This window comes from Oenanthe melanoleuca, chromosome 5 (genome assembly GCF_029582105.1).
Source record: "Oenanthe melanoleuca isolate GR-GAL-2019-014 chromosome 5, OMel1.0, whole genome shotgun sequence".
NCBI classification, from domain to species: domain Eukaryota; kingdom Metazoa; phylum Chordata; class Aves; order Passeriformes; family Muscicapidae; genus Oenanthe; species Oenanthe melanoleuca.
The window spans coordinates 40083616-41208216 of record NC_079339.1 but is presented as its reverse complement, the minus strand read 5'-3'; the positions used below and the strand labels follow the sequence as shown (position 1 = coordinate 41208216).

Here is a 1124601-nt window from a genome sequence, read left to right as displayed (position 1 = left end):
CCAAAGTAGCAAAATTTGCTAGCATAATGTAGGCTAGGAGAATATATTTTCAGATTTTGTAGACAAGTTTTTAGTAATTTTTTAGTAATTTTATCAGAGTTCCTGAGAGTTTTCTCTTGACATCCCTTCTGTTGATCTTACCCTCAGGGCATATGCAATCTCCCATTTCCCAGATCCTTTTGTCTCACAATCCCCATGCAGTGAGTCACATTTGCTTTATTTGTTTGAGATTGATGGAGTCAGGAACCTTTGGAAAAAGGCAGGAAGATTACTTCTCCCTGAGGAGTAACTGAATGTGCTTAGGCAGAAAAGTTTTCCATATGTGAGATGGGGCACTTGGACAGGAAGAACTCAGGATTAGGTGAAAATAGGACATTGCAAAGAGAAGAGAAGAGAACAGATACACAGCCATACATGAGCAGTGATGGAAATAATAATTCTTGGGGACCTAGGAGGCACTGTGTATCATTGGCTGCATCTCAGAAAACCATCATGTTATTTATCTAAGACCAAGCCTGAAAGAAAGGACTCATTTGTCAGCAGGAGAAATTTTTTTTACAGATACAGATATTTTTTTACAGATCTTTCTCTGTTTTGCTTAAACATTTGTTAGGACCCACCCCTGAGGCAGGGTAACTGAAGTTCTTGAATATAGATCCATTGTGATGCATTAGAGTGAAAGGACACCAGTGTGTATATACATGTGCATATATCTATGTGTCTATATATCTGTATATTTTGGGACAGTTTAGTTGCAGTGGAAAGGAGGTATGTAGCCATTTTGGTTACTCTCTATAGTAATATAACAATATAAAAGTATAAACCTAAGGATAAGGAACTTATCCTTTTAAGTCCACATAAGGATATTCCTTATATATCCACATAAGGAAAAGAGAAATGTAGAAATAAAAGAGTAGACAGTTAGAGGAACCTCTGGGTCCACAATACTTGGTTGATGCAATTTAGATGTCTGTAGGTTGAAGTGATGATCATTGTCTTCACCCATTGGGATTGGAGGGTACCTGTAAAACAAGAAGCTCAATGGGTTCAAAAGTTCAGTACATTTTGGTTCAGGTAGGAACACTCAGGTACCTGCCTTGGTGGGGGAGTTTTACACTGTCTGGTGCAACCCTGTGGATCATGCTTAATTCTCTGATGGAAGGCTCTAGAAATGAGTTGGGGGCACTTCAGGGGTCTTTGCTGGTTGATGATCCCTTCTAAGATGTGATGGCTGTTTCTCACAGGTGCATATTTGAGCCAGTTGTGCCTTATCAGAAGGGATGAATACCTTCAGACTTACGTGTAGATGCCTCCCCCGAGGCGGAGGGAGGGAAGTTTTACACCTGAGCCCCATGGGGAAGGAGGACATTCATTGGCATGATAAAAAGCATTTTCTCACCTCGAAGGATCTGCTGCTTATCAACCTTTTTACTTACCTGGCTCAAGTCCCAGCTTGTTGCTAAACAAAGGTTCTTCTGTTGTGATCATCCTCTGGTGCTGGCAACGCACCCCTTCTGCACCTGGGCTGTTCTTATGCAGATCAGAGGTTTTGCCACAACATTCAAAAACTCTCCTCCTCCGGTTTGGTTGGGGGCTGCAAGCTTGTCCCTAGCAAAGCACCTGCCGCTTTTCCCAATCTCCAATTGTTTAAGTCTTTTAACCTTTAACATTTCTCTCACCATTACAGAAGCCTTCTGCTCAGCAGGACTATTTACATGCACCTGTCCACTTATTTTTTGGTTCCTGTTCGTTCCCTGGCAGCTATTCTAGTCTGTCCCCTAATTCTCCTTCCTGTTTCCTGTTTTTAGCTCCAGCCTCTGTCCTTGGAGGAAATAGCTACTCTGGTCTTCTACCAGAAGGCTGTTAATTAGTCACAAGTTGACTAGAGATTTTTCTTCTTGTTATCACGTCCTTACTTAACATAACTTAACATATAAATGTCCAGTAAGGATGCTTCTTCCTAGTCCTTCCTAGGGCAAATTATATATTCCAGCTCCTTTGGGATCTTTCCAGTTAGACTCATGAAGGAAACCTTTCTTGCTTATTTCCAGCCATTCCACATATTCCGTTACTGCCAAGTTGAAGTATCTTGAGGCTATGGCTGCAGATGTCACTGGCTGGATGTAACCCCTGATGTAGCCAACTTTCCCCATACTTTATTGGCAAGAACAGAGCTCAGAGGAAACTGCCTCACATGCAAATGCTCTATTAAAAAGAAAAAGTACCTGAATGCAAATTAAGGCAATATTTTTTTGGGGTATGTAAACCCAGAAACATTGGTACTATTTCAAGCAAAATTTAATGTAATCTAGAATTTTGTCTCCAGCTATCAAGAAAGTATTGAGAATTTTGAAAATATGTTATGTGGGTTTTAAGGATATGTTTCCAACATGTAACAATTTTTGTTTCATGGAATTCCTGAACCTGTGGTGATAGTCTCCTAGTTAATGATAGCCTTGAGGTTTCTTTTTGCTTCCATGAATTTGTGCTGATACTTTTAGAACTGGTATGAATTTTATCATCTGTAAGATTCTTTTGCAGAGTTCTGTGACATAATCATGCAATGTGGATGCGGTCAGCTTTCTGAATATGCCTCCTGCAAGTTTCCAATTCAAGTGACCTAATTCTCTAGTGCAATAAGAGAATTCTGCCTTTTGAAGACCCTTCTTTTGTAATGAAAAGTACTCTTCTAAAAATTATGTGGAAAATCAGAAATTTAAGTTGTTTGTTTCCTCATCAGTTTCTGCTGTGGCTTCCTGGTATGTTGCAAGTGCTTTAGCAGCAAGGATCCCATCTGGATGGGATTTTTTAAAAAGGAAGAAAAGTATGTTGGAGTTGTTAGCTACTCAACAGAGGTTGGAATCTTCTGGTTTTATTCTACAGCATTTTGAAGGCAACATATGAAACAGATTCTGTGACCTTTGATGGAGGGCATGTCCCTGAGGCACAGCCTAGTTTCAAGAGAACACCTTTTTTTTCCTGAGAAACCAAGGCTGTTCTGCTGAACAGATAAGACTGGCTAATTAAATAAATGAGAATAGCTCATTTTACTGGTCAAAGGGAATGGATAGACAGAAGATACCTGGGGCCTAGCAAAACTGCTTTCTTCAAAATGGGGTTTCTGAATGAAGTTGGGAAGCATCAATGTTCCCTGTTCCCTCAAGTAGCCTAGACTAATCAGGTATAGACTAATAACTGTAACTGTGTCTTTTTATCTCACGCTAGAAGATTATTGCTTCATGTTGGATTGGTTTTTTATGCTGAAATTCAAAGCCCATGTAATCTTTTGTTGGATCTCAACAGACTGCTTTAACACAGGATCATTAAGAATCATAGAATCATTAAGGCTGGAAAAGATCTCCAAGATCAAGTCTGACCTTGATAAAACCTGTTCAGAATGTACCATGTTACAAGGTGTTTCTGCAGTCTCCTAGACAGTAAATATATTTACTGTGATTTGAGATAGAAAGTTTAATTCACAGCTTTTGTCTCCATATTTTCAAAGCTGGGAACAAGTGTTTGTTACTCCATATTGCTCTATAGCAAAGGACCATCTAGCTCAGTGTCCTGTCTCCAACATGGGTAAGGAATAAATTGCTAGGCAAGAGTTTAGGCAAGTATCTGGCACTGCTTCCTCAAATTATTCTCCCAGCTTCTGGCAAACTGTATCTCAGAAACCTCCTAAACCGAAACTTGCAATTTTGTTCTGTTTTTCTGGTTAGACATCTGTGGGGAGGCTGCTGCTTTTCTGCAGCTAGGAAGGAAACTTCTTCCCTATTAGATGCATGGAAGGAATTCCCCTTTGTGAGATAGTACAGAGTGCACACAAACCTAAAATTGTTTCAGGCACACACAACATTTAATCTGCAGAGTAGCAGCCACTGCTGCACACAACCAAGTTCTTAAATAAGTTCTCATCTATGCCTATCTGGAAGTGTTTTCTGGAAGGATCCATGTTTTTTTCAAACTTAATGGTTCTGGGGAAGTCCATTGTTTTGTGGAATATAGGAGTGTTTCTCCTTAACAATTCCTGTGACCACTGGAATCTTGACCTACTTGTAGCCATGTGTGTGCTACAGGCAGTGGAGAGGTTATTGCAGGGAGGGGCTGTTCTTCAGTGGAGTCGGTGGTGACAGCGGTGTCTGCCACGGTGCCAGAAGGACTGATGTGGGTGACTCGACAGGGGTTGTTCTTCCATTTGTTTCAGTACTGAAACAATGTCACAGCAGGATGCTGGAAGCTACACAGGGGATGAGATGTAAAAGCCTACTTTTCAATGCTCCATTACTCTATTTAGTGTTTGCTTGCCTTCTCTATTGTGTATTTGATGAAGTTTTAATTATTATTTATTATATTGTTAATGCTACATGCCAGACACTGTGAATGCAATGGAGATGGTTGGTAAATAAAATAATTAGCATTATGCTTGAGAATAATGGCCCCTTGCACAGCAAATGGCATGAATGAGCTGGTACTTCTGCAAAATGTTTTACTATTCATAGTCTTTCTATACCTTTTCTTCCTACATGCCAGGTCCTTCTTGTTTCTCATAGTAAATAAGGACTTATATCTACTTTGAATTTTCATTTTAATTTCCAGGTATGTAGAGTGTCTTGGCCGAAGCCACAAACTTGTGGCTAAACCAGAAAGAATACTGGTCCTGAGTCTCCTTGCTTTACCTGAAAGACTCTGCAGTAATCTGTTTAGGTATTCATGGGTAAAGGTCTTTATCTGCACTAAAAATGACATTAAATAATCTAACAAGTTATCTTTTTAGTAAGCTAAACAGAAAAAGTGGCAGTTTTTGCATCATAAAATGTAAGGTATCATTCTACTCTCCAGTTTTATTTTTTGTTAAACTGGCAGGAGCCTTGAATTATGTCTGTAGACTTTGCTTTGCTAAGTTTTTGTAAGTGAGCAATTGAGGGTAACAGCCATGCCGAGCACAGAGGAGAATTAGATATCAGTTGGGGGAATTGGGAATAAATCAACACAGGAAGACCTTGAGAGCAAATGCACGAGTCACGGAAGGCAAAAAAAAAACAACTTCAAAAGGCAGGAGCCTGTGATTGTTTACAGCTGTCAGGAAACATTGATCCTGCTCCCAACCTTCTTTGCTATTCAAGGAAAGAAAAAAAATATGAAGAATTTAATTTTAATTATATAAAATAAAACAAAACTCTTGGGAAGTAGGCCATGCCAGGGCCTACTCTCTATCTAACATTTCACATAATTTGCTTGCTACCCTGGCTGAGAGCTGCTATACATGCCTGTCATGTGAACTGCAGTTCCCCAAGGCTTTGGGATTATTCAGGTTTGTGCCATAGCACCCTGTTGCTATTGCTTTAAACCTGATTAATGGATTGGAAGTTGAGTTGATTTAGTACTTTAGGTACCAGCATAAAATTAATGGTTGCAGAAACTTGTTCAGTTTGTTTTTTTTTTCAATACATATTGCCTTATTCTCCCTGTTGTCTTTGAAGGACAGAGAAGTACAGTAGGTTAAAGTTCAATATAACTGTTTCATTAAGCTCTGGAAACTCAGATGCAAATGAGGGGGACAGAAACCTACTCCTCCAAAAAAATTCTCCAGGCAGTGTTGGAACAGGTACTTTAGCTGCAAAGACATGCAAAATGGCTTCTCTTTTGTTCACCTTCCGGCTAGGAAAACGTTATCTCCCCACTTAACAACAGCAGCAGCAAAAAAAATACAAACAAACAAATCAAGGGAATGATCAAGGTCTGTCTGTCCAAGTTAGAGCAAAACCTTTTCTGCCCTCCTTGAGGCTGTCTGGCGAGACAGTAGTCAGTGTCCCGCTACCCTGGAGGGAGTTCAGAGCATAATCCATAGTAAAGCTTGAGAACAGGAAGGATGCCTGGGGAGGCAGCACACCCCTGCTGCTATGCCAAAGTGCCACAGAGCACTACTGTGTTTGCTGTGTGCCCAGCTCAGAGAGGAAGTTTTGTTTCATCTCTTCTGGCAACTTCACAGTTTCCCTTGTAAGCCCCTGAAACTGAGCTGTGGTCGTGTCACATGAGATGCAAGGAGAAATTGGGTTGGGATCAACAGCACAAAAATCTGAAAACACAAGTGAATCTAAAGCACTACCAAGCATTTAAATCATGGAATCACGAAGACTGGAAAAAATCCTTCCCTTTGCATAGTTGCAGCTGATAAAAATCAGCAGTCAGAAAAAAAAAGCTGCTCTAAGAGCACCAAAAGTGTGCCATTGGGATAAACTGCCAAGAAGCCAATTGGCCTCCTCCTGGGAAAGCTGTCCATGCCTAAACCTACCCTACAATAATGGAGGCAAAGACAAGACAGTACAAAGCTACTCCCTCTGGAAAACAAATACCCGTTTCTAACCCTTGCCTCTCCCTGCTGGTGAATGGAGAAGGCAACAGCGTGTGTGTAAAGTTCTTCGTGGTGCAAATTGATAAAAAGCTACATTACTGGGTCAGACTCTATTTTGGTTTTCAAGGATAGTGGTATGGATTTTCTAGCCTCAGGTTACTGATAGCACAGTATTAATATGTTCTAAATCTTGGGCTTGTCATACAAATCTAGCACATCTAGTGAACGGAACTAAACAAACCCAAATAATCCCATGGGTTTATGTGGGATGATGTCTCAGCTTCAGATGTTTCAAACTCTGGGTGTTTATTTCCTTTAATATGGTCTCCAAAGGTCTGCAGTTCAAGGGCAAAAAAAGGCTGAGCATTTGAAATTAAGTAACACTTTGTACTGTTTATTCTGTTAGTGATGGTGATCCAGGTGCTTGTATCATTCTTTCTATCAGATTTTGACACTTGTATGTCTGTTGTTGGATTGGCTGATAGTTACAAAAGGCTATTTCTTCACTCATTGCTTGAAGCACTGGAATGAAGCCTGGCCCCCTTGGACATTTTAAGTAGCTGGTTTATTTGTCTTTCCAAAGCAATTTATCTAAATAGGCCAACACAATCAAATTACATGGGATTCTAAATACATTCCACTGCCTACTCTGACATCTTAATCAGAACTTTTGAAAAATAATGATTACCTTTTGGCTTCCAAAATTTTACTAACCTTTCTTAAAAATTGGCCAGTGAATATCACTAGCAGCCACATAAAACTCTTTGTTTTTTAAAGTTGATCAGACTTTCCATTGGCATATATTCTTGAAAAAAAAAAAAAAAAAAAAAAAAAAAAAAAAAAGAAAAAAAAAAAAGCTACGAGAAGAAATATAATTTCTGCTGGTTCAAAAACACAAAAGCAGAGAATAACTGATAGTTTCAGTTGTAATCTTGATCTTGCATAAAACCTTTTTTATCCACCTTTGTTCTGCCTTATAAAACCATTTATTTTCCAATATAGCGTAACATGCTTGTGTTGCACAATATTGTGAGTAATTTAAAATACCACAATGATTGCATTGGCTTTCCCATGCTGCTTCCAAAATTTTTGCCTCAGGGACTGTGTAAGTGGAGCTATTGCTGTTAAGTGTCATTTTGAGTTTTTCTGTATTCATTTACAAATTACCTCATGTGCCTTAAAGTGGACTATCATCTGTGAATGAAGGAGGATAATATCTACTCAGAGAGAGACTTTGGAGTGCATGAAAGACAAACAGCATCAGAGCTCAGAGATGAGGATTTAACAAGATGCTAACTAGCATTACTAGTTCCTTTAATTTTCAGTGGATTATTAAAGTGAAATAAATTTTAGACACTTTACAAACTTCTTGAATGCAGAGTCATTAATTTACACCAATCTTTCAAATAAAATAAACACCACAAATCCCCACCCCCCCCACCCCCTCATTTTCAATTGTCAGAATTGAAAATGGTTCTCAGTATTTTGTTCCCGGTGCTTGTCTAGATACTGAACTTGAGACATTGATGGTTTCTTTTAAGATATTTATACCTGACCACAGCTTACATCAAAACTGGTGATCTGTCACTAGTGGGGCTCCATCTTTGTCCCTTTACTCTTCAACATCTTCATAAATGACTTGAATGCAGGAGTGGAGGAGATACTAAACAAGTTTGTAGGTGATACAAAACTGGGAGGGAGTTGTTGATTCCCTAGAAGGCAAGGAGGCTCTGCAGAGACATCTCAACAAATTGGAGGAATGTGCAGTCACCAAAACTAAATGGAGTTCAGCAAGGGAAAGGACTGACTCTGTATCTGGGATGGAGCAACCCAGGGTGTACAGACACACTGGGGACTGAGAGACTGAAGAGCAGCACCATGGATCCTGGTCACTGGCAAGTTGAATCTCAGCCAGCAGTGCCCTGGCAGCCAGGGAGACCAACCCTGTCCTGGGGGGCATCAGGGGAGGGATTGTCCTGCTCTGCTCTGCACTGGGGCAGCCTCACCTTGATTATTGTGTGCATTTTTGGGCACCACAATGTAAAAAAGACATTGAACTATTAGGGAGCATCCAGAAGAGAGTGTGATGGTGTTGAATGGTCTGGAGGGGAAGCCATGTGAGGAGTGGCTGAGGTCACTTGGTCTGTTCTGCCTGGAGAATAGGAAGCTGAGGGGAGACCCCATTGCAGTTACAACTTCCTCATGAGGAGAGAGAAGAGGCAGACACTGATCTCTCTGGTGACCAGTGACAGGACAGGAGGAAATGGAATGAAGCTGTGCTGAGGGAGGTTTAGGCTGGATATTAGGAAAAGGTTTTTTACTCAGAGGGTGGTTGAGCACTGGGACAGGCTCCCTGGGTAAGTGGTCACAGCACCAAGCCTGTCAGAGCTCAGGAGACATTTAGACAGTACTCCTGGGCATGTGATGTGATTCCTGGGGATGGTGCTGTACTAGACCAGGAGTTTTACTCAATAATTCTTGTGCATCCCTTCCAACTCAGAATATTCAGTGATTCTGTGAAAATAATGAGCTTCAGAAGTTTGACACTGTGATGTAGAGACTGTAATACTAGTCAGTTACTGTATTCCTTATCTGCTTGTTGCAATTCTGTGGACATACTACTTTTATTGCGCTGAAGATTCGTGCTACATTTCTGTTATCACAGCTAGCATTGTGTCTAGTATTTTCCATTACAATTTCAGATTATTCTACAGTGTAAGACAGTACAATTTGAATCTTATGATAGATTATACAACATACAGAAGAAAAAAAGGTCAGTACCATGTATTTTTTGTGATTTCTTCCTTGTAATTTAGTTGAGCCAAATAAGAAACTGGTTAAGAGCCAGCTTCTTAAATTGATTTGGGCTGGAATGGGTTCTCATCCTCCCTTATTCAGTATGGTCAGTCTTATCTGCTTTGCTCTCTCTGTAAGAGAATAGAGGGATGCAGTCAAAACTGTGGGAATCTTCCAACCTGAAGCCATTGCTAGTAAAGCATGGGCAAAAATTGAAAATTGACAAAGGGAAGGATGGATGGATGGATGGATGGATGGATGGATGGATGGATGGATGGATGGATGGATATCCAGCAAACAGAATAAAGCTATCAAACACTGAGGAATGCATATAGGAACCTGCATGAAACAGAACAAAAAGAATTAGGAGTGTCAGAGGCTTGTGAACAGCAGAGCTGTTGGCAAGATGGCTGCAAAAGGCTAGTTGAGGAGACAGTGAAATAAGAATTCATCAAATGCAAAGGGAGAAAATTATGCTAAATGAGAGAAGATGGAGGATGTGTGAGGACAGTTCTGCTTGATCACCTAAGAATGTCTGCTCTGCATACATCCACCGTCTTGTGTTTGTGCAGTAGTTCTAGAAGCTGTACTTCTTGACGAGGAAATTGTAGCCAGTTGAGAGTCCTAGAAGAGAAATTTAGAGATAGAAACGATGATACCAAAGTGAAAAGTCCTTATTAATGCCAAGAAAATATATGTGAGACAACAGGTAGAAAAAACTTCATGTTATTAGTGATAGAAAAGGGAGTAACAGTAATGGAGCTACAAAAAAATATGAGTGAAAATGGAAATTGAGTGAGATACAGAGAAAAGAGAAGGAAGAGGTTTAAGATCTAATATAATACATGACCCAATACAGTGTCTCAGTCAAAAACCAAACAGAGCATGCTGAAATCAATGAGATGACTTAAGGAAGAAATATTGATTTTATTAGGAAGAGGAAAAAGAGCAATTAGATTCTTATTTATTTTCCTATAGGTGTGAAAAGGCAAGTATGCTGAGATATAAAAGAACCACTGCAACCATGATTTTGTTTATTGGCAAACAGGTAAGTGATAATGCAAGGTTATGACTAATAGATCAAAACAGTTTGCAGGCTGTTTGTGGAAAGCTTTGTGAGAAACAACAACCACAGTTGTTCTGAAAATGAAAACTTGTCTGTTTTGCACACTAAAATACCTTCTCTCATGCTCCTGAACAAGCCAACCTTCTTCAGAAACACTCTAAATAAAGGACAATGCTTTGCTAGCCTCCATGACAGGATCTTCTACTTATCAAGGATATATATAATCTGTACTTCTGCAGCAGGACGTCTTCCCAAGAAAGTTAACTAAAAGCTTGTCTTAGTTTCCTTTCTGAGTAGAATACCTTGCATACAGCTGTTGAGTGGCTGGTAAAAGAAGAGCAGCAGATTTATTAACTGAATTGTTCACCTTCGATGGCGTATTTTAAAGAAAAAATAGGACTGGGTCAAAACTTTACTGTCAGTAGAAGCATACCAATTTTCACAGAGAATGTGGAAGAGAAGAAAACAATATCCTTCCAAGCATTAAAGATTTTTTTTAACATTTTCTTTGGGAATTCCAAATACCTTTGGAATTTTGTCAGCTTAATCTAACCAAGCAGTGGATGCATGCACAGGTACTGAATAAACACTGTGCTGGAGATAATGACACATTTTTAGCACCAGTAAGCACAAAGAATTAGAGTTTCCAAGCTGAGCAAATGTTAGTTTTCCAGTTGAGTGAATAAAACCTGATGTGCTTAATCCAAACTGATTAGGCAGTGCTTGAGCTTGTACTTTATGTAACTTCTTTATTAAGCTGTTTCTGTTGGCAAATGTTTCAAATACTCACTAGTTTGTTTCTGAGATGCTGGATAATAATTGACATTTGAAAAGAAGGGAGAGAAGTCTAAACAATCTAGGTAGCAAGCAGAACTTCCACTCTTTAACAAATTAGTTAGAAATTAAATTAGAAATTTAAACCCTCTGCAATCAAAAGGAAAGCAAGATAGGCATCAAAGTTCAGTTTCTGGATGTCACATTAGAGTGAAATCTCATCCCAGTAAAGTACATTCCAAAACGAGCATCAGTTTCAGGAAGGACAAGCAGCTAGGATTCTCTATCTTGACTATACCCACTTGAGCTATTGAGAAGCCTTTCAATTTAATTCTTTTAATTTGTGGAAGTCAATAAGAATGGAACCCTGACAGTTCTCAAGTGCAGGATCTAGTGCAGCAGGTTCCATCTTTGACCACACAGGCAGGATTTTGGATGTCTCACAATAGCATTAAATTCAGTTTTTCATGCTGCAATCTAAAAGCTGTTGTCAAATTACAAGATTTTCTTCTCTTCAGATTTTGGCTATCTTAAAAACTTCACTATTATTGACCCTGAAACCTAAAATTCAGACATATCACAATTCCATTCTTGCAGATCACTCTATAATATTAATATACATCTTAGTTTTATGTGTTTTTTTTAAAGCCCTGTGAAAAAATTAACAGCTCTAAGTAACTAATATCTATAGTGGAATGGTCAGTCTTTTAGCATGAGTGACTCAATTTGCAGAATTGGTATAGTTGATTTTAGATGCCTTCACATAATATTAGCAAAACTTTAATTAATTATTCTTAGCTTGAGGTATTCTGAATGTTGTTATCAGTTCTGCTTTACATTTGTACTGCAGTATAAATGGCAGGGGTTTTTTGCATTATGGAGTAGATAGTTTTGAGAAGGACCCTGAAGGTGGTTGAAAAAATGGCTGCATATGGTTTGAATCAGAAACAGCCATCTGAAGGGAGAAGTAATAAGCAAATCAGCCAGCCAGCTAAACAACAGAATATAATTCCTGCTAGATCTTTGGCACAGAAGTGCCCTCCCAGTGCCCCAAAGCATCTGGGAAATGAGTATGACATTCAATGCCTGACAGATGGTGAGAACATCCTGCATGTAACTCAGACCATGCCAATTGAGGATACCTGGTCAGAATTGCACTTGAATGGAAAAAAAATAAATAAAATAAAAAAAATTCAATCTTCTTAAAATTGAGACCGTCTAGATGAAAACAATGTCTGGTAAATCTAGTTTTGCTGGTTTTGATGAGAAACAGAACAGGTTAGATATTGGAACAGAACACTAGAGGCTTCAGAGTGAAAATTGAAAGCTTCTCTCTGTGAAACTGGAATGTTTTCTGATCTGTACTCTTCCTTAAATGATCTCAGGTTAACAATTGTACGTTAGTGAGATATTAACTCTTTCTGAGACAGATTTTTAATGGAGGATTCTGCCAGTCCTCTTTCTTCTGGAAAGCAAACCAAGGTCCCTTAGGGCAGGAAACAAATTTAAGTGGTGTTCCAAGAAGTTTGGCTCCCTGGAACATAGTTGAGTAGGATAAACAATGCATGTCTGCACTGAGCACCCAAGCAGCCTTTCAGATGGCTGGCACTTCCACAAGGTGGGCAGTCTCCACTGCAGTATTAGTTTAAAATTGGCATGAAACATGTCACCTTCCCATTCTTAGGAGGGAAGCTCATATTAAACAAGAGGCTACACTACATATGTAGCTATTTTGCTCCAAGTTTTTTGAAAATTGTTTCCAACATTGATGTCTTCAGCATGGCGGTTTTCATGGTATTTTTGAACTCATATGAGTTAATGATTTTGCTTGGTTGGTTGGGGTTTTTGGATAACATTTTCTTTTTCTGAATTTCATAATTATGTGTATCAGCTTTCTACTTGGCCATGTTGGTATAATTTTGCTCTGTCATAAGGCTTCCTAGTCAGTGTGCATTCACCATGAGCCTCTTTAGGCACCTTTGGATAGACACATACTGCTTGAAAGGTTTTATCTCTCTTAGATGTTCCTTCCAGCTGTTTTTGAAAGAAACATTCTTGGTCTGATGTGTTTTTTACTTTTGAAAGAGAATATAATTGTGTGGATTTGAACATGAAAAAGTTTTAAGTTAAGAAGCAAACATTCCTTTTCCATTGTTATAATTTCGTATTGGTTATAATCTGAAAATATGGTACATTTCCCTTCTAGTGTGTGTAGCTTTTTTTCTAAATTGCATTTACTTTCTTTACCAGAGGGTTTATGGAGCTGTTACTGCTTCTAACTAGCTCTGATTAAAGGCATGTTTCCTCTGTGCATGTGAACTTTCCAGCACAAATTTGGGAACTAGAGGTGTCGTCATGGCCAATAACTTGCCTGAGCAGGTTATACTCAATTCTCAGGTCTGTATCAATAAAGCTACTACAAAATTTGAGATTTGGCTGATTCTGCCACAGTCAAGATTGTAGGCTGAATAAGACAATTAAATAGAATGAAAAGTCATAGCAGATGACTCTCAACTAAGATGAAAAGTTATTGGTAGGGTGCACAGATATTTGATAGTTTATATTCCATGCAGAGCATGTTCTAAGTACTTTCTTCTAGTACAATCTACTTTTAAGATTGGAAAAAAATTATTTCAGTAATTTTGTAACAGAAAAAGAGAAAACTCAGAGTCAAGGAGACTAATATTAGTATGGCAGAATCTGGATAGTTTTACTTGCATTCTGCAGAAGAACTTGGTATGTTATTGCTTTTGTTATCCAGATGTATTTCTAATGAACAAGAGTCTGGAGACCAGCCTCTCTTCTTAATTTTCTTTCTGTGGTGAAGCTTTAAATGAAATTATAGCCTGCTTTCTGTAACTTGTAGGCCAACCTCCATTACCTTGTATACTACCTAAGCTCAAGGCTGAAACAATAGTTGAAACTCTGAAGCTGAAAATAGCTTTTACTGTGTAGCTGGTAGAACACATCCTGCTTATGAGCACTGTGTTTAATTTGCATTGTTTCATACCCTGTAATGGAAAGGAGTCCATAAGATCCTGGAATCTGGACCACAGTGTCTGCTTCTATTGTTGTAGAATTCAGTCCTGTGGAGACAAATGCAGTTGTCATCTTTGCTTTAGTATTAAACAGTACTCCATGATGACATTCTAGAGCTGCAGGCAAGGTTTTGAGCTCTGACTGCAAATTGTTACTTGGCTGGTAAAAATCAGTAGGGAGGTGTTAGAGCCATTGTCTGAAGCTTATTTTTGAATGCCTTCCATCTAAAAGGCAGGATGCCAATTTCCTTTGGGTTCTTTTTTTCAGGGTTTCCCTTGGCTTCCCTGATGTATAACTGCTTTCTCATGCTAACAAAAATCTTCAGCATGTCTCTGTTTTGAAGTTTTCACTCTCGTTTAAGACATGGTGTAGGGCCTCCAGTGACATACAAGTTTCACATAAACAATTATATATTCTGTAGGAAGGGATCTGATTGTGCTCACTGATGAATTTGTGTTGAGTGAAGAAGAACTTGTGCTAAATATCTCAGATTTTAGCACATGCCTTTAATGTAACATACCTGCAGCTGCTATTGATATTTATCCAGACCTTGACATGACTGATCACAGTTCATTTTTGAATATCTCCATTAATTTCTTCCTGAATATTCACAGGGAGCAATAGTGCACAGCTGCCCCAGTGGGAGTAATTGACTTTAAATATGAAGTTCACAAAAATATTTTGTCTGGCTGCTTCTCTGTCTTCTCATCTTCTGTGCAGTACGTGCCTTCTTAGGCTAAAACTTCTGTAGTACAATACTGCCCTTGCAAAGATCTGTGTCATATTGTGAATACAGTCAGTCCTGGTACTGGCAGAGACCTCAGAAGGATGTTACAATCCATATGCTGCATACTAATATAACAATATTTGATAGCTAGGAATTATTTCCCCTACTATTTAGCCTAAATTTGTTCACAAAGGAACAAAAAGTCTAGTGTGTTTTTTCAGCTTTAGGTGAAGAGATACAGATATATCCATATTTGGAACCTTTAACTCTTTTAAGTAGGAGACACCTTTTCTTACTAATGCAGTCAGATAGTTTGATAAAGTAATCTTTGATTCCTTGCTTTCACTTTCACCCTGCAGATATTATTAGGTTCAGTATCAATCTGTCAGCTTAACTTCTGTGTGCTAGTAGTGCCCAGTCTGATAAAACATTAATGACTGACATTCATAATGGCATCCAAGGATTTCAAACCGTCTTCTGCCAAAGGTTACTTTACTAGTCAATCCATCCTTCATCTCCTTTAACACCTGACAAGGAGTTAAAGATATCAATCAATTACAGAAATTATAGTGTGAGAACATGTGAGCAGCCATTTCTAGTCTGACCAGTGATCTATGTAATTTATCAGCCTGTCTATGACACTGCCCAGCAGAAAAACCTGGAGAGGAATGTATTGAGCAAACTCAGTATTCAGTTTCCCTTAAGTGGTGGTTTAGAAACTGCATCCAGACCACTTTCAGCAATGATAATACTTTCCATTATTCTGATTACTGAATCCTATTTATTTATTTATTTATTTATTTAATGCTCAATTCATATCACAATGGAGTCCCCATTGTAATAATTTGTCGAGTGAAAAGTGGTTCCTTGTTTTTGTGCCAGATCACCCATTTTACTTTCCCAGCCTGGAAAGCTATGAAGGGCAGCAGAACAGGATCTGAAGGATCCTATCCAGATCCCATTAGCAGAGGGACAGAAGGACAAGATACCAAGAATGGCCATGACTACCAGACTTCATGTATTGCAACATCACTTGCAAGTGTCAAGGCCCCTTTGTGCTAGCAGTGGTACAGACTTCTGAGAGAGAGGATGATGCAAAGAATTCATACTCTGAACAGAAGAAGCTGTCAAAGTGGAATAATGAAAAAAAACAGGATTCTCATTATTTCTGTCTGTTTGGAAAGAGCTAGAAAGTCACAATTACTGCTGCTGCTGCCCAGACAGTAGGCTGGGAAATACCCTTGTTCACCATCCTCCCACTTTTACTCAGCTTTCTTCAGCTACTTCAGACCTTTTCTGCTTGGACTCACACCAGGAAAACAAGCAGAACTTATGCAAAAGAGTCAAAATGTGAATGATCAGCAGAGAAGTGGTTCCCTCATATGTCCTGAACCTTATTGCACCAGGATCTCTGAGACTGGGATTTCAGAAACCCCCTGCTACTCCTTGCACAGGAACACAATTAATGCTGAACATAGACTCCAAGAGGGCAAGTTCTGATTGCTACTCAGGGAAGCAAGCAGCTGCAATGGGCAGGAGAAGGTAGAGCAAGTCCCAGATGAAGTATTCTATTAAGATTTATAACTACAACCACCTTACGCCCACATTTATTATGTTGATGCTCCCTTGTATAACACTGCTGTCAATAAAGGTGCATTCAGACATTGAATACTAATTTGTGACACCAAATATGAAGCTGAGGTAAAATTTGAGGGAAATGTAAGAAAAAGCAGTTATCCCAGAATCTGCAGTTCTAAATTTGTAGCATGACTGCACCAATGAATGTCTTAAAACCAAACCAGAAATAGAACATGTAGACAGTGACAAGGTAAGCACAGGCAATTCCATACTAATATTTTCCTAGAATATTCTCCCAGCAACAAGTCTATACATCCCTCTAAGGCTTTGATGAACTTTCAGTGGGGTGTCCATTCTCTTTTTGAACCTGCATGATCTTTGTCTTCTATGGCCATAGGTTAAACAGCACAGTGGTCAAGAAGTATTTCCTTCTGATACTTTTGTATCTAGCCTTTATCATCTTGCTGTTCTCTAGTTTTTATATTGAAAAGTATACTAAAAATTCTTCCACATTTTACTATTTTATTTTTAAACCACTACTGTATTTCAGATTAAATGATTGCAGTTTCAGATTGTGGAGTCTTACTTAATTAGTGTTTTCCTGGTTTGGGCTCCCTACAATACTATTACATTTCATTTTTGATATCTCTTCCAATGCTCCTTCTTTTGGGGAAGAGACGTCAGACCTACTCACAGTTTTCACAATACCAGTGAGTCAGGGAGTTATACAGTGAAATAATCCTGTTCTTATGACTGCTGGTGTTCTACAGTCTTTCCTTGACTGTTACAAATTATTCAGATTATGTTTTCATCAAACTATTTAGTAAATCCTCAAGATTTTCATTCTGCCTTGAATTAGTCAGCCTGGAGCAACAGTTTATATGCGAAGTTCAGGTTGTTTTTCCCCATATGCATTTATCTAAGCTGAATTTCAACTGTTATTTCTTTGCCAAGTAACTCATTATCATGAGGCTTTTCTGAAACTGTCTCTCTTCTTTATTGCCTTGAATAGTTTAGTGTCAGCACCATTCTTTGTCACCTCAGTATTCTTCCCTCTTTAATTCATTTATGAATACACTGAGGGCCTCAGGTCCCAGCACAAAGCCCTGTGGGACTCCACTGGCTTTTTTTTCTTTGGCTCTGTTTCTGATCTCCTAAACAGTTCTTTATCCATCCAAGGACATTCCCATGTTGTTTAGATTATTTAAGAGTCTTTGGGTGAGGAGCATTACTGACCGCCTTTTGAAAATACAAGTAGACCATTTCAAAGGGATACTCCTTGTGCACATTCTTAATTGCTTCTTCACAGAAATTAAATAAATTTGCGAGGCACAAATTTTCTGTAAAAAAACCCACAAGATGCAAATAGTGTTGACTGTTCTCTATTCATATTCATCCTCATGTCCATTAATTTTAATATGCAGGATAAGTTCCACTAACATTTTATAGGGCTTGGAGGCTCGTTGGTGAGGTCTTCCTTGGATGTCTCTGAAACTTCTAGAAAAGAATCAGCCTTATGTTGGCCATCATTGTAACAAAGCAGTTTTAGGCACAAGATGCAATATGCCACAATTAGTGCCTCACTACTTCATCTTGAGTTACCTTAGAGCTTTAGGGTGAACAGCAGTTGATGATAACTTATAATTAATTTCTTATGTCTTTTGCATGTTTCTTCACATTATTTTTTTTCTTCTTTTTGACTCACCTTACTGTGCTTTTTTTTCACTTAGTATGCCAGCACTGAAATTTTCTGAAGAGGTGCTTTCAGACTTTAAAAGCTGTTTTTATTCTGCTTTCTTCTGGTGCTTTCAGAGACTTTCTTTATGTGCAGTACCACTTTGTCCTGAGAATCCAATACATGGTGGATATTCCAAGCTGTGATTGGAAGCTGCTGATAGGAGAAGTGGCTGTAGAACAAAACAAAGTAAAAGGAAAGAAGCAGTGAAGAGGAAGGGAATGCATTTCTAGTGACCAAGCATCTTGATGTGGCTCTAAAGGAGAGCAGGAAAACGTTACCTATGCTCCACTAATAGAGCTTGAGTAGACTCATGATATTTTGCTAAAAGGCATACAGGATGTTTACTGTAGACTAGAAAATTGAACTTAGATCTTTAGGGTCCAGGACTGTCACACAGCCAAAGCACCAGATGGATCTCACTTGTTCATTATAAAAGTGCCATTGCTGGGATGATCTTAGTCCTATTAGCAAGTCAGCATTTTCACTAGAACAGTGGCTTGAATAATATTACAAATGAACCATAAAGAAAGGAAAATAAAAACAGATCAAGGCCAGTGGCTTTCAAGGAGCATGTTTCTTTTCTTAAAAATTTGGCTGGTTGCTTCAAGAGGCAGTTGTGGGAAAAGAGGATTAAATAGGGGAAATACAAGAGATGCAACTAGGATGTGTGCAGCTTCTGTTGAGAAAGAAAACTGAAAAAGTCTGTGGAAGTATGTGGGAAAGAAAAAGTGCTTTATTCTGCTAGCTTACAATGTCAAAGAAAAAAGGCCCATATCAATATCTTTGTTTATTCTGTGGATTTTATTTTACCAGATGCAAATAATAGAAAAGCAGATAGAATTAAGGGAACAATATGTCAACGTGCTCACCTAAAGAATTAATTTTATTTTGATGGAATTTAAGAAAACTACTTCTATATGTGAAATTATGGAACATTATGAAAAGTCAGCTAATGAAAAATTTTTACTGGGAGATATATTTGTTCCCACCTATGGTTATGCTATCTTCTGAATCAAAAGTGGAGTGCAGAATTAGATACTTTTCCTCTGCTCCTAGTTCAGGCACTGATCAGTTTGTAACCTCTGGCATGTTATTACTTCACATGCCCCAGCTGTAGAAATAGTTGGAAATTATAATACAACATGAAATATTTTTACTGAATGTGCTTATAACCATCTTACCTTTAGATGATTGGTGTCATAAGTCCTCAGCATGTTCAGTATATGTTGTATTTTTTTTTTCTGCTTTTTCAGTAGTAAGCCTTTATATGAGGATAAATAAACTATCTGGACCCACTTTGACTTTCATGGTCTATTTCCCCAGGAACTGGAAACTACCAATTACTATTTTGTATTCAAAGCAGTTTCTTATATACATTTCTGTTCATTCTGGCTTAAATACTATGGGTTGTATGCTTACTTTTCAAAGCATTTAATTAAAAGTAAATAAAGGACTTTAGAATTAATTGTATGCTATTATAAGTGTTCTGAAGTTATACACATTAAACATTTAGTTTTAATAAAAAACATTTTAAAATGCCTTATACCCATTGTTCAATTTTGGATTTACCATGCCTTAAGCCTCACTGAAGTACAATGTAGGAATAGATAGGAAGTTTAGATACAACTCTCTGATATACAGAATTGTCTTTAAGCCCTTGCTGCTTGTGCCAGCTGTGCCTCTGCACATGTATCTTTACAGGAGAAAGGAAAATGGAAGAGAAAATCAGAAGGTATTTCAGGTAATTAACTATATACACTTTTGCACTTCAAATATTAATACCATTTTTAGTTGTTGCAGTAACTTGAAAATGATTAGTCAATTGTGAAATAACATTTATTTTGTATTGAAGGTATCTGAACTAGATCTTTTTCTTTTCAACTCAGATCTCAGGAGCACCTCTTTTTAATGGGTTTTTTCCTTTTTTTGTAGATTTATTGGGACATTTCATGTTCTACTAACTTCAGTGTTGAGAATTTGTAGTTACAATCCTCTTTAAAAGTTGCCCATCCTCAAGCCATCAGAAGCAAAGAAAATAATTTTACAATACCTAGCAACATAACGTATTCAGTTTAGCTTCCATAATTTTCTTACCCTTAAACTTTTAAGCATGAAACATTTGTTAAATATGCCCCTGGCCTGATCAAAGTGATAAGGTAATACTGTGAAATGTTGTGGGACCTTCCAGGTTTTCCCAGATAAAATATAGGACCTTCACCTCTTTCAGTGTTCAGAATAGGACTCTCTTGAATCTATTCCAGAAATGTAAAAATAAATAAAAAGTCAATACTTCCTGGAACATAGTACAAAGTTTGGAAGAGCAGCAGAGATAAGATAAGCTTCCCACGTGTGAAATCCTTTCACTTTTGTAACAACTTTCCTGTGTCATGAATTTCCAGTGAAAATAGTATCAGGAACTGACATAATGTCCTGAATGAAATGGAGTGGATCCCTTTTCCTCTCCTCATTTCACAAGCCCCTCTAATGGACTGTGCTATTCTGCACACTGAAATCACAGACAATGTGGGAGTTGGAAGCAGGAGAAGCACAGCTATGCAGCCTTGAAACTCTCTGAGGGTGCCTACTGCTTCTGATGGACAGAGCTCACAAAGATGTTATTTTTTCTTCAAAGCTCTGCACATCAGTCTCTTGGATTAGAGAGACAATGGACCTACTATGACACAGAAACTTTCAAATGGAATAAAAGTGGTGCTGTTGAGACAAATTAAGACACAGAATAAAACATCTAACATAAAGGCCATGAGTTTAAAGGTATTTTGCTGCTTGCTTTTTGGATGAGCACCCAACAGAAAAAAAAAAAAAAAAAAACAAGCCAAAACAACCCCAACCTAATATTTAGTCTTGTCTTTAGCTAGGTAACAGGAGAATGTGTTGCATCATTTGTCTGCTGCTTCCAGGTGCTTAAAAAAGCTCAGTGGTTGCTCTCACTGAAACTTGAGTGCTGTCCAAATGTTAAAATCAGTTTCTAAAAGGCTTAGTTCGTTCTAGAAGGCCATGCCCTATGGGACAAAAACCAAAGGACCCACTGCCCTACTTTGTCACTATCACTGGCACTTCCCTCTCGGTTCTGCTGGCACAAATCTTTCAGAGACCATATAATAAACTGGATTAAGGACTGAAAGAAACGTTCTTCTTTTCTGATGGGTTATTTTGAATCATTTCCCTTTTTGAGTTTAAAATGAGATACTACAAACAGTTGTGCCCTCAGTGCTGAAGGGATACTCTACGTCTTTCTAGCAGTCAGTGGTGGAGATGGAATACATCAAACTTCATTAAACTTCATTTTTTGGATGGAAAATTTGTTCTGATCTAGGCCACCTGATCACTGGTTAGAAAAAGGTGTTGTACTACCAAAAGACCCCAGAGGGCATATATAGGCACCAATGTCCTTCATGCATTGAGTTCAAAGCCTAGGAAATCTCCACAGAAAGAGGACATGTTATGATGTCTTCAGAAAAGCTGTGCATGTTTGTTAATAATTTTAAAAAAAACCTGGAAAGACATGTAAGTAGTGGTCTCTCCTCTAGAGACTTCACAGTACAATTAAGAAGGCAAAATGAATGCAATAATTAGAGATATATAGAAAAAAATCAGTTTTGAGATCAGACCCTGGTAAACTGTATCAGGTTGTTGTATTCATACTCCATCAAAGAAGTCTGTTGTGGTTTAGGAATGGGACTTCCCCATTTAGTGCTTCCACAGAGACTCTCCAAACCAGGCTGCTGCTCACTTGCTCACTCCCCCCTTTCCCCTCTTCCTCTCCCCTTCAGGAGGCTGGAGAGGAGGACTGGAGGCACAAAAGGCAGAAATCACAGGTTGGGATAAGGACAATTTACTGGAAACAGCAATGAGATAAGAAAATTAACAGTAACAGCAAAAATACTAATATCAAAGTGTTCAAGACAGACAAAGGACTCCCACGTGGTTGCTTGGAATGGGTGTTTCCCCTCCGCCCGCTGCCCTTCCCCTGGCAGTGAAGTGTGAGAGTGAACCCCACCAGTGCTCCAAAGGAAGGTGGAAACACCAGCCCAGGCTGTGTGTTGATGACTCTTGCTCAGTTTTGAGAGGTGGTGGTGAGTCTATACGCTGAAAATCCATTTATGCTTCATGTTTCTAATTGTTTTTGTTCTTATTTCTGAGAACACCCAGCATTCTCCCAGGGCAGGGAGCAGACCCATTGGCAAGAAGCCGTGGAGTAAGCTTTCAGCTCAGCTTCCTGCACTGTACATGTTCTATGAATCAATAAGGCTTCACTGCTTTAGGCTGACAACTTTCATTGAATTAATTTGAGACTGGTCCTAGTGTTTGGATTTTGGTTTTTTTAAGATCTGTAGAACAGATGATGTTGAAGGGAAGTGTTATAAAACAGAACCTGGACTTATGTTTTGAGGCTTGGTCTTTCCCTCCTGATCTTCACTTCAATTAGCACAGCTGGGGTGTGGCACTAAGCAGATAATCCCCCCCCTTCAGCAGCACAGCTGAATGCTGTTAATCTTTCAAATTGTCTTTAATTTAACACTCTTGTTGGTTAGCTTTGCATATGCTTCATTATAACCAAGTACATCACTAGTGGAAGAAAAGAATCGTTTTCTTTCCTTAGCTGAGAGAATTAATCCTTGAGAAAAATGTGAAGTTGTGATGATGCTGATTCATGTACCACCTAAGGTATGAAATGCAAGTAACTTGCTGGATTATTTTTTTTTAATCTTTACTAGGCCTTTAAAAAACACTAGTATCTAACTCAAATGACTGGTGGCTTAAGAATACTGAATGGGTAAATTTTTAATCTGTCCAGGACTCATTTATGGTTTGGCTGTGGCTGCACGTGTAGCAGCAGAAGGAGCTGGTCTGGTGTACTCATGTGTACCAGAAAAGTTCCTCTTGCTTGCAGGCACATGTGCATCTGGAAAATGGCTTTGAACAATAAGTGTAGAGTAATTGTAGTTAATTACAAACTGCTTTGTAGTATTTGTTCCTTCTCATTCACCTTTGTCCTTTTCTTCTCTTCCCTTTTCATGTGCAGTACAGTATTTGAGCCAAATTTCAAGTACATTAAGTACTCTGATGTATATCAGTGCCGATAATATGCTAAAGATTATGAATTATGTCTGTAAAGGCATCCTGCTTGAATGTGTAAGCCAGTGTTTGGTGTTCAGTTCTGACAGGTTTCTGGATGTACTCTGAGGACTAGTTATTCTTGAAGAATAGTTCATTACAGTCTGCTTTTCCTCTGGGTTTTTATTTCTTTTCTTTATTGTATGAAGCTCATCTCTGCTGAGGCAGGCTCTAAGAGGCAGACTTATCCAATGTTATAAACGGACTTTTAAGATGAAAGGTTCCTAGTCAGAAATTTCCCAGATCTGAGGTCTTTACCACAGCTGTTCTGCAAAACTTGGGTCTGATTTTCTTGTACTACAAAGCATTTTTTTATTCCTTCAGCTTTTAAAAAATATTCTCAGTATGAGCAAACAAAATTCCTCTCCATAGTCTCTTAGTTGCTTGAGTGGCATCATTAGCTTTAGACTCCATGACAGTTTAAACCTGTTATTTATTTTATAGTTTAGACTAAGGGGCTAAGATTATATGAAAATTTTCACCAAAAATGGAAGCAAGAACAGAAAATAATACAGTTGCAAATGTAGCTAACCTTTCCGTTGGAATTTCCTGATTTTGAAAGTGGTTTACCAGACTTGGATCAGATTTTGAAACATTTATGCCTCTGTATAACTTTGTATATACACGGATAACATTAGTCATTAGATAAATGTCTGCAAGAACATAACACTGTGTTCACTTTACTTTTTTTTCTTTTTTATTTAATTTTCTACATTTTCTTTAAGAAAAAAAGAAATGCTTGAAAGTTCTCATAAAAGTACTCCAAGTAGGATTACCAAGGCTGCAGGAGGTCAGTAGATGGGAACTTCCCTGAGACTCATTAATCACTAGGAGATGAAATAATACCATGGACAGATGGCACACAACTGTCCTGCTGTTCCCTTGCCCCTCACTTATTGCTTGGCAAGCACTGAGTAGTGGAATATGGGAGAACTAAAAGTCCACAGGATGAGTGCTATGGGGGGAGAGGAGAACTTGGGGCATTGAGAGTGTTAAGGGGAAATATGTTGCTCCACAGGTCGGTGGTTGTATAGCATGGGAAGATGGAAAGTTCATTTCAGTGAACTTTCAGAGTCTTGGATTGCTACAGGAAAGGTTACTTTTTGCTCTTGTGAGAACAACAAAATTCAACTGTCTTCTCTCAAATGGACTGATCAATTTTCATCTTTTTTGCTTAGAAATTTTGAAAAAAATTGGCTCTTCTCCTGTCTCCAAAAAGCAATCTCTCTTGCAAAGACTGGATTGCTTGAAGAAACTGACTAAACCTGAAAGGTTTTACAGTTATTTTCATTATGTGCAGCAAAACGTATATCACAGACCTGACTTTTCCAGTACTGCAAAATGTATTTTGTGACTTTCCCTTGTCTCAAGACTTCCTTTAACCCAATTCTTCCAAACACTGGAAGATCTCTCCCCTCTCACAGCAAGAATTATGTTGTAAGGTCCAGTCCCTTTTTCTTTACAGCTGCTGAAGCTGTTCTTTGCTCTGAGATCCTCAGATCTCAGAATGACCCTTTGGGACCAATAGTAGCAGGTGTTAATTGGAACAATCTTTTGGCTGCTGTGATGCACTCTAGGGACAAGCTGGGGTTTAAAAGCCATATGTGTGCATGCCAGATCTGGATAGTTAAAGCAGAAAGTTAGATGTTTCACATTTCAGGCTTTGTCGTGTTTCCCACTTGTACTGATTTTTAAATGTACAAATGAAATTTGTTTTAACAGGAATACTGGGCAGGAGCCACAGTGTTCATTCACTTCAGGGTATTGCAGATAACAATAGGAAGAATTAGTTTATTTTTCTCCTTTATTAAAGCTACTAAAAAATACTCATCCTTAATATATTTAGAATTAACCTGCATTTGTGTCCTTTCAGCATAGTTTATCAGTAGATAAAATGGGATTCACTTGCACAGTTTTTTAAAGATATGACTTATTCATTAGTTATTATGCTTGCATTGGTAGTTAGCACACAACCATTTAGAAAAAAAAAATCATTCAAATTTCAGTATATTTTGTCATACTCTCACTGCCTCCCTATTTGATTGTACTTTCTGATCTTGAATAATGAGAACTTGGTACTTGAGTCTGGCCATCCAACATTTTTTGCTTTCTCATAGAGATGCAAAGGGTTGTGTCTTGTATTCCACCTAATAAAGATTGGGTTTTGATGTATTTTTGGACATTAGCAGGAGATTTTCTGATGGAATGAACAGTGTTTAAGTATAAAGGTCTGGGCTTGCCTGTTCTATCTCTAAGCAAAACCTTTTAGACTGAATGTCACTGTGCAGCCTGACCTTTGAGGCAGGCCATGAGATGACCAGTGCTGGAGACTCTTACACCCTGAGGATTTCTATCAGCCTGGGAATTTGATGGGAATCTGTTTTTACTCTAAGGAACAACTACATACACTGAGTAGTAATGAATGTGTTAATTTTCTATGGAAAAAGGTTTTTTAACAACTAAGCTAAATAAATCAGAAAAGTAAAGCTTGAATTTTAAAAGGATTTTGTCAAACTTTTAAATGTTTGGTAATCAACAATTTTCACCAGAGAGCTTTATGAAAATTTTTGTGTTTGTGTATTTTGAGAGTCTTTGGGGCTTTTTTGAGCAAAAACATGGAAAATTTTGATACAAAGGAGTATTTTTTGTGGAAATTTAATTTCAGTGGCATTTTTAATGTTGCCATTTCTCTTTTAATCTGCATTTACTGTAAGCATAAATTCACCACTTGGGATGTCTTGTTTTGTTTTGTTCCTCCATAGGTATAAATGACCAAGGAAGAGCAAGAACTGTTTCCTACTATATAGTGTTTGTGATTTTCCTGCTTTTTAAAAAACAGCATTTCCCTGTTGCATAATTCAGGATAGAAATATCAGGCTTTACTGGAGACCAACAGCACACTCAATACAGGAGCAGAAAGCAAAAAAATAAAAAGGAAGCAAATCTGCACAGTTTTAAACTTACTTCAGTCTTAGCCCTCCCCACCTTTTAAAATTTTTTTCTGTCTCTTTACCATGTGTGCTAACTTTTCTGATGGAGTTTATATGGTTGAGTACACTAAAGAAGACCTCACAATGAACCATAAGCTTTTTTCTAAGCCTTTGTAATATCCACAACTTTTGATCACGTCTTAGAAGAAGCAGTTGTGACCATCTGATGATAAATCATTTACTGGCATGTAAGGGTCCACTGGGCTTTGCTCCCATTCTTTCATCTTCAAAAACTTTCTGCACAGAATTTTTTTTTTCTCACTAGAAGTTCAGTGCCTTTGGTGGCATTTTATTTTTGTTCTTGTTCCATGGCCACCTCCCTCCCCGCCCTTGTAACAAATATGTTGCAGAGTTGATGTTGTAGATTGCAAGGACAGAGAGTTAAAAATGCTTAATGCTGTGTGGATTTGCAGGCTCTGATCTGTTAAGCAGGCAGCAATGACTTTCCTGTCACTGGGGTTCAAAATCACAAAATCTTGGCATCAGGCTACCAGAGAGACTTTGCCCATCCCACCCTGTCCCCTATTTCCAAGGTGAAATGTGGTTTGCAGAATTGGATTACCTCATAATTGCAGAACAAAACCCACCTTTCAATCATTGCACCATTTGCATTTGCTAAATTGTGCTAAGTTAGCACAATTATTTTTTAATTTTTTTTTTTCTTTTAATGCATACTATGAACTCGTGATTCTTGCAAATGCTGAGATATTTAGAAAGCAAAATCCCCAGGAGACAATGATGGCATATGATCTATGATAAATTTTCGTGGGTCATGTTCTTGTTAGATGTGTGGAGGTAATTTTTGCAGACTTGTGTTGAAGACCAATGTGAGCTGGGGCTGTGGGTAAGAATAAACAGATCTGATATGCACAGAGACTAGAGACTGGTCTTCCTTTCATTCCCTTTTCAGTGCTGCTGTGTGAAGAGGAGCTGGGAAAGCAGTCAGGTTTCTCTGGCATAGTGATGCTTTCTGTGCACACCTCCCATGTTGGGTGTTCTCCTGCCTCATGCTTTATACCAACCTTAAATGTGGAGATTGCAGCAGGGGAGAGGGAGAAGGGAACCTGACCTTGGTGTGTTGCACAAGTCCTGACCAACATGGGGCTTTGGTGAAGCAGCTGCTGTAGATTAGAAGAGCCCTTGGTAGGAAGGGCTGGGCTGGTGAAAAATTGCCCCCAGGATAGGAGAAATGCATTGCTTTTTCATGGATCTCATCCTCAGCCTCCTCCTTAGTTACATCTAATGAACAATGGTACAGCTGGGAATGTGGCCACACACAGTTTGAAGAGTTTCTTTTTGTAACTAGATCTTGGGAAAGATTTCTCTTCAATACAGAATTTCATGGATTTCCTTTGTGCGAGTTGAGAAAATAAACAAACAAACCACGTCCTGCAGTTGGAATGTTTCGGGCACCATGAAATGAATTTGATTGCCCTGTCTGATGGTATACCAGGGGCACTGCTTGTAACAGATACCCTAATGGAATCTGAGCACATTTAGGTGTGGTTCTTCCACTCAAGTATCTGGAATGAAAGTATATACTAAATATGTGATGTTATTTCTATGTATTTTTAATTTTTATGCTTGCATATATATGTATATTTACAATATTTCTTAAATTAATAGCAATTTTACAACCAGAGCTAATTTAGTGGTTAATGACACCTGTTTTTAGGCAATTACCAGCTGTTTGTCATTTATTGTCCACAGTAATTGCAACTACTCATACCTCAGTGTGTTTCCCACAGCTTTCCTGAACTGGCTGGGCCAGTTCTGCAGTACTGAAGTGGCACTGACAAATGTTGTTATTTGATTATTACACCTTGCTTAGGCATAGCAGGTTGCATATTTGTATTTCTTTTACTTGATTAGCAAGAATTTATTTTTATAATTTAATCTGGTGTCCATCCCTTAAGTTTCTTTCTTTAGAATTACTTTGCCAGCTGGTCTGGTAATACAAAAGTAGTATTTTCTTCAACATGTATAGTATAGAATTGCATGCTCCCACTCCTAGGTGTGACAAAATACTTATGTCCCACAGAAGATGCACAAAAGAACAAATACAGTATTTTGAATATCTTCTAAATATGAATAGTGCCAAATATTACTTCATCTTTTGTAGTCATGAAGTTTATTCTAGTCTAATAAAATGTCCTTAGTAATAAGAGAGGAAAAAGAGGAAGAGAGAGATATGGGTTTGTGTAAGTGTAACAATCCATGGGGTTATCTCAGCTTTGCCCCAAGGCCCATCAGCTATTTATGTTACATTTTTCTCTCTGTCAAACTGGCACATGGGTTTTATGTAACCTGTCAATAACCAGCAGTACAGGGCTATGGAGAAAAAAGCCTTAAAGAAAGTCACATGATGGATGTATTTGAAAAGAGGAAGGACACAAAGGGGGTGAGATTTCATGAGAAGGACCACAAGCCAAAAGAGGGTACAGTGAGCACACGTTCTTATTTTTGAAGTCCACAGAACAGAATATCTCTGCAAAGCATCAGAAATGCTCCAGAGATAAGAGACTGGGTGACACCATGCAGGTGAAAGTAAAATGGTAGAGTAAAATGTAATATTACTTCTTTCAGCATCCATATCCCATTGGATCAGCTTAAATATCTACTGTAATTTCAAGTAAGGACATATGAGTGTCACAGCTGAATGCCAGTGCAGAGCTATATTACCTTTTCCTGTTCATGTATACCCAGGTCTGGTCACATCTCTTTCCAGAGTGAAGAAACCAGCCAGAAACAGCAACATTGTCAAGTATGGCCTTTGCAGTATATCTGAAAGAATGTCCAGATATGATTTGACCTTCATCTGTTTTCCATGGCTTGGTATAAATCTTGATTTTTCCAATGCTTTCTTATTTTAATTTGTGATCAGCCAGTGAAAAGATTACATCTTCAACTTCCTGCTTTAAATTTATTTTTTAATGTTTGCAAGGCGAGGTAATGTGGAGAACTGAAGTTGACAACTTTCCTCAGAAACTTGGAAATCATACTGGATGCCAAGATCACAATGTGTAAATGAAATGCTGGCTTCAGGGGTGACTAGGGAGTATCAGACAACATAGAAGGATTAGGCTATTAATTTGCAAACACATGCATGTACACTAGCACCAAGCATGAACTTCAGTGACTCAAGAAATTTTAGTCCCTAATTTACCTCTACTGCAGTTTGCTGTTATCTAGTCTTAAAGGTGTTGCTGGGAAAATTCAATCAGTACTGTTGCTTAAAATTCTGATGCACATAGTAAAACTGATTCTGTATCTATAGATAGCCACAAATAAATCATATGCTGTAATGCATTCTTTTGCTGACATACTAGTTTTCTGACTGGTTTTGAATGGCTGAGGAGTCCCTTTCTAATGTTTTTAGATTATAAGAGGGTAGCCTCTCCCTGGCAATTCCACTGTTGTCTATGACTGTGTTAGAGCTGTTATAAAATAGGTCTCCAAAAAGATGTACTGATGCCCAAACTGAGGCCTCTAATAAAGACTAAGTGTGAGTGCACTGATGTTTTAAAAGTTAATGTCACACCTGAAAGAAAAGCTGAAAGGGAAAGACCCTCAGGAAGGGAGTCTGCTCTTGCTGTTCTAAATATTCTGAGCAGCACAAGTGCACTGAAGTACCCAGTATGTCTCCTCCATGGTTCTTATGGAGACTGAAACACTAAGCACTGCTTCCTAAACCATGTCCAAATTGCAGCCACTCTCCTGTTTTCTCTGCCTGTGATTTCACCTTGTGGACTGCATCTCCTTCTCCAGTGTGAGAGTTGTTGAAGGTTTGAGGCAAAGCCTTTTAAAATCAGTGTGAGTCGTTCTTGTTCTTATCAGGCTTTCTGTTCTTTGGTGTTATGGTAACGTATGACCCTCAGTTGACTTGTAATTATACACTTGAGGAACAAAGAGAGTAATAGAATGAAGCTGGTGTTTCATTCCAGTAATAAGCTGACTGAACTGGGGAGGATTTACTGCAGCTGGCCAGAGCTGATGGCTGAGTATTGTGGTGGCTGAGAGTTCCCTCTCATGTGCGTGGAAATTCTGAGGAAAAAATTACTCCACCAAGACCAAAACATATTTACTAGTGGGAATTAATGAGATCATGTGATCCAAAGATGTCTGTCTCTGGGCTGGGAATACTTACAGAGAAGAGATGAGGAGCCAACTTATTGGAAGTTTGGGTCAGGACACACAAGCTGCTGCTGAAAGGACCTTTCTACAGTTGTCTTTGCACATTTGAACAGGAAATCTCTAAGAGAGAGAGTTGGTTGGTTTTTTTTTTCCCCCATTGCATTTTCCCATTGCTGGTCTTCCAATTCTCTGATTATGTGAGCAAAATGGGGACCTACTTACATCAATGATTGGTTTAATCCTTTACAAAATGGATTTGTGCTGGGAATTCCCACTGGAAAGTCCCTACAGTGTGAGGGCTGTGTCCTTCCTCTTCCAGCATGCTGCAATCCCTTTATTTGTGTAGAAGGCTGGAGTAACTTAAAAGCTGCTTTCAAGCTTATAAATAAATAAACAACATTAAACACTTAAGACTCTGGTCTTCATTTTCATCCACTCTATGATCTCTGTAATCAACAGTGATTATACAGCAGTGCCTGTTTTTTTCCCCACAGGTGAGAGTTAACTATGCTGAGGCTGTAGACTTTCCTTGTAGATTTTGAGGTAAATTAATGTTTTTATCATGTATGTCCATGTATATTTATGTTGTAATATCACCTTTTACTGGCAGATCTTGCCTGAGATACACGAAAGAGAAAACCTGAATACTTAGACATTTACAAGTCCTATAATTATTTTTTATTGTTTATTTCAGCTTTGCTGTTGTGCGGTCTCAGATCAATAAGTAGTACATTAAAATTGAAGCATCACCCTCTTTCTTTTATGAGGGTTGGAGGAGTAGGAGACAGAAAGGCACATGAGTGCACATAGATATGAATATAGGGATGCATATCCATGTACTTGGACAGACAAATATGTTGGATGTGAGAGAATTTAAGAACAGCAAATATTCTATAAAGCATGTCTGTTCTCCATGCAGTACTATATCCAGGAGGCCCATGAATACTTGAAGTATAGAAATCTCCTTTTGGTGACTTGTTGCTGCCTTGGTGCTTTTACAAAACCAAGTAGCCCCAGTAGTTGAGGATGTGCATCACTAATGAATAGACAGTTCTTTTCACTGCCTGAATCTGAAACATATGAACACTTGGAGGAGGACAGCTTGCATGATTCAGATAATATTCTGAAGTTCCACTTCGATTTTTGAATGTTAGCTTTCACTGAAAATGGTGCTATGTTACAGTTCTTTCCCATCATCAGAATTTCCCATAAACAAGATTCTTGCTTAAAGCCAAATTCAACTCTCATAAACTCCAGAGATTATGCTATGGGCAATTACTGTTACATAGATTGTTAATCTGGTTTCTTCCTCTACAATTTTTTTTGGGTTGGACTTTGTTCTTGGACACACTCTCTTTATTATTCTATTGTTATAATTCAGCTGTAATTACCCTCTGCTACTTTTATTTCTGATTCTCATGGATTTAATTCAGAAAGAAAGAATAGCTGGTGTACTAGACCTATTAGATACTAACTCATATATGCCAATAATGCTGTGAAGTAATTTTTTAAAATTGCTACATGCAATATAAAAATGAACTTCAGAGCTAAGTAAAAAACCAATCTCTATAGTTACATTACCCTAGACACACTTTCTTTTCGAAAACTCAGTAAGAAATCTGACTTTTGCTTTTATTTAGAGCTCATTAACAGTTCATATTTAGTTCTACCTATGTGGTTCTTCCTTGTTTTTACATTTAGCATTAATACTTTAACTGCTAATAGCTGAAAAACAAAGAGCCTACTACAGTCTGTGTATTCCCATTAGAATTTTTCTTCTGTGCAGTAATCTATTAATTTTAAACCTGAAAGAAGAAAACAAATTAGTGTAGGAAAGTAGCACACTTCCTTGATTCCAGCAAGGTAATTCCTTCCTTTTCACAGAAAAACTGCTGATAGACCTACTAAAGAAACAAATGCCTCTATCAAAGTCATCCTTGGGATTCTCTACTTTCCTCAGTTGTTACCATCAGTTGTGAAGAAAAGTCATTTAGACACACAGAGTTGTCACTTGTTCTATCAGGGCAGAATTTGGATTCTAATTTTGGACAAGAACCCTCTGTTGGAGAGATAATTAGAATAAACATTTTGTCATCCCAGTGGACTGTCTTTCACATTGTCTTGTGGAATGGTGTTACTTCAGTTTTTTATAGAATATACTTGGAAATTCCAAATATAATTTGTTTCCCACTTTGCTGCTAATGGCTGCAGAATTGATGTGTGCTCCACTTTTTCACAGAACTATTTACTTTTCTTTTGTCATTCACCTACCTCTAATAAAAAAATTATTTTTACACTAAGAGTGAATGGATGGTTTGACAGCTTAGAAAAAAACAGCATTTCATTTTCTGTTTGATACTTCTTGCTTGGTCCATTCTGTGTAATTTTCTTACCCCACGTCCTCAGCAAATATGCAGCATATCTTCTTCATGAGAGCTTTTCCTTGAGACCTGTCTTGCACATATTTTTTCTTTCCTTTTTCTGGTATTGTTTACTCCCCAGTGAGCAGAGATATTTATGGCACAGAGGTAACTAGTACAGGAGGGCAAAGTCTGCCTCCTGAGATATCAATGACCTGGGAATTGCATGATCTAAGTATATTTTTATGGTTTCAACCTTCCTCTAAAGATAGAACACTATCAGTTGGAGAGGCTGAATAGCTGCATCTGCTCCCAATCATGCAGATGGTAATGGCTCTGCCATTGCATGGCATTTGCTCTTTTCCTTTGCTTTCATTTTCCAATTCTGCTTGCCATTGCTTGAAACAAAAGGCATTTAATGATGTGATGGAGTTGAGATAGGCAAGGCTCACCCGTTTCTAGTTTGATTTCCCTGCAGTACTTCATAATGGAAGACAGAGTCTGTTCTTTACAAAATCTAAATTAATGCTTTATCAGTAAATATGTTGGGAGGATATATGAAGCTGAACAAATGAGAATCTTTAGGAAATACCATCTAAAGACTTCTGGGCTCTTCTTTGGATTCTGTTAGTGCTATATAAGCACCATCAGTTGCAGACCAGCAAGTGGATTTTACTCAGTGTATGGATGCAAGCTCACAGGAGTAGGGGGGTCAGTCTGTTGGTTCCTGAGCATGCAGGGGCTGTGTCACTCTGTCACTGAGCTCCAGCTTCTCTCAGGGCTTTGGCTGGTTTGGAAGTGCTAGGTCAGCAATGTGCTTCTATTTAGGGGATGCACATTGTGCTGGATATACTGAGGGGAATAAAGAGAAAAGCATACCTCAATTTTCATCTGCCTAGAATCGACTGGAAATGCTTCTGGAACTGAACTGTGGCACTAAATATGAAAAGACAAATTCAGACTCTATGTAACCGTACTGAAAGCAATTGCACTAGATTTGCAAGAAAGGACTCAAGTAAAAAGCTGGGCTGTTATCACTTAAAAATGTTCAGAGAATGGGTCTATAACATCACTTACCTACTTTGCTCAAAGCAGCACTAAAGAGAAAATTATTTAAATGGTGAAATGTGGTTGTTCTTTCAAAATTTATTCTCTGAACCTGGCTCATTGTGTTTGTGCCTAGTATGTTTTTCAGTGTAATAGAGAAAGTTAAATTTGGCCTAAAGTGCTAACAGAAGACCAAAAAGTGAAAATAAACAACAGAGATGGTAGTTTTATATTTCCTCATACTTAGTTTTTTTCAAACGAACATAAATGTTGAAGTTCAAACTCAGTGGCTGTTTAATGCAGTCTGATACTTTTAAATTCAGTATTTGTCAAAGTCACACTGCAGAATTGTTGGATAATTTCACTTTTTCATAATTAAAATACATTTATTCTAAAATTTCTTAACATCAAATTTAGTTCTGCTGTTTATCCTCCTCTTCAAAAGATAATATGGTACTCCCCTCCTCCCACACATAAGTGCTAGAGAAGATGTGAACATCAGTGCTAGAAGACATCCTATAGCAAACAGAGTTACTGTTATCTCCTCAGGATCCACCTATAGAGGTGGGTAAGTGTGCAGCAGTGAGTTATATGTCAGGAAGGTTTGCCTAAAACAATCAGTGAAAATCTCCAAAGTAAGTTAAAGCTGGGGAAATTCTCACTTGTTAAGACACTTAGTCTACCCTGGTTTTCTGTGTACCTTCAGGGAGCAAACATGAGAAAGGTTTAGCATGACAACAAAGCATCCCAAAGAGCTATTTGCTTTTCTTTAGTCTCCACAAGAAAAAAAGAATAAGAGTTTGAGGAGGTCCCACCCTTAAACAAGATTGAGGGCCAGACCTCATTTTAAAGATTGTTTGGCAAAAGAAACACAGACAAGAAAGTTTCCCCCAGCTAGCTCGTTTGAATGGTGACCTTTATCTTTCTCCAAATGAAAATGAAAACTCTTCCTACGCTGCATGACCTCCAGTGGGGTTAGTCAGTTGCATCATGATGAGATGATGTTATATATCAACATCTGTTTCTACTGTGTCCTTTTCCCAAATGTGTGTTCCATGTGAAGAAATTTTTTTCTTTATCTCTCTCCCATTTTTGCTCATTCTTAACACCTTTTAGTTGGTTGGTTTGTTGCTTTGTTTTGTTTTGGTTTTTTTTTTAAACTACACCTCATTTGTCCTCTTACTGCCCAGAAGTGTGACAATGAGACAAAAGCTATAGGTACAAGAAAGAAATTAAGACACTTTTGGTTTTGGACCAGTTTCAAATCTTTTGCAGTTTACTGAGTTATCTCTGCTGCAAAGGACCTCTCCAATAACTTTGCCAAAACTGCAACTGTTAAACTGTTATAACGGAATCCAAATTAAATGAATTTCAAAATTGGCACAGAAAGCATAGCTTTACATGTGTTCCTCTTAGGAATGGGTCAGAGAAGGATTTTATAGTTGCAGTTGGTTAGAATGTTGGCTAGAAAAACATTAACTGTCCATTAAGAATGAATAAACTTTTAGTATGAAGTAGCATGCCAAATTCAGGTCTGAATTGTGATCTTTTTCCTACATTCTCTCTCTTAATCTAGATTTTTAGTTAAGTCTTATTTCCAGTAGTTTTTTTCCCTTGGAAAACATTGTGTTGCAAAAGTTCTATTTGTGCAAAGAGCTCTGATTTCAGCTATTTCTTCTGATAGTTGACTAGGATATAAAATTCTCAAAGTTAAACATACCATGTAGAACACAAACACAGTATATATAATTTGAAAAGCCTTAAAAGATACAACTTATGAGAAATATTGAAACTAATGCTTAATATCACTGTAATTAACCCTCTGTGATGTCCTTTGTGAAACTTCTTAAAGAAATCTTAGAGTGTAAAGACCTTTACTGCACACTGGCTCTTCTTTACCAAAAAAACTGCTCTCTGTGCAAATGATTTTTGTCTTAGTTGTCGTTTGGATACTTTTTCTTGCAGATCATGTGCTTTTTTTTTGCTCGTCATGTGAAGGTCTGTACATCCTCTGCCCTATAGCCATGACAAATTTCTGAATCTAGCTCTGGGAAGGTGGGGGAGACAGATTTCTTACTGGAATCAACAATGCTTTCCACTAGTACTGGCATGAGAAGGACCAGGACAGTGGTTGAGCACACTTCCTTTGCTGTGTTCCTGGACAAGGGCTGTCCATCTTGCATAGTGCACAGTCCAGTAAAGCCCTGATTCCAAGAGAGGCTTTTTGGCACTAAGATGAGTGGTTAATATTAAATCTGCCATAGAGCATGACACCACCTTGGTAGTGAGACAAACAAATGGAAAAGGTGTCTTCAGTCTCAAGTTTATATATACTGCAGATTTAAGCTGAATTCAACCCTGAACCATGATGTCCAAGCAGGAATATTTCACCAGCTCAAAAGATTGGTGGGTCACAAACAAGCCATGTGGAACTGAAGTTAGTGTATAGAAAAAAATATTTTCTCAGGGTTGGAAAGAATCCTGTAATACTTTAAGGTATATGGAGAGATTTAAATTATAGATAAGGTAACAACAAAATCTGCTTTCATGATTTCTTGGGTTAAGAAGTTTGTCTGCTAGGGTCCTTCAAAATGTTTGATGACAGCCAAGAACACAGGGAGCACTATGCATCATGATGAGATTTACAGGAAAATGGGATCTCAGTGCAGGTGCTGGCTGGAAAAACCTAAAGAGCTCTAAAGAACTGCCACCACAAGGACCCTTAAAATGCAAGGTGAACTCATCAGCTACAGGCTTCTATTGGCCTTTAGACTGGCTCTTCCTGGTGCTGTAAGAATTTGTTACAGTGATTTTAGAAAGGAAGGTGTGTAAAAGCTGTTTCTCCTGTGAGAATATTTGGTCACTTCCAAGGCTATGCAGTAGACAGCACAAATGGGTGGAAGGGCTGGGGCCCCTCTTTCTCCAATGCTTTGTGAACAGAAGAGGAGAAATATCTCACAGACTGGTTTAATGCTCTTTATATCTTTCCTGTCCCTCAGGACTATGTTCATGTGCATAGGGAAGGAAACTGAGCACAGAGCTCTAATAGGACACACGTTGGTTTCAAGACATACAGTCAGCAAAAACCTGTATAAGGGAATACATTTTGACCTTTTCCATACTCATTTCCAAGATTGCACCTCTCCTGATGAGCAATGGAGTTAATGTTTCTTATGCTATTTTGTTGTTTTTTCAGGAGATGCTCTTACCCCTACTGTGAGTACTTCTAGTTGAGCAGCAAAGAGGTAGCAGCCTCAGTGTGACACATCTTTACCCTCACAAAGGCAGAAATGCTGAGTCTGGCTATTCAAAAGGCTGTAAAATGAAAATTGCTTAATGTAGAAGTAGCAGTGCTAGCAGCCTTAGTTGTGCTTTTATTAATATATGTGCACCTCCTTTTGGCAGAGATTACACTGCATTTAAAAACTGCTGCAGATGCTTTTTGGGGGATCTAAGCCTGTCCATGTGGGTGGTGGTTTTTTTAAATAGCAGCAGGAGATTTCAATCATGCTGCAGATTTCACACTTGAAAGAATTCACAAAATGTCCCATCCTTAGTCTGCTAAAAAGCTATAAAAAGTTAGGCTTTACTGGTCTAGTGTTGGGGAATATATAAAAGGATTTCCATCTAGCAAGCAAACAAAGGTACATCAGAATGAAAAGAAAATTCACATCTAAGAAAGAACTGGAAAAAAAAATGTAGTTTTCATCTCTTTAAATTAGGCGTTGGATGACAGCCTAAAAATTGAGGCTCTAGAAGGATTAGGAAGTAAACATCTTTACTTTTCAGTCTATTACAAGATTATATCAGAGCTTATGATGAGTTGTTAAGGTGATGAAATATCTAAAGTTCAAGGCACCAAACTTCTGCTGATGACTGTATTTGGTAGCTGTTAATCTAGCTTCTTATTGCAGATTTAGAAAAATGAAGTGCTCTGACTTAATCCTGTCTCCTCAGCATCACAGAGGTTCAGAGATTTATATGGTTTACCTCTCTCAATAGCTCATATCGTCTTTCCATCTTCATGTGTCCACTTGTCTGTGACAAATATACATGAATAACAAATTAATGCTCTCTCTCTTCACCCACCCCCCTCAGCACAGTTTTGCATCTTACTCAATAACAACAATTGTGAAATTTCAAACAATGACCCATCAAGTTCATTCTGAATGCCTGGGGCTTCACAGAATGGCAGCAGCCGTGCCACATCTCTGTGCCTTTAGTCCACAGTTCAGTATTGTGGCTTTGGAATGCAGAACTGGATTTCATCCCTGGTCTTTGGTGATCTGCTGAAATAATAATGCATAAATGTTAACCCTCTAGTAATGGGTAGAATTATAGGAGTTGAATGCATGAGTTTTTTCTTCCCAGACTTCCCAATCCATCTCAGATGTTTTCCAATATGTGCTTGAAAAAGCATATTGAAAAATTGGATGTATTATCTGTTGGGAAAGGTTTTTCCTCTGCACTCCCTCAGTATTTCATACACACTTTCCAGTAAGGACATTTATAATTAAGAGTTTCACAGAGAGGAAGAAGAGATGCAGCAAGTTGAGAGTAATTTTCATTTAGATTTAATAGACACCTCAGGAAACTCACATTCATCATACAATACTACTGCTTCTGTCCAGTTCATGTCCATGGGCCTCAGATTTTGGGTAGGAAGAGGCAAAGATGGGCCATAACAAAGTCTTGTACACACTGATAGTTGCAGTGACTGGGCAGAATAGGGGGTAGGAGACAGGACATGAGAAAATGACCCTCAGTTCTCTGTCTGAGAACTTGCTTTGAGAACTTCTTCCATCAGGTGCCCTATCTGAGCACCAACCCTGTGACCTGTTCAGACAGCCTGTGGAGGTTTAGCAGACCCTCTTGACCCTCTTTCACATGAAGGCTGTTCCAGTTTTATACCCTTTTTTAATATTTTTGTTTCTAGTTTATGTAAATCAGAAAGCCTTCATTATTCTTAGGTGCACTTCAGCTGGTTCTAAATCCTAAAAATCTCATGATATGTTATAGCCTTAAGCCCCATAGATACTATTTAAGTTGAGAAAATTCATCACTAAATTCTTTCCAGCCCTTGGTGAGATATGGAATTGCTGGCTTCTGAACAAGCTGACAAATCAGAACCACAGAATATCCTGATGTGGAAAGGACCCACAAGGATCATTGAGTCCAACTCCTGGCCCTGCACAGAACAGCCCCCAGAACCACACCACATGCCCAAATTGTCCAAATGCTTCTTGAGCTTTGTCAGGCTTGGTGCTGTGACCACTTCTCTGGGGAGCCTGTTTCAGTGCCCAACCACCCTCTGGGTAAAAAACCTTTTCCTAATATCCAACCTAAACCTCCCCAGTTCAGTTTGATGCCATTCTCTTGAGTCCTGTCACTGGTCACCACAGAGAAGAGATCAGTGCCTGCCCCTCCTCCTCCCCCATGAGGAAGCTGGAGACTGCAATAAGACTCCTCAGTCTTGTCTTCTCCATGCTGAACAAGAGGATAGATGGGAAGTATCTTTTCCCTGTGTTAAATTTCTTGAATTCTGTTCCCTTAATGCAAATTTTTTTAAATTCAAAATAGTGCAGGACTGAGAATCAATACACTTTAGCTTTATCCTTACTGATCTTAATGATGCTAGAGTTACATGTGGGAAAGATTTACTGAAAATTTCTGTCCCTCAGATATTTTTCACTCTTTTGTTTGCCAGTCCCACCACAACATAAAAAGAGTGACTGGAGATAATACTGTTTTCATTTTGGCTTCTTATGTGGCCATATGTCTCAGCAAGAGTTGAACTACAGATAAATGGTGCTAATGCACATTTAGAAATGAGCATGGATGGCTCAAACTGAATCAGCATTTTTAGCACTTTGTGTGACACTCCTGATTTTCTATTGCTTACAGAAAAGCACTGTGGGAGAAAAGAAAGCTGATAAGAGGGTTGTAATAGAAGAGCTGTGTCACCTGTTTCATGTAGAAGCAGTAGCAATAACATGTTTTATGCAACTGCTTAATCTTTTCATTTGATACCTTTGTTCTTCTCTTCACATTACCCTATCCTACAAAACATACCTTTTCTTTTATGGGCAAGTTTGTTTTGCTTCTCCCTTTCAATTCTTTTATTAGTTGTATTTAGGGAAATTGTTCATATCACACATTCTCTGTAGGCTTCTCCTTTATGTGTCCAGCCAGATGTGAGATGAAATTAGCCTTCATGGGTTGTAAAGCACTTTTAGAGCTAAATTTGGGGCTGGGAAGGAGTGTGGTATTTATCAATATAAACAACTAATAGAAGGCAACAAGGATGATTGGGAAGTTGGACAAATGTCTAAACTGGCAGCCTAGGAGATCTTTAGGGTAAAAGTGAAGTATCTAACAGCTGCTGGTTGTGGCAAACTACACCTGGATGCAGATAGCTTATAGTCTCTGTGAGGGGTGCACTTAGAAATCACCTTAGACCTAGTCAGAGATGAAAACCTAGTGTAAAAGAAGTGTAGTTACATTGTCCTTACAATTTTATCATCGGGTCTGTTCTCAGATGTGAGGCTGAGATTTTTGTTTATTTTTGGTTTTTTTTTTTTTTTTTTTTTTCGATCGAGCTACTGAATACTTGAAACTAACAGTAGTGAAGCAACAAAAAAAAGTGATAATTTCAGTAGAGATTTGTTGAACTATGGTGAAGGAGGAAATATTTTCAAAGTATCAGAAGAAATGGACCACCCTGTTCTCACATGGTGTGAACAGGAAAGGCTCCTGATGGTGTCAGTGGACCTGTCCTAATCTGTGCATCTGGCAGGCTGGCTCACACTTTATGAAGAGCATTTCATAAGTGGGTGGAAGAGTGACACACAAGACCTCTGCCTCACCATAAGTTCTCCCTGCCAGAGGGCACACAGTGCTCCAGGCAACAAATGGGATGCTGAAATCAGAAAAAAGGCACAATCAGAACTCTGGCATCTGAGAAGCTCTACTTTTGCAGAATTTTCAGCTGGATTGTAATAGTATTTCAGGACTGGCACACTAACAGGTTTAAATGTGTTTTAATCCGCTTATGTAATTTAAGCACCTCTGGGAGTGGTGCGCAGTCATTAAATTATTTGTTATGGTGGGAGTTCTATCATATTGAGCCAGATGCTGCTTTCCATGAGATATGCTATTGTGTCTGGCCCAAACTAAGCTGAATAACTCCATCAAATTCGATTAGGCTATAAAATAGGTCTCTGCTATGTATTAAAATGCATCAGAGCACATCCTTGGCTTTTCTGAGCACCTGAAAAGTATCTTTATCAGCTGTGCCACAGATGACAGTTTTTCCCCTTCCTTTGATACTATTTTTGACTCTTTCTACATCATTACCATCTTACAGACAAATGTTCCTAACAGCTGATTTACTTTAGAAGGAGAAATACAGCGGTGTGAAATGGCTCAGAGGTCTCCTCTACTGCTGTATACTGAAGAACGTTACCCAAATTAGAACAAACTTGATCTTGTAGGGAACAAAGAAAAATTGTTCAAGTCCATGTCCTGTGTTATTTATTCTCCTTCTATTTTGTGAATTAATACGATTGTGATCAACACAGTCCTGTATAGTTTGCAAGCAAAGATCCAGTCCTGTGTTTCTCCCGTGCCCATCATATAAGGCATATATTTTTGGCATGGGTTATGACTGACCAGACCAGAAATCTCATATGTGTAAATAATGTACACAAGTGCAGTAAAATTTGTTTCACTTGCTTTCTGAAACATTTTCTCTAACAGCTCTACTTTGTTTATTTATAGTTGAAAGTAGCAATAACTACTGGATAGGCCTGAACTATATTTTCTGTCTTAAGTTCTGTTAGCTCCCAAGGAAGGAAAGTTGTGTCTCTTTGCAGAGCAACAAGCACTGTTCCTCTGTGACTTTGTGTTCTGTAATTTGTGCTTGAACCACTTCAACTTGATTTGCTTGAACTGACTGTTTAGATTGTGGCCAGTATCCAAAGGCTCGATTATAACCCATTCTCTAGTGCAGCCTTTTCTTTGGCTTTTACTTGTCCATCTTCCAAAACCAGCTTGGCATTCTGCTTCCTGCCATTCTACCCAGGTTCTGCATCACCTCTTACAGTCTCTGGGCAGATGGAACCTCATCTGTCACACTCTGCCCACCCAGTCTGAGACACTGATGTCTTTGTTTCTTAGTTCTTGAAGGTTCTGGATCCTATTCACATCCCTACTGCTGCTTCCCATAGTCCCTACACTTTCATTTATTTAGACAGTAAAATATACAAAAGACAGCGTGCCAGGTCAGAAATCATAATACACAATAACTGCCAAATAATGTACCCTACAAGAACTATGTGTAGGTTTCTGTAGGTGTCAGTAGCTGCAAAATGTGTTGGGTTTGAGTATTATAAATCCTTCCTTGAGAGAAACATTTATGACTTGAGCAAAAGCCAGGGATTTTTTTTTTTAATGGGTTAAATAAATAGAAGCATAAGTTCTTATGTCACATTATGAAGATTACTCTTCTCAACTTGCAAACATTCAGGCATTGCAAGCATTTTGGAATAAATATAAAATCTTTTTATGGAGTGTGGAGGAAAACAAAAACCCGCAAGAAACATGATAACCATGTACAGCATCTCTGTGATAAACTGAAAACTAACAAATAGTTTCACTGGAAGTTTGGCCAGCTTCAGGGTTCTCAGCTGCAACTATCTAAATGAAGCTGAAAACTGTCACAGAGCAGCCCTGAGCCTCTTAATATCCACTTGTAAACCCAAATAGGTTTAAAAGTGAAGTCCACTGGGATGTGTTTGCACCACTCTTCCTCAGCCTCGTTTGATGAGGAGCTCCATGGTCCAGCCCTGGCACCAGCACTGGGGGCTCCCACTGACCAAGAAATTTGGCTCTGTGCTGTCCTCCTCTGTGTGGCCATGGTGAAATCAGCTCTGGCCACTGTGGTTCTGCTAGATTCAATTTTTAATTTGTTTGGTACTGTCTGCTCAGCAGTGCTCAGCTCATCTAAGCTGGACCACTTCTAAGCAACCTTCAAGTGGAGAACGTGGTGAGGAGCCCACCCCTGGAAGGAACCCCAGCTCCTGGCACAGTGTCAGACCCACAGAGAGAGAAAAAGAGGATGCATGACTCTCCCTTCCCTCTTGGACCTGTTTTCCAGTCTCAGACTGCTGAATGTAAAAACAGGAGCACGTGCTTAGTTCAGTGCCTGTTTTAGGCAGCTCATTGTCTTTTCATTGACTTTACCAACCCCAACACTCTCCTGGCATTTATACTTGTGGAATACAGACAAATGTAAAAAGAGCAGCAACTATGTTTCATAGAACATACGGCTGACCTAAGACTTCACTGGGTCTTGAGATGTAGTGACTACATCCATTAGACTGTTCTTCTGAAACATTTAAAAATTAAAAAATCCCTCCTGCTGGTGCAATGATAGGGTCTGATGTCACCCACAGCCTGCAGATGACAGTTTAAGCAGTGCCCATCTAAGGTTGCTACTTGATTGAATACATTCTCCTGCAGCCAACCTTTTAAAAGTCAAAGCATTTAAATAAAAATGTTTATATGTACATGGATTTTTATCACATGCATCTGGAGCCAGTCGAACATTTCCCTAATGAAATGCATCAGGGCAAGGACAAGCTTTAATAATACACAGAAATTTTAAGAAATGTCTTTGATGGAAAGCCAATTTTTAAACTAGGGCAAGCATAAGCATTAGCTTTGAAGAAAGGTAGCACATGTTTCAGTAAGCCATTTTAAATGGGTTTCATCAGCTCTGAAATAAATATCAACAGTGCTACTAGGTTTAACAAAGGTGAAAGGAAAGGATGTTTCTGAAATGCTCAACTCATTTAGGACTAAGAACAGTTAATGAGCTCCTGAAATGGGAGGACTTGTACCAATTAATTTCTCAGAATAGCTGGAGTATATCCCTGTTCTTTTCCACTGGAGTAGAACAAAATGCCATCATTACCCTGTTTGGGAGCAAGACCTACCCATTATTTACTATGTTATGGTAGCCAAGGTGACATAGTATCTTGAGTTTATTTTGAGATTGCAGATGGGAAGTTGTAGGGTTCATTTCTGTTTTGCTGTTGTTTCTTATGTTTGTACTGAAATAAAAACTTTGTCAAAATGTAACAGTCAAGATTTTTTTCTAAATTTAAAGGCAGATAATTCGTCATAGGTGCTTTTTGCTCACCTAAAAGAAGAAGCAATGTTGTTTTGGCTCTCCTTTACTGCTTTGATGCTGAAAAACATCCTGATTTATAAACAATGTTTTACTATTAATAGTTTAATCAAATGTGCAATATACCATTGCAGTGTCAGAGTAATTACATGTTACCAGATGAAGTATTTTTTGCCCCATGTATTGGGTATCTTAGGTAACTTTGAGGAAATGTGGTTTTACTGCTATAAGGGGAAGCAACAACAGGACAATGAAGAGAATTTAAGAGGCCTCAGGGTAAATCTTGTTTTCTTGAAAAGTGTTTTCTTCTATTAGTCCTTCTCATGGTGAATTTCATGGTAGTCACCATCCCAGTTTGATTTCTCCTGAAGAGAAATTTTCTGCAGCTAAATAGTTATGGCATGGTAGAAGTAGATGTAGACTCATCTTTCTTTGCCAGAACTTCCTTGTTCTCTTCCATGTGTTCAGATGTTGAATGAAGCACCAGCTTCCACAATGACATCGTTATTTATTCCATCTATATCTTGAAAAAGCACATTATTTGGGAAAAGCTGAATTGCCATCTCCTTATAATTTAAGCAAATGTAAATATGCCTTTTGAAAAACACCCAAATGATACTCACATCTGCAGAGGTTAGGTAACTCACACTGATAGAACAGGTAATAGAAAAAAATCAGAAAAAAAACAATTTTAAATACTCCTCTGCAATTCAGTAGGAAACAATTTTGTGAGTTTCATTTATATTGTTACAAAAACTCTATGTAAAAAAATAATTAAAAAATTACACTATTACATAAAATGATACAGAATAGAATTACAGTGTGAGAGCCCTAATGCAAGTTCTGGTGTGTGGCTGAGTAGTAGAACAGGCAAGAAGTTGCTGTGCAAATGGTATATGCCATTAGAGAGCCTGAAGGGAAAAACAGAAATTCCTTGCTAGAGCATGTACATAAGAAAATATTTTTATGAAGACAATATTAAAACTATTTGCAGAGTTTGTAATTCAAGAAGGGCACAGTTTTGATGCCTGAACAGTAGAGTACAAATTGCCTGAGACCAACACAGTTCTAGTGTAGAACACAAATGGGGTTATTTAGGAGTGCTCCTAACGTCAAAATTCCCAGCATAGGAGCAGCTGAAATGGACCAAGACAGTCATGGATGATGAGGTCTGAATGGCAGACACACCTGCTGACATTTTCTACATGCCAATTTTTTATAACCTTATAAACAATCAGCAGGTGATGCAAACACCACAATTTCTACTTTTACCGCCCACAGCAAAGAAATTGCTCTGTAGGAAGCTCTGAGATTTCTGGTGAGCTTGGACTGAAAAATAAAACTAGAGTCTCAATTCCTTTTGGTTACCAATATTTCCACAGCACTTGTGTGAGCAAGAGTGATGGCACAGTGGGGTTCAGCACATTCTGCTGACTGAAAAGGCTCAGGGCTCTTTCAGTTCTGTGCAATAAGCTCATGGATCAGAAGTCCTTAGCTTATGCTTGGTGCACTTAAACAGTTTAAGCATCATTGTTAGTAAAGCGAGGGCTGATGTAATTTGAATTTGTTAGCTGCAGGGAGATACATTTCATTGAGATACATAGAGAAAAAAATCTATGTGGATGTGAACAGCCTCAGAAGTATATCATGCCTTCAACTCACACAGTCTGCATAGCTCCCTAGATCAGTATGAAAAGGTCCAGTAGACCTCTAGGAGGATATTCTGATGTGGATGCTTGCTTTAAGAGGATGGAAGAGGAAAAATGTGATGGAAAGTTGGATTGGCATCACAGCCCCAATCATGCTAATGGCAAAGAGCCCTGTGATTTAAATAATTTTGGATATTGCCTTTAATTGGTTCTGGTTACATAATCTGTTAATCTCTTTCCTCCCACTGTTTCTCTGAAGGAATGTGCTCTAATGAGTAAATGTTCTGTCCGTTTTATTAAGGATGGAGTGCTAGCCATAAAGAGAGTTCCCATAAAAATCACCACACACAAGTGGATTAAATGACAAACACCAAGGCCCCAGTGGCTGGAGTCATGTCATTATCAGAGTGTTTAAGCTTCTGTCTTCTGTTTAGGAGAAAAAAAAAAAAAAGAGTTTAAAACCGCAACTACTGTATAGTTGAGGAAAGCAGTTTTTGAAAACACAAACATGCCTGAGAGTTGTGTACTGTATCTTAATAGAAAACCAATTCTAGATTCATTGTTGAAGTCAATGCAATAATGCTCTTCATTTCAAAAAGCTCCTTATAGTGCTTTGCAAGCACACATGACGCCCTCCTCCTACCCCCACCCCCAGCACACCTCCACACACATCCAGAAAGAAAATAAATCTCATAACTTAACTGAGGTACTTCAGCTCAGGCCACCTATGGGTATTGACCCAGAGGTCAGGACCAAAGTCCTCAAATTCTGTTCTCTTCTGTGGACACAAGAAGTAGCCAAAATTTTATTCCTGACCAACTGTTCTTCCCAATCATGTTTTGTACACTGAAGTCAGGCAGGCACGTGCAGTTGTCCCTGCTTAGCCCAGGCAATTAGGTTGCCTGCAGAAATCACTTGCAGTGAACTGTCCTACTGCACTCCAGTTTTAGAGCATTGGCTTTGCATGGGCTTTGAGTGAAAAAAATTTCAGCCAGCAGTTTTGCAGCAACTGAATCCAAGGTGCTTTTTGGATTTTTTTTTGTTAGGGACTTGCTGCTTTTAGGATATTTTGTCTGTATTTAGTCTCCTTTTGCAGAAGCAAGTCTTTTCAGCAATTCACTGTAAAGAGAGAGGGGAGAGACAACTGAATGACTACAGTGGATTGTCACTGATGGCCTGTATGAGCTTAAGACAACAAAAGAGAAGGATTTACCAAAAGTGTCTGTAGCTTCATGTCATAATCTTTTTATGTCACTTAAGGGTTCATCTGTGGGAAGAGACTGATTAGTAAGAAAGGGGAAATTATAGTAAATAATTTTGGGATGAGGGGAATTCTAGGGAGGGTTGAGGACTGGGAAACTGACCTTTGGTCATTATGCCTCACTAGGAACAGAAGACCATGGGGTACAGTGACCCTTTGCCAGTAGGGCTCAGTTAGAAGAGAACAGAACCTTCTTCTGTGGCTGTCTAGGACACAAGCTGCCCCTTCCAGCTGTGCTGGGCACTCATGATGAGCAGTTCTCTTTTCTTCCTGTCATGGTTTAGGAATGGCATTCTCCAACGTAGTATTTTCCCTGAAATCACTCCAAGCCACACACTCCCCTCCTTCCACCCTTCCCCTTACCCCCTCTATGGAAGAATGAAGAGGAGAATTGGAGGCACAAAAGGTAAAGGTCATGGGTTGAGATAAGAACAATTTACTGGAAACAGCAGTGAGAGAAGAAAATGAACAGTAACAGAAACAAAATAGGGGGCACATGAAAAGAAACATTATTGCTCATCCTGGCAACTCCCAACAATAGACAAAACCTGCCTGCTCCCTGTGCCACACCACCCCACTGTTCCCTGCAGCTCAGAACCAGCTTTACCCCCTCCTTCCCTCTGGAGCCAGGTTACCCCAGCACTCCCTCTGCCACTCCTCTGAAGAGGCCCCTTTTTCCACCCCAGCAATGGTGTGAGGTGGTACAGGATAACCTCCATGCCCTGGCCATAGCCCCTTCTGACTACTGCAAAAAATTAACTCCGTCCTGGCTGGAACCAGCACACCACCCCACAGGAGAAGATTGAAGCACAAGTATGCTTGTTTCCCCAGTAGGAGGGTGAATCAGCTCACCCAGTTCTTGGAATTGGAAATTTGTGTTCTTACACCTATGTACAAATGCATTTTTGTGATTATATAGCATAGATGACATTTTGCTGAGGAGATGAAAGAGTTTCACACCTGTAGAGAATTTTAGGGTACCTGTTTTTATCCAGGCACCTCTGCCTTCCCTGCAAACACTGCACATAGTAGATTATTGTTAGGTGAACTTCCAGCATGAATAATAATTTCAGCAGCTTTCATCAGTAAGTTATAGACACTGAATCTGCTTAATGTCTTATTTATTTCAAGGGTCCTTAGGATTTTTCTGCAGTCTCTCCCTGGTGCATTTTGGGATATGTCCTTATGGATCCTTAATGTCAGCCTTCTGGTAAATATACTGTTTGTATGTTACATATGGAAGCAAATATGCTTTTAAGTCACTCATCTGCATTTCCTCATGTACATTTAGCCCTGACAAGGGCTATGAAGGCACAGGTGCCTTTGTGTGGTTTCCCTGTCAGAAAAGCATATTTATTATTTTGAACATTTCATCATGTGAACATTGTTCTCTAATACAGTTTTTTGAAAATTGGATCAAATACCTGACTCTGAAACTTGGAAATATAAGCTAGCATCCAGTTTCCTGTAAACATGTCTTGCAATTTTGCTTTGCATGACTTAAAAATTTGAATCCACTTATTTGCCAGTGATGTGTGATTCTGATTTCAGTTTTCTATCTTTCTGATGTATAGGTCAAGAGGGCTCTTACTTTGGAGCATGCCCTTGTGAGAAAACAAAATTAATTCTGTTCCCCAGCATCTCCTGTGTGTCAGGTCCTGCAGAACTGAAGTGATTTTCATTTGGGGAGGATTTGTTTGAGGTGACCATGTAAAATGAGTTGTGGTGCTGCTCCAGAGCAGTGCCTTGTAGGACCCTTTGCCTGGGATAAGCAAATGCTTTCCTCTTGCTCAGACTTTCTGTGGTAGAATTTTGTGCAAATACAGTGAAAGAATGAATGTTCAGTGTCACAGAACACAGCTTTGATATTGATTTGTGTCACTGTTGCATAACATTCAGGGACTCTGTAAGAAGCAGGGTCAAATCAATCTACATGTGTTTAAATACTCAGAAATAAAGCAATGGAAATTTTGGGAAAAACCAATCAGATCTTACCAGAAAATGATGTTTATTAAGCACTGAGCCAGACCAAACTCTCCTGGTCTTTAACAAAGCCATGATTTTAAGAGCTGTTTTAGCTCTGGAGCAGTAACAACAGACAATGAGTATTGAAATTAGTGGAAAGTTAAGGCACTGTAGATATGAAAATGCATTTTGCAGAATTTTATTTTCGCTTAGCAAAATTAATAGTGGCAATCAGTAAAAGCCTATATGCTCGTGGTTTTTCAATGTAAAAATACATGTAGTCCTAGCATATATATAAACGTGGAGGTTTTCAGAATTTTTGAAATAAATACATTTATATCACATTGAATTTACACATGGTAATATGAGGCACAGAGAACATAAACACCTATATCACCTGGAAGATTAATGAGCAAAGTGAGCTACCATCAACCTGTCTTTGTTCCCTGTCCAAAGGAATGAGGGACAGGCACTGTGGTCAGTAGACAGCAGATAGCATGACATGAGGCCCTCCTACTTTGCCACTCTAAAAAACTTTTATTGCTGCATGACTGTCTCTCTCACTATGAAAGCTGTGGCCCCTTTATTCCAGCTAAAATTGCACTCTGTCACCCAAAGACACAACCTTCTTATACACACTTGGTTTTTAAAGCTGGGTTTCCATGTGAAAGTAGATTCTGGTGTGACAGCAACTGAAGTTTATATATGTGCCAACAATATATATGATATACATGGCTAGACTAATACATTAACTGGGGGGATAGGGACAATTGTAAAGATTGTTTGGTTGTTGGAAGTAAAACCCCTACATAAGTTCTATTTCTGTGTCTGAATGTCCTCCATATTGAGCTAGACTCAGATATAACATTGTTACCTCAGAGCTGTCTCCATGAATTTTTTAACTTGATTTTTGTGTATTTTTTCATGGCTTTTTAATTAGATGGTTTTTAATCATGCCTACTGGCACATGAAAAAGTAAGTTTTCTAACAGAAAGAATGTATTTCTTAAATAGCTGAAGTTAAGCTCTTTTAAAATCAGCTTTGAGTCTGGAAAAAGCTGTTTTGTGAGGTTTCCAGAGGTTCCTGCCAAAATGCCATGAGACCATTACTTCACATTTACTTCCAGATTTATCTGGAACCCAGAAGTGCAGACACAACACTGAAGAGCTGGAAGAAGCAAGAGTTCATCAACTATTCCTGAACTTTCAAAATGAATTATTTCTGGTTCAGTTTGAGAAAAACAGAAAAGTTTGGGTGGGGAGGAAGTTGGCTTTGTTTCCCAATACTTTTCTGTTCTAAAGTAAATCCTCTTCAGATTCAAGATCACTTTGATTAATTAGAAGACAATTATCCATTTGCTGACTAAACAATAGTTTCTTCTGTTGAAACTAAGCAATAATATCTTAGTGCTCGTCATCTTTCATGTATTGGCAGCAGATCTTACGTACATACTGAGAAAAAGGTTTGGTCCCTCTGGGAATGCATGCATGCGAGGGAAAAAATGCACTCGTTTGAGAAGGGTGATTATAATGCTGCACACATTACTTCAGGTATGTGCAAGTCAAACAGGCAGTGACCTGAAGCAGTCATGGTTCAGGCAGCCCAGCGTGGTTTCCTGCCTGCTGTGCCCTGGCTCAGCCCGGGACAGCGCGAGGTTTCTCGGCCGCCGCTGCCGCCTGCCAGTGCAAACCCCAAGGCTGCTGATAGAAGCAAAGAAACTTTGCCACTCAGAGTTAGCCTTCTGAAATCGTGCAACAAGGTATGTCCATGGTTTCAAATTAGTGCTTGCAGGTAGAGGTCATCCTTCCTTCCCTTCCACAGCTGAGTGGGGAGCACTTTCCTAAGCTGAGGTCCAGGTCTCAATGCTGAGTGCTGGGCAAAGAACACCCTGCTGTGGTGACAGTGCAAAGGAGATACCAGGATGCCACACAAGTGATGTCTGGTTTTCCCTGTCTCTTTTGAACCTTCTCTCAACTTTATTCAGGGAGATCTATTATAGGAAAATGGATTATGTAAGATAAAATACTTACTAATATCTGGAAGTGGAGCCAGTTTAGACAGACCTTCATTTTTTCCCTCATGCAAATTAACTTTTTGTCAGTAGCACAGAAGTAGACAAATCTCAAGGAAACTCCAGCTCTTTTTTGGTGAAGGAGAATACAATAGCTTGCCTGCTTTATAAATAGCCTAATGCTCCTAAAATTAAGTTTTTGGTGTATGCCCAAATATACTACAAAGAAAACATTTCCTGTAGTATTTTGGTGCTCCTGTTTGGCTCTGACTGAAACTGAGAAATGCAGAAACCATTTCAGGCATGAATAACTGTAATAGTTTGCATTTGTAAAGTGATCCAGATACTAACAATAATGGACTGCAGTTGGAGTGTGAGCATGGTAAAATGTCTCTGTTACAAGCACAGTTCTTTAAACTAAGTGGTGAAAGGGAAACATTAATTATACTAGGTCTGGTATACTTAGACTAGAGGTGTAGCAGCCTATGAAACTGAAAAGGCTGTTAATTCAATCACTGAAATGATTTAGCACAAAAAAAAATTTAATTGTGGTAATTTTAAAATAAAGCTAAGAGATTTTAATTGCCTAGAAGTTAGACTTGCTTGGAACTACAAAAAAAAGGGATGTCTTATCCTTTTTCATTGCATTTTACACACAAAAATAGAGATAAATAATTTAAACAGGTTCATTTACACATAGTGAGTCCCTCTTGACACTTTTAGTAATCCTACTGTTCTTAGACATATTTCACCTTCAACTACAGAATGGTCCAAGTTTTCCTCAGTAAGGAAACATGAGCACTTTTGTCACATACAAAGAGAAAAGGAGCAGGGGACACTTAGAGATGTTGGCATGATTTACCGTGTTTGGAAAATAAATATAGGCCTAAGTGTTCATGAAGAGGAATAGATGCTTTCCCTTTCACTTAGGATCCTTAGCAGCATTTCTAGTATCCTGGTCCATATATATTTTTGGGCTGTACACTCAGATACAATACATGTCTGTTTGCTGTGTGAAACTCAGTCTCAGAGGTTGCTGCCTATTCAAAACACATGGTAATCAGATGGGTTACCCCATCAATAGTATTAAAAAAACCCCACATATTTGTATAAAAGCAAGTGGGAATTCTATTTCCAGTAAATTCAAATTCACAAACACCTATTTAAGGCAACTAGGGTTGAATACTACTCTGCTCCATGTTAAAGAATACACACAGATATACAGTTTGTGCTTTAACAATTCTTACAGGGTCATAAAGGAAAGTGTAAGTTAGTGTTGACTTTTTAAACAGTAGTATTAGCCTTGCATACCAGAAAACCAAGCAACAAATCACATTTATGCAGTACTCATAAATCAGTAAAACACAAAGCTGAGCTGGACAACTTTTACATTACTTCAATCACAAACTGTGAAATACCCAATAAAATTTCACAACATACCTGTGGAACAAGTTTTGCAATGTGCAAATAACACAGATTCCCCACTACCAGGAAGGAAAAAAAAAAGTCTTTCAACACATACAATACAAATTCTGCAGTGTACATGAAAAACAAATTCCAATGTACGTATGGGGGTTTGAAGAATAAATATGGTATCTTAATAGTCACTAAACCTGAAGTGACCCATTGTCTCATGTTGAATTAATATTTGACTTTGTGGTCTTTCATTGCCTCAAGGCTTTATAATAAAAGGTGAGTTAATGTGAGAACTGGTCTTTTAAATGAATTGTTATATTTCTGACCTGAAATGCCATGATCAGTCTAGAACCTGCCTGGTATTGGCCCCTAACAGATTCAAAAGCTTCTGAAAAGCAGAAATGCAAACAGAATGGAATATAACCTTCTGAAACATAGAAATGCTTGTGCTTGGTTTTAACTGTGTAAAGTAAATAGATTCAAGAAGCTACAGGGAGAGGGAAAAGGAGGGCAGACAGGGAAGCAGTAGTGTGGTATTAGGAGGTGTTCCTTATAGGTGAGCAGTAAAACAGCACTAGAGCAATGGATGAGAGAAAAAGTTAGGAGTAAACATCCCTAAAATATAGTGACCTTGGGAAAAAAAAAAGCCATAGTTTTTAGTAATATCCACAATTTTATAATACTGTCTAAAGAACAGAAGGTACATAAAGGAGTTGACACTGCTAGTATCAGTCTATGAGCTAATTACCACTGTCCTTGAGTTGGAAAGATGCATCTCCTCCTCATCTGTGTCCTGGTTCCAGCCAGTACAAGGTTAATTTTTGCAGTAGCCAGGAGCTGCTGGGACCCTGATGCTATTACATATTATACAACCTCACCCCATGTGCAGGGGTGGCTGGGAAGGGGTCCCTTCCACTCAGGAGGGATGGTGGAGCAGCTGGGTATTGCCAGTTTCCATCTAGTGAGCACTCGTGTGTTAATTGTTCACCTCTCTTGTGCACTCTGTTATTAATATTTTTGCTGTGACTGTTCATTTTTGTATCTCATTGATGTTTCCAGTCAATTATTCTGAACTCAACCTGTGATATTTACCTTTTGTGCCTCCCATTCTCCTCTCCAGCCCAACACAGTGGGAGGAGGATGCAGAGGTGGAGAGTGAACTAGCAGTGCGTGGTTTGGAGTGTTTCACTGAGGACTCTAAATTGGAGAATACCATTCCTAAACCACAACAGTTAGTCTTTCCTTTTCAAATTCTTTCAAAGTATTTGGCCTTGCAGCTATGGAGGCACATGAATGTTGCTTTAGCCATAGAGCCTCTGGTCACAAAATGTGAAAAAGCTCAGCTTGAATAGAGGAAATATGTATATTTCTCTGCTTTTAACTGAAGCAAAAAGGAGTGTTGAAAAAGAAGACCAGAAAGACAAGATAAGGCAGGCCACAAACAGAGAAAAAAAAATTATAGAAATGCAGATGTGGAGAAAGCAGATAAGATTTATCACTTCCAGATAGTCACTTGGGGGAATGTTACAGCATGAAGAGTTTGATTTTTGCTTGGGAACAGCTGTAGAGAGGAGTAATATCCAGTTCTCTGCAGCTGTGAAAAGGGGCATTTGTCTTTCCATCTCAAGAAGTTCCATGTGACAAAATACTTGGCCACATAGTGTGTAATGGTGGGATGCACAGGCCCATCCAGGTGAGCAGTACTCTACTTTAGGCTTTAGCAGCTCACTACCTCAGTAATATTATCAGTGAACTATGGGCTGCTCTCACTGTTAATTACAATGATGACAATATTCCAGTGCCTGCTAGAAATCCTCAAAATCAGGCCAGAGAAAATAAATCCCTATTATTTATACAAATTGTGGCTTCTCTTTAGAAAAAGGTGAGAATTCATCAAAGAATGACTGGCTTTGTTCTTTTCACATTTCTATGAGATCTAGTCCAACTAAATCCAAGAGCCAATAGAAAGTTATTGTGTATTTCTATATTTTCTTTTCAGTGCTGCTTATTAACAAAGTAATTTGAGAAACTTGTAGTGAATGAATACTTTTCATTTGCAAGTAGGAATCCGTGTCTTGTACCTTATTCCTGCCTCATCTTTCAGGTTTATTTTCTGCATTTCAAGTATACTCTCCTATGTATTTCTTTGTTCCACTCAACAAAGGAGACTCATGTTGAAAGTAGGGCACCTACTTAAGTGTTTAGTTGGATTAGGGTTCTTCAGAGGATTTCCTAATCTCTGGAAAAAAATGATTAATTGTTAAAGCATTAGGCCTTGAAGGCCAAGACTTCCAAGAAATTCAGCTCTGAATCCTGGGCTTGGCTGACTGAATCGTTTTATGATGGCCAGACCTAGGACTGTGCAGGGTATTGGTTTCTGTGTGCAGATAAAAATAGGAGGAGGTGAGTGCTGAGTGAGTAAAATGAGCTTTAACTAATGAGAAACTAAGAAAACAAAACAACACCCCAAAAAACCCCTACCCCTCCCCCTAAAAAACAAAAAAAAAGACAAAACAACCCAGTGGAAGAGAGTGCATACTCCATAGTCCAGTTACAGTTTAAAGTTTCCTGGGACACAGTCATGGAAGAGAAGATATTGTCTGCTTCTGTCTTCATGTTTAACTTTATCAGGCCAGCGTTCAAGATAAGAAAAATCAAAATAGTTTGATGACATTGGAATTTGAGATGCTCCAGTTGACTGTGAAGTCTTCACCATGTTTGTGACAGTAATAGTTTCTGAAAAGTGCTGTGCCTTGTCAGGTAAATCACAAAGTTAACTTCAGCTCAGTAAAATTTGGAGGAAAAAGTCCCTGATATGGTTAATTGGCAAATGCCCATTTTTTCACCCTTCTGAAAAGCGTCCATGTTCAATGTGATGACATTTTCTTTAATCTGATTAGAAGACTTGAATATTATAAAATATTCCCATACTTGCCCTATGTGCTTTATGCCTTTCTTATACATTGCATAAAAACTAAAATTACTTTCCTGCTGGCTTGCACATACTTGGGTTAATTTTAGCCAGTAGTTGCATTTCTCATAACCTAGTCCCTCAAACTGTCTTCTTTTCAGAGTTTGCCAAAGGGCTCGCTTAGAAATGCTAGTTCTTTCAGCTCTCACCTCACTTTGTTGTGAATAAGCCCTCCTGAAATGCTATCTGTTCCACAGGGCATTCCTTCTGCAGCTGTCACATGCTGCTGTGCTTGCTCTGTACTTTCTGAGCTGCCTTATACTCACATAGGACTCTCAATGCTTTTTTTTTTTTTTTCCAAGGGAGAGTTTCTATTCAGTCCCATGTGTTTTTCCTTGGTTGTTAATATCTTATGGTACTCTACAATGACAGTAAAGCTGATAACAATCTTGAGTAGAAGAGATCAGGCTGTCTGAATGTTGATATAAACTGAAATGATGGTATGAAATATGTCAGTAAATCATCTTGCAGTGCATTTCAAACATGTTTTTTTGCTGGTGTGAGTAAGCACATTTGCTGAGATGGGTCAGACACGAGTTTTTCTAAGAACTGATGGTTTCCCTGGTATGTACAAGTGCTTTGTAGGTTTAACCTGTTGTATCCTACTTCACCTCTAACACCCTTTTCCCCCAACTCACCACCTTTTAATTGCCTCCTAGCACTGTGTTAATGAAAATACAGAGCTCTGAAATTTCAGCCAAGGGGAAACTCTGCCAATATTTTTTACCTGGAAAAAAATACTTTTCAAAAAGAAAAGATAAGGAATAGTCTAAGTTGTAATCTAGAATTGCACAAATTAATTGGCTGCTCTGAGGCACAGTTATTTGGCATAACATGTTGCTTTGGAAGCTGTTTCCAGGTACAGCATGGAGCAAATCAATCCCTTTCTTGTTTCTGGGAGTTCCCTGTCCTTGCCATGGAATTGCAATAAGCAGTCAGAATGCTGTGGTCAGTGGCATAATTGGGTTTGGTCCCGGAAATAATGGGAATTCAGCCAAAGTCTCTGAGGGAAAGAGAAAGGACTCTGTAAACAGTTGTAATTGGGTCTGACTGAAAAAAGATCATTAACGGTGCTGTGTCTTTTAAACTGCTAAAGCTGCTCTTATACTCTAATTCTCCCACTAAATGTCTGCATTTTGTGCCAGTTGTTACCCCTATGGCTAAATGGAAGACATAGTTCCTTTCAATTCTATATTCAAGAGACAGGTTGGATCCTTACTTTCTTCCTGTACTGTTTTATCTCCTGCCTCCAGTATGAGAGGCACAAATGCTGCCAGAAGTTTCTATTGCCCAGTGGGGCAGCTCCCCCTGCATCAGAGGAGTACCATTGCAACTCCCCACTTCTGCCACTGCCCATGGCCATTGTGGTTGGATGTAACTCTGCTGATAAGCAGGGTCCCCATATGCTGCCTTAACATTCTGAAAACACCTGATTTGTTCTCTGCAGAAAAGAAATAACAGGGACAATTGCAGAGGAAGGCAAGATACCCCCCAAAAATCAATCAACATATCTCCATTGTGAAAGAAATAATTGGGAGACAGGAAGAACTGCTGGATGGGTGGGAAAACAGCTAACTGCTGGGAATAAAACTACAGCTTTGGGTCTTTTTTGGCTAGAGAGGAAAAAATGTTTTGTATACATCCATATTCTTTAAAGAAATTCTCAATGTACGAGGGAACAGGATAAACAAGGCTTGTAGATTTTCATGTGAGAAATTTCTTGAGCAAGAGAATGAAAAACAGTGCTTAGGGCAAGGATGGTGCTACCCCATTGTAGAGCTGAGCCTGTGTGCACCATTGGACAGGCTGGCCCACTTGCATCTCAGCATTCCTATGGATCTTTCATAGGGAAGTGATGTTTGCCATGTTTTCATCATTTTGTCCCAGTGAATGGCAGATGCAGCAAAGGGAATGACTTTCCTGAGGAGTCTTCTGCCTGTAAAAGATGACTAAGTCAGGTGAGGCCTACAATGGCAGAGAATGAAAAATGACCTGTGTGGCTGAAAACTTGGCTGCTAGTTAATCTGATAAAATATATTGACTTTGTCTACAGACTTTGCTCTGGATGGAAATAAACAAGAGTCATGGTCTAAAATCTAATATCGAGACAGAGTCTGACAAAACTGAAGTGCAGAACCAGATTGCAGCCCTACCCTGTCTGTGTTGGCTCACACTCAGTTATAAAGGCACTCCAGGAAGGGGCTTTACTGATATAATTTAACTAAAGAAACTTGTGTTACACTTGGTGTAATATGCCTAATGATCTGGAAAATATATGTTGGATATTCTCCCTGTGGTTACGGACCTAGATGCAGAAAGACAGCCATACTTTTCAAAAGTCAAGATTATTGCTCAGCTTTCACACAATCTGTACACATTAAAACTGGCACTGTTTTCTAACTATTCAAGAAATTCAAAATTCAGTGGAGCTGGGGAATTTATGAAAGGGTGTAATACTTTTGAAGCCAGACCCACCCATATTTAGGTAGAAAAATGCAGTAGAAGCAATGCAACCAAAAAATTATTTTCTGTATAACTTTCCTATATAACTTCAACTTGAGTCCCAAATTCAGTGATGGTTTTGTCTAAATTTCTACATATCTCCCTGGCTTCATCACACAGCATCTGAATGTTTGAGAGTGCTTGGAAATCTTTACCATGCCTGTGAGGCAGCAGAAGTATTCTTGTTTTCCTTTTGTTTTAAGGAGGAAAAGAAAGATGAGAATTGCCAAAGGGCATGCAGATATCTGTGCCACAGCCAGGAGACAGGTACATGTTTTCAGTATACCAGCCCAATGCCTGAAAGGGCAGGTTTTTTTTTCCCAGTTGTGTCTTTTATGCACTACATAAATAGGTAGATGTGTAGTGTAATTATTTCCTACTGTGTGTTTGCTCCATGGGTGTTTTGCATAACTGCTGTGACAGTGGAGCAGGCCTTGGTCAAACACACACCAAACTCACATCCTGGAAGACTCTCTCAGTGATGTAATATGTACAGAAAAGTGGCTCTAATATCTTCTGTCTTCTTGGCCCTGATTCAGGGCCCTGATTCAGGGTCAAGAGGATATTTCCAACAGTTGCTTTTTTCAACAAAGAGTGCTCTGAAAACCCAGGCTCTGTGAACTGAGCAAGTGCTCAGGGCACACACTTCTATAAGAAGCTTGCTTGCCTACTAAGCAATTCTCAGCAATGTCTTTGGCTGCAAGCTATTGTTATTTGTTTGTACTGTGGCAATGCCCAGAGGCTGCAGTCGTGGATCAGGGCCCCATTGTGCTAGGTATTCTAAAGACACAACAAAAAGGTCTTTGTCATACTCTTAAGGGAAATCTGAGGTGAGTCTGGGAAAAGAACTTTCCCAAATCCAAAGTTCTAGGGTCAACTTGTAAGCAGTTTACTGCTCTCCACACTTTGGGTTTATCCTTGGTTTTCTCTTCTGCTTTGTTTATTCAACATAGACAATAAATAAACTCTGAAAACACAATGGGAAATGCAGAAATTTGATGTAGTTACTTATATTTCTGACTGAAATATAGTATTTTAAATAAATAACCATCCAGTGACCGATAGAGCTGCCTTGAGGTCTTAGCTGCCATCTCTGGCTCTCTCAAAATATTTTGTTGTGGTGACTAAAGGCTGAAGTCTGAGGCAGAAATAACACTTGCCAAAACCCAACCTTTTTCAGTGCATATTTCAGATGTGTATATTTCATTTGCTTCATGCATATGGCATTGCTGGGGGTATCCACATGACAACATGATTTTTGCACCTCAGGCATTCACCAGCTGCTGGCACTTGGAGTCACATTCCTTTCTGTATCACATCACATTTAGTTGCTGTGGATACTCTTGTGATGCCAAAAACAAAGGATTAGGATTTACTGTAGCCCTCCCTCTCCTAGAACAAAAGGTTCTGCTTCTAAATGTCCTATCTGCATCACAGGCAAGTGGAGTGATGAGGGTCACTGAGGAGGGATGGGATGAGAGGGAGCTCCATAAACACTCCCACCCTACATGTGCCAACGATGTCCTTGTCTCCCCAAAAGGCTTTGGGTGAATAGAATCGGGAATTAAACTTTTACTGAAGTTACTAAAGTGCAAATACCCACAAAGGAATGTCAGATCCACCTCAATACTTTGGCTTTTTATCTTTTCTGGATGTTCCCTATATATCGCTTATCTCAAACTAAGAATGAGAATAAACTTTTCTAGGTTTTGGAGGTACTGCTAGTGGTGTATGGGATAATTGAAACCATAATCACAGGAAAAGGGTCTGGAAAGTCCCTCCAGGTGGCTCTTCACTTCTTGGGGAATCACTGTGTGATGCAAGAAGATGGTTTGAGGCCATAGTTTATATTTTTCTGACCCTTAAATGCAGCTCTGTAGGAATGGAGTCTATTTCAAAATCCACATTCAGCTAGTAAGGAAAAAAATGTAATATTTTGGCAAAAAAGAAGAAAAATAAATATAGAGAATTCTGAGAATAATTCAGCATTTAACACACATAATTCTTGCCTATTTTCATCTATGTGCTGATTAATTAAACACCTTTAAAAACAGGTTTTGAATTATTTTTTAAAATAATCTTTTGTTCAATAAAAAAGTTAAATCAATGTATTTAGCCATTGCTGGTGGGCTTGTTTCATAAGCCTTCTCTGCCATGGACTTAAGAATTGAGAGAGCAAACATTTATCAGCTGGAATAAAGCCTTTTTTTGTTTCCGTTTCTGTCTTCTGAGATGCATTCCAGGCTTTCAAAGAAACCACAAGAAAGCTCTAATTTTCTATTTATATGCTCAAACATTATTTTCATTCATATATCTATAACCAGATAAGCATTCTGAAAATTCACATTGCAGTATAATCACTTTGTTCTTCTTTAGGGACACTGACTCATAATTAAATAGATGCAGCTGAAAGACATTGAGACTGTACTGTTGCAGTAAGGGGAAAAAAAAAGAAAGCAGAAGTTCTAAGGTCAGGAAAGCAGATTGGAGTAGGAACTCAAAAATCACATTAATGCTCTGGTGCATCCACAAATACCCTTTACCAAGCATGTACATTGCAGCCAGTGTTTTATACATTGGCTTCAAAATGAGGATAATTATTTTTCTGTGTTACAGGCTTTTGTGAGAATATCTTTTATTGACTGTAAAAAAATAATCTGACAATTTGGTAACACTCACATAGGTATCAAGAGAAACAAGATGCTTAATTGGCATCTCACTGGAGACTGATATTCTCCTTAGAAAGAGCAATAGACTGAGTTACTGAAGGTAGCCAAAATTCAATCCCTTGCTGTTTATGTAATGAGCTAACTCACAGTTGGTATTTGTTGTGAATTGCACAGTAAAAGAATTTACTTTAAAAATGCCTTTTTGTTGAGTCTTGAATGTGCTGTCCAAAATGTCTCATTTTTAACAAACTTTCAGAGAATTTGAGCCTGACCTGGATTCTTAACCTGGCCAGATTTAACACTGCCAGGCAGCATCTGCAGCTCTGGGTTAGGAAGCTGCAGGAGCATTTCCAGGGCAGGGCTGCACTCTCAAGGTCTGCAGCCTGGCTGGGCTTTGCCACCCTGCTGGAAGGGGTCTCAGGCTCCTACTGTGGAGCCAAGACTTACAGCACTGGCAGTCTGGAGAAGGTTTTTTGGATCTATTGGGCAGGCCTATGCCACCACTACAGCACAAGCTGCATGTAGGGTCTCCCCTGTTCCAGGGCACAGTCCTTTCATGGCTTGCTGTGAAGCTAGGGGAGCAGACAGGAAAAAAAGTGTTAGATTTCTTGTTTTATAAGTCCCTGCCTTAAAGCAAACAGTTGCCTCCTGGGGGACAAATTGTTCCATAAAGAAAAGCATTGTATTTCTTATAAAATCTATTAATGCTGCTGAAATGGTAAAGATTGCAATCATTGCTTTTAAGGTGACAGAAATGTACATGGACATATCAAAACAAAGTATAGTCTACTTAAAGCTGATGACATGGAGCAAGTAACAATAGTGTCTAAAATATTGTAACTATCTAAAGTTTTTAAAAATGTCTTTAGTATTTACCCATGGATTTTTAAATAATTTAAAACAATTACAAATTGGGTCATAAGAAAATACAACTGTATTATTTTATTTTAGTCACTTTTCTTCAAGAATAGGATAGCCAAATTCCCTGAGTTCTTTTAAATGCTTCTATTAAGCTTCAAGCTCTCATTTGTTCATGGGATAACTTTCCATGTCTAACCTCAATTTTATTAGAAAGGAAAATTTCTATAACTTGACTCAGTCCCTGTTTCATGCTGCACTGCAAAGGAAAAACAGCTGTTTTTTCAGACATCTCTCAAGCAAGGTGATGTGTGTTTCCATGTAACTCTTGCAAATACAGTGCTTCCACTTTTACAAAAAAAGGTATTGTGAAATAATTACGTCTTTGAGATATATTGTAGGGTGTTAGGAAATTAGTCTTAGCCAAACTGAAGGTGGATTCTTAAAATAACTTGTAGCATTTTTGGCTTCTGTAGCATTTTTGATGTGGAAGATCTGCTCAGAGTATAGAATCATAGAACAGCTGGGATTGGAAGGGATATTTAAAGGTTGCCTGGTCCAACTGCCTCTGCAATGAGCCCCATCCAACCTGACCTTGATTGCAGGAATGGGGCATCCACTATTTCTCTGGGCAGTCTGCTTCAGGGTTTCACCACTCTCAGAAAAAATTCTTATATCTAGTCTGAATTTACCATCTTTTAGTTTAAAACCCCACTGCAACAGGCCTTACCAGAAAGCTGTCCTCCTCTTTCTTATAAACCCCTTTAACTACTGACAGACTGCAGTAAGGTCTTCCCAAACCCAGCTCTTCCAGCCCATCCTCACAAGAGAGATGCTTCATCTTTGTGGCCCTCCCCTGGACTTGCTCCACATCTTTCCTGTGCTGAGGATGCAGAGCTGGATGCAGCACTGCAGGTGGGGTCTCATTAGAGTGGAATAGAGAGAGAGAATCACCTCTTCTCCCTGCTGGTCAGGATTCCTTTGTTACAGCCCAGGATGTGGTTGGATTTCTGGGCTGCAAGTGCACACTGTTTGCTCGTTCCCCAGGACGGCCAAGGCCTTCTCTGCAGCATAATACATGACCTATCAAGGACAAAATAGATTTGTTCTGAGATTTAAATTCACTAATTTTTCCAGGCATTTCCTATTTCTTAATCTTAAATTTGCCAGTGCAACAGGGAATTTTCCTAAAAAATTACTATAATGTGTCTGAAAGTCCTTGAGTTCAGGTAGCCAGAGGACCTTAAGACTACTGTCTCTAGCAGGTTTCTCTTGACTTCCAAATTCCTTCTCATGGGGCATCCCTGCAGGTTTTCTGGACTAAGAGATTTCAGAGCATCCATCTGGGTCTGTCTAGGCTAGCTGATGGCATTGTAACTATCACTTTCATTCAGAATCTGCAAGCTCAGGGAAGATGCTTTTAGAGGCAGCACAGAAAATGTGTATTCCAAAAACATTTGTTTGTAATCTTGAGGTTGTGAGAAACCAGAGATATCAATTTCAGTATGACTTGGGTAAATATTAATATATGAAAAATATGAGATTTTAACTAATTCAAAGTCCTTCAATCTTTTTAGGTTTGCACACATGATTAGACAAATCACTGTTAGAGTGTAGTGTGTTATCTTTAGATAGAACATGCTAAAAGATGTATAATGTAATGTAAAGAAGCTATAAAGTAGGTTGCTACTTGGTTGCATAGGATAGAGATCCTAATCTAGTACATACACCAATGATTGATCTCCAGCCATTGTTGGTGTACTTTCAGCTGGTAAAATGTCCTTTTTTGTGTGTCATTTTGGCTGCTTCTCTGTGTGTCTTCAGTGAGGGAGGAAAAGACCCACACCTTCTGCTCTTGGCTCACTTTGCAGGTGGAGGAAAGCTGGTGCATGAGGTGCTGCAGGCAGCTGCTGAGCTCCCAGGCACTGGGGGGACCATGTACTCCCACTGCCCACAGTAAGAATAACACGGTCTGCACTGGAGAAGACCAGGCTCGCAACAAACAAATATAAATAAATTTTTTATCTTCTTATTCCGTGTGCTTCTACAAAATTAAGAGTTCAGCTTTGAGAAAATCACACTGGCAAACTCTTCTCTGTTGAGAGCAGGATCTTACTGTCTTCATTCAAGGAGGAGTTTTGTATTCTGGCCCTAGCTTGCATTGTTAAAGGAATCTGGACATTTCCTAGAAGCCTGAAGGTTTTTGGCTACTAGAAATGCTAGAGATTTCCTCATGCTAAGAAAAACCACAGACTTCTCCAATTACAAATATAATTGTAATTCACAATTAGAAGTTACAATAAAATATCATTTTCTGCAGAAGCAAAGACCAGTTTAAACTTGCAGTCATTATTTGCAGGGCAGGAAGGATGGAACTGGATTCTAACTAGGACTATTTACGTGGCTTATGGATTGCCCTTAGTAAAAGAAACATTATGCCCAATTTGGACACACTCTTGAAAGGCAAAGTGAAGAATTTGAAATAAGAAAGGCATTTCTCAAATGTCTTTTTCATCTTCTCCATCATTCAGTCCCAAAATGTTCAAGACACATTGTTGTCTGTCAGACTAAACAGAGAAAGGAAGGCATTATTCAATTCTTGAAATATTTCAGTGCCCACACATCTTCAGTTCTCATGACTTTTTTTTTTTTGTCCAGCCATTTGTGTCAACGATATTATCTATTCAGAGAAGTATGAGGCAATAGGATAGAATGTTAACTTCTGTAATGCCTTTCATTCCACGTACTTCCCCAAACAAATGCTTTACCAAGTTAAATAACATAGCTATGGAATTAAAATATTCCAGAGGGAGAGGCAAGGAAAAAGCCAATGTTTTCAGTTGAAAGTGGAAGAGTGATGGCAGCTGCTAATGCCTGTTCTGGGATGCAAATGAGGATGTTCTTATAACCTCCGTTCTGTATTTCCGGGACTTTGTTAAGGGCAGGGTGCTCAAACAGAATTTGGAAGAGGGCATTTCCAAGGCAGAAAAACAGGGCAGAATGGCATTTCAATTCTATTTAACCACTTCAGGTCTATCCTGCTTTCATGTTTTTTTCTTATTGAGTAAAAAAACTTTAAAAGATACAGTTTTCAAGAATAGCATACATGGATGTGATTCTAAATTCTGTAGTGTGATGTTGGTTTATATGAACTAGAGGTGTGTTAGGTCAGGAAAGTGGAAATATTAGGATTTTGTGAGGTTTTGCAATTATGAGCTGAAACTTTCCTAAGACAACCTGTGAGATTTTTGATTTACTTAGGTAAGATATTCTCTTTCTGTTCAGAGCTTAATTCCAGCACACATTTGACCTTCAGGTCCAGTCTGAAGTTTAATATTAATCAGGTCAGAATTCTGCACCCTTAATGCATTTTTCTCTCTTTTATTCTGTCCCTACTGTATGATAAAATTTACAAATATTATCTCACTACTTAATCTGTTAGTAATGAATCACTGCCTTGATAGAAATGTATACAGAAGTAAATGCTAAACTAGAATTGAACATAATTACATCACAGCAAACTATTTGGCAGCTGACTCATTAAAATAGTCATGGAGATAATTTTTAAGTCTGTATAAATATAAGTAATAAATGCCATATCTTTGTGTGTTCCAAGGAAAATCATATATAATCAAAGTGATAGAGTCCTTACAAATATTGGATTAGTCACATTTAGTAATTTATGGAAGTAGACAGTAATTTAGTAATTTATGGAAGGTCATCCTCATGAGAGCCAACAGGTACATCTTTTCTCTTTGACATTTGTTAGTCATTATAAAGGTACCACAAAATATGTATGCTTGACTCTGAGACTAGCATAAAATTACACTGGGAAATGCCCTGAAGTCTAAATGCCTACAGAAAGAAATATGTATTTTTATGGTCACCTGGACATTGTGATGAGATGAAGTGTGTAAATTCTCTCCTCCTTGTGGAAAAGAGGAGGAAAGAGTTTTCAGTTTTATAATACCTTTTAAAATAAACTTGGTATGGGAATGTCAGCTGGTCAGCAGATTGCATCTGCACCTCTCTTGAGCTTCAGCTAGAGGAATATGTAGCAGGAGGGAGAAATGAGTATTTCCTGCAGCTTTATCCCTATACTATTTGCCACAAGTTCCATTATCAGAAGCCTTTTTTGTGTTATTTGTTCATCCCTGCAAATATTCTTCAAAGAAAGCTTATAGAGCTAAGCTTAATACTGCTTTTGAAATACCCTATAACGTGCTGCACACCAGAATCCAACATGTGAGATGGTCTTATCATTCTCACTTATACAAACAGAAATGACCACAGTAATTACTGTCTCAAATTAGGTCCAGATTCCTTAGGAAAATTAATAATTTTCAAATGTACTAAGCAAAAAAGCTCTTTCTCTGCCCTCTGAAATAAATTGTGAATGCCCTAAGGAACTGGAAATAACTGATAGTCCTCTTCATGTAAAACCTCATTTATTTTCCTCTTACTGTTCTCATAAAATCAAAATCTAACACACTGTAATCATTCTCAAAATCTGGGGTAAATACTCTGTTCCATATTGCCCAGCTGGAGAAGAAAAGAGGAAATAATACACTCTCTTGCATATTACAGTGTATAGCTACTCAATGACAGCATTATTCAATTAAAAGAATAATTTGAATTAAGTAGATCCAAGTTCTTCTGGTATTTTTCTGTTCTGGTGTATCCATGTACAAGCAGTGATACTGTTGCTCTGATCATCCCAAGAGCATCTCCTGTAAAGGCTGGATGTGTCTCAGTGCTCACCATATGACAATTTTTGCAGTGAACTAATGAAAATATTTGAAAATCAAAGGTCCAGCCAGCTTAGTGTCATGCCTCTAACAGTGGCCAAATATGGTTGCAAAAACAATCAGTATGGGGCCAATGTACAGATATTTCTACATCATATTTTCCTGACATTCTGGGATTTCCTAATGCAACAATAATATTTCTCCACTAAAAAGATAAATTATGTACCCATTATCTAGTTGTGAGCACCTGTCTTGTGGAAAATAAGAATGCCCAGATAAGCATGTAGGCACACACACGTGGTTGGTTGTTGTAAATGTCTTAATAGTTATGTAGATAATTTCCATTCTAATGCCAAAGTGCATTCTTGGTTTACATGGGCCATGGCACTAGGGAGGCCTCCTGTACATCAGAGTGTGTTTCAAATTCTCACTGATTGTCTAGGAAGTATATCCCTGCTGCCTCAGAACACCCAGCCTTGGTGCATAAAACAGAATCACAGAGAATCACAGAAACTTTAAGGTTGGATGAGACCCCTGTGATCATCTAGTCCAACCATCAATTTAGAATCATAATCACCCCTAAACCACATCCCCAAGTGTCACATCCAGACACCTCTTGAACACTTCCATCATTTCCCTGGGCAATTTATTTTATTTAATATTTAATCTGAATCTCTCCTGGCATGACTTAAGGACATGTTATTTACATGTTATATACAAAATAGTAATAAAAAATAGCAAGGGAAATTTTCACAAACTTAGGTTTGGGGAATGTTTTCTGACCCTTTTTTCTCCCCAAAGATTTAAAATAAGAATTTGTTTCCAGTTCTTGAGGTGTCATGTAGCCACATCTTCAAATACTCTGAGCTGTAAGAAAAGCAGCAAATGTAGCTAGCATTGACACAGCAAGTAATTTTTAGGTAAAAAGCTTCAGTCAAGCTTTCACAGCCACTGCTACATTCCTTCTTTATGATGTTTTAGAAGTTCCAGACAGAAGAGGAAGTGCTGAAATACTCAGAGAAAGGCACTTCTCTGCTCCAGAATGGAGTCCTGTCTGGAACTCAGTGTGAACCACTGGACCTCATAAGAGAGGCTGTCCTTGGGTGAGGCTGATTCTGGCTTCTACAAACCTATGGCAGCTGAAGGCTTGAGCTAAGATGCAGGGCAATAGACTGTGACCTTTTGTGTGCATTCTTCCCATAATTATACAATAAAAATGCAGACTGTTATTTCTATCTTGCTAAATATCAGCTGTGAGTTTGAAACTGTCCAAGATCCAAAACAACACACTTTAACTGAAAAGTAGGCAAAAAAACCACAAGCTGGAGATCAGGGATAGCAGCATGTCCTACAAAAAGAGACATAATATGACATTACTGATAGGAGCTTGTGTTTGCCTGTTGGGTAGAACATGGAAATTTGCCAAGACTTTCTAGGAAAAGGCAGTGTGGAGTTGTTTTGAGATGCCAGAAAATGTTGGCAAGCCTTAGGTGGGATAGCCTTTAGGAAGGTTAGAGAATGGCTTGAGGGAAGGACTTGAAGAAAAATAAGTAATCATTGTGGGCTTTCCATAAACAGTGAGGTAAAAGGTTAAGAAATAATAGCAGAGGGACAAGAATTTTTTTATTTACTGAAATTCTATTTGCCAAATGAAGCATTGTTATTCAATGAGAACAGGTGATAACAATCCCTGAGAAGATATCATGGGTCTGATGACCATGTCATCCTTGCTCAGCTGTGTACCTACAAAACCAGAGTGGGAGGAGAGCTCTGGGGTCAGTTCAGCCCTTGTCTTTTTGGCATGAACCTGTACTTGTCTTCCAGATGATTAGAGGTTATTGATGATTATTGATGATTATTGAGCAGTGTCTTGTATCATCTGGCAATGCAGGAGGTATCATAGATCTTTCTGATATTTAGTTGTTTTTGTGCCTGCACTGTACCACAGCAGCTGAGGTGGGTGTGTAAAGCTCCACATCATTCTGGCTGAGCTTTTCCTGTGTGATAGGGAACACCTGCATACAGTTAACCCAGAGTAGATTATCTACCTTGCAGCTATGTGGAGCTTCAGAAGGGCCTGGAGCACTTCAGTAGTTGGTCTGTGCTCTTATCTTACAAACCAGAAGGGAATTCTCTTCTTCTGAGAGCTTTCTGAAATACTTGTGTACCATGTACCTTTCCTGCCACCTCACTAATTTCCTCTGGTTCCCAAAGTATCTTGTACTTTTATAAAAAAAGGCTGAATGGTGAACTTTGTCTCATGATGAAATAAGAATTAACGGGCCCAGAGATTTAAATGAGTTGGATTAAAGTCAAGTCTGTCAGCACAGCCCATTGGCATGGCAAAATGATGAAGATGTGGGTTATGATGTATCTCCTTTGTGTTGTAATTTTTTGTATGTGGAATAGTTAAGGAGAAATATTAATGTTTCAATGTATTTCACTCTGATGTATTATCTAGAATTCACATCTATTTTTGAACAGGTAACAAATGGAGATGTTTTGCTCCCTGATGAAGAAATTACTTCACAAATTAGTTTGTTGTAATCAAAACCTTTTCCAGACTTATGCTACATTCTGCAATAATTTTGTTAGGAAAATGTTGTAGATCCAGAATAGAATTTCTAGTGAAGATGAAATGCAGTTGCAGAGAAGGTATAGCCCATTGTGCAGGACAATCTGCCTAATTCCAATGAAAGAGTTAAATCTCCAGCATCCTATAAACTGTTAGTGCTCTCTTTTCACCCCAATTCCCTCATGACTGAGCATCAGAGGTATCTTTGAGGATTTATTTTTGAGGATTTATTTATGTTTTTTATAGAACCTGGTGGTACTTTAGTGTATTATGGCTTAAAATAAATGTGAAGGGGAAAAAAAGAAAATATGAATTTTCAAGTATTTTAAAAGAAAATATAACTTAAACCATGAATCTGGGGACAGTAGTGGGTTTTGCCAAGAACAGCAAAATTAATCAAAAAAGTTTTCTTATTTTTTTCCTTGGTCATCCATTTTAAATGCAACTGCTCCTATTTCTGCATATGTCAACACTGAAAATAGAATAATCAGGTTTTTAATAAGATTTTACTGTGGTGAGAATAAAATCCAGTATTATCCAATGACTTTGTGAAGGAAATTATTAACTCTGGAGAAGTGACTACACACTTGGAGAGAGCCAACAGAACTATAAGCAAAATTTATGTCTATCCATAACATTGGTTTTGGCATAAGGGAAAATGAATGAGCAAGTGCAAAAATAGGAAATAGTTGAACTTTGTCAGATATTTTTTGGTGCTGTAAAGAGGGCTGTGAATAAATCAGCAAGAGAGAGGCAACTCTCAGGTATGTCCACAAAATTACCTCCCCTTAGAAGAAGGATGGTGAGCTGTGGCTCTTCAGGTGGGTGAAGGTTCCAGGCAGAGCAGCAGAGCTGGAGTGCACCTTGGAAGTCAATCTGAGTGTGAAAAATGGAGATGACAGGAAGTGGGCTTAGAAACAGTGAAATAGGGAACAGCAATATTGGCACTGTGAATACATTACCCCTGTGTGATAAATGAACATGCAAGGCACAGGAGCACATACTCTGAGATTGGGACCTGCTTTGCAGGCTAGAAATAGAGCTGAGTTTATTCTGAGCTGTCCTTGGATCTGGCACTGCTGTATCTTGCCAAGAAAGGGGTTTTTTTCATTGCTCCTACCACCTTTCTGCATCCACCTGCAATGACAAGATGAAAGGGCTGATACAGTGAAGCAGAAATATTTCCTTATGCATTTGTTTCAGTTTTGAGCTTTAAGGTTGCTCCTCCTTTGCACTCGAAAGAGAGCAGAGCAATGCAGAAGTTCGTAAATAGTTTCTGGGTTGCCAGATTATGTAATTCCCTCACAAGTTAATGAGAGGATGGGCACTTTGGTGAGATTAGCTGTGGCTGTGTAATTAGGTTTTTTTCCCCATGTATATACAAGTCTGGGGTTTTTTAATACCTGAAAATGCAGGGATTTTTGTTTTGTTTCTTGCTCTAACATTCTTCCTTTTTTAATAAGCAAGAATCAATTATCCTTTGGTAATTTTGATTCTAAAGCAAATATTTAAATATTTATTTATTTTCTGCTAAACATGGGCCTGAAAAAGCATGCATTTAAATGTTTTTAAGAAGTAATTTTGAGGTGATGTTGTGTCATTGAGAGAAAATCTAGATTGACCTTTTTTTTGAGAAGAGTCAGTAGTACCTTCTGTGAAAATCACATCTTTGAGGAAAAAACGTCAAAGGTTTTCAGCTTCCTGCAGGTATAAATGAAAGAGTAGTTTCCTTCCACAATAGAGTGGATAGAAGAATTTTTATTTTGGCCAAATGAAGAAGGGGACCCTGGTGCTTGTAATGAAGTGTGTATCCTATCCTCCTACTGCAGAAGTAGGAGAGCTGCAAACAGAGCCCTTTTCTCTGCACTGTGATACTCAGCTGGGCTCGGTACTTGGGAACACGATTCTGCTGCGAGTGTTTAACTTTCGATGCACGAATAATTCAGCTGAAGTCAGGCTCACATGAGATTCCACACACCCTTCTTGGGAAAGTAGTCATTACTGCTGGGAATATTCCATGGAGCTACGTGTATAAGGGCCACCTATATGGAGAACAAACATAGACAGTGTTGCCAGGGAGCCCCAGGAGATTTGAGAGTGCACGACAGCAAGAACAGACTGAAAGGGTCTGTCCTGTACTGCTTACACTGCAGAACTGCACACTCTGGATTATAATCAGCCCCTTGAGGGCTGCCAGTGTATCCTGCCTGTATTTCACTGCAAATCATTCTTCTCTGCTGGGTGTACAGCTGCTGTCACACTGCTGAGGTCATTTTACTTGAGCCAAGGTGGCAATCATTACAATGAGCAACTTCTTTGGCAAAACATTGACAGCTTTATGGTAAAAGTAATTTCTGAGTACCTGCAGTCCAGCATGTCCTTATTTATTTTTGTGCTGGAGGCTTTTAAGGTTTTGGCGACACCATTAAAACTAGTCATTCAGGTGGATCATATTAACTGGCCATCTTTCTTCTCTTTGTCACTGTACTCACAAGCCCATCCTTGCACAAGGGTCAGAATGTTGCTATTTATATAATTCTGGTTGTTTTTGGACCATGTCACCACTTGTGTTCTTTTTTTCACAGCTTCCTAGAAATCAAGATTCTTGTCTTCACCCTCAGGGCACTTCTTGGTTTAACTCATCTACAGAGAGAAGGACAGCTATAGTTGTTATTCAGGAAGAGAGCCACTGAGCTGAAAGACCAGCTACGCAAATTATCTCTTTGCACCTTATTTTATTCTCATGGTGTTACCTTTACCTGTCTTGTCTGGGCATTTCTTTCACCATTTTGTCACCTGCTTCTCTGCTAAAATTCTGAATGTCCTTTCTGAATGAGCCCAAGTACAATACTGACTCTTAAAATCAAAAATTCATAGAATATGCTGAGTTGGAAGGGACCCACAAGGATCATCAAGTCAAACTCCTGGCCCTGCACAGAACAGCCCCAAGTACCACCCCATGTGCCTGAGAGCATTGTCCAAATGCTTCTTGAGCTCTGACAGGCTTGGTGCTGTGACCACCTCCTTGGGGAGCCTGTTCCAGTGCCCAACCACCCTCTGAGTATAGAACCTTTTCCTAATATCCAACTCAAACCTCCCCAATTCAGTCTCATGCCATTCTCTTGAGTTCTGTCACTGGTCAGAGAGAAGAGATGAGTGCCTGCCCCTCCTCCTCCCCTCTTGAGGAAATTGTAACTGCAGTGAGGTCTCTCCTCAGTGTCCTTTCCTCACACAGCTTCCTCTCAAGGCTCTTCACCATCTTCATTGCCCTCCTTTGGATGCTCTCAAATCTCTTGACATCATCGTGTTGCCCAATATTGCCCCCAGCACTCGAGGTGAGGCTGCCCCAGCCCAGAGCAGAGAGGACAATCCCTCCCTTGCCTGGCTGTGATGCTGTGCCCAATGTACCCCAGGACAGAGCTGCCCCTCCTGGCTGCCAGGGCACTGCTGGCTCATACTCAGCTTTCCATCAACCAGGACCCCCAGGTCCCTTTCCCTGGCACTGCTTTCCAGCCTCTCATGCCCCAGTCTGTCTGTACATCCAGGGTTGCCCTGTCCCAGGTGCAGAATCTGCCATTTTTCCTTGTCAAAATTCATACAGTTGATGATTGCCCAGCCCTCTAATTTATCCAGGTCTCTCTGCAGAGCCTCTCTGCCTTCTAGTGAGTCAACAACTCCTCCAAATTTAGCATTGGCAAATTTAGTGGTTCTGTTTGGTTTGGGTTGGGTTTTTTGTTGTTGTTTAAAGGACTTTTGTGTGATTTTGCTTCTGCTGTGTACAAGGCTTTATTCAATGTATACAGTAAAAGGTATCTGTATACATGAGGACTTATGAACATAGTATAATAGTACACAGGGAGCTGCATTGCTTAGCTTTTGACTGTTGTGTGGTTAGCTCTCTGGGCTTTGCATGTGGATTCTTTAGACACTAAATGCAAATTAAAAAAAAAAAGAAAAAGAGGCGGGATCATGAATTCACATAGCTTTGCCTCTTACTTCTGAGAATTATGGATACAGTCCACTTAACAGCAAAAATAAACCCAAAATGATGTGGATGATGAAATCAGATCATCTCTTGTTTCAGACACTACTTTAAGGTCAGGAGGTAAAAGTGAGGGGTAACTAGGAATGTCTTAACAGATTTCTGCCCTGACATCAAGGCTTTGAATTTCAGTTCCTCTGTTTCAATCTTCACTGCTTCACAGCAGTATTATAGAAAGCAATTAATTGGCCATTGTTTGTGGAATTAGTTTCTAACTGCAAATGAAGAGCAATACAATTTTCTCAACTTTGGGTGAGACATGACATTTTGATTTCATTTCAACTGGTGTAATAATTTTCTATTTTGGTCTGGCTATTTGCTAAAAGAGAAATAGGGCTGCAAAGGAATTTTTGGAAAATGCTGTATAGAGAATTAATAGAAGAGACTGGTGTGAAAACTAGACTGATGTTACAAATTCTAGAATAAAACCACATTCTGGTCAGTGGCAGTAGAGACCACAACCACCTTTAACAGACATGATCTGCATTTAAGCAGCAGATAAACTTTGTTCTGTTTGACCTATGAAGTTTAGAAGGAAGTAAAGATAATGACATATGTTTTCATTAGCTTCTTCCATCATGTTTGCTATTTAAGCCTTTTATCAGAAAGTAGCAGCAGTTTCATTTCTAAAAAATTGATATCTTAATTAAATGAAAAGCAGCACTGCCTTTCAAACTTTTTAATTTTTTTCCTTCCTCTGAGATAAGAGACCAGAGTATATTTCTAGATATACAAAGAGCCTGTATGTTTAGGAAATGTGTTGTATCTCATCTTTATTTCAGAAACTTCAGCAATGGACCCCCTCAATAGGCAGTAATCTGCAATACCAGATATTCCTAATAATCTGACAAATTCAGGTAAGTGTAATAATATATTTAAATTATTTTGGATATACAAGATCACATCTTACTGACTTTTAAAGAGGTTCATTCTTTCACATACCAGTAGAGAAATGAGTTTTGAACGAGTTCTTATGAGATTTGAAATTTTACTCAATCACATAGTATTCTTTTAACTTTAAATACTACAACAGGCTTTCTCTGTGTGAACAGCTGACAGTCAAAGAGTGTGTTTGCATAGTATGTTACAGAGACCTTGGGAAGTGTGAGGAGGACAAGGAAGGTGCATGCATGTGTTGGCTGTTTTTCATTATATTCCCAAGTTTGTTGATTTTTTGTGCTCTGGTGTCTGAACTACTCTTTTATACAATGTGTATAGAACTTAAAATTTGTAAGTTGTCACTGGAGAGTGTGTCCCAGTTATATTAGCAATTTTGTGTCTCGGAAATGTATACATTTTCAGTACCTTAGTGACACAGAGAAATACTATCATTTCCATTTTAAGTGCAGGAAGTGTGCAACTTTCCAGTATGACATAGTCTCTCTTTTCCAAGATGAAAATTAAACACACAGGTGCTGGGTTCAGGTACTGAATTAGAACTAGAATTCTTCTTAGCCTAGAAGTGCTGGTTAGCATTTAATGTATGAGCAACAAATACCTGACTAACCAGGTCCCAGAAAAAGGGTAAGTCTAAAGACTGAATCCTTGGACTCTCAATTCTTGGACTCTTCAATTTTTTCAAATATTGAGCTCTGTGACCTTCACTTAAGTTCTTTGAGTTCACACAGCATCACAATTAGCCCTTCTTTCCTATTTGACTTTATTCTTTCTCTTCAATAGTGTTACCTTCAAAGCATCTGAATGAGCCTCCAGCAATCTAGACTTTGTTCCTGGTCTTGGCACAAGCTTCCTTCAGCCAACACTTTCTACTCTCTCCTTTCAGTGGGTTATGGATTTAGGACTTTTGGCCTAGTGAATATGGGTGAAGGGACTTTGATTTTTCTGTAACTCCACTACTATTCTGATGTAACTACAAGAAATCATATTAATACTGTTTTTGTGTATATAGACATACACTAAGTTGCTCTTCCTCACACCTGTGTCATGATTTGGGCACATGGAAAGAAAAATAAATAATGCAAAACTGTAATAATTTAGGACTTGTCAGGCTGAGGGATGCTATCTCTCTGCACAATCTCAAGAAATCATGATGAAGTGCCTAGGCAGGGAAGAGACAATGCCCTGGAGCTTGTTTCCCATGTGTGCTGTTCTTCTCCACCCCCTCTCCTCTTTTACTGTTCTTCTTTCTATCATTGCAAAAATTCTCTAAAAAATTATGCCATTAACCAATGCATATGCCAGTGACTGAATTAAAATAACTTCAATTATGCTGAGCACAAGAAATTAAGGAAATCCTTTTAAACAATCATTGTCCACATCAAAGATTTTAGCGTTGGGACAGCATACACAGATGAGAACCACATAGGCAGCAGAAAAAAAAATTCCCTTTAATTTCAGTTTAATTATCCTGTCAATCAAAAAATTGCTTAAGCATTTTATTTCTATTGTCTCTGAAGGAAGAAATTCAGTGAAAATTATGAAAATATTTTACAAGGGATTGGTAAATTACACGGTGATTTACATTGCTCTTGCTGTTGTGGTGGTTGCAGCTGTGATGGTAGTGATGGCTGTCTGAAGCTGAAATGAAGCTCCTTTTGTATTAGGTGTTGCACAGACACCTTGTGAGGAGAAATCACAGCAGTGAGGAGAAATAGGGCTATAAGGTCTCTGAAGCAAAGGCAGAAAAATCTGCATATAAGTGGTGAAATGACTTCTGTACCTCAGAGGCAACTGAAGAATAAGAGGGAAGGGTTAAAGCAAAAGACTTAACAGTGATTTAAAACCATTTTAAAAAATCCAGTAGTTAATGAAAACTACTCTTCCATTTTCACACTAGAAAGACTTAGATGAATGGATAGAGAGGCCACAAAAAGCAACTAGTAAGACACAAACTAAAGCCTGTCAAGGCTCAGATTAGACCTTGTAACTTGACTCACAGTTCCTTGCAGTAAGTAAATCATACTGCAGGAAATTAGTCATTGTGTGTTTTAATCATCTGTTCTCTGATTGATTAATTTTGGGGAAATAAAACATCATAAATAATTTTAAGTCAGTACAATTTACTTAGTCTACAGGATTTTTTCCCCTAAAAGTCTGCTTTTCCTGATTCCCAGATAAAATGAAACACCTCCAGTAAATGTGATCACTATGCTTTTCCACATTTCAGAGATAGAAGGAAATCCCTTCAGCTGTCTGAACAGTGTCTGGCTTGCCTACCTTTTTCAGAAGCCTGAGTACTCACAGAAAAGCCAGTGTTTCTGCACAATACAGTAAAACAGAGATTGCCTTTGGATGACAATTGCCTCAAATATTTTTTTATGGAGTTCAATGACCCTGCTCTTTTAGAGCAGATGGTGTCAGCTGCAGGTAGTTTCATCATGGCTTGCCTCTTTTCTTTTCTTTTTTTTTGGTTTTTTTTTTTTTTTTCACTACAAACTATTTATTTTATCCTTAATGACTCAACCACTATTTGCCAAAAAGGCTCTTTAGTTTTTTATTCCTCACAATGGGACAGACAATGGTGTTGAAAGGTATTGTAGCTGGCATAGCCTGAAGGCACTGTGAAGCTGGGTAAAATACTTTGTCTCCTCCTCACTGTTTAATCTTGGCTTGCACTCATACTGACTTATTAAAACAAAATGGAAAAAAATCCTACCCACCCAAACATTCCAGCTTGATTTTTATCATGAAAGGGCTTCTGTGCCAAGAAGACACCTGGTTGGTTCAAGAGTGTTGTTTTCCAACACAACCAGATTATTAATTATTTTTCATTTAGGGGCCAGGACAGAGTTTTGAGCTCTGAACATCCTTTACCTCTCCACAAACAAAGCAAATATGTGGGATGACTTTTATTAATTAACCCATCCTGAGATGGCAAGGTGCTGACAAGAGGGCACAGTTGTATTAGAAATTTGGATTTCCAGATGAAATTTGAAATCTTCCTGAGTTGTTATGGCTTTCTCTTTTCATCAACATACCCCAGGATCTTTACTTTCTTCATTTTTACAGTATAATTTCAGTCTTCTGTGAAGTCTTTATCTCTTTGATAAAGATATCTCTTTGTTTCTGACTCTGAATATTTGGAGACGAACTCCTGAGCTTCCCAGTTCCAAATCCTATGATCATAGCAATGATGCAAGAAGTCAGGAGCCAACTAGAAATTCAGTTGCAAAAGTGAAATTCAGAACTACAGGCATATAATAAGCCCAAAGAGATATTTCCTGAAAAAAATCCAAAACAACAAAGCAACAAAACCACCAAACTTGGAAGCTGCTGTTCTGGAAAGGAAGTGGTGGCTGTCAGTTGCTGTTGTTGTTGGCTAAATTATGACAGCAGGCTGAACACTGGAGAGGGACACACACGAGGACCTTATGTGATCTTGCAACAGGATACCCTAACTGCAACCCACTGGAGTAAAACGGGTACCAAAACTGTACTGAGAGGTATTTACAGCAGAATGAGATTGAAGTAACTTCCCTTCAGTTTTATGTTCCCACAAGAAAGACACTGAGGCTGACAGTAGGCTGCCCACCTGGTATTCCCAGTGAACTCTGGATGTACATCATATTTAGATCAGCCCTAGGGGCAGATCTACTTGCCCAGGCAGTCTCTAGCTTTCCAGTTGCCTCTCTTGATAGCTTTGGTTCAAATGCAAAGCCTGATAGTTTCTCCTATCATGATTCTGATGTTGCTTACCATAGATGTACATGGGATTTATAATGTAATTTGAAACTGAGGCTTCTGTGTATCTGTCTGGGTCATATGATTATGCTGGAACACAGAAGGTTCCACAAAAGCTCTGTCTGCTCTAAGAGCAAAGAGTATGTTTGCATAATACTAATTGTAAATGAGGACCTCAGAGTATAAGATTCTTTGTTCCTTTCTTTCTATATCACTGAAGCCATTTCTTTTATTCATGAAATTAATTTATTTTTACCATGAAATTAATCCTGACCAGGATCTGGTATATATTGTCTGCACCATTCCATTCCATCATTACAATATATTTTTTCATTATGACATCCTAGTTAGTATGTTGTTCGGTCTTAAAAAATTAAGCAAAGTTGAGTATGGGTGGTGAGTGAATGAGTGACTTCCAAGAAAACATCAGTGCTGCACAGGAAATAGCATTAGTGATTCATAACAAAATTACGATTCTTCAATTTTAAGTACTTTAGAAATAATAAATCTTCTGTATTTTGAAGAGGTAAAAAAGCTGAGTCACTCTCTTCAATATGAATCCTGAGGGATTTGATTTTATAGTTGGTTTGAATTTTTTTTTCTTTGCGTGGGAAGCCTCTCTGTCTTACATGAATTGTATGGTGTTGCTTTATTGTTGCCCTTTAGTATCCCCACCATAAGTCTGTAGTGACCCCACCCAAGAGAGTCTCTTGGATATTTGTCATGTAGGATGTATTTGGTAAGAAATCCTTTGCCCCACCACTATTGCACTTGCTGCCAATGTGCAAACACATTATACTTCCTTCAGGGCACAGTGGGTGCAGAAGGCTATTGTGTGCATAATTAACTTGCTGCTTAAGTGAGCTCAGTAGTAAATGCAGGTGGCTTCTTTAATATGACTCAAATATCTTGAAGAAAAGTGTTGCTGCTAAAGAAAAATAAAAGGCGTTCGCTACTGGGAAAATTACTTGACCACTTGTAGAAGTGGAGGATATGGGTAGAATGCTGAGGGAATGAGATTTTAAATGTACATTTTCCAGTAAGATTACTGTTTCTTATCAGCTTTCATATTTGTATCAAATGGGAGAGGTGGAGGTGAAAGGCTTACTCACAGACACACAGTAAGCCAATGATTAGCATACATTATTCTCCTAGTTTCCTGAACTTTCAAAAAACAATTTGCTTTTTCCCCTTTCTGTGCAATTTTAGGTGAGGTATTTTATTCTGAATTAAAAATTAACAAAAGGGTACTTATGCTATTATGTGTGCAGGATGCATTGACATCAGCAGGGCGTTTCTCCTCATCACAGGCTTTTGCAAGGTCTAGTATAATTCAGCAAAACCTTGCAATGATCTTTCTCTGCCAGTAGAACAATAAAAATTGGGCCAAGGTGAGTGTGATCTCAGATAAAATTCAGCTGAATTCGTACTATAGACTTGCATGGTCCAGTGCATATTCCTTGCCCAAAGAAAAATTCAGTGGGGATATTACATCAGTTGGTTATGCTCTTCAGAGGGACATCATCAGTCTTGAGAAATGGGACTGGTGAAGTTTGATAATAGGATGCCCAATGTCCTGGAGGAGAACCTAGCCCCATGCACCAGTAATTCTGAGTGTCTTGGAAGCAACTTGACAGAAACAGACCTGAGTGTCCTGGGAGACTCCAGGGTGAGCACAAGCCAACAGTGTGCTCTTGCAGCACAGAGGACTGACAGCCTTCTGGTCTGCATGAGAGACAGTGCTGCTAGCAGCCAGAGGAGGGGATTCTCCTCCACTCAGCATTGCTGAGGCCCTTTGTGGAGTGCTGTGGCCAGCACTGGGCTCCCCAGCACAGGAGGGCGTGGAAAGGCTGAAGCAAGTCCAGCACGGACCATGAAGATCAGTAAGGGAATAGAGGATTTCTTATTCTGGAGCTGTTCAGCCCAGAGAAGACAGCTTGGGGGTGCATATGTGGGACATATTGTCCTCTATGTTCATGTGTTCAGCTCCTGGCATGGGTGAGGGGGGAGGTAAACAGTATGAGGGTAGACTCTTCCCAGAGTTGCTCAGTAGAAAGAGAAGAGGGAATAGTCACAAGCTGAAACACAGAAAAGTCCATTTAACAGAGAAAAAAGCCTTTTTGTTGTAAAGGTGGTCAAATAGTGGAACAGGTTGCCAAAAGAGGTTATGGAGTCATGGTCATGGAGGTTCAACACCTGACTGGAGAAGGCTCAGAGCAACCTACTTTACCTGACCCTGCTTTGAACAAGGACATTGGACTTTATGATCTTTGAGGATTCCTTTTAATCTCCACCATTCTGTGATTCTGTGTAGCTATCTATAGGTAACTGAACTGTATAAACAGTGGGGAAAACTTGCTGTCATACTTTGCATTCCTCAGTAAAACTAAGTTGTCCTGGGGTGATCTTTTGAGAAGAAAATATAGAGATCAAAAGCCTTTTGAACTCTAGAAATTTTAGGTTTATCAAATCTTCTGCGAGATAAGGGGCAGAAGCCACATGCCTTGAAATTTCTACCAATTGAGACAATCCTTTCAGAATAATTGTAGAGAACAAGCCTATTTTGGCATGGGGTGAACTGCACAGGTCTCTGCCTGTGCATGTAAATTTCTGTGATTCAGGTATTTCAACACAAAGGCACACATATTACTAAAGCAGTATTTTATTTGTGTTATGTAGATGTACTTGTACATGACAATGGCTCAAAGCAAGTTTTAATGTGCTAGCAAAAAAAAAAAAAAAAAAATAGAGAAGGTAATCATCAAGGGGAGGTGACTTGCTTTGTATTGTTGTTACCCAAAACAATTTGAGCTAACTCCCTTATATTCTAGATTGTGCGAAGGATTTATCTGGGTAAGCAAGTGGGATGTAAAAAGCAAAATGTGTGAAGCCAGGTTTGCTAGTCTAGCTGTGTCTTTTCTAGTTCCTGGAATGCTTATTAATTCCTTACATCTTTTGCCTATCTGCAAGACCTGAAATTGGAGGTTTTGTTGATTTTGATCTTATTCATACCTTTAAAAACTGATTAACAATGCCTTCCCAGTTTAGTGTGGGAGTTCATTCAGGTATTGTTTACCTGCTTACCTCTTTCACTGCCTACCTGATACAGCATAAAGGATTACCTTTTACTGCATGGTCCCTCATTAATTTTTATTAGTTGCTGAACAACTCCTTAACTCAATCCACTCTAATAAATTAACGTGATAAGACACAATAGCCTAATATACTTATTAATACAAATGAACGGAATCAACTTTGCTGCACACCTGTTCTCAGTAATCTGTGCAAATACTAGTGAATTATCATTGCCTCTCAGAAATAACAACTACAGTGACATCTTGTTATTCTTTTTTGCTGGCTGATGAAGCTCATGTTATTGCATTGTACAGGATGCTTTGGAAAATACAGTCACTGTGACTGTGAACTGTGGCTGAACTTTATGCATCTTGAAGAGACAGCTCTCATTTGCTTGTGACTCCATCAGAACTCTGTCTTTATGCTGGAAATGCTATAATACAGAAGTGTCTCAGAAATATCAATGTATTAAGTATTACTAGAGCCCAAGGGGCAAAATCAGAAGAGACAAAGAAGTTGAGTCTGATGGGTTTAAGTTGATCCTCTGTACAAGGAGATCTGCTCTGGCTCACTCAAGGTCACACAAGCCATCCATGACAGAGGGGATCTATAGCCCTCTGTAGTGGTTTTAACTATAAGGTGCCTGGAGGAGAGGTGCTAACCTTTCAACATCACTGGCCTTCATTAGAGACTGTGAAAAAGGAAGAATATGCAGACAATGTAAATTTTATCTAGTGAAAAACATTTAACATATTTTGTCTCATCTCAAAACTGTTATACAAATTTGATTCCCTTTTCTACCCTTCATGATTAAAAAAAAGTAATTGCAATACTTGTATCTTTTTTTAGCTCTGATGGAATCAGTCATTGTGCATATTGTAAGGTGGGGACAGTGACACATACAGACATCTGAGAATCTGTCAGGAAGTTAACTTCTGGACAAAAGGGGTTCAGGTTTCCAATTTGGGAGCATAAAGTACTACACTATCTCCCATTTTCCCCCCTTCTCACTCCCAATATCCATTTTAAATCTTTGTCTTCTTCAAAGGCTGTGTTCCAATGCTTAAGCTTTGGTCCTCTAAAATGACTGAGTTAAGCTTAAGCCCAGAGCCTTGGCATTTTGCATATGCTAGAAGAAAAAGAACTGAAAACTTGTGTAGTTATATTTTCACTCAGTTTTGCCCAACCTCACAAGCAGCATATCTTGGTTTACAAAAATAATCCAGAATTACTGTTTTTTAGTATGTATTCTTCTAGTTTACATATGCTGCCACCTGTAATTTATACTCTGCTCTCTTCTTGGTATGATACTTTAAAAGTCATGTCAGTGAGGTGAAGCCCCAGGTGATTGGGAAATCATCGTACCAATCTTTAAAAATGGTAGAAAGGAGGACCCTGGGAACCTGACCTGTCCATGTCACCTCTGTGCTAGGGAAGGTCATGGAACAAATCCTCTTAGAAGCTGTGCTAAGGCACAAGGAGGACAGGGAGGTGATTTGGGACAGCCAGCACAGCTTCACCAAGGGTATGTCCTGTCTGACCAACCCAGTGGACTTCTCAGATGGCTGACTGCATCAGTGAACAAGGGAAGGGCTGCAGATGTCATTTATCTGACCTTCTGCAAAGCCTTGGATATGGTGCCCCACTACATGCTTCTCTCTAAATTGGAGAATGGATGGATTTGCTTGGGTGGACTGTTTGGCAGATAGGAATTGGTTGGATGGTCACATTCAGAGGATTGTGGTCAACAACTCAGAGTACAAATGGTGTCCCTCAGGGATCTCTGTTGGGACCAGTGTTATTTAATATGGGCAAAGGGATCTAGTGTACCCTCAGCAAACATGCAGATGACAACAAGGTGAGGTTTGTGGTTGACACACCTGAAATAACGGGATGTCATCAAGAGAGACCTGTAAAAAATCAGAATGTGGGCCTGGGAGCCTCATGAGGTTTAACACTTGAGTTCAGGTAACCCCCAGTACCAATGGCTGGGGATGAACAGACTGGAGCAGCCCTGCTTAGAAGGATTTGGGAGTGCTGGTTGGTGAGAGAGAGGCTGGACATGACTTGACAATGTGTGCTCAGAGCCCAGAAATCCAACTGTATGCTGGGATCAAAAGCAGCTTGGCCAGCAGGGCAAGGGATAGGATTCTGCCTCTCTACTTCCCTCTGGTGAGATCCCACCTGGAGTGCTGACTCCAGCTCTGGGGTCCCCAGCACAGGAAGGACATGGACCTGTTGAAGTGAGTCCAGAGGAGAGCTGCCAGCATGGTTAGAGGGATGAAGAACCCCTCCTACAAGGACAGGCTGAGGGAATTTGGATGGTTCAGCCTGAAAAAGAGAAGGCTTTGGGGGGACCTAATTGTGGCCTTCATTACCTGTAGGGAGCCCACAAGAAAGATGAACAGGGAAATCTTACAAGGCCATGTAGTGACAGGACAAGGGAGAATGGTTTCAAAGTGATAGATGGTAGGTTTAGATTAGATATTAGGAAGTTTTAACTGTGAGGGTGGTGAGATACTGGAACCATCACGAGGCTGCCCAAGAGGTTGTGTGTCCCACTTCTGGAAGTGTTCCAGGCCAGCTGGGATGGGGCTCTGAGCAACCTGGTCTGCTGGAAGGTGTCCCTGCCCATGGCAGGAGGGTTGGAACTAGATGATCTTTCAGGACCCTTCCAACCTAAACTGTTCTATGATTCTGTACCAACTTTTCCAAAGAGAACATAACATGTCTAAGTGATATACTTTCCTACCTTTTCCATAGACATGTTTATAAGGTCTTAAATGCAAACAGTAATCCTGTGTTCATTTTCATAAAATCTGCTGACCAGAAATCAAGATTTTGCTGCATTTGAATGCTTACAGAATGTCTGCTAAAAACATTCAGATGCTCATGTATTACCAGTGACCTCTGAGAGCACAATAAAAAGAAACTATTATATCTATGAGAAGCTGAAAGTATGTTTTAAACAAATTTACTTAAAATATGTTTGGAAGAGATTACTGGAAATAGTTAGGAAAGTTGATGGAGTTCACTAGACAGAGGGATATTTTCATGCTTCTCAGTAGAGGCAGCAATGACTGGCTGAGGTTATTGTAGCACTGCATGGATCAGTTAGAAACAAAAATTATTTTGCACTAGAAAAATTACCTTTGTGAGTTTAATAGATTTAACTTTAGTATTTATGGATTAAAATTTAGTATGCTTGAAAATGAAAATCAAGGTTGAGAGATGCATCTCAAGTCCACATATATTTGTTATTAATGCAGAAAGTGTGTTGGAAAATGGAAGGGTGAATAGCTGTGTGGGAAAAGGGATGGAAAACTTTTACACAAGATGGTATGGCCTTCAGCTGTGAGAAACTGAAGTTTTCTCTTGCATGCTTGCTGGATGCAGCCCAGACAATTTATCTGGCGTGCTGGGGAGAATGGCAACAGGTATGAAACTGTCACCCTGGAGGAGCAGCTCCTAGCTAAGTGTAAAAACACAAGTGAAATGAGGCTGTGAAATTCAGCTGGTGAAGCATACCACCCTTTTACTGGCCACCTCCTTCTTACAAGGAACAAAATGAAGGTCTCTGATGAGAAGTGCAGCATTTTTCTTGAGGGCAGGAGTGCTGAGTACAGCCCGGTTCTTAGAAATGTAAGGTGTGGTTTTGCACAAAAAAAAAAAAAGTTTTTCGTTTTATAGCTATGACATGCAATAAAACCACTGCTGACATGAAACTGAACAATTCAGGAAAGGTAAACAACTTAGCACATAAAAATTGCTAAGGGACTCCTCCTGGTAAAGTCAGTGGGACTTTTTGCCCAGTATGTTGAAAGGCTGAAAAAGAAAAGGAGGAAAAAAGGAAAAAAGCTGTGACGTATAATTTAGGGCTCGACCTTACAGCTCTGTGTAAGTAGTTTCACTCTGTTCTGAAGGCTTATTCCATGTGGTGAAGCATGATTTTTTTTCCTAAGTTATGTTGTGTTAGTTTCTTAAGAGTTTTTAGACATAAAGGTATTTGGGGACATATCTTTCCCTTGTTGAAGTAATGACCAACACTTCTCACTCATTTCAAGGGTACCTTAATCTTTGCAAGGCTTTTTTAATTAAAATGAATTATTCAGTGTGTGTAGAGAACTTTGAAAGTACACACAGCTACGTAAGTGCTAAGTGTTATTACTATTCAACTCATTATCTTTTATCATAAAACTAGCCATGACTTAGCTCCTGTTAAGCTTCTTAGTTCTCAAGGAAAATTAACATTAGGAAATACTTTGACTTCACTCTCTCTTTTTTTTTTTAACCATGGCAAATTACTATTACCACTGATTACAGCAGTGATGACACTGTATGAGCATGAACTGAACCAATGCAGAGATCAGTTGTAGTTACACTTGTTTAAGAAACTGTACAATTATGAGTTGCTATGCTGCACTTATCATAATTGTGGACACAAGAACATGATTTGTCATTGCTCCACTCTTTTTACAGACACAACACATGCAAACAATACATCCTTAGAAAATGGTAACTACACACCTAACTTGTGTCAGTGGTCACAGGAGGTGCAGAGCAGTGGAAAGTCAGAAGTGGAAGACACCTACAAGGCACTTATATCATGCCTGTGCAAATGTGTTTCAAGAATGGGACACTTCAGCTAGTGCTGTCATAAGACTTTTTTTTTTTTGTACAAGTGCATTTGAAAATCCAGGTTTTTGAGGTTTCTATGCTGGACTAAATATGTCTTTCTTAAAATTAAGTGTGTGTGTTAGTTGTGGGTTGTAGGAAAATTATCTGATTTTTGTTGGGAATTGGTAGAACTTTAATTTTTTAAATGTGAAATTAGAATCTTACTAGCCCACTAAATAGGCATTCTGTCAAGTTTGCATTGAATAATTATAGTAATAAATACAAAAGTTTACTACTAAATATATCAACAAATCTGTTTTTCTCAGTGTATATATATCTTATCCACATATATGTAGAATGTTTTGATGTAAAACCCTTAATTTTGCTGTTGGGAAACATTGTGAATTAATAGGAGTGGGGTAGAATAATACTGTGGATAGCTCTAGGGTAAATGCTAGACATGACATTATTTAGGGTGCAAAAACACTTCTCATACTTAGTTGTCTTTTGTCTTGGTTCTTTAGTTATTTGAGTTTTTAAAAGAAATAGACTCTATCCTATCTGTTGCCATATAGCTTTTTTATTTATTAAATTAATAGTGTTAATCCTACCAGTACACAGTGAAGATGAGGGCAATTTTTTCACTTGCAGTGGGACTTCATAAACAAAATACACAAAACTTGGTAAGATTCTTGATACTTAGAGTGTGAAGGAATAATAAATTACTGCCTAGGTAACTAAAGGTATAATGAAACCTTACAGGTGAATGCCATTATTTTGTGTCTCTGCTACTTTAGTCTGATTACTGCTGTTAGTAATATCTGACACACATTTTTCTCTGAAGACATAAAAAGCTTTAAAGCTCTGGAAAGCTTACTTAAGTTTCATAAAAATGTGTGTTTGATATAATTCTTTTAGTAAAAATAGGTATATAGGGAAAGCATGGCAGAGGATTTCAGTGGCTTATTTAAATGCACATAGTGAGTTGTTTGCTGACTGAGGACAGGTTTTTTGACTCTTAATCTACAGTTCCATCTAAAATTCTTATTTCCACCAGCACAATACTTCTGATGTAAGGGGAATTACATTTAACTTTCTGAATCACTAAATTTTCCTTTCAAATCCCTGTTCAAATATTGTTAGGAGGAAATGAAAACTAATGTTCCTGGGTACATGCTCACAGCATTTATTGAAATGGCCTGTCATGCTGAACCTCAGAACAAGCATCTTTCATCATCTATAAAAACTTCACCTTTCCCAAGAGAAGGTTAGCTGCTGGCAAAGTTTTTCTTTCTTCAGGTTAGGAAGGCAGCATAACAGACCTCACAACAGATATTTAGGCAACTATAAAGAGCAAAATGTACTCAGAGCAAAGGACATGGTGAGGGGAGAAAAAGCAAAAATCCTAGGTCCTGTACTTGTGTTAAGTTTATTACCAAGACAAAGTTTTGATTTTTTTTTAAATCAAATTCCCCTATTTTATAAATTTGCTGTTTGAGGGTATTCTAAATCATCAAAATCTTCTTTACTTGACCCTCTGTTGAACATTAGTTGTGGCAGCATCAAGTAAATAAGAACCTGAGAATCAAACCTGCTATTTTCTTTCTATTTCTGGTTGGAATGATTCTTTGTCTTGATAAAAGGGGTAGAGAGATATGCTGAAATAAAAGAATTATAGAACCCTGAAATTCAAGTTCTGGCTTGTGACTGCAAATTGTTGAAATTCTCTGAGGCTCTGCCCCTTTCTCCACTTCATTCTTTCAAAAATTTCTACTTAAATGGAAGTTCTTCAAGGCTGGGATTTTCTACATTATATACTAATTCAAGGCTTAGCATAGTTGATGATTTAACTTAAACATCATATTTTGTACATAATGAAATGTACAAAACATAAAGAAATGAGCATGAATCATGACACTATGTGGGGAACTGTGGTAGGAGATGGATGGAGGCAGCCATGGGATTATACAAGTGTCACAGATGTCTAACCACAGAAACTGAAGACTGAAAGAACATGGTTTTACAAGGCATCCTAGGCCAAAATGATTTCTAAAGAAAAAATGGTAATGGAATTAAAAAGGATTAAAAACAAATGACAAAAGAATCCATAGTGTGAATGAAAAAGTTAAATTTCACTAGAATCAATGCAGAAGTTTCAGTAAACCTGCCCTCTCAGTAAGTTTGAAGTCAGTCTCAGCTGAAGAATGAAAATATTCTTATTTCTTACAATGCAACATTTCTGTACTTTCTACATTGTTGAGTATATATCCTATCTAGCATCCTTGTTATCTGTGGAAATACAGCTCAGAAATTTGCTGGTTTTCATGTAAAAAAATTAAACATTAATGAAATACTGGGTTTATTTTTTTTGAGAAGTGACTGACTTGAAATATTTTCCTCTGTTCTGAAAAATATGGTCATGGGGAAAAAAGCACATAAATTTATACATATTTAACATCCCTCCATAAGAAGCACAATGGGCACATTTTGCATTCTCACTTAGATTGTTTTAGGATAACAGAATAAACTTTTTCTAATGCAGCAAAGAAAATGTTCAGTATGGACAATTTTTCAAACTGAAGAAAATATAGCAGAAAATATAGCATGAGCAGATGATGTGAGTAGTTTAGGTAAAGCTAGAGCCCTGGGCTAAGGCAGGCTTTGAGCAATATTGTTCATGTGTCCCATATACATTTGACAGTTTTTAATAAACCCATGAAACTGCAGGAGTTAATTAAAGTAATGCTGGTCTTCAAGTGGCCTGAAAGCCATTATTTGTACACTTGAATTTATGAAACCAAGTTGCTGTAAAGCAATTTGGACACTTACAATATGATTTCATTCAAAAATTTGTGGTTTCTGACATGACTATTGAAAACATTGAAATTAAAGATGAAGCCTTGACTTTCTGTATTTTATATAAGAAGTTCCATGTCCTCACTTAGAGAAATAAATTGCCCATGAACTCCTTACTGCCTTATCTAGGTATTTTCCTGATTCCCAAGTGCTACAAACTCATGGATTTCCCAGAAGATAAAAACTTCTAGGATATTTTGGCTGCAAATTCTTTCTTTCTAAAAGGCATACAAATGATGGTAATAGAATATTGACAGAACTGAGAGAAATTAGGATCCAACTGCAAAAATTGCCAAGTTGTCTGATCTGAGACTAAGCATTGATAGTATTTGGATATATATATTTACTAATCTCATGCATCTAAGAGACTATTCTTGTGAAGAAGGTCAGTGGTTTGCTGGGAAAAAGGAAATGGACCCTTCTCAACTGGAAAAGGTGGGGCTGGGGGGCTTTTCTAGAGCTTTGAGCCAAATTACTTAGAAAGGGCTACAGAGATGATAACAAAATTTTATACATACTTTCTCTCCCCTCCCCTCTAAATAATGGTATTTAGATGAGTAGGAATCCTTAACATCATAGCTCATTGACAGCTATACATGTAGCTGCCAGTGTACTCCTGCACACGTGTACTTCATGTGGATAGCCATGAGAGAGTTAGGCTTTAAGTTCTAGTCCCAGCTTTTCTGGGGAATATAGGAGGTAATTTACAGAACCTACAAATAGATGAAGCTGTTCTCATATTCAAGACATAAAAGTCTCTTTTGCTCTTCTTGTGCATTATTCAGAACACTTGGACTGACTAATTTTTCTTCTGACAAAGTCTTCTGATTATCCTTGTCAATAAATCAGTTTTTCTGTTTTTCTCTAAAGACACTACCTTATCTTTTAGGGTGGATAGGGTGTTTTGTTTTGTTCCAAAATTAAGTCTGACTCAGCCAGGTGTGTTTTAGCATCAGCTTTGTTGAAACAGGGAGGAGATTTTTGTTTTGCATAGAAATTTTGGGATCGTTAGTGAAGAGATGTGAGGAATTCTTCTAGTCTCAAATTTGTCACTATTATACAACCACACCCATGAGTCAATTTTTTCATTTTGCCATCATACAATGAATGCAGGCTCTTAGAAGGTGCCAGACTGACAGCTTTGAAGTTTTCAGAACAGGTTTTGCAGAGGCAGTAGCAGTCCCACTTTTCCTTGTTCACTTCGATCTTTCTGAACAGCTGCAGCTTGATTATAAGACGACCTCAGTTACTTCCTGGTGTATCTAGGTATAACTTGCTATCTCTTAGGATATTCTGTTCTTTCCTTATCCAGAAGTGACCCAATTATATGGCATTTTCTTCTTTAGCTCATTTGAATACTGTTCCAGTTTGGCCTCTATTGGATGAAATGACCTCTAATTGCAGCGCTGCTTTGTGCGGGCAGTGAGCGTGACTTCCTTTATCTGCCTTGGGAGGCTTCACTCCAAATTGCCATGGAGAGCTGCTCCTGTGGGCAATTTGCATTCTTCTTACCTGCACTGGGCCACACTGCAGATAAACTTAAGTAAACAGGTCTCTGGAGTATTAAATCAACACCTCTCACAGCTGCCAGTTTCACAAAATAATCAACTCTCAATTATGCAGCATCATGGCAATGGTAGAATAACCCAAATAAAACAAAACCAAGGCTTATACAAAATGTAAATTAATTAAGCAGTAAGGATAGATTTAGTGTGCTCACCTTGGAAATGCTGGTAAGCAAATTCCTGTAGAGAGCAGAGGCAGCTTTAAGCAGGCAGAATGGGGCTGGGCATGAACAGTGCTCCATTCAGATGAGGTGATGTGGCCAGGAGTGATGGAGGAAGGTAAGGCCTGGAGATCCACACCATGGATAATCCATTCAGACAACACTGCAACTGGTGCGGAAAAAAAAAATTAACCCCTACAACTCATTTCATTAAAAATATTGTTTCTTTTTAAGAAAATATGCTACTGATCCTAATCAAAAAATGTAATAGACAGTGAATGCTCGATAGCATTTTAAGTGAGGGAATTGTTGCTGAGAGATGGGGGTGTTTTTTCTCTTTTGGCAAAGACAAAAAATGTGGGTTTATGAGAGGTACAGATTTTTGTTTGGCTTTAATAAACAAATTTTGCCCAGGGCAGCAAGGCTAAGCTAAACTTTTCTCTTCCCCATCTCTAGCCGTATCACTCTGCAGCTGCACAATTCTCCAGGGATAAGCTCATGGACACACTAACTAGCTCTGAAACAAAAAGCTTCATTCTTTGGTTTTGGCAGTGAAAGCGGTGAGAAGCAGCAAGGCAGGCACACAGGTTGTGCTGAATCCTTTGGGATGATCTCTCCCAGGAACCTCCTGGGGGTAGGACCAGAGCAGAGCCTGGCTTGCCTGTCACTCTGAGGTACTCTTCCACAGCTGTGCTGCAAAGAGTAAGTGCATTCAAAATAGTCTTGTTTAGTTGGAGAAATGAAGGCTGAGTAACCAAAATATCAGTCAGTCTACTTGGTTTGTACTGTAGTGTCCTGAAACAGTGTGATTGACTGCTACAGTGGCTTACACAGGCAATTAGGCAACAAGTAAGTAAGAAGCTGCACAAAAAAGTGAAGATTGTAAAATACACCCTCTGACATGCAGAAAGCTACTATGGATGCACTACAAAATGAGATTAGAGGAAGTGGTCTGAGCTGTGGTAACTCCACCTCAAGTTTTCTGTGTCCAGATACAGTTATCAAGAGAGTTGCAGTAAACAAACTTATTAGGGACTCATGTCCTAATCTTTATGCTACTGTGGTTGAAGCTGGAAAGAAACATGATGCTATGCATGGTTTGGTTTTGATGGCACTGATTTTCATAAACATTACAGAATATGAACATCTATACCGATACTGTTGACTTTAGCCACATATAAGGTTTAGTAACAGTAAATGCTTTAATGTTGTTGGCTTTGCTCATTCCACCTTGACAAGTTATGGATGATATGTTTAATTTCCCATTACTGAACCTGACTGCTCCTTAGATTACGAGAGGACTTTTATTTTCTTTTGCTGATGAAGAACTGAGGTACATTGTAGGGCTATGCCCAAATTATATAGGAAGGTATGGCAGAGCAGGTAACTGAAATGAGCTTTAGCTGAACCCTATCTCAGTTCTTTAATCTGTAAATTCAACCCTGCTTAAGTCTTCCTCATATATCAAATTCATCCAGTTTTCCTTCAAGTAGGAAGGCTTCAGGACTTCAAGGCTCTCTTAATGTCTCAAGTTCTGAAAAATCCAGCCTTTATTCCCTGTTTCATGACCGTCTGCAGGGAAATAACAACAGACTGTTGGCTTCAAAAATGAGATTATGTTCAACACACCTGACTTTCACAAAAGATGCAAATAGTGATTTCCCTTGTATTTTTGACATCTGAGAGAAATAAACAGAGGGATCAATTGTTCCAGTCAAGAATAAGAAAAAATTAACTATTAACTAGTGTGAAGAAGTAGGATTAAGCTTCCATCTCTGTTGAGGGTGCTGGACTCTACTGTCAAGTGATGAGAAGTGCCTTGTCCCTGCAGAGACAGGCTACTTTTGAAGACACCAATGAGAAAAACTATCTTTACCTTTATTTACTCAAAAGATTCATGTCTTTATGGTTATATTAGGGAGTTATCATTATTTTTTTGACTGAAGCTCCCAAACACACCACCCGTTGCAGATCTGTTTAACTCTATGCACACAGTCAGCTTTATAGGCAAGAAAGGTGACACAGTAAATGTGAATCTCCATCTCACACCAGTGCTCCATGGGCTTCCTGCTCAGCTCCCAATGCACTTCAAAGCCCTGTAGCTGTCTGGTCTCCAGCTGTCTTACAAACAACCTCTTCACCCATGAAGCATGCTGTGGGTAGGGGCAGTTGTTTCACAGGAACCCAGAATACATTGTGTTCCCAGGGTAAGTTCTTGCCTGACTTTACCTCCAGGGAACAGGAAGAGCCTGAGCTGGACTGTCCACAGAGCTGTTTGCAAACTGTTCTCAGAAACAATGGCTGATGATTCATCTGGCACTGTCATCAACAATCTCCAGGCCTGCCGCTTAACAGACCTTCCCTAAATAAAGAAAGGGGACCTTCCCAGGCAGAATCATGTATTTTTTAAGTGGTGAATCTAGAGAAGAGTAACTTAGGCTTAAGAGTGCTTGTAATCAAGTGATTACATATGCTTGCCCGAGGTCAGACAGTAAGCGAGTTTAGCAGCTCTGGGGACCCTTGTTCCTGCCTTGTGCTCACATGACAGGAGCACACTGACTCATCATGAGTGGGGATATATAAATGCCTTCTTATAACGTGTTTTTGCAAGTTTTAGTAATAAAGCCAGATCTGTGAGGCTTCAATCCTTCTATGGCAACAGAACGCTGTCATCACCAGCATTTGACTTTGAAAAAGAAACTCGGTCTTTTGTTTGTTTGTTTGTTTTGTTTATGCTAGTAATGTGGATGGTCACTGGTTTAATGTGTGCAACCTTTTCAAGGTATTTCTATGAGTAAACATCTGCTGGAAGATAGCCTGTCTGGGTGATATCTTTTGCAAATGCCTGAAATTAAACTATCTAAACAAACTTTTCTTTCGTGAGAACAAGACACTTTTCTAGAGGTGTACATCCTAGTACAATGACAGGCCAAGTGATATTACAATGTCTGAAAATTAAAGACCCCAGAGTAGGGAAGATTGATGGTGTTTACCTTCTGCATTTGCTAGCAGTGAAAGGATAGTCATGACTGGTGAAGACTAAGATATATTAATGAAGTAAATTTGTACTCCTCATCAAGGATGTGAGTTGACAGAGGCTAGATATCATGCTGGCATCTCTGGGAATGAAATGTATCCAGTGAGGATAGCCTATGTAAGCACATAGTGAAGACATCCACTAAACCCCAAAATTATGGATGTCTGCAACAGGAAATGCATGAAATATTTACCTAAGGGATTTAGAATGGTGCTAAAAAATTCCCAAGCAAACACATTTACTGTAGCTCCCCAAAAAATCATGTGAGGACTAAGTATTGGACTAAAAAGGTGAAACAAAGAGAAATGCAAGTGAACAAAAAAACCTTCAGCATGGGCTGAAGGGGATACTTGCAGCTGTAAAACTACTAATGGCTCTGCCAGAGGAAACTTCTTTCTGTTTTTTCTTTACAAGCTTTTAACCAAAAGTTAGTCAACCTCAGTAGACTAGGGGATGTAAATAGCTATCATAGGGGGATATTAAAGTCCTTGAAGCTCAGTTGGTTTAAGAGCATTTAAGGCTGAAGCATATATTTTTTGGGGCAGAGAACTTTATCTTCAAAATCCATAAAAAACTTATTTTCTCTCTTTCTTATCTCCTTGTCTTACACATCAGTAGATGAAGTTAATTACAGGTGTTCACTTATCAAGAAAACAACAAAAGATATTTAAACACTATATATGTACTTCAGGCAGGTGGGAGAAAAATGTTACAGAAATGTGCCCTTTCTTGGGATGCATCAACTCACCTTCCCACAAAAGAAAAAAGGACAAAAAAAATCCAAAACTAACCATGAGAAAAATCCTATCAATAACAGAAGTCTGTGTTGCTGTGTCATTTTCCATGTCACATGAAAATATTTCTTCCAAAATTTGGAAGTATGTTGTAAGAACATTCAGAAACATACTGGGTTTTTTCTTTCTCCCTTTCAAAGCAAAGCAAAGTTCCACCCTTGCTCTCTGTCTCTCTTTTTTTCTCCTCTCTCTTAAGGGGAAAAAAAAAAAAGTTTTGAGAATTTCATTTTTTCTATTCACTGCAGTCCTGGCCAAAGTAAAGCCCTCTTTTACATTGACGTCAAGATCTTTACTAAGATTAGGGTTTCATTTCTCTATTGCAGCAATTAGCTAGGGAATGTATAAAAGGCTTCAGGGAAGCAAGCTGGGACTCCAGAGGGGAGAGCACTTTGCACCATAGGCAGATAGCAAAGAGAGAGTTCGAGAGGAGGAAGGCAGGAATACAGAGACGCGGAGTAGGAGGGGGGACGGGGGAGGCAGAGAGGGAAAGAGAGGGAGGGAGGCAGGGAGGAAGGAACAGAAAGTTTATGTACATAAACCTTTTTTTTTTTTTTTTTTTTTTTTTTAAGTATTGTTGCACCTAGTAGCTAGCTTTACTGACACAGAAATGAGAGGTCTGTTCAGTGCTTAAATATCCGAGAAACAATGGGATAGTGCAGGAAAGTTAACAATTAACAGTCTCAGCTTAAATTTTGTAACTGCAGGGAACTGGAAACAGAGCTGCCTCTCTCTTCAGCAAAATCAGGTCTCCTGGTTAAGAGAATAATTTTTGTTAACATCTAAATTTCTGAAAAAGAAGCAGCTTGCAGTTGAATGAGTATCGTGCAGTTATGGTTTTAACCAGCCTGCTCATACTTAACTATCTCTGCTTATTTTAAATAGAGCAGCTGTGAAAGGGGTAATGAGGCTTTTGAAATGCCTTTTGCTTTACTCTTTTAAATGAGGGTACAGAGCAATAAAGAGAGCTGAAGGTATCCGGCTGAAGAGAAGCAGCGAGGAAGATGGGTCTGCTAAGTGTGGATTTGCTGATCACGCTTCAGATCTTGCCGGTGTTTTTCTCCAATTGCCTGTTTCTCGCGCTCTATGACTCTGTGATTCTCCTGAAGCACATGGTTCTGTTTCTGAGCCGCTCCAAGTCCGGGCGCGGCGAGTGGCGGAGGATGCTGACCTCGGAGGGGCTGCGCTGCGTCTGGAACAGCTTCCTCCTGGACGCCTACAAGCAGGTGAGCGCCGGGATGGGCACCGGAGCCGGGCTGAGCGCGGGTGAGCATCCCGCCGGCCGGCCAGAGGGTCAGGGATCACCTATCTCATGTAGAGTTTGGGAGAAGTAAAAGCCGAAAGGAGCGGTGCTCTAGGTCCGGGTTAAGGATTCACGAAATTCTGCAGCTGCTGACTCCCTGTGCTGAATCCCCGCGCAGCCTTGGCCGTGTCACTCAGTTTAGGTGTGCCTCAGTTTCCCCAACAGCCTGAATAATGATCTTCATGTTTTTAAAGTACTTCAGGATCTTCGTTTAAGAGTAATGTAAAATACCGTAGATGTTTTCACAGCTGTAGTTTATTATTGCCATGTGAGATGCTCAGATATTATAAAAAGACTACATCTCCAGATAGAGCTGTACATAGATAGATGTTAGCTGTGTTTTACTTGTTTTACCTTAAGTATAGAAATGAACTGTTCTCATTACACTGGCATTTTCTATTACTCATATGTTAACTTTTATATTGGAGGAAGCATCCAAGTAATAGTAAAACTGTGCACAAATTGAAAAGTTGCCTTTTTCCTTCATGAAAGGGACATGTCAGAGATTAAAACTGAACTTGACTAGCTGTCGGACAGCTGCCTGGTGATTTAGGTTAATAAAGATAGTAACAGTTGTGCAACATGTACTTTTCCTTTCAAAATTTCTTACAAACATTACCCAGTGGTACTGCCCAGGTCTCATGAGGTAGCTAGAATTCCCTTTTTTAGGTTGAAAAGGTGGACCCAAAACCCATGAAGTTTCTTGCACAGACCACCCAGTTAGTAAGAAGAACTGGATTCAGAGCTCTGTGGCTTTCAAAACAGTGCTTAGTCTGTTAATTTGTTGTCTTATTCAGTCCATCTAATTTAACATATTCCATGGGATGTCATAGGGGTCCTGTCCAAATGATACTCTTCTGAAATATTTCTTTTTGTATTGCCTTCCCCTCAATTCGCTTTCACACCTCTATAATAGCCTTTGTATTTGCTCTTATCTAAAAATGAGAAGAGCTGGTGATGTTGGTGTTTGCTGGCTTTGTGATATGGAATACCATCTGCTTAATCCAAAAATCAAGCCATGGGGACATTAATTTTCAGTGTAAGACAAATATAAATAACTTTAGCTTTTGCCAAATGGGTCAACCTCTTACTGTCACCACAGGAATCATCCAGCTGGCTACCCAAACAAAATAATGCTGAATGAAGCCCACTATTCTCCTAGCCCTTCTAGTCTTTGTTTTTATTCTCTTCATAGACATTAAGTAAGTACATTTTACAGTGGCCTTGTTAAATGGGTCACTGAACACCATTGTTCCCATTTTACAGACAAGGCAAGGCAGGACAGTTAACACATGACTTGGTCAAGGCTCCACTGGAAGTTGGTAGCATGACTCTGCCACAGTCAAGTTTTCAGTTCCAATATTTGCAACCTGTATGTGGCCTGGGGTCTGGGGAAGTTGTGAAGCTGTAAGAAACCTTATATCTATATTCCAAATATTTTCAATCTCTTTTTTGCTTAAATTGCACACAATTATTAAAAATTAACATATTGAATGCCTCTCTGTAGTCTCCAAAGTCATGCTTTGCCTTTCTTTCAGTATCATTGATGTTAACCATGGAAGCAACAGGTAGGGTGACTGTGCTATTTTTGGTGTTGGCAATGAAACTCATACCTTGAACTTTGGTAATATTATTCTCTCCCTTATCATCATTCAATCACCTGGGTTCAGGTCATAAGGTTCCCAGAATGAACTCTGTGCCTGAATGAACTCAGCAGAAAAATGCATATAAACACAACCAAATTTTTTCAGCTTGTTCCAAAAAGAGGAAAAAATCCATTCATGGCAGCTACTCTTAAGACAAAATGAATTGACCAAAAATTCATGGAAAGACTGTTTTACTTGATAGAACTATGGGCCATAAGGACAGAAGATCATTGGAAACTCTTGTTTGTCACAGAAAGATAGCTTGAGTGTAGAAATCAAATTATAAATGGGACAAAATAAACTGAGGAGCAATATTGGAAGAAGACTCATCACCTTCACAATAAATGAGAATCTTTTACTTATCATTTAAATGAGAATCTGTTCCTGTAAAGAAAGAAAAGGAAAAAAGTTTCATTTGAAAAGTTGTACTAGTAGATTTGAAAAAGATTGAAACATACTCTGCTTTGTAACATATTAAAAAAGCATGAGAAATAGTGAAATATATCAAAGAATAACCTACAAAGCACATTTTTCCTTAAGTCACCCTTTTCTAAATCCTGAAGAGTAACTCTGTTGTGATACCTTACTCTGAGGCAATAAGTGAGAAATTAACACCTTATGGAATCAGGGCACTATACAGAATGGCAAAATGTAGCTGATAACATAACCATTGGAGCTTGGTGCTCCAATTTGCCAGCTGAAGCCAGGTATTAGCAAATTACTTTAAAAAGTATTTAAACTCATTCCACTGAGCAGTATTTATGAGAAAATCACCATTTTTCCTGTAGATTAACATAATTGCAGATGTCTGAGATAACCAGAGCCAGATTGCCAGTTAGCAGAAGACTGGATCAAAGAAGTAACTATGCTTGGTTTTACTGTGTTTTGTGTCACTTACACAGAATTCTTCCTGAGCAAATTTCATTATATTTTCACAGAATTACTTTTACTTAATGTAAAATTTTTATTCAAAGAAAAATTTTTGGGAAGCTATTCCATTAAAAAACCACTTTGGGTAGACACTACATTCTGAATTAATGTAAATTTATTACAAGAAAGGACCTTTGCCTCAAAAGCATGCATTGTAGCAGAATTGATTTTTTTTTCAAGGCTAGTGTGTACAAGATATGATCTTTTAATAGTTAATTTCAAACAAGTTATTCTGATTTGCTTTCTCATTGTCCAGAAACCTTATTAATATGTCATCCAAATTTCAACTTTTTTTCTGCTTTTTGTTGTTATTTAGTATTATTGCACATGATTTTTGGTGAAGGCAATTATTTCATAGGCAAGATTACCTAGCAAGAGTTGAATATTTTAACATCATCAGTGGGGAAACAATGCAAAGTTTGTTGTATTGTATGTAGAGTATATTCAGTGTTCTTTTTTATTGCAACATTTTATACGACTGGTTTTCTCCACATTTTAAAATCTTACTGGAATCAAAATAATTGCTTTTTTGTTATATTGACTTTTAATGTAAATTTTGCTAATGAATAATATATTTCTTTTTACTTCCTTAGCTCTGAGTTCAATATCTTTCAGACTCAGTGTTGATATTGTCTACACTGCACCAGCTTTGTGATTTATACACCATCCTCCTATTATTTTCCAAGAGGCAAGTGTGTTTTACATTGCAAGGGAGGCTTTAGGACCAAACTAAACATCATAACAGAGAGAAATAGAGCTAGTAGTCAAGGTAGATTAACTTTCTGCAATTGAAAGAGTGCAAATGTTTTAAATATCATTTTTATATATGTATGCGTGTGTAGGTATTTGCAATTTTAAACGTTTGCCTGTATAAAGATCTATATATACCTCTTTGTTTCTATATATCTGTACATACATATATGTATAAAAAGGCAAAAGTACACACATGTAAGCATACCTTTCCAGGATTCAGTCCCTCTCATTTCTCCACGTATGTATAGACACATATATGTGTGTGTGCACACATACATACAGGTATGAATGCACTCACAGCTATGATGAGAGAGAAAAAACAAGACTTTTTGGCAGGGTGTTAGCATAACCATGATTTACACAGGCCATTTCTACAAATGCCAGTGTGGTATTTGTTTTAGCTTAAAGCATGTATACTGGAGAAATTTTGGAAAAAAAATTTGGAAAGTTTTTTTTTGCCTGATAGTGCTTTATGCTCTATGCTTTATTTAGTAAAGGGATGAATCTGTTTTCTAACATACCAAAGGTGAGAAATTATTATCTTAAAATGCTTTTAAAACAGGTTAAAAATGGTTGTACCCATTAGAGATGCCCAGTGGCGAGGCCTTGTGCTGGGAGCTTTTCCAGTGCCAGATATGAGCTCTGTGTTTCAGCAAGGCAGAGCTATCATTCATGGTCTCAAGTAGAAAGCTTTAATGCTATCCTTGAGGAAATTGTCCCTCTCTGTGCTGTGCCTCTGGGTCAGCATGCACATGTGCACACACAGAGCCGCGTGTAACCGTGCTCCACGAGCCTCAGAGGGGAGCTGGTGTCTCAGGTGGTGGATGGTGGTGGGTGTGTTGTACTTGTACAGCTTTTTACAGCCCTTAGAATGGGCCAGCAGCAAGCTCTGGCATGACAGTCCCAGCACAGGGAACGGCTGGCACAGGACCCGGGCTCATGGCGCCGACCCAGCGCTGGATGCAGCAGCAAGTAGAGTGGCTCAGTAAACACCCAGAGAGATTTTCCTGGGTTTTCAGGCAGGCAGTTAAATTACCTTTGGCTGCTTTTTCCTGCCTGGTAGGTAGATCATCTAAAATAAATCAGCATGCAAAGCTAAACAGTCCCATTCCTTGCATGTTAAATGCATGCTGCACAACATTATAACAAAGATATATGTGAAAGTAATATAAAAGCATGATCCTCAACCTTCTCTTTGGCTGTCCAGTAACCTTTGCTTTTTGGGGAAATGTTTTAAAGGTTGAAACAAAGACATAACCTTCATGCTTACTATTTGTATTTATTTTGTCTGTCAAGGTAAGGAAGTCTCTCTCTCTGCTTTTGACAGTGATAAAGGGAATTTGTGAAAGAAAATCTGTTGTATAATTTCAAGGTTTAAAACTAGGCATTGTGTGGTATTAAAAATATTTTATTGGTTTTACAAAGTTCAACCTTAGCAGAATTGTTTTCATTGACATTTGCAAATGAAAACAATCTTGAAAGAAGTGAGAAAAACAAAACTGAACCAAACCACAATTAAAACTTCTCCTGCAAAGTTGGGAGCATAAATTCAACAGGATTTAGTCATGACATTGTAATCATTATTAACGCTTTCTCATCATTATTATGCTATAATCATGTTGTAGTTGTGTAGAAGGATCAGCCTAGGCCAGGGACCCATTGTACTAGGCAGTGTCCCAACAAGAGGGGCAGACAGTTGGTCCCGGGGAACTTAAGAGTTCAAACATTCAAAGAGTAGGAAGAGGAGTATGAGGCCTTTTATCCCACATGGGCTCTCACCCCATTTCATTTTACAGACCTAAATTCACTTCTTCCACACCTCTTTGCAATGTTCCCTTGTGCATGAAAAACTGACTGTAAGGAGTGCTTGTCTTGTTGTCAAAGCCTTGTAAAAACCCTGTTTTGCTGTGATAGACACAAAAATTTAGCTAATGGGCACTATTCAGGGAGAGGATCACACACAGTTCTTGGGTGCTGGCTCTATCTCTCTGTCAAAACCACCACTGTGTATTCATACTCATAAACCTGAGTAAAAAAAGAAGTAAAAAACCCATCATCCAGATTAATATCAAATTCCCTTTGTGTGCTGAGTAACAGAATCTGGTGAAGGTCTCTGTCACATGTAGGTAGAGTCTACTGGCCATGGTGTAGCAGGCTGTGCTCCCAACTTGAGGGAAACATAAAGCCCTTAAGAAGCTTGGTCTTGGCTCCTCAATCACAGGAACTAAAATTAACTGTAAGAGTGCAAGGCAAAAGGCTCCTTTATGCTTTCCTTGTGCCATGCATACTCATTTGTGGGATTGGTGGCTTTTAAATGGAGAGAGCAGCATTTGACTAGTTATTTTTATCTGGACTGTGCCCGGTTTGTTTGTCCCCCCTTCCCTTCGTCAGCTCCACGTATCTGATCCTAAATAAATGGCTCTGGGAAAGCCTGAGCCATTTCTAGTCTCTGCTTTCCAATTTGAGTAATTCAAGTTGCCACCTTCCCAAGACAAATGAAGAACTTCTGCACCTTTACTCCAGACAAGGATTTTTGTCAGCTGCACCACTCTGGGTCATGAAGTAAAGAAAACAAAAGTAATAGTTTGTAGAATTTACCAACCAGAGTCAAATTATGATTTGGATGAAGCTATACCTAGCTGAATGGGATCAAATCAAAGCAGAGAATTCTAAAAAATGCTAAAGTCTGCAGGGATTCAGTTCATTACCAATCACTGTGCTCCTGTCCCAAACTCAACATGTCCATATTCAGATGACTTATATCATAAACTGTTAATTGTCTGGAAGCACCTATTTTTTCAGGGGGTTGACACAACCTGATGAGTCTGCCAAACTGTATAAAAATCCTAGATTCAGGGAAATAAAGCTGTATCCCATGCACAGGATCCCAGGAAGGCTATGCTGAAGTTGATAAAAGCAAAACAGGAAAAAAAGAGAAGGTAAATGAGGAGACAATGTTTTGTCTGTGGGGCTTTACCTACTCCTTGTGGAAAATGCACTACAAACTTAGCAGTATGTGCTATTTCTAGCCTGCAGTTTATGAATAGGGCTTTCTCTCCTGCTTCTAAGTCTCCTTCATTTTGCAGGCTGTGTGCTAAAGCATCAGCAATCTTGTTCCCTTTTCACTCTGCATGCAGACTGAGAACAGGCTGTCAGGCAAACACAAAATTCCCACAAACGATGCGAGTCAGCGCTCTGGTGCTGCTGCTTGCCCCTGCTGCAGGCTGGGCTGCTCCCAGCTTTGCTTGGCCTGCCTTGCGTGTCCCACCAGGCTGGGTGGGAGGGGATGCTGCGTGCTGCCCCGTTCCTGCCTCGTTCGGAGGGCTGGCACCCCATGGCCAAACACTCACGCGCAGAAGTACGTGATTATGGGAATGCTGGATTGCGTGTGAGGGGAGTTCTGCTGGTTTGTTCCTCTGAATTTACATTTTGCCTGCCTTTGTGTAAGATTTCAAAAGCAGTTTGGCTGAATACATGAGTGTTTTTGTTTGTTTTCTCATTGCGTTGATTTTCTTTTCCAAGAGCTATTTTTTCTTTCAATAAATAACAACAAAGATGGCCAAGGCCTACAATGCAGATGGTCAGCAAGGATGATATTGTCATCCTGTGTCAATCGGTTCAGAGTCTGGTGAAATAAACAGTCCCTTGGGAATGTCAGTGCTTCATCAAGACCAATTAGTGGATCTGCCGCTGCTGCTTATGTTGAAGCATTAACGACTGGGCAGGGCTGCTTTTTGGAGTGCCTGACACTGGCATGGAACAAGGCACCGACCTAATTACTTCTCTACAAGAGCAGAAAATGCCTCGTGAATGCCTGCTTGGCAAGGATGTCTCATTAAGGGGAAAAACCCAACACAAGCACTCCTAGAAACAAAAATTGAAATGATAGGTAACCTGCGGCCATGAGACTTCCTTCATGGCTGTGGAAAATGAGGAGAAGCTGCTGTAAGGTGATGTACAGCTGTACAGATGGATAAAGGCTTCTTTGTACTTTGTTTCCCAGCTCCATCTATTTTTATAGTCTGTAAGGAGTATGAGAGACAGAATGCAAACTTGCATTGTTGAAGAACAGAAAATATGCTGTCTTTGCTATCAATGTTAAATAGGACTTGAAGGCCATTCCTATGTTGGTGTCTCTTGGAAGTTGTTTTATTAGTCTGTTTCTTGAGGGTTTGCAACTGGCCTAGGAAATTAAAGGGTTTGGTAGGCCTGAGTGAGGAACTGATAGTGAGAAGCTTATGATATATAGCCTCACTTTCTGCTTAAAATGACCAAGAAGCAAACTGTGGTTTCCCAGTTCAAGAGCGGTGGCTAGATATTTTCAGTCATGATAGTTTTGTTTAAATAAAACCTGAGGAATAAGTAGAAACATCAGCTACTCAAATATTTCTTTGGTCCTAAGCTGCTGTGTTCGTTCTTGACTTACAGGTGCTTCTTCTTACCTTTATTTTTCTTCTCCACAGAAGAGTGAGAGAAAATATAAGAAATTCAGAATGAATTGTTTAATTGTGATTTGTGAGATAAATTACATGTCATTACTTCTTTTCTTTGACTGGATGAGCACACACTCTTAAATACTGAGGTCCATTATTCATCCAGGGGGTTGGGTGAAGCACAAATACTTACATGTCAGGCTTTGCCCAAAAGGCATCTTTAGAGCACGCTAGCTCTGAAAAGTCATGTATGATAGTTCAGGAACAGCTAAGATTTCTAGGAGAAGAGGGATCTAGTGTTTGTGTAGATATGCATGTGTTGTGTTTCTTGAGATCTTCCTTTTTTTGGTAGTCACCAATATATCTCAAATTGCTGAATTGTTTAGGTGGCTTCTGGATTGAATGCAGCTCTCAGGGTGATTATAAGGATGCCACATGATCTTTACCTGTGTATTTCTTTGTTCAAGTGCAGCCCTTTACCTTGCTCCTGCTTTACCTATCTTACATCACAGAATGGCAGAGAGATGATCAAGAGTTGAACAGAAGACTACCTGCTAAGGTGTAGGTGGCCTTAAATGCTGTAAGATGCTTAATGCATTTCTCAAATGCAAGAGCCTGTGTCTCAGCCTTCCTCTCCAGACACATCATTTCTCTTCAAAAACTGGGATATAGTTATTTTTCTTCTTTGAGTTCAGTGACAGCACACTCACACATCAGGTCCTAGACTCAGCGTTTCAAGCCTCTTCCTTTCAAAGGCAAAACACGAGGCTTTTTTTAAACTGTTACCAGTGCTCTAGCAGATAGCAACGCTGCAGATGCAGGTTTACAGGGATGGGGACAAAAGAGGCTTTGCTTTCCCAGAGCATCGTTTCTCTGTGGTGCAGCTGCATATCCTCTGCTTCCAGTGGCATGATCACTACACTTTGCTTGGTTGTGTTTCAATTTGCCCTGTTGAAAAGAGTCAAAACAATGCTTATAATCATGTGCCAACATGCTGTGAGACATTCTCATATATCTGTGAAGTCTGGAAGCATTAGTGTCTGTGTCTTACAAACTTCTTTGATTAGTCTCTTGCTTCTATTCTGATGAAATAGTGCACAGTCATGAATAACTGCAGTTTTGTTCAAGATAGTCAGGTTTCTGAGGGAGAAATTGAAGATCCAGTATCAGCCATCTACTTGCCTTTGGATCTATGTTCAGCAGCAACTGCATGAGTTCAGTATTTAGCTGTTCACTCAGTTTCTTACTGCATCTGCCTCCTATATTGCATCTGTACCCTATGATGCAATATGAAATAGAAGTGCATCAAAAATCAGTTGTTTATTCAGTTTTTACACAGTTATCATGTAGTGTTAACTTCTATAGACTTTAACTGCAATGTAGCTTCAGAAAGAAATACATAAAATATTAAAGACTTCAGAATTCGGCCCTGTGTGTTTCCTTTAAAGCAACAATTCTGAACGTAATCAGATAGTCAGGGGACAGAGATAGAAAGAGTCAGGAAAATACAAAAGGATAATTGAAATGCTGTACTTGAGGTTGATGTTAAAGGCAGAGACAGGAATTGCTGTGGCAGAGCTCATTAAAAATTAATTGCATATGCAATATCATTTTGTGGTTCTATGGTAGTTATCAGCTAAGGATCTTGGAGCCCTCTGCAGGCTCCACCTTATTCTGGCATTCCCTCCTGTGAGTTGCTTTTATTCTGTCTTTTTTTTCCTATGGACATGAAGTGGTCTTGAAAAATGACCTGTCCACCACTGCCTGTTGGGTCTGAGTTAGATCTGAAGTTGGAGCTGAGAACAGTTAATTTTCGCCTCATCAGACTTCAGCCATGATATAAACTTTCCCCTTTCCCTGCTGGTTTTTTTCCCCAATCATCTTGTAAAGAAACATTGCAGTAGAAGGAAATGTGTTGCTCAGTCACTGATGAAATTACTGCAAGGGGTTAGAAGAAATTTTAGAGAGCACAATCTTGCATGATTCACTGTCATAGCAGTGTATATATTAAGTGGGCATCTGCAGAGATCTCTTGTGTTTGGTACTTTTGAGTATTTTCATTCTTAGATTGCAGGATGGAAGAGAATATACAAATCTGAAAATGTCTCAAAATTGAGAGGCACTGTGTGTTGTGAAGATCAGGAATATAACACAGAATGATTTTTGAAAATTGGAAAAATTGCTTGAAAATTGAAATTTTGAGAATTGGCAAAATGGTTGTAGGCTGAAAAGGAACCTAGGCTTTCTCATGCCTTACTAGCTAATTCCTAATCAACAAGCTGCTGTTTTTCCAAAACAGTCATGGTGTCTCATAAAAAGCAAACAACTAGAATATATAAACAGGTGTAGTCTGTGAACTACTTCATGACACTAAGTAATTGTCTGATTATACTGAAAATTGGTGAAAAACTCTTGAAATTTTGAATAGTGAGCTCCAAGGATGATGTGAACCAAGAGGAGTGACCTCATGGAAAATGCCGGTGGAAAAAGTCCTGTGTCACAGAGGAAACTTAGAAGAAATTTAAGGTAGTCTATCTGAGCAAGTCTCCAAGTACATAAGGATGGACAGGACAGACCTCTTGTCAAATTTTCTGACATTAATGAAGTAGCATGTTTGTCAGAAACTCCACATTTTCCAGAACTGAGAGTGCAGGTGGACAAGATGACTGTTTTGAAGCTGCTGCTTTGGATGATTTGCTCTGTCCCCATGTGACTCGTTGGGTGTACTCTGACCAGGTGACTCTTTGAAGGCAGTAGTCATAAGGATACTGCACAAACAAGTCACACTAACTTGCTGTATTTTAATTTGTTCTGCTACCAGGTCAAACTGGGAGGAGAAGCCCCAAACTCCAGTGTAATCCACATAGCCAAGGGCAGCGATGGCAGCAGCGGCAGCTGGAAGAATGTTGGTGGCAAGTGTGGAACCAAATGCCACCTTCTGGATTTTGCCAACTCGGAGCGGCCGCTGGTGGTGAACTTTGGCTCAGCTACCTGACCACCGTTCACGAGCCAGCTGTCAGCCTTCAGCAAGCTGGTGGAGGAGTTCTCTGGTGTGGCTGACTTTCTGTTGGTCTACATCGATGAAGCTCACCCATCGGATGGCTGGGCTGCGCCTGGCATCTCTCCCTCCTCATTCGAAGTTAAGAAGCACAGGAGCCAGGAAGAGAGGTGTGCAGCTGCTCACCAGCTGCTAGAGCACTTTTCCTTGCCACCTCAGTGCCAAGTGGTGGCTGACTGCATGGACAACAACGCCAATGTGGCCTATGGGGTTTCATTTGAGCGAGTGTGCATTGTGCAGAGACAAAAAATTGCCTACCTGGGGGGCAAAGGCCCCTTTTTCTACAACCTTCGAGAGGTCCGGCTTTGGCTGGAACGAAACTTCAGCAAAAGATGAAATCCATTCTCCACAGGAGTTATGTCAACAGATGTGTCCCTTTAAGGTGATGCAAAAGGGAAAAAAGAAACCGAAAACACATGCTAGTTTGAATAAAACCTTTCAGATGATTGCAGGAGAACACATTTGATAACAGTGTCAAGTGAATGTTAACTAGGAAAAGAAAACAAAAATCTAGCTCCACAGAAACATTGTCAAGTGAAAACAAAATCCCACTCCTGCTCTTGCTATGGGACAGAAGAGGTGAACAGGCTCCTCCAAAAAGGTGCTGCTAGCAAGCAGGTAGGGGGTTAGATAAGATCTGTGTCCCAGAAGGCCCAGTCCTGGGGTGAGGCAGAGAAAGTGTTTCTGCTTGGAAGGCATTCCATGGAAAGGCAATGCTGTACATTGCATCAGAAACACTTCTTGATGCCCCTGTGGCCAATGCAAGGAACCTGGGAGGAGCAGGGAGTTTGCAATTACTTTGCATACAAATGGCAGTGCAGTGTGGCCATTTTCCTCTCGGTAGAAAATTTATCGTTCAGAGACTTCAGGAACCACATGCAATGCATGGCACAGGCAGACTGGCTGCTCAGAGCAAGATGAACCTTTGTCTGCTGGTATTTGTCCTCTCTGTGGACACCTCTGCACAATATATTAACTATGTAATTCTACCTTACATGTTTGTGTCCAGTGTGCAGGCCTGTGCCTGCTGAGAAAGGTGTTAAATTCTATGGAGTTGGACCAAAAAGACAAAGGTGATCAAATAAGCCCATTACCATCTGAAAACTGAAATACCTGGACTAATTATAACAACATTGAGAACCAGCTAGAGCATCAGACAAAACTCAGCTGATGCCAACCAAACCCTTGGTTCTGAGAGCTGGCAGGTCACATTTATCAATGTTCTCTGGTTCTCATCTCTGTTTCTTTACCCGCCTCCATCTCCTGTCTAGCAATAGGCTTAAAGGTAATTTCACTTTTAGTTTTTAAAAAACCCCAACTTATTTCTCTTATTTTTTTTTTAATGTGAGATAATTACCTTGCATTACCTTGTATTTTGGGGTTGGGGGGAACTTATGCACAATTTTACCTCGTTAAAATGGAAACCTATTCTGTCATTTACCCTGTTAAATGTTGTCATGCTGACTTTCACTGTCTTAGATATCTGAACCTAGTTTATAGCTATGTTAATCTGAAAGTTGTTTGCAGCCTTAGAATTGATTAGCTGCAGTTCTGAGACTGGATGAGCCAATGGTCTGTTTTGCTCATGTTCTTGAAAACCTTCCCAGAAGAGAAACAAGGAGGACAAATAGTTTGAATTAATGTGAGTGTAAAAGATGGCAGAATTTTCATATTAATGAATATGAGGAATGGATTGTTATATTAAAGAGATACTGTGAATTAAGAGTACACATTAAGTTAAGGTATTTATAAAATTGAAATTGTTTAATCAAGCCTGATGAAGAGGCAGATTTACAATGAGCTAACCTATTAGAGCTGACAAACGAAAATCCATATGGAGATGGACTGTCCAGGTTTTCTCTCATCTTTGGCAGAAACATGAAACAGATAAAAAGAATAAGTGGCAAAAATCAAATTAGTTATTTTATTTTATCATCCTGCCCATCATCAGGAATACGATGTGTTGATACTGACATAGGAAAGAATAGAAAATACATAAGTGTTTTAATTTTCACAGTGCCCATTAATATTGTATATTTCCTCTAGCTTGGCTCTTGGTCAACTTAGCCAATGTAGGAGGAATTTGGAAATGTGTTTTCAAGCACAGATCTGAAATAATGACAGTAACATGGGTAATTTCTCCTGTACTCAGGTTTATGCTTCCCATTCTTCTCACATTTTCCTCCACACACTGTTCAATGTAGACAAGGGTGCACTTACACAGCTGGTAATGTGCACTGGAGAAGGGTGTAAAGAGTGGTCCTCAGATCTCCTAGTGAACCCCACTTCTCAGAAGGTCTGTGTCTCTCTATGTGTGCATTTATATATGCATCCATATGTATATAATACATTTTTATGTATGTGTATACATATGCATGCACACATAAATGGTGTCTAACACCACTAATAATAATTATCCTGTCCTACCATTCATTAATGTTACTGTAAATCATTGCTCAGTGTGGAAGATGGTTACAGATCTTCATGACTAACTGGGATATATAACTGAATTTTTAAAACCTATTATCATAGAAACAGTAACATAGCCAGACTTCATGTTTTATTTAATCCAGTGTCCTACCTCTGATTGTATCAGATGCTTCAGGGGAAGGTGCAATAATTTTTGACTTACAGAACTTTTATTAGCTTCATCCCATATTATTTTTGCTTCATCTAAAGTAATTGTTAATGTCTTATCCCTCATGAGAGGCTGATTCTGGGTTTTGAGATTTAAATATTTTGTGAGGTGGAGATTATGAAAATTTTAAAAAATCCCATTTAAATTCAGAGAAAACCAAATAAAAAGAGATTTTTCCTTTCATATTTAAATTGGCTGCTCTTCAATGCCATTCTCATCTCTTACTGTTATAAGCTAAACCACTAAACATAAGCAATCCCAATTTTTCTTCTGTATGCTGGTCATTATATAATCTATATAGAAATTTGCATACCTTTTGTTTAAGACAAACAATAACTTATATTCTTATAGAGGTTCATACTCTTTCCTTGCCTCTCAATCTCTTCTGTTTTTGCTACACTTGTCCTTTTACTCAGGTGAGTAAAGATGTAGACATTAATCAAAGTGAAAAATCTGTATTGATATACCCAGCACAGCATCTTTTCCTTATTATATTCTATTCTTCAGTCATCTGAAACTTTTTGAATCCAATAGTAACTCCATAGCCTTTGTAAAACTTATACTAGTAAGTATTTTCTTCTTTTCCTCATTATACCATTGAAGTCTGAACTGTTTATATGGGAAATGCTAGCCAAATGTTTAACACAGCTGTTGAAACATACCTTTAGTTCAGAGGAAAGAACTGGAATTAGTAAATTCAGTTTGTTAATATCCATTTGCATATCTAAAGTTACAGTTATTTTTCAAGTCCATTTTCTTCTTTTGAATTTTTAAATTTTGTTCTGTAATTCATAGATGCCTCTTCATCACATAGTATACAGGAATTATGAAATTGGCTCCTGTCAATGGGAAAAACACATTGATTTTCCACAAATATAAATACACAATAACTTCATTTCTTTCTTGGCAACATGTATAACTGTCCTGCCTAAAATTTAAAGCTATTCCAGCTTCACTGATTATGAAGACAGAAATACATTTTGTGCATCTTGCAAAACCTTGGGTTTCCCCAGAAACACTTCTGGTCAGAAAGCAGAGCTTTCTTCAAAGTAAAATGGGCATAAAGGAAAAAAAAAGGAAAAGTATTTTCTAGGAGGCTGACAAAACATAATTTATTTTTTTTTTAACAAAATTAAAACATTTTATTGAAAAGGTTTTAAATGAGATGTCCCCAGTGGATAACAAAAGTGGCCACATGTCAGATACCCAAAATTCTAGTAAAAGTTGTTTTGGGTCCAGGTAGAGATTTTACTACCTTGCTAGCCTTGTCTAGTCTGCTGTGAGACTGTATTTGCTTCTGTCTCATTCTCACTGTGCCAGGGCACTATACCCTATTACTTGAGGTGCTCCAGTGTGACATACATATTGAGCAACAGCTCACAAAATAGGTGCCTGAGCATTCTGGAAGGCTACTGTATATAATAGAGACTCCAATACTGTGTCTCAACATTAGTATGGGAAACTTCCAGTATTTTTCATTTTGAGCAACATTAAAAGCTATTCTGGGCTATCATTCTACATTGTTCTGTGCTTAGCATCTGTATTTAGCACTGTATAAATGGAATGCAAAACATTTTGTGCAGACAAGAAACTATAGCATTTTGCTCTTTCCTTGTGTAGACAATGACATAAATTTAAGGCAGCAGGAAAACATGCCCCATCTATTAAAAATAAGAAAATATATTAGGAAATATGTTGTTGAATGATTGTCTGAACACTTTGAAAAACAAAATGCAGTGATTTTTAGGAGGGTAGTCTTGGTGGGGAGATCTACAGCACTTCTAAAAAAAGGTATTTGTGCTATGCATCCAGGTGTGTGCAGAGGGAAGCTATGTTTCTGCATGTGTGAAAGTGGCTTTTCTGTGATGTGGAGTATAGATTTAAGAGTTTTTAAGGCTTTCATTCAGTACTATAACCAAAGCAATAAGAGGTGTCAGGTAGGGAATATTGGCCAGTTTTGTCCAACTCGTCACCACGTCTGTGACAAATCCATCATCAGCTGGGCCCAGCTTGGAGTGTTCAGTGAGGAGAGACTGGGGTGAGGCAGGGGAGGCTGGTGTGCTTATGAAGATCGCTAACAAAAGAGTGGTCAGCTCAGTTAGCGTTCAGATGCCCTCACACTGGATTCCTCTGTGCACCTCAGAGTGTCTGTGCTTGAAAGAGGTGTCTCCTTGGGTCTGTCCATGAGATCACCGTGGTGTAGGTGCCTGTGTGTACTACGTGTGTGTCATTGTTTAAATGTCAAAAATACACTGCAGGAGAGCCAGCAAAATTTTGTTACAATATGGTGCTCCATGAAATGTGCTTTCTAGATTTGTTTTTCTTGTATTATAATAAATGATAAAGGAAAATATACCTCTTCTGTGTTTTATTCTGATTGCTAATACACAGTGGAATCTTGACATTTGACCGAGGAAACTTAGAACTATATTTAATACAAAAGCTTATGCTACCCTGACTAGATCTTAAGCAATACAAGCAAAGTCCTTTATAAGTGGTGGAACTTTTAAGAAAGGTAAAGAGGAGGGAAACAAAGAGCTACAAGGACAGTAGCTGAGTCTGCACAGAATTACACTGTTCCAAAAAAAAGTGCTTGAAGAAAGCATGCCAAGCTGTATATGGCACATGAAACATGGGCAAATTGGTTATGAATGCATCAGCTATAAATGCCACTCCCATTTCAATGTCCAGCCAAATTATCAAAAATAAAATTAGAACTACAGCTGAATAGCTGCTACAGGAAAAAAAAATCAAATGAAAAATGTGCAGCAATGTTCTAAACAAACTCACTTTGTGATTTAATTGTATTTTAGAAATTCCCTCTTCGTCATCTTTTGTTACAGTAAGTTTTATAGGACCCTGCATCTAAAAACTGCTTGTGAATATAGGTGAGACAGAACAAAAGAAATCCCCAAAAGGAAGACCATGAAAAAGGTTATATCCTAATTCCCCAGAGATGTTCATTGCAGTATACTCTTTAGCCCTTCAAACAAACAAAAAACTCTCTCTAGATTATCTAGTTGACATCACAAAAGCAACCCCTGTAGTACTGAAAAGTACTGAAAGGATAATTTTGAATTGTGAGAATTTTCCTGTAGTCTGGTTGTTAGTGATTATTACCATTATATCAGTTGTTGCTATAAGGAGCTAATCTGTAGTCTGAGAGAAATAAAAATACCCTTCAGGTATTTTTATTCAGGTCTTGCTTCTTATTTCCCAGCAATGTAAATCAGGTGAAGGCAGGTGTGATAACAGTTTTATTAGAAATAACAGGTTTTTTTAGAAAATAGAAACATTAATAAATAACTTGTTTACAAAAATTAGACACTGGATACTGCTAAATATTTGTGAGAGTGTTTTGATTTTTTTCCTGGAATAGATGATATCCATGGTACAAACAAACAAACAAAAAAGCAAGTAGATTGTCTATGGAGCTGTATCTCAAGATGACTGACCAAGGTACCAGAGGTTATTTCCCTATGCTGTTGTATTTCCCTATGTCTGCCAACCTTTTGCAAAAACTCATACAGAGTGAAGGTCTAAGCATTGTGACTCCCATACATTAAACCTGGCAGATGTCTTGAGACAAATCTTTCTGAGATTCACAGGAAATTAGATCAATCCTTCCAAATCAGAAATTGGTAGACTATACTTGGAAATAAAAATCACTCATTTCATGAGGAAGGAAATCTTGTAGCTGATGCTGCAATGGAAGGAGCAGCAGGTTTTTGCTAGCTGCAGGAATTGTCTCTTAAGTAGTCCTTGCAGATCTTCACAGGTAGGTTCAACAGCAGGGCTAAAACTGTCCACAGTAGCTCACATAAAGACTGAACACACCTAAAGGAAAATAATACAACTTTGTCAGCTGTGCTTCTCAAAGCACCTGAAAAACAGAAGTACATCTCTACTACAGATCAATTTGATAACACCTAGGCTGGATGTAAACATTAGAGCTATTTTCTCAGGATATTTCTCTTGCCTGTCACTGACATCTGTATACCTCAGTATAATGCTGCTTCTCTGTTGTCCAATACCATGGCAAACAGTCCAGTATCACACCCAGCTCCTCCTTAGTAGATTGTAGTGACCTCTTAATTTACTCTGTGTGGCACTGGTGCTGAGCTGAAGTGCAGGTCATCCTGTTTTTGGGATGGGCATTTCCAAGCCAACAGATCTGCAAATTTCCCAGCACTATTTTCAGCAGTGGAAGGAAACAGTAGGTGAGGTTGTAGAGAAGAAAAGTTCAACAGATCTTTTTTATTCCAATGGGACTTATTATTTCATGCTGGTTGCAAGAATTTTCTTATGATGTGTTTAGTTATGTATGAAAATCTTCATGAGGCTTCCATTTGTATATACTTAGAACATCAAATTCTAACTTCAATGGAACTTTCAGTATCTGAAAAGAAATTTCACAAAACACAAATATTTTTTTCAGGTTTCAGAAACTGTAACTGGGACAGTCAGAGGATACTCCTTAAAGTTCATGGTAGCTGCTTAGAGATTTTTCTGGGAGGCAGAAAGATAATAATTGTCCTGTATCATGGCCCATGTCAATGTGAGGCAAAAGGAAGATTTTCAGGCCACATGGCAGTTCTTTGTGGTTTCTAAACATTCCTTAATGTTACTGCCTCTGTTTTGGAGTGGATCACCACTCCTTGAGAAACAGCCTGCTGGGGTGGCCCAGTGGTGCAATGAGATGTTTTCCTTTAAAGGACAGAATTTCCCCTCAAGTGACCACTTCAGAGCAACAACAGGAAGAAAAAAAGTCCATGAGAACTAGGTAAGTTTCCATTCCCAAACTGACTGCGGAGGAGGAAGATCTTCCTGTTGCATTTATACTGTTTTAATCAATTTCATGTTTTCTCCCACTACATAAGTGAATGTGCTGCTTCAGTGATTTGAACATTTACAATGCCAAAGCAGCCCAGGCCACTTGAATCTTTTTGTGTCCCCTCCCTCCTCCTCCTTTCTTTGTTTGGGGCCAGGTAAATAGTTAAGTCATTACTGAGATTACTGCAGTCTGGATCATTACCCAGAATACCATTTGCCAGTATTTTGTCAAACTTCCTTCTATTAAAAAGCCATTAGATTACATCTGACATTAGTTTATGATCAGCAGATAAACCAGTTCACTTGACAGATAAATAGGAACCCAAGTAACTATTTTTTGCTACTACTACCATATGTTGTAACTCATTATATATTTAATCACTGATCATGCTCTAATTAAATGTATCTTAAACCTCTTTTTCTTGTCAATAAAAGAAAAAAACAGATGGCGATACTTGGATGTGGCTTCGAGTTTACTGTAGACATATTTTCATTGACATGCAATTAAGAATTCAATTTGAAAAATTATATATGTTATCCAGATGTAGCATGCATGCAGGTTTACTTCTGATATTTGGAGAACAAGAACCGTTGTGTAAAGTTGGTGATACTTGAATTTTGAAGAAAAATTCAGAAGTAATAGTAGTATTTTTATTAAGGAAAAGGGCTTTCACATACTGTCTTAAAGGTTTTTGTGTACATTTGTTGGAATACTTATTTTGAATATAATGGGCCACAAAAATAAAGGATATTCCTGTTAAGTGGGTAAGTGCACTTAGACTATGTAATTTTTACTTTTAACAGAATGAAAAAAAAACAATGCTAAGTTTCAAACTTAGAGACTGTTTTATATCACCCTCTTTTTATTTTTCTATCTTAGTGTGTTAAAAGAAATGCAGTGGAGTGTCCTGAGGATAACTCTATCAGAAATTTAGTCACTACATACTATTTAGTTTGTTTTCTGACTCTTGGCAGCCTAAACCAGAGACGCACATGAGTCACAACAGAATGCAACAATCAGTGTCTCCTTCAGGGCAGTATGTAAATTTACAAATAAGTCCATCATGTGTTTAAAATTTCTTAAGCATTTATGGACTTAAAAAAATTAAATGTGGTTAACCTAAATACAACTGATATAATAGGACTTCACAGTTCATACTTTCCATTATTCATCACTCCCTTTTGAAACATAATCTTCTGTGAATTTTTTTTCCCCAGAAACATTCCAACCATGAACTTTTTCCAAAGTTGATGGTTTTTTTTGTTATTGCTTTTTTTTTTTTTTTTTCTTTTGTGGAAAATGTCAAGACATTTTACATTGCTATTTCAGAATGTGGTAAAGAACAGAGATACATCCACACAGAGACACAAAGACGCGTATTTTTCCCATGGTAAAAAAAGGAGACATGATGACACTTAAACAAAAGGAAATGGCCATTCCAAGCATGAGTGACATTTTTCACCTGATATATTGTATATAAAAAACTCTGAAGCAGAAGTCTTCAGGAAAAATAACACCCATGTAAGCTGTAGAATTCCTGCAGATGAGCATTTTTTCTGAGAAAGCAGCAACATAATGCAAACTGTAATGGTTTTTTAAAGCCTTTCCATAGGCTAGGACTTTATCAGCTTTCTAATTGTAAGGATGAAGGCATTGATGAACATGAAGGACTTCTTTAATGGATGTATTCCATAAGAAGCCAGGGCCTGTTAAAGGAAAACATGTGCCACATAGTGTCTCTCTATTATCAGAAGACTTTTCTTGCCATGGCTAAAATCAACCCTGCAGCCAGCCAAACTTTCATTTTACTATCTATCTAGTTATGTCCGTAGAATCTTGCTAAAACAACCTTTTTTTTTTTTTTCCTCTATGTTTTCTCCCTGCATCCCTAAATGGACAAATTTTCCAGAATATGAAGGAAAGAGTGAAAGAAAAGAAAATCCTACAGGAGATTCTCTTTCATGAGAGTCCATGAACTCTGGCTCCAGTGGTGTACTGTAACCCTACAGCCTCACATGATTATTACCCTAACTGAATATAGTAAAGACATGAGAATATCTCATACACTTAGAAGTGTGGTTTTATACTCTACACACTCAAAGTGTAATATTTAAGGATGACATTGTACTCTGAAGTTTAGACAAGAAAAAATTTAGACAATTGTGGCAAAGTTAAGACAAGTAAGCTGTAAACCACAAAATTTTCAGAAAACTCATCTGACATTATCATAAGTGTAACTATATATAAATAGATAGTCTGGAGTTTAAGCAACAATATTTTAGTGATAATCAACAATACTAACATGACGAGTAAGTTAGCATTAAATAATTTGACTTCAGTGAGATGTAAACAATTTGATTATTTTTATTATTTTTGCAAAAAGTTTTTCTGAACCTGTAAACAAGTTTTAAAATTAAAGTGTGAGCACAAAGATAATATTAAAAAAAAAAAAAGTAAGAAAAAAGCAGAAAATAGATGATCTTTATTGGCAGCAGTCATCAAAATTGTCACAGCTTTACTTGCCTTGTTCTTGCCTTCAACCAGGTGGAGTTTGTGTCAGTCTGCAGTTTAGGAGGTGGGTAAACATGAGAGGGGACCAAAGAAGAGAGACAGCCTTGGGATGAGCAGTGTAATAGTAGAATGTTTAAAAAAATTAGCCCTTTCTTTATCTTAAAAAATTAAATGGCATATTCCTGCAGACTTATTCCTGAATCTTTGGAGTGTCTCCTTTAAAAAAAAAAAATAAAAAAAATCATTGCCTTTATAATGGGCAGCTCTCCAATCTTTGTCAAAAGATCAGACCTTTGTGCGCACACACACACACACACACACACACACACACACACACATGCACACAGACACATACACAAAACAATATCTGAGTGTGCACTAAGTGGCTTAGCCATTACAAAACACATCAGACCTATCTCACATAGAAGAGAAAGTTTGGGAAAACAGTAAAAGAACAGTTTTTGCTGTTTCCATAATAGATTAAAAGGATTTTGTACAGTTCTTTTTTGGTGTCATTGGTTGGTATCAGTGAGAGGAGAAGAATACCCAGCTGTTTGATTTTTGTTTGTATTGTTCCAACGCTGCTGCTGTCACAGGTCCAGCCCTTCTAGGTTCCTGTTGCAAACTGACACAGGACTACTTGGTGCATGAAGAACTGGCTGGATAGCATCACACACGGGCTTGGGGTCAATGGCTCCTTGTATATGTAGAGCCCAGTGACAAGTGGTGTCCCTCAGGGGCTGGTACTGGGGCCAATACTGTTCAATATCTCTGGTGGGACTGAGTGCACCCTCAGTAAGGTGGCTGACCAAGGTGAGTGGTGCAGTGGGCACATTGGAGGGAAGGGCTGCCATCCAGAGGGACCTTGACATGCTTGAGAAGTGGGCAGATGCAAACCTCATAAAGTTCAACAATGCAAAGTACAAGGTCCTGCAACTTGGGTCACAGCAATCCCAGACAAACCTACAGGCTGGCCAGAGAAGTGGTTGAGAGCAGGCTCCTGGAAAAAGCTTTGGGGTGATGGCTGATGAAAAACTCGCCGTAGCGTGTGCTCACAGCCCAGAAAGCCAGCCCAGCCTGGGCTGCATCAAAAGAGGTGAGACCTGCAGGACCACAGGGGTGATTCGGCTCTTCTGCTCTGCCCCTGGGAGACCTCCCCCTGGAATAGAGTTCTGGAGCCTCCAACAGGAAGGACAGGGATCTGTTGGTGCAGGTCCAGAGGAGTGTCATGAAGGTGGTAAGAGGACAGGAGAACTTCCCCTATGAAGAAAGGCTGAGAAATTTGGGGCTGCTCACCCTGGAAAGGAGAAGGTTGCAGAGACACCTCATTCCAGTTTCTGAAGGGGGCCTGCAGGGAAGCTGGAGAGGGACTCTTTGTCAGGAGCTGTGGTGATAGGACAGAGAGTAATGGGTGCAAACTGAAAGAGGGGGATATTTAGGCTAGTGCTAGGAAGAAAATCTTTACTGTGGGGCACTGAAACAGGTTGCCCAGGGAGGCTGTGGATGCCCCAACCCAGGCCATGTTCAAGGCCATGTTAGATGTTGGGGGAGGTGTCCCTGCCCATGGCAGGGGCATCTGGGTCTAGATGATCTCTGCAGTCCCTTACAACACTTAACATTCTACAGTTCCCTGATTCTAGAGAGAATTCCCTGGAGAACAACTTCTAGGGCTCCATTCCAGTTTTAAGTGATAAGACAAATACTTTCCATTGGTATTTACAAGTTCAGTTACCTTCATATGAAGGTTCTTGGCTTTTTTTTTTTTTTGTTCTGTTGGATAAAGATTTCTTTCCCTTTTTTGAATTTTCTGAGACACCCAATCTCCCTTATTATTAACTAAAAATCATGCAAACAAACCACAGGCTTTTATCCAGGCTTTCATCCAAACCAATTCTCCCACATTTCCTGTTTCTCAGCCCTCTCCTTTAAACCTTAGACCACACTGACTAGTCCAAAATCTATTTTAAAAATCACTTACATATAAATAAGGTTTGGAGTAGTTGTAGGATTTTGAAGATCCCAGGTGGGAAAATCAATAGCCAACATTCTGCCTTGATCTTTTGTAAACAGATATTCACAAATATATTTGATGTTTTTTGCTTGGGATGCATACAAGATGCCATTTTGTGGTAGTCTATTCTCTGTTTAAAGAAGAAAAAATATGTGTTAAAATTGCCTCTGTAGATCTTTGAAGAAAACTGGAAATTCAGACAATGTGTACTAAACACTCACTGAATGTATTTTAAATGATGTATACTAAATACTCACTGAATATCTTGTTATGCTGTGGAAGTTACTTGTAGAGTATTAGTTGGTACTGGTAACATTTACAATAAGAATTCAGATTTTTAGACTTATTTCCATAAAATATGAGAATCTTTTATCTCCAAGGGAAATGTAGCTGCTACTTTGGATGACTTTTTTATTTAAAAAGAAATTTTTGTTTCTTACAACACCACATAGTTTCTATTTAATTCTAGCTCTTCCAGGTCTGACATTATTCCTGGACAGATCTTTATGCATTTATGTAATTATGGATCTCCACCTTTCATGCAAAAGGCACAGGTAGGCCTTGCTGCTTAGGCAGCATTCTGATCCAGGGCATTTTTCTAAGAGTTTGGGTTTGTTTTTTTTCTGACTAACTGGGCAGCTGCAGGATGCCAGATGATCAGTGGCCCAGCAGTTGGAACCGTGCTCTCTGAATTGGTATTGCACTAGAGATCCTCTAACACATGTCTGGAGACTGCTGCCAGGTGGGCCTCGGTGACCCTGGGCCCTGCTGAATTTCTGCTAAGCTTGCACAAGAGCGGTGGTATTTCCCCACTCTTTTTCACAGTATTAGTTTGCGCAAATCTCTTTTTCTTCCTCTGCCCGGCTCTTGCCAGGCGGGGGCTCGGTCCTGTGCTCATTTCAGCTGCGGTGCTGGCACTCTGGGCTCTCATGTGAAGCTGGGGCACGGACTGGCTCTGCTGCCCTTCTGCAGCAGGGTGACCAGAGGACAGCTGCAGGCAGCAGCGCTGAGCCCTGCCTGGGCAGCACGTGCTGAGCTCTGTGTGGAGAAGGGTCAGGTGGAACTGGCACAGCCCTAACCCAGACTTAGACAAATAGTGCATCAATCTGCCGGTGAAGACTCACCAAGTATATAACCTGTGGCTTAAAAACAAATGGTGTGATCACAACCTGTCTTCGCATATAGGGAACAAAGTACTGCTCTTTGTTTTGTTGGCCCTCGGTTTTTAAGGCCTACAGATTTCATTGGTTTTTAACTGACTCTTGTGAAACTGCCTTACAATGATTCTTTTTTTACTCTTATTTTTTAAATTCTGGACACAATATGTTCAAACATTACTATCCTTTACCCTAAAACACGTGCATATCCATACATGAAAAGGCAGCTCATACTCTCTGTATGTTAAGGGGCTGAATTTCTAATGAGTTCTGCTCCCATACACTTAATTTCATAATGATCAGATTCCCAGAAGAGGCTGACCTGCCAGTTTTGTGAACTGGTATAAATGGGACTGATATTCTACCATTAGTATTTTGGGAGCTCTCTGAGTATGCAAAATATGTGAGCTTTGCTTTATTGCTACATCAAACAGACACTAAGCCAAAATCAAAAATATTTGGATATTATGTTAGAAGAACGTTGGTTTCAGATGTCAGGCATTAAGGAAAAGCCCCTAGACTTATTCTTGTCTTCCTTAATACAGGTTAATTCTTCATGCTTGTCTTTGAATGGCAGCAGGCTCTGGACTGGTCCCTTTTCTTATTTACGCACTGGCTGGGATGGAGATTAGAAGAAATTCAAAGCAAATCTCATCAGACCTGTTAAACCCTTTGCCTTCCCCTGGGATTTGTCATTCTCTCCCCAAAAGTCTGAATTCCATGTTCAGTACAGGAAAGTTATGGGCTGTTGTTTTTTTTACTGAGGATATAAGGTGGAGCTTATACCTAGCCAACAAAAAGTACCTGCTTGTATTAACCTAGACCTGATCTGTCTTCTGCTGGTGAGTAAAAAGGTGCATGTATGCATTAGTTGGAACAAACAGGACATCCTCAGATATTAATGTTATGGGGTTGTTTTTGTTAGACCAAGTAGAGTTGTGCAGTTCAACACAGAGGAACACATGTTTCTTGATGCTGGTCAGCTGTGGAAAAAGACTTGATCTTTGACTATTGCTTGGGGCCAGTAATGATTTTCAAGACAGAAGAAAAGTTATGAAAGAAAGTGGATTTTCACAGCAAAATGTCAACCAGCATCAGCAAAGTTAAGAATGGAAGACTCTAAGACATCTTTGCAAATGTTACCCCTAGAATTCTATAAACCTAGCCTAGTCTGTTTGGTTCCCTTTGAGGGCAGAAATAACATGCTCAGTTCATTAGCACTCAGTTTTTTATCTTATTTAATAATAGCGTTATTTGAGAGGAAACTCTCCCACCTTTCTTAATTTACCAAGTAATTACTAACTGCTAAATTAAACCTGAGGCAGGTGTAAATTTACACTGCCCTGACACAGCAGGCACAAAAAGACTCTGATTCCTATACTGTAGCTTCCAGCTTGGCTGTGGAGCTGCCTCTGCAGAGACGTACAAGAAGAGGTTTTATTTTTAAGTATTAAATATTTTTTCTACTTAAAGGTCTGGACATAGTGCAAGGTATGTGCTCTTGGAAAAGACTTGGACTATTCTTTAGGGAGTGGGGGTGGTAATGAATATCTTTTGGGTTTATGGTTTCTTTCAAATCTGAAAGGCCATATTGCTCATACCAAGTCAATTCCAGACAATATGGTGGCTGGGACCAGGAAATTTAAAGACAATAGGAGCTTTTACTTCTTTTCATATGAGTTGTCCCATAGCTTATTTCTACTGCATTCTTTTGGAGAACATTGTTTTTTAGCTCAAATATGTTGGTACTTTCAGTGTTGTTGATCTATTCTGCCCTGTCTAGGGAGCTAAAATAACAGCCTTTAAAACAACATTTGGCATTCAAGCAAATATCCCACAACAAAGATGATAGTCACTTATCATCCCTTGTTTCAGGCTGACTGTCCTCAAAAGCTTTCAGCTTAAATCTGTGATGGTCATGGCCTGGGGTGTATCACAGACTTTCTGGCTTTGTCCTCAGGGTTATTGCACAGTTGTGCTGTGAAGGAACACTGATGTAGTGGGAAAGGGTTCTCAGGGTATGACTTCTTTGCAGCTGGTACTTAAGCTTGGAAGCTGTGTGTGAGAAGACTTGGTAATGTGGCTGCAGTTAAATAAGTGCTTTACTTCCTAAAGAGTGGACTACTCTGAGATAGTTGTTAGCTCTGAGAGTTCCTAAATGCCTTTAAAATCTGGGTGACTTGATTTGCATTAACTAATATTCTGAATATGTGTACTGGAGAACTTGAGCACAGAATCAATCGCTAGGGATTTTGTCAAGGTTAAACAATGAATTAGTTGTAGTGACTAATTATATCTCACCTCTTAATGCCTGTGCAATTAGATAATCATACTATCTTACAAAATAATTCCCATGCCTTTCCTTCATTCCTCCACACTATTTTCTCATAGATCTCCTTGAAAGCTCAAGGGTGGACATGCTGTTTTCCAGTCTTTAGTCAAGATTTGCAAAGAGTCAGCTGTGCATTTAAATTCTGTCCCTGTTCTGAGACAGTTAGTAGTTGTTTAGCCTGGAGTGCCAAATAGCTCTGGGGCAAAGTAATCGGTCTCCATGCATGGTTTGTAACTAATACTATTGTAATACAGAAGAAACATGAAGCACTGAATGTTTCTTTCCAATATGTGGCACTCAAGCAAGTAGGATATGTTTGAGGCCTGCCAGCTTCTTAATCCCAAGAGTCTACATGATAAATGTGGAATAGTAGGCTAGAACCTGCAAAGACATCTCCTGCCTTCCCCTTATGATATAATGCTTTCACACTTGCAGAGAAGCAGATTTCTATATCATGCATCTGTCAGAGAGAGGGGATTCTTTTTCCCTCTGTTGCCAACACAAAAAAAGGATCACAATTCAAAGGATAAAAACACTTTCATATTTGTGTGTTAAAATTGAGGTTGAGCTGGCAATACTCTGTGATTTGCTCTTTGGAGTTTCTCAGTATCAGTTTATTAATGTATGTTTTCATGCAGGGAAAAAAGGCAGGAAATGCACAGCTGAAATTACAGTTGTTTGACCTAGTTTGTGAAGTCCTAGACTGTGAGTTTGTCAGCCTCTCAAGTCCAGCTCTGTGAGAGGAGTTACCTTTAAGACATGTGTTAGTTGTTCATGTTGTGTCTGATTTATGAGAGAAGATTCTAAATCTGGTTTTTTAATTTTGGGATGCTGAAATAGAAAGATGCTAACAGTCTGAAAAAAACTGTGTGACATGAATACCAAGAAGAGAGGAGTCAGGGGAAAGGAAATATTTAGGAGGGTAGGCAGGATAAATATAAGCAAAGGAATACTGTGATGGAACATCATAAGAAAAATCCTGAAATTAAAATATGTTCAGCTGAGTTGCAAGTACATTTGCATAACCCTAGCCCTCTAGGACAATATTAGAATAGAGATACACCAGAAACCTACCCATATATTTATAAGGTCTATCTGTAGACTCTCTAAAGAATCCACATGCATTTTAAAGCACTTCTCACAGCACTACTAGAAAGGGGATTGGGGGGGCAACCTGCTGAGCCAGGGAAGTGGTCTACATGGCCTATGGGATTCCCTATAAAACTTTTCTTTCACTCCTTCTACCCAATGCTGCCACATAATTTTACATCTATCTGAACTTAAAATAGATTTTCAGATCCCCATAGGTAGCTGAACTTGAAGGAAAGTGGCACCACCACTTCTTCCTCTGTCATGTAGAAAGCACTCAGAGGTCATCATATTGCAGAGCTGAACATACCACTTGGTTTTCCTGTGCAAATATGAGGTATGTGTTAAACCTGATTTAAAAATTTTTAATAGAGTTTAACTTTTCTGCATTGTATCTAGTGAGGGCAATAGAATTAAGGTCAGTTCCAGTACTAGCAGGCTTATTTTCTTTTAATTATTATTTCAGTTGCCTACGAAATACTGGCTTTAAGCATTGAGGAGAAAGTAAATATGCATCCTTTCAAGCTTTGGAGAGTCAACAGATTTGCTAGGCTTGAGTAATTTTATTTTCTTAAAGTTATTAAAGCTAACAGGCAGAATTCAGCCATTACCAAGGTTTTGTATAATACTTCTATTCCTTCACACACTGACAGTTGCTAACAGCACACACACTTAATCTAAGGTGGCCCAGCTTCTGGAGTCTGTAGGCTGAATTAGTTGAAAAAGACTTAAGACACATTGTCCAAATGTGAGGCTTTTTTTAGATAGTAAGTCATCCTTGCAGTTTAAGGCTAGAAATGGATCCAGACAAACATCCCTGAATTGGAGAAGAAATATGGATACAAATTTTGAAACTAATATTTTTCTCTATTGGAAAAGAACCCCCTAATTTTCTATTTATCCTGTTCCTCCTTTTCCTAACAAAGCAGTATTTTTCTGATCATGTGAATTTTATTTACTGACTACCAAGTAATTGCATGGTGAGTAATTGGATGGCTCTGCAGGGCTGGAAATGGAATGCTGACTGCTTAACCTGTAGGTGAGTATTCCAGCCCTGTGCTGTCCCAGCAGTGAGGGCAGATTGCTCCCAAATGCTGGCTGAGTGACGTGGTGGGATTCAGCCCAGTGGAGCCAAGCGTGTGCTCTGCAAGGAGCCACTTAGCTCTGCTGGCAGCCTTGGGAAAGGAGCAGGACAAAATGGTTCTCAGGAAGAATGTCTCCTACTAACTACCCTTTGTCTGGACAGACTGGATCTATGGCTATCTGAGAACATAGAAGTACTTGTTGTAATCGAAATCTCAATTTGTTCATGCTGAGTACCTGCTGAGCTCTGTTATCTTTCACTGACACTAGATGAAAATTAAATATTTGATTTAGCTGCAGGACCTTAAGTAACTGCCTGAATCACTGCTGGAAAAGTAAATAAGATTTTAAAAGAAAATTTGTAGCACAGAAAGTGCCAGAAGGAAGCAGTACTCGGCACCACTTTAGTTGAGAGAGGGGAACAATTCCTGCCATTTTTCAGCAGTGGATCTTTTCTTTGTGACCCAGCAGCAGTTGATTAGTTACCCTGAACTGTTGTAATCTGCACCAGGTCCCACTAAAATCCCTGAGTTTTCTGCTCAAGAAGGAATGGTGAAAAATGAAGCCCAGCTGTTACAATATAGAAACCTACAAGAACAAATCTTGTAAAAAGAAGTCCGGCACAGACAGAGCTTTCATTTATATGGAGAGAGTTTTTTCTCCTTTTCTTTTTTTCTTTTTTTTTTTTTAAACCCCATAGAGCTTTTCCCTCCTATAGTTTTTTTACAAATCTTCTTCCCATTGTTGCTGGGAGATTTAAAACAAACAGCCAAACAACCAAGAGCATTTAATGAACTCTGAATTGCCTTGTTATTAACTGAGAGAATTTCTAGGTTTCCTACTTCCCCAACTGGCCTAAAATCACAAAAATAACCTCATCTTGTTATAATCCTGTTTCACAACTGCTTAATTCCACTCTAGACTGGATTTTTCTTACTTAGCTCTCATTTTTCCCCTATTACACATGTATCCACTCTTCCTCTGTCACAAACAAGCTTGTTCACACACCCCCACACATCCATGCTCACATGCACCAGGAGTGGTTTACAGCTCAATTTGAAAGATGTTTCTTAACAACAAAAAAAGCTTTCATTGTTTCTGATGTGGAACACAACTAACAAAACAAAGGAAACCAGAGTGGGCAGCAAAACTCTTGGGGTGTGCAAGCTCAGTTGTGGGAAATGCGGTGTTAATTTTTCTTATTTTAAAACCCACTAATGCCTCTCACAGAACTCAAAAGAACATTTTGTTTACTTAAAAAGTAAAAAAAAATAATCTGATGACTTCGTTATATGGGATTTATTTGGATTCTTTCTTTTTCTTAACTAGGAAGGTTTGTAGGAAAACAGGATATTTGTCTCTGAAGACGTTGTCTGCTACTTATTTCCTGCATAAACTTCCTGCTGTTGCTACTTCAGAAACTACTGTCTAATCCACTTGTGTCTCAGGCCTTTAACTCTGTCACTGTGCACCTGGTCCCCAGACCATGGACTTCCAAATTAATCCATTCTCCCATATCACCCCTGCCCTTGATTTCTTTAGCATCCACTGGCTGGATCATGTGACAAGTTTTTCCTCATTTTAGCATTCTTTCCTTGAATAACCATTTTATTCACCTCTCCCTCAAATTTCCCTGTTTCCTCACATGCTGTTCTTCACAGTGCTTAAATTTCAATCATTTGTTGAAGCCTGTGGAAAGAAGGTCCTTGCCTTTGTGGGCATTTCAGCACTGTTTCACTGCACATAGAAACCACCCACAGCCTTGCAAATATCCCGGGAAATTTGATTTCCTGGGATTTTTGACTCTGTATCCATTCCTTTCATCCTGTAATTAGTACACTTGTTATGAATTTACTTTACTCTGTGGAGTGTGGTAATACTATGCCAAAACTTTTTTTTATTTATTTTTTAATGTGATAAAATGCCTTTTTCTTCCATCAGGGCAGATTACACAGTCAGCTGTGTATTAAAAGGTCAATGTACAAAAGCCTTATAAAAGTATCGACCAGTCTGGAAGGTAGTTGTTATTTTTGTAATGCCCTGGTGACACAATGATTAAACTGATTAAGCCATAAATGATGAGGACATCAACTTCTGTCAGTTCAGCTCCTGGAATAGCCCTCCAGCCCCCAGTCTCCCAGTGTTCTGGATAAATGTGCTTTGAGTTCGTTGTAAATCGCCAGGTCAATGGACTGCCGAGTACTCAAACAAAGCAGAACGTCCTGACCACGTGCAAAGCCAGCTCTCCTGCCTGTGCTGCCACAGGTGAAGCAAGGCAGGGAAATGCCAGCAGCTGGCAGACCTACAGCAGATGTCATCTCAGTTTGTCTGTGATGAAGGTGAGCTGTTCCTCTGCACTGGTGACATGCTTTCCACTTCTGCCTGGCAATTTGCCTGGCTGCTCTTCACTACTTATTATCCAGATAGCCTCAGGTCTGATATAATTTGCTCTGGAAAAAGTTTCTGTCTAATTCTTTGTAGAACATAATCACAGGGCAACAGCTTCAAATGAAGCGCTGAATCTATCCAGCACTAGCTGCTGTGGCTACCCTAATGGCCCCAACAAATGAGGTTAAACATTGAGAGCATTTCAAGTGTGGATGGTAGTGGTCATAGTGACTTGCTTATTACTTTGTCACACCAGGAACACTGCACACCAGCTTTCTGCCATCTGAGTGGCATGCCAGGACTTGGAGCCAAAACTTAGTCCTAGCTGTTTAGGGGCCTGATTACCTGGGAAATGCTCCTTTTTCTGCAGTGTCACATACCCAGGGCTGGTGACGAGGGAGCTGAAGTGGGAGTGCGTCAAGACGACGTTTGTGGCAGCGCTCTCTGCAGCACAGCCTGCGCTGGCTCACTTGCTAGGCAACCTCTGAATGCTGCCTTTCTCAAGTGTTTGGGAGGAGGTGAGCTGATCTCCTTTTGAGTATGGCTAGAACAGAGCAGCTCTGATTCTGAATCATTATTCTGCCACTGATTAATTAACAATGGGAACAGTTTATTCATTATCTGAACTTGTCTCTCTGCTCTGCTTTAATTTGGAAAAAGCAATTAAATACTAGGGTTGATGAACCAGAGTGTAAATACACAAATAGCTAGTCCCAAAGCCCTGTGCCTTTATTTGTATAAGGAGGATGTTAACAGCTGTTTACCTGTAAGGTAATCTTTCTGCAATTCTCCTGCTAGAGCTTGTAGGGATGAGGCTATGGAGAGTGAGCAGTGTGGGTGCAGTGCTGGCACCCATACACAGCAGGAGCTGGGCTTGGGCCAAGAGCAGTGTGCAGATGCAGCTGGTGCATCAGGTCCTGCATGGATTTAGCAGTTGCTATGCATCTGTGGAACTAGTAATGGTGCACAACAACATTGCATGGAAGGAATTCCATTCTCATTTTTTTAATCTTTATGAAAGTCCTCTTTGTAAATGCAGCTACTTGTACTTGCTGCAGTAGCAGAGACTATTTTTTGCTATGTATGTAAGGATCACTAGATTCATCACTGACATATGTCTGCCTTCTGGATGGAAGGCAACAGTCTTTGTTACCATTTCCTGTAAACTTTGTGGCCTTGTGATCTCTTGCCCCTCTCCAACTCCTAGCACTCAGAAAGGATGAGAAAAACACTACCAGATGAATGAGCAACTGGTGTAATCCTGCTGAGACAGGATACCACTTTCAAGTGGCACGTGATTGAAATTTGTGATGATTTCCACCCTTCTGGGGATCTGCTGGCCAGCTATAGGCAAAAAACTGTTCTGGGTTTGAGATATCTTGGCAGCTGGAGGGATAAGCTCTTGAGTGGTCATTAACTGATGCAGACAGACAGAAGCAAACGGAAAGCAACTCAAGGGGAGTGAGATACGTGCTTTTCTTTGAATTTATTCTTTAGCTGTTTCTTATCATGGTCCACTGATTCTGTAGTTAATTTTGTAGTAGTGATTTTATAGTTTCTTTTTAAGCTTGGGTGTCATTTATTTCAGGAGTGAGTTCAAACATTTAGTCTTGGTCTTGGTCTTGAACTCTAATGTGACAGATTAGGCACCTGCAATATTATTATGACCAGACATTTTCTATTCCCAAGGACTTTTCTTGTCTCTTTCTCATTGATCTCTGGAAGAGTTTAGTAAAAGCCAAGGGAGTTAAAAACAGAGCTACTTCAGTCCTTGCTGAGATGAGCTTGTGAAACCGCAGACTTGTTTTACTGTTAACAAATTAATGGTTAGGAGTGTGGTAGCACCTAGAAGAGAAGACAAGAATACAAACTAGGCCTCTACTTGAAAAATGCCCTCCTTTTTGCTGGGCAAATGTGTGACAAAGGAAAAGAAGTAAGGCAGAAAGAGAGGGAGGTACAGAGGGAGACAGCAGCAAAAATAGGGGTGAATGCTGAATAACCATGTCTTCCAGTCTCCTCCACAAGCCTTTTTCTCTTCAGCTCTTTTAGAGAGGATCTTGTTGAAAATCTAATTAGAAATGGGGGCTAAAGACTGAGCATGCAGTGGGAGAAAATCGCACCTTGAAACCTCAAGACTCTTCTGTCCTATGAAGAGGGATTGTCACAGGACTGATGTCAGAAGAATGGATATGGATTGGTCTCGGAGAACCTGTGCAAAAGGGTGGCAGATGAAGGATCTGAATCTCAGTGACACTTCTGTGTCTGACATAGCTCAGAGAAAAATTTATTATTTAATTACAGGAGGGTTTTGATTACACAAATTGCTGGTGCAATATGTGGTCAAAAGCCTGTATGGAATAGGTTCTTCAGACTGCTGAGCATGCTTTCAAGACAAGATATTAAGGACAGATGAAACTGTCTTGTAAAGATGCACTATGGTCATCTCGCCATGAGGCAGATGAAGTTTGTAAATGGGCAAGCAGTGCATTGACTCTGGTCTTTCTAAGACTCTCACTACAAATTATTTTGACTTGTGGCAGCCACAAGCTGAAGTAATAAAATGAACTTAAACCTGACCCTGCATGCAGCCTATGAACATGTCTCTTCTGCCAGAAAAAATGCTTTTAGATGTCTCTCCTAGGGCAGCAGATTATTGAAAAGCTGGTGATGTACCATTTGCATAGGTAAGATGTTTCTCTTGGATCTCCTCTTCCCAGCCTCTGTGTTTATGTAGCAGACAGCAGCAGTGCTGCATGTTCCCTCCTACCCTGGAAATTCACTGTGTGGAATAAGCAGAGGGAATGAGCAAAGGGAAACTTGAGGTCTAACTGGGCAATTGGACTTAAGGAAAATACAGAATAAATGTTTGTCATAGAGCTTGCATGTTAATGATCAGCCAGAGTTGAGAAAATATCAAGCTCAACAGTCATCAGGTGTGACAAACTCCTCTTTAAGAAAGGAGTTCAAGGCCTTACTTTGTTAGGATCAGTTCCAGACCAGGATTTAGGCATCATGACTTTCAGTAGAGGAATTCCTTCCCTCTTCCTCCGTTCAAAAATCTGGTTACAGTACGTGAACGTAAGGGCTGACTTCAGATCAATGAATTCAGGTGTCTAAGAATAGCAGTCACACCGAGTGGAGGGGATGAGAGAGAGCCTGATCCAGCCAACTGGCAGTGTGATGAGACCTCTCTATATTGCCTGGATTTAGAGAGTGATCTCAGAGGTGGCATTTGGAAATAGAGATTCAGCTTTGGAAACTGCTTCTGGCAATAAATGCCTGGCCTGTATGTTTTAGGTCAAAGCTGCTATTTTTTCATAAAGCTTGTTTGAAGGAGGAGCCTTCAACAATCCTTGTTTCATACCTAGATTACTCATTCAGGAAGTGTTAAAGATGAGTATAGACCTTTTGCCTGCAATGATGCCATAAATAACTCTCATATGGGAAAACTTTCTGCATTCCTTGAGCCTCAGTCGCTGTGCACAGATTCATTGGAAAGCAAGCAGAAATGCAGTATTTTTGAATAGTAGAGTGCTTGCACCTTGAAATTGTTTATAATTTTCATTTTTTTACTTGTTCCTTTCATTTTGAAGGCAAGAACTGTAAATTCATACATGAAAAAATATGAATGAGAAGCTATGAGATGTTAGTTAACAAGTTCAGAATACTTCTTGAATGACAGGGTTGCAGTTTGAGTGTTAGAGTGAAGGATAAGAGTGCTGATTTTACAACTAGTATAGCAGTAATGGGACCCCATTAATGTCACTGGTGGTATAAAATGAGACAGATTAAGGAACAGGTAACATTAGACATAAAATGGAATAAATATGTCAGTTCTGAGCAGGCAATATGACAAAAGAGAATTCAAAAGGAGAGCAATAGACTGGCATTCAGCTTGGTTGCCACAATCAAACAGACTGAAAACCATCACACCCTAAAGAGGTGTGATTTTGATCTCTCTTTTTCTGTGCCCATAAGCAGGGTCTGCAAAGGCATATTAGATTTTTTTTTCCATGTACTTTCCTCTCTTTGCTTTCACCTTAGGGATGACACAGACACTTGATCATTATGATTTCCAATGACTCATGCTCAGTAACACAAAGCTAAATTGATCACCAATCCATCCTCCAGGAAATACTGGTGGGTATCCTCAGGAATCTAGGTTAGGTTCAGGTAAACATCTCTCACACTGGTTCTTCTGATGACTAGAGAAATTTGGTTCTTCCTGCTTTCTGTTTCTAACAACAGAAGTCTTGTTCTCAATTAAATAAAAAAAAAGTGTGTACTTGGTAGGTAAAAAAATCCAAACAACAACAGCAACAAAATAACCACCCAACAAAACCTTCCAACAGAAAATATAATGATATACCAGAAGAACCACTTATGCATTAAAATCTCTTCTCAATTTTCCAGAAGGCATCCAAAGCTCATTAAAAGAGGCTTTATTTTAGTGTGGTTGTGGTTTTCATTTTCTCTCTTCTTAAAAAAGCTTCTGTCACAGACAAATCACTTTCTCTGGCGTTTTCAAGCACATATTTCCTAGCAGTCATGCTAATACCATCACAGGAGGGAAGCATTTAACTATTGCTGTTTCACCTCTATCTCAGCAGTGCACAATTCTGACTTGCAATTGCCATTGAATAAAATTTTTCTGCAGGGAAATGTAGAGCCCTTGCCTCAAATAATAAAACCAATGAACTTGCACAGTGACTGATTTCTGCCCTATGCAAATCTGTCTTTTGCATGGTTGAATTGGTGGAATACAAAAAGATCTCTAAGTCAAGTAATTGTGATGTACCCAGGATGCAGCACAAAAGCTTGAGATTTTGTTGCAGGCTCTGATAAGGATCAAATCAGGGACAAAATTATTCAGTAATGGTATGGTTACAACAAAGTGCTTGATTTTTACCTGAAATCTGCCTCTGTTGTCTGAGTGCCAATGTGTGGTGGCCTTATCTGTGATATTTGTTATGTAACAGCTTTATTCAAAAAGTTTTTAAGACATTGCAGGGCTTCTCATTGCTTTTAACAGTTTTGTGAAAGGCTCTGAGTTGAGCACACATGGGAAGCCTCAATTATAGCCTTCATCTCCCTGCTTTGAAAATGTGGTCTTAGCCACCCAGGATGAAGAAGACTTCCTTGGTGCCAACAGCTGGATTTTTTACTGTTGTTATATCCCTTACAGGCAATGTCACTCAGTAGAGACTGATTTAGCAAGGTGCTTCAGACACATTCTTAATTTTAAGTCACCTTATGAGCCTGTGTAAATCAGGGAGCATTGGGATGCTCAGGGATGCTTAGTTAGGTAGGTTCTCAGCAAAGTCCTTAAAATGCAGAACCACAATAGCCATACCCACATCTAGCAATTCTCAGTGGTTCTACATTATTGCTACTGTAGTGTTGTGGAATGAAGATGGGACCCTGAGGCATTCTGGTGTAGGATCTGAAACAAAGCACTTATTTGGCAGAGAAATACAAGAAAGAGATGGTCTTGAAGGGAATACCTGACAGGAATGGTGTAAGGTTATTCACTGGAACAAATAAACCCACTGATGGAGAAGTGGTAAAAGAGGACCAGCAGTCCCAGAACTAAATACTGGACCAGAAGCCTGAGTGATTACTGTAGATATAGGAAGTTAATAGGTGGCTGGAGCTAAATTCCCTCCTGTTATGGCATATCTGACCAGCTGTCTGTGATGGCTTCAACCTTAATGCTTTCTTCATGGGTCTCCTGATCTGCAAAGGTGCAGCAGCATTCCCAAAAGAGTCTACCTGGTGACTTGACCTTGATGTGCATTTGAGGCACACTGGGGTGAAGTTTTCTAGGACACTGAAGCTAATTTCTAATTTCTTTTTACAAGAGGTACTTTTTGAGCTTTATTATTACCTAGTTAAGGAAGTTGAGTTAGCTCATGAGCACTGGAATGGGTGCACAGGAAAGTGCAGAAGTAGTCCACAGCTCTGGCAGGAGGGTGGACTCTCTCTCCAGAGAGGGAATTAGACAAATGCAACCACTTCATGCAAGGTCAACATTTTTCACGGTTCTTGCCGCAGTAGTACCATGACCTGTATTTTCAGAGGTTCGTGTCCTACCCTGGTTCATGCTATGCTTCCCTATGTAGGATAGTGCTGCAGGACTGAGACACTGAGGATTATTGTGCAGAAGAGGGAAGGTGACAACTGCAGCACTTGTGATGGAACCTGAACAGATGCTGAGTAACAAGAAACTCCCTGTTTCCTGTCTTCTTACAGACCCCATGTCAAGTCACCACCTTCTTGAGACCCTTTTTGTCTCTTTACAGGAAAAGAATAGTCCTCTGGCTTCTAAAGTATTGCTAGGCTAAATTATTTATTTTCCAGAAAAAATAGTTGGTTTCAGCTTCAGACCTATCAGACATTCTCATGGTTCTTGTTTGTACACTTACTTTTTCAAAAATGTATGGGAGATGAGAAGACTGAAGGTTAGTGGTCCAAAACAAATTTTAGTGGTTATTACTGTAGCAAATAGTTGGATTAGGTAAACATATGAACAAGAGCTTTTTCTTCTCAGCACTTTTTTTTTTCCCCACAGAAGAATGTGAGCCACTCTTTATTAGGTGTAAATTGTGTATTACTGCATCAAGAGATTGATGTTGATTTACATGGGATCATGGCTTGGCTCACTGAAGCTCTGCTCCACTTTGCTGGACTACATTGTGACTGCAATGAGGCATCCTACTAATTTCTCCTGCAACCCTATTCCTCACATCTCCCAGGCCATGGTGTTTGTGTTTCCTGATTTTAAAGCACAGTGTCTTAATTATGGTCAGAAAAAAAAATAAGGGAAAGGAATGTTCTGATCCATCTTTTAACTGCAGTTCTTACTGGTATTTATTTCAAAGTAATTATAGGAATGGAAATTGCTATGAAAAAATGGCCTTTTCCTACTAACAATCTCAGACACTTATGTGTATTTGAGACAAATCTGCAGACCTTTGTTGACACAAGTTTTATTGCAAGCCATATTTATTTTCCAGCCACTACTGTGAAATAGCCTTGCAGCAAGGGCTGTCTTCAAGGAGAGGAGAAGGGTAAAGAGACAGGACTTGCAGTGCTAGTCCCTTTTTTTTCTTATTCTCTTATCACAGGCAGCTTTTGCTGCCGAAACTGTGAGCCTCTCCTGCCCCCTCGTGCAGAGATGTGAGCACTGCCAGCAAGTCCCCTTCAATAGTCTGCTGAGAGAAACAACAACACAGAATAACATGCAAAAGAGCTTCGAGATAAAGCAGCTGTGCTGAGCAGTGTTTTAGAAAGGATAGCCACATGAGACAGCTATGTAGTCCTGCACTGGAGTATCTCCCAAGCCGTTGACAAAGGGAAGTTTCTTCTTGAAAACTTGCTTTTCCAGGCTGTAGAACACATAACCTTATGATGGTAGATCTAGTGAGTCTGTTTGTATGTCCCGTTCAGGTTTTTGACTGTGTCCAAAATTTTAATCTTCAGGAATTAAGCATGGAAACATTAGTTAAGGCTTTCTACTCCACTGCTCCTCTCTGCAGGACACATCTCCCAGGGTGTTGAGCCTTTGCTGGGTCCTGCTGCCTCCTGGTGCCTCTTGCACCCTCATCTGGTACCCAGATGTCTCAGGCTAGACATCTGCTCTTCTGGCCTCTGCCTCTCACTACACTGAGTTCTAAAATATTTTTGGGTGACCTTAACTGAAAAAAATATCAAACATTTTGTCAGAAATGGCATGGTGATCAAAGGGTGAGAGGCACAGCAATGCCTAAGCTTTGAATTCATATTTCAATGCACAGTTTTATGTACTTGCACCAATACTGGACCATATTTAGAAGACTATTTGTTTTGTTTTTCTCAGTGCTAACTTAGACAAAATTTCACTGAGGTTAATGGGAGTTCAGCTGAGCAGAATACAATTGGAATCAGGACTGTGGTATTTGGTTGTTTTGTTTTTTTATTTCCTAATTCAGTCAGGGTCAGAGTGGATTGGTCTGTGTTCCAAAAACATCTTAGCAGAAGATATTGAATTACAGCAGCAGCTTCCTCACCTTATTTTTGAGGACCAAACTACATTATACAATGAATGTTGTTGAGCAAGCACATACTGACATTGTGGTATTAGACACTGAATTTTGGGGGCAGCTCAACTGTTTTAGGAAAAAGAACAATCAATAATACAAGACTGATCAAGAGCAGAGAAGGTAAGTGGAATGTTCAGGATTACAAGTTCTCTAATTTTTTTTTTGCTAGGTTCCCATCCTGTAGGGTTTGTATCTTTTTCATCATCTTTCTTTGCATAAATGAAATCCTATCATCTCCCCCTCTGAATTCACAACAAAAACCTCAAACCAAAACCGAAAGCCAAAACCAAAAAAGAAAAAAAAAAAAAAAAAAAAGAGAGAGAAAACCCACAACAAAAAAACCCCACCAAACAACAAAGTGAGGAAATTTCTTCTGTGATTACTGTGAACAGACTCTTAAGAGCAGATTTATAAGTTTTTCTAGTCTCTAAACTTGCTTTGCTTACTGGAAAACATTCTTGCAAGCAGCAGGGCACCACCATGTTGTACAAGAGAAGGGCGATGGTGGGGCACTGGAATAAACAAAATCACAGAAGAAAAATCCACTAACAATTATTGAATATGACCTCTGTGTCAGGAATTCCCTGAACTATGGATTGCTGAAACCCATGTCTCTCCCAAGGGAAGTATAACAATAATCTTGCTATGCTACTTCCCCTCCTAACAACTGATAGCCACTGCCAAAAACCAGATAATCAGGTTGCTGATCTTCAGTCTGGTCCTACCATTCTATTCTTAAGGTGTCTCTTAATCTGAAATCAAATGAGTGCAAATAAGCTGCAAGTTACAAGGAAAGAAATAAAGTAGAGAGTAATTCACACAATCTTCCCAGCACCCAGCAGATTTGGCTGTAAATGTACAAGTAACTATGAAAACAGAGAATTGAAAGCCACAAAGAGCCATAAATGGACTCATCAGATTCAAATTTTAAATAATTCAGCCTAGAAAGATTAAGTGGTGGTGGTGTTGTTATTGCAACTTTTTAAAGGCCTCAATTAATTCTAGAGAAAGGGAGCCAATGCACCTTTAAAACTTTCTGCTTAATCAAGTATAGCGAATGCTCATTTAATGATTGTCTTTTTGTACCAACAAGAAGTAACAACGCTTTTAGCAAAAGAAATGGAATGAGAGAGAAATTGCCTAATCAGCCCTACTCATGCAGTGCTTTGTGAGAGAGATTATTGAATTTTCAGTCTCTGCAGAATTTTAATGAAGCTCTGTCTTGCTGGAAAATCCAGCCCTTTGTCAATAAAGTTCAATAACTCGACCACCCATGTAATAAGATGTACTGCCTGCAATCTTTCACTTGCCAAAGCCAGAGCCCTGCTGGAGTCTCCCTGAAAGTTGGAAGTGCTCATTTGTGTTGTGTATTTTCCTACAGTCTGCATGCAGTGGAATTTGTATTTACTGTAGTGAAGGTGTTTATAGTGAGGTAGAGAAAAAATTCAAATTTGTCTCAACCTGCTGTTTGCTATCCTAATAGGAATATTGCCCTGATGAAAGGGAATACAATTAACCTGTCTTTAGGACCACATCTGTCATAGCCAAACTCTTCATTAAATTACAAAATAAGTAACAGGGTACTGAGGAAGACAGAACTATAAGAAAGTCACTGAAAGGTGTTTCAGTAATGTCTGAGGTGAGGTGAAAAGTTTTCTGTATTAGCCCAGGGGGCAGAAAAATTCAGAAGGTCACTAAACAGGAGAATATCCTTGCACCAATGCTGTTGCTTGGTATCAGAAGTGAGGCCACTGATCTGCCAGACCAGACAGAGCAAATTTCAAGGGATATTCACAAAACCCTCCAATAACCAAAAACCAAACCCCAGCAAAACAAACCCCAAACAAATAAAAACAAAAACACTGAAAAAAACTAAAGAAAAAAAAAAATTGGCTGGATAGGTATGGAGTGACTATATACAGCAAATTTTAAGTTTAAAAATAACCAGAAATTGCAGGGATGTGAGCAGGCTTTTTTCTATGGAATAACTGGCCACACAGAGGTCCTCTGTGCTGCTGGTTTCAAACAGAAGTTCTATATTTCTGGATTTACAGAAACTTTTGTTGATGAAAATTTCATTGTGGCACTAACTCATTGCAGTGAGAAATTGTTTTTATATGAACTATGTCTTCAGTGGAAAAACTTTTGCTGAGGCAACTTCTATACCAATTGCTCTCTAACTCTGGACTGTATTCCAAGATGAGCAAGAAAGGAATTAAAACTTCTGAAGAGGAATTTGTGTAATGAAAATCCATAGCCAGCAGTGGGGACCTGGTATTTGATAAAACCAGGAGAAGACTCAGTCTCCTCTGATGAGAGGACACACAGGTATTGAAGAAAATGTTATCAGAAGCTAAGGGGGTATCACAGAGAATAGCACAGAAGCAGATTAGCTACAGCAGGAGAAAACCTGTAATCAACCCTGACATCAAGGCTGTGATGGAAGTGAAGAAACCTGTAGAGTATATGTCATGCAGAGCAGCAGGAAGTGTGAAGATTTTCTTGTCCTAGCTGCCCATAAATGTCGTTCAGACAACAGTTTACATTAAATGAAGCTAATACCATGAAGTTAGATGAACAGAATAGACAGGGAAGTACTTAGAGACACCCAAAGAATGAAGAATAGGCAGCCAAAGAATAGTAATGCCATGGGTGGTGTTTGCTTTATAGAGACAGCAGTAGATCAGAAAGGTTTAATGAAGATTCTTGTAAGCTATGGAAATCTGTCAATTAAAATAGTGTGAGGAGCTGAAAATGTTGCAGACTGCTTTGGAGAAGAATGTTTGTCTGCTGCCTGATAAATAAACCTTGTGGAAGGATGCCAAAAGTGCATTAAAAGTTTCACAGTGATTGCTCTGGAGGAAAAAGGACTAAAGACTGGTGAGCCTAATTTTGGGTAGCTTTTAAGCTGGGTAGGTGTCTGGAGTTCTTGTTACTGTTAAAATAGTTATCCAGATTAAAGGAGATGTGAGTAATAAAGGATTCCTTTTCAAAAACTGGTCACAGGTAGCATTATGGTCCTCTGGGAATTTTATGACACTCACTGGTAGAAATTGGAAGAAATGAGATAGGAAACAGGTAAATATCTTAATAAGAAATATTAAAAAACACTGCTAAAGCTGCAGAGATTTTAGTCAATGAAAGAATTAACATGAAATAGAAGAAAGCAGACAGAGGGAAGTAAAGAGAATGGATAAGAATATGGGAAAGAGGAAATAATTCTGGGAGGAAATTGCGATGATGGCACTGCTAAAGAGCAATTTAATAGAATGGAGCTGTCCATCATATTGAAAACTAATATAAGTAGAAAGACAGATTATTAAATACTTGCAGAATAATTGTTTTCATGTCCAGCCAGCGCTAATCCCAGAGCAGGATAAGAATATGAACTGAATTTTTAAAAGAAAGAGACTTCTATCCTGAGTACTTGCTGGTAAATAGGTTGGAACTGGAGTAGCAGATCATGTATTGGAGAAAGGAAATGTATAAATAAGGTGTTGAAGAGAGTAGGCTTTTGAGCCCTCAGGAACTGACTGTTAAAGTGTGAACAAAGCATCTATTTTAAAGGATGTGTGTACCAGGAAAGATCTAGCTGCCTGAAAAGAGAAAAGGAGAGAAAACAGCAGAGGAAGAAACACGTGAAGGTTAATGTTTGAGGCATATGATGTGTCCTAATAGCAATGAAGACAGAAGAAAGGCTTGCCAGCAGGACTAGAAATCAGAGAGGATGTGGCAAACAATGAACTTGCATGTACCAGTGTTTGTTTGCTGGAGTCAGATAATTGCCAGAGTATTTGTGGTTTATGTCTTAGAGCAAATGTCTGGGAAGAGTCCAGGCTTTGTTTTACTGAGTGCACAAACCAGCTGGGATTAACTGATTACTGATGAACACAAGGTAAGGACCTCTTCCTCTGTACTTGCCAAGTGAGGCTCCAAAGGTGGGTGTAGATTAGCCAAACGTTTTAAGAGTCATTTATTTTCCACCTCATAAGTTACTTAGACAAGGTAAAATGTGCCATTGAATGATACATCCCAGGTCAATCACGAGACATGTTGCTCCATGCAGGGGTTACTGGGTACAATTCTGGCCTTTATGTCTGAAAAGTCTATCTTAATGTCCCTTTTACACTTCATTAACACAAAGTATTACATTTCATCTTCTTCTCATGGAGGCAGCATTCTTTATAGAATAGTGGGTTCCCTGTGTTCAGAGTGAGTCTATTTTATTACAGAAGAAGATTCTTACTGTATCCTTTTTTAGTACTGTGAATCCATAATTAAAAGGTATTACATTAAGCAGGTGCATGATTAAACTCTAGGTGGGACAAAGCAATGGCACCTCAGCAAAATGATTTAGAGGAGGATGAGTGTTGGAGCCCAGACTTCCCTGAAGACCCACCTTATTCATTCCTGAGTGCTTATCCATATGCAATTCCATACCACAGGAGTAGCAATAAAAAGGCAGCAAGTGGAAGCCAGTAATATGTGAAATGCATGGGTTTCTATGAAGCAGCAATTCCTGCCAAGACAAAAGTTCAGTTGCAGCCTTGCAGATGACATCTATGTAGGTCATGGTGGCTAATTATATATCTGAGAGCTATTTTCTTTCCCCAAAAGGTGAGAATAACTGTGAATAGCTGGATACCTCTCTGAGTTGAAATGGCATGAGATAACAAGATTTAATTACACTAAATACAGGTAATTTTAACCTTGTTAAGAGCCTACCTGAAAGGTAAGAAATATGGGTTTTATTCCTATTTTTGCTACAGCATTTCCTTCATTATGAGCAATTTTTAAATTTGCTCTTGCTGACTAGTATTGTGTTTAAGTATTTTGCATGAAATGAGGGTTAAATACTTGTTCTTTCTTCTCCTATATGTGTCATTTTATGTCTGTAAAAAGTGGCTTAAGTCCTTTATACAAGATACTAAACAAGCACAAAGTTTAGTAATACAGTAAAAAATTCTGTAATGAATATTCAAAAGTGAATCCTGCTCTGAAAATAAGCATATGTGGTAAAATACAGCTAACTAAAACTATAAAAATATATGAAACACAAATGGATACAAAGCTCATCTGTACCAAATACAATATACACTGGGACAGTGTAGCAAGGGTATTTTCATCAAAGAAGCATCATGACTAGAAAAATTAGCACTGCAAACAAGAGCCCAGGAATATCCTTGACTTTTATGAACAGGTATTTTTTTTGCCTTGGGTACATTTTGTTTCATTTCAAAAATAAAACTTTTTCATCTTAGGGCAGCTTAAATTTTATAATTAGAAAATACTGCTAATTGTGTTACTCTTCTTAGCTGCTGCCATTTTAAATTTCATTAGGTACCACGATTCATTATGTACCATGTATTTTATGTTTTTGTGGAAATAATACTGAGAGATACTTGTCTTATGATATCTGCAAGGTCTCCCTAAAAGGAGACATTTTAACATGGTGCCTGCTCTCCCTCTCTGCATGCAGGACAAAAGCTGAATGGGTCAGGGAGGCTGAAAGCTCCTTGTTCTTGAAGTTGGTAGGAGTGGTTTCAAGCACTAGCTTGTGCTTGGTTTATATAATAACTGCTGGTACACATCATCACAGGTATTTTATGCCTTTCATTTCCTTTGGTTCTGTGAGTATCAGTGATTTCAGAGTATACAATGTGATATATGTGAGCTCTAATATGCTGATAAAAGTCCAAATTGCAAACCTTGTCATTTTTTCTGAATGCCTGTCCCCACCTTCACCACATTGTGTAAGGATCTTGGCTTTCAAGACACAAAATAAAAGCATGCTTAAAAAGTTAGATGCTACAACAATGACAAAAATCCTACTTGTGAATCCACTGCTTTAAACTTTACTGCCACTTCTCTTTTGTATTAAGCATATCCATATCTCCAGTGTTGTTTAATGCCTGCCTCTCTGTTTACCTCTCTTGAAGAAAGTGTGGGAGCGTGGGCTGAAAGCGGATGGCAGGGAACTTGGGGTAGAATTCTGTTATCTTTTTTTTTTCTGTATTATATCCCAACTTTTCTTGATTAATCCTGTGCTAAAGCTAGAGGAGGATCTTTTATTTGCTTGGCCTGACTTCCTCATCCTAAAAGGCACTTTGATTTGCATGGAAGGAATGGCATTGGAAAGATTACACAGAGAGGGGCTTATATGAAGGAAAGCTGATTGAGAAAGCTTATTTTTAAAAGTCTGGTCCTTTTAGTTTTGTATTATACATTAAATTAGTTTTTTACCCTTTATACTTCTGTGCTCTTGGTATGAAATAAAAAGTTAAAAAGAAGCATTTTTAATAGACCATAAATTCTCAGACACATTTTCCCTGAGAATGTGGAGCCTTAAAACTGAGGATAGATCCAAGGAAGACTTAGATGTCCTGTTGAGAGCTGGGGAAAGGTTAGCAGACCTGACCTCATTCCTGCTTCTCTCCTGGGTGTTAGAGCAAAGAACAGCAAGGGGTGGAGTGCATAGAGCAGTTGCTCTCAGCTGGATTGTTGTGGTTTTAGAAGGGAGGTCTTGATGGGTGGGTCCTGAACCATACCCAGGGGAGCAACATATATTGGTAGAAGGAGATAGACCCAATTTTTATAAAAAGCAGTGATAGACACTTGTGGTAAAATGAGATAAATCACCCTCAGCAGGAAGCACTAAAGGTCATTTGTGATTTAGTACTCAGAGCAGCTTTAGAAAGGCAATCTTGTTCTCTTCATTAATCATTAAAAGTCCTGTATTGAATAGCTTCTTTGTCTGCAAAAATTGTAAGATGCAGAATTTTTTATGTTTTCCCTCCTTGATGTTATTTAATTTTGTATTTTTCATGTGTAATGCCCAAAGGCATAGCTTGTCCTTTTGCTTTTTCTTTCTCCAAAGTCTCTTATTTCTGATGCTCTTGTAGAATGACACTTACCCACCCCAATCTCTCATTGTGTAAATGGCAAAGAGAAAAGAAGAGAAAGAGTGAGAAAATGAATAGGAAGCATGTTGTGTCCTAGCTTTGCACAGCACTGAAGCTCAGATCTTGTCTTGTGTCTCAGTGGGCCAGTGGCTTTCTTCTAAATTCATTGTTAAAGGACCCTCTTCCAGACTGGGTCTAGCCGGGTAAAGTATACTTGCCATCTGGAAAAATGTGAAATTCATAATTATCCCACAATTGTGAATTTCTGCTTAACACCGGAAACAATAATAATAATAATAAAAAAATCAGTTTATTCTAGTGAAGTGTATAGAAAGCAAATTAGCTACCAGATGTGAAAAATGAAGAGGGGAAATGAATTCCACAATTACCTGAGACTTAAGCAGAGCTTTAGGTCTTCTCTGTTAAGTTCATTTTGTAGAGGAAAATAGCTAATTTTTACAACTTGTGAGAATAGGGGTCAATTTCTTTCTAAAACTTAACTTTTGTCTAGAGCTCCATGTTTCCTTGGATAACCCTTTTGTCAGTGATGATAAATATACTACCAAAGACTTCTGAAGACTTTTAACTTTGATGAGCAGTTCAATCAACATAGTCGGTTATGACACGACTTCTAATGGATTAGAGGTTTTTTTCACATACGATTGGGATGTGTCTCTTCCTATAAACAGGTTAGAGAGAATAAGCATTTCTGAATTGTCACGACAATTTCATCTAAGACTGTAAGCTGTTATAGCCTACAATTTGAGAACAATTTAATTATGTGAGCATTGCAATGGTAATAAGGAAGACTGCTTATTGCTAGCTCACAGCAGAGATTATACATGATAGGTAATGAGACAAAGCTGGCAGACAGCAGTAGACTTGGTCCTGGCAATTCCCTAGGCTGAACCTGCTGGTTTTGGAGAAGTGGGGGCATGTAACTGTTTTCATGGCCCTGTGGGTGCTTGTAGATGGAAACCACTTTGGGAGGTGCCAAATGATGCCATGAAGTCCATGGGTATAGAGTATGCTTTGTGCCTCCTTGGGGCAAGACCCAATAGACATACACCCTCAAACCAGTATTTTTGTAGAGGAATGTTTCACCTGACCTTTATATCTGTATATACAGTCTCAAAGAAGTGACTCACTTTTAAAAAATGAATCAGAAGAAGCACAAACAGAGGGCAATGGAATTACAGGGGATTTCAGCAGAGCCACATTTGGCTCATCATGTGCTTTTTTGGCTTATTTATCTTGTTGCTTATGTAAGGCCTTTCACTATTGTGAGAAATAAATGGCTCAGTAATCCTATCCTCCTCCAAGTGGGCAGAATTTTTTTTCCCCCATACCCCCCATCCTTCCTCCACCAACAATATGTGAATAAGGGTATTGCTGGAAAGATGAAGGAATGCTGATCCCAGAAAACATGTTTTCCTCAGATTTGACCAATTATGCACATCTCTGCCACACAAGATTATAAAGAGACCAACTTTTATCTCATGCAAAAAGTGATTGATGCAGAACATGTGTTGCAAGGCTCAATGGTGAGCCTTCCATTTGCACTCTTCTGCCCAGCTGCTGGCTCTGTAACCCAGGGTAGACTGTCAGGACACAGTCATTTAAATGTGTATTTCATAGCTGTATTTTCAGTGGTGGTGTCTCAAAGTTGCCCTTTTGACTCTGGTGTTATCAAGTACCTTTTGAGCTTTGCACTCCTGGAGTGTGACATTGCCAACCCCTTCATAAAGCAACAGCTGTGCTCCCATGCCTGCTGGCCTCTTGTTCAATTTCTGTATCAGTAGATGTCTCTGCTTCAGCAGTGCTTGTGAGAATTGGGTCTGACTGCCTTTATTTCACTCTGTCACTGCCTGTTGCACTCTGGAAGGTATACAGGGCATGAGACTATGTGGCTAGCATGCCACTGCACCACTGGTTTCCATCTTTGTTCTGCTTGATGCTAGTTAGTTAGTTCTTCATCAGCTGTTTTGGAAAAAAACTGTGTGCAATGAAAGAAGACTTTCTATTTGCAATGTCATATTCTTGTTAGGAATCCATCTGAGGGCTGTCGCAGCTTTCTTGCTAATTGAGAGAGAATTCACCTTTTTCATATTTTTTATTCTATTTTTTTTCCTTATGTTTTGATGATTTGCAGATTAGGCATGTTTTAAGTCAGCAGTGAAATTCACTGTGCCCTGGGGACCACCATCTAAGGGTAATTTTAGGCTGTGGCACCCTGACTTAGCAGACACAGGTGGATACAGCTGCTGTGCACACAAATGTTAAGCCTCTTGAGAGAGAGCACACAAAGCCAAGTGAGAAGACAACACAAAATATTATTCCTGCAAATGCCTGAACTCAACAGAACAGTGGTTGTGAAAGGGTGCATTGTGCTGATTTAATCTGCCTGAATGTGTGTAACTGCACCCATTGGTTATTCAGTCAAAATGATGAAAACTGACCCAGTTTTTCCCTTTTTCCCTCTCTTTCTCTCCTTTTGTAATATGTGACTTTTTCTGTACCTTCCTTTTTGTGTCCTCTTTGCAAATAGTCTTTGCCAAATGAAAATGCCACCTGGCATTAATGGTTATACTCTGAAATAACATTGCAGGCTGTAATAACATTCCATGAGAAGTAAGCCATTATTTTTAATAATGTGTATTCTGTACAAGACTAGGTAATATGTCAAAGTTCTTTGTCTCCTTGAATGTGGAACTCTACTTCTGTGTTATCACCATAATGCTGAAGCAACAACATGTTGGCACTGTTTATCAAATTTACAATGTATTTTGAATATTTTGATTTTTTCTTACATTTGAAAATGCTTCTTCCTCCTGTTCATGTCAAACAAAAATGTCCAGAGCTGTAAAATGTCTGAACATGTATTACTGTTGTTAGGGAGGAGTTTGTTTCTGTCTTCTACACTGCTTCTAGATTTTAGGTCTCTTACTGAGTTACATTATCTCTCAGTTTTACAGATTAATCATTAAGGCTTCTTTAGATAGCTTTCTGGACAGACAGAACCTTCAACAGAAACCACCAGCTGTATTATTTGAATATTCTTGTCTCAGAAATCTCATCTTCTCAACAACTGTATCACAGAATTTAGTAGCCTGAATGATGCCACATTTTACAAAACATGCCCGACAATGGAAATACTATCCCAATGGAGCTTTTGTAAGTACAGTTGGTATGAGCTACATCTCTGGGAACCTTTTCTCACTAAGCCAGTTTGTCAGCCATTCTTCCTAATGTTTGTGCTGCTCACAGTTATTTGCTGGGATGGGAGTTTGCAAACACTTCCCAAGCTTCCAGATGGAACCACAGTCCTTTTCTTTTCTATTTCATATCTATCAGGGCTATACAAGACCCAAGTGGAACAGGTAACAGGGCTGGGGTAACAGTGTAGACCCTTTGCCTCCCTTTTCTTCAGGGCTCTGTAGAGCAGGATTTATTGCTGCTGATGCCCCTATGGAGTGGCTGCCATCTGTGGCAGAGCAGGTATGAATGCTTGTGAGGAGTTCAGTCTCTCCAGAGAGCCCAAATTACCCTTCCCAATAATGTCATTACTTGGCAGGAACAGGAGGTCTCTCTTTCAGCAGTGAAGCTGAGCCTCAGGGCCTTGTTCTCTTGCCTGCCAAGCAGAGACTGCCCAGGACAGTCCCTTCACCAGAGAGCACAGAGCTCATGACACCATGGCATGATCACCACCATTCTGCATTTCCTAAACGACTATTTTTTACTGCAGGCAAGTCACATTCTCAGTGCCTCAGTTTCTCTTTTTGAGGTGGTAGTGAAGACTGGGTAATATTTGGTTAATGCTTCCAGAAACAGGGCTAATTATAATCTCATTCACCCCTTCTTTCCTGTGACAGTGCTGTGAAATGTAATCAGTAGCAATCAATCACCTAGAACTAAATAAAAAAGCCTTCAAAGTCAAAATGGAACTATTTTGGAGGCTAGAGGCTAAAAGCTTTAAGAGGTGGAAGCGAGCTAGTTTGGATAACTATTTTTTGATGATGCTAGTAGCAAAATTATTCAGCACATGCAAATGGTAAATATAAACTTAAAAATGTAAACTCTAAATCTAAATTTTACCTAGGATTATCCCTAGGAAAAACAAGTCAGGGGAAAAGTCTGTAAATGTCTATCTTCAGCAATCCTAAGAAGGTGACAGTATGAGAAGGATGATGTAAGGAGGACACTCTTACTCTCAGAATCAGAGCTGCTTCTGTGGGTGCACATGTGTGCACGCTGTTAGTCAGGGTTGGATGCCCTGTATTTTTAACTTCAAGATGAGTCTTTCCTCTGAATGATGATTTATTTTTCATTTTGATAAAAAACATCTAAACACATGCAATTAAGCCCAATTTAAGATCCCAGAAAAAGAATCTCAGTTGTTTTGAATGTCTCTTACTCACATGACTATATGTGAATGCAAACACTGTCCCTTGAAAGGAATTTTTTGTCAGTATCACATCTATTGGAACTCAGCAGATATTTGCTTATACAATGAGGTGGGTGACAAGAAAATACTTATGATTTGATAGAAAGAATGTAAAAACCATTTGTCAACTAGTCAGTAAGGTGAGTGCTGGATATACTTAACAATTTGCTTTGATGGTGATGTGCATTTTCTAATTTATTGGATGCCTGCTTCTTTCAAGAAGTAAATTATGTATCATTAATCTTGCTTGGAAGCTGATACCTTCAAGATAATTTAGTGATTATTTTCTTAGATAATCTACCAGTTAGGAAAGTATGATGTGATCAATATAGAGAACTAATCTAGCTATCAATGATTTATGTGTGTACATGTGCAATATATGCCACACCACACTTGACCTCTCCTCTCAAAGGCATTCACATTTGTTTTAGGGAGTGAAATATTTTATTTCACATCTTTTGGCACTCAATGTTGATAGCAGCTAAGATTTATAATGGCAAAGGGAGTACATTGATTGATTCCTACACTCATCTACCTAAACATTTCTAAAATGTGGGAAATTAGCACTGATTCTTCAATAACCTCCATGAAGCCAAAGCCATGAATCAGTGTGTACTGCAAGATCTGGGCCATAATCAGTGTTGGGAGTACAGACTGATTCTTGATTCAAGAAAGCAATTAAGCATATGCTTAACTTTGAGCATATTTTATAGCTATGGGAATCAGCTACCACAAAACCCATGTGCTTTTATAGCACAGCACTGTAGCTCTGAGAGGACAGCGCAGAGCTCATCCTCCTCACCTGGAAATCACAGGAGGCTGCTGAGCAGGGACAGCTGGTGCTGCCCTCTGGATAACTGTGTCCATGTGCACTCCCACAGCCCATGGATGGCTTTGCCTGAGCCTGCTAGGGATGGAGGGATGCTCCAGTGTCACTGCCCAGTGACCTTGTTCTCAAACAGAGCCTAGAGACCACTGCTGAAAACAATACAGGGCCAGATATAATGGTCTAAGGATGCAGCAAAGATGAAACTCAGTGTTTTCTGGGAGTAGAGTCTATTAAATCAGACCCTGTTCAGTAGACCCCAACCATCTTCAGGGGCAAGAAATATTCTTTCCTTCCATCTTGGTTGCGTTTCTAACCTGGTATTCTTGTTACAGTAAGAAAAAATGGAGACAGGAACTATTTGCTTTTGGTGGAAAATGTAGCTTAATTAGAAAGTCAAGTGGTTTGAAGAAGGTATGGTTCTGCCTGTGTCCTCTTCCCAGCTGAAAGATTTTGAAAAAAGCTGGGTAAATATATATATCTTTGATGAAGTCCATTTCCACTGCCTTCTTTGAATTTGCTGGTTCAAATTTAAGCTGGAAATATAATAACTACTGCTTTTCATTGGCAGATATTTCTGTCATGGTTCTGAACCAAAGGGATGTTTTGGTCGGAAGCCTGTTCTCAGGAGATGTTCTGGCTGATGATAAATCAGTGATGTAATGCTACTGAAATTAAAAGGCAAATCCCTTTTCTCTGTTACTTTCATTTATACCATGTAAATGGCAGTGGAACATGCTCTGCTTTCTTATTCCATGGAAGAGTATAGTCCAAGAGGTAAGAGAAACATCTGAACTTTGGATTGTCCAACCAAAGTTGATTTTTGAACTTTTAAGGTCTACTTACCACTGAAGCTAATGTGTTCCAGAAAAGGCTGTCTCACTTTGTGGCCTTCTAATGACTAACTATTCTGCTCTATTTCATTTTTTATTTCACACCTCTCACCTTTGTATTTGGATGCCAGTGAGATGAGCACCTTGAAAAGTGATTGAATTCAAAGGACTCCAAGTTTTCCCCTAACTTTAGTTTTATAGAAACCTATTTTTTGCTCCAGTTAGCTGGCCTCTTGGAGATTGCTTTCTGACAGTAACCTGGGAACACTGCAGCCAATTATCCCACGGGATCAAAGGACAAGTTTCTTTTGCAATGGAGCCTTTTCCAATCTCATATCAACCATAGTAGCAGAGAATCTGCACACAGACAGTTGAACCCCTTTGGGCTTTAGGATGTAAAGGGTTATTTCATAATTTTTTCACCTTAGAAAATGTAGCTTAAAGATGGTTTGAGTAATTTCATGAGACATAATGGGATAAAAATGTATACATCACTTTGGTATATATATAAACCATAGAGTTGTAGAATGATTCAAGTTGGAAAGGACCTTTATGATCATTCAGTCCAACAATTTACCCAGCACAGCCAAGTCCACCACTAAATAATGTCCCTGAACACCATATCTACACATCTTTTAAAGACCTCTGGGGATAGTGACTCAACCACGTCCCTGGGCAGCCTGTTTCAATGCTTGAAAACCCTTTCTGTGAGGAAATTATTCCCAATAGCCCATCTAAACCTCTCCTGGCACAACCTGAAGACATTTTTTCTTGTCCTATTGCTTGTTACTTGGGAAAAGAGACCAACACCTACCTTGCTACAACCTCCTTTCAGATAGTTGTGGGGAGACAGAAGATCTCCCCAGAGCCTCCTTTTCCCAGGCTAAACACCCCCAGCTCCTTCAGCCACTCCTTGGAGGGCGTGTGCTCCAGACCCTTCCTCATCTTTGCTGCCAGCAGGCAGATTTCCAGCCTCTCTGTCCCAGCCTGGAGCACTGCATGGAGCTCTGTGACCAAGTGCAGGACCCAGCACTTGTTCTTGTTGAACCTCATGGAGCTGGTGTTCAGTATATAATAGATGTTATTTGTTAAAAGAGAGACATTGTATGGCCACCTGCTGCCCATTGTAAAGAGCATGGGGCAAGGCCTTTCATCCAAAAAATGGCAGATTTGCCTGGATGCTTACAGGATCAGCTGGTCTTTGCTTTTATCCAAAACCTCCCAGACCATTCCAATTTCTGTTTAGTTGCTTTACATGCTAAAATATTCCTTAATGAAGTTTTCTAGAAAACAATATCTCCTGTTACTCATGCCTAGCAATGCTTTGAGTGCAGGGTCAATGGTGCTGAGATCTGAAGTACAGCTGTTAATTCACCTATCTGCTCCTTAATGGCTAATGGAAGACATTTTTGGAATGCAGCAAGCACATGGATCCCTGCACCAAGATGAATGTTTTACCCTACATCCTTTTATTCAGTGACCTAGTCATAAGAGCTGTCACTTCAGAGATGGGAGATTGAGATTAATTTTCTCTCTGCCTGGGAAGATTTGAAGCTGCATCTCCCCCACTAATGATCTGAATATCAGTCAATTAAATATCATGGGGTGAATAATATCTTTTTCCCTTGGAACTGCACCAGTTCATATAGAAAAAATAAGCGACTGAAAATATAGATGGGGAAAAGACAAGGACATTAGTGCTTCACAATTACAAAGCTACAGGGGAAATGGAAAAAATATTTGGCTTCAGTAAACCTTATGTGTATATTCACTGAAATTATACAGACACTGGAACTCAGGTCTCCCCTTTGCCAGATGGGTGGCACAACCATCTGTGTTTCTGTGGATTTCATAGGACAAAAGAGGTCCTAAAATGTTGATGTTGTACAATGCTTGATTCTGGTTGCAAGGGCCAACTACCTTTGAAAACCTAGCACTGACTTTTTGCAATAGCTGGGGTGTTTTATAGTTAGTAATTATGGAAATTATCTATTTTAATTTGCATTTTTATATACTTCATTCACTTAGCTGAATAATTATAGCTTAGGATTTAATTATCCCAAACACATATCCTTCTTGCCTCTAATTTTAGTCTGTTCTACTACACCTGTCTCTCATCTGCTATGTTCATCTCAGTCACAATATGACTGGAATGTATTTCATGGAATCATGGAATGTATTGGGTGGGAAGGGACCTTAAAGATCACTAGTTCCAACCCCCTTCCACTAGACCAGATTGTTCAGAGCTCCATCCAGCCTGGCCTTGAGCACCTCCAGGATCCACAGCTTCTCTAGGCAACCTGTGCCAGGGCCACACCACGGTCACAGAAAAGATGTTTTAACAAACATGGGACCTTAACCCACTCTCTTTTGGTTTGAAGCCATTCCCCTTGTCCTGTTACCACATGCCCTTGTGACAAAGCCCTCTCCATCCCTCTTGTAGGCTCCTGTGGCCAGCACAGCAATACAGAAGGAATTTATGTCCTATACCTTCCTCTTACTAAGATTTCTGATCTCCATGTCAATGACTCTTTTGTTCTCTGAGCTGTTTCAGTTTGTACACCCTTCTCTAAATCTTCTTAGAGGCTTTCCCCCCTGCCCCTTTTTGATGTTGTTTCCTCATTTAAGATGCTCTTATAATATAAAAAATCCCCATATTGTAGATCTGCTAATTTTAAGCATTATCCCTTCCCTTTTGAGATCATTATTTTTATAAACCTTTTTAAAATATAAAGTGAACTATAAATATTGTTTTTTTAGTATAGAAAGTGAAAAATCACTTTAAAGGAGAAACTGCTAGCAATGTAGAACAGAAATTTTGAACTTCTTCACTTGCAACTCAGCCAAATCTGTGGTTGAAAAAAGAGTGCTGAAAAATCTTCTGACAACAAGCTATGCCATTAAACTTCCTGATGACTTCGTTTCTTATCAACATGGCAGTCCTACAAAGACAGTGTTTTGATTCTCTCCTGTTTGATTTCCTTGTGCTCAGCTTAACAGTGCTGACTGATGCATAACTTAGGAATTTTTTACTTTAAGAAGAGGCATTCCCCCCTCAAAATAGCTGAATATTTTGAGCTTTCCAAAATATATTGAATTTTGCTATGTTGTCAGTTCTTGCTGACAGCCAGTGGAATAATCTGCCTCTGGCACTATTACAGTGGTGAAAGTACTGTTGAGATCTGAAGGTAAACAAAAACTGGTTGAAACTGTTGAGCAATATCTGCAGCTCTTGGAGAGTAGAACAAAGAAGACAGCAACAAGAGTCATGTTATAAGAGTCATTTATTTCCCCTTATATTGCTTTGTGAAACAAGAATATACATAGAAAGCTTATTTTTTATTTTTTTTTAGATGGTGTCCATTGCAGCTGCCAAAGTATAAAATTATGGAGCTAAACCTCTTTGCTGAAATTATGTCCAAGGCTAATTCATCTGTCACATGGCATCCTACATCTGGATGCAAAAACTGTTTGTGGGAGAATCCCCCACGGGTAGGATCACTGGAAGTGACTGGCATATGAAGAAAATCCTGACATACTGAAGTTGGGAAATACAATCTCTGTGTAGAAGGACATATGCTGGGAGGCATATGTCTCATTCTAATCTGCTGGGCTATATACTGTTAAATCCAGAAAAGAACAGGAGTGTGATTATGAAAATGAAGTTAGATACCTGCAAACAAGCAAGCAAGCAAGCAGCAATTTTCCTGGGATATGACACTGTGAGTGCAGAGCACTCAATGCCAGCTGAGTGGAAGGTTGTAGTAGCTGTTTAAAATCAACTGGGTTTAATCAGTCAAGCGACACATTTTTGGGAAATGTGATTTTGTTTTCAAACTAGGTTGGACAGCAGGTTCCTCCCTAATGTATTCCACAGCATTGCCAGCCTCCAGCCATTAGCTGTGGATGGATTTACCCTGAATTACCTTGGTAAGCTTGAGGTTCAGATTTCAGTCTTATGTGTTTATTGTGAATAATATTGTGAACAAGATTTCAGAGTTGGGGAAAATTTGGAGCTGGGTGTGGTGACACTGGTAATTTGAGTCACTGTAAGAGCCAAAGCTATAGTGTGTCTGCATAGAGAACGAGGAGTGGAAGGAGTAAAAATTATTCTTGGGGTGATGCTGTGTCTGTGGGATCTTCCTCCATGTCTTTGCCTGTGTGAATTGTTGATGAACAGTAATGATATGGGCATCACACTGATGGTGCAGTACCACAACCTGTCTCCTCAACAGCACTACAGGGAGCAGTATGCTGCTACTAGCACAGGGGAATTCCTGCTCTACATTAGATTCCCATAAAATACCAGCACCTTCACTATCCAGATTTTTGATTTCAAGATGCTCAGTGATCTGAGCCTGATAACTATAGAGTCACCTAAAACTTCAGGACCAGAGTGCTCAAAACCTTCTCCATAAGAGATAAATTATACACAGCAAGAGTGAAACTTGCATGTGTTGGAAGTAGAACGGTTGCTGCATCAGACTGTGATCATGACGGACCTCAAAACTATCTCAAACATCAGTAAAATTTATTATGGTCTGCTGTTTAACCACCTTTGGTAAATGGCAGCTGAGAAACAGAAAATGTTCAGTAAGTAACTGAGCAATAAACCAACACGAAAATCTCATCTTCTCTGAGTAGTAAAGCCAGAAGCAGAGAATCTGCTTTGAGAAGTATCAGCAATGTGCCAGTGCCAGTAAGGTGCTTCTAAAACATGTAATAATGCTATGGTAGAAGAGGGAAATGAACAATCTGAGCAATATAATGTCTCACATTTCCCATCTATTTCCCTTTTCAGTTTTTAGAATTTAATTCAAGGTATGTTCTGATTGAAAAGTTTTTGAGCAAGACCACTTACTTCCTTTCCTAAAATAATGTATTTTTTTTCTAGGATAAGTCACTCTACTATTATTCCATCTCCAGTAGCATCTGGACTGTTGGCTATACTGGTAGCTGGTAGGAAGTCTTTGTAGGAAGTAACAGAATAAGAAGTTCATGACTCCCAGATCAGAAAATCCTGTTTTCTAAAATAGAAATGGTGCAGGATAAAAATCCTTCCAGAAAACGTAATTCCAGATTCTGAGATTTCAAGATATTTGCATTTGAAGAATGCAGAAGGCATCTCTTCACACAGCCTCAGAGTTGGAAACTGAGTTGATGTGGTCCTACACATGACTATGACACAGCAAGAGCCCAAGCTGCTGTGCAACAAAGATAATTGCATATGCAGAGACTAAGAAATCCTGAAGAAAGTGCTGATCTCACAATTGCATCCCAGGATATAAGAATGAGCCCATGCTAGATTCTTTCCAGCTTGTAATAGAGATATATTGTCAATTATTTTCAGAAGGTCTCAAATATCATAAGATCAGGGCTGGGTTTGGCAGGATCCAAGCACAAAGGATACAGAATTAAAAGGCAATTGAAAAAAGAGCTGAAGAATACGAAGCTGAAGCCAAAGCCCCAGCAGAAACCTCTTTTGTTCTCATAGCTGGGGGCAGAGTCAGTGATCTTTCCTGATAATAAAAAGTAAACAAAATAAAATGTGACAAGTTATTCCTCTTGACAGATGGTTTAAATTTTAATACATCCTGCTGATGTTAAAGGCTAGGACAGTTTTTACTGTTTCATCCACCAAATCAGTGTGAACTCTTAAGCATATATCTTTTCAATTTCAGTTTTCCTAACTGTAAGATGGAGACAATCAAATGATGCATTTTTACACTATTTTTTTTAGCAGCTGAATATAAGTGAAGGCTTCTATGGATCTTGTGAAATGGAGAAAATGGAATGTAAATGCTTTCCATGTTCTTAGATATTTACATTGCTGGTCAATGGAGACAAACAACTATTGTGTCACTTTGCTCTGGTGCAAGAACTGAGAAACACCACTTCTCAGTCAAGCTTCAAACTGTCTCCAAGTGCTTGTGACATGGCAGAGAATTAGATCCAGGTTCTGGATCTATCTAATTCTAATGTAATGAACAATTTTTGTCCAAACAGAAGTTTGTCTAAGAGCTAAGAACATTGAGCTGATTTTCAAGGTGAACAAACAGATGGGAAGGTACAAAACCAAGCCTCAATATATCCTATGTCTGGTAACTCATACAGCTGTAGGAAAGAAACCTATGTCTCTGCATTCTCCTCAGTCTGCCCCTCAGGCTGCATAAGATTCCTCTAATTTTTCTGTCTCCCTCAGCAGACCTAGTATTGTTCATCTTAGACTGAGCTCACAGACAAGTTTACAAGCTTTCAAAATAATAAATAAAACTTGCAGCAACTGCAAAAATACATTAATAGCAGGTGTTTCTGTAGTTATGTTAAATTTTTGGTGTCCTGTATTAACTTCAGAATAACAACATTCAGTCATTCTAGGATATTTTCTTTGTAAATCATATCCAGCTATAAACTAGTATGTCCTGATAATTGCACCACTTCCCTGAAAATCTTAGAGAGCTTTATCTCCATGAAAAATGGAACATTACATTCCAGTCATTAGACACATTGCTTTGCTTTTCTAACATAGCTGAAGTGTGACTCAGAAAACAGATACATGATTTGGTTTTGCTGTCATCAATTTCTCTAGCACATGAACAATAGGATTTCAGCCCACTCCTATGCTGATAAAAAAATTTCTGCCAGTTAGGGCAAGTAGTATGATATGAATCTACTTTCCCCTATTTTTTCAGAGCTGCAGGTACTTGTTTTACTTTGCCGTTGGCAAGTTTCACTTCAGAAACTGTAGGTATTGATTCAGTTTCTGTTAGCAATATATGAGCCTGGCTGGCACAAGAGGTGCTTAGATCCATTGTGTAGCAAGAGTTAAGATTCTTGGGCTGATGTGACCTCAAAGAAGCAAGATAGATAGATCTGAACCTTTTGCACCACAGCAGCTCATTCCTCACACCACGAGCTGCACAGTCAGCATGATACCACAGGGAATATTACCTTTCCATCAGAATCCCAGGATTTGTCTCGTGGTGTATCCTCTCAGACACAGCTGCTGCATTTCACTTTACTTGTCTCCCTGGAACTTTGTTCTTCCAAAACAAAATTCAGATTCCTTCTGGTCTTACTGACAGATGGGGTGTTCTATTTACTAGTATTATCAAGCATATGACTTCAGTGGCAAAATTTCTGGTTGATTTAAATGTACTTCAATATAACTAATACTTCTGTTGGAATGTGTTCCTAATTTTCAGAATTCCAGGTGTCCAGTTACAGATGGGAAATTTTCGTGAAAAAAACCTGCTCATGAAAATGATAAGCTAAAGTTTGAGATTGTGGAGTAAAGCCTATCAAAGTGGAAAAAAATCCCCAAAGTACCATCAACATTTAGAAGGCTCTAGATCTGACCTATTCAAACAGACAAGCCAGATACATCTTTTCATTGCAGTGATAAAATGAAATGAAGTATTTCTATTTGAGCTCAGAAATCTCAGCTAGGGTAACAAAGGTCTTCCATCAGATCTTCATTGTTCATATTTTTGTTTTTGAAGGACCCGTATGGATTTGTAACAGAACGACTAAGATTCATGAAGACTGATTGAAAATATATATGTAAAAAAATATCAGAAGAAACAATACAATCAATACAATATCAGCAGAATGGCATGAATTGTTAACCAAGAAAACAGTTGTTTTTAAATAAAATCTGAGAAGTGTGTGTTTGCATCAGGACAAGAAAGCTGTTGCTCTGATAAGGCCACAGCAAAGATGACTCCTCAGCAGAAACTTGTGCTCTAATAGCAGGAGAAAGGCAACAAGCCACAACACTGTGTGCCATTTCTTCCCCCATCTTTTATCCCAAGAGGAACTTGGTCTGAGATTTGTGGAGAATGAAGCAAAAACATATCTGGAGGCAAAAGGTTGTGACACCTGGTGTTGCTCCAGCTGTATCTGAAATAACCCTAGGTGATGATGCTGCTAGACCCATGCCTGTCTTTTTGAGGAATTTTTTCCTTCTTACTAGTTTATAGTCCCCTGAAATCAAATATGGTGTTCACACCATCATATTTAAAAATCAGTAAGACTTTCATTGAGGGAAGAAGCCCCATAGTAACCCTTTGCATTCAGAATAGTAAAATCATGCCCAGATCAAAGTTAATTCTCATAGGTAAACAACTCCTGATTTTATATGGATCTGAAATTTGAACCAGAATTTTGTTTATCAAATAACTATTTTACTGAAGGTTCTTTAGACTTGTTTGCTCTCTTTATGTCTGTGAACATAGCTGCCATGTTCACATAATATATAGTATAGTCACCATGGGTCAGTGGATGATCTGCAGGGAAGATGTTTGTGGGCATTTTACACAGAAAAAAGTGTTCAATTTTCTCTTCCAAAAATGAGGTGATGACTCTATCTGCAAGACTGGATGCTCATTTTCACCAATCATTTCTGTAAGGGATAAGTAGCCATTCAATTGAGTGTCTTTTAATGTTGTTAATCCAGTTAAGTGCTTGTGCAAAGGAGTCTGACAATAATGGCTAACCCATCTGAAAGCCACCCATAGTTGTCAGGATCTGGCAAAAGGCTGCCTCAAACATACTGGCTCATGCCCTGCAGCTGACATGTTTTCTTGCCTTAAAGCTCCCTTGCTGCACATCTTTCTGACTTGGTTTATTTTGTCATGTCAAGTAATGTCATAGCTGTGACAATCTTGTTTCCAAAGCCCTTAGCACTCATTCCTGACCAGTTTATCTCAGAAAAACTCTTTTCTTCCCTTTCAGTCATTTATTAACTATAGCTGGTGTCTTCAAAAGCTGGTTTTTCACAGTGTTTAAGCTTTGAATGATGTTATTATGGCTGTAAGCTACAAGACAAAGGATCATGTGCTGGGAATGATTTTTCTGACATATAGATCAGTTTTTGCATAATTCAAATGTTCTGAAGAAAAAGATGAAAAATTTTGTTCTGGCTTTGCTCATTACCAAACATTTTAATTACTGTAATGTAAAAGTAAATGAAATAATTATTCTAACGTGTAAATATATGTTACATTGTGAAATATTTTAACTTTATTCAGTGGGCCTAAATTGAATAATTTCAACAGAACTTTGAACTGCATTTTTTATTGCCTTTTGACTGTTTTGTATTTCATTGGACCCACTACTGCTGGAAATTATACATGCTGTATAAATGTATAAACTTGTTTATTTAACACACCTGGTTGCATCTGTGTAATTGGCAATAAACTCTGCAATTCCCACCCTGCTCCTCTGGTTTGGTAACTGTTGAAGAGATGGTGCTGGTCAAGGTAGGACTGTGTAACAAGCCTCTGGAGAAAGGTTTTCTGAATCATGTTTTTGGATGTAAGTGTATAACATCTACCCAACCTCCGTGCTGCAGTACTGGTGACTTGGCAACCATTTCTGTGCTGCACATTTGCTTATAGCCTAGCTACTTAAAATGTTGTGTTATGTAAATGCTGTTTCTTGCTATTGATATATTTGGATGAGTATGTAAAATGTAGACAGCTGCATATTAAAAAGGCCCTGTTATGAGTAGTTGGAATGGATTCTTCTTTTGCAAAAGTGCATGCTTGCTGTGCAAGACTGAAAGAGAAACTGGACATTGAAAAAAGGAGACTTGCTAGAATTCTCAGCTTCTGTGATGGCTGGACAATGTACCCAAACCAAAATATCCCATGTCAGGAACAAGGGATTATACTCATAAATTCAAGTATCTACAGTATGGGCTTAATACCTGAGCTAGTTATATAAACTTTTGTAAATATGTGATCTGACCTGAATGTGAGCTTAGAGTTTAGCATTAAACTGAAGACTGTTGGCAAAACTATTTGATCAGATCAGTCACAGTGTAAGCTCTAATGAGTGTATATGACAAGACTTCCAGTGGCCATGAAGTGGTTCCAGACAACACACAGAGATGTCAGCAGGTATTCAACACCTAACTAAGTTCCTTGGCTTCTTGCAAATATATGTTGCATATGCCAGATCACAAAATTTAATGCTGAATAGATCCTTCAAAATTTTCTGGAAGGTTGGTGCTTATATTCATCAGAGGATTTCAAAGAAATTTGCAGGCACATATTATGGCTGAAAATATTACCAATGCCATAAGACTCGGAGTAGTGGTGGTAAAATCCTCAGGAGGTTAACACTGGAACTATTTACACTGATGCAGCTACTGGAAATGCACACATAAGCAGAAAGCAAGAGCCTTAAACCAGCCCAGATAACTGTGTGTCAGTCAGAGTCTGTGGCTGTCACACAGCCTGGCCTTGGCAGCTGTACTGAGACATTGTAGGGGCACCACAGGGCTGAAAATTGCCAGTCAAATCCAGCACAGCCTCCTTCAGGCAATCCTTCCCATTGCTCCTTTTCAGTTCCATGGTTTTTAGTGCAGATGTGCAGCTTGTTGGAGCCTTGCAGGTGCTCGAGGCAGTAGATACATCTTGCAGTTGGTCTCTCTTGCACACCAGTTTATTTGTCCTTTGCATGCTGCACTGAATCAACTTTTTTCTTCTTGGTATGCAGTGTGCAAAAAATCCTCAGCTCTAACAGATCAGAGAAGGTAAACAGTTTACTCAGAGGCACAAAGCTGAAAAAAGGACTGAATATCCAGGCCCTCTGATCCCATTGCAATAACTTTTTGACAGCATTCTTTTCAGAAAGTGCTCCAGTGCCACAGTTTTTAGGAGAGAAGCTGTATGCCAGACTGAAAGTTCAATTAAAAAATAAAGACAATCAGCTCTTTATGATTTCTTGCAGGAAAGCTTAATGACATATCTCAAATTTTCACATTTGTGAAGCTGAAACTGGTTAATTTTTCGCCATATAAAACAAGATATCAAGAGCTTGACAGTAATGAAACATTCATTTTATCTTTTTACAAGGCAGACAATTAGTAATTTTATGGTTGAAAAAGCTCATTTTTAAACCTCGCATGAGGATGTTATTGCTAGACCTATTCTGATGTCAACTTTGTTGAAAAATAATGAGTGTGACTTATTCTGAATCTGCTCTTTTCTGGTGGGGGAAAAAAATCTTTCAAAGCAAACAAACTGGCAAACTGTTTTCAAAAGGTTTGCAGGTCTTGTACACTTTCTCTTTTTATTTGTCAAGACAGCTAAAAAGTATATTTTCACACTAAATTTATGCTTCTCATAACTGGCCTTTCTCTGGCCACCTTGAATGTCTTTTCCTCATTGGGTGGAAAAGCTTCTTTCTTAACCTTTCTCTCTTGTGCTGGCTCTTCCAGTGCTCTGCTGCCCTGGAAATTCATCTCTTCTGGTTTGAGCAGACTTGTTTGCAACTGATAGTCAGGTATTACACAAAAATATAGAAATGACTGTTCAGTTGAAAACCTTTTTTCTCTTAAGTGCTGTTCATGAGTTTTGAGGTCTTGTTTGACATCCAAAAAAAGTGCTAGATTCCGTCTCTGAGAGCCTCTACTTCAAAGGTTTAAGCAATTTTTGAGACCCTCTCTCCTGAAGTTCTCTTCCAAAAAACTGAGAAACTACATTCTCCAGGATTTCATAATAAGCCTTAATTTTTTTTTTCTGTCTGTTTCTATGCCAAAGAAAAAAGCCCAAAGGGATGCAACATAAAATTTTATCAGAGGCAAACAAAAAGAATGAGAGTAAATAATCATGATAGGAAAATATGAATGATAGGATTAAATTCCTGCCAGGGCATCCTAAACTACAGAGTCAATGAGGAATCTGGCTATTACTTTTCTGGCCTTGTAACTGAGGTTTCAGAGTTGATTGCTTCAGTTTGGAGAACATCAACCTCTGAGGAAATCTTAAATTGTAATCGATATCCAGAACCCAGTGCCTTTTGATATTTGAACAGTGAGCTGCTCAGGGGGAGTTCAGGCTGCTTCAAAGCTGCTTGTTTTGTCTCCCAGCAGATGGTTATGTTCTCTTTCCTAAGCTAAACAAGCTCTCTAGGATCTCTGAAAAGACAAATATTTATTGAAATTATATTTGCAAGCTGAATGTAATTTAGTAGCTTTGCAGATTTTGTTGACCTGTGCTGTGCAGTCCCTCTTGCCATGGAAAGAGAGATTTACTAGTGTGTGTATATTCTCTGAATGGCTGTCAGTGCTTGCTGTGTTTGAAGTGGGGGCTCAGTCACATTCAGAGCTTTCCTATATAAGTTAAGGCAAATCTTGCTTCTGAAGTTAAAACAGAAAACTTTAATTTCAAAGTAGTTGTTGGATGTTTAAGCTGAACGCGATTGTCCCTTAACCCCTTGCGGACAGTAATTTGAAAGTTAAATTTTTATCTTAGTTATACCTGTACACCTACAGAATTTTAGCAGAATTACTGTATGAAAATAACCTTTTCCTTGTTCTTCATTTTGACGTGATGCCTGGCCCTGAGCCCCCTGACATCAGAAGATGCTGGAGGACTGTGCTGATGTTTTTGTTCTCTTGGTCTCACAGCTCACAGCCCCAGCCTGCCAGATGCTGTTGCAGCAGGCTGGAAAGCACAAACAGCACTAAGATGTGTAAATGCTTTATTGTCATTAAGGTTGTGAACTACTCACTGTTGATAATTTAGCTTTGAGGGTATATACTTGAAACTTTGTGGGTTTCATGGGGTTCACAGTAAACCCCAAAAGGAGGACAAAGGAGGTAGAGCCTTTTTTTGGCCAACAACCCCTCATGCAGTTGTGCAGCTCTACCATAAGCCACAGCACACTGTGCTTAGTCAGACAGTTTCAAGTTCACAAAGATCATTTCTATGATGTCCTCCATTAAACTGATTTGTGGAATGTTTCATTTTTTCACAGCTTGGACATATCTTATAAATTTCTGGAGTCAGGACCTGTTATATCATCATAATGGCTTTCTTGTTGAGGGAGGTTTGAAACAAATCTCTTCAAGGCAATGTGGATTCTTTTATGATCACGAGCATCAGCATGTAGTAGGGTCCTTAAAATAACATTATGACTTTCATGATTTTTCCTTTGTTGTTGCCTTTTAGTGTTTCCCTGGACTTGCTTGCCCAGTTCCAAACTGCTGTGTTTTACAAGGGTCTCATGCTGCCCCTCCAAGAGGTGAAGTACAGTGCTCCTGCTTTATATGCTGCTGGCCTCTATTGAGCTCTGGTTTTGAGTTTAGAAGAATGCCTGCTGTATCTACTAAAAATCTGAAATAAAAATCGGTCTCCTCCTTGCATCACACCTCAGAGGGAAAAAAAAGAGCTTCAAGCTTCAGTTTTCCATGCAATACTCCATATAATTATTGGAGTTGGTCCAAAATGGTTGAGAACTGTTTTACTATTTTGGAATTTTTGTTTGTTTGTTTGTTTTTGTTGGTTCTTTTTTGTTTGGTTTTTTGTATGTGTTTTGTTTTGTTTTTAATTTAGAAGCTATATCATGAGGAAAAAATATAACCATGGTAAGAACTATCAAGATCTGACAGCACTGGCAATTGCAAGCCATTGTTTCTATAGTGTCTGGATGAGGATTTTAGTTATAAATCTGATGTAATGTATAAGCCCAAATAGAGTGGATAGAACATATAATTGTCTGAAATAAGATATCCACTTTAAACAAAACTTGCCATTATATCTGTTATATGTAATAGATATCCATTTTAAACAGAGTTTTCAGGACACAAAATGTCATCAAGAGTTTAAGAACTAGCAGCATAACTACTCATATGGGAAAATTGGACACTAAAACTGGCTAAAAATTTGGGGTGTTGTCTGAGGAATGTTCATTGTAACAATAAAGAATTATAATGGTAAAGGGATAAAAAATGGAAATTAGATAAGAAAATCTTCTTATTGCCTTTCATGTTCCCTGCCATCCACCATGACTTTCAGGTGCTATATCAATAGTGTGACAGATATGAAGGACTGTCATTTCAGCTAAGAATAGTATTTTTAGATGTCTGAAGCCATTTTTAATTTGTCACTGGAATAGCCATACTGATTTTTCTGGATTTAGTTCAAATTCACACCTGCATTTCCCTATGAGCAGGAGTGAATGCCTCATTTGAAGAGGGCAGCTGTGAAGTCCAGTCTGTGTGCACCTTGTGCAAGGCAGCTCTCGTGAGAGCTCCTGTAAATGGAAGTGCAGAGTGTTTGCTGCAGGGCTGGTGTGCAGAGCTGCCTGCTCTCAGACAAACAGGCTGTCACACTGCTGTTAAGTGGTGCCAGTGCCAAGGATGGTGACAGGTCTGTGGAGTGCAGACTAATTACCAGCACCAATTGTGCCTGCTTATTTCTCGCATGAGCGGGTAACACCTTCAGCGGAGCTGCTCACATATCATCACTCCTTTAAGGGCTGCTGGTTGGACACAGGATGGTTTGTGGCTATCCATAAAGAGGAAGAGTGAAAATATGGCCAGTTTCACATTTTATAACTGCATTTGCAGTTCCAGGGTAATTACCTACTAAATACACTCCAGAGTCTCTTCTTCTAGATGCAGCAGGTGAAAAGTGCAAAATGTGGAGGATGCAGAATAAAGAAATGCCTTGGTGCTTACAGGTTTTGGGCACATCTTCCAATAATTAAAGCAGTTTTATTCCACCTACTATAAAGGGCTACTCATACCAAATGGTGAGTAACTCCTGCAGTTAATTTTTCACCCTCCATTTCCAGATTGTTCATAGGGTCCAGTTCTGCAAGGTACTCTGCTTTCTTGGACAAGCTGATTCCACATAGACTCAAAGGCATGTTCTGGAACTGAGCAATGAACATGGTGCAGATCATGGTGTAGATTAGGCATAGACTGAGTGTAGGAACAAGGGTAGGACCCAAAAGGGTGCTCTTTTCCCTTTCAAAAGGGAAGATTTGATCTAGGACTAGGTAAGAATCTGTTACTCTGTGACTAAAAGCAAAGGCAGCTGGTATCTGTGGCATACAGGGGGTTCCTAAAGACAAAAAAAGAGGGATATTTAAGTGTTTTTTTGTGTAGCAAGAAAGGATAACTTTGCAGTCCAGGAAACCTGGGAGCTAAGGGAGCTTGCAATTGTATATTCACATACATTTGTCTATTTACTGAGTCTCTGCCTTTGGAGTGATGGCTAAAGCTAAGATACACTGACTGCAGTGAAGGAGGTATTTGTCTTAATGAGCTATCACAGATAAAAAGCCAAAACAAAGCAGAAAGATGGCAGGTTTTCCTACCTGATATAAACTCCTGCTGAGAAAATATGGACAAATTATTTGACTTCTGATTTTTCTTTTAAAAATTATACACTTGAGAGCTATTTCATAGCTTCTCTAGGATGTATTACCAAAGTCACTGTCCTTGAGATCAAGATTGTGCCCAGAAGGCTGGTGAGTACCAGGTTACTTTGGAAAAAGGGAGGAAGGAAAAGAATTAATGGAAAAAGGAGGAAAGGAAAAGAAGAGCTTCTGCCACTGCTGACTGCATTTTATAAGAGTAAAACACTTCAGCAAGCATTTCAGCACTGTAAGAAAACTCCCTGTTTCAAACATTCCTCTCATCTCTCCCTCCCAACTGTGTTTTTGCAGGATAGCTCCCAAGAGTATTGTCACCGGACTAAATCATGTGAAGGACATTTCTCAAGGTGTCCTGCTTTCATTATAGTCATTCTTCCCTGGAGCTGCTGCTCTTCTGGAAGAAGAAGTCAAGTTTTTTGAGCTAAGAACTCATGATTGTGCTGGAGCCCAGGCTCCCCTGTGAAGATGCTCCTGAACTAGAGAAATATCTGGATGCTGGATTTGGCTGGTCCTGACTGCCAGTTGATTCAGGGACCACTGTTCTTTTTATTCATTTTGCTCTCTCCCTCTCTGCTTGCCTGTCTGGAATAGAATTTAGATGCTTTCTGGGTAGCTGGTTTCTCCTTGCATAGGTCCCTGTGGTTGATTCTGAGAGTGGCATTGATGGACAGTGCTGCCTCCTCTCCTAGCTGGAAGACTCTCAGTGATGACATATCATGGGGGAAGGAAAGCCCTGAAGATTGAGATGAGTGAGGAAAACCCTCAAAACCACAGAGCAAAACCAAGAAGTCAAGAATTTTCTCTCCTGCAGAACGAGCTGCTTGTCAGAGAACCACTATTTTGCTGGACCTTGCTGCCACCTCTGAAAATTCTCTGGTTCATGTTCATAATGAACCACATTGACCTGTATCTGAACCTGCTCTTTAGGTCAGACTTTGGGACATAGAATAAAGGCAATGCAAAGTGCCATTTCCCTGGAGGAACTCTTGAGAATTTCTGGTTCTCTGATGCATTTTGGTATGTGGTCTTGTGCAGGGTCTGGCCCTCCTTCTTCCTGTCTCTTCACTTGTGTCTTTAATGCTGCCTCTTCTTGGAGCTGGTGGCTGATGGCAATGCAGTCAATGGGCTCTGTGCAGGGCCTGATCCCACCCACATATGGAGAAGGGATTTGGCTACAAAAAGGTTGTTATTCAAATATTACAGTAACCTTGCCTCATGGGATAGGCACTCAAAACCAAGGAAGCCTGAAAAACAGGCTACTAGAAGGAATTAATCTGAAAATAGCATGATTTCTTTGAAATTCCCTCTGTGTGAGAACCTTGTAAAGCAAAGCAGCAGAATGCCTAAAATAATGCCAAATTATGAGTTGAACTGAAAGAAATAAATGGTTAGTACAATTTATACATACATAAATATATTGTAAATATGCAATAACTACACAATATAAATGTATAAAGGGGACCAAGGTTCCTCTTTCAGAACATTACAAATTACAGTAGTGGCAGCCAGTGTTGTTAGTGCTGAGAAGCTGTAGGAATTCTCTATGCTAACATTTACACCCCTGTCAAAGACTGTATTGTTTTAATGATCAAATGCTCCTTATTCATGAAGAAGTGGTACTTTCAGGCTTAGTGATGCCAAAAAGTTATAGTCATTTTAGACTTCTAATAGTATGTCTATAGACATTTAAGACTTCTAATTTTTCATCAGGAAAGGAATTAATTGTTGGACAGTGTCAAAGAAATAATCTGGGCTGAGGTTGGCAGCTCAGATTCTTGGCATTTTGCTTAGTGATTGCCTGGAAAATATATATTTTCCTAGAGAATATAATCTAATGAATGTGAAAATTTCCAAATTGCAATTTTATTTCCCTCTTTCTCAATGTCCTCCTAGGTGACTTGGGGGAAAACATTCACTGTACTTCAATTACCCCATTTATATGGTAAGCAAAATATTACAGAACTTGAATTTCAATACAAGAAATAATCTTGTCTCTGATCTCTTGTTTAGATACTTTTAATTTCCTCCTGCAATCAATCTTCAGTATCTCCATAAGTCTCATATTCAGAACAAGCTGTCCTCCTGTCTTCTAACTTCTCAGAGTTTCTTTTAAAGTTATATCAAGCTGGTTATTTAATTGCATTAATTCTGAAACTTGTGATCTCTCTTTTCATTGTGCAAAATGACAAACTGATGCAGTGGCTTGCTGGCTTATCTAAGGTCACCCACAAGCAAGCATCAGTCAGAAGTCTGACTTTGAGTCCCTATTTCAAAACACAAGATAAAAATACTTATCTTGGGCAGGATTTAAGAATAGCTTGGAAAAAGAGCTTTCCTAGGGTTTACTAGGAAACCAGAAAAGTCCAGGTGTGGTCCATGCACTTGAGATCCCAGGTCCTCTAAATACCTTTCTGAAGGAGGAGACAAGGGTGAAATGTGAAGGATATTTATGTAGCTTGCTAAAGGTCCAGCAAAGGGGAACAGGAGGAGGGTCAAAAAGATTGATCAGGTCAGTCAGTGAGCTTGACAGAAAGGTTAAGACTTGTGACATGGATTAAAGATTATCTTGGAGACTTAGAAGGACACGGGGTGTGTCAGTGAAAGATAAGAGTCAGAAAAAGTCAGCAAGATGAGAACCACACTTATCTTTACCTTGGGTGTAAGTGATCCAAAGAAACATACCATTTCAAGCTGCTGAAGTTGCCAAGAATGAGGACAAACTTGAGAGAGAATGCAGGCCCAGATTTCTAAATCTTTTGACTATTTGGATTTACTATCACACAGACACAAATTTAGAACCACTTGAGTTATGTGACTGTGTTCAAAGGTGTTTTGAAATAAAGAACACAGATATAATAATCAAGTGCTGGTAGAAGTTCTGTAATGTTGAAATCACTTCTGTATTTTTATAACAGCTTTCATATAAATAGATAAAAAGTGTTTCCTAAATTTTTACTAATCTGTATTACTTCCCTCCAGGGTGAGGTATTATATCTGTCTGCAACAGGGAGCAGGAAGCATTTAGAATGATTGTCTGTGTCTGAGCAGAAATGAGAATCTAGGTTTATAACTGCACCCACTGGAAGTGTGACACTAGAAATTACATATTTTATGGAAAGCTGCTCAAGGCAACTCGTGATTAAGCCATCAACCAATCTGAAATCAAGGGATGCTCCTTCTCAGTAACACAGTTAAAATCAGGTAATTGTTAAGGGCTGTATCCAGACCTCACAGTCTGGGAAAGGGGATTTGTGGTCTTTAGAATTAAACAAAGAAACTGGGCTAGGCTGAGATGAAAGGGGAGAACACTGCTACCAAATTTTCTGTGGCTCTCTTCAACAGTGTACCCAGCCCAACAGGGCTGCACTTCTGCCTTTTGCTGAAAGCACACAGACAGTGCAGCTCTGTCCAAGTTTATGATGTAATTTTGTAAGTGCTCTCTTATGTGTGTGTTTGTTCTCAGTAGTGTAGCTCTTTCATCCAGTGCCACCACTGTCTTGGTATTCTGAGCACATTCAGAAGCCAGTCCAATTTAAATGCACCCCTGTTGTGATACCTTTATTTCTCAAACTCATCTTGAGTGTGTGGGAAGGAATCATTGTGGCTTTTTGTTTTCAATGGAACCTGATCTCTCTCAAGATCTCTGCTCAGGGCTTTCCATTAACAACTTTTAGTTTACTAATCACTTCTTTTGAGCTACAGGCATTAACCATTTTTGCAATCAACCATAATACCTGGATAGGATCTTTTACATGTTAGATTACTGTTGTTTGCTAAGAGTGAAAAAATTGCTTGTTAAGTGGATGTCTGATGAGAGGATAAATTGCTGGCAAAGGAAGTAAAAACAGCCATGCTGTAACATATCCACAGCCCATTTAGACTTTGACAGCAGCTGGATCTGAATGCTTCATCAGAAGGTGTAACATTTCCCCAGCATAAACAATTGTATCTCTGTGTTCCAGAAACTTTCTTCCTTATTCAAACTGATGCTTATTTTGTGCCAGAAAGCTTGAATACTAATAACCTTAATGTTCCTTGCAGAAATATTAATTAGGCTAACATTTTCCATCTATAAAATAAAACCAACAACATTACAGAACTTTAAAATTTTAGTAAGAAAATCAAATAGCCAGTGGGACACCAAGTCTCACCTCAGTGCAAAACACACCTGGCAGGGTTTTTATAATTCCTATACACACTGCTCCCAACGAGCTATTTTGATTTATTTAGGTGGTAGAGTAACAACTTCTGCAGAAGTGTTGGAGGTGCTCCTTTGCCCAGCCTGCTTGTGGCTACCATGGGTGTTTGAGCTTTGCTGAACACATATTTTCCTGTTGAACCAACAAGTGTGTCCCTGTATTAACTGCTGTCCTGTGAATCTCAGCTTTCATGGAAGCAGCTTGCTTCTTTTCCAGCTGGTTTTGCTGGGTCCAGTTGCCTCAGTGTGATGTTCCAGAGACAATTCTGTGGATTTCTCTTCCTTCATAGAGAGTCTGGGTATACTTAACCATCTCTGGAATGGTTCATAGATATGTGGCAGATGTTATGTCTGAGGATAGGCACCCACCTTCATTTCAGACACCACTGTGTGTAGGGCCAGTGCTGACTCAGTGTTAACATGTCTGCCTGCACTTGTGCTTTGTTGAAGTGAAATTTTTCATTTCTATATTGTGCCCTGGAATAAATCCACTAGAGCTGGAATTTTCCCATTTCCCAGAAAATGGAGAGCCACACAACCACAAGGAGTACTTCACAGGTAGGGAAAAAGAACAGAAGTTACCTGTAGGTCTTCAGATCTTCTTCTCTTTAGACATGCTCCCTGCCTCTAGAGGTCCTGGAGGTCCCTCTGTGAAGTATTTCAGTCTCCTGCATTGTGTTCTAAGAGACAGTGAACTGTTCAGTACTCCTCAGCCATTGGTTTCCTAAAATCTTGCAGTGCCTCCATTTTGAGCACAATTTACCCTGAGTACTTTAAAAAATATCAGAATAGCAGACTTATATCAGTAATCAGGTTTACAAGAGACTGGTGAAAGTTTTTGGCAAGGACAAATAGACTCTTGTCTCCTGTGTAAGCTTCACTGGAGCTTGGAGAGTGAGAAACGTCTAAACACAGATTTAATGCTTTCAGATATTTTCTGAGGTCTGAAACATCATATAGAGGAAGAGTATTTACTGTTTAGCACAGACTACTGGGAGCAAAATCTTTTGTAAATCAGAAGCAGGATGACAAAATTACAATACACCACAACTTCTAGATGTCTAGGATGAACCAGGGTAAAATGTCCCAAGACTAGAATTTTAGCATGTAGCGAACTTTTAACATGTAATTAATTATAATTATTATTATTCCATAAGGAATGGAATGCAGCCATGTTACACATGTTACACATAGAGGGTGATTTTTTTTGGCCTAGGGCCTGATACTTAGAGATTCCAGATATCTAACAGCTGAGTGCAAGATCAGTAAAAGCTGCAGAAACCTGGTATCTCGAAGTACGTAAATAAAATGAGATTAATTTAATCTAACACACCCCCTTTGAAATTAGTAATAAAAATTCTATTATCATCAAGAACTGATAATCAAGAGATAATCCTGTTTTATTACTTGGTAACTGAGACACTCAGAGATTAAAAGAAAGATTTTCTAAGTAATGAGAACTCTCCCAACTCTTGTCCTTATGAGATGTCTGAGAATTTTACTGCTGCATTTGTCAGTGCCAAAATATTTTTGAACCCTCCCTGCATTGCCTTAAACTCAGTAGGTGCAGAGCACCACAAAGTATTGTGTTTGTGTCCTCTGTTTGACCTGTGCATGATTTCTGTCTCTCAGAGCACACACTTCCTTGGGTTGTGCAATGTTGAATACATTCCAAAGGATACAGATAAAACAGTCTCTTCCACGTGGATTAAAACCTTTTGCTTCCTGATTTCACCCCCTTCAAAATTTCAAACTGGGAAAGAACAATCAGAAAGAAACAAGACATACTTTAAGGGAGATTCTTTTAGTGTGTACAAAATAGGATAAAATAGATACTGGTGTGATTTTGGATAAAGGTCATTGAAATTCGGTGGCAGCAAACTGAGAAATTAGATAAATAATTAAACAAAAATATGAGAGGAAAGGATTGTTTAATAAAGCACATATGTGCTGATGCTGTGCTTTATCTAGTAGAAATTAGTGGATCATGTGGAAAAATAGCTACCCATTTCAGATTAATATATACTTCAACAATTAAAAAAATCATTATTATTTACCTACGGCACTAAAGAATAAAGGCTATGGAGCCCAGTCTGTGTGGGGATGTCTGTGAGTGCATCAAAAGCAAACTCATGGACATGTATTCTATGCAAAATGAAGGACATTGTTTTCCTGTGAAATACAGTTGTTGCTGGCACTGCTTCAAATCTTCTGCATTTCTTCACATATTCCCAGCCAAAACTTCATAAATACTTAAATGAACTGTGATGCACCAGAAAGGAGGGAGCAAACAGAGTGCATTACATCTCTACCCATCTGAGGACTGATGGAGCAGAGGAGGACCAGGGAGCAGAGGTATAGCAAGGCAGATCTCAAATCTTTAGTAGTTTTGGGTTCCTGCCCAGTTTTTGACTGAGATATAAAGGATTTGGACATAAGAGAACCCAAGCAGAAATAATGAGCCCATCCCCTCCCTGGGACCACCTGAATCTCAAGCTATGTAAGAAGTGCTGCAGAGAGCAATCTAGTGGCCCAGTCAGGTCAGAAATAGTCCTTTCCTTGGCCACTTGGCCAAGTATCTTGAAATTCTTGCATTTAGCAGCATGACAGTCTCAAGTTGCATCAAGGGAAAATTAAGTTGGATATTAGGAAGAAGATTTTCATGGAAAGAATGATCAAGTACTGGTGGTGGAGTCAGCATCCCTGGATGTGTTTAAAAAAAGGCTGGATGTGGCACTAGGTGCCATGGTCTAGTTGAGGTGTTAGGGCATGGGCTGGACTCGATGCTCTTGAAGGTCTCTTCCAACCCAGTGATTCTGTGAATCTGTGGCCAAACCCTGACAACATGGAACTCAGGCAGGAAGAAGACTGGGAGTCACTGCAGAGCAGGAAGGTGAGAGATTACTCCTGCTAGACAACTGGGAGGGTGACTGAAGGGTTTCATCTCACAGCACTTTATGAAAGCAAAACATATTAATGCCTTCTGACTATTAAATCTGTCAGTGGAACATTGAACACCTCTTTGTCCTGGCAATAACAGAAGGGGAAACAAAGGAATGTGATTCTATAGTTGTATGGTCCTTACACCAGATTATTGAATTTGCAGCTAGAATATCTTGCCCCAAGAAAACTTTAAACCAGACAAGGGATTTTCATTTTAGTTTGTCACATTTTTTGCAGATTTTATTCAATTATTTTCCCCATCAATTAAGAAGATTTATGAATATGTTTTCCATTATGTGATGTTTGTCAAGTAAATTATTCATTAGTTTTTCCTCAGACAACAAATTATTTTCGAGCTATCATTTCCCCCTTTCTTTTTTTCAACCTGCTTAAATTTCTAAAATGGTGACAGAATTTATGTATTTGATGGATGTGTTTTGTTTTCTTTGTAATTTTTACATAACAAAATACACTTTTATAGGCATTCAGACTCACAGTTATCTAGTTGAACAGTTGCACTAAGTAATGAGCATGTGAAAGATCCTGGCTTTAGTCTAAGTTATTAGCCCATACCATGTTCTGCAAAGGTGAAGTATGTTAGTGGCATGTTATTGCTCAGTTGCCTAACCTTGAAGATTTGAAATACCACTGAAGAAGCAGTGGACCTTAACTCTCAACTTGCATAATGATCACCAGGCTACAGACCCAATTTTCATTTCATGACTCCTAGAGCTTTGAATAACAAAAGCTGAAAGGCACATTCACCTGCAATACTGTGGTAGTTGAAGTGCTCTTGAATTTTCAGTGTCCTTATTTGTTCCTGCCTCAGACAGGGAGGATCTTGTACAAGTTACAGCTACAAGACTGGTATCATTGGATTGTTGGTAGCAATGAACCAAAATGTCCATCCCTAGGATGCCTTTAGTACAATTGCTGATCTACTTTCTAGACCTCAGCAATGCAAGTTAAGAGGGGCAAAAACTTTGTCAATAATACAAACAAGGTTTGAGTTTGGCATACAGGAACTGAGATTAATGGGTGTTGTTATTCATCCATGTGACATTAGGTATTGGCCTCCTGTCAGGCCTAGGGGACAAGCACTTGACTAGAACAAGATATGGTCATGATCAACACTGAATTGCTGGCAGACTAAATGGAGGAGCCATGCAGGGTGAGGGTGGTAAGGCTAATTTGCCCTTTGCATTGATGTAAAACCATTCTGAGTCCCCAGGCAGAGGTAAGATGCTACCCTGGTTACAACAGGGGGAAAAAGTGACCCAGTACAAGTGAGTAAGAAGTGAAGAAAAGTAAAATTCATGCCTATCTACAGTTGATTAATTCTCAAAATGTGTCCTATCCCAAACATTTTTCCAATAATTTAGCTGTTTCTATTGTTCTTGCTACAGCTATTGTTTTTCTGTTCTTGCTGCAGTGGAGCAAGTCTGTTTTTAACTTTTACTGCTGTGGAGTTTATCTCCAGTGCTCATATGAGAATGTTAAAAGAGCATGACACGGGTGTGCATGTGGAAATGATCAGTAATCTTTAGCCTGAAATAGCAGAACTCTCTTATCTCACAATGAGGGAGGAGGGAATGAAATTGGATTTCCTGCTCCTCATGGCAGTTTCTACAGCTGTGCTGTGGTAGCCCCATCAGCTACAGTGCTGCACAGCTAACCTCAGCTGCTTTTCTCATGGCAGCAGCTGCCAGTTTCTCTTCAAAACTGTGGGGTGTGAAAACTATGCATAGAATTGGCACTTTCCTTCTTGGCTTATAATTTTCTGATTCACCTTATGTAAAGTTTTCTCAACATTTGTGCCTCACAAGAGCATACCCAAAGTAATTAAGAGAAAAGCCCAGTTCTTTACAAGAAAAATAAAAAAGGCATTTTTGCAATTGTGACCTTAGATTTTGTCTGGAGAGATAAACCAATAGCAGGTGTTATGTTTGAAAATAACTGGCAGTGAATTAGCCATGTACAGTGTGCCTTGAAAGTGCTGTAATGCAAAACAGACACTGTGTCCACCCCAGCTCTCAGCAACACGCTCAGTGCATTGGCACAACAGGAGCAAACAGATATTTGCAATGTTGGAACATGAGACAGGGAAAATGCAGCTTGCAAATCTACTTGGAGGCACTCTCAGTCAGGTGCAATCCATGGGATTATTCTCCTTTCTGTTTCTTGAGGCAGTGTTTTATGGGGCTTGTAAATGTGAGGAATGAAGAAAGTTCAGCTCAGTCTTGATTATATCCTAAACTAATCTATTCCCTCATTTCTTGCCTGCTACTCAAATCATCCTTACCTTCACTTGTGTGAGGTGAGAGTGAATCCATTGGTTTATCCCTTCTGTGTCCTGTTATTTTCTGAGAGTGAGAGCCTTCCACCCTTTTTACTGCTTTTTGTGTTGCTATGGCAATGGTGGGGTGGTCTTCTTGTCTCATTAAATGTAATTTTAATTGCTTCAATAAATATACTTTAAAATATACAGTGAGGACTAATGTTAATGTTATACTTAAGTTACATCAAATGTAATAGAGATAAAAATAAATATTAATGTAAACTTATCTTTAACTGGTTTTGAAACTGGTGATTTAGCTTTCAGCACTCTATTTTGGGCTGTGGCAGGACTGATTGCTTTGGGTAAACACTTGTCTTCAGCTGAAGCCATGGGTAAATAGGATTGGAAAGATGTGCCTGTGCCATTGAATTCAGTTCCTCAGGATTGCAGGTGACTGTAAAATAGGCATTTAGTGTAAAGGGATGCACAGAGTGTCTGGATCACGTGATGTTCCAGAAAAACCCTTGGAGCATACTTCAAAATCCTGTAACAGAGTTAAAAACTTGGTCTGCATAGTGCTGTAGGAAGAGGGCAAGAGATAGGGCTATTGCTGATCTGTATTTCCATGGTTGTCCTACCCTACAGAGCACAGGGAAATCAAATGTCATGGCAATGGAATGCATTTTTAAAGGCCTTTGGGAGAACTTTTTAGTGGCCACTGCTTTTGTTCTTTTCACATGTGAAGAGTGAAATATTAGTTGAAATAGGTGTGGAAGTGTAATCTTCTGACAAGATGCTGCAGACTGGCAGTGGACCTGTGCACTCAGTCTCTATATCCAATATTTTTTCCTAACACTGAATTGTGGAAATTGATAGAAAAGAACTGCAAAATTGGTTTGAAATTAGGAGAAAACATCCTGCAGGGAAAATGCTACAAAATCAGCATGTTTGAATTATTAAAAAGCTTTAGAGGAAGCTTGGGCAGAGTGAATAAATATCTTCCTAAGGAGAAAATACCATATACCAAAAGGGCCTTTTATTTAGCAGAGAGAAGACTTAAGAACAGGCTCATCCAAACTGCATATAAACCAGATTTAGCTTGAAGACAACTAATCAGACACAGAATGTCCTGCAAGTCTTCATATGGGGACTGGCCCCTTTCTAGAGAAATTGTTCCAGTTTTACACAAGCTGGTGGGCAGAAAGGGCAGCAGAGGGGGAAATTCTGTGACATTTTTATACACATATACCAACACTATTTATATGCTCACATAAGCACACACATATAAGGCAGAGGTGATGACTTATTAGGCTTTTCTGGCTCTAGACTCCAAGGCAATGATCTGGGTGGCAGTACTGAACTTGCTGTTTATAAACTTCTTACAGAAGACTTCTTAAAATAAGAAGGGTAGAAAGCAATTATAAGTTTTGTTGAAACCAATTATAATTTTTGTTGCTAAAGCTCTGCTAGATTCTGAAGCAATTATAAGAGAATTTGAATTATAATGTAAGTGTACAGTGCTTAGCTTTGATATGTGAAGGAAACATGGTTTCTAGTAATGGAACAATGCTGGCAATTAAACCTTGCAGTGCACAAAATGTTTGTAAACGAGATAAAGGATGTGTGTTGGTTGCAAGGGTCTTTATGTGCCATTAGTGAAGTCTTCTTGAGTTTTGAAAAGTTATACATAACCACTTTTTTGTGGAGAATGTATAAAATACAATTTTTAAGTTCTAGATTAAAGCATATTATGTAGATGAAATAACTAACCAGTGGACACATTGTACAAGTGTGTGCACAAGTCATATTCTAGGGAAAAAACCACTTAGGAAAATGGTTTGTAGTCAGAAAAAAATTTACTAATACTTTTGCTAATATCAATATTTAGAAGTATAAGAATGATGCAAAGTTTGGCTTTGTGAGAAGTTTAATTTGACTTATTATTTATGACAAATAAATAATATATTATTATATAATATATCAATATTATGTTGATATAAATAATATATTTATATAGATAAATATTAAAAAGACTATAAAGTTAATTTCTGCAAAGTGTTATTTCTTTCTCTTGGTCATGTCCAGGTTTATTAACTGAAAATGTTAAACTTATGTTATTCTGCAGATTTGCACTCTTTCCTACAATAATTTGATCGTTTTTGTGCTTTCCAAGGCTTTAGAAGTGCTAATCTTCTACAGTTCTTAGGGTCTGGTGATAGTATAATGGATAAACAAAGTTAGCCAATTTAAAAAGCTTTAATGTAAAAGCACACATCATGTGTTATAATTTAGTGTTTATTTAAATCGGCAGTTGGAAGAAGAGACCTAATTAATGAGCCATTTTAGGTGGCTTGCCAACTCTCCTGATTGAGCTTTGCCCTGGTGCTGGCTGAGCCTTACCTGCAGGACAGGAGGTGATGTGTGCCATCCTCTGCTCCTGTGGGAAGCACAATACCCTGGTAGAGCAGGGCTCCCAGGTAAGGGCTGGCACTGCAGAAAGAGCCATTTGTGACCCCCCTGCCCTTCCTGAACCCCCAGCATAAAGGGGGTGTGTGGAGATGCAGAGTGCACCTGTCTCTTAGAAAGAGCTAATGTGATCGTTTCAAACAGTTAATGCTGCATTGAACAGCACTAATTTGATGAGTATGACATGAGCTATTTAATTTGCATTGAAAAATTGCCTTGCAGCTGCATCCCAGCCCCTAAAAAACTATGGGTGTCTAATAAATCACAGGAGCCAAAGTGGGAGGTTTAGAATTTGCAGTACCTCCTAATCCTAGTAAAACAGTTTTGAAGTAGGCTGAATAACTAATGGTGAATGCTTTTGGGATCTATTTTATCTGTCTTTTAAGTCATGAATAGCCTACCAAAACCTTGGGAGCCTTTTTAACTTGTCTTTTATTACCAATTATTTCCTGATTCTTTCCTCCGAGTAATTTTTCATCTGCCTTATAGATGAGATTGCAGATCCTTTGATGATGAACTCAGAAGAAATAAAAACATATAGATATTAAAGTATACTTTTAATTATGAACAGCTCTTCCTGGTTAAAGTTCTGCCTTCTTCTGAATTATGTCAATAGACTTCTTATTAATTTTGGAATAACTGCATCTGCTATTAAAAAATAAATAAAAAATAAGTATGACATATTTATCTTATATATTTATATGCTTTATTTATCTAAAGCATACAGACATAATCTGTGGATCACAGATTTGGGTCTAGACTGGCTTCTGATATTATCTAAGTGCAAGAATGCACAAACCTCCATTTTAAAAAATGTCACTGCTTCCTCATATGAGATGAAACACTCATGATTCTGTCATTTTTTCTCAAATACTTTGAGATTTTAAAGTGGATTGCATCCATTGGGATTTCTCCCTGAAGATAATGATCTACATCATAACCCTGTGTGTTTTCGTTTTTTGTTGTTTATTTGTTTTTGTTTTTTGAGTGTTTTTTATGTCAGACTTTCATTGCTACTCTTATAATTTCTTATTATAATTTCTTATTATAATTTCTTGGTACAATCCATAAGCTGAAATTTGAAGCCTGATACCAAGCTTGTCTGTTCAAAAAGATTTCTATTTCGTGAGGTTTGAAATTACTACCTCAAAAGCAGAAAACAAAATTTGATCACCTGTGTCCAGTTTCTGCTAAAGATAATATAAAAGACTGTTCTCTCTGTGGGGTTGGCAAGTGTAATCAGATCAGACAATTTGTAGTTGCTTGGATACTTACAGAATACTTTTACAGAGTTGTTATATTACTGAAAAATATTAATTCATCAAAATATTCTGTAAGAGAAGACTTGGAAAAAGTCAGAGCTAAGCCAAGAGCACTGAGATAAGCTTTTAACTACTTGGGAGGTGTTAGTGAATCTCAGCTCAGTTGCAGTGGATGGTGCCCCGTGTCACAAATAAAATACCTACAAGATAGCACTCTGTGCAGGTCCCAGTTCACTCTCTGTGATGTTCAAGAGAAACATGTGATTTAAATTAGGTGAATACTAATAACCTGGTTATTATTATTCTAAAGCTAAGAAACCCTGAAACAGCACTTGATCACAAAAAATTTGTCCCAGGTGACTTGATGCCCCTCATCCTTTCACCAGTCTAGAGAAATCTAGTGTTAGACAGTGTCATGTACTGATTCTAGCTGCAGTATACATAAAAGAAAACAACATAAATGAACACATCCCACTCCCCCCGAACATTTCTCTATTATTATGTTAAAGTTCACTGTCTTTGGCTGAGCTGTGAGACATGAGACCCAGATGAAAACAGCTATTAACATTCTGAAGGCACATTTGTTAACTGCAGAACTATTTCACTCAGTGCCTTGACTAAATTATCTTTGTACAAATTACATTTTTTCCCTAATCACCTCGGGTACTTCACTTGGAAGGCTTCCTACTTTTCTGCAGTTAACTGCCAGGTATTAGGAAAGCATCACACCAAACTTGTTTTGGATGATGTCTGGAGTAAAAGGCCACTAATTCAAGCTGCTGCTGTGAGCCCACACCTGGGCCTTTAGCTGTCAGGAATGTTGCTTGTTTCTTAGCTCATATTTGATATGATGGAAAACTTCTGAGACTAACTTGTGCTTTTCTAGCACCTAAAGCACATTCAGACTGCATTTAGTCATTATCCTGAACCCTTGCCTGTATCTTATATGGAGATGCAAATAAGCAGCTCATGCCAACACTCACAGGGCTGTTATGTTAAACAGGTGCTGAGCTCCTGGGTAAGGTGTATCAAAGCAGATCAGGTTACATGGCTTACAGTATGCATCATTACCCTCTTGGAGACCATGGCTTCAGGCAGGCACGAGGTTTTTCTTGGCTTCAGGCAGGAATGAGGAGTTCTCTTTCGGCCTTGTTTATTGACTTATGCAAACTTCAGATTCTTGAGTTAATTCCAACATGAGTGTCCTGATTTCTGGATAAAATACTCCAGCACCAAGGCAAACCCTGCAGAGATCAACTTATGATTTAGCAGAATGCTGAAGTCTCCCTTGCTTGAGGGATACATGGAAACCCAGACTTGCATCACTGCACTGCAAGTGCAGATGTTTTCTATTCTTCATTTTGTAAAAAAATCTACTATGGAGCAAAGAATGCAAAGAAAAAATAAATCTGAGGCTACTAAAACAACTGTGAGAGGACCTAATCTCCAATTCCTGACCTACAGAAGTCTCTTCCATCATATAATTTGTGGATAAAATGCAGAACAATCCAGAGAATAAAGCCCAGATAACAGAGTAACAGGTCATCAATAAAACCATGTCAACAGCTTCCTAAACATAGGAACCATTGGGCACCTGTGCAAGAGTCAAGCACCATGAGTGGCATTCTGACATTTAAGGTACCCAAACCACTAGCTTTGAAGCTATGGGTTTGATAAGCAGACAGTGAGGTGGATTGAATACTGGCTTAACAGCTGTACCTGGAGGATGGTGGCCAGTGCTATGAAGTCTTGTTGGAGGCCAGTGGCCAGCAGTAGGGGAATCCTAGGGGTCAGTGCTGGGTCTAGTCCTGTTTTCATCAATGTACATAAATACTGAAAGGGAGGGTGTAAAGCAGATGGAGCCAGGCTCTTTTCAGTGACAGGACAGGACAGAACTGTATCAGTTTATCTGAATTCAGATCACACTTATCAGACTGGGCTCTTTAAGGTATCTTGTTGTGGGGCATGCTTGGCTCTGCACATCAGGCTTAGGAGGAACATAGAGATGGCTGAAGCCAGGTGAGATTGCAGAACCTCAGCTCTATTTTAAGGGGAAATTTAACTCTTGACAGCAAGAGGTTGCCTTGCAATTTTTCCCCATCCTTTTGTTAAAGGACACCTATTTTGTATACCAGACAAATTAAATGGGCTCAAAGTCTCCTACCTCTAAAAGCACAGTTGACATTCCTGCAGAAAAGTATGTTCCAGACTCCAGATTTCCTTCCCTCCCAACCCTCAGCTACTTTAAGCATTAGATGATTCAGCCTCTAACCCATTCATTGCCTAAAAAAACCCCATAGCAAAAGTTTTGTGTTAATCGCTGTCAGCAAGTGCTGAGATCGCTGAGATTGCTGGCAATGTTTTTTAAGGCATAGCCTACCTACACAGGCCCATGAAGATGTCTTTGGAGATTTATCTTGGATATGGAAAATAGGATAGTCTGGGAATCTGGGCTGACCCTTTTAGGGAATGAAAATAATTTGTGATTGAGAGATGCACATACAGGGATATAAGTATAGATCTGTATTTTAATGTAAACGAGTAAACAGTCAGCACTATGATAATCTGTAAAGCATTTGATCCAAATAAACCATCTTAATCCTTAGGGCTGTTCTGGCAGTAAGAGATAACTGCACAGAAACAGAAATATTCTTAGCATAAAGCTCACATCTCTATGTTTACTGTGTGTGTTAGTTTCTGATCCTTTCCCATCCTTCCCAAAACTGATGAGCACTTCATCTGTACAGTCTCATAGTTCCCTTCTTCACTAGCCCTTCAATTTGGATTTTATTATTTCCAGAAAGGGCTAAGACAAAAGGAAAATCAAGTAATAAGGAAATGCTTGGGACTAATACTACCCCACTGGCATGCCCTCTGCTTCAATAAAGTTTCACTGCAGATTTTGGTTTTAATAGCCATACATGTGGTCCTGTGCTTTGTGGGAGGATGCATTTCAACATCTCTGCTCTCAACAAGCCTCTGAGCTCAATATTTTTGTGGCTGTCTCCTGGCTGCTGCATTGTCCTCATTGTTGTCTGCATTGCAGACAGAGGGCTACAGCTTAGAAATGCAGAGACACTGAAGTGCTAAAACATTTATTTTGTTGTCATTATCAAAGACTGAATGATGCTTATGAAAGGTAGGAGTAAGAGCACATTGTACCTCCAAAAATGGGTAGTGCCACTGCAGGTTATGTGACCATAATTATTTTTATTAACTTCAAGCCAGCACTTGCTCCTCTACTTTTGGTGTCCTGACATCTACAGACACTTGAGGTCTGTCTGGTATTTCATGAACATACAGACCTTGTCAGCAGTGCAGATGTGTAATGCCTGGTGCTGCTGGTCTAGTACTAGTGCTCTGCTGGCCTAAACTGTGTGGCAGACATGTAAAGGTGGCTATTATAGCTCAGAAATCCCCTGAATAAAGGTGGAAATTGTTCTGTAAGTTTTTTCATTGATCAATTTATTTGCAAGATCTTTCTAGGTTAGATGGGTGAATGGCCATTAGGTGCCAGGCTTTGACTCAGCACAAGGGTGTTTGCTAGGTAAGCTGAAGCCAATTTTTCCTCCCCCCACAAATAACAAGCTCAGGCTAAGACTCTTCAGCACAAATGTTGCCATGTAATGGCATTAAAATAATACACATGTATTTGTGTTGTGGAGTCTTCAAGGTCTGGAAATGGAATTTGAGTTCCCTCAATTATGCAAATACCAGCAAAAACACTAACCTAGCTGGACACTGCTCTAACTGGGGCAAAACAAGCATTTTGCATCCATATTTCACATTTGGTGTTGGCTTTAAATTGCTTTTATAAACAAGAAGTTCTAGTTGTTGGGCAAGGATGTGTAATAATTTTAGCTTCAGTATAGCTGCACAGGTGCCAATTCAAGAAGTGATCCTTGGTATATGGGGTACACTAGGTTCCATATGCATAAAGTATTTGAGAAGGGAAGTACATATCCTTTAATTTATGCAAGGAAATCAGGAACTGGCTTCAAATTTGCACACACTTTCCCTTTACATGTTTTGTTGATGAGTGACAAAGCATTTCTCAACTTCAGTAGTCAGTGCTCAAGCTGCAATATGTCTAGTGCTAAATAGTATTGTCTGATGTGTTCACCCTGGATGTGTATCTTCAGTGCAAAAGCCCATGCTTATGTTAAATGCAACAGTCTTGTTGATGGATTTTGCTTACATTTACCCATATGCACTGTATATGCAGCTCATTTTCTTCCATTTTGCTAAGCAAATTAGTCAATGAGAAAGCAATACTATGAAGTACAGTCAGCTATGAAAAAAAGAGCTGTAAATGTATTTGTAGGTAAAATAAGAATTGTAAATTTATTTGTAGGTCCCTTTTAGTAGAAGAAATCTTGATATTATGGCTACTGAAAATGAATTTTGTTTTTGAGGGCCCAGAAACATCAGGAGGTGCTTGAGAGTTTCTGTACTCTCAATCTTTGTGTAAAAAGACTTTGAGAGAGCAGAAACAGTCTTTCAGAAACTTTTCCCATTGCAAAGGAAGCCTTTATAGTGCATACCATAATTGTTATTCTTTATGATCATAATGTGGCTAATATTTAAAAAAAAATAAAGCAGTAAACACCATGAGCTAAGGAAAAAAAGGAAAAATCCAAACAGTTTTTACAGCAAAACTTGCAGAGATTCAGGGATTTATGGAAAGAGAGCACTCTCTGTTCACTGTCAGGAAGCTTTGCCATTAGCTACAAAGCAAGTTTCAGTAGGTTCTGAATGTTTGTAAGAGTTATGACTCAATTTATCCAGATAACAATATCTTTGTTAACCAAAATCTTGGCAACACTATGTATTTCAGTGCAGACTGAGAGAGATAACAATCAGCTTCAACTCTCACTGACCCAGGCAGGCTGTGGTATGGCATTTAGTCTTACTTCCTATAATTACATGTAATAAAATTGTGTTGTCATTGGTGTTACTGTAATTGGTATAAAAAGTTGTTTATAGCAAAACATTACAGACGCAGGCAGTGATTTTCTGCAGGAGTTCACAGATGGCAAAGCTAGACTCTGGCAGATTAGAACTGCCAGGGTATAGCACTTGCACAGTGCAAGTAAGCTCTAGTTCATAACACACATGGGAGAAGAGGGCTTGATTAACAGATTAGAAGGCTGCTTTGGATGTTCAAATGCATGCATGCATTGTGTATTTACCAGTATGTATAAATCTGGGACATTTAAAATAGACAGTTGGAAACATAAAAGTTTCCATTTTTAAATGGTTCGTTCTCAGTTAAGTGTTTTATTCTCCTTTTAGAGGCTCCTGCACTTACAATATTTGTTCTGTTTTCTTAGCCAAATCAAATCAAGCCAGCTCTTGATTTGGAGAAGCTAGTGTTAATGGGAAGACTGCATGTTTTATACCTCTGGCAGTGCCACAGTGTACTTTGGAGGCATGAGTAAAATGGAGACTCTGGAAGCTTTGAGGGCTAATCTTTTTACAAACATGGATTTTCTATACAACCACAGGCAAGTCTCTTTGTCTTAATTTCCATCCTTGCACAGGGGAGATACTAGTATCAGCTCACAAGGGAACCATGGATGTAAATTAATGTTTGTGACTCAGGGAACAGGCAGAAATGAATAATCATATAATGTAGAAGAAGTGGTAGAGATCAAATACTTACAGAATTCAAATAGTCCTACTGGAAGGGTCCTGCATAGTACAAGTAAACAAGTGGACATGCATGTGGACAAAAGGGCTTGATTTAAGTTACACAAAGAGTTTTAGTCCTGGCACAGCCCAGCTCAATATTCTTGGTTTTGGAAATCAAACCCCTGTGCTTCACCTGCTGCTTTACTGGGTGCATGGCTGTGCACTGCAGGCAGGCTCTGTTTCTCTGTCTTCATCTGCTCATACAAATAACTTTTGGAAACTGTTCCTCGGAAGGGGGACCTCATCATCTCGGGAGGGATCCTTCCATTTATCTTTTTCTCCACATAAGTAAAGGCTTGCTGTTACCATCACTTGATAGTAGTAACAACTTTAAATTACTTGGCCAGCCTATAAGGCTGAAAGCTGTGAGAACATGTGCACCAAGATCATGCAGATGCAATTACAAATGGTTTACAGAGCATTCACTTTTGTCATTTCCACTTTTGTTTCTGTGGTGTGATTCAGTCCTGTTTTGTTGTTCTGTGTTTTAACACTTTATATAATAAGTATTCTTGAAATCCAAATACTGAGTGAATTTGTCACAGTGTTACAAAGGCTTTGGCAGCATTATTAAATGTATATATATAATTCTTTTGCAGTGAGTTCAATATTCCATATGCACCAGCCAAAGCTGCTAGGCATAGTGCCCAGCTTATGAGCCATTGAAGAAAAGCATGCCTTAAGTTTTCCCAGCTGCTTGTTCAGGACTTTTCTGACCCATGAGGATATTGTCATTTTGTTATATTCTGTAAACAGGCTGACAAAAGAGGTGCATGGAGTGGTAGATGGAAATTAGAGCAGAGTGGTTTTAGGTTGTGCTTGGTGGCAGAAGTACAGGTTTGGGCTTCTGTTGGGTTTTTACAAGGTATGTAAATAAGCCAAAGTTGTTTTTTCTTTTTTTTTTTTTTTTTTTATCTGCTTCAATTGAATTTAAGTAAACAGCATGTTCATGCAGCTTCATCCTAGCATGCTGAAATGGATTTGTCTCCAGGCAATTTACAACATATCTAAACCATCTCTCATTTCAACTCCTACTCTGAAGGCAGGTGAGTTATGTAAGCCTCATGAGAAAAAGCAGAACTTTGTCCACCACTTGCCTGCATCATTGGATACTGCAAAGGCCCAAGCAATTAACACTAGCTAATTAACTTTATCTGACTACTACAGTGAAATGGCCTCAATTTTTAAAGGTGTTTATGTAGTTGATTTCCCCTGTTTTCAATAAGAATTACCCAGCTTAATAACTTTAAAAATTAAGCCTTCCTTTAGCTATATGCAGTCCAACATAATCTCTTGAGTGTGCCATTTTGCTTCTCTCATGCAATCCATGTGCCCAAATTATAGAACATCAAGTCCCTGCAGACCAACATTTACTGAAAATTTTCCTTGAATGGCATCACATTTGCTGATGTGTGAAAGACAACATGAACAGGCACTGCAGAAAAATGGGGTTATTTGGAACTGTTTGGGGACAGACAGGAGAAGGAGATCCAGCACTGTGCAATGTGCATTGTCTGAAGAGAAAACAGAATGTGGCAGGTTACTATACAGTGGAATAAGAGATTCGGATTCTTTTTTTTCTTTTTCTTAAATAACCCAACAGATGTTGCTACTGTGAGAAAACATTAACCAATAAAGAGTAAGTATCAGCCAAAACCTTCTTCATTTATCACACCTTTTGTTGCAATACGTCTATACCACCTAGGCAAATGTGCTCTCAGAGCTCAGCCAGGGTCCCATCCAGAGAGCCAAACAGCAGGCAATAGTCTTTCTGCTTGTGCTAGTATCTCTACAACCCAAGCAGATCTGATGAGGTTGACAGCTGGAAGGCAGGGCTTGCTGCTGCTCCATTTCTTTATCACTTGCACACGGGAAGGGAAAGGCAGTGATTTGTTCTACCATATGAGAGACAACTTCCAGGGAGCCAGTGCCAGCCTTGGCAGCTAGGGAGGGTGCATAATAAAATGGCAACAGCTGCATGTGACTTTATGTTCTCACAGGGCCCTTGACAGAACTTTGTGATCTTGAAAATACCTTACAGACTGATAGCATTAAAACCTGCATCTCCATAGAAGTACGTGTTTAACTTGGGCTCTAAGTGTTAAGTCACATTCATTAGTTATAACTCATGTGTCTTTGCCTTCCTTGGGAGTCATCACCATCTTATGATGGAAGATACTTTCACTATGGAATTGACAGGAAGGATATTTGTCTTTTAATCATTATTACCAAACTGTCTGATCAGTAAGTTCTTCTTGTGGAAGAAAAATAGTCTGGCATGACAACTGCAGAAGATGTCTGCCCTCCCTCCCAGACAAGAAGCACAGACACGTCTGGAAAAGGAACCAGCATTGACATTACTCCTCACTTGTCCTTTTCTGTAACACCAGGGCTGGGAAAGCTAAAGCCCATTCGTGCTCAGATCTTCATGACTTGTCTCAGTGAAGAACCTCAGCAACTGTGCAATAAACAGAGATGTGCTGAACAGTTTTGGAAATACAGAAGTATGCATCTAAGAGAGGGATCTTCAAAAAGTGACACAGTAAGTACAGCAGTAGAAAATGGCAGGAAGAGGAACAGCTGCCCAGCCCTGGCCCTTGAAAAGAGCTACATACCTAGCTCAGTGAGCAATTGTGTCTGCTCCAGATACTGGAGTGAGTCTGATAAAGAAACATGAAGATGAATAAGTGATTAGAGAATATGTTATACAAGGAGAGGCTGAGGGACTTGGGATGGCTCAACCTCAAGAAGCAAAGGCTTTTGGGGAATCTTACTAATTTATATGAACACCTGAAGGGAGTTTATAAAGAGAGAGAGAGCCAGGATCTTTTCAGTGGTACCCAGCAAAAGGGTGAAAGGAAATGGGGACAAATTAATTAAATTTAATTGAACCACAACAAAAAATATTTACAATGAGTGTGCTCATACAGAGCAGGTTGCCTAGAGAGCTTGTGGCATTTACATGTGAAGACATAAAAAAAATCGATATAGCCCTTGTTGAGTTGCTGCTGTTGACTCTGCTTTGGACTACATGATCTCCAGGGGTCTCTTTCTATCTCAACAATTGTCTGGTTCTGTGATGAGCCAAAGACATACTATAATTCCAAGCCTTTTAGGCAGCAATGAAATCTCCTTTCAGACATTTTCATTTAGCCTAAGTAATAAAATGGTCATTAGGTGACAGAAAAAATGAGAAAAAGCATGACTATAGCCAGAGGGTTAGGGTAAGTCAGGTTGAAATTTCTTGCTTCACATAATATTTCATAATGATATGAAGTATAACAGGTTTTGAGAGAAGTATTGAAGGAAAAAAAAATTTTCAGAACACCAACTGCTTGGTGATAAGGAAACCTTCTGCAATATTAGAAGAGATATTTAGGTTCAGATCTGTATCTCCCACATGCCAGCTGATTGCTCCAGTACTGGAAATATTAGGTATCAGGAATTTAATGATTTTGGGAGGGAAGTGAGTGAAGTTTAGACCAGAACCTGTGGGTTTGATATACATGTGGGAATCTGTAAGTTGCCAAAACATGATTCACTAAAGAACTGAAAACAGTAAAAGAACCTCATGTGTATATACACATACATATTCTTGCGTCTGCAAATGTGAGCAAGAACAATGTAGAAAATCACAGGCAATACCTAAACAATCATTTTATCCTAAGTTGAATTTGGTTGTAACTGAAACCTATGGAAAACACTGTTCAAAAGACCTATGGATTCCACCTAGGAGGAAAAAAGGTGAAGTCATTCCTGGTTGAAAATGAAAGTGCTGTGAATCACTCATTTGCCTGACTTCCAGATGTCTGCAAAAAGTAAAAAAACTTACAGATAGCTTGGGAAGTTTGAATCTGTCAAAACCCCACACTACTACTGTGAACTGAAGTTCTGCACAACTTGAAAATAAAGACAGAATACTGGCAATGTTGCATGATGGCCAGAATCAGAATAATGCTCATTAGGACAAGGAACATTCAGTACTGTAGTTGGGGTTAACTGGAAAGAAGTGGACACAAACCATCTACCAAGCATGACCCCCAGCACCTATGTTCCTTAGGTAGTACATGGAAGGTGATAGATAAATTCAGGGGACCTAAGCTGGATCCACATCTAAAATGATGTGAACATTTTTCTGCATCAAATTAGCCATCTAAATCCCCAAAAGAATTCAGCTGCTGCAGTGCATCACAAAGACTCCTGGCCAAAGATGAATCCAGAATCCCATAAACATAATTGAAAGAGCTACACACTTCAAAGGGAGCACATAAGAAAGGGCATACTAAGTCAATGTCCTAGGCATGCTTTTGTTTGAGATAAATGAAACCCATATTACAGAGAATTATGGAACTGAGGTGGTGAGAGTGGTATGAGATAGACTCCAGACTCAAATTTAATTTAAATCCCTGCAAAGGAAAGAAAAAGGATTCACTGGTCTAAGAGAAGAATGAAAACATGAACTTGATTCTGTAATTTGGTGGCTAGACACTCCGGGGGGATGGGGAATAGTTACATAACAGAATAGTTTCACCTTTAAAGGTCTGGAATTTCCCTGAAGTCTTTTGGAAATAAAAACGCAGCAACATCCAGGGCTTTGGGAAGAACATTTTATTGCTAAGCATATCTTTAAACAAAATGCAACTAAGAAAAGAAAAAGAATCAAAAAGAAGAAGAAAAAGAAAGGAAAAAAAAGCAATAACATCACAATAACTCAAATTAAAATTCTCCAGGTTGTCCATAAAGCAACAGGGATATGGTAGTAGCCCACATACAGAAATGCACATGTTCCCAAAAACTGTCCAATAGAAACTTACACAGAAAAGGAAAGTGTAAATATATTTCCTTTAACTTAAAAAAGGAAAGCAAAAAGGAAAGGAAGAAAGAAAGCAGGAAATAATTTCACAAGACTCCAAGACTCCAAGAACAGCAATCTTTTACAGACATCAAGATATAATCAACTTTTATATAGTTTCGGCCAGTTAAGTCATCTAAAATCGTGCTTTCATACCTTTTTAAAACCTGTCTTTTTTTTTTTCTTTTTAGTATAAAAAATAAAAAAGAAAAAAGCTCAACCTCACGCACGCGCACACGCACCACACACACGCACACATACACGCACTGAAAATATTTGTTAACATGAAAGCGCCTTCTCTAAGTGTTTGAGAAGACTGGTTTTTTTGTTAAGTTCCCATGTGCGTGTGTGTATCTGATGAAACTTCTTCAAAGTCAAATATTCATGCGACTTATAAACACCAGCAAGAGTAGATTTCTAAACCTAAACAGCTGATTAATTTTCATCCGCATACAGCAAAGGTTTTCATTTCTGATATCCCAGGGTTCTCAACCCGTCTTGGTTTTTGTTGTTTCCCTCTCTGTCTCTCTCTCCATCTGCTTTTTTGCACATGATAGGCATGGCCGTCAAACCACCTCACTATTGTTCTGTACAGTAAGATAATCCTTTTCACAAGAACTGGGAAAATGTAGAAACCAAACAACCAAATTAAATAAGTTAAATAAAACATAAGACATTCCCAATTTAACCATAAAACAGTATGTACACCATCAGGGTATCCATATAGAAATTATACTAGCAAAAAAATAGTAGTAAAATATGTAAACAAAATTTCGGATTTTTTTTTTTTTTTGACACAGGTAACTGTGACATAGCTAAAACACACGCTCCCTTCACATTTTAAGGTTTGCTTTTGTTGTCTGTTTCTTTTTACTCTGTTCTTCAAGAACATTCTCATTCTGCATTAAGACCATAACAGAACTTCTGTTCCAGCCGTCCCATCAAACATACCATGATAAATATATCTGTGTGTATATATATATATTATATTATTAAATTAATTCTTCTTTATTATTTTTTGTGTGTCACAGCAGCTTTATTTATTTTCTTTTATATAAAAGAGAAGGAAAAGGGAGAATAGGACAAATGGAAAGACAGAGATGATCTGAAATGTCAAGCTACAAAATTAAAATATTACATATGTAAACCAGTTATATGCCAAAAAAAAATGACTTAATTTGCATCCTTTTACAAGTGTTTAGCTTTTCTGACATTTATTGGTCTTGTCACAAGTTGAACTCTAGTGGTGTCTTTCTGATCTCTATATTAAACTGATTTATTATTATTTTTTGCATGCATTGCAATGTCACAGAACCAGAACCCAGAGGAAGGCTCCTTTATTTTTGCACAGTATATTCAGCTCAGAATGGTTAATAACTTTTAAGCATTCTTTTTTGAACCTCTGAATCTCGTTAACCATACTTTGGTTGTCTAATGCACGCTGAGTGCTATACTCAAATAAAGCCAATGACTGATCAGAACAGACCCAAACCCATCTGCTCTTCAGTTCTTCAGTGCAAACACTGGAGCCAGATCCAAGAGAACCAGCTTTCCATGACAATTTTCCTCAGCACCACTCATCAGACACTTTCACTGCATTGTTAGCAAACAACTTAACTACAAGATGACGGATCCTAGAGACAATACAACCAGATATGCAGAGTAAACACCATGGGTAGCTTTTGAGTTCATATATGGTAATAGTCTCTCTTTATTTACTATGAAGTTTTTTTCCGAGATTTCTTCTCGAGTCATGTCCTGGGTCACCCCCCACACCATTCCATTCCACTCTTCCCTCCCTCACCCAAAAGTAACCAAAGAAACCAAACGAAAAACAAGTCAAGAAACAAAACAAAACCAAACCAAAAAACCAACAATCTCCAAAATCTTTTATTCCCCTCCTCCAATCTCGAAAAATTATTTGTATGCTGGACACGGCCAGATCAGTTTGCTCAGTATGTCTTTGTTGTTTAATAATGTTTGTATTTTTTTTTTCCTTCTTTTTTTTTTTTTGTTTTTTTTTGGTTTTTTTTTGGTGTTTTTTTTTTTTTAAATAAGTAAACTGAAAAATTATTGATACAGTCAAGGATCACGAACATTGTTAAAGACTCACTTGGAGATATGAAACAAGTAAGCCATGAAGTCTTCTACCTTTGCAGAAAGTTCAGCGGAGGAGGAGATTTGGAGATGTCCAAGTTCACTAACAGAGCAGAGCTGTGCGCGCCATCTCCAGAACGCTTAGTGTGCTTTATAATACATTAGGGCAAAGTTTGCTGACTCCAAGTGATGACTTAGACATTAACAGTCACTGCTGAAATTTTTTCCCAATACTTTTTCCCACAAACGATATCTCCCGATCATCTCGTTCGCTGCAATGGTTCTGATATCTCAGTTAAATCTCATTAAGTATTTATATATTTATATATAAATAATTATTCTTTTTTACACATAATACTCTTTGTCCTTGTTTTTCTGCTTCTTGTGGCCGCTCTTTGAGCTCTGCTGCTTCTCCTTCACGAGCGTGCCGTTGCTCTGGGCTGAGTTGCTGATGTAGTTCCGCGTCTCGTCCACCTGATAGGACCCCTCGTCCCTGTTCCTGTACTTGTACATGGCGTACAGGGGATGAGGATGCAGAGGGCGGCAGCAGCCACAATGCCGACGACCATCCCCGTTGTGCTGCTCGACTCACGGACCACCTCTGAGGCCCCCGGAACCCGTCTGATTCCCGGCTCCGTGGGGTTTGCTGTGGGCACATTACGGAACATGGGGGAAGTGATTAGCGGGCTCTTCAGCTTTGTGCTGTCTAGCTCATAGGCAGTGGGCAACGGAAGCAAGACTATGTCAGGCTGGGGTTTGAGCTCACGGTTATTCATTTTGCCGGCTGGCAATTTGGGAACCATCACAGTCGAGGACGAAGCTGTGGAGCGGATCAGCTCAGGGGACAAAGACGTGGTAGTAGTCCTACCAGTTTCGGAGACTTTGTTAGGTCTAAAGTCCTTGGATTCCCACTTGGGTGCGTGTGCTTTGTAGCCACCTTCGAAGATGGAAGTGGAAAGACTCTTATCTGTTACCAAGGAGAAGGTGGTGTAAAAATCTTCATCATCAGTAGGGGGTAGGTTAGAGTCAAAGGTTTCCCCTGAGCCATACCCAGATATCACCAAGCCATCATCATCACAACCATCGCTGCCTTGGTCCGACAAGCAAGGTAACCCCGCCTCAGAGGTCATGGACAGGGAATCTTTGGTGGTCTCAATAATGGTGAGGAGGGGGCGAAAGGTAGGGGGAAGTGTAATGAAAGGTGCACGAGTAGCAATAGGAGGGATATCTAAAGGGTCTTCTACAAGTAGAGGGATAACTAATTCACCTCCTGGGATGGAAAAGAGAAAAAAAAGAAGATTAGTACATTTTAATGACACAATGCACCATTCTCAGTTCACTTAAGGGCGAGAGAGGATCTGGGCATTATGAAAAGTTGTCAGGGATCAGCTTTCTCTCTCTAGCTACACTACCAAGATAGTTTCCTGGGGCTGCCTTTCTCTGTTCCCTCCCACCCTGCTCGGACATTGGTAAAGTGCACATTCTGTTTCCTACCTATGCTGGGTAAGTACAGTGAAATGCCCTGAATTTTTGCAGATTCAAATTTTTTGATTTTTGGAGATACTCTCAAGTGACTCTGTGGTCTTCAATTATTTGGTAGCGATCTTTTTCAAGCATTTGGTTAGAAGACTATTTAAATTAATTACTTTAGACTGCCATAGACCAGCGTTCTCCTAGATATATTTTCCACCATTCATCTTGCCAGTTTTTCCTCTTCTGATTATTTTCATTTAAAATAACAGTGGTATTTCTTCTCTGCCATTCTAATATGCTCACCTCTGTAGCAGTATATAAATCTTTTCCTGACGTACTTTCCATTAATCCATTTCTTCTTGATCATTGTCTGGCTTTTAAATTGTGGGAAGGTTCATGAAAGAGAGGGATGAATAAAGAACCAAGTACTTACTGGGTCCATGAAGGTACAGAGCTCTAGTCATAGTTCATCTCCTTTTAATCTTTCTTTACAATTCTGTTTGACACTAGGAATGTCCCTTTCCTTGCATCTTTTGGGGCTACTAGTGCCATGCTATCTTCATCTTCTTCATCTTGATATTCATTTACTATAATTTGATTAAAAATTAAAATAGATTTTATGATTGACAAAAAAAATGAATAAGGACTTTGATTACCAAGTTAGCACTTGAGCCCAGGATTGTACTGCAGAAGTTGTTTTCACACCTAATGTTACTTCTTGACAGGCAGACAGTTGACATCAGTTCTACTGATTTCTAACATGATGGTTACTTGCCTACTGAGGGCTGAAAACAAGGTGGGCTTATGGTCTCCTCTTCAAGAAGAACAATGAAGCTATAGACGTAACATCTGTACCTTACAACCATATAAGCTGCAAGTGAAACAAGAAAATCTGTGCATCATTTCTATGATTTGGATTCTGAGCAGCAATATTGCTACTTTTAGGGTAATAGCCCTCTGTTGTCTCTATATTATGATGTGACTGCACCTCTATTTTGAGTTTATGGTAGTTAACACTCCACTGTTTTATACTGTGGACTAAAAAAAAAAAGTGTGGAATCTTATTAATTTATCTAATTCCTTTAGTTCTGATTATACAGTTTTATGCTGATATACAGATCATCAATTTTTTTTTTAAAGTGAACTATATTGTTTTTGAAAGTTTGTGTATAAATTTTCCCTTGGGAAATTTTTCTTTGCCTAGTCATTAAGTAAGCAGCTTAAAATATAAATTGAAGTGTTCAGCTGACATCATGGGAATAACCTAGATCTGTTCAAAGGAGTGCAATACTTCAGTAAGAAGTATTCCTCATGCATAGGAATTTTTGATTTACACTCACCATTGCTTAAGGAGGATGTAAAAAAGGAATTATAGTTTCTAAATAAATAATTATTTGTTTTAGTTTTAGTTTAATAACTGCTAATGAACAGTTTGGCATTGTTACAATGCTCAATACATCAGGGTCAAAAATTCTACTCTCTCAAATCTACCATATATATTACATGCACTTTTTCCCATTAAATTCTGCCAGTAATGTCCATAGAATGTCTATAAGGAATATGGTCTACAATCAAAATACCTTCTAAATGTATTTGGAGAATAATATATTTGAACAAATTACACATTGAAGATAGAAATATACTGGAAAAGGTACTTAACAGTTTGATTAAATCTGGATAGCTGAAATAGCATTATGGCTTATTCTTTTTCTTAATGGGAAACTAAGTGGTGACACAGTTTAATCAATTGAAACAGTGGGAATTCTCTCAGTAGAAATTATGCCAAAATGAGAAATGTGGTTTTTTGCACACTTTCATGCAAAGCCAGTTTTAAGTTAAGATAGAAAGGGCCAATTTGAACATGTTGTTTAGTTTTCTGAGCTTCCTCAGCATGTTCATATATCTATTTTGTTACTGCAGAGAGAATGAAGAAATAAGTATCAATGTCTCCAAACTACATGCTTTCAAAAAAATTATGTAAAAAAGCCTAAAGTGTAGTCTGCCAAATGGCTACACTGCATTTTGTGCTCATGCATCTGAGATGTTTTCTGAGCAATGTAGAAACTAGAGCATGTAATATGATTTATGTATGTCCAGAAGGCCTATCCATGGCTTGAGTAGAGAATCTATAATCTATGCAAACAGGTGGTCTCAGGATGAACTTGGGAGTATGCCTTAGGGGGAAAAGATCATCTGTGAGCCTGGTAAAAAAATGAATAAAAATAACAGAATTTAAGTGAGGATTTCATAAAATTGCATGAGTCTGGAATTTAAGTTCCAGAAAGCCAGGGATAGGTAATGTTCCTTTAAACAGTTTCCTAAGATCAGTGTTTTGCTGTTCAATTGCAATACTCGTCTGTGATTTTCATTCATCATCTGTGACACTCAACTGGAAAAAAGAGTCTGTGAGCTTTTAATTGCTCATCTGGAGCCTTGAAGTGCCTTTGTTCTTAAAAGCTATTACACTGGCCTACAGCATCAGTATATAGTTGGCCTGCCACCCATTGGAGCAATATTTTGGGTAGTTTTCATCCAAAGAGAAGTTATCTTGGTCCTGTTAATGATTAATTTTCTGGAAGGAATCAGACATATCTTACATTTAATATGAAGGCTTTCCTTTTGCCCCAGTAACCTTTGCATCTAAACCTAGGTGATAGTTATATAGTTTTTGTTGCTATTGAGGACTTGTGTTAATGATCAAGACTACTGGAAGTGTAAAAATGGTCACAGCAGTCTTGAAATATTAAGCAAAGCTGATAGACTTTCTATGATAAGTGGGGCTTTACATAAGTGATGGAGAAAACAATGGAACTTTTAGATGCCAGCAAGTCTGTTGGATGGAAGGCAGTAAGACAGAGTCAGGACTAAGTTTTACAAAGCTTTCATCTCTCAGTGTATGTGAGGAGAGAAATAGCTTTCATACCAGGATTAATTTTGCTACAATTATTTAACCTCATCACTAGTTTTTATTCCAAATTGTCCAATGATCCAGTCTATGGTTACTTGCATACTCAAGAAATTGAGAGACAGTATAAGGTACTTCATTAGGAATCACACTTACTTTTGTGGGGTATCAGGTAGATGCAAGGATGGTAATAATGTTTTGATTTTTAATTTTTTTATTGTCTGTAACAGAAGAAACTGAGACCAAATAAAACTGTGTGACAGTAACTCAGAAAAAGCAATCTATGCTTCTCTTTTATTGCATTGTTAGGCATCTATGCAAAACTCACAGCAAACTTGAAGCTGTAGGTCTAACAGGATGCAAGCACAATGAATACTTCTTGGAGTATGTGATTTATAGAGGAATAAAAAAATCCTTAAAAATGGCATGATAAAAATGCCATTCAGTCTAAGAGAAATGTGTTATTTAAGGATAACAGGGAATGTAAATCCTTTTTGGGAAAAGCTCCCAGGAACATGTGAGAAATATGATCACCAATTTCTATGGAGCAAGTGCAAACTTTCATCTCATACCTGCAAACAACTCTGTAAGTGGCTCTACATTTCTGCACATAAGAGACATGAGAGGGAGTCTGATGACCAGAAGATTATGAGTGTGTGTGTGTAGGGAAGCATCTTTCACAGAAAAATGGCAGAGGGTGCAGGAAGCTGCCTGGAGCCAGTGGTCCTTCCATGGTGGAGTAGTGGTGCCTCTTGCCCAGGCCCCACATCAGTTTAAAGGTAAACACTGAAAGATTTAAAAAACTAAAAAACCACTTGGTTGTCAAGAATATCTTATGCAAGATTTAGATCCTGAATGGTTTGCTGTGGAAGGAAAATATTTTACAGATTTAGGCCTCTAGAAAAAGCTAAAGAGAAGCCCCTGAAAGACCTACGTGAAGGAAATTATGTTTGAAAAAGGTTTTATATTTGTCAAGTTTTCTTTTCTCCTCACAATGTCTACCCATTTTTCTATTGGGAAATTAATGCTTTGCAGCCTTGAATAAAACTAACAGGTTCAATTTCCAAATTGCTCTGTGCTGTGAAAAAAACAAACAAACAAACAAACAAAAAACCAATAAAAAAACCAAGGCTGCAACCCACTTTGGGCCATGGCTTTCAAACAAATATTCATGTAAGAGAGATTCTGCTTGTGAATGATATAGGTTGTTTCTTAGTAGTTATAGGTTTATTTCCTCCTTTTCTTTTTTCTTTTTTTTTTTTTTTTTTTCCTGTTGGCTGTTAAGCACCTTTTAAAAGTGCTCACTGGTATGCTGTGAGTTCAGGATTACTTTAGCAATCCAAAGATTTCACAACAATTTACCAGATTTATTTTTCACCTACTTTGTGCTTTCTCCCTTAAGCAGGGAATAGATGTTTCTCAATATGTTTTTTAAAAAGTTCCTCTTGACAGCACAGTGCCAAACGACTAAAAAAAAAAAAAAGAGAAACAGATAAAATTGTTTTCTCTGCAGTAACACAGATGCAAAACTTATTTGCTCATCAACAGTGTAGATGAAAAAAAAAAACAAAAACAAACCCCCAAAAAATTTAACACCAAACTGGAAGGAGAGAACTGAAGTCTGTGAGGTTGGAAATCTTATACCAAACAGCCCAGCTTGGCCTCATTGCAGAAAGTGTGCATATATTAATTAAAAATTAGCCTTTTAATCTAACACATATACTACTTTCATGGAGTTGTGCTTTTCTTTAAACTATCAAGACCACTGGGGATATAAAAGGTCTACTTAAGCCTTGGAGCTGCCCTGCTTTTTGCTTTATGAGCATATTTATAGATATATAATTCATACCTCTGGAGCTGAGCTCCAGTCAGAGTCCTCTGCCACTGGAAAAGATAGAGTGTTTAAAATTTAATAGAAGCCTTATGAACTGTGAGGATGGTGTGGGCAAGCCAGGAATGCAGAGGGCACCAAAAAATACGATAAATAAAACAATATGGAAAACTGTAGCAGCTGCTGGTTTTCATCTTTAGAGCCACAACTACTTCAGTGGAGTTTCAGGCATCAAACTGATACAGGACAAAAGGCACACAAAAAGAAAGCCTGAAAGATTCATCTTCTGATGATGATAAGGAACACACCTTATAGTCTTTCTCTTTTGCAGCTGCAACTGAGGAGCTTTAAAATGTCATCCATAAAGGCTGCACAATTCATCCATTCCTGCAGGTACTTGAAATTCTGCATCCAAAGTTTGCTATTTTCATTCTATTCTTTTGATGTTCCTCTGAAGTCTGACTCCATTTTTAATGCGAAATACTTGCCAGAGAAATAATTCCTTACCTTTTCCCCCTCTTTAATAATTCCTTATTAAAAGATAGAGTTCATAAATTTCAGCCTAACAGTATTTAGTTAATTCTGCTTTGAGTCCTCTGAGGATAAAAAGAGGAAATTATTCAGAATATAGTTTCTGGTGCAAAGGAAAGATGATGCTAACACAAAATCTAGTATTTGAACATTCTCAGTATTTTCTACTCCTGCACTCTGAATTAATTGCAATTGACAGAGAGTAGTAGAGAAAAAAACATGATTTCCACAATAGAATACTTCAGCTCTTTATCTCAGATATCTCCTTTTCATTTCAGAGACTACACAGTCCTCAAAGTGATTCGATAAAACTGGATTTCAGCTGGAGTTGGTTGAAAAGCACTTCCTAAGCCACTCCTTCCAAGTATATTAAAAGACATCAGTAAATGCAGTGTTTCCCAACAGATGGCTCATGAGCAAAAGGAAGGTACCGAGTTTGAGAGGTCATGAATCCAAGTTAACGCTGGGCTGTCTGTTACTGATGTAAATTACTGGTCACCTTTGTGGAGTTTCAGTGAAACAGAACATTCCAATCAGGTCCTGACATCATGTCTAGCAGCAAAATTCTAGAGCAAAATCAAGTATTTTGGTGTCCAGACACTGAGCTTCTCTGAACCAATTGAGGCATGCCCTCTTCTATCTCCCAGTATTATTTTTATGATTGCCTGGTGACAGCTTCCTATTCAATATAATTATTTGTTGTGTTTTCAGTATCAGTTGTCCTAGGGACTTGATGATTTAACCTAACATACCTACTGAGCACAGCATTACTATGCAGAAATGGTGAAAACATATGTACTTATAAAGAACTACAGCTTTCTCTTACTTTTTGTCACTGGTTTTTGAAGAAAATAATGCAAACCTCTTTTGTAGTAAGGAAATTTTAGAGGTTCAGGATCTGTCTGCATCATTTCTGTATGATGCTATCAAGTCTGATACTAATAGTAATATGGTGGGTGCACTAACCTGGTAAAGAGTTCACTTGAGAGTATCATTTAGATTGGACATCAGGCACATAATCAGCAATGAAAAAATTCGACAGAAATAAAATAGTTTCATGGGAATAAAGTAAGAATCGTGTAGAGCTGCAGTAGGAAAACCTGGAGAACTACCAAAATTCTAAGTCCCATAAATTTTGACTTGACTGAAGGCCACACCACCAGGTTAAATACAATTTAAGTAGCAAGAAGGGAAGTAACATTACTGGTGATTTGTGTGGGAAAAGGGAAAGAGGGGGACTAAGAAAGAACAGAACCAAACTGCCTCAGACTCCTTCACCCCATCCTATGCACAATACAATATGGCAATCGACAATATACAAAGAGCACATAACAAAAAGTCAAATAAAAATGCATTAAAAATAAACAAACTCATATATATATATTCCTGAAACAAAACCATACACTAGAAAATAAAAATGCCACAGCAACAAGGTCAGAGAAAGGAAAAAACAGAACAAGTAATTCACTTTATCAGCAAAAGAAAGATCAAAACCTATGAGAACTGAAAAAAATTATGATAATCAAAAACATTATTTCCTTTAAAAAAGGTAACCAAAAATAAATAAAAATATTTAGAAAGCATACCACATTGATTTCATAACAGTCAACTTACATCAACAAATTGCCCGCATGTTTTTTGGCATGAAAGGAAAAATTTACAAAAGAAAGTTGTGTAAGAATGCTCTTGGACAAGTAGCATTGCCACATTCTTGTAACTTGCTTTTTTTGCTGTTGTTTCTTAAAAACTTTTTTAGCAAAATGTTTATTATTTCTTTTTAAATATATTTGTTTTACAACAAAGGGCGATACAGGGAGGCAACAACACATACATCCACACCACATAACATGAAAAGAAAAAAATCTTGCACCTTAACAAATTTGAACTTGGTTTTTTTTTTTTTTTTTTTTTTCTGCTGTTTTTGGTTGTATTTTTTATCTTATGTAAAGTTGTTAGCATATTGCAGTTGAAAAATCCTGTACAATTTATTGAATTTACTTTTCCTTGTTTGCATATCTACACATATAACATTTTTTGAAAAGCAAAGTTTGTTGCTTTTTTTGCCTTTTTGGTCAATTTGATATATATTTTTTTAAACATTTTCTTTTTTTCTATAATTTTTGTGTGTGTGTGTTTTAAGGAATGGATGACTGCACATAAAATTTTAACAATGCTAAAGAAAGGGGTGGTGGAGGGGAACTTATGGGAAGAAAAAATGCTTAGGGTGGATGGAGTGGGAGTGTAAAGATCTATGAGTGTACTACACAGGAGATGAAGATGATGGGAGTGAATGTGTAAGTCAGTTGCCATGTCCATGTAAGGGCGGTACGGAGTGATCTAGCAGCATTAGAGCTTCTGGCTGTAAGGAAGGGATGGGCAATATACAAAAACAAATGAGCATATTCATGCCCATCAACAAAAAGAAAGAACAGAACTCTAACATTGACAATCTCACAAACCCTAAGCTGCAACTTCTTCAACATGCAAGTTACAAAAAATTTAATAATTATAGTATTAATATTTACATTTTCATTAAAGGTTCTCAAATTATAAAAACAGTTAAGACTTTTCCCTACTAAAAATAGCAGTAAAAATACATAAACTAATAATAATAGTAATAATAGTAATAATAATAACCAGAGAGTAAAACAAAAAAACCAAGGAAACTAGTTTTATGCATTGGAATTAGAACAACTTCATCTGTAGCTGCCTACAGCCTTCTTGTTCTAAGAATCATCTTTTCTGAAGTCCATTAGATTGGCAACTGTATTCTCAGTAATTTGAGGCAATCATTTCTTGAGTACATCAAATGTACTGTTTCAAATGTAAAGATTGTGTTTGCACACCCCGTCCCCACTGTCAAATTAGACTGCTTTTATATTCAGATTCCCTGAAGAATCTCAAAAATACAGCTGTAGGATTCTGCCAGTGAAGTAGTTCCTTATTTAAAGACAGAAATAGCGGGAAAAAATTGCAGAAAACAATTCATAACTCTTTTGTTTTGTTTGTTTTTTTTCATTATTAGATTGGAACAAACCAAATCTAAGATAGAAATTCAACCATTGAAAAGAAATACATCAAAATATAACTATGTAGAGATATACTAAAAAAAAAAGCAAAAAATGAAAAAGAGAACTTTGTTCCCAGGAAGAAGGGAGATAAGAACAATTGCTGGATTTTGAAATTTTATTTTTAAAGAAAAAATTATTCCACACACTTTCAAAGATGGACAAACCAGATGCACACATTGAAAGGAACAGACAAAGCAGTCTAGGGACACTTTCGTAATTTGAATTATTTTTTAAAATAATTGGATTCTCTTTCCTTCCATCCCCCTCCCATTCAAATATGTTTTCAGTTGGCCAAAAAACCCACCACCCTTGAGTGTTGCTTTTTTTTTTAATACATCTTTTTTTTGAATCACTTATTTTTAAAATAAACATGGAGAGGAAAAAAAAAGGACGTGCAGTCTGGATGTACGTCATAAATAGACATAGAAAAAGATAGAAGAAATTGGCTGAGATCGACAAATGGGTTATATAATAGCTTAATTTTACTGTAGGATGTTAATAATAATGCATGCTTAAAGTAAGTTGCATTTAGGGAAAGTAGAAAAACAGAAGAGCAAGCAAGGATTCGGGGGGCGGGCAGGCAGAAGGGAAGGGGTGGACAAGGTGTACCATCCATGCCTCTCCAGAAAGGGCAAAGCACATTCCAGCAGGATCTCTGCATTTCTGGGGGAGGTCAGAGGGGGAAAAGGGTGAGGAGAAGTTATAAGCTATGCTAGGTTATACTTTTCACCCTGCTAAGACCTATTTGAGTCCACTCAAAACACCAGACTCCATCCCTTGTTCTGACTCTAACTCTCCAAGGCACACCTGAAATCAGTGGCATTTGTTTTTCTGTCTAGTAGCAGAAAATACTGCCACTGCTAGCATTAAGACAGGGAGTACTTTCTCCTATGCTACACAAGTATTAGAAGTTCAGGGAGATATCACTAATTGGTTCTTTCCTAAAACTGTATCCCAGATACTGTATGTCCTAGAGGGGTCCTCAGCTTCCTCTGAATTCCTTAATGAAACATATGATGTCTGCATTTTTCAGAGTCCTTGCAGGAAGGAACTCAGGACCCCTGACAAACAAACTGTTTTGTTTGGTGTTTTAAAAGACAAAAAAAATTACATATAAAGCTCTGGACCCTGCCTAAGATGAATCTCCTCAGGAGGTGGGAAAATCAGGCTATAAGCACTGCATACACCTTAGCTTTCCATCAGGAATGTCAGTAAGATCACTCCATAAGCCATCATAAGGTCATGCTACCACCAATCAGTGGGAGCTATCTTTACATTGAATTTCTGAGAATAATGGGGATATCCTCCCCGTGGATGTGGCCAGGGGTACTTTAGAGTAGATAGGATAACAAACAGGATGTTTTGGTACTTGTTAACATGAGCAATAGCACCTCTAAAGCCACTGATAGATCAGTGTTAGTTCTAGGGAATAATAAATAAGTATAAACCCCACAAAAATTAAATAGCCTGGGTTGGTTTTGGATGTATTACTGAAAAGCGTCCAGCTCTGAGAGGAGTTATATAAGAGCTCTATTTCAGAAGTGATGAGGCTGCACTGACTAACAGCACAGTGCAGCTGCAGCTGGAATGTACCATGCCTATGCTGGGAGGCTACACTGGACCTGTCTCCTACATCCCTTTGGTAAACATGTTAGGAAGGGAAGAGGTCAAACACAGAAGTGGAAACCTGGTTAGGGTTATCTCAGGGACAAAACATGCAGGTTACAGGAAGCAAAATGTTGGTCAACACAGGAAAATGTGGGGATTAATTTTTGGATCAGAAAAAATTGGTTAGGAACATGAAAAAAAATTACAGAAGTGAGGCCTTTTCAGACCTCAGTGGAGATTTTTATTTGGCAGGTTACAAGGATAGTGTCCCTGGACATCACTCCCCACCAGGATTCTGAGCCTCTGGTTTAATTGTACTTAGGGAGTTTCACAAAGAGGCATTTAAGCTTTGAATTTTAATCAGTATTTGTCATGACTTGCAGCTGGATTTTCAGAGCAGTGAAATATCCCCCTTCAGCACATTAGAATTGAGTGCCTTCTCTTTGATGCAAAACAGACTGTAAGGCATGAGTCTGCCTGCAGTCTATGTCAGGCCTCTCCAGAAAATACTATGCCCTATTTGATGATAAATGCCTAAATCATTGCATGAGGGTCTGGAAAAGCCTTTTGCTGCCTGAAAGATCAAAAGAGAAAGAGAACCACAACTGGAGCCAGAGACACTTACAGAGATGACAAGATTTTGTAAAGGAAATCTTGATATTAGCCTTACAAGAGAATTTGAAGGGTGCTAAGCAATTTTTTATTTGGTCAATACAGAGGCTTGAATAGAAGTAGAGTCCTATGGAAAATCTGGGTTCAACAATTTCTGTTGAGGCTGGGAAAGCCTTCTGCAATCTTTTAAAAAAAATCCTGGCTGTTAACAGCCAAAACTAGATGTCCTAATTTGAAAATTGGATCCTAAATGCTTCCACATGAAGCTGCAAGATGCTATTTTATTACTGAACACTTAGCAAATTATTCCTCAGAAAAAAAAAAAAAAGACTAAAAAGCATAACCAGTGCAGCTTTTTTTTTTTTTTTTGTATTTTCAAAAACTCAAAGTAGATCAAAAGACTGGGAGTATAAACATCTGTATTATCAAAGCTTACAAGTTTCTTGCTTGAAGGATTAAGCTGATAGCCAGTGTTTTCAAATAAAATAATCCATATATCAACAAGGAAACAATTATACAAAAAAACCCCTTGTCAGTAACTTCAATGATAAAGTTTTATTATACTATTTTTTGTTTTCAAGTTGGATTTTAAAGAGAAATGAAAAAATTGAAGGTAATGCACATTTCTCTGTGTGTATGCATATATATGTGTGTGTGTGTGTGTGTGTGTTAAAGAGCAATATGAAAGATGAATGGTCAATTAGGATCTAGAGCTACACTACTGTACCTAGGTTTATGCTAACCTCTGGAACTTCATGTCTTTTACCACTCTAGTCACAGAATCACAGAATATGCTGAGCTGAAAGGGACCCACTAAGATTATCAAAGCCCAGCTCGTGGCCCTGACAGCACCATTCCCAAGACGAGTCCCACCATGCACCCCAGAGTATTTGTACAAACACTTGAACTCAGGCAGGCTGGGTGCTGTGACCATTTCTCTGGAGAGCCTGTTCCAGTGCCCAGCCACCCTCTGGGTGAAGAACCTTCTTCTCACATCCAACCTAAACCTGCCCTGACACAGCTTTGTGTCCTTGCACCCCATTAAAGCTGACAGTTTCTCTCTTCCCTAACACTCTGAATCCCACACTGAGTTCTGTCCACTGCAACACAATGCTGGTTCCTCCTGCTTGTTCTAGCTCCCAAAACAACCTGTTCATTCTTGCATGCTTTTAACCTTTCATAGTGTTTTTCAGACATCCAGCCAAACTAATGCTTGGCATACACAAGTAACAAATAGCTCATAGATTAATAGGACTAAATACTAAGTTTCAAAGCAAACCTTCTTCCCAACACCCAACTCAGAAAAAAGATCTGTTCCTGTGATTCCCATCAGCTATCTGCACTAATTTAAACTGCAAGAGAAATGTATTGAATTATCTGGTCCACTACAAAACAGAGATAGGAAGAGCCTAAGAATATAAATTAGTTATTTGCACCAGCTGTTTGTACTGGTAAAAAGCTCTCTCATTCTAAGCCCACGGGCATGTCTGAAGCTTAGAAATAAAAAAGCAATCTATAGTAAGAATATATACATGAAAATGACTGGCAAAGTCCCACATGCTGTTCTGTTTGGGTTTGTGTGTAAGAGTTAATTAGTGGGGCTTCTTTATAGCAATGAGCTAAAAAACTATCATTGGAAATGAAAGCACATTTATAGCTCTGAGAGCTAAAGAAATCATAGGGCTAAACTGCCACAGCAGTAAAGAATTTTTCAGGTGCTTGCCATAAGCTTATTATCTTTTCACAGCCCTCCAAATCAAAGAGTATTTGATGCTTCCAGTGCTAAGCAGCCCAACCAATATCACTGGCCTGAAAGCATTCTTCCCATGCATCTCTAAAATGTCTCTTTCTCCAGGGAGAAAGATCTGATGTGGTTTTTTTGTAAGACTGAAGATTGATATTTGTAGTCAGCCCAGCTAAGGGTTTTTTCTTCTTTTTTTAATGTAAAACTAAACTTATTTAATCCCAGAAGTCACTTAAATAGAAAGAAGTTTTCTGAAAGAATTTTGCAACCAAAACCCAGATTCTCATACTGACAAACTCAGCAGAGTTCAGCAGAGTGCCATCCAATAATTTGAGTGGGAGCAGGAGGGTCTGTCTTTGCTACGTCTGAACACATGTAGCAAAAGTTTTCTGGGTATTTATGGAATACTAAAATGTGCATAACTTTTTCTGCTAATCCACAAATATAGAGCAGCAAGGCTATATTAGTGTCTCCTCTTTTCTTCACTATACAGCTATGAAGCAGGTAAAAATACATGTCATCAGGTTGTCCAATTGCCTGTAATACTTCATGCCTTCTGCATATCTTCTCAGTAGTACATCCTAAGAAGTCAGATGCTGTGGGACAGGCTGGATCAATGGGCTGAGATGAACTTCATGAGGTTCAACAAGGCCAAGTGCTGGGTTCTGCACTTGGGTCACAACAACCCCAGGCAGTGCTACAGGATGGAAAGTGACTGGAAAGCTGCCCAGCAGAAAAGGACCTGAGGGGTGCTGGTGAACAGCTGCTGAGCATGAGCCAGTGTGTGCCCAGGTGGGCAAGAAGGCAAAGGGCATCCTGGGCTGTGTCAGAACCAGTGTGGCCAGCAGGGCCAGGGCAGGGATTGTCTCCCTGTGTCAGTGAGCCCACACCTCAAGTGCTGTGCTCAGTTCTGGGCCCCTCACTGCAAGAAAGACACTGAGGTGCTGGGGCATGCCCTGAGAACAGAAACAAACGTGGTGAAGGGTCTAGAGTGGCTGAGGCAGCTGAGATTGTTAAACCCGGAGAAAAGGAGACTAAGGTGAGAGCTTGTTGCTCTCTACAACTACCTGAAAGGAAGTTGAGTACTTCAGAAGTAGGCAGAACCCTTTTTCAGTGCAATATTTTTAATCACTTGCATACTAGGCTACACTTGCATTTCTGTTCCTACAAAGTAATTGAATTAATCCCTAAAACAGCATAAGCATTTTCAAAGTCTGCAGCTAACCCAACCACAAGTAACCCAGTGGATGGAACTTCCTCTCCTGTTTTGAGAGGGAAGAGCCCAAAGCACAATTTCTGAAGGAAAAGGAGTTCTGCCCTCAATAATCCCTCTTCTTTTAGTATTTCCTATTCCTCTTACAGGAATAGGAAAGTATCCAGAGATAGATATTGTGCTTTTTATCTTGGAGTTGTAAACAAAATAAAGCAAAGAAAAACCACAACAAGAGAAGTGCTAAATAATCCAGGAATATCCCAGGCATTACTTATGTTTCTGGAGGACATTCAAGATCTAAACCACTCCACTTTTGAAGTCTCCATTGATGCAGCTACACCTTATTCTCAAGGATACATGGGAATCAGTACAACCACAGACCTTTAACAGTGTACACACAGTACCAAGGAAAGTTCAGTTGGACAAGCTCTAGAAAAGGAGTGTTAACGTGTAAATTGGACTATAAACCCAGCAACTAACAGCAATACACAATTTCCTTGGTAATTATATCAAGATAAATAGTGCAATTACAGAGAAGAAATAATGAACTATGTCTTTTCAGCATTGTGAACACCAATTCTTTATAAAATGTAGAATCAAGAGAATTTACATTGTGATGGCTGGGAAGAGGCTCATTCCAGTAGGCTTTGAAAAAGACTAATTTGCCTGTGCCTTCATATCTAAATTTATTTATTTTATTAGTCACAGGGCATTATAGGGATACTTATAGGGCATGATTTATTCTACTAAGTTTGAGAAATTTTAAGTTCACTCCTAGAGTAATTGGGGTGTAAGAGTTACCTATTCAAGCACATTTTAAAAAAACTGCACTAAATGAGGGATTAATAAGTTCATTTTTCAAATTATGGAAGCAGTACAGACCTGCTCATAATGTTATTTTCCTTGTGTTACAGGAAGCCTTTGGAAGTCCAGAACTGAGTCCTAGGACTATGGGACTTCAGTCTCCTCTTCAGACAAAATCAAGGCAAATTAGTCTTCAGAATTAATACAAGAACTGCCCCAGAGCCATCCTAAAAGGCTAGGGCAAATTCTCCATCAGTAAAATGAGCAGAATACAGTATGAGATGTTGAATGCACTAAGGCTTTAATCCCCAGTTATCTATAAAGGAAAAATGATACATAAGAGACTGTTACTAATGAGAAGTTCACTAACAAGTAGACTGCTGACAAATTCTACAAAATTATCACTGAGAAGTGGTAGAAAACTGTAGATAGAAACCCTGCTAATCTGTAAATACAAATAAATAGAACCCCAATTCTTCCTCTGGAAAGGAAAAATGGAGTGCCAAGCTTTTGAGCAGTATGTTAGGTGTTGTTCTCTCACACCACTTCAGACAATGTGAGATGCTCTTTCCTTTTGATTTAATAATGTGTAAAAGCACTGGAATCCCCTTGAGATCTCAAGCAGAGGTGTTTGGAGACGGAATGGCAAATGCCTATTAATCCATGCTTTGACGTCAATTCTCCTCCTAGGCAGCACTTGTAACTGCACCAGACACACAATAGAGCTAACTAACATGTGAGCTATCTAGCTCTGAAGCACTGCAGGGGGAATCCTTTGTATAGGAGCTTTCAATATGTGAGCTAGTTCTGTCTATCATTTAGAAAAGACAAGAGGGGATGGTGCTGTGACTCAGGCATTTGGGAATGGATTTTTGGCAGGAATTCTTGTTTGTTTGTTTTTACAGGCAAGTTTAATACTAGCTATGAAGTGCAGAAGCATAAAGAGAGGGTGATGTTTTTGCAAATTTTCTTTTGAAAGTTCAGGATTACAGCAATGGAAGGCTGCTGCAGGCAAGTTTGAATCCTCTTTTACAACATTGTGAATGACTGGAATAAATTCTGTGATTCAGAAGCCAACGCTTTAAGCTTTTTATCAGAGATTGCATTACAGCAACAGGCTGGGAGGGGTATTTGCTCTGTTTTCATAAAAGATTGGATTAGAAGAGAAACAGATCACATTCCAAAAGTTAATTTACTTTAGTATTGGTCATATTAGTATCTGGAGACCCCAGCATAAGAAGGAGCTGTTGAAGCAAGTCCAGAGGATGGTCGTGGAGCTGAGGGCTGGAGCTTGTCTCCTATGAAGACAGGCTGAAAGAGTTGTGGCTGTTCAGCCTGGAGAAGGAAGGCTCCAGGGACACCTTACAGCACCTTTTCCCAGTACCTAAAGAGGGCCTACAAGAAAGCTGGAGAGGGACTTTTTATAAGGGTATGCAGTGATAGGACAACAGCTTCAAAATGAAATGAGGTACATTTAAATTATATACTAGGAAGAAGTTCTTTACTGTGACACTGGTGAGGCACTGGAACAGATTTCTCAGAGAAGCCCCATCCCTGGATATGTTCAATGCCAAGTTGGATGGAGCCCTGAACAACCTGGTTTAGTGGAAGGCGTGCCTGCCCATGGTGAAGAGGTTGGAACTAGATATTTGAGGTCCCTCCCAATCCAAGCAATTCTATGATTTTGTACTATGATAATTGTATCTATTTCAGAACCCCAAGTAAAGCCAATATGTCCGTGAATAAAGCTGAGGAAATGGACACCAGAATTTTTCAGGTCCATACAGACTTTTTAAACAAAAATTCAGAATGACTGCTTTTTTGCTATTGATTAATTCTGTTTACCTCATTTGTAAGCTGGGAAGCCTTGGCATTCTTTCTCCCTTATCTTCACATCATGATAAGACAATGTCTATCCCACTATCCCTGAAGTTTTTCTTTGTTAGAGAGATTGAAGCACTACCTTTCAAAATTGATGGAGAAGGGGGATGGGGGGATGTGGAGATACGGTTTGTTTTTTTTTTTTTTTTTTTTCCTAACCAACAGTTAATATTCATAGACCAGGGCAGGTCAGTTCACTGTGCAATCACTATTAAAATGGATATGTAGTCATACATTTGAATATGTTTTCCATATTATTGCTTACTGTATTACCTGAAGTATTTATATTTAAATTTCAGGGTCATTGTTAGAAAATCAACTGAGAAATGACTGCACAGCTATTAACCATCATGTCTGAGCTTCATGGTTTAGTAATTCTCAGGAGCATAAAAATCATGAATACCTGTGAAATGAAAGTTAACTGCAGATCAAGTCTAATAGGATGGAAAGTTAATTAAAAGAAGCTAAAAAAAAATCTTATCATATTAGGCTTTCCTCTGCTATGAAGTAAGACATTGTATGGTTAGATTTTATTAGGAAAGTCTATTACTTTCTCATAGACTCTAATTTCCTTTATCTGTATGAGCCACAAAATTTTCTCATGCAGAATTATTTTTTCTGATGAATTTATTATTTCTATTCATATTCTTAGTTTAATTGATGGTCTTAACCACACTCAAAAAAGAGATTGAGCTGGAAACATTATGTTAATAGAACAAACACTTTATTTGAGCAATTCTGCTATTGGCAAACTTGCAGCTTTGAACTTTGTGAATGAAACAAAAAGGTGTTCAAATTCTAAGCTTATTGCCCTGTGATTTACTGCCTTATTAGGGTATTAATGAACAGCACTATTTTGAAGTTAGAAGAAATGTTTCACCTTCAAAAGGCTCATTATGGACACTTGAGCCTGTTGCTTGCCTTCTGTGAAGGACATTAAATGAGAACAGACACATATACTAAACAGACACTATACTAAAGAAGAACTGGCAGATTTGCCTGTTGTTTCCAGTGCCTAAACAATTCTTGCTAGTATTTCATGGTAAATTTAAGTGTTTAATGCAAAGTGGCTTATTTTCACAACCTTCCAAGGCACTGAATTATTCATCAAAATGGAAGCATGCCAGAAGCTAAATTATAAGTTGCTGTTGCTGTCTTACAGCTCCATCACAATTCCTTATTAGTGTCTTATTTCATTGTCTGGTAACCTCAGCTGAAAAATACTGAGAAAGGGAAGCAAGTGGCAATTCAAACACACAGCTACAAAGAGCAGAATTCAGCACAGGAGCACTAAGCTTTGAGATAAGATGACAGCTGTATGTGCTCTGTCTTTATAGGTGGGAAGGCATAACATGGAATTAACTGGAAAAAAAACACTTAATTTCTGCTCTTTCCTTAGCTTCACCTTTATCTTAAAAAATACATTCTACTTCAAAAGTCTACTGTGGTGTTTCCTGCTTATTATGTCTCAGTGGATGGTTTTCCAGCCTGAAAAATATCTCCTTCCAACTCTAAAGATATTCTTCATACCAACTTGCTGGCAACCCAAGTTAGGCATCTGAGAGATAAGTTCAGGTCTCTTATCATTACCACTCAAAGGGAAAGACTGTAGGTTAATGTATGTACTTGACAACCTTGTAGCTACCCTATTGCCTTCAGTGATCTTACAGAAATATGACTGGCTGAATTTTTAAATGGAACATAGGTAAATGACTCCACAGTAAAAGTGAGGGACAGTTTGGAATCCATTCCCTAACCCCAGCACAACATGGACCCATCAGGAAACAAAACCTTAAAAGTCAGAGGACTGGTCTCTAAAACCAAACACACAGATTAGTGAAGAGAAGGAAACACTTTGCTCATCTATGGCATTCAGGTATAGCTAAGGTAAAATTATTCCCTTTGCTTAAACAAATATGGCTTTTCATGATGAAAATAATAATTTTATTTAGAAACATTTCCTCTCCTTTATTAATGCAATTCTTCTTTTAAAATCAGCAGTGGTTTATTCCTTCCATCTCTGCAACTGGCACAAGCCCTACAAATAATTTTCTTCCTGCATTGCTCCATGTTTCTCTCAGCTCAAGCTTGTTAGTGAGACACCTAAGGAAACATTCTTTTAACATCTCTGATTATGATATTTATGAAAAGCAAATAGCATGTATCACTCTTACTAAAGGTCTGAAAAGCTTCTTTTTAATACCTGCAAAACACATTCCAAATCTGAGATAACCAATGCCACTGGAGTAGTAACAGTGCATTTCTGGTCGAACACCTGACCTGACATATAGGGCTGGGTGCTCTGTTAGATAAGGTCAAGAAGATCCTTAACATTATCAAGTGCAGAAATAAAAATGGAAGTAGCAATGGCTTACTCTAAAGACAGAAAAGGAAAAGGAGGGTTTATTGCTGCTCTCTTCAAGAATATTAATGTGCAGAATACAGATACACCAGCTGGGCTCAAAAAAGTAAGTGAAAGTCAGAAGCTGCCTGATCTCAGAAAACCAACAGACATTCCTTATGTATTCAAACAGTGTAGAATAAAGAAGAGCATTGTAATGAAATACAGTAAGAATGTAGATGATACATACTCTATGGAAACAAGCTGTTGTATTTGGCAGCTGAGCTTTGAAATGCTCCACCTAAAGTCTCTCCTCCCACTTTAATCATCTGGACTTTTTTCTTTCCGGTCTGTGATTTAAGGTCTAGCTAACTCTATATAGAGATTTTTTTTTTTTTTTTCACACATAACTATACAAATTTAGCCCTAATACTATAAACTGCTAAATACTTTCTACTTTCATTAATCCCAAGTCACTCAACATCTCATCAGTTGCCAGTTTTTCCAGCCATGTGGTTAATGTAAATAGCAAATATGCATGCACATGCATATATGCAGGAATCTACACTTTTTTTTTTTTCATTTTTTTTTACTATGAAAACATTTAATTTGCATCCAAATTCCAAACTGCTATGGAGATCCAAGTGCTGACTTCTTCCTTTCCCAAAAGAAAAATCAATATCCAATTCATAAATGCTGTGGACAAAAGCTTTGGAAGAGAGATATAAAACAAGTGAGGAATGCAGCAGGAAAGTTCTGCTTTTGGTAATTTAAACCTATTACCAAATGTAGTCTCCCAGGAATTCCTTGTACACACAATTGGCTTTTTTTTCTATAGATGCTATGAATTACCTAATTCACTCTTTCTGATCTAATGTTCAGTTCTGGCAAACAATCCTACTTTTGAAACTTAGGAGCATGATTTGCTCCTCACCTGCAGCAGTTTTACACTGATAATGCTACATGCATTATTGCTAACTTACATTAGCAGTAAATGAGAGAGGTACAGCATGTGCATCATTTCTTACAGTGGAATCAGAGAAACCTAAAATATGACATGCAGTCTATCTCCTGGGGACAGGATATTACCAGCACTCTGCTTTCATATCTAAGATATTTGCCAAAACTATCTGAAATCTGTAATAATATTACATAACTGAACAATACTCATGGATTTCTCATAAATATCTACTATATATTATATGTGTATAAATATATTTATATATGTACATATATATTATTTTTCTTTTTCTTTGCTTTCTATTTCCAACACCACTCCCAGGGCTCGAATCAGAGACGTAAAGCTCAAATTTATTGGATTTTATAAAAGGAGACTGCATTTGCCATCCCTTAATCCTTTCTTGCAAAGAATCTCCTTCCTCTGCACCAGCTCCCTGTGCTTATTAAGCTTCCCAGCTACATTCAGAGTAGGAGCTGTATAAGCAGAGGCATCACTGTAATGGAGCAGAGAGATAACAGTGCCTCTCTACTCAGCTTTGTCACTACTACTCCTGAAACTATGTGTACAGTTCTGTGCATTTCATTTCCTGAACAGAGCAGCATAAGAAAATACAAAAGAGAAAACTGATAAAGAACTGCTGTTCAACAAGGAAAAACAATCATTACTCTAAGTTGATGTCTAAAATCTTTGCCTTCACTGTAAATAGCTTCATCATCTTGGTTTGCACTTGCTGAAATCTCCCTTGAATTGGAATATTGATGTAGTATGACACACAGAGTAAAAGCTGATCTAGCTAACATGGCTAGATCCCAGAAAAATGACTTCCTGGTGTGTATATCTGTCTGACTATTTAAGAAATCTGGAGAATCAAAATACAACTTTTGTTTAGAAGTGGAGGAGAGATTGACTAAGGCTGGAAACTGAAAAAAGAAATAAGACTCCGAGGTCTTATTTCAAGTTCTGACATTCAGATAAACCATAAGGGCCTGGTCTATAAAAGGATTAACTATCTCTTGTCAGTGTATAAATCTAGAATTTAGGTCTTAGAAGCAAATGCTCAACTGCTCTAATATCCACAAAGCTCCCCTTAGCTGTTAGAAAAATTATGGCAATATAGCTGTAGTGTTGTTGGAGCTATTGGACACTCCCATATGCAGCCATCCCCAGGATATAACTACTAAAATTCATTTAAAATAAGCATCTTGAATGTGTAGTTGTCATCAGAGATTAAATGCCAAAAAAATACAACAAACAATACTGCTTGTACAAGGATTTTAAGGCAAAAGGTATAGGTATCCGTAGCAATTGATATTCTGAAGATCATAAAAAAATCACAAAATGTCTGCTACTACAGTAGTTCAAATGGCTTTGACCTGACTTGCTGCTTAGACTCCTAATTAATTAGCTTTAATGACATGTAAGCAAATCTGGTTTGGAAAAAGAAACAAAACTGTTCAAGTTCCTCAGGATACTTTAATAAACATCCCATGTGATAATAGTGTTCTTACATGAGCCGTGCCAAGCCTGGCAGGTCTTAAGAGTTTCTTAAACTATCCAAATTGGCAGCTTGTGTTTGGACCCTTGCCACCTATGAGACAGGCCCACAGAGAACTTGCAGCTTGTCATCAGGGAGGAAAGGTCATCAGAGAGGCAAAGAAAAAAAAAGCCACCAGGAGATTAAAAAAATCTACTGGTTCAATAGTACATGAGGTATGGATGACTGGGATTCATTTTTCCTCCACTATCACATCTTTGTGTTTGCTGTAGACAGCACTACCAGAACACTCATTCTTCAGCAGAGAACTCTGTAAATCCTCTACAGAGGAGGCAGGATAGGGAAAAACCTGCTGTACCAGGATTCCCTGCTCTTCTTGCATGGAGGAAGAATTACTAACAGAGTGAGTGAGATACACAAATGGCTTTCATCTTTCACCAATCCTGTTATTAGAATAGAGGTGCTGCAGGCACAACATCTGCAGTTTGTTTTGCCATCTGTTTCTAAAAATATCATCTCAGTGAAGGAGACTCTTTTCCTGTCTCTCAAAATAATTTTTGTTTGCTTTTTCTTTCCAAGGGAAAAGTGATGGATTTGGAAAACAGCATATGTGGGAAAGATCACTCAGCTTCAGGGGTGGACTTTACCACTGCTATTCAAAATACAGTGAAAAGCTGTGAACAAAACAACTGAAAATTTTGAGATATACTGGCTCAACTCCTTTGATAAATGTAATCAAAGGGTTTAGTCTTCTAACATAATTCATACAGAGCTAGTGACAGATGTTTCCTATGGAGGAAAGTATGGTTTAATGTTCTGGAGAACCTAATGGGGGAGAAAAGAAATTGAAAAACTGAAAAGAACTATAAGAAGCTCTGAAATTATTAACAGGTGAAGTTTAGTAGTCATATTTTCAGAAATCAAAAAAGGAGGCAAATGAAGTGGGGGGACAAAAGAAGTCCCCATAAGATACTTCAAAACTCAAGTTTACTTTGTTTCATAATCAGGGATTTTGTTAGAATGGAATTTTCACTTTTTTTTTTTAAAGCATCTATTTCAAAATGCAAAAAAAGTCATCAAACCCAGCATTTTAGGGGTCAAGGAACATTTCCTCATTTTGGATATGACACTGACAGCTCAGAACAGACTAGATGGAGGCCCTACAGTATTTTGACAGCACCAAATATTCCTTTTTTACTAAAAAATAACTAAGGCATGAATATCTTAAACTACTTTTAGTCCCTGAACTCCTTTGGGGCTTATTTGGAATATTTAATCATGTGAAGTAAAAGGTGTGAGAGACTGAAAGGTTAAAGACCCAAACAATTTGCCATTTGCAAAAGCAGCAGATGCTTTGCTGAGCCCAGGTTTGCATCCCCACTCCGAAGGGGCAGAGGAGGTTTTTGGGTGCGTGGTGGCAAAACCTCTGATCTGTATAAGAACAGCCCCAGTGCCAAGGAGGAGCCTTCCACAGTGGACTGAATATAATCCACAATGTTCCAGGGAGCACCACCCATCAAAAATGAGGATAAGGGCAGACTGGGGACTATGGCCAGTTTATGAACAAAGGAGCACTTTATTTTATTTCAGATACATACATACTCCCACTGCACTTTCTCTCCAGCTGTCAAACCTTTTTAATCCTCTCCACAGGTTTCTGAGAGTCCCCAGAACCCTGGCAGAGGTAAATGATTCAGAACCTCACCACAGACACCTCCCTGCTGTGAGTTCAGTGACAGGGATCCTCTGTTTCAGACTGTGCCCAGACCTCAAACCTGAGTCACACTTGCCCTCACCCACAAAACACCTCCCCCAAAATGATGGGATGTACTAGCAGTTTTCTGAGTTATACAAAAGCCAAAGACTTAACTAACAGAACATAATAGGAGCATGGGAAAGAGGATAAGGCAAGATGCAAACTATTTGTTCCACATTTGCTTATAAAGCTCCTAAATAAGTATATTCTACTATTTCAGTTCCCCAAAATGCTTCTTTTAGCCAGAACATAAACATGGCATTAACAGATGCATAAATATACATACATGTACAGAGAGAGAGTGAGCATGTGCACGTTTTGCAATATACTTATCATCCCTGTCTCAGTACTAAAAAAAATAGCATACAGGAGAATCATGGATTCCAAGGAAATACTGGTCTCCAGGCTCTCCACAGCAGACTTGTTACTGAATTGAGAGAGGTCAGAAGAAGAGAATAAACTTAAATTTTGATACATTAGAAAATAACTTGAACTATTTACAGGGCTATTTTTGCTCTTTTCATTGGTAAAATACAAAATTTATGAACTCCCCAAGATTTCAGCACTGAAATCAGTAGTTGCTAAAACTAGTATCTAAAATCAGTCATGCTGGTTTCAGTACTGGGGAAAAATCCTGAATTATGGATATATATTTAAAAAAAAAAAATCTCAAAATTGCTACAATTGCTTTGCCTTTCTGCTGTCCCTTAAAGACAGAGCATCCTTTCCCCCTTTTTTAATGCCTCTGACACTGAGATGGAGTGAAACCAGTGGAGATAAAATTTGAGGCATTTCCTTGTTGCTCCAAAAGATGCTAATTTTGAGCTTTTATAACTTTGTTCGTAAAGTAGTTCCTCTTGAATGTCAAAAGAGGAGCTGATGATTCTTATAACACCACCCCAATGGGAACAAGGAATTTAGTTTTTATGAGACTCAGCAGAAGTAGAGAAAGAAGGTCCTTGGCTGTGGCTCTTTTGCAAGGTTTTCATAATGTATTTGTTAGTGCAAAGATCAAATGTGTTTTCAAATTAGTAGATATCTGAGATTTCAAATCAAGCCAGTCTATTTTCTTTTTTGGTGGTTTTTTGTTTTGTTTTTTTCTCTTTTTTTCTTTTTTAAATATTTCATTCCCAAACTCGTATGGTCTTTGCCTTCTGCTCCTTACAGAGCATTTAAGATAAGTAGTATTAAAAAAAACCCTACACTTCATTTCCCCTAGGAGCTGGAATCCCCTGCTTCTTACACTGGGGAAAAAGCACTGATCACTACAACTTGTAAATAAAAACTTGGAACTGAAACAGAGAGGCAGACTGAAGACAAATTAATGTAATTATAAACTTTGATCAACTTGGGTTGAAAACTGAACAGGTTTTCCTTCTCTACTAAGGTATCATTCTAGGTGTCACAGTTCATGTGAACATCAGTACCTTTGAGCTTCTGGTACATATGGAACCCTTAGGTCTAGGCATGATTACCAAAATACATTTATAAGAAAAACCTTTAGAAGCAAAAGCCTGTATCTGTCCCCAGTACCTGTAAATGCTCAACATAATTTCTCTCTAATAGACATTACTTATCTTTCAGAAATCAGATACTTTTTTCTTGTTTAAAGGTAAGTAATCAGTGGCTACAGACATTTAAGGTTCTAATAAACAAACATTTGCTTTTGATGCAAAATCTGTTTCTGAATCATGTGCTGGCTCTTCTCTTCCTCTGAATGTGTCATTGGCTATTTTTATTTTCTTTCCCATATATTTTATGAAGCTGAAAATCAAAGCTAACAGGGACAAAAAGCAAGTCGCAGCAGGTTGAAAATATCATATCTTAGTATTTTAGACATGTGTCAGCTTGATAACATAGGCACAGCACTAGAGGGATTGCCAGAATGTGACAGTGCACATGGCTTTGAGTTTAGAGAACACGCTTTAAAATAAGACTGGAAGGCAGCAAGGACAAGGTAGCCAGACTGTGGGGCTGATTCTGATCTTTCCTGATCTCAAATGCAAAACTGCATTTACACCAGCTAAGTCAGGCTGGAGAAACTGTTAAATTTTTTAAAGGGAAATTCTACAAGGATACAAGTCCAAGTGATGGAAGTGCTATCTGATATTTAAGATCTATATATTGCTGTCCACTCATGACATTAATTTATTAATTCTAGAGGGAAAAATGATATTTAATGAAAACAATTTCCCACTAATGATCCCTGACATTAAAATACTTGACTTTTATATCCCTCACTTTATTCTCTCTGCATAAGCAGATTAGGAATTGTACCTACTTTATAAAAATATGTGATAATATTACTTGTCACAGCAAGTGAAGCTAGCATATAGTACTAAAACCTTAACAGTAACACAGTTTATTTGCACATTTCTGATAAGTAGCAGTACAGAACGATTTTGGGGTGTTGAGCAGCAATTTGCACCTGAATATCAAAGTCTACTAAAATAATAATTAAATCTCATTTCTGTTCATCTTCACCTCATTTACCTAGATGTATTTCATTTATCCTGCCTTAGAGGTAGGAAAATTAGCAATATACATACACAGTCACAGAAGGAATCTACTCCCAGTAGAACTGGGAGTGCCACACCAGAGTTCAGGGTTTTTATTCTTGGCTTAAACAACTGAACTCTCAGCTCTTCCCCTTGGTCAGTGACAAACGCCACAAAAGCTGAAGCCAGCATCCTGCCCTGAGACAGAAAACAAAAATATAAACTATTTCTAGTGCCAGATATCCATACATAACCTTGCTAGGATTAAACAGAGCACAATGGGACCTCCCACAGCACCTCCTGCACTTGAGAGAGCCCCATGTCCCTGCAGCAGGCTGGTCACAGGCACAGGAGAGGCTACATAAGGCCAACAGAAGTCGCCACTCAGCAGCACACAGCAGCTTTAGCACAGCCTGCTGGTCACTGTCCGGATGCCTGGACACTTGACCAGCACATTACTCCATTCTGAAGTTACCCTGAACCTCATGATGCAGGGGGCTAAAACTCCAATTGTTCTGCTTCAATAACCTGCCACTTGTTCTAAAAAATCAGTTTCTTTTGCTGTTTGCCTTGTAACAGGACTGTTCTGGTCTCTCTGCCAGAGGGCAGTATTACACAAAACTACAAGCTTGTTGATTACAGTATAATTTTATAAGCTGTTGCTTTACTTAAGCAATTGCCAAGAAAAAGCTTTAGATTCAGTAGGATTTACTAGTTATGAGAACCACATGAGATCTAAAATCTAAACCAAGCCAGCTTTAAATATTGATTAATTTTCTGTTGTAATAATTATACTCAGTAATTTTTGTCAGATTACATAAGAATTAAGAAAACTAAACTCAGCATAAATCATTGGTTCCCACTGGTGAAAGAAAAGTGATCTTTTTATCTCTCTGCAAATACAGGAAATATATCCTGAGTAAGTTAAATGAAATTATTAAATAATTCCATGTTGGAAACCTGAACATATCCCATCGCTTCCCTCTTCTGGTAACTCTTAGCCTAAAAATGTATTATATCATGGTCCTGTAAGAAAAGTTCACAGATTTCAATGTCTTCTCTTCAGAACAAAATAATTCCTACAAAACAACTGGAATTTCAGCTAGACTATAGGCATGTCTAAGTATGCTTTTTGTGATGTTGTGAACATTATCTGCATGAAAACTGTCTGCTTTTTCCTTCACTAACTTGAGCTGATCCACTGATGCTAGCTGATGTATCCTAATGCACTGAAGTTTCCTGTGCTATTAATATGGATGGTACATTCACAAAGAAGTGAATTAAGGTACCAGGAAATGAACCAGTGGACAAACAAAACTATATTTTTTTCTAAATAATGTTTCTAGTCTAAGCAGACACTTGAAAACCCAGCTTGTTTTCCTCTGCTTTACGCATTATTGCACATTTATGCTGCATATGGCAGAAGACACCCAGATGCGATTCCAGAATTGTGTTCAAGTTATACAAGTGAACATTAGCAAGCCAGTTTTCACCAGTCTCAGTAAGAGGCAGACATCACACACTGACAGACAGAAGACTGACCCCACAGACTACAGACACACTACTCTTAGATATCCTAGGCACATCCTAGACTTTTATTTGCTAGCTACAAACAAAATGATGAACTGTGGATTTCAAAAAAATATTCAGATATCTTTTCATCTGCACGTGCACAGTGATATTCTGTGTCCAAGACTGCCTTTTATAAAAAGTCCTAGGTACATCCCATTTAACACACAGCCTGCACCCTGCATGGCATTGTCTGGCACCTAAAGCACAGATAGCAGGAATTCTTACTCTAAAACATCAGCATGTACACACAAATCCCTTAAGAAGCTGTATAAGAACTCACTTTAGCATTATGTCAGTAAACCACTTCTAGGAGTGAAATGATAACAGAGTTTGAAAACTATTGAAAACAGAACAGCTGCAAACTTGGTCTTATGAAGCTCTGCGGACATCTTGCAACATCCATCCTGGAGCCTCGGGGAGACACTCAGAACATCACTCAAAGCTTGGTGCCTCTTTGTGGACCTCCCTCGAGTAGGTGAGGAAGGGAAGAGGGGAGGGGAAGGGGATGAGGGATGACAGAGCGCCGAGGAGCTAAACACCAGCTTACAAACAGAGAACAGAATCACATAACAACACTGGACCAATGGACTCCAAGACACAGTGACAAGACAGATGGATACAAACAAGACACAAAATCACTACTGAGAAATAAAAAAAAAAGCAAAGAAACCCCATTGAAAAAACTAGATCTATAACTCTGAGGCTGCAAGAAGCAGCCAAGGGTACTGGCATAACTCTTCCAAAAAGAATAAATTATAATATAAATAAAAATTAAAATCAAAACAATATCCCCCCAAATCATACACTACAGACTTGCTCGGTTAGCCTGAATGCGCAGCTCTGATGGAACATACGATGGTGTCATCACAGCCCATGCACCGGTTAATGAAGGCCATGGTTAGTTACATCAGCTAGACTACAGCATGCCAGAAAAATGATCTTGCACTGACCCAGAAATAAAAGATACGACAGACACTCTGCATTGCAATAAAATTCTTTTTATGCCATCTGCAGTTTCTAGGGCTCTTTACTTTGGAAGAGTTTTTCTTGGGAATGTGCAGGGTAAAGGGGAGGGTTTTTTCCTTCTGGGTGTTTTTTTTCTCTGAACTCAATTTAAAAAAAATAAAAAAGGGAAAAGGGAAAAAACAGGATAGAGACTTAGCAGAAGTTTAAAAAAGTAGGAAAATAAAAATAAAGGATGGGTAATACTCTTCATTCTTTTGCACACAACTTTCTTGGGATGTCTTAAAAATGTGGATTTCTTGAGGATGGCAAGAAAAGATTTTGTTGCCTTTATTGGATTGCAGATCTATATCTCATTCTTGAGATGATTAAATCATTATTTTGTTGGAAGAACTTCAAAAATATAAATTGAGAAATACAGCGATGATTTAAAAAATTAAAAAATAGCAGTATGGCACGATTACGAGCCAAACAAAAAAAAAAAAAAAAAAAGGAAAGAAATATAAAAGAAACTAAAATATCAATCACCAAAAATTCATGCGGCACAAGATGAGGTGAAACGACAGAAAATGTTCTTCAAATATATACAATGTATATATCTATCTATATATACACAGACTATCTGTGTATATATCGATCGATATACCTGTATAATTTTTTGTTCTCCCTGCCCCACCCTGCCCCAAGGCTAATTGGTAGATGAAATTATCAATCAAAAGTAAAGAAATAAATAAAAAGAAGAAAGAAAAAAGTCTAACAGAAAAGAAATTAACGTGCTTTGTTCACCAAGAAATAACAGTATCATGCATCTGTTCACACCAGCGGATGCCAGGGTTAGATGAAGGCATGAATTTCTGTGTAAACATGTGATTGGATGATAGGGGCTACTGCTGATATTGGTAATTTATTACTTTAGCTTATAAATATATATGCACACTGTACATATAGTGCATATATAGATAAAATATCCTCATGGGTGGGGCCTTTGGAGCTTACATAAATAGAAAGACCAATATGCTGAAAACCAATCTCAGTATTCGTAATATTAAAAAAAAACCCAACAAAACCAAAAAATAAACCAAAACTTCCTGTAGGTCATCTGCATGATTGTAAAACTTGCCCATTTGATTTTGTTTTGGCTGTAAGATTAAGACTGTAGCTAGGAAATTCCATCAAACAAGTGATACTATTACACCCTAGAAGCCTTGTGGATGAAGCCCTGTCCTTTGGGTCCATATGGTATTCAGCTTATGAGATGGGAGGTCTATTTCTCCGAGTACTCAGAGGCATGCACACAACTTTAAAGGCCATTTCTTATTCACAATATGAGAAATGGGCAAGCATTCCTGCTTGTCAGAGGGAAAGACTGGGGGTAGCTGAGCACTGGATTATGGAGGGATGTTCCTGTTAGGAGAACAATGATGCAGTTATGGAGGATAACAACCAAATCAACACTTCTTTTAGTTTCTTAAGGAAGTCTTCACTTTCAAAATATTGCTTCTTGTACTGTGCTGGCTGCTTTAGAAGACAGATTATGCTTTTTTTCTGCAAATAAATCTCTGACCCAGGCAGCCTGCAGGTGGATGGCTACAGGCCAGTAAATTATAGATACAGAGAGCAGATCTGTTGGATACTTGCCTCCTGTGTGTAAGTGTACAAAACATTATGTAGCTTCCAATGCAAAGAACTGAGGATCTTGGTATATCTACTGCTGTGTCCAGTCCCCCATCAGAAAGGCTTACCAGTCTGATTAGATAATAACAGCCTTATATGAAGCCTTTTGGGAAACACAGTAGATTTCCCTGGGGGAAAAAAATCACATAGGAAATTGATGGGCTGACAGGAAAGGAAAACTGGCAACTGAAAAAGGGAAGAAACACAGGATGTGTCAAGCCAGGGAACAAAGATTAAGCCCTACAGACCATTTCAAGAGGCTGTACTCTGGGCTTCAGGCTAATTGGTGAGTGTCTGGGTCTCACTGTTTTCAGTAGTCCAAGGAGCACCTTGGGCTATGATGCCAGTCACCTGCCTGGCCACCAGCATCCAGCCTGCCTGCTGCCAGAGCTCCACTAATGGACATCCTCAACAGGAATGAGGGCAATGGTATGAGGAGACAGCAACAGCTGTCAGGAAAGCATAACCATAATCCTCAAGGCTTTGAAGTCTCAGTACGATCAGATAGTAAGGGTGCTCCTCATTTCACTGAAAAGAGATAAATGCTTTCTTTCTTCACAGTGCTTCCCAGTCATTCCTTGCCAGAAAATATATTTTCCTTACAAGTCTTACATTCTCTGGGAGCAGCTGAGTGACCAAAAAACCACCACAGAGCTGCTCTCAGAAGTACAGACTCAGGACCTTGGCTTGAGTTTTGAGGAACTTGAATATTTGAGCCTTGGATCCCCCTGGAGCACGCCAGAACACAGCCCTGTACTCATAACAGAGAAAAGCATCACGTTTCAGCCAAAGGAAGTTTTTTGGCCACATACTGGGACAAGTGACATTTTCATAGAGACAAAAAGAGGATCTCCTCTTGACTGTTAAGTAAATGCTTCTTCAGGGCAGATGAACAGGTTTTTTTGCCCCCTTTATCATTTAATTAAGCCTTCTGGTTGATCTAGAGATCTAAGGGTGTCTAGGCTTGTCTGCAAGAAGATGAATAGGAGACAATTTCCATCCCTGAACCTCGAGTGGTTTCTTTTGAATTACATAAAGTACAAGGGGGTTTTGTATCCACAGCTGTCATTGCTGCCACTTAGAATAAGTCCTTATGTATATGTATGTGTCTACAGGTGGTGTCTGTAAGCTACCTCAGTCCAGTGATGGCTCCTGATTTTTAAATGAAGTTTTTTCTACCAAAATTCCAAATGAAATCACTTTTGGAAGGGGGGCACAAAGTGTTAGCCAGACTGCTACAGTGAGTTTCCAGCCAGCCTGGAAAATCCCGAAGGGAGCAGAGTTAGGGAATCACCTTCACACTGTCTTTTTTAGAGATGCAAGTGTTCAGATGCAGATCCTATGTGCATGAGATTCAGGTCTTAGATTCAACTGTCAGTCAGAGTCAAGTGGCAGTAAGACCTTGGCAAATGGCTCTCACATGATATTTAGCCTCAGAGGACTCAGAGGATTTTCAACCTCTGAGTACACCAAAAACAAAGGCTTCAAAAGGACTCTACTATGTAAAGTATTGCCTCTGATTGAGGACCAAGACCAAAGTAATACCTCTAGATATTGGGATTTGATTCTGACCCATTTGAAATCTGAAAACTTCTGATTTGCAGGGAAATATTCTCTGCTGCCCTTGTCTTGGCTGTTGCACAGAAGGTTCATGTGATGTGTATCATATCTCACAGCTGCAGCAGTGAGTTCAGTAACCTTTACATTACTAGACCATGGCACTGAGGGTGATGGAAGGCCAAATTTGGCAGAAACTCAAGAGCTTTAAAAGCTACACATTATCAGAGCAACAAAAAGAAGACTGTGCTGGGTTAGGTCATTTAATTTTCAGTCTGCTGTAAAAGGGATCAGGCAAAGCAGAAGGCAGTGACCTGTCAACAGAGCAGGATGAAGCAATTTCAGATGAGGCCAATTAAAAAAAAAATCCAACAATAAGTTTTAAAAAAATCTGAAGTCACACACTAGAAAACACAAGGAAGAGAATCTGGATCTTTTCACTCCACAATGTACATATTTAAATACCAGATCTTGGCGTGTGGCCAGAATTCTGAGGTGGCTGGTGAAGTGTAAAGGCAAACATATCTGCTCAGCCAAGCCAGCACTACTGGGTTTTGATAAGCCAGCTCAGATTGCTTTAGTGCTCCAGAGCAGAATGGGCTGAGTGAGTGCTTTGGTACTGGCTGTATTGCAGACACTGGATGCACTGAGAATGCAGACAATAAGATAGACAAAGAAAATGAGAAGCCCCATAAACCTGCTACTTTTCCTTCTTATTCTGATGGAATGAGTTATGTTTATGCAAAAAGGACCTGCATATTCTTCCTCCTTCTGGCAATTTTTTACACCAGCACCTCTGAGCAGGAAAACTCAAAATCTGGAGGTGCAGATTTCATCAGCAAGGACCATCTGGGAGACTTATTTTTACATATAATCAAGCTAACTTTTATTCTCAATGTCATAGGAATTCCCTAGAAAATAATCAGATTTCAGTGGCTTACGTGGTCCACTTTCCTATGCAAGAGAAGTAGGGTGGAATGAAAGATACTGGGTGAAATTTGCAAGAATGTCTAGTTGTTTAGGAGACAACCTTCAGCAGATTTTCAGTGAATCACATTATTTTTCACAGCAGATATTCAAACGTCTGTAGGCACTCATATCTGCCAACTGTAATGCTTAGCAGGATTTTCAAAAGCAAGTCATTTTTACAAATCCAGTTTGTACCTGTTTGCAGCATTAGATTCCTAACTGTGTCAGGAAGGAGGTATTTTTAGTCTGGAAATGTTGCTGTACAGCACGATGAAATATAATGCTAAAGATGCTGGTTTACCAAATTTCTACTCAAACTTTGATTTTTCCACTGACAGCACAAGCTGACAATATTGCTGCTACAATTTCCAGCAGCTGAAATTACTGTGATTTTTGAAACAAAAAATTTACAAGAGGAGGAGTCTGATAAAGACATCATTTTGTCCTTTAATTGAAATACATGGCAATCAGAATAGAAATAAAAAAAATAAGTCCTCACATGTTAGTGAAACTTTAATGAAGTGACTTCAATTATTTGCATATCAGTTGTAGTACCTTTGTCTTTGTAACATGGTCCTATTAACCTCATGCCTCACCTTCACTACAATCACTGTGCTGGCTTTTTATTACTACCTTTATTTAAACTCCCATTGTTTATACTTCACAATCTAGTAATATTTGGACTGCTTTTCTTCCAGATGGGGAATGGAAAAACTCATAGAAATCTATGAAAAAAGAGATGGGAAGTAGGCTGAGCTACCTGTTCCCAACAGTCTGTGTCACTGTCTTCACTGCCATCACATGGAAGTCAAGAGTATGGGTGGAAGTTCCCAGCTACAATGCAATGCCAATATCAGCTTACAGCAGGACCAAGTTCTACTGAAAATGCAGGTACACCATGACAAATTGAAAAGAAATGTGAAAGCACTAGCCTTGGGTGAATTTTTATGTTATTACTGTATTACTCAAATGGCTTCAGGAAATTAGAAACAGAACATTTATAATACTTTCTTGGTATTTTTTGTAAGGAAAAAAAAAATCATGCCAAATAAAACAAAGCAAAAACAAACAAAACAAAGCAAAACAAAAGAACCCCCTCAAACTATTTATATGTTTCATTTTTAAAGACAAAAATTCTAACCAAACTTCCTCTTTTTCTTTTAAATGTACACAGAAATTCGATGATGTCTGTTCTCTATTATAGAAATGCTTAACTCATGGCAAGCCTCAAAAAAGAAGACTTGAAAAAGCCTGTAAGAAATAAAGTAGACTGCAGTTGCCTGCTGGATACCACATAATATATCTCACCAGAAAGAAAAGCCACCAATTTATCAAAATGTATCTGAAAGGGAGAAGTTGAGTCAGTTCCACATGGCCAGTTCTTCTGACTCTTTAACAAATACATTTTGAAGCATCACTGCAGATAACAAGGCAAGAATTACTACTAATTTTGTTATATTAAAACAATGTTTTAGTGCTCCCCAATTTCTTTGGGGTCACAGGAAACAAAATTAGTATAAACACATTACCATGTTAACTGTATGCAAAATCCCATGGACAAATGTATCCCTTACCATCCATCTTCAGAGTAATTAAGAAAGATTAAACATTGATAATATCTGATTTTTATTTCACTTTTGTTTTCTCTTCTGTTTTCAAATGTGCATCCTCTCCACTTCATAAATCTTCATTATTTGTCACAATCCATATTGACTTTTTTCTTACTGTGTTAGTAAAGTAACATCTAGAAATACGTGAGCTATTAATTAGCTGGAATCACTTTCAGGAAGTTTGCCTTTCCATGCGAACAACTTTATATAAACCAAATAGTGACCACATATCAGTGTTTTGCTGCTGCCAAGTCCATGGGATCTGATGCTTGCCTGTATAGTTTCTTCTTTTATATACAGTGTATATATACATGAGTGTATATATATACACATATACACACACATATATACATATATAATTATATATGTATACATTCACACACATATAAAATATATGTATGCATTGTTTTTTGCAAATGAAATCAGAAAGCAAGCAAAACACGACTGACCTGACTTACCTGTACTGGGTTCACAGTCAATGAAATCTTCATCATCACTGGAACATTCAGCTGAAGAAACAATGTCATCTGTTGTCTGGCATGTGAAGCAAAGGAAAAAAAAACGAAAAGTAAGATATTTGCAAATCAAAAAGCTATTACACAGGCAGCTACATATCCAAGGAAAAAAACACGATTTCACAATTGTATCTTTTAAAATATTTAAGTTGTACCAAGCACTCCATATATGCCTGTGTAAATGTGACTCCATTGAGTTGGAGTCTCCTGTCAGAGGACCAGTGCTTTATCCCGTGCTGTTGAATATTTCAGGTGTGCACAGGTGCTGTGCACCTGCTGGGCTGTTGAGGGCAGCAAGTGGATCACACTGATGCTGCTGAACGAAGTACAGTGGGCTACAGAGCTGCTTGGCTGGCAAGCTGCCCTGCAGCAGCCACTGTAGATGTGCTGCTGGGAGGAGGCTGGGCTCCTCTGAAAGTGCCAGTATCATGCAGGGCCAGCCAGAAGGCACTTCCTGAGAGACCTACCATGTGAGCCATGTTCAGACTGAACATGCTTTCTGCAAAGACTAATGCACAAGGTAGACCCAGAGAACACACAGCATTCAGACAGCTAGCAGTACTTTTTGCTGTGCCTGAAGCACCACTCTGAGGCAGACATAATTCCTGCTCTGTAAATGCACCTTTTGGGCTGGGAATCTGGTGTTTACCCAGATAATAAATATCTCTGCAACTCACTTGTGGCATGATGAAGAACAGCTGCATGAGTCAGGTATGCCCAATATGCAACCTCACCTCCTTGCTTAGCAAGTTAACAGGGAGGTGGATGCACCTAGATTGACCAGCTGTAAAGTCTGATTCTGAAAGAGTTAAACCAAACTGAGACCATTCACAACCATTGCAGGTTTCATCACATTCCTTTGCATTTCCAGCTGGTGATATTTTCTTCTTCTTTTTTTTTTTAATTTTCTTTTTTTAATATTTTTTTTCTTTCTGTGTGTGTACTGCTGTAATTAGTGAGCAGCATGTACTGCAGCATGTCAGAGAGAAGTGTACTGGTGTCTCTTCCCAGCAGCATCTCCTGCCTGTAATTGCTGCAATTAGTTGAATTAGTAATGCAGTCCATTAGGGAGAGCCTGTGGCAGCCTCTGGACACAGGTTGTAATGTTCCTGTGCACAATACAAAATTACCCCAGCTCAGCAGCACTGGCTCAACCACAGCTTCTGATGAAACTGTCTCCCTTAACAGCTCTTGCAGAGAGCTGCCTATTCTGCTGAGCAGTAGGATCAGTGGGATGACTCCTGAAGCAAAACAACTGAAATGCTTCTCACCAGGCAGGAAGCATCATAGAACTCAGGAGCAGGACAGCTGCACTTCAGTACTCGAGGTGAATGTTTCTGGGAATCTCACATATCAACAAAACTTTCAAATGCTTATTCCTGAAAAAGACTGTCCAGCTTTAAATAAGGTCTCTTTCACATTCTAATATCTGCTATGGCTGTCTCCAACATGTTCCATCTTCCCTTTACAAAATAGTTCAGAGGACTCTGCCTTTTCTTCAGTCTCCTGTGCTCCCAGCACTATGAAATATCCCTGACCCCTGCCAGAAGTTCCTTGCTCTCCCCCTCTCTGTATTTGAGCTAAGGGGCAAAAAAGAGAACCAAGAAGTCAGTCAGAAAAATCAGAGTGAACCTAATGTTCCTTCAGTCTTGATTTCCATGGCTTAGATTGAGCCAAGAAAGAAAAACAGGATAGGTCAGTTGCAAGTAAAAATTATAAACATAGAGTATCTGTAAAAAAAACAGTCATGAAGTATTTTATATGTAACTCATTCATACACAGCATGTTCATTTGGCAATGTTTTGTGGAGTGCTATCTTGCAGCAGTTTTATGCTTACTTTCATTAAACACTTTTACAATCTTGCTTCCATGAGGAGTCCAGGTTAAAAGGAACTGAAGGTAATATGTTTCTGCCTTACATGTCAAGGTAATTTTTAAAAAAACTTTCTTTCAGTCATAGAAAGTGAAAGAATTCTGTTGAAATCCTGGTGACTTCTATGACAAGCTGGCTTTAAAATTTTGTCTGCTCAGTGAGTGAACAATAAAGGAGCAATGCACAAAATAAAAATTTACTTTTTTCAATTCTTCTGGTTCTTTCACATATACTTTAGTAAGTATTACTTGTCCTCAGAAACTTTATAACTTATACAGAGATCACATCCTCCAACAGTGAAATGCAGCTGTCCTTGGGCAAAAAAATATTAGTTTTTAATTGCACCAATGTAATTTAGTACAAGTTAGTAAACAAGGCTACACTGCTAGAAATTTTTAAGCAGGAGAAATGTAATTAGTGAAACTGGAGATTTATACTGTAGTTGTCTAAGGGCAAGGATGACACTGTGAATAAAGAATAAACTATCCATCACTACTAAAAGACCTTGCTCAGACAGTGCTAAAACCCTTCCAGGTTAAATTTAAATCAGGTAGATTTTGCTCTTAGTTGAAGATCTGACAATTCACACTTCTCATAGAAAAACAGTGATGGTTTGCTCCAATAGGAAATAAACATAAAAATTATAAAATTAATAAAATTAATAAAATTATTAGCTGCTATACCTATTTGATTACCCACTTGCTCAGATCTAAAGGCTTCATGCAATATTAATGTGGTATCAATCCAATTGAATTGACAATGTGATTTAGTATTTGTAAAGCACAAGGAGTTCCTTTATAACTACTTTTTCCTCTTGCATATTAGGGGCATCATATGAAACCAGGAAGGTAACAAGGCTTTTTTTTTTTTTTTTTTTTTTTTTTTAAATGGACAACTCCTTGCACCAGGATACTGGTAGATAATAAAAGTTTAGAGCATTTAGGAAGTGATCAGCCAAACTGAAGGTCAAAACATCCTTCCAGAGCTATTAATTACCCAGTATCTAATCTGGGAAGTCCCTGTACCACAACCTGAAAAGTCATGAAGCCTGGCCCTTGTTCTTCTTCTTGTTCAATTTCCCATCTCTTAAGCAGCTTAAGGCAGTACATGCAACATATTTATGCTGCACTCTGGTATGTGTACTAGATTTCCTGCTATAAAATCCTCTTGCAGCTTGTGTTGATTCTGAGCAGAGAAGGGCACAGCAAGCCAGACTCAGACAAAATGCAAATGTGTGATGTGCAATACTCACCAATACCCACCCTGTCAATTCCAACCCCTACTTGCACTTTAAAACAACTGGTTCTGCACGTGATTTTATCAATTAATCCCCATCTTTTCTCCCCATCTCTACTACATGCTGTTTTATCTCAATTTCATTTTTTTTTTTTAATTTTTTTTCCTTTGTGGTTGCTCTTTATCCCATCCTGCTGATTTTGTGTGTATAAAAACGAGGGTTAGAAAAAGAAATAAAGCCTCCAGAAGTGGTGTTAAATTTAAGTCAAGGTCATTAATGAGATCTCTAGAAACCACAGAAAAGATAAGTACACTAATCTGTCTTGCCATTTCCTATCTTGTATTTTTAATCTCAGTACTTTCCGTCACAATTCATCACTAACTGATTTTCTAGTCCCACCACATATTGGTTTTCCATACACCTTCTGCTAAGATACCAACATCTGAATCATCCCAGAGGAAGAAAGCCATTTCAGTGAGAAAGAACAGCAAGTTCCTGACCAGAGGAACAGGGTCCAGGAAACATCCAGAAGACCATTACTTCTTGTAAGACCTTTCAAGACCCTCCTGCAACTGAGAATTTTCACTGGATGTTTATTAAACTTTCTGCTTCCACAAGACAGGAGAGGCTAGTGAGCAGAGACTCTGGAAATGTCTCCACTAACACAATTTCTTCACATCAGAAACAGCTCACTGTGAGGCAGTAAGCAAAAACACTACCCAATTTCTAGTCCCTTTTCCCCATTTTTGAAATGTTCTCATTTTACTCACCCACTGGCCCCAGGGGATGTAAGTGGATTAATGCTTTAGTGTCTGCCCAGTGATCTAGGGATAGTAAATGCTAAACATTCTTATGTACAGGCAAAATGATAGTAATGAAACTTCTCCATATGCTGTGATGGAAATGATGTTTGTGTTTTCATTGGAAAGAACATGAGAGAGAAAATATTTTTCCTTTCTCTATATTAGCTAAATTCTATATTAAAAATAATAAGTCATACTATACTATTTTAAAATATGTATTTCATTTTTAAAGAATCCCAGCTTTGAAATTACTTGGCCTGTATTAAAGGCCATAAAACTAAAGATAGGTATTATAATAACTTTCAATAAAATTTCTCTCTGGCAGGAACCCTTTTTATTCCTTCCCCTGAAAGATTTTTTATGGCATTTATATTATTATTTTTTCTCTCCCTCTCTCTAGTGTTTAATGAAATTGCTTTGGAATAAAACCAGGGTAGGAGAAAGTGCTAAACTCTGAGTCCACCCCAGAGGATTTATGGGCATATTTACCTTCAAATTCTTTCAATTTCACTGAATTGGCTCCCCATTCCTTTCCATGAATTATTAGCTCTGTAATCACCTCCTCCTAATTATTCACTCTAAGGGCCTCTTCAATCTTGACACAGTGATGGTTCTACAATCTTTGTTCATTACACTGTATGTGCTGGAGTGGGATATATAGTGCAAGGAAATTTGGCATGGTGTGGCAAGACCTGCTCAAGATGACTCCATTCCTGCCCAATCTTTAAATTGCCCAAAGCCCTAATTTATGTATCAGATCCATAACCCTTGCTCCTTTGTTCCATACAAAATGGCAGGTGCTGAATCTTCTGTTTCCCAGCTGCAAAGGTTTTTTGGCACCTTGCTGTTTGGGTGCACCACTATTTGAGAAAGATTAAGCATGCTGGGTAAAAATAAGCTCTGTCACTGAACAGCTTTATGAAATTACAAAAAGAAAACACACCCAGGAATGATGGAGTTCTCCCTTCTAGAGGGAGAGAAAAGACAAGGACCCATAAATTCAACTCCCAGACAAGTTCCTGCAGAATTACACACGTGGCAGTTGCATCACTTGGTAAAGTAGGATTCAATTTTCCTACTTGCCTTTTTCTTGAAATTCTTCTGCACACTATACATGTTACTTCCAATTCAACACCATTATTTGAAAAACAACACTTAATGCTTTGTTGTGAGAGAAGTGTAAATCTATTTGCCACCAAGGAACCACAATTTACAGTGCTTCTTGAAATACGACCATCACAAAATGCTAGGCACAAATATCTTCCCAAGAGTGGAGAAATACAGTTGTATTAAACTGGGCACTGCATCTGCCTTTCACTCCTAAAATGTACAGAGCTGAAAGTCAACAAACTTTTCCTAAATACAACTACTTTACTCCCTCCATTGCTTCCATACTGCTATATTTTCTATAGATCTCAAATTTATTATGGAATATGGACTATGTATTTTCTTCTATCCATTACAGTATAGAGTATAAATGCTCCCTTTAGAATAGCAAAAAGTTAGTGATGCTGTTCTAGGAATCAAGATGTTTCTTGGCAAAGAATAGGCTCAAGGCATTTGCTGTCTTGCCAAAAGAAGATAGCAGATAAAGTATCTGTCTCATTAGGTGCCATTTCTACCTTGAATATCTCCACCTTTCATATGTTGGTAACCGGGCTTTTCAAAGAAATTTTCATATTCTCTTCACACTATTCAATTAAATGAGAATCCTTCATCTGTCCTTTCTGCACGTTACATTTGTTTCTCACTTTTTAATTAATCTTTATTTGCAGAATACCCTGGAGGTCACTACAGTATAGCAGACCTGAGAGACTCAGTCTGGACAAACTCAAACTACTACATACAGATAGAAATAATCTGCATACAAATGGGAAAATATTAGAAATGTTGCAAAAAATCATAATGAAGTGTTGCAAAAGAAGCTGCAATTTGGGACTTTTAAGGGGAGTTGTGGGTCTCCTGTCTTTTGCTAAAGTGTACTAATCTTCTCCTTCTCATTATTGGATAGAACAATGGGTATTTTCTCATCATGGGACAGACATGGCCACAAATATGTGCAAACCCTTTGCAACCCCATGCTGAGGTTGTGTCTGCCTCTGCAGAGGCAATGCGTCAAAGAACATGAAACTAATAATTTTTCTTCATATAGCTCATTTGAGGTAAATACAGAAACAAGAGGACCAAATCCTCTGTTTGTTTAAATTGGCATTGATTTCAACCAGACTGCAGACTTGCAGCAAGACAGAATGGCTCAAAAATTACGTTTTGGACAATTCAATGCCAAAAGATTAGGAACAATTTTAGTCAATTCAGAGAAGAGCCACCAAAAAGAGGAAAGAACTTGAGAGATGTATGAATGAGACAGGCTTAGTAAAACTAAACATCATAACCTGACTTCATGAAGACTTAAGGGATGATAAATTTTTACAGGTGTTACAAAGAGCATCAGGAAGAATGATGAACTACTTAAAGTGCTTCAAAAATGATAAAATTAAGGGGGAAAAAAGTATTATTTTCACCAAGAAAAATCTCAGTAGTGATCTTTACCAACTTTGGAGAAGTCTCAAGCCATCCAGGTATGAACACCATTAGTGTATATGCCCTAAAAGGGAAAAGCTTGCTCCATCTATCTTCAGTCCAGTCTAATTCACTCTAAATAAAGTCCATATTTGCATTCTCTCCATCACTATGTAATATAAACACATTACACATTTCTCTCTGTCATTGCAAAGCAGACACCAAAACTGTCCAGCACAGCCTTTCAGTTAGCTGTGCTCAGAGCCAGAGTCACAGAATCTTCTGAGCTGGAAGGGACCCACAAGGATCATCAAAGTCCAGCTCCTGGCCCCCCACAGGACATCCCCAAGGATCCCCCTATGTGCCTGAGAGCATTGTCCTGATGCTTCTTGAACTCTGTCAGGCTTGGTGCTGTGACCACTTCCCTGGGGAGCTTGTTCCAGTGTCCAACCATCCTCTGGGGAAGAACCTCTTCCTGACAGCCAACCTAAACCTCCCCTGACACAACTTCAGGCCATTCCCTTGGGTCCTGTCACTGGGGCTGGTGTGTTACCTACCAAGAGGCTGGTAGGTAACAGCAGGCATGTATCCTTCAACAGTAGCCCAGCAAAAGTGCATCTCCTGGCTGCATGGTCCTGGCTGGATATAAAAGCTGATTTGCTGTCAAATTATAACCTTAAGTAGGGATCATGAGAGCTCTACCCCTCAACAAAATCAGCCATTTTTCCACTACTATGGCAGACAACAGATTAAGAAACTAGGCAGTTAAGTAAGAGAAAGCAAAAAATAATCTTCCCAACTGTATGTCAATCTAGATTCATGGGCAGTCATGATTAAAAAGAGCTTTGAAAGCTTGAATTATTCCTTTGGAAGCCAAAAGCCTGTCTCGCTAAAATCAATAGTTCATTAAGACTGTAAAGTCTGACTCTTCTGGACCAGGTTTGATGCCAAATTTCAGAGACTTTGTTCTGTGCCTGAGCTGTGGAAAGTCAACAGGGAAAAATTATGTTACTGCCTTTTGTCTCTGTCTGCTGGCAGTGGGAAGGGTGATGATGTTGTGAGGCAGTGTGAGCAGAGACAGAAAAAGAAGGGAGGGCAAAGAGGGGAGAAAGGAAAGTGGGGAGGATTAATTCATCTGCTGTTCAAGGCACCCTGACAAGGGAAAGAGAAGTATTGAACCGCAGCAGCTTAACCCAACTTCAATGTTCCTTCCCAAAAGCATAAAGAATGTAATTCTTCATGGTGTTCTGCTGATAAGAAAATCCTCCTAAATCCCTTCAATTTATTTCTTGGCCTGAAGAAATTACATACTATTTAGGAGCTAAATAAATAAATAAAATTTAATTTCCATGAATCTAGATTGGTTGTTTATTGATCACATATACCCACAGAGCCACTTGCTTTTCTATTTCTTTCCTTTCCTAACAGAACAGGCTCTTTTTGTCTTGAACTAGGAAAGCATCAACTGGCAAGTCTTTTCCAGACTATTCGATGTAACCTTCAAGATTTGCAAGAGCTTTGAACTGGGCTGTAAAATACCATTTATTGGTTTTAATACAAAAGATACAGCTTTGGTCTGAGAGGAGATTCATTCTCTCCTCTTATCAACCAATTTCTTCTCTCCATGTGAATTTTCCTTCTTCCAAAGAAGTACCTTGAAGATGAAAGTTGTGTGTCTATACACTGAAGGCAGAGCTTCTTGGAATAACCACACAGGAAGAATATTCACATTGAATTTACTTCTTATCTGATGAAGGAGCTTGTGCTCCTTGCCTATAATATTTTTATTTCTTATTGAAAGAAACTGTTACTTAAAACAAAAACCATCAGTCCTGTTATATAAACACAGTTATGCAGATGGTGGTGAAGCAGGTAAAAACTCCCTAAGAAAGGTGCAGAAGGTGTGCCCATCATGAACTAAAGTAACTAAAGAGCTTAATGCTAAAAATCAAGCCACTACAGCTGACCCCACAATAACTCCCACTCTAAAATCAGTGAGAGCTGCTGGAAGGACAATTTGCTGAAATTCCAACACTGCTCAGGAATGTGACTTTCTGAATATCACATCAATCTACTCAATGATGTTTTGCAATCCTTGCCCAAAAGTCTTCAAAAGGAAGACATTTCATTTAGGAAATGGTCTGAAAACAGATTCAGAGTGTTCTCCCCTATGCCATTATCCCACTCAAAAGAATCAAAAACCAGCTAAACACATGGGGCAGCATAAACTCCAACTTCCTGCTATTCTCAACATCTGCTTAAAGCAGGACACAGGAAGCAAAAGCTGAATAATGATTCTTATAGATATATAGGAAAGAGCCAGATTATTGACAGTATTTAGCATTCTGCTGGGGTGGGCTCTAGTCCCTTAGGTACACATTCTAATGTATTATCTTAAACTGCCACAGAAATAATTTTATTAATGTGCTGTGCTATGAACTACTCTTGCTGAAAAATAAAATGTTACATACTTCACCAGCAGAAGGGCAGGGCAGGGCAGATCACTGGGATGCAATAACTTTTTCAATTGTCCCAGTTCAAATTGCCAAGGACATTGAATGAGAGCCCACATGTTACTTGATTTTATTTTTCTGATATTGTAATAAATTCGCTATCTGTTATCAGTAAAATTGCCCCCTTTCCTCATGCTTCTGTTTATATTGCCATAAAATGGGGAGAAAACAACTTCTCTGCTTGCTTGGTATACAATCAGAATTTTAGCAAATATTTTGCATTCTCAAAGCAAAGCCTAAATACAGAAGATTCCTTTACATTTAGTAAAGGGAAGCCTATGTTTCAGAAAGTTAGAGACTCAAATGATCTGAGATGAATCAGCTGCCCTTTGAAGACCCAGCCTCTAGTAAGAGTAAATGGGTTTTTCTTTGCGTGCTAGCTGGCACTTAATAACTGTGTCAGAAGAATATTTTTCATTTACACTTTGCTCCTTTGCTGGAAATCAATATGTCGTTTGCTGGCATTTTCTCCTGGACATCTTTATTTAGCTTGTCTTTTTTCCTCAGAGGGGAGGGAGTTGTATTTGATTTTGTTCTGTTATTGATTGGATCACTCTGGGCAAGAAATAAATAACTAAGCACAGCACAGTAGCTTTAATGACAATCTCTTAAGCCTCAAAATCTGCACACCTTGTTGCACTCCCCCCTAACACACGATTCCAAAGAAGCAAATTTGTAAAGTACAGTTACTATGTAGAAAAGAGTTAGTCACACATGCAATTTAACTGTCATTTCTACTTCTGTGATCACTTAATAAAGCCATACAAGTCCTGTTTCTATTAAATCAGTAGTCCTATTGCTGTAGCACCTACTGCTGGGATCTCATAATCTCTTGCAAATGAGGCTTAATGAGAAATTAAAGATACAGGAGATCTTCTCCCAGCAGACATGGTTCCCTGGAGAAAACAGGAGCATGTTCACATACTAAGCAGTGATGGCAGTGCAGCCTGATACCCAATCTACAGCAGGTCAGTGAGCACTGGCAGGGACAGTCACTGTGCCCTGGCATCACTGAGTGCACCAGCCACAGCAATCCTGCCAGCATCCCACGGGAAGGGATGGGCAAGCCAGCCCTAGGGCTGCACAGCAGTTGCCCATCATCATTTTTCTTTTTAAACTGGGGAGTTTTTTCCTCCTCCCCCGCTTCTCTCTTAATTTCTCTTACTCGTTGTTACATCGGCCACAAACAGGCGGCACACAACTGTAAAATTCATAAAGGAGAAAATACCCTGGTAGGGTCCAAACTGTGGCACTTAAAATCCAATGTGACAGGGTATGTTATTCATAAAGTAACAATAAATGCAATCACTCTGAATAAATGTGCCTTAAAACAACTTCTGCAATTATTATAAGTACCTCTGAGTGCAATAAGATAAACAACTATCTTTGAATATTCACATTAATGCGCTAGACTATTCTTGCCAGACAAATATTCCTCTTGCTCTCCAAACATTAACCCACACTTAGAAAATGGCATTTAAATACTGTTACTCACAGGATTCACACATTAGCTCACAAGGGGAAGGCAGTTCCCACACATTTAAATGCAGAATAAACATAATGTAGAATAAATAAATGCAGACTAAATCCTGGCCAACTAGGTACCAATCAGCTCCCTGAATAACAGAGTACAACATTTAACAAAGGAAAATAGCCACTAAAACCTATATGTAGGCACATATACAATATAATTGCTTAAAAAAGGCTATGGATGGTTTTAATATATAAACAACAAGAAGTTTATAAACTCAAATGTCACAAAAGTGGTCCATCCTTCCTCTCTTAATATAGGATGTAAATGATTATCAGCACTAGTATAGAGACATGTGTTTACTCAACAAAAGGTATATATTACCATTAACCTGTTAACATACTCACATTATCATGGTAAAATCCAATAAAAATTAAGTTAAACAGTTCTAGACAATATTCCACCTAGAAATACCACTGCCAAATAGCTACTGCTTAGAAATCATGTTTTTATATCATTATCATTTTGTTTTCCTTTTGAAATATGCTGGAGGGACAGGGAACTGACTTCACACCACATGTTGCAAAAAAAAATGTAACAAAAGAGTAAATAGGGAAACGAAATCATTACCACCACCACCACCACCACCACCAGGGATCATGGGGGAAAACTTAAGAAAGTTAGAGCCAGAAATTTGTCTAATCATAACTTTAGCAAGGAAATAGATCTATTCCCATCAAACATATACCCATCAGCTTAAAAAACATACTTGGTCAATCAAGTACTGATGAAACCAGGTAAATTTCAACCTCAGGAGTTGTGGAACATGACAAATGGCTCCTGAGCATTAAATCTGAAGTGACCTTCACTTAAATGGCACATTAACTGGCCCAAGCTGCAAATGGCTGTTATGCAAGAAAATTTTGCTGTTGGGTAAGGCAGACTCCCATGCACAACAAACCTGATAAACACTTATCACTGCTGGGTTCCTCAGCAGCCCCTGCCTAATCAGAACATTTGCCCTGTGAAGGATAAGAAGGCCATTTTCCTTGCTTACTTATTTAGTTTTGTTGTGAGTTTGATTAACTGTAGTAAAGACAAATCAATCTTTTGTGTTTGTGTAAAATGGAAAAAAAGGAACAATGTTAGCTTTAATGACCCTGCAGATGCTCAGCTGGAATGCACTTACTGAGCAGAGAGCTAGACAAAGGAATTCAGGCTTTTAACACTGTCAAGAACCAGCTGACATCACTTAGACTTCTACCTGCTTAAAGGGAAAACAGCTCCACACACAGTGAAGAGGCTTTCTTTTTCTCTGCAATTCTGTCTATAAAGGCATTAAGTACTACAAGGTTCTTCCTTGTATCCTTCAGATTTCCGCGGTGTAATTTGGGAGATATTAGGAAACAAGTGTCCAAAGGAACACTGTCAGAAAGAGAGAGGATTTGAAGCTCTAAATCCATCAGAATACTTCTTTCACTGTCAGTAAACTTGCTTCTCAAGTCAGTTTTGTGGCAATGTTGCATTTTTGACATCAATAACCTCTTGTAAGGACTAAAAGATAGCATGAAATTCATGCCCACTGTGAAATGAAGAAGCTTCTGCATAAAAAATTTGAATGAGACACTTACCAGTTGAAAGCAGAATTTTGAGAAATTTTTCTCTCACATATTCTAATAATAGTGTTGACAACAGTGGAAATCACATGCACACAAAAAAGAAAAATTATGCCATTTTAATGCAATGAAAAAAAAAAAGCCTTTAAAAATACAAAGAAATATCTGGGTCTTCCAGACTATGGGCAGCCAAATTTTAGCCCATAGAGGATTTAACCTTAGTCTTAACAAGGCATAGAAAAGGACAGCTTGACCAGGATGGAGCCAAAATGTAGCAAGAGTCCCCATATTCAATATACTCCAGTCCCTGAACAGATAGAAAAAAGCGTATGCCTAGGTTTCTTGCTACATCAGTTTCTGCTTCTTCATAAGAATTAAAAAGGCAGAAAGAATCAGAACTTTTGTTCTAAGAAAAAATTCCATCTTCCATTGCTGTGACACAGCCTGGTCTCTCCTGGCAGGAAACAAGTTCAGTTTCCCTTAAAATTCCATTTTCAATGGTGTCATTATTGTAGCTTCACTTGTACCAACCAGAAACAAGACATAATAACTACTGAATTAAAAAGGTGGTGCCTCTGAGTTTTGAGATGTAGGGCCTACTCATACTAAAGAGGTTTCTGGCATTACAGACATGAGGGCATATCCAAGTTGGTATGGCTGTTCCTTTTAGGTCCAGCAATGCTGACTGAAGAAGGCTTTCTGCCAGCAGTTACACTACCAATAAATGTTTCAAACTAACCTGACAATAATTGGTATAGTTACATCCATATCAGGGTTTTGACTGGCAACAGCAGGTAAAATCAAAGCATGTGCTTTTCTGCACTGTGGGACGTGCAGTGAAGTTGTCAGAACTCCAGAGTATTCCTCTGAAATGCTTCAGGCTGGCAAAAGTGTTTCTAAAGAATCCTGTAATTGGCTCTAATTATTAGCAGCTGCTATTAACTGTATCACAGTTATTAGCAGGCATACAACTCAAGTCAGGAATTTGCAAGTAAAAGACTGCAGTCAGTGAGATTTCTTTTGCTTCAGAAATCTCAGGTCAGAGGGGCCCACTATATGCACCAAGTCTGAGTGCCCATTTTACACAACTGTGGAATTGCACAGAAGAGCTGAGTGCCAGGATGCCTCTGCCACTAATTTGCAATGATCCTTTTCAGGGCTGTTAACATGTTAGCACACCATGGCTAAATTTTTAAGATAATGAGGATACACATGTATCTCTTGGAAGCAAGTGTTTTTAAGTTGCTATGACAGTACCTTGAGGACAGTGCTGTATATAAAAGCATCTGAATAAAGATTATAGAATTGTTTGGGTTGGAAAAAATCTTAAAGATCACTGAGTCCAACCATTAACCTAACACTGCCAATTCCATCACTAAACCATGTCTCTAAGTGCCACATCTACACATCTTTTAAATACCTTCAGGTATGGTGAGTCAACCACTTCCCTGGCAGCCTACCCTGATTGTATCCAGTTCTTTATTTTGTGAGCAGAAAAGTTCACACTGTAAAAATGGAACTCCCATATGGACTGTAACAAACTGTTATGCAGGGCTGAGGTAGGAGGGACAAAGAAACCTTCTGCTCTCTTTAATGTTTCTGAAATAAAATAAAATATTGTAGGTGACTGCACAGTTCCTACAAACTGAGGTTCCTGCAGGCAGGAATTTCTTGCAAATTCTTCTCATCAGTGGGAAAAGCCTGCAGTGCTCATCTGTAGAAGTAAATGGCAGCAGAGCTTAACACCAAAGGCAAATGACCCTCAGAAAAAGAACCCTGCCATGGTGGACCACCAGTACCCATCTCATTAGAACACAAAACTTGCTTTCAGCACAGCTTTTCCAACAGGTGCAGAGCAAAGTTCTGTAACCTCTCTACCAGGCAGCTTTGAATCTCAGCACCTCACAGGTAGTGGAACAAATTACCTGGCTGGTCCCAGGATATCCCTTTCACCTAAGTCTCCCACTTACCCAGAATGTGCAATTGATTGAAACAAATGCTACAATCTGACACCATGGAGCGCTTGACAGCTGTCAACTCATTAAATTCTATTCACTGGCTTCCCACCTTCTTGCCAACGTATTACAAAAATTGCATTTTAGCTGGCAGCCTTTTCCTTTGCCTGAAACCACTTTGTACAGAGCATATTTAAGTTCATTAAAAAAAAAAAAAAAAAAAAAAAAAAAGAATTTATTCCCTTCCCTTTGGTAATTTGCCTCGCCTTGCAACAGTTTGAATGGGCTGCAGGATACTGTTTCATTATCAGCTGCAACTGGAAATGAATATTTTATAGCAGCTGAGCAGAGGTTTGGCTGTAAATGACTATATCCTAATTACACAAAACAGAAAGAATACAGAAAGAAAAATGAATTTAATTAATGAAATATTGATGCAATTTACAGACAAAGGCCTTCCCATTTAGAGGGGAATTCCTGCATTGTGAATCTTATGAAGAACTGGAGGTTCACTGCCTCCTTGCTTTATCTAGTTATGTGTCTCATATTGAATTTTTGCTTTTTTCAGGCTCTTTAAAATTCCTGAAGGTATGTCTGGTATCTGTCCATACTAAGTCACAGATATAAGTGCCTCAAATGCAAATATATGCTTATAATGACCGTGTTATAAGAACATGCAAAACCAGAGCAGAAGTGCAGTCATGCTAGCTCAAACTCCACTGAAGCCTGGACTCCTGCCTCTGGCACTAGACATTTATCATTGCTGACAGATAAAGCATAAGCACAAGAGAAACCTGCAGAAGTACCTTTCTCTCACATATGCTAGCTGGAGTGGCAAGCATCAGTTAGGAAGTGGTTATACCTGCAACTCCGTGCTGCATAGATTTTGTATTTCATGGTTCTTAATGGGCTTTTCCACCACATGCTGACATACTAACTTTTGAAATCTATTTATGTTTTTTCTATAATATCATATGGCAGTGAGTTCCACATTTCATATAAAAGCACTTCCTCCTGTTTGATCTCAGCCTGCTTCTACCTTATTTCACTCCTCAATCTTTGTTTCAGGAGAAACTGTGAGCAGTCATTGCCTAGTCACAATTTCTCTGATCCATTTTGATTTTAAAAATCTCTGTTATCACTATTTGGTTACCAATTTTTCATCATGAAAAATTTCAGCCTATTTAACCTCTTCTCATGTGGAAACCATTGCATATCCTGCAGCTTTTTTATTTATCATAGATCAGTTTTTGAAAGCTGATGGCCAAAAGTCAGTGCAATGCAGAAGGCAAAGCACAACACAGATTCACATAGTTGCACAATAATAGCTTAGATTTTTTTCCTCAAACAATTTCTAAATTTTGGGTTGCCTTCTTGAATGCAAATACATGCCCAAAAGTAAGCAAATTTGGTAATCTGTTGGCATGCAAACTAATTTTCAATGTTCTATGTGGTTAAGAATATACATAAATCAGTGCCAAATAATGTATTTTTTTCTGTTCTGACCTCGGTTTCTGACATTTTTGAACTCAAGGCCCTATATCAGAAATGATTTTTTGATTCCTGAGGTGCTTCAGAATGCCACCTGTTGAATTGTATATGGAGTGTGATCAACAAAGAAGAAATAAAGTTTTTAACAGGATGCTGCATTTCTCAGTCATTCTAAGTCCAACAAGCTGACACTTTCTGAGGTCACAGAAGGCACCTGAGTAAGCTCCAGGGGTGCCTGTCAGGTTCACAGAGTCAGGAGGCAGAAGGAGAGCACTGTTATATATAATAATTTAAAATGTACTGGAGCAATCCACACAAGAGCAGCAACAGACAGAAGACTAGGTATCATAAATAGAAATGAGGAATGTACTGTATATTCCAGAAGTCAGGACACACTGTAGAATCTGCTCCAGCTTGTTTCCTTATCTCTTTTTGATGGTAAATGGTCTTTAATCATGCACGTTGTAAAGTGAATTAGGCGTAAATATAATGTTAAAATGCTGCCTGAATAAAATTAGAATATGAGGAAGACCTGAGCTTTAAAGAAAATCACATGCAGCTGTATTTTGTAGCCCAAAAGACAGTTAAAAATGGAAAAAGTATGGTGTATGTTTGCCCAAAATAACCTTTCTCTTCAAACCATTTGTATCATTTTGGATGAGCACGACATTTCACCCTGGTGTGGACTCTACTGTCCACTGGGGATCAGTAATGAAATACTTTTAAGGAAACTGCTCTGGTTTAAAGTTAGTAAGGTCAAAGAGAATGCAGACTAATAAATCCTATAACTACAGAACCCAGCAACCACAGAATCTGGTTCTATGTGAAATGCAGTCTTTAGAAATGTGGGGGAGAAGCTATTGACTCTTGCCAGGCCAATCAACCAGATACCATAAGGCAAATCTTTGCAAAAGAAAGAGAAATCAGTGACCTGAAAGAATGTAATCTAGAATTTTCTACAGGCATAGTTGCTTTAAATCCTGTATAGGACGTGAACATAAAAGACATAAATGAAAACAAGACTCCTATACAAGTCCATGCCTTGCCATTGATTTAAAGTAAATATAATTTCTCATCCACTTCAGCAAAAAGAGAAAAATATACCAGGAGTGAATGAATGAAAGAAAAGGATAATTGACAAGTTTGGAAGGGAGACAGATACCTTTCACAGACTTCAATTACATCTCTCCCTGTGCTATGATTTGCTTTCTAGACTTTAGTCTCCATTTCCCACTCACTGTTTCCACCTTCAGCCCAAAGCTGTCAAAGCCTTTCTGCTCCTACTGTGCCTCTCCCTCCCCTGCAGTATTCCTGAAGCTCACAAGCTTTGGTCTTCTACTTTCAACATTACTCCTCTTTTTCTCTGCCACCCCTTCTTTCAGACACTGAGGAAACTCAGTGGCTCTTTACTACCAACAGAGATACTGATGGTAACTCAAACATAGGCTTTTAAATTTGCAGGGAAAAGATTTCTTTAAATTACGCATTATCAGATACCTGAAACTTATATGTGAAGATACAACAGCTATTACCTGAATTTCAACAATAATGATTTTACCCACAGCCTCAAATCAGATCAAGATTCTGTTATTTAGATACTACAGTATAAACATGATACAAGAGACCTTGTTGCAAGTACTGCTGTTTAGGCAAAGAAGCAACTTATTTAGGACAGCTGATAAGGAAAGAACAGCTCAGTTTCACGGTGAGTTATGATGTTAAAAGATCAGCTTTCATTCTATGCTTGAACAACACCAAATGCCCTTTAAAAACTACCTCAAAACCAGAATGATATCAAAGTATCGGTTTTTGGATAATATATATTTTTTTTTTTACTTGTACCTAAATTTAAGGCATACCATTCAGTGTGTGCATGGCAGCAAAGCACCCACTGGACACTTTGGAGGGTGCAGCCCCCACAAAAGGATCCAGGATTGACATCCTTGTTTCTGAGTAGCTAAAAGCAGGGAAATTTGTCACTGCATCAGGAGCGTAGGAACAAGAACCTGCAACACCTCCTTCCCCAGCAGTGCCCTGACTGCAGCCTGCTGTGGTGAGAGAGCCTCTCCCCTCCTTGCATGACAGAACAGAGAGCAGGACAGAGGACAGCCTTAGGAAATACCACTTATGGCCAAGATTAATGAAAGTGCAGAGGAAGCATGGGCAGAAAAAGATTGTTTGGCTAAACATGGATTCCTTAATCTGGTTAGCCTGGGAGCTTTCTAAAGAGGCTAACAAAGACTTTATTTAGGAATGCAGCTAGTGCATGAGTAACATTAACTGAGATTATACCTTAATAGTCTACAAAATAACATTACCAAAGATTATACTTATGCTTCTAGGGCCTTCTGACAAGAACAACTTCAGTAAAAAAAAAAGAAAGAAAAGAGAGAACAAAAATGTAATTGCCTGCCTATCAGCTCCACTATCATAATTACTTTCAAACTCTTGACATGGGTTGAATCAGATGAACACCAAATCAATTTTTGCAGCCAGCAATCATTGCATTCTTAGCTCATAAATTAAAATGTCACTGGTAGACTGAGTACAAAATAATGCCTGTTTCAGTATTTTACCCTGCAGAGAGAGCAACATCTTTCTCCTTCTGTTTGTGAGTGTAGCTTGTATATCCTTAATCACTGCACAGCACATTACACTCATCTAATTCAAACCAAAGTTTCCACAGCTGGATCCCACACAGGAAAACACAAGAAATGATACACTACCTACAGAGTGGGGTAGTCTTATCCCCCAGGCTATTCAGACCCCTGTTCTAGATCTGGGGAGAAGGTGACAGGAGTTTTTGTCAGATTCTAAGGCCAGAAACTATGCACTGTTGTGATTTCTTTAAGGAAGAAAGTGATCAAATTAAATTTATGAGTCAGTAGCATATGTTGAAACTTGACCCATAATAATAAAGTGCTTAATTTCATATTACTTTTTGTGTTCCATTTCTGAGTCTGAGTAGACATAATTTAACGAGCTGTTCTGTGTCCAGTACCTTGCCTCTCACCTCCCCCTCTCTATTTTTAACCACAAACTCTGCAGCTCAGGGTCACAGAACCAGGCCACTGAGCTCACTTTTTGTGTAGCTAGAGTTACCAAGATACCTCGTTGTTGTCTCCTTTTTAGGGGCTTTTGCACTTTACATAACATTTAAGTGCATTTTTAACTTAAAGCACATTGCTTAATCTTTACTTAATGATTTTTACTTTTTTTCTTATGTAATGTGACTAGCCACGTCCCAGATAACTTGTTTTTACTCTGAACTATCTCTAACATCATACTTACTTTCCAAAAGATAAAACTTCAAGCACTTTACTCTCACCCACCCCAGCAGGAAAGGAGCCATGAAGACCAACACTGGTTGAATTCCCAATTGCTCCAAAGTTCTCCTCCAAAGCTTCACCTCCAAATACCCATGAATAAGACATCCAGCTGCACTAGCGAATTCAACTGATAATTTTTAATGCATTTCTGTAACAGCCAATGTCAGTATTCAGTTTTGCCTCAAGGGATATCTTTGAAGAGTTGAGGATTTTTCTTCTGCTCTTTCTAGCATTCAGAAGCTGAGCTATAAACTCATTGAAACCTGAATATAAAGTGCTTCCTTATTTAGCAAAAATAGGATTGCCTACCACTTCAACCCAACCAGCAGCCACATAGTGGAGTACTGCATTTAGGGAAAGTTTCCTCTCTTCCTTACAGTTGATTACTTCTCTGGTTCAGAAAGAGAAGTTTCACTTTAAGTGGAATGGTTGACTCTTTACCTGGACAGTGGGGTAATTTGACCTCATAGGATGTGATTAGCCAAATGATCAAGAGGTCTTGTATGTTTATCAGTAAGTTGCATCCTTGTGCAAAAGCTTTCTGCTCAGCTGTGCCACCAAAGAGCTGACAACTGATCACACTGGAGCTCAGCAGAACTGAGGAAGCAGTGGTCTCATATCTCTATGATATTGCCATTAGTACAGTACCAAAATGGCAGTAGGTGCAGACTCAGCAGGTCCACAAATCACAGAAAAACAAAAAGGAGCCTCTAAATGTGCAGAAGCCAGTACTTAGCTACTTCAGTTCTACATCAAATAAAGCCACGAATTTGATGAATTAACTCTTCTGGACCTCTTCCTCCAGATGATTCCCGTTTTGGATAGAAACCCATTTCTAACTTCCAGCTGTAGCTTATGCACAGTTGGGTAGCTGCCACTTTGGGCCAGGCAACCCTTTTGTTTAAATAAATAGTTATCTCAGACTCCTCTTTGTAAACACAACACACTTTCAGAGAGCAAGCATTTCTCTTTTATTCTTTCAGTATGCAAGCTAAATTTTTAAATATTTCTTCTACTGAGACTGACTCCCAATTCACAATTTGCCCCTCAAAACCTTCTCTGTACCAGCGCCAGGTCCTTCCAGTCATTCTGGAACATGAGCAGATTTGCTCTGAAGCAACATTGAACAAACTTGATTTTTTAAAATAAAATACTTTAAATACTTTAAAGAACAATTCTGCAGTAGTAAAACACTGGCATGTTTGTGTGAAGATGTTTACAAGTTCTTTGCTTTCACAAGTAGAGGAATACAGATAATTGTGTTCTGTCAGATAGAAAACCAGGTTTGCTACCAGTTTTAACTCAGTTGCCATTCAGAGACTACCAACAATCTGACACCAGTTCTTAAGGAAGGGTTTTCCAGTGGCTTAAATGCAATGATGTTTAAGGATCAGCCCAACATACCACTGAACAAATTCAATTCATCAGACCATCTACAAAATGGATGGAAAAAAAAAGTGTGCCTCGCTTGAACACAGGAGGAAGCAAAGAGATCAAGCTGAGAAAAAAAGGCAGTTACTGTTCAAATTGCCATCTTTTATCTCTGAACAAACACAAAGACAGAAACTGATAACTGTCTTGATGCGTTATCAGTTATAATAACTACATTATGGAGATGCAATACAGAATAAGGCCTTAGAAAATCCAAACTTAGAAATCAAATATAATGAATAAGTGAGAAATCCCCACGTTCCATTTCAATTCTGCACTCCTTATCTGCCATGCTAATATTTAGAAAGTAATTATTGCTCTTGATGATTAAACTTTTTTTTCTCCTCTTGAAGTGACTGATTTTTCTTTTGAAGTCTGCATCACCCTGAAGGGAAAATACATTTCTCAGCAGATTTTTTTCCTTTTTGCCTAACAAGAAAAGGGGATTAGAAAAATTAGAATAAAATGACAATAAAAATAAAAAAAGAGAGGAGGGGAAGAATGAGCAAGGAAAGACAGGTTTTTTGATTTTTTTTTAAAGAGGATTGTCTTTAGGAATTCATTAACAGAAAGAAGTGAAAAATTATGAGCTCATCACATAGGGTAGGACACCTCATGCTGCAACCTGGAGTTCCTGCAATGAGGTGAATGTGCACTGCTGGGAGCTCATGGCTGGGGAGAGGTTAAAATGAGTTCTGCATCACCAGGCCAGGCATTTTCACTGTACCACATTACACACATATTTTTTGCAGTGTTATTGCAGCTGGGTTAGTTCTCTAAAGCAAGCACAAAGGCATCTTATCCTAGAGTCTGAGTGTCATCATGATCAAGTTAACCTGGGCTGGAGGGAAAGGAGTTCACACTGTAATGATGGAGGGAGGTGCATGAACGTAGGTGGTTGTATACTTTACCAATATAAAGAGATTAAACTATGGAAGTTTAACTACAGACTCATGTATCCCCTATAATAAAAGGCAAAGTAAATAAAAAAAATAATATACTATAGGATATATCAAAATACTGACATATGTGGTTTCTCATTCTTTAAACTTTTCCCATTAAAGTGATATAATGAGATATTGGGGGTTTGGATGTACAGTATACTGAAACCATGAGTGAAACTCCTGAAGAATCAAAGCCCACACATAGGAATGCACTCACCACCAACTCATCCCCTCATGAGTTTGAACCTCTGAAATCAGTGTATGCCATGCAAATTAACTTGGCCAACCTTAAATAGAATCTTACCACATAGTTTGTGAGCATGGCTCCACACTGCTCCAATGTGAACACACTGGTGCAAAGTTAATGGCTGGACTTGATCTCAGAGGTCTTTTTCAGCCTTAACAACTCTCTGATTCCTGATTGCTGCACTCTGCTCTTGCACAATGGCAAGCATAAGATGTGCACTGTTGTAGATGAAAGACATTTTCTCCATAGCCTCTACATGAGGCTGACAATGTTGAAACTAATACTTCAAAGCACTCTTTGGTAAGAGTACTCAAAATACCACATTACAAAGAAACCGACTTTTTTTTTTTTTTTTTTTTTTTTAACAAACCCTCAACCCCCAAATTCCTATGAGGTTGTTTCCAAGAAAAAAAAAAAAAAAAAAAAAAAAAAATAGAATAGAAAAAGAAAAGGTATTAGGTCTTAGAAGATGACATACTGACCACGATTCTCAGCTAAACTCAGATAGCTGCTGAAGCAGCTACTCAAGCCAAACTATAATTCACAGGAACAAGCTGGAGGAGAGCCAGCTCTGGATGAAGTTATTGGCTTGTTTTGGAATATGAAGTGTTTCCTCTTGACAGTGAGCCATGCTGACTGTCCTTGGGGAGATGCTAAGAAGAAACCTTGATCAGATGTGAGACAAAGCATCAGTACAGGGTTGTGTAATGAATGCCCGTTCAATGCCTTTGTATCTGCAAAGCATCTAGGTAATATCTGCAATAAAATAGATGTCTTCAGTTGCTAAAAAGGCTAAACATACATTTCCTGGCATTGTTAGTGCTTGGTAAATCATCAGCAAGTTTTGTCATCTTCTTTATTTTAAATACACTGCTTTTGAAGTTAATAAAATGACTTGTTTCTCCCTTGTGCTGGACCATTTGCATAATTATAAAGAGGGTTCATAAAAGAGAGTCAATGAGATAATTCCCACATGCAAATTAAAGATCTTTCAATTAACATGGCAGGATGTGTGTGAAAACCATGCTAATGTGAAGAAGATATCCCTAGTTGCAGTTCAGTAATCTGCCTGTATGCTAAGGCATCTCTTTGTCTCACTTTGCTTTGTCACTGGTGGCCTTTGCTTGGGCAGGAGGGTGGTGGAACAGAGCAAAAAACAAAGGTTTGTTTATTAAAGACTTCTATTACAATGTTACTGGTGGTGTGGGAGAGTAGTGCCTTAATTTTTTTCAGGCAAAAGTCAAGTTGATTGATTAAATAACTCTGTCTCTTCATATCACGGAAAAATTTTAAGAAGAGTCTGATTTCCAGAAAGCTTTTTCATTCACAGATCCATTTGCTTCCAGTTCCCCTCATGAAAGGTGACTTCCCTGTCTTGTCTTCAGTCATAATATACACATGACTTTCATAAGGCTTCCCTTCTTTCTCTGCTTACAATTTATGGCCCCTCAGAACAGCTACTGAAAAGCAGATATGAGCAGAAAAGGACACTGGATACTTGGTAACACCTTAGCTTATAACTGATAAAAAGCAATGAAATCACACCTTTAGAGTTCATATGAATAAGCTGGTGATCAACTTTAAAATCAGAATTTAATATTTCCATGAGTATAAAGATGCTAGATGATCCTTTACAGAAGTATTATATTTTTTCCCTCAAGCTTGGGAATTATTAAAGACCAGATACCAGAAGACAGATGCTTTCCTGCTACTGTGGAACCCTGCTGGCTTTCTAATCACTGAATAAATTTTCAAAAGCAGCTCTTATCCAGAAGAAATGATATCTCTGTGTCTTCCAGCAAAACAAATATAACTGCATTATTTTAGGTGCTAGCTGCTCTTCACTTCTGAACTGGGATCTGAATTAGGAGTCTACAAGTCTGGAAATGAAGAGTCCCTGTGTAAGAATGTCAGAAATGTCCCATGAAGGTATCTGCTTTACTGACATCATGCTGATACTGTCCCCAGGAACCTGCAGCAGCCCTAAAAACTGCTTCTCAGGGAAAAACTTATTGGTTGCATTAAAAAAAAACAACTCACCGAGCAAAACCCCAAAACCTGTGGTTTGCTTTAGGTAGGAATAATGTGGAAGATGAAGGTGACTAACAGCAGTCACTGTCACAAACTCAAAACTATGTTAAAGAAAGCAAGAAAGTTATCTTTGCTGAATGCACTCAAATTGTGGTTTGTTTGATTTTTTTTTAACCACAGACATTCTCTAAATAGAGGAATATGACTTCCACAAACAGGAATAATCTCCTCCCATCTAATCATGAGGATGAGCTGGTAGTGGCCTTGGTATTACTACCTCTCTCTCAGTTTTATTAATTTCATCACCAGCCCACAGGCCATCCTGGTAAATATTCTGCTTCCTGCTACTGAAGGATCATGGAGCACAACCTAATTTCATGTGTAAGGCCAACTGCTTCTTGCCTGGCTTCTGCACCATACTGGTGGAGCAGACCTAATTCCTCTCATCTCCACTTTAGAGGCAAATCACTTTCCCATTCAGGTCTTAGTGTTCAAAACTCACAAGGGGAATAGTGTTGTGAATGAATCCAGCTGAGACACAAGCCTTGGTGAGCAGCAAGGTTGGCAAGGAAGCAAATGTAGCTCCCACATTGTGCATATAACCTTCAAATCATTGGAGTTTTCATCCACCTATCAACATTGAAGAATACAAAATGATAATTGCAAAAAGCTGCTGTATTTGCATTCCTGTGCCTCTGGATTTGACCGGTTTATAGTGTGGTTCAAACAGATCAACAGTTTTAAATGCTATTTTTGTGGTAGCAAATAAAAATCAGGAGTTCATTCTCAGCAGGCTGTTAGTTTTATAATAATTATTAATACTAGTTGTTTTATTATGTAGAATTAACAAAGCAAATTCAAGCTTTTCCAGCACATTTTAGCTTTAACAAAGCAATTACTTGAGTCAAAATCATGTATCAAATTGAGCAACTTCTAGCAAGAATTGTATTTCTGTCTTCAAGTCTTTGTTTTTCAAATAATAAGGCATAATAACTTCTTGAAGAATTAGTAATCAATGTGTCACTCCTCTAAGTAATTATTTTACTTGAAACAAGTAATAAGCCTGTGTTCCCATTTGAGGGCACATGTAATTGCAATGTATTGTTAATTCTGCAGTCTTTTGTACAGAGTGAATACTCAACTTTAATAATCATAGGAAACGATCAAACTATCTCTACTGTATATTCTCTAGAAAAAAGGAAAGAAAAAAAGGAATGAAAAAAGTTAGGACACTGAGTACCTTTTTAAGTTTCAAACTTCAGAGAAAAACACAATTTACTGAAATGCACTCGGTGTGTGGTATTTCTGTGCATACTCAGCATGTCCTAAGGTTTTGTTTGTTTGTTTGTTTGCCTTTTTGAAAGAAAACTATAAGCCTGGTAGAACTTAGAATCAAATGGGCTTGTTTCTTTATGCTTGTCTTTTCAATTGCATTTTCTGTCATACAAGGAGCAGAGCACAAGGCTCTTCTCTGCCTCAGCTTCACTGCCTTTAAAGTGAAGAAAATAAAACCATCTGCAGTGAGCATTATTGTCACAGGTGATTGTTTTCTAAGCACTTTAAGATCAGTAATACATGTTCTTAGCATTACTTGCTTTTTAAAGATAGCAAATTAAAATTAAATACGATAGATTTTTTTCAGCTTAATATATGTCTTAGGACACATTAGAACTTGAAGTTGCATTTTTGAAATGAATTTTCAGGTGAAATGAAACATAAACACTATACCTGAGTATGAGGCATGACTTCCTTCCACAGAGGGTGTTCAAGTGCTGATAGATATGGCCATTGTCCTGTGTTGAAGCACACAGGTGGCTTTTCTACGGCAGTGAGCTCAGGGAACACGCACATCTGGCCACACCTGGCTGTGCAGTGCTGCCTGTCACGTCTCTGCCACCACAGAAAAGCACCATTTATCCCAGACTCCAAGAGCACAGGTGTCACTGCTGTGTCTCTGCCATCGCCTGTCACAGCCCTGTGCCTTCAGCACCGTGCTGGGGCTTGAATTAATTGCTGACAAAGACAGAACTGCAGCTCGCCAGCCATCAGGAAAGCCGTGATCGCTCACTGTACACCGCTGACACAAGACCAAGACAAAACCGGGTCTCCACTCCGGACTTTTACATTGCTGCTCTTATTTTGCCTATTTGTTTGTGGTTTAATGCCTATGCAGTTAATTTGAGGGCGATAAATAGCTTTTTGAGAAAAGTAATTTGTACACAGCTGCAATTAATCAGAGTGCAGAGAAGAGTGCACCAGAGCTGAACGCCCTGCTGAAACAGATGGTTGTGCTGCCGCCACACACTCCTGCATTCCTGTGAAGGTTAAGCCAAATTGCAGAGCCCTGGGAATTTGAGCCTGCACACATGCTGGCTCTCCCCACATCGAGTCTGTTAGGGAAAAGCTTGAATGATTTTCACCTGGAAGCCTCCTAGGGCTTGCAGCCATTAGTGGAGTAGTTTAATAACTACTGGCAGGGGAAAAAAACCCCACCAGAAAGAAGCAATTCACTGAACTTTTCCAACTGCACAGCTGAAATTTAGTATCTAGACCTGCTCCTGACTGTTTTCCTTATATTGCCTGATCCTCAAAACTTTCATGGTATGAGAGTAAAAAGATAGCAGCCAGATGGCAGCTCCTGTTTACAACAGAGCAACCTGGTAAGAATCCAGTAGTTTTAGTTGTTTCTACTGGATTCCACCTGAATGCAATAAGAAGTTAATATTCCCAAGGATGAAGAAGCTGAGGTACACAGAGTAAGGTGTAATGCTTTAAAGCTTCTGGAGTGCAGAATGGGTTCCTGCAAACATTGGGGACTGATCTGCAATTGCACTGAATGATGTGCTGACTCCAGGGAAAATTGTGAGTGCTGGTGACCAACAGAACTGTGAAATGAGTGAAAAATTCTACTTGGTGGCACCCATCGTGCTTGGGGCATGCAATGGTTATTAAGGCTGTTAATTAGGTTATTCAGCTCTTGCCTAAGGTGTATCCAAGAGTTATCAGGAAGAAGTTTAGCATTCACTATAAAAGTCTTGTCATTTAAGACAAGATGAAATCCAGAAAGATTATGTTTGAAACCTGAACCTCTTTCTAATATATAGATGCTCTACATAATTACTAGAAGATGACTAACATTCTTTAAGTATTACTGCTCAATGAGTCTTAAAAGCAGAACAGTGATTGTGCAAATGCCACTGCTATTACCAGTGATTCTTCAAAGGTCAGAGCAAAAGGTCCTCCCACATGTGCCATTTTATGATGAAAGATGGTCCCAAAAGAGACTAGGGTGAGATATACCAAAAACAAGACCATGTAACCTCTGCTTTAACGTGGTTGATTTCAAAAGTGCTAGAATCAATTTTTGTTACTTGATTGAGAAACAAAAGGCAACATGGAAGCCAAATGCATGGGATTGCTTCAGCTAAGGGAAGAGAATTTCACTTTCCTACCCATTTTCCTTTCCTGGGCAAACACATACAGCCTAGCAGCAATTCCTTGAATAAGGGAAGCACTCCAGCTAGGGAGTAAAAGCAGGTGGCTTAGGAGTTAAAGCCTATAAATGTCCCTCCAGTAAATTCACATTAGATAATTAGTGCCAGGTTTCTAGTTCTTTCTTCTTTGCAAACCCTTCAATGGCTTCAATAATTTGCCATTATCTTGATAAGGAGGGATGAGAAAAAGGGCAATCAAAAATGGTTGCTTAAAGACATAAGCACTGCAGCATGCACTTGGGGAATTCTACTTGCAGGGCAGAAAAATATCTGCATAGCTCTTTAAGGAGACTGAACTTATGAACTCTGAAGTTTAAAGGCTTTTTATGATTCTGCAGAAGTTGTGTGCTCTTTTTCTTCTGGCCAGAAATTTGCTTTCCTAAGAAGCAAGAGTAATTACAGTGTTGATTCCAATAAACTCATAGATAGTATTATTATTTCTCTCCTTTACATAAAGTACATGCAAATGTATTCAACAGGCTATTGTCTGTTGCAGGAAAAAAAAGGAGTCACCATTTCAAGATTAATCATAACAGTGGGGATTAAAAAAAAAAAAAAAAGAAAATAGCCAGGCCCAGAGTTTGATGATTGATAGTTCTGAAGGCAGTGAGATGTAGTTTTTTGGGCTGAGAAGCTGAGAGGATTTCTATGTGGGCAATAACAACTGCACATGCAACATCAGCTGAGAAACCAGAAACCCAAGCAGGACTTCCCATGACACTTTTGCAAGGATAAAAAGCTGTGTTATTGCAGACCTTATAGAACAGAGGCATAGTGTCTTCTGTTATTAAAGTCTGCAAAATATAAAGCTATAGATCAAGTAAAATTTGTTATTTCAGTCAGAGGCAGAAGTCCAGACTTCTAGTTTCTGTTCTCGGTTCTCATATTAGACTTTATTTTATAGGGCCACCACTATTATAGCATCTGACCAAATTTTATGTTTCATCCTTATAACTGATATAAAAACTATTAACCTCACTTTCAGAAGGCACTAAAGGCACCAGAAGGCTATCTTCCCTAGGATCATATGGGAAATACATAAAAGGAATGAACTGACCCAATTCTCCCAAGACTCATGTTTTGAATTTTCTTCTTTGCTCAAATCCACTCAAATGTCCATAACCTCAGTTAGCTCTGGATATAATTGTATTTTCACCAAGATGGGTAAGAAAACTGAGTTTTAAAGCCTTCTGAGTTGCTAGGATGGAAGGCACTACAAGAAATTCAGTGTACTATAATAATCATTGGCCTCATGCCTTGCAGTAGTAAAACAAAATAACATCACTACAGCTTATTATTCTTTAGATAAAATGCTTTTCTTATTTCCAGTATACTTGTAGTTCTGCAGTGCTCAACTCCATAACACTCAAGCTCTCCTGTTTACTCCTCAAGCTCCAAGCCATAGTTAAGATTTGCTCTGCAGTGCCTCACACTGAAAGCTCTGGGTGGATATCTATGGGCAGTCAGCAAACAGTGGCAATAAAACTGATTTCAAAATTTATAGCTACAATATACAGATTGTCTTCACTCCTATTGGTCTGAATGGGCTGAAGACAAAAAAGTTAGGGATATCCTATTGGGAGTTATGTATCAGCATTACAAAGCAACCTGATCAATGCCTGCACAAGCACATCAGCCAAAACCTGCACAAAAGCATAGCAGGTAAAAACCAAAAGCCTAACTGTGACCACCCTGTGCTCCTACTGCCTGTAATGGGACAGCTGATGCAGAGTTCAACACTGAGCCTGGAATACTCTGCTTTTATGTGACAGTGGTTCACTCAAGGGAACTAGAGGAAAAGAAATCCCTCAGGCTAAGCTAGCAGGAGCAGCACTAACACCTATCTGAGATGCACTTCTAAAGTAAGAGAACAGGACTGCTGCTACCAGCTTTTGAAACAGTTATGGGGCTCTAGCACATGGCAGCTCAGCAGAACAAATACTCTCATTAAGAGCTATTTCCATTGACGCTATCACGACCCTCTGCCTGCAATTTACATAAGCTTTTCCTACCTACATCAGAACTGAAAGGAAATGATGTGAAAGGGAAATGCATGATTCAAAAATTGCACAAAAATCCTAAATCATATTCAAGTGCTTTCTGCTAGATCTATTAGTGAATTCCTATTGTCTCTTGTAGAAAGGCTCCTTTACAAGGTTTATGATTTCTCTGCACTCTCCTACAACAGACAAAGAAGTTGAGATTTTTTGGAGGTGATCCTTTTGCCTTCCTGTGCAAACCACAGAAAGCTTTTAAGGGCTATGCTGATGTGACCTGGCTACACTTGTGTGAGTGCATGGGAAGCTGTGTCTGCTGCACATGCCAAGTGTGAGCGTGGGCACACGTGTTTCTTGGTGCCCAGAGTTTGCTGAACACGATTGCTACTTGTGGGAAGGAGTTTGCTGTACCTGAGAGCACTGACGTGTGTAGGTGAGGAACATGATGTGGGAGGGTGTAGTACACAGACACATCAGTAAGTGTGTGGGCCTGAGAAATAGTTACAGCCCTCATAATGACATGACTGGGAGCTTTTCTATAACTTTTTGGAGTACATGAGTGCATACTCTCTGAGCAAATGGTATCTATCTGGTCTTTTAAAGTGTGCTGTAAGGCATCACATGGAGCTATGTACACTTTAATGAATTTATTGACGATCTCTTAGCCTGGTTTAAACTTTGCCCTCTCACCTTACATGTTGGACAGTATGGGAGGGACAATGCACTCTAGGAGAAGGTTTTTTTATGCAACTAAATAGAACATCATTTCCCTTCTCTTCTTGGTCTAGTCAACTTATCCAACAGCAGATAGTTAAATTATTGCCTTTGCAATAGTCTTGTCCATGAAGCAGATTTTTTGGGTTAAATTCCCATCATCTACCTGGAACATGCACGAAGCATTTAGATATTTGGGATATAAATCATAGGAAATCTTCCCAACACCAACAAAGTTGTACTCTCTGCAAGAAGTAGGCAGAAAGCTGAATTAAGCTAGACAAGATGCCTCTACATATTTCAAATCAGATCAAAATTAAAGTCTCCAAAGGCACAGGCATGAACCAATTTATGTTTTAAGTGGTTTTTCCTTCCTGGTGTTGAAAGAAAAGATGACTGTCACTCGTATTATGCTTTCTCTTCCCTCTAGTCCAAAACTTCTGCTTGATCCTTGAAAACAGCAGCCTGTGTAATTTCTTTTTGGTAACTGGCAGTCTGTGGGGCATGAAAGCAATCCTCGCAAATGAAATTCACCCAGCATTTACAAACCAGACAAGAGAAAAGAAGGCTGAAGTGAAAAGGAACCTTTTGTTTTCAGCAGGGAGCAGAGCACAACAAGGAAATAAAAAGATGAATAAACCTGTCATAGACTTTTTCTTTATGGAGCAGAGGCACAGTTATTAGGTACCTGCAAAGAAGGCATTCTGGATATATGACTCCTAATACATCGTCCATAATACAGCACCATGCAGAAGGCATACAACTTTTCAAACAGTTGTCAGGGACAGAAATAAACACAGTGTCTTAGTGGGAAAAAATGGCCAGAAGGATTAGAAGTGAGCATTGGGATGGTGCAGGCAGAAGTCAGAGAGCTCTCTCTGACAACGTGTTTTCATACACAACACTTGCCAGAAAGAAAAGAAATTATTAACCTATCATTATTATTCTTCTCTTACTAATCAGGGTGAGGTGTTTACTGCTCACAAAACGTGACAAATTGATAGTGCTCACTAGAAAGGAAAGGTTGCAAACACGGAGCTCTGCCAAGCATATCTCCATCCACAATCATGTTTATTAAACACAGGTCACACCACCCATCTGAAATCCATGATCTGACTCAGCTGAAGGCCCAAAATACCCACTCCCAATTCTCCTCACTGCTAGCTGGTAACTTCCTACTGTTTCATCTCTTCCTACAGTTCTGACAAAGTACAGTGATCTTTGTATCATATTTCTCTTCAGTTTTCTGTGCCTGGCGTCAACTGCACATGCCACCATGCCCTGCAGCATTCCTTCTAATTCCAATACCGATCTCCTAAAAATGAGCAGAATGTCCTCATACTTGAGTTATGCAATTACTGTCATATCTCCTAATGCAATAAAGCTAATTTTTTGTCATACACTGACTCCATTACACAATCTTATCCATCTGCTTGTCTGTCTATTCAGCATCACAGATTTGGGGGGCAGAGAAGCATCAGGGTGTATAGGTCTGGATGCAGATGGGCATATTAGGAAAGGTCAGGTGAGAAATCAAAGGAGGTTTGTATGCAGTCACAAATGCCAAGTGGAGGATGTTTATTCTGTAAATTGGTGCATTAATACTTCAAACTAAGTAACAGCCAATTTTTTAAAGATATTTATACTGCTAAAATGCATTTGCTGTTGTTTTCTTTTTTCTTTTTTTTTTTTTTTTTTTAAGCATTCAAATATTATCAGTAAAAGCTTCAGGTAACAGCAATAAGAAGCATTTACCAAGTATTGTTTATGCCTTCATGATGACATTAGATCATGGTGTTTCCATGCTAACTCATAAGAATAGATTCTGAAATTAGAAACTTGGAAGATCTTTTCTATCCTTTGTTCAGCAGTCTGTCATTTGATATACTACAATTCACACAGAAACCACTACAAGACTATTGCATAGTCCAAATTTCTTTATAGACAGCCTCATTCATGACCTGGGCCTGAAAAAGAAAATAAAATTATTTTCAATGATGGATGATTTCAATAGTAAAATTTTGTCTTACCTGCCGCTAGAAGCAAGGAGCACATTACTGACTTGAGATAAGTTGGTTAGGCTCAAATACCAGAAACTGCAAAGCTTTCAAACAAAACTCAATTTGCACTTGAATAGAACTTTTTCTCTGAGATCTAGATAAAGGAGTTTTGTTTTCCTTCTGCACGAAGCAGTGTTTATAAGAGCTCTGGCTGAAATGACAACTGCCCTACCACCATCAAAGTGAAACAGCTGGCAATCCACCAAGGTTGGCAACTCTTTTTCAGTTTCAGTGACCTATCTGTCTCTCACTCTCCCTAATCTTGTTCTCTGATCTTTCTCCTCCTTGCCTCCCACATAACTCTCTGTACACAAATTATTTCCTGTTTCAAGGAAATGATACAGCAAAAAATGAAACAGCATAGCACAAAACCCCACCCCTTTCTTATACTGTACTAAAATGTTATGAAAGGCACAAGTAACTTTATTCTTTCTATCTCTAAAAGTAAGCAAGAAACTCACCTCTGATATACCAAATCTGGCAACTGGTGATGCCTAGATATGATTTACAAAAACCAAAAATGGAGTTGCAGTAGTAACAGCTCAAATTACATCAAAACAAAAACTTGCATTGCTTTCTGGCTGGCTTGTAACCAAAATACAGTATGATGCAAAGTAAGGCCAGTTATTACCCCAGCCCTTCTCTTTGTCATGGTACAAACATTATCAGCCTCTGGCTTTGAGCTTCTTTCTTCAGTATCCTACCGTGAACAGAAATGTATAAACATGCAACTTAGCTTTATGGCCAGGGCAATGAAGCAGTGATTTGTCCTCTCAATAAGGGTGGAAGACTACTTCATAAAATTAAGTCATTCATTCACTCTGCAGCTAAGCTTTATTCACATAATTTTTTAATGTAACATAAACAAGTTTTATGGGTCATTACTCAGACAGGTGTGCTACATACTGTATCTTCTAGATTTCAGGCCAGGAAAATGAAAACAGGAATGGCAAAATTACTTGGCTGCAAGCATTCAGGGAATGCAGTGGAATGTTTAATGACAAACACTAAGTTTCACTTTCTATCTTCCAACAACTCTTATGAAGTTTGATATTACATTTCTTCACTTGTCCCCTCTTTTCTATCTTATATACTTTACTGAGAATGGCATCTTTCTGATACAAAATTAATTTAAAATCAATTAATTGCTCTCCTAACTCCATAAACTAAATGCTGCAAAAGTGAAACATTCACTTCCCAAATAAATAAAAAATCTGACTTGTTAATTTGCACCCTTTCTAATACAACACAATCTGCTGTTTGCACCTAGTGGGTAGGGCTCAGGGATGCTCTTCTCAGCACAGTGGTGGCTAGACCACTTCCCTGCTAATGTGTAATTCCATTTGGAAACAACATTTGTTGGGCTAATTCTAACTTCTGACAGGGGAAATGAATGTGCTTCTGCAATTCCATATAAATGGTCTATGGCATTATTTTCCTTTAGCTTCAACATACTGCCAATAGACTTCTCCTGATGCAGCACCCACAACTTCCACAGAGCTTTTATTCAAAATAAAAGAGGTTTCACTTAATTACCTGCACTGATGGCTTTGATTAGTGCATTTTGTACTGATGTAATCAATTCCTATATCTTAACCAGGGCTGCTAATTTCTTTTATCGTGCAAACTAATTTGAACAATCATATTTACGTCTTCAGCATCCCATACTACCTGTCCTGTTTCTGCAGTGAAAGTGGACAAAGCTCTGACAACCTATATAGAGAGTTGCCTATTCAAAATAAGTAGATATAATTCATCCCAATAGGTAAGTGAAGAAGTATCACACCATAGGAGATATTCAACCATTGCAGTGAATGTTTCACTTTCTTGGAAAACAGAGAGTCTTTTAAAATTTCCAGATAAGAAGGACTAACTTCTTTATTGGATTAGTACCTACAGAAATCTGAAGTGGATATGCCATTCCTTCTTTTGTTGCTTTCCAATCCCCCCCCCCCAGTCTTTGTGAAAATAGGGATTAAAAAAATGCAGCTTTAGGAATTAAGTGGATTTGCACTTAAATCTGAATCACCAGCCTCCCCTGTTCTAAACCATTTCTGCACATTACTACACAGCTTTTGCACTCTGCAAAAGATAGATGCAAATGAGAAATGAGGGAAATGAAGCATGAACAGACTAGAAAGACAAATATGTAGCCTGTTAGGGATCTAAGACATTTAGTGCTCTGCTTATTCTGAAGGATTGCAAAAAGTTACAAAAAAGCAACCTAGAAATGCAAAAATATTTTGGGGAACATTAGCTTCAAACTGTATCACAATGGATGGGTAGATTAACATTCACATACACATCTCTTTTTGATAAATATTTCTCAGTGACTTTTGCAGATTAAGAGATATAGTTACAAACACACATTACAGGGTTTTTTTCTCTAGCTCACAGAATCTTGGAGCAGATGAGATGCCATGTTTTGACTTACCTGAAGAACATTTTAATCACAGAACTGTAAAGAACAGAGACAATTTTGACTCAAAATTATTTCTGCAGAGTCCTGTCACTGATTTAAAGCCCATAAAGGGTGAGAGAATCCCATCCACTTTTGAAAATTCTTCTCAATCTGAAATTTGAATGTGTTGCTTCCCCACCAGAAAGAAAAGCCAAACTATTCTGAATAGAAAAGTTTTCACATTGTTCTTCACTACCCATGACAAAAGGTTCTAATATTCTATCCTAAAATCACACTATTCTGAGTGCAATTATTTCATATTACAGCTTGAACAGAGGGGGAAATACAAGATCATTTCACAGACACATTGGCCAATTAAGTATATAGTTAATCATAATTACATCAAAATATGCCAAGTATGACTAGAGGTAATCAAAAAGCAAACACTTCTTTGTTCAATTGACAACAGAAGCAAAATTTCTTGTAAAATTGAGAACAATTTTTATTAATGCTATCTAGGAGCACAAATAATCTAGATAATTTGAATGCTTGTATTTTAACTGTGTCAAAACTAGCATAATTTCATACCAGCATATATAAAGAGAATTCAATTACTGTGAAAAGTTGAAATAATAAGTGTACATTCAAAATAAACTGTGCATTAGAACAGTATGAGTATTTAAATGACAAAGGCACCCATTTATAGGCTAACATATTTGGTAAAAGCAAATATAGAGAGAAATATTTCCTTTAATAAAGCTAAATTGAAGGTTCTAAACCCATGTGGATTTGAAAGACAAAGCTGCTTTTTCATTTCCCTGATTAGTGAGAAACAGATCATAGATTTACTAGTTATTAGTAGGAGCTATTGTACCATTTGGGTGGGCAATGCTCTATGTACAGAGCTACCTACTATGTACTGAAATTGCACAATGCAGTCCTGTGGAAAAAAAAATTGCAATCTAAATTAGTAAATTTGAATACTAGAAGCAGTAAAGCCATGTGGTGCTGCATACCACATTGGCTGATTTTCCCTGTTTCTCAACCAGGTAAAATTATCTGCATGGAGCTCTAGGCTGCTTTAACTGCTCCAAATATCTGTGCACATTTGTTCAAAGCTAACTTGCCCCATCTCTGTACAGGATTACAGCATTCTGTGCAGGTATTTAAAATGATTTTACTGAGGAAAGGAATCAGAGCCCAAAACGTAGAGTTAACTGGTGTACTGTTCATTAGATTAGATTTTAACAGCAGTCAATAATAGCTCAGAGCTAGTGTTTTGTAATGTGACAGGCTGGGTTTGGAGGAGGATGTGAAGGAAGACCTTCTGCTTTGTGCTCTGTGCATGCAGCACCTGGTTATGCTGCAGCTCTGAATCACATGAGCCATTAACAGAAAACAAAGCCACAGAACCAAAAGACAGGAAAGCCATAATACATCTTGGAGTCAGTCCCAGCTAGGACAGGCTCCTTGACAAAAGTTCAGGTACAGTGCAGATACCAGCAAAAATGACAAGAAGAAATTACATGCAGAGAAGGAGAATGAAAGATAATCTCTGCATCACATCTGCAACATGAAGCTTTAATTAACATTTCACAAGCCCTGGCACACTTGAAATGTCAGTTTCTGTTCAGTATGGAAAATCTGTGGGGGGTTTAGAACCACAGCTATGGATGAGGCACAAAGGCAGGACTATGATTAGGACACAGCTGAAATAAAATCAAGCTGCCTTTCCTGTGGCCACGTGAATCATGGCAAAAATAGAAGCAGCTGTTACTGTTGGTTTGGTCACACTGGGGACAGCTATTGCCACTGGCATGAGTAACTGGCTAGCTGCTGGCATTGCTGTAGTGGTTCGACTGGCACAGATCACCACTTTCCTGTCTGCAACAGCTTTATGAAAATATCACTGTTCAAAAATTTCCATTTGGTTCAATTTCTTAACTGTCTGCTTTCTTTAGAAATAAATATTCTAAGTGTTTTGGGGACTAAGCCCCCTGAAGACACTGTTATATATAAACTAGAGCACAAGCAACAGGACTGAAAAGTATGTATTTCAACATGAGTTAAATTTGCTAAGCAAGGATATTTTAGCTTCTTTCTTGGGGAGGCTATTCTAGAGTTTATAAAATCCTGCTTTTATGAAATTGCTTCTTCTTTCAGTCTAAATTTATTTAATCTTAGCACCATCCCAATACACCTAGTTATATGCCCTCAATGCATCCCTCTAAAGCATTTATAGTCTTTAAATATGTAATGTCTATCACAATTCTCTTGCTTCAGTATCATTTAGCAAACAATGCACCTTCATAATTTGTGTAATTTCTTATCAGCTCAGCTTGTGTTTTAATTTTTATCTCTCTTTTCTTTTGCCAGTTAGGCATCTGAAGTGGCATGCAACAATACCACAGGAGAGGCAATTCTGTTTAAAGTTATTTTGAAACTCTTTCTTTGGGCTTGACGAGCCCTGTAGACAGGCAGCTTACAGGGTCATTTGCTATTTACATAGCAATATGGACCTTGGCACAAATGCAAGAACAGCCTAGTTTCCTGCCATCATCTACAGCATCATCAGCTGACTTGCTGAAGCATCTCCATTTCCTGTGCACACAGCACTAACTAGAGGCTCTAATTAAACCATTGCTGTACTAAATTCAGGAGGAGATGTAACTATTACTATGGCTACCTAATTGTTTCATTGTTTTTGTGGATGTCACTCATGTGGCTCATACTGCACCCTCTCTGGAACATCCCTAGTTCCCTTTAGCTTGTGGCTTAGCAAAGTACTTCATGCAGCAAGATTCGATGAGTTCTGTATGGCCTCTCTAACAGGCACTTCAGAAAGTTAAAAGCCCCATTCCTCTGATAGTGTTATAGAGGCACTGTTTCAATTTTTTCATATAAAATTGTTTCAGAGTTTCCAATACAGAAGATGTCCCAAATGACGTTTATCTAGTTTCCCCAGAACTGCCAAGACCATTGCCCTTAGAGGTACAGCTGAACAACACTTCAAATCAGGATAACAAAACTTCTGACCTCAACAGTTACTCTATGCCTATCCTCTGTCCCAGGAGAAGAAAGCTTTTTATTCAAAAGGTGTAACAGGAGGCAACACAGATACAAATTTAATTTCATAACATCAGAAGCAGCTGCCTCTTTGCACCAGTGTGTGTATGCACCACAAATCAAAATATAAGCTCAGGAATGTACAGAGGGATTTTTAGAAAATGGAAATGGATTTTGAAGCATTTTAGGTTGTAGATGTTTGATATGAAGCTCTGCAATTGTAACTGACTGTGTCAATGAAGAGAGGTCCTGCAAAGAAACCTTGACAAATTAAGAGGGCTGGACAAGCACCTATCATATGAAGTCTAACAAGTGAAAATGATGGATTCTGCATTTGCCCTGGGACAGGCAACCCTGGACAGACTAGGGAATGAGAGGCTGGAGAGCAGCCCTGCAGAAAGGGATGTGGGAATCCTGGTTGATGGCAAGTTGAGCATGAGTCAGCAGTGCCCTGGCAGCCACGAGGGCCAGCCCTGTCCTGGGGTGCATCAGGCACAGCATCACAGCCAGGCAAGGGAAGGGATTGTCCTGCTCTGCACTGGGCTGGAACGGCCTCACAAGATTAAAGAGACATCAAACTATTACAGAACATCCAAAGAAGGGCTACAAAGGTGGTGAAGGGTCTGGAGGTGAAGCTGTATGAGAAGCAGCTGTGGTACTTTGATTTGCTCAGCCTGAGGGGAGACCTCATTGCAGTTACAGCTTCTTGTGACACAAAGGGGAGGGGCAGACACTCAGCTCTTTTCTTTAGCGACCAGCGACAGAACTTGAGGAAACAGCAACTGAAGCTGAGCCAGGGGAAGTTTAGGTTAGATACAAGGAAAAGGTTTTTCACCCAGAGGGTGGCTGGGCACTGGGACAGGCTCCCCAGGGAAGCGGTCACAGCTCCAAGCCTGTCAGTCTCCCGAGGTCTCCCCTGACAAAGTTCAAGAAGCACTTGGGCAACACTCTCAGACACATGGTGTGCCTCTTGGGGAAGTCCTGTGCAGGGACAGGAGTTGGACTCATGGGACCCTTTCAACTTAGGATATTCCATGACTCTATGAATGTTAAATAAATACTTCAGAGAAGAACCTAATGAAGTTTTACCCTTGTTTTTGACCTTTAAACTAACTACATTACCTTTTTCTGATACTTACATCTATTCATTCTTTTTGTGAGGAGGTTAGAATTTGTATTTATATACTATGTATCTAATATAATTTTGTATATCTGCACAAATGTATGTGAATAAGGAAGAAGGCAGGGCACTGAGGTGCTGGAGTGGGTCCAGGGAAGAGCAGGAAAGCTGAAGAGTCTGGAGTACAAGTCTTAGAGGAATGGCTGAAGGATCTCAAGTTGTTTAGCCAGAAGAAAAGGAGGCTCAGGAGGAGACCACAGGGGAGAGGTCAAGGGAGACCTTATCACTCTCTACAACTACCTGAAAGGAGGCTGTAGCCAGGTGAGAATTGGCCTCTCCTCCCAGGCAGCCAGTGACAGGACAAGAGGATATAGTCTCAAACTGTGCCAGGAGAGGTTAAGGTTGGACATTAGGAAGAAATTCTTCACAGAAAGGGTGATTATATACTGGAATATAAGGGAGATGGTGGAGTCACCATCCCTGGAGGTGTTTAAGGAAAAACTGGACGTGGTACTTAGTGCCATGTTCTACCTGACAATGCTTGGTCTCAGGTTGGACTTGATGACCTCAGAGGTCTTTTGCCACCTAACTGATTGTGTGATTCTGTGAAAAACTTTGTATTTTGAATGTGTGTAGGAATAAGTTCTTCTGGTGCTAGTGAATGAAGAATTTAGCCATTTATGTGGTTAATGTGAGCAGGAATGTGCAATGTGTGCATGTAAGGTGCAAAGTTGAATGAAAAACAGTCACGTGAGTTCAAGTATAAATATAAATAGTCAGCTCCCTGTTTGAATTAAAATCTTAGGTAGGCAGAAGCTCAGAAAGGTAGTGCAATTCTCTTTTCTTATGTGAAAATTCTTTTGTAAGCCTGTCTCTTCAGTTTTGAAGGTTTTTAGAGTACTTTTTATATTTTGCTCTTCCACATGCAGCAAAATATGTTCTGAAAATGATAGTTATCTGTGAACTCAGCAACTCTGCCAACCAGAGAAACAGCTTTCAGCCCCACAACCCGTTTGGAGCGATAAAGAATTGCTGTGGTCTTGCACTGCAATGGACTGACTTCATTATCACACTCAATGATGGTTTTAACTTCGTATTTCCTCAGCTCTGCCTGAAGGAAAAATGATAGCTCTGATAACCAAAGAATATTATTAAAGCTAGTTTCCCAGGGAGCTTAATGATAACTACATTATTTCTCCTTAAGAAAATGAAATTGTGAAGCTAGTTATGTTCAGTGTGCTTAACACTGGGAGACTTTGTTCTACTGGATTTTAAAGGACAAGCTAGTGTGATTTTTTAATATCTATGTGTGCTGGGTTATTCAATGGAAGTGTTTTTGGGGCACACTTTGAAAGTAAAAATGAAGTCTTCCTAGTAAGTGATCTTTTAATCAGTTTGTGGTCTTTTCTTTGGTGCTTGTAAACAATGAAAATGAAATCTGGATTTAGTTATTCATCCACCGTGTATTTCAGTGTTTGATCACCTGTGGGATTTCATGACAGAGAAAACTTCATTTTTACCAGCCCCTCCTTATTTTGGCATACATTGTACACTTGATCTTGCTGCTATGTATAAAATTAGTAGACTTTTTTTTTTAAACTATGTGCACATGATGAGTGTTCCCAGGTTTAAAACCTTCTTAAAATGGTTTCTTCAAACATAAAGTGATGAATTACACACAGGAATTTGTTATTCTATTACACAATAAATTCTTGTATTTGAAGGGATAAAGGGATGGATTCTGTCCTTGGTTGTATTTCATTAAATTGGTAATTATAATCTGGTATACTACCACTACCGATATAATATATATCATATATAATATTATATAATACATTAACATCCTTCCAGTGAGAAGAAATGTGCCCTGACTTGATGAGTTCACACTCTAAGCAGCAGATACTTCCATCTGAAAAGGGAAGCCAAAAGGAACCCTTTAATCTGAAATTGCAGTACGCTTTATAAATTTTCTTTCACCAAATTTAATGTCATCCTGAGGGGGATAGTAATTACCAAGCAGATCAGATGAGTGATCTATCTAGACCAGTATCACACATTCCCCAGAGCAAATGCTAGCAGCTGTCTCCATAAGACTACACCCACCATTTCATGAGGTACCATGAACCACAGTTAGTGTTTCTCTACAGTTTCACAGTGTGTTTCTGTTAGTGCCTTAAAACAAGTTGAAATCTCCTTTTGGAGTCCTACAAAATACTACAGAGGACTTTCTCATTAGTATACATTTGTTTAATCCTCTTTTGAGCGCTGATAAATTCTTTGGTTTAGGCTCTTTTTTGTAATTAATTTTACAGGTTAATTATCTTTTAAATAAAGCACATTTTCTTCTATTATCTTCAAAAATATCACCTTTCAAATCCTCTGAAATCTTCCTGTTCTTGCTTTTTTGGAAAGGACAAATCAGAACGTTCAGTATTTCCTCCCCAAATCACTCAGGAATTTTCCCCGTGTCTGCTTGCCTTTTTTTTTTGTCACAACCACAGCCTCCTAAGTATTTCCTGCTGTAATTTACTCTTGTGTCTCTTGTCAACACTAGCAGCTGTTTTTTGAACTTCCTTTAGTTATACTATTTCATGATTCTATGAGCAAAAATAAATGCTACATCCTTGGTAAGGATGTACCACTGTTTTATATAATGCCGTGATCAGTGGAATTTTCTACCCCATTATTCCTGTATCACAGTGTAATTCTTGCTTTTTGACTTCTGCTGTGCAATGAGCAGATGTTTTTACTGAGCTTCTGGCAATGTCCCCTAGGTTTTTGTTTTTTCTCCCTGAATGGTTACAGTTAATTTAGAACCTAGTAATGTGTATGAACAATTCAAATTATTCCTTGCAATGGGCATTACTTTGTAGTTGTCAACAAACAATTGCGTATGATGTTCTGCTGCCAACACAACCTTCTTTATCAGGAGTCTCAAATTCCTCAGTGTCTTCTTAAAGACAGACTCCCATAAATAATTTCTTATTGTCTGCAGATCCTGCAACTTCACTGCTAAGTCCCTTTTCCACATCACTGATTAAATACAGTGGTCCTCAAACGTAAGTGTGAGCCACTCTTCCATTAACCTTTTGTCATTTTTCTATTAACCTGAAAATCAAGCATCTATTTCTCTTTTTGGTCTCCTGTCTTTTGTCATGATTTTGCTCAAATCATGACAGACATTTACCTTTCCTATCTGACAGCTTTGCTTCCTTATCAGCTCTTACAAGGAATTTCTGAAAGACTAAATAAGACCCATTTATTTGTTTCACTATCCCTATTGTACGGATGGCACAGAATTAATACTGGCAGATTGGAGAATTACAGTCAATCCCCGATTCTCACTTTCATTTTATATTAACTTAGGTGCTGGTTCATAGTGTAAATTCATTTAATTACCAATCCAACCAACTTTCCTAAAGTCACAATCACTGAGGTATATAAATATGTATTGAAATATTGTGCACTCTGCTCCTGTTCTACAGCAGTTATTTTCATGAATATTTTTCATTTTGAGTTGTTAAAGATTTGCTCCTCCATTCTATCTCAAGTCCCTTTTTGTTAATCTAACAGCCCCTCCCTTTATAATATTCTGAGCTGTCTTTCTGAAAATAACAGGTTTGAGGCATGTTCCCTCTATCATAGAACAGCTTCCAAGAAATTATTTAGCAACTCCCTAATGCTTTCTAGGAAGTTTAATTTCTCCTTTTACTCCTTCATTGTCAAACCAACACAGGTATACTTTATTGAACATTCTGATTCTCATATTCCACCTGTAAAAATCATTAGCCTGCTACTGCAGACAGTTAACTAAGGACTTCCAAAAACAATCTGTGTCCTGAAGCCAGTGACTTGAGTGGTCCTAGAGAGAGAAGTCCAGGATCATGAACCATCGTGCAACTTTTCTATGACATTATCTGCTTCAGTATTTAAGTGGTAGAAAATAGGGGGAGAATATTCAAACTGAAAATGCCTGGAGAACAAGAGGGAGGTGAATAACAGAGGAACTGGATTTTTCAAAACCAAACTCTGTCAAAGCAGACAATTTTCTCCATGGATTGTTGATGAAGTTAGAACCAGAACTTTGTTTCTTGAAAACCCTTCAGCAGAGTTTCACATGCCACAGGGAAACATATTTCTACACATTGGCACAAAACTAACTGAAAAAACATATTCTGAGAATAATTAGCAGTAGTTCAGAATGAAAATAGGAGGTTATATTAAGTCTGTTTGTCCCGCTTTTGGTATTAATATTTAATTTATTTAGGACCTGGAGGATAGAATAAAAAAGCTAGTTTGATAAAGTCTTCATCTTAATCGAATTTGGAATTTGCCACAAAACTGACTTTACTTCAAATTAAATTAAAATTTAAAATACAGGAGGTGCAATGCAATAAACACAGTTTATAAACACAGTTTCTACAGTAGTTTAGAATAAACCTGCCTGACTGCCTAATGAGGAGTGATCAGCCTGGCAGCAGTTGTGAAGAGGAGGACCTACACAGCTATAGTTTATTGCAGAAATACAAATCAGAGATCTACTATTACCTCCTGTACAATGTATTCACTGTTGATAAATCTTTCCCTTAAACACTGTATTTGGGTGCTATAGAGTCTGTGAAGTTACAGGGCAAGCAGCTGGAGACTATCCAGGACACAGCAACAAGAACAATCAGAGCTCTAGAAAACAGAGACCAGAAGAAAGATGAATTAGCTTTTCTTTAGCTTAGGAGTCTGGGCCTGAACACAGCAGCAGTACTAAAACATGGTAAAGTGTGCTGCAAAAATGGTGATTTGAAAGATGGACATGACAGGAACCATGAGCTTAATTTGAAGACATTGAGGTTTCAGATAAAACATCTGTCTAGATTGAGCAGGTGGTTTTGTGACCCTCTTTTTGACCTCATTATCTACAATACTTGCTTACAAGAAAAAAAAAACAGCTGCAAGAAAAATGCTGAAGGTATCAGAAATGGCCTTGGGCAGCTGGGACTAGGCCATGACACTGAGGAATCAAGTTAGTACTATGCTAGTTAAAATACCTCTTGGCTCCCTATTTCAAGCCATGAGCAGCAACTGAAATGACTGCATCCATCAGAGACAGCACCATCTAGTCACAGTAAGTGAATTGAGTCATATACTCTGGATTCATCCTGTGGCATGGCACTGATTCACTGTGCAGCCTTAGGCAAAACACTTGAGCTTTCTGCACTTGCTTTCCTTCTCTGAGGGAAGAGTACATAACCTTCCTCAAAAGCACATCACAAGTGAATCACGGTAGAAGCCCTGGTTAAAATGGCTCATTATCAAGGAAACTGAGAAAAAGCTTGCTTCCTAGAACACAGCTTCAGATAACTTAAGGGCACAGAATCATTGTTCTCTGCTACTGCTGCCATGCCTGCCTAACACAGGTTGTTTTGATCCTTTCAGGCAGGCTGTCAGAACAGCTGAAATAGTTCCCAACAAATGCACAAAAAGATCCCAGCAGATGGTCACCACATATCCTTTCAGCCTATTTCCCTGCTTTTTGCCTGCCTTTTTGAGCAGAACAATCATTGCTCCTAGTGCACTCCTACTGAAGGCATTTTACAATGTACCACAGTAAAACAAACCATTTCAGTCCAAGGTTGTTCTACAAGACATTTCCCTTTGAAGTTCCTGGGCAGTCCCAGCTCCTGTGTCTCCTAGTTGACATCACACTACCCTGCTTCCTCTGTGCACTTAATTTTCATTCAATCTCCAGGTATTTTATGATCATTAACTTCATGGACTGTTATCCTAGGACAGACACATCTTCATACTTTACAACTGGAAAGTTAAGAGTTCAAGTGTCAAATCCAACATCACAAAGCAGGGAAACAGCTGAACTGAAAACTAAAAACAGGTTCAGTTTGATCTGATTTACAGTTGTGTGCTACGATAACCTGCACATATGTATATATGAGTATGCATGGATATATATGGATCCATATTATGTCTTTTATATTTCCATATGTGCATGTGTAAAACAGTTTGCCTAGCTGTGAAGACAAATAGAAGCATATGATTCCAGTTTCCCTTTCCTCTGTAAAAGTATATTCCAAACAGGTTTGATTTCAAAATATGCATGAGACTGCTAAGTGTTTTAAACTATATCTTTCAGGGAATAATGAACACTTCTTAAGGAGTCTTTAGGGGAAGAAGACTAGAAATTGTACATGTTGACTACAAATCTTTTGATTACTGTGTGCCTTATTTAGAAAGCAAAGTCTGATCTGCTATTTTCTGGAAAGCTTGCATTCCTAATTTTGGTTGCTTCTTTCTTTGTTGACTACAGAACTGATACACTTTGATTTTTATACATGACTTGTCTAGTTTCCATGTGCTTCAAAGCTGTCCAGCCTGAAGGCATCTATTCTGGCCTCAGTCCAAGGCAGACTTCAATACTTAGTGGCAACTGGGGACATGCACGATAGGGGAACACCCATCCTCTGCTCTTAGATTTCTGTATTTAAAGGAAAAGGATAAGCTGTCAAATACAAAAAAAAATGGAAGTTGTGACAGGGCACAATGCAGAAATCACTATATAAAAAGAGCAAGAGAATTGTTTGCCATTTTGAAAGACTCCAATTGATAACTGACACTCCTGTCACCTTCTTAAGTCACCTGATCCAATTTCCTACTAAGCAGTTCAGAAAAATCTATAGGTAGCACAGCCTTTGCCAAAGCAGATCAGAGCATCAGTCAGTCCTCCTAGTTATAATACCCTGCCTCTTCAAGTGCCTGGAGACTTTCTCTCATCTCCTATTCAGTCCTGCACCAGAGCAGATCAGATAACCTCATTCAGAATGAGTACCCTGTATTCATATCTAGCAGCAACCACATAAAGCTCTATCACCACTCTGTCCATTGTCACTGTTTTACACACAGGAAGGAGGCAGTGAATTTGTTCTATGTGAGAAAGCTCTTGTACCACACTATTGCAATATCCAAGCATCTTACAGCAGTATTTTAAAGGCAATGACTATAGCTGGAACAATGGCTTTCTCCCACTCTATCAGCCTAACCTATTCACCTGGAAAACAGATTTTCCTTTGGCAGAGAGGAAGATCATAAACTTTTTTCCTATGTTCTTCTCTCACAGAAACAGTGATCTAGGGTAAGAGGTAGGCTAGAGAGAAGCAGGAAGGGAAGAGAAATTTCAAGGTGACAAAGCGACCACAAGCTGTTAGAAGAGGTGAGAGACAGGAAGTATTTTTCCTTTTGCAGTTCTGCATCATTCACAAGAATGAGGGAGCAAAGAGGTTGGGAAGCTGGGATGAGCAGGGGCCCTATGTAGTCATGATTCACTGCAGATACACAAGCACACTGCAACTTGTCTTTAAAGAAATCTGGTATAAATGGTGTTGATTTCATAGCTGGTTGTTTCTTACAGAAGAACAGAGCACAAACCAGAAATGCTTTAGCAATACATTGTGGCAAAAATATGTGAATGCATATGCAAATTAAGCTCGGCTTTCCACTTCTGCAACATTACTGAGTATCCCTCTGTGTCAGAGAGTTTGGGAGTTGTGCAGGCATCAACCTACACATCAAAACTCTGCTATTTTACAAGGAATAGGTGGTAATAGTGGCTCTTCCTTCCTAGCCAGTGATTAATCATTCTGCACTGCAGCAGAAGCCATACTCCATAGAGTTCTGGCAATGTTACAAAAAACAGGATGGCCATTTGATGGAAAATCATTATCTTCCCTCTCCTGTGTATGACCACACTGATAGCTGCACAGGAGAAGTACATGAACAACTTGTATAAGTTGCAGAGTTGACAGCACACTTTCTTCAACTCAGCTTTCAAAAGCATTGCCCTGGAACTGCAAATATTCTTTAAAAAAACCCAACCCTTTTGAGACTTTAGAGAATCTTTCTTTGAAAAAAGCCTGGCAACAGTGAATTTCAACAGTGCTGAAGGCCAAGGATTTCCCATTGCAAATAACTTTCAATCAGAAGGTCATAATCCCATTCTGTAGAAATAATATCCTTCACTAGGAGCACTTATTTCCCCTAAAGTCATATCTCTCTGGCCTCAGCACAAAGGTGCCATTTAAGGGGAATAGTCTGATGCCCCCTCTGATCACATTCTCAATGTGTACACATACAAGAAGGAGCAGTGAGAGTATTTCAGTGATCAAGCTCTTGATTTTATCCCTGAGTACAAGATTTCAGCTAGTGATTTCAGATTTAAAGGCTTTAATTTTTATCCTCATGTTAGGAAGCTTCTCAGGTTATAGCTCTATCTATTAGATATTGGGATCTATCAGAAAATGACAAAATAATAGAATATATTAATGTCCAGCAATGGGATTGCTAGTGGAATATACTTGGATGATACAGAAAGCATTTGTATAAAAAACTCAGTGTATTACAAACAATAAATTAATAGATCTGTGCTACTGTGACAGAACTCTTAAGGACTGGATCAGTCAAGATATTCTTCAGTAAACTAAAACAAACTAGATCAGCCTACTCCTGTTCATACTATTTGTCTAAAAATACAGGATCAGTATCTAAAATGTAGTGCATTTCAGTAATACTCAATTCATTAGTCATTAAATCAAAGACCATATAAATAAATGACCATAAAATTCTCTCTTTAATAATATATGCATCTGTTTAAAAAGAAAATTACAATTTTTATGGAAAGCTTTTTTATCCTCAGTTATAAATGAAGAGAATTTGCATTGAAGTGCATAAACTAAAGGGAGAGAGAAAGAGGAAGATGAGAGAACGTGTGAAAGAAAAGGAATGTAACCCATTGCAACACAATTTATTAGCTTCAAAGGTCAAGGCAGCCAGTGTTTTTACTGGATCTGTTTCCCTAAGGGCATTTGCAGTGCCTTGACCTGAAACAAACAAGTTGCTGTGGCAGTGCTTCCATATATTTATGTCATTTCTAGGCTAATGCAAGCATTTCTTGAAGTCCTAGTGCAGCAGAGCAAGATCTGTGCAGTCATCATCTGTTGCCTGAAAATGCCAGGCAACAAGCAGTGGCACAGAACCATCAAATAAGTTATTTCAACCCTCACTTCACTGTTACAGGATCATCTTTGCCCTTGGGTTGGTCTGGTGGCAAACATTCTCCATAGGCAGGAGATGGCAGCAAGGGGTTGTGCAGAGCTGCTTCACTGAGGAACATGCCTATCCATGCAGAAGGAATGTTCTCTGGAGAGTTACTCCTTGCCAGGGTATTTCAGATGTGCTTTGGGATACTCACAGCAGAAAAGTATAAAAAAAAGGCCAATAAGTAGGTAACCAGCAGCTTCCTAAATGATCCGCTTTCAGCTGCATTTCCACTTGAATTTCCAGGCTTGTAACTTTTCTTGAAAAGAATGGTTCATCTAGTTAATAAGGAAAGTTCAGGATACTGGAGTTTTCCAATTCACTCTGGATAAGACTATTAAATCTTCTGTAGCAGTGGCTCAGATGTCAAGTCTAGTGGAAAATGGCATCCTGACTGACACAGCAGATGTTACGAAAGACCAGCTATTATGTTCACCCCATCTTTTATTAGCTGCACTGGCATGTGGGCTGAATTTTTCTGTCTTGAGAATATAACCCTGAAATTCTTAGTAATACTTGTGCCAGCCAGCCTTCAGCCTCTGCAGCTGGGTTACTGAGTTTCTTCCTGAGGGAAGCATCCAATGAAGAGAAGATGGTACCTGAAGATGCTTCAAGTATCCTGACTTCAGAAATGCTTGCTACAGAAAGGGTTAAAAGTTCAACCTATGAAAAAGTGACTCTAAAAGAGAGATGTGAACTGCAGCCCCTTACAGGAACAGAAGAAGGAAATGGCAGATATCAATCTTCTCTTCAGCTGGGGGTTCTACAGTGCCACACTGGACAAATGAAGGATCAATTCTACCAAACTATAGGTCAGTACTACTACTCGTTCCTGAAAATGTGCTCCACCATTGCTAAATTTTGAACTATTGGTAGGTTTACCAAAGGCTTCAGCAGCTGAAGTACAAAGCCAAGTTCACTAAAGCAGCTATAAATTATGGCATAATATAATACACTACCTGTCCACTCATTTCACATAAGCCACAGAAATCTTCCAATTTATATTGACTCTGAACCACTGGTGATTTACACTGGATATGTTCTGGAAATCTAGAGGCAGTAAATATGCTCTCTTTCTTATTCACCTGACTTATTCACCAATTTTTTTTTGCAAAAACAGTTGAAACCATCAGGAGGTTAAATAGAAAAACCTATATACTAGCAAAGTTAACCATCTTTTTCTTTTAAAATATTCCTTCCACCTCAGTGAGCACAGTATCACTGGTGATTACACATGCCAGCAATGCAGAAATTTGTCATCCAATAATAGCCAAGGAAGTATTAGAAGTTGCTGTGATGCTCAAAGTCTGAATCACCTTTAAGGTCTTTTGAGCTGGGATAGTTTCTTTCTGAGACACACATCTCGACAGAGGGGAAAGGCAACGTTCCAGCCTCAGGGTTTCTTACACTACAGCAAAAATTAGAAAACCAAGAGGTAAAACTATCTTGAGAGCAGTGCTTTCATGGGATCACAAAACTCATTGGAAGTTTTAGGTCTGCAATGTTAAAGGAGAATTTTATTTCAGCCTCTAACTAAATTGAAGGCCCCATAGAGAGAAGTTTTTACAGAAGCTAAGATACAAACAATTATCCATGCATTAAAAAGTACTGCAAGAATTAATTTAAGAAGAGCAATAATCCTTTTCCTGTATGGCACAGATACCAGACATAAGAGCAGGCAAAGGCTGATAAGAGGTAACTAGAACTCACTATAAAGTGTCAGAAAGTCATTGTCATACAAGAATGAAATGCTGGAGAAATGACTGACTGAAAATTCTCCCCATTCCCATTAAAAGTTTGAATGAGATATTTTAATTCAAGCTGACATTATTTAGTTATACACCTCACTTCATCTTTCAACACCCACTCGAACACTGGTCCAATGTTTATATTCAGTTTTGACAATTCAAAGAGTTACTAACAGCATTTAGGAGCTGTTGGTAACCATCAGATACCACATAATGTCATGCTGGCATACTACTGGTATCTGCAATTATAGTTTTACATAGCTCAAAGAAACAACTTAATTGTAGAAGTGTGTACGAGGAACAAAAAGACAAAAGATCAGCTGGACACAGGCTTACTGTAGTACCATGGTTATAATTATGTGATACATTTGTTTGCAACACAGCTGAAGCAATGTATTAAAAAGTGTAAGGTTTGCAACATAGCCTTCCTGAGTATAAAAATGGGCCTAAGGAGACTGATATCACATTTTGTTTGATAGCATTAAGAGCTGAGAATCTTGGCCTATCATTCTTATCTCTGACCTAAAGCTCTGGCTTGCCTTTCTTCTTTTTGAAACACTCATTTTAATTAAATGTACACAAATGGGATGATCCCAAGAAGTGACTGTGACACTGCAGGAGGCAGAAACACAAATGGTTTTCCAGTGAGAACAAAAAATCTCAAGTCTGAGGGGGGTCACTGATATTTCTGATCAATCCTCTTCAGGCATCTCCAGCCACATGGAGAGAAGAGCTTGCACCAGGATAATTGTGTCAGGCAATACCCATTTGTTGGAGATGCTCTCAAAGGACTATGGTGTCCCCTGCTTCTCCGCAGCCAGAAGAGGAGGCTTGTCCCAGAAATGCTAAAAAGTTTGTGCTGGCTTGTGTAAGGATCTGCAAGAACAGTATTGGGCAGGACAAGAAAAGAAAATGAGAGTTATTTTTGCACAACCAAGAATAGGAACACGGTGCATGCAGCTCATCGTCTGCTGTGGTTACCTTCAATCCCAGCAGTGACAAGTGCTGGGCTGTATGTGCATTTTCATTTATCTCTGCAGCTCCAGGCTGAGGGCAGACAGCACCCATTTTACCACAAGACCATGCTTGTGAGACAGGACAAGTGTATTTTCAATTCTCAAGTAAGCAGAGTCCTGTCAAGGGCAATATTAATTTCTACAGGGTCTGAAAAGCAGCCCATTATTCCTGACTTTGCTTGTGGGTTATTGGTACACTAAATTTAAAAGAAAAAAAAAAAAACATCTCAAATAAAGGAATTTGTTGTTATTGCCAGCATTCAGCATTGTTCTCCAGGAAGATGTGTCAGCTGACTGCAGGATATATCTATCCTTTAGATATAATATGACAGTACTAATACAAGCAATTAATTAGTATTTTTCAGCTATACATCTGAAAACATTTTACAAAAGGAAAAGTAGGAAATACTAATGCCACATCACATAAACAAAGAATCTGGTCACACAGGGGCTTAAGTGCCCGGGGCAATATTTTGTTGAAATGTCAGGCAAAGTCTGGAAACAAAATGTTATTGAAGAGAACAGGGAAAATGGTGTCTGGAACAGCTGGGGTACTTGACCCATTGACTCACATAAGGTTTTTCTACAATGGAATCCTATAACTATAGTTTGGGCCTAAACAGTTGGCTCTGGTGTCCTATCTACCAGAGAAGGAGACTGTACAAGTTATGCATTTACTGGTAACAATTAAATCTGCACAATGTAAAATAAAAACTTTTTCACTGAAAAAATTGCTCAGTGAACTACAGAAATACCACGTGGTTCAGAAGACTGGTGATAACAAAGGGAAGTTTTGAGAGGTCAAGGCAATTTCTGCACCTTTGTGTCAGTTCAGAAATAACTATCCTCCAGAAGAGTCTATGTCCTCTTGAAAAGAAAAAACAAAACAAGAAGTCAAACTCAAAAAAACCCAAATACACTGAGTATCATCAATCCAGAACAAATTTGGGGTTTCCCACCCAAGCTGCAAATGTCAGAGCACAGCCTGCCTGCATAAAGAGCCATTCCCCTCAACTGAATGGAAGTTCTCACTAGCAAGTGTCAGGCAGCAAAGGGATAACAATTGTCATTATCCCAGATTATTATAGTTAAACATTTCTAAACATAATCAAAGTAATTATGGTCTAACTTTATTTCAAGAGTGAAATGAAGTCCTGCTTTACCAACAGAAAAGAAACAGCTTAGGGCTGCACTGAGCAACCCATACCATGTAGTTCTTGCATCATCATGAGGTGGCAGAGGACATTTACAAGCTGAATATTGAGCTTGTCATTGCTCCTCAAAGGAGTGCATAAAAAGAAGTAGCAGGCTAGTATAAAGTAACAACTAGTTTAGAAGCTTGCTTCAGCATTCATTCTCATTACTTCTCTTGTGTAGTTATTGGACAATTTATGTTTTGTTTAATTCTGATTTGAAAGAAGAGAGCAAGATTATTTCAATTTATAGCTAGCTATACCTAGCTATAGGTTGTCACCACTCCATTGTCACAGATGTGACTACACTGATAGGAAGTTACATGTGACTCAACCTTGAAGTTGTCTCTTAGAGGGGGGTGAAAGCATTCTAGACAGAAGTACAGACATTAATGAAGACTCTCTTAACCTGCTTCTCCCACATACAATGGATTTTAGGCTGCCAGTTCTCCTGGTCTGGATTACAGAAAACAGCAAACAACAGCTATGATTGACCAGAGAGTTCCATTTATGTAGTTTTGTACAACAACACCAAGGCTAGGCAAATAAAAAAGCAACTGATTCTAAACAAATAAATGCCAGTATTTTATATTTTGTGAAATGTACTGCTGTATTACCATGGCTAATTGAGTAATAAACATCCTGGGAGGATTAAGTATTTTCATAAACAGTGCTTGCAGGAGTCTTAGCCACAAATGTAGTTTAAGGCAGTTACTCCTCATGCTCTGGGAATCAACATCTAGGGACAGAATCCAAAAGAAATATAGCACACACACACAAAATTCATGAGCAGGTGCACTGGGAAGGTAAAAACGTCCTCAGAAACCTCCTGGCTGTTTCATGGGCTCAGCTACTGTCTGTTAAGCCCATTGATCAAATTCAGACTAAGCCCTGCAAGGCAGGTGCCTCCCATTGTCCCAGGAAAGAGCTTCGTCCTCTGTGTACTTTGCAAATTTGCTGGAAATGTAAGTGTGCACCCAGTTCAGAGGGGGCAGAGATGCTACAGAGCCTCTAGCATTTGTGAGAGTTATAAAAGCAACTGCATCTGAGGGAGCTTGTATCAGTATATTAGGTTTGCATTTAGTTGGCATTAAAATAAACAAAAGATGGAAGCACTGAAGAAGAAGTAAGGAGCGATGAAATGCTAACTGTATGAGGAAGGAGAAAGAGGGTGTGGTGTGGTGTAATGGCAAGATAGTGGAGAGAAAAAACAAATACCAAAACCAGAACATGCAAGCTGAGACAGAAGAGGTTAAGTCTGAGCCCTGGCAGTCTAACAAATTGACTGTGAATTCTTTGTGGGGGAGACAGCTGCCACTGAGTGCACATAAACACTCCACAGAAGAGCAGCTTCAGAAAGCACAGCAGAGGTCATTCAGAAACGCTCCGCATCTCAGAAAGCCTTTTTTATTTTAGAAGGAAAAAATCTAGAGTTTGACATGAATGTTTTGATTTGTTTTCCAGGTCTGCAGAAACAGATGACACAGTAAAACCTGGAGAGTACATGTGAGCTCATCATTTTTACAGAAGCCTTAAACAGCACAGCAAGCATCTCAGACTTAGTGAAAGGACCATGCAGGTGTACCTGCCACTCAAGGTGTATTTTAATAAAAAACTTGCATTCCTGGACAAGTAACTAGTTTCACTTGGCTCTTCTATTTTTAAGAGCAAGAAATTCCTCAGAAACCATATGATGTTAGCTTGGTACTGAAGGAGTAATGAATAAGCCCTTCTCATGGGTTGTCAACATAGGGTGTAAGATATCACTATAAGAGGTGAAAACCAAAGGTAAGTTTAATAAAAACCCTTGACAACTACTGAAAATCTTTCACTGGTTCAAGAAGGACTTCAAAGTGGTAGAACTGTCACAAAAGGACGAGCAGTCCAAGAAATAAGTTATTAGGTGAACACACCTAGGGGAAAAAGAATATTTGTCTGAAGTAAGCACTGTATTTCTTTAAAAGGCTTGGATCTGTGTCTTCATTACACACTACAGAATGTAATGCCATGCAGAGAAACTTCAATAACACTTTGCAAGGGCATTGAAAAGCTTTGCCATATTAAGAAATAGCCTCTTTTAGAACAAAAGCTTCTGACTGACGTCCTGCTTTACTGCTGCAGCAGTGGCTGAAGACATTAACATCCCCACCAGAGGTTACTGTCCCTGCAGCAAGGGCAGTGAAGAAGCCCCTTGTGTCCATTCCTCCATTTCAGGAACCAGCAAGCACTCTAACCTGCACTCCTAAAGGGGCTGGCACTGCAGCACAGGCTGTGACCTGCAGCAGCTCAGGCACAAGCATATGTCCTGATCTGCCAGCTCTGCCAGGAGGCAGCTCCAAGGAATGATCAGATCACATCTGAACGATGACCTACTAAATGGCAAAATTCAGCAAGCAAAGTCTTTAAGTCTGAAACTTGGAATCTTTTCCATCTCTTTGATTCTGCCACTGAAGTTGGCCACTTACATTGTCAGTTCATTTGCAACCCATGAACCCCAGCTACCTCTGAAGACAGTTGCAGTATAATAACATCCTATCAATCAAGTCAGGTCATGTGTGGACCAATTAATCTGAGACAATAGATAACATTCCCTGCTATTCAATAAGCAATGTGACAAGTTAATATGGTGAACATTTAACACTGCCTAAACTGAGATAATTTAGACTTAATTTGGACAGTGCTTCTGTGTTGTCCAGACATCTGTTGTTCCTTGTCAGAAAAAGAACCAGAAAAAAATCAAAACCACCTACTGTCTCTGTGGATGAGAAGAGCTTGTACATGTTAACATGATATACAAAGTACAGCCATGAAATGCAGATGGGGAAGATTCTCATTAATCAGTGGATATAATTTTTCATGTCAGAAGGGGCCATTGTTGAGATTAGTGGTCATACTGAGATCATTTGGCTATATAAAAACCTATCAGTTTTAGGGGTGTCCTGATGTAATGGCAGCTTGGTTATTTGTATCCTGCTTTGGTTTGGTTTTTCTTCTTTCTTCATGGCCATGTTGAAAGCATCCTTCATTGCCATTCCAGACTACTCCTGGCTTAGATATGCATTATTAAACAATAATTAGCTGCTAACCTACAATTAACTATGTATCCGTGATGAAAGCAAACAATCCTTAGATACAATTTGTAAGGTGCTTCCTAAAGAAATCTTGTTAACAGCTGTTTTCATTACTGTTAGCATGCATACACAATGGTCCAGCAGGTGCCACAAGGTCGATTCCAGAGACTGAAGCCTTTGGGCAGGCAGGTTTGAAATCCACCTGTTTCCCTTGCTACAAAAAGAGAATCACAGTGCTGCACAATAAGATTTAAGCTGAAGGGCATGGTTAAGTCAACTCCCTCTTCCTGTTACTGTGTCAAAGATACCAACTGAATTATGAGTTTTCCCAAATTACACACAAGCAGGAATGCAAATTCTGTATCCAGAACCAGGAATGGCTGAACTCCTGCATACAGTCTGATGCCAAACAAGGTCAATCAAGTTACAATTGGCTTTCTGATGCTGCCATGTCGGCTGCAGCCCAAATTTCACTGCTCTGTGCAAAGGAAAATCATGCCAGATACATTTAAATAGAGCAGAAATGGCACCTGGAACAACATGATCTGGTTAAATGAACAATGACTGCAAGCAGTGATCAGGAAAAAATGCAGTCCCACTACAGACACCCTACCAGACTTAAAGGACACTCCACACTCCTCTGTATCTCCTTCAGGATGTATGAACAATTTCCAGTAACAAGTGCTTCTGATCACCCTCTTCAGTGATGTGAATTTTCTGTTAAAATATCGCTTTGCATTTTCAGAAAGCAAATCAATGTTAACAAGCACATCCTCCCTTCTATTATTATATACTCTTTTAGAACTGGCCACCAGATTTTCTTACATGAAGATTTCCAATAAAGATAATTTGTTTCTAGTAACAGAGAGTATGGCCACTCCTGTCCACTGACATCTTTGACAACTTTGAGGCCATAATTCATATTATGGTTTTTATCATAGTTTTTATCTGCACGACTCAAATCAGAAAATGTTATTTGCCAGACCCACACTTTCACACAAGTAAAAGTGAAACATTAATCAATTGAATGATAAGGAAAAAAAAAAAACAAAACAAGTTATTAATTCAGTTTTATTTCAAAATAAAAACCAGCCTTCCTCTGTTTCAGCAAGTAGTTTTTATTCTTATTTTAAAGGGTCTGCCTGGACATCAAAAGGGAAGAGAAATGACAGGAGTCTGGAGTGACTTTTTTCTCAAGTCTTTCCCATCTCTGAATGAATTTGCACAAGACTGCTAAATAATGCCCTGACTTGAAACATGATGAAGTTATGATTTAATCTTAGTCAACTCCATACAGTTCTACAGTATAATGTATTAATGATATTAATAAAATACACTAATAAAAGATGAGAATTTCTGTCTCAAAGAAATCAAATAAACAAGTGGATTTCTGAATTCTAGGTAAAGTACATAGGTGTTTTGAATTAATAATCATTATTTCTACCCACATCCTTAGTATGAATTTATGGACCATTGCAGGTGGATGGCAGATGAGCTGCAAAACTCTCAGATGCCAAGGCAATATACATGACAGGTACTGCAAATGTAACTTGCCAGATGGAGCTTAGCTCTACCCATGGAAAACAATTACTCCTCTTGTTTTCTCTGTAATCTCCTATTGGGAGAAGGGGAGGTACCACACTGCCTAACCACTGTCACCTTTCATTGCCACCAAGTTGCCTCTCAGCTTTAGAAAGACAAAAGAGCAAGGGAAGAACAGCTAACAACAGGAAAACAGTTTCAAAAAACGAAATCTCCAAATCCTCCTAACCTTCAGCTACAGCTGCCATTAAATCAGGTTTGAACAGAAGAGAAATAGTAAGTTCCAAGTGACCAAACCTGACAGAAGCAGAGGACAGCCAGCCTATGCTATTCTCTCTCTCTGCTTCTAGAACAATCATCAGCATTCTGAATTGTTATTTACACCCTCTGCCTTGCTCAATCTGCAAATCTCTTGGGGAAAGGTGATGACACTGCATCCTTTCACCTTATTTCTCCCCTCACAGTAGAAGCCCTGTGGCTGCCTTTGATGCCTCACATCCACCACTACAATATACAGTAAGCAGAAGAGCACAAGTGCCTGCTAAGAGTTGCAGCAGCATCTCTTCCCAAGCCACCCCAAAGGAAACCTGGCCCTGTGGAGAGAGCAATTCAGACCCAGAATCTGAAACAGAGACCTATCTCGAATGGTGCAACAAACCATCATATAGGAGCAAGCCATAGACTGCAGGGGTAACAACTCACTCCTCTTGATACACCATTTCCTAAGAGTCAACATAGCAGATCCTGGTCCTTAACAATCCATTGCCAGGCTCCTACCTTCCTGTCCAGCTCATGCCAACTTTCCTCCTTCTTTTCCTCCAGGAATTACATGGAGCAGATGCAAACACCATTCCCATGGCTCCAGTTAAGAAGGGACAAAATAAATAACTTGCAAGCATTGGACATTAGCTGAGAGGCATCCAGAGAGACACTAAGCCTTTTCACAGCAGATTGTAAGTGGTCCCTGCTTCTTGCCAGGACAACAAATGTTACAGCCAAGCAAGCAGAAATTTCTCTGCTGTGCTTGAGTCCATAAACAGGACAACGTGTAATCAGCCATCTGAGCACCAAAGAATTATTCACCTTCAGGCAAGCAACAATACCTCAGAATGAGTCAGATGTGGGGGTGGAAGAAGTCCTCTACGTGAGAGGCTCCCACTGCAGTGGCTCTTTCTGAGGCATATACACAACATACAGCCCTCCTTGCTCCCATCCATCTTTCCTTTCCACCTTGGCATTCTTATTTGTGTCTAGCAGCTGGAAATCCTGCTGATTCCCAGCAACCACACACAGCTCAGTTACAGAGTGGGACCAGCTGCCCTCCTGGCTCTGAAGGAAGCCCATGAGCTCTGCTGCACTGATCCTCCCCTAGTGCTTTTAAAGCTGGATGCCTTCAGGGACTCTAGAGAAACAGGCTGTGTATTCTGACCTGCCTACCTTATCTACATTTCTAAATTTCATTCTAATTGCTAAATCTCAAGACAAGACAAGCAGGTCACAGCAGTAGTCACCTGAACAGCCATTGCTCACAACCTTAAGAACAACAATTAATTATGCAAGTCTGACAGGTGACAGAGTGAATGGCAATGCATTAGGCAGTGGAGACAACTATATACAACTTAAGTAGTATATGTAAACATACATGGGGCAAATGTGGGTGAAAGGGTGGCATGTATGAGGAGTGCAGAATCACTTTTAGCTTGCTTTTCTATGAATATCTCTAATGAGGCAATGTTTATAACAATGAAACATATCTGCACATCTGGGCACTAGAGACTTGAGTGCTCATATGAGTTTAATACAAATGGCATTGCTTTAGCAGAGAACAGGAGGATTAACTGCTGCCTAAATGCAATCAATTGGGAGCTAAGACAGTGATGCATAAGATTTGGGCCCTAAACATATTTGCAGGTCCTGAGCCTACTCGGAGGGCATTATGCTAATACATCCACAGCAAAAAGTAATCAAACAGAGTCTCCAGGAATACTGACTCTACCAAAAAAATGCTTCTAAATAACAGATATCACAGATCACAAAATGACTGGGGTTGGAAGGGACTTCTGAAGGCCATCTCCCCCAACCCCCCTTAACCCCCAAAGTTAAAGCAGGTTAACTTTGAGGAGTTGCACAGGATCATGTTCATGCATTTTTTGAGTATCTCTAGAAAAAGAGACCTCACAGCCTCTCTGGGAAGCCTCTGCCACCTGCACAGTAACAAGTTCCTCCTATTCAGACAGAACTTCCTGTGCTTCTGTTTGTGCCTATTGCCCCTTCCCCTATCACTGGCACCAAGGAAGAGAGTCTGGGCCCCTCCTCTTGACAGCCATCCTTAAGATGTTTTGCATGCATTGATAAGATCCCAAACAAGTATGTTCCTTTATTACAGGTATTCCTTTCTTTATTCTTCTGCTCAAAGTGAAAACAAAAGAAGCTCTGACCTCTTAATTACCATATCTTTAAGTCTTTTTTCTTAAGATCCTGAGGAAACAAGACAATTGGAATCCAATCCTGCCCATAAGACAGGCCTCTTACTCAAATCTAAGTCATATGCATTCAAAACATCCATTTCTGTTTTTACCACAGCACACAGTAAATTTTCTGCTCTCTGCTGAACACATCTTTAGAATCAAGGTGTAACTTCAGGGTCTTAATACCACTATGAAAGACTTGGACCAAGAACCAAGGAGAAGGGAAAGGGAATACACAGCCTCATGGAATTTACAAGGTATTACCAATACTACCAGAACAGAGCCTGTGAACTTGGTTGTGAGATGGACTAAGGACTTGGCTTATTTTACTACATGGGAAAGAAAAGAACCATTTAGAGAGTAAGTTTCTTGACAGATGCTGAATGAATAGAGTAAGGATTAGAAAACAGTAGCCAGGGCTCAGGACCTTGTCCAGCCTGCCACAGCCTTTTAGCTTTCTAGCTAAAGTACTGCAACCCCAAAGCAGCTTGGCAGCTCATCTCCCTCTGCAAGATACTTGTGTTCCACTTGCTGTGGTCTGCCCCATTAATCTTCTCACCATCAAATCTGCTCTTACCTCTTGCTTCCTGCATTAAGTTCTTCTAACAGAAGGATAATATATTAAGGAATAATAATAACACTGATAACAATAGTCTAAGAAATACATACCTCTTTCTCCATATTTCCCCTCGTTTGATTAGTCTCCCAGCAAGAGCAGCATTAATCACTGGGACAAGAGATAAAAGATAAAGTCCAATTTGAATTTTGCTGTGTGCTACTGAGAATGTATGTGTGTGTTCAGGCAGCAGGGAGGGAGGCCGCAGGATAATCTGTCATTTTATATATTTATGCTGTTGGAGGCAGTGGGGACTGGTTCTCCATTGTTACCACAGATTAAAATCATTCCTGTCCTTATACTTTCATTGGAGGTCATCGTTCAGGAAAAAAGAGATATTACGACCAAGTTAAATTCAAGCTATTTCTGCAAATCTCTGTGTATGGCTTGGACATCAAGGCTATTGCTTGGATATTAGAACACAACATACAGTATTTTCTTGTCCTTACCTGACCTGACTCTTTTTACTGAGTTTTCTTGCTTTGAAACATTAATGAAAAAAAGGACTGTTGCAAGTGAGAGGAAGAGGTGCATTTTAAATGATCTTAGCACAAGTGAGTTATCCCAGCTCTGCCTGACTTCCAACTGCCATGGAAGGATCCATGGATCCTCAGATCTCACTTCCAGCATTTCTAATGAACTGAGTCCCAGCCAGCCTGGCAAAAATTAAAGACCTGGAGTGTGGTACCAAGCAAAGATTAAAAGTAGAAGAGTGATTACTAGCCCATATAGTACAAACTTGTCTTTTCCTAAAACCTTTGCTTCTCCACAACAGAGTTCCTAGAACCACCAGTCTACCAGTTCTAGCTAGGTCACTCTCCATCTCTAAATCACACTGGTTCTTTCCCATATCTCTGTGAGAGAGATGTAACTCATCCTTTGGATCTTAGTTTCCATCTGCCCCTCAGCACTCATCTTTTCTCTACCCACTTTGATACATTTAGCCATTAGAGCATTTTCAACATTTCCTACTCTCTCATTCATGCCTACTATAAAACTACTGGTATTCCCTGGGAATTGTCCTTACCCACAAATCAATTTCCTTAGAACACTTAATCTGAGACAGAGTAAAATGGGCAATACAGCACCAGTTGAAAGCTCTAAAAGTAATTATTAGGGAAGAGGATCCCTTTATTAGTCATTTTAAGAGTGAAAAGCCAACATATTTTGTATGCAAATACAAATACCAAATACAAATATCAAACACCAAATAACAACTTTTCCTCTGAAAATCCACTGTAAGAAAAGGGAAACATTTATATCCTGTGCATTACCAGGAGAACTTAAATCCAGTTTCTTATTCCTTTGGCTTTATTTTTCCTCAGAAATTTTGTGGAAACACATTCTTATCTTTCAGAATATAATAGAAGTAATTTTGCAATCAAAATGAACAACATCCCACCTACTCATATGCCATCTAAGGGAGGAGATAAAGAATTGGCAGTTGTATAGCCTGTCTTGTTAATCACTACTTTTACGAGCTGTACTGTGACAGACATATCTTGCAAATCAGTGACAACTCATCCAAGAGATGAAAAAGAAACTAGCAGAGATCCTTCTGTTTCTGTTAGCTAACAACACCATCATTCTGCAGAAAATCCAAGGCATTAATTAGAGGGTTTCAGAAAGCAGGTCTGTCACAACAGCACAGATGTGTTTCCCATTTCTGTGCATTCACTGAAATAAATGACCTACAGAAGGTAAGAGGTATATTCCCACCTCTCTGCCAGTCCTGTAAAAAAAACCCAAAAACACAAACCAAACAAATAAAATTGAACTGTATGTTCAGGAAGCATTCTGGCAATGTCTGCAGCTTCTAGGCATTTCCCTGAAGTATATAAATAGCAAGAGGAACAGATATGCTATAACAAAACATGAGCCAATCCTCCAACTATATTTGACCCATAACCATTGATTCTACTCCATTTATTTCCAAGTAGTTGCTTTTGCAATATTGGATCTCTTCATCATATCCTGTTGCTGCACAATGATTCTAGAACAGCACACTTGTCCTATTCTTTCATTTGGCTTGGGATCAAATGTATGGTCAACTAGAATAGCTTTAGTTCCTGAGCACTGTATTAATCAGATTTTGAAAATAATCTTTCACGTGACTTTCAAGAATCCTTTTTGACAGGGTAAATGACATGTCTAAATGTACGGATACTGTGCTCTGAAAAAAAAATTGCATACTGATGATATTGATGTTACTTTCTGAGAAATGTATGCCTCCCTACCTAAAGAAGGCAGGTATAAGCTTACTATAGCTGTTATTTCAGCTTCCTATTCTTTTATTCAAGAAAAGGGTGTGCTGCTTGTTCACCCGAAGGAAAGTAAAAATTTTAATAGTTCTTGATCAAGACGAAACAAAGTAGCAGAGAAAAATCTAAAAAGATTCAGAAATTCTAGAAAAATGCTAGACCTGCCCCCTTTTACCCTGCTCTTGCTCTTTGATGCTGGGCCAAATCTTCATTTCCAAATTTGACAGGAGAACAGAACTGGGCACATATGTTAAAAACACCAGCTGAGATATTGCTGCAATATGCAAATGATTGCTCAGACCTGTAAGTTAAGGGAAAGTAATCTCGACGCTTTCAGAAATGAATGAGCCAACTCGGACCTTCTGTAAACTATTAGACTGAAAAAATAAAAAGGCAGTGTGGATCCTAACAAAACACACATAAGAGTGGCTGAAGTGACTGCTTGTTAATGCTCCTATATAAAAACAGCTAATCCAAAGAACGAGTGGAAGCTCTGTTTTGAGAAATCATGCTATATGCCAACTTTTGGTCCTCAAGTTTGCCACACACATTCAGTCAAACCCCTCCCCTGGAGTCAAGAGACAGACATCTCTATTTGGAACCAATAATGGCTACTAAGTTAAATGTTCCAATATCACTGCTGGTAATGTCAGCAAATGACAGCATATACTCAGCATATGCATGAACTGTTTTACAAGCACAATGTTCTTTATTACTGTAATTGTGCTTAGCAGAAATACAAGGCTGAGTTTACTTTCATCATCAGGACTTGTCAGCACTGGGGAACATAGGCTGGAAAAATAATATTACAGCAAAATCACATTCTTATTTTGAATGGGCACTGTACTTGTAGCTCACTTATGGCAATCTGGAAAACAGGTTCCCTATGGCACTTTCAGAAATGCAGCACAACTATCTTCTGAGAGTGGATGAAACCACGAAAATGTAAAATTCTCCTTTAGATTTTATGAATTTCGTAGGTAATCTGAGCATCCTGAATATAATATCAATAAATATAATTTAAACACACCATACCACTTGCACACCTAATATTCACTTGGAGAATATTTTTGTGCCTTTCCCATACAGAACATTATCATATCATTTACATGTTTCTGGTTAGGTAGCTACTACATTACACACCAACAATTCTGTATTTCAGTGTGCTCTATATATATTTCTATATTTCATATTTGTAAAGTATTAAGAGATCACTTGGTATTACTGAATTAGTAACTGTAACCTACATGAACATCTGCATGACAATTTTGAACATTTGGATTCTTGCTTCCAAAATCTACTTTCTTTCTCTGCTCAAAGCACGTTACCATTTAATCATTACAGAAGAGATGTGACTGTGAATAAGTAAATGCCATTTTGTGAATATCACTGCAGCAGTGCAGGAGTGTGGTGTAGGAGAGGGGATTCCCCTCTGAAGCATGGTAAATTTTGGAGCTTTGGCCTCTTTAAGAAAAAATAATGGAGAAGTAGCAGATACGAAGGGATAAAAGCCAGGCTTTGTAATTCTCAGCTGTGCCAATGAGCCAACGAAGTCAGTCTTTAAAGCAGAGACTCATCAAAAGCTCTTTTTTCATTAGATCTTTGCAGTCTTGGGATGAAAATGTCACTAGTGACTTATAAAAAGCAAAAACCAAATTAAAGGCCAATTTCTTTCCCTACCAAATTATTATCTATGAGTGTAAAAGAAAGTACCTAGGCAAGACCAAGGGTGAGACAATTTTATTTGTCTTGCTGACAGTGAAAGTCTAATTAGACTGACAAATCTTCTGTGCCATTTTCCTTTGTGATATACACTGTAAGGAAGGATTTAGCCTGGAGCTGCACGTTATGGAAAGACATTAATCAAGATTATTGGACCCTCAACAGAAAAGAGAGTTAGAAGGCTGAAAAGCCTAATGGTTAAAAATAAAGGTTGAGAACCTTATTCTAAGCCATGCCAATGGGCTGGACTCTCCATACAGATAATGGGCAGATCACCTCTTCTACTCTCTAGAGAGAGCAGTCTGCATATAATAAATCATAAACAGTCATTCTATGTCTCTAAGACCATAGCTGAAAACATCCACAAGTAATTTATTCTTGTCACCTACAAGATATAGTTTGAACGGTTAGGCAAGCGTCATTTTCCACATCTCAAGAAGTTGAGGCATGCCCTGGATATGTAACAGAGCTCACAGTTTCTGGTTTCTCATGGAAAGCATAAGTCCATCTGTCCTCCCAGAAGGGTTCTGATCTCTTTTTCAAAGAAAACTGTTTTGATCTTGGGTCCTCAGCCATCCATGCCATAGGCCAGACATATTAGGGACCTTCCCTAGGGCCTCCAGAAGATTCCCTGGTTCTCCACTTGGATTTGATGAACTGAGTGTGTTTTGAATGGAAGATGTATATCACGATGAATGACCTCTAGACTGGCTTTAGCATTTAACTTTGCACAAATTGTTTGAAAACTGAATGACCCAACTGTGACCGATGATAGAATGTGACACATAAAAGCACATGGAGAGTCTCCTACAAAGCTTTGAACAGCGACTCATAAAAGAGAATTCTAGCCACACAAGCAGCTGCCATAAAAGCAGAAGACAAGAGAATGAGTGTCAGTTTAACCTGTTTGCACAGAGGTCTCCCATCCAAAAATCCCTGAAGTACTTCATTAATAACAGAAGTTGCTCTTTAAATCAGCAAATAGGGACACGTGGGATTCCAGGACCTCTAAGCAATGAAGTAACCCTGAAGAAGCATGACAGCCTTGCAAGAATGCAGTGAGGCTCAGCACAGTGACTCTCATCCAGAAGCAGTCTGCATGGCACCTTATTGTACCACACACAAAAGCCAGCAGCTTGTCTTTAGGGCCTTTGCAGCTAGCAGGGAAAAGCAGAAGTTTTAGAGAGGATGTTATTATCACAGGAGAGTCTGATGCATCAGGGCCCTGAGAGGCAGCAAGAAATGAGCACAGCACATGCTACTTCTGAACAGACTGTACATATGTAAGAAAGTCAAATCAGTGCTTCTTCTTGGGGCAGTGGAGCACAAGCACCATTTGCAACTCACTGAAACAAACAAAAATCAAAATTTCTTTTTCTCCCTTATTTTCAGTTAGGGAAAAGGGTCAGCTCTCATTACTTCCTTCTCTGAATCACAGGAACATTCCCAGCAGTATAGCATACAGCCATATATCTCAACTGTTTCTCACTCAGATCCTAGCTGTCCTCCACTGACTTGAGTTTTACTGCCTTGTAGAAATTTAGTATAAATTTATAGACATTTTAAATGCTAATTTCAGTGCCACTGGGTATTTCCAGCAATATTTTTCTCTCAATTCCCTTTATCTTAGTTGTTGTCCAAAACTATAAACCATGTCTGGGATCTTCAAAAGCTGAAGCATATCACAGGTCTGAACATGTACTGTGTATTTCTAAACCTCTTCATTTTCCCATCTGATTTATTCTAACTGTGCTCTAAAATACTTCTGTCAGTACTCAGACTACCTAACTGCAGGAGGTTGTCTTGGTGTGTGTTACAAACAGAAGATATCTTTGCACTTATCAAGCTCCTCTGTAGTTTCTTAACAAGTGATGTGTAAATCTAAGTAATTCTGAAATTCCTCTGGATTTTGTAACACTATGTAATTACAGACTTGATATTCTGCACAAGACTTATATGCATTTTAAAAAGGAGTAGTTTAAGTTACTCACATAGGAAAATGAGTAGCACAGATATTCCTAACAGAGTAAGAACAGTAATTCTTTATCGTGATTTGTGCTATTTTGCTTTAGATGCTTCACTTCTATTGTATCATGCTTGGTATTTCTACAATTGGCCAGAACCCTTCTGTGCCAAGTAATGTACATGTGCAGAAAAAAAAGTATATTTTGAACCCAAAGAGTCTGTAATCTTAGCATAAAACAAGATATCACACCTGGATACAGAAACATTGATAATAAAACAAAAAAAGTGACAACATTGATTGACTTGATGAAGAGTTGTCTTAGACCATCATCAGCCTGACTTTTTGACAACTTTTTGGCAAGCATCATGATGACAAGAGTTTCAATGGGATTGGAAAAATGACCTGCTGTTGCCTTTTGTATGATATCAGGAAGCAGAAAGATTCCTAGGATCAAATCTAAGAAGTGAGCAAGTGCTTGAATCATGCTGATCAGAATCAGGAGACTCAAAACTTTAAACAGCCTTGAAAGTGAAGAAAAATATAATTCTCCTTATTCCTGAGCAGAAAAGAGAAGTGAAAGCTGAAACAAGGTAATAACTAACTGTATTTGTACCTTCCATAGCCTTAGGTATCTATATTTTATGTTTCCCAAAGAGTAAACTTGTTCTATTACATTGTTCCACCACTTAGATCTAAAATTGTAAGCAGGCTTGACGATGGTGTTGTTGAACACAAGCAAGATAAAATAACCATTAGGCACCTGAAAAACCATGGCTGGAGATACTGCCCAAACAAGAAAAGACAATTTCTTCTCACTTTCACCACACAGATACTGCAACTTAAGCAGACAGAATCAAATTCCACCTAAAATAAGGAAGAAAGCCAAGCTATCTGTGCTGCGACAGCAATAAAATGGCCCAATATTGAAATGCAGAAAGTTGTAATGGAGGTACATATTGACCTTTATTTTTCTTTCAGTGGGTAGCATGAAGTGTCAAAGAGTTATTGCTTTAATATCAGCTGAGATGAGGCCATTTGTTGTGGTGCATGTGTATCCAGGAAATCGCTGCTCTAACCATGTTTTTAGAAGCACTTTGACACTTTATTAAATCTTCTTGATGCTCTTTCAGCACACAGTGGTCTCTGTAGGCTGAGTGAACTGCCACGTAGGCTAGGCAGGAAGCTTTCAGAAAGAGTTCCTTTTCAGGCAAGCCAGCATCATTTCCAGCCTGACCCAGCTCATAAAGGTCCAGTGCTACTTTCTGTCCACTGGTGTAGCTAAACACAGTTTTGCTGCCTTTAAAATTTATATAGGGCAGGATAAGAACCACAGACTTTACAGTTCTGGAGATGTAACTGTACAAATATTTTTTCTAAAATTAGAACTAGTCACTGAGGAGAAGGAACTGTAATTCTCACAAAGTTTATGACAAACAGTGGCCAAACCTGGGGTAATTTCCCCTCATTTTGCTGAGACTTTATAAAATCACCTGCTGGGTGTTTGAGGCTAATAATTCAATTAATCCCAGTCCTGTTGCCATCTAGATTTACAGAGTACCAAAGCAGACACTGTTAAACCTCAGCTTGGAATTAATTACTCTAATAGCTGTAAATTCTACTACAGCCAAAGGTACCTCACAGAATCACAGAATATTTGTGGTTGGAAGGGACCTCTGGAGGTCATCTAGTCCAAACCTCTGGTCAAGTCAGATCATGAAGATTCAGCTTTCCAGGACTATGTGCAGATGGCTTTTGAATATTTAACAGCATGGACACTCCACAGCCTTTTTGGGCAACCTACACCCATGCTCGGTCACCCTCATGCTACAAATGTTTCCTGATGATTAGAGGGAAGGTCCTGTGCCTCAGTTTGTGCCCATTGTCTTTGGTCCTGTCACTGGGCACCACTGTCATCTTTACACTCTTCCTTCAGGTATTTGTACACACAGTTAAGATGCCCCCTGAGCCTTCTCTTTTCCAGGATCAGTCGCAGCTCTCAGCCTTTTCTCATACAAGAAATGCTCCAGTCCCTTACTCATTTTAGAGGTCCTTTGCTAGTCTCTCCAGTAGCTCCATCTCTCTAATGATTTCAAAACAAATCTTTCATTCCAGTTGGTAACACAATAACATGATAGTATACTGCTGAAATAAATAATCCACAGCTCAGATTGGTTATTCACACGATTCTTTTCTTTGCACAGACAAGGAGAGCCAGTTGAAGGTGTTTATTTCTAATCAGTACCATATTCTGGCTGCCACAAAACTGATTCCAAAACTGCATTTTAAGGGTTTAAATAACTACTTTGGCGCGATTAAATCAGATAACCTGAAATCCATTTTTTATTCAGGAATGAGGTTTACCAAATAGATTTGAACTGCTCTATGTTGGAACCTCTACATTTTGCAAGAAACTGATCTTGATAGCATTCCTTCAAAATTCTCTGCAGGAAGGCTATAAAAGGGAAATAAAAAATGACTCCAACTGGAAGTAATGCTTCATTGCTTTTCTCCTCATTATGAACTTCACTATTGCAGCAGTTCATCCTGTCATAATAATAAATAACCATACACCCACCCACCATTAAGCTGTGTAACTCTCTTTGGAATACATTTTCCCACATATGGAACTTTTAAAACATAGTTTAAAACCTTGCTCTTATTCACATTTTGACAATCTCACACACATCAGGTTGCACTAGATCAACAGCAAAACCCATTCCTATTCTTACATGTATGTGCCACAACAATTCAGCCAGCTGTTTGTCCTGTGTCCAACACAGGAGGACAACATTTTTAAAATAAAGAGTTACATGGAGCATTAGTCAGAGAACATAGCTCCTACGAACTTACAAATGAGCTGCAAGACGAGTTCAGACCTGAAGGAAATGGAGAAGACCAATGGACTCACCTGGATGCTGGGCGGTGAACGGTTTTTTCGGGTGGTAGTGGTCGCCATCGTGGTGGTGGTTTCCATGACCGTAGTCGACATTTCCGGGGGCACCGAGGTTGTGGGTGTCGTTCCCAAGATGGAAGGGACTTCCCCAACGAGTCGGACACTTCCATTGATTTTAATGTTGGGGTTGTTCTCTGCCGCCATGTTCAGCACTTTCAGGCCATTGTAATAGAGACCGGAGAGCTGGCCTTGGAAGAGACGCCCTCTGTCCTTCCCTCCTATGGCTATTTGCGCCTGGGTGTTGAAGATCGTTAACTGTCGTCCTAGTGAAGGGGGTGAATAACATTATTGACAGACATTTCCTCCAATTGGCACACTACACTGAGCCCCGGCCCGAAGTGATGGACAAAGAAGTAGATTCATTCTTGGGAGTGTTTGTGATGACTGTAGAGAAATAGTATGGAAATGTGGTGCCTAAAAGTCATTAAGAAGGATGATTAGCCTGAAAGTATGAATACCTAAAACTGAACCTTATATCCACTCACACATCAAAGCTCTAGAGGAACTTCAGAAATTTGAACCCATTCTTTTAGGACTGGATGAATTTTAAACTACAAATAGGACTTCAACATGTGGCTATTTTTCTACTATCAATTCACACTGCAGTACTTATCAAGATTTAGCCCATAAATAAACCTCCTTTTGGACTGGTTAAAACATTGGATTGACTCATAAAGCCACTTTTAATAATGCAAAGGTTTCAAGGGTTGGCTCAAAAACAGTAAAACACCAAGTAAAAATGAAGTGACATAAGAATTGAGTAGGAGTGTTATGACAGGATCAGTCATTATCTTTCACCTGTAAACTTTGTGTTGTGAAGGCTTGCAAATCTAAACCCAAGAAAGAACAAACACAAACATTTCTGATGTCTCTAAAAGAGCAAAACTCTTGAAATAGTGAGGATAACAGTGCTTCAGATGGTTCAGCCCCAGAATGCCTTACTCCACTCTTACAGAAAGTGAAATTCAAATATAGGCAGGTTATGTGGTTTAGTCAAGGTCACATCTTGAGTGTTAGAAGAGGTTCAATATAATATATAATAAAAAATATAATTATTAAAAATAAATTTAGTAACAATTGTTACGTAGTTTTGCAGGACACTTACATCACTTTCAGCCTGGACTTCTCTATAAATACTGTTTATGTCCCAGGCTGCACTAGGTTGACCATGTTAAGAAATAAATTGCTTCATGAAGTGCAAAGGCAGTGCCTGTAATTTTACTACTCCTTAAAGGATTAGGGGCATGCCACCTGAAATCTGCTGAATTAGCAGACAACCAGACAGGACATTGCTCAGAAGGGTTATCAATGCAGCATCAAGATAATAATCATTTAAATATCTTGTGCTTTCCCATTTTTATGAAGTTTGAAATATGTTTTCCAATCCCATTCCCACTCCCCAGTTCTCACTCGCCACTCCCTGTCTAGTCCAGCCTGATGAGAGGTGCAGAGTGCCACCATGTAGGAAAGCACAGCCTGTGATCCACTGCTCATTCCTTCACAGCCAGTGGTTAGAGTAGATCAAAATACATGGCGGAGCTCACCAATTTTGGTCGTCGTGGCGGGTCTCGAAGTCAAGTGGTGATGCGGTGTAGCATCATCTTATGGTGACAGGATGGACCATGGGGAAGAGAATGGGGACAAGAGAAGAAATGTATCTGAAAGAAGTTCCTGTCCCCAAAGAGGGCCCTAGCTAACTAAGCAACAGTAAATGGAGAGGTGTAACACACAGACATGTGGAAGTGGGCTGCACATCCCTTGTGCTCCTCACTCTCAGATTTGTAAATGGAAAATTAGGATTTGATCAGGGTGGAGTAACTGCAGTGATGAAGAGATGAGAAATAAAAATGGGGGGTATCCTTCCCCTGGAAAGTGTTGAAACACCTGATGCCATATTCTGCATCTCGGGAGGTTTTAAACTTGCCAGAGGCAACATATGTATATTAAAACATCAATAAACATGCACTGAAGCCACACATCCTCAGAATGTAAACAGAGCTTTTACTCTCATCTATGACAAAAATAGGGCCCAGTAACAGTATTTGTTAAGATATTAATCCCTCTCAGCCCAGCTCCTGTCTGAATTAGAGGAAATGGCACTGTATACTGTAGAAGGTCAAACTCCTGTCCCATACCATGTCCTCAGAGCTTGCTTTTCTTTTCTCTCCTGTTGTGCTTTGTATTTTTTAAGGGATATGCTGTAAGAAGTTTACTACACCATTTTCCCTTCTATGAATATGTTCCCTTCCTCTAGCACTATAACTCTGTCTGTATTGTCCCTGCCCCTAAAACTCAGACATGTCACTTCCTACTGCTTCCTTCTTCCCACCTCACTCATGGTAAGAGTGCCAAAGAGTAGAGGTAAGATGAGTAAAGAAGGGACTTATGTGTAAAGGGACTTATTTCATTTCACTAATCTTGAGATGTGATCCCTGAAAACAGATGGAAGATAACTGTCAGCTCAGTGTTCCATTTTAATTTCCATGCCTTTCTTCCCTTGAATTAATTTTGCATCTTTTTTCATCTTTTGCCAAAGGGAAGAAGGTGGAAGGTGGTGAGAAAGAAAAAAATTTGCTGCTCCAGGTAGGAGAACTACTCAAAGGATCAAAGGATAGGAGAGGGGTTCTCTCACTTGTACTGGAGGATTATGACTCAGTTCAGGAGGTCAACTATTCTAACCCAAGCTCATAGTATAGCTTTACAGGTCTGTCATATCTCTTGCATTATTTGCAAGAATGAAGAGTTAGTATATTAAACCTGGAAAAATGAGACCATGTCTCCAACTCTGGGCCTTCATCTGCATTTTCTAATGTTGAAAGAAAGTGTATATCAAGGAGGTGACCCTATTTTAAAAAAAAAAAAAAAAAAAAAAAAAAAAAGGAACTTTTATTTTTACTTTGGAGTCTTCACTGTCAAATGGTTTTCCAGACCAGGATTCATGCACTGCACCATGTGGTTAATGCTGGAAACCACACTAAAAATGTGTTTGCTAAAAGAACAATCACTTGTTGCAGTCACCTACCACCTGAAATTCCTCATTTTTGCTCTCAGATGGTGTACACGCGCATGGTAAAGACACCAGGGAAATGAATATGGAATGAGAAGAATCTTTGGAGAGAATATACACTTCATTCTCCCACCATATGTGTCTTCTGATCATTCTTTCATTGGAATTTAGCTGAAGCCTTTACTTCCCCTAAGTAAAATATATTTGGCCACTGAATTTTATTGAGGAACTATTTACATTAGTAAATAAATAAATTAGTGTGTAGTTCAATTCTTTTGTTTCCAAAGATAACACTTCCTACTGCTATATTAGTGTCATACTAAAGAAAAATTATGAGGTGTTTTGTAAGTATTCTGAATAGTTGAGTTTGTTTTTGAATAGTTGTTTTGTTTGCTCTCTCGCTGACTTCTTCATTTGAAAAACTGAATTCTAATTAAAAATACCACAGAGAAATCTGAAGTGTAACTTTTCTGTAGCGCTAGAAGAGGTTTTGGGCCTGATTTTGCAAATCCTAATTCTCAATAATAGTTCTTGCTTCAAAAGTACAGTCACTTACATCAAGGAGACTTTACAGGTAAGAGAGATTTGAATAATTAAGTACTTCTGGGATCAATCCTTTTGATGAGATGCTTCTGGGTCTTTATTAGCTCATTCAATTGCAGAACAGGTAACATCTGTGCCTTAGCAGACACCAAGTATTCTGCTAAGGAAATCTGCTGGATTTATGACTACTGAAGTTGAACAATTTAAGACTAACACTTCTTTTTATATTCACATATATAATCTCAGTGAAGTTAATAGCATTTTGTATTTTGCTTATTACTCATGCAGTTCAAGACTGTAAACCTGTGCTCTTAATATTATTTTAAACTAATTTATAGGATTTAAAAGCCCTTCAAAGCCAATAGTGATGCCACTTCAGAAAGATAATGTGTTACATTTGTTTTCCAAGAATGAACCATTCCACTATTATGAATAACAGAGCAGTTCCAAAGGAAGACCAAATCTATAGCATTCAAAAATGTCAATCAAAAAGTGTTTCATCTTACCTCAGCCAAGCCAAGAACTCACATGGGCAAGACAGCTATTCTGTGTGCCAGCTCTTTCATGAATCTATTCATTTATCCATCAGTTTGTCTTGCTCCATTTTGATAGGAACCTACCCTTTCACTCACCATCTTTACATAGTCTTCTGACAGAAGGCTTCCACGTTACATTAGTTGTGAGATGGATGACCAGATGGGTGAGCAGGCTGGTGAGCAGCTATATAAATTACTCATTCTTACATTTTTGTAAATTTGAGTGGTACCTAAGTTGCTGAAAATGCCTGTCTACCTCGGAATGAAGGCAACAAGTTATATTGCCTCAGTTGTTACACTGCACAGTGTCATTCCCTGACACATAGTGGTAAGACTGAATTTCCTTTCACTTTAGTAAATACATAGCTCTGTTCTTCTAGCCTGACCTCATCCAGTGCTTTGTGAGTGTCTGAATACTCAAATATTGTCTCTTTTAGACTCTAGTGCATGTGTGATTGTCTTTTAACAAAGCATCAATATCCACAAAAGGTAGACTTCAGTTCAAAACTTCTGGATGGATTACAAATGAAAGTGTTTTGGCATGCTTTTAAGCTCAAACTTGTAGAAGCTCAGACATAAAGTAAAAGATTTTGTGGAAAAGCAAAAAGGAAAAAAAAAAACCAAAAAAACCAACAAACCCACAACCAAACCAAAAGTAAAAAAGATGGGTTTCTCAAGCACATGAATTGCATCAAGGAGTTAGACATGCATCTGTTTTAACAAAGTTGAGGCAATCATTGTCTTTAGTGTTAAAGGGACTTTAGCAATTCAGACTTACCAAAAATTATTCTCTTTTTAGTGTTAAACTTTATTTATCTATTTTAGTTTGATCTTGTAAATTAATAGGGCAACCCACTGAGACTCAGTAGCATTTTCTGTTTACTATCATAAAATTTATTTACAATTTAGCTGAATTAACTGTTGATGATATACTGGTTGTAAAAAAAAAATTCTATTTTGCTTACACAAATATTTTTTCCTTAATTTCATTAATACTTTAGCTTTAATTTTAAACATTACACCTTTGTAGACCAAATCTGAAAAGTGAGCAACACTGCCAGCTCTCATTGAAGTTAATAGGAACTGAGTGCACACAGCAGTTTGCAGGATCAGGAGTCTCACATGAAAATATTTTGACTGGATTTAGCCACATCCTTCCTGACCTTAATTCATAAATCAATTTGTTAATTCAGCTGAGGTTAGAAATTTGAAACAGGACATAAATTATATTTTTCCAGTCCTACAAGAGATTGGTTTTCCTTCCTGGAAAATGCGTTAATAACCATAGTCTAAATCAGCACAGAAAATGCAAGATCTGAGTTCAAAGGTCACCCCCTTTTATTAGCAGTACTTTCATAAATGGAAACAAGAGAAGATTGTGCTCTGCTTTGTCTAGATTTCACAGCAAGGAATTAGTTACAGTGTTTTTTGGTTTTTTTTTTAATACCACATTTAGTAATAGAGGGAGATCTTCCTGACTCAAACTCCACTATATTACCAAAAACCTAGTTCAAGCCCTACTGAAATCAGCAAATTATTCTGTTACATTCAAGAGGCCTTAAAATGGGTTCTACATCCAAGACTTTTTTTTCTTCTCCAAATTTCTGACAAAAAAAAAAATTACTGCTCTGACACAAGTCCCATTTCAAAAGGTCATGGACTGTATGCAGAACTTTCACTCAAGCCATCTGGACTTCTTCATGTTAACAAGTTTTTTTTGTTGAACTGAAGCCAATTACTCCAGGCAAACCCACAAAATTAAGTAGCACTGCCTTAGACTAAGAATTTGATCCATATTTTAGATAAATATAATTTGAGTGTTCAAACAGTACTCCAGACATAGCATAAAAGCAACAGAACAATCATTTTCTCTGTCTCCCTCATATTAATTTAAATGAAAATGTTAAAAAATGTTTTCTTTACAACATTTTTTAAAATCATTTAATTATCTTAATACAATTAGGAAATACATAGCCATGGTGGCTAATCAGACTCATGATAAAAAAACAAAACAACTTAGAGGAAGTGTTTTAACAAGTAGATTTGAAAATCTATTAAGAAAACTTCAATAAAAAGATATAAATGTAGCTCAAGCCCAAATTAAAATAGGAAAATCATGCAGTGGTTAAATTGCCATAATACATGTTGTTTCTCTTCAATCTTCTTCATTTGGCCTTTTTTTTTTTTTTAGAAATCATCGCCTGGATTCTTCCTTGTTTGTCATTACTATTATAGCAAGCTTAGAATTTTGTCCCTTTAACTGCATTTTAATAGCAATGTATTATAGCATGATTTATCAACATATGGCAGGTGGAAGCTGACACAAATTATAATGAAAATTAAAACAGTCATTTATGCAGCACAGGCGATTATCATTTAAGAAACATTTATTTGCAGGCTTTAAAAATGAGAGTTTAGAATCAAATGGGTTTAAAATGAAAGTTTTAATGACTGTTACCTTTTTCCTGCAGCCACTCCTCTACAGGCCGGTTATATTTGAAGGGGATTTTCTGTTTTACCATTTGGAACCGTTCACTATCAGTGTTGCCTTTAAAGTTTAAAAAACAGCTTAAAAACAATCTGTAAAGTCAATGAAATAGTTAAAACATCCTAGATTTTTTTTGGTTTTTTATGACCTTATTTAGCTATAGATAAATAACTGCGCATGTGTGTACATATATATATATTTGAAAAGAGATTTATCTTTAGTAGAGTGGAGAATAGTTATACATCCAAGTGCCTGGGGTTCTGGAAGGTCAAAGAAATTAAATCCTACAAAAAAGATAACTCAGATTCTCCTCAGAGTATTTGTTTATCCAGATTGGTTAGAAGGCATGTGCAATTTGTCTGTGACGTGAGACCTTGTGTGAACTCAGTGCCACGAGTTAAAACATTTGATCAGATTCTGGATCTGATTGCAGATGGACATGGCACAATAAGTCAGTCATGTAAACACATAATTAGTAATAATTTGATAAACCTTCTTGTACTGGTAAAAGACACGTGTTAGGACTGGAAACCCAGTAAACAAAAAAAAAAAAAAAAAAAAAAAAAAAAAAGAAGAAAATATAAGAAATCGATGCCAAAAAGATGTAATAGAATTAGTTAAAAAAAACTCCAATCACCTAAGAATGGAAAGAGAAACAGGAAAAAAGAGAAGCAAAATTTGAAACGAGGAAGAACTGTTAATCAAGGATACATGAAGATTTCTGTTCAGTTACCAAAGACTTGGGCCTGTTGCCAGAATAAAACAAAAGCTTAGAAACTAATTTAAGTAAAAGCAGAAATAATTAGCCAAAATGTAAATTCTGGCAATTACAGTTCCATCGTTCCACGTTGATGGATAATAGAATCATCAATTAAAGTGTGCTTTGGTGGAAAGCTCCTATTACTTGCACAGAACAGAGAGGAACAGGATTCACACAAAGCCTCTGTCCAAATTCCCTAGTTACTGGAAAATTGTACAGGTGAGATGGAACCTTTAGTAGAAAGGAGCAGCTCAGTTTGATGGTGCTAGGATTGACAGTGAACAAGTGCCGTCATTCTGCTTTTTCATTTACTTCAGCTAAGTCACTTTCCAATTAATTCTAGTTTTTGCTTCAAGTTCTATTTTTACAAAAACTTTTCAGACAGACAGGCATAGGAGAAGTGCATTTTTTACATGCAACATTACAATACTGTAGATAAAGGATTAAGCCCACACCTTACTGAAGTAATGCTACCAAAAGCAGAAAATCAGTAGATTGTTGTGCTCAGTATGTTTTGAATAAAAAGTGGTCCAAGTCAGCAACTGCTCTGCACAATTTGCAGTATTACCTTTTAAATCCCACATATAAATATCCTAAGGGAGCTTCACATTTATCTAACTTTCTGAAAAAGATTCTGTAATCTTTTTCAATGTAAAGAGACACCAATGAAAAAAAAGCATAGTTAAAAAATAAGTCATATAAGTCCAGCCAGTCAGGAGCAGACACTGCCATACTGCAGGGAATATGACAGGTGAATCTCATGTGCTCAATCATCTTTACTGCATAGCTGCTGCTCAGAAATGCTGCCAGTCCAGGTGAGGTACCTGCTGACCACAGCTGTGCCCTCCAGCAGCACACCAGACACAGTCCCACAAGGATTCATATCACCTTATCCTAAGGGGTATTTGTAAAGAGCATCATCTATGTCACTGTAAGGAAAACAGCAATTTGCATTTGGTTTAGTATCTCCAACTATAACTATGAACATTAAGGAGCCTTGCTGCTTATCTGGAGTACCAGGTAAAAAAGAAGCATTTAAGAACAACTGGCCCAATTACTTATTACCTTCCTGAAAATTTTACCGTCCATAGAACACATTAATTGTGGGAAACAGGTATTCCCCATTGTAGCAATATCTAATTAAGCACCAGCTGACATACATTATTGCTCCAGTTTCTCTGTTGCACCTCAGATGCCTGCCATATACAACTGGTTACTCAGAGAAACTAGAATGAAAAGATAAAATTCAGAACACTCCCTCAGTCATTTGTCAAGTCATATTTAACAATGTACTGTGGTGACTTGGAGTCATTTACAGACATGAATTTACCTTTAAGTACATTCCCAGCTCTCATAATTCATATCAGCACCACCAAAAACTCAATTCTGTACTTCTATGAATACATAAGCCTAAACAGAAAATTTGAATCATGTTCAATGCAGCAGCCAAGAAAAAGTTGATAAAGAGGAGCTAAGTTAATATAAACAACAAAAACAAAGAAAAAACTTTACCTAAAGAGACAGTAATATTTTAAAAAAATTATATTTGATCTGTTTATTAATAATAAACTGAAGACTAATGTAAGCTGAGGTCATGCAGATCAGTTGTTTTTCCAATTTCTTAACCCAAGTGACAGCTTCCTTTCCTGCAAATTCTGCCATTCATTTAAGCCTAAGGCAAGCTTACACTCACAGGACAGGGAAGTAGACCCATTGGTTTGGGGAGAACAAAAACAAAATTAAGTCAAGCTTGATACAAAATCAATGCCTATTTTAAGATCAGTTAGCAAGACATTCAGCTTAGACCTCTTCTCAATACACTAATCCATGCCTATCAAAATAGTTAAATCTCATAAATGCAATCATAAAAATTCTGCATCTCCTTAAAGACTTTTTTTTGTTTAGTTGCAGTGTGCCTAATTTTTTTATTTTTTTTTTATGTAAAGAAAGAGCACTAGGTCCTGAAAAACCCTCAGAAGGCATTTCAAATGCACTTAAAGACTTAAATTTCTCTCTCAACTCAGACTTAAACACTTAGAAAGAGGCTGCTACTACTATCTACATAGTATGTGATAAAGATAGACACAGTTTTGGTAAAAATGGGGGTTATTCCCCACTTTATAGAGTATGTTCTGAACTAGGACTATGAATGCATTGATATTATAACTTTGATGGGCAGGCACATTTTCTATAGCTACAAAGAAATTCTGTAACACTATTTACAACACTATTTACTGTCTTCATCCAGTATTGGTATGCACATAAGTAACCTTTAACTGGTGGCAGTGAGGTATTTTTCAGAATGAAGAAAGTTCAGAGGAGCACACTGAAAAGAAAAAAATGTGGTGAATTGAAATTCTTCTGAAATAGGGCATCTGACAAGAGCAGGCCAACAAGACTAAGGTAAAAAAAGTAAGTGAGACAATCAAAAAAGACCTGACAATGAAAAACGTGTTTCTTACAGTTCTAGACCTTCAAGAAAGCCAGAAATGACAACTATTCCCCACCACATCTTTAAAAAAATTTTTTTAAAAAATCAGGTTTAATTTAATTATGTTGTTTTTATGTAGATATATTCAGCAAGATTAAAATACATATAAAAGTCACACCTTTAAAAGTGATGAAAAATTGAAGGGCATTAGAAATTCAATTAGGGTTATATTGCAACATTAGTATCTGATCTATTCTTTTTTTTGGTTTGATTTTAAATTTTATTTCAGACATAACTAAGAATGATTTTAAAAAACATGTGCATGAGAATGTGTTCACTCATATACCCCATTACAACAGTGAGCTACAGAACAACTTTTCATTGTTAAGTGCTTAGAATAGTCATTAAATATAACGAATAGAACCACAGAATTATTAAATTAATACTGATTTGGAGTTGTGCTTTAAAAAATAAACACAACATTTGATATGAGAGCTCAAAAAGGAAATATCATGGTTTGCAACATGTAAGTAAGTAATGTAAGTTCAGCATGAAGGAAGCTTATTGAACCTCTCACAGCTGAGGTAAGATGTGATTAAAGGTGTTTCTCGTCCATCTTCATACACAGAAATTTTCAGTAACAATCCTTTTGTGACCTCAATGCAATTTCTTTCTATAGTTGAATGATACACACATTCAAACAACCCTTTCATGTAAGTAATGTAGATCCTCTCTTTTTTTCCTTTTGAGTCTAGATTTTCCAAGCTGTTCTTCAGATGGAGTGATTTAAATTTATTTCAGAAAGTACCACTAATAGCATAATTCTTCTGCATTCAGAAGCAATGTGGGTCTCCAAGGTTGCAGGATATAATTTTTTATAGTAAAATCGTGCTGATTGGTTTTGCTACTTGTGATTTACTAAATATTTTCCTCCCATAGTTTCTAGCTGCTTAAATGATTCAAGTACCAATAAAAAAGGCTCATTTTAAATAAGTTTCCTCTTTTTTCCTTCACCCATATAACAAATTCTTGCATATCAATACAACTTAGATCTGCTCAACAACTTCTAAAGAACTGTGCCTCATAAACACATTATTTTTCCTATTTTTTATTCCTTTTTCATGTAAAAATTCTAAAGCCAACTGTGAAGACTAAGATTAAAAGGATTCTTTTGTGCCATTTAGGACTTATATGCACAATCAGTAAAAATTCCACTGCATGTCCTAAGTTTTTCAACAAACTGATAAGCAATCAGATTTTATGACCTCAAGGATTTTAATGGCAACATTTTGAAATCTTCTAGATTCTTGAATCTTGGTTAACCTGAATATTCAAAATATTTCAAATACCATGGTCATTCCAGAGGACCAAATACTTTGATGAGAAATATGGCAGAAGTGCTCTAAGTTTTTGGGTTTTTTTTTGGATTGTCCCTCTTTTTCCAAAGGAAATGTGGAATCCAGTCATAAAAATAAGAGCCTACAGGTTAAATATGATCAGTTGCCAGTATTCTTTTTTCTGAAGCCCTCAGTATCCCTGCTTCACAGACCACACTGATAAATAGATCAGATTCACTTTGAACTTCAACTTTTGATAATCTTCAATTCAGACCAAACTAAAATAGAAAAAAAATCAAAAGAATTTGCTTGTGCTGATCACTACTGGCAGTTCCCACAGGAAATACTTTTTATGCAGGGCAATAGTCCAGGGAACACAGTTTAAATTTGCCCATGGGCAAAGCAGAATTTTCTTCCAAAACCCTTGAGTGCTAGAAGATGTTTTTCTTTTCTGCTGATGGTTTCTTTAAGAAAACAAACAACTTTTATTGCATTAAGCTTATTTCTAAACCAAAATAGAATATTAAGCCAAAGAAAGGACAAGAACAATTGAAACTCTGAAAAATCTTGCTTCTTGGCCTAGACCAATCAGAATGATTTACTACCTCTTAGGTGTGAAAGAGAAAAACTGAAAGGTTCCAGCAAATTGCACTGGGCAGAAAGAAAGTACTTGCTTTTAGGTGGAATATTAATCCATCCTGATATGTTGTCAAATCTGTGAAGATGCTGAAAAGAATACCATAAAAAACAACTCATCTGATCTAAATTATTGTCTAAGGCTGTTCTATGAAGCAGAATTTTCTTCCTTGCTTCAAAGTCTCTAAAAAGAATGAGACATTTTATCTAATGAGCAGTTAGTTAGTGAAAGATGCTACAGTGATACTAATGATTTAAAGAAACATCTTGAGATCATTGTTCAAGCTTTAAAATGTTTCTATCATTTCTCCCTTATTGTAGATGGAATTTCAGTAGGAAGAAGGCTTGTAAACAGCTAGTGTTTGATAGCTCAGTTCACCCAGCAGCCCTTAATGCCAGCTCCCTTTGGGTTTTTATGGATGCCCATAATCTCACTAAGATTTACACTCACTTAATTGACATCATCATGGGAGAGAAGTAGCCTGCTGCAGCATGAAAAGTGTATATTTTATGGCTAAATGCTCTACTAACATAAACTGACTCAGTTCAATCCAAGACCAAAACTCTCCTAGGGCTGATGCTGTGTGCCCTGGGAAAGGAGACTTGCATGCATCATGGAGAAGCTACATCCCCCTCTCTGATAAAGGGAACAAAAGTTTCCAAAGTGTGTTTGTGATTGGCAGACTGAGCCTCCTTAACCACTTCTGTTTTCAGGCAGCTGCACTTAAAAATTTACAGTATACTGAATTGCCCCATTTTCACATTTCCTTAAGGACATATTTTGTTTTAAATACTACAAAGTACAACCAATATTTGTTTATAGCTTGTATTCAAGCTATTGTAGTCTATTAGTAAAGGAATAGAATCTATTTTTAAGACTAGACCTTCCTCCATACATCATAAAGGAATAACAACACTTACAATCAAGTCTTAGCATCAGGTCTGTTTATGTATTGATGTTTCTTTTGTTGTGTTACTGTAAGACCATATTGTGGTTTATGTTATATAACATAGGGAATGGTTGTACTACAATCCAAACATGTAAAAAATCTCTACTTACTGTGGCTTTAGAAAACACTTGAAAAATGTCCAAACCTGAAACCACAGATGTGACTTATACAAAAATGAAACAGGATGGCCATGCTAAACAAAATAATTATGAGGCAGATGATCTGGAATCTTTGTAACTATCACAAGCTGTCCCTCTAAAAACTCTTGTAAAGCTTCAGTTTTGCCTTGTATTACAGAAGTGCTATAGAAAATTAATTCAAATTTGGGATTTTATTTCCTTTGAGTGAATTGAAAAATAGACAAGTCATAGCATTGTTCAGCTTTGCTTCAGTTGTTGGATATTATATTTTTTCCTCTGCCTTCACTGTTCAATAAAGTTGCATCTTTTGCTATTGAGTTCTCATTTTATTTCTTGTCCTCATTTTCCCCTTAGTCCTGGATGCCCTTGACTTTATCTTCAATTCCCCCTGATCACATTGTTTGCTGGGAGCAACACCTTTTATTCTGTCCATCTCACTGTGGACTGTAGTTAAAAGCTGACCTTCACACTGCAACCCTCCTTAGCTCACTGCCCTCATGACAAGAAACAACAAGATCTCAGTAATATAAGTACTAAAAATATGAGAGAGAATTAGCAAGCAAGACTCCAACAGTAAAAGTTATTCAAGCAACTGGAACTGCTAAGTCTCTAGTGCTTCAACCAAAAGCTTTACAATGCCACCCCTCTCTATTTTATCAGATCTTATTTAGCCTAAAAAACTTGGGGTTCTAATTCAAACTAAAGCTCCATTCAGACCAAAATAATTGGAAAATTCAGAAGAAAATTAGGAGATAGGAGTTTAAATGTTTGTGCAGGAGGTACAGCTAACATGGACCACAATGATACTAATAAGACTAAGAAAGACTTGAAGAAGTCATCTAATTCAATGCTCTGCCCCAGGACTAGATCAGTAACATTTCAACCTCCCTTAGATTAGTATTTCAATCCTGTTTTGGATGACTGAGAAAATAAGTGCCTTACCCTCGACAATCTAACACAGAAGCACAATAGGAGCAAAACAAAACTCAGACTAACAAAGGTGGAAGAAGGTTAATCAAACATTTCCAAGCATTCAGAAGAAAAAAAATATTGTGAAAAATGCCACTCACATCCTATTTTATATGTGCATATTATGCTGAATCACTTCAGCCCTGTAGAAGCTGAGGCCATGGGCATGAAATAAAAGGAATTGGCTTTAGTGCTCATTTGAGCTATGTTGGAAAACTGAACTAGTGTACAGCACAGAGAAAGCAGTTACCAGTTCAACCTCTGGAAAAATATGAAACAATTTGGGTGTCTACATTACTAGATGTTTGAAATGTTTTTTATGGAATGTGTAAATTACTGTGTTTTTTTCACTGACCAGATCCAAATTGAGCCCCATGTCAGACAGCCAAGGCTGAAGTGTCTATTAAAGAAAAACTGAAACTACATATTGATCTTTCCATTTTAAGCAAGAAAAAAAAAAATCATTTTGCAGGAAGAAATCAGAGGTTGGAATAAAATCCAGTGCTATTGTCCCCACATCCCACTTCTTTATTCCCCTGTGAAAAGTAAGGATGTGATTTATATTGCCCAGTGGGAACAAGCAGCAATAATCAAATACCAAACCCACTTTATTTTTATTGATACTTTAAATTCTATTAACTCTCATTTATCTAGAGGTTGTTTATCTGTTTTGTGCATTAGGCAAAGACAGGACAGAGAAACATTAATCTGATTTACATATTTGGGGTTAGACACTGGAATTGCATGAGTGTACCTATTTGCTTCCAGGAGCAATGTGATACTGAAAACGGCCTGTGCAGGGTGCATGATCTAAAGTAAGAAAACTTGTGGCTTTAAACCTGCTTCTTGAAGGGTCAGTGGCTTGCCACCACAGCCCTGCAAACAAGGGCAGCTCAGTTCCAGCAGACCAGCAGTCTCTTCCTTCGTGCTGGTAGCTATGGAACTGGATTGACTCCACTAGAAACCTTCAGATGTTTCTGAATCTCATTTCCATATGTGGGAGATATGAGGAGTTAAATGCACAAATAGAGAGAGCATGTGAAGCCCTTTCCCATTAATACAGTGCTACTGTAGGGAAGCTGATCAGTCAGTAACAATAATGAGAGTAATGCCTATAAGGTCCTTAGTCAAATGTCACTGATGAGGGCTGGAAAGCTAACCAATTACAAATAAGTGAATGACAAAAACTCTATGGAAGGGGCAAGTTCTCTAGGGTGACTGCCAGGAAATAATTAAAAGCATGTAAGAAACTGATGAAAGAAGAAATTTATTAAGAAGCACTTCCTATCAAGATTGCATATTAGACAGTGCTACCATATCCTCAGGGAAATTCTTGAATTATTTAAAATTTTACTTGAAAAAGCAGTGGGGGATATCAGTTTATTACAGAATGAAGTAAATGAGAGCAAACAGACCTTTCCCATTTATAATTGCTACAAATCATGAAATCAATTCTTCTGTTTGCATCAGTTTGAAAAAGGGAAAAGAGAATTCTAGGATTCTGTGGTAACCCAATAAGTCTTCTTAAAGACAGATGCTATTCACAAAATTGTGCCATGACCAAGAGCACCAGGTACTCAAGAAATAGCAAAGATGCAAACCCATTGACCCAGAAAGGCTCCCATGTTCAGTGAATTGTAGAATATTTTCTAAGTCACCAAAGATAAGGATAATTGGAGCTCTATCCTCAGTTTACTGATGGGAAAAACTGAGCTGCAGAGTGGTAAAAGCATTACCCAAGATCACAGAGAAAGCACAAAGCTGGGATGCATAAACTTCTGACTCCCAGTTCCACTACTGGCACCTTTCATTTCTGACCATCCTTTCACACAGTTGCTCTACTTCAGATTGTAGCATTGGATTTTAATGACTTCATGCTTTCCAGTGCCTTTAGCAAGCAGGGAGAAGGCTGATGTGGATGCATAAACCCCTTCTGTCACTGCATGTCAGCATGTCAACCTGGGATTACAGCTGGCACTGTTCTTTCTGCAGGCAATGTGATCAGAAAAGCACAAAGTTGTTCAAGCCTGTGATCCCTCAGGACAGATGTTTGTTTGCTCATTCTTACTGTGCACACATGTGTGTTTATGAGAGAGAGATAGGGACAGAAGGAGAGTTGGGGAGAGAGAGACAAGAAATAAAACATAAAAACTCTATTTGACCACGAGAACTGAACTAGAACTAACCCAGGAGAGAAATGTAAATACATTAATGTCTGGGAACTCACTGCATTGTGCTGTGCAGCAGGATTTTTTTTACCCTGAGTCTCCATCTGAGAAATATTTCTCCATCCTTCTCTGCACTACATTAGACAGCTGCATTTGATGTACCATCAAATGGTTTGCTATGGCTGAAGCAATTGTTTGGATGGGCTTTGAGCAATGTGGTCTAGTGGAAGGTGTCCCTGCCCATGGCAGGGGGTTTGGGACAAGATGATCTTAAAGGTCTCTTCCTTTAAGCAAAGGAGAAATTTACCAGACATCATTGTTGATAAGGTTTATGCTTGGTACCTGGACCTCACAGAACCATGGACACAAACAGATGAGAACAGCTCAAAATATCTGAGGATTCAGTCAGGATACACATGCTGTGTGAACAGCTCAATACTTTGGCATAGAATCGTTGGGAAGATCAAGCTATCAGGATATACCTATATGTCTTAGTATGTAATCACTATTCATGGAAAATGGCTGGGGGTCAAAGAAATACATGGGAAAACACATGGATTGTATCTGTTTTGCACCATAGTATCTCAGGCACTGGGACTCAAAGGCCTGTGGTAAATATATGAATGCAACACCAATACTTAGGGATATTCTTCAGCCCAGGGTTCTTAAATCAGATACCAGGTGAGAAGGTGAGAACAACTAGGCAGATACATCTATGCCCTATGGATACTGTATCTTGGAATATTTTAAATACTGACATAGAGCAAATCTAGGACTGGGAAATCATTAAGCTCATCTCTTTAAGAGTTTCAGTTTATGGTGTACTACCACTGACAAAGGTTAATGCAACTTTTCCTAGGCATTCATTCTGTGTTGCAAGAATTTATTTTGCAAAGAACCCTAGTCAATAAAACTAAGCTAAGAGGAAAGAACTGAGATTTGAAAATCAATACCATTGATGGAAAAAGAATCAGAGAAATAGAGAAAAATTACAGATGCCACTAAATTACCTAGGTTTTGGTTTGTTATGGTTTAAATTTGGGTGAGCAGTAGGGTTACAATGCAGCAAAGTAACTTCACCAGCTGCAGAGAAGTGGGAGTATTTCCACACAATCATGTCTTCCTGAATAAATTAATGAGGGGAAATAAAGGAACCATTTGCTTTCCAACTGAGAAATATAAACGTAATTACTGTAGATATGATACAAACATAGACAGCTTATTTGACTTCATATTTCAGATCACAAACAAAATGCAAAAGTAGGGCAATTGTTTTAGAAGGACTTCTTTCAGGGCATATTTTTGTTGTTGCCATGGTGGGTTACTGTAATTCTCTGGAGCATCAGACACTTGAAAGGTCTCAGACTCAACTTGATTAGATGAACAATCAGGCTCTGAGAAGACAGAATAGAATCCCAATCCAGGATCATTGGAAAGAAGTGTCATTTTGACCATTAAAGCAAATTTTCTTCTAAAGTATTTGGTATTCATCTGCAGATTTGACATCCTGGACATCTAGTCTGATTCAGGAAGATGTAAGTGTGCTGCTACACTAATTCAGCTAACAGCTGAACATATAATACATATAATACATGTCTCTGGCTTTTTGGACAGCACCAAAAAACCTTTTCTTCAAACTATCAGTACATTCTGGTAACATTTTCTCTATCCAGGCTATAAACAAGTATTTTGGCTAAATTAAACTATTGGCATATTAGAACAACCTTTTATGTGATTGTTATGTAGCAGTAATAAAGACTGCTACAGAAGAATATTCCTCTCCCCTCTCACAGATCTCAAGGACAAGCAGAGGAATCCTGGGTGGGAATTAGATTAGGCATGAAGATACTTTTCTGTGTTTACTTCCTTCCTTGGGCAAACTCCTTTTTCCAACACCATTGCTGTTAAATCATTGTGCTGTATGTTCTGCTTTGTTACCTTACACATCTTCATAAACACCCATGCATTTCCCTCTTTCTTGATGCCAAGCTGAAAAATTCCAGTGCTTAATAGACTGCCACTCACATGGGCTTGAGGTACTTGGTGAAGTAAAAATTACAGATCACTCAGACTGAATACAGTGTGTTACAAGAGCTGAGATCAGTTTTAAGAAACAAAACAGAAACAATGGATACTGGAAGCCGCAATATAACAACTTTTTGTTTGTTTTCTGTCTTTTCTCTCTTCTGTTCTCAAAAACAGGATTTTGAAAAGAGAAAAACCCTACAACTCTTTGAGGATGGGGCAAACCAGAAATAAGCCACAGCTTCATTTTTTCTGTGGGAAAGCAAAACACAAAGTACACAAAGTTTAACTCTAAGCATAGTGACAACATTTATAAAACTTTTATGTCATGTCAGATTCTATCCCATCATCCAGTATGGAAACATATACATTAACATGAGTGTTTCTGCACAAATTCCAAAGTATGTTTGTTTGTTGATGACTTCGTGTATGGAGGTTTATATTTCAGTGGATACAGGGGAACAAAACTTGAGTGTTCATATCAGGTAGCCATATTTATCAGTTTTCCAATTGTATAAATATATTATAGATGCTATGGCCCTGCAGTGACAAGCTACAATCAACTCCTGATTTCATCAACTTGTCATGCTTTAATCATCCCTCTTGGCAGATCTTTCAACATATGTCACAGTACTGCCTTCAAAATGTGCTTCTCCAATTCTGTTTTATTAACCCTGTCTTTTTATATGTTTTAGGCTCATTATGAAATGCAGTAAATCTGTCAGAGGCACTTTATATGCTGTCTCCAATTCATGCTGATAGGAAGCATCTGAGAGCTCATTTAAGTCCCACTAAATGAGTACAATATGAAAAGTCAAAATCCACAAAAAATATGTGACAAGAACTATCTGAGTGGTGATTGCATTCAGCCTACAGGGCTAATCAAAAACCAGTTCTCTTGTTCCTTACTCACTGCCCACTCAAAAGGACATTTGGATAGGAAAATATTAAGACCACAGTGGGATCTGGTAGCACCAAGAAAAAAACAAGTCCTGTCAGCACACAGATCAAGTAACACATTAATGACTCCAGGTCATCCAGCACAAGATCCATGTGCATTTTCAGGCAGACAACTGGATTCAGCCAAACTTCTTACTATTGCCTTGGCTTCAGAAGCAAGGTTTCAGAAGTGAAAAGGAGATCATAATAGCCTCAACTCTGAGGGAAGAAAGAGATTGCTATAGGGGGACAAGAAGGCAGAAGCCAAAGTTTTTGCTGGGAGTTGAAGGGTGGAAAGAAGAGGAAATGACATGTCAAAATCATTCTGCAAGACACAGAGTGAATTTGGGGGAGGAGGACCCAGACTCTGAGTCTCTCAAAGCACAGAGAACTAGCAATTTTCTCTAAGAAGACTCCATTACATTTGTACATTTGAACATTTGTAAATCACTGAAGTGGTACAACGAGCCATGTAGAGGTACTGTGCAGTACAAACTTAGAAAGAACCTTTTGCAATGACTCAGACATCTCAGTTAGTAATACTTTTGAATATTTCACTAGACTTTGCATCACTGAGCTCACAAGAACTAATAATTGCAACGTTGCATATTATTTGTATCAGTTCACATGTCAGTTCAAGAAAGGATATAAAGTCTTTTCCTAATTTCCCCAGTGATGTTATTATTAGACCATCTAAACTTACCTTTTTTTTTCCCCTGTCTAATGCATTATAAATTAAATAAAGCAAAGTTGGAAGAGGTAATATCCCATTGATAATATTTAAAAAAGACAAGCTTTCAGAAACAGAAGATGCAAAAAAATTACAGAAGGGGAAAACTATAATGCACTGATTTAAAAAAAAAAACTATCAAGAAGAACTTATACATCCAGAAATAAGGCTGCTTTGTTCAACAGTATTGGGCTGACTCAAAAACTATTAACCTTCAGTAATTCTGCCTTTTAAAGTGAAGACTAATACAGATATCACACACTATTTCTCCACAGTTAAAGGCACTCTTATTCCCTAGGTTGGACAGCAAGTTGCAAAACAGAGAAATCAGCTCAGTCCCTTGCTTCAGTCTTGGGAAATCTACTGTCTCCCCATGCTCAGCAATAAAGCCAGTGAGATGAACTCTAGCATGCACAAAGAATCTGGATACAATCTTGTAAGACCTTCTGTTTCAAGGACAAGATGGGGAGAATATATAAAAATCAGCAGTCATGGGTGGGAGTCCCTGTATGGTTTACATCAAACAAATCCTTGCTAAATTTTTTCTTTAACAACTGCAACAACCACTGCATTATCTGAGGAAATTCCTCATCATAACAAGCTCTTGTGTGTTTTGTGTAATTCCTTTACAAATAACCTTGAGCTTTCTGTATGTCCTCTTAATATCTCAGGAGAGGATCTCACTTTCTCCTCTTCTCTTCCTCTCCTGCCTGCTTCCCCCAGCCCCCCTTCCTCAATTATCTCTTGCTGTCTTCTGGGTGGTTATGTTTAATCTCAGGATTAGGCAGAAGCCTGCAGTTTGCTTTGAACAGCTTATCAGCTTCCAAGAGACATTTACAGGGAGAGAAAGACTCCAGTTTTGATAGCAGTAATTGTATTTAGCTTGTAAGATACAAGGCTATTTATCTCATGGCTGGGAAATCACATAGGGAGAGAAAGAAAATGTTTTTGATAAAAACTAAATAAAGCCAGAAATAATGGAGAAGAAGAGGAGAAAGAGAAGAGAAGAGAAGAGAAGAGAAGAGAAGAGAAGAGAAGAGAAGAGAAGAGAAGAGAAGAGAAGAGAAGAGAAGAGAAGAGAAGAGAAGAGAAGAGAAGAGAAGAGAAGAGAAGAGAAGAGAAGAGAAGAGAAGAGAAGAGAAGAGAAGAGAAGAGAAGAGAAGAGGAGTCCCTTCAGTAGAGGGTTGATGTGGGAAATGGACTTAATTGAACAAAAAGATTATGCCAGTTTGGAAGGAGACTGAAAATAACAAGGGAAAGGTAATAAATGGCTTGAGTGGGACAAGAAATTACGTTTCAAAGCAGACTATGAATTCTCATTCAATAGTCATAATTGTGTAAAACTCATAGAATTTTATTTGTAGAGATAGGTAGAACCATTTTTAGGGATACTGAGAGCCCTAAGTAAGATAGCTGGATCTGTGGACATCCACATCTCTGGAAATGAAATCTGATTTTCTGCTTTTCACGGAAACTTACAATAGTGCCCATCATGGACTGTGGGGTGCCATGATACACTTACTACTAAAACCAAGTTCAGGTTCCTCACTTATAAAATACCCTTTCCATTTCACATTTATTCAGTCAGTATTCAGTCTATTCTCACCAAAACAGCTTCACGCTTCATTTTCCCACTTCCAAATTTCTTTAAAATCTCTGATGCTGGCTAAGTTCTCCTATTGGATGACTTCCTTTTTAAAGTGTCTACAATAGGTTTGGGTAGGTATTAATGGAAAAAAAAATTATGAACTAGATATTTTGAATTTCATTAGGCTGCAACCAGTATTCTAATCTGCTACAATCAAAAAAGAATGCAAGCAGTGAAGAGTCAGCATCATCTCACTGAGAAACATTCAGCACTTTGCAAAAGTATCAAATAGGTAACAGCAATACAAAAAATGCTAGATCCCAATTATTCCAATACTTTTAATCATAGAATACTTTTCCTAAAGGAAGAATAAGATGGAACCAAGCTTTCAAGCTTATCAAGACAAACACAATTACTTCCAGTTCTTTCCAGCACCATAATTAATTCTCTGCAGTTAAGAAGATGAAAAACACATCTACTTTTTCTATGTTATAGACATGTACTATATCATTTCAATGTTCCAAAACATGTCTCAAAATCCTGAAATTTTCTCAAGGACAAGAGATTATAAAGTGAAAAAAAAATTTAGAAATACTGACAGCCATGAGATTCTTTCTATAGCCTTTGGTGCATCACCTTTCATTTAAACACAAAGCTATTACCTCTGCTGATGTTCTCTATTTCTTTGTGAGCAAGTAGATTAGACTAGACTAGAATATTTGGAAAGTAGCTACAATGATTATCTAGTTCAGTCAAAAGTCAAAGCAGGTTCTTAAGGGCATTGTCCAAATGCCTTTTAAACATTCATGGGCATGAACCCTGCTGACAATCTTTCTAGAAAAATGGTTCTGTTTGACCAGTCTGCTAGTAAAGTAACACTTCCTAAGATCTCCTCTAGCACAGCTTTAAAACATTCCTACATGTCCCATCACTATGTACCAGGGAAAAATAGCTCAGCACCTATTTCTGCTTCCACTCCTCAGAAAGCTGTAAAAAGCAATATCACCCCTAGCCTGCTTTTCTCCAAACTCAACACCCCAGAGTCCTTAGCCACTCTCCATGGGACATGCCTTCCAGCCCTGTCACCAGCTTTGGACATTTTCATGGATGTTCACATCCTTTTCAAATTGTGGGGAACTACCATGAGGCCTCAGTGAGGTGAGACCACACCAGTGCTGAATAGAGCAGGACAACCATTTCTTTTGCCTGGCTGTTTGTGTTGGTTTTTATGCACCCCAGGACATGGTTTGCTGTTTTCACTGTCAGGGTCCACAGATGATTCACATTCAGCTGCTGCCCACCAGCACCCAGATCCCTTTCTGCAGGGCTGCTCTCCAGCCACTCCTCTCCTACTTCCTAATAATGCCTTACAGGTGTTATTCTGCCCCAGCTAGGGTTCTGCAGAATCCAGATTTATTTCTTCCTTAGCTTTATCCCATTAATCATAGTCCTATGCTCCCATCCAGCTAGAATCCCCTGCAAGGCCTCTTGTCCCTTGAGGGGGGTCAACATTCCAATTTAGTCTCATAAGCAAACTTGCTACATCCACTACCTTCCCTTCATCTATGAGATAGGTGACCTTAGCACAGAAAAATGTCTGTATTGAACAGAGCTGTCCCTAGAGCTGAGCCCTGAGGAACAGCTCTGTGACCACAGTTGCCAGGCAGATGTAGTCCCATCCAGCACAGCCCTTTGAGCTCTGCTGTTCAGCCAGCTCCTAGCCCAGCTCACTGTGCATAGCTCATCCCACAGATGGACAGCTTGTTTGGATGGTGCTGTGAGGGATGGTACCAAAAGCATTACTAAAATCCAGGAAAAACTACATCCACCGCCTTCCCTTCATCCATGAAGCAGGTAACCTTACCATAGAAAAACATTAAATTAGTTAAATGAACATTCCCCTTGTGAACCCATGTTTATGACTGCATTATTCTTTAAATGCCTTTCAATAGCATAAAGTATAATATTCATAATTTTCCCAGGATCTGAGTTTAGACTAACAGGTCTGTAGCTACCTGTATTTTTTCTCACACCCTTCTGATAGACTGGAATAGCAGTGGCTAGGTTCCAGCCAGCAGGGACCTCCCCAGACACCAAGTCCCTTGTTGGATAATTGAGAGGGGTCCCGCTGCTAGCAGCCTTCATTACTCCTTCAGTTAGCTAGAAAAATTATTGAAAGAAGCAAGTAAGAACTTAGCCAGTTTCCTCCCCTATCTCATATAAAATGAATGGCACAATTAAGCCACTTCAGATCTTTCCACCAAGCAAATGAAGAAATACATTTTAGTAAGGCAAGGTTGACGTCTTTCACATTTTAGATGGGTAGGAGAATCTAAACCACTATCATTTTGACCTGTTTCTAGAAAACTTGTTATTTTAGACAAAGACTTTGTCTCACATAGACTAACAAAGAAGTAGTTCAAATTGGTTTGCTTTTAAATGAAATTGAAAAGAAAAAGATATGCCCAACAGTTCAGGAACATTCAATCCTTGGAACTGGAACTACTCTGAAAGACAATCCCAGCACAGATATCAGGGTCTCAGAATCAACTTTTTGTTTTACAAGTATGCACTTATCTGGCCACACTACCTGCCAGAGCAGTCATTTCTGCTGTCAAGAGCTAACTCCAGCTTTTCCAGAAATACAACTTCCTCTCAGAAATGTACTTCTGAGACAGAATGAAGTAGGGGCATAGAGGATGAAACACATTTTTCTTTTATCCATAGCAAAAAACCTGCAGAATAGTGTAATTTGAAAGGACAAAAAACTACTACAAGAACATTGAGAGATAACTTGAGAATGATAAAGGGGAAAAATATAAAATATATACTGTAAGGATGAAATAATGAATCCTGATAATAATCCAGTTGTTTAATACTGTCTTATTTCTTGTTTCTGAATGCATTAAAGAATCCAGGCTACAGTTGTCTTGCTAGATCACACATTTCTTTAAATGAAGCTCCTTCCTACCTGTTGCTTTCTTCCCTTTAATCTTCTCCTTTAAAACATAACTTCAAAAAGATTTTATTCTTTTGTCATGGATAGTCTTACTTTACAGCTTCTCTTCACCTAGTGTTGTTTTGTTTGGTTTTTTTTTTTTTTTAATTTAGTTGGATGAATGAACAGGACTATCAGGCCTGTTTTGACATACATTATACATCTGGCGTCCCACAAAGTACTTCTTTGCAAGGAAAGACAGCAAACAGAGTAAAAAACCTAAGAACTAATGAAAACTTAGGGACTGAGGTATCCTAGTTCTGTGTAAAGACAGAAGATTTATTTCTAACTATTCTGGAAATTTCTGCAAACTGTCTCAAATTTGATGGGTTTCATTTTAATCAAAACAAAAAGACGTCAGATACTTCCTCTTCCTGAAATCTGGATTCAAAATTACTCCAATTTTATCATTAAAATATTTATTTAGATACAGAATAGGCTATCCCCAGGAAATAATGATGGCCAAGCACAACCTGTTTTCTGTGATGTACACAAAAGGATGAAAGCATGTGAGCCAGCAGAAGGGAGGCAGCCATAGAGAACTGTACTTTAGATGACAGCAAAAGTTTTATAATCTGAGAAAAATTCTATCACATTGTGATAACCAACTTAATGAATCAAGCATGAAGAAATTTGCTATCAGCACAGCCTATGGAAAAAGCCCATCTCCTTACTGTGTTCTTGAAAGAGAGGAGAAATGGCAAAACTAATGCTAATAAATCACAAACAGCTCAATGGTTTTGGCTGAACCACAACAGCTGAACTGCAGATAGCAGCCTCTGTACTCATGATACTTTTTTGACATCTCCCAATTCTCAGAAGCTTTGTCTCAGATACCTATACTGGGCCACTGTTCTGTCTTACTGCCCAGTAAGAGAAACTCTGGCACCTTGAAATGATACTAAAGATGAGAGATCATCCCTAGTAATTTGGGTAATTTCAACCACAAAGCAAACTTTAGCTCCAAGTTAATTCCTCCTTCACCATTTTTCTCTAACCCTTTTCCTTCAAGAATGTGTAAAGCTCATCTTGCAGGTGAGTGGAATGCAACTGGATGCTATAAAACCCAAAATGCCAGTGCCTGAGCTGTAAGTTTGTTGTCATTCTATTTTCCTTGTCTTTTATCTGAAGCTGTAAAAATACAGCTTTGGAGCCTTTTGGTCCCATTGGGCTAGTTTCAGTTAATTTCAATTTAACTAAAGACTGTATTTTAAGGAAAGCCAATATTCTCTCACTTTGCTCATTTAATGAATATCCAACTTTTATTTGTACTTTTCATTGAGCAAGTAATTATGAGTCTAATGTATAATCCTCCCACAAGTAATAAAACTCAGAGAGGAGCATGGAAATGCCATTGAGAATGCAGCCCTGACTGAAGATTGCACCATGTGTGATGACAAAGAAGATACTGCAATTTATAAACTTTGTAAACATTAGGCTGTAGCACTGTGTGGAAACCCAAATACACACAAAATTGCTCATTTTACAGTAAATGCAGTGTGCCCAAGCAAGCAGAGTCTACAAATACAATGTTTTATAAACACTACAAATAACTGTCTTTCCAGAATTGACAAGATCCTATGCAAAACATAGGGGATTATTTAGCTACTATCACTCAAGTTTTATATGAATTTAAATCTTCAGCAGGTTCCAGCTGAAACACACTGAATTAGCTTGGGTCCATTCAACTACAAAACCTTTACAGAGCTGAATCTCTGCTGAACACAGATTTGGTCTTGCAGTCAGTCAAAAAACAATAGTGCAAGTTTGGTTTGTGAAAGACAAGTAATTAACTTCAAAAGCTCCTATTCAGCCTTTTTTAAAAAACCACTGAATGCCCAGAAAATGGGACTAATAAGTATTGGTTTCCTGTAATTATTGGTTCATGGAATCTTCTCTGAATCTTAGGTATTCATAATGCCACTCTATGATATAGATATTCTGGTATTTAACATGAATTGACATTAAGCTACAGTCCTTTCCTCTGGAAAGGCTGGAACATTGCCCTCCTCCCTTGGGTTTGTTTTTGTTTGTTGGTTTGCTTGGTTTTTTTCCCACAGCAATGCAATATCTTAAGGTTTTTTGATTTTTGACTTTTCTTTTTCAATTTGGCTAAAATATTGGTTTGAAAGAAGTAGCAAACAAATAAGGGAGAAATCTGCACACGTGAAGTATGGTCCCATAAGCCTTATTTTCACAGGGACAAGCTGAAAAATCCATCCTCTACAAACAGACAAGAAATTGAAATACATGCACAGAAAGGAAAAGGTGTCTGGAAGATAAAGGTGTCCTTTTTTCTTAGGGTACAACTTCATACACTCAATACTAGCCCAGAACATAAGATTAATGCTGATTCTATAAAACCATACATCTTCCAATGAAAACACAGAAATATCTTTAGCCAAGGCAGAAGCCCAGGGTACTGAGGTAGTCTCTGAGTGTGATTTATTTTTCCTTTTAAAAATAAATATCTCTAAAGAATTGAGCTGAATGTTTTGTTTCTTTACACCAGAGACTTACTATAGCAAGCAATATAAGAAAAAAAATTATTCATAGGGTTTGTAGTGACTGTAATTGGCTGCCAACTGGATTGGAGATACTTTACAAAATAATTGATGAAAGGAGCAGAAGAAAGATACTCAGCTGGACCTTTCCTAGCACACTTTCCTCTCAAACCAATGGATAGCAGAGCTAGAATCTAACACAGCTTATCTGTCATGGCATTCTTCAAAAAGAATTTTTTCACAGAAATAAGGTTAATAATTGAAATGTATCCTTTTGCATATACCTCACAAAACACTGACAAAGGGACATATGTGGCAGAGAACAATACAGCATAGATGACTCACATTTGAAAACTTTCTTGTGTGCTTGAGGGAGTAGAAGAGATTAAGCCATCCCCTTGGAGTAATTTATTAGTATAATATCACATAAATTAGTATATAACCTCAAGTTATGATATTTCCTATAATTTAAGTTTCTTTTGAACAATTCCTACATAACTAGCAAGAAATATTCCTTCTGTCCTGAGTTACTACTGTAAAACCTAGAAATAAAGAACTGAATGTTTCTTAGATGCAATATTGAAAACCAAGATGATCATGGCTTGATCTTAGGCAGCATATTAATAAGAGGAACATGGTTAACACTAGAGTTCTTTCCTTTTATAGCCATATGTATTATCACACCTCAGGTATCTAATGCACTGTCAACACCACACAGCAATCTGTTTTTCACTTGGAGTAAGTTTGATCTTTTAGCATGGTGACATAAAGTATCATGAAGTTGTGATTTACCAGTGGTGGGATAAAACATGTGACAGTGTATCAAGAGCCAGTTATTCACTGTTTCTGGTGGATTTAGGGTGATAATTTCAAAAGATACTGATTTTTTCCACTGCATTTTGACAGAAATTTAGCTTGGAGTTGTCAGTCTCAGTTAGATGGTATGTTAACCTTTGTATCTGCAAACCTAAGAGAAAAAGTGAAATTCAGGTGATAAAAAATTATGAGGAAAGCATAAGGTCTACTCAAATACTTGCTTAATCTTCCACGTTCCTTACATTTCTACTCAGTATTTATATTGACAGTATCTGGGGTGTGGCTACTTTTCATAAAATCTGCTCAAAACTTTTCTACCCTAAATATTTAGAAAATATCACAAGTAGCAAAACCAAGTTTGTCATTGAATGGCTTTGTAACTCTGTGTAGAATCAGGATTTACTTAGAGACCTCTGAAACAGCATGATCTATGTGCATCACACCACACAGCTGGCGTGCTTATTCTTCCAGTTTAAAGGACCATTAGTTTGTTTTCCAAGGGACAGAATTCACATCATCAGGCTCATGAATTTATTGTCAAGATGAAGCAACAAAGATTTATAGAGCAACCAGCTGTTATCAAACATTAGTTTATAGATACAGATACACTGAGAGAAAAAAAAAACAAAAAGAAAAATATATGTACCTGTGGGGTAGTGTTCATTCACTGGCCAGCTGTCCACCTGAAGTGTTGCATTGCCACCATTCCTGGTAAAGCGTACTACATGGTATTTGCCATCATTTACAGGTGTGCTTTCCTCTTTAATAGAGATGTCCACTGTGCCAATATTGAAGACTACACCAATCTTGCCTTGCTCCTAAAAGAAGAAAAGAAAACAAATGTTTTTAAATTGCTGCCACTTAGTCCTGGCCTCTAAGTCTCTCGTGGGTAATTCTGCCGGTAGATGGCACTGAAGAATACACAGAAGTGTCATTTTGAGCTTTGTTAGGACACATTTCATTGGTTCTGCTTCAGTGCAAACACTTTCTTTCACACTGTTTTTAACAGCATTCACCTGAAGACAGTGACTCATTTGTTCCCGTAAAACATCACAGAAGACAGGTGAGAAACCAGGCAACAAAAATCAGGAGAGGTGGATAAAGAATTATTTGAGCAACACCTCTACTGATTATTACTAGTCACTTGTTACATAAAATGCAGCCACAGACAGGCTGTTATCTCAACACCTTTTTTGTTCTGTTATTCTTCTTGGGAAACAAACAGTCCTCACCTCCCCAAAAATAATTGAGGGATCCAGCAGGAAAAATGCAGTTAGATGATGAATGGAACTCAAAGGGAGCAGAAATGCCATTAGCTGACTTTGAAAACCAGAGGGAAGTTACCTAAAAGACAGGAGCAGCCCATCTTATTTTCTCCATCACACACCAAGCAGTGTTTTACCAATAAAGCAGTGTTCTCCCAAAACTTTCCACCAGTCACTGACTGAAAGGGAAGACAAGGCAAAGACTGTTGTAGATGCCACAACACTTCCTTCTGCAGCTCCCCCCAGGTGGTTCCAAGTAATGACCATATTTAATGACTTTAGGTTGTAAAATACACACCCAGAGTATACTCAGATTAGATATGTACATTTAATACTACTGATTTAAACAGCAGCATAAATTCTCATCACTGTACAGTTAACAGGAATGCATCTTTAAACACTGAGTTGGGAGAGGCACAGTATGCTGGTGTCAATTATTATGAGGGCATATTATGTGCACTGCATAGATCCAAAACTGGTACAGACAGGCAGAAATGAAATGTATCATATAGGAAGCTAATACATTTGCTAGTTATCTATGTTATAAAATTGAAACAACAACAGAGTAGATGGCCATCTTCTATGCAAATATATTTTCCTTGAAAAAAACCTGAGGCATTATAAAGGATCACAGGACAATTCTGTTTCATTTATTACCTTACAGATCTGCTCAGAGCACATCCTCCAGGGCTGTTACCCTAACTTTATTACATTCACATTAGCAAATCTCAGCAATAAGAAAGAAACCTCTCCTCTTGTACTTGATGGCCACCTTGGATTTCTCTCCTGAATTTAATCCTGTCTCCTGGTAACAAAAAATCTTTTTTCTGCAATTCCCGTCATGTTTCAATTTCTCAGAGAGGTATTTCTGATTCCTGCTCTATCTTACATTTCAAAGCTTACTCATACCAAAGTACTCATCACAATTTCCTTGTATCTTCAGTACTCTTTTTTCTTTTTTGACATTTTCTTCCTAACCCCAAATTTCCTGGTGTCAGGACTACAGCACTGTTTTAGGAAAGGAAAACTAACAGTCCTGTAGCTGAAGAGGTCATGAACAGTGGTTCCACTACTTGAAGTTTAGAACTGAAACAGTAAGCATCTTGTTTTTTTCTCTCATTACAACACGAAATTTTAGACTGTGCTAAATGTATGCTGGATACAAAGTTTCATGTACATTCATACTGTTATTTGAAGGGACTTTTCTTCCATATATTGATATCATCTTTCCCTTCTCACTGGAACATAAGGTAAATGGATTGCTGCTCCCAGCAGATGCATGAAATCAGATGCCATTTGAAAACAATGTTTCTTCTCTTATGCTAGCCCAAAAATAAGTGAAGTTTCTGTTAACAAAGATTTATTTCAGATAAAAGCATTGCTGGCACAGCTTCACCACTTCTTTAATACATAAAGTAAGTGATCTCCCAAAACTGTTTTAGTGAATTTTTTGCTGGCAACCATATAATTATCTTTACCTGCACAGCAATTACCAAAGAACACATGATTAATTTTTCCTCAAAGACTCAAATAATACACAGTGTCCAGGTAACCAGGCTACTGATACTGTGGTTTTGGAAGATATTGCCTTACAATCAACCTCCTGATCCACTTCCCCTATTACTTTTTAATTGCCATCAATACAACAAGCTTCTTTGGCAAACCCTGGCTGCTTCACCTTGGTGAAGGTACAGCATGAGCAGGTAAAATGAAGAGCTGCACCTTTTCTAATGGAACAGATCACCACCACAACAGGAGAGGAAGGGATTAAAAGGTATTCAGCAGAGTGAAAGCTGCATACCTTCCAGCCAACAGGCTTAATGAGGCAAAGGTAAAAACTTGCACGTTGGGAAAAGGATGGTGGCAAGTTCAATTAATCTCTGCAGAATGAGAAAATGTTTCTGACTTCTCCTCAGAGGAAAAGGAGATAGCACCTTTCACCATTTCCTTTCCCAGGGCTTGAAGGAAAAGACCTATTTAAAGGGTAGTGATAAGAGGGCAAACTGGGAAAGAGATAAGATTCTGGAAATAGAGGACTGCAGAATGCAAGTGGCCTTTAGCCTGATGGAGGGAAGATGGAAATGAGCAAACTGGTGCCTTTCCCATCCCAAGAGGCATCCCTTCCCAGAGCCAGAGAAGACAGCCCTTCTAAATGCAGTGTAACACTTTGTTGCCACTAAGAAGTGCAAACATTTGTGTAAAAAAACCCCAAAACCGTGGTTCTTATGGACAACCTATTCCAGCTCTCTTCAGACCACTCTTGGGCAGAGCTCCCTGTGACTCTTAATAACTTGAGTTTTTCAGAATCACAACTTCTGAGACTCTTATTTGAACTGAGTAGGAGCTTTTCATGAAAATGGTTTTGTTCCAATTACCAGAATAAAACACAACAGAATATGTCAAAGGTAGGGCTACTGAAGCCAAACTGCACACACAGATCCCAAGATATTGTTTATTTATGATATTTTATATCTCCAGGGCACCAGACACTATGAAAAGATTAACAATTAGTTTATGCATTCCTGGCAGAAGAAAAAAATACAGTAAAGCAAAGCACAGAGAAAATCCTAGAGCAAAGAAGAGTGACCATAGACACAAGGGGAAAATCCACAATTTATTTTCAACATCTCTTCAATTCCAGTTTCTTACACTTCAGCACTTCATTAAAAACAGCTTTTACCAAGACTTCCTTCCTTCCAAATCTGAAAGACAAGCTTTACCATGACACTTCATGATGGTCATAACCTTTCATTCCTTTCCCAACATATTTAGGTGGTGGATTTTCTTTCCACATAACCAAACAAGGTATTACCTAGACCAGTAAATATGTGACCAAGAAAGATTTACCTTTGAGCCATTACCTGTAACATTTATTTTGTAGCTATAAGGAAAAAAATCCTAACTATAGAGAAAAGAAAAAGGTGAATACACACAGAGCAAACAACTTACGTGGTCCAAAAGGGTTCAAGAGAATTTTAATAGATAGTGCAATTTAAAAAAAAAAAAAAACAAAAAACTGCTATTCACTGGGTGCCCCAAAATCTTTCCATGAAAAGGCAACCATTAACTAATGTGTTTGAAACCTCCAAGTGACATCAAGTGCTGGCACTTTGCCTTTGAAAACTGAGAACCATTTTATTTATAAATAATGAAGTGAACTCAGCATTTAATCTATCTTTCTTTTTCTCTTCTTTCTTTAAGGCTACTGTGCCAAAAAGGATTTTTAAAGTTTTTCAAGAATTTGTCTTGTGCTGATTTGTCCCATAAAATTCCCTCAAAAACCACATTACTGTTTCTGTCCTTATAGTACCTCTGGAGATAAACTTCTGCCATTACTTCTCTAAGACTTTAGAAATATAATTATGATCACATAATGGAATGGTTATAGATAAATGATAAGAACAAAAAAAGCACAATATACTGGAAAAGGAATTGTACAAGGCTTCTCCTTGACCTGTCTACTCTACATAGACTCCTGGCAACAGTTTTTTATGTGCACAATTACCAAACATTTTAAACATTATTAATTGACACAAGGGCTAATCTGCAGCCTGGATCAGGAGATCAGCAATTTATTGCTTGCCCTGAAGCATTGGTTCACTTTAGGCAACCTTTTTTTTTGCCTTTCTGTAAACCAGATTCTTTATCTGTGAGAGAGGAGTTATAGACACCTATCTTTCCAAGCTCTGCAAGCCCTGAAAATCCAGATATATTTTACTTAAATATTGATTATATACTGCTAATCCAAAGATTTGGATTGCCCTGGGAGCAACTACAATCTGAGAGGAGCAGGTCCTAAGCTTTCCTCAGCTTCTATATACAACTCTTTCAAAACCTGTTCCTTTCCTCTGAAGGGATCTCAGAACAGGGTCTGATGCGTTACATTTAGCAGGTATATTTTAACTTTTGTTTCCCTTCATTCTAGGAAAAGTAGAGCCTGTCCTGTGTGCAAATTGTCAGGCCTTTGCTTTCTCCATGCCATGCCTTTATATTTTGAAGGCATCTTTATGTAGCAGACCAGAAAGAAAGAAAGTAAAATGGGGGTGGCAGTGATTTTGTTAGATGAGCAGTTAGAGTGTGTTAGAGGGTACACATACATGTACTTTGTGCTCTGAAAAGGGCTTTACTCTAAGGTTTTCTTTTTCTTAATCTGACATTTAAATTGTGCACACTAAAAGTATATGTTTGCTCCCTGTGTTCAGAAAGCATTTCATTTCAAAAACCAAGGAAGAGAACTCCAGGCATTAGGACAGATCCTACTCTCAGTTGCATCAATGTGAATCAATAGCAATTCTGTTGAAGAAACTCAATTCCTACTGATGGAAGTGGAAGCAGAGTTTATGCCAGTATCTTTTTGTGTTGTTTTCCTGATTTTTCTGAAGCAAAATGCAAAATTAAAGGAAGTATTTATAAAATATACCTGAAATCTGACTACAATCCCATGTGCTTTCTCACATTCATTTTATTGCATAATTTTTTCAATAGCAACTACTGCAGGTACTGCCTCCTCCTCCCACCCTGGCTGGTTCCAGCAAGGCTAGACATCAGCCCAAACCTGGCAGACAATACCCTGAGTTACTCTGTCCTGCAGATCACTGCTGATTTTGCTGCTCTCATTTGAAATTGATACAAGCTCTTTTAGTAATACAAGCCATTTCATGCTGTAGGAAGGTTTAGTAAACTTTCCCTCCCTCCAAAAACACGACACACACAAACACAAATGCACTACCCTCTAAATTCAGGAATATTTGTTTTTCTATAACCCTGAGAACTGCTCTTCCTGGAATGGTTTGCTTCAGCTTAGGCTCCTCACACTTGCAATCTATGTTTTTAAAAAGAGATTGAACTTTTATTTCTCCATCTTTGTTTTCATTTTATTCTTTAAGACTTTCTTTGCTTGATTTCCTTTGGGGTTTTGTTTGCCTAGCTGTTTTTTATTTTTGCTTTTCCTCAAACTGGATTCTGAATGTTAGTCCCTCTGAAGGATTGCTCACTCTCTGTGGTTTAGGGGAGCTTTGCACAACAGTGCTAAATGTTGTGAGTCATCCAGGAGGACTCAAGGTATAGATGCATATTCCACAGAGGACACATTTATTACTACAACTGCAAATCACTCTATGTGAATTCTCACTGTACACAGAAACTCAGAAAGTTCTTTGCTGATTAGAAAGGTGGTAAAAACCAGCACTGTCCTTAGGGGACCCTTCTGGGCTGCAGCTAGAACTGAATACATGGCTGGACAGATCTTTCTGGCATACATGTATCAATGGATTTGGGAAGGGGAAGGATTTGAACCTGTATTCAGCACAGACTATAAGGCAGCTAGTTCTGCTCTTCTCTGGCTGGCTATATTTAGTACTGTTTTTAATATCACTGAGAGGTAAGTCAGGATTCAATATGTAAAAATCTCTAGGGCTTGGTAAAGGGACAGTTTACTGAAGTCTGCCTTTATCCAAACAGTGATGGCAGGGGAAGCACACTCAAGAATCAGTATCCCCACCCTGGCAAATAATCAACAAAAATAGCAAATGCTCTGAGTGAAATGACAGGCACTGAAGTTTACCTGACTTGGAAATTTTTGATCAGGGTGCCAATACTTTACAGTTATCTTGAAACTAGGAAAAAATGTTTTTAAGGGGAAAGGAAGTACACAGGTCAGCTAATTTTGTTTGATTTTTAAGAGCTGTTATAAGGACCAGTAGATCATTTTTTGTTATATGCTGTTACTGCTTCTTTAAGGTGCTCAACCACATCTACTCAATGCCAGTTAAAACATATTTATCAGAAAGAACATATACACACAGAGAGGATAAAATAAATAGAAATTATTACCCTTTGGGGGCATGGCTTTTAAAAGCAGCAGTTCTCAGAATACATAATTTATAAGGCTAAAAAGGACAATTTTTATAATCTACTCTCCTCTAAAATTTTATAGGAGATCATATATCTTGTCTGAATTGATTATTTTTTTAAACTACAGAATATATTTCAGAGCAGCATTTATGATTTGCAGCTGAGGAAAGAAGGCTTGGATTCATTACAGTTGCTATTTTGATGAGATTGCCCTAATGTTGAACACGGTCAAAAAGGCAAGTGGAATTCGAGAATTATAATGAAAAGGAACAGTGTACAAAAGGAAAACCTCTATTATAAATTAAGGGTGGACCTTTAACTCAAATTCTTGAACACAGTACACAGATCTTTTTGAGGCCATCTCAAAAAGAAAAAGAGGAGATATAAAAGCTTCCAAAAAGTAGTACACTTGAAACAGTGTGTATAGTCATGAAGCAATGATTCAGCACTAGTTCTTTATAACTCAAAGAACTACAAATTTATAAGAAAAGCATTTGACTGACAATTATGTTTAAGCAAAAAAAGTATCAAATTAATGGGAAGAATAAAGATCTGTTGAACACAGTAATATGAATATAACCTTGTGCTCAGCTCCTCCTAAAAGCAGATCATTATTGTTTAACTGTTACAGCCTATACTGAAACACCATCTAGCATCATACTGCCAAAAATGACTTGTAGGTATGTGATCAAGCCAAAATTTTCTTGAAGGTTGCTACTGATTCTTGTTCATTTTAAGAAGTGGTGAAAAAATGAAATTAGGAAAATTAATGAAAATCTAATCTTTTCCATTGAAGGCTTAGGAAAGCTCAGATAAACATCTGTCACAGCCATGCTGCTGCTTTTAGTCCATCCTCAGAGCAAAAAAGTGCTAAAGCAAAGCCTTAGAGTTCCAGCTTCATCTTTTCTTGACTGCAAACTCTCTCCTCCAGTTTTACAGAGCATAAGAGAAAACCACTCAGGTCTCTGAATTTCTTGCTTAAAAGCAGGTTTTCCAATCTTTCATTTAAACTCCTCCATGGCTCTAAAACTCCTTCAGTTTACTTATACTTTTTTTTTTTTTCAAGTGGAAACACCAGAAATTTTAAACTTAAGTTTACAGAAATTACACCATCTTACCATGGGGGCTCATATTTGAGGCTTATTTATCATGATCAACAGTGTAATTCAGGAGTGCTCTCTGGGAGAGTTCCTTGTTTTGAAAGATGATCTCTACTCTTTGGTTGGAGACACACTACATTATTTGGCTAAAGTAAATTTATAACAGTTTCCTTGTTAAGAGTTTAACAAATATTCCAAACTGCTCTTCATTCTTGCCAGTTGAATGTTTATGTGGGACACAGACAGTAACATAATACTCCTTTAATGGCCCATACTACAGAAAATTGTAGCACAGCAATATACTGCTACTAAAATACCTCTTACTCCTGGTCTTGAACTTTTTTGTCCATATACCTTTGCAAAATTACAGAAATAGTTACCAGTGGAATGTGAAATTGCCATTCTCTTTCTCTAATTTTACCTAATCTCCTTCTCTCCCTGCATCTTTCCTTCTTTCAGTCTTTGCCTTTTATCTAATAAAAGATTCTTTTATAAATAAAACTACCCTGAAGACAAGTGAAAAAAAAAAAAAATAGACAAGAAGCTCGGGTCTGTGACAGTTCTACAGGGTCAGGAGTGACTCATTATATACAACAACAAACACAAGATATCCTCACCAAGAAAAGGCATAAAATGTAGAAGCTGCTTGTTTATTTCAGCCTAGATATGCTGCATTACATAAAAGGTTTACATATCATTGAAGCAGTTTAGGTAACATTAATACATAATATCAGCAGAATTACACTTAGGAATTAATTTTGCACCAGAAGCTTACATATTTCATGTAAGGTGATACCATTAGTACAGATTGAGACTTTTAGATTTTAACTCAGTCACAGAGGTAATCAAAATTAGTTAGATAGAGTACAGGGTTGAAAGAAAAGATTTTTATTTTATTGCTGCTATGCTGTACCTTGAAAGAGCCACTTTAATTTCTCTCTCTCCAGTTTGCCTTTTCATAATGTGAAGTCACATTATCAAAAGGCTTATCAAACAGTATATCTGCTATCTGCCCCGTGGAGCCCTGGTACCCAGTGAGGCCTCCAGATGTTACTGCAGTACAGTTAATTAATATCAAGCAGGGTATCCTGATTTACAGTATCATCATCACCATGATGAGGCTTGTACTAAGCTCACCCTAAACCCATTTCCTCAAAATCTGGGGAATGCTGTGGCACATCTAGTTGCTCTTATATCTGACACCTGCCAAGCCCAGTAATCAGTGATATTCAGCAGTCCTAAAAGGGAGGCTTCCTTCTGTGCCATTCAGTGCCTAGGATGGTGTGCCCAATTAAGTCTGTTTTCCTCTTACCTAGGATAGCACCAATACACTGCCAGTCAATTACCAGGCAGTAAAATGTTTCAAGAAACACATGCAGGTGTGTTTAAGCCACACAATTTACAAAAAACAATTGGTATTACACAGCTGGTGAAACTCTAACCACGAGGCTGCTAAACCCCACTTATTTAGGAATAACATACTGCAAGTAAAGAAACAGAAATTAGCAGCATGCTGAAAAGGGGCATCTCCTAGGGAAACAGAATGCAAAACAAATTAAAAAGGTGATACCTGTCTATTGGTTCATTAGCAAATACACCATTCAAATGGCTAATTTGTTCTCATGGATTAAAATACACATCATAAAAATATGCCCTATATGATGGTGTGAACTCCAACTATAATTAGGATTAAATATTCTGACAATGCTTTCTGAAAACATAAACAGTATATCCTAGAAAGTATTGTGAAATTATACCTTGTAGATATGATTCTGCACCAGGTCAGAAACAGGAATCCTTCTGAATGTTGACACCAGCTTCAATTTTCCCAGAGAAGGGAGCCAATGCATATTGTGTGCTGCATTTTAAACTTGAAGTATGCATAAACTGCTGCAAACTCCCAGTATTACAGAAGTTGGCTGATTAAAAGTAGGCCTTTACCTTTCTAAGAGCTGCTCTGCAACTCACTCTTCAGACAAAAACATGACCAGCTGCTAAAATGTCACATCCACTCAATAAAGAAATGACTGCAGTAACAAGTCAGATTTTAGTAGGGCACAAGAACAAGGAACTTGCTCCAAACCGGAGCTCTTCCAGGAGAAAATATTTCCATCCATCTCACAGCATCTCCCCTGGGGTTTCAACCCTCTGGGTAACATTGCCAACAACTTGTGCTGGCAGAAGCTGAAGTGGCAGTCATGCTCTGGTGGCTTGAACCTCACTGAACGCCAGAGACTCACCAAAGCCTTTCTATCACATCTCCAATTCAACAGGACAGGAGAATAAATATAACGAAAGGCTCATGAGTTGAGATAAGGGCAGGGAGAGAACACTCATGAGTTGCTGTCACCAGCAAAACAGTCTCAATTTAGGGAAATTAGTTTAATTTATTACCAATCAAATTAGAGTAATGAGAAATTACTCACCTAAAACCACCTTCTCCTTGACTCTCCCTTCTTCCAGGACTTAACTTTACTCTCAAACTCTCTACCCTTTCCCTGCTACCTGCCTCACCATGGGTTTCACCATAGGCTCTATCTCACTGCCATTGCTCCTGCTCAGCAATTTCCCCTCCTTTTGAACAATGTTTTGAAAGAGGTTTTACCACTGACATGGATGGCCTTGGCCAGCAGCAGCTCCTAGTCTTGGAGTTGGCTGGCACTGGCCCTGTCAGACATGGGGGAGCTTCTGACAGCTTCACAGAGAAGACACCTATATATCCCCCCATACCAAAACTCTGCCATACAAACCCAATACATACACAAAATATGGAATTAAAGATCTGATACTTACAGGCTGTGTGGAATAAACTAAATAAACTAAAAGAACGTAATGCATCCAGGGTCTATGTTCTATGTTCCTTTTGAAATCTATGAAACAGATTCCATGAACTGTATAATATCAATAGCCTAGTGCAACCAAGACAAGTTGCACCAGGCAAGCAAGAAGTTTGAGCTAAGGTTCAATAGGTCTTTCCAATCCAACAATAAAAAGAGGGAAATGTGAGGATTTGCATACATAAACAGTATCTGGATTCAATAACAGCTTATTTCTAGTTTTTCAAAGCTAGTTTTCTTAAAATGGTAGATTTTTTTTAAAGTTAGTATAATGTGGCTTTTGAGATGTGGCTGGACTCCAGCTTTCTAATCCTGAATCAAAGAGGTTTCCTAAGATTTTTCATGGAAGCAGAACATTAAAAATACATGAACACTGCAATATAGGAAACTTATATTTCTAATAATATTCAAAATAATTGAATACTCTACAGATTGTATGACAGAACACTGATAGATAAGAAATAGTGGAATATAAGACAGAAATGAAAAAATAGGAGGAGAACATAATGGTTTGAAGACAAAGCTCACAAAAGAAGCCACCAGTACCATTTGCATGCTGGAAAGCAGAGACAAAGATAAATGGCTTGAAAAAAATTTGCAAGAACAAGAAGTTACAGAACAGAGCAAATAACTGAAATGTCTTTTCATTCTTAAGCCACTACCTAGAAATTTACATTACCTTAACTTGCTACCAAGGAACACTTCAAACACCCATGTTTTACATACACATAGGATGCACCAACTACTAAATAGATCAAAAGGCTACATCTAAAACTTGTTGGATAAAGCACCTCAGATCAAGACTGACTTTTCCCAAAGAAATGAGAATTTTATTAAATCAAGACAGGCCACTGGAAAAAAAATCAACTTGGCTACTTGCATATTTATTTTGTGTTGCAGAATTTGCTTACTGTTTGGCAAAGTGGTATCAGCTGAGCCCGTTGCCAAGTTTATATTATGTTAGTTAAAACAGAACTGTTGATGTCAAATGGAACTTGATTATTTGGAATGGATGTCACAAAAAAAAAGCTGAAGTACTTCCAGTACTGATTTTTTTTCATAGCAGATGTGGGAAGGAGTAGTGAGTAAGGAGAAGGTTAATGTCACAATTGCAGCTTCCATACTTCTTCCTGATACCTTCCTCTCTGCACTTTCGAGGAAAAGTGTTATGAGATGTGAAAGAACAGCCAATACAACAAAGGAAACTCCAGTCTTAGGACTGTGCTGAGATCCTAATCCTACTGTAAGACTAGCAGTGCTTAGAAGATGAGTTCTAGGTTCTAGAACACTTTGAAATCAGCAGGAGAGAAACACAAAATAACAGTGTAAGGATGCATTCCATTGCTCAGCCTCCCTTATCCCTGTGGCCACTCACTTATTCACATTAGCTTCCATGGGAATCAGCTATGTTTCATCAGGCCTCCATGAAGGAAGAAAGACCATCTTTAGAGACAACCTGTTATTCAAAAATCAGTGTAGTTACCATTAGGAACACTGAGGTAAAGGAAGCTCAGGGTATGGGAGGTAAGACCAGTACAAAACCAGCCCTAACCTGTCCATTCCTTGCTAAAGAAGAATTTTCTGAATAAACTGGAGCAGCCAAAGGAATTTAGGACTGTTATGACTTTGACTATACAGTTTATGCTCACATATTGGAAGGAAAAATTTTCTTGCTTTTGTCCAGCACTTTGTGATTTAGCAACACTCAGTAAATATTACCCAAGTGCAAGAACAGAGTTTCTCTGTTCATTCATTATTTTGTCAGCAGGCTGCTAAAATTAGTAGGTCAAACTGACATTTCTACTCAGGAGAAAGCTCTGTAGAGGACCCAGATCTGGAAAAGAATTTAGTTTGATACTGTATGTTCAGCACAAAATAACATAGCCTTTAAAAATCAAATTTTAAAGAACTGCCATTTTGTTCAGGGGAATAAGATATGCCTTATCTTTTTGCAATGATACAACCATAGTCCCAACTCTCCATATTTTCTCCTTCCTACACAATTTCGCCATCTATTTAGCCATCTGATGAGTTGATTGGGAGAGACAATAAACTTGCAACAGGCTGATATTGTAAAATACAAACTGAAGGAGCAATAGGGGTGATGGATGTCTGTGGCCAGCTATTATGGCTGTTGTCTGTGTCTTCAGGCAGATGGAGGACAGTACTGGCAGCATATGGCATGGGAGTTTGGGCTTGGAAGGCAGATACAGCAGACTTCTGATAAAAGGAATTAGAACCAAAGCAGCAGGGTGGCTAGCAAGCCAGTCTGACAGACCAAACTGGTGATCACCTTCCTCATGTCTGCACCTCTACACCTTACCGAGCTCTGTAGGCTCCCACCTCCATCCCTAGAGCTGGTCTTTTAGCTCTGCCTGCAGAGAGAGAGCCAAGGAGCCTTAGCTTGAAAGGGGCTTGTGGCATCAGTCATTTTGGCAGATGCAGCCAGGCAGCAGTGGTCAGTTGGTGAAGTTTTCTGAATATTCACATTAAAAGAGGAGAAGCTGGTTTTAGTTAACTTTCTTGATAAGCAACTATTGACTAGATCATTGAAAATTACCTAACTTCTCAATCCTATTGATGTTTCTGCTTATATCTATGCATGATAGTCAATGACTCACCTCCTTTCAATGTCTCTGCTATACCTATGCTATGGATAGACTATGGCCCTCAAGAACTTCTTACAGGGCTACTACCAGCCAGTTCAGTAGCAACTTAGTGTTGTCAGTTTAAAAATAGTATATGGAATCACAGAATGATTTGGATTGGAAGAAATCTTAGAGATCCCTTATTTCCATCCTCCCCTGCCATGGGCAGGGGCACCTTCCAGTAGACCAAGTTGCTCCAAGCCCTGTCCAACCTGGCCTTGAGCACTTGCAGGGATGGGGCAGCCACCATTTCATTAGGCAACCTGTTCCAGTCCCTCACTACCCTCATAGTATCTAATTATATACCAATCAGAAATTATACAGATTTAAAACAGAGCCATTTATTATAGGAACATGGGCTTTCACAAGAAAAAAAAAAAAAAAAAAAAAAAAAAAAAAAGCTCCAGAGGATGGTACACATCATCAAGATTCAAAAAATTATTTTGCAAATTGGTGAGCTATGCCAGTGACACAGCCTTGCCAGGCTATAAAGAAAGTACTGAAAAAACAAAGCAGATAGTATGTGTATCCATGTTGGAGCACTTCAAGAACACAAAAAAGGAATGCTTGCACTGGCATTGATTCCCTGTGTTTGTAGCTACCACGTGTTCTATATTTAGTCATATTACAATAAGAAGATGAGAAGATAAAACAAAATAGCATAAGAAGTATTGGATCTGCTTTTTGCAATGGTCCTGTTCATCTCTGTGGAATCCTACTGCTCTTCTGAATAAAAGCCACTATCCTCAAATTGCTTTGTATTCATTACAATATTAATAATCAAAGACTCTCCTTCAGAAAATGGATACAGTTGTTTTGGAATTAGTAATATGAAATTTATGCTGATCCACCAAACACCATTTATGCTCCTGTATCCCAAAGAAGAATTAAGTACATGACATAAATGAAAGAAGCTCCAGGGAATTCATGTAACACCAATCTCCAGTCTGCATGCAAAGATAACCTAAACTAACACTTAAAGGATGGATAAAGCTAACAGATTGCAGTTCTGTATCATAAAATCACGATGGTCTTTTTTCACACCAGAACACAAGTTAACCTAATTACAGTCTCCCTAAATAGATAGGTACAAATGCCAGCCTGAATGCACAGCAGATTTCTGCATCAGGGTTCTGAAAGTTTCAGAAGGGTTTGCACAGCTTCTCACTAATGAACCTCAAACACCAGCAGAATTGTCCCAGTGTGGGAAAAGAGACCATCAATGAATGGCCAGAATACATCAGGGAGAATACAACTGGTTCAAAATTTTAGGTTTACTAAAAAAAAAAAAAAAGGTATCAAAGATTTTAAAAATTCCGCCTTGTGATGGCTTTTAAATGTCTCAAATTTTCCATAATAAAATGAAAATGTAATAAAATAACTGCAATGGTTTCATTTAATTATTCAAATTATGTTAGAATTTTAATTTCTAGATATATTACTTATTCTTACATTTAGTCTGTATTTCCATATTCCCTTTTCCTTTGAAGAAAAAAAAGAAGCAGAAAAGATGAGAAAATGAGATAAAGCAGAAATCTTCTTACCATTTACAAGCCTAAACTTCAGATATTTATTTTATCTGAAGATGCAATTTTCTAATACAGACAGCAGCATTATCTGCAGTGGAAGGTGTAGAAACTCTAAAAATGTGTCCAGTTAAAATCTTGCTTTATGGAGTTTGTAATTTCTTTTTATCTTTCCTAGACAAAGAAATATGTGGGTTTCTCAAACTGAAATTACATGCAGAGCATAGCCACTTCAAACTGGTAGCTCATGCAGCCCACTATTACCTTCAAAAAGACTCATCAGAATCTCCTGATTTTGTATACTCTATTCAGTGTGGTTGCTGCTCTTGCTAAAGAAGTTTGCCTTCCTTTAGCTCCCTGCCAAACTTTGGGAAGCATTATCTCAAGGGAACAATAAGAAGAATTACTATCAGGGGAGATAACACTGTGGTCTTTTTAATAAGGACTCTTCTTGACATTGAAGCATGTGCTATGTGGAGGCAAAGGAAAGTTTGTTTAACATAATTTCCTCATGCAAAGTTCTTTGAAACTTCTACTGGTTTGGTGCTTTTAAAAATGCAATTATCAATTCCCTTTTATCATGATTCACTTTTTCTTTCAGGTGACTACAGCTTGGATTTTGTTTTTTATATTGCATATTTAACAAAGATGCAACCCTAAAGCAGGGGGTCATGATCACAGTCAGTGGTTAACGACTCTACAACCTTCAGGTGGCATTGGAGACATGCACTTCACCCAGCCTTCAGGGCTGTGTTTCCTTCTTTCTTTGTGAACCTTTGTAGGTGATTTCAAGAAGAAAAAGAATATGAAAGCCTTGCCATCTTTTCTAGCAAACACTTCCCCAACAGAATGATCTGAAATGGGAAAGAAGAATGAAAAAGCTCTATTGTTTTTGTTAGAAAGATTAATAGCAAGAGCTATTTTTTTCTATTTAAGAAAGAAAACAAAAACAAAACCAAACCAAACCAAAAAAAAAAAAAAAAAAAAAAAAAAAAAAGGAGGGAAATGAAAAAAACCCAGCAGCTGTATCTCAATATTGAACAAAGCAACAGAGAAGTAGCTGTGCCAAGTGTCTCCCCATTTTTCTGGATAACTTTATAGACATGCAAGATACAATACTTAATTAGTCTCTTCTTGTTTTTTAAACATCCAAGAAACATGAAACAAACAGGAATGAAAACTCCCTATGTGCCATCCTCACTAACCAATGAACCTTCTAAGAGGACTCCAAGAAAAGGAGTGAGATTCAAACCCTACAGCACTTTCTCTTTTCAGGTTTTCAGGACAGATGAACAGTAAGGAGTTCTAAATTATTCTGGGAGCATACTAAAACCTGACTTTTTGTGGGGATCTGCAATTTTTCCAAGCACTATCAGCTGGGCTGAGACTCTTACCTCATTTGCTGGAGAATACCAAACAGCTACAGAAGATTTGGCATATTCTTTTATTACCTGTGTGGACTGAGATCAACTGCTAACTAGAAATTAAGGGCATTGTTTAATCCTGGCAGCATTCCTTAGACTTCAGTGCTGTTTATCTAGAAATACATTTGGCTTGGAAACTGTTTCTTTAAATTGATCCTCTGAGTCTTCTTAACCCTGTTAGCAGTGGAGGATTGGGTATATTGCATTATTTTCTGAGATTTGCCTGTGGTTTATTTGCAAAAGCCACTTTTCTATCATTGCATTGACACACAAATGGAACCTGCACTTAACCCCGCCACATTTGCTAGCTGAACACAAATCAAAGATTTCCACTCTTCATTGTCAAAAAGATGAAGTATTTTCTGTCCAACTCAAACAGCCCTACTACATCCAGATCAGTCGCTTTCCAGAAACGATGGAAGCCACAATACCAGGTCTTGACCACTAACGTCTCAGAACATTTCCCTCTTTTCACTATGGGTTTATGTGTACTTTTCTTGCTGTGACAAGCAATTTTGAAAACAGTCTGGAGTTCCACTTGTGTATGTCACTTGAAAGTTACAGTGCTTTTTTTCTTGTATACCAGGGTTGGAACAATGATCTGAATTGCTCCTTCCTGAAGAGCCTCTCATAAAACTATGAAAAGGAAAAAATGGGGGAAATTAGGGAGGAAGCAGACCCACAAAAGCATCAACACTGTGTACTAAAATACTACTGCTAGCACAGATCACTGTCTCAACTGTATGTCTGAGATAGCTGAAAAAGAGAACAGATGCAATGACTCATGTTACTAAAGGTACAGTGCTTGTGATCAGAGCTGAGTTTCCTGGATTGTTAAATCAGCAACCTTCTTAAATGCAGAATTAAAGACATTTTAAATAGTATTTCAAAGTTACAGTTGGTTACATCTGAGCATGCTAACCTTAACAATGTCACATTAAATATTTGCTTTTTAATTAAGGTAATAGCTGAGCTCTGAAGATGGGTATTAGTTTTCACTTCGTTAATTTTACTGTTAAATGGAAAGAAAGACACAGAAACAGATAAGCAGAGCAGCATGACAAAGGGCCCTTTCAACTAGCCTGAGCTGCCACAATGCTCATAGGTCAGAGCAGCAGTTTCAGGGCTGGGCAGGCTGTGTTGAGGAGCCCCAGTCTCAGCATGGCTCAGCACCCACACTCCACACACAGCTCATGGCCAGCACACACCATTCTGACAGCCACGCTGGGCTGGACACACAACACACTCCAGCTTCTGCACACACACACCTGAACCTTCTCAGCAGTTCTGCAAGCCCCTTTTCTGCTGGCTGCTGGAGCATTAACAGGGTATATTTCCAGCATGGTAAAGGGAAAACTTGTGTACGCCAGCAATAACTCAGGCAGCAAATGACCTACTTTAGTTACAGAAGTTTAACCAGATTGCAACATGATACAACATTGTTATCATGGAACATAATCCTATAGTTTCAAGAGGATTACTTAGATTTGAATTAGAAATTAAAATTAGTTGTGCTATAGAGACCTTTATAATAGGAAAGTCTCAAAAAACTCAAAGTACTTCAAACTAGGAAAGGTAAAAATGTGAAAGTACGAGATATACAAAATAATGTATGAAAGTGTGAAGTTAAGCACTTCAATTTATCTTTTGTGATTAACAGATAACTAATGAAACTATTTAATCAATTTCTTTTAGCTTATAAGACAACACTAGTTTGTAATCTAGGCACATATTTGCTATAAAATATTTTTGAGACCATTGCATTAGGAGTTAACATTTCTTGGAGGTAACAAAATTTCTAAGGATGCAATTTTCTTTTTAAGAAATTAAGCATAAGGACTCTTGTACTCCAGAATATAAAATGAACAGATAGTGTTTAGAGAAAAACTTTTGCAAGAGCCCAAACCAGGAGCTACTTCCTCTCCTTGTGTTGGTTTTGCTGGGTAAAAGTTACTGGCCAAGAAATTCCCATCTGGAGCACATCGATAATTCTTCTGTGTTCGAAATTATCATTCTGAGCACAGGAGCTCTTAAATAATTTTTGTGATGGATTTGGGTCCTGTTTCCACGAGCAGTAAATTTTTAATCTAATTTTTCAAAATTAGGCCCACTCATCTTATCTAATATATGATGAAAAGAAGCTTCTTTACCCTTCATAATTACAAGAGAAAAGTGTTAACTGTTAAGACAAGTAGAGAGTTTTCCTCATGCTCTCTTTTTGAAATTATCACATTACTCTTGCTCAGAGGATTTATTACAGAGTAAGGGAAGATCCTCATTGGATCCATTCTGAAAACACCAGTAGCATATCACTGCTTGCCAGGTAAAGGACAGCTGGCAGAGCATTTAGTCCAGTGACTGGAAAACAGCAAGTCATTTGTTTGAGTAAGGAAAATAATGGTTTAATAAATCAATTTGAGAGCTTCATGTCAGAAGATCTTAATCCTACCCCTTATGTTGGAAGAAACTTGCTGTGTAACTTGCAGGAGGCATAATAGCAATTTCCCCCCTCTTTCAAATGAGAACAATATTTTTATTAAGTGGGTACAGACTTTTCAGAGATCCCAGAATGGGAGAAGTCTAGACAAATGCAAACCTCACCCATGTATTGTCTGACCTCTTACTGAGATATTTACAGATTTGTTTGCAGGTTGAACAGTTCCTGATAGCAGGATAGCTCGTTTCACTGCTCAGCCCACCCCTCCTGTCTGCAGCTGCTCTCAGGGGACACGTGTAACCATCACATTTGTCACAATGGCAATAATGGTGATAATGACACCGTGTGCACTAATGAAAGGCAAGTGCATATTTCACTTTCTGTGAGGGTTGGTGCTTGGGCAACACTGCCTGCCAACTGTCTCTGTCCACAGCACAACCTGCAATTTGCTTAACAAAATGAGCCATTTCAGAGATCAGTCATTATCCTGCCTGTCTTTTTCCATTTACTGTTGCTACCAGTGATAAACATAGCAGGTCTTACAAACAAGGCCTTTATGGCTGGAAAGGATGGAAGAATAATAATTGAAAAAAATAGGACTCTTGCCCAATCTGATCTGCCTAGTCAGATCTTTTTACCAGAGTTCTGGAACTTCTGCTTCTTCTCATCTCTAAAGTTAAGCAAAAGTATCTTGGACATACCATTTATTCTCAATTTTGCATCCTCACTTCCAGCTTCCTTGATACTTTACATGTTTTTGTGTGGTAGATATGGTCTGACAAGAAATTGTCTTTAAAATCTCTTCCTGTTTTATGTCCACCATGTGTTTTAAAATCCAGATGGATGCTGTGGTTCAGTTAATCTCCTAGCCAAACGAACTCCTAGGGGTCAGCTCCAGTGCCCATAAAGAAATAATGTTTGTCACTGCTGATGCTTCACCTCCCCTTTACATGAAATTTGATGAAAGCATCCAGAATATTTTGTTGATTTACTTCTCCCTTCTGCTGATAGAACAGGTATATCCAGACCCTAATCAGTAGTGGGACCACTGCTTACAATTCAGTATTAGTCAAGTGTTGAGTGAAATTCTGAGCATAAATCATTCCACATCATGGTCTATAACTTCAATGTCTCACTCATTTTCCCCTCCGTATGTAGTTAACATTTGGTGCTGCATGTCCCTTAATTCAGATGCCATTTACTCCACTCCCGTACCTCCATCCAAAAAAGAGACTTTGTATCTTTGAAAATTGCAAGGATTTGCACATCACAAGAAGTGGAAAAAGGATTTGGTTTAGCCTTGAGGGCTTCAGAGCACTGTCAGAAGAGCCCTAATTCATTTTTTGAGAAGCCACTCAAGTCTCCCACTGTCACTGCTGATGAGGGACATGCACACTCCCTGCTCTCTGAATGCAATCAACTTGGGTCTTAATGACTCTCCAGATGATTTTAAACGTCTAGAGCCATAACCTAATCACAAGGATTTCCACTAAGATTTGATTCTGAAAACGGTAACTTGAAGAGAAAGTTTATCTTCAGTCTGAACTTCCCAGAAAGATAATGCATTGGAGCAAAAAAAGGTGGAAAGGGGATGATATCAGGTCTGGATTTTCCCTATTCATACCACAACACAAACGCTATGTTACCATTTAATGATAGTGTTCTGCAGTTCACTCTGTAAATAGTTGTGAAGAGCTGCAGTACCTACTGAAAGACACAAAGAGTTAGCATACATTATTCCCAGAATACAACACAAACTGTGGTGATCTTTCCAACATTTACTTAATAGTTACAAGCAAAGCTGATTTGCTAGCAAAATTATGCAGCTATTCATACACTACCCTACAGAGTACAGCCACTACATACTAGAAGGTAGCACAGACATCTTTGGGTTTTGGTAGTTTTCTTTGGTTTTGTTTATTTTTTTGTTGCTTTTTGGTTTGGTTGTTTTGGTTGTTGTTTTGTTTGTTTTTTAATATTTATGATCCTTATGACAATGAGGCACCTGCAAACCCTACTTCATTGGCACTGTAACAGAAAGAAATGTCACAAATTATTAAAATATGACAATATAAATCCAGTATTCTTTCTATAAGCAATCAAACATACTGGGACTCTTTGGATCTACAAAGATGTAATGAAACACCAGATAGAAGAAAACAGATGCCAGACAGAATTTCAAAAGGCCTTTAAAGAGCACTTTACCAAAAACCACTGTAACAGGAAAAAAATATCATAACAGGAGAAAAAGTGCTGTAAAGGATTAAAAATGACAAAAACATAGCAAAAAGAAATTAGGATCAAAATTGTGGAGTTTTTTCCAGTATGATAAAGAAAACAATGCAGGCACTCTGCTTAAGCAGCTCCACCTCACCTAGTTGTCAGTGATGTGGAAAAGGATGTAAATAACAAAGAAACAAATCTGCAGCTGACACAAAATTATTTAAGTTGTTTCTTAGTAGAAGATCTATGAAATTGGTGCATGCAATGGCAAATTAAATTTACTGTTGACAGATGCGAAAAAATGCATGCTAAAAATAACAAATAACTGCATGTGTACTGCCAAGCTCCAAATTAACTGGAAGCACCAAGAAAAAAGCCCTTGTGTGTGTATCTCAACCTGTCAAAGTCTAAACATGAGATACAACATGGGATGAAGATCCTAAATGAGGGACACAGCAAAACCACTCAGGCAGAAAACTTCAAATACTTGGGAATTTATTGTGAATAGATTTTTTAAAAACCTCTATTCAGTTATTCCATATTTCTGATACAGGCAAGTTTTGACATTAAAATTTGTCAGAAACCAAACAGCAAGAGAGCCTAAATTAATCTGGGACAAAAAAAAAAAAAAAAAAAAAAAAAAAAAAAAAAAAAAAAAGTGATATCCCTTAAAGAGACATATTTTGAAAAATATTTCCACATATCTGTCAGAACATGAGGAGGCCACTGCAGCATCATCAACCCTGGTTCCTACAACATGCAACCTGCCCACATGGATGCTGACTAGATGAGCCACTGGCCTAAAGAATAATATTCATACCTAGAGCATTGCAATGCCCTCCAGTTTTGCCCTTGATTGCACTTTGTCTAGGTGTACAGGCAAGGCACATATTCAACCTCTTTTTATTTTTTCCTTTGATTACAAAGGAGTCATTGCTCAGACTGAAGGTTTGAATTTTCCAGATTGTGACACATCACTGATGGGTGGATGATTCATGTCAAATGAACCAATGCCATGAACAGCCTTTCATCAACGATGGAAAGATGCTTAAAGCACAAGCCAAGTGTGTTTATTTCTTAGGGGACCTTATTCTAGGCAAGGCAAAAGAACAGCCTGCTTGGCTTTGTGGGTGATGCAAACAACGGAGGCAGAATTCACATTGGATTAAGTGTTTTTTAACAACTTGCAAAGCAGAGAATATGATCTGACAAAGGGGGAAGGAGGGAAAAAAACTTACAAAGATTTGGCAGCATATCCATGGGTTAAATATGTAAAATGTGAGAAACATAAAAAGTATTTAAGGAGTGTAAGTTACAAAAAAATTACTCCTCTCCAAACCCTGAGAGTTCCCTCCTGACATAATTAGACTAAAAACCAAACCACATAGACAGGGCAGCAAACTCACCTCGGGATGTGATCTAGTTTAAGTAGACACGGAGCTGCTAAGAACTAAGGTAGAAGAGAGAAATGCAAAGGGGTTCCTATTTTTCCCTTACCTTGCCCTTGTTCCAAACAGTTCTACTTGTGCAAGTCTCATGAGTTTAAAAATTTATTCCTTACCAGAGCAGGATCATTACATTTCTATCTGTCCCTGCTGGGATAAAAATAAGGTCAATGTGTCACAAGCAAGATGATCTCAGTGTGCAAAAAGGAAGAATATTACTAACAGGAAATCACTGAGCTACACATATGCCTCTCAGTCCTGCACACTAAGAGAAGATTTAAAATTCTGAGATCAGAAAGAACAAATAAAAAGGAAAGAAGGAAAGAATAAATCAAATAATAAAGACCCTTTCTTCACAGCAGTAGACATCTTCAGGTTCTTATTAATGCATTCAAGAGTAGAGGATAAGCCACATAAGTATCCCTAATCTAAATCTCTATATCTATGTTCTCCATACATAACCCAGACCTGTTGGAAATGATTGTGTGTTTGGTTGTCCTCTTCTGATCCACATTCTTGTCTGCAGAATGCACCAATCAACCATTTACACAGTTTAAACTAAAAACATCCTGATCAACCTGGACAAATTACTACATGAGAAACTAGGATTGGAAAACAGTATGGCTGTGAATGGGTTTAATGGACTGGGTAAGAAGGAAATGGATGGTTTTACATATATCTGCATTGAAAAGAGAAAAAAAAAGCCTAATAGCAGGTGCAACCATCTTGTCTTCTCTTCCCCTGCCTCCATACCTTCATCCAAATAATTCAGTATTAAAGTACCAGGAGAAGACATTTCAAATTTCTGTAAGATCAGCCTGACAGCTTACCAGCTGTTTCTTTACTCTTCATCCCACAATGGCATGAGTAATCCAAAGAGTGTTCTCACTTTCTCTGCTAGCAGCATGGTTACCTGCTGTTCACTTCTCCTAGTCTATTCCCTGAGCAGTGAAGTACTGTCTCTTTTATATCCCACACACTTTGCAAACCACAGGATTTGATATTGTATAAGAGCAATCATTACCTCTATCTCATCCTAGAAGTTCTCATGCTGGGAAAACAGCTTCCCATCTCTTTTCTCTAACATTTCTGCCCCAAAGATACATTGGTCAATTTTTGGTGCTATTACAGTACCTTGGCCTGAAAAAGAAATTTATGGGCCAATATGTATTTCAGCTGTCTCCTTAAATGCTAAAAGAGGAAAAGTACAAGTATTGAATAAGAGATAAACATGGTCAGTTTGGGGGAAGTCCTTGTCTCTTACAGGCACCTGGTGGTGTCTAAGAATGAAAGACACTAGTGCAACAGGCTTTGAGGGGCTGTGAGTCTAGCACTCTCAAAACACAAAGATCTTAGAAAAAAAATGCTATTAAAAAATCACTACCTAGGACTTGAGCCAATCCTTGCAGATATATGTAACTTGTCCTGGGTTGCACTGTATCACCTGAAGTCTAGAAGTCTGAAGAAAGTACATTTAGTGTCACAATCAATAGCTGGAAGGACACCAGGAAAGCAAGTGTGCCCCAAATTCTCTGGTGAATCTTGTGTGTTAGCACCTGCCATGTCCCATTATATCAGCCTAATAACATGTAAGGGTCCAGGATGTGTCAAGCCTTACCCAACAGAAACCACCCCCCATCTTTTTTTGTTGTTGTTGTCGCTTTTTTTTTTTTTTTTTTTTTTTGGTTCGGTTTTTTGGTTTTTTTTCCTGTTTGTTTTGTTTTTTAAGGGATATTTTTTCCTGTTGCGTGCCATTCACTGTTTTCTGAATAATTGTGTCTGTGTAGGTAAGAGACCAGTGGGATTTGTTTGCCCTTCTGGAAAAGCATGCAGGCATGTCCTAAAATGCAGAGCCAGACTTCTCTTGTGTTTGCCAGTGCTGTACAACTGGCAGTTTTGAAATGCTACAAAACAGAAAGGGACTAAAGGAGGATGGCAGTACTTGCCAAATGGCATCTCCTGTCAAATGCACACGCTGGTCTGGAAAGCCACTTGGGTGAAGAAGTAAAGAGATATTAGCACTGGGATAGAAGCAGACATCCAATATCCCCACTCACACAGATGGAGGAAAATATAACACCTTACTGGTAATGGTTTTCAGAAGGGACACAAAGCAGGAAACAAAACAGGACAGACACCAACAGCACTTTTTTTTTTTTTTTTTTTTTTTAAAACAGGTTCTTTTTCCTCCCTCTGTCTCTCATCTAGTGTCTAATCCATAATGCAGCCTAAATCTCATCTTAGAAAACCCCTCTGTTCCTGGATGCATTTTACAGACAATGAAGTATGGACACAGAAAAGCACCATGGTTATTAAAAAAGGACTTTCCTGTCTCATTCTCTGTAGTCATATAATAATATCTCACACACCAAATAAATGAAGACAAAACATAGAAAAGAAAGAAGGCTTGGGATTCAAACTTTGAGGCATAGGTAATATCAAGCTTCTTCAGAGCTTTTGACTGTCTTTCTGCAGCTCTCTCAAGATAAAAAAAATCAACAGTAATAATACTGATACTGCCAACAGTAATAATTTATCCTGTGACAGAGCAAGAAGAAACCATCAAGGAAGTGGCCTTGCAACACTCAGTGACAGGACAGTATTCATAGTATAAAGAATACATGATACAAATGAGCAACATAATGGGATGCAGGACAGATAATGCTTGGTTTGTCTTCAAACAGGACTTGTTTAGCAGTAGATCAGAGAAAAGACACTGATAGAGGAGACAAAGAAGCAAGAGAGAGAGATCAAGTCTCAGAAGGAGGGAAGAAACGGGAATGGATTAAATCACCAATCAACAGAGATGGTAGGAAAAATTTTTGTTCTCTACATAAATTCTTAGAAGAAAAGTTATAGAACAACACATTGAAGTTCCAGAAAAAGATATATTACAGTACAGTCACTTTTATTATCACTATTTAATAAAAATTCCTTTTCTATACAGTCACACCACTAAGACCATCACAAAGCATTCTGATACACTTTGAAACCAGGACATGGCACAATGGTTAGTAACTAAATGAAGACACAAATGAAATTTGCAATAAAATACATTTAAGCAATTTGGGCCCAGGAACTAATCTGCCAATGGGAAGTCAGTCCACTCAAAAAACTATTAACTTGGGAGAAATGCCATAGTGGGAAAGTACAGGTTTAAATTTTAGATGCCAAGTGATTATAGCCCCATTTGAACTGGGCCAAGGAAGCAAGGCTAGCACACTTTCTGCTGTGAAAAGCACACAGATATATTTAAAGACCATAAGCACAGTTGGAATGTCAGTTCTACCATCTGTCTTAAAGGGATCCTCTTCAATAATGGCTCCACTCAACACAATTTTGAAGCCCTATTTTTGTGTCAGCTCTGCCAGCAAGACAGTATTTTAGCCTACAGTCTTTAAAGTGGTCTTTAGCTCCCTTCTAACACTTACCAAAGCTTGTTGAATTAAAAAGATTACAGTCAAAACCAAATTCAGCATCCAGGATTTATAATGGAAATTAACAAGAAACTCTCAAGTACTTGTTGAGTTTGTTTTGGTTCTGTGTGTGCAGGTTTGTTTTTATTATTCAAGACTTGCCACAGAAAAGTCAAAGACAGCATTTCACAATCAGGTTCATGCAAAAAACCCCAGTAGTGATGGGAAAAATATAGGTGAAAACAGTGCTAATATGGTTGACATTAATGTTTGCTCCACCAGCCTCCAGAAAGTTTGTTTCACTTGTGTAGACAGCTCATTATATCATCTATTCACAGAACCAGAATCACTACATATCAGAGGATAAAGTCAAATTTAATGGTCATACTTCCTGAGAATGTGACTGTTCCTTTGTAAAACTCTGCTTTGTTTCAAGCAACAAGCCCCATTATTTGACTTTGGCAAAGCAGAGCTGATGGTCCCAACAAAATCTGTGGTCACTCTGCACTTTTACTATAGCATTTGATTTCGCATAGATTAAATTCTCCACAGCTTTACCAAGTGTAAATTTTGTAATAAATAAAACTTCTCCCTTCATCTTCCCAAGAAGAGCAACTGTGAGAAATGAGAACACACTGAAAGTATGGAGATGACATCTAACTAATACCGAATTATCAAATTTTGAAGGCTGCTGTCAAATAAAAATTTAACCCACTTTTTTAGAAATTGTTAACATTGATATTAAAGCATCCATCTCCTTGAACAGTTCCAGAAAATGTAAAAGTTACCACTGTGAGTGGGAGTTAATTCTGTATGTGAGACAGTGAGTACCAGAACCTCACACCATGAATTGTAAATACCAGGCTCACTGTATGTGAGCATGACTCATTGATCTATCTGTACAGATGAATTGCATCACTCCTGAAATGAGAGGGAATGTTGCATATCCTTAGCAGCACACATCAATGCCAAACATCACTTTAAACCAGGAAATGTGTACTCAAGCAATGTAGAACTCAATTGTAACATAATCTGACCCATATGGAAGGCAAATACATTTTTCCCTATGTTCTTGACTTCCAAGCAATGTTCTTGCTTTTGCTTCAGGAATTGCATATATAAGCACAAAGCAATCAATATAAACTCCCTTCAGTTTTTGAAAGCTAGTGGGATCACAGGCAGGCATGCCCTGTCTACAGCTGCACTATGGAACAGACATATACAAGAACAGAGCACATCAGGAGGACATCACTTTGAACAACCAGCTCTGCAGCAGGACAGGTTCTTCAATACCTTCTCCATACAGAAAGATGGGGTTTCTCTCCCAGCCTTAGCCACTGCAATTCAGACATGAATTCATAGTTGACTAGAATACTCCCATCCTCAGCAGTGAGTAGGAGCATTTTCAGAATGCGAGTCTACCCATTTATCCCAAAGGCATGATCTGCTCACTGGGGGCACCTATCCCTCTCCTGACTTTAAACAAAACCCAGAAAACACCACTGGACTTAAAATGTAAGATCACAGACAGCTGATGATATGCAAGCTATAAAGATCACATTACAATTGAATTACTTTTCTTTCCATAGCTCTTTTTCAGTGTTATCATCCTCTGACTATACCAAAAGACCTGTAAAAGCAGGTCTTTTGGTCCACTGTTTTTAAGGAAGATGCATTATCTCAAAATACATTTACATCTGCTATCCTTTGCTATCACATAGCAATGACGTCAAGTGGCACAAGTATATTTTCAAGTAATTATTTTCAATACATATATTTGCCTCCACTATTTTGTTTTGTAACCATGTAGAAGTATTTCAGTTTTTTAAAAGAATTATGCCAATGGCACCTGAAAGGACATATATACACTAAATATGCTGGAGTTATAAAGACCCCAATGAAATGACAGCACTGAGTATGAGAAAGGAGGTCAAGACATGGGTGTTTTCATCAAATATGTCATAGCCTTGCTTTCTTCTAGCCAGCAAGCCTTCAAAGGTATAGTGTGACACCTCCACCCTCCATAAACAGGCAGTGTGGAAGCTGCCCATCTTGCCTTAATCAAAACACTGGGACAGAAAGATAATAACATTGTATAGAATCATTACTGAAATACTTTCCTGTATTTCCTGTGTTTATTTTTTTAAATCCTAGTTTTTCATGTACTGCATTCTCATTAGATTTTGATGCAGTCAGCATCAATCTCTAAACAGCAATAGCAAACCTCATGAATCATTTTGGCAAAACCTTCCTTGAAGTGACTTTGAAAAGGCAAGAACTTTTGTTAGCTTTATTTTTTATCTTTGAAAACTGGCACCACCACACACTTAAACACATACTCCCCCAGTCATAAACAGCAACATACTTATGGCTAACTTTCTACCTCTTGCAGTCTGAAACTTCAAAAAATCACCTTCCTAATATGTGCTTCTAATTAAATTTCAGTCCCTAACCGCAGCTGCTGTGATTCATGCATACCCTGCAAGGTTCAGTGTTAATTAATGAGGGCTCTTTAAATTCTCTGAGCCGGGGTGTGGGAGAGAAATAGGGTGTATGCAAGACATGAGGATTTCTCACAGTTGGTTGTAGGGTGTTGTGATGCCCCTCTGGGAAGCAGCTCAATTACAGTATGCATCCAAACAAGAATGAAAAAGGAGGTGGGGAACTGGGAACAGAAACCCACACAGTGTATTATTCATAAGCAAATATATAATTATGCAGTCTCATGAATTAGGGATCTACACATTTAAAGAAAGACAGAAAAACTGTGTCAGAATATTGCTTTGCAGTGCATGAGTTTATTATTCCTTTCTTCCTACAAAAATTTAGAGGTAAAGTGGGACACAGTCAACAGATCCCAGGGGCCTCTAGGCAATCCAGGGACAATTTCTGACAGGTACAGTCTGAAGTATTAATAAATTTCATGGAGTGTGGATTTCTACAATCCCTTTCTGGGATTGCAATTTGAGGCTGAAAATGAGAGCACCCAGCAGCTCAGCATCTCTACAGATAAGAAATTTCAAGGTGAGATTCTAGAACTTTGCTAAATAAGCAAAGCAGTTGGACTGGCTCATATGCATGTAAGTTCATAAATAATCACAGTTATTATCACATACTTGTCTTATGCACAGGGCAGGCTGCTCAAGACACAACAATTCTCTCTTCAGCTAAATGTCTGCCAGTTAAAAACACATCTACTCCTCACAGGTAGCACAAAATATTGATCTGAGAAGGCTATAATTGGTTGCATGCAAGGATGAGCATTTGAACTTTTTGCTATTTGTTCTTCAGTATTTATTTTTTACGTAATTGCAATATCCTGCCTCTCTAAAGCCTCTTTCATCCTTTATGTCTGTTCTCAGCAATGCAGCACAGAAACTACAAGACCCCAGTATCATGATCTGAAATTAAGTAGCCAATAGCTAAATGGAGCCTCAGAGGGGAGATTCAGAGGAAAAGAATAAATTAATGAGGAAGGATCTGGCCTCAGCTTTCACAGTGCTTCCTCTTACAAAATATTCTTTGGTACATTTAACAGTCCTGAGTAGTCATATCCTGAGTCTTCATCTTACCAATCGACTGATGTTACAGGTGCTCTAAAAACTCCAATCCCACAGGTGATTAGCATCATGCTTGCACGTGGGGTGGAATCACATCTTTCCCTCTCCTTCAGAGGGAAGCTTGCAGTAAAGACATCAGCAAGCCTTCCCAGAATCAATTTCACGTTTGGTCCTCTGAGGACTTTAATTAATGGTGGATAGGCAATATTTTCCTGTTAGCAGAAATTCTGCATAGGATTAAAGAAAAAAACTCCGATTTTTTTAAGTAACAGGGAAAAAACCCCTCTAATTCAATATCTATCCCAACCTAGTGCTTACTATTCCTTGCTGGTTCAGAAACACTAACCCAGAGATACTCAGTTATTGTTTTTAATGAGTGTGTAAGTACCTGATAATTTAATCATTACTTTTTCAAGCCAAGGACTGGCTCTGACTCTGCTGTGCTAGTCTGAACTAGGTACTCCTTTTGCAGGAGGCACACTGCAGCTGCTCACAACATTTAAAAAAAGACACACAAGAACTCTGAAAGCAAAGCTAACAAGTTGTCATGGTCTAAGCAGAATTTATTTACTGCCTAGATCTAGATCTGAGTCAAGCTCAGGAGGAGCTGTAGACAAAGCTCTTCAGCAGGCAGAGGAGGCTGCTCTGTTAGTAGCTCCAAACAACTGGTTTACCAACAGAAACTCTCAGGATACAGGTTCTCAGCTCTGGTTAACATCTTCTGGATTTTAACACTTGGATCTTGCCTAAAAAAGTACAGAAACTGCAGATACACTGACACTGAAGTCCTTTTTATTATTTCAGATAGAAGGTTGAAGCCAGCATGGTCAGGGAACAGCCACATTGTCTTCTGCCTATTTCTGTCTCCAACAGGTGACAGCTATCACCAATTCCTTCTCATATAATTTTGCCATTGGGAAGCCCTCTATTTGTCCAGAAGCAATTATAGACTGCTTAGTGTTGTTTCCTTAAGATACAAATAATTTTTGATAGTTAGATCTTAAAAGACAGGAGAAAAAGCTTTCACTTCTTTGCTCCAGTATACTCAGAAAAAGGTGCCCTCAGCATGACCCCCTGGGAGAGCAGGATTTTTCTTTCATTTAGACTAAAGGAAGAATCCAAAAACCACATCAAGACTAATCTTGCATGGAATTGCAGCCCTATTTTGGCAATTCTTAAATATTATAGCAAAATATACCTTTTTAGCTGAAGTAGAGTTAAACCAGATGGGCTCCAGTCCAATTCAGCTCTATAATCTCACTTACTGGATTTGTCATAAATTTTGTCATGTTCTGATTTCTCCCAGACCATAGGCTCATGGGGCTCATTATCCTCCAGAATTGTTCCCTACATCCTTAGCTGCTATTCATATTGGACTGTAATTTGAATGCTTCTTTCTACCAGTCTTTTTCCACTGCAGATCCACTGCCTTTCTAGCACTCATTCGATTCTGAAAGGGTAATCTTTTAACCCAGTCATTTATTTCAGAGCTACAAGAAGCTACACACATGGAAAAAAAACTGCACAGGTTGGAGGCTTTGCTTCATCTTCATGGCTCTGATTCTCTAAGATACTCTTGGGTATAGGCAGTTCAGATAACACAATGAAGAAAATTATTTGTGCCTTCATCTGTGTCAGTTTTGGTTTTCTATACCCTTTTTTGATCTTACATCTTATAGGAGGTTGTTTTCTCACAAGCATTTCTGACCACATATGAGGCAATGATGGAAGCAACATAACCTCTTGTAGCATTCACACAGAATACTGCCACTACCAGCTACAGAAAATTTTGCAACAGATTTGAGATTTGCCTTTAATTCTAAAATCTTTGGCCAGGAGTGGAGTTCCTCTGCCATAAATCACAAATTATCTATTCAGTCACATCCTTTAGGGACATTAATATAGGAATTTCACAGGGCTAGCATTTATTTCAAATTAATTGAAAGTCCATTTAAAATAAACCATGGCACCCACAGAGCTGAGTATAAAATTGCATTTGTATGTGCTCGTTCACAGCACTCAGCAGCAAGACACCAGAGAATTTTTCTCTGTCCTTCCACATCCCCTTGCTGTCTCACAAGTTCTATCAACATGGAGGGAAAGTAACATCAGCTTCGGTAGTGCTTCTGAGACAATCAAGCTGCTCAACATAAAACCCCCTATGCAAATGCTCTTTTATCCCTCAAGATAAATACAACAAAGAACTGACAATTCTCTGTATAATGCAATTATTTCCACCTTTAAAGACATGTTAGAGCATCCTATGACACATTTCATCTGTCATGAAATTTTCAGGATGCAGATCCCTGGGGATCTGTCCCTCACTTCTTACGTGATCAAATGGCTGAGATCTCCAGAAAATCTTAGAGACTGAACCCACACTTGTTGGAGAACTACTGCTGAAAAGAATATTTGCTATTCTCCCAATCTTCTCCACAATGCAATGAAATAAAAAAGAATGTATGTGTGACTGAAAACCCAAAAAACAAAGTCAATGTGTAACAAGGGAATTGAAACCTTGACAAAACTGCCAAGAGATAATGAGTTTGTGTTTGCTTCTGGAATGTTGTCCTCCTAATTTTTCTATTTAGAGAGAGGATTGCAGAAACATTTTGAAACTATTTAAGAAATAGAACAGTTGTCTTCCCAGTCCAAATCACTAACAACACTTATTTATTTAGACTTCAGACCACAAGGCTTAGAAGATGCTTACATTGAAGTGGGATTAGGATTTAACAAATCAAACCCTTCTTCCTAGATCTCAAAATGAGCCTGGCCGTACTGCCATGTGCAAAGACATTAAAGGCAGAAGTGTAAGCTCTTCTAACCTTTAGTTTTAATGATATTTTAATGTTGCAGAATTCAGTGGAAATTTGCCTTCACCCCATTTTTTTTGCCATCAAAATGTCATTGTCTGTAGTTTTATGAATTAGCCACTTTTAGAACAGAAAAAAATGTACACACAAGAAACATAATAGCATGATACCTAATTTATCAGTAAGTTTGAGCTCTGCAATCAATATTTCATAAAGATAAGGGCACACCATCTTCATTACAACACCCTTTCAGAACTGAACATTGTCCATTTATAACCTTTAGCTGTAAGGCCATGCAAAGCTTTGCAATACATACTTTGTAACTGTTGATGATGATAATGATAATCATGATTGTTCCCCCTACAAGTTTCAAAGGCAGCAAATACCAAAGTTATCTGTATTTCTCATTAGAACACTGGCCCATAAACTTCCAAAGTAATTTGCTTCTCACTTAGAAATGACTTAGAAATATTTGACTTAGAAATATGTACATAGGTACTCACACAGGCATATATATATATATATACACACATATATACACACACTGTGGGGGTGTGTAACAGATTATACATTTATTTACAGTGCCATTCCCCCATCTTTAGACCATGCATATGATCCTCTATAGGCTGAAAAATGCTGGTGTTACATTCCAATCTCAGCTCTTTCTCCTCAGTTTCCCTAACTTTAGGTCAAATTGTGCTGATAAATGAGCCCCTAATATCTATGTACAGATTGCTAAAGAATAAATGCTTTTCAGAGCTTTTGCTAAGAACAAAATTAGTCAAAGAAATAACTAGATTTTGGCTGAAATTAATGTTGATTTACTGTACTGAAAACTGCAAAAATCTTACAAACTGGTACCCCTCACCCTTTATAAATAAGACCATTCATCCAGCAAAACACAATCTTTTACAAAACTGCTTATTTAACAAGACAGAAAAAATTTGAGAAAAGTAATTTGAGCTTTCTTCCCCCTCAGCCATTCAGAGTTCCTTCCATGTAGTCCAAGGAGTTATGCTATGAAATAGTGTTGTAACACTGACTTTCATAATCAGTCAGTGACCTCTTGCCCAGTGATACCAGAAAGGATACAAAAGTCAAATTTGCCTCTCACTTTGTGGAAAACTATGAACTCTTCTATGTTTAAATACCTGAAACTATGGAATGTGTCCCTCTCAGCTTTTTAGAGATTTCTTATAAAGCTAGTTTATCTTTTGAAGTGTCCTGGAGACCCATGCACAGGAGTACCTCATATAAATTTTGTTCTGTTTAACTGGATCAAATTTAAAAATGTCATGCAGGAGTCAATTTGAGAACATAACAGAGAACCACTTTTGATTATGTCAAATCTTCATGATCTTCAGTCCTGCAGTTAGTTTGCCACCCTCTAGACTTTCCAACCAGCTAAAGTGCTGCCTGGTCTTTTTTTAATCTTGAGCTATGAAAAACCTGTTATTGCTCCCATCACCTGTGATAGTGTTTTCCATTTTTGCCAGACTTCAAGGGGGAAATACTGACACCCCAGATATGAGCCATGTTCTCTGCTTAGAGATGTGTGTTTTTCCTACCTAGAGTACTGAGCCTTCAGAAGATGTACTTGGGGAGGCAGTGATCTCGACCTGACCACTGATTCTGCTGGACCCTGGGGCTTGGGAAGCCCCTTGCAGAGCAGCAGCAGCCACTGCATGGGAGCTGTGGGAGAGCCCTGTGCCAGCCTGTGCTCTGGGCTGGTGGGTGATGTGACAGAGATAACCTCACAACCTGTCAGGAGCTGCTACATGACTCTGCTGCTCAAAATAAAAGTGCTACAGAACAGGAGGGAGGCAGGAAACTCTCTGCAGGCAGGGTCTGGGCAAAGGGCTGTGGGAAAATACATCTGGGCTGCACCCAATGCTGCACAAAAACAAGGTTCCCAGACTCTGGAAGAGTGTAAAAATTGCTCACTATTCCTCTCTTACTGAATGGATATCTTACAAAGCCATCTTGTCACCTGGCCTTTTTACTGAAGTCCAGAAAGAATCCTGCTTTTCCAATCTCATGCCCCCTTCCCTACTGCAGAATATCAAGAGGCCCAAAACCTTGCTGGAATAAAAGAGAAACTTTATGAGTAGTTTTACCTTCACACACAAGGACAGCAAACCTTCTCTAAAAGATCAATTTGTTCCTCATACTAAGAGAATAGTTCATTAATTGACATGACAAATATGGGCTGGGAAAACACACCATTAATCAATAAGCATTGGAATGATAGATGTAAGTTGAAAGCTTTGCAGCATCAATTGGAATTTATCTCACAGTTATGTTATTTGTCATCTGTTGTTCAGGGAATGGTTCTTAGGCAGCCTCTGGGACATACATAAATATGACTGCCAGCATGTCAGAGGGTCCCATGTCACATGTGGCCTGCCAGATGTCCTGGGAGAAGAGTGGCTGCTCCACAGTGCAAAGGGCTCCAAGTAATACTGTTACTTGTTCATTCATTTTCAGCATATATTGTAATATTGATGTTTACAGACTGCTGGTCAAGTTGATTTATGGATCATAAACATATTAGTTTTAACTAAACTAAACCTTGCAAAAATGGACAAATGTTTAAAAAATATTCCTACAAAGAAACCACAGCCTGAGAAGACTGATAACATGAGCATGAGTGAACAATAAAAAATGCAGAGTTGACACCACTCCTAGTTCAAGCTACTCATTACCACTTTATGAAGTAAAAACAGTGACAATTTGATCTGACAAAAAACAAGCCAAACATCTTTTGTAGTTATCAAGAAGATTAATTGAAATATGCATTTTCATCCATGTTCTTATGATAAACCTTGCCCTAAATTTACACTATGCCTTGAGATAGTATGAAGGCTCCACAATTAGTAAGACATTTAAAAACAAAGCATCCAGAACATGAATAAAAACATCTTATTCATGCAATATCCAGCACTTTACAGGCCTTAAAGACTGTTTAGCAGTAAGATGTTGATTACTTAAAAATGAATGAAAAAGCCACATAGCACTGGTGAAATGCTTGTTCCTCCTGCCATGGTGAAAACAACTGGAATAAGACATGGAAAACAACATGGCAACAAACTTAAATGCATTCCTTAGTTAGCAAGACTTTAAATCTGCAGATTCTTTACAAAACTTTGTAGTGAGATGGGGTGGGGATTGTGAAAATCTTACAATAGAGAAGTTGTCTGGTTATCCTGTGGTAAAATGCTTTCATTTAGCTATCCAACTTAAGGATGAGTTGCATACTTTTCTTTTACAAAGAACCAAATGTTCCAAATTTGTTGACCTTTTTTGAGATGACAAATGGCTGTCAGCAGTATGCTACCTAGCAAATATATTGAAAAAAATAAACACAATCTGTCCTTTCAAAGACAGGTGACATTTTAAGGATGACTACAAAAAGGTTTACTGTTCTAAGAATAAATAAAATAAAATAATTATTTCAAAATATTGTCATCCTAATCTTACCCTTTTTTAATTTATATTTTTGTGTACATTTAATAATATACACAATGTATTAGTACAATAGTACACATATCTAGTAGTACAAGAATAGTTATGACTAAATAAATACACATATGTAGGGGGTGCAAGCTCAAAGACTTTTTAATGATAAGGAGGTGAAATCAAAAAGTATGGAGATCACCACTGTAGTGTAGGCCAGTCAGCAGTTACAGTGGCACATTATCCATAGCATGCTGTGGGATAAAGAGTGGTTTATAGAGTGAATGGAAATTGCATATAAGAGTACCAAAGCCCAGAATAATGGGGGAATAGTACTTTGCAGACAGCCTGCAAAAAATTGTTGATTGAGCTGGTAAAGCAGCTGGCAAAGATCAACCTGTGATAGAGCTGAGGAGGAAACAGGTTTAAAAGACAGTGCAGAGTAGCAGAGCAGAGGGAATAGCCTATCATAGATGCTTTATGCACTTGGAATCACACATTCATACATCAGCTGTGAAATGCAGCTAAAGCTGAGCTGCTGGTGATGAGATGCTGCTGAAGAGCATTTCTATGAGTGTCCTATGCTTATATGACACAATGGCTTTATCTCTACATATAAACATTGCAGCTGCTGAAGGGGAAATAAAAGAAGCTTCTTTCTGAGCAGCTGAAATCTTTTAAAGTGTACCACTGCCTCTGTAATAGGTCCTTGTGAGACAGCTGAGAAATGATGACAGAGCTGAAGATACTTCCTTGTAAACTGCAGAATTTCATCACTAAGTCTATCAATCAAAGTTCCATTTGTCATCCATCCTACACATGTAGTAATACTTATTACTAGAGTTGGGAAGCTGCCACACTCCTACCTCACAGCTAATCCCTGTTGTAAAGAGCCACAACAGCTATTTACACACAACTGATCCCTTACCACCCTTATTCACCATGCCCTCAAAGACCTTCATCTTATTTGACTAAAAGGAAAAAAAGAAATGAAGGACTGAGTATCCCAAAAGAATGGAAGGTAGTACAATTAAAGACTGTTTGCAGGAATGATTTTCACAAGTTTTAGCTGAATGCACCACTATCAAATTTAGGAAGATGAGTGGGGTTTCTTTTCCTATTTTTAATATTCTTTAAATACTCTTGATTAGACACCTCAGTTAAACCAGAGCAAATTCTGCATGCAGCACATACCTCATATAGCAGGAGGTATGAAACAAGATCCAAAACTGGCCATGTTTTTAAGTTAAATTTTCCTGTGTGGCAAAAACTTAATTAAACCCAAAGTTCACAACATGAAGTAGGAATACAGTGAATTCAGAGGAAATATTGGGAATCTACCATAGCATTATTCTGTTAGAGGTTGCTAAGAGCAACAAAGAGAAAAATCTAAGAACTATTGTATTCATGCTAATGTAAATTGAAAATAATAACCAAACACAGTAATTGAATGGATGGCTCTCCCTTCCCACTGAAGTTCAAAGATCACTTCATCAGCAGTAGAGGGCCTGTGACTTACTAAAGTGTCATAATTCCCTTCAGAAATGTGTGGAAGCATCTCTAGAAACATACCATGCTCTTTACTATTGTCTAATTCTTGTAGAGATGCAGTCCTGTGACATACCCCTAGTTTGTTTCTTATCTCTCAAAGTCTGGTTTGATTGAGAGCATCAGTTCTAGATGCAGAGAGGACAAATGTAGTTACACATGGTCCAATTTTCTCCCTTTACAAGTGTCCTCCCATTGGTATTGTTAGGTATGGGGTATTCAAACACCAAATACTAGCTTGCTGAATTCCACCTTTCAGCTCTATTCCACCTTTTAAGAGATCCAACAACCAATGAAATTAAATTAAAATGAAAGCATGATACTGTGCTTGCACCCTTAATTCCTTATGGTTAAATCCTTATGGTTAAATCATCTACTCCAAGCAATCTTCCTTCAGCATTTGCATTCTTCAGAGAAACCAAGCACAAATTAACAGTATTTTCAGGTTTTTACTAGAAAAAGCTTTCTGAGGGCTAACATCCTCACTCTTGGAAGAGGAAACAACACAACTCAAATACCATGACAGCTGTAGGAAAATCTGACATCAGTAGCTAGGACTGACATGAGATTGACCAGCATCTAATGGACACATGGTTAGCTCACCACTAAACCCCCCTAACTTGTTTTTTATCATACACCTTTGTGAACATCACAAAAGCTTACCAGCTGAATTATGTAAATTCTTTTCTTGTAAATGCCTAACAGTTATTTGAAGTGACTTTAATAGTTAAATTTCCCTGTTCAGTATTCAGCACATTAAAATTTCTGTTTCATGATTTGTTCATTAATGGCACTATAATAACTCAGCACCTCATCAGCTGCTCTAAACAAGCATTTTTAAAAACTAAATAATAAATAATTCATAAATATTTATAATTAATAAATTAGAGAGCAGAAAGATCAATTGTTGTGTATGCTGTATGAAAAGGACATTCCATTAAAGCATCAATGGTGCTGCTGGCTGGAATATTAAAGAGAGAAGAACTGTGTATTGGTGGAAATGTAATGCCTTCAATCCAGTCTTTCCTTGTATCAGATTCTGCCTCAGGTTTTTACATTATTTATACTGATTCAAACCTATGTTTCTACTTGATCTTGCCAACTTACATTTCAACTCAACCTCAGCCTAGCCTTCTGGCCAGCTTGGACACAATGTTTAGCCTACTTGCAGAACTGGACAAAAGGCTTCTGGACTGTCTAATTAAATGTTAGTCTGTCTGAAACTGAGCTCCTCAACTTCTCTCTCCAAATCTTTCCTTTTACTTACTGAACGCTTTTTTACCACTGAACCCTTTTTCCTATATTCTTTCCTATCACTTATACGATTGTAACAATCAGAAGAAAGTGTTGCTTCTATTTTTGCTGGCTATGCCTAAATTGGGCTGGTTCTTTTCTATATCTCCTTTGGAAATACTCTCCCAGATTCCCTATGGACTACTATTAAAACTGCCTTTCCTTCTCAGTTAATACTGTCCTACAATCTACAATACCTCCCTTCCAGGTTTTTTTTTTTGTGGCTTTTTTTTTTTTTTTTGGTCATGGGTAATATATAACAGGTTTTCAATAGACTGCAACAACACAACATGCAGTAATTCAGGCAAGAAGTGAAGAAAATTCCTTTAACTGAATTCAGAGAGATGATGACATTACTTCCAGGCATAGATGTACTGGGATACCAAAAGTAATATCTTTTATCTTGACAATCAAGTTTTGATGACAACATGTGGGCAAGCAGGTCAGATGAAGCAGCAGTACAATGCCTGTAGCTTACATTACCTTTCCCTTAGGTCTCTCTCCCTTTCCACCCTTCTGTCCTCTCTGCAGCTTATGTGGAAGGGAAAAAAAAACCAAAAAACCTATGGATTTCTTGATACATTTCTGAAAGAATTAACTAATTAAACTTGAGCAGAATAGAATAGAATAGAATAGAATAGAATAGAATAGAATAGAATAGAATAGAATAGAATAGAATAGTATTTTTCCAATTATCTTTTTCAGATTTTTTTCTGTTTTTCAAAAATTTGAAAACAACTAAAGAAGTTTAGATAATACTCCAATGCATGAGGAATCATGTGCCATCAGTCACTGCCATGGATTTTCTTTTGTCCTTGATTCTTCTGACTGATTGCACAAGACTTAAACTATTAAATATTTAATTTCTGTCTTGGCCTCAGTACATTTGTAACTCACCTTGAAGCCACCTAATTTTGTATTATGGTAAGATTAAGTCCCTATGACTATTCATTTTCTCATTTATCACTTTTCAAAATGATGTGGTCTAAAAGCACTTTTTAAAGGAAGATCCAGTGGGTCCATTGCACCTCCTATTTTTCCTTTATAAGAACACAGGATGATGGCTGCTGTACTCCTCCCATCTGACATCAGCACAAACAAAAACATAGTGTATTTTATTACAATTAACAAAACATGAAAAAGGATAAACTCATGCAACAATCCATATTCTCTGATAACAGCATAAAATGCTTTAGATTATATATTTTTGCAAGGCCTTTTGTAAGAGCAGAGCAAAAGAGGAAAAATGAGAATCTCTAAGGATACTTCCCTAAGAACAATTGATGGAAAGACGCCAGCAACTGCTACACAAAAAAACCCCACAAATAGTCACATAATAATTTTATGGCTGACAGTCTCTTTAAAGTACCTTGATTAGCATCTGTTCTGGTCCCAGTACTGAAATATCCACAGCATGAAGACACTACCAGCTGTCATCAGCACAGTTCTGAGAACAAGTCTCAGAGACAGTCAACCTGCTTCTTAATCTCCTGAAAGGTAACATCACCTGTTTCATGGATGAAGGGGAGGCAGTAGACACAGTTTTTTCCTGGGATTTAGTGTAAGATTTTTGATACAATCCCTCACAGCACCATCCAAACAAGCTGTCCATCTGTGGGATGAGCTATGCACAGTGAGCTGGGCTAGGAGCTGGCTGAACAGCAGAGCTCAAAGGGCTGTGCTGGATGGGACTACATCTGCCTGGCAACTGTGGTCACAGAGCTGCTCCTCAGGGCTCAGCTCCAGGGACAGCTCTGTTCAATATGTTTATCAGCAGTCTGGATGCAGGAGCTGAATGCAGTATTAAGAAGTCTGCTGTCAGTAACAAACTGGAATGTGCTGTCGACTCTCTTGAAGGACAAGAAGCCTTGCAGAGGGCTCTAGATAGATTTAAGAACTGGAGAATCATTAACAGCATGAAACTGAACAAGTCCAAATACTGGATCCCACACCTGGGATGCAGAAAGGCCAGGCAAAAGTATACAGTGGGAGAGGAGTGGCTGGAGAGCAGCCCTGCAGAAAGGGATCTGGTGCTGGTGGGCAGCAGCTCAGTGCCAGTCAGCTGTGTGCCCTCACAGTCAAGACAGCAAACCATGTCCTGGGGTGCATAACAGCCAGCACTAACAGCCAGGCAAAAGAAGTGCTCTATTCAATGTTTGTGTGGTCCCACCTCAGCACTGTGCCCCACAGTTTGAGAAAGGATGTTAAGGCCTTTGAAAGTACCCAGAGGAGGGAGGAAACAAAGCTGGTGGAAGGGCTGGAAGGCATTCCAGGAAGTAGTCAGACAGTTGGATTAAATCATTATTGTAGGTCCCTTCCAACTGAAAATATTCTAGTCCATTCCAACTAGCACAGAAACTTGGAGAAAAATAGCTTAATTTCAATATTTGCTTTGCCCATTCTACAGTTTCTCTAATTCTGCAGTTCTGACAGGCTACTCAGTTTGTCACCACCTCACATAAAGAACCAGACTTCCTCAGTTAATGTGACTCTAGTAAAAATACTTTCTTAACAGCTTGGAGACTAGCTGCAACTGAAGCTCCAAGACTGAAGCAAGATTGAGCTACCTTCCTGCTGAGATTACTGGAAGACAGATAAATGACTACAATAATGGAAATAATTTTATTGTTTTGGTATTGTCCCCAATACCACCAGAAGTAAGAGGATTACAAAACTAAATGATTCAGACTTCGTATTTTGTCTTATAAAATGGGTAAATATTCTTTTTATTTCTAATTTCATTCACCGTTAAATCTCCAATCCTGATTCAAAAGATGCTAATCCTAGAGACAAATGACAAAATGGGAGCCAAATAATTGGTAAATGATCAGCTGTAAAACTACTTCTCTTTAAACTTTTAACATCATAGAGAAGTGTCTACAACTCTTATGTCAGTACTAAATGGTCCTTTTTTTGCTCAATTATCCTTTACAACCTGAGGAAATGAGCTCATGTGGTTGTTTCATAGACATCTCTCTCCTTCTTTTCAACTCTTCTTTTATTTTGTCACAGTTGCAGTGGGCATCTACATTTTTCCTATTTTTGCCATATCTACATTACATTTTAAAAGGCTTCAGGCTGCAAAGACAGCTGATTCATTGGCAAAAACTTGTCACTTGCTCACTTCCTCATCAGGAATACGTGCCTTTCAATAGTATTTTGAACAAGTGATAAACTGTATAAATTACTTAATCCACAAGAAAAAATGGATCAAGGCAGCTAGATAGTAGTCATAGGTGATAGTTTTTTCTTTAAAGTAGATTTTTGAATTCTCTTTCGGACAGCATGAAAACAGATGGGAACTATATTTCCTAGTCAAGTGCTGACAACTCCTGAGTGTTCTAAGAGATGCTTTTTGAAAATGCAGGGACCAGAACATTTCATGCAATCTAACTCCTGCCCCTGAGACACAGGATCTCTTCCCAAAGAGGAAGACATCAAGCTGTCCTTTACTGTGTGATACTTGGTTTTTGTTTGGTTTACCCACTCTCTTCTTCCTTTTGCATTTTTGAATAAAATTTTATCCACTCCCAGTTTACAAAAACAGGGCTGAAATAATAAGAATATCCCAATTATTTATGTACATGGCTCAATCCCTTCCACTGGCTGTAGTGAGAACAGTCCTATGTCATGCAGTGCACAGCTTAAAATCTAAGCACAGTCTCCTTTAGATCAGAGGCATCTTTGGTGTGAAAACATCAGAGAAATTGTGAGGGACACTACATAACTATGGTAACATGGTGGTGACTGCACATTTCTAAGATGATCTTTATTGTGGGCAGATTGGGTCTTTCCACACATTAAAGTAACACACAAATTTAGTTTGATAGCAGCAAGTTTGCACATTTATGAAATAAAGAGTTGGTACTAACATCCAAAGTTAAAAACATTCAGAAGTGTACTGCACCTCTCAGCATACACTGCTCAGTATATAATCAGCATAAACTTCTTGAAACAGGAAACATGGCTTCTAATCCCATCCTAATTTATCCAGCTTGCAGTGTGATGGATGGCAACCATTGAGGAGCAGCTGTTTCACAGCACAGTGATGGGCCCCATGTTCACATAAGCAAATGTCACCTGGAGGTTTCTATGAGTTGGCTAGATAAATCAGAGTGGACCTCTTTCATGGTGACAATCCTGATCTGACTTGGTTTGACTCAAGTCTTCCACAGTCCTTTCCATCCAGTTTCATCTACTCTATTTCATTATTTCTTTTGAGTTCAAAGTATTCCATAATCCCTTATAACACATTGTAACTAGGAACAATTTTATCATATCAAATAGGCTTATTTTTTTTAACTAATTGCTGCATCCCACCAAAACATCACAACACTACAGCAGATTTATGGCAGGAATCCAGCTTAGACCATATTTTTAGGAATGGATAAATTTTTCCTCTTGCAAATATATTTTTCTGTGCCTATGGATAAGAACAGCTTTTCTTAGGCTTAAGTAGTAAGGATCTCTGTTAATTTTTACTGTTTGAAACAATAATTCTCTCATAGCACAATAAAATGGCATGTTATGTACAATATTTTATCGGGAGGAAAGAAAATTATACACTGGAGTCAAAGTAATCAGGGCAGTGCCACAGTGGCTGCCAATGGAAAAATACAAAAATACTGACCAGTTTCAGTGTTGGTTAGCTCTGTAGAGAAGCTGTTAGCATTATTTGTGAGAGTAATGTCAAAAAGACCAAGCAGAAGATCTAAGGTTCCTCCTTTTGTTTGGCCATCACCAGTACCTGCCAATTTATCTCACACCCCGTTCCCAAACAATTATCGCCTCTCCTTGCCCTTACATAATGGCAGGGATGGGACACTTCACACTTCATTTACAGTTCTAGGGCCTTACTGACAAACACACCCATCCTGCAGGACATCATCCTTTTTAGGACTTTGCCCTGGAAAAAATGATTCAGACACAACACACAGATGCAGGTAGAGCCAGAGGGTGCAACGCTAGAAACTTCGGTAATGAAATCCCACTCACGTATCATAGAAATTCCATGCAACCTGGTCACTGTTGCTATTTAATGTAACATCTCACTGGAGATAAGAGAAGCGATTAGACTGCTGAAAATTGCGTTAACATCCCTCATAATTCAATATTGACCATCAGCACTACAATATGTGGTAAGACTGATAACTAATTTTGTGTGCAATTCCTGTAATAAGGCAGGAAAGAAACAAAAAATGGTTGCAGGTGAAAGTGTTGTGGGATTATTTGATGAAATAAAACAGTGTTTCACCAGTTTGACCAGCTATATCCGTCCTTTATTCCTTAACAAAAAACAGTTCCAGTTTTAATGAAATACCATAGGCTTATTCATAGACAGTATAATCAATTGCTCTAATATCAGCATATTTCAAGACTGAAAAAAATATTCTAGTAGTTATTCCAGCAAAGTTCTCAGGAAAGGGATTTTGGACATTACAAAATGCATGAGAATGTCTTATGAAATTGAGTTGAGAGAGCTAAAAAAAAAAAAAAAAGCAAACATAGTTAAGATATTTGCAACCTCTAGTTTCAAATTATACACCCTTTATGCAACACCCTAAATTAAGTCACACCAAACAAAAAGCCTTGACCTGGACACTGCATCAATAAATAAATAATATCTGAATAGCAAAAGTGCCAACAGGAACAGCAGAACAACAAGCTGATAATAATATTCACAAGGAACATAAACTCAAAGCCTTTCAAGTAGCAATGCCTAGATGCAATAGTAGATTCAAAGTGTTCACCCTGTAAATCATGAAGATTCTCAATAATAAAAGGTTTTGAAATAGTATGTGTAGTACAAGAAATGGAGCTTCACTCAAGTATTTTAAAAGGCAAGCAAGAGATGAGTAGCATTATAGCATTAAACCCCCTCTAAATTATGAATTTATTTTGCAAGAGAAAGGCAAAAAAATCTAAGAGTAATTTCTAGAGAAACTAGAAAATGACAAAATAAACAATTTGCTTAACATTTGCCCAAGATGTCTGTGGCAGTTTTGGACATAACGATGACAAAAGGAAGGACTGAGATCCCTTGTGGAGGCAAGACACTCAGGCAGAGAAACACATCTGTGAAAGACTACCTATAGTCACCCTGTCCTTTAAAACTTTCTGAACATCTCTGCATTACTTGGTTTTTCTGTTTACACTCATAAATAAGTGAGTAGCAGTCCTTCTACAACTGGATGTTGTATACACACTTACTGTAGCTTGTGTTGGAGCAAAATATTTACTCCAAACAGCTTCAATGCATTTCCTCCACCTGAAATAAATATGAGCAACTTTGAAAGCTGAAAGTTTGAAATGTTCAAAAAGGATTCATTTAGAGGCACAAACCAAAGAGTTCTATCAGATTATGTGCCTCAATTTACAAGGCTTATAAGAATGGCATTAGAATTGGCTGTATGTCAGCTAACTTGTGATTTTGTAAATACCATACATATAGCCAAGAGATAACAAAGCATGGGAGGACATACACAGAGATGACATGTTTTTAAAGATCTGTTCATACTTGTTGCCTCAAAAAAAAAAAAAAAAAAAAAAAAAAAACCAAAAAAAACCCCACCAAAAGAAAAAATAAAAGTAACTTCTTGTAGTATTTCTATTGACAGACATTGTTGAATGCATGTTACTATAAAAATATTTATCTTGCTCCCAGGAAAGGTGCACACAAGCAGTTAGAAAATTTAGCCCTGGTGGGACAGCTATATTGATTCACTGCAATAATTACAGTCACAGTTCCTATTTCATCACTTGAAGGCCACTCTGTTCTGAAGAAAGTGCAAGAAAAGAACAGTTATCCCTCCCTTGGGAATGCCACTTTCTAACTGATCTCTAGATTTTAAGTGAAGTTACCTTTCCTCATGGTCATCTCAGACCTAACTAGGAAAACTGTCCAAAACATGGTAACATTTGTGGTGACAATTTTCTGGACATACTGCATACATTCAGTTCCTGGCCTCAGCCCATTTAGGTCCCCTGCATGCACTACACACAGCCAGACCCTGAAGAAGTTCAGTGTGACTTACAATATAAAGCTAGAAAAGGGAACTGGGAACCAGGAACACATTAAACACCACAGACTCTTCATCCTTAGCTAGGGCTTTGTATCATTCCCACAGTAGATAAGTTGATACTGACTTCAAAAGTCTAGGAGTTGGGACTGTTATTGTGCTATGGAATTGCTACTACCTGGACTTGAATGGATGATAGTAATAATAATAATGGGGGTCACTGAAACCTCAGAGGTGACTTTCCCAAATGTCATTTACTCTAGTAATTTTCTTTTTCTGTTTAATACTTCTTTAGGGCTTTGTAATACTCACAAAAGTTTAAAATTATTGGCCTTCATCCAGCTGATGACTCAAATTCTCAGAGCTTTCCTGTTCTTAGGTACTAGGAACAAAAGAAACAACTGTTGATTTCAATATTTTTGTTTCAGGAATAAGCTCTTTCAGGGATGTCTGTGTAGATTTTTGTGGTTTAGAGACTAAATAACGTTTACTGACAAAAGTTTAATAGAAGTGTAGCAATGCCTTGTATTTACAGATCATCTTTTGTTAAACATCTTAAAACACTCTATGAATACTCATGACATGAGCCTCTTAATTGGATTTTGAAGGAGGTAGCAGGTCTATTTTGCAGAAAGAAAACTTCAGTACAGTAAAAGAAGATGAAAAAAAAAAAACCTTTCCAGGCAATATATTCAAAACTATAAACAGATCTTATAATTCTAAATCCTGTGTTTAATTACCAGGCCACTTTTCACTTATAGATCAAAGAGTTGCAATTCTCTGTCACCTCTTCTTAGAAAGGTTGCATTGCAGTAATTCAACCAAGTAGCACCGAAGCATTGTAACATCTCCTGCTTAACCTTTCCCTTCCCCCTGACTGCCACAGACTCATACATAATCTGCTGATGTCTCTTTCTGCCTTTTGGCCTCCTGCTTGACAAGCACAGTATAACCTGTGATTTTTCTGTAGACAGACTGACAAGAAAAAATGGGAGGGATCAAATATACATACCCACATTTAATTAGTCTTCAGCATGACTGCCTCATGGAAAGCAAGGAAGTTAATAAACATCAAAAAGAACTAAAGCCTCAATATAGATCCATATTTTTAATTTACTGCTGCCATTGACAAGAAGGCTGCTGTAGTGAGGGACTAGCCCTGCACTTATGGGTCAGAACAGAATGTCAGAAGTTAGAAATGAGCAGATATAGGCACACCATTATTCTAAAAGATCAAGTCACACAATTTCCCCAGCTCATTGCTTTTTCACAGCTTTACATCTTAAAGCTTCCAATAACTTAACATCTCATATCACATCTCTCAAGAGCTGTTCACATTTACAAATGGGAAACTAAAGCCAGAGAGCAGATAGCTGCAACAGATATCCAGAAGAACATATTGCAAAACAGTGGCAGAGATGTGTCAGTTCAGGAACGCTTGTCCACTCTCCTTGAACCTCAGCCCATTTAATCTCAGTGGATTCCTCAAGATAAAAAGGAGCAGAACTAATGTACTACACTAGGTTGCTGAAATAAACATTAAAAATGAGACTTTTAAGTGAAAACTCCAGCTCTTGAAGAATACATGTCTTATTTCTAAGCTGATCTAGAGGACAGCTGAATGTCAAAAACTTTTCTGTGTTAAGGTGCCTGTTCGGTTCCCATTGCATTCTGGTAGAATATAAACCTACCACTAATTGCTCTTTGCTTTAAAGGTAAATTTGCAGAATGACTAGGACAGAGATCTGACTAACGTTTGCAGATGTAGGATTCACTGCTTAGAAATACCTTGGGTAATTTTCAAACCACTTCTCCTCCTCCCCCTTCATTTAGTCTTCATTCATTACTCTCTTTGCTCCCCATACTCCTGTTTTCATTCCCTAAAGACAATCACCTTGGTTCAAGTAGGTGGTGATGAGGGAGAGAATATGTCTCTGCATTTCAGCAAGATTATTTCTCTACAGGTAACAAAAATATATTTGCTAATTTCTCTCTTGAGTGAGTCTTGGAGATTTTCCAAGGCTCTCTCAAACATTTCTTAACTACTTCTAGAGCATCCTACTATTAAAAAGTTTCAGCTATAGTTCAGAACATTTTTATTACCCAAATTAGGCAATTCTTCCATCAGTTGGCATGATCTGCCAGCAAGAGCATGTTTCTCTTGCATACCTCTTGTTCCAAGGTTTGATGTAATAGCTGGCATCCTTTCCTTCTCTTTGGTGCCTGGTAGCAATGGAAATGGTGCACACATGGTGCCCTTCCCCCATCACAGCCCACCTGCACACAACAAGGCTGCTGCAGTGCACGGCTGAGGACACAAACACACCCAGACCAGCCCCAACAGGACAGGGCACTGCTGCTCAGAGGGGATTGCTGCTCTCAGAGCAATGGGAAAGCAGGCAGTCAAGCCAGCTGCTCCCTGGAGCACCCTCCAGGCCACAGCTGCTTCCATGCATGTACCCAGGATGCTGAATTTCAAACGCTGCTTGAGCACAAACACGTCACTGATGGCTGTTCTATATTTTCCTGTCCTCAGCTTGCTGAGGTAACGCATGGCATTCAGGAAGCCAGCTGGATATTTCCTACTGACTTCAGTTGGATCTGAATTGTGCCCCTGCTGGGTGGTATTGAGGTGACAGCCTTTGGGAGAGCAATGACAACAGCTTTTAGCTGAGATGCTGAAACATCATGTGTGACAGGGAGGAACAAGCTGGGAGTGTGTTGGGAGCTTAAGCTCTGTGTCTGTCTGAGGGGACTGACACACAGTCTGAGTGATGTGCTACAGCAAAACACCTCACATATTTCAACAATCAAGAAAGATTTACCTATTAAATAATCACTGCCACCCAAGGATATCTCTTAGTGAGGGTGAATACATCCTTACTGGCAGGTTCTAGACATGCACCATGAAGACAGGAGATGCTTGCACAAGGCAAGGTTATTGTGTTGTTAGCCCAGACAGAAACAACTTCTATAGTCTTAACTAATGCAATAAAGACCAGCTTAGATGAGAGTGATCTTATTCAGTTTTTGTAAGGGATAATACAGTAGTCAGAAGGACTATTGTATTGTAAAGGAAATTATTTTACCTGCATATATAATCCTTGTCCATAGCAACATTAGGTGCATCTGTCTTTACTGAATAATTTGGCTTTATTTTTTTTTTTCTAACCATCTAACCCTACTCTAGGCCTTCACAGGGCAATGGTGTATTAAAATTTTTACTTTAGCTGTTACTACTCCCTTACAGCTGGACACCTCCCTCTCTCCCCTTCCTCCTCTGTGTTTCTTACTGTGCATCAGAAATATTAAATCCACCTACCACTTCTCCTGTATACTTTACAAAAAAAAAGAGATAGTGGTGAAATTATTGAAGGCTGAAACCAAGTCTTTAAAGTGGTGGTGCTGTCATTTCACCTAGAACTACTCCCACCCTTGATATGCCTCAGAGCCTGAAAAACCAAATAGTATTTATTTACTTATGAACCTGTAATATTTACATCTCTGTCAGCTTTGGCAAAACATGAAAATGGAGTTTTTAATCTTGCTGCTCAATTTCTCAGGTATCTTCTTTCCTCAGACCAAACCTGCATCTCTCAAGATTAGCTGTAAATATATATATATATTTAATGAGACTGCCTTTAAGATCATCACAGTTGTACAATAATTGTTACTTGAGTGCAGTTAGTTGCTGTTCCCAAGATTTCACCACAACTCTAAGTCAGGAATCAGTAGTACAAAAGGTTGCAGCTAACTGATATATTGAGAGAACACTGACTATACTAGAAGTGAAAGAATGTACAAAATATTCAAGTTATCTTTGTCAGGATGAGAAAAGTTTTCAAAAAATAACAGAGGCAGGACAGGATCAGGCAGCATTTTCTGATATGAGAGACAATGGATACACAACTATGGCATCTACATCAGTATTTCCCACCAGCAGCTCAGCATTCTGCAGTAGCAGTAAAATAACTTACGCTTCAGTGGAATTTTAACCACAAAAAAACTGACCACTTTCTTTGTTCCTCTGAATAGGAAGGAATGAAGACTGAATCTCCAACAGGAATAGCTTGTAGGCACAGAAAAAGTAATGTAAGTAATTTATCACTGCTCTGATGGTCTTTTCTAATGAACATTCTCCAGCTACTGAAAAATAACACAATAATGTAATGTTCATTTGGCTACATGAGTGAAAATGCCACTGACATCCTTGCTTTACTTAACTAGAGAATAAAGAACAATGAAGGCTAAACCATGTAGTACCTTCTCTTGAGTGAAGCACATTTATTTATACAAGATCCTCTCCCCAAAAAAACAAAACCAAAAAACCAACACTGGAGCTAAGTTGCTGAACTAAACAAAGTATTAGATGAATAGAAGGAAAAGTACTGAAATTTCTAGTCACTGTCTTACCTGTTCCAATCTGATCTACATAAAAAGAGGCCGAAAACCACCATTATCAGATGTTAAGGGGTCTGCATGAAATCAGCACATGGAATTTAGTTCAGGTGACAGACAGGTCCATCTTACAACAGCAGTGAAGGAAACACCAATTGCTTTCCCTTGCTTTTGGCAATTTCTCTGTAAAAATGCCCAACTCACTGACACTGACTGCCTCACAGACCCCCAAGAAGCCACTGAGTCAGGTACAGTGAGTACAGAGATACAGGGACTTTTCCATACATCATATTTGAGACATAATTGCTAATCAAGTTAACAGAAATCATCATTATCCTTTTCACGGTTGTCGTTAGCACAAAATTCAGTTAAAATATTAAGCAAGAATATAACATCAAAACAAAAGAACTAATCCACAGGAAAAAAAAACCAACCAAACCCACAAATGAAAAAGAAAAAAAAAACAATAACTCAAACCAAAATCCCAACATCTCTTCAAACTTTTCCATTAATATCATCTCTAAAAACCCACTGGCATTTGATAATGATCTATGAACATGGAAAAAATACCCGTTAGTAATTATTTCTGAGAAAGGTTCATATGGTTTGGTTTCTGCTATTACTTTGACTATTACTTCATTAATTATTTGTGTGCAAGTTTAGTTCAGAACTGCATATTCACATGCCTTGCAGCTTGAAGCTTTTGATTGCTGCAGCAATCCCCCACTTCCTGGCCGTATTGAGCAACGAAGCCGTCCAGCTGTTCTGTGGTGCCGAAATAGTGATTCAGTAAGGAGGTGATGGCATCAGATTTGATTTGTTAGTTTGTATTGTGGTTTCTAGAACCCATGAATCCTTCTCATTAAATAACCATCCATCGTGTTGGAGATGATTAACTTCTGAAGTCAGAATTAAATCAGCATTGAATCTGCACTGCTATTAGGACAGTTAATTTTCTGTTTGATGGCTGATATGCCAGGTGTCCATTGTTCAATGTAACTTCAAAAGTGAAAAAAATAATTGCTTGCACATGCTCTTCTTATTTCAATAATACACTGAATTCAATTTTAAAGAGTGGGTGAGAGCAGTGGGAGTTATAATGGTATTGACCTTCCCCTCTGTGGAGGATGCTAATGCTGCAAAACAATCAATATACTAAGAAGACAACCAAAAAAATGAGGCCACATTTTGCTTTTCCTCCTTTAAGATTTTTATACTGATGATGTGCCAGGAAACTCATTTTACATTAGACCAGTAATTCTTTCTATACAAAGAAGCGTTATATTAGCAGCTGACAATCCATCAGAGCCAAGAGAGCCTTCTTAAGAAGGAAGTGAAATGAGAGGGGTTGCAGAATGAAAAATTTGGGTTTTTTCACACATAAAATAAAATTCCCAAAACAATAGTTCCTTGTCACAAAAAAAAAAAAAAAAAACTAGCTCAAACAGCAATTCTCTCCATCTTCCATTGAACCCACAGTTAGAAACCTATAGGCTGCTTCTAAAGGAGGAAAAAATTCTACCAGCTTGCCAGCTGAGCAGCCTCTTTTCTGCTGTTGCCAGTGTTTTCTGGGCAGAGTACAAGGTTTATCCTTTTGTTCATTAGGCAACAAGGTCTCTGCTGGACATAGAGTAGGAGCCAAAGTATTACAGTTAGGATTTAGAAAATCAGCTTTTGCACGAGAATGGGAGATGGCAACTATATCACAGACTGCTCTTCTAAGAAAAACACTAAAGAAGCTGGACTTTTGTTAATGCTCCAGCGCTGGGCACAGCTCTCTTTCAGCTCTCTTGTCGTGCCTAACCTCGGGTCACTTGTCTTTCATCCCTCTGCCTGCAGAGTGCAAGCAGGTTGACAGACAGCCGTGGCAGAGGTGTGAGGAGGAGAGAGCTGAGGAAGGGTCACACCATGGTGTGCACCTCCAGCAGCAGGTGTGAGCACAGCCAGCCCACACGTCTGACCCCGGGCCAGTGTCACCACCCAGAGACAGCCCTGGCCCTCTGCCAGCGAGCATCACAAAGCCAAGCCAATCCAAACCATCTGCCACGTGGAATTGCCATCATGAGGGGAATGGACAGCATACAGAGGCCCACCAGCCTTCCTGGAATTCATAGATACTGTTGGTCTACAAAAGAATAATTAAAAAGATAAAAATACTTGTGCAATACACCCACAGGAGCAAGTTGATAGGGCAGCAAGCACTAATGCAAGCCATTAAATTCTGTTTTTTATTTAATCATTTAGAACTTACCAGCTATACGTCTTTGTGTACTTAACCACGCAATTGTTTTAGCTACTCCTACCTCCTAATTGTTGAATTTATCAGACTGGGCACTGGTCAGGAGAAAGTCTTAATTAACAAGGCAATTAGCCCAACAGTATATATACAGGATCTGTCCCCTCAACTTCTTCTAAAAGCCAGAATCAGATCAAATAATTTTCCTGAAAGCAAAACCAGTCATAGAGAGCCATACAGTAAAAGAACCTACTGAACTAAATAAATGGAAGTACTTCTCAAAACCAGTTTGGCATCCACACATCAAATATTCAATAGCATTTACTTGATTTTTATTATAGCCTTCTGCCATGCCATTGTTGTTATTTTACTGTACAGTTGTAGGCAGCTCATTTTCACCATCAGGGACTCATTAAGAGTCAGCAATTTGATGCTTAATGACTTGTTAACCCTGAGTAAATATATTAAAATAAATTCAAATTGAATTGCATTTGGCTTATTTTTTCTTTTTTTCCCCCCCCTTTTTTTCCTTTTTTTTGGTTTGTTTTTTTGTTCAATAACATCTTCTGTAGCAGAAGAAAGTACCATTGAAGAAAGAATTTTTGCTAAAATATGTTCCAGATTTTTCATGTTTACTTTTCAACACACCATCCACCTTTCTAAGGTTCACACTCTAACATTTTGTGTTATTTGCTTTCAGTTTATATAGTTTCTTCAACTATGGTGTTAGCTCTGATATGGAAGTCATTTGGCCTATTCTCAAAAATGGCTTTTAAATACTTGAGTAACACCCTCTCCTTTCTTCCATTTTCACCCCATTACAAACACAGGTTTAGAAAAATCCACTCTTGTTCTTTTTCAGGGTTTGGTTTTATAAGCAAGGCATATGAAATAAAAACCTCAACACCCAACACTTGGATTTTCTCTGCCTAAGGACTGATGAATCTCAAGTGGTTTTGTATCCCTCTCTTTCCATTCTTGTCCTAACAAGAGGCAGTTACTGAGCTCTAGATGGTTCAAATCAACAGGAAAACAGAGAAACAAAAATAAACATCTGCTGGACATCTTCAAGACTTAGTCTTTAGCCACTGGGTGAATCAAGTGTCTGAAGCTTTAAAAGGAGCTGTTGGATGTATTTTGGCCTGCTGCAAAGCTTTTATGGCCAACTCAAAGATACTTGTGGACAATCAGATATGAGGTGCAGCTGTTCCACACCATCAGTTTTCAGGCACTGTTTGCAGGCACAGAAGGGAAGGAAAGCAGACCTCCAAATCAGATTATTCTAATGACCACCTTACTTCTTGCTCTGCACTGCACTGTTCTCCTGAGTTATGCTGCTCTTCTCTCAGGAATTATCATTAAATAACAGAAGTATCAATTATTTTATGCACTAGAACTATCCATGCTTGACAGAGTACAGTTGGTGTGCTACACATTTGTGGGAAGCAACTCCCAGAGTTGATAAGGAAAAGATGTCTGCTAAACATTACAGTGCTGGGGCTTTTTACAATACCTCTACTGACAAAACTGGTGTTGAAATCATTAATTCAGAAACAACATGACTGCAGCAGAATGGGCCAGATTTTATTTTTCTTGTACATTGTACAAGTTCTCAATATGACATCAGCTAAGGAGAATGCTGATATTCTGACCCCAGATCAATCCTCTGCATTGTTAATAGCATCATCAACAGATAAAGGAAATAAATGCTGTAAAAGTGAGTTACAAGAAAAGGTTAGGGGTGACAGGCTGAAATGTGAAATCAAATTTTATAGGCAAATTGAAGAATGTATATATATTTAACTATTTTTATTCCTTAGTATGGCTTATTAGATTTTCTAACTTACAGAAGCCATTACTGGTTGTGGGATTTTTTTTTTAATGTTGCTTATTTTTACATAATTCTGGCACCTGCACCTAGGAAGTTAATATACTACCCTCAATAAGAAAAAACACAGGGAACACAGATGCAGATGGTCTTGACTGGAATAGCTTGAATAAGATTTGTGATGGCTTTTCTCCCCCATGGTTTTACTTGGCAGATTTCACAGATGAGAAAGACAAAAAATGTCACTAAACACAAGCAGTAAGATTATTTCTCGAACTGTAGTGTTTAATTCAGTGACTGTATGTTGCTCAAAAATAATTTCCACAAAATAAACAGGTAAGTGAAGAGGGTCTCTTGGATCTCTAATCAACCACGGGTAGAATCAGTCAAGTTTTATACTTTGATACTGGTGTATTTTAATTTGAAAATATGGCTTTGATTTAATATTGAGAGAGAACTCAAAGCTTCATTGAGTCTTACAGAAGTGCTGTTCCTTGGATAGAACAAAGCAACTGTTGAGTGCAGAAAAAGAATACCAATTTAAATTATCCCATAGAATTAAGAGAAACAGATACTGCATACCCAAGCTGGAATTTGGTGTAATATGGCGAGACTAATACCACAGATTTTAGAAAGAAATTATCGTGATCTGATCAAATGATCAAATGCAAAGGACTTGAGGTTGCTGCTTTACTGCTGTACAGAACTGAGCTGTGAAATACTGCTTCAACTGATTTTAAAAACTGCTGCTAGGGAATTCAGGTATCTACATCCAGGGTTTTGACCATTTGCTTTTAAAGATTCCTTATGGACAGTTTCACAAATAAAATCCTAAGAAGACTTGCTATTTTAATTGTGGACTGTCTTAGCAAAAGTAAAACTGAGAGGATGCTTACAAATGACAGGAAATTGATATGCACACTTCTCCAGAGTAAAGAATAGATAAAAATAATTCCTTCACTATTGTGGTAAATAATCAAATAGAAATATGGTCATAAGAAGGGAATACACCATCACACCCTTACCCAACATTTCTGACCCATGGTACCATTCACTCAGAATCAGACTGGTTTTTGAGGACCAGTGCCTAAATGAACAAACAAGAGGTTGGCCCACTGTGGCAGATCCTTGCAGTGGAGACAACAAAAATACACTCTCTTTTCCCTAAATAGTGTTCCAAATAGACAAATCAATGAAGTGCAATCTCATCAAACTTGGCTGGGATGACATAGACTGTATGACAGAATATTGGCTGACCCATATTCATGCAATACAATGTGACAAGAAGTTCGTGCTGACACAGAGATGAAGCAGAGAAAAGAGCACAAAAATTTGCAGTTTCTAATAGAAAACACACAGCTTTCCACTGTTATTTTCATCTAGGGAAGCCTGCTAATCATACCAGAGGTTAAGGCATGTTCCACATTTCTCTTATGACCAGGAGGGCCCTTGTTTCATTCTTATATATTAGAAATAATGAAGAAGTCTAAAATCAATTTTTTATCATTAAAAAGCCAGCTTAACTCTGAAGACTTTGTTTACCTACTTCTTCTGAGGTCATTCTTTTTGTTGAAAAAGGATTAGCCTATTTCTATACTCTGTCATAATAAGTAGGGTCTGTACTTTTTTCTTTCATTCCCTACAATGAGATTTAATACATAACACTAAGTAAGGTATAGCTTGACAAAATATCATTTTTAATGGCCTAAAAACCCTGCTACTCCTATTGATTCCTTTATTAAATAGATTTAGGCCAGTACTATCTCATTGGTGTTTAACAATGTGACTTACAGAAAAAGACCCTGGGATTGCAGAGAGAACAATGTTTACATCTTATGTAGGAAGCTAAATCCAGTAACAAAAAACCCAACCAACCAACCAAAAAAACCCCCAACCCCCCCACTCCCCGCAAGTTCCACCCAAACCAAAACTAAAACCACAAAAGAACTCACAAAACCAGAACAAAAACCAAATCTCCACCAAAGGGGGAAGAGGCAACTAGTGACAGCAGCAAGTTTTTCTTGAATTTTCACTTGTATATTCTTGTGAAAAAGGTACACAAAAAATATCATAAGCATTTACTTCACCATCATTCATTTATTATAACTCTCTCCCAGTGAAAAGTTGTCTCACTTCTGCTAGTATCTTAGCTGATCTATTACTAAGACAGAATACAATTCCATCAGCAAAGACATGTTTATGAGGTAATTTTCTGAGGAAGCACTTGAAAGCCCTCAAGTGAAATGGATGACAGAAATTCAGAACATTTTAATTATTTAGTGCATTTCCTAATGCTTTGTCCTGCTTTATTTCATATTATTAAAATAATTAGCAGCACAAATGGAAGTGGCAAAAATCCCAAATCTATAGCACCAAAATGAGACAACATTTAGGCTTTTGACTCCCCAGTTTGCTGAATCTCAGCAGCAGGAAGTTTCTCCTCTTAAGCACTACCTTAATTTTCCTTTTATTCCCCCATCCTTTCCTCCTTTTTATAACCTTTTGTTCACCCTACAAATTCTTTTCCTTTCTTGGCCATTATACTCAGAATGGTTTCTAGAGAGGAGAGTGGATGAATTTGCATGTCCAGTGGAATTTCATTCACAAGACTGAAATTAAGGGTATTGCTGATATTATTTTCATTAGTTCAAAGATGCATTGAGTTTTGGTTTTGCCTAAATTTTTTTCAAAATTCACTTTTAGATATTAAGAAATTAGAATGATAAGGAATTGATTTCTGAGCAGCCAACCATCTCCACCTAGCTTTCTTCTTCTGTAATACTGTTGGCTTCGTGCTACAGCAGGCAAATAAAAATTAAATGCCTAAAAGATTAGAGTGTAAGTAAAAGAGAAAACTCTCTATTGACAACAATAGTATTTGGGAATCCATCTATTTTTCCAGGAAATTGACTGCCTCTTTATGGTACCTTGAGACTTGTGACTGACTTCTTACAGAACTACTATCACTACAAAGATGTAACTAGCTCAATCTTTTAATTTTACACCCATCATCACTGAGAGAGCAGCTGTCTCTCTGCAAAGACAAACAGCCAATAAGTTCCAGGAGGGTCATGCAACAAACAGAGCTACTGCCAGAACAGTTTATAGGCAAAGTCAAGTTCAAAGAAAAGCAAGTGCTGGGAAATCAACATTTGGAGACTGATGCTGAGGTGGGGAAGGCAGGCTGTGATTTTCACCAAGTACTGCATTTCCTCCCAAAATAGTTTTCACCTACCTTTTCATTTTTAAACGGATGGAGAGGAACTGGGGGGTTTTGCAGGTGAAAAGCTTTTCTCAAATTATAGCTGGATAGGGCTAGCTTTAGAAAGTCACAGGGCATATTGCAATATGGCAATACTACAGATGGATGCTGCAACTCATTTACAGCATCTTTTGCTTTTCATCTCAGTCTTCCCCTCCAATGTTGCCATACAGCTTCTATCCATTTAATAGTCATTGTTATTTCTTGCATTGCACGGTTACCTCACCCTTAGAACATTGCTGCATTGTAATGCTCCTACCTGAGCCTGCTATAAGGCTCTGATAATGCACGTGAGTGCTGACCTGCCTGCCAGTACTTGATAATTCCTGCCTTAATTCTATCAAACCATTCTACTGTTTCAAAGCTTCCTGGTACCTTAGCCTTATGCCATCCTTGCTCAGTCTCTAGCCCTGGACACAAAACTCATCTTAGTTTTAAGTTCCAGCGTTATTTTTGTTTGAACACCAAAATAACTTTTTCCTAGTATGGTGCACTCCTCCTTGACTTCTAGACCAAGGCTTTCCAACTCAATTCCCTGAAGTTTAAATACTCTATGAAAGTTTACATTCAATATCCATCTACCTTCAGGCATTAACTCTTGCTGCCAAGGTGGGAAGTCCATTGCATGCTCTGAGGTTACTGGTCCCCCCCAAACTCCCTACACCTTCCAAGCACAAGAAATAAATGTCTTACTGTAATTCGTAAGCCTAAAACCCACATTAAAGGAAAAAAAGTTGGACCTCTTACATTCCTGTGATCCCATCTGCCCTCCCACAGATGCACAGAATAGGAACCTCTACAGGTTCTGCTTCCTGAGTAGGTGATGCCAGTGAAGCTGTGGATTGTTGTTGAATATATATGGATGCATCTATTTCTCACAATCCTAAGCACATGTAAGGGTGGATTAGATAAAATACAGGTTATTTTCAGATGAGATTATCTTTTTTATAAATTGCACTTAAGGGGTCTTCAAAGAGAACAGAGTCAAAGATTTTTTTCTAGAAGCAGAAAGTTAATTTGTGAGATAAATAAATATAAAAATTTTTGATGAATGAGAAAATAGATAAATGATCAGTACCTTTGAAAGTCAGCTCTCTTCTGGATAAAACAGACAAACTGCTGATGTATCAAGCACATAGCTATATGGTTTAGTTCATGAATGATTACAAAACTTTTTAGTTCAAAAAATGCTCAAGACTAAGAAATTCTCAGAGCTGACCCATTACCTAAATGACACAGCACACTAGCCAACCCAGCAGCTCAGTCAAAACAAGCTCTTGCTTTGCAAATTAGATAAAATATGAAAAGCTTCTACAGAAAATATTTCAACTTTTTGACTGACCATATATTCTTCTTCCCAATTGTTGTCTGGCTGGGAACATACCAGAAAAAATTTCTTATGACCTATATCCTGATCAAAAAAAGACAAGCATATAGTAAGGTTACACATACAAAAATATTTTCATTTAGTTCTGTTGGTGGCCTGGAGCCTCTGCCTCACTATAATTTAGGAAAATACTCACTGTGGGAAGAAACAAACTCCAAATAAATGAAGAATTCACTTCTCATGCCATCAGGGGAATCTCAGAAGATTCTGAGATGTGTTTGTTCTAGTCAGACTGGACATGGTCACAATAATGCCACAGAGTAAGCTATAAATGGGCTGCCTAAATGGGAAAAGACTATTCATCTTCCAAGTATCTTCACAGCCTTTGCCAGGTAGCTGCTTTCATATCTACACATTGTCTGTCTTTGTCAGTAAGTCCACACACATTACTCTGCAGCATATGCTCATCTCTTTATGGCTGCCTATTTTTCTTTGTATATTTTCCCATTTGTGAAAAATCTGATCATCTGTCTAGAGCAGCTATACAAGTAATATCTTTCCAATGTAACTACTCCTTATAAGCTTTTAAATACAATTGTTTGAATAACTCTACAGACACCTTGAGCAAAGTGAGTTTTTAAATTAACTACACCTTTCTCTTTCCTTTCCCCCTTTGGTCTAGATCAATGGGTATAAGGTAATGTCAGAGAGGGACAAATCTTTTTCCAACATTCCCAAAGTAAAGCAATCCTTCATGCTTTTGCTCTTTTCCCTTAAAACTGGTCAGAAAAGAAAAAAACTGTTTTTGCACTGCTTCATGCTGTGTAGGTTTCTTCCTTCTCTTTCTTTCTGTGAAGAAAGGTAAGTCTGTTGAAAAAAGAAAAGAAGAATGACAAAAGGCAGCTTTGGTCCATGTCCCACCACACAGTCTATTGTGTCTGAATGGCATCTTCCCACTTGGACTGTGAGCACCTGATTGATTGAAAACATTTGTTAGTGACTGCAAATAGGAAGTCAGTCTTGGTTTGAATAGCCAAGAAGTTGGAATTTTTTCCAAAGGAATTTATTCAAATTTTTGCAGCTGGATATGTCTGCTAGGGATGAGACTTAGAGCTGCTTTGAGGGAGAAAAGATCAAGGTGGCAACAGCTTTCTAGATGATGGATACAGACATGCAAAGTTCTGAAAAGACTGGCACCCATCATCTCCCCTCTTCCAGCCTGGTGCTGACATTTTCTTTTCATCAGTGCAGGAGCACCCTTTCCCACTACCCTAGATTCATTGCCCTACACAAGTGCAGTGCCTCTGTGCATTGCTAATCTGTTACCACATCTGGTTTCAGCAATGACCACCTGTGGGTGAGGCGACTCATGGTGATACAAAATTTAAATGTTCTTTCTGAGTCCATCAGGATGACAGGACTGTATGAATAATGCTGTTAGAAGAGTATCCGTAATGTGTTTGTCAGCATAAGACCCCTTGAAACTCTGGGCTTGGCTGCAGCACTCAGAGCAGTGGAAAAACAAAGATTTCTCTGGGAAGTCTGTAGGAGCTGGGAGCTGCTACCTGTCACAGTGTTCAGGTTCCTCTGGGATAAGTAGATGATTACCTGACAGTGACCAGGTGACAGTCCCTGACCTGTGTTATGGACTTCAAACTCCCAAGGCAGCAAGCCTTGGACTTTTGCTTTTCTGAGTGGAAGAAATCCTTGATACAATCTGACCTACTTTACCTGTAAATAAACAACAGGGACAGATACCACTGATCAGCTACAGATTGCTTTTTGCTGCAATGAAATCCCACTGAGGTCTTGGGGACCTGAGTGCCAGACAGTGATGGCACAGTGGTGTTCAACAGAAATATCACAGTGGATTGCCTAAATGGAAGGGAGCATCCAGCCTAGTTAGGAAGTGACAAAGGATTACAAGTCAGGACATGCCTAGAGCAGACTTCCAGAGCAACATGATTAGCCTGACTTTAACCCCCATGCCTGGCTTGGAAGCAACAACAGCAGAAGAATAGACTGCAAACTCTTTATGATGTACTTCAAAAAGTGACTGGCAAAAAGCAGCAGGAAGGATGCCAGTGTGTCATTTTGAGCCCATGGGGCAACAGACAGGATTCCATCACAAAAAAGCATTTCTACTTCCCCTACATACTCTGTGACACAGGGGACATAAGATACCTTACTGAGCAGCTTCAATATGGGAAGGAGCAAGTTATAAAAACCTGGTACAGATGAGAGGAACTGTGCAGAAACTCTTCAAAGGAGTAATTTCAAAGAATTTTAGACAGTACAAGTGGAGAAAAACAGAAAGCAGGGAGAAATTCTGTAATATTTGTTATACAGGATCAATGGCTAAAAGCAGGGAGGAAAGTGCCTGTCACCCAAATGCTTTGAATTTGTCAACAAGAATTTAAGCTGATCCTAGATTTAAGCTTTCTGCTTATGTTTAAGATGGCTGTACTTGACTTCAATTCCTAGTCTCTGCTTTGAGCAGAAAAAAAGGCAGTGTTAGAGACAGTAATTAGAAAGTAATAGAGGGAAGAATTAACTATTCTGTTTCAGTTTTTACTCTGTCACTTGCCTATAACCTAGTCCTCACTCTTCCCTCCCAAAGCCAGATCCCATTTTTAAGAAGAAGCTGAAGGAATATATCTATGATTTTCTGTAACTCTATATTTATGTCAGCCTCTTAACTTTTCATTGCAAGATGAGCTTATCATGAGTGAGAAATTTTTACAGCTCTGTGAGACATTTTACTGTGATGAGGTAGTATTTTCTGTAGCCATTTACAGCGTGGAACAGTGAGGAATGCAAGACATCTTGGATGGCCTACTGTACAACTTTGAGCCCTGGTTCTGTTCTCAACTGAAGTAGAGAACTCAAATCTGGACTTAGGTAACTTCACTGAATGGTGTGATGATAAGCCAGAACATTTGGCAGCACTAACATTTTATTATCAACATCAAGATATACATCAAGATAAAAAATGAAGTATGGTTGCTTATGACACATTTTGGATTTTGTAGTTCTATTTGTTGTTGTCTTGTTTTTTTCCTTGGATAGGAGTGCTAGTTACAATTGTTATTAGCTATAACTTTTGAAACTTCTTTTCATTTTGAAATTCAAATTGAACTGTGACACTTTTGCCTCAGACCTGAACACAGTACAGTGGAAATTGTGTTTTTTCTTCACTGTGCTTGCAGTTACGTAAAATCTTTATTTATATTGGTTTAGGAAGCAGGAGAATTAGCTCTAAGACACCAATGATCTCTGTGTAAATCTGAATTAATTCTATTTTAATGAAAATCTTCCAGTTGTTCTATTTAAAACAGGGTAACAGCAAAAAACTAAGTCTAACTCTTGGGCTGAGGATACAGTCACTGCAAAGGATAAGCACCTGTTCAGCTTGAGACATACGTAAATGTAAATCCAAAGTGAAATATGTTACATGGTTTATTTCATTATGCAATTCTTTCTTCCCTCCCAGTGCTTTGTAAACACTAAGGCTGGCTGAAAAATTCATAGGCACAGCCAGTGACACAGCTCCTGCTATGGTTCTAATGTCTCCCTGAAATGTTTTTCAAAAATTGTGGTGCAAATGTTAAACTTTCATTAAAAAAGAAAAAAAAAATTTACCTCTTTGCTTTGGAAGGGAACAGCTGTCAAAAACACTAGCAGGTCATGTGATGGTGTCCTGTTAACCCAATTTTACTGAACCCTCTCTAGCTAGACAATAGCAACCTTTAAGATGTAATTCAGCCTCCATCTGTGCCATTACTGTCAATTATGGATACTTTAAATGTTAAAACTGTGAAAGAGAGATTAAACTAAACAAAACCAAACCAACCAACAAATAAAAATAAAGGGCAAAAAAGCTGTGCCATTAAATGCAACCCTCCCAACATTTACATAGCACTGCTACAGTTTGAAAGAGAGAGATTGTGGCTGGAGAGTTGTGAACATTTTTCTAAACTGTTATTTAATACTAGTCTGCACCTCAAGTATGGCAATCTAAATTCCTCTACAGAACAAGTCTTTTGGTTTTCAAGGCATAGCAATTTCTACCCATGCTTAGAGAAAGAGTGGGTGTTGTGAAAATCAGAAACTACTGCACAACAGAAGGTCTTATGTTCCACCTAAATATTTAGCTAGCAAAAGGAAGCCTAAATAGCTGTGCTTTTCCTATCCATAAATTCCCCCAGAATGAAGAGAGGTGGGAGAGAGGAAGAAAAGTTAAACTAGAGGATAACACTGGCCCCAAAAGAAATGGCAGTACACAGGCTAAAAGCACACCATAGGATGCCAATTAGAAACTGTGCCTCCTTATTAAAGGATTTGGGCTCCATAACAACTTTTCAAAACACAGTAGAAGAAAAAATTCAATGAGTTAAGAGACAAAATAGCATTATTTTTGAAAGGAATTAAATGACACAGTGACTTGCAGGAGCAATAGCTTGGGATTAGTGACCCACAGGTCTTTTGCAGCCCTAAGGCCTATATTGTAAAAGAAGGAAATGAAATTATGTCAGTAAGAGAAATCATTTAGACCACCACCTAGATCACAGAGACAATACTGTACTCCTGTTTCCTGCAGCAGCAACGTGCCTTCCTGCAGCCTTGCTGAGCACTCAGGCAAGGAGCTCCCACCTGAAACAGGACAGGACCAGCCTCAGTGACAATATCAGGGTTTGTTCTTGTGAGCTAATAGAGATCTCATACACAGTCAGGGAATAACTGGGAAAATTTACTGGAAAAGGAGAAATAGATACTGTGCTGTACCATTTATTTGCTATGAGAACTTGTCAGCTGTCCTGGAAAGGTATAATCTTCCTAGACAACCAAAGTAACAGCTGTCTGACAATACAGTTTGTCAGAATAATCATTATCATACTATTACATAGCAAGCCCTGTGAACCCAGCTGTCTTTTTAATGGTGGCAGCTCAAAATCTTGCTGTGGGAAACAAACTCATTCTCTCACTCCCACCCATGCTAAATGCCATTACAAGCCAACATATTAATATCACTCCACTTGAACATTACATATGATGCTTATGTTTAAATAACACCCTCAGATACAGTATGAGCAATCTGAACTTTCTGATGAGACTGAAAACTGGCTGCAGATTTTAGGTTTTTCATGTTATGACTTGTTTTCCTCAGTCTTTGCTGTATACAACAAATCTAGGAGATAAGCTTCCAAGTTTCTGGTTTAGTTTAGCAAAAATTACCATTTCAAGCCTTAATACATTACCTTCCTGGAACAAGCACACAAATGTCTGCTTTGTGTAGCTAACCCTACTAAATTCATTGAGACTGTAAGGAAAGAGGAAAGAACATGGGTCATACAAGTGTTGCACAGCAGGACCAGCAAGATTGGGGGGACAGCTCAAACATTCTAAGAAAAGGATTCTGAAACTTTTTTTCTGGTTGCAAAGGCACTGGAGAAAGCACAAGTATATACAAACTGTATGTCTCCCATGATACTTCAATTACTTGTCACCTGTTCATGCACATTATGCTGTTTCAAGTTAATTTAAAAAAAAGAACCAAACAACAAAAAAATCAGTAGTTGCAAAGGTATCCAGCTTACATCCCTCCCCCCTATAAGCTATGGAATTTTTCCCACCTAAAAGGTTTCAGTACAGTTTTGGTTCAGGCTGGTTACTATGTTCAAAGCACAGTAGAAGTATCTGTTAAACAGCTGGCTTTTTAGACTTCCTAATGCTTACATTCCTGCAAATTATCTATGGCATGTATGCAAATGAAATAGTGCCATGAAACATGGACTCACTCGGGTCTCAATCAGTGCTTCACACAGCAAAGAACTTCTAGTCCTTCCACTCCCATCAGAGTGGGCATTACCTCACAGGGAACACAGAGCCAGTTTCACTTCTAGCATCTGTCTACAGTAGAGGAAGGGAATACTGCAGGAAGCAGAATTAGATCTCAAAGTCTATTCAAATCAATACATGAACACCACAATATGACACTTCCCATGCTGTACGTGGCTTTAACACCAAACTTTAATTTGTAAAACCTTTGCTGCCATCATAGATAAATCTTGCCAATAGTGGGTAGTTCCAAATCCCATGACTTTTGTGGAGTCCAAGAATATCCTAGGAGACGACTGTGTCAAAAGAACACCCGTTACAGCGTTTGCTACTAAATTACATCCCAAACCTGAGAATAATAGTCCCTATTATGTAAGGCTTATAATTCATCTTTTCATTTGACATCTCCTTTGTGCACCGTGGAACCAAACAGGCTGCCTTTTCTGAATGGAACAACAGCTCTCGTTTCACATGTCTCATTGAAGCAACACCTCTACAGAGCAGATGGATCTCCTTTGCACTGCACTCTATGAAAAGAAGTGTCATTTAAACATGAGGCCTTTATATCAACTGCAAATGGAAAAATAACCAGCATGGATTTCTGATCCTGGCAGAATCTGACTGCCTGCTTCTATTTGTACGCTTTCGCAGATGTAAGTCTGAGGAAGAATAAATGAGGGTAATTTTTAAATAGCTAAAAGCCAATACTTATTCCCCCAATTTCTCTTCTTCCCCCTGACATTAGCTGGAAGGTAGTGATGGGCTGTGTGCATGCATACAACACGCATACAGACCCCTTGTACAACTGTAGAAGAATGCCTAATTTCAGGAGTACAGGTAGATACACAAGAAGCAAATGATATCTGCCCATAATCCCACATTGCTCTCAACAGCTCCAGCAGTGTTTATTGGACATTTGCCCTGGTAGCACAACAGTGCAACATTCACAGTCCCACACTCTTTCTACTGCACAATTCAAGAAGAAAGTAACACACTACTTGAGCAATTGGGCTTTGTCTGGCTGCTGCACAATGGCATCTGGGTTACAGTGCTTTTATTCCCCAAGTTATGAAGTCAGCATGACACAGAGCTATTTTGGAGGATGGCTGCTATACACCAGTCACAATTTGAAGCCATTTTCTTCCACTGATAGGAAAGAGAAAAGCATTAAAGTAATCCAGTTTCTTTGTGGAATTGACTTTAGCTACCTACATTTAAATGACTGTAGTATGCCTTCCAGTTCAAGATAAGAAAGGAGAGGAGAAAGGGATCATTAAATGATTATTTTACCATGCACATGGCAGCTGAACAAAAGTCCTGTTTGATAAGAATGAGGCACTTTTTAGGTTCTTGAAGGTAGAAGAGCATACTGACAAATGATGTAAGAACAGTCTTCTGCCTCTCTGCTCTGAGGAAAATAAAGAATACACATATTTTAGTTCAAAACATAACCTCATTCTCACAAAAAAAAAAAAAAAAAAAGTGCAACATACATTGAACAAGCTATCCCTATTCCAACAGAAGGAAGCATCCACCAAAATAGACTGCTTCTTCCACACCAAACCCCTAGACAACTATCAAGAAATAGACCTGAACTGATAAGCATACTGAGATCTTTAAGTTTCTGTCAGCTGTCTTTCAAGAAAATATCCTGAGAAAATATCCTGGGATGTCCACAGGTCAGTGTCCCTTACTCTCTCGAATAATAAGTGTGCAGGTGCCCAACCTGTGCAGGTTCTGCAGCTGCATCAACCATAGATGCTTGGGCCATTGGACTGCCCCTGTAGACATGCATGGTTTGAGAAAAAGTGATTGCCAAATTGGATGAACTAAGGAATAGACTAAATTTTAAGCAAAGCTTGAGAAATATCCTGCTTTTTCTTAACAGAAATCAGTATTTCCCATATTAGGACAGAGCTGGAGATAGCAGTCTGCAGAAAGGTTTGTGAGAGCCAGATACCCTAAGTTTATGTACTAGTATGTCCACAGAGAGGAGAAAATGGAGCATGTAAAGGATTAGACAGATCAAATTCAAATTAGATTATGCTGACAACTTCCTGAGGAAATACACTCTGGTGAGATTTCTAGGCTATCAATCTCTTACAGATTCTTATATGAGAACTCTTTTAAGAGGTTCATATCAGGCTCAGTACTCCAGAGCCCTCTCAGCTGTCACTGCTACAGGAAGATGGGCTGCAGTAATAGATCAGCCAGGGAGGACAGGCTGCTTTTGGCTACCACACTATGCTGGGACTGTGATCTTTCCTCTCTGGCAGCTGTGTCAGCTTTCCACACTATGCAATGCCCATCTCCACATAAGAAAACCTGTCTTAGCTCTCACTGTGCTAAACATTACCAAGATCAGTGACACAAGTGACCTTTATATTTCAAAAATATAGGCAGCACTGCTCAACAGACATCTGCAAATGACTGTTTTTTGTAGGTGTACATGAGCCCCTATATTCACCAACATTTCAGAGAGGCACACATATCAATTTAAGAAGAGCTGGTTTAGGTGTAAAGATCAGAGATGGCAATACTCAGCCTCTCAGGCCATTTTATTATGTCTCAGAAGCAGGGAGCTTGTAACAAGTGCACCACATCCTGCAGAGGATGTAACCAAGACAATTGTTTATTCCATTACTGTTTTCTTTCCCTTATGGTGGGGACTCTACTCAAGAAGAGGTTTTTGTCAGTAGGAGAGCAATTTATAGTGTTACTTTGTCATACCCCACAGCCAGGTATTCTTTATTTTTCTCACTGCTACAGGTAGCTCAGATTCCACATCCTACCTTCATTTTCCCTTAACATACCAGATTTCATCTCTTTTCCTCCTAATACTCCTCTCCACATTGCACATTCCTTTTCTTGTTTTATTTAAAACTAGTAAAGCTGTTATTCAGAAGCTGAGAGAAAAGAGATTTGATGAGACTCATCTATTGCTGAGACCATGCTGACCTGGATCTTTCACTTTTCTCTTTCTCTCCCCAGTGAGCTGCAGTAATAAGAGCTCAGCAGCTCTAAAAGCAATCGATACAGAGATGACGTGGGCAATTACCAGCCTGGACAACTCAAAGGACTTCCAGTAAATAAATAAAGAAAAAACAAGTAAGTTTTCTGAAGCCAAACAATTCCACCAGGAGCCTTTGTTGAGGTGGAAAGTCACAAGGGGTGGTGGCAGTGAAATAAATCAATGTCCAAGGCAGATGAGGAAGACTGCAAGGAGAGCATGAGAGGCAGTATGCAAGCTGGCACAACAGAAACACAAGGATCCAAAGACACAAGGACCAAACCTGAATTTGTTCCAGCAGCCTGCCTGCACCATTATAACTTCACTGACTTGAGCAATACAGTGGAATGCCATCATTGACTTGCTATGTTTACAAACTCACAGTCATACAAAGGTGGACCTTGAGGACATATTAAGACAGCCATTCCATTTCTCCTCTCCATTTCAACCCCCACCCAGAAAGCCTGCAGCATCACAGCATGCAGCTTGTACCTCAATACTTCCCTCTTCCTGGGGCCAAGACTAAATCCATTTCCCTGAGAAATGCTGAGAGGGAAAAGCTCCACAGCTATGGCAAGATTCCACACTCTTCCATCACTCTTCAAGATGTTAATATAATCCTGGAGTGCCAAAAAGCTCAACCCCCCCATATTAATCATCTCACTAATGTTGTACTTCCACCAGTCCCATTAATGTAAAATAGTGCTTACTGAAAGAAATTTTTAATGGCTGTCCTCTTGCATATTGGTTGAAAGAAAAATTCTCCCAGATCAAACGATTTGCATTAGTTTCACCAGAGTGATTCCTTTTGCCTTCCCATCACTCCATTTTTACTTATATAGATATTCCTTAATCCTTCAACTATCTAATGTCTTTGCCCCTTTTTACCCCTTCATCTCTGACACAGAATGTTTGAGAAATCTGATGCCTCTCCCCCACTCCTATCACAGCCATGCCAGAGGCAGCAAATGAGATGTCCTGAGACTGCAGTGTAGCCCAATGGAACTGTTTTTCACGGCTTGCAAAGCTGTTTCACCACATGGTGCTCTGCATCAAACAGCTCTGTACAAGCCTCCTGCACCCTCAGGGGGTTCGACTCAGGCTTCAGCAGCAGCAGGCAGGTGGCCTGCAGGATGACTGACACTTCAATACTTACTATAGGGCTGGGGGTGGCAGGAAAGCACACACATATTTCTTGTCTGTCAGTGACAATAGAAATGGGAAAACAAGTGACACCTGCTGCTAATGACAAATGATGAGCTCAGGTTCAGAAAGGCTCATTCACACTGCAGGCAGTATTCATGTGATCCATGTGGGCTCTGAGATCCAGAGCAGCTTAAGTCACTGGCGAAATCTGGATGAGGAAAAGAGGAAGATGACCAGGAAAAAGCAGAGTGAGCTGCAGATGGTGCTGTCTGTGTTGACATGTTTGCACCCCTCACCTCACAACTTCTTTGAACTAAAATTTTGCCTATTTACAAAAAGTGAATGCTCAGATATTGATAAGACATTCCATTGTTGTTTGAGATCTGTAAAGTTCAGGAAGCAGCCATTAGAAGTACAGAAGACTGTTATGCAGTTAGTGCAAATACCAAGGCTAGGTCAGGATTAATCTAGGATGACAGAGATAAGCAGGGGTCTTAGCCATGGGAATTCTATTATCAACTGCCAAATATGAGATTTCTGCCTATTCATTAACATCCACATATGATCCCAGCATTTCTGTTATGAGAAGTCTCCAGCAGCCATCACTGCTTCTGTGAAAACACTGTCCCCATGTGCCTGTGCTCTGCTGGGGCATTATGCACCTGCTCTGAGGCTAAAAACATGATTTCTGTAGCAAAAAGATTCTCAAAGGAGGCAACTATTTCATTCTTTTTTTTCAACAAAACCTTCTCTAGTAGCAACTGGACTTACTTGCTCATTTGTCATTGGCTTTTGAAACAGATGGCCATTAAACAGTTTCCAGAGAGAGGGAAATACTAGGGCTCAGTACCTACTAGGCTAAGCAATGCCTTGGAAGACTGGGCATATATCAGCTCCTATGCTTCTTGGAGACCACTCAATGGACCACAATTCCTCCTCCCTATGTTCCTTCACTTTTGCTAAATCTGAGGCAATAGCAGTGTGAATATTCCTGTGGGATTTTTTAGGAGAGAATCATAAAAGTGTAGCATGATGACTTAGGTTTGGATTATCGACAGGGAGGTTGACAAATAGTTCTGGCTTGAGTGATAAACCTGGATATCAGAGAGCAAATCTAATGGAAAAGAAAAATCTATCTGTAATTCTTGGCCACATCGGCAGAGCCTGAATTGGCAATTGGGATTTATTTTCTTAATTTTGAGCAACTTGGAGCTCTCCCGTGATCCCTGGTATCACCTCTCAGGCCCCACAGATAATACAATAGCATGTTTCATTCTAAAGCAGAAAAATTCACCTTGGATCACCCCCCCTTCCTGGTTCTTGGCTTTTTCTCCCTTCACCCTGTCCTGCCTGTCTACACTTACCTCATATATATATATGTGTGTATTTATACACACACCCCATATGTGCAAAGTCTTTGTCTTTTGACCAAAGTCTGACAGAAAGGCAGATGAATTTGAACTCAGAGAACCACCAAGCCTACTGACCCTTTGCACCTGAAACCCCAAACCAGGCTCCACTTCAAGTCAGTACAAACACAGCTGGGTCACTGCAAGATTTATCACAATGTGGACTGCAGGATCAGCCTTGGAGTATTTACTGACATCCTACACCCTTAGCCCTTTTGCTGTGGGGGCATCTTGAGATACATTTGTTGATTAATCTTGCAGTAATGCATCCTTGCAGTAATAACTAAGCAGCCTAACTCTAGGCATCTTAAAAAACAACAGCCTAGCAGAATTGGAAAACATCCAAGGATTTATGGACACTTAAGGCTTTGTAACTCACCAACAGTCTCCAAATACCTTGTATTTTCTCTCACAGCTCACTAGCTCTCCTTTGACTATCATCTTCAGGACTTTTGCTATAAACACTATAAAGTTGCATTGATTCTCCAGAGCATTAAAGACAAGTATGAGTAAGTACCTCCAAAATGCATGCCATATAATGGCCAAGAATAAAAGTGAATCTGCTATAGCTGTACTTTCATTTACCATTTAATTTAAAACTAGTGATCAGAAACTCTCTATTGCATAAAGAAGTTTCTGTGGTGTTAATTTTACAATGGCAAACAATTTTAGAGTGTCATACAGAAGCATGCTTTCATTCATACAAGGCAGGGTATGGTGACCAAGCCATGAAATACAATCAGAATAAAAGCACAGGTTAAAGAACAAAAGCCTCAAGTCCCTCCTGCAAAGTAGAATTTTCATCCATAATACTTCTAAAGTATAATCTAAGTGTGAGTACTGATTTCAGGAATACGTGTTGGCTAGTGGTTAGGGCATTAAAAAGAGAAGAAAAATATATCAAGAAGTTATTGTATACCTTGACACCAAACTTTTAGTTGAGCCAAGCAAATAAAGTGGTGCAAGGAGTGCATCTTGAACCAAATCATCCAGTGGTCCCTAAGCTGAAAGACAAGCTACACCATCCTTACCAAACTACTGTGATGCACAGCCATTTGCTCCTCATCCCCACATGGGAATGAGCCCAGAAAGAGAAAATGTGGACATTGCATCCTCAGAAATAACTCTTTCATTTTACAGATATTCTCCCATTCTGCCATCCAACTTGCTAATGTAACAATGCTGCTGCTTATTTTTTTAAGAATTATCCTGGCAGGTACAATTTACCAGTTGTGAACTCATTTTAAAAAATAGTAGTGAAGTGGTTTTGTTGCAGAAAATCAGAAATAAAACCCTGTAACATCCTTTGTAGTATTAGAAAGCAGGAATTCCTTTCTTTTGCAAAGAGTACAGGGGATATCTCCTCCTATCACACACTGCAGTTACCTAACAGACTAGTTTATATCTATGTAACTAGTCCATATTCATTGCATTTCCCCAAACTCATACATATATGCTCAGAATTCCTGCAAATGATTTTACATATTTAAATCACTTCTCAGAACTCATTCACATTAGAGTAGGGTTCTCTTGAGGGTCTCTTAGTGGTTGTTTTTAGGAACATCCCATTCCTCAAATTATCCTTGTATGGTCACAAGCCTCCAAAAGAGCAGTCTCTTCTTCTTGAATGTATCACAGCTATGTGGTATGACCAAGATATACCTTCTTATCAGCTTTGCTCAGGCCAACAGTGTTTAGTCTCAAGGCTAAGATATCCACTTGCACACATTAATCAATGATATGTGTGAATACAGGACTAAGCACTCTCTGTTAAAGTAAAAGTAATTTACAAGACTAAAACACTATTTACTGCAATTAAGGATTTTCCCAACAGCTTTCCAACCTTTTCCAAGAAAAGCCTGTTTTTTGTCATGATGTCACTGATATGTTTGTCCCTCCACCCTCCCTAAGAGTTTTATCTCTCTATAAAAGACCCAAGGTCTGTCTCTAACGCAAAATAGTTATTGGGATTAAACAACTGAGAAAACTAGGAGAAAATCAGAAAACCAGAAAAGGTGAAAATTAAAGAGAGAACTAAGTTTAGTGAGAATAAATCATTCCTATCTCCAGAATGCAAGAGTGAAAACACCAACACATAAAGCTAAGAAATCCTATGAAAAAATCAAGGAACTAGTCAGACCTCTTGCTCTAATAGGAGACCAGTCTAGAATGTACTTGGATCAAACCTGGATAAACACCACCTTCCTCAGGGTGCTCCCTACAGATCCTGGATTTTGCTTGCTCTGCTCCTAAAGTACATTCAAATGTTTTGAGGAGACTGGGAAGCTCTCATGGCACTGATACCCAAACAGATATCCCACAGAGGAGGACATACAGTTCCCAAAAGAGTCACTTAGGAGTAGAAGCAGCAAAGAACTATTATCTTTGAAAGCTTCTGCCTATTGTCTCTCATAGTGGCTGTTACCACCTGGCTGTCCCTGTGCATCCTGATGGGATTGGGGCACTTCCTTCTCTTCCCATTTCTTACCTTATGGCTACATCATGAGGCTGCCAAGGCAGGGAATATCTCGTGGTCTCTTTTCAAGGCAGACAATGAGCTCTTTGTTTTATTATTAGAGTTCCATCACATTAAAGTGCTATTGATAAAAATGAATAAAATTATCCATGTGGCTCAGATGAGTCAGTGCTGCCTCATCACAAATTTTCCAATAAAAATAAAGTTAGGGCACCTTCACTGAAACATAAAAACTGGCATGGAAGAAATTCTTCCAAGTGTCTAAGAACTGTCCTGAATATCTTACTAAGTGTAGAAACTCAAAGCTGCACACACCACTAGACTGCTCCCAACCTACACAAGCCAAGGTTTATTCAGCTTTTATCCATCTTAAATGATGTTTAAGTTTCATCTCATGCTTTCATCAACTTGCAAACTCATTTGTGCTTTCTCCAACTATCTTCTATTGCTTCTATTGACCCCATATCTTCCAAAATTCTTCATTCTTAGCAAAAAAAGCTCCTTGCTTCATGTCTCATACAACAATCCCTTCAACACTAATTTCCTTGAGCTGCTTTTAATGTTTCCTGTATTTCACAGACCTTCCCTATTTCAGTCATTTTGTTGTGATCAAATTCCCATAACTCAATCTTGTTTTACTTTTGCCACTAATTTATTTAGCAATTTCAAAAGCAGAGGCACGTGGGTGTCTGTTATGACCCAAAGTCCCAGTATCTGGATTGAAGTGGGACAAGGCAGTGGGAGAATGAAACACATTGGATCATATTCTCTGAGGAGGAAGCACACTTCAAGGTGTTTTCCTACAGAACATTACCATAGGGTAGGAGGTACTGGAACAAAAAACCTTGGAGAAATCACAAATATTAGAACTAGCACTGATCAGCTAATAATGAAATTTCTGTAACACACAGACAGGGTAATTGGTGGGGGGGAGAGATGAGTATGATAACATTAAGAATCTGAAAATGCTGGTGACAGCAGGAAATAAGCAAATCTGTTCTGACAGAGCAAGAATGAATGTGAATGTCTGCCACATTAAGGATAACTAGAAGAAACTAGGAACTGGCTTTTCTTTCTCCCCCTCCCCCCACTTTTTTTTCTTTTTTCTGGTGGATGCAGTTAAGGGGGCAATTAAGAAGGCAGGTTATATAATTTGGACAAGATGAATGATGTTTGTTGTTTGCAGTCCTCTTGGAAAGACAGGTCTGCTGAAATAATAATTTATATTTCCCAAAAATCAAGGAAAAAGTATGCTCTCTGTTGTTATTGTCATTAAATATGTATACTGCTGTACACAGAAAAGAACACAGGTCAGGGCACAAATGTTCTGTGCAAATATTGCAAAGGATAGTCCAGACCCAAGAAAAATATCAGTAAAAAAATCCCCAAAACTCGAAAGATGCTGGAGGAAAACACAAATATAAGGATCAGGTAAAAAGCTGCACTGAAAAAAAAAAAAAAAATCTGTCTATCCTCTCTCTTTTAATCAATCCCATCTTCCTATCACCACCTAAGAACCTGGTTAGTGTCCTGTCACCATAAATCCAGAGTAAACTCCCTAGATGGGGGAAAAAAAAGACTTCAAAATCCCATTCATGTCACCTCCTTCACAAACATGTATTTTTAGCATAGATTCACTTATGCACTCTCTCTGTAGAGAGACCTGAAATTCCATTCTTCATCCCAGCCCTCTGTGCCTTCTGCCATAGGAATGACCAAGAGTCAGAAGTGGCTGGGGGAGAAAACAGGTGTGTGAAAGGAAGGTGTTCGGAGCAGAGTTCTGCTGTGGCACCCTGGATACTGCACTCTTCCTCTCTGGAACTCCTCTGATGCACAGGAGGGACTAACTGCTCCAGATGATGTAAACACCTTATGAGTCTGCATTCCAACAGCAGGTGTTCACAAATGCACCACTGTACTAGGTTTAGCCCTGAAATCATAAGAAAAGGTAATTTGATCTTTGTGGGGGAAAAAAATCAAGGTTAAGGGAAAAGGAAGACTGAAAACCCCCACAACCTCACTACCACTTACAGAAGAATTTTTACAGAAATTAAAAAATATTTCACTTTAGAAACACAAACACTTTCCTGGTGCAAGAAGTACTTTTGTTCCCTAAATGAAATATGCTTCCTATTTTCCCTAGATGGTAATAAAACATACAAATGCTTTCTAAGCACTTTTGTATGCATCTTTTGTGCAGAAATCTAAGCCACAAAGAAAACAGGAACTTTGGAGTTTGTAGCCCACCATGTCCCAGGTTCTGAGGAAGGCAAGCCATCAAGAACATATCATTATTCAATACCTCTGGAACATCTCCAGGCAGTTTCTTTAAAATACCAGAAAAGAAGGGAAAAAAGAGGTATTCAGGCTACTAAAATGGCACCCTTCAGGAGGCTACAGAGGTTTCCATCCAAAATCTACTCACTTCTTTTTCAACTAAATTCTCACCTGGATAATTTTTTTTTTTTTTTTTCAGGAAATTAACATTTCCAATTAGAAAATCCTTGACCCAGATTCAGTGCTCATTAATCAGTGTATATTACTGAGCACAGAGGACTAATACATCTGTGTATACACAGACATGCTCTTCCTTCCCTGGAGCACTTTGATGTCCAAAACAGTGGGCTACAATATTTCAGGGATGTACATGTTGCACAGCCTCAGGCATACTGCACCTGCTGAAAGGGTTGGCTAACTGCCAAACATCTTTCTTTTGGAAGAAGCATTTGCTTTAATATCTGCTAATTCCAGGAAGGGGTCTCTGCTCTTCTTGTCTTTGCATTTGCAATGAACAGAAGAAAGGGACAAGGCAACCATCTGTGGGTGCTTCACAGAAAAATAAAACCCCAGTGGGCTTCTTATTACAAGGAGGAAAACAGAAAGAATAAGAGATAAAACAAGCTGAATGAAACAACCTGACACCCTGAGCTCACTTCTCTGCAGCAGACTTGTTAAGCATTCCAGCCCAGACAACCTGGAAAGCCTTTGAAACAAAATTTAAAATCAAAAGGTTTCCCCAAAGCATTTACTTTTCCTTACAACAGTTTTGTTCTATCTAGTTAAGAGAAAGGGAATCCTACTCCTCCCTACACATTTTTACTGTCTTAAATGGAACATAGCCAGGACATTGGTCTGACATCAATGATCAGATATATTAGAGGCATTTGCATTTGGCAACTAGAGATGATGATGAATACACTGTAATATTTTGAAATATGTATTTCCAATTAGGTGAATATGTAATTGCTATTCTGTGATCAGATTCACTCAACACTAGAATTCATAACATAAGATAAACAGAATTTTATAAGTCCCTTCCCTCCATGTGTTATGCTATTTCTGTACACATAAATAGCACAGTTAACATCAGCAAAAACCAACACAACCTGCCTCCAAATCCACATCTCTTAATTTTATCAGCATCTCAAGATTATTACTAGCCACAAGCTAAAATACAATGCTTTTATTATAAAATTAAGGCTTCACACAAAAACAAAAGAGTGAATCAGCAAAAGAAAACACAGTCTCCTCCCCACACTGAAGAGTGAAGTAATAGACTTCTCTCTGGAGATTTCCAGTAATGAATTCCTGTTTTAATTGAAGCTGCAGCCAATGCATGAGATCCAAATGGGCCTCCCTCTCTTTCTCTCTCTAGGTGATGCTGTGCAGGAAAGAGCTTTTAAATCAGGCAGCAAGCATAATGAACTTCAATTTCCCTTTGACAAGGGCAAAATTACAAACATACACCTCATTTCCAGACAATTAATTAATTTGTTTACATGATTTCTTTGCTTTGTTTTACTTTCATGATTGTTTTTCCCCTCCACTCTTTTAGACTTTTTAACTCTCTAAGGTGTAAGATTAGCTTTTGACAACTTATCCTTTTCTCAGGCATGCAGTCATGAAAATAAAGAAGATTTTTGCAGCAGGGAAGGGAGGCACTTCCCTTCAGGCTTACTGCTAGCACCTAGGGGCAATCTTAAAGCACACATACCCATTCTGTAGAGGACAGCATCAGTTTTTGCCCCTTATAAGCCAGGCAGACACAGTTGTTGCCACTTAGAAAATGTTTGCCCAGTTATTAGAATGAAAAGATGGACTCTCAAACTGCTGGTGTCTGCAAAGACCACAGTCTGGCAGTCAGAGATAAATGTGACTGACTTCCAGGGGCAAAAAGGCTTCTCCACCAATGGGATCAAAGGAGAAGGCATTGAAGTAGCCAGCAACCACAGGTATGCACATATGCAGCCTCCCAACACTGTGCTCCTACTCCTGTGGGATAAGGAAGCCTACCTCAAACATATTTGGGAGGAGTAGTAAAGGAGAAAAGAGAAAAAGCACAGTGGTCTCAGTGAGGATAGGACTGATAGATTTGAGACAGTGAATATAAATAATTTTTTCTTGTAGAAAGAATGCTTCTTCTACATAACACCACAGACTAAATCCCTCTAGCAATATCAATACTGTCTACATTACCACAGTGGTGCATGTTTAATTTCATTTCTGCTGCTACAAATATAGGGCAATAAATTTGACAACACATCTGTTATTTGCTTGCACTCAACACAAGCATATTCATGACATTTACTTTGCCAGTTTTAAATTTAACAGTTTTCCTTTTATTTATATCTACTTAGTGTTAGTGAAAAGTGCTCTGGTGACTTTCCATATACATGCAGTAAGTGCAGCACATTTAGCAACAGTAAAATATTCCTTGGCTATGTACCATTACTGCACATATTTCTGATTACATAGAACTAAAATATTTTAAAGTGGTACAAGACTGTTACATCCACTCACTTTGAGTATAACTAATAACTCTGTGCAGCTAAATCATGCCTGCAGTTGTACCATCAGCAGAGATCCAGGAACTCATTTCAGTGCCCATTGAGTTTCTGACACGCAGTGAGGTCCTTCATAGCCTGTGACTTGCATCACAAAGAGGATTTCACATGAAATATTGGCTCATTCCAATCCTCTCCATCCTTTCATTACTCTTTCAGAGTAAAATATGAGTAGGGGCTTAAGAAGTTGTGACTACAGATATGAAGGAAACACCACAAATATTACACAGCAGATTGTCATGAGCAGTGGGAGAGCTTTCCAAAGTAGAGAGTAACTGAGTTCATCCAGGTCAAGGACATGAGCATAGGAGCACCAACAGAGAATAGTGCCTTGCACACAATCGTGCTGCTCACAGGTACCAGGGCCTGGGGCTGTGACAACAGAGCACAGACACACTGCCTTGCTCTTGCTCTGCCCCTGAGTTAGGCTGTCAGTCTTCTGTCCCCTGCACCACAAATCCAGAATTACAGTGGTTAAACCATATCAGTTTGCAAATAGCGTTAGACAAATTACAGAAAACCAAGGAGGGAGATGAAAATTCACAAATCAATACAAGAGTGCAGATGAGAAATTAAAGCAGCAAGATGACTTTTCCTGTCTGACCTCTGGCTTGGAATTCTCTGCATTTTCATGGCACTATAACTGGAACAAACAAGCTCATTGACGTTTGACAAAGCTGTACAATGCCTATGCATTTCTGCAGAGTGGCCTTTTCCTTCTGGTATTAGATATAGTTGTTAACTGCACAAAACTGACTCCTTAAATAAAAGATCACAAGTGTGTTAGAAAAACTCAATAACTGTGCTGCTTAACAACAAGGTCCCCTGCCTATGGTCAGATTTTACAGATCCCTCAGACTCAAGTATGGTCTGTTGCAATGAAAACGTGCTAGCAAATTGAAGACCATAATCTGCTTTTCTAAAATACAGTGTATAGAGAACTATGTATATCAATACACTTCATAGCAGTAGGACTGGGGCACACACAGCACGGGGTCTTTTAGAATCTATTTTGAAGTTTTGCAGATGTAACAGCTTTGCAGAGAGAAAGAATAAGCAGTGCAGAGGAACCAAGTATTTATCTATTGAGTGGATGTGGATACAGCAGGCAAACTGTGAGTGTGTGTGCATGTGTCTGTTGTGGAGGATGGTAAGTGGAAATGGGACAAAGTAGGACAAGACAGCTTGCCCCACCCAAACTTTCTAACCTGAACTGATCTGGTACCTAATTCCAGCCTGGAAAAACTCTGCCAGCTCTGCTGAGGACATGCAGTCAGCTCCCAGCTCGTGTTTCTATCATTAGCAGTGGAATGGCTGCTGCTCCAGACTCCAAATCCTCAGACCTGTCCTCCAGCTTGGTGATGATGTTGGTAATTCTGTCATGTTCATCAATGACCTCTACAGTCTAAATCAGTACTTTATTAGTCTCATTTTTGTTGCACCCTAGTAAGTTGTCCAGAACAGAAATGACATGGCCTCCATTGACCACCAAAAAACACCATTTTTGGTTAACTAGCCTTTGGCTTCATTACTAACAAACAAGAAATAAAGTTGACGTTTTCAGTATCTAAAGGGGCCCTCCAAGAAGTCTGGATAATGATTTTTACAAGGGTGTGTAATGACAGGATAGGGGAAAGGGCTTTAAACTGAAAAAGGGTAGGTTTGGATCAATTATAAGGAAGAAATTCTTTACTGCGAGGGTGGTGAAGCACTAACAGGTCTCCAAGCAAAGCTGTGGATGTCTCATCCCAGGGACTGTTCAAGGACAGTTTGGATGGGCTTAAAGCAACTTGGTTTAGTGGAAGGTGTCCCTGGCAGGGGGATTGTAACTAGATAATCTTTGAGGTGCCTTCCAACCCAAACCACTCTGATTCTTTGGAAACAAACACACCCTTTAATCATTGCTATTTCAACAAACCCCTTCCTTCTTGCCAGAAGGATATCTGACAAGGAGTTACTTACATTACACTGGAAACTGCTGAATTTGAAAACTAATGGAAATAACTCCTGCTCCTCATTCTGCCTAGATTTTCACAAGCAATTTGTTTTTTTTCTTCCTTTGTTTTGGCTTAGTTTGTTGTTTTGCCATCTCCTTCTCTTGCCCATTGATTAGATGAAATTCCAACAGCCCATTTCTCACTGCTTTGTACAATGGCAACCACTGCAGAAATGTCTGTAAAACTTGGCACCAGTAACATGGGACAGAGGAGGGGAAGTGCCATTGCCTCTGGAGACATGCTAGAAAAAGAGAAATTGCTCCTTATTTACCTGCCCAAAAGAAATTTTCAAGAGGTGTGAAGGAAGCTTGGAACAAGAAATGCACAAATACAAAGAACAGTTTAAGGCTCTGTCATTTGCTGGGCATCTTTCATACTCAGAGGACCATTTTACTTAAATAATCTATCATTTTTAATCTGCCTTTCAAACTCTAAGCTATTTTTCAGTTAAAATTTGAATCTGTAATGATTGTAGTAGTCAGGGAGCATACCATAAGGGGCAAATGTAAGCTGGTATCAGGCATTACTACCAAGTGAACCTGTTCTCTGTGCCTTCCCACTAGTTCTTCTCTGGCCCCTAACCACCATCTGCAGTAAGCCAAAACAGTTTTACAAGTTTCTTTCAAGTTCAGTTTGCTGTTTAAATAGGCAGCCTAGTAAAAAAGCTTTCCTGAACAAATATATTTGTTTTATCTCACCACTGAGTGTTTATGTCACAGAACATTTATCTAATCTTCTTGCAATTATTCTATCTTTGAGCCAAATTTTGCAACTGAAAATCTCCTGAAGGCATTCATTGTGTCACTCGACCGTTTTATAGAAAGGTTTTCTGGGGTAAGTATTATCAAAACCTTGTTCCTGGAGATAGCTGTAAACCACACTTTGTTTCCCATAGCACCCTGGTAAAAGCTTCACTAAGTGTCAGCAAGAAAAGGTATAAGGCAGCTAAGCTACAAAGCAGTGACTTAAAGGCTTTAAAGGCACAGGTAACTCTCCCCCATAGCATTGGTGGTATAACATAGGAACTGCCTTCAGCACAATGCTGTTATGATCATTATCTCCTAAACACACACTGGACACAGCTTCCCTCAGTTGCCTGCAGCTTGCATTTCTCCTAAAGCTCTGTAATAATGGAGAGCAAACTAGAAAGATTTAAGCTACTGGTAGCAGGAGCAACCAACACAGTTCCCTTGAGCCTCACCTCACGCTGGTGGTAGGAGCATAGACAGTGCTTTAGTGGTGTAAATCCAGGCTAAACCCTCCAATTTCACTGGAATCACTAGGGGTTCACACTAGGCAAAACTCCAGGACTATGCCTCTAAATAACTATGTTCAACAGGTAAGACTTTAGATATCCAAAGTTCACAAAATTGAGTAAGCAACAATAAGCAAAACTGTCAGATTTACATGATAGATGTATTTTTCTTGCAGAGCATCTCTGAAAGGTGTTTGAGATCATCCAAAAATTCCCTCAGAGAAATGGAAAAAAGCTGGTTCCTTGGAATTTTTTTCAGCAATATTAATATTTGATCAGTGTTATTTCTGAACAGGTAGCAGACCAATGCCAGGCATGCTTATCCATAGAATTGAAGACCACATTCAGCTCATTTCATTAAGAGCTTTTTGCACTGCACAAAACAGCAGCCAAGTCAGGTCACTCAAAAGCAGGATGACTGCAATGGTTAATTTTTCCAGAAAACTGATATCTATGCTACCAATATAGTATTTTTAAAACAGTAGGTTACAGGCCTCTTAGAACATCTATTAGGAGTATCAATTCACCTGTGGATAAAAGATGCAGTCAAGTCAGCTGGCTTCCAATTCCCAACAGATACCTGTGAACACCACAAGAAAAGACAGTCTAGTCAAGAGATAGTCAGACTGCCTTCACCTTGCTACGCACACAAAACTATTACACATATTTGAGATAACCTATATCTACTCAAAATTCTCTGTCAGGCGCTCGCCATTCAATACAAAAATGGACAGCCAGCAGAAATTAATACTGTTAATGCCATGGAAAAGCTCTGCAGACATCAAAAATAAGCTTAGGGACATTTAAGAGATGCTTGTACGAAGCATTTAGATGATACAACTGAAACAACAGGATTCAACTAGGAAGATGCTTCAGCTTTGAGAAACCATGGGACCTGGGGTGCCTTTAGAGCCAGGGTAGGTTCCTGTAGCTTTGAAACTGGGTTCCCAGAGGGCTTACAACTGGGGTTCCAACCTCACCACAGATTCTGCAGATGAGGCTACAGAATTTCCTCCCACATGAAGAAATAACAGTAATAGGAAGAAAGGAACAATAAGGACATTTATTCTCTGTCCTAATAACTCTGGCAGAAACATTCAGTTATTCTTAACAGGTTTTGGGTGATGCAGAACACAAATAATTAAGTTCCTATGCCCAGATCTGTAAGCACACAGAAGCAATATACATGTACTAATTATCAAGATGCACATCAATGGCATGACTCATCACAAATAAATGAAGCTACTCTCAGCAATATATTTTCCTCAAGGAAAGATACTTAATCAGGAAAGCAGAAAGAGCTAATGCAGGCAGGCGGAAAACAAAACATGAGATTTCCCCGATCTTGCAATTCCTACAATAAGCATGAGATTCAACCTGTCTCAAAACCCCTGCTCAGAGCCATTAAACCAATTTATTCTTCTTTCCCTATCACATGCAGAAAGCCAGAGAAAAGCTGAGTTGAGTTAACCCCTTGTTCACTGAAAACAAAGCATCACCATTTCAGATTCTCCCAATGAGCTTTGGACACATGGGAGACACAGGAATAGACACCAGATAACACCCCACTCAATCTGATTTACCTCCCTAAACAAACAACAGAAGCCTCACTTTCTCATATGAGGCTCAACTTTCCCAAGAGCATTGCAGGGTTCTGCATTTAAGTCTAGAATTGACAGCCTCTCTACCTCTACATCCCTCAACGACCTCTACTTCTGCTTTTGATCTGCCTTATGTAGATGGGGAAGACCTGAACCAAGAGTTAGTTCATGAAACCTGGCCCTAGAGATCCAGCCTTGCCCTCAAGGATTTTTTTATCTCACCCCTAATTAAAGTTGAACTTACAAATAGACCATTCTCATTCTCTTTCTCTCTATTCACATGCAGAAATTCATACTATACACATATTTGTAAATAAATACACATATAAATATGTGCACTGTTTTAATGCAAATTTCAAAGGTTATTTGTGTGTCAGGTATGGAAATGAGTCATGAACCTTGCTTTAAAGGTTTTTTCATTGCTTTACAGAAGAAAGAAGCTCCAAACAGCCCCAGAGAAAATAGGCTGTTAAGGACTGCTGAAGCACTAGGTTTCACTAGTTAGATATCAGTGATATCTAGATATTCATGGGTCCACAAAGGTGTTTCCTCTTCTCTACCAGACTACTTACCCACAGACAGAGAACAAGGTGATTTCAGTAGCTTTTGGCACATTATTCTTTTTAAACTATAAATTACCTGGGCTTTTACTTTTGACCAATGCATTGTGTGCTAGCAGAGTATAACTCTGTGACTCCTACTAATGATTTGATGTTGATTTTACTGGCAATGAAAAGGAAGAAGTAGTACCTCAAGGGACTGTATTTGGTACTGTGCTGATTAAAGCAGAAAAATTTGGGGTTATACCACACCTTTTAATGCCTAGGTATTACAAAGTATTTAACAAAACAGTATAATTGGTGTTTGAAGTGAAAGAGCACCTGGGCAAGGGAAAAAAAGCAGCAGCTACCACATACTTGAGAAAAGCTTCCTCAGTCTCAGGGGTAAAGGCAAAGGCTTTCACAAAACTTACACCAACAAATGTTTTGATACTGGTTAAAGTAACCAGGTTTATCTGGGTGAGTTAAGTGGGCCTTTATGCTGTCTTTGGTTTCCAAGTAATTGACATTGCAGTGGAGCATCAGCAAAGGGAACTAGGAAACCTCTTGTTATTAACTTTTTGGTTTGATCAATTATTTTGTGATCTTTTGAAGATCCCAAGCCTTTACTTGAGTGCCTAAAGGAAAATAGAGCAAACATCCAGCCTTAAAACCCCACCAAAAAATCCAGGTGGTTGCTATAGTATTTGATTTTGCTTCTGATGCTGATGTCATATATCTGGACTCCATTACCTTGACCTGTGGGGCAATCTATTGCTAAGCACAGTTTGCATCATTATGGGTAATGCATACATTCTGTATTATGCTAAATGTACAATGTTTAATGCATATATAATGATACAAATGCCACAAATCATTACAGTTATTTATACCTGCATGATTCATACACAATGCCACTAGGATCTGGCTGAGATTCCTTTTCCCCAGTAAAGGCCAGCACTTTCAGAGGCCAGCCTTAACTCTAACCTTACACTATTATGTCATTGCAGGCACCCATGACATATAACTAAGTTACGAAACACAGACAGTCATGAAACTGCTGGCATTTAGAACTGTAGGATTTTCACAAACATCTGCTTGACTTGGGATATGTAGGTGAATAAATTCACACAACCCAAATTGCGCTTTCCTGAGCTTTTTTGAGAAAGTCAGAAGATGACCTTGATCTTGCTTGACCATAATCTATGTTTTCTTTCAAGATTTTTGATACCTCTGTAAACAAAAATGCAGAATTAGAATAAGTTATCAGTTGGTGAAATTCATCTGAATTTAAGAGTTCTGTTACAAAACTTTAAAAAGCCACTGGCTTTTACAGTCTTCAGATAGCTGAGGATACAACACTCCTTTCTGCTTGCATTTCATAGCCATCTATAATTCTGCCACAAAGATTATTTTTATAATTTGTCACTGTGACATGGTCACACATCACAGTGATCCTAGCTCTGCATTGCTCAACAGATTTCCACTCTCTGCCCAACATATATGGCCTGTCTTTATTTTCACAGCCTAGCCTGGCTAGTTTTTCTCTTATTAAGAGATCATCTCTGATCTTCTTCCAAAGATCTGTTGCTTCAGTCTCCATCAAATTTACACATAGGCAACTTTTTGCCAGTCCTGTTCTTCATACTTGGCAGGAGCTCTCAATTAAATATACATTAAGTGCCCCAGTACTCCCCTGCAATTTTCGGTTAAAATTCTTAAAAACTTTTGAAGTGTGGAGATCACCACCCATAGCTGCCTCATTTTTATTCCAGTCTTATTCATTATTCCCTTCATCTGCCTATGAAGGTATATCTATTGTCTTTCCCCAGGTTACTAGTGTAACACTCTTGATAGAATAAAACATGGTGGTTTGTTTTTTGTTACATGAATTCAGTTACTTAGAAAATACTTGACACTCAGTTCCGAGTTCTGCAGCTCAGTATCTTTTTTATCATTTTCTTTCAAACCATATCTCCAATGTTTTCTTCTGAGTAAAGCAGGATGTGATAAGCACAGGATGGTAAGCAAGAAACTACTAAAAAACATTAAATAGAATGGAACCACACAGCTGTTTCTGAGCTAAATAGAATTTCGCACCAACTGTGATAAGGGATAACTTCAAACTACTAAATCCTCTTCCTCAAAGCCTATACCTAGCTAGGCTGAGCAGCTTCAATGTCCTCACAAGTGAATAGACACATTCAGCACAGATGCCCCTGTTCAACATAAAACCTGAGAACCCTGACTTTTCTGCAAGTTAAGATCTCCTTCACCCTCCTCCTCTTTTGCAAGTGTGTGTGAACATGTAGTCAACCATCCTACCAGGGAGCAGAGCTGCATCCTCCGCAAGCAATGAGCTGTTCCTGCAGCTGTTAGCACAATCTCTCTCCTGAGACTGCTCCATAACTTCCACACCACTTCTTCTCACAGGGCTTTTTCCCAATTTCATTTAAGAGGTGAACTCTGAGACAAGCAAAAAGAACAAGAATCCTCTACACTTGGATTTTCTGAATCCTCTTGAATAAGTTTCCCCTTTACAGTTCTTTCATAGAAATCAAACACATTGAGAAGTATGCATTCAAATTTTTATTTATCTATATTTAATACATACATACAAGTACATATATAAATATATAGATACATATATATTTATATATATAAAACCAACCACCTTCAGATTGGCTGGATTAATTAAAACTGAATGTCTCTGCCCTAAAAGCCTGGGGACTCAGTCAAGAACCTAAAACAGAAATGTGCAGGGAAACAGTCTCTTGCTGTTACCTATATTTATTTACTCCTCACCACTCATCTATCATACTACATAATCTCAGTATATAGGAAAAGACAATACTTTCCTAAGCATGCAACAAAACAAATCCCAAGGGTTTTAGCACAGACTTTCAAACCCTCTCCAAGCTAGCAGGGAAAAGGACAGTAGCTTTGCTTTCTGGCCAGTGATTCTCTTGGGAACCTTTTTTGAGCATGCAGCAGGGTGGGTTCAGATAAAGCACTGGTCCAGTGCTTAGGGTGCTACTGTTAGATACCACAAGGCTCCTGGATCCCATATCTGGCTCTAGCAACAACTACCTGTGTGGCCTTGCTTTAGACTTCTATGAGATTCATTTACTACATCTGTAAAATAGGTACAATAATAACAGTCTAACTATTTTCCTATTGTCCCAGTCAAATTTACTGAGCATTACCAATTGATCCAGTAGGAGCATCTCTTCCAGTGATAAGCACTGTGAAACTGTAGCTTCTAGGTGGGCATTCTTGCCCATATTGTATTCACTCCTCCTTTCACAGGATTAGACATCGGCTCCAAAGCTGAACACCATTCCTTTTAATTTTGTATTGAGGGATATTTCTCTTGAGAATGCACCCGTACAAGCCAGAACTACTGCACTCTGCCTTGCCAGTGATGTACTGTAAAATCTAAGGTAAGTCACTCACCTCTTTACCTTTTCTTGCCTGTTTTATTTAATAGAAGCATTGCTGTGTTACTGGAAATATCTGCCAGGCTGTCCTTAGGGTCAGCTAGATACTCGTTACCTCAAAGAACCCAAACAATGCACACCTAACAGCCTATTCCACTGCTACAGTGCCTTTTGAACAACAACAAAAGAAATATATATGATTGCTTGCAAAGAAAGAAGAACTGCTAGAGACTAGCTCTAGATTAAAGCACCATCTTATAACAAACAACAAAAATGTGTTGCCAACTGCATGTTTGAGGGAAAACTGCTCATTTTTGAGGTCAGAGGGAACAGCGCCTTTCTGGTATGAAAAAGAAAAAGAAATACCTTTATCAAGTAATAAATAAAAGGGGATCATTTTAGCCCATATAACCATCGAGGCATACCACTAAAAGAAGAGAGTCTGAAGAAAGTCTATCCAAAGAGATGAGACATTCATTGTAGACGAATAATACCTGGGATATAATTCAAACTGCCATCAAGGCAGAAATCAGCAAAAACACCAAGAGTTACTACAGAATAGTGCAATGAATACCTAGAATTTCCTTTTATTATGGGTATCCCATGATCTTTAGCAGGAAATGCATCATTACAGAATTGTCAGCCAAGGGATATGACTAAAGGCATCACTGCAGCATAACAGACTTAAAGCTCTGCTCATCTGTTGGAAGCAGCTCATACACAGCATGCAGACTTTAATGATGGCTGGAAACCCCTTCTAGGCTTAAATCTATTTGCACACTTTGAGATCATAGCATGACTGCCAGCAGTAGCTGCCTTTAAAATAACTCCTAAATGTTCATTCTGTAACTGGCAGTCACACTGTTTATTGGAGAATAAGGTGATCACTAAGGCATGGAGATGCCACAAAGGGCATAAAATGATGGGACACGTTTTTTTTGAAAATATGTCACAAAGCTCCTGTCTCTATGTCCTGGGTAAAAACAACACAGTCTGAAAGCACCAGAGAAACACATATCTTTAAGACTGAATGCAGAAAGGAAGAAAGTGTGATTCTATCATATATCATCACCAGGGCTGGTTCTGGAAATAACATGGATATACTCTTGTGGGGGTATAAAGGGAATTTTTTGGGTTTCATATTTTTGGGGGAGTGAGTTAATTCCCAGACAGCTTTGCTGTAAACTTCAGCTGAAAGATGGCAAATCCATTTCATTGTATTGTTAAAACCAACTGCAGGCTCAAATCTGACTGCAAATTATGTGAATTCAGATGCTACCTCCCATCTAATTTTTTTGTTATCAGATTTTAATAGCAAAAAAAAAAAAAAAAAACAAAAAAAAAAAACAACCAACCAGGAAACAAAGGTGGTAAAGTGTTAATAACAGTAAAAAAAAATAAAAATAAAAATCCATTAGTTTAAATGTATGGTGTTCAGCATATGCCTCTTCTTTGGTGATAATTCTCCATGCATTGGAGGAATTGCTCATTAAAAGCTATACCAATTACTGTAACTTTCTCTTTTCAGATCTGCATAGAAATGCATAATGGCACCATGGAGGATTTGTTCATGCCTGCTTTCTGCAAAATACAGACGATCTTTTCTCACTTTAGTTTCAGTTACTCTTACATGGGAAAACTTTTCCTCACTGCTTCATTCTCCTTGCACCTCTAATGCCCAAGGGGCTATCTTGAATAAACTCCTACCAAAAAAAAAAAATCACAATCAGAAAGCCCACGTGTAGGATTTTGAAGCTACAAGTTATGATTGAAGGCAGAGATCTGGAGAAGTTTACATAAAAGGATTTTTATTTTCTATTGAAAATATAACTTTTGCCTTATCTGCAGGCCCAGATGTCACCCCTCCCAAACATCCTACATATGCACACACTCACTTCTCAAAAGCCTTTGCATAACAGCCTCAGCTGGGGTTTAAATGTTCTTCCTTATTAAAGTAACTAAGTCCATTGATCTCAGATGAATTATGTACTAGGGGATGCATATGCTTAAGCCTTTTGAAACATGTTTTGGTGGAAAAATTATTTCCTTTCAGTTCCTTGCAGATAGTATCTGCACCACCAAAAATCCATCAGAGTTACCAATAGAAATTGCTTCTTGAATTTTGAATGTCCAGTTCAGTTGTCCTCACAGCAAAATACAAAATGGAAACACACTGGAGCTGACAAAAGATCACAGTAAGAAACTTCACCTTCCTATCCATAAAACAACTCAACTAAATCAATATCTCTGAGTGTCTTTACCATTAATCACTTTAAAGAGACTCGAAAATATTTTTTCCCCACAAATGGTTTGCCATTATGCTCAAACAGATGATCCTTTGAATGAAAGATCGAAGTACTGAATGGAAGTAATGTGTACAACACAAAAAGGTCTGGCTACAGCTACACTTAGACTTTACACTTGAATGCATTATCACAATGTCCATAGTGCTACAGGGGGGAAAAGGTCAGGAAATAAACCTTCACACTATCCAGTTTGCCTACTGACATTCTAGGATGGCTTTCTCAAACAGGGTTGAGTTATTCTTTACCTAAACCATTTTGTGTCCTCCTATATAAGCCATGAGTCTTGGAAACTTCTATGGTCTATGTATACCTGCAACCAAGCTAACACAGACAAGTAAAACACTATGTTTTGAGGGCAAACTCAACTGAATTAATAAAACATTGACATAGTCTGGATTGTAGCATTCAGTGCAAAGTGGTCCAAATTCTGCTAAGGGCATCTATAATAGGAGTATTAAATATATGTGGTAATATGATACATATGGTTTTACAGACAATTACACCACCCCAGTGAACTCCAGTCAAAGTTAGTCATTGTTTCTTGGCTGAGGTGCTTGCTTGTGGCATATTTACTAATTCTATTTATGTATTTCTAACAGGGATTTCTGGTACATTTCCAAATAGCTTTATTCATTTATTAACAATGTGAACTGGGATATGCAGATATTTTTCTCTGTAGTCCCCTGGAGATCAAGGGCCACAAACTTGCATAAAGCAAGAGCCAACAAATGAAGTGAGTAAATTAAAATTGTAAGAGGAGGAAAAAAAAATTCAACCAATTGCCAGATATTGAAATTATTGTTATTGAGAAGAATAATTACACAACCTCAAGGAATAACTGAGCAGTATTTGTTTCAAAAGTATTCAACCAGGTTCAGGCAATGTGTAAGTACACAGTTATGAGAGGCTATTTCAACTACTCATTACCACTTCTCTGCTCCTTTTGTATCAGTACTAATTAGCAACATAAAGAAATATCCCCTGCCTTTTTGTCATCATGCTGTTCAACTTGCCTGATTTTTTTGATAGCATAATTCAGTGTTTGACATATACTTCTGCAAGATCATATTATCTAAAACAGTATCACCAAGCAACCTCTGAATGAGGACTACATTAATGAGGACTACTCAAAGCCTGAGTGAGGGGTAAGTTGAATAACAGATACTTCTAGTACATTAAAACCATTACAGAGTAGGCTAATATAGGTGCTTGACATTTCCCATTAAAATAACTTATTTCAAGCTATTACCATTGCAAAAATGAAAATGTTTATGCTGAAGTCACCAGTACTGCCTGCCTTAAGTTGTTTGCTTCATGAAGTTTTAGCCTCAAAAGAATAGCTGCTTCTTAATACTTTTCCCTATTTGGAATCAGGAAGGGCCTCCAAGACTTTCCAAACCACAACATTTCCATACTTTAAACAAACATTTGTGAGCAACTGATCCAATCAGTTCTCTCAACTCACTTAAGTGACTGCTTGCAACATTAACAACCCTGGGAGGTTTTATTGAGTGAGGTAACATCTTTTAGTAGATTAATACACATTAGAGCTAGGAAAATGAAGTATTAGGGAAACATAAGCCCTTCCTTCATGTCCCAAAGGGAGGAAAATGTTACTTTACTACAGCTTTCACAAGAAAACTTCATTTCCCCAAAATGAAAGTTACTGTCAACATACAAATCCTTCTTTGATCTTTAGGACATTACAGCTACAAAACCCCCAAAATTATTCCCATCAGTTACTGTGTTGTGCTCAAGTAGCAAAAGAAAGTGCAATTACAATTCATATTCTAGTCCTTTTGACCCAGAGATGTTCCATGGTAGAATCTCAGCTTTTTGGGTCATTTGTTTTAGTCAAAGCCAAGGAAGTACTACACAGACAAGAGAAGAGTATTTGTATGGTCAGATACTTAAAATAGGTAAACAGAATTGTTTTACTATTCATTTTCACTTGCCAGCTATAGGCCCCAGGATATGATTTGCATAAATACTGAGCATTCACAACTTGAACTTGAAACAACAGGAACTCTATGTGAAAATATGAAATATCACCTGGTGCTAACAAAATTCTCAAAACAGTTTATCAACGTACAATTTACTAAAAGAATAAAGTTGCCCCAAACCCATGGAAACTCTTGACTTTAAGATTTCTGTTCCTTCATAATTATCTTTTAAAATATCTATGTACCTTGGTGGTGACAGTAGAGATTGAGATACACTGTCAACAGATGAGGGCTTGATTCACTAGGGTAAGTGATGAGCTTATAACCTTTTACACCAGCACATAATAATACTAAAGCATTACTGTTGTGGTTTAACCCCAGCAAGCAACCAAGTACTGTGCACATGTTCACTCACTTTTAGCCCCTCCACCTCAGTGGGAAGGGGATGAAAACTAGAAAAGAGAAAAATCTGTGGGTTCAAATAAGAACAGTTTAAGAACTGAAATAAGGCAAAAAAAAAGAAAAAATTGTAATTGTAATGAAAAAGGAGATAACAAAAAGAGAGAGGAATAAACCCCCCAAGATGACTAGAGATGCCCAATACCATTGCTCACCACCACTGACTGATCCCCAGCCTGACCTCAGTAGGGATTGTTCTCTCCCTCCCAGCCAAGTCCCCCCAGTCTATACACTGAGCATGATGTTCTCGGGTATGGAGTATCCCTTCAAGCATTTCTGATCAGCTGTCCTGGCCATGCTCCCTCCTGGCTTTTTGTGCACTTCCCCTCTGGCAGAGCATGAGACACTGAAAAGTCCTTGACTTCAGGTAAGCACTGCACAGCAACAACTAAAACATCAGTGAATTATCAATGTTATTGCTACACTAAACCCTAAACACAGCACTGTACCAGGTACAAGCAAGTAAATTAACTCTATCCAAGCTAAATACAGGACAACAATCTACAACATCTTATTAATAATTTACAAGCAAGAGGAAACTTTGCTCCAAACATTTGATAATCTTAACAAAGAGATAAACTAGCCTATAACAACTGATAGTAGCATTGCATCAATATGCAAAGAGGCTGGATCTCAACAGTGTTCCAAAATCTCAAAGAATGACCTTCCCTCATGCTCCTGAGTCAACAGTGATGGCAACACTGCAGCAGTATGAACCCAAACCCTAATGCTGAATCAATATCACTGTGCTGGGTCATGGCCCTGCATCAATCTCAGATAGTTTTACATTATGATGTTGCAGCAAGTTGTATGATATGGCAAGGACATCTTGCATTGGTTTGGTACCATACCATGATGTTGCATGAATATATACAGATACTTGCCTGTGACAGAAAATTAGTATAGAGAGATGCTAAATTTTGAAATTACCATCAGGGAGTCATAATGCATGATATTATTGATAATGATTGGTGACTTATGTTACAAGGTCACTTAATTTTTTGTTTATAGGCCAAATTCAGGTGAGTGGGAGTCCTAAGTAGGTAAAGTTTTGCCAAAGCTAGCAAAGGCACCCCTTTACCCAAGACTGTCCTTCCACATTTTCTCTCCAACCTGAATGGACAGCAGGTACTTTTTTGTTGTACACTTTTTATCTGCTCAGCCATTTGACTGAATATGATTGACCTCACTACAACCCGTGCAGAGTAACAAGATTCAAAAGGAAGCTACTGTGACAGGGAAATGGCCCAATTATGCTGAGACCAGCTTTTTCCCTGACAAAAAAAAGATTCATAGCATAACACATCAAGACACAGAGGGAAGCAGACACCCAGTGATTGCTGCTGAAGGAGGAGAACAAAGGGATGGCAATTATTTTAATCATTTTCCAAGAGGTGGCAATAACGTTTCTTATAATTGCAGAGAGGAGCAGAAATGTCAATAGTTCCAACCAGCCTCTCCTTCTGAATGGTGCCTGAATCAGCTCTTCATTTAGGCTATTGAAGCATCAACTGTTTCCCATTAAACTATACTTGGGCCAGTCTGCTTTGGTCACACTCAGCTTAGATTGAATTTGAGAGTGATAATTACTGTGAATTCACATCATTTTCCCAGGGTGAATTTGTTTCAGTTTCTAGATACTATTTCCCTATGCATGTTTCCTTATATCTCCCCTTTATTGATATCTTGTTTTCTTCTATTTCCTTATTTTTGCTACAGTGCTGCTTGTAGTTGAAGTATGTTTTCCTGAGTATCTTTCAAAAAACCCAGAAATTTATTTATACACATGTTATAAAATATAACAAGGACTGCTTTTAAACAAATGCAAAACAGCCCAGTGAGATTAAACAAAAGATGGTACAGCATTTACTAATTATTTTGTCTTTGTTTTCAATGGCACCTAGCAAGCAACAACCCAAACTGGCAGTAGACCTTGTACCCCTGTACATCTGCTGTCTGCCTGTGTACTGGGCAGGAACAAGTAGCATTCTCTAAAAGAATGCAGTTCCAAAATTAGACAGAAACTACTCATATATGTTTTGAGAATGCTGGGCAGAAGAACAAAAATGTAACAGCGAGGAAGAATGTAACTCTGTGCATACTCTGCATGGGGCAGGATGGAGCTTCACGGAAAGGTTTGTGCACTATGTAAGATCCCAACCCCTCCCATGGCACAGACAAGGCTCCTCCACAAAGGATTCCAAGATGAGCAAGTACTCTCCTTTCTACCATTTACCCACCTGCTGTAACATTACAGGTGAACTGATCCAAAAAGCAGTTATACTAGAGGTGTATGCAATGAAGTTGGAGTACAACAGTGAATTTTAAACAGAACTAGTCTCAGTCTCCCAGTACTGTGTGTAATCTGTTCTGGAGTTCCCAGCCCATCACTTCATAATTCATTTTGACAGTTCAGTGTATCCCACCCTGAGTGCTTGACCTGAAAATGTAGACATGTTTCAGATGAAACAGAAGGTTAATTAGAAAAACTGAAGCTATTAATGAAGGCTATCAATTATTAATCAGTTGGTCCACTATTCTCTTCCCCATATCCAGAGGTATTTATAAGTCAGTGACAGGTTTTTTGGGCTTATAACATCTCTTAGCAACAGTATCACTCTGGTTAGAGTGATTAGACCCCACAAGCAAAGGAGGAAAACATCAAACATACTTTCAGACAGAAGACTTCTAAGGAAAAATTCAAAGTGATGAAAAAGAAGATGAAACTACTTCACACCTCCAGAACCTTCCTGAGTACTGCATTGCAGTGGACTCTGGCCTTGCATCTGAGTCACTGAGTGTGGCTGGTAATGAAGCACTGAACCATGAGACACAGAAGATTTTAACGTAGGTTTGCATTTTCATAAAGAAAAATTACAGCAACAGCTGTTTTAAAGTAAATATATCAGTCAAAAAATATATGTATCCTATGACATAAAGAACCTTCCAGGAGTTTCCCACAGACAGATAGTTTTGAATACTCACAGAGAATGTTGAAAGATGTCAGAATATTAACAGGGAAAATTAACTTCAGAAAATGAGAGCACAGTTTCTATTAATTGTTCTCACACATGTGAAATTTATTTCCCTTGCAAAATAAATCTATCATTGAAGAAAAATGTTTAATTAAGAAATGTTAATAGAAACATGCCTTTTCAACAATTTATATTAAGATTTTATTGCCATGTTAAAGATGAAAGCCTACTCAGGGGTGAAATCATCACTTACACAAAGTGCTAAAATCATCATCATTTGTTAACTGTAGAGTAAGGGAAAAAGACTTAGGAAATGCAACACAGAATCTGTCTTCAGAGGAAAAGATGATTACCTTGGTCTTTTCCTTCCCTGGGATTCCCCATTACTGCTAGATGCAGGGTATTTTTCCATTCCCATTCTTCAAAACTTGCAGAACAAACTTGCTCTTTAGTAATACTTAATGTCTTAAAGTTCAGCTTTTATCCTCAGGAGAAAACTTACCCTCAGGTAATTCCACTTCTTGATTGTTCAGTATGGTTAGAACATTTTCCAAGCCAAAAGTTTACAGAAATTTTACAGAAGATACCCCACCATTATTAATTGTATATCTCTTTTTATCTTACCTTCCACTTTGAACACATTATTGCTTGCAAATACTTTTCTGCTGACCTTTGTCACTCTTCAGATAAAGTTTCAGGAAGTCCTGGACTGTTTTAGACATTAACTTGCAAGTTTTTAGTGGATCTTTGAGAAATGTCAATTTCATCCTTCTAAATGGACCATCACTATCACCTCACCCCCATATTTTGAAGATTATACTCCCTTCATCTATACTGAATCATACTTTTCTTCAGTTTGGCAACCCTTCAATGAGCTTCCAAAGCCTGAAGGAATCCCCCAGCACTCCAGTTGTGGGGGCAGAAAATGACAATAAGTTGGCACACACACAGGCTAAAAGGATGTGCTTCTTCATGCTGCTTTAGATACTTCTATCATTCAGACAAACACAAGTAATAGAGAAAATCAACAACAAAAATTACCAGGATTTTCAGTAAGACACTATCATTAGAAACCTTCAGATCTAATATTGATCTCAGTGAAAATTCTCAATAGAATAGTCTGTTTCTATCAAAAATAATCAGAGCACTTTCAAAAACTAAAACAACTGAGTTGTTTATATTAGTACAATAAAGCACCCTCTTACCTTCAAACAGGAGTCCTTTCATACTTTGAAAATTAATTCCAGATCTTGTGAGGGTTCTATTTTGTTTTAAACTTCTAAATGACTATAGTTATATTCCATGGCTTCTTCCAAATTTTCTACAAGCTATGAGTCAGTACTTATAACACATTTCCAAGCACACCATCCATACTCTGCTAACAGCTCAGACATGGGAAGGAAGGCAGGAGGGAGAAATCATAAGAAGCAGCACAAACCTGGACAGCATGAGATGCAGTGATGACAGCTTGAAGCCTAAATTTACTGTCTTTGAGACAGACACCTTCAACTATCTTGACTTTCTAGATTCAAAGCACTCATCAGGGTCAAATGTAGCCTTTCCATATGGAGCAGATTCAGGTTTGCCAACAAACAAACTGAAGGAATTTCAGTCTCCCATTTGCTCAAAACTGTCCCCCTAATGCTTTGTAGTGGCTGTGGCTTAGACCAGGCTGGCAGCCAAACTCTCACCCAGCTCCTTACTCACTTCCCTTTCTAGTTTGTCTTCCCTTCTGCTGAAAATTAGTTACAAGAAGGCTCATGGTTCAAGATAAAGACAGGGAAATCACTTTCCAATTACTGTTGGGTACAAAACAGATGCAGCTGAGGGAAATTAATTTACTAGTAGTTAATGTATACTTATTTATTTAATAGCTGGCTTAGCAGGAAACAAAAATACCAGCATTAAAACAGAAGGGAAACATCTCTCCACCCCCTTTCCCAGGCTCAACTTGACTCCTTCACTGCAGATTCCAGTCCCCTGCCTTTGTTATTACCACAAGCTACACACAGGCCCCTCAATGAGGCAACAAACATGGATGGGGTGGTTATGGTTAGCACATGGCAGTTCCTCTCTGCTGCTACTTCTTTCTTACACTTCTGCTCTACTTCAGAGTGGACTCTCCACAGATAATTAAAAAAAAATATCCAGCTGTTCCAGCATGGGGTCTTTCACAGGCTACAGTGGATAACCTGCTGTGTCATGGAGCTCATCCTCTTACCTTGGTGTTATCTCTGATGTTTATCACCCTTTCCTCAACCCCCACCCCCTTTTTGGCTTTTTCTGCCCTTGCCTGAATGTGTTTCCACAGGTGGCACTGGCTTGGCTGAGGGGCTCAGCTGTGTCCTGCAATGGGTCCATTTTGAAGCCAGATGAATCTGGCACAGGGCATACCTTGGTCTTGTCCCACAGAAGCCACCCTGCAGCTTCCACCTTGCCCACCCCAATCCATGGTTTTACAGATGTGATGCAATAATTCAGATGGGTGCATAACACCCTCTCCTGTTCCTCCCAGTGGTATCTAAACAAGGCTCAGTCACATCTGTGGATACATCAAATTTGAAGCAGATTAATTTATTTTTGCAGATATTTGCCCACTTATGCTATAATTTTTAGGGGTCCCTCTCATCTCTGTACCTAATTTATACACCTGAGATAGTGCAGTTTGGTAGAGATGTGGACCACAGGCTCTTTAGTCCAGGAAAGACAAACCAAAATTATGGAGGAAGTAATTTTTTTTGTTCTCATTTTAAGCAAGTGACAAGAGAAACTTTCTCCCTTCTGGTCTTCCATTTGTTGAAAATACACTTCAAGTGAACAGAGTCACTACTCCAATAGGCAAGAAGCAAAAAAAAAAAAAAATTGTTCGTTGTACTTGAGTAAAAAAAACACATAAAGATTAATTTTTAATGACTTCTTAAGCAGTATGGAACAATGCTCAGCAGTTAAAACTTTGAGCTCTTTAACTAGCTTAAATGTATTCTCTGGACCTTGCCTTGCCCAGGTGATATGAGTGACCCCCAAACCCCAAAACCACTTATTGTATCAGCAGTTCTGGGAAAGAAGCAGAGAAACTCATTCTCCCAGGAAAAGGGTGGCTTTTGACACAGAAGTGCAAATGTGAATGCCAGAAAGCTTCTGTAACAAACCAATTTTTTTCTTTCACATTCAAAGAACAAAGAAACTACTCAGTGACTGTCAAGCACCACCTTCATGGGTAGCTCCAAATCAGGAATTTCTTTCAGGAAGCACTGGGGAAGATGCATCATGAACCAAGTACTACACTGCATAATGCTCTCAGGCACATGGCATTATTCTTAGGGTTGTCTTGCACAGGGCCAGGAGTGGAAAATGATGATCCTTGTGTGTCCCTTTCAGCTCAGGATAATCTATGATTCTGTGAATCCTATGAATGTTAGTGAAGAGATTTTGTACTCACAATTCCTCTATAGGGGAAAAAAAAAAATCCCCAAGCTTGATATATTTAAAGTTGCTTAAAGTGACAATTTGCCACTTTCATTGAAGACAATGAAATTCAAAGAAGAAAGAAATAAGAATCAGTCACCGTGTACATCTCATAGTGGCAATATTGAGAAATCTACTGAATTATCATCACTTTGGTCATTATGATGTGTGTCAGAGTAAAGACAGATGTTTTGCAGAGAACACTACTGAACAATACTCCTTCCCTATGCCTCTAGAAATCCCTTATTTTCCTAGCTTAGTTTCACATCCAGTTTTGTAATCTAAGTTTTTCATTAAGGAAATAAATAAGCCTGCTAACAAATAGCTCTTCTGAGAGGAGTGGGATAGGAATAGGGCAAGCAGGAAATACATTCTGCAACTGATCAAGGGATGTTAAGACATGGCCAAAGTAAATCAATATTGGGTGCCTCACTTCAAAATTGGATGCAACAACGTATTACCTCTGTCCCTAAAGAGCAGCAATCATCCTTCAGTGCCACTGCTCACATTACAAGTGATGTCTTTTCAATTATCTCAAAGGCCAGATTTACCACTCTCTATTCACAAGTTCACAAGCCCATTAATAGCCATCTTGGGAATCACTGCAAGTCTGCAGACTACATATCACATGATGATGTCTCTGATAAAGGTTTTATAAACTGAGTCAACATGCCATCTAATGTGTCAAAATACTTTTTTTCTTAGACTGACAACAAGAAACCAGAGAAATATCCCTCTGCCTTCTAATCCAGCATTATCATTTCATACCAGCTGGAAAAATCGGTTATAGGAAAATAATTACCTGTAATAAGTAATGATGTTATGAAGAATACCACCACACTGGGAGGGAATGGAAAGGTTTTGGCTGAGAACATGTCCTTTAAACTGCTCCCACCACTGATGTAAAAGGATTTTGGAACAGATGTGATTGGATGGCATCTGTGTGCAAATCCACCCAGCTGTGTCTACACAGCCAACCAAGCTCAGAACCAAAGATACCCTGGATAGTTTGCAAAGACCCAGCTTGGGTCTATAAGAAATAGCAATGGGCATTTGGTGCTGCAGCTGCATGAATAAACCCTCCCAAACACAGCTGAACATTCAGGTGCAAAAGCAGTGAAATCTGCCTGGAGCTGCAGCTTGTGGACTTGTATGTTTGAATTTGCACTAGTCCTGGGATATCTTCATGATGACCCATTATATTACAGAGATAGCCCAGGAGAGCTGGGGGGATTGGTGGGGAGTTGCTGGCACAGAGCACAGGCAATGCAATTCCCTGTAAATGCCACTGACAGGTAAGCATCAAAAAACAGAGAGGAGCTGAAGGCCAACACTGGCACAAAACAAATGAAGGTTAGACTGACATGTATGAATACTTACAGGCATTGAAATAAATTAAATTTTAAAATCATAGGGAAAAAAGTGATTTTAGAACAGCTTTTAAGAGAAATAGCAAAACCAGAAAACCAGAAGGGATGAGGTAGATCTGATACAGCCAGAAAATAAGATGCAATGGTACAGCTATGAGGGTAGAGGATTGGACTTGATAATCTAGATAGTCCTTCCCCTGCTGTGTGTTCTTCAATCAAGATGCTCATCCAGTAACCCCCATAAACCTCATCTGTATGTGAAGCTCCTAAACCAAACAGGCTTTTCCCATCAGAAAGAGAACACAGGAAAAATTCATGTAAAATAGTTGGAACTCTATGCCTTTATACGTACAGATGCCAGTTAAAATTGAGTTAATCTCCTTTGAAAAAAATTAAGGTAGTTAACAGCAACAATTGTAGGAGCTCCCCAAAAATTAAGTTTTGAAGAAATATAAATGAGAAATCACAACCCCTTCCCTTCACAGAAACACAGATGAGAGAAAACGAGAATATGGTGCAGGAGCACAACATTAAGAAGTAAAGAAACATTAAATGAATTAGAAGAAACAGTGAAGATCATTTCAAAGATTTACAAGTTCTTCAAATAATTAATACAAGAAGAAAATTTTCTAATCTCTGGACATTCTCTAGTCAACTGGACAGAATCAGTACAGTTAGATTTTAACACATTGCAGGAAAGTCCTTTCAGTGTAACAGAACAGTGGACTAAATTCCTCTTGTCAAGCCCTCCCAAAACTGTTAGGGTGAAAAAGCAAGTGTCAGCAGTGATCCCTGGCATGATGGATGCTGCAGAGTATAAACTTATACACAGGCTTCAGCACATTAGTACACCACACAGAAAATCACACCCAAAGGGAACCCCTACTTCTCCTTGAATGTCTCCTAGTCCAACAGCTTAAATATCTTTCAGCACATCCCAATTTTTTCCACATGCTGCCCAGCTCATTATATAACACAAATCCAGTGGCTACTCCTGAAAATCTGTATTAACCTCTCTGTTCTGTAGGGAACATACTGTCACTTAATCTGCAATGCTGCAGTATGTGCTGCCCACTTGAACTACAGCAAAAGTATTATCATTGAGGGCCTAGTCTCTCTGAATATATTTATCATACAACATACCTTCTATGAAAGGATAACTAGCTAATAACAGGACTGTTCCTAAGAATTGTTTAGCAATGCACTTAAAGACACAGACCAGATCCTTTCCCCTTAAAAAGAGAGAAATGCCTGCAGAGTTGTGGATCTATTCCTATTGCTAGCTTAGATACCCTATTAGAAGCATGAACATAGTTGTCTACAAAACTGATAAATCCCACCACCTCTTTAAGGCTGATCAGTATCATACTAAAACCGTTTAATGATGCAAAACCTGAAATCCTGTACATGGCACTGGATTTCAGATGATATTTTCTAAAAATAATACAATAAAAGAAACAAGAAAGCAAAGGAAGCCTGAGTCAGTATAAGATACTTTCCTTTTTCATACTTAATGACTGCTATTACCCACCTTCCAGAAACTGCACTCTTAACATCAGTAATTGACAAGAATAAAGAATAAGCTAAAACAAGGGCTGTGTATTTTGAAAGTAAATTTGGACAGTCAGAACTGGTAATATACTTGGTTATCACATATAGGTAAAAATATGCCCAGCTGATGCTTTGCACTGTCCCAAATTATAGCAGTTATAAGAGGCAGTCTTTTTCTGTAGGCTAGAAATTGTTTAAACAAAGCACTGAGAACTTAAATGTAGCAGAAAAAAAGGTATGCCAGGATACTTAAGAGACCATTCACACTACATGAGCTTTACTTCAACTTGCTTTCAGACTGTTGAAGTTTTTACAGTGTCTTCATCCCACAATCCCACTTTTACATCAGCAGGTGGAAGAAGAAAACACCTGTATCATGTATTTAACATAAAAGCCTTTCAAACCAGCAGGAATCCTTCAGTTCAATCATGCTTTATGTACTGAAAGGTTAACTAATGGGAGAGGCTTATTAGCACAAATAACACCACTTCTGCTTTGACCCCAGCAACACACAAGCTAAGCAAGCTCAGGCTCCATGCACTTAGGGAGGGAAAACAGGCAACAACAAACACATCACACAGCAGCTGGTGCTGTAAAACCAGTTCTCAGATATGTGGACAGCAGCAGCTTTCCCAGGGCACTACCTTCCCCCACTGTTGATACTAAACCTCTCAGGGCTGGGAGAAGGGAGCACTTTGAAGACTTCTGATTTAAGAAAAGAGAAGATGAACATTCAGAGCCAGCCAGCTACAGTTCTAAGGCAACAGCACTCGTTACATCATTTAACCTAGTTACACCATTTAACAAATTTTCTCATTTTATAAGCATGCTTAAACTACCTTTTGAAGAGATACAGTGGTGTATTGTGTTTATATAACTACTCTAAAGTTGCAAAAAGTATGTTTTAGGCATTGTAGTAACTGTTAGAACAATATTTCTGAATAGGCACTGTAGCCCTTTCTTGAAAACTTACGGTGAGAGAAACTCACAAGAATTTGAATGTTAGAGTTTTAGCCAAATTCCAGTGCATTTTCTCCTCAGAATTTTCTCTGCAGTGTCCTGGTAGAATAGGAAAAGGCAAAATTGCCCTTAATTTCCCATATCAAACTGCAGGGCTAGTCTTTCATATTCCTTAGAACAGATGATTTTCATCTCAGTCAGTTTCACATCAATGATTGAGTTACTTTTCCCCTGCATTGAGTTTTGAAACCCTATAAAATTCTAGTCATACTGCAAACAATGTGCAATATTGCTTGGATTAGATCAAGTTCATATTTTTTTTTCTCATAAGATTCAATAGTATGTTCTTGTTTAGGATGTTCTTCCCAGAGGCTTAATAGAGAAACAATTCATTTTGCTGTAGCTGATGTAGTATGAAACAGTTGTTAACCTTTGATGAGAAGGTTACATCAGATACCAAGCTGGGGTAAATTATACTGACAATTGCCTTTGTTTAATTGCTTTTGAGTAGTACTCAGTATGTCTAAATGTGTGGTGAATTATTATTGTACCCTGCTGCTATCCATTAACATGAAGATCAAGAATTTTGTTTTACTTTTTTGATGCAACCATAGAGAAGGTGATAAAGGCTTTAATTGCAAACAGATTTAATTTAGAACGTATTAGTGCAATTTAACCAAGCATACAGAAGATGGGTTAGTCTGAACAAGCTCATAAGTGTAAAGCTTCTTATAAAAGGCAAAAAAGCTATATTGCCAATTGTTAGAAACTATAAATATGAAAGATTTTAGTCTCTTTTGGAATGACTACTGAAAATCTCACACTTGTCTTCTTTGAGTCTTGATTTTTTCAAGCAAAGAACTTCACTGGAGGTGGTCTTATTTCCTTGACTCAGGAAAAGCTTCACATTACATTTCAATTCCTTAGTGTTTAGTATTTAAAAGAAAAATATTAAGAAGCAGAGGAGAAATTTTTTGTCACCATAAAAAAAAAGTATCCCTAATATTTCTTTGTTTATTCACTCACTGACCAAACTGTGTGACTCTGACATAACTTGAAAATCCCAATTATTAGTTCTGAAACACTAAGAGAAAGTACTGCAAAACAGGAAAGGCTATTAATCCCAGGTTTTATTGAAATTATGATATATTATATAGCCTTAGATGGCATATTCTACCTAAACACTACAGTCAAAAGAGAGTAAAAGAAATATCAAGCAAACCATAGTATTTGATTGTACAGTGTACAAGAACAAGCAATAGCATAATATTTACTGCCATACAGGGTGTTTGGATAGATAATGTGAGGTACTCTGAGATTTGATTGTTTAATATCTAATAGCAATTCACAGAACCCCAATGAATCCTAAGACAAACCTGGACAAAATAAGCAAGTTTCAAGCTCCAGAATGCATTTTAAACAGAAGCTGCATATTTAAGGATGAATCCTTCTGTGAGTGATCCCATTTGCTTCTAATTAAGAGCAATTACTTTATTTCTGCACTTAGACTGAAATACTAATGTCTGACTTTGCCAGACGTACAACACTAGAAGTGGAAAATATCTATTCTGTAAAAAAGCTGTCCACTATACGAAAACATTATGATCTTAGTAGATGCTTCTGTGACTCAGCAAAGCTCTCTTTAAAGTTACAGTATTTAGTTGCCTTTATCTTTAAGACAGGTTTCAGAAAGTTACCAAAGTGTAACTTCCCACTGAGTGTCCTTCATCTCCTCCCATTCAAAATTTTCACTCTCTTTTGTCCAGCCGAATTCAAAAGATTTGAGAGCCAAACTCCCCAAATTATTTTCAGATTGGTGGCTCTAATCAGGCCAGTTTATGGTCTAATTAGCAATTTTACTATTCATGCCAGCATTGCCCTACCAACTTTCTTCCATGACTCTAATCAGCTCCACAACGTGCAAAAACACTAGGATCTGCGCACAAACTGCCACTGAGTGAAGAGCTGATGAATCCCTGTATCCAAGCACTGAGCTGAATGGAGCTGGGGATCCAAAATCCATCATCTTTAGCCGCGGGTCGCCAGCGCGCCGTTCCCGCACCTGGCGGCAGAGCGGGAGTGGAGCGCCAAAAGTCACTGGGATAACGGGATAAGCCACGCTGCCAAACGCTGCCAGCCATGAACCGCTGCTGTAACCCAAACCAGAGGTACAAGGAATGCTTTAACCCTTCCCCCCTGTCCCTATCCTATTGGCATAAAGCCAAATTCCCCTCCCTGACCCTTTCCTAGAAAAGAGTTATCTGAGTTTCTGTCTCTCTTTTGCCCTGGGACCACCATGCAATAAACTACAAACTCTGAGAAAGGCAAGGAGCCTCTTTTGATCCTTTTTCTTATCCTATGCAGTGCCTAGCTCCTTCTTAGAGACTAACACAGTAAATAGCAAGGAAGGAGTTACAATTTACTGCAAACTGCGGTGAAAAACTCCCTCCTGTTCACAGGGTTAGTCTCAACTAGCAGCCTCCTTCCAGAGCCTCCTGCTCTAGAGCTAGGAGATAACAATAAATAGGACAATTCCTATGCACCAGGTGAAATACATTAAAAATGGATTATTAATCACCTTCTAAAAATAAGAAAAGAAGAACCGATAACTTGTTTTAAGCTGGCGTGAAAACTGAAAGTCCGTTTCCTGTCTTCAAATTAGTTTTCCCTTACTAATTCTTGTGTGCTCCAGGGAATGATAAATGCAGCATGCACAAACACATGGGACTTCAGAGACCAAAAGAGTTTAGGAAAGGACAGAAAAATACAGAGCGTTTTGGGACAAGATCATTGTGCATTTAAATAGAATGCTTCCATTAAAAAAAAAAAAAAGTCAGGCTCTTAGGCAGTTTTACACCAGCTGGCAAAAGAGCCAGTGACGAGCATATCTCACATTTGAGACTCATTTAGATATAGCCTCTCCCAGGCAAAATAACAATGCTGAAATTATATATATTTGCTATGGGGATTTTTTATTTTATAAATCTGACATAAAGGGCAAGCAGCTATATTATAGTCCAATTTTTTTGTGCAGATGATCTGCATAGGGTAGTCTATAATAAATTCACCATTTTCAAAGTACATGGTCAGGAACAGAGGCTGTTCCAAGTTGAAGGCTATGCATGACAGCTTGACCCTGCCTAGTAAATAAGCACCCCCCAAGCTGCACATTCACTTACTCCTCTCCAGTGAGGATGCAGAGAAAATCAGAGAAGCAAAAGTAAGGGGTCTTGTGGATGGAGATAAAGACAGCTTAATAAGTGAAATAAAACCATACTGCCTCCCATCTACAGGCAGATGTTGAGCCACTTCCTGGTAGGAAGCAGGGCCACAACACACAAAACTTACTTGGAAAAACATAGGCCATAAACCATCAGCATCCCCTCTTTCCCTTCTTCTCCCTGCATTTTTTTGCCATTGTTTTTGCATTATCTTATGGTATGGAATGTCACTATGGTCAATTTGGGTTAGTTGTTCCAGCTGTGCTTCCTTCCAAATTCCAGGGCATATTCACTTACTTCTGAATTCATTGAGGTTTGTCTTTATCTTACAAATTAGCTTTTAGGGTGATGTTACTGTCTCCAGTCCCTGTGACCAACATAAAGAAATGGAGTGCCATTAAGATGACAGCCATTGCAGAAGATGACTATCATCCTAAGGAAAAAGGAAGATGTGACTTAAAACTTGCATTTAATAACATAATTATAGAAAGGATGTCAACACTTGTGGTGTGCTCTGTAAGACACTCAGAACCTATTTGTCACACAATAGCTCAGTGCTTGTTCTAGACTCCCAATTTGCTCATTACTTCTAGGGATCAGTACTGCCACCCCAATTGTTGTGGTGACAGCACTCTATCTGGCCTACACAGCCAAGCAGAAAACTGCTCCACTGTAGAAAGGAGAGGTAGGACACTTTTAAAGTACTGCAGTATATGTACATATAGGCCACATCTTAAATGAGGATTTTCTTGCCAATCCAAATTACCTTAAATAGAGTGCAACCTAAGTTAAGTTAAAGGTATCCATTAACTAATTAATCTGAACTTCAAGAATTGACAAATCACAGTAACAAATGTTTATAAAACATTTTAACATTTTATAACACATGTTTATAAATGTTATATATGTGATGATGTGAAGGAGACACTCCAGTGAATATTCATACACTAATTTTAAATCAGAACAGTTCTACCAGCCCCTCACTTGGCTCATTTTCCATCTTGCCTAGGAGGTTAGCACATGTTAATTCCCAGGTGGTACCTATTAAAGACAGTATATTCAGAAGTCTCTGCCAAAGAACATACTTCTAGCAGAAAGCTACATTCAGACAGTTTTTATGTTAATAACCCCAGGAGACCTGCAGAGCACTCCCTCAGGATGGCTGCTAGATTTGTATTGGTAAAAAATTGTCTGTAGACAGTTTGTTCTTTTAGACCTTCAAAGGATCTAGACAATAAAAATTTTTGCTTGAAATCTCATCCTAATTCTCTCCCCTTACCAGCAAGCAGTCTAGTCACTCTTTTTCACTAGTTATTCATTTCCTCAGCTAAATGTGTTATATAAGATGTTGTCTCCTGCACTTAGCCATTTTGTAAATAACTTCTTGCTTCAACAAATAATCCTTTGTCACATTTCACCTTTTGCTGATCCTACTGGTTGCTTCACTATAAAACATCTTTGATTGAATATGTGTTCTATACCAATCTGTAGAGGCTCATAATTTCTATAAATTAAATTAGGAGAAATGTACACATCTCTTTGCTGTTTCATGAAGGAAATGAGGTATGATATGTCTTAAACACTTTAGAACTGATAACTGTTTAACCACTTCTGGTATTCTCCAAGAACTGTGTCAAACTCAAAAATTTTCTTTACACTGCTTGAAATTCTGGAAAGGCAAGAATAAAAAGCACTGTTCTAAAAGGACATCAATGTAAACATGGTCAAGATATGGTAAATAACATTATTTATATTCAGAAAAATTTAACTTGAACAAACTTAGGGTTCCATACAAGAATAAAAAAGGTGGTCTAACATGGTGAATCATCCTAAGAGAAAACTGTAACTGTAACAACAGTAAAGGCAGCTAAAAATAAAGCAAAATACAAAACAGGATATTGAAGCAAATCACTCACTTCTTTTCATGGTCTACAGCCTGACACCTACAGGCTGATATACTGCTTGAAAAATAATGCAGGTTAGTCTTAAGAAAACCCTGTTCTTTCTTCTTTCTTGGGTTCAAAAATGTAACCATGTTATAACTCCTATTGTATTTAGTCTAGCAAAGGCTGAAATATTTTGTATCAAAGAGATCTGGGTTTTGGAAAAGTGAAACACGAACTCCTATTGTATTTTGTCTCCATTTGTTATGTCAGAGTAGCCCTTAAGTTATTCTGTTCATCATATACCCTCTGGTTATAAGGGCAACCCTGTGTCTATGCTTCTCCTGATTCTAAATCATCTTCCTCTTCTGTATCTGCTCAGGTGAGATGCCACTGCAGTTTGGAAGGCAGACTTCATAGAGAGGAGCCAGAATTGGTTTTACAACTGTAAAATTGACAGACTTGGGCCAATCACAATATAACTGAAAAATAAATAAATGGCTGAATGTACACATTCATTTTCATCCATTTATACTTATTCTCATTTAGCAATTCAATTTCTAACTCAAGGAAAACTTATATTTTTCTTAAGCTTATTGCTTAAAAATCAGAATGGACTACATCAGACTCTGTAGCCTTCAGTGGTAGTCTGGTGCTAAATGATGGATACTCCCTAGCCTGGATCTACTTAAGCAAAACTCATCCCAAAATTACTAACATTTTTGCCCAAAACTAAATTCCTTCTCGTGGGGAATTTAGAAACTAGAACAGTCTCACAATACTATTCTGAAGATCCAGAGAGTTGATGGCAGTTTACCACACAGAGCAAAATGAGAGTGCAGACTAAACCAGCAGCACACATGAATGATTTCTGTCTCCACAATTACAGCAAAAATGACACACATCATCACTTGCAGCTGTTTCTCTCCCCATTTCATCTCTATGTTTGGTAGGTGGTAAAGCACAAAAAATTAGGTGTAGTGGTATAAAGTGAATGAATATACAGAAATATTGAACCCTGTGCAACTCAAGACATGCAGTTTTTTAAGTATCCATTGTGGAAGATGATTTCCTGCTATAGGTTTGGACTTGTGCTTCGAATGAATTGTCAGAAAAACAAAAAGATATCACAAGGAGGGATCTGATTCTCTAGCAGCACTCTCATTCCATGTGCTACAGTCTGTTCACACAAACACCTCATGCCTCATATGCAACATCGATCTGGATGGTATGCTATCCATTTTTGCAGGGCTGCCACCTCATACTTCACTGCAAGTCAGGAGAGAAAATAGTTTCAGAGGCTGTAATTTTTTGTCATATAAAACCGACATCTTAGTCAATAAATTTCCACAAAATCTGAAAGACTCGTAATTAAAAAATGAATTCTAACAGAACAACTGTAAATTAAACAGGTAAATATATAACTTCAAAATAAAATATCTTCTTTGACTTCAAATCTTACAAATAGAAAGAGATCACAATGGACACTCCAGAACATACATGATATTCAAAAAGCAGGCTAACTACAAAAAGGTCTCCTTAGAAGAGTATGAGCAACTTTTACAATCTTTAAAATATCATCAGACCTTGATAAACTATAGCCATTACTATTACTTTTGGATTAGATTTTAGTTTAGTGATGCACATTAGAGAACAATGATCATCACCAATAGAACATCCAGGGAAGTGTGAGGAGGTCAGCATGCAGTAAATAGCATCCAAAAGAGTCTGTGAATGGAATATCTAAAAAGGCTCCAGGAAAAGAGGTATCTCCAGGACTTTTTACTAACCCAGGAAAACCTCTGTCACTTTTATTATTACTATTATGATTAAATATAATTGCACCTGAAAAAGTCAACATGCTGAATATATATAAAACAAACTACATTAAAATGAGTGTTTTCTCTTTCTCTTATATTTTTTATGGTCTAAGTAGTTGGGTTTTCAAAGTTTATTTTATTATATTTTCATAGCTCTGATTCAAAAATCTATTTATCCCTTTATATCACTTCTATTACAATTTTACCTATGCTGACTTGTTTTTCTTGACAACTGAAAATGGCCTAATGGAAGGTTTTGAAGAAAAGAAAATGAACAAAGTCTTTGATTATGACAGTACAAGCATGTGGTAGTTTTCAAATAGTTACAAAAAATCTTGGTGTCATAAAAAGTTTGCATGCAATTTTCTAAGAGATCCTAAGTGGTCTTACATTTAAGCGGCATTTCAAGAGGCATCTTTAACCTCAGATTTCATTTTTTTCCAAAATAATCCTGATATAAACTCACTTCTACTTCTTTGAACCATAAACCAGAGATAAATAAGTCTTACAGACATTCAAGAAGTCAATAACACTTTAAAAGTTCCTCTTCAACTTTCCTATTGCATTTCACAGCATGAGTCTCAGACCACATTCTTTATTTGAACAGTTAGGTAGAATCAGTTTTATATATATATGATGAAGAGTAATACCATACCCAGAAGAGCACAGCAGCATGCCTTTGCTCCTCGTGAATGACTGGCAAATCCTCCTAATCCATTCTGACCACAAATAAAAGAGAAATTAAAGCTGAACTAGTTCTATATTTACTGCTAGTGAGCAGCTTCAGCGATAAAATTAGCCTCACTACACACGAAGCATTCAATGGAACTTTTAGCAATAATATCATTCACAATTAGTAGATTTTATTTAAATATCTGAACTAATCTGAGACTAGCACCATGCATGAGTAGTTTAAAATAAATGGGAAAGAAGCTGAAACATTGTCATTTTTTTTTTTCCCCAAAACTGGTTGGGAAGAGAAAGCAAAAATTTTCTTTTGTTATTATTTTTTTTTAATGAAAGCTTATGTTTCAGGTTCAATTTGTTTTAGTCTATTCAGCAAAATTTATTAAATTTCAGCAAAATTTAAAAAATCAGTCATTAAAATGTTCAATTAAGGGTAGAGAAAGGTAATGTCTGAGTCCGAAATATAGAGAAAAAAATGTGGCTTCATCATTAATGCTGAAAAGAGTCATTGTGCAAGTACTTATCTTAATGCAGAACTAAAACTTCTTTCATTGGTACTTTTGTCCATTTCCCCTCTTCCCTCCACTGATTATTACAAAGAAGAGCCTGACCTTCATTTTCTCTATAACACCCCATAAGGCATCCAAGAGCAACATGATCCCATCTTCAACTTTTTCTACTGCCTCAACAAATTCATCTCTCTGCACCTCTCCTCACAGGTAAGAATACTGTTTTCCAGTTAACTGAGAGCATTTTACACGTTATAATATAACACCTGAAGAATATACATTGCCTCGCTCAGACATGTCAAGTCACATTCACTTAATCTGAGTCACATAGCTCCAACCAGGCTTAGCACTGTTCACTTTTTCAGTCTTCTGGGGTCTTTTGTTTGTTTTTTAAGAAAGGAAGAAAAACCTGGTTTACATTAAAAAAATGCCAGGATTTGATATCATTTTTGTTCCAGCACAAAACAAACTAAATATTTGGATATATCACAAAAGAGAAAAACCAGAATGGGTGACAGTCTAATGGCTCAAGCCATATCTATCCCATTCCAATGAATCTGAATTTTACAACAGGATTCAAAACAAAAACCACTTAAAATGCTGGCATTGAGTACTAGAACATTGTGTCTGGTTGTTTCAGAACCACCCTACAATGTACCCAGTGCTTCAATTTGATTCTGAATATGGCAAACTGCAGCAGCAGATTATGGCCCTTCATCACTCACATTAGGTCTGTTCTGGTCCCTGGAATTCCTTCCTGTTTACATACATCTTCAAGGTTCCATGAAACCTCAACATATCCCCAGTTCATTAAAAATTTGTAAACGGCCCAATTTCCCTTCCACTACGAATTAATACATAATACATTGCAAATAATCTGAACATCAAGTAACATGACCAGGCTCTACCTCTAGTAAACCTCTTGGCTATTTGCCAGACAAAACCACAGCAAACAGCCTCTTCTCCTCCCAAAGCATTGCACAAAGTAACAAACTCCAAGTGTTTCCAGTCCTAGTGTTCTCATTTTCTCAAGTAATTCAATAATCCTAAAACCTCCTTCTCTCAAGTTCTCACAAAAGTCTATTTTTTTCTTGCAAAGCCATCTTGTGCTAACATCAAATTCTTATTCTTCTGAACTACCATGCTAAAGCAAGCAGCAGCTATATCAGCTTGAGGATCTGTTCTGTTCTCACTTAACTTTCTTTGTGAGGAAAAAACCAACAACCCATCATTCCCTTTTATTCTTTGCCTTCCAAGAATAGTAATACTTCACCATAAATTCAGCTGTATTCAGGACTGTGCACATGAATAAGTAGATTACGACTGATGCAAAATGTTTATTCACTTTTTGAAAAAATCCTACTATTGAATCACATAAAGCTTTTGAGTTTTGTTTTGTTTGTTTCCTCCCTCCCCAATTACTTTTGGCATCAAGATTTAATTCTCTGTGCATCCTATTCAGCAGCTCTACAAAACCCTAAAGAGCCACTACAGGCAGTTTAACCTGGTGAGAATTGAAGGCACAGAAAGCACAGAACTTGAAACGTGGTATTCTAGAGTAACAGTTTTCTTCAAGCACATATCCAGTTAAGGGAAACCCAGGTCTGGGAGAGACATGGGCCTGTCTGTACTCACTATGTGCAGCTGCAGAAAGTCACCCAGCCCAGGGGCACTGTCGATCCGGACGAGAATGCCATCCTTCACTGTCGTGCTGAAGCCCACGGCAAGACGGTCTGTCCTCGTGCTCGGCCTGTCATTGGCTGGCCAGGTGTACAGGATGAGACCTCCACTCTTCCCAAAGATATACGTGGCACCAGCTACAAGACACAAAGCCAAAGAAAAACGTATGAGTTACTTATTTGCCAAGTCTGGTGGTAATACTATGACTTCCAGGAGGAACAACTTAAGGAAGCACATACTTTCATTAGTTACAGAGGTGAATTCAATGGTCCTGGTCCTGCTGGCCAGGCCTGATGAAGTACATCATTATTTCCTCAATAAATACAAGCAGCATTTAAGACAAAGATAAGTGAAGAGCTTATGAAAAATTATCAAGACAGTTTATCAAGAATGAATTACTTCAGTAGCGCTAATACCCCAGACAAGGCTGGATAGACCACTGCTGTTTAGGCAGAAAAACCATAAACCACTCCTGTTTCAAAAGCATGGGATTCAATCTTATAAGGAGATTCAAAGGAAACTTTTAACATTTCTCCTTGAGGTTGGACTTGCCTCCAGCTAAAGACTATTCACACATAGTAGGAGACTATACTTTTCTCAAGACTTCATAAGACTTTTTGATATCTTGTCCACATATTTCCAGCACCATTTGTCTTCTCACCACTGAGCCTGGGAATTTGTTCCTTGCTCTTGTTTTTAAGGACAACATCAAGCCTCTCCCATGCTGAAGACTGTCCTCCCACATTCATGAGGGCCATCTGAGCTGAGGAAGGCAGCAATGCAAGTGAGGAATTATTGTTGCAGGCGAGCAAGCTGAGAAGCAAAAGCATCTCGAGTTCACATTCTGACTTGCACTCAACAGTCTGAGTTTGAAGCAAGATTTTATAACTCAGCAGTTATAAAATTGGCCCCTGAGCTTCTGGAAAAGTATATCTAAAATTCCTGTCCTGTCCAAATCTACAGGCAGGCCATGAACAATACACCTCCATGTTTCAGCACTTACTGCACCTCATTTTTCTGAGCACTGTTACAATGATGACAGCATAGTAAACAAAAATAACCAGCTTCTGTTACTGCAACAAGGTTAAAACAAATGTAGAAAGCACAGGCAATTGCTGGGTGAAACTACAACTGAAGATTTATTTTTTTTTTTGCACCATACCAATCAGCAACAAGTATCACACAACCCTGTACAGAGTAAAAGTAGATAGATACAGAAACAGGCAGGATCATGTAATAGCAATTTCTACACCTGCCTACAAAACTGGGGTTTCACTAAAGCTCTCTATGACCTTAATTCCAAATAAATACTATATATTAGTAGAAATAGTTGATACACTTCTCCATTGCCAAAGAGGCTTCCTCTACACATATCAGAACATATTACCAAAACAGACATCAAAAACTTAGCCACAAAGGAATGAAATTATTTCTTAACAGCTGACTCAATGACAGGGTGAAAATGAATCATGTTTCCTTCTTCCCTTCCAGGCCTGTGCACATCCAACAGAGCATGCCCTCAGTAAATTCAGACAAATGTGTCCCAAATCAGGGTTACATAGGAGATAATTCTGAATTACCAAAAGAGCACATTCTGGCATTCTGGAACTGTGCACATACACTATTTCTGTTTGAGAAAGAATAATTTTACAGACTCAGGCTCCTCATTCAGCTTTAAACTCTTAACCTCTTAGGCTGTTCCATATGCTGGTGTAAAGGTCCTAACAAGTTTCTCAGTAATCATAACTTTCTGCTATTTAACAAGAAGCTATCAGTTCAACTACAGGAAAATTAAGGGTGATGGCATTTTGCTCTTCATTCTTGGCAGGAAACTGAAATTTAGGTAATTTTCAAGAAGCAATGTTGTCAAAGAATGAAATCAGTAACACATTGTGCAAGACCACAGGTTACATGAGCCAATCAAGAGCCATTTCACATCAGGAAGGAAACCTTGATAACACCTGTAATTAGCAGCCCTTTAATCATCAGGCCTCTGATAACTAGATAATGGAGACCTGATAGTTTATACAGAAATTCAAAAAATCCTGCAAAATCTCAAAAAGAAAAAGTAGGACTTTTTCCAAGTTTACATAAAGAAAAAGTGATGGTGACCTTTATCTTACTGTACCTGGACTAGGCAGTTTATTTACTATTTCCATCACCAGAAAAGGCATGTAAAAGGAATGCAGGTTAGAATACTGGAATGAAAGCAAGAAAGAAGAGATCAGGCATACATCTGCAGAAACTAAGTAAGGAGACAAAATTTTCTGCTGCAGGAAGCATCAGAATTTGGTCATGTAATAAAAAAGCAGTTCCAAAAAGCATGGCATATAGAGAGCTATCCCACCCTCACAGGTGGAGATTAACAAAGCAGCAAGGAAGGGCTGCTAAGATAAATTTCTAGTAGTAAATTCTAAGAACATAGATTGAAAGTTTTGCCAGAAATCTGATCAGACTTATTTGATCAGTGGCCCCAAAATTAAGGTTCTTGGTCATATGTTTGCAGCTTAAGGTAGACTCCATATTTGACCACTCTGTTTCCAGTCAGAGAAACAACTGTAGGGTAGCTCCTCAGGTCTTTACTTGACCAGATAGTTCAGCATCTTATTTATTTAAGCTTGCTATACTTGACAAAAAACAATCCATGCTTTGACCACCAGCTCTAAGGGGGAGCAAACAACACATACTGCACAAACCAGAAAAGAGAACCACAACTTTCAAATTACACCTGTCTATTTATTACACTCCAAAAGTTTATGACATCCCAATGAAAACAATAAAACATCAGTTGAAACCTGTATGCTGCCAAAAGGATGCACATTGACTGAGTAAAAAATGAAGTTTCTGACAATTGTTTTTAATACTTAACTCGTTCTGGCCACATCAAATAGACTACACACATGCTTCACAGCTCCAAATTTTCATTAAATTAATTTCTTAGGAGTAAAAAGAGTGAAAGAATGACAAAAGAATATTTTGAGGACAGTCAAAGAAAGGAAACAGCGTCCATCTGCATTAACAACAATAATGATGAAAATAGGTAAAGTTTTCAGCTGGCTTTGCAATACACTTCCAAAGAGCACGGATGATTTAGCTGATTCTTCCTTACTTGAAATCACTTAAACTAGGTGTGCTGAAACATCTATATTGCCTAGAGATGACCACACCCCGAGTTTAAAAGGTCTATCGATACAAACACCTGCTTGATTTAAAAAAAGGAGATGGGGGTTAAAAAGGTTACAGAGGATCTAATCACCTTTACCATCTGGCTCATTCGACCATTCCATCACAGGATCCTTCCTGGGAGAAAGAAAAAGACAGACCTAACAGTTTCTATGATATGACTGCTGAAACATCCTTTTATTTATCAAGAGCTTTAAATTGCCTAAGAACAAAGAAAACTTAAAACCCTGTAAAATGCAGAGTTTCCAGTGTAATCCTCAAAAAAAAAAAAAAAAAAAAAAAAAAAAAAGAAAAGAAAAAGAAAAAGAAAAAGAAAAAGAAAAAGAAAAAGAAAAAGAAAAAGAAAAAGAAAAGCAAGCTTCTGTGCTTAGAGTTCTCATGAACTAGCTCTTCTTCCTTTCAGGATGCTCACTCTTCCCTTGACAAACCCTCTGAGACTGAAATTGAACACCATATTCATCTCAAAAAGCAAGCATTGTTTGATATGAAACTGAAATTCCTTTCTCACTTCAAAATATGAAGAAGCTTCTTCTATACAAAAAGGAGGAAGAGCTATAAAAGCTGGAAGACTACCAGAAAACAGAAGCAGCAATTCAGATCATGCCTGCTTTCTGTGTTTGTCTTTTTTAATGACAGCAAATTAATACAAGTCACTTTCCTCCCAGTATGTGTGCATCAGACAACAATTGGATCAGACAGTATGTTACTTCTTATTAGCTACACTGCATTAAAAATATTGGAAGAGAAAAAGAAGGAGAGCAAGGGAGTGTTCCTAGAACTACAAGGTCCAATATAATTAATGCTTGAAATATGGATTTCTTTAAATCTGGGATACCAGGAAGATTGAAGTTTTTTCCAAATATGAATTTGCCATGAGGGCTGTTGGGGATGTTTATAATCTCAAAAGGAATTTAGGGATTAGCTCTTGACTAAAACAGATGCAAGATGACCATAGGCACACCAGCTTAAACATAAAAGATTGCAACACTGAAAATATTTCAGTAATACGTTAATTTCCATTATAACAACATGATTGGTCAGACAAGGATCACTGTCATGTTTTCAGCATTGATCCTAAGTGTATACCCAGGGAAAACTAAGAGTAAAACAAGCCTATTTCCTTTAAGTATGCACTCAGACCATGAGTCTTCTCATCAATTAACTCAGCCTCATATGGTTTGTTTATAGAGTAATCCCAAAGAGATCTATTTTTCAAGTACTTATCCAGTCTCTCTTTGAATACATTTAAAAGTTTTGCATTCACCATAATGTCTCACAAACCCTTTGCAATGACTCACACAAATCTGCCATTGATGTAGCACATTAAACATTAGCCAGCTGTGGGCCCTACCAGCACAGGCAGCCTACAGCATCTTGCACTCTATTAACAGGACTTGAGGCTGTTAGTAGATGAAGTGATTATTCCCCTTTACACAGTGGTTGTTAAACTGCATCTAGAATAACGCATCTGATTTTGGATCTGGAGCGTGCTCAGTGAAGTGCCACAAAGGCAGCTGGGTGGATGAAGTGCCTGTCTTGTGAGGAAATGCCAACAGATTGGGGCTTTATCAGCTTGGAGATGACACAGCTTCAAGGGGACCTAAGGGCAGTCTCACAGCACCTGCAAAGAGGTTATGGAAAAGCCAAAGGTGGCTCTTCACAGTGGTGCACAGCTGAAGAACAGGATGCAACTGCCATACTTCAAAGTGAGAGAACCTGACTCTGCAGCAAGGAAAGAGCTCTCTTCTCACAAGGACAAACATGCAAACAGGTTGCCCAAGGAGATTTTAGTCTCTGTGTGTGGAAGTTTTCAAGATATGACTACATAAAACCCCAACCAACCTGATCTGATCTCACAGCTGACCTTGCTCCAAGCAGGGGTTTGGATTAAAGATCTCCTGGTGTTACTTTCAGTCTGAGTGAAAAAGGATCACCTTTTTTTGTGTGAAGAATCATCTTTTCCATACTTGCTCTTGCTAAATAGATTACATGCTCCCTAGCTCTCATTCTGTAAGGCACAGTAATCTGTCCCTAAATCTATCCTCTCAGTGTCAACTTTGCTTGCAGACTTATGTCATACCACCACCCTCAATCCTTAAGTAATTTCTTTCAGTAAAGAGACCAGTTGTGCCATCAAATTCAGCCCTCACAGCTTTATGCAGCTAGATGACAGTTACCAATCTAGGAAAAGTCCACAAGGACAATTCCTCCAGGTCTTTCTATTTTTCCACATATTACAGAGCATGAAAAATATTTTGCAAAAAAATACCAAAACCCAACTTCCCCATGCTACTTATAACAAAATAGAAAACAAAAGACTTAAAACCACTATGCACCAGAGGAAGAGACAAAAGAAACTACAAACACAACTGAAATTCTGGGTAAAAGCGTCTGGGAGATTGTGACCCTTGCAGAACAGTAGGAAATGTTTACTAGGGTCAAGTTATCCACTACCTATGAAGAGACTCCATTACTTCATTACATGAAACTGTGACTAAATTCAATAAAGGTAGATGGAACCATTTCTTAGTTGCATTCTGCTCCCAAAGAGGAGGCAGCATCAGGATGCAATTTCTTATTTCTTGGTATTTCCTGATAAAAGAGTGCACAGAGAGAATGTCCTTCGAGTAGCCCAGAAGGCAGCATGTCAGAGGAGCTGAACACAGTCTGCTATTAGGAAGGAGAAGCACAGCAGGATTCATAGCTCACTTGGGGCTTGGAGGAAGAACAGGAATGTTAGTTCAGTACAGTTCTACAGAATCTGAATGGTAACAAACTGGCCTAGATAGCCCTCAGGATGGATGAAGGCCAAAATTCTATTATACTGATCTCAGCCCAGTCAATACTGCTTTAGAAAATCTCTTTCTAGTGTTTATCTTTAGCTATATTTTATTTATTCCATTATAACAAGTTAATCCTCACAAAAAGACTAAAAGAAAACAAAAAGTCCAAGCAAACAAAAACCCAAAACAATGAAAACCAACCAATCAAAAAAATTTCCCCAAAAACAAAAAACAAAACAAAACAAAACAAACAAACAAAAAAAAAAAAACCAAAAAAAAATCCAAACAAAAAAACCCCCAACAACCCACACCAAAACCAAAGAAAAAACAAAACAAAATTACAAAGACAATTTCTGTTCTCTCAGCTTCATTTAGTCACTTCAGGTTAAGTAGCATAACACCTTGCATGACCAGTCTGAGCTACAAGGTTTCACTTGTTTTAACTGTAGGCAATCCTTTACTCTTCCTCACTTACCTGCTCACATTTCCTTAATCACAGATATCAACTCAGAAAATACAGTTTAAATTTACTGTCTTCACTGTCCTCATTGCAAGAGGCCATACCCAAATTTTCAGTCTTGATAGCTAAAAAATGTTGTGCCAGAAGTATCAGCTACTGGGTATTCATTAGAGCCTCAGAAAGTAAGAGTTTAACCAAATCTAATATGCTAAATTAGCAGCAAAGCTTGGAAAAAGAAGCAAGTTTTCAGGTATCTAACTTTTTGCTGCCTATTAGAATTTTAACAACATTCTTTTGAAATAAACTTCTTGATCTATCACCACTAGCCAAGTTTTGGTTCTCATCAGTGCAGTCTCAAAGCACACAAGCTTGTCTCCTTAAAATCTTGCAGTTTAAAACCGAACTGGATGATGCAATCCAGCTTTTAAGAAGATACTAGTCTACAGAAACAGACTAGAGCTAGCCCAAAGTAACACTTCAGAAGGAAAAAGCCTGCAGAATAGATCTCAGGTCCCTGGTACTAAATTTCATTCTAAAACCAACTCTCATGCTGGTTGTTATTGTTGACATAGCCTAGTATTCTATGAATAAATGGGGCCCATTTTGGTCTATCAAGGAAAAAAATTCAGAGTTCTGAGCTTTATGATCTTGCCTTAAATATGACATTATCCTTTACAAGCACTGGAAGGTCAATGGTGAGCAGAAATGCCTTTATGGAAGCTCACCATTCCCAGGGCTCTCTAACCTTCCCCAAGGTCACAAAGTGGGTATGTAAAAACAAAAGTACCCTGAGCTAGTAATAGGGCATAGAAACTAGTCTGTAAATGATATGCAGCTTTTCTTGCTATTACCTCTTCTTGCCACCGTGAAAGGACATCCACCACTAGGAGAGATGGACTTTGTAGAGGCAATCTGTTAAAAGTACCATGCCAGAGTAAAAGACAAGTGTAATGGTTGTTTAATCATTCTCACCATGAAGTGCCAATTCTTTAGCGTCTTATGACATTCATGAATGATGCAGAGGGCTGGCATGATGAATGCAGAGCAATTCCGACTGACAGATACTTCCAGAGAATTTATAACCTTCCCACACTCCCAGGACAAAAGGGCTCTTGAGCTGAGTTATCATTTGTTCCATGAGAGGATTTACAGTCTTGCCAGCAACTCCTTTTACCTTACTCTCTAAAGCGTTTATTTTGATATACTGATTGTGATCATTCAAGAACAACTGTATCTGAAGAAAGTCAGCAGGGGAGAGAAAAAGCAGAGTGGCTCTGAATAACTAGCTCACCTTGACCTGGGACTTCATTCCCCTCAGCCAGTTTGCTTTGTCTTTAGTATCAGTTCTTTCCCAGCATTCTCTGCTATCCCATTGTATTACATTACAAATGTAATATCACTCAAGGGAGACATATAATCTCCCATGCCTGGCTACCTTCCTTCATGGCAAAAGGTGAAGTTTAGCCTCCAAAGCCATCCACCACAGTTCCTTCTTATCATTTCACTAGAGAGCATGTCAGCATGACAATTTTCACACCAGCCTAGAGTGTCTCTGTCTTACAGTTACACATAGCACAGCTCCTGCCATGAGATTCAGTGGCAAAGGAGCACCTGGACCTTATCCAGAAGAGCAGGGTGATACAGGCACACAGTACCATAATCTCAGGAGACTTAGAGTCCAAGAAATTCCCACTGCCATGATGAACACACCAGCATCAGACATGTATTGCATGAGGCAGTTTAGCTAATGCAACACTTCTTGCCTCTGGCAGAGACTACCAGTAAGTTTTGTGAGTTGATATTCAGCCACTCTCTGTAAGTTTTTTTTCATCACTATTGTATTCTGAGAAATTCAGCCATTACAATCTTGGCTGAAATACATCATCACCTAAGAGGCCCTGAGCCTGTGGCCTTCAGCTGCACAAAGCAATAGCATGTGTCACACAAGTGAGGATAATGAAAGGTCTGTGGGCTGATCAAATCTATCTAATGACAGCAGTGATTTCCCTACACTTCATTTTGAAAGCTTAAGGTGACTTCAGGCAGAAAAGCAATAAGTTTCTATGAATATTACAAATAATATCCATAATATCATTGCAGAGAAGGATATTATCTTTTTTTACACATTTTAAATTATGCTTTAATGCCACACTTTTGCACCTCTATACAAGTATTTGATCTTAAATGCCCTGAAATGTCCAGTTCTTAAAAAGAGCCTTTGAAATTAATCAATCATTATATTAGAGAATAATGCACCACATCACCACACAATGTTAAGTAGACCAGTGGCAAGTGCTACCAACACCCAGCTAGGCACGTAGAAGGGGCTTCCTAGAACAGTGAGTGAACCATATAGTTATTTAATGGGTATTGTTAAGAAGTTCTAGAAAGAGAAGTTAAATTAAGAAGGCTGAAGAAATAGCAAAAAATGGGTAGGCCGTATCCTCTTAACCTCTTCTCCCACTGAGAAATTTTGATTAAAATTGATAAATACTTTCTACACTCATATTTCAAATGTGCATTAATCTTTATCTTTAAGCATTAAACCTCAGTATTTTTGTTTCTGTCTGTACCACTTTATGGTGAATTGCAAGCTTCATCCCCAACAAAGCATTTAATTACTTCATCATTTATTTGGGAGACAACATAGCAAAGAGCTTCTTTCAGGTACACCTTTCAGGGGTGCCAAAGACATAAAATTCTATGTAAAGTTGATTTCTGTTCTCCCTAAAGGGGGAGAAAAAAAAAATCTTTCTCAAATAACCTGGAAAAATAAATCCCAGTCTATCTTTTCTTTCTCTCCCATGCTGTAAATACAAACTATTGATTTACCTCTAGCTCTTTCATGCCTTTCACACGCTTCAATAATACAGAGGATTTGTTCCTCATCCTTTCATCTCCAGGCTTGGAATGCCTCTTAAGCCCTCTGTTAAGGGTCAGTCACTCTTCCTCAAACTGCAGCACTCCCATCCTACAGAGCTCCACAGGTGACAGCTAGTGAAACATGCAAGTAGCACATAATAACTTACCTCCTGGCTTCTTCGGCAGGTGAGACAGAAAGACAACATTTTTATAAATCCTAGTCATTCAAACTTTTGATCATTCATGTTTGGTCTTTTTTAAGCCTCCGTCTGAATACAATATAAAACCAGTAAAAGATGGACAAAAAGTTATTTCCAATCCAGCACCTTGCATGGAGTTGAACTGGCAGCAGTGTTCCGTCGGGTCTATACTCCCACAGAAAACATGGAACATGTGGACCTTCTCATCTCAAATGCTTGGAAACAAAGAACCATTGGATAATTGGAAGGAACATGTAGAGATCATTTAGTTTCCCCTCTTCTCCAACTCAAAGCAAGGTCTGTGAGAGAAGGTTACTTAGGAACTACTTCAGTTCAGTTTTGAATGTCTCAAAGAGAGCTTCACTGGCAACCAGTTCCAGTGTTTTAATGTCCTACTTTCTAAGTTACAATTTTCTATATTCTATCTTGTGCCTGTTGTTTTTCATGCTATTTCTGTGGATCTCCAAGATGAGTCTTATCTATAAACTTCTAGTCTGCTAATTAAAGACAACCACAGTTTTTCCTTCCTCTCTCCCTTAGGGTTCAACAAACCATGTTCTCTCATATTTTCCAACACTTTCAGCACCTTTGAGGCCTTCTGTCAAGTGAAGCCCAAACTTGAGTGCAGTATTCCAGATGTAGTCTCAAAACTGACTACAGGGTAGGAAAGCATTCCCTCAGCCAGCTGACTGCATTCTTGCTAAGGTTGATCACTATAATTGGCTTTCCAAAACAAGGACACATTGCTGACTCTAAGGCAAATGGTTAAACACCTTTTCTACCCAGCTGCTCTCTTCCATTCAGTTAGAACACACCCTGTTGCATCTCTTGCACAGGAATCCTCCATCCTAGATGAGTTCATGTTTTCTTTTGTCAAATTTCATAAGATTCATCATTATGACCGCATTTTTTCAACCTGTTGAGGTCCCTCCAAATTGCTGCTCATCCCTGGCTGTCCCAGTTTGGTAATTTGCAAACTTGCTGGGACCACTCTCAGTTTCATCACCCAGGTCATCAGCACATGCATTAAACAATACTGGCATCAGCATCAACCCCTGAGGGGCATCACTAGTCATAAGCTGCTTGCTGATCTTTGTGCCATTGAGTCCAGCCCTTCCAACCAGCAAATCAAGCCAACTTCCCACCCACCCAACCCATACCTCAAAGGCTGGTATATAGGGATACTGCAGGAGATTGTATCAAAGCCTTTGTAGAAGTGAAAAAAAAATCTCCTACATGTTATCCCCAGAGCCAGTGTCACTGCAGAGGGCAATGAGTTTGGCCAAGCATAATTAGCCTGGAGTAAATATATGTGGGCTATTCCAAGGTTTTCATCCTTTGTGTGCTTGCAGGTAGCTTCTAGGAAAATTAGCTTAGTAATCTTCCCAGAAACTGGTGTCAGGCTGACTGCTCTGTAATTCTCTAGCAGATGTGGCATGTACCTTCCCTCCCCTCCCCCCAAATATTAATAACATTTTGACTGTTTTGTTCAGTTTTGTTTTTCCCACCTATTTCCTCTCCAAGTATCTCACAATATCTCACTGTACTTATTGAAGATCAAAGTGCCACAGTGTGATGTAGGCTCTCGGATCTTAATATTTCTTCTATCCTAGAAACAATTTCCTCTCTTCACACATGCTGTCCTCGAGATTCCTGTTAAAAATAGATCTCCCCTTGTGAACACTCAGTCTCAGGACCTGCAAGCACTCCTTCATCTATTTAAGGGCCTGAAAACAAAGAGAAGCTCCTGTTCCACTTAGTTAATCAAAGAACAGAGCCTGCTCCTGAGTTATATGAGGTCCTGTTATGTACAAGTATGGCCAGTGCTACATATATCATAATGTCCCATTTTCCTGCAAATCCAGAAAAGTATTTTCTCTCTTGTGGAATGGGTCTAGACTCACAGTTCATTAATCTGATATTTTCTTCATTTCAGCAAAGCTGAATGGGCTCCCTTATGTTGCATACTTGGAACTTGGTCAGATCTTCTGATTAAGGTATTCTGCTCCAAATCCAACTCCTAGTTCTGGTCCTTTGCTCTAGAGAATGAGACTACTAAAGAATTCTGGCTTTTCCATCAGTGAATGCTGCTATAAGATACTCATAAAGTCTCTGAGAGGCTGCAGTTTCTTCAGGGAAATTCTTTCAACATGTCATTCCAACAGTCATATCTTTCCTTCAGTACTGATAAATTGGAATGTGTTCAAAGAACAGAAAGCAAGTTCTAGGAAAAGCCAATTTTTTTTCAATGGTCTCAGAGGTATAGGCTGCTCCATGGGCTCATTCTCCTTTGTTCAAAGGTTCATAGGTTATCTTGAAAGGTGGCATCCATACAGTACTTTGAAGTACTTTACACATTTCTACACTAATTTATTTCTTTTTGCACCCAATCAGTTTCATCACTTTTGCTAATCCTCAAAGTTATTTATATTTCAGCAACAGCCTCTGGCTTTTATTCTTTCCATTTGATTCACCCATAAGTCATAGAATGCTGAATTTATAAGCTGACAATAATTGCCACAACAGAACAGTAAGGTCACAAACATAAGCAAAAGAGAATGTCATTCTGACCTTGCAACAAGTGCAAATCTCAGTAATTCATCTTAGGTCAGTGATTCAATTCAAGTACATTTAGTTGTAAAAGAAATCATGCTCTTTGCAGTACTTCAAGGCAGTATATGTTTGCATATTAATTTATATTCAAATATAATACCTTCTGTAATGTATTGGGGAAATAATAGGGAAAACAAATCATTGGAAAACTGAAGTCACTACCAGTGAAATTTTCCACTTCTTACAAAATGTATCTGAACTTCCTGCACCACTCACATATTTCTGTGGCAATGTATTCCATGAGTAGGTGGGCTGGATCTTTCTTTTTCAAAGCAATCTTTGTATAACAGTGTCAGAATAGACTTAAACCACACACAGTTGAGCAGAGTAATGGACATTTCTGTCTAGTTATTTTGGCATTACGCATAGTGTATCAGCAACCAGTCACTGTCATGATGGAACAAAAGGAAATTGAAGACTTTTTAGGGCCTATATAGCAGCTAGACCACCCAGTGGTAAAAAGAAAACTGGAAGCCAAACAATGTAAAAGATGTAAAATCCTCTCTTCTGAGTTACATCAAGTTAGGCTATACCTGATGAGGGAGTTTAAGGCTGTCCTGTGCAAGTTCATTTGCCCTGGTGTATCTACAGCTGAACTACACCAAGGAGAGGGTATAAATAATGCCTTACAGAGAAAAGAACAGAGATTATGTGCTAGTGGATGCCAAAATAACATTGCTACTTGTCCATTCATGAAAGACCAACCAATCCAGACACTGAGAAACTACAGCCACGCTGAGCTCAGTCATCATAAGACCTATGGTCTACATACAGTTCTGTATTCAGTCAGAAAGTACCAGTTAAATAGCAGATCTGTCAGCCACTGGTAAAGGAGCTGATATCTCAGGAATAAATAAATATTAACTATCTAGGATAGTTACTATTTTCCATCATATTTGCAGATACACCACACTTGTTTTCTATATGCAACATTACAAAACCAAGCTCTTTCATGGGTAGAAAAGTACTGGGTTTTTCCTCACACCACTTAGGAACAATTTTCTATGAAAAAAAGAATCAAAATAAACATACTAAGAAAATACTAGCATAAAAAAAAGAATAAATATAAGTTCCAAAAATCTCATGTGAGACTCATGACAGCAGTAACTTTACATGCTTACCCAACTAACAGAAATACAAGAGTCCTCCCCCACTCCTGCACTTTTAACAACATGCCAGCATCTTGCTTAACAAGTTTGCAGAAAAACATAAATTTCCATTGTTGCTCAGCTCTCTCTTTCAGATGTGGAGATTTCCATCACTAAGCACTACATAAATCAAGATATTGCATGTCAGCATGCTTTCTTACTGCAAACATATTGCTATTGCTCTTTTTATTAGAAAGGGAAAGGCTAAAGATGTTGTTTCCTTCAATTAAACTGCAAAACTTGGTTTTACTTCTTCAGCAGCGTTAGCATCATAGATTATTGTGCTCATGTTTATTTCTCCTTCCAGGCTACTCTCTGTATACAGAAAAGAAAACAATTGCAATGTTTTCCCCTCCAGATCTTCTATGACATACATCTTCAACAAGACCCATGAGAAGTGAATTATGAAATGATGAGTAAGGCAAGTAGCACTTAATCAGAAAGAAAAGTATTTGGAAGTTCCTAGATACACATGAATACTACTTAAGGTCAGCCATTGATCAGACTCTCTAGACACTATTGCAACACAAGCTGAAAGAAAAGTATTTCTGTTTAAAAAGACAACCAATCCAGCATTCTGAAACAAAATTATTCTTGCTTCCAGGCACACAACCCTATTACTGCAGCTCCCATTTTTCCTTTGCTATTCCTGCTGTTCCTTAGTAAATTCATTTGCATCCAGTTTGACATTACAGGAGATCCTGACATAAAGAAACATCCTGTACCTCCAGTACAGGAACAGAATTTAGTGATTTGTTCATTCCACACCAGCCCAAGGGTATTTTGATGTAATGGTGGTATTTTGCCTGCCATCACTATAAAATAAGCTAGTCAACAACAGCATGCTTGTCAATAATGTTGAAGCACAGACATCTTAAATGTATGTATTTTTCTGAATTAACTTAAACTCACTATATCAATCTATTTGCAATTTGAAAGGAAAAAGAGACAAAAGTATTGGCTAACCTAATTCCTTTCTGCTCCAGTCTGAATTATCCACATCTAAAAGGACTGACTGAGGAAATGGAAAAAAGGCTATGTGTGCTACACACAGCTTATCTAAGGAGCATGTTTCCAAGATTCCTATAGAGAAAAAGGAGATAAACTTTTTAAGTGGCAGCAAAAAGATAAGAGTAACGCAATGAAAATGGAAGGGGGAAAAAAGAAGAAATAAAGAAGTTAGCTGAATATCAAGAGCAACAGGAAATTAATAATGATTATAGAACCATTAAGGCTGGAAAAGATTTCCAAGATGATCAAGTCCAACCTTTGACTGAACACTGCCATAGCACTAACGAAGATGAGCTCTCTCCATGCTTTTATTTTCCCCTTCCTGGTTCTGAAGCAGGGTTTCAAATAACCATCCTCACTTCAAAGCCATAGTGCCTAAGCACCCAATCAAATTTTCTAGAAGTGTTTCTAGGGGACACACAAGAAAGCTGTCCTCCAGAAGTGCATATGGGTCCCAAAACCCCAGGTACAGCCCTACTGCTTCTGGTGACCAGCTGTATAATGACTGAAATTTTTACACAGAAACTGTAATCAGCACTGTTCAGACGTGTCCTTCAAATTCTTTTCAAGTGGCAGTTCAAAGAACATCACTAGCAATATTTATTTCTTTATTTTCCCGCCATATGTCTGGGACCTTTTACTTGGGGACTTTTGTTTGACTGTGGCTTCAGTTTCACTGCTTTTTTTCTCTCCCTGCTGATGTCTGCCAGAGGCATCACCATGGTGACTAAAAGACCTCCTGAGAAGATAACAAACCCTCAAAGTTTTCCTTCAGAGTAGTCTCCAGCTGTTGCAAACTTTCCCCATTTATCTCTTCACAGTTTCAATTAGAGCAATTGCATCTTGGAACCGATTTCCTCCTCCCTCCTACTGAAAATGCTTTGGTCCACCTGTCAATTGGTATCCTTGCTTCATTACTTGCTGACAGCTCACAATACAGTTCCCTTCCCCTGGCAAATTACTCCTAATCAATTCCTCCTGCAACATTATCTCGTCGCTCTTCAACATACAGACACAGACACTCACACCCTGGGAAGGGGCTAGCTGGGATGGCTGTCTCCCTAAGGACCTATGATACACAAGGAATTTGGTGCATGGAATATTTTCCTGTGCTTGCTGCAGGTTTTTTTTAGGACACTAGATGAATTTCATAGTCTCACTCTCCTCTTCTATCTATACAGGGTGCTTAGAGAAAAGTTGATGGAATGAAAACATAGAGCAAGTAAATAAACACTGCACTACATTATGATTGACTGTTTACTCACAATAAACCCCCTGATAATCTGTTGATTTTTGCTTAGTTGCCCTATCAGATAATGCTTTTGGTTTAATTACAAATCCTTATCCCTTTTCCTTACACCAATAAGATAACATGACAAATTCCATAGAAAGACAGCATCCCGTTCTGTAACCAGAGACGAAAAGAGCCTTCACAACTTTGATGCACCATCTAGGGAACTTTAATCACATTAAGTGAACCAGGCTGTCTTATTCAGAGAACACAGAAAAAATGAAAGTCATTGTGAAATGTGACACATACTACCAAAGATTATTACAACTTGTTCTTATGACAGGTGGATGTTGCTTGATTCTGTTATTTCAATATTTCTTAATGCTGTTTTTTCACTAGACATCAGTCTAGAAGTGTGTTTGAAGAGTTTTTATGCATGTATTTCTATGTAATTGCCTCTTTTGTTTTTAATAGTTTTTTAATGTAATAAAACACACTGAAAGTATCTGTGCATGTGGATACAACAAACTCATCAACCGACTCCTTCTAAAGGATGCAGAGCACACAAGGGCACATTGCTGAGACTTTAAAGGTCTTTCTTTGCTAGCACATTTAAAACTGCTGAAATTGTCTCGGTTGACATGGCTCTGAATAAGGACATCTGCTTGGCAGATTTATCACTGGGAACAGCCACACAAGTTTCAACTACACTGCCTCCAACACTGCTGCTACTGAGTCATGAATTTCTAGGGCTGAGAACCAAGTTCACCTTTGAATTGTTTTCACTCCTGGCCCTCCCAGGTGAGGCTGCCAAGAAGATGTGCAATCAGAGTCATGAGTGATAATGGGAACTGCCAAATGGATCCCAGATGCACCAGTTTCTGCCTCTGTTCTGCACAGACACAGCACTAAGCCTTTAAGGGCTAATGTAATGTCATGGAGCAGTGCTTGTTCAGCATCCTTATTATGTGCAGGGAAGCAGTTTTCCTTTTGTACTACAGAGTGCAGAACTGAGGGCTGGACACAAAGATCAGAATAAGGAACACTGTTCTCTTTCCCTATTTTTCCATATGGAAGAAGTAAAAAAACCCAAATCAAATTACCTTAGAATAAGAAAATCTTTCTGGGAATTTCATTATATATACTCAAACAAGCTGCAACATCTTTTTTTTTTTTTTTTTTTTTTTTTAATTTTCAAGCAGTTAGTAGTCCAGAAGGCATATGTTTGTGGGTATCAGAAAGCATGTGACAAGTGTAAAGGATTATTACAGGCTGACTGGATAAGCCATATGTCAGTCAAATGTGGGAAATCACATGCTTTGTACTAATATCCCCAGAGACAGAAGACTTTCTAGTCTCATTTGAAACTAGAGGAAAAAAGGAAATAATACATTCCTTTTCAAATCTGTGCTGCCACACAAAGAAATGGAATAAAAAAATCAAGGGCAGTGAATGACTGTCAGCAATCTGTAATAAAAGCATGTTATGAAACAGAACCTAACCTTCTATTTTTTTTAAGAAATATTTTTTTCTATCACTCCTGATTTCTTGGAAAACAATTATCAATAAAACATGATAAATTCTTATAAACAAGAATTTTGAGACATACTACCACACAACTAGCTTACAACAGACAAAAAGTATTTTGTATTTCTTTTTGCTCTTTGCTTGCATTTAATTCATTTAACCCAATACACCCCAAGGAAACAAATCCCAGCACTGCACAAAGCTAGCATGTCAGCTCAGAGACCTTGCTCAGACATATTTTGTTGAAGTGAATTCCAAGAAAGGCTGGGATCACCTTCCCCTTTTTGTTATTTAAAAACACTTGCATTATGCTGGATTTATAAAATGCAATAATAATTTCCAATATGGATTCATAACAACACTGTCTAATTTAAATATGTTTTTCTTTCTATGATTTCATAGTGCTTAGAAAGAATAAATACCATTCATATTTGACCATCAGGGAAAAGCACCTCAGTGGTCCACACTTCTGGAAGAGCCTGCAATTCCTAGCAGACTAAATCAGGAAGTGCAGTAGCACAACATCTCTGTTTCCCTGTGATATACTAAGCCCCATAAAATCAGTGAGACAGCAAAGAAAAAAATCAGGGATTCCAACAGAGGGATTCCCAAAGGTGGCCTAGGAGACCATCATGACAATCTGAAATTGGATTGTGTAACCACATTGCTATGTTTCTGTTTAGAAACTCTATGATGCATTTATGATATTTCCTGATAATTGTTTTTGACAGAACTCAATGCTCAAAAGTGTGAAAGCTAAAAAGCACTGTCTGTTCCTTACAATATCTCACCCATTTTGATAGGGACCTATGCTGATATCAGAGTTGCAGCTTCTGATGAGAAAGAAGTTCCAATAATAGAAGTGACCAACACATTTTCGTGGAATGAGTTGCGCAGAAGAGTACCTAGTAATAAATAGATAAGAGTGACAAGCACTGAAGATGAAAAAATGGAAAATCACAATCATGCCTTCATAAGTCTTATCCTTCCAAACATATGCAACAGGACATCTGCTGCTCTTTAACCTCTCTTAAAAGCAGTTACATATCACTGGGAGGAAAAAAAAATTCTCTTGACCTACCAGTGGCACAAGTGCAAGCAAAGCTGATATAGCATTTTGATGTTTATGAGGTCTGTCTTTTTTTAAAACCAAGTAAAAGCATAATTTTTAGTGTTGAATATAAACCAGAAGGCATAAAATCAACAGAACCAAAAAACTTGACCTTAAAGATTCAGTAGGACTAAAATAACTGCTATACAAACCCTTAACCTCTGCTGCCTGCTGCTCAGACTGGGAGCCCTGAGGGCATTTGCCACTAAGGCACTATATCTTACCACCAGGATCCACATTATGTTATCCTACAAGTGCATTCTTTCCATAAGAATTAGTAGAAGCAACAAGCTATACAATAATTACAAAAATTACAGTCAAAAAAGCTGACTACTCAAGAGAAGAAAGGGTGCATACAAAAATGCACTGAACTGGAAATGATACCACAGAGCCCTAAAGCAGAATGGTCTAGAACATCCTAATTAGCTACTGCTGAATTCATTTTAACTCAAAGGTTTCCTTTTCAACTCATTTGTAGAGCTTTTCATGAGAGAACAACAAAAATTGTTTCCATATCAAAACAGAAAATTAATTTGTGGGGTGTCCGCAAGAGACATAAAATTCAAGCACCTGCACTAAAACCCAAGTTATCTGCATGGCATAGAACAGGCTCAACCACTGTTTCTTGCCTTACTAGAAGCCTTACAAATATATCAGACAGTTCTGCTGCTGTCCCATTGTCCCCAGAAAGGTTATCTAAATCCCATCTTCTTCCCAAAGATACAAATAAAGACTACAGAACAGGAGAACAAAGACTTAGTTCAGAGAGACCTCTGACAGCCAGAGGAAATATAACCCTGTATTTTTCACATGGGAAGTATAATCTTCTGTTGCTCAAGCATCTGTTTGTGAAATCTCTAAGATATGACAGGCCACTTCTGCACACATTGTCAATTTAGATAAAAATATAACATGGAATAATTTCCATCTGCAGAAAAAAACTTAGATTCTCACATTTATTATAAATGACCTAAAACTAGTTCACAAATACAGTGATGCCACTGTGTGCAGGTATCTTCTTACCAATAACAGTAGAAAACAGTATGTTCAACCATTTGAACACATTAAACTCAGATTCAGCTTAGAAAATATCCAAGGTACAGAAAAAGATGCACCAAAAGCATCACCCCTTTTGCTGTGACCATGTGAATCTTTTCAACTTTAAAAATAAAGGTTCCTAAAGATCATTCCCTTACACTCTTCACTAGAAATGTAATTGCAGTATCACATGGGAGTTTAAAAAAATGTTACTGGGAACAATGCAACATTGTACTTACTGACGTATTTACTAAAATCAGAAAAAGCAAGTGTTCAAATTACAAAATAAATACAGCTCTAAGCCATCTGGGATCCTTCCTACAATGTCGTTCCCTCCTTACCCCAGCAGGTGCCATTCCTGCTCTTAATGAAGTCAAATTAAGATCTTCCAGAGAACTTCAATGCCTCAAGATGAGACACTGCTTCTCAGTTGAGATTCCCTTAAAGCAAATCAAAAGGGTAAACGTCTATCACATCTTCACCTTTTTTTTATGTACTGCATTTTGAGCATGGAAATAGAAATTCATTGCATTTTCCATCCCTTCAAGTTCCAGATACGCAAGTCACAAAACGATCGAACCTACAGTCTTTGTTTGATCCAAAACCTATTGAGATCAAAAGCTTTGAAACAGGACCTTTAACACTTGGAATGGATTTCAAAGAAGCCTCTAATTAAATTTATTTCTTCTTATATTTTTATTTTTCATGATGGAGTTAAGGTATAATGGGATAAAGATTTGAAAAACTCTAATGAGGACTACATTGGTATACAGAAGGGTTTGAAGAATCTTTTTGGGTTTATTACATATTATCTGCTAGCATTCTTTTCACCTTTATGGAAGTTGCATCCACCAAAAGAAGATTTTAGCCAGAGGGTAACAGCTGCTCAGGATACCCTCTGTGTTCAGATCTCATTTAATTGTATATTATCAACCATTCCCTGGAGAACACGTTTAATAGATGACGAACATTTCATGAAAAAACTTTCTCAAGAGTGTTGTGAGATTTGAAAGCCCTCGCAGAGAGCAATGATCTGTGTAACTACATATTCCATGGGGAACACCATTGCTCTGTTTGAGCTTTCAAACACTGAGGGAAATGGAGCCCACCGCTGGGGGAGGAATTCTAATTCTAAAAATACAGTAATAGGCAGAATGAGCACTCATTGTGTTGGATTGAAAGACATTACACTTGTTGGCTTGGTGCTAAATATTCCAGTTCTTCAGAGAGATCAAAATATACCTCTGTTCTGCTCCCCTGACCATTTTCTGCTTATTCCTTTTTAGCTTTCACTCCTGTAGTCTCTCTACATGTAGAAAATGAGGTGAGGAAACAAAGCCTGAAAACAGGCATTAACTGAAGAGAAGCAGATGCTGCAGTCACGGGTGTCTCTCAGACATAACTGTCTAGTAACCAGAGGAGAGGACACTGAAGGGGGAAGTCTCTAACAGAGAATAGCTGACAGCAGGTAAAGCACAGGAGACATTACTGAGGGTATAATCAAGACACAAGCAACCTCCTCCTGCCATGTTCATGCAATGTTTATTTCAGTAACATCTTGACCCATCATAGATAGACAAAAATACTATCTATAGCTAAACACGTAGTGAAGGATTTGGGGAAAGGACTGCCTCTAAACCTGTTCAAGTGCACAGCATCAGCATCCTGAGCCACAGCAGTTTTCAAACATACTCCTGTGAATCAGATTATGACAGAAAACTTAAAAATCTTTTTATGAATGCCTATCAACACACTATTAAGAGGGAAAAAAATGTCTTCAAAACAAATTTCACAATCTACACATGTATATGTTTTGGTTAACTTTTCTTCTAGATTAAGTCTTTATACACTTACTCTACAGTCTGCAACACACATTCATTTACCTTGAAATTAGGTAAATTTGATCAAATTAGACAGAAGGTTTGATGAATTAGTTGCAGAACAAAAAAAACTAGAAGGGGTATTATGTCCACAGCAGTCCAGGCAAGTACTCATACAGCCAAGCAGCATTACAAGTTTGCAGCTCTCTCATTGCAATCAGGAAGCTATAAATAAATACTTCTTCCAATTTCACTGTTGTAAGATCTTTCTCCCATCAAGTAATATTCTAGAAAAGCTGGATATTCCAAAGGTGCCATTTCTGACCTTCTGCATTTCTTCATTTTTTTACACCGTTTTTGAAGAAACAGATGCAAATAATACAAACTCACTTGGAAAACAAAACAGACTTGGGAACCTTAAAGGACCTTCTGATGCAGCCAACTGTGTAAAAGGCAATAGTGTTTCTCTCAGATCTATGTTTATCTTGTTTTAATGAAGTGGATAGCACCCCCTTTTAACACATTGCTTTCTATCTATATATTTTTATCCAACTAGGAGACTCTAGAATCACTTGAAAATTCATTAACACTGACATTTAGACAACACAAAGCCATTTCAATTCAATTAAACAAACACAGTTGTGTTAACCTTCAGCAAAAGAAGTAGCCGTTCATTTTTATAGGCTGCCGTAAACAGATTTCTGGGCTTCAAAGCCAAGATCAATAAAGCTTCTGCAAACAATAATAATCTCACACAGACTCCATCGACAGCTGCTCAGAAAATATAGGCTGATTCTAAAGGTCTTAGTGACTGGGTGCTTTCTCAGTCTTTTTCTCTTGCTCACTAACATCACAGTGCAAATGCCAAGACCTTAGTGCATTCCTTCAGAGCAGACACTAAAAGGAGCTGCTCCTTTCTTTTGCAAGAAAGTCATCCCATTCAGAGAAAACTTCAGGACAACTATGAACTCATGTTTGCACAACTACCTAACTGCTGATGAGACATGTATTATGCTATAAGACACTATTTCTTATAGTGTCTTATAAAGTAGGTGAGAGATAGATGAAGTCTTAAGCCTGCCTCTTTGTCCTTTAGATCAGTGCTATTAACACAAATGGAAAACCTTCAGTCATCCACAGAACAGGCACAATTCAGGGGCCACCTCTGTCCACAGTGACTCGCTTTCTTTCCCATAATCTCGTGATGCAAAGCAACAGAAAACAATTCAGAACAGTAGCTTCTGCATTCCTTGGTCCTGCTAAAGCTGCCAGTGCAAAGGCCAGCCTTATGGTCTTATCTACTCCAGTTAACATTTTACTTCTTCTTACTTATGTCCCCAGAATCTTCTTGACTGCCTGTTTAAGGGGTATGCCTATGTGCAGAGATTTCTTTGGGTTTGGGTTTAGTTGTTGGTTGTTTGTTTGTTTTTTTTTTTTTTGTTTTTTTTTGTTTGGGTTTTTTTTTTTTTGAGGGGGGTGTGTTGTTTGGTTGGATATTTTTAAACAGTTCTTTGGAGCAGAGATGGTATCTTCTTCAGTAATGCCCACTGATAGCCAGCAAATACAGTAGCAGTGCTGTGCTTTACCAAGTGCAGTTATTATCACAACAGTCAACAGAGAACACTTAAATAACTGGGTGATCAGGAAACACAAAATGCAAAGAGGTGGATGGCAAACCATATCTTCACTCTTCTAGGTACATTATGAATCTTGCAGACACATCATCTCTAAAATTAACATTTAACAATGAGACACAATATCAGTGCAGTTACATAATCACATATGGCCAGCATTAGTATTATGGTTTTACCATGGCATAAACTTAGATCCTTATGTTTTTCCTTCTTTTTTTATTGTGATGTAAGGAGAAGGGATAAATACAGAATGAGTACAGAAATTTGGAGACTTCCTCTTATCTTCTCTGATATTTCAGTGAAGGATTGAGGTGAGATCTCAAAATGTACTCTCTGATAGCTCAGAGATCAGGTCTCACTCAGGTCAGGATTAGGCTGCTAGAGAACTACTGAAATGTCTTATCTCTGAATAGAAGATTAAGGCTTAATTTTGTGTGGTCAATATGAGGTTTTGGAGGGCTTATGTAACTCTTCAATGGTTGGTTCACTCTGTTGCATTAAAAAAAAAATTCCCTTTAGAATACTTCCCTACAGCACTAGAGTTTCATAATATATGAAAAGGAAGCTATCACACATATTTCTGTCAGACATTATACAACAACAATGTATATTATATATATATATTTCTTTCTTTCAGAGCTTAGGACCTCATACATTGTCTGATGTAATGAGATAAAATATAGTTTAATCACAAACATCAGAGATACCAAAGGAACTTATAGTTCCATCTTAATAATGGAAGACAAGCATTGCCACAGATGGCCAGCTACCAAAGTCATGGTATAGTTGTAATGTTAGGTTACCCCCACTAAGTTCCAAAGTCACTCCCTTTTCATAGTGACTCATTTCATTTGCTGAAAATTAGAACAGGATTAGACTTTCTGTGGGTATTTTAGGAAGAAGGTACATAACACCATATTGGCCAATAAGTAGTGTTCTAATCCATATGTACAGCATACTAACCCTTGATGCTCAGATGGCATTCTGCTGAATACCTACAATGGACAGATGAGGTGGTTCTGATGCTTGCTGGATGCCTCTGGCTTGTATTTACTGTATTTCTTCACAAGAGTACTAACAAATTAATTTTCTATTCATGGACATATCATCCAGAGGAACCCTCAGCAACCCAGCACTTATTGAAGCAATAAAACAAAATCTAAGCAATAAGCCTAGTGGGGTATATTCCCACTTAGGTTGATTCCCAAATCACCTTGACAGATGGTTAGAGAATCTAGTTCATGGGCTACAGCAAGACAATTAATTTAGGTCTTCTAGGAAGAAGTCTGTATAGTCTACAACAATAATTTTTTCCTTCCTTTCACTACTGCAAAGTAGTGCCAGATTTACAATATGCCATTTCCAATGAAGTTTATAAGGAATACAAAGTACTCCAGACATCAGCACTGTTGGGAAGTGGGTGCTGGTCTGCTCAGTTGGCAGAATTGTTTCTGCTTTCAAGGGCATTCAGTAACAATAGTTACATTCATTTTGAAATCAACTGTTCTTCTGCTAATAAAAATCACTTGTATCACTGCATAAGAGATTGCAATGTATTGTGGTGGATTTGCAAGTCTGTTTGGTTCCGTCCACGCCTGCCCTTACCCCTCAATTTATGAATGAAATCCACCTTTTGCTATGAGTGCCTCTTCAGAGGCAAAAAAAGTGAATACACAGAAATTCAGCAAAAGAACTGTGAGGAGGCACTGGTGGGACTTAAGGGAATGGAAAGGAAACAGGTCAGGATTACACAAAGCATCTGAGCCCTAAGGCAGAGGGCTCTCATGCTGAATTCAGTTTATCTGCAGAAACGTATGTGGAAAGAAAGTAACAAGCCAACTTCTTCCAAAGGCAGCAGTTCATCACACCTCCAACTTCAGAGGTTACAGGTTTACTCAGATGAAGTTAGGTGACAGGTACCTCATTTTTATCACTTCTGGCCTAAATGAGGAAACCTGTTGGTGGGAAAGGGCATCCTTTATACCTCTCAGCACTAAAGATACTGACTGACCATTCATTTGAGAGCTCATGTAGCTGTTATTTTACTTTTTATCTCTCATCCTGCATTGTAAAATGCAGCACAATTTGATCCTCGAACCTATGTGGATAATATAAATTATGTTCCTATATACCCACACTAACATGAGCAGCTGAATGCAACCTATACTTCAGAAACAAATCAAGTAAAACTCATCTTCCCTCTCATCACATAAAATTATGTCAAAGATGAGACTAATCCTCATGAATCACACAATCCACTTCCTTGAGGCATTCAGCTACTTGAGTCATCCTTCAAGCTTATCAGCAATTTGACCAAAATACCAGCAAAAAAAGCCTCACAACTGCAGACACATATGTGGGTGTGATGAGTTGGCCCTGGCTGGAAAGCAGGAACTCACCAAAGCCAATGTGCCACTCCCCTCCTCAGCTGGACAGGAAGAGAAAATAATAAGGAAAGGCTCAGCTCATGAGTCAAGATAAGGACAGGGGGAGATCACTTGCCATTACTGTCATGGCCAAAATGAACAGGCTGAAGTTACAGAAATTAATTTATTAGTAATTAAATCATGGTAAGATAATGATAAATTAAATTAAATCTTAAAAATACCTCCCTCCCTCCCACAAACTTCTTCCCAGGCTCAACTGCACTTCCATTTTTCTCTACCTTCCCCCCACAAGCAGTGAAGAGGAGTAGATTAGTTCATGACACACTGTTTCTGCCACTGTTTCATCCCACTCTTCCCCTGGTTCTGTGTGGGGTCCCTCCCATGGAAGACAAAACTCCACAAACTTCTCACACAGCCCCTTCCCATGGGCTACAGCTGTTCACAAGCTGACACAACATGGGACCCTTCCATGGGGTACAGTCTGCTCCAGTGTGGTTCCTTTACAAACTCAGGAGTCCTGCCAGCAAATCTGCTCCAGTATGGGCTCTTTTTCATGGAGACACAGGTCCTGGCAGGACCCTTCTCCAGTGCAGGCTTCCCACAGGGTCACAGTCTGTCAGGCACACACACACACCTGGTTCCACTGTGGGCTCCTCCATGGACTGCAGGTGGATTTTTGCTCCACTTGGACCTCCATGGGCTGGTTTCAAGTGTAACAGTGGAATAACAATATACCTACATGTCCCAGTTTCAGCTGAGACAGAACTCATTTTCTTCCTAGTAGCTGGAACAATGTTGTGGTTTGGATTTACTATGAGAATAATGTTGATAGACAACAATGCTTTTAGCTGTTGCTCAGTATCGCTTACCCTAGGTCCAGGACTTTTCAGTTTCCTAGTCTCTGCTAGTGAGCAAATGCACAAGAAGCCAGGAGGGAGCAGCTGACCAGAACTGGCCAAAGGGATGCTTCATTCCAGAGAATGTCACATTCAGTTTATAAACTGGAGGGATTTGGCTGAGCATCAGTCAGTGAGTGGTGAGCAATATTGTGCATTACTTGTCTTGAGTTTTATTCCTTTTTAAACTTTTGCTGTCTTCCTTTTCAAACTTTTGCTGTCTTCCTTTTCATCATCATTATTATTATTATGTTTAACTTAACTAAAACACTTAAACTGTTCTTATGTCAACCCACAGGTTTTACTTTTCCCCCACAATTCTCCTCCCCACCCTCTCAGAACTGAGGGGACTGAGACAGCAGCTGCGTTGTACTTAGTCACTGACTGAAGTTAAACCACAACACACATAAATAACAATTACATCATCACTTTTCAGAGGGAAAGCATTTTTATTCCATCCTCATGGAACACTGCTGTATTAAACCCTACAGGTCTGATCTGGCTGTACTGGAAATATTAGCATAGGTTAGGGGGAGTAAAATGAGCTCACGAAACAGAAACTGCATTATTTGCTTTGGGGACAGCAAAAGGAACATACAAGGGCTCTCTTTTAAATACCTGTTGTCACTTTGCCTATGCTACATAAAAACCAAATACACAGAGTTAACATCCTGGTAAACAGTTTATGCTAAATTAGGAACTAACAGAGAAGGCTATTTTACTACACAGAATTCCCCACATTTGGTCAGAAAATATCACCCACAACTTTCCTCTTACCATCCCATGTACTTTGCTAAAGAAAATAATACGACTTTCCTTGTTTATCACATGGTATAAAAGACATAAAAAATTATATAATTTAACCATATTGTTAACAGCTGTTCCCCTTCCCCACTGGCATTCACATCATCAGCACTTAATGGATATAGTTAATGATGCTTCTGCTCAAAAAAAGGTGTCCAAGACAGCAAGCATGATTATCAGAGTGTTCAACTTTTCAGCATAGAAATCGAAATCTAGAAATCCAATTCTCTTTGTCTATCTTTCCTTTCAAAAAACACACATGCAAGATACTGATGGCAGAATAAAAATGGCACCACTCTTCATGATGAATCACTTTCTTCTCTTTCAACTACTCTATTACAATTTTCATTATTGGGAAGTAAAAGTACAGCAAGCAGATGATGAAGTACAACTCTTCCTGGTGCTATGGTGCAGCCCCAGGACATCACAGTGACATGCTTTCCCACTAGACAAGCATCAAAGGAATGCTTTGCAAACATACTTCTCCAAGTGGTACAACTCAGAGCAGATCTGTGCTGACTGCAGCAAGTAGTTATCAGGGCCAGTCAAATACACCAAATTTGGAAAAGGCATGTACTCAGAAGGGAACATAGTGTAGAAAGAGTGATAGACTAACAATAATACACAAAGAAAAACATGAAGAATTGAGGCCAGTGGAAGTGAAATGAAGAGTAGAGATGAGAGGAAGCAACAATATCTATAATTAATTATTTCTACATATAAGAGAGAGGTAAATTTAAAGTTTTAGAACACATGAAGAACATGAAAATGTTCTTTTCAGCAGCACCTGCCAGTCTCTCCGAAAGAAGAAACATGCTTTGATCTGACTTCACCAAAATCCTAAAAGAACCTGAAAGAGCTCTAGAAACATGGTTGCAAAAGTTCTACCCAAAATACAAAAAAAAGCTCTCAGCTTTCTCTGGTGAAAGCTCTCAGCCACAGTACTTTGGCATGCTTTAATGCCCCTTGGAAAAAAAATCAACCAACCAAACAAAAACCCCAAACACTCCACAAAACCAACTGCTAGGTGAGCAAAGCCATTGCAGTGGGTTTGACAACTCACTAAGAGGCTGTGTTATCTTTTACAATCTCTGCTCGTGCTGAATATGCTTTCTTGAGCTGCTGCCTGACTACAAAGCAGACAGCATGGGCTGGAGGTCATTCATTTAATTGTCTTGCCAACTGGATCTTCTTAAGGACAAACTCCAAGGGCACTTTCCCTAAAGCTCTCACTAAAACCAATGGATCAGACTTTTGAGCACCAGCTGCTACTGCAGCCAATAACAACAACAAAAAAACTGCTCAGAAAGTCAGACTTGAAGAAAAAGATTAAGAAAATTAGAATTCAGTTATTCCAGCTGCTTGGTTCATCCATCCCTTATCAACCTGCTTGTAGATTAATCAATACCTAGATAGAAAATGATTTCATACACTCAGTGACCTTGCAAAACATTCCAATGACAAATTCAACCAGGCACAACAATAAGACTGTTTGCAGCAGAGGCTGTGAATAGTGGGAGCTGAAATTAATATTGAAGTCACAGCAGTACATTTTGCACTAATGCTGCATACAACATATCAACCATGTATCTGCTTTTCATACTCTTTGTGAGGAGATGAGGTAAGGGTTTAGATTTGTGCCCACTGTTCTTTTGTCCATTGTGCTGACAAACCAAAAATGGTTTTCTTGAATTCTTTTTCTGGATCATTGAACTGGTTCCTCTCGCAAACTTGTACAGTAGAGTCAACACCATCCATGCAATTGCAATATCAGTGGAAATGTTTAACTTGACATCACTGCCAAGATCTCAACACTGCCCAACAGTAATGTAGACAGTATCAAATACTAATTCATTAAACATTCATTACTCTACTATTTTCAAACAATACACAAAAACCACCACAAAATATAATCTATCACATGCTAACCTCAGTGACCAACTGCTCTCAGATCACAAGCAATCAGAAAAGGATTAAAAAAACCCTACATCTCATCTCTCTCCCCTGCCTTTTTATAATTAATACATTTTAAAATATAAAAAAAATTGAAATTACTATTCTGTATAGACTTGCTTCTATACTTCCCACTTACTGTTCTATGTACCTCTCACATACTGAAGAGTAAAACAGAAGATGGTTTCATTTGGATTGTTTTTCTCTTTAATGATTATGTCATTTTAAAAATATGTTAGAGAAGCACTGACCCATCAGACACCTTGAGTTTCAACTAGCATTAAAGTACACGAGTTCAACTGGTGACACTTGGAATGCTTCCCCACATTCCTCTTCAGCTGCTCAGCCCATTTGAACCTTGCTAACACAGTGTTTCTTTTCTTTTCCACCTCTCAAGTGGTGTATCTGAGAGGACACAGGTATTCCTGACACAGATGCCAGAGCAGCATCTGTACCATTCTCTACACTAATTGTTTCATCTCACTGAAAGGTAACATAACCAAGTAGCCTTTTACTCAGTGCACAAGATCTGCTCTTGTGATCACACCCCCTGGTATTTCAGGCTGGGTGCACACAGTATTTTTAAACAACAGCTTAGCTTTCACTTTAGAAAAATATGCCATTAGAGAAGCAGACAGGGACAGAAAACTTACTTTGGCTTTACTGGCAGAAACCACAGGTAGAAAAATCCACATGGTTACAAACATCTACACATCATAATTCCCAGTAGTCACAAGCTGAAATTGCTCAAACAATGATCATCAGCACTTCAAATTTCATTAGGAAATGTTTCTGCAGCTGGCAGGAGGAACACATCTCAACTATGAAATTAGGTTGGGTTTGCCTTGGTAAGGTTTTGGCTGCAGGGATAGCTTCTGTGAGAAGATGCCAATATCCTCATAAGAGTTGAGTCTGGTTTGGCCACCAAAACAGTTGGTGAGTGATCTCTCCCTGCCCTTACCTCAAGCTAAAACCCCTCAGCTTTTTTGCCCCATCTGGCTGTGGAGGGGGAGTGAGAGTAGCATGGTAGGCCAAGGAAGGAAAGAATAACCAGCCCCCATCTTCCCACTGATTACTTGTATCTGCCCAGAAATGATCCTGTACCTGCAAAGCCTCTCCCTCCAGAAGGGGAGTAGGCAGGGAGACCTTGGCTGCAACAAACTAGGAGTGAACAGCCTGTTAAATTTCTTTGCCGTGAGCCACCATCACTATTTTGTCACTTCCATCATTAAAGGTGTTCAGTTTGCCTACGCCAATCCTTTCATAGCCTTCTGCTAAGGGAAACATTGTGCACAAAGATGTAAAGAAAACAGTAAGAAGCGAGAAATGAGAGACTCACTGCAGTTAAGAATTCAAAGCTGATGAAGTAGAGGGTTTTAGGTTATTTTTAAACATTGATGCAGTACTGTAATGTGCTAAAACCTTAAAAGCCAGCATCATGACACACACTGCCTTGGATTCTGTAATAAAGCATTTGCAGCACACCAGTCCATGTGTCAATAATTGAGCTTCAGGGTTTTTATTCTTATTTTTCATTTTTTTCCTTAAATAGTATGCAGATATTCAAACAAGAATATTAATTACTTCATTGAATAGAAGTGTCCTAGGGCTTTTTATCTCCTGCTCAGTGTATTATGATGTACTACATGGATTAGACTGCACCAGCTGCTAATTTTTTTAAACAGTGTTCACTCAAACCTTCTGTATGTGTGCTATTATGCAGGGATTGTTAGGTCAATTAGGACTAGTGCAGCCAAAGCTCAAAAAGTGGTTATTTCATTACTATAGGGATAAAGCTGAATAAAGGACATGGGAGATGCAATAATGTTAAGAAAGAAGAAAATTCTTCTAATGGCTAGACAGACATTACTTCATGGTCAGAAAAAAAGTTGCAATAGTTCACAGCCCCAGTACGTATTTCTATATGACCTTGAATCAATTCTCACAATTCTCACCAGGCATAATATGGGATCTGAGATCCTCAGCTAAGAGAACCATGCAAAATTAGGACCTATTTCAGAAACACCTGCCCCCCCTTCCATTTTTTTTCAAATGCAGGTGACACAGTCAGTGACTTTAAAAAGATACTAAAACTTGCTTAGCTCAGCTCTTCCACTTACACCTCCCTCTCCTCAGGCTCCTTATTTAACCCCCTCAAATACACACAAAATGTCCCATACCTGGAAAATTTCAAGAGGCAAAGACATTCCAGAGATTTGAGATTTAGCAGTGAATGGACATTTATTAAGTACATGGAGCAGACACAGAGTGGCATTGGTTAGTCAGGTTTCACACTTCCCTGCCCCTCCTCCAGAGTTACTTTAAAGACAATAAACTTTATAATGAAGTATTGATAACATCTTCCCATTTAGGCTAACAGGCTTATCACGCACTCCACCACTGAATATGCTGTTTTAATTAGCAAGATGGATCTCAGAGCTGATATGTTCTGTTGTGCTATAATTTCTGCCTTTACAGTAATTTTCTCCTGTTTTTCACAGTATAATGTGCTATAAATCCTACTTAGGCTGCCTCACTGGCCTGTTGCTGCTCAGAGTCAATCTTTCAGGCCCTCTGTTTCCATGACAACTTTCTGCAATCCTCTCATTTGCAGGATTATCCTACAGCCCCCTGGGGAGACTGTTTCCAGTCTGGATGTTTGATGCTCATGGGCTCCCAGATCTGGAGCTCCATTCACCCCCTCTCTGCCTCCAGCAGATTTGGTTTGCCCAGCCTTGCCATGCTGTTTGTGCCTGGGGTTGCACCCAGGGAACTGGGCAGCCAGTCCTCTCTATCCCTCTGGAACAGGGGTGCCTAGAAGAATAATACTGACTTGGCTGGTTTAATCCCTCAACAAGTCACAAACAAATTAAATAACCTGTCCTCTCACTCCAGGGCTTTTTTTTTTTTTTTTTTTTTTTTTCATTTTTCTCTGTATCCTCTGCTCCCACATTCAGTCTCCACACATGTATTTCAGACTACAAGCACATACCCTTTGCTGTTCTTAATTTTCAGCTTCTGTCATGTTACCTCTCATATTCTTCTTTCCCCTTATTTTATCTTGCCTTCTGTTCCTTTTTTCCCCCTCTCTATAATATTTCCTCATATACTACAATGCTTTCTAAATACAGCTGTGATGATCCAGAAAGCATTGCAAGGTCATTCATCAACTGCTCCTGCTCCCCCAGGTCATACACCACATTCCACTAATACTTAATTAAATTTCAATCTCTGAAAAGAAAAGCAGGTTGTTGTTTTTTTTCCTCTCCTATGGGTCTCCTTGTTTACTTTTTCTTCAGTCTCATTTTGAGTTGTGAAACATTTATAAGTTAGGAGCAAGTATCAATCCCTCCATGCAATTCCAAGGAAGAAAAAAAACCCTAGGATTGACTGTTCTCTAGAGCAAAAGGAGAGGCAGAAGGTCTGCACCTGAGATAGCAACTTTTCTGAAGTCACTGTGTAAAGACAGCAACATGAGGCTCCACACATGCAGAGAGTGGGGAGACAGCATTTCTCAGATTTTCCCCTGCATGACCTATCTGTTTTTCCCCATCTGCATGGCCTTATTTCTGTCTTTATGGATGCAGTTCTCTATAAACAAAGGGTACCTAACTGTTAACAGGAAGAAACACTTCAGGGATATACACACCACCTAAACTTCGGCATCCAATAAAACTCAAAGCTCATAGGTTTAAAGTTTGTGAACAGACAGGATCTTATACATCAAGTTCCTCTAAAGTTTGGCCTAGCCACTGAGCTGAAAGCCAGGTTAGGTTCTCCAGGTAGGCTGGCTGAAGAAGGAACCTCCTTATAGAAGATTCTTCCAAAAACTTATCATTTCTACTGACTATCTGACATCTGCAACATGGCAAGTCTCCAGCCGGACTTCAGTGAGGTATGGCAGAGTTGAGCACAACAGTACTTCATCATATCCATGGCACAGTTAAAAAGCAAAATGACTTCTGCATGGAAAGATGGGATCATTTCCATCCTTCACTCTTCACAATAATGACAAAGGAAGCTCTACTAGACAGCAAATGGAATCCACAGGTGTAAGCCCTACTAATTTGAGAGCACACATTATGGTATCAGATTGCTGATAAAGTGAAAGATCTCACATCTTAGTTGTAGCCAGAGTATTAGCAGCTACAGAAAATGCTGGAAATCCTTCATAATTCAGTAGCATCTCTCCAGTCTTTACATTTCCACTCTGGTCTAAATTTTCGAAAGGCAATCTGGGCTTCAAAACACCTGCTGCCCTTTCAGCTCTAGACCCAGCCCTTAACAGAAACCTTCACAGAGAAGCAGAAAGTGCAGCAAAAGAATTTGGATCAACAACAACAAAAAAAAAGCTTTCCCTAGGGAAGCCTCGTTTAAGAGTTTTTTGTTTTTTCCTCCCCACTAAATATTCAGGCTGACATCAGTTTCTATTCAATTTATCCTATGATTAATTGTATTGTAATTCACCCTTTAAAATTTGGTTTTTATACAAACTGAGAAGTCTGATTTTAAGACTAATAAAAGATTATATACGAAAGAGGTGAGCAAACATTAGAAAATACAGAATTAATTTCCATTAAGAAAACCTACATAGAAGTAGAGATATTTTTTAGAACTAAATTTCTGGAATTTTTTTTGCTCACATTAAGGACAATTTCTTGTTTTGTGAGTCAGGATCATTTTCCATCTTGCACATGAGAACTTCAGTAGCTAAATTACGCAATATTTAGCCTGCACATATTCCATATTTCCTGCCAAGATCATGTTAACTGCCTCAGATCACACACTTTATACAGATTGGCAAGTGTAACATGTTTGTCACAGTTATCATTGGAATTTCACCACCTTCATGAAGGTTTCTCTGAACTGGATAAAGTGCTGAGCTAAAGCCCAGTTTAAAATTGTTCTTTTCTCCTCAATCTGTTTCTTGTTTTAGAACTAGACTTTGGACTCCCTTGACTCAAGCACCACATTCCACTTCATACAACATATCAAACTGTTGAGAGGTTTAATTTGAATTGACACTGCTGTAACACCTATACAATTATTAATGATTATCAGTTTTTGAATGGTACATGTGAAGAAGAGGCATTCCATGCCAGATCTGAACTCCATCTACTCTGATGTGCCACCCCTGATGGCTGCCAGTACCTGATACTTCACAGTATCTCCTTCAACCTTCTGGTTAACCCCACTAATAGCCACATTCACCCTTCTGAGCTAGAGCCTAATATAAAATGTCCTTCGTTTTATTAAATGGAACAGAAACGGTTCAGACGAGTCTCAGACTCCACATCTCAAGCCACTGACTCACTTGAGCATTAAACATTTAGTAATTTCCCCAGACTACATCCATGAGTTCATCTGAGCACACATCTACAGAAATGTTTTCAGGGAGCTCGTTAGCATCTCTGCTGTTCTAATAAGGACATCCCACCCACATGGCAGAAGGGCTATCCTGCTTCTAGCAGGGCTAGAGAAATTCCAGAAAGCTAAGCTCACAAGGAACATGAAAGCAAAGCTTTTAATTAATTTCCTTCAAAAGGTTTACTTATTCCTGCCCCAAGAAGTGGGGGTTTGCCATACATAGACACACACACACACATATATTTTCCAAATCCCACTTTGAGAAGAAATTTGAAATCGATGTCCCTAATGATACCCCTAAACACCTCATAAATCAGTGACATGCTTCCACAGAGACATTGCACTGCACTGACAATGGCTTTGCCCATGAGGCCAAATGTCACAAGTCAGCCCCCAAGCTTGATAGTTGTGCCAGTCAAGATAGTCAGTTGATAAACTGGAAACAGTTCTCAGAAACTGGAACAGTGTTCCTCACAACTCACAGTAGATTGCCTCAAGGCCTTTCTCTTTGTAAGTAAAGCTGTTCTTTGCCACTAATGAATTGCCTCCTTTTGTAAGAAAAACAATAATAAAACATTAGGTTGATGTTTTTCAGAAGCATCAGCTAACTTCAATTTTGTCTGTTGTGTTCTCTCTCCCTTCCATACAGTATACCATAGACATGCATTTCTACCACTATTCAAGGCAAATAAAAACCAAACAAACAAAAACAAACCAAATTCATACCAAAATTTATAAAAACACAACCAAAAGTCACAACTTGCTCAGAATCTTTTGTAGGCTTCAGAGTCCTGAAAACTCACAGTATGATCAAATGTTTGTTCAGGACAACCCATCAGGGGTAAACTGACTCCATGCAAACAGTACCACACAATTCCAGCTCCCTAACCCTTACAAACTGCAAACAGTCAAGACTGTGATTATGTGAAAATTGCTCTAATACTGCTCTGACAGCACTCCAGCTGAGAAGTCTCTCTGGGCAGTGAACAGCTGTTGTCTAGTATTTACACTTACTTCTTGGAGAGTGCTCTCAGTACAAGCTCTCCAGTATAACCTGCAAAAGAGTGACACACTAATGACTACCTGAGGTCCAAACAAACCTCCAAATAAACAATCATGAGCTATATTGTGAAACACTATACTTTTTAAAAGTTGCAGGGCCAAATAAAGAACCTTTAAAACTTACCCTGTGGACTCAACCATGCAAATTTCAGCTACACAAAAACCTTTTCTAAACTTTGCACTTTTGCTGAGCCTTTCAATAAGAGACCAGACAATGCCCAGAGACTGGACATCTCTCCATGAACTTTTCAGGGCAGCTGTGCATGTGTGGAATAAGAATGAGGGAAGTTGATGGCCTCTTGAGCAAGAATTACCCATATGATATGGATAAGCAACAGGTTCCTGACTCTCTTCTGGTATGTTCAGTATCTGTTATCAACAACTTGAATACATCAGTTTTTAAACAAGGAGCTGGATTTTCCTGACAGCTACTGAAGTTTGTTATCCTACAAAGAAATGTATCAGATACTGAAACACCATGTGTTTTGGAAACAAGATTATCCTCATCAAAAAAGACAGGAAATTCAAGGAAAATACAGAAGGAAATATTGCACTTATCTAAACTATGACATTAACCTGGGAAATTACTGCAGCTAAACTTGTTCCAAGAGTTGAGTAATACCCCTGAGTAAGCACACATTTCTAGTAATAGCAGCAACTCAGTGATACTGGCTGGAAGAAAAGTAAGATAAGTATCTCTGTTTTCCTACTACAGCATCACCCAGTCTGGGGTGTAGAAACTACATTTCCTCCTGCTACTGTTATTTCTCACAAGCTGTATACAGCATTATCTAGGGATACAGGTAAGATACTAGTTAGCTGGAAGTCTATTTTGCTTGATAACAAAGCTTATGCTCTCCAGACTGTATAAAAATTGGGTAATGAGCTTGCAAGTTTTGTTCTACTGCATTTCCATGGGAGGATCTGGTACACATAGTCTCCTGGTACACACAAGAGCAGGGAGAGGCAGTTTTTCCATGTGCAACTGCACTTGGTGTCACTGGGCCACATGATGGGGATGTGCTGCTGGGACCATATGTTGAAATTCAAAACTGACACTTCAAAGCACAGAAATGCCAAGGCACCCAAGGTCAGAATCACAGGACTTCAAAACAAAATGTTAACCTCTCTGGCAGACCAGGATTAAAAAAAAAAAATAAAAATTAAAGCCTGCTATAAAACTTTCCATTACAGATTCCACTGGTTTATCACAGTTATTCATTACCAGATAAATAACAATTGATTTCAATGTCCCTGCACACATCCTGACTCAATAAACCATTTTTCAGCTGATGAGTTACAGCTGTCTCCGAGATAAATATCACCCAACTCTAAAACTACATTAGAACACAGCCATGTCAGCATGACTACTACAGGTTTTGTTTGGTGACAAAGGTCAGTGAATGTCAGGAACTACTCTGCTTATGTAGGTAAACATGTATATGTGTTAGGTTTTCTTAATTTTAGTATGCATAATAATACTTAAGACAAACATGAACTAATTAAGACATAAGAAGTGGAACCTTCTAAAGAAAATCTGAGTCAGTCCAGACTTTTATTGTGTGGGCCACATACCCATTGCTTGAAGTGTAACATACCTTTTCTGTTCCAGTCCAGTTTTCACCCTAAAATGCCTTATATGTCTTGGAAGACAGAGAGCACTCTTTAGGTCTTCCACATCCACCCACACCTGACAGGACATCCCTTCTAGTAAAAAACAATCCCTTCTACCCCTGACGAGAAATAGTACAAAAGAGAAGAGCCACTGAATGCCCCCTTCCATCCCCTAAAATTAAAATGCTATGTCTTACTCTTTTTGCAATATTATCAGACATCTCCTTACATGTCTCTTTAACCCTCTCTTTCCACAGATGCCACCCAAATCCCAAGATTCACACAGCTCATCTTGGCATCTTGGACCCAGTTCTCCAGTCCTGCACACATTCTTGCGGTACCTCTCAACCCAGCTTCCCCAGCATTTTTAGTTGTTTTTAAAACCTCTGTTCTTTCTTATTCCATCCATCAGCACTAGCCATCCATACTTTTCCCTGTACATTCCACTTCCACACTCTACCCCTCTTGAGCCTGAGAGCACTGATTGCATCAAATTGGGCATAGTTACATTTAGTGGCTCAGTATCCAGCAAGGACAGGCTCCAGCCATTTGAAATCTCCATTTAAGCTCCCTGCTGAGCCTGCAGGATTACTGAGACAAGGATGCACTGAAACTCAGATGGACACTGTACTGTCAGCGACTGACTTATTGGTGCCTTGCACCTGGGGAATACTTCAGATGCACAAGCTGTGAGAATCTTGCACCCATCTGTGTGATGTGAAGCACCAAGACAAGGCAGAGGAGGAATGGTCCCCCTCCACACCCTACATACCCAGACAGAAAGAGCCTGCACAAGTGATTTTCAGAACTTACACAGCTGCTAACTCAGGAGCTCACTTGTGCATGGAAGAACTATCAATTAAATCTTTACTATTCTGGAGGTGAGAATACCTTTCACATTCTGCATTATTTTTCCTAGACCAAGGAGCATCAGGTCAGGCACAGCAATAGTCTGGCCCAGCACTTCCCAATGAACAGCTTGCTTGTGCTGGATCATGGTGGCTGCAGCAAACTACTTTGGCTTTTCTACTTCTTCTCAAACAATGGCCTAAGGTAATGGCAACACATCCAGACAGGGCTACATGGAATGATATGCTGGGTATATTTTTGAAGCTCTTTTCAGAGCAGTGAATAAAGTGTGCCATTTCTTCAATGTAAACAGGACTGGCTATCTTTCAACAAGCAGTTAGAGTACAGATCATCCTTGTGTAAATTGTTCAATCACATTTGCAGTAAGCGTGGAAGCATTTCCAGACAATGGAACACAGGTTTGTACCTTGTACTTAGCATAAGAAAAGGTAGTTCTTTCACCCACAGAAATATTTGGTTCTTAGAGTAGTTTGTCTCTGAATAGAAGAGCACTGTGCAAAAAGAGGACAAGGACCATTATGCTCTATTAGTCATATGAGCATGGAGGCACAGGGGACAAGAAGAGGGAGAGCTTGCACAAGATTGGGGCATAGAACAAAAAAACTAAGCAGCAACAAAGCTTGGAAAAGGAGAAAGCTTGGCTCAACACACTGGGGAATGTAACTGCTTGCAAAAATTTGAAGTGTGCAAAAACAAAAGTATCATAACTAGCTCTTAAGTAGAAGAAAAGGATGAAATTAAGCAAAGAAAATTGCAGTTTGAATGCCAAAATGTATTTCTTTTGAAGGATTAGTTTTGTGAGCTGTATGTGATGAAAGACATTGAAGACTACATGCTGGCAATATACTGATTAGAAGCAATGTTGAACTGGCCACTTTGAGTTTGTTGTGACTTGCTTCCCACCTCTCTTGTTTTTAAAAGTTTGACACACTTTTTTCTTTCTTCACCTTCAGCATCAGACAGATGCCAGAATAGAATTTGATATTAAGCAAGAGCCTCACACTGGTACCTTTGGAAATGAGCTTCAATGCCCTAATTAGTCCAATACATCTTTGGCAATGTCTATAAACCTTATATAGTCACAGCAGTGAGAATCATGCAATCATGAAATCTAAGCAGGAAAACAGATGGTCTTAAATAAAAACTTCTTGTGTAATTCATTTTACAACATGGTGTGAGGTCTCCAACTTGATAAAGAAACGGGAAGGAGCAATACTGAAGAGATCTTTGGCTTTGAATCCCTGTGTTTAATTTGGTTCATGGAATAAAATGAAACACAAAGATTCAAATTCAAATGAGCCCACATACACATTAGTGTATGCCACAGAACTGGATGCAGTTTAATAAAAGTGGGATAGCTCTCAGAGGGCTGCAATGCACTGATTTTCATTAGTGCATTTCATTCTCAGGAAGATGCAAGCAGTGGCACTTATGAGAAGGGAGCACCATGGACCTCTGTAGCAGTGGGCTAAGTGAAAAAGCTGCACATCAGCATTTGGGGTGCTTGAGGCCAGGACTGAAGCAAACTCCTGTAGTTTCTCTAAGGAGCCCAAGTTTGAACCATGAAAAAACACTTCAAATTCTTGATCCACTGAGCAAAAGCAAAAGCATAGCAGGACTGTAAGGGATGCTGTGTGTTAACAACTGAGGTTTTCAGCAGAGCTCAGTACATGGAACCATGTAAGTGCAGAGGGTTGCCTCAAGGTGAGGTACATCCAGCAACTTATAACAGTGGGGGTTACAGGGAAAGAAAAATGTCACAGAGAATTCACAGACTAAATGCAAATCTAGAAGTTATCTACCCCATGATAAAGCTTCCAAATGAATTTCATCAGCACATCATTACTAAACTCCATTGATTTGGAAAACAATTAATGCCAAAGCCAACATCTGTGACATCTTTTAATACGATACTGCAAACCACAGGAGTGTAACTTAATAGCTAAACATATTGAAATACTCTAAGTTTTACTGGAGCACTGGAGGAGAAGTCTTTAAGATTTGAGCAGAAGTCATCCAGCACACAGACTGGTGCTATTACAAGCACCTGTGCTCCTGTTACACAAGTTGTCACAATTATGAGCAAACACATACAAACTCCAAAGTCTCAGGAGGATTCCTGCTACTAATAAGTGATACATTCAGTGGATGAGAACTAGAACCTGCACACCAAATGCAAATGAGATTGACAATTAATTGCATTTGTTACCCTTAACCTGTGTAAGAGTTTGTCTCCCCAATAACACACAACTTTCCCTCAACTTCACCAACTCTCCTTCCTGAGTTACAGTGAGGCATCTTAGCTGTGCCATTACATCTGAAACTGATGGAATCTACATCAACCAGTAACCTGTTCTGTTAGGCACTGACAGCCCTTGAGCTGTGGGAGCATCCAAGCAAAGGCTCTGAACAAGTCCAATGCTGCTTTGTCAGCAGGCATGCAGCTGTGCATTGCCTTCTTTCAGGCACACACTGCCCATTCCTCTCCTTTTAAAAAATCTGGGAAGTCATCTAAACTATGCCAAATTTAATACCCCAGTATCATAACCTGGATGGATACTCTTCAAAGGCTATAATGAAACCTAGGGAGCTCCAGAGAATCAGCATGGTGGTGATGCCAATGGGAAAGTTAACTAGGCAAGGTGGATCCATTTAAATCCAATTCTCATTTTGTGGCATATCTGCAGAGTATTTATAGGACTCTGAAAACTCTACCAGAACATCAAAGAATACAAAATGACCAAACTAGTCTTTCACCTGTGGGGTTTATTGAGATGAGAGGAAGAGAGAATAGGCTTACAAAGTGTGCCACATAAACCTGGTAACCAAATCCTAAAAGTAAAGTACTCTTCCCAAAGCGTTCAGAAATAACAAGTACTCCTTTGACTTTTTTTGCAAGGAAGGAAAATAAATAAAAAAGACTCAGGGACAAACATGAAATATGTTTGCCTTACTCATTTTCTTCTTACTCTTGTGAGTCATTCCTCTTCAAAATAAAAAGAAATTCAGGGGAGCATGCCACAAGGCAGAGAGAAGTCTGCCATTGAGACAACATATGAAAGCCTGTCTTCATAGTTCATCATCCTAAACTTCTGGGTAGCTTAGAGCCTTTGCATGAAACTGTTATTGCCTCTGAGGAGGAAGAAGGAAAAAGGAATCAATGGCAGGGATGAAAAATGGTATTCAGCTCTGTACATTACTTTCATTGCTGTTCAAGAAGAGAAATACCAGAATCAGGCTTCTGGCTGTTGTACCAGAATCCACTACAACCAGAGAGATAAAGTCATAAAAAACAGAATTAAAGAATTTCTGGGCCATCCTTTAGTGCCTACACAACAGCCCACAGGACTCAGACAGATAACAACCAGAGAGCCCCTGCCACAAGAGGTGGGAAACTGCCCCAGCAGCTTCTTCAATCCCTAAACAAGGACTGCAGCCTTACCCAGAAGAAAAGCAATTGGATATTGCATGTCACCAGATATATTTTGTTGAGGCAGGTTTCTTTATAGGCCTTTTTCCTACCTTCAAAGAAACATATTGTCAGCAGAGGAAGTCAGATCATTGCACAGCAGAAACTAACTCCAAACAAGATTCAAACTCAGTCCCAGGCCCAGGTACCTGCAAGCCTGTGGAATGCAGTGGACAGCTTACACTTTCACTTAATGCCCCCCTGAAAGTTTCAAGAAATAGCTTGTATCAATTTAGATCTCCTCTAAATGCAGGATTCAGGCTGAAAAAAACTTCTCTCAAATGTGAGCCCATCCCTACCACATTAAAAATCAACTTATAATAATAAAATCTTATTTGTGAAGGAGGAGAACCATGGCTGGTGGTATCCAGTCAAGGAGAGCCCCTCTTTTCTTTCATTTCCTTCTGCAGCAGCTTGTAAAGCTGCTTATAAACACAGCAGCACTAAAAATTCAAAGTGGAGAAACTGGAGCTAGAGATTTGAGCAAATGATAGGAATGCTTTCAAAAAGAGTGAATTTGCAGCAGAGAGTAATTACAGATTCAGTGCTGAATCAAGTGCCTGTCACCCTAACATCCAGCTCCACGTTTCTCTGGGGCTAGGAAACATGTCTCACTACTAATAAACTTCCACCATCTTTCCACAATCAAGACAAAGAGTAACTTCTATGCAGTCCCTGTATTTCAGGATTAGAGGATCACCAAGCTACCCATTGTCCTTTATGAGCACACAGAGAAAATTTACTGGATTATTTTTCAGTAGAAAGGTTCATAATGAAACTCTCAAGTTCTTCCTAGAGTTGCCCATCCACCAATCTAGACAAAACTTACATGTGTCCAGGAGATGCTTGGCTGGCATTAGTCTGTGGTCTGCCTTCAGACAGACTCCTGCAGCATTCAGAATGCATTACTGCTATGATTCATCAAGGCATACTGTTTATTTTCTTATTGTCATTATGTAGGACTTTTTCTGCTTAAATATTATCTATGAATGTCCTTAGTTCTTCCATGAATACTATTAATCTCTGCCCATTTAGTAATGCTTAAGTGTTCACAAGTGGATACAAACCTGAATACCAAGCAGTTTTTTTAAAAAAAGGTAGAAGTTCTTTGCTCTTGTAGTCAGAGCACACTGCTTCTTGAAAGACATTTTAAGTTCCCCCTTGCACAAATGTGATACTCAACCACATAATCAGTAACCTTAAAGCAAAGCTAGGGTACCTTTCCTTGTTCAGTGCTCATTTCAAATATGGTCCTTTTGGAATGCCAAAAAGCAAGTAGAAACCCATAGTTTCTGTGGGATTATAACATTATTACTGAAGGAAGAATCTATATTTTTTTATTTACCTATAAGCTAGAAGTTTCTACCTGTACATTAGAGGCTAATAAAACTATAGGCAGACCAAGAAACGATTATATATTTTAGTCAAGCTGTATACAATAGCTCATCTCAGAAGACAAGTGACACAAAACTCATGCACAGTCTCCAATTAAAATATATCAATACACACACCAGCTAGACATAGAAATCTGAACTATGGAGAGACTGTTCCTTTTACACTGACCACAGATTACATAATCTGGGATATTTCACCACAAGTTTGAATCCAAGCTAAAGAAAGCTTTTATCCATCTTCACAAAGGGTCAAGAGATTGACACTGTGAGCCAGAAAAGGCTTCCAATACCATTTCAACAGCAACAAAAAATCCCAAGTAATTTTCTTAAGTTACTTTAAAGGGAACCAGTAAAATATCAACTTTATCCTACTCCCTCCCTTAGAACAAAACAACTACTGACTCCACTTCAGCAGCTCTTGACCTGATCCTGGGCAGAGAGCACTAATACAGCTCTCTGTAAAATACTCAGTAAAGTATGGGATCTTGATCTAAATTCTGTAAAAATTTTGTCATACATTGCCTAAGAGTTCTCTTTGCTCATGTTTTCTTCCTTCTCAATTTGTGACTTCAGGACACAGCACCTTTTGTTTTATTTAAAGGTAAAAAAAGCCCTACAGTTGTTTCACCTCTGAAACATTTCCACAGAGCTGTCATTTGCAGACGAACTATACCTGCATATTCAAAGTTCAAAAAACTGTGCTTAGAATTCACCAAATGGGTATTTCAATACTGTACAATATCTGTTCCTATTCTGAAATAGTATGAAACTCACAGCATTTTGTGGTAGGGAGACAAAGACACCAGAACACCAAAGCAGATGGGTTCAGCTGCAGATATGAGTTTTATTTTGCCAGAGAGACCCCAACACTGAAAGTAAGTTTTTCAAGTGTGAGTCCTAGTGACAGCATTACAAAAATAATTTAGAACCAAAGACATAATTATGTGCATTTATTTCAACCTTCCATTACTGGAGATAACAAGATGAATAGTGGAAGGCGAACTTTAACAATCCTGTAATTACAGCCACTGAACCGTATGTTATTGAAAGAATTGTGCAAAACCCAGATGCAAAAGAATCAATGGGGTATGTAAATAGAAGTGAAACAGTAAAATAATCAAGTGATAAAGAAGTAATGTGCAGCACTAAATAGCTTCTCAGCATCTCTTGCTACAATGTTTAGCAAATACTTTAATTTTTTTATTTCAGGTTATCACTCTCCACTACCATATATTGTTCAGAGGTTATTCTCATAAGCAGCCCAGCAGAAAATACTCTGACAGTTTCTGTCAAAAGTTGAATATAACCAGAATTATAGAAATACTGTGGGATCTTAAGTTTATACAGATGAGAAAGGCTTGATTATTCCAGGTGACCAGGATTAGAACCAGTTCTTAGAAGGACCCAGGGACTTCAGGCTGACCCCTCCAGCAGTAGTACTCTCCTGAATTCCAGCAGCCAAGCTGCTGCATTCACACCAGCTTAGGAGTTATGCTACTCCTGGGGTAGGCTGGCTTTAAGAGCCAAACTATAGACACCTAAAGCAGACTTTTGTCCAGAGGCAAATTGAAGTTCCTGCTAATACACAGCACAGCAGACTATTTTAGCAAGACTAACTCATTTTCTTTATGATGGGTAAAGATCAGGAGGAAAGGACAAGCTGTTCTGCTCTTTTCCCCAGAAGAGCTATTTTGTAACATACAGGTATCTGTATTTCAAGCAGTCTGAAGCTATTTTAGTCTACAGAAGAAGAAACATGCAACCTGGACTTTAACAATCCTAATGCATCTTTGCCTCTTCTGAATGGCCTCTATTTAACCTATTATTCGACTTCTATTTTTGACAGCACAGAATCAAGGGACCTCTTTAACCCCTTCCCCACAAACACATCATAGAAGAAAAACAATAGTAATGAACATCTCACAGTATACCAAGAACCCTGGACCCTGTCCTGGCATTCAAAACAGACCAAAGGCAAGTGGTGTCTTGGGGTGTGATATGAGAGGCAAGAAACACTTTATAGTCTTTCTACTCCTGGAAGCAAGAATGTAATACCATCCCTACTGGATATTTGGAAGAACAGCAAAAATTTCACACTACTCTAGACACTAGCCAGCACCAGACACCCAGCATTAATTCTAGAACCTACTTTGCAGGTCAGGCCTCACAGGTTGCAGTGCCCACCATGCTGCTTCTCAAAAGACTTAGTCACCTAGAGTGCTCTTGTAGCAGCTCATAATACCAAGCTACCCAACAAGAGCCATTTTATTATTCTTGCCTTCCTAATGGTACAACCAGTCAGCCTCAGCTTAATAGCCTTTCTATCATTCATAGGCTTTTTTGATAGGTCCATCCTTAGTAAAGCTCTAGGTTCACTATTATCCCAAAGATGAGACCACTGGGCAGCCCAGCCTCTGAACTTCCAGAGCTCACAAGCTGCTGTGCTTCTTGTCACCACCACAATTTCTCCTCTTATAAAATACAAATCCCCAGTCCCTTCTCTTATTGAATTTTCTGCCCTAAATAACTAAGCATTCTTACCACTCACCAATATCTCAAGTATCTTTCCATCTTCATAATCCATACCTTGCCACTGATACACAGGTTCATGGTTTTCCCATCCATTTTGGTTTCTCCAAAATCCAACAGCCCTTTGATATTTAGAGACTGAAAGCAAATGTATTAATTGAACAGCACAGGAAGGAGGCTCTCCCCATATAGCCTTTCCTAATCTATCTCCCACTTGCTTGAGCATGCAAATTTTATTTCCCCAGGAACAAAATGAAGTCAAAAGCAAAAATAATGTCCCAGACCTCTTCAGGCAGGGTTAACAAGCATCCCTCTTCCTCATGTCACTTTACATGGAGGTAGCATCAAAAGGCCCATCCAGCAGAGATTCACTTCCAGCCAGGCAATTTCTTCAGCAATAAAGTAGGAAACAAACAATTCTGGAGCTTAAACTGAGAACTTAAGATCAAATGATTTCTAAAGGATATATTTAAGCCAATATAGCAAAGTTTGACTAAGAAGATGAAGACAGATCAACCATGACGCACATTAAGAAGCTGAGGTATTGCTAGTGGATTTCTCTAGTTCTTAAGAAAGTCTAAAGAGAATTTTGAACTGTTCAAAAAACTAAGATGGTATCAAAAAACTGCCTATGCTTCCTAACAGCTTTTCTTTTGATGACAATAGCAGCAGGCTCCTTGTATAAATTGCACTTTTAAAATAATTCTAGTACCAAGTAAAATTGAATACTTTAATTATCCTGACCAATAGGGAAACAACAGACATACAAATGACTGAAGCCAGGTGCTTCCAAGCTAATTAACACCTTTTTCGGTTGGACTAAGCTAAGACAAGTTGCAAAGTACATATGCAAAGCATGCAAGGAAGGAAAAGGGAAGAAAACACACCTACACATGGAGGGAGAAGAGAAAAAGATTAGGTAAGGATGGGGGGAATAGCACAGCAAGCATTTTAGAAATCTCTGCTAAAATCACTGCTTAGTTGGCTGTGTGAGAGGAGGTTAAGATAAAGGCAAATCCTGTGTCTGAGCTCCCGTTTACCTCAGCAGATAAACAACTATGGACTAAACAGAAAAAAGCTGAGATGTCAGCATACTTCAAAAGCAGAACATTTTACTCAGTACACTTTCCATTAGCTGGATTGCTCCTAGCTCTCTCTCACTCTCTCTCATACATTCCTCACTGATTTAGCTTACAATGGTGTCAATGACAAAATTGAAGTTACTGATAAAAGCCTCATGGAATCAGTCTAATCCATGCAGCACAGAAATGCTGTTCCCTGACTATACCAAGCATTACTGTTGGGTAATTTTCTGAACAAAAACAGAAAAATAAAAAAGACATGCTTAGTATTTTTTCCCTTTCTCCCTCCATATATATTTTTTAAAATCTGTCCTTATGTGGCAGGAAGAAAACTAAACTATCAAAATGAATTCGGGTGGTGTGGATACCAGATGCATTAAATTTGATGTCTATGGAGCAAACCTGAGGCCAGATTCCTCTTTGGTATTAAAAAAAAAAAAAAAAAAAAAAAAATGCTATTAAAGTGGGCAAGCTAAATAAGCCTGGAACATCAAATAATCTAAACACAATTTCTAAGTTTATGAAGTCTGAGAGCTGCTCATCTCTCTTTCTGCTTTTTGAACCCTCCTTTTTTCCATATATCCTTTTTTGTGCTGTCACCTTATCAGGAACAAACAGTGGGGAGATGTGATAATAGTCTTCAAGCACCTGAGGCTGCTGCAAAGAAGGAAATATCCCATTCTCCTCATCCAGGGTGGATAAGGCAAAAAAGTACAAACTTCAGCTGCAGCAAAGGAGATCCAAGTCAGATATATGAACAGGTTTTCCATACTTAAAATACTGGAGCCCTGGCTCAGACTGCCTGGGGAGACTGTTGAGTGTCTGTCACTGAAAGTCTCTACCAATAGCCTAGATCACCATCCACCCAGAAAGACACATGTACAATTTATCTTGCCATGATGCAGACAGATGAGATGATTTCTCAAGGCTTCTACTTATCCTGAGGTGCTGTGACCTCATAAGATAAAAAAGGTGTGGATTGGGTCTGGTAGGTACTTGTAAGACAGGCCACCTGACAAATTAGCTGTGGAATGATTTCTGAGAGTTCTCATCCCTCTAATCAACAATTAGCCAACATCTCAACTGGGCAATGTTCTACCAAAAGTGTCAACAACTGAGTAAAAAGGGAATTCTGATTACTTTAGTCTACAAAAGTTGTTTTCTGGATCCCAACTCTAAACTGAAGTCTCAACTACAATGAAATGTTTAGACTGTCTATCTAGACTGTTTATCATCTCAGTAACTCCTTAGATCCCAATTAATTAGATTGGTATACTGGGAGGTATATTGGACCTTTTATCCATTAATCTAAATGGTGCTTTGAAGTGGCCAGGAAATAGAGAGTTGATCAGTAGTACATGCTGAGGGTACACTCCCAGCTCCAGCAAAAGCAAGTAGCTCAGCATCACACAGAAGTGAAAATAAGGCAGTCACACATCCACCATGCAGAAATCACATGGAGAGTTTTGTACCAGTTGCCAGACTTGAGTTTTAAAGTCATATAATATACAACCAACAGAGCAAAATTTTGCATGCAGTACTTAAAAAAATCCTAATGAAAGTTGAATAAGACAAAATAACACTAAGTTTTTATGAACAAAAAACTAGTTTGCTTGTTTGGAAGCTATGCATTTCTACTGCTTTAAGAACACTCCAATTACATCTTGAATATCTCCTGTAGCAGGAAAAGGAGGAGATTCTCACCTCACTGTAATCTTTCCTACTTCCCTACATACACTCTCCACCTTTCTGTAAACAACCCTGCCAGATAATGAAAAAACCCCCAAAAAACAACAGAATTTTCCTCTTTGGGTTTGGAAGCAGATCATTGTAAACAACACAGAAGCAAAATACCCCATCACAAGCAGATCAAAGAAAACATAGACAAGAATTCTACAGAAAAATCTCTAGAATTGGGAAAAAAAAGTTAAGAGTCCAGTGTAGTCCTTTCTTTATTTATTGTCACAGAGCATAACTTAATTTTACATAGTTGGATATGAATAAAGTATTCTAGAGATTATGTGTCATTCACTTTCATCCGAGTTCCAGCTAAAAGACATTTGCCAAGAGAGGAAACAGACTTTCCAACAGTCCTTGGCCACCTTGAGGAAACCCAAGTGTAGCTGCTAATCTGGACATTACTGAGCACTTTGGCTCTAATATCACAATTGTGACTCCAGGACTGAAGCTGTTCTATTCAGCTGTCCTGCTGATATATAAAAAAAATATTGAGCACCCCAACCCATTTTCATAATATGAGAACCAAAATAAAAACAGTCATTGGGTAGGAGTTTTCTTGTGGTTAGACCAGTGTCATGAAAGATTATCTCCACTGCTTCCACAAGAGTTACACAGAAGAAAAATCTGTATAAGAAGGAAAATGGAGGCAGTCCTGCCCCAGAGGACTTCAGCAGGTGGACTGTTACCAGAGAGAGTGGGGCTCACTCAGTGTCTCACTGGGCTTTCCAGAAACCTCAGACAATATTAAAAATTCTGCAAGCTGCTACTTCAGGATAGGGTCACTGGCAGAATCCATTAACTCCAAAAGTAGTCAGTGTCAAGGAGAAGCAGGGAAGGGGAAAGATCAGACTAAACAACACATATAGGGTGTTTCCACACTCTCATTTACAAAAATGGCACATGAAAGAAGGAAATGATAACTGAAGAGAATGAAAGACTGAAGTCAGATGAGAGGAGTGCACCCAACACAACCCCACAGAGACGGGAGCAGATATAAGGAGCCAAGTGGAGATATTAGAGAAGAAAAAAGGCAGGAATTTTATATCACTCTTTATTTACAAAAGATGATGTACTATTAAGATTCTTTCAAGCATTTTTTCTTAACCAGGAGATATTTTATTACTAGCAACAAAAACGTTTTAGTGCCTAGGCGTGGACAAGCACATTACTGGGTATCCAATATTGGTTGTGTCTGTACTGGTTCATTTATCAAGCTGCAGACCTATGCATTTCTCACTAGAAATCACTCTGGGTATATGGAGCACCTCACTCTTATTTATACTAAGGCTGCATTACTCATTCAGTGTAAAGGATCCTTATTCTGTGTTGCCTCTATACATCTACACCACCATCACTTTGTGAAAAGCCTTGGAATAAATGAGAATCACAATATGTAGGTTACAATCAATTATTGTACTTTATATTTTTACTGTACATGTTATTTCATTTCATTACTGCCCTGTTTTCTCATGATTTCTATTGCCAGTGACTGCAGTGAGAACATTACATGAATTTTATTTCCACCCTGGACTCATCAGAAGGCTGTTCCACAGACAAAATAAGGGAAAATCAAAAGTCTATCCAGGGCAGCTTCCCCTCCACATGTTTACAGAACATAACCATGAGATGTGTCCATATAAGGTGCCCATATACAATCATGATGGGTATAATAAACAAATCCAGATGTATGTACTATACACAGGACAGCAATAAACCAATTAACTAGAATTAGATGAATAAATTTCCAGGCTCTGCAAATAAAATCTACCAGTTAGAATACAAACTGCACAACCATTTGCATTTACTTTAGTGTGCTCTCAGGAAAGTACTAATCACCTCCTGAAATCCCAACATTTCATTAGAAAACACCATAAATTATTCTTCTTCTATCTCACATGTATAGGGAACACATCTTTCAATATACTGCAATTATACCAGTCCTGGATCTGAAATCTACAGTCCCAAAATTTGCTCTGTGGCTGCACTGATAATAATATAGTGCAGGCTTTAGCAGACTTAATACCATTTTCAGGACACAGTGATATCACATACAGACATAAATCTGTTATGCAAGATGCAACTCCACACTTACTCACCTAAATTTTTCCCATTTCTAGAAAACCCATACACAATTTCATCCTGCAATGAATATTTCCAAATTCAACTTTTTAAACTGTCTAACATATGGAGAATATTTTTGCATGGGTATTATATTATGGAGAAAAAGATATTAAAATAAAAGAGGAAGGAAAAGGAGAAAAACAAAAAAAGCATGTATAAGAAGAAAAGAGAAAATGTGTAAGATGGTGTGAGAAGAGTGAAAAATACAGAGGAAAGAAGAAATCATGTCAAAACAAGTCTGCAATCAAAAAAGTTAAGAAGGGGCAGGAAGGAGAAAACATAATATATATTTACTACAAGATGATATATAAGAAAAAATAGGATTTTCATTATAATTCCCCATTTTGACTTGACAATTCATTACAATACAGCACCTCAAGTATCTATTATACTTTTCAAATCTGCTAAAGAATAGATGTTAAGAAGATAGATGCTGAAGTATGGTATCAGCATATCCCTACAGCCCAAAGCTCACTATCAGCACAGATAAACCTGTGCCAGGATACCTTCTTATCAGAGTTTGGGCAACAAACAGTTTAAAATCATGTAAGATTGAAAAGATCATTCTTGTTGCAGCTCCCTTAGAGCAATCAGAAGAGCAGCACAAACATGTTGAAATCAAAACACCTTTGCCTTTTGATAGTGAGATATTAATTATATACTGGGAATCAGCATTAAGAGAATGATTTCTCCTTACTGACCTATACCTGCAAAGATGCTGAGCTACAGATTTAAGTCCAAGCTCTCTGGCCCAATCTTATCCCTTCTTAAACTCTGGGAATAGATAGATTCGTGCAAATTTTGGTTATCAAGACTTCTAAGGCCTGAAAATTATATCTAATGAGAAGTGCCTTGTTGTTTGCTCCTGAAAGAATAAAAACCTGCTGTTGACAGCAAGAGATCTAATCTCTGGCCAACATTTCCACACTGAAGGAAACATGGTTAATTACAGAGTTTTATTTGTTTGTGAAAAATTCTAGGGGAGCAATAAAAGGAAAATAAAGGATTGTTACTGAAAAACTTTCTTGACAGTGAGCTCTATCTGGCTCTGAAATTGTCTCTCAGAGGAAGAGTCCATTGGTCATTTTTAACTGGAATGGATAAACATCCTATTGAAAGTAATGGAATTCAACACAATTCACTCAGAACTTCAGAAATTCCTCATTAAGTCTTCTGAAGAGCTACAGCCTTAGATGCAGGGTTCTACCAATGGTCTTAAATCCCTAGGGAAAGACTGCAATTCTGAACTCACAAGAAATAATTCACAGGACTATTTCCTATTGGAATAAAATATTAATTCACCATTCACACCACATGTACTCACCCCACACTTGATCTGGCTTATTAAGTCTTTCCCACTTCTAATTTGCACACAAATATTCATGCAGCCTTCCATTTTTATATTTCAGGTTCATGATCTGAAATACCATGTATTGAGTTATACCAGACAATAGTTATGAAACTGGGATCATTATCAGAAATATCAGTATATTTTTCTGTAGGAGACAACTTTGATTTGCTAGTGAATTCCATGCTTTGTAGTTAACAGTCATAAGAATTACCTTTATTTTTTTGTATTATACTTTTATGAAATTTTTATAGTTCTTCCTTAGTACTTTGATTCTTTTTATTTGATTGTTAATCTAAATAGTCCTAAGAAGAAGGATGTCTTTGTTATCAGCTATCAGGGAACTGTTTGTTCCCTGGGGAAAGTCCCATTATTTTCATGCACTGTGCTTTCACCTACTACACAATGCTGGCTGACAAATTTCAAAGAAATCTGATAGGTTTATTTACTACAAGGCTGTCAGAAGGAGCAGATGTAGAACAAAATTCAGAAGCTGAATTGAAAATTAGAACCTGTTAAGTGGGTTCTAATTCCTTACCAGTTTAATTTTACTAAGTTAAATTTATTCCCATTCTAAACAGGAATATACTTCATCCTAAATACCACATCACTGGACATGTTAACAAAAGCAGAGCAACAGATACAGACTGACTGATATGGGGAGGATTTCTTCAAGTATTACTCCCCATGAAATGAAGAATTTCTTTCTTTTATGCACCCAAACATCAAGGGACTGTGCATAGAAAGGGTGTCTCAAAGACTGTAGTGCTTCTTGCTGCAATTTCCTACTCATTCTTCCTACTCATTCTTGTGCCTTCAAATATACATTAGAATGTTAGTGGTGGGAAAAGCATATAAATTATTATTGGCTAAATGAGCATTCATTTTGCATGAAGACTTTGTGTTTTATAATCCAATCTTTTCACAACTCAAAATCCCATTGCCCTATTATCATCTTCAATACTTCCTAGTAATTCTGTCATCCTACTCCAGTTTTCTGTCCCGTCTTTTAAATATTTCATGCTCTTTCGGTTAAGAAAATCAGGAGATAGTCATCACAGTATAGTGTGTCTAGCACACACTAGACACTAGCTGCTGCAATCTTTAATGAATTATTATTTAAAATTTAAGAATGATGGATGTTCAGCATGAGACACATATGCTGAACACTTTTTGACCTGCCCCTTGAGAGAAACTTCTCTGCTTTCATTAGTTGTAGAATCACACTTTATACTGTTATTTCAATTATAAATAATTAGTATTTAATCAATGTTGTCATAAACAGCCAAGCAAATACCACAGACTATACTGAAGTTCACTGGATGATAGGTTTTAATAGCTGTGGCTCATAATCATAATAAAATATTCTCCCCTTATGTGTTGTGAATAACAGCAGTATTTTCTCATGATGCTTATTTGTCACATATGAACTCTCTGTAAACCATTTACTATTTGTTATAAATGAGAGTAGATAAAATTCAATAGACAAACATGTGAAAGCTCTGAAGAGATATGAGCATTTTCTGCTCTTCAGTCAGTCAGCTGGATGTTCTTGCACAGAAACATATCCATGCTCATCTCCCCTTTGACCTGAAACAGAGACATGTGCAAAATCCTTCTGATTGTAATTAGGAGATTAGATATTCTATGTGACTCCTATACAGGTAAAAAAACTTTCATTATCTGATGAAACAGTTGTGTATACTGCTCTCTTGCTAGCCAGTCCCTTTTATGCTCTGCAAGAATAACAAACCTTCTGGTTTCCCTGAAGGTGACTTCCATCCACAGGAAGAATGCCAAGATGCTTAATTTCTATATCCTCCAATATAGCTTAGAATAAAAAAGTGCATGCAACAGAATAGCTGTTCCAGCGTCAAAATATTCTGAAAGTTAATGCAGGCACTTAGCATTTTTACTTAGGGAAATAGATCAAAACATTACAGAAGTTGCTTCATCCCATTCTACTGTGGAGACTAACATTATTATAAAAGGGTTATTCCTAAAACCTATGTGCCTATTTAGCTTTAGTTATCAAGTCAAGGCACTTTATTAAATGCATACTGGAATTTTATGACATCCTTTGGTTTGTTTTCTTTTTCTTTTCAGTCTCCTCCATCTCCTCCAGTCTCAAATATTTTGCAGTGATTTATTATTTCCTTTGGGGACTGAGAGAAATGCCATTTCATTTCCCTGTATCTTTCTATTTTTCTGGGATAACTTCTGAGAGCATATTCTAACATGAGAGCCCAAGTACTGTCATCTGATTAGGAAAAAAGAAGGGCTCAGCACACACATGGAAGGGGAGAAGATTCAGATCCTAGGCCATTCATTTCTTCTGTAAAAATAACTTCCATAATGCTATATGCATTAGTAAAAAGCAAACACTGGTATTTCCAAAAGCCCAGCAATTATAGAAAATATTGAAGGCTTTTGAACTTTTGGACCATCACCTTAGAAGAAGTGAGAAAGAGAACACAGCTGTGAAGCTCTAGGAAACTCTCCCTCTTTTTGGTTTCACCTAGGGAATAGCCTGCAGTCATGGGCTGACAGGGGAAAAAATCTACCAAGGTCCAGTTCAACCTCTGCTATGACATAGGCTAAGTCCTCTGAATTCCAAAGGTTCTGAATAAGGGCAAGGAGATGCAGATAAGCTTTATTTAAACTACATGGTGGAGCCTGCAGAGGCATCTGCCAGGATGGGCTGTGGTTTGTGCACATCCATGTGTGAGCTGGGCTCTCCATCAGTGTCCATCAGGTGTGGCCAGAAGTAAATTCCAGGTGCACCTTTGAGCCACAGAAGGTAACCACCAGTGCTTGAAGCTGGCTGCCTTTTTCTGGTAAGCAGTACACAGAACTGAATTTATTTCAAACACACACACTAGTGCTCTTTGCAAAAAAAAAAACAAAAAAACAAAACAAACAAACAAACAAAAAAAAAAATCCTAGCAGAAGTCATCTGCACCTCAGAAGGATGCAACAGATCTGAAGAAGGTAAGAAAATGGCAAGGTTATGTGCAAGTAGAAATTAAACTAAGATTATTCAACTTGGAAGACAGGATTAGGAAGATTTACAAGACCATGAAAGAGACAGAGAAGATAAATAGGGAATAATCAGTCACTTTTTCACAATAAAGAAGAGAAATTAGATTAGCAAGCCAAGGCTTTTTGAAAAATAAAAGGAAATACTCTTTTTTTCACATAATTCATAATTAAAGTTGTGATCACAAGTATAAACAGACTGAAAACATCATTAGACAACTGACAGAAGAAAATTCCATTGATGATTTAAACACAAAGATGTAAATAAAACCTCTGACCTGGGAAGACTTTTTGGAACACGGGAATGTAGTTCAGAAAAGGGATAACTTTATTTTTTGCACTGGTTTTATACTTCTTATTATAATATTTTGATTTTTATTTTAATATCTGATCATGACTGGGTATGAACAGGAACATCCAGCCATGTACTAGAGGTAAAGATGTAGCAAATAAACATATCCTTCCATTGTATCATTACACTACTGTGGACTTTCAAGCAAGTATCATGTGGTATACCCCTTGGTATAATGCAAAACCTGAAAAACTTAGAAAAACACAGTTTTGAAAAGTATATTTTAAAATAAAATAACAATCTTGTGATGTCAGTGCTAGACCACACCAGAATTTTGACTTTGTTCTGTAATTTTGGACAGACACTTCCACTCATTGTAGTTTTAAGAGTATCTAAGAGTTAAGAGTAAAGGACTACAGTGTGTCATTGTATAAGAGAATGCATTTTTCATGCAAGGCTCTTGATATAATGCTGAGAGCATATTATGAATATAAAAGCAAAGTCATCTTCATAAAAAAGCTAAAAAGAAAATAGATTTGTGGCACAAAGCAGAAATACCCTAGTTGTGGTCTGTAGAGCACAAAGGGTAGATAAGACATTTCTTGGCTGTCTGGGAAGAACAGTTTCATCACAAAGCTCTTCCTCTCTCTCCTTTTTTTCCAATGACAGAATTGCATTAAGAAGAAAGATACAAATGTACACATTCCTAATCTCACTTTTCCTTGCAACCCATTGATATTGCTGTCGTCAGGATGTTGTGGGTTGAGAATCACTGAAGAGATGTCCCAAAAAGATTACATTATCTTTAAAATGTTTTGGAATCCCTGTAATAAATAATGCATATAACAGCATGAGAAATATAATGACTAAAACCTAAATGGCACAGTTCAGGAGTTATCAACTCAGCTGGATTAAAAGTTAAACTTTTAGACCTGAATAACTTAAACTGAGCTCCAGATATGAACGTAATTTCATATGTACAATTCAAACAAGCTGATTAATTTTTAACATAAGCAATTCTGCTTCTGAGGGAAAAAGACCATCTAGTACCGGGTATGTCCCTCCCAAGACAAATCCCCTAAAGAATATGGCTTATGTGACCTTGTAAGTGTCCTCACAATAATTACACTTTTTGAACTCTGCTGCTATGCAACTCTTACATGCAGTATTGCTTGAGGACACCAAGATAAGTAGTGAGTAGCTGTAATGGGTTGATGCTGGCTGAATGCCAGTACACCCACGAAAATAATTAATTCATTTGTGCTTTAGCATGAACAAACAAGTTACATGTTAATAAAGGTATAGATAGCTATTATACAAATAAATTGCTGTACATTTCATAAAGTTAAGCTTCATCCCACGCACTTAATGTGGAGAGTTCAGGTATGTCAGGCAAAGCAGAGCCTTTCAGTTTCATTACCTCGCCCAAAAGGCCAAGTTAGGAGCACAACTTTGGGCCAAAACACCACAGTTGTTAGTACAAAACAGGCATAATGGAGTTAGTTTCAAAGATATACTGATAGTTAACAAGCAGTATATAAAAAATTCCAAATTTAATTGTGTGGTTTTTCATTAGTGTCACTTACTCATCCAATATGCAGGCTTCTGAGTGCAGTGGAGTCTGGCAGGGGCTTGTGCAATCAGGACCTAGCTCTGCATAATGCTCATATTGATAATGTCTCAGGTTGGCAGCTGAGGCACATAACTCAGACATATCAGCACCCTTTTTCTCTGTTCCACAGTTAGTGCAACTGCCTGCCTCTAAGAGTGCTTTACTGGCATGGCCAGCTGATTTTTCCAGGTGGAGATTAACTATGTTTATAATACCCTTCAAAATATTCAGCTGCAGGAACTGCAGAGATTGGAAAGGGTTTTATTAAATGCAAGGAGAACAAAGAACTCACAATCTCCTACAGCGCATTAAAAGAGTGGTTCCATGTATAAGCAAATAAATAATGATGCGTTCACAGAAATATAATGGATTTCTCTTCTCCAGCTATGGTTCTTTCCCTCCTGCAATTATTTCTGAGTGAAGTGAAATTGTAAATAGCTTTACCCACTAAATGATCTTGAGAACATTATTTCTGAAGCGCCACAGTGCAGCTTGGGGGCTTTTCCCGATCATTCAGTGCTCAGATGATTAGCTTGAAGCAAATTTTTGCAACTATGCTCACCAGGGCAAAAACACATTGTGAGAAATGATGAAAGCAGAACCTAAGTCACATTTGATTTTCAGCAGCAAAAGTCTTTGAAACAGGACTGCAAAGATGCTGAAGGCCACAACAGACGTGCTTGCAAGAGCTGGGGTTGTGAACTGGAACAGTGAAAGCTGTAGTTATCCATACTGAACCAGCTAATCTACAAACTTCAGTTCAGGATAGAGATGCCAGGCTTGGACTGCAAGAGAGCCAAGGAGAGCATTGAGCACTGTGTGTGAGAAATGAAGCACACTGGAAATACTGCCAAGTAAACCCAGGTTGGGACAGCATGGACGAGCGAACAGCCCTGGCAGAGCTGAACAGTACCCCTGCACGGTGCCTGGCTCTAGCCAGCAATGCTCAACCTTTCCACTCAAAAAAGACAAGAGCAAATCCATCAATTTTACACTTCCTTCAGAGTCTCAAGGCCCTTTATCTCTCCAGCTAAGGCATCAAGAGAAGAAGTAATTATCTACCTAGTTTGAATTAGTTTCTTCCTAGAAAATGGTAGAGAAGAGCCTTTGAAACACCTGTATAAAACACTCCTGTGACTAAACTAATCTTCCACACCATTACTGAGATTCCTCTATGGAAATGCAGTCATGAAACTGCTCTGATCGAAGAAATATGCTGCCTTGGTCAGAAGGTGATTCTTTCACCCAGTAGGTTTCAAAAATAATCTAGCAATTCCCCCTAATTTCTGTGTGAAGCTTACATCTTAAGAGAACTCAGCAGCCACAAAAATTCTCCCTAGTAGTCCAAGTCTTGATTGTTTTCATAACAAAGGGAATAATTTGCAAAATAGATTACTTTGAAAAACAGTTTATCAGCACTGATGCCTCAACATCATCTATACCCTAGAAGATTGAAAGATAGAAGATTTTACTCATCAGAAATATGCACAACTTGGGTTCCATGTGGCTCTACAGCAGGTGAGAAGACAGTGTGAACATGCAAGGAAGGGGCAGAGAATAAATATGTCCAATCAATATGTCCAAATATGTCCAATCAAGGGTTTACTCTTGATTCTCATCTTATTCAGCCTCACTCTGTTAACAGGAAAGGATGTCAGGATGGCAACCCAAGGTGCTGTTAGGAAATGACCGGTGCCCATCTGCTCACTACTTCCCTTCAGCAAACACATGCACTGCTGTCATTCTGCAGTATGGCTCATGTCCATTCTCTGATATATCCAATGCACACAAATTGTTGTTTAAGAGGCTCAATAGCTGAGTTAAATCATTGCCAATCAAAAACAGCTGCTCATCAGAAAAAAATGTTGCCACTGACGCAAGAGAGGTGCTGGTCTTCTCCTTTAACTGGATGTGGTCACAAGGCAGTATCTCCTCACCAAACACAACACACACTACACATCTCTGCTTAAAGATTGTTATTTGAAATTGTGGTCTACCCCAGCAGAGCTGGTGTGGCAGCCTTTCAAATGATATTGGCTGGTTCTCATCCAAGAAACCAGGAGGAGTCAGTTCTGGGGGGCATCCAATTCTGTGAGTTCTGTGTGACTGAAGAAAGATCCACAATTATGCATAGCCCTAGATATCATGATTGAAAGCAATGAATGTAAGAAAACCATATGCAATCTTCTTCATCTCCTATTTTGATAGAAGAATTAGCAAGCCATAAGATTGACTAGGACAGACTGTTTCTGTCAGAAACAGATAGTATAAGTGCATGCATTAAAATGGATTTTTAAATGTATGTTGGCCTGAGGGAAACAGCTTTGCTCAAATCTTTGTAAACAGCTATTCACCCTCTCCCTGCCTTTTGAAGCAGATGTTCATTGAACTGTGAGAGGGAAAAATACCTAAGTCCAGGATGTGTTAAAGATCTGCAGCCTCATCAAAAGGTTCAGGTACATCTTTTGTCACTGTGATGGGTACAGCTCATCTCTGCTTACAGTAAATTAAACTGATCCCAGCAGCTGAGACCACACTGTGTCAAAGAACTAGGTGTGCAACAGAGCAGAAGATACAATTGGAATAGCCATCATCAACAACATTTTGTCAGCTAAGAAATGACTCCTCTGATCTCCATCCTCATTGCTAATTTATTACAAAGCATCATCTATTAAGGAAGATCATTAGATTTCTTCTTGGCTTTGATATTACATACTTATAACCAAAGTTTAATTTTTGATCCATGAACATTTTGTAGTGAGAGAGAAACCTACCAGAGAGCTATGAGGGAGGATCTTACCTGCTACAGTACCTTCTCCTATAAACAAAAAATGAGTAAATGGCATGGACTGACTGCAGGAAAACAATTCAATCATATTCAGGTGGCCTCTAATTAGCACAAAAACGTAGCAGTAAGTACACAATCATCTATGCATTAAACTAATACATTCCCAGAAATAAATAGGGTAAAGGTGCTTCAGGACACTAAAGACATCTCCTTAAAAATCTCCTGGCAAGAAGACAAAGAAAGGGAACTCTCTGCTTCTTTTGATATTTTTGTGTAAATGATTAGTCACCTTCTCTATAAAATTGTACCTGTTTTTCCATTTGAATATTTAGATTCAGCCCCAAGTTACTGTTTTTCACTATATATTCCTCTGCATTACTGCCTGGTATTTTATTCCTGTAAACATACTTTTATATTGACACCAGGTCACCTCAATTTTCCTTTCCTAAGGTGTCTTTTAAAAATGATGGAGTGGTGTTGCAGATCTGGGGATACTTTCAGATAGTTATTTTAATCTGTACCTAATTTTTTCTCTGATATTTCAGATATTCCAAAAGTTGTGTATGCAGGCTTCACACATGAACTAGCTAGGAATTTCATGAAAGTATGGAACTACAATGGAACTCCAGATCTGCAGAGCTGCACTGTACTTTTAAAATAGGTAAGGGTTTTTCCTTCTGTCTTCCTCAGATCCCAGATTATAAAATGGTATTTTTTTTTTCTAGGTTCAACAGAATACTGCGTTTTTCACTGTATCTTCATTCTTAGTGGATATTTTCAATAGCTGCAATAGCTTACCCAGAGGTGGCTGCATGTGACTATGGCTTGAAAGGTACATCTGGAACACTGAGACTTATTAGAGATTACTGGAGCTTCTTTCAGGAAAAGGAAAGTAGTATAGAAAGTATTCACTTTTAATACTGAGTAAATGTCTCCTAGAAAAAGCACTGAAGTTCTGTTTATTTTTGACCTTGAGATTACAGTTTGTACATTTTACAGAGTCACTGTAGCAATCTGAAACTACACATGCTTTGCATTTAACCATGCCAACAATGATGAATCTGGCTATCAGAGGGAATACTTAAAGCTGTCAGTTTGAATTAGGGCTATATTTATCCTTTAAAATGCTGCTGATAATAATGACTTCTCCAAAGAGTCAATAACTCCTTGAAAAAGATTAAAAAAGGAAAGCACAGAGAGCAACAAATCAGATTCATATTTTTCACACAGTATCTTCCACTGTACCTTCTCTGTTCAGGTGAATTCAGGAGCTTTATAGCTATGAACCTATGACTTGAAAACATAAGGAACAAAAAAAATAGTCCTAGGGCATCATTTAACAATCTCAGTGAGTCCTAAAGAAATACAATAATTCATTGCAAGATCTCTAAGGACAGGCTTAAAGTTAGGTACGTGCTTGTGCATTGTGTATAGTAAAGAAAAAAGATCTCTTAGATACTATTGCCATTTTCAGAATAAATCTTTCTTCTTCAAACAACCCTGAACTTTTTCTGATCCAAAATGTTTGGCTGAAGTAACTCCATGACCTCCCTTCTTCCTCTTCCCAAAGTGTTCCAGATAAAAATACATCTTCCACTTTGATTCTTCTCACAGAAGAAAAGGGAGTGGAGAAACACAAGGGTAATTGCACAGGTATTTTTAGTCCATATATAAATTAATAATTTTGTTTAAGATGTTTGCAGCATTAAGAACCAGTAATTCAGCAAGAACTGAAAAAAATTTCTGTACTTTGGGAACAACTATTTGTTTTTAAAATGTGTGGGTGGTGTAGAGATGTCATGACTAATGTGATCTGCAATACAACTTGATCAAATTGCAGTGACATCAGTACTGGTACAGAGTGCTAGACTGTCACCCCTATGAACAGAATACAAAATCCACAGAATAGATATAACTTGAGGTATAAAGAAGAGATTCCTATTGATTCCTGAAAATGTGCTACACTGAGAGAGGCATTTTCCAGAAAGGAGACTGAGTTTCTTTCAGTGTTTCCACTGAAGATGTCAAAGATGCCAGAAAACTATCAGTGTGCTTTTTAAAGAGGGGCAACTCCTTGTCTACAGCCAAACAAAATTCCTCCAACTGAAAAAGGTGAACCAAAAGGTGAACCAAACAAAATAAATGATCTCCCTCCATCACTATGGAAGTGGACAGGCATGCACCTTCTTTCTTCTGCAAATTCCAGTAGTCCTTTTTTGTGCTGTAACTATCAGCAGAACCTGCTGAACACACATCCTGTGGGCAAATAATGAATTGAAAGGATAATAATTATCTCCATGTGGAAACCTAAGGCTCATATATACTTTAGGTTGCCAAATTGAAAATTAATTATCTATTAAGCTAAATAAATTACTTGTGTACTGTACTAGAAGTAATCCATAAAGGAATTTACTTCTTCTACCTTTGTTAATTTAGATAATAATAAGTGATGATTTGCCACATCAAATGATTGCAATAACTCCATAAAGTTTTATCCTATCAATCGGCCCTTCTCAATTAAAGAAAGAACAGCATTAATCATTGCAGGCCAAGGTTTCCTAGGAGATCTTCTCTTGCTATCACTGAACTGATAAGAGGGGTCAAGAGGTCACCATCTGAAATCTACCCAGAGATTTCAATAGACTTGTTGCCACTATTGCACCAACTGATAACACTCTGTATGGTTTCATTTCAGCCTGCACACTGCAAACATCTCACTAATACAATAACCTTGGTTTATTTCCATATGCTGGGTAATTGCCATGTACTAAGAGATAAATTAAAAAGATTAACCAAAGTACTAACTACAATAAAGCAGCTAATTTAAGAATTTTAGCTCTATATTATCTTCTCTTTATTGAAATTGAACTTAAAAATCCTCTCTCTGCTTCAGCTAATGATAAAATGTTAGATAAAGATAGGTTTCTGTATTCTCTATTGGTTGACAAATAACAGTTTATCCTCTAATTATGCAGCTCAAATAGCATTTTCCTTGACTGCAATTCCACACTTGCATATGGATCTTAGCCTGCCTAAGTGGAAGACTGCCCCCACAGCAGTAGTTCTCAGTCTCCTGCAGGTTAGAGGACAGAGAAGCTGTCAGCATGTCAACAAAGGCGTTTCCAGAAAAAATTCCTGGTGTGATGTGGAAATAGCAAAGATGAAGAACAGCTCACTAAGGCCCTACCAATACTCTGGAGTTTATAGAGCTTTTGCAATTATCTATAAGCTTTTCAATGCACACTGAAAAGCTGGAGTTAAACAATAATAAAAACCCCTTCAGTTAACCAACAACTCCCTAAATCTTTGAGGAGGATGTTTGCCCCTCTTCATCACTCCCTAAAAAAACAGTATGAGTTGACGGTCAAGAAGATATTCAGGCTATTCTGGTCTTTGGTATGAAACCCAAATCCTGCACCACTAGTCACCTTCCTGGGCTCTTTTGCACCCCAGTGTGTCTCTGACTGTATGCTGTGAAGTCCCCCATTACTATTCTAAACACTGGAAAGACAGAAAGTGTGTGAAACTGCCAGATGTATGTTCAGAAGGGGGCTTTAGAATGAGGCTGTGCAGTTACCTCTCTTTGGAATCCAAAACATGGATTTACAACATGCTATCTTGATAGACACTGCTCCTTGCTACCATTCATAAAATGATAAAATCATAGAATCATTAAGGTTGTAAAAGACCTTAAACAAGTTAAAACAGGACTGCCCCCAGTACTGAGCCCTGGGGAACCCTTCTAGGGACTGGCTGCAAACTGCATGTGGCACCATTTACCACTCTCTGGACCTGGCCATCCAGTGAAAAGTGCACCTATCCAAGCCATGGGCTGACAGCTTCCCCAGGCAAATGCTGTGGGAGACACTGTTTACCAAAGGCTTTACTGAAGTCTAAGTAGACTACATCCATGGCTTTTCCTTCACCCACTAGTCAGGTCACCTGGTCGTAAGAGGAGGTTGTGTCATAAACTGAAGATGAGGAGAAATCCTCTCCTCATGGGTTGGGCACATCCTGGGAGTACTGGGAAAGGCTATCTGCTCATTGCAGGTAACCTTCACCACCACACCATAGTTTTCCCTATGGAAAGGGAAACAAGACTTTTTTTCTGAATTGTATTTATTCTGCCAAACTCAGAGCATGTCTGTACAAAGGACATAACTATGTCTTACCTCTCTCTGTGCTCAAAGCTGTCTTAAAATGAGCCAGCTAAAAATCTGCAGCTGCATTACTGTGTCACTATGCCCAGGCTAACATGCCCTGCTACTCAACAGGTCCCATTATCTGGGTCACAATGCCAGGCTATCACAACTCTGTAAATCTGGGACTTGATCTTATTCATGTCTGAATAACTTCATAGTCAGGCAGAGTGTTCTTGTATCCATTTCCATCTGTCTACTCTGTCCACACCAGCTCTGTTTGAAAAAATGTACTCAAGCTCTATCTTACAACCAGTTTTCTGACTCTCTTCATCTGCCTGCCTCTTTTTAGAAACTGTCTAAAATCCTCACCATTGTAATGGTTAAAAATTTTCCCATCATCTCCAAATTCCATTTATCCATTGCAAATTTATACTGTTATATTTTTTGGTAAAATTTGGCTTTCTGAGCTTAAAAAGCATTGCCTTTCTTTGTGCTTAACTGACTGACACAGTTACAGGGAATAATCACCTCCACTCCTAGCATTTGCTCTGCAAGGCTAAATAAATCAAACTGGTTTACAGTCATTTCCTATGAAGAACTTTGCATTCCTCAACAACCTAGAAACTCTTTATCTGTTCCAGAAGAAATTCATCTTTCTTGAACAGGAGTGACTAAAACCAGACACACTTTCTAAAAGAATCCTCACCAGTTTTGTACACAACAGCACTAATGCTTCCTTATTTCTGCTGGATGTATGACAGGTCTGCTTATATATCCCGGGATATAATTTGACATTTCTGTCACCTTTTCATGTTTTTTCAAGACCCTTTGTTTCACAAAACTGCACTTTAAGTCTCAGAGGAGTATGTTCATGTACAGAATTTCTGATCCCTTTTAATTCCAAGCAAAGACAATCTTCATCAGAAAAAGTTCAGATCTATGTGTAGGCACAAATACCTTGGAGTCTGACTATGTTCAAAAGTTTTTAATTGGATCTATCTTTTCTTTGGAGTAAGCTATAAAAAAAGGAGTTCTGACATTTTCAGTTTGGGACTAATTTATTTTGATGCAAAAACACAAAGCAATTGAATAGCACAACCACACCAATGTTTTCCAAACTAGTTTCTAAACCCAGTCCTCTTTCAGAAATAGTCAGTTAAGAGAAGCAGAATGCTCTCCATCTCCCTGGACTGGTTTACCCACTATCCATTCATCCCTCTGATGTTCTGAGTAAAGCAAATACAAGAGCATTTTTTTCTCTGAATCCCCTTCATACTTTTTGCAATCCTGCTACAATGCAAAAGATCCTGCAAAACCAGTGTGGTTTGTCAGCCAGATCTGACACTGGCCTTGGCCTCTCTTCTTTCAAGTGGCTCTTGAAATTCAACAAGGAGATGACTCAAGTGCTGCTGGAAGGAGGGAGGGTATAGTGATGCCATTCACACCATACTCCATATAATTTCTGAAGAACTCACAGGAAATGGCACCTAATAATCTCTTCACTGCCAGCTTTAACCAGCTCCTCTCTGGATCATGACTAAGTTCAACCATTACTAAACAGACCCTGTCAGGTATTTTATATAACAGTTGTAACAAAATTGCACTGAAGTGTTGGAGATCATGTTTTCACAGAATTACTTTTAATTTAGATCCTTCCCAAGTCTCCTTTTAGAGAGTTTTTTCTGCTCTATTTTGCAGAGATATTTTCCATATTGATTTGTCTTTGCTTAGATAGGGGTTTTTTTGGGTTTTTTTTGGAATGAGAGATTCTCTAGGAGTTCTGTACATTCATAAATGGCCTTTGAAGCAATCCAGTATAATTTCAGCTATATTAATTTGATCCACTTGCTATCCTTGAAACAATTTTTGACTTCACAGAAACAAGTGTTTGCATCTAATGTAGCAAGTATTGTAAATTGCCCTTAAGTGCTTAAAAATTAGTTTCAGACTGTATCTGGCATTCATTTGTCACATAAATGCAGCAAATACAAGGCTTTTATCAGCAACATCTAACATATCTGAAAGCCACAGACAAACTGTCAAATGGCAACAAATTTTGTTTGAATCTAACCTAAGTAAGACTGGAAATACAAGAGTGTTGCAGCCAGTTAACTCCCTTGGGAGCAAGATAGTTTGCATCACAAGTATGGCAAGGCATATCTCCCAATATGGAGAGTGTATGTGCATATATATATGCATTTGTACACACATACACACATATATACATATATCTATGTGTGTGTATATATATATATATATATGTATATATATCTATGTATCTGGATGATGAGTCTCTATTTCTTATCAGATTAGGTTACAGCACGTTATAATCCCACCACATTAAAGCCACACCAGACTTCTATGATGCAATCAAGCTGAACAGACACATACTGGTGTTGTGTGTGTGCATGCCTGAAGTCTGAACCCCTAATTGAATAAACAGAGAAAACTTCTACTGAAGCAATAACAACAGCAGATTCATCCTAATGCTTTCTACCTCTAAACACAGGTGCCATTATACTAATTTTCCAAATGTAAAGCTACAGTACTTAATTTTAAGCACTTACAACTAAAGTAAATAATTACCAAAAAAATCTGGTTTTAACCATACAAGAATTGTAGCTTCCACTGAAGACAGTTATGGTCAAATGCATTCAGACTTAGATCAGATATAATAATAATAATGACAATGATAATAATAATGGTATTTAAGTACATAAGTCTTATTGGGTCTCTTAGTTTTTCAATTTCCTCAGTTTGAAGATAAATATCTAAATAGATGCTAACACTCCTGCATATGTGAAATCAATGGAGAGGCATGTTCTGTTCCTCATTTTCAAACTTCATATTCTTTCTATTGTGCCACAGCTTCAATAATCCCTAAGATAGTTGTAAAACACCATGTGAAAGCTTTCTAGTTCTCTTTTTAAGTGCCTACCAAGATCTCTATGTATGGCTCTCACTGTCACTACATCTTGGTAGTTACTAATTTTCTTGAAAGAAAGTTAGGAGAGAATTTCTCCTCCACCTTTCTCAAGCAAAATAATTTGGAGTTATGAGGTATTACAGTGTTTGGCTTTTAGAGGATTACCTTTTGTAAAAAGGCACTGAAAAACCTTTGAAAGAAAGAAATATTTTCCTTCACCTTCAATTTTAGATGGCAAGTAAAGATTTTGGTTTGTGGGTAGGCAAAGCAGGAGGTAAGGCTCTCTGGTTATTTTAATGAATTTCACATAATCATGTCAGGAGCCTGTACAGAAGCAGAATTAACCAGGAATGATTCTTTAGAAAACCCCTTGAAACTAAGCAATTATTTGAAAAATTGGTCCAAACCCTCTTGCATTTATGCTAGTTTAAATGTGATGCAAATTCACTAGCTTCTGTAGCTCTGCTTTCAGATCACAGCCATAGCAAGAAAAGAACCAAACCCAATCTTCTTATTCCCAGCTCATAAGCAACACGAATTCAGCCTGAGGTTTATGAAATCACTTCCGTGCCACATATCCTCCATTCTTCCTCTGCCTCATTTGCTGAACAAATGAAAAAAATCACTTTCCGTGAAAAAGCAGCAGTAATGGAATTACAGCTGTGAAGGTAACCTTAGCCCACTCCAACTCCAGTCCACAGCAAACTGCTGACTGCTGTCCCAGAGAGCTGTACTCTGGAGTGATCCAGCAGCAATCTCATTGACTTTGGCTTCCTGCAGGAGTAGGACACCATTCCACTCACCTGAGCCTCCCCTGCATTGTCTGGGGCTGCTTTTCTCCCTTTTCAATTGGATATTAAGCCAATGATGGTATATATCATACAATAATTACATAAGGTCACATTATTTTTAGATGTATTATTAATCTTTTGGGGTGGGTATTAAAAAAGGGGAAGATTTAAAAATTTAAAAGGAAACAAATTTCTCCCTCAATGGTCCCACACAATTTTCATAGTAATTCACTGGATGGCATAATGTTGCCCCTCACAGGCTACAAGGATGAAGCTCAAAAAAGAGTAATGAGAATAAGGAATCAAGAGGCATGGCTCAGTCAGGATTTCTGGTTTCTGTTGCCTGTTCCAAAAGAATGCACTGACTAGTACAACACATGCTGTTCCTGTGCTGCTGTAAAAGGGATAACAATATTTCCCTCTTTTCTCAGGACATGTCAAGAGGATCAGGTAGCCACAGAGCTGCAGCCAAAAGATTGCACTGCATTTCCTTCATCCTCTCTCCCTACAGCTTCCATGTGCACTGAAGCACAAACATGCCCAGCTCTAAGCACTGTTCTTTCATTTAAACAGAGGGGATACAGGCAAGGATCCCCTATACATCCTGCTTACACAGGTTTTAGCATAGTTGAATGGCTCTGAGAGCCATTCCTCATCTCTGTAAGGTTGTAGTCAGAAGGCTGAGCTAGGCACAGCAGAGAAAATGCAAACACATATTACAGTCAAAGAGAGGGTCAGGCTCAAGTCAAATCCAACTCTGGATTTCAAACTCACATTAGAGTCTGGAGAGACTGCTTTTCAGAACTGAGAACTTGCTCTTAAGGGGGATGAATAACAGTAATGGTATCAGAAGAAATGAGCCAAGGTGACTGCTATTTTCTCAGGACTTAGAGAGAAAAGAACAAAACAGAAACGAAAGATAGGGAGGAAGAGAGGACAATGTAGGCAATAAACAGTCATCTGCTTCAAAATTGCCAGAAAAGCATGATAGTAGGGAAAATCCTACAAAAAGATACTACACTGTCAGCAAGAAAGGGCTGCTGCAGAGGGGGATCAGCAAACAGCCTTATTCCTAAGGCCCAGGGATTTTGAATTTTAGAGAGATTAGGTAGACACATGATACTGGTGCAGGAGTAGAGTATTATGTCCAGTTCACTCTAAATATGTGAGTCTTAATGCTGCTTTCATTGTCTTGATACTATTTCTGACATAAGCTCTGTAAGAAAGACATCTAATATGCAGAGCACACATATGGTCCCTTACTAAACACAAAATAGGACAGGCATTCCCCTCTAAGAGCAGCCTGCTTTACAGATCCAGCACAGCACACCACCACACTGTCACTCCCACGCCGTCCGTCCCTCCAGTCATTACCAAACACGAATGCACATAGTAAATGAGCACAGGCTAAAGAGCTAAATGTTTCTCACTGCTTTCAGGAAATTATTAGTGCATTATGCACCCAGCTTTCCTACTTGAACTGTCTCTGTCTGTCTTTGGGAGCCCAACAAACCAAATCATACCTTAAGGATGCTTAATTCCCTTTATATAGCGCCTTTTTTTGCTAAGCTAGACAAATGTGAGGTTGGCCTGCTTTCAGTATGTGACAGACCAAATTCAGATGTAACTGGCCAAGTTCAAGCAAGGTATATGCCACACTCTCCAAAGAAGATGATTAAAACTTAAGGAAACGTAAGTCGAGTCATCTTAAATCAAGGAAATGGGGCAATGCTGCAAAAGTAAAAGGGGAAAAATTATTTTGAGCATGTCTTGGAAAAAGTCTGGGACATATTCATAATGGCACGATATTCCTCAAGGGTGTTTTCTTAAAGGATATGCAGACTGGCGCTAGCCACAAAGCAGCAGGCTGAGAAGGATTGTGGGAGGGAGCAAGAGAAATTTGGGACAACAGAGGGTGGTCTAAAGCAGTCATGTGCTAGGAGGCTGAAAATAAATCAGCTCACAAAACTCACATAGGTTGTTATGCAACAGTGCGTGAGATGCACAAGTATCCTCAGATCTGGTCATCAGTATCAGCAGCAAAAGCAGAAAAGAACCTTTTGGCATCCATTGTGTCAACTGTTGTACAACTGCTTTCTGCTTGTTATCTTAGGAGGGGAATGAAATATGATAATGCTGTATTTATTTATATACATATATTTTAAATTGTATAAAGGCAACCTATTTGTAAAGGAGCAAAGTGCAATTTCATGACCCTTAAGTGTAATTATTAATTTCATGGGGCTTTTATAAACATGGCCAAGACACTTCTTGCTCCACTGTTCTCCCCACAAAATGTCTCATCAGTAACACTGAAAATCTCTTTGGCCTCATAGAGGCTCCACCAGAAAAATCCATCCATATCCTTAGTGGGTTTCTTTCTCTGACATATCTTCATTTTGTATAGTACATCTCTTCAGCTGTTACTCATATTTCAGAAAGCTGCTGGGACTGAGGTGGGGACACGGGAACTTATTTCACCTAAGTCTAGATCCAAAACTGCCAAAAAAGGGAACACGAAGAGGCCAAATAGTGTTTCACTGCTAGGCTGCTGGCCTTTTGTTGGTCCAGGGCAGGAGCAAACCAAAGGGAATCATGTCTGCTGGTGGTTCCATGACAGTTTTGTGGATTCAAATCTGTCTTTTTGGAGACAGTATCAACTCAGGAAAACCAACACATACTGTTATCCTACAAGCACCTTCAAAGCAAGGAGTCTTTGGGGAATACCTCAAGGAATGACTGCATAAGAGAGATTCCCTTCCTGGCCATACAGAGGAGCTCTCCTAGCCAGCACATGTGTATGTGAGCTGCTTAAGCTACCATCACTGCATACATATGGTGTAAATAACAAGAGAAGCTGGCAGACAGGCTACCACTTAATCATTGTAGCCATGCTCAATCAATTGAATGCAACAATTCAGCACTTTCCCCAAGCATACCGACACACTATATATCCAAACTAATATAGCCATATTAAAATTCCTCTAAAGACTCTTGCTAAAGGGCTAGTTTCCCTTGAACTGGAATCAAAGATATGATGAGAAAATGTAAAGGTTTTTTTTATTACCAATTATGAGGGTATTCATGCAGCACTGCTTAAATATTATCTTCTAAAACTGATAAAAGGGCAATGTGAGGGGGGAGTTCTTCAGAGAGCAGGAGACCAGACAATTAAAGCTCTTAATTACAAGGCAATACCCAAGAATTTAGAGATCATACCCAGACTAAACTCTGTCCTTTATACCAATATTCATCCTTCTAATATACATCCCTTTAAAAAAGTCTACACATCATAATTTTCTATCATATTTTTAAAGAATTTTAAGAACATTTCATGCACCAGTTAGTTCAAAGATAGTATGATACATTAAAAGTTCAAAGCTGCAGCTTCTATTTTCCTTTTATACATAATTTTAAGAAGGAAAAGTTGCATGCAATTTAATATTCCTCTTCACCAAGGGTTGATACTTGCTGCTCTTACTCCAAGACTGTTGTAGAGATGCCTTTAACAGAGAAGAAACAACACTATATACTGTTTCATGGTAGTGAAACAGACCAACACACATTTGAAAGAACATGGAAAAAATTCAGAGCAGGAGTCCTACCTGTCCAGAGGAGCACAGCAACCTGCAGCTCATCCCAGTTAGGAACCATCACATATCTAGACAGCACTAAGGTGGGGACACTACTATTGTGAGGGAAAACAGGAGCAGGTGGTGCACTACTACCTCTAATTCATCATCTTAACCAGTGACATATAAAAAGCAATGAAATATAAAGTGCTATTAGACCTGAAAAGTTGCCATAATTGCAACAGCATTGCTAACTAACCATTCAGCCCCATGTTCTGAGTAATTAGGGCAATGGTTTATGACCAGCACTTGGTGGCATTAGCAAAATGGAACAGGAGATTGAGCATGACAGGTGGGTTGGTAAAGAGGAGGAGGAGATGTAATTTACAGCTTCAGGGAATCACCTGTTAAAAAACATGTGTCCTTCTTTACTGAAAGGGAAGAAGTTCCCCACACCCTATGGATAAGGAAAGGGGATTTGAGACAATGGCAAGGTGACAGTCTTTTACAAGAATGTTTCTGGCTTTCTCCCCCACATACGGATTATGTGATTTTGCTCTGACAAGTCAGCAGGAGAAAGGAAGACTAGCAGTCAGGCTTTTGCAAGATACATTCTGTATGCTTAAATGATTTGAGAAAGATGTTACCTTACTTCCTCTTAGAATGAAAAGGCTGATATAAGTCACCTACACTGCAGCTCTATACACAGTAGGAGGGGATTGGGGGAGTACACATGATTCAAAGAAAAATACCACGGAGGGAGGAGGAGCCTTTGCTTCTTGCCCTCCAGTGTGAAGCTTCAACAGTGAAGATTCTGCAGAAGATGCAGAAGATAGATATGCATGACTTATCATTCCACGGCCATTAAGAAACCTACCCTGAACTACAGCACAACTCAAGCTAACTTTCTTGTTTTAATTCAATACCATATTGACTAGCTGGGCCCAAAATTCCTTTTTTTTTTTTTCCTTAATTCTTTCAGTGGGAGTAGGAGAGGGGATTGTTGATGGAAAATTGCCAGCAGTGATGGCCTTCCCACACTGTAGAAAACTGAAATGTGCAGACTATTACATGTCTACATTTGTCTAGTTTAAAGTTCCAGCCACACAATCATGTCACGCTTTCACTTTCCAAAAATTAAAAGATCTCTTATTAAATTGCTCTTCATCACTGTAGGTAGCTGTAGATTTTCATTGCCACCCCTCCATTCTACAGAATCACAGAATTATTTAAGTTGGAAAAGACCTTTAAGACTATCAAGTCTGAATTTAACTTAACACAGTCAAGTCCACCACTAAATCATGTCCCTGCATACCACATCTACACATTTTTTCAGTATCTTCAGGGGTGATGGCTCTACCACTTCCCTAAGCAATGCTTGACCCTTTCTATGAAGAAACTTATCCCAATATCCATCTAAACCTCCTCCCATCATAACTCAAGGCCATTTCTTCTTGTCCTATCACTACTTTACTTGGGAGACTAACACCCACCTCACTACAGCCTTCTTTCAAGAAGTTGTATGGAAAAACAAGGTCTCCCATCCCTTGCTTTTCAGGTAAATACTACTCATCTCTCACTGACAAATTTTTCAATTGATTCACCAACCATTATATTTAAGAATTATCTCTCCTCTAAGGTAATAGCAGCCATATGCATAAAAAATGTATCTCATTCACAGTTATACCAAGACTAAATAAATTTGTTCCAACTCAATACTGTCCTTTAACATATCCAGAGAATGATTTAGTCCTTTGGCCACCATATTACCCTGAGGACTCATTTTCATCTGAGTTAAGGCCTTGATCCTCAAGTCTTTAGCAAAAATCAGTGCTTCCTAAGGTACTCTATAAGGATGCCTTACATACTTTGTTCTAAAACCAATACATTTCAACACAGACACTGTAAAATGCATCTTGTTCAGCTGCCCTCAATCTGCAATACAACTCAGTCTATCAGTGACATTTCATCTCTGAATGTTTGGACTACTCTCTGTTTGAGCCATTCAGGGCCAGGTGGTCTGTGAAGAGGATTCACAAGATACTATTTTCCTATACATATGTTTTTCCTCTCCAAACAGCTGTTTAAGGCACAACCGTACATCCTTATTCATTCAGAGGATGTTGCAACACAGGTGGCAGTGGCATTGTGAAGTAGAGAAAATAAGCCAACTCTGTCAAATAAGGCATAAAGAAAGGGTCATGCTGGGAGACTAGCTCAGCAGAAGAAAGCTGGCATATATGAGTGTAACAGGAATGACCCTCTTCCACATTTCAGATCACCCATCTGTGGGGCTGGGTGCCTCTCTATGACTGAAACAAAAAGCTTTGAGACTGACACTGCTGTTCCAGGGTCTGAATTGAGGGAATGTGGCAAGGGGGTGTTAATGGGGGTAAATACACATGACTATCATGCAGGGATTGACAACAGGACTAAATAACCTGAATTTCCCTGGTAGGAATTTTTTTTTTCATTGAGAAAAATCTAAATTGACTGTTTCTTCGACCTTTGATTTTTTGGTAACAAAGTCAGCATATTCTGATAAGGGAAAGCAAAGGCTCTTTAGTTTTTTCTGCTGAAGAAAATATTCTTTTCTAATGGGAAGTAGAAGATTCTATAGCCTCATCCCACCTGCCACACAGTGGTGCATGCCACATAACAGCATGCCTGGGGAAACTGGCAAAGGTAATAACATCTCCTCTGAACCCTTGATGGTGGACAAAGAAAAAGGGCACTTGGTCCTTCCCCTGTTCTCTTTGAGCTGTCACAGAGATATGCTGCACCCATAAAACAAGGCAGGGGCTGCCAAGGAGTTCACAGCTCCAAGGGAGCTTGTTTAGCTTGTTTTCATCCTCCAAGAGTCAGAGGCCTGCAGGATGTATTGTGGTAAGCACAACAGCAAGACCAGAGAGGGAAAAAGTGTGTTTCTGGATTTATAGTCATTTGTTCTGAGTCAACTGACAAAATCCTAAGTGGGAGGGTGAGGAGCACAGGGTGCAAAATTAGCCTGCATTTAAATAAGAGACATGTGGGATTGGAACCCCTCCCTCCTCTGTTTAAACAGCCCAGTGCTGCTGTGAACAAAGCCTAAGAAGATTATGTTCTGTGAGGATAATCTCAACTCTCTAGTGCTGTCTTGGCTTCAGAAACACAGCATTCCAGTTTTCTCACAGGGTCATTTCTATCATTTCCCTTCAGCTCCTATATGCTTCTCCAGCTACTCTCTGATTTCTGAAGTGAACTTTTTAAATGTTATAATTATCAAGGCTCCTTGTATTTTCCTGCCATTCAGGCTTGAGAGAGACAGATTCCTCACCTGAAGGTAACAGGATTAGGTGTCAAGCAGCTTTCTCAGCAATCTAGGTACTCCTTTGGAAAGCAGCAGCATTCCCCATGGGCATGAGGAGCCAGAAGCCCAGAGCACCTCCCTGTCCACCCAAACACATTATCTTATCTGAGCATTAACTAACGCAAAAATATTCCAGCAGCTCAAATACTGAGCAAGTGGTAATGATGCTGTCACTTTGGCAGAATGTGCAAATATTGGTGCAGATGGATAGCATTTGTGAAGAAAATGAGCAAGGTGAGAGAGGACCCATCCAATCTGCCCTGTGCAATTCCCATTGCAGCTGAGCCAGCCAGGGATAGATATTCCCATCCTGGCACACCCTTTCCCACTCAACAGACAGACTCTCTTGCCTTCCCTGCTGCAAAAGCACAGAACCCCTTGCCTGGCAGGCACTATGCCCCAATTTTAAATGTGCTGAAGCCTGAAGAGTGGCATCTCTTTATGCTAGGTTTGAATTTGCTCCATGCCTTCCAGAAGACTGGAGAACATGCTGTGTAGGGTTCTCACTTGCTTTAAACAGGTAAATGAATGTCAGAGATATTTTACAAATCTGAATATGCTGTGCATAATATGCCTTGGTTGCAAACATGTTCCTATGTTTTGGGGCACATGTTGCCTCATTTACATCTACTAGTTTTATATGGAACAGAAGCATAACTATCAAGAGAACTAATAAATATGCAGGAAGAATAACTGGGGAAAAAAAAGCAACACAAGAACCAGGAGTCGAAACACTGTTAAGAGCTGCAGCCCTTTCCTAAGACAGAGTCTGGGGTACCTGGAAGCTCATTGCACAGGACAGGCACAAATCTCTAGATTTCTCTGTGCCAAGACCACAGGATCAACCTTATCCAGCTCCTGGATGTCATAAATGGAATAAACAGCCTGAGCATGCACCTTCTTCCCCTGGTGCAATGAAGGTTAGGCTGCATTGTACTTGGTTTACCATGTTACCTTGGTCATTCATTTGGGCTGTGGACACAGAACTCTGGTACTGACATAAAAGCAACAGAGCAAATAACCAAGATCACATAAATAACCAAAGTAATTGTAATTGTTCTTCATGGTACAAAGTTCTGCAAAGTTGAGACCAAACAAATTCCTTTGACTTCTATGGATCTTTGGCCTGACTATGGATTATCTGAATCAGCCTGTATACCACAGGCTACTAAGGAAGTAGAGCATCAGAGAAAGAAAACAAACATTAATTACTCTCAAGTTCACCCTCAGGCTTAAGAAAGATTGAAACCAGGCAATACAGTGCCTCATTCCATCACAGTCCCACTGATTTGGAGATGCTGCATCAATATAAGCCAGCATCAGCTAGGGATGGGAAATCCCAACTCCCAGTAAACCCAAATAAATGCCCAAATTAATTTAAAAAACAAATGCTGAAATAAACCCACTTATTCTAATGCAATTTCTTTTCCACTGACATGTTGCAAAGCCCAGCCAGGAGCACACCTGCCGCAGGAAATCCTCAAGGGTATTTTATGAGATTCCCTCAAAGCCAGTAAAAACAGCCCAGAAATTAACTCGGTGTTACAAAGTATCATGCCTTAAAACACATTAGAAAGCTTTGAAAGATGCAATACAGTCTCTGTAGTCAAGAACTTGCAATGCAAAGTACTTCCAATCAGGATATACACAAAGTGCAACTGATCACAGCCCTCCTGAGGTGCCAGGTAGTAGCTACACATGGTATAAAATAGTGAAAAAATGATCAAATATCTACATGCTTTTGAAATGCTGTAAGGACATTCAGTGTCCTTTCAGATCACATAGTTGCTCTGGGTGTAACAACACAGACACAGCAAGCCCCTCAAGGTCCATCTCCTGCTGGAAATCCAACACGCAGGCACGGAGCCAGCTAAACCACTTCTGTCTGTAAATGTCCTGAGGCTTCCTGGTGCACATGCTCCCAGTGGCTGGATGCCTCTGCCACAGATCAGCTCCCCAGTACAAGCCTTTCATTTTCTTCCTGCAGCAATCCAGCCTGAAAGTCTCATGTCAGGCATTAGAAAAAGGAAGGTGAAGTCTGTCATCACTTGGTGATACTCGGCAGGAGCATGTGCATAGGTGTATGTAATTCTCCCTGCTGAGAATCCTGATCCCCCAGGCCCCACAGCCACACCAGCAAAGGAAGAACAACACCCCAGCTAAGCAAGGAGAGAAGTACTAAAATGACAGCCACTTTGCATTTTTTATGAGGATTGTCTCCTAAGTGTCTCTGTACCTCCACAAAACCCTCATCACTGCCTCAAAACCCATCCTGTTCCTCTCAAATGATTAGGAATTTTTATTCTTGCTTGTCTCCCCTCCTCCCTGCCTATTCCTGTGTCCTTGGTGCTAGTGTGTCCTGACAGCAGCAGCTCTCCTGTCTTTCCCAAACACCTACTACCACTTGTGCTGTCAGTCACCCACAACTGCTGCTTCTCCTGCACCATTCACACCGGGCAGTCAGGAAAGTCAATTTTTGCCAGGCTCACTGTCCCCCCACCCCAGCCCAAGAGGAAGGAGCATGCACAAAGCCCTGGGGAGCTTCCACACTGCCCAGCCCGTGTCTATACCCTAAGTCTGTCCCAAATCCAAACCAGGGCAAGAACTCCATATCTATCAACCCTCTCACTTAACACCCCAGTTTTCATGAATGGAAAACCTGGAAAATGAGAGGGTGCAGAGGTGCCACGTGATTTTGTCCTGGTAAAAGATTCAGATGACTGGGAGATCAATACTTCATGGTGCAATACAGTATACATGCAGAGTAAATTTAGCTACAGCCTGACATTCTTGCTTTCCTGCATGTAAACAGAGATAATTGTGCTTTCCTAATTAGTGCATAAGTGTTGAGAATAAACATCAAAATTCTTGAGGCATATCTTAGCATAAGAACAAAACTCACAGAAGCAAAAAGCATCTACAGAGGCCAAAGGAAAAAAGAGCAAAAAGAGGCCACAGGAAAGCTTTGCTTAGCTTACAGAGGATATGTTCAGGGAGGGCTGACTGCTTCCCAAATGGAACAAAACCATCTTAAACCCATAAAACCTCCAGAGTACATCCAACATACCAGACAAACGTTCCCTTCCTCTCACAAGCTCTTCTGACCTCTTTTTTTTCTTTGACTAGTCATCCTAATACATATTAACAGCTGTATACTTTAGATATACTTGTATACTTTACTAATGCCATTTCAATAAGGCTATAATTTCACAATGTTTCCTGAAGGCATGCACAGCTCAGCTTCTTTCTTTCCTCCCAAAATCAAAGGTTCAGATGACTGACTATGGCTGTACAGAGTGAAAGCTCTGGGTATACATCAAATAATTCAGAAGTAGAATAAGCATCAGGTACTAAAACTCACTGACCTTTTAGTCCCTGAGCTCAGTCCTTTTGTTTTCCAAGCTTTTGATAGACCAGTAAGTCACTCTTCAATCACATTGAAACTTGCAGGTTCCTAAGCCAAACTCTTCATTCAAATAAAACTATCCCAGGGGTTAAAAAAAAAAAAAAAGAAAAGAAAAGAAGTGTGTGCTTGTTCTTCAATTGAGATAACCTGGAAATTGTACTTCTGTTCTCTTTGTAAAGGACTGCTAATATTGTAGCAAATGATGGCTTCTAATCTATGCAGCTCTGCAGCCTCACAGCAAAGTTTTAGTGAGCAAGTTGAATTCTTTTGGCAGGTTTATTCACTCATAAGGAATTCTTTTCATTATTTAATACAAATAAAGATATACCTTCATGAAAGGCTTCTGCTGCTAATGATGCTCACTTTAATATTTGACAGATGAACAAACAGCTAGAGGCCTTTGACTGTTCCACACTAGTGTGCAAAAGGGGTTCTCTTCTGAGACTGCTTAATTTTCAGAAGAATATTGGGTTTTCATATGGAATTGGATGGAATTTGGATCAGATTTTGCTTTCTACCTTTAAACTCCTCTAAGGGAGTAAAAAGAGCATGCAGTACACTTGGCTCATTCAGCCAAGCGAGGCACCACAGGGAGGAACTCCTGCCTGACCTCTACAGGCATTAGATAATGACTTGAGCTATGTTACTTGAATATCCCTCTGTTAGAGCCTGAATATGCCTCTGATGCATATTTTCTGTGAGGGCAGGGAGTGAACTAGGGCTGTAAACAGCATTTCAGACTCTCTCAATTTTAATTCTACATAGACTAGGAGAGACCATGTTGAGGCCCTATATGTGCCTTCCCTCTGCCCACGACTGCTCTCCTCTTAAAACAGCACTAGGCTGCCACCATTTTCAAAGTCCCCAAAATGTTTGCCATTGAGCTTTGAGAGAGAGGTAGGAGTTACTGCATCCCTCCTCCTGCTCTAAGATGGCTGCACACAATCCAGGGTCTTGTTACAGCAACTTGTTTCTATCTTGAGGAAATGTGTGAGCTGGGTTCTGCTGCCCTGTGGCAATAGATGGCATAAAGCTGTAGGTCTTGTTCACAGCACAAAATGATACTTCTTTTAACATATCTATTCTGCAGTCTCACATTATTGAAGACTTTGAGAACCCAATACTGATCATTTGCATCCTGATTCTTCTCAGTCCTTTCACTAACAATGAAGTAGCCTTCATTAACTCATCTAACTAACTGTCCTCAAATGCAGACAATTCTTTTCAGCACCTCCCTAATTTATCACCTTAAAAAGCCAGTGCATCTTTTTTCCCCAGATTTTGCCAATGCTAAGAAAACCCATAGCAGAATTTTGTGCTCTGATTATGTCCAAGCCAGAAATCATAAGTGCAGAATTTGCTAGGGGAAATCATTGCAAAATAAACAGATGAATAAGATACTCTGCATTTTGCAAGCCTATAAAAAGCTGGGCTGGAACAGAGTGGGGAGGAACTTAAGGGCTGAGTGCCAATCAGGATAGCCGAGGGGTCTGTTAATTTATCCCCCAAAGATTTCCTTCTCCCTTAGGTTGTGACTAATAACACAAACTCCTATCTAATGCTACTAATGCTATTATGCTGGAAAGCCCAAACCCGAGGAGGGAAAGGCAGTGTCTGGCAGCAGATGCCAGAAATCAGCCAAGATCAGAAGCAGAGTATGTCTTCTGGCTATATGTATGAGATAAATGTGGACTTCATTTCCATCCATATCCCCCACACTCTGCTCCCCTGAACCCTCCCAGTGCCTCCTTTCCTAAAACTCTGCTCTGCTCAGGTCGAAATGATAATTGTTAATTTATTCTGCTTTTCTGGTTGCTGTGCTAACCCACAGCTTGTGCTGCTTGGTGTCTAAGCAGCTTGCCCCGGGGATACAGTTAAACCTGCCTTTGATCAGCATTTAATCCTTCAAGGTGCTCTGGGGGCTGCATTTTAGTTTTTATATGAAAGCAATGAGAAAAGGCAGCAAGGAAGGAAGAAGACTTCCACTCTTTTTCTCCCTCCAACCCTCTCTTGTCTCCAAAATAAACATTTCCAATGTTTATTTGTGGGTGAAGAAGCTGCTCCATGGGCCTGATTCAGAACGGATGTGAGAAGCAGGAACCCTGAACTTCAGGAGCCTAATCTGTCCATCTCCACAGGCAGCCCAAAGATTTGTGAAAATTTGTTTCTCAGCTGCTGGTTAGGGAGAGAAGCTTATTCTCCCCTTCGTTCTTTCAAGCTTTCATCAGGGAGAACAAGTAGAGATAGCATTTTAAACAGATGGGAGCTAAGGGAATCTATCAAAGTAAATAAATAAAAAGTAACTTGCAGTTCCTACACGCAGCTAAATATGAATGTCTAGATAAAGCCCTAACTGTGGAGTACAGCCATCTGCAGGAATGCAGAAGCTGCAGTAGGAAAACAAGTGGTGGAGCTGGGGAAGAATTTGAGAAGGTAAGACTAGACTGAATGAAAAAAGGCAGCTGATACCAAACATCCCACAGAAAGCTACTTAGAACAGGATTCTGTTAATGCTCTGTTATGGCATCTCTAGGAAAACTCCACATCTAAAGTCGTTTCAAAATAAGTGGTGTGATGTTCACATCAATGTATTGCTATGGCACAGGACTTCTCCCAATGCAGAAAATTTACCAACCATTCAAAGAATTTACAAGCACTTGGCCCTTGGAAATCAAAGAGCAGCATGCTGTCCACTTGTCCTCCACATTTCTGGCTTTAGATTTACAATGTAGAGGTCACAGAATGGTACTTCTCAACCTGTCTGTACATGGAGCTTGATCATTGCAATGATATGGCACAAACTTTCCAGTTGTTAGCTAGACCATGTGAGCCAAGCTCTTGGTGCCACAGAAATGAGGTACAATGCAATAAATGCCTAGTTAAGGTACTTCCAGAGTACTGATCAATGCAGTTGTCTTGGAAATGTATCATCAGGATATTAAAGCTGGTTACCTTTCCCCAAGTGCTCTGGTAGGTTACTTAATTTGAGATTAAAGGGATAAATTAAAAAATGGTTGGAACTATAACATGAGAATGCTGCCACTGTGACCATCTATATACGGCTTGGTTTAGAAAACTTGGGATACACTGTAGCTCCTGGATTCTACTTCTGCAACAGAATTGTTTTGTGCACCTGATGAGATGAGATGCTTCTTTTCTCTAGGCTCAGTAATTTCATGATATTTAGTTTCCTTTTGAAACTCAATTTTCAATGAAATGGAATTAATGATATTGTCCTATTTCGGTAGGATACTTTTAGCTGGCTCTAGACATGTAAACAGCTGTGAAATTGCAAGTAATAATTTATCTCATTTGCACTTGCTTACAGCTACACTATTGTAACTCTTTGTATGCTCCTGTATTTCTGCTTAGTAACTGGAGAGAGGAATTAGAATTTTTAACCTGTCACTCATGACATCATAAAATGCGAGTCACCTCTGGTGTTTAGGAAAAAATTCTGGTAACTACATGAGAATTTGAAGTACCAAGTAAACTTCACTGCTTGACTTAAATCTCGCAAATCTTCATGCCATGACACCACACTAAAGGACTGCCAGCTGAATGTGCAGCAAACAAATGAAAATCACTTAGCAGTTATATATGTGACTTGTTCAATACCATACAGGAGAAACACTTTTCATCTGATATGGAGAACAAATTAAACACATGCCAGCCCCAATTAGATGCATGTTAAATTCTGTGAAACACCCCTTTTTATCACAAGTGGAAAATACTGATCAGACAGGGTTAAATTGGTTTCCAGCAGAATTTAGGCAGATTGCAGGGGTGACTATATAGTCAGGAGCTCCCTGACATGCTATGCTCTCTGCTCCATAGCTCTGAGCTGCCTCAGGGCAGGAGAGGAGCAGCCCCTTCCTTCCTTCTTCTGCTGCTCCAAGCCCTGCAGCCTTACAAGAATTCTTGTTTTTTCATCTCATGTTGTGCTCTGCAGCCCTAAAGAAAACATCACATAAGCTTTGCTGCAGAAAAAAATCACTGCTACCCTTGGTGAGCTAGCAGAAAATAATTGAGAGGCACTTGAAATAAAGAGTTAACTCTATTATAAAAACATGTCCCAATCCCTCTTAAGTGAGCTTCAGCTATCCTTACTCATTTTTTCCTCCTCAGGATTTTTCAATATAGAAAAAATAATGTGGAAAAAAAAAAAAAAATAAATAAAGCCAGCTAGCACAGCAGGAGCTACATGCTGATTAGAAAAAATTTACTTTGTTGGGCTGCAGGTTTGTGGGCGGGAGCAAATGAAGCAAATAAATGGTATTAATCTTTTAAACCTGAGAGTTTTAGCTACTGCATTAAAAATTTGGCAGTGGTATCTTCTAATCCCAAAGCCCAAGTACAGAATATTATCCAGCAGACTGCATTCCCACACTTGACACCTCCCTAAAAGCTTTCTGTCATGTGTGCCAGTTTTATCGGCTACCTGGAGGACTAAAAGAGAATTCGCTCACTAATTCCCAACCTCAGAGCAATCTTGCTCTGTTCCTTGAATGTCAAGGTGAATAGGGCACTATCTTTAGAAAGCCTCTGCTTATTCTGTTACACCACCTTGCTTTGCTACCAGTCCTGAGTCCAAACGATATTAGTGAGTAGAAGCAGCAAAAGCATTCACTGGTGGTCTAATTCTGCTCTCCCTACCTTGCCCTGAGGTGTGACTGCCTCTGATGTGGACCATGAAAGCTGATAAGCAGTTCACAAAGGCATGATGAAACACTGCAGGTCAAGACATGAGGAAAAAGTCAATATCCAAGTAAGCCTGCAGGAAGAATGTAAAGAGTTGGAGTAAAAATAACATAATTGGGACATAGCCAGAAATGAGGATTAGCACTAGACAACATCAGTGACAATGAATGATGAGGACTCCCAGTTGCATGTCTTATACCAAAAATATCTCCACAAGTAACAACCTGCCCCAAGAAGAGTGAGCTCAGTGTTAAAATGCTGGAAGTGCCATTCTAGATGAAATCTAGGTCCACATAGTGCTGTATGTGTCTATGGCAGTAGCAAGTGTCATACCCGTGCTGAAAGCACAGCAAACCTTGCTGTAAGAGGGAATTGATGTAGTTTAGTAGAAAAAATTATGCAGATGGAATAAACAGGCAAAATATCAGACACAAAATATTTTTCATGTCAAAAACCTAGTCTGTTACAGACCAGTTTTACCAGTGGCTGCTTTGTTTACACACTAACACCACTGCAACCACAACAACACTATTAACTAAAATCTGCTCTAGTATATTTTGGGAATATGTGCTTCTCTACCTCCTAGGTCTCATCTTCATTTCTGGGCATAAGGCTGTTTCTTATTCAGAGTGAAAGACCTGTCACATTACCTTGTCAATGGCCACTGTGCAGCACAATCTCCTCAAAACCATGCTGAACCAACTTCCTGGTCCTCCACCAGAGGGATGAGCAAACATCAACCAGTTTAAAATAGATATTGACAGATTTTGTATAATTAATATTGATATTTAACAACTCCCGATCTTCTGCTCCTTTGTGAGTTCATCCACAAATGCAATATGGGGTGTGCAAGGAACATGGTAACTGTCCTTTGATCCTGTGCTCTTATGAGTTATAAAATAATATTTCATATTAAGATTTGGGGCCAGGGACAAACTGCTTGGAGTTTTGGTGTAGCACAATACATCGAGTGAATTATTTTTCCAAGTCACAGCTTCTCTTTTGGATTCTGACAAGGAAAGACTGACACACCGGATAAGCCAGGGAAGAAATTACATCATATGCAATCTGTTACTTTCTCTCTTTCTCTTTTTTTAATACACCTGAAGCAGATAAAAAGCAGAGAGGGGGAGTCAGATCCCCACTGGGTGTAAGCTGGCATAGCTCTCCTATAGTCATGGAGTAGAATGAGTCAATATATTGATACCTACTGAGAAGTTATCCTGTGTACCTTAAATATTAACACCAGAGCCAACATGAAGGAAAAGGGAAAGGGGCTTTCACCTCATTTGTTCAGCTCTTCAGCCTAATGAATGTATAAGTTCTCTAATGAGCACACACACACACACTCTTGCTAAAATAAGCCTGGCTGAGTCAGAGAGGCACTGTGGGACCCATCTGCCCCTGCTGATCAACCTCCTCCTCCCATCCACCCACCTGCTGCCCCAGAATACACCTTGCTCTGCTGCCACACTTCTGTGTCAGGCACAAAGTTCCCTGTGCAAGCAGAATAAATAAAAATAATAGCCTAGGCAGGCTTCCAAAAGTCAATTATCTACCTGCTTTTTTTTAATATTTACAAAGTAATTGGTCCACATTCTGCTATTACTGGTATCAATGCAAACCTGGGAGATTGCAGTGAAAGACAGCAGAAAACTCTCCTGCTGTATCTGAACTTAAAGCATAATTTGGCAGTATGTAGTATGCATTCCTGCTTCTTTTTGTGCACATTGTACTTGCATTATTTAACCTGGGGAAACATCAGAACTTTCCTTCAAAAATGCATTTCAATCCAGATGATTACTCAAACAGAAGTGTCCAAAAATTGGATTTAGAGAAAACCACAGCTGAGAGGCTGTCAGATGATGAGAAAAGTCTTATGGTGTTTAAACATGTAACAGCCCAGAAACAGACAGTGCTGGATATATGTGTGAAGGTACCTTACACTTTTTGTGTAGCTCTCTCTCTTAACTGCAGGAGCCAGTTAAAAAGACAATTTACATGCTCTGAAAGGCTGGGATTTGCAGCCTGGAATGGAGAATGAAGAACAGCAGCAGCAGTGTCTGCTTTGGATCCCAGCAAAACATACACCAAAGGCAGGACCTATGCATTGCCCCCCACTGCAGAGACAAGCTTTCCAAATTAGGTCCATTAGACTCAGTACTTCCCTCATATCTCTCTCCAGCTCTGGCAGACAGAACCTTTGAGAATTCTCAGCTGTGTCATGCAGCTACAAAAATAATCCAGTTTTGGTCTCCCCTGAAAATCTCTGGCACAGACGTGGTTATTTCTAAAAACAAATTTGACTGTGGTCAACAGCCTTTGGGGATTTCTGCTGGATTGGGAAAGTTTAATACCAGACATGCTGGGCAAAGGACAAAAATACTTCCATATTACAAGTCAGGAATAAACACAAGGTGATTCAACTCAATAAACCCAATGCCTTCTTGTTCCTGTCACACCTGTAAATGCTACTGACTGTCATCCAGGGATATGCTTCTCTAGGATAAGCAATTTTCCCGTGCAAGGGAAGTTCATCACCATTAGGCATGAAGGACTATCCTATCCCTCCTCATCTCCAGTCTCTGCTTCCTTTGGCAGTGTTCTGGTGCTGATTTTCTTAGATAATACAGTTGCTTTAACGTTTTAAAACTAAATACTTCCTAAATTGAAAAGTGATGTTTCAAAAACTACAGTATTTTACTTTTCAACATTTTTCATTTTTATAACATTTTAAATGCTAATTCTATTATCAAAAATGTTATTGGAACTGTTATCAAAATGGTTATAACTGTAGTAAACACCCTTAGAACGTAAAATCCAAATTTATTTTGAACCCTGTAAACAGAAAAAGCATCAAAACCTCTAAATTGAAAGGGTAAGTAGGTAGAAACATTATCCAGCCCAGCTCTTTAGTAAGTCAGGCAGTTAACTCACTCCTCACTGCACTCTCTCTCTCCCTCTCCTCTCTTCTCCACACTGAAATGTAAGAAATAAAAGCACTGAAATGAGGGTGGGATTCATTTCCTTTCAACACAACACAGACTGAATTTTCCAGTCTACCATCCTACCTACAAACCTATCAAGAAGTGTTTCTAGGAGGCTAGCTACTCACTTGCCAAAATTTCATGTAAAAATTATGAACTATACAGGTTCAGGACACTCTGAATGAACTGCTTTACTGGGGAATGCTTTGCAAGAAGAGACACAGAATGCTAAGTGGTCCTGACCATATGCATACATGCACACACCAGTGGCAGCTGCTTAGGTCTCCAGAGCTCTTTAGGCTTTAAGTAGATTAATCAGTGAATAGGAATTAGGGATCCTACTTGCCTTTGGCCTGTAAAATGCCAGTGCTAGTGAATAGCAGCATGTGAAATCAACAACAGAAATGGAAAGGGAGAAAAGAAAACCCTTTTTTGAAACCTGAATTATGATCTTTTTAAAGAGCAATGGTGCACAGATCTCCCTCCTGTTTAAATGCTCTCTGGGAACACAGCCTTACAGAGGTTCAGTGTAAGAACTAAAAGGGTTGTCATGTTAAATGGAGCCAATGATGGCTAAATCTCAATCCCCAGTTAATCATTTGCTCTCACCAGCATGGTAAAGCTGAGCATCCCAAATCTCCAGGACAGTTGTGCTAATGAAATAAGGAAAAAAAAGTCAAGTGAGATGTTATCTGAGCCTGCCTGATGAGATTGCAGTTTGCAGACAACCCTGGCTTATCTTAGATGATGAACTATCGTGGATAAACAGAATGCATCAAGTCTGTTTCCCCAAGACCTTGACTTGCTGGTAGTAGGGGAATATGAATAACATCTAGGGAGCTCAATACAGATTAGGTGAGGAACTGGATAAGGTCACGGTGTTAACGAATATGCCCTTTAAAAATATCACCAAATACCTAGCCCAATAATCACACAATGCAAAGCATTATTCTTCTGTATACATTACTTTAGGGCAGGTAAATTAAGGCTAGAACCAAGGACTCTAAATGCAGTATGCAGCTGAAAACACACATAAGGTTTTCTATGTGTGCCCTTACAATAGTACACAACTTTTACTTGAAGAAAAGCTACTATCCATCTGAAAATTCCTTGCAAAGCTGCATCACTGCCAAAATTCTGACACATAAGAGGAAACTGCAGTATTGGCTAGGATTATAAAACCAGAACATGCAAGATACAGAAAAAGATTCTCGGACCCTGCTCTCCCCTCTGGATTCACAAACACCGTGTATCAGTGATGCTAGCAAAAAACAGTTTGGTAAGAAGGACATAGAAATCTTGCAAAATGAAGACTGAATGTTGTCCCACACACCTGTGATCTCATCAAAATTATATATTCTGTTTGGTAACTGCCACTGAGAAACAAATTTTAGAACATCTAGTTTAGGCAGGCAAATTAATAACGAGTAGAGACATGCAAGGAGTATTCATTTATGCAAATGTGACTGCATTATAGGTGTCTGAACAAGTTATTGTAATGCATTGCAACAGTACACCGGATTGTTTATCCTAAACAACTTATTGCCTAAACAGTGACTTGTTTGGGCTTTAAATTTATTTAGCTTTAAGCACACAAAAGAGATGGGTACCTAGCAGTGATGGTGGGATTAAGCCACAGTTCAGGCTTGCTCCAGCAGCAGGTTACAGACCGAATTTCTTGGTGCAGAAATAGAGCACAAGTTCACTATGAAATCTTTTCATAAGAGAATCAATGACACTTTAACAAGCCCACAACTACAGCTGGATTTGGAAAAAACTACAGCACTGGGTTATTAAATAGTGGCAGTTAAAATAATACCATGACCTTATAACTGATGTATGACATTGCTTCATGTCTTTGAATGCTTCTGGCAGCAATTTCAGTTTAAAAATTCCTTTTCAATTAAAATCCCAGCTACAGAGTCATAATACAACAAACATTCAGTTTTAAGCCTAAAACTGTGCAAAGAAGTATGGTTTAGAATACTCACTTCCAGAGCCCTAGTCACCTACAGCTAAAGTCCAGAAATTTTTCTCATTGCCCCTGCTGTTGAAGCCACAATGTATCAAGTACAATAGAAATAACAACAACTATTTTGGGAGCCTTCTAAATGGATTAATGCTCATGTAACCCTGGCTTTTGGAATGGTTCTAATGGCATAGATGTGAGTTTTTGTTTGCATTTATTTTATGACTAGCATTGGTTGAGAATTCTCCACTGAAGGGTAATTCATCAGAAGTAAACTATTTTTAGGGATTTTTCTGTATTCAGTTTTAAACACATTTAGGCATTTAATAAGGTTTCTAGTTCCATTAAAAACATGCTTTTTGTTTGGAAGGCTTAATAAATATATACTTCAAAAATTTAAAAAATGTGATAGTTTTATTCCCATGATAATTAATAGTTATAAATGAGCAAGATTTGCCTTTAGAAGACCAACCAGTACAGAAGAAAAAAATTCAAAACACAAAGAACATAAACCCTATTCAGATATAAGAATGTAGCAACAGCTTTCAGAACTACATGCAGGTTTATACAAATAGCTTTGAATTTAACACTGTAATCTAATAAATTAGTCAATTTGAGGCAAGAGTACTGTTACCTGTAGATTCATGGGGAGTGGTACCAGCACTGGTAATAGGCTCTCTCTCCCAAATGAATAGAGGGAGCACTAATTATTGCCTATAGGGTATGAAGAGTTCACAGGCAGCAGGACGTAAGAAATACAACATACAATAAATTATTATTGCTATCCTCAGCCCTTGACTTTTAGCAGTAACAAATTTTAGTTTCTAAGATCTTTCTTCAAAACTGTTTTGAAGGACTCCCTAGAGGATCAGGGCTAATAGGTTAGAGTGGTTATTTGTGAAAAATGTTCTCCCCCTGTTAACTTTTGCTTCTATTTACTCAGTGTCTGTGGGAGTTTGCCATGGTATATGGCAGTTTTCTGTTTTCCCCAGTTTTGGTTCCACAAGGACTTTGCAAGCACAGGATGACTTTGCAACACTGATTAACAGGTTGGACCATACATATATTAAATCCAAGGCTCTGGACTGTTTACTGTGAGTGACATTTTACTATGGTGACTACAGAAACCAGGCAGTCTGCGCTTGGTTTCAGTAAATGAATTTTGTTCCTGGGGATTAATTTGGCAAGACTGTTGCAGAAGTAGTCTGAAGTACAGGCATTGTAGGGAAGGAATGAGTTTTGGGAGAACATCTTTTAATGACATTAGTTTTCTTGTAGAAGTTTAATGTTTTTCTGCTTAAATCCCTGTGTATGGTGTTAAGCCATAAGCAGATGTACACAATGTGCATTTGTGCACAGAAAAAGGTTTGTATTACCATTATTTTGTATCAAGTTCTTGGATGTTTCACAAAAAAATATGACCAATCTCTCTCAAGCAGTAACTGCTTAAAGAAGTTACTTGGACTGATCTCTGGACACCTTGGAATAGCCAGTTCAACATTTTCAGCTTTTTGAGATCTTGTGCATATGCAAAAAAATAAAAAATCTTGAGTAAAATAGATGGGACAGCTCTTTATTCTTTGTACCCTATTCTACTCACATCATACATTACAACAACAAATGGAAGTCCTTTCTGCCCAGGTCATAAGTTCCCTGGAATCCCTTTTCTCTGGCTGAGTCTGCCAACTGCTGGATAAATACAAGAGATCAATAAAGATTTTCATCTGCAGTTGGCACAATGTACAGTCGAGGCTGAAATGGAATACTCAGGTCAGTTCTTTAGATAGGCAGGTACAGATTGTGACAGCAAGAGAACTGATGTGACCCATAGCCAGCTGAGAGCACGGGGCCAGCACAACAGACTCTTCTTGATGCTAAATGTCTTCTGGTTTGTAATGGCAAAAGTAAGATCAGGTTGAACTTACTAGGACTTTTTCAAGACTAGGAAATATGCAAGTATTTCAACTGTCCATTACCACCTGGGAGTTTAGAATACACAGAAGTCAAGCTCTGATTTGCCTAGAGTGACAGCAGAAGGCAGGGTTAAACATACCCACAGGTTGTTTCCACATTGCTTGCTTAGACTACTCTGCCTTTTTTCCTTTGGGACACTCTCATGTGAAAGCTGCTCTCTGGGAGATTTACATTAGATGAAAACGCTGATAGAAAGGACTTATTTCCATGCACCATGGACTGAAACTGAAACACTGTGAGTATGTGGCAGCTGCTGTCTGACACTGGACACAACAGGCTTAATGTCACAGTTTGGAGGCAGAAAAGAAAACATTTCTGGCAGCATTTAACATGGCTGAGGTTATTATTGCTAGACACAAATGAAAACAAAACCAGCTTTTCTGCAAAGCAATATGTAGTCTCTCACACACACATCATACTTCTAGTCCTTAGAAATCTATGATGTGGGTTTCTATTAGGAAGAAAAAGAGGTAAATGCTGTAATTCATGTGCAGCAAGCCAAATATTTCAGGAAGATATGGACAAGCACTGTACCAACAATCTACCCACAAACCATAATTTTTTAAGGAAAAAAAAAAAGGAAGTATTTTAGACATATTAGACTAAAAGTACATGGATGGGTTAATCATGATGGTCAATGTTTCCTGGTAGTGTCAAAGTAATTACTCATGTGCCTCCCTTCCCTGTGTATGTATTTCAGCAAAGAAATCCTAGACAGAAACCTAACCATGTCACCAGGCAAGAGCAATGTGAAAAGTGCACTGGATCAAATGCCACCAGTGCCAGGTTGTACTGTGAGCTTTGACTTTGTGCACAGCCACATTTAGATAACCTAAATTCTATTAACCTTCAAAGCCTGTTAGGTGCTTCCAATTAGGCACCCTGATAACCTGGACTGAAGTGACAGAAAGCAGTAAACCCTGGGATTTCAGCAGAACTCAGGCTGTTTAAATGTGGCAACAGTTTCTGACTCAGCAAACTGCTTTGCCTCTCCATGTCCCATTTTCTCATCTTAGAATAAGAAATACAAAAACTGGTTGCTTGCCCTCTATCAGTGCTGTAATGGTCTAAGAAGCTGCATAAAATGCTTTGAGATGGCAATTTAAAAATAGCTAAGGAAAAAGTGAGTAAAAGAAAAAGACTTACTAATACAGAACAGTATATGAAATATTATAACCATGACAAAACTGCAGTGAATCTCCTTCTCAGCTCTTTATAGCATAAGGTGATCACCATTTGTGAGGTCAAGAAAAAAAAAAATACAACCCTCCCTTGAGATTTAATACAATTAAACGTATCAAAGAGGTTATTTGCATCCATCTGTAGCATCTGGCACTGGCCACAGTCAAGAGACAGAATACAAGGCCAGATGGACCAGTGTATACAGAAATTCTTGTAATCTTCTGTGATTAATTTCTTCCTTCAGGTTGGATATGTCTCTTCAAATGGTGTATCAACATCTAACCATAACTGGTGCTGACTTACTGTTGATTGTGCTGTGAGTTTATCTGCAGTTCAGCATTCTGGGACAGTTTAGTCCCTTGCTTACCTCAACTCTAAAGCAGGATTTCTTTATCAGTGAATTTCTACATTCACTCACATATTTTCCAAGCTTTGTCCTCAGAGATTACAGACAGAGTGCATGACTCAACTGTAATTTGAACCAAAAATCTTTTTCAGTTCCTGAATATTTGCTACTGTAAGACTGTAGCCTACAAAACTACAGACTATAAGACTCCAAATGATTTTCTAATAGTACAGTCTTGTCCATGAACTCATAGAGCCTAGGTTTGCATGGCAGGATCCTAAAACTTTCCCACAAATTCTTTTGGGATGACTGCACTGTTTTTCTGTGATTCATGCAAAGACATGCAAAGCAAGGGTGAAATAAAACTGCAAAGGTAACAGAAATCTTGTCTTTTACAAGAGTCACCCAATACATACTTTTTTGTTTGAGGACCATGTAGGTAAGATTAATAAATTATTGTTAACCCTTATTTTATTTATAGATAATTTACTTTACAAATAATGATAAATCATTAGCCCTGTAGTATAAAATGGTGACATTGCATTATTATAATACATCAAGGACTTTGTTGCCAGTTAAGATTAATGTTTTGCACTAGATATTGAAAATAAGACTTCAAAAAACACATGGTGAAAAAAAATAATAAAAAATAAATGGATGATTCAATCATCACAGCAACTGGACTTATAAAACATATAGAATACCCTGAAGACTAGATCCAAAGTCAAAAAAGTGTGTGGCTAAAAGAGCCCTGTACATTGAACATCAGCAGCCTGGGGCTCTGGTAGACAAGATGCTTATCCCACAGCCTTTCTTCAGAGCACTTGAAACTCCTCAGCTCAGGTGAAGAGGAGCCAAAGGGGCAGCCACTTTGCTGAGCTCTGATAGTGCTCCTTCCTGTCCTATTTAGTTTTATTTAGCTTCAAATTGCCTGTCTCCTTTCTTGAGAATTACTTGGGTCTTTAATGGCCCTTCTCATGCTTCCCTCCTTTACTTCTGATCAAAGAGAAAGAAAGAATGGGAACAAATTTATACTTCAGCTTAATTTCATCTTCCTCCTCTGTTCTCCCTCCTCTCTTCCTTTCCCTTGATTGTAGAAATCACCTCAACAATTTTGTTCACAATTTTTGGTAAAATGAGTTGACTGAACAGTTGCAGACAAAATCTAACTTGTGACAGAAGCAGAAGACAGTCATCAGGGACAATGAAAGTACAGGCTGGGGTAAACAGTCAGCTTTTGGGTCCCTGGTCTAAAAAACCCCCTCAGATTTCTAAAACCAGCAAAGAGAAATGCATGTTCCCAATGCTCCTTAAAGCAATAAATGAAACCATCACCAGCAGTAGAAACTGCTCTCACAAAGAAAGGACTGGAACAAAACACTGCATCTAACCACACAGCCCTGGCATTTCCCATGTTCCTGACAATGTGTTCTTAGGATGAGAATCAATACTTCTTTGCAGAACTAGCTTCCAAAAAAGGCACCCATCCTTCTCAGGACTTCTTCCAAAGAGAGTACCAGGGAGACCACTGCAATGTTCCTTCAATTCCAAGGACCAAATATTCTGGCTGAAGTTTGAAGATACCTTTCTAGAACGTTGGGAAAGAAAAGTAACAATATATTTCTTTCCCTTTCATATGTGTTATGTCAGGATCCAGCAAAATTAAACAAAATCATCATATTTTTGCACTACAGCATAGAGAAACTGAATCACCTGGCAATGTGTGATTCACCATCCAGTATATAAAGGTAAGCCAGGAGCAGAGCTAGGGAAAATGTTTGGGGGTTCTTGTCTTCTGTTCCACACTGCTGCTGAGGAAAAATCTCTTCAGCACTGCTCATTAACAACTGGAATACAGCTTCAGTGACATCAATGGCAAAATTTCTCACCAAGGAATGTACAAAAGGCTCAGATTTTGACCATTTTTTCAGTTATCAAGTATTAATTAGACCAGAAGGGGAGGCTGTTCACTTTGCCAGTGTATATTTCTAATGACTGGGCCAGGAAAAGTAACTGAGTATATGGCTTGTTAAATAGAAATTAACCTGTCTGGAATAACAATTACCTGAATTGAAATAAGCTTTGATATACACCACTGGCAGAATTTGCCACCTATTTGGTTACAAGACATATTATTTTAATACTAAGCAAATACACATAAATTCTGAAGGGCAGGCACCCACATCCCCTTATTCTGTTCCAGCCTACTGCAATCCTGGCAGGTTCATAGTGCCTAGTGTCAGAAAAATAAGTTACAAGGTAAATGGATGTTTGCAGGGCACAGACACTTTTTGTCTCCAGATTCTCCATGGGAAAAAAAACCCAACAAACTTTGAAAATAAGTTAGTAAGAATTCTCTGCTCTGTTTCCCATCTTCAAGCCTCTATAAGGTGCTGAATACATTTCTCAAGGAAAATTAATTTCTTTGTCTTTTCCTTGCCTCTAATGAACTGCCTCGGAATGCATGAGGGGACAGAAAGGAGAGCATTATCTCCATGGTGAGATAATAAAAAGTGAAAATGCATTCAAAGCCATCAGCATCTTCCAAACTTACACTGACAGAAATATGCTGGACTGTAGACAGGGAAGCAAGATCAGGGAAACTTAGAATAGCTTTGGCATTCATTACTAAACTACAAAGAAAAGATGACATTGGGGGAGCAGAGGTCATCCTACAGAGACATTACACAAGCACATGACTGGATGTAGGACACATAAACTGAGGATCACTCAAGGTCCTATCCAGGCCACCAGCACTCCTAAACACTGTACTCAGTGAACATCAGTGAATGACTCTCCTGTGAAAGCACAGAACATCATAATTATCAGTAGCATAATCAGAATATGAGAAAAGCTGAGCTGAGCTACCATCAGACAAGTAAATCAAGAACAAATAAAGAAAAAAGAAAAATGTCAGGTTTCAACCTACTGTTTCCACTTTCATTTCACCAGATACTAGGAGATCCACAGTGGTTGTAAGTAAGAAAACATGCCTTTATAACTGCAAGCTCCAAGAGTCTTTGGAGTGAAACTGTCTCAGATGACCACCATAACTCAGGGAGTTACAAAAGATGAAAGCTTTAATGCAAAAAAACACAGGAATTCTTAAGTGATAAATCCGACAGTGAGAATCCTTCCAGAGCAGAAGCAAAGTAGAGACCTTGGCAAAACCCATTTTCTATGTGTAGTCCAGTCAACATAACAACCAAATAAAATTAATCAATTAAAAGAAAAAAAAAATTCTCTTCTTATTTTTTCTAATTTTTTTTTTTAAATTCTCTTCTTCAGAAATACCTGAATTTCAGGTCTATTGTATCTATTATGTGTTCTCTCCCTTAAACACTCTGTAATTGACTTTCCAACACTAGCTGAGGAATTTCCAGACTCTGATTTGTCTTTATGCTCATGGTCAAAGCCTACATCAGAAAAGGAGGACTTTTGTGCACTGAAACATTGGTGCTGAGACAGCAAACACACAGAACCAGCTAAACAGAAATATTTTCAGACCTCACTCCTGTAAAGTCTCCACTGGCAGGAGTTATTAAGTAAACAGTTGGAGCAGGAGCAGCAGGCTGCTGTAGCTGCAGGATCATGACAGGAAGCCATGAAAACCCTCCCTGGGCAGTGCAGCAGATGAGCAAAGAAGCAAAGGGTTCACCAAACATGTCCAGAAAATCAGTTCTTATCATGCAGCATTATTTTAAAAATCAAACTTTTGGAAAAAAGTCCAAACTTCACCTCCCCACCCCTTCCAATAATTTGATCTTCTTAATTTAGATTAATAACCCTCCAATAATTTGATCTGATTAATGTAGATTAATAATCTTCCATTAATTTGACCTGATTAATATGCTGAATTTATTTTAAATTCAAAATCAAGTTCCAAGGATAGCATAGGAACTGATTCCCTCTGAAGTTATTAAATGGAGCCTGGACTGCTGACTAAACTGATGGTACTCTCTTCCTGAGCCCCCTGGAAAACAAAGTCTTCCCTCATTCTTTACCGTGTGGTATTCACAGAATAAGTAAAGGGTCTTTTTTTAGCAATATTTTTACTTTCTGATTCATTCACCCTGTCCCTTGATCTTCTGCAGACACAAGACCCTCTGTAGATTGTGAAATACTTCCCCCTCTTCTGCCCTCCATCATCAAGAATGCAAAAAGATGAAAGATGCAAGACTAAGAGATGATAAAGTAAACCTTAGCACTGGATTGATTTAGTAATGTCCTTTATCAGCCCCACTATTCATGCTTTGCAACCACTATAGCTCACACTAACTTCATTTTCATCTTAATACACCATATAGAAAAGCAGCCTAAATATACATCCCCAGATATAAAGCGTATAATCTGTAAACTACAGGAACAGGCAGATCATTTCCATTAGTTTCTTATGTAGCAAAAACCAGAATTTACACCCAAAGCATATAATTATATTCAAATTCTAAAAGATAGTTTCGGAAGTACTTTAAATTCATAGTTTGGGGGAAAGTCACTCAGGGATATAAGTAGTTGTTTTAATGTGCAAAAACAACACACACACAGAATGCAAGAGAAGCAATATGCAAGAGTGGTGAGAGAGCCATGGTGAATCACAGTTCCCTGGCTCCAGTGGCTCCCTGGAGTTTGGCACAGGCAGCACTCTGCCAAAATGCTCTCCTGCTCCTTCAGAAAACACCAATGCTGCTTTAAAGCCATAAGGGAAAACACTACTAGGGTCTACGTTCAGAATTGGAAGGTGTCTTGCTTGTCCTTCAAGAAGAGCTACAAGCAGGCTGCTCTTTTAAGGTTCTGACATCTAAAGGACTACTGGGGTTTCACTCATTTCTATGGCTCCCAGCCAGGGATCTCAAAGCAAGCACACAGATGCACCAGAACTGCTTGCCTCACCTAGATGAAAAAAATGGTTTTCTCTTAATTTCACAGATGAGGAAAACAAGTCAGAAAGTAATGTCTTGTCATGTCATGTCATGGTTGTACAAAAAATCAGAGCCATCGGTCCACTGCATATTGTCTTGTGTACAGAGGTTACATCAGAGGTTACATGGAAGACAGGAAAATATTTTTTTTTTTTTCTGCTTGTAAAATGACCTTTCATAGTTATCAAAGACCACTAGGTCAGCAAGTGCAAAAAACAAAACAAAACAAAACAAAAAAACACAAACAAACAACAACAAAACAAAACAAAACAGAAACCAACCAAATAAAAAAACAAAACAAGGCAGTCAATCAGCACAGAACTGTCGTCCTGGGCAACTACACAAAGAGCTGGTCTTCTTAAAGCACAGCACATGGAAAAGGAAAAAACAAGAATGGTCATCCTTTGCACTTCCCAGTCAAAACTTATACTCCTTGCACTTAGAAGCTCCAGCTCTTAATTCAGTTACCTTCTGTACAGCAAACTGTGGAACAGTATATAATAACCCAGTGGCTAACTAGTGTTCAAGCATATATTTTCATGCCATGGCAAGAGAAGAAAAGAAAAAGAAAACAAGAAAAACTAGCCAGAATCCTTAAGAAAAAAAATCTTATATTTTTAAATGTAGAAATCATCTAAAAGGCAACATTCTCATTCTGCAGTATTCTGTCTGTATATCTGATGTCACACAACCATTTATTCTTTACAACATTGATACCTATACAAAGCATACAGCAAGATCCTTCACCTGTCTTTGAAATGTAATCACTTCTGCAGCAGAATATAGCAGCTACTTGAATACCATTTTGGTATTACCCAAAAGCAGAAACAATAAAGAAAAGAAACCTCTGTTCAGCCTAGATTGCAAAGGAAATACGAGGAGGAAGAAAGCCCTGATCTAATTGTGACTAGGACTAGCATTGCCCCGTTTTCAAAATGTGCTATGAGATACTGAGCAAGCACAAAGTAGCTTTCAGAGGAGGCTTTTTTACATGTCTTAAGAGACTATACCTTCAGCAGTACAGGTCTGAGCAATGTTTAAAAAGCACAGAGATGCATATCAAATAAGACTGACAGGGTTCAACAATAAGCTTTTCATGTTCCAGATCTCATAAGATCATTGGGATCTCCTAAGAACAAGTACCAGGATAACAGATGTTAACACCAGTTTTGGAGATCAATGCAAACTGTTCCAAGCTGGGAACTTCCAAGTTAATACAATGCACAGAATAAGAAGTCAAAGCACCTGATCAAAAATTGTTTCATAGAAAAGCATGCAAAGGATAAGTCAATTAGCAATCTCATTTTGAGGAAACAGCCTTTGTACGTGCCAGACTTTTTCTGTGTTCAACCACTGAAAACTGAAAACTCAGAAGACCTACAGAATCAGCATAGGGAGAGAAAAAGCCCAGCTATGATCACTTAAAACTCCAAGTGAGTGAGTTTGGATGCTTTGATTTCTGGATAGCCACCTTGAGATAATTTAAGGAGATTTTCTTTAAAAATAATTAATATCTCTGAGGAAGGGAATGTAAGCATTCAGGCATACAGCAGCACTAGTCTTTGCCAAAAAATTAGTCTTCATTGTTGATACAGAAATAAAGGCAAGCCACAGAAAGCAGACAGACTTGCAGCTTTTCACCTTTGCAGAACTTAATTGCAAACTTAATTTCAGTTCCAGGTGAAGTTCATTTTGCTGGATGGCTGACTGCTCTGTACAGAGTGATTTTTTCCATTTTGTTAAAGCTACCAATCTTTGCTCAAAGAAATCTGATGAAGGAGGAACAGGAAAGGTCCTGCTTTGTACTGGGCAATGGGCAGTACCAAGGATGGGGAATTTGTTTCCTATCATAAAGAAAAGGCAGGATTGCAAGAACATAGAATCTTGAGACGAGGAACAGGTCATGGTGGAGGAGCAGCAAGGACATACGTATTTTAAAAAGGGTACACTGCTAGAGCTGTGTGTGGCAACGTTTGACACTGGTTTGCAAAATCCCTGCCTGTTTTATGGAAACACTATTTTTGATTTGTCCATTCATTCACTCTCATTTGCTGATTAAAAAAAAATAGAAGGAAATGCTTCATATAAATAACAGAACTTCTAAGAATTGATTCAGGCCTGAGAGTTATACCCACAAGATCTGCTGATTGCTTACTATCAGTCCTCACAACAGACCTACACTTTTTCCTATGACTAGTGCAATAGCCTAGGTTAGCCTAGGCCCCACAAAGTGAAAAAGAGAAACTATCCTGTACCAACATTGCTCCCACAGCTGCAGAGCAGTCCCTGCAGGTAGGGCCAATCTGCACAAGGCATCACACACTGCCTCTGTGCACCCCTGCTCCAGAGCCATTAATAACAGCCAGAGAACAAACAGCTGCAGGAGAAAAAGGGAAAAAAATTAATTCATCACTAAGACCAAACATGAACAAATCCCTTCATTTTCTCTGTCAACCAGAGACACACATTATTCATCAGCTGAGGCAATGAGGATGTGGAAAGAGGGGCTGTGAAGTCACTGCTGCAGGCTCCAGTAAAGCAGCTGACCCAGCACAGTGCTAAATAGCCCAGGGGAGACAGGAAGATTCAGCACATGTGAACTTTCAATAAACACAGCCCCAACTTTGTTCCTCCCTCTGTTTCACAAGCCCCTAGTGAAACAAAAAGGAATCAAGGGTTTCCCTTCCTATTATTCAAGGATAAAGATTCTGCTAGTCTAGGAAGGTCCTCACATGGATAAAAGATTTGTTCTAACTTGCTGAAGTCCCCTGCCTGGCCAGCCTCACTCCTCTGCTGACAAGGAGGCAAACCTGTTAGAAAGACTTTCTCCTTGAGAAGATGTGCTGTGCCAAGTTTTGCATTTGCAGGTTACAGCCCAAGTACCATAAAGCACCAGCTCGGTGATTCCAGAATTAACTCTCATAACACCAGCACAGTAGCGACTGCCAGACCTGGGTCTGGTCCTGCTCAAGGTAAGCCACAAGAAGATATTCCACTGATTTTAAAGGAGCACTAGACACAGACTCCAAACAAGTGTTCACTGATCGTGAGACATTTATTTTTCCTCTCTGCTAGATATTAATTTGTTTCTTCAAACAGATTGAAATCCACTGGGATGTATGAAAAAAATATGAAAATATGTTTAAATACAAGATTGAGTCCCAGTGGTCAGCCCCATGGGGCTGGAAGTCAGCACAGCAGGGTGGCCATGATCCTGATCTGACTCCTTCCAAAACCAGGATTAATGTAGCCACCAAGCAGGGCAGCAACCAGAATTAATTTCTTATTTCCCTTTAGGAAAAACAAATAATCAAAATCCCAAGAAACACAGGGAGTGCAACAGCCTCCTTGGAATCTGACTCCTCAATGCTGTTACAGATCCAAGTTCCAAGGGCCTCTGTTGTGCAACAGTGAAAGAAAACACAAAAATAAACCATGCATGTTTCCAAGACCAGCTGTCTTTGTGGTCTCTTCTTCCTCTCTCTCTCTCTCTCAATCTCCCTCTCTCTATCTACACCCATTCACCTCCTTATTCATGGCCAAAGGGGATTTTTATGTAGTTTTGCTACACAGTATGATAAGGAAAGAAAAATTTAAAAAACAACCAAAAAAAACCAAAAAACCCACACTGACTTATGCACTAGCCTGAGCTCCCTGAGCTCTCTATTTCCCTTGATTCTTTTCTGCAATGGGGACACCGAAAAAAATGCCTGTTTCTCACTGAAGTTGATAACTGCTTTTGCTCCTAGCTCTTAAACGAGGCTTTGCTTGACTTTCAGGGCAGATGGAAAAGCCATCAAGGAGAAAAGAGCTATCATTTCTTGACCAGGAAACACACTGTAGACTCTCACACAGACTTTTACAGCAAAGCCAAACACTATCACATTTTGTGACATCCTTCTCTCCTTTCTCTCAGAAGTGACCTACAAGCCAGGCTTTGCTATCCCCTTTCATCACAGGAGAACTAAGCTACATAAGCTGGGCTGTTGAAAACTGTTTGAGGCAGTGACTGGCTGATCCCTCATATTTCTTGCTTTAGCACAACAGGGACTCTCTCACATGGTCCTCAAGCATTGCTGCAAATAACAGGGCTCCTGCTGCTAGTGATTAATAACCCATAACTGAGTTTCACAAGGGTGGTGCTTAACAGATGGTCTTGATGTCTGGCACAGCATTGGTTCCCTTCCCATGTGGGGCCTGAATGTTTCTCTTGCATTTTAGGATGGATGTGAACTTTGGAGCAGAAGTAGGAGTTTGAAAGGCTGAAAGGATAGTGCCACTTGTGTCTGCAGAAATGGCTGAACACCTCCCCCTCAACCCACTGCACCCACTGCCACTTCAGTCCTGAGTCCTCTCCTCTGCAGCACGGTGCTATTCTGCAGTGCCCTGGGCTCCCCCTCCCGCACTGCCAGAGCATCGATGACCTACCTTGCAGAGCTCCCTGTCACCCTCTTCCAATGCCCTCCAGAAGCTCTGCCAGAGCACCTCCTGCTAGCACAGCCCTGCTCGCTGGTGCTCAGCTGTGACCTGCAGCATCTGCCTCCTGTTCCTGAGCCCTTTCCCTCTCCAACGCGCCTCGGCTCAGACCTGCAGTAGCGACCTTCCTCTCCAACTCTGCCAATGTACCTAGCGATTTCACTGGAGACCCATTCATGGCTGTGCCATCTGAACCCTTCAGACTGCTCTGCTGGTCGTCTGAGCACCAGGGTGCTCCAGGTTTCACTATCTGTGTAACCCTGACACTGCCCTGCCAGCACATCCTCATAGTCCCTGCTGCTGCCATGTCATGCGGCATTCCAACCAACTGTGCCAGGGCTCTTCCTTCCTTCCTTGCCTTCCCTCTTCTCCAAAGTGTTCCTGTGCCTCATTTCTGATACTAGTTCTTCTTCTTCTGGCCCTGCACAAATGTGAATCTCTATAATGGAAAGCCAGATCTGACCCGCAGCTGTGGAGGGAAAGGGCCAGGTCTTGGCCTGTCTGCCTGCCTGCCCCAGCTGATATGACTGCAAACAGAAGTTAAGGGACAAGGACACAAGACAGGAGAAGGTGGAGATGAGGGAGAGCCCCCATGTCAGACAGGCCTAGGCCAACTCTTGTCAGGGTGGGGAGACTTGAGATAGCTGGGTAAGAGGCTGTGTAGGTCCAGCTGCTGAGCATTGCTCAGCATTTCAGGGTACGATGCTGGTTGGCATCCCTCAGACACCCTCTTCCCCTTCTCTCTTGCTGCCAGAGTGAAAACCTACCCCATATTATTTCTGCCCCAGGGTTTTTCCCAGGAAGACACTGCCAGGTACCAAGCAGGAAGCCAGAAGCAGGAATGAGACCTCGCCTTTTCCTCAGTACGCCCCTTTCCATCCTCACCCAGGAACGCTGCGAGCGCGCAGACAGGGGAGGAGCGGCGGCGGCAATCCCCCGAGCCCCCGGCTGGCCCTCCCGCAGCCGGGCGACCGGGAAACCAGGGTGGCCAGCGGGGAAGACGAGCTGCTGCAATGACCATGTCAACCGCTACATGCTATGGAGTTAGTGATTCCCCGCCGCAGGATCCCAGCGGGACAGCAGGATGCCCTTCCGCCGTCCCGAGCTGTTCGGCGCTGCCGTGTGACACCGAGCGACCCGCGCCCGCCCGGCCCCCTCCCTCCGTCCTGCTGGACCACACCGGCCGGGAAGTTGGCTCTGGGAGCGGTGTGCCCTCAGCCCCAGGCTGTGCTCCGGGAGGAGAGGAGGGTTAACGGGGAGGGAAGCGAACGCCAGAAATATGAGGGGCATGGAGAACCCCCCTCCCCCGGAGACACGGCCATCGTCCCTGCTCCCCCTCTGCCTCTCCAACTGCTCTGCAAAAAGGTTAGAAAGAAACAAGAGTGGGAACCCACCGTGTCCTCCTCGGAGGGAGACAGGGGAGCGGTAGATAGAGATAGGCACAGAGTGGTGCTTGCTGCCGTGGAAGTGATGCTCATACTGAGCCTGAGAAACAGACGAGGAAGAGGAGGCAGAAGAAGCCACGTTAGAGGAACTCCACACAGAGCTGACGATACATCCCCAAAAGAGGGAGCACATCCACAGGGTCCAGGCGGGGCGGCGTCCCGGGCAAATGCTGGGGTCTATTCTCAGGTGCATGGTCAAGGCACAAGACACCTACAGACGGGCAGTCTGAATTCCAGCCGGGGAGAGAGAATAACGTTCATGATGCCAGGGGACCCATGCTAGCAGAAAGGAGAGTCGCTTCCGAGGCTCTAGGGGTGTGCGTGTGTGCTCAAGAAGAAAAGAGACAGTGTGTGTGCGAGAGAGCAGTGCTAGCAGGGAAGGGGAGGGATGGGGGAAGGTTAGTAACCACACAGAGACGAATAAGACGCGCCGTTTCCCAGGGCTGGATCTATTGTGGCAAGAACCCCGCGGCCGTACCGAGCCTCCAGGAGTGCGCAGGAGAGCCGCACATGTCCGCACGAGGGTCCTGTTCAGGTTCCTCCAGGATCACGGGGTCCTTGAGGACTTTTCCCTGCCTGCGATCCCTGTCTCTCACTTTGCTGAGAGGGACTATTAAAAACGAAAAAGAAGAAATAAGCCAGGGACCCCAGGTAAATTTTTGAATTTTTCTGAATTTTAATCCCAATTCCGGGGGGTTTCTCTTGCTTCTCCACTAGCAAGTGTTGCAATGCAGAACTGCCAGGACACGCACACGCGCGCACACACACACACACGCACACAGAGCGATCTAGATTGTTATCCTCCTTCCACCGAATCCAGGCGACCGAGGGCTCGAGCCGATTAACCCCGCGCAGCCGTCGAGCACATGGCCGGGTCCTGCGGGCGGCGGGCGCGCTGGAGCAGCCGGGGCGGGCGGCGCGGTCCGAGCGCAGCGAGCGGAGCCGGGGCGGCTGCGGGCGGCCGGCGCCAAGTGCGGGCAACTCGGCGGCGCAGGTGAAGCGCAGCCGGGGCAGCGGCTCCGCCAATGGGCGAGCCGCATGCAAATGTCCCGGCGCCGGCCAGCCAATGGGAGCGGCGCTGCGCTGCGCAGGGGGACTGGCTGGCGCCGGGGAGGCGGGGCCGGCGCGGGCACCGCCCCCGCCATTCATGCGCTCGTGCGGTCCCGCGCGCCCCCGGCCCCCGGGAACACCCGGCTGCCGGAGCCGCCCGCACCGGGAACCGGAGCCGGGAACCGGAGCCCGCTGCCTGCCCCGAGCGCCCCCGGCGAAACGCGCCCGCCGTGCCCGTGCGGGGACCGGACCTCCTCCCGTGCCGCCGTCCCGCCGCTCCCGGGGGCAGCCGGCGAAACGCGCCCGCCGTGCCCGTGCGGGGACCGGACCTCCTCCCGTGCCGCCGTCCCGGGGCAGCGGGCGCGGGGAGCCCTCGGCCGCGCTGAAGTAACGCGGGGCCCCGCGCCGCCCCGTCCCAGGGCTCGTCCTGCGGGAACAACCAGGAATGACCGCGCTCTTTAAAACTCCCTATGGCTCTTACAGATTTTTTTAACGCTCCTAGCAACATTAGGCGTAGTCCAAACAGGTGTATCTGCACTTAATCCTGGGAGAGTGAGGAATGCAGCCGGAGTTTGCAGCCCATAAATTAATAAACAAATGCAGTAGCAATGCCTAGTAATTTACTGCCTATCAATTTGCATAGCAAAAATCCCCAGCCACACTGGGGAAGGCAAGCACCAGGAGTGAAGTGACTTACACAGGATCACTCAGGGAGACAATAAGGTGCTTTACACAAGGAGCCAGCCAGCCCCAGGACTCACCTTGCATTGCATTGCCTCGTTCCCTTTCATTTATTCATACAAACGAATAAATTGTTTATGACAGTAAGTTTTCTTGTTTTCCCCTCTAGAACCGTGTTTGTAGGTGTGCACGCATGCGCCTCTGAAGCACCTGCTGTTTGACTCGAGTGTTTCCCTAACGCTGAGGTGCAGTGTTTTCAGACATTGATCTCAATTTGGTACAACATGTCAGTAACTTGTAATGATCAGCCTGAGTTGCACGTCTATTACTTTTAGTTGAGCCTGATATGCTTGTAATTTATTTTCCAGTAACTTATAGTATAAGTGATCTAAATCAGGGGCTAAAGCAGGCAGAAATGCTTTGGTGTTTTGCTGGGTTTAATCAGTGATTATGAAAAGCAAGAATATTATCTTCATATTTATCTAATATCTGCCTAAGAATCTCAGAGTGCTTTAATACCTTTTATTAATGAAGCCATTCAACAGCTTTAGGTATTACCTTGCTGTTCTGCAGATAAGGAAACAGAGATTCAGTCATGTTGAGCCAGTGAGTGGCTGATAGACATGGGAACTGAACAGACACTAAGATTCTCCATCCCAAGCAGTACATGCTGGTAATATAAACTAATTAAATAAACTAATTAACTGATTGGGTGGCCATTTGGTAGCCTTAAAGCATGAATATCAGCTTTCCTGACAATGGGGCACGCAGGTAGAAACAAGACTGAGTAACCTGAAATGCAGCTGCCTCCTGGATGGCAAGTTTGCAGTGCATACAGAGGGCACAGAGCAGTTTTATCTGTGCAAGACAACTTTTCCAGGCCCTGAATTTTGTTGAGGAAACTGAAGTTGCTGCCATATATGTGGTGGGATACCCAGAAGGATGCTGTTTTTGTGGGAAAGAAGCTCCCTGCTCCTAACTACTTGGGGAAGGGTGGAATATAACCTTTCATAACACCCTTCAGGGGCAGCTGACCATTGAGTCAGCACCCTTGAATCTCTTGTCACAGAAGTCCTACTTTTCACACAGTCCACAGACAAAGTATTCTGAAAAATATATTGTGTAGTTAAGCTGTAGGGAGCCTGATTTAGGGGAAGGCCATGTATTAAATACACCTCACTGGGTAGCTGATTTGTAAAATGAATGAGTTTCAGACCCAGATAATTATAAGCAATGCAACAAAAATCTGCCTCCCATCTACTTTCTGTTTTCTCTGGCTGCAGCATTACAAAAAGGACAGAACATCTCACACATTACATCAGGATCAGTGAAAGAGGCTACAGGTGCTACAGGTTTAAACATTGAAGGCTCAATGCTGCTTTTACTGGAAGCAGTGGTGGAAAACTCATTACTTTATGTGGAAAATATATATGTTTTAGAAAGTGTAGTTCTAGAGATAAGAGCAGGGGAACTGCATGGATGCACTACTTGCCCCTGTCCTGCAACTATTTGCCCTATTACTGAAAGAGAAGAAAACAGAAGAGGTTGTTTCCTTGACTAAACTGTGGTGGCATCCTTCAGCTTTTAATTCCCCCTTAAATAGTCCAACAGGCCACATCCTCTTCTCCACACTCAATCCCCTGTTCATGCTGGCCACCGACCTCTTGAGTTGCTGTGAGAGGCAGAGCCCTCAATGGACAATAAATTACCAAGCTCCAAAATGAATCACTGATCCTTTTCCTCATTCAATCTGCCACCAATCCTTCCCCACATAGAGAGGTACCAGCTTAGGTGCTGGTAGGACATACAAAGGTGAGCATCACTTCATGCTGCCCTGGCCAGAGACAGAAAATGCCTGGACAGTCCATGAACAGGAGAAATAGAGTGGCTGTGTATTGCCCTCTGATGGGGATTGCTCTACATTCTGTCTACCAACCTTCCTTTGCTGGAAACCAGTAGGTAAACAGCCTTAGGCAAAAATGAGAAGGGCCAAGAAAACCAAACTCTAAGAGTACCCCATAAAAATAAATAATGAAAAAAAGGAAAACCTGTGAAGCTAGCTATAAATACATCACAGGATTCTGGTGACACCATAAAGTACTGGAACTTCACTCTGCCTTGCTTTATGAGATGTCAGTGGATGTATTTACTGCCCTGTAGCTCACAGGTGACTCATTTATTTAGCAGCACCACTGCAGGAAGAGGGCAGATTTCAATTGCAGTTTTCCTCCTGGGTGGCAAGGGGAAGTTTATAGTCAGAAGTGACGTTTCAACATTATTCCCACTAGATTTACTTCAAAGGAGGCTGGCCTTGTGTTCATATTAGTTTATTTAATCTGGGTAAACACAGTCTTTCTAAATGCTCTTGTCTTCAGAACCAAGATGGATCCCTTAAAGGATAATGTTTTCCATGATATGTTGCTCCCTACAGATACAAGAAAAGTCTTATTTCCTACATAGCTGTTTCTTTTACTAAAAAAAAAAGGGCCACTATAATCTGCAGAAATGAGAAATTATAAAGCAATTGTTTCTGAGTTTTAGAATCCTAGAAAAAGACCCAGTCATCTTCAAACCCAAGAAGAGTTTGTACTCCACATTATGTAAAGCAGCAAATACAACTTTCTCTATGTTTCCTGTTAAATGTTAGCTGTTAATTACTATGCTGAACTCAGAACTGAAAAATCAGTGCTGCTGTAAAATCACAGGTCTTTTAAACTGGATCCAACGGGGAAACTTGATTAGCATTTATCAATATAGGGTGCTGCCAGAGAGAGGACAGCTTTGCCTCCACCCAGTAGAAGCTAACAAGGCACAGTGTTATTCAGTGCTTTGCTGTATAATAAGGTTAAGAGAATAAGGCCAGCTAGAACACCCTGTCACCCATAAGCTTTTCCCAGACTGAATTGCTTCTCTCAAGGTTCAAAACAGTTCCATTATTTTTTTAAATGTACTTTGCAAAAAAACTACAGGGGTGAAAACATGTCATACTTATGATGCCAAAATACAGTATAAAATGAGATAAGATGAGATAAACCAAACCAAACCAAACAAAACAAAATAAAATAAAATAAAATAAAATAAAATAAAATAAAATAAAATAAAATAAAATAAAATAAAATAAAATAAAATAAAATAAAATAAAATAAACCAGAGGGAATTGCATGTTGTAGAGAGCTTAGAACTGGCATATAGACACCTTTGTCTTTAGCAAGCTACTTCAAATTCTGCTGACAACAGCAGTGACCAAAAATCTGGTAAGTTCCTCAGCACTGCTGGCAGAATTAACTGCTCTGAGACTAGTCCCTGGTGCCCCACTGTCCTTGTCATCACTGTCTCTCTGCAGGCAGCCTCAAGAGGCAGGGCCCAGCAGCACCAAAGAATTATCAGTGTTTGCTCATCCAGAGCGAAAGGGGAGGGTTGCTCCAGGACAGGGCTGGAAACTACGCACACAGCTGCTGTTATGCAGCACTTTTTCTTGTGTGCAGTACTTTTTTTTGCGGATAACCAAGTTGCTGCAGTCTCTGTAGTTCTCAGGTTTTTTCCGTATCTGGGAAAAAAACCCAAAAGCAACCTTTTCTCAGGGCTTCTGTGCTTTTCTTTAACAACCAGAAAGTCCAGTTACCCACAAAAGTTGAGGCATATGCCTTACATGTTACCAGTAACACAGGGCAGGTATTCTCTTTTCTGCACAGCTCCAAGGTACCACAGATTGCCAAAAGCAACTAATACAGAAGCTTTAGAGCCTAGTTTTGTTCTCATTTATGTTAGGGTGAATAAACTCAACAAAGCCAGCAGATTGACATCAGTGAAGGGAAATCTGACCCTTGGTGTTCATTTGTGAGAAGAAAAATGCAAGTTGATTACAGCTGGTTAGTATGGGCTAGCAGTAAGTTACCCAAAAGCAATGGTAACCACTGAGACACAAATTCAGTTCTATCAAACATTCAATTTAAGGGCCCAAAATCTTTTAAAGTTCAGACTTTCTGACATACCTAGAGTCCTTTGTTGGAGGAAACAAGCAAGGATATGCGGGTGGGCACACAAAGACAGCAATATATCTCTTTTGATAAGCATTAATCAACTGTAATTGGAAAAGATGCAATGTCAGGATTTGTTAATGCAAACTGACAATAATATGTTAAATTTGCCACTGTTTGCTGGATAATGTATAAAGGATGATCCACTGTACTCAGCACTATGCACACTAAAACAAGCTGAGAGTCCCTTCCCTGGAGACACTACAGACTTGCTGGAAAGGGATGAGCCAACATATGTCAGAACAGCTTTATGAGCAAACAGTACCTTTTTTTTGGCCAAAGTCTGGTAGTCTGCAAACGTGAGAGAATGGAAGGCACTGGCAATAGTGCCTTGACACAGGAGTGTCAAGTCCATACTTTCAGCCCTGAGCATGAGAGTTCTTCAGCCCACCATCCCTGGGAATTCTCCTTCACAGAATGTGCTGCAGAGATACCCCTGACCACCTGCACAAGACACCAGCAAGCATCCTCTCTCCTAAAGCTGCCTCAAAAATATGACAAAATCCTTCCCACACCTCAGACCTCTACCAGCTCAACAGTTATGAATGGGATGTGTGTTAAATAAAGGATGCCTAAGTTTAGTTTATTTCAATCATCATAAGGAGGTCCTGTTACTCAAGTACCAACTGTCCCCTTCTGTCTCACCAACACTTTAGTCCCTGCCTCTGGGGTACTTCTTCAAAGTGGGCTAAGCAGGCTCTAGTTGGCCCTTCAGCTGTGTGCTGACAGGCAGACTCTGATCTCACAAGAGAAAACTGATCTGTGGCTGCAGAGCTTTTTCCTCCAGGAAGGCTGAATCTGCATCTATCTTTTTTACTCTCAGTAGAAGCTGGGCTCAATGGCAGCTGCTCAGAGCTTGTCAGGAAGAGAAACAGAACCTGCTTGAACTTCTTGTATCACTTTCAGCAATGTGACTTTTTATCAAAGGTTTGTTCAGTCTCAGAAAGGGTAGAGAAACTAAAGACTGGCTGAGTTTGAAAAAATCAGAGTTGCCCACGGCTTGACCTTAGGTAATTATTGAATCACCAATGAAGAAAAAGAGCCCAACAGTTTAATTTTCTGATGTTTCTTTCACAGAATTCACACTTCTACTACCTATACTTCACTAAGTATATCAGTGTAAAATGGTAGTGATCTGTAGAACTGACTTCCGTCATTTGTAACAGCCCCCTCTTACAGATGTGTGATTAGCCTATGTTGAGCAAAATTAATCTCTAGCCTAACCCCTAGCAACTGATACTATGGATGCATGTAGCTATTATGTTTATGGAAACAAAAAGACACGTGTACCTTCTCCTTATGTTTGGAATCAGTGTTGGCAAGTCAGAGGTGAAGGGGAACAGCCTGTTTCTAGCCTAGGTGTGAGCCCTGCCTGGGATAACACACTGCTGTGATCCCTTGTCTCCAGTGACTCACAGCAGCAAGAGGCCAGATGCATCAGCAGATCACAGATGTGTTGCCTACTGAAATTTTGTCTGTATCCACTCTGCAGATCTAGATCTAATCTGGAAGGTCTGCAAGCCCAGTGCCTTACACACTAGGGCAAAAATCAGCACTGTAGAACTAACATCTACCATGTCACGAATTCTTAGTGTGGAATAGCTGGGAAATTATTTTGAAGAATTCCGAGTTCTAAAATTTAAATAGCACCTGAAAGGCTGAAGTAAAAAGATACAGAGAATAGATGGAGCTAAAATACCTGCTGAGATAAATAGGTAACTATTTTAATTTTACCCATGAAAGCAGAAAGAAGAGTTATTTTTCCTCATGCACTCAAAGAAATCTTGTCTGACACAGAAAGAAAAAGCTGGAAAAACTGTTGCTTTTGCTCCTTTAAACTGACTTCTGTGCTAATGAAAAGCGAGTTCTCTAATACGCACTGTGCACAGGCTCCCCTCTGCTTCTCTCTTCCATCTATCATCTTTGCCTGCAATCACCTGTTCAACTCACAGCAGTAACTGCTAGGTGACTGGTGTTAGCTGTGGTCATCCAGCCACCAAAAAAACCCCAAAAACAAAAAAATAAAAAAGAGAGAGAATTAAAAGCAAAGAAAGATAGAGGGGAAAAACCTTTCAATGACATGAGTGTCTCACCACCCGACAAAGAGCAAACTGATTCCAGCAGCCAAGCCTCCCTGCGTGGGAGCTGCTGGTAGGTGTAATTTCCTAAGATGTATACCTTGTCAGTGTGCAGGAGATGAAAAGAAAAAGAAGGTCAGAGCAGCCAAAGCTAAAAATTTGAAGGACAGAGGAAGAGGCTGAGGGGAACAACTCTTCTGCTTTTAACCCTGAAAGAGCCCATTCTGCATGGTCTGTGTCAAATTACTTACTGGCTAAGGTGTAACAAACAATAAGCTGTTAGATGGCCTTCTCTGTGCCCTAAGGAGACAGCTGTTTTTACATGAGGTGCCTGTGCTACATGACCTGCACAGGGTGGTACTCAGTATACTCAACTACAGTAGAAATGAACTTTTCCCCTCCAAGTAACTAGGCTCATAATAGACTAGACAGACAGGAATCTTAAGAGGCTGTATTGTCCCTGTCTCCACCAATGCAGTATAAACTTCGCCTATAATACTCTCAGTGATGTCCAGAGTGTAATGCTGAAGAATCAATTTTCTGGAAGCAATATATACCAGTGTTCAACTTTATCAACATTTTTTCCCTCTTTCTCGTAAGTTGAAGAACTCACATGTGACACCTATGAATTACAAATGCATTAGCCAGGATATAATTAATCTTAGCTTTCCTTCTGCCCAGATATAAACATATAAAATACTGTAACTAACAGTAGTATATAACATATTGCAACACTCTGATGGTATATATAAATATCTCACCAAGTATGTGAGCAACATGACCACCAAACAGGCAAACAAGACATATCTATTTGCTCATAGGAGGCATCCAGGCAACAAAAAGTTGCAACAAAGGACAAGATAAGCATAAGGGATGCAAACAGACAGGCATCCTGCTAACACACAAGAAACATGGGAGAGCTGGGAAAAAAGAACAAGAGAAACAACACTGTTGGAAGTTGAAGATCAAAATAGCATTAAAGAATCAAGTATGTAAAGGGTAATTAGATATGGAAGATGACAAGCCAGCATCACTTCTAACTTCTCTCATCCTTCTCTACTTCTCACCTCTTCTTCTGCAGCTAAAACCACCAAGGACTGTAGCTGTCAGTGCTAAGTGAAGAGAATCAGCTGTGTGGCACTGTATAGTCACAGTTAATTTAGGACATAAATGCTACAGAATAACAGTTCTGTGGTTTTTTTTTATAAAGCATTAATTAATGATAATATTTAGAATTAACCATTAGCATAAAGTATGTTGCTACTCAATGAGTTCAGTAAAGTTCTGGTTTAACGTTTAAAACTGGTCTGATTTACCAGTTCCCTTCCTAGCAATCTGTAATTCCCCAACATACACACACACACACATTTTCAGTTGCAATACTGAGGTGTTATTTCGTCTCTCTCATACAAGAAAGATTATTTCCTTCCTCTTTACAGATACAATTTACATATTTGGAGACTTCTTTTATTTCCCTCCTCCCTAGAAAAGGACATTTGCTCTATAGTTCCTTAGATATCTATGGGGTTTAGACACTGCTCATTATTGCTGGTTTCCTGGAGACTTTTTCAAAATATCTACATTTTTGTTGAAATGCAATGTCCCAGACTGGATGCAGTCCTTCAGATAAAGTCTTATGAGCACTGCATACATAAGAACAATTATTTCACGTATGTTACTGATAATACTCTGTTTTCATTTCTGGTAAGGTGTTTGCCCCTCTTGCACAGGAGAGTTCATATTGGCACCCTGCCAGCTACTCCCAGTAATATATTCTCTAATATGGAAAATACCACTAAGCCCTGGTCCACAGGCTCCTAGGCCTTTTGCACTGAGATTTTTAAAAGGTTTTGTGGCTTTCAGAAAGTGCAGCTTAGATCACTGCAGTGTTAGGCTGAGATGAGTAGTTATCCAGCATCAACTACCTGCTCCCTGCTGATACAGGTAGCACTACCAAGGACAGGCTGTGGCTTCGAGGCATGCAATGCACCCATACAAACAAACAGATGGAAGCACAATACACTCCAGGTCCATTTGCAGCAACTGATCAGGGATCTTACTGGGATACTCAGTCTCCAGCAGAGAAGTTCAACAAAAGCACAACAGTGAGAATAAGGAGCAAGAACTGCTTTAAAAACATCTCTCTCCTTGTGAAGCACTTCCCTCTCCTGTCAATCCCCAGGGTCTCAAACTCCACCTACACAAGCTCCTCCAGAACTGCAGGTCTCCTGAGGCACCAGCAGTTTCCTTGACTTGTCATATCCTTCAACTCACATGCAATTCAAAGTGTGTTCGTAGTATTCACATGGATGCAAAAAGCCGAATTCCTCAAACTGAACATTTCCCTTTGCCCAGCACCCTAGTCTTTGAGAAAAATGGGAGGGAAAGCAGCAACAAAATCCACTGGAGCTGCAAACACCACCAGAACAAGTACAGTCATCAGGAGTACAAGGGCTTTAGCACCAGGCAGCCATGAAAATTGGGACATGGAAACAAAAGGAGTAGCAAACTCCCTCAATGGTAGGCTGTATACAACAGATAAGGCATGAACTGCTACCAACATGGATGTACTGTCTATTGGATTGAACCAACAAAAATCCATTGTAAACTCATTGTAAAGTGCCAAGGAAAAAACTAAAAATAGCAATGCAGTGGTTACGCTTAGATGTGTACAAACACATGTGCATGCACATGTGCACACACATTTCTTCTTTGCTCTCTCCTCTGTAATCTCTTTATCTCTATCCCAGACCATCAGCCCAGGATAACCACAGAAGAAACAAAAAAAGGGGGGAAATAGTAAAATGCCTGACATAATCTATAGAGGGAACTCACTTGAAGAACCACACTTCTTTATTTCTTCCATCTGAATTTTGAATTGGTCGTACAAAAGCCATTTGCACCCTGGACCAATATATCCCTTAAGTAATCCCTTAAATTAGAATAAGTCTGCATACTTTTAATTAGATGCCACATTTCACCTCCCTCACCTTTTTATTAGTCACCTAAAGTGAGCACCCAGGATGGCAACACACAGTCTGCCACTGACTCGTCCCGGGTACTGGCAGAAGTATGGTGGGTACTGTGAGGGTGAAAGAAATGTGAGTGGTCTTCAGGATGACTAACTGTGAATCATTTTGTTGCTGTCTTTATCTCTTCATTCTGATCTCCTCCTGCACAGAAATCTGAAGGTAGCTATTTTGTGACAGCCCAAGCTACCAAAAAATCCCCTGAAGAGACAGAAAGCAGTATGTCATCAACAGAATAAGCAGATATACAGGTGCTCTGTATAACACATTTTCTTGCACTGGGATGGCTACTTACCCACTACCAGCCCCTACACTAGGTGTTATCATCAGAAACGTAGCAGCAGGCAGATAAATCAAGGGCATCTGATATTCCTGGCTACCTGAAAAAATGTTTGTTCTACAAGGAGCAGAACTACAGAAATAAGTGATTAGGAAATGAGGCTTTATGATTCCCCTTTTTTGTGCCGTGTGTGCTCTCCCCTATTCACCACAATGTCACCACATGACCTTTGTTCCCCCTGCATTGTCTCACACTCCCTTCTCTGATGTGCTCCAATTTTTGTCATATTTCCTTACCCCAGCTGTAACACCTTTCATTTCTTTTCCTTCTCGTGTCTTGCTTTGGCCAAGAAGGAGGTGGTCTGTGTTGATGCAGGTTCAGAGCTGCAAGCCTAGCAGTTGGTGGGCCAGCCCTTACACCTCCGCAGGGATGAAGAACAGGTTTTGGAGGAATTCAGTATCTCTGGGGCTTTAATGCTCCTGTCAAATGTGGTGGCTGCTGGCCAGGCAACCAAAGGGGTGATGGCCAAACAGACTGAGTGGCTTCCCCAGAAGAACAGACTGAAATAATACTCTATTTCCACACTTGTACAGAATGGTCCAGAAGGAATCCTTCAAAGGTGAGTAATTCTATACCCCTTTGATCAAGTGTTATTCTCCACTGGAAATGGGAGATTTCATCTAGCACTGGCAACAGGACCTAGACCAGCTAGATCCCATAGGCAGGATGCAGCTTTTCCCCACTGCAAACATAGCATCTGTATCAGAGCCAAACACTGAACAAAGCTTGCACAGGAAAGAGAAATCGATTATTTTATGAAGTTTGAGGAAAGAAGAAAATATTACACAAGCACAAATTTCAAAACTAGTAGAACAGCACATTTCCAACTTCTGCCAGTGAAATGGGTGGCCTCTGAGGGAAGCCCCAAACTGTCTAATTATTTGTGGGTTCTTTGAAACCCTTTGACCTATCACCAGAAAGACTGTTGAGCTTTAAAATACTTCTGACAATATTTTCATCTAAAGGAATAAAGCTATGGAAAACTGCTTTCAACAAAGGATGATCTAATAATTTGTGTTTGATTTGTTGGTTTGTGTTTCTTTTTTTTCCAGAAGCTGTATTGCAGCAAATCACTCTCATTATTGGGTTTTCTCAGGCCACTAGTTACAGGCTGAAAACAATACATATCCAGATGTTATACAAAGCTTATCATAATTTAGGTTACATAAATCAGGGTAAAATAGGGTTAAAATCACACTACACAAAGCATTGAGACAACCAGGCAAAAATCCTACTCCATCCAAGTGGGACAGCTGGCATTTAGCAGGTATTTTTACTTCCATCCATCTTTATTTTTCTCCTTATCTCCCATATTTGTAATTGCCCATCCCATCCTGCACAGTAACACACACAGGCTCACCCACTCACTCCCATTTCTTCTGTTGCCAAGAAGAGCATCCTGTGTGGGATTCAATCATTTGTTGTCCACAGAACTTCTGGTGTGTGTCTCTCTAAATAGCTGACATCTGGAGGAGCTATACCTTCCTTGGCACAATCAGATGCTGCTAAAGAACATGACAAAATGCCTTATTTTTAAAATATCTTCTCTCTTCCCCCACTTATTTTCAACGAAAAAGGGATTCATAGAGTGATTGACAGTCCACTACACATAGTGACCAGCTGTCACAGCTGTTGTTCCCAGGGACATAAAGAAACCAATATAAAAGTATACTCTGATAACAATCCATTATTTCTGCTCTCATGCCTATAATGTACTCATTGCTATTTAGGAAGAATGTATCACTCTAGAACCCTGCTGCTGAGCTAGGGAAACAAGTCGAGCATTGGATTTTAGTAACAGAACCCCAATTTCCACTCCATTATTCAAAAGAAAAATTTTATATCAACTAAAACAGAGGTTTCACAAACTATAGAATTTTCTATCTATACAAATATATTTCACTTAATGATTCTTTCTAGCTCACAAACAAATAGGGAGTCTACAAGAATATGATCCTGATTCTGATATGATTAAAAGACTGAAAGAAATGCAGAATGGGAATGCTTGCCTCAATTTCAAATGCTTGATTTTGCAACTAATTCCCCAATTAGGTTGCTGTTGGCTTTTTTACCATTCTCTCACACACACATGCCAAGCTATTCATGTTCATGTGTAATGTTTAGTGGAGTACACTTTCATTCAAAAAAATACAGCTAGCACATACATGCCTCAGGTCACCCAGGCAAAAGAAATTCTAACAGCCAGCAAAGTGATGGGTAGCACAGATGCTCCTAAACTGATTAAACTGCTGTTGCTAGAACAAACACACCATAATCCCTTTCCCTTTTGGTTTATACAAGGTAGCCTGTCATTCTCCAACCCCTTCCAAACTGCTCTTGTTAGCAGGTTAAGAGAATTAAGTTGACTCACTAATATTAATAGGTCTCTCTAATTCAATAGTGGCTTGTTCAGATAATGCCACCTGCCTTCTCTTTAGGCAAAGATACTGAAGCATAGCCAACATTTTGCCCAGCTGTTTCAAAAACTAAAATTAGACACACCTGTTTTAACAGTTGTTCCAGCAGCTGGACATTGGGATTTGGATCATTCAGATTTACTCACAGTTTTTTCCCCTTAGAGCCAATAGTGCAATTTTAGTGTGTCATCCTGCGTTTAGAGAAATTTATGCTGCAGGGGATGGTGTGAACGAATCAAAAGAGGTTAGAGTGTTTCTCTTCCACATTGCTACAATCCAAGAAAAACTGTCTTTTCAGTTCCTGCCTTCAGATTCCTATGGGATCAAGCTACACTGGTCTTGACCTAATAGTATACAAGAACAAGATCTCAAAACATCTATAAGCCAACATAGTGATAAGCTGCAGGTATAAAATGGCAAGTTTGTGAGATTTGTATTCTTCTTTTGCTGCAATGAGTTGGCAATGCCCATAGCTAAAGCTAGCAAGTGAACCCTGCCAACTTTTCCATTACTGCTCTTGAAGTACTCCAGCTAACATGCAAAAAAAAACCACTTTCCCAGTATCTAAAGCACAGCTGTCCCACCAGTTGCCTTCACATTCAAAGTGATCCCCCACTGCAGAAACCTGCATCATACTGTAAACAAAAAACACCAAGATGTTATAAAAGAACTGACTGCAAAGTGAAAGACAAAATAAATTAAATCTTACTGAAATTACATTTTAAATACTTGCTGGAGCTGTTTCCAAGCTTCTGTATCTGACCAAGTTGTTTGAGAATCCAAAAACCTTGTCCTAAAAGGAAAGTTAAATTCCCTAAAATTGTGATATTTCACAATCTAGTTCTGTTTGCCTTTTTCCCTGAGGCAAAACCAATTTTATACAGCGCTATCCAGAGCCATTTATTCCCAAACTCTCAAGCAACCTCTCTGGTGTGACTGTGGGACCAACTGGTAAACTGGTAAACAGGATCAGGGAGACAATTTATGTTACAAAGAAGTGTCCAAAAGCAGAAATTCCATGAATTTGTGTTATAACTACGAAAAAGACACAAAGGAATTCTCAAGACAGTTCTCAAAGCTACAGTTGGCCCTGTAATCTTAGAGTTCCCATATAATCAAAAGCCATAAATTTGTAAACATGACTGCCCTGAATTATATAAAATGAATATCTCACAGAGTATATAATCATTATCTACTCCCCTGGAATGGGCACCTGAGTGTTTTCAAAGAAAAGACACACTTATGATCTGAACCCAGAGAGGTAGCATGCACACCTATGGAGATTATTTAAATGTACATAAATGTATGCAAGCATACAACCATGGCCATAGAGCCCTATAGCCTAGGGAGTAAGGGCCTCAGAGCACACTGCACATTATCAGCTTCCCATCAAAACACACTGCAAATTTTCTAAGAGAAAGGGGCAAGGGTAGGGAGACTACTTGGCTGTCAAATCCTGCAATAAATGCTTGTCAAGAGTGTTTTTGAGGAAAAGTGCTTGTAGAAGTGGGGCCACCATGATCAAACTGCACAAGTTGAACTCAAGAGCAGAGAAGACAGGAGAGACAGTGACACAAAGACTTTTCACTTTTTCTGGGAAATAATGAACAAATCCTTCAGAGTAATTACTCTGTTACACCTGCTAGCCCTGCTCAAAAGTCTGTATGAGACAAAAGATGCTCCTATCTACCCTCAGATTAAATATGCCTTGTAAAAAGTGATCACAGATTGGCATGATAATTTTCCTTCCTCATTAGAAAGCAAGCCCTGAACCTGACTGAATATGATTCCTCTGTCAGGGCCCTATGTGGGCTCTAATAGTACTCAGCCAACATCAACAGGCACAACACTTCATGTGAACAAAACAAAGCAATATATCAAGTTATCTTGTCTTTTTAGTTGCTTTTTCTCTTCCAAGCCTGATAAGTAAGGTGGGAAGGTGCCAAATTCTTTTTTAACTTGTATAAATGCGCCTAAATGTCACCGAAGAGCCTTGTTAAGTGAAAAGCTTTCCAAATGTTTTTCTCTCCCACATCTAAAATAGATTGCTCTTTTTTCTTTTCAATTAAAAAAGGCACACTCTCTCAGACCACTGCCTTTCACTATTCCAAGGGTCAGCCAGCTGTAGGGACCCACAGCAGAGCTTTCAGTGTTCTCCAGGAGCATCATATACCAGTACTCCAATGGTACACCTTTGCCCATGGAAGCCAGAAAGAAGAGTAAACACATGGATAAATACAAAGTCAAAAACTCTTCTGACAAGAGCATGAGCAGACCTAAAAGGTCTTTCTGTGACAGAATATACATGCTCTTTTTTTAAATGCATTTGGAGCATATTTGTTGCTTTCTTTTCTGTTAGGATAAATGTGAGCAGTGATCACCCCCCAAGAACTCTGACCCCAGTGACTGCAGCACCACCAAAGAAAGGAAGTGCCAAGGCAAAAAACTAGTCCTGGCACAGAGAGGGCAGCTAGGACAACTTCATTTAAAAGAGATGAGTGGAAACAGCTCAAGCTTCCACACTGGTGCACATGACTGGTAGGTATAGCACACTGAGAAGGATGGGTGGTCAGTGGTCACTCATGGGAGCTTTGTGACAGCAGATGAGTGCAGACAGCACTGGTTAGTCCACAAACTGGAGAATTAGAAAGATCTGCAGAGAACTGAGCTCAGTGGCCTTAATGAGTCAGCTACTTCCCTTTTAGTACAACCAACCGTGGTCACTTTATCATCCCAAAGGTCACTCTCATCTCCTTAGTCTGCCTCATTTCTTGGTGTTCTCAGTTAAAAAGCTCTGACTGCATTTCTGGTCTTACCAGAACAATGTTAGGAGAAGCATCCTATTTGGTTCTGCAGCCAAATATAAGGCTCAAAGAAATCATCACATCCTATAGCCTCTTCAACAAAACTTGCTGCAAAATGGTGCTACTTTGCAGCAGTAGGAGCAGAACTGTGTTAATGTATTACAGTGTCCTGCATCACTGTCAACTGAAATGTGTGGTGCCAAAATGCAATGGCATTTAAACAGAAAAGTTACTCTTCAAGTCATCACATTACAAGTACATCACAAGAACACAGAAAATACATATAACCTACAGGAATGCTGTGACTTCACCCATAAGAGCAGAGTCAGACACTGAATTTAGGCTTTAGGAATTTAACATCCTGCATCAAAGAAGGGTAACCTTGGATATGCTGCAAAGGGACCCTCTGCATGGAATTCCACTGCAACCTACACGATTCTCAGCCTCCTTCCAGCACCCAAATCAAGAGACATCTTTTATACTGGAAAAATTAAGTCTCACAAAAGTAATTTTACTGTTTCACCATCTGCCAGGGTCTGGTCTTTTCCAAGAAGGAATGTGGGCCTCCCCATTCCAGGCAGAATCCAGAAGCTAAGACTAGGACAACTACCACCCTCTGAAGTCTAAATCTCAGAGCTGGCCCCTCAGGTGCAACAAGAGGGATTTTTGACTTTGTTGTTTGTCTGTTCTAATATAGTACTGTTTCTTTTATTTGCCTTTTCTTGTTGTATTTGGGTAAAGGTAGAGGAAAACTGGGGAGCAGGGGGCTGTTTTCATGCTTTCATCTGTAGTAAATAAAAAAAATTCCTTTCATAAAAATTAAATGAGCAGATACAATGACACTATATGCCTGCAGGAGCTCAGATTTTAAGATACACATCAGCCACCAGTGGCCTCAAATTAAATTATGCACTAGCAATAAAAAGCATCTCACATTTAAAAAAAACAACAACAGAATTCTTGATCAGTGAACATTTCAAAACCTCTGTTCTGCAGAGGCATACCCAGGTGTTTGCTAGGCAGATGTAACAGAATGTTACTACACTGGAGTTAATTGCTGTGATCATTTAAGTATGCATTTACTTGCCTGTGGATTGAGAAAACGAAAAGCTACAGTGGAGTTATTTTGTGGCCTTAGTGCTAGTTGCTAGACTCCTCATCTAGGTAAAACTTGGGTAGACAGCATTGCTCTTACTTGCCTTGCCTTAGCTTTCCTAAAACTAATAATCTCCACAGAAATCTGACTTAGTTAATTGGTCTCCCTTCTCCACCTGCCTCTTCCCCTTTTCTGTTTCATGGGCTGCACTGGGACAAGGAGCAAGAATAGCACATGCATAACCCCATTTCTTTACCTTGCTGCTTACAGTATTTCTCAGTTTCAGGGAAGTTTCTTTTCATTATTGCTGGCTGGCACCTTATTTGCATAAGGATGAATTACGAAGCAATGCTACCTCTCCTCTTCTGCAATACCAGACACTCCTGATGAGCTTGAGTAGTTTTAAACGGGGCTATGATTTCTCTTGTGCCCTCATGCAAGCTTGGTGCTCTGCCAGGCAGCTGCAGAATGGCTGCACTGAATATTCCCTGTGCATCAGGCTAACAGGAGCTCTGAGGGGGAAGGCTCTTCCAAGCTCCCACAGCTAAAGCCTGGCAAAAAGAATGAGCATTCCTGCTGCTTTGAAAATGATGTATTGCACACAGGATTTGCACAGCTTAGAGCCATATATGATGCCCTACACTGCCGCCTGAAGCCCTGCACATGCTGCAAATTGCCACACAAAGAAACACACTCAATAGCATTGACCAGAAAACTACCAAGATCAAGCAGTAATGTAAAAGGTAAAGTAACTCCACTGCCCAGGGTCAGCCTTTGCTTGCAGGGTTTGTCTTTATGTAGATATTCATATATAGCTAAATGGCTGGTTCTTTCAAGGGGATAGCAGGAGATAACCTATGTTGTTACCTTCAGAAAGGATTAAAAGCTTTTACACTGGGTCAGTGCTTCTTGAGAAAAATAACTGTTTCTCCCACAAACCTCAAAAGACAGGATGTTGCAGTCTAGCTGGAAATGGTAACAACAGGCTTTCTTTTGGTACTTCTGCTCTAAAATGAGCTGTGTAAAATAATATGTATTTTCTCATCTTCTAGGAATTAACCAGATCAAATATGCCTGACCTTCTGATGAGTGGAAAATGCTGGGGTGCTTTTCTGTCAATGCTTAGGCCTGAGAGGAAAGTTGAGGTCTTATCCTGGTCAGACTAAATTATAAAACATTAAGTAGCTTAACCTCAGCAGTTACCTTGCAAAAGCAGCTACAAGAACCCGTGGCCACTCCTGTGATCCCAGCAGCCCACATATAATTCACCTCCACGATGCCCTCAAAGCGAGGGGCACACATTTACAGCAAGTCACATACTAAATACAATTTGCAGCCTGCTAGCAATGAGAAGGCCAACTGCCAACAAAGATATGGGATCAGCCATTTTTTGTCAGTTGTGCCAGGCATTTAGGTAAAACTCTGCTTGTCCTGGGGAAATGGCCAGACAAGATTATGCAATACCACTGACATCTCATTTTCTGTATGCTCACTAATTTGGCCTATTAACAAATCTCATCACAGTCACAAACACTGGTGTAAACAAATATTCTTACATTCAGCCAAGTTTTCAAAAGTTTTTTAATTCCTTCATCAGTTACAGGAAAATTAGGGTCTGCCAGTCAGTAATTTACGTCACTCATGCAGAATACCCATATATGAAGAAGGGGAGGACACTGAATTCTCCTGCTCCAAAACTGCTGCCTCCTAGATGACAGAAGACCCAACTCCCCTGTGCAAGTGGTGTACAAAATGCCAGTGCACTCATGCACTCTGAGCAGCTCTGGGCTTGTTCAGCACAGCAGCAGAACACTTGGTTTTATTTTACATCAAATGCATAACCCTGAAAACATACAAAAATCCTGTTACAAAATCCACAGCTATACAAAAAGTTGCACACTACATAGGAATATTCTGCATTTGCAAAATGCATGGTATCAAACTATTCTAAAGGAATTTACTGCCAGAGACTACACAGAAAGGAGGCACTAATTACTCCAACTTAATGGAGAGCCAAGCTGAGGTAGTGAGGAACAAAACACACCACTGGTGGAGGCAGGGGTGTCTCTGTGTTTCTACACAGCCTCTAATGACACAATCACATGCTACTCTTTTTTGACATGACCTTTCCTTCACTCCTTGCACAAGAAGAATAACGCCTGTTCAAGGTGCCATTACTTGATCCTATGCTTTTTCTTCATTGCTCCATTGTGGCTGTTCTGCACATTACTAATCCAGCTCTGAAGAGTAATTTATTTCCACATGGGCTTTTCTGCAGTGCCACTCAGCAAAGCATTGGACTGTTGTGCAAGAGCTAATTACTTTGGACAACACCTTTCTCAGGTGATAGGCTCATTTTCCAAATGCTGAGTTTGGGAATAAGGAAATTGAATCAAAATGTCCACTAGTATTGAATGTGCAATCCCAGATTACAAATTCTGCATACACAGAGTGCTTAGCACCTTATGGAACCTTACACATTTGAAGCATAGCTAGTGCTGACTTCATTCCTTCTTTTAAGGCTCAATACTATTTCCATCCAAGTTCTAGTATCTCAAGTAAGGGACCAGAACACAAGAAATGTGCAATTCAGAGATGACCCGAAGAAAACATTCTCTTAGTAACTTCCCCAGCATCATACTGTGACTCTGGGGAAGAAAGAGGGATAGAAGAATGTGATGTCCTTTAATCAATCTTCTGCTAAAGAGATATCCCTTCCTTTTAAGAATCTTTTTCTTCATTGGCTACACATCCAGCTTCAGAAAAATCAAAGGCCATCAATTTGAGAACACATCCCAAGTGCCAGAAGCTCCTTTTTCTTCTGTGCACAGCATGGGTGAAAGGTATACAGGGAAAATAATGAGTAAAGATGTTACCAAACATTGTAGTACAACGACCATAACCAAAGCATCACAAGATCTATTTACCAGCAGTTTATTAACAGTTATTTACACTAACTTATAACTCCTTTACTTAGGATTTTCCCCAGTCCTTTCAGATTTATTAAATAGGAAACAGTTTATATAAATATGTATATAGAGACAGGTTTGTAAATACAGATATACAAACATATATATACACACACATAAAAACATATAGCCTTCTGTAAAACTTATTTAAACTTTCAGTGAGTTCTTTTTGATTTAAAGAGATGCTGCCATATCCATCGGCATTTCTGTTTTACATTTTTTATTGAACAAATCTAGAACTGAAAACTAGATTTCCTTCAAATTCCCCTACCTGCATGATGCAAGGAAATGAAAATGTCTGTCAGCAAAAGTAATGTGTTTAATACCATGCCAGCCCTAAACATCAGTAGAGATTTCTGTGTATTGCAGATAATTCTATCACCAAGCCATATTGCTCTGTGATGTGCTTTTATCTTTCCTGTAGGATAATATCAATATTTCAAGCAAGAGCAAAAGAATGTTTTATGAGATTGATGTGGGAAAATACGGTGACAAGTACATAAAAAAGGGCAGAGAAAAATGCCAGGTAGTCATCATAAATGCCTTCCATTCCCACCAGAATTTGTCTAGTTTATCCAACTTTAATCAACAAGTAGAGGTCCACTGGGGCACCAGTGACTTTGATTATATTTTCAGTGCTGAAGAAGAACAGCAAGGAAACGAAAGAAGAATAAGAAGGTAACAGGATGGGGAGATTGTCAGCTACATTCTAGAAATTTTGATCTTTAGAAGCCAAAATCGTATTTTGTTAAACTTTTAAATTAAATAAAAAGAAACTATTTTTAAAAGAAGGAAACAGAATGGGGAGGGGGTAGGGGGAGGAAATATTGAGCCATTTGCTTTACTGCACACATACCTAATAAGGGCCAGATGACACAGGGGAAAAATACTGAAGGAACAAGCCCATGATGCCCTGATGCAGCTCTTTGGGCACTGCTGAATCCTGTGCATGGAAGTGCCCAAACAAGAAGTTAACCCTGTATGGCTCTAGCTGGGTGAATTATTCACCTCCTGCCTACCTCTACAAAGGTAGACAAGGTAGGTTTTCTGAAGAAAAACTCTCAGTTACAGATACAATTATACCAAGAACGACAGCACTTTTCCCCAGTACAGCTAATTAGCTACCTGGGCCCCACACTGCCACAAGATCTAAGCTTGTTTATATAAGCTTTGCAAGTAACTCTTCTGGCAAATCCACCAACACAGATCATTTGTCATATTGTCTTTTTCTTTCCTCTGGGGTTTGCAGTTCCTCTCAGTTTGACAACAGAACTGATGACTATTATTTAACCCCTTTCCACATTAACACTGCAGCTGTTCAGCCAGACTGATTTGTTACTGTAGTTTGGTGTTAGGTACCTCAGTATTTGTTTGTTGAACTGAGAACCCTTGCAGGAAGCTGAGTTTCAGGAAAAGATCGACTGGCACCCCCTGCAATCAGTTTTAAAACTGTTCCAAGTCATTAAAATTGAGGTAATCAAAACTACTAGTTCTGTAAATCTTGTCTGTTTTAATTGGAAGCGAAAGGAAATCTCACAGGCCAATCTTTTCTAAAGTATCCTCCAACTCTACTGTCCAGCTCAATGTTCTCCTAGGGACTTTCAGATGTTTTTTAGTCCATCTGGAACAGGTCTCATTTCAAACCCAATTTAATGAAATGCCTTAAAAACTCTTTGAAAATAACTCCCATAATAAGTACTGAGCCTTTTATGGTATTGCATTATTACCAGATGGTAAATTCATCTGTTTCCCCAAATCCCTTACCAACTTCTTTTAAATACATAAATAAAGAGGGGGAGTTCCAGTGGATATTATTTCACAATATGTGGATATGAGACATTTTAATAAGAAATGCACTTTCAGGCCAAGAGGTATGAATTGTACACCAAAGAGAATTGTTTAATACACTGCTTAATGCTATCATCAAAAATTATAACAACATGATGGCTTTTACACATTTTAACATTTCTTTAGTGCTGGAAAAAGTGGTAGTAAAAACTATATTTGTATATTACATAAATGTCAGAAGTGATACTGATCCAGGCAGATGACACATGGTTCCAACAGCATTCCCTCTCCCTGACCAAAGAAATATTAGCTGCACAGAGAGATGCAGGGATTTCCTCTGAGAGTGACTCTTAAAGTGAGTGCCTCTGCTGTATACCCCACCAGTTCATGTGGAATAACACATACCTGCCATGTCCTAACATCTGCTTGCTTCTATATACAGTTTGTTTTTTCAAAAGCTTTGACACATAGTCAAGGTATGACATGTTATTAACAGCATTTGAAACAGGAGCAAGATGGACAGGATACTCCTATCTACCAGGGAGCAACACATGACCAGGAATCCCCTGCTGGGCAGAGGGTCATGCAAGAGACAATGATTTTGGAGAGGCCATCACAGCAGCAATCACTGTAAGTTCTGTAAATCACTGTGCAAGGACCTAGAGAGACATCCTGAAGCATAGATAGATATACCTGTAACAGCACTGTAGTAGTAGTACCAAGGATGAAAAGAACTCTTTTGGGAGAAGGAAAAGGTTCCTCCCTCAGCTATAGCCTTTCCTGGCAGAATCTTGCCAGGAAAAAACCCCTCAACTGTATAGCCTATGATCATACACAAATACTGCTGGGGGTGCATTCTTCCATTTCTTAAAAAGAGGTTCTGGAGGCCAGTAACTTAAAGACAGCAGCCCCCTTCAGCTGGCAGCAGCCCGTGACAAGCCACCCAAGCCTTGGTGCCTTTCCCTTTCCCAAAAGGTAGAAGGGGAGAAGTGGTATTTCTGGAAGCAATCCTGGATCCCTCTTGAGGGAGTTACCTTTGCATGAGTCCATAACTGCAATACTAGCAAGATTTCGACTCTCATAGTCCCGAGGATGGGACAATTGTCGGGTCCCACATGGGAATTTCCAGGAATGAATATGGTAATTAACTCTGAGGCATTGACTATCAAAGGGGAGGCAGAGGAAGTCATATTGCTCTGGCTTTGTTCAGTCCAAAATGTAAGTCTTATTTTTGTGTTCTCCAAACCTCACCAGGCTTGTGATATAGGACCCAGTCTACTCACACACCACATATTCATTTAATGTATTCCCATGGACTTAGATTGACCAAGTGGTTCTAAGTCTTCAAGATACTGTTGCAAAAGGAGAGCTTTTAGACTTCTAAAATGCAATGTAAAAGTAAATGGTCTTTTAGTGTTCTGTAGCAGGTCTGTGCTAAATTGTGCAAGCTCTAGCAAAAAGTATTAACTTGCACATAAATGTTTTCTGCTTTTTTATTTTTCCAATGAACAGAAAGTCCCTAGGGTCCTGTTAACTGAGAAGAGTAAGGACTACTTGCACTTGTCAACAGAAACAGGTTTTACACCTAACAATAAAGTATTCTGGCACTTTATAATCTGTATTTGCTTTTAGCACTATACCCCTTAAGAGGGATGCTGGCACTTTTACACATTCAGTGGGCGTAAATGGGGAACATCTGAAGCCACCCTGTGCTCACTTTCTGGAGGACAGGGACTTTTCTTATTCCATGGTACACCATTCTTGAGGAGTTAGCACCTCCAAATAGTAAGGCAACATTTTCCAAGAGACTGTTTAGATTTATCAAGCATATAGGACAAACATCCAGATTTCTCTCATGTGAGTTTCTGACAAACACCAGTTTCCCTTCTCCTACCAATCCAGACCTCTGTGTCCCATGGCAATATTAAAAAATCTGTGCTAAGATAGAATGGGAGAGCAATAGGTAGAAATTTCCAAGAGGGAGCATATGCCTAATAAAGGTTCTCTCAAAGACCAAACACACAGCTTATATGTAGCTGCTGACCAAAAAGGCGTGCATTTCCCGTTCCTTTTGCTAGGGAGTGTGTTTTCTACACAGAAGTAAAAAGCAGTTTTCTCAGGCTGAAGTTGAAGGTTGGAGCCTTCTGCTTTTCATAGCTTTGTCACTTTTCATGTCAAGAGTATATATGTTTGGTGAAAAGATCAGGAAAGTCTAGCCCAAGGTAATGTTAAATCTTAGCATTAAGACAAAGAAAAAAAATGTTCTTGGTTTTAGTCAGTGAGGGTTTTTTTAAGGTATTAGTTCTTAATGCTGAAGTATACATGTGTGAATGGGCTGAAGTGCAGAAAGGAAGTACACAATTAAGGTAAACAATCCAAGCTTCTGAGCTGCCCTATCCTCCCTTCAACTCCCTCTCCACATACCTCAGCCCTTCCCCCAGTGCTCCTGTGAATTCTTAGACCTGGTTTCTCACAAAACTGACCAGCATTTACTTAAATGTGTGTACAAGCACATCTATGTTATTTACTTCAATACAAGTATCTTCATGGGCTTTACAGAAATAAAATTGTTTTTTCCTCCCAGGTATGAAAACATATCACATTCAGTTATTCTCTACCTAAATAAGAAATAGCTGGAATATTGGTATAAACTAGGCTTAACTCAGTGTCCAAAAACAGTATACTAGCTAAAGCTGCTTCAGGAAATTAAGATCTTAAGCTTATAAATACAGTTAGTTTCTCATAGCTCTGAAAAGCTTTCCTCTTCAACTTGTTTGAAGCTTTTCAAAACAAAAAAGCCTAATAACAGTATTTCCTAGCTGGGTTCTACTAGCACTGCATCAAAGCTGCAAATTCTACAGAGTGAAGGCTGATTTTTTTTGTTGTTCTAAGGGTTTTTTTAAAAAAGACAAACAAAAAAAGAGTTGCTTTTGGACTTTAAATTGCATGTGTATATATAAGAACTGCACTTGTGGATTCTCTTTGAGAGCTGACCCAGCTGAGCACTGCTCCTCAGCTCTGCACTGCTGCTCTGCCATTATGTCACAACTGATCTTGAACTCTTCCATCTGTGAGTTATTCATTGCCTCTCCTCATGTTCGTCTGCTGGTTATTTATAAATTAAACTCCACTATCACAGCAGTCACTAGTTTCCCTTAAAGAGGATCTAAATTTACAGAATAAAATGCTGAAGTTGCACAAACGCTCACTACACAGGGAAAAAAAAAATTCCTATCTTAGAAACAGCAGTATTACTGTGAAATATTTGAAGTATTTCCACTTGGGTCTATTCTAAGTATTGCCAATTGATGCAGCCATTTTGGATTTTAGCAGGCATAAGGGCACAAACCAGCTTACTGGGAATCATTTGCACATATGCTGATAAAATTCTGGCTTGCAATAGACTGAAAAAGCAATCACCAGTAGGCAGTTTAGCTTCCTGCAGCTTCAGAAAGCCTGTGCATAAGTGACTGGTGGCTGAAAATCCCTAGGTATCTTATAGCCATACTCTGTCAGAAATAAGCCCTTGGGACCAGATCCTCAGGTCTATATTTCTATTGCCTTTGGGAAACCTTCTAATTTATACTGAGGAATTTATATGTGTAGTCTCCATAATTCTCTGCCTACGACACCTCAAATAAAATGAGAATGATAAAAGCTGAAAGGGTATGAGAGTGCAAAAAGAAAGCAAGTCCCTGCTCTGTCTCATACCAGTAAAAATATGAAAAAGGCAGAGCTTGGAACAGTGGCTTCAGATCCACCTTGATACACAGCAAAACCTGACTGAGGCGATGTCCAGAATTAGAAGTGCAACTCTTGATGCATTTTTTGATCTCTGCTATGCTTTCTTCCTGACCTTGGGGAAGTTGATTAACCTTTCTTTCCTACGTTCCTCTAGAAGTGGGATGACTCTGCACCTCCCATAGAGGTTGTGGTGCTTAAATGGCCAGTATCTCTCAAACACTTTAAGTACTTTGGATGAAATACACTGTGCAAGAGAAATAATTGAAGTCAATGGAGCTGTGACAACTGACACTAGTTGAGGAACTTCCCCCTGGTGTTTAATAGGATCAGAAGGAGGCTAAGCTAAAATGACAGGAAGCTGAAGAGACGTTTGGTGGTAATAAGATCATAAATGAGTCAAAGGGGTTACTATTTGCTGTGGTAATACTCAGAATTTTTCATCTTCCAGGCATTTTATCAGCATCCATTAATTCTCTGGCCTCCCCTTAAACAGAGATCTGTAATATGTCCCCCATTACACAGATAAGAAAAATCAGGCAGATGAGTGATGTGACTTATCCACAGAATAAGATGTAAGAAATCAAATTTGTGCCCCTGGTTCCCAAGCCTATTCTCAGACCTCCCTTTCTGCCACTCTTTTGTTGTCTATATATTTCCTTATCTTTCTGTTTCAATTATGAAAGCCCATCTCCTGCTCCTTTTTCTGCAAGCAACCTTGCCTAATTCCCTGTTACATACTGTTCAGATGCTCTTCCATAAACTTCTCAAAGCTTTCAGACAGAAAGCCAAGCTAGGGGAAATGCTGCTGGGCTGAGCTCCTGTCCTTGCCTTAAAGGCCCCTTTTCCCAAGAGCCAAGATGTAACAGGATTTGCCTTTCCAAGTGTCCTGTTCCCTTCCAGCTCCCCACAGCACCTGGCTGCTGCACTGCAACCTCTTTTCTCAGAAGTGGTTCTTATCACAATATGCTGGGACAAAGTCTGTCGCTTCAGCCTGCCTACTGCCATTGCTGGGAAAAAATCGTGACCTGCTTAAGCCCTTAGGGAAAATTATTGTCATTACTTCAGCTCTTGAAGGTGTCTGCCATTAGAGGATGCAAGGCTGAGGTTATGTAAGTGTGCCAGACAAATTCAGATGTTCCAAGGAGTCCAGCCACAGCTGCTCTGCTCCTAGCCCCCCTCTGGAATGGGTGCCAGGCTAAGCTTTTGGGTGCTCAGCCTGACTAATAGCCTCCAGCCTATTCTGTGTAGAAGGAATACATGAACTTGAATCAGTCCCCTACTTGAAAATACAAAAGTATCAGTGTACCAGGATGCTTCTGTGCTGAAGTGTCCCAGCAGATGGAAATGTAACATGAAAAGGGGAAAATTATTCAACTGTTATAAATCTATAAATATGCAACAAACCCATACAATATTGTTTAGTCTATAATAAAGACTTCCACTGCTGCTGCTTACAACTATGCAGTAATTCTGGGGGTAATTACTCTTGTATGCTAGAGGTTTATTTTCTTCTTATTTTAAGTTATGTGCCCTCAATTTACACGTACAGTTCAGAAAAAAAGAGGTTTGGCTACATTATCTCTACTTAACTAAAGCCCAAATGGGACAAATATAAAACATTACCCAAACAAACCTCAGCACTTAGTTGTGATAACACCACAATGAGCCAGATTTGCACATTTTATTTTCTGGCTAGCTACAAAAGAAGCTGGCTTTTTTTACCCTTAAAAAACAAAAACAAACAAAAACCCCAACAAAGCAAAAAATGGCATTTTAATTGCCATGGAAGTGCAAATTTTGGTCCAGATGAAATTTGAAGGACTAAGGAAGCAAACTGAGTACATAATTGGATAATAATTTGGTTGGATTTTTTTTTTCCCCAGAACAGAATGGTGAAGAAGGATGTATATTTGCCCTTGAGTGCTTTGATGGTGACATAACACTTCATGTGCATCCCTATTTTATATATTGAAGAGAGACAGCAGATCAGACATAAAAACTATAAAGATAAACTGTAAATTCCTGCAATCCAGAGATAGTAAAAAAAAAAAAAGATAAAAAAAATTTTATGAAAAAACTAATTACTCTTTCTATTCTCTTATGTGCTCTTTTCTTACTAAGATGTAGGTTTTGATACTTTTGATTAAGATATTAGGTTCTTAACATACTGAGTATCTTTTGTTGCAACACAAGTGAACTCTCTAAAAATTTTAACTCAAAGTCAACAGATAGGGTTGAGCTGGAAGGGACTCTAACACTGACTCCCTGTATAACCTTAGTGAAATCTCTTGTATTCCTCCAGTGGGAGCTATTACAGTCAATTCATTAAAGTACAAAAATGTGATTTAAGACCATCAGATGGAAAATCTTAAAGAAAAAGCACTGTCGTCATAGTTTTACATTAAATTATCTTGATAAAATGAATGCTATGCTATCTCCAGTTAAAAAGTTGGGTTTTTTTTAAAAAGGGTAGGCAGGCAGCATCACACTATCTGATAAGTAACAGCAGGGAGATCTGTGACAAGTAGATCCACAACAGCTAAAACTTCTGAGGCTTTCTGCAAAACAACAGGTGAAAGCAATGACATCTTTCATTTAGAGGCTTGCTCAAAGCTCAACTCCTAATACTGTTTGTCTAGAAAAAGAAAAAAAAACCCCAGAAGAGAGAGAAGGTAGCAATTACCAGTGGGAAAAACATAAAAGTTGACTGCTGTGTGTGTGCCAGGCATTGGGGAAAATTACTACTTTGTCTTTAGCAGAGAGATGACATTATCCCTGCAGCCAAACAGAACCTACACTGTAAATGCAATGTCCAAATATATTCAACAAGAAGAGGAGAGAAATCCAGCTGGATTAGAAACAGAGCCATTCATGAACTAATTGGGACAAAGAAGTTTTGCTAACAGTCTAGGCTGCATACAGCAGCTTACTAGTAATTTAAAAGAGGTGGTAGTACCATTCCCATTTTTGGAACTCTAGCAGGTTAGTGATGGGAATTACCCACGATAACAGTGGGAAGCAGAGTGGTCACAAGCACAGGGGAGGTAGTCTCAACTGGCATTGGGCTTTTTGGATGCAAGGATACCCGTGTGCTGCCAAATGGAGAGACAATACTTCCCTGTTTGGAAATAGATTCCAGGATTTGATTTTTTTCTTGGTAGCATTGATCTGGAATGATCTACAATGATCCAATGGGCATATACCAAATAAAATGATGGCTCATTGGGTATGTGAGCTTTTCACATTTGTGCCTGCTTTTCACTATATGGTTGCTGGCTTAGAGGGAAAGACTTCAGAAAAAAAAAAAAAAAAAAGGAAAAAAAAAAAAAAAAAAGGCAACACAAGAGCCCAGGGGAAATGGAGCAAAACTGTAATGAGAAAAAGGAATAAATAAATGGAAGTGGTACGTAAGCAGCACTTAAGCCTGTATGAGGTTAACACCAAATGCTTACTCCAAGCTAAATAAATGCTGCCTGGGGACTGTGATTAGAGCAGGCAGCTCAGGGGAGGCAGCAGCTTCTCAAAGCTGGAGCCAGAGGAAAGCTTTGGTAGCTGAGCAGTGTGGTGAGCATTTTTGAGCATTAGCTCCATCTAACCAAAGGGAACATGATGTTCACAATAAGGGTGAAAGCACTTTCCTACCACATCTATATAATGCAGTGCCATCACACTAGCAGCCTGTGCAGAGATGTCATGTCATTCTGTCACATTAACATCACAGAATTTTAGAGCAACTGGAGATGTCACGTGCCCTGTCCAAACTGACCAGCTCATGAAGACAACAGCTTGAAATGCTTCCTTCCCACATTAGAGTCCTAGCTTAAGACAAATGAGCAGGCAGTCAAATGCAGATCAAAATCCTCGTTTGAATAATCTGCCTCTTGTAATACTTCTCCTTTTTCAGAAGCAGGTAGTGGATAAAACTGCTCAGGCACAGCCCTCAGTCAGAGGTAGCAGCCAAATTATCAATTTACTTCTTCTGATTCATATTACATTCTACCTGCAGGTACATAATCAGGCTTTTATTCACCTAACTGCTTTATCCTCTAACAAGCAATTCATCTGAAAAGTTTTTACTGCAGGATTTTCACTGTAAGGGTCTTTTTTTTTTTTTTCTGTTGGAGAAGAAATTCACTGCTTCAGTGCAACACTTTTGCTCATTAAAAATAATTTCTCAGTGAGTTTGGTTGTAGCAGCTCTTCAGTCATATTAGAGACCCAGTTGCAGCATTAATGCCAGAGAACATGCTAAAGACCAGCAGGGAAAATGAAAGGGAGAGAAGAAAACAAGAGGATAGAAGGACAAGACAGATTGCTGCAAATTATAAGCAAGTGCAAACCTGCTGCTGCCCACTGAGTTACTGATTTGTCCAGCCCTGGGAAATGTGCTTGACCATAAAGTCAGACTGTACCTCACCAGAATTGCTCACCTACTTACAAATGCAGTTCTCTATGTATTTTCTCTCTTGCCTCACTCTCTTCCCAGCTCCCTTCCCTCTTATATCATCCTTGGCTTTCTTCCTTTACTGCCATATCTTCTGTGCTCACCAGGGATGCTCTGAAGCTTGCTTTCACAACACAGACTCATTCCAATCTTTAGGGAAATTTGGTACAGAGAGTGCCTGTAGTTTATATCAGCAAATTCAGTAACACAGGCACATTGCCCCAGAGAGATGGCATGTTCAGCTGCCAGTGAGTTTACTTTAGCTCCTCTGCTTCTGGAGCAAACTCCCTCCTCAGGAAGTCGTGTGTGTATGTGTGGTAGACCTGCAGCAGCCTGTTCTGTTACAGTATGTAACAAAAACTGACAACTTTCAGTGAAGCTTCCTGTTTTCATCTAAATAAGAGAACTGGCACAATCTGGAGGTGAAAAAAGATTATTTCAAGATGCAAAGCATGTAAATCTCCCTTCTTCTGGCTTAAGCACAGGCACCAGTCAATGATTATTTCTAATATACGACGTAAATAGTGAATCACATTACGCAGAGAAGTATCAGCTCAGAAAAATACAGAAAGAAGCAAGGTACTGCTTTTCATTCTATGGGACAACATCACTTTCAAAGTAAGTTAAAAGCCTTCCTGATTCTCTTCATCAGTTGAAAACAGCTTTGTTTTAACAAAAAACAAATTAGCATAAAAGTGCTAATCACTTCAGGGAATTAATGATTTTACAATGACATCTACTTTTCTTTAAGTAGCAGAAAAAGGAGGAGCTGGATAGTCGGTCCTAGACCTAGGAAAAAATAATGTGATTGGTCACAGCTCAGCCTAAGGGAATGTACTAAAAGATCAAATAAAAAACTGCAGTATTTGTTTAGAGAGGGAATACTGCTCTAACACAAAAAGAACTCACAAGTCAGAAACCTCCCTGCCTGAGGTGAAACAGGAGACATACAGCTACATCTACTGGGATTATCCTGCAGCAGGACAATCAGAGCTGCAGAAGCAATTAACAAGGTGAGACCTTCTAGATTTTTTCCATCTTTAATCTTATTGAAAAGAGCTGTCCTGATCACTGTGGCCATGTAATCTAGGAAGACAAGGGAGTATAAATTTGGGCCTCCAGGCTTGAGTGGCTCATGTCAATGTTCACCATTGACTCCTTTGTACCTCTGCTGTGTCTCAGGAGCACTTTGATTCACTTCTAACTTCCAGCTTCTGGCACTGGTAAGTGAGAAATGGCCCTCCCACCTGCTTTTAAACCCTGGGGAAATTCTGCAGTATGTTTTATCTCTACTATCTGTTCAACTGGTGTAATTGGGTTGTTTCAGGATGGATGAAGCTAGAACTGAGAAATGGGCATCTATGACGTACTGAAAGGAGAAAAATGTAAAAAATCAAAGACTTCAAGTTAAAATCTTAGACACTTCCCTCTCTTCCAAAATCTCATCTGTAACATGTCAGCAAAACAGATGGTATAGGAGTACAAAAGACTCTCTTGCCTACTCAGACCAGTCCAACAGTGATGATGATAATGCCAAGACAGCATCTTTCACCAGAAAGGGGAAGAAATAGTTTTTCTATTCAAAAAAAGATGGAATTAAAGCAAAGAGAATGTGAAATGAGGAAGCCAGCATCAAACAACAGACAGACTGAACTGAACTTATAAACAGATTTTCTAGTTGTCAGCCCAGCATCCTCTCCCAGAAAGTATGCTTTCTAAAGCACTTAAAAGAAAAATCTGTAGACTACTACATGGAAAAGACAACCCTACAGGACTATAGAAAAGCATCAGAGAGGATGCACTGGAACCTCCTTTTTTCTAAACAATTAATGGGATGAGTGTCAGCCCTTGTATATGGAAGAATGTATGAATATCTGAAGAGAAACAAGCATGAATTGTCAGCCTTTATACAAGAAAAAGCCCCATGAGCATCTGTCACTCTTACCCATCCTTTACTAAGTGTAATATGCAGCTTTTCGTAAGACTTGCCAAAAACAAAACAAATCACCAGCCCATTCATTGGTAACCATTGTACACTGGCCAAAATTCAAATTGTCTGATTAAAAATTTAAGTGGGTGCCTCAGCATCACAATTATGCTGGCCAGGACTCATCCATCATCACTTAGGCTTTTACATGTGAGAGAGTCAGTCAGATTTCCTTCAGAGTCAATAGGGGTATTTCCAAGACTGAATTCATCTAGTGTCTTTTATATGTCCATTTTAGAGAAATAGGAGAGAGATACCAAGTTCACATACTTGCAATACTGAACCTCAGAATGGAAATTCAAATTTTAATGGGTATCAGCAAGCAGATCCTTTACTGAACTGACTCTCAATCAAATAGATGAGAACTGAGGATTGAGATAGATATATTCAAGTAGCATGAGCTGAAATGAAAGGTTACAGGAAGTCCTCTCTAGTGTCAAATGGAAAGCTTGTGTACCACAAAGATCAGCAATGGTAACACACTCCATCAGATGTTCCCCTGTATTGATGCATAGTGCCAGAAGAAAATAGGTACAGACTCCATACAATGCTCTACCAGGATGTTTGCTACAAAACTCAGCATACACACAAGGTAAGTAATGCAATAAATAAACCAGAGGCTGGTTATTACGTTAAATTCCATGACTGAAAATCAAGACTAATTCCAACAAGAGATCATTAGAGCTCCAGCACTATGACTTCAGCCACTGTGCATTTTACGACAGTATTGACTCTGAGTGCAGGGACTTAGTTTGGTAAAACCAGTTCTTCCTCAGGAATTCAATGAAGATAAGGCTGTTAGCTGTGACTAATCAGAGCAGTCTCTTAGGAAAAAGGAGGGTTTAATTACCTTAGTGTTCTGCTCAGTAACTTTCCTAGACATACCACACAGTGAAAGATACGTGACAATGTGGGTGCCAGAGTTTATATCATCACGAGCTTGGGACAGCCATGTTAGTCATGAGTTTGATTCCTGTCTCCTCCTTTTCTGAAGTGCATTAGCTGCTATGGAAACTGTATCATTAGAATGGGCATGGCTTTCTGACACCCAGATGAACCCCATGCTGATGCTAAATGATATATCTTCTACTCAGAGCTCTAGCTAGGTCTAACCTCAGCATATTAACTAATCCAGATCCATCACACACAATCTGAAATACATTTCTATATAAAAGAGGTAATTGACTGAAGTTTTGCAGTTTTTTCGTACTCCTTCCCATTCTTGACTGGTGGTGGACTTCTCATACCCTATAATGCCATGAAAACAGCAAACTGCTCAACACACAGCTGCAATGATTGGCAATGTGACACATAGTTAAAAAAGCCTGAGAAAAACTTCCATGCTCCAGATAGACTAGAATCCCTAGTACAATCATGAATTTAGTTTTTTTATGCTTCTTTCAATTTTCCTTTCAAAAGGATGCTGCAAGAGATGTTACGTCAGTTGGATCAAGAGATGTACAGAGAAGTCACTTTTATATCCCCATGTTAAATGGTGCTTACCAAAAGACTAAGATACAAACACAAGGAGACCATTTCCTAAAGAAAAAAAAAAAAAGCAGCTCTCTTTAATTAAGAGGCCTATCAAAGTCCATAATCTGAATGAAATTTTTTCAGAGGAACAATGAAACAAGAACTTTTCAGCTCAATCAAATCAATGGCTCATCTGTTCTCATGTCTAAATGTGACAACTGCCAAATTTTCTGAGCAAGATGTAGCCAATTCCTTTTCTGCTACTTCAAGTAATTTCCATGCCACTGCACTATAATATGCATTGTTACATTCCTCTCAACACCATTCTGCAATCTCAGATAGGACGATCAATTTGGAAAAGCTTCAAATGCTGCAAAATATTTACCAGATTTTAGAACACCTGGAAAGCTATGAAATAATAATAAAAACAACAATTATAGTATATAAGGCTTTTCCAACAGTGTGCTTGTAATTTATTTCACTTCCCCAGTCTTCTGTAACTACAGAATAAATTATGAGATATCACAAGGAAAGCAACTGTCCAGATCTCTCATGCAAGCCCAGAAGTGTCTGAAATACCTTTGCTTTAGCAACCAATCTCATACCACTATGGAGACCCCAAAGAGTTTGAAAATGTCAGTGAAGCTTCTAAAACAGAAAGCTTGAAAAATTCAAATTATCACGATGGTCATAGCACTCAACCTTTAAAATTACATTTTTGGTCTTTATTTCAAGAAGCAGCAAATGCTCTTAGTATCTCATTGAAGATGTATGCCTCAGTTTACCAATTAATTTTGAACAGCAACCTCCTGTGACAAAAGACTTTTTTCCCCCTCTGAAACAGTATAGTCAAATTACATATTAGTAATTAACCCATAGTAAATTAGACTTGATTGATTAAAGTCTACTGCTCTGCAGAAATAAAATTAACTGCAAACCATCATGTAGCTACTAACTTTTAACAAAAAACAGTCAGAGAAATCTGAATGCGAAATAGCACCTGAGCTACATATTGCAGTGGAGAAACAAGTTCAGGACTTGGGCTCCCCCTGAAACAAATAGTTGCAATGCTCCACGTTTGGAAAAATGATGACAACCAACCACAACACCATAGGCATGTGCATGCTTTCATTTTTGTTTCTTAGCTAGAAAATTTCCAGCGCTGCCTTTGAAATTGTTAAGTATCTTTTTTGACAAGGCTGTTCTTTAAAGTATTTGATGTTAAGCAGAACCAAAAAGGAGTCTCTGGTGGGTTCTTACACGTCTTTAGCCTTGCTAAAGCCCAGGGGAGCTTCACAGCTCTCCCCTGAACAGTATTCAAGGCCAGTGGCTGAGAACTAAGAATTAAAATCCTCAAAAGATTGTAAAAAGGTTTGAGGCACAGCATGTGTGTGCATCTAGGACAGATGGTTACTACAGCTCCATGACCACACAACTCTAGGTCAGATTAGCAGATACATCGTTTACCTTGGACTTTCACAACCAGGAGGAGGCATGGATACATTCTTCAGGGGACTGGGGAGCTAATTATACAGGGTTTCAACCTTTCAGTTTGAATGCACTCAAAAAATTTTGGGCCTTTCTTGTAGATCTCTATACAGTGGCTTTCAGAAAAATGACAATAATCTTGCTTTACTTAGTTACTTTTTATATAACTTAGATGTAGTCCACTCACATCTATTAGTCAAAATCTAAAGGCATTCCAGTAGATCTTTCCCATATCCACCAACTTAAAATAAAATGTCAGTTTATCAATAATTTTTCCTAGTAGTGATCACTGCTTTGAAGATACTTCCATGGTTAAGTTAAATCTCCTATTTCAGGGAGAAGTGCCACCACACTGCAGTATTTGCACTGCACTCATGGGCTAAGACAATATTGTGATGCAGGTTGGCCTTTCAGGATGGATAATCCTGAGCAGCCCTGCAGCAGCCCTGCAGCAAACCTAGGACGAGGGAATCTATTTCTGCCTGCATCTCTCAGTATCCTATTGCTGTGTGGTGCTCACAGGGCTGGGAAGAAAGTCTACAGAGATAATGGCTGCAATTTGCAAGGGCTTCTCTTTGTTTCACTGTCTGAGCTTGCTTGCTGAGGCGGCACTAATTGCAGAACAAGGCTTCAGCTCAAGGGGCCTCACAAGCAGAGCTGCTTGCTCCTGCTCAATTCCCTGACTCGTGACCTTGGAACAGCAGGGACGGGGAGGAGAGGGAACACATATCCGACAGTTGTTGCAGCGAGGATGGCAGAGTGGCCTGAGGGCTCAAGGCATAGATCCTGTTCTCAGCTCTATTTCCTACTGCATGTCAGCTGTGGACATCTCACAAAATCTTTCCTTGGACTCAAGTTTGTCTCATAATGGCGATGATCAAGTGCTTTGAGATATTTGGAAGACAGAAAATGCAAAAAAACTTTGTAGCATCTCGTTATTAAATATAGGACTAGACAAACACCTCCAAATTTTGTTATTATTCAGGTAGATAAATATAGAGCTGATTGCACTGAGTCCCTTCTGTGTTTTCCTTCTGTGGATATTATAGCAAGTGACACGCAATGTGGAATGAGGGGGGAAAAAAAAGAAAAAGAGGTAAAAAAAAATATTTTTAAACTTATATCAGAAACTGTTTAAAGAAAAAAGAATTGATTGTGTTATCTCATTTGCATTTGAGAACGGACTTTTTTTTAAAGAAAAAACACAATATGATCTTATTGTAATAATAATAGCAATAAACACCCCCTAGCTATAAAGCCCACTGAATTTTCCTACAGCCAAATCCCTGAGTAGCTTCCTCCTGGGTGGCATCTGAAGAACCTTCTTTTCTCTTCAATGATCTAGAATTCTGTGTACCAGTATAAAAGTAATTTAAACCACACCAAATTTTCATAGATAACTAAAGATAGAGATGGTAGCAGAAGCCATTTTTAGCATACAAACTGAACAGGGAAATCACATCACAAAAACTTAAAGAGAACAGTGCTAATGGGAGAAATGAGTGGGAATAACTCTCCCCAGTGAAGGTGAGAGGCATTGTTTCTGCAAAAGGGCAAATGAAGGACATTTTGATTGAGCCTTTCAGCTCCACACACCCAGAACTACAGAGCCAACAGAAGGGCAATGCCAAGGGCAGCTCCAGCCCGGCTATGCCAGCATAACCAAGAGACCCCATGTGCAAGAAAAAGGCACCATCTCCAGATGATGCCGTTCTCCAGGGAAGCGAAAAGACTCTACTTCCAAATAAAACCAGGTCAAACTTCCACATGCTGTTCTTTTGGTTTGGTCCTCTCCAGACTCTCTATGCTCTCTGCTTATGACACTTGGGAAAATCAGTAATTACACGGCACATGCCCCTAACCTGATGAATTCTACATCCAGCACATCAGTATCAGCAGTAGAGTAGGAGGAGCTAAATGACCTTCCTATGAATCTGACAAAAAAAAAAAAAAAAAAAAAAAAAAGCAACAAAGAAAAAGCAAAAGTCACACAGTACAGTTTGTCCTCTAGACAATTGGTGAGGTCAGTCCCAACAAGCAAAATATAAGAAAGGCTGATTTTTGGAGATTCAAGCTGAACCCCAAAATGTCATTGTGCACCTTGTTGGGGGAAAGTTTCGTTACTTTTCCCATTAACAGCTTCAACTTCCCCCACGAGGACTGATGGGAAAATTATATTCACTTCATAGTAAGCAGAAGTCAAATTTCAAAGCAGTTTTACATCAATAGAAGCATCAATAGAGGCAATAGAGGTGGGGAGAGGTGAAGATGCCGAGGTGAGAGGTACTATGTTCAAATAACACAGAAATAATGTCCAGTCTTACTTCTTTTCTTTCAGATTTTCTATAAACCTTACAGACATTAATAGCAATGGAACTCCAAAGAAAGTAGACTAGAAAAAACAATTCACAAGTGCTAAACATTATGTTGCACACAATGGCCACACTATGACCAAGGGGCCAGAAAGACAGATGGACTTCTGATTTTTATTCCTGAACCTGCCACATCTTTACAAATTCATCTTCAACAAGTCATTTATAGGTCTTCTGTACATCCCTTCCATAGTTTATAAGAGGGGCAAAAATACTTTGAGTTCTTCGTACAAGAAGTGCTGTACATGAGCAGGATGTTATGATTACTATTAATCCATATAACCCAAATAAACAAATCCCAAGTCCTTCTGAAAAAGAAGGACTACAGGACTAGGCTATGACGCTGGAAATGTTCATAATAAGATATTTTTAAGGCTATTAATTTATGGATCACTTTTCTTCTATACAGCATTGACATATATTAATAATCTTCATAGAAAAGAGAATCTTGGCAGTAAGCTTCAAGAGCACCTAGTAAAAGAGCCCAAGTTGCAGGTGTTCCTGAAATGACAGTTTTGTTCATTGTGTCCCACTGGCATCTCCTGATACCATTGCACAATTTTTTTTACTGTATCTCACTTGATAGAAAGAATCCTTGTAAATCCAAACAGAAGCACATTTAGAGCAGTTAGTACACCCAAATTAAATAACCTCCCTTCCCTCTTATTTACAAAGACATGCATATTTTTATCTTCAAGTGTTTCTATTCTACAAATTCGACCAAAAAAAATCTGTAGCCTGACAATGCAGCATTGGCATCTCCTGCTGAAGGAAACCAGTTCCTCCCTCATATCTTCAGTGACTATCAAATTGTTTTTCCTACCATCTTTCAATGTTTACATTATATAGGAATATGTAAAAATAATTATAATACATTACAGAATAACATATAGGCAATAAATAACAGCATGTAATAAAATTATGTTACATTAGAATAAAAGCCTTGTACTGTGGCACGAGAATCAATTGAAGATGCAACATTATTGCAGAATTTGTACTCCATGCTTAGTTTTCAGATGACCAAGACTGAAGAATGGTAAGGAAAATTTCAGTACCAGAGCTGCTTCCCATGAATAGATAAGGCTTCATCCAGATATCTAGAAAAGCACAGTAAATTTCTGTATCCTCTCATAAACATACACCAGCAGCTGTACTGAACAGGTGTGGGCTTAGCAAACACACCGAAGGGTTCTGGCCACACTGACTGCATTCTCAGAGCTGTTTATGGCAACATATGATCTATGTTCAACATAGATACTGCCTTCACCATTAGAGCTTCCAAGCAGCTGAAGTGAAAGATAACTTCCCTCTTTTCTTGCATTTCTCTGTTTAAGGTCAGGATTTTTTTAGATACTTGCCTAAATAGAAAGTTTACCACAGATGGAGTGTTCTTTACTGTCTCAGCTCCAGCAAGGTTAGTGTGCTGTGGCCACAGCAGTTAACCTTGGTTGGAACTATCCCTTAATCTGTGTTGTCCCTGTCTGTTGATCATCTCTGCTTGTCATCTCTCAACTTGATTTTAGAATAGTATCTGTTTGAGAAAGGAACCACATCTTTCTGCAACACGTTTTAACCATTGACTAGCATAAGGTAGCTGCAATATGAATAAAGCTATCAAAAATTAAGAGAAGCAGAGACAGCTCCACTAGCCATAGCAGTGAGCTTTAAAACCCTAAGTTGTCCAGTTTGAGGCGTGCCACAGAGGAATCCATTTCTCAATAAAGTTCACATTGCAGTGTGAAGAATTTTGGAGCAAACACTGTTGGCAGTGGTCCACCTAGAAGGTACCAGTCACTTCATTATATAAGGACCAAAGATAAAATTAGATTGAGAACAATGTGTAGCATCTTCTAGAGCACAATGACTCACATTCACACGAGGCTGTCAAGCTGGAAAACAGCCATGGAGAGTGTAAAAACAAGGCTGCAGTAAAAAGTACATCTCCAGATTCTCTTGCTGAAAATATAGAGAAAACTACGGGGCATATTCATGATCTCCAACTTACTGCTGTAGGTCACAGAAATTCATGAGCCACAGCAGATAAATAATAATACCTCCTTCCCTAAACATTGTTAATCAGCAAACAGAGGGAATTCATGGGGAAAACTATGACAAAAGAAAGACTAAATATCCCCAAGAGGAGTCTCAGGAGAAACAACTCAGAAGGTGAAAGCCTTTCCTGTAATGACATGTCAGCTCACACAGAGACTCCAGACTGCCTTATTCATACATTCCAGTTTAGCAGAGACTGGAAAATGTAGGATTCTGTACAATTCTACCACCCAGAAACAGTGTATCATTCTCACTGTGGTACACACAGAATGAGAGAGATGAGTAGATCTGTCTGGCGGCAAACCTCTGTTCTCCTCCCTCATTTCAGCTTCTAACAAAGGAAAGAACACTGCTGATCTTCCCTTCAGTGCATTGTTGGTCTGTATAACTGTTGCACAGCCTTGCTCACCAACTCACAGAACCAAGGAAAGACAGACCATTTTTTGTTTTCAGTCTGGTTTTATCAACCTGAGTCCATTACAACTCATGTTTTATAATTCATCAGAAAATGGTCCTTGAAACAATTGCTGGGTCCTGATTGATGTCAATGCATACAATAAATATTGTCAGGAGGCACTTTCCAGCCACTATCAGCACCTCTCACTGAATATGTTTAGATGTCTCCCAAAAACTGTGAAGAGCTGTCAAGTTATGTGGTCTGATGCTGGCACCCAACTGCTGTCACCTCACAGCACACCTGGTCAAAGCCATGTCCTGAATGGCTGCTGATGCCAGCCAGCCATCCAGGTCACTTGTCTGTACTGGTGGTAACATGAAGAAAGTCACAATGCAATTTGGCTTCCACAACAGCTGAACATGATCTCTATAATCTCATCTCACAACAAACAAGCACATTACTCTGTACCATGGCTTAGGACAGCAGGGAATCCCTGCAACACATGGGAGTTACAGCACTGTGTACCAGTGCACAAGAATTATCCAGCAGTTTTATCCAAGTCAGAAGGAAAAATACCACCACTGAAACAAGGTGGATCTCACTGACATGAGGTTTTACCTCTGCCATATTCAGGTGAAAATCCCATTCTTAAGATGTCTCTTGTCCCTTGCTGTACGCTTCTTTTCCTATGTTTCACTGTAAGCAACATTTCTCACTCTTTGATTTATAATAATTATCTCATCCCTACTTAGTCACAAATTAGTCAAATTATACACATTTAGTTTGTTCATTTAAATCCACATGCAACTGTTTGGCTCCCTTAGGAGATCTACAAGGCAAAGAATGCTTTTACTTAAAGAAGAAAATGACAGATTGTCCCTCAATGTGTCTGTGTATATAAATACACACACACATACACTGTATGTTCTGGCACATGGTAGGGTGTATTTACTGGATGAGGCCATATGTTTGAAGAATTAGAACAGAGGAAAAAATCCAGTTTCTGAATGTTATATGTCTAGTTTACATATTGTTAAATATATTCTAAATATATGTGAACACAGTTCATGAGACTCGTAATTGGTAAAGAACAGGCAGTCATTTATACAGATCACTGAGTGTTCAGGAGTCAGATTTACAAAGAAAGAAGGTGGAGCACTTCTAATCTGTATGAAGACTTATCACTGCTCCTGTCTTTTCAGCTTAATAAAAAACTCTCATAAAAATCTGAGCATGCCAAATGTAGCAGAAGCAATATCATAATCCTTGCATCATGGGTGGATTTACCAGAGTACATTTCCACTTCCAGTGGTGGAGTCACTGAGTGCTCTAATCATGTAAATCAAATATGTCTATAGAATTCTTGATGCTTTTTGTGCAAGTGTAAATATGTTCAATGGATGAAAACACTGAGAGTTAAAAGGCTCTTTCTACCCAAAAGAAAACAGCATAACAAGAAGAATTAGCTGAGTGCTGGAAAATAAAGCAAGATAAATTATGAGAAAACAGCACTCAATAAATTCCAATGAGTTTAAATATATAGATTATGCTTGTAATCAGAGGAGATTCACATTTTTAGAGTGAGTAACCTATATCAATGCTTTCATAGCTTTTGTTACTTGTTTTGAGGCTTCTTTTATTTCTTTCTTATGTCATTATGGGTCAGAAATAGCCACATTTTGTGACACTTCCTTTTCATCAGAGTTTAAACTGAAAGAGAAGAGTCTAGTTCTTCAACAGCAACAGCCAAAGGTTATGGCCACAATTATTTGTACCCATTTTTCTATGTCAAGTCTTGCCTTGTGAACTCATCATTAAAACCAATACTTTTGAAATGGTACCCATGAGGAAATACTAGACAGGAACTGTATCTCCTCTTAAGGATTTTTAGGTGTATAGAGAATTAGACATATTCTTTTCAACATATGCAGCACCCTGTTTGGACCCTCCTAATGTACTGAATTACATAGCACCCCTGCAAAATTACTAGCCCTCTGATTTTGCAATGTTATTCTATAAATCAGACAGCTGTGAATAATTCTGGTTACTCAAGAACAATTAAATTAATTTTAGTCTAGCAAACTATCACAGGAGCACAGAATAAGATGAGAGGAACCCACAAGGATCATTGAGTCAAACTCCCAGCCCTGCACATCATGTACCTGAGAGCATTATCCAAATACTTCTGGAACTTGTGAGGCTTCTTCATACTGTGAACTTGTGAAGCCACTTCATACTGTGACCACTTCCCTGGGAGCTTTTTCCTGTGCCCAACCACCCTCTGGGTGAAAAACCTCTACCTAATACTCAATCTAAACCTCTCAACTGACACAGTTTAGACTGTTCTCTCCAGTTCTGCCACTGGTTACCCCAGAGCAGAGATCTTGCCCTCCTCTTCCTGTCCTGAGGAAGCTGTAGCTGCAACAAAGTCTCCTCTCAGGCTCTTCTTCTCCAGGCTAAACAGACCAAGTGACCTCAGCCACTCCTCACATGGCTTCCCCTAAATGCCCTTCACCATCTTTGTGGCCCTCCTTTGGATTCTTCCCAATAGCTTAATGTCTTTTTTATATTGCAGTGCCCAAAACTGCACCCAGAGTTCAAGGTGAGGCTGCCCCAGCCCAGAGCAGAGCAGGACAATCCCTTCCCTTGCCTGGCTGTGATGCTGTGCCTTATGTACCCCAGGACACAGCTGGCCTTCCTGGGAACTGTGTCAATAAAGGACTTGATTGTACATCAAATCACAATCTTCTTATAAAAAATGTCCCAACACCACAGGTGCTTTAACAAGTGAACCTAAACTCAAGGATCTTCGTGAACAGATTAGCTCTGCTTCTTTAATGGAAACCTATTCCTACATCATGATAGCACTAGGAATCAATTATACAATATACTTCAGTATGCTTCAATTAACTGTTGCCTACAAAATATCTCTGTAGTTTTGGCAGGCCTCATTTCCCATTCTCTAGCCACTGAACCTTTGTGAAACCTAAAATCTCTTCCCATTTTAGCACCTCACTTCCACTTCCTTTCAAATATGAGGATGATGACGTTGGTATCTACCTCAGAGGGATTCTGAGGATTAATTCTCAGATGACTTGAAATTATCTGAACTGCGATATGTGGGTAGAAACTATGAATTATTAGCAGACATTGTTATTACATTGACAACTTCCTACATTTTAAAATCTCACATTTTTGTGCAAAAGAAAAAAGAAAGAGAAACACCTCTTGGTTTCTATATCAGGACTTCGATTTTTGATTTGATTTTTAACGTTCAAGATTCTTTTAACTTTATTTTGCAGAGAAAGAAGACTGAGAGCAGGGACTGGAGAAGCATCTGAAATTCAGAGAGATTCTCTTTTCTGACTTCCTTCTTAATAGCTTCTTTAGACCTGCAGCACCAACCCCTATTACCCATCAGAAGGGCATTTTGCCCCACTGGTTAGAAGTGTGCTGACAAAGTACAGTCTACAGTCTCCAGCCAGCAAAGGCATGACTTGATACACAATGTGAAATGAGCAGCAAGAATGACAGGACATAAGGACTTTGACAGAGAAAGATTGATGGTGGCAAATGGAGAAGTGCCACAAAGCCAACCTCATGCTTGCCAAACTCCAAAGCCACATTTTTCATCTGTGGCACTTTTTCCCTGGTGCAGGCTGCTTGTCAATGGGACTAGTTCAAGCGTTCAGCAGGTGAGGAGATGTGGAGGTGAAGAAGCAAAGACATCATTCTTCATTACTCACTTCAGAAAGGGGGAAACAAAAATAAGAAAGACTACAGTCTTGATTAATTACAAAGCTTCTCAGTGACAGTGAAAGCCAGAGGACAGTGAATCTTATTGCTATATATACACAGAGCAATCATAAGTTCCCTGAGAACCATCACTTCAAGGAGGCAAGCATTAGTGTCTGGATCCTGAAGTCCTGCAGGCTGCAAACACAGACCTGCACAACCCTCCAGCCCCTCCTCACTTCACATTGCTGCACTGGGCCTCAGAGCTTTTTGCTTGGCAAATCTCATGGTCTGGCAGCAGCTTTGGCCTTACAGTAAGCAATATGTTTCACATGTAGTTACCAATATGCACATTGCATCCACAGGCTGTGAGAACAATTCCGTTGTCTAAAACTGGAATGGTTGCAGAGCATTCAAATACTACCAAAGTGCAAATCACTTGAAATTGTGATTTTTAAAAAATTTTCCTGATACCTCTCCTAAAAGCAGATAAAGAGTTTGTTTGGAAACCCTACCTTTATTGCTAAAAAAAGGCCAATACCTGATCTCTCCTTACATGTTACTTTAAAAAATTTAGAGTGTCATACTATGTACATTTAGTATTCAAGAAAAAATGCTGGGTTTTCCTTCCCTGATTTCCAACCTTGTAAACTCAACCTCTGACTTAAAGTCAACACACTTCCAGCTCATATATCAACTGAAATAAAGAATGTATTTTTGGACTTCACAATCAATCCTATAAAACTTGTAAGCCATGAAAGAAAATGCATCAATTTTCTCTGAAAGTTCTGCTGACTTCAATAAAAGTGAAAAATGCTTTTAATGCATCTTAATTTCTGCATCCTGCAGGTCTAATTCTTCAGTTACAAAGGGTTAAAATTTGTACCTATTATTATTTGAGCAAATAGGCTTGGAGATCATATTCCAACAGGTTTCAATCTTTGTGGCAGCTACTGAAAACCACTTGTCCTGTGCTTATTAATAGTAAAATTGCTTTCAGTAGTTGGTTGAATGGGAATTAGAGCCAGTGATGAAAATTACAGTTAAAATACAGGTCACTTTCCCACTACACACTAACCATGAGCCTCTGCAGTACCCAGAATAAAGACTGACACAGAGGACCCATACTGTGAACAATTTTTTTACACAGTCCCTGAAAGAAGGAAGATTTTCTTAGCTTAGAGACAACTATTCAAAGGTCAAAATAGCTGTAGGAGGTCTAAAAAGCATACCAATCAACGTGGCCCCTCTCAATCTCCTCCCACCCTGTCACCTCCACCTGAGGCATTAGGCATGAGGACACCCAAAATGTGAATTCTTCATGCATTCAACACAGTAAAGTTGGCAGCACTTCTGGGCACACAGGAGAGCAGAGTAGAAGACCTCCTAGTAAAATCTCACCAGAAAATGCAGATAAGTGTCCCAGGCAGCCATGCTGCCTAAGCAGAGTTTTCAGTATCTTTTAAGCTGTAGTTCTACCCCCAAGTGCTTGTGTGGATACGAACCACGACCTTTTGCCACAGAGACTTTCACCACCCTGTAAGCAGAATATTTCACAATATGTCCTCCCAAAATGTGATGGACATAACTGATGTCACACTACAGTATGACCTGAAAATGCAGTGGTGGATGGAGGAACATCTTTCAGAAAGCCATGAACCAGTTGTATCCAAGCTGCATTAGAGTCAGAAGCAGCACATCTGGAAAGCACTGTCTCTGCTAAGAGGCAGAGACCAACAGCTGTACATGGATAACATAGCACTTCTAGGAGGAGAACAGCACATCATCTCTGCATGGATCTCTTCCACACATTACAGACACACGACTCGTGGAGCTGGGCCAGTGCAGCCTGCACCATGCTCAGCTGTACAGCACAGAAAGGCCAGTCACTACTCAAGGTCACTTTATTCATCTACAGGAAGTATGGAAAATGTGCATAACCTAAACTCCTAAAAATGGCATCACTTCCATCTCCTTGCTCCCCCCTGCCCTGATTATCATGTTAAAAATGGTCCCATCTCTTCCAAACATAAATGCTGTCACCCTCAAAGCATGCATGCTTTCTCAGGAAAAATGAGTCACTTTTTAAGTAAAGGTAAACTTTCTTCAGAATCTTTTGAGTGTCTTCATGCAAACATGAAATATCTGTTTTATCAGGGTTTCTCACTAAGCAAGTATTCAAATTCCAGAGATGGAAAATTGTACAGATTTGTGCCTTTTTAAAAATGGTTTAATTTCACCACATTCTAAATTGCGACTCAAGGTGCAGAAAACGTGTACTACTACTAGGGCCTGTCTTTTCCCTGACACTCTTTATTCATTGATCCCACATAATGAAAGCCAGCTTGAAAGACTGTTCTATTTTGCATCTGTTTTTCATGTTCACTGGCTCTCAGCATCCTTCATTGCAGCTGGTGCCTCAGTTAAGCTCCACAGATCTGCCTCCCGCCATCAAATCCATTCTGAAAGCACCCAAATCTGCTCTCAAGCGAAGAAAAAGACACATACCTGCAAATGCCTGAGTAGCTTTCCCCTTCACCCCTCCTTGCAGGTGCCCATAATTTGTTCTTCCCAGGTGAACCTCCAAGTTATAGCCACTATCCTTCTTCCTGGCCTGACAACGAAGCCTGACAACACTTTCTCTCAATCATCTGAGGCTGTCATTCATTATGATTGACACACCACTTCACAGCTTGAACATAGTACACCCACAGGAATCACACTGCTGTCTAGGCTACACAGTGATAGCTTCTGACCGAGTGTTCTACACCAGGTATGGACAAAGGGTCTGAGGCAGAAAACTACAACAGATGTGCCACCACCAGGTTGGCACTCTGCTATAGCCTATGTCCATCTCACAGATCCAGAGTAATAGCAGGAATGAGATTTAGATCACAAGATTGCCAAGGCAGAAATTGCATATTTTATTATGTGCAAATTCAACACACTGTATGACACATCTTTATCTTTGTGCTTGAACTAATAGAGAACCTCCATCAATGGAGAGGAGTTATGAGATAGATGAGAGATTCTGGTTCAAGATGTTAGAGGAAGCTATAAGCCAATGCACAATTTATCAGACAAGGGAAGACCTTCCTACCTTTTGTCCCAATGCACAAACCAAACACTTTCAGTTCTTCCCTATTATTCTTCCATCATTGCAGCTGATAACACAGTCACAATTCAAAGTGGGAAGTGAAAATTGCCTTAGAAACCAAAAACACTATGTTGTTTCAATTGCTCAAAAATGAAACAGAAATACTAGATAAGGTAGAAGAAATATTTTCCACTTTAAAAATAAACTATGATTACAGAGATCATAGTGTTTAACTGACAGAAGAAGGTAAAGAAGTTCTGCAGAAATTATATGATGAACTTATTCTTATTCTTATCCTTATTCTTGGGTTTAAAGAGGATGATGCCTCCATACCATGCTGCCCTATGTCTCTTCTATGCTGAGCAGGTAAAAACTCTCAGCGCTCTTTGCACTGGGTTGACAAACTCCAGGGAACACAGACTGAAAGAGAAATCAATCCCTTACATTCAATACCCATGAAAGTAACATCAAAGTCTTGTCATTTAATGTGTGCTCAGATGTTTATTCCCACTCTGCTTAGGCTGGTAAAAAGTATGGATCAGATGCTTAATGTTTTCAACAGCCACCTAACACTAGAATCAATATTGCCAAACACCATGGGTTGTCCCTCATTAATACTCTTACATCAGTAGTGTCTCTGATTTAACGTGCTTTTAATGGCTTTGAACATTTGATCTATACACTTCACTTGCCTAAACAGAAACAAACATCTCTCGACACAGTGCACGAAGTGTGCATGGGCTGTGAAACCAAAGAAGCAGAGAGAACACTGGGGCAGTGGCTGCAGACAGTCATGCTCATCACTGCCCTTAGCTCTTTAATTAACAGACAAAATTTCACCATTCCAGCAGATAAGTGGTACTGACAGGAAAAGCAGAAAGCAGAGAATGAGAAAGAGAATGAGAGTAACTTTCGTGTTATTGTTCATGCTTAAGGAGTAGTTTGGAGTTCTATAAGCACAAGGAGAAAAAAGGTCCTGATTTTTCAGCTTTGGGGACTGTACTATAAAGGCTTGAACTTGTCTTTTTTAGAGCTTATGCAAAATCCCCTCCACTTTTGTCCTAATACTGTATCACACAGCATGGAAGTATTCCTGCTGGACATCACATGGCAGTACCAGGTGAATATGCAACTACTCAGGATACTGGGGCCTCATGTGATAAGCTGATGGTGTGACTATGTAAGACAAGCACCTGTGGACAGATGGATTGTCCCAGTGTACAAACACTAAAAGAGATCCACAGAAAAAAAAAACATGCCCCTCAGATCTAGCCCCCTCAGAACTACTCAGTGGCTGCTGGCTATACCCTCCATGCATGCAAGTGTATATATTAATAGTTGTATACACACACACAGAGGTATATAATCTCTACTCAACAATTTCCAGAAACTAATTACAGCTTTGACAGGGTGGGTCTTGCATCCTGATAAATTGCATAGCCACAACCCATATATATTCTACAAAAATGTATCTCTGGATTACCATGCTTGTGGTCACAGCTCAGTGAAAAGCACTTTCCTCTAAAGGATGACAAACAGCATCCTTACACTTTTTAGACTTTTGCTCTTATGACTGCATCCTAGCAGCTTATCATGTGTTTCCACACCTGGGGTCTCCAAGGAAATTCCTTAGCACCTAGTGACTGCCAGAATTTAGATTTCACTGTGATAGAGACCAGCTCTGCATTTCCACAGTGATTTTGCTCTCTGCCTCTAATAATCAGCACAGACATGGCTCTATGGAACAACTCAGAAGGGCAGATGACAATGCATTGCTCTCCCTGCAGCTTGGCCTACCTATCACCTTACCTTAGCTCAATAATTTTTTTCTGGCCTTATTGTGGCTCTCTTCTATATAAATACATCTTTCACCTTCTACCTTTGCTTCAGGTCCTATTTAGACAACATAGTATTTCCTTCCCTGTGGAATATAGGGGGATGGGAATGTGGCAGACCCCTGCCTCTAGGAGAGTGGTACATCACATTCAGAAATCACATGGGGATTTTTTTCTAATTTAGTATCATCTGTAACTCAGCTGATTCTTCTGTTCAGTCTTTGATTCTGTCAGCCTCATTTGTTTCCCCTACACAGACATGTACCTCTCCCTCAAATAAAGAAGAATACAAGACAGAGGTGGTAAGAGGAAGAGGAGGAAGGCAGAGCATACTTGTTCCATAATAGCATGAGGAAGGTGTGTAGGGGATGGAGTAAGGCTAGTGTTATCATCCAGTAATCACAGCTCAGGGAGAAAAGCTTGCACTGCAAGGCGTGAAACATCTTTGGAATGTGATTTTCACTTGATAACCAGATTTTCTTTTATATTCTCTTCCTTTTCCCTGTTTCTCTTGCCAACCTGTAACATGTGGGAGTATTTTCCTTCTATTAAAGGGGAGTTTATCTCCCATTCTTGCAATAAAATACAACATCTAAACAAACACATGAAAAAAACCTCACCAAGAAGAACACTCCTAAAATCCATCTAGAATAGCTCAAGAAAGCAGCTAACACAACTTAGATTAAATAGGAGACAGAGATGGAGGACTTCTGTTCTCTCAGAATTCTTGTGGATTTCCTGCATGGTCACCTTCAGTAGTAAAAGTCCTTGGGACAGTTTTCAGCCTGCTTCTCTCCAGAATTTAGAAAGGAGAACTTGAAATACCTTTATTTCTTACTTGTGTAACATCCCTCACTCACTTTAATAGACGAAAGCCTGTAGGACTTGCACAAGGAAGTGTGCTGTGGCAAAAAAGGGCATTCAAAGAGTCAGTACAGTGGAAAAGCGTGGAAAACCTGAGAATACAATACAGCAGTGCACTACCATGCTCTACTAATGGCAATTCAGCCACTATCTCACCAAAGGGTGGGAAGGAAGAGAAAACCCTGCTGCTGTTCAAATAGCAAACATGGTTTGGTAGCACAGGGCCTGGGCTGGCAGTTAAGGAGGTGTGGTCTCATTCCCAGACACGTCTCTCCTCTCCAGCAGAATGTCCATCACACCAACATTCTCAAGTTCAATTTCTCCATCTATATAATGGGCAGGTATTGGCTTTCTTCCATAAAACACAAAGGTCCACAGAAAACTGCCATAGAAGTGCTAATTATTGTTAAAAATATGATTCTGTCCTAACTCCTTCAGACACACTAGCAGCAGCTTGGAAAATGAACAGTGCAATCGCAGTAACGATGATCATCCCAACAGCTCTGGTATGTTTAGCTCTGCATAAATCAGGCCTGGCAGCTTGATGAGTTGCAAGGAAGGCGATATTATGTCTCCAGAGGAATGGACAAGTGCTGACAGCTCACCAAGGCTTCCTCTGCACAGACACTAAGCAGCTTTCTGCAAATGCTCAAGCTCCCGTGAGAGGAAAGAATGGTACGAAGAGAGGGAAAGGAAAACATTTTGTAAACTTTTTTCTCAATTTTTTTTTTTTTAACTTCTGATGCTGTTCCATCTCCTTTCCCAGCTCCTTTTTTATTACAAATTAAATAATTGCTGGGCTGTAGCCCAAAACACTGCAGATTTCACATCTTGTTTGGTCTAATTATATCAGTCGGCCTGACAAAATGGTTTCATCAATGGAATTGCCTTGCAAGAGCTAATCAATTCTTTGACACTTAATTAAGAACTCTGCTGGTCTGTGAGGATTCAGGGAAGTTGGGGAGGGGTGAAATGTTGAGCAACAGAGTATCTGTAGAGTGCAGGTTGTTAAAACTCCTGGCACAAATGGACCTCTAATTCCTTCACTGTCCCTACTTTAATATTACCTCACACATTATCCGTCTCTCTAACCACTTGCTTCAGTTGGGTTTTTTAATTACTTTAATCTTAGCCCTGCCACCAGTAATGGCTTCAAAACACCTCTAGGGCCTTAGATTTACTTTCAGACAGATGTTTCCTAAGCAGGCAGCAGCAGACAGGCTCAAAGCATAACACTTCAAGCTGAAAGTGTACTGGACCTCAAAGACTAACCAGCCTGAGGTTCTGCAGCATTTGGGGCAGAGATCTGTGCAGGTGAGACACGCTGGTGCAGTGAGAAGAGCCCAGAGCAGCTTCACCTCCCCTGAGCCAGGCACTGACAGTGCCTGCATGTCTTTGCAGGCTGCAGGGTAATGGTTTTCTTTTGAAAAACTCTGCAGGCAATCTGGGGATCACCCATCAGTGCAAGCTGTTATCTGGGTGTGCGACAAAAGACAGTTGTTTTTCTTTTGAATGACCAGTGTGCACTAAATTCAGATCTCACAGTTTTCCTGATTGTACAGGCTTTCATCTGGCTAAGGAGAACAGATAATGACCATTCTGGCATAAAGTTAGAAAAGAACAAACAGAGTATCTGATCTAGGATAAATATTTCAGTTCACTGCAAGGTTAACAGACTAATATTTTTCTTAATAGCGTAATACCAGCAATGTAAATTTAACCTGGACAAGTACATTATATTATTTGGTGGCAGTGTATTTTTATTTGGCACAGATCAGAAATTAAAAAGAGTGAGCTACTTGAAAACTGTACCATTTAGTAAAAACAAACTGGTATAAAATTCTGGGTAAAATCTGCTTGGGTAAAAGTTAGTTTATCAGTGTTTAAAGAAAATACATGGCAAATGAACCCAATGTCATTTCACATGTTAAAGCCACATCACAAAGCACACACTGAGCCCTAGTTTACTGCTCTTCTCATGGAATGCCCGAGATTAGCAATACCAGAGGTAAGCACGAGATGGGATACTCTTAGCTTGACCATACATTAGCCAGATTTGCATTAAAATGCTCGGTTACACTGCAGATTCAGAGCCTCAGCTTCCATCTCAGCAGTGGCAAGGACTGACTATTAAGAGTTAGAAGGCCAAATGCTTTACTGCAAATAAAGTAGTCAGGGACAGGCTCTATCACAACATTAACACATTCAGAACTGCTACACAGAACTATGTGCACAGCTATACTTTTTCATTCTAAACTCCTTGAATTTGAATTAAAAAATTCTGTTTCAGGTTCATCCAAAAATCAGGTACATAGTAGAAAATGAATTGTTTTGCACACATTTCCTTACATCTGAAAGACATCAGCCAGTAACTGTAAAATCTTCTATTTACTGTGTCTATTCCCAGTTTGGAAACCCAAAATATTCCAAAAAGAACCAAAAGAACTTAAAAAAAATTAAAGTTCAATTTTTAGGTATAATGTGTCTACCTTTTACAATACTAGATGGCAAGACTGGCACACATGGAGATTCCCTGAATCCATGGTCTCACACAGGAAAGAAAAAGTGGTAACAGTGACGAATTCCATATATAAACTCAAAGTTTTGGCCATCTTGAATGACTGCAGGAAAGCCAGATACACTATGCAGAACCAAAAGTGGAGGTAAGCAAACAGATATCTTTAGGTCTCAACTTCTGAGGAGGTTGACTACATCCCAAGAGCATCAAGAAGAGAGTGACTAATTTTCTCTTTCTTAATTTTTGTCATTGTTTTTCTCCCAGTCTTAATATAACAACTGAGAAAACTTTTCCCTTTGCACCTCCTGCCATCAGGATATTCTTTTCTGTATTCCTTTCTCTCACTACTCTTAAGATTTCAAATTATTTGTTTTTCCCAAGAAAATCATCACCTTATACCTCTTGAAAACAAGAATTACTGTATTTTCATTTCCATTAATGGAGGTGTTTCAATTTACACAGGGGAAAACTTTGTTTATACTAGACAATAAACTTGATAAAAATTATTTAAGTAATAATAGAAAAGTTCTTTCATTCAGTGCTAAAGCAAATCTGAGTTTGTAAGGAACTAGCTGACTATCTGGATCAGCCAGCACCAAAAAAAAGAACACAGCAGAGCAAGTGGAAGATGAGGCTATGAAAAATGAAATTTGGGAATTAATTAGGAGCAGAATGAGAAAGATTGAAAAACTACCTTTATAAAGCTCTGTATTCATTCCAGTCTTTCAGTGCTGACTGTCAGGAAGTTAATATTTTGCTGTAAGAAATGTGCAAATCTTTCATATTTGCAATTTTTTTTTTTCTTTTTTTTTTTTTTTGGTGGTGGGTAAAAAATTAAGGAAAAAGGAGAAAAGGTCCATTTGCTTCTTCCCAGAGAATATGATTTCAAATTTCAATTAAAATGAAATGAGCAGCCCGATTATCGCTATGGAGCAGGCGCTTGGTAGCGCAATGGGTCCCTTTCACTGCCATGGCAACCAGCCCTCATTGTCACGGCTACCTTGGCACTACATGTAATTGTCGATGTGTGAGCCTGGCTGATAATACACAATCAATACCCCATAAGCAGCAAACATCATTTTCTGTCTGAGGGAAAGAAAAAAAAAGAGGGGGGAATGCTTGCAAAGGAGAAAGAAAGCAGCAAAAAGAAACAGGGAAGTGAAAAAAACAGAGTAGGAGAGAAGAAGGGAGAACTAACTCCAAAACACCATTAACAATGAAACATGCAGCTTTTTTTATTTTTTTTCCCCTACAAAGCAAATAGCTGGAAAAATCCCACCAGCACACATGAGCACCTGCTAAGTCCTTCTACTAATATATTAACTAATTGTTTATGTTAACATCATTAAACTATTATCCAAACACCACATCAACCAACAGAATGCTTTTTGTATATAATCAACAGCAATTTTGGTAATGCCAAGTTCTCTGGAAAGAGACAGCACTTACAGTCCAAAGCAGGAAGCTGATTTTTGTACATGCATCATTAGGTTTTTTTGACTAGCTGAGTGTAAGAACAAAACAAAACAGCCCAGGGAACAAACAGATCGTGTCGGGGAGCTTAGCCCTCAAACACATAGCAGAAAGTGAACTGTGATATCTGAGTGGAGACAGGTGCAGGAGGATAAAAGGAGAAATAAAAAGTCTGCTTAGTATTAACACTAATGCTTTGGTCACCTCATGTTCTTCTTTGAACACTGTGTCCTTTTCCCTAATGTTTGCATGCTGTGCAGTGCAATCGGGTCCCATTATTAGTGAATGAAAATGGAAAATAAGAAAGGATACACAGAAGAGTATAAAGAGAAAAGTGGAGGGAAAGAAAAGGACAGTGCAGAAAAAAAGGGGAGAAAAGTGAAGGAAAAAGTTTGACTCTACTTTTTATAAATGTGGGGCTCTAAAGGTCAAGCATGCACAGGCATGTTTATTTCAGTGTGAGCCACCTGCATGATACACCTGTATATACAAGCAAGATAAAGCATGCAAGATTGGTACCACTAGAAATGTGGCCATACAGCACCAGTCATTCTTCTTCAGAGAGCTGGCCAACAGCAATTCTACAGAGATTTCAGGTCAAAATGGGTAATATTTTTATGAGATGGCATGAACTCACTGTCTTCAGATTTAAGATATTTTATTCCCTCAAAATTCTCTAGGGATAAGTATCAGCAAACTCTGGACTAATCTGAAAAAGTGAGACAATAGTAAGTGGACTGAATTCTGTAGATATGAAAACAGGGATCTCAACAACTCCTTAATGGGATACCAGGAAAAGCCACAGACTCACTCAGTCATGGGGAGATAAAGATGCCTCTCACATCCCTGCACACCTTTGGGTGTTATCAAGTGGTGTTAGGCTGAAAATAGCTAAGAAAAATGTCCATGTACCTGTTTAAAATTTTACAAATAGGAAGTTCTCCATGTCCTCAAACAGCTTTCTTCCAGATCTTTTTTATTTTCTTTCTAGATGTATGTATTCCTATGAGAAACTCAAAAGATGTTTTGCAGGTAAACATGAAGAACTTTTGGGTTTCATAGCACAGGGCAAGGGCAGCTGATGGTACAGCATAACAGAGATAAGCTTAGTATATTAATACTGAGTGCACAGCGGGAATGTCTTCCCATTTTATTCCTTATGAGATAATAATCTGTAATAAATTAGACACATCAGAGACAGAAGAAATTCTTTGCTGGCTTGGACAAGCATGGGCAGATGTGAATCACCCTATTTTGTGGTCTACCATTTCTTAAATATGAGTGTTCTGTCTGTTGAATCTGGGCATGTACTTTTGCTTTAGATTGGTGCATTTTCAAAGGTGTGCTTCTCTGAGATATCACATGTGGCAATATTAATTTATAAAAGTACATCATGCGTTCAAGCATCCAATAGAGAAGTGAAAATGTGTTTCTGAATGAGTCCATTTAAACAAAGTTCCCTGTTCCCGCATGCAGTTACACAATGCAGTTGCTGATGAAAGTTCAGCTTTGCAAAATAAAAAATTCTGTTATAATTATACTGTCAGCATTATTTTAGCTACAATATCAATCACCTCTTGCAGGAAGAAGTGCATCGTACACTTTTGCCAAGTCCAGGAAGAATCCTGCATTAGTACTGTGGCAACATGCTTTGGATTCCCTTATTACCAGTCAAGGCAAGCCCCATAAAACAGATCAAGGGGTAGTTACCTGAAGCAGCTTTAGCTCTTCCCATTTTAAACCAAATCTGAGAGAAAGACAATGAAGCATATGGGTCTCACGACACCTTAACTAAAGACCAGCACAGTCTCATATCATATAGCCCTGAACCTTTAATATGCCTTCAAACTCCCTGGCTCTTCTGAAATGACATGATACCATCTTCCTAAACTCACACTCACCCCAGAATGATCAACTGTAACTTGCACCTTTATTTGTCAAATTCACACTGCATAATAGATAGGATAATTGGGCCCCAGTCGACTAACTTTTATGGAACAAACCTGATAACAACAGACTGATTGACAGCCCCAGCTATAGAACACAAACATAAAGTCTTTTAGATTATAATGTTCTAAATGTTAATGCTAGGGTTGAAAAGCAAAATTAAACAATAATAAAGGACATACCTGTAACAAATGCAATGTCAAAAATTTCCCTGGGGCTTGAGTTAGGTCTGATAGCATTGTTCTAAAATAAAACTTGAAGACACTATAAAGTTCTAGTTTTAGTAACACTCCCCCAGGCTTCCCAGGGATGCCTCATCATTTCCCAGTATCAGAAGAACTACTTTCCAGGCACTCACTTAGGAAGCTTTCATTTTCTTTTCCCTTTATGGACTTCTATTTTATCTTACTTTCTACCTCTGCTCCTGACTAGTCCTACTCGCTCACACACACTCTGAAAATTAATATAAACCCCAAGCAGACAAAACCAGCAATCTGTTTAGTTTTGGCACTTTGCCAGATTATTTGGTCTATTCCGACTTTCAAGTTCTGTTTGAGACAAGGTGTCAGGAGAAGCAATCAAAAACATTTTTGTTTACGGTGGTCTTTTTATCCATTTTCTAAGGACAAGTTATTAATGAAGTCTAATTTGTGCTATAATTAGAAGGAAGAAAGAAATTAAACAGTCACTCTTTTCCTCCCAAAACAATGTTAATAACATTGAATGTATTACATAAACTTAGAATACATGGGTAATTAAATAATGTGATCTTGTAGCTAGTAAGGCTTCTAGATGCAGGGGCCTCCCTGAACAGCTCACTGCAAGATAAATGCCTGCCATACTGGAAAACATCCTTAGCTCTGAGAAAAACATGTGTGTTGCTTTTGGTACTTTTATCATGCTGAAGAATTCAAAATTCCCTCTACACTTATTTTCAAATATTAGAAGAAAATGTGAAAAGAAAATCTGTGAATATGGCCACCTTGCATAAATCAAAACTAACACTGCTTATGAGCACTGGAAACAGGAGTGCTCTGCATTCTCAGGACAGAAGGACACTACAGCCTGAGAGAATGGAGACAACAGCAGTCTGAATGAACTACTAAAGCCCTTCCTGTAAACCACTCCCATTTCCTGAGTTTAAATGAGATCCAGTCCCTAATCACTACAAATACAGCTGTTTAATTATTATTTGCATTACTTAAGGTAAGTAATGGAGCAGCCACACAGCAGAAAGATAAGTTCCATATAGCACAGGGAGAATATTTTGCCTCTAACAGTTAATAGCAAAGCTCCAGAAAACCTGATAAGCCAATAAATAGTTAAAAATATTTTCTGTTAAACAGCCTACCTCTTCAATGAGGTCTAACAGGCAATCTAAGCTGGCATGAACAAAATCTGCTTGAAAAGGAACTTGGGCCAGTGGGTGAATATGTCTGGCCTCTTTGTGCCTCATAACCCTTCTCCTGTCCTTCCAGCTCTGGGTGACTACAGCATCCAATGGAGGCAGTGATTTTAAGTCAATGTTACAGTTCAAACTGCTTGTAGAAAAGGCTACAAGCAATTGCAGGAGCTGTTTGACAAAACCTGCCTGATGGTTAGAAAGGCAATCTTGCAGAAAACAGCGTGCTTCCATAAACGTCTATGAGCTTTTGAAGGGCACATAATGCAAAAGGGGAGAGATAGAAGAAGGGGAAGGAAACAATTCCAGGTTGTGCAATTAGGAAGAAAAAGACACAAAGCAACACACAGGAGGAATGTCAAGATGCAGTTCTATTTGGCAACAAAGCCCCTGGAACTGCCTCCGAAGACTGATAGTGGAATTTGTGTTGCTATAGTCATTTATAATTAAAATGGATGTATCACTAGTGATTGTGACATAAGGAACAAACTTGTAGCAAATGCCAAGGGAAGGACTAGATGGCACAGGTGTTTGCCATTTCTTGTGTAAAAGGCATCTTTCACTTAATTCATAAGTGCTTTCTAGTCTTTCTGCATAAACCTTTTAATCCCACTACCCTGGCAGAATTCCAACTAAGTAATTAGTTTCTGTCTACCTTAAATTTCTTTTTGTGGTTTTGATTTGTTATAGCATTATCACATCTCCTCTTAAGTGAAGTATAATATTGTGCTGCCATGTTCCACTCCAGAAGCAGTTTTTAATACACACAGAAGGAGAATGTGGTGGCTGTTTAAAAAAGCTCAGCAAACATGAAAATGTAACACAGCAAATGGAGGAGGAGATTGCAGCCAATACAAATCTGCTGCAGAAACTGAGCAGAAAATAGCTCCTCAAATTGGAACTACACCAGAACCCTGGATTTAACATATCTGCAATTGTGAAAACTGACAGAAGATCTTTACAAACACCAACGCTCATGAAATAGGCCTATGCTTTATCCCTAAAGACCAGTGGAATTAGTATGATTTCGAGGGGCAGAAAGACCATCTACCAAGTCAAAAGACCATCATCAAGTCACCCCTAGAAAATTCTGCAAAACATCCCTGTTCCTTCAAGGTGTTTTGGAGATCTTTTCTTTATGCCCTAATACTATCTGAAGTCTTGTGACATCAGAACACAAGGCTGTGAGACTACCTGAAGTCAACTAATTTCTTTTGTAGAGCACCCTCCTGTCCTGTTTTATTAGCACATTTATTATTTCAGTCTTGGAAATATATGACAAAGTAAAGACTCCACAGACCACACTTAAAAAAAAAAACAACAAGCAAACATCAAAATAAGGCATTAGATTCTTTTCCTCTACGCTTATTTATGCTGTTAAAACTTGGCAATTTAAGTTCCTGGTTGGGTTGATTTTTTTCCACTTCTTAATAATGCACCCACACTAAAAATTACACAACACTGCTTACTTTTAAACTGTAAATGTTCAGGAAAAACACGTACCAGAAAAAGGAATTTCTTTCCTTTGTTCTTCCCAATGAAACAAGTTGCATGTATATCACATGCAAAAGTAAGCCCTCAGAAAGTGCATGCTAGGATCTCAGGAGACATGGAAAAAGAACTAGAGATGATAGCATTTTCTGACAGTCATTACAATTACTGCTCATTTTTTGAAGAGGAGCATCGATATTAAAGAAATATGAAAGCATCTTTTTTAAAACTGCAAAAATAAATAAACAACTGCATTAGTTAAATCCATTCTCACATCTTGAGAGGTTATTTATTTTCTCTGAGGGCTGATAAAAGTTCCTGATGACATGCTTTCTAATTTTAAAATTGCTCTCACTTCACAGTTCTGAAAAAGCTGATGTCAGGGAGTGAGTGGGTGGGTCTGTTTTAAGTGTGATTCACACATTAGATTCTCTTATCAGCTCATGCATATTCAGAAGAGCTATCCATGGGCTGTGGGGTTCAGGAGGAATCCAAAGGACCAGAAAGGAAAAGGGTCATTTGGAAAGACCTAATTAAACTAGGGGAAATAAAAAAGAAAATTGTTACACTATCTTTGCTTCATGCATCAGGCATGCAAAAAATGCCCTATTTAGGCCTCAATAGGATATGTCACACCTGCAGAGAGGCTTTTCCTGTCCTGAGCTCTGGTTCTTCCCACCATCTCGTGACTCTCAATATGCAGAAGTATATCCAAGGCTGCCATGATCTTCCTCCAAAAAGGAGACATGTTTTCAAAGATGCCTGGGACTGGAACACAAGATCCAAAGCCAAGGCTGATTCACAGTGTAGTATCTGTGTCAGGCTAAAGCATCCTGAAATAACACACTGCCCTGCTAACATGTCATCTCTTCTGTACACACTTTTAAATACTATCTGCTCCTGGTGTGGGTCTGATCAGAATAGCTCTTCCTCAAAGTAAATAATTCCCAGGACAAGAAAAGCCCATTCTTGAGATGAAATACAACCAGGTGATGATGTCAGCTATCCAGGTAAAACTGCTGTCAGGCCACTAAACTCGTAACTTGGCCTGTTTCTCAGATCATCAGGCTGGCTAGCAGAAATCTTTCCTCAAAGTCCTTTGCTAGAGGGAAGTGCTTTGTCTCTTCCCCCTCCAACTGCAAGAGATTTGCTGGTACTGAAGAGGATGTTATTGAGTAATATAATGGCACACCTGTGCCATTATCTTAGTGGAAAAACAAAATCCAGCCATGCAGCTATACAACAAGATTCTGTATGATGGCTCCTGTGTTGGACACAGACATGCCCTGAAGCACAATCTGCTTCTCTCACTGCCTTCATGATTAACATAGCCCATGATGAACAGCCTCATCACAAAGTCTCCACAAATCCTGCTCTAGCCTAGGCAGACGAAAAAGGTTCTGTTGACTGCAGTGCACATACCTTGGTCCTCAGGAGCTAGCAAGCACTGCTGAGCTGGGGGAGGTAGAAAGGAGGTTGGGTGGTAGGGAGGGACTGTGTATGATACAGACACACTCAACACTGTAATTAAGGGTAATTTCAGAAGCATTTACCTGTGTTTCAGTGTCTGACAACTTTTCACTTGTGAAAGCTGCAAACGCCTCAGCTCTATAGACTGATCTTGTTTTTGTGTTGCTGGAATGGGAGGAGCAGAAAAATGAGAACGTTGTTTTCTGAATTAATTACCTCCTCCGATTTGAGCAACATGCACAGAAATGCAGTTTAACTCTTGCTCAGGATCTATGTGCCTTCATTAAAAGAGAACTGAAATGGAGCCATGCCTTGTGTTTACAAATAGAGAGCTATTGTAGAGGCTCTCCTACCTGCAGAAGATAACTAAGGATGAATGTTGCCATATAGAAAATCCAGTGTTTTTGAAGAACTACACTGGAACCCTAACTTAAACTAACATGACCTCTAGCTAGCAAAACCATTACTATAAATATCACCTTTGTTCAGTCACCACCCTAAAAGCCACTGCTTAATTTCCATTTTCTTTTTCTGCAAATCTGAGGCTCCCCATCCTTTAAAAACTACTATAATGGGATTGAAAACCAAGCTGCAACTCATCCGAGTTATATCCCTAATTCTACAAGTGGGTCAGCTTTGGGTACCTTATATCACTTCTTTCCAATCCTATTTGCCTGCTCCCTAAGGCAGTAGCAGCATCTTTCATCTTTGTCAAGTGTTCTGAAAGCAGGGACTCATAGACATCTGAATAATGAAAGCTTTGGAGATGTCCAGACTTTAAAAGTTGTGAGAAAAATCCCATTTTAAGTCCAGTACTTGCCTCACTTTCTTATTTACTTATTTTTTAAATTAGCTTAACAATTGTGCTCCAGGTCCTGACCCAAAGTGTCACTCTCTGTCATGTCAAGGTATGTCTCACATCACACTATGATATATTGGCCATGATACTTTGTGGCATGAAAAAAAATACTCCATCCTGACTTGGTGGTGATGATGGGGTAAGAAAAAGGAAATATAAGGTGCAAATTATTTTCTCTCATTTAAGTTAACACTGCAGTTTATTTTATCCATCATTTTTCCTTAAATACATAAACATTTCCAGAGTTTATAGCACAGAATGACTGAAAGCATCACACAGAACTGCACAAACTGTGCCCAAGTGATACACATTATTTTCTCAAACAATTCTGTCCTAATGTTCAGCTCCCCAGATAGTTCAGGCCTAGGCACTGCAATAACATTGTCACCCTCTTCAGAACTCATTCCTGTCCATTCATTACCTGTAGCAATTATTCCACAATGTAATTCCATCAGCTCCATCAATGAACCTGTGCTGAATCTCTTGTTGTTCTAGTATTTCAAGACTTGTAAAAGCCCCCTCTGGAGCTGGAATCTATAGCAGAGGAGTCTGAGATCACTAGATTCTTTTACTCCATTTGACTGCAAATTTGACCCTGTTTGACCCTATACCTATACATACATCTAAAAAACCTGTAACTCATCTATGTTCATATAGACTGCTTTACAACAGTCTAAATAAAATTTTCCAGTTTTTTTTCTTGCTTCCACTGTGCAAAATAAGTATTTTCTGAGTAGGCCAGTGCGTGGCCACTATAACAGAAGAACATAGTATCTGCTTCCTGCCAGTGTGATATGCAAATCTTACTCACATCTTTACGGTATTTTCCTTTATTTCTCTTTTGAATGTGAGTTTCCACTCCTTCCAATTTTTTTCCAGAGCAGCAGGGAGCAGTATGTAGCTGAACTAAATTTCCTGAAGCGCAAAAATGTGAACAAGCTCTATGTGCATAAGCCTTGGAGAAATGATCACTGATAATCCATCTGAGTAGAACCAAGAACAATTATGACCTTCATTTCAGTATTCAAAGCAGCAATATCTTTCTGTAACAGAGCTAATCTGTCACTGACAGAAGAAGGCACCACAATCAGTTGAGGAAACACTAAACAGATTCTGGTGAACTGTGTGCTAGCAGCAATTAACTTTGGATTGTCATGTACCTACCTCTGAAAAACAGCATGACTATGTCCCTTGCTTGAATCAGACTGATTGGAAGATTCTTCAGCATTAAACTTACATCAGCAACACTGGCTAGGTAGTTCCCCTTCACCCACTACACAGTGCTATATCCCTTTAGGACACCTGGCTGCTCACACTCCCAGAACATTGTGTCAATCCCAACCCAGCCAGCAACAAACAAAGAGGCACGACAGTGGTCAGAGCAACATACAGAGGAAGATGATGCTGGTTAGTCCCTAACATTTTATTGTATGGGAGGAGAGTTTACTGTAAATAGAATGCTAAATTAGGGAGGAGCTCTTTCCTATTGAAATAAATCAAGAAATTACATAATTTTTTGACAACTTGAGCTGATACATGCAACAGGAGAAGAAACAGGAAGGGAAGTATTTGTACTTTGTATTCAATTCCATCGATTGATTTGACCACTGTTGATGGACTAAGTATCATAGCAGCTGCTTCTTCTTCTTCACTGACAATTCTTAAGAACTGAAAAAATGCTTCCTGTCATTAATCCCTCCTGTCAGAGCACCCCTTATCCTGAAGAGCACACCTGTATCTTAATACAACTCAGTTGCTGCAGATAGGGACAGATTTCACTGTAAACATGGACAGGACTTTTTGAAGAGTTCCTGTCACAAACTGGAAACATAATTGATCCTAAAAAAACCAAAAGAAAGCAAAACAATTTGATAAAAGTGTCAGATCATCAGGTCTGGGAATGGCAAAATCAGCCATACCTGTCCTAAGCCCAAACACAGATCCACAGATCTGTCCTAGGCAGACAAAGCTACTCAGCATAACAAAGATGAGAGGAGCAGGAACTCATATTGTGTTTACAGGACCTAGCAGCCCTCTTCAGAATGTGATTCAGGATAAGTGCTTGACATTGGTGCTCCAAAACTCTGTGACACATCTCATTTCTCTTCGGAGCCTAGACAGTGCCTTAAAATTTAGTCAGAATTAGATCGCATGAATAACTTCCAAAATGCTCATGGATCAATCACAAATTCAACTTTCTCTCTGAGGAAGACTGACAGTAACAAACAGTAAATGCTGTTTAGTCATCCCTGATTGACAATTAATAATCAGTCCCAATGCCAACATTTTCCCTCCTGCATACTCTTCTCCCATCATCCAGGAATATCCATATAACAGCCCCATAAACCTACCAAGTGCCTCTTTACTGGAAAAAGGTCCCTATCTCCAGGAGCTGACTGTGCCCTACTCATCCCTCCAGCCCTACAGAGTGCCCTAAGGAAGCAAGCCCTGAAGAAAAGGTATCCTAGGTAAAACCCCAGGGGCACAGAAGCAGTGAATGCAAAGGCAGCAGCTGCCAAGGTGGATGGATGTGCCTGACACCGCAGTGAGCATCACAGCCTCTTGCTGCTCTCTATTTGGAACTGAAAGGACCATTTGTAAATCATTTTTAATTGTCATGTTAAAGTGCACAGAGTGCAGCAATCAGAGAGCTGGTGGTGTTGGAGGCCTGACACCACCATCAGGCACGGATCAGCAGACAGGATAATAGGAGGAGAAGCTGCAGGGTTACACAAGCAGGCACAGGCAGTCAAGTGAGAATCTGAGAGAGGAGGGCGAGTGCATGCCCTCTCCCTGCTCTCTTCTGGGGAGCAACTCATGTGAACTCAATGGCAACACAACCTCTTACATCATGCATTAACTTGGTCCATTGAAAGACACACAATTCAAAATCTTTGTGGGATTTTTCACAATGAAATAATCGGGTTACTTGTAATTTTTCTCTTTTTAAGTGCTGGGAAGTGGCTTCTCCAGCTTCTAATAGTTAATCCTGATCTTGACTTGAAATCGTCAAGAGAGGTTGCTACTGAAGTTCAGCAAGCTTTGACAAGCTATTCACCTTTTTGGTATTATGCCTTTAACAACCTCTTAAGTAAAATGGCTCCTAGAAAATCTCACCAAGCCAGGGATCTTCATTCCAGAAGACATGGCTCTTCAGAAAAAGATACTCAGAATCAATAAGGGTCAGTCTGGAAGTATCCTTTCAGTAAGTCCTATACTAACTGGAAAAAGAACTTTTTAGGTTGATCTAGAAGCATGGGTTCAGTTGTTTCTCATTAACTTGTCTGCCTCAGGGTATTGGTGAAACACCAAACACAGGTTTGGATCCTGTTTGTAAGAAGTAATAATACACAGTGATGGCTGTTCATTGACCTTCACATCCTTCTCACAACTACTACTTGCTATTAAAAACTCTACAGAACTTTAAACTGAGTTGCCTTCACTTGAGTTCCAGAGGACAAAACCTCTCAAATTCCTTTTTCACTTTTCTGATCAGTCAACTAGTGGGGAGCATAGAAAATCAGGGATCCCTACCTTCATCACAAAGTAGCCAGACTACTGTACTAAGAAGTCCTGGGTGCATTCACTCAGTAGGTACAATCATTATGCAAAACAGCAGGCAGCAGGAGAGAGGCACAGAAAAAGGTTCTGCTTCACTGAGGATTCTTATTACTGCTTAAATACAGAAGATTGGATTTTCTTTCATTATTACTCCCCAGGAGACCAGGGGCCTTCCAGATCTAGGATGTTTTGTAATCTGACATAAGGGACACCTGTTCATCTGCAGCACATGGATTCCCTTAGCAAACACATTCTGATTGTACTGAGAGCAGCAGAAAAGCTATGCTTGCAGTTTGAGGGTGGAAGGTAGAAATGGCTAACTGCTGCCCTTCAGTCTCCAAGAAACTGCTTTGATTGCTGTTGCTCTATTTATAGTTTCAAAGAGCTATCCTTGCAATTAGAAGTAAGAAGTTGAGAAGAGTCATAGCCATGCTCACCTCTTCTATAGCAGCACTTCCATGGTCATTTTTCTGCCAGCCAGAAATTAGCACTATGATAAATGAATTTCATTATAAATAAATACAGGAAATAAATACCAACTTTATATTGTGAAAGCAGCAGACAAAGGCTCCAAAACTTGGTTCATTCTGTTTAAGAACAAGTCCAATGCAATACTGATCAGGAGAGAATCAGGCTTATCTTTTCTGATATTCTTGCTGAAGCTTTCTCAGCCTTAGGGAACAGAGATGATGCACAGTAGCAAACACAGCCAGTTCCCTATGTCCATTCAAGATTTCAACGGCCTGCTGAAAGGAGTTCCTCTATATGTCAGGGGAACCATTCTAGAGGCTTTGAACACTTAGCTTTTCCTTCTCTCTGTAAGGCATGTGATTGCTGCCATGCTCTCTTATCTAAGCAACCACCTAAGTGGCAAGAAACTGGAGTGTTGATTTGGTTGAAAAAGTTTTGGCTGCAGTTTTCATCGCTGTAGTTTCCATCTGAGCCACAAATTATTTTTTTTTTAAGGGTTCAAAAATACTGTTCAGAATTTGGTTCTTTTCAATGCCATGGTCCTACGGATATCCTAACTCTCTAAACTGGGTGAACTGAGAAGGAATGAAATAATAAGGTCACACTCAGCAGAGTCGTTAAGAAAATCTGCCCCAGTGGTAGAACTGAAAGAACCTACAGAAAAATAAGGTAAAAAAGAGCAAGCCAGTGTGGGTTGTCCCCACAGAGTTCTGTAGAACATTGATACTGAAGTGTACAGGTAACAAATTAAGTGTTAGCTTTGTGAATTACTTCACTTTTGACCACATTAGCAGGAATATCTAATAGTTTTTAAGCTCAAAGAAGAACTTGAGGATAACACTATCCATTCTGACAATATACCAAAACAAGAATACTAGGGAATCTTAAATATGCAGAGATCCTTTTCCCTTACTGCCAGTCCCAATTCTAAGAATCAAGTAAATAGACAATTCTGACAGATAAGCTTTGGTAAATGTATTTCAAGCAGTTTAACACATTACTGTACACACCTGTCTAACCCACTACTTTACCAGAGAGGTCTACCTTCAAAAGTAAATAAACCTATTGGGGAGTTATTCCATCCCTTATTTGCTCTAGGTTACAGTCCTAAACAGTATCTTAGCACAAACTCTCTTCTCTGATTGATTCACCTGAGTTGTGTGATTGTAAATCAGTTGTGAAAATGCAGACACTCCCCTCATTTTGTCACTCCATTGACAAAAGTGATAACTATATTTGCACTGAAATAGAATCCACAACTGAGAAATGCAATGCTAAATACACTTATTTCTGCCCTAGTCTACCCGTGGATGTCCTAGGATCATTCAGACTATCCTGAATGTTTTTGACATTTTATTCAGTTTAAGGCCTTACAGCAAAACTGTGGTCTGCAAACACGTTCATCAGGCCACTGACCAATTCAATCGATTTGTCTGTCTTCCTTCCTTTCTGAACCACAATTCTTTTGACACAAACTGCCTGTAAAGCCACTAACGATCTTTTTCCATCCAACCAGTTCCCTCTGGAATTGCTGAAGAGCCTTCCTTCTACTGGTGCTGTCCTTCCAGAGAAGCAACATTTCACCAAGGGGCATGGTATAGAAGCTATGTAAATGGTTTTGTTTGCACACACTTTGCTTTCAGTTCTGTGATTGGGGCTCTGAGGTGAAGATAAATACATAGAATAAATGCAAAAGAGATAAGCACAAAACAATCCCCCAAAAGGTGTAACTACACAGGACAGAAAACAAAGAGAGGTTCAAGAAACTCTTCACACTTTCTAAAAAACTTAGAAAATCTATTTCTTGGCTACCTTGATTTTATGTGGGAAATTGGGGGTTGGAAGTAGTTAATTTATGCTTCGGGGGAAAATAGAATGTTACCCCTCCCATTTGCAGTTTTCTTTGGTTCATTAAATGAAAGAAATTGATTTGGCGAAGGTAATTTTGTAATTAAAAAGCTTATCATGGCTTTCTCTAATGAGCTAAGCAAACAGACAGTAATTCAGTGACAATATTTACACAGTGCACGCTGGGGGACGTTTGTTTATAAAATTAAATAATAGAAGGAAATGGGAGGAAGAGAGAAAGGAAAAAAAGCAAAGGAGAAGAGGTCAATTCTGGATCCAAGTTCATCCCAGGACACTGGTTCTCTGATGGCTCGCTCCTGTTTCCATTGCATCACAGCAGCAAAAAGAAGAAAAGACTGCAAGCGACCTAAGCTACCCCCTTGTGTAAGTGGGCTTTTCACAGACTGAATTTACTATACTCTCATCTCCAGCTGGGACCATAGCCAACTCTCTATTCAGGATTTCAGGGAACAGCTTTATGTTCATGCAAGACTAAGAATTACCTTTCCAGGATACATTTCCTCCCTCTAGGGTGCCAGAGGCTTCACACACACTGACTGAGGGCACAGTTTGGAAGGGAAGACAAACTCTTGAGAACTGTAGGTAAACTTGACTTCAAAAAGCTCTTCTGTTACATTTGGAATGGAACTCAGAACTCAAACTACTCCTTTTTTACCTCGAGAAAGCAAGAAAACATGACAAAGATCCTGCCTCAAGCAAAGCTTTGTGCGTTGCAAGATGAAAAAAAAAACAGAGGAAATCCAGCAGTTCCCTGGAGATTTTTTCCCCTCTTGGTCTTATGCAGAGGTACACCATTCCCACCCTAGGGGAAAGCTTCCTGGTATAGAAAGGAGGAAGTCTCCTCTGCCCCTGCTTTCTTTAGCCTTTAAAATTTGTTCTCCAATCATCTTTCCCTGCTCTGTGTAACTATGGATAGTTTAAGAGTGGAGGGAAGTGAGTTCTGGAAAAGTCATTATCAGTTTTCTGAGTTTCTCACACTTCAAAAGCTGTTCCCTCTATTCTTGAAAAGAGACCTGGCTCAGATACTGTAGCAATAGACAAGTGCAACTCAAGGGGAAAAGATGAGTCCTAAAAAGAGTGAGCAGAAGATCAGTTAGATGTGAGGCAGCAGAGAGACAGGAAAATGCTGCTAAGAAAAAGGTTAATAGTGGGAGCAAACTCACAAAGCTTAAAAGACCAGAAAGAGAGAGAACAAAATGGGAACTTCAGTGGACAGAGTAAAAGAACCTGAGGATCTAAAAATTTGTCACGTTTCAACTCAGAAATAGCTCCTTTCTGATGCCTAGCATATGTTTTCAAACCCTTCTTTACGGCTATAATGTAGAGCACAAAACTCATATTAACAAAGAAGAAAATAGTTTAGGAGATTTGACTCAATTTTCCAGATGAATTCTCTTATAAAGGATGGGGTAAATTCATTCCTGTGCATCATCAGAGGTCAGCATATCATTGTACCTCATGGATAGATGAGGGGACACATAACAATGAGACCTCCTTCTTTCCTTAATATTTACTCCATGATAAGACAAACTACTTCCATTCTGAACTGAGTCCAACAGGAACCAGTAGTACAGCATATGTTCCAGCACTTCTTGAGACTCTGACACCAAAAGGCATTTTTAGATTTAGAAAAAGAACAAATGAATTTCTGTCTGCTGAGTCCAGGTCCACACCTACACTTTTCTGAATAGCCTCTCAAAAAGTAACACCAGCCCAATTTACTAAGTTAAAAACTGATTTCTGTGGTGTAAAAAGGTACCTGCAACTTACATAGAGTTGCATGGAGCTCAGTCAAACTGCTCACATACTAAAAATATCTGATGCTTCCTTACAGTAAAAAAAGTTCTCCATCTCTGCTTTCCTCAGAGGTATTCTTTACATATCCCATTGTTTCTCCAATACTGGATACTACATAAGAGCATTTTGAGACCACAGGGCAGGCTCTGAAATTCTGAAGGAACTGAACTCTTTGCTGCAGGAGCTGGACATAGCTACTCCTATGTCTGAGAGCACACTTTCAATAGATAGAGCACACTCCACTTGGAACAAAGGATAAAGTCTCTAAATTGAATTGGAGAGACACAGGGCAAAACAAGACAGATAAAATCACAACCAAGATGAGCATCTGTAATAATTCTTAATCCATTCTCCTAGATAGGAGACTCCTGTGACTTCTCCAATACCACACCCTGTTGGCTGTCCCTGCATGGTCTCTGACAAGAGGGCATGACTGCACAATCATTAATACCAGACATCCACACATTCTAACAGTACTAATTTGATACATATCAGACATAAACATACAGCTTCAAATCTGTAAAATTAGCCAGAGAATATGATAGAATATTTAAGGCTATTATCATGTCAGTTGGCATTGAAAGCACCTGACCCAACATATAATCAGAGGTGCAAAACCACACAGTCCAAGATCCAGCACAAAGTCTCTAAGTACACACCAAAATCATTTGAACAAATCTGAGAAAGCAGAATAAATTTATCGGTGCCATGTGGGCTCAGATTTTCTGTTTTTATCTGAAATGTCCTAAAGTTGTATCACACAAACATTGTCATTATGCACTGCAGGGAGAATCTCTTTCAGTACACAGGCACAGAGGCAGAAATTAAGACCAGAAGTGCCCTGCTTGCCATGACTCACAGTCAAATGTGTCTAGGAATTGCTGATAATTAAGACTTATGAATCTTAGTGCCACACACTCAATCCTACAAGCTAACAAGCACCCCATGAGTTAAAGGAATTTGATATACTCACAAAGCTTACTAATTGGTTACCAATCAACTGAATAATTGGTTGCCAATATTTCTCCCAAATCCCCTTTTCAACTATATTTTCCAGCAAAGAAACTACTTTCTTGTTCTTCATCCTTTGTCTTCTCTCATCCTTATAACTCTTCCCTTAAGTGCTTTTGAATCCAGGAGCAATTCCTTCAGGAAAACAAAGTTAGCCAGTGCTGATTTGCTGGCAAAAAAACAGACAAGAACCCAAGAAGCTGCCTAGGTCAGACCTCAGGGTAGAACTGTGCCACTTCATTAGCTGCAACAGTAACATGAAAATCCCAGTGGCTCTGCAGTAATAAATATGTAATAAATACTACCTTTATACATAACAGAAAAACCCTGCAAGTCACACTTCTGGGGAATAATTCTGCTTTGTGCTTAACCAAACTGAATAAATGGAATATAGCAAGGCTTTTCCATCTCTTAGTTCTGTAACCTAATATTCTCAGCAAAACAGCAGATACATTTCTTATTTGTGTGGTTGTTTTGGTTGGTTGGCTAGATTTCTATTGTGTTTAGTTTGGGGCTTTTTGTAATGATGAACTTGTAAGTGATTAATAGATGGGAGAATGGATGTAGCTGCCTATATGTGTGCTCCCACAGGATAGAAGCAGAGCTGCTCTAGCAGGCAGCACTGCTCATGAGCTTAGACTATGAACACAGAGCAGAGTGTCTCCCACAGTTCAGGCAGAGACAGCCACTGGCTTTTGGAAGAACAGGACCAGACCTATGTCCAGTGCCATTATGGTGTAATGTAGGGATCCTTTTCTGATAGGGTAGTAAGTGTTGGGAACTCACCCTGGATCTCCTTTGAACTGAAAGAAATTATACCTGAAGCAACACTACACAGACAAAATTAATAGATAATGACTTAAACATCTGTGGGCCAGCTGAAGAGAAAGCAATAGAAGAGCTGTTGAGAAGAGCAGAACTAAAAAATGACCCACGCATCTCCCACCTTACCGGCAACTCATGGTGGGTTTTTCTTCTTTTCTGTATTTTTTTTAACTGTGGTAAGTGAGGTTGTCATGTTAAAGAGAGAACGAGGTGGCTGTGAGGTTTCTCCAAGGAGTGTTTAACTACTCTCTGGGTATTTTAGTGCCTGCACACATGAAACACTTGAGTATTAGCTTACCACTCTTTCTCCAGTTAAAAGCATTAAATTGCAGATACCAAGTGTTTTCCTCCCCTCATTCTCTTTAAAATTCCCAAAAGCTAAAGCAGTTTTGTCATGACTCACATTATAAAAAGAACAAGCTCTGTGACTGCTCCCACTTATCATGCACATGTACAAAACAAATATTCTCTGTCCGCTCTACCTTGACTTGCTGGTGCCTGCAGTCCTATCATCACAGCCATCTGTTTAAGCATTAATGCCAAGCTCTGCTCCATGAAGCAATTTCTTCTTTTTTTTTTCCACTTTTTTTTTCCCCCCTCAAGGTTGGAAATCTTCCCCTACTCCATTATTCTTCTATCACTCCCATTAAATTAACTAGAATTTACATAGGACAATGGAAAGAAGAATTAGGCTACAACATGAGTAAAATCCTAGGTGGTGACAGATCAACATTCTCAGATCACAGAGACTGGGCACAAATCACAGTACCAAAGAGAATCTGAAAACAGACACCTTTTATGATTTTATCCACAACCACTTATCTCCCAGAATATATGGTTATTTTTACTAGAGTTATTCATGAACATAATTCATTCAGTGACATGATCTGATCACTGTTGCACCTTTTGATTCAGCAAATTTGTTAGCGATGGAAACATGATTAAGTTTCTAAATTAAAAACACACTGAGAAAACTGGTGAGGCTTTACATTAAGTTCATAAGTCTTCTCAAGGAAGAGATTAGTTGGGTTTTCTCCATAATCAAAGTAATGTCAGTTTCTGGAATAGAGGCTTTTCTTTTTAAAAATGATCCCACCTCAGCCCCTTTCAGGTATCAGCTCACAACATTACCTCTGCTGCAGTTAAAAAGACGTCCAAAGTACGACATGAACTTTTGTGCAGCCACATTAAAAGTTAGGCTTTAATTGTCACTTGAGCTAACCTTTCAGAATTTGCAGCAAAGAATAGAATTTAACCATGTAGAACAGGTGTCATATTTGGGACAAATAACAAATTAAATTTCCAAATTCAATAAAACAGGTTAAAAAGCTTTACAAGATAGGAAATAACTCTTCAGTAAACCCTCACAAAGTACAGAATTTTTGCAACTACCTCTGTAACTTCTGCTCTTTTGAGACTATGAACATAACCCTTTACATATAAACGGAACTGGTGAAATTATGAAACACCAGACCATGTTTTGGTGACAAGCTTTTTGAATGACACTACTTCATCTCAGGTAAGGATGAGCCTCCAGTCATATGAGACCTTGCTAAAAAAACTCAGATTCAAGGAGCTTTGGATCTGTTCCAATTTTCAATGTAAAAGCAGAAAGAAAACACTGCCAAAGGCTTGTGCACATTTGTACATTTATCATAACCAAATTTCAAACCTCAGCCTTTCCAGTCTTTCCGAAGGATGGGTGAATAGTTAAAAAACCTGCACTACCATTTCTCGATCCTTTTCTTGTAATAGACACCCAGGTGGAGCCAGAGGGCTCCTGACTACTACAAAGTTGTGATGCATACTGCTCTGACTCATCACCAGCTCTTCTGACCAACATAGGTTGCACAGTCTCTGCAGAAGGCAGCACTTCTAACTCACTTTTACCAAGCCTTTTATCATCAATACTGTGTATAAATCACTGAGTAATAATGATTATGGTTAGATTTTTAATTCACAGAAAATAAAATCCATGCAATTTTGGTCCTTCTTTACTCCTCACGGACTGAACCATATTTCTGTGAATGGATTTGTTATTCAGAAACATCCACCAAATAGTTCGTTTGAGCACATTTCCGCCCCCAGAACACTTGCGAGCTGCTCACTTCAATTATCTGCTATTCACAGTGCGCGAGTGGTAGCACAGTACTGTTCCCAGTTCCTGACTACAGGGGAAAAAAGTTTTCAAATGGGGGAGTGATAAGCAGCAAATGCTAAATCACTGTTCATAAATAGCTTTCAGAGATAGATGACTGCATGGCTACATGCTCACATTAAAGTCTATGAAACAAAACAGAGGAATGCTTTTACAAGTACCTTCAGGAAAGGGAGCATCTGACCCCACATACAGCTATAATCGTATTTAGTACTTTATTTCTAAAATTATTTACAAATTACCTTTTGTGTTAAACAGCAATTTGATATCCATCAGTGAGATTTTTAAACTCTTGAGCAGAAGAATTCATTGCCGTTCTTCAAATGGAAAGAGACATTTCCAAGTAAACTCAGTAATTTTTAAGCAGATTCTGCAAAACCAAAACCACTACACTTCTCTACTTGCAATCATCACCACTTCCTTTTCCCATTTTGTGTGCTGTATACATATGTGAGTAATGTAATCTCCCACCCAAAGCTGTGACACTAAAAACCCACCCACATTTTTCCACTACTTGATAACTAATCACTGCAAAGTTCTCTTTGATTAAGGTGAAAAGCATAATAATAGTCATGAAGGGAGATGGCCGAAAATTTATTGGCATCAATCTCAATAGCTAAAAGCTGGTTATGCTATTTCTGTGCTGGAAGGAGAGGTCCTATACTATATAATTTAGTGACTGAATAAAGCATTCTGCTACCATGGTTGAGTTGTGGCACGTGATGGTTGCACTGTGACATTTGGGTGGCTGATTGATGGAGAGCTTTTGCAACACTGAGTTTGACAGGGTGTGGCAGTGCCATGACTTTGCCGTGGGTGACAATTTTTTTAAGATAAGGAATAGACAAGAAGCTGTTTGAGTTGACAGAAGTCAGAAATGAGATATAATAAATACCACTCTAGCCATCTATAGTAACAACATCTGTTCCTTCTGAGTCCTCTTTTAATTTTGAACTGTCAGTAAAAAAGACAAAATACCCAATGCTGTAACTAATGTCAGAAGAAATCAGCCAAAAATCAAGAAAATGAAAGGCAACAAACTTCCTACGTTTCTTTGAGCCTAGCTATCCTAACCCCCTTGGCTCTTCGAAATCCTCCCTCTTGTTTGCCAATACAGTGCTCGCCCCCTCTTTATTTTTAAAAGTATTTTTTTACAGTTAAGGGCTGACTGTAGGCTCCAGGGTTGATGGGGACTTCGATTTGATGCTCACTTCAAAGGGAATGTGCTGGGTGCTTACACACACATGACATGCCATCACTTCTCTTGCTGCACGCAGCATGCCCTGATGAATAATCGAGGCAGCTTTTATAGAGACGCGAGAAATGCCGATCACAGTTTGTCTCTGAGTCAGTTGACATTTTTATTTTATATATAAAGCAAATTAGGGTGGAAGACAGACAGAGCAAGGGATGAGGCTGTATGCCAGCCTCTTCAGATCTCATTTAGTCTATGTTACAGAGCACTTAGTCTTTACAATCCAGCATGCTAATAAGGGACATATATCCCTTCTCTGAGAAATTAATAAATCTTGAGACAGCTTAAAGGAAAGACAAAAATTTAAAGACTTTATTGTAGACATCTGTGCCTCTATACATGTAAACGGATTAGAGAGGGAGGGGAAGGATTTGCAGTATTGCTGAGGAGAGGGACATGGGAGTTGTGAGATATATTCACAGACTAAGAGCCATTCCAACATTTATTAAAAGTAACCTGGTAATTGTGTTGGACACAAACAATGACAGTAAAAAATCCATCTCCCTTTATAAGAACTCTGCTACAGTGCTTTGAAATTTCTGTTGTCCTCGTGATAGTTCTCCACCACCCTCCCACTCTGCTAATTCCAGCTTGAGGGTACTCCCAAACCTCAGAGAGTAACACCACCTCACTGGGAAGTGAGTTACAAGAGATGTAGACCATCTACTTCACAACTTGGTGAAGATACAAACTAGATTCCTTTTCAGATTTCATCTTTTTGAAGAAACTAGAGTTTCATTAGTGCTTGAAAAGCCTGACAAGAAAAAAAAACAGAAATTTCACAGGTGAGAGAACTGAAGCACAACATATCAACAGCAGAGTCTGGAAAAGAGCTTGGAAAATTCAGCCATAAGCTTTTGTCTACTCCTTGACATTTTTGCAGTATTTTCACTTATCTCTGAGTCCATCTGCTATCTATATCAGAGTAAGTTTCCACAAAACCTCATAGCAAAGCTAAAGCCAAAGCCTACTTTTCTACCCTAATGTTTCATTAAACAGCTAGGTAGGTCCTGATAAAGAGAGAGGCCACCATGCACAGGCAGTAAAAGTGAGGATCCTGGGAGGTACATCGGAACAACCCTAGTTTCACATTTTTAACTGATCCTGCTTGAGGGATGGTCTGTCAGAATAAATATATTTATTGTTTTTCAGAGAAAAGGACTGTTTCTTACTAATTGACCTGTGCCAGACCCAAGTTTCATCAACACAATAGCTACCTGCAGGCTAACTTGCAATTTAGTACATGATTACCTACTGCCAGTGAATCCTCAATCTTTACAGTCCAGACAGTCAGTGATGAAAAATGTTAAAAATATCACTTACTGTATTTAGAGGAAGAGGAAGGGAACTGGGGGAAGTGGGAGAAGAAAATAGCTCTATACCTGAGAGGAAAAAAATTTAACGTAAAAAAAAATTGAAGAAATAAAGCAGGAGAAAAGGGAGATGAAACGTGACAAGTTGAGACAAGAAGGCAGAAATGGATAAAGGGCAGCTGCAAAACGATATAAGTTTTTAAAAGTTGAAAAATAAATTACCTCTTTTTTTCTCCTCAAGTGAACTTCTTGTGCAACATGGCTGCAGCAAAATTCACTTACAACCCTCCCCCCTCCCTGCTAAAATCAGCCCAAGATTTCTCAGTTGAACTACCAAAAGTGACATTTTACAGCCAAAATAAAATAGATTGGGAATGCTGGCAGCACAAGAACTTGAGCACACCACTCTTGTCCCTTCCCATTTTATGTGGGCATTGGAGTGACAATAGCAGCAGTAATCCCTGGCTAAAGGGTAGGTGTCTAAGAAAACCACTCCTCACAGGCTTTGGAGCTGCAGCCAAAGCCAGGCTGCTTGGCCACCATGAAGCATTCAGTGGTAGAAACCTGCAGTCCCGAGAGTGCAAGGCACCCCCAGCATCCAATTCCTCTCCTTCTAGTACAGGCAAAGGTGTCAGAGGGGTTACTCTGTGTTACCACTCTCAGCAAGCACCTGCTTCCTTGAACTGTCCTGTCTGCTCCCACAACCATTGAAGAAACCAGTACATGGTGCCCAACACTGGGACTGTGCTTTGGTCTCTGTCTTCTCTCTGCCTCTTTTTGCCTCACAGCTTCGTTTCCCATTTCCATTTGGATTTTCCCCATTTACCCTTTTTACTGTGCTTTACTTATGTCCTTCATTTGCAATTAAAACTATTACTGAACTATCTAAAAATAGTCCTTTCATTATAATTATTCTATGTGATTTCTTCTGCAGTCCCAATATTCTGAAAAGCAAATTGTTTCCACTCATACAGAAAATGAATTTTGTGTTCTAGCTCTATGCCAGATGCAGAAAGAATTTTCCTTTTATTTTTGGAACCTCAGCATTTCTAATCTCAGGAGTGTGTGCATCAGAAGAAAAAAACCCAAACCAGACAAAATAAGCCACTGACAAAAAATTTCATGTAATAATACTAATAGCAACAAAAACTATTATTATTATTACTATTATTATTATTCAAAGTGTGGCTAAGTTGTGATTTTCTTCTACAGAGATCATATATCTTCAAGAAAATATTTGCTCTGTTGAGTTGCATATTTCCAGTTTATGGACTCTGAGATGAATGAACATGAGTTAAAGAGGTGCACTGATAGTTCACATGATTATTTTTTTCTTCACTACCTTATCAATTTAAAAATGTCTGTGTATAAATGACTTAAGTAGTTAAACAATCTATGAGCTATTTGCTTGACACAGAATCAAAATACAGACACAAGATTTTTTTATGTTTTCTTTTGTTAAGCTAATGAGTTAAACATACCCCAGAAGCACAGTGCCACATCAGCATCACTGACTGCAAAGCTGAGGCTGTGGCCAAATTTTGGCAGCTTGTTAAGTGAGAATACTGGGCAGATACACTGAGTTTCACTCCCCTATCAATTGTTATCCTTATATGTTGGGGTAAAAGAAGTTTTCTAGATGGGAAGATGCTGAGAGTTTTTCTAATTTTTTCAGCAGTAAATGCTTCTTTTTAGTTTAATTTGGCGGTTATAAAATGCTCCTGTTTCATTTGTATGCCTATTTGGGGGTCTGTAAAAGATTCAGATTCATTATCTTGTTTTATCAAGCATGTAATAAATAAGTACAACTAATTTGAAACTTTCCATTTGTTCATGTTTTTTATTTCTGTATCTGTACTAATCACAGTTTTTCTAGCTCTCATTTTTTCCTGTTTTCTGTACTTTTATTACTGTTTTCCTATATTTGACTGAAGTTCCTCACAGTCATGCTGTCATATACATTCATACAACATAAACTGCATTGGGACATTGGGAGCCTGATACTTAGAGGAATTTGAGAGTGATGAAAATCAGACCTGATAAACAAGAAGTAAAGGTAAGTTTTTTTCTCTCATCTGTTCATTCATTATTATGGCACTGGGAGAAGAAAAATACAAAATAGCTATAATAAATTGCCCAGAAAACTATCTACAGCTGTGGTAATGCTTGAATACCTAGTAGCTGCCTTCCAAGAGAGCACAAGTAAGAAAGCCATCTACATTGGGACAAAGAAGAAAAACAAAAAATTTGGATCTAACTTATAAACTTCTATCTTCCAACACATCTAAAATAATGTTCTGCTTCTTTACTTGACCTCTAGCTCACTCAGCCCTCAATCTACTGTAGAGAGCTTTATAACTTCACCCACGGATGGTTTGTTCCAAAGATAGCTCAAGTAGGTGCATCCAAGAGCAAAGGAAGACAAAACCAAATCCAATTCACAAGGAGCAAATAAAAATAATCCAAATTTTTCTACCCAAAATAAATAGGAGACAAGGATATGGATGCTACTGTCAGATGATGTGCAAAATCTACAGAGATTATGCAGAAGAGTACTGTCACAAGTACATACACATAATGTAGTTCAACTTCATACTTGAAGCAAGTCATTCAGTCTGTCTGCTCAAAGGAGATTCAGGGCTCAAGATTATGGGTGAAATCACTTGCCTTTCACTGAAAACTTCTGTTTACAATGAGCTCTCCCAGCACTTCTCCCTGAATTACATTCAGGAAGCAAAAATTTCAAACTCCATCAATTTCTATCTATGCCTTTTCCCCCTCCAGTTGAAACTCATCACTGTGTTAAAGCACCAAGGCAGCCTGAAAGGTTCACCCTAGTGACAATCTTGCAAGGCTGTCAGAGTGGAAACCTCACTGAGAAGCAGCAGCATCAAGTCAAGCAGGACATTCCAGAGAGGGTTCCCCTTAGCCACATTACAGTAACTGGATCTTCTCACGACCTTCAAGATGCCACTTCAGTTCCCTCCAAAGAGACTTAAACAGCCTCTCTGCCATTAAGATGTTCCTTCATTTGTCAACAGAAAGCTGCTCAATTGCTAGCCTGAGCAAATTTACATAGAAATTACCAGTGATACTCTGCAAACAGTTAGGAGAATGACAGCAGAGACACTCAGCAGACATCCAGTCCAGGATACACAGCCTACAGTCACTACTCAGACAAAGACATAGAGGAAAATGTTACCAGGAAAATTCACTGGACTTGCAAAACTATTAATATATAGGCACTCAGCAGCATGAGGTGTACTGGGGCTCTGCATATACTAGTTCATCCAAAACCTTTCCACAGAACAAAGATGATGTTGCCAGCATTTCCTTCCTAACTGACACATATTTCCAAGTTGCCAGGCAGCTGAATCTTATGTGAAGCCTGCAGATGAGAGAGCAAATTGTTACCCCATCCTGATAAAGGATGCCTGGCTTTTCAGCCTAGCACTCAACTTTATCCTCCTGTCCCTGACAGGCAAGTCTTGCTGATCCTCCTTGAAGAGAGCACTCTCTCCTTGTCACACTCCTCAGGCCCTGCACCACTCTCAAGTCTTCCCAGAGCCCTTTCCCTTTCCTCATCCCTAGAAACAGCACCTAGGCAAATCAGGTGCCCGATTGGTTCAAAACTGCAATTTTTTTTCATTTTTATTTTTTTTCTTCAAGGGTTCTTGACCTGATCACAAAGGACTTTTATGTGAAAAATTGTAGAGCTGTGAAGTCTGCACTTAATCCTTTTGTCAAGCAGTACTTGTGGTAGTATCTAGCTTCCAAAGCCTTGTATGAGTGCTCATACAATCAGAGATAAAATACAAATCTGACATGGTTGCTTCTTGACTGGAAGCATGACAAATATTCTAGGTTCTCAATGGCAACATTTCCCAGAACTGCCCTTCAATGGAGCAATTTTTCTACACAAATCAACAGCCTCAGCACAAGGTCTTAACCCTATAAAAATTAAAAGGCAATGCAGATACTTAGAAGCAATTATGGAGCACTAACAGTACCGGGCCCTGCCTGCCCAAATAGGGATACTCCAGGAGTCAAATGAAGTAGTGGGCACTAAGGGATACCAAGAGACTAGTCCACATTTCCTTAGACACCACTGCAGCAGAGACTGTTGGATCAGTTAAGATCAAATAAAGAGGAACCAAGCAGCAAAAACTGCCTTCCTTTGTGTAGTGTTGTACATTATTGGAGGCACATTTCTGTAAGTGTACATATGAGAGAAAAAAAAGGTAGGGATTCAGCAGGGTATGGGGTATCTGATCTTTACTATGTGCTCTTGGCATCAAATGACTACAAAAAGTAGAAGAAAAAGCCCATTTCAAATAATGATCAAAGCCATCATAGGGAAATGAGTAGCTTCCCCTTCTTAAAGCAAACAGGCAGATAATATTTATTCCACAGTATAGACAAAACTGTGCCTTCTGTTAAGGGGAAAAGAATAAATTGTTTTCCCATAATGGTGCTTTCTTTTCAATCAATTTCCCTTCAAGCTTGATTTAAGAGGATGCCATGCCAGAACCTCAGGCAAGTGGAAGAAACCTGAGATACTCCCCCATGAAAGGTGAAAACAATGATGTGGTCAAACTTAAAGGTCCATCTAAACATCAGTGTTGCACATGGGTACAGTCATGCACTCCTCTCCCTCCTCCTCCTCTTCAAATAAAAGGTTTCCTGAAACAAAGCAACAGAGGGCCAGCAACAATGAGGAAGAGAGAGTTCAGAGCATAGGGAATAACAGCAATGGATATACATTGCAGTGCATGTTGCTTTAGTTAGGGACAGAATCCTAGGGAAACTGTTACAGGTCATTTTGCTATAGGCATATGCTGTATATGTTATAGATTTTTAATTTTTTTATTAGTGAGACCTTTGTAGATATTATGTTATTATTAACATGCATGCATACAAAAAAAGAAGAACAGTCACATCTGGTAAAAATCCTGGTTTCTATGAAAAGCTGTAAGGGGACAGAATGAAGAATGAGATTGTTCCTAAGACATTGCAGGCACTTAGGTACTTGCAGAGCTAGGGTATCAGGGAACACTTTAGATTTAAAAATACTGCCTTGTTAAAAATTGTGCATATTTTCTGGGATTACAAACAGCCCCTTTGAGTTGGAAAAAATCACAGTAATTTCTATTTCAAAGAAAATAGACTGATGTCTCTTTCAAAGAAAGAGACTGGTGTTGTAGAAACTATTTCTTTTAAATGCAAATTGTAGAAAGACTGCTTCCAGGAGGACACAAACGTAAAAATAAAACCCTTAGTATTTTTTAATCGTGGAAAAATGTTGCCAATTTGACCCACAGATAGTATGGATACTCAGAAAAGTTCCAGTAGTATCAGAACCCAAAGACATAGTCTCAAAAGTTTAACAAAGCGTTTAAAAGATGTAAATCTGAAAAACAGAGGATCCTTATTTTTCCTCTCAAAAGGTTCCTCACAGGATGCAATTCCCAGTTATATAAATCATCTCTTCAAAAGTCATGGGATTCTTACTAAAAGATTTTAGTGAGGTGATGTTGATTTAAAAGACACAACTCCATCCCATTTCCTTCCTGAGATGTTTCATTTGAATGGATGCTGCCTCAAGACAGGGCCACTTTGCATGTTTGAGTATAATGAATTCCTCATGGCAGTACAGTAAACAAACAGCTAGCAAATGATTTGGGTGCTCAATGGACTTTGCAAGCAAGATTTTAACAACAGCAATGTTGGTTAAACAAAAGTTAATGAACACTTACTACAAATGACATTCCCATTTCCTGGCCCTAATTCTCTCATTACTTATCCACAGGCATAACAGGCATGTGCTGGTTTTAGCATTACTGACAACAAAAGCCAGAAGCACGAAGGATGCCACATCCAGTGATGACAGCCCCAGAATCCCAGCTGGTGATCAGGCTGGGGAAGGGGACTGCTGGGGAGGAATGAGTTAACACCCAGCACAGCCCAGCCAGGACTAGCTATGAGGACTCACTCCTGGTGCTGAGTACTTATCCATGCACATGTGTATCTGTGCATGCACCTGCATAAGAAGAGCCTTACAGGAATCTTTTAAAGATTAAGATTTTATCCAGAAATGTAGGACAACATTTTCAAAAATAGATGTCCAAAGTTAGGCATTCCAAAATCCATATTTAAGCATCTACAGAATTGTCCTCATTCTCAGAAGTGCTGAAATTGCCAAGAGCTGTAAAATGCTCAAATCTTGAAAACCAGGCCACATCTTTAGGTGCTTGAAAACAGATTTAAGAGTCTCAGTTTAGGCATCTGTATTCCTGACTGTAAACTTCTCTTACCCAGGAAGAGCTGCTATAATTCATCACACATACATGACATTCTCAAAAATGTAAAACACTAATTGTTCTAAATTTTTAATTGCAATTGAAAGGTGCAGTACCCAAATCAGAGCAGGATCACAAAGGTAGCCATTGCCCTTCTTCACCTATTTTCTGGTAGTATTTATGGCAGTAAATTACAGTGACTGTCAAAACACCCAGTGAACAACAGTGGCAGCTGACCACTTTATCTACCCTGAGTCTCCAGGAGAAGAAAGGATGAAATTGATGTGAGGTTGCACAAATCAAATTTAAGAGTGCTGGTTTTGGCTGGGATAGAGTTAATTTTCTTCATAGTAGCTGGTATGGGGCTATGTTTTGGATTTATTCTGAAACCAGTGTTGATAATATGGGGATCTTTTAGCTGTTTTAGAGATAGCTAAAACACAGCCAAGGCCTTTTCTGCTCCTCACACTACCCCATCAGGCTGGAGGTACACAGCAAGTTGGGAAGGCACACAACCAGGGCAGCTTACCCCAGCCTACCAAAGAAATATTCCAGTCCAGATGGCAACATGCTCAGCATATAAAGGTGGGGAAAGAAGACAGCAGAGAAGATGTTCAGAATGATGGTGCTTGTCTTCCCAAGTCACCAATACATGTGATGGAACTCTGCTTTTCCAAGGAATGACTGAACACCTGCCTGACCATGGGAAGTGGTGAATGAATTTGTTTTGCATTGCTTATGTAGCTGTTTCTGTACTTAAATCTCTATCATACAAGTGGAATAGGCTCCATACTTATCAATGTCAATCACATTTATTAAACATGTGAATAGGGTATATCTGTTTACTTTAATGTTACCAAGTAGAATTTAGTCGCATCTTTTGAAATTTATGTCAGATCCTTCAGCTTAGGGAAATTAAAAAGAAATGCACAGAACTGTGTGGTATGCTGGTACATCAGCAGGCAAATAGCTTTCTCTGTGCTACACATGGTAAAAATAAAATAACAGCATAGATAATAATTAAAGGGAAAATCACACTACAGAAATTTTCATCAGTGAAATAGCCAGTATAGAGAAGATTTTATTTTAATGCATTGGTACAACTTTTCTGCCTCCTCTGAATCCAAAATCATGATATTATCTCTATGAAATACCCTGTAACAAAACTCTTAGTATGAATCAGGGTCTTCACGTACCTCTCTTCTCCATTTTTCAGCAGCATTTTAAAATATTTGCTGCATCCTGTAGCTTCAGCAGCAAAGACAACATATTCTACTAACTGCCTGCACCTGTACCCAGCTATACTGTCCCACACAGCTGGCAAGTACTTGATGAATGAGCATACTAGAAACACACAAAATTATCCTGAATGTGAGGTAAGTCATCACGTGTGGCAACATCTTACTAAAACTGCAGTGAAAGCAGCTATACTGGTATAGCTTATTTTATCAAAATATTTCCCTATTTGTCTACCAGTCTTACATTTTTAATATATTTTTACAAAGGGTCAAATTCTCAGTTGACCTTAAATGTGGTATTCTGCTTATATTAGAGCTGTTATTATCTTGAACAAGTGAAAATCTGATCACAAATTCCTTCACTTACCAATAAACTGTGACCACTTCTGAGACAACCACCATTCAATGGCACACAAACAACATTATCAAAGAGTTTATAGCTGGAAATAAAGTAAAAGACCTTTCTCCAAGATACAGAAAGGGGAAATTAACATAGGAAATTAATCCAAAGCAACCAATGCATTTAAATATATAGTTACATTATGTCCCAGAGAAAAATACATCTATTAGGTCACCCACAACCACGAGCAGAGTTTAGCTTCACCTCGTACAGAGTAGCCATGCGTGTGACTTTTAACAGGAGCCACTGTCTCTCCCTCTGCCCCACCAGCCTCCTCTGGTGAGGCCACATCCCTTGGTGAGCTAGCCACATAAGCATCTCATATTTTAATAGACTATCTCTGCTGTAGCATACACTGTATGCTTCTTGAATCCACTGCACAGAGGGACTTGCTTACTCAGCTCTAATTTCTTCCCAGAGGCTCAAAAGCTGCTCAGAGGCTAAGCCTATTTGTTCAAGCATAGAACCAGTTATATTGGCTTCTAGACTTGCCTGTTTACTCATCAACCTGACCAAATGCAAGGCAATTCCAAATGCACATCTGTCAGCAAAAGGCCCTGCAAAACTCTCCTTAGCTCATGTCAGCCAAAAATGCTCCAGTGCAAAGGTGGCACCTCTGAGCTTTTGGTAGCAAAAATTCCTTTTCATTTGCTACATAGTCCAGTGACACATGACTACAAATAAATTCCCAAGGTATAATAAATGAGAAATGGTCTCTTAAACTACTTTTTGACCAGAAACTTCCCTTTACACTTGTGTTGCCACAATTTTCTTTTCTGCAGTGACTTACTCAGGGAAAAAGAGGTTATAGGAAAGACTGCAAGGAAATACTTGAATGAGTTAAAAGTGGCGTTCAATGCACAGAAAAAGACAGGGCAAGGCATGGCATTCATGCCAAATAGCTGTGTAAGAGGTAACAACAGAAGAGTGGAAAAACAAAAAAATCAAGATCCTGGAGTCTGATAAGAGCTGAATAGGAATCACATGAAGCAGAAATGGAAGGAAGAGAAGAATTTTATGGCGCCTTGGATGACAAGCAATATGATTTGAGTATGAAATGTAAAAAAAACCTGGCAGTTCAGAAAGAAATGTGAAGCAAGATGAGCAGTAATAGAGAAATGGCTGCAGATTGCTATCTCAGCAGCCACTTTAATGAACTGCACACAAGGAAATCCAAAGGAAGAAAGTCAGAACAGTCAGTGCAAGAGATTAACAGAAAAATGGACAAAGCTTCTAGCAGGAAGACGGAGTGTAGTAAGGAAAGTGACACCTGTTGTTGGCTGTGCCAGATCAAGAATTGGATGAGTGACAGCTGGCCAGTCACCTGCTTCCTGTGAGCTGGAGCTCAGACTCAGTGGTGAGCCAAAGGAAGGAAATCATGGCTTAGCTACAAATTTTAGTGTGTGGCACTTATCACTGATAGACGAGTTGCTCTCTGTGTCTCACAGTATAGGAAGAAACAGCTGCCTCTGAATCTTGGTATCTCTGCATGGCACAACTTCCCAGAATGCCACCATTCACACAGCAATGCCAGATCCAGGTGTTTCACAGCAAGTATTTGTCTTTGAAACCTTAAGCTCAGTTTTGCAGTATTCCACTCAGAAGAACACCAGTGAAAGTTGCATAGAAACATCTCTGCAAGAAATGACTCAACGGCAGAAGTGGTAGGAGTAATAATGGGGACCACAGGAAAACATTAGGGCAAAAAGGCACAGATTTCTCTGCCATCCATATACATTTCATCTTTATATTTTAAGAAATTTAAATACATTTTAAAAGCTTTCAATTTTAACCAATATATCTGTTGGTCCCTAAGGACTGCACTATCAATGTTAAACCCTGATTAGCTCTTATTGTCCTATGTGTGCTGCTGCAAGTATCTCTGTTGCTCCTAGAGAGATGGTGGCTTGCAGCCTCCTTGGTCTCTGTGGAGATGTGCTCTTCACCATGGCCCTGTTATTCTGACACTGCCTTTCTTATTGCACCCTCAAAGTGCCAACTCCCTCTTCACAGAGGCAGAGAGCTACAGTTAGAAGAGATACATATCATGTGCTCTATTATTGAGTAATTGCACCATTATTTATTAAAAAAAAAAAAAAGAAAGAAAAAAATTAGAGAATAATAGAGGGATCCTTTGTCTCATATCTATGCTAGCAAATGCACAGGCTATAGTTAGCAGACCAAACCCAGTGAATACTGAAAAGAAATGGTTTGAAATTTTGGTTGAGCTTTGCATGGGAATATGGTTTGCAATATCCAGCATTCAATTCTGACTCATGGCCTGTGTCACTGTGAATGTTCAGTTCCTGAGGAGAAGAGAAGCACACACACTTAGCAGTATTAACAAGAATGTGCTTTAGAGTTTTTGGAAACATTCCCTTTAATGCAAGAATGCTTTTGGTAGGTCATTACTGAATATCTGGCCTAAATATCTATTACTCTATTATTTAATGGCTTGTTTATATTCTGTAATTTTTGTATTTTGTATAGGGTTTTCCAAGCAACTTTTATCAGTGACAGATTGCTCATTAGTTATATATATTGTTTCACATAACACTTCTAGCATACTAAAGATTTCCAATGTACTTAGGATTCCACAACACCATAGAGCAGTGAGTCCCAGAGGCTCATTATGTACATGAAAACAGAGTATTCCCTTAGATTTCAAATATGCAGCTTCTTTGGGAATCACCTGCAAATATGCAATGTTAACATTATATTCCAATCTTGCATTAGCTAACACAGTCTCACTGTGCTTAATACAGATACATAATCAATTGAAGCCGGTGCATCTTAAGGACCCTACTTACAACAAAATAAGAGAAAATCCACCAGCACTCAAGAAAAGCCTAAAGCACACCATAGAATAAAGCCAGTCCTGTGATTTCAGTATTTAAGGATAGAGAGATGTGTTCAATAACAAAGTGTGTTTCACTTTAGATTAACATAACTTAGGTATTGAAAACACACTGTACTCTGTAGCTTACGTTTTTCTGGAGGGAGAAGGGAGGACAGTACTAAAAACTTACTTGCATTCCCTAACTTAATCCCAGTTTGAAGGACTCCAGATAAAAAAATGGAGATGGGCTTTCATTATTGGATTTTTCAGCTTTCTAATTATATCCCTTACTCTATAAAACATGCAGCACAGTAAAGAACCAGAGGAACTGGCAGACTGAGGCAGACTGAAAATGTCTTAATTCTTCTGACCTTTCCCACAATTTTCTTTCTCCAGCAGAATACACAACTGACCTTTTCCACCTAGTGACAGGACAGCTTATGGCAGATTTCCATTATCAAAAGCTCTCTGCAAATTCACTGCAGTTATTACTGGTAACCCAGCTCAGCTTTGCAAGGGTATTATAATACACAGCTCCCTAAAACCTTAACTGTTGGTTGTTTCTGGTTCCAGAAAGTCAAAGTGGCCATGCTTGCATGCCTGCTAGCTTGCCAGATGTGCACAGAGGCAAAACACCTGCTAGACAGCCAAACATTACAGATGTTCCCAGCAGAAACACAGCTGAAGTGTTGCCAGATCCACCAAACATTCATCTAGATCACAAACTTCGCTGGGTTGCAGGATGTCTCAGTCATTAGGCTGCCTGCCTAGCATACAGGAGATCTCTCCTCTCTGACTTAGGAGGTGACATTGAGAAAGTAACTAAACCCCTATGGCTCTGCTCTTTGTCTGTAAAAAGAGGGTGGATTGCATCTCCTCTTCAGTGTTATGAAACTCTTGTAGACAGTGAATCATTTGCTGCTACTCTGGTAACAAGGTCCAGATGGAGAAATCTGCAGAATATTTTAGTTGAAGTTTATAATTTAATTAAGGAAAGACAAAAAAATATTGTGGGGTATGGTATACAGGTTTTATTGGTACAAGTTGGATATGTGATTATTCATGCTCAGAAAAGCCAAGTGATTCATGAAGTTTGCATCAACTGACTAGCAACAAAGACTTTGTACCCAGCTGCACCATCCTGGTCTCTGTAAATTTCAGTCTTTTATTAAGGAACCCAAATGTTTGTGATACTTTTTATATTTTTTCACATCTTTTTAATTGAAACTATTTTTACATTGCTCCAGCTGTAAAGCCAGACTCTTTTAGTAACCACGTGTTCAACTGAGAACACATGGCAGAGAGAACTTTATAGTTTTATTCCCAAAATAACCTGTATTCTTATACTTTCTTTCTTTGCTTAAACTAGATTCAGCATATACACATACAGTCAGGAGTATTTTGAATGGTTGTCATATGTCTTGACAGAGACCACCAGAAAGTGAGAAGCTTTTCTGTAATTATACATGCTTCTATGGTCAGCAAAGACAAAGCTGCTGGGGTTTGTAAAGGAGTCAAAGGCAATATGACCTGAAAACAAAAGAGAAGTTTTAATCTCTAAATCAAGGCAGTGGTCACACTGAAAGCATGAGAGTGCTATTTGCCCTTCTCACTCAGACTTGGCTTGGGATTTAAAATCCCAGGAGTCTCCATCCTGCATCCTACTGTGGTTTTACAGGGAAATGAGCACTGAGGGAAAAACATGAATGCTCAAACAGGAGGGCCAAGAAAAGGATAGGAAAAGAGTCCGTGCAAAACCACCATGCTAAAAATGGGAACCAAGCCTCCTTACATGCACGACCACTCAAGATCACGTTTTGAAAACAGAAGTGGAATTAAATGGGACTTGAAGAGCCTGTGATGCATCTTACCAAAAGAGAACTTCTTGAGGAACAAATCTCAGAGACAGCTAAGGAAGTCCTGAGTGCAGCACTCAAAAATTATTATAAACAGCACAAAATATTAAGTCTGATACATGTAATCTTAATGCAAGAATTTCAGTGGTCTGACTATATTTACTCTTTGGGTAAATGTATTCTTGGTTACATAAAATTCCCCTGCAGACAATATTCTTTGCTTTGCTGTATTTTGCCACTAACCAGTCATAATATTTTGTGCCATTATGACAGAGAAAATAGTGTTCATAAAGATTTGCAAGGGCCTTCCACAAAGAAAAAATACACTCCCAGAAATAGCATTCCAGAAAGTGTTATTTCACATTTTAAGGCAACCAGAACTAGTGCATGGTTCAGGTACACTTAATTTAGAACTCTGCTGACACTACTCAATAGCTCACTCTATGTTGAAAGGAATTTACAATATATGTATTATTAAAAATTATCCCATGCTTCAGACATTCTGTCTCAGACTGGGAATGAACAGTGACTTACAATCAAAATCTAAGAACAGGACAAAAGTACTATATAAAGCATACTACATATATATTTTAAATAAACATATACTTACATGTTGCACACAGAAAGAGAAAAGCTATTGAATGAAAATCAATGTAGGTAGAATTCAGAGAGGAGCACATATTTTAAATCTTACACAAAAGCCTGATTTCCCTGTAGAATTCCACCTGGTTTCTTTTGTTTCTTAACACAAAAAAGCTTGGGTAAATAAGTAAAGGACTGATTATTCTTTATTACTTAGCTAGTAATTAGTAATTAGTGACATTTCCTTCTTCATTTTCCTTCAGACTGCCAACCAAATACTACAAAGCTACATTTGACAATTCTAAGCAGGAATAGACATGAAGAAAATCTGTGACTATCTTAGAATGATTTAGGAAGACAGTTTCAAATTTGAATATGAAAATATTGGGCCAATACTGACTATGAAGAGAAATAAAAATCGACAAACATAAGATGCAAAAGAAAGATGGAAGACCAATATCAAATGATAAAAATCAAATTAAAAGCATAAAAATATATACTGAAAATCTTCCAGAAAGTGAAAAGATGCCATGGAATTATTATTTATTCTTTACAATGTTTTCCACAGAATCTCAAAACTGGATCACAAATATAAAGTAACAGTTCAATTTCTCAGAGGATAAAATCTCATCACTAAGGACATATAATTAAAACACAGAAGAATGGAAAAAGCAATTGAAAACAAAGGTGTAGGGGCCTCACTGGCACCAAGAGTAGCATAAAATAAGTTTCCTATTTCTGATGAGAGTGATTGTAGCAAAAGACTTGCAGATGTAGGAAAAAAGAATACTGCATGAGAGATTCTTGGGTTTTTAAAGATGATGGGATTATAGAGGGATGATCTTCCAGCAGTAAAACACATACACAGGATAGTAGGACATGTCTTACATGCACATCAAACCATTGCTGCTGAGTGCAGAGACAAGGTAAATTTGCTGAGAAAAGGCCACAGTTTCAGACACCTATCTTCTACTTTTCTTTTACAGCCATCTGGATATACTATCAAAATCTGATGCATGACAAAATCTACAAGAAACTGCTGCTCTTGGATCTTTTGTTCATTTTGCCACTTTACACATCTGAACTCCTCCCTCTTCAGCAACCCAAAGGTGAGATGCACCCTCAGCCTGTCTCTGCTGCTGAGTACTTTGGACTTATCCTGCATCACAGAAAGAAGGTACTTTTCATTGTCTGCCGTTGACAGCCATTCTCCTTTCCCACTCATCCTTCCTCAGCGGGCAAACACATAACTCATGCTAACATCCTCACTGAAGGTGAGAGAGATGGACAGTTTTAAGCATCCTGTGCTTTTTCCCAATCTGTAACTGATAACCCCCAGTATGACTCAACTGTTTGTCCCTGAGAGAAGGCTTAAAATAAAGCAAAGCTTCAATGGTGAGAAGCTGGCTAAATAAATGTTTGAGTTGTTTGGTTTGGGGGTTCTGGAATATTTAGTTACAACTGACAGAAGCTTGCAAGCATCACCTGCTTCCTCAACAATTTGGGACTGCATTGAAGTCACGCTTCTAAACTAAAATAAAGAAAAAATAATGGTATTTCCTTGTTTTTGCAGCATAAAAAAAACTTTAGATTTCACAAAACTCTAAGGATTTCATACAGATCCTCAGAAAAAAAGGTACTTCAGGAAACATCGAGCTGATATCTTCCATGCTGACCTAAAGGAAGAGAGTATGTACTGGCTGGAAAGCCATAACTGTGGCTTTATCTTTACCTTCCTGGCCTCCAGGGAGAGGTCAGAGAAGACACAGACTAATTTTGCTTTCTCCTCCATCTTTAGAAGGGTTTGTTTGCGCGTGCGTATGAGGAAAAGAGATGAAGGAACGGACCCGAGAATAGGAATTTTCAGCATCACAGCATGTTACCAAATACTTTGTTTCTCTACCATTATCAAGAGCAACACTTCATTTCTCCTTGCCAGCCAGATTTGCTTTGTAGGGTTTGCAACATACAGGCCTTCATTTCCAACATTGTGGCATAGGAAATTTGGGGTTGACTCTCTGTGGGGCTAATTAGGTCAGGGATTTCTATTCCATCCCAGTATCTCTATTTAATGCCTGAAAATACAGACACCTAAGCTTCTAACTGGACTCATCCTGGCTCTGTATTTCCATCCAACAGAGAAAAATGCCCTAGAAAAATTGCTACTAGAGAAAGCTAACATTAAAAACAGAGTTTACTTTTCTTCTTCTAAATGAGTTAGTTAGAAACCAGTCAGCTGTTTGTTCAACACTCTGAGCCAAAGCCAAGCACCAATCTCTCCCTTGACTTACATTAGCTTTGAGAGTGCAAACAATAAGCAAGCTGGGGCTTAATGAGCCTGTATGTGGGGTCAGTCTGGCAGAACGAAAGAGGATGGTCATTTTTTGAGCTATCCCAGTTTGAAACAGAAACTACAGAGAGGATAACAAGAGCAACAATGAGCTAAGGACCTGCAGGGATACCTCACAGAAAGGATTTCATTGATAGTAACTCCCTCATGGCTTCTTTACTGCAGCTGGTTGTAAGATACTATTTCCTGAGGATGGCATTGAGCAGCTAACCCAGATCAGCCTTTGGCATAGCGCAGTGGCACATCTGGAGCTGGAAGGAAACACTCAGCCTTTAACTATTTCTGAATATAGAACCTTCTGCTAAAACCCAATTGTGTTAAAAGCACAGACTTTCACCATCAGAGCCAAAATGAACACCCCAAACTTGTCTCAAAAACATGGAAGAGAAACAATTCTAGACATAAAAACACTCCACCAGCTAGGTGGAGCTGAACAATACATGCTAGAGGAAATACAGAGCGCCATGGTACCATCTTAAACCATCCCAACTCATGCCACAGACCCCATTTCATAATCTCTCTTCTACACAATTTAACAGACTCCTTTGATTTTCCTGGCCTCTTGCTGCCTCCCCCCCGCCCTCCCCTTACCAAAGGAGCAAGAAGAATTCCAACTCATTAACCCAAGAGGTGCTCAGTTATAAAGGACATAGGCTGATAGAAAATTCTAAAGGCAGACAGGACTGATGTCACAGATATATCTCTGGGCCACCCAGAGAAGGAGTTTTCAATTATTCCAAAGCAAGGTAATGAGCTTTTCAAAATTTTACCTTGGTAACACATTCCCCAGGCTGCAAAACAATTCTCAGGGAAACTGAACATCAGACAACTAAATAGTTAAAATACTGCTTGTGATTTGCTGCAGATGCTTCCACTGGGAATGTTTGAGCATAATAGTTCTGCGTAGGAAGAAAGGAACTGTATTTTAGTCATCTGCATATATTCTAGTTTTGGTTGGGTTTTTTGGTTTTTTGCTGGCTTGGGTTTGGAGCTTTTTTTAAAGGTACATTTAATGATTATTCAGGAGTGGACTATTAAAACTGTTAAAAATAATATTCTTACAGACTGTAATCAGCTCCAGTGTCTCTCCACATGTGTGTGGGTTGGAGATGAGCACCATGGCCAGTAGGCAGGGACTTTTTTTGTACTGATGGGGGTGTATATTAAATCTTTAAAAGTTACTCTGATTAATTCACATCAAGCCAGCATAATTTTCTTCACTGCTTAAGTATTCCAGCTGCCAAGACTCTTAAAAGAGTGAGCTGTGCTCCTGAGAATGAGTAGGGTCATTCCTTTTTTTTCAACTGGGCTGAGACCCACTAACTCACAACATGTCTGGAACTTTTCTTTAGTCTTGTTGTCAGAGCAATATCCAGAAAGTTAATCTCATAGCAAGACTCCAAGTCTCCCTTTCTCAGCAGCTCCCTCCTTTCAGACTATTGATAGAATTCAAATTATGTAATTTTAGTTCCCTCAGGTACCTTCAAAGTACTCTGGCTTTTGACATAAGTACTAAGAAAAGGCCTTCTACAAGGTTTGTCCATTAGCAAATGCCCAGGGAGCAGGAGAGTTGGAAAGATTTTGCTTCCCAATTAGTTTTATCTGGGATGTTCAAGGGAAGTCTTCCTTTCCTATTATATCATCCAAACCATTAATGTCTAACTAGGAAAGCATCACCAAGTTTTACAGAGTGGCTGTGGCTTTTCCCTAACAATAATCCTTTTCTGTCTGAAGCTTTCACGTCACTGTTTTGCTGATGCTTTTAATTCCTCTTGGTTTGCATCCATTTTAAATGAAATAACCTGATTAGATTCCTTTTGTCAGAAGGATGAGATCACATCTATCACAGCAAGAGTTTTCTGGACACATGGAATGGAAATAGATTGGATACCTTTACATTTTTGATTCTCATATAAAGAGTCAGAGTATCTGCTCACGTAGTAGTCTTTAATGCAAGCATGAAACACTTTATTGTATGTTTCATTCACCCTCAAAAATGCATATATAATCTAACTGAAACTACTACAAATATAAATAATATTCAAAATGTTCTAGTCAAAATAATAATGTCAAGTACAATCTAAAAAAGGCTACATAGTGTTTCAAAAGAAACTTTACATTCTCATATAAAACCGAAGCTCAATATAAAATGTCAGAATTTTTAAGTCAGTAAAATATTAACTAAGCTCTTATGTATGTGAATAGTGTCTTATTCACATACAGAAATACATTGATGTATATTTTAATTATAGAGAAAAAAAGTATGTTTGACTCTTTCCAACACTCTTTTCTATTTCAATCAGCAAATTATAAAAACAGCTTTGTAGTTCAGTCCTACATACAGTAATTTATAAAGATACCTTGGACTTTGCTCTTCAGTTTTCTACTAATACATGAAATCATTACATCCACACCTGTTCTGCTCATCTGCTTTCAACCCTTAAAAAGTCAGCCTACAAATGCATTTTGCTTCCTAATCTCTTGAAGAGGCTATTGGTTACATCACTCAACTGATTAGAAAATACAGAGAGGAAGTGTAAATTTCTGGTGGTCATGCAGAAGGTTTAAAAAACATTTCTCCTGGCTTCAGTCATGCTTTCTGACATATATCCTGCCTCTTTTTATCATGCTAATGAGTCACATAAAAATGTTCATGTCGCTGAGACTCCTAAGGTTTACACAGAACCTATTCCATCACCAGAGTTCTGATCTGTCTTAAACTCTGTTGCTATTGATCTTTGGTCCTTGGCCCCATGTAGATCAGGATACTCCATTTGTTTGATACTCCATTGCTGCATTTGTCCAATGCAGCAGTACATTTGCAGCTACTACAGAAAAGTCGCATTTGTTTTTCTCAAGAAAAATCAAGGTGCTGAACTATCATTCTGGTTTTAGTAAATGAATAGGAACTAGGCAGAAAGAGACCAATGCATTCATTTTCTCATATAAATACAGGCTTAAGTAACCTTGCTCTGCAGAGGTGAGAGGCTTCTAGATACTGAGATAATCCAGCTAGGTAGCTTCTGTCAATTTAATTATTTTTTACTGAGATTGGTACTCACGAAACCATCTCTGATTGACAGCCCTAGAGATGATGTCCTGCGTTATCTATGGAACAGATACAGTCCAAGGAGCAGCAATGTTTTTAGGTCTGATTTATTTTCATTTCAGTCTTAAATGTGTCCTTCAATTTTTAATTGATGATAGTGACATCTCTTCCCCACTAGCACCCTCTTTTATTTTTCTGTAAAAGACAGCTAAGTTATTTCCTTCAGCCATATAGATTTTATTTCTAAACTGATTAATTCTCCCTAAATACAGACTGTATCTTCATAAATACTCTTATTACTGTGATTACCAAAAAGTCTAAAGGTTACTTAATCAGTGACTTAACTTTTAAACATGGAAACTAATCTTTATTTACATTAAATACAAACATTGAAGTAGTTACATTTCAATAAGGTTTGATTTTATGGAGAAGGAGATTGCTAGCTGAACTGACATTACAGAAAGGCAATGAGGAATGGAAATCAAGAAAAGGGAAAGGAACATGGGGAACAAATAAGTTTAAGATATTGGCTGTCATGCTGTTTCACCTATATATATACTACTAACTACATAGAGCAACGAAGCCACTTTGAGGTAAGAGAATAGCACAAAAATGTCATAACAGTGACAGAAAATTTACAACCAACATCTGCAGGAGGCAAAAAAGAAGGAAGGAGGAAAGGATTATCTAGTGAGTAGGCAATTACGAATCTGCTTAAACCTGAGCCTCGGGAAAAATACAAATATAGAGGCTGGTGTGCTCACAGCCCAGCTCATGAAGCAATAGTTACCAAGATTCCACCATTGACATGAACATGCAGGGAGATTCTGCTGTAGGTGGCAAGGAGGCAATCAGTTCCTAACATAAAAAGTAATATCCTAATCTCCAATCTTGATCTAAACCGTGAGGTTTAGTACCCTTTTCAATTTTCCTGTCCCCGTTAATAGGAATATCCAAACTTACAGCGATTATCAACATAAATGTCATCTATGCATCTGCCTAAACTCTTGGCCTTAATGAAACCCTTTGGCAAATCATGTATTCTAATACCTAGGTTCAGCTTGCTACCATACCACATACTTCTTGTGCATTACATAAAAAAAAAAATCTTTAAAGAAAAGGTTTTTAAAAGGAATTTAAGCACATTACACATCCTTACAAATCTATTAGATCCTGTTCTTATAATGAGGTAACTGCACCTTGCTGTATCTTACTTATCTTTACAACATCTCCAAATTATAGACTGTAAAAGCATTTACTACTTGAGTAATGACTAGGCAGGTGTGTAAGAGACAATGTACTTTGTGATGAAATTAGGTAAACTGTCACATAATGGCTAGTCACCAGCTCCTTCAGCCTGGAAGAATTATTTTCTCAAGACTATTTTCTTGTTCTTTGCTAAGTTTTAAGTAAGTGAAACATCAAGATTGCTCTCCAGGGACAATCACTTCCCCTGGCCCTGCTGGCTGCACTATTGCTAACGAGGCCACTGACCTTGTTGAGACCTGTTGAGCATTCATAAGAGGACCAGGAAAGAAATGAGTCAGGATGGTAAATTGCTCTCTTTCAGAATTTCTTTGCTTGGTATCTTTGACAATGAAGTTTCAAATCCCAATAATAGACAGAAAGATTTGAGATCAACATTCATACTCAATTTTACATCTTAAAACAGGGACAGAGAATGCCCTCATTTAAGATTCAAATTTAGCTCCCTCCTACTTGGACCTTTGTGCCATCTTGTGCACTTCTTATGAAAAAAATATTTACATGGGAAATGTCAACTCAACAAGCAAAAGGAGACAAAATTTCTATGTCAAAGGAACAAAGCCTGCTGCAAGTTGGCTTTCTTTTTTCCTTCTTAACAAATCATTCTGTGGCATGAGTCAGATAATATGGAGTGGGAGGATCACACTCCAGCAGGCTGTGGTAGAGCAGGTGGAGCCGTGGAGACAGCTTGGACATATGCAGCATGTGTGTTTTCTCTTGAAGGACTTGGAGAAACAAAGCTGATTCTGCAAGAGTATCTTGCTGGCTAAACTCATACTTTAAAAACACTGGGATTCCTGAGTTGTTTTCCTTCCCCTGCATCAATTAATGTTTTTCTTCTGTAATATTTTTTCCAAGATGAGGCTAAAAGCCACAGATTTCTCTCACAGACTATTTTGGAAACTAATTCTGAGAACAGATGACAGCTGTTGCAATCATAAATGCATAATACTTATGTTATTTTCTGGACACAGAGCAGACTAAATGGCATAGAAAGGATATTCCACAAGGGGGACTCATAGTGAACCTGGATTATTTCCCTTGGTCCCTAACCACTAACTTTTTCTGGTTCTTCTGCTGTTACAGTCAGGTTAAAGTAGCATTGTGGTACATACAACCAAACTGCCATGTTAACTCTAGACTAAGGTTTTTACAAGGCCCTCTATTCCTCCAAACATCAAGAAGCTTTTTAACAGCACTGAAAGTCTCTTGATTTAATAATCAGTTTTATTTCATTTCCAGGATTATAGATAGCCTGGGTCTGCCTGTTTGCCCTCTCAATAAAACTGGCATGAATAAACAATAATGACAGTGATCCCAGAGAAGTCACATCAATGTAAATTAAAACATCCAATACTTTATAAAACCCAACACTTGAACTGCTCCTGCTGGTCCCCTCCTCTTCTCTAATAAAAATCACTGACTCTTAGCTTTTTTAGGACAGTGGGACTTCTATTTTGGATGAAGATCAAGAAACAAAACAAAGGTCCATGGTAAGGAGGCCAGCCCTTTCATTAATGTAACCCATCAGTGGCCCAGCAAATAATTTAAAATAAACATTGTGAACATGACACAGTAAATCCAAATTTGAATAATGAGAACTTTAGGTTTGCTGTTCTTGGGAATATTACTTATATGAACAAACAGTAGCCCCAGGTGCTCTCAAACAAGCTCAGCAAGCTCCCTAAAGGTTTGTTAGTTGACTGCTTGCCTGGGGGCCACTGGATCTATTACAGTCTTGCTGTAGCTTCCTGCTGAAGAAACCCTTCCTGAGTGTCTCAAATCTGGCACCAGGCTAGTCAGGGAGCATGCCAGGAAAATGCTGTGGAGACCCCAGTGAGACATTACTTGCCTAGCTTGGGATGCCAGACTTCTGACATCTCAGATCACACCTCATTTTTAATGTGTGTTAGGAGCTTTTAATCAAGGTAGAGGGAAGTGTCCTCTCTTCTTCCACAGCAGGCATCTCAGGCTGGGCAAAACTGCAGTACCAAGGGATAAGGGAAGATCCTCAAGGGGAAAAGTGGTGATGAAATTGGCATGATTGCTAGTGGCTTCTTGTAGAAGACAGAGCTAGTAATTTGGAAAAACAAGCTTGTTAGAGGAAAACAGGAATGACACCAATCTGCTGTAATGAGCAGGCAGTAGATCAGTGCCTTCACGTCATGCTCCATTCTGAGAGTGAGCCACACTCTGCAAAGGTCGTGGCCTTGCTGGGTGTAAATTAAAACAGCCTAATGATTTTTCCTCTCTTTTTAGTCATCCAAGCTAGTATTGGTTTACAGTGAGAACAACAAAAGACAAAAGCAATGCAGCAGATTTGAGGGCAGACTAGGAGATTTCCATCAACTACACTATATAGACTTTAATTTGTCAGGATGAAGGAAATAAAAGACTGGATGCTTCAAGCAACTGTTTAGGTCTTGAGGTTAAGCAGTTACTCACCTGGGGCAAGGAGCTTCCAGTTTCCTCCAGACTATGGGCATTTTTAAAAATAATCATATTACTTCAGAGTACCATCTAGGTATGAGAACATTGTCCAGGGAGTAAATACTTCAGTCTGTGCAACATTCCTTTTACAGATGAGAACACGGTTGCACAGAAGAATTAAATGACTTGCCTCAGTATTATAAAGTAAATCAGTGATAAAATAGAGAAAATAATCAGATGTCCTGATGCCCACTTCTGTACATAAATCACTAGACCATAATTTTTCCTGCAAGATCATCATTTCCTCCTTTCATATGCTATCTTGCTGCCAAGAGAAAGATTATTCTACATGCTGCATGGACTAACATTTTTCCAAGTCTAATTCAAAACCTGTCAAGCCATGGAGTTGCTCTTCTATTCCCCTGGGAAATGATTCCAGAGCTTGACAGGGCAAGGACATATCTCCATGACAGGAAGTTTTCCATAATATTTACCCTTAAATTTTTCTCTTCTCCACTTATATTCATCTAAATACCTTGTCTCTTTCTATAGTGTTTATGATCACCAAATTCTAGCAGAGCTGTATTCCCCCTTCCCACTCCCAGATATCACTTAACCAAGATTAACTAACTCTTCCAGTAATACCTCTAAAAGCAATTCCCTAAATTCCCAAAACAGTTTTAATTTCTTTCCCTAAACTTTCTCCACTTTTCCAATATTAGACACTTATTTCAGTGTTTCCACAGTGTGTTCTTCAACCTTGACCAGTACTTCTTTTCTCCCTGCTGACGGGATACACTGCAGCAGTACACAGGATGTTCAAAAACTGGAGTCTGGAGCAGGAACCCAGTGACATCACAAGACCCCCAGGGTTGAGGGATTACTGGGAAGCTATGTTTCTTTTCAGCCATTGGAACTGGAAAGAGTGCCAGATCCTACATTAACATTGGGCTAATTTACCCAAAGGTGAGAAGAAGAACTTACTGCTTCCTTCCTATTTTTACCATTTCAGCCCACAGAAATCAGAAAAAAATAGACATTAAATTTCATCATTAAATAACAAAAATGAAATTGTTTGTTTCACTGCTTGGCTAAATCAGCAAAAGACAAACACCAATACCTGAAACCCCTGCGGTTTCTACTGTGGTCAGAATGAAGCCTCACAAAAATGGCCATCTCAGCAGAAATATACAACCCTGGGCTGCCACATTAACATAAATTACAGCAGCCAGAAATTATTGCAGCCTCTAATCTCCAAACACTCAGGAGCTGAGCTGCGTTCAGCGGAATGACCTGTCCTCCATGATGCATTAGTGTTTGCTCTCTCTCTCTCATGCGCACACAAAGCCCATCCTTTTGAAGCACAGAGATTTATGGTTCCTGAAATAAAAAGCCCAATACTTTAACTGCTCCTGCCTGGTCCCCTTCCTCCTCCCTAATAAAATCATCAACTCTCAGCCTTTTGAGGACAGTGGGGCTTCTATTCTGGGTGAAGATCAAGACACAAAGAACAACCCAAAGCTTCAATTAGCATCTGCCACCCAAGAAGACACAATAACTTCCTTTCATCTCAAATTTCTAAACTGAAAGTGACATGAAATAGTTAAAAAGAAGTTACAAAGAACCTGTGTGTAATCATGCTTGTACAATGTCACATATAAAACCAACCTGCTGATCTTCTATTTTTTGAGATTATGCCATCCATCCCTCTGACCCATTCCCTATATCCAACACCTTCTCCAACTTGTCTTTACTACTCCTTAAAAATATTACAGCTATGTCTGTGAACAAGTCTGTCCAAAATTAAACTAGGAGAAACTAATATGCACAAGTTCTTATTTCTGCTAAAGTCTGGTTTATTCTAACCTAATAAATGGTTTTCTGTTTGCTTTTGAAATGTTTTTAGTTGTTTTCAACAAAACTGATAAAAATCAGGTTTAAACCAAAGTGAGTAGTTTGGCTTAAAAAGGCTTATAGGAAGTAGTATCTTAAATTAAACCAGTACAACTAATGACAGAGGAGACCAAAGGCTGAATGATTATTGCTGAAGACAGAATGACAAATTTCTGCCTAAAATAATAATAATAAGCAGAGGTTGAATCACAGTGGAACTGGTAGATTTAATTGCCACCCATGTATTTGAAAAATAGACACAACAGAGTTAAAAACAAGTTTCTACTTCAGACAAAAGGATAATATCATGATGTTTGAGATCCTGAGCAATTAGAATTTTTTTAAAAATTCAGCAAACAGCAAAACACAACACAACACACTATAGCTGTGCAACTCCTTCAAAAGTTGAGTGAGAGCAGAAGACACTCTCCAGGCAGAGAGAGTGACAGAAGTTTAGGTCTGGCTGAGCTCACACATGGTGCAGCTGTGGCATGTAACATTTGAGGAAGGATACATACAGAGAGAAATGGTGCTCTGAGGAGAGAGAAACATCTATGTTTCATTTACTATTTTGTTTTGAGAATGGAGGACTTAATACAGTTCTTTAAAATAACAAAAATTCATCAAAGTTTTCTGACTCCATGCAAATAATTTTCTCTTCATAAAAACTACTACCCCCAAATTTAAACCAACTGTTGTAGTGAAAAGAAGCACAGTTTTTAATAGGAAGGTGGCAGCAATAAATAACCTGGCATCTATTACTACAGTAAGAGCACAATGCTGACAATGATTGAGGGTTACTACTCAGAAATCATCCTACATAAAATGACAGATTAAATCAGATCTAGCTCTATGCATAATACAACTCTTCCACACATTCAAATGTTATGTTCTAAAAGCCAGACAACAGCAAACACCACTCTCTACAATGCCACATGTGACCTGAAGACTCCACACTACCCTTCACTCTCTAGGACTGAACATCTGCTGTAAACATAGAAAGCAAGTTAGTATTAAGGATCACTGCTATTTAGAAAACTATCAAATAAAACATCTGGAATAAAATAATTATTAATAATCATACTTAGGACATTTTATTTAGGACTAGATGTCAGCAAAGTGCATTAACAGTGTGTTAATGGCTATTTGATGCAGGCAACCCACACTGCAGAGCCAGGAGAAAACCCAAAAGCTTGCTTTCAGAGAAAGCTTTGCATCTACTCTAAAAGGCCTTTTTAAAGACCAACAGCAACACCAGATGAAATCTGCAAGAGAATGGATGACTTTCAAGTCTAAATTAGTGTTGAAAGTCTCCCACTCTTCTATTTCAAACTCACCACATGTTCCAACCAAAATAATCAGCTGTGAAAGAGTGAATTATGCCTATATTTAAAGTTCATATTGTTAGGCTTTGGAGCTGTATCCCCTTGAAACAGACACAGTTCTAACATCCCTCAAAGGAACTGCTTATAGGTTGTCTGCAGCCTCATCCATCTGCTTGGAAAATATTTAAAAGGATACATATCTATGAGACACACTCTATTAAAACTTTGCCAGCAAATACTTCAAGCAGCACCTAGTTGTCCCCTCATTTATATCTCTCATTACATGCCAAGAGACAGCATTTTCAACATTCAGGCCTATCGGGTTATGTCAGAAACTTAACCACTGTCCTTGTGTCATCCATGTCAAAGATATCTCTTTTTTCTTCCTCTTCTTCCTCAGATCTAAATCCCTGAGTCTAGAAAGGTTGTCTACTTCTTTTATGCCTCAACTGAGAAATCAATAAATGCTTTCAGCCTTTCCAACTTTATGTTTTTATTTGACAAGAGTATACAACAACAACGATCTATGTGACATGGTTACAGCAGAATTTCTTAGGTGTCCTATCACATTGCTGCAATTGAACAGGATGCAATAAAAGAGATTTAAGCTAAGTGTTACCCTGCCTTTGCAATGAAGAGTGTGCAAACAGTTAATTAAAGTAACTTACCTAACACAATATAGTCTGATACAGCATCCAAATCTTTCACCGGTTAAATTTTAAGGTGACACACTCACTCCATGGTTAAAGGTCATGCAACTCAGGGTCATGTCCTGGAATAGCTGTTTTATTACCATTATTCAATTACATGTTCCCTGTTTCAACAAGCCTGCACTATAGTCCCTCTTGTCCTTCCTCCCAACCCGTTATGGGCTCACTGGACATTGCACAGACCTGTAGTGCCATGCTACAAAAAAAAGAGGTAAGGAGAATGGAGATACCTGATTCCTGCTAAGTTCTGGGATGTTTCACCCAAGATTACACCATAGGGCTGAATTAAGGATCATGATATGACCCTTAAAGCTTACATGACAACCATAAAATACTCCTAGATATTAAGGAGACATTAGGGGCCCCCACCTTGTCACAAGCACATTTAAATTGACAAAATTATTTTTCTTAAATGAGGTTTTAATTTTGCTCATTTCCCTCCACTTAAAGAAAAAAACAAACCAAACCAAAATACAAATCATTGCCAAAAGCTCAAATGAGTGAACAAACAACAGAGATCATACAAACTCATCACAAGAGAAAAGACTTGAGTTTCTTGTGGGAAATATTCAAAAAAGCTAGGCTAAGCTAATCAAGTGATGCTAAATGCAGGCAGGCTGGGATGCCCAAGGCACCTTCCTGCCCTGATAATTATGTCTTTGGGCTGCATTGCCATAACTCTGGCTTATGGCAATCTCTTCTCTTGAAAAAAAAAAAAAAAACACAGAAAAGAAAAATCAAAGTCACCTATGGCTCGACAGGTCTGCAGTAAAGCCCAGCCATGTAGAAAATAGAGCAGCAGCTGCACTACAGGATCAAAAAACAGAGTGAGCAAACTCTATCATCAGACAGAATTATCTTACAGGATTAAAAAAAAAAAAAAAAAAAAGAAAAAGAGGATAAAATAAATACACCCACCCTCACTCCCCAAATGTCTCACCCAAACCCTAGGGATTTGGGTTTCTGATGCAGTGTATTTGCATATTATCCATTACCTGCCTTACAGGCTTATTTTTTTTCAAATGTTTGGCTCTCATCAGAGTTTAGTTTAGCATTTCAGAAGGAAGAAGCAAAAAGCATGCACAAGGCAAGGAAGTCCAACGTAGCAGACTGCCCTTCACATTTATATTCCATGTACAAGGCTCTTGGAGGAGTCATCCTGCCAAGCATGGGAGGAGGGCTGCTCCCATATCCTGTCAGGGCATAACAACGACATGGCAAGTTCAGGTAAGGTAAGTATATCATAGCATCAGCAGACAGCATGTAAATAATCTCACAGAAACAGGCTCAAACAATATCTCCATGAACAGCTGTATTCTTAGAGTGCTTAGCAAGTTTATTTTTGATAATACACATATCTATATATGAATTCAGAGGCAAATTTTAGATATTAAATGCTCACCTCAAGTGCTTCTCTGAGTATATAAAATAGCTCTCTCCCTAAAAAAGTTCAGCCAGCCTTTATCCCATAAGATAGTGGACATGAAGCAGAGACCTCAGAAATACCTATGGCTAATGAATTTTGAGGCTTTAGTATACACATGCTGCCCAGAGATACAAGTACCTTCTTTTCCCTGAAGCTACTGGAGCCAAATCTCTGCATGGGGATTGGAAATCTATTCCCTACAACAACACTATTAAATCCTTTGGAGGAGGAGGAGTGTCCTATTTTCCCTGTACGATTTCTGATAGTGTTGCCAGTTGATAGCAAGAAATTGCAATTCCTAAAATACAACCAGACATTGTTCTCCATCAGATGTCACCAAATTACATCATCATTTCCTAATTTCCCCTCTCCAGTTCTCACATCATGTCCTGCTCACTTTTTTCTGCCTATTTGAATGTATGAAACCCCTGGCTGCATAGACTGAGGAAACTAAAAAGGTCAACCCTCAGGTGTTTATGAGACATGTCCACTAACTTCATGGCTGGAATTAATTCCATGAAGCACTCAAGTATCTCTTTATTCATGCATTTTCATATTTATGACTTATTAAAAAAAAATTGTCAATGCCTCAATGAAGTATTTACAGGACAGAAATTACAGGAAATCATACTAAGGTATTAGTACATGGGTAGTATAAATATACATCTTCTAAGTGTTTATCATAAAACAATGGAAAGTGAACACCAGTGAAGACCTCTGGAATTCTGGTGCTCTATCAATGCCCTGGTCTTCAGCAAAAGGTTTTTCACTTGTCTCCATCTCCTACACATCTTTAGTGGTTTGGGATTGTCAGCCCTCTGCATGTGCAGGAGAAGGGAAAAACCACAGACTCAACTATAAAGAGCAGAGGAGAAAAGGTGGGTGTCTTTGTAACAGAAAAATACTGAGGTACCCTTTGATATAACCCTGCTCTGCAGAGAAATCAACTTATTACCCACAGCAACAGCAGCCAAGGGCAGGGAGCACACCCTTCTACTGATTTGCTATCATTTGTGAGATGATCACAGCATAAAACAACACAGATAAATCCTGTAGCTGCAGTAAAAGTAGGTACCCAAGCTTGAAACAAAACAAACCTCACAAGAGAAACAGAGTAATCCAAGGAATTTGCACTTAATTCCCCCATGTCTTTTACATTTAAGACATTTCTGTCACTTTGACAATTCTTACTGTAATATGCTAAAAGTACATCTGGATTATTAATAAAAGGATATATAAAAAGATAAATAAACTCTTGAAGAATTATGCTGATACACCACTGAAACAATAAAACACCAAACTGGACTCAAAAGATAGCTCTGGCTTTATAAGCACCTCCAGGTAAGCTGAAAGCACAGCAGGACATTGCCCTGTTGGAATGATGTCTAGAGAGGAAGAAGCAGCACCCTTTGGCACTGCACAGCCCTTCCCTCCCCACACCCCAGCTGGAGGGTAGGTGGCTGCTGAACCAACACATACACACACTAACAAACCTTCTGGAAGCACAGACAGCCAGTCTCCAGAGGGCCTGCAGGAAGCCAGAGTTGCCCTCCTGTGGCCTCTCTCTTTCATACTCCAGTACACTTCAACTGAAGCAAAAGCCCATGTTAGCTGCAGATCAGCAAGCTGCAGACTCACAGAGCAACAAGTAGAGGGATAAATAATGGAAGGCAACATGTTTGAGAGCAACTGGGAAGTGAAAAAGATTCACACAAAGCAAAGACAAACAGCAACACAATTTTAAAAAGTAGCTGAGATGAATGCAAGTGTCACTCATCTGCAAGAGGTGACAGCACACAAATAACAAAACTGCAGATCCTCAGGAGTTTAACCAGTCCTCTAAGGACATGGTGACATGCAAATTATAATCTGCCCCTGGAAAAGCACTTTTCTTAATTCCTCCTAAATTGTGTGAAATGGGCATGGGCACATAATGCAGGGGCATTTTATAGATGTGCCCTTATGAAAAGACTAGGTCTTTTTGCATTTAGAACAACTGCAAGCCAAGGGCTGTCTGTACTGCTTGAAGATGAGCTGCAATGCACATCTCCAACTGACCTTAAAACCGTGCCACTAGGAACTGTCCTCCACAGTTCCTTCCAATTTCACAGCCACAGCTAAGACACAGCTCCAACAAAACTCAGTCCTTGAAGTCACCTTGTGAGACCTCAGTATTTACCCGTGAAAATCCAGCTTGTGGATGCACAGAAGCTCTTGAAATAATGAATGGTAGGTGCACAAGCCCAAGTTTGAAGAGAAACAGACATAAAAAAGAACACAATGCATTGACTTATTTCCTCAAATTCTGAAACTTTACATCACTTCAGAAATGGTCTGTGGGATATGCTGGAGCCCCACTGACCCAGTAGATTTCAAGTAGAAATCTCTTACTAATATATCCAACAATCTGATTACCACTGGCATAAAAAAAAACATGCATGTGTGATAATCAGCACATCTGTGGAAGGTCAAAATAATACTTCAGTCTGTATTGAAGCTCTTATTGCACTTCTTGTCAGGAACTACAAGGGATTTTGTATAACAGATTTTCTAGAAGAAAATCCAGCACAGGCACAAAAAAAAAGGTGTTTAATTCACATTAAAATATAATATTACAGACAGAAACATTAACCTATTTTGTCTCTTCTCCAGCAATGGGATGAGAAGAGATTTCAAGGTCATCACTCATCATCATTACAGATTAAAAAAAACAGTATTAGCAAGAGCTGTAGATAAGAATTATGTTTTTACCACTGTATCATCTAATTTCTGTAGTTTTCATAGGCATACTGTGTGATTTGGTTATTTTTGCTGCCTTTTTGCATTTGCAGATGTTCTAGAAAATGGTATTTATTAGAGGAATATTCCAGTCTTGAAAAGATGCACATTTCAAATAGCATTTCAAATATTTCACAGATAATGCAAATTTGGATGGGCCCAATAAAATGGAGAAAAGGTGAAAAACAGGCCAGATTCACCAAGCAATATTTGCTAAAGAAGTTCCTGAAGAGCATGATTTAACCAAAACTTCTCAATTTGTGTAGGCCATATGTAAATATGCAAATATATTATTTGTTCTGAACCACTCTGAAACTTCAATATTAGTTTTAAGATCTTGGTATCTAGCTTGGTATCTAACTGAAACTTCAATATTAGTTTTAAGATCTTGGTATCTAGCTTGAAAGTAATCATGCAGAATACCTGTATACAGTCCTCTCACATCTATATTTTTTTATAATCTTGTTATATATGGTCAGAACTTAGATGACTCTAAAATGTCTGCAACACAAAGGTCTCCCACTGTCATAAACATGAAGGATAATACTGTCTATGCACACGCCATTTCCAATCCATGGATATCAAAAACTTTTGACAATAAACCTTGTAAAGGCCTATGAAGTATTACAAACGTTAGCATTTACTTTCACACCTACAGGAGGCTGACCTGATATCAGAACTAGGTCTGCAATCCAGGAATTCTGACCATTTTGACTACTATTCCATGCCATCTCTCAGCCTTCATCACAGTAGCTATACACTCAACTTCATAGTTCTTACTTCTAAATATTCTCCCAAATTCTTCTCCACACAACAGCCCAAGAAAAGTCAATCTTATACTGAAGGAAATATAACAAAATCATCTATGCCGGAGAAAGCTGCAAGCAATTTCCAATTACTCCCTGATAGCTTAGCATCTCTTCATAGTGTCATTTAATGCTATCAGATAATAACCAGTTATTTTTCAGACAAATAGGTGGAATCTAATCCTCTTCTTCTAGCTGGGTTTGCAAGACTTTTCTTGTGAGTTACTGTCTGAGAATTATCTCTCGAGATATTCTTTTCCAATGGAACAGGCTAAAAGATATCAGGTAAGGTCAGAGTTCACCAGGGCACTTGACATTTTCTTCACAGAATGTTCTCATGCCAAATAGGTGGGATATTATGCTGAATAATATTGCTTATGCTGCAAACATCAACCTGAAAGGGGCACATTTCCTTGGGGTAGGCAATCTGGAACTAGCTAGAAATGTGGTAAAACAGAACTGATGGACATCAACACAAGCTGCACACCCATCAATGAAAGAAATTACCATGTTAGTCAATACTAATTTTTAGCTTCAAAATTTGCTCATGGGAGAAGAAAACAGAGTAACTCATAAGTCCTTGACTTAAGTTCTTTCACTGCTCTGTCACCAGATATTTTATGCAACAATCAAAACACACTGGCAAGCTACAGCTTTTCTGATATGGAAAATGTTCACATCTCTGTCCCCAAACACATCATAAAAAGCTTCCCATCACAGGCACTTTAGCAGACTGTTTATGGTCTGTAAAAAATGAAAGAAATTATCTCTTCTTCATTCTAAGGGCACTAGGCCAGGGCAGCACAAAAAGGGAAACTGACATGGCTGTTGATTCACAAAAGATTTGTTTTAGGAATTCTTCTAGGGTATTCCTCACCAGATGTCCTAGTCCAATTCCTTTCCCAATATCCTTCATTAAAAAAGACAAATATAAAACAATTGGAGAAACATCTGAGGATTCACCATATTCTGTAAACATCTCATTTGCAGCATGGTGTTTGTATTTATATTCTTTTCATCCACCCTGATGTGAGCTGCTTTTGTAGTTCTCCACAGACCTAACGCTAACATCTCGGGGAAAACCAAACCACTTTAGAATTTATTTCAGAATGTACAGATATAACACAGGAACATTATTCTCAACCTTTATATTAGTTTCAGAGGCAAAACAGAAAGTACATTAAGATTTGTCTGCATAGAATTTCTCGTGAATCCAGATTTTGGTGTGAGCTAGAAAAAAGACTTTCTTTGAACTCCATATTGCTTGCATTTGCATTTTGAAACTGAAATTTCCCCTTGAAACTCCCAATATGTTTCTGTTACCTTCAGGGAACAATAAGGGAGCCCTCCTGTGGATAATGCATCAAATTTAAATTCCCATGACTGACAAGGAGACTATGTAACCTAGGGGATAAAATGGTTCTATTTTAGAGCAAAGAGAGTGAGGTGGTAATCCACTGGAGGCTGTAGTTTAATTTAAATGGCTATTAACTTTGTTCCATTGGGGCAGTTATAGCTTAATTCATACTACTTTTCTGAAGCAAAGGAAATAATATCAAATAAAACATCCAGGCTACAAAAGATATTTTAACAAGACAAAAAAAGGTGTGATGGCTTTTTATATATATTATGAATGTTAAAATATAATTATTTATGCTTCCAGCTCTCGGAAGGAACCTCATTCATGAGGTTTAACTTTAGGGACAATATTCACATGAGGGCATCAATATTGTTTATATTAGTAAAGTTAGGTATTTGCTCAGTCTGGACTCTTAGTACATCACTACTTCCTTTACATAAAGCATGGCAAAAAATATAATGCCTTCTTCCTCCTTTCTGAAACAAAAAAATATTCAGAAAGAGAAAACACCAAAAGCAAGTTAATTTGATTGCCTACCTTCAGTTTTTGTGTTCAACTCATCCATTTTGCTGGCTTTAAACAGCAGCTCTGCTCTCATAAGGAGCAAAATGGCCACATTCACCATCACAGCACACTGTTGTTTGTTGTCTACCACTGGCTTCAAATATGTTTTTTAGGGAAAAAAAAAAAAAAAAGAAAAAAGTATTTGGCCCTGATGGGATTGAAGTGCTGAAAAAAATTTAATTTCTATGGCAACTACTTCCAGAAAAATGCAAATATCTTTAAAAGTTCTGCATAATCTTACATTATAGACTATAGGTGTTGACTTCCATCTCATCTAATAGAGCTTACAATTGCTCAGCACCCTTACAGGATGGAGAGTCTGCTCTGAAGATCATAATTGCTGAGTTTCTGCAATCCTCATATTTATGCTTAGCTCCTATGAGCTCAATTCCCTTAGCTGATTTCACATTTGAAGTGGTTACATACAAAATGCCAATCACAGTAAAATCTTACAGCTATAGGGACTCTTACTATAGAGGGCACTACTGCAGGAATTGTACAGGCAGGTCAATTTACCAGGAGGGAAAACAAAAAGCAGCACTGGAAGTTAACAGAGCACAACAATTTTTTTACAATTACCCTGGCAAGGAACTGAAGAATATTCAATGCAATTGAAACTGCAGGGAAAATTTAATAATCACTTGTAGTCCAATTTGTTCACAAAACTGAAACTAATGCTCTATCTAAACTTACTACACAGCTCTTGTGGACTGCAAGTAATCAAGGCTTGACTTCTGCCTTCTATTGAAGGAATTTTATGACAGATTTTTACAAAAGTAGAGATAAAATTCAACAATCTTTGTTATCATGAGTCCTCTCTATAAAAAAAAAAAAAAAAAAAAAAAAAAAAAGGAACATTCAACCTAACAATATTTTGTTTTGATCTGCTCTCTGAAAAACTGCACCTAGTGGAGTATTTCTCTACCCTAGACGACAAGCCAATAAGGAATAAGACATGAACACATGCCTTACTTCTTACTTAGTCTGCCATCCTATAAGGCCTTATTTCCAAATTCACAGACGTGAGCAAGAAGATTTCCATTTCACTCAACTAAATCAAAATCAAATCTGTAATACAAGACAGAGACAAAATATCTACAAACTCAAACACAAGCAGCAATCTTAGAATTTGGTATCTATAGAGTAATGAAGTAATACTATAGACACAATATCTACATAACAGTGTGAGCACAGCAATTCTGAAAAATGGTCCATCAAAAGAACAGCATCATGCATATGGAATGAAATAGGACAATGGACTTAATATTTCAGATAAGTAGTTACCCCTGTGCAGGGGAAGAAATACCTTCCGTGAAAAGATGCTTGAAATCCTAATGTACACTGGTATGCTCAGTATTGCCTGTACCAAAATCCACAAGGAAGTTTAAATTAAACTAAACAGAAGAATGCTGGAAGAAAGGAAAAAAAACCAAAACAAAACAATCCCCCCCAAAAAAAACCACAAACCAAAAAGCAAAACCAACCAAACAAAAAACCCAAAGCACAACTACTTGAAGACATGCAAAAACAGGAAATACCCTAAACAATACCAAACACTAAGATACAAGTGAAGAAAGGAAATACTTTCACTTTGGGATAGAAGCTCTATTAAAATATTAGGAAAGCAAATCAGTGAGAAGATAACCATACTGAATATCTGGATCCAGAAAATAAATAATGACTGGTCTCTCCAGATTTTCACACAATTACCTGACTTTCTCATGAGCCAAAAGTTACAAAAATCTCCACTGCTCCTAGCAGTTTTAGGGAAGCAGCCACCATTGAATAGAATTTCCAAAACTTGAGAAGTTCTTTCAATATTAAAAAGAAAAAAATTCAAGTCTTAGGATAACATTCAAAGCCAATCACATTGTAGCAACTGTGACTCATCAAATTCTGACCTAACACAGCATGAGACAGGAGAAAAGACTGAGGTAAAAAGGCATGACACCAAACCAGTTTCAAAGATCTTTGTGACTGGAGGCAGATTTCAGAGATAGTTTTCATAAACCTTCAGCTCCCACCTTTTACTGGAGTATGAGCCAGGATCACCGCAGTCCTGGAGATGAGATAGTAATACACAGGATAAGGAGGAGAGGAAAAACAAAATAAAAAGAAGATTCATGACAGAATTTGGAGTCCTTGCAGCGTTTAATACATCTCCTTAGAGATCTTAATTGCACATCAATCTTCTTCAGCTGGAGAGTGAGAGGTGAACGTGCAATTCTTTAGCTTGGCACAGAGGGCAAACTGGAGTTAGAAGAAAAGGAGGAAAGAAGGGCATGCTCAATCGAAACTGGATTTTCTCTCCTCTTACCATGAGAAGACAAGGAGCTTTTCCTTAGTGCTTGCCAATACAGGAAAATTACTTTGGAACAAATAAGAATGTAGCTTAAAAGCATTCTGTCTGTAATTCCCTTATTCTATACCTAGAGTTCTTTTGGCAGTTAAGCTTAATCCATTTCTAACCCACACAAAGACATGTTCAGTGCAGGGTGCCCACGCAAGGAATTAGCAGAGAATAAGTATGCTAAAGTAAGAAGACGTAAGCACAAAGTTCTTCACCAACCTTCATTGCCAATGTCACCCTGGTGACACTCCTGCTGCCAAGGCAGGAAAAATAATTAGGTGAGAACCATTCTCCACTCTTCTACATGAAAGACAGATAAAGATTACTCTCTGCTGGTATCAGAGCAAGCCACATCCAAGCTATCTAGCCATATTCAGACAGGCATATTCAAGATAAAGCAAGAACAGAGTAATGTCCAATGTATGCTATATTTAGATGAACTGGATTCGTCCCTCTTTAATGGCTCTAAGCTGTGTGTGATCTATGTGGCTCTAGACAGAACTTTGACATTTCTTACTGTATGTCTTGGTTTTAGCTGGGAAATTTCTTCCTAGTATCTGGTATAGTCATGTGTTTTGGATTTAGTGTAAGATGTAATGTTGATAAGACACTGATGTCAGGGACATCAAGGACTTTTCAGCATCTTGTGCCCTGCCAAGGAGAAGGCTGGAGAGGCAGAAGTAGTTAAGAAGGGACACAGCCAGAATAGCTGACTCCAAAATGATATTCCATAGCTTACAATGCCATTCTTGTCATATAAAGCAGGGGAAAGCTGCTCAGGGGCCACTGTTCAGGAGCTGGCTGGGCACTTACTGGGGAGTGGTGAGCATTGTGTATCACTTGCTTTGAGCTTCTAATGCTTTAGTTATTATAATAATAATTACTGTCTTTCTTTTGTGTCCCATTTAATTGTCTTTGCTTCAATTCATAATTCTCACTTTTAGTCTTTCTCTCTCCTCCATTCCAGTGGTGGGGTCAGGGAGTGAGTAAGCAACTGAGTGGTGCACAGTTGCCATCTGGGGTTTACCCATGACACTGTAGAATCAATATGTCTATGTAACAATAACAAGAAAAATACTTGTTACAGTCCAGACTTATCAGATCTAGATTGGAGATTCATGTAATCAACAGACACTTGATCAGTAACTATGACCTTGTCTGTATTTTATCCCATAAAATCAAGATTAGTAAAATCACTAAAGTTGAGATGACTATCTCAAATTCCAAAACTCAAACTCTCCTATTCTTCGTGTTCCTAAAGGTACACCAACAAAGGAATGCCCTGTAATACAACTCCCATTCATACCAACAATATTTTGTTCTAAGGGCAGCTTAGAGTCAAGTAGAAAATAAAAAAGACACTAAAAAGCATTCCCAGTATCTAATTCAGAAGAGTCATATTTTAAACCACATTCCTTAAAACACTGTAGACTTATGTCCCACTTAAGGTTTGGGAATACCTAAAATTTATTCACAGACTTAAATGAACACTGTCAAGATTAAAATTATGGACTGTCCCCAGATGAGCATGCAGCAACACACACCTTCAGACTTTTTTAAGCCATCTTCCCCTAGATTACTCATGAGACTATCAGAACATGTTAGAAAAATGTAGGTTAGATTCTCCTATTATTTTAATTTAAGATATGCATGAAGCGAGAGATGAGTGGTATCAATCCACTGCACTTTCACTTTATGATCTGTTCTTTCTTGCTCTTATGTTAATGTTTGAATGGTAAAGAATGGAAAAGTCTCTCCTGCTTCTAAAAATAACGTTATTTGAATTCTTTTTTTCTAGAAATAAAAAAGGTTTTCTAGAATCTATGCTTTCTGGAGGTGAAGCATAGGCCACATTAATTTTTAAAACCAAACCCATATTTTGAATTTAAGCAGCACATTTCACATTTTGGGTCTGGCATCTCAACCATAACGTAAAACTTGCACTAGCAAAAGATGAAAAGGAGAAAGCACGCCTGTCTGCCCTGGAACTCTGCTGCCCTTAGGCATGAGCCAGAAATAATCCCAGAGGCAGAATGCAAATGAAATGTCTCGTCAGCGTGCAGGCCTTAATGCATTTTACCTTAAACATTTACATTAACAGATGGTCCCCTGCAGTCCCATAAACTCACTCCTGAGTTCATTTCCATCTCACTCCAGGCCCCATTTGTCACTGGTCGGACAGAAGAATGTTGCAAGGGAGTTGAGCCAGAACAGAGGAATGGGACAAACTGTATGAAATGATTGGTGTCACCTACATATAAGCATTTGACCTCAGCTACCTAGGGAGAAAAAATTGTATGTAAGAGGGAAATGAATTAATATGGTGATGATCAGATGACCTAGAACTACCAACATTAAACCCCTGCTCTAAAAAAAGAAAAACCACAAAAAAAAAAAAAAAAAAAAAAAAAAACACCCAAAAACCAAAAATAACAACAACAACAAAAACCACCAAAAAATCTCTCCCAAAAAATAAAAACTAGAAAGAAATTCCCCCAAAGAAACTAAAAGCCACCACCACTGAAAATCAAAGAAGAAAACCACACTGCTCCTTTTGAGGAGGAGGCAAATGCTACTTTCTCAAGTGGAGATGTAGCTGTGTACTGTTACAGTGGACTAGGCTGGCTCATGCATTTAAGGAAAAGTGACTGACATCAGGAATGACAGCCAGACTACTCAGCCCTCACCTGTGGGAGATGTAAAACTCCCCAGTCAGTCCAGTGCTCTTGTTCAAGACTTTGGCTTTTGCTGAGTCTCTAAATTCTCAGTTCTGCCACAGAAAGCAATATTGGTTTAACTAGGGGAAGAATAGAATTAAGCCCTGCCATGGTAGGTTGATAGATACCAGCTCTTGAGCCACAGCTCATCTGTAGGTTCATTATAGCAAGGAAATAAATTTTTATTTGTTTGTGTTGTTTCTATCTTGGCCAAAACACAAAAAGAAATTGTTAGAACAGAGATACCTGCCAAAACAAAACTCTCAAGTGCAAGAAGAAAATCTGAAAATCAGTCTAGTTGAGCTCCATGAGGGATAAGAACACATGGATAAAAACTGGTGACAAGGTGCTGTTTCTTTATTCAGGATCTGAAAAATATAAGCAACCAAGTTTGATGTATACTCTCACCAGAGTCTTGCACAGATGCCATAGGTGCTCAGACTGTCCCAGATGTGTAATACACTGAGCTATCTCAGAACATTTCTCTGAAGCACAAAAACATCAACTCTATTTTTCAAACTGAACTACATCAGAGATAAAGAAAACTGTCACTGCACAAAGAATACCTATAGTCAAAAAGAAAAATTAACTGAATCACTCAAATCTCCAGTTAATGTCATAATCATTCTACTCTGCCCAGACCATGCAACTGCTCTTCCTCCTCATGCAAGCAGGGTGGGAAACAGGTACTGAGATGAATCAGCATTATGGTCTAAGATGCTTTGTTGGGATGGTAAGAAAAAGCACTGCCAATCCATTATTTTCATGTGAGAAAGGATGCTTTTGTTTATTAAATGAAAAGCTTACTTTACTTCTCTAAATTGCTTCAGGGGCTAGAATATGCTACACTTCACATTGCTTCTGTGGATTTCATACTGTAAATCTAAATACAAGAGTTATACTTGAGAATTAATAACAGTATTCTACAGTAAAGATTAATCTTCATAAGAAAATCCCATTGTGTCAGGTAACTAAAATACATTGTTTTCTTTAAATCAGAGGAGGCCTGCCTACTCCTACAGACTATATCAAGGCTTTCAGCCCAAGTCAAAATGTGAGACAATTGTGAGAAATACTGTTTTCCCTTTACCAGCAATTTGCACACAGGTTCTTTAGTTGCAGTTCACTATTGTCCAATAACTTCACAGATCATGCACCAGAGCATCCAGGTACTTTGGAACAGGATTTTCCCTAGCAAAATTTAAGAACATGTACATAAAGATGTGATTTCTCTTTAACATCTCACACTTCAGAAGTCATTCAGGAATTTGTCATGCTCCCTCTATTTTAGATACCAGTTAGAAGCCAAGATTCATAAAATACAGAAACAGAAAAACTGCATTCTCCAAAGGTCCCATACTTGCACTCATGACACTCACACATTCTTTTCTTTCTCCAGAGTTCAACAACATCTCTGCCCTGAAGGAAACCTCTACCCCTAAAATGAGTCAGCAGTATTCATGATAATCCACAATTTCTAATTTTCCCATTATCTGCCTAGCTGAAAACCCTGTTGGTGCCTGGCAATGAAAACAAGTCACAGTAAAAAGGGCACAGAAGAGCTGCTGGGCACTGCACTCCAGTCAAATGCCTCCAGCTCCCTCCTTGTAAACTTACACCACTTCCAAGTACAGCTAAGGGACTGCATCAGGAGGTGAAGAACAGCCTTGTAGAGATTGCCAGCTATATAAGAGACACCCATACCTTGAACATCATTGTAAACTAGTTAGAAATACAAGTTCACTTGAACAAAAATTGGCTATGACTTGTATTTTAAGCATTTTCAAGTTCAAGTAATCAGTTAATAATTAGGGCTTTTAGTCAGAAGTTTCATTTATGCCATGGCTGGGACTGAAATAGGTTTTATTTCACCTTTCATACATCATGAGGAAACAGGAAATGTAGTGGTGAGACTGATTCTTCAAAGATGTGATAATAAAACAAGTCTGATTGACAATAAGAGGGACAACCCTATCATTCTGGAAGTCAGTGGCCAAAAAATTACAAATTCTGCTCCAGCAGTTAAAATGACTGACTGTTGCTGCATTTCTTCTACATTCAACTCAGTGAACACCTGAGGGGGTTGCAGTGAGTGAGAATTTTAGACACCACCTTATCTCATAGGCAGACCTCAGAACTTCTATAATTTCAAGGCCAGCACTGTCACTGTGAAATTCAGCAAGCCTGCTTGCAGAAACAGCTTCTACTTTCACATCAAGTTACTCTTTTCCTCCTTGTTGCTGGTCATCTCCAAGCAGCCAGACTCTTTCAACAATTATCTGCTAGGATACCACAGTGCTCATCCACTTATTGTGGCCTGCACTGGAGGATTTTTACAGATATCACAGTACGTGCTGCAGTGCCCAGAGTAATGGCAACCACACATGTATAGGTTGTTTACAGAAAACATTCATACAGCACTTCTGTATCCTGAGTGAGTACAGGTGACTTCTAGAGAAGCAGCAATCCTCATAGCTCTTCTTGGGGGTAAGGGCTCCCTGTCAATGAACAGGTAAGCTGTCTCTGTTGGCACTTGCTGGATTTTGTAATGGTGGCTACAGCACATTTCTCTGAATCATACCCTGAGCCATCCCCCTGTGATACTACCACAAGGAATTCAAGTCTAGAAAAAAAATATTTGAGTACAAGTCTAATACTTGCACAACATCTGTGCATACCTTGCTCTCATTTTTATGTCACTTTGACTCAACTGTAAAGGAAAGAAATTTCCACTCGGTGCTACTGGATAAGATCACGACAGGAAGTATTTAATTTCCACCAAGGCAAATTTTTAATAATTAGTCTTTTCTGATCCTTCAGTGAGTGGTGAATTAAGCGAGCTACATTTATAGCACTGTTTCTGCAAAGGGAGAAAGTGCCCAGTGAGATAGGACTGCAAGTGATGGCTCCCAAGGGAGCTAAAACACAGATGTCATAAAAACCCATTTCAGATATTGTACACAAAGGCACAGCTGTGCAGTGGAAAGCAAAACAGGTGGCACTGACATCAGGGACTGGCAGAGCATGGAAATAAACACACTGCCTCGTGTTACAGTACAACATTGCCACAAGGTACCATCAAAAAGGACCCCTTAAAAAGAACCTCTTTCTCCACTGCCTCTGGAGAAAGTGATGAGGTTAAGTAGCCCTCTTCAAACAAAGCATCCCCAGAGCACAAAGTGTATTTGTCCTCGATCTGTGAATTTACACAAACTACCAAAGACTTGTGAAGTCAGCTGGAGTTAAGAGCCCCTCAGCAATATACTAAATCAGTTCTACACTCACCCCCAAGTTCTCTACTTAGAAGCAGCTGTTTTTCTACTGCTTTTGTTCAGCTTTGTACCCTGAGGTTTAACAGGCCAGTTATCCCTCTCACTCAGTGTCAGGTCGAGAGACAGCAACTGAAGCAGCACAGGACCCAGGAGTCATCCCATTGCCACTTGCTGGTCTGCCCACCAGTCCAGGCTGCTTCATTTCCCTCTAATCTGCTATTTTTTAGACAAATTCTCTCTGTACAACGGATTTTGAAGAGTTGACCAGCTCTCTCCTCAGTGATTAGACCAGATTTGAGGGCAGTGTGATCCTAGCAGGATGTGAGGTTGTGCAATTTACTGCTATGAATCAACTGCCTTGATTCAGGTTTTGAAGGCTGGAGCAAATCCATCTGACGCAGTGGGGAGCTCATGGAGTTCACTGACATCTGACACCTTGCAATATTTTAAAAGTATGTTCTGAAAAGCAATACCAATAAAAATGACACTGTAGAGCTCCTTTTCTATTCTGTAATGCCAGACCAAATTTTCTGAACAGACACTCAAAAACCTAATGTAGCCATCCCCACCACACTGTCTCTTATGTCACCATCCACAACAAGACATCCCATTTTAGGAGCTGCCACTATTGGTGCAATTATGATAAACACAATGGAGGACCCACTATGTCCCTTGCTTTCCAAATATTTTTGAGAAGGATATAAGTATCACCCAAATAGCTACCTTGGGATCAGGTTTGTATAATCTGTGCTTGTTTTCACATGCGAATTTTATTATTTTTAACTACAAAAATAAAAAGTAAAAAAAAAAAGTATTAGCATTAGTATTATATATTTCCACCTCATTGTTCATGTATAGAAAGAAGATATTTGTATGCCTAGCTGCTTCAGAAAAATCACTAAAGAAGTCAAGTTGATCATAACTGAGACACAAGTAAAATGCAAAATTAACCTAAGAACATTAAAGCAGCTTGTTAAAAATGGAAAGTCTATGGAATTACTTTTCATATCAGGCATTTCAAACCCTTCAGTCTTTCCTCTGATACTTGTTTGTATTTGGATTGTTTGAAGGAATATGCCAGAATCTATTATGACTAAAAAATTGCTCAATGCTATTAGTCTTCAAAATATTTATATATCTTGATGAAGAGGATCTTCTCCCACAGTGTTTCCAATGACTCTGAGGTACCCAAGTACAAGAAGCAGCTCAGAGAGATTAGAGGCCCAAAGTTCAAGACACAACACTTACAGAGAAAATAATATCATAGCTGGTTGAAACAAATCACATTTTAAAAGAGAGCTCAGGATAACTGTAGAGATCACTGCAGAAGCAGCTTTTGAAAACAAAAAAGCCTCTCCTGTCCCATGGGTCAACTCCAGTGACAGTCTCCAGCTGGAACCTGGCTTGCCTGACTGCTGGAACTCTCACCAGCCCAGCTTCACTGTGATCCCTCCTTTGACCCCCACACAAATGCTGCAAGGTTTTGCTGGTTCTCAGACATCAGGCATGTGAAACAACAAATTCTGTCTAAAAATTACTAATAATTGACTCTACTGAAATTTTTCTTTAACAGCTTAAACACAGGAAAAATAAAAAATCCAGCTTGATGCCAAGGAGCCTGGCATCAGACCATCAAAAGACCACGAAGATTAGAAATATAATCTTGCAAAGAAAGCATGGGTTTAGGATAGTACCCCAGTATTGAGCCCAGTTTTTCAACAGATTCTTTGAAATACTGGAAAAAGATATTCAAGCATTCTGGGACAAATCTAATGATTTAGTTTCATTTATCTAGAAAGATAATCATGGGTATATGAAAAGTCATTCAGCACACAATGCCTTTAGCTTCAATGGGAAGCCAAATATCTCATTGTGACTGCAGGGGTAAGAAGACAAGTGAATCAAGTTTTTTACCTCAGTGCATAAATTCAAATTCCTCACATGTGAAAACCCTTGCCCTGCATTTTCAGGAGAAAGTATGGATAAATAAATAATACTGGATAATAGCTAATTCTTCTCAGCCTGCTGTGGTTTTGGCTCAGCCCTGCTACAAGTGGTTTTCACTCATTTAGCTAAATGTGGCCACAACTCCATATGCATCCAAAGGTGGCTGGTTCTACTAATTTTCACATTTTACTGCACCCATCAGATTTACTCCTGGCTATTGATTAATCCTTAGCAAAAAATGGCTACAGCCCTGTCTGACCACAGGCAAACAATATCAGATTTCCTAAATACTTTTTCTTTTCTTTTTTCCATTTTTTTTCTGTTTCTTTTTTATTTTTCTTTTTTTTAAATTTTTTAATTAATTAATTAAGTGCCTGGCAGGGTCAAGACTCTCCCTGCAATCTTCCTTTTGAGTAACACGCCAGAGCACCAAAATGACTCTTTGTAAATCTAATTGAAACAAAAGCCATTGACCCAGACACATTTGCAAGTAAATCTGGTTGGACCTCAATCAGAGAGCATGTGTTTGACAGCAAATTATGCGTAAGTGCTGCAGCAAGAAAAATTAAAGGACTGACACACACACCAGCAAGTCTAGCAAATGAGATTCAGAGCAGAAAAGGAGAAGTGCAGGGTGGCTTCTTATTATAGGAATCTAGCACTAAGGAGATTTGTTGCCCTCTGTGAATGCTTGGGCACAGAAAATGATCCTACACTGCTGTGAAAAGGGCAACAACCAGAGACAGGGGCCAAGGGAAAAGTTAACTACATTGCAGGAGACCTGAAAATGTCACCTTGTCTTTTGATTAGGGGTTTTTCAGTCTAAAGCTGAAGATGAAGAAAGCACAGTCTGCAGCTGCTGCTCCAAGAAATTATCTTCAGAAAGGCCACAGCAATTCTACAAGTCAGTGTAATGCAGCTACCAGCCCTGTTCTCACCCAGATAATAATCTGCCATATATTGCTGAAACAAATATGAATTCCAGCAGAAACAACTGCAGTAGACAGCTGGATCCCCTGTACTATTACCTCACACAGCACATGAAACAAGGAGATCCTGAGCAGGAAGGTAAACTGCTCCTCACGCGAGGAGAACCACAACATTTAACAGTCATTGTTTGCTACAATTCAACAGAACTAAAAACATTATGTCCTGGAACAACCTGGAGGCCAGAAAAACATATGAATGTTCTTAGGGGAAAAAACAAACAAACAAAACCCCCTACAGAACTTCTTCATTTCCAGCACAAAGGAGCTAAGACAGCTCATCATTTTTATTTAACTATGCTCATTTGGGTGTGATATTTATCGAAATAATTATGCCAATATAAACCCTAATTTAAACACAATTCTGTAATGTTGGCACAGTAATCACGGCAAAGACCAGGATCTCTGACTCTCTTCTTAAACTACTGTGCTCTGTATTTGAAGTCTTCTTCATGCCTTTTCCTCTTTATCCCCTTTATATCATGGTGAAACATCATGGTTCATAATAAATACATTAACTAGAAGTGGAAAATAATTTACAACACTTTTCTCTTGAGACTAGGAAAATAACCTTCCCCCTCAAGGCTTAAATGAATGTCATGAATGGACAACCAAACCTCGTAGGGTGGCATGTCCTAAGGAACTTTACTGACATAAATCCTCCAATCAAGCTCTCCTAGAAATCTGTGTATTCTCTGCTGCTGTCAGCTGGGTTCCCACTGAACAAGGCAGGCGGTCTCACAGATCAGTGGGCAAGTTGTGCCTCTGATGTGTTTGACTGTCACATTCATAAACACAACAAGCTATGCCAGCAGCAACAGCAAGGCAGCATGGTGGGGGACTCAAAACAGTTCACAAGCTGCAGTGCACAACATTCATCAGTGCAAACAAACTCAGTCCACAGCTCTCAAGCTGGCTTTCACAGCAGGGGCAGACAGCTGCCAGTGTTTCCCTGTGTCCCCCTTTTGCTCACTCCTCAAACCCCGAATCCCCAACATAGGTGCTATTCTTCTGTCACTGTGACCTACTGGAACTCGTGGCTACAGTCTAACAAGCACTGACCACTCATGACAGTGGAGAAAAAGCATCTCAGAGAGATGCCCCACCTCTCCCTTAAGGGGAATTGAGTGCCAAGCCTTTCTCTGAAAAGGGATAACTACACAAGCTACCTCAAATGCCCCAGACAATTACACAACAGGTCCAAGTAAGTATCCTGGTACCTGAATCCAAAGATCATTGTCTATCAGGCCATGATCTCCATTTTCATACCACCTCCTCCTAGCATATGAGTGCATATTAAAATAAGTGCTTTTTAAAAATAAAGTAGTAAAACAAATTTACTGTGATTCTTCAATACCAAACAATTTTTTAAATGTGTGTTTAGAAACATTTCTCTCTCCTCTCCTTGAAATGCTGTTACTGAGATGAAATTGGAGTATTTAAAGCACATTAAATTGTGAAAGAGAGAGCAAGGAAATTCTATATTCAAATTTTAAAACAGAAAATCAGGAAAGTAAAATCTTACTATATAACTCATAGCTTGAAAGGGTAAAAGATTGCTCTGGCCAAGAAATCTCTAAGAAATTCCTCCATCCCTGGAGACGAGACTCTTAGTTTCACGGTTGATATAGAATTACACAAGCAGTCCCTAGGATCCTGGGATTCGTGCTGTGTCCTAGGTCAGAGCTGATGGGAAGCAAGCTGCTACCTACTGCATTGCTCCAGCTTTTGGACTCTCCAGACATCAGCAAAGATGAGAACCCAGTGGATGGCAGCTGGGGACTCTGAACTGTGAAGGGAAAGAAAGTGAAAAGAAAAGAAAAAAGGAATTGAAAAGAGAAAACTATATTGGGTACCTTGGCAGATATTGACAAGAACAGAAACAATAAAAAAGTCCCTGCTGTGAAAAACTCGTCAAGTAGGGGATGATGCATACCATGCAGACCTCATGCAGTGTCTTCCCTCAAAGATGTCACAGTTCTAGTCAGCTTTGCTACTGTAATATTCCTCCAGGAGAGCAGAGCTTAGCTGACACCCTGCCAGTCGTCCCAAGGACTGCTGACAGCCTCAGGGAACACATGGATGGGAAACTGATGCCTGCATTCAAAGGCTGCTGTCAAACCCAGATAATAACCCAGGCTGCAAGGCAGCATTGCCCAAGCACGTGTAAATACCTACAGGATCCATACGTGCACACACAAATTTACACATCCTTGGCTGGATCCTCAGTGATGAGAAGGAGACAGAGTTGGGTCTGCACGATTCAAGCAAGCCCGAGGTAGTGTTGTGAGGCACAATGTGAGCTTTTCCACATGACAGCTGCACTAATTCCTTTGATCTGCAGTGACTGGGTTGCCTCATTGCTATGTTATATAATAATATAAATTAAGATCAGCTACAGTAAACAATAATATAGTATGAAATACAGTCAATGTTTGTTCAGTGGACATTACCAGGACAGACCCAGAAATAGCACAGCACCTGGAGAGAGAAAATACTGCCCTGAGGTTCTGTCATGAAATTACTGAGCAGGACCTACTGCATGCTCCTTGCTGCTCATCCTCAGAGTCTGATCATCTTGCCTCAGTTTTGGACAAATTGCAGAGCAGCAAACTCTGAGCCTATGCCATTCTCCCCTCACCTCAAAGCTGTAAGATACCAGTAACCCTTGGGGATTTGACTCCAGTCAAACTGCAGTATCAGTTTCTCACTTGAGTGAACCCAAATGGGCACTTGACTACCTGCCACATCTTGCCAGCAGGTAAATCCTAAGGATGTAGTAATGTAACGTAAACATTACTCTGTACTCCCAGTGCCTATTTGACTAACAGCAGCAAGAAAATTCAAAGTGAAATGTAATATAACATTAAATTAGTTCATGTTCTATCCATATAACTTTTTTAAAGTTTGTGTGAGTGAATATTACTTGTTTTAATTCTTGGTAAAATCACATTCCTGGAGATGCCTCTTTAACACATGTCAGTGGCAAAGATAAGGGCAGGTAACTTTGAGGGGTACAGTTATTTCACGCTGTAATATTAAAATTATTCCTAAATTTTAAACTTCATTCCATCTTCTTTTGTTTTAATTGAAGAAATATAGAAAGGATAAAAGACCTATACTCTTTAAAATCCAATCCACACATTAATTTTTATTATACAGCAATCTACAGGACTTCATGTGTTTTGTTACTGTCCAGGACACTGCACAAGCTGACAACCAAATTGCTAATTTATGGGCTACCCAGCCTTAATCCACCTAAGCAGCAATGTATTTCACAGAGTGCAGATCTAATTAAATATTCATCACTTGGGCTGTAATTTGGTCAGATAGTGGTTTATCAAACATGAAAATGTGCCCACCTCCCAGGCAAAATACACAGCAATACTTAAGTTTTAAAAAGGTGACAACAGTCAACATCATTTGATGGAGGGTTTTCTTCCTACTCTCTCTCTTTATTGCACCATCTGGGTTACACCCAGGACTCAAAACCTACAAGAATAATTCACTTTATCCTGTTCCCAAAGTCAACCACCAAAAAAAAAAAAAAAAAAAAAAATTATATCTGAGGCCCTATGATTTACAGGCAAGCAAAGATGCTAGAAAGACCAGGTCACAATAATGACCCCTGTGGAGCATCACTGATCACTGGTCTCCACTTGGACATGGAGCTGTTGAGCACAGCTCTTTGAGTGCTGCCATTCAGACAATTCCTTATCCACCAAGTGCTCCACTCATCAAATCCATATCTCTCCAGTTCAGGAACAAGAGTGTCACTAGGAACAGTGTCAAGTGCTTTGCACTAGTCCATGTAGATGACATTAGTGGCTCTTCCCTTAATCACCAACACTCTAACCCTGGTCATAGAAGGCAACCAAACTTGTCAGCCTCAAGTGGTATAGTAAAAATATTTACCAGAAGAACAGCACATGGGATCTTCATCCCTTGGCTTGCTGTGCTCCTTAATAAATGCCTTGTCCAACTCTATAAGACATGTCAGAACTGTAGACAAGCACAAAGCACATTACAGATATATAGAGGCCAAGTGGTTTTCCAGAATTTTGGTTTCAATGTTTCTATGTCAATGTTTCTTTGTCTTCTAACAAATTTTTCTTTAGAGGAGGCTCGAGATGGCAAAGCAGCTTCTGAATCAAACTGGGGGAAAAGACAGTTACAGAACTCCAGGAAAGCTTAGAGTAAATGACAAAGCTATGATTTATGAAGTTCAGAGATGAGGGAAGAATCAAGAAACTGAAAAATAGAGTCTTTTCACTATTTTTTTAGAGGAATTGTTCAGTATCCCAAAAAGGAACGTGACAATGCAGGCTAAATCAAAGCTAGGACTGGAAGTAAAAGACTGCAAAGCAGCTGTAAAGGGACTGTAAAACAGAGACTTTGCTGCTTAGCCAGGATACTGATGCTAATGCTACTGGCCTAAAAAACTCACTGAGAACAATATACAGCTCCATTCTAAGGAAAAGCATATGAGAACTCCACAGGTGGGGGTTGGCTCTCCTCCCAAACAGCTAGCAAAAGGACAGGAGGAAACGGCCTCAAGTTGCACCAGGTTCAGGCTGTAAATCAGGAGGAATTTCTTCACAGAAAGGGTGTTCAGGCATTGGAATGGGCTGTCCAGAGAGATAGTGGAGCTGTCATTCCTGGAAGTGTTCAACAATCAATTGGAGGTGGAGCTTAGCGCTATGGTTTAGTCGACATGGTAGTGGCTTGTTCAAAGGTTGGTTGCACTCACAGATCTGAGAGGTCTATTCCAGCCTTAATGATCCTATGATTACCTACAAGTGCACAGGATTCAATAATGCCTATCCCCATGGTGACTTTGACAGCAGGCACCCTTCCCTTCTGAGGAGACTCACCTTCACTTCACTCCCCACCTCAAAAACAACACAAAATGTAGATGGGATCACAGTCACTACCAAAAAGCTGATCCCTCTCCACAAAGCATACTCAGTATTCTTCAGAGCTCACTCACCAAAGAGCTGACCCTGCCCAACCCTGCACAGAGGGGATCATTGACTGCATCATCTAGCTATGCCACTAGAAAGAGGTATTACTGTCATATCCATTTACCTTTGCTAGCTCCTGGCAGCACTGGTAGGCTGTCAAGAAAAGAAATGAGCTAATGTTCACCAGCAGACCCTTGCCCGCTTCTGCTCTCTGGACATGACAAGCCCTGTCATTTCTCATATGTGAAAAATCGGAGTAATAATGCCTCTCCCCTCCAGGATGATATAATGGTGTCTGCACAAATAGAGAAGAGCAGCAGAAACTCTGGCATTCAGTACAGTGTACAGTACACAGATATCAAGAAAAACAATAAATATCAGAAGAAAAAAAAGTTTTTATGCCATATTTGATCAAAAGAGGATTTCATATATGGGAAATTGGCTGACACTGCTATTGAAAAATCCATAGAAGCTTTCTCCTCACTGCTGGTCCTTTCAACAGCTCTGCCTGTACAAGTCAGAGCTGCCACATTTGGCACTTCCTTGTTTCCTCCAACCGTGAACCTGGAAGAGGGATCTGGAACTCACACTGCCTGTAATGCAGACCTTTCCCTACTGTTAGAATTGCACAGTCTACAGGCAGAGACTGCTATTGCCACTCAGCACTGACACTGATCATTTCAACCAGCTGAGGAAACTAGAAGGCAATGCAGAAGGTTGAGACTGCAGAGGTCAACTCTTCCTTTCCTCTTGTCAACAAGACTTTTCCATATGAAAAACCATTACCAAATTTATGCACTCTTATGGTTCAAACTCTCTCAGAGACCCCTACCCACACAAACACATAAGGAGGACATTGGGCAGGATAAGCTATATTTCCACCCAGAGATCAAAGCTGCAGAGGACCTCTCTTCCAAATTCTGCCCCTCCCATCCATCAAGCACCTCTCATCTTGACCAGTTAAGAGTATTGATGACTATCATCTCTTTGCAAGTTCATCAGCAGTACCACACAACTAATATGAATGGCATTAATTAATGCTTAAGAGAAGCCCATCAGCAGCTGCCTTAAGAAGATACAAAGGGTGTTTAGGCAAAATTGTCTTAAGTGCTTACAGACTACTTCTTTTTTGTCACTGCTGTTTACAGAGAATCTAGTTCCTTGATGATTCACTTTCTACACTCCAGTGCACAGGCCATTTCAAACAGACCCCAAAAGAGATACTGTGATGTACTGAATAAATTGTGCAAAATCTCTGAGTGGCTCTGACACATACAAGAAAACAATTGCACTAAGTGAGCTTCAGCTGCCCTAGAAATGTGCAAATGTATGTACATATATACATACTTGCAGGAAAAAATATACAAGTTTAAACACCAGGCACACCAATTTAAGAAACAATGTGATGTACTAAGTCTGTTGCATAACTCAAAGCAAACAAGGGTAGTTTATCAAAAGAGAATTCCATTCCTGTCTCGATCCACAATCCACACCAGAGGATAAACTCCACAATAACAGAAAACCCCAAACCCTAATAAAACCTTTGGCTGACTGAGCATTAAGAAAATCTTTTCTTACCCTGTACCAAAACATGCAAAGACAAGGCATGTAAAAGTTCACCTGTGCTGTCACCTCTTCCTCTGCTACACATTGTATACAAATGACTGCCCTCCAGGATGCAATTTAATTCTGCTCATTTCAGAATTAGCACAGTTGCTATTACAGCAAGGCCAATTTGCCCTGCAAGAATTCATAAAACTTGAAGTCCAGAAGTTTATCTTAAACTGGCAACTGCACTTGCACACAGAGAAAAAAGGAGAGAAACAGCTTAAAAAAATAGGAAAAAATTTAGAAGGATGGAAGGATTGGTGAACAGACAGTGGTCAGCAGACAGACATCAGCAAAAAAGAGAGGAAGTGAGGCAGAAAAAAAGGAAGGAAAGAGGTGAAAGAAAGAACAAAAGTGCATTTTTATTACTATATTACAAGCCCTCTGATTGCTCTAATTACACCTAAAGGAAAACAAAACTTGCCTGCTAGTAGCAAGTGCATGAATAATTAACTGGAAAGGAAGGAAGACATCAAAGCTGCAAAAAGCCCAAACAATCTTAAGCTAGGTTCTCTGTAAAAAAGCATTTCATTCCTGCTGTGTGATGGTGTTTTATTCCCATTTTCCTCTCTTCCTGTATGTCTTCTCCTCCTTTCCCACCATTCTTGGCCTGTGGTAAGCTACCTCATCTTGTGATGCTTATACTTCTTACTGTGACTTATCACTTTAAGCTGTCTGATTCTACAGACTGTTTGGGTGAGAGCATCTAGGAAAATCCAAGAGAACACACAGAAAATGGGTTTGCTTTTCCACCCCCCCCTCACCCCCCCCGTGGAAAAAACAACAGCTCAATACTAAGGTGTACAGTAAAATCTGAAGCTTCAATAGCCACTAAAAACATACATAGACTCTTTAAATGTAATAATGCCCCTTCTCACAGCTCTTCTAAACAAAAAGAGCTTGGGCCCCAATGTCTTAACCCACCTCTAATCTTCTTAATGATTTATACAAGTAGATACCACAGTGAATTGAAGCAAAATGATGGTGTTTCTTTTCTTCCTAAACTGTCCTTTAATTTTGAAAAGTAACCCTCAGGAGTTTTTCCTCAGCATAGAAAGTGAAACTGAAGTGTTAGGCTTTGGAATTTATCATAAAATAAAAACCCACCTAACTAACCAATCACATAGGAAAGAGTAGAAAATGGTTTGATCTTGTACAGTAACATACACAGTAGACAGATGGGTTCAATGGGACACCTCTGGAATTAAAAGAAACAAATTAAACCAAAGGTGATCAAATAAATATCTTAGATAAAGCTTTTATTTTCAATATAATGAAAAACAAAACATTTCTGTAAAATTTAGTAGAATTTGATAAAGGAACTAGAAGGGATAAGGGGCAGGTAAACATATTATTAATGACTATAGATAGAACCTCAGAGGATGAAGTATTAATTGTCATTTCATTTATTTTGCTGAAACCTCAAAAAAGAAAAAGAATAATCTATTCCAACAGAAAGATACTAATAGGACCCAGCAAAGGGTCCATCCTCAATTAATGTCTTTGCTGATCCACAGGAATTAAAACATTTGCTTGCAATTAATCAAGGAATTAAAAATAGAAATCTTGACTTAATTTTCTGGCATTTCAGAACAATGCTGCTATCAGTCACTTTATGTCTGTGGTGGGGTAAGTGCTAAATAAAGCTATTTTCAAATTATGGCTATTTACCAAAATAAATAAACGTATTTATTACACAGCAGGCAAGGAGAAGAATAAGAACAAGAAGAAAGAAAATAAAGATTCAGAAAGAGAAGTCCCTACATCTATTTATTTATTTATTTAATATCTGGAAGTAAAAGCTTTTTGGAGTGCAGAAATCCAATTGCTACATGCACCATGATGGATTAGCTCTGGTAAGATGAAATAAATAGCCATTCATCTTACTGTTCACATTGGCACTGGGTGTACCATACACAGAACTGAAATGAAAAGCCTACAGACAACCTCAACCTGGGGACACGAGCAGTATGAACATTTGCAAAACAGCTTTGGTACTAGAGCTAACTCTGAATGCCCTTCTGGAGTCTTAAACCAGTCATATTGGAATCAGCCATTCTGTAATTCTCCTCTCTCTCTAGGGATAGTCACACAGGGAGAAGCACGTACATAGATATCCATCCTGGAACTGCTTGAGGGCTTTCTCTCCACTCAAGGCATCTCAGCAGGTGTGCCCTTCACAGACCTTTTGTCTACTGATGTAATACAACTTCCACACTACCACCAACAAATGCTGTGGCAGCATTTTGTTCTCCTTACTTTTAAAGTCTCTTCTAAATATGAAGATTGAAATAAACATCTTGAAACAGCAAGTAATGTATCTAAGTCCCCTCTTATATACATTTTATAATGCCTTAGTAGTTTTACTGATCAGAGACATGTTATCCTGACGAAAACCAGAATTTCTGCATTTATGGCAAGAGAATTAAGAGCAAAAAAATTAATCTTGCTGGAATCTGAACTTATGGCTGCAGGACACAACATTTTTATGCTGAGAGCCCTGAGCAATGATCCTCAGTCCAGTACACCATTTTCATCTTCACTTGGAGAAGAAAAAGCTTAAGAAAGACTGATCTTCAGCATCTTATTTCAGGGCTTTTAGAAAAATTTTGAGGACATCATCATCATCACTAGTATTAAAGTAGATGCACAAAAACAGGGATTCAGTTGAACAGAAAGTTGAGAGTATGGACATTGAGCAGCTCAGGCATGGCAACACATTTTCTCTCTGGCACAGCCAGAAATGACTTGCTGTTCACAAAGCCAGATACTCACTCTCATTTACTGACTCCTGAGCCATGCAGCAAACACCCCATTCCTACTTTCTTCCCTAGCAGATGTAAATGAACACCTTCAGGACAAATTCATTTTGTTATTTGGTTTCTTCTTTGTTTTTTTTGTTTGCTTTTTCATTGTTTTGTGGGGTTTTTTTTGGGTTTTTGCTTTGTTTTGTTGGTTTGTTTTTGTTTTTGTTTTTTTTTTCTCCCCCCAAAGCACCTTGTCCTTTATCTCACACTGCTTTTTATTGCTTAGGTGAAAGAAACTTAATGACTTTTCATCAGTACAGTAATTACAGTCCTGGTGGAGTCTGTAGAGGCAGGAGGTCACTAACACCTGAGTGAATCTGATTCCAAACAGCATATCTCCCTTCACCTCAAACAGATAAGAACAGCAGTTGCCTCAGGGTATTCATTCTGCACTGCCTTGCACGAGTGGAAGCATATGTTTCTCTTCCTCATCAGTGTTAGTTTGTCAGAAATTTCTCTTCCCTAAATCCCCAGGTCTACAGCACCAGTGGTACTGCTGTAGTTGTTCCACCCTCCTCTTCTCTGCCCTGTGAGAGGAGGAACAAAAAGAGCCCAGAAAATCAGGTAAAGGGTTGAGGAAAGACTGAAGGACTTCAGAGGGAAAACTGTTCTTGCCCTAAGCTACAGAAGTGTTACAAAGCCACATTAGGAAGCAGTAAAAGAGACTCTCTTTGAGATGCAGAGAAACCAGAGAGAGATCTCTGCCTACAAAGAAAACTGGAAATGAGAAGTAGCAACAGAGAAGGTTCCACACAAGTTGCGCATCTGACCAGCAAGAAGTCTGTTTTCTATCTTTCAGTATCAGACCCTGAAAAGCTGATGGCATCTTAGAGCCACAGCTGCTTCAGCAGCCCTCTGCAGGAAGAGGAGCACCAGTCCACACACACACACACCATGACTCCAGTCGCCTAGCAATAAAAAAAACCCCATCCCAAAGTGATAAAATACTGAATGTTTCCTAATGTACAGTATCCTTATATTCTTCTGCTATCCCTCCTCCTCTGAATAAAGACTTACTAAAGAGAGTGGCATGCATGGTTAGTTGTAAGATATAGATGATTACTCATAAGTGAACCTCCACCTAGGAGAGACAGTTTCTGATTAGTTTGATTAATATTAGTTTAATCCACAGATATAAAGTTAGTTGCTCAGAGGGTTTTGGTGTTCATCAGCTCCAGTTCACATATTCACCTAGCACTAATTCTATTCGTGCATTTCATCATAGAAAGAGACATCCCATTAAATAAACTTCATTAATTGTTCCACAGATGTTTAACAAACTGAACAAGCTTCCTCACGATCCTAAAGATCTTTGTACAAAAAGCTCCAGCAGATTAATTTCTAAAACTTACCAGCCTCACAACTGGGCATGTGCCCAGCTGTTGCATTCTTGTTAAATGCTCTGATTACATGAGCTTTTGCCCAACAGTAGCTTTGGGCTCCTCCAGGATCTACAGAACAAACATTAGTGAAGCTCCTGGGAAGGAAATAATTGAAAATGTAAAATCACCATAATCCAGACTTTATGAGTCTGTTCTTGGCCTTACTCTTTGGCTCAGATGTGCTCTTCAAAGGGAGACATCTAAAGAGAATCCAATGGCTGTGCACTCCTTCATCTAACAATAAGCCTGTCATTCACCTAGTAGCTTTTGGTGATTATCCAACATTTTCTGAAACTCATGCAGCTGTGTTGTGCACCATCATATACTTGTCTCATTTCAACACAGAGGTGGACACATTGCCTGAGTGTAATTTGCTTCAGGCCCTCTCCAAGTAAAGGTGCTGGACAAATGAGAGATTATCAGCATGGACAGCACCAGTGTCCACAGCTAGGACTGGACAGCACTGGTGAGCATTAGGCTAGCACTTCTGACTATCAGGTCCTCCCTCTCCCACACTGTAACACCACATCTGCTGTAACACAGGACCAACGTATCAAGCCATCCTACTGCCACCAAAAATTCAATGTGATGACCAAAGGACTCACAGATTTTGCTAGGACCTAAAGCACACCCAGGAGCAATAGTAAAGACACACAGAACTGTTTCATTAAAAAGAGGGATGATCTCAGAAATAACAATGTGCCAGACAGCTGCTAGCAAGCACAAATTGAAGGGTGGCTGGATTGTGCCAGCTGTCTCCAAAGCAGCTGCTTAGGGTAGCACACAACTTTCTGATGAGGGCAGCTGGGAGTAGGAAGTGTGGCCCAACCCCCTGACGAGTTAATGCTGCCTGCAGAAATGTCTCCAAGTGTGCAGTTCAGTCTACTGAACAAATAAACAATAATCCATAAGAGATATAGAGAAGTCTTCAGATCCAAAGGATGTGAGAAGGCTACAGTAAACCCTTACTGTTTACAGCATTTCTCTGCCAGAAATTCCATAAAACAATCTGCTCAGAAAAGCTGTTTATTTTCCATCATGTAGCTTTTCTTTAGATTGGATTTCCAACTCATGACTAGTAAAGCCCATTTTTAAGATGTGGAATGCTTATTTAGTACCACATAACCCTACAAGCTGTCAGGGGCCATCATATTCCTTTCCCATACGAAGCACTTGATGAATTTTATAAAAGCATTATCACTATACTACAGTTATGCAAATTAAAGATAGGATTACTGATCCAATATTCAGGGGAGCTGGAAAGGTATATTGTTCCAGGGACATAGACAGGACACTGAAATCCAAACTATAAGGAAGAAAACATCCCTCCAACAAGAACATGCAGAACTATTATTGTCCTTTTTCATCCAATGATTCCCAAATGAGTGATGAGAAAAGTCATAGTCTAGTCTCTGTGTGCCAGGACATAATGAAACTAGTATCTAAATAAAGGACAAAAACAGAGACAACATAATGCTGGTGGATCTAATGAAAATTCTTCTCTGTTATAAACAGAAAATAACGGTGTGGATTAGATGCTGCTCTGTAAAACTACCATTGAAATGCTTTCTCTGCATATAGAGAGCTTTAAAGTTCTATAAAGCCCAAGTGGGCACAACTTGCCTTCAAATTTGAGGCAGCCCTCTTTCAGAGGACACATTGCATGACCTCCAAATATAACCTCACTTTTATTCTACTTCATTGCCATACCCTTTAGTCTTAAATGTAGGTTGAAGGAAGCAGCTGCCTTCTACTGCCTGAAAAATTAAAAACTGGCTTTGGGCAAACCAGACAACTTCAATTTTATCCATAGAGATCAAATATATTCCATCTTCTGTGCTGCCTTTGGTGAGGAAACAAAATCCACATATGATTTGCTCAGTTTAACTATTTGAGATTTTATTCGTTGAAGCCTAATAAAGAAATCTGTAGAGAAGCAAAAAGAGGAGTGCTGTAGCTAGGCTTTGGAGTTGCTTATGCTACAAACATGGCAGCCTCACATTTTCTCTTATGCTAGGCAGGCAACAGGAACAAGGACAACCAGTGGATAAGTCAATCAAACCTGCTCTCTCACAAAATTCCTCTGGACCTGCAATGAATGCAGTGGATGTTTTAACCTCTCTCTTGCTTCCTCATTGTCAGCTGGAAACAAGATTCCAAATTCATCCCCAACCACACAGTGCTTAGGGTGGTTAATACTTTTAGCAACACATTTCTCCAGGTCATGAGAGTGTCTTTGAAATGCAGCTTTGACATTTGGCATACCAATTGATTCCACTATCTAGTGTTATCTGCAGACTTAAAGAGAGGAATTATTCTATCCTATCACCTCACTTATTAGTGAGTGCATTAAGCAATATCAGCTTCAACACTGACCCCTTGGGAACACCACTGCCCTATGCCAAAACGCTGAAGAAACAGCTCTTCATATGGAAAACGTGGGTGATGGAATTAGATGATCTATAAGGTCCCTTCTAACCCATCCTGCTAAAAGAACCATCAGTAGTGTGATGAAGAGATAAAAAACCAATTGGCTGACAAGCTGGAACTCATCACACCTTTGCAGGGGAAGAAACAGCACAGAACAGAACCACTTCATAAGTTTATTAATTATCAGACACCAGTGTCTGCTGTCTCTGGCCACACATTCTTAAAAAACTAATAAAGATTTTTCCAAAGAAGCAATGAGGAAATCTAGACTATGACATGAGTCATTACTTACAGAATTAATAAAAAGGCCCTACATTATTTATTCCAAGATCTGCAGCAGAAGTACCACTTTCTCAACCAACATAAATAGTTTTTTCTTTGAAGTGAACACTTGCCACCGTAATATCCTTATTGTTGTGAATATATGCTTTGCATTATTTCTACATTTTTCAAAGGATATTAAAACGTAGTTGAAAACATCAGCAATCAAGTGTCCCTGTGAGGTAGATTTGTGCTGTTAGTTGGAATTGATAAAGTGCAGCCACTTCTAGGGTTGAAAACAATACTTTAATTACAGTATTCACACAAAACATAACCCTAATATTACATTAAACTGTCCATCCAATCCAGAGGCTTATTAAAAAACTCTGATATTTTTATTGAATTAAAGCAGTTTAAATTTTTCCACTAATTTTGACTAAATAAGAAAAACAACCACTTGCATGATCATCCGGTCAATTACTGTCCTGCCTGTGGATCCTTCATACTAGGAAAGAAACAGCAAAATTTCATCAATCAGAAGTCTTTGAGTTATAGTTCAGAGGTCTGAAATGAAAATGCAGTATCTTTAAAAGAAAAGAGAGCATCTGATCTGACTCTTTTACCTGGGACAGTGATAGAGCTGGACTGTAGAATGGAGCCTCAGAGCCAAGTCTTAGTTCAGTGTGCTACAGCACATGCAGGACCAGAAACTTTGGCAACTTTTAATGTATTTCTTCTATATTTATTGTTCACACAGAGCAAGTGCTGAGGCTTAATTTTGTAATGTTTCCGCTCTGAAAAAATTTGAAGCAATAAAACATGATTGACTGACATTTTGTCTCCATGCCACAACACTGTGCCACAAAGCCATGCCACCTGTCACCACTGCTGGCAGCAGGAGACTGAGCCCTCCACTAATATTTCCCCCGATTATCCATGGCTCACTGGTCAAAGCCCTCTGCATTTTCAGTTTCACTAGGGATAATCTCCTCTATTATTGTACTGATGGGAAATGACAGATTAGAAGGGAGACCAAACGATTTTCAGTCTGAGCTCTAGCAAGTTCCTGCTGGATTGTTCTCAAATCTGCATGCTGTAGGCTTTCCTGGCAGTGTCCTACAAGCCATCTCAACATTCACACTGCAGGAGATGCCTGCAATTTAAGGCTGCTGAGGAACAACTGAACCAGGAAAGAATAGTGATCCCCATCCTGTCACTCATTTACAGGAAGAAGCAGACAGGAAAGCTATGTGAAAGAAAAGGTTGAGGTAACAGATTTGTCTCAAAAGAAAAAGTTGAACATTATTTGTCAGCTATCAATGCTTTCTAAAACTACATCTTTGCTTAAAACATTGCATCCAGCAAGAAATATGAATCGAATAGAAAAAAACAATATATCATCTGTACCTTGGTGAAAAGAGAGATGGATCAATCTTGGCATTCTGGGCCAATACATGGCAACCTGACTTAGCAAAGTGTCACTTTCTGTTCCCCACCTCAGCTTCCCTGACCCCAATTATGAGTTAGAACAGTTAGCAGTTTTCTAGCAGCATTAGAAATTTATACACACATAAAAGAACGTTCCTCAAACTGCAGTTGGAGAAGAACCATACACAGCTTTAATGCTGGTGCCTTGCAGAGCACTGACTTGACACCCACCTCGAGCCCAAGGATGGCTGTAGCCCACAACTCTCAGCAATAAAGGGCTGTACAGAAATGTTCTCTCAACGTAGAAGATAGTGACATGAGCCAGCACAGAGCAGCTTACTTTCTTTAAAGCCCTAAAGTGATCAAAAGATCTGATGGGCACCACAGAGCATTTAAAAGGAGTGAGAGCCTTTGGGAGCAGCTGGGTGCCAGCCGCTCTGCAGGCACAGCTTGCAGAGCCAGCAGGCTGCTCTTCTGCACAGCCTCCATTCTCAGCCCCTCTCTGTCAGACATCTCACAGCTGGGGGGGAAATGCTGGATCAGACTCACAGGGGACACAATGGCAACACTTATAAGAAAACAAGGTATTCTGCTTCAGAAAAATGTAATTAAACAATCCTCATGCCAGCCACTTTTTCTCAAGCTCTGCATCCATTGTACAAATAAAAAACAAGAAAGAAAAATCCCACCACACATTCTTAGCACCATATTAAGTTTTATGTCCATTAAATTTTACCTGCAGAAAATAAAACAATTTGTCTGTTTTCTGTCTTTTCATAATGCATTTTTATGCCTCTAGGTGTCTGCCTGTTTAGACTCTAGGGACTGTAAAAAGTATTCTGTACGCCATTACCTGAATAAACACCCTATAAATTACAACTGATATTTATCAGCCTCATGGCAATTCCATTACATTAGAAATAGTACAAGACCGTATTTAGATTGATAAGATATGGGTAAAAGATTAGCATGCAGAGATGTCTAAAAAAATCAGTGTCTGCTATTCTAGACAAAATACATACACATGTTACTTTAATTAACTTTCTCTGCATTTGGAATTCCACCAGGATAATAAGCTAGCTGGATCACTAAATGCAATCATATTTTCAGCCCAGCCTGATACTTCATCAGAACCACTCAAATCAATTTACCCAACAGAGACATTTGTCCCTGGCCTGTCACTATGGCCTGCACTGAGCCTCCTGCACTTCTTTATCTTCTGGCAGTGCCATCATAAGCAAGCAACACAGAGGGTGATGTATGGGAACTCAAATAAGTTATAAATCCTCCAACCCTTCATCAGCCATCAGCCTAAGTGAATTTACTCCAGTCAGCATTGGCAAAGACTTTCTCTGCTCTCAGGAACGAGTCAGCTCTAAGAGGACGTGTTCTTCAAGAAAAGCTCCTCATTGCTTTTGGGAAAAGAAGGCATTGCAATGGGAAGGAATGGCAAAAGGCTGTATCCCCGACAGGTAGTGATATGCCTAAGTATCAGCAAGTCTCTTCCATGTATTCAGATGCTTCTCAAATGTTTAGAAATCCAAACTAAGAATCTGTCTCAGAAAAAAATCTAACAGCACAATTATTCCACTGACGAAACTTTGTTTTAAGGCACTACCCTTAAAGTAGTAGTACTACTAGTATCAAACCAAAATCCTAAAAAAACCCAACACCAAGATCCAAAAGAGTGGACAGTCACCTGCACTTCAGGATTAAAAAAAAAAAAAAAAAAAAATACTGAGTTAGTTTAAAAACTCAGAGGAACAATGAAAGATACTCTCCTTTTTCATAATGGCATCCTAGGGCTCCTTACATGGTCTTTTTGTACACCCTTGAGAATGCCACAGGTATCCATTTCCCTGTCACAGAGCCAAAAGGATGGTAATTGAAGAGTTGAGTAGCCATTTACTCACCAATGCAAGAATCCTTAACTGACAGGGTACACAGGAGGCCAGACAGTTCCGACCAGCAGAGATGTCTTTGAACCAAGCACTTGAAATGCCAACATCCAACACAAACCTACATCCAATGTAGGTACATTCTAACTCCTTTTCTCCCTACTGTAACTGAAGGCCCCACCACTGCAGTTGTTTATTTGATTAGCAGATATCACAACTGCAAAGCTCCTGGCCCTTCATTGCTTCCCTCTTCCTTTTCAGCAGTATGGATCCCAGCTCTACAGCACCACTCCACTCAAGGGGCCAGGTCTAAGGAGCTTTGTCATGGCAGGTCAGTCCCTGGCTGCAAATGGCTACATAGCTTCAACTTCTGCCTACAGAGAGAATGCAGAACAAAGAGACAGTTTACACCAGTGAAGTCATAGCCCTGGCCCTTTCCCTAGAAGAGGATATATGCTGTTCAGCTGATAACTAGTTTGATTGCATGTAAACACAGATTTGTTATTTCGAGTATCCTGGTATTCACTTTGTGATTCCTAAGTCACAAATTATCCAAAAGATCTTTCTAAGCTAGTATAAAGAAAATATTCAAACCCTTTCCCAACAAAACCAAAATGAAGGTATTTTGTTCAGCAGTATATTAAAAGTTACAGCAATAAGGTAAAAGGATTAGACGAACAATGGAACTACACTGAAAGATGTGGTACAAGTTTTCTTACCCTGGCATACTGAGGAAAACAGAGATATGGGTGTTTTCCATCAGCATTTCCTTTCTTTCAGGCACACAAGACTCTGAAGCAGTTATGATACAGGGGTGGTTTAGGTTTGAGACATAGTCAATATGATTCAGCCTGGACACTCAGGCTATAAACTTTACTATTTCCCAGTAATCAGCCTCACAAAAGTATCTTTCCAGAGGGTTTCCACATACAAATTTAGTTCAAAGCTCAAAACATCAGCATAAAAAAATATAATAAGCACCTCTGTTCAGCTAAAGGCAAAGTTTTAGGTATTTAAGGCCGAATTTCAGTTTGGAAAAAAGTTTAGGTCAATGTTTATGACCCTTTCTTTTAACAAGTTTAACTTCAGGGCTTTCAAACTGAAATAATTTAGCCCACCCTGCCCTGGCAACTGCCCTCCCCCTCTGCACCCACTCTCAGAAGTGCACATGCAGGCACGCACACACTCTCATCCCAGTCATTTCATACCATCATAAAAGCAGCAGTCTCTTCTTCCCTATGCATGCCTCTCATTACCCATCCTTAGTACACATCTTGAGTAATGCAATTTAGTTCAATGTCACCAAGAGAAAGACATTCCTCTGGGACTGTCATTACCATAAACCACAATCTGCTGCCAGTTTATATGTCCTTATCCACCCCTTGTTTTAACTTTATAAACCATAACCAAGTGTTTTGCACTCCCATGTTGTCACTTAGATTCAGAAATCTTTTCCACTTCCCCTCAAAAACATGCTTTACATTTTGCTTCCCGATCCATCCCTTAACCTTTCAATCCCAGCATCACAGCACAGTTCTGTTGCCCTATCAGAGCCCATCTGCTCATCCTGGGTTGACTGCCACTTTACAGAACTACTTCTCTGGCCTGTTACAAGTCAATCGACCTCTCAAGACTACATGAAACTCTGGCCAGCAACCTCAGAGGGCCTCCTGCTACTGTCAGGTGAAGCAGGGCAATCAAGACAGGCCATCAGTGCAATCATAGCTGTCCTGTATGACTAGGCCACCTCAAAGTATGATCCTAGAGCAGCTCAACAGCTGAAGAGAGTTAAAATTGTGCAGGAGATTTTAACATCTCTACAGCAGAGATTCTTTTACTACTTGCCCGTGTAGTCCTCTGGCACTAGCATAAGTTAAGGTGTCATAGCAAATTATAGAAAGAAAGACGCCTGATTCTTGAGGGGAAGAACTCTGGAAATTACCAATATTTATACTGTGCTAAACAAAAGGCATTAAAAACGAAAAAACAAGCAAATAAAAACAACCCCATCCCCAGAAAAAAACCCTCCAAACTACGGGAAGGAACTACTGAGGGCTTTAGCCAGGGAAAAAGCCAGTGCTATAACTGCAGTTGAAAAGAGTAATTCTTTGTACCAAGAGATGCTATGACAATAGCATTAAAAATAAATCTGAGTTTTTTTGTTCACCAGCGGCATTTGTCTGTCACTGCTTTTAATTCAAATTGGCCTGAAAAACAAGACTCGTGCATTTTGAATCCTGGATCTCATGTAACAGTAAGGGGAAAGCCACAAAGTTATTAACAGCCAAGCAGTAAAGAAAAAGGAACTTGATAAAGGTCCTACATTGCAGGCAAAAAGCGATCATTTTGCTGCTTTGGGATTTCATCAATGCTGTGGGAAAGCTTATATATTAATAAAACATGATTATTGACATTTGCTAAGACTTATTGCTAGGTCTTTCCCTTTTTCTTGTATACTTGTACACTTGTACTTATTTATCAGTCTATAAAACCCATCATGAAGTGTAAAAATGTTAGAATTACTTTATAAAGGGTTATACATCTATACAGTCTAATTCTGCAAACAGTTTCCCAATATCTCATAAGCATTATATATAAGATATGGCATCCTGTTCTTTTGATTGAGGTCATACTGCCATTTTTGGCATTAGACAACACCAGAAAGGCCTTCAGATCTCTCATATTCAATAGCATTCACATTCTTTTTCTTGTTCTATGGACTAGGTTATTCAGCAGATTTTTTTCTCCTAGACAGGAAATTCTCTACACTCCAGAAATGATCATATTATCACTTGATGTGAGCCCCAGTTGGGCAGACTAGAGAGAAATAATCAAAGAAATCAAGCAGCATGCCTGCTCGTTTAGGCCCCCTACTCCTTCAACAGTCCAATGCTTCTTGCTTTCTTTGCTTGTTCAGGACTTTAAAGACCTGTCATGCCATATGTTGCTTACTTTTGCTTGTCACCCCCAAAACACTACTCATTTATACCAACAAGCAGTAGATTAGCTAGTAGGTAGTTCCTAATCAGTCATCCTTTTCATTAGCATTCACATTATCTGTTCAACATGTGAGAGTCCTTTAAGAGACTTCCCTTCTTTCAAATGAAGTGGCTCATAAGTGATCTTATTCTGTTTCTGTGAAATGGTACAGGGCCCAAACAAGGACACATCAGCTTATCTTCTAGCTTGTTTCCTTTATCTGTCTCTCCCAAGTAACTTATAAATACACCCCAAAATCTTGCTGTGCTGCTGGGAAAAACTGGATCATGTTGCAGACCTGTTTCCATGCAATAAATTCAGCATCAGAGCAAACTTCTGAAGTACCCTCCATATGTCACATTTCTTCTTTGTATGCTCTTTCGGAAAAGAGACAAGAGCCCCTAACCTGCTGAATCTGTGCTGTCTTGGCTTGCTACCAAACTTGCCAAGAGAAGTGATAATCACTTGATCCATTTCAGAGAAGCACAGGAAAACAGGTTCTAAAGATAAGGAAAGTACCTACTTGTTCTACAGAAAGTAAAATTAAACCCTGGATTTCACCAGGATATCAAAAGAGTACACACTACTGGGACTACATCCACCCTGGAGTCTTCCAACCCCTTGAGCTGTTGTAGGTTTTTATTCTTCCTTTTACCTTTTCTTGCCCTTTTCCCTTAAGACATGCCCTCAGCTTCCAAAAGAGACAGACTGAATAATCTCTTAGTAGCTGACAGAAACAAGATCTTCCCACAGGCAATCGTTCAACTAGAATATCATTTATTCTCTGCTTTTCCCCACCTATCATTATGCAGTTTCAAAACCCTGAAGGACCTGACAGTCTTTTATGCTTTTCCTTACCCCACATCTGGAAGACATGTAACTGCTATTAGCTCCATTTTGCTAATATGGGCTACAAATGTGGGTTTAATCAACTAACTGAATGCACCATCCTATTTACAAAAATGTTGAATGGACAGTAACAAGTTTAACAGATATCTATTTTAGAATGAGATGATTCAGGCTGCTCTTCCTTGCCCATAAGGGGAGTTTGACTAGTTCAAATGTCCCTGTGTGGCAGGTGTCTGTGTAAGGTAAGAGTGAGTCTACAGTGTAAGTCAATGTTCCAAGGTTCATCAAGGCTTGCTTACCAAGAAACAACTCTGCCAGACCAACCAGACACCACAAACCACCCCTGAAAAGGACAGCAGGACTGGTCTGCAGCTGCTCGAGTCAGTGCTGGGAGAAAAGGACAAACCCCAATGCTTACAAGTCTTCACTTAGTCTTATGCCAGCACTGCACAGACATTGCCACCATTATTTATTCCTATTTACAAAGCATCAAAGAAGGTAAACTTGCAAGGAAAACCAGTAGCATAATCCAGATAAGAGTCATATTTCCACACAATACCCAGACAAAAATACAAAGACCAAAGCTTTCAGAAGTCCAGGACCATGCCTTCTGAACACAAATAAATGCCAATGTCAGTACAATACTGGTCAAAGAAAAATAACTAAAATAGCTGTAGAGGAAGGCTATCAGGGGACAGACAAGCCTATCTGGGAAAAAGAATAATAAAAAAGCTTGGCTTGTTCAGACCAGCTAAATAAATGTTGAGAGATACATTTACTGTGCACAAACACCCAGGGGTAGAAATAGCTGAGGAGTGGAAATGACTATTTAACTAAGGACAATACTGGTACAAGAACAGATGGCTATAAACTGCCAAAGAATAAATTTAGACTGGAAATTAGACAAAAGTTTCTAATCAGCAGAGCAATGAAGCTTTTAAAAAGCCTTTACAGGGAACAGGGGCAAAAAGCTACTCTAAATGAGGGATAAAGCTTCATGCATTTCTGAAAGGTATTATGAAATATGGTTCCTACTAAAGCACAGTACGGGAGGCAAGGACTCCTGAGGTTCCTTGCAGCCTCCTGCTTCTCTGCATTTCACAGTAAAATCCATCCATAGCAGCACCAGCATATCAGAAGTACAGTTCTGAAATACCTTGACCTCCCAGAACAACTACATAAAGAACCATTCTGGCTGGACTCTGCTGAAGGGTAAAACAAGATAGCTTCCAAGGGAGGGAGCAGCCAAACCTGTGAAGAAAGCCTGAGCTGAATTTTTACACTATCTTATTACCAAAGCCACAGACTGGGGGCAAGTGCAGACAGAACATGTCATCTCCTTTAAAGCTCATATAACAAAACACTTGAAAAACTCTAAGGGCTCCTGGGTTCAGAAAAACTCCTCAATACATTGCTCCATGCCAGACAACCCTCCTGATGATCATCAGTCATTGAAAGAGGCAGTTTTGCTGTCTGACCATACAACATCAAAAGACCAATTTTTTTTTTCTCCCTCTTAATTTTTATCAAGGTTTTGCATAAAATACAAGGATGGAGCTCAACATTATCATTATGCCCTGTGTCTTTGTTTTGTATGAGTAGGACACAGTCAAGTCTTTTGCAGACCCATGCACAACGGTAAATATTTGATCTTTTCAACATGTGCATGTGCCAAAAGTGTTAAAGCACAGGAGGAAAGTAACTTCCTGAGAAGTATCGCAGAATTATAGGGTTTAACCTGTTTGCTTCATTCCTTAGTTATGGCTGCATCATGTTTAGCATCTGGGGACATGCCACATATAACATGTATCATTATTTTAAGAATAAAAAAACCCAAAAAAGTCTCAAAAAATTGGAATTTGCCACAAAGACTGTATCTCATCCAGAAACTTCTTCTTGACAGCCATTTCTATAGTCCATCTTATCAGGGCATTTGAAGATATTCTGAACATTTCAGGCAAAAGTGTTTGGGAAGCCCTTGACCCTGAGGAGATATTCTTTGGGATACTCAGCCAGAAATAGGGCACAGATAAGTTATCTGGACAAGACTGTTCTTGATAAAGGGAGGAAACACATGAGGTAATTTTCCAGAATACAAAATTCACTGCTTCTTCAGAAAATCTTCAGCTAACTGATACAAGACAGAGTATGTGGTTTTCAGTTGCAAGCTCTGTCCCCTTGGGCAAATGACAAGAGCTCCAAAATTTATACAAATAACCTTAAACTCACTGCTACATGCAGAGGTCATAACCATTACCACAGTACACCTCCTTTCACAGACTAATACCATGCTCACTGTGACTGAATCCTCTGATGATGGGAGGTTTTCAACTGCATGCCTGATTAAATGCTGCCTTCCAGAATTCTTGGATAACAGGAATTAAATTTTAATGCCCTTAATCTAGTTGACACTTTTCATAAGCTCTTCCTCCCCTCCTTCTCCTGTGCTACAAATGACCAATTACCTAATCTAAGGTAATGCAGGCTTTGGTCGAGGCTAATGAAGATGCGGTGGGTGAGATCCTGCTTGCAGCACAGTCCCATTAGGAAAGGTTAATCACCTCCTAGCTTACAATCCCACATTTTAGCTCCAAACAGCAAAGAGGCAGAGAAAGAGGCATCCATCACATTAACCAAATAGTACAGCAAATGCCTGGCATTTGATCAGCAGCAAGGTGCTCTCCTGATGGGAAGAGAAAGACTGCGAAATGAAGACCAACAGTGATTCTCCAAGGTTGCTCAGGGACAGAGATCTCCACATAAGAAGTAGGGAAGGGAAATGCCCCCAGCTAACACCTGAGATATGTGCTTTAGAAGAGAGGTCTGAATCTTCCTTCCCTGAGAAGATGTATGGTATGTGATGTTACCCTTTCAAGGAATAAAAAAAAACATTATCTCAATGAAATGTGCGTATGCAGCTGAAGGAAACCAGAGAGGAACAGTCTCAACCTACAGAGAATGAAACAAACCTTCAGCTATTTACTGTTATTTCATAATTCCAAAGCCTCAGGAATAGCCTAGGCAATGGAGCAGTGCTATCTTCTCTCTTCATTCAGACTATCCATTGCTGTTCAGTGTCCATCAATAAAAATCACTTATCTCCAGTGAAATTAGAATGCATGTGAACACGGAGCCAGAGGGTTATTTTTTACATGAACAAGGCCTAATCCTGTGTGGCTACACCTGCTTCTAGAGATATCTAGAATTAATCCTCATGACACCACGTCCGTTACTAAGTCCTTACTCAAAGAAACAATAATTTCTTTTGGGAACTGAGACAAAGGGATTGCTGGTAGGAAGAGAGGAGACATTCCTAAAACTTTTGCATCCTGATTGACTACACAATAATGTTGTGTAATTACTACAAAAAACAGATAATTATTTTTGTTTGGGTTTTTTAATCTCTGAGTGTTTTTTCTAGAATTGTCTTCATTCATTATCACTGTCCATGACCATTAATTTTTTTTTGTAAACAGTGAAAAGCCTTCCTCCTCATTCAGAGATGCTCCCAGAAAAATGGGAAATACTTCAGTTGCGAGACAGAGGTATTGCCTCTTTACTGTATTTTTTTCCAAGTGTCCATGTCACCTTCCTTGCTGGACCTTTTCAGCTTTTAAGATCCTTTAGTGCCCTTGCCCAGATGACAGAAATATTCTCCCTTTTAACGTTTAAGATATCTTACAAACCCAATTTATGCAAACAAGAATAGATCCCATGATGTCAAAGCTGAAACAGAATCCCCTGAAACTGGTAACATGTATTGCAGAAGATAGGAAATATTTTTTAACTGTGTTTAGTCGTGATCAAATTTAAGCTCTTTAGTTCTAGAGCAAACTGACATCAGTGAGTGCTCCATTTAGTTTGCAAAGTAGGAGGATGTTTCCCTGCAGTCTAAACTTAACCTTACTTAAACAATTTCTGCTGTATTTTTCAGGCTTCTCTCTACTCCTGATCAATAAATATTCAAGTGAAACATTTTATGCTAATTTCTTCTAAAGCAGAAAGGCAGACAATAGGAGCAAAAGAATCCTCTGCTTGGAATCTGAACGGCGAAGAAAACACTCAGGTGGTGATCTTCCACAGCTGCCTACTGATTGAACGGCCAACCAACTCTGATAGCTAAGGGACAAATTGTGAAGAAATACAAAAGGAAACCCATACAGACAGCTGAAGTGGAAGGCAGAGATTTCAGATTTGATCTGAGTGATCTCTTTGCAAATCTGCAGAGTGTATCTAAGACCAACATTAGGCACAGGAGAATAAGAAACCTAATTTAGGAGTATGAAATTGCTTTTTGAAAAGGTTTTGAAAAAAGCTTAGAAATTAGCCTTTCAGAAGCTCCTGTCCCAAAATTGCTTTCAAATTATTTTCTAAATATTTAACCCTTTATTTTACTTGAATAAACTTTTTCTTCTTTTTTCTTAAGGCTTATTAATGTGTGTCTTTAGATTAACTAGCCAATACTGAGCATGCTTTTTTTAAGAACCTTGCATTTTCTGCCAAATAACTTCAAATACATATTTTCAGGTTCTCAAGCTGTGTCTACACAGTCATGCACAGGCAATGTGCAGAGACTCAAAAGAATCTACTATTATACCTACTTATCACACACAGAATCACTAGGTTGGAAGAGACCTTCAAGATCAAGTCCAACCCATGCCCTAACACCTCAACTAAACCATGGCACCAAGTGTCACATCCAGTCGTTTTTTAAACATGATACAAAATGGTGTAGTTCAGTGAATGGGTGAATGGATACAGCAAAGACACCAACTCATGGATTGCACCAGTCCAGGAGAAGGCATCCACAACACCCTGTGAGTACTAACAAGGAAAAAGAATTTGCTCTGTATATATTGCAGGAAAAAAGCTCCATATCTTCCACATAGAAAGGATGCAGTGAAGAACAACACTAACATCACACTAAGAGACAGAACCTAGGTGTCCTCAGACAGTCCCAGTAGTACTCTGCCATAGGTGGTTTCACGGATCAAAAGGGAGAAGACAGATTTACTGCCCAGGCATAGGAGGAGTGTGAGCTTTGCTGTGCCCTACTTCTTCAGGTAGACAGTCATTTGCCTTAAGAAGGTTTTTCCTTTTCTTTGGTGTGTGAAACAGAAGGCAATTCTCAGCTGGGTACAGAGCTATTCTTTCAGTGTCTTTGGATATTGCTCCAACTGGTCACTGTGTTTGCTAGTTTGTATTGTACTGGTGAGTAATTGAAATAATAGGATTTCTGCTACCAAAGACTTTCCTACTACAATTAGGAAAATTAGGAAGAGATACTTTCATTATCAGGTGTATCTGGAAATATCTGGAAGAGAACTGCAATGACTCTAAGGTGCGGAGGGGCTTGAATCTGCTTTCTAGAGGGACCACTTCTGGAGTTTCCTCCCAAATTTGCCCTAAACCAAGACACAAGTTTTACAGGTTTCTGAGAATATCTGAGCTCAACTTTTGTGTTCTGAGAGAATTGCACTACTAAAACATCCAGTCAAAAGCCGTAATTGGCAAATTCTACAGATCATGAACAGTGGTTCAGTCAAAATTTCCTGTTGGATTTCCAATTTTAAAAATTAGTTTTCAGCATTTATTCAATAGAATTCACTTACATGAAAAATATAAAAATCTTATTCAGCTTTTGACCCCTGTTCTCTGACCACAAGCCTTAATTAGAGGCAAAAGCAAGAGAATTGTTCTGATGTTGAAGCTTTTCCTCAAGAACTTTTTGAGATCTTCCAGTTCTGCAAAACATCCCACAAAGTAAGCTATATACTGGTCATCACAGCAGAACAGCTGTTATTTTCTCAGAGCCTGAGCCATATCTGAACCAGAGGAAGATACATAACTGATCCCAAACCAGCTCATCCTCCCTGCCATCTTCCAACTACCTTTTGAAGAGGAAGCTCCCTTTGACATCAAATAGTCTCACTACCTTCTGTAGCTAGCAGTTCCCAGACTCAAAAGATATATAAGACAGGAGCAGCAAATGTTAAAGGAAACTTGGAGTCATTAAAAAACAAAACAAAAAAAATTAACAAAAAACCACAAGCAAACAAGGAGCAAGGGAAAATTTGCTCCATGCTTACTAGTTTAAAAATTGTCTCTGGAGAATTCAACCCCTTCTGCTCTGGTGTGTCCTCCTGCTGTTTTACTGCAGGCTCTGTCGATTCACAGCTGCTGCTCTGCACAAGTCCTGGGTTGCCTTCAGAAAAAAACACATGGAAAAATTGGAGAACCATGTCCCCATTCAAACAGCAAACCCCAAGTCAAAAGGAAGACACCAACATAGAAATCAGAAGTCTGCACTATAACAGCAATGACAAGGCAAGTTAGGGCAAAAGCTGTACTTATCAAACTAATGAGAGCAGCATCAGCTATTTCCCACACAGAACAGGCCCTGCTTTGAGCTAGTCCACCTCACCCACGCCTCTGCACTCTCATCTAAAATGCTCTCAAGTTACTTGTGCATTGTGACCCTGTCTGGCCTCTCCAAAGCTCAGTATAATCTATAGGTAGTAAACACGAATCACTTAACTGAAAGAAGAGTTCAGGTATTTGCTAACACGCGTACTTTTGAGGAGGGCAAACCAAGCATCACACTGCATGCAGAAAACACCCTCACAGTGTTATTCATAAAGTCTTAATCATATTTCTCAATCCCCTAAGCCTTGAAGCCATAACTACTACATCAAGATAAGACAACCCCAGACAAGAATCTGGGGAGGACTTAGAGACAAAAACATATCAGTGAAGCCTAGCTTTTATTATTTGGTAAATTTTCACAATAGCAGAGACAGGACATTGACAGAGAAGTGATGAGAAACACCATTTCTGAAGTTAAAAATCCCTCTGGTGTATATCTGATGATACACAGAAGCATTTCTGAAGTTGTACCTTGGAATTAAAATTTGAGTGAGAAATCAGAGATGAGCTTTGAGCATTGGAACATTTACTAGCATCTTATAAAACTTGCTAGAGGTATCCAGATAAGCAAGAAGCTTCTCTTGCCCTGGAGAACATGCATGACATGGAATTTCCATGCCACAGTTCTTGGGGATTAATGGCTGCTGGCAAAAACTGCTGCTTATATCCAAAATGTGTCCTGAGGTAAGGGAGCAAGAAACAACCCTTACAAAATGATGCCATCAATGTAGTTAGGTCCTAAAGTTCCCAAGCTAAGTGAAAAGTAACAACTGTGAAAATTCTAAGATGTGCATTAGGAGTCCTGCTGAAATGCATTTAGATATTTGAAACGGAAAACTGTTACTGACTTGCCCCAGAATTGCAGTTGCTCCACATTAATCCAGACCAGTTGTATTTAAAAACTGGGGAGGGTCTCAGCCTCATTTAGGCACATAAAGATTTTGTACCTCTTCTCTACTAATCACCTCCACACCACTTATGGGGATCTGAGACTAGATATTATAAATCAGAAATCCACTTTCAGTCAACATAAAAACAGGAAGTGCAAGTTCAAGATTTTGAAAACTGCTAAGAACAAAAGTGGGAGGACAAGTGAGGTCAGACTGCTCTTTATGGAAGCATAACAAAATGATTGGCAGAGCTTTGAAGACAATGGGCATACATCTACAATACACAAATATATGAGTGATAATCAGAAAGCTAAAATGGCAGACTCCAGGGACACACAATGGATGGAGAAGCCTTTCACCCCAAATACCTGCTTCTGTAAAGAAAGAATCTGTTCTGTATAACAAAGGGAAGCTCTCTATCAATCACTTCAAAAATAACTAGTAATTTGCTTCTTTTACTTTCCATACGGGCACAAAACCAGCTTTAGCAACTCAAGAAAGGCTAATGCCCTGGCAAGTTTGTGAAAAGTGACTTTTCCCTCTAGAAAAGTCTCTTTCCACCTTGTGGCAGAAGATCAGTGGACTTTCACTATTTCAAAGACAAGCTTCCAAAGTTTCCTCCTCCCAAAGACAGTACCCTCACTAGTGCTCTACTCCAAATCTAACAGAAAGCAGGAGAAATAAAACACAAAATAACTCCCAAACCCATAAATAGAAAAACATAAGGTAGGAGCGTGAGAGGAGCAGAACTGCTAGTTATTTTAAGTGACACGATCACATAATTTAAATTCCCAGGACTGAAGCTCTGGACATTTTGCACACAACTTAAATAAATAAATATATGTAGAACTAAGCAGACCCCAGCAACATGCAGACATCTTCCTGACTCAGCAAGTTATCCAAAAGGAACAGCCACAGACAAGAACACACAATCTCGGTTTTTCTATTTACTATTTAGTATGTCTGCTCTGAAACTATGGCATCTGGAAGCAGCCCCTGGAAGGTTTCCTAAACCCTCAAGTCATGGCAAAGCTGCAGGATTCAATAAATATCAAGGAAGACATAATCTATAGAGGACTATACAAAGCCTTAGGTGATTTTGGAAAACCTCTTTTTGAGATTAATTTGGAGAGGAGAAAAAGACAGCTGGAAGATAGAGATTATTTCTAACTTCATTTCAAGTTTTCATAATCCAAATATCCACCAACGACCTGGGAAAACTCAAGCAAAGTATGTTTGGGGTCTGTGGGTGCACAGCACCATCTTGTGGAGTGAATGGAAGAAGTATAAAAAGCAAGGAATGATTCCGGCACTTGAGACGTCTGCAGCTTGGCTTTTTGACAGGCTGCTCTTCTAGAAGGTTAACAAATCTCTCTATCGAATTTGTGCTTTATAAAAAAAGTTCACTGCAGATCTATAAAGAACAAATGAACAACAAACAACTCCCTATTTTTATCTCTCAAACTCATCACCGTTAACATAAACACTGCAGGCCTCTTCATAAATAGAGTGTGGGCAGACAACCATCTGTACTGAATTTTATTTGCCAGCAGGCCTAGCACAGCTGTGAGCACCCTTTTCTTACAAGTCTGAATCTCATGTACTTAAGGTGGGCAAAGAAAACAAGTCTCCAAATACTAAATTTGCCAGGAATAACAACCTGTACTCCTCTATTTAGTACTGGGAAAAAAAAAAAAAAAAAAAAAAAAAAAAAAAAAAAAAAAAAAAAGCCCTTTTCCATTTAGAAAAACCCAGAAAAGCAGCTATTCCACCCTTTCCACTATTTGCTCCCTAATATGGAGGTATGCTTACACAGTGTCTGAGAAGGAATAGTTTAAGTTACCCAGCTGGTTCACATCTTACTGGCAATAAATAAGGATTTCTGGGCACTTTGGAAAGCATGAAGACCTGATTAGTTTCTGCCTTATGACAAGTAAGCATTTAAGGGTCCTGACTTCTAAAGGAGGTAGGAAAATACAGGGGTCTCTGTGCAGCAGGGATGTCATTGGTCTTGCTTTCAGCTCCGTCTCAATTATTGTGTTACACCCAGTTCCACTTTAGCAAATACTTCAAAGCTTATTCTTAGTTCATCTTGGATGAAAGTTGTTTAAAACCAGAAAGTACTATGTATATTGTCTATGCATTTCAAATAGCTCCCATAAGCATAGGTCTCTCAGATTTGATATTTGGGCTAAGTATGTTCTCTGATATGCCTAAATTAAGTTTAAATGACTTGAACTATCAATATTCCATGCATATGAGCCACCAGTAGCAATTCCACAATTCCACAGCCAAGTGGGGGGTCTCTGTGAGATACTTCCCTTAAGACAAAGCAGAATTTTACATTTCAAGTGTCCATCAGAAACATCTCTATTTCAGCATGATGAGGTAAGGGATTAAGCCTCTAACCTCTTCCAAATGAGACAAATTGGCAACAAGTGCAAAAAATGGAGAGAAAAAGAGAGAACAGGCTGGTGATTTAGGTTTTGGGGTTGTTTATTTTAGTTGTTTGGGGTTTTTTGTTTTGGTTTGGTTTGTTTTGTTTTGGCTTTTTTTCCTGACAGTGGAAACACCTAACTCATATGATTTGTGTTTAACATGGAAAATGTATATAATTCTGCCTGATTTCAGTTTCCAGTATTCAGGTAACTATAAGAAGATGAATTCACAGGATAATCTCCATGCTGCAGCACTATATGCTTCAGCATCATGTGGCATGTAGGATTAACATGGTGCCCTGCCCAGCCCAATATACTACACAAATGTGCACAACTCAGCAACAGTTCACACAGGTATTTCAGATATCTATGCATGGCAACTCATGCATATTCTGCACAGCTGATACTACAGTTACAAGACATGAAATTCATGCCCTACTGGGTAACTTTAAATGTATCTATCAAATATTATGGCCATTGACCTCAAGATAGATATCGGTATCTCTGCTTCTCACACACAGGTACAGTCATTTGAACAGATTTTCTCTTGTCCCATATCACACAGCAGGAGTGCCTACAACTATTTGCTGGCAGTCAGATTCACAGCCACTGCTTCTGAGAACTTCAGCTCATTCACACAGAGCCAGGTCTGCTCAATTCATTCTGCATTGGTAACACAACCAATCCAGTGTTACAACAGCAAAGCAGGAAAATGAGTCTTTGCTGATGTCAGCACTAATGCTGCCTTTTGTAACATGCATTTGGCTTGGATCTGTAATGTAAAAGTGCACAGGCACTTTTTGTGACAGTCTGCATATCCAAGTGAAAGACACCTGATGGCTGAAGTCTTCAGTAATAAAAAGAAATACCACCATTAGCCCTCTCTTCAGCATTTTGTGGTGTTGAACCATGAAACTGTCTATGACAGATGAACTGTTAAAGACACAGATGCTTCTGCAGGACCTACAAATTGTATGATGGATGGCTTGTGATATTGCTATCTATCTTCATCATTTGCCTGAGATCAGAGGGCAGAAATGTAACAGACAGAAGGTCATTTAGTACAATCTGAAAAAGAGAAAAAAAATAAAGAAATATGACAGATGGTTATGGGAAGCCAAAAAACCTGACACCAGTTTTGCTGTGGTCAAGCACTGCAAATAGGTTTCAGACCAGAGAGGAGGAAGAATAGAGCCCCAACCACACTTCCTTCAAAATAAATGTTGGAGTCTCTCTGGATGAAAAATATGCTTCTATTTGGCTGTTACATTATTAAAGTCAGAGTCTAGTCAAGGCATTCTGGTCTAGAGGTCAGTTATGTTATCTGAGACAGTTACTCAATAGACAGGAGCACCACTACTCTCGCATTAAGGCTAGAGAACCCAAACAAAAGCTACAGAGACCAAACTCTGCTTTCTTAGGAATGGAGTAATTTTCAAATATCTTTCCCCATCCTGCTCATGACCACACTCTCAAGCACTGTGCTGGCACTATACTGAAAGGTATATCCTACACTAGGGAGGCCACCAGAAGCTCATGCTGCTTATCTTCAACCCAGAGGTCTGTGAAGAGCCTCAGGAAGTCACAGCCAGCAGTTTACTAAATAATAAACCTAAGCAGAGGAGGATGAACTAACTTAGGTCAATGCTTTTAAACCAAGGCTAGCTGTCTTCTTTCTCAGGTTTTTAAGTTTCTTCTGCTAACTTTCACAATAAATTCATCCTTATGATGTAGTCAATGAATGATGAGCTGTTTTGAAAATGATGAAACCAACCACGTCCTGTTTTATATTCCTTTATTTTTTTTCAGTTCAAAGGTATTCTAAATCTATATGAAATAACACTGAAATATGCAGAGTTTTGCTTGCCCTAAGTCTGCAGTTTTCATTGATTAAACTACCACCCATGAAAAATTTTCACCACCTCTGTATGCAACCAAGACTTTGAAATGAACTAACATTCACAGATTTGAAAGCTTTTTCATCTACAGACAACTGTTAGCTAACTGGGGTTTTAGTTAGCACTTACATCCCAACAGAATTCAAATAATATGATTATTCTTAGAGTTTTTTACTGAAAAGCCTAACTCCTCCCACAATCAGAGAAATTATTTTGTGTCTCAAAATCTCTAAGGACAGCAAAAGGCAACTGAAGTCCCAGAGTCTTCTCCCAGCATTTGCCAAGGCCTCAGATGTCAGTACACAATGAAACACCTCCACAAAGTTAAATTAAATCCACCAAAATGTGCTCCCCTGAGCAAAGCTTGTTTCACAGGTACCCAAGCAGCCAATTTCAATCTGCCCCTCAGGGATCATTATTAAGATAACTGTAATTAAGGTTTTTCATCTAATCCCCAATGTTCTACAGCTGAGATTATTATACCAGCTCCTGGGTAACAAGATTGCAACATAATAAAGCTATGTCTCTATATGCAGCTAAACTCCACTGGAGATCAATAGTAGCCTTCTGTCAATGGCAGGAAATAATTAGTACATTAGGCAGCTTGGATAGTGAACAAAGAATCTCCTTCAGGACCTCTGACTCCTCCTGCCTTTGTTTTCCTGTTAACAATTTCCATTGCAAAACAATGAATAAGTGTAAAAGATCTGTCTCTTGATCCTTACTGACCCCAGCTTCCTTCTTAGGTAGCCCCAGACCTGCAGGTTCAAAAATCAGCAAGAAGTAAAAAGTTTAAAAATTCTAGTACTGCCTGAATTTCTCTGCATGTTGGCATTCTCTCACCTACCCACACTGTAAATATTTTATGACATAGATTTGCCCACCTAATGACTGTAATCTTAAAGATAGCTTTTAGTCTAAGGTATATGAACACAATATATATAAAACTTAAAAACAAAACAATTAGACACATTTGATATGTGGACTGTGAGAATGCCACACCAGATTTTGATCTGCAACTATTGGAATAAACCAGAAGTTACCTCATTGAATTAAAATAAGTACTTTGTATTTATAAATGTTACTGCAAACAAAGCCTAGTCTGTAAAACAGAAAATACTGACTTCAATCTTATCTATTTGTTCTCACCCAATACTGTGGTCTCCTCTTTGCAAACTGTTCTCAATGTAGACAGCCTGTGAAATAAGCAACAATCACCTCGAGAATACAATAGGAATAAGGAGGCAATATAGTGTGTGCTATGGCAAACAGCTCTGTGCTCTCTGGGAAAGCACCAAGTGAACCCCATCCCATCTCATGAACACCATTACGCCCCACTTATCACACATCAGATTTAGCTCAATTAAAAGCACACATATGTAACTCACCTGAGTGCTGCAAAGATGGGAGAGCACACAAAACCCAGGTGGGACAAGAAGCAGATTAAGGATTATTGCAAGTCAGAGCTTCCATCCAGAACAGTAAGCCCAACATGGAAATCATTTTTTCATAATCCCCAGTGTGATTTACAGCAGACTCATAGGGGATTGGAGGGAATGATCAAAGCCTGTGTGTTCACCTGGACTAGTGACTGGGTATCCTGTTGCAGATCAATTGCAACAGCTAAAAGACCAAACAGATTTTGCAAGGTTTTTTTTTCTTCCCCTTTTCTGCAAAAGAACAGGTACTATCTGCATGCCATATGGCACTCAAAATACCTCATGCTAATGAAACCCATAGTAGGTGTGAGATTATCAAAAGTATTTGGACAATACAATTGAGGATAGAAGTTTCACAGCATTGTGTGGGGAAAAAATCCATTTAAAATGAAAGTCCTCAAGCTCAGGGTATAAGAGTAAAATTGACGGTGAAGACTTTTGGTATTTTTCTGAGATTTTACATTTATTGCTTCTTAAAACCAATATGAACATGTGCAGGATATTACAAAGAAAATGCTAAATTTAAAATTAATCAAATCCTTGTTGCACTTGACAATTTAGAACACTTAATTTATTATCTTACATTCAGTCAAAAAATGTGCTTACAGATCCTCATCGACAAACCGAGCTTGGGGTGACAGAACAAACAGAGACTCTTACTCTGCTGTACAACATTTCTGTTTCTGCTGCCAACTTGCATCAGTGTCTCATCAGTGATTACACCCTGGGTGTGCTATTACTGAAGGAACAAATCTCTCATGGGGCAAAATACGTAGGACACAGTACCACTCACTCAGGTACTGTTAAGACGAAAAGTGAAAATTATTGCCATGACTACCAAAGAGCATCAAGTTAAAGAAAAATACTTTCAAAGGGAGCAGAGATCACAAGGAAAAAAACTATGGTAAGAGCCTTCTGTGACATGCTTATGAAAATGGCATAGCTGGTGAGCTGTGCCAGGAAGAGAATTAACTGCTTGAACTGCTCAAAGGTTGATAACAGAGGCTCTAATCACTCCCACCTGTAAAGTCTCTCTCCTTCCATGCTATTGAAGTCTGTAGCACAGCTGGACTATACCTTATGTGCTGACAGCAGCCAGGTGTGCACAGATATCAATGACTGATTACAGCTCTCATTCTAAATGCTTCTTCTGCCAAGCTGTTGAAGCAATCGTAATTAAATTACTCACCAGAGACCTAGCTGCATTTTGGGGATCACAAAAGGATAAAGTTGGCTAGCTTTCACTATTAAAAAAAGGAAACACTTCCATGTCAGGGCACCTTGAGAAGCTGAAAGGTGCAGAAGCAGCAATTTCAAAAGGCATCTGTCACTCAAATTCCCTCTTTCTCCCCCAGAAGAGAGATAGACAAATTTCTCCCTCTAATGTTGATAGAACTGCCCATTCCAGGTGACTCCCAAAGGGAACATGGGGCAAACAAGCTCTTGATCTGCAGTCTGATCTGGTGTTTAACAGCTGTTACTCAAGGGAAAGGAAATGCCTTTCAGTACACTGAAAAAAATGAGCATTCTTAAATCACTGAAGAGCTAAGGCAATTATCTAGTGGGCTATTACTAAGCATCAGAAAAGTGCAAGGTGCTTCAATAAGAGGTAGTACCAAATCCTTGCCCTAAAGATGTTACACTTCTTGGACCTGCAGGGCAAATGAAAGTAAACAGTGCTAAGGAGGAAAGCAGAGTTCATAACCCAAATCACAGTGGTACAATTTACATCATGTACTAAAGTACATAGTTGCATTTCCCCTCTTTTTTATCCCTGTTCTTAGAGGATAAGGTCATTCACTATCAGAAGACACCAAAGGCTTAAGTTAAGCTCAAAATGAGCCATCATCCAGAAAACACTAATTATAATATGCAAAAGACCACTAAGTAAGCAAGAACAAAGCATGAGGAGAGAACTAAGAAGTAGGTAGAGTGTCTGACCTGTTGTAATGAAGTATGATTCACTTAAAATAAATCAGAGGTGACTCTTGCTTCATGTAGGATGGATGTCTCCGTAGTATCAAAGGCAAATCCCCAAGCATGCTGATATTTAAACAGCTGACTGGTTTAGCCACGCATGACTAATGAAGTCTATGCAGATTTATTTTCTACACACTAGCAACCTCTTGCACTCTGACTCAGTAAGTGAGTAAGCTGGGCACATTGGAAACAAATGGGTAATAATTAAACATGAACAACGAAGAGTGTTTCTGTAAGTAAATCAAGCTGACTTTGTTGGCATTGACATTAAAGGAGGTCATGAATTCTGGACAAAAATTGGCCCAGATGGTGAAAAACACAAAATACCGAGACAGAGTGAATAGGGTTCATCTCCCAACTGAGGGTCTGAATCCTGCAACAGAGCACACAAGCTGTAACTGCTCAGTGACTCACAAAGTAAGTTTGGGGTGCAAATTGCTCATGAGCACATCAAAATAAAGCCATCATCATAAAAGAAGGGTTACTGATTTAGCCATTTGCCCTGCTAGTAGTCCCTTCTAATGACTATTCTGCTATGCTATTTGAGCAGGTGTGAGGGACACTAGTACTGCCACTGCGACCTAGTTTACAGACTATGCTCAGAAGCAGCAATACACTGTCATACTCATTCACTCACTTCTTAAGGTGCAAAAAAGGCATTAATGAAGAGGGATTGGCCTGCTCTGACAACCTTGGTATCTCACACATGTGGACCTAAGGCCAGCTTCACTCTTCCTTAATCAATCAAAAATACTCTATGCTTTACTCCAAAGTAGTGGTCTTGGATATTTTTTGCTAATTTTGACATAATTCCTTTTATGTCAAGTAAAAAAAAAAAAAAAGCTAGTAAGTCTCACTCACTATGATTACATAACTGAAGTTATCAAAAATTCATCTTGTGATGGTGCTAAATTAATGAACAATGGAACAAAGTCATCATAACTCTCTTTCCCTCTAATCCTTCTCTACTCCAAACGTGATTCACATAAAGACAGTAAAAGCATATAGGTCATGCATCACATAGAAAGGGATTGGGGGAAAAAAAACAACTCATTGCACAAAAAAAGCCCCAATTGCCCTGTGTATTACTTCTCTCCCAGACAATAACAGGCATCACTCAGCCAAGCAACCTCACTGGAAGGTTACTTATCAACAGGATCCCTGAAAAGCTGGAAGCATATAAAGATACCAACACAAGAGGACAAAAAGCTTAGGCTGCCTTTTCTCTTTACCAAACAAATGGAAAAGTTGTTTTTAAACCATGTGTTTTAAACCAGGCAATTGCAATCCAAAGTTTATAAATAAATGAATAAATAACTCCTCTAAAAAGCCAATCAATAGACAGCAGATGGATTTAACTGTTGCATCAACAACATAAAACCTGTTTGAAAAGGTTCTTTATACCCTGCTTGCACAAGTCATTGCTGAAATCATTGATTTTTCACAGGCAAACACCTCCACTAATACATACTCATCTTACCCTGCCAATTGCTCTTGGAAAGCTTGACCCTCAGTGTTACTCATCTACATGAAGCACTGAGTAAAAACCAGCATTTTCTATGATCTAGATTGACATGGATATGCCATTTTCATTAGCTAGATTGCAAATGCCTCTTATGCATTCTCTTGTGCAGAAAATGTTATTGTTTGATCAGATAGACAAGAATTTGAATTAATTAAAGAATCTGTAAAGCTTTTCATAGATAGCAGTTTAAAAACAGGTCACTTCTCAGGTAGGCTGAAATGCTTAACTACCATATTTTCATCTCATATCATGGTTAACATTAACAGGATGGAGATCACCCCAGGTGCAAGACACTTCACTAACATCATGGGTAAACTTTACTTCTGCTACCTTACATGCTTAAAGTTGCACATTTGAACAGTCTCAGCAACAACTTGGCATGCCAGGGTTGTTTAATATTTCTAATATTAACTGCAGTATACTAACACTGAGTTCCTACATATTAGAGGAGTATGTAAATTCTTAAAATAGGTTGAAAGCTCACATTTATTGAATGTGATTCTGAAATTATTAAAACACCCATAAAGATTGAAGATGGAACAACTTCAAAAAATTGAGACTATATTTTAAATGGTACAGAGAATAGAACCAGTATATCCTGAATAGCATTATTGCTTCTATTTCTACCTTTCATTTCAGGTGTTAGTACTGGCCAGTGAGAAGGACAAACCTTTAAATTCACTTTTGTACAATGGACTTTTTCACATTAATTTGAGGAGAGGGGGTGTCCGTGGGTTATGCCTGTGTCTTTTTTTTTTTTTAATTGATACAGTACCAGTCAGGATGAAACATACTAAAACTGAATTTATGCCTCCATAGCTCCCATTAATTTCTTATTTTAAAGAATCTTAACTCCTACAAAGTAAAGAACATCTGAAAGAGAGCTACAGAAAAGCTAAAATTAAAGGTTGTATAATCATTTCCACTGGGAATTTAAATCCTTGTCTTGCTAAGCAATACTGATGAATGGATAAACATGTCTATAGGTTTACAGAATGAATCTCTGTCACCTCTGAAGGGTGAAGGGGAATTACAGGTGCTTCCTCTTCACCCTTCAGAAACACCAGCTCCAAGTCAGTTGCATCTGAATTAGGAAGCTTAATGGCCTAGTCCTGGGACAAGAATTAAAAAGGAAAAACAAACTGATGCATCAAGCTTTGCTCAGCATTGGTAAGACTGAATATCTACAAGGTTTGCTCCAGCAAATAATAAAACACCTAAACATAAATCTCACCTACCTATAGTTAATTTGGGATAATCTAGGAGATCATCAAGAATAATTGAAGAGAATACTTTCCATTTATCTGCCTCAGAGGCACAGATATATTCTTCATCAAACACATGAAAATGCAAATTTCCATTGTGGACACTTGACTTGATTAACAGAAATAGAAAGGCAAAATATGTACAGTAAGTCAGCCTTTTGCTACCATTTTGATTGTGTAAAACTCAACCTGTTTGTTTACTTCAATACTCCATATTTACACTAGTAGAAAACCACTCATTGCTCATAAGGTAGAAATAGCCATCTACTAAATTAATAGAATGGACTGCTGTGGCCAAAAAAACAAAGAGCCTGATGCACTTCTAAATAAAAGGCCTCAGGTTACACAGAAAGTATATCTTCCTGCCATTACTTGCACTAAAGTCTAGTGTACTTGCTTCAATTCATATATGCCTGTACTTTGATTAGCAACCTTATGTGAGAGATAGGAAGGACCAGGACTTAAGCCTTCTGAACTACACACCCACAAATGTATCCTAACTATATCAGGAAGTCAGGAGTAAAAGTCTATTTCCAATGTCATGATACAAAGGCAAAATCAAACAAACAAAACCCACAAAAAATGTTATACGCACTTTTTGCCGGTCCAGGATGAAGTCTTGTCATGTTCCAGAAGGAGTCCACATGACTTACCTTTCCAGATAATTTTGAAACCCACTTGCTTCTGTGTGCATTTGTAAATTACCAGCCAGGCTTGATAACTGGAGGCTGGTTCCTACACTGCCCACAACACCACCACTCATTTCAAGCTCCCTTCGCTGCATTATTTCCAGCTGCTAGCTCTAAAAAGCAGCAAGAAATCCCCAATTACAGACACAGGAACCTGGCTCTTCCTGATGCTTCAGGGCCTGTTCTAAGCCATTAGCAACAGCCTAACAAGGGCACTGCAACATTCTGGAGTTGTGAAGCCAAACACATTAGAAACAAACCCCACACTATCAATAATATAAGAGATTTCCTGGATATGTATTTAAATGCAACCCAACAGAATTCAAAGTAGCTTTGCTTTCACACATTTGTGTGCTATGCTTAGCAAGTCTAAACTGATTGACTGAACAAGTAGTTTGAGAGTGGGAAAGTGGGTGTCCAATTGATATAAGCAAACCAAAACAAAAATGCAGAAAATTGGCATCAGATTTTGTGACTCCAATATGAAATGTTTCTCCTGAACCCAAAGGAAACGTTCTGAATTCTAAAGCAACCCAAAACCAGACATATAAATCTGTGTCAGTAGTACCTTGTTTACACAGCCCCTGTCAAAGTATGAATGCTGATAGGCCTTTCCAATATCTGTTTGAGAGAAATATGCTGGAAGAAATGGGAGACCAACACAGACAACACTGCATATTATGAATGACTCAGAAAAGCAGGCACTTTGGCCTTCAGCAGAAACGGATTGTTGGCATATGCTACACAGCTTGTCATATGTGCCATCAAATCAGTCATGTCTCAGACTTTCAGGGGAAGGGTTGAAAATATGTTAGTGCTGTGGTACCAATATTGCATGGACCTTGCTGGTAACACTAATTAAGTCTACCACAAATACCTTAATGAAAAGCAGTTTTTTCTGGGTTTAAAATTTATACAGTCGGTGAACCAAATTATTGAAGCCTAGTGTTATACTTACTCCAGCACTCATGATGTATTCCTTTGTTCCCTGCCTTGGAGCAAGTGAGGGAGAAGGGGCAGTCATCTCAAATAAGAGAAGCAGGCAGACATCAGAGCTGAAGTGATCTGTTCCCTCCAGGCAGGAGCAAAGGCCAAATCATCATGAGCAGAGGGAATGTCAAAAACCTGATTACCTGCCCCCTAAAGGCAGACTTAAGGGGTTTGTTCAATTATTTTATCAGAGATCCTAGTAGAAATTGGCCAAGAACATCCAATGTTTTGAGATAAAGCAAATCAATACACCAAGAAGCACAAAGGTTCTTCTGTGTATTTAACTGATCACTGGTTTTAAGAGAGCATTCTCCCAAACACTATCCATCATTTCACATACAGATAGTATTTCAGTAGAAGACCATCTAGAACACTACTCATTTTACATGCATTTCATATCTTTTTCACCAAAAAAAATCTCAAAGTATAATTCAGTACACAAAACCTAGACATTTTTTACTTATGAAAATATTACATACAATATCTGCAAGTCATTCCTGGTTTGGAGAAACCAGGAATTCCATTAACATCAATTACCACCACTGGACTTGTGAAGTTAGTTTCAAAAAGAAGAGGGAAAGGGAAACCAACAAAAAGCAGCCAAACAAAACCAATACATGCTGAATTGCATATTTTCATTTTAAGGAAAAAAATAAAATAAACCTCTGTAGGCTTTAAAGAAATTTCCAAGAAAAAATGTTTGGATTTGTTACTGGGAAAGTTGCATTGCAACTGAAAGAACAGTGAATCATGTATTCTCTCTGCTCTCATATCAGGACTCACAGGTCACCAATGCAATGAAAAGTCTACTTACGATCATTACACTGGCTCCCAGAATATGAAGTCATGGAGCAATCACAGGTGAAGCCTTCCCATTGCTGATTACAGATGCCCTGATTCGCACAGGAATCTTCCTGGCAGGTAGTGCTCGGTCCTGGAGAAAGGATGAAAGGAAGAGAGTGAAATAAAGCTGAGAGAACCACTTTGGTCAGGCCCACAAAAGCTTCAATTAATCACTACCACTGCCATCAGGATCCTCATGCAGAAGAGAGAAAGCACTAACCAACTGTTCCATTCCTGAACGTGCAAGAAACTCAGATAAAAAACTGAGCACAAAGACAAGTGTACACCTCACAACAAAACAGCAAAACTGTAACACAGAGAGAGCAAAGAAGAGAGAATAGCAACATATTCCCTCTAAGGCAGGCCAAACTCCCTCAAAGAATTGCACAGTAAAATAGGGGGTGATGCTAGGCCATCAAACACAGCCAGGTTATTGTGCTTCCCTATAAATTTGATCCCCTTATAGAAATGAAAGCTAATTAATAGGCCCATGAACAATGCCTCATTGTATCCAAAGAACCCTGATAATGTAGATTCAAACTGAAGTTTTGAAGCCTCAGGGGCCACAACTTGGCTTTATAGTTAATAAAAGTCAGCCAAACAAAAAACCAAGCACTCTCTCTTATTACACAGGTTCCTCTGAAAACATGCTAATAAAGTCCTCAGAAGGGTATGGCATTTATTCACAACACTTCTATTTTTGGACTGCTTTCCATGCTTTTGGTGGAAGCAGAGAAAGAAGCAACCACTACTAAGAGAACAGCTTTTCATTGTTCTGTGATTTGCAGCTAACAGTTGCTATCCTACTCAGATAAACTCTGCAAAGACAAAATCCGAGCAACAGGCAAAAAAGTAATCTTCAGATCAGAGAGACTCTGAATGACAGCTACTATGTCATTCACAATGAGGTAGCTGGATTCTGAATCCTTTGAGAACATGCATGAAGCTGCAAGTCATAGATTACAAGAACATGAGTGTACAAGTTACTTCCTGGGAACGTATTTTATATTCAGCATTCTAGAAAAAGGTATGTTGCTCCTATTGTGCAGGATTTTAAATAAAATATACATATACATTTGACATATCTACTGTTCTATATGCTGTATGTGTTGGAAAAGAAGAAACAAAGCAGATAATAAAGGATCAATTGGCTAAGCTGCCTGAGAACAGTTCATTACCCACTTCCAGTCCAGAAGAATATTGCAAAGACAAAGAAACAACTGTTCAACCCATCCCAGCATCTTTCTTCACAGTCTTTGCTAGCAACAGCAACTCCACAAGACTCAATCCTTTTCCTTATTTCTTCATCACGTCAACACCTCCATCTGTATTTTATAGATTAGATAGGACAGACCAAAGTGGATCAAGCATTTTAAAATATTTTAACATAAAATGAAACCCTTCAACCTCCATCAGACACAGTCCATAGTGATTTTACTAAATCCTATCATTATTCAGCATCTTTGATATTGAGACAGCACACCTGGGCACTTCCATATTTACAAGTCCTTGTAGAATCCACATCTAACTGGAAGTCCCACATCAGGCCATGATCCTCCCAACAATTCAAAGACTAAGCCAGGAATGGACCCTTAAAGTTTTGCTGCAGAGTTTCTGCACCAGAGTCCCCACCAGATCATCTTTCCCTACTGAAAGAGCAAAATGGATGAATTTCAGTAGCTTTTCAGCTATCTGCATTTCTTTACATCTCTCCTGCAATGAGAATGAACATGTGACTTGGTAAGCAAAGTTAGACTGAATTTTAACAAAAACCTCAGCTTCTTCCAGAATGTATCACACTGTTAAAAAAAACAAACAAACCTCAAAATCTCTAGGTAGAAGCATAAATGTGGTTAATAGAAGATGACAACAAAATCCCTGAAGGAAAGTTCACCTATTGAAAAGAAGAGACAGGAGCAGCCACAGCAAGAAAACCCCTTGTTGCCATGCTGAAGGAAAGTTGAGCAGCATTTTTCAACACTTTTCTCCTCCCCTCCGCCTCTTCTTCCCACCCACCTGGCTCACATTTGCAGCCATATGAATCCCAGTGGTCTCAGTGGCACAGTGTGAAATTAACAGATCACTTCTAGATTAGAACAGAGCTGACAGACTTTCCAGCGTGGGCTGGCAGGCACACAGGCCATACAGGCCTCCCTCCTGCCTTTACTCTTGTAAAAATCATGGAGATATATATATAAATATATATATACACACATGTGCATCAGGTTGTGGTCTGATACTTGCTTCAGACTTACTCTGGCCGAGCAAAAGAAGGGACAACATTTAACAATCTGAAATAGAAGGTTAGATGTCGTTTTGTCTAAAATGTCTAAATTATCTGAGGATAAGGAATGAGGAACTAATACCTCTCTTGCACATTACTATCCCACTATCTAACCTCTAACCTCAAACATGAATGCCAATACTCCTAGAGGTATAAACAAGCAAGATATCAATATCTATATTTTAAAAATTAAAAAAAAAAGAAAGCAGCTGTGACTCTATGCAAACTTGCTACAGCATCAACTATACAGACCATTACATAGAAGCAGAGCAGAACACCATTTTCAACACCATTTGTCCACTCTTCCTTATTCTGAAAAAATGCTTTAATCAGTAACTGGACTTGACAATGGGTACATCCTTTGTCTAGATGCTGCAAGGGAAATTATTCTATTCAAGGAATAAGACTGCATGAAGCCCAGTATACATGGCTTGAGGTCTTCATATGATAGAGCCCAGAGAGCTGAAGCACTTGAATTCATGGCCTGTGCTATGGTATCTGAATGGTATTTCACAGAAACCAAGTGTGAAGATGGGAACAGCACTTTCAGCAGCCAGAGGGGGAAGAAAAAGAAAAAGAAGAAAAGACAACAAGGAGGAATTTTGAAAGCCTGAAAATACCACAAGCAAGCTTGAAGCCTGATCTGCCATCTTTAGAGTCAGTCATGACAGCACAGCACAGATGCTGGGTACTGGCCCCACTTCTTAGTACTATGAGCCATTTGAATCATAAAAGGATCTTTGTCTCAGAGTTCAGCTTCTGCTGCTAAGTCATTGCCTGATGTCATAATCCTCTGTGGCAACAGAATTTTCTTCAGAGCAACTAATAGGAATGTCACAGGGAATTAGGATTTTGGATTAGGGAGCAAAGTGAGAGAAGCACAGGAAGGATTATAAAACATGAAGACTGTGTTACCACGCACATGCCCTTTAGTGCTAACGAACAAGGAAAGAAGATGACAAACAACTTATATATAAAGCAGTAGAATTGTTTCTAAATTACCAGTGCCATCAGGACTCAGGTCTATTTTTAATCTCATTCCTCTGGCAACAGTAAGAGCAGACAAAGCATTTAAAAGCAAAGTTTCAGAACTAGTCTTCACATAATAATCTGAGATACCTCTGATTTTATTGTCTGTTTGTAGCTGAGTTTGGTGCATTGCCTTCTTTGTGCCACATGCACAGTGGAAAGAGGAGTAAGTGGGCAGTAGATGTCAAGTGAAAGTGGAAAAGTCCCCAGTGCAGAAAAGCAACCCTGCCAGCAGAAGCATGACTTGCTGTGTCTCTCCCTGTCCAGACTAAGCCTACCAACAGAGGCATCTCCTTTGGAACATGAAATGGCAAATCAAAATTCTTCAACAACACCCTTTTTATCTGCATCTCTGATTTTTACTGGAACAGCTCAGTATCCAAGGACTTGCAGGATCTGAGATTTGTTGGGTCTCCCTCCCTGGGAAGGAGATCAGTATCACTTTTTTACCTATCCAGATGTATTGTTTGTTTATTAGTTTTTCTACTGAGTATTTGAAGAAAATCACCTTTGAAGAGTATAATAGCCTGATCTTGTATCTGTATTCTGTTTAGACCAATTGCTTCATCTACCCTTTTTCCTACAATATCAGTTGTATGGTATGTTTCTCTTTGCCCTGAAATTTAAAAAAAATTAGCAACTGCTACATGTTTCACTGGCAAGAAAAGCCATTCCTTCTGTATCTTTTGAAAGTTCTTTGCAGGAAAAGGAACTTGAGAAATAAAAGACAGTGTTGTGTTTATTGCTCTTTCAAGTTACATGTGGAATCAGTTTATACAGCAGCTGCAGGATTATAACACAACTGCTTCACGCTTTGATCACAACTAGCAATAAATATTAAGATAAGCAAGTATCATATTGCACCTAACACCTTCCACCACACATCAAAATTTCACTCTTTTTGAAGGGAATCAACCATTTGTGTTAACATTATTGTCTCAATAAGATGAAGATCAGCAATAGGAGAAGTTCAATGACAACATGGTTCCATTTTCATTCTTCATCTCCCTAAATGCTCTCATCTTTTCCCCTTGTATCTTCAGAGATGTTAAGAAGCAATAGGAGAGTAATATACACAAGACATCTTTACAGCCTTTGCAGAATAAGGTGCTTCTTTAGGTCCTAAATTACAAATGCCATCCAGCACTGAAATATCTCTACCACTGCAAGTCAGATATTACAATCAATTTGCACCTTTGATAAACCTACACTCTACTTCTGTCAGCATTCCTCTTTCATAACCAGAGATAGTCAGCCTTTTTAAATTCAATCTGCAGTAGCAGCTCAGCTCAGAGAGGCATCAGGTCTTGAAAACCATATGCACCAGGCAGAAAATAAACCTGTTACAGGACTCACTCTTCCTCCAGGTTAAGTAGGAAACAAAGTTATGCCCAACAGTTTTCCAATGTTATAACAATTTGGAAAACAAGATTTTTTTTCTGAGTAAAAAGTGAGCAAAATTAAGTCTGAATCTCATGGAACCATCACTTTATGGGATGGACCATACCACATACACTATAACTGCCAAGCACATATTGGTGATACATCAGCATTTACTCTGCACAAATGTAAGAAACTAAATTACAGTCAGGGTTCAGTGCATGATTCAGAAAGTTAGGTCCTGTATTTTGAGTCACAGATAGCAGAAAGCAGGAATATCAATGACTAATATAGCAAACCAGAACTAAAAACCAAACAGATTTTCAAGGATTGCAAGGCCAGCTCTTCAAGCTCTCAGTTTCATACTTTGTTAAGAACTCATCATCCCTTTCATCACCTAAATAAGGTTAGGCATCTGTCAGGTTCCATATTTAAAGTTACTCATTGTCAGAAATAACTCAAAAGCCAGCATTCTTCTAACCTCTGAAAAATGCAGCCATTTCTTCAGTGCCTCAACAGAGCCTGAATACTTCATCTACCTGATAAAAGTCATGGTGCTGAGTCCTTTTGTTCCAAATAAGTGGCTGGTCTGAAAACCTCAGGAACTGGAACTAGTTAAAATAACAATTTTGCAAAAATGTGCTTTCTCCCACAGAAAGCACATCTATCTCAAGGTTACAGGAGAAGAGAATCAAGCAGCAATGGCAATCCATAGAAATGGATCTGCAAAGTGGTGGGATTTCTTTCCCCTCAAAGAAAGCTGGCATATACTTATCTTCATCTCTCTTGCCATCCTTCCACTCTCCATTTCTAAGTAATCTAAAAGGTCATGAACAATGTGCTTATATACATGCTAGTGAGGGAAGAACAAAAAAAGGCCAAAAGAATAAAAATCCCAACCATAGAACAAAAAGTCAACCGCATAAAAGGGAGTATGCCTGCACACAGAATGCAAAAGATACAGGGAGATGCAAACGAAGCAGAGGAAATAAACAGCATTTGAACATTCAGACACAGAAACTAAAAGCATAAAGGAAAATTGAAAGGGCTGAACATGAACAAGAAAAAACAGTACACTGGAAAAACATCCTTCCTCACTGCAAATCACAGCAATATAAAATAATCACAGAATAGTCTGATTTGGAACAGATCCACAAGGGTCATCAAGTCCAGCTTTTAAGTATGAGGTGTCATGGCCTATCCTGAAATAGCCAAACCTATTTAGCAAAGGTTGGTTTCCTGAAAAGCCAATAATCCACTTTATGCATTCAAGCCAAATGATTCCCCTTAGGCTTCAATGTAGTCAGATGTCTCTATCTGAAGGGTAAATATCCCTACAGTGTTAAGACCTCTGCAAAAAATTGAGCTTGAGATGGAATAATCTTCACAGCTGTAATATGCCTTTGGTTCTGAGGACTCTGGAAAAATCAAAACAATAGATCTCTCTGTTCCAGAACTTCTTGTTTATGATGCATCCACTTCAATAAACATCACAAATCAAGCTCTGGAATTCCTGAGCGTGCATTCTGAATTCTGATGGACACGAATTGACTACAGAGAACAGTGGCTGTAGCAAGAGGGACACAATACTTGCTGATGTCTAATGTAAGTCTCAATATCATTGCCACAATTTGAGTGGATGGCACAAAACATCTTAATCCTAAAGTTGTTTATTCTCCAGTGTACTTCCAGGACACTTTTTTTTCATCACATTAGTCCCAGTCCACATATATTTCCTATTTTTTCAAAACTCATCTTTTACCCATTTCATTTACATAAACTTCAGAAATCCCCTAGGGGCAGCACCTCTCTGTATCACTCACCTCTGTAAGACACAGTATTTCAACTTTTTACAGTTGGGAACAGGTCAGAAATGTCAGGAAGTCTCTGCCTCAGAGAGTGAAACAGGAACATTCTATGTTTTGTCTCATGACTGAACCTTAGACATAAAAGTGGCTTAGACATAAAATTTCTAGGTGACTAAGATGATCCCATAACAGATGCCATCTGTGGCTTCAGGACTGCTAAACAGAGACACATTGTTAAGTGCCTCTGACTTCCCCTTATACCCAAGACCATTATCTCCTTTTCTATTAAAAAAAGAGAAACAATTTTTTAATTTTCATGGCATTCCCGAATATATTAATTTGTATTCTATATTGGAGTCTTTACAGAAGAATTGAGAAGTACACTTTCATTATCATATTTAAAAGGATTCCCTTTCAATGCCATGGAAAACATCAGTGTGTTTATACTAACATGAAAGACCTATTAATTTCTAATAGGCACTTATGTCTACTTATGTTCCAGGCAAAAAGTCTGCAGGGTCTCAAAGAATACCTGATTTCCTTCTTATTCTCACAAATGCAACTCAGCTTACTGACTTTCTCAAACAACTCCTTGACCTGGTGACACAGCTCCTCAACAAGGACACACCTTCTGCAGAGGAGATGATCTGGCCCCAGGTTCTGAGACAGGCACCAGGCACTCTGCACCACCAGGGGCTGCAGACTTTTCAGAAGGTCTCTGGGGAAAGACTCTGACATGGCTGTTGCAGCCATAGCTGCTGAGGAAGGAGCTTTGTGGCACAGAAAAAGTGTAATATTGGCAGCACTGACTGCTCGTCCCCCTCAGTGTTAACAACTGCGCCTATGTGCTGACCCTCCTACAAAAAGGAACCTTTCTATCCAGACTAGGCTTGTAAAAAGCCATTCTAAATATTAATGGAGTTTGTAGTTTAGAAATTTGGGTTTTTTGTTTTTGTTTTATTTTAATATTGAAATTCCAGAAAGTTATTTCTGTGGTATATTTTCAAAACCTAAAATTAAAAAAAAAAAAAAAAAAAAAAAAAAAAAAAAAAAAAAAACAAACAAACCAGTTTTTACCTCCTGATCTCCCTCCTTAAGATCAGTACTAAAGAAACTAACTCAGCATTCTATTTTTTAAAGCTCTGAGGGCCTTCTATGTTTTGATGCATAGTAGTTATTTGCCTGATCATTAGGCTTTGCAGGAAATCAACTGGTACTTCGGTGGCTATTCAGAGATTGATACAGTCAAACCCCCCAGGTCAACAGAATCAGATCCATTGTTTGCCATGTTCTTCTTCAACTCAGAATCCTTCTTCAGAGATTCTGGGGCTTGCCATTCTGCTCCTGTCTTAGAGGTGTGACTGCATCCAGTAAAAGGCACCAAATGTTACATAAAAGCATCTTTCATTGAAACAAGTAATGGAGAAAAATAACCACAACCTTCTCTACCTTGCAGGTCAGCTTTGGTCAACTCAACTTTGTTAGCAAAAAAACAAAACAAACAAAAAAAAGCAAAGACAATAAACAACAGGTTAGTATAAAAGCAGATAAACCAGGGTAACATCACTTTGAATAAATAAAAGCGAGTGGTATAACTATCACAGCCAATAATCAAAACAAGCAACAAAGGCACAGAGAGACAATGACTACATTAACGCAACTTACAGATAACAAAACCAAACAAAAAGAGAAGAAATGCATTTCATTCATGCACACACAAAATCAAAAATTTGAAGATAATAAAAAGAGAAGAAAAAACATCACATTCTTTAACTCATCTCTCATCATTTACAATAATTTTAGAGAGATTTTGTCTTGTTTGAGAACTGCGTAGAATCCATTTCAGTAAAAATAAAAAAAAAAAACAAAATCTATTTGATTTTCAGTACCTCTGCCAAGCATATATTTCATTTGTTTGGCTTTTTGTCCAAAGTGGATTTATTGCCAGAAAACCATAAAGTACTGATAACTCCATAAGACAAAAATTTGTCTTTATCCAAAGAACTGAACTCGACACTGGATATAAGTGACAGTAACACCTTGCCCCCTCACAAGCTGTCACCTGCTCATGGATTTCAACACATCCTTAAAAAAAAACTTACATCAACAGGCAAGCAGGCTTTAGACTCACAGTCTTAATCAGTTATCAGAGCAATCAAAAAACAAAGAGTACCTGCTCCTTATTTCACCTAGGTGAGAATGATCTTGTTGTCGATGGTCATATCATAGTCCACCATATGGCAAAGATAAGTCAAAGATCTACTAAGTCTGACTGTCTAAAGATCCAAATACACTTTCTGAAGACTAGAGAACCAGTAAAAGGAAAACAATACAGCTGTTACTCTTCTGTGTAGGCACAGGGTTTCTTCTTTTAAATTTTCTTTGGGATTATTGTTTTGGTTTTATTTTGTTTGGTTGGTTTGATTTTTTTAATTGAGTCAGTTTCTAAAGAAGCCACATAGAGTTTTGGTGCGTTATACCTTGATTCTAAGTTTTCTTTTACAGAATGGAAAAAGTAGAGCACAAAGATTGGAGCACAGGCAGTAGGCTCCTGAATCCTCTGCTTGAAGGTTACCTATCTATATTACATAGCACAATAGGAACAGCAAAACACCAAATCACCAACCTCATGGCTCAAAAGATGGTTATTCAAGCAGTGCATACTTACCTTCTTTACCTGTTCTTAAAAATTTCTAATATCACAGCTGATACTGAAGAAAGATTGGTAGTTCTCCTTTCCCCATTGTCTTCCTTTACATTTACAACCCAACAAATTAGAACTCACAGGTGCAGATGCCATTTCCTGCACTTCCTAACAATTTTAACATTTTGAATTTTTTCACAGCCTATGAATGACTCAAGATAGCAATTATCCTCCCTTTTGAGATAGTCAGAATTTTCTTTCCACTTTTGGTACTGCTTTACTACATAAAGCTATAAAATTCCATTTTCCTTAAACTGAATTCAAAAGAAAGGGGGAAGTAGTAGAAAGAAGAGGATGCATTTCTCCATGCATCATTTTCAACACTTATTCTAACAATGCAATTTCTCTGTAACAAACAAGCACTTTTCCTACTTCCCTGAACTTCATTTTCTTTGTAGCTGAGAGAAAAGCTCACATTTGTTCCATAAATCCAGTAGCACTATGAGAATAGAATACAAAAGCAAGGAAAAGGAAAGATGTCAAACGATCATGGAGCAAATTACTGCTCCACTCTTCCATGGACAACCTTTGATTCCACAGAGAAAGTCAAGTATGATCAGATTTGAAATTTCTCTACTGAGCAGATGAAGGGTGAAATCCTTTTAGACATTATCCTGCTGTGAGATTTTAAGCATGAGATTAGATTTGCTGTTTTCCACATAGTGCTTAGTATGCAAAATGTGTTTCTGATTATCCAGCCTGTATGTGTCATTCATGTTTTTCATGCACCAGTGAATTTCAAAGGTTAACTATACTATTTCATGGAAAGTAGCAAAAGATTATGATTGTACTGTGGGATCTGGAAAGAAGATTAAATTAGGACAAAGACAAAGTCCCAAAACATCTGGAATGGTGTCAGCCAGATTAATAATAGTCAGTCTCCTTTGTGATAAGCTGTTAGTAGAAAAGGTGAGGTAGAAGAAACATCTCTAAAGCACATAGAAAACTATCTTACAGAAGAAATAAAATGTTCTTTAGCCACTGCTGTTACGGTTTTTCGGCTGGACGCAGGATGGGATGAAAATATTTAGAACATGCAGCTGAATTTCAGATAACTCTAGTGCCCATGGTAAGCAATATAGGGATGTCCAGTTAAAATAAAGGAAAACACAGGAGAACATGTGGCAAATTAGCAGAGATGAAAAAATGCCTCAAAGGCAGAAAATACTCATGAATATTGAGGGCATCCTCTTTAAACTACACAAAAGATTGGACATCTGCTTAACTTTTTCAAGGACCAGTGAGAAAAAAGCAGTGAATCACTCAGTCTAGATTTTTGTGGATGGAATAAACGGATCCATTTATCTAGAAGTAAGACCAGGAATGACAAGTCACCTCTTTGATCCAATCTTCATCCTTCAGCTCCTTCTACCTTCCATTTCCCCTGTCTGTATTTGTCCTTCAAAATACTTACTTCTGTGGATCCCAAGAAAGGGTGCTCTGAAGCACAAGTATTTTAATGTTAATAAACCACAGCGAGAAAACTACAAAACTACTGGTAAGTAGTAGTCCATGCCCTAGCACCATCCTTTCCCACTACTGAAGGTACCAACCCATAGGAGATGAAGCATGTAAGAAAAGAGCTGCTAAGCCGCTCTCAGAAACTGTCAGTCCTTAAGCCGCATTTGGTAGACAGAAGTGTAGTGAAGGATATTGCAATGGAAGCAAACTAATGAAATGGACAGTAAGGTAAACAAGTAGATGCACAGAGTGCAACAATGAAGTGCAGAGTGAGTTCTGGAGAGGGGAATCTCTCTGAAATCAATGATACCTTCACATCCACGCTCAATCTGCCCACTGCGGTGCAGAGCATCGTTGATAAGGTCAGGCAGACGCCCGTTCAAGTCCACAGATGCCAGACAGCCCTGAAATCCATCACGTGAGGCCACAAGCTTCGGGAGGTTGCTATACATGCCTTGAGCTAGGCCAGCAATGTAGAGATCACCTAGAGCAGAGAGGGGTAAACATACAAAAAGAAGGATGTTACACACTTTCTAAAGTCACTTTTCTTGTCACCAAATGTGAATAAAGCAAAGTAAACACATGTACAGAAAAAGTTTAAAACATAGCAATGTATTGTGCAACAAGTCACTTCATCTTCCTTTACTATAAAAAAACAAAATAAACCCCAAAACTAACTGACCAAAACAAAAAGGAAACGAAAAAAAAAAAAAAAAAATCCAACACAAAATCCCCTAAATAATATTAGTCTATAAAAAGCAAAATATGACCAACTACTCAGCTACAAGAAGTTGTCAAATAAAAAAAGAGATAAATTAATTAGAAATCCAAAATCTGCAAAGTCCAGATTTACTGTTCTATAATGAATGGTTACGCCAAGCTATCTCTTTTTCACTAGTTCAGCCCCTCAGGAATAAAGGGGGAACCTGTCACTCTTGCAGAGTTTACCTTTAAGATCCAGATTTTTGGCACCGTTGATAACCTGAGTGACCACCTTAGTGTCCACTTTCAAGCTGTGTGTGTTGCTGTTATCTCTGGTGATGACGACGTTGTGCCATTGGTTGTCATTCAGAGGACGATCGCTGTTGCCTTTGATAACATTAGGCCCATTTCCAAGGTCAAACACGTAGTGTATATAGCTGTAAATACAGCAAGAACTGGTTAAAATTCTGAAAGCACTCCAGCATTACTGAACCATTAAGCGGCTTTTGTAGCCAGAGCTGATAAATTAACTCTAAAAAAGTAATGAAGGGAAATATCTTTGGGTTAGAAAATTTGAATAAGCCAGAATACTCACCACTGCTTTGAAAGAATATAGTTGTTTTCTTTCCACAAAAGTGTAAGGATTAGTATTTTGAGATGACACCATTTCAAGTAATCAGATTCTAGCCATAAAACATTCCTCTTTTTCACAAAGTTCTCTCAGATCCACAAAAACACTGTCGGTGCATATAATTATTTTTTTTAAATTGGTAATTTTGATAAATGTACTGGGGATTAACACTAGATATGCTTATTTGGAGCATATATTCCCCAGGTTAATTCTGAGATTTGAATAACTCCCATAAGAAGTTAATTGGGAAACTCACTTGAAATATTGTACTAAAATTCTCATGAGATCCTAGACTTATTCAAACAGCTGAAAAACAATTAGCAAAGCTTTTGGCAAAAATAGGGACCCTAACAAAGACTGAAGTCGTGGGAGTGTTACCCTGAATTATTTATATAGTTCAAACACAGAAATCCACCTGAGGATGGAAGAGAAGTATTCTATGTAGAAAAGAAAAAATAAAAAAATAAAAGACAACAAATTTCAACTCTCAACAGAGCACCAGGGGCTCATGACTATTGCTTTTTTTATTACCCAGTGTCCCACTTACAGATGTATGTGCAAAGCCAAAAACAAAAACAGATGGAACTGAAATAAACAGGACTAGTAAACTGTGGAAAACATGGCTACTGTGTCTAAATCATAAGAGATAAAAATTTGTTCTGCTAAAAACGGATTTTTTTAATAAACTATTGGTCTTCTGAAAAGAATATAGCAGCTCAAAACAAGTTTGCTTTTCATCAAGCATGACCAGCAGAAGCACAAATTCAGCAGCCCATACGCTTTTTCTTTTTCCTTCATCAGAGATGGCAGAACATCAGGTATTACTATGGAAAAAAATAAAAGGGGGGACAAGGGAGCAGGGAGGAAGAGACATACAGAGCCCACAGCACATCTCCTCCTCTGTGCTAATCTGTGAGGTTGATAGGACAAAACATTACTCTAACTATGTCCAAACGACTTAAAATTAGTATTTTGCACACTGTAAAGATGTCTCTCCCACAGCCACAGAAAAAAGTCAGTGATAAAATCAGGAGTCTTAAGCTTCAGTGTTTTTGTTTGAAGCCTTTGTCTTACAGCTCAGCAAACAGAAAAAACATGACTATCAGGTGAATTTCTCTTCATGGGAGCATTTTAAGCTCACCTATAAGTAAGTTTATCTATACATGAGCTGGTAGAAAATAACAGAAAGCCACTTACCCCTTGACTAGTTCAACTGCAATAAAGTCATTGCCATCACCGCTGTTAAAGAGGATGAAACCATCAGCTGAGGTGGTCTTGAACTGAAAGAAGAGGTGCATGGATGTATAAGCCTGCAAGGTGGCCAAGCTCAAGTAGCTGCTCTTAGTCTTGAATGTCACAGGGTCAGCTATAATGTTGCGGAGACCGAAGCGCGCCTTCAGCTCGCAGTAGTCGATGTCCCCGTTCTTGCACAGGTCGATGTAGAGCATCCCGTTGAACATGAGGCTCTGCAGGTGGCCGATGAAGCTGGAGGGGATGACGGAGATGTACCGCTTCTCCGTCATGATCCCTGTCTCGATGTTGTGGAACTCCAAGCGGGTATGATCGCCAACCATCGTGCCTGAAGGACAGGAACAAGGAGGAATACTGAGGATCAGCAACAGGTTTATGGAGCCCTTCACACTCCAGCTTCAGACTAACAGCAGAGCTACATCCTAGCTGATTGCTGTTCAGCAGCTGGCATAGGAAAGGATGTATAGAACCTTGGTGAAGAGGCTTGGTGGAGATGTGTGAGTCTAGCAGTTACCAAAACCTGGCAGAAAAGGCAGGTCCCTTAAGGGCCATGGGTAGCAAGCTCTGTACTTCACAGACTTTACTGTCTGTACCCTTAAGGTCTACAGGGATCTGTGTGATGCAGCAGACCATCTGCCAAACAACTCAAACACTTCTGAAACACCTTTTCCAAGTGCATTTCCTGAAAAAGCTTGATAAATGTAGATTAATATAAAAAGAGCAGCGAGAGAAGTGACAACAGTCACGGCAGGAGGGAAACAGACAAAAATGCAACAGGTAAAAAGCCCTCCATATATTTAAATAATCAACCTACCACTTGGGCTATTTACTACATCATGACTAGATTTTAGCCCCTGAAAATATCCAAGCTATTCAGTATACCAAATACTACTGTCAGACTCCTCCTACAGCATATTTAAATGTTTCACTAAGTGTGCTAGGCACCAGTGCAGACATAGAATCCATACAGACAGATAAAATACAGCAGTATGCAATAAAGACAAGTTGGGCAACATCAGAATGAAAACCTTTTCAGCCAATCTTATTAGTTATCTTATCATAATTCTTCATTAAGGTAGTTTTTACTATTTGGTAACATGTGCAAGTATTTTTTCTGCATGGGCCTTGGTGCAATTACTAAACAAGAATGAATAAAATACTAAGAATTTAACTGTTTCTCTGTAATTCACTGTACATCCAGTATTCCAATTCTGCCATCATATATAGGCCATTATTTTTTCTCTCATGAAATTTACTGCAGTTCTGCATTGGGTTTATGCAGCATGGTGTTGGCTGTGGGGTGGCTGCAGGGCAGCCTTAGTGAGGAGAGGCTGGGGCTCCGCCTCTTCTAAACGGCTCCAACCCACCCACAACAGGCACAGCAGAGCCCCTTGGACAAGGTGGTGGTGCCCAGGGGAAAACATGTTTAAGAAAGGACATAATGCTACCCACAAGAAACAAAGGGAAAAAAACCAACTCAAACCCCTATGAACATCAAGGACTGAAAAAAGAGAGGGGCCATTCCAGGTGCCAGAGTGGAAATTCTCCAGCATCCACAGAGAAGATCATAGTGGTGTGGAAAGCTACACTGCAACTCATGGAGAACTCCTGTGCTAGAGCAGATGGATATTTCCTGAAGAGCTGCAGCCCCTGGAGAGCCTACACTGGAGCAGGTTTTCCTGAAAGTCTATGGAGACCACCCACACCGGAGCACTTCATGAAGGAGCATTCCATGGGTATGACCCACATTGGGGCAGGACAGGAGGGTGAGGAGGAAGGAGCATCAGAGAGGCGCTGTTACAGGCTGACTGCAGCCACCATTCTCCAGCCCCCCTCTCTGCCTAGTGGGGGCAGGTGGGAGAGGCAGGAAGGAGCAAATCCAGTAAAAGAGGGTGGCAAGACTGATCTACTTTCTGGTCTTTGTTTCTCACCATCCAACTCTATTTTGAATTGGTAGCAAATTAAATTAAATGTCTCCAAGTCAAATGTTTTGTGATTATAATCACTGCACAGTCCTCTCTTTTAGAAGGTTTTCCAAAGAAAACAGCCACACTACCTGTTGGTCCCTCCCATAACATTCTAACATGATGGTCAAATTCACAAGGTTTAAAAAATCAGAGGAAACAAAGATATTTAAATTCACATTAGTTTTGTGAAATTTGACAACTGGATAAAGACCTAAATAAATATTTCCAGTGTGCTATAGACAGACAAAATTTAGCAACAGTATCTGATTTGACTGCATCTGCTGGTCAGCAAGCATATATACACAACCCTCAAGCAGTCACTGCAGGAGATATTTGTCAGTCTTTGGGATTATACCCAGGAACCATACCAATCACCATAGCTGAACCCCAAACAATTCCTCCAATTCCCCTATGTTATATCAACTGGGGCTTAAAAGCTCTCTCCTATTCTGTGCTGTCCCCTGAAGTCTCCCAGCATTTTTCACCTTAAGAGTTTCCAGGGATTTAAAGATTAAAAAAAAAAACAAACAACAACAACAAAAAACCCAAAACAAAACAAAACAAAAACCAACAAACAATCAACTAACCAAAAAAAAAAAAATAGTCCTTTCAAGACTTTTCCTACTAATTGCAACTTTTTTTTTTTTCCACTGTTGGGGATAGAACAAAACCTGAACACACTTATAAAAACATGTGGATGATATATCCTGGCTTGTGGTGTATAGAGAGTCAGATTAAATTAACTGATGGTCATTTTCTTGCTTAGAGACTCTGGAAACACTGAAATATTCCTAAATCACCTCTCATGATCACGTACAAACTGCAGTTCTTCAATTTATACTTTGTCCAAATGTGACCAAGTTTTACTCAAAGACAGCAAACAAGAACAGTTGTTATTAGAAAAAAACAGAAAAATCATCTACTTCATTATGAAGAAAAAAATATTATATAAACCAATTCACCTTTTTCACTTATTCTAAGTTTTACCAGTGGATCTAAACATAAATGCAATTATACAAAGACCATGTAAAACTTCAGTTCAAGCAGACACAGCTGATCAAACTCAGAAGCAGCTGAAGGCAGTCACAAATTTCTGACTATTTAAAAATTCAAGTGTCAGCACCAATGCAAATGTTTTTAAATCTTGAAACAGTTCTTTACCAGAAATAATATGATTTTAGTTTGAAAAATTGAAGTTTCCAGAAATCTAAACAGTACATGGGGAAATTTGTTTAGACAACTTTCTCACTTGCACTACTGTGATTCTTAGAGGCTTAGAGTTCCAGTTTCAGTGTTATAAAATTTATGATTTTTGCAAACCAGAAGCATATTTTTTTTAAATTAGAAAAGGCACTTAAAAAAACCCTGCTTCTTTACTTCAAAAAATTAGAATAGTAAAATTAAGATATGTCAGTTCTCAAAGGCAAGAAAACTCCTCCTTTGTTCCTCTACACTTAAAAAAATACAAGGCAATTGTGGCCTGAGCAGGAGAGAAAACTCAAGACTGAAAAATCTGGAGTACACTGGGATGGGGAGCCTAAATATAGGGGGCATTAAAAATGGAGGGAGGGAGTTTGGAGGAGGTGAACCCAGAATCCTAGTAAAGGTGAAAAATGAGAAAGCTGGGGGTGGCTTAATAAAAAAGAAATAGTGCTAGAAGCAGTACTGTAGAAAGTCAGGAGTAGTTCAGTGAAAAGCTGGAAAGGACATGGCAATACAAGATCAGAATCAGGACAGAGATGTAATTTCCTAGGAAATCATGGAGTGCAATGCAGTATTTTCTGATCTCATTAGCTATCAGCCCCACCTGCAGAGTTCACCTCTAGCTCCCCCACTGTGCTCTACAGAGTACTGTACCTACTACAGCAATCAGAAGCTCTCTAGTTCAAGTGGAAGCAGACAGAAAAAATTCCAGCCTTCACACTGGTATTTGGGTGCTAGAAAGATATCACAGAGAGGAATATATCTGCTGTATTTGTGTCTCATTTACCACTGATGTTCTGAGGTCTGTTCTGAGGTCAGCAAGAATGTTGGACAAAGGTCTTGTGATTAAACAGGAAAATGCTGTCCAGACATGGATTCTGTCCCTGCCTTAGATGTCCTACAGGAAACCAAGTCAGACACTTCATTACAAATTTTTTATAGGTGGTCATTAATTGTCAACATCTAACTCCCCAAGTGGCAGGGTTGAACTAATTTACAGGATGTAATTTACAGACATGCTGAATCTTGCTGATGCAAATGACTAAAAATACACAGCAAAGGGTTACCAAATACATCCAACTTTAATCTGCTGTCTTGTTCCCAAACCTGTAAAATGGGAAAAAGATGCCCACTCACTTCACATAACATAGACATGGGAATAAAACCAGTTAAAGCTTCTTAGTTCTGTATAAACATATTGATGAGTACCCTACAACACACATAAAAAAACAAAACAAAACAAAAAAAAAGAAGAAAAAAAAAAAAGAAGAAGCAGATCTAAATTTAGAGCAAAATTCAGCTGGCAAGCATTGTTCCAAGCAAGCAATAAGAAGACAGAAATCAAATAGGCTGTTTATTTTTACTGGGGGCCCAATTTAGACTTTTGATCTATGCCTAAGACAGCAAGAATCCTGTGGAAAAATCTATGTGACCACACCACTGAAGACTGGTATCATCTGCCCAAGGAAGTGGGATGCAGATTGCACAGAAAAATCTTAACTCTGGCTTTTCTGACTTCTGACTGTGCTGTGATGGCATTATTTTAACAGATATTTTTAGCTGTAATGCATCTTTAATTATGTAATTCATATACATGTACATATGCATATGCTATTTTAGTACAGGATTGTATCATTATTATTTATAAACTCAGTTTCGTGAAAAAGACTTCAAAAACAGATGGCTTTGGTGGATGGATTTGGTAATGCAGAGTGTGCCACCTCGTGGTGTTCCCTAAAAAAGCATATCCAGAAGAATTGTTCTCAAATTTAGAAGTAATCGGGATTAAGTGTTTAAGTTCTCTCTTAAATAAAATTCATTTTTCCCATAAGCTAATTTTGACCAAGCCACCACCAAGGTTTATTTCCAAGGAGAGGGAATGATTTTTCTTGCATATGTTTCTTGCTCTCTCTTGCAAAATCACAGCCTATACAGGACAGCATATATTTACTTCAGAGAGAAAAGGTATTTCAAACCATTTTCCTGTAAGCCGACTGCTTTGGGCTTATTTCAGATTTCTGACTCCTGGCTTTCCAAATAATCTAAATTACCACAATATTTAAAATAATTCACATCCATACAGAAGAAAAAATCATTTTTCAGAGGTAGGATATAGTGTTCTAGCACAATTCCTTCTAGCTGCATTCTAATTAGCAACTATTCAGAAAAGAGGATTTCGACTTCTGGCAAAAGCATGGGTGTCAGCTAACATCAGTTTTGCATCAAGGGTTCCCTTTGTTTTTTTTGTTTTTTTTTTAATTATTATTCTACTATCAGCCACCAGATTACTGGTGTTTTTCTCAAAAAATCTAGTTCCTGAAGTTATATACAACTGTGAGAATTTTAGAGCTTCAAAAGAAAAGATAGGTCGGTTTCTGGCTCTTGCAGTCATGGAGAAATGGATCTGAAAAGTATCATCTCTAAAAATGTGCAATAAAAAAAGGATCAACCTGGAGTACTTGGATCAGTTCAATGCAAATCTTAACCTGGGACACACCAACTTTCCTGACTGACTGATTTTTAATTTCCTCCCCACAACTACATTTCTCTGCAAAAAGAAGCAGGAGCTCAAAAAGCTCTCTGGAAATGCAGAAAATAATTTTTAAAAAAGATTAAGAAAAAAGGACTGACATACTCTGTTGAATCAGGATCCTCCTTAACCTCTAAACCAAAGTTGAGAACAAACTGTTTTGCTTGCTTTTCTTCTGGAGCACAAGAACTCAGGAAATAAATAAAAAAATAAATCAAAACAAAAACAAAACAAACAAAAAAAAAAAATCAAGAACGCTCAAACTACAAAAAATAAAATTAGAGAAAATAAAAGAAAGTAAGAAGAAACCAAAAATGAACAGCAGAGACATAAATCCATGCTCTGTAACACATGTACTGCATGCAAGTTTATCATCAAGGAAAAGTTTGTGCAGAAGTACAGTCCAGAGAGACTTGGCCTTGATTCCACAGCATTGGAAACCATCACACCTGCAACTCAGGAATGGAGTCAGTCTGCCTGAGAAAGAGCTTGGATCACAAGAAGGTTCTGCTGAACATCTCTACAGTCTAAGTACAAGCTTTTCTGTCCCTTAAACCTGTATCTCATGTCATTACAGTTGTCACAGAAGTTTCCAGTGGTGGCTGAGAAGTCTCTCAGACCTAAACATTAATTTTCAATATAGAAACACTAAACAATACATGAGTGGTAACAGGAAGGGATGAAAGACACACAAAAGAACCGGGAGAAGGAGCATAATGGCAAAGACTAGGAATAGAGATACAAAGATAGTGATCAAAAAATACTGATACATCACACTTACCCTCAGCAACATCATCATCCACGATCAGCTTGAGGCTCTTTCCTCGCCGAACCACCCGGACAGTGTGCCACTCGTTGTCATTGAGTTTCTGCCCAGCATAAAGAGTTTCAGGTCCCTTGCCTAGGAAGGGTGATAGGTGCGGCAGTTAAAGCCAGACCCACAATCATTTAATACTTTCTCAATGGGAAAAGTCATGAAAATCAACTTGGTGTGATACAGACCAGCAGAGTGCATAACCACCCTCACACCTACACCTTCCCAGGAATCACAAATCCTTCCACTCAGCCAGGTGCCTTCCTCCACAGAGCCCTGAAGTCACATGCATTTCAAATGGGTAGAAATCTCTCTTGTGCTGTGGTACTAATTTATAAACATCATGCTGCACAGCACACTACAGTAAAAGGAAAACAAGTTGATGACTGAAATGCCTCTAAAGTGCAGCCATTACAGCACATTTTGCTCTCTTAAGATCTGGATTTACAACATCCCCAAGGTACTTGTGATTCTTTTCAAAGTTAAACACACTGGTCTTTCAACACTTCAGTATCAAACACCAGGTTGGTTTCAGTTTCAAAAAAACTCCAAAAACAAAAAACCCACCAACCCCTCAAAAAAAAAAAAAAAAAAAAAATTAAAAAACCCACAGAAAGTCATACCCCACCTTTAAAAATAGCTTTAAAAAAAATAAAATCTCATAAAGAAAACAATTCACCAACCTTGCCGATTGCTTTAAGGTTCATTGGCAAAGCAGCCTAGATTTGAGGTGCTTACTTCACCCCTTGAATTACAGTCAAAAGAGAAAGAGGACATGTCTTCTCCAAAAGTTTATACCACAGTTGCCCTTGCAAACAATGCTCCTGGGAAAACAGCATTAGTGCTACCCATATTCGTCTAATTTTGCTGCTCACCCATCACAGTTGACAGGCAATTACTTAAAAAATTAATTGTTCAGATTACAGGACCAGAACACCTTATTCATGTCAAATGGTAAGCAAAATTGAATAATGGTGTGTGCTAAATTAAAAGCATCTATCCTCATCTAGGTACAGTACTAAAGTAGGGGGTTTTGATCCAGGTATACCAGAAAACATAGAAAGAGGACAGTCAAACTTGTTGCAAACTGGTCTAGAAAAAGGGGGACTCAAGAAAAAAAGTGAAAAGAGACATATTAAACATATTAAAGAGGTAGAATAGGGACAATGAGGCACTGCTACAGTTCATTGTACTACACTGGCAAAACTAATGTCAGACAGTCCATAGCCCACAGGAAGCACAGTGCCTAATGAGCAACATACCTGTAATTGCTTCTCACCAAAAAAGGAAATTGGGCAAAGAAGATGGTGTCTCATTCAGCTAAGATTCATTGTGTAGAAGAGGAATTCTTCAGAAGGAGACCAAAGCAAAATAAGTATTCTGTTATTCTTTTTTAAAAAAAACATGCAGTTCATGCTAATAAAAAACTGACTTTAATACCTTTTCAAATAAAGACCACTGCCACCCAATTTCAGCATAAACTAAGATGGAAATTATTTTTTTCTAGTGACCTGAAAGATAAGGGTCATTCTTGGATTAAAAGGATGAGGAGCCATATATTAAAATTACAGAGAATATCTCCTTATCAGGAGAAACCCATAACTTCTGCTGTCCCTCATCCATGTGCCAAAGTCACATACCACACATGTAAATCCAGCTGAACAAGGCAGCTAGATTATAGCCAGAAAGTTTAAGTTCTTTGGCACCAGACTAGTAAAACTCTAAGAATCCAAGAAAGTTATGCCAGGTTTACGACAGCAAGTAGATTTTAACCTAAAGTGGAATTCACAAAATTGTGTCTCTAGATGGAAAGTGAAATTATTGTCTACATCAAAATATTCAGCATCAGCTATAGTTCTACAGAGCCACTTCCCAGGCAGGAAGATGAAGGAGGTCACCTGGAACTGTGTGTTTATATAATGCCATCTGAAACAGGGGAAAGTGGGGAGGGGTGGCAAATGCTTTCTAGGAAACCCAGTCTTTTCTACATACCCATTAGAGCTCTGGAGAGATAAGAGAATTTCAGCCAAGAGAAATAGTCAGGTGTGCTGGAGTCTGCTTAGCTGACAATGCAATGCTTTCTATGCAATAACTATGTTCAGCATGAATAACTCAGTTGCTGACCTTCTAGTTCCCATTTTTCAACCCTAGCCTGACAAAACCATGATCAGCTAAACAGTCTGTGGTTTGGCTTGTCTTGATGCTCACTGTAACACTTCCAAATCAAAACTGTGATACCAGCAGAAGTTATATGAATATATTCTCAGAAAATGTAGCTTAACCAATTCACAAATAAATAAATAGAAAGTTGTAGCATTCCCATCTTTTCCAAATGAATAAGATTGTTTACTTAGAAGTAACTGCCTAATATCTTGGGCTAAAAATGTGAAAATTAATCACTGCAGATATGAATTATTTTATTATTTAAATCCATGTCTTGATCAGCCAATTTTATATTTGATCAGTAGAAATAAAAAAAAAAAGTTTTAATACTTTTGTTCACTTACCATCCTCCCTTTTGCAAAAATGGACATTGGATTCTTTTCGTAGGGTTACCCAAATAACCCTACATACAAAAATTCAATACATGAGCAGGCTTAAGAGCATTTAGACAAGTTTTTCAAACCAAACATATCTGATCTTAAAAGAAAGCATTAAACAAACATTATCTTACTCCACTCAAACTGTTTCATTTTCAAATGCTTTCAAGGCATTTATGGAGCAGTGGTCTGACTTGAAAAGCAGCAAAACTGTATCCCCATTTTTCAGCTGAGAGTGTGCAAATGAATTGCTGCTCTTTGCATAAGCTCTCATTGATTTCTTAGTAATTCCAAGAACTGTGTATACAGGGACTTTTACATCTGGATATCAAAATTCATTTCATTGAGCTTGATTACTATGTGTCATTACTATACAGACATTTATGTGTGACCAACTTTTGAACAAGGACTTGAAGATTCCTAATCCAACAGTTGTTGATGCTGGGGAAAATAGAGAGGAAATGGGCCAAATGTTCCTGCACCATAATGCTGTCCCTAAGAACAAACTCCTGCCAGGCATTTCTGTGGTCTTATTTTGCAGGTTTATGTTTTTTCCTCCTTTCAAGCTATCTGCACCTACACCATCCTCCAAAAAGGATAACAGACATAGGAGGAAGCAAAGCAAAATATTAAATGGACAGAGAAAGAAATCTAAAGATTTGTATTTCCCTTTGTATTCCTTTATGATAAAAGACAAGAAAGGGCAACTCTTGTAGCAATGAACAGCACACCAGGAAACATTTTCTACTTATAATACTTTGGGCCACTGGGCATTAGGTGATTTCAACAATTTATTTATTCTTATGCATGAAAAAAGCAAAGGACAAAAGTAAAAGACAACATAGCAGTAAACAGAACAAGAAAGTTTTTCTTGTCACAATAACTTAACAGTTAAGGCGACAGACCATCTCTGTCATCCCAACCCCTTTCCTAATGCTGTCTGAGGAACTGTGTATTGTACAGAATTTCTTTTCCATTTAATTTTCCAACTCAAATGAGGTAGGCTAGCGAATATTCCTTTTATGCTTTGCAGCAGCAAATACTACTTAATCAGAAGCAAAAATATCTCTCAGCCATTCCCAAATTCTGGACACAAGATCACCTGCAGTTCAGGCTTCTTGAGCAAATATTACTTGATTCAGCCACAGAGACTCCTCCCCATTCTCCCATGAATCCTCCAACATCTACTCAAACTTTTATGGATATTGTTCATGAAAAACAATTAGTATATGCTTGCAAAAACGGAGTAACTCCATCCCATCTGCCCAGAGTGTCCCAAATACGATTTTTGTATCAAAGATCAAAAAGGTGCACTGCTACTAAGTAATAGCTTGGCTCAAAACATATAAAAGTGCCAAGAATACACACGCCAAAGTATAAAGAATCAAAAAGCAGATCATGCCTTCTAAAAATGCCAAGTTGCTTTCCATCTGTTCCCCAATAACTCACTTGTTTAGAACAAACAACTGGTCAGAGGGAGGAAGTTCTGACAATACCTCTGAAACTTCTTCACCCTCAGTGGCTAACAGCACACTAAAATTTCCTCTATGAGATAAAGGAGAAAGAGAGTTAATCCCCTCTGCAGCTTCTCACAGGTGGATCAAAAAGTGTGCTTCTACTTTGGCACAGGCTGTCACCATCTCATCCTTTTAGAAGATTAAAATGACTTGCATGAAACCAGTCTATCTTTATCATTGCAAACCTTAACCAACATTACAGAAAAAGTGGAACATTGAGGTCTACAGAACACCACAAGAGCTAAACAGAAGGGACACTGCCATATTGATGAGAATGGAAAAAGTGCTCCCTCAGTACAATTACAATGATAAATAATTCTACAGTGATACTAATGCTTTTCAAAAAAGACCCTCACTAAGGTTTTCTCTGCTTTTACTTTTTCACTAAAATCCTTAGCTACCATGTCAGATTTTTTCAGCAGAAAGATGCATTTTTGTGTCTCTTTTATACAGGGCAACATCCTGTCAGAATGCCATTAGCATCCCAAGGCAAGGAGGGCTGGGAAAGGGAACTTCCTTTCCTCCCCTCTTCCTTTTCTCATTTGTGAGGGGTATTGGCTGTTTTAACTTACACCTTTACATAATGACCAGAGAATTTGTGGTTTGCTGTGTAAAATGCATACACAGAGATTTGTGAAATGTGACAATGAATCACAGGACCTCAAAAAAGGAAGAAATAGGTGTAAGGACAAAGATGCTGGCAATTTTTCACACACCTTTGTGGCTTCCTGATATGTAGTAAGTTCCTACAAAGCACAGGTAAACACAAGAATGGTTCAAAAGCAGAGCTGGTAGCTGCTCTGAAAATCTTCAGTAACTTTCAGTCTTGGTTAAATATAAACCACTAGTGTAAATTTTGTTGTTTCTTTCAGGCAGCACTAGTATGGACAAAGTGTTTTAGGACACTCTTTTCCTTGACCAGGATTTGCTGTTCAACACCAGGAGCATTGTTAATTGCTAAGAAAGAAGGGGCAACCCAGACTCTGTATGTTGCAGACATTTATATATATATATATCCAAGTCAAATCAACCTTGTTTTGCTCATATACAGGCTTTAGAATTCCTCTTTTCAAGAAAATGTTGGCTGCCAACAAGGAATAAGCAGTCACATTACCCCTACAGATGCTCAGTATCTCCTCTGGGGACCTTACCTGCAGCAGTTTTTCCATTTCCTCAAGGAATGGGATCATGTCCATGTACCACCCCAGTTAAACAAATCATAGCATGCACTTAAGAAACAACTTTGCAGTGAGGCATGCTAAAAACTTTTATGTTTACAGCCTTACAGAGCAGCTTTACTGTGAAAAGTCAATAAAGTTGAGATGATTTACATCAGCCTACCCAGAAGCAAAGTTTAATTATTTACATCCATTCAACAGTAAAAAGTGCATACACAAAGTCCTTTAAACACCCACAGAATCAATTAGCCTCACAAGTGCAAGAATTCCCTGAAACATCCAGACTAATGAAGTGCATGGAATTAGCTCAGCAACTAACTTAAAAGTAGCAAGACTACCCTACTACTTCTCTCAAACATACCCCATCTCCATATAAACATGACAAAAAATAAGTTAAGCTAGGTTTAATTACTTTGTATACAACCTATTATAATTTTTTTAAAACCTCTTATTTAACAAAAAAAAAAAAAAAATTAACAAAAAACAAACAAACCAAAAAAAACCCCAAAGCAAACAAAACACAACATAGTTCCTTGTTTTTGCTATAAACACATGCACCACTATACTGAGTAACTGTAATTTTCACTACAGACACCTTGGCCAATAGCTGTAATAAGTTCCAGCCCAGATTCAGGCAGCATTCAACAGAGTTGCAGCTTTTTCACAAGGCTCTGAAATAAAACTTTGTGCAGAAATTAAGTTGCATGTCCTTCAGGTGACATGAATTTAACTTATGATTAAGAGCAGCAAGATGACTTAAATGCTTATGTCATACAGGTCACACATGGCACAAACAGCATTTCTATGGGGGTTTTTCCACCAAAGTCAGTAAAAAGTAAACAAAGTCAACCAAGTTTACTTCAATTTCACTGCTGCTGAATTGCAATGCCTTAGAAACTACATAACTATTGTGTACCTAGAGCAGAATAATTTTAACAGAAAAGTGCTCATGTTGATAGAAATTTGATCCTCTCAAAAGGGTTTAAATAAAAAATTACAATTTTAATTAAAGGATATTTCAGTTCATACAAAAATAATTTTATTCTGATTTAGAAAACGTCCAAAATATTTCAATTTCAAGCTAAATTTTTGTTTAAAAATAAAATCAAGCATTTCTTATTATCTATTCAATATATTATTAGTTCTTAATTGTAATAGATGGTTTCCTATTTTTATTGAGTGAGCTTTTTCCACTTTTAAGTAAAGGGATTTTATTTTATATTCACAACAAGTGAGGAGGTCAAGAAAAGGACACAGAAGCATGTACAATAACCTGAAGTATCCATGCTTTTAAAATTAAGAGTTTAAAAATATTTATAAAAAATAAAGAGTTTATTTAAATTAACTTAATCACTACAGTGATTTCAGTCACACTGACTCTGTTTGTTTTCAGATAAGGCTGTCATATGAACCACTTCACATTTGCCAAACATTTTAAACAGCTCTTCCTAACAGACCAGGGCAACAACAGCTTCATTGTAGGTATAGAGAACTCAGAAGATGCTATATAGTGACTCAGCTACAAGTTGCCTAAGGAATGATTTGTACACAGAGCAAAGCTCAAGACTACTCCTGGTGTAAGTTAAGCAGCCAGGCAATGACAGGAGCAGTGTCTACCGCAGGGAGCACCACTAGAGGGAAACCACATTCACCAAAGCTGCTGCTCAGACACTCATACGTGAGTAAAACGGAGTTACAGTACTCAGTGTTGCTGTCCAGAGTTTCTCCCACTGATATATTTTACTTTGAAGATGACTCCACCTCCAGCAATTAATAAAATAACTCTAGAACTTCAACCCAGCTTTGCCTCCATAATGGCAACTATCCATTGATTTCAGATATATTTGTTTAATGGGGGTAATTTACCACCCAAGAAATCCATATATGCAGAAATTACAAATATGCAGAACCTCATGAAGTTTTACCATAAGAGAGCGTTTTAAAGTAACCATTATAGCAACAATTCTGAATAGACTTTAGTACAAACACAACAGTAATAAAGAGGAAAAGAGATTCTATTTAAAGGAAGCTTTACATTTTATTTGTTTTCCAGTGATGCAGTAAAATCAAAGCAACATGCAGGAGTAACAAAGCTAGAGATGTAATTCTTCTTTTATTCCTGTGTAAATACAATAACAGATATACCAAACCCAAACAGTTTCACTCTAATCCTGCTGTTGTACCTTAAAGCATAGATAGAAACCAACAGTTTCTCTTCCTGTTTAGTTTAAAATCTCTCCACAAATACAAAAAAGCAAGTGCATTAATCACAATGATACTGAGAAGATGCTGGCAATGAGACAGAGACAACTGAAGTGAGCCATATGTATTATACACACATATACCAACAATGAAATAATTCGACTGCTAACTGCCTGGATGAGATTCAGACCACTTAGAGGGGAAAAAACTATTAATTAAATAAAAAGTCTTTAAGCCAAGAATCGACCCCTCTTCCCTCACACTGCTTCTCAAAAATCTTTGCTTTTGCTATGTTACTAAGTAACAGGAAGGAGCAGGCTGAAAAAGCTCTATCATCCCATTTAGTGAGTGTTCTCATGCTCTAATTGCCTCTATTACTTCATTTGAAAGGATTATTTGAATTTTGGAATTATAAGATTCTTAATGTAGAGGAGGCTTTTTATGCCTTTTGAAAGTATTATAGTAGCAACTTTTCATCTAAATCTGCATAGCAAGGAGATCAGAAAGATGGATAAATCATAAAGTACATGACAATATAGCACCTTATGGTAATTGCACATATGTCTTTCAGAAAAGGATCTGACACCATTTTCTAACAATATTTATTTAATAATTTAATAGCATCTTTGTCCCCTTCTTTCAGAACACAGAAAATAATACCAAAGAAAAGGTCTTCTTTTCCCAAAGGCACATTTGGCAGTTAAATGGGCAGCTGAGTCAGGAAAAAAAAACAAATCTCCTTAAAGCTCCAGTCCCAAATACTGCATTAAAGGCTTGTGGGTGTTGTTTTTTGTTTTTTGTTTTTTTTTTTTTTTTTTTTTTTTTTTTTTTTTTTGTTTGTTTTTGTTTTTGTTTTTGTTTTTTTTTTTTGTTTTGTTTTTTTTTTTTTTTTTTTTGTTGCTTTTGTTTGTTTGTTTGTTTGTTTTGTTGGGCTTTTTTCTCTTTTTTCTTGGTGGGGGGGGATGTTTAGTTTTGGAGGTCTTTTGGGGAGTTTTTTAATGCTCTTTAGAACACTGCACAGTGCCCACCAGCAGCTTTAGCATCAAAACATAAGACAGTCCTGGTACCAATACTTCTTTATCCAGATATGAAGGGCAAAGAACAACATCATCACATGTTCAAAGAACCTAAACTTTTCTCTCAATTAAAGTACCTTTCCCTGTGGCACCTGGGTGCCAAATGCACACAGATTTACACCTTCACTGTTGCTAGGAGTGTGACATGAACAAGCTTCAGCCTCCCTCTAAGAGCATCACAGTATCACAGAAATTATGTCCAACTGATTACAAAACCAGCAGGATTCCAGTCTTCTGCAGAGGGTACAAAACACTGCATATGCCCTTTAGGTTTAGCACTCTTTTTACTACCTCCATTCTGAAGGGTGCTACTCTGTTTTATGATCTTTGGAGTTTTTTTAACTTGCATACTAACCACTATGTGTAAGTCTACTGGGAACCCCAGGTGTATTGGTAGGGGAACAGCAAAATGCATAGAAATCATACTATTAACAAGTATAAACAGCAACCAAAATTTGCAAGTAGAGATCCTTTGTTTTCAGATATTGCAGGCAAGTTATGAGTGAATAACTGGTAACATTGGTCCTCTCTGCCTGAAGTGAGAAGCTACTGAGAGAAGGATGGTAAGTGGTACTTGGACCTAACATGGAAGAGTCTTTTTATTTCACTTAAGGAGCTATTGAGGAAGGATCAAATGCTTCTGGAAAGCTGAGGGATCAGCAGTGCAGACTGGAGTGTTTAATGCTAAAGGCATTTAAAAGCTTACCCACCTCAAAGAGTGTCTTTCACAGGGAACAGAATAGAGACCTCAGCTGCTGTTACTTTTTGAAGAGCCATTGAATATTCTCCTGCTTCTTAAATAGGAACGGTTAGCACAGGAGAGTGACCATATAGCAACACAGATGACACTATTGTTACTGAAATGTTCCTGACATTCAGTAGCTAGAGCATTGGTATATATTTTACCTGTTTAAGATAAACCACATTTCCAGGTTACATAGCAGAGAACAAGTACAATCCAATAAAAACACTTCATGTGGAAGTTCTACTTCTACAAGGAGTACAGTCATAGAAGACTCTCTCCAATATCCTTTCTCTTCTTGAGCTCTAAGTTAAACACTTCCTTTTGGTTGCCATCCTCTAAGCTTTTCATTTTTATCTTAGTATTTGCAGAATTCGTTATTTATCCAGGACGCTACAACTCTAATGCAACCCCAAAATAAAGTTTTAGGAGACAGAATGTGTATAGAGTTGTGTTGCCAGCAAAAGCTTGGACCCTTTTGTCTAGCTGCAAATAATTTGCTTAATGACACTTAACCCTTCTATTTCCAAAAACCTTTCAGCAGTAGTCATAATGCATACTCATAAAAGAACTGGGACCCTGCTAGCAGAAACTCACTTCTGTGATAGCAACAAGATCAGTATCCACTGGTGAAAATCTTCCTCAGGTGCTTTACAGACACCACCCATCTCCAGTCTCCTGATAGCACAGACTGCTTGCTTTCTACCTAAACTGAGAAACCCAGATGAGAAAGACAGCTGGTATACAGACCTACAGGCAAGAGCTTCCTTATTTAGCTTAAGGAGCTATCAAGGAAGGATCGCAGGCTTCTGGAAAGCTGAGGGATCAGACGTGCAGACTGAAGGATAGTTGAGGATTTACAGATAATGATGACATCTGAAGCAAATATCAAGAACTCCTTTGAAATTCAGATTTTAAAAGTCACAGCTTTCAAGTCAGCTAAGGAGCATGTAAAGGAAAAAAATGCCCTGAGAGAAGAAGAGGGAATTATAAAGTTAAGCACATAGCTTTAGACATATCCATATCTCTCTGTCCTCAGTGCTCCCAATAACAGAGTATAAGATCCAAACTGATGCCATCCCTCTTCTCAAGAGGATGCCATACCTCTTGAGTCACTCCATTTCATATGTGTACTTTCATAAAAATCCTCTATGCTTCATACAACATCTATGTATAATCCTAATATTGTTAAAATTACATAGGAGTACACCAAGTAATTAATTGTAAGGAGTCATCCTAAAACAGCAACATACCAGTAGAAAGAAAGAAGAGAAACAAAGCAGATCTTTTCCCACAGAAAGTAGACTTTCTCCTGGAAAGGTACCACTAGCATTTGGGGATCTTCTTTGGTGCCCAACACAGAGAAAAGTTAATGATTACTTTAAAAAGGCTGGAGCTCTGACAGCAACACCAGTGTACAAACCATGAGCTGAACACAAGGAAGGGAAGTGGTGACTTTATAGATCCTGAGTTCAGCTGATGCCTGTGCATCTTCATCAACCATCTTGGTTACAATCAAGGTTTCTCAGTCCTTGTGCACCACATTTAAAACAGTAGTAAAATTTTTAAATAAATAAATAAATAAAAATTAGTTGTATTGGAATTACATATTAGTTCAAGCTCTTTCAAAGACAATTTAAGCAATAAGGTTGCTTGACTGTCAAGTAATGGTGTATATGCTGATCTCTGGCTAAGTTGTAAAACCTGTAGAATTTGATTAACAGCAGAAGCTGTTCACTAACATCTCTCCATAACATCTAGCTCTTTCCACTTTCCATAGCAAGCTTAGTGATGAGCATACTTTGTTTTCCATTGCAAATTCGAAAATACATCCTTTTCCTCTGAGAAATGGTTAATTTGTGTGTTTTAGTTTCAAAGACTCAAGAAAACTCAAAAAACAAACCAAACCCAGAAAACCTCAACACATTCTTTTTCTCCCTGTCCAGCTGCCTGTTAAAAAAGAAGGTAGGGATGAGTAGATTTTACACACCTCTCTCCCCATATATTACTCCCCACGATATCTCTATTTCTAGCTGGTGAACAGCTGGTGTGCTGCAATGCTCATGAAACCAATATTTTGCTAATTTCTATTGTTAACAGAAGCACTCTGGGAATGAATCCATGCATGCTCAGAAAGCACTCAGATTCTATGCTGAACAAATGCTGCAAAACTAACAGCACTTATACAGTCCATACCATCAGCAAACATATAATTTTAATATTATCACAACAGCAGAATATTTACAGATTCTCTTTAAAATGTAGATCTTCAGATTCTACAACCAATGCAAGATAAATTTCCAACCTGCAGTCTGGGGAGGAGCTGGATGGCTTGTTGGAAACCTGAACTGATAGAGTGACAAGCAAGTATCCCTGGTCTCCAGTCTGGGTTTGTCACTCAATGGTTAAACCACCTCACCTCTGGGCTGAACCCTGTTTTCTAGGAAGAGGTCTTAGGGTTTCCCCCTTGCTTCCTCTTTTATTTACTCTTTTTTTCTCAAGGAAGAGAGGGAAACTAGTTTAAACCTATTTTTTTTTTTTTATTGGAAAGACTAATTAACATTATCTCCAACTGACAGCAGTTCAGTTTTAACAAATGCATGAGCACAAATTCAATGGCAGCTCAATTTTCAGAGGTGCTGAAAGGAAGCTATAAAGCACATCAGTCTGGAAAATCAGATGAACAGGTATATAAATTCAAAGTCTCAATAAATGGTAGAGCAATTTTATAGGAAGGGACGTATTTATAGATGCATTGTGTCTCATTCACTCCTAAGTCCAGTTTTAAAAGCTGCTAAACATTTGTTTAATGCAAAGCATGGTTAATAGCAAATTGGTAGCTGAAGTTTTACCTGTAAACCAATCCATCTGTACAAGCCTGAAAGCAACTGGGTCACATTCAATATCTCTTAATGTCACTGTCAAAATTTCAAGCAGGTACAGAGTGAAAAAATGTGTTACTAAAAAAATTTGTTACTGAGATGAGTTGGAATTAAGGGACCTCTAATTTCTCATTCAACATCACTAGCATCACAAAGCAAAACAGCTTCTAGTTTTATACCAATGCTGACTTTTAATGAGGTGTCAAATACAGACACATGGTTTCATGCAAAGAACAATTAAAAGACTATTTCTATCAGAACACCAATCTAAAACAACCATCTGGATCAGCAAATTTACTCTTTTATATTTATAGTCAAATATAAGCAATAGCCACATAGTCAAAAATTATGCAAAGGACATCTGCTGTCTCACCAGCACAAAGAAATACCCCTTCAGCATTTAAATAAATGCAATGTGAAAATGCACCTTTGCTATGACTTTTTCATAAGCCACATCTGATAATCTGCTGAAGAATTCTCACTGCTAGAAACAGAAATACCATGTATGTCAATTATGACATTAATGTGAATATTTATACTGCATGGAAACACATGTTTGCAGAACAAGAACTGGACCACAGAGGTGCTGCCACAGCACAGATCACGTTTGACATCCAGGAAATAAAAATGCCAGGAGGCATTTTTGGTTCACTGAACAAATTGGCAACATCAACAGAAGGAAGAGAAAATAATTTCATGCCAATCAGAAAATGTCCTTGGTTTCTGGACCAAAAATTGCCCCACAAAAGCAAAAATGTTCTGCATGGAGGTTTGTTTTTTTTGTTTTTTTTTTTTTTGGTTTTTTGTTTTTTTTGTTTTTTTAAATTTAAAACACTATGCTTTCTTTGCTGTGGTATTCAATGGTGAGGTCAGGCCTCCAAAGTTTTTGACATATATAAATTCATGCAATGAGAAAGGCTGCAACCAAATGTACTGAGCTGTTGTCGACCCAAGAACACCTTCAATCACCTTTGAAAGGCTGCAGTCACAGAAGGACTCAAAGTGACAAAAATATTTTTAAAAGCTGGCCTTGTTTTATGTAGGGAGTAGGACCACAGACCTCCAGAGACCACTTTCCAACCTAAGTTTTTCTATGAAAATATTTTATTTCACTGGCAGCCAGACGCTTTTGGTTTCACTGACTGGGAAAATAAATAATTTTAGAATAAGTTAAACATTGAGACATTGTTAAAAATGAAAAGCCAAAATATTTTTATATTAAACATCATAATATTTGTATGTTTCCCATTTCTTTTTCCATAAATACTTGCCAAGTTCAAACTAAATTGACAAATAGATGCAGTTCACATAAATCTGAATGTTTCAGCTAATAAACTGTTCAAATGAAAACACTTAATCTAGTACTTGGCAGCTGCTTTCAGCAATACTACTCCTGGAAAAAAAAAACATTTGTGAGAAAAACCTGCATATAAAATTAATAACCTCAGGCAAAGCCTATAGACTAATGCCCCTATTTACCAATATTTATCCATCAAAAGTACTGACTAACATAGACAAAACTATTCTTGGCATCAGACATGAAAACAACTGACCACAATGCTGTATCTATAAACTCAGATCTGTGAACTCAAGCTGACCAGAGGCTGCTGTACCATGAGCAGTGATGCTCTGAACACACTAATGGCAGCTGTCTTTCCCATCAAAATTATTCTTTTGGACTGCATTCTTAAGATGGTACAGATGCTTACAGTACAATCCATTACAGAATGATCCCTATGGAAACAAGCAGATTTTGCATATAATTATCAGCTGGGAGAGTTTGCCCTTATCAAATTGATTTTGATTCTTTTTATCTTCATAGTGAGAGATTTGTCAAAAATGCTTCCTACACTCATCTGTGTTCATGGCAGAGATGGCTCCTCCAGCCCAAACACTGACACCACAGCAGAGCAACATGGAGGAAATCAAGTCTGCCCTGAACAGGCAGCCATTCTAAGTCAATCTCATTCTCTCTGGGTGCCTCTCATGACAACAATGATTCAGTTCAAGGCCTCTTCAGTCAAAGTTATTAGACATGAACAGAGCAATCCCCAGGGCCTCTCAGCAGAAGGAAGCCTGGACACCTCCACTATTCCATATGCTCCCCTACAGAGGGAAATGGGCTGTATCTCCAGTGCACCTAATCTGACAGCTCTCCTCTGAAAAAAAACAAAAACAAAAATAAAGCATGCAGACACATTTCTCCTACAGCACTCTCACCCTAAACAAATACTGGGAATGAATTTTAAAAGTCAGACTGCAAGACTGTGCAGAGAAATGCCTGAATCTGCTTACCAAGGTTTTGTTTGTGGCAGTTTTCAATTTCCTTCCTGACAGTGTGAACCCCGTTATTAACATAACATGATTTATGCAAATAACCACAGCTAGCACAGGAGGCATTTATTTTGTTATGCCCAGAGTTTACATGCATTCAAGGAAAGATAATTTTTTTTCTGATTGGCTGTAAAATTACCACTAATATTACACAAACACTTCTCTGGCTTTAGGCTAGAGCCCCTGCTATGCACGTATCATATATTCAGTTAACGTTCAGTTTCAGGAGAGCAAGACCTACAGCTAAACTAATTCTCAGAATAGGACTGGCACTACCTTTTGTCACTTTTGTCACTTTTGTCACGCCTTTGTGGTGAAATTGTATCATGAGGCTGGCAGTCTGACTTCCATCAATACAAAGGTTTCTGCTAGCCACCACTGAAGCAAAGGAAACACATGCATGGGAGTGAGAAGGCATGGCGGGGAGATGCAAAGCAAAAGAATTTTATTTTCCCAATGTGCTGATCCTGAACATTTCTCTTTTATCCCCTCCTTCTCTAGTGTTTGCATACCTTCTGTCCATATGGGCAACACACTGGGTGTGCAACAGAACCAGAGAAGTCCTGCCTTGCAGTCTCTTTCATACAGAAATGATAGAGACCAGCACTAAATGACTACAAATTGCCAAGGCTCAGAGAGGTTTTAATTCCATGATGAACCTCTAAAATATTACAAATATTTGGGAACAATATTTGCATTTAGAACAACTTAGATATCTGTGAAACAACCACAGAGAGTCTTACAATGGAAAAACAGGTCAAGAACTTCTTGCAAAGAAATGCAGACAGTAACTAGGACAAAGGAATACCTTGAAAATATATGGATAAGAATCTTTGCTTTCACTAACACTTTCATGTGGAATGACACTGAGCCAATCCTACACAGAATATGAATCAGCTTGATGTTAGCCACTTGAACAGCTTAAACTGCTTTCTAACTACCACCTAAGTATACCAATGCTAAGAAATTAATCACCACCAATTATAGTCCACATTAACAACTACCAGAATCTGTCAACTACTTTGTAATTTCAAATTCTTTTAGCATTTTATTTTCACTTTCTCCACTCACCTATCCTGTCAAAATAATTAAATGCATCAAATAATAAGAAGGAAAATATGTATTTCTAAAGGCTTAGGGGGAAGAACCTCAACATTACAAATAGACTTCATGAGCCCTTGGGAACATTCAAAATATATTCAAACTTGCAAAACTGAACAAACACCCAGAGTTATTTCCAGATGACACCTTACACTACCCTGTCACAACAGATATATAACAGATATAAGAAGAAATTACCTCAAAGAGCTTTACACTCAAATAGCCACAGACTAAATCAGAGGCATTTCTCTTTTTCTTGCAGAAGCATTACAGAACTGAGAGGTAGAAGAGTCTGAAGTCCTCACATTCATATTTCTTTGGATATAACAGATTAACAGTTTTTCCTACATTACAGCAATATTTAGAGACACCTTGCAAAATATTATGCCTCTGTGTAATGGGTGTTTATCGAAAGTAAATGGCTTTTTATCAATCTAAGAACAAGTAGCTTATTTCTCAAGCGCCATCAGTGTTACTTTTCTCCACAGATAATGGCTGGTAACCTCAAGGTATGTTTAGGCAACATTATAACTATAATGGCAAAAAAATAACTCATAAACATGTTGCAAGGTTCCAGCACATTCTTAGGAGTTCACTGATCTGAATCATCACTTTCATGAGAGATTCTTCTCTGATCGTTGACAGTCATGGGGAAAAACAAGGAAAAATCTAGTTCAAAAATTATTTCTCTCATTGACTCTGTGTCACTTTCCTTTACATGTATCTGACTCTTTCTCTGAAAGATTGCTGAGTAATCACAAGTTTTACCTGGCTAAAAGAGCTTGACTGGGAAAGCAACTACTTGCAATGGTGCAAACATAAACTTAGTACACAGATGCAGCTCTGGGGAGGCCATTTAGATCTGCAAAAACCAGTTTGTCCTGAGTTTATGTATTGTTGGAACTAAATTAATCCCATCTATAGTATCTTTGTGATTCAGGAGTAGCAATCTTGTCAGGAATGAGTGGATTAGCTAGGAAACACAACAAAGTTTAAATAAAAGTAATTCCTAGAACAGCCTACTCTACAAGCAACACAAGTGAGCTGGTGGTAAATAGTACTCAAGACATCTGATGTTCCCTAGACTGCAGGTTGCTGTGCTTCTTATTAAGCTCTCTTCAGACACTAACTAGAGCTGTAGTCAGTTAGCCAGCCAGCCCTACCTTAATGGGAGATCTCCCTGACAAAAATTAAAAGTAGCATCTGCTTAGCAGTGAACATAGCCCAAACATCTTGTATTCATAAGCAGTTCAGAAATGCATAAGGAAAGAAAAAGTACAATGTAAACTTGTATTAGAACTTCTCAATCAACTAGAAAATTATCTGGAAAATTAAAAGCCTTTGTTTTCCCACCCAATGCTTCTTTTCTTCACCCAGAGAAAGTCTGCATGCAGAGTAAGTTACGAAAGTCAAAAGAACACAGAAATTATTGATAAAACAAAGAGAAAAAATGAAACCCTAATTTCCAGAAGATCCTGTGTCCACAGATCCCTTGCATTCAAGCCTAGAAATAGATTCTCAGACACTTCTGCCATCATCAACTGCCACAATGTCCTAAAGGAAGGGATACTGTCTTAAAGAGCCAGGATCTAACAACTGCAGAAGTTAGAGGATTGCACTTTGACAGTAGAAGGAGATAGGTACCACTATGAATTTCAGAGGCAGTTCTGCAACCTGGAGGGGCCACTGGCTCACGAGTTATTGTTGAAACGACCCAGAGCAAAAAGAAAGGCTTCAACATTTGGGCTAAACAGAGGTGATTTATGTGCACTACATGGGCAGCCAGGAGGAACCAAAAAGCTATGAGCTGAAGAAAGAGTTTCTAACAGCCATATCTATTTATTAAGATGGCTTTTCTGCAAGCATCCTCCACAGCTTGCTAAGATTCAAGCAAATCTCCTTTGCTTAGCAACTGATTTTGTCAGGACACAGGAATGAAAGCTGCTTCTACCTACTACATCAACACAAATTGAAGATTTACAGAAAATCTGGAGAGTTCTTGTCAAGACTTGTATACTAAACTGATATAATTGCAATGCTTTGCATAACAATTTAGAAATTCATTCAATCATAGCAAGAAAGTCTGGTAAGACTGACACAAATGATCACAATTGTCTACTGTTCACATTCACTAAATATACCTATCGCTGTACTTAGGCATTTCATAAAATCACTGATAAAAAAATGCTTGCAAGTCCAGTAGTCATTCCATGACTACACACAGAAGACTTGCAGAGGAACTGACTGAAACTGCCTACTTTGACCAAAATTCACAACAATTCACTTTCAACACTTATAATAAACATAGCACAAATAGTAAAAAATGCAATACTTTTCACTCATTTATGATTTGACTAACCATGTCAATAAGCTCCTGATTTACAGATCTAAAAATTCCTGAAACATTTATCTTCACTGAGAAAGATAATCAAAGACTCTTGAACTTTCTTGTTGTTGTTCTGGTTTTGGGGATTTGTTTGGGGTTTTTGTTGTTTTTTTGGTTTTGGTTTTGCTTTGTTTGTTTGTTTCAGGCATTTTTCTTCTGATGTCTTCACTTTTATTTAATACCTTTTCACACTTTTGTTATATCACACATTTGTCCTAAGAATGTTGCATAACGTTAGAAAAGTAAAGCTTGCCTCTGGTATATTTAACCCAAACAAACATAAGAGCAGTATTGTGTGCTATTACCAAACACTTTCTCACAAAACGGCCAAAGCACAAAATTTCCAGTTGGTTCTAGAATTGTGACTGTCAACACTGCTTCAAGATATGCTCCTTGACAGCTCCCAGCATCCTTTCATCATTTTTATGTGATGTTTACATCCAGTCCTCTAAATTTAATCTCTTACATTACCATTATGCTCTACTTCAATTCGATTTTTCCCTAATAGTAATAGCAAGGTACTTACATAACTGTAGTATAAATGTGATGAGTTCCTCATGAGAAAGCAAAACTGTATAATTTTACTGGAGCTGGAAGGCATGTTCTCTCAGCTTCTTATCTCCAATTCCACAGGTAATCATCCAAATGCAGTGGAGGATTCTGCCTGCAATGCTCTGCCACTTTTCACAAAGCTGTCTGCGTGTAGCACTTGACCTCACACCATAGCATCTGACAGTAATGTTGTCAAGAGAGAAAATTTTGATATCTGTCTTTCAGGTGTTGAATAGTCTTTTCATGACATAAAGGTGGAAATCACAAGTTGGTGAGTTATTTAGTGATATTTTAAACTTTATTGGATAAGGCTCTGCAGGCTGACCTAAGTAAACCTAACACACAACATCCAGATAAATGGCTCAAGATATCCCTTTTCAGTTAAATTATTCCAAATTCTCCTCTTCCAGAATCATAGAACGGGTTGGTTGGAAGGGGCCTTAAGAATCACCTAGTTCCAACCTCTCTGACATGGGCAGGGACACAATCCACAAGATCAGGTTGCTCAGAGCTCCACCCAACCTGGCCTTGAACACTGCCAGGGATGAGGCATCCACAGCTATCCTAGGCAACATATTGTGGTTGTGTCTCACCACCTTCATAGTAAATAATTTTTTCCTAATATCTAATCTAAATCTACTCTCTTTCATCTTAAAGCCATTCTCCCTTATCCTATCAATATGTGCCCTTGTAAAAAGTGCCTCCCCATCCCCAGGCTCCTTCAGGCACTGGAAGGCCTCAATTAGGTCACCCCTAAGCCTTCTCTTCTCTTAAAGAGATCCTTTTCTCAACCTTTTCCCGCAAAAGAGGTGTTCCAGCCCTCTAAGCATCTTCATGATCCTCCTCTGGACTTGCATGTCCTTCCTGTGCTGGAACTCTAAGAGCTGGACACAGAACTCTAATAAAACTGGGATCCCTACAGGGCAGAATAGAGTGGTCCTGCTGGCCATGCTGCTTTGGATGCAGCCCAGTTTGGCTTTCTGGGCTGTGAGCACACATGGCTGGGTCCTATCCAGCTCTCACTCATCAGCACCTCTAAGTCCTCAGCAAGGCTGATCTCGATCTGTGCATCCTTAAACTGTGTTGATACTGGGGTTTGCCCTAACCCAGGTACAGAACCATGCACTTGGAAGAACTACTTGGCCTGGCTAGCACACAACTCCCAGTAACCCAAGACCTGTACACCAAAATGTTTTCTTTTTAAAAATAATAGTAATCTGGAAGACTAATGAGAAGCTGGAAATCAAGAGGGACACAATAAGTGAGCAGATGGACAGATAAAAGATGAGATGATACACTGAAATAGAAAGTGGTGCAGAATGACACATTAAACTAGAACAAAGGAGAACATGCCCACAGCAAGAACAATTACTGTAAGAAACAATAAAGATAGGCTTTGAGGTACAAAAGAGATACAGAATAGGTGACAGGAAAAAAGACTACATAATTTGAAAAGACCCTGGGGAATAAAGCAGCTGAAAGACTGCTAAAAATACTGTTTTGCTAGATACATGCTCTAAACATGATATTTGAAGAGGAAGAAAAAAAAAAAGTCAAACACAAAGAGGTAGAAAATTGCTTTTTTAAAGCACAAAGCTGAGAAGAACAACAAACTTCAGGCCTTCATGCTGAAAATAGCATTTGCAAGTAACCTCCAGCATTTCTTCTAAATAAAATGTTTCAGAGTGCCAAACAACAAAGGAGTATGGCAAGCAGCATCCTGGGCATTTCTAGGCAGGCCCACAAAGCACAGCTCAACGTTCAATCAGCTCTCAGATGGAAATATTGTCCTTGCACTCACATAATATATATAAGTACAGCCAAGTCACTGTAACCTTCTCACATGTACAGGAGCAGCCAAAGAGCAACGAAATAATCAGAATCTGCATTTCCACAAGCATGTATATTTCACTGGAATGAGGAATGAAAGAGAAGGTTGTATTGAGAAGACTGACATGTAGTTATAACTCTATTAACTGCTACATTTAACAATACTTGCAAAGATTCAAATACTTGGATTTTTATATGAAAATTGTAGATAGACTAACTTGTTTTCCTAGGTACACACTTGAGAAAAATTAGCAGAAGTAAAGCAATTGCAGTTTTTGCTGGGGTGGTAATTTCTTTTTATCCTTTTCACAAAAGTGCTAGATGAAAAATATATTTAAATGATCTAGAACTCCTGATCCTTTTCTACAAACTACCCAGTCATGAATCCCTGGTCTGCAGAACATAAGGCATTTTACTGAACCCTCCTAAAACACAGTAGGCCTCTTCACAGCAGGCAAAGCAAAAATACCATATTGGAGTTGGAATCAGGCTTCAATTTCAGTGAAGTTGCATTCAGGATTAATTGGGCTCAGTATCTCTCTCATAAACATGATGAAATGACACAGTAACTAGAGTCACTGTAGTACAAATCCACAGAGAAGCATGCAGGAAATACCTTGCCCAGAACTCATCTATCCTGTTAATGATGTTCATTGCAGATTCTATGGCTTCTCTAACAGAAATGTAGACGTGTTGATTTTTTGGGCCACAAAGATCTATGCAATAAAAATAATCAGGGAAAAAATACCAATTAATTTTTCCTACTATTGCTATTTTTTATACTTGTCACGTGGAAACCATATTGAATGAACTTCAGAATGTGAGTGGACTCACCATGGCATAGATAACTTACGAAGAACAGACAGTATGCTTGTTTAATTTACTTCACTGAGAAACCATTGAGAGGCTTCCTTTAGGGTATTGTTATTTTATATATATACAGAGGTAGAACAATAACAACATAAATTGGATTGCATTCAGGAGACAAAAATAAATAAGAAGTCGTACTGTGGGACCACTACAAAAATTAACAAAACCAACATAATATCAACACTGAAATTAAGTGTTGGACTACTACCATATTACTGAAGAGGAGTCACAATAGAATGGCGTTTGAAATTTAACAAATAAGCTGATTTTAATTCTGAAGACTCTTCAACCCCCAAAGCTTTCATAAGTCAGGCAAGCACCTTGGGAATGCCATGAAGTGACTGAGTGACTAGTTTCTTTGTATCTTGCATTTTGAGATGCTAAGTAGGGACCATTTAAGATTTCGTGCAAGCTCATCTGGTCGTCTCTTTCATATTGATCTTTCCCAACACCTGTTCAAAATCAGCTCTTATAAGGCTTGCAGTTTATCATCTATGTGGTAGGAACTGCATCCAGAATGGACTATAGTATTGTACAAGAGATGTTAAAATGGCCAAGAAAAATAGAAAATGGAATTATTGCCTCTCCACACTGCAACAGAATATTTTCCCATGGATCTCCAAATCCAAAAGGACAGCCATGCTATAATGGAAGCTAAAAGTGAGGGGTTTTGACACACATGACAGCATTCCTTTCAGGACTTGAAAACAACAGCCTCACTTCCCAAAGAAAATTACTGGCAGAAAGAGATATCTCAAAGACAGACACTGGTAATGAAGAAAAAAAGGAAAAAGTGTTGCGCAAAGGAAGTTACTTCATGTTCTCATCTTTGGACCCAGGAGTCCTTCACAGCAGGTGCTTCATTACATGCACTGTCTCCAAAGTCAATAGCATTGAAGAGCCTGAGCAATACAAATCTCTGGGCTTTACACAACTCTCCATGCAACTCTCACGTTCAATCCCTGAGAGCTCTTCAGCACTTCATCCTGCAAGTCTCATTTACTTGTCAGCCTGCCTATCCCTGGAATTCTCATGAGACATCTCTGATAAAAAGTAATACGTTCAACTGCACACTGAGCAAGTATCCAGTCCACAGAGGTATTGAAAGCATCCCAAACTTCATTATCAGATATAAGACCACTCTCCATGGTAACACTACCTGGTACCAATTGTATACTTTTTGGAAGAAAATGGGCTGCTTGAGCTAAATTGGTGATATAATAAAAAATGAAACAAACACAATACAAAAAATCCCTCCCCAATACATTTACCACCACCACTGGTAGGAAATAGGGGGTTTGACATGTTAGTGTCTGTTTCTACAACACTTATTCCACACAATGGATGGGAATCATTTTTGGGCCTTCTGAATACCGTGTGAGGAAATTGAGAGGTTCTGAAAAACCTTCAGACCCTTAGAAACAGAGAAACAAGCAAAGAACAGCATGTTAATAACAGTTGAGATTGTCAGAACGAGACAGTTCATAACATAACTGCTGGTTTGGGGCTGGTTTGATCAATTCAAAGGATTGCCTGCAAGCTGAAAAACAGATGAAAAGATAATTGAGGCATTATGGGACATGGAAGGGCTCTTTCTAAAGGTCTTTGAAACACAGTCAGTACACGAAATGTAACTATTACTCTTAAGTATAAGAAATGTAACAGCCTCAAGTCATGACTGTAAAATAACAGTTTTGAGAAAATAAGCACAATGGAAATGTATCTGTCAACTTCAGGAGAGAACGAGAACGAATTCAAGAATTGGAAAGCAATTACAAACAGAAGCAAACTGTGATAAAGTACCACCCTTTTCCTACACATGAAGAAATGAGAGACCAAGGAGAAAAGCCCCTGGAAAGAAGAATAACCAAGGCCACTTACAGTTTTCCTTTTTAAAATAGAAGTTACTACAAAAATAACCACATTATGTAGCACATAAGGTGGAAGAAGGAAATTAAACAACCCTATACTTGAGCTGTGTTTCTTCCTTTGGTTTCCTTTGAGAGCATTTTTCTTAAATTTCTTGTAGCGACAAAGCCAGAAATTCCTTTTACAGGTTACTCTCATAAAGCATCAGAAGACTCTTACTTAAGTGTGCAAATACCTTCAGTGTGCAATGTCAGAGAAGTAAGTTTCAAAATTCTTACAATTTTTTTTTTTTTTTTTTTTTTTTTTGGGTAAAATCTACTAAATGCAAATCCAAGTGCCTTTGTTACACAATCCAATTCTTGGAGGGAAAAAAAAAAAAAAAAAAAAAAAAAGTCCATGTTTTGAAAGTTAAAAAAACTTTTTGGGATAAAAAGTAAGGGAAGGGAAGCCCTTTAAGTATTACATACTTCCTTCCAAAAGGAATAAAGTCTTTATTCCTATCAATTTTAATGTTTGTTTGGTAATAACGCATTGACAATTTAAGAAAGAGATTAAAGGAATTTATGTGTGCATTTACACACAATCCCACCAACCCTTGGATGGTCATTCTTTGAACAGTCTAGTCCAACATTTATTCAGTGTATATAAACTCTTCAAGGAGAAAGAAAACAGCAGGGGCATGTCTGGTTTAGCTTGGGAAAGGCAGAATGGCAGAATACAAATAAATCTTTGAAGAACCGTGGGCTACTTGTACATGGTGATTCCCTGTGTGAATAACCAGTAAAACCTCCTTTGCTTACCTGTAAATTAGCTTAGTTCTAAGGCAACTCCCCAGTTCACCACTGTAGCTGTGACAATGGAGAGACTATTCACAAATATTGTATAAGGAATACACCAAGTTAAGCATTACTGGCTCTTTTCTTAACTTTCTGTTATTCATAGAGTATTCAACAATATTACTAATAGTAGCAATGACAGATTGTGGTATTATCAGAATTATTATTGAGCTGTTTAAGGACTCCAAAGATTAACATCAACTTGTACCACAACTGAAAGGAGGTAAGATTATTAATTGATTTTATTTTATTTAAATAGCAAAACAGAAGCAACAATTTTTTTTTTTTAATGACTGCATGTTTAACAGCTATTGTCTTTGGGCTGCTCTGTAAATAACAAAAGAAAAGCAAAGCCCACAGTCTATATGATCTACATAAGTTGGACCAGAGATGCTAACTCTCTCCAAGGACCAATTATAGAAGTCCTATCACCACAAATCCACATGGCAACCTCTGATTACACTGTACAATAAACTTTCTCTTTTTCTTTTTTGTCACAGCATTTGAAAATCTAAATCAAGACAAGATGTAGGCTTCCTTTATCAAGGTTTCTTCAGAAAAGCATCAGTGGGCACCTCAGGGTTGAGAAATTTGTATTGGAGTATGCTCACATATGTGGGTATGGTATGTCTAGCCTAGTGTCTGACTGCCCGTCTTCAGCTCAACTACTGAGTGCCACTTAATGTCCCACATAATCTAGGACTCTCCAAGGCATCATGATCCATCCACAGTATCCATGACATCTAATACTGTGAAACAATAACATTACATTATTTTTCTTTTCATAGTTACCCTGCTGTAGTGCTATTTCTACTTTGACAGCTCACAGTGATGTTTGATATGCTGGGTGGAAATACTGGAAACACAGTTTTTCCCAAGGGAAAGTTTTCAAATGTCAGTTCACACAAGTGATGTGCCTGAGGTTGAATATTTTTGTTTAGAATATGTTTAAATGTTGATTTGATCAAATTGATCTACAGCAGAAAATAGCAATGTGCAATTCCTATCAATAAATTAGCATTAATGACTTCCAAACAAAACCAGTCCGATTTTTTTCCTTTGGTTCCACGTTTTTTATAAAAAGCTATGCAATTAGAGGGAGAAAAGTTATAGCCAATTATTGCAAATCTTTACCATTCCATCACTCTGCTTTAAAAAGATCAACACAGAATCACTTCACTTAACTCCTGTCTACCAATATAACATATAACGACAGAAAAAAGGAAAAGCAACTTCTTTCCATTGATAACTAACAATTTCCCTTACTCAGAGTATAAAGCAGATGAAGTGTCCTAATATCTTGACAGTCTAGCTGAACTCTCACAAAAATGTCAAATTGGTCACTACCCATTCATAACTGAAAGGTCTTGTAACCTCTTTCTTAGTGGAAATTGGCTTTCATACAGGTTTCTGGTTTAAATCTGTACTTTAGTAAGGAAAATCATCCTACTTCTTGATAGGGAACAAGCCAACACTTCTGAAACCTCACATCATTCTTCTTTGAGGAGAATGATAACTTGTGTTATACTTCTTGAGTCATCCCACTATCTCTTTCTTCCCACTTTATAAATACAATTTTCAGCTACACTTGACCACCTTCCCTCTGAGTTAATACAACCTCTACAAAGTGGAACTCAGCTGAATTCCCATGTCCCACTTCAGTGCCCTATGCTTTTTCCCAGTTTGCCTATGCTAGGTTCTGAGGTGGGATTACAGGTTTCACTGACTGGTTTCCTGCAGTAGAGTCTGTGAACAGGACAAGCCAGGTATGAGGGAAGAAAAGGAAAAGGAAAAGGAAAAGGAAAAGGAAAAGGAAAAGGAAAAGGAAAAGGAAAAGGAAAAGGAAAAGGAAAAGGAAAAGGAAAAGGAAAAGGAAAAGGAAAAGGAAAAGGAAAAGGAAAAGGAAAAGGAAAAGGAAAAGGAAAAGGAAAAGGAAAAGGAAAAGGAAAAGGAAAAGGAAAAGGAAAAGGAAAAGGAAAAAGAAAAAAGAAAATAAAATAAAAAATAAAAAATGAACAAACATGGGGGATAGCATCAGTGGTTATTATCAACAGCAGTCATGTCAACATGAGAATATTTAGAAGCATTTGTAATGAGCTTATGACTGACAGAAAAGGGAACTGTCCCAGTCTAGCTTCCATACATTGCAGGGAAATATTTTATCCTATCACTATTTAGCATTACACAGTGTCATTATTTAAATTAAAGGCATTCTGTTCCTCAATCTATATAAGTATTGATGGATGATCCTTAACTCTTATAAAATGCAGACAGTAATATCTACTTTACGACCAAAACTAAGTTCAATGTTTGTCTGTGTGCAAGTACACCACAATCTTCAAAACAGGGATATAATCTATTTTGCATAATATTACCACCACTATCACTAAACATCATGTAACTCCATATCAGATAAAAGAATGCCAGTTACTTGGGTGTAATGACCTACAGATGACCAAAACAAAACAAACAAACAAAAAAAATCTATCTTTTACAAGATATTGTCATCACACATCTGAAGATAATTAGATGAGGATAATTTGCAAAGATCTCTTTGGTAAATAAAGCAACCACTTGGGTCACATCACAACAGAACAGTCAGTCACACTGCATATGACATCCTTCTTGTCATTTACAGCTGATTTCCTCAGTGACATTCTCAATAGACCTACGATAACACTTCTGATGTGCAAATCACAAAAAGCACTTTTCCTGAATAGCCCAGAGGCAACACTTTCTCCAACTCTCTGTGCATAACTTAACACCATACCTGGGAACTCAACTCTTTTGGAAGCTTTTCACTCCCTTCAGACATCATATTCCACATAACAGTGCAGCAAGCAGTGTGTATTTGAACACACATACATACACACACACACCATCTAGCATCTTTTGTATTCTTACTGCAATTTCAACAGGCAATTGAAACTGTACTTCTCCAGCTGTTCTGGGGTTGGAACCTTGTACCTGTCTAGAGCCTATTTGTGGGCTAGTACCTGCTGCAAATACTGATAAAATAAAACTTCAGTAGATTAGATCTTGAAGCAAGTTTTCAAGCTGTTTAAACACTCACAGTAGTTTCCAAAATACATTATCTCACCATAGATTGATCAGATTGTTTATACTAGCATTTTTGCTACTCAGAATACTTCCCTGCTGAGAGATTCATACACATTTATTTTAAAGATCATTTGTAAGCCATCTCAGTTATTAGAAACTTCTGAGAGCTCTACATCATTTTACACCACCTCCTTAAGTTTCCAGAAGGTTTTCTAATAGCTTCTAGAAGCTGCTGATGCCTCAGGAACGTGAGAAAAGGACCAACATTTGGTGTGTTAACTGTTTTATTGTTTCCCTTGCCAACAGAGAACTTCTAGAAAAATAAACATGATGAATACCCACTAGGCAAGGTGCCATACATAAGGCTCACATGCATGGAGCAACATGAGTGTTATTTCCACACGTGCTTTTCATGCTCGCTTGGCCTCGGTGCAACATTTCCACTAGAATGAACTATGTACACACTTGCTCATCAGCTATGAAAAGTACTGCAGAAAGCCAGCAGAGACTTCATCTTGCCTTTTCCCTCCCCAGCTTCAGCACTGAAATTACACTGAGTGGTTGCACAATCTGTTTCTCAACAACCAACCATATACAGTGCACTTAAGAAGAATACAGAAAATCAGAATATGACCAAACAATCTAATATAACAATATGGCAGACACACAAAAAACAAGCACTGTTTTGAGACTCAAGCTTTATTACCATCAATATCAACTGATTTCAGTAGTTACAAGTGGAAATTGTTTCCTAATTGACCATCTGTGCAACTGCTCTCTCCTTTACTCCGTGCGAAGATGCATTTCATTACGTCAGACAGCAGCTCTTAATCAGTATTTTGTAACCTTCTGCTCTCACTCTTCAATTTTCTTTAGGAATATTTCATAAAAGCTCTGGTCTAAAAATTCACGACAGCTTTCTAAATCCCCAAACTACTCAAACACAGCTACTCCTGCAGTCACCTAAGCAGTCTACAGAGAATGGGTAAATTCAATCAAGTATTGGAATATCACCACGAATGGGAGCAACACCACTGCTTATGGACCACAAAATTATATTCATCAAAATTTTAGTATCCTATTGGATGAAACCCAGTGGATGAAAAACCAGCAGCAGGTTTCATTACTTTGAACAAGAAAAGAAAAGAACCTTTACACTATAAGTCAAATCAAGTAAAACATGGGAAGAAATTAAAAAGAAATAATGCATTCAAAATAATGAAAAAAGGAAAATGTTGATAGGTGAGAAGAGAGAGAAATAAACAAATGCTTCACCTGACCCAAGATATCCAGTGCAAGTAAAAAATTAATCACAACACAATGTGTACCATCAAGAACACAAAGCAAATTTTCACTTTTCCTCTGCAAACCTGCAAGCTGCTCACATTTTCATATAGACAACAAAATGTCTTTCCAATATACCAATATCACATCATGCATCTACCATAAAAATGTGTCATTACTTAGCTCAGCATTTGAAAAGCCTGCACAGGCTTCCTTTTCTGGGTTCAAGTTGTTTATCCAAAAACTACACTCACCTTCCTTTGTTTAATCCAACCTAAGCATTTCCTTTCCATTTGCCTATGCAGATATCACAAAAAAAGGCACCTATAAAGTGGTAAAGAATGAAAGAGAAAAAAAAAAAAAAAAAAAAAAAAAAAAAAAAGAAAAAGCAGCCACAACCCTTTATTAGCCCATTTCTCTAACAAGTACCTCAATTATTGCATTCAACAGTCAGTTTGAACTTGCTCCTATTATGCTTCATAATTGAAGTCTTCTTTAAATGGTCATGAAACCTCCATATACAGGCAATTACTTATTCCCTCTTCAGCCTTCCAATGAAAACATTTATTGTTACAAGATGTCTATTCATCCTTGTATAAAAATTAAACTTGCAGAAAGCTAGGATACTACTTGCCATCCAGTCCTTTTGTCTGCTTTTCATAACCTGCATACACAGTTTTCTTCAGACTATTCAGATTCTGTATAATGTGGACAATCTCTGATTTCTGTCAATAACTCCAGTTTACCATTATGCCAGGACATGACAGGACTTTTTGCCTCTGCTTCTACTCTCAAAGCACTTATCTATTCATTCTATTCATACATCTAGAAAGTAAAATTAAGTTAGTGAGGCACTGGAACATTAAAAAAAAAAAAAAAAAAAAAAAGACAGAATAGTCCAATAAGCCACATCAATATCAAATTGAGATCAGTCTGCATTACTAAAATGCCTTTCAGACTGTTCTTTCAGATATGAGGAAAACTAAACATGGTGTTAAAAATATCTACAAAACAAAAATGTATAGATAATGAAATCATTAGCTCCACTTTTCATTCCTAAACTCCTTTCTCTCCCACTCCTCAATCATTTCTACCACACTTATAAAAAGCAGCAAATACACAATTTCCGGCCAATTTAGTGTATTCTTAAAGAATTTAGATGTATTAGTGACTTATTGCTCTCGGCATTTCCTTCAGTTTTGTCACCATAGTTATATGCACTCCAGCTCTGAACTTAGGAAGCTGCAACTATGAAATATCTCCACATAAGCAAAAGTGTTTCTGTTTCTTTCTCAAGCCTCATTTCATTTATCAGAAGGTGCACTGTGGGGGCAAGAAGATGGCCCTGGAAGGCTGGCACACCTTTAATTTCTAAAGGATAGATTCCACAGCTTTTCTTTTCCAAATTCCAAAAGTGGCTTAGCAAGGAACTTTGAAATAAACAAATCATAATTAGAGACTGATTAAGTATATTAACATAACAAAAAAGCTAATAGCCTTAAAACTATACAAGAGTAAATTTAGATAAGATCAAAAGAAACAGCTTCTTACAACTAAATGTCATTTCAAAGACAAAGTACTAATTTTAAAAAGTTATGGAAGGACAAAAAAGGGACTACTAAAAGTAAGACTGAATAATAATTTCAGGGAAGCAGCACTGTAAAAAGTCTGCAGCAGTTCCAGTAAAAATTTTCCCCCTACCAACCATTACCCCTCAGATGTACAGACAGGGAGTGATAGCGCTGGGGAGGAGCACTAGTTTATTCATTACTACTGATTTTTGTGAAACACCTTTTCACAGAAACGTTTAGGTCACGAGGGACCTCTTGAGCTTATCTAGTCTAATAGCTGTGCCTCAATCAAGGTGACCCACACCAGGTTGCTCAGGAGAATGTCCAGTCAGGTTTTTGATACCTCTAAATGTGAAGACTCCACAAGCTCTCTAGGCAAACTTCTTCCATGTTTAAACATCCTCTCAGTGAGGAAAAAATAATTGGTTTTCATCTGGTGTTCCCATGGAAGTTTCCTATTTTTCAAATCTCTTGGCAGTGCTGAGAAAAGCCTTGCTTCTTTAGTCCCTCCTAAGTTCTGACTCTCTTGAGCTCTTCTTCCTTCCCCCTGCTACTTCCCAAAATCTTGTCTGAGATCTCTCAGGAGGTGTCTGCTAATCTGCACAAGCCTCCTGCTTGGTTTTGCTCCATTTCCTACTTGTTGGGACAGACCTTGCTTAAGCTTGGAGAAGGTCACCTTAGAATCTCCACCAGTTCTCCTACACCCCTCTTTTCAGGGCTGTATCACATGGGATTCTTCTAGGCAAATCACTGAAGTGGGTGAAGTGTGCTTTACTCAAGTTCAGGGATGTGTCATGCTTTTTGTTCTATTTCTTGCACTTGGGATCATGCTCCAGTTCACGGGCAGGGCAGCCAAGTCTGCCTTCAATTTTCAAACCATGGCCAGTCCTGCCTTGTTCGCAAGTCCAGCAGAGAACACTTTCTTGTTATTTCCTTGATCATCTGTGTCCAGAAACTGTCATGAACACTCAAGAAATCTCCTTGAACCATACAGAGTTGTCCTCCCCAAAATACAGTGATTAATGTTCCCCAAGAACCAGGGCCTGTGAATGAAATTCTCCTCCCAGTTGTCTGAATGCAGTCTAAGCTCTATTTTAAATCACAGACACCCACTCCACCACCACCCATGTCAGTCTGCCCACTAGTCTTCATCCACAAACTCTTGACTGAGTCCTAACTGGCCTCAAAGCAGAACACCATGCATACAGCTGTTCTCACATCAAGGGCAACTCTCCTTGCCTTCCCAGCCTGTTTTTGTTAAAAATGTTGTCTCTCTTGATTATAGCCCTTCATCATGTAAGCCATCCCACCACGCCTCCACAATCCTGCTGAGGTCACAGCCTTGTTACTGCTCAAGGACTTGTCACCCCTCCTTTTGCTCTCAAGCAAATATGAGACACCACACCTCCTCAAGAAGTTTCAAGACACTTGGATGCACAACTTGAATTGATGGCCCCATATGCCATCAGTAAGCATGTTAATAGTCAATGATTTCAGCAGGATTGCACAACAAATACTCCCTTTCACAAGCTACTGGCTCAGTCAGAAACATACCAAAAAAGAAAACTAGCAGTGTATTACCAATGGTTGCTAGTACCTATAAATAGAGGAATCTGATAAATTCAAAAGCAGAAAAAAGAGGCAATAAGACAAGATGATGAAATGAAGAAAGTTGAGATCTAAAGCTTAGAAAAAAGTGATAACATAAAATAAACTCTACAGTCAAACATGAGTATGTGTGAAGGAAAACAGTTAAAATATTTGGTTTATGCAAGAGATGTGACAAGATGTTAAGGGAAGCCTTCTTCCTCTTCTGACAGACAAAAAAGAATTTGGGTGGGTGTTTGTACATGTTTCCTGTTAAAGTGAGTCAATGCAAGAGAACTTTCTGCTGCCCTTCTGCAAGAGCAGATCTCTGTTTTTACCTCCAAGGAATACTGAAGAAAATGCATTAAAGACACAAATTAATGCACAAATGTATTAAATGCATAAATTAAAATTGTAAACTTGAACAGGATAGCTGGATTCTTCTCTTAGAGCAGATGGTGTATGAGATATAATAAACACCTTTCTACACACAATTGTAATTAAAGTGAAATAAAAGACAAGAAGAAAATAATAAAGAAGAAAAGTTGTGTTTGATTGATACATTCTAAAGAATTATTTAACTGTATCCTCCTAAACTGTCCAATCTCAGATGTCAGTTCCATGCAGAATGCCTAGGGAATGGGTGCTATGCTCATGATGGGCTGTACATGAGAAAACATTTCTTAAAACAGAAAGTTCAGTTTTCCTTATCAAAAGTTTACCCCTCTCACTCTTGAAGTTATGCTGAGACTGCAATTTGTCTGATCATCACATCAGGGTCATGACCATTGCCACAGGCACTGGTAATACTCAACAGAAGGCTTCTTGCCATAGACCAAAACCCTGCATAGTGGCTGCCTTGCATCTCGGGACCATTCTGGAGCCTACACTAAGTCCCAGCCACTGCAGAAGTCACCCACTACCATGTCTCTCCATATTGGTATGCCAGCAATATCCAAGCTAACGTGAATTGAGCTAATCTAAATCTAGCTTGGGAACCTCAGGAAATACATATCCACAGAGGCTGGGAAGGTCTCTGCCGCTCAGCAGCCTCTGAGCTTTGCTATCCCTACTGTGTTCATAGCAACTGCTACAAGGAGACCACCTTGCCAATACAGCCCCACAGCTTCTCCAACTAACCTGCAAGGCACTTTCTAAGCAGTCTATGTGCTTCCCCAGATGATCTACAAAGGTATGAAGTACAGAAAGGCTTCAGCCTCTCAGAAAGGCTACAGCTGAGGCTCCACAGTCTGTCAGGCCAAAGCGTGAAGGCTCAGCATTGTGGAACCCCAGCTCCTCACCTGGGAAAGGAGCAGGAGTCTCTTGCTAGCTTAGTTTCTAACATAAAGAGTGTGGCAAGAACGTATTTTAAAAACAACCTGGAGTTCTGTACTCCTACTAAGAGGCACAGTGAAGTCAGCCCACATTACTCTCATCATAAGTTTTTCCTTTGTGGCAGCAGCAGCCAGCACAGAGCTCACATTTCCTCTCAGCAAGCACAGGTTTCAGTTAATGAGCTAAAAGATATGCTCTATTAATTATGAAAAATGTACAGCCAAGAACTCACAGTAGAGCTGCCCAAGAGAGCATGCACATGAAAGCACTAGACCTCTCTGATATTTACACAGTGGTGCTTACAGCCTTGCAACAGTAAAACCTCTGAATCACTGCTATGAAAGACCAATTTCAGTTTCTATTGAAGATCATTACAACAATAATACAATGGCACAGCAAATTGGAGGGAAAAGCTCCAAGTGACTCTGAACTTTCAAATAATCAGTATTACTTTTTGTATAGACGGTCTACATATACATATGAAGCTGAATTAAGACTCAAAATAGATTATTTTTTACCTCTTAAGAAAAGCAATTTTTAAAGCATACACAATACCTAAAAAGAAATAAATATATTTTTATATATTATATATATAATGCCTTCAGAGAATCACTTCACTTTTCTCCTGTGAGTGCCCTAGCACTGCCCATTATGTGTGTTTTCAAACCACAGGTAGTGCAAGCAGCTGATGCCCAGCCAGGCAGACCGTGCACCGCGCTCGCAGCTCCCGCCAGAAGCGCACACGGTTCCCGTGTCACTAGATGGAGCTCATCACCCACTGAAGCTACACGGCACAGGACCGCAAGAAAGCAGGAGCTGGAGAAACATTGTAAATCAACCAAATTTATATTCAGGCAACCTATTTAGTTGGTTTGCTTTCTTGCTTCATTTTTTTTAAATGGTTGCATGCATTCTTAACCATAAATCTCAGCAGACTGATAGGACACAGACAGAAGTAAAGGAGGCACAAGGTAAGACTGATCTCTGCACATTCTATATATTATTTATGCATATAAACCCCACAGTTTACTGATCCCCATGCAAAGGAATTCATGCCTTAACTGCTTGTTTCTGGGGATAATCTTTTCCACTGAGGTAAATCCAAATTAAAAATCCTACTTTACTAGATGAGAAAACTGAAATCTAGAAAGCTCAGGGCTAAACATAAAATTTAAAACCATTTTGGATCAATTCTATAGTTGCAGCATTTAATTAATAAATTCAAAGCTTGAGCTAAAACTACAAAATTTTCGTGTCCTCAGTACGCCAATTGAAACAAATCTACAAAGTCTCATCAATTTTGCTGGTCACCAAGTATCAATAACCTTTGAGGATTAAAACCTAATGATCTGCCTGAATTTTATAGCTTTGCTAGTCTTGCAAAAAGATCTAGGTTTAAACTCCTTTGCCTAAATCAAAAAGACTTTTTCTTAATATTAACAATGATTAATGGTTCCAGAAAAAAAAATCCTATCTACTCTTAAAAGACCAGGATGCAGTGTAGTAAGATTTTTGAGAACCAGAGTTCATCTCCCCTCCATATATTCTTTATTAGTGAGTGGCTGGAGAAAAACACAGCTGAAAAAGGGTTCTTCTGCTATTGTGGAGTGCAAAGAAACAGCAGTGTCAAGAGCAGAGAGATTTCTAAAATAAGATGACTTTGCTTAACAAGTTGATGCTGTCAGAAAGGTTTGCAAACGGCATTCTTTGGTTAATGGACAGCTTTGAAAATGCTTAGGTGACCTCACTTGCACATACAAAGTGTCTGCTCTAGTGATTTAAAGTGCAAAAGACAGCAACGTCTTTATTCTCCATGCATCACTTTCACAGCAAAACATTCCACAAACTGCAAAACATGTAATCAGTGGTGCTTGAAACATAGGTGACTCTTCTATAAACCTGAAAGATTTTCAGACAGAACTGGCTTTAAGCAGTTAAGAGAATAAAGGTGAGCAAAACTCAAAAAGCCTTCACTAGTGGACTCCTCTCATGGTACCCTGTGCCTAAGAAGAGGAAGAAGAGACTCCCAGTGTAGTTACAAAGGAAAGTAGCAGTAAGCAATCACAGAGTCTGACCACCAAGATAGGAATCTCTGTATGTGGGAAATACCTTCCAAGCCCCTAGGATGGAAAGAGTGGAATAAAATCTAAATAAGGGCAAGTCTCATACGTCCCCTATGTATATTCTAATCCATGAAAAGAAAATTATAACCTAATCCTAGATGTAGTTTTATCCAGATGAATTTTCTATTAAACAGTGGCAGTTAAGCTCTTTGCCTTGATGATATCTTGTGGTAATGAGTTTCACTGCTTAGTTATGAAATATGTCAAAAGTATTTTATCAATTACTGCTGAATCTGCTGCCTTTCAGTTTTAGTTCCACAATTTAGGTTCTCCTACTACCTCAAGAAAAAAAAGAGCATTCCATGTATCTTATCACCATTCATGACTGAGTAGCTCTGTCACTGTCTGCCACTCACAAAATATCTAACTGATATATTCTTGATTTCTCCTAGCAGTATGACTTTGTTGTCAACCTTTTATCACTTGCTTCTGAAAAGAAAAAAAATGAAAAAAAATTATACTCTCAGAAGGAATTTTGCTATTGCAGCTAAATTTTACTTACATAGGTAAATATATTTAGAAGCACAGAATACTAAAGATTAAAAAGAGGAAGCTTTGTAGCATCAAACAGAAGGAAATACCTCACTAGGAAGTATACAAACAGTGAGTAACAAACAATCAAATCTTAAGTACAGTGAGAATCTCTATCTTACAGTGAACTTGCAGCTAAAAAACAAACAAGCTCTAATCCACTTAATCCACTTTTCTGTTTTCAACCATGGCCACTGCCAGAGGCAATGGCATAGCTAAAAGGAAGAACAAGAGTGGGGCACTGTTCTCTGCATCACATTTCTTCTCAAATTTTTTGTTGTTAGAGGTTGCCTATGAAATTGAGCCATAAAACTCTCCTCAAACCTCTATGACAAACAGCGAAATAGAATTCAAACATCTATACAGAAAACTGAAAATTTATTGAGGTTTTGAAAGCATCAATCTGAATGATTACAACAGTTTATCAACTGTTTGAAAAGCATTTTCTTGTAGTAATTTTGCATTTTCTATCCTTCCATTTTTAACAGGATTTTCTTAGAGTTCTATTGTTTTATTGCTTTCATAAAACCATATTTCCTCTGTCATTTATTATTTTAAGTATTTTGGTCCTTCCTTACTTTCTGCTGAAAAATAGAGTCTTAAAATTTCAAAAATATCTCACATGTTACCTTCACACAGTTCCACAACACAAAAGCTCTTTTTTTACCTAGAAACACAATCTCAATTTTTTTAGGAATTGAGAATCAAGTATTTGTAGAAGCAAATAAGTTCACATAGCTCTAAAATTAGAGAATCCTTTTCTCACAAAGTAAGCATTCAAGCAGCTGGATGAAATTAAATAGAGAAAGTTAGTCTGCAGCTAGCTAGAAACTACCACTAAAGATTTAAGAAGGAATATTATGCTTTTAAATTCCTTGCATCTCCCAAACCCTGCAAGTTTTAAAATCAAAGTCTGAAGTGCTGCATATATTTAACTAGATGGAGTCTTGAAGATGATTCTTCCTTCTTTTCTCCTCCCATGTTTAAACTGAAACCTGTAAAGCTTTCCCAAACAACAATTTGATTACACCAGCCCCAATGGATATTTTTTCCCTTGTCCTTATCCTCCAGGGAAGTAAAGGGCAGAGAAAAAAAACAGCCTTTCTTGGGCTTCGTTTCAAGTAAAAAAAGAAGAGAAAATTCATAGAAGACTAGAGTGCTGTGAAATAGAGAGAAAAAAAAAACATAAAAATTGAAGTGAGGCAGTAAAAAATCCTTAGTCCTGTTGGTAACTATCCAGCATCAACACATGTAGGAAATAGGACATTTGCAACTTCAGTAATATTTTAACATTACTGCTTTTCAGTCTCTTGCTCAGTTTCCTTTCTCCCACAGCCTGTCTCATTCTATGTCACAAGAGGAGAAATACTCCTGCTGTAAATCACAAGATAATTTCTAGACCAAGTTCCCAGTCCTCAGCCTGCATTCAGGGTTGCAGGTGACAGCTTGCCCCTGCTAGACACCAGATGCTCTAGCAGCAGAGTGCAGGGAGAACTTCCTGACCAGCTCATCCCACAGCATGTTACTCCTCTTCCAGAAAAGGGTCCATTTATACGAGAAACTCATAAACTCAATTAGTTGAAACTAAAGATCAAGGCAAAAACTTTATTTCCATCAAAATTAATGACTATATTAAGCATGAACAGGTATCACTAGACATTAAACAAATTCTTAACTACATATTCTCCATTGGTTAAATAAATAAATTGTTTCACATACTACTAAACTGCATTTAATTCCTAAGTGAAACATAAAGCAATACTACAGCATAGTATAGCAAGTAAAGACTGTCACTAGTAGGGGGTAGATGAAAAAGAAAAAATTGAAAATTTGGAAATAAGGGGTAGCACTTAACACTCCCATCCTCGGCAAGTGCCAGTTGAACACAGCCATGTCTGACTTCTCAAGCTACACAGTTTGCTATCGAATCAGAGGACATGGTGTATGACCATATACAATATCAAATCATACTAAAAACATCATTAAAATTATGAGGTGCAATTACTTCTTAGATTTATGAAGAATCCTCAACAAATGACATGCTCTTCTCATCAGCAGCTATAGTCCTACTATATATTTATCTCCTGTCTGCCCTAGTCTTGCCAGGCTCATAAAATTTTAGTCAGCACAACATACTGCTGCCTAAGCACATGTCTGCACCACTTAAAACACGCTGGCATCATCCAAGACACCTACACAGCACTGCCAAATGTGACAAGGAAAGCTGTGCTTTCCTGGAGTGCCAACTACAGGCCAGGCTAGCTACCAAGGGATATTTAAAATGATACTGTACACCACCCTACAGTCAGTTGAATCCCATCCCTATTCAGCTATTCCAACCCAAGAGTTTGGAGAGGCTGGAGCAGTCCACACCCCTCCTCTGCTCCACTAGCCAGCAGCTCTCCTCTCTGTAAAGCACTGATGACAAAATCACTGCTGAACAAGTGGGATGGCTGGGCTTTGGGAAAGCATCTCGTGGTGGGAATGGTCCAAGGAGACTGTTGATGCTGACTGTTGCTTTTGAGAGGGAGAACCCTAGGAGAGATGAACGGGATCCTCCCATCCACACTTCAGTCTGGGAAAGAAGTACCCCAGAAACTGGAGCCCAAGAGGTCTGCCCACAGGCAGAAAGATAACACTCTTCATCTAGGCCAGAACTCCAAAGTCCAGTGATGAAATTTAACTTGATGATAGTAAAATGGATTTTAGCACTGGCAGTATGAAACACTAACAACCCATGCCTCCATAGCTGAATGGAAAGTCAGCTGCAACTCTACAATTTAAAAGAAATGCAAATTTTGAATCATCTCCCATGCTCTCAGAATACCCAGTCTGACAAGATCACAACTATGGTAGGAAGAGCTATAAATTACATAATGGGTAAAGATATGCAGGTTTCCACTCTGAATAACTGGCTTAGAAGGAATCACAGTGAATTTCAATATCCCTACACCTACACACTTACAATAAGGTGAGAAAGACCTATAAAACCAGAGGCAAGATTAGTTGATCCCATCCAATTCACACCTTTGCTATCCTAGTGGAACACAGAGTACTTCTACAGATTTTCCTATATTTATTTATTTATTAAGAGATGATTTTTTTGTTTTGATGTCAATTCCTTTAGGCAGTCAAAATGCAAATTAAAGTTTACTTTTGTCAGCACCAGCCTGAAAACAAGCACAAACTTACTGCATTTCAGTCCTTCCACTTTCAACCTCCCTATCTCTTTTTTGAAGTCTACTCTGAGGATATGAGTTCTCTACTCCATAGGACAGTTCACTTCTCCATAAAATGTACTAAAAGACAATAAATTCTCCTGCCAGCAACACTGATTATTCATCCAGTTTTCCAAGAACAGCATTTTTTTGACAATTACTCACAAAAGAGTTCACCTTGAGTCCAAAGATCACTGCATGCAGGGTACCATCAAAAGCTACTCAGGTGATAATGGGACTGGTAGGCAAGAATCTGCCTAAGTGGGTATATATTAACCATCCTGAGTGGCCAAGGATGGACTTAATCATTCTTGTCACAAAAAGAGCTGAGGTATTAGAAACAAAGTTTTCAAATCTTTTACACACCTCAGGAGGAATAATTTTAAAGTCTCTGGGATCCTAGAGCCAGAACATGGATATGGCTCTATCCAAACTATGAAAAGCAAGACATAAATTTGGAAGTTACTACCTCATCTTAAAGAACATGTGTGCACAGGCCAAAATGCAGATAACTGAAGTAAGTTATTTATTGATGTATCAGAGACTGAAATCTCCATGTACTACATAGTCACTGTTAAGTTTTTGCTGGCTTGTACAAATATTAATTTAGCTGTATTGTTTGCCTGTTATTCTCACTTCAAATTAATAAACAGCTCTAGGGATCTTTGGTTTTGTTACAATTAAAAAGAAAAAAACATAAAAATATACTAATAAATAAGAACAAGGAGTTTCTTTTTTTCTCCCAAATGAAATTTTAACCAAACAAAAGGCAACAAAAGAGTGCACAGTGGATTCTCCTTTTATATCTGTAAGAAAATTATTGTCTAAACACACAAACACTGTCTAAAGAAAAGTACATGGTATGCCTACTAAAATCATAGATAATACCAATGCAAGATTATATGAGAAGATGAGTGTTCCAGATGGATGTACATCTTCCAAAGCTATGCAGTGTACAGACTGTCAATGTATTACCAACCATGCAGACACAAAACCACCTCAAAAAATCATAACCAATATCTGTATAGCCCCATAACTTAGCTACATCAACAGGGGATGTTACTTGGTTGTGTACAACTTCTGTGTGTCTCCACCACACTCCATTTCATGGTGAAAATATCCCTTCAACCGAAGCCTCCCCTCCATTTCTGCACATTTTTCACACACACTCTGACTCAGAGGTAAAAGTTGTTCCACGCAAAAGAAGCATTTTTGAAGAGAAGCCTGTGAAACTTCAGGGCTGGGGTGGGGAAGCTGGGTTGCCTACCTTATAAGTAAATATTCTCACTGTTTTCTTGGTAAGGATCCAGAGAAAGGCAGAGATTTTCACTGTGTGACCATGAGCTAAGGGTGAACTGCTATTTCTGTTCAAATTACAATTTTAAAAAATGGTCATATGGATTGAGACACAAATATGGTCCAGGTTCTTTCTAAACTCTTCCCCAGCTTCCCCTTAAGCCTCTATCTGCTCATCCTTAATCTATTAACTGAGACAATACTGTCCCTCTCTCATGAAATGCCATTATATTAAATGCAACAAAAATGTGTCAACAATAGCTATGTCAGAAAAAAAAGGGCACAACACATGCTACTGAAGCAGGAGATTGTCCCCACCATTCAGGCACCAACCTGAGTGCTGCAGGTGGCCTCTGCATGTTTTAGATGGCTGAGCAGATCCTGGCTGGGTTTTGGGGGCTTTTTTTGTAATAGAAATAAAGCATTCTGGATTATATATGAAATTATAGTGACAGTTTGGTTGAAAACTCTGCCCTCCTAGTCTCTGATTAACTAGCAAGGAATGGAGAGCAATAATTTTTTAACAAAACACATAGAGAAGAATCACTTAAAACCAGGACCCAACAAGATCTTTTGAGGCTTTCATTCACCTGTAAGTACTGTCAAGTCCACAAATTACAAAGAATGTATCTTCTTTGCTTTCAGATGTTAGGAATGAGAATGGGGGGCAGAGGAAGAATTCACCTTACCTTTTTTAGAAGCACCATCTGATGACACTTTTCAAAAGCATTTTATACACAGTTCAGTTTTCACCATGGAATATTTCTGAACACATACTTACTTTTGGTGCATATGTCCAATCCTCCATCACCTACCAGAGATATGCTTCAGGCATAAAAAAGCATGAGGAACAGGACTTCTAACCAAAGCAGAGAAAGTACCAGAAAGCTCCTTCAACAGGAATAGAGAGGAACCAGCACAAAATGAGATTAAATTGGGAGGCCATGCCCACAGATACCCATAGCAAAACATCTTTTTCTTGAAGGACACATTCTTTCTCATCATAAACTTCCAGTGTCTCCAAGCATGACTTACCAAAACCTCAGATGTTGGGAGCCTTCCTGCTTTTACATTTTTCTTTTCTTTAAGGAAGTGAAAACAAAAGAAATCCAAGCTACATAGACAAGCAAGACAATTTAATTCACAGCAGCACAAGCTGCATCACTTAGTCAAAGGAATGTTCTAAACACCTGTTTATGAGCAAAACCAGTCATAAAAACAGCTGTTAGCAGCAAACAGAAGCTAACAACAACAATTTCCCATCCTTTTCCAGACACATAATGACATTTAAATCACATAGCATCACAGAAGAATTGCATAGAGCTGATGGTAATTGACATAATTACTTGTATGCATTTCTCCACTACATACTGTTGTGCTGTAAACCCAAGCATGTTAAAAGTAAACAGAGCTTTTGAAATCCTAAAATAAGAATACAACATTCCCTGCTGGATCCTTTAACCTGTAGGTGCAAAGAAAACATCTACTTCAAAGTTTTAAAATTTCAAAATGCATAATTTAAGCCTCAGGCAGACACTGAAAAATGTAAAACTTCACCAGTTACTTTTGGCTAAATGGGTTCAGATCAGAGTGGAGATGATACACAAACAGGTAATGAATGTTTATGTGATTAAAGATGAAGACAAAAAGAAATCACTAGGGTTTTTTTTCACTAGGGAAAACATGCATAGTCGTATTTTTCTTCTTTCAAAAGAACCAAATCTTTCACCTGCAGATCTTTGATGGATCAGAGCAGAGAAAAAACACATCAGTGAAAGTGAATCACAGAAAACTGTTCTTCCTTGAGTATGTATTAGCATCAGCAAAACCATAAGAGAAGCAATGAATAACAACATGCTGATGGTTTTCTCTCAGAGGGGGATTGCTGTTTAGGAAATGACAACAGATTTTACTAATAAATATTTTAATCCTAGGTATCAGCGACATACAAGGACTTTGAACTGGTCTTAGAGGTTGGGAAGAGGAAAGTAGCTCTGCAGTCTAATGTGTCTCTAGTTACATACAGATCTGTGGGTAAACTGTGAGACCATGTGGAAAAAAAATCTCTTATAAATACAGTTAAAGCACCCCATGGAGAACATCAGGCAGAAAAAGTCACCCATCTCCCATATAAATAATAAATGTATCACTCCAGATAATGAAACTTAACAGGTTAAATGATGAGCCCAGGTGGAGGATTGATATCAATAGAATATCCTATAATAAGCATGGAAGAATGTAGAGAGGTCACAGCATCCTCCATACACAAAGAAAGAAGGTTCCAAAGCTATCAATTCTTCTATACACATAAGCCTTCAAACAACCATTTCTCAGAAAATTTTTTTGACTCTCCATTTGAAAACATTTTTTTAATAGAAAATAAAATAAATAAATGGCAGTGGGGAAAAGCCTACTGGCCTAGAGTGTAATTTAAAAAATCTCTAAAAAAATACCCCAAACTCTATCATATTCAAGACATTTTAATTTGGCACAGCTTTTACCAATACTCCAGACAAGCAAAAAGATGCTTTGGCTGTTTCCAGAGCCATGACTGTTGACAGATGGGAGGTGTCTCATAAGTACTTTTTAAAGATTAAGACAACTGGGTATTTTATTTCTCTACAAAGCTCAACCTGAGCTGCATCTTAGTTACCTTTCAGTAATTAATTCTTCATTTTTGTTCTCTGTGTTAGCAATTTATTGGGACAGCACACATGCTGAGGTAACTTTCATAAATCAGATGGCATGTCAACAGACAATCAAATAAAGTGTTCTCTGTTCATTTGTAAAACAGCCTTTCTATTAAGCATAAACAGAGGAAGCCCAAGTGACGTTGAAGCTACACTAGTGGGGCACTGATTTTTGCTCCATAAGCACAATACCTGGTCTTTAACAAGAAGTGAACAAGGCCACAAACCTCTAAAACCCTTGCAGGTTCTGGTCTCATGTTACATGCATATGGCTGCTGAAATAACACCAAGAAAATCATGAAAAGCTGTAAAGAGTAAAGTGTAACAGCTCAAGGATAGAGAATGGGGGACATACAGGATTGACATGCTTAAACACTTAACTTAAACTGCACCTTAACTTAACTGCTATAGTGTTTCTGGATCAATTCAGTATATATTGCAAGATAAGCTAATTAGAAATGACAAAATAATGGGTGTTTAAATAAAACATGCTTTCCTCCAAAAAAAAGTCAGAAAAGCACACACAAGGATTGTAACAACGTTTGTCTTCCAAGATGGCCTCATGACCCACCTCCCAGTATTTTAAAATACTTTTAACTCTACAGTGTAAAGATAGCTCATTTTTTCTATTTACTATTCAACCTAAGATATACTTCATACCTTTTCTAATGTAATGTAACTTAACCAAAATCAAATTTATCTATCCAGCACTGGAGCAGGTAAATCCTGTTGTGGTTAAAGCCCAGACAACAAGTAGCACAAGCTGCTTGCTCATTCATGTCCTCACTTTGTGGTATCGGGAAGAGAGTCAGAAAAAGGTAAAATGCATGGGTGGAAGTAAGAACAATTTAATAATTGAATAAAGTAAAGTACTATGATAAAAGGGAAAAGATTGAGAGGAACAAAACCCCCCCCAAACCCTGATATCATTGGGGTTCACAACCCTAACCCACTGCTCACCACTGACTGACCAATGCCCAGCCAGGACCCCCAGCAGCATCTCGCCCCTCACAGCCAATCTCCCCAATTTATATACTGAGTGTGATGACCCATGGTATGGAACATTCCTTTGGGTAGCTCAGATCAGCTGTCCTGAACATGTCCTGAATTCTTGTGCACTAGCTTGCTGGCAGAGGCCAGGAAACTGAGAGGTCCTTGACAGCAACAACTAAAACCATCAGTGTGTTACTGACACCATTCTCATACCGAAACCAAAACACAGCTCTGTACCAGTTACTAGAAAGAAAATTGACTCTATCCCAGCTAAGATCAGGACAATACCAGAAGTCAAACCAACATTTCCACCTGTCTCTGTCTTAAGCTCTCATGACAGCTATTCATACTAGTGAAATTAGCTGATGTCCATGAATTATAGTCTTGGTTATCAAGTGTATATTTGCAGTAGAAGCTCTGTTTATTTTAATGCAGGTCAGTTGGCACATGCATTGTACCTTCTATTTAACAATATTAGGCAGAGACACATTATTTCCTTCAAAAATCCATTCCTCTACAGCCAGGAAAAATAAGAAAAAGATGGATTAACTTTCTAATGCTTTGTCAAGCTTTTCATGGCTTGATTTTAAGGGGTCTTCCTGATATTCAGCAGTATCAAGCACTCTATTGTGTCACTAAGATCCACATCCCTGGCAATTCTCATTGCTTTGCACGGAAGTCTTAGCATTGTGACAGTCAAACTCTGAGATCAATTTTTACCATTTTTAAATCAAACTGTTTGTTCCTAGCAGTTTACAAGCAGAGTAAAATAAAACTGAGAAGCTATGGCTCATACATACATGCTCTGTTAATAGCAAATATATAAATCAGAACTACATAAAATTGTAATGACAATATAGTAGAACTACCTTAAAACAAAAAAAAAAAACAAAAAACAACCAAAATTTTTAAAAAAACACAAAAAAACCAAAAAAAAAAAAAAAAAAAAAAAAAAAAAAAACCAGAAAAAGCTGTGGAGGTTTTTTTAAGCTTTCAAAAATGTTTTGGGTAGTGAGGTGGATAGTTTATGGGCACCATCTTCAACCACCAGAAGATCTTCTATAGGTCCAACATTACAACCTTACACTGTGACACTGACATAAGAAATGGGCAAAGACACAAGAAGCAGCATTATACATGGTCCCTAAAATTACATTATTCTACTGTGGAAAAGCAAATTGCCAATGCTGACTGCTGTCTAATATAAAAGCACCATAATTTTAAAAAGCCCAATACAGAAAGTGAATCTACCCTGCAGAAATATGCTGCTGTCTTCTGTAATTAGTGATTCGATGGGCCACAGACAAAAATCATAAAAACACAACCAACAGCATCTACAGGCTCTCTTATGCAAATTCAAAATTTCTAGGTTACATATAGTTAGATGTTCATAATTTTAAACTTTTCCTAGAGTTTTGTGATATGAATGAAACAGAAAGGTAATCAGAAAAAGTAATAAAGCTGTTAAGTAAAACTACAGCCGACATAGATAGCCTGTTCTACTACTACACACAAAAGCCAAGATTCGCTGCATTTAGGCAGCAAATTATTGAAGCAGGAACCTTTAATTTCTTGCTTTTTTTCTCATAAGTCATCCAAAATACCATAAAGACAATAATCTCAAATTCCCAGGCTTTTTTGACTTTGTTGTTATAAAGATTTCCTGAGTAAGTGGATCTCTTAAAGGTCCCATTTTATGACCAGCTTCAAACCAGGTATAGACTAACAAAGCAGTACCCATTGCTTCCTGCATGACAAACACAACCTGACTGAATCCCTAAGCCTACAAAGGCACTTAAACACTTTCTCAGCAAGATCAGTGTATGATACTTCCATATGCTGTTAAGAACCCATGTTGGTGTTTACACACCTTCACACAAACAACCAAAAATCCAGTGTCCAGCAGGGGAGTGTCTCTCATATCACTACAGGACAGGATGATCCTTTGCATCATTTGTCTTTTCAGTAAGAAGATATATTGCTGTAAAAGTAATCCATCCACAGAGATATATGGCAGTATTCATAACAGAGTGCATCAATTATGTGTTACTGAAACACTTCAGGGAGGACTGCATAAAAGAAAACTCAAAGCTTTGAAGAGAACTATCTCCTCCCAGCCACCATGAAATCTCACATCAGCAGCATCATCTCAGCTTTAAAATTATAAATATGCTCAGAAGCAAAGATTAGTTTCAGTTAATTTCCACTCTCTGTTATTTACTAACACCCAAAACATATCAAGAAAATTTTGTAATTCTGTAAATCCTTCTTTTAGAAAAATTCAAATAAACACTAACCAAAAAATGTAAGTCTTCATTTCATCAAACAGGAAACTGAAGTGTTGAGGTGCATGTAAATAATAAAATATTTCCCGAGATAAACTCAACTCAGTTGCTTTGTTTTCTGACTTTTTTCCCCAACCATCAATGTGACTATTCCTCTGAGAGTGTAATTCTGAGAGTTCTCCCATATGACTTCAATTTTCAGAAAAAGAAAAGAGCTATCCAAAACTTCATTCTTCCACAGAAATAAGGAAAGCGTTTCTGCATCTAGAAAATAGGTTTAGGAAACAAGTAATACTTGTGGATTGTTTACTAACAATGAGAATTGAGTCAGATGAAAGCTTAGAAGAATACATAACACAATGAGAAAGCTGTGCCCAGTCTATGGAAGCCATTCAGAACAACAAGCACATCAGTGTGCTGAGCTAAATCAACAGTTCTTCATAGGGGCATACTCTGAATAAAAGAGAATAAACAGGAACAAAGGAAAAAAATACAAAATGACCAAGTATAAGAAACCATGCATTGGTGAAGGCTGAAACCAAAGCCAAAGTGACTTTCAGCTATAGGAAAATACATTCAGTTGGATTAGAATGAATAATGGGACAAAGGACAGAAATTAATCAAATCTCAGAAAAGTACCAGATGAGATTAATTTTATTATTAAAAAAAAAAAAAAAAAAAAAAAAAAAAAAAAAAAAAAAAGGAGCCGATAAGAGGACCTGCACATTACATTACAGTAAAAGAGTAAAAGCTGTCACGTACTCTGCAGCACACAGGCAGCAGGTGATGGCAAGTAAAGAACAATATCTATTTGTGCACTGCCCATCAGTGGAGTTCTTTTCACACTCAGAAGTGCCAAATAGTGGTTAGCAAGTGTCAGAAAAAGAAGGATCAAAGGCTGAATACAAACACTGCAAAACAACGAGAATTACAGAGCACAAATCACTATGACAAAGAAGTTCCAAGTGCCAAAAGAAGTCGCACCCCATAATAATGTAACCAGCTTTGGAGGAGAGTGGTGGGAAGAACAAAAATTGAAAACAACTAAAGCATAGATGAAAAGGCCAATTACCTGGCATCACTTAAATATTCTAATTGAGACAGTCCCCTTCAAGACTGCTCCCCAACCACACTTGCTGAAGTCAAAACTTCAAAAAATGCTTATTCTCTCTAGTACTAGTTGTGTTCAAGAGGAAACAAATTTCATACATTTACAGTACCAGCTAGGTCAGTCAGCAAAGCTATTACAGGATAGCAGTGAAATGGCACACATTACATCTCCTCTTAAATTTCTACTGAAAGTGAACATTACAAAATATTAGAAATGTGACTCTACTGAACACCTGTTTATAAAAATAAAGTTGAGAGTTTTTACCCTCTAGCGGTTTTTATTCCCCAGAAATGCAACCCCTATAAGACAGTAAACTAACTTTGCTAAACTACATATTTGGTGCGAAGGTGCAGCAGACTATATCAAGACTTCAATTTCCAAATAAAGAAAAATCATATTTAAATACCAAACTTATTGCAAACAATGCAATAAGGCTGGGAAAAATATGAACTTCATATGAGCCCATTCTGCTCTTCAGTTTTTCACCTGATTGGCGTTTGGGATGTTTTAGTTATTAATTATTTCGCTCCAGTTGAAAATGATTGCTTTCTCTCTATCAGACCTGGAACAGCTGTTTATTCCTTCAGCCCAGCACATCTATTAGCTTCATTTTCATGTCATATGGTCATTCAGACATTAGTCACCTGCTGGAGAAGTACATTTTTACATAAAAGCACTCATCTAGTGTCTGCTCAATTTTGCACTGTCTGTCACACCACAACACTGTAGCTGCATCCCCAATCTATACCAGAAAGGTATCATGCAATTTTTTTGAGAAGTTTCTGGTATCAATAGGAAAATAAATGGCTTATCAGGCAGAGGCTTGAAGAGGAAGTGCTGTACCCTAGAGAGCACTGAGAAGATTGAGGACCACTTGTACTTCTGAACAGCTGACTTAGACTCTTGGAGGAGGGGTACCTCAAATGAATGAGAAAAGTGTGCTAGGATGTCACTGCAAAGGATTGTTCAGTTACTAATTATCGGGGTGCTGACAGCAGAAAACTCCTATCTGGTTTTAGATATACTCCAGCAAACAGAAGCTTTGTCCAAACGCTACGACAGAAAAAATTGGAAATGTCAAAAAAGTTAAGCATAAAATAAAGCTAGTAGAGTCTTGACAACATTGCAGAAAAAGGGTAAGGTAGGCCTAATAGTCAAAGCAATAAAAAAACATCCATCATTCCAAAATTTATTTTAGGCAAGTTCTGCTCTAAAAATAAAATCCAATATGCTTCCCCTTTAGCCAAATGTCATGAGGAAAAGCTCATTTAACTTTTGCGCCTGTCCACTCAGTTTGGTAGTAGGCACATGGCTATGATGGATTCTTTCTCCATTGCCTGAGAAGGGAGTGGAGAAAGATACCTCATAAAAGTATCATAAGGGCCTCACTCTTCTGCAAACACTCCTGCAGTTCAAGAAAGAAAGCAAGCCAGCAGTATGGAAAACTCCTGTCCCTCCTGCACACATCCCAATTGATCTAAGAGTAAGCAAATACAAACACTCACACCTCTCAATCCTGCACCTTCAGCAAGCACTCTCTCATTTTAAGCAACCTCAATTAAAGACAACCTAAATTAATTTAGTTCTGTACTGTGCCCTTTTGACCTCATTTAGGCCTTAGACCTCACAGTAGTCCACAGAAAAATGCAAGGGTGGCAGCAATACTGGTCTGTAACTTTTGGCCACTGGTGCCTCCAGTACTGAAATAAGAAGTGCCAGTTGTACAAAGGGTCATGCACTGGAGAGATGGACCACAGAGGCATCTAGGTGTTAACTCCAGAATAGAAGTCAGGACTTACAGAGACACCAGAGCAGCAAACAGACATGGGTTTCTCTCTTCAACATACAAAACTGCCTTTTCTGTGCAGGTAATCTAGTTTTTGGCACAGGTGGGACCAGGTTCTGATTTGTGGATGTAAATGGAACTATTTCTCCCCTTGGTGAAAGGGTTGTTTCTGTCATGTACATTGTACAGAGAAGTATAATGATTGTACATATTATAAGTCAAAATGCTATGCTTTTTTTCCAGCATTATGGAAACTGTCTCCCCTGGACCTGCAGAATACAGAGAGGTACTACCTAAAACTAATGTTTGTTTTCTATACCTGATATACTGTAGGTGAAATTTTAGAGAAAAAGCCAGCAGCAGTTACTGAATCTGGATGGAGCTGATGGGTTCTGTGCTTGAGTCTTTAAAGCCCTCTCTGCCTTGTCAGAATTATCTTGACCATTACAGGTTGACACAGCTTGACTTAAAGGACTTCCTGACAAGAAGATTTGCTTCTTGCAAGACATGAGTAGTGTTTAAACACCAGAAGGGCACACCACTCATAACCCAAGATTCACTTATTCATTCACTATTGCTCAAAGATCACAAATTATAGTTTAATACCATCATCAGAAAGAATTACAACCTTTCCTTCTGTCAGCAAACTCTGAACCCTGCCAGAAAATGTCTAATTTCCAGGTGCTTACCATAACAGCTACACCACTGAAGTGATAAGAAAGTTAAAAGTGACTGAACACAGGGACTTAGGTTGACCTGCCCTTTCATTCTAAATGCAAGCTTCCTGTTAACAAACCTGTAACAGTACTCACATCTATCATTAATGCTGCTAAACTGTAATTAGAGCTGGCAAGTGTGTAGTTCAGAGAGAGCAGTAAGAAGCAGGTGTCCCACCAAGTGATGCCATGTTCCCACCTCCCCTTCAAACAGTCTGTGCTACAGAAGCTCCTGGCATTGTTGGGTAGAGGCAGAGCAGAAGAAAAGTTCTCACACAATTTTCTGTAGCTTCAGGGAAGCTATACATACAGCCATAACAGCAGAGAGACCACATTTTCTAGTTCCACATATCTCCTGACAGTATTTCTGCAGCCTTTATTATTAATCAAGGTCTTGTAACTTCAGGGAGGTAAATATCACTCATTCATTTACACATAAAATCACCAAGTTTGAACAAGGTCAGTTCCAAAAGAGCCAGGAATGGATTAATACATTTTTTCTGGGCAGAACGAGTATTATGATTGTATGCATTGACCTCCTACACAACTCAGGCCACAGCACTTCAGCCAGAAATTTCAATACTCAGACCATAACTTCAGTTTGAACTAGAGCTTATCTTTTAGAGAGGCATTCAGCCCTGATTTAGAGACTCCAGGTGATGGAAAATCTTCCATCCAACTAAAAAAATTGTTCCAGTGATTAATTACCCAAACTGTTAGAGATGGGTTCCTTATTTTAAGTCTCAATTTGCCTAGCTTTCACTTCCAGTCATCAATCCTCATTACACATTTTCTGCTCCAAAAAGATAAAGAAGCAGTCTACAATCAGATCTCTTCACTGAAGAAGTATCTGTAGACTGTCTTCAATTCCCCTTTTAACCTTCACTTCTATAAACTCTGTAGAGCGAATTTCCTTGTCTCACTACTCAAGTTATGACACTCCTAAAGTACACATCCTTAGGAAGTAAGATATCACATCATTTTTACAGCCTCCTTCTGAACCCTTTCAAGTTTGCAAGGAAATGCTACTTTTGATGCAAAGCTCAGAACCTTGAATCCTTACTTGTTAATGGTCTCCAATGTTACATCCAAGGTAATTCCAACGCATGAATATTCCTCTATTTGTACAGCCCAGTTTTCTCAGCTACAGAATTAGAGAGAGCATATGCTTAACTGGCTAAAAGGTTTCTCAGCTCCCTTTTCAAAACCACCATTTCCAAAGTAAGAAATGCTCTTTGTTACTAGAGACAGGAATTTGCCACAGGCTGTATTAAGAAATCAATTACCTAAATGAGCCCACCTCACAAGCTATTAAAAAAAAATCTAGGCTGATTGATTTTCCCACACCACTCTCTTCATTACCTTTTTGGTAATTTTAACACCTGTGTCCTTTATCTCCTCATAACATTACACCCATTAGCTCTCCCATGCTCTTGATCAAATAAAGTAGTGCATGTATGGCACACATCATCCACGGTGCCATCTTTCCCCTTCCTCAAGGGTGCCACTGCCACAGCTATTAATCGACACTGACCTTTATTTTCCCTTGTCCAGACTTTACCAGAACTCAGACTTGATATTTTACAGATCAATTGTTTCATCCTTAAAAATATTTTTGTAATAAATATTTAGGTCTCAGAGGCTTAAGACCCATGTATACAGTACACATTACACATGCAGGATACTCTATGATGCATGCCACTGAACTATTTTGAAATGATAACTGGCACTTTTCCAAAGACAGAGTAAGGTATTTGCTGATTACCATTGCTTTCTCTGCACAAGTGATAATTTTAGATATTCATCGCTCACACTCTGTATCTTTTCTTAATTAAACAAACTTTTCAGAATTTAAACTTATTCACCATAGCCAAGTTCATGGTGAGGTTTTTTTTTTATTGCATTTGTTTGGTTTTGTTGTGCTTTCTTGTGTTTTAAACAAATGCACATGTAATTCCTAGAGTTTTCTTTCTCAGTTGTTGGCACTGGATCTCCCAATTTCCATTTCCTTCCCCTCAACCCAAAAAAGACCATACTCTGTAACTATATCACAGCACATTTAAGCACTACACAGAAAGCCACAAGCACTTTTATACATTTCACTATGCACAATCAGTCTCAAATAACATTGTACTTCATCACCCCTGTATATCCCAGCCATATAAAATAAAGGAAAATGCAAATGATTTTTACAAATATATTGCTTCAAGATAATAAGAAAGGCTCAGTTTTGCAGCTACATAGCCCAGATATATTTGGTTCAGAACTCAATGCTGACAAATGCAACGTTACCTGTTATCTACCTTTGTCTAGAAAGTAATCCTTCAGCTCCAAGTCAGAAAGAGACCCAGGGAAACTTGTGGCCTAAATGCAGCACAGCTAGCTATCAATGCACATATAAAAATCTTCCTCTGTAGGAAGATTTTCTTGAAATACTATCAAGTTTCAACTACTTCATGCCTATGGATTAAAAATCTTAATAACATTATTAAAAAAAAACTAAAAAAAAAATAGCTGGGATTCAGGTCCAGTTAACAACAGATCACCAGTCTCAATACAACAATTCAGAAACTGCAAGTTATTCCCATTAAATACTCAAGAAAGCTACATAAAGTACTTTGGTTTTGACTTCCACATCCAAACCCACTATCATGTTTTCCATTAGGCTGCTCTAGTCACAGTACATGCAGAAAACAAAGAATCCTTGCTCCTTGATGGTAGGGGTCCAGTTAAGCTCTACAGGAAGAACTGCCAGAACAGAAGCTAATTATTAAGCTCATTATTTGCAGTAAATGGCAAAACACTAAACAAGAACAGCAGCTTACCGTCAGGAAAAGGAGAGGGTAAATAGTTACCTTTGGCAGCAAACAGATTCACATTGGAGTTCACATTTAAGATATGTTTTTAAAACTCAAGGAGACTTTATGAAACCAGGTTATCTTACTTTCTTCAGGATAAGCTTTAAAGGATACAGACAGCAATTCTCAAGTGTGATGGCCTGTGATATACCAGAGTTCAGGCTTGAGTATCCTAATGATTCCTGCTGACTCTACAATTTATGAATACAGGTTTACAGACACAAATGCTGTTTACACACTGAAGAGGAGGGGCATTCTCCCCTAGGGACAGATGAAATCAGTGTTTCATCTTCTCTCCCTTTTAGAAAGCTGAACTGATCCAATAATATTGACCTTTTATATTTAGCAATATTTTACACGTTACAAATTTCATTCTGCTAGTTTTCTTCCTGCCCTGTGTTAAATACTGCTTTACCTGCTTCTTGGTCACCTACTCATTCCTTCTCCCTCCTTGTATTCCTGCATTCACCCCCTTTGTGTTCAACCACCTTTCTCACTATCAAGAGCCATTTCCTTAGACTCTTTTCATCCCCATATATGCATGCTACTTAACAGATAATGAGGACAGCAAGAGGAAGGAAAAATGCATATCTTCAGAAACACTGTGAGTCAGCAGGACTGGTAAAAAAAATTACTTCCTCTGATAATGTGCCACAGGAGTCTCTCAGGCTACTGTCTGTCCTAATGAAATGAGTAACACGTGAAAAGGAAGGAGGAAGAGGCAGTTTAGACTTCATGTTCTCAGGTAGGGCTACCTCTTCTAAAACAGCTCTCTGAAATATGCCATTTCAGGGGTATTAACAAAGAAGAATATTGTTTTGTCTGCATGCCTCAAGTAAATCAGAAAGCTTCATGTGTGCTGGGACAGCTCCAGTGGTGCCAGCCTGCACCTTGAGGCATAAGGAATGCAGAGCTCTGAGCACAAGCCCAGCCGTGCAGCCCTTCCACACCAACGTGGAGAAAATCCTCTTTGCTTAGTAAAAGTTATATAAATGAGAGAGCCAACTGATGCTGTTATTCTGTGTCTTTTTCCTAATTACTTAAGATCAGACAAAGTATCGCATCATGGATGGAGAAGGATACCAAAAGAGGCTCTTTCAGTCTTAGTTTATTCCTGGGCGATGGTATGGCCGGAAAGAGCCCGAGTTTCTCTGGGGAACAGGTAATCAGGAGAGGGGAATGGGAGTGGCCTTGGCTAGCTGCCAATGGGATGAAGACACAGACGGGACAGGGGCCGGAATACCCGACCCCCCAGTGGGTACAAGGACACAGGGGAAGGTCACAGGACCGGAAAGGAAGACAGGAACTGGGGTTTGCAGGAAGGGGGTTACAGGATACCTTGATATAATTTCTTATACCTCAAATACTGAATTACAACAGCAGATAGCAATGAAACACTCAGCCAGGAAAGCAGGAGGGACTCAGACATCCTTCAACTGACTGAGAATTTTTTATAAGTTCAATTGAGAAGGCTGGAAGAGTAAATTCAGTCATAGCCAGGACAAGCAACCACAAATAAGTCTCAGAAGTTCAGCACTGGAGCTTAATGAAAATAAAGTAGCATAAGACAATAAAAGCAAACACCAGGTTTCATCCATCTAGCATCCTAGGTTATTAAATGTTTCTTAAAAGTTGCACCACAAGGAAGATCAGCATAGGCTAAAGCTCTGACTACAAGAAGGCTTTAAAGCCCCTTTCACTCCCTGTTTTGCCACTCCTCTTGGAAACCCCTTCTGTCCCAGGCACTTGCTTTAAACCTGTCCCTGCCTTTCTGTAAGCACACATTGGACAATAAAATTTCCAATCTAGAAGGCAAAAGAGGGAGAATTCTAACTAAGGCAGCAGGTTTATCCTGTGTAAACTAGAAATCATCAGCATATTCTCCTCACAGGCCTACTTTTACTGCAGCTTAAATTCTGCAGGGGAAAAAAAAAATGAAAGGGGAAAGAACTGCGCACAAAAGACCACGCAGTGCAAGCACAGCCACACCCACAGTGTCTCCTCCAGCCCCACTGACCTGCAGCTGGACAGAGCCTGTGTGGCCACATCTCTTGTTCCTGGAGAGGAGAGCAGACCCCCGGGAGGAGAGCAGAGCCCCGAGATGGGGCAGACCTCCAGAGGGGAAGGCAGACCCCCAGATGGGAGCAGCCCCAGGGCTCAGCCCAGGCCTCCCTCAGCACAGCTCTCCCCTGCTGCAGGCCCCCAGCACCTCCCCAGGTGCCTCAAATGGCCCCACACCAGCTGAACTTCAGCACTTCAGTGGCTGCAGGTGTTGCCATACTCCATCTTTTACTTAACAGTACAGAACTTGCAAGTGTAGTATTTTCTAGGGCCTTTAATAGCAGAGATGCAGTGAGCCAACAGACCCGGATGAAAAGGCCGCAGTCTGTAAAAGCAGCGGCAATGGCACATGCTAGACAGTGGTGAGGTACTATTGCTGTTGAAGGGGGTGGGAAAGACAGAATATCACAATGAAGAGACTGGAAGAAGTTCCCACATGACACACAGCCAGTCACCTCCAAAGAAAAGTCAGCCCAGAATGGCTGAGGACAAAAGAAGGGTGCCAGGCAATGGGGGAAAGCCTTTGGCTGGGCAGTCACAGGACTTCAGTCTCACTTTCCCAGCTGTTGGGGTCACACCTTTGGGAAAGGAAATGCCTGCACAGCTTCTGTCCCTACCACTATTGAGTAGGGCTACACTCTTCATGGTCTGCCCATGCAAAAATGGTACCAGGCCCCATCTGTCCCACCTTGATGTCAAGGCATATCCCCATGCATTCTCAAGAGCTATACCAGCACTGGTTTCTACCTCTCTCAGGGAATTCTGACTAGATTCAGAACTCAAATTGCTTTCTTCATACCTTGGCAGCATCTTAGGTGCAAACCAACTCCCACATTACTGCAGAAGGCCCAAAGTCTTATCAAGAGCTTCAGGGAGAACTACAGCTCCCACCAAAGTCTCCATCTGCTGAGGACACACATGGTATGGGACAGACCGGTCCAGGCTGAAGACTGCACAGCTTTTTGCAAACTCTAGCTAAGAAATGGCACTGAGATGGTCTATAAAAAGGCAGTTCTGATGTTAAGTCACTGATGTATCAAGCCCCAGTGGTACAATTCAGGGCACTGCTATTCCAGTAATACTAGCAGAGAATCCAAACAATGCCAAAGAGGATGGAGCACAACTTTGAGCACTGGGAATGGGGTACAGTGATTATTGCTCCTGAAAAAACGTATATATACAGGATTTGAATAACTTGGATTAATTTATGGCTTTACTACATATATTTCATGTATAATTGGCAAATGTCCCTTATAATTTTAAGGGACTTGTAAATCCTTAGTGTAGATAAAAATTTTAAGACAAATGTACTGAATGGTGTTGCATCCAGATACAAAATGTTTCTACACAGATGTTTCATAATTCAAAGGGCATTTAAACGCATAAGTCAGTTCTGTGTCATACAGGAGGTCAGGATAGATCATCATGGCATCTTCACACCTCAAAATACACGATGTAAAGCAAATGATAATGCCTAAAGACATACCAGAAAAGCTGAGCCCCTGAAAACAGATAATCATGGACAATTCAGTGTCTATATGTTTTACAGAAGAAGGATGCCTCCATGGAGTACTTAAAACCATCATCCCAGCACTTTGTAGGGCACTTCAGTTGCTCCAGTGTCTTGTACCACAATGACTGCTGTTTCCACGATTTTCAAATCAAACTAACAACAAGCCTTCAACGTAGCATTTAAGACTAGCTCTGAAGCATAACATCTGAATTTGAGGTTTGCTATTAGTCACATATTCCCATCAGAGTGACAGTTAACAATTCAATTACCAAACCTGCAAGGCTTCTTTCTAGCAATGCTTTTCATAGAATCCCACTAGCAGTGATTCACATCCTTCCTAGTCTTTCTCAGTTTGTGACTAAGACTGAAATACTGAAGTACAGGCTTACAAGCAACCTTGTTTACTCAATTTGTATGCCCTTCTAATGCATAGACACAGTCAAGTCTGAAGTATGAGACAGCAGACTCTCCTCAGTGCTTCTTCAGACGAGCTTAGATTATTAAAACTAGTATTTAGTTTTTGACATATGTAGCCTTAGGAGTATTGAACACAGAACATTTCCTTACAAAGATGGGAGCTGGAAAACCACTCTCACATTCTGGAAAATGTTGATTCCCTGATTCCCTAAATCCCCTCTCTAGGTGGAATATTGTTGCATTTTATTTTTAATTTATTCAACATCCTCTAGGTGCTGTAAATGAAAGATTAGAAGGTTGTAATTTAAATATTCAGTGTCAGTATATAACAAAGAACCAGATTCATTCTGAGAATAAATATTTCTATGCAGTAGTTCAGCCTGTGGATTATTTTTTCTGTGTTTATATAAAGGGGAAGATGCTAACAGATATCACAGTTCAGTGTTGAGCAAGCAACAGAGTGCCAAGAATTATCACCAGATGAACTATTATAGTGAGAGAAGAAAGAAATGCTAGATCTGTCAAACGGGAAGGGGATGCTTTTGGGCTTTTGCTCTGCAGCAGGTAGACAATTGGTTCCATTTAGCACTACCTCCTCTGAAACTTTCTGTCCAAAAAATTCATGAGAATTCTTGGCTTGGAAAAAATGTCAACACAAAACCAATTAGCAGCAAAATTGTACTTTCCTAACTGGATCCCTTCTGGATCAAAATTAATCTAATTCCTAGGATTAATCTCTCATTACTCAAAAATCAGGAATTTGAGAGTAGGATCAAAAACATGCAGTATTTTGAGGGAATTAATTCTCCTTGTCTGTGGGAAGGCTGGAGGGAAGTGAAGAGCTTCTGTGTGAGAGGACACTTTTACATTCTTTCTTCTTGCCTTTTTAAATCTATATTTCAAAAGTTAAATTCCAGTTTCAAAAATCCGAGCCCATCTGAAAAAAACATCAAGGACAGTCTTCTGTCTCACACTTCAGATTCTACCTTTTCAGAAGGTCATAAAGATTGAGCAGACAATTCTGCTCATAAAATCTGTACTTCCCACAATTAAAATGCTCCAGAACAGCTCAAAAATAGTAACAAAAAATAGTGGCCAGAATCACAACCCAGAAGGCACAGTCTTGATGGTGTTACTAGTCCAGGATAACTTTTCCTAATTGAAAAGTGGAAGTGTAGAGCATAGAGAGGGGTGTATTTCTAAACACACAGGGTTCAGCTGGCAGCCTGAGTTCAGGTGTGAGTGCCAGCCCTTTGCAGGGGTGTGCCAGCTCAATGGCCAGTGAAGGGATAACATTGGAAAGAATAGAAAAATTAAATGGACTCCTAAGTCCCTTCTGTTAAGCAAGCAAAGTCATTGCTTGTTAGTACTAAAGAGGAAAATCTCCTTTGAAATGACTGAAAGCAAAGGCTTGGGGAAAGGGCACTGGACACCAGCAGTCATTGCACTGCTGATGACAGGGTATGGAGGACAGCAAGGATCCTGGAAAACTCAGCTGGTGGAGTCACATTTGCCCTTACTTTCAATGGAAATCCAAAGCCCTTGTCTTTTCATATGACCTGATGTGCGTCCTGTACCTGCCTTTAGTTGCCTGCATCAGCACCCCAACTTTTGTCTTAAGCTGCCCAACAACTGTAGAGATTGAACTTCACTGAAACTGCCTAATTTATATCTTCTCCTCAGGAAAAAGCAGTTGAAGCCATGGGAGATGCAGAGTGCCATGGAGAAATAAAAATTCAATGAGCAATACTAGGCTCAGATTTTTAAACCTGGTGTTTATTTTTATCTAGGCAAAAGAATACTTGCTCCTGTTGAAAATCTCTCTCCATTAGCACTCACATTTTTTGGCAGTGGTTTCAGTGAAAGTAGAAACACAATCTTAGACCTGCCTTGAAAAGACAGGACATGCAAACTCAGCTGGCTTGTTCTAGCTATTTACAAAGCAGTTAAAACAGCTTCTTTCTTCTGTACCCTTGGCATAAACAAATCGATAAAAACATAAAAAGATTAGACAGAGTGAAAGAACAAATGACTGACTGACTTGCAAGATAGATAGATTCTGTAAAGACACAAAAACATGCAGAACCATTAAGGCCCATACACTAATTGATAGATGCGCTCAGTGAACATACACTGTGCAAGAGTGTTCAGCAATTGCAGCAGAGAAATTCCAAAGATAGAGGTTCTCCCAGAAGTCAGGGGGTAAAGGAAAATGGCTCCAATCTATAACAAAAAATTATATGCACACACACGCTGTGTTTTTTTGAGCATGATTTCCTCTTTTATATTCCAAGGCTTGGATGTTGCTTTGTATGTTCAGATCAAAGCTGCAGCTGTCAGAGCTCTGGTATTGTTTGGCATTATTTATAGAAGGGCAGAGAACAATTATTCTCAAGGTACATGAGGGTTCCAAAACAAACAGGTTGAGACCAAGCTAAGTGCATTTGAAAGCCAATTTGCTACATGTTACATATTATACATCCAGATGAGAAGTCCAAGACCTCATTCTCTCTCTGCTCTGACTTGAGAATATTTCACTTCAAAAAATAAAATTAATATTCTTTTCTCATGACCACATGACCCTCCTTTTTCATATATTTCTGATTCCCTACAATGAAAAAATGACTGCACTCTACTTTTAGACATCTAAAATCGACCTTGTCGAAACTACAATTTCTTTCTTTATTTTTGGATCTTTCACCTTCACTTGTTATTTAAAACTGGCTTCTTTTCAATCTCCTTCAATCTCATCACACATAATTTAGTCTCTTCTAACAAGTAGAAAAAGTATTTTTCCTCTGCATTTCCTTCATGCTTTTTTAACCTAGCTAACATACTACATCTTTTCAAACCTCATCCAAGAACTTATTTCATTCTTTTATACAGGATGCACATTACAATTCTTTTTTTGATAATACTTGTCTTTCTGCTTCTGACTGGTGTCACTGGGCCCTGTATGTACATACATCTCTCTGTAAGTTTATATGAAATGAAATGCCAGGAGACACAGTTAAAACCAGAAAAATTCTGGTCATATGTACAGAGTTGATAACCACACGAACATTCCAGTATAACATGAAGATGCCAGTTTAATGCCAGCTGTGTTTTGCTGACCTCCTGCCACAAGGAGCCACAACTCAAGACATTTCCAGGAGTGCAAAGAGAAAGCCATCTGAACAGGCACAGCTTCAGTCACAACTGTAATGATATTTCCCAGTGCACAGGCCAAAGGGAAGCGACACTGACTTAAAACTCATCACAACATTTAACAGGATAAACAGATCATACTGTCATGGCACAGGGTCAGCATCATCTCTTTGCTTTTATTTAAAGAATTAATCATGTTTTAGCATACAAAAAAAATTTAGCTCTAGTATTTCTTCCTACAGCAACTAAGAGACTGCCATGTCTGTAAGGTAGCTATCTAGTGCTGGTGTATAGCACTGAAAGAAGCAAAACATCATATATGGAGAGTATCATAAACCAGATAAACTTGTTATCCAGTCTGCAGATATTGCAGCCATCCAGAAAGAGATATATGCAATAATGTACAAGCCAGTATAATTTCTTAATGTCAACCTCATCATTCTGGCCTAATTATTCTGTCATTTTTATGGAAATTACAACTGAATCTGAAGTACAGTGCATAAATACCAAGTCTATAAACCCTTACATACTAACCACATTTACAGCAGTCCAGTTAATGCTGATGCAGGAGACTGAGCATTTGTTTCATTGTTGTTTAAGAATCAGGTTCATCATCTCACACTGTTTCTGAAGATAAAGGCACTAGTGTGAGAAAAACAGTTATCTCCTTCAATGTGCTTTTCTCAACAAATACAGAAAAATCAAAGCAGAGGAGAGAGACAACTGCTAAAAACACTTTCAAATTTCATGGTAGGATCAGATTATGTATGGATAGAACATTGCACACACGTATTTTTGTAAATATGTCAATATCTTCCTGCTCATTTAAGTTTGTTTTCTTTATTGCAGTTTAATTTGGCTTTTTTATTTCCATTGGTGTGTCATTTTTCATTGAATTGATGCTATATCTATCTAAATAACTACATCTAAAGCTACTCATATGCCATGGATTTTATTTCTTTGATTTCTTTCAGGAAACTAATTGCCACACATAAAAGGGAAAAATTTGCTTGCTGTGATTCCACCAAAATTAACCAGCCGGACAATCTGGCTCTTTACATTTTGAAAAACATTACATCTTACTGCCACTTATTACTGTAATATTTTGGGTAATAAACAGAAATTCACAATTAATTCATAGGCACTAACTTTGTTTGCACAATATCTTTGTACTTATAAAATTAAAGCCATTACAGACATTTATGACTTCAGTTCTTAAATCCTTCTGGCTGAAAGGTGACTATTATTAGCTGCACACCACTGGAAAGATGAAATTCTGGTAAATAAATGACTTGCCCAAAGTCTTGTTCCTGCAGTTATGTAAAGATTATAATTATTGTCATTATTAATAGTAGTATTAATATTACTATTCCTATTATTATTACTACTATTATCTGGGGACTGTGTGGTGATGTTGATTTAAGAAGCCTTGATCAGGCAATGCTCCTGACAATCAGCAGGAGGTGCAGGTGGCTGCAAATTGCCCACTGAAGGAGGCTGACTTAGTTTCCAGCTTCAAACCATTCTCTGGAAGATCTTAGTCCTCTTCTCAGACTAAAGTCAGACTAGTGTCCACAAACTAAATACTGCTTAATTTAATCATTAGTCAAAATGTGAATGCCCATATGTCTTTTATCCTTGAACACATTTGGACAATAAAATCTTCAGAGCAGATTCTGTTTCTAAGCTATCCTGTAAAAATATATGGCTATCCATACATAGATATTATTTCTATCAGCAAGAACTGAAACTATGATTTTCTTCATACTGACCTGAAGCACTTAATGTCAAAACAGAAGTGCACTATCCTTTGCTCTTAGGGCACCAGGATGATGTTTTCATCAAAGCAAAGACAGATTACCTGACTACCATGTCAATATAATGGTATTCTCTGATATTAGGTAGCAATCAGGTTACGGATACAAATTAGTTCACCTACCAAAACTGCCTTATCCGTTTCAAATACAATTATTTTGGTCTCTTGCCTGTAAATACACAAGAGCTGGCCACAGTAGAAGGCTGTGGAAGTGAGGCGGGAATGGGGATGCTAGGCTCCATCTCCAGCCATGCTGGAAATCCTAGAAGCTATAAATAGAATTCTCAAAACTCAAAGAAAATAAGTTTGAAGTATGGACCAACCAAACAGGAGCAGAATTGGGGCAGTGGACTGGTGATTAAAGTGATTTAGAAACACCTGTCTCTTTCTATCAACAGTTCCACAGCACAGTGAACCTTTATGACCTGTTCACTAATAGCATTCTTATAAACTAACAGTAAGCAGAACAATGTACAACACTAATCACCACCTGATTTTCCACTGTGAGATTTTTCTATACTCAATAAGAACTGACTCAAACTTCCCTACAGTCTCTGATGCTTAGAAATTAGGGTTTGAGTTTGTTTCACCTCTGTGTTTGCTACCAGAGAAACTGTACGCCGATGATTTTTTTAGTACTTCAGACAGTTTTCTTCAGAAAGTGCTGATTTTGAAATGTGGTTTCAATGCTCCTGAGAAATTTCTTCCTCGATTTTCCTCTACCCTTGCAAAATATGTACAGGTTTTAGATTGGATCTACTGCAGTTTCAGAAGACTTACTGCTACTTAGAAGTAAAAAATCTGAAACTATTATCACCTGAGACTGAATGTGAGATTTTTTCAGTACTGATGCAATTAACAGTGTTTACATTTCACGGGTAGTGTTTTATCCCTAACTGATGAGTTTCAGGTATACTTGTAGCCAGCAAGTAAGCATTTTTCTTTCAATCAGTATGCAGCCTGCAGGTTTGCTAAAAGTGCACTGGCAATGAATTCAGTCACATATCCATCTTACAGAAGTAGCAGTTGGATCCCTCCATATATTACTGGTGCATAAGGAAACAAGAGTAAGAATGTGTAAACTTTCTTTTCGTTCATACTTCCCCCTCTACTAAAACTTGTAGAGTAGCACCAGGGTTGAATGGCTGCAACAAAGCTTTCCATCACTCTCAGAAGTGCTTGAATAGTGGTACCATATTAGGGCAGAGTTGAGAGCCCATAATATTACTGCTTCTGCACATTCTGTCCTTCACTAATTCCATGGTGATAGTACTTCCACCATTATTGCAGCCTTGTAAGTATTAAATCATCAGCCTCGGTATAATACTCTAAAGATAAAAATATGCTTAAGAACTCCTCAGAATGGACTTTTAATTTCAGGCTCAAATCTTAACTCACTATGAAACAGAATTAAATATTCTTTTGGTGCTGTGACCAAAAAAAAAGAAGCCAAAATAAAGCAATGCCTTTGCCCATTTTCAGATAAAGTTACTGTTCCTCCACAAAAATATAAAGGGAAGTTGGTTAAAATATTTTACTACATATTCCTCCTTTAGTTAACCAGAACTGCAGTTCCACAGGTACCTCTAAGTTTTTCTATATTCCCAAAGCTATCAGGAAAGTAATGTTTCTGTTACATTCCTGGTCCAGTCGGAAAACACATGAAAACATGCTCATGTTTATCCATGGAGTCTCAACATGATACAGGTCCCCAGAGGTAAATCTGTAACACATTAAAACTCACAGTTTTGCATTCAAAGCTAAGTGACTCAGATCCTCAGTTTCTCAGACCAAAATCATTCAGATTACAGTGTTTGAATTAGGCAACAAGTCTTCCAACATGAAGACATACTTGCACCAAGAACTTGGATTTACATCATTTACCTCACAATAGGAAAAAATATATGGAACCTCTCATTTGTCATACTTTCAGTTGTGAAAATTTCCCCATAGTATTTGGGAGTAGATCTCTTAAGAGCTTCAGATTGGATTCTTGACAATTGCTGAACATGTAAAATCCTGTAAAATTTGGCAGGGGTTGATTACGCTTGGTACCTCTGCAAAATAAAGCTAAAGCAGAAAAACATCTTAATAACCTAGTGGACTACTGAAAACCATAGTTTCAGCAATCAGAATGACAGTAAGCTGGCTCTTTTCCCCTTACAATACAGAAATAATTGACATTTGAAAACTATAAAATGCCATGCAATGAAGAGGAATAGATTTGTATTTTAACTCCATTTGAGTGAATTAGACATAAAGGCTTTGCTTGGAAGGGCAAAGCAGAAAAGTACCTCTCTCAAAATAAGGAAGAAATATTTCCTTATGATGCACCTCTTACTTTTCTATTACCCATAGTGAGGGAGTGGCTGGCACTCATTCAGAGTAACATTTCCTCACACTCCACCTCCCACATTCACACTTTGCAATTTGATAGGAAACATTCTCCAGCCCTCTGGCTCCCTAAACAAATTTCAGAGCTCAAGTTCTTCGTCCTGTTTTTCAATAGCTTCCTCGCCAAACTCACTCTTTGTGCAATGGTGAAACACACATTCCTCCAGTTTATCAAAATGTATCAAACTGAATTTATTGTAAAGAAAAGCACAAGATCCTATAGAAATTTGAAGTCAGGGGGTTTTGTTATCAAATGAACATCAGATGCAGTTCCAATATTAGGTTAAAATGGACTTCATATGTATTTGTTCAATTACTCCTACTCAGAATTCTCAGAGAGGTTCCAGCTGCTTCAGCTGAGGATTTGGCTTTAAAACATCATCTTACCTTCCATGTGCTGCCCTGAGTTTCTACAGTTTAATCAAGGAAACTTCTGAATTCATGCCTAGTTAGCAATGACTGAATATCAGCTATGACAATATAACTGGGTTTATTTTCTATACCTTGTTAGCCTAGCTTCCTCACATCCACTCGTGGCTATTCTTATTATGAAGGATTATCCACCTTTCTGTGTAAGTTATTTTATAATAATTTAGTTCCATAAGTATTCTATGAAATTTCCAATCTCAGGAGGTGTTCAACATTTCTATAGGTATTTCAACTGGTACATTTTATTAAGCATGTTCTGTACATACTTATACATGCATACTTTTCTTATTACATCAGGCCTGATCTTAGTTATCACTAGCTTTCCTGAGCCCTACTTTTGGAATCAGATGCAGACAGCAGAACCAAATGTTTTAAAAGCAGTACAATGTCCACAGTATGTGGATGTAAGCTCTAGAAAAGAATACTGAAGTTAGGATAACCTGATTTGGTGCAGCTGTCAGAGACACAGAACAGTAGTTTCTGCTCTGGCCTGGCAGTCCCTTTGGTCTCCATTTTTGTGTTTATAGCATTTAAGGCACATCAGCTGGTTTTGTCTGAGGCAAAAAGGAGTAACTCTAAGGAAGCAGAGCACATATTTGTTTGCTGATCAGTGCTGGCCTATGTCACAGTCCACTCTGCCAGGGTTACCTGCTTCCTATAGAGCATAAAAGATGTAGTAGCTCCATGCTACTATCAAGCACCTGTTTACATTCAAGTCTCACACAGCTCTGCCACTGAATTGAATCTTCATCTTTGCTGCTTTCTACAAAGCACTCTGAACATACCTTTAACCTTTCACAGGTAGGAAACAATAACATAGCAAATGTAAAATGATCATATCACTTTGGAGATGTATTTAAGCTGCTCAGTACATCAAGGAAGAGGAGACTACAAAATCTCCAGCTGCACCACGAGATGGTGCTCAGCCCCCTCTCTAAGACATATGGAGTACAGCAGCGTCAGGAAAGTTTGCTTGAACTGGGTACTAGCATTCCCAGCATAAGCACACACGGAGAGTTGGGCTTACAAACAATTCTTTCTATGCAGCCCTGTGGATACAGCATTCCCTGAAAAATACCATTGTGCTGCAGAGAGGAAAAGGAAAGGGAAAGGGAAAGGGAAAGGGAAAGGGAAAGGGAAAGGGAAAGGGAAAGGGAAAGGGAAAGGGAAAGGGAAAGGGAAAGGGAAAGGAAAAAAAAGGAAAAGGAAAAGGAAAAGGAAAAGGAAAAGGAAAAGGAAAAGGAAAAGGAAAAGGAAAAGGAAAAGGAAAAGGAAAAGGGAAAGGAAAAAGAGGGAAAAAAACGTTCTGCATTTTTAAACGTTTTTATGCTGCTCCACCTTGTTGGTTGCATATTACGCCTGAAATAAATCCAAGTGTGATTAGTGAGTGAAATATTTTAAACCTTTATTACAAAAAGAAGTGGTCAATTTTATTGGTGCTTCTTTCAGTAGCAATGATAATGTAGGAAGCAAGTTTCCTTTAATCTAAATTTATCCTAAGTAGAAAAATATCATAATATAATAAATTGGTTTCTTCTGCCATTAAAGCTTCCCACATATTATACCTCATTTGCACAAAAGAAGCAAGAAGGCAACAACTCTCTTCTTGGCCCTAAAATCTCAAGAATCACCTTTTTTTAAAAGGAGCAGAAGGTAAGGCATTAGAAAAAAAACATTACTACTGAGAGATTTGCTAAGGGCACATTTCCAGAGATGAAGCAGCAATTCAAGTTTGCCATGTGCATCATACACCAGCTTGACCAAGCAAGACCCTCTCTGGGAGAAAAAGGTTTCTTGTTCTCCATGACTCATTTTGTCCCTGCACTAACAGTAAGCATCTCTAAGCTGCTTCTTCCAGAGGCAAACCACAAATCTGCAGCTCACCTTTCCCCAGCTCACTTCTTAGCAACCAATATTTAAACACAGAAGCATCAATGGATATTTTTTAAGTAAACTTCTTACTCCTGTGCATAGTTGCAGTTCTCTGCTCCCAGAGAGAAATTTTCCTAGCAGTGCCTTCTGCCAGACAAACCAGCCTAGATATGGAAAATACAGGCAATGTGACAGGTCACAGTGGCAGGACAGTAGCAGTCACTGCCAAAAGTGGTGGGGTGTGTGAGGATTGTTAAACCTGGAAAAAACCTCTCAGCTTGGAAAGGCAATTTTTCTCTATTATCAACCCTCTCACCATTCAAGGAAGCAGTAGCCAATACTAAAGTCCTAATTCAGTCACTATTTAAAACAGTCAACAGCCTGACGTCTTAATCCTGGAAACAACATTTCATACTCCTACACAGCTCCCTGGTGCCACCAGGGACCAAGTTTGCTCAAACTTAGTGCCTTGTGTAGAAAATCAGTGAAATGGAAAAAGAAATTACCAAATATTTGATGGCTGGACATCATAAATGACATTGTTTCAGTCCACCTTTAGCAGTCTATTTCACTGTATGGCAGCAAAAACATTGCCTTTTTAAGTTCCATATCAAATTGTTCACAAGTAGGGTAGGCTCAAGGGCAGGCTTTCTTCCTGAGTGAACTGGATCTGGCTGAGAGGATGTTAATTTTTTTCAGAGCAACACACGATGCCATGTTTTGGATTTGAGAGCAAAACAGTGTTGATAACACAGGCAGGCAGAGAGTGAGAGAGCAGCTGTGTGCTTCTTAACCACCTACAGGGGTTAAACCAAAACACTGAGGAAAGTGCAAGTGATGACAGCTGATCTGAAAAGAACACAAATCAATTTATACAAGGAAAGCAGCCAAAATAACAAATTGAGGTGCTTACATGTTTTTCTATCAAAGCATTTTTTCCCCAGGAATCCTGGCTGAGATATTGCAATACAAAAAGAAAAAAGGAAACAAGACTGTTTTCCCCAGACATGGGAAAGGAAGCTGATAATATAACAGCTGGTGGATAAGAGAGAAATGTTGCTGACCACAATTAGTTAATTCAATGTATCATCAAACAAAGCCTAGCATTACAAGACTTCTTCCTAGGTTACTCCAAGTTTCACTGACAGTCTCTTTCTCCTCTAAAAATAAAAATTAAAAAAAAAAAAAAAGGAAAAAAAAAGCAGCAACCTCTACCTCAAACTTTTCCTATTTCATAATCTTTGTTACAGCATCCAGGATCCCAACACTTAATTAGCATTTCTAACATTAAGTAATGGGTATCTATCTTAGTGACTGACAAGATGATTGATATGGTTTGTTTTGACCTTTAAAACAGTTCTCTTTTTAAGTTACAATCCCACAGAAGGAGTGAGAAGCTACAGGAATTGAAAAGTATATATATATATAAATGTACAACAAAAGCAAAGACAATCTTTTCAAAAGTCACAAGGAACCAAGAAAAGCTGCTGCAGTATGAATGATAGCCAGTAAACCAGAAGAGCTGTTTTCCAAAAGTGGGTCATTGATTCCTGACAGATGACTCTGAGTTTCCAAGGTTAGTTTTCTTTCTTGTTAGGTCTCACCACAGCAATTTAGGTAAAAATAAAGCAGAACACATTCTGCCAAGCTCTGCTTTCATCACTGCTATCTCTCCATACTGATGACCTGTCTCTCCCTGAGTACTGAATCTGAAGACTCAGAACTGAGATTTTCAAAGGATGGGACAGCATCAGCTGGAAGACGAATGCTGACTGCTCATAACTAGCAGCTGAGCCTAGTGAATTCTAGCAAACACAGACTTGTGTTTGTAGCCTAGATCTCTGGCCCCTGATGAAATATTCTGGTATTCAGGGACCTTGTTATATAATAAACCTCAGTTTAGGATTGCTCAAACCAATTATGCCACAGCAAAACCTTAATCTTCATGGCACTGTCTGGATGAGGAGGATTGAGGACACTGAAAAGTCTGTGCTCATTAAGCCCAATGTTCTTCCCACAATAATGGCAATCACTAGTACTTTGCCAGTCACTCCTTATCCAATATCTACTGATCCTTAAAGCTCACTGATTTACAGAGCAGGTGGCACCCAACATAGCAAACAGTGCTTGTGCTGATTGATTTTTGTCCTTTTCTTTATAATTATTTAAAGCCTCATTAGAGATGCTCTCTCTGGGTTGTTCACAAACAAAATTAATAACATATCAAATACTTGCTTCCTCCTAGATCCTGAGGCACAAGTTTTCACTTTCGTGCCAATATTCTTTGAATAAAAAAAAAAAATTGAATATTCTGGCAACTAATTACACAATGTAATCTACATAAGACATACTGTCTAGACACCAGTGGAGCAGTTTCTCAAATGTGCATTACATTTTCTCTCTCACCCAGATGGAAGATGTCCATGTGGAACCCAGCCTAAAAAGGGACTTACCCTCTTCATTGAAACTGATAATTGCATAGATTCTGCTGCTATCTTTGTAAAACAAGCTCAGAAGCACCCTTTGTAAGGGTACCAAATAACCTCTCAGTTGAAAATGTGTCCTGGTTTGGGTTAAGGACAGGGTTAATTTTTGTCAATAGCCATGAGGTGGGGGTGCCTGGAGCTTTGTAGGCACGGCCAGGGTCCTAATATTATTCAATACCATTTCATGTCATTGCCAGGGCAGGGAAAGGGACCTTAATCTCCCTTTTGGGAATAAAGAGCACTGCTTTCTGGTCATGGGGAAAGCATGGTGGTGGAGGGTCTGCCAGCCATTGTTTTTCATTGTTCCAGGCTTGGTGTGCATTTTGCATTTAAATCACCCTTTCTTTGTGAAGAAAGTCCTTCATTTTTTGCTGTTGGCATTGTTGCTGTTCATTTTCTTCTCTCATGGATGATTCCAATTAATGGTTGTTAACTTTCTCTGCCTTCTGTCTCCCACTGAACGGGAGGGAGAGGTGTGGCTCATGGTTTTCTTTTCAATGGGAGTACTAAATCAGAGAATACTATTCCTAAACTACAACATTAAGTCATTTTTCACACTGGAGACTTGGAATGGGCTTGAATCAAGAAAGTCTGAGACAGAAGAGGTCACTTTGTAGTTAGCTGCCACAGGGAAGAGGAATTCGTTGGGTTATGAAATGAAGCTCATCTGCACATCCATAAAGGAGTATAGAGAGACAACAATAGGAGGGGGAGCACAAATAATATCTTCCTGGGCTATATCCAAGGCCATTAGCCCACCAGAGACCCATATGCACAAGCCCAGAGAAGCATGAGGCACAGCAGCAGGCAGGAGCACAAATGCACAAATCACGGACTCCTGAGCAATGAAAATCTTGTCCAGGTCTCTCCCAGGGCTGTTGTGGCAGAGCCATTGGTTGCAGTGTCCAAGCATGACATTCATCAGTATATGATATCTGGACCAGCTCTTTATCACCTTTTGGATTCAGGGGATTGCTGCATAGGGTGGGATATATGCAATGCCAGGGAAAAGCAGTTTTGGGTCAGACAGACTTACTATGGATGTTTAGGGGAGAAACCAAAGGCACAGAAAGGGAGAAGTTTAGGTGATTTTGTAAAGAGCAAGAGTGGGAAAATAAATATAGGGGCAAGGGGATAAAAAAGACTGGGCATGTAAATAGTTGCTGATCAGTATGTTCATCTGATCAGTGCAGAATGTCCTGTCTTATTAAATTCCTTTCTATGTCTCTCTTGGGTGAGAGCCCTTTATTGTCTGTGCATGAGGGTTTATGGGGCTATGAGTGCTGTGACTGGAGTCAGACATGGGGTCAACAGGCCCAGATGTTCATGGTGCCAGAGACTGGAAAGAATGTGGATCTATGAGCAATCCTGTGAACTCCAGCAATGGACCTGCCAAGAACACATCTTCAGCTTGCTACAAACAGAACCTGGGAGCAAGCAGTGGCAGTAGCCTCACCTCTCTTGGGCTGCTGGATCTAGCAGGGCAGGTTCTCCCCTAACAGAATTCTTATCTTGCCATCTGACAAATATCTGGGAGGACTGCTTTTGATCCCCTGAAGAAGAAGTCTTCCAAAGACAGGCTTGCTCCCTTCTTTTCTCCTGCACTGTGGTGCAGCAGCAGCACAAGGCCAGACCAGCATCCCAAGTGTGAGACTGCTCAAAGGTGAAATGATTCTCAGCTGGGCTGTGTAGATGCATACCACATCACTTTCAAAAGAATATCTTCTTGTTAGAGTACAATTAAGATTTTATTAAAATGACAGCAAGATCACTAGGAATCTGGTAAGTGCATTTGATTTTACAATATATTGATTAGACTTAGCACAGCTTCCTATTTACTTATGATGATACAGAAAAAAAGAAAACTTTAAACCTCTTCCAGAAAGTTAAACATCATAGATTCATATTTTATGTTGTTATAGTGGCACTTAATAAAATGAAACATTAACACTGCATTGAATAAGGCATTAATAGAGTAAGCACAGCAACTGAAATAAGAGAATCAAACATATTCTAGCTGTCATTATTGTAAAAAAAAATACTGGATTTCAAACATGTTAAATGTGAGATCTCACAGACACACAGAATCAACTGTGTAGTAGTGATTAGACTGATTTTTTATCCTCTCCCATTTATGCTTTTAGCAGCAGGTAAGAGAAGAAGATATGGAAGTTTTGAGTAATCAAAAGTGACATGAAAATAGATGATGGCTTGTCTGACATGCTTTAGTGAGAAGAAAAGGCCTCATTATGAAATAACAAGGAATAAGATAAAAGTGTTCACTATCCCAAGGAGCTACTTTTGGCAGATCTCTCACAGAATTAGTGTCTGTGACTGAATATTAACACACCACATAAAAGGCTTGTGAGGAGAGAGAATTAGACCAAGAGTGGTAGCCTAAAAAGAATACAGAGTGAAAACACCTCCAAAATCTAACAAATCTGTAGCACACACAGCTCTGTCCTCCACGCTTAATACTGAGTAGAATGTTGAAAACTATCCATGTCTAATCTCACATGAAGTGGTGTCACTGGATATGGAGCAATAAAATTAAGGCCTAGATACCTTTGAAAAAATGAAGAAAAATCAGAGCACCAGACATGACACTATAAAATTTGATACTCAAGGCATGACAAACTATAAAACTATCACAACTTCAACTTTTTTCAAAGTGAACAATTCATTTCAATAAAGAGTTGACAGGAGAGGGACCATTCTCTTAGGAAATTCTATCTAAAAAAAATAAAATATAGGTAGGCAAAAATCCAAGAGACTTGTATTTAGACTATATCTATTTAGACAATACCTATCCTCCCCATGAATCCAATCAACAGAAAGTGATATCCATTATGTCCCCGTTATGTTGAGGAATCCTTCAATTCACCTTCACACAGTTTATTTGGAGATCCTGATCCTGCTTTCAGTTGTACTGATTTTACACTCAGAGGAAAAGAAAGTTACTATACAGCTACATATGGGTGAGCAAAAGCATTGCTGGGTCCTTAAAAATGTGCAGAAACAGAAAAGATCAGTTTAGGTATCTTCAAGAGTGAAAGGAAAGGATGAGGTGAATAAAATAAAATAAGTACAGAGACAGTAAAAACCTGTGAAATATAATGGTGGACAGAGAGGGAAAGTAAGATGAAATGATGGAAAACAATATTTTGCATCAGATTTACAACAGCCCAAAGATGTGTAAGAGAAAAGCCTTCAATTTTTTCAATGAAAATTAAGAGCAAGTATAAATGCTTACCTGGGACAATATGAAAGACTCCTTTCAAACAGCATGAGCTTCAGTGCTTGAAGCAGTGGGCTCTGAAGCTACATGTTCCACAAAACCAAAAGTACAGCTCTGTTTACTTTTAAAACCATGCACTGGATCCCTTCTATGCAGTTACCAGTGACGACTGCTCAACCTGAAACTCTTTAACCAATGGAAAACCCATTTGTAAAGTTACTTTAAAACACTTCTGCTCATTTCAACAGACCCTGGCAGACATCTGTATGTGGATAACTCCCTTTGCACAAGTAAATGTCAGCAGGCATGCTTAAAGTGATATTTGATCTTCTTCTGCCTAACCATATTTTATTCATTCAAGGGTACAATTTTCACCAATCCCCAGCAGGTTCTCTTTTAGGAAACAGGACAGCTGACATGAGTTATTGCAACAGGCAGCAAATAAAACAAGGTATTGGAGGTAGAAATGGTCATTCTCAGCAAAGCATCATAAAAAATAAATTAGGAAGATCCAATGTGTTTTAAATAAAGAAATAAATTTAAGCCTTCAGGGGAAGACTGCATTTAAAAATGCAACAGGCTCAACTATTAAAAATGCATGGTAGTAAAATAATTCAAGATGTTTTTATGCTTACGCAGAAACTAACAAAAACATGGAATTCTGTCTTCCCATTGTTTCATTACAGGATTTTCTTTTTCTTCTCTTTTTTTCTTGGTTTTTTTTTTTTAATAGTTCCTCCAATTAGTGCTATCTTCTAGCTTTTTATTTACATAAAAACCAGACACATGCTACCTGCTACTAAAGCTGACTTCCCACCTGAAGATAGTCTTCCATAGCTATGCCTTTAGAAGGCAGCTGTCATCAAAAGCTGAAGATGTTGACAACATCAGATTGTTGTCAGTACCTGAGGAAATGGATCCTCAGATGACAAACATCAAGAACTATGGGGCAAGTGTTCTGATAGAGTTACAGGTGGCTAAGCAGCAAGAGCATATGAACTCTTATGAAGCAAGGTCCTATTTTTATGTAAATGTCCTGACCCTGCTGTGTACAATCTGGCAATCTCAGCTACCACATTCAAGACACATTTTCCTATTGCATATTCTGTCTTGAAATTTAGTGTGAAAACTTCGAAGAGCAAATAGAATTCAGTAAGACTTTTCAAGATTTGAGTCATTCACTGACTAACACCACTTGGAGCAGTTTAATCCCATACAACAACTAAGCACCATGCAGCTGCTTGCTTACATCTCTCCTCCCATCAGTGGGATGAGAAGGAAAATCAGGAAAAGGTAGAACATGTGGGTTGAGATAAAAATGTAATAATTGAAATAAATTATCATGAAAAAGCTTCTATGGCCTATCAGGGCTTCTCCCCAGCTACAGGCTCCCAGGGACCACTTACCAAGTCCAAAAAACTAATTGTTCACTCTTTTGTGCAAAGTAGGGTCTCAAGCAGCTGGCATTTGCCTTTCATAAACACAGAGGACCTGTCAGTTCAGGAATCTGGTAACAAGTTAGGAATAACCTCAAAGCACACTTGAGAGCTGAACCCATCCATTGTTTGGGGAGTGCTTTTTACTTTGAGGTCTACGTCAAGTTTGATCAGCTCTTTGAAGTAAAACAGAAAAGATTTGGCTTGCTTAGTCAATCTAGAAATGGATATGATCTTTCACTATTATTTTTCACAATAATTTTATGATCCTTCTTCCCTACTTCAAAATACTGAAAAGAAATCTTAGGTGGCCCAGAGATTCAGATGGTATTTCTTATAGAAACCTATGAATGGCAAATGCCATATATATATATACATATATACATGAAGTACATATTATATAGTCTGAATGTAAAATCTATTTTTTCTTTATTCTAAACCTAAATAAAAATTACTTTGAATAAATATCATGTTAAGTTGTCATCATTTGGAAATAAAGCAAGAGTTTGAAGATTGTTTCCTCTGTTTTTAAATACACCTGCCTTGTTGTAGTGGAGAAGTGCATACAGTACCTGTTGTTATTCTTATGTGGCTCCTTAAAAGTTTTCATAAAGACAACAGTGAAATATAATCAGCTCATCAGGTTCCACAGGTGCTCTTCTGCAAAGCTATGAAATAACAGTTCATCTCCTCCTTGGAGAAACCTAATATAAAATTTTCCACATACAATCACCTTAAAGTCTTCCCTCTTCCCTCTCCAGCTTCATATCCCACCCAACCCTTCAATTTCAGAAGATTTTTTTTAAAGAAAAGAAAAAAAAAAAGAAATAAAAAAGAAAAGAAAAACAGCTTATAAAACAGCAAAGAAAATAAAGTTATTTTAATATATATAGAAAGAGAACAAAATGAAACTTGAGGGAAAACTTACTGGCGTTACAGTTTATCCTGATACAGTCTAGATGGGGAAAAATAAATGAAAGATGAAATTGCATCCTTCAAGGTAACAGCTGCAGACATCCAAAAACAATCAGTCCACCCTTCCGGGGACAGACACACGCAAAGAGATGTGGCCATTTTATACTTATACACAGTCTGTACAAGTTCAGGAGTGGGTGTATATGTACAGTATATTCTATGTAAATATCTGTTACATAAATATATATATATATATATACACATATATACATATACATATGTATAGAGAAATATACCAATATACATACATAGCCACATGATGATATAGAAAGTTCTTTTCTTTTTATAGAAACCTACAAATCTAGGAGAAACTTCCACTCCAGACCATGAACTGATATGAATTACAATTAAAAATTTTATAATTAAGGTACAAAAATCTCCCTCAAGACACAAGTCATACTCAAGTGTCATTTTGCTTTTTAGAAACCTCCAGCAATTTCTCTCAGAAGCTTGAAGCTCAAAGTGAACCTTTACACTTGGTTTCTTTTAAATTAATTTGCATTGTTATTGCATAAATACACCATCTGTCAACAGAGAATACCTGTAAAATCAGCCTGTGAGATTTGTTGGTGCAATATTTAACCCTTTCCAGCTATCCCAAAGACAGACCCTCTTCTCATTCCCCCAAAGCCAGCCCATAACACTTTTTAATATGTGCACAGACACATGTGACACTGTCCGCTCAGGTGAGGAAAGGGTTAATATACTGCCCAGTTGTGTCCTATCATAAAATGGCCACTTGCAAACAGCTAACCGCACGAACGCCCAGCCCAGATTTCAGCTACTTCTGGAGGTTGGGAATACTTTTCCTGGGGCTTGGCAGGGAGGATGGGGATTTCTTTCAAAGGCTCCCAGCCCTGCCAGTTCCTCAGAGCCCAATCTCATCTTGCTGTCTGAATGCTACAACTGAAAGGGTGCTTGTAACCTTCAGGGAGAAGATGAAATGGGCAGTGAAGTGGCAGATCTGGGAACCTTTGCTGGCCCTGCTTCATTCAGAGGTCACAGGCAAGGGAGGGACAAAGAGAGGTATAAGGAGAGAAAAATAGAATTATGCTTGTGGAATCTAATAAATGGTTACTGAGGAGTCTCCAGAAAGAAAGCAAGTGGAGGTAGAAGAGCCTGAGCTAGAGGGCTTCTGAGCATTGCTTCTCTCTTTCAACACACTAATGCTCAGCATATCTCAGGATATGATCCATAAGAGGCTCTTTCATTTATAAATGCCTGTTTACAGGCTTGTCAACATCCACTGCTGTGGTGTCTAACATGGGTGAGAGCTTTCATATTGGTGCTATTACATATCTTTGGTGCTGCTGACCTTCTCTCAGCAAATCAAGGCCATGAATAATAGCACCATGCTAGTGGACATGTTTTCTGGACAGCTAGAGCTTTGTACACCTGGAATGGTTGTATTTATTACAGAGATATGGCCCAGCAAGGGAGGTTATACAGAATGGCAGAGAAATATAATGCAGTTTGCTTCTTAACTGGACCAATTTTATGTTTACTTAGACAGATGTAGGAAAATTATTTCAGCAGCTAAATGCAGTTCTTATAAAATGAAGGAGGGGAAAGAAGAAGAATCTATAAATAATAAAGAGCTGTAATGAGCAGGGACATACCAATAACAAGTAACATAGCCAGAGAGAGTCTGTTTTCAAGCAGAACTTCTCCTGAGAAAATCTGGGTTTGGTTTTGTGCGATTAGGTTTGTCATGTGTCGTCAACCGCAACAGAAAAGTGGGAGCAAACAGCCCTGGAGCAACTGCTACGATCACCATACAGTGGTGGCTATATCCCTTACAGGAGTTGGGTGGGGTAAAGGGAGCTCTGAAGTACATGCAGGGGAACTTCCCTCTCTGCCCTGAAGGAGAGTGACAGCAAGAGAGTCTCACCACAGGCATGTGAGGTCAAGAGAGTTGGAACATGGGAATTTCTTATGGACTGAAGAGCAAATATGCTGGAAAGGGAAACATACATGGCTGGTCCTCAGCAACATTCATCAAAGAGACTAAAATCACTTTTGTGTTATTGATGTCTGCAGAGTTTTTGGGGTTTTTTTGTTTTTTTCAGTGATACCAAAATAACTTTATGTCCTAGGGCTTACCCTCAGGTTGAAACACTACTCCAGATGAAGGGATAGATGTTTCAAACTGAAAACCAGTGTAGCCCTTATCTTGGCTGCAAGATTCTTATTTCAAAGGATGGGAGTCCAGGCCTGGACTCCTGAGAGGGCTGCCCTGACAAGTACATGGCACTACTACCTCTCCAGACTGTTATCACAAAGTCTGCAATGCCATGCAGTTGGGAGCCAGACAGAAACACCCAGGTGCACTCCAAAGGAAGCAGTTCCCCATCCAGGTTTTATCTAACTGGGTCAGAGAGGATCCTGCAGGGCAGCTAAGAGAGGGCATCTGCTTGAACTGGTGCTGTTGCACCAGCACCACCACACTACCATCAAAGAACCTGTATAGGGGTTTTTTTGTTGCTTTAATTTTGAGCCTTGCCAAAAGCAATCAAAAAAATTTCCAATCATTAATATATGAATTTGTTCTCTTGTTCTCTCCCTCTTTAATCAGTTTTTGAAAAGGAAGAAAATACTTAAATTCTTCTAAACTACTACAACAGTAAAAATCCAAAGCAACGGAGATTTTTTGTGAGGGTGCAGGTGTAGTCTGGTCCTTGTGCCCAAAACAGCAGCATCTGCTTAATTCAGGAATAATTTTAAAAAGTCCTTGGGATTCCTCCTGCACAGGAGCAATTCTGATAATCATCTGGAGCACTCAGCCCTGTTATCAGTATTTAATTCTGAGACAGGTTTTGGAGATGAGTATGCCTGAACAGCTGAAAACCCAGTTACCTGTCAGTTCAGCAACTGGATGAGGAATATGAAGGCGTGGAGGCATGGGGAGCAGGATTAGCTGGGAAGACCTGCAGTTACTTTTTTTTCATTGTTTAATGTAAACCAGAAGTTCCTTCCTTAGTGCTCAGATGAAAGGTTTTCCAGAGCACATCACCTGGAAAATGGGCCAAAGACACTCTCCTTCCAAAAGGTTAAATAGCTTAACTGCAGTTAGCTAACACAAGGGATCCATTGTTTGAATGGAAGTATCTTCAGCAGCAAACAGAGATCTGCAATTTAGGCCTGTGTTTCTTACCATTTTTATCTTTTTGTCTGAAAATAGTAATATTTATTTGAAGCTGCTAAGGCTTCACGCTATTTAATCCTTGAATCAATAAATCACCTTTACTGTGTGAGGACAAAATGGCTTTTCCTCTGGAGGAGCAGCCATATGTGGCTATGGAAGAGTACTTTAGGGCAAAATAGGACAAAAAAGATAATCAGGGCCCAACTGTTTCTAAGCTCACTCTGAGTTATGTCCTATGGGAAAACTAAATAAAGTCCTGTGCACACTTAACCTTTGTTATATTGAGGCTCTTTGCCTCTCTCTACTTGCGTCTTTAAATTAAATATTCAGATGTATTTATCCTAGTCATCAGTGACCTGAAGATATGCCAGGCCAGGAAGAAAAAACCTGAAATATTCTTTAAGGAAAGTCAGTATAACATCATAACCCTGCCACTTATCAATGGGAGGAAAAATGTGAACGTGGATCTCCCTATCAGGCCAGCCATTTCTTTCCCTTTCTGCACATCATTTCAGCATCAAAAATTATTCCCAAGCATGTTCCAAGCTATGATTTGCTTAATTTCTCTCTCTCTCCTTCCACTCCAGACCCATTTCTTCAAAATCCTTTTCAACAGAAGTGAGATATCTATCACATTTGGACTTCTATTCTTCACACTACAAAAACTCAAACTACTAAGAGTCATGCTGTCAACATGAAGATTTGCAGTGCCTCAGGAAAGGTGTGAAGCACCTTCCCTGCTCCCTTCCTTAGAGAATGCTTCACTGCTGCTCTTCCTTGCCCTCCCACCTTGCAGAGCAAGCACCCAGCTGCCTGTGCCCACCCACTCCCACTGCATCTCCGTCCCCTGGCTGCTCTGGACACTGGACGGGGTGAGAGGGATATGCCAGCCCCTGCAGGCTGCTCCGTACGCTCTGTTTCAGGGCTGTTTGCCGTGCGGGCCGCAGGCTTCAGGCCTTTGAAGGGTCGAATACCATCTTTTGATTTACCATGGCTGATGGGGGATGGGAAAGCTTTACAACTGAAACACACAGAAGAGAGTCAAAAAAATAAAATAGCAAAAGAAAGAAAACAAAAGAGAAAAAAAAAAAAAAAAACACATAGGAAAGACCTGAATAAAGACACAAATGATAATTAATCAAATGGAATAGATCAGAGAAGAAAGAGACAGCTCTTAGTAGTAGTATTAAATGACATAAGAAAAGCACAATGGAATAACTCACCCCTCAAAACAGTCCTTTTCATGGATCAGATATTTGGGAGATACTGGTAATCAGCACCAAGCATACTCAGATTTTGGAGGTGGTGCTGGTGACCATTTCACACTGGTCAGGAGATTTTGGCAAGGTCGGATAAAAACTTGGTTCTCATTTGTGACATTTGGGCTATGAGCAGTCTCCATACAGAGTTACTGTGACTTAAACAGCTGGAAATGAATGGCCTTGGTGAGGTGATTCCTCCTCATATTCTGTTCTTCAACAGCAAGGTAACTGCTGTTTTGGTAGAAGGAAAGTCCTGTTTCAAGGACATTTTCTGACAGTTTTACAAATCTGAATAAAGGAGAGGTAAAGCTCAATCTTGGGTTCCAACAGCCTAAACTACCCCTCTGTTGAGTTAGACATATGAGAGTCATGACAGCTTTCCACTGATCCAGCCTATAGTCACTTTGGGGGAGAACCTCACAAAAATTTGCAGCTGAAATGCTGGCAAAATGTGGCATACACATTGCTTCAGTCCCTGCTGCTACACAGACCCAGACTTCAGTTTACAAAGGGGTTTGTTTAAAGATTTTGTCCCTGCATTAAGCTGTCAACAGCATATCTTTTCTGAACATGTGTAGACCATCTGTCAAAACTTTAGCCACATCTTTTAGGTGCCAGACAGTAAGAATTGAACAGTCCACCTCTAGCCTAGTTGATGGCACAACAAATCCCAGTGAGAGCTAATAGTGACCAGTGCCAATCAGGCATACAATGTTGACAGGCCCTGAGGGAAAATATTTTCTGCCAGCATGATATAATGGAAATAGGAAAGGACAGAGTAAGCTTGAAAAAATATTCAGTTATATAAATATAACCTCCGTATATCCACTTAGGGTCTAAATCTAGGAGGCCACAAACACCCAAAATGAGCAATTCCCCTAATTCTCCTTCATTTTTAAAAAGATATAACAGAATCAAACAAATGGTACCTTTCTCAGAAGAAAAAGTGACAATTTTTTATGAAGTCTGGCAATTTTCATGCTGTGGTACTTCTCATGTGGGAATATCTAAGGGGATCAAAGCAGCCCTTATAAAATACTAGCACATTCCTCACAGGGTGCAAAGAATTCTCCTTTCAACAAGTAGAGAAACTGGGGCTTGAAAAATAAAAGAACTGGCTCTGGGCTACAAGAAGATACTGTAGAGTTGGGCAGATATTCAGTTGCCCCATCACTTCTCCAACAGAAGCATGCCACTACCAATCTCTCAGTGATAAATTTTATTTTCTGAGAAAAAAATGGCTATCCATACTTTTCAGTAAATGAAATGGGAAAAATATAATCTCATTTTTCTTGATATTAGCAACAACTAATTAAGTCAGAAGAAAATGTAAACACATTAGATACACTAACACACTGGGGTTTTGTGGAAGATTCTCTTTGCACATGTAAGGAGGTTCAACAGCAGTTCTTTTGAGCTGTTTTTCAGAGAAACCCTGCAAATCTACAAAATTTTCCTTCACTTAGAATTAATATAGGTAGAGATGGCTATCATCAGTACTTTTTCTCTTTATTTGAGGAGTTACTCTCACAGCTGAGGTTCATCTATTCCATCTGTCCTACAGGCCAGTCTGTGTAGCACAGCTGTCTTATGCAGCTAGAGACTCAATAGTCCTTTGTGCTTCTTCAGTCAAGCTAAGCAGAGCAAATATGCAAATATATGGAGTTTTCTGCTTGGTGTTTTGCTTTTATTTACTAAAAGACAAGACTCTCTATAGACTTTTAGATAGACACTTTTCTTTCAAGAGATGCGAACTTGTTTGATGCCTCTTCTGCTCTTCACTTTCTTATTCAAAAAGTAAATAATAGGGTCTGGCTCACAATTTCAAAGCCAAAAAAACCTAAACCACTAGATGCAATCTTAAAAAGCAAGCTAGCTTCAGAGGACAAGATATTCTACAAACAAAGCTGCTATATGGCTTTTTCTCCTGATAGCCAAAGCAGGGTTCTGAAGATGGTGATACTATTAGCTCAAAAATGGGAAACTTGTTCCAGTGGGTCTTAGAACTTTGAGTGCTGACAGAAGCTTTCATGGATCATCCACAAACCTTCATATAAAATAACCTACATTAAATATATTAAGAGGTATAACTTCAATTTATGTATTTACATTCTTTTAAAATTTGTCATTCCATAGAAAACCTAAAGACTGGCATAAAAATTAATTTAGGCTAATCTAGTAGCATATTCACTCCCAATTATTTTTGTACTGTTATCGTTGGACTTGTTTCTAATTGTCTTTTTAAATTATTTTCCAGGAAAGTACAACTCTAAGGAGACAGAACATAGCCCTTTGGGATGGGGGAATGCACTTTTATTATTGCTAATTTATTTTTTGTGAAGACACAACAAAAACACCATGATTTTTAATTAGATATATAAAATATGGCAAGCTGTGTCAAATGCTGCCAAATTATGCAAAGGATGGGGGGTTCACAGGACTTCTGCTTGTCGCCATATCCAGTTTGCTGCCTTTCCATGTTTGCCTTTGACTGTTTTGAGTGATGTTGGATAAATGAGGGATGTAACTGATCAAAAGATGGACCAAGTAGCATGTTTCACACAGAGCTCACCAGTCCCAGACCAAGAAAGGAAACTTAAAAACTTAAAGACTTAAAAACCAACACTGTCCATAACGAAGAACTGACAGCAAATCTTCATGCAGCAATGCAGAAGAGAATTTCTCTCCGCAAGAGAATATAATTATAAAAGTTCCAGCAGTTATTTTAGAAATCAATCCAATCCAATCAAACCAACAGAAAATAAATAAAATAATGAGAAAAAACCAAAACACTAATCACAAGCCCAAACTGATAGTGAAGAGGGCAGTGGAGTGTTTATACGATACCTAGGTTGACCATGAGCTTGACGCGGCCGCCGTCCAGCTCCAGGCGCAGGGTGTCAGCAGAGTCCCGGGAGGTGGTGGCCATCAGCAGCCCGTAGGCACGCTGCGACATGAAACGGAAGGACACATCTTCTGCCTCCGTGTGCATCACCATGGGCATGATGATCTTCATGTACATGCTGCCATCGTAGCTCAGGATAGAGGCCTCTGCAAGGAATCAGCAAACAATTGCAAAATATGAGACCAAGCTACACCTCTGCAGAACCCTCACATCTACCATAGAGCACTGTGTCTACAGAAAGCATAGCAGTTGCCACAGAAAGGTTTGTAACTGGGGAAAAATGCAACAAACATTTAACTGCATCCCTGAAACCCTGCAGGGCAAATATGAGCAGCAAAGATATGGTGTTCACTGCAACTGGTGACAGCAGTGCCCATGGACACATAATTCCCAAGGTCAAGCATATTAGGACAGTGCCCCTTTGTGATTATAAGCTAGCAAAGCCTTAATTTTCACATCTTCCAGAAAATGCAATCTCCTTCAGTGCACTGAAGTCCAGCCTTCCCTAGGACTAGCAGTAATGACTATAGTGAGTAGAGTTCTAATTTCTTCTACTCTTGTTGTTGCCTATTTAGAGAGGAATTTCAGTTCCTTGATATCCCTTTAAAGACAAACAACTTTGTAAAGTAAATTTCCTAATAGGTGTTTTCTAAGTCAGATTTTTTCCATTTTGTGATTTTATATTTTTCCACTACTTACTAACAACCAATGTTAATAGAGCTCTGCTGACACAACCAATCCAAATGAAGAAAGGAACAAATCAAACTCCATTGCAAGTGCCATTCAAATTCAGGAAAAGTTAGAAGATAGAGGCACAATGAAATCCAGGAGGAGGGGAGAAAGAAGTGAAAAAAGAAGTTATATTTTTCTATCATCTCTGAGGATGTCAAAGAAAATTGGAATTTCAGCTGAGGAAAAGAGTTAAATTTAGCATTCTGTATTTGTTCAGGGTCTTGCCTGCATAAAGTGATATTCTGCTCTAAGGCACAGAATTAAGGACTTGTGTTAGAATGGCAGTAAACACTACAGCATGGCAATCATTGTTTCTTCACGGAATATGCTCAAAAGCATTTTCATCAGCAAAATTTACGAATCTACATAAATATATTAATGCATGAATCAGAGCATTCCTATTCCCCACAGCCAACCCCTACCAAAGGCAGAGCTGCAGAGATTGCTTCATGTAGGGTTTCTACCATAAACTACATATCAAAATCCCAGAGTTTAAAAAAAGAAACAGACTAGTTCAGCTTCCTAGAAACACGGATGAATTGCTCCATAAAGCTCTCTTACCAGTACCTCATCCAGGTCAGCTCAGCTGAAGTTTTCTCAAATGATTGTCTGGGATTCTCTCCAGGCACCACCACCCCACCACCCCTCAGAAAATTAACAGCCCATCTAATTTAACCAACTGAAAAGCATGTATTTGGAATGTAGATGCACTCCTTATGTTTCAGCCTTTTGTCCCATTTTTCCCAGCCAATCAGAGCAGATCTTCCATCAGGAAACAGCAAGCTTGGCAGAGCTGGACCTGACATCTCTCAACATCTAAATATTAGATGCTACAGCAGGGCAAATGGATGGGAAACTGAGGAACAGCCAAATGTCCATGCCATAAAGTACCCATGCTGAGCTCCAAAACGGCCAGCAACAGAGCTGCAATGCAATAAATATGCAAATGAGGTGAAAAATAAAGATATAAATAGCAAGCTGATAAAGTGACAGAGGAGATGTATATGGTTCCAAAACATTTGGTGTGGATCACTGCAGCTGTGCTGGTGCAGCAACCTTCCACAATAATAGCTGGTATGCAGCACATCTGCAGCCATAGGACACACAAACTTATCAAGAAAACTTTTCTGGGAGCACCATTAAGATGTCTGTGAACATCCCTACTCAGAAGTTTTCTTAGCTGCCCTCACCACACACTGTCATGGTCTGTACACAGAAAGCTTTCTACACACATCACCCACTCATTCCATTGCACACATCTCTGGTACCAGCTGCCAGTGCTGCCCTGGGGTCCCACATCTTTGCTTGGCCAAGAAACAGATAAAGAAAGAAAGCTTCTTTTTCAAGGTGGAAGAATAGTTTTCTTCTTTTCCAAGTGCAATTCTCTTCCCCCTCACGTCTGCACCTCTCACTTGCCACCCACAGCTGCAAGCAGGAACTAAATGTACTGTATATTACACATACACTCAAAGGCAATGCCTATGTACACACAAACCTTTCTTGCTCTCTTTCCTCTCTCTCTCTGCAGATTGTATTAGAAAATGCAGTCAAGCATGAAATGGCTCTTTTGACGCCTTCAGCTCAGATGTGCCTTGCATGAAACAGTTGCTGGCCCTGGCACATGAATAGCTGTGAGAAGGGAGTTGGGGGATATCAGGACTATGAGTGGGAATAGCTGACACAAGTGTCCCAGCTCTGCTGCTTCCTTCTCCACAGTACCATGGGTTAGTTAGGTGCTTTGAAAACATGAGGTTTTCTGCAGTGACAGAACAAACCAAAACTGTGGTAATAATGAGTCTCCTCCCTTCAGTAAGAACTTGTGTCCTTCAGCTTTACTGATCCCATTGCCAGATAATTACTGCGCTTACACAAGAAATCCCAATCCTTACTATTATTCTTATGTAACAAGGTCAGAAGTATTCTGAAGAATACTCAGAATTGCTGAAGATGACATAAAAGTCTGGACAGTGTTTCAGCTGACATCCCACATTATCCTCAATCAGGTATTACTGTCCCTTCTCCAGCCAGTTTGCTACAAACATGATGCAATGAAAACTCATAACATTTAAGCAGATAAAATTAAATATCTTGAAACAGTTGAAACAGGCTCCACACAATCCCAGGAGTCAATGTTCTGTTCTTCTGTGCCCTAAGCACTTGACATATTTAAAAAATGACAAGATTTCATTCTCACTTTGCAAGCCTTCACAGTCTGCAATATCTGAGAGCCTTTCAGCACATCTTGTAAGCAGACCATTCCCTCCAGCTATGAAAATACTCTTTCAGAAGAAGGTATTGCCTAGTAGCAGTCATACAAATAAAGCATGACAGTCAGTCCCCAAAAGCTTGAGAAAAGCATGTTACAGCCGAGCAACACATACAGCAGATCTGCTCAGGGTTGAATGTAACCTGGCAACACGTGCACAACCTCAGCATCCCAGACACCTGTGCTGCCAGATTCTGCCTGAATACAGGCATCCAGTCCTCAGCCATCCACAGCAATGGCACTGTAATGCTTTGCTCAGCACCATAAATACAGGCAGCAGCACAGTTATTCAAGTTTAAAATACATGGACGTTTTCTGCCACACTTCTACTTTTAGGGTAGCTATTATATTGGATGCATAGGAGCAATATGTGAAATCATGTTTTAGAACCCCACACATTTGTGCAGACAAAAAATACTGAGTGGCATTTGTTTGTGATCCCAGTGCTAGAAGCTTCATTGCCGTTAGTTTGGAGATGGGAAGAGGAAGAAACCAGGTGCTGGTTCAAAACTGCTCTGACATAATGCCAGAAATCTGTGAAAATCAATATGTTATTAGGAGCAATTAGCTTCCCAGTCTTGTGCTCTCAGACCCTGCCAGTTTTAATTTTACACTTAGTGTCCAAAGGAGCAATTCATTGCTGCTTCCACACAAGGCTCTGCATAAACCTCCTAGGGAGCTGGAACAGGCATATTCTTAGCACACAGACAGAAAATTATTCAAGACCTCTTCATGCTTTTTCTCCTGCTTTCTAACCTCTCGCTTGTACTAATCTCCATTCCTTGCCTCTTTTGTTTCTCCTCCCTTTTAGTTTTTCTGTAGTCTGCTGTTCTTCCCTATGGTCTTTTTCCTCTGCCTCCCAGACTACAATACAGTGTAGCTCCTTACTGAAATTTTCAGAAAGGTGACAGTGCAAAAAAAAATTAAAAATATCCACACTTCATGAAAGTTGAAGTCCCCAGTGACAGCAGTTCAGGGCAGAGGACATTTTCCCTGGCTACATTTGCAAGATCAAAATACTAAGACCAAAGATTTCCACGTTCTTGTGAATTCAAATATCCCTAAAGTGTCTAAGCTTTGTATTCACAAACCAAACACTTTCCTGCAGGCATTGATTGCACAGCTCACCTCCTGCCCTCACATATCCACCAGCAAACACATGGCCCCAAATAAAAAAAATAGATTTTCTGCAAACCATAATTACACTTTAAAACAAAACAAAAACAAACAAACAATTTTTTTTAAGAAAAAATAAATCCTTTTTCCTGCCCGAGTGGATTCCATACAGATAAGTTTCAACAAAAGAAGCCTGACAAATACTTTAGACCAACTTACTTAAGAGCAATGGCCAGGCAGGGCCACAGTGACAGGGCTGAGCATGGGGCAAAGAGCAATTTGAAGGGATGTAATTCACTAGCACTGAGAGGGGCAACAACAGAGAGCACAAAACCATCTTTTAAAACTTTCCTAAACTGAAACATTACATCAGAAATAAGAATGTGATTTATTAGTCTAGCAAAACACCCTGCAAATAATAAAGATCCCTAATAAGCCACTGATAGGGTTTACTGTGCTAGTAAGGACAAAGCTATTCTGCTTTAGAGATTTCAAACTGACAAGATGTCAATAGTATTGTTATGAGTTGTTATCCACTGCAAACTCATGAAGATAAAACAGTAAAAATCTTGGATACATATAGCTACAGAAAAGTAAAGAAATCAGATGGGTTTTGCTGGTACTTAATCGCTCTGAAAGACCAAAATATTTTTTCAACATCAATCCAAGCTTTTCTTTGCTTCAAATTAAGATGACACCTTCCTTCTCCACCTCCAAGTAGATATATATCTGTTTTACAAAAGGATCTTTGTATCCTGAAACTTAGTAAATCATTATTCCAGCTCCCTCATTCTATTTTAGACTAAGTAAACTCCTTTCTACTCAGCTTTCCCTAGCTTTTATTTTCTAAAACCTGCCTCTCATGTACTCATCTCTGGCTTCTTTCTGGTTCATATACTATTTTCTTAATTTCAAATTTTCCAATTTGAATAGCATATGTTAAGACCAAACAAGCACTTAAAGTAAATTACATAAAACATCCTTATCAGTGCACTGTGCACAAAATAGTTCCAAATGAACAGCAAATGGGTGGCATAATAGAGCAAGCTCCAAGGCATTAATCACATTTTTGGGGATGCAAGAATACTGGTGGAGCAGTAGTAATAATTGTCACTTATAAATCCCCTGCTATAGACAAAAATTGCTAGCAGATGTTTACATAGGCCAGATGACATCCAGATGAATATTCTGCACCAAACACATTTTTTCAAAACCTTGCAAAGTTTATTTCCTAATATTAATTAAAACATTTAATTTCTGGGCCTGAAAATAGTCCAGAAGTGTGAGTTCCTCCATATAAAAGAAAAAATTACTGAAGAAACCTGAAGTGCAAACCACACCTATTTATCTAGAAAATCAGAAGAGAATAAATACTCTGTCCACCAATTTTCTTTCTGTATCACTATATCCCCCTGTTACAGTACCTTATAAATCTTCTATCCCTTTGAAGTCTTCCCAAACACATAACCAAAGCCTGCAGATAATATTATTGACTAAGTATTCAAAAAATGGAAGACAAAAAAAAAGAAGGTAAGGAAGGGAAGAGCTCTAAGCACACAGTGCATGTACTATAATGTTCTTCAGACAAAAAGAAAAAATTACCTTGATTTATATAGTTTAGACTTTGAAACTACTTTGATTATGAACAAAAGTGATTTTGATTTTTCTTTTTAGAACAGCACTAATTTTCTTTTTGAGTCCAAAATTAAGACCTTGCTCTTCTACTTCAATATTATACCAAAATCCTATAAGGCTGTCGTGAGAATTTTTATCTTAAAGTAGACTAAATCTCAAGGAACTGGTTAAAACTGTGAGGCTTCTACCATTGTAAGGTAAAATCTCACAACATTTTTGCCTGCCTACAACAAAAGCTCCAATGGACATCTTCCAAATTTTAAACTGACCTAGGGAAGATATATTAGGAACACGGCTCCCAAATCACTCCATTAATAAACCTCTCTAACATTTGCCATCTGGATTCTAGCTTTGCTTAACTTCTATATTTAATTAAATCTCCAACTCCCCAGGTTAACCTGTGGCTACCCTACAGAGTAGAATATACCAGTTTCCATCAGCATCAGGCTCAGTATGCCCTTCCTACACTTCTGTTGTCACCACACACAAAAGAGTATGAGCTAATCAAGGAGAGTTACCAAAAAAATTAATTCCTGTACACCACAATGAAAAAAAAAAAAAATATTGTTTCTCCTTTCTTTGGGCTGCAATCATGAAGAACTGGCCTAGGGAGGAGCTGTAAGAGCACTGAGTACCACAGTGGAAATATTTGCAGACAGAGGAAACTGTAGCTTGTAAATGTTATTGCTAGCCCTGGGAGGTGGCCAGTGAGGTTATATTGCCATGCTGAAGCTTGGCAGAGACTCAGGAGAACCAAGCAGGAGCACATGTGCTTTTCAAATCTACTCCAAATGTCACTCTAACATTTACAGAGCTGTGTACAACTATTTGGGAAGAAATCTCTGGCAAGGTTAAGGGTAGAAGAATTGCTCCTCAATGTGAAGGAGCATAATGGGGAGACATGCTACTAAAATGATAGTTTGAGAGTTTGCATTACCATGGGTGGCACTTTAGAAAGGGACACAACTTCCCTTAATTCAAACATCTTTCAGTCCTCTTCATGGCACTGTGAAGCTACATGAAATATTTGATCACTACCTGCTGAGTAGAGTTTACTGAGAAAGTGGGATTACAGGAAAAAGTGTTTGGTTTACCTCAGTATAAAACAAAACAAAACAAAACACAACAAACAAAAAAAAAAAAAAAAGAGTTGTCACACACTGCAACAGAACAACTGTAGAAACCCCTATCCTGGAAATTTTCAAAATCCAATAGGATAATGCCTTTAACAATCAATTCTGCTCTTCAAGTTAGTCTCACTTGAAGCAGGAGGTAGGGACAACAACTTCCAGAGATCTCTTTCAACCATGATTATTCCATGCCAAGTGCCAGAATGCCCAGATTTCACTGGATATTGCACCTTTTTCACAAACACCTTCAAATCACTACTGATTTGAGATGGAAAAGGGTTCCAGTCTGGAAGTGGTCAAAAGGCAATGGCTGTAATGTAAACTACATTTATAAGCTTTTTAAAATCCATAAACAACCTCCTCTCAGTTCTGTTTTTCCAAAACTGGAAAGAAAAACTAACTACTGTTGCCTCTGGCCGTTGGTTTAAGGAAGGTTCACAGTATTAGGCAACTCTCAATTTCATTTCTTTCCTTTTCCTCATCTGACAGCCCCAAATCCCTAAACTTTGTAAATTCCTGGAAGTGGTGCATTAACAGAACAGGGAGCAAATGGAAAACATTGGTCTACAAACTGTAGGTCAAGCTTGTCCATATCATACTGGTCTTGAAAAAGCAAAAATACTTCAAGTCCATCAGTGATTTAGGATGGGCCAAAAGTGAGACACTGCCTTGCTGAAAATAAGTGAGCAGAGGAACTAGGTAACTATTTATTAAACTCATGTAAGGCAGGCAGCTTCATGGAAACAAAAATGTCACAACAATGGCAAAGGATAGGAAACAGGCCATCCTTGAAAGGAAGCCTGATACAACAGAGCAGGTAGTGATTAGAAGGGTAACAACAGCACACATGCTGTGGAAAAATACAGGATAATATGTAATTTGGGGTTTCAGGCTACAACTTCCAAGCTTAAAATACAAAGATAAACGATGCTGAGTTTATAATTCTAGGATCTGGAGGAAGGTCTCTTCAGAGCCTTTTCTTTTCCTGCTGATCTGCTGTCTTCCCTAAAGACATTCTCTAAACCACTAATCTGAGAGTGGTCCCCATCTGAGAGCAGCACTCAGTGCAGCACAGGCAGTGCTGAAATGATGACACCGATTTCCAGGCATTCCACAGACTCTGTCCATTCCTAATGAAGTCATCAGCAGAGATGCAACAGCCAGATCTGTTCACCCAGCTAATTGCAACCACTGTTCAATTACTGGAACCATGATAAAAAGACAAAGAGAAAAAGAAACGAGTAGCTGGCAGTTGATATTGCCAGGATCATGAAGGCTGAAGCTACATGTATATGTTCATGCCTGTAAATTTCACTAGCAGATAAAAGAAATTTAGTTGTACTTTCAAGTAACAGACACTGCCTTAGACCAAATTCCACTTTACAGCTCTGGTACTTGTAGATAAATGTTTTTAAAATAAAAGGAATTTCAGATAAAAAAGGAAGAAAAAAAGAATTGGCATGAATATGTAAGGTGTTTATATACTAATGATGGCCCAAATTACACAGAATTTCAGTGTTTGGACAATTACAGCAATGTCCATGAGCTGTCCCTCTCTGACTCCAAACATGACCAAATGCAGTTTCTGTCTTATAAAACCAGTATCTTTCAGTAAGGACCCAGTTAGAAATTCATAGTCCATAGCACTGGTTATAATTATCACACAGTTATTAAACTCTTACAAGCCCATCTCAAATGCCAAAGGCTCTAGTGCAGGATCTCCAGTGCAGCACTGTGTACTGGTCCAACTGCCTAAACTGGTATTCAATGAATGAGTTTAATAACAGCAGCCAGTACAAACCCTCAGTTCAAAACTCAAAGATTTGGGTTCATGGAAAAGACAGTTCCATTAATCTTTTTCTTCTTCTCTGAGCTGCAAGAGCCTCCAGTGATCTAGATGAGAATTGTGAATGATAATAAATCCTGCTTCTTGTTGAAGCTGTGAAGACTTAGTCAGCATTGGCAACTTATAAGATTCTCCAGTCAAAAGAACTGCAGATGTATAAATTATGACAGTAGCTGTGACCCTAAAACTTTCCCATTCACCATTCTGAAGCCCATTTTATTCCCTTTGAAATTCAGGGCAGCAGTCAGAATACAATGGAGAGTGTCATACTCCAAAAGCACCAGCCTGATGTTACAGTCAAGCAAAACTAGATTTTCTTCAGCTGCTTCTATCATGGACTTACTGAGCTGCTGAGGCCTGACACTATTCCTATTCAAATCAAGACAAATCTTGAAATCACCAGGTATCTTAGACTGAAAATGTAAACTGTGTACAGAAGATTTTCAGATCACCTTCTACAGTGGCTATGACTTTTATGGAAATGTTTGGATCTCTCCTGCTCGTAACTGAAATTGGAAAGCTGTCACATTGTCACCCCATTTCAAGACACTTGCATCCACTTACAGATAAGATGTAAGAATGTACCCACATCCTTACAGAATACAGAAATGTATTGTTCTCTTTATATTAGACATTATAGGAAACTCCAAGTTACTAGAGCTTTAATGGTTAATAACTGGGTATTTATCCTGTCTAAAACACTTCTGTCCACTATAATACAGTCCAGATGGACATTTACTCTCTGGATTGCTAACCAGCAGATTAAACACAACCTATTAGGGAAGAAGGTCTCCTCAGACCTGTAAACTGCCTCAAATGTAAAATTCATGTCTGCTTATCAGTGACCACACCTCCTGATTGACATAACTTTCCATACACCTTCACTCAATGCTGGGCAGCACAACTGCAGAATGAACTTCCTGGGAACCAACACTGCCATGGGTGGGCAAGTAATAAAAAGCTTCACTTCACTGTGGTCTTCTCAGGCTCTCTAGGTTTTTGAACAATCTATTTAAGAGATTGAGAAGCTGAAATACAGAGCAATAGCAAGGAATAATTGGTCCCCCACCCACATCCATGTTAGTCCTTGTGCTGTTCAGAAAAGCATTAAGGATGGTACAGTTGATATCTGTCACAAGGGTAGGGTAAGAAATTCAAACATCAACCATTTATTCCAGAGTTTGGAAATTCCTTAAACAGAGAAAAATAGGAACTTTATAATCTCAAACTAAGACTAGTTTTCCACATCCAAAAGTCATTGTTTAGAATGACCTGCAGGGCTGCCTGTGCTCTGAAGAAGTTTGTGACAAAGGAATAAAGCTACTCATCCCAAATATGACATATTTGCTAATCTGGGTGGCAGAAAAAGTGCAATCTCTAAGAATGGATTCTGAATCCTAATAAAAACTTATGTGTTTGATAAAAACATCAACAGCCACAGTCTTAACACTCTGTACAGTGGAAAAAACAGTTTGCTTTCACCTAAAATGTCTCCCAGGTCCCTAAGTGCAGAAGAGATGGAACTAGGAGACTAAATTGCAAAACCCATCCCATTTAGGTAAGTGGGATCACAAGTAAGGTCAGGGCAGTTAATCACTCCCTATTTGCTGAAAATTATCCATAAAGGATATTAGATGCACAATACTTTTACAGCAATTAGCTCTTGTTGATGTGAATATGAAATAGGTACCTATTAAGAGTTACCTCAGTAACAAAAGGAAGGAAATGAATGAGAACAAAGGTAAATTTGGGGGATGGCAAGTTCAGATATATGTTTGGAGGGCTGGAGAATGCTTCTACATGTATTATTTGGCCAAATCTCCAGAGCGTATCAGAGGAAGTGAGATTATTAGAACAGAGCCCAACACAATTTAACAAAGCATGGTAAAAGCAGATGGGAGCGTGGCTATCAGATTAACTTTTATATAAAGGCTGTGGCAAATCCATCATGAGGTTTTCCAGGCTCTGAGAAAGCCTGACCAGAACTGGCTATACCAGCAAATTGTGTTTACTGCAAGGATGAAAATTTTCTCTTCCCTCATTATACAAGGACAAAAAAGTGGTGGGGGAGAGAGTCTGACTCTCCCAAACAGTAATTCTTTATGGAAGTAAAAGAAAAGCCTAATTGCTAATTAACACTGGGGAAAAAAAAAAAAAAAAAAAAAAAAAAAGAATAAAATTTAAAAAAAAAAAGTAGCTACTTCTGAAGGAATTCTTTCCGTCTTTTCACTTCTTGTTGCTAGCTCCTTCTCTTGGGCTGTCTGCAATCTGCACCCCTACCGTTTCTGGAAGGGGTTGAGCAAATCTGGCTGCAGCTCTGCAAACGCAGCCTCCAGCTGCAGGGAGAAGAGTCTGGCTGCTGTCTAGGCACGCAGGAGTATTTGGGAACAGCTACATGGATGTGCCCCTCACATCTGCCCACATTTTAAGGAGTCACACAATCCAGCCCAGGAGATAACAAGCACTCCAAGTTCCACAAGGGCAGCGTGGTGGGGAAGCCAACAGCTGTTACCTGTGGCTGAAGCATGACAGTGGAACCTCCTGGAAACTGGTATCAAGCCTTGGTGTCCCAGGCAGCCTCCCATTTGAAAAATATTTGGGACACCAACCAGAAGCCTTCCCAGAAGGGATGCAAAGTTGAATTATAGCCAATATAAGGAAACAGAAGAACTCATAGTCTGGAAGTTTCTACACTCTAAAGGATCCTGTAAAATTTCAGAAATTATTTAGACCAAAATTCTTTCGAGCAACAGGCTCTTTTTGAACTTGACTGTAACAGCTGCCTATTGGGACACCTTCAGTTAGAAATTGAGTACATTGCAAAAAAAAAAAAAAAAAATCTAAACCCATGTATGTACTTCACCTGACATATTTTCCCCTCCTATTGTTCATGGCATCAGAATATGGTATTTCCTTTTTTCATATCCTTCATATTTTTCTTTCTGCTGTTACTGAGCAAAATGCCAATACAAAGAAGAGAAAAAACAGCAAGCTACTTGCACCAGGAAATAAATAAAGCATATCAGAAAATTTCTTCCTGTAAACTGAGATAAAATTTCATTGTATTTTTCAAACTTGTCCTTCTTTCAATTTTCATACTGCTTTGGAACAAAAAAAATCAGAGAATGCCCAGTGCTTCCAAATACACATTACCATAATCTTCAATGACAGCTAAGGGCTGACTTATAATTAACAGCAATTTTATCAAGTCAGAACAAGATTCTGCACAATATCAAAGCAACAAGGGTTGTATGGAGACACATCACACTCTTTCTCCTGGCAAACACACAGCTGCACCTATAGCACTTGGCCTTTCATTGTACTCTTTACACTCCAAATCACTTCTTTAGCCTGCATAAACATCCTCCTGTGCTGGCCAGACTGAATACCACAGAGGGAGCAATACAGCAGAAAAACACAAAACCAAAGGAAGATAGGCAAAGCCCTCACTCTTCCAAAGTCAAGCACTGAGCACCAGAACTCAAGGCATAGCTGGACAATACTCTCAGATACACAGGATGATTTTTGGGGGTATCCTTAGCAGGGTTAGGAGTTAGGCTTGATCCTTGTGGGACCCTTATAGCTCAGGATATTCTATGATTCTGTGATCTGTGGTGTCAAAGCTGCCATCTAATGGTGAAACTGTAACTTTGATGCAGGCAGAGCACACAGCACACAAGGAAACAAATGCTGCTTTGACCTGCAGCTTTTGGATTTGGATTTACAATCACCTTTTTCAGCAACATTTAATTATATGTTGCTTCCTACAGGACTAGCTGCTGGTGAAGCAAAAGTCAATGTTTTAAGTGACAAAACATATTTTCATCAGGGATGTGATTACTGACTCCAGCTGCCAGATTTGACTTCCAGTTTTATGCCACAGATAAGAGACTGAACAACAAAGAATACAATAATGTCAAAGTTCAGGCTTGGATCTTTTGAGGATTGATAATGTCATCTTAATTTCTGATGAAAAAACCTACCAACATTAAACAAATGCAGAAATGCTGAGTTAAACCATCTAAATTACTCCAGTGATATTGATTTACTGGACATTTCAGCTATTCCAGAACCAAATCACTGTCAGTCATCTATCATTTACCTCATGATCTGGCAGTACAGATTCCAAATCACTTTCTTGGTAACTCAAACATGGGTAGAATTTGTGGCCTTGCTATGCACCTAAATCAAAGGAAGCTAGTTCAGACAAGTCAGTATTTGCCTTTCCTCTTTGCTTAAACTATAATTAACAGTACCTTTTTATTATGCTTCCACTGATAATTGCAGAATCATAGAATGGTTTGGGTTGGAAGGGACCCTAAAGATCATCTAGTTCCAGCCCCCTACCATGGAGAGGGACACCTTCCACTAAACCAGGTTGCTCAAAGCCTTATCCAACCTGGCCTAATAATGTTGGCCTATTATCTAAAGGAGAAGGACACAAATTAGGACTCTTGAGATCCATGCAGCAAGTCACTTTGTGATTTTCCTTATTTGATCAGAAAGTAGGAAAGAATGTCATTTACCTCTCTTCAACAACATGTTTTAGATTCTCACTTAACAATCATTACAAAGTAAGCCAAATCTATTAAAAGGATGATGCTAATGGAAAAATAGAACCTAATGAACCCTTGTATTGAAGATACTCTGTGTCAGGCACAGACACACTTGGAATTCACTTCTGACAGGTTATTGACATCTAATTCCATACTATCACCAAAGACAACTCCATTTACTCCCCCTTTTAATGTGCCAGTGAGGGCCAGTGAAAGCTGTCAGACTCGTGATGAAAGGCAAGTACCTAGAATACATACAGAAAAAATGGTTCCTTCATAAAACTCTCTCTCCAAGTCATTTAAGAGTTTAGAATCTCAGAGCTTAATACATGAGCCATCATTCCTCATATCACTGGAGAAAAGGGATGTTAAGCTCTTCACCCACAGAAGCAGGCATGTGGCCTCTTTTGCAGAAAGAGACATTTCTATTTTCAATATAAAGTGAATCACAGGCTCTTACACTGGGGCTTAATCATGATCCTGAAAGTTCAGTACAACACTTGTATTGAACATTATGTTCTGATTTCTCCTAAGGGTTCCTGGAAGGCTGCAAGGGTATGGAGGAAGCCCAGAGGGTGGAAAAGCTCTGTACTAAGGAATTAATACACTTCAGTATGTATTTCAAGTCTATTTGAAGACAAACACAGTATCAATATTTTCCCCAAAAGTGTTGCTAGTAGGATCTTAGCACATCAAGCGAGCCACCAGTTGGTGGGTGAGCAGAGAAGGCACTGGGGATGCAGAGGCCATGGGTCCCAGGGACTGGTGCACTTGCTCAGACACTGTGGGGGCACAGGGCAGATGGCAGAGATGGCACTGCTGCCTGAAGTCATTAGATGGCAAAGGAGGCTGTAATTGTGTCCCCACCTGTGCCACTAGTGCAGAGAAGTACTTGCTATGTGTTTTTTTCAAGGGACAGCAGTTTGGTTGCTTCCTGGAGTAGAAAAGAAAGCAGAGAGACACAGCAAATCCCAGTCAGTTTTCTGTGTAGTGCCACCAGCTCTCACTGTCACTTGCTGAACAAGGTCTCAGGTTTTCACTCACATCTGCACAAGTTCTGGATCAGCAAGGGGTATTTCAAAAGAAGCTCTACCTAATTTTTACCTGGAAAGGATTAGGCACAGCTCTATACCACAATACAGCCATAAAGAACTGTTTTCTAAAATAAGCAGCTGACATACTCTGACCAAAGAGGAAAAACAGGTCTCCTAATAGGATGGTTTTCCTGTCCTTGATTCGTGTTACTTGAAATCCTCCATGATTTCAAAGCATTAAGATGCACTCAGGAATGTCTTTTGAACTGGCCTACTTTCACAGCAGAAACTGAGACAGAAATAGCAGACAGCTCATCCACTGTCACACTGCAAAGCCAGGACTGTGCAGGGACACAACACACTGTCCACCACAACTGCTCTGCTGCCCCCCGTTTTCTGGATGATCCAAGAGCTACCTGCCACCTTGCTGTACTTTTCATCAGATGAACCCTGAAAAATTCTCAGAATATCAAGTCAAAATAATGAAGAGGTCAATAATTCCTTTGGAAACTGGAAAATAATCCACAAGCCTAAAAATAATCTAAATCTGTAACGGAAAGGGGACTGATCTTGACATCACGTGAAATATAGATGTTAAAACTCTATAGATACAACACCTGTTTTTCTTTCAAATTCTGCAGATAGAGAGAGGCTCAAAAGGGGAGGAACTGAGGCACAAGACAGTTTTTTAAGATTTCAATTAGCCTTTTTTTTTGGACTAGGATTTATTTACTGCAGAGTTAAGCATCTCTCATAGTTACCAATTCTCTATTTATATCTGCTAACTGTGCAAATTTCCTGGTTCTCTGATTCCAGACCAGCTGCAGGGCACAGCTGTGCTCCAACAAAGGCACCAAAACCAGCAGGATTGCTGTGGGACTGTCATACTTCCCTAATTTCATCTGCATCTGGAAGAGGAAATCACAGTGCTTTTCTCACCCACTCCTGACACAGCTCAACAGAACACCACCAATGTAATTAAAAAAAAAAAAACCCCTCAGTAATAGATTGCCAGTGTGAGAAGCTCCTAAGCTTCCACAGCTTTTAAACATTGTACTTCCTGCACAACATACAAGGTTGCCAACACAAAGAATACAGGAATCTAAGTGAACAATCACCTGCAAACCTTTTAGACAGAGCAGAGGACATCCTGTGAGCAATTTGACATGTGGAGAGATCAAGGCATAGAATTGCAAGCAATATAGAGTCTGTCAACAAAGAAGCCTCTGTTTGGTGTGAAGAGGGGGAAGTAAAAGCAATGCAACCAGGCAGAGCACCCAGTGCCTCATAACACACTGCAGGCTGCATGACCACATACAGGTATGTGGCATCTCAATCTTGAAGTGAGTTTTTAGAATGCAAATTTCATATTTCTGTGGCATCAAGATCAAGCCTGCACTCAAGAGAGGGGACTGGCACATCCTGCACCCCTGACTGCCTGAAGCCTGCCCCTGCTTCCCCCACCCCTGGCTGTCCTGAACACCATCCTTACTGAATGGCTGCTTCACACCCTGAGCACCTTACTTACATATTTGGATTTTACTCTAAGAGCTGAGGGGCTCCTAAGCACTACAGGGGGCAACACTGGGGTTTGTCAGGGTTTACTGCTTTTATTCATCAAAACCTAATTGACTTGCCAAAGGTCAAACAAAGAGCAGGACTAAATGGAAGTGAACTAAACAGTGGATTATGTTTTTTGTTGGTGTTTTGGGGTTTATGCAGCTGAACAATATTTTGGATGACAGCTTGCGAGTCAGAAAAGTCTCTGTCTTCCATCTGCCACAAAGATGAACAGTTAGCAGTGTACTTGCTGCTCCTGCTTATGCACTGGTTGGAAAGAATGAACCTTAGCAGCAAACTGGAAACAACACCACATGCTTCTCTTCCTCACATGAGTCTGTGAATACCCCTTGTAACTGAGATTTGAGTTTGGGATCTGAAGGGTTTTTGGCTTTTCCCTACAGTGCAGTCGACAAAACTTTCCTTAGCAATGGTCTTTTCTCATAACACACACCACATAATATTGTTTCTAGTTTGCCTAAACATGGAGTTTGTTCCACAATTTTTTGAGATCTAGTAAAGAAGCTGAAGTATCAAAATGTTGCTATTTTTACGCCATTAACTCTTCTACCCTTCCCTTCAGTATGAGTTATTATAGCATTAAGAATCAAACAAAACTTATTGTGGTAATCACTGTCTTGTATGTTGTATAAATTTATTCATGTATTTGCTAATTAGGAAAACATATCCAGTCATTACCAGGATTCAGAAAGGAAAATAGGTCTTTTGAAGTTGGAAGATACTGCCAGGTTTTGATTCTGAGGCATAGATTTCACAAATTGATTCAAGCTAGAAGAAGAAGAGCTGGTGAAATGATGGAACTCCCTTCCCTTCCTGTCCTCTAACAAAGCATATTTCATTGAAGTGTAGAGCAGCCTGGCCTGGCTCTGCTGCTTTAGCCATCCTAGTTTCCAATGTCTAACAGATGGGATTTCCACCCTTTTTTATGATTCCTGCTATAGCAAAATAAAGCAAAAAAAAAAAATTAAAAAATAAAAAAATCCAAGCCTGTTGTTGTGATGGTATGATATTCACCATTTTCCTTTCTTAATTTAATCCAATATTCCATAATATGTCCTGTGAACTTCCTTAAACAATGCCCCTTCCTTGGGATGGCAGTCCTTCCACCAGAGCTGATTCATCATTCCCTCTTCAATATGTACTGAACTCTTCTAATTTTTCTGCATAATTTCTCCCTTCAGCCTCCAGATTATATTTCAATTTATTTTGCCAGTTTCCTTCATCTTGTTGGATTTTACTCTTTGCACTACAGTGCTTTCTTTACACATTTTATACTTTTATTTCTTGAATAGACATTTCTACTTGTGTGACTAGGAATACTTCTAACTAGCACAGGTGTAGCTAAGTACACAATGGTACTTCATTAGTACACAATTTAAGTGGTGTGGAGTTGATATTCAGGCTTTATTATCTTGGCAAAGGTCAATGGGTAAAGCTATTTAAGGTTCCTTTCTTGTGTGCTCTGTAAATCTCATATCACTATTGAGTTAAATACATCCAGCCAATCGCTGACACACCATACAAAATTTCATCATTTGTTTAGTGCCTTATAAAGGGCAATGAATAATTTTACCTTTTCAATGCCAAAGAAACAAGGAAGTTTTTTCCTCTTGAGTGGCTGAAGTACTACAGCATTTTATCTATAAAAGTTTGCTTGTGTATCTCAAAAAAAAACCAGCCACACACTCAACAACCACACAAGGATTGAATTAGGACTGCAGGTATAGAAAAGTAGAGAAGACAGAAAGTTACTGCTATTTTAAAAGAAAATCTCTGACCTTTACAGATTTAAATACACATTGTGGGTCTAGGCAATGTTGTTCCTTTGGGGATATGAACTCAAATTATCAATACACTACACCAAGAGTGGCCCCCATTTCTGTACTGATGAAGAATAAAATACTCTGTGTCAAGTAGCAGTAACAGGAAAGCTAGTTAGATAACACAAAAATAAGCATCATTAATTAGGATAGGTTTCCACTCATTCTCATGGCAAGATGTCTATTAAGCTTAAGAAAAACTATGAAACAGAGGGTCAAATATTAGCAAAAATAAACATTTTGCTGGTCTTCAGCTTTTCTCATTCTAGAATATGAAGCTTTTAGTGATTTATGATTTTTTCCACACTGCAACCCTTTTATGATTTTGGAAAGTCTGGGGGAGTTTTTTTGAGGCTGGAAACATAAGGCATTGTATACTTTTGTGAAGCACCAAATTAGAGAAGTCCCATGAATGCCAAGGCTTGTTTTGTGAGAAGCCCTGACCAGACTTACTCTCTAGCCTGGCAGAGATGCTGAACTGATGTGACACAACTCACTGCTCATCTGCAGGTACTGCAGATGGTGAAAGCAAACAGGACTACACACAGACACAGACACACAAAGAAAGGTAAATGACCTGCATTTTGATTTTTACAGCTTCTAGAAAAACAACAGTGTAAAGGAGAATAGATGGGCTCAGCAAATCATCACCAGCCAGAAGGAAAAGACAAAAGAAAAAAGAAATCACAGCAGTGTAAATCAGTCAGGGAGAAACGGCTAAATGAGGATGCTGATTGCTAATCTACATCCTGTCACTCTGACTTTACAAGCAGGTGAGCTCAAGAGGCCATGTGTGCAAAAGCAGCCCCATAAAAGCACTGTTTTTCCCAATCTCATCTGTATTCACAGTGGACCAGGTTTTCACTTTATGGCTGCAATGTTCCTGTTTCTTCTGCAGGTCCATTAGCACTGTGCACATTGCACAGTCAATACCAATTCCAGCCTACATTTTTCTGCCTTTTTTATTTGGACACAAGTCCTTCTGTCTGCTGGATTCATTACTCTTCGACATGGCTATTTGAAGTCTCCCTTTATGTTTTGATTATTTTTTAAAGCAGCCCAAGTGCCTTTGACTTAAATACAAAAATTAAAAGATAAATTGAAAACACTGAGGCATTTTAAAATGTCTTGATAAATCATTTCTGTTTCTCTTTAATCCTTTTTGTTTTCCATAATTTCTTTATGCGAAAAAGCTTGCAAGCTACAATACCCCTCCACCCAAAAAAAACAAAAAAAAAACAAAAACAAAAACAAACCAAAACCAAAAACCAGCCTTTGTTTGACAAAACTTCATTCATTCCCTTCCTTGTCCTCTTTTCCTATATTCCAAGAAATCTTTCAGGACATTCTTAGTTCTGCACCAGACATGAATGTGAAATTTGATCAAACTGGAAGGTGACAGAAGGAATCTGGCAGGCTTAGGGGAATGGCATACAAGAATTTGAACAAGATCCAGAACCATGATGTCACCTCAGTAAAAGGGAGGGCAACACAGACTGGATCAGGAGACAATTGCCACCCTGCTGAGTTCTGGACCATCTTCTCCTTCACCAAGGTGGCCAAAGGCAGCTTCTTCACTCCACAGCAGTGACTCCAGCATCAGACTGGGACTGGAGAAAGGAGAACAGCCAACTATCACCTGGGCCTTACTTTATTCATACCCTCTGATGACCAATCCTATGTTTAACATGAAGAAAATAAGGAATTATTAAAAACACAGTTTAGAGGAAAGCACCTTGGGTGCCGTGCTAAATCATCTTCTAGTAACACTTGATAGGGAGGGAAAGGCTAAAATTCATCACTGACCAGTCCTCCAAGGGACAGAATAATCAAATGCAAATACAGAATAAAGGAAATTTGTACAAATTGGACATGAAAGCTGACCAGCAGAAATGGGGTAGCAATGATCTGTGGTAGCATGTGTTTACATGAAAAAACAGATTGGAACAGAAGAGAACTTCACTGAAGATATGGTAATAAAATGGTGGAAACCTGGACATTTCTATGACTGGGTACTGAGCTGTTAGGCTTCCACCTCTAGGAACCAGAACCAGTACAGTAAGATTTGTGCAGACTCTAGGTATTATGAAATTCCTTAGTGTGCCTTTCCTTTGATCTATTTTTTTCCTCTTTGGTCACAAACATTCTCAACAGAGAGATTAAATAAAAATTAAAAAAAAAAATAGAACTATAAAATATTTGAGTCAGTTTCTGTATTCTTGTTTCCTTCCCACTATTTAGCAAGCACATGCCTTTTGCCAGTCACTTGTTCAGGGGGAGATCTTGTTCTCATGTGGCAGATGATACATGCAGCACAAATTCCATTTTGCTCAGCTTAGTTCAAACCCTGCTCTTATCCCTGGGCTGGGTGCACTAAGCTGCCTCATGGCTCTCTGTCTTCAGCAGTTTCACACACAAAGAAAAGGAAATCAGAGCTATAGAAAAAGAGTTCCACCTCTCACCATTCTACTTTGTACTTCTACCAAAGACTAGGCAAGTCAGAAAGACTGACCTATTTTCTAACCTCTAATGCAAATCCTTCTCCAAGAGATGACTAAGGTATATAAAGGAGAGCTACTCTATATATTTCTTATTCTAAGTACAAGCCTAGGGCTCCCAGAGCTGTCAATCTAACATGCTTTTCAACTGAGGGCTGAATTGTTATTTTCCATTTTACTGAATTAATGAAAGGTAGTGGATAAAAAAAATCACTGTATAAAATACCATATTTTTTCCTTTCTCAGCCGTTTGAAATGGGGCCTGTGGGTATTGGGGCAGTCAGACTTGACTAATTCCACATGACTCTGTTTGAATCCTAAACTCTGGTGCTTTGATACAACTTCCAACAGTAATCTCCTTCAACCTTCCCTGTGTTTCACTCCCTTTAGCAACATCACAGCAAGAAGAATTACAATTCCTCCTTGTTCAGAAATGGAAAAATGCTGTTGATAACAAGAACACAAGATTAGTGTGGTAGGTAACCCAAGGGTCCAGGCTGACCACAAGAGGACCTCGCCCTAACAGGCAGAACTTCAGAAGTCAACAGCTGTAGGACATTAAAAATGGAAGCATCATGAGATCAACAGCATTAATTATGAAGCTGCTTTTCTTGTACATGCTCCTTGCTGCTCTGTCCCTTCAGTGGGAGGACTTTTGCCTTAATGTATTGTATATCTCCTACGTTTTATGTTTTATCTCTTCACCGACTCACCACCTATAATCATGCCAAAGCAGGAAGTCACTCTGAAACTTGTATTAAGATTTGATTCATCACAAAACAGTTTCCCTCTTCTGCACCTTATCTCCCAATTTTAACCTCTTGTTCTTGATTACCCAGAAAAAAAAAAGAGGATGCTAGTAAGAAATTAAATAAAAATGATGAATATTATCTTTCCTTTACACATTCTCAGATTAGCAGTGAGAGTGAGAAGGGTTTTCCTCTGGAGGGCTATGCGTTGGAGTCTGGTACCAGGTGGCAGTGGATTCACCAGGACCACCCTGTGGGCTGCAATATGAGATAACTGCATTTGAGACATGACAGACAAACCAAGCAGATTGGGGGGAGCCAATACACACCACCAGATAAGATCTTTCCATGCCTGTGGTGATGGCTGTGCTCCTGCATATCCTCTCCATATCACATAATAGCCTCATCCAATCAATCAAAGTGTCCAAGGGAAGACTGCCTATCTCCACATGCAGAAAGAGTCAATTAAGGGAGCATCATGAATGCCAAGTCTTTCCTCTCCCCCTGAGATGAATAGAGGAAAAGAAATGAGACAGAAAATGCACTGTGCCGGTGCCTGCCTTTCAGCATGATGGCTTTGACTGGGCAAAGCAGGGAGATAGAGAAAGCTAATTTCACAGATAACATCTCCAAGGTTTATATAGCAATTTTAAATATTGGAAATAATTTTTCATGACAAATGAATGTACTTCATCCTGACTTCTTCTATCGAGATATTCCCTTTAATTGTAAGGACAATTGGCAGTCTCAGCAAAAACACAAACTGTGTGACTAGAGGGTATAGAAAGGAAGTGGGGTATGAAGCCATAGGGACCGAGATCAGCCACCAAGCTATAAAAGACTCAAAGACAGAGGCAGTCTGAAGCAATTCTTGAACCTTCTGTCATCAGTTTGTCCCTGGACACCTGACAAATCATCACAGATGTGGTGCATATTCATAGTAAGCTCATTCTGGATCCTCCATGTATACACTGTGAGACTGGACTATTAATGATTATTGACTGAAAACATTTGCCCATTTGGGGAGGCACCAAGGTGCTTTGCTGAGGCAGGTTTGCACCCCTGGAGGAAGGAGGGGAGCTTTTGGGTGTGTAATGGCTCGTCTGCATAGGTCACATCTAAAGATGGTGTTAATGCATCCTTTTACATTTATCCTTTCTTTCTCTTGCTTTCTTTTCCTTATGCATTTTCTTAAGTAATATTTTTATGCTTTCATGCTGCTATATTACCATAGATAATCAAAACTGCTACATACCTGCTTTCCATTGCAACTAAATAGCTCTAAAATAAACCCTATATATATATATATAGGTATGTTTTCAAGCACTGGCCATTTAGTGTCCTTTCACTATAATCCACCAAAAGGATCTATTAACAAGAACCTGTGTTACTATTGTCTTGTGGGGGAGAGTCACAACACGCCATCATGTCTCTTGCAGGGAGTAACCTGGTAAAGATATCATGAAAAGGTGAAAATGTATTTCCTTCCCTCATGATGAATTACCACCTCAAATTAAGCAAGTTTTACCAAATTCTGCCTCCCTCTGTGTGTTAGTTTTTGCTGGGGTAGAGTTAATTTTCTTCACAGTGAGTAGTGTGGGACTATGCTTTGGAATTGTGCTGAAAACAGTGTTTACCACATAGAGATGTTTTGTTTATTGCTGGGCAGAGCTTGCACAGAGCCAAGACCTTTTCTGCTGTCTGTACAGCCACATCAAAGAGGGGGCTGAGTGTGCACAAGAAGCTGGGAGGAGACACAGTCAGGACAGGAGGCCCCAACTGACCAAAGGGATATTCCAGAGCATGTGACATGGTGCTCAGTATAGAAAGTGGCAGGAAGGGGGAGAGATTTGGAGTGATGGTGCTTGCCTTCCCAAGTCACTGTTACACGTGACGGGGCCCTGCTCTCCTGGAGATGGCTGAACACCTGCCTGCCATGGGAAGGACTGAATTCATTCCTTGCTTTGCTTTGCTTGTATGTGTGGCTTTTGCTTTTCCTATTAAACTGTCTTTATCTCAAGCCATGAGTTACTCACTTTTAGCCTTTTGATTCTCTCCCTGATCCTGCTGATGTGAGTGGCTGCTTGGGGATTGGTTGCTGGTTGGGGTTAAACCATGACACTGTGATATTCAGTCAAAACTGACCTGCTATGACAAGCTGTCCTTCAAGCTGAGAGTTATTTGAACAACATTTTGTGCCTTGACTTTTTTATGGCTAACATTAAGGAGAAACTATTGTTCTGAACTGTCATTTATAAACCAGGAGAGAAACAAAAACATCACTATAATATTGGTCCTGTGGAAAAGGCCAATATTAATAAAAGTATCATGTTCCATAAGCATTAATCCAATGGTCTTACCTACCCATCAACATCTTTTTTACTGTTGTTCTAGTGTTCTTTATAGGAGTTGACAGTACACAAAATCATACAGTTTTGGGTAATCATATTTCTTGAACTGGGAGGACTTAATGAAAGCTACACGCAGCAATAAACAGCCAGAATTACAGAAGTTTAGAGAAAAAACAGCAGAAATTATTGTCTTCTTCTGTGCCACCAACTAACTATTCAGATGAGATAAGAGCACCTGGAGTGTAACAAATCCACATGCAGCACAGAAGTCAAGAGTTGCCTTAAATATCAAAAGCATATAATGATGGACTCAGGAGGAGAAATAGGAGGAACATGTGGATTAAAAAAACCATACCCATAACATTACACGATATAGGAGAGACAATCATTTGGTTTTTATACGGTCTCAGATTTTCCAGCTGCTCGGCAGATGCTGTTGGAGATTGTCACATCAATGAGACTCTTCGAAGTTAAAGTTCAACAGCATAAAACCCATGAAATGGTCTTTTCCCAAGCAGATGTAATCACCCTGACTGCAGAATTAACTGTACACTCTTCTGTACTGCAGATATCACAAAGGCATTAGACTGCAACAAATGCAGTAACTTGTTCTGGAAAGCACATATATTCAGAGTGGCTTTTGACTGAATTCATATATCTATATGAAAGTGAGAAACTTTTAAATTGTTCCTTAATATTGTTTCTCTTCCCTTACAAGCCCACCTTGCCTACACTGTCCTTACTGGAGGTAGCAAAACATCTAATGAGCATCTTGGGAATTGTTTGAATGTTAGCACAGAAGTTATCCCATTGAAGATATGAAAATAATTATAAGATGGAGGAATACATAGAGGCCTAATAAGTAAAATAATCCAGCATGCAACAAACAGTAGCCTTCTGGTCTGACAGTCAGTCTTTAAGGAGAGATACAAGGGAGCTAATCACATAAAGCCAGGCCTGTGTTTCTTGAGCAGGACTGTGAACAGTAGTAGCTGCCTGAGCCAGCCATAAAGGGATCAGCCACAAGTGTTATGAATGGATTGATGGCAAGTGAGAAAATTAACTTCTCACGTAAAATGCTCTTAGCAAAGTTAACATTCTTCAGATCATGTTTAATAGAGATTTTACCATAAAATTAGTGAGAAACAAATTGAAATGAGTGTGAAGGGATTTTATGAAATTTTTTTCTAAATTCAGATGGCATTTTATTTCTGCAGTTTGGAGACAATTTGGGGAACTATACAATAGGGACCTATCTGGTACTAGTAAGTCAGCAAATAGATAAGGTCTAGAACAGACCTATTTTCTAACATCTTACTTTATGACATGAAATAATAATAATTATTCTGATGTTTTGATTTTCTTAAGTCTTTGACTGTTCTAGATCTAGCAAGAATTAAAAGAATTAAAAACATTGCAGCAAAGACTGTTTTCCTAATGTGTCCATCTCTCCTGAGAACCATCAGAAAAGCTATTCTCAGCAGTTATCTAGCATTTCACTGCATACTCAGAAGGTCTGGACAGTCCAAAAAGCATCAACACTTCTTAGTTGCTTTAAACAAACCTTGATAGATGTGTTTATCATCAAACATCTTCACTAAAGCAAAAAAGAAATCTAAGCTGCTACCTGTGATTGAGACAGCAAAGTATGCAGCACTTATCCTGTGTAGTAAACGGTTCTGTAGGATTTCTTATTACCAGTAATTTTACAACACCTGCCTTCATTGCACACATAATGGGAAGAGGTAAACAGAGTAAACACTGCTGCAAAGGTACTTGGCAGATAATAAAATGTGCAGCCCTATGCTCAACATCACCATGGTTAACAGCACATGTGTTGCTGCTCACAGAGAGTTTACCACAAAATACAGAGGAAGGCTGGTTTGCTCAGGATGTTAGCTGTCCATCTGTGAGCCAACCCAAACAGAAACAAGCAGTGGTTTCAGCCCTTGGGAGAAGAACCAGAATGGGATACTTCTGTTTTTCTGCAATAAGCATTGGATGCAGCTCAGCAAAGGAGACGGCTGGAAAAAACTTTTTTTCCCCCCTTTACCTGGAAAGGACTTGGGCTGTGCTCAGTTCTGAGCAAATAACTTTTGAGGTTTAAAATATAAACCTCAACATCTTTTATTTCAGTCTGAAATTATCAGAAGTCTCATACCAGTCTGCCTTTTCCAATATTAAATGCTTCTTAAAAAAAAAAAAAAAAATCCAGGCAAACTGCAATCAAATCATTTAAGTAAGACAAAATGTTAAAATGTGAATGATCCACATTATTTGATTCTCATTGGCCTAAAATTATCTGATTTCCAGTTGTCTTTTGCTTTGTGCCCTTCCTGGGCTCCTGTCCTTTGCGGTGGCTCTCAGAGTGTTTCAGTAGAAAGAAAGGGTGCAGGGAGTTTTCAAGATCCACCAAACAGACCTCATGCATCTTTTTGAGCCCAAGGCATTTTCACTGTAGCTGCAGAAAATAGCTAATTTGAATACAACACACATTCCCTCCTCCTGCTTAGTTAATGCCAGGGCTTTGAGGTCCTTTTCAGAACAGTCCAGGGTTGTGAGGAGGTACTTTTAATCACAGCTAAGTAGTACACCGTGCTCCATGAGCCAGAGACCAGCTCCGACCTCTGACATCTGAAGTGCAATTAACAGGGAGCTGCATTGACCTGACAGAACTGATGTCAAACACTAACTCATTACAAGGCAAAGGGCAAAGACATTAAGTACTTGAAAAGACCCACCAAAGATCCTTCACAACTGCTGCACTAACCCACACTTCCCACCCTCCTGCATGTCTGCAACAGCCCTCCAGCCCTTTCTGACAAGAGTTGCAACTCACCCAAATTTTTCTTAGGTTCAGTTTGGACAGGCAGCTCACATGCAACAGGAGGAAGCATGGTATCCATCACATTGGAGGAATCTTTCTGTCAGTTACCTCAAAGCTTGCCCTGCATTTGATGATCAGAAAGCATTTGGGAAGCATTCCCATGGAACTGAAGATATTTTAGGTCTTTTATTTCAAACTAACCAGTAGAAGAGCAGACCTGTTGAAACAAGGTGCTTCAGAACAGAGAGGCTGCACTGCAGACACTCTTCTCTGGAACTCTACTCTTCCTGAAACTCTAGGATGCAAGAATTACTAAATACTACCAATACAGGCACCAAGGTTTGCTTGGTTTTTTTTTTCCCTAGTGCCTAGCACACCACAATCCAAAACTAGCAAACTCAGTACAAAGTCTCAGTATGCACTTGCAATTATAACTTTCATCCTAAATCCACTTCGCTGTGCCTGTGATTCATTTAAGAGCTATCCAAAGCTAAATTCATACATGCAGTTTTGTGGGGTAACAGTGCATTTATGGTAGCACTTCCTTTTATCATATTTGTAGAAAACCTTATCACACAACAAACTGGCCAAAACAACTCCCAAGGCTAGGGCTGAGAAGACTTTCATCTCATGTTTTCCAGAATTTTCAAATCCCCTGTAGTCAAAAGAGAGAACTACTGAGCTGACACTGGCATAGCTGATGTCCCTGAATCTTACATTTTCACCCATGTTCCCCCAGCATGGATGGTACTATTGATGCTTCAGCTGTTTTAAGACCCACTGGCATTTATCTACTATTGCTGCTTAGGGCAGCATGTAGTGAATTACTGACTGTGAGCAGTTTTACTAACAGATCTTTTACCCTAATACCTAAAAATCCCACCCATATGAAAAGAATTTTAGTCATTAACAAAAACTTTCTGCAAAGAAAAAAATCCTCTGTAGAGTATGAATGAATTACACATTTCAATTATGCCTAATATTTTATGCATTGTAGCTAAATTTCATGTTCTTCCTCATAAGTGGCATAGTACTATGATCAATACTAAAAAATGTACTAAGTGGGAAAGGTGGTGTTCAAATATTTACGACAGAACTTCAAAAATATCTGAATTTCCAGTTCTAAGACACATGCTAGCACCATGGTGCCAAATCAGGTGATATAAAGAAGAGACTGAATTAATTCTTGGGTATACTGTGAATGCAATTTAGCCCAAATGCAGTGCTAATGGCCAAATATTAACAGAAAGACTGATTTAAATATAAGAAAACACCCTCCAGGGATGTGGAGGGTTTTTGTAACTGATCTTAGCCCTATCTTTTTCTGTAAAACCACTCACCTACCTCATTCTGATGGTAGAAGTAGTATAATAAAGATAACAACAATTAATGGAACCACATATGTACTTGAGAAATACATAGTTCAAATATCTTCCATTAGTAAATGCTTTATATGGGATCTATAACACACAGACAATTTGCCTGCCTACACAAGCCTCATATTTCCAATCATATGTCTTTATATCACAGCTCTGTATGAGTACAAATAAGATGTAGAGAATCTCCCATGAATCTCCTACAGATTTGCCTTATTGGAGATGAACTTGATGACATGCTGCTTTTAACACTGTCCCCTTAGCTGGCTTTACTCATAACCAGCCATTAAGGAAATTCTACTACACAAAAAAAGCAGAAGCCTACAAAGAACTGGAATTCATCATCTGTCCCATGCAAGAAAAATCTCCATAACTAAAGTTCACAGTTGGTACAGTTTCCAGTAATTTGTTTGAGATTTCTTACATGCAGCTGCATTTTCCACCTCAGGAGACAAATCATACTTAGCCAAAGAATCTCTGGAACTTGAAGACAAGATCTTCAGAAGGCTTAGGGAGTGAAGTGGCCAAGTAAGCTCATGAAATGAGAGTGGAAAAGACTGGAAGGCAACAATCAGAGAAGGGGACTAGAACTTAGTGTTGGGAAGACCAACAAGAGCAGAGGAGAGTCTTACAGGAACGCAGGATTTTGTTCTTGTTCCCACACACACCTTCAGCTTTGTGTAACCGAAGTCAGCAAACCCAGCTTACCTCGCTCACACGTTCTGCCCCAGTAGCCAGTGCCGGTGCAGTCGCAGATGAAGCGGTTCCAGCCATCCTTGCAGACTGCATTGTTCTTGCAGGGGTAGCTGTCACACTGCTTGGTGCTGAGGCGGGAGCAGGAGGACTTGACTCCAGCGGCATTCTGCGCCTCTGCCAGCTGCCGGATGTTCTTGCTCCGCCCGTCAATGAACAAGTCTCGGATGCAGCCCACGTAGCCATAGTTCAGCATTGCTGTCCAGAGCTCTGTGGGAAGGATGAGTCCTGCTCGGTTCTCTGGCAGCCCACCGAGGTACATGTCACCTTCCAGATCGAGGATCTCGCTCTCCCCGCTGGCAGTGAACGGGGTGCGCCGGCTGTTCACTGATATAGTACCTGCATGAGAAGAGAAGGGGACATCAACACTTGCAACTGCAGACTCAGTTTAGTCCATTTCTTCCAGTAACTGAGTGAGGTTTAAGGTTCAGCACAGGAGTGAAGATTCTTCCCTACTCAAATGGCATTCTAACAGTGTCTCCAACACAGCTCCCTCTCCTTCACATCAATGACTGATCATCATGTGTCTGTACCCCAAATTGCATTAGAAAGCCAGAAGTAGAACAATTCAATTGCTGAATAATAACATGTAAAATTTGAGCATTATTCAGTGGTATTCATCCAGCAAAGCAAAAACTTATTGAAAACACACAGGAGTTTGATGGCATAAAGACTAGAGAGAAAAAAGGACAAGCAAAAGCATTTTAATGCCCACTATATAGCTCCTTCAGAAAACAATCAGTAACTCCAAACCTGGACCTGGATGATGGACCAACACAGACATGTTAGTAACTGACATGGAGGGAATGGCTGATGCATTGGAGGAAGCATTGGATTGCCATTTAGAGAAACTATTGCAAGGTGGAGCAAAGGACTGATAGCAATGTTTGATATATATCAAAACCAATAAATACAAAGTCTTACACCTGAGTCACAAAAGCCTCACACATAAGTACAGGCTAGTGACCAGCTGGCTAAGTAGCAACTCTGCAGAAAAGGACCTGGAGATATGGCAAACAACTTGAGCATGTATTAGCACTGTGAACTTATAGTTGCAAGAGACACGAGCTGCAGTAAGGTGTCCTGGTTCCAGCCAGAGCAGAGGTAAATCTTTGCAGGAGCTGGGAGGGGCATGGACAGGGGAGCAAGTGTGCAGTGTGACTTGCAGAGTGTCAATGGGACCACTGAATGGGAGAGTACCATTCCCAAGCCACAGCACATGGCAACCTCCAACTCCATAGAAAGGATGTTTTTCACCACAAGAGTGGTCAAACATGGAAACAGAAACCTCAGAGGGGTTTACCAGACTGAAGGCATTCAAAGCTCAACTGCACACAACCCTGAAGAAAGCTTAGATTGAGCTAGAAATCTCCAGAAGTTTGTCCCAAAGTAAAATATTGTTTGGATTTATAAAGAAAGTTTTCTAGTTTCCATTTTATGCAGAAAAATTGAGGAAGAGAAAGACAAACTTATATCTGAACAGCAGTTTTTATTAAAACTGTGATAGCTTCCATATGCTCCAAATCAAATGTGGGCATATTGCACTAAGGTCATTCACAAGTATTTTGAGAAATTGTCCCAGCACATAAAATAATCAGAACATATAATACAGAAATATAATCAGAATATGTAAAACAGGTACAGAAAAACAAAGTGACTTATTTAAGGTCAGACAATGCATCCAAAGAAAAGCAGGGGACATAATGCACATCTCTCACATTCCAGAGCAGTGTACTCTTCTAAAGAGCATTCAGCAGTTTTTGTGATAGGGATATCTGCCTACTGGACACTCAGATCTAAAAATCAGCAATTCACTGTCCCCTAGCTATAAATCATCACATCCAATTGCCTTGTCATTAAGACAGTCTGTCTTCAGAGACACTATCCAAGCTTTAAGATTAATTCCACATCATTGCATTTTTATCAGACACCCCTACAATAAGGAAGAGTTAATAGAGTTAACTCTGTTTCCTCTGTGAGAAAGTACAGTCATGTACACACAGCTTTTCTTCAGCTGTAAGAGGTGTCTTCTTAGAGAACTGCACATATGACACAGAGACAAGGTATTCCATGTGTGTGATGTTCTGTAATAATTGAGGAATAATGTCGGAGGCAGCAGAGTGTCAGAAGCAACAGAGGCATTACAAATTAAAGGCTCAACGAGAACTACAGTTATTTGATGAATCATTTTGTATCAACAAGCTGGAGAACCACAGGCATTTTCTCTTTTATAAAATAAGGAAAGAGAAAATGTGACAATACAGAAACTTCACACAGGCAGCACATCATGGAGCCACGGGAACACAACTTCCCTTCCAGCATCTCTACTGCATTTCTCAAACACAGCCTGTGGAGTGCATATTACTCTAAAGCTTAGAACCAAAATACTGGAGGACTGAGCTAAGACAGCTGCTACTGTGGAGAGAACAAACATGTGCAAATGCCATAAAGGTTAAAAAAACCCCAAAAAGACAAGAAACATTGGATAATATGAAGTGTAAAATCTGGAGAAATGTGGTGAGATGATGAACAAGAAATAGGCTAGACAGTAACCTAAACATTCTGAGGGTTTTGTACCCTGCAATAAATCCTGAAAGGAGATGGCAATAGTTTGGATGAACAGCACTTTTAAGACCAAGCTGCTGAGATGGAGAAATTCTGTATTGATCCTAGAAAGGAGCACTCACATAAACTGATACTCCTTTTTTCTTTCTCCTCCAGAATTCCATGTTTGGAAGCCACTCTGCTTCAAGTAGATCCAAGTCCATCTTGAGCAATCAGAAGCATCTAAGCATCTCCTCTGCAGTGTCATAGTTACTTTGTGCTGAACTGAAGCACAGACCAAAACACCCCACTGAGGGCAGAACAGGGACACCAAACAGAGCACTGATACAACTGTAAATCAAACCATCCAGTAAGATTTTTAGTGTCTGATCAGGTGTATGTTTTATAGCTGATGACTAGTTGAAAACATTGTCCTGCATAACATGCTCACTGTTCCCCAGCTAGAAACTGTGACAGGTTTTGTGAAGCTGGTGGGAGCTTTCCCAAAGGACAGAAAGGTTACAGGATGTTAGGTGTCCATGTCCACACTGCCAGAGTAGAAAGACAAGAACAGGTTTTGTTGCTCTGGCAGCCAACACAGACTGAAGCGCACACAAGGCCTAATGGGACTAGAGATGCCAGAGGTTATCTGAGCATGACTGCCAAGCTTCCCTGCCTCAGTGCACTGCAATAGTGAATACTTGGATTTTTAAGCTATTTTACTAAGATCAGCAGTACCTGAAATTTTGAGCTGTTAGAGAAATGGGGAAAAAAAGGGGAGAGATGACACCTAACATAGGCCTTGCTGCTTTAGTATGGAGAAACGGAACTTGCAGGTCAGTAGCCCATTAAACTCAAATGGGTGGTTTTAGCCCCCATTAAGTAAATCAATTGTTTCAGTTTCCAAATTATAGTCATCTGTACTAGGGTGAAAAAAAAAAAAATCTAACCATTCTCCAGGCCACATGTTGAAGAAAAGCCAAGGACTAAACCAGAAGAGGTCTTGAACTTCTTTCTCGCACTTACCCAAAGCGTCATTGGATGATAATGACTGAATGCTAAGAACTTGATGCCAGTATCCTGGTTTTCTCAGGACACAAGACATCAGTTAGGATCATTAATCAAGTACTCATTGTGAGCAGAAAACACAACCAAATAAAAAGAAGGAAAAAAAAAAAAAAGACATCATGCGGACACGTTCTTTCTTTCTTTCTTGTTGAGAAAACTGTTTCTAAGTCAAAATCTGTTACCTCTAATCAGTGTCCAGAACATGATAAACCTCCCTGACAAGTGACAAACAAGTCAGTCCTACAGTGTCATCCATCAAGTGCAATGGATGCGTCTGTCACGCCCTCCTGTGAATGTGTCCAAATGAAAATGTGTCCCTCTTCATAAGGTTGTGCAAACATTCTTTGCATAGAGCCTGTGTCATTTCTGTCTCTTCTCCCTCTGCAGCTACTTCTTCAGGGATGAGACAGTCCCCAAGTGAGCAGGCAAAACTGAAGTTAGTACGAAACACAGCTAATTTAGTTTATCCCTGGAAGTTAATTAAATTTTAGCAATTCTAAAGAAATCAAAGCTGTACTTATTTATTTATGTTCCTTTATACAATGGCCCTATCAATGTCTTTAGGAGATAGCAATATATAACCACACATATTAAGTCCACGCAGAGCACCATGCCAAATACAAGGAAACTACTCACATCATCAAAGGAAAAAACAGCTCCAGGCAAAGACCTGTTCAAACAGCTAGGCCCTGCATGGTATCTCAAAGTCAGCTCTTCTAAAAACTCAAGGGAAGCAAATTCTAGCACTGCATTCCCTACACTGATTGTATTCAGCAACAGGAAACATAAAATTAGGGACCTAAAACTATCATCTGGAGATCACCAGACAAATCTCAAATCCACTGGCAAATGTAATCAAAATTCCTTTTGAAGTGAAGGCTTTGAGATGCCAAAGGTTCAGAAAAAATTGAAGTACAATTGTTATTCTCTAGATGAAGCTACAGTATATGAGCATTTTTGCTTTCCTCCACAATTTCAGAGCAGAGCATGAATATGTTAGTTTGATATTCATCACAGGAAACAACAAAAGTATCTCTTGGCAATAGCATGGTAGGTGTATTTTTAGAAATAAACTAAAACCCATATTCAAAAATAAGAAGCTGCAGAGAAAGAAAAGAAGCATCCACTGAACGCTGTCTCAGATTTTAAGACTATAATCTGTCATCCAAAAGAGTAAAGAAACCTAACTCAAAACTCCAGGATACTAAAGGAAACAGAATGGGATTGTTGCCGTAATTTTGTTACTGGTTGTGCCCACTGCTCTTATATTTCTCATGACAAGATCCCAAATGCAGAAACCCAAAGTAGTTAAGTAAGAATTTCTCAAACTGAGAACAATGGTTCTGAAGGACCTTAAACCTTACATTGGCCTACAAAGAAATCATTACTGTAACTATGCATGCAAATGCAAATCTGATGATTGTGAGTAAAATATTAACAGATTACCTCTGTGATGTGCTATCCAAAGTTCACACTAAACGTTTAATAAAAACATTTAATGAAAACCATTCACATCTTTGCCTTGCTGGATAAACATCACTGGAGTAACACTAAGCTTTGTTAAGGAGGTGACTCATATTTAACAGGTTTTGAATGCTCTGAGAATAATTACACAGCCCTAGGTCTGAATCTGAAATATGAATCTATATAAGAAAAAGTTGTAACTCTACCTGATCTTCCATCTCGTTGAATATCCACATGATACCACTCTCCATCATTGGCTTTCTTCTGGGTGGCCTTGACTTTAATGGTCCCAGAGCCCATGTCCAGCAGCAAGTAGAGGTTTCCATCTAGAAGCTCAACTGCAAAGAAGTCTACCTTTGTATTTTTCTGGCTTCTGGTATCTTTCCTCTCCTGAGGCTTGCCATGGGTGAAAAGGATCAGTCCATTGGGTTCAGTGGTTCGGAAATCAAATGAGATGGAGCCCATCCTTTTGGTATTCCATTTAGGCAGACTAATATAGGCCTCAGGTGTCTCAAAGCTGATGGGATCCAGTGTAGCCACATTTTCACATACGAATTTTACTTCCCCATAGATCTTCATCTTAGTATCACCAATCCGTGCCAAGCGAGACAGCTCCAGACGAATGTCATTATTCTTATAAACAACCTGCCAGACACAAGGAAAAGGATCATACATCAATCCTGCATACAATACAAATACCCTAATTACTTTCAGCCATGGGAGATAAACTTTTCCCAAAAGGCAGTGGGGAGAGCAAAGGAGAGAGTGCAAGAGTCTGACATCATGGCAGAGGGTGTGAGCTGAACCAGAAGAGTGTATAGAAACGACAGCAACAGGTACTTTGCAATGACTATAGATCAGATATGCAGTCAGAACAGAATATTTAACTGAAGGGCAGTCAGAACAATTAACTCTAGCACAGGCCCACTCGGCTGTAAAAGCTTCTGTACATAACATCCAGTGTGTGTCTGGTATCATGCTGCTATATTAGCATAAATTCCATACAAAATACATAACAAAGTGTAACCTCCATGTCCATCTCTACTAGCCACAGCAGGGAACCTGGTACCACCACTGTCATTTCTCTATTATACCTATAGCCTTCTTAACTACTAGGAGAGAGATGAAAAAATTTCAGCACGTTGCTGTGAACTGTTAGTGATTGCCCTGTGGGTCCCAAAGAAAAAAATAATTGAGACTTAAAATTTCTCTGACCAAGAAATCTTAGATCTCTACTGACACAAACTTGCTATGGAAATGTCTTTACAGCTTACCCTTACTTCAAGAAACTAACAATTGATGTGCTAACACATAAAAATCTGTACCTTTTCAGTGCCTGGACTCTCACTTTCTGTGGGTTAAGGACCAGAACTCTGGGCTCTATTGCTGCTACATGGATTGAAATCAGCCAAGAGAAGAGACTCAAACAGGCAAGCACTCCTGAGCATATCTGGCTTACTCAGGAGACCAGGTCTCCTACTCTTCTCTTTCTCTCAGACACAGAATTAATTCCTGGAAAGCAGACTTTGCCCCACACCATTCTCACAGAACAGGAACTGGAGAAGGCACAAAATTGAAATACTTGTAAACTGTACTTCCTCTCAATCACCTTCCACGCTTGCTAATGCAGAGCTGGCATGTACAACAAGCAAAACCACTTATGCAACTAGCACAATTTTTATACTACTGAAGACTCTAATTTCTTCTCATGAGTTATTATTCTAAAATACTTTGTGTCTTTCACATATAGCATATACACGCACGCATTTGATTTCTGCTTTCAAAATCCTATCAGGATGAGTTGTCGGCAAATTGTCAAGGAAATAGAAGGGAAAGAAGATATGCATTGTTAATTCTACTATTAGGACAAGAAAGTCAGAGAAATATATATGCAGTAAATATTAAAAGGCAAATGAGAGAAAGAATGAGGGATAAGCTTATAAATTCGGTAACTTCAGGATGAAGAAACAAATGAAATCATTATTCAATACGTTGATAGTTATCAAATAATTTCCAGCTTTCTCTAGGTATTAAAGGAGAATTTCCCCCGTGCAGTCAGATTCTCCTGTAGCAAAGGCAAAACACAGAGTGAAAGGAGAAGCCAGTTGTTAAATCCCATTTGGAGAAATGGCCCAAAGCTCTAGTTCTTCCCAGCAGAGGACAGTATTGACCCACAGTAACTTGTTTTGCTCCAATTCCTAATAACATGCTCTGCCCTCACACAGGCATCAGAAACATCAAAGCTGTTAAAATCTGAAACAGGGATAAAATTCATTTGTATTGTGTAGTTCTATTCTACAGATTAATCGTGTCAAATGCTCTTATTAAAGACCATACACCTCCTTCCACTGACACAGCAAGGGGGTGCATTAGAGCCTCCTCTCTTACCAGACAATGAGGTGCACTTCAGACAGGCTTCAGTTCTGAGCACTGCATGAAGTCCTGTCTCTGCTTCTCAAGCAGAAAGAGGAAATAAATAGAGTAACTAAAAGGATAGAACAGGATGCTTTATGAATGTAGGCTGAAAAGGCCAAGCTCATATTTGGAGAGGACTGAGAAAAACACGATTGAAGTTTACAGAAGATGGAGAAGGTTAATGTAGAACTGCTCTTTGCCAAACCCAGCAGTAACACAGTTAGAGGCATTTCCTGAAGCTTGTATGAAATCAGCATAAAATGGATTTTTAGAAGTACTTATTTACATGGAGGGTAGTGAACTTCTGGAACTGGCTGCCAGGGGAGGTGATGGAAGTAGGGTGCAACAGAAGACACAAAAATAAGCAGAAATAACAATGGACAGCAAGTCCACAAACTGATACTAAAGGAAAAAGGAAGGAGAGTGTCTTCTAGCAAATGTAAACCAACAGCAGTGGGTGCTGTATGAATGTAAGGGAATGCACACTGACAGCAGCCATGGTCATGTGCTCTCCCTAAACAGCACCTGCAGCCTCCCCTATTGGAGACACCATGCTGGCTGCATTGATGGACCATTCTTCAGGCCCACAAGGGCTTATGACTTAGGTGCAACACTGCATTTTCGGTTTCATCACAAAATGGAGTTGATCTGGTGGGCAAGAGAATGCCAGGCTTGAATGAGCTGTGGCTTTAATGATCCTAGGGGAAGAGAGCTGCCCTTACAGGATACCACTAACAATTGCTCAAACCAACACTCCTCTAAACAGCATCTTTCCATTCATGAGAGGAGCAGACAGGTAGCACAGTACCCTACACGTGGCTGATGGTTGCTGGGCTGTATCTAGCCATGACTCAGGGATCTGTTCAGCAATCTCTTCATGTTGATGGTAGGGGGAATATCATGCCCATAAGCAGCTCCCACACACAGTTGAGTCACATACAGGTTACATCTCCCTCTGATGTATTTGATTCTTGAGTAGCAGATCCCATCTTTTCTGGGGAAATGCAGAGGGTTTGCCTCTGAGTTTATTTGAGGTGTGATGCTGACTGCTTAATGTTTCATTAATCATACAAGTATCACAGCTGGAGAATCCTTGAGACAGAATGCTTTCAAAGGAACCAGAAAAAAAAAATACATAAAGTTAGCTGTAATCAGAAAGTGACTAACAATGAAGAATCTGAGGCCAAGAATGAAGAGACCAAGAAAGCAAGCACAAAGGAAGACCTGGGGAGATGAGAAAGGCTGTTGAATACATACAAGAGTTCTGAATTCAATCTTTACAAAGAAACATATCCACCCCAATCTGCATTTCTGTTGTTCAAATGTTGTTCTAAATTATTTTCTTTTTAAAAACCCCAAAACAAAACATCTAGCTTGAAAAATCTAAAAAAGCAGCTGTATTTATGGAAAAAGTGCAAGCGTTTCCATAGATGACTTGAGTATTACTGACAGACACATTTGGACATCAACATCATGATGTATAATCAAATACACCAGAACTCTCATCATAACAATAAAAGGATAGAAATAATGCTTGAGTGTAAAACTAATGTGAATTCCTGGCAGGAAGAGTGAAATGCTAAGGCAGTTTCTGATAATGGCAGTTCAATTGTTAAACCAAAAGTTCAAGACTGAAGAGGGAATATAATTAAATGACTGGTATGCATGTCCCATAGTGGAGAACATTCAAATTCAGTCTGTTTAATAGATAGAGGTTAAAATGTGATTCGATTGCAATCTACAAGTACCTGTGCAGAAAATGGAATTTGGTAAGAGAGGGCTCTTCAATGCATGTGACAAAGGGACAATGAGATCTGGGGGCTAGAGACTGAAGTTAGGGAAATTCACATTTTAAAATATTATGACTTATTTTTACATTACGGCAATTTGCTACTGAAATAATTTACTACAGGTTATAGTGTATACTCTGCTACTGGCAAATTTAAAATTAAAATAGTATTCTGTTTTCTCTAAAAGACATAGTGAGACAGGAATTAATTATACAGCAAATCAGCCTAGATTATCATAATGTCTCTTTCTGGCCTCATAACCTATGAATCTTTCTGTTTTAATGAAATCAACAGAGGCTTCAGTGCAGTTTGCAGGACAGATGAAGCACATCTTCCCAACTACTAAAACTGCCTGGTAAAGGAGAAGATGCTATTGTCAGCTCTGGTCTTACTTGTCATCAGTGCTTTCAGTGAAGCTTTTTTTATATTTTTACATGTTTGGGATCCTACCTTAAAACACACCACTAAAAAGGAATTCAAGAAAAAAGTCTTGGACAAAAAAAACTGATTCTGTAACTCAAATATATAAGCTTCAAGAAACAGTTTCTTAATCACCTGCTGCAAGGCAGAGGAGATGTATTTTAATGTTTCACTGAGGAAGCTTTCTGCCAGCTGTAGAATCTACCATCTGCATAGCATTCCTACCTCGTAGTCTCATTTTATGAGCAACCTCTGAACTAACTTGAAGGCTTCTCAGTATATCCCAAAATACTGAAACCCACTCCTCTAAATTCAAATGAGGCCATGAGTATCTCAGAACGCTGCTCCTCTCTAGGACAGGCTCCTAGGGCCACACATGGCTTCCACAGCAACTGAGAAGAAAACAAAGCAATGAAAGCAGTGCCTTCCATTTATGTCAGGTGCCTTCTGAACAGCACCAGTCCTGCCTGTTTAAACAGAGATAAGCTGAAACTCATCCCAGGTCTGATATATATATTAGAGAAGGTCTAAGGGAGTTAGGAACATCATTCCTGATACAGATATACCCATCTTTACTTTGGGAAGAAAGGTGGAAAACAGAAAGAGGAAGAAAACTATTAGCAAAAACTATGCACAGAGCTTTTGAAAAGTAACCTTCATTTCTCCAATCTTAAAATCACTTTATACTGAAAAAAATGAAACAGGAATAATTAAAAAATATTGTTTTTTCCTTTTCCATGAAGGATAATAAATACACTTTAACAAAGGAATATTGACTATTTGATGCCTTTGTTTAATGAATTAGACTAGTATTAATGGATGGTCAGGAAGGGGGGATAGTCCAGATACAAATACACAGAAGAATTTAATGAAATCTGAAACATTCTGAGGGATAAAATATATACATTAAAGCATGTTTCCTATAAATCTGCTGAGAAAGAAGAGCTTGTTTTAGGCAGAGCTATAACAAATTCACAATCTAGTTCTGAAGTTTCTTTAAAATGGCAACTCTGCAATTCTGAAGCATTCAAGGAATTTCTCCAGCTAAACTTCTTAAAAGTTTCACTCAGGGGTTAATGACAGCTCTAATCAGATGGCTTTTCACAAGGATGAAAAGCATCTCTCTGCAATCAAGTGAAGTTGCAGATAGCGAGGGAGCAACAAAAAGGGAGGAAAAATTATGTGCTAAGTTTGGCCAGTAGCCAATATAAAAATTCCTCTCCGAATTGGTGTTATTAAGTGGGAAACATGATTTTTGGTACAGGCTGGAGACAGGCATGCCCCAAAGGGGAATGGCTGTCAATAGCCTCATAAATTTGATGACTACCATCATGAACCATCACAAAAAAGACCAATAACCAGAAGGTTGGATATGTTTAGCTAGCTAGAAAGAGCACCTCTGAAGGACAGGCCAGCCAAATTGTTTGCCTATTGCACCCTGAATATTGGGGTTTTTTTCTGTCCCAGGCTGAACCCCTTCACCAACTGCCCATATCAATTCTCACAAAGGGTAACTGCTAGATATTCAGGCTAGAGCCTAAGCCTTGTTAAAGTCATCTACACATAACCAAGCAAATTCCTACAGCAAGAAAAAAAAGTACAGTTTATCCATTGGTCTATTGGAACTTTGTTTTTCTAGCCCTCCCTGACAAGCAAGTAAAAACAATGCACTGGGTTAACAGCACTTTATTCTGTGTCTGGAGAAGACTATGTGTGAAGCAATCCATGTCTTCACTGATGGGTAACTTAAGCTCCTACACTTATTTAAATAACATTGTGTGGACTGTGGATACCTCGTATAAACATACTTGATGTTCCAGTGGGATAACAACTGTATTCAGGCAATAAACACTGGAAGAGTTAATTTACCTGTTGTGTAAAACAATACATTGAGCATTAGTGAAAAGTAACTGAAACCAAAGACTCAAATCCGACTTGTGCAATGTTGACTAGATTTCACCTGTATTATGTTTAACAAAGTATGTGTTCACCCAGTGTTGAAGAATCCATTCAGTACAGGTAGCTCAGCTTGCAGAGTGAGCTGCAGGTTGAGCTCTGGGTGGGAGCAGCCCAAGGCAAAAGGCCACGAACTGCCAACACTTTGGATAAATGGTCACCTGTGGCCCAGCCAGGTGATCACTCAGAGAAACACAGGAGCCAATGACTTCAGACTTTGGGCACTTAGACTGTGGGGGTATAAAAGCCCAGGGATTCCTCTGTTCAGGGTCCCTCCTCAAACTCATGCTGTTATATGGCTATTGAACCAAGATCAAGCTATTTTAAGGATCCAGAGGTGTGAGATTCTGCTATAAGAAACACAGAGTTGAGCTGGTAAAGAAACCTTATCTGACCATGTGAGAGTGGTACATGTAGCTGCAAAGGAGTCTCCAGCTAGCTTAGGTGCTGCAACTGTGACTGCCAGAGTGGCTGGCTCCTGGATGGTCAGACAGAAAAGCTTCCTTCACTCCCAGCTAAAAATAGGAGTATGGTGAATAGAATGCCTAAACAATAAGGCAGAAGTATTTCAAGCTTCCCTATAAAAATTTTTCCACGTTAAAAATCAATTATGGCTTCTGAATAACTTCAGGTTTTGTGGAAAATTCCAGAAGAGAAAAGAGATTTATTTAGTTTAAAAAGGTTTCTAAGAAGATACAGAGAAGCGTTCCCTAAATCAGGATATAAAGAGAAAGGTGCCGATATAACAGGAGTGAAAAAAGCAGGGTGGAATTTCTTTAACTGATTTTGTGAAAATAATTCCTTAACAGATAATACAGAAGACCCAGGACTAAGGTGACAATTATCCTTTGATCCCAAAAGGGACACCACAATGGCCACATGGCCATCAGTGACATGCACTAGCTGTGCAGCACAGCTGGCACAGGAATGCAGCCATTGTGAAGGACCCCACAACTGCATCTTGACATAAACACGATGTGGGAACCTTAGAAATTAGACATATTTATTTGTTAAAATAAATTAAAAAAAAAAAAAAAAAAAAAAAAAAAAAAAAAAAAAAAAAAAAGTCATGACGTTGTCTAGATGGGGGAGAAACCTTTTTATAGTTGAAAGAGAAATGCTGAAGGATTCTACAGTCTCCAGGACTTGAGCAGTTTCCTCAGCTACAGAAGAGGCAGAAAAGGGTAAGATTAAGTGGAATTGGTTCTAGCATGAACTATGATTTGAGGATGAATGCTCTTTTATGATGGAAACATCAAGTCCTCTTCTTTCCTTACTACACAAACTTCAAGTTCTGCAATAAGTGAAGAAAGGGATCACAGGAAATAAGTTATCATTTCTGTATTTCTTAAAATATCACTTTCCCACCATTTTTCTAAGAAATGGTAAGAAAGCATCTAAAACACAGTATTTTCTAAAGTATGTTCCTCATATCACAACAGTTAACTTGAGATTGTGGAATTGGCTTTGCAGAAGTACTCACTAGCCAAAATCTGTAAGTGAATACAAGGAGATATTTTGTCTTTTCTGGTAAACCTAAAAAAATACTCTGGGAAATTAGATTCAGATTTTTCATTCTGTTTCTAAAAATCTAGCTGATTCTTGTTAATACAAAGGTAAAAAAAACTGACTGTCTAGTATTTGACAGTAACATAGTTCACCTTTAAGTTACAGCAGAGTGTTTAAGTCATTTCACTGTGGATTCATGTGCACAAACTGAACTTTCCTCTATTCTATGTTCTGTTCAACCTTCTGTTGACCTAGTAACAGAGAACAAAAAAGCTGCAGAACAGGGAAGCCAAGACAGCCAGCTGTGATGTACCTCACTTGTGCCACAGATATAGATAGACCTCATGATAGCCCTGAAAAGCAATTTGTACCTTAAATGTATTTCTGTATGTAAGGACATAGAAAAGATATGTCTGAACTTTAAAAATATTCATCCATATACAATAATGAGGAAATTCTCTGTTTTACAATGAGCTTAGTGCAGAGGTAAAATAAAATAGAAGAAATAAACACTTAGCTACACATAGAAAATCATTCATTGGGTAGATTGAAAGATGCATGCTGGAATGTATGGAGACACAGAAAGAGATAGTGCTGTACTCTACTGGAAATCATGCTCACTTTGGAGAATTGTACTTCAAGAAAGGAGTGGAACTATTGGAAAGAGTCTGACTAGAGCCATGAAAGTAATCAGGGTTCCAGAAAATAGAAGTTTGAAAGGAGACACTATAGAGAGTTCAAATACAAAAGGGCTACTACAAAGCAGAAAGGATTTCTTCTTTGTACCCATGCTGAAAAGGACAAGAAATAATTTGCAAAAAAATTACAGCAAGAAAGTATTAGAGAAAGGTTGTTTTGTTTTTTTTTTTTTTTTAAATTAAAGAACAGTGAAGCACTGGAAGAGATTGTCTGAAGAGCAACAATCACTGGAGACCTTTAATTTCAGGCCAAAAATTTGCTGTCAAAACTCACATAGATGTCATTGTTTTTGTTTTGGGGCAGTGGAAGTGTAAAGGATTAGATAACCTCCCATGGTCCATTCTAGCTTTATTTTCTATAATTCTGTGTTGGGGAGTGAGGGGAGAGTAGAGGAACATGTGAAAGAAAAAATTATTGTGTATCTAAAAACTTTTCTATAGTGTTCAAGGGCAGGAAGGAAGAATAAACCTTATAGTAACACAATACTGACACGTCACAAATTTGAAGAACCTAAATTTACAAATTACCTCCCTAGGGAATGAAGGCTTGAGACTTAAAAAATTTAAAAAATTTAAAAAATTTTAAAACTTTTTAAAAATTCATTATCACAGCAGCTTCTTTACCAGCATGCAGGAGTTGACTTCAGTCCTGTAGTGAGCTTAGACAGACATTCACCAGTTACAGAATACTCTGCTCCTCCCAAATGCATCCTGAACTCTCAGATTTGTCTAGCAAGCACAAGCTAAATCTGTCCAGCTTGGTTCTGTGATGATTAAGTGAGGAAATTATTACTGTCAAGTGTCTCAAGAATTTCATCTAAAAGGCTGAGAGGAATTATTTTAGGATGGCCTCATTGATCATTTAAGGCTTGAACCTTATTACCCTGAAAAGTCTATCAGACAATGACTTTAGCAAATAACACTCTATTTAGTGATTTCACTGTATTTTAAATCCACCTAAGGTTGTGCAAGTACAACCAAGTATCTCAGGAAATAAATCTGTTTAGTTTGGTTGAGCAAATGCTTCCATCAGGATGACCTTCTAACAGAGAATTCCATTTCTCTCACAGAGAATTAGCAATGAAATGCTTCACTACCATCTGTAACAAACCAAAATGGCAAGTTTAGTTTTATCAAACTTTACAGAAAAGTTTTTGCATGAACTTAACCACAACATAAGCCAGTATTTTTCAGGAATTGCATTTATTTTCAACAATAGTTCCCATTTTTACCTCTAGTCTCCACACCTAACAAAATGCTTTCCCATGACAAAATGTCAGTGTCCCCCTGGTATCAGCAGAGACACATGACACAAAGCCACAAAACAGCTTCACCAAATACTTCTCTGGGAGAATGGACACAAGGGCCTCAAAGGACACATGAACTGCACTGCAGAGGAAAATACAGGTTGTGTTAAACTGTATTAAACCCCAGATTATTTGGGGTCAGCTCAACAATTAATATGAAATAATTTGATTCAGAAAACATCAGAATGTTACACATGAACTCAGTTTTGAAGATTTCATGGATTTACATTTTTAAAAAATTAATCTTACCAGCAGCAATGAAAAAAAATGTCAGCTGGAGGAACCTCCTTTGGAGCAGAAACTCTTAATTTCACCCAGCTTTTCACTTCAGTGATGTGTTTTAATGAGAACACTAATGTGTAAAGTCTTCTGTGAGGATACTAAATAGATATTGCTCACTCACAGATATGCAGTTTTTCCCCACAACCTACCTTCCCTAGCCAATATGCCTTGAGCCTGCTGCACTAGAATATCCCTGGAAGGTACAGGAAGGTAGTTCAGTCTCCATATGCCAGGCAAGCATTAGTCTCACTGCTGAAATTTCCAACATAAGCAAAGCAAATGCTAAGCAAACTGTGCCAATCACAGCAGTGTCTTCTATGTTCTTGTCACTTGCCCAGCAAAACACAAATTGAAAATATTTACCATTACATATGGGAGAGCACATGCTCAAAAGTGAGCACTGCTGAAGTAACAATGAGATTACAGCCACAGAGGAAGCATTTAGTGGATTTATTATTGTACAGACCAAGCCTGCAAACTTGAAGTGGTGTCACTGCAGCAGGATGGTGTCACTGTAGCTGGGCTCTCAAAGCTGAGGATGCTGCATCCCAGCATGAGTCCCTCCCTCAGCTTTAGCACAAAGGTGTCAGGGGCACTGACATCTCCCTCCATCTGCAGTGTCAGCCAAAGGAAGAGGCATCCCTTCAGCCAGGCTCTCTTCCTGAGGGAAGGAGGGACCAAGGACACTGGCTCTGCTGAACAACTCCCACTGCAGGATGGCACTAACCATGGCTGGCAATCTGTCACAGGTCCAAATTTTCTGGTGAGGAGGACTGACTCCACATGTCTAGCCCAAAACTTTTGTTTTAATGTCTCTCTTTTCTGCCCTGTGCAAAAATTTGTCAACACTGACATCTCTCCAGGATCTCTTTGCTGATCTCTCTGCTCATCTCTCTTCAAATTCTATGGCATAGAACAAAGTTCAAACCCTCCATGGGTAGGATTCCCCATACATTTATCTGCACTGGGCCTTACGTTGTGTGAAAACAGGGATGTGATAAGCTAACTATTTGCTTGATTATTTGCTGTAGAGGGCAGGAAATGTAGTTAATTCCCTACATGAACGAAACATCAAGAGAAAATACTGTCATCTTATAACCCCCAACCAGGTGTGAGAGAAAGAACCACAAGCTCTTTTCTATTTTTCTCTCATGTGTATTTAAAACTGTCTCATCTGTGACCTTCACTCTAAGCTTGCAGCACTAAAAAAAGGAAGAGGGGGAAAGTATTTAAAAAAAAAAAAAAAAGAAAGAAATCCAATACCTATATTCTATTTGGGACTGAGCCCCAGTTCCCACAATGCCAAAAGGTCTAGTTCATCTATTCATCCAGAAGCCACCCAGCTGCACCAGCCACAGCTTTAGTGCACAGCACAACAGTGAGACCAATAGAGGGAGGCTTAGAATGGGAGGGTTCCCCCTCAGCTTTTCATCTGGATTTATCTGGCCTCCAGAGAAACCCTTACTAACAAAACCCTTCCCTGCACCCAGGTTACAGGTTTCTTGGGGAAGAGTGAGAGCACATGCAAAGAACCCAGTGACTATCTGAGTGCTTCAAGGCTGCTGGCAAACATCACCTTTATCCCTTGCTTAGATCTGGAAGCTGTGTGCATGGAGTGCAAATCCAGCAGCTCCTGGGGAACAGGGGGGATATGAAAGCATTCAGCACAGCCAGAACTGCTGCCACGCTGAGAACTTTGGGGAAAGCACATGAAAACAGAAACAAAAGCAAACACAGGGCACATTTTCCAGTGGAAGCACTGAAATGAGAAGCAGAAATGGGAGACAGATGAGGACCTCAGCACCCAGGTCAGCACCAGATTACACTTCCTTCTCAAAGTAGGTGATTGCTGCAATCAGCAAGAGAGAGAGCTCCTCAGAAAAGAGAGAGGTCAGATCTGGAGTCAGCACTAAACACCAGACAAAAGAGACACCTGATTAGCTGGTTCCCAGCATAAAGGCAGCTAGGAAAAAAAAAAAAAAGATCACTATGTTGAAGAAATACCTTCTATAAGAAATTCCTACAGAGCAGTTTAAGTTACTCAGTGAATATTAGTGTCTTGGCACTAGTTTACTTAATATTGTATTCCACTCCCCCATTAAGGGCCACTATCCCTGATTTTGAGAAAGTGAAAAAGGGAACTGAACACATACAAGTCAATAAATGCCAAGAAAGAATAGTCCTTCTTCCTACTTACTACCTTGTGCCTAAGCTGGAGAAAATATTTTGGTAACACAGAACTGTGCAAATAACCTACTAATCTCTTTCAGTTTTAGAATTCTATAATGCAAGTACGAACAATAATAAATCTTTCCTTCAGTTTGTTTACTTTTGCTACAATGCCATTTTGATGCACTCAGGCATGGGGTTCCCATCTCCTCTGTGTGGAGCTCAGGGAAGACTGATCTCACATCTAAGAAAGCTTCTTTGATACAAGACTAATTTACTTATATTTTCTGTTTAGCTCAGTACTATCTTACTGCTTAAGAATTATCTATACCAGATCATAAGCAGAGCAATAGAGCTTACATTGCTCACACACTAACAGGCTGAAAACAAAATCTGCCTTAGCCACTCTTTGGCAAAATTTGCCTAAACTTTTCTGTTTAAGTGGACTTCCCATGCACTTTAGAGGTTTAAATCCCAACAACCTTTTCCAGCCTTTACAGATCACTGACGTAACTACTGTGACAGCAGCAGTTTCAGAACATGGTGAAATTCCATTTCTGGAGTTAACTCCTTTGGAGAAGGGGGTTGAAAAGAGGGCTCTTCTCTTGTTATTACCCAGACCACGTTGACCAGAATATAAAAATGATTGGTCTGTCTATGTGGCACTCAAAGAACCTACTGTTTGTCCTCTACAGCAGTTTTCTTCTCCTTGCACTGAGGTAGTGCTGTCAAAAATAGCAAAATACATATAAATCAGTCATCCATTCTTTTTCTAATATATCAAGAAAACTTCTCTGTGTGTTTTACTGGCAGCTGAATGGGGAAAAAAAAAGAATAAGAGAAAATGGCTGACATAGTCACAAAACTTGAAAAAAAATTCCTGGAAGCAAGGACACATATATTCCTCATTGCTAGACTGGCTGAAGGTTTGGTCATGTAATGTCCATCTCTAAAGCATCCCTACATGCTATCTTTGTCTGCCTAGATGTACTTCTATATATTTACATATCCACATACTATAGATATGTATATATATAGATATATGTATAGATGCATAAGAAAGCATATGTATTTATGTACTCATAATATGTACAGATCTGCACTGGTAGCTATTAAGCCATGTATATGGGTTTATAAACATTTATAAACAGTGCCTGCATACACTCTACTGTATGTGCATACACATGTACTCATGTCTTCACCTGTGATTTTTAGGGTATGCTGTTGTGATTTAACCTTAGCCAGCAACCCGGCACCACATGAGATGGGGAGGAGAATCATAAATAAAATAAAAGGGAAAACCTGTAGGGTGAGATAAGAACAGTTTAATAATAGTAATAATAATAATAGCACTGCTACCAGTAGTAGTAGTAATAATAATAATAAAATAAAATAAAATAATAATAATAATAATAATAATAATAATAGTAAAGGAAAAGGAGACAACAAAGGAGAGAGGAATAAAACCCAAGACAGAAAAGTGATGCACCACACTATTGCTCACCACTACTGATGCCCAGCCCATGTTTATTCAGGACAGTAAAAGCAGCATTAGAAGAATGTACATTATCTACATGCAGATCTCTACATTCTGTTCTTATGCAGCTGTGTGACCAACAAACTGCTTGGCATTCCAGTAACTGCTGTCCTCTGCCCCTGAAAGCAGCTCACAAAGCAAGAGCATCTCTTATGGAAACACTGTGCTTCTTTGGGCTGAGATAAGAGTTAATTTTCTTCACAGTGGCTGCTATGGGGCTGTGTTTTGGATCTGTGCTGAACATAGTGATGGTAATTTAGAGATGCTTTGGTTATTGCTGAGCAGGGCTTGCACAGAGCCAAAGCCTTTTCTGCTTTTTGTACTGCCACACTGGTTGTGAGGAAGTTGGAGGAGACACAGCCAGGACAGGTGACCACAAGTGTCCAAAGGGATATTCCACACCATGTGACATCATGCTCAGTATAGAAAGTGGGGAGAAGCAGGAGGAGGAGAGGGATGTTTGGGGTGATGGTGTTTCCATAGTCTTGGTGACTTCCCAAGTCACCATCGTGTGTGATGGGGCCCTGCTCTCCTGGAGATGGCTCAACACCTGCCTGCCTATTCATTGTTTTGCTGTGAATGCATGCATGACTTTTGCTTTTCCTATTAAATTGTCTTCATCTCAACCCACAGATGTTCTCAGTTTTGCCCTTCTGATTCTCTCCCCCACTCTGCTGCTGGCTGTGTGGTGCTTGGCTGCTGGGTGGGGTTAAACCATGATAAACACCACACAAGGATGGAATTACCATTACAGAAAAGACAGGTGGAGTTGAGATTACACCAGAATCCTTCTGACTGAAAATTCAGCCTTTCCACACCCTCTAGTATATCCCAAAGTATGATACCAATTCAGAAGATGCAGCTAACTTTGCTGTACATGACATTGGATGCAGAACATAACCATGCTCCCTCATACATTTTTTCTTTCACAATGGCATGGTCAAACCTGAAAGAAGCACAGATAAGGAAGGAGGAGAAGAAAATTACAACAGGGCTTCTAACATAAGCTATACTGGATTTGGCACATTATTGCCTACAGTCCTGTTCCAATTCCAAATAATCCAATGTCAGCTTTGATTATTGTACTATTTCAAATAGGCAATTAAGAAAAAAAAAACAAAAACAACACAACAACCACATTTTAAAAAAGCCCCATGTGCAGAATATTAAGAGGAAAATGCTGAAAAGTGTATTATTAGAGAATATATTCCCAGGCAGTCACTGTTCTGCTTGGCTCAGGTCCTTCACATACAAGGCACTGAAAAGGAGAGTATTAATGGGGATGGATATGGCACACTGAAAAATTTTAACATAAAGTTTTCTATACTTTACTATGCTCTTTTTTTTCTCTTTCTTTCCCTTCAGAAATACACTGTGAAAGGGTTTCATTTTTCAGCTACCTCATACTTCCCCATTTTGCTTTGAGAGCAATATAAATAGTAAACAAAACAGGCAAGTTATTTCTCTAACTCCTCAGTCACTCTGTCAATAAGGTCTGTGTGGTTTTATAACACAATTTCTTTGCCCTTCAAAGCACAAGAATCCCACACTGTTCTGGTATCCATAAGCCTGATACCTCTCACTGCAAACCCATCATTGGCATGCAGATCTATCAACAGATATTACTAAGGGTAAGAATTATTTCCCAAAAGCTTCTAAAAGGAAAGATGGATTGCAGACATCAGTCCCAGATCCTATTAGTCTCAAAGCCACAGAAGTTCAAAAGGCAAGAAAAGTTCTCAACTGCTCTTCCTGCACTGTGCAACAAATTTGTTTTGTCCTACATAAGCAAACATGCCTCTTAAAGGCAAATGATCAGCCTCTTGCCACCTTTTTTCCTTGCTTATGCAGAGGTATTAGACCCTGAAAGTCAAACCCTAAAATTAGTTTGAAGCACGAAAACAAACCACCCTCGTATTAATCACATCCTGCAAACTTGACTTGCATGTTCCTGTAAGAGGTATAAGATGCATAGTCACTGCCTCCTAAAACCAAGTTTCATTTTGCCAGACTGACCATAAAATCTATGCCACTAAAGGAACATTACTATTACATTATTACTACAATTGCTATTGATTATTACATATTGCAGACAGGGAAGTGAGGAGGTAGCAAGTGACAGGTAGCAAACTGCAAGTGACAGCTTCCACTGACATAGAGAAACATACGGATCATCCTGCACCATCAAATACCAAAAATTTAGGATTGAAGGCTTATTTCAATGATCCCTTGCATTAAAATAAATAAATAACAATTAACGGCAAGAAGAGGAAATACACAAACAGGTATATTTTCCTTTCAGGTTTCTTCTAATTTTATGAAAGAAGTGTTATTAATTAAGCTTTCCAGGTGCCAGAGAAAGACAGACTGAGGCTGCACATTAGGGAAAATGACACTGCCCAGAAAGTTTCAGTCCTACTTAAACTGAACAACAACCACAGAGCAATTTCCAGGTACTACAAAGTAGTCATGACACCTAAGGTGTTTTTTTTGAAAAGAACAATAAGATAGCTAAAATTCAGATTACTTATCACTTTGACATGCATATAATAATATATACTCAGACACATTATTTCAGTTCAGGCCATTGCTAGATTATAGATTTAAGATCAAAGACTGTAAGCAACTCTCACACAATGGGAACCGTATCTAAGCCAAATAGCGACTATGAAAAGAGCATGCATGCCTTGGTGCATAACCAATTGAACATGAAATGCCTTTGCAAAGCAGTTCTAAAGAAGACTAATTGTGATTCTTCAGTGTCAAAGTAGGAAACTATCAAGAAAGTACAGACAAAAGACATGATTATATATATAGTACTATTGAAATAATTCTATAATACTGTGGCCTGTTTTCTTGCCTGTGCTTTAAAAACACGTTAAAAACATCAAAGAACACAAAAATATATTAGAAAAATCCAAGAACATGAAAAAGATTTAATCTTATACTTTACTGGATGAGCTATCCAATGAATTCCACCTATTTCACCCAAAGGTAGGTTACAAGCTGATCCAAATCTACATGCTACAAGGGATCTGCATCTGACAGAAGAGATCTGCTTCAGTTTAGGAGATAAAAACATAATGATATAACCAAATCACAACTATTTAGGTTGGAAGTAACATGCAATTTTTCTTAGTGATCCAATGAAAAAAATTAAGTCTTTAAATCACTATAGGATGCATTAGTGGTTGAAAAAAGTTGTATCTTGACACAAAGTCCATCATAATACCAAGATGGCAATTGTTTGTTTAAAAGGTTCAGCTTATATAATTTATGAAGTATGAAATATTTTTTCTCTGTCAGATATAAATACATGAAGAACCTAAGTGTTTATATCACAAGATGACGACAAAGTATTTTGCAATCCATGAGAATAAAAGAGGATGTTGATCAGCTACCAGGAATAAATATGCTTTATTTTTCATTTCACAGACTTGGGTCACTTGCTCCAATTTCTTAAAAGAGCTGAATGAGGAGATTTATGATCCACTAGGGTTTATTTTTAATCTTGGAATAACAGAAAGATAACAGAAGAATAAAAGAATGATAATGTTGTGTGAATGTTTTAAAAAGCCAAACAGGACAAGAAATATAACCAAGAAGGGTTTAGCCTGGGGGAAACATCAACCCTGGAGGAAATAGCACAACAGCTTCTATCTGAAGTGCTTAATAAAAACATTAAAGGAGAGGAATACAATACTTACTGTAATTAGACCTTCCTGTGTAAAAGGAGCTTCTGTCAAATAAACCTGATATAATTTGAATTACAATGGTGAAAGCCCAAATGAAACATTTTTTAAGGTATTTGACTGAACACCAGCCAAATGCTCTGCTCAAATAAACAGCATACAACAAAACAGGATGTAATGATAGATTAGGTAGGTAGGTAGGTAGGTAGACAGACAGACAGATCGATCATCAGTCCTCAGCTGACAAGTCTCACAAAGTATTTGTCAGTGGGGTAGCATTACTGATAAGGGGCATTTCTAATGCACCATAAGAATCTGTTTGATGCAATAGTATTAAATATTTTATCAATTACCTAGAAGTTAATATAGAAGGTACTGAAGCTGATACTTGAAGCTATCACCAAGTTTGGCAGACCACTGAACAACCTTAATGACATGTCAGTCATACAGAGGTATTCATAGAGCATGGAAGCCCAGGCCCTTTCATTTCAAGCAGCTTTTAAAATATTTGAATACTCATAAATATAAGCTTACAAACATGGAAGACAGGCCATGAACTACAGAACCAGGAAGGGGAAATTGCAAGGAGCTACACCTTTGAAAACAATGCAGAAAACATCAGAGGAGAAAATGTGAGCTTCCAGTAAAACTCCATGGGCAAAAGGGTGGTACAGTCTCAGGACAAATGAATAGAATAAGCAATGTGCAGCATTGGTACTACATGCACTGTAACCCTAGGTATAATTCTAATGTCTATGTTTTGTTAAAGGACTCTAAATAATTGCAAAGAACATAACAAACAGTTTCAACATGATTTGAAAACTAGAATAAATCCCTTAGCATAAAATACAAGGAGCTCCACTGTTTTCAAAAGATTAATAAAGAAAAGATTTGATTACAGCAGATAAAGAAAAACCAGATTTCTAAGCATCTTTGTTTTAGTAGAAAACTGCATCAAAATAATCCACATTTAGGGGCCATTGTCAGACAAATTCCAAACAGATTATAAAGGCCCCATTGCTTTTGTAGTAGGAGGTGGTTAACCAACACAACAACTCAAAAAGGGGTCCAAATTATTAGGTTTCATGTGAGGGACATAGGAGAAAGTGAGGCTTTATGTTTGTTGTTTATGACCACTCTGAATTCAGTATAAGTGGGGATGAATCATCACCTGAAGGCTGAGCTAGCTGGGTATGGAAGGGGGTTTTGGGCCTTAAAATTTTCAGGCATTTTGAAACGCTTACATGCCACAAATCACTTAATTAGGAAGAAAAAATATGACTGCAGACTCAGTTTGAGTGGCAGGCATTTATATTCTGCTGAATTAAGCAACAGATCAGGTGTTATGTTTACTAGGTTTTATTCCTAGACCTGCCACTTGTCTGTTAAATAATTCTGGCCATTTTTTCACATGATTTCTTAGCTGAGAAAGTCTTCAAATAACTAAATAATGCTAATACACGTAATGCTCTAAATAATAATTATTTTCATTTTAGTTGCTTTTTATTTTCATATATGTTTGCTGTTAAGCCTCCAGTACCCAAAATGCAAAGAAACCAAGGTGCAAATAGAAGCTTTTCTTGTCCTTAAGACATCCTTAGCAGCAGTAAACAGAACACAGAAAATGACAGTCACAGTCCCATGGAGAATAACTCTTTGTAGAAATGTTTCCAAGTTAATATACTGAAAGGAACAAAGCACTCCTGGCAGGAGAAGATGGACAAGGTGACCTGACAGATGTTTACTATTTCAAATATCTATTATTCTCTGGAGTTTGTCCCAGTAGGGTAAACACTTATCATCCCTTTTTTACACAGCACCAGTCCACCTCTCTGAGGAAGTAAAAAATGTTTCTTGGATTTTAAGTGTCCTGTAAAAGACAGCTCCAGAAGAATTCAGTGCAGAAAAGGGGTCCAGTTGGGCAGTAATAAACCTTCTTAACAGTTACTTCTGCAGTTACAGCCACAGGGAAAAAAATACAGATGATCAGTGTCTGACCATTAGTCATGGATGGAAAAATCCCCAAATCCAAGTTAAAGTTGAGAGCCATCTGCAGCTACCAAAGCCTTTAATGATCTGGGAAAATTTTCCTATTGGAAATCTCCCTCCAAACCTTTACAGAATTTCCAATTCCATACATAGAAAGATCATCTTTAATGAAAGATAATGCAGGTCAACAAGCAGAGCTGGAAGACTTCTAATATCCTCATTTCCAATCAATTGTTTTGGGGGCCTTAATAATTACAAATGGTGAAAGAAGTCAAGCTGTTTTGCACTTCCCTGCAAACATCTGGGATTCATTTAGCCCTCCTTGTTTTTCTTTTCATCTAAAGCAATTTTCTCAAATGTAGGCTGCCTACACATATGAACACTTGTTTTCATTCAAAGGACATCATTACACCTCCTGCCAACATGGGGCACTCTACCCTTTTCCCAACCCTTGTGCTCCTCCAGCTCCTCCTAACACATCTCACTTTCACATCTACACATTGCTGCACGCCAAAGGCCACACCAAATTGATTTTCTGCTGCCTTCCCCCTCAGCTGTGTGCAAGCCTTCAGGAACATGACCTTGCTGTGCAATACTTGCAGTGAAGGGATTATGTGTACTACAGCCTCTGATGGGTTGTGGCACACTGTACTGAATAGAAGGCAAAGCAAATGGAGTATCAACTTTGAAATACTGCAGGGAGCCTAGAAATGGAGTAGCTGTACCAGGAAATATTTAAACATAAAATTCTCCATATTACATTGGATCAGTATCCTATATCTGAAAACCACTGCCTCAAATACTCAACCAAGTCTAATAGAGCATCTATGTGGCAATACCCATCCATAAAACCATTTCACAGACTCCACTTATCTGGGACTTGTGAGAGTCTGCATGCAGAAACTTATGTCTTTGTATTTCATATACCATCAATAATTTTTCTTCTGTGATTTTTCCAGGCACAGTAACATCTCAGGACAAGGACTTCCATTACTTTAATCGCCATCATATTTCTTTTTGATTGTTCTGAAGCTTGCCCTGTGTTTGTGTTTTGAACTTACACTTATTATCTGTATTCAAAAAGAAGCAGAAAATACACTATGATTCCCCACTCTTATATCCTTTTTCCATCAGTTCAGTTACAAAGAGCCCCAGGCTATACTGACAGTTCTTGCATAAAAGTCTCTCTAATGACCTTTGATGATCTTTGCTGCCCTTCTCCCCTTTCTGAGATTAAGATGACAGGATGACAGTGTCCCATGTGATTGTATTTAATGACATCATTATATTTTGTTTCATTCTTATTCTCTTCCTAAGAATGCATAATATTAGGTGTGCTTACTCACCCAACATTCACCTCTGAGGAAATATTTTAAAATAATTATTTAATAAAACATCAGAAACAACTCAAGCTCCATCACTCTATATGCAAAATAGAGATTCTCTCCCTCCCAATATAAACATCTCAATTTGTGTTTACACACATTTAATTTAATCTGCTATTTATTTGTCCAGATATTCAGCATTACTAGGTCATCCTCTGCAGTTCTGCAGACAATCCTCACCTGAAAATTGTCATGTTCTCAGTACAGTGTCTCCATCCACATCCCTTTCCACTCATAATTCCATTAATGAATCTTCAGACCTCACCATGGATCCCAGAACTCTTTCCACTAGGGCCCTCCCATGGCAACTATTCAGTGCATTCTGTTTATTCTGTTCTGGTTTTTACCTTCCAACCAGTTCTTCTGCTGTGTTCAGACCTCCTTTCTCTACTTTTTCAGTTCCTGGAGAGCCTTTTGGTGGGACACATCACTAAAAGGTACTTTTGAAAGCTAGACTACATTTGCCAAAACTCTCCTGTCCATACACTTATTGAGGCCTCAGTAAAACCGAGGCAGCTCCTGGCTGCAACAGCTCAAATACAATGTCAGTACTAGTCTTAAGTCTTGGCACCACCACCAAAGCTTGTCTGCTGCACTCCAAAGAAGTGGAGTCTGTGGAATGGTTTTAGGGGAGTATTACCACACAGCTGATCTGCAAGACTTGCCTGGGTGTTTAAGGAGGTAGTTTTTAGATCTAGGCTTTTGACATGGCTCTTCGCAACATCAAATCCTTCTCTCTAAATTAGAGAAATCTGGATTTGATAGATGGACTGTTCAGTGGATGAGGAATTGGTTGCATGGTTGCATCCAAAGGGCTGTGTTAATGCCTCAATGCCCAAATGGAGATCAGTGACAAGTGGGACTGTGACTGTTCAGTACCTTCATCAATGACATAGACAATGTCATCAAGTGCACCTTCAGCAAGTTTGGAGATGACACCAAGCTGACTGGTGCAGCTGACACACCTTGAACAACAGATGCCATCCAGAGAGACCTGCACAGGCTCAAGACGTGGGCTTGTGGGAACCTCATGATGTTTAACAAGGTGAGTTGAAAGCCCTGGAGCAGGTGCAGAGGAGTGCCACAAAGATGAGCAGAGAGCAAAAGCACCTCTCCTATGAGGATAGCCTGAGAGAGTTCAAACTGTTCGGCCTGAAGAAGAGAAGCTCTGCAGAAACTGCATTGCAGCCTTTCAGTACTTTAGGAGAGCTTTTGAGAAAGACAAATTTTTGTAGAGCCTGCTGCAATAGGACAAAGGCTCATGGTTTTAAACTGGAAGAGGTTATTTAGATTAGATATAAGAAAGAAATAGTTAATGATGAGGGTAGTGAAGCACTGGCACAGACCTTCAAAAGAGGTGGCAAGATCCCTGTAAACATTCGAAGTCAGGCAGCACGGGGCTCAGAACAATCTGAGCTAATAAAAGATGTCTCTGCTCGTTGCAGGGGGGGTCAGATCAGATGACCTTAAAAAGTCTCTTCCAATTCAAACCATTCAATGATTCTTACCAAAAGATGTTCTCATACATACCAAGTTTTCCCTTAAACTCCAGTTGCAAAACCGAAGAAGAGAGCAACATTTAATTGCCTTCTTCTGCTGGATGCAAAGGCAAATCCCGCCTCTAGGAGAAACGTGAAAACAGCTGGAATCAAGTTTTTCAAAACCATCTGTGGTTTTCATACAGACACAAAACTTATATGAAGGGATAGAAGTGCTTTAAAAAATGCACTTGATGTCAAAGCTGTCCTTTGAATTATTAATGCACAACTTTAAGTGAAGCTCACAATAAGATGAAAGTTATTAACCTAATAAGTTACATGCATAATTAATTTCTCCTATGATATATGATTTGTGAAGTTCTAACAAAATGTGTCACAGAGGTTGTAAACATGAAAACTAGCCTGAAGCCAGAAGAGCTAAGCATATGCTAATTAGAGAACATATGAGAAATACACATTAAGAAAAAAAACTGAGAAGAGAGAGGAAGTGACAGCATTGCATATCTATGTGGTGTACTAGTGTTAGTTATGTATAACAGGAACCAGGCTCAGACCTGCTTCTCCCAGGAGGGAGAAGCAAGCACACCAAACCAAAGGAGAAAGGAGGCATTCAGTGTTCTCATTATCTTAGATGAGGCTACTTTAAGACAAATCAGCCCTGGAATAGAAATCAGGGAAATGGACGAAAGTGCTCAGCTGGCAGCTTACCTTGTTAGCTGAACACTGAAGCTGCAGAGGAAGAACCCATTCTTATATATGAAAACACCATATACTTTTCTAGAGCTTTGCTTTGTAACAAGTTTTAACATTGTGATTGACTGTTTAACCACTATCTGGACAGAACAAAGTGGGCATCCCCAGTTACAGCTTCTACTTGAGGGATGTAACAAAAACAACAGCCTTGTCCTTTAGAAACGGGAAGTCATCACAAGGATCCTGGTTTATCAAACTCTTGAGAAAGCTCTTCCTTTTGCTATATGTGGTTTTCTTTACAGCTCTGTACATCTTTGAGAAGGTTTATTTTTTTGGCAACCCCATCCTTCAGGAGGTTACAACCAACATTCCATTTAGACAGTCACCATAAAGGGTTATATAGGGCAGCTGCAGAAATACTCACAGGGTCATATCAGCAACACTAGGAGAACAGATTTGACTTTACCATCTCACTTGTCTTCTCAAGAAAAAGTTGTTTTGAAAACAGCCATAAAACAAGTAATAGAGTGTAAACTGATCTTCTTAGTTAACTGTCTATTTATTGGGAAGTTGTCCTGGCATCACTGAAGTTGAAACACAGGCTTGAAACCCGTGTCAGAGGTGTGAGAGAACTGGCCCTTACATAACCAGAATAACCACACCCTCTACCCACTCAGATAGTAGCTATATTGAGCTCATATTACCTAAAACATTCATGCTTCCCCATTTTGCTGTCCATGCATTAATCTTGCCAGAGACTGGGAAAAATTTTGTCATCAAAGCCTGTTCCAGATTGTTCCAATGGTTTGGCCAATCCAGCTGCAAACATGAAAACAACTATTTTGCCCCCCTAGCATTTCACAGCAATGTTTTAGTCTCCTCAAATGTCTTGAATTCCACAGCCAGATCTTTTCTCTGACAGAAGTTCAGAAAGCATCAGCATACTTCACATCTGTTCAGGGCTTGAAACCCACTGGAACGCTTCACAAACAAGAAGAAACTGGAAAAGGAACAGTGGAAGGCAGCTGAGAAGCAGGATCAGAATGGTATGGACTTGATAAACCTTATGAAAAATCACTGGCTTCATTTCCTGTTGCTGCTTGCTGCCTCATGTTGGCAAGTGCATGCAAAAGCAGATTGTCCACCTCCCTCCTGCCCCAATCAGGAGAGCATCTTGCCTCTGGCTGGCATCTCACTGCATTCAGCTGTAGTAAAAAAGGGAGATCTCAAGGACAACCAATCCAGCCAGGATGTTCTGCCAAGGTTGCTGTTTCTAGATGAGGAAATGGTCCTCTCAATTTTTCTTAGCTAGAAAGAGAATGTACACACACCCCCCCACCCCCATTATCCTAAAGCCCGCAGGTGCCAGCAATCCAAATAAACGTAGAGCAATTAACAGAATTAACACAGCTTTAAATAGCTTGGCACACCAGATGCAGACTCCTAGCAGGGTTCTATAAAATGTAAAGTTATTACAGATAAAACCATTAATCATCTGTTCAGAGACTTGTTCTAGATGCAAAACCCATTTCACTTAAAATGGCTAATAATCAGAAAGAAAGGCACAGATTTTACAGGAATGATTATGCCATTCCCAAGCCCCATTTCCAAATGCCATTTTTCATCTCTGCCACTGTTCCCAAACCTCTGTGTTCCCTCTGCTTGCTAAAGCTGGTACAGTAAGAATGCTTTTCAGGCATCACTCACTCACGATTACCTCTCAGGGTGCTAGAAATGAGACAACACCTCTCAGACTCTTCCATTTTGGACAGAGCAGGTTAGTGACTCCCACTGTACACATTGCTGCTTTCCTGGATGCAGTTGTTACTGTTCAGTTGTGTGTCATCAGCCCCATTCAGCTCACAGATAACTGATGCTCACCCTAATGAATTAAGTGTTGAACTGCTAAGATTTGTGCTTAGAAAATACAAGCATTTGAGTTTTCCCCCTTCTGGCAATGTGAAGTCACCAGTAGACACTGTATGCAATATAACAATCCTCCTGATATTCCCCTAAGACCTATGCAAATAAGTCCCACTTACTACATCTATATCTAGATAGTTACAGGAAGTGTGGGTCAGGGGCTGTCCCTAATTCACATTTGAGCTCTGATGTTACCATTCCTAGCACTTCCACTTATGGAACCATAGCTCAAAGAGCATTAAACCTTGTAAGTAGCAATTTCAGAGCCAAAATTGCAGCCTTCCACATATCTATATTAATCCCATAGATTTGCTTAGGAATCTAGATACATACACTGTTAATTCCAACTAAATGAATTCTGCCTGTGCACTTTGAAAAAGGGAGGGAGATAAAGCACAAATATTCAGTGCAACAGATGACATCAACAGAAGTAAACCAAAGCCAGAGAGCAGCAATGACAAAGAACTAAAACAGAGTGCACCAGAGTCTATACAAAACCTGCTTGTATTATATCAAGCCTGCTGCCTTTTCCATGCAGTTCAAATAACAAATGCTGCCCATTAGCTGCCTGCCCACTCCTGTGCTCCTCACACTTGACAGCTGGCTCACTGCTACGGAGGAGTGGCGGACCTGGGAGGAGCTGTCCAGCCCACACACTCAACATTCCAACTTCATCATCCTTTCCTGCCTTCCCTGCTAGCACAGCTGAGCAGCCTGGATTTTTGTGGTGGGTAACAGCAGGTCAGTCTTTTCCCACTGCTCACAATACATATGCACATTTCATAGCAATACTCCAACTTCCAGGGTTAGTCTGCTCTCCCAAAGCAGTGACACATGTCAAGTAGCTGCAAGTGCCTGTTTTATACACGTGTATAAAACAGAACAGTCTTGCAAATTCTCTCATGCAATTTTATTTGTGTCAGCATGTAACAGTCCTGACTCTCCAAAACAACTCTCATTTATATTTTTGTCTGACAGGGTAAGGACAGATCCTTTGCAATCTCTATAGTGCAACATAACAAGCAACAAATAAAAACATATCTCCTATTTCTTTTCAGTATTCATCCAAACCAAGAGTTTACTGATCACAGTGAACTACAAAGCCAAGTAAAGCAAGAGAAGCTCATTTACTTTCAGTCCAAGATGGGCAAATCAGACTTTGGACAGCTGAAGTTAAGGTCACAGCATCCATTAAGGATGGGCCCACATTTGGCTAACAGCATATGAGAAAGACAGCCAGAAATCCTTGCCAGAGTAATCACCAGAGTATCACCACTGCTCTTCTGATGACTTTGGACTCAGCTATGTTTGTCTATCAATATATCCTGTCTTAATTTGCTCAGTCTTAAATGGGTAGAGATTAGACATTAGACCACATATTTTTTTAAGGATTTTTGCTATAACATTTAATAGTTACCAACTAACTTTATTATATGCACCAAGTACGGGCTATATTGCCCCAATCCCCATTACATTTTCTGAATTAGTTGATATATAGTTCTACACCTCTAAACACTCTCATTTTCTGAACCAAAGCACACTGTAGCCCCAGCAGCTCAGCAGGAGTTAGGTTCATTATGCAGGAAAGAAAAAATACTGATGATCCTACTGCAAAGCAAGGACAGATGGCCACCAGACCAGGACTGAGGACATGTGGACAGCTCAGTCAGGATTCAGCAGAGTGCTCCCTTACTGCTGTGACATATCAGCCCCCTGGCTACACTGCTCAGCTGTGACACTGACCTCTGTGCTGGATTCCTCCCTAGACACCTGTTCCAGTGGCACTTGAAGAGAGTTGACCTGGGTTAGACCCCACTTTGCTTTAGCTCCATAGATTCTCTTTAGCTTGTATGATGGCAGAACACAGTTCAAACAGCCCTGCAAAACCTCTTACACTTCATGCATAGAAAGATCCAGTTTGCTCATCAATGCTTGCTTTAAAAGGTATGCTCCATCTACATACATACTCCATTATTCAGATTTTGGCTATTAATTACTTTTGTAAAATTTCTAATAGTGCAGAAAGTTCAGGGGTTCAATGCCACTGAACTGTTGATATGTGAATTATCCTTTTAATTAATCCTCAAGAAAATATGTGTGCTTAGGCTGACCTAGAATGCCTACAAGATGCTGTTTGATGACTGATAAGAGTTCCAGAGAACAAAATATTACATTGTAATAAATGTGACCTTAACAAGAACTTACATTTTTTAAATTTGCAAACAGAGCTATGAAAAAAAACCAATCAACCAAACAAACAAAAAAAACCCTACCAAACAAAAAAACCCAGGTTTTTACTTCTGGATTCATTATGGCTGTAAGATTCTACAGCCTTTGCAATATGAATTGTATTTAAGAAAGAATTTTAGGAGCCTAGAGGTTTTTTCAGTACATAGTTGATAAAATAACATCTCCATCTTTTGTCCCAAAGCTAAAAACTCAAAACTCAGTTCATGACTTTGGACTTCTCATGTTTTACTAATTGGAAAATAATTCTAGCACTTAATTTTCATATTCATACTTCATTCACTGAAAATTAATTTCATGAGGCAATTTAAAATTGTTTTCCTACCTTACTGGAATACTTTTCATGGATATATGAGATTATGAGTAAACTTTCTAGAGTCATGTGTACATTACTCATCCACTTTTCTATGTATCCAAAAACATTTGATGAAAGAGACTGACCAGTAACTGAGGCTAGTTTATGCTATTTTGCAACAAACACTCATTTAATATCATTATGCCTGCAAAGTTCTTGTTATAGATGCATATAAGCCAAGGCAACCAAGTTTCTTTCTGGTCATGCATGAAGCAAGGCAATAATGCTGTCAGAAACCTCCCTTTGGTAGAGCAGGCAAGGGCTAAGCTACATAAAGCTTTGAATAACCCCTTAGCTAAAGCAAAGCTGCAGCTAATACAGAAATATCAAATGCAAACCAGCCCAGGACCTAAGCTTATAAACCTTACCCAAAGAGAAAACACTATCATGTTTCCCTCTCCATCTACTGGTCTACTACAATTCTCTCAGCATCTTGCCTCCTATCATACTGCTCTCAATTTCCAAATGCCTCCATTCCCACCTCAAAATCTAATCTTTCCAGAAATAAGTGGGGTTTTTTTCTTATTAGCTTAAGAATGTCATCAGCAACTACTCAAAACACTGGCCTGCATCTCTACTGCTTTATGGTGCTACAACAGTGGTACTTGAAAACCTGATGAGGGCTTTGTGTTGGATGCTCTGCAGATGCACAGAGAAAATGACCGACATTCTTGCCTCTCAATACACACAGTATACAGCTGCAACAGGAGACTGATCCACCACAGCAGCAGCAATGCAATTGGAAGTTTGAGAGGCAACCAAATCTTTACAGACCTCTAGATATGGAATCTTAGGAATCAGGGTCATATTCATCATCTGGTCTACTTGGAATGCTGTGGCAGAGAGCATTAATGAGAGACCAAGATACGAATAAGTAATATTTTGAGGAGGGGAATCATATTCAACTTTTGGCAGTGCTTTGTCTGTTTCTGCCACTAGCCTCTCTCTTTCTTTTTTTCAAATTTTAAATTCATTAAAAAATACAGATAGGAAGCAGACAGGCCCAAACACAATAGGACAGCTGGAGCAGCAGTATTGAATTAACATATGTGGGCACTTAGTGGCATTCATGTCATAACTTCTGCCATGTACCTCAGTGCAATCTCCACACTGTTGATTCCTGATTCTTCTCTTGTGCATTCCTGGGACTCTGTTAAGCTATTACTGTGGAAGTGGTGGTACTATCTTGGGCACCCAAAAGCTTTTGGGCTTAGGGAGGGGCTCTTACAACTACAACTTTCTCTGTCTGCCTTTTTCCCCGCTTTTCTCTGCCTCCAATTTTATGCTGACTTCCATCTGCACCTTTAGCCTCCTCCCAAGTGTGACATTTCAATCAGAAAATCTCATCCCCAAACAGAAACCACATTATCACTACACATCAAATAGTCCTGAAAAAGACCTGGCTTGCAGATGTCATCTGAGATTTACATACAGCAACTGGGCACACTCATGAACCCTTTTGAAATCTGGCTCCTAGAAGTTAAATTGCAGACAGAAATGATCTAAGCTTTCACAGCTTTCTCCCATCACAGCCAGATGGTGCCTGACCCCTGTAATAATTTCTGCCATATTCCACCCATATGCAAGCCTCACTGCTTCCATCAAGCTGTTAGTACCAATCAACATTTTTCAGAATTGAGATTTTAATAAAGCACTGATAGAAAAATGTGAAGATTTTATAAATTCTCTCATGAATATCCATTCTATAGAGACCACCTTAGGCTCTTCTAAAGCACCTCCATCTGTACCATTTAAGTCCTGCTCCAAGTAAATCAAATCTGAATGGCTGGCTCCCTAACCCCAGGAAATACTCTGATTCTCTTCCCTAGCAACTAGATATTGAAATACCATTTTTCTCTCTTTGCCCACACAGCTAAATTCCTACCCTGCCACTTTTCATCTCCCTCCTTGATTACTAAAAACTCCACCCTGAAGCCCTTGATTACATGCAAAACACAGCTGTTTCTTGTTTACCTTTCTTGTCCTACTCTTTCTGTCCATACAAGTGCCATTCAACCCATTAATGGATCCTTTTCCCTTTCCACCTTCACTCAGTGCTTCTCCCTTTTTAACAATCACTATCTTTTAAAGCACTGTCACACCTTCCCTGACACCCATTAAAATTATTTCTGCTCAATTGTCTCAAGATATGCTCCTGTATCTTCTATCCCATCTCTACATCTGGTTTCATCCATGACAGGAAATACACCAGCTTCCCCCCCAGATTTTCTCTCGAATGATTAATCTTAAGAATGAAGGTCCAAAAAGCCTTAGATTCTATGCAGGTACAATACAATGTCCCTATTTCATGTCTGTGTACTACCCTTTTTTGCATATTCTGTATGACTATTTTCCAGTTTTGTTGCCTCATTACAGTGCCAGGTATACTGCAACACTTCCAGGATGGCTATGGAAAAATGCAAAACAAACATGGCTCACCACACATAGGGAAATCTTTAATTCCAATATAAATAGAGGAAAAATCCCAACCTGAACTACACACTAAGTACTTGTATTTATGATTTATGTATATTACTGCTATCAGCTTAGTGGAACCTGTTCAGTCAAAACCTGTAGCCCCAAAGGAAAGAAGAGACATGAGAATCTATTCATCTATTCACACGGTGAAAGGAGGTACCATTACATCAGAAATTGTCTGACCTAAAGTAAATATTATCTAGATAATTAGATATTTAGATTAATTTTAGGAATTTTTATACAAATACTATAGCAGAGGGGCCCTGAGACTCTTAGCTCCTTGTCAGGAACACATTCTCAGACACTCCAATTCCTTCTAGCCAAGGCTTACACTCTGCTCACATGAAGTATCTACCCTGCCAGAGCTGCCCCTCCTCCTCCCACCAGCCCCTGCTGAGTGGAGAAATCCCTTCCTGCTGCCAAGGGGCAGAGATGGTCACCAGGCACTCTGCCCCCTGCCACTTCAGCACCTGCATGTCATCTCAGAAGAAGTGGGAAGGCAAGGAGCCACTCAAGGAGCCCTCTTAGCCCCAACATGAGCAAATTTGTCGGTGTACTCTCAGACTGATTCAGTCTAGATGAAATACAAGAGTTTACAGGGGAAAGGCTGACAGTTTCACCTCAAAGTCTGCAGAAATCCGTTTACCTTCCTAGGAAAGTAACACATCCCTAGAGGCAGTCTTGAATGAATGCAGAGACCGTTCTGCTTTAAAACCTCCAGGAGATCAGTACAGGGCTTGGCAGGATGTTCTCCACCATTACAAACAGGGTAATCCACTCAGGGGTGTGCTGTGTCTCTGGTAACAGGCAATTACATAGTCAGGGCTCTACTATGAAAGAAGAGCTTTGCTCTGCTAGAAAGCATAAACTGAAAGGAACAGTATTTGGTATTAGTCCACCCTACCCCTTCATCTAACTTTCTTAGCTTATATTATTTTTTTTAAATATCCAAGCTCCTCCAGTACTGGCTAATGAGAGACTGAGCATCCTTCTTGGCCACAGACAAAAAAAAAATGTAAGTTTAGAACATAAGCTATAGGGACTGAATTATGAAACATGCTGACAAGCTGCACAGAAAGCCAAGTAAAGTTCCCCGTAGCCAGTTCTAGAACCAGACACATTATAAGCACACAAGCACTGCACTAATCCAGTTCTGCCTCCTGCAGGATCAAAGCTGGCTGAAAGCATTACTGGACCACTACAATAATTGGGTTGCTTTTAAGAAGACTATAGCTCTAAAGCAGCCATCAAGTCAAGACATCTGCTCATACACATCTCCTGTCACTGCCTAGTCAAGTGAAGATTACAAAGCACATTCTGATTATCTGTTTTCTTCCTCTCATTCATAAGTGGTTGCTTGGGTTTTTCTGCTCACAGACCATTATGAGCCTGGGATGACTATGCTGGCAGCTCTTAGCACATTGTGCAAGCTAACAGAATACAAATGATTATATAAATAATAAAGCTGCTGAAGATTTTCTTGTCACTGCTTTCTTTGCTCCATTGGCTTGACTTAGAGCACACATAAAAATGGCCTCTGCTAAGTGTTATGTTCATAGCATCCATAAATAAAATTAAGATCCTGATTTAAAGAGACACTAAGAAGCTGTATCTTCTCCTGATTTCAATCAAACTGGGATGCTCAGTGCCTAGGAGAATCAGGCCCAAGGCTCTATAAATGCAACCAGAAGGATTTGATCTCTGTATGGCAGTTCATATTCAAGCAGCAGAGATTCATACCCTATATAAGATGCTCACACACTCTTCTCTAGCATATGTACATCCCTTTAATCCAGAGGTCAGGCAGGAGAGCAGGTTCAGACCCTAACAACTCTTCCTCACATCAGAGGCCTGGCACATAACATACAAACTCTGACACCACAAGTCAAGTATCAGTAGGATGATGACTTGTCAAGGCAATTACAGCCACACAACAACATCTGGCTCAGCATTGTTGCTTACTTGACTCCTATATAAGTTTTTTATAACGCTTTTTAGAGACATCATTATCTGTATTCCTGTTAATCACAGTGATAATCACAAATTGCATTAGAAGAGAGAAGAAATAAGACAAAGATGACTGCAAGCCAGCATCAAAAGTAAACTGTACCGAGTTTGGTATTCAGACAGAACTCATCTTTTAATGGTTTTGTTTGCACTTGAATATCAGGGAGGGCCATCTCTCAATAATCATATCTTAACACACAGTACACTTCACATCCACATGCCACATGGTTGCCACACCTCCCTTACACCCATATCCTGCATTCTTCTTGCAAAATTTACATTTTTTATGCTACCTTCAACTTTCATTTTTCTGTTTTATTCTATTTCTGTACCTTCCTGGAAAGTTCAGATCTAATTATACTCCCAAGTGAAATCCAGGACTTTAAAAAGTACTCTAAATAAGCTTCTGATTATGATTTTTTTAATCTCAAAATACAACTTAATAATCAAAGGTCATTTGTCTTTTTTCTAATGGCTGTTGCCTAAGTGCCTGGAAGATAGTAAAGCTTTCTTCTGAAGGGCTAACAGCTTAGAGAAGACACCTCCCCTACTACCACAAGCATTTTTTCTGTAATCCAAGCACTAGAAGTATGATTCTGTACTTAAGTTCATGAGTTTTACAGCCTTCTGACCAGCTGAATGACAAGTTTATCTTTACAGAGCTGTTGCAGTTATCAGTACAAAATTAGGCATCAGGAAAGAAACTGATTGTGTAAGTCAGGAGTGATAACTTGAACAAATCAAAAGCACAGAGACAAGAATTAATATTAAATAGTTACCTCTTTGAGGCAGCCCATGAAGTTATTGCTTACTGGAGACCCAGGTAAGTCAGCAGTACTGGGGCTCCCTCCCACGTAAAAGAAGTCATCTGAGCCCAGCATGGTGTAGTCCTCCTGTGTGTAGCCCGTGGTGGTAAGGATGCCATCCACAGAGATTGTCACCTGTTTGAGGGACACAATGGACAAAGAGAATCCCAGCAATGACCTTACAATCCTGAACAGAACAACTTACCTCCCCTATAATTTTATGCCAGTTTTATTAAGGATTTTGTTGAGATTTGGTATGCATTTTTTTTTTAGTTAAGTCGAGCTCTATTTTCTGGTCTGATTTTCCCACAGAGAAATGCTTCAGCATCTGCTTCTCCACTTTCTGGTGCATCAGCACTCTCAGGCTTACCCAGTAGCCTATCCATCCAGATGCTTTCTGTCTATTCAGGCCAGAAAATACAACTGTCCTTGAAAGACATTTCTCATATTAGCTGATTTTATGATTAATTAGAATTTATTTTAATGATTACAGTTAGTTATGATTGTTAGTAAAAAAAACAAAACACTAATGAAGACGAGGTTGGTATTTTTTATTTTTTAAGTTTCTTTTGCTCACGGCACACTGACGATCATGCATTCAGGGATGGGGGGAGAGGGAACTCACTTTCAATACATTATGGATGTGCATGCCATGTACCTGGAGAGACACACACCCACCACCCACCCCAAAACAAAAAGAAAAAAAAAATAGGAAAAAAAAGGAAATAAAAGAAAAAAGAAGAAAAAAATTTACAAACTAACCCATAACCAAAATATAAGCAGAAAATAAATCAAAATAAAGTAAATCAAAATAAATCAATCACACACCAACAAATGCGATAGAAGTGGATACAAGAAAGAAAGAGACACAAAGCGTGCACACACTGCACATGTCATGCCAATATATCTGAGGTCCAGAAAGATGACAGGAAAAAGCAAAATAGAGAGAGGAGGAGGAGAAGAAAAAGGGAGAGAAAACCATCTCACACTCGCATGCAATAAAAAATAAAAATACCAAACAAATTCCATAATAACAAAAAAAACTCAAAACGAAACAGAAATGTCCCCAAAATCTCTAACCACAAACACACGGAGGGTGAAGGGTGACAGAAGGAAGGGGTGGGAGAGGAGGAAGTGAATTTTATGTGTTTTGCTTAGATGTTGTTAGTGGTTGCAAGGGAAGATGGAGGAAAATAGATCGAGGCCAGGAGGAGACGGGCGAGTCACCAGACGTGGACATGCCATGCAGAGTGTGTACTGAAACAAACAACCGGCTGAGCTCCTGTTGGCCACGCAGGTAGAGGTCAGAGAGAGAGAGAAAGTGAGAGACAGAGCAAGAGGGAGGAGGAGGAGAGAAAGCAGAGGGAGGGAAGTGGGGGAAAATCAGGAGAAAGAGGAAAACTCTGGCCAGTTTTGCCTGTAATAGCCATTGTCACAACAAAAGGGTGAGAGAAAAAGAGCCTTCACCACCACGGACTAGAGGCCCTGCAATGGTTCTGATCTAGAAACCTTCAGCGTTTAAAAAAAACAAAACTAAAAGCCAAGAAAAAAAGCCAATGAAAGCAAAAGCAAAAGAAAGAAATCTAAACTCAAAAACAAGGGACAAAAAACCCCAACAATTTATCACTGGAAAGGAAAAGAAGAAATAAAGACCGAGGTGCAGAAAACAATGAAAGAAATGTCCAAACCCCATTTCCAGAAGAGCTGTGTTAGTTGCTTTTGATTCTCATTTTTCTATTCAAAAAGAAGAAAGGTGGAGAAAAAAAAAAAAAAAAAAAGAAAAAAAAAGGAAAGAGGAAAACAACATGTTTTCAATGAAATTAGAATAAAATTAAAGGAAGCAGTAAGTATAAAGGAGGGGGGGAAAAAGAGCGGGTAGGGGGAGGAAAAGGCAGGTAACACACGGCAAACCCAAAAAAAGAGACAATAAGAATGATATCTACCAGACAATGTAGTTTGTTTACCATAGCGTGTCCAATGCCTGAGTGCTTTGCGGAAAAGGGGGAAGAAAGGAAATTAAAAAATCGTGAACAGAACGATTGTTAATTAAAATAACTAAAAGCAAAGATGAGTCGTTAGGGTGTTAGTACATTAGTTGGTTAGTAAAAATGACACATTGCATGAATGATCTAGTGTTAGTTTTTCAAAAAAAGGCGTGGGGCACCTGAGACACACAAAGTGAGAAAGAGGACAATATGACCAGGACTCTATGGGGAACCATGCCATCTAGACTGTAAAGAAACAGGGGGCTGCCTACTCTTCCCACGCTGTTTTTAGTCATTTACTTCAACCCTCATACACATTACCCAGACCTGAAGCAAAGTTAAAACAGTGCAATACTTACTCTTCAAATGCTCATCAAGGTGTTCCCCTCAAACAAGAACCTTACTCTCAGAGATACACACACCGAGTACACAGTTTACCCCTTCAGCACAAACCCAACCAACCATGACTCCCTTCTTCCATCCACCACCACACCAGCTCCTCTTCCAAGCTTCACTACCCTCAAGTGTTGCAGAACATCACAACAAGGCCAGTATTTCCTTTGGATGGAGGATACAGATGAAGATGAGTCCAAGACTCTGTGTCTTCCTTCCAAATTTCCCAGTCTGCAGGTTTCTTTACAGCAGCTGAATTTGTGACTTTCAGGAGAAGCACATAACAGTGCCTGTGCTTGGCTGTTTGCCTGTAGCTCACTTCTGTCATCTAAGATACAGGAATTGAACCTCTCCTACTGCAGGGAAAAATGTGTCAAGAAATCGTGTAGAAAGAATTGTGTCGCTTGTGACCAGACTGAAGACAGAAGATTGGCAAGATTTTGCATCCCTCCTGCTTCACTGCATCTCTATTATACAGGAGCTAGGAGAATTTGGTTTGGTTTAGTGGAACTTTTTTAACCAAGGCACACAGATGACAACTGTTAGAACCTACATTTTGCTTCTTGTTTTCATTTAGTTAAGGAACTAAAGATCTTCATAGTAGATTTTTCATTATGACTAGCTTCAGTGTTAATAGGGAAGGGCAGCCTGTGGAGGCTCCAAGTCCCTGTTCCAGTGTGACTGAAGTTGGCAAGAATTATCCTAAATTACACAAGCAAGATCTGCGCTGCCTCATGTAAAAACCATCTGCTTGCAGGCTTCAGAGTTGTGCACTGACTAGGGAAACAGGTTTTTGAAGACTTTGTGGCACTAAGCATGAAGTCCCAAGGTTATCTGCCAATGGGAATTAAATAATAATAATACGCTGTACTTTGAAATTATGAGCACAAACTCCTGAATTCTTCACCAAGGAAGTCTTACTCACAGCAAATTGTTGTGTTAGTAAATTTATTTTTACAAATAAGGGAGTTGAAGTATGGGGCAGGGAGAAGAGCATGCCAGAAACAAGGAGTGTCAGCAGCAGACCTGGAGACAGACACAGGAAGTCTGACCTTCAGTCTCCTCTGCTCCTTCCCCCCATCAGACCACACTGCCCAAATATGCTCTGAAAGCCCCAGGAAAATTCAGCCATGATCCTATTGCTAAGTAAAGGTTTCTCACAAGGCAGAAAGAGGGCTTAGTTTTAACTGAAATAATAAGATAAATAAACAAGGAGATTTGCTTTGACATTAACAATCACTACTCAAGGGAATCTGTGGATTCACTTGGTTTGTCTCTAAGGAGATTAACTGCTGTGATAGTCATTTGATCTAAAAAAAAACCAGCCCTTAGTACTCTCCCAGCTTAGCTACAAAACATTTAACAATTCCAAAAAGTACTGGGCAAAAGTCCAACTATTTAAAGTTCCACTCTAATTCTAGAAACAGCCAAAAAATTATGCAAATCCTCCTCCCCTTTCTCTTAGCCCCCAAAAAAGCAGAGGAAAAGATTAGATGGCATCCTGAAGCTGATGATAGACCATTTAGCTGGAATTGCTTAGATTTAGATAATATTCTTGGAATTTCTAAAGTATTGCTTTAATTTTAAAGAGAAATATATCTACCTCCAGTGCAATGTTTTCAACCAATTACAAGGAGGCTAATGATTTTATTATATAGTTTCAACATTCAGAGGCAATTTATTTTGTTGGGGTTTTATGTTTGGTTTTGGACCGGGTTTTTTAAGAAAACATGAGCATAGCTGGAAACAAGACTGTCTAGTGAACTATATTATACTGCAACATTACAAGTGAATTTATGTCAGGAAAGACATAGAACTGATAATCTTTTACATACAAAATTGTTTAGGTGACAAAGTTTAGGACTATCACGACTGCTCCACCTCAAGGCCTCATCAATTCCAATATATGGGTAGCTTTAAGTTCTAGGTCAATGTCTTAATTTTGAGACAGATCGAAAGCTAAAAATGCAAGTACCCAGGAAAAAAAAAAAAGGACAAAAAAAAAAAAATCCAGCCTTACTGATATTTATTGCTTGAACTGTATTCCGTCATGTTTAACTATAGAACTAGACCCCAAATCATCACTGCTTATTAAATGTAATTTTATTTGAAGACAGGCCTTTCTTTGCAAATAGCCCATCCATCTCATTAAAACATTCTCTCTCTTGTCCAGTCAAGTTGGACCCTGTAAGAATTCACTTAGAAACATTCATAGTGAGTAGATCAAGAGGCTTAAAAATTTATGGCACTGCGTAATTAGCAAAGGACTACCTGCTTTCTAATAATTGCCAAAGAATTGCCCTGCTTTCATCAAATATGAGAAGGCATAGACAGATATCCATTTTCTTGGTCCACTTCTGTGCACCAATTAAAAAATGACTAGCTAAAATATTACTAAAAGAATGTGACAGCTTCCCATCCACAATTTTGTTTGTGACCCTTCACTTCCTCCTTCTTCAAGATCCAAACCAATCCTGGCATGAAGCAAGGATTAATTTTGCTTCTGGCACATTGGCCCACTGAAATTGATTTCAAATTAAAAATAAAAAGTATGATGGCCAGCAAGCTCTACTGAGATATTCAAGGATCAGCTGTTCCAAAACTACCTAAAAAAAAAAACAAAAAAAAAACCCAACACATCAAATAAAGCTGTATATTCTGACCTTTCAAGACTGACAAACCTAGACCAATTGGTGCATCTCCCTCTACTGTATTGATGGGAAAGGTTAAACAAAATAGGATCATTAAGACCCATCCACCGCATAAGAAATGAAATTTTCATCTGCATATAAACTATTAAAAACAGATTGATTTTTTCTATAGGTAAGAATTCTGTAGTTTCATGAAAGCTTGATGACAGATTATTTTTCAGACCGGACATCCTAACATCCTAAGCATGTAGAAATACAGGGATTTTCATGGGAAAGACAAATAAAAATCTTCAGCCCCAAACCCAAATATTGAAAAGAAAGACATTAATTCCTGATAACAGAAAAATTATCCACTGACCTGTACTACTAGAGACTTTCTCTGATTCCTAGCACTGATTATCCTATATCCACTGACACATTTGCTCTTAGCTAGTATAAAATGTTACCACAAATTATGTTGTATAAACTTATATAAAGCTATTAAAGGTTGTGTTAATATTGACACTATTGAGAAAATAAACAGGCCACACTGTATTCACAAATTGAATTTTAATTGAATTTTAAATCTTAGTTTACAAGCCATTTCTGCTCCTCCACCAATCAGCTAGACATCAAATAAACCTCGTTTATCATGCAGCGGATGGGCCTCAGTGACTTGATATATTTACGAGCTTTCAGAGCAAAGTTATTTATTTTTATGATGTCTATTTACGTCTGAATTTATATTTCATGAGAAAGGCCTCAGGATTTTAAGACTAGCCTCCTACCAAATACGTCACCTGATATAGTTGTCTGCTAGGAAAAGCAGCATGTAGATGCACAAAGTTACAGTGGTAAAATCAGAAAACCTTTTCCAAAGTGGCATTGTAGGGTGCTGGATTGATCTGAGTTTGCTTGGGGTTTTTTGATCCTTCCACTTTTCCAGTCCTCACAGCAAACAGAAGAGTCTCAAGGCAGAGACAAGAAATTAAGTAGAATCTCATTATAGAAAGAAGGGGAAAAAAATCAAAAAGAAGAAAAGAACAGAGAACCAAGAAGATTCAGAGAGACTCCAGCCAAATAATTCCAAAGCTATAAAGTTAAAATAATTACACACATACCCACCAGCCTGCACACCTGCACATTCATAGGCACACACAAAAGAAAAGGAAAAGAAAAACAAAAGACTTTCAGAATTAGAATTGTAACATCATGGCAATGGTTAAACCAATTAACAAAACTGAAAGAAAAAGGAGAGAGGTGTAGAGCGTTGGCTGTTGGCAATAGGCATTATTCTCCCAGTAATTAAATGCAACAAGAATATTACTGATAAGATTGAATCATAATGAAGGAAATAATAAAATTTAAAAAGGAGAACACAAAAAGAAAAAAGGAAAAGGGAGATGAAAGTAAAGTTATGTCACAAGTTTTTATTATTAAATCAAAATGGGGAAAAAACAGAAAATTAATGTAATGGAAATTAAGACATTGCAGAAGGGATAAAATTCCCATCAACTAAAGTTTTTTTTCACTGTCCTTTAGGCACCGAGATCCAAAATAGATGGAGAAACTAGCAACAGCACTGAGCCTCCCCATTTCTCTATTACTCTCTCCCTTCTGCCTGCCCCAATAAAGCAAAACCAAATTCTCCCCAGCGCTTTCTCCCCTCCACCATTACCTGCCGCAGGTTGCGTGTCACCTTAACGTCGTGCCACGCGTTGTCATTGAACTTGCCATTGACGGGCTCCACGATGGCCTCAAAGGCCCCAGACCCCAGGTTGATGACCAAGGAGACAGCACCGTCCTTCAGGGCCAGGTTGACGTAGTCGGCGGACTTGCCGGTGTGCAGAATGAGCCCGTTGCGCTGCCACGTCTTGAAGGAGAGCGTGATCTCATCGCTGCTGCTCTGGATGGGGTTCTGCGACAGGTCGTAGCACAGGTACTCGGAGCCACGGAAAGTGGCCATGTTCTCATCTCGCGCTGGGAAGAACGGGAACAAAGAACCAGTCAGCAGGCAGCCAAGAAGAGAGTCAAGGTTGTCATGAAATTAAAGCATCCCATGGCACTGTCAGCTGTAGAGCTAAATACCAAGGCATGCTAATAACTGCAGAGCTCCTTTTGTAATATGGCCACCTAGAGAATTAACTGCAGGGCTGTCGGCAGCGATGAATTTCAGTGCTGTGTTTTTAGTTTCACTGCAGCACTGTCTCCATAGGGACCACTCAACAGTATGCAGTGGAGTCTAGGAAAAGCACATTTAAAGACTGTTATAAGCCATTTCACATCCTTTTTAGGAGAAGGATGGAAAGCTCTACTATTCACAACGCAACCACCACATATGTGTCCATCAAAAAAAAAAAAACCAAAAAACTCAACATTTCACAAAGATCAGTATTTAGATTCAGCACTACTGCCATCTGAACTTATCTATCCTATCTGACTGGAAATTCAAGAGGGAAACCAAAATATAATCCTAACATAGCTGCTCCTTTCTTTCAACTGAATGAGAGACCAAGCAAACAAGAGAGCCACGTGAGGTGTGCTACAGATTCCTTCTCTGAGAGCATGAAGGAAGTCCACATAAAACATTTTGTCCACAGACATAAGTAATGTTGCTGGTAAACACATCTGAGAACTTTGCCTGTCTGATCACCTTATCCGGAAAATCTGTACTAATAAACACATCTTTTTCAAACAGCAAAAATAAACTTGGGGGAATTATTCACAGCACACAACATTTATTGTTTCCTCACAAACAAAATAAATCTCTTATGTACAACAACGAAAACCACTGCACTTATTTCTCAGCAACTGAATAAATAAAGCAGCATTTGAATACCATGAAAATCCTTTGTGTGAGCTAGAGGTCTACTTCCCAGTACCTGGGTTTCCAGTCACTCAAAGCCAGCTCTGCTGCAGTACTGTGCTTATGTGACTTAAGCCAGCTGCATACCCTAATTTTATCCAGTGGAAGAAATACAGGCGTGATAGGAAGGCTTGGAGGAGGGCTGGCTAATGCCAGCTGGAAGGAAATGGTACTTGCAATGGAGTTTGTATAGATCCCACATTGCAGCACCTTCCTGACTCCCAGCTGTGAAAGCAAGGCTGATAGTGATAGTTCCAGCAGTCAAGCTATCCTTGCTTACAAATCACAGCACAAGGCAAATGCTGGTGCTATTTCCATTGGCATTAATAGCACTTTTCTGCTTCATTTTGTCCCATTTAGTAATCCTAATAAAGATTAGCCAAAATTTATTAGTACAAGACTGAAGGGAAAATACTTGGTTTCACAGCCATTCTTGGAAAATAAGTGCACGGTAAAATCTGTGATAAAACAGCACAGTATTGCAACTGTACATACAGCATTCTCAAGTGAAAGGTCTGCTTTAAGTGGAGACTCTTGCAAAAGCAATTTGTGTTTGTACTTCAGTGAGTGAGCCATATGCCCAGATACCCCTGCAAGCTAACAGCCACCCAATTACCCCATGCAGCATCACAATTGGCTCAAAAGCATCTTTGCAGAAGAAGACCTATGGTCCCAGTGGACAAGCTGAGCCAAGTCAGCAGTGCCTACCCTTTCAGCAAAGGCCAGTTGCATCCTTGGCTGTATTAGCAAGAATGCAGTCAGCAGGCCAAGGGAAGTGATTCTTCCCTTAATGGACACTTTTGAGATCACATTAGGAGTGGTCTGTCTAGCTCTGAGCTCCCTCATATAAAAATTACTTCAACATACTGGAGTCAGTCCAGCAAAGAGCTACCACCATACTCAAGTACTGGGGTAGTTGATGTGTGTGGAGAGGCTGAGAGAACTGGGTTCATTCTGCCTCAAGGAGAGACAACTCAAGGAAAATCCTACTGATCTCTTTAATGACTTAATAGAAGAACATAGACAAGACAGGGTCAGATTCTTCTCAGAGTTGTGCAGAAAGCTGAGAAGCAACAGATGCAGCTGAATACAAAAAAAAATTCTCATTCTATTGAAAAACATAGAACTTCATCTTGAGGGTGGTCAAACAGTAGGAAGGGCCCAGAGAGACTGAAATCTCCACCCTTAAAAATACTAAAAACTTGGTCAGGCAGAGTCCTGAGCTGCCTGAAATAACTGGACCTTCTCTGAGCTAATGGCTGGATTACACAGCCTCTGGAGGTCCCTTCCAAATTATCTGGTTCTTTGATCTTATTCTGAATACATTTAACTACCATCACCAAATGTTTATGCTTGTATCAGTGTCAAACCAGCCTAAGCACAGAGGGCTCCTATTGACTGCAGTTCTGGAAGTCAGAGCCTAGCACTTAACAACTCTATCCCAACACTGACAAATCCCCTGCCTGATCCATCAGAAGAGAATGCATTACAAGCAAGTTAGACACACATTCCATGTACCTGGGGGTAATTTCATCAAATAGCCAGTGTCTGAGGGCAGGAGTCAAACACAATTATTGTGAGTAGCCTTTTCCCTACAGCTGAAGATGGGCAAGGCACTGAACACACATTTGTGAGGGTGGTTTGATTGTTCACTCAGCACAGACATACTAACAGGGCTCATTTACACTTTCTCAACCACTTAGATGAAATATCACTGGTGTACTCAGTAGAAAGGAGAAGACAAAGAGTAGATTAGAGATCTAAACAGTAATTTAAGGCAACCATTGAAGACTTAGCAAAACAGAGCAGGGCAAATTTAAAGACATATAACTCCTACTTGTTCTACTGGCTTTAATATAGGGTGTATTCAACTATACATTCAGCTATGCCATCTGCCTGTTTCCTCCAGCCCCTTGTCATAGATGGGATTCTATACCTTGTCCACCTTTGTATCCTTCCTGCTCTTGGGAGAATGTCAGCTATTTCTGTTTCATGTGTTGTTATGGGGTTTTTCTTACTCCCATGGCTGCTTTGGACAGACATTCAAACTTGCAGATCACCACACACAAAAATATCTCTGGGGTTCACTGTGAAATCAAAATTAATTCCTGTCCATGGCACATCTCATAAGCTCAACTCTGAATACACTTTCTAAGACTGTATTTTCCAAATTGCTGATTCCTCAGCAGTTTACCAGTGACCCTTGTGCTGTAAAGTTTTGAAGGTTCCACAGATTGCATTGTGATATTTGCATGTGATATTTTGCACTGTCAACAGGGATTCTTGGTTTATGTTACTTGAAGTAACAGATCAAACCCTGATTTTCTTGGTATGTGAAACCCTGTATATAGTCAGTGATATTTAACTGAACTGATGATCTAGTTAAGTGTGGCAATGTAACTACATAAAATAATATTTACTTAAGACATATTTGGGATATGTTTGAATTTTTGTACAATTTGCAATATTTAATTTTTAGCTCAGCTAATACTAAATAGATATACAAAAATCTGAATCTGTCACCACATATAAGTAATCAAATCTTCTATTCCTCTTGTTAGTATTAATCTAAATCCATTATGTGCTTCCTAATTCATTCACATAACTAAATCTCTGCGGTACCTGGGATTTTCAAAGATCCAAGACTTGTACAAAATTCCACACCTGTACTTAAACCTTCACATATTCAAGATGCAAAAACATCACCTGAACAGAAGCAAAGCTCACAATCTTCGAACTAGCACAGATATTTTCCTTGAATGAATGGAGTCACCCATCACTTTAATTGGAAAATGTTACCCTTTTCTGATCAATCACAGCAGACAAACCCAGCACATTAAGCAGTTACCATCACCCCCACGCTGCAAAGCCAGTTTTGTAAGTCTCAGACTAATATCTGTTTAAAACCCAAGCCAGCCATCAGCACATATCAGAGGCTGAGTGCAGGAACAGAAATGAAAGCACAGCAAACAAGTACCCAAGCCAAGTTCCTGGCTCTTCTCATCCCTGAAGAAAGCCCAGACCTTGCTGAGCCTCAGGTCTCCCAGACAGGTAAAGACCCCAGGATCTTCCCATACACTATACAGCTCTACTGCCTCTTCAGGAAAGCCAGATGGCAATTTTAGCTTCAGTTTTTATGTGCAATGTTGTTGCTGTTCCTGTCAGAAAACTTGGCATTTTGATTTATATACGAGGAAAGCAATGCACAGACATTTTAATGGGTTTACTCAGAGCCACCATGAAAATCAATAATAGAGAAAGAACTTGAGTTTAGGAGCTCCTATCTCTCCATCCTTGGCTCATTCCAGAGTTCTCATACATTTGTGGAGGGAAACCAACCTCCTATTTTTCTCTAGTCCTTCCAGGACATCATCTCAGCTGAGGTGTGGAGAAACACCCTCCAAAGTTTTGGATGATGCTTGAAAACAAACACTTCATGACATGCTGAAAACAGCAAACTCTAGAAGCACTCATTTTGCTCAGGGGCATGAAGCTTAATAGTCAACAAAAGCAGCATCCCATGTAACAGGAGTTTTGGCCCCAGACACAATTAAGAAATATTTAGAAAAATATTAAATGGGCAGAGACTTTCCTGAAGTCTCCTGAAGAAAACCTCAAGTATCTCTCCTAAAACTAAGGGTCAGCTGCTCACCCTGTCACCTTCAGTGCCTTATAGGTGTTGTGTGAGGCAGTCCCTGTCTTGCTGGGGTTTGGTTTACACTCAATATTACGTGACTGAATGTTAAAACTAATGAAAGCCCTCAGATGTTGTCAAAGCACCTTGCACAGACTGATGTCATTAAAACAAACCTCCGGGCTTAGTAGTTTAGTATAAAATCAGGCTTTTATTTTAAAGTGATGGTGACAGAACCCAGTAATAGCTGAAAGCAGATTACTGCAGCCTCCATTTGTCCCTTTGCTGCATTCCTCCTTTCCAGCCTTTGAACAGGAAAAATAATACATCCAAATAATTGTTTTTTTCCTAGTTTAACCATTCTTCACACCACCTGATCAGATCAGTAACACCACTCAGACTCTCTCATAAGGTCCCATGATTTCCCCCTCACAAGCACACTCTTGTGGTCTCAAAATTCAAAACCAAAAACTGATTTTAAAAGTCTTACAGATACTATTTAATTATTTAAATACTTTAGAAATGGTGTACAATACATTCTTCAGTGCATGAAGTGTCTTCCAAGCACCACCAACAGTGATACTGATATGTGGAAGCTGTGAGAGCCCTATCATAGCCTCATTTATATTCCACAAACTGTAAAGTAAGAACATATAAGTCGTACTAATGTCATAATGAGATGACTGAAGTGATTGCATGGATTAAATCTTAGAAAAAGAATATGACTTCTAACCTCAAGGAAATTATAGGAATGATTTTCAGAAGAAAAATATTTTTTGCTGTTGGAAAAAAAATTGTCCATAAAATCACAGAATGATGTTATAATGGATAAAATTAAGTGCTGAGCTGGAGTCCTACAGTAAAAAGAGTAGCCTCTTAAATGCTTACTAACTTTATTCTGGGAAATGTCACATTTTTCAGAAATACTGTCATTTATTGTTTCCTCAGGCTCCTCATACTCACTTAGTACATCTACATAACTTATAACTTGGAAGTAGAGAGGAATCAGCATAACACCAGAAATAGTGTGGGGAAGAATCAATGCAAGACAATTCCTATTATGTTTAAGAGATACAAAGAGTCCACAGCAAAGGAGTTAGCCCAGAAATCCGCAGCAAAGGTGAGATGCACTCAACAGTGCTCTTTTAATGCCAAACTCGAATTTTGCACATAGTGCAGCAGCTCTAATCTTATGCAAAAAGCTCTTTCACCTCACCAGTAAGAGCAAAGGAAACATTAATGTTCCACCAGAGAACATCAAGTGCCTAGCATGAATCATGCCCTCTACCCTCTTATCTGCTACTTTACCCATTACCCTTCAAGTCTAAAGCAGAATGCTTATTAAAAAGTCCTCCAATTTAAGCCCAGAAGAGATCAAGGAGACTTGGCAATACAACGAATGTTCAGGAGTTTTTGTAAAACCTGACTAATCTATTATTACCCTGTGCAGCTAAGCTCTTAATGAAAACAAGAAGAACTGCTTTATCTGAAGATACTGCATGAGAGCTCTGGAACTGCATGTTCCACCTGTGCTTTTGTCTGCCTGTGTCCTTGGATGATGCTCTTTGGGCTGGTTCCAACACAGAGGAGGCTTTGACCCGTGGGACTGCAAACCATGCCTGAGAGGTCCAGAACCAGCCCTGCAGAGTGACTTATTTCACCTGATGAACTTGGACCACTGCACAACAAAGACTGAGTGCAAAGGGAAGAGGGATGGCAGTGGCTGAATCTTTAGTCCAAAGAAAGTAGAAATACTCCCTAGGCTCCTGATCCTCAAAATAGTTGACATGTACTAAATGTATAAAGCAGTTTCCATATATCACTGTCACATAACAGTGGCAGAGCCAGTAGCCGGTTCAAAGCACAACTGCCCTATATTTCTGAAGTATGAGCATGCATCTATTAAATATACAGTTAGAGATATTATCATCTAAATAAATAAATATTCACCCAAATGAAAAGCTATTTTGCTTGTCAGTGATGGGAATCTCCTTTTCACTCAACAGTATATTGCAGACATTTGATAAAATCTCTTCTGAGAGGAAAATACATAAATCAGTTATACGACACAAAAATCTCCTAGTTAGTCCATATGTTAAACACAGATAGATTTTTAAACTAGTTTTGCCAATTACATGATCCACAGGTTCTCTACTCCCTCTCTAAACCACATAGTCTTTTTCTGAAGAGAAGCAGAAAACAGAAGTGTCTAAACTCCTCCAATACCACACAAAAATAGCTGAAAAACACAGCCATAAAAACTTTTTGCTAGAATGTTTTGATGACAAAAGTATTAATACTACAAAAAGGAAAATTAATAAATGACATGTCTACAAAATATTATAGCATATGTCTGGTAACATAATATTTTTTAAATTGCTCATTAAAATTGATGTAAATGACAAAGTAGAGGCATGGAAGTCAGAACCCCAGCTTATCCTCAACTCTGATTCACTGTGCAACCTGAGGCACTTAATTAACCTCAGCTGCCTCCATCTGCACTATAAAGATAAAAATATAGGTTAAGTCCTTGAGACCTATGGGAAAAGAGCACTCTATGAGTTTAATAAAACTCTGAAAACCAATAAATGTTCCACATCTGTGAGGAGAAGCCCTGTACCAATCCAGTGTATATGCAGTGTGCAAAGTGTCCTGAGCATCCTCTTCTCTACCTGTTTTCCATTGTTTGCTAAATACAAACTGTACTTGTATCAGTGTGTGATGTTGCATTCCCTGTCAAAGAAATTATAAACTCCAGGTATTGGTCTGACCATGGCACTATGAACTTAGAGCTGTGCTTGTTCATTATGTTCTGATCAGCTGGCCATAGGGACTAAAAAAACAATTCTGTGACAATGTCTTCCTGAACCCAAAATGAAGTTCAAAAATTTAGGTTTACACATCATAAAAATATATTTCTTTAAAAAAACTAGAACTCCATTTAAAATGAAAGCATGAAACATGTTTATTTTGAAATGAATGATGCTGAATAAATCAATTTTTAAAATAATTTGCCTGAAATAATCTGATATAGTCATATAAATTCACAATTTGTTTTGGTTGAACAAAGTACACTTTTTCTTTTCATTTCTCTGTACAATTTTTCTACTCGTACTCCTAGCTCCAGAAGGTAGAGAAAAAGCAAAGTATTGCTACAAATTTTGTCAGGAGATAATGATGATGATTTGCTGAGCATAAGACCTCCTCTAGATTCCTCAATGCTAAGCATGGGTGAGGGCAATTTATGCTGCTGCTGTATTTACTTTTTCTTATGTTTTTATTTCACTCTGATTTTTATAGTTTCCTTATTTTCCTGCTGTGTCACTCTAAAACTTAAGGATGCCAGTCACTGAACACATCACCCAGTAGAAATGTTTCCTCACAGGCTGAATGTTCAGCAGAGTACAAAGTGATGAGAGAGAACACCACAGTGCCATGACCATGAAGTTCCAGGTCTAACATATTCACCAGCCCTGTTCTCACAGAGGTGTCTCTACTGCTGGGGTTGCTACATCCAACTCTCTGTGTAGAGCACACACAACAGTACAGGTAAGAGTGTGTAAGCATGCAGCTGAGGTTTTTAATTTATTGGCTTTTCATATATGTATTCTTGACCAAATGTGCTGTTTCTTTACACAAAGAAAAAAACAAACCTCCCCAACAAACAAAAAAACCAACCAAACAAAAAAACCCAAAAAACCAAACCAACACCACCAAACTGAAGCAACTTGCAACCCTATATTCACTCCCTAAGAGAGATTTACTGTTCTTCAGCTGCAATACCCAACTTCACACTACTCTTACTCTTCAAGCCCATTAAAAATCAGAAGTCAAACACCAAATATTAATCTTGATTGTAAGCATTTAGACCTGTTTATTACTGGTTGCAGATTCAATAGCATTGACATTCAGCTATTAAAAAAGGGTACATTTGCCACACTGAAGACCAGGTCTCTCCAAAATTTTCTGACCTTAGTAAAAAATCATACCATTAGAGAGAATGGTAGTTATCACTGTCTTTCCTACATGTGTGGCATGATTAGTCCTGCTAGGGTGAAAAAAACATGAAGGCTGTCAGAGGGAGTCTTCCAAGACTGATGCAGGAATGAGCAAAATTACTTACACCAACACTGAGAGGAAGTTGAAAGGGCATTCAGAACAAAGTACAGGTAAGGAGCCCAACAGGAGGCAAAATTCCTGTTTCTGTTGAACAGCACTATTTTAGAGAACTGCTGGAAGCTCACAAGAAAAGGGCAGAAGGGAGAGAGCCAGAGGTGAGCGTGTGCTGCTGCATGCCCGCGGGTCTGTGCTGGCAGCAGCCTTCCAGCAAGCGTCGCGCTTGCTGCTGAGCAGGGAGCCCCCTGGGCATCCTTCCAGCGGGAAGTGGGAGTAGGAAAATAGTTACTGCTAATCACTGTAATAACACAATAATGATCCACAAAATTATCCCTTTCAATATCAGTGAGTGGTACAGAAAGCCGTGCCCATGGGAAAGGGGAGATGCGAAGGAAGGTGAAAAGCAGAAGTGCAGGGGAAGAGACGAGAGCAGGGCACAGCAGCACCAGTAGCATCACAGAGACTGCGGTAATGTCAGCTTCCCACGGCTTCTGGGTTACTGGAGAGTGGGTATGTGGGAACCCCAGTACTGCCAGGATATCCAAACGCACTGCCAAACACTACTGCTGCCCTTCATTGTGCTCGTTGTGAGACATCATTAGGACCGTTTATGGAAGTAGCAGTATCCAAACCCAATTTGAGGCAGAACGATTCTTCTCAAACAAAGCCACAGGCAAGAGACTGTTACAAACTGGCAGAGCAGCTTTGACCAGTAATTATTTAGGGGCAAAAATGTGTGCATTTGTATGCAATGAGAAACATGCTGGGTTTCTGCTACGTGCATATAGCAGCAAATTCCATGTGTGTTTACCAGGGCAATGGACACATATAGCAGTATAGGCAGGACAGTTGCCTACACAGCATATTTCTGTGGAAAGGCAAAGTGCAGCTGAACAAACACAATGGATAGACTTGAAGAGGAGGTGTGCCTTTGTTACAGCATGAAAGGAAGTGACCCTAGTGTCAAGAGATTTACAAGAGCAAGAGACATGCAAAATTGGGTTGAAGTGGATGCAGTAGTGTACATGCAAAATGTGGGATAATTAACATCCTCATACAACACATCTGAGGGTAGGAATGAAATGCATCTCCCCATGTAACTTCAGGGAACACACACGAGGACTTACACATGTATGCATCAGAAAAAAAATGAATGTGTGTCTTGCCCAGGTGTAAATACTGGAGTGAATACACACAGTCTCAGGGCATAAGCACGGATGTCCACAGTGCACAAGGATGCAAGCGTGGGGAAGCATTCAGAACTGGCACTGTGTACGGGGGTGAGAGGCAGGGTGTGCCAGCGCTTCTGGCGCATGCTCCAACTTCATCCTGGGCTTTTTTCCTTCCTGATTTAGTTTTTTTCTGCAGCAGAGCAGCCTCCATGTCTACAGGGAAGGTGCTTAATGAGTCAAATCCAATCTCTCGAATGCCTTATCAGTTGTGGACAGGCCTGTTTCTGACAGCTGACCTTTCTCACTGCACGCTGCTGAAAAACCCATACACCACAAACAATTAACACAATGCTGAAAACACAAAGCTGAAGGAAGGGAAGACTCTAGATCACTATAGACAGCACTACATCAGAAGGAAGAGAGTGATGCACATAAAAATGACTGAAAGCATCTATACAAGGGTTTCATTCCACCTTATTTTGCCACACACACACACACTTTATTACTTTCTTTACAGCTTGGCTGTAGCAAAGTTATGTGCAAAAACAAGGGTCATGTAAAACAACAATGAAAAGCGTAGAGAACAGGGAACATTTCTGTGATATATAGGACATTAAGCCCATGCACAAATAAATATATGTCTGAATAAATACATCCAAAAGTGATACAAAGAGCAAAGTTCCTTATTGGAAAACAAAAGCATACAGAGAAGAGGAGGTGAAGACAAGTATCAGCCTGCCCTCCTATACCTCTGCCATTATGGGACTAGTTCCAAAGAAAACACACATTAATGCATCTACTAAAACCTAACCTGAATATTGCCTGAATTATCAAAATTGCCTGAAACATCAAAAATAACAAGACTGTCAAATAGTCCATTCAATAATGACAAGGAGGCTCATCCCATGAAGAGTGCAACTTCAGCTTCAGATAAGCAGGACATTGCTTCTTTTGGGAGGTACGAGCACCTAAACATAAAGTGGATTGTCTAGCCAGTTGTTCAATGGATTTGTTGCTCGAGAAAGGGTAAGAAAAAATCTGCATGTTTTCAGCTCTGCTGCCAGCTCAGCATGAGACTTGGGCAAACCACATTGCATTTTCTGAAATCTTTTTTCACTATCAGAAATTTCTGCAATGGATACATGCCACCATCATGCCTGAAGATCAAGACTAATGTATCTCAGATTTCAGGAGAAGATCCTAGGCACACAGAATTCACATCCTAATTTGAAAAAGTAACATCTATCTTTTGTGCAGAAGTCTCCCTGTATGTGCGAAGGAGCACAATCTACTATTATCACATTTTGGTTTTTTATTATTATTTAATGCAACAGCATAACCTTCAAAAGAAACATATTCTTCCATCTTAACAACTCCTTGCATGTTCAAAATAGGAGCTAGATGACTCTAAGGAAAGTTCACAGAAAAGAAGTTTGCCAGAAGCCCCACAGAAGTAATCTGGATGAAACATCTAATTCATTTAGACACCTGTGGAAAACTAAGCTTGCTTTTGAAGATTTTGCATGCAACCCAGACAGGACTGACACAGGAGTGGGTTAAAAGGTACATAAAGTAATTTAAGGTCAGGGAGTGGGGGAAGCTCAACAGCAGTGCAAAATATGTGTCAGTTTAGCATCTCTGGCTGGTAGTGATGCTGATGAACAAAGAAGGTATTCAGGCAAAAGTATTCAGTTAATCACTGGAAGTATGTAGGATTTCTTCAAACCTCAACAAATCAAAAAAGATTTTAAGAATAAATATTTCATTGTAGTAGAGGTTTTTTGTATTCAAGTGAAAAAAAATATGTCATTATTGTAATTCTTTCTTAGCTATTCCCATGTGGTCTTTTCATATATACATATTATATCCATTTATTGCAACGGAATAAAAATCGATGCTTAGTATATACTGTAATTATCTTTAAATACTTATCAGCTCATCTTCTTTCATAAATTTCTGAAATTATCTATGCTATTTAGAATAATAGATAACAGCTATTCTATCAGCTCATTCAAAATTAGTAACTTCATATCATCAATGAAATTACTTTCGTATCTTGATGTGACAGCACCAAAAATAAGCCCGGCTGCTTTCATTAGTTCAAGCTACTGAGTAGCACAATCTTATTAAAGCCTTGTACACATTATCAAGACTGTATATCAACTAAAACCAAGAAAAAACAACAATCAAACCAATGCTTCTCTTCACTACTATAAGCCAAGCTCTGAACTCACTGGCCTTGATAAAATAAGGAGCGATTTTATGGCAATCAGTGAGAGTACACTGCTGGATGTAAGACAGCGATCATGCTGGCATCCATGTTCATGCTATTTTCCTAAGCCTGTTGCTAGAAGGTCAGAACTGATGTAATTCTTACTCTTACAAGCAAAGCCCAACTGCTAGAAAAATTACTTTTCAAATCTCTCTGCAGGAGATGTGACACTGCCCTTGTGCTACAAATACTGTTGAAAAACCTGTGTTTCTCTTTCAGTTCAGAAAGGTGCTGCCATTATTTTCTTGGAGATAAGTTCACCCTAGAGGGTCTTGACTTCTGTGGTTTTGGGGATTGTGACTTGGGTTTCTTTGTTAGTAGCAAAGACTCTCATTCTAACCTAAACACCAGAGGTATTTGTGTATTTTATAAATATTTTCCAATTCCTGTTTCACTGAAGTGTTGTCCCCACTTTCCCACATATTAACAACTCCGTTAACCCACTGACACCTTAGTCTTTTCATTTTGGAACTGAAAGCTGGTCAGAGATTTTGAGAAGTTAGTATGGCAGTTCTGGTCACAACCCACAGAGCAAACCCTTGTGTATCCCGTGCATATGGGCAGCATGAAGGATCGTTGAAGCCCTTGCTATGTGAAAAACACCACTGTGTTTAAAATACAAGACAATTCTGAAAGTGGACTCTGCCAGTTTGTAACCTCAAGAGCCTCCAGATTAATTGTCTCTTGACAGCTCTCTGGTCAAATGTGCTCATTCCAACAAAAAAATAAGTGCTGGCAGTTTTTTTCCCTCTGTAACTTCTGTGTCTGCCACTATTTTTTAGAATCACAGAGAAGCTGAAATCCTTTTTCATGCTGTCTCTAGCGACACAATTTTGTCAAAACAAGTTCTACCCATACCTTCATAAAGCCACGATCTATTATGGGGCTGCTGAAAAAGGACTGTTGGCAAAATTTGGCCTTCACATGGTAATTCTAAGAGCTTTTCTGTTAAAGCATATGTCAGAACAAGGTATAACTTATTTTTCACAACTCTGTTGGCTCTGCAGAACTAAAAAATAAGAGGGATAAAATCATATAACATTATATACATTCATACAGTTGATCTATCTAGATAAACATATGTGCAGTTTTATCATTACAAACAGATGACTTGAATAAGGTAAAGAAACTTCATTAAATATATTTTTCCCGATTTTACGCATTTTTTTTCTTGCTTGTCATGATACATCAATCCCACAAAGGAACTGAAAAAAAACAAAAAACCAAACTGTATAACTTAACTAGTCTGGGAAGACAAAGGAGAAGGACAACTCACTGCATTTAGTACATCCCAATACTGAAAGCTTTTTTACAATTCCATAACAATTTACAACATTAAGCTTTACCACCTGCAGCCCACAGAGGATCACAATTGTTCCTGCTATTGCCTATGCACTTTCTTAGAGCACCACTCCCTGTTTCTTTGTCCTATAGATGAGCAGATTTTGAACATCTGTGATCTGCTTGGCTTGACCATACCACGATGTATGAATCATAAGACATAGTTGTGCTCTCCTCACCTGGGGATGTCCTCTTGAATGGCTTTCACAATGAATGCTAGTTAAACAAGTTCTCAAGCTGCAGAGATAGCAGCAGACAAATGTTAGTGCTGGCCTCAATATTTCATAGCATCTAGTAAAACAAGATTGTTGGCCCCAAAGATTCTGTTTCTCGGTGGGGGTAAATGAAGAAAGAATTTTCAAGCTCTTACAAGGACTGCAGCAACTCCATAAAGTTCCTTTAGCTGTGGGTGGCTTATATATATGTACTAAAATTGCTTTATCTGGCAGAACTGAGGCTGTTCAACCCCAAAAGACAGAAATGATCCTTGACAGGAACTGTAATTTCCCACAAGCTACAATTTCTGAGAGTCATGCAAGCACCAGTCAGAACAGGCTGTGGTCAGCCCTGCTGATCCTTCAAGTGGTTACAGCCCTGCAGGCTTATAGACCTCCAGACTCCACCTGTGCCTGCTTTTTCACCTCTGTAAAATAGAGGTCTGTCTACTGGTTATAACAATTACTCTTTCCAGAATAGAGCATACCTTGTACAGCTTTGCATCAACATTCCAGAACCACTGAGGACTAAAACACAGCTGGGACATGACCATTCTTAGCTGCAAGGGGAGTTTCAAAGGGGCAGAAAGACACTATAGCAATGGGAAATGTGGCTTCTGCACATCAAGGAGTAACCCTGACTGAGAGGTGGGGCACTTGTGTCTCTGTGCACTGGGCAGGCATGTGGAATACATCCATCACATCAACTCCTTCATGGCAGCTGCCCACATGCATCACCTTACCCTTCAGAAAATACAAGGCAGCTCATGCCTCAGTGTGAATACACTAGCTTATCTTGCTTTCCCTTAGAATTAAAAGAGTACATGTATTTGTTTTTTAATAGGCAAATTCAGCCTAGTTTGCTTCTGAGTGATTTGTTATTATGGTAATAATCTAAGCCAGCTATCTCCCTTCCAGCACTGCCCACCTGGTATTATTTTAAATTCTTTCAGCATTTAGGTTTTTCACTGAACTCCTCTCAGACTCTTTCAAAGCTCCCTGAATAGTGCTAGAGACTAATGCACCATTTCCTGGGCTGAAATGACTTCAAATGTCAATGGTTTCAGCCCTTCTTCACTTCCCTGGCTGCATCTACTATGAATCACTAACTCATAAACACAATCCATAACCTGTAACATCTGAGTTAATCAGTTATTTTCCCACTGCTGCATCTGCCTGCCTGAGGTGTTAGGCTTCCATTGGGATCGACATACACCTCTGATAAAGGAATGTTTGTTTGGTAACTGCTTCTTATTGATGTGTTTACACTGAACACCAACACAGAGCAAGAAGGAATAACAGATTAGGGACCAGTTCAAGGAAGTTATTTTTATAACACTTATAATGTGGTTACAAACAGACTTCATGGCTTTATTTCAATGGGAAAAATTACAAGATTTTTTTTACCAATTGGCATCACACCGTAGCAATCAGCTTTAAAGGCAGATACATTGAAAAATAACACATACTTGATGTTCCTGCTTGCTTCTAAAAAAGTAAAAGCACTCTTACACAGTGATGAATAAAAGCTCAGAATATAAAATCAACAGATGAAAATACCATCTTTAAGAAAATATGTCCAGTTAGTATCAGAGCATCAGCCTCACTGCAGATTTTGCCAGCCAGTTTTTTACATCTTATTAACAATCTCCTAGAGGTCTCTCTAACTTTGCATTCTGCTGACTAGTGCTTCTGTGGCCCACTCAGGGCACTGGGTTGCTTACTTTGAAGCAGCCACACGCCTGTGTGGGAGCACATCATGGGATGGCCAAGCTATAAATGGCACATACGTGATAAACACGTATCCCAACACTATCAGCATAACCCAGTCACTGACTGCCTTAGCAGAAGCCAGCAACTGAATGAACTATGGATATTAAATTCTTCTCCAGAGAAACTTTTTGAGCCAGACAAAGCTCTGATATATGCCCATTAGCCATCTGTATGGCATTTCAATCAAAGATGGCTCTCAGTTTCAGACTCAACTCCAGAGTCTAACTGTTTTCTAAGCTGTTAATGACAGGGAGCATAAAAAACAAAAGGTGAAAGGGACAGAAGAACCTTTAGTGATGGAAGACATTTTAAAAGCCAGAACTGAGCTTGCCTTATCCTCCTAAATATAAAGCTAGAGGGCTCCCTGTAGAAGACAGTCTCTGTTGTTTCACATGTGAGAACGAGTGAAAGCACACCGACAGTGGAGCCTGCTCTGTGCCGGGGCACACGGTGCCTCCAGAGCAGCTCTCACTAACCTGACATTACTGTCACCCTGCAGTGGGCACACAGCCTGCTCAGCAGGGCAGGCACCCAAGATGAGGGGTCCTACAAGCACACAGGCACAGTCCTCAGAAATGCACAGTGCCCTGGCTGCACACGGGCTTTGGAGCGTGCATGCGCACACCGTGGCCATGTGTCTGCATGGGCTGGGCAGGGTTCCCTTCTCCCTCCCTCTCTCTTTTCTTCATTGAATGGGAAAAGGCTGTCAGCAATTTCCTTCTGTCAGCAGCTGGGAGACACTTTTCTGCAGTTAGCTGCAATTTGTTTCAATTATGTGTATTAATCACAGCCTGCTCCTGATGGGATTCTTCATAAATGAAAAATTTTTAAAAATCAGAGCTTTTCTTTTTAACAGGCTGATTCCTCTCTCATGATGGCACTTAATGACTGCAGGTTTGTTGAGAGAGTGGGGGGAAAAAAGAAAAACAGGAAAAAAAACCCTTGAGACACTTCCATGTTTGCTTATTTCATTAATAAGCATGGCTCAAGAAGCTGGCAGGGCATGCAATTGAAATGGGGGTCAGTTCACTGTCATTTCAACTGTGGAGAGAGAGAAAGCTCTGAATAGCCTTTGTACTTAAAAATCTCCTAGTTCAGATAAGTGGTAGAATTACATCAATTAAGGATTTTTGGACTCCAACTTGCTTTCTTTGAAACCTAAAGCAGAAATCACCTTCTTACTGTTTCAATATCTTACAGCAGGGATTAATTTTAAAGACACTGGAAAAAGTAGTGAAAAACTGGGAAACCCATAGCTGCCTAAGAGTTGCTCCCAAAGTATACTGGAACATAACCAAAGTATCAATGAGAATGAATATTATTTTTACCACTCAACTGCACATCAAGCTGCCATGTCACAAAGTTGCCTATTTCATCTGAGTCCTAAGAGTACTTTTGAGGAGCACATTCTACATTTGCAGTGAAAAAGTAAATAAAATCAGGTATGTAGGATGTATGCTGATATTTTGGAAATATTCTGCTTAAATAAGCTCCTCTGCAGAGATATGAGGATTTACCAGGACTTAAGCCAAAAGAATCTTTCCTTCTTTCTCATTATCTGCTTTCCCCTAGCAATCATTATCTTACCTGCTATTGTATTAAAGATTCCCCTGCCCTGATTTGTCACAAATCACAGTGAGGCCTGATGAACTTGGAAAACTTAGGAGTCAGATTTTACACAGAAGTGTAAATATTTCTGGGAAACTGATAGGATTCAAGCAATGGTCACTTACTCCATCACCCTTGGAACTTTAAATCAAATATTATCCAAGTACCAAAAATGTAGATGATTTGCAAGTCATAATCAATGCATTATATCAAAGACTGGGTTAGAACAACAAGGCTGTCCTAGAATAACAAGGGGGTTTGTAAGAATTAGTACTGCTTAAAACTGTATTGCAATGTTTCCTTGCAAAATTTGCTTTCTAAAAATCTGCTTAGCTAGATTTGCTCACTCCATCACACTTAGGGAAAAGAAGAATAATCCTATTCTAGGTCCATATGGCAGAATGTGTGTAATACATCATTTAGAGAATTCCTACCTTAAGATTTAATTGCACAGATACCAACTAGGTGTACAAAAAAATCCATCCAATATATCCCCTGTAATCATCTTATCAACAATGACAAAATCATGAATGAAGATGTCGTTACACTGGCAGAAAACACAACTTTACTAGTATGTTTGGTTGGTTTTTTTTTATAAGGGCCCAGGCACACTAACAAAAGAATTTATAAAGTATATCTGTATTCAAATGAGCTCCTTGCATAACTAGGTTAATAAAGCCATAGGTACAAGCAAGTAGACAAGGATTGATGTGATGTGATTTTGGACATGGCTACAATGTTAGCTGCAGTAAACAGGGACTGGGCAGCTGCCAGAGCTCTGCCACCTCATGGGATTGGGATCCCATACTGCAAGATGGTGCACGTTCTGTGGGAGATGATGATAGCTCCTCTACTCCACCCATCAAATGCATGTTTAGACCCTCATGATCTGTGAAGATCACTCCCAGGGGTGCAGCTACACCCACATGACTATAGGTCTATGAGGATTTCATGGTTCTTTGCAAGAAAATGTGGAGGAGATAGCCTGTACTGAAAAGAGAATGCCTTTGCTGCATGAACTGCATCCACAGACAGCCCTTTTACTGATGTCAGAGCAGCCTTGGAGTCCAAGCAATGAGTTTCACAGATCTCCATTTCCTCCACCTAAAAAGTAGGTACCTGAAGGTTTATTGTTTAGTTGAAAGCTTTATCTGCAGAGGGACAGGTCTTAAAATCCTGAGAGAGGGATCACTTGCTATCTCAGTGCCCCTTGTTCTCATCTCAGATTTGCACAACTAGGACATTTAGAGAAACTAAACCCAGAGCAGTTACTAAGTGAAACTAACCCTGAATAATTAAGACAGTGAAAGAGTCACAACATTAGGAATCTTTAGAAACCAACATGATCCACAACCTAGATGCAAACTGCCCAACCTCTGGGCACTCTGTGGTCACAAACTCTGGCACCACAAGAAGCAGCACATCCCTCCCACTGGCACTATCCTTTACATTTCCATCAAAAAACTTTCATTACATGGTGTTCCATTTGCCAAATTAAAACACAGCCCACAGAAATATGTTAGTAGAAGGTTCATCCAGTAAACGTCATCCTTACTGGAGTCATACTGACAGTGCACACAGACAAAAGGGAGAAGCACTAGGAAGAACATGGGATATCTGAAAGGTGCAAAAAGCTTGGAGCTCCACAAAACCCTTGGGCTTCAGACACAGCAATTTTCAACACCAGGAACAATAAAACCAGAGAACATGATAGAGAAAGCAAGTGAGAAAAGAGGTGGAGAAAGGAGAAAAATAAGAAAGAAGGAATACAAAGAAATAGAGGAAAGCAAAAGGGCCAAGTGGAGACAACAGGCAGAAAAGGGAAAGAAGGAGAAAAAGAAGAGGGAATGAGAGAAAGTGATAGACAGAAGGGGAGAGAAATCTCTGCTGGTACAGTAACAAATAAATCCCTGCAGCATGACAGGCGTCTGCTGAAGCATTTCATTTCCCCACAGCATAATGGTGTGTTATTGCCCATTATCTGTTCTGTCAGTGCCAGAGTCGATATTAAATGAGGGGCAGCTGCATTTAGCTGCCATTTTTCAGCTGTCTCTCAGTTCCCGTGGAGACACACTTGTTTTTGGATGAAGCTGGCTGCGAGCAGAGGGTGCATGCGCATGAGGGGGAGGCAGGAGCACGCAGAGCAGTGGGAGCAAAGGACCAAGACAAACAGTGGAGGGACACAAGCAAGGGCAAGGCAGGTCACTTGTACCCAGGCACCACACAGACAGCCATTTCAAAAACCCTCTTAATATGCAGAGGGGCCCACAGCCAAGCATACAGACATTGCCCTAACTTTCACAGATTCTAGCAACTGCTCCTTCTGTCCTTCTTTCCCTACACCCTCTGTCCCATAAGGATAGCAATCCTCCCTTTCTTCCTGGTATCTCTGCAGCAACATCTCTAAGGCTATTAGAAGTAACGATTAATTAATCCTCTCAAAGACCATGTAGCAGGTTGATGAGCATTAATATTACTAAAATACTAATCAGGAACATGAAGCTCAATGAGATTGGATTTGTCTCTCTTTCCCAATAAGACTTTTGCTGCGAGCTGCTGCCACATATGTGTGCTGAAATCCAGATAACTTCACTCACCATTTTCCTGCTTCAAATACAAGGATGTTCCCTACAGGGAAGTGGATAGGAGACATCTACACAGCAAACTGGATGAAAGAGATCTCATTTCCTTTTCATAACTTCTTAACACAAATCTTCTTCAGAGGAAAGACGCACTTGGGGCTCCCTGCACCATTTGCTTAATGGTGGCAACTTCAAACCCTGTGTCTAGCATAGATTTGTTCTCTAACACTGCTGGCTTTAGACCCACAATCAGCATACCTGCAGTGGTTGGGAGAGCCCATCTGTTCTCCAGTGGCATCTCAACCACCAATACGAGAAATTTCTGCTTCAAGTGTTGACCACATACAGCAGCAGAACTAAGCAGTCCAGTTCCAACAGCATTTTACTATAAGCTATTTATCTCTGCTTGAGGGCCTTGTTTTTCTGAATTGCTTGTAAAGGGTTTTAGAAACATTGGAGAAATGGACTGACATGGTGAAAGTCAAACTTCAAACTTTCTGCTTATCATGCAGCTTGGATGTGCACATAGAATGATGGAGTCACAGCTCCTCTGTAAGCCACTGAATACTTGAGCCATAGGTCTGCTGAGATATATCCTCCTAAAGAGATAAACACAAAAAGAAGACTAATAATCCCACTCAAGCTGACAAGGATAATGGGATGCCCGAGAAGTAAATCACAGCCTTAAGATACATACCAAGAGCAGTTTTGGGGTTTCAAAACTCCCTAGCACTAAATGGGAATATTCTACTGTTACACCCTGAACTTGCAGAAAGCCACACCTCTACATCAATATCACGATACCAAAAGGAATTATTTGGTGTGCAATGTTTATGATTAAGGCTGAAGATGCCCAGAGGACATTTGCTCCTCAAAGGTGAGTTCATGATGCAGATATGTTGTCAGACACTGAGAGTGTTCAACTTTTCACAAAGCAGCTTGTTCTTTAGGTGATACCTGCATTTGCCTTGAATTCTGATTTACAGCTTCCCAGTCCATCCTCAGATTATGTTTCTCAAAGTACAAACCTTGTACCTCCCTTAAACCTCTGTCCTGTCCCTTTGCCCCAAACTCCCAGACTGCAAAGCAACAAAGTCAAACATCTTTGCTAGGAAGTTGGAAACAGAAGATGCAAAGGTGTCCAGACCCAGCTCTGGTTCGCTGTGGAGTGACCCACAGTGTCTCACTGTTTAGTGAACTGAAGATATACTGATACAAAAGTAACACCAAGAAACACAAAAACACTGAGTAGTCTTAACTTTTAATACTGCTATTTGCTGCTTCCTTTTAGCTTAGAGCACTTTCTTTTCCATACGCCCTGCTTTCCCAATGCTTTTCTTTGAATCTTCTTATTTATTTTTTCATGCTGTCCGGTATCACCTAACAAATAAACTTCTCAACACTCAAATACTCAACTAGGAAACTATTGTTTTAATAATTTTAAAAACTGCAGTACCTTCCAATGATCCACTGCAGTGACCTGCTAGTACAAACAATTTCAGTGCCTGACTGTGAAGCAGTCTTCTTCCTTTATTCAATATATTTACTTTATAGAAGCCATTTAAAAGTCACTGTTTCTCAAGACCTGCCTAGTTCTCCCTGCTCCATGCTAAGACACAGTAAAAACAAAGGATCCAAGTGCATCATTGTATTAATATGTAAGTCCTCATCTCCTAGTTGCAATGTACCCATATCTTGTAATTTTTCTCATCAGAGCCCCTTACTCTGATGTTTTTTGGGCCTTCTGGAACTTGAAAAAACTTTGAAAAGCAGATTCTAAAGAAACTCTTCAAGTGACATTCAAATGGCACAATGTTGTTGATCTTTCCCACCACTGACATCTGCTACTATTCTCTGTGGCAGTTGCCTAGAACTGCTCTTCATGTATATTTTCTTATCTTGCTGACTACTGCTTTCTTTAAAATTTCTGACTGTCCCACACTGAAGAAAAAAGTTCTGCCTGAATTGCTTACATGCTATTCCTTCCTTTAGCTTCTATCCACTTTCATAACCTTTTGCTTTTGAATATGGAACTATCTTAAGCACCACAGAGTACCAGACTGACATTGGATTTGCAAGATCTTTTTTCTCTGGGGGATGCCTCAGTTCAGAGTATCTGATCAAAGTCATCTTTATAGTCCAAGAGAATTCTGCACACAGTAGTGGAAACAAACAGCTAATATACACGATTGAAAATATGAATGCTAATGAACTGTTTAATCTGTTAGGTCAATGACACTAGTTTTGGTTTCAATGAGTCAGGGAAGCTAAAGGGAAGAAAGAAATATGCTCTTATATTAAGAGATTTTATTTTAATGTAATCTCTGGTCAGCAAAGAGTATGGCAAGAGCATTAACAGAGCAGATTTTGAGACAAATGGGAAAGCAAGAATGAAATTATTCTGCAAAGCTCTCACAAATAATTCTGTGGTCATTTCAAGGAGTTTCTAGAATTGTGCCAATTAAAATCACTTTATATAGCACAGATAAACTGGTTCCCAGAACCTGCCTAAACTGTCCCATTTGAGTTAAGGAATGCATTCAGAAGAGCAAGGCAATTTGAAATTAATTCCTCTGACCACACTCCCCACACCAAACAACTCCACTGAGCTGACAAACAAAAAAAGATAACAAAGATATAAAAGAAACCTATCTGCTTGATGCTACAGACAGACAGATCATATTTATTCAGTAACAGTTTTTAATCAAAAGTATTGATTTCTAACTGAGAGATTCTTTGTGGAAAGCTTTCAGGCAGACAAAACTAGTACTTAAATTTCAAGGAAAGAAAGAAAGAAAGATGTATCTATCTTTGGACATCTTTGCATCTTTATTTTCTCCCACTCTCTCTTTTTAAAGAACAATACCCATCAGTTTTCTTCCTACAGCCTACTGTCTCAATTCAGTCAGTGAAAAATAGTTGTGTCATGTTTGGCTCTAATTATTTGCATTCATGTACACAAGGCAACATAGCTGAGTACCAAATCCTCAGTGGCCCAAAGGCTGCCACAAAGGCACCTCTTTAGTTCTGGCATTAAGAGGCTAGTGCTCCTGGTGATGGTATTCCTAAATCTGATTTCTACTACTGGTGAAGGAATGGTGTACATCACTCTGCCAACAGCAGGTCTGCTTTTTTCTGTGCATCAAAACAGGATCCAACTTGGAGTATTTCAGTACTCCAACAGAAGCTGGGACAGCTCAGTTCACAAAAATACTGGTCCAAGGGGCAGAAATGTGAGAAGGGCAGAGCACAGTATCACAGACAACTTTCTTAAGAAATGTGGCCTCAGTTTTGACTATTCAGGGACAGATTTCAAATCTCAGCATCCCTGGTGCTGAGCACTCCTCATGCCTTTCCTGTTTGTAGGTCAAGTCATTCAACTGCAGAGCTGGGAAAGTAAGTTGGATCCTCCAGATGCAACCTTTTGGCACCGAAGCCTCTCCTTCCTTATTCTTTCCTACTCCACGTTGCCCTAGGAAAGGATACTGTGTTTTGCAGAGTACTAAAACACAGTAATGAGGCATATAAGCAATGAAGTGCATTTCCATGTCACAACAGACTTTATTAGCATAATTCCTAATTAAAACTGTTTAGAAGCCCCATAAGAGCAATAATAATGTTTAACAGGCAAAGTGATAAAGAGACAAGGTAAGTAAATTCTTCATCCCCTCCCCTTCCCAAAATCCTTTTTCTTTTGTCTGCCTTTGGAAAAAAGTACAAATAAACATATTTTACAGGAAAAAAATGGCCATTTCTAGTATTCCCAGGAATCTTCTATTTGTGACCCTAACACTAGTTTCCTTGAGTGGGACCTTATACACACTTGTGAGTAGCAGCATAAAACAAAGACAAATTTTGGAACACCGCTAGAAGATAGTCTAAAAGAAAAGGCAAGATGTAACTAAACATATGGGAGTATTGTGAAATACTGTGAAAAGAACCCATCATTTGGATACAAGCTTGCAATTTCGTTTAGTACAAACATAGAAGAGAAAGCATTTAGTGCCTTACCATGAAGCATCACTTCCTAAGCTGCCCCTGGAATCTGAAGCACACACCAAGCAACACTGAGCCCTTGTGGTACAAAACCAGTCAGAGGATAATCTGGGGTGCAGAGACTGGAGCACACAGCATTTCTTCTTTTGTGGCAGGAGAGGACAGGCCTGCAACGGGGACTTGCCAAAAGTACAGTTATGTGGGGACTTATGGATAGAGGAAGCTCCTCTTTGCAGAATCCAATTCAGTTATTATAAAGATAGTGATCCTCACAAAAGCATCTCCTTATGGGTACAGTGGCCTGTCTTGGATATTACTTACTTACAAAAACATGCAGCAGACTCAGCAAAGGGAGTCTGTTTTAATAAGAAAAGAATGTCCAACAAGGACAAGTCAGGGTCACAAGCATGCCAGGACACAGGGCTGGGGACTGCCCTCCCTCCCTGCTCTGTCCCCAGTCTGTGTAGCTGCCCCTCTGGAGCCAGAGGGACACATCCTGCCTGACAAGGACCCTGTCCAGTCACCAGCAAGCTGCCAGCCCCCATGGTGATCTGACACAGCACAACATCTTTAGATGCCAACTAAAGTTTAGGTACCATCCACAGCAAATCCAGACCTACTGTCCCAAGAAACATGAAATGATCCAGCTGTTCCAGGTATCAGCTTTAAAATACCTTCTAATATGCACTACTTACATTCATTAGAGCCCAGGGATAGCAGAACCATTTTATCCCTTCCCTTCTATCCTTTAACTCCTCTAAATCTTCAAAGAACCTTTGTTTTCAAGCTGACTTGTCAATTAACTTCATCCTCTTCCATAACTGTCAGTAGTTGCAGATTCAGATCAGGTCCAGAACTGTCACCACAACACAAGGAAAAACACTTCTCTCCATTTAAACTGCATTTTACATAACCAGGATATTAGAGCATCCAAAGGCTCTGGGGTTTAATACAAACTTAGACTCACAAGTGTGATTCTGATTTGCTGCAGGTATTTTAATTTCCATTAGAAAGAAAAGAGAAACAGAATCTTACATGGTTTCATATGCATTTGTTTTTATTTTTATAGTTGGCAAAAGTGCTATATTAATAGCACAGCAGGGGCTGCACTGAAACCAAAGACCTGGAAAATAAAATATTCTCAGTATTCATTATTTCAGTACTTGCAAATTCCAACAAGATGAGACTTTTATATGCTTATCGCGAAAGAGAAAAAATAGGCACGGATTAAAATAGATTTTTAAAAAGCACTATTTATTTACAGGACATAAAGCAAATATACTTGCAAATTGTAAAAAGCATTACCCTTGGAGTCCTCAGAGATTCTAATGTATTGGAACAAAAGTAGGCATACCCAAATTAAATGCTCAAAGGAAAACTGGGAAAGACACTTTCAATCTGATATGCAATTGCTGAAGACAGACCAACCTGACACTGAGAGCAGAGCTCAGAAGGCCTGAGTCATGAATCCAAATCTCAGACATCTGAGTTTTCACAAGATTTCTGTCATATCTCTTCTTAAATCAGGCATGAACCTGATATACAGACATGGTTAAATCATTTGATCATCATTTTATTAAAATTAAGACTCTGATATTGAGCCATTTAAAAGTGTTGTGAGATAAATTGCCCATAGCATTGCAAAGCAAAAATACTGACACTTAGTTTTGCCTAGTATTAAAGAATAAGATTTCAGAAAGCACACACACACTTGTTGAGGTCTTAATTCCAGAAATAATAGCCAGAATAATCAGTCTTCAGTACCCCTCTCCCATTTCAGTCTTTACTCTTGAGTAAATGAACCTCAACTGAGCTAATTACAAAAAAAAAAACAAAAAAACAACAAAAAAAATATCTAACAGTAAAGGGCTTTTCACATTCAGCACAATGAGCTCCTGCTCACTTTATAGACACAAATTTGGGGTGGAGGCTATATAGGGCTTCACAAATGATGTCCTACAGCACCATGCAGAGCTAAGCATCTGCAGATGCATGTGTGGTGGAAGGGCCAAGCCTTTGCGAGTCATCTAGTGCAAGAGAACAAGGGTCTGAATGGCCCTTCTGGGGGCTGAAATTTCTCTGCAGCTCTAGGAAAGGTATTATCAGGACCAGGACAGTAAAGGATCAGGACTCCTCAAACAGTCCCTCAAGTGTACTGAAGGGGTGGGAAGGAATCCCACCCCCACAGTCAGTCTGCACTCCACGTGTTAGTAACAACCAGCGCCCAAGGACCGAAGACAAAAGTTTTGATAAAGGCTTGAGTCATTTAGAACTGATCTGATACCCCCCCCCAACTTGTTTCACATAAGTTCTAATTTCATACAGAAGCTACTATTTAAATGTCAAATGTGGTGGTAAGCCTAGGACTGTGGGTAGAAGCACATTTTTAGTCTGGCACAGGGGAAGATACATCCTCTAGTGATGCCTTGCAGCTACAGTAGATTTAGTTCCTATATGAACCAAACACAGGGATAACAATGGTTAATCCTGCTACACTACCATAAATAAGTAAATATGAAGCCCAGTAACAAGCACTGTTTTTTTCATAAGATTATGCTATCAGCTGGCAGTCTCAGACTTGTCTGTCAGACAACTGGTTAGTGATACAAGGCTGTTTGTTTGGCTTGTACATAAGATGAACTGTGTGTTAATACTTTGCCCTGAAGATATGGGAAAACAAAGGGGAAGAAATACACTGCAAGAATCTCCTTATATAAGGTTTCTCCTCAGAAATATTCTTTTGAGGGTTAAAATAAGTATTTTGAGGGTAAATGTTTAAACAGTAATGAAGACCAACTTAAACATCTAATTAACAACAATTAAAACTGGTCTCTTACAATTGCTCCCTTTTACCTTTTGGTAAAACACAGCTCTGCATTGTAGAGGCTTTTTCATTTAACAATTAAATATTGCACAATGAGAAGAGAACCATTTTTTGACTTTTCAGTTGTTTCTACACAAAAACATACCCAGTTCATTAACAGCAGCATAAATCTAGTGTATTTCTGATGGCCTGTTTACAAACCAAGGTTTATTCACCACAAGAGCTAAATCAATAATTTCAAATTAACATATGTCAATAACATTACAATTAATTTGCCAGCATTAAAAAGAAAGGGGGAAATGTAATGAATGAAGCATTCACTTTCCCCATTCCCTCTGTTCCAGATGGAATGGTGTGGTTTCAAACTAATGGAGAGATCTCCAAGGTCAAGAGGGAGTGGTTACCTGATGGGGTCTGTGAACCAGACCCTTCTCCCCTAGTCCCTGCTCTTCACCTGCAGCTTTTGCCATGGACAAATCATTTCAGCTGCTAATTTAGTCTCTCCTTTTGTAAAATAGGCCTAATAGTACTCACTTATCTACTTCACTAGGACGCTTCAAGGATTAAAATTGATGTGTCCCTGCTGAAGTAATGTGCTATAATTACCTTGTTAATGTGCCCTCTCTTGGATAGAATGAAAATTGCTTAGCTGTGTGTCACAGTCCCACACTGCCAGCGACTCGGGCCCTGGGCAAGCTCAGGCAATTGGACAATGTTCCCTCAAGCTGATTTCTCTTGTGCAGCTGAAGGGAATGGAAAATGGCAGCTCTGCAGCCAAGGGCTGCAGCAAGTACACTGCACTTGAGTCTGCTTCCTCAAAGTCACTAATTATGCAGAAGAGCACTCTTCTGAAGATCAGTGGGTGGCAAGGACTACATTTTCTCCCTACATTTGGGTGACAAAAAAACCCCTGAACATGTTGACATCTTCCTTTACAGTGAACTAGATCCTCTCCTGATGAAAGCAGTGAAGCAGTCATCCCCTTTTAAACATATCTGCAACATGCAAGTTCCCACCTGTGCTCCGATCACTTTTCCCCTGCTGTGTGATTACTCCCAGCTAAGTGACCCTTTTTCTTCAGCTGCTCTAACTTCTAAAAATGAGAATAATGCTAAGAAATTATGCAACACAAAGGGAGAAGGTTTAAATTTTATTTCTTTCAGAAAAAAGTAGTATAAGTACATTTTTACAGATGCAGTCTGGCAACTGCAAGCCTGTCCCTACTACCCAGAGATGTGCATAGCCCATCTATTCCTACAGGCACAAGCAGTGAAGCTTACAGACTGGATATGTCCTCGTGTCCCTTTGCACTGCATTGCATTACCTCACTCCCAGCCAATCCAGCTGTCTCATGCCTCAACACTCTCCTCTGCCCTACTCACAGCCGCTGCTGGAGCTGCTGATTGCCATGGCAAACACGGGGGAGTCCAGAAAATCAGATATTGATAGCAGCTGGTACTTGTGGAAATGCAAAAAGAACAGCACCATTTAGTAACAGGCAGGCAAGAGCCTGACATGAGTATCTTCTGCCTCTAAAATTTAAAGAAACACAGAGCAGAGTAACATTGACACACTGAATGGCATAAAGCTATGTCCAGATAAATAGGCTTTCCTGATTTTATAGCCCAGTTACAATAATCAGGAATAAACTGATCCTCCTGTCTCAGGAGAAGCATTTCAGCGGAGCAATTTCAAACAGCAACACAAACAGGCCAAGGCCTCCTAATTCACTATACAAGTGGGTACAAAGCCAAGATTGCAAGAAACAAACCCCACTCCTTTGCCTTTGGAGAACTCAAACATCCAGGTTCATACATGAGAATCCTTCCTAAGCAACTCTGTTTCAGATAGCCAAGTATTGTCACTGCAGGAGTTTTAGAAGGTCTGCATTTCTTACAGAGGATATTTTACCCAAAGGATTTTCTGCCAAAGTTACAGTAAATGTCTCTATTGTAGTCCTTTAAAAAATAAATACACCATTATAAAACTTCATAAAGCATCCAACACATGGCAATCCCTGAGCAATGATGACTCCACACATTTGCAGTGTGCACATATTGTTTAAAGCACTGCAGACATCTAAGACTGGTTTTCCTGATGTTTCTATAGGTGGTCAGAAAATGCAAGCAATACCAATGAGGTGAAAAGTGCAGTATTTTTAAGAATCACTGCTGTGTTGGGAACCAGTGGGACCAAGACTGAACTCTGCAAAAAACAACTTTTTGCTGAAGCAAGCTCTGCAATGGCTGGAGGAAAGCTCAGCTGACAGAACTGCTTTGACTTCTGTCTGTCACAAAAGCTGGTTTTTAACAAAGCCATCATATGGCACTGAGCTGCAAACTCAGTGCAGCATCCAGGTGCTGGCATGGTCATCTCAGCCTGCTTCTGCCTCAGTAGAAGCTGTTCTGATTAGCAGTCCAGGCTGCAGGAGAGAACAAGATTTCTAAGTAGTTCCACACAGGATTATTAATCACTATGAATATTTTACTCATAACCCACACTGTCTGTGTTGTGACATATGGCTGCTTTGCTGCCTCTGTGAGTAAATCTGGTACATTACAACATTCCCTGTGTGCCAAGTGTTTAGCAAACACACATGTTGGCAGCCAGAGTATTCCTGGAAAGAACATGTGTCTTGAAATGAAGCTGAGCCAACTGCTGCTCCATGTCATAACAGAGAATGTGCCCTAATATCCAAGTTCAGCAGTGCTGGCACAAAGAATGACTGTCATCCAAAAAGCAGAGCTGGAAAAGTGCCATGAAAAACACTGTCAGTTTAACAAATATGTGAATTTGAGTACATCTGCTTCAGAAGTATCTTCTGCTCTTCTCTTAATTGATGGAAATAAGAGATACCTTGGAAACATTTAGGCAGAAGTCAAAAGGATAACAAAGGAAGTTAATAAGGCAAAGAATGTCAAGTAATTTGTATAAAAAATATTGAATTGCTGCCCAAAAGCCATGAATACAGGTATCAGAGCTTCACACAGATCAGTCACCAGTATAACACATGCACCTCTATTATATATAGCAACCTAAAGACTAATACATGCTTAAGAAGCTGGTGTCTAAGAGAACTTGAAAAACAAAAGTGGTGAGAATAAAGAAAACATTTATGAAATTTAGAAAAATTAATACCTGGGTATTTGGATTGCAAAGTACAGTCAGACCTTAACACGATGCATACTATAGAAACAAAATAATCCCAAATAAGTACAAATCTCATCATGTGTGGATCTGATTTTTCTGGACTCTTTTGGTTCAAGAGTCGATTTCTGGGATAATCAGTTCTTATCCTCCCTTGCAAAAGTTGATTCCTGGTATTTTCTGAGTATTCTGAGAAAAGAGTATATTACCAAAATTACAGCTGCTAAAGAGTTCAACATTTCAATTTGTGTGTGCTTCACCAATACTACACACTGTGAGCATTTGGGAAATGTTTGAAAATAACACCCACAGGCTTGGAAAAGACAATTCTCTGACCCTGCTTACAAAAAAAAATGAGTTCTCCCTAATAATCAGCAGCACAGGAGCTGCAGGCATGTGATATTTGCAGTTCTACTGCATCAAAAATAACAATGAAACACAAGCATCAGCCAAAACTTTGCAGTTTTATAGCATCAACTATTGATATTACTGAAGAAATGGAAAGAGAAAGAAGATGTTATATTGGGTTTTTCTGCATGAGACAAAGTGGCAGAAGTGATGAGCAGATTGTGGATAATTTTTTTGTTGAAGGGTAGAAGATACTGTCTCTCCTTACCTAAATTGTTATTCTCTCTAGACATTTGCAACAAGTTCTATTAAGTAGCTGATAACAAGCTAAACGCTGCAAACAACATCTATGTGCAATTTCTGCCTGCCATTACTGACAGGCACTGTTTCTTGCATTTCAGCACACGTAGCTGCTGCTGAGTTTTAATTGGGGCATTTATTTTGAAAAGCTGAGTGATAACACTATCAAGAAGGAAATACTCCAGAAACAATGAGAGAAGGGGAGTTGAAAGTATGGTAAACAGTCCTTATCCAAACCATCTTCATCTCAGGTAGAAAGGAATTTTCTGAATCTTCTCCCTCCAAAAAGGGCTATCATGGTGGTTCTCCTTTCCAGCTGTCACAGGCAAACATCCATCTCTACTGCCCGTTTCCAAATGTGTTATGCTGAGATTCTCTTTTAATTACAACGACTAAAAGTTCTCATCAGAAATTTTTACTCAGCCTATATATTTGTTCAGAACTCAGAAATCTGTACTGCCTAAGTTTGCAGTTTGCCAGAAGCCTGTACCTGATGCATGTGGCATACTAATGCAATTAAAACTGCATGTCAGATTAAAACGTTCGTCCAAAACCCACTAGAATCACATTTTTCTAACAAAAAGAAGAAAATGCCTGATGACTGATTTCACCACTAATACAAAAACCTTCTGCTGGCATCATCTTTACCCGGTGCATCATAGGATACTGCCGATTTTACCACCAAAATTGCACCCTACCTTCCTCATTAAATAAAGGCCAGTAAATCTTACCAGAGAAATGCAGGTATTAATCATTTGTGTTTTCCCATCCTTTCCACTATATATGCAAGTTGACTTCCCCTGACATTTTGATTGCCAGAGAAAGATCCACAATTTCAAATATTCATCTAGACATAAAGGAACACTTAGAGCATTAAATTTTTTATTTTAAAAAGCCACTTTTAGAGGAGTAGAAAAGGAATAAACTACCTAACCTCACATGACTGATTATAGAGCTCAAAGTTAACTCATTTTTTCTCTGAAGGTGTCTGTCTTTCCACAGCACCTTCCAATTGGAATATTGCATGTATTTTAAAATATTTATTTTTTCACATAATTTACACCACCTATATGCTATTGAAGGTCTGTGAGAGTATTCACACATGAAGCAAAAGGACACTGAGATACTTAATTGTCCAAAATTTTAAGCAGAAATTAGCCCAAAAAAGGCAAATCTTTCTATGTCCCAGAATGTGTCTTAATAGCTATCCTTACATGCAGGATTGGTCCTCTACAGGAAGGATTAAATAATAATATCATGTTTCCTATATTAAGTACCTTTCACTGCAATGGAAATTCATTGCACATCTGTAGGTAGAAGCAAGCTATAAATAATTAATATGATTACATGCAATATATATCAAGCCTGCAACAGATTATGTATACTGGTCTCATACTGCATCTGCTGGATAGTGCAATGTGATTTAGTAGATAAAACACACTTATTATTTAAAAGGGTTATCAAATTTTGAAGCTGTATTAAATTATACATTGTTTCATTGTGTTTGTGGAGGTGTATGTACTCCTATAGTTTCTGTGTACAAATCAATTATGTTGCCTGTTAATCCCCTACACGTGCAAAACCCAGAACTAGACTGTAAGGAGTCAAAGCCCAATACAGCACAAAAGTAAACGTGTTTTAACACACACTCTGAGCTTGGCTCTAAAGACAGGATTGGCACACTATGGACATTTTCTAGGAAGGAACACACAATTCAGGACTGCTTTATACCCCAAATCTGTACAGCTTGACTGCAATCTGAAACAGCATCTCAGCGTGCGGGTGCATGGGAGCGATGTGACACCACCCGTTTCTGCTGCAGACGTGCAGCAGCCCCCGGGTACCACAGGAGCTCTGGCTTCACTGAGCTGGTCAGCTGCCTCTCCATCGTGGAAGCAATATGTCAGTGACCACTCAGGAGAGAGCAAGTGCTTCAGACAAAAAACACAGGAAAGCAAAGAGCTTCCTCTCCTTGTGTCACCCATCTGTGGCATTTGGGATCCATCACACCTGGACAGGTGAAGGCTTCTTATGCACAGTTCTGCCCATGCTCTGCAGTCACAACCTCCATGGCAGTGCTACTTTCTCTAACACAAGGCCTGCAAGAAAGTCTGACAGATTTTCTAATATGTGCCACCTGGGACTCAGCAAACTCCATTTTTCCCCTCACAAATAAGAGTCTTTCTGGGTACTCAGATCTTCTGATAATGAAACATCTAGATCTCTGTGATACTTCATCTTTTATGCATCTAGTTGAATAAACTGAATATCAATCTAGTTCATTCACATTGTCAGTACAAGAGAACAGGAAGGCTTTCACCCTGAAGAAGTGTTAAAAATCTTACATGGAGGACAAAGATTCTGTGCACAACCACTGCAGAATACACATACACACATCCCTACCGTAATCCCATTAACTCACAGAACAGTTTTCTTCAGAGTATGTTTGTATATGGTCATTCAATATAAGAAGGCATCAGCAGAAACAGAAAGGATTCTTAGGAGCACAGGGTGGCAGGGAGGGGTAGGAGTGGAGAATAAAATTATGAGGCAGAAGAAACGACTTCTACACAGAAAATCCTTAATTTAACCAAAAAAAACCAATAAGGTAGAAACACAAGAAACAATGGAGCATCCTTTAGCATCTGTCACACCTTCACATAGCAGGAACAAGAAAACTGGAATGTTTTTACACAGTGCATAATAACCTGTGGAACTCACTACCACAGAGTAACACTGAAGCCCAGAAGCACATAAAATAAAGCCAGGCACTTAGGCAGATAACTGAAACTGCTGAAGTCACAGCATGTACTTACTAAATGGTGTTTACACATTTCTAGAAAATACACATTAACGCTCTAAAACACGTGCAGAAGTACTAAGTTAGAAAAGACAACTGTCAATGGAGTTGTCTGTCAAAGGTGACTGGAGTAAGAATAGCCATCTTCAGCTGCCTGCCCTTTCACATGTCAATTGTAGCAGCATTGCTAATATACTAATTTTGATAGCAGTCTGACACCAAACTGAAAACCGACATTTTTCCTTCAAGAACGTTACCTTTGCTACTGGCATTTATTCTGTATTCCTCCATGTGACAAATGAGAATGTCAGGTCACAGCTGTGCACCTGTTTTGGCTCCCTGTTACTTCCAGGCTCACAGAGAAGGCTCTCCTAGTTAATTACTATGCAAAGTAAGAACACAGACAGATAACGACAAGGAGCACAGGAGTTAATATATTTGGCTTTTTCACTGCACTGGGAGGGTCTGAACTATCAATAACCTTTTCTGCACTTGAGCTCAGCTCCACCATGCCCCATTCCAGATCTCTCTCCCTCTTTCTGCAAGAGCCTTGCTTTTATCTTTACAGCTTGTCCTACAACATCAATACTTACTTAGAAGGAAATGTGAACAAACAGTACCTAGCAATTCCCCAACTGACTAGCTCATCCCTAAAAAAACCCATAATCTCAGAGGAATTATGGGCCAGAATCTCCAGATTCTGTTATCCAAGTACATTGATCGGGGAGGGCTGCTCCCACCAATGCAGGCAGGACCTGGTGAGCAGAGAGGATGATTCACCTTTTCTTTTCCTAGATCTGCCACTAACCACTCCACCTCCCTTTAAAAACATTTATGCATGTGTAGAAAAATGAGCTTGATCTATTACCAAGCAGAGATCAGCACAGAGAAACAGCAAATCCACTCAAAGGAACTGATTCATCAATGCTCTATATGGTCAAAGGTGAGTGAATTTTAGGTTTGTTTAGAGATTTTTGGGGGAAAGGAGGCTTGGTGGGGATTGAGGTTGGGTTGGTTTGGGTGTTTGGGGTTGTTGGGTTTTTCTGCTTGTTTCAGGAGGTTTATAGTGGGGGGTGTTGGTTGGTTTGGTTTTTTGGCTTTGTTGCTGTTGGAGTTTTTTGTTCATTTTGGTGGTGGTGGTGGCAATTTGGGGGTTTTTGGCTTGTTTTTTAGTTTTTTTTTTTGTATCCCCTTCATAATTTGCAGAAACCATCCACTCCTGCCTCACTGGGTGGTTGTAATCTCAATGTACCTGGCCCACCAGTAATCTATGCCCCAATAAAGTACCATCAGACAGCACTATGGAATACACTCAGCAAGTTCTATATAACTACATCTCTTCAGATTAATATCCCTAAGCATTCCTGAAAATTAATTTTCATAGTTTCACATTCACTCTGTGGTCAATTATCTTGCAGAGATAGCAGACGGAGTTTGAGAATACATAAGAGTAGCTGAAGTTATGTGGATTTAGAATACCTTAATGGTACACACATAGCCTGTCAGAAAATAGAATTTTTAAGCTTTAGAAAATGACTTTTTGGTAAAAATTACTGTTATACTGACATATTTGTATTGCCAATTGTTACCAGAGAAAATCACTGGATATCAGACTCTTAAAATTCAGTCTTAACAATGGACTTCTGAAGTGTGCATTTCATGTTACATCACAGTGTGTCCTCCTGGCAATGAGACTTGGAGTCACTGGCCATGGGCCATCAGAGAGATGGATGAAGTCTGGCTGCCAGTCAGCACCAAGACAGGAAGCCACTGAATACCTGCTGCTCTAGAGGCACTATCATGCCATCTCTATACTGCAGGAACTACATTATTAGTCAAAACGTGTATTTTGAAGGAATTAATTTACATTTTCTATGAAAAATTGGTTCTGTAGCTTTTTCAACAAAAAAAAAATAAATCTTGGGTCAACCATGAATCTTTTTACTGCTTTGCCCCATATTAAACTTAACCAGCTGTTAGGTGTGAGCTTTTGACATGCTGAAAGAGGCTGGTGGATGATTCAGTACCATCTCTGGGTTCTGTCTTTTGTTCACTTGTGGGTTTGCACTTGAACAGGAAGAAAAGCTAACTTGGTAAGAACAATGAACAGTGACCTTCAGAAGGTTCTAGGAGCACTGCTGTTCAAGACATTGGGAATAAACTGAACAAAGACGAGGAATAGAAGCAAAAAATTATTACAGATAATCCTAATAGCTCTGCTTGGCCCCTGTTTGTAACTCCATGGTACTTGCACACCCTGCCCTTCACAGTCATGCTCTTTCCACTCTCCTCTGCATCTCTCTCAAACCATCTTGCAATGCCTCACACTGGACACTGGATCTTTTCCTTTCAAGTTACAGGAAAGGCCATGGATCTTCCACAGGCTACCATCTCTTCCAGGAGTATAACCACATATATGCCTGAAGGGAGTCAGTAACTTCTGCACTTCTTAGAAATACCATATACTGCTATTTTGGCCATCACACAGAACCTCAATCTAAAGCCCAGTCCACTGAAGTAGGTAGTCCTAAGTACATGGTTTTCCACTGAATACAAAATGAGTTTCCTGCTTACTCACAGCAATGTTATTTCCATGTTTGTAGAGATATGCAACAACAATTAAGGGACTTGAGCTTCACTGAAGAGGAGTCTGGCTTCAGACCTTTCAGGTTCTGTGGACAAGAACTAAGTGGCCTAATTTTCCTATCAGGATGAACAAACCAGGGAAAGTCAGCAAGAAAACTCCTCCCAGGAGGAGTTAGATAATGCTGTTTCCTTCATACTAATCTAACTGATGACATTTCAACTATTGAGTAATTCATCCAACTCTTAGAGATTTGTCCAAAACCAAGATAAGCATTGGAAATGCTTATTTTAACACAAAGTACCTCCTTTATGGTTCTATTTTCTACTTTATAACTTAGTCCCACTCTTTCTGCTATGTTCCCTTAGCTGAAATATTGCCCACTATTGCAGAAATGCTGTACAAGGTCCTGTAGGTCAGTTGTTCAACATCGAGAGACATCAGGAGAGAAAAATCCAAGTTCTCTTGAAACAATGGCAACTTCAAAAGTTAGAAAAGCTTTATCAAAAATTCAAGTTGGTGCAGGGCACTGGGCATTCTATTTCTTTTTCTTTTACAAAGAGCTATGGAGGACTTCTTCTTTAAAAATTTCAGCACAAACATATTGCACATCTTATCCAATCTCAAAATTATTAACACATAATCACAAAGTCTGAATAATCCTCTCACTTAGAGACTGAAAGTATTATTTTTTGAAGCCTGGAAAGGGAAAGTAGTTTCCTTCTAATAATCCCAGTGGCAGGATCTGAACATTTCTCCATGTCTACCAAAGCCCTGACAGAGACAGCTTTATTTTTCTTCACAGCAAGTGGTTGGGATTTGGGTTTGCTAATTAATGCTGTGGCATTTGCTTTTGCAATGCTGCAAAAGGTGCAGGTTAAGGCTAGAGAGTTCAACATTCACACTGTACAACATGTTGGCATTTCACTGGAAATCTGCTGAAGTATTTACTGTGCCAGGAATCTACTCAGCATCATAGATTGGGCCCAACCAGTGCCTTCGTAAAATGAGAGCAAGACTACAAAAAGTACCTCCTATGAATACAAAAAGTTTCCATCTGGAAGTCAGAAAAGAAATTCATACATAAATTTGAAACACTATGCAATAAAGTGATCCACCTTCAGTGGAGTTTAGCAAGTACAGCTCCGTGTCAGGAGAAATGGCAGATATGAAGTGTAATTACCTTTTTCTTCCCTCCAAATTCAGTGTTTTACAAACTAGGACTGACATGTGAACAAAGAGACTGAGAAAAAAGCAGGTTTTATCACCACAGCTTATTTGAAAACCCAGCCTACAACTAGCTGGAAAATGCAGGGGCTGCTAGCCTATGAAAGCAGACCTGAATTAACAGTGAGAGCAATAGCTAAAATACTCTGCACAGCTAGTTTACATGCCTTTTGCAAAAGCTTATATGCTTCTTGCAAGAAAAAGATATGTCCATGTAAACAAAACTGTCTGCACCATCTGCATCCAAAGGCCTCATGGCATTTCACAAAAGAAAGAAGAACCATTAACTTCTATTTTACAAAGAAAAAACCTAAAGCATAAAGATTAATCTCAGATCAGCACCACCAGAATTTAGATCATGCAGCCCTTGCTCATGTAGTTGCTCTCAAATCTCTCTCCTTTTCAAGTCTTGAGAAAAACTATTTCTTCAAGGCTTCAGTGAATCTGACCGAGAGATAAATGCTATTTAACCTGAAGAGGGTAGGACGTAAGATCTAGAGAAGCAGAACAGTTTAATCCAGAGCATTGCCAGCAAGTCACAAGAGATGATCTTGATCTCTACTCAGCCCTGGTGAGGCCACAGCTGGAGTGCTGTGTCCAGTTCTGGGCTCCTCAGGACAAGAGGGACATGGAGCTTCTGGAGCGGGTCCAGGGGAGGTGAAGGGACTGGAGCATCTCTCTCACGAGGAAAGGCTGGGGGAGGGAACTGGGCCTGTTCAGCCCTGAGAAGAGACAACTGAGAGGGGACCTCGTCAATGTACACAAGTATCTGAAGGGAGGGTGCCAAGAGGAAGGATCCAGGCTCTTCTCAGTAGAGCCAAGCAATAGAACAAGAGGCAACAGGCAAAAACTGATGCACTGAAAACTCCACCCAAACATGGGGAAGAATTTCTTCACTGTATGGGTGACTATGCACTAGAAGAGGCTGCTCGGAGGGTGTGGAATCTCTGTCACTGGAGATACTTGAGAACTCCCTGGACACAATCCTGTGCAATGTGCTCTAGGATGACCCTGCTTGAGCAAAGGAAGTAGGACCAGATGACCCCACTGCTGTCCGTTCCAACCTTATCCATTATGTGATTTTTTTGAAATCACCTGAATCACCAATGCAAGATTTGCATTTAATTTAAATAGCTGATTAATATATCTTAGAAAATTATGAAACCATTTTTGGAAAACCTATATTATTGACACCTTCTTAAAAATATGCATTTAATACAACATTGAAGATGCTCTCCACATGATTTGATCAAGATGGTGAAAAGACAATCTAAGTGGCACAAATGTGCACCTACTGTGTTTAGAGAGTACCACCAGAGACCACACAGCTCTGTCTTGTTTTCTCCCTCTCCACCTTGCCTAATTTGGACCTAAATAGAAATTCTGAGAGTTGCCAAACTCTCAGCTCTAACACACTGAGCTGCTATCACCATACATCAGTTTTTGCTGCAAAATCAAGAGCTCACCAGTTTCTTCTATAAGCCCAAACAGCAGCTCAGGAAGGCAAAGGAATTATCAGCTCTCCAGGACTATGGCTGGCCCATCCCTCACTATGAGAAACTACTACCAGACATTCCTCAGTTTGTCAAGTTATAATAACTTGGAGAATTCTACAATTTTCTGTGAGGAAGCTCTAGGATTTTCATGCTTTGAAACAAGAACTTGAATTTAGCAGATGCACAGCATGGGTACTCAGGATGCATCTTGTAGGCCAAGTTATTGCATTAGAAAAAACTTCTTGGCAAGTATTACAAGTATAATGCTATTAATGCTCCCTAGCTGTTCTCTAGGATGGAACACTCACAGACTTGCCCTGGCAAAATTAGTTATTTAATAGCTTCTTAACCAGAGAGAAAAATTAAGATAGTATTTCATACAGACTGTTGCCAAAAGTTATTCCTTGTAGATTTGACCATAAATCTCCACCTCCCTCCTCTGCAGAGGATCTAGCAGTTAGAAGGCTGCCAAAAACCAACCTTTGAATCCTGTTAAATGCAACATCAAACCTCTCCATAAAATTTGAAGTCAAAAACTTAGAATGCTCATTCCATACAGTAAAGACTGATGACAAATCTGCTCCTTAAACCATGCAATATAAGATTGATTAGAATGTAATTTGCTTTTCTGAGGTGTACAACTTATGTTTGTCTCTCACGACTTCAGGTAAGCATGTCTGCTCATCTCTCACTTCTCCCTTGTGACAATGCTAAATAGGAACATTTCTGAAACTTCAAACAAATTTAATGGAATGATAATCTTGCTTCCCTCCTATTTGTCTGCAGCACTTACAATAGATAATCTATGGAAGCAAATGACAATGCCAGCCAGACAATAAAAAAGAAAAAAAAAAAAAACTGGTAGGGCAATACCTGGGAGAGCACCTTGGATTTGCATATCTTTTTCTTGGTAATTAACTGCCCAAACCCACCATTACCTCCCTGCATCTTCACACACTAGCTCCTAGGTGGCCAAAAATTCAGTACCCCCATTTTTGTTTAACTTCATTACAGTGGCATTTCATGGCAGTGTAATGGAGTGCTTGACTGAAGGGATCAGAGAGCCACAGAATCATAAATGGCTCAGGTTGGAAGGGATCTTAAATACCATCTAGTTCCAGTCCCCTGATATGGACAGGGACACCTTCCACTAGACCAGGCTGCTCATAGCCCCATCCTTTCTGGCTTTAAACACTTCCAGGGATGGGGCATCCATACGTTCTCTGGGCAACCCATTCCAGCATCTCACCCTTTCTAATATCCAACCTCAGTCTACCCTCTTTCAGTTTGAAGCCACTATTCTGTCACTACCTGCCCTTGCAAAAAGTCCCTCCCCATTTTTCTTGTAGGCTGCCTTCAGTACTCAAAGGCCACAATAAGGTCATCACAGAAGCCTTCTGTTCTCCAGGGCAAACAATCCCCACTCTTCCAGCCTTTCCTTATAGGAGAGATGCTTCATCCCTCTGAATCATCTTGGTGGCCCACCTCTGGACTCTCTCCAACAGGTCCATGTCCCTCTAGTGATGGAGACCCAGAGCTGGATATAGTTTTCCAGAAGAGAGGGGTAGAATCCCCTCCCTGGCCCTGTTTTGGATGCAGCCCAGGACTCGTTTGGCATTCTGGGCTGGGAGTGCCCATGGCTGGGTCATGTCCAGCCTCTCAGCCAGCAGCACCCCCAAGTCCCTCTCAGCAGGGCTGCTCTCCATCTGTCCATCCCCAGCCTGTGTTGATACCAGGGTTGCCCTGACCCAGGTGCAGCACCTTGCACTGGCCTTGTTAAAACTCAAGAGATTCCCATGGGATCTGCATCAGGCCCACTTCTCAAGTTTGTCCAGGTCCCTCTGGGTGACATCCTGTCCTTCAGGGTGTGGCAATCACACCAGCCAGCTTTATTCCTTGCCTGACCCATACCCCTAAGGACTGCAAACTCCACAGTGCATGATCACTGCATCATTCATAGCTTTTAAAGCTGAGCTAAAACACAGGAAAAGAAAATTTTATCATTAAAATCACTTAGCTGCCAGTGGTGGCCACAGAATTCTTTTCTCTGCTGCTACTATTAAATTATTATTACTAATGCAATTCTTATTATAATATATTATTGCAACTGCAATTCATGAGGTTTAAAAAAAAAAAAAAAAAAAAAAAAAAAAAAAGCAGGAAGTATTTAAAATCCTGCTGCAACAGTAAATATCACCTCTGGCATATTTGTCCTGGAAGAACAGAGCACGATTTGGAATACCTAATTGAAATGTGCTACAGGAGATAAGGCTGGCTGCAGAGACTGACATTTAAAAGCGGGAGACACCAAACAAGACATGAAATATCACTGTTGCTGCCTCAAAGCAGAAAGCCACTTTCACAGAACTGAAGTTTTCTCCTACTCACCCCTTGCTGCTCCCCAGCTGACAGACACAGCAAGCAATTAACCCCTTCCCTAATGTCACCACTAATACCACCCCCACAAAAATATAAAGGTTGCTACAATTTCGTGTAGTTATTCCCTCCTGCAAATCACGCAGCCCTGCACGAAGCAACACATCTTCCCTTTTCTCATTCCTTCTGTGCAAAATCCTGTTTCTTCCCTGGCACATCCACATTTCCAATTCCAGCACACAAGATGCTGGAAACCAGGCTCTCCTCCTGCCTAACCCTGCGTGGCAGCATATACACCCTGTGCCTCCTGGCCTCTCAGTAGAAGAGCTGGCAAACTCCTCCTCAACTGGAATGGAATCTAGGGACACTGCCAGAATACAGAGCTGGCAAAAAAATCCTTGGCACATACTGGATATTATGACATGTTTGACTGCTCAATCTTTTGCTGCCTTAGTCAGAAGGAACACTGGTGCCTTTGAGTCATCTGATCTGGTGCTGTGGACAAGCAACAAGGGACATAAATCCAGCAGATTCCATAAATGCACAGTTTGCATCAACAACTCTTCAAGCAAGGACTTAATTAGAAAGTTACAGTTCATTAAAAGAGCACCAATTAGCTTTTTCAACTACATATTTTTTCCTATGCCAGGATAGCAAGGCAAAGACTGGGATGCATATCAGAACCAAGCACCTTGTGCTGCTCAGTGAAACATCCCAGTGCTGTTGAAGGAACAGCCCTGGTTAAAAAGCTGGGTTTGAAATAGATGTTAGAAAATATGCTGTGGAGTTTCTGAGCCATTGCTGTTCACACCAGATCACTGATCTTGAGCACAATGGGAAATCCTAGACCAAGAGAATATATTTTTTAATTTAAATATTAGATTTTTCATTTCAGGTTATCAATCAACACTTGATTTCATATAGCACTATTTGGCATCCCCTTGCTTCCCTGAAACAGGATGGGCCAAAGAAGGAGGTTCCTCTTTGCTGAACAACAGACCATGAGGAAAGGTCCATGCTGTAGCCAAAGAGACTCAGCAGACTGTTATCCTGGAGCTATTCTAGTCACTCCTGATAGGCAAACAGTAGTTCTATTCTCCTCTGTTTTCAACTCAATCTTGCTGTGCAGGGTGTCATTTCTTTCCATGTTGTAGCACAACTGTATTTCTCTTCCATTAACCCTGTTTACCCAATTCTAGAACAATTTTATCAATAAAACCCAATACACAGAATTAGTAAGCTCTGTAGACCCTTGACTAGTGCTTCCAAGTGGAAAGCTTGATACACAACAGAACACAGAAGAGAAATGCTCAGAAGGCTCATCAACCCTTATCACAACATTTTAAAGAAACATGATATAAATATTCCTCAGATGAGAAATACCTCCTATCCTGCCTAATATTCAATAGTGTCCCAAAACAAGGGAGGTTTTTCTTGAGAATGCTTTAACTGTATCCAAGGAAGATATGCAAAACAGCTACATGCAGACCAGGTTGCAAGTCCTTGTCAGCAGGGCTGCTCTCCATCTGTCCATCCCCAGCCTGTGTTGATACCAGGGTTGCCCTGACCCAGGTGCAGCACCTTGCACTGGCCTTGTTAAAACTCACGAGATTCCCATGGGATCTGTATCAGGCCCATTTCTCAAGTTTGTCCAGGTCCCTCTGGATGACATCCTGTCCTTCAGGGTGTGGCAATCACACCAGTCAGCTCGGTGTCATCTGCAAACCTGATGAGGGTGCACCCCTTTGCCTATATCATTAACAAACATATTAAGCAACACTGGTCCCAATACAGACCCCTAAGAGACACCACTCATCACTGATGTCCATCAGGACTCTGAATAACTAACCATATTTGCCTCTTGCCAGCTCACTAAAATGTTTGTTATTTTAAGAATGGTTTTGAATGTGTCCACAAACAGGTCCTTCTACAGAATCATGAAGAAGAATACATATTTTAGGTACCAATTTGAAATACAACTCAATTTTCGTAGCCCCTACTTGATTCTGCATCTTGTAAGATCACTTCCCATTGGGATGATCTGAGCAACTGTATCAGGCTGACACTTCAGTGGGGTTGGTGAGAGAAATACCTCCTAATTTTAATCATAGAATGGCTTGGGCCAGAATTTTTTTCCTTAGAGCTGCTCTCAATCCATTTTTTAGCCAGCCTGTAGTTGTGGCTGAGTTCCTGACCCACATGCAGGATCTTGCACTTGTTCTTGTTGAACTCCATCTCTCTGGTGATTGTACAGGGAACTAGGGTCATGAGGAGCAAACATGCAAACATGCACTGTGCAGTGTAAACCTGACCACCTTATTTTTCAGTAGCTTCCAGCAGTTCTTCCCCTTCTTTATGGAAGTGCTAATGGATGTTGGCAGAAAAGGAAGAGAAAAGGAGTGAGAAAAGAGAGAATTAATCAGTTATGTCCTTTTTTTTTTCCTCTTACTAACTGAAATCCTCCCCAGTGACTCCGTTTTAGACTGCTGTGGCTTTGGAAATAGCCTGGACAATTAAAATGATCTCTCCAGAGTACTTCCTGCAGCCTCCTCTTGCCTCCAAACTTGCATCTCATTGAAGAAGTGACCATCCCTCTATATAAAGACAGTCTAAACCAACAGGGGATTAGATTAGCTTCCATTACCCATGAATTGTCCCTATTCCCACAGCTCTCTACTCCCTAATCATTTAAAGGAGACTTCATTCAGTGTGTCTGACTAATATCAGCTTTTTCATTGCCTTTACAGGATGCTGGAGATTCTCCCAGCTGTGCAGAGCCATTTTAGGTCTACACAAAGCACACCCCAGCAAATTAACTTTTAGTGTATTCAGTGAATTGCTGTGGGAGACCACTAATAGAAACAGTGCAACAGAGGAAGGAAGGAAGGAAGGAAGGAAGGAGGGAATCTAGGCATGATACAAGCATGGATGTCCCAAAACATTGAACAGAAGGAACCAGGGGAAGCCCCAAGGTAACACTAAGAAACAATTGACTGGACTAGTGAGTTTTTGTTGGGGTTTTCTTGCTTTGGTTGGTTGATTTAGTTGTTTGTAATTATTTTTAATTATATGGTATAAAAATCAAAGCAAGCACATTTCAGAGCGAACCAGCCTCCCCATTGAAATATATGGAAAGTCCATCTCTTGTAGCCAGAAGCTCAAATACAACTAGGATTCATAAGTTAGCACCACTATGAGGTTGAACCACACTGTTATTTAGGATTTGCTTTCTAGACTCCACTGAAAGGCTAAGCATCAAGACAGAATCAACAGATCTGAGATGGACATGGCATTAAGTCTCTTCTGGCATGAGCTGACCTTTCAGAAAAACACATTGGAAGCATTGATAGTCACTGAGCACAAATGCAATTACATGGTGCTGCCAGTCAGAAAAAATACACTGTATTGTGGCCACTGTGGCAGGTGAAGCAGAACAGACCCAGCCCAGGATGCCAGGCCTTAACCAGCAACTTCAGAATTCCTACTGCTATTCAGGCTCTTCTTCCACTCCAAGAGGCTGGGACTTTTTTATTGTTGGATATATTTTTTTGCCCTGGGTTAAGCCTGTGGGTTTGCTTTTGCATACTGAGCTGTGCCTGTTAGCACATTATCACACTAAGACTCAGGAATGCCTTAGCTCCTCACTGGAGATGGGGAGTATTTGTTTAAGGACAGAAAAAGTGATTAAATATATGCCCAGCTCTTGCTTTCTTCTACCCTCTGCAATACATAGTCATTGTTGTGGTGTCTGTGACATCCAGTTTGGCCTGGTCCTAAAATAAACTCAGGGACTACCTCCCTTTCAGCAGGAGGCAGGAGCAGCAGCAGGTAAAACATGAGGACACCAATTGCCCAGGGTGCTTCCCTCTATCTCCACCCACAAGGAGCTGCCAAGTAAACACCAGCTCATGCAGTCATGACTGCCAGGCTTAGCAAATTTTGCTTCCTCGTCCCTCAGCAGCCTCCTACCCATTATCCTCCTAACTACAGGAAGGAGATTTGCAAGTGAACTTCAGTTGTTCATTATGCATCATTCCCCCACACTTCTTTGCAAAGTCCCCTCCTGCCCTCTGCCTCTCTCCATCTTTCCCACCTCACAATCCCCTTTTTCACCAGCATTCTAATCTCAGCAGTGTCTGTCAGTGAGCCAAAGCTTGCTGAAATTAGTGAAGAGTTGAGATCAGTTAAATTTTTCAGATATTGTTTAAAAGAAGAGAGTCATGCAATGTGCTCAACAGAGCACACTGCTGTCCCAAAAGATGTCTGACAAGCAGTTTGTACAACCATGGCCTTCCTCTAAAGCCAAGGACTGCATACCAGGAAATGTGATTTTTACTCCTGGCTTGTCTAAAGACACATAATGACAGACAAGCCATTTAACCTCTCTCTGTTCCTTTTCCTGCCTAAATAACACTGAAAAATATGAAAAAGTGATCAGCTATAACTCTGACTCAACTTTATCTAGCAAACAAAGGTTCATGGGAGCAGTGGGCACAGAAGGACAGTCCTTAGCCTTCTGCTGGAGAAAATACAGTGATTGATATATTGTCAGACAGCCTCTCCCTAAGCCACCAAAGTCTTTACAGTGCCCCAAACAGCTGAGGTTAGAAGACAACTAATAACTCTACTGTGGGCCATTATTGGGTTACCAATCCCACTTCCTCCCAATAAATCTTTCTTAGGTCTGTAAAGGTCTAATGAGCACTGTCAAACTGAGCTGTATGAGGTGAACTACGAGTGGTGCAGCTGCACAGACTGGACCAAATGGCTTCCAGTAATGAGCATGCTGGCCATCAGGGGACAAGGTCTCCAGCCAAAGTTAGAAACTTCAGAGAAACCCTGAGGTGAATGTTCAAGCCTGCCCCTGGGTACATCATACAACAAGAGCCAGAACTGCTAAAAAATGACACGTTTCTTTGAAGCCTCTTCTGAAAGGCCAAAAAGCTTGTGCAGCAGTGTGAACATGCATGTCATCACTTCCCTCTGGGAAGGCAGGCTGCATTTTGTTGTTTTGTTTCATGTTTTGCTGACTTCACTGCCTGGAATAATAAGCCAGATGGAAGGGCTGATTTCATAGGATGAGAGCAGTGTGTGAAAGTCAACAGTGGAGATAAAGTACTGTGGCAGCAAAGGGAGATAACTCATGGGGTGATGTTCAAAGGAGGACTCCAGGCTGAAAAGAAGGAAAAGTTGTCAGAATCTGTGGTATAGGGGAATGCAGAGCATGTAATGAAAACAGCAGGATATCCGAGCACAACACAAGAATGAGCACACTAAAATGAAGAATAATCTCCCTCTGAAAGGACAGTGCCTTTCAGACTCAAGCACTTATAGTCTGCTTAAAAGAAAGAATATTCACACCCATTCAAGTAGCTACAACTCTCTCCAGGACAGAGCACAGGTTCACTCATGAGGTGGCTCCAGCTGGGTTTGTCTCCCCAGCACCCAGAGGATGCCTCAGGAGGAAGGTAAGAAATTATTTTTAAGGTCTCTCCTCATTCATTAGCATTTCATAATCTTCTTAACTAAAAGAAAAAGGTAGATGAATCTCTGATACTTTTTTATAACAAGTGGTGAGTAAAAGCCCAGCCCTTTCAATAAGTAGTATATTTAAAAAAAAAAAAAAAAAAAAAAAAGAAAAGCTTTGCAGGTCTAATCAAGAAGACTGGACCACCTGCAAGTTAGGTCTACGCAATTATGGTACTTGTATTTTATAGAGAGAGTATTCTAAAATAACATGACAGAGGAACAGGCAAAGTACCAGTATTTTAAAGACTGAGTGCCCAAATTCAAGAAGTCCATACAATTTCCAAATGTCATCAATAAGCAAAGCTCCAGATGCACCTACACTGAAAATGCAGCTATCATCATGACTGCCTGCTTACAAAAGAGCAGCAGCTCCTAACCTCATCTAACTCACTCCCACATCCCTTACAAATCTTAACAACTGGAATGTCTACAGGACACTTAACTTCAAAGAGGCTGAGACAGTACATAGCACTCATTTAGTCTATGTAAGAGGGAGGAAAAAAGTTACTTTTCAATTAAATGATAAGGCAAACATTGTGAGGAATTGAGTCTTTTCCTTAAATTATAGTCCTAATTCAGTCATTACACATAATTATTGAATTTGCACAAAATGATTAGATAGGCTTTACTTACAAAAGAGAAATAAATCGAGCTGCCAATGTTGGCATGTATCACTATTTAAAATAAAGACCAAAAGTCCTCCTTGTTGTGCAAGTCTGTTTGTGGGTGCATTTGCACCAATATCCATTTCAGATTGCTCCATTTTTTTAATACACTGAATAGGTAATGGAAGATATATATGTTCACCTTAGAGCTCTTGATGTGTCCTATTCACAGGGACCATAATGGATGATGCAGTAGATATATTTGTGTTTAATTTAAAAAAATACAACAAATGAGCAAAATTTGGAGAAATAATTTAGTTCTTTTCAACAGGGAAAATCAGCAATTCTGCAAGCAATGCAATAGCACAGTAAAATGCTCTGGATAGAACAGACTGCAAGGAAATTTCCAGAACTGATCAAAGCTCTGACCTATCAATAAAAAGAAATAGTAAAAACATCTTTCACTATGTACTTGCCACTAGGTCATATGCAGTAACATATATATTCCTCTTATTGGAAATTATTTGCTTCACAGCAGTAGCAACTGCCACATTTGTAAGGTGCAATCTTAAGCATGTCAGAAATTTTATTTCTCAGTTATCAGGAAAAATAAATCTACTTCAAAATTCAGTTGTTCCTCCTCTACCTCTACTCCACTCAGTATGATGTACTTAAATGTGAAATATGATGTACTTTAACAAGGTTTTATAAAAGAAATAAAAAGAACAGCTGAAGATGGATGCTTGCTGAGCAGAACAGCAAGCTTCCTAGGCCTTACAAAACCAGACTCTTACATATTCACCAGAACACTTATCATAAGCATTTATGACTAGATAGAGGGAGGCTCCTAGGTACATCTAGAGATCTCAAAGCAAACACCAAATGCGGCAAGCCCACAAACGTGGCTGTGGCTGTTGGCAGAGAAGCACGTCACACTGAAGTGACAGCAGCTGTACCAGCGGCTGCAGCGGTGCTGGGGACACACAGTGCCCAGGACACACAGTGCAGGAAGGGGACAGCCACTGCAGCTGGAAGCAGGGCTCTCTGGCCACCACAGGAGCCGACCCTCCTGGTGTTCTGAATCCCCAGCACAGTGTGCACCGTATTCAGCAAAGTATTTGGTGGCTGCAGAACTGCAGAGGTTGCTGGAAAGCCTGAGTGATAATCCTTGTTTATTCAGCAAGGCCACTTAACTGGAATGGGTAATACACCAAGGCCTCACCACAATTAATTGACACATTAATTGACAAACCATTGCCTCTAGCTTGCTTGATGCCAGATGCTGACAGTGCTTGTGGACTCGCTGGTTGCCCTCTACCCATGGACACATCCTGCTGCAGCTCACAGGCTGTCCTGAGGACACAGGCACTTTGCAGAAGGGTTCACCAGAGAACTTGCTTGTGTAACATAACTGCTTCAGCCTCTCTGTAACCAAATATCAGCCTTAGCCCAGGATTTCTGCAAAGAGAAAGCAGCAGCTCCATTTGGAGCTCTGGAAGGCAAAATAGATGTTCTACAGCAGCTAGGGACCAAGGGAGAATATTAAACACTCCATGCCTAATCGAGCATCTTTTCAAATTAGCCTGGCTGCCTTATTTGCTCTATTCAGATAGAACAATGAGCTGAAATGTTACAAAGCATCTGCAGCACTGAGCCCCACAGGCATCCTCCCCCTCCTGCTGTGCTGGGCCATCGCTCTAATACTTTTGCAGAAAGAAAATGTAGGCAGACTGGGGTTGAGAGCCCCTCTCTGCTCAACCTTCCCCACATGGTGCTGGTAACATCCATTGCCACATGCCATTGCACAAGAACCACTCCTACCTAAACACTTTTTGATGGATTAAAACCCTTATATATAAAACTTTCAATTCAAAAAAATAAGACTTCCCTTTTTAATCAAGAACTAGTAAAGAGTATCTCATCTCTAATTATTATAAGACAAACAAGCCTTTTCAAATTGAAATGGGAACAAATGTGTTAAATGCACAGGGGCTCAATTCAAGGATAAGTCTGTAAAAATCTCTAACTCATGATGCATATTAGAGGGCATGAGGCTGGAATGATCTCACAGACCCTTTGCAGCTGTAGATTTAAAATGTTATAAAACATTATTTTTCTGATTCTTCACCACTCCAACCTACATCCATACTCCTCATCCCACAGAGTCCCTGTATGCCTGCATCCAAACCAAACCACAGAAACTACTGATCAAAAAGAATGCATGAGCAGCACTCCCTATCTCTGTGCCTGCTCCTCCCAGCCCCAGCTGGGTCCCCAAAACATCAGCACTGGAACTAGAGCTTTCCACAAAGCAGCCATAAGAACTTTTTTGCAAACAGGGCAGGAAAGTGTAATGAGTTCAGAGCAAGTACTGTTTAATTAGGTCAGTATGAACCATTGCAGCTTCTTCAAAACCCTGATCATTCCAAAAGTCCCCTGCAGAGCAGCCAGGCCTGCTGCAGACATCCTCTCACCTGTGGAATGTTTTGCAATAAGAAAGGAAAAAACTCTTCTATTTCTCTTAGTGAATGTTTCCACCAACTGCATGTGGCAGAAAGGCCCAAGAAGAAAGGAAGGAAAGACTCCTCTGGAATACCAGACCAAGTCTGGAAAGGTAACTGATTTTCAAATCAGAACAGCCTTTTGCCCACATAAATATAACCTAAAAAGCAGTTTGTTAGCCTCTGCTATTGACTCGATACCAAAAGTCGAGGTACAGGAGCAAGGAAAAAATAGCATTAGCACCAGTGATCAAATAAGTAAGGAAGTGACCTCCAATTTATGGTTTACCTGGGACCTAAAGAAACCCATTTAAGAAATGCCTGCTGGTAAGCCCAGCAAGAGACACACAGTCAGGTAAGCTAAGGTGAGACTGATGTGCTTCTCCATTACCTGCACCATTGCTTCCTCACCACACCACCCTGCTCCAAACTTCCCTTTTCTTCCAGCTTACCACCTTCCTGGTTCTTTCTAGAAAGTTGTTTTTTTTTTTTTTTTCTTTTGCATTAATTTGCTTGCATGAAACAATCTCCACTCCTGCTGCAAGAAGAAAACCAGGAAGGACTGTGACTGTCTGCCTAGTTTAGAAAATCTAATGTTGATTTAGACAACATCAGGTGCATAAGGCAGACCTGTTTGTTTACATCCTGCACACTGCTTGTTACTCATCTTAACAGCATCTCACATTACTGCCTGCACTGCAAAAGCCTCAAAATCTTTACAGTGTATCAACTCCTTATCTTGAGAGTTGCCATATGATTTCTCTAACTGTTAGATTAATAATTTAAGATCTGACACTGATCAGTTCACAGCATTTGTTCATTCACCTGAAAAACAGCTGCTGCATAAGAGCTGCTATGGTTTACTTGCAACAAAAGCAGTTACTTTTAGTTTTCCTGTCCAAAAAAAAAAAAAAAAAAAAAAAAAAAAAAAAGCAAAAAAACAAAACAAAACAAAATACTAACATAAAACAACAATGGAAAAGTACATATTTTGAAGGACAAGGTTTTGGTGAATGCTGTTAGTTGATGCATTCAGAAACAATCTTTCAAAACCATGCTTGGAAACATGATACAAACAACTAGGTCAAGATGTCTTCTGCTGAAGACTCTTTTAGCCCCCAGACACCAATGTGTCAGCTCTCTGGGTTTGCAGTAACAGTTGTCTGTCTTCTCAGAGGAACAGGTTGAGGATTAAATGACTTATTTTTGAGTGGTTATTCATATGAAATGAATATTTAAAATTTAGAAATAGATAAGACAGATGACCATACACCTGAAGCGATCAAGAAATAAAGGCTTTGACAGTTTCACATCATGAAGTATATGCTAAGGAGGATTCTCAATCTTATTTCAAGTTAATCTAAGGTATAATTTTCAAAGAATCACAGTTTGAAATACCATCCAGCATTAAATCTTGGCAAATCTGACACAATAAAGTTAATATAATAGTAAGTAATAAAGTAAATTGTTGTAGTTGCTACAATATAAAATTTTGCATGCCTAAAATTGCTCTGTAATCTTAGTAGTCAGAGAAACATGCAGAAAATACAATCTCATCCTCTCCTACTTGTGTGCTGCCAACTTGACATTCTTCTGGGCACTTCCTCACCTTCTCATAAAGCAAGGGAGAGGGAAAATGTGGCAGATCGCATTTCCAAAAAAGAAAATCCTATAATAGTTTTGAATCCTCTGTTATTCACATCAACTTATCCCCTCAGCAGTAAGACAGCATTCAGCTGCCACTGATCTGACCTAGTCTTTCCCCATTTACAATGGGTAGCTCTTCACTGTCTGAATAAAAAGCCTACTAAAACTGATTTATCCTGTACTGCCTTCTATTTGGTTAGTTATGGTGCCATTCAGTTTGTTACAAGAAATACCTCAAGCTGCTTCCATAATTCAAACATGCACAAGACAGTCAAAAGAGACTGTCTTGTCAATCCCATCAATGTATTAGTTACAGCAACAAGTCCCAGCAGCTTTTGCAAGAACCAAACAATATAGCAGGTCATGAAGTCTGGTTCAGACTTCTCATAGGCCTCATGATATTATCACTTGATGTAGAGCTATAAATCAGTTTAAGCAGTCTCTGTATTTTCAAAGCTGTAAGACAGATAACCAAGGGTGACTGAGCTCACAAGGCAGAAACAAACAGCCCTTCTTTAGCTCGACTCTTGCCCCAGAGTACTCAGCCCAAATATCAGTATTCTGAGATGAACCCTCCCTTGTTTACCCCCTAAAATCATCTGCTCCCAAGCTTCCATCACTGCCATGAGCACACCCCCCATACACTAATCATCCCTGCAAATGTCAGAGTTAACTCCCACACATAAAGTACAGATTGAAGGAAGTCCTCAAGCTTGCCCCCTGGAGATCCAGGTTCACTCCTGACACCAGTGTTTCAGCTTTCACATCTGACTTCTACAAAACAGCCTCTGTTCATGGGTGTCTCCAGCTCCTGACACAGTTCTATCACATGCTAGAGGAACTAAAACTAACAGTATACAGATAGCATTCATGTTTGTTTCCCATTTTTGCCCCTTGTGAAAAACCTCTCAGACAGCAACATCACCAAAGGCTCTATGAAAAGATATTCCTTCCTTTCGTCAGAAAATTGCCAGAGGCTTTTAGAAGAGCAAGCACAAAAGGAAATAGATTCTCCTGACATCACATCCCCCAGATTGTACTGTGCTGAAGGAGGCCAATACAGGATCTTTTTCCTCCAGCACTTGGCTAGGGCTGGGAGTCAGTATTGGACAGAAATCATCACAAAACATGTAATACAGTGTGCCTTGTTTTTATGCTCTCCTACAGACATCCACTTTGGGATGCTGTTAGAGAATAGAAATGTGTTGAGTCATGGCCATCTCATTGTGGCTCATGTTCATCTTATGATGGACAGCTGCCATCAACTTCCCTCCTCTTTGAGGAAAGCCTGATGCAATTCCTCAGCTGAAGCAGGAAGAACAAGTGGGAGTGCTGCAACTCTCTTCATCCTGACCTGGGCCAGTGAAATGACAAACACTGATCCTGATTTTTATAGTGACAGAAACACTACAACATGAGGTTTGTTAGAGCCTGTGGCTGGAAACAGACAATGGCTGCAGTACTGCAGCAAGAGATTGGGAGCATCTTCCATTCCAATCAGCTCAGTGTGGGACACTGTACCATTTGTCATGTTGAAGGAAACACAATGCTTCTCTAACTAGGCAGGCAGCATTTCCTCATTCCCTTAGCCTCAAAAGCAACAGAGATCTTTGCTATTTAATGGAAATAGGAAGCAGAGAGCTGGAGAGAATTTTAAGGTGGGTGGTCTTGTTTGAGCTGTTCTCATTAAGCTGTATAAATTCTCAGTCTGGCCAACCACTGTTTTCATGGCTGTACCAGCTGGTCACAAAAATTAAGATAAAAAGCAAACCAAAAGAAGATCTTTCCCGTCTGTGTAGAAATTTAAATTCATGGATAACCCACAAATGCATGAAATAACATACCTCTACGTCTCCTATCATAAGTGTATGTATACATGTGCTGACATTTTCCCACAAACAGCTGCACATTCACACGAACTTATCAGAAAACCACCAAATCCTATATTGACAGGTTTACTCTCACATTTGAACAAAACTTCACTTCTACATAGTATGACAAACTCCAGCTCACCAATTTACACAAGCAGTGATGTAGACATGCCCTCAAACACTAAATCTGCCACTTCCCCTTCTCTTTTTCCTCACCAAACAGGCAGAGGCACAGTTACAGGCATATACATTCCCTTGTGCATCCCTAAAGACCCTTCTGAGATACAGCCACTGTGCAAATTTCAGCCACTCTGTGTTTGTCCTGAAATGAACTGAAAGGCAATGCCAAACCCTGAGAAAACAATGAGCATAGCTGTTGCAAAGATATTCAAATACATGTATTCTCTTATAATCATAGTCATTCCTAGTTAAATCAAAAAGGACAGAAATTTGCAGAAGAACCAATGCTAAGAACCTCGTTAAAACAGTGATGACAAGACTGGCTTGCAAGAGAGCTCTTGGGTTGGAAGGAATCTGCAAGAACATTGCACAGGATTCCATCTTAAACCACATCTCACTTAATACTCCTATTAGTCTGATTAGGCACAGGACAGGAATTTGCTAAAGCAATTTACTGGCATTCAGGTAAGATATTTCGTTAACACAAAGGAGGATCACAGTATCACAAGGATGGGGTGGAGCATCAATAGGACTGGAAAAACAGAAATAGTATACGACATAATATTGTGTTTATTTCTGACAATGAAATTCCATATCCACATCCCTCCTTATAGATCCTTTCAGCAGCAACAACAGCTCTCCAGACAAGCCTGGCAGGCTGCATCCCCTCCACAGCCACTGTCCTCTGTGCACTAAGGTGCTCTCTGGTCATAAGTGAGGAGTATTTAAAGGCTTTCCAACATCCTAAAACTTGCATTTTCTGTGGCAAATTCACCCCAAAACCTCCATCTTCATCTTGCCTTCATAGCCGAAAACAAAACTAGGCTAAAGGAGAAATAAAAACCAAGCAAGTTTCCCTTTACACAGAAATCACGCTAATGCACCGCAGTGAACCTGGAATATATTAAGGATGGAGAAGGCCAGGATAGTTCCCCAGTTATACTGGATGATCCCCAAATCATGACAACTCCCATGTCCATCACCTTGTTTCTATGCTGTCCCTGCACATCAGGATGCTGGAGCCCATGGCCTTTGACCAGGTCATCAGGTGGCAACCCCAGAGGAGGCAAAGTGACAGGGGCCTGCTGAGTGAAGCAGAGAGCCTGGTAATGTACAGGGACAGAAGGACAAGGAGACCTCAATGCTGCAGGCTGTTTGGCAAGTCTTGGGCTGGGGACCCCACTAACACAATCCTTCAAGAATCACTCAACCCAACTAGGCACAGCCTGGCACAGCCTCAAGGAGACAACCCAGCATTGAGGGCACTGCACAAAAAATAGTTATCTTTTGTGTCTACACACCACTGAATTCAAACCCTCTGTTCCAAGAGCTGGCACCATGAGCTGCTGTCACCATGTTATACCTGGGGAAACTGAGGCAATGTTCAACAGAAAAAGAAAAGCCAGCCCCTTCTATTGCACTTCTGACAGCACTCATAAATCTCTCTTCAACTGATGATTTGCAATACAGCAGCTCCCAATAATTTCTCTGGTATCTAGCCTGTATTAATTTTTTGCCCATACCTCCTCATTAGCATGTCCTTCTTTGTTCCTGTGCCTCATTCCTCTGGCCTATGTTTGAAGACCTTCCCATGATAATTCTTTGTGCCATCCATAGCCAAAGCTACTCCTGCTTCTCTAAGCAGCTCCAAGCAGCACTTTACTCATCCTCCCTGCAGTCCTGCACCAAGCTGCTTCTCACCAGCATCAGGACTCAAAAATAGCAGAAAGGGAAAAGGCAACCTTGGAACCACAGAGCCAGTCCTCATTTCATATCCTAACAGAGGGCCTGAGAGAAATTAATTTAGGAAGAGAGTAGGCACAAAGGCAAAAATTCATGAGTCTTCCATCTGATTACATTTCAGAGACAAGATTTGTTTGGGGTTTTTTACTTCCCCTCTATCTTAAATATACAGAAGAATAAAAAGGATAATCTGGAGCTGGGAACTATTTGAAAACCAAAGGAACTTTAAAGAAATTAAAGTTAGTTAAATATTTATACAGCTCTAATTAAATTAATAGGGCTGCAGATGTGCTGGGGAGATCAGCAAACTATCTCCTTCACCTTAACCCTCTTATTCAGTTACTACTGCAAAATTTTTAGCTAATTACTGGCACAACTGAAGATACCTTTAAAAAGGCAAATCAGAAGAAAAAAAATTGAAACAAATAGAAATAATAGTACCTTGCAAAGAAAAGAAGAATTGAAGGCTCCTTCTCAGCACAGGTGTCATGCAGTAAATATGGATGAGCAGCACACGTGCTTCCATATAAAGCCCCTCACGTTCCTACAGTCCCTGGGAATTCCTGAAGCAGGATCACTGAGCAAATGCTGATAAACCAGATATACAGTTACATTCTCTATGTGTAACCAGTCTCTCTTTCAACCATCCTGCCAAATAATCAGCATTATCACCATGTGCAAGTGACAGATCTGGACAAGTCTGTGTCAAACCCTTACTCTTCACCTCTCTGCCATCTACTCGAAGCTGCAACTCTGAGTTAGGCAGTAACCCTTTCATGGATGCAGAGAGTGTGAAAGAGTGAATCTGCTGCATTCAGACATTAAGAGATTCCTCCCTGTGGGAAGAAAACCAGGTTCCCAAGTCCTGCCCAGTGGGTATCCTAAACACTAAACTGTTTATCCATGCTCATGCTTGTATGCTTGCTTGCTCCTACTTTGCTCTCAAACATCATGACTATTTAATTACTTCAAGCAGAGAAGAGAGTCTTCAGAAACAAGCAGAAAGTGTTATACCTTCCACTGCAAAATTATCTGCTGGCTGCAGCAGCCTGAGAAATGCTACATAACCAGTGGCTCCCATAGGCAGGCTATGTGCTGCAGCGACCAGGATGCCAGAAAAAAGGGTGGCTCCCATCATTTGCATGAGCAGGCTGGTATTGTACTCCTGAGAACAATTAGTGCCAAGATTATGGATCCCAACAAACATAAGCGCTGGCACTGAGCACCACTGTCAGGAGAAACAAACCTGCACAGAGTTTTAGGCACTTCAGGAAATAGAAAACAGCAGCCTAAAGACCTCCAGCATAAGACAGTAGTGGGGAAAAATAAAAATTAAAGGACTTCAAAGATCTGTTGAGGGTTTGAGCACCTGAGAAGCAGTTAGATGGCACCAAGTCACATAATTTTCTTTTGTGGATATAGTTCAAAGTCTTATTTGCTGATGTTTACCACAAAGCTCCCAAGTAATTTTATATGGCCTCACAGGAATTCCAGGATGTATCTCCAAACACAGGGATGCACCTACCCAAGATTCTAGATACTTAATAAAAAGCTAGAACATGAACAACTAGTACCAGTGCCCAAATTCTCCAGATCACAATGCACTACACTTTCCAGTGTCTCACTTGCTCTCACCCTAGGGCTGAAAGAACAGAAGTTGTTCCTTAATACAGCATTACAGGGAATTCCCAGAATAGCCCTATGTGTAAGGCTAACCTGCAACAGAGATTCTCCCTCCTTGTCCCCAGCTGAGATTAAATGAAGCTATATGCTCAAAATTATATAGACAGTTACAAGCAAAACCAGAAATACAGGTAACACCTTTCAACCCCTATTCTGGCCATCAGAGACAAACTCTTCTTGCATATTCTTGTCTCCCAGTTTCTGACCTAAAATACCTAAGTATCTGGATCACCTACTTGCCATGGATATTGATGTGCCACAAATAACACAACTCATATGGTTTTAATTCAAGAAGAAGATACAAAACTACCTTGTAAAGAGAAAAGGAGAAACAAGAAAGTCTTGCAAATTTTTATTTACAATACCAATTACCTCAGATCTTCCCACTGTAGCTTCACCTCTAAAGCTTGCCCCTATTTCCATGGCTCTAGCAAATAATGTACCACATCAGATCTCATAAGCCACTTAGATCACACCACAGGTCTCTGTGCTGTACCAAGAAGAAATTTTCCATTATCACCATCCTCAAAAAGAAAATTGAGATCCACAAAGGATACAAAAGACAACAGAAAGACTTCAAGAACAAGTAATAAGAATATTGGGAGAAAAAGATTCCAAGAAAAAAAACAACATTCAGCATTTCCATCACCCATGTATCAGGAAACAAACTTAGACATTTTATCAGCTCCAAACTAAACTAGCTACACTCCACTCCCCACATGCTTTGTCCATAAGACCTTAAAGCACCAGAATACAATGTACTACTTGGAATAATACCAAACAGTACAATCATGGATTAAAAAAAAAAAAAAAAAAAAAAAAAAAGGAATGGATCCAAGAGAAAATGAAATAAGGAAAAGCCTTCAAGCATAATTTGAAGAAAGTAGCAGCCAAAGGTAGAAAGAGAAAAGCAAATGCCTGGAGACACTTTAAAACAGAACAGCAGGGTGCTTTCTGCCTTGCCCATAAAGGCTCTCAGCCCATCTCTTTGCTTTTTGCTTCGACTGCTGCTTTTTGCCAAAGATCTTGTTTTCCTTCTTGTCATCATTGTGGGCTTTTCCCCCCTTTCTCCTCAGAGCAGCTGTCACATTTGCTCAGGTCTCACGAACCGCTGTGCGGCGGGTGCGTGTGATTAATTACACCGTTAGCCCTCATTAAGTCAGTGGATTGGCACTCGGGTAGAGAGGCAGCGGGACCAGAAGGAGAAGCTATTGAGAGCCAGCAGGATCTGCGTCCCACAGTGTGTGTGGTTTTTGGATGTGTGAGGCTTTTGTCCTCAAAAAGAGCAATATCTGAGTGGTTTTGTAATGCTTTGATAAACCATAAAGCTTCTGCCTTGCTCAGTTAAAAAAAAAAAAATAAATTTAAAAAAAAAAAATCAAGGTCCTGATATCTTGCTGCTGTTGCCTACTTGGTTTTGTGCAGTGGAAATCAAATAAGCTACTGTACTGATCATGGCTTTGGTCCTCATGCCAATTTAAAGAGACAAATCAAAAATCCCAGACAGGCAGTCTGCTTTCCTTTAGGATCACCAAATATAGCTAAATGCTTCTATTCCATACTTCCCAGAAATAGTGCTTGGTCTTTCAACAGTCATGGGGAAAGAGCATTATGGGAGGCAAAAGAGATTTCACTTTGTTACACACAACGGCATGGGACATGTTCTCCAATGCAAAACTCTGTTTCTATTCAAATTGCACATATTCACCTCAGCTGTTTCTACCTGGCTGGAGCTTAACCAATAACTGAGACCAAGTTTTCAACATTTTGTAAGATATAATTGCAGCCTGAAATCTCCATAGTTCTGCTAATAACTCTTCACTCTGCACTACTGAAAAGAATACAGTTCCTAAAAGTTAGGTCCCTGTTTTCTTTGGAACAGATATTGTTGAAATTTTTTTCTCAAAAGCTCTCCAGCTCAAAGCACAGAAATTCAGTTTTTGACATGATGATATTGTGTTTTGCTAGTCACTGATGAACACTCTGGAAGGGAATTTGAATTTAGGAAATAGGGTAGTTTGACCACTGTAGTTATATCATGTGATTTAATAAACAGAGAAGCCTAAAGCAAATTTTCTCCAGATTTTATTTTTTGTTTAGTTACCACTGGAAAAAAATTCCACATAAATACAATCTTTGCTATTTCAAATCTCAAAAATTTGGTTTACCACAATTGTAAATTTTGCTATATAACAGAGAACTAGGGGTGTCACAGCTCCCATCGCCAGCTACACCAAATCCAGATGACTGAAGGATGCAGCCAAATAATGGCTTAAATTGCTCCAGATTAGCCTCAAGGACTGCAGAATAAGCAGAATCCATTGACTCCATTTGAGCAAGAAAATACCAAAATGTCTCTCTGGGGAAGGGGCAAAAGTGACTCAACATGGGGAGCTTCAACAGATTGTTTGAGAGACAGAGAGATCAGATAAAAGTCCAGTAGAGCAGATGCTGTAAGAGGATTAGAGCAAGCGGATTAGAAGCCTTGAGAATACAAAGATCATCAGACTCATGATTCCTCTTTAAACATAATCAGGAACAAGTATCCCAACTTCCCCTACCCACTAACAATGCTCCACGTCCTTATTTGCTCTTTCCCTTCTCTTCTGCTTCCCAATCTCCCTCTCAATCATTTTATGTTCCTGAGAAGTTATTACCCTCACATGATGGACTTGCATGAAGTCAAGTAGAGGTTTCTAGAAAAGTGTCAGGCACTTCTTAGGCTAGGAGCAGCAAGAGGACTATGAAGCTGGCCAAGGACATACCAGAAACCTCAGGTCCTGATAAAAGTTGATCTTAGGTGGGTGGCAAGCAGGAATTCCAGATACCAGGGAGAATGCGGGCCCTAAATGGATGAGGCCAAGAACATATCTGCTTTTCCAAACATTCTACTGTCCAAAAACCCACTGTTTACATGACAGCATCACCTGTGTGTTATAATACCTTCACCTCTCTTTCAAGTAATTTAGTTATGGCTGAAGAGCCCACCAGCATCCACTGAATAACCTTCATCAAGTTATACAATATTGCTCTTTACTCCCAATGTTGAATCCATCCAGTTTGGACTGTTCTGAAAGCACTTATCCACAGGATTTTTCCAATTATCTTCTAAGTGGTTTTACAGATCTAAGTGTTGGGAAAAGATCACTATGTACTGAGGATCAGCACTTGGAAGATATGAAATGCACCTACAAAGTATGCATGTTTGACATTTGCTTAATTTGTCAACATAAACCCACAGGCATCCAAAAGCACAGCATGAAATATCATACTATTCACAGGACCACACTACAGAAAGAGTTTAAGTAAACAACTGTGCATATGCTATAGGCTGAAATTAACATAACCTTTTCCAAACAATTTTGAATCAACTCAAAGTTCGTATGTAATTCATGTGCTATAAAAACATCTGACAATCAAATAATTTGAAGCACTATATAACAATCCACCCAATACCACTCAAAGTAAATCATGTCACCATCAGTTTCACAGGGCCTACAAAAAACTCAGTCAAGAAGTATTCACTGTTGAAATGAATAATGAAGTCAACCTACATTGACTCCATGAACATAAATATGCACAAGCATGGCAAAGCATCTCTAGCTAATGCCACATGGCAAACCTCCTACATACTAGGCCATGTGCTGTGGAATGGGAGGTTTCCATCTTCTAGAGATCAATGGCATTTTGACACACCATACTTAGCTCTGAGTATTGCCTCTGAGCTCCTTATGACCTCTTCTTATTCTTTCCAAACTGATCTGCAGTTCACATAGGTCACAGAGTCTTACTCATAGCATATGTTCCAGACCACTGTCTATTTACCTTCTCTCCTAAAGCCTGGTTTATTTGTACTTTGTGCTTTTAAGCAAATACAGGTAGATCTTTATTCAGCAGCAGTCATAAATCACCACCCACCCTTTGTTCTGTGGAGGACTCCAGGGCCAAATGAGACAAGTGGTAAAACACCAATCAGGTTTCTGCAATCAGCAGGTTTGGCCCATGCCCATCCCTTATCAGAAGAAATTCAACTGTTTACCACAATAATTGAAAATATACATGTGTCACCTCAACTTTGCACACGATGCCTGCCTACTCACCGCTTCACAACAATTCCTGATGTTTGGCCTTCCTCCACAGAACAAAGAATAATCAGGTACCATGGTTTTCACCAATCAGCTCCACCAGATTGTTGGGTTTTCTTTTCAGTCTCAGCAACAGGTCTATGTGGCTGCATGCCTGCAAACCCTGGCTAGCTTCCCCCTCCAATCCCTCATGCCAGCCTTCAGTCAGTTTGCCATGACAGGCTTGACACCTGGCTGGGGGCAAGAGAAATCCTGCCCATTACAGCCTTGTTCCAGACTCTCATTCTGATGAGAAAAGTACAAAAGAGGGAAATAAGGAGAAACAATGATAGCAAATCAACCAAAATCTCATAGAGCAGCAAAATGATGGATGCAGTGAAAGTAAATTCAGCTGTTACGTAGAGATATAACATAGTTCCCCTTAACTACCCAAGAAGTTATTCCTCCCAATGCAAAAATGCAAATTAGATGATCTTTCATTGAGAATGAGATTTGTGCTAAAGCCAGAGGCAGACAGCAGAGTTTTACAATGCAGGAATGCCATGATGTCCTCAACAAAAAACTACAGTTTTCAATGTAAGCAGAATTTCTGAAGATATGTCCTGCTAGGGCAGTTGATGAGGGACTAATTAGAGGAAAGTAAATGAGATCTGCACAGCAAAAGGCCATTTTGTTTTCAACTTAGAACTCTGGAAACTGCTTTGCTGATGTACCCAAACACGACCTACTCTTTGAGCCTTTGATAATTAAGGTGGCCCCTACACCCCCCAAGCTTCAAGTTAAACATCTCTGCTAGTAAAGCAGACACCTGAAACATCCACCAACCGCTGAACTACACAGCAACGTGTAAAACACTGCAAGTGTGAGCTTGCATTTAAGGAACTAATATTTGACCTGTGAAGGCCAGCACCTCAGAGATGAAGTAGTGCATTATCTTATCTGCCTCTCTGCTGATAATTTGCTTTATATCCTCCAGGAACCTTTTCTTTTTCTGGATGCAGTGGGAAGTAAAATAAAAATTAAAAAGAAATGAAAGAAAAAGAAAATAGAAAAGGTTAAAAAAAAAAAGGAAAAATAAAATAAAAAAGAACAATGTATTTGACCAAGGGATATAACTCCTGAACTTAATAAATGTAGAAGAGAGAATAAGACAGTAATTGCCAAATGATAAAACATTGTCTCCAATGACCTGCCATGATGAAGGGATCCCTGAGACTCATATGAACTCATCTGCTTTTAACCATTGTGGAAGGAGCTGTGCTGACAGACTCCCATCTGCTGGTAGATCAGATACTACAGAATACACATGGAAAAAACCCACCTTATTAGGAGAAAGTTATGTATGTGGATCTATATACACAGATCTCATCTAAGGCTGGCAAGCCTAGGGATTCCCTAGGACTTTCTCATCTGTCCCCAGTACTATCACTTTGCAGTTGTCAGATGGACAATTTACAGCTCAAGGGGAGCACTTCAATGAACAGCTCTAAATAACTTACTGAACCATAAACCATTCTCCTGAAGCAAGACCCCCAGAATCTATCCTGAAACCTAGTCCATAATAATAACTGAACTTTCCTACAAAATTTTTTTGTTGTTCCATTACTCACAGGGGAGTGAAATGGTTGCAGCTTTATCACCCTGTTGCTAAACTGTCCTTCCATAGGCAGTTCTTATCTACAGAGTCTCTCCACCCTCAGTAGTTAAGTCTCTTAGTATCCTGCAGCCTTCATTCACATCAGTCAGGTTAATAAACCCCTTCCCAGTACAGCCCCAAGTCTTGTTTGATGGCTCCCTCTGAGGCATGATGCACATATAAACTCCGAAGATTTTCCACAGGAGACCATGATGGGAGATAGGCTTGCAGAGAGTGAAGGATTCTTTATTGCCCTATTAAAGACAGAAATCTGTGGCTGCAATTTACTGAACAGTAAGACATGCAAGAAATAAAATTTGTCCAAACACCACAAACAGCAAATGACCCAATCTGAGCACCTATCAAGGGAAAAAAAATACTTCAGCTCAACAGCTGTCACGGCAGGACAGGAGTTATTCCTGATGAAAAGCAACCAGACCCTAATAAAAAAAAAAATACCTCCTATGCATAGGGAACAGAAGACAGAGAAGGACATAATAACCACATAGGGACAAGTATTCCTTTGGCATGGGCAAAGACAGATCTGTAACAGGCTGGAAATTACATGGTAATTGTGTATGAGAACAGTATCTTACAAATCCAAACCTTTCACAAGATCCCAACTAGATCCCACAATCTGTTTTCTGTTCCGTAGTTTGTACTGAGCTGAAGCAGTAGAACTCAATCTATAGGGCACAGAACAGTAAAGCAGGAACTCAAGGCTGTTCCTGCTAATCTGGTGGAATATTCTGGCTAAGCCAATTCCTCTCCTCGTGCCTGGGTTTCACTGTACAGAGAGCAGGCTCACAACATGCTTTTATGAAGCATTTTCTATCACAGAAAAGTAAGTTTCTTATTCCTTAGAGAATTAAGAAGTATGATACTTCCAGGTTTTCATATCACATGAAGTATTATGCAGTCTTTTTATTATCTAGTTTGTGAGCAGCAAAAGCAGAATAAATGCAGAAAACACTTGACCTGTCCCCTTTCTACAGGATAAAAAAATCCCAAACCCTTGCATTTATGAAAATTGTCTCTTGATCAAAACAATCTAGAATCTTTCCTGAGATTTTGTCATTGTGTTGTAGGGTCACCTGGCAACAGTCAGAGAAAGCAGGAGCTGAGTTTTTCATGAGCCATGGCTCAGCATAGCTGTGCTTCAGGGGAAGCACTGGAGGGGCCAGGCAGCTGAGAACAAACCTGGTCTTATCCGGGAGGGGGCACTGGTAATACACAGTAGCCAAATCTTCAGGCTACCATACACCAAAATGACAGAAAACTAATATTAAAGAAAAATAATAGAGTATATTGTCTTGATGTTCTAGCAATTTGATGATTTGTAAAATTAAACACAGCATTCTCCTAAACTAACACAGGTAAGCCTTCTGCACTTTTGTAGAACCAAGCATATTTCCTAGCAACAGATCTGTAAAAGCTACCAGGTACCAGGATTTGGCCAGCAGTGAGCAGACAGAGCAGTTTACTAAATACAGATATCATGGCTGCTGCCCACAGAGGAGCTCAACAAACTCGGTGCAGGTTCCTCACACAGACACCAGCAGGCAGTGATGCAAAACTTTTCCATACCACCTTCTGCTCCCAAACCAAACAGCCTGGAGAAGACATCACTCTGAGTACTGAGACTTTTAAAACTGAAACATCAGAAAAAGAAAAATGGACACAGCAAGTACATTCATGAGGTACCATGATGAGATTTCAGCTTGTGGAGCAATGTACATGTGTTTTCACCAGATGGATTCTTCTCTAGACTCCTCCCATGCTCCTCCTCCCTTACAGCTTTGGGCTGTGACAAAGCATATCAAGGCATGAGGCCCGGTGAACAAGGCAAACTTCTAAGAGAAAATACCAAACATGCATATTTATAAAAATGTATGTCCTAGAATTTGGGAATACAGACTTCTACCAGTCAGTTGTTAATCTTGGACACTTTTCTTTATTGAACGCTGTGAAGTTTATGCTCCCTTGTATCTCCTTCCTTTCTTTTCTTGATGCCTGAAGCTCCTCAAGCCAGAGTAATTTTTTTGCCTCCACTGGAACATTTGGGTTTGGCCTGTATGCAAAAATGGCTCAATCCAGTGCTAGATATGGGGGGTAAGGGGGGATGAGGGGTGTCAGATTTTACATTAGGCATAGGGTGACTTAGATCATCTAAGCAATTCAAGTTTAAACTACATAAACCCAGTGCTAGCTCTTCCAAGAGACTGTAACATCTTGCTCCAAAGTACCTGACAAAGTCCCAAAAGCAAGGCTGCTGCAGAAGACAACAGGAGACCCATCAGCTTGCCCTGCTTTCAGCAGCTCTCAAACTTGGCCACAGATGACCTGTTTCATCCCGAGCCTCTGACTCGGCCCCAGCAGCCTCACTTGCCAAATCCTGCACTGACCAGCTCCAGGTGTCTCTCCTCACTGCACAGGAGAATTCCACCCTTTAGAACAAGTACAACTCCTCCTATACAGCCTGAGTACCAACTCAGGAAATGTTTGGGTTGTACAGCCATTCGGGAGCTCAGATCTGGCCAGCCTGGGCAGCCATCCTGCTCTGGGAGGTAGGGATGGCTTCTCCCTGCTCTGCCAGCCCAGGGCCCCAGAGAGCAGGGAAGGCAGGTGATGTGACAGCTGCCGACAGCCTCAGGCTTGCAACACAGGTGGGCAGTTTCGATTTCCTCCAGCAGAGGGCAATACTAACATAGGAAAGAAAAAGTAAACCACAGTACTTCTTGCACTAAAATAAACAAGCAAAGGAATTAAAGATCCTGATCTTGCAGCACTGAACACAGAACAAAGCACTCGGATAGTACATGTGATCATTCCAGTAAAAATGCTTCTGCAGTCTGGCCCCGTTTAGTGGAAGGTTGCACTACACAAAATTTTCAGCTGTTTCAGTAAGATTTTTTACTGTTCTGATTAAAACAAACAAGAGATGATCTGTGTTGATCACAGCAGAAATTTAAAAAAAAAATCTTTTTTGTTATTCATTAATAAAGAAACTTTTCTATTCCACACAACATATATGCATATATGATAAAGCCCAAAAGATCAATGCTTCATCATTCTCCCTAAACTAGTTTGATACAGACTATTTCTTACAGAAAAAGAGATAAAATGTACCAGCATTCAATTGTATTTGTAATGGAATTGCCTCATGCTTATTAGGACCTGAAATTAACTTTCTATGACCAAAGCTGCCACACAGATACTCATCACACATTTCTAAAGTCTGTGACAGTACTATCCCAAACTGTACTATGGTAGCATCCTTCCGCAGTAAATTTGAGAAATTATCTCCATGTACTTTTAAAAAATATTTTTCCCTTTTTTATATTTAAAAAAAAAAAAAAAAAAAAAAAATCTCTGCTTCTGTAACTTTTCCATCCCATGACTTCAAACTAATTTAGAAACATAAGTAAGTCTCACTATCTTTTCTTACACTCAAGCAAACATCCTTCCTTAGAGACTGGGAAGTTGAGCACATGACCTGACAGTGGGTCTCCCCTAGGTCATGCATATATGCAATGAAACAAGATGAGAACCATTTTCTGTAGCTCCAATCTTGTATTTTAAACATTTGCCCATAGTGCTAATCATGCTTACTGGCGTGAGATTTTTTTTTTTTTCCCTACAGTCATCTATTGTCGGATGATGGAGATGACAGATGGAGAGAAACCGTTTTCCTATTCACAGTGTTCTGCTATTATGTTTATTTGCTTATAAACAAGATAAGATATTTTCTACTCTTTCATTCCTTTTGTTTACTTTTCCTTTCAGCTAAACAAAAAACACCCAGGACTATCTTACCAGATTTTTTAAAAAAAAATCAAACAATTTCCTCTCTAAGTATTTGACAAGCCAAGTCACACCATGACTGATCTCAATATTAAAAAATAGCATATTACACACAACTCAGTACTGGCCAAAACTAATGTACAGAAATCTGTACACAAAGTGCTGTTAAACCCAGAAAGAAACACATCTTTTGACCTAGGGAAATGTACTAGTGAAGTTGCACATCTTGGCCCAAATTTTATATGGGTGTTTAGGTACCCAGTTTCTTTGAACTTTTTTGGAAGTTCCAATGTGTTAGCAGTCAGATGACATTTTTTTGTGGATATGAGGCTTACTTCTTCCTCTCTCTCCCTTGCAGCCAGGCAGAGCCAATTCCACACAGCTCCTTTGGAGGTGTGAACTCTCTCAGTCTATCTGCTCTATGCAATGGTGACCTCTAAAAATGATGACCCTGTTTGTGGTCAATTTTTTCTAAGGCAGAAAAGAGAAATTGATTTAGGCACAGGGTTAGGTATAGTCACACACCTGAAAGAACACACAGTCACAACAAAGCCTATTGTACACAGACACAGAGCTCCTCCCAGTCATAGAACAGCGACAGCCTATTTACCATTACTCCCTGCATCAAGACTGGAAATGGACAATTGCACCACCTGTTGCCATGGATAACTTTTAAGTTATTATCACAAAAGCACAAAAACAAAGGATCCTAAATGGCTAGGAACAAGGAGGTCTGGCGTGTGTCCCGTGTCTCACAGCTGCCCCAAAAAGCTTGTCTTGACTTGTCACCTTGACTTCAACACCTCCCTTTCAACATGAGGATAACGACAAACTAGCAGTGACACTCAGACTTTGAATACTCTAGCTTATTACTGCTGACATAACACTATGGAAATATGAGATAACATTAAGGAACGACTGGACATGGCACTCAGCGCCATGGTCTAGTGGACAAGGTGGTGCTTGGTCATACATTGGACTTGACCTCAAAGGTCTTTTCCAACCTGAGTATGTGATTACGCAATCAAAGTGCAGCAAGGAGAGGAGGTATAGCTCTCAGTCAGAGGTGACCATTACACCAGGTAGGCCATCTTCTTTTAAGGTTTGACAGAAAGATATTTCAGGGCATAGCTACATAAAATGCTAGAAATTTTTTTCACCACTAATACCCCTGAATCCTGCCACCCTGTAGCTGTAATCAGCACTTTGACTCTGGAAGGCAACCAGAGCAGGCATTTTGTGATAGCATTGCTTGTTCAAGTATGACAGGTTTGTTGATAACAAAAGTAGTTTCTTATTTAAATAAGGTGTTTTCCTCCTACCACGTAAAAGAGAACCAACCTGTAGCATCAACACTTTCCCTGCCAGCAAAATAAAGTTCCCTAAGTAAGGCTGTAAGGATAGGATAATTGTGTTATCCTAAGAGAAGCTGTGAGACAACAGCATGATGTGCACTGTTGAGGGAGAGCATGATGTGGGCAGGAAAGAGAGGAACTGCTCTGTGTCCCCCTGACCCTCTCCAAGCTGACATGTTTGTCACTGTCACAATTGGGATTATCCTCATGTCATCCTCCTACAGCATTGAGCTGTTAATTGACAATGAAGTAGCTGTAAGTTGGAAAAGAGGCTCAGTCTGAAACCTGGAAAACATCGCACAGTGTATACAGAGGAGCTTCTATGCCACCCACAAAAGCAAGCAACTCCTAAAGCTAAGTAGGTGATTGCAGATAACAAGCAGTCAGGATGCTTTCTGTACACACATCCTGACTCAAACAGAGTCCATCAACCAACCTCATGCACGACATCAGCACCGTTCCTGCACAGGGCAGGGATCCTAGAAATGAAGCAGACACCTACCATCCCAGCTGCATCCCCACACAGTCCAGACACCCTGACAGTCCTGGAGCTTTCCCAACCCCACTCCCCTCAGCCCAGCCCAGCCTGCACAGCCAGTGCTGTCTCCATAACCTGGCCACTGTGCAGCACCCCATGCCTGCTCCCAAGGGGCCAGTAACACCTCAGCCAAGGCAGCCCAAGCCAACCTCCCACCCAGCACATCCCACCATCAAGAGACTTCAGCTGCAGCAGGGAAATTTGAAGCCTGGAGTACAAGAGGACATTTTTATGAACAACTCACATGATAGGTATGATTTTCTTTTCAGTTGTACTGTTTTCCATCTCCTCTCTGTACAAGATATTTTCTTATAAACCCATTAATATTTCCATAGAAAACATGTTTTTAAGCCAAACCAGTTTCCAGTTATCTTGTCTGCCTAAACATAGTAAGGCCTCTCTCTATAGAATATATGCATGTTCAGTAACTATTTTGAAAACTGCTCCAAACATCATTGCTTCAAGACAGATCATGCAATTTGTGTCCTATATGTGCAAAAGACTAATGTAAAGATTGACTTAATCAGACTCACATTTCAGAATTCAACTAATACAAATATTAGCTAAAAAACATGTTCTAAGTGTAGATACATCTAAAGTCATGCAGGTATCTCATTCTGTGAACTTCTTTGAGTTTGTATTAAAGAAATAACTATGTTTATACATACACACAGATATTAAAAATTCAAGTGTTGGATATATTGCATTAACTCTGGATGCTAAGGCAAAACAATACCTTGAACTACTACAGAAAAGAGATCAGTAACTGAATGAAGCTGGAACAAAGGACAGGTGGCCACAGCTAATAAAATACAGACCTTAAACAAATATTGTTGAAAGGCTCTTTGTGCAGCTTTTGTATTTTAGTGTTTCTCTTTAAATTGCCTATAAGGCCAAGAGGGACAAATGGCAGGTTATATTTAAGAAGCATGATTTATTTCCCTTTTAATTTTTAATTTCCCAGTAAAAGTGACAGTGTTATTGCTAGAAACTCACTTGCTCAGGGGCATTTTTGTGGTCTCCAGCTTTGCATGAATTCTCCCTAGAGATCTCAAGTTCCCCTGACTCTCATCTAGTAAACATCTGACTAAACTGCCTATTAGACAATAATGCCCTCCAGGCAGGAGGGGAAAACATAGCTCTGCTCCTCTGCAGCCTTCTCCCTCCACCCTCCCCAGTCCCCAACATCGCACGGACAATATTGCTACAGCCGCCTGTTTCAGGAGAAAAGGTGACACAGGGTGAAGCCTACTTAAATGGGAATTGCTGTTTCCTAATGTTTTAGGCTAGTGTTTTTTCTTCCTCTCTGGCTAGCAAGGACAATCCTGGGGTTAACCACTTAGCTCCCGTAGCCCACTGGGCATTCTACAAACTGGCAAATTCAAAGCCCTCCGAAAGGGGCTGGAGATGACACAGCAGGAGACAAATATCAAACATGCCCCGAAAACAAAGAAACCAGCCTTGCATTCCCAGCATTAAATGTTCTCTGGCAAACTCAGCCTCACATACAAAAAGGATTCCTGCTGGCCTCTCATCTGCCAGGGCTTATGTATCAGCACAAGAACCCAGCAGGAAAGAGTCAGAAGGTCTCTCCCCATCTTTTACCCTCTTGCAAAAATAACAGTTCTCCAGCGGACTGAATATTTTCAAGAGGAGGGAAAACCCCTGCAGAAGTGAGGACAACAGCAATGATTTTTCCACAGCTCTGTAGCTGTGCTTGGGGGATTTATCTGCCAGCAATTCAAGCATTTGCATCCCAAACCACACTTACCATCACCATTCCTGAGCAACCTGGTGTTGGGTGCCTTCCCTCCTTGTGCAGATATGCACTTTCCTTCACATTCCTGAAGTGAATTGCTCCCCGAGAAGCCTCAAACAGAAAGCTTTAGAATTCATGGTTTTTTTTTTTTTTTCTCTGCCCTACCTTGCTGGAGAGCATCCAGGATTTACAGTGCTGGGGCTGAATTCTTCTCTCTAAAGTAACAGCAGTGAGGATAAAGGAGAAGCAGTGATGATAAAGGAGAAAGACCCACAAAAGGGAGCTCAGAATCTAGCCACCAGCTTTCTGTGCCCTGGATCAGGCAGGGACAAAATGCTGCATGGAGAGTCACTTTGCTCAACGGAGAAAAGAGCGAGTGCTTCATGCAGCAGGAGCATCTCTGGCTGGTAGTCTCCAAAACAAACAGTACTGGGGATGAAAGAACCGTGCCCTTTACTCTGCTCATGCAGTACACATTTGCTATAATCTTCCCAACACACACTTCTACTAAGCTCCACAAAAAGAAAAGCATTTAAGACATCTCAAACTCCACAAACCAATATGCATATGCATTACAGTGCAGCAGTGAACTGGCAGTGAAACAGACTTACTGGATCAGTTATTTTATATCTGATTTCAATTATTCTGCTATGCAAGGAGGTGAAGGTCACAGAATAATTTAGTGCCAGGGCTGCAGATCACTCCCAGGTGACTGACAACTAAGCCCCCCTCCCCTCCAGCCCCGGTCTATCTCTGAATTACCAAAGAGCACGGAAGTCTCTTATCAGCAAATGACAGATGCGAGTGGGTCCCTGGAATGGGGAAATAAAGAGAAAAAGAGGGTCCCCCAGGTTCTGGGGAGGATGAGAGGTTGCTGGGGATATCACTTTTTACTATCTACTACTTTTATTTTTCATTAAATTACACAGAACAAACACACATGGCTATTAAGCAAAAAGGCACCAAGGGTTCCCAAAGAAGACAAATTAATTCCTGATTTATGAACAGAAAATGCAATAACCATAAGGGAAAACCAGCATATTGCTTATGTACTAAATGATCATTTCATAGACAAAACTGGGAATAAATCCAAGAATAAAGAATAAAAGCATCAGGACTGTGGTTGTAGTGTTGGGGGTCTAATCCACAAAGGAATATTAAGGAGAGCACTATTAATTCATTCACCTGGAGGAATAAAAGTATCACTGGAAAACAGAATATTTTGATTGACTGCAGAGCAGGGCTAACCCAGGCCAAGGGTTTTCATAATCTTAATATCAGCAAGAATTTTGTATGTATGTACACACTTAAGCATGACTACACATGTGTATAATGTTTTTTACTTCCCATAGCATCTTCTGCTTCTCTAGTCCTCACCCTCTCATACCTTCATCAGTGAATCAGAATCCTGTTTACAACCTTCTATTATTCCATGCTGACTTCCATGTACAGATCTACTACAAGGATCTTGCAATTCTACACCAAGTGCTGAGCTATGGCAAACTTAACTCTGTCTAGTTCGATCACAGTTAAGTGCCAGGTAAGATGCACAGGGATCTGGGGAAAGCACTTAGCTCTTGCAACTGAAGGACTGAATAAGAAAGAACTCAGGGCTGAGGAAACATCAACTACATCAGTCTTACCTGTGTCAGCCACAGAGAGGCTGTCACACAGTAAGAATATTGAACAGTACCAGTCCCAATGCACACCCCAAAGGGACACCACTTCTTACTGATCTGCATTTGGATGTCTAGATTTTGACTGCAACCCTTTGGATGCAGTCATCCAGTGAACAGTTCACCCATTAAATCCATATTTACTGCTTCAATCACTAAAAACCTTTTAAAGCTGAAACAAGAAAAAAGGCAATTAAAAATAGTGCAAAACCCTGACATATATCATATTTGAAAATAATTTAGAGCTGGCATAGCCCAGCAGGAAAGATCATTTAGGCCACATCTGCAATGATCTCAACTTTTTCTCTCTCCTAAAAAGATATTAAAACTACAGTGTTACATAGCATCAAAGGAAATCCACCTGGGTATCAATTCCACATCTGCTCTCTTCTCTCTAGGTCCTCTCAGTAGCCTTTAATCCCCCTGGATCCACAACCTGTCCTCAGACCATAGCTCCAGCCATGCTGAATACAATTACTGTAATTGATGTGCTGCTTTTGTTAAAACCACAGTATCAATAAATGGGAGTAAAACAAGCTGCTATAGAAGGTGCAGGAAATTTATTAGAATGAATGTATGCAGTGGCTGGCATAATAACTGTTGATGGCCAATTCATAAATCACAGCTGGATTCTTTGGGAGACTTGTAACTCCCAGGCAGCTTCTCTCATAAAATAACAACAGTATGAGGAAACAAATGACAGACTGCTACTAAATCCAGTGAAAAACCTTTGCTATACCAGTCACAGACTCAAAACCTAATAAAAATCCATTAGCCTAAGTTACCAGGCTCAGGATCAGCTAAAAAACTATCAGGAAATGCCAGACAACAAGCTCTTACCTTCCTTTCCACACAAGCGGCCAGTCACACCTCAGACCTCCAACAACTCACACCTCTGACCTCTCAAGGTCTGAAGTTTTAAGAGAATCCTGAAGTTTTCAAAGAGTCCAGCGACTCAGAAAGCAATCCCATCAAAGCTTACCAGCACTTCAGAAGCACCCAGTCCCTCCAGCAATACCACACACCTAGCCAGCACATTAAGACTGCTGCACCAAACACAGCAACTCAGAGCACTAAGGGAGTTATCACAGCATATGGCAGACCTGCCAGTCCTGGTGTGACTGCATACAGGCTGAGGCAAATGACCCAAAAAAAAAAAAAGCACAGCCATGGGGCTGAGCAACCCAACCAGGAAAATGTCATCCTGTTCTCATCTGGCAGGACCATCAAGAACCAGGTCTTCATCTTCTTCGCCTATGGTAACCCTGCAGCCTGGCCAGCAGAGTCTTTGCAATAGCTCAGAAGCAGAAAGCCACACTCTTTGGCTGCCCCATGTTCTCCACAGGCCACAATGGTGTTATTACAGGCCTGTGTCCCAGCATTCTCTAAAATGGAAACGGGGTGGTGTTGCCCTGGTGCCTCTCTGGCTTTCACAGACAACCAGGATGTGCAGGGTCCCTGATTACAAGATACTGGTAACCAGCTATGCCATGGATGAACAGCCAGACCAGGGCATCAATTTGGCCTCCTGTCCTAATCTCTGGAGTCCTTACCTGTTCTGCACTCTTTTTCTCCCATATTCATATCTGTGGTGTCTGATGCATGTCAGTGGCAATGAGAGAGTACAGAAACAGCCAGAAAGGGACCTACAGATAACTGTTCAATGTAAATTTATAATGGCAATAAATATGGTTTATTTTTATGATGATTTATTAACATGCTTATAAATGTACAGACTGGCCTGAGGCAGCATTCCATGGTATTAGAGGTTGGTGCTGCTTGCAGCTGGGGTTGAAAAATAGCACCTCATATGCAACAGACTCAGGAGACCTTGTATGCAGCTTGTCCTTGAGGGCACTGCACTGCACTAGAACCAGGGCTGTGCACTGCAGCCTTACAAGCTGTAGCTGCTACATCCCATTCCCAAGCCTTCTCCTCTCTCTCCCAAGGGAACCTCTCTAAGCTTATGCTGCAGGTTGAGACTCATGGCCAAATCTCATTTCATTCTGTAGTCACAAGCCAGTCTCCTACTTGAGGGATCCATCTCACACATTACCAGTCTGGCTGACTGGCTCCATCAGGGCCATGAAAGTATTTCCAACCATGCAACACTCTTCACTATACTGCAAAATATTGGCTTACCCAGCAAGACATAAACTTGGCTCAGGGCTGCCTGTTTCTCCAGAAGGTGTTACAATAACAATACTATTTTGGTATTTAAACTGCATCTTTAATTTAGGAACCTCAGAATGCTTTGTAGCTGCATCATTATCCACATCTTTCCTTGCTTCCTATGAGGAAATAATTCACATAAATTAAAAAAAAAAAAAAAAAAAAAAAAAAAAAAAAGGGTGGAAGACACAAAATAGGAATGGGAGAAATTTTCTTCAGTTGATCCACAGACAGGATCTTTCCAGATTATCCTTCAGTATATCTCAGAGCCATCATCAAAGAAGGATGCAGAGATCAAGGTGCTCTGAAAATCTCACAGCACTTAAACACCATAAACTTAATCCAGTTTTATAAACTTTTATCCATGAAAGTGAGGCACAAGACTGGCAACTCATTTACCCAAGGTCCTACAACTATTTAATGTCATCATTAAGTTTGAAAACATTCTGAAAAAGATAACTAACACCATTGTTGCCTTTGCTGTTATAAACAAAAAATTCCAGTTAGTTCTCAGGAACTAACTGCTCTAATTTTTGTTTACTAGATAAGCAATGAGACCATACATCCCACCACATCCCTGATACAAGGGCCTTTTGTTATTTTGTGGCTTTTAAAAATATTTTTTGTTCAGAGATCCAAGGTAGGCCACTTTACCAAGAAATTTATAGTTTTCATTAAACCAAGAGCAATAGGCAACAGAAACACCACAAAAAAAAGGGCACAGTAAATAATTATGCATATCTATTGACAGGAAAAAAAAAAAAGTGTTGATGCCACAGGCTCCCTCCCAGGTGGTTAGTTGCTGATATTTGCATGTTGAGCACACAGTGTACACTCCTGACATACAGTGTGTAACTCTGGCCTAAAAGCTGAGGCTCTAGAGGCAATGGTTATAGATGCTGCATGCCTCATACAGCCCTAAAGATGCAATGCAGACTCAGTCAATAATAAGTAACTAATAGATTTGATCAGGCTTCAAAGTGCTCAGTCTTTAAAACCATGCCCATTTAACTTGAACTCTGATCCCTCTGGTTTGTTTTTTTCTTTCCTTCCATGATGCTCGCTTTGATGTCAAAAGCGAAGGAATAAGGGTTTCCAGGACCCCTGTCATCAAGGTAATAGATGTGACAGACTCAGGCTTACCACTGACTAGGTTATTGATTAAAATTTGTCAGAAGATGCTTTGGAAAGGCTGCAAGAGGCTTCAAACAGGGCAGGGGGAGGGGCAGGCAGAGCAGGAAGAGAAAGTAAAATGTATTTCACTCCCAGAAGTGTATTTCAAATGACTGAAGGTCAATTATCCCAGCAATTTACAGCCAGTCTCAACAATTTGGCTTGATTAGAGACTATAATACAACAGAGGAGTTCTCATTGCTCTATCTCCCCATCTTCCCTTCTTTAGCAGGTTTGAATGTCAGAAATAGCAGAAAGTACAGGGAATAAATATACTGTGGAATAAATCAAACAATCATTTGTCGATGGATCTTGGCAAGTTCAGACTCAGAAAACATATGCTAACTAGAAAGCACTGCAGAAGGGTTTAAAAGCTTGAAGGACTGGGTGACAAATCAGCAAACAGGAGAGAGATGCTTTAATCATCAAGAAGATAATTTGATTGGTGGGGATTATCAGTTATTGGAGGAAGAGACACAGATTTGGCAGCTGGAAAGTAGGTTTGTACAGAAAAATTGATAATTTCGCACAATCTATTCTTCTCTCACAATCTCTCTCACCTTCTGCACTGGCCTGCCAGAGCCATCATGTTTGCCTTCCCCAGGCCATGCCTCCACTGCCAGAAAGCAGAGCTTTGCTGCTTTTCTGTTGCCACCAGGCTGTGCCACGCACCCAGCCTGATATCATCTTAGTCACCAGTATCCGGACTTCTCCAAATTTCCCAGCTGGTTGCTTTACTACCCAAGACAGGTAGTAACAGTGTGTAACATGTTCTGGATGGGTAAAGCAAGGCCACCATGCTATTCTTAGCAGCAACCAGATACACTGAAGGATTGTGAGTTGGTATGTTATTTACATCCAAGGCCACTCTAAGTGGTTGGTACCTTCCTGCTGCCCAACCAAAGCATTGTCACACCTTAGAAAGGCAATACATGTCTACTGATTACTGCAAAATGTGCATGCATCATGCCTTTCAATCTGGTAGGATTATAAATCTGTTAGAAGTGCCTCTGCCTGCCATTGTGCTAACAGGGTGATGAGTATTTTCTCTTTGTTCTTTCATCTCATAGGTTATCAGCTGCTCACTTCACTGCTTCTCAGTGCAAACAAGAACTCAAGTCTTTCTGACCCACAGCACACCAATGTTTAATTTCAAACTGTTTCAAGCTTCTGTTTCCCCAAATGCACAAAGCTGTCTTCCTCTCCCACAGGGGAGCAGAAGGGTTAAAAGCCCATCCTCATTCTCCTTGATGGAGGCCATCCAGCCATGACCCTGGTTGAGTGGCAGACACATAGGAAGTAGATTATCAATAACTCTTTTTTCTACTTTCTTTCACCCTCTCTCTATACAACGTCAATGAGCTGGAAAATGAAAGGAATAATGCAGGTTTAAGAGGCCAATAATTAGGTCACAGCTGATCTCTGCTCAGATCAGCTGACAGCTGGTGCCTATCCTGCCTGAGCGAGCAGGGGGGCTACCAGGACTCAGAGGTTTAGGCCAACCTCCCCTTCTCCCTTTGCTCTATTTCTTTGTCCCCAGACTCCTGAAAGGCAAAAATTAACAAGTGTAATGCAAATGTACTACTTTTCCATCCACTGGACTTTACAGGGAGAAATTACTTTGCTTGCTTTTGTCCTAAATTACATTAAATCCTCTTCCCTGCTGGCTCACCACCCCTGTGGCAGACCAACACCACAGACTGAGTTACTGCTTCTGTGTTGCCCCCTTCCTCCTGCAACTCCATCCTGCCCACCCCCTAACATAATCACAATGTTTGCTTGTTTTAGCTTCCATAATCCTGTTGTCTTGCAAATCTCCTCACCATAATCCCGCTTTTGTCTGTCAATACAATTTGCTTGCAGTGGGGAGGAAGGGAGGTGAAACGTTGCTTGGAACGCAGAAAGCTTCTGCTGCTGTATTTCAAAGCTCTATTCACTTTCAAACACACCCTGAGAATTTGGCACTGCTGTCCACTCATCGTTTGAGAGGGGTGTCACAGCCTCCAAGATGAAGAGTTTGCTGGGTCAAACCAGTGGCTGCTAAAGAATTAATAGCATGATGGCAAGGATGTGCTGTTTTATGTACCTGCACACACAAGAGGGAGAGCAGGCAAGAAAAGAAATCAGAGAAGAAGAAAGAAACTCCACTTTGCCCTGTCAAAGAGCTTGCACTGTCAGTTCTATCTGGATAAAGCAGTGACAGAAGCTGCAGAGTGGGGCACTGCTGTAGGCAGTGGCACACAAGGGATGAAAGAACAAAGCCTGTACTGCTCACACACTGCACAGTGGTAATGGGCAGACACACAAACTAGTAATTGATTGGTAGGAGCTGTGGCAATTTTGTGTGTTTGCGTGAATAAAGAATCAGCTTAATCAGACTAATTCCTTACAGTCAAAACACAACATGGGCTCCAGCACTCACAGCAAAACTCTGCTGCACCAGCCAAGTTTCACACCAGAACAAAGAAGCTAAGAATTTCACCCAATTTGGATGCAAAACTGAGTCAGGCCAAGTGCCCAGAAAACTCTTCTGAATTCAGATAACAATCAGCTGAAAAAGAACAACAAATCATGAAAACTACAAGATGCTCATATGATTTGGGGCTTGTTTGCAAACATTTCAAAAAGAGATACAGTACCTGAGCAATTTGCTCCTCAGGAACTGCTGAAGTGGTTAAGAAGAGAGGGGAATGCATGTCATTCCACGAGTGAAAGGAAACCTTAAGCAATGCTTTCAGGAGATTAAGGAAAGTATCACTAACACCCCTTTCCTTATGTCAGTTCTGTACCTCAGGTCTCCTACTAGAAAAGAAAGTATTAAAGCATTGCATCCAGAATATCCCTCCTCCAGGGGAAGTCTGGCTCAAGTTCTTTGCAGAGGAAAAGGATTTTTGGATTTACACTGAGCTAAGCTTGAGACTCAAGCACTTGGGATGCTCAAAGTGTATTCAGATCAAGTTGCAGACACTGTCCATCCTGCATTTCCCATTGCAGGCCTTAAAGAACAAAAAATTTTGTAGTTTTTCCCCAACGTGCATCATCTCAAAAAGTGCATTCTGCGTAGAACCACTCAAGTTTTCACTACCATCTATGTAACATTTATATTTCTGTCTTTAAGGTTTATTTGGAATATTGAGTTTTAAGTTAATTAAGAATATAGTTCAATTTATTGAAAATTCTAAGGCAGAAGAAATATGCAGAACCCATAAATCAAACAGACCATCAAAAACCAGCAAGCATTTTTAATAAACTTCTGCATCTTTGATGCAACATGGACATGATTACTAAACTAAACTTTGCTAATGCAGAAAGAATATAGGAAAGATAGTAAATACTCTAGAAAAGGTATTTTATGAAGATGTTTATAAGTTCACACAGGACAGTACAAGAATGGATTCATGCTATGGGATGAGCCAAAACCAATGCTGCATAACCACTGCTTTCCCAAAGGGGCTGGGACTTTGAGGAAGGAATTACATGAGGCAGCATCTGAGACAGTAAGGAATTCCAACAGAGCAGGAGTGGTCCCTTCCCATTCTGCTTTCAAGTGCATCAGGAACTGTTATTCACCAGTTTACTCTAGAATAGGTTGTGGTTTAGCTTCCTTTAAGTGGGAGAGCTCCTTCTTTAGCTCCAAGTAAAGATAAATATATTCACTCATACTCATCCAATAACCTCCCCATGAAGACTTCCAGACATAACATAACTTTTATCAACAACTTTATCCCACTTTCATACACCTGTCCTCACCTACCCAGGAATTCATGGCATTTATCATCTCACAGCAGTGTATCACACTCCATTTAATTTCTGAGCAGTCATTATCTAAAGATATGCAGCTCGATGTTGTGTGTCTTGAATCAAATGGAGTATTTCCAGACAAGTCACAGTATTTCACACTTATTTGCTTCAAAATCTGGTATATGTTCTTCCACCTTCTGTGGTAGGCCAGCCAGTATTATTATGTCCACTGCAGAAATGCAGAAGCTTGGGTCACAGAGTAGGGAAGAGCTCTTCCTCCAGCTGCAGCAGAGCTGGTAACCAGGTGACAAGTAACTACCTGATCCTGTTTAGTGATTTTTATTGCCACCTACAATACTCCCTCTATACTTGAGAATAAATACAAAACCTTTCTCAGAGCTTGCCATTTTAAACAGCCGTGTAGAAGGAACTTTCTCCTCAAATGTAACATGCTTAAATGACAAAAACTACCATTCCCTCTGCACCATGGGAGATGAATCACCAATGCCCCCACTCCACACATCCAGAGCAGCCTTGCCATCTCATCCAGATGACTGGTGTGCAGAGGCAGCAGTGACATGAAAAAACACCTGCTGAAGCCAGGTCTCCCTGTCATGGACGGCACAAATTATACTGAAAGACCAAGTCTGAGTGGCTTGTTTTCAAAAGGGAACATCTCCTAATCTAATTTATTTAATACTTAGGTTCCTAATACTGTTTTACTAAGAGGCATCTGTCCAGGTTCCATCCAGGAGATCTATTTTTGCAGTAGGTGGGAGGAGGCGGAACCAAGGGCTGGGTGTGCATGGCTAGGAATTTACTCTCTACTACCTCACACCAATTACCAGGGACAGAAGTGGAGGACTCTCTAGCTTTGGGGAGGAAGGATGTGATTTTTTCCAGTGGGGAACCTGTCTACCATTGTTCATTGTCTCAGGCTTGGTGAGCATTTTTGTGTGTCACTCTCTTTTTTGTATACTTTTGTTGTCAATATTGTTGCTGTTTATGTTCATTTTCTTATCTCATTACTGTTTTCAGTAAATTGTTCTTATCTCAGCCCATGATCTCTGCTTTTTCTGCCTCCCATTCAGGGGGTTTTTGGTCTTTTCAGTGGGTATACTAAATTGAATAATATCATTCTAAACATAAGATCTGTAAACGTGCACAACCAGCCTCCTCCTTCCTTCCACTTTATAACCCTAATTCCCCCCACCTAGGATTCCAATCCAAGAAAGGTGTCAAGTTCAGAAGTCTGAGGAAGCTCACTTTCTCTCCTCCACATCTTCCACGTGACACCCACACCTCCCTTACATTTTCCCATAGCAGAATCTTGTGTGTTTCAGAGGTCCAGGCATAATTTCCTCCACATGATCAGAAGCAAAGCCAACATAAAGCCACGAGACAGGGAGTGTTTTGAGGAATTTTCCACTCCTTCCCTTTTGCCCAAAAATATCTTTGTAAAAGAAGGAAGATGGTGAAGTTTGATTGCAGGATCATCCTGTGAGAACTTGATGAGGACTGTTTAGCTCTTAGAGCCCAGGCACACAGCACTGAGCAGTAGCTGTGAATAGTGCAGTTAGCTATTCAGGTAGCTGTGAACAGTACATCCTGCTCCAATCTAGCACTGACACTAGGTGCATGTACTAGGATAGCATGTACTTCTACAACTCCATCTACTCTGGTGTATTCTGCGGCATTTTGAAATTGATGTAACGCTTCGATATCACAGAATGCAACCTTTTCCACCTACTTTGAGAGATGGCAGCTGATCAACTACAATATGCAAGAGTTCAGAGCATGGCAGAGAAGGGTTCTGCATGGAGTGGAGAACACGGGCAGAGAGAGAAGCACTGAGACAGGGAAGTGGTAAAGGTGCAGAAATGACCAAGACAGAAAAGCTAGTAATCACTAATAAGATGTGATATTTAAGTCAAAGAGCTCAGTTTTACATCCAGGCTGAAAGCAATTATGTGAAGACTTACTGTTTCCAATACTTCATCAGATGTTGCACATAGAATTTGGTTTCACCCTTGACTTCTGGCAGATGTATTTTTCAAGACTCAGTAACAGCAAAGCTCTCAATTTGGAAATGTCAAAATTTATTATCAGAATAGTGTCTGACCTTAGGTTAAGAGATACATCAAAATTTTCTTGGATTGTTTTAACAATCCATATATCCAAGTTTACTTCTGTGCCTGTTTTACAACTGCTGACACTTTTGACTAAAACAATCCCCGCTGGATCAGTGTAGCTCATGACTTTTCAGTTCAGAAGACATGATTCTGAAGCCCTGTAAATGCATCAGCAGAAGCCGCTTCAGGTTCACTGCTGCATTAGACTGGATATAACTTGCTCTGTAATCCACTTAACTGGGACATGCTTCCCCAAGGAAGTATGTTTACCTACTAGATTCCACAAGGAATTGATATAAGCCAGCAACACTAAATGGCAATAACTACAGTTTAACAGAGACATTAATTCTGCTTATTGGGGACAAAATGCATCTGTTAAGGAAATTTTACTAAGACCTGCCAATGCACAATGTTTACTCAAGATCTCGGCAGGCTTATATAAGTTAAGCTCCTTCCTAACTGGGACAAACAATCGCTCCAGGTGCAACATTCAAGCCCACAGTTTTACTAAGACTGCACACCTTACATTAAAGTAGACAAGGATTTCAGGTGACCCATGGCTGCCAAGCAGCTCTCAGAAATTAACTCTAATAATCTTTACCCCATTAGTATCCCTTTTACTTCCCTGAAATCAGCAGCAGCTCACACATTGGCTCGAACAACAGGAAGCTAAGCTTTTATTGTTCTGTATTTAACTCCTGCTCCCTTTTGAGACAGAGTGTTTTGAAACAGAGAAGGTTTCAGTAAGTGTGTGCTACAATAATGATGCCATCAACATTGCTGGGAATTTTTATTTTTTGCACAGCTGTGAAGCTGAGCATGTACCTCAAATTCTCTATCAAGTCATTTATGTTGGGGCATCTCTCACCCAGCTGGGAAACTGCCAGTGGAAACAGCAATGATGACCTGGACTGTGATACCCTATCTTATGAATCCCAGGAGGAGCATAGAAGAAATACAAGTGTAATTAAGAGATCTTCAATATACTCAAGAAAGTAGGTTTGGGTGTGGGGAACATTAACAAGCCAGTACACATCGAGCTCTGATCCAAATACAGTGTTCCACTGTTTGCTTTTCCACTGTGTTTTCTGCACTAATTCACAGCCAGTGTAACATCAAGACAAGCTTCCATATGCTTCATTTACTGACAGCAATTAATTTCAGCCTCTCCCCACATACACATACACATTCATTTTATCTGACAAGCAAGTCATGAAAAGCAAGTCCATTCTCATAAAAATATGGGGCAGCTACCAGAGGTTGCCTTTCTTAGCAAAGAAAATCTAATTGGTGCATCTGCTAAGTCACAATGCCTTTCTCACCCTCCACTCTTCACTTTGCATCCCCTGCCCAAGCTTTGGTCTGTTGCTTCTCCCAGGCCTCCCCTACACCAGAAAATGTCTTTCAATAAAGCACTTTTTTCCAGATGAAAAAGGAGTAACTGGCTAGAGAAATGTCTGGGCACCTATTTCCCTGTCAAAACAGTGAATCCATTAATGATCATGAGGAAAGGGACAAATGCTCTAAGAGGCTTAGCAAGTCGCTCAGAGAAGCACAGACTCTACCCTCCTGCTCCTGCTTACTCACTGACAGTTTGACCCACAGCAGCAGTGCCAGTAAATTTAAAAAAAAAAGAAATAATAATAATAATAAAAATTTCAGGTAATTGATCCCATTTTAAAAGTATTCCTTTATTATAAAGAGAACTATTTCTTTCCTAAAATACACTTTTTTTTTCACTTGTTGTCATCCTTCTTGCAAGCTGCTACTCTGCTATTATTCTGTATTATTTATAGTCTGTTCATTAAGTCAGTATTCTTTTATTAAATTTTGTAACTGTGTTTTTAGTTCTCCAGCATGTCTAAGTATTGAGGTGGATGAGAGCGGTAACCACGTGATACTGACAGAAGACACAATTAAGTCAGCAGCTGAAATCTGGACAAAGCTACCTCAGAGCTGAAGTCACCATTACCTAATATCAAAGTTCATCTTACAAAAAAAGCCACAGCAAAACTTGTACATCATAAAAATTAGACAAGAAACAAAAGACAAAAGTAATATATGCTTTGAAAACTGTTAACCCAATTTTCACTGTATCATTGAGTACTGTTGCTGCCCTTATAATCACACAGGTAGAAAACACAGGCCTGAAATGTCGCCAGCAGGCACAGTGATCACTTTTTTATGAGGATGAGACACCTAACTGAAAAAATAATTAATATTGTAATTTGCAATTGTCACAGAGAGCAAAGAAACACATATTTACTCACATGTACATTTTTCTGTCATCCCAAATGAGACATGCACATGAAGAAGGGTCTTGAGTTACAGATTCACTGTATCAACAGAGAAAACAGTAACCAAACCTAGTTCCCACCACCTACCAGGCACTAGTTTGCATGTCCCTTTCTGTTGGGGGAAGACATGGTACTGCTTGAATTTTTTTTAGACACAATATTTTTCACTTTCTCGCCTTATATATAAAGCAAATCTGTGCTTTTTCCACTCTTTGATGATATTTTGAAGTTTTCACTGCTATCTTGCAAGAGTAAAGCCTATTCTGTCCTCCACAAGCCACAACCAAATTTCTTCTCACACTAAACAACATGCCCAGGTCTAACACCAGCTATGTCTATGCCCATATACCTACTCTTCTTAAAACATCTGAAAAACAATTAATTCAGCTGAAGAGTCATTCCTATCATCAAACAGATAAGAAAATCAAGCACAGAGCACCATCAATCAATTCAATTTTTCCCATGTATTGCTTACTTTAGATGCTTTCTTTTAGAGCTGTCCAATATAAGACAGCTGGAACTCAATTTTCACCACATTCTCAATGTATTAAAAAGAAGAATTAAAGCCATGCAGGAAACAAAGATCAAGCCCAAACTTAGCAGCCAAAGTCACTGACTACTTCTAGTCTGAGATCTGACAGCAAGTCTGTGGAGAAACTGGGAACACATTTCAAGAGTCCCAAAGTCCTTATTAATGACTAATCTACCAAAAATGTCAATTTTCTTGAAACTACTACAATTTGTGGCACTCTGTCCAACACTTTGAATTACCACAACAGTCTTTGGGATTTAACCTGTAGAAATGACATTGGACGTGTGAACTTATTCTCCAATTCATATTTATGAAGAAATAGAATTCATCAGTCAACGGTTTAAGATATGATAATCCTTCTCACAAGTGCAGCAGTGGGGAAGTGAGAATCAGAACATAAGTAGCTGTTCATCCAAAAAAAGGAGCATAAAGGTTAAACACATCCAGCTGAGCCTCACACATAGAAATACAGAGCTAGTTGTCTAGCACGTGATAGGTGAGAAAATTCATGCCCTTTTTCTTGGGGTTATCACACTAAATAGCTGGCCCATGTGACTTGATCTGCCCTTTTCCTGCTACAAGATGCACAAGATGAGAATGCTTTTAGCTGACCATTTCTTAGCTCCACAGCCCAGTACTAAGGAAAATGTACTTCTTGTCTGTAGGGCAAATGGTGATAATGCAAGGACTAAAGGCAGGAGCTGGAATAAGATAGAATTCCCTGAACTTTCCCAGAAAATACCCATCAAGAAAAGGCTGACCATGATGATACAAAATTGCCACACTTTTCCCACTTAGTCAAATCAGAGATTTAGTTATGGACTCCCATAACTGGATCTTCTCACAGTTGTTAAGTTTTCTACAGAACATACTATACTGTCATGGCAGATTATGTTGGTAAGACTTCTTAAGCAGCTGCTAGTGTGGATTTACCCCAGATATGCAGGATCAAAAGGGCAGCTTTGCAATATAGGAGAGGAAAATGGCTACTGGATAAATGGGACAACAACATATTTGACAGCTATTGCAAAAGCTCTTGAAAATTTCCTTGGTCCTTGTCTCCCAAAAACGAGATGATGGTCCCTGTCATTCCTATTTTCTACACTTGATCTCTGCCTTCCTACCCTGGCTCACTTTCATCTTCTCTGCCCATTCTGTATTTTTCCACCTGTCCTTTCCCTCTTATCTTCTCTCATAAAGCAACTGCCCTTGTTTTTCTCCTTTATTTACTTCCCAGCTCTGCAGGCTGCGACTCAACTCCCTGTCTTCATTTCCCTCCCAGCTCAGGCTCAGCAGTTCCGCCTCAGTGCTGCTCTCCCGAGACTCCCACAGCAAGGAGCAGCCTCAGCTCTCACCTCTCAAGCTTCAGTAGGTTAAGGAATATCATGGAAGGGAGGCAAGTGGACATTGGAAGGGGAGAAATATGTCATACACACTGCAGCCAGCCATTTTGAAGGTCATAGCAGAGAACACTCCCCTCTGCCTGCCAGCTTGGAGCTGTCACTGGTATTGTGAAAGCCTCTCTGTATGAGGGACTTATATTCCCTGCAAGCCACTACTTCCTTAAAATAGGACCAAGAGAATGAGTAAGCTCAGCAAGGAGAAAAAAATAAAGTTAGAGCAACAATCAAGCTCTCAGCCAGCACGTGCTGACAATGAGAATGAAACTAAATGTCTCACTTAAATACCTCAAATGCCTAAAAAACAGTATGATAAGAAAGGGCCCTGTCAGCTCAGGTCTCCCCGCTCCCAGAGCCTTTATCCCATTGTAGAGAAAAGAACTGAGCACACTGTACTGCCAGTACACACTGGGCTGTGTTCATGGTGATAGGGCACACTCAGTCACCTTTCCCATTATGACACACCAAGCCACACAGCTATAAGCCAGGCATTGCACAAATAACACATAAAAAGAGATCTTGTCCCAAAGAACATAACCAAAATATAAAGCAGGATGCTGTAGAAATACACAGAGAGGACAGTGCATACCAGACTAATGCATTTTCCATATAGTGGTTTGTTTTCCCTTCATTATTTCATCCTCATTATGGACAGTAATCAACTGGAATAATGATAAAACTCATTAGCAATGTGATTACCTCCTCTACTCACAGATTTACTCTTAAAATGATCCTCCCTTGCAAATAGATTAGACAGCTCCTATGTAGCATACCTGCTGCTGCCAGGTATATTCCTACTCTCAGGCAATTTCTAGCACCAATTCATTGTGTTCTGTCTTGGCTTTAATGACAACTTCTGGTGCTCAATACATTGGGGATGGGGGAGGGAGAGATGGGCAGTGAACAGTGTCAGGTATGTCTCAAGCTGAAGGCCAGAAACACACCCAAACAGAATCAGTGACTGCTACTGGAAACCATGCCCAAAGTGACCTACTCACTGCTCCCAACCAATATTGGAGCCAGTGGTAAGATATGTGAGCTCATTCTCAGTTGCATCTTTACTGTTCATGCTGTCTCAAATGCAATATAACAGGCTCTACACCTCAGGGAAACCTTCACATTCCATTAGTCCGTCAACTTCAAAAGAATGTTCTGGAGCTCACAAGGTGTGAGCTATAATCTAGACCTCAGATATTTCTCACACATAACACAGGTCCAGAATTATTAACCGGACTATCCCAAAACTATCCCAAATTTCTTGAAAACTTATGAAGTAATTCAAACCAGTCTCCTGAATCACCATCACCATCTCTTCTTAGAGGTTCCCTATCCAGCTGCTGACTAAAAATGCAATGCTACTCAGGACAAATATCTGATAAGTTCCCAACAGCAAACCACAGACTGGCCAAGTTCATAGCCAGCACCAATTTCAACAGTTGAGCAGCTCTCCTGGCAAAATTTTGTTCTCAAATTCAGCACTGGAATCACTTTATCTTAAGGAAATTAACACAAGAGAGAGAAGAAAATGTAAGAAATGGGGAAAGAAACAAATGAACAGGGACAGTCAGAACTTGCATATTATCATGGACAAAGGACAGTCTCAAAAAAGGAGTAATTCAACCATGTGGAACACCTTTTCTCCTAATCAGACAAGAACACCCTTATCAGCTGGGGAGAAGGCACACAGCCAAAAGCAATTCAGAGACAGCAGAAGGTTAAGACACCAAAGCAGTCAAAACAGCTTCAGGTATTTGAACGTTTTTTGCCAAGTTATTATATATTACAGAAAGGTGGCCTTAACAGAACTACAGATCTACCTCTCATTTTGAAACAGTGAATTCCCTTCACACTTACTACTGACTTTTCAAAAAAAAAGTTAACTTGAAAATGCAAGTCTCAAGTAGTTTGCCTATGCCCTTTCATACTGGTTGGGTAAAATCCCAAAACTAATGAATTCAGATAATTTTTATTATTGAGGTCAATGGAGCTAAGATTTTACTCCTAGCTACTTTAGAAGTTTCTTAGTATCCTATTTATTATCACATCCCTAATAATCTTTGTTTCTCTGCTTTCTTTTATCTATAACATATATTAACTGTATAACTGACATATAACTGCATTTCCTTCTCTTTTCACTATTGTATAGCACTGACAAGCATCAGCAGAGCTCTGTGGGCCCCTCACAGTAGGACAGAAAGGAAATGCTCAGGGTTGTGTCACACTGGCAGAAACACATACATCCTTGAACTCAAAGCATCAAGAGGAGTTAAAAATCAAGACTGTCACGTGTTGACAGAGATGCAAATAATTGGATTTGCAGAACGTGTACCTGGCCCACAGCAGATGCTAAATAAATTTGCATCAAGAATTCACCAACATCTCCTGGACATTTAAAACAAAAGGATGAGGGACACACGCCATTTATCACACTTTTAGGCCCATATCCTGTCAGGCTAGGCACCAAACAGAGTGGAATAAAAAGATGGTCTTTTGTCCACACAGCGTTAGTCCCTTAGTAATGTTTTGGGGACACGTGGCCTGTTTCAGATAATAGGCGCAAAAAGACTGGCCAGTCTCTGAGACCTACGGACAGCAGTAACAGGAACCAATCTAAGTCTTCCTCCCACTGCAGATAAAACAAAGTCAAAGTTGTTGAGCAGTTCCTGCCCAAGGGAAGAAGGGAAAGAAAGAGGAGACAGGCACAAGCCCTGCAAAACCAGCCTGCTTCTGTCACAGCTTCCAGACACACTGGAGCAGATGCTGGGGAGCACAAGGCAAGGAAGGGCTGGCTGCAGCTGTGGCAGTACCTTGCTTAGTCTCCTCATGTGCACTGAATTCTGCCCCAGGAGTGGCAGTCTGGCTTTCCCAGGCACTGCCAGGGGGCACAGGGCTGCTGTGCTGTCTGCCAGCACCCCACAGGATGCGCTGCCAGCCCCACAGATCTCGGTCCTACGCTGTGGCCACAGACTCAGCAGTCCTTCAGGACAGACAGCTCTGCACACACAGTCACGAGTTTCACACTCACGCAATGCAATCATTAAGTATGTGCCAATTAGATAATGTGACGTCAAAAGCCAGGGTTCAGAAATGAGCAATGTGAAGAATGAATAAGCTGAAGGGACTGATTTAGAGGAACATTATCAGGAGGTGTTTTTTCCGCTTCTTGCTTAAATTTGTCTTGAAAAACAGGATTACATAAACCAATAGAAATATAGAGTACAACTCTGACTCTTGTATCTGAGATTAGACCCAAACTTTTCAAGGTTGCCCCTGAAAAATTATTACAGCTCTGCGTGCAAAAGACAGTCGAATAACTCAGAAGTGACATGTGTTGGCAATTATCTTGACTACTAGGAGGAACTATTTGCCCAGACTATACATGAAAAAATTTGAATATTGACCTAAAAATGTTCAGTTATTTTATTCCAAAACAGTTCCACCCAATTATTTAGTTTCAATAAAAGCTTCCATTGAAAGTGCTGAAAAGAATATATTATTAGGCTATACAATTTTGTGTTGTAAACTCAGCCTCCTATTAATCTACTTCTCCACATTGTGATGAGCAAATTACAATTTTTGCAAGTTTTTTTCATGAGATTTTAGATTTGTGTCAGGTAAAAAAATAATAATTAACAAGAAAAATATATTTCATTTGTCAAGAGACATCCCTCATTCTCCAAATTTCAAAAGAACCTGTTGGGGTTTTTTAGTAGAAAACTTTCTGTAGAAATTAATCAGGATGGGAAAAGGACCTTATTTGCTTTTCAAATTTATCATTGGTTTGAAGAAACAGCAAAGGTAACAGCATTTGTGTCAAGCAATGATTTATATTTTCAGAGCCAAATCTTCATCTGTACGTGCTCAATGGAATGAATGATGTTGATTTACACAGTGGAGTCTTTGGTCTACAGATTTGATTATCAATAGCAGTTGATCTGGTATTGCCATACACTAAACTACAAAGAAAAGAGGTGGTTTGCTGTTAACCCAAGACTCTATAGAGGTACAAATTACTGACACTGCTTAAAATCAAGCCATTTAATTGCCTCTAGTGCATTTTCTCTTTCATACTCAACATGTCATGAGACAGTTCATGGATCTCTGACACAAGGCCAGCTCGATTTGCTCCTTGCACCTTACTGAACTAAGAAGTAAAACCATGGACATAGTCAGAGTTGCATTGCTGTAAATGCTCTCTTGAGAGAGCAGGGCCTTGTGGTCCTCTCCTCTTTCACCTTGCAGCATGCTAAATTGATCCAGAAAGCAGTTCATCTGAAAAAAGTACCTATCAACAATTTGTTTTAAACAAACACTTGCAGCTAGATCCCCCATCTCTATCGGCATGCGATTGTCTCAAATCACAAAAGGCAGGGAAACCAAAATTGAAAATTGATCTCTCTGTGGCCACGTAGACAGGAAGAGTGATTTCCTAGCTGTGATTTTAAATAACTCTTTCTTCTCTCCCCTATACCCCCTCCCCATACACATTTACATTTCTTCTCCTGTATTCTCCATCTTTTGTCGAACAAGAACAAAGACTTCCACCATCTTACTCTCTTTCTCATCAATATTCCATTATCAAACAAGGCTTTAGCTCTTTTTTCATCTTTAAATCAATAAGAAGCAAAGCAGTAAAAGGGCAAAAATTAAAATCAACAGCAAATAAAGGGTCTTTTAAAAAAGTTAATCACTGCTAAACACTGACATCTCACTGGAATGTTACAGACAGCCCCTGCAACATTCTGTTTGGTTGCACGCTGTCATAAAGGTAAACTACCTGCACCTGCCTGCCAAAGAAAACTGAGACAGGAGAGAAAATAAGAATAAAACTTTCAGAATTAGTCTTCTTACGGATGGTTGTCACCTGAAATCTGGAAGAGCAAGAGTTTGTAATGTCTGACCTCTGGGTGAAGGCTACACCAAGTAAGCCCCACGAGTACCTGTCATTGAGACCCACCTCAGTGCCCAGATGGAAGCAGGGGTTGCCAAGCTAGCCTTGTACCTTTTCTGATATTGAAGTGCTCCTGCTTCTCTCCCAGGCCTAAGACTTTTCCCCACCAGCACATCCATGCATGATGCAGACAGGTTTCCACTTTGCTGCTATACATATACATGTAAATGCGTGCACATATACATACAACCAGACACATCAAAATTACGTGTATGGGATATTCCATATCTAACATCTTCAAATGTATTGTCATACACATTTACCAAAAATACCCTTAAATTATTTAGAACAGCAGCAGAGGGAAAAGCCAATACAAAAATAAGGAGAGACAGAGGAAGCAATCTGGGTGTGTCTGATGCCAAGATTGCTGACAAGAAACAGCATTTTTCTTAAGCCACATGTCTGTACTATTATTGCTAATACTTCTTCATGATAAAAGGACCTTTCAAGAGTCACAGCTGGACAGATACTCCATGACAGTGGCAGGAAACAGCAAAAAACAGTCCCTCCACAGTCACCAGTTCATTTTTTTCAGGAATAGCTTTTAGAACTAGAAAGGTCAGTCAATTCAAAAATAAAGCAAAGAAAATAGGAAACCATTCAGTTTTGACTCAAAGCAGTTTTACATCCTTGGGCAGCATACACTGTTCCTCTTCTGCCCACTAACAAACTCAAGTTACAGCTCTAACCTCATACACCTGCCCCAGCACAGGTGATGACATCTCCATACCTTGTTGCAGTGCCCTGCCATACTGGACAGCACTGGGCTGCACAGCTTCTGTCAGGCCATAAAAGAAACCACCTGACTCCCCACAGAAGGAAGTATAAAGCAGCCCATAGAGACCTTCCCACATTCCTTGCCAACCTTCACCTATGCCTGTGACAGCTACAGGGGATTGCTGGGGTTCTGTATTCTTATCACACCAGGAAACACACACAAACTCTTAGTGAGGAGCAAGCTAAATGGAGGAGTTTCTTTTCCAGATCACCAGAGAGGAGAAAAGAAGCAGCAGTGGAACTGGGGGAAGTTTGGTATGACAATCTGTCCACTCCTCAGGAAGATGACCATGAGACAAACCTACTTGCTTATATAAGAATTGATTTCATCATCATTCCCAGTCACCAAAAACAAATTACAAGCATCCTTAATATTACAAGGACTATATTTTTTCATTACCTTTTAACAAAGTAAAATTATTCAAGGGACAAAACAGGAGGCCTCTAAAGATAGTGTTTGTATCAGCAGGACAAAACTCAGATGACTCAGGAGAGAGCTCATTTCCTGGGAAGTTGCCACCAATCACCTCCACACCTTGCTAGAGAGCATTATGATGTTACACAAGATGGATTCTGCATTTCTGCTTAAGCATGAGGGTCCTCAAGCATTTACAATGAACAAAAGCTTCTTTTCCCTCCATACTGCTGTACAGCACAGTGTGTTCTTTCCGCTTGGCGGTGACACGTTCTTTCAGGTATGAAGAGAATCCTGCATAAATGGCTTACAAAACACTTTGGATCTATGTGTGCCATAGAGAAAAATCTTGAATTCTTACTTTAAAATATGCAGTTAATTTGATATGTTTACCTGGAACAACAAGATAAGAAGGGACACAAGAACTTGAGGAAAATGTACTGTTACATCACTCAGTGATTCTAAGCAAAATCACCAAAACCAGAACCACAATGAGTTTAAAACCTTGCTCCACCCCTGTGAAGAAGTAGTGAAGAAATATCCTTGTCTTTTCTAATCTCTTGCATTTTCCCAAAAAGTTCACAGCTACCCATGATGCCAAAACTAGGGTTCTTCCTCAAAAGTTGCCCCATTCTACTACATTCATTCTCCCCTTTGCTTCCCTGTACAGCTAGCCAAAAATCAGGGACTTTCCTTTTCTCTCCTAGCAGATATGGAAACAGAAATTCCCCATAAACATTTCAGAAGCATCTGTACTAACTTCTATGTTTAGCAGCTACTAATCAGAAGGGAAAACTAGAACTCAGGAACCAAAGATTTTGTTGCACAGTGAATTAATGGGTAAAGACAGGGAAACCAGAAATTCTTTGAAAAAATCTCAGTTCACACAAAAAAAAAAAAAAAAAACAAAAAAAAAAAAAAAAAAAAACAAAAAAAAAACAAAAAAAAAAACAAAACAAAACAAAAAAAAAAAAAATAAAAACCACAAGCTGAAGAAAAGCCAGGCAATATTTACCAATGGTGAACTACAGAACAGTGTCTTCAGTTAATGGCTTGCATCCCTCTCCCCTAGGGCTTGGCATGCTGTTTCAGCAGCTCCACCAGCAGTCATAATCAAGCACACCCTCACTCCAGCACAGAACTGCTGTCTTGACAACTGCTGATGGCCTTCATGAAGGCTGTCTGCATTCATGCTGACACCTAGGAGCTCTTGGGAGGACACACTGTATGTCTGCTCACAAAACTGCTTTCTTGCAGAGCAAGCAAGTTTGGTCCTAGGAGCATTTTTGAGCTCACACTTAGGAGTGTTAGAACACATTCAGAAATGGCTCTCCCCTAAATATGTAAGTGCAAGAACAGTCAGGTGTGGACAGAATGTATGAATAGAGGAGGAGATATGGTAGACTAAATACTCCTGGATCCACAATAATAGGAACACAACCCATAACATACAGCTCAGGACACAAACAACTGTAAATAAGTAATGGGCAGCCCATCCATCAGCTCCAAACATACAAATCTGGGAGCAGTATGCATGACCCAGCCTATGCAGGAGAATAGAAATACAAGTCCTAGGAGTCACAAGCTGCAACAGAAATCCCAAGGTGACAGGCTGGCTCTATGTGCACAGCCCTAAAATCAAAACAGCAAAGCGCACTCAAAGACTGTAAATAACATGAAGGAAATAAATGAACAATGTGACACATTCAGAAGGGAATAAAAAGGGTAGCTGAAACCAAAATTCACTTTACAACTCCCAGAAGGAAATAATAGACTCATAGAATGGTTTGGGTTGGAAATGACCTTAAAGATCATCTAGTTGTAACACCCATGCCAAGGATAGGAGCACCTTCCACTAGATCAGGTTGCTCAGAGCTCCAGCTAGACTGGCATGGAACACTTCCAGGGATGCAGCATTCGCAGCTTCTCTGGGCAAGCTGTTCCAATGTCTCACCACCCTTAAATAATTTCTTCCTAAAATCTAATCTACATTTATCCTCTTTCAATTCAAAGCCATTCCCCTTGCCCTATCACTACGTGTCCTTGTAAAAATTTCTCTCCAGTTTCTTTGTAGATCCGCTTCAGGTACTGGAAAGTGCTATAGGGTCACTCTAGACCTTTCTGTTTTCCAGGCTGAACATCCCAGCTGTCTCAACCATTTCTTATAGGAGAGGTACTCCAGTTTTCTGATCCTTTTTGTGGCTCTCCTCTGGACTCATTCCAGTAGGGCCATATCCTTTTTATGCTGGGGACCCCAGAACTGGATGCAGAACTCCAGGAGGGCTCTTCTAGAGCAGAGTAGAGAGGGAGAACCATCTCACTTAGCCTGCTGGCCACAATTCTTTGGATACATCCCAGGATACAGCTGATTATATAGGGGAAGAAAATTATTGTCTAAAGGAGAAGGACTGAAAGGAAACAAACACCTCAAGGGTTCCTTCATCTCACAAAAAAATTGCATTTTTTAAATTTTTTCTTTTATGATGCCAAAAGAAGGTATCTCCCTATTCCACTGAAAGAAAAACAGATTCAGATGTCCTTGTCTGTGATTGGCTGGAAGCTGCTAAGCAAGGATGTGTCTATATTTTTACTGCTGAAAGGGAATCCATCAAACAATCAGTTAAAAAAGGGTGTCCAAAGGCCCAGAATTTGAATGCAGACAGATGGAAGGGCCAGAATTTGTCACTCACCTCCCTTACTCTCCAAGCCTCATGGGAAAGCAAAAGGAAAAAAGAGGCCAGTAACCATGGGTAACCACTCTCAGGTTAATCTCAGATGGGAAGGGGAAAATGCTTCTCAAGATTAATAGCTAAAGTACTCAGGGATTAGAGATTAGGAGGAGAATCCTGTTTGCTAGGATTAAAAGGGCTGCGTTCACATGAAAACCTCGACCAGTGAACTGCCTCCGGCCAAACTGTGGATTTTATTATTATAATTATTATTTTATTCTCCTCCAATAAATGAAAAACATCAGCAGGAGAGCAGCAAAATCCATCAAAGATTTAGAAAATAAAATCTCTGAGGAAAGGTTAAGGGAATGGAGTCAAGATAGAAATCACATATTAAAACCAAAAATCAGCCCATGTTATTAGTAGCACAGAAGATTATAAAGAAGGAGAGATTTATAAAAAATAAAATCAACTTCATTTCCCAGAATCCATGTGGTGTAGTCTATTTCTTTGCCCTTGGCTTAGCTGGTGGCAGGTGAGATACAAAAATGGCATCACTTACCTAATTTGCACATAAGTAAGGTACAGTAGAAACATGCAATGGCTGGTATTTTCTGGAGTGCTAAGAGCTTCATTTTGACATTTACTCTTAGTTGCTTTTCAATGACACATGATTAAGATATTTAATGAAAGTGTACAGGAAAAGGAACAGAAAAAGAATAGGACTATGCTCTATCATATGGGGTTAATAGAGAGGGAAGAGACATTAATCCAAATCATCAAAGCAGGCATTCAAAAATTTAGTTAAGCAGCTTTTCTGAAACAATTTTCAGTGATGGAACAAGGAAAAAACTTGGATCCACTGCAACAAAATTGTCTGAACTAGACTCTACTTCACTTGACTCGATCCTTGTACGATTAAGAATATTCAGTCTGGATTAGGTCAACAGACCTGCAAGCCAACTCATGAGTTCAGCAAGGAGAGGCAAGGCCACAAAACTGCCCTGTAAGCAAGGACCACACTACTGAGTGGCATGCCACTGCAAAGCACATTCCTCCCTTGCACCCAGTGCCACATAACCAGATGTTCTCTGTAGTCAAAAATGCCCTGTCAGGAGACTTGCCATTGGTCTTCTCGAGCACTGAGAGAGAACTGGGAAATATGATTACTCCAGCACACTTGGCCTTTCAGGTTCACAAGAGTTGCAAAATTGCCAGACCACTGCACAAAAGAAAGCCCAGGAGGTTGCTGGTAATAATGTCATTCCCAAAAAATGCCATAGAGAAACAAGGATTTTTACAGGAAGGAAAATAAAGAAGGTATTCTTAAATGTGTGTTTGACTGTTTACGAGAGACATTTAGCTGGAGAACAGACAAGAATGGCCTCAGCTTACTTTACCAGGGAGCTGCAAAAGCATCTGCACACCTGTCCCTCAAATCACATGCAGAGGCATAGGGGAAAAATTGGCTCCACCTTTTACTGGGCAAGATCTCAAAGAGGAAGCTTTTTCTGTTGCAGGTTATTTGGAAATTTTATTAAGCTGCATGTGTAAAAATAAAACCAACAAACCAATTTACAAAGCCAACCCTTGCTTTGTCTGATGCCAGATGGTGTCACTGCTAGACTTCCAACCACCACTGGCAAAAAATGCCCTAGGGACCAAAGCTCAGGAGGCTGGGGCACCACCCAGGACAAGAAATCACACTGTTTTCCATTATTTATTCCCCTGAATGAACCCTGGTCCTCTGGGGCTCCCAAGGCCAGTAAGCAGCAGGTGGAGATCAAGTTGATTCATGGGGAAAAAAGTGCAAGCACAGCAAGCCCGATACGCAGACTGAGCTATTCACATACTGGAAGCACCACTGCCTCCTCCCACCTCACCTGCAGCTGCATCTCTTCTCTTTTTAACCTGCTATTTATGGAAACTAGATGACTCACCTTCCTGATGAAGCCAGGCCTAGTTGGCTCTGTGCCCTGACACTTTCTTCTACAGAACAGAAATGGCAATTTGCTTGAACCTTTCCTTCTACACTCAGGTAAGACAGCCATGTCTGCACAGGATGATAGCAATGCCACTTTCCTAGCAGCAGCAACATTTCTGTGTGAGCAAGGAATGCCAACACTGAGCTTCAGAGAGACTGTATATTCACAGCCTACTTGCTTGCTTTCCATTGAAAAGCAGACACTTGAAGGTCACATATGGTCTAGGAGGGAGCAAAGTGAAGAGAAACCTGTAGTGAAATACAGGAGAAAGTAAAAGCCAATGTATGATGCACACATAAATGACCAAGGCACAGAAAATCCCTTCCCACTATTGATCTATGGCAAGTCCTACCTCAAATGCTTTAAAAAGAAGAAAAAAAGAAAAAAGAAAGAAAAATACTGGGAAAGACCAGAAAATTGCAGGAATAAGGAATTAGTAAGTAGTATAAATCAGGAGTTTTAAAAAAGCAAACCAAAAAAAAAGCAAACAGATGAGGAGATATGATGGATGTATATATTTCCAGGGAAAAAGAACATGGAACCAGAAAAGGTATGCTCCATTTCTAAAGGGAGAAACAAGATGATTAAATACTTAAAAACTTCAGTTTACTAACATCATGATGCTCCTTTTCAAATAACCTCCCACTCTCCTCTCTTTGGACTGCTTTCACAGCTATTTCTGTCCCATCCCTACAGGCACTGCCTCCCCACTGCCACACACAGCCATTGAGTCATGTTTCACTTACCCTGTAAATCAATACTTGGTCCTACCTGTGCCACTTCCCTTCCTTCACACATCCCTCTCTTTTCTTCCAATACTGATTTCTAGTACAGGTTAGAGATTAAGGTCTCCATTACAAGATACTACATTTCCCATAAAAGTAGTATTTTTAAAAGCCAAATCAACCATGCTCTACTGTACAGTAGAAACAGCTCTGCTCCACTTCAGCCACCACAATAGGGAGAACACAAGACCACTTTCTGATGCAGGCTGAAGATCTGCTCTTGGAGACTAATGGCTTCAGAGACAAAGACACATCAACTACTGGTGCTGGCTCTTTGGTAGGGAATATGAGTTTTAGTATAAAGATTTGTTAGGGCCATGTTCCAGGGACAGAATAGCCACTTCACAGCTCAGATTAAATTGAAAAACTGATGGTGGACAGTGGTGTGAATGGTGTTATGCTTGCAGTAAATAACACAAGCACACATTGCTGCAATGCCTTCACTCACTGGCTTGTAGATGATAATCACAACCAAAGCCAATGCGCTGCTATTGCCCACTGGTACGGTTGTGACCGACAAAGCACCAGCACATCAGAGGGCAGCAGCAAAGCTACATTCCCTGGCAAAGGTACATCAGTCCTAATATAGCCTTGTGCTATAAAAACACACTGAAATTTTACTGTGAATGGGGAACTGCCCACCGTAATCACATCATTTGGCAAAAGCAAGAGAGATGGGAAAGTGAGAATCAGTTCCTGACAAGAATAAACAAAGTTTAAAAAAAAAAAAAAAAAAAAAAAAAGACCACAAAAAAAAAAAAAAAAAAAAAAAAAAAAAAAAAAAAAAAAAAAAAAAACAAAAACACAGAGCCAAAAAAAACCACCTCCTTTCAACTGAAATAATCTAAACAGAAAAAGCAGTAGACAGCAGAACTCGATGTGTTTTGCTGAGAAAGTTATTTACAGCAAGGTCTGGCCTCTCACTGCCACCATGTAATTCCAGGCAATTGCACTTTCAAATAGATCTTTTTGGAGAAAATCAACAGTGGCTTTGCTTTCAATCTACTGGAAAATGAAGTCCTGCAAATGTGTTACATAAAGCTGCAGCAGAAAGAGCTATGTGCACATAGGCACATGCTGTCAGGTGGAGGTTGGTGGGCTTAAGTACTCAACTCTGCGAGGCCCACTTCACCTTTGCCAGCTCTCACATGGCACTCTGCATTTCCTGTAACTAGTGATGCCGGTCAGATGCTGTGGCAGTGACAAGTTTCCACAGGCTGAGTCCTACTGCCTGTATCAGCCTGTCTCTCCAGGTCCAAGGAGAAGTGCCATCCCCAAGGCCCAACAAAGCTGTAAGCCCCCTAAGCAAGGCCCTCAGTCATGAAATATAGTGTCTTGTGAGGCAAAGGATAATCCCAAAATTTACCACTGATTACAGCCCATGTAATTATGCCCCACTGTCACTTTCATTCAATGTCTGCCTGATTGTCTACATGGCTGCTTCCCAAGCCTGCAGTGACCAGTACTGCCCTCATCAGTGTATCTGCAGCTCTCAAGGCTTTGAATTATCTCAAACTAATTCAGATACCACTACCTTGTGAACACAGCAAAAGGAAAAGGTTAAATTCTCATTATACATTCCATCAGGAATGATTTTGAACTAATATTTCCCTTCATTAAAAACACTGAAAAATTACAAGAGACAAACAACTCTAAAACATGCTAATCTTAAGACAAACATGAACAATCCTTGTTTTAGGAATACTGGAGCAGAGGTTTGGAAATACCTGGGTCATTGAGTAGGTTCTGCAAAACACCCAACCACACATTTCAGTAACTAAGCTCAAGCTTCCCAGCAACCCTATTCCACTCATGCCCAAGAACACCTTCAACACCTTACAGCAAACTACTTCCAAATAACTAGTTTGTCACTATAATATGGAAGATCTGAGGAGATCCAGGATCACTCCCTCCCCCACCCAAGTCCCCTATCTCTCTCACACAAAGCCTATATGAAAGAGAAGTCTGCTATAATCTCCTGAAACAAACCATGCCTGTTTCCACAGTGGAAGGTGATAAAAAATAGAACCAAAGCCTGACAATCTGACCAGAAGAAATTGCATTTTCTCTCCCTGAATCTGGCTGTTGCTTTAATCCTGACATCGTGAAGGGGACGTGAAATCAGGCATCTGGGATAATGCAGTAACAATGGGAGTGCTGAGGAGCTTGGTGCAGCCTGCAGGCTATCTCTAACTGAATCTAATCTGCACTGCTCCAGAGAAAGATGGAAAAATTATCAGTCAGTAGCCTATTTGCACAAAGGTGGAAAACATTCCCTGCCCTTCCTAGACAACTGGTCCAGGAAAGCCCCTTTATAGGATCAAGCTGACTGCAAAGTACCAGAAACCCTTTTCACTTCTCAGTGCTGACACCCATGAGCAATGATATCTGTCCACTGGTTATTCCTGCTGCAGTGTAGAAAATAAAAGAATTCAACACAATGAAGTAAATGCAAAAGGAGTCTTTAGGCAGGAAATATTGCAGCTTTTTCTAAAGAAGTAAAGATTAAATTAAAAAATAAAATAAAATAAAATAAAACACTAGGAACAGCAATTGCACCATGAGGCTTGCTTGCTGTTTCAGTGCCACATAATACAGCAAGTTAAGACTTCACAGAAACAGCAGGGAGAAGAATTCAGGATCTTCTCAAAAGTACGTGCCTCTGCCACCCACACATGAGAGGAAGCACTAGTACTTTTTTTTGCTCTCTTTTTTTAGCTCTATAAGACACTTATGACTTGTTGCACATAGCCTAGCTTTTCTGAGAACCTCCACTAGAGGACTTCTCTTCCCAGGAGCCATTAGTCAGGTTACAAAGCAATAGGTGTTTCAAAGTAAACCCTCTCCTTCCACACTGAGCCTCCCACAGGTGGAAATAGTACCAAAACACTGATACACCCTACACATGTATTTACACTCCCCTGAACACAAAAGACTTTAATTCATTAATTGACACACACCTGGAATTTTGTGTGATTTACCAAAACCACCAGCAGTGTAATGGAGGGAATATGCCACTGTGTAATGAAAAAGCCATGAGCCCTTTCTGGAAGAGCACTGGGAAAGTGTGTCAGGCCCCTTGAACAGCAACAGCTCTTCAGGCCCTCACTTGTTCAGATTGCTGATCCCTTCCTGCCCCGTCCCCTTGCCCTCCTCCTACTGCCCTAGAGCACTGCCATCCTCCAGCCCCTGGTGCCTCACTGCCAGGTCTTTAAGCCCCTCCTTTTCAGCACTCTGAAACAAGGGAGCCCAAACAATATGGGCCTTGGGGAACAGCTGACAGCTTTATCTCCTGAGCCACACCACCTCCTGCAGCCTGTGCACAAATGAGATAATATCCTCCTGCATCTGAAGGGTGCCCCTTTTAATCTTATGACTAAATATCCTCAAAAACATTATTCAGAGAAAGCATTTTAAGATAAATTAATTTGAAACATAATTTATGGCCACAGACTGAAACACTACATCACTGGGCACACACAGAAGTGCTATTTGCTGCCCTCCTAAACAAAGACACAGAGACAATCTTCATATGGAAACATGCTTCTCAGCACACTGGGCACAGCTTTTCTAGAAGTAAAGCGTATAGACCTGTAATTAAGTATCTAATGCATCATCATGGACAGAGCACTAAACCTGTGTCCTAGACAGGGATAAAGCCATGACATTTACAGCATTCAGAAAATCCAAACAATCAATTTGGTACACCAAGCTACATAAGCCTGCAATAACATAAGCCAAAACCGAGCAAGAGTAGCAATGAACAGATTACTGTTTTTAAGAAGTCCCTGTTATGTGGGTTCAGGAAGGCATATAATTCAAGGCTACAAATCAAATCATAAGCACCACCCTTGCATCCTGCTCTCCTGCTCCCCCCTCTCTGAAGGAAACATTCAGCAGCACTGCCCGGATGTTGCATTTGCATTTTATTCAGTGTCCAGATCCAAGTGCCAGATAATCACTATATTTAGTTTTTTACAGAAAGGTTAAAACCTTAATGGCCTGAATCATCAGAGCATGACTTCAGTCTGATTCTAATGTAAGCCTAATGCTTTTAGCAGTCACACTGGGGGGAAAATCAGTGACGTGACTGCAAAACTGAATGGCCTAAGCATCTTACACAACCCATATCTCTGTTCTAGTGTAAGTGATACAGAAAGATGTAGGAAAAGCTTGTCTCAAGATGCACTGCAAGCTAGCTACAGAGATGTGAACAAACTCTGCCAGTCTTTGGACACCAAGTCACATTTACTGGACCAATTTTTTTTAAAAATCCTTTTCTCAAAACTACACAAAATAAAAACCCAAAGTGATTGCTTTCTTTCCCTTTCCTGCTACCACCTGGCCCATCTGGACAACAGCCTCTCACTGCCTAAACACTGGCACTCAATTTGGATATCACTGATGCATACTGGAGGACAAAAATCCCTGTTACAACAGGAAAAGAAAATCTTCACACCCAACACTACCCGTGCTAAGACCCATCCAGTGAGCTGCATCAAACCCTTCTGCCTCTACTGCTCTAAGACACCTGGCTATGTAGTAGCATGCTCTTCTGTACCCAAATCAACAACTAAACAAGGTCCAGACTTCCAGGAAACTATTGTCATAGCAGTAGATAAACAGCATTTCTGCTGAAACTGTTTGCCTAATTTCTGGCTGGGCATATCCCTAAGTATTGGCTGTGACAAAGTCATGGTGCCAGACACCTGCTTTTCACATTTTCATTTCTTCAGGAGGCAGGCTAGAAAACATTTTGTGTGATGCTTATGCCTGCCAGTGTGGTGAGGATGAGGAAGGATCACTTCACTTGACATGAATAGTTCTGCATCCAGTAAGTTTGCCAGATAACACATGGACAGGAGAAAGAGAGACTCTCAAATAAGCATTTAGATCAAAAGGTGCAGAAACAACCATGGAAAAGCTTACTCAGCTCTAGTTTCCAAGCAGAGGATTCCATCCTTGCAAATATTTGCTCTACTAGTGCCTTGTCAAGGCTCGCTTTACAAAGTAATAGTAATGGATTTCTCTCTCTTCCCTTGGAAAAGTTTATTAAAATGAAAAAAAAAATCTGGTCATGAAAAAAATCTTCTTTCAACTTGTTCTCTGCATAATTTCACTCAGAAATGGATTCAGAATCCATCTAAATGCTCTGAAGAAATGAAATAATAGCTAGTGTAGATAAGTTTTTATTTTTCATACAGTTAAAGCTCTCTAGGGAAAACTGCTTTTGAGTAATCATCCAACACGACTTTTTAATGTATAAAATTAGTGAAAACATTTTTGGATGCTTTTTTAATGCAAAAATGAAGCACAACTCAAAAATAGAATCCATGTATCTGCAGATATTTACAAAATATATGCCACCATTGTGTATAGCTACTAGAGCATGCTTATGTCAGGTTGTCTTGAGCTCACATTACCTTTGGTAGCAGTGAATCCTGCAGTGTTTCAAAAAGTCACATAGTAAATCCACCTTCTCACAGAAAAAGCCCATGATACAAGGGCAGAGAAGTGGGGTCTGGAGACTTTACTATTAACATATCTGAAACTTGTATCAGAAGTGAGAATAAGCAACTTAAAAATGCATGAACCAAGTTCTCTCTAAAACAAAGTACTAAGGAAAATGGGGCAAAAAGAGGACCAAAACAACGTTAATTATTGTCAACAGTTTAATCACACCCAAGCAAAGGATTTTAAAGTCATTACTCTTCCTGCAACCATATCTTGATCTCAATGCTAAGATATTATTTCTTTCACAACACTGTTGAATTTATTTTCCATATATCATCCCATTCTCACTTTTTCATCTTACTTAGATTTATTCCTTCAGCAGAATAAATATCCTGCAAATAAAGTACAGTGTGTCTTTGTAGCTGAAATAGCAGTTTTCAAGGAGCAGAAGATTTTTTTCATTTGTGGAAAAGTTTCAACTGTAGAGAGACTAACCAACCTATTTCTCTAAATGGCAAATGACTAGTAATGTTCCCTATCCTCAACAAATGCTTATAGAAATTAATTTCCTTCAGAAACAAATCAAAGCAATAATCAAATAACTTTTCTAACTTTATTTACAAACTCCTTCAGATTCATTCCCCAATTTGGGGTTGAAAGTAAGAGGAAAGTTTTTTGGTAAAAAACCTTTGACTGTCTTAGAACGTGGCCAGCTTAGATGGCCACAGAGCAGACAGTCAAGAATACAGAAGCCATCTATCCTTTGAGCTTATCCAAATCATGGTGTGTCTCAGTGCTTTAAGTAAACACACACACAAGGTTATTTCTCATAACCAACAGATTAGAAGAGCCACTGTATTTAAAAAATCCTAAATAAACTCTACGTCTCTATGGGTCTATGTCTAGGTGGAGGCCAATGCCAAGTGGAGTCCCTTTACTCCTAGAAGGGCTCAAGGACAGGTTGTATGGGGCTTTGGGTAACCTGATCTAGTGAAAGCTATCCCTATCCCTAACAGAAGTCAGGAAGAACAGAGTGGTTTCAAATAGGGACCCTCCTTGGGACCACAGAACAATCATTCTCCCCTTAATCTTCAGCTGTAAATTTCAGCAGCACCAAAGCAGTGCCAAATAACTAATGAATCTATCCTGATAAACAACAGATCCGTGGGAAACTCTGCCTCCAAAGATCATCCTTATCAGATCTGTCTACCAACTACCACACTTGCCAGATCTGTGTGCAACAAATGCCATGTCTTTTCAGTATTCCAGGTTTCCTTTTTGACTGAATTTCAACACATTATTTCTCCCATTCACTTGACACTTAAATGGAAGATAAGGTAACATTTAGAATAGGAAAATGTCTTGCTTCATCCAATTCCCTCTCAAAACAGTGTTAGAAGTATTGGCTAGACCTACAGACCTGCAGATGTTCATGTAATTCTACGATGAAAAACCTCCAGAGCTCAGATTGACATGGAAAGAACTGAAAGTTTCTATAAGCATTTGCCTCTGAATCTGTAATAATGTAATACCTTTGCAGGGAAATGCCCTGTTGCAGTAAGGAAACAGAGCAACATGGTATCAGTTCTCTAACCTTAAACTATGTTGATTGTAATTACTAGAGGCTGCAGCATCCCTGGAGAGGACATACCTGAAACAGACAAAAAGTGAAGGCTTTCCCAGGCTTTTTAAAGATCTCGTGAGCAACAAAGTTAGTCAAGATATCTTGGCTGCTTTCCAACATCAGTAAGTATCTCCTTTGAAGTCTTAATCAGATAGGAAATTTTTCTTCATTCCTGTACTTAATGACATAAGTTGAATTAGCATGCTGTTAAATGACAAACCTCATTTGCAAGCTAAATAAATCCTCCTGTCTACACAATTCTGAAAGTACTTTGGGATCCTTCAGGATAAAATAAATGCTTAAGAACAATTGTGGAATGTTGCAATGAGTACTGCAATCTTTTAATTTATTCAATAATAAATTGATTTCTTCCCTAGAGCTGATTTTTCCCTTGTGCCAGTCTCCAATATCCTTCCTTGATGTAGCAGTAAAAGATTAAATTGCTCCTGGGGCTAAGCTCCCAGCCAGACAAGTTCTCCAAGGATCAGACTTTACTATTTTATCATTTGCTTCAGTGGTTGATCTTTGTAACATCTGTTCAACTGGTGGAGTCCTGAGACTGCACTCCCTTAGTTCAGCTCTAGAAGTAACTTCTTACTTCTTTTAACATCTCAGGGGGCTGCAGATAATTTTCAGGTCTCCATGTTGAGTGGGGTTCATCTAATAGCCATGATGCACTGATAAATTGTGAACCAATAAACACAAAAGGAAGTAGCATTATCACATCCACCTTATTTCAACACAAGAAATAACTCTGAAGCTTAAAGGAATTCCAATACAGTAGTGGAAGGAGTTTTTCACCCTCCTTGGCTCTATACAATAGCAACCTCCTTCCAATCCCTTTCTGAGAACTTCAAAACATGCTAGTTTTTCTGGGCTTTCTTCCCTCCTAGTTCTTAAACTCAGATTCCCAGAAAGGGCTCCTTCACAGGGAATACCCTCTTCTTTTGGGTGCAATTGTCAGCATGCACTGCTGCCCAGGAGATGTACAGAGACCCAGGGGAGTCCTTCAAGAAGCGAAAGGCAGGTCCTGGGCACAGCCTGCAGCCATTAAAGGAATCACTTATATTTATATTGGACAAGGCACTTGTTCTCTAATGCAGTCTGTTGTGCAGGCAATAAAACACCTAAGAAAAGCATGCTAAGAAAAGCATGTAGGTGAGATCCAGCTACCTCGTGGAGCAATGCCCCATCACCCACTGCAGGATGGACTGCACACTTCACTCATATGCACCAGGGCTGAGCACAGCCTCAGCAGTGCCACTCCATTCTGCAAGCTTCTGGTTTGAAGGCACTGAACACTAGGAAAGGAAGTTACACTGAGTAATGACAAGGGAAATGCACTTGAAGCCCAAGATTAGCACTTAGAAATATGGGCAATTCAACCATCAATACTGCAACACATGCACTACTGCATGGAAGAGTCACTGATTTGGGCTGGGCTTCTCCCTCACCATCACCCCTTCTCTTTAGTAGTCTCAGTCATCCTCTTCTATCTCACTTGATGTATTATACCTTTCCTTCAAAAAAGTCCTCTCTGTCCATAAAAACTTTGCAGAGACAGGAAAACTGCTGAGCATCTTGTGCATAGAAGGCAGCCACAAAATTACCCCTGCTTTTAAATGTGCAAAACACATTGACTTCACAGAAAGCAGCAGTGCCTCTTTCTGCCCTTGTGTTCCTACAGGGCACATAGACAACAGCACATCTGCTCTCCCAAATCCCTGATAGGCTTGCTGACAAGGAGTCTTGCCTATGAGCTATGACAGGTTAGTTGGCATTAGTGCCCTTGAATTATGTGGCTGAATTCACATACCCACCCTCAGCCAATGCTTAACCAAGCTGTACACACTTTGCTATTTAAACTTCTCATCAGCTACTCCATCTGGTCCCCTAAGCAGTATAACGAAAGGCTCCCATCTTGAGTTTACTTCTTTAAATCAAAATGCTCTGAGTAATTCAGCAGAGCACTTCACACAACTCCTAGACCCATGGAAATAAATACAGAAGACTTATTTGACCACTTATCCAATATTTTCTGTACCAGCCCCTCCAGCCTAATCTCATTGGCTTTGCCAGTTATTTCATAGCTGTTTCAGATAGATTAAGCACCTGACTCCTTAGTAATGTAAAGGGTCTCGCAGCTTGCAAAGGGCTTTTTAGTATTTAAATGTGTACTGTTATGCTCAGTTTCTTATTATTACATCTCACTACATCCTTCCAAGCCTTCAGCAATTTTATTGAAATATCTTTTTGAAGTATTTAGAATTTCTTAAAGGTCTCAGAAAAAACAGTCTCCCTCTTTGCCCACAGTATCTAACAGTTCCATATCCTCTGGTGATCTGGCAAAGGGAAACCAATTCCAGTAGGAGTGCAATACGTACTATTCATCTCTTCCTCCAGAAAGAGATGGCTCACTTGTGAGCTTCTGGGCTGAAATCCATTGGAAAACAGTCAAAACAAATTTTTCATTCTGTTGCTACTGTAAATAAGAAACTGGCAGTACCACACAAAGATCTAAGAAGACTGAACTAATGATGCTGTCTTCTTCCCAGAGACCATGCCACCAGGAGACACACAGAAAGGAAAATACAACATATTTGGTCTCAGACAGGTGATAACCCAATTAATCTTGTGAGTGGTTAAAATTAAACGGTTCAGGTAGCCACAGAGATGAACACTCCATTCCAAACTTCCACACCAGCTCTCTGTAAAAATCAGATTTTTCCTAGCTGTACAGAGCTTTCACATCCTTGCTGCTCAGAGACAGAGCAGCAGAGGAAGACTGTTCCTCCTTATAGCAGGTGCCTCTTTGCATTAGCTGTAGTGGATTTCAGTCCCTACAGGAATACAGCTTCCTCCCTTCCCACTGGGAGGATTAACACTTGTGCTCTCTACAAGCAACTGCTTGTCTTGCAACTCCAAAATAAGCACCTTTGAGGCACCTACAGGAAACACATTGCCTCTGGTTCCCTGCGCTCTTGTCAAGCTCTTGGGGCGATGCAAGCTGTCAGCCACATGATCCCAGAGCAGAGGAGAGAGTAACGCCAGTGCTATCCATGGATGGAGCAGGCTTGCTGTAATTGCTTCTAAAAGCAAATTCCACTGGGCCCAGGGGAGGGCAGAGACTGGCACGTGCCTGTACATACTCACACAGAGGATCTCTTATTCCTTTCAGCTTCTACTGTGCAAGCTTACTGACCTCCTGCAGTATTAATGAATTCCTCTCACCTCCCTGCTCTGACATCTGCTCAGGAGAACGGATGAGTAAGCAGGTAATCCAATTGGGCAGGAGAAAAGCAATGAGCCAATTCTCCCACACAACTGTGTTACCCTACTGCTCTTTGGCACTGCCTGCCCCTACAGGCCCTGTATTCCAAGAAAAAGCTTTTCGGCTTCCAGCCCTGAGGATGGCTGAACAGACCTTCTCCACCTCTAGCTAATTTCATTGCTCCTGCTCCTCCCTAAGTATGACATAAAAGGCTGACTTCTCATTTCCAAGATTTCAACATTGACAAAGCATAAATGAAACCTTGATTTTTCTTCACCTCCTCACTTTCTGTAAAGCAAGTTAACATAAACAATTGCTCCCCCATGCACAGCAAATTATACCAGACAGATCAACAAAGCTTCTGCACAATAGAAATAAATCAGATCCAAATCAATCACTGTCAGTAAAACAAGCTCTCAGGTAACCTTCAGAAAGTTAAAACAGGCAGCAATACTAGACAGCTGGGAATTAAGGACAGAAAATGTCCATAAAGTTAATCCTAGCTCAGGGCTAGGACAAGATTTGCTGATATAAGTTGCCAACCAGTACTTTTCTCTAGCCTTTCTTTCAAAGGCATCAAACATCCTTTCCAATATACATTCAGATTCAATCAGTTTATACTGAAAAATATTAAGACAAGTATTACACTGATGGTCAGATGAATTCTTCCCTGTCCAGGCATTTCTGCTACCACTACTTAACTTTCAGTTGCATACAAATTTTCTTCCCCAGTTTATGCATGCTTAGGATGCCTGTTTGCCTTTCCATATTTTACAGTCTTTCAGTGGAGCACCTCACTGTAGGAAGAACAAAGATCATCTCTCCTGCCTCTGCCATCTCCCATTCATACCATACCACTAAAGGATCTCCTAGAAATCAAGGGAAAAAGCAAGAATGTAGACAGCTTTTCTCATTGACTATGAGAATGTGTTCATCTCTGCTTGGCTCAAAATAGTATCTGACAAGAGTGAATCACACAAGTTCTGAAAAATTCCCAAGAAATAAGCAAAGAAATCTATAGCTGCCTTCCTCAATCTCACTCCCTGACTGCCTTATTGACTTCTGCTGCCTGTATCGACCATTTGCAGCTACCTGTCTGCTCTCTCTTCCATTAAGGCAGCTACCAATAAAACATGAGAGGAGTGAGAAGAAAGGGGAGCACTGAATTACTGTGGGGACCTTCAGCACTGCCTCTTGCTGAGAGGGATAAAGAGGGACCAGTGAGGAAATGCACAAAAATCGTTTGCCTTCATAAGAAGCCACTGAGTTAACGCAATATGAATAAATATCATAAAAAAGATTTTACTTGATTTAAATAAATGTCTAAAATATCCTGAAATACCTTCATCAGTCCAGCCCTGGGGAAAAGAGAGGGGAGGAGACAACCTTATAGAGCCTGTATACCCAGGATGCCACTAACCTCCAGAGCAGGGTATGGAATTCAGAGGATATCTATCTTCAGAACAGATTAATCTCCATTCTCCCATTAACTCACACTTTCAATAGCTTGTTCTCCATTACATTTCTTGGTTCAGTCTTCCCTCTATTCATCTTGCTTCAGTCTTCCCTCTATTCTTCTAATGTAAGAACTACACCTACTAACACTGTTTACATGACTAAATATGCTAACCCAGAGATGAGGAAATAGTTGCATTTTTATGAAAAGAGGGTCCAAGGACTGAAATCAAGAAATAAGCCAAACTATGCTGGAAGGGCTATATCCATGTAATTCTAAGCCACAAAAGGACTAGTATGAACTTGGCTCCCATTTATTTTCAAGTCAAAGAGAAAAAATTATATATTTTTTTTTTTTTTCCCAATCATTTGACTTTTCCTCTATCCTTTTCCTTCTCCTGACCCTTTCTATTTACTGTTGCTTTAAGCTTCCCTCCTTGTGAACAATCCTGTGTTGTTAAAAAGCTGTACTTGATTTGAGAAGGAAAACAGAGGAAAGCATTAGCTTTTGTGTGTATGTACAGGCTAACAAGTGGACTCAATGATTTTGAAAGTCTTTTACAATCTAAACAATTCTATGAGTCTACAGACACGTATTAATAGATATATATACACACATCTTTCTCTACACAAGTGCATAGATGAAAACCCATGATGTCTGAGAACAAATCAAGAAATTACTATGCATTTTTATGTACACATAAACAACCTTAGTCCCTTACTGGAGCACTATATACATATAATTTTTTGCTTGGTGGAGAGCAAAACACATGGCAAAGGCTGCTCACCCTGGCCTCAGCCCAGCACAGTCAGCAAGCACCCTGTGGTCACATCCAGACCTGAAAGCTGCGAAACACCTCCAGGTTTACAGTTTAAATGCCCACAAGAGGTATGGAGAACAGAGAACATTATGCACATATTTTTAAAGGAAAAAAAGCAGAAATACAAACACTGATCTTAATACTAATCTTTAACCAGAGAAAAGTTGTACATTTAGCCTGTAGAGCTCCAAAAGAAAAACAGCCAACCACAGTATCATAATGTTAAATTTTTTCAAATATCCTAAGAGTCATAAGAAGGCTACAAGTAAAATTTCTTCAGAGAGCACACCTGAAAGCCGTTCAAAGTCTTCCTAAAGTTCTCAATTTAAAACATCTTGTTTGCATGTCATCATGTCTGACGTGCACCAAAAAACCCTCATGGAGGCTTAAAACATACATAGTTTTTCCTCAAATGAAAATGTAAGAGTTGGCAGATTATTTTTGCACTATTATGGAGGATCTTTTTAAAGCTATATGTATATATTTCAGTTACATGTCAAACATGCAGATTTTTCAATACTGTAACTGTCATCTTTCAACTTTTTTTTTTTTTTACAGCAATAAGCAAACATTTACATGTTTCAAGGCCCACAATCACAGCCAAACCTTCACACTTCCATTCTAAAATGAGTCTCCTCAAAAGCCAAAACAAACATGTTGTGTCTAGCTTTTCCACAAAACAAGGCTACATCAATTGGTAGGCTCTTGTGTCACATGCACCTAGTTTTCCTACAAGCAGAGAAAAAGAAAAAAAATATAAGAAAGCAACTTTCAAAATAAGCATACCTTTGCTAGAAAAAGACCTGTTGCAATGGGAAGTCATGCTACAGAATAGAGTGGAAATTCCACAGCTGAAGGCCTCACATAGGATCAGGAAGCCCACAAACAGAGAAGGTGTAACTGTGTGAATGGCAAGTTCAGCCTTACTATGTGTCTTCTGTTTGCATCCACAGCAGAATGAAGCATCTGTCTTCCCCCAAGCAGCACAGGGAGGGGAGCAATCTTTTTGCATAGAGAACATCTTGAGCAATACATTGTGGTCAAATTAAGTCAATGAGTCACACCATAAAACCAAGAAAAACTAGACATGTGGTTACTTTTTCCTACTATGACCTTGATTCCATTCATGCAAAGCAAATGTTCCTAGAAGAAGCTAAAAGTCTGGCTATGAGGGAGGAAGGAACAAAAAAAAAAAAAAAAAAAAAAAGAAAAATTAATAGGATTTACTGGTTACTGGCACACAATGGCACTTCTCCAGTCCTCCAGCATCCATCATATCCATCCAAGGCCAGAACAAGGCCTGCAGACTAAAAAATTCAGTGAGCATTTCCTCTGCTATGCAATTACAGCATACCCAAAGTGCATCCCTGCAGTCTCCACTAACCCGAGGCACTATTTGGTAAAACTGGTTTTAGATATCAGCAAGACTATTGATTAAGAGAAATTTTAGGAGGACGATCTTCTCACCTGTAAGGAACCTTGACACACGTATCAGCCATTACTGATCTCAGAGTTCTGACTGGCTAAGACTAATGCTTTGGAAAAGGGAATACCAGTGAGAGCAGCACCCAAACAGGTGGCCAAATCAGCAGAGAATTAACCAGTCATGAACAAGCTTCTAAATCAGGTACTTGATGGATAATATGACTATAGGAGGATTCAATCTAAAAGTCTCAAGTCACCTAATTCATGTGATGGACAGATGATACACTCCCTCTTCCCAGTCCAATACTCTGCCCTGGATGGCAGTAACTTTCCTCTGAGCAATGTTGCTAGGTCAGTGCTGCTGGTCATCCTCAAATCTCATGGTCTCACCCAGATGGCATCCTGGGATCCAATACTGAGTGAAAGCTCAGCAGAAAGGGTCTACAGTACCCAAAAAAATCCAAGAGTCCATTCAGCACCTTTGTGCGCACACATAAATATAACCCATTTCTCACAAGCCAAAAAGCATTACATGATAATTTTGTGACCACAGAGATGCTTTAGGCCTTGTTTTAAACTGGACTCCCTAACTTTAAGAGCTTATAAACCACGTTCTAATTCCTCACCACCAGACATATGCTTAAACAAGGGTCAGGCTGGAATATAAATGTTGCATACCTCCACTGCCAGTGCTTCAGAGCTGCTGAGTTCCCTCAGATGAGAGCTGGACTGAAGTCACTTTGAGTGAAGGGCCTTGCATCTCTTGTATTGCAGACAGAACACTTCCCCTTCCCTCTTCAAAGTATTTTATATTAAACATGGTCTCTACACCCCCTCTTTACAGATTCTCCACTCCTTTGATCTAGGCAGGATAAAGTAGGATAATCATATTTTTCTTCAAGATGAACAAAATCTCAATTTCTGAGAAAGAATGACTTACTTAAAGAAAGGTAAATGTACAATGGCTGGAAGGCAAAATGGAGGGAGCCAGAGATGGTGGTCGTAACCCCATAAATTCACTGCCACTCCTATTTGAGTATCATAATGGAACACTGCCCAAATAATGCTCTTTCTTTCCCCTCTCTCTTTTTGCCTCTTTTCTGTTTCTTGCAATTTTAACATAGGGAAAGAGGAAAAAAAAAAATGCTGTTTCCAAACCTATTCCAAATTCTTGATCCATTAGTTCTTCTGTTCTTCTCAAATAATGAGGGCAACATACATGTGACCCAAATCCTGTACTTTCTTAAATTCTAAATCTTTCAAATATCTCTGGACCTGAAGATGCAATTGCTGGTCTACACACCAAAAAAGCAGAAAAATAAATTTAAAAGAGAGCTGATACCAGGAAAGATTTTGATAGCACAAGGGAAGATTTCATCATGCAGAAAAACAGTTCTAGATAAAACAGAGATCTTGCTTGGCTTTTGATCACACAATGACCAGATTACATGAAAGCTCGGCAGCTGTTTTGCTACTTAAAGAAAGCAATAGCTGGAGGATTTTAAAATAAAAAGCATGTAACCCTAAAATGAATTACAGACAGAAGGGAAAGCTATTAAGTGATTTACCCAAACACAGGATTTGATCATCTTTCTTATTGTGCCCAAGAATGCAGACTGAACTCTTAATGGTTATGGAAAAGCTGGTCCCAGACATCAGAACACACAAGGCTTGGCAAGTCAAGCCTTGGGAACCCAACAGAGGCAGGAACTGCATTAATGTAAATGATGTACCAGAAAAGGAAGGACCAATTCGTATTAACCATGGACTTCGTGGCAAAGGTGGCAGCAACAAAATGTGAAAAAACGGAATAGGAAAGTGAATTGCACGACCTTTAATAGCTTACTACCAACACACAGCCTCCTACACCACACCGGCTTCTTTCTGGTTTCTGTTCTGAATTTTTTTCATTGACAAGCATGCAAAGTAGCAACTTCACTAGTTCACCACCAGTAAAAATGGAATTTGCATCCTAAACAATTTCAAAAGAAAAAAAGGTGTCTGGTTTCCATCAAAAAAGCAAAGACAAGAGAAACAAAGCCACACACTCAAAAAATATCATATACCAAACCCACAGATTCTTCCTGTGGGCATCAGGTTTATTTCTAATTCCCACTTTCTGCTCTTTATGGAATATCTTTCTCAGTCTGCTTATGTGCAGCATTGAGCTCTCATCCATACATGACACCTTCAGTTGCACTTGAAATACCAAGAAATATTTCATCTAAAATGCCCAAGTCTTAAAAAAAAAAAAGTCTACAATCCTCCTTTTTTAGCTCCTACTGATGCTTGAGGCAAGCCAGGTGGGCACTGGCTAGAACAACCAGAGGTAGCAAGACAGTACAACCTTAGTGATCCTTGACATCAGTATTCTCACCACTAACAGTTTCTTTGTGTCAGGAATACATCTGACTCACTGAAACAGGTAAAATAAGAGTAGGAAATGTATTTTACTATGTGAGTGCAGCCAAGTTCCTTTCCCCGCACACCCCATATCTTATCAATTCCACTAGAGATCGCATTCATTTCCAAAGGAAAAAAATAGGCAGACAATTTACCTGCTAAAAGCACTGCCTGATTATGAAAGGAATGCCCAGATTTAAAACACGATTGGTAAAAATTCTTGCAATTAAGAGTATTTAACCCTATCCCTAAATGTTTGCACTTTTCAAAAAAAATTAACAACAATAACAAAAAGTGGGGGGGGGGGGGGGGGGAAGAAACACCCACAAAAAAAAAAAACAGCATTCACAATGCATTTGGAAAACTACATAGATGATATACTGTATGGCCAAGTACTCTTAACTTAAAACATTTCATTGGGCTGTTTGCATACCCTAAGATGGTCTTCAGAGCCAAGACAAACCAAAATTCAAACAGTCTCAGCTTGTAAAATATTTATCTAAAATGCTGCATAATAGAAAGTGCCAGACCAGTGAACTAACGAGCATAAGCAACCTCTAACACTGAGAATAACGGCACAGAATGTACAAAATTTACTCCTAACATGCTGTGCTCTTTGGTATTTTTTTGCTAATCTTAGCCTGTTAGATTATCCAGATACAGGAAGAAGTACAATAACCAAGGAACTTTTTCTGTGTGTAGTAAGAGCCCAGCTCAAAGCCAGGCCAAGGTAATGATGGTAATGGGCACTGAATTAACTTTAACAATAAACAAAATGGTCTTAATCAAATCTTACCTCATTCTTCACAGTACTTCATTGTATTATGGTTTAAGCTATGCAAATTTAAATATATTTCTTTCTAAAGGAAATTAAATAAAAATTCAGATTAGTAATACTTACCTATAAACTTCAGAACAAAATTTAAGACCTCAAGAAAACTATAAAATAAACATACTGCTTCTAAGGATAGAAAATTCTAAATATCACTGCACTAGAAAGGTTATTTAACATGTCACAGAAGTTTTGAGAAAAAACTAATTTCTTTCAAATATTAAAAAAGGAGACCACATATACAGATGTCACAATGGCTGTTCTGTGTTATTTATTTTGATATAAAATCCACTTTTATGCTGTCCTAATATTTTCCACATGTCACAAACTTCTAAACTAAGCAAATCCATTGGAGAAAATGCGAGGGAACCAACTATGCTTTGGCAGCTGACAAAAACATCTTTTGACAGTGAGGAGTCAGGAATGCAAGTTCAGATTGTGGGATGTGCTTCTTCACAGCAGCTCTTCCTGCTACAATGGTAAACAGTGGGAAGGCCAGCAGTGCTGACCTAAAATGAGTAATTTTAAGTTCAACCACTGGCCATTTGAGACAGGCAGCCCCATTCTTTAAAAAGAAAGCCCCTTCAGCCAACTTGCAGATATAGGCAAGCATCATTTTGTTGGTTCTTTTTAGGTAGTGTTTGTAAGATCAGCATCTCCAAAGATGTAAAAAAAAATCAGCTCAATTTTCAGCTGATGAAATCAAGGCAAGCCAGGTTAAAACAATTCCCATAAGATTATTAGCAAGGCAGTTTTACTAGTGCAAGAGCACAAATTCTGTATTCAAGGTATGAGGCACAATGTCTAGACTTGTGTTCTTGTGGTATGTTCCACCTCTCCACAGTGGTAACTGCCCTTCCAACACTACAGCGAGCATATGAAGATTTCAGTCTGGTCCGGCTGGCAGGAGGGCTGGAGGTCCTGCTCTCAAATCAGCAGAATTTCAGAGGGATGAAATCCAAAAGTCACTCAGATTTGGGCAGTCACATTTTTCCCCAGTTAGCCAAAGAGAGAAAAGAGGTGGTTTTCCTCTGGCACAGAGTCATCTCCATCTGGGCATAGAACAAACACCCTCCATTTCCTAGGTTTTACATAAGCTGTGCTAGGAACCTAGTAACTGTATATTTTCAATTTTACTTGTTATTAATCTTGATGAAACTTTCTGGTCATGGATCAAAGTTCTTTGAAAGCAAAGTCAAATATGTCATGTCTCAGTGTGTTGTTAAGGCAACTGAATATTCAAAGTTACCAGAAAATAAATATTTGTTGGCTTACAGTGTTATTATTTTTGACCAGAATGTGACTGTATTCTCTCACACTCAGCTAATTTTTCTTTCTGATCCCAAAAGGGCCAAGACAGGGAAAGGGTTGTCTGCATACTTTATCAAAAAGAACTGTACAAACTTTCCATGTCCAAGGACAATTAAGGAAAGGCTGTAAACATACAAAGTCCATCAACACCCCCCAACATCTGTCCCTCCCAAGACCATCTCTTGCAATAATGCAAGCAGACCAAAATGCATATAGAAGCCAAAGCAAAGTAAAAGGAGCTGGGATTGCTCTGCCAGCTCCAAACTCTACCATTGCTGGTTGGTATAATAGGCAAATAGCCAAGTGCAATATTTAAATTTCTTACTGTTATCAAAATGGCTTAACTTTGCATTTCTGATTTGAACCACATTAGTCCTGGAGCTTAGAGGTATTCATTAAATTATCCATTTAATCCAGCAAGTGAGAGTGGAAGTGTGATTACTTGGTTACTGCACAAAAAAGAAAAACAAAGCAAAAAAACCGCCTCCACTAGTCCCATCACAATGAAGATGCAGGTAGATAGTTAATTTTGACAGTTGTCTTTAATCTTCCCATACTTTGGGTTCCCACCTCCAGAAAGGCCAGTGACACACACAGACCCTGTGGAAGTCAAATTGCTTTTCCTTAAAGAAGCAGAAGAACAGAGTCTTTCTCTCCTGTAATATTCCAGGGCTAAGAGTATCTATAATTCAGAATAATTCTGACAAACCTTATCCCAAGACATTCTTCTAATTGAAGTGAAACAAACTAGAACTATACACAATTATGATATTATTCAGTTTTCCATTTAGTAAATATACAACTACTCCTGCTTTTGTTTTACTTCTGGCCCTACTTAACTCTGACTTTTCTTCACTGCAAAATAATACTGTACATTTCTATATGCTCTTGTTCTTGTGCCTTTTATATTCTCTCACCTGGTCACTTCATTTCGTTTCCTGTCCAAACTAGCACAATCCATGTTCTCCTTTCTTTCACTTCTAAATCTACTCCTATCTACTTCACTCAGTCTCTCTTCCTGACAACTTTTCCTACTTGCTTACATCAGAGACTCACTCTATCAGTCTCTGCAACCTCATGCCACATTCAGAGCCCTGAGAATTGTACCAAGACCATATGACTAAGAAATTAAATTTTAATTTAATGATGATGGAAATATGGTGATGGAATTTAATGGTGATGGAAACATTGGAATCTGGGCACTCTTCTTTCCTTTTCAATCAGGTCTTACAAGGTGCTTTACAGAGAATCTGCCTACAAAACTTTCAAATATAATTCTCAAGTGATTTCCATGCCAATTTTACTGTCCCAAGAACACCACACCTAAAAATCAAGTTAAAAATCCAAGATCCTCTGAACTTCAGCCATGGCTGAATTGCAAATGGCTGGAAGAGGGCAGATGCTCAGGGATGTCTGTCCAGCTCTGCAAATCTTCTCTAGGTGTCACTACTTTAAAGATTTTTCGCTGATTAATTCCATTTCATTTAGAAATAACAAAACAACCCCCAAGTAAAACTTTAAATGCAAACTTTAGATGAAACCTTTAAATGCAGGCAAATTTCAGAAATATAAGAAGTACATTGAATTTTGTTAAGCTACAAACATTAAGCAACAAACATCATTCTGTCTCTGCAAACTGTCAATCTTGATTCTATCAAGGACAGCTAGTTTGCTTTCTTTAGTTTTTCACACAGGCAATCTAATATAGGTAGGTAGTCCCTTCCTTTCTCTTATCACTCCTATTCAGCCAGTTCTGCAGGAATTGAGGACTATCTCATTCTCAGATTCCTGCACATTCTTTCTCACATTCTCTTGCACTGCAATTCTTTCAAAACTGGATTGTCAAATGAATAGCATTTATCTTGAGTGATCTTCCAAGAGGAAACACAATGCAGACTCCTTCTCCATTAACTATTTTTGTTATCTTATTCTGCGCATTAAAAAGTAGCCAAATCATTTTGTCCCTTCCTGAAAAGGGAATTTCACTGCTGAATTTTGTATTCAGGCAATACATAGTCTGCTCATATTGGCCATTCAGAGTAGCAACACTTCTGAAAAACATAAAAAAGTAACTCCTTTTCTGCTTTCCATTCAAACATTACCCATGACTTCTGCACTTTAAATCCTCAATTACTACAAATCCCGCTCAGGAAACAATGAAGGTTTTTTACTGGGACAAATCTTGCTGCTGCTTGTCCAAGATTGTGACCTATGTCAATTCTAAAAAAGACCACAGAATAGACTGGAGAGAAGGAATTACTAAAGAAATATAGGTAGAGATGAACAGAAACCAAGTATTCATATAGTAACTGAACTAGGCTATGAGAATATATGTATACAAACTATCTATAGTTAGACAATGGCAATCCATACACTTTTTTTAACACACTAAACATTTACCCATAGTTATATCTAATAGCAGTCACACAGGTTGTAGAGTTACTGTGCCAGTAAACAAAGAGATAATAGCATGAAATAAAAAAAAAGAAAATCAGCAAGAATTGGAAGATGGACACCATATTAACTTCATTCATTACAGAAGTTCTATCTACACTTGTCTTTGTAGACAGGAGATCTGGGCACAAATCTGTGATTACATGTTCCACAAACAAGTCCTCTCATCCATCAGTAAGAAATGGGCAAAGAGTGTCTCCCATTAAATGAGCAAAGGCCAGTGATACATTTGATGTGCTTTTGGTCTCCATAAGACTAAATAAGATCTTCTCAACAGCTTCCCAGGGAGATTACACAGGTACAGATAGATGTTCAAGTACTGCTAACAGCAGGAGCGCCAAACATACTGACAACAGGAAGAAAAATGTTGAAGCTGTTGTGGATGAGTCAAATTCAGCTTTGCTTGTCCTTCTGCCCCTGTCCAGCACAGACAGATCTCTTTTGCTCCAGGCAGGGTAAAAAAATAAGATGGATGCTCAAGTAGATAAGAAATTCAGTTTTGGACTATCCAATTCAGTAGTCAGTTATGTTATTCTAACACTTTTCATCACATAGTTACCAATTCAGGTCTAGCTCCCATCAGTATCATAAAATAAGTCAGTTTACTGTAGTCAGATTCTTAGACACCAAGTCTTCATAGCAATACAGCATCAATATTACCAGTTCCTTACTGGTACTTATTTATTTTCTTCCATATATATATATATTGTAGACAGTAACTTACAGCTGTCCACAATAATCTCCATCTCACTAGACAAATGTGCGGTGTGAAGACAACACTGACATATTTCCAATGTACCATCCCTCTAGTTTGCTATCTGGAGAGAAGGAATTCACAAAAGTTTGAGATAAGCAACTTCTGGTCAAAGAGCAAACTGGTACCCAAATATAAGCTACACTTCAATTCCCTAGTTTTATTACTTAGTAGATAACTACAGCAGCAGGAAAGGAGTTCAGGAGTCAACATACCTCATCTTAGTTACACATGATAGAAAATGTGAACATAATTAACCTAGGTAGTCTAACAACACTTCCTGGCCTCAATCTTAAATCCAATCTGGAATTTAAATCATTAAATAGAGTGGCAGGTAGCCTGGCTGGACTTTTACGCTCCTAATCTTTTCCTTAAGATTTGTCCTGGGATCCCAAACATAAGAATACCCAGACAATAAGTGCAGGCTGATTCTACCCTGAAACCCTTCAGCCCAAAGTCTCCAAACACCCTGTATATTCCTTCTGGGAAAGGAGCAGATACCTCTTCCACAGCACTTCTTCACTCTAGCCTGGGCATTACACCACTCTGTAATGCTATCTGCAGCTTCAAAACTCTGCAGATTCACCATATCCCTTGGCTCAGGAAAGCCTTAAAGGTCTCAATTCTAAATTCTACCTTCTAAGAACCATAACTCCCACCTTATCTCAATAAATCCTAAAGATAATGATTCTAACAGTAAATTAGGGATTCCTGTTGATTCTCATTCAGTGTCAGGGGACACTGCAGGACCAGCTTTCCTCTGGGGTAGGAACTGAGGGGAATAACGTGGCCAGCAAGACCAGTGCCTTACTGGCCAGGGTCTGTCTGACAGTACATAAGGAAGACAAACCTGGAGACAGCAGCCACATCCAACCAAGAGTCCAAATCTTAAAATACTATCATAATGACAAGGCAGTTCCAAAGCCACATGGGGAAACCAAACCATACCTTAGAGCTAAGACGAGGTCTTGCAATTGCCAGGCATAGCCATGGTGATGAAGCTGAGCCAGAAATCAAGCCAGGTAGTCAAAGGCCACAAGCTGAAGTCCAGATCACACTATTCTATGGCTAGGCAGTGGCACTGCTGCAGCTGATCAAAAATCAGTAACCCTTCTCCCTCACAGCTCAGAAAAAAAGATTCAAGCACCAATGCTGAGCTTAAATAGAATTTCTGGGCCCACAGGTGCAGGCCCCAGCAGAGGCTCATTGGGGCTGTTAGCACTTATTAGTGTTCTTGGACTGCCAACACACCTGCAGTGTCCAGCCTGAGAAAGTCTAAAAAAAAAAAAAAAAGAAGAGAACACCAGTTCCAATGTCCAACCCTAACAGGACCCTAAAAGTTCCAAAACTTGACTTAATTCTGGGAGAACCACTTGAATCCTGTGTAATCTTAGCTATGAGATTTAAAAACCCCCAGCATAACCTCCCACATGTTCCAGCTATGGTTTCCCTCAGACACCACAAATCAGCCAAAAAGGAAGACAATTCGTTTTCACAGCTCCAGTAGCCCAATTCAGTGGTGTGCTCCTGCTCCAGACAGCATAGCCCCATCACCAGGGGTCTCAAGCCCTGCCCTGCAGCAGCAATCAGTCTAGCTAGCACATGACTGAGCTATTACATCATTTTTTTCAAGAGGGTAGGGCAATGAGTTAGGTCACTTGGCACTCTTAAACAAACATACCTTTATTATTGGCTCTCAATCCTTAGTTAAGATACCTTCTACAGCTTTAACTTTAGGCAGAGAAACCATGCTATGTAATAAGAAGTCCTCTCTCTTATGTAATAAGAGCCTCTCAAAGAAGGTGTGGGGGAGAATATGTGTTTATTACACTCCAAGACCTCAAAAAAAGCAACAAATTAACAGTCTACACTGCTTTCTTACACTACAATAATCACTGAAATACATAAACTTGTAGGAAAAAAAAGTCATAACCAAATTATGTCCCCACCCTGTCATCTTCAGATGCCCTATCTACTTATGCTTGACATTTAAGGTTGGAATTTTCATGCAGAAGTTTCAGAAGTCCATAAAATCTAATGGCCATCTACATCCACTTTAAAATTGTTTTAAAATGTACGAAAGCTACATTTCTAATTCCTTATGAACTAGAGAGGCCAAGAAGTCAAAGGGCTCACAGCACATGCATTCTTTCCCATTTTAAATACAAGCATGATCTTATTTGTGGAAGGAAACTGCCATTAACACGCAGCAAATTTACTTAATGGAAAAAGATAAAGGAGTCTCTTCATGTTACTCCAATATGTGTCTCACATTTACCAACTTAAATTTAAAAAAAAAAAAAAAGTCAAGTTTCTCAACTACTCTTTTAAGTTTTTCTTCTAGTCTATGTTGATCCTTTGAATCTACATTGTCAGAAGCTTTTACTCTGACAAGGACAGTAGAATAGAACAGTACAGCCTTGGAGAAGTAGATAAAGGATGTAACCTGGGAAAACACAAGCAGGATGCCAGCTCAGCTCTGTAAGGCCCACAAAGCAGAAATTATGCAAAACAACAATATTGTGTTTACTCAAAAGCGGGGCTCAAGGATCAGCCACCTAAAAAGGGCACCAGACACAGAAGACAGAACCCAAAGAACCAATAAGGGGTGCAACTATGTAAAATAAAGTGATTCACATACATTAAGTATGGGGGGAATACCTAATGAATATGTAATCAGTGTGTATGATAAACAGTCTGTCACCCAATGCTCCGGCCACTCAATTAGAGGAAGGATCCTCTGAGTGACAAGCACACTGCCATAAAGAATGCCTGGTTCCTAATACTCAAAATTGTGTTAGAAAGTTTCTACCTGGACAATTCTGGTATCAGTATCAACTACAAAAGGGAAGGGAAGAAAGGTACTTCCATTGCATCTGTTAGTGGCCTTCACCAGGGCCATCTATCATGAAATTTTTCCAGTACTTTCCAAGGAATGACTGTGCATCAGCAATGACAGAAATAATAACTCTGCGTCAGCAACAGCAGAAATGTACAAACTCAAGTATCTCATCCCTACACAAATATTTTTGCTTGACTTTTCTACAACGAGTTTCACTATTTTTTTTCTTTCTTTTTTTTTTCAAAGCCCAAAACACCACCACCAGAAAAATTTCCTAAGCATATAATGCAATGGAAAATTCTGGTGCAAGCTGTAGGTCCTCCTAGCAAGGCTAATCACATCTCTAGGTGAATCAGGACATCAACTTACCCAGTTCTAGTCTCTTCTTCCTGGATTAATTACTCAGCAAAAGAGACTGCAAAATGGCATCTAGTACAATCACATCACTCATACCAGACAAACTCAGCTGCTCAAATCAATATTCGTTAGCAGGCAGAACAAGCCAGTTTTGAGAGCGTTCTAATTAGACAATAGAGATTATTACAAAACACCTGCAATGTTTGTAATCGTTTAAAATAATGAGAATCAGTATTAGCTTCCAAAGGCACCATATGGTAAATGCTCATTCCAGGCAGGCGGTCCCTCATAGACTCTCAGTGTTTCAAAGTGCTCATTAACATTTTTTTTAAAATCTAAATGAACTTGTTCTCAGTTAATGCATCGGCCACTGGTTTGTCCTCTGCACGCTGACCTCACATAAAGCTGCCCTAATTGCACTGGCCTGCTCATCTCATGGCACAGGACCGGAGCCGGCTTCTTCAGCAGGGGACACCACCAGAACAGCTCTCCTGCTCTTCCCTGTGCTCGAGCATCTCAGAAGCCTTACAAGCCATGTTCAGGCAAGAAGTGTTACTCTAAGCTAATGTCACAAACCTAGGGCCTCGCACGCAATCCCGCATTGCAAATGCCGTCTCCCAGCAGTGCTATCTCCGCCGGCTGGCAGCGAAGCCCAGCGCCATGAGGGGCCCGAGAGGTGCCCATGAGAGGCCCATGAGGGGCTTGTGAAGAGCCCGTGAGGGGCCTGTGAGGGGCCGAGGGGAGCCTGAGAGGAGCCCAAGAAGAGCCGTGAGGGGCCCATGATGGGCCCAAGAAGTGCCGTGAGGGGCCGGGAGGAGCCATGAGGGGCCCGCGGTCACTGCAGCTCTGCTCCGGACACAGTGGCTGAGACCACCCCTCAGTAACCCACACCCACTTCTTCATGAATGAGAAAATGAAGCTTCACATTCACGTGCTGCTTCATCTCTCCGAAAACAAATAAGATATCTTTTCAGCCAGTCATATCAGCAGATTTGTATGTTTCAAGTCACTGATTGTATTTCCTAATTGTAAGAAAAGGAGGTTAAACTAGCCACAGTGTTGTGGAAGCAATACATGATAACAAATAAAAATCCCCATAAGCTATGGCCATATCTCTTTTACAGAAGGATAAATTAACATATAGTCTGTCCACGCCAAGACAGAAATTATCACAGAGAAAAATCTTCCTGTGTTGGTATGAAAACAGGCCTGTGTCCCCCAGGCACACTTTGTGCAGTGACTCCTGGGAGCTGATCGGGAAAGGAAAAGAAGGAAGATAAAGGAGTTAATGCTTTAGCTTCTCCCTTTAGACAGCAAGAAAAAGAAACCAGATTCCAAAAAATGTAAATATACTCTTTTACAAACCAAATAATGTATCATTTAAGGCTCCTCAGCTTCACTCTTTGCAAGTATAACTACTTAAGATGCCGAAGAGAGAAAAAGAGACTCAGGAAACAGAAAACAGAGATAAACCTTGAGATTATATAAGTCTAAACTTAGATAAACTTGATAAGGCTTTACTACTATTACACAGAACTGTGTTTACCTATCAACTTCTCCAAGCATGTTACTTAAAAATTATTAAATCACTGTTCCCATCCCTGATACACACCCACCTTTTTTGCAGCATAGAGGCTGCTTAAATGCACTCTGCAGATTATTTAGGACAGGCATACAGACTGAACTGTAATCAATTGAAACAGCAGAGGAAATGCAGAACAGGAATTGAATCATCTGAGCTGGGAGTTAAGACTCTGGAGTGAAAACTCCAAGACTTCCAGGAAAAATATTACTGGGTTTTTAAAGATTACAAGTCAAAAGGACCTCCTTTGAAATATTTAACCACCAGCCAAGGTACATTTAGCTGTGGTGGTGAACATTAGTTTTGAGTAAACCTGGGGAAGGAAAAAGCCTAACAAAGATCAGATGATCTTTCAAGATCCCTTCCAACCCAGGCTATTCTATGATCCTACTAAATCATTAGGGCAGATTTTGCTATTTTAAAGCATGGTCTTGTCATAAAGACAGTGATTTTTCTGCCTTTATTTTTTTGAGATTTGGAGAAAGATCAAAACTCCACAGAATTTTTTTCCTCACTGAAATGTATCAAGTGGTTTTTTGAGGCTGTTACTAGAAAAATAAAACTAAGCATTTAAATTCAGACATGCAAAATTAGATATTTTTTCTAGTTTGCTCACCTCCCCTTAAGAGAAACTCAATTTCATTAAAGAAATTTGTCAGAAATACATTTTGCTGAATCTTTTGATAAACTCTACTTTGGCCCTGCTATGGACTTCTTACAATAGGGAACCCTGGGAGATATAAATAATGCATATGTCACTCTGCAGCCCTTCACAAGCTGCAGCAAGTGATACACCAAAGGAGATGCAGATGAAAAGAGAGGAGGACATGGCTCCTGGGTCAAACCATAATCAACAGACCCCCCAAATTGAGCAGCTGTGAGCTGCTAGATCAAAATTCACAAGGAAGTCTTGCCACCCCTCCACCGAGTTGTTTTAAAACCTGGAGGCACAAAGGTGGTACAAAGCCATAATTACTGTTTTACTTACAGGTTGGTGTTTCTCTGTTACTTCTCCTGAATATGAAACCCTTATTTGGACCAGTATTTTGTCAGTAATCCTTTCCTCCAGTTCTTCCCCCTGTTCATTCAGCTTAGCTAGAATTAAATGACCACATAAGAGCACAAAAAGGGATAGATAGCACCAGGAATGTATGTTTCATGAGACAGTATAGCCAAAGAACACAGTAAGAAAACCTGAGGCAGGATTTATTACAAGGTTTGTCCTTGTCCAGGGTTTTACACTTCATCTTCCTCATTCATTTTATTTTGAATATATGTGGATTGTTGCTCTGAATTATTCTGGTAAAGTACTGCCTGCTAAAGAGGCTGTGATCACAAACTCTCTGGGCACCAACATTTGTCACCATGATTGCAATTCACAGCAATACATAAAGTTTTTAAAAACGCTGTGCACATAGCTTCAGGGGGTTAATAAAGCTGCTTTCCAGTCCCCTACCTGCTTCCATTGCTAACTTATTCAAATTGTAATTGCTTGCAGTGTGCGCCCTATATCACAGAACTACTTCTGTTCCAGTACTCCCTGGGGCCATCCATCACCCCTGCCTAGCAGCAGCCCTTGCTCTTGCCTAACAGTGGCAGCCAGGGTACCACAATGCGCCTGGGTTTGTGCCCAACCTCAGCTGACACCTCCAGCCACGATTGACTCTATCCTGCATTTATCATTTCCAATTTCTTTTATCCTCAAATCCAACACAGTCCATTGCTTGCAAACCAACACTTCAGCAAGTATTTCCAAAAGACCTATATATGTTACACATGGAAAACAGCTATTTTCTATCTTTTCTCCCCTGGGAAACTCAAAGGCCGAGTTTCTTCACTCAAACAGCAGTTCCATCAGCTTAACTCTTGTGCTGGTTGAACATGGAGGCTGGGGGGGTGGGGGGGAGGGATGGAGCTGCCTGAGGGAAAGCAACACGAGCCTGGGGAGTAGGAGGGCTGTCCCATCACTGGGGGCTTCCCCTGTCAGCTGCGGGGACAAATCAGGGAGCTGATTTAGTAGTGGACAGTTCAGGAAACCAATTAAAAAGTTATTTCGCTTTCACAAATCACATTGGATTAAGTTAACTAACTCTTTTTCGGCTTCCGGCTCTGGGGAGGTGCGGGGGCCTGGCCCAGCCCCGGCTTGGCTTGGCGGGGCCGAGGCTCGGCCGCATGGGCCCCTGGTCGCATGGCTCCGCACCTGCCCTGGCCCTGGTGGCCCCCAGCTCGGCTTGGCTCCCCTCTCCACATGCCATGGCAGAGTTGAGGGGGATCAGGGAGCCACCAAAGGCTCTCCTTCTGCCCCCCAACAACGTTCTGCAAAAAGAGTCCTCCAGCTGCCCACGTGACTTCTTCATGATCTGGATACAATTTTAACTCGTTCTAATGCCTGGGTAAGATTCTCGATCTCCTGAACTCCCCTGAATGAGAAGAAATAAAGCATGGAGTCTACAGAAGTCAGCAGAATGAAGATAAAGTTCCTGATGGGAAGAGATTGAAAAGATGCAACTGATAAGTAGCTGAAAGCCTTTTTTTTTTTTATGGGCTAAGGGGACTGTGACTACACTAAAATTCCTTTAAGCTGTCAAATATACATGGGGAGGTTTGGGTGCTTGAGAAGAAGACTTTTTGCCTTGGGGAAATGGAGCTCTCTGTTTTGGGACTGGAAGATGAACAGAGACATTTGATGGAGATGAAGAGAATTTTGTTTTTCAGCAGCCTGTCTTTAAAAGTAGTACCCCATGTGTGCATCATAATCCATAGCACAGCTCTGAAAGGACTGTGAAAATGAGAGGAAATTCATAGTTTTGTAGGTCCGGGCGGATGCAGACTGTGAAGGTAAAGACACCCCCTTAGCCTAAACCAAAAAAGGGACTTTTCTCTCTAAAGTGAACTGAAATGATTATTTATGTAGATAACTGACTGAGGTGCTCTCTATATGTTGTTATTAAGGAAAGTGGAATGAAGGGAGGAGGGGATAATCTAGGAATCTTATTCTGAATTCTTTTTGTGTTATTAATAAATTTCTTCTTGTACCCTTTTAAATTTTAAGACTGCCTTGTCTGCTCCTAAATTCTATCTTTAAAAGAAATTAAATATATTAAAATTGGCAAAACCCAAGTCACACCGTGACAACTCTGCATTTCACAGATGCAAGTCACTGCTTCCTTGGCCTGGGATTACAAACAGCAACATACTGTCAAAGGAGGTAGTAAAATTTTTTCCAATCAGGAAAAAGCACTAAGCAAAACTACATCTTTACAGCAGTTGTAAGGCACATAAAATTGAAAGGATAACATCACAAAGGCAGACAAAGCTGGGTAATCTTCCCTAACCCACCCACCCAAATGTTGAACCCACACTTCAACACTTACTTGTAGTACATATTTTTATCCTTATCATTAATTTTATGGTATTCAAAGTTATAGTAGGGTTTTTCCTTAGATGCATAGGAGTGTATGTAATCTGAAGACTTCCCAAAAGCATTTTAAATGAGATAGACTACTAGCAGTAAGGAGAGACTGTGTCCTAGGGCAAGGGAAATTCAAGCTTGACTCAGATATGCAGCAGAAATCTCTGTGCTGTGTAAAGACATAGTAAATAAAATAGTGGTCCTTTTACAGCATAAATTTTGAGCATAAATAAAATAGTGGGCCTCTTTTGGCTTTACTTTTGAGTCCCACACTTATCCCTTGCAGAAGGGATAAGTGATCTGACCTGCAGCTTCCAGGCTTGGATGTCATAACAATATTTTGATACATCTTAATTGCAACACTTCACACCCTCAATTTCTAGCAAAGTTCCTTCTTTAGGAAAAGGATGAGAAAGAATAAAAAATACTGTAATTTAAAACTATCAAGATGCTTCAAAACATGTTGGTGTTTTGAAGTTTTGAAGCACTAAAGGCTTCACCAAGAAAACAATTTACTAACTCTTCTTCTTTATATACAGATCTTCATAGCTCTGCAGAATGGGTTTTGCAAGCAAATTAATCCTCAAAGCATCCCAGAGTGCATGTATTAGTTCAATTTCATAGACCAAGAATGCAAGAAAATCAAGAGGGTTGGTTGTAAGGCATGCCCAAAGCCATACAGAAAGTGATAGATCTGACTCTTGACAGTCTTGATCTAACATCTACACCCAAAGATACCATAGCTGTCTCTCAAATGGTGTGTGCAGCCTCACAATGGGGAACACAGCTAATAGAAACTGAGGACATTTACCTGGTCATCAAGAGGCAACCCTAAGTTGCAAGCTGGCTAGATGTGAGCTAGTTCTGCCAAGAAACAGTGTGGTCACCTTAACTCAGATGTCGTGCTACACTAACAAAAGTAAAATTAAACTCCTGAGCACAAGGCTTCAAGTTCTATTAACCATCCTGAAGAAATTCCCCACATCTGGATGACTTAGATTAGGAAGTGTGTGGCAATAAGTTTGCCTCTACCAGAGCATACAGCTATGCCCTAGAAAATTTAGTCCTGAAACACATTTACCCTCAAATCTACTTGACTTCAGCAGATATTTTTTCAGTGATTCTGAGACACAAGGTTAACAAGTGGTTGGGATACACACTGGGACAGAAAAGTACCTTATTTTTCTGTATCTCTTAATGATCTGTCTTTCTCCTCCTCTAACGCCTACTTGCTCTGTGGGTTTACAGTTTTTAGCTCAAGGATTGTCTCCTACTGAGCAGATGGATAGTACCAGGCTTAATACATAAATGCTGCTGAAACACACATCATTATCATTTCCCTAGCTGAATATTATACCAAAACATCCCCCCTCCTCTAGTGACCTCTCACTGAAATGGTTTGATTGAGTACTATAGTATTACATTGGTTCAGAAACACTATATTGGCTTTTGCTACAGATATTCTCAGTGCTCTGCACATGTACTGAGCCAGCAGAGGTCTAAACTACAAGGAAAATGTGGTGGGTCTAAGCCAAAGCATTGTATTACTTTTAGCTCATGGCTGATTAATGTATGTGAAAGGAAGAGATAAGCATTTAATTGTTACTAGAAGTGGGGAAGTTGATCAGGGCTGAATTTATACAGTCTGTGTGACCTAATTTCATCATTGTTTTAATGTTCTAAAAACTCAGAGCCAATGCTCCTGCCAAAATGAGGCAGACTGCTCTTCAGACAGCCTTCTGCAATGGATTTACCCCTCTTCTCCCTCTCCAACTCAACATTGCTTCCAAATGAAGGTAACCAGCCCATCAGTTTGTAATTACTTTTATGCTGCCAAAAAATAGTCTACCCTTTATTTCTTGTTTGTTCAGGCCCAGTTTTTCCTGGAATATCAGATTTCAGGTTCTACACTAATTTCATCCTAACAGTGGTAGGACTGGCAACAGCTTTTCTAAGTGTCCCAGAATATGCATACATACAAACCACATGCTAGACACTGTATGCTATGTACTTATATGTTATCCCAAAGATATATATGTTATCCTAGGCAAGTCCTTAGAATAATGAAGCTGTAAGACCTTGGAATAACTGAGACAGAGTTGGATGTGACACTCAGGTGTCCTAGCAGAAATAAACCTAGGCCTCTATTCCTCCAAAGAAATATTGTGCAGCAGCCTAGCTCTAACACTGAGGGGTATGCCTAATTTTAGGGTAGAATCAATGTCTTTTCTCCCAGAAAAACAAATATATTACCATCCCTTTCCCTTCTTCACTTCCCTTTGGGAGAACATGCTCTTCATGAGGCCAAAGGGAGGAGATTTTATTAATCTTGAGGGGGAAAAAAAATAGAAATAACAAAAAGGGAAAGGAAGTGGACTAGAGAGAACAGTTTTGTCCTTGTTTCCTTTCCCTACCTCCCCCTCCATAGGAAAAAGTCTGTTTGGAAAGCATTTGTTTGCAGGGGTTTCATTCAATAGGAGACCAAACACCTCAAACCCTTTCTGCCACCAGTGGAGTTCAGGGTGCTTAGCTTGTCTTAAGATGAAACCCTAAAACTGAGAGTCTGAGATATTGTTTAGGAAGGAAAATAGTAACTGAAACTAGATCTCTCCCCTCTCTGCCCCCATCATTTAAGACAAATTACTTATCTTCCTAGAGACCATAAAGTGTACCAAATTCTCCAGGCTGCTTATCCAACAGGAGACTTAACACTCCCAAGCAGGACTTCTTCAAAACAAGACTGCTTCTCCTTTGCATTACCAGAGAGTCTGTGATTAGCCTGATATTTTATCTCTGACACTGTGAGAAATATTGCTGCCATAAACCCTGCTGTCCTTAGGAAAAGTGGAAGTACTTGGCAAAAGCTAATAAAATGTAGAACAATGACAGCAATCTCCAATGAATACCTATGGAACAAATGAGCCGGCTGCCCACGCATATGCACACACACAGAAGCTTTTTTTTTCACATGGTGCATACACCAGCAGAAAATGTATCATAAGGACACTGCTATTTTAACTTTAGGCCATACAAAGCACCAGCAGGGAAATGGATGAGGTGCTTTCACAGATCCTTAACTCCTGATTCACATTTCTCTTTGCAAACTAAGTTTAGTATCTAGCTTATTTATTAAATGGTTCTGCTTTTTCCTAGATTCTTACCAATGAGAGCAAGAAGAGGAGACTGTGTCTAACATTTTATGAATGCAACAAAACTTTCTGTCCTGTCTTTCACACCACTTCTATACTTTTCTTCAAAGTTTTGAGCAATAAAATACAACAACTGAAGAATAAGGAAATAGGAAATTGAAACACTTAAGGCTCTTCCAATCCCTGTTGCTGATCAGGGAAACGCTCTTATGCCAGTAGTTCCAGCTCTGGAAAAAGGGAAGAAAGGGAAGACCTAAGCTATCCCATTGGAGGAAACAGAAAGATACAGGCCTCCCTAATTCAGCTGGGACATCATAAATCATTTTAAAGATGAGAGAAATTTTGAACCTTGGGAATTTACTGCAGCAATAACATGACCTTAAAGGGCTATTATTTAAGATTCCTGAGAAAAATTGCTCACTGTTCTCTTTCACTGACCTCTATGAGTTCCCAGTATCAAAACTTTGAGAAGTTATGAAAATACAGGGTATAATACTCAATTCTAGAAGTTACCCAGCTGAAATCACTAGACCTGCACAGAACTAGAAAACACTATTTAGATCCAAGGAGAGAATATTTTGTAAGGACAGCGTCAAGGTTCATTTTTCCATTTCTTGTAGGGTTAGTTTTGTAGTACTTAAACAGGGTACTTTGGGGCATGCTTAATTTTAAAACATCTCTGGATCCAAGTTATTGTTCCAGTTGCTATGCCTGCAGCATTTTGGCTGTACGCTCCATTTGCTGTTAAGAAAGGTGTTTAATATTACAATTAGAATTTTTTTTCAGTTTTTAGAAACTGAAGTACAGTCAGACAATATATTCGTATGACTACTTTTAATTCTATTACAGCACTTTTATTATCTCAAGAGTTGTGTGGCAGTACTCACACTCATGGGAAGGCTTGTTCCTCCTATCAGTAAATCAATAAAGTCTCTTCTTTGGACAGTAATTCAGCAGCATTTTCTCACAGCTCTGAATTCTCCTTTCTCTTTCTTCCCTGCAAAATCCCACTCATGATTGATCTCTTTAAGCATATTAATATGCCCCATCATATTTGGCCTTAACTTACTTACATTACTCTAAAGCTTCATGTGATCCAGTTCTGGTCTGCTCCTTGAAAGACAAATCAAGACGTCTGAACAGATGAACTCAGGAGTTCTGCAGCAATGTCTGTCACCATAGTACCTGTCCACATATTTGCACAACTCACAGATGCTAATTTTTAATATCAAGCCTTTAGTTGCTTATTTTTGCAGATTTCAGACAAAAGAACTGAGGTGGCATCCTCAGGCTGGAACTTGCCTGGATTTAATACTCCTACACTTGCTTTCTTGAAGACCTAAAGAAATTAAGGAGAAATGGTCAGCCATGCAGTTCCTAAGCCCCTTTGAAGTAACCACTGGGAAGGCAGCAAGGACCTCTAATGAGACCACCTATCCCTTCCTATTCACAGCATGACTGAAACTCACCACTTAACTTTTCTGTCAGAAAAAAAGAGTAATCAGTCATTGCCAGCTAAGGTAACTATATTAATTTAGTTCAACCCCCCTGTCATGGACAGAGACACTTTTCACTAGACCAGGTTGCTCTCAAACCCATCTAACCTGACACTGAACATTTCTAGGAATGAGGCACCCACCATTTCTCTGGGCAACCACTGTTCCACTGCCTCACCACTCTCATAGTAAAGAATTTTTCCCTAATATCTAATCTAAACCTACTCTCAGTTTGAAACCATTCTCCCTTGTCCTATCACTACATGTCCTTTGTAAAAAGTCCCTCTCCATCTTTCTTTTCGGCTCCCTTCAGGTATTAGAAAGCTGCAATTAGGTCACCCCAAAGCCTTCTTCTCTCCATACTCAACCATCCCAATTCCCTCAGACTTTGTTCATAGGAAAGGTGCTTCATCCCTCTAAACATCTCAGCAGCCTCTCTGGACTCACTTCAACAGGTTCATGTTCTTTCCATGCTGGGGACCCCAGAGCTGGATGCAGTTCTCCAGATTGGGTCTCAGAGCAGAGGGAAAGAATCACCTCAATTCACCTGCTGTCCACACCTCTTTTAATAATAAATAATCTCTTTTTTAAAGAGATAATTTCTCTATTGGCTCACAACCAAATAAACCTAAATATAAGGTTCATGAGTACTTGTGGCCCTCCACCTTCTGGCCTTCCAACCTTCCCTGAACTACCTGCTTCTTAGACCATTCATTTATCAAGATTCTTCTTTGATTTTGATTAGCCTTAGTCCTCTGAACTCCAAGACAGCTGTCTTGATGTACCCTACCACAGAGTGTGGCCTCTCTGATTACACAGCAAGGTCTCGGTGGGCTTCTGCCCCAAGACCTGAGATTTATACATGCCCAGTCTCCTTTTGGCTTAGCATTATCTGCTCTTCCAGTGGTCTGAGTCATTCCCTTTAAGATGCAACAGCCCCGAGGTGGGACTGACAGACTGTGATGAAGAGGGGCAGAAGAAGGGGATAGATGCTCCCTTTATTTTGTCATTGCATTTACCCAAGCACTGCAAGGGAAATGTTACCAGGAAGCTGTTAAAGGGCAACTTTTTCTGGAGTCACTGATACATCTCTGTGTGACATTTACTGTGTGAGGAATGATTTATCCCTTCAGAAGGAAAGGCCTGAGTCACAACTCAGCAATAACAAGTAAATCACCTTCTGGAGGAAGATAATGGCTCTGCCTACCATAGGCTTTTTAAAATTTATCAGACAAAACTCTACCCCATTCTTGATGAATACTTAAATTCCACGTTTAGACTATGTATGGCATTAATGCCCAAAAATAGTCAAGATTATCTCAGATTTGTACCCTCCTCTACTACTAATTCCCTACGGGACCCTCTTCCTCCTCTTCCCCTTGGAAGACAAGACACTAATCATTAGCTAGCCCACACAGTAATTGTGGGAGCACAGCCAATACTGATAAAGAAATCTGACTCACAGATTGGAAGTGCCATTGGGAGAGTAAGGAGTACCAGCTCCTCACTTTTCTACTACTCCAACAGAAGCATAATAGAAGAGCCAGGATCAGGAAAACAGACCTATCTCTACTGAGAAACTTCCTAGCACAAAATTCTTCCTACCACTACAGAGCCTGAAGTGGTAGGAAGAAAAAAAAAATGGAAAAAGGACAGAACATAAATGCAACAGTATTAATAAATTACATTCACCATTGGAATGCTCTTTAGCACCTTTTCTCGTGTCTTATCAGGTTACAACAACTTACGTTCTGCCCCAAACTGCCTGCTATTCACTGTAAGATTATTCTCCAGTGATGTATTCTCCTTATTTAGCCTAATCCACTTTGAAGCGATTTGAGCTCCGGTTTCTGCACAGGTTTAACTTTGATCACTTACAAGTGGAATCCTCCAGACATACACAACATCTATGTAAGTACAAGAAAAGACACAGAAGAAACACAAGGTCACAGTTAAGTATGTACTGCAAAAGCTCTACAGTGTGACCTAGACAGAATTACCAGAGGAAAGGAGAGAGAGATTTATACCTATTTACATTATCCTTTCAAACCAGGAGAATTTACCCTCACTCTAAAACACTGAAATTTCCTATGAGATTTGCTCATATAAAAGATGCAAAATGAGACTTCAGCTGCAACCCCTTAAGCCTAGAAATTACAACACAGCAATAATGATGTCCTGTTTTATTATTACTAATGAACTCTGTCTCAGACAGAATTAAAAGCCGAAGGGAAGTCCAGTAGTTGCACCTCCACAGGGGAGCTTGGGTGTCCAGAAAGTTTCTGGCATTATTCAGTGCTGTAAAGAGCCTAAGAGTCATACAAAACCAGCAGAGCCTGAAGTCAAATATTTTCACCTGCAGCAATGGTGCTCGAGTGCCACCATGTACACTCTGTAGTCACTACAAAAGTTTCCTTAACGTTGTTATGGGATCCTGATGTGATCACAGCTTAAAGGTACATCAGTCCATGCTTGTATAGGTGGATGAAGGACCACAAATACTTTATACTCAAAATTAAACCAAATATATTTTTAGGATGGACCAAACGAAAATCAAGGACATAGGACAGACTAGGGGAAAAAAAAGTTTAAAGTTACCTGCCTTGCTGATGGCCTTTTCTCCCTTCTGCCTCGCATTTTCAACATACAGTTTCATTCTTGCACAGTTCTAGCAGCATCCCTGAGAAAAAGGTCTATCCTTCCACAGTGTCTAAGATCTGGTTATTTGGTTACTCCTGCCAGTATATTTCCATGGCCACATTGTATTGCAAAACCCCTCTCTACTAAAACTATCATCTTATTTGAGCCCCCTGCACATCCCAGAAAGTCTTCCTCATCCATATGATCCAGGTCCCGGAGTGAAACACATTTTCCTTTGCTCTAAAAAGTTTTCTGTTTGCTCATCCGGTGAAGGAGAGAATGATTTTAAGGAGATGGTGGCATTGTAAACAGTAAGAAAAATTCTATCTGCCATACAATTAGTAAAAATTAGCAACTGCATTTGGCTGTGCATTGCATGTCACTATGGACACTACTGTCTTCTAGGAACAGCTGCAGACTAACTGCAATAGCCTGTGAGAAACCATTCTTTATCAGAAGTGGCCCAAAGACTGCCAAAAGGTCAAGAACTAAAGCAAAGCACACCTCCTTACACTCAGCCAAAATGCATATCCTGCAGTCAGATCAAGAGTTCTTTGACTACTCTGTTAGATGGGTCCATCTGCAAAAAATACCTTATTGCAGGGGAGCAGTGCCTTGAGAATGGACAAAAAGGAATTTATAGAAGAAAATCACTTTTCTAGGCAAGTGATGCTATGCTGTCACTCTCTGATGAAGCACACATAGATCACTTAGCTGATATGATGCTTGCATTTGGTAAGAATGAAAAGGACAAACAGGAAGCATAATCAAATCCAAAAGTGGCCAGGAAAGAATATGCAATACATACCATTTGCTTATTTGCAAGTGGACCCATCATATCCCCCTGCTCAGTACTTGCTTCAGTACATACCTAGGCAGCTTTTATGGTCTTCTGGAAACAACAGCAGAAGTTAACAGACAACACAGAATTATGATTCTTTGTTACAGTTCCTCAGTGCTAAATCACTCTTATTCCCCTCTTAGGAGACAAAATCTGACAGTAGTTCATCTGGGACATGTCTCTGGTTATTTGACTGGAACAATCAGCTTCTTGAAGGACAATATAGGAAGTCCTTGCATTTTCCTGATGACTGTTGGTAACAAGCACAGAACAGTTCAGAGGGCACATAAAGGCAGCTATGACCAGTATCACAACAACAGAAATATGCATTCCCACTGCTAATGTTGGATGACATAAGCCACCAAGTTTATTTCGATATATGATTTCACTTAGTGAGGTGGTTTCCAGATATTCATTCTTTTCTAAACTGGAAGAGTATAAGGATCGGTTTTTTTGTGATTACAAGAGAGCTCTTTGGAAAGCAATTCTGTGATATTTGCAACCTGAAGAGATGCTGGAAAACTTTTGGTGGTCTCAGAACAAGGTCACTACTCATAATGCTCTTTTTTCATCATATTTCCTTTTTTATCATTGCAAATATTTGTGAGCTTCTTTGAACTGTTCCACCAAACAACTCTCTTCGCCTGCCATTGCAAGCCCTTGGATGCTCCATGAATCCAATGTCCAGACTGTTTGCTCCACTGCACAGGAATGCCATCATGCTGAGAGTTGTTTGGCAACACCTGCCAGTGATGACTCTGTTTTATAACAGTCCATTAGCACAAAGTTCTTAATGAAAATGAAAGTTGGTAATGAAGCCAAAAGGCAACAGCAGTCTCTAGTCTGGGGAGGGTAATTAAGCAAGAAGAGACGGAGAGACTGAAGAACAAAATTAACACACAGAAAAAGAAAAAAAAAAGACCTGGTACTGCATTAGCACTAATGTGGTTATGACAAACTATCCAGTGTCCTTTATGGAAGCATTTTGTTTGCATTTGGTGGACTATATTTTAATTGCTAGCTGATAGAACAACAGCTTATTGCTCCCTCAGAGATACAGATGTCACCTAGAGCAACACACAGAAGATTTCAACATGGAGTAGATGAAGAAAATGAAGGAAATCTATGTATCTGTATCATAATACATCCACGCTTTGGAGAAGGGAGAAATTTCAGTTATTCTCCTTTCAGTTGCTATCTCATGTTCACTAGGTGTGGAAGAGAAAGACTGGCTCCCCTGAATGGTTTACTTTGAATAAAATTGTCAAAAATCAGTGGCTTACATCTTTCCATTTGCTAAAATACTCTATAAGCTGCTCCTAAAGTCATGCATAATATTAACCATCAAGACCTTTCAAAATACTTACAAATTGCTTGGCATATCTCCTCAGAAGGTCCTCAGAAATTTAGTCTAGGTGCAGCTTATCAGGTCTCTCTACAGATGAATTATCCACCTACTGCTTTATGAAGGATGTCATGGCACTTACACAACATTTATGCTGTTTTCCATCCACACTGATGATTGAAATTCTTTCCATTCTACTCAAATCTACACATTTCATTAATATGTCATTTCTTCCCCTCTTTGTGATCACTAAAAAAAGCACTAGACAGAAATGACAGTAACTTCCAATTTGTCTAGCCTTCTCAGTTCATGAAAATGCTGTTGCATTTTGAATTACTAATTTATTTTAGAAAATTCATGTTAAAGCCAAATTTTAATTGTGGGGTTTTTTAAAGTAGGGCATTTTGTCAAATAACACATTGGAGTCTAAACAATCACTCTCTTCTTTTCATCCGCTAATTCTGTAACTGAGTCCAAAAGTAATCAAATGTCCTCTATGAATTTTGTTTATTAAATGCCACTGATAATTGCTCAGGGTTCTGTTACTCCTTATAGCTACAAAGTCATTATTTTAATATTGTTTCCATTATTTTATTAGATGCTGATAATGCCTTTAAGAAACAGTTTAAAAGCTAATTCAGGCAATTGTTTGGGGAAGGACTCAAATTAAGCCATGCACAGAATCTAACTGTTGAGAAGCTGCCATAGCTTTCGATTCTCCTAAGAGTATAATATAAAGGACCAGAAGAAACATGAGCAGACAACAGCTAGAGGCTATATTATGATCATTATGCTATTGTAATACAGTTAAGGCATACACACAATGTACCACAGCTTTTAGAAAAATCCAGAAAGGTTTAACAGCCTAACAGATCAAAAGACTGATGATCCCACTGTCTATGGGTTTGGCTAATTTTTATGTATTTCATTATCACCTTATACAGCACAAAGGTATCTCATGCACTTCAGGGTCTCACACACTAGAAGTCATACTAGGAAAGGTGTACTTAAATCTTTTTCTTTGAAGTAATGCCTGAAAGGTGGCAGGGAAAGAGTTAGGAAGGGGAAAATATGAATCCCCAATGCCTTGTGATAGAACAAGAGGAATTTTCGCTTTCCTACTCTAAGCAACTCACCATGCCAACATGTGACAGCAAGAGGTACTAGGATGGATTAGAGACTCTGACACTCCCTGCCCCATCCCCAAGGGACCAACTACCCCTGATCCCACTGAAAATCTATATGAACATTTCTAACCATTTCCAGCAGCGGCACCAGCAGAGAGCTCTGCCAGATAGCAGAACAGCCTCCTGCCTGCTTTGGGAAAATCAAACCTCTCTAGGAGTGGATTGAATAACTGTCTCTGTTTACAGATGTTTATGTGCCATCCCAGCCATCACCAAGTAAACACCTGAACCTAGGCAATCACTGGCCTGTACCTAGAGACTGGCTTGGAATAAATATGCAGCTCAATAAAAAGACAGATAATCTTGTAATAAGAGACTCATAAATCAATCTTCTTGTTTCACTGTTTCCTTCCTTATTTCAAAGCACTCTCTTAACAAAGTGAAATCTCTATGTACAATGAAGTTAATATCCCCATTTCCTGGCAAGCCAGTGTCTCAAATGCAGTAGGGACTTTTAAATTAATATTATATGCCTGTGAAAGACTAGGAAAATGCAACAGAAGCAAATTCTACATTGCCTAAGAATAATATAATTGCTTAGGCCAACTTCTAAATGGGGCTTTGATGTGCCTTGCTGTACCTAGTTTGTTCAGCTGAAAGCTTGCTCAGCTCAGTAGCTCTGTGCCAACACGAATCTGAGTCTCTGGGCTCTGTTCCCAGCCTTTCCTCTATGGAAAATCAGGTAGCCTCTGTCCTTCACTGTCTTCTGTCAAATGGAAAATACTAAGTGCTCTGAGTGACTACACAGTACCTCCTGTTCACAGCTCTACCAGTGTATCTTGTTTCTAGCTCTGCTGTCCCATAACTTGCTGAAGTCCAGAGTGATGTGCACTAACCTAATGCTGAGTCTGAGCAGTGGGATGGCATCAGTGCCTTAGACCAGGGCACCAGAGGGACCCAGCTCTGCATGGCAAGTCAAAGCAAGGCAGAACTGAGGTTTCAGTGGTAGAGCTGTGGGACAACAACAGCTGTACTACAGCTCCAAATCTAGTCACACAGGCAGGATAACATAATGGGACACTTTAAAATGTGTTTGGCATAGATGGAAAGATACAGACAGTTATTCTCTAAAAATATACTTGGAACAAAATAGATTTTTTAATCATAGCTATCCATCAACAAAAACAAGGTAAAGCAAACTGAGACACTAAGAATAAAATCAGAATAAAATATACAAGAGAAATAATGATCACTAGGTAGAAAGAGAACAGAGGCTTAGGCAGTCATCATTATGGAACTACTGAACGAGAATACTGGAATTATCATGGAAAACTTTTATTTATAACTTCTGAACATATAACATATAACATATGGTCAAAGCTTGGGAACTCACAGTTCCTGTTTCCATGAGCCAAAGACACTCCCACCAATCAAAGGCAACAAATGCATTATAAGAGAGAAAGAGTAGTATTAAATGAATTATATGAAAGGTTAACAAAAAAATACTGGAGCTCTCAAAAAGGCATGCACCAATGCCACTGCAATAATTCCACCCCAATTCATCATGTGGACTTGACAGGGCACCATCTCCCCATTTCCACTTATACCCCAGCTCACTGCTGTCTGACCCTCAATTGACAGAAGCACAGAACTGCTTCAACTCAGAATGTGTAAAGTTAGGATATGTCTGATCCTTACCACAAAAGCCATGACAACAAATATTAACTGGCTCTTTCTTGGTACATGTAACATAGAAGGGTAAAGACAGTCGTAGCCACTGTTCTGACTGTGGTCCCTAAGAACAGAGCTGAAAGACTTGAGTGGATGGGAGCAGCACACACAGTGGTAAAACACAAAGTGGGAGCAGTAGCAAAGGTAGAACAAAATAGTCTTTACCTAGGTCACTTCTCTGCAGAAGATCTGACACTAAGATGAAACATTTTAGGTTTCCCCTTTTCTACCAGCATTTTATCTGCCCATTAGACAGAGAGAGAAGTAATAGAGAGACAGAAATAACTCAAAACATCTGAAATAATTTGTGACCAAAATGTGGGGCATAAGAATATTCTATCCTTTTGTACTTACTACCCAAAAACCAAGTACACTTACAGAGTAATTAATTTCATTTCATGCAACATAAGACAAGAAACTTATCACCACTTCCATTTCACACATGGACAAGCTGAGGTTCACTGTGGGCAATCAGAACAGCCTGAACCAAAATGAGAGCAACCAAGAACTATACTGAAGACTGTAGATCTTGGGCCTTAACACTACCTTTCCTTTCTCAGCATGACCTCCTCCCAAGCTGAGATGCTACTTTTCCATATTCAAAGGTATTACTTTCCTCCCTAGAGAGACTTGAAGGCTGAGCTGGCTTCTTTCTCTTTGCTTAGAGAATAAAAAAGAAACCACATCCACAAACACACTCCAAAGGCAGTCTTATTTAATCCCAGTGTAATTCCCACTGCTCTTTCTTAATCCTTTCACCTGTGAGATAATTGCCAGCATTCTGGGAAGAACTCAATGCTAATCATAGACTTGCATAAAAAGAGACAAAGAACCAGATAAAACAGTCCAAAGGATATCGCAAGGTCTGATTTAATCATGCATACATATATCCATTCCAGACACCCTGCTGAAATAGCCTCTTTCACAACAGATGAAAGGTCTGCTAATGGGCCTGGAGGAGAAGGCCATGAAAAGCTATGTCAGTAAATAAAGGCTTTAGTCTTGTCTTACTGCATTGTGGAGTGAGACATCACAAAAATCAAATACTAAAATAAGCTACCAACAGTAACACCTAGTTGTCTAATCCTCAACAAAACGTCTGTCGGGATATATTCCCATTTTACTCTGTCCAGAAAACCAGTGTTCACAACAGATTCCTCTTCCACCATTTTAGCTAGGACACTCCCCTCCCAGATAAGACTATGTATGTTTGTACTACTCTTCCTTCTGCTTCCCTTCCCTCTTTCCACTGCTGCTGCACTTCCTCTTCACTGAAAAAAACATTTCCACTCCTTGAACTATTTAAACACCTTAGTTCTTTTCCATTTGCCCTAAAATTTCATGCCTTCAAAAAGAAACCGACATTGAATTTGTGTGCTCATATGTACTTTCCCAACAAAAACCTTACAAAGCACACTTAGGGCACCTTTGCATTGATAACTTATTCCCTTCTGTAGAATTTTTTTTACAGAGAATGTGTCATTTCCCTTTTGCAAAATACGATTGCTATTTTTGTGGTCATGTACATGTTTATCAATAGATAAATACGTTTTAATCTTTTTAGAGTATTGCTTTAGCAAGTGGAATCTAATTGGGAGAGTCCGTGGTATAGGAGGCAAGTTATTTAGTAGTTTATAAAACAGATTGCACTGGTGCTTAGAGCAACAGGAATGGACAAGAGAACTCTGGCATTTATTGCCTGTTCTCCTCCAGCTCTCTCCATCTCTCTATGCTTCTGCTCATTCAACTGTAAAACAAGGAAAACAAATAATTAACCTTCTTGCTGGACGGATGTGAAGCTGAATGATAATGCTTTGTACTCGCTGTGTATTGTTTTCAGGACACACTCTAAGTGTCAATGCAGCAGCTCCTTGTGCTTTTGTCCCCACTCCATTGCTGCAGAGGCACAAAGGCCCAAACAATTCCCAGGGAAAGTCACTGCAGAGCCAAGAACACACCTCTCACTTCTGAGGTCTCTTCACTAAGCATGATGCTGTGCAGGAATGTACTCCAAGTATTTATATGACACCAGTTCAGGAGGTTGGTGAGTTGTCAACATGCTGCATGTGCTTTGCTGATGACAAAAAATCAGCACACAGAAAAAAGAGATTTTTTTCACGAGATTCACAGATAGATATGGCTATAGAAGGGAAGAAAAGCAATCACTCATAAGAATGGAGGTCATAATTCAGTATCTTTTAAAATGAACTGCTGAGAAATGGACAACTGGAAATCCCAGCAAATAGAGCTGTAACAAGCTCAAGGCCAGAAAGAAGGGAATCAGTGTTTATCCACTGTGCTTATCAATATGAAAACTTGTAAAGAGGTTTCAATCTCCAAAATCAGTCAGAAGGGAGAAGAGCCAAAGACAAAATGATTTCTGAAATAAATTTATTTTCAGTTATTTTTGGAAGACAAAAAGGAGGGACATTGGTACGTTGGAAAGCTGACAAAAATCATTATTCTCTGTAAATTGCTTTGACATTGTATAGGCAGTGACCTTCACAGCACTACCAGTTTAATGGCATTTACTTCAGCAGTAGCTGATTTCACTATTAAACAGGGATGCATAGCACAAGATTACACAACTAAATCACTCTTGTAAATATTTAATATCGTTGCCTTTCTTTTTTTTTCCCCTTTTAACAAATCACTATCAAAGGCAGAGCACACAGTAGAAAATACATTTATTTATTCTATCCTGGAAAAAGCTTAGTGCTCATGCATTTTATCTATCTAGTTCTCCAAATGACTTTGACACTTGAAAGCCCTTGTGATCAAAACAGTCTGAAGGAAGGCAATTTTGCAACCATTTAAGAACTGATTTCATGCACTGATCAACATTTACCAAACTTGCCTTATGGAATAGCACAAAGTTTAACCCAGCAGATTGATAGCAAACACCTGAAGGAGAAAATTAGTAAGAAAACTGCACTGCTTTAAATAAAAGTACCTTAGAGAGCAAAAAGAAAGAAAATCAAAGATTCTTCTCTTCCCTGACACCAAAAAAATAAATCAGCACTTGGGAAATCAAAGGGAATTCTCATACTTCTGCCTGATAATACAGTAAGTGCATCCACCACATAATACTTCCATTCCATTATGGACATACAGTCCATAATGTCCAGTGCATTTCCTGCAGCATAGCAGGAAATGAAGTGTCCACAGATTTCTCTTAAAATACCTCTCTTTTAAAGACGTAGTCAATAGAGAGAACAAATAAAGTACAAGAATGTAGCAAAGAAAAATTACTAATGTGTGTCTCCAGTATCATATCTTAATATAAAATGGACTGATAAATTGAAATGTAGAGCCTGGAATTAAGTACTTCGAAGTATAGCAAGTAATTTCCAAAGAGAGCCTTACAATCTGAAAATTCTGATTTTTCCAACTTTAGGCAAAGATTTTTTTCCACAATCTGGCATAAATGTCTGTCATATTGTAGCAAAAATTATATTCTGTTCAAACTTCCAATGATCAATGCCATAAAGTGTTCTTTATAACAGTATTTCATGAGACAAGTTACAAAAGTTATGTTTCTTTTCAACAGTTTCACAACAGGGGAAAGACAAATCAATGAATATTTAGGAACTGAAAAAATTCTGGGGAAAAAATAATTTGGCAAATTGAAAAAGGAAAAAACACATGCAGAACGCAGCTTGCACACATGCCTACAGACCTCTCTGAGACTGCAGAGTAAGAGTATCAAAAGCAAATAGGAAAATGGTCAGATAAATGTATTATTTGGTCGATGGAGCTGGCCAGCCCTGCAAGGCACTGCTGCCTGAAACATGCGTGCCTTCGTCGGAGCTGGGAAATGCAAATGCACAGCAGTGCCAGGGCTGCCCTGGCTTTTATAAAAGCTTGCAGCATCTTTAATCTAAAGGAGAGCCTGTAATCCCTGTGCTGCGATGCAGCAACGTGCTCTCCCCTCACAGGACAAGCCAACAGCTATGCAAGATCCTTTTATCAACATTCACAGGGTTGGAAAATAACTGTTCACAGTTTGATTCCCAGCATTATCGAGTGAACCAAGAAACGCTCAGAGAACAGGCAGCTGAATACACATGAAAAAGACAAAGGTTCTTCAGTGATATTTATTCTAGCCAAGTTTTAATATTTCAAGGCTTACGGCAACTAACTCTTTACATAATCAAATGTAATTATCTGATCCCAGCTGGTGATCAGAACATTCATCATCAACCTGGTCATTATTAATATACCAGCAATTAGGGGAATAAAGGTGTATGCTTCATAATGCTGGCTTAATACAATTCACTATACTGAATACCCAGCTCTCTTTAAAATACAATTATTTTAACATTTTATACATTTTTGTTACTACTACTACTACCAATGAAAAATCACAAAGATACAGTATTTTAGAGAAAATACTGAATTTTTTTTTTTTTAAGTCTTGAATAGAAAGAATTTGGTCAATTAAAAGGAATCATGTTTTGCTTTAGAAATAATCTGACCCATAAGCAATTCCCCAAACAAACTGATTTGAGAGAAAAGCTCGATTAAAATGCATGCAATTGACAGAAACAAATAGTAAACACTTACCTACAAATATTACATATCATCTTCCTGCTCTACTGTAGGAGAGGAGGTGATTTCTCAGGCACCACTGTGTGGTACTGCTTGGCAAATGCTACTGACTTTTTAATGGTGACAACTGTGTACACAAATCCTAAAAGTACCAGTTCTGTTTAAAGCTTTTCCTCACAAAGCAATGCTGGTAAAAAAACGTTTCTGCTAAATGCTTTGCAGTGTTTAACAAGAGAACTAAGGCCATAATTTAGGGAGAATGATCCAGAATCCCCCAGGTTAGTGTTGGAACAGTTTTAGAGTCAGATTCTTCCCTGCACTATTTCTTTCACATCAGTGCATTTCCTCTGCTTCAGTAGCAGGTAAACCACAATAAAACACTTCCAGAGCAGTGAAGAATATGGCTCTTAATATCATTGCATCAAAACTCTCAGTATAAAAATCACATCTAGAATAAGACCAATATCTCACGGAAAATCCTTCTATAACAGAATCTGGGGACTTTATCCCTGCAGGTACACAACACATTCCCAAGTGCAAAACACCATTAATTTCTATAGGCTTCTGCAGCTGTTTAGGGAATGCAGTAGACTCAGCACAGCAACTAGCAGGGTAGGTTATCAGGAACCAAAATTTTAAAACAAAAAGGCTTTCAAAACAAATGAATATGCCACAACCTGTGAGAGCTGCATTCACACCTGATTCCTTGCTTTCTGCAGTGGTATTTTCTATTATGTTCCCTTATTTCACAGCCTACCAGCACTAATTTCTATACATGCACTCAAAACTATCAAGGCTCTTGAAACAAATGAGGAAATGAAAACCGGCATGAGAAGGAGCTCTAGCTCCATGAAAGGGCAAATACAGCCAAAAAAATGAAGAGTTCTGGATGTCACAGGAAGATGTGCTTTGCCAAAATCAGAATCAAAACCTACAACACTGATGGGGGGGGAATCACACACCATCAGACATGAATTAGTAACTGACACACATGACCTTATTCACACTAATAGTTTTACAACCATTTGCATGGCGTGTTATTCCCTGATCTCTAGTCAAAATATTTACCAGCTGGTAAAGCACAGCAAATAAGGCTGCTTTTTGTAAGCTCTTATTTTTATGTACAAGATCCATCTTACATAGCGCATATTTTCTAAACTGTTCAATACCATAATGTTATCTCTCTAGTCCACAGAAGGCCACAAGAGCCTTAAAACAGGAAATTCCCCTCTTTCACAGGGTTTCCTATTTTTGCAAAACTGTCTGATGTGTGTGACAGGGTCTATTTCAGTTCCTGATGGCATTATCATCACTTTCCTGCATTACCATAAAGCCCAGGAAATAAGCTATTACCTACCATACTCCTCCCAAACGTTATCACAGACAATCATGCACTCACAAACTAGCATTAACTGTGAGAATTAGAGTCCCTTAAACTGCAGCTGTTCCTTCATTCCTAAATAGGTTCTTAGATCAAAACTTCTCCCTGACTGGTCTCATTACTGAATGTCCATTTCAACTTGAAGAAGATCACTTCAAAAAATTTTATGTTTTACAGATAATATTTCTTCCCTGTAATACAACAGGCAGGTAAGTAATATTAAAATTAAGAATTTTTCAAAAAATACAGTGGATGTTTTAGCTTTCAGATTTGTGAGTTGAAATTTTGCCTTCAAATCATCTCTGTCGAAAGAAATGAACATGTAATTTTGATTTTCTGTTTCTAGTTTCTCTTATTTTCAGAATCTCAAGCTTCAGTTATTTAAGGGAAAGATGTTCTATTTATTTTTAAACGACAATACTAACTGCATTTGCTGTTAAAGGCAAAACTTAAATCCTAGATTTAATATACATGCTGGTGTTCTTTTCAGCTAAAACCCAATGCCCTAGAAGGGTCCAAAGCCCTACAACCCTATATTCTACTATTATCAAAAAACCCGACAGATTATTATGTTCCATTTCCCGCTCTGTTTCTTTGTCTCTTTGTTACCATCCACTGGAAGGGCTTCAATCTGCAGAGAAAACACACTTTCAAATCTAAACTGAAAAACCTAAATGTCAGGAAAATGCACACTGTCTCTTTAAGAGTCAACAGTAAATTAACTTGCCCATAACAGTGCAATAATTAGCAGTTAGTAGCTTATTAAATGGATGGCAAAGGCCAAGCTGCCATCTGGGATCTCCAGTTTCTTGTGATTGTTATTATGTCAAGATGTGCAACTTGCATTAGCTTTCATGTCACTGCGCTTGCCCTTACTTTACATGTAAATTTTAATGAAACATACAGCACTTTAAAAATCAGACATCCATCAAAAGTGCTATTAGCCTGCCTTTTACAAAGCACGTGGCCTGTTTTGCTACCTCTGCATCTCTACACACCACTGAATGCCTCAAATGAAGAAAACAGAGGAAAGGCGGGGGGAAAAAAACCTTTCAATGTTATCAATTAAATACTCTCTCTGGGCAGAGAGAAACCTGAGCTTCACTGAAAACAGGAGACTACAATAGAGACTAAGATCACAATATTTTAGCTCCTGTTTATACACAACACAACCACAATGCCTTTAACTCTCACAGGAATCATTCTTCTTAATAAAAATGAAAGCCACAAAGAATCAGCTGCTTATTCACATATCAGAAAGACAGTTTTAAAACAAGGCAGAAAGAAAACACATAAGAAAAAAATTAATTACCTATAAACTACAAAATGCTTAACACATTATTAAATATCTTATGCATACACAATATTTGTAAACACACATGCTCATAAACACAAAGAAAAATAATTCAACAGAACTGTCCTATTATGTTTTTGTTCATAAATGTATTACAAAAGGTATAAAAAGAAGAAGACATCTATTCCTTTGCATTAGCTGATACTGAACATTTAAGTGACTTAATTACCCAAAATTTAGAAAATGCCATCACCACTGGAATATAAAGAAATAGCATGAATGCCTTGCAGAAATGCCACCAAATATTTTACATTTGAAATTTATCAACTATCAATCACCTCTAATTAGAATTCAAGAAATTACCTTAAAATATTCTCTTTTTCCTTAAATAAAAAATGAAACCAGCAGCAAAAATTCACTTAGCAGAAAAAATTATGCCAGTTAATCATAAAATAAATAAATAATCATAAAATAAACTGCTTGATTTTTTTTTTTAATAGTCATTAAGAGAAAAGTTAAAACTGAAAGCCACCATCCTTATAATCCTACATAGGATTTTTTTCTCACCACGGGAAAGCAAACCATTACCACACATATTTTAGAGTCCTTTCATTAATACTTTGAATTGTAGAAACCAAAACAATTCAGTATTCCCATTCAAAACCCAAATACTAAGACACCTTACAAGGCAAAGCAGAGCTGAAAAAACACTGCCAAGGCTGGCAAGACAAATGTAGTGTTGTTTTTCCCCTTGTATAATTAGACTTTTAAAGAGCACAGACAATTTAATTTGTTACTGATGTTTCACTTCAACATTTGCATAAACTCTTGGCCACTCAGCTGGACTTACTCACATACAACGATAGAACCATTTAGTCTGGAAAAGACATTTAAGGTCATCAAGTCCAACACCCAGCACTGCCAAGTCCATCACTAAACTGTGTCCATGAGCATTCCATCTACGCATCTTTTAAACATCTCCAGGACTGGCGAGTCAGCCACTGCCCTGGGCATCCTGTTCCCATGTTTGACAACTCTTTCCATAAAGAAATCCTTGCTAATATCCAATCGAAATCCATCCCTGGTGCAACCTGAGGCCATGTCCCTTCATTCTATCTCTTGTTACTGGGATGAAGAGGCAACACCCTACAACCTTGCTACACTCTCCTTTCAGGTTAGTTGTAGGGAGCAATGAGGTCTCCCCTGAGCCTCTTTTTCTCCAGGTGAAACAACCCCAGCTCCTTCAGCTGCTCCCATCATACTTGTGCTCCAAAGCCTTCACCAGCTTCCTTGCCCTTCTCTGGACTCACTTCAGCACCTCAATGTCTTTCTTGTAATGAGGAGCCCAGACCTGGACACAGCACTCAAGGTGCAGCCTCAACAAGTACAAGGGATGACCACTGCCCTGGTCCTGCTGGCTACACTATTTCTGAAGCAAGCCAATACAAATCCTAATGGTATTGCTAGTGAAAAATAACTTGAAAATATTTTCCTGATCAGTAAGGTCCAGTTATTTCCTTCTATCCAAGCCCACAAATGCTATTTCATTTTTCCTGTGCCATTACCTTCAGATCAATACTATTGAACAGCTCAGAGAAATAAGAACCTCATTCTCTGAGAGCAATGCTAAACCTTCCAAGACTTAAAAGATCTACTTCAGTTAAGAGCAGGTAGGACCAAAGCAGATAAATTTTGCAATGTGGATTATTAAACAGTGAAATTGGCCTTTGGTCCACACAATATGCATTTTAAAAGATCCCACTCTTTTTCTTCTCTCTTCTTCTTTTTTAAGAAAAAAACCTACTTCATACTGGAAATGAGTGGGCAGCTGTGTAGTTCACACTGAGTACAACTACTAATGGAAGGAAGGAGCCACTTGCCTTGGAGAAGAACCAGCAGACTGCATGGGTGCTCCAGGGTGTCCTGTGCACACCCAGAAACAGCCTCACGAGTCATTCTCTGTGTCAGAGAGGGCATCTCCAGCTCTTTGGGTTCTTGGCCCACTGGATTCCATGTGAATTTTGCTATTGCCTTTAAGAAGACAAAGGACTTAATTCACCGAAAACAGCAGATTCCCACCAAGAATACAGACCATTTTCAAAGGGGAAATGAGCCTCAGCAGACATCAGATCCAAACCAAGAGTGATACTAAAACAAAAACCACATCGTGGAAGGTAACAAAATGGCAAATAATCATTTCCCTAATAAAGACTTTCAAGAGAACAAATAATATGGAAGAAGGTGATAATACAGTAACTCCAGTAGCAAATTGAAGTTGGATATTTATTCCCTTGATATCATTTACTTGTGGGGAAGCATTAGGGAAGTAAACTTAATATAATTGTTCCTTAATTGCCAGTAGCTCTCCAGAAGAGGTCATATTCTGCAATTCTTGCCAAACTAAACAAAATTCCTTGCTCATCACATATTTACCTCACCTCCATGACAAAGTTCCATACCTCAAATAAGAACTCAATGCATTTAACCTGAAACTTCTGTTCAGATTAAAATGCAAATGATATCCAGGTGTTTGTATCTCAACTACACCACCCATTACCCCAGCATACCTACACTTCAACTTTCCAGGAACTTATTTTTAAAAAAATTAAAATCTCCTGAACATTTTAAAAACTATAGATGCAGAGAAAGCCTATTTACTGAAGTGGAAACAATTAATCAAACATTTGGTTTAAATTATGAATGCAAGGTCACAGATCGCTATATGCTGTGAAAAAGTTTTATGAAATCAAATACATCATATCCTTTGGTTACATACATGACATGAGACAGTTATTGCCAGTTTTTACTTAAAGCTACAAGAATGCCAAAAAATATGAACCTTCCATGCAAGCACTAAAGGCATCTGGTACCATTTTCTCTGTGAGCTGAAGGCCATGTGTGGGTTCAAAAATTACAGTCTGAGCCCTCTGAAAGCAATGCCATTTTTCACACAGACTGATGGCTCTCTGACAAAACCACTTGCTATAACTAGAGCTAAAAACCACACAGAGCTGGGAATTGAAATGATATTTTCACTCAGTGACACACTAAACTAAGTTTCAGTACATATGAATTTATTGTGGGCTATATGTTATAATCCTCATGCCTACCAGCTCAGTTAGGAGATTTGCCTTGGAGAAGGCTTTCAGCTTAGTCCTACACAGGCTGCCCTGAAGCAAAAATGCCACCCAAGAAAAGAACATGAACTAACATCACACAAGACTTGCCCTGATCTATGACGATCCTTAAACCACACTAAGCCATACATCAGCTAACTGAATTATTGGCAGCTGTGTTGAAGCACAGTAACATTTTATATGGTCTGCTTAGAGCTTCAGATTCTCATATTTTTAACAGTGTACATATGTGATTATTATGTTCTGATGTTCACCTCTTGCTGAGAAGATAGCTCTGAGTACAGGTTAGGTATTACCCTCCATTGGCCAAGTTTAGAGTGAATAGAAAAACTATGAAATTAATTATTGGAATATTTTTCCAACCTCAAAATAGAACAAATAATATTGATTACATAATGTATTCCATCACAGAGAGTTCAACAATACCAAATTGTTAGAAGAAAGCTGGACATCAGAAAAATGAATCATGCAAATTAAGGTGTTTAATATGCCATTGTGCTCCCCAGAATTCAGGTATTACAGGAGTAGTAATTATTGAGCAGAGATGGCTTGTGCCTCAAAGGAAAGCTATTATGAACAAATCCTCTGAGCTCATACGCCTCCCAAATCCATAGCTGCACAACTAGTCACTTCATTCCCCAGTGTCTTACCAGCATGGACAAAAGCAACATCCTCCAGCATGTTCAAATCATGCTAATAAATAGATCAGATCTTTCAGCAGTGTATTCATTGGAACAGAGTAAGCTTCAGCATAACAAAACCCTTTAATCTTTCTAATTGGAAACTATGATTAAAAAAAAAAGATTTTTCTCAAGCCATGTTTATAATTTATCAATCTCCACTTTTCCTTCCAGTCCAAACTGAAGACCCATAGCAAGTTTACAGCATTTTGCCTTTTTGGCAGTTTTGATAAGGGATGGATGACTGCCCTCAGCAGCCTAAGATAGGTGTGAGCTGCTGAAGAGCAAGCTGGAGCCCCAGAGCAGTCTAGCATGCTCTGAGCTGTACTGGGCTGCAAAGGAAAGGAACCTCTCTGTTTAGCAGGGCTGATTACTTCTGCTTCCTCTGCAGCTTTTTTGCAACTCAATTTCTCTTTGCAAAACACCTTAGCAGTACCAGAAATGATGGGAAACCGAGCCAGGGGAAGAAACAATAGCTCAAAACCCCTCAATTTTGAAGAGTACTGGACAACCCCAGGTTCTGCCACTACCAACACCCAAATTAGCAAAATTACCAGCAGTGGCATCACTGTAGTGCAAGTGTCAGCAGGATGAGCTCACTGCCTATGGCTCTATCCTTGACTGAACTGACAATCCTTTTGCACCCAGCATCACCAACTACAGGTGGCCTGACACTGCCCAGCCCATATTTAGTGTGAATAGGGAGAAAATAATATCACTTAGGAAGGCCTCAAAGCATCAATCTTAGTAAATATTTCCTCCATAATTCAGTACAAATATTGTTATGAGACTTTTAAAACTAAAGGCATTAAGTTCCAATATGAAACGCATTCATAAAAATACACTTTGCCCATCAACAAACATTTTACAAGCAATGAAGTCTTAGAAAGAATATGATCTCTACCTTTACTTCTACCTACAGACAGGAAGGTGTGTGTCCAGTTAAGAAGAGGAACAAGAGAGGTGTCCACCACGGAGGAGGCAAAAGAGAAGAGAAGGAGGAAGCATAAAAAAAACCAGAAAAAAATATGTCACTGGCCATACTTAGAAAAACAAGGAAATGAGCATATTTATCTAGCAGCCAAACCCAACAAAACACAATGTCAAGGGGAAAACGAGAGACACACCACAAATAAAGCACAAAGCAAAGTTTAAACCACTGACAGTAAATCAGAAGCTGCCTGGTTAAGCTTTAATTTGATTTTCTACTGAGAAATGCAAACTGCTCATGCAATACCACGCCAGTGATATGCCTCAATCCACGTCAAATTCAAAACAGCAAGGGAAACAACAGAATAGGACAGGAAAAAAATAAATCTCATGGTAATATATTTGCTAAACACATCTCACCTACCAGAGCTAATGTATTTGTATATAATGTTGACATTGCATATTTACTCACATATATACATTTACATATTTTATATCCATCGTATTTTTATAGAGAGTAAATATTTGTCAAAAGGCAGTATCTGTGAGTTTGTTGGCAAGAAAGGCGAAGCCACTCTTCCCTGATGTGTTCTAGATAAACAAGGGTGGCTAAAGTTGCCAGAAGCCAATAGTTTTCACATTTTTTGCCAGATGAGGGAGTATAGAAAGTGCTGATGACTGGCCTGAGTAGGTCATGCAAGTCTTCATGAGCCAGCTGGGTTGCAACTTGTAATTTAAATGTCCAAGTGCAACGGCTTACATAATCCAGTGCTAAATCACATACTACAAAGAAATGTTCGGTGTTATTGAGAATGAAATTGGCCATCAACTGTTCTGATCACTTCCAACATGCCTTCCTCTGTCTAAACAGCTTGCCATACTCAGCTGCACCCTGAGCAAGTAGGACATGTCTGCTGGATGATCCTTCAATCAGCATGACCTCTGAGCCATGAGCCCAGTTCACAGTAAGTGGGGACAGAGAAGGGGCTCAACACTTTCTAGAGTTTAGTCAGATGCTCCATATGCTAAACATCGTGGTCTTGACACCCACCTATAAAGAGCCCAATTTTCCTACCTTTCCTACCACACAGGGATGGTAAGCAGTATAGAAACTGATAAGTAAGCCCCTCCTTCACCTCTGATTCTTACCTAACCTTTCATGACCTCAGAGCAGACATCTGTCTTGAAAAACAGAATAAAAACTGATTATGTCTTAACTCTTTCTACATTTCACTAAGATACATAGTAATTATGTCTGCTTTACTCAAGCACCTAATTAATCTCTAGCCATCAGAGGCATTGTGTAATATCTTACTAACTCCTTGGGCTGTCTATCCTCAGATACAGACTTAATGCCAAAAAAGCTTTTGAGTCAAAATTTTCATTTCCTCCCCATAGGCCAAACACTTGGTCTGTTCTTCCTAGTGTACCACTTGAACACACCTTGCATTAAGTCATTTCACTCTGGCATTCAAAACACTGGAAGGCATCAGGAGTGCTGCTAACTCCTGAGCACCCATGTCAGTAAGACACTGGCACTGGCAGAGGAAAACACAACCACAATTCTCCTTGCTCTACCTGTTCTCACCAGCTTCTTACTCCACACCCTCGCAGTGCAAAATAGGACTAATTATCCCATCCTGTCACAGCCAATAGATCTGTAACTCAGTGCAGGCTGAAATATTAAAATGTGATCTATGATCTGGGCCTAGATCCCATTTGTAGCCCAGTATGGGGTTAGTCCTGTTGTTCTTCTCAACCATTTTGTTCTGTATGTATTAGATTATTTTAAATTGCAGACACAGGACTTACAGGCCATTATATGCAAATTTCCTCAGGATTCATAATGAGTTATGATCATGCTACAAGGGCTATTAACATACTTTTTGTAATAATTGTACTCTTAAAATAAAAACCAACATTGAGGTCTACATTTAGTAGGCAGAAGTGGGAGTCATTACAGCTGGCACAAAAAGAAAGAAATAGCAAGATAAAGTAGTTGGTAGGCTGCTTGGAAGAGGGATGCATACCTTTTGCTTGATTACCATTATCATGGAATCATTTCATGCTCCCTCCTGGCCATCTGAGTCCTAGGTTGACAAGAAGCCTTGGCTCATGAGACACAGAGGCAAAAATGCAAATGGCTTGACTGGCATTCTATAAGCTTAGTTGCTTTTATTATGCAAAGCCCTGCCCAGAAAAGGAGCAGGAACAAAGCTCTTTCACGATCAGTGACAGAAACAAAGAAAAAGTTGAAGGACTTACCTTGTTCACTCAACATCAGGTGTGAGAGGCCTGAGAGATAGAGAGAGAGAGAAAGAGGAAGTAAGAGAAATAGAACAAAACTGAAAGAAGCAGCAATATCCAAGCACACTAGTGGCAGTCCAATACCTATCAGGATTGGAGCTCACATACTTGAACTAGACCAAGTATGGTTGTAGCACACAGAGCACAAACGTTTGCAGGTGCTGCTTTCCACACTGAGCAGGAAAGCACCTGTCACTGGTAGAAAAAACCTGCTGCTAATTGCAGAACTGTGTCTGAGGTTCAGCACACCCCCTGGAGGTGGGGGTAACTCCAGAGGCACCGCACACCACTGTAGCTAAATGGGCTGTGAAAGGCAAGGTCTGCAGTGACAGTCTGCAGTGAGCTGTTGCTCCTCTGGAGAGATACAGAAATAACTTCTCCTCAGCTAAAGACTTTAAATTCAAGTTTGCAGTGGTCAGTAAAAGGGAGGTCATGACTATACCACGCCTGCTTCAGATGAATCCTCTGATCTCAGTGCGCACACACATGCAAAGCTATCATTATTGAACATGTGGCTTCATTGTGTATTTTTAGGAGTCTGTCAGCACTGCTCACACTTGCTAATTAGACACCAGTACACCAGGCATAGCAAGGACTAAAAAAATTACCTGACACCTATTTAAGTATACCTCCACACCATTTCTGGAAAGAACTGCAGATTCAGTTTCCTAGGACAGTGTGTTATTTTATGGCTCTATAGCTAAAGCTAGTCTTCAGTTTCAGAATTGAAGGTAAGGCCAGAAAGCAGCACAGTTCCCCTCAGCAGAGACAGTCACTGTCAGCTCTGCAGATGAGGCTGTAGTGTTTACTAGAGCTACTCTACTCTCTGATAATTCTTTCTGGCACAAACCTTCTTTGTTTCAATCAAATTATTCTATGTCTAGGCCAAATTTTCAAATAGGTTTACCATACTGTATTTATACAAATATTGCTTAGATATGTCTGTGTGTATATATATCCATGCACAACCCATTAAACATGAAGTAAGCCAATTTTATGACACAAGACATCACAGAATTAATGCAATAAAAATCAAATCCTACACACTCAAGCCATGAGTTCCCTGACCCACTTCCTTAGCTGTGTTCCTTTTCACATCTCCTACTTCTCGTAACACTTAATATGGCAGGGGCTTCAACACATGCACATACACACCACACACTCTGTATTTTAAGTCAGTTTTTTAATCAAACAGGGCTGTGACTTTTTAATTTCACGGAGGCTGAGAGGTCAAATGAATGTATTAGTATAAGAATTTTCAACAAGCAGCACACTGAGTTTGAATTTGTTTATTCCTTTCTCTTTTATGGTTTTCCTTTGCGTTGGCTGAAGAAATCTAAAATCCAGATCATCCGAAGAATATGTTCACCCACAGAGAACTTCAAGCCAGATAAGGGGATTAATAATTGTACAGTCTAAGGAATGCAAATACCTTAATGTTCTTGAAGATTATTGTGGATTTAGAAAAATAATCAGAAACAACATAGGTTTAGATTCTTTTACGTCTTTTAGCTATAAATAAACCTAGCAGATTTGATACTGTAGGACACTTCTGGTTTAAATTATAATTCAGTGAATCATTTGCTCTGCTAGGAGAGTGGGTTGAATGTTTCTCTCTATTTATGGTCACTGACCCCATCATTCTTGACAGGCAAATCTTAGGTCTGATCAAATGGACACTTGAAAGTCAGCATAAAAGGCAGAAAGACAAAAGTATAATTGTTAAGACCTACAATGTACAGAATCCCTGTACCAATGCCAAAAAAATGTGAAAAGGCTAGAAGGTCTCAGTAAGACATGGCTGAACAGGGAGGGACATCAGATCCAAAGAGAGATGGGGATCCTGATGCCTTGTACACTGTGGGACAGGAAAGCCATAGCTAAGAGGCTCAGCATCAACAGGTGCAGCTCCTGGGGATGGCAGGGGTTGTGTCCACTTGGACACAAACAAAGAGGAGCCTCCAAAGAAGGTTCAAAGCAAGAACAACACCCTAAATCACACCATAAGAAGATCCATTTTCTCTCCACCAGCCACAGAGGAGCTTTAAAAATCTCAAAAGGTCAGGAATGTCAACACCCCTTTTTGTCCTTATCCCCAGAAGGCAAATGCCATGTGCCCTATCTGTCAGGCACATCAGCCAGATACATCCCCACAAGCCCTTTGCCTGCAGCTGAGGAGTGAGCACACCCCCAAATAAATGAAATGCTGTGGCCCCCAATATGGCCTTGGTTCAAGTGCCTGCAAAAGCACTTTTTGCTTCTTCACAGGTTTGAAACACCACAGCAGCCATGGCACTGGTATTGCATGTACCTCTTGATCTTCTAGTCCCAACTTGATAATGAAAGCAGGGAGATTAATGAAAAATAATGCCCTCCCCCTCAATGCTACTTTTTCCTTCTTTAAAATAGGAAGAAAAAGGAGGGTGGACCTGGAGACAGAATAAAAAGCCAGTACTGTATAATAAGTTGTCCTTCAACAGAGACCCTTATTTTAACAAAGAGAGTACCAACAGAATTACACATTCATCAGTAGATAAAATAATAATATAAATAATGAAATTAAATATCAGCTTTTCTCACCTGAAAACATTTCTGCCTTGCAATTTAAATTAGGAGTGAAAATGAGTGTATTTATCTCCAAAAAATTGTCATTAACAACCAAAATCTTCAACCATTGAGAGATAAAATCTGTGACATTTGCAACATGTGTAACAAAGGCCTCAGTCAGAGTAAATTCAACATGGAAAATGTGAACTGACATAGTTGTCTCACCCTTACATCAGTTTCAAGACATGACAAGATACTAAAAGAATTTTCAAATCGTAAAAGTCAAAGCCATCTCAAGATGGAATGGGGTAACACTTGCTACTGGACTGTAAGAAACTAATATGGCATCCAACACACAAATGCAAGAGCTGTATGAATTGTTCAGACCTGCAAACTAGACCAGATTTTTCCAGGTCAATGGGGACACCTCTCACCATGCTATTTGGGCAGCAGTCATAAAGACAAGAAAATTTTTTAGCAGGCTTAGGATACAAATGAAACTCATTAGGCCCCAAAGCACATTATTCACATATTCTACCATTGTATGTGCCAGTAGCAATCTCATTTCAGAAGAATCCTATCAAAAAATATGGTTTTCCACCTAAACCCAGGTGAAACATGTTTTTCTGTTAATCTTGGATTTTTTTTCCACAAGAAACTTTGATTATAGCCTCAGCTATAAGGAAACACAGCCAGTGTAGAACTTGGAAAAGGTTGAAAAAAATCTTCATGAGCTCTAGTAGCAAAGGGTTTCATGTTTTTTCTAAACCAATCTAGTCATACTTGTAATAAATTACTGGCTGGACAGAACTGGCCCAACAAAAATGGTGTGTAGTAAGTGGTCTGGAAAAGGTTAAGGAAAACCTCAGAATAAATGGCTTATCTGCCTGTTAAGAAATTTTATGTCAAAGTGAAGAATCTGGTGAATTTCTGTTCCTGAACTTCAAACATGAGTGACAGCAAGGACAAGTGCACAGCTTCAGAAGAAAACTCTCGACAGGTTTTTTAGATAAACATCTGCTTGTACTCAGCCTCTGCAGACCCAGCTTCTTTGAACACTCAGCAGTAACGTGAAAAGAAAGCAGCCTGTTTCTTCAGAACATCAGTTTGTTATTAAAATAATATGTCCATTGCTGAGGGCAGACAGACCCAAAGTCTGCTCTCTGGCCATGATTTATGCCTGCCACAACTGACTTTTCCTATTTAGGTCTGGGAGGTTTTTTTAAATTATTCTTTAACCTACTACCCAATTGGTATTATTTTCTTAAAGTTTAAAATGAAACTCCCTTGATCTCAAAAAAAACATTTCAAACTACATTTTAAAAAAATTGGAAGCCATCTGCTTTCTATATCAAAATAGTAAAATTAAGTGGCTCTAATTGTACAAAGTACCAAGGGCTAAAACTGGATTCTTGTGATGCCAGAAGGGCATTTTTAAAAGTAGCTTCAGAGTACAATGATATGAAAGAGCAACATAGTTAACCAGCAGTCCTCATCTTTAAGGATTTGCTGGGGGCAATTTTCAGTGTGGAGGAGAAAACACGGGAAACCTTGGAAACAGTTTGAATCCTGCTCCCTCCCACACTTAGCACTTAAAATGGAAAATAAAGCCACAGAACATAAGAAAGTGGGGATAGGACAAAACACAGCTGAGAGTGACAAGTGATTGCAGCAACAAAGGAAGATGGACTCGTTCATCTAGTTAATTATAGCTTCTCCTGTGCTCCTGGGCCCATGATCTGGGGGTGTGCACGTGTGCGTGGGTGTGCATGCACTGCTGAATTGCTCTGCCAAGGCAGGCAGCCTCAGCACTTCCCTTTTAATGATGCTACCAAATTATTAGCCCAAAAGCTCTTAATGAGTAGGAAAAGAGACTGCCAGGCAGCAGCAGCAACCCAGATCTCCCCTGGGGCAAGTTTTCCCAGAGAGAATCTTTTCTCAGGGTATAAGGCTGCATGACCCATTCAACAGGGCCAGCTGCAATGCATGTCTGAGATAGGACATCAGACCCTCTAGTGCAGGATATGCACAAAATACTTCATGGCAAAGATGAAGAAATAAATCATGTAAACCAGGGACTCTTCCAGAAATCAAATGACATCCACTATAGAGAAGAGCACCTCACATGAGTCTGTTGTTTTCACCTCCTTTCTGAATATCCTAAAACCAGTAGTTCCTTAAGAAATAGACTTTTGTCTACTCTGAGCCTCATACCCCAGCTCTACTGGCAGCTCCCTTTTCTATTAGGGAAGAGAGTTGACAGGCTCTTTGTCTTCCATGTGGTCTTCATAAAATAGGTATCATGAAAAAGCCCAAGGAAAATTCCCTAAGAATCCCCAGGTACCAAAAAAGAGGACATTCCAGCAGGGCCAAATGAAGGGACTCAGAAGAAGCAGCAAAACCTTTGTCTTGAGAGATGTGAAGAACAGATAAAGAAGCAAAATCATTCTGCAGCCTAGTTCAGACCTTTTATCTGCTAAACAGGTCAGCTTTGCCAAGAGGGTAACCTGATTTCTTGGCTGCTGGTGTACATGGGGCATTTTCCTTCTAATCCAGCAAGGCAGTAGCACAGGCTGGGGAGGTCAGTTGTGTTTGACTCCACCATGACATGCACGACAGCCCAGGGGCTGCTCCCAGGCCCCAGCAGTGAGCCCAGCCGGGAGTGCAGTTTTGTTATTGTAGCCTCAGGCCCACTTCCAATCCAATTACACACAACAGCTGTGCTAGCTCCTCTTTCCCATCCCTGTTCCTTCCTCTGCTATGCAATTCCACGATAGCTTTTGTCATTATCAGGGGCAGTGAGTCAGGGTGAACGGCTTCTACTTCGAGTGATCAAAGGAATAAGAACATGAGAGAGAAACCAAAGAGAAAGTTGTTTATCCCAATGTCTGTGGAAGCAATAGTGAAAAAAAATCATACTATCTCCTTTCACTCCAACAGTATTCTGACCTTCCATGTGGCATTCTCCTAGGGCTACAAACATGGTGATGCTTGAAAACATGAAAACAAACATGCAAGTGTTCACAAAGAGTCACATGCTCAAGAGAATGTGAGAGTGCATGTGCAAGACCTGACAGTAAATGCATTTTATGACTGATCCACAAAACGTGTATCACTGCAAATCAGATCAAGTAGATGCAAAATTTGGGAAAAGAACTGTTAGACATGGAATACAATTCTTCAACTTAGAAAAGATATCTCTGACAAATATACATGATTGAGATAAAACTCCAGTTGAGATGGAGTAGGTGAACTGGAAATAGTTTTTTCTTTATTTGTGGGAAACACAAAAAATAGGAGTCACTGAATGAAATTCTCAAGTAACAGGTATAGAAACAACTAAAATAAAGTACTGTCCACATTTCAATCATTAAATAATGGGACTTGTTATGACAGGGTACAGTGGAGTTAAAAAATACAAGTGGATTAAGAAAAACAAAGACCAGATATATCCAGAAAAATACATTTATCAGTGGCTTTAAAACACAATCTGGATACAACATCAGGTCAGAAGGTCCTTAAAACAGTAATTATCAGAAACCACCAAGGTATTGGGACAAGACCTATGCTATCATAGTTTCTTAAACTTCCTCCAAAGCATCTACTTTCATAAAAAGACACTCTGGGATAGAGGAATTATTGCTCCCATCCAATGATTACTACTGCCATATTTTTACAAATAGGTTTGCATGCAACTAAAAAACATTCATATTCCAGTGTAAGAAAATTGCATTAGGGGACAGTATCTGTGCAAAGGGCATGCAAGAATCAAAACAATGGTGGCACGTATGAAGAAGAACCTAAGCCCACACATACTGGCTTTAAACTCCTAATGAGGGGCACTAACAATATGACATAGATGAATTCCTACTCTGACCTTGTACCTTTTGCAAACAGGAAACTTCAGATGGGCTGAAACCCATCATTTTCATGGCCCAAAAGCAGAGTTTTTCATCAAGGAAACAGAAGTCAGCATTCAGGTGCTGCTTAAAAGACCCTAGACATGGAGTCAGGGAGACTGACTGTATCAGCACGCCTGAGATGAAGAAGGGAAAGAAGCATTTAAAGATGGCATTTGAAAGATTAAAGACCTGGATCAAAAATGTGCTAATATGCTTATGCCTTCAACAAACTCTGCATCTTTGTGAAGGACTTTTTCAGGTAAACAAGGACTCATTTTTCCTCTGGGAACTACCTAGGTAATGTCTACTGGGTTTTGCCCATTCAGTACATTCAAACACTAGTCAGCAGCAAAATGATGACAGCCAAATGCCCAGAATTTAATCTCTTAGGCTTCTCCCTATAAACATTTAAAAATGTCTCCCACAATAGGAATAAGCATGGGATGAATAGGAAAAGCACTATTTCAACTTTGACACACCCCTCCCCAGGTATCAGTAACAGCCTCCATAATATCAAGGAACCATATTTAGTTATTTCTCCTGCATATATTCTTCCACTAAATAAAAAATAAATTTAAAAAAAAGGAGCATGTAACTTTCTCTTTGATCAATTGTTCTTATTCCAGTAATTTATCTTTCAGAATCTATACGACTGGTAAGGAATAGAAGATGCAAAGAAAGAAGCAGATAATATGCAGAAGTGATAGAAGCATCCATTCTGCTCTGTGCTGCATGCCACTTCCCAGCCAGGCACTTAACCTCTGTACTAAGGCTCTTAAACTCCATAATGTTCAGCCCCAGCACTCAAACCAGGTTGTGAAGGTGAGGTGAGGCTGTAGCTATAGTCCCAAAAGGAAAACTGAAGTTTTGAAAGAATCCATTTCTCCTCTACATGGCACAGTGAGTCAGTGAAGCGGCCAAGTGGAGACAGCAGAAATCCCAACTCCAGGGCACTGTTCAAAATGGGGTGTTGTTATAACTGAGGCATTACATTTGCAGGAAAGGTGGGCTAAAATCTGACAAATTTCTTTGATATTGGAAATAAGCCAGATGGGATCAAGCTGGCTTTTGAAAAGAGTATAGCATTGAGCCCCTGTTGCTGGAGTGCCCTTCTTCACAAGCAGAGACCTCACAGCCAGGAAAGGCTTATGCTACACATTTCTGTTTACTTTAATAAACAACCTCTTTGTACCTTGGAGTAACTGCACCCAGCAGAACCCTGTGGTGCCCACTGCTGCCAGCCCCAGCCTGTTCACAGCTACCTCCTCTTAGTGGGGAATTAGTTTGAACCAGTCTATTCAACAATAATGAATACTTATTTAATCAATGGGCTCTTTACAGCCCTTCTGCTGCCTGTGGGTAGTTACCATGAGCACATAAAATCCCTAATTTGTCTTTCAAACAGTAGATGGTTAAAGTAACCATTCTGATAGGGGCCTGAGGCTCTGTCCTTGCAATACAGATAGCTAGATGGCCAAATAGGTATAAAGTGTCTTGCACAGCTTGGCAGGGAAGTGTAGAACCAAACCCCCTGGAGATCCATGTCACTGCCCAATCCCACAGCAGTGCCAATGCACCCCAAGGGTGAGATGAGCAGAGGGATGAGACTGCCTAGGAGTAAACAAGTGACAATGCCTTGTAATGAGGTGTGGGTAATTGTCAGACTGAAAATATGAATGATTGAGAGAACACATGGAAAAGCATTCACATGTCACCAGAAATCCACATGTGACTAAAAATCCATGCGAGAAAGCTCACAGGAGTCCTGAAAACAAGAGCATGTGTATGAGCAATGGGGAGAATAAAAAATGCACATCCAATCATGAGAACAACAGAGCAGTAGGGCAGAAGAGCACAGTCAGAGTAGAAGGATGGACTACTCCATGGTGCCCACACTAACAGCAGTAGAGTCCTGTACTGGATGTGCCACCTCTGCCTGGGCTCCTACCAGCAATGCCATCAGCTCCTGCACAGCAGGAGATGTCCCTGATGTTACTTGAGGCATTGCTCATTACTGGCATAATGTGATGTGCCCTATTGGCAGAGCACAGCAAGGCCATGCTCTCCCAATTCACTTATCCTCCTCTGCCACACACACCAACATCTTCAGGATATTGTGGAGAGTCTCATGACTCGAAGCCTTTGGCACATGTCCTGTCAGATCCTGCCAAGATGAGAGCAAACTAGAGTTCCTGGACACCTCAGGCTGGAGCAGAGATGGTACAGTTTTGGCCTTGTAGATACCTGAAAAGATTGTATGTCAAAGTTAACAGAGCCCTTCTTTCCAAAGCGTGCCAGGCGACATTTGCCATTTGGCCACTTCCACTCCCACTGCTGTCTGTTGAGATGCACACAGAAAGCAAAAGTTCTCAGCAGAAAAAAATGTGGCTGATGAGAGAAGCTAAAAGACAAAATATGCCAGGAAAATATCCAAGTGAGGGGTCCTAGGAAATACCCAATTGATGGGCTCTCCCTGCAACTCTTTGAAGAAGCAAACTGAACAGAGAACACATTCCAGATTCAGATAACTCACTCCATGTTAGGCTTAGCAAAAGATATGCAGAAAGCTGTGAAGGAAAAGAGCCTTGACTTGTCCATTACCCCATTCCAGCCAGGGCAATGTAGGGTGCTTTCTTAGGCTGTCATTTCCATTTCACATCATGATAAAGCAGGTGGAACTGCCAAAGTGTGAAGAAAAAATTCATTTCTAAAGTTGCACTGGCAACTAGAATAAAGTGGCCTACTGCATCTAACACTCGTAGCTGAAGCTAGAGGGCCCTGATCCTGTCAGCAATGAGACAGCAATCTGAGGAGGAAGGTTTGGAGTTCTCTGTGGTAACATACACTGTTGTGGAAGAACTCCACGTATAAACAAGCACATGAAACAAAGATTCATTTTTCCTTTTAAATGAATCATTTGTGCCCTGGTGGGAATAAAATTTTGATACCTAAATAAGATCACACATTCAGATACAGCCAGAAAGATACTCACTGGTTTACAAAAATGTAAAAGAAAACAACAACAATAAAACTTTGTAAGTAGAGCTGAAATTCAACATGTTATCAGTGGGAGTAGCAAATGGAATAGACTGTAGTAGGAGAAAAAACGAGACTAAACTAGATTTTTATGCCAGACTACACACAGATGTATCAGAAATAAATTGTATATAATGCAGACTTTTATGCCAGGTTCAATTAACAATAATTAAAAACCATTTTTAATGTAACTTTCTTTCAGAAAACATCCCTTTAACTGACCAATACAATGTAGTCTCTGTAGAGGGAAGTTTGTGACCTTTGCTATTATGAAGGCCTCCTTTCAGCAAAGACTGTGCAATCCAGACCTCGTGATGCCCAGTAGGAAGCAAGATGAGACCTGCCTTGGTAACTTACCACCACTCCTTGAAGAACAGCCTTCCAGCTCAGCAAAAGTAACACTTACCTGGAATATGATTGACATCTGGCGAGGTGTGTTCATGGCAAGCAGGAGGGAGAAAAGAAAGAGAAAGAAAGAGAAGAGAAAAAAAAGCCATTAGAGATGCACACAGCAACGCAGCATCCTTGCATGGAAATCAATTTCATGCAAAACCAGAAGTAATTAGGTTTGTTTGAAGGCCACCCATCTGCATCCAAGCACGCTGCCATGCAAGGGAGGAGGCACTGGCTCCCTCTCCACTGTGCATGTAAAAGTGAATCCACCATCATATCTGTCCGGAGAGAGAGTTCCTGGAATCAGATAAAACCAAGCCACATCAGCTCCTGCAAGAATATTAGTTAAAATATTCTCTGTCTTTCACACACACAAATGCAAAAGAGAGAAACAAAAACCAACCTGCCTGCAGAAGGCTTCTATAGCACATAAATTCAAGCAAGTTTCCAGAAAAATAGAAAAGAACCTGCTCCCCTTTTATAAGGGCCATGTGAATTTATGGTATAAGACATACAACACAGTCTCAAAGTCTAGAAGAGAACCCATTCCTTTTCATTCTTTCTGCCCATTATTTCCCAAAAAATATCCTTCATTGCAGACAGTAGTAGAGGTGGGGAAGGAGTGTGCCAGAGCTCCACACATCCCACATGTTGTCTTTCACAAGATGCTAAATTCAGAAAAAAATGACATTTGGTACTTTTTCTCTCTGTGGCATAAGACCACATTTCAACCACATAAATCTCAAAATAAATAAGTCCTTTAAAAAGGGAGGAGCAAAAATATGTAATTCATAGTACTGATAACAGAGAAGGCATATATTTAAATGTACTGTCTGTTTTGGGCAGAGCCCACCAATCCCAAAGAAAGTACTTTCAAAAATGCTTCTCATAACTTTTTTAGCATCCCAAGTTTAGTCTTGGTCTGAATAGCTAAATTTATCATAATACCAAGAGGGAGAATCCCCTGAAATCTCACAGGATTAGATCAACATTTTCCTTACAAGGCAGCCCTCAGGAAACAAAAAACCAAAAACAACTTGCTTGAGGAAACAGGGAGGCCAGGTCCACAGAGGTCCATAGACAGCATTCTCCCCTGGAAGTTGTGCCCTTGTCCAGGAGTTGGGCTGGTGGAGTTATCACCTCTCCAGTAAGGCTTCAAAGAAATGCATTAATGATTTAGACTACAGATCCCAAAATACTTCTGCCACAAATCTAGGAGCATCACATACTGAGTGCATTGGCTTCACACTGAGGTCTAAGGCTATATTCTTCTCCCAGTGTGCCCTCCAGTTTCCATCAGTATTCCCCCTTCCTGTCCAAACCCACTGTGTTCCTGTCAAACTGGTGCCACTTGTTCTCCTGAGACACATTTCAGGGGTAAGTGAGTCCTGTGCATGCTGCTTTTTGCTTATTATTTTGTAATGGCTCCAAAACCATTAGAGGAAAAGTGTCTGTGGAACATCATACATATATCCAGCTGTCCTTTCCTAAGGAGGTAACAACCCAAATAAAACAATGCACCAAGAGGGGAGGGACTGTTGCATCAATTCATTTAAATTCCATAGTTTTTACTAAACTTATATGGCAGATCTGATGTGGATTATTTTTTGCCTTTCCTCTTTTAGCCCATAATTGTATCTAAGAACCAGTGTCTTGGTTTGCAGGCCTAGAATGACACTAAGCACTGAAAGTTTACCTGAAAGTAACTACTTTTAGGTTGGAAAAGACAACGAGTGTCAGGTAGCAATGCATGCACTGAGGATGGAAAGGAAAAGAAGGTGATAGCAGGGGCAGAAGGAAGGAGCAGAGACTTAAACATCACTCCAGAATGTGAACATGATGAGAAAGAATTTACAAGTCCACTGCAAGGAGCAGTCTTGTGTTGATGTACTGCTTGGGAAAAATCAGTGGCAGAGATGATCACGTATCTCAGAAGAGGTAGGAGTGACCACCATAAAGTACTGCAAATGTTTCTGATAGTCCAGCATCTGCTTGAAATTCTATTCTAAGCAGGTAAAAAGTTCTTGACCCATGTTGTCCAGTGCAGGCTACCAAGGGAGCCTGGAACAGCAGGCAGCCTCACCAGGGTGTCTCTGCTCCAGCAGGAAATCTGTGGGATGGGTGGGAAATAAAAACTATCAGAAGATAGAAAGGGCAAAGCAAAGAGCTAGCCAAGGCCTAGCAAGGGATAAACACATTAAGCGAGTAAGAGAAGAGGCAGTGGGCTGGAACTGATACACTGCTTGAAATAATACTTATTTAACTGCACAAGAATTAAACAGGTCATGAAGCTGTTAAAAAGGGAAATGAAGTGCTAAGAGCTAACATAAGCATCTCTAAAATTTAGTTTCTCAATGGCAAGTAACAGCAAGGGGATTTCTTTTGACCTGTCTTTTTTTTGTGCCAATGTCCCGAAGAGCAGGCATCTCCCATCCTGACTGATTTAACTCTTAGTTTTTTATGCTGCATCTTTTTTTGCACAGTTTCCACCAACAGGATTTCTGTATACACCACTAATGTCACTGTTTGCATCTCTGTGACGCTTTCACAGTACTTACCTACATGGCAGCCCAGGTCATTAGTTTTACTTTCCATGCTAAATGCAGAAGGAGTTTCTTGTATTGCAGACACCCCCCCATGTGGTATCTGCTGGCAAATGCTGATTTCCAAATGGTGAAACTACTTTTTTTTTTAGTTTAAAGCAACAAGAGAAAGCACTGCTTTCTTGCAAAGACAAAAAAATTACATATAACCAGTCAGTCCTCACAAAGACCCTACAATAAACACCACTGTGGCATATAAGTGAAACTGCCATGCTAGTCACAGAATCACAAAGCACAATATATTCTGGGTTAGAAGGGACCCACAGGGATCATCGAGTCCAACTCCTGGCCCTGCACAGCACCATCCCCAAGAACCACTCCATGTGCCTGAGAGCTTTATCCAAACATTCCTTGAGGTCTGTCAGGGTTGGTGTTGTGAGCACTTCCCTGGGGAGCCTGTTCCAGTGCCCAAACACCACATTGAAAAAAACAATTCCTAATATCAAATATAAGTCCCTATGGGAAACACCATCACACTTTTGCAGTGTGGAATGTTACTCCACTTTGGTTCATAATTAGAACTGTGGTTCCATATATTGACAAAAGGACCCACCTCATGTTATGGCTGGTGGCTCCACAATGAGACACCTAATGCCTCAAGAAAGGGAAATGACAGAGATGGTACATAGCTAGTGAGACCAGACTGGGGGGCCTGAGATGACACATCAGACCCTGTCACCTGAGATGTTCTTTCAAATTCTCTTCAGTTTTCTGGTTTGTTTAAATCACTCTCTTCCTCTTCCATTAGCACCACCTTCCTCCACCAACACAGACCTACTCCCTGCCACAGGGACTGAGGAGGCAGAGCATTCCAATTAAAGAAGGAACATGCAGAACCCACAGCCAAAAAAAATTCAGTGGCCATGGGACCTACTACGTAGAGGGAGGTTTCTCCACTTCCATCAGCTCAGAGAATTCAAACACAGAAAGGTCGGCTCTTAACGCAAGACAAGGCAGAGCTTGCTTTATCCTGCACACAAGAGTCCATTTATTGCTCCTTTGTAAAGGGCTGAGCTGCAAGCCAGCAGTGTTTGCTTTTGTTCTTTGATGATAATAGCTGTGTTGAAAGAGGGATCAGCAGGGCTGCTGCCTTTGTCTGGTGCAGCCCCAGCCATCTATCTGGGTGGGGTGGAAAGGAAGGAGGAGGATGAAGGAGAGCAGGGGGAACAAAGCAAACGATATTATAGCTCAGATCATTTCCATGCCTGTACAGGAAACATCTGAGGTAGTTTTCACTCTAACATTTTTTAACACAAAGTTAGCAAAAGAGGAAAGGTATCATGACAGCACACTTCTCTCTCCAGCTGGAAGATAAGAACAAGACCAACTTTCTGAAGGCATAAGCCCTACCAGTACTCATCACCCTGACTTGGAGAGACCTACTTTCATTTCCATCTCTGCAATCCATTCAATCTTGTGCCCCACTTTGATGTGCTGTGGACACCTGTCTTCTACCAGCTAAACTGTGAGCTACTGACTGAATTCACCAGTCACAAACAAGCTGGCAGGCAGAAGCATGCTAGGCTAAGTGGAAATAAGCAACTAGAAGTGAATGGCACTAAAGTTCTCCAGCATCACCCTCCAGCATTCTGTTGTTACTTTCACTCTGAACAGCAGTGTACAGAGAGGACTGGGGAACAGGCAGAAACTGGAGAGAGGAAAAAGTGCAAAAGCCATAAAACTTACAGGCTTTTTTTGTCATAGGAGACCCACTCCCAAATGAAAGGAAATCCAGCTTTTAGACACAAAAATTACCATATTCTGAGGATCATTCAGCTATTGACTCCTAAAAAAGGTTTTCTAAAGTAGATTTGGCTTTCATCATTTGGCACACACAGAAAATGGATATGGGTAGAATTCCAGTGATAAAAGCATGGCTGGTTAGCAACTCAGGCACTTAATTTGACGTATTTTATATATATATATGTGTGTGTGTGTGTATATAAACTGTTCCAACCACAGACTGATGCATTTATGGCAGTCAATGAAATGATTCAAAAGATACATGATGAGCCAGCCTGAATTCCTGAAGTGTGGTAGTAAGAGATGTTGGTGACTCAAAACTGGGTCACCAGCTCCTCTTAACTGAGCTCTGATGGAACATTTTAACAATATACAGAGCTGCATTTTGATTCAGCTGGAAACACCTCAAACTGCAAAAGTAAATTCTTCACCAATTTGGTACTTCATCAAACAGTGTTAATTTCACATGCTGATTTGGCAAGTGGTTTCATTCTATCCTGATCTGGCTGTTAAGGCACAGACAAACACAAGGTCCTACTTCACCTCCTACAGACTCTTCTTTCTCTTCAGTACACAGCAGTTGAAAACCTGAAAACCATCAGGGAAGGTTACAACAACTCAAAAACAAGCAGCATTTCCATTGTATAAACACCTTATAACAACAATTTGCTTGGGTAAAGATGGGCTCAGTAATGAGATCAGCTCCAAGTATTAGCGCATCCCTGGATACAGTGCTCACACTGGACACAGACACTTTGAGGATTGCTGTATTTATGGTTAACCAAGTTAAAATCTTGGCTTCATTGAATCCATAAATGACTTGAAAATTACTTTAAGAGTGTCACGATTTTAATCCTTCATATTTACTTCACATCTTTTGTTTTACAATGGTAGTAGGATGCATCCCTGGTGTCCTACCAATGATTCCAATGGGATTAATTCACTAAATACTTAATTTACTAAATGTTTAGGATACTGAAACAAATCCAAGACCACTCCAGCCTGTGATGTCTGTCACTGAGCAACACATTGGGATCATGAAGAACTTCACAGCACTAGCAGGTGTAGGCCTTATTGTCTCACTCCAGAAGAATAGGACCCTGTAATTTGTGTTAATGGAGTGTTGAACACTTCTGATTTTATTCAGTAGAGATAAGTGGTGACACATACACAAACAAGTTCATTACAATCAATTACATTTCTCTGTGTTCTTTGTCCTGTGGGATCTCTTAGGCTGCCAGCCTCTTGGGAATAGTATTCACTTGATACATTGCATAGAATTGCATACATTTGTGGTACTGTGCCTTTGCACAGCTAATACTTGGGATCCCAAAGCACTTATTAGCTGTGAATATAGGACTCATTCATCCAGTACTGAAAAGCAGCCAGCTCTGAAGTGAAAGAGACAGATGTTTAACAGCTTATAGGAAGCCATACAGCAGTTTAGCATGTCAGAGTTAGAACAACAAGAATTACTTAAAGAGGCAGAATGAAACTTCGCTGATTCTACTAAAAGTGCTGCGTGGCTTCAAAGCACTCATGATTTAAATGAGGTGAAGGGATTTGATTTCAAAACTTATCTGGTTTCAAATTGTATCTGAATTACAGTGATTTGAGGCAGCCCATCCTTTTCTCCCTACTGTGCACATTAATGCTGTGGGCAGCCTATCCTCTCCATGGGGTCAAATGTGAGGTCAACCAACTTATGCCTGAGTCGGTCACCTTCTAAAGCATAGGAAATTTGAGTGGAGCTGTTTTCTACTAAGCAAAATTGACCCTTTACCTTATGGGGCCAAGCTTTGTCCTCTCAGGCACCCAAGATACTTAGGCAGAGCAAGTGCATAGTGGTTTACAAACCACTATGGTTTTGCTACTGTGGTGTGGCCATATAGAAAAGGGCTTTAATATCAACATGGTATGGGTTGATTAAGTGTGCTTGCTGTTTTCAGAAACCAATGCACAGACTTACTTAGCTCCAGTAAGAAAAAAAAAAATCTTAGAGAAACTAATTCCTAATAATCCCTCTAATTAACTCTGATTCATTACTATTCTTAGATAAAGTTGCTTTGCTGATTTCACAGCTTTCAGTGAAAGTACCATCATCTCCCACACATCCTAACAAATATGCTCATGTACATTCCTCAGGCCTTGGGCTACATTTCTGGGGTAAAAGTCAATACTTCTGTAGCCCACTACTAGCAAAAATCCAACTGGAATTTAATTACTCAGTGCCCTCCAAACAATCTGTTGATCTTTACTTAAGCTGCCTAGATACAGTGCTCGAGCACTCCAGAAGGAAACTTCTTTATGTTTCATCCTAGGTGTCTGGGCACTGGACAAAATAGAGGATTTTCTCCCTGCTATTTTGCATAACACCCTCATGCATCTTCATTCAGCCAGTTATGTTCCCAGTTTTGTGAGGAACACAAAGAAAAAACTGTACAGCTTCTGAAGAGAAGATGCAAGCAGAAAAAAAAGTGTCCCTTGTATTCACCACAGATAGAATGAGAAGAAGCTTATGATGAAGAAAGAGAAGTTTTGGCTTAATGTCAGAAAAATTTGGTAGGAATAGGATAGTGGGGCTCTGGACTACTTTGGCCACTGGGAGCTTGCCAATAGCATTGAAGATTATTAAGAAAAGACTAGACAACTATATCTCATTGATTTTTCAGATTCACCTGATCTTGTCTTGGAAAGACTAGTTGGCCCTTGTGACCTTTTTCAATCCCATTTTCTATTATTTTATTATTCTAATTCAAAACACACTCTACCCAGACAATCCCATGAGGAGCATCTGCCAGGCATCATAAGCCAGCAGCTTCAGTATGGAGCAGGGCAGACACCAAAGTCAAGGCTCTGACAGCAGGCACAGGTACTCAGGAAAAGGGGAAAGGGGCTAAGAAAAATCACAGTACCATTATCAACAACTTCCAGCAATGAGACTGGTGGAGGTTGCATCACAATCAAAATGCTGATCTCACTCCTTGATGGCCTCCTCCCTCCTTGAATTTGTCAGGTCTCTTCTGGAACCAGAAGAGAAACTGATGTGGCCTGAAACTGGTTTTCTTTGTTCATTTAAAACCTGCAACTGGGCATCCCCAACCTTTGCTTTATAAAATACATGAATAAGCATTCTCTGTTCAGCATCACCACAGCATTCCTGATTATAAATATCTAGCTCATCTCCTCCTTTAGCTACTTCTTTTCTAAACTGAAGTGTTCTGGTCCATCAACACCCTCTCCAGATGGCAGCTGTGTTTTTCACCAACAGTGAAAAGGGCACCAAAGTTATCCTACTTCAAGACCAGTTTTGAAGTAAATCCTGGAGTAAGTTGTACCAGACCTTTTGTATAACTAGCATATTTTAGCACAGGTCTAAACCCATCAAAAGTCCTTTCCTCGGCTAAGTACCAATCTGACCAAAACTCCCATGACAGCAAAGCTATTATTCCCATCAGAAACACAGACTGACAAGTTTATGAGTAAGAAATGCAGACTGTGTTTGAATAAATCAGACTAAGATCGCCCTACTGCTCTGGCAGTCCTTGTACCTCACCAGAGTCTGGTGCAGATCCAGGCCCCTTCTTTTCTTTCTGTTTAGCAGTATCATGCCTGCAGTCCTATAAAGAGCATTTATCTGCCTTAGAATTCGCTTGAAATGCTTGGGCCAAGAACGAGCTATAGCCCCTGTGTCCAGAGAACAAAGTATGTTACAGAATAAGTGGACATTCTTGATGGCACGTGCCCAAGTCAGGCACACACAGTACACTGTCTCCTCCACAAGCACTACCATTTGTCATTCAATGTTCCATGCAAACAGCAAAAGTCGCCATATGGTTCATTGTGTTATATGTGGGAAATCACAACGATTTTCCACCTAAGTGGCCACTCACAAAGGGGGGGAAAAAAAAAAGGGACTAAATTACTTTCCAGTCTTTAGCCACAATATTTGGGACCACAAATTGTAAGGCATTCATATATTAGGAATGGTGCCATGGTCACATAGAAAGTTGTTTCTAAATTTTCTTAGGTAAAGAGAGGAAGATGATTTCTCTACTTCCCAACATGGATGAAACAAGAACCTATGGCCTTCTAAAAGCCTACAGGCATACTTCTACATCACACTTCTATATCATTACCTAGGCATCTCTGTATCTGCTTCCATGCACACACTTATAGCTAGAAACTCCTATCCTAATTCAGATGTCTGTTCATGGTGAAAAGTCTCACACACTTCGAAAAACCTTTCAATAACTGATTGCAACATTCCCATGGGCAGTTGCTTCCTCATGTTTTAATTACAATTGAAACTATCTTCCCATTACAAGCCAAATTTTCTCTTGACTTTAAAAAGAACTAAATCAATTAATGTGACATTTCAGTGGCTGCAGCATGTCATAGCAAGACTTGTAAGCTGGAGGTGACACACAAGAGATCTTAGGGACACAGGAGTCAGTTTCTCTCCAATGCTCTTCTTGTTTTAATTTAGGCATCAGGAAAGAATGGAAAGTGGATGAGTGTCCCTAAATGAAATACCCTCCCTGTCAGGAATTCCTTCCCTGGACTCACCTACATAGCTACTTCTTCTCTGACCTCTCAGATTCAGCAAAGGCAATACTGCTACAAGGTCAGGAGGACATAAAGACAACCAAGGGCTTGATGATGCCAGTGCAAAACAGTGGACTTTGCTAAGATGACCACCATGAAAATTAACCTATTTTTGAGCTGTCTTATAAACTTAAACTAAAAGGTGAACTAGCCAGATGAGCCAAGAAGCTAAAACTTCTGCAATCTGCTCAAAGCACTGAAACCAGGCTTTACCCACCATGTTCCACAGAAGGAAAGTACTTCTCCTGTTCTGTTGAGGAAGGACCTGCACACATGTTAAGGATTTTCATCTTTGTCCTGTTTTTAGGACATCACCATGACAGCTACAAAAGGCATTTATGACTGCCAAATCCATTGTAAATAGTGCTGCCTCTATTCCTTTCTTATCATCTAAAGAATGACAGATGGAAATGAACTTTGGGCATATTTCCTATGACATATACATCAATGAGAATATTCAATAAAAAGTAACACAAAGAACAGAAAAAGGAGTTAACCCAAGGAGATTTGGGTTGGGGCAGAAATGATAAGTAAGCAGAGAAAGGTTTGTTAAGCTTATGAAATAGCCCAAGTTATAATCTATTTGCTGTACCCAGTCTTGGAATTAATAAAACAAATCCCTTGATATGTCTGACAGAGTTATTAGAGGATGCTAATATTCCTCTCAGAGCAATCTGAAAAGGTGGAGTTGGAGCCACAGAATGCTGTAACTAGCCTAGTCAAGCAAGGGTGGAGAGAGAAGAAAGGGATCCCTTCTTCAAACCCATCTGACTCTCACTGTCAGCATTGCTTATTCCTGTCCAGCCTACTCTAGAAAGTTTTAGAAGCTTTAGAACCAAAGGCAAAGCTACATAGAGAAAAACTCCCCATCCCCACTTCTCAATCTTACATGAGGCAGGAAGAGACACTGTGCCACTGGCTGAGCCCTGGGATGCCTGAGCCCTCCCTGCTCACAGCAGGCTGGGGTGCCAGGTCATACAAGGGAGCAAGGACATCCTGCATCACTGGCCTTAGAGGACACCCCCTGAGCTCTGAAGGAGCAACTCATGCAGGCTTGGAGGGCAAGGAATACTCATTTACCTGGTTACACCTGGCACTTCCTAGTGCCTTATGCCAACACTCTTTGTGCTGCATCACAGCATCCCAAGGCACAAATGCCATATTACATTCCTCTGCAAGATTTCCCAGAGAAATCAAGAGGTGTCATTTTCTGCATTAAAAGGGACCTCTAGCAGGCTTCACCCAGTAGCCCAGTTATTGTATTGTCAGGGTACCTCTTTGTTGGAAGGTCTAAGTAGAATTACTAGCAATTCACCATTGAATCCAGATTATGCAATGTTACACACTTCACCAACATTCCTGAGAATATACATCTGTTCTTGAGAAACAGAGCAAGGCAGAGGGATAAAACGCCTACTTTCTTTCTCAATACTGATTACAACTAATACAAAATAAAATCTAAGTTTATTACAGGATTTAGATAGCATTAATTTGGAACTCAGTTCTGTATTGGCAGCCTTGCAGAAAAGCCTTGCATATTCAAGGAGTTAGTGAACTTGAGTAGTCCATGTCTGTTGTGTGGATCCTTTTACTTGGGGCTTCAGAAGCCCATACAAACAGCAGCAGTCACTGCAAGAACCTGCTGGAGTGCCCTGTGCCAAGCTGTGCTATGGGATGTTACAACAGAAATAATACTCTAACCCATCAGGAAAAGGTAAGTGATTCCGTTTGCTACGCCAAATAAAAGGCACTACAGCAGGGGAAGAAGTAGGAAAATCCATTCAAGGTGGATGATTAGCCAAGGTCCATTTGATAGAGCATAAAAGCTGGACTCCAAGACTCTGAAGTGACAAAAAATTTACTCACAATCTATATTCTTCTTTGTATCACACCTTATTACAGTTTCTATTTTATTACACCATTTGTTTCTGAGCCTTCTTATTTAGATCCAGAAAAATTTCTGCACACTGTCTCTCTCTCACAGAGCTGGTCCCACCACTAAGGGAAGGACTCATCAAAAAAGATTGGCACGGTTCTTGTTAGCTACCTGTGCCATGAGGTGCTAAGATTTGTGCTTCAGTAGGTCTCTTCACTCACAGTCTCCTGTTTTAAACATTCATCTCCCTAAATTGTCTACTGATCTGAAAATAAAGACCATTGTCTTGAAATTTACTTGCTATCTATAATGTTCTAAGCATGCCTCTGGATTTGGTGTAAGCGTCAATTATTGATTCACTCACTTCAATTCCAATTAGGATGGAGTTCCAGTGTGCCTGAAAAGTGAGAACTCCATTTATTACACATAAAAATATATACTGCATGCTCCTCCAACATACAAAACTCGTCCTAAATACAGCAATGAGTAATCAGCAGAAATGCATCTTCTTTTCCTCTTCTTTCTACACTTACATACAATTTTTAGAGTATGTGTTAATGGGTTCTATATTCCATGTTATTGCTGCATTTGCTGCTGCAATACATATATTTAAATTAAACAGAAGTCAGCAGGAGGGTCTATTAGAAGCACTTGCCTTGTTTATTGTTGAAAGGCACTGCTTGGAAAAGAGTAACTGCTGACTTCAGTAAATGTGAAACATAATGACAGGAAACAGCTGCATTCTCCATCTTTCAAAATGCTAAATTTTCTTGTGTGATTGTCTAAATGTAGACCTGCAGCAGAATCTATGCAGATGCAGGCCCAAGTGCATAATCACAGGACCTCATACCCAGTGAATTCAGCAGATGTCTCTCTTCATTGAATGGACTAGGCCCAGGCCCCTAAAATTAACAGTATTCAAACACAGGGAAAAAACTGGTTTGTTTTTTTCTTTCAATTAATGTGTTAACATAATACACATAAGCTCATATCTAGAAAAACAGAAGACAGAGAGGGTGTAGGAAAAAAGCATACATCTTTTTGGTACTGACAAAAATAATATTTTAAAATCTATGCTCTTTTTAAATCTGTGAAAAAGAGTGTATGCAATAAATATCTTCCATACTCATTATCTCAGATTTTTTATACAAAAGACACTGCTGAAGAGTATGAAGTCTCCAAGCCACCAGTTCAAACCCACTGTAAGTCAATAAAGATTCAAAGTTATTCCCAGCTAGCAGTCTTTCCATAACCTAAGTGGAAGCAGATGAATAGACCCCTCAATTCAACTCTTGGCTGATTTCTGAATCCAGAAAATCCACCATCAATAACTGGCTTCCAACAGTACACAAATGTGTCTAGCAATGTATAAACTGTGAGATCACAGCCCCCTTCCCAGCAAGAAGGCTGCCAAGCACGGTGTCAAACACTTGCACTGATACCTCATCTGGGTCTCAAGCACAGAAAGAATGCAGTTAAGTCTCTTATTTCTAAATGCCATCCCTTTGCAGAAAATTTCCACCATATGCTTGTTACATGAGTAAAAGCCAGTACCTCTCATCCAGGAATTGGTATTACTCACTAGCCAGGATCCAGCTCTATGTGTTCATGCACTAAAAGCATGGCAAAGGAAGGTGCTAGAATCTGCAGCATACATCAGGCTGTTCCAGAGGGTTTGTACCTCCATGTCTGATGAGGTCAAAGAGAACCATAGCCCCTTTTTATTCCCTGAGCAATTCAGGATTTCTAACTGCAGCAGGAGCCAGGGAAAGCCATTCAGCTTGCTCTGATTACATCTTACAGAGCCTCATTCACTGCCAGGTGAGTAATCAGTCCCACACTTAAAGAGCTAATAAAAACTTCCTTCACTAGGAAGATACTGCCCTGAAATAAAACAATAGCAATTAGGGAACAGAGATGCAATTCATCTTAGGATTTCAGTGATAGTCATAAGCACTGTTGCTGAGGGATTTGGAAGAGGAATGATACCTTCTTTTCAATGCCTTCTAATTACTAAAAGGGTAATATCTCTTCTCTCTTCTTCAAGAATATGTCAGTATGAATCCCACTAGAAATTGCTGAAAAGCAGTAGCCCTCCAGGATGGTAGAAGAAAGTACTTTAGCTATATCAAGGAGTGATTGGAGGACAGTATTCCTGAAATGGCATCTGTTCTAGTCTGGTTTTCAAAGACATAATGTTTAACAAGATTAAAAAAATCTAATTATTCTGTATTGGCATCTCACAACATGATGCAGAAACAGGTACTAACATGGGCTTTTGAGTTCACAAAATTTAAAAATTAGTTAAAGTTTGAAGGGACACTCATGACCATCTATTCTGACTGCCCAACTCCCCGAGGTCAAAGTAGACCAAATTGCTCAGAACTTTAACTAGTCAGGTTCTTACTGTATTCAAATATGGAAGATGTTGCAACAGCTGGTGAAGTGAGCCTGGATATGCAAAACAGGACATACATTTAAGGAGAGCTAATAAAACCTGGTACATATTCATATAAAATGGAAGAAGGAAGGAGAAGTGGAAGAGGTATTTAGATATCTAGTATAGTATTACAATCCAAACACCATCATTTGGTAAGAGATGATCAGATAAATCATTGCCTTTTACCACCTAACCCTGGATATTAGGCAGCATACATCAGGAAGTAATAGAAAACTACACAGCTGCAAAATTAGGGCACCTAACAGAAACCTAGCACAGGCAGTACATAGAGAAGGAGATGAAGCACTCATATCTTCCCTTGTAAAAAGTCAGCCATGGAATATTTGAATTACCGAAATGTACAGAAGGAGATTTATAAGGACTTTTTTCGGCAGCCACCACCAAAAGTCTGGTGAGGAAGGTTGCCAGCTTAGAGGTACAGAGCAACAGGATTAATATTTGATCCAGGTCCTGATGATTTCCCAGTGAGAGAACAATTGAGTGCATCTTCCTGGCTGTTTATATCATGGAGCATTTTATGGACATCTTGCTTATCAGCCATGTCACAACAGAGCCCTATAAAAGAAGCAGAAACACTGTGTAGACCAGCCCTGACTACTTTCTAATCCAGGATATTACTGTAGCTTCATCTCCTTCCTAGAGCACACCACTCAACTCTCCAGATAGCTCAGGCTATCTGTGCCTAATATTGCCCTGGGATAGTCATGACCATTGTCACTGCACTGAGGACAAATATTTTTTTTCTCCAGGATGAGCCATAAGACTTTGAGTTAAAAACATGTGATCCCATTGCTATATGGTGCCTAGACAGAATATATTGACCTTGGTCATGTTCTAGAAGGCCAGAGGTGAATTCTTAACAAATAGCATCAGTTCTGCACACCATCATTTGAGAAGCAGCAATTCCTTCTCACCAAAATGATGCGACTTAAACAGAAAAAGAAACTATCCAGGAGGAGCATATTGCCTGTCAGCTACAATGCCCACGAACTTAATTGGTTGTTATGACTGAAAGATAAACTTTTGTAGCTTCTATCTACTAGGGAAGTGGAACACTCTTCTCCTCCAATGAACCCTTTACAATAACATGAAGAGTAAGGTGAAAAAGCTTGGTGAGGTCAGAGAATAAAGACCCACTTCACTAGTCTGTACCTCAGAAAGAAGACAGTACATATGCATCTGCTGGGCTCATTTAAACCCAGAAGAGGGAAACAACCTCCCTCATTATTTGCCATAAGCATGAGCAAAAGCCACTTCTTCAATCCTATGTCGTCTCTTGAATGACTCACAGAGAAAGCAACACCCACTTCTACTGGGGCAAGCTTTCTTAGGAGTGACACTCTGAAAAAGAATAGGGAAAAAGATATAAAAGATTAAACTGGTCAAGTAGCTACAGCCATATTGAATTTACAAAAAGGATGAGTCTGTCTCCAAAAATTTATTCACTAAACTCTGGAAGTACTCCTAATCAACACAGCAAATTTGCAGGTGAATAATGTGTGTGGGATGTATTATCAGGGAAGAAGACAACCCTTATCCTCCAATATCTCACTGAACTTCAGGTAGGGAAGAAAGATAAATCTATTGACCTGAGAATTGCACTCACTGCAATTCAATGATAAAATGCAAAACCTTAGAAAGGACAAGTTGGGCCTTCTGATATTTCAGCCCTGTTCTGAATTACAGCTCTGAAGTCTCAAGAGAGCATTAATACTGCTTTCTCACTAGATTTTACTCTTCACAATCTTTCTCTATACCAGACATTTTCCATTGTCTCAAATGCAATGAACACCACCTTCTTACTGACCCCAGACCACCCAGCAGAACACAGTCTCATGGCATATAGAGTCTCATTGGTTTGCTGGATACTGCCAACTTCAGGCCATTTCTGTCAAGGTCTGAGGCAGGACCTTTGCAATCATCTCAGAAAATACAGAACTTGGCTCCACTACCAGTGATGGTCAGGACAGCCTTGGAGCTGCTGTGTCAGCCCATGAGTGACACCAACCCTGCCTGTTTTCTGCCTGCTATAGTTTCCACATCACTCTTTGCTTTCCTGTCTGCTACAGTAGGCTCTGAATGAAGCCACCTCGTTTAGGAGTAGGAGGACAGAGCTTGTCTCCAACAGGACCTTCAAAAACTGCTCCAGCAGATGGAGCTTTTACCTCATAGCTTGCAATTTACACAGTTTTGTGGAGAATGACAAGTCAGGCATCTGCTCCTTTCTGAAATTCCCATACACAGAAGAGAAGCCTGTTGTGTTCCTCCCCTGTAATGATTAACCCTGGAAAACACACAACTCTTAAAACTGGCAGGGCTTTGAATCCAGAGGGGTCAGGAGGAGTCACTTCAGACAGATGGTCTAGGAGATAAGAGAGATGAGTATTTTCTCAGAAATCAGTTTAGTTTGAGTGCATTAGCAATGTTCCATTATCTAGTTCTCTGTCCTAAGGCCTGGAGGAAATTAAAGAAAGTCACACCACCTTTACATTATCCCATTAAAGGAAAGGGAGACCCAATGTTCCTACATCTAATTTCATTTATGAGGAATGTGTAGGCCAAATAGGATCCATACTGACATCTGAAGACCTAGAAGACTTCACACCTCAAAGCCAAGAGCAGAGGAATGAGGGGGGGAAAAAATCAAAAAAGACTGCTGTAGAAAAAAGAAGATTCATGAATCATTGCATTTTTCTTCTATGTGGCAAGATTCTTGGAACACATTTAACAAGGCCTAGGAAGGTGTGAAGAGTGTGTCTCTAGTATAAGGTGGCAAATTCCAGCAAAGGAATCAGATGTCAAAAGGAGGGAGATTTATATTATGTTCATAGAAGAGATCCTCAAAGACATGAATATTTCACCTAGTTGAAGACAAATACTAGAATGCAACCATGGAAGTACAGCTTTCCCTGCCAAGTGAGTGTCTTGAAAGCTGATCAGTTTTCCATGCTTGGACAGTTTTCCTGCTACAACCACACAGCAGGGCTGGGTTTTCCCTTGCTGACTCGCTTTCCTTTCCTCCATTGCAGAGCCCAGCCCCCAGCCTCCCATAGCTCTGCCCAAGACAGCTTTGCCTCCCAGTGCCAGTATGGGCACATACTCCAGCCTGGCCAGTCACAACCAGGAGGCTCTTCTCCTGCTAGCCATGATCATCTTGACAGTTCTGCTTTCTCCTCACATCAGCTGTCATCTCTCTCACTGCACCTCCCCTCCCTGAAATCAGCCTCCTCCACCTCCCACTTTAGGGTTGGGGGCAAGGAGAACAATGATCAATGCCAAAGTAAGAGCACTTACTCCTTCCTTCCTTCTCCCACTAGAGTGATAAGGCAAACAGAGCCAGGGACAAGCATGGACGGGACAACTGGGCTGGAGGAAAAGCTGTGAAAAGCAGCAGAACCATAAGCTGCTCATACAAAAATCAGCTCCTACTTCTGCTCTGAGAAAGGAACAGCTGGAGTGTTGATGTTTAGGTGAGATTTGGCTTAGAAAAGACTGCCAAAAAGATTTAAGGAAAAGATCCACATAGTCACAGGTCTGCGCATTACTCCCCAAGCATCCATCATGGAGGTAATAGCTCTACAAATACATCTGAGTCTGGACTGGCCACTGGCTTTTGTGTGAGTATCCTGGGATCCAGTTTGACAGCACTACCAACAAATGTCATTCCTGATCTAGGGATTGCCTGTTAGTTTAGATCTGCTTCCTTCTGGCCTAGTTCTGATGATGAGTTTTATTACAGACATAAAGGAATTCCACTGATGTGGTTCTTCACAGCACGAACAATTAAATTGTTGTGCACTGCACTAAAATAATTCATACGTGGTGCTTACAGCTCAAATAATTTAATCTAAACATCTTCCATAATAAATGGCAGTCAAAACTGTTATTTACCCCAAGCAGAAAAGTCCTACTCATACTCCTGTATGCTATGCAGTAAAATAGAGTATCTGCTGTACAGCAGTTTATCATAACTACATAGAAAATAAGAGAGCACTTTTGGGCTAAAGAGTATCTACTCATTTTTCCTCATTATGTTATTGTTTCTAGCATAAGCACAATGTCATCATGCCCCATCTGCCACCATCTTCATGCCAGGCTGAACTTGCTGCTCACTTGGGTAATGTTCTTTGCCAGGCAACTTTGTTTTCAAGGGTAACATTAGAATTGGGGCATACTGGAACCATTTTTAGTGTCTAAAGAAGAGATTTTGGGGCAACAAATACGGAAGAAAGAACTCTTAAAATTTTTTTAAGCTGCTCAAAGAAAGTAAAGCTAATAAGGAAAAGGTCTTTTCAGCAATCCATTCTTCCATGAGATTTTGTCTCTGCTCATGTTTTGGAAATGTGTACCTTTTGCTGGGTAAAAAACTGCATGGCCAAGCCCCAAGAGTGGGGGTGAATGGAGTTACATGCAGCTGGTGGCCAGTCACAAGTGGGGTTCACCAAGCTCTGTACTGGGACCAGTTCTGTTAAGTGTCTTTATCAATGATCTGAATGGGGGGATCAAGTGCAGCCTTACTTTGCAGAAAACACCAAGTTCAGTGGGAGTGGTGATCTGCTGGAGGGCAGGAAGGATCTGCAGGGGAATCTGGACAGGGTGGATTGATGGGCTGAGGCCAATGAATGGTATGAGGTTCAACAAGGCCAAGTGTCAGGTCCTGCATCTGGATTACAAGAATCCCATACATCACTGCAGGCTGGGGGAAGAGTGATTGGAAATCAGCCCAGAGGAAAAGGACCTGGGTGTGCTGGCCAACAGCAGCTGAACATGAGCCAGTGTGAGCCCAGGTGGCCAAGAAGGCCAGTGGCATCCTGGGCTGTGTCAGAAATAGTGTGGCCAGCAGGACCAGGGCAGGGATTGTCCCCCTGTACTCGACACTGCTGAGGCCACAACTCGAGTCCTGTGCTCAGGTCTGGGACACTCACTACAAGAAAAACACTGAGGTGCTGGAGCGTGTTCAGAGAGCAGAGCTGGTGAAGGGTCTGCAGAGGAAGTCTCAGGAGAAGCAGCTGAGGGAGCTGGGGAAGAGAAAAAGGCTGTAGAAGAGGAAGGTCAGGTGAGACATTATCCCTCTCTACTACCACCTGAAAGTAGATTTGGCCTAGGGAAGGATTGGCCTCTTCTCTCAAGTAACAATTGATAGGATGAGAGGACAGAGTCTCAAGCTGTGCCAGAGGATGTTCAGGTTGGATATTAGGAAAAATTTCTTCACAGAAAGGGCTGCCAAGCACTGGAAGAGGCTGCCCAGGAAAGTGGTTGAGTCACTACCTCTTGGATGTATTTAAAAAAACGTGCAGACGTAGCACTTAGTGGTAGGTTAATGGTTGGGCTTGATGATCATAGATGTCTTTTCCAACCTAAATGATTCTATGAAAATAACCAACAAAACAAAAATGACAAACTGAAAGCTCTTCTTTCTTCAGCATATATGAACAACCTTCTATACAATCAGTTCTACTCAGCTGGAAGATCAGCACAACAGAGTCCTGCCTTCAGTGGTTCATGGGAGCCACTCTGGAACAAAGTTTCCAGTAAAACTTGTTGTTTCTATGGACAAGGAAGGCTGGACAGCAACAGAGGATAACCTGAGAGCCTAACATTTGTGGGTTTGAAGAAATTCAGAAGGGAGGAGAAATGTAAAAACACAATACACAGTCTCCTACTGCCTTCCATCCAAGGGTATGTTCAGTAAAGTATTCAAGTATTTGAAATTAATATTTCTTTTTGATATTTGAAGTGAAATTGTAAACTTTTCTCTACTGGAAACATCTAGAGGAACTGGATCCTGTCTAGAAAAGTTGTATTGGAGCACACATAAACCAGAGATGGGCAAAACTAGTTAAAACTTTTATTGCTACAAGTCTCTTTTTTCTCATTACTAACTCTAAAAATACACTAAACAGGGGAATCCATAAAGCATAGCCCAAGCAGTGCTGCCTACTAACACAAGGTACAGAACAAGCTGGTTCAAGGTGGCTTCAGCAGACAAAGTTGTGAGACAGCACCAGAACTTCTTGGTTATGGATGATCCAATCCACCAAGAAGAATAAAAATGGGTATTTCTTTGAATTTCAACTGAAATTTTACAAGAATCCCTAAAATCCAATGCTCTGGTTTTAGCTTCACATTCAACGTAAACCACAGTATTTTGTGGCTTTTCTAGCACACTTGGATAAAACTAGATAAACTGTTTAATACTTAGGATTTAGCAATTTTACCTCAGGCAGCTTCTGACTTGATACCCTTCAATAATTCTCATTCTGCTTGCCTCTCAGTTTTGCCATCAGTTAAATGGAGATAGCATGCAGCCCACAGAGCGGTAGAGTGATGTGAAGGCTGACTGATTTATCAGTAGTTGTGAGATGCTTAGGAATACTCTGATGAAATGTGCCACATGTATGCACAATTTATTATTAACCTGACAGCGTTTTAGCTCTTTTATTTTCCTGCCTTGCACACAATTCAAGTGCAGGATGCCTGAAGCACATTTGAATGGATGCCATGCGGCATTTTGATTGTAGCAGGTACTCCCATTTAATTCTGAAATCCACAACTTCAACATCACGTTTAAGCAGGATTTTTGCAATTAATTTTCCTTCTTCACTCCATTTTAAAAGAAGAATATTTGATTGGTCATGGTTTCAATTCAGTATCAGGTCATCAATCAGATCATTAAGATTATTAAAGGCAAACAGAGGCAAGGAAAGAATCTCAGAAGATTGTGCTCTTTGGGCTAAATCTTTAGAGGTGAACAAGGACAGAAATAAATACAATACGAAGGTAAAATTATCAAAACTACTATTTTGAATTCCAGATCAGTCACAAGGCTTCAAGCTGCCTGAATCACTTTTCAAAATGGGATTTAAAAGTAACTTTTTAAACTGACAAGATCAACAAATCTAAGTAGATTTGTGTTAAGCTCTTAGTTAAGGACGTCTTTCATCAGATGAATGAAAGCTTTGCTTGAATAAAGAGTACTTGGTGTATGGAGTTAATTTTAGGTTGAGTACTATTTATGGGACCAGATGTGAAAGAAAACATTTTATACAATGATCCTTACATTTGATATTTTTGCTACAAAACAGCTCACTGATGACACATTATCTGCAAGTTAAAAAAATTCACGTGTCCATGTTGCAGCAGAGCTATGCACAAGGAGAAAACAGCTGGGCAACTGTAAGGATAGAAACTAAACCAGATGTAACCTACATTTTGTTTCACTCCCAGACCTAATAAAGGGGCTTAAATTGTTTTAGTCAGCTTTCCAGCAACAACATTTTCTCAATTAACTAGGAGGAAACTTAAGCAATTTCAGCTCTGGAAGAAAACTAGTGGAGACTGTTACAAATGCCCCAAAATAGCATGATATAGATTCATAGATTTTTAAGACCAGAGGGAGCACTAAATAGACCTACAATATAGCGGTGACTTCCACTGTAAGTGGTAGCAAGGCTATAATTAAACACCACTGACAAATGAGTTCTGAAATCACAGCCAATTGTTCTCCCGGGATAAAGGATCTGTTACTTAGTACTCCGGTTTAGCTATCTTTTGCCTCGGGCGAACTGGGAGTCACCACACTGGCAGCAGCAATGACAGGGAAAACATCCCAGAGCTCAGGAATGACTGTCATGCCACACTGCTGCAGATCCCTAGTGATTTTCATAGGCAGAGCCTTGCTTATCCAGCCCAAATTTCAGCTTTGGCTGGCTGCATTTCAAAGAGTATTTCCTGCACAGAGAGGTGTTTGTTTTGCTCTTCTTTGGAATGCCTGCTGCCTAATCCTTAGGTCCAGCTACGTTGCAAACTACTTAGGTTCAATCCAACATGCTAAAAAGCTAAAAACCAAACAGCTGACAATCTCAGCCTGTCAAATCAGCAGCTGTGGTTCTTTGTTAATATGCTCAGCCTTGCTGCCTTCACTGTCATTGTTGAGACACTGCAGTGTTCACTGATACATATTAGAAATCAAATGGGAAAGAGCCCACTCGAGTCCCATCCACTCATAATTATTCCTCGAGCCTTTCCTTCAGGGGAGCTCATGACAGACAACAGCACCTATGGAGCTGTCACTTCCAAGGGACTGAGAGGATAGCAGTGCTTCACACCACTCTTCTCTCCTGGGAGGCTTCAAAGGGCACCAATCTGGTCATTGCTGCACTTGTGCTCCAGGCTCCACTTGCTGTCTTCAAGTTGGAAATCTGTTCTTCTCTCTGGTCAAGTTTAACCCATGCTTAGGGCTCCTTTTGCCTGCTCTTCTGAACCCAACAGCTCCCACAGGAGCATGGTGGGGTTGAATCCATGGGTTTTCATTAGTTCCATTTGCTCACTGTGCACATGCCCCTTCCTTAAAGCACTTCAACATGTTTGTGATATATTGCAGTTCATCGGTAGTAGATCCATATTTGGGCAAATGATGTCAGTAAATTATAAAATAATATACACATTGTTATGTGTAATAGATACAGAGTACACTTTTTTCTTAAAAATCAGGATTTGGAAATTCTACAAATTCTTTTTTCTGCAGATTTTCATCCAAATCAGTTGAGGGTTTTTTACTAAATATTTTAATTGGAATGAAACCACCATTTTTCAAAAGGAAAACATTTCCAGTCTGTCTGATTCTGATGTGTCTTAGCTGGTCAAAATGTAATCTCACATGTCTATCATTCAAATATGCCACACCATAGGTCGGCAAACACCAGACTGCCTTAGACATACATTTCTGTGTCAGATGCAAAGTAGAGATAATGTGTGTAGGAATATATAGGCCTCATGTCTGTTCAAAACCAGCAGGCTTTGGAATTTGTTGTAGATGTGTTCATTGCTGCAGCTCAGACACAACTGAGCACTTCAGCTTAAGTAATGAAGGAAAAGAAAATTTAGGAGGAGGCAGCCAGCAAGCTAAATTACAAATTGATCACTGGAGCCCTACTTTTTTTTCAGTGAAGAAAAAAAAAAAAGTCAGATCTCCAACAACACAGTGCCCACTAGAGGAACTCTGAAGAAAGAGGATTTTGCCATTTTCTGTACCATCCAATGATTACTGAAAAGGTCTTCTACACAATAATAAACTTATAGTCATAGCAATACCATCACATTCCAAGCTCTAGGATCACACAGCTGCCAGTACCTAATCTGCCAAATTTTCAGCTAGATATGCCTATATGAGTTTTGCCCCATCTTTGACACTAATATAAACCTACCTCTGGCTCTGGTTACCCTAAGGGATCTGGCAATGCTCCTGCTTCACAATGACAATATATCCATCCGTAATTTTTTATGTTCACTGATCCCCTGTTATCTTCCTTAAAGTCAAAGCTATGTGAATTACACAGATCTCCCATTACCAGAGGTCTGGCAGGCATCATGCAGGGTAGTTCCTCTGCACAACCCCCTGCCTCCTACCACACCAAGTCCCAAAGCAGGTCTCAGAGAAGCCACAGAGAAAAAAGCAAATGACAGAAGTAAAAATACAGAAATTCTGGTTACTTTAGCAGCTTTGTCTTTTAGGTAGCCCAAGACAAGAAATTTCATTTCATTTCCTCTTCACAAACTTCACCTTTATCTTTTTTCCTTTATTCTTTTAATCAGCAATTTATTAAGGAATTATTCCACACACTTCTTCCTCATTAAAAAAAGTCTTTGGGGAATATAAGCATAAGCAATTTCAACCACATACAGAAAGAAGCTTAAGGAATTCAGCTGCAAACAAATGAAATTTGCAGATCACAGTTATAGCCACTCTCTTCATGGCTAGCCATTCCTCAACTCTTGTTCCTGTCCAGCCTCAGTGGAGAAACGTGCCTTCAGTTCCAAGGATTTCTCCTGTATTACCTTGAGGAGAATGGTACTGAGAGGCTCTCCAACCCTGATAGCCAGACTTACAAGATGGACACAGCAGGAATAAACAGAAAAATCAAACACATGACTGTGTGAAGATTCACCAGAGGTTTGGAAAACTCAGTGTCACTTTTCTCAAATACTAAGGCAACAAATCATGAAGAAATGAAAATCCACCCAAAAAATACAGAGGCCGAGAAAGACTTCAGAATAAATGCATCAGCCAAGCAAACTATGGAGCCTACCAGCACTATTAGAGATTGAAGCCTGGTTTAACCTACAGCTCAAACTCCTACATCTACCAAGGAATTCCTTCTTTCTTTTCTCATAAAGGTCTCATGCCAAATACTCAGAACCAAACCCAGTCTTATATTCACTCAAGTTACTTAACTGGTCAAATTCCATGAGGAAGAGGAAGAAGATCACACCTCAGAGCAAAATCCTGAGAGTCAAGTATACCTTTCCTCCTTGCCCTACATTGCAAACTGCAGACAAATACACCTGCTTTATCTAATAAACAGTTAGAGCTTTGATGAGAGTGAACAGGAAAGGCAAGATTTTTATGCACCCTTTCAGTGCCTTAGAGCCACAAAACACTGGCCAGCTTTGTGCTAATTAAACATTCAGAAACAATCCAATGGGCTTTCTTTGCTATGCTGCTTTTAATGCATAGAGGAACAGAGAAAGTGCAAACTGTGCCATTCTGCTTGGGTAGCCTTTCATGCTCTCTTTGCTTCCCCTGACAGCACAAGGTCGAGGCGAGTCTGGAGTATGGAGGGTGAAAGGGGCAGCCTGAAAGCAGCAGCCACAGCAGGGAGAGCACCAGTGCAGACAGGTTGGCAGAGGTGGGCCACTGTACAAGGAAAAGCATCTGATCAGCATCTGAGGTCCACAGCAGAGGACATTTGGGGGAGGTCAGTGGAGCACATGGGTCAGATACGAAAAAAAAAAAAAAAAAAAAAAATCCAAACATCCAAAGTTCTCCTTTTCCTATTGCTTGTATCAGCACCCTGCAGTGCAGCATCTGCTCCATGTCACCAACAGGGAAGAGGCTACACTGCTGCTCAGGCTGTCTGTACCAGCACAACTGCAGCCTGGGAAGGGTCTGCCTACTCATAGCGTGACATTGCACAGAGTAGCAGGAAACTGGGAGATTTCTGTTGAAAGGAAAGATGAGGAGCACTCCTCAAAGATGGCCATTTAACATGGAAAAATACCTTAATTTCTAGCTGCATGTCCTAGCTGAAAAAACTGACAATCAAACCAGGTAATTCTACTGGGTGTTCATGCATTATCATAATTTACTTGTCATGCTAAGATATTTATATGTCTCTATCACTGTCATACAGAAGCATATGGGATCCTTAACACCTGGAGTACAGGAAGCCCCACTGGCTACATATTTCAGATATAGAAACTGAGACACAGGGGGCAACCAGGTACATATCCTCTGCAAAGAAAGGTCAATTGATTCAGTCTTGAGTTCTTTAATCTGCCAGCAAATCACTCCAGAGACACAGAAAGACTGTGGCAGAAATGGAAATCAGCCTCTTAGGTGCTAACACTCTTATGACCAGGCCATTCAAGTCCTGCTGCCCTGCTCCACTTCCTTTATACGTTTTACCTTGGTCTCTTTTCAGAATAATGAGCTGAACAAGTGTACATGCAGCAGGGCCTGGAGAGCTGACACAGCGCAACTGGCAAAGGCAGCACAGAATGTGAATCCAATGCACTCAGGTCTCAGCCCAATTTCAGAGAAAACATATTCAAATACAAATGAGTTCTGCTTCAAGTAGAGGGTGACATCCACTGTCCTTCCTACTCCCCCCACACCTACTTCTCTCAGCCCTTGGGCTGTTTTGCACCCAGTTGTCAGCTCCTGGACTTGTTTACAGATAGAAGGACACCTGCTTTGCACTGCAGGGTGAGTTTACAATGACGTGAACCTGTCTGCAATGAAGGATTGTGGGAGACACACACACATACACCAGAAGTCACATTGCTGTCTCTGGACAGCAATAACATGGCAGTTGCCTTGCTTTCTGTAGGGAGAGAAAAAAGCTTTTCTGCCCATCAAGTTCAAAGTTGGTCAGCAAAGAAACAGAGAGGCAAAGTGAAATTAGAAGTTAGCCAAGGACAGGTGGCCATTCTAGCATTTCATCACATGGATTACCACCTTCTCCTGCACCAGGGAGAACTCAGTGCTGACGGTGACGTGCAGAGACTCATCTTCTTTGAGTAGTGACAGAGTTCACTGGACAGGTGTGCTCCTCCTTCGATTTTCTCCCTGGAGCTTTGTGGCACCATTTCCAGCATCCTCAAGGTATCTGGGAGGATTATTGCCCTCCATTTTTTACCAAAACATCACAAAAATTACCTTGTGGCAAATGCCCTGCTCCGTACCAGAAAAAGGATGAAAGCAACAGCTACAGCATGTGCTGTCTTGCTTGGGGCTATATTTACTGCTGACTGACCTCCATGACAAGCTGCCTAGCTCAGCAAAAGCCTGTACAGTAATAATAAATCAACTCTTATGCCCCCCCCCCTTTTATTTTTTCATGGCAAAACCAAAGGAAAATAAACCCTTCATCAGAAATCAAGTTGGGAATCCATAAGCTGGAAAGAGAAATGTCTGACTTTGTTCACTTTCACATAATTATTACCAGTTACTTTAATTTCTTTATCTTTATTTAGTAATTCCCAAAAATTCCAGTTTAGATCCAGGCTGTGCACACTTTGGGACAGAGCAGGAGCCAGCAGGTTGGTCTCACAGAGAATGCTGGAATCCAAACCCCATCTAGATTTAGTCCTCCAGAAGCTTGGTCATCCCATTCTCTTTGGAAGAGCCAAGAAATCTTCTTTTATTCTATCAGGCAGGTAAAACCAATATGGAGCAGCTACTGTAAACAGTCTCTGTGAGCTGTGGTTTCCTCTTCTATAACATTTTATAAAGAACATTTTCATCCAGAGGCTTTTTTCCCGAGCTCCATCTTCTCTTGGGCCACAAATGATCATCACTCTTCACGTGTTCCACCTTACACCAAATAGCAATCTCCTCTGTACCCAACCACCACCTGCTTCATTTTATCAGAGGAGATGTCCAAACTTTGCCTAACCAAGGGGTTTAACATCTCTTTTGCCCAAGGTCTGCAGCTCACCTGCAATCCAGCAGAAAAGGATTGTAGCCCCATGGTCATCTATAATACAAGAGAGGGGACCTACAAGAATATAGATGTCAGCATGTATTACAGCCAGACTATTTGAATCAATGGCACTCACCCTACAAGGTCTTGCAATCTCCCTGCAGCTCCCCCTGCTTTTAAAGCAGGAGAGTCTACAAAGCAAATCCAGCCAACTCTGGAGTTGCTTAGTCCACACTTAGTGATGGGGGTCCTTGGCATCTTCTGTGAAAGGGTATGTAGGATCTAAATTCAAATCCTGTGGCTCCTGCTCAGATCATTAAAAATAACAAATGGTGCTTAAACTCCACTTTTACATTTCAAAGCACTTTATAAACATTAATACATGAACACATCATCTTTCTCTGGTTCTCATCTGGCAATGCATCAAAAAAATTGCAACCAGACTGGAAAAAAATTACAATTTTAAATACAACCAAAGGAACTTAAACCAGGAAGAATGAACAAGTAAAAAAAGATGAGGAAAACTGAATTTCTGCAAAATGAAGTAATGGGCAGAATTCTTATCAGCTTTCTGCCCAATGGCCAGTGCTGTGACATAAGAAGTGACATAAAACAGCAGATTTGCCCCTTGCAATATTTATTCCTTGGAGATGATCAATTCTAGAGTTTTGCACTTGTGAGTGAAAATGGGCCCATCCAAGGCATGTGCCAGAACTGCCTGCTGTCCTCTAGAACAGCAGAGCACAAGACCGAATTGAGGGTCTGCAACTGTTTATTGGGGGTGAATTCAACAACCAACTTATATTCATCTATCAAGGAATATGCAAGTAGGAGCAAATATTATGGTCATGTTCATTTGTTTCTGATTACAAAATGTATGTAAATGTATATGCAAATTAAGTGCAAGCATCAGGCTCGTGGCAAAGTGCCAGACTATCCCTTAGTGTTAGGAAGATTGGGGCAGCTGGCAGGGAGATGCAGTGACTGCAGGTGAGGCTGGGCAGTGCCTCAGATACAGGCAGGGCTGGGCTGCTCCCAAGGGACAGGAAGAGGATAAATCCCCCAGTAACTTGTCACTTTAAACCAAGCTGAGGGGCTATAGAAAAATCTGCTCCCGATGCAGCTAGAAGTGTGATAATTACAGAGCAGTGGGCTCCTCTGTCATTCAGCAGGCAGCATCCCCAGGAAATCTTGCTCTGTAATCAAGGGAAGAGGTGCAATCAAGCCCGTATTCAGCCTTCGTTTAGAAACAGCCCCTGCAGGCATCACAAAGGCTTCAGCATGGTGCTTTGTGAAGTTGGTGATCAACGTCCTGGTTCTGCAACTACAAGCAGAGTTAATGCACTTCTAAGCACATCTTCTGTTCACCTTTCCTCAGAAAGTCCAGGAGGAGTCTTGGAAGAAGGGTGAGGGTTTAGGCCAAAATATGCTTGTACAAACAGTGTTGCATTCACGCTGTCCACATCTGTGAGCTCACTCTCTACACAGCAGTGTCAGCAAAAGAGAAAATTTCTTGCAGACTGACAGCATGGTCGTGAATGAGCAGATATGAACAACCTCATCTGGCTTCTACAGCAGATCAGCTTGCAAAATTTGCATGGGGAAGGTTTTCTTGGGTTCTTTCCCCAGAAATATGAATGTATCTGTGATGATCAAATTCTACAGGAAACTCATTCTCTTAGCAGCAGCCTGATTCCACAGAGGCTGATGAGGTTTATTAGAGGGGAAGATGTCTCTCAGTTCAGCTTTCATGTCTAATGCCACCATTGCCCAGCAACATACAAACTATAGTTACTCAAATCAGCCATCCTTTGTACCCTACAGAACTGTCAGATTCAGTGAACCAGTTTACTCCAACTGCAATAAAAGTAGTCTCATTTTTTATTCAAAACGGCCAAACTTTCCAAATTTTCACTCCCACTGTATAAACTCAGACAGAAACTGTACCTGCTCACCTACCATCTGGGCATGTGACTGGCACGATGTACACAACCCTACTAACTCTGTGCACATTGGGGGCACATCCTGGACAGGACTCACAGGTTCATCTCAGTATGGAATGGTTGTTTTCTCTTGACATTCATCATAACTTGGAGTTACAGTGGCCTATAATACAGTAAATGGAGCTTCATTCCATCACACTACAGAATCAGCAGGTTCCACTCTCTATTTACTTCTCCTATCTCTGGCCACAAAATAAATGAGTTTGCTATGGTTTTACCATCTGCAGACATAGGTATCAGTCAATAGGCAAGTAATGGCCTGGACACTGTCAAGAGAACTCATTATTTAAAAGGTACATATTACATTTAGCTGTTCAAACAGAACTTGTTATTGATTGGATCCCATCAGTTCCCAGTAAAAGAGCCAACTCTGGTGATGAAATGAAAATATGCACAGAGACTACAGACTAGTAAATACTGTAATGGAGTGAAGGTTCCCCTCCCAAAAAGGGAGTTGTTGATATCGAGAGACCAATCTTTTCCAGAAGTGAGACTGAGAATAAAATAACCATGTTACTTCTGCATATATCCAGAGGCATGATAAAGTTACAAAACAAAAGGGAACAGTTCTGACACAAACATCTCAATCTCTTGGGGGGAAAAAAAGCAAACAAAGAAAATACAAGTTGTTAAATGGCCAATCAAGCCACAGGCAGGAGGAGCCTATAACCAGTTCTGCCATTCCTCCCACATCCTACTGTTTATCAGTGGATGTTCTCCCACACTTGCAGAATTGAAAGACAACATATTACGCTTTTCAAAGTCAGACAAAAAGGTAGCTATACTTAATTTGGTTCCTGTTTTTTTCTTGCCACTTTTCTTTGTCTGCTTGTTTCCACTTACTAAACAGCCTTTTCTTTTGGTTTTCCCATTCATCTGCACAGCCACTGTAATGTTTTTTCAATGACAGCATTTAACACACAGAAATCGCCACTGTTACAGCATAAAGGAGGCAGAAAACAAGGCTGATGATAAAATTCTAACATAAACCAAATAGACACCATTTAGTAATATATGAGAAAACAAGAACCACCAAACAAGATAATGACTGGAAATCTCTACATGTGATCCATTGGAGAAGTTCTCCGCACAACATCTTCTCTGAGAGTGAAAAGACCCCAGCTAACAGTGAGTTAAAAGTGTTTGCTTAAGAAGGCACATTGTGACGAACTTCTTTGTTCACTCTTAACACCAGGTTGGGCTGGAAACTGATGAATCACTATAGGAAACAAACAGCAATGGTGACTCAGGCTTCAAACAGTAACAATAGCACTGCTTTATCCATGGTGTCTACAACAAAAATATCCCTGGATTCATTAGAAGATGTATTTCAGATTGTTCCACCCACCCAGGAAATGCCACCCCCTGAGCCCTGGTTAGAGCTCTCACAATTGCCCCACAGGTACATGAATTCCTGCTCACTCACAGTACTTTCTCAAGTGGTTCACTGAAAACCATATGCTGTTGGTATCTTGAGCAGCTCCCCAAGGAGTCTGGATCCATTAGCCCAGCAGCAGACAGAGCCTTACATCTTTATGTTTCGGGGTCCACGTGGCTGTGTGGCTCTTGCAATCTTCTATCACCATACCTGGCACCTAAACCTGAGGTGTGTTTATTCCTTAAGTATGTGAGAATCAGGCTAGTGGCCCAGCTCCTGAACTGCCTGGTCACACCCAGAGGTCTGTCCAGCCCCACATAACTCATGGCTCAAGCACAGAAAATAGTTCTGGCTCAGTAATGGTTTGGACTGATCAGGTCTGAACAAATAGGCAGGAAGAATTCTGGTGTCCAACACTTCACAGGCTCACACCTCCCATCCAATGCTCATGTACTGTTACTATATTATTTGGATGTAAAGCCAAATTTTCTGTTATTATTAAAATCACCGTAAAATGAATGCACATATGGCTGCTATGTTTATTTTCCAAACTTACCCTTCCTATAAAAGCCTATTTTGCTTCTCCATCTAAATGCAGACTGTAAATGTAGAGCTGTAGGGCTTTTTACTTAGATATCAAGAGTGTAAGGACTATTTTCATCACTTCTCACATTGTACAGACTAAACTCTGGTTAATCTAGTTTCGCTGCCAAAAGAAGTGAACAAATGATAGTCGTGAAAATATATTACTGCAAATATTTCCATTTTGACAAAATTTCAGGTAGGGCTTTTTTTTTCCTTGAGATTGAACACTTCTTGTCTAGGTTTCATCTTTGGTTTAAGCTCAAACTGTGGTGTTTAAAACCAAATGCCATAAATAATGTTGTGATGAGATTCCCAAATTCACACAGGGATTTTCAGTTTACTTACTTAATCTGAAATACACTTCATCATGTGGTTTGCATGACTTAAAACTCTCAAACCCAAATTCAAAAAGTGAGTACCAAACAATGCAGAAACATTCAAATCCCTCTTCCCTTTGCAACACCAAGTAAGATCAATTTAAAAAGCAATTTAAGCAATTTAATCAAGGATGCTAAAACAATCATGGTGCCATTCAGTGATTAGTATGCAATTGAAGGGGACTTCCATAGGCTAGCAACAGCTAACATCAAATATATATACAGTGTCCTGTCAATATGTCAGCAATATATACACACACATATATATATATATACACACACATATATATATGTGTGTGTATGTATATGAATATATGTATATATGTATACATGTATGTACGTATATATGTATATATTTATGGTTCCTTTTTGCTGGCACTTCACTCCATTTTCATGAACTACTGAAAAAAGCCAGCCATTGCTTTTACCAGCAATAACCTAGGGTACTTCTTAGTTTTATTCACCAATTTATATTCTCTACCCTTATTAGTAAGTTGCTGATGAAATGAATGATGATGAAAATCTGCACTTGTCTACGAGTGCAGCATCCTTTCAGCAGAAACTTGTTGCAATTGTTCACGCTCTCTATCTACTCCCATTTCATTACTTCCATTTGGAAGAAGAATGGTGGAACTTGAACTCCTCTGACAACCATCAGCAGGAATAAGAACTCTGTCATAGCCCTGCAAATTAACTCTTTGGATTGTGCAAAGGTCAGTGAGAAGCAAGGAAGTATTCTCTTACCTTCAGAACACAGCTTGCCAACATATCCAGTGGCTGAGCAGTCACAGTGTGGCTCACCATCCAGAAGGAAGCAAGTGCCACCATTTTCACAGGGGTTTTCTGAGCAAAGTCCTTCCATTTCCAGCCGGACCCCTTGACTGCCCAGGAGCTGCGGCTCAGAATTGCCGTATTTCAGATCCAGGATAAATCCTTGGAAGGGAGGCTCGCTCAGAACACCGTCGAGAGTCAGGGCAGCGGGCCGGATGTCCAGCGGGACTCCGCCAAGGAACAGGTCGCTGACGATGTTCATGTGCTGGCGCTGCGGGCGCACCTCGCCCGGCTTGGCCTCGCCGTCCAGCACCAGCACCGTCCGCAGCTGGCTGCGGCTCACCATCACGAAGTGCCAGCTGCTGTCGTTCACCCGCTTGTCCGTGGTCACTGTGGTCTCCGCACAGTCCACGCTGAACCGCAGCTGGAGGCGCCCGTCGACCAGGGACAGACAGAGGAAGTCACACACGCCGCCATCGTCAAAATAGAGAAGCAGCCCAGCAGAGACATTGGTCTTGAACTGGAAGCTGAGTTCGCTCCGAGTGCTGGCATCCCAGCGGAGGTAGCGGGCCCACTGATTGGGAATGCCCAGGAACTCCAGACCCAAACAGAGACCCAGCAAGGAGCCCAGCAGCAAACTCACCTTCCAGGTGAAGTAGATAGAATGCAGAGTGAAACCCATTGTTTCAAGAATCTGCTCTTCCCTAGGAGAACAAAAGAAGCCACGCTACTGGGAGGAGGACCCCAGCAGTCAACACCAAATATTAAATCCAAAAGGAAGAGAAGAAGAGCAGAGAGAGTGACAGACAGCAGGAGAGTAAGTGGAAAGTGAGATTGTAAGTGCACGTGGCCAAGAGGATGTGTTTTCTCCCAAGGAAAGATCTCAATTATCCTTTAGGAACCAGAGCTTTTTATCTCAGAAGTACAGGGTACATGAAATGACTTCTTCAGATGCTGTACTTCTCTGAAGGGCAAAATAACCTACAGTGATTTGTTTTGGTAGAACACAAAGGTGACACTGGTGTTCCAGGAGGAAGGAAAGGGAGAGCCAAGGCCCAAGCCTAAAATTCTTGTTTTCTAGAGATGATGACAATATTGACGGAGATGACAGTGAGATAGAAGAGAGAGTGAATTCATAAAGCACGTGAACTTCAAGAGGGCAAAAACAAAGTCAATCTTCATGATGCACTGGTGGATACCCAGCCCATAATTCACTTCTTGGCACTCACGGAGCTTGCAGGACCTGTGGGGTCAAGACAAAAAAAGAAAGGGAAAAGTTAATCTTACCACTCACCATATCTTTACTATAAAGCTTATTAACATATTGTCCAATTAACTCAATTACATTTCTTGATACTTTGGATACTTCTTCATGCTTGCAGCTGGCTGTACAGCTCTCAAAAGCAGCAAGGACACCTATGTCCTCAAAATTAAGAGGCCAAAATAGAGAACTCACCAAGTCATCTGCACACATAGCAATGATTAGCAATGTAAAAATACACCAAATTATTTAACTCCTTTGATGGATGCAATCTCATCAACTTTACTGAGAAATGGGGCTGGAGCTTTCCCAGTAACCATTACCTCTCCATGAAAACGCTTAAGGCAAAGACCAGAATTCCTAAGAATTTAAAAGCTGGTAAGGGCAAGAAACACCATTATCCAAACTTCCCATTCCATTGCTTACATTATGCTTCCTAGCGCACCAAAAAGTCCAAATTCACCCCTAATTAAGAGCAAAGAATTCTAACTGGCTGCAATGAGTTTTATCTGTTAACACTGGGATTTAACTCACTTCTGCATACTTGCATGTGGGTGATTATATGCCTGGTATATGAGGATGTTTTAAGTGACAAGTAAAGGCAGCACAAAGCTAGGTTCATTCTTTAGAAATTCCACCCAAGAAGAAAGTAAGTTTTCTATTAACACAGGTGTTTGTTCACAAAGATGAGTTGGACACAAGAACAGCTAACATTAGCATTGATACAAAGCAGGAAAGGAGGTGATGAGAATCAAGGCCTTCAGCCTCACAAAAGTCAGCATGAACACAGCTTCCACAAACTGGAACACAAATATTGTGAAGCAGTATTTGCTTGGGAAAAGTGTTTTGTGCTGTGGACCGTAAGAGTTGTTCACAGCAGATGCCTTTCAGTCCCATTGCCCATCTTGCTCAGGAGGAGAAAGCACACAGACACTGCAGAAGTGGGCAGTGCTGGAAAGTTTCTGTTTGGTAGGGACAGAGGTTGAGCTGGAGGAGAATCCCTAAGAAACAGGGGGGAGAGGTCACAGTCACATCCTCACCTGCCTCAGGGACCTGCAGAACCCGTAAGTCTCCAGGGCTGTCAGTTGGACAAATTCAGCCAGCACAAAAAACAAGTCACTTAGAAAACAAAAGGGATCAATTAAAAACAAAACAAAACAAAACAAAACAAAACAAAAACAAAAAAAAAAAAAAAAAAAAAAAAAACAAACAAACAAACAAACAAACAAAAGAAAATACAGCAAGTTGTAGAGAAATGTGAGCTTTCAGTGCTGAGTGGAAACCAGGCTCTTCCCTGCAGCTGCCTGAGTGAAGCGTGTTAGCTAAACTGCTATAAACACAAATAAAATCAAGTCAAAACCAGAGGGAAGATAATTCTTTTTAATTGTTACCAGCTTGGCTGAGGAAAATGGAAGGTGGAAAAAGGAGGTGTTAGGAGAGATGTAAAATGAACAAAGAATTAAACAAAGAATCCAATTCCTCAATTCATTTGTCTTCCCAATAATCACAATGTTGGCTTAAGCTCATAGGGGTTTTGGGAGATTCTGAAAAATTAAATTGGGGAAAAAAATATGTGGTTTTTGTCCATTTACCTTTCTTCCCTCTGCTCCCTAGTGGATCCACTGAAATAGCCCATGATTTATGGAGAAGAATAGAGTGAGAGAAAGGTAAGAGATGACCCAAGCCTGGAATTACTGATGAGATGGAAATGGGAATATCATAATGTGTGTAAATTAACCAGTGATGTGCTTCCAGCAGCTCACAGCTTCCTGGACCATTTACTACCACCATGGCAAAATTCACTACTCCATCAGACAGCTCTGTGCTCAGCCTGAGCTGAGAAGGGCGACAAGCCCAGCATGGCAGCAGCCATCCACAGAGACCCCAGTGCAGCAGGGCTCTTGCCCCAGCTTCTCCTGGACAGGGCAGATTGCACCATCTGCATCAAAAGCAGCCCTCAGTCTTATACTCTTCTCTCCCTGTTTTAGAAGACCAACACTTTGATAAGCAGTGAAAGATGCTGTAAATCACAGCAGCAGGTGTGAGCATTATAGATAACCACAGATGAGATGCCTATGTCCACACACAGTTCAAAGTCCTGTCTGAAAAGCCTATCAATCTCTCCCAATCTCAGAATGCTGGAACCCTGTTTTACACTGACAAATCCCAGCCTCCCTTGGTCACTTCAATGCTTGGGATTTTTCAAAGGTACAATAATGGGAGTAGGCTACCTCTGTGGTGCAAATTTCTGTAATGACACAAGTTCATTAGGCAGGACAAAAAGCATAGTCAACAAGGGAAACCAGACAGAAATGGTTAAACAAGAATAGCAGTCTTGACTGAGGGAAGCCAAGGCAATTATTTTTTCTGTTTTGATTAAGAGAAGCCAAGGTAATCCCTTTCTAGCTGTTTTGAATGAAGACAGTGCCAGCTCTGTTACAGAAGAGGAAGACAATGCAAAACCCATGAAATATAGGGTGTCATTGCTGGGTGCTTCATTGCCTTTTAGACACTGCAGCTCAGGTTTTGGGAAGGCTGCCCACACCCAGCCACTAGCAGGCTAGGGCCATCTGTGCCTCCCCCAGAGCTCTGTCAGCACACGTCACTCCTGACTCACGGTGCTTCCCAGTACTCCAGTTTCATGTCTCACACTGTTAAGTCTGTGAGAGCAAGTCTTACCACAGCAGCAGGGCCCTCAAGAAGAGCTCAGAAGACCCAGTGCCCCTTGTAGCAGGAGGCAGGATCTGAGTCCCAACCTTGAGAGAGTAACTCCTGACACACCAATTTTGTGCCTCACCCATTCCCACAATGATTCTCCAAGACACACTGAGAATGAATAATTTTCTGCTCTTATGATTTTATTTTTAGCATAAATACTACCCTAGCAGCCTCATACAGCTACACTGCTACCATAGCAATACATTACAGTTTGGGACAAAAGCTACAGAATCCCAGAGTATTGTCTTACATATTTTCTCTCTGAGAACTCTCATTGTCATGGCATGACAACATCTTGCATAAAAACACTTCATGATGGACAGCAACAAGCAAATTATCTCCACTGTACTTCCAACAGCTTGTACCACCTCCCTGGTCTACCTGAGATCTGCAACGACGAGGAACCTGCACACTGAGCAGACAGCTCAGCACCTCACACACACCAAACCCACTGCAGGAAACACACCCACTTGCACTATTGAAACGTTCCACTCACAGGGCTGACACAGCTGCACAAGCTCCCCAGCCAGGGAAGGGAGGCAGCCTCACCACAGTGCCAAAGGCGAGTGCTGCATAACCACCACACATTTCCCAAACTTGACTGCAGTCTATTAATGCCAGGTCAGAGCCAGCTTCTCAGCAGCCCACGGAGGGGGTCTAGCCCTTGCTTTGAAGTGGCTCTCAACCACTTATCAGCTGTATATGGAGACTGAGTGACATTATCTAATTGCCAACTAATTTCCATAATTACTGACTGGCAGCACACTCTGTATGCAGGGTTAATATCTTTGCAAACGTCTTGAAACACACCTGCTTAGGAAAGGGGGTGAGAGGCTGTTATTCTGCAGTTTATTTACCCAACTGCACAGAAAGGTTGCAGGAGATGGGTTTGTCACTCCCTGTCCTCCCTCCTCCACTACCTCCTCTGGCTGGCTGCTAATCACTTGGGGATGGACTTACTTGTATTTGAAAGTGTAATTTTCAGCAGAAAGAAGAACAGAGATGAATTCAAAGACAGGCTGGTTTCCCTTGCAAACCCCTGCCTCAGCAGTCCTGTGCAAACCTGTGTAAGGCCTGTTATTCCACTTCAGGATGCTGGACAAAATCCCCCTGACACACTGATGGGAAACGTTTACAGTCCACCCAGTCTGACATCATCTTCCACAACCAGAACTATTCACTTTGCCACAGTTTGTGCAGAAGAAAAATTACACACTGGTCACCTAGGATCCATGAATACGTAACACCCTATGTGAACTCACTTTTGTCCTTTCCATCACTCTAAAACAAGCAAAATCCAATTGTTTTCTTTATTCCTCAAGCCCTAATGAAGCAGCAGAGTTTTAGGAAGCAGTAAACAGGATCCTAATTTGGCTCTGCATCCACGTGTCTTCCCTCAATTGGTGCAAAGCACAGCAATCAAAACATTACAGCTCTATGACATATGCTGCTCAAAATGACACAGTAAAATTTATCCTCAATAATTGATATTAAAAGTCAAGCTTGCTAGCAGAGAGAAATGGGGAATTCATAGTATTTATTCACTCATCCATTTTTGAACAATGGGCTCCTTTTGGCTAATCCTTTAAAATCTTTCTGCCTGATCTATCCCCAGCTGAATTGTGGCTAAAGACAAAAGGGTGATAGCATAACAAAAAATATATCCTTCCAAAAAAAAAATTCAGATGTGAAAACTGTGAGTTGCTAGCTGACCTTTTTATCTATAGGTCACTATAGATGAAAAGGAACACAGAAATCCTCCCATCACACAACATCCTCAGCAAGGATGCATGGAGGGATGTTTACAGAGAACTGAGAGGGGACATGGAGGGTTTGAAATTCATGAGACTAGAGAAAACTGCAGAGGCTAATTTAGTTTATAATTCCTCTAGCAGCATTTGCATATCAGTAATAAATCTAGAAACTGCCTCATACCCTTGCTGGGATGGAGAGGACTCTGGGGTGGAGCCAAGGAAGCTGAGCTGAAAGAACTAGGAAGAAGATGGAGATGGAGAGCTTCCATATTCGTTCACTTCTATCATTCTCTTACCAAGGGAGATTTCAGTGGCACTACACAGCTCAGAGGGGTCACAGGTAAGTGAAGAGGCTGGAACTGAGGTCAGAAATGGGGGCTTTGCTTTGCAAAGAGCTGAACACACCTAGGTTCTGCTGAAGTTGGCAGAACTTCATGGGATGCAGCATTACATTACTGGCTGTCTGTAAGGAGAGAAGCAGTGATATTTCAGGCTTTATCTTGGATGTACAGACATCTGCATATGAACACCAGCATATCAAAATTAGGGACTGAGGGTGACATGGAGCACCTGTTGACCTCTTCTGCATGGTTTCCAGGGATATAGTAATCATACCAGTCTTTCACATCACTGTGAAACCACACATGCTTTCGCCTCACTTCAAGCCCTGCCTTTGCCCCACTCCAAGCCCAAGTAGAAGATGTATTCTTCTATGTTCTTTGGTTCTTCGCACTACTGATATATCTTGCAGGCTTAACTTTTCCATGCTTGAAAACTGATACACAGTTACTTACTTCTTATCTGAATTCAGCACTGAGCTCCCTAGGAGTCAGTTGCAAATAAACTGTATCAAGCAAAAAGCAAGAAAACCAGGTATGGGGTTACAATTCAAGAGTGTCCCCTTAAAGTAAGAAAAAAATAGATTGAAAAGCTAAATTAGTTTGTCTTTGCTTCCTTGTAGTGGGTTAGTATACATGCACATGCATTCACCATCAATTGTAACCCATAGGCAGGTGGTTGGTTGGTTTCCTGGTAGCTGGGCATGTGATCTGCAGTCAGTTTAAACCCACTGCCCTTCTCCCCATTCCGAGTTCTTCCCTGGGGAAGGCAAAAATAACTGCTTATGATATGGCTAACCTTGGAGCTCACCTCCACAAACACTGCATAATACCCAAACTAGGCACCTATGCACGGGAGAGCTGAACTCACCTGCGTGAGCAAGACACACAGCTGAAATGTCACCAGCAGCCTCAAAAGGGATATGAGAAAACTAGTAAAGTGCTTAGTTCAATAAACACCATGAGACCATGACAGCACGGCCTCACTTCTAATTTATCAGGCTGGAAATTCATCTGACTGCTAAAAGAGTTACCATTTCATCATAACCACCCTTCACATTTTTACATCCTGGGCCTATTTAAACAAACTTAACTCAGAACCAGAGCTCTACAAACCTATTCTGGAATAAGAAGGGTTAAAAAAGCCACAAGGGACATCGTGACTCCCTTCTTAAACACTCTCACCACCCCACAGAGGAGGCCATCTAGTCCATGAGAGTGACCTTTAACTAGCCTACCTAGCCCCAGCCCAGCATGAATGCAATTTACAGACCATTTCAGCTCTCCAGCTTTCTTAACACAAAGAAGAAAAATCAAAACCCAAGCACAATGGAAAAGAAAGAAAGAGAGACAGAAAATAACCCTGCAGAGCAATCATGTCTGGGGCTGCTCTGATGGCTTTCTGTTCCCTTCCAGGACACAGAAATGACTCCCAGTGTGTTAATTACTCCCATTACCACAAACTCTCCACTAACAAGGAGTAGCTAAAAGGAAGCCTTGGCAGCAGCTGAGCAGTTATTGCTCTGTACTGCCACGCAGGAGAAACCAGACTCCCCCATCCCTGAGCTGGTACTAACCAGGAGAGCGATTTCTGCACAGCTCAACAGCCTTTATTGTAATTCCCACGGCAGCTGCACTGGGAACACTGGCTTTGCCTCAATTCCACCATCGTTAAAAGAGAACAAAGAATACCTGCTTTTCTAAAGACTTTGAAGCTCAACAGTTGGAGAGCCCTGAATCATTATCATGTATTTTACTCCTTCTGTAGATGGTCTGTCTCCATCCCCTGTGTCCTCTCCTTTCTGCCATCAAAAAGCTTGGACAGATTTTTTTATTCTACCAGATCCTAATATACCAAATGCACCCAGTAGCTACACACATTCAGCAGGGAATGTTAGTGGGGAATTTGGTGATATCACAGTGCTGGCATTATTGATAAAGGCAATACTTCTTCCACAAATATACAATATTTCCATTTTCTTTTAATACATACATACATAGTATTTCCATTTTCTTTTTATAAAAATCAAGTCTTTTGAAAATGTGCTTATTGTTACCAAAACCCAAAATTTGAGCACATCATTAATGCCTGAAAATAAGGCTGCTTCTGAGAAAATTTTCCTTAGACTAACAGTGAAGAATGGGCTTATTTTTCCCCAATAATGTATTTGTATTACAGACACAGGCTAGCATTAGACACTCCTCAAATGGGAGACACAACTGGAGTGGGGGGTGTGGGGGACTCCTGACTTTGAAGCCAGAGGAAAAAAGTCATTGGTGCACTGCATTGCCAGTTCCCTAATTTTAGAAAAAGGTACAAAGCACAAAATCAACACCAAAATACAACAAATGGCCAGCATACTAATACCACCTTGCTCTTCCTAGCTGTCTGTCTACCCATCTGCCTCTTCTTTGCATATCCATTTTAAGTTTTTCAGGAGCAAGAACATTTTCTTTTCTGTCTGACAGACTCTAGCACAACATAGTCAAGAGCAGAGTTATAATGCACTACATATGTACATTAATAATTGTGATTTTATGTACTTGAGCTAGCACTAAAATATAGCCTTATATTCCAATATAACACTTTTATATATATATATAAATGAAGAAAAAAAGCTTAAAAGGACTATCAGAATGACTATAATAATACTATAAATAAATTTTAACTCACTTTTTCTTTCACTTATAGATCATAGTCAATTCACACTTTCTTTAACATACTTTATACTCCTGGACCTATTTCCAGTAAGTCAGAGCAGACTGCATGTTTTTAAATGTTGTGATCATATATTATAAAGACAGCAGGCAGAAGCAATCAAATTTGTTATTGCACGAAAAACACAGCATGTATAGAGGGTGACACTGCACCTGGCCAGATTTCTCTGTCATTAATAGTATGGCCAGTAATTAATTTAGATCATCCCCTTAGTCTGCTGGCTCCTGGGAAAGTAAGTGCCATCCATTTAGAAAGGAAATAAAGGTCCCATGGACATCTTGAAATCTACAGTGGATTTTCCCATTATGTAACACGTTAGCACTCTCTATCAGTGAACTCAGTTATCTGAAGATTTATTGCAACTTAAGAACCTCATGCAAAAATTTATACTCAGCTTCCCACAGAGCACACACAACACCTAACCACAGCAAACAGGTGTGAGAAGCTGCCCAGAGTGCAGGCAGGAGCTCTCAGCTCCTAAACTCTTTAAACAGCCAAAATTCCATTTACAGACCAGATGCTTCTCAGGGAATCCAGTCAAACACTGGAATTGAAGTGTGGGTGATTTGTTTTCACCCAGCTCTCTCAGTGACTGATGCTGACACAAGGAGCACACAGTGGCGTCCTGGAAGCACTCTGGAAGTCTCAGCCACTGTGAGATTAGGTCTCCCCTTTCTGAACCACACTCTTCTCTTACCACTAGCTCCAAAAACATGTTGCTTTTTGTGGGTGTGTACACAACAGCAGGCTGGGAATCCCCTGCCATGGGAAACCAATGCATTCTTCCAGCTATCGGTTGTTTTCATCCTCTGATACACAAATTCCTGCCAAAATTCATTCCACCCCGTCCCTCTCCCCACTTGTAGCTCAGGGTAATTGGGTGAACATGATGAGAAACTATGCATAGATAGATTTCTCAGCTCTAGCATGCTGGGGAAATGGAAGTGGAAATCTTTGCCAAGACAGACTGGTTGCAAAAATCTTTAAGTGTCACTGTCTTGGCTGGAAAGGGATAACACTTTAGATGGCTGAGGATATTGAAAACTTCCCAGATCATCAAGGAAATTACTTGTAACTTTGCATGACAGGGGTCAGTTTCTAAACTGACCAGCAGTTACGGGACAGGTAGGAAATACACTAAACACACTCCACTTGCAAGGAGTCACTGCAGCCTGGCCTGTGCCTGCAGCACTGCATGGTGATCTGTCAGTGCACCAAGCAATCCCCACCCAGCCCACACTGCCTGCGGGCAAGGCTGCAATAACAAACCTGTCACTCTGCCACAGCAGTGGCCTCACAGCTAAGGACTAAAGCAGCCTTGTAAAGCCTACCCAGCTCCAGAGCCCTAGGGACCCTCAAAGCAGAAATACAATGCTTTTGGCACAATGTGTTTTGAAAGGAAGGCTGTTGAACAGGTAATTTTAGGTTTAAGAGTCCTATGAGCCCAGATAGTGGGACAAGTTACACACAAAACAGGGGTCTCATTTTTGTTTTTTAATTCATTTACACCTTCCAGGACTGTATTTCTGTGCTTCACACTGTTTTGCCCTACAAGTTTTCTCTTATGCTGTCTTATCCTCAGAAACTTCCTGCTCTGAAATGCAGAACTAAACATTAAGATGTGCAAAGCAAAAGGGTTTTTGCAGAATTCAAGTATAAAGGATTCATGTGCCTATCTCAGTGGAACCACCTAATGACAAGGAAATTACATTTCCTGGAGTAAGTAACAGACAAGATGCCAAAAAGGCAGGGGATGCATGCATGTAGCAAAGACAAGAGGAATCATCATATACACAGTGCAACAGAGAGGCAGACATCAGATAAAACAAGAACTCCAGAGGCTGGACAGTCCTGGGCTTTCAAAAGTACTTGGGCATGATGGCAGAAAGGTGGAAAAGCACTACTACATTTTATTTTTAAATTAACTTGGATAAAAACACTAGGAAATAGTATAACAGAGAATAACCCTTCAACACCTGAGAAAAGGACTAGGAGCACTGCACAGCACTCTTCTATTTTCTCTCTATGCTAAAACCCCAAATGCAGGAGTGTGCCAGGGCCATAGACCCAGGAAATAAAGTCTGTCAGCCAGCTTAATACCTCAAGTGAGCTTAGGGAAAGAAAAAGCTAACTAAAAGCTAACTAGCAGCACTATGGAAATTAATGTCTTTAGAAATTAGTTTAAATTTTCTAATGGAGCATTTTAACACCACTGGAGAAGACATGTCTCTTTGTTTAATCATTAGTTGCTACATATTGATAAATCAATCACACTTGGCAGGTTTAGAAAGACTATATATATATATATATATATATATATATATATATATTTATTTATATTCTCCTGCAAATGTTCCTTTAAAAGTCAGATGGTGTTTTAAAGAGCTTCCAGCCTTGGGACTCACAGTGCAGTGCCCTGGAAGACAATTGACATTCTGAGTGACTGGGCTGCGAATTCAAAATCCCAACTCAACCTGCTCAAGCCAGGATTCAAACTCAAATACTTTAAAAATAGGAAAAAAAAAAAAAAAAAAAAAAAGGAAAAAAGGACAAAGAAAAAAAAGAGTGCAAGGAAAATACTTGAATTCCTGCAACTCTCCAAGCCAGAATCTCTGAGGTTACAGATGCAATAGTGGCTCTGGGAATATCACTATACTGTATTCCATGGGACGTATTTTCTGCTTTGCCATACTAAATATGACTCTCTGTATGGTTAGCAATACAGCTGACAAAGGATAATTGTTTGTTATGAAAGTCACTAGTGAAAATGAAAGTAACATTTATTATATTGAGGGGCTTTAATTGAATTTTCTATTTTTAATTAAAAATGAAACATTCTAATTTACCTGGCATTGGATATAGTAACTTCCAGTCATTATTTGCAGTTTATTTTTATTTCTTCTGGGAAAGAAGTATAGAATAGAGGAGTATAGAAGTGGGAAAACTGAGACTGCTATATAAATAGCTTCATTCCTAGCAACTGCATAACTTTTCATTTCAAATCAATTTTAAATGTATTACCCTCCCTCTCAAAAAAAAAAAAAAATCTGAACATTCTGAATAATACATCCTTTCTGCTAACATTGTTTTCACAGTCTGAAAAGCCATTATTTTGACAAAAACATTATGAGCAGTTCTTGCTAACAGCACCCACTTTTCCCCTTTCATACCAAGCCCTGCACTCAGCTCAGCATGTCAGGGAATTCTGCACAGCTCTAGAGATCAGTGGTGAGGCAGTGATGGGTCTCGCTCCTTTCTGGCCCAAATTTTCACCTCCTCGTTCCACATCCAGCTTTGGCCAGTTGGTGGAAAACTGGAAGCCAGTGAGAGAAATGCTGCAGCCCCAATTTCTAAATTAAACACCAGAAACCCTCACAATGATTTTTCTGCTGTCCACTGGTAAAGCAAGCAAGGAAAGAAAAAACAGTACAACTCTTCTCTACACCTAAGGAGACACTCTGCCTATGATGTAGCTAAAACATGTGGGTAGAAAAAAAACTCACTAGTGAGATCACTCATTCCTGGGTAGACTAAGTACTCCAGTCTCCCACCCCACACCTGCCAAGAGTACAAAAATAAGTCTGGGAGAAACGGGGGAAAGCTTTTCTAATCAACACTTATATGGAAGATACCTGAAATGCTTGTAAAAACCTGGCAGAACTTCTGCTTCCAAACTATCTTGAGCAACTGAGATTTAGAAGTAGCTAATGAAAATGATTACTTGCTACCACAGGCAACAGATGGTTCCTGCAACCTGCCAGTTGCCAGATTCTAGGCCAAGCCTCTCTCCCATGTAACTTCATCACACATTAATTTAACTCATTTTATCTATAGCACCTAGTTTTTGGCTGCCAATATTTTGCTCTTCATGACTAAGATTCATGCAATGAACTTCATGTTCCAGCAGTCAGAGTACATACAAGAGCCTTGTGACCAGTTTGGCCTTAGGCAAAGTGCTCTTTCAGAGGATACAGCTAGGACTACAGCAGCCACATTGTAAAGTTTAATTAGTCATTGTGAAGTGCTCAAAGCACTCAAAAGGCAAGCTAACAGAAGAGCCATCTATCTTCTTTTATGACATTAACAGTCTGCTCTCAAATTAAGCAAGGGAAGATGTATCTATAAAACACAGCATGTTTTCTTCCATCATTCCTGATGCCTCAGTCCCAAAGGGGCACAGGTTTACTCAGCAGGCAGGGAGAAAAGGCAGTGGTGGGGGAGAGGGGAAGCCTTCATCAGCCTCAGCTCCTGCCCTGGCTGCAGCTGCCCTCCCTGCACCTGCAGCAGACAGGTTTGGCAGAGCAGAGCAGCCCAGCCACAGAGGGACACGGGCTGCTCCTCCCTGGGTCTCCACCCCAGCCACGCGATCCCTCCTCCTGTGACACGGCACAGCAAAGGGGCACTCACCTTCCCCATCCAAACACAGTCCAGTGACTGTGCCATGGCTGCTCTGTGCTTTACATGGGAATCATGGCACACAGTTTATATACTGCTCAGTCAGGAGAACTGCAACCCCTTTTTTTCCCAAAAAAAACTCCCTAAAGGAGAACTCATCTCTGGGGTTCCAGAAACAGGCACTCAACCATCTGGGGAAAAAATGGGTATATTTAACTCCATTTTGACCAGTGGTCATCTAAACTATCTGAAAGGCTCAGAGAAAGACATAATTGCAGGGAGGCTGCTTGTGTGCAGCACTGCTCAGTGCTAAAGTACAACTATTTCAACTTGCTTCCTCTACTTTTCTGGGGCTTTCAAAAGTCAAAAATTAAGCAAGTTAAAAAGACATTCATCTTGCAGAAGAAAGTCCCTCTATGCATTTAATTAAGATCTAAGTAAAGGGAAAAATCTACAAAGTCTGTTATGAAAAAATAGGAGGTTTTAGATTCACTTAATTATTAACATCATTTAAAAAAATGAGAAGCTGCTTTCAAAGCAACTGGCTTTCAAACATGTGAAACATACACTACAGCAAAAAGTAAAAGTGTTTCCACAGTTTACAGGAAAGGGAAGACATTTATCACTGTAAACTGCTTTTACAGAATCCTTAATATAGGATTTCCTAAAGAATTAAATGAAAAGGGAAGAGGATATGGAAAACCCATGGGTCCATGGGTCTTCTGATTACCTCACAAATACAGGCTAGAAGTAGTCACCTGTTAAAAAATACATGTTGATGAAGGTGTACAGTTACTCTGCAGCATTAAACCAGTCTGTTGTCTTGGACTACAGCTCACTCTTGGCTTCCTGTCAGATGCCTCCCAAGAGAATCCTTTACAGCTTCACTACAGCAAACACTGCTGGTCCAGGGCAACAAAATTAGAAGCATTCAAAGTATGTCTCCTAAAATATGTATTCCCAATAGCTTTTTCTGACTAGTGGGAGAGATTAAGATTGCAACTGTACCATCTACACCTGCCATTCACTACACACAGGACTGTTTCATGATGATGAAAACAAAGTCTGAGGTAACAATACCATAGAGGCAGGAAAGCGTGACTGAGCAGGGGAGGGAATGGTAGTGTTCAGTAGAATATTTCCTATTTATGTAAGTAATGGAAATAAAGTTAGAAAAACTTATTTAAGCAGCACTGCTGGGAAAAAAAAAAATAAAAGGACACCCCACTGATTCAACTGACTTCACAAACTTCCCTTAATCTTCACCCATAATAGCTAAAAATTCCACAGGGACATCTTCCTCTTTAGACATTCATCCCCAACACTAGGCTGAGAAAATTCTGCTGTTGGTGACAGCTGTCTTTTTCCTAAGACCAGCTGGACACTGGTCTAGCTGCCCCATCCAGTGCACATCCTCATTCAGTACCTTCACAATCAAAACACAAGACCCTGGACATTGACATCAGCCTGTCTGTATTGCAATAATTTTGCATTAAGAGATACCAGTGTGTGCTTCTTCCTTTCCTCCTCACCAGAATCTTGCTTCAGTGCTATCTCCTACTGCCCACTGCCAGACTGGAAGCCTGCCTCCTGCTCGGTCATTCATCCTGCTTCTCAACACCCCAAGACACATTCACACAGTTGCAGCCAAGCCATCCACCTTCTCTCCACTTCAGCCTTGGCTCTAACCCCAAACTGGAGGCCACATCCCCCTTCTCCAGACCACTGTGGCTTTTACACACTCCCTGCCCTAGTCCTCTTCTCACAAGCTGAGGTGTCCCACATCTTCTCTTCACACAGACACCACGTGGAGTATGGGGAATGCTGTCCATGTTTCCAGGTGGGATCACCAGAACTGCATGAAGACAAAAAGCTGTATCATACTGAGTTGTGATATTGATGGGGTTTGTAATGCAAAAAGAAAGCAAACTATTTTAAAAATAGGAGATCTTAAAAAAAAAAGAAAAAAAAAAAAACAAAAAACCACATATTACTCCGTTTACTCTGAAGTCCCTACTAACCTGGATTCTCCTCTGGTTCTTTTATACCTTACATCTTGGAGGTGTTCAAGTGCATAACACTAAGCAATGTGATTAGAATTGATCCACTGAGTCTCCTATGCCCCAAGGGAACACTTACACTGTATTGTAAGGACAAAATTAAAGCACTTGATTTTGGACCAGAGATCCACAGGTGAAAAGCCATGCTCCCATCCTTGTACTAAACCTCCCAGCCACAAAATATTTATCCATACTTACTGGATAATAACTGTTTGAGTACACATTTTCCACAGTTATCAAAACATTCACCAATCTATTCAAGGTAATCATGTGAGAGTTTGGGGTTGAGGATTTTTTTTCTATTTTTGGGGAAGAGATTAAGTGAATAAAAGATTTTTCTTTGACCACAAGCTTTCTTAAACCTGCAAAAGCAGAATGGAACTACATTCTACCAGTGAAAGAGATTTTTAGAAAAAATCCAAAACAGGATATAAAAAAATGACAGTTGATTTGGGTATGTCAGAGCTGCAGCCTCTGTCAGAGAGCAGGATGGGGAAGGAATGTCAAGAATAGAATAACACAAGGCCTATAGTCTCCTGTAAAACAAGCATTTTTTACTGATCATGTTATTAAACATTTTATTATTTCAGTGACTACAATATCCCCATTTCATGCTCCTGAGTTCATGCTTTTCCATTATCAAAATCTGGCCAAAATACCAATGGCTCAGAAAATAAATTAGTCGATTCCCTTTTTTAAGAGCTGTGTTTGACTTTAATTACATTGATACTTGCTTGGGAAATCAGACTTCACTCTCAAGAGGGTAAAAAGGGGAAAAAGGAAGGAGAAAAAACATACATGGAGAGAAAGAAATAGAATAAGAATAGACAATGGTGAGTCAGATTAATCAAATTAAAAGTTTCTAACCTATCTCTGAAATTTCAGACAATGCCCCTACTCAGGAATGGGGGAATGAGTGTTTAAATTATTTGTTAAGTTTTCTTTGATCAGTTATCTATTCAGAAAATTCTGACATCTTCAAGCAAACATGGTTATCAATCATTAGAAAGTGCTTTTATCTGGAGCTGCTCATAAGAACCTGAAGAATTTACAAGATGAGCTTAATGCAGGTGGATGGCACTTCAAGGAAGAGGAAAGCAGCAAAAATGGGAGAAGTCTGTTTACTTTTCTTTCCATTTGAGTTAGTACTTAAGACTGAAAAAAAAAAAAAAAAAACAAGTCACAGTGAACAATCAGGGAAGATTCTGCAGAAGTGGGTAAGAAGCAGTTATACCACAGATTGCTCCATGGAAAATGCTTCTGCTTTTTTCATTTATTCCTTGCATCTTTCATGACTGTCTCAGTGACACAACACCATGTTGCCTGTCCAAGCTGTGTCCACAAGTGCCAAAATATTTATTCCTAGGTGGCTTTTTCACAGATGCTGATCAGCACTCAGCAGAATGGTCAAATCTCCATCTTTCATTCCTTTCTCACTTTCCTGCGCTCCCATCTTCCTCTCCTTCCACTCTCACCCCTTCTCATTCCATTTTAATCAAGGTTCTTTCCTAATTAAAACAAACAAATATGTGGAAGCAATTAACGTCTAGGAGGAGGCAGATGGTGGAATAGTGCCATTTCGTTATTGCATTAAGCTTTAACTTGCTATCTCTTCAAACTTTGTGCACTTTAATTAAACGCTGTTACAGGCAAGTTCAATGGGCTCTGGAGTAGAGTTTATCCAATTAGCTCCTGGAAAGCTGGTGGTGCACGGTGGCAGGCTGAGCCTGCTGTGCAGTGTGCAGCTGGAAGGGCAACTCCAGAGCCACAAGGGACTAAGGACTTCCTTTACCCATGCAGCAGGCAGGAAAGGGAATGAGAGAGAACCAAATGCTGGTGATGGGGCAGAAATGTAAACTAGCCCTGCCCCACCATGTTCAGGTGGAAGTTTTCCAGTGCCCATGTCAAAGGACTCAATGACCATGAATTCTATGTGCACACATTTTAAGGGGCCATGGTGACTTTCAGTGTCTGTGCCACTTTCCCAGAAACAGGGAAGAGGTGAAAAAGATCTCAAGCACTTGTCAAAAATTTTTCTATTGCTTTAAGGCCTATTTACTGCTCTCTCATCTTCAGCATTAGCACCACACCAATCTTTGGCTTCCATTATGCCCTCAGAAACAATGGACTGATGAAGAAGTGGCAGTTAAAGATCTTGAATCACCTAGAAAAATACACTTAAAAAGAGAGAGATTCTTTTTTTCCCTTGCATTTCTGTTTGCAGTCAGCCCAACGTTGCTGAACAGAGGCTTTTGCAGCTAAAGGGAGGAGTGAAGAGCAGTTGTGTCACCCAGGTTCATGCTCTCACTGTGCTATACACACACATGCCAGAGATGCAGACAGGTAAAAGATGCAGTGGCACAATTTACCTCCACCCTCTGGCAGATGATGATTTCTATTCAACACTGCCTCCAAATCTTACTCTCAAATATTTAAGCAAAAACAGTTAGTGTGACTCAGATGGAAACAGCCCTATAGATCCCAAGCTTTTCTGCACAGAAGTGTCTCAATTCTCTAGGCCATATAAGGAAAAATATGCTACATCTATTTTATTGCCAGAATGCAAAACAATTTTTGTGTCCAGTGTCATATGGGGACCTTGTGGAAGAAACACTTTCCTGTGTCTGTCAACCACAAAGATCACCTTTTTTGTATAACCAAGGTTAGAATATGACTTAAGGAGAATTTACAAATTACAAAGCCAAAGACCGTCCCTGGAGGTCATCTAGTTTGAGAACTTCTCTGAATTAATTTCTGTTTGAAGCAGGGCAGAAAAAAATCCCCTCCTGTCCTAAAGGTTTCTATTAATGGAGAGTTCACAACAGCTCCTAGAACATTTTCTCAGGGCCTAGTTATCATAATTGTTAAAAATGGACACGTTATTTCCAGTCCAAATTACTCTATTTCGGCTCCTAACCACTTGTTCATGTTATATACCTTTATCTGCTCAAATGGAAAACCCTCTAGTGCAAAAGGTCCTCTTCTTCTTAGGATAAAAGACAATATTCAACATTTTCTGAAGGGTGAGACTCATATCATAGTGTGCTGATACCTCTTCATTCATCAAAGTTTCAAACTCAAACAAGGAAACCATCACAATATTAAGAAATGCAACCACAGCATGCTATAAATATTGATTTTTTTTTTCCTTCCAGACCCTTTCTTTTACAAGTGTGCCATATACTGTACAAATGTATTTACTGAGTATTTAATAATGCAAAATTCAAAGATTATGAACATCCAGTTCTCATCATAACCATGATGTAGCCCTGAGAACAAATGTAAGATTTTGTTCTCCTGTGGATTTTATCTTAATTGTGGCTTGAACACATCAATGGGAAAGTGAGTTTCTTAGCATTATGGAAACAAAAATCACACTATAAAATGGTATGCAAACACAACAGGGTTATAGAATAAAGAACACAGAATCATTTAGGCTGGAGAAGACCTCCAAGATAATTGAGTTGAAGCACTGACTCAGCACTGCTCAGTCCACCATTTAACCATGTCCCCAAGTGCCACATCTACATCTCTTATAAATACCTCCAGGGATGTGACTCAGCCCTCCCTGAATAGCCTGCTCCAATGCTTGACAACCTCTTCTCTAAAGAATTTCTAATATCCAATCTAAACTTCCCCTGGTGCAACCTGAGGCCATTGCCTCTCATCCTCTCACTTGTTACTGGAGAGAAGAGGCTGATCCCCACCTTGCTAAGCCTCCTTCCAGGGAGCTGTGGAGAATGACAGGGTCTCCTCTGAGCCTCTTCTTCTCCAGGCTGAACACCCCCAGCTCCCTCAGCTGCTCCTCCTAAAACCTGAGCTCCAGACCCTTCTCCAGCCCTGCTGCCCTTCTCTGGACACACTCCAGCACCTCAATGTCCTTCCTCTTGCAAGGTGCCCAAAACTGACACAGCACCTGAGGTGTGGCCTCACCAGAGCCAAGTACAGGGGGATGATCACTGCCCCAGTCCTGCTGGCCACGCTGTTGCTGATATAGGCCAGGATAACATTTGCCTTCTTGGCCACCTGGGCACCCTGGCTCACATTAGATTATGAGAATTTCCATAATATTCATTCTCAAAATATTCATTCTTAATCATCAACAGTATATTTAAATATGTAATCTCACCCTACAAGTGAATTCATATGTAACCACTTCATTTCTATCCTTATTTAAGGCATGTTTAAATTCATATGTGAAGTATTGCATATAACTATACCACGTTCTCAGAAAGATCTGTTCAGATCCACATACTATCAAGAAAAGTATTACCCTTAACTACACTAAAGGAGGACCTAGTTTGCATTATTTGTATTGTCTATCTGGTTATTTGACCTCATAAATCAATCTGGCCATGCAATTACATTAAGTAGATGCTTAATGTAGATGCACTAATGGGAAGCAGCAGGTATGCTGGCTTCAGAATTAAATTCAGAATGCTGGCTTCTGAATTGAATCTGACTTGGGCAGTTCACATCTTTATCCTCAGCTACAGGGATGAGGAAATTCCACCAATGCCTCAGGAGCAGAAGTTAAGTCCATGGTGCCACAACATCCATGCCATGAAAAGAGAGATCTTCTTTACCAACATCACATGAGCCAACAGTTTGTGCAGACATTTAATATGTGCTAAGTCCTAACAGGTGGATTTGCACACAAAGCTGGCAATGAGCTGTCTTAGAGCAAAGGTCCTAACACATCACACTGGTTAGACCTGCTCTAAAACTGCACATACTATTCTGACCACCTCTGCTCATGAAGGAGGAAACCAAGTCTTCAGAAAGCCGCTGAGGATGAACCAGGCAACCCTGAGCCTATTTCACAAGAAAAAGCTGAGACAACATGGCACTTTTAGCCTAACAAGATGAAGGCAAAGAGAAATGACTACTGACTATAAATACTTTAAAGACAGGAAAAAAGAGAGATTTATTTAATCTGAAGAACAATACTGACACCAGAATAAAGGTTCACAAACTGGCTATAAGTATGAGTACACTGGGAATTAAAATAACACTTCTAACAATCAGCAGAATGAAGATCTGAAATGGCCATCCACCCAGAAAACTGGCAGCATTAAAAAAAATACTGGGGATTATTTTCTGTAGAAGATACACATCTGCATTGGGCTCAGGAGACCCTCTACAGTCTGTGTTCCTGATCAAGGTAAATATTGTAAAAAAAACCCACAAAAAAGCACAGTCTGAATTCCAAAGAACCAATAAATATCAGAAAGTATTTAAGACAAGGCTGAAGGATGCTGAGGGAGAGAAACTGCCCCTAGTGTACTGTTCCCAAAAATGTTTCAAGTCTCCACAATAGTTTTACTATATGAGCATATTCTGTAGCTCATACAGCTTCCATTACACAGGCAATTGGAGTAGATCATCATAATGGGCACTTCTGGCCTTAAAACCCATGGATCACAAGGCAAGATAAAAATGACAGAACATCAAGAGAAAACCTGAAATTCTACTCACATTTACTCAGCACTTAGAACCTGACAGCTGATTCAGATCCCAAGTATTTTCCCAGCCAGGTGTTGCAGTTTTACCCAGCAGGCAACCACCCCACAGCTGTTCACTCACTGCCCTCCATCATGGGAGGGGAGGATGCTCTAGTGTTAACTAGCCACTTTAGGCTTTTGCTAAATGTGTATTCCAATGTTTGAAGATCTCACCACCCATTACCCCCAGTGGAGTCTTTAACAGTCCATTGTATCATTTCATTTCCCCAGAGGCTGCTGCACGATAAGAAATTATAGGAAATGTGACTACCAAACCAATAGCATTCACTTTGGTCCATGTCTCCATGAAGGTGTTTTGAAAATGAGCCCCACTGTCTGACTCAATTCTTTCTGAGGTGTCATGTCACCATAAGACTTGCTTTTCAAGGCACAAAACTGTTTTGGGTGGTGGCATGTGGCACAGGATGTGTTTCCAGCCAACTGGTGGCTGTTTGCACAATTGTAAGGACATAGTGCTTGCCTTGATGGGTTTGTGAGAGTGAGATACAACTGGTCTGCCAGACCTCTCCATATTTATATTTTGACCATCATTAACCACACCACAGCACACATTTCACCTTCATGAATAGCCTCAATCCCAAGCCCACCCACATGCTGCATCTCTTCCTCAGTGATCTGGGGTGTCATGGACCCACCAAGCTGGAAATAATTCACCCTTGTGCTGGAAGTCCAGATCTATCTGAGCTACTTCAGTCTTAGCAGGCTAATCCATATGCCTGTTGTTCTGATATTCTTCACTGGTCTGACTCTTGGATCTTGAGCATCTATGTGATGCACTTTCACAACAGCAGCAACATCCTGCCACAACCCAGCGACCCAAAGGGGTTTGCTCTGTCCTGTCAGTAGCTCTGCTTTCAATGCTGTAGCACCCCCACCCCAAGGTATCCATGAATCAGAGACTACTAAAATAATATAACAAATGCTTATAATGACTTTGTTTTAACATGCTCTGGTCAGCTCTGTCTTTGTTTCACATGGGACACCAAAAAGGACTGCTGTGGTTTAAAACAGCAGGCGCTAAATACCACACAGCCTTTTGCTCACCCCACAGTGGGATGGGGGAGAGAATCACAAAAAAGATGAAACTCCTACTTTGAGATAAAGACAGTTTTATAGGACAGAATAGGAAGGAAGGAAAAAATAATAATGACAAAAGAATATACAAAACAAGTGATGCATATGCAATTGTTCATCACCCACTGGCTGATGCCCAAACAGTCCCCAGGCAGCAGACCAACACCCTGCCAGCCAACTCCACACAGTTTTATCGTCCAGCATGACACCATCTGGTATGGAATATCTTTGACCAGTTTGGGTAAGCTGTCCTGGCTGCTTCCCCTCACAGTATCTTGTGTACTCACTAGTAGGGCAGTATAACACATCTGCAAAGTTCCTGACCTAGTGTGAGCACTGCTCAGCATCAACTAAACATCAGTGTGTTTATCAACAGTATTCTCATCCTAAATTAAAAATACAGCACTATGTCAGTGGAAACAAAGACACCAAGAATCACAATCCTGACCTAGGGCTCATGCAGTGGTAAACTGTAAACTCCAAAACATCTGATCTGTATTAGTAAGAGCCCAGAGGCACCTACACAGCACTGTTTTTTGCATTTTTCATCATTTAACATGATCTGGAGAAATGCTGGTCCTTAGATAAAGAATACAAAACTACAGGTCAAAAGTGCAAAATAAATACAGTAAACACAGTTTAACATTAGCATTAAGGGGGAAAAGCACTTATCTTAACAGACTGTGTTTACAGTTTTGTGGACAACTTTCAAAGAATAACCATGCATAATCATAGCTATGACTTTTAAAAGCCCTTCAGAGGAACAGGCAAGGCACAATCCCTGCATTAATCACCCACATTTCACCTCCTGCAATTACGGTCCATCCTACCAACTGCCCTCTGCACGTTGGTAAGAGCTGTTGGTAAGCGAGTGCTTTGCCCAGAACTCTCTTCAATGAGTCAGCTCCACCCACTACAGGGACAAAATACATTGAATCCCTTAAAAAAAAAAAAAAAAAAAAAAAAAAAAAAAAAAAAAAAAGAGCGGTAGTTGAGCTTCCTGTAGAAAATGCCTGCAGAGAAATGCAGTCCCTAATGTGGGAAAAGTGAGCAAAATAATCAAGATGGGCAATGGCCAGAACACATATGTGACATTAATTCAGTGCTTCTTCCTTTTTGACCTCTCAGATGAAATTCAAACCTTTCTTGCCTAGAGGTAACCAAAGAGAGCACAAGAGAGTGCTGACTCTTACAGCAGAATTTACATGCACACAAGTCCTCTGTGTGGTTGAACAGATGCCAAGTCAGGCTGAGAAGAAGTCTGAGGATCTTCACATGAGAATATCTAAAACCTGCACAAAACAAATATTTATGGTCTATAAGTATACATAGGCACATTCCTTCTCCTTCCTTCACAGAGCAGAAACTCCCACTACAAAGTGTCTTGCAACATGTCAGACATACTGACAAAACAAGCAGAAATTGTGGCTTTTTTCTCTGCTCCACATAGCAAGGCTATGTTCTTTATTCTTACTCCCCTGATATTTATCCCTCCCTTTCTTCTCCATCTTATGCCTCAAGCCAGAGGCTTGTCTGCTGTCTCTTCATATTGGAAACATGCAAGCTTGTTTGGTTTAAAAGGTCAATCACAGCCTGTTTGTACTAAGTCTCTGATGCAAAAATCTCTTTGTATAAGCTAGGAAAAATACTGGAGAAGGAAGTGGTGGATGGAGGACTCTGAGGTGTGGGTAACATATCAGGGGCATAGACACTGTGGTGTATGGAGGCAGCACCCATCAGCTGAGGGGCTCGTGGGTCCAAGCCCTTGGTCAGCAGGAAACAATGCAATTGAAGTCTGCTCATAACAAGAAAGGCTTAAGCCAAGTGAGGTTACTTTATATTCATCATAAGCTAATAGTGTCCACAAGGATGGTGACTATCCACCAACTCATTCCCTGTATGTTAATCTAAAGCAGTTGACTGTGTGTTGCAAAATTTAACTCCTCAGGAAAGGGCCTAAACCAACACAACTTCTGTTTTACAGATGGATAAAGTTATTAAGGTTGACACTTCCATGATCAAGGGTCATGATACAGCCAGGACATTTTTTAAACATGTGATTAGTTTGAGAGTTTGTTTTTTTTTTAATGCATATAAAAAGTTCTAAAAACAAAACACAAAATATAAAAATATATGTCATTGATGGGTTGTTCTACTTAATTTAATGTCAACAATTATCTTTCAAAATAAACTGGACATAGTGCATAGTGCCACTACTTAACTCTATCCAGATTGGCCATGCTGAACTGTGTGTCATTAAGTTCTCTAGAAGTAACACAGCGATTCCATGATCAAAACATCTCCAAAGATAAAACAGTGACTCCTATTATTAACCTGCTTTGCAAATGGTTATATTATATAGCTACACACTATCTACAACTTCTGCCAATTAAGAAGAAAAAAAAAAGGTTGCAGGTGTTTCCTCTTTCCCAGGCCTGCCTAGCTATCATTGCAGCACTATCTTCTACTGTGCTGATAGATGATGGCACTGCTAAGGCAACTGCACAGGAATTACCTCTTGGTCTGAATCAGATGCTGTGAGGATAGACACTGTCCTCCACCACTGAAGGACATCCCAGAGCTGGGTACCAGCAGCAAAAATGCAGCAGACTAAATGTTCCCTCATGCCACATGCCCCACAAACTATTTCATGTCCTTATTTCTGTGCTCTCTGTGCCGCAGGCCTTGGAATTAATTTCCTCCTTCCTCGTCCCCTCAACTGTCACAATAAAAAGATTCAAGTTCCTTTTCCATTCCCAGGCCTGCCCTCTGCTCTCTTCCAAAGCAGTTGTTTTCCATAGCATAGACAGCCACTCTGGTCATGGCAGAGTTTTTCACCTTAAGTGAAAACCTAACCAAACCACAAACTCTATCAACAGAAAGACTATAACCAGGGTTTGCTTTGAACTGGGTTTAAGAGGGACCAGCTTTTGGTATGCTGTTTCCAAGTTATTGGTAGCCTTTTGTAACTCACTTAAGGACTCCACTCTGCACTGTCACTTGACAGTTACAAGACCATCAATAACCACAGAAAATAATGCACCCTGAGAGAGGCCAGAGCAGAACCTCCTCCTCCAAAATCTTTCTTTACCCATGTAGTCTGCAGTGAACCACAGCAGTGAGTAGTTCAGTAGTACAGGCTTCATCTGATACCCACGCACCAGTGAGGAACAGCACTCCTCTTCCATAACTCAGCATGTTCATTCTATTAGGGAAAAAAAAATTCCCCAAGAAAAATACTACTGTTTCAGTTTTTTTTCTGTGTGAAAAAGTGCAAGTCCTTGTCCTGTATAATCAGAGACAGCCTTGGAGCAAACACCCACATAGCACCCTGCTGCTATTCATTAATCGCTCCAGCAGCTTGCAATGAAATCCACAGGGAAATTTTATAGCCTTTCTTTAACTCTACACATCTGTTTGAAGACACTCCAGACAGACACACACACCACCAAATCTTTGAGAACTTGGTTCCTGTGGAATGCCAGAGAAGTGCCAAACATATCTGCTCCCTCAAGAGAAAAGAAGCAGAAAATCAGTGACCTCCATTTCCAGCACATGTGAAATCTTACTGCACAACCTGGCCTTGCCTGTGCCTGCAGAGGATATCAATACACAACACAGATGACACTCGAGAAAAAATGCTTTGGGAGCTAAACATCAGCCTCTGAGAGCAAAGCAGCCAAGATGGTGAAGAGAAACAAAGAGACATGTTCATTACTTCATCAAGACTGCAGGAAAGGCCAGAAGTCACAGTTGCAGCCAAAGATGGAACCTGCAATATTCAGCACTACTGAAGCCAGAAGCAATTTTTATTTGCTTCAGTATGGGTGGAAAGAACTTTTTATCCCAGGTCTTTTATTTGATACTTAAGATAAACAAAGACACCAAGTCCACCAACAAGAAGATAAGATTTTGAGCTGCTCTATTTTCCTGAAGTTTAACCTGGGCATTTCTGAGAGACACAGACTTCCTCTGTGTTTTGTTGAGGTTAGAGCACAGGACAAAGCCTCAGTGATGTCTACACCACTGCAGATGCAAACTGCCATAGAAACTCACACTCTCCTTCTCCAGTCCAGCATGCTCCTGTTCTGGTTCAGATCAAGCCTCTGCATCCTGTTTCAGAATCTGAGATTGTAGATAAAGACACAAAACCTAGTTAACTCTATTAACTTTACAACATCACGTCATGAAATGTCATCTCAGTTTCCAAGGCTGTCAGTTTATGCCACAGCCCTTCTGGCCTGGTGTCCTCTTGCTCTTCCCAGTCAGACATGCACAGCAGGCAGCAGCCTTTCTGAGCTACCCAGCTCACCTGCACTCTAGAACAATATGAATATTAATACTACATGTAGCAGCCTTTGCAGCAAAGGATATATTAAGTCCTATATTTTTAATGCCACTTTTAGTATGCCTATAAAAAGACTATATGCAAAAAACTGGATTGTGTATTTCTGTGCTGTATGGGAACAGGGTACCAAGTGAGAGACATGGCAAGTAGGAATGCTCCCATCCAGGTGCAGCAGCCTTTGGCAACCTGCATCTGCATGGGATTTGCAGAGAATTATGTAAAACTTACCTTCCTACAAGTATCAGAGCTAGTTGAGCCCATAGAATTCTTACATCTCAAGGTTTTTACTGGGATATCACACTAGAAATGCTGGTGAATGCTATCCTTCACAGTGAGTGGATGATATGCTGATCTTCAATTTCTCTGCAACCATTCAGAAATCTTTACAAATCATTCTGTGCCCTCCTACAGCTCATATTAGAGGGCCAGAAGGAAGAGAAAAACCTGCCAGAAAATTTTAACAGAGTTTGGTATTTGGTGCCTTCTCTTATATTTGCCCTTACTTCTTCCAAATTAAGCTTGGACAAAAGAAATAATGACACCTTCACAATTACAGCTGCCTTTGCATTGCCCATTACTGTACTTCAGTTCTGGCCTGAAAAGATTTCCCCAGCAGCAAGGGAATATTTAACCTCCATGATCCTTGCAACTTTTGGTTTCCTTCAGATAGTAAATGTATGAAACAAACAGGACTAGGAGTATGTTAAAACATGGACAGCTGAGATCACTTCAAGTCTTCTCCTCCACCTGGTATGACATGCCAAAAGTGACATTTCTGTAAGAGGCAGGGTTTCCTAGCACCACTTCTGCCAAATAACAGAGACTTACCTGGGAATTAGGTCATTAAAACAGAGGGCCTGACTCACAGTGAGAGGAGGATCAATAAGTGACCTTTGACTGATTGGAGCCACTGACCAATGATTGCTTTTTTATTAAATAATTCTTTTCCTGTACCAGCAGGGACCACTTCCCTCATACAGAGCATTAACATTAACCTTTGCTGCACAAGGATTAAAGGAGATGACACCATAGAGAACTGTTGAGAAAGCAGTGAGCAGTAAGGAAAAAGGCAAACCAGAAGCTTAGCCCAAGGAAACACACTCTTCCCCTCTACCCAAGGCTGGGTCATGCTGCCCAATTTCCCCATCACTACTCCACCCATCTCTACTCATTGTACACAAGCACTGCCAGGTCAGTCTGAGAAAGGAGGCAGTGCTCAATTCAGCTATAAAGGCTGAGAAATTAAGGATACCCAGTGAAGGCAGATGGGGCAAGGTGGCACACATAATGGTCACAGCAAAATACATAAATTAGCTACAACATCATAATGAAAATCAAGGAATACAACAGGAAGCTGTGCTGACCCACAGCTCCCAGGACCTTAACTGATGGCAGACACAACCTGAAGCATTTCTGTTTCTCTGACTTCATCCCAAAACACCTATCCATGCCAAACTGTTTGTCTTCACAGCATTTGCTCTTCCTGAGTGGATATCATCAGTCACACCAATCTGTGAAAGCTATTTTGTTATATGGGGAAAAAAGACCCTTAGGGAAAAGCACTGTTCATCAAATGTACTATGCCTTGGGCTTGGGTTCAGTCTTAATGCATGTCTCCTGGGATGACCATGTCCACTAATCAGGTGTGCCCTTTGGCACTGTGCCCACAGCAGAAAGAACAGGTGGAAATGTTTTTCAAACCTTGAAGAGATGAAGGACTGAAAGCACAACACAGGGACATGAAAAAGCAGCAGATGGCAGGGAAGGAGCTTCTGTCTGCTTTGACAGGGGTTTGCTCTAGTGTGGCTTTTACTGTGAAGGTACTGCTGGCTTCTCCATATACTTCTTGAGAAGATGTGTCTCACAGGAACTGGAGGGAGGATCATATATTCTCCTCTCACACAGTCTAAGTGTTGTACCACAGTCCCCAGTAAAGCAGTATGTCTTTGTCTTGGTGCAGTGCCAAGAAACCAAGTGTCATTTGAGCCTCAGATGAGGAGAACATGCAACAGGCAGCACAGCCTCCAGCAAAAGGAAGCATTTGGCTAAAGAGAGAAACATGGAAACCAGAGAACAATACAAGAGGTATCTAGTTCACTTCATACATCTTGCATGTATATAATTCACCACCATATATTTCAACAGCTGACACCCAATGAGAGCTCACACAAATTTGAAGTGTCTCCCATCCATCTCAAAGAAACAGGAGACATGCTCAGCTGAAGTCCACCCTCATCCAACCATTATCAATGCAAAAGCAGCTGCACTGATGGCAAAAAGACATCAAGCCCTATTCCTTGTCTTCTGGGGTGATCAGTTGTTAATTCTTTAAGCCACAAGCTTGATGTGTGAACCAATAACTCAGCATGAGGCCCCTGTTTTCCCTGGAGAAGGAAATGAACCAGGAGCACATGCAGCCATCCTGTCCCCACAGCATCATCTCTCCCAAATCACATATCCATGCTTTGTCCTTCCCCTCACAAGGTGCAGATTGACTCCTCCCTAGGAACTCGGTCAGACTGTAGGATCTGAAGAAAAGATGGAGGGAACATTATTCCTTATCCTGTACAAACCTGCACACTCCTGATTTCTTCTCAATGCTTTTCCCATGTTTTTAATTTCCTGCAATATTCTATATAACTGAGCCATGTGTTTCTTCTCATTATGAATATGAATTATTAACCTGTTCAATAATTTAAGTGGTCCAAAATGATACAATTCTTCAAACCTTTTCACCATGAACACAGATATATGCATATGCATATATATACACACACACACACATATATATATATATAATTTTTATTTTTTTTAAGTAAGTGGAATTAAGGCAGTTAAAGACTGGCATCTTCTTTCCTAGAAGGCTTTAAAATTCAGAAACTTGCACTTGTTTTTTAACAGATCTTACACTGATTTTAAGCACACTTCAAATTAACCAAAAATTACAAAGCTTTCTTGCTATTTGTCTTGGATCCAAAAATAAACTGGCATTGACAAATTATATTCCATTAAAGGATACTACCAATTAAAAGAAATCATTATTCTATTTGAGTACTTTTTTATTTGCTATTGTTGCAAGCATCACCTAAGATTAATACAACTGAAGGATTAGAAGGGAAAATGCCTTTCACCTAAGTGCTTACTCCATGCATGTGATGGCACTTTGTGTCAAGCCAGTTTGACTGTTTCTCTTGTAAGCAGTCAGATCCCCTTTGGATTAGATCCGTGGAAATAGGGAAGGAAAAATACATGAGGAAATGTAACTGCAGAAACTCAAATATTAGCAAGTGAACCCAAAGAGAATACTTTTTTTTCTTTTCAACTAAGTAAAATGAAGCTGCTGCACAGTCCTTAAACAACACACACACACTGAAAATCCTCTGCCTCAAATAAACACACATTTCCCATCAGGCACAAAAAAATATTCTGTGTTCAACAGACAGTGTCAATACTGGTTACAGTCTTTTTCACACACTCTACCCTAGAAGGATGAGACATCTATGATTCATTCTCCAACCCACCTCTCCAATCACACACCTAGGAGGAAGGCATGTTGAATGTTTTTGGGGTTGTTTTTACATCAAAGAGTAAAAATATTCAAAGCATTGCATTTCTTTTGGGATTTTGCTCCTCCTCAAAAGGAGTCTCATCACTTAATTCTTTCTTCCTGCATTTCCTCACACTTCCCCTACGTCCAACCCACTGCCTGATATTCTTTCCCTTCCCAGAGATTGTCTCCTTTTCAACCTTGCTCCTTCCAGACATCCTTTCCAGTGCTGCCTCCTGGCTCTCCCCTCTTCCTGTCTGTGCAAAGTCAGGTTCTTCTGCAGATGTCAGCAGGGTCAGCACACAGTGAAGATCTACACTTCATAAATCAGAAAGCTGCCTTCTGTTCTCTTCATTCACACTCTTCATTCAAAAACTTTTTCTCTAGTCCTTCTCCTTCCCAGCCTCTTCTACTTCTCTATATACTTATGCATCACCAAAACTTTGTACTTTTTCCATGTTTTTATTTCTTGCTTTTAAAGCTTCCTTTTTCCTACCTGTTCTCTAGCTAATTCCTTTGGATTCTTTTGCTATTAGGCTGTCATCTATGCTATTTGTGCCAGCCACATCTACAGTACAGTAAAATAATTTATGAGATAGCTTTTTTTACTTATTTTCCTCATTTGTTCCTTGGAGTCCTAGCACTGTCAGTTCCCAATCACACAGATATCAAACCTATATCCTTCTCTCAAATGGCACAAGCTTTTTCTGGGAACTGGCTGGTTATACAGGATGCAACAGCCAAACCTTTTCACAGGGGCACATGATGATGTTTAAGTGTCAAGAAGGTGGTTTACTATGAACTGATTAGAAGAGCTAAGCCAAACCTTGTTGATAATCAAGAACAGTTTAGACGAAGGTTTGCGTTGGGCCCATTCTGGGCAACTTATCCTAAGAGAAAAAAGAAACATTAGGAGAAAAAAAGATTCAGCTGAGGTATTTTGGTTGTGGACAGAGCTAAGCAAAGACACAGAGAAGCTCCAAGGCAATAGAAGTCAGCCCCATCAGCCAATACTAGAGCAACCATTTAACTCTGGAGTTCAAGCTCTTCAGACAGTCAGAAGGCAACTGGCTGAAAGAAAGGCAACTTTCCAGCTACTTAAAGTAGCTAAGAGCAATGACTCACAGGGTCAGCATCTATGATGGTAAGAGTTTCACCTGGAAACATGAGAGGAAAAAAAGGACAGCAGCATGTGCTCACTAGGCTACTCCAAAAGGCATCATGGGTCCAAAACACACACCCCCAACCCCCAGGTTGAGTCAGGACAGTCTTTCAAATTCTGATACACAATACTCTACATGAAAGTTGCTTGCAGTGACTTGTTGCTTACATACCTCATAGGAAAGTTGCCTATAATATCACCCCCAAACTTATGGCAGGTTACACTGTGATATGACACACCAAGGCAGATGCTGAAGAGTATGTGTGCAGGTGGCAGAGGAAAAGGCAGTCAGAGAAGTGAACAAACATAACAGGCAGCACTGATTGAAAACTCTGAAAGTCTAAGGTCTCTGCAAATGCCTGAGTAAAAGCAGAAGCAGTCTCCCAGATCGATTATGCATGCATGCCACTGAAAACACAGACTGCTAAAGTGCCAGAGCTCTGCTGGATAATTTATAGGCTGGTGTTAGTATTCACAGAGTGGTGGGCAGAGTTCAAAGGAACGAGGTGAAGAATAAAAGTTTGAGCCTTATGAAAACACCATCACAGCCAGCATGAGCATCAGTGCCACAAAGGGCTTGAGTTGTACTGGGCTCAGGCAGAAGTCAGCAGGTATTATCCAAGCAGGAGCCATCAGGTGCTATCTTGGCACAGGGGCAGAGAGTTCAGGGAGGGTGTACAATCAGAGCACACATGCAAACTTTGCAAGAGTTGAGCACATGTCTGCTTGACTTTTGGGAAAGCATAGAAAAGCTGTGTACCAAAGAGCCTGCAACCCATCCCATCTTCTTCTACAACACTTCCTCACAATCTTCTTCATTCTTCTATGCCTGCCATACACCAGATTTCCTGGGCTACTTCTGTCACAGAGATATGCACCAAGCAGGGAACAACTAAAGACCTTCACATGGCTTTTTCACTTATGGTTTCACCAGGATTTGAAGCCAGGACTTGAGGGAAGAAATTAAGCACACTAAGCCATCCAAAATGCAAGCTCTATTTAGGTGAGCTTGAGTTTTCCAGCTTTATCACTGCCTGAGCCTCTTAGACATCTAGTTATCCAGAGACAAAGATGGCAAGACAGTGAGGTCATCAATTTACTAAGCCTTATGTCTGCTCACGTTTCAGATTAGACACAACAGCAATGGCATTAGAATAAGTACTGTGTAGTTGACTTCAGCAGAGATGTAAAGCAAAGGCTGGCTCACCCATCTTCGCTCCTCTTTCTGCAAGGCTACTCTAAAACCAGATCTTACAAACAGATATGCAGGTGCACAGCATGTACTGTGCTATTCACTGTTACCATCTAGTGCTGGAACCAGAATACAAGGGGAAGCACAGTATACAGACAAGATGAACTAAGGGATTTAACCAGTATTTTAGTATTGCATGCGTGCCCAGATAACACATTTCAACTCCTTGTCACAGCTTCCACAGCACTCAGCAAAATCCTCTCCATCCCTAGTCATTCCAAAAGAGAGTTGTCTGGAGGTACAAGTAATTTGCTGTTCTAGAACCTTTTCTAAACGAAGCTCTCTGGCCCTTGCAGCACCTACCCAAACTGGGAAGGCCCACAGGAATTTGGTATAATATAACACACTGTGCTGCAAAGTGTTCCAACAAATACTCATCTGACTCACTCATCCCTGCAGGTTAGCCTTCAGGGACATTCTGTCTGGGTGCAGCACTTCAGGCTCAATCAATTATAGAAAGTTATCTCTATTAGAGGCCACAGAGGGGCATGCTTTAGAGACACAAATCACTTAGGATGGAAATCTTTTGTTCTACATTTAGACAGCATTACACAACAAATTCTTGTGTAAGACTGGGGAATACAGTAATATAATTCAATAGAGTAATTGTCACTACAACTAGACTCCTCTCTGTACAATTAGAATATTAAGGTGGATTTTTCTCCATAGAATCTGGAGGACTGGAGCACTGATGGATTCCCATTCTTTTATCATGAGAGGGTTGAGCAGGAAGGAACTGAAACAAGGAATCTATGTATTCTTTTGAGCAATGACAAAGAATCTCCATAAAAAGATGGCAACACTATTACATGGAATATGGAACTTGATTAATTCTATTGCTAGACATGTGATCATTAGGATCTTGGCAATTAACCTGTTAGTCCACAGTATCATTTCAGGTGGACTTTTAACTGCAATGCTATTTCAAGTCAGAGAACAAAGGCACACACATGGTACATAACACTGAACATTATGGGTTGGCAGCATCTGCTGATATGTCTGACAGCCATTAACTGAGAAAACAGCTTGGGATACTATCTCAAACCAATCCTAAGATGAAGAGTGCACCAAATGTGATTAAATAAATCAGCCTGTTGTCTATGATCTTCAACAAAAAGAATTTAAACTCCATCTATTGAATTTGAGACCTTTCTCAGAGATAAGAAATAGAGATAGCAATTTGCTTTTGTCATGAAATAACTGAACGGCATGATGAAAGAGAAAGTTTGTGCCTCCTGCCCTTTCCATTTGATTATTTACCTCTGACAGTATAAAGAAGGGAGGTGTCGGGGGGGGAAAAAAAATCACAGAACAACAACCTTCACCATAAAATAAAACACATGAAAATATCTAGACAGAGTCCAGCAAAAAGAGGCTATAAAGCTGTGTTTGCATGGCAAGGTTCTGGTAACTGGAGGGCTGCAGGGGTGGATTCTCTGAGAACTTCCAGAAGCTTCTCCCACGTTCAATAGAGCCAATGCCAGTCAGCTCCAAGACAGACCTGCTGCTGGCCAAGGCTGAGCCTGTAAGTGATGGTAGCAATACCAAAAAGTGTTTTTGCACAGAATTAATTGCGGTCAGAAAAGAGAGGAGAGAGAATATGTGACAGGAAGAAGTCTCCAGAACACCAAGGTCAGTGGAGAAGGAAGGGCAGGAGGTGCTCAAGCACCAGAGCTGAGATCCCCCTGCAGCCTGTGGTGAAGACCATGGTGAGGCAGGATTTGTCGCTGCAGTCTCTGAAAATCCGTGGGGATGCAGAGACCCACCTGCAGCCCAGGGAGGGGACCCACACTGGAGCAGGTGAATACCCAAAGAAGGCTGTGACCCCTTGGGAAACCTGTGCTGGGACAGGCTTCTGTTCACAAGGCATGACTTGTGACCTCGTGGGGGACCCACACTGAAGCAGTCTGCTCCTGAAGGGCCACATCCTGTGGAAAGGGATCTGTGTTGGTGTTTGTGAAGAACTGTAGCCTGTGGAAGGGAGCCCACACTAGAACAAGGGAAGGATTCCTCTCCCTGAGGACAGAGCAGCAATGGAAATAACATGGGATGAACTGACTGTAAGTCCCATTCCACATCTTCCTGCACTGCTGAAAGCAGGAGGAGGTAGAGAATCAGGAATAAAGCTAAGACTGTAAAGGAAGGAATGCTGTGGGGAGGTGCTTTTAGGATTTTTTTTTTACTTCTCGTTATCCTGCTCTGATTTTGGTTGGTAATAAATTCAACTGCTTTCCCCAAGTCAAGTCTCGTGCTCATGACAGTATTTGGTGAGTGATCTCTCCCTGCCCTTAACTCAGGGACCATTTGTTATATTTTCTCTCCCTGTCCAGCTGAGGAGGGGAGTGGCAGAGCAGCTTTGGTGGATACCTGACATCCAGCCAGGGTCAAACCACCTGAAGCAAGACAATAAATACTTAAGTGGAAATAGAGAGAAGTATAACGTGTTTAACATAAAGAGAAACAAAAAATTACAGAGAGGAACAACCAAATCTGAAATGACATACAAATCAGTTTACAAACAGAATCCTTTTTCCAGCACAATTACAGTGACAGAATAATCACTGGAGAGCTTTAAGAAATCATTCACTGAGCACTTACATGGGATAATCTAGCAAAGGGACCCAGGAGACCTTCAAGATCTTAAAGAACAAACTCCTCAAAGCACAAGAACAGTTCAATTCAATTTGTGGGAAGCCAAGTGGGTGTGGAAGGAAGCAGGCAACTGAATGGGAAACTCCTGACAGCACTCAAACACAAAAGGATGAGAATGAAAGGTGAAAGTGGGGGTGTGCTTCTCAGGAAGAATACTGAAACCCTGCCTCAGCATGTCAGGATGAAAATTAGAAAAGCTTGAAATTGCATGAAAATTCATAAAATGTGAAAGGCATCAAGAAGGGCTTCTTAATGCACCTTGCCAGCAAAAGCATGACTAAGGAATCTGTGGGCCCAAAGCTGAATGGAACAAGAAAGCAGTGGTAAAAAGAAAACATTTAGGTCCTCGATGCCTTTTTAGCCATCACTGGCAAGGACTGTTCTCAGCCTTCTTGTTCCATGTGCCCAGTGGAAGAATCCAGGGGAAAGAAACACTACCCACAGTGGAGGAAGAAAGTTAAGAACCATTTAAACAAACTGGGCATGCTCAAGTCCCTGTGACAAGATGCCCCAAGAGCACAAGGGCACTCAATGGTGGCTGATGTCACTGTGAGGACTCTTCATTGTTGGACCAGCGTGTCTCCCCACCTATGATGAATGATGGGAAGTTTTGGGGCAGAAAAAGCCTCATTAAGTGAGAATTAAGTTGTTTTATTTAAACAGATGGAATATGCACACACCACACCACCAAAGCAAAGGATGCAGTTTGAATTATTGTTATAATTCTTTGCCACATGCCTACAGAAAGCTTGACAACAGCTAAGCTGTCAATATGCTATCATACCACCAATCCTGCTGACCAATCTTTGGGCTTTCTGTACTCCCTCAGTTATCTGTGTCCATCTGTTGTCTCCTGTCTCATCCTGAGCTTGCTAGCTCTTTGGGACAGGGAACATTTTTTGCCCTGTTTCAACAAGCATTGTGTAGGTGTTACCACAATACACAGGAATAAAAATAACAACAATAATTAGGTTATATCTTAGTATCTCCTTGGGTTGGAACGTTTCCCTCCTGACTTCACAGCAGTGTTCATAAACAATTATAACTTGGTCCAATATGGGGCCTCATAAACAAATAATTACATCCCAACCTACCTTCACCATTTCAGCAGTCATCCCTCGAGGGCTGGATCTGCTGAGCTCTCCATATGCTCCAAATGGTGAGTGTGTGTGAACTCAGTTTCAGCACAAGGTACCATCCTTGCAGTGTAGCAGGACTAACACTCTGCATATAACCCAGAGATTTTCTTTGGACAGAACAAGCTTCCTACACACAGACTGTTGCCTCCTACTTTTGTGTGTCAACCCTGACTCATTTCTAGTGCCAAGAAGAAGTGTATAGCATCTTCATCCTCTGCTCCCTCTGAAGAATGGCAAAAGCCTGCACTTACAAGTTTATGTAAGATGGTGGAAAAGACTTACGTTACAAACTGTGCACACAGATGCAGCCAAGCACAACACTGCACAACTTCAATAAGCATACAGTCCCAGACTTTAGTTCTTTCAAACTAAAAGGAAAATCTTCCTTCCTTTAGATTCGTAGAGAAACTGGCTCTCTGCACTGGAGACACTCAGAAATTCACTCCCAGGCCCAACTGGATCCAGACAGGCTGTCAGTGGAAATCCAAGGCTCAGGAAAAGATAGCAATAACATGCTGCATAGTGTGTCTTGGATTGCTTGCTAGTAGCTGAAAGGTTCTGCTGGACTCTCAGGGAAGAAAAGCCCCATTCACCAAGAATCCTCCTCTCCTAAGTGCCATGAGCCCTTCTCATGAGTACTGAAGTGGATGTCTACTGAATCGAGCATTAGGCTCTCCCTTCTCAAATCCACTGGGTGCAAAGGCACCTCCTGCAATGCTTCATCCACACTACTCTTCTTGAGGACACTGGAAGAAAGATATTGCAGTGAGGAAAATCCTTGCCTTTGTCTATTTCTTTCGATGGAAGACAACAGAAAAGTTTCTTGTAACTTTAACATACCATACAAATCTGTGGTGGCTTTTAATAGGGGAAAACAGAAGTGCAATCCTTTTTTTCCATCTCCAAATGATTTCACCAAATTTTCCCAGTGTAAATTAATCAGTAACCAGGATAAAGGCCTCCAATAACTTCCAATTCCTAATTATGAAGATGCAGGAAGTTGGGCCAGCCCTCTGCTTGTTTATCTGCAGAAACAGAAAGGCTTACAGTGCTGGATGCTAATGTAACACTGCTGAACACACAAGCTCCCCCAGGACTTTTTGGGATGTGCACTGTAAAAGTGGATTATGCCAGGGGCGTGGAAGGTGCTGTAGGGCAATTTGCAGAGGGAGTGATTCACCCTGGCTCTGCTTCCCTGTGCTCCCACCACAACTGCCAGTGAGAGGACAAGCCTGCCTGTCAGGCACTGCAGGAGTGCTTGGGACCAGACATCAGGAGTTCAGGCAGCCCATTCCCTTCTGAACCTGTCAAAACTACAATAAAACAACCTAGATAAAATTTCATGTCTCCTGTCTCATCTGTTCTTAAAACTTCCTCTGATGAGGGCACTACAGCCTCCCTCAGGACACTGTTTTCCTGCTTAACTTTCCAAATACTCATAAAGCTTTTCCTAGCACTTACCTCCACATCTTCCTTGCTACAAATTAAGCTGATTACTTCTTGTCCTATCCCCAGTGGACACAGAGAACAATTAATCACTGTCTTCTTAAAACAAGCTTTTAAATATTGGACGGCTTTTTCCTCGTCAATCTTCTCTCCAGTCTAAACCAACCCAACCAATCCTCTCTTTGCAGACAGTGTTTGCCCCTCTGGCTGCTCCCTCCTCATCTCCTTGCAGTGTTTCTGGTTTTCCTGCTCTCATTGGATGCAAGGCTCTGCTATGGCTTCAGCAGGGGCTGCTAGTGTAGAAAAACTACTGCCTGTGTGCTACACGTGACACTCCTGTTAAAAATACCCTAAAATGGGATTTGCTTTTTTGCAACATCACCACACTGTTGACTCATATTCAGTCTCTGACTCACAGTAGTGACTCCCAGATCCTTTTCTGCAGTTCTGTTGCCTGGCTTGTTATCCCCCATTTTACATACAGGCATTTGAGTAGATCTTTCCAAGTACAGTACTTTTCATTTGTCTTTAATAAATTGCTTCCTATCAAATTTAGACCATTTTCTAGTTTAATTGGTAAATTATATCAATGTTGTGCCAAGAAAGCAGATCAACTTCCAACCTCATGTTACACACTGGCAACAAAGAGAGCATGAAAGGAAGAACTGCTGTGTTCAAACTCCTTAAAAAGAGTTACTGTCTCACCAAAAGCCTATCAATTCACCACTCCCTTTTCACTCTGCATTCTACCTGATTCTGGCAGCTTGACCCTGGCTGGATGACAGGTACTCACCAAAGCCGTTCTACCACTCCCCTCTGCAACTGGACAGGGAGAGAAAATATAAAGAAAAGCTCATGAGTTAAGAGATCACTCATTAATTACTGTCACAGGCAAAACAGACTCAACTTGGGGAAATTAACTGAATTTATTACCAATCAAAATCAAAGCAGGATAATGAGAAGTAAAGCCTAAAAACACTTTCCCCACACCCCTCCCTCTTTCCTGGGCTTAACTTGATTCCAAATTCCTTACCCTCTCCCCACCAGCAATTCAGGGAAATGGAGATTATGAGCAGTTCATCCCATGTTGTTTCTGCTGCTACTCCCTCCTCAAGGAGAGGAGTCCTTTCCCTGCTCTAGTGTGGGGTCCCTTCCATGGGAGACAGTCTTCCATGAACTCCTCCAGCATGAGTTCTTCTCATGGGTTACAGTTCTTCACAAACTGCTCCAAAACAGACCCCTCTCTGTGGGGTTCAGTCCTTCAAGAACAGTCTGCTCCAGCGTGGGCTCCTATGGGATCACAGTCCTGTCAGCAAACCTGCTCCATGGTGGGCTCCTCTCCCTGTGGATCCTCCCAGGAGCCTATTCCAGCACAGGCTTTCCAAGGTGTCACAACCTTCTTTCAGGCATCCTCCTGCTCCAGTGTGGGCTCCCTCCACGGGCTGCAGGTGGATCTCTGCACCCCAATGGATTTCCATGGCTGCAGAAGCACATCCTGCCTCACCACGGTCTTCACCACTGCAGGAGGATCTCAGCTCTGGCAGCCAGAGCCCCTCCTGCCCTACCTGCTCTGCTCACCTTGTCTCTGCAGAGTTGCCACTGTCACATCTTCCCCTTCCTTTCTTTTTTGGCCACAACACCTTCTGTGCAAAAGTTTTCTTTGCTTCTCAAGTACATTATCACAGAGGTGTTACTACCATTCCTGACTGGTTTGGCCTTAGCCAGCAGCACATCCATCTGGGAGCCAGCTGGCACTGCTCCTGCTGGACATGGGGGAAGCTTCTGGCAGCTTCTCATAGAAGCCACCCTGTAGCCTCCCAGCTACCAAAATCTGGCCACACAAACACAATGCACTGATACAAGGTGGTCTTCACCGATCAACAGTAGCTCCCTTCAGCCTCACAAAATTCATTTACTCAATGAAATTACAATCTGTACCAAAAAAATACAGCAACATCCTAGGCACCACATCACTCTATGACCCAAGCTAGTACCAAACAGAGCTGCTAGCAACTCATTAGTTCACATCAACCAACAAGGAAGAGAAGGGAAGTTTAAAAAACTAATTATATTGAACTAAATCTTTAAGACCTGACTCAACAAAATTATGACTTTTGGTCCACTGGTATTAGATACACCCTTAATATATATTTGATTAATGACCTATAGATCAATGTTTCTCTGTATTTTCTCCATAAAGTCTTTTGCATTTGATTCCCAGATATGCAGCAGGTATTTTTAATGCATATACCTGAAATTATATTGTATCACACCTTCTTTGAAAATGCTGCTTGAGCTGACCAGACAAACTAGCAGATTTTAATACCAGGATATCAATGCACTAAGAGACATTCAGAGTTCCTTGAGAAGGTTGGCCTTAGTCTCCCCACTCTCTTTGTCCCCCTCAAAAAGTCAAAGTAATCAGCAATTTAAAATTTCTTTTCTTTGTAGTCTACAAAAAACTTGCAGTGTGTAACCAGCCATCATAAGAGAACAATAAATTACCAGAATTTCTCTCACTCCAAAATTAAACAGGATGTTACCTGAATGTGTCCAGAGGAGGATAACAGAGCTGCTGAAATGCCAGGACATTTGTCCTCTGAGGAGTGGCTCAGCACTCTAGGTTTATCAGTTGGGAGAAAAACAGGATTGAGAGGCAAGCCCCCTGCTACCTACAGCTTTCTGAGGAGGGGAACTGGAGGGAGGCACTGAGCTCTTTTCCATAGTACTCAGTGACAGGACATGCAGGAATGATTCAAAGATGCAGCAGGTGAGTTCAGACCAAACACTAGACAACACTTCTCTACAGAGAGGGTGACCAAACACTGGACCAGGCTTCCTAGAGGGGTGGTCAATGCCCTATGACTCTCAGAGACAGTTGCACAATGCCCTTAATAATATCCCTTAATGTATGGTCTGCCCTGAAGTAGTCAGGCAGTTGGACTAGTTGATCCTTCTAGGTCACTTCCAACTGGAACTATTCTACTATATTATCAGATATAAGAAGCTGTCCTTTCAAGGAACTGAATGTTTTACAAATGATAATTTTGAATTATCAGTGAATGGCAAAAGGGATACTGTTATGAAAAACTGGTTAAACACACTCTGGGAAAGAACTCCAGACTTCTGCTTCTTAAGTTAATACTTAAGGACCATCCTGCCTGCTCTGCTGATACTCAGTACCACTGCAATGACGTTCATGGGTCATGGATCAGTACATGCCGAGGAACAGCTCACTGAAAAGTGACTTTACAGAAAAGGACCTGAGTTCCTGGTAGCCACCACACTGCATATCAGCCAACAGCATCCCTTGCACAAAAGGCAGCTAATGGTATCCTGGGCTGCACTAGAAATGTTGTCAGCAGGTTGATGAAGGGGATCCTTCCCTCTACTCAGCACTGGTGAGGCCAAACGTGGAGTACCGTGTGCAGTTCTGGACTCCCCAGTACAAGAGAGAGACAGACATAATGGGGGGAATCCAACAAAGGGCCATGAAGAAGAGTATGAGTGTCTCTCATACTAGGAAAGGCTGGGAAAGCTAAGACTGTTTAATCTGGAGGAGAAAATACTCTAAAGGGTGTCTGGGGTGGGCAGTGTCTGATCAATGCACATAATTACCTGAAGGCAGGGTGGAAAGGTAACACAGCCAGGCTCTCTTCAGTGCTGCCCAGTGACAGGATAGAGGCAACCAGCAGAAGGTGAAACACAGAAGGTCCTGCCTCAACATCAGGAAACACTTTTTTACTGGGAGAGTAACTGAGCCCTGGCACAGGTTGCCCAGGAAGCTGTAGAGTCTCCCTCCTTGAAGATACTCAACTCAAAAGCCATCTGGACATGGTCATCATTTCTAGGTGGCCCTGCCTGAGCAAGGGGTTGGATCAGATGACCTTGAGAGTCCCTTCCAAATTTAACCATTCTGTGATTTTGTGGATTTCACAAACCATTAGCATGTCAAAAATCTTCCTAGAAAATAGTTGCTCTGTGGCTTAATCTGTTCTTTTTCAAATGTGTCCTGATGCTATAGCAGATCCTTCTGTAGACTGACACTGCAGATGGTGCAGAAAGGAATTTAACAGCTAGAATGGGTTCCTTCTCAGGACAATGCTGCTATTTCACTTACTGCATGAACTGATGGAGATTTTTCTGAGATTACTTTAATTTAGACTTATGCAATGCTCAGAAAGGTCAGACAGGTTATTCCCTCCTTTGCATTACTTCCAAGAACTAGTGAAGACAGAAAGCACAGTGGTCAAAAAAACTCAAATCAAACTGTTTAATTCTGTTATGAATATATTACTCACATCAGTAGAGAAGTTTATTCCAGATAAGATCTCAGACTTAAGCAAGGACTCTTATCTTCTCTATGCATCCTAACACCTGAGAGTACAAAAGGAGGGCAGCACATCCATTGGCTCTTCCAGTCTAATGAACAGAAGAGAGCTCAACCAAGCAAAGGAAGGACATATCATAATCTTGTCTCACCTTCCAATGCTCCAAGGACCAGAAGAGAAAGTATCAAAAAGTGTACATCACAACCTTGTATGTGTGTTCAGTGACTGATATCCATATGTAGTAAATGAAGGTCAGTTAGATACTTGCAAGTAACAAGAGCATTACAACTGATGTCTCAACTTGCACCACAGCTTGATTCACTTATATGTACAACAGCAACTATAAGAGTAGAAAATTAGAAGAATATCAAATTGGACAGAAAGCCTCTCAAACACCTTGAAAAGAATTTCTTTTTCATTTTGCTTTTTAATAAAAATGAAGTATTTTGTAAGAAATACTGTTGTCTACCTGGTAATTCCTTAACTCATATCAGTTGAAAACTGTGCAGTCACAGAAGGAAGAAGATTCACACTTAAGATAGGTGAAAGACTCTAAGCTTAAGGTGAGCAGATTTTTCTACAGCCCTTGCCTTGCTTCCCTCCATGACTAGTCATGAAGAGAAAACAGAAGGTCCTTCCACACATCCCTCACCAGATCCCATTCCTCCACACTCCATTTAGTTTCTGCAGTTCAAGCAGATTCTTTTTCCCCCTGAAATCAATGTTTAATTAACACATTATTGGAAAAAAATGGGATGCAAGAGCAGACTGAAACAAAGCCAGCACTACCCTGCTCTGCAGCCAGTCCCATTAGACAATTACCCCAGTGGAAAGTTATTCTTCTCCTCATCCTCCTTCAGCTGCCAGGAAAACATCATCCTCTTGCTTAGTTACCTTTCTTTCTGTCCCCACAGGACTCTTTCCTTTCTTAGAAGTGGTCCACAACAGCAGAAAAGACAAAGTAGAGGGAGAAGGGGAGCAAGTGGTCTCTGTGTGGCCTCCCAGTATGACTGAGGCTCATCTTTAATCCTGCCATCCCCACGGGAGCAGCACACTGGTTCCTCTGATGGCCACCCTATAACACAGCAAGACAGTGTGCTGTGCCATGAGCAGGGGATTCTCAGAGGGTCAAACCCACAAGCAGATCCTGGAACCACACTGCACCCAAAGGCAGGGAGAGACTACCGGCAGCTCCAAAAAGTTCACATCATATCTCCCCCTATCCTCATCAATTATTATTCTATCCCATTCCTTGGCTCTCATCCCACTGCTGGGAGGCACTTGGATGCAGGGGATGCTGCAGCACTGTCAAGGGCATTATAAGGCAGGTCTAGGGCTTGAGAGCCCTCCTTGCTGCACACACAGGCACCCACACTACAGGGCTGGTGCAGCTGGCACAGGACAGCAGTGAACTCCTGGGCTGAGCTGCCCTAGTTATGAACAGAGGCATCTTTGAAAGAGTCTACCATCCCAGCACTGTCATTCCCAGCATCCAAAGCTACTAGTGTTAATTAGTTCCATGATGTGATGGATGACAAGTGGCAGGACTAGGAATGACACAAGCAGATTGTGTTTGGAATAAGCCATTCCTCACCATCAAGGGCAGAGGAATTTGCAAAGGACAGGAGCTCAGCACACCACTGAGGGACAACAGATACAGTGACAGCACCAAAATCCCTGACAGATACCCTTCCCACCACCCCAGGTCACTCCTTCTGCCAGCAGGAAAAAAAACAGGCAGAGGAGTAAGCCTGGGAGAGAACTCAGGCACATGGCTGTGAGAAACAGGAAAGCTCTGAGACAAGGGGAAGAAAAGCAGATGAAGGGTTAACTCACCCTGTAGCAAGGGGCCCTATTTCAGACAGAGCTGAACTTCTGACAGCTGTAAGCAAACCTCCACCACCCCCTGAAAAGCCACAGTGATGCCCCCAGCAGCCCGGAGTCTAAAGAGGCTGAAGGCAACAACCCAGACAGAGCCCTTTGCCAAGCTGGCTGCGTGGTGTACAGCCCACAGGAGCTGTCCACAGTGCTAACACAGCACTGTTTTCTGTGAATGGTAACAAAAGAAATTGTCTTCCCATCTTCCCTTAAGGAAGAACACAGGCTCTTCCAACACCACTGGTGTATTTCCAGTAGGAGTCTTATTTCTCAACTTTTCAAGAACATCACTACAGAAACATCACATTTTATCCCTACTAGACTTCAGTAAAACCATGCTCAGGCTAGCCCAACCATAAATCGTGGTTTGTCCATTAAAAAAAAAAAAAAAAAAAAAAAGAAATAATTTTAAAAGTGTATAAACCAAGCACTAAAAGTGCCAAAGTGCCATTCATTGCCTACAACAAGGAGAAAGGCAGAACAAATTTCTCCCATGCCACCTTTCTACAAAACATGTACAAACATGTCTTGGTCTGGCTGTTTGGATGGCAGTGAGAAGTCAAAACACCACTTCTGATTCTCAGAGTCCTTTGAATTGCCATTGTCTATGCCCAAGTGAGGAGAAACAGAAGAAAAGAAAAACCAAAAAAACTGAACCAAGATTATGTAGTGTACTGGTTTCAAGAAGTTACCAATCCCTCTTGTATCTTGGTTTCCAAAATTAAAAGTATCTGCCTCACCACTTACTGTATTAATTAAAAAACAGCTCTACTATACTGACAGACAGCTTTTACCTAGAAGAGGGGGATGAGGGAGAGATCAGAGCTGATAAAAATTTCCAAAGCTTAACCAAAATGTGGGTAATTTCTGGCTCCAGCTGCTTAGGCAATTGCCCAGAAATAAAACCTGTCTTCTCTTCATGCTGGTGGGGAGCAGGGGCAGATAAACCTGGATGCATTTTGTTTTTAAATTAAACACCATGTCTCCTGCATCATCATCAGAAGTCATCTCTTACCCTGGATTTTGGTCATCATAAAGTTTCTGACTCCTTCAGTTTGTTCTTGGACAGATCACTGTGCTCTTATCATTTATAAAGTCTACCACAACTCAGTCAGTACCCTGACATCCACCTGCACATGCCCAGAGCACAGAACTAAAGGAGAGGGCAAAGGAAAACAGATCAGGGGGGTAAAACACATTCTGCTTCTCAATAAAAATACGCTAAAGAGCCCTGGAAGAGACTGCAGGAAAAGAAGTTCGGTAGATCCAACAAAATACCACTGTTGGTACAAGAAAAAGGGAACTAAATGCCACCTTCCCAGGAATAACCCAGACAGGAGCCCAACCGTCCTGCACAGTCTGAAGGCGTCCTCCAGGTTCAGAGTTTAAATCCAAACCAAACACAAAAAGAAGAGTTGCCTGTACCTTGGCAACTTGTAGAAAGGGAAGAAAGGGACTGAAGAGGTATATTTATTTCTTTTTTTCACAGGGACTTAAATCTTAAAATCCATCATCATTGCTATCACAAATTACCCCTGGCACTATCTCTCCCTCTCTGAATGCTTGCAGGAACTGATTTCTCCTCTCACTTCAAGGATGCAAAGCATTCAGGGTCGGGGCAAATTCCTGCACTATGGCAGTGTTCTTCTTCCTTGGTGTGAAAGCTCAAGGAAGGGCAAAGCAGGACAGTCAGGGTGAGCTACAAAACTCACATTGCAATCACTGAAATGTACCTACAAAAATGCTTTTTCCAACTTCTCCTGCTAACAAATAATTCATAAAAGCAAGCTAACCATGCCACAAGAACACACTACTACTTGAATCACTGGGGAAAAGGAGGAACCATAAAACCTTGGGCCCACCTTTGCCTTTCAGGGCATCAGAGAGATATCAGGGAGGCAATCCCTAGAGGACAGGAGCAGGCACACAGGCCCTGCAATACATTCTGCCTCTGCTCAGATGGCACCACATCATCTTACAGAGCAGCCATATAAGAGCCCAATATAAGGAGGATAAAAAGGTGTGACAGAGCATTCAAAGGAGGGCTACAAAGATGGTGCAGAGCATAGAGGACAAGTCTTAGGAAAAACAGCTGAGGTCACTTGGACTGTTCAGTCTGTAGGAGACAGGGAATACCCCATCAGAGTCTACAGCTTCCTCATGAGGGGAGGTGGAGGGGCAGCCACTGATCTCTTCTCTCCGGTGACCAGTGACAGGACCCAAGGAAATGGCCTGAAGCTGAGTCAGGGGAGGTTTAGGTTGGGTGTCAGGAAATGGTTCTTCACCCAGAGGATGGTTGAGAACTGGAACAGGCTCCCCAGGAAAGTGGTCACAGCACCAACACTGACAGAGTTCAAGAAGCATCTGGACAACAGCATCAGGCACATGGTCTGAGTCTTGGCATGTCTTGTGCAGGGCCAGAAGCTGGACTTCTAGCTGAGGATACTGTATGATGGCAAGATTTCTACAAGCACAGGAGCTGCAGCACAACGACTACTTGCTAAGTAACTGAGGTAAGAGGGACAGCAGAGAGAAATTAAAGAGCAATGTGAAACTGGGCAGCTGAAGCAAGATTGGCTCTGGTGAGGAAAAACCAGGGGAGCAAAGGAATCTCTCCAGGCATCATCTAGAGCAACCATGTGGGGCACTGGACACACCCCTGGCCCATCTTCCTGGCTGTAGTTTGCCACTGCACCTCAAGGTCAGAGAAAGGAGAAAAGCAGAAGGTGAACACCAGTAGCTCTGGACAGCTCTATTTATTTAACTTTTGCTATTGTTTCTTGAAGTGGAAAGATCCAGAAACATGGAGACCTTGGAGCAGGCACAGCCAAAGAGAGAAAATGAGAAGTAGCAGCTGGCAGAACCACAGGAGCACCTCCCTACCACAGCACCCCTCAGCCTGGGTGCAAGCAGCCCATGACCAAAGACAGAAGTCCTTCACAACCAGAAAAGGAGGGTGCTGAGAAGGTGTGAGCCTTGGAGAGGGTCCTGAACATCCTGAAATGCAGGAAAAGCTTCCCTCTCGCTGTCTCAGCTCCCTCATCCCCGCATGGCAGTCACCACAGCCACCCACTGAGCTAGAACACACCGTGTTCTAGCTGGGAGAACGAAGGAAGGGAACAATGGATGGAGGGAGAGACTCTTACCTCCCTTTGCCTCCCCACCCCAGCCTTTTCCCTGCTCCACTCAGACCTGAAAAGCCATGGCTGTCCTGCACACCCTACAACAGAAACACAAGGAGCTTTTCTCCACCTCTCAATTCACCACCCTCCAGCTCCAGCAGGGACTGCATGGAAATGGCGATATTCCTGTATCGTCTGGATCAACAGTACGGATAAGCTCAGAGAGGGCAAGAGAGGATGGCATGGGAGGATGAGGCGGGAATGCTTTGTTTCCCCCTGGCTCCAGTGCAGCCCACCCCCTCTCTCGATCGCAATGCCCTCCAGCTCGGACATGCAAGGAGGCATTGAAAGGGAGGGGACCTGGGATGCTTATGAATTTTTGTTTCCCCTATCAAGGGGACAGCTCACTCCCCCGAGCATGCCTGGCTCTGACGGAGCTCCCTGGAGTAACCTTTATTCCAGTGTGTCGCAAGCATGTATTTCACGGATGGTTACACTGCATCATTATCACCAGACGTTCATTTGACCAAAATAATGTTATTAGCATCGTCAGGTCCATTTCCCCCCCCCACAATTTCTCCCTCCCCAGTACACAAACACTCCCTCCAACCCCCAGGCCCCTGCCATCCACAGAGGGCACACCCCTCCCCAGCACAAAATCTCATGATGTGCGACACAATGTCCAGGAAAAGAGAACGGCAAGAAGGGCTGGCGAAATGGATGGACGTGCCTTTGGCAATTACTGCGTTCCTTACCCTCTGCCAGTGTTTACCAACCACACAGGCACACAAAGATGCACACACAAAAATGGGAATTAAATCGCCGACTATCCAAGGTACGTGACTATGGGTGTGCGAGCGTGCCCAAGCTGCGGCCACCATCCTATCGGGAACCCAAATCTGTGTGGCATGAAGTAAAGGTCATCGTGCCACTGTTGTGATGCACTAAAAAAAAGCCGCAGAGCCATCAGGATGTAACACAGAATTTTCTCGTCAAGGGATGAGAAACCTTCGGGGGAGTGGGGGCTGGGAGGAGGAAAGCGGGTGTGCGGATGGGGGGGAAGGGGGGATGGGGGAAAATGGCAGAAAATGGGGAGGAAAATGAAGAATACAAAGCTCCACTTCGCTAATCCAAGATAGACAATCCATCCCTTCCCCCCTCTCTACGCCCTCCCTCCCTCCGAAATGTTGGTGCAGATGGATTTCTGTATCTTGGTTTTGCAGCAGTGGGTCTAATGACTCCCATACCAAACCCCCTCACTATGATAACCCCTCCCACTATTTTTTTTTAGACCCGGCTGAAGAATAATGTGTTTTTAGAGATAATGGGTTTTATAAAAAGAAAAGAAAAAGGGACGCAGCGCAGACATTATGCGAATAAGCTGCTCCCCGCATCACCCCCATCTTCTCCCAACCACACATTCCGATTTCATCCCCTCCCGTCATTCTCCAGCCTTCCCCCATCAGCTCCCCCAAGGAAAGGAAAAAACCCACAACGCGATCTGGGTAGCCGATCTCAAAATCCCAAGCACTAATCTGCTTGAATTTGTTCTTCCCCTTATATAAGCAGCAGCACGTCAACATGTTCAGTGGAAACGCAGCGTAAAATGAGGCCAGGCTACAGCCATGAACAGGGGTGATATCGGCAGATATCGCTTCTATCGAGAAGCCATCGCCACCAGGTTGATGAAATCAAGTGTTGGGCTTCCAGCCCTTCCCCAGCTTTATTTATTTATTTGTCAACGCTTACTCTAATTTTACTTTGTTTCATTTTGGTTTCGCTCTACTTCATTTTTGAAAGGACAAAAGTGAAATAAATAATTAAAAGCCTAGACACATACCCCACCAGAAGGTGCCCGAATGCTCCAGAAAGAGAATCCTCACCTCCTAACTTTGGGGTGGTTTTTTTTAAATAAATAAATACAGTCCTGTTGCTCACATTATCCCCAAACTTCCAGTGTCCCCAGCTACACCTCCCTACTCCCGAAAATCAGGCACTTGGTTAGCGAGAGATAAACATTTAAGAAAGTGCCGAACACTGGAAAGAAACTGATAGACAAATGGAAAATTATGTCTATACAATAATCCAGTTCATTCAGCTGATAAAGCGTGCTCAGTCGCAAACCCACGAGCAATAATCTCTGCAACCTCCTCCCCCCAAAATACTACTAACCCTTATATAAACTTGCTCAACGTAACACTGATGACCATTTTAAATGAAACCGGTGACAGACGTAACACCTTTTTGGTTAACGTTATAATTAATAACTGACTGTACGATCACGGCAAACAAAACCTTTTGTGATCAAATTTTCCCCCACCTACTCAACATCTCTCAGACTTTTTACCAGTCTAGTTAAGAGTTCGCCCCCTCAAAAAATACCCCCTCAAAATAAGCAATAAGGAGCTATTGGTGAGCGGTCATTTCAATATTCCCCTTCTTAGGAGGGTTGTGTGCTTATCTCGGAACAATTACGGGTAGTAAAAATTACAGGAAGGACAAATAATATTTAGAAAAAACCTAAATAATTTCTTAAAACTATTTGCAACGAAGTGTTGAACAGTTTGACCACAAAAAAGGTGGAATGAGAGCTTGGAAAAGCAAAAAGCTGAAAGTGTGCTTTTTATAAACGATTCAGTGTTTTTAGCCCCGGTTTTGCCTTCCCAATCCTTTGGTTATTTTGCCGCTGATCTCATGCCTAATCTTCTTTATTGTTTTCTTTTGAGGGAGGAGGGGCAAAAATCAGGAAGAAAAAAAAAATTAAATAGAGAGTGTTTAATTTTAACAAAATAGATTCTTAAAACAGCATTGTTAAATATGTTATTTCCTAGCCACATAAGATTACCATTAAAATAAATTTAAGAGTAAGCAAAAGACAAGTCACCTGCAAAGCACCAGAGTCGGTGCCCTTAGGTAGGAGAATTACATCACTCCCTGACTCAACGGTGTTTTCTTTTAAATTATAAAGCAGGATTATTTTTCTCCTTACAGAAAGAAAAAGATAAGAAAAAAACAATGCAGCGGTTATTTCACATAGATTTTGCACGAAAAAAAGCACTGAACCAACCTTTAAGGTCACTGACTGCCTGAAAACCCACAGCAGTCACTCACGGTGGAAGTTTTCAGGCAAGACGGCTACTAAATCATTAATACAAACAAATGGAAGGCGGGGAAGAAAGGCGCTACCGTAATAGATCCGAAGACTTGGAAGAGGCAAAAAATATTAAAGAAAAAAACTTTCATCTTCAGCCTCTCTTCTTTTATCGTTAGTATTTATTTTTTAAAGAAATCCTTAAGCTTTAGTCAAACAGCAGGATCACTCTAAGGGTTTCCCTGCTGTAACTCAGCGTAGTGTCTTCTTTTCCGAAAGCCACCCCCCCACCCCAGCAATTTTCCATTGCAAAATGCCCCGCCGCGGGAGCTGCGATCTCCCAAAAAGTCTGACCGAAGGAGCCGGAGCGTCCCGAGGGTCGGTGCGCTCCCGCTCCGCCCGGGCGGCCAGCGCCCAGCGCCGCCGGGGCAGCGGGGAACGAGCGGGGCGAGGGATAAAACGATCCGAAATAGTTGTCGTGAGAAGGGTGAGGAGGAGCCCGCCCGCGGAGCTGCGGAGCGGCGGCGCGCAGCGCTCGCCGGGCGGGCAGCTCCCCGCGATGCGAGCCGAGCCGAGCCGAGCCGAGCCGCCCCCCGCCCGCGCCCCGCTCACCTCCGCAGCCGGGCGGGCGCCGGCCGCCGCGCCAACTCGCGGCTCGCCTGCGCCGCGGGGCAGGGCGCTCCAGCGTGGCCCCAGCCGCGGAGGCTGCGGGGGTCCCGGGGAAGCTGGGCTGGGCTGGCCGAGCCGAGCCGAGCCGAGCCGGGAGAGCCGCGGGCGGAGCTGCGCAGGGCTGAGCGCCGCGGTGCCGGAGCAGCCCGAGCCCCGCGCACGCCGCCGCCGCCGCCCCCTGCTGCCGCCGCGCCCGCCCCACCGGCCCCGGCTTTTAAAGAGACCGCGGGTCCGCGCCCCGGCCCCGGCACGGTCCCGGCGGCGGGCACGGCCCGGGCACGGGCGGCAGCGCTCCCCGGGCTTCGCCGCCCACTCTCCCGCCGCCTCCTCCCCGCAAGGAGGGTCGGCGGCTTCTCGGCTGCCTTCGGCCCCGCCGCGTCTCGTTCCCCGAGCGCTCCTGCACGGGCCGGCACGGCAAGGGGGGATTCCTTCCCCTCTGGTCCCAGCGAGGCGAAGCTGGGCAGATGCGGCTTATTTTTTCCTTTAGTTTGCCACCAGGCACCAGCCGTCAGAGCAGGAGAAGCGTCTTCCTCAGACAATCACTTTCATCAGTACTCCAACACCCTTAAAGTTCACAAAGAATTTTCCCTCCTAGCTCAGAATTCGACCCAAACCTACTGCGTATTTCAAGTCAATTTATACACTGCCCATTTCATTTAAAACAGCCACTAAGTTTCCTTGTACAAATATCTCAAACTTTTTTTATCCATTCATTTCCTCACTTCTAAAAGTAGAGACAACAGCAAATGACACCATCGACTATGTTGGGGTCAGTATTTCAGTCATTTAGGGTCAATTAGGGTGTACATCCTAGATATCGTTATTTATCATTTTATTACCGTTAGTACTTAGCACGGTAAATGTGGGGAACATTTATGTAAAGTTTTTTAATATGTTATCATGCTAAAAGTCCACCTCAAGACTAGCAGACAGGAACATTATACACATGAGATGCACACAAATCCAAAAGCAACGAATCAAACTTTCTGGCCCATCTCTCCAGATTCTATGGTCTTGTAAAATTTGAGCATGATGCTCATACTGCAACACCAGACACTTAGAAATGCATTTGCCTTTGGGACAGACTGCAAAGCTATTTGTCTTTCCCGTCTGACCGTTTATCCAAAGGTTTTTGTCTTTTTCTACATTTTGCATAGCAGGCAGCCTACCCGCAGTACTCAATAAATAATAAATAATTATTATTTTATACAGTATGTATTGATCACCTTCCTACTATTGAAATGCAGCTGTGTCTGAGGTGGATAATAGCCACACTGAAACTCTAAATAATAGTTACAAGTAATATTAAGAGCCCCTTGGGAAGTTTCTTGGAAAACACAGTCCTTCACACACCCTAACAAATTCATGTACATGAATAGAGAAGATGATAGCTATTACAACAAAGTGACAATGGTCCAGCAAAGAGACATCATCTTAACCCAAAATCAGCTTGAGCAAGATTTTATCCCTTTATATGTTTGTTTAAATGCAGGTTTATGTTGATTGTTTTTAACCTGTTTTATATGGACAGCATAACAGCACTAAAAATTATCAATCCTTCCATAGGACGTGGGATTAGATCCTGGTCTCAATTAACGTGAAGAAAATCAGGTATTACTTCATTTACTTCAGTACTAACTACTTCAGTAGTTAACCCCAGATTTTAAAAGTTCATCTAGCAATAAAATCCGTTTCTACTACATTTCTTCACTTGCTGGCAGTTCTGGCAATCTAGCATTTTGCAGTTTATCAAAGTAATGATTTGTTGAGATAGTCTTCTGAAACTGCACCACCTCTACATTTTCCCTGTCCAAGGTCTTCTATCACCATGCACGCACATACTTGCCTCATATTTTGATCTGGCTGCCTATAACAGAGAGTCTTCTATGTCAAATCAATGACAACAGCATTGTCTCCACTTCCAGTTCCAAATTTAACCTTTTTGGCTTAGCAGACAGAAAACAGCCTGTCCTTTGTGAGAAAAGACAAACTAGCAACTTTTAACCAGCTCAATCACCAAGGGTAAAGTGAGCCCAAAAAGATTTGGGGCAGAGTGCAACACAAAACCAAGGAAGATAACAATTACTTTAAAAAAAGTCTTACTGTGCCTAACTCGGACACGTGGACCTCTACTTCTGAAAAATTGTTACAGTTAGGCACCAAAATAGCAGACATCATTTTATAAATAGTCACAGAATAGTGAGAAAATATTAGAAGAGCAGGGAAGTTTCTTAAGGTTGCAATGTACATCTTTGCTGGGGTGTGGAACAAAACAGAGACAAGAGGAAAGCAGTGCAATACAATAAGTTCTTTGTCCAGCAAGAAATGCTCTAATTGCTCAGCAGGAGAGTAGACTTTTTTGATTAATTCCTCTAATTCTTTCTTTCTTTCTCATCTCTCACTCTAGCCCTGCAGTTTGCAAGTAAGTTGCATGGAGATTAAAAAAAACAACATGATTCCATGATTCTAATACTACTTGTCTCCCCAGTATATATCAGTCGTATTGTGGTGAGACTTTTCTGAATGTATGACATGCTCTAGATAAAGTGTTTTGTCCCCCATCTAGAAGGTAATTAGATACATCAGACTTTTTCAGTGTCTTCATTAAGAAAATAGCCAATTTCCTTTCCAAAGGGCCTTAAAAATTAGCAATGACATAGATTTATAGACCTAGGCACCTGACAATTCCCTCCAACCACCACCAGAGAGAAGAGGCAAAGGCAAGAATACACATTCATAGAAATGCTATTCATCTGCCTTTGCTTGTTCCCTTTAGAATAAATTTCCAAAACTTTTTACCAAGCCAATGGGCTTTTTATAACTAAAAGACAAAATGCTGTCATAAACTGGGGCAATTCAGTCAGTGCAATTTCAATAAATTGCTACGTGGGACTGCTCATCATCAAGGTACTTACTGTGCTCTGAGATCTGGGCTTGCTAATTCAGGGCAGCAGCTGTAGTAGACACCACACACAGCTTTTGCTTAGGTCTTGCTAGAGGAGCGAGCTGAGCTCACAGGAGCTGCCCCATCTCCCTGTTGCACTGGGAAATGCACGTGCTGTTACCACCAGCTCCTGGTTCCCCCTTTTCCTGTTGAGCAGAGGAGGTGAGAGAGAGGGATCAGAGCCTAGAAAAGACTGAAGATAGAAATTAAAGGCATCATCCATCATACCATGATGTCCAAATGCTGCATCAAAAGATCTAGAAGATTCATTCTAAACTAACGCTCTGAGTATGACAGCAGGGGATAGGAAAAGGGGCTGCACTGCAATATGGACCTGTAGAATATAATCTCTTGGTATTCCTCCTTAGATTCTCTAAATGGCATTCACCAAATCCTTGAAATTAAGCATTTGTATGGTACAGTTTAATGGAAATGAGGCACAGGGGGAATTTTCTGTTGAAACAGTGGCAGGAAAATCTGTGCAACATGGCAAGAATGCAATTATGCAATCTCTGGCTTTTTTTTTTTTTTTTTTCTCCCTCCTTTTGGCCATATTAGCATTTTCAGTATCTTTTTGCCCAGAAGTTAATACCCAAGGTGAATTTACAAGCTGCAGTCCAAACTGCGATCAGATCTTCTTGGTTGTGCCAAACGGAGCTGATCTTATCTCACTGGTGACCTTATTCTACTTGAGAGAGCAAAACTCATTACAATAATAAGAAATAACAGAGATGGGGGAAAGTAATCATGACAGTGCTTGGTCAGAACTCCCTTTACCATCATTTCAGAGGATTAGTTCTAAGCTCTTCTGCAAGCACCTTTTTTAAGTCCAGGTGGAGGTTCAACCTCCAAAGTTATTCAGACCACTTGCAGGACACAGCCATTTTTTCTTGATTCACAGGCTTTTTCCTCTTCCAAGCATATTCTGTTGCATTTATTTAATATAAAATGTACACACTGTATACAGGAAGTAATTTTCTGAGCAGCATTTTGTTTAGGTGAGTGTGGACACTCAGGGGACAGAAACTATACAGACACAACTTTGAGTGTGTGGAAGTTTATGAATGAACAAAAAAACCTTGATGTGTGTAGCCAAGAATGTAAGAGCGAACCCATTCAGGTGAAAGGATTCCTTTTGGGAAGAGTGCCTGAGAGAGATTAAATAAGTGGTGTGTGTGCAAATGCTGCAAGAGCAAATTGAAGGCAAATCACATAGGGAAAAAAAAGTAAAGCTCATTGTATCAACTGATTTGGGGAAAGAAATTATGCAAGCCCTTCTTCAAGTTTCATACACTGTTTTCCACCATCTTTAAGAGCATTATTGTGAGAGGATGCATTGTATGTATGTATTTACACATAAACATTAACAACAACAGATGAGACAGATGTGGGTGCACACTCAGTTCTGCAAGGGAAAATAAGCCAGCAATACAAAATTTAATGGTTATCTCATTGGCTTTGTGACCTCCACTACCAGATATTAGACATAGATCTACATCTCATTCTAAGACTGAACGACATCCATTGCCATCTCCCATTGTCAACAAGCCCACTGTGACCCTGACTCAGTGCAGGCCAAAAGGAAGAGAACCACATCCTAGGGGCAGCAGGTAGCACCCAGTGAAATGGCCAAAACCAAAGGCACAGTTCAGAGTTAAAGCATGTCCTCCCAAAAAGTATTTCCACCAGTTTTGAACTCCATCCTTTCTCACTTCTTGTATCTTATAACTCCATGGGATCACTCCAGTTTCCATTATGTCATCCAGCCCCTCACCTGCAGTAAGACTTAGTAGATCTTTATTGCTTACTATCTCTCCCACTTGAACTCTGCCCCCTCTCCTCGTTTCTGCATCTTCAGATAGAGCCATGAAAATTAACCAATGACATCACAGTGTGCTTCCCTGGCAACAAATATCATGTCATACCTGCTTGCCCATCAGCAGGGTTGGGTAAGAATAGGAATTGATGAGTACTAAAAGAGCTAGAGAGATGTGCAATCAGAAAAGCTGGATTTAATATGAGTGAAAGATAAATCTCTCTTTAATAAAATGCTAATCTAATGCATCCTACTCCTTGAAGAACTTCAGCAGCTCCTCAAGGAAGATTGAATATTATTTCCCTTTTGCCTTTGACCCTTTCAGCGACCCTGAAATACAGACACATTGATTGCTCAAGATCACTGGTACTAGATAGGGACAATACTTGCTCTATCCACTAGTTAACACTCCAAACAACGTTGGAAACACAGAGAGTTTGGGAGTTTGTATCTGGTACTGCATTCAATCTTTAGAATCAATCCCTAGTGGTCTCATGTCAAACACTTACCCGTAGCTGGCCACTTATCCACACAAGACAGAAACCCTTCCCAGCCAACAGGAGCAGGTGGAATAAAGACATCAGCATTGAGGCACGACAAGACAGACTGCCCCCTCTTCCTCTCAAAAAGCAGATCCCTCAGACTGACTGCAGTACCCATCTCATCTCTGAGTTAAGTGTAGATCCCCTCACAGAATTTCTTTTATCCCATGAGCTCCTGAAAGGTGTTTGCAAACATGCTATTATGAGTAACTAATCAGTTGGGAAGCTCTCAGGATAAGGAACAACTGCTGCAACTAGTGCCTTTTCAATGGTTGTTATCTCATTTTAAAACCTTATGCATTATTTTGGATAAACATTATAAAAATGGAACAACTGTTATTTTCTCTGCTCACATGTAAGACAAACATGATGCCTTCAAACACTGTTCTATCTGTAGTGGGAAGTACTTCTAATTCACAATCAGATGCCAATAAATATCTTTTTTTGGCATGAATCTCTAATGTGAAGATTTAAGGAGAGATGAGACACCTCAAATAGGACTCCAATAAAACAGGGCAAGAGGGGAAGATTCTCTTCCTGCTGCTATAAAACAGTGGGGATTGGAAATTGTATAGCTTCAACAAAATCCTTTAAGGAGCCAAAAAGAGCAAAGCATACCTTCCTCTCACTTAGCAAACACTATTTTTGACAAAAGCCTTTTAGTTTCTGTTTGGTGATAGGCGTGGCATACCTCCAGGGCAAGCCTAAAGCATTGCTTTTGACCTTTAAAGCACTTATATGCCTCTTTTTCAAAATTAATAGGCATTAGGTATCCATGCTACTTAAGCACTTTCTGAAAATCCTACTGAGTACCTATCTAGGAAAATCCAACCCTCACCACCTTGGGTCTCATCATACCTTTTCTCAAAGGAGGTTAAGCCGACACTGACTCTCAGGCACACGAGGAGGTCCATAATGAACTAGCAGCCAGGACTCTGCCCTACATTTCTTACAGGGCTGTGCCCTCCTGCATGTCTCCCCTCCACATCTGGTGAAAGGTTTAACCAATGCTGTGAGGCTGGCAGCAGGCCTGTGTTGCCCAGTGACAGGTTCTGCACCCATCACTTTGTATTAAGGCATATTCTTGCATTTTCTGGGCTCAGTCTAGGCTTTCAGACAGGCAAAAAGCTAGACAAATGCATATATTCAAAAAAAGGGACAGCAAAAAAAAATGGAGAGCAGTTCCCCTTCTATAGCCTGGCCCCTGTGTCCCAGAGCAAATACAAACCTTGCTTTAGGGCACTATATAAATTGGTATTATAAATTCAGATGGTGCACCAGGGAGTGCCTCATTCTGTATGATTGGAGTCATTCTCAGGAGCAGTTCAGGCACTCAGCCTGCCACATGCGACTGCTGCCCCAAGGGCTGCCATTACAGATGCATTATACAAAGCGCTGCAATAAAGCATGAACTAAAACAACTTCATTGAAATGAAGATTAATACTGAACATGTGTTCACCTCCGTACACTCAGAAGGAACAGTCCAGCAAACACAAGCACCACAGTGCTGGGGCTGATGGGCTAGGGGAGCAATGTGCTGGCCAACCACTGCTATTGCTCAAGGCAAGCAATACATTTCCATAGCATCTTCTAAGTGTCCATGGATGGATTTAATGCAGCAGCTGTGAAGCAGAGAGTGAGGCAAGCAAAATATGTAGAGTGCTGAAACATGCAGAAAAGTGAGCTATGTTTGAAGCAGAAAACACAAAAGGATGTATCAAACCTAGAGAAGAAATACCATTCACTGCAGAATGATCCGTGCCTTTAGTTATCATGGACTTCAATGGATATTGATGGATGTTCTCAGCACTTCAAAGTGTTGTACCCACATGAGACTTAGAGGAGGGGAAGATCAGCTAAGGTGATAGTTCTTCCATTCCACTCACAATCAGAACAAGATTATTCCCCATGATCTATTTGTTGGTGCCATTGTTGCCTCACTCAAACTCTCCTATGCCATACAACACTCACTGCCTCCCATCCTTCTGATGCCCTTTGAGAGCCTTATAAATTCCACCTTTTTGACATAAACATGGGCTATTGTATCTATATATTTCCTGCTCAAATTAAACTCAAGATAGTCTATTATAGTTTAATGGCCCAACTTTTATGCTTCCTTTTCCTGATGTAGGTTTTTCCTCCTCCTTTCCTTGAAATCATTGTAAGGCTCCTAGCAAAACTAGCTGTGACTACTGACTACAAGTCTGAGTGGATTTATTCCTTCGTTCTGGCAATCAAATTAGACCTGAACTCGTAGTGGTAAGTATATAGGGATCTAGAATAGGCATAATCCATGACACCCAGAAGAAATTACTTAATCAGTTCTGGAAATGAGTACTCCAAGATCCTTTTTAAGTCTCTGAGACATGACCTGAAAAGCAGCACAACATCATCTCCTTACTACAGGGAAAAAAACCCACATGGGGAGGGGCAGATGGCATTTCACAAGAGAAAACAAAGCATTGGTGGCTATATTACACCTCCAAAGTAGCAGATTCATGATTAATCTGCATGATGGCATTTTGCACTTTTGGGAAAAAGAAACAATCTTCTCAGAGGGCACACCTCACGGAACAGTGGCTTTGACCCTTGGGAATCAACTGCATGCAAAGGCCATTATTCATCATTTAACAGTGTTTAAGACCTCATAGATAATCTGTCTTTAGCATAACACCCAGATAGGCACATTATAATGGATGACACAGGTAGCTGAAAAAAAAAGTAAAGAAAACAAACAAAAAAGAGTCATGCATGCATGTATATGGGCTGGAAGTGAGTGTGGGGGGAAACACTCAAAGAGAACAGATGCCCTCATGATTCTGGCATCTACATTGTTTCCTGTATCTGGAATGAAAAAAAATCATCATTAAAAAAATGAACTGATATCAAATTTTTAAATTTTAGGGGGGAAAAAAAAGACTGAAGGGGATATGTAAATACACAGTAAACAAGCAAAAGCTCCTGTTAACAGGTTTGTCTATCCTTCCCAAGTTGACAGGCACTGCACCAGTGCAACTGAAGAGAATGAGATCTGCTGCATGTAAACAATTCCTAATAGACATAAAACTGTGTATTGAAGATGGATGAGGAAAGGTTGGGCAGCTACCTTTAGACAAGGCTGCCATGTCACTGCCCATTCAAAGGGCAGTACTGTAAAGCAACAGGTTTGAATTATATCATTTCACAGCAAGGTGCCATCCATTCCTCCTTGCACTGCAATTTTACATCCCAAAAATAGAGTGGCCTTCACAGCCCTCCCACAGTGTACCTCTCACACCACCACAAATACTGCTTTATAACAGTCCATTGTCATCACTATTCTCCTGACTGAAGATGACTTAATAAAATATTCTTAGAAGCCAGTCAACAAGACTTACAATTAAAAGGGAGTCATTGTTAAGCTCCAGTGAATTATTGTTTTACTCAGTTCTCCACATTCCTACTAGACCAGACATAGCACACACATCCCAGAGTGGATCTATGCTAGGTCTAGCTCTCAATGGAGAATCTGTAGACCTCTATAGGGATAGGACTTCTTCTATGATCTTAAAACACAACCTCAATGACCTACGAATCTAGATTTAGACCATGTGTAGAAGCCAACATTGATGTAACAATGACTTCATAGACCTGATCCACATCACACAGAAAGATACATGAATCTTTATGCAGGCTTCTTATGGAATGACCATTACATTTCTCTAACAAGCAGATTCCTGCTAGGCAAAATATTATTTGGATATCTATACTCTGAGCTGGAGGCACTGAAGCTTTCTACCCATCAGATCTAGGATCGGGATTTGAACTGCAGTAAAATAATGGGCATACCTGGTTAAATCATGAGGCAGTGCCTCTTACAGCATTGGCCTTGAGTACATAGAAGACAGATTCCTCCTATAAGAACTAATCCTTCAGCTGAAGGAAGAAATAGTCAGAAGACCCACTGGATCTGCAGTTGCTACGTTTCATATTGCCATCATAATAAACAAGAAGGTTTCCAAAAGGCTCTAATTAACAAAGATTTGCTTTGCCCAATGCTGTCTCAGCAAGAGGCTCCAGGGGTTAAGTCAATGGAACTGCCATAACCCAGACTCAGGCAAGTGTCAGTCAAACACAAACTGCAATGTCTGGAGAATGCTGTGCCCCACTAGATGCAAGGAGTCACAGTGATCATATGCAGCATGCTTATGATCACCCCATGCAAGGCAAATTCATAACAGATTACTCCATCCTACCCCATCCAGCTACAAACCACAGCTGACTGTTGAGATACTGGCCTGCAGACAGAAGACACTGATTATCTCGTCCCTTTGTGCAAGGCACAATCTGAGAACTATAGCTTAACCTGCTTAGGTCACTGCAGAAAGGGTCCTGTCATCTCTGAGTTTATCACAATATCTGCAAGAATCATGCAAAAAATGCTGCTGGATCAGAAGTAAATTAACTCTATGTTTTTTGCAAGATAGAGTTTTACTGGGGGTGTAAGTGTAACTTCAGAAATCTTGTTTAAAAGGAAGTGTTACAATCCCCTGTATAAATGCTCACTGCAGAATAGGAGGGCCTTTTCTTGTTCTCCTTGGTTTAAGCTCTCTCCAAAGTGATGCAAGTTGACTTGTGAAAAGTTATCTTACAAAGAAACAATGAATTTTTACCAGCATATCAATTTAAGTTCACACTTACATACAGCAGTATCACTTCTCCAGGCAGAAAACATATTAGATAAGGGACTTTCATTATCAAGCATTATTATGATAGCATTATCAACAGCAAAAAGGAAAGAAGCTACATCAGATACCAGCACTGACAGAGAATTGGGGTCATCTTCTGGGTCTTGTCTCCTAACTCTGGAAGAAACCATAGTTTGGTGTCAAGCTGAAATGAGATGGAAGTTGACAGTCCAGACACCTGCAGCCATGTCTATAAGCCAGTCTACTTTTCATTACCTCATCCAATTTTCAAATGAAAAGCCCCTCTCCAACCACCTCCCATATCTTTTACAAAGGTAAACTCTTTAACACTAAAGATACCTACTATAAACAAAAATAATGGAAGGCTGTACATGAAAAATCTTGAGGAGATAGATGAATTACTGCCCTCACAGCGATTTTTTTTTTAGGTTTGGGGGTTTATTATTAAATTTTTGAAGACAGAAATCTGGCAAAATCCCGTCTTTAAAGGTCTTCCATATTAACAAAAGTTTCCCTACTGTAAAACATTCAGGATTACTCTTTCCTTCTCTCTCTGTGTCAGGAAAAAAAAAAAAAAACCAAAAAGGCTCTTGCAAGGGGTTATGATGCATCTTTAATGACAGAGCTGAGAGAAGTGCCTGCCATACAAAGAAGCTAATCAGTCAATCAAGAGCCAGCTTAGCAGACAGAAGCCGTCAGTGCCTAACTGCTCTGTCTCCACCTGTCCAGGGAAACAACAAAACACCATGGTACATGCCTGACAATTGAGTGCGAAATAGCACACATATTTATCTATTTCTAAGCATCAAAGGGGCAAGTTTTTGCTTCAAAATAACATTTTCAGGAATAAAAAACCCAGCATCACACACGTACCAGTGTGCATTTGAAATAAGGTTAGTGACTATCTTTCTGTTTGAAAACAGCAGCAATCCTTAAGAAACAGGAGGGCAGTAGGTGAGAATTGCTATAATTAGGCTAGCTGGAAAATCATCTGCCATGAGCTTGGCAATCTAGATCAGTTAAGTGAAGAACTGTGGTTTGAAGAAGGAAATACATCTGTTAAAACCAAAACAGGAAGAGCTATAGAAGCTGTATGGTTTTCTGTTAGTGGGAGCATAAAGGTCATAATTTTTGTTTCTTGGGTTCAGTATTGGCTGAGACAAACCACATTTTCCTTGCCTGCCTCAGTTTCCTCAACTAGACAAGGATAATGAAGCCTACCTACGTTATAAAGGGATGATTCATTTTACTGTTGACTTCATTAATATTCACAAAGTGCATGGAAACCCTTGCATGAAAAGTGCTGCCCAAGTACTGACTGTTAAACCTGCCATTTTGCTGAGCGCTCATGTGAAAAAACTTCGTTTTGTTTTTTGGGTTTTTTTTTTGTTTGTTTGTTTGTTTGTTTGTTTGTTTTTTACAATTCTGTTCAGACAAGTGAGTGTTTGGGAAGTGCTTGGCATACAAAGATTTTACAAAACCAGCAAGTGTCTTGAAATAACACGCTCGTTATCAGTTATCACGCGGCGGCGTCAGGGCGATCGCGCCGCGATACCCGCGGCCGGTGCCGCTCTCCAGGGTGCTGAAACCCGCGGGTGCTGCTGAAACCCGCGGGTGCTGCCCGGCCTCAGCCCCTCCGCTGCTGCACCTGCCGGCCGGGCTCTCACCTGTGCCCCGGCCCCGGCCGGGCTCTCACCTGTGCCCCGGCCGGGCTCTCACCTGTGCCCCGGCCGGGCTCTCACCTGTGCCCCGGCCCCGGCCGGGCTCTCACCTGTGCCCCGGCCCCGGCCGGGCTCTCACCTGTGCCCCGGCCCCGGCCGGGCTCTCACCTGTGCCCCGGCCCCGGCCGGGCTCTCACCTGTGCCCCGGCCCCGGCCGGGCTCTCACCTGTGCCCCGGCCCCGGCCGGGCTCTCACCTGTGCCCCGGCCCCGGCCGGGCTCTCACCTGTGCCCCGGCCCCGGCCGGGCTCTCACCTGTGCCCCGGCCCCGGCCGGGCTCTCACCTGCGCCCCGGCCCCGGCCGGGCTCTCACCTGCGCCCCGGCCCCGGCCGGGCTCTCACCTGCGCCCCGGCCCCGGCCGGGCTCTCACCTGTGCCCCGGCCCCGGCCGGGCTCTCACCTGTGCCCCGGCCCCGGCCGGGCTCTCACCTGTGCCCCGGCCCCGGCCGGGCTCTCACCTGCGCCCCGCCCCCGGCCGGGCTCTCACCTGCGCCCCGCCCCCGGCCGGGCTCTCACCTGCGCCCCGCCCGCGAACGGGACTTGCTCGATGTGAGAGGCGGGCTGTGCTGCACGGCTGCAGCGCCCATCATTGCAGCGTGTCCTTGGACTCTTTCAACACACAAACCTGAGCTTCTAGTCTAGATTCCTGCCCTTGCTTACTGGCCTGATGGCTTCCTGATGAGAGGCGGCTCAGGTCACAACTGATCTGTGATCTCACCAGACTTCACAGTATAAGCATCTTTCCTTATGCTTAAGTCACAGAGAGGTCTGTATGTGCAATGGGTCTAAACCTTTCTGTGTACAAAAGTCTTCTGTGGAGCACTCTGAACTCAGATTTCTGCACCCTGAGGCATGACCTGACTTAAAGCAGTCCATTGCTCGTCTGTTCCTATGGCAGGGAAAGGCAAGAGGAATAGCTATAGACTATGGATTACAAGAGAAATAAATTAAAGATTACTTGGATGGTAATCTGTCTGCAGCTTACCTGCCTTTATCTTTTTATTTTGAGTCACCAAAACTATCTAGTTATTCCTATGCTGACAGGGGCCTTAGCCAACAGCAAGCCTTAGAACACTCTGCAACTGTTCTGCAGGAAATAGTAAAAAAAAACTGGAGGGAATCATATCTCTCATGGTTTAACCCCAGCCAGCAGCCAGGCATCACACAGCCACTTACTCCCCCACCAGCAAGATCGGGCAGAGAGTCAGAATGGTAAAAGCTGGAAAACTCATCTGTTGAGATAAAAACAGTTTATAGAGGTAAAACAAGAGCCACACATGTAAAAAAAGCAAAACAAGGAAAAGGTTCACTGCTTCCCATGGCTGAACCTGCCTGCCACCTCCAGGAGAGCAGGGCCCCATCACACATGATGGTGACTTGGGAAGTCACCAAGACAACGGAAACACCATCACCCCAAACATCCCTCTCCTCCTCCTGCTTCTCCCCATTTTCTATACTGAGCATGATACCACATGGTGTGGAATATCCCTTTGGTCAGTTTGGATCATCTGTCCTGACTGTGTCTCCTCCCAGTATCCCCTGCATCCCCAACTTCCTCACCAGCTTGGCAGTACAAAAAGCAGAAAAGGCTTTGGCTCTGTGTAAGCCCTGCCCACCAACAATAAAAATATCTATTATCAAAAACATCTCTCCATTATCAACCCTGTATACAGCACAAATCCAAAACACAACCCCATACCAGCCACT

The 1124601-nt window shown here is 39.4% G+C and overlaps 2 protein-coding genes across 3 annotated transcripts; one reads left to right on the top strand and one right to left on the bottom strand.

Annotated features, from left to right (window-relative positions):
* The first annotated feature begins 93724 nt into the window (after nucleotides 1–93724).
* On the top strand, nucleotides 93725–110458 carry DIO2 (iodothyronine deiodinase 2). 2 transcript variants are annotated; one of them, XM_056493211.1, is made up of 2 exons: nucleotides 93725–94568; nucleotides 105229–110458. In XM_056493211.1, the coding sequence occupies exons 1-2, from the start codon at nucleotides 94347–94349 to the stop codon at nucleotides 105844–105846; spliced, it is 840 nt and encodes a 279-aa protein (XP_056349186.1). In that variant the 5' UTR covers nucleotides 93725–94346; the 3' UTR covers nucleotides 105847–110458. The 2 variants fall into 2 exon arrangements, with proteins under 2 accessions (XP_056349186.1, XP_056349187.1); XM_056493212.1 differs by having other exon boundaries at nucleotides 105229–105801.
* Nucleotides 110459–185217: 74759 nt separating this feature from the next.
* Nucleotides 185218–1061385, bottom strand: NRXN3 (neurexin 3). Its single transcript, XM_056493583.1, is given in 22 exon segments — nucleotides 185218–188088; nucleotides 188091–188531; nucleotides 223092–223167; nucleotides 286903–286905; nucleotides 291069–291376; nucleotides 297658–297747; nucleotides 319325–319496; nucleotides 429935–430116; nucleotides 691752–691871; nucleotides 702757–702930; nucleotides 703395–703585; nucleotides 704977–705358; nucleotides 711512–711631; nucleotides 785641–785667; nucleotides 792942–793145; nucleotides 821225–821608; nucleotides 826552–826990; nucleotides 859476–859637; nucleotides 866189–866490; nucleotides 1019393–1019422; nucleotides 1029326–1029343; nucleotides 1060677–1061385. Coding segments are annotated over 22 exon segments (4713 nt in total). The 3' UTR covers nucleotides 185218–187909.
* Nucleotides 1061386–1124601: the final 63216 nt, after the last annotated feature.